Below are 1,153,433 nucleotides of genomic sequence, written 5' to 3' on the forward strand. Positions count from 1 at the left end.
AGGAATAAGATGCTGGAAAGTAGTGCTGTGGAAAGGGACCTGGGGGTCCTGGTCAACAGAAAGCTAAACATGGGTCAGCAGTGCCCTGGCAGCCAGGAGGGCCAGCCCTGTCCTTGGGGCATCAGGCACAGCATGGCCAGCCAGGCAAGGGAGGGGATTGTCCTGCTCTGCTCTGAGCTGGGGCAGCCTCACCTCGAGTGCTGGGGCAGGTTTGGGTGCCACAGTGTAAGAAAGACATTGAGCTGTTAGAGAGTGTCCAAAGGAGGGCAACAAAGATGGTGAAGAGTGTAGAAGGGAAGCAGTATGAGGCGCAGCTAAGGTCACCTGGTCTGTTCAGCCTGGAGAAGAGGAGACTAAGGGGGGATCTCACGGCAGTCAACAATTCTTCTGAGGGGAAGAGGAGGGGCAGACTCTGAACTCCTCTCTGTGTTGACCAGGACCTGAGGGAATGGCCTGAAGTTGTTTCAGGGAAAGTTTAGGTTGGATATTAGGAAGTTCTTCACCCCCAGGGGTGTTTGGGCACTGGAACAGGCTGCCCAGGGAAGTGGTCACAGCACCAAACCTGACAGAGCTCAAGGAGCATTTGGGCAATGCTCTCAGGCACATGATGATATATTTGGGTAGCCTTGTAAAGGTCCAGAAGTTGGACTCAATGATCCTTGCAAGTCTCTTGCTAGTCAGCATACTCTGTGATTCTGTAATAAAGATGCCTATCTCCCAAACAGGTAATTTCTTGTCATAGTAAGGCACATTATGTTTGACCTTATTGTCCTTGGCATTTCTTACAACATGGGTCCACCAACAAATTAAACTGTAACACAGTTTTTAGATATAATTAGTGACAGAATATTCAATTAATATCTAAGAGGACTTGAAATCAGCTAATAGCAGTAAGAGCATCTATGTGAAGGGTACTGAATAGAGCCTCTCCTTGACCTGAGATTTCAGTTCTATAAAACATTTTATAAAGACAGATACTCAGTATTGCACAAAGTCCCTCTAAAACAGATGAGGCTCAGCCCTCCAATCCATGCAGAGCTTGAGTCTTCTCCTTTTGCCAGAGGGAACAAAAGCAGACACACAAGACTGAGAAATTGCACACTGCTAGTGTGCAAAAGGTATCATTGCTTTTTATTTATAGATGTTAAACCTTTCATTTTCACATCTCTTTTTGATCAAACTTTTTTCTATTTTTTCCCTTTTTTCCTTTTTTTTGTTGACAAGATGTGGATGAAGAGGAAAATGTTTTCCTGTTAACAGCCAAAAGTCAAACTCAGCCTGAAAAACCATACCTGCTGCTCAACAAAAGAAAATAAATTTTCAGCTCACAGAGAACAAATATCAGCAGACAATATGACATCCTATTAGGGAGCAAGCAATACAAGACAAGATATGAAAGTAAAGCACACAGCACCTACAAAAGTTTAGGTTTAGTGATAAACTTAGAACAACTTGGACCTTCATAACTGAGCCAACCCACCAAAAAATCATGACAGAGCTTGTGGAACTAGGTTCATTACTTTTAGCTGAAATTATCATCACTTATAACTGAAAACTTTTTAAAATGTACATCTCCAGTTTTATCAGACAGAAAAAAATAATAGAATTGAAAATTACTCTGCTGTGACGTCATATGCTACATCCTACCTTTTATCCTCACTGACCACTGGATTTCCTGAATATTCTCCTTTCTTTTCAAAGCCTGACTATGCCAAGATCCTATTCTTCAGAGCAAACTCTCTCCCACAACGAGTTACATTGTGGGCTATTGATCAGATTTTCCAGCCATCTCTGCACAAAACATATGCACAATAAAAGCAGTCTGTCCTAACCCAACAACAGTGCATTCTTAGCTCATATCTGCAAGCAGAACTTAAATATTAGGCAATAACATTATGGAGAAGAAAAAGAGGGAGAAATCTCAGCCACAGACTTTTAGCAGAATATAATATTGTAAGCTATAAGGCATGTTGCTTCTGCTCTCTTAGCAACAGGTTAAAAGAAACATTTTTGTTGGCCTGTTTAGCTAAAAATAAATTTACAATTTGAAGCTACTTTTAATAGGAAATGCAGGCTAAGTCAACAGCTAATGAGTGTCTTTGCAGTTTTTCCTTCAAATAAGTAATTTTTAATGTTGGTTATATTATTCTGTATTATCTCTAAAGAAAAACATGAAACAATAGTGTCCCTAAGCATTAGGCAGTCTAAGCAGTCATGTTCATTCCTTTAACACATGTTTTATAGAAACTGAGTAAGCCTGTTTTACAGAAGTGAAAGTCATTTCTACTCAAAGTAGAACTTACTCTATCTAAGGAATTACTTTCATAGCCTATTTATAATAAGGATGATTAAAAAAATAGATTTTGTAGTTACAATAATTGAGCAGTAACAGTAGTAATTAACAAGTACGTGTGATAGTCAACCATCACAGAACAATGAGTGAATTAAACAAAAAAAATGCCAGGAAGAAGCTACTATCTCCTTGATGTATTTGACAGCCAGTTAAGATGCAGGTTCATATCAGGAAATTTTACATATTTTTATATCTATCCCTTTCCCTCACAAACTTCATAAATATATATCTCATCTCAGAACAGCTGTTGAATAACATTTTTTCAAAACAAATAAGCAATTCTATAGATTAATGGAATGCAGTAGAAGAAAAACCATGAAAATCTAAGCAGGAACATGGTGGGTTAGATGTTGGTTAATAGAACTGCTACCTTGGACTTCAAGAGGGCAAACTATTTAGGAGAAAATGCCCACTGAGAAGCATTCCTGAAGAGCAAAGGAGTCCAGAAAATCTGAATATACTTCATGGAGGAAATCTTACAGTCACAGGAGCAGGTATTCTCCCTGTGCTGAAAAACAAGCTGGCAGGGAAGAAAACCATCCTGAATCCACAAAGAGTTTTGGCTGGAATGCCGCAATAAAGGAAATAAAGGACAGTTTGCCACCTTTGGAAGAAGGGGTAAGCAAAGATTACAAGGACAGCAAGGATTTTATGAAATGGTCCTTCTGACTTGCCTTGCATAGTTCACTGTAGGGGATTATTTATACCTTTTCTTATTTTGTCCTGTGATTTCTGCTAACCACTTCTAAGATAGCCAGTCTTGGTAATCACCTATATTGTTGTTAATTTCTAATTTCTAAGAAAGATCATTCCATTCCTTTAATGAACTATAACATAATGAAGAACATTAAAAAGTACTAATTTAGAATATATGATACAATTTTAGCTGAAATTAATTTAGTGAGAATTTGTCTTATCACAAGCTGGCACCAGTATACACTACCACACACACACACACATACATAGACAAAGTTTTCAGGATATTATAAATATATAGATTGTGATACTAAGATTAACAGGGAACACAGAAAAGAAAAACTAAGTCCCAGTTAGATGCTATTGGACACAATCGCTTTCAAATCAGCTTTAAAATAAATTATTATTTCATTATTAGAATACATTTGAAACAAAACTTAAATTTTCACTCCCACATAACATGAATGGTATGTTTTACACAGAAATTGCAATATATCTCTTTTGCTTAATTTTGATTCAGACAAGAATGTGACATTTTCTCCCACCAATCATTGTAAGACATAGTGTCAGACTGCATAGAGGAAAGTAAAAAAAAAAAGTGGAAGACTGATGGTTTGCTAAATTTATCTGTATTTCACACTATCCTCCTGTATATTTGCTGCACAAGAACATGCTCAAGGACATGACCACTTAGAATCTCCTTTTAAGCACTGAAATGATACATTTTGTGAATAGTCTGAATACCTCAAAAAAGACTAAGAAGACTTTTCTCTCTCAGGACTAAGGAACATGCCAAAGAAGGTATCTGGAATAATTACTGTGAATAAAAAGAGGGCAAGGGTAAATTGATGAAAAGGTCTTAGGCTACCTCAGAGCACATCACTGGGAAAAATAATTTAGTGCTGGGAGCTGGATTGGACTGGCTGTACAAAGAACCTGGGTATTAAGACATGCAGAAAGCAAAAAAAAAAATTTGTTTGATGAGACCAGAATAAGGAGGATAGAAACTATATCAATGGACAATTACATGAGAAATTTAAAGAAAAGTTTGCATGGATTGGGGGAGAAGGAAAATATGTCAAATATGCTCAAATTAGCCTATGTGAGTAAAAAAACAGAAAAGATGTTGGAAGAAGCAAAATGAGATATCCAAAGTCTGCAAATTACTGAGGCAAGGAGTATGAGCCTGGGGTAAGAACTATAGCTGAAAAGAGACCAGATGGAAACCATTTGGAAAAAGAGCATACCAAGGTAACATAGGAGGAATCTTATATTCATCAGCACACATTTTCTTTCTCACACTTGAAGTAAAACAAACAAACAAACAAACAAACAAACAAAAAAAACACACAAAAAAACCCAAAAGCCAAAAACTCAACCAGCTAAAAGTCTCTGTGACTTCATGAACACAAATTGCAGCATTTTGCATAGTTAATCCCCTATTTCAGCAGTAGGATTTCACGTGATGAAGTTTTCAGGTAAGATAGAAGGACAGAAGGAAGGACATTAGGAGGAAGGGCAAACTGGAAACCAAATGCTTTTTAAAGACTTTATTATAAATGAAAAAATAGAATTCTAGCCTTATTTCATTACTTTTTAAATGCAATCTATATTTACAACCACAAATACAGACCCACGTGTCATGTTTTAAACCCAGCTAGCAATCAAGCACCACATAGCTGCTCACTCACTTCCACTCCACTGGCTCAATGTAAAAGGGAATTGGAGAAGGAAAAGTGGAAAAACTTATGGATTGAGATGAAGATAATTTAATAGGGGAAACAAAAGTCATTCACACAAGTAAATTAAAACAAGGGATTCATTCCCTACTTCCCACTGGTAGGCAGGTATTCAGCCATCTCCCAAGGACTCTGTCACAAGTAACAGTTACTTGAGAAGACAAATACCATCATGCCAAACAATTCCCTGTTGCTCTTTCTTCCCTCAGGCTTATCTACAGAGTGTGATTCCATATGGTAGGGAATATCCTTTTGATCCTTTGGAGTCAGCTGTCCCAGCTGTGTCCTCTCCCATCTTTCGGTGCACCACCGACCTCTGCACTGGGGGGGCAACACAAGAAGCAAAAGGCTGTGGCTCTATGTAAGCCATGCTCAGCAGTAACAAAAACATCTCTGTATTATACATGCTTTTTCCAGCACAACTTCACAACATATTCTAGTATTACTTTCCATGAAGAATATTAAGTCTATCCCAAAACTATCATCTTTTGTCTTGATTTACTGTGGAAGGCATACCAGAAAGTAAAATCATTCACCTTGGCTTTCAGGTCTCTAGACTAAAGCATTTAGTCTTATCATTTTTTTCATCTGTTTCTAGGTATACAGGCTAACCATTTTGCAACTTTCTTTCTGATTTACTGTCACAGTTGTTTTGGAGGCAAGTGGATGAGTTCATCTGTGCCATTTTCCCCTTCCAACTGCTCCTGATAGCTCTCAATGTTCTCATTAAACTTGATGCTTAGTCAGCTGCTCCCTATCTTCAGATGACTCTTCTTTGCATTCATTCTCTTCACCCAGCAAGGTGGCAAAACATGGCACAAGTACAGCTGATGTACAAACTGCTGATAGAGGCAGCTCCCTTCCTGAACATCCTAACTGTGAACATATGGTTCACAGTTTATGGTTTAACATTACTAGCTTGCTACCAAAGTGATTGGAGATAAAAATGATTACAGCTTAATTAGACTATATTTAAATTTTTGTCCTGGAGAATGAACAGAAGCTACATCTTGATTTCTCCTAGTAACAATAACAGAAGTTGCAGCTGCTTCTATTTTTACAGCCAAAGAAACTATCATGATAATTTAATAGGATATTCCACATAGAGAAAATGTTCAACTAGTAATAGTTAAACTATTGCAACTTCTAATTGAGTTAGGATATATTGTTTATAAAAAAAATAGTGACAGTTTAAAGATGTCAGCTTATTAATGTTTGTTCATGTTTTAATTAGCATCTATGGACGCCTGCTCTGTGTGAACTAGAAATTCGATCCATGCTGTAAAAAATAGTCCTCCTAACTGAGAAGTTGAATAGGACCATGCAGAGACTATCTGTATTAAAAAGATCTTTACAACTGGATCAGCGGGGCTTCTTTGCCTTTTATCAATGTTTAATCTCAGAAATCTATTAGGAGGCTAGCTGGGTAAAATATAATGCTTGTGATACACTATAAAAACAGGTTAATGATTTTTCTCAGCTTTAAAATTTGTTTCCTCAGACAACAATTCAGTGTTTCCTGAAGAGCACCCTATACTCTCCAGTTTAATTCTCACAGTCATTAGTGTACTGTGGATCAAGGGGATGATTCAAAAAGAAAAATGCCTCAAACACTCACAGGCACTCACCTGGGGAAAAGCCTTCCCTGAAGGGGAAGGATGATTTTGCAAGTTTCTTTGGAGAGATGATAGCATAGTAGGCATGCAGGATAGAGGTGGCAACCTCATACAGGCCTGAGCTGGTGCACTCAGAGAAGGTTAATGGTCTTGTTAGGATGCAGATTTCTTGGATGTATCTAATTCCATAGAGTTTTTTTTTAAGGTTTTATTCGGACCACTGTTAGCAATATCTTCAGAAAGCTATTTTTCCCCATTCTAATATAAATTTATAATTACTCTTCAGTGCTCAAAAACTTCATGTTTGTATTACAAAAAAAAGAAACATCAGAACAGTTTATGACTTTGTGACTGTGTGACTCCAACCTGCTTTTAAAAACCAAAAAAATAAAAACCATTAACAAAGCAAAACAAAGCAAAAAACAAACAAACCAACCAAACAAACAAAAGAAACCCACACCACTGAAAACCAAACGACCGAACATAATTTTTTGTTGAAAAACCCAACATTTTCATCCAAAATAGTCATATGGAATTAATATGGAAATAACTTCAAAACGACCCTATTTTTGTGGAGTCTTGAGAAATAGAATGCTGAAAAATTTGGGAAGGAAATCATCTTGTGCCATCAGTGGAGCATATGAAAAAAACACGTCATAAAACAAGAAAAGATCAAACCATATATGGCAAAGCCTTAGTCTTACCATTTAATGCACTGTATAAATTGACTCAAAGGTTATAGCAGTGAAAATGGGATAAGACTATGTCTGGATAAAAAGTAAGAATTAAAAATATATGCTTTTGTCTTGCTTGAAAGAATCAGATGATTGAAAAAATCAGCAGAGCTACTTTGGCTTCACAGTAGCTAACTTCAAAAGACACGGGTTTTTTTCTCCTGTGTAACTTTTGGGTTCACACGCATGGAAAATAAAGAAAGGATTTAGTTATAATTAGTTTCACTGAGTAATAAATATGGATTCTTGTGCCATTTTATGAGAGTTTGAGTCACCATTTTTTATCTCTTATGAGGAAAGAAAAAAATATATACTGCATTTTCATAGCTGGTGAATTGTTTTGCAGAAATATTTTTATTTCAATTACTGTATATTTATTTGAAAGGATCTTATTCTCAGAACTGACCATTATCTGTTCAGTTTGGTTTTGAGATTGGTTTGCATTCCTAGCTACACTGGGTTTTCCTCTGGATGCCATTTAGTATAAGCTCCCTCCAGTTCCAATTCAAGAGAAGATTTTAATACTGTCTCCTAGGACAGGCTTTGCATTCAACTTTTTTTAACAAGTTGCCTTAATGCAGAAAACAGTAGTAAGGTGCGAAGTAAATATTTATGACTGAAATTCTACAATTTTTTCTCCCCCCAAATTTTGAAAAAATTACATAAAAGCATACAAGTTAGAAGTAATACCTGTTTCCAGTCCTGTAGAAGAGAATAACATGGAGTGAGATGGAATGAAATGGAGTGGAATGGAATGGAATGAAATAGAATAGAATAGAATAGAATAGAATAGAATAGAATAGAATAGAATAGAATAGAATAGAATAGAATAGAATAGTTTCATTTGGAAGGGACCTAAAATGATCATTTAGTCCAATTGCCTGACCATTTTAGGGCTGACCAAAAGCTAGAGCATGTTATAAAGGGCCTTATCCAAATGCCAGTTCAACACTGACATGTCTGGGGCATTGATCACCTCTCCAGTGTTTGACCACTCTCTTAGTAAAAAAATGCTTTCTAAGGTTCAGTCAAAACCATGCCTGGTGCACCTTTGAACCATTTTCATTTCCACACATCCTGTCTCTGCATATGAGGGAGAAGAGATCAGAGCATCCATCTCCACACCCCATCCTCAGTAAGTTGTAGGGAGCAATAAGGTGATGCCTCAGCCTCCTTTTCTCTAAACTGAGTGAATCCAAAGTCCTCAGCTGCTTCCCACAGGACATTCCGTTCAGCCCTATCACCAGCTTTGCTGTCCTTTGTTCCAGACCTTTACATCTGCCTGAAATGCTGGAGCCCAGAGCTATATACAGTACTCTAGATGTCTCCTCCCACGTTTCCACACAAACCCAGCCTCCTCACCAGTGTGGCAGCATGGGAAAGAAAAAGGGACTTGCTATTGTGCAAGCCCTGTTAAGCAGTATCTTGAACATCCTTGAATTATCATGACTGTTCCCAGCAAAAATCCAAAGCATGGCCCCATTCCAGCCACTCCGAAGAAAATGAATTCTAGTGCAGTCAAAACCAGCACACAACTTCATGAATTACATCTGTGTTTTGGCTTTGCCCAACATGTTTTTTAAGAGTAATTTACCTCCTTTCCTTCAGTGTTTCAGAAAAACAAAATCAATGTAAGCAAAAGTAGAAAAAAAACCAAAAGAAACCCCCTGATGAATAGCATTTCTTTTCCCCAGTTTTCACCATGGCATTTAATTGCCTCCCCAACCTGCATTTCTTTTTTCATTTTAACCCCATCATAAAAATAAAATAAAGAAAAAAATCAGAAAGCATAAAACCCATAAACAAACAAAAACTGAGATTAAAAGATTCTATAAAGAAAGGAACTATCTGTTACACATGCACAGTTCACTCTGATCATTAGAACATGTCTTACCTCCCAAGACTTGAATGACCTTATCAAGCATTTACATCTTCCATGGAGCGATAAGAAAATAAGAATTCTATGCCTCAGAGAGCTCTTATAAAAAGCACAATTGCAGACTAAACAAATAAACAAGCAAAAAGGTTTTTTTCCCAATCTACTGCCCATTGGTAAAAGAGATTTTGATTTTGGCGTTGGTTTCTTTTTTTTATTCCTTTCAACTCATATATATATATATATATATATAACTGACATATAGATTCTGCTCCACTGAATGATATCCATATGAAAAGAGATATACAAGCAAATAAAATTATTTTACACATGGGGATGGACAAACTTCAAATGCATTGCCACTTTCAACAGAAGCAACACATTCTGTTGCTAAAAATATTTGGGGATGTTATTTTCTTTAAAAAATTATTACCTCTATTGTGACTACAATTCACTGCAAAATGCCTACAGCTACTGGGGAATATACTGTTATCTAAATGTTGCATTACAGTGAAGTTTCTTTCAAATTCTGGTGCTCTTGGGTTTCACACTAGCCAGAAGGCAATTTCAGTGCAGAGCAACAGATCACAAAATGTGATTCTACTTCTAGATCTTATATCACCTGGTAATAAAAGCCCACACCATACAGTTTCTTTACAAGATTCTTAACTGAAAGATACTAAACCTTCTCGTACAGCAAAATGATCCATGGAATGTAGTTTGTATGACTATTTGATCCAATGTCAAGCTAGTAAAATTGATAAAATTCTCTGTTATTTCCAAAGGCCAGTCTATTTCATGTAAATGTAGATGGTCTAGGTTTCCCTAATGGAAACTTTTATGTGAAAACGAACATTTTAAATACAACCCCTAAATTCTGAATTATGGGTACCAGCTTTGACAAAAACATCTCTCTGTGGCCTCAGCAGGCAATTATTACCACATTTAGTGGTAAAGTCCTTCTGAGGTTTAGTATCAGTGTCAAAAGTGGCAGTGTTAACCTTATAAGGAGACCACGTTGCTAAAATATAAGGTAGTCTGAGAACAGTAAAATAATTATAGCTCACTCTATAAGGGAATGTGACAAGTTTCATGCATCTGTTATTTCTCAAAGTGATAATGTGGAAGAGGACCTTGTTATATATGTTCTTTCTTCCAGGCCTCTCCTTATTTCACTCTCTGTGAACTGGCAAAGCAAATGATGAGGATAAACTTGCTCTGCATACTGGCACATAAAACCTCTGCCCCCTATCCTTTGCTCATGCCTACCCTATTCTTCATTCTTCAGCTATTGAATGGGCATTATTTTTCCATGTTTACTATCGCTTTCTGACAGATTCAAAGATATTGCTTTTACTACAACCAGGACAATTGCTTTATTAGAGAATGGTAATAACTTTTAAGAGCATTAAAATGACAGTGGTGTGTTATCCAGGAAAAACAATGCAGGCAGAGTGATTGGCCAAAACTAAAGACCTATTTCTTAGAGCAGTTATCAATAAGTAGTAAAACAAGGATCTTGTTGGAATATATGATATCTTCATGGATTATTCTAGGAAAAAAAAAAAAAAACTAACAATGTGAGTACAAAAGCACACTGAAGCTAGAGGGAAGTCATTAAAGAGTACCTAATTTTTTTAATTTTGAGCTTTGTGCTCAGAATTGGTATGGCTTTCTTAATACTCAACATATTTAAAGCTTTTATTATTTATTCATGCTATAGGATGATCCTTCGGAGTCTTCCTAGGATTCACAAAAGGCTGCTTGTTAAACAAGAAGCAAAACCTACTGATCTCTAAAGAGGGAGAGGATACACAGACTGTCACTAAACACATCAAAAAGAAATTAAATCCACAAGCTAATTAAATAAGAGTCTACAAATAAGCAGAGGCAGACTAAGCTAGGTTTCAAAAGAAAATCTCTGCGTAGTGCATTCATTCCTTCAACATATTTGTTACCTGAGTAAATATAGCATTCTTCAGACTCCATTCATCTTCTGTCTGACTAATGAAATTGCATGCAACAAACCGAGTTAATTACCCTTACTCCACAGTAACCCTGGGAATAGCCCCAGGAAAGTACCTGAGGTTTTTATTCAGCACGAGACGACCACAAAAAAGAGGGTTGGTAGAGTAGCTGTTTTTGGATTGCTGTCAGAAATACTTTGACAAATCAAAGCATTAATCCTGCTTATTGCTTTTCACTCTCAGGCAGCACATTTCACCTCTAGATGAAGATCCATAGGTTTTTAAAAATCCATTAATTCAATCTTATTTAATGTGCAGTCAAAGTTTTTCTGTCTGACCGTTTGTTCTTTTAGTAGAAACTTTTTCTATTAGAGAAAGTCTGGAACACAAGGTTGCCATTGCATCAAAGGCTTTGGGTCATGACTCTGTCTGCTAGCAAAAGAATATTTAGATTGTATTTTTCCTCAGAAAAGATAAAACTTACACATACTTAAAGGAGTCCAAAAGCTAAACCTTGAAAGAAAATATAGTGCATCTTTGGAGTGGTGGTAATGTTACAAAAATCTTCAGATTTAATATTAAAATACTTCAAGAAGAGTTACAGTGATTTACTTTCAGCCCACTTCCTAAATTTTTTCAGAGAAATGGACATTTCAAAAGAGAAGGAAAAATCCTATACATGCAGGTAGCTCTTTTTTGTTGGTGTTGGTATTTGTTTTTTGGTTTTTTGCTTGTTTGTTTGTTCTTCATCACTCATTGACCATTTCCTTAAGACCACTTATTCTCATTTGTGAAAACACAACAGCACCTTGGCCATTCAGAGATAAATTAAAAATTGTCAATTCTCCATTCCATGGCATAAATTCATAAACCTGATATTTATTAGGGATACAATTATTTTAATTTATACTGAATACAGCTTCAGAACATGGTATTGAATGTAAACAGAAGGCGTGGAATTACTAAAAATGTAGCCTGTATTCAGACATGAACAAGGCTGACAAAATATTTATAGATGCGAATAAGCTTAAGGAAAATGTAGCCTATATTGAGAGATGAGCAAGGCTAACAAAATATTTATCGATTCAAAGAAGCTTAAGGAAAAAAAGCTTTGAAATAAAAAGTAAAGAAGCACTCTTAAACAACTATATAAATTACACTGTATTTGACAAAAAATTGATCTTTAAATCAGAGAACAGTAGAATAGAAGAGTAACCCAGTAACAAATAGGGTATGAAAGCCAAAGCAGTGTTGCCAGGTTTGGAAATTACTGCAATTTAATGACATTCCAGAAGAACCTCAATAGATCTAGAGAAGCCTGGTCTGCTGATGTGTACCAGCAGAAGAAATAGAAACTCTACACATGTTTTGCAGCAGTTAGGCAATATCTTTATTCCCAAGAGGCTGCTCTGAATATTATTCTGACTGAAATGTAATTCTTCATCCCATATTGCTGTGGGTTTCATCCAGCTTCTTCTTAACTATTGATATATTGTTGGTTCCTTAGTGAGCATTTTGAAAGGTTGGTCAATGATTGCTTTGTACATATTACAGCAGAAAATGAAGGCTAGGTAGGACATATATTTTTATATCAACCTTCTATTTTTGTCCCTAATTATGTTAATATACTGATGTGTACTTTAGTGAATAAACTTTATCAATTACTAATACAGCATTTCATTGGTCACATATCCTACTGCTTTTCACTTACATTAATAGTGCTATCCAAAATTACTCCAGTTTACTGTTTTAAAACACCAACTGTACTATTTTCCCATTTGTCTCTACTTTATTGTGTTGAAATGCCTCTGTTGTCTTTCCAGGCTGATAATCATTCATACAGTTCTATTGAGAAAACAAGAGAGTCAACAGACATCCACACATCTATAATCATGATGTGCTGATGACACAGAGAAGCCATGCAATGAGAGTGACTCAGTTAATTCAGCATAGTAACTAATTTTAGTCAAGTAAATTAGGAAAGTACTCATAAAGTAAATGAAAATACCTGATATGGGAATAAAATTATGATTATTTCATCATTGGAAGAGCATGAAAAGTATCATCGTTTACACAGGAATGTTTTTCACCGAATCATACCATTACCTAATCAACACACAAGAAAGAAATAAGAGCTAAAATGTTTAGCATGTTGTATCAAAGCCTGGAAAGAGAAATTCTAATTCCTTTCCCCAGATGGTTAAAATAAATTGCCTTAAATAAAATTTTTTTGTATTGAAAAAATATGTCAAAATGGGATATCATAAATTTTATTGACTGCAAAATTGACACTTTCAGCCCATCATGACTTCTAAAAAACTCTCACTGTTGATATAGCTGGGATGAAATCTCTCCTACATAAAGCAGCACAGAAAGGACAGAAAAAGAACCCAAATGCAATTTTGTTGAAATATATGAGAAATCCTTCCTTATTCATTTTGATAAGACCATGATTAAGAACAACATTGTGTCAGACCCAAAGGGGAAAACATATCTGTAATACTGCTGTGATAAAGTATACTGCCACTGTTTCCCCATTAAATATGTTGCAAACATAACTCTTCCTCTGTGATATGAAGTTGAAAATTAGCTTTCATGTCAGTGCTACTAAATCAGAGTAGATTTGTAGCAAGCATAGAATGTCCAAAAGCTTAATTAGTTCACTCACTATTAATTGAAAATACCAAAGGAAATGGGTTTTCAGTGACAGAACTCTAAATTTCCAAAGTCTCTGCGGTTCTACTGTATCCACAAGTTCTGCCGAGTTCTGCAGTGGCCCCAGTTCAAAAAAATGTAAGACAGAGAATTTGTTAATGGGAATTTTGGAAGATTTGTTACTGCTTTTTATATATTACAACAGAAAATGAAGGCACATGGAAAATAAGGAAGTGACTGGGGACAGTCTATGTGGCTTCAGCAAGGAAAAGTCACTCCTGACAAATTTGGTGGCTTTCTACAATGGGACTGGAACATTGGTGAATGAGAAAAGGGAAATTGACCTAATTTATCTGGTCTCGTGCAAAACATTTGATGCTGTCCTGCTTGCTGTCTTTGTCCCTAAAGTGAAGACACATGGATTTGACAGATGGGACACACAGTAGATAAGAAATTGGCTGCATGGTCACCCTCAAAGATTTGCAGTCAATGGCTTGATATCCAAGTAGAGACCAACAGTAAGTGACATTCCTTGGGCATTGTTATTAGGATCAGCACCATTTAGCATCTTTGTCAGTGACATATACAGTGGGATCAAGTTCATTCTCAGTAAATTTGCCGATGACACCAAGCTGTGTGGTGCAGTCCACATGGTGGAATGAAGGGATGCAAAATCCAGAGGGACCTTGACAGGTTTGACAGGTGGGCCTGTGGAAACCTTACAAAATTCAACGAGGCCAAGTATAAGGCCAAGGTCCTAGGTCAGGACAACCCCAAGCACAAATACAGGCTGGGCAGAAAGTGGATGGGGAGCCCTGAGGAGAAGGACTTTGCAACATTCATGGATGAGAAGCTCAACATGACAGATCAATGTGCATCTGCAGCCCAGAGGGCCAACTACATCCTGGGCTGCACTGAAAGCAGTGTGACCAGCAGGGCAAGGGGGGGAATGACCCCTCTGCTCTGCAGTTGTGAGGCCCCACCAAGAGTGCTGCATCCAGCTCTGGGGTCCCCATCAGGGGAGGGATGTAGATGTTTTCGACTGAGTCCAGTAGAGGGTGACAAAGATGGCCAACAGACTGGACCACCTCTCCTTTGAAGACAAGAGGAGAGAATTGGAATTATTCAGCCTGGAGAAAAGAAGGTTCTGGGGAAACATCATATCACCTTCCAGTAACTGAAGACACATTACAAGACAAGATGGAAACTTTACAAAGATGTCCTATAGCCTTAAGACAAAGGGGAATGGCTTCAAACACACAGAGGGTAGATTCACATAAAATATCAGGTAGAAATTCTTCACTTGGATGGTGAAGCAGCACTAGCAGAAGTTGCCTAGACAAGCTGTGGATGCCCCATCCATGGAAGCATTAAAGGACAGGTTAGATGGAGCTTTGAGAAAACAGGTCTTACGGAAAGAGTGCCTGCCTATAGCAGGGGTGTTGAAACTACACAATCTTTATAGTCTCTTTCAACCCAAACCATTTATTGATTCTATGATAGAGGACTTTCTTCAGGAGGAAACTTAAAAATATGACAGCCATCGGCTGTTTAAGCATAGGAAGGTTACTGACATGTATGTGAGGTCCTTTAGCAAAAATGAATAACCTATCGAGAAAATGAAAAAGATTCAGAGAATGTTGAAAATATGTTTAAAAAAGGCAAATTGGGAAACTTCTTCACTTGTTTACAGCACAGAAATTCATTAGGAGAATGCTTATTTTTCTGAAGGAGCTAGCAGTTTGCTGGTAATGATTCCCAGGTGAGCAGGAAGCAGACTGATTTCTACATTAAGAGAAAGCAGTGATGCCATGGTGAAATGGTTTCTACACAAGAACAGTATTCACATGATATAATAAAGCACTGTGTGATCAAAATAGAGCTGAATGCATTTAAACCTGGTTGAGCCATAATTAGTGTGTATTAAGACAATTTGTATTCTTTTTGAATGTCAATCTTCCTGTATTATAAATTCGAACTGAATGGAAGCAATTAAACCAAGTTTTTTCAGATGATAGATATTAACACATAATTGAAAATTAAACAAGAAATTTTAATAGTGTTTCAGAAATATGCCCCTTCTCCATGCTGTACCCTCCTCAGCATGCTGTAATTTTAAATATTCTTATTTAAGTCTTTTAGTTCTTATATAAAAATCTGGAGTGGCCTTTAATATTTATCTGTGTTCTAACAGACTAAATGTGAACCTTAATTATAAATCATAGAATCATAGAATGTCCTGTGTTGGAAAGGACCAAGGCAGGACAAAAATCATCTAGCTCCAAAATCTACCAACCAAAAATCATCTAGTTCCAAATCCCCTGCCACAGACAGAAAGCCTTCCATTAGACCACATTACTGAGAGCCCCATCCAGCCTGGTCTTGAATGCCTCCAGGGATGAGGAGTCCACAACCTCCCTGGGGAATCTGTTTCAGTGCATCACCACCCTTACAGTAAAAAATGAATTCATAATATCTAACCTCAAACTATCTTCCTTCGTCTTAAAGTCATTGTCCCCTGTTCTATGACTACATGCCCTGGTGAAAAATTCCCTCAACACATTTCTTGTAGGCCCACTTCAGGTACAGGAGGGCTTTTGTAAAGTCACTCTGAAGCCTTTTCTTCTCTTTTCCTGAATAACATCAATGCTTTCAGCCTGTCTTTATAGGAGAGATGCTTGCAGCCCTAGGATCAACTTAGTGGCCCTCCTCTGGACTCATTCCAGTAGGTCCAAATCTTGTGTTGACCCTACTGGATAATTTAATTTAATCTCACACTTGTTATTAATCTTCCAGTTACTGCTTAAATCACTCTGAAGATCAAGGAGATGCAACAAGTCCTTTAAATAAACATAACTTAAGCAATACAGACTTAGGTGTCATATCAGACCTCTGAATTAGGTTCTGAGACAGGAAGAAAAGATGTCGTGTGATGCTCAAAATAACAAGGGCAGTTAAAAGGCCAAAATATGAATACAAGTGTGAGTGTTATTTTCAATTATCAATTCTTTATAGGGCATTTTTATTTACTCCTGTATTATACAATATATGGACCCAGATAAAAATATCACAATTATGTATCATTCACAGGTAGCTTATAAAAAGGCATTCATCTCAGCATATTCACTGACTAGTACTTGAGCACCACTTCCCATGTACACTATTCAAGTGCACTATTATGTGCTTGGTAGTATTTTCAGAGCATTGTTGCATTCCTTCCAAAGAGAAAGCTGTTTTGGAATTCCAACTATGCAGCACTATCATGTATTTAGCTGATTTTGAAAAAGCATAACCTCTAAAGAATGAAGCTATGCATCCTTATTCTTACAGTCTATTATGTTCCATCAGGTCATCACACAGGTATTTTATTTTTATGTCATGAATATGAACCAGGATTCATATTACACAGAAATGTTTTTAGCACCATATATTCTATTTTATCAATTTAACAATGATTACACTTTTGGAAATAAAGGGTATTGTTGCTTCACGTTAAAGCTTAACATCTCAAGTCAGCAATGCTGTAAGAGCTATGGCACCAATTCAATGGCAACAAATGAGAAACTCTCATTTGGGAATATGTAGGGATAAGCAAAGTCTAATTAAACTATAAAAGTGAGTAATCATATTTAAAATGAAAGTTTTGAAATAGAACAAAAGAAAAGATAACAATCCTTAATAACAAAATCAGATTATTATTATTTACATTTTTAGGCAAATATACATTTTGACTTACAGGGACTTTTAGCACAAGACAGTCAAAAAGAAGGCAATTATTTTTATGACGGTTTATTTCATAAAGTTGAACAGCACTTGGCTGTTATGTCTGAAGGACAATTTGGGCTACCTTGGATTATGTTATGATTCTGAATCTCTTATTTTGGTTTGCAATTCCTTCCCTTGCTGCAAGGCTGGGAAACTTACATACTAAAAAGATCTTCAGCTTGGTAGAAATTATGGAAGTACTTTTGCAAGTAACATAAGTTACTTGTGTTTTATGTGTTTCCATTGAACATAATACACAAAAGCGATCCACTTTCAATATTTTCAGTGCCTTAATTGAACTGAAGAATCTCCTAAAAATTTAAAATTCTACCAGCCATGTTATATATAGTGAAAGTAGTTTGCTTTCTTCCACTAATTCTACATGTTAATCTCATTTTCAGTACTGTTAATCTAATTAATTTTTAGTAGATGGTTTTGTAAGGCTAGCTGTTTTGAGGGGTTTCTCATATGGTTTATATTTAACAAGGAATCACACAGGTGTTCAGCTTCCACTTCATTTTACGGTATTATACAGCCTGAATGCAAACAGGAAAAGCACAGTTGGAGCCAGCAAGAGCAGCCAGGTAGTTCCAATTCACACAAATTACTCAAGATGAAACAGCCCTGAGGTGATGTTGCTTGAATTCTTTATGGGGCTCTCAAAAGTGACAGAAGCCTGCAGGCCAACAAATTAGAAAACCTGGATCTGCTTCTAGAAAAATCCCAATTGGTGCCTTCTTGTAGTCTAGTCTCAAGAAAAAAATAATGCATATTCAGCTACTCAGATGGAAAGTTGTAGGTCTTTGAAAGGACTAAATCACTGGCTGCAGTGACCACCACATTTCTTAAAGCTTCTCTGCTCTATAAAGACCTCTTAAGTTTGCTGTTCTCTTTTTATTCTGGTCTTTCTATGCATTGAATTAAGTGAAACAGGTAAAATTCCAAAACCACTTTCCTTGAATTTGAACTAGGCTTAAATATGACTGATGTGTACACCTGATGTATGCAAGGTTTTGCCGTATAGGAGATATGCATGGAAATATATTAAAGTGATTCTGCTTTAGTGTTTTTAAGACTGTATGACGCATAGTATCCCACTGCAATTTCTGAAAGTTTGCCTAGACCAAGTACAAGGAACTCTTATTCATCCTAGCTGTAAGACTAAATCACCAGATTTGTGTCTGTAAGACACAGAATAGCAATAGATGATACTTAAACTTTGTTTTTGAGTGCTGCTACAAAAAGTGGCTTTAGCCCTGCCCCAGACACGCAAGCCAAAATGTCTCCTACTGGCTCAAGTCAGCATCAACCTGCTTGAGGCCTCACCTGGACATACCTATCCCATAGGATTCTAACAGCTTTTAACTTCCATGCCCCCATGTTTGTTTTTTTTTTTTCCTGAGAAAAAGTACTTTAACACATCTTTCTTAACTTTATTTGTGTTTGATGGGTAAACCTAATGGGCAGCTCAGGAATAATAAAATTTTACCACCTGTTGCCACAGTTTAGCAATTCTAGATAGTTTCATATGAATGTAGATAAAAAGCCTCTCATAATAAAATATCATTAGAATTTTTCTACAGTAAGCCAAAAGTCTTAATGCATTTAGTAATGTTTTACACCCATTTTTTTTTGTTTGTGAGTAAATTGAAGCAAATGACTGTGCCTACCCTCGCTGAAAAGTTAACATCTTCAGAAAAAATTTTGTCTGAAAAATTAAGGAAAAGTGCTTTAACTATCTCATATAAGCTAATATTGATTGTTGCTCAATAAAAATATTTTTTTTAATGAAAGGGCTAGCCTATCCTTCTAAGCTAACATGTAAATAACATGGAAATAATTCTGTGCATAAATTTTCAAAACCTCTATGTGTATGGAAAGAATTTCCCAATTGTCATTTCAAAAGCTGAAATATCAGCATGAATTAAAATTCTAAAAGAAAGAAAGAAGAGGATCTATGGCATACACACTCTTTGGAACTAATTCAATAATTCTAAAGTAATTAGAATGTCTCCTCTATTGGAAAGCAAAGCATGGTACGCTACCTTGGCACTCTATTAGTGATGAGCATATAATCAGGTACAATAAAACTGAAAAAAAGCTTTATTAAGGATACCAAATATGAAATATTGAAATAGACTGGGGTGTCATTTGCAGGGATGAACCAAAGGACAGTCTGCTTCTTCTACTACAGACATTTTCATAATGATTAAATATTTCTTTTTTTAATTGAAAATTTCCAAGGAATCTTTCCAGTCTTTCTTCAATATGGTGGAAAATACCTCGTTTGATTTTTCTTAGTGTTTCAAAACACTTTAGTGGGACTTTTCTGTTCTGACCATATGGCAAAAGTATGAACATTTCTAAGCTCTTTTTACAACTGAATTCACAATAAGTTGAATAGATGGGTACAAGATTAGTTTGTTGGTTTCTTTGTGTGTTTTTCAAACTGAGGGCAATGCTAGACTTTTATTTGTCTTTCATTCCTTTCACATCTGTAAAATAGCTGTAGCTTCTCATAAAACATGTGTATTTGAGGAAGACTTTTCTGGCTTGACTTAATTCAGAAGCTGCTGCAACTATAAAAAGCAGTTACAAAAGTGCTGAACACAAAAGAGAGCATGAGGTGAAGACCATGGTGAGGAAGGTGGGCTGTCCCCTGCAGCCCATGGAGGTTAATAGTGGAGCAGGTATCCAGCTGCAGCTCCTGGAGGACCCCATGTTGGAGCAGGTGGATGAATGATGGAAGCCGTGGGACATCCGTGATGGAGCAGATTTCTGACAGGACCTGTGGCCTGATGGAGAGATAGGATCTAACACTGGAACAAGTTTGGTGTCAGAAGTTGTGACCCTGTGAGGAACCCACGCTGGATCAGTTTGTGAAGAACTGCAGCCAGTGGGAAGGATCCCCATTAGGGAAGCTCAGGTGGAAATGCCTCCCACAAGAGGGACCTCGTGCTGGAGCATGGGGAGAGTATGCAGAAGGGGGAGTGGATTAGAGAGCATGTATTGAACTGACCAAAACCTCAATTTCCCATGCATGTGTGCCACTTGGGGGATAATGGCAGAGAAGTCAGATGTGAAGCTGAGCCCAGGAAGAAAAGAAGGATATATTTGATTTTACTCCTTATTTTTCTGCTTTTATTTGCTTGATAATAAACTAAATTAATTTCCTTGAGTTTGTTTTGCCCATGATGGTAATTGCTGAGTGATCTCTCCTCATCCTTATCTCAACCACTGAGCTTTTCATTGTATTTTCTCTCCTCTGTGGAATTTATAAGGGGAGTGAGTAGCTTTGATGGGCACATGATGTCCAACCAGGGTTAAACCATGACACTCCTTAGAAGATTTCTTTAATTATATCCCATACAAATTGTGGTGGTTGAGTGATCTAAATTATTACTGTGGTTTGGTGAACAGTTAATCTTGTTTCTCCAGATGAAAAGTCTTTTAAAATAAATATTTTACCTGCAGAGGATTACATGCAACCATTCACGGTGTTCCTTAAAGTGTGTTTGTAAATTATTGATAAATATTTGTGTAACAGCCGGTTTCTATCTATATACACTTTGCATATAGAGAATATACCAATGTATGGATAAATAATCAGTATTGCAGTTTTTTTTCAGAGATCAGTGTAAAGAAGTGACACCAAGCAGGGAACAAGGATAAATTTTTATGGAAGCTGAGTACAAATCTTAATTTCTTGTCAAATATATTTATTTTTCCACTTTTTTTTTTGTTTGGTTTTCTTTTCTTGGTCTTTTTTTTTTTTTGTTTGTTTTTTTGTTTTTTTTTGTTTTTTAGGGTTTTTTTAAATTTTTTTTAAGAATGTAGAGACAGTTTATTATCTGGTATTTTCTTGTCATTGCTGTTTGTCTGTAGGCTTCAATTTAGCACTGCACCACTACTTAATATTAGCCCTCCAGCAGACCTAGCTGAACACAAATACCAATCTCAACAAATCTAGCTGAAACAGTAGAGAAAAAGAAGAGAGAAACTTTCAGACCAAAGTGATCCCATCTCCAAGACTGTAAACAACAAGCAAGCTCAACAAGCTAGCTTGAAGAGCCAAAGAAGGGTAACAAGAAGGAAATCAAAGGCAAAGGAGCACCAAAATACTATATTGCATCCACCATGGTTGCCCATGGACTATGGCAGATTAGGAAATACTGCTTATTCTACTGTGAGAAGTAGGGGACATAAAGCTTGTACAGTATCTTATTATTTCCCAGCTGCTATGATAGCTCACTAGGATCACAAGAAACTTGAAAGTTGTCATAATTTACATTTAAGGGAACAGCTTAGAGATAGTTTATTCAGCTTATTCATTCAGGTCCTTCCTAATACCCTGAAGCATATTACCTGCTAGTCCTCTGTAGCAAAGGTGAGAGCTTCTCTGTTATATCCTCCTTGATGCTGGAACTGAAATACATGGATAACAAGATGTCCAGTATTTTAGTGGTGACAAGCCTTGCTACCTTCCATTCAAAAGGTAGATGTTCTCTAAGAATATTTTACTTTTGAAACAGTTATTTTTTCATGTGCATATCAGTCAGCAAAAGCCATGGTATTGCTGCATTCAAACATATCCTCATGTTGAAGCTTTCAATTCACCTGAAGAAGTAGGCAACTGACACTAATATTCCATAACCATAAAGATTTTTAAGAATCTACAAGTCAGTGATGTGAATAAAACAACATTGTTTTCCCACACCTCTTTTCCCAGTACAAGATAATTTTTTTTTTATTTTAAAGCACTAAAATAGAAAGAAAAAAGAATTATCCTGTAATTGCAAGAATATTACTAGTTTAATTAGCAAGTTTCATTGTTTAAACTTTATTGTATTCCATTCTTACCCTCCCATAATTCATCTCAGAAAGGACAGAGACCCTGTTCAAGCTGCAGAAACACAGATATGAATTGTAATAATTCTTTGTATATTGATGATGCTCAGGTTTGTATTCCATTTGGGTTAGCCTGTCTGTCACTGTTTTTCTGATATTAATATCCAGTTAGCATTTCTTCTTGTATACTGCAACCATAAACTCTCTGACAGACAGAAATATGTGTAGTGGAATATTGGGGAAAAAAAAAAAAAGATAAAAAAAGCTCAACTGACACTGAGAAAACCTCTATGCATTGGTGCAGCTTTAATCACAAGAGATGACCTCTGGAAGCATTTTACAAACCCTTTAATTCTGTGAGCTATGATTTTATACTTCTGTTTTAGAATATTTCAAAATTGACTCAATTCTTTCAAAGATTTGATAACATTACTGGAAAAGGAAGGCAAATGGAAAAGGTAAAGATAATATTCAGGTTTGGTTATGGGCAAATGATATGAATTAGTCACAAGTGCATGTTTTAGTCCTTAGCATTAAATTTGTCACAATTTCTTTCACTGGAGTTCCTCGGATCTTATAGTGAGTGCATCACAGAAATATCAAACGTCCAAAAAAACCTGCAAAAATGTTTTTCTTTCTTCTACTCACTGAGTGAGCACTTGATGAGATGGAGACAAAAGGGCCAAATATAAATCTGTGATGATGGAAAGGATAAAAGTTCATTACGGACATAATGCCCTGAAATAAGGTTCCCAGTAATATTTCCACAGCAAGTGATATAACTTACACACATATAACAAAAGAAAATATTTTATCTTTAGTACTCTTTCCATTCCCTTTCTCCTTTGTCAGTATGTATGTCTTGCTTTTTGTCTGTTTGCTGCTGGGTTTTGACAGTGAATTAATCACCAGCGGTGATGCAGTCATCTGCAGTCTGTGGTGCAGACTCAGATGGCCTAATTTCCACCTGGGGATTTTTCCAGCAGTCTTCTACTGGTTTAGTGCTTCTGAAAGTCTGGAGCAAGTCAATAGAAGGACACTGCAGCTGGAGTGGAATCTGGACCTTGGTGCACTTCTGCTTGGAGATTTGATTTCTATTTGATTTCCTTCAAAGCTGTGTTAACATCATTGCACCCGCAGTTCCTATGAAGCAATTTCAATAAACCTGAGCCCATCTCAGAAGCATCTCCTAATCTAAAGGATGTTTTCAGAGGATATTTTCAAGGCCAAATTCCCTTCAATATGCAGCACAGTCTGTCTTCTACTTTTACTAGAGAATATTAAAGCAGACATAAAGATGCCTTTTTTTTCCCCATTTCATCCTATTCTCCTTTGTCTGTAATGAGACAGAAAGTATATTTAATCATATCTAAGAAGAAAGTTTGTCTTAGGTAAAAATTCCATTCTTTTCCAAAGCTTTCAGCATTTGATTTCCACTAGCTGAATGGGATCCTTTACATTCCTCTCAACTCCAGAGATTATTGAATTGGAACTTCTTTTTATGCAACATTTGTAAAGATGAAAAAAAAATGAAAAAAAGAAAGAAAAAAATAACAGCCAAACACCAGAAAACTACAAAACCCCACAAACCAACCCCAAATATATGCAGAACAGGATTATTGTACTGCATATATTTTACTGTTTGCAGAATTCCATAAATAATTCCAGTTTCTGAATTCCCAGGGTCTAAACACCAGAACAAGAAATACAGAGAGACATTTGATGAGGCTGCAACTCATATTCCTTCCTCAACTACTAGAGGATATATTTGAATTACCATACCCAGAAGTTTTCTGAGAGCCTTGGAATCCAGGTGCTTGGTCCCCTTTCTGTAACAGACACAACAGAGCTATTTTTTTTGCTTCAGGCTTAAAAAGGAAACCTGAATACACAAAACAAATGCAGCCTATTACATGCACTAATTTCATCTGGCTTCCAGTTATGATTTCCAAGAATTTACTGCAAATATGATTACAGGAAAACCATAACCTAATGCCTTGAGTGGCTTCTCTGCCACTTTTTTACATACGGAAGAAGATACGTTTTTCTCCTTGTTCTTTATCTGTCTTGCCTATGTGAACCCAAATTTTCTAAATGCAAATATGTCTGATTGCAATGACTACAAGTGCAAAATGGGAAGAACAATGGGACCACACAGACACTTGCAGCTATCTCCCACATAAGTGTTTCTGGGATGTAGGTCTTAGACTGTAAACAGTTCAAGGCAAGAATGCTCTCTTGATAAGGTGCACATTTGCCTAAGGTAGAGGATTTAATTCAGACTAAGCATCACTACTACCAGTCACTAGTAACAATGAATCTTATATTTATAATTACATGGAACTCAAAACTGTGCACCTGTGTTTGGACAAATCTAATTTATTTGATAATCATCTCTGTTGGTATTATTAAGAGTTCTTTGTAAAGGTCAGGCAGGACATAAACTCATTTAAAACCCCTGTTCACTTTAGTTTCTTTTATTTCCCCAGAGGCATGAATGAATTGCTCACAATTTTTAGCTTTTCAGTTTGCCTGAGTAATAGAGAGAACACATAACAGAATGTTTTATTGCTTTTAGACATGAGTCTAACATTCTTGCTAATTTTTTTAAAACGTATAAAGCTCTATTAAAGTAAAATGCATGTTTTCATTCTTTGATGTATGGACGGTATCAGCTAATTACTCCTTTGTAGTCAAAGTAAATTTTTAAGAATGTCATAGGTTATACTTCATTCATCTGTAACCTTGCAGCTTATTTTCTGCTGAAACAGAGAACAAGTGAGGCCTTTTTTCCATCACAGTCATTGTTCTGATGGTTAAATTGTGTGCATGGAGGAAAGTAATTGTTTCAAAATTCATGCGTAAGTCAGATTCTTAGTAGGTGTTCTATGTACCACATTGTTCCACATTTTAAGCTCTTTTTCTTTCTATACAGAAGACAATTACTTCTCTTTTTTGTCAAAACACATATTTTGGAAATTTCTTTAACTTTCACTTTTCTCTTTGACTAAATTACAATGATGTAATTATTTTTCATGTGTATTTAGAATTTTATCTGTTAAAATTAAATAAAGCTTCCCTAAAGATTATGAAAACCAACAGATTTACAGTGAATGTAAAGCAGTTGAATTTATGAGTTTGATCAATATTTTAAAGACAGGAATATATCTTCTCCCTCAGGCTACATCAACTCTGTACCCTTTGCATTTACTTTCTTTTACATACTATTATCAAAACAAAGTAGGGTTATCAGTGGTGAGAGAAATTACTCCTGTTGTTTTCTTAGTGTTCTGATTTCACATGTTTTAATCATTAATTGGTATAAACTATTTTGTTAATCTTCCAGCAGTCTTAGTAACTGGATCTTTTTTTCTATTTTCTGAGTCACTTTAATGCTTCTTTTCTGAGTTTCTATTTTCACACCTCTTCTGCCATTACCTTTTGTGTTTGCTTTTGTTCAAGCCCTGAGTTGTAACAGTTTGACAGACACTTTATCATTTTTGCCCATCTGTGATGAATGGAGCCCCGATAAACATATCAATTTATTGATATAGAACAATACAGGCTTTCATTTTAAACCAGTGGTGCATTTTATAGTTGACATGTACTCTCTGTGGAGGCACTACCCCATCAGTTGCCTTCAGTTTCCCTTTCTAGTGTAGATAAAACAGGTTTCAACATAAAGTGCTTTGAAAAGCAGTGGACTGCTGCTTTGACCTATGGATGCCCTGCAGTCCCTAGATACTGGAAAACACAAAGACCTACAAAAGATTTGTTTCAGTTTATAATGATAGCAGAGAGCACTCACTTCATTTAGGCTTGATAGTCCATCATCCCTGCTTATATTTTGTCATTTTTGTCAGTTTAGGTCTCCCAACTTCATACTCAACAGAGCTTAAGTAAAGCTCGAGGTTTAGAAGATGGCATGGTATGAGGAAGCATTTTCCCTGTGTAGGTTAATGTGCCCTTAAACCCTTCCATGAAGAGATTTGTATTTCTGCAGGAAAAGGAAAGGCAGAAAAATAGAGGTGCAGGTTTCCCTTTGGGCTTCAGCTATGTCCCCTGATTCAAAAAACAAAACCTGCATCTGCAGACCCTCCCCCAGTTCCAAGGGATGGTTCTTACTTTCTGGGTCCATTAGTCTTGGTTACATCTGTCCCTCTATGGCACCTCCACAGTTCAGCAACACTTTCCAAGTCAACCTGCAGTTTTCTCTGTTTCTCTACTGTTGGAAGGAAAAGGCTAAAACCAGAAAATTTCCAGGGAGGGAGGGGGGGAATACGTCTAGCTCAGAGTGACCTTGCAGCTGGCAATGCTAATAATATTGGTGTGGGAAAATCCTATTTATTACGCCCAATGTCGCTCATCCTCTGCCTGTTTTGAGAGGCAGAATTCTTCTGTAGAGACAAAACACTCTCTCAGACCTGTGTGAGCCTTCTGCTGGGAGAGAGGAATTGCAAAAGCACAGCCTTGAGTTTAGCTGCAGATGCCTTTTGTTATATCAGGACAGGCAGTGGATTTCCCTGCCCCAGCCTTTAGGATGAGCTAAACCTAATGGAGACCCCACGGGTCTCTGATGCCCAGTGTTGCTAGCAAGGTAATGAAATAATTCTGCTCTTTGCATTTCAGCTGTGGCTTGGTGATTGTCCTGGCTACCTGAATGCGTCAATTCACCACCTACTCATTATATCTAGGCTGTAGATGTTTCAGAACAGGTGTTTCCCCTTACAAAATGGGAACTACTCAGCTCCTTCATTGATATAATTGAAATCAACTTTGATCTGGTCATTTATTTTGTTTGGGTAACACTTATTTTCCCTGTATGTGTGTGTTCATCATACCCATTTGTTTTTGGTTTCTTTTTTTTTTTTTTTTTTTTTTTTTCCAAATAGAATAAAAAAGTTCCCAAAATACTGAGTAAAAAAAATCAGGAAATTACATATATATTACCTACATATTAAGGTATTTTAATATCTGTTTTGACCATTATGCAGATTGAAAGACAAATACTGTCATTTTATGCCAGGTAAAAGAAGTGAATTTACACATTTGTAAGGAAAAATTATGATATTAGCTATGTCAACAACTTGAAATTGGGATGTCCACTTTAACCTGATGCTTTCAGATGATATTTAAAGTTGTAAATTTGAAATCAAATATCTAGTTCAAACTAGAAACTTCTTAGAAGACCTGTGATCAACAGAAGCATAACCTCAGCATATCCCATAGAAAAGTGTAGTGTTTTAGTACAGAGGATGAAAAGAACTGGAATAAAATTGCAAAATTTGGGAAGAATAATATTTTGGTGCATTTTTCTGATGATCAAGACATTTCTTCAGCAATGTCATGACTTCTATATGAACAAAAATGGACTGTGTAAAGCATATTGTGTTTAATCTTGCATGAACACTGTTTAACCTGTGTATTAGTAGGGAATTCATAGGAATTCAAGGTACCCAACACAATTAGACCAGGATTTCATTATAATGAATAGGAAGAATTTACTTTACAAATGTAAAAATGGCACCAAAAACTCCAAAGAACTTTGCAAACCCCATATGACATGGCAATTTCTTTTTCTACAGACCTATTTAGGAAACTTATATATGTGATGATTATGTAATTAAAGAATGATAATGTAAAGAAATAATACTCAAATTTATGAAATGATGATTCTTTCAAAGAAAAAAGGCAGATTATTTATCAAACTAGAAATCTTACCAGATATAAGCTTCTAATTTTCAAGAATTTGGGACACTGCAAATGGAAACATTTTCATTAGCAGAAAGCATGGAAGGTAATTGGACATCATGTTTCAATTTAAGTGTTTTATGAAAATTCACAGCATTTACTGTTCTCAGGCCTGCCAAAGAATCAGGATTGAATCATACACCTATAAATCCAAGTATTAGCCTTGAAAATTTGAGGAATATCAACCATTCTAGTAACTAAGTAAACTGCTAAAAAAATTCTATTCAGTCCTAAATAAAACAAAAATCAGTTATCAACAACAGGATTACAGAAATATGCTCTGGCAAAGAGCTTACAGAATTCTCGTTCTACTTTGACTGATTCAACAAAAAACAAAACCAAATGAAAACAAAACAAAACAAAAAAGAAACACTGCAAAATATTAAAAAGCTATTGTATTACTTATACTGGTATATTTAGAAAAAATAAATTTAAATTCTAGTCAGAATGTTTTCTACATCAAGCCTGCAGCCAAATTCTACCTAAAATATTGTTATTACACACTGTACTTGCAGAATCTATATGATAACCCAAGCCTGCTAGCCAACAACCAAAAGTTGTTGAGGATCTCTGTATTTCTCAAAATTTGCTAGCAGTTGTATGATTATATAACGTGAGTCACTGGAAACACTTTGAGACCTGTATCTCAACAGGTATATGGAGACATACCTGATGACATTAGGAAATCCAAGCTGAAAGTGAAAATGAAAAAGAAAAAACCCCAAAAGGATAATCCACCTAGATTTCTGTATGTTACAGCAAACTTCATTATCAGATTGCCAGTAGAAGGGATCAAGGGTAAAATTTGATACTGTGGAAGACAGTCATAGAAGGGTCTGAATCCACCATTCTTCAGAAATGTGTCCCAGAGGTAATGAAGGTGAAGAAATGTGTCGTTTCAGTGTATCTAGTACTCAGATTGGTGATATAGCTGGTAGTAATATGGTATTTCAAACCCTCATGGAATAAGATGCAGTGATTAGAAAAAAAAGGAAATAAAATTTCTAAATGGTAAAACCAGGATCTTAGGTAAATAAACAGTTAGTTACTGATGAAGTGTATCAGCAAATAATAAATCACCAATCATTCACCAGATCAAATAATAAAATCTTAATTGAATCATAAATATAATATAAAATACTGATTTTCAGAAGAAAAAAAAACAAAAAAACAAGGTAATGTTTTTAAGTTATAATTGGGCCATGGATTTAAAAGGCAACCATAGTAAAACCATATGTAACCCTCAATAAGACTGAAAACAATGTAATTTTCTAAATCTCTATAAACTCAGATGAAAATATGGGAAGAAATACTTATAATAATAATAGGGCCAAATATTAAAGATGATTACCAACATTACTTTACCAGAAAATAAAATACAACAATTTGATGTTATTTTATTTATACTTATTTTGGTAAGCCATGAAGGTTCAAGAAATGAAGGCCATGGAATACAGGAGGCTTGATTAAACGGAGCTGATTTGGAGTGAACTAAAATTAATATTAATTGACTTATACATAAGGTGTTTATTAGTCTCATATCAAATGGAAGACTGTGAAACTAAGGTTAAACACATAGGCTCACCAGCTCTAGGACAAAATATCTCTCTGTCTCAAATAGGATAAGTTTCTGTACTGCTATCAGAGGGGAAGAAAATCCAGGGACAAGGCTCCCAATTAACTATAATCAGATTGCACAAATTTAGCAGGAAAAGCAGGAAAAACCTTTATTTAAAGGGTTTATCTACCATCACAACAGAGTAGTCTCATAATGAGTTAATGGCCACAGAGACAGGCAACCTTCCTCTCTTGTACTCTAAAAATGCCTTCTTTTGTTTCTTGAAAGAACAAGTTTATTTTAGGAACTGTTTTAGCTCTACTGGTTCTTACACCCAAATTAGTGTATTTAGAACTACATTGCACATCTTAGATGGTACTAGCCAGATATTCTTGACATTTCTGTCTCTACAGTACCACCAATATATTATTTTTTCCTGAAAAAATCCCACAGGAAATAGGTTTATAACCTCTGAAAATTGGACTTATCCTAAGATCTGCAGAGCTCTTTGGTAACCCATACTGGTCAGAAACTTTCTGGGGAATTCCAAGGGCCCACTCATCTTCCACAAGCAGTTAGGATCTCTCAAAAGTTGCATTACTATGAGATAACCCAGAGCACTGGAATGTCTTTGTTGGAATCATCCACACAAGTACAACCACAAAAGAACACTAAAACAAAAAAAAAACCACCAACCAAACAAAAAACCCACAACATTTTGATTCAACCAACAGCTTTTTGTAATGATACTAGAAATATCTTCACCAAAATAAAAAAGGAACAAACATGAAATTGATGCTGTCCATATTAACTCTACCATGTAGTTCATTCAAACCTCAGAACAGAAACTGAATTTCTTATCTGGAAGTAAAAGAAGCACCTGTAGTACTGCTTCACAGTCTGCCACCTTTTGTACTGTGCAGATTTCAATTTAACTTTGAAATGACAACACTTTACGCACTGTCTTTTAGAAGATAAATTAACCCAATTATTTCACTTCTAAATAAGAAATCATCCATTGAGTAAACAAAATATATTTAGGTATTGTTCCTAGGCTGTATATGCCATAAATGGTCATTCCTGTTAAGGAAATGCTGGGTTATGTGGTATCCCTGAAAGGAGAGGAAAATCATCATTCCCTGCTTTGAAATTCATCTATTTGAAGCAAAGAAATTTCTAGGAGTCCCAAGGTCTGGCAGTTAAAGGAAGGGAGTTGGATGTCTCAAGTTCAGTCAAATGCACTTGGCCAGATATCTGGTAAGAAGACGAAAGTCTCAGAAGATCTGAGAGCTTCCATACAAGCACAGTCTTCTGCAGGCACAGTCTGCCGAGGGCAGCAGATGGCCAGGCTTGGCTAACATTCCTCCTAGCCACCAGAGAAGCTTCTACAGGTTTAGATGGAATTTAGGAAGCTGTTGAGCTGACTGAAGAAAATCCTGGAAATAAAGGATCACCCCACAGAGAATCCTACATTAAATCCCTTAACTCCCCATAATCCATCAAGTTTTGATGAATCATTATATGAGAGGAGTAAGAATCAATCTTAGCAACAGTGAACATCTTCCTATACTACACAAGGAATCATTTCCAAAGGTTTAAAATAATACATTTAAAACATTCTTCTTAAAAGTTTTATATTTCATGGACATGAAACTTTGTCTGTAAGAGAGCAAGGCTTTCATTTATTTTTGTGTGGACACGGTCCAAGGCATTGCACGTATTTCTAAGATGTTGAAGGATAAAAAGAAAACAGTGTCTGTTTGATTTGCACCAAAAAGAAATTGATTTCAGAAGTTACATCAGCAATATAAAGTTAGACAAAAGCTACATATTTAGAAAAAAAATATTTAAATTATGAAATGTTCAGGAGTTCTATGCTCGTTCATTGGTTGGTTGCTCTGTGAACTTTGACAAATCATTTAAGCTATGTCTTCATCAATCCAAATATAGTGAAATGCTTCTGACCTCATATGTTTAACTGAATTCTTGTCTGCAGAATGCCTCTATACAGGGTTAGAAATGTATATAGTCACTCATGTAATTTGTCAGAATAAAATGTCTTTCTTCATTCTGAGAGCTATGAAAAACTCTCTCTTTCATATTTACAATGAAAATCTGTTTCTTGCCAGGGACTGTCTTTTGCCCCAGTTATATAAATCTGAAACAGGGAGAATTTAATTTTATTTGAGATATTTTATGCCACTACAAAAAATAATTAGCATTTCTTTTTCTCCTTATACGTATGTATGTTATGAAGGGGGGAAATTTTCCATTAATTCTTTATCCTTTAAAGTGTACTTTCTCATCATGCTACTTTTATAGCCAAATATTTACAGCAAAATAGATACAAAGTTAAATATATTTTTTCCTTTCCTAGCAAGACTTTCATTTACATAGATTCAGAAAAGGCACAATTGAACATCTGTAATTTTCCCTTAAGCTGGTTAAAGTAAATATTCTTTCTGAAAACAATTTGTTACAAATATCTTTGAAGTACTCAGCATTTGAGAAGATATTTGACTTGAAGTTTCTTCTACTGGGGGAAGCTCAGGGTCTTAGTAGTAAATTATTTGCCAGTTGAGAGGAAGCCAGATGTTCAGAAATATTCTCTTCTGCTGGAGTTTTTAAGAAATATTTTAGCTATGTACCAGAATTAGCAATTAGTATTCAGTAAGCTACTCTTCAAACACCAGTGGTATAAACCTATTTGCTTTAAAAATTATTCATATACGAGAGAGGTGGACAAAATCATAAAATCCCTAGTGTTATGGGAAAAAACATTAGTTAGACTTTAATTAGCGCTTAGCAGTCATTTAATGAATGCGTCCTCAAACCCTAATCCATCAAAGTGTAACTAGCATCATCACTGGTTTAAAAACTATGCATTAACAAAAAGTTTTACACAAATTGTACAGAAGAGCACCAGGGAACTGGGGCTCTATGAATTCTAAGTCTGTGAGCTACGTCTGATTCCCCTGGGGAACTGAATTCTGTGAATTTGGCTGGAGTCTGACTTATTGTAAGCAAGCTGGGGACTGGTCTAGTGCTTTTGATTCTTAGAAGTGTGAGATAATATCTTGGATTATCACAAATAGATTATGACAGTAAAATTACCTACCTGCTGAAGTTTATAGAATAATTATGAAAATTACTTGTTAATTTTTTAAAAATATTTCAATAATTGATAATTGGCACTCAGAGCCTTAGTAAAATCATAACAGTGAAATCCAAGTACTGGAGTCACTGCTACTTTTGAGAGTAACTGCAATTAAAGCTTAAAGCCATGAAATACACACATACATATATATATATATATATATATATATATATATATATATATATAAGCTGGATTTTTCAGGGGAAGAAAACATGCTTTTCTGAAATATTAGGATGATTAGAAAAGTCTTTAAAGAGAAGCATTACAGAAAAATCTATACTGATCAGAATTTTAGGAAAAGAATTAGTGTACTTGGAAGAGAGGACAGAGATAATGTGTGTAAATTGTAGACAATGCATAGATCTGTTGCACCCATGAACTAGAAACTTACTAAGCATAATGTAATTAGTATTACCTTGCCTTGGACATGAGCAATCAAAGTGTGGCTGTGTCTTAGAAGGCTAATTGAATCTTGAACTGCATCACACCAAGAAGTGTGACCAAAAGGTGAGGGAGGTGATTCTGCCCTTCTGCTCTAATGAGGCCCCAGGTGGAGTGCTGTATCCAGGACTGGAGCCTCAACATAGGTGCAGGAACTTGCTGAGGGAGTTCAGAGGAGGGACATGAAGATGATCAGAGTGCTGGAGCACCTTTTCTATGAGGAAAAGCTGAGAGAGTTGGGATGTTTTAACCTGGAGAAGAGAATGCTCTGGGGAGACATTATAGCAGCCTTTCAGCTCCTGAATGGGGCCTACAAGAAAGATAGAGAGGAACTATTTGAAAGGGCATGAAATTCTAGAACAAGTGGTAATGTCTCAAAACTGAAAGAGGTAGGGTTAGATTGGTTATTAAGAAGGAATTCTTTACTGTGAGGGTGGTGAGGCACAGGAACATGTCGTCCCAGAGAAGCTGTGCATGCCTGATCCCCAAGTGTTTGAGGCCAGACTGGATGGAGCTCTGAGCAACCTGGTCTAGTGAAAAGTATCCCTGTCCATGGCAAGGCAGTTGCTAATGGATGGCTTTAAGGTTGCTTCTAAACCAAACCATTGTATGATTCCTTGATTAAATAGTTAACTCCCAAAACAATAAACATAACCAAAACTGACGTAATTACCTGAAACATAGTAAAGATAACATAGGAAGAAATCTGTTGTCTCTTTTTTATTACTAAATTAGTAATAGTCTACAGAGATTATTAGGGTTTAGTGGAATTTTTTTTGTACATGATGCAGGCAAGGCCCTTGGAAAGATTCTGAAAGGCTAATACTAGAATCCTTCAAGGGCTGAGGAATGTGCTTGCCAGCTGGCATTAAGTCTTCCCTTCATACCTTTCTCCTGTGGTATTTTAACTTCACTGTACAGCCAAACATTATGACTTCAGAAGGATTTGTATTATTCTATGGGTTTAGCTGGTATGTTAGTGGCAATATGTGGCATGTTTATAACAAGATTTGAGGCCATGTAAGTAACTATTTTCAAGAAAGTGATTCATTGTACATCAAGTTCAAGAAATAAGCCTCCAGCCTAGATCATATTGATAAATGTTGATATAGTCCTTGCTCCTGATAGTTATCTTTTGTTTCTTTCCTCTGCCTATGAATGCAATGTCTTTTTTTTTCCTACACTTTTTCTTCTATTTCCTAATAAATCCAAAATATGAAAACAATAAAAATTCTCCACAAATGAGCACTATTTATGTTTGTTATGCTATTGGTGCATGCTGGTTAAGCTCCACTATGGCTAATAGAATACTTAGGTTCAAGACATTTAAATAATTAACTGTATCATTCTGTCCATACTTCTCTTTTTATATAATAATGGATTCTGTTTTGTCAAGACCTATGGCACACAAATCCATGAAGACCAACAGATAAGTGTGGTGTTTGAACTGGAAGTGCTGAGAGCTGACATGTGGAATAGTTGTAATGTAAAAGATTATATATACCTCATTGTGCATTAGTTGTTATGTCAATCATCCTCAAACAGAACCACAAGACCTAAAAACATAAAGCAAGAAAACAAAGGATGCTTGCACAGGTACTTGTCTCTGAGAAATCACTGGGAGTGTATATGTTTTTTAGACTTTTTATAAAAAAATAAGTGATAAATGTTTTCACAATCCCACATTGTGCTGAGATATACTTGAGATATACTATGTTACCTCTGAAAATTCATTGCCGCAAATATTTGTCCACATAGTTCAGCAAATTGAGAATCACTTTTCTGTCCATGGCAAAATCTCCAGGAAGTGTTGCATAACAGTGCTATATGAGGAATATAATAATTTGATTTTTTTTTTAAACAAGAAACTTCATAGGAGTAGTACTAGCTGTCCAGTAAAATCTACTACTCTGTTAATCATGCATACATGACTCCCCTATTTATTAACTAGAATTTAAGCATTTAACTAATCTATGAACCAGATTAGGCATAGTTTTAAAATATGGTATCTTTTTTATGCAGGCTGCTTATGTTCAGTCACAACAGACTGCATTTCAGATGTTAAGTATTGCACTTCTAACAACACCACTGCCACTTCAAGCTTCAAGGTTACAACCCTTATACATGATACCATAATTTTAGAATGGAATTAGGGATGAAGAAGGGGGGGAAACAAAACAAAACAAAAGAAGCCAAACACTTCAGATGTCAACTTAGATTTGAGTTGGCCGTAAAGAAGTAGCAAAACATTTCTTAGCAGACTGTTAAGGAAAATGTGATGAAACCAAAATATTATTCCTCTGGAAACTCTAACTTACAACTCTGCATTCAGGCACAGATTTCTGTAAAACTGAAAACAAACAAATTCTGATTGCAAGTCTGGTAGAATTAAAATGAATCTATTGTAGATTAAGTAACTGGGATGATGATGACAGACTTAATAAATAATGACTTCTCCTGTGCCTGTCATTTTCTCCAAATTCTTATTAAGCAGATGGAAACTATACTTGTGAACCAAGAAAAGTATATCTCAGAGTTTCTGATCAAAGCTAATTGAAAATGAAACTATTTGTTGCACATATGTGGCAGCTTTCTGCCTTTATAGCTGCTGACGCACAAGATTGCTATTTGAAAGAGCTTGCTTCTCTATGAATTACAAGCAGAAAAGCAATATTATCTAGGGCAGAAATTATGGTTGCAAAACCAGTTAAATTTGCTGCCAATTAATTCCTTCTTTGTGCCTAGGTCAAATCAAAACTTGATAGAATCACAGAATGGCATGAACTGGGAAGGACTTTAAAGATTATATACTTCCAGCACCTCTGCCATGGACAGGGACACCTTTCACGACACCAGGTTTTTCAGAGGCCATCCAACCTGGCCTTGAAAACTTCCATTGTAGGGCATCCACAGTTTCACTGGGCAACTCCTTCCAGTGCCTCATCACCCTCACAGTGAACAATTTCTTCCTAATACCTAATCTAAACTGACACTCTTTAAGTTTAAAGCCATTTCCCTTTGTCATAAGACCACATGCTTTTGTAAATAATCTGTCTCCAGCTTTCTTGTAGGTCCTCTTCAGGAAACTGAAAGCTGCCACAAGGTCTCCTTGAAGCCTTCTCTTCTCCAGGATGAAAAACCCCAACTCTTTCAGCCTGGCCTTATAAGAGAGGCACTTCAGCCTTTTGATCATCTTTGTGATCCCCCTCTGCATGCAATCCAAAAAGCCCACATCCTTCCTTTGTTGGGACCACCAGACTTCAATACCGTATTCCAGGTGGGATCTCATGAGAGCATATTAGAGGCGGAGAATCACCTTGCTCAACCTCCTGGTGACATTTCTTTTGACCAACCCAGGATACAGTTGTGTATTTTACATATGTCTGAGCATAATTTATGGGAGGATCTGCTGCATTGCCTTGCCAGGGAAAGAGATGAGACTACCAGGCCTGTAGTTCCATGGGTCTTTCTCCTTTCCCTTTTTAAAAACTGGGCTTATGTTTTCCTTTTCCACAAGATGGGAACTTCACTCAACTGCCACAGTTTCTCAAATATGATGAATAGTAGCTTAGCCAGTTTCTCCACTAGCTCCCTCAGGACCTGTGGGTACATCTCATGAGGTTCCATGGACTTGTGCACCTTCTGTTTCCTTAGAGGGTCCCAAAATTGATCTCCTACAGCAGGGGCTTCTTAATTTTCTCAGTCCCTGCCTTTGCCTTCTGAGGCTTGGGAGGTATGGCTGGAGCACTTGCAAGACAGAGACAAAAGAGTTCTTCATTACCTCAGACTTCTTCACATCTCAGGTAATCAAGTTTTCTACTTCCATGAGGAGAGGGATCACATTCTCTGGTCTTGTTATCACCAATATATCTATAGTCGTTTACCATGTTGTCCTTGACGTCCTTGACCAGATTTAATTCTAGCAGGGCTTCAGCTTTCCTAACAAGATCCTGGCTGTTCATATTCCTGCCAACCTACCTGTAGGCTTCCTTACTTCCATCCTTGTAGGCTTTCCTCTTGAGAGTTTGTCTAGGAGCTCCTTACATATCCATGCAGGCCTCCTGGTGGCTTTGTTTGACTTCTTCATCGTGAGCTTGGAGAAGGAGGTCCTTAATATTAAATGCCGTTATTGTGCGTTTCTTCCCTCCAGGGTTCTATCCCATGATACTCTAGCAAGCAGAGTCCTGAAGAGGCCACAGTCTATGCTCCCAAATCCAGCATAATGAGTTTACTGTGAACCCTCCTTGTTGCCCTAAGGATATTAGTGCCATTCCATGGTCGCTGCAGCCCTTGAGCTGTCCTTGAGCTTTGCATTATCCACCAGTCTCTCCTTGTGTTCCGGCACCTCTCCTCATTGGTTTCTTTATCATCTGGAGAAGGAATTTATCCTCAACACATACCAGGATCATCCTAGATTGCTTAAGCCCTGCAGTATTGCGCCTCCAACAGATAATTTGGGTAGTGCCAGTCCCCCATGTGGACTAGAAGGACCATGTGAAAACAAGGCTGCTCTTATCACTCGATAGAGGGCCCCATCCACTTAGCTATCCTGATAGGGAGCCTGTAGTGCTTCCCCACCATAATGTCGCCTGTCCCTGTTCCTGATTTAATACTGACCCATAAGATTTAGGCTGGCTCCTTATCCACATCCAAGCAAAGCTCCATGCATTCTGGCTGATCATTGATAGAGAGGGCAACACAACCTCCTCATCTTCTCTGCCTGTCCTTCCTGAAAAGCTGGTGTACTTCCATTCCAACATTCCAGCAACAGTTGCCACACAACCGTGTCTCTGTGATGCCAATAAGATTATAACCCTGTCTTTAGGTGTGTGTACATGTCTGGTTTTACTTGTACCTTATGCTGAATGCTTTTGCGTAGAGGCCTTGAGTTGTGGCCCCTGTGAAGTGACTTTGCTGGATGAAACAACAGGAATTCATTTGTGTTGCAGACAAACACTAAGTGTTGGCCACTTGCTGTGAGAAATCAATGGTTGCAGGTAAATTTAAGGAAAGGCTCCATATCAACCTTGACATGCTTGTGCTGTCTGTAGGCTTTAAATTCTGTGAACGGAGCTGGTCAGGACAGCTGACAAAAACGGAGCTGGTCAGGACAGCACAGTCATGAGAGAAACTTCACAATACACCATTACATACAGTAATGGTACCTAGAATATTACTAATTCAACTCATAAATCACAAAGACTGGTCTTTGCAGGCATGATTAAATCAGAACTTCAGAAGAAAAGAAAAAGATAAAAATGGAAATGTAGAGACCAGTATGTAATTACTCATTCAATAATGTACAACAGAAAAATGTACTTAGAATTGCTTAAAAAATATTTAAATACTTCTGCAGTCTGTCCAGGATCTTGCCCAGCGGCAAAATCTTGCCACGCCACAGGAATAACAGCCACTTCTGCTCCACTATCTGCTCTGCCTAATCACCACTAATCACTGGCTGCTACTTGTGGTTACTTTTGGGTTTTAGTAACAGTAAACAGAATAGAAAATGTTGCCCATCATGTTTTGGTTTTTTTTTTTAGTTGTCTTTTTTAATGACACATCTCCTCTGCCCTCAAAACCATAGAATCAATGGCTTTAGCCTTGTTTTTGTACTAATTCCTATGATTTGGGTGCCTTTCAGGTCAGGCATGCTTAGATATATTTTCCCCAGTTTTGTGTACTGTCTGAGCTAGATATTATTCTGTACTTTATGGCAGAACTACTTTTTAAATATAAATTTATGATGCCTAATTACAAATGTGCAGTGTTAATTGAGCAGGTTTAAGGTCTATACTTTTGCTCACTTCTTTATTTCTCAGCCAGGTTTGAAAAACATTCCTTCGTAGCAGTCAAGGGATTAATTTTTAAAGACTCCACTACCAGGCTTATTAATACCAAGCAAATATGCACTGTGAGTTTGCAGCGAACATTCAAGTCAATGGTGCTAATTGTCCTGTGGTTATGGAGAACATGAAGCTGCTAATCAGATCTGAAGTATATTTAGGTCCCTAGCCAGCTTTGATTCTTTGAAGGGAAAAAAAAAGAAAATGAAAAAAACAAAACCCACTGCCAAAGAAAACCCCAAACCAGACCAAAACAAAAAAAAGGCAAAAAAAATCCTACAAAAACCAACAAAAAACACCAAAAAACTCTAAGTAAAGATTTGGCTGTTTGTTGAGTTGAGAAAACTTTTGGAAGTCTTCATTTCTTTGCAACTTGTGTCTTCTTTTGCTCCATATCACTGTAACTTATTTCTTAACATTGTGCATATTATGAGAATTGTTTCATAAATGCTGCAAATAAATTGAATATATATGTATATATATATTACTCTCTTTAAAATTACTATGACTGATTTATTATTATTATATGCACACTGAGGAGGGAGACACAAAGGCCACAAGGAATCAAGGACATATTATGTTGCTACAAAAAAAACAAAGAAAACAAAGAATTTCTAATAAAAAAAAAAAAAAGACTGATTATATTTTTATCAGGAAACACAAGCAAAATCTATAAATATAAAGTCTTTTCAGCTATTCCAGTTAGCCTATATTTGCCTTGTGAAATAATGCAAGACGCTACAGGCAACAGCCACAATGTACAAAGTAAAAGCAAAGACTATGAGAAAGTAGCATTAAGAGATTTTGGAAATGACAGCTATCTGTCCTAAGAAGAACACAATGTGTGAATGTCCATTTATCATTTATAGAAACTGAAACACCTGAGAAATGAAATCCTACTTGAGATATGCACAAATAGTTGCAGGCACTAAAATTATTTCTCAAAGTAACACAGTACAATGATCATCTTAAAGACTACAAAATTAACAGTATGCCAAAAATGTTGAAGGTAAATTTGAGGAGCAATAGCTATTGGAAGCTGACAACAAATACAAGATTTATGTATAAGCAAACCTTATTTTGGAAGGTTATGTTATATGCCAGAATGTCAAAAATTACAAAGCACAGATCTGAATTTGCTGAGAGCCTCCCATTTAATTTTAGGGAGTAAGATGACGGGGTATTGTGTTTTAACACTAACACTGTGGATCTATAGGGATTAATCTTAAAATCTGGTTTTTCATGGTTTTCCTTCTATAATGCCATTATCAGAATGCTGGAAAAAAAAGCAGATTCATTTTTCTTTTTAGCAAAACATAAAGCTTTGAGGAAAAAACATTTCCTTTTGCAACTTCTCTGCCGTGTGATGAGCATTTTAAATAAGCACCAAAAAGCAAACAGGGAAAAACATCCAGACACATCTGAAATTAAGCCTTGCATGAGTCATTATTAACTGTGAGAAAAAGAAAAAGAGGAAAGCAGAATCAAGCCTAGAATATGAAGCATGCACCAGTTGTTATTTCTGTTTATCAAAATCCAAGCTTTCCATAAATATAATTTTCCAAACTTATACCATTAAGAAAGACATATTCATATGCTTTTAGGATCCTAATTTGAACTAAGAATATATTTTAGAAATTTAATGAAAAAAATTGTTGTACCAATAAAAGTTAATATAGGCATATTCCCTCTCTTCATTACAAAGGGAGTTTGAATTATGACTTTTGGCTTAGTCAAAAGAAATGAGTATTACCTTAGTAATCTTTTTATGAAGAAAAGAAGCACAAAATAATAATTAAAACATCATTCTAGTTTAGATTCTCTTGAAGAACTTTGAAAATCTAAAGGGAAAAATATGAGTCAGTAGTTACAGATAAAATTTTCTCTTGTTTTTGGATAGCAATGACCATGCTAATATATTGAAGCAAAAGCCTTCAGTGATTAGAAAATATATAGATAAAGAAATTCACTATCTTAACATTTCAGGAAAAATCAGAATTGATTGTAGAGGGAACACAATTGTTAAAAGACTTATATTTACTTATGAATGTGCTGACTTCAATGGAAGTTGATTTGAAACAGAAATTAACATTCTAAATACAAGGAAGATAAGCAGGAGGTAGATGAAAATGCAATAAATTATCCAAATCAGGAAATGAATTAGAAAATGAGACATTAATGATTTCCCATCTAGTAGATAATCAGTTGTTGCAGTGACACCTGCAAAAATAAAGTCTGATGGGAACTGGATCTAGCAAACATGTATTCCATATAGTCCTAATATTTCATGTTTGGTTTGAGAGACATGCTGATTATTTATTGCTCATATGCGTCTTCACTTAGTTCTACAGAAAATACATATTTTTACATCAGCAGCAGGGAGAACCTGTAATTAAACCTGTAATTAAAAATATTAAGTTTAACTATCAAAAGGTACAGAGCAGAAAAGTGATGTCAACTACTTTCAGTTTTTGTCCTTTGTTCCTGACTCCACTTAGAAGGCAAGTTAAAAAAAAATAGAGGACAAATCCCTCCTTGCACTGTACATACCCCTGAGAAAATTGATATCACTTGATATTATTTAGAATGCATTTCCCTTTTATTTTAAATTTTCTCAGTCTTTCTTTTGCTTTTAATTTTACTTTGGTATTTAAGTTTTCTGTGTTCATGGTGTTTCAACATATCATCACAGAATATAAAACAGTTGCCCCATAAAGCAAAGCTGAATGTAAACTTTTTATTTATTTATTTAGGCATTGTACCAAAGAAAAGCACGCAGCCTTTCATTTTAATAGTTGACATATAACATGTACTTTATCAGGCTGCAGTCGCTAGTGAGTACCCAAGAGTAACCGCAGAATCAATTTCTTTTGATTGTTTAAATTTTAAAAAATATTGTGCATAACACATCCATGCAAAGAAAGATAATTAAATTTCATAGATTTTGAGGCTGAATGCCCCTTCATTTAGTGACTTAAGGCCAGCTGTAGAGCCACTGTTCTTCCGGACTGCAAAGCTGAAGGTTCTCCCATATATCTTTACCTCAATAATATGTGGTGACATTTAAATTTTTCTGCTATATTTTCTTACTACTGGAAACATTGATATCAGCTGAATATTTTAGGATACAAATAATCTGATAAGTTTGAATAAAATGAGGAATATGTCTAAAGTGTTGTGTAAACCATTATTGTTTTGAATACTTTATTTTGATCTGAAATAAGGTTATTAAATTCCATAAACATGCATTTAAAATCCAATAGCACACTGTATCTCTACCGTAGGAATTTTACTTGGGAATAGAATTTAGAAGATTGCAGTACTCTTTGGAAACAGATGAAGTCATGAGTAATGCTCAGGACAACAAAGGATAATGCAGTGGCATTTCATAAGGCAGATACTTCTGCAAAACATTGGAGAAATCTTGCCATCTTTTAAATTGTAGAGGCATTTGACATCGTTTTTAATGCTGTTATGATTTCAGCTGATGCTCTTAAAACATGAAAAAAGACCATGTGTTCTTGAACTAAAAGTCAGTATAAAAGATAAAGAATCAGAGGGTATGAAAACAGTTTTTATCTTGCCAATATTCAGTGTAAGGTAATTGGCTTTCACCCATGAGAAACTAATGGTAGGTAGAGAGAAAGAGATCTGTGGAGAGAAGAAGGAAATAAATTTAATGAGGTGTGCGACTAAAGAGAAGGTATTTTAATCCACTAACAGAAGCATGACTTCCAAATAGCAGGCATAAAAAAGGAGCTGAAAACAAAGAACACTTGGACATACTTATCCTCCAAAACAAACCATGCAAAAGTGTGAGCATCATTTAATGGAACTTGTAAACATTTTGAGTCACTATTCTGCTGCATTAAGAATAGACTAGCTGCAGTTCAAGAGGAAGAGAAACTAAAAGAGAAAACATATATTTATATAATAAGTGATTATATTAAGTTTTATACTGAATTTGCTGATGATACTAAATTTCTAATAATTACCTTGAGGGTGAAGAGATTGTGCAGAGAGACCTGGACAGACTGGAGGGCTGAGCAATCATCAACTATAGGAAGTTTAATAAAAACAAGTGCTGGATTCTGAACCTGGGATGGTGCAACCCTGGATGTACAGACAGACTGGGGAATGTACAGAGAGGCTGGGGAAAGCAGAGCCATGGAAAGGGACCTGGGGGTCCTGGTTGATGGCAAGTTGGAAATGAGCCAGCAGTGCCCTGGCAGCCAGGAGGGCCAACCCTGATCCCGCACAGCATCACCAGCTGGGCAAGGGAGAGGATTGTCCTGCTCTACTCGAGTGCCATGGGCAGTTTTGGGTTGCACAATATAAAAATTACATTAAAGTACTGGAGAGTGTCCAAAGGAAGACAATGATAAAGGTGGGAGGTCTTGAGGGGAAGCTTTATGAGGGGCAACTGAGGTCACTTGGTCTGTGAGCCTGGTGAAAAGGAGACTGAAGGCAGACCTCATTGCAGTTACAATTTCCTTGTGAGGGGAAGAGGAAAGGCAGGTACAAATCTTTTCTCTGTGGTTACCAAGGGAAGAGCCTGAAGTTGTATCACGGGAGGTTTAGGGCAGATATCAGGAAAAGGTTTCTCACCCAGAGAGTGACAGGGAACTGGAACATGCTTCCCAGGGAAGTGGTTGCAGCACCAGCCTGGCAGATACTCCTCTAGAGGTTGCTCAGCACACTGCCGGCTACCTTCAACATGGGGACAAAAAATTCTTAGTTTGTCGGCAAGCAGAGAGCCTGAGTTTTGCAATAATCATGTGTTCAAGACTTTTTTCATCATGATGATTGATAACAACAACAAAAATTTCTAATTCATCTACAACGAGATAACTCTGTGAACTTGAACACAGAGCATGATGCTAAACTACATGACCAGAATTTTTAATCTGTTGTTGATGAAATTGATGTCTTATAAATGTTTTCCAAAAATAAGATGGCCTTGCCCATCTCTCTTTTTAAATTTAGACAGTAATTTAATCCATTTCAATTTTTTTAGAAAAGGCTATTGACCAAAACCCACAGCTTGAAATTTCAAAATATAGTCCTTAAATCTGAAAGCATATTTTTAACTTTTTAGGGTGTCTTCCTCTGTTGGTATATTTTTCTCTCAGTTGAAAAAATTACTCATTTCTAATCCTTTGATGCTCATCTTGTCTGGTAAAAAGTAAGTTAAAAAAAATGCTTTATTTTTGTTACTATTTTTTTTCCAGATAAAATCTCCTATATTTATAGCCATGCATTTGGAGGTACTCTTAATTTTGGTGATTTCTTTAAAATCTACTTGAAAGTTACTTTTATTAATCACTCTGGTTATTTTGTTGATATTCTGATGTTCATTAAAATTCACAAAATCTTCATTCAATTGCCAGAAATGGAGAAACACAAAGAGAAATTCACACTGAATTTATGCTATCATTCAAACAAATACCCACTGTTAATCAGAAAAAGTTTACATTGAGAAAGATATTAAGAGTATTGAAGGATTCTAGTCGGAACTGAAAGTCTAAGAAAAGTAAATAATATACTTAGATTTGCATCACTATAGATAAATACTAAACTCAGATTTTTCAGGTTGTAAGCTTAAAAGACCATTTGAATTTGACATATTCCTGCTTGGATCCACATTTTGTAACTGATCCCTCACAAGCTCCTTACAATAAATGTGACAATTTTTTTCGTCCCTTTTCCTCTTCAGGCCATGTCTTTTGCCATCATACTATATTGGGAAGCAGATTATCAATAATATTTAAACTCAGTTCTGTCAAGAAGATGGAAAGAATAATCAGGAGTCATATCCATGCAACTAAATAACTTTTCTATTATTCCTAAAAGTCTATAAGTTATCTGGATATATCTGGCATAGATATGCCAAATTGCTGCAACTTTTTCTGATTAAAATGAAGAATTATGATTAATTTTAAAATTTTTTCACAGTTCAATAAAACCCTCAAAAACAATTACATAAACTCCCCTTTAAAATCTATTGTTATGAGTAATTTAGTCCTTTAGAAGGCCTCCTGCTGTACAAATTAATTGCTGTTTCAAATATATTTTCTTTAAAGTGCATACTAGTCTGATTTGTGGGGTGTAGCAATTTGAAATCCAGAAAGCTAGAGAGGTATGTAGTAAAAAATTAAAGTACTATTAACATACAGAAATTTTAATTTTCTACTTTTCTATTCTGGTCTTGTAAAGAAAACTCTGATAAATCTGCACAATACTACAAGAAAACATAAAAAAGGAATTAATAATTATTTGAGAAAAAAAACCAAGTATGTATTTTTAATTGATGTCTTCTTGAAAGCATGTTTATTTCCACTGTTCTATCAGAAATTTTTGTCACACAACAGATGAAGAGACTACACACACTCACTCAGCAGATTTTTTTTTTTTTATCAGGAAAAAGGGATTCCAGGCCCATTCTTTCATTCCAGTGTTTGGGAATCCAGACAAAAGCAAATAGTCAAAAATGCTAAATAGTACTAATGACTTAGTATACAAATATGAAAATAACACTTGTAATCAAAGTCAATGTTTTTCATTTGACAGGAAAAGAGCTTTTAGTTGTCTCAATGGGTTCTGATCATATTTTGTCTCAGGAGGATGTACTAATTATGCATTTTACCACCATTCATTTGAGCTAGAAAATAATTTATCTAAATTGCTGTATTTCCATCTCTGGCCTTCCAAATAACATGCAAAGGCATGTGATGTTGCTAGACATTCCTCTTTTGAACAGCTTCAAGGCAAAGGTTATATCTGCCACATAAAATTTGCTGTCATCTTTAGAGCACTCATCAGTTCAGGCTTCACATGTGTTTGTTTTTCCAGGCTCTGCTGTTGCTGCACTCCTCTCTGCAGTGCAGCAGCTGTACCCTGGGGTTCAGCCAGCATGACGCTGCACAACCTCTGCCTGGCTCCTTTCAAGGACAAATATGTTATGAATACTAAAACTTGTATTGCCCCCATTTTCTACTTCATATACCTTTCCTGCAACACTTGAACAAAGAATGTGAGAAACTATTCCAGTGTCTGTTTATAAAAATAAGTTACTGCTTCTCTCTTTAGCCCCACTGTTCTATCAATCAACATAAAAATATTTCTCAATACACTCTTGTGTCAGTACTGTCCCATCAAAGAACTGTGAGAAGTCTAATTCAATTGAAATGAGCCAAGAAAAGGTTACACTGTATCTAGAAACAACGCAATATATTTAAAAAGCTTTGAAAATCTCTCTTTTTTTTGCCAGGCTCCTGCAGCAAGTTCTATGAGAGTATGAAGTGAACAATGTTTCCTGCGTTCAGGGTCACTAAAAGAATTAATTTAAAAGTAGAAAGGTTCAACCACAACTGTAATTCAGAGAGAGATGGTCACTTCCTGTCACATTAAAGCAATTTATACTGCATAGTTCACATAAGCCTACATTTAATATTGCCCTCAGAACAGGTTGCACAGTGTTAATCAAATTTGTAAGTCAGATTTTTATTGAACGAGCTTTGCTGCACAACCTGTAACAAACCCACTTCTATGACTGAGTTAGTTTTTGCTTACTGAAAAAACATGATGAAGTAATGACTCCTGAATTTGTGCAATCCACGATTTCCACAATTCCATTACTTGGAGTGGTACTATGTATGAGAGGGTGCCTAGGAGATCTATCATGAAAGTGTGTTTTGTTTCTAACAGTTAGTATTTAATCTGATGGTCAAGAAGAGCTGGACAATAAAAATTCATTCCAATGAAGACGTGATAGTTCAGGAAATGAAAGCCTAATATGCTCCAGAATAGATAAATTAAATAAACCCACCCTGTTAGGTGACTAAGAATTCATCTCACATTTTTCTGGGGAATTATGACATTTGATTTTTTTATATGTTTCTGTGGGAGAATTTGAATTTAGCATAGAATCCAGAATCACCAGAAGCACAGAGTGACCATATGGCAACAAAATAGTAAATGTGTTTATATGGTAGTTCTTGGAAGCATTCACTTTGAACTGAAAATTTGTACTTTTTTCCTTTATTCTTTTTTTCATTTTTTTTTCTCTTGGAAGAATGAAGGATGATTTCTCTATTCTCCTTGATACAGAAGAATGCTCTTTTTAAATATCAAGTGCCTCTTCCTTTTCAAACTGGAATACATCAGCATTGCTCTAGTGTTCATCATTCTCTCAGAGAAGCCATTAGGAAAACTTCAACATGCTGAAGTTTTTCTTAAACAACAACAACCACAACAAAAACCATTCACATTCTTTTCTTAAAAACCTGTGAACACTTCTAACTCTCCAGTTGTAGATCCTGATGGTACTGTTACCTTTGAGGATATGTACAATTTCTACACTGCCTGGTCCTTTGACAATTTACTCCAGTGAGGAAAGTCAGCAGCACTCTGCCTTCTATGTCTATTATTTTCAGAGCAAATTCTTGATATCCTCAAGGTCTTTTCATTATAGACTCTCTGCTGCTCCCTCTTCCTGCAGTAGATAGTGCAAAAAATTGCCTGATTAAAACATGTGAACTATGACCATCCAATAACTCCTCAAGAAACTTAAAAAAATCCTTAGAAATTCTCGCTATCCTAACCACAACTTAGGGAGATTCTGAAAAATTGTTTTCAATTCTCAGAGTATCTTTTACTGCTGTTCTTTTCCACCTTTCTTTCTCTCCTCACACCACTCATGTAGCCACATTTTTTCAAGAGTTCTTGTCAATATTTCCACGTCACATATTTTTCAGAAGAAAAAAAGGACAGATTCCAATCACTACTTTCGTGCCATTTACCAGAGAAGCACATTAAAATGCATCAACCATTTTTTCCATGATAATAGAATTCTGCAGTTGAGTTTGTACATTGCTACTGTCTCATCTCTGTCTCCTCTGAAAACTGGCACAATATTATTGCCTTATGTGTAAAGAACTTAGCAAACATTTAACAGGGCTCAAGTCTAAGGCTGCTATTCTGATCCAATTCTAAGATGAACTCTACGGATTACTTTTTTTTCCTGAGAATACAGGAAATATAAAGTAATTTCAAAAGTACACAGTCACAGAAATAGTTCAAATATCCTTACAAGTATGTTATTGTTTCTATCCTTCTCAACCTGAGCAACATGTAGTTCTTTCGCATGACACTAGAAGCACCATCTGCCTAACTATAATCAAATTATTGTAAACTATTATTAGTGCAATACTATACAAAATTCTCATAATCTCAATAGCAGAAACTTTTACTTTCTTTCTGATTATTTTTCCCATTCATTGTATAAAATGAAGACAGAGAATTCTTTTATTGTTCTTAAATTAACTGCTCTCTCCCTCCCTCTTCCTCACTTAGTCTCTTGTTCCAGTAAAGAACTGGTATCTTCCTATTGTGTGAAGGTTATTTTAGATTAAAAAAAAAAATCTAATCCTTATTTCCAACAGGTTTTGATATTTTCAATAAGCCTTGAAAGACAGTGTTCAAAGATAAAGTATTATTATTTTTCTAAGCAAAAATTAAATCAGTTTTTTCTCATCTCTTCCAATATATTTAGGCACTTTATACTTTTGCTGCTCTCTTTGATTTCAGAAATTGGATTTTTTTTAAACTGTTGACCGGAGAATATAAATTTTCTCATATGAAGTGTTTGCATATGATTGCAAAATACAGATGGCAGTGGCAATGCATGGAAAGATCCTGCAAAAAACCCTCCCGTTTATTGTTTAAAATACACTGTACAGTAATTAAAACACAGCGGTAGGGCAGAGTAATGTTCATGAATGCAATGTAAAAATTAAATAAATGAAGAAACAACACTTGGAATGTTGTTATATGCATGCTTTATGTTGTCAGCAATATGACATGACTAAAGTAAATGACCCAAAGGGGAAAGCAATTGTTGCAGTAAAGAACAATAAGGAAGACAAGTTTTCACTAGCCTAAACTGAGCAGAGAAAATGCTGATCTAATGACACAGGCATAAAAATAGTTGTATGAACACTGGAGCATGAAAGCCAGTGAAGAAGTTTAAACGGTGTTGTGCTGCTATTTTTGTCAAATGTTTAGAAAGATAGTACCATAATTTGTAAATATACGGTAAATACTCTTGTTTCCTCTTCATTTATGGTAAACAGCAGCAGAATCCTTTCCCTAAAAATCTTTTTCCAATACATTTAAATAGTGGAATTACTTTGAGAAATTGTCTTGAAAGATGCAGCTCTCTTTCAAGAGATACACTCAAGAGAAATATTAGTGTGGATTTTACAATAGTGAGGTCTTTGACCCTGGTCTTCACAGGTTCTCAAGTAAATAGGCATTTCCCTTAAAAGATGAAAATATTGCCATTTTTCCAATAATTCTCAGGATTCTGGAAGTAACTTTGAAAGTTAGAACACGTCCAGATTGAATCCAATACTTAGACAAGAAAAAGCTGCAGGTAGAATTTCTTTATCTAAAGTATATCTTATATTAAAAGTGTATAAGAAAAACCAAAAAACCAAAGAAAAAAAAATGCAAAAACAAAAAAAGCCAAAAACAAAAAGCCAGAATTACTTAAATACAAAAAAGTGAAATTCATACATCTTTCTCACTCAAACCCCAAGATGTAGCCTTGGTGGAAGATCATGTCAGGGAATATTTAGGCAAATTTGGCATACACAAGTCCATGTGCCCTGATGGGGTGCAGCTATGAGTGCTGAGAAAGCTGGCTGGTGACATTACAAGACCACTGTCACTCATCTGTGATGTCCACCAGCTTTCTCTGCAGTCATGTATGCATCCCCTCAAGGCCTATGAACTTGTGGATGTCAGCTTTATCTAGGTGTTTGTTTTGGGATGATTTATGATGTTTATTCTATTACCTGATCATCTGCTTTATGCCCAAAATTGCTTGCTGTATCTTTTAGGTGTGGCTGGGGGAAAGGAGAGATTTAAGCTCTTTGGCAGCTTTCCCAAAACCTCACTCTCCAGGCTTCAGGGATGTGGTGCGATCTGAATTTTCCTTGGTTTTGTTAACCTAGTCCAGGCAAGAATTTTTTTTCCTTTCCTGTTTTTTTTTTCTTTCCATCAGCAATTCTTCTGCAATTTTTTGAGGTGGCAGCTTGTTAGTCCAAGACCAGAGAAAACAGGACCTGCAGCAGAGGGGTCGGTCAGGATCAGCAGGAGAGAGACCACTCCGTTCCGCCCCCAAACCTCGAGAAAGCCAAACCATGGAGCAAAAGCACACCCAGAGGTTCTAGCCCAGCTGCTTCATCTTCTGTGGAGAGGAGGTTGATGCCAGAGACTTACCAGATTTTCATCTGTTGCCCGAAGTGCTGCATGAAACTCCTGTTTGGGTTGGTTTTTTTTTTTTCCCTGAGATAGACGCTGGTGTCATCTTCCAGCATATGGCATGAGCCAGTTTTTTTTTCCCTGGAATTCTGGGGTTTTGTTCTGGTGTGCGTGGGCATAAGGTTTAATATCTGACAGTTTAATATCTAGCATTTAATTACTTTTTTGCCCCTTGCCTTGTGGGTGTTCTGTTAATAAACTATGTTGGGATTTTTTTTCACTTTCACCATTAGTATTAACCTCCTATTGGTGGAAAGGGAGTGTTGGAACCCTTTTAGAGGAGACAACCCCTTCCAGAGTGTCTTCTCCTAAATTTGTTTCTAAACTGAGACAGTGTTCTCTAATGAGGTTCAGTATTATATGACCTGATACAACACAGGGAAACATTTGACAGAAATGGTCCAAGGAATAGCAGGATACAATTAGAGAACAATGCAGTGCAGCCATCAGGCATACTGTGACTTAGAATTCTTTCACAGAGCAGACCTTCTGCCAATTTTTGTATGTCACAACTGTATCTGCATTAAACCATACTAGTCACTGCAGAGTATCACCACTTTAGCTAAAAGAAGAAACAAGTTAGTTTTGAAGTGTCTTGCTTATTTTCTTTTGGCGATGCTTCATATGTTATTTAAATATTGTGAAGAAAGATGTCCTTTACAAAACAAAAATGTACTGTCGTGGACCACAAATAGGAGACATTTTGTGTATCATCTTGAAATCTAAATAGAGAGCTGGGAGAAGGGCAAGAAATGTGTTGTTTGTTTCCTACAGTAAGACAAGAAAAAGGGAAATCATTAAGTTGTCATTGGCAATAAAGAAAAGGGACTATTCTGTGAGACTGAGCATATATCAGATAAAGACGTGTCCTTTCCCTCCCTAACAGGCCAGGTTATCAGTCAGAGTGACTTAACAGCCCTTTTCTATGCAGTCCTGCAGAATGACAATTTAGAAAAGATGTTCTTGCAAGTGAACCTCAAGCACTCTTTCCTCCTTTCCCCTGAAGCTTACTAAGCCTTTTTTAATGTTAAGGCACTGACTTTTTATCTCCAAACTCCAGGCAAAGTACTAAATTCATGTTTTGCACTATATCCTTCTCAATGAATTCCAAATAACTACATTGCTTCTTGCCCAGGGATCGACTGCTTCATCCTAGGATAAAATGCATTTCAGCACTGTCAAATGCCCCTCTCCTTTAAGTACTATCTCCATCAGAAGAGACACGAAAAATAAAAACAAGACACAATTGGCTGGGCAAGATTTTACCTTCACAATCATATAAATTATATGCCTATATGTACAAACAAGAGGGTCTCAACAAAACACAAATGTAAAAATAGAGCATACAAGAGATGGATGCAGGGACATGAGTTAGGATAAAGATATTTTCAAAGCTTGCAGGGATTAGGTTAGAAGAGACAGTGTGACTCAGGGACTAATAAAGGGGACAATAGGTTAAAGATCTTTATTCATGACCTGGGTGATGATCAAGGCTGTGGATGATTCAAAACTTTAGGGAGCTGTTCATGCACCATGCTTGTGCTGCCATTCAGATGGGCAATTCAGACCCTGCAGCAGTATGTGCTGGAGGACAATAGGCTGGAATTCAGCCTTGAAGGAAATCAGGATCTGGGAAGACTACAAATTTAACATGTTCCAGTGATGTTTCCAGAAGCAAGAAGGTCAACAGCATTTGGAACTGCGCTACAAGAGTACTGTCAGCTAGTCAAGGGGAAGTGACTGTTCCAGTTTACTGATAAAGTCACACCTAGAGTTCTGGGTCCATTCCTGGACTTCACAGCATGAAAAAAAAACATGGACACACTGGAATGTGTCTGGTAAGGGACCATAAAAATTGTTAAAGCGCTGCATGAGAGGCTGAAAGGGATGGGACTGCTCTGTCTGCAGAGGATGAGCCTTGGAGAGCTAGAGAGGGAGAAGAAGGAAATAAAGAGATGATAAGGCATTACAGTAATTTTATTCCTTGCTTTTCTGCTTTTCTCATTTTGGGACTAAAATCTAAAACCCAAAGCAAACAAACCAAAGTAACAAACCAAAAAAAGCCTCACCAAGGATGGAACCCTATTACCTTTAAGGTGATCTTGACTAGGAGAACAGAAAAAACTTCTGCCAGTCTCCATGAAGAAAAAGAAATAAAAAATCAGACAGCAAACAACACGCCCTTTGTAAGTGTAAGGAAAGTAGAAAATAAAAAAAATAAAATTTGGGTGAAAAAAGAAACTTAAAAATAATCTTAAACAAAGCATTTGTTTGCTACTGTCTCCAGTGAAAAGATGAGGTAACATACTGCCAGGTCCAGAAGTGCACTTTCCCCTTCAACAAGATTATCTTGCTGGACTCAGGGTCAGCTTGATGATTAAAGTTGTTGCAAAAAACCAGAAAAAACCTCAGTGGGGGCTCAGGTCTGCTGCTTTTAAGCTGATGTCTTTGTTCCTGTCTCCCACATGAACTATCTGTTACAGAGAAATAAGAAGGGACTCATCTGCAAAGCAAAGGGAGACAGGCACACAAAACCCCCTCACAACCAGCAGGACAGTGACCAATATGGACACAGTCCACAGTGCCTGAGCAAGGAAAATGGTTCTGAGACAATATGCAGATATGCAGGATCAGCAATCACTTAGAAATATCAAAGTAAGAAGAAAAGATCAAAATTTAAAAGTAAATCAAGCCTTCAGAATAGGATCAAAGATGTATAAAAGCATTTGAAGTGCCAGAGCAGGCACAGTGGAGCTTACAGGAGATCTTGCAGCAGGTCCCAAGCAAAGGTGGTGGAAGGGAACATCTGCTGAGGCTTCTTCCAGTGCTCCGCAGCAGCTCTTTCTACATGCCAACCTGGCAGTCAGCTAAATTCCTAGAAGGAGGGAAGTGAACTCCAGATCCTGACACATAACATGGGAATTTGATTAAGGTAATGATTCTTCACTCAAGGAGAGAATTCTCCAAGAAAACATATTCTAACCCTCTGAGGGCAAAATGTAGACAGCTGAGCAGATTTTGATGAGACCAACTCAAAACCAAATTTAGTTTAGTTGTTTTCTTTGTCTCCAAGGAAGAAATAGAAGACGACATATTTTAGGCTGCTCTTCCATTTTTATTTATTCCTTTTTACTCATTTGGGGTTAATTGCTAGTCTGCCCTTCACTGCGCAAGAAGAAGCATTTGTATCTCTCTTTATATCAAAATCTAAATCCATCATAACTGAGTAGGGTTAAGATCCTGGAGAGACATCTAGGCAGCCATGAAACTCTACCAAACTTCAATCAATTTTCTTGATGGGCAGTTGTTAATCTTGTGCTGAATATTCCTGATTATGTAAAAATAGGTATTTTTGACCATAAAGATACATGATGACTAATTAGGATTGAAAATTATTCTGTTAATCAAAATCCTGTTAACCTTATTCTCACTATTCTTAATTGTATTTCAGGTTCAATGACAGCAGTCACTGGATGTGGTTTAGATGTATTTGCAACCTTACATTTGTAAGTTTCTCTGTAGTAAGTACATTAAAATACGTATTTACAAATATATTGAAATATATTACCATCTGACCTCTTTGTTAGGTAATTTCTGCTCTATTAGGCAGGCGATTCTATTTTAAAGATGACGGGCATGTTACATTTTTTTGGGGCTATTTTTCCTGTTGTTTGATTTGTTTTGGTTATGGCTTTTTTATTTGTTTTAGTTTTGGTGGTTTTTTTGCTAGTGAACTTCTGAGGAAAATTTAAACTGCCTTAAATCAGAAAAATTATGAATATAACTCCAAGAAGTAAAAAAATCAGTGAGTACTTGCAATGAAGCATGACAGAGGATAGGTTTCTCCTGTGTCATTTAGAGCCTTCTCTGCTAAACAGGACACATAATTTCCTGCATTAGGAAATACACTGAGACTCTGTGCACATTATCTTTTTGCTTCACTACTATTGTGGCATTCACATGTAAAACCCTGACTTCAACAGTAGGCAATTCAGGGTCATGTTTCCCTGGGCTTTCTCTGTGAAAGCTAGAGAAATAAACTCAAATTCTGTTTTAAAGAATTAAATTGGTTTATAGTTTCTATTTAGGTCCTCTAAATTTTATTTGACATACACTGGAAAAATAATATATCCTATTCAAATTGATGATATAATACAGAGCTCAGTTCTGAGTATTAGCTGTGTTTTGTCAGCTTCTCTTGCTCTTTGTGCCTGGAGCATTTTCTATTGTCTGCATTGTTCAATAGATAAATATTTGAATATTGAGAGTTTAAGTATTGGATGACAGGAATATCAGAGGCTAAAGTTAAATCTTTTTGATAGGCCTGTTTGCCAGAATTTGAAACCTCAACAAAAAAAATCTTTTAGGGTATCTGTTTTTTCCATGCACATAGGCAAAATTCTGTGGGCCTAATTCAATGACAAATTGCAATAAATACTTCACAGAAGCATAGGGAGAGATATTATTTGTGCTATAACACTAATTACATTTTGGTCCTCCTTGTGCAGTAAGTACATTTTCAACTTAAAATCATCATTTAGACTGTTCTATGTATGCATTGTACAGTGCATAGCATTTTGACTACCATTACTGCAGTGCCACTAATGATAATACAAGATAAGGAAATTTAAATAATTTTCCTCCACAGAAATTTTCTTCTGAAATTTAATGTTTATACATTACCAAGAAGAAACTATGATATACATTTTAGAAACAGAAAAAGTTGAACACTGACAGCTGCGCAGTCTATAAACACATTGCTTTTAAGAATTTGTTGTGAAAAGGTATGAAAATGTACATAATACACTACTCAAAACAAAATAATAGTTCTTATCAAGCTCCAAATAACAAGAATTTAATCAAAATACATAATTCTTTGACAACACAGCCCATAATAGGGGAGAATTAAGTGTGTGCAGGCAAATGTCATCAATGACTCAAGATGACATAGGACACAGTCTAAGAGTGTCTACTACTGCAGGAAAAGACACGTTCAAAATTCCTGGCAAACTCAACATTTGTACTATTGCATTTGTCCTTTCAAATTTTTCCCAGCTTGGTCCTTCTAAGACTTGCAGGACAATGTTACTTAGCAAAATGTTACTGAAAGACCCTCCATCTTTTGACCCTTAATGAAAATTAAGGATCAGAAGTTTACAATTTTCTGAGGTTGCTGCACAATGTTTTGTGTTAGACAAAGGTCTTTCAATGTGTGTCTCTAGCACTGGGGAGCTGGTCTTGTATATAATAACAGCACATTTAATTTGCTTATATTTTGCAAAACTTCAGTATCAAGAACAATAAAACTACAGAATACGTGTTGTGAGAAAAATTATGTAGTTGGCAGTCCCACCATAATCTGTGGCAATTGCTAGAGGCAGGTCTCAGATTTTATAACAACCTGTTGCTCCTCAGAACTTAGGTCTGTGTGACTTTGAACCTCAGCTTTCTTTTAATTAGGTTAACTACTGCAGAATTTTTTTCTTCCCCAGATAATTTCTTTGACTTACCTTTTTATAGGGCAAGCTTAGTTTTATAAGCATAGTAGCCTCCATAGTTATTTTGTTTAGACTTAGGTATTTTTGATCACGCCAGGATGATGCAAAATAGCTCAAGAGAGCCTAGAGAATTGGACACCTAGGAGGCTCCAAAATCTGGGCATGGGATACCAAGAGATGGGACAAAGACTGACACGAAGAGAGAGAATTTATTTCTTGCCCTTTAACAACATTCTGAACTTGAAAAAAAAAAAAAATAACAAACAAACAAAATTCAGTTGTCATGCTGGGAACTTCAGTCAGTAGCTGAAGGTCGTACTGGTAGATTAAATGTATCCTAGTAATGTATATAGGTTACTCTCTCTGTATGTAAGTCACTTTCAGACTTCACTATTATCAGTGTTTTACGGAAGAGAAGCTACTTCCAATGAGAATTAGGTCTCCATGCAAATATTTAATTTCTGAAGCTACAGGCCCTACAGCAACTGTAAATTTTCATGAAGATCCTTTTATTTTTAAATACAGTAATTATTTTTTCTGTGTTTTACTAAAAAGCTCAGAGAAATTTAATTGTATTGGTCTAGGACTCAGGAATTTTTACATAGGTGAATTCAACAATTGCCTGCATTTTTAATGTCTAAGAAAATCTTGACCTAGGCTAACTCTACCAAACAGTGTTTCTGCAACATTCAGAAATTATTACAAATATTCCAAGAAGTAGATTAGATGTGGATATGATGTTCAGAGGAAGAAAAAAATGTAGGTGTTTGCTGAGGAAGAAAAACCCCTAGGTGTTTGGTTATGAGCTTTTCCATTTCAGCAGGCTTTGAGAATAGCACAGCCTATTTCATTCACCAACATCAGTGAGGCCCTTTGAAGGTTCTGAATTCTGTGAAAAAGATCAATTTCTGTTGTATTAAATAGATCATATACTGATATCAATTTAAAGTAGGTGTGGTAGATTCCCAGAGAAGTGCTCAAAAATTTGGAGTGCATGACCTTTACAGAGAGAAGGCAAACATAGTCCTAGAAATGTTACATATTTGGTTTGCATCGTATTTTAGTGAATTATTTGTCTGACCAAGAAAACAATGATATTATAAATATTAACAGTGATGACAACAAAAAATTTCATTTAAATTGGTTTGCACTTTTATAACAATGATCACCCTGAAGTTCACTAAAGCATTCAGATAGAAAATAAGGTATATTGTGATTTATGGACATGCATTATATTATACCATGTTCATATGCATAACTTTCATGGCTGAAGTCAAAATCTTTAATAAATGGATATTTACCTTCTCTAATTCACCAGCACATTTACCAAAACTGAATTAAGTATCTCTAAAACTTAAATACTATCTTCTATATCTTAAAATAAAATTTAAAAAAAAGAGTCTAATTAAATTGTAACAGTTTCCTATTCAATGAAGAAAAAGACCACAGTGGGTCGTCTGGTCGGACCTCCCTGCTCAGGCAAGGTCATCCTAGAGCATGGGGCACAGGATTGTGTCCAGAGAGTTCTTGAATATCTCCACTTAGAAAGACTCTACAACCTCTCAGGGCAACCTCTTCCAGTGCTCTATCATCCTCACAATAAAGAAGTTTTTCTTCATGTTCAGGTGCAACTTCCTGTTCATTAGTTTCTGCCCATTGTCTCTTGTCCTATCGCTTAGCATCACTGAGGAATAATGACAAACGCTATATAGAACACAAAGAATTAAATATCATTATCTTACTTATCTCTCAGCACTTGTACCTTGGCTTCTTTCCTAAGCATGCACTTCCAGATCTGAAAGAGAATTTTTCTAAGGAAATATGAAATAAAATTGACACAATCTATCCTCAGTATTCTTGTATTTACATTTGAGAATTTGAAACAAGTTTTTTTTCCCCTCATCTGTCAAAAAAATTCTTTTCTTAAGCATCAGTAAAAATGAATAATACTTTAGGTTTCTACATTGCATATGCAGTGCCTAATTTCCAGTCTGTGAGCGGCCTGAGAACTTTAAGCATGTGTCAAAGCTTGGCAGAACTTGAAACCTGAAGGATGCACTCAGCAACAGTACAATCAATAGAATCTGTGTTTATGTGCAATGTAGAAAGCCCATTTAATTCTTTCCTGTGAAAGGTGTAAAATGTTGAATCCTGACTTTTTATTTTCTTTGAGGGAATTTATCAAAGGAATATCTATGAATAGGCAAATCTGCTACTTGTTATTAGATGTTCACAAGATGTAGTCTCATGAAGCTGCATATTCAATATTCTGACTTTCCTTTGATCATTGGATAGAGAAGAACTACCTTGATTATTTTTAGAATCATTCTGTAAGAACCACATATATTTCCTCTTGTTAGTTGAATCTGAAATAGTGAAAGAACAATTTCTCATACAGAATTACACTTGATAAGATGGTGATTACAAAAAAAAAGTGTTCTATGACATAATTGCCTCTTACTTTTCCCCAGAACAAGCAAAATAAAATGAAAACCAGATGGATGCCCAGAGCTTCTTAATAAAGTTTATAAAGTGTGCCTTTTTTTCTAGGCTACTTTGACATTGTTTAGCTCAATGTTTCACACTCATCTCAACATTAATCCCTTCAATATTAAACATATATTTAACTAGATAACAACCATTTTTTTATCTACTGAAAATATATAAGCACAGTTCTAAATCATCATGATGTGATATGTTGAATCAATACATTCTTGAAACAATTTATCATACTTCACAACACACATGAATGCTAAGGGGATATTTCCGCATACATTCAATACAAATGAAAGTTCCACAGAGCATATGTAGAATCTAAAGCCTGTGGACAACTCCGTGATGACATTTGTTTTCCTAAAATACAATAAATATTTCAGTAAATATTTTTAAATCATTAATTTAGTATTTATATAAAAGTCCAGTTTCTGAGATTCACAGTCATCTTCTAAAAATGTGATCCTGACAATCCTGCCTTTGCCTGAAAACAAAAACCAGACACTAAAATATCAAACTGCACAATGCACAATTTTGCAATAGTACCTAGCTCCTACATAATTGCTGTTTAGTTTGCATGCAGTAGATTTGATTAGCTGCAGGAAGCAGTCAGAAAGAAGAATATCAGAGAGGTACTTGAAAAGTGAGCTCCTACTCCAATACATGCGACAGTGCTCCTCCCATCTGTGTTGGGAGCCATGTGGATAACACTGCGTTCTACACAGTGGCTCTGGATAATCCATGCCTGCTCTGTAGGGCCCCAGGCTTAGGGCTTGAGCAGCCCTAATGCTAATGTGAGCAGCTGCTTTAAGGGAATGTCCCCTGTTGGCATGGCCCCCATCAGTTTGTGCTGTGCAGGTGGGGGTTAGGACAGACAGAGATATCATTACAAAATATCAGGAGATGGTATGTGACTCTCTTTATTATGCAAAATGAAGGGTTCACCAACATGGAAGGGAAAAAAGGACCTTTCCATGAATGGAATTGACACATGGTGCTGTCAGAAAGCCTGCCCTTAGTCTGTGCTGTGTGAAAGAAAGGTTGTCAGGAGACAAGGAATGCAAGGATTTATAGTCTTCTTTATAATCTCATATTTAAACAGCTATTTCACCATGTGTTATTGGGCCTTTTTCTCTGAGACCCACAAAAAACTTTGCAATGTCCTACACTTCCCTGCTTCCACCCTCTCTTCAAGGGCAGAACACTGTACTTGTCCGTTTTTCATCCTGCAGGACTCTCACACTTTCACCACCACATCTACATTCATAAAATTCTATTGATCTTCACTTTTATTTTCTCATGTCAATTTTTTTCTCTATCCATGAAAATCACTTAGCTGATCCAGAGCACTCAAAACACTTGAGACATCTCTTAAATGTGTTTTGTAGGCTGCAATTAATGAGGTATTCCATATGCATCTGGGAAATCAGAGATTGTTAGTTGATACTGTAATATTTCACATGAAGAATGGATGAGTTGAACTTGCTGTGAATAATACGAATTCATTGGTTGTTTCATTCTTTTTTTTGGTATGTGCATTGAAAGAGTTTCAAGTGCATAAATGTATTGTTATTTTCTGCCATCACATGACCTTACACACACTCTTGTGTAAACACTCAGAGTAAATGGATTTTTTTCCTGGTAGCTCTGTTTCTCTGAATGGGCTTAGAGATACCTCTTATCGTTTATGAGCACCATATATTTCCTTCTTGTATTGCAAACTCCAGTTTAATAGCTGTTCTCTTTCTTCTTGCTGTTTTTCCGCTTCAGTCTGACTAGAATTTTCAGGATAGTAATTCAAGACACTTACATAAAATTGATGACTTAGTAGCACCAGCTTTTGTTTATCAAAGAAGTCTGGATAGTCTGCTAGGTAGGTTATATAAGGCAGAAACTACATGATACGAGTTCAGTGGGAGATTTTTTGATAAAGGGACTGGAAAGGAGAAACCCTTTTTGACCAATCCTGAGAGATCGCACAAGAAATCCCATGAGTTAAGTGGAAATGCCTATCAATCAGGCTGTCACAAGAAAATTTTATTTAATTATGAGTACATTTACCTCCTTATGCTTATGCCAGATTCTGATGTTAGGCTACAGTGTTCATACTTGGGTAAAGGGTTTGACATATGCTATCTCTCTAAGGAGGCAATTTTAGCCATGGAATAAACACTTGGATTGCAAGTTTCTGTTCTCAGAACAAGACCTTAGTGACAAGGTCTTAATGCAATAAAACTATCGAGAGATCCTAAGACCGATGGAGAGTCCAAACACTGAAAGGTAGGAAATCAAAGCTGTCATTTTGTTACCATACTCAGATGAATTTCTGCAAGAATCATATATGAGGGAACCAGTAATGATGGGACAGTATGTTCTCTGGAAAATCACTGAATGCATTGAACTCATGATGGTTTTTTTGACACAATAATGTCAATGTCCTGACATGCAGAAACACCTGTGACTGATGCAACCTACCTTCTGGACTTCAGAGGATGGTTGGTACTCTCCCACAGTTTGCTTGAACTTGAGATTTGGTTCATAATTTTCACCTGCAACCAGAATGAGTGGGCCTTAAATCAATGTCCTTATGATTTAGTGTCCCTGAATTATGAAATAAAATTAAATTTTAAAAAATGGAAAAAGCATGCCAGTCTATTGCATAAAAGTACTTACTTTGCACAATATCCTTCCTGAAATTTTGTGATAGTCTATTTCTTGTGGGAAGTAAAGTGCAGAGTAAGATAAGGTGTGCTTGTAGCATACTGCAGATATTTAATGCTATCAGTTAATTCTGACCAATATTCTATCTGTTCCATGTGAATCTGCTGAATAGATACTGTATCTTCACCTCTTGTATCTGAATTTATGATGTTTCCATACAAATTCTTAAAAAAGAGACCCCAAAAAACCACAAACCTCCAAGCAAACAAAGAAATAAACAAAATCCCCGAACAAACAAAGAACAAAACCCACATAGTCTCCCACAAGGCACACAAGGTAAAACACAGATAGTGTAGGGACATAGTTCAAGCTGACAGGGGTTAGGAACACAGTCTGTGAAGCCAAATTCTCCTGATTCTTAGCTACGTTAAATTTCCTCAATTGCCATAAACAATTCCAGTTACTGAACACACTGCTTGATTTTTCAGAACACAAAGCCTGAGGCTTGGCATACAGGTTCATTTCTAGACTGGACCATGGGGGGACAGTGTGTGTATGTGTTTTATTTTCTTTCTTTTTAAATATGCATTCCAAAACATGTAAAATGGGTAAAAATTTTAAAGTGTTCAGAATGCTGCTGCAGTGCAATGTGCGTGTTTATATAACTATCACGAAAAACACTGAGAAAGATAGCTTTGAATCTGGGCTCTCCTAAACAATTTTTCTTTAACAGAGATAAAATAATGAAAAATACTTAGTTAAACTGCTGGCCAAACTCTTATTGTTTGTACTGCTCCTGGTAAAGACCCTGGGGAGCAGCAGCGGAATGTGTGCTATTGATTGGCTGGTTAAAGAGAGGCCTATTAGATTGAGACAGGCTGGATTGATTATACAGCAGCAGAAGGAGCTCAGATTCAGAGCTGAGTGAACGTCAGGGTGAGAGAGAGGGAGAGCAAGCGAGAGAAAGCGTGCAATAGAGGGAGACCGTACCCACTGTAGCATCAGTGTGTGACAGCTGGTGCCTGATAACACTGATATTGAGCTCCTTCAGTGGAGAACTTGCTGAGCTACCCTTTTTTCATTTGCAAGAGGATGCCAGCTCTAAGCCAGTGCAACTGATGACAGACTGGATCTTGGAATAGTTCGTTTCACTTACAATTACATCTCTCATGTTCGGCTTCTCTGAAGAAAGGCTTATTACGGAAGACAAAAATTCATTCTCTCCCCTTACCTCACATATTATTGATGATATACAGAGTTTGATCTTCCAGGTAAGGAAATTATCATTTGCTTTTCTGAGCAGATAAGAAAGGAATTTTTCTTTTTGTACCTTGCATGTTAAATACAAGCTTTGGCATTTATTCTCAGAATGCATTTTTGCGCTTGTATTTCTTTCACTCGCAGACCATATGTAACAATTGTTATGTACCCCTAAAGACAATTCACAGGACATGGTTTGTGCATTGCATTTGTCATGCTTAACCCTTAAGGTGAATGGAATGAAACAGAAAAGATAATTTCTAACTATTTGGAGGATGTTTTAATGTAACTTGTCCCATACATGCTAAACAGTCTGGAGTAATAATGGCACACAGGCTCTCCCATATTTTTGATCATTTAGTGTGCAAATTGTGATGCCAGGTAGAGAGAGTATTTACCTGAAGGATTTCTCAGTGCTTGTCAGCAGTTTGAAATACTATCTGTCTTTCCACTGCAAACATGTTACTGCTGAGCAAATATGGTCAGCCTTAAATAATTTATCATTAGACTGCCATTTTTTAGCTATGTTGTAGTTATTGCTAGCATTCTGCCTGCAAAGCAAAGATCAAGGCTTGTGACTTGAAATATGAAACCTAGGATGTTCTGTTACACTGTGCTGTATGTTTGAAGCAGCCATCCCATGGACTGATTGCCTGTTTTGCTATGACATTGACTCTAACTGCAGAGCTCCATATAAAGTTTCTATGTATTTCCTTCAGCTGTGTTTTAAGTGGTTTTGCTGTCATAGGTGATAGGTTCTGATAGATTGCTGTGATTTTGAAGGTGACAGACTATATCTGAAATAACCCAGCTTTTGGGTTTGAAGTATGTATGTCAGGAAGTTGATTGACTGGGTGTTTACGGGCCAGGGGAGCATAACACTAACACAGCTTCTTCATTAGCAGCACATTGCATCCAGCTGCGACAACGTGCACCACCTTCCTCATCAGTTTGTGCACTCTGCTCCTTGATCCATACTGCAGAGTTTCTCATATGCCACATATTGTAATTATTCCCTCTGAGTGAAGTAGAGGCATCAATCTATTAATGCAAGCATCTAGGTAAACTTTGACCCAGCCAAGTACAGTGTTCCAATGCTTTGGCCGGTTGGGAAACTGCCTATAGCAAGGTCTTGCTGCTAGGAGGTGGACCTACGTGTAATCCAATTTATCCAATGACTAAAGAATCACAACTACAGAAAAGCACTTTCTTCACTTCCTTTACCAAGAAATTTTTAATAAATTTCCATAAAACAGCGTACTCAAATAATTAAAGACTTCTCAAAAACCCAAATGAGAAGTGGAGTTGTCAAAATGATTATTTATAATTTTTAAAAGACATATAGGAATTAAGGACCTTGGGTATATAAAGATTTTTTTACAAACTAAAAATAATTTCAAGGGGGTATCTAAGTGACCACAAGGATAAAAATATGCAATGCTTAACAGAAAGTTTTGTCTGCTATAATGTATCATATGAATAAACATTGGCAAAACAAACTAAGCTGATGACCCCAAACTAAAATCTTACTTCAACTATAGCATCTGTGCTATTTTAATACCTTGTATCTTCTATATGAATAGGGTTTATGTTATTTCTTATATACATAAATGTCAGCAATTTTGATGTTTCCTTCTAAAACTCTTTCCAGGTAACCAGACCTTCTTCTGGGGGTACATTTTGCCACCATAACTTTATATTGTGGTATTTTACTCCATAAAATATTGCCAAAGATGAGCACTCCCCACACTGACTATGGAGTCAGAGTGCAGTATCTGACCACAAATAATGGAAGGAAACACTTTATATTTTAATTATCTGACTGAAAATTTTAACACTGAGGCAAAGACATGGGTATTGAAAGCTAGATTTATCAAGCACAGACAGTATTTTATAAAGAGCTAAGATAATTGAATGTCTCACTCAATTTGTATTCCTACAGAGCTTAAGGCCTGCCTCAGTATATTTCATGTGCAGTTTGACTAGCAAAAAAAGTCCTTTATGTATGCTCAAAAGCTTTCCTACAGCTCTTATAATATCTCTCTTTTCTCTCTGAAAAATCTTGTTCACTATACTGTGCTCTTTAAATGTACCTTATAATTTTCTGATTAGAAAAAAAAATCATGGTAATTCTGTGATTTCAAAGACAGCAATTTTTTTCCCTCGAGATTAATGTCTGTTACTAGTCAGGTTACATCTAAGCCATGAAACTCCAAATAACATTAAAAAGCAGGGGTTTTACAATGGTAATATTTCATTTGAGTCTTAAATTTATGTATCTAAAGCTTAAAAGAGAATCAGAAACCAAACAATTAGTTAAGCTGACATTCATGTTTTTCTACGCATAAGATATTAATTTTTTCCATTTTGTTATTCATTTCCACATTAAATATTTTAATCATTTTCTTTTGTCAGATCCAGAAAAAATACATGAGAAATACACAAATGAGAAAGAGTTAAGAGTTTGTATATTACAAACTGTGCATTTTCTTTCAGGTCTTTGATGTTGTTAATGTTAATCTGGACTTTTTGCAACGCTTTAAACTGATTCAGTTATGTCGCCTTTTTCTCAAAAGATTAGTTTGACCTTTTGAAAATTAATGCTGTATTCCTTTCCAGCTTGAAGTCACAGAAGGCAAAATTTGTTTTTATTTTCCTAGCTAACTTAAAGCCATTAGGGGGCTCTTTCCTCCTATGCTATCACACAGCAAGCTGCAACACAAAGATACAGCTAGCTCCTAGATTTTTTTACCAAAAGAAATTATTCTTGAATTACTTTATTTTGGATGTGGATTATTTTAATAATACAGAGCAGCTAAGAATCTCTCTATTTTTTTGTTCAGTTGTTGGAGAGGGTTCTGTTTCTTTTGGGTATTTTTATTGCACATAATTGAAAACTTTTACTGTCAATTAATGGTTATGTGTAGAAGCTACTTTATGTCCCATAAAGGAGAAGCAGGAAACACATTCAGCAAAAATTTTGAAGTAATCCCTAGGATTACTAATATGAATATGAAGCATCACTTATGTCCAAGAAGCTAAAGTCTATTTATCTGAATAACTGTGAATAATGGTGCAACTAGCTTTAAAAAAAACAATAAATTCCATTGCATACTGTTATATTGGACTGAAAAGAACCTAGAGTACCTAGAAGTGACATACTCTTCCCTTACACAGCTTGCTTTGTGATCAGGGTTTTTAGATCACTCTTTATTTTACAAAATGAGAAAGTTTCAATTCTGGAAACATTTACTCATATAAGCAGCTATACTGAGGTTACCGTGGGCCAAATTCAACACCTTTGTTCTGCCTATTACCCTTTAGTTTCTGTAAATTCATTGCACCTCTGGACCTGAAACCATTTGTGAAGTTTTTTACTATTTCTTGTGGGTTGTAAACTTTGTACAATTACTGTGATACTTGGGATTCTTCAGAAAGAACTCTAGAATAATCTACTGCAGGCTAAGGAAAAGAATTTAATTTGTTCTAAAGCACAGCAAGGTATTTGTAAACACTGTCATGTCATGCTGAAGTGAGGCCAGGAGAAACATGAATGTCAAAAGACAAGCAAAATAATTGTGCCCCTGTTCCAGTTTTGAAGAATTTTTTTTATTCCTGCCATCCTTGAATGAAAAAAAAATCCCACATTGGTAAATTATTTTACCCACACTAAACCAACTTACTACTTTAAATTGTATGGCTTGGGGAGATTCCAATACTACCAACTCCATTCAAGAAAAAAATAAAAGAAAATAAAAAGGACTGACACACTTTGTGATGTTTGACATTCACCATGAAGAAGTATAATCCAGTCAAGTTGAAATGAAAAAGAAAAGTTAAAAAAAATATGTTATTTCTGGGTTTTACTGCACATCTGAATAATCTCTCATTTTGCATCCTCTTATAGCAACTGTCTTGTGACGTATCAATAAAGAACTTTGTTCTACTAAACAGCATCTAGAAATTCCAACCAGAACCTCAAGATACTTTGTTTATTGCTGTACATAGACAGTTCATCCAATATAATGAAATTGCTAACAATATGGAATAAATCAAGTATTATTTCTTAGGTAGATAATTGATGCTTCAAACTCTAAGATGATCTCCAATAGATATATTATTAGCACATTGCAAATTCAGCATCATACAAATTATCTTTCTGTTTGTAGAAGAGGGCTTATTCATTACTAAAAGGTGGCTACAGTTAACTATGATTTGCTTGCATTTCAAGAAATTAATTATGTACACATGAACAGTCATCAAAGCTGAGATGGCATTATTATTAGTAGTAATTCCTCAGGCACAGCATTGCCAGTCAGTCAAAGGAGGTGATCGTTCCACTCTATTCATCACTGGGATGATCTTACCTGGAGCCTTGTGTGCATATTTGGGTACCATAATATAAAAAAGGTATAAAGCCATCAGGGAGCATCCAAAGGAGGTCCATAAAGATGGTGAAAGGTGGATGGGTGAGGAGGGCACACAAAGAGGGGCTGAGGTCACTTGGTCTGTTCAGCCCGGAGAGGAGGGGACTGAGGGGCGACCTCACTGCAGATACAACTTCCTTGTGAGGGGGAGAGGCAGACTCTGAACTCTTCTATGTGGTCACCAGTGACAGGACCTGAGGGAATGACATGAAGTCTTCTCAGGGGAGGTTTAGGTTGGATATTAGGAAAACTTTTTTGACCTAGAGGGTGGTTAGGGACCAGAACAGGCTCCCCAGGGAAGTGGTCACGGCACCAAGCCTTACAGAGATCAAGAAGCATTTGGGCAATGCTCTCAGACACATGGGGTGATCCTGAGGTTGTCTTGTGCAGAGCCAGGAGTTAACTTTGATGATTCTTTTGGTTCTCTTCCAACTCAAGATATTCTATGATCATGTGACTTTTTTTAAGGCTCAAATGAGACCAAACAAATTGCTGGAGGAATGACAGGAAGCATAGCAGAAGCAAGGAGCAGAGACCACTTCTTGGCTGGAGTCAAGCACCCTAGTAGCAAGACTCTTTTCTCCTCTATAAAACACAGTTTAATTTAATTATATGTTTTGCTTCCTTGAAATCAATGAAATTTTATGTAAAAGATAAAAAATTAAACCCATGTAAGTCTGGCACAAAGTTTCTGCAGAGCTTCACTCCAGAGGTAACTCCAATTTACTGGCTGGTTAATTTATCCCTTATATAAACACACTAAGCAAAGCACTTTGAAAGACTTTTGAATGAAAACTGTTATATAAATGTAAAGTATTACCATGGCAAACAGAAGTCACTCAAAGTTGACAGAAGTCACTTCAGCTAATGAAAACTGCAAGAGTCTGGTGTGCTTTATTAAGCATGAACAAATAATTAATCTCTGACGAATGTTTAAATACAGAAACAACAGTTCTTCAGACATGTAGTCAAATAAGAAATACTTAGGTGTTTTTCCTATTTTATGTTTTGTATAATATATGAAGGCAACAATTCAAATTACTAGATTTTAGAAGTAGAGAAGTTTGCAAAAACAATTATTACATGTACTGTCAAAATATTTTAAAGAGACGCAGTAACACTGTAATTTAAAATACACTTCATAATACAATGAAAAGCAGAATCTTTTGTTTGTTTTTAATTTTTTTTTACTGGAAAAAAAAATGACAAAGCAAATTAAATTGCACTGAAACAGCACCTGCACTTCCTCAAATTTATATACAATCCTATACACATATATTTATTTATATATAGATGATGGCATCCCTGCCCATGGCAGGGGTGCTGGAACTAGATGATCTTTAGGGTCACTTCCAACCTAAGCCATTCAGTTAAATGAGTCTATTTTATGTGTGCATACATGTGTGCATGTACCTGTATTTAATCTTATCTTTTACTGTCTGTATTCCACACAGAAGTATGTAGTTTATATAAGTATATACAGAAGTATTTGTTTTCCCTGTTGGAGAAAATTTGTAATTTTTAGGAATACAGACATGTAAAACCCAAACATATTCCTTTGGTACCATAAAAGAAAACAGTTTGTTGGTTGGGAAGTCACTTGAAGGCACAAGTTATAAGACAGGTGTCACCAAGAAATGCAGATCATCAGATACCAGGATCTTAAAAAAATACTATTTTCCCTGATATTGAAAACACTTTGTTCACATAATCTGCCTGAATGCTGTGATGTACTAACAGCTTTGAATGGCTTTGCTGAGCAGCATGCAACAAACTACCATTAAAACACGTTACAGTTTTGAGAAAAACTCTAAATTTTTTGGTTTGTTTGAATTTCAAAATATTTTGAAGTGAACAAAAAGTGTTGTTGCTTTGCAAAAAATGGATTACGTTTGGCTCTGGAAAAAGACATGGATAAATCCTGGTCTGATCAGTGACTGTTAACACTGGTCTGTGGAGTATCAAGTGAGTGAACAAAGTTCTGCAGAGCAGCTGATAGAGAGAAGTAATTCATTGTCCTCTGGTGGATCTGTAACACTGACAATTAATATGCTTACAGCACTTTACAACAGTGACAAACCTATGGTAACACCTTTAGTATTTATACACCTTTTTCACCCTCAGAACATTTTGTGACTGATTTAGGTATACAACTGAAAGTTTTGCCCCTTCCCTCCAATTATCAAATATTAAACATAAAAACAAACCAAACCAATCAACCAAACAAACTAAAGAACAAAAACAAAACAAAAAAAACCAAACACAAACAAACAAACAAACTAACTAAACAACAACAACAAAAAAGCACCAAAAAATATCTCACACCAAACCCCTGTGAAATTCACTTTTTGGCAAGCTGTTAAGGTAAACATAATAAACTGTCAAAAATTAGTAAATGATGGTAATTTTTTTTATTAAACATAGTGAAAAAATAGTTTTGTTCTTAATACTTTGTAATGATCAGAAGGTGTAATACTATGTAATGTTGTAATATTTGTTCTTAATACTATATAATGATCTTTGTGTCCCAGAATACTTAATGATAGTAAAAATATTTTGCAGCATATGGAAATTATGTATACCAGAAAGGAAAAATATATAATATTCTTTAAATTCCGTAAATTTCAGTTCTAGAAGTCTACTTCATAGGGGTACATGGACTTCACCAACTTCTAAAAACTTCTGAAAATAAATTGTAGTGTTTTGCTCTTCCCAGCTTCTTAAGATGCATTAATGATTCCTAATTCTATGCATCACAGCTGTACTGATGTGTAAGTGCAGTTCTGAAATTAATGTGCAAACAAGAACAAGCTCATCTGGAAAATCCTTCTGCTGGTGCATTTTATTGAACTCGATTAAATAATACAAACATATCAGGGCGTTTATAAATTAACTTATGACAGGCTATAACTTTTTAATACTGTGTGTGGAATCAAAATTTGAACTTATCTTCTTAAATGAAATAATGAGTAACTTCTGAAGGGAAAACATACTTTCAAGTTCCCTGCCTTATTTGGAGACACAGGAAATTTGAAGCAGATTCAGGTGAGCTTGGATGATATTCAAGGGACTCAGTCTTGGATGTTTGTCCATTAATCTAGGCACTGTCGTACATCTGTATATATGGACAGAATGTAACTAGCAAAATTACAACAATGTCATCAGTATCTGCTCTTTATTACCTTATGCCAATAAAACAAATATCAATGCCTAGGATTACAGCTATTATGAGGTGTTTTATCACCAGCAAAGCTGGAGCAAAGTACAAAAGCTCTACAGTGTCCATCAAAAATGGAAAATTGTCCCTGAATTGCATGATTAGGAGCATGATCAAGCAGATGTGTCAGACATCTGACATTATTCTGAAGATCAGGGAACACACTTTGGTAAAAGATGTTTCTTTTGCACTCTGTATCCATATCCTGTTTGGCTGCCACAACATCTCTAAGACCTTGGGAAAAAGCTTACAGCTCTTTGGGATGGATGGGATCAGGAAGACAACATTATTGAATTGATGCAGATATACAATTACACAATAGTTCCTGTCACAATATTTGTACTGTTTAAGAAATCACACACTTTACTGGGTTTCTTTCCAGGGGACCAACTAAGTAATTATACATCCCTGCCTCCAATGTGAGGTGCAGTCTCAACCTCACTCTAGCTCATCTTTTCAATGTCTTGCCCAAGTGCAGCAAATGCTGCATGCCTGGGACATATCAAACTTCTTATTAACTTCAAAGAATGAAATGAACTTATGATACACAGAGAGGAAAACATGCATAAAACCTGTCCAACAATATTACATATCAATCTAAACCAAAATCCTGTCTGATGATTCTACAATTCTCTTAGGCATCTAGATTTCTACTTTTTTTTGTTGTTGTCCATGTATATATATATATATAAATGTATCTGAAACTCATTAACTTCTTCACCTGTTTATATAACCAATTGTTCCTGCCTAAAAGTTTTGGAGAAGCCCTACTACAAGAACTGCTGTCACTTTGTGTGGTTGATCTACACTAGAGCGTTGGAGGAGTGAATGTCAAGATTTACAGGACGTCAAGATTAACTCATCCGCAAGCTTTTATCATGCAAAACAGTTCAAATTCTTTTCATCAAGGAGAGATATCTTTCAGTACTTTGTATAAATCTTGGCATAAGAGAATGCCAATAGATATTTACTAAGAAATAAACTATATACTGTGAATCTCCATTCTGGTTTACCATCATGCATTTTCTTTGATTCTGTCATAGATTAGCATTCTCAAGAGGAACCAAAATTACTTTAGCCATCAACATTTTTCAGACAGTGATTTGTGGATCAATCTTACTATCTATGCATATATCAGGAATATCAGTTTTTCCTACATCTATAAATATTCATCATCTTCACTTCCATAAGATAGCTGAAGATGTTTTAGATTTATGCTAAAATCCAGAGAGAAATTCTGTACAGTATGTGAAAGTATTCCATGTAGAAAATGTGTATGTATCTGAGAGTAAAAAAAAAACCCTACCTGACAGTGACAGCACCAACTCTTTCAGCCTGACCTCTTCCAACCCAGCTGTGGTGGGATGCGGTGCTGGGTCCATATAGGAGGGATGTGCCGGCGCTGCACCTTTGTATTTGGAGAGGTTATGATCCCTGATACTTTTGCCATTGATTTTACACAATTTTGCTAGTGAAGAACTTGTGCTAAAAAGAATTGGCATTTTCTTGGATGGCACAGTTTCAAATGTTCCGTGCCAAAGATGCCTATTGTAAAACTAAAACTTCTTTGCAAGTCTCCTGTATCCATGACTAGAAAGCTGTGTAACAGTCCTTCCCTTCCCTTCCCTTCCCTTCCCTTCCCTTCCCTTCCCTTCCCTTCCCTTCCCTTCCCTTCCCTTCCCTTCCCTTCCCTTCCCTTCCCTTCCCTTCCCTTCCCTTCCCTTCCCTTCCCTTCCCTTCCCTTCCCTTCCCTTCCCTTCCCTTCCCTTCCCTTCCCTTCCCTTCCCTTCCCTTCCCTTCCCTTGGCAGTTCATTTATCACAGTCTGCATCACTTTTCTCCAGTTTTCCCTTCTTTTGAGAAGATTTTTTTTTCTTTTTTTTTTTTTTCCTTTCTCTTTTTGAGGAGAAATGGTGGGCCAAAGTGGGCAGGGCAGGAAACAGTATCTTTTTTTAGGAAAAGTACATAAGGTCAGCCATTGCAGTCTGTAGCTATTTGGAATTTCTAATTTTGGGAGGATAAGAATGTTGAAAGAAAATAAGAGGTTTGGTTATATTTGTTTGTGGTTTTTTGCTGTTTTTTATTTAAATTGCTTTTTTAGCTGATGAGTCTCTAGTCACTAAAGTGATAGGTACTCTACACTTAGATAAATATTTCATGTGGGCAGAATATGCTGTTCTGCCTTTTGAAAAAGCTTTATTTTATTAATGAGTTTGTTTAATTTCCACACCCTTCAATAAATTATCAACTTGGGTATAAAATTAAATATAATTAGGTCACCCTGTAGCATGCTTTTTTTGTAGATGATGTGTGAACCTCTCTGGATTGAGCTGCACTTTTGTGCTTTCTCATTATGTGTCAGCTGTGAAAATTCAACATAACCAATGTGCTCTACTCTCAGTAATGATAGCATGTACTTGGAAATACAGTACATGAAGTCTTACAAACATTAAGGTATAATCTTTTGGGAATAAAAATCCACAACTATGTTCAAAACTATAGCTAGTGGATGAACTGGGACACTATAATGTCTACCTAAAAATTAAAATTAAGTTACCTTTTAATAAAGACAGTAGTAACCAAAATTGTAACACATTTCACAAATAATGTCTTGGTAGTATTATCTTGAACCTAAATAAGATATAGAGCTCTTTTATATGACATTTTTAAAATCTCTCTTTTCATTTTAGATGCATATGTTTGCACAACTGAGTCACTACTCAAAATTTCCTTTTGAGATGTCAAACAATCATTAGATCCACCACTCTTAGTTTTATTTCAGATAAAATATGGAGTACAGTGGAAATTTCATGCATATCCTCCAAAACTTAACATGAATAATCAAAGTCATTGATTAAATTACCTAAACAAGTCCCTAATTCTCACAGACAATCTACTTCTCTTGAAATCAGATCCTAAAAATCATTTGCTTTTAGTGTTCCAAGAATCAGAATGGTTGATTCCTCTGAGCTAGAAAAACATTGCTGGCATAAAGTGGCGTAGAAATTTTGGCTAATCTACTACATGTCAGATGATATTTTGTCATAATAATTTCCATGACTTTTAATTATTATTAGTTCATAATAGTTTAAAGTATTGAAGCCAGCAGTAATTTAATTTTGTGATCTTGTACCACACTGAGGTGTTTTGACTATCTTTTTATAATCATGAGCACAGGTGCTGTACCTTGTGCCTAATACTGTGCACTACTCACACTATTAGATACAAAAGTATATATATTCTTAACAATTTTGTACACAGTTTTAACAAATAATTTTAAAAAATATCTCTCTATAAAGCTCCTTGTTTAGGAAATGGAAAGGAAGATGTAAAGAAGGCCCTAGTTTTTATTGCTGTTTGAACTTACAATTCTTTTTCAAGCAATAAATCAGTTCTTTAATACAAACCATGCACATGGAATTGTTAATCTTGACAAGGACCACAGAAATATAATGCCACCATCCCTATTATATTTTCTTACAAGTCTGCATGCTATCCTTTTGTATTAATGGACATTTCTACTCTCTTTCTCCCATTCTTTTCTCTGGAAGAAAATAGTGCTAGAGATATTATGCCTGTAGAGAATAGATGTAAATATAATTCTTCTAGATATAACTCATAAAATTCAGAAAGCCTCTATTAAAAAAAAGTTCTGTTCTAAAAAAGCCCACTCTTTAAAATGCTCTACCACAGCATAAAACTTTCAGGATGTGAAATAATATTTAATGTCTCTATGTCATCAGAGATGCAAGATTTTTGCCATACTACAAAGTAAGGCCTAAATCAACCAACAAAACACTCAAGTTCTAAATTTGAACTTTGGATTTCTCTTTTTTTATCATGCAGCATTGGTTTCTCAACATAGTGGCATTCATTAAAAATTACTTCGAGCAAAACCTAAAGACTCATTTTAAATTTCCTTTGAATATTGGTAATTTTGCCAATTATAGAATGAATGATTTGAGGATAGTTTTAGAATTACCTAGATAATAGTGCCCTTAATGTATAGAGAGGATAAAATCTTAATAAAATTCAATTAAGTTTTTTAGATGCCTTAATTTAAACTTTGCCTATTTTCCTATGCATTATCTAGAGAATTGTATTTGACATGCAAAGATATAACTTCCATTGGAATTACAGCTACAATTTATTTACAAGTAATCACACAAGTGCATATAGATATCTACAGTTATAGATATCAGTGTCCCTATAACCATGTCTCAGAAGCTTCTGTTTGAAAATTGAAAAGTCCCAAGACTTTTATCCACCAAGAAAACTGAAATGGAAGCAAACTGCATTTGGATAAAAGAGTTTTCCTGTCCAGCAGTAACATTTTGCTGCAAATGACCTCCTTACCTGCATTTAGCATGTTGTTTACTCAGACCACTGAAGCACACAGGGTGCTGTGCAGAGCCACCAGTCAATAAGGTAATTTATAATGATGATCCTTCTGGGCAAACTAGGGGAGGAACTAGTCATTACTGATTTCTTCTAGCTGAGGAAATCTGCTCCCCTCTTGGTAAATATTCACCAAACAAAGACAAAATCCACCAGTCTCTCTAACATTTTCTATTTACAGAGAAGTGAGAGGCTGCAGTTGAAACTGATTGTGCCTGAATACAGCTTAATACCCAGAAGCATCTCTTTTTAACCTACAAGACTCCGATAGATGTGTTCATCAATAAGATAATTGGTGTAATGATACAAGAAGCTGCTGTTAGGATGACTTCAAGTTAGGGAAAACTACTTCCCTTAAATGTGTTGGAAGCAATGCACAAACTGATGGCCAGCATTCTACTGAAGCAGAGAGCAAAATACAGCTTTATCTCCCATGCTTCTTATCTCATCTCACTGACTGTAGCTGAATGTCCCTTGCAGGTGAGCAAAGGGTTGCTTTGTTTCAGCCTCCTCCCAGGGCTCTCTTTGTGGGGAGAGTAACACCCTGACACAGCTGAGGGACAGAAGTCGAGGCTGGGGCTGCCTATAAAACCTTCTGGAAAATTGCTGCTGGTGTGGGAAGGAGCTACTCATGCCATGCAGGAGACAGCTGGGCAGGGGCCAGGGTGATGGAGGGCAGTCTTGTGCCGCAGCGTGGCTGAGGGAGCAATGTCCTGTCCTGTGAGGGAAAGGAGTGGCAAGGAGGGGGCTGTGAGGAGGTGGGGAGAGCCCTGTGAGTCACCTGTTTTGTTTTCTACTCTTTTGTGGGGCCCTCCCTTGAGAGGACTGTGCTGTGGCCGTGTACCCTGCTGTTTGCATCCCCTACCCTGGTACCAGTGTGGGGGTCTCGGTTTGCTGCTGGGTTTGCTGTAGGTGGATTATTTTGGTGATCCTGGCTGCACTTGCTGAGGGGACAGCCAGCCTTGGAGGGGAAAAGAGTGAGGTTTTTGCTGAACCAGGGAGTTAAATCTCGGGGAAACTTGCCTGAGAAACTGCAACCAGGACCTGTTTATGGTGAATGAGATGCCAGTCACTAAAGTTAACTTATTTTAGATAAGAATTGATTTAGGAGAATAGGGTAAGAGGTAGAGGCAGACCCTGGAGGTGGTGAATGCAGGACTGCTAGACGACCAGGCTCATAGCATAAGAGTTGCAAGTGGCAATACTATTTGCTAAATAAGGCCATGCTATGGATCCTTGGCCTGAGGCCTGTGCTGTATCTTGGACATTTCTGGGTGATGATAAGGAAATAAAAAGTATCCAGGTCTGAAGGCTGGAGTTGTGGTGGTTGTGCTCCGTTTCCCTTTCCTCTTTTTACCAAAATACTAAATCACATTGAAGGGCACTCCTATGTTGCTGATAAACCTGTCCAATCTGAGTGTTTCAGGCTTGGAATGCTGTTTGTTCAGCAAATCCAAAGGAAACAACATCGAGAGAGCCTCAGAGAGATGTGCAGCTGATGCGTCTTTCACAGACTCGTGCTGAGTTAATTCAGCAAGGCCTCTGGCAGATGCAGGGAGTCCCTGGCCTTTGCCTCACTTAATCTTTCCATCCCATTGACAGTGGCCAGAGCAGCCCTTGGACAAGCTGTCATTCCTCATTGCTGCCAGACCTGGCGCCAGCAATTCCCATTGCACTTTGGTAACTATCCATGACCTCCTCGTTTCAGAAGTCTTTAGTTTTCCAAAATGGTTTTTATTTTTTTATTCAAGCTGTCAGTCTCTTACAAAAATGTAGAAAAATGATGGGCAGTTCATGAAATGACAATGACTTTATGGCATAGGCTCACATTCAGAGATTAGTTTTGCCCCATCTCTCAAGCACAATATGTCATATTGATTGAAAAAAAGGTTATCCTGTAATGGAGAAGGAGCTTTCCTGCAATTCCCAGGTTCAGGGGGAAGGATCCAAGAAGGCTGATAATGAATTAACAGACTCATAACTGATGCCACTTGAACTGTTTTGAAAATACTGTTTACAAAATTGTACAATGGGAGTGAAAACAGTATTCTTTATGTTCTCACCTCCTAAATCTAGTGCCTAAGTCTCACATTTAGGTGATTAATTAAATTCTGTGTTTTGTTCAAATGATTGTATAGTAGTACTGAGTGACATCAGCTAAACTGTGAAAACTGGGAAAAAAAAACCCCAAACCTATATTAGACATAAATTTTACACATAGTACAAACCTACCCTCTCCTTTATGAAATGTTAAACTGAAAAAAAAAATAGCCAGGACGAATTCTCAGTGGATTATTTAGGATTATTTGATTGGGAAAATACAGTTTTGTCATGTTTTCTTCTAACTGGAGATTTGTGGACTGGTGATGAAGCCACTTAAAAGGCACTGAAAATATACTCTGGTTCTCCTTGCTTTCTGTTTTTATTGAGTCACCTATAAATATATGTAAGACTTTAAATTTCTAAATATTTTGTCTGGATCACTAAGTTCTCAATTGTTTTTTAACAAAACCTTTTAGAGCAATCTGTTAAAAAAAAAGTATTTGTAGTGGGACAATGAAAGAAGATTGTAGGTGATTTCTAGAAAAATAAGCACAATCTCTTTGCTCTGCTGCCATTGAAATGTATGTTTTCTATGTTTCTTCAAGTATACATACAAATGGGTAACTTTCTATAATTCTTGTATTTCAGATGGACTCAAAATTAGTAGAAAGCCCCATGATTTAGGTAAATCAAAGAAGATAAATTCCTTTCTTTGTTCTAAAGACAAAAAATCAAAATCTAATCAAAGAAACAATACCCCAAACCAAAACCAAACTGAAATTTCAGACCTTGTGCCATCTCTTACCTTGGGCCAAATGAAAAGTCTGCTATCTGAAGATGAACTTTTTCAGTTTTTCATATTTCTTCAGTTCAATTTCATATAACAAAGGATCCATAACTTAAATATAAATTGTGACTCTTAGGTTTTTATTTAACAAGTAAGAGCAGAGCTTTTACTTCATTGTGGTGCTGTTTACAAGCTGTCAAATTATTTGCATGGATTTTTTTCAATAACAAGTGCTATTATGCAAAGCCATTCACTGAATTCAAAAAGCCAGCAGTCTAGGAAGTTTTTGTGAGCCAAATGATAAAAGACTTTATTATTAAGAGCATTTAATTTTCCTACTGGATTTTAATATAATAACCAAGCACTCAAATGATAATGTTTTAAATTACCTTGTGAAATATTTCCAAATGCTGGTGGAATACGTAGAGCTCTGCCATCAAAATGGCAAGTGGGCCATGGTCAGTGTAGGAGCTGTTACTTACCCACATTATGTCTTATTTTATACAGCTGCCTGTTGCTATAATTTTCTTTTGGACTGAAGTCTTGCCCATATATTTGTGTTGTTGTAGAATACTTACTTTTTTCTTTCCAGCTAAATCTCTGCATATTTTGGTAACAGTGCAACCCAGGTGTTGTTTTCCAGTCTGGGATACAGGTGCCAGCCTACAAGAGAGAATCCTGAATTGCATGCATAGAAAACTTTATGGAAGATGAACAAAGGATTTCTTTGCAAGTTAGTAGGACATATGAATGTGTATAAGGAAGAGCAGTTGTTATTTAGAAAAAATCCCTCAGTGAATCTGATTTTTTTTTTTACATGCTCTTAAAATTTTCTGTCTGTGCCTGTGGAATTTTCTGTTGTACATGCATAAGATAATAGCCTACAATTTCCTACAACTAGTGGAGTTATTCTGATATAGTACAAACTCCAAGATGGTGTAGACCTAGCATTTAAACTCTAATCTATATCAGAGTGTAATATAATTTATGAGTTATGCTACATGGCTGAGGGGATCTTGAGTAGATGCATTTTTTTAATTAATATTGATATGGTAAGCTTTTAACATTTGCCAGTTTCCACTTCCATATTTCGCTTTATCAGGAGGAATGAAAATTTGACAAAGTAACATTGATTCTGAGGCAAAACTGCACTATTATGTCACTGGTATCAGCCTTAGTGACATGTTCAGTCACATTAATCCTTAGACTCAAATCTTGTCTCAGTTATGTGTAGAATACAAATATGGAAGCATGTATTGATACTGAAATTATAACACTAATTACAATTAGTTAAAATTAAGCCACTTTTCTATGGCGAATTATTATTCATCACATGGCAATTTTATACAAAGACTGAGTACATTTCAAGTTTAATATTACAGTTTATATGAATATTGGGAGATGTGTGCAGAAATAATAGATTAAATTCTCTGATTTTTTTTGGTTGTTTGGTTGTTTTGGGGCTTTTGGTTCTATGCTATGCAAGAGGATCAGTCAAGTTAATCATGATGATCTTCTCTGTCTTACTCTTAACTCACTGATTTTTTTATTAAAAAATATCTACTCTCATGTCTTCATAGATCAGATCATGTGATTATTTTAATGCTTTTTTTATGCCATAGTGGCTTTATCTCAGCCCTGTGTCAATCAAGAATTTTTTAAAAGCATCATTGGATCAGATAAAAAATTTCACTGATATTTTAATACTGTTCAGCTGCTACTATCAGTGCTTCATGGTGAAACAAGATATATTATCAACAAATGAAGTGCACATTTCACAATCAGGAAGCTTGAGTGGGGACTCCGAAATGATAGGTAGCTCAGAGTCTCTGTCAAATGTTGATTTTTCTTTATCGTGTCTGTTTTTCTGCGCGAAGAAAATAAACATGAATCTCCACTGTGTGTTTAACACTCCAAAATGTTGGGATATGGGATATGAAGATAAATATTCTAGCTTAGTAAAGCTTTAAAATACTTTTCTAGAATATACAAGCCCATTAATACCTCTGTGGACAGTAAAAACACAACTGTTACTCAGCTTCCCATGAGTTCTGTTTTCATAGATGGTAGGTAATGTACTTGCAATATTATTATGTCATACCATTTTCTTGAAGGTGGAAGGCAATTGAATACATGTGCAAAGGTGCCTTTACAGAATCACAGAATATTCTGATTTGGAAGGGTCTCACAAGGAACATCAAGTCCTTTCTGAAGGCAGACTTCTTTGTGTTTTAAATGAATTATTTAATCTGGTTTGCGAAATTTTTGTTCAGATTTTCTTTAAACTAATAAGAATATTTGAGAAATAGTGTCTCCTGGTGTTTGAAGGACTTCTTGTGAAAATTATAATTTAAAAAGATACTTTTGTGGAGTTTAACATTGGCAGACATCAAGTATTTGACCAGAAAAAAATACATAATTTACCAGGGGAAAAAAAGTATTTTGCCCAGAAAAACTATATTGAGCTGCTTTGTCTTTCAGGAGTTTTTCAAATCTAGACAAGTTCTGAGAGTACACCACTAAAATAACTATTTTTTGTCTTTGTATGACATGTACCATTGAAGTATCTGGTTTATATACATTTTCAATAAGAAAATATGGAAGCTTTCTGCTATTAAGATAGACATGAATTTTAATAGTGGCAAATTTAAGGTGATTATTAAGAGGCAGGCAAAAAAATTATTATAATCATATAGAAGGAACACAGGATGATGTCCCATATTAATCTTTAGTGTGAAGAAGAACATCAGTTGTACCAGATGCCCTTGTTAAACTCAACAGGCTTTCTTTGAATACTTTTCATTCTCAGGTATGTTTATGCCATCAGAAATGACAACACATGAAAGAAAACTTGCAAGATGCATTCGAATGTAGCAGCCTAATCATAAATTTGATATTGTGCGTTTCATGCCTGATATTTTTTGTGGTTGTGAACACTTGCACCATCAGAAGTAATTAAAAGCAAACAAAAGAGCTGTGCACAAAGAAAAAAAAGCTTAAAATTATCTGTACAGCTTTGTGCTGTAACTACTGTAAGTGTATACCCAAGCATTTTTATATCTTAGGAATGTTAGCAGGCATGCTACAGCAACTGCTGCAAGGAAAAAGGTTTCTTTTCAGGCTATGTTGTCAGTTCTCAACAAAATGAATCACACACAGTGGGTGAGTAAAGCTGTCCCTGTGTTTATGATCCCTGACTCATTCCACAGGTTTTATTTGCTTCCATTTCAAAGACATTTTACTACTTTTGTACAGCAAATTGTGTCTACACCATAAACTAACAGTTGCAGCTTTTACAAGTCTGGGATTACATATTCTCTGGACAGTTTTCTTTTCATAGGGACAAATCTTGAGACATCAAAATTCTGGAAATGCACAAAATTGTTAGAGGAAAGCTGGCCCCCGTTAACAAAAGGAAATTGGAAGACAAAAAAAGAAATAAAAAATAGAGTCCTATTGCTGCAGAGGGCCAGCTGCAATAGTTGTTTCTCTACTCCCATGTGTTTGTGAATCTTGACCTCTCTTGTTAAAGGTGGAATTTTTACTAGGAAGAGCTTGATAAATGCTTCATGCACATGTACATGTATATAAAGGTGACTTATGGTGCCAGGGCAACAGTGTGGAAAGGGATTAGTGTGGCTAGGAGATAAGAATTAAAGGGAAGGGTATGAAAAGTGCTGTATACCTGTACCGTACAGCCTACTTTTTCAGCTTTCACTTGCAGACCCTATGCAGTTGCTTCCTCTCATTCTACATATTAAGGAAAGCAGAAGATGGACACTAAAATAAGAAATCTGATTTCCTGAAACTGAAAAAATTTCCTATTTGTGCCTAATTAAAACATTTGCTGAAACTAATTTCATTGTTGCAAAATCAGCATTGAGGTGCTGGGATTTCATTTTTCAGAGCAAGTCACTCTGAACCCCATGGATGGTGCCTGAAGGGTTGAAAGCGGCTAATGTCAATATCAACTAATTGTGTTCTAGTGACAAGGAGCTTTGCAATAATTTATTGTTTATACTTCTGCCTTAATAAGTAGATAAACATGAAAAACTACAAGACATTTTTTCAGTTTTTCTCAAAAAAATTATTGCTTAGAGCTTGACATAGATATAATATAGAAGGATAGAGAGGACCGAACACTGGGAGAACCTCAGATGGTTTGTTTCCCTGTTATGAACTAGTCCTCTGGAGCTTCTGATCACATCTTAGCTGTCATATGGACCTTGCTGTCTCACGAGCAAGAAGGCAAGATATGTTCGTTCAATCTAACAGAGTTTATGAACGATCACAGAATTCTTTGGAATGCTCTGCAGCAAATTAGAAGTCAAAATAAAGATACTGTAAAAGGCAACTGTTGTACTTTGCAGCAGAGTTCAAACATAGCATCTGCCTGTCTTGGATGAAAATCTTCAATAACTACAGGAAATTTGTGGTACAGGAGAAAACTAAAAACGTTTAAAACATGCTGTTAGAATTTGGGAGAGTATTTCTTCCTAATGACAAATCTGATGACAAATCTAATCATAAACATTTTTCTGTTTATATATAAACTTAGATAGCAATTTAATATTTCTTTGGCAAATGCATGCTCGTACATTGTCCTCATCTGGTCTCTAGTCACTGTAATCTGGAAAATGTTGGGAAATTATTTGGAAAAGCACTTAGTGCTCAAATTTTTGATGTGCTATGTATTGGACCCACATCTATGACCTACCTTTCCAAATGTCCAGCAGTACTGTGTATGTTTAAGATAATTTCAAAGAAACAGTAAGCCTAGTAAATTTTCAATCCTTTGAGAAAGAATATGATTAATAATCATGATATTTTAATATCTTCCACTTGAACTTGTCTTGCAAATCTAAACATTTGCTTTCTGTAATTGCTTTGCGACACATGCAGTTAATGAAAAGTCCTAAGAAACTCATTGCAGAATTCTTTATTTTCTTTTATTTACAGGTTCTGTGATGTCTTGATGTCACTTTTAAATTTGAAATAAAGTGCAAAACAATTCTTTTAAGCTCATGTTTACCTGTTGCTCCGTAGAATGTTCAACTGACAAATGTTTCCATGTGGAAAACTTAAATATGCATTTTTAAATAATATAAAATTTCCTATTTCTGTTAAAGTCTTTCACAATTGAAAACCGACATCATTGACATCTCAAACAGCCTGCATTTCATCTTTCTTTAATTATGTATGTCTTTTTTTATCCTCTGTATATGCTTTTTAATTAGTTAGACTAAGATTTCAGTGATGTGTCAAGAATTCTGAATTTTTTATTTGGTTTTCTTTCCCCCACATAGTTTCTTTTCTCCACCCCCTAGCTGAGACTGAAACAGTGTCAAAATGAAGCAGCATAACTCATCATTGAGAAAAAGATGTTAAATCTTTTTTAAAGGTTACAAAGGAAAAAAAATTAGGAATTGAAATAACCATTAAGAAACTGGAGGAAACAGTTAGAAATCATTTGATTTTTATCCTAAGTATTTAGTGAAAAATTAGCCACAGATGTAACATGTTTTCAAAATTGTAATCTCTCTTCAAACCTCATATAAACATTGCAAAAAGCTAAATATATTGAAGATGTCATAAATAATGCATGACTTTTGATACTAAGATGTATAAATCTTTATTGATTTATATGATGGCTCGCACTTCATAGAAACTATAGATCCAAGAAGTGTTTTGTCCTTCCTCTGTCTATAGTTGACATAAAAGAAAGGTCTAACGAAGAGAAGAGGTCTGCAGTCATCTTAGTCTTGCAGTGTCTTGAACCAATTCATGAATGACCACTGTGTACTGGGAGAAGAAATGTGCTGTCCAGCACTAAAAGGCTGCTAAACCACATTAAAGAAGTAGTGATGAATGCCTGCAGTTTACTTTCATAAAAGGCAAATTATTTAGGTCCACTTTTGAACATCTAAACAAAGGAGCTTTTACTCCCTAGCTAGTTGCCAACAGAAGAACCAATGCTTAAATTCACCCTGGAAAATTATTTTGAATCCTCCTTCAGCTATTGTTTTAAGGATGATGCTTAGTAAGAAAACAATAGTCAGACCAAGTTGATCTACTAAGAAAGTGTGCTGTAACTTTAGGCACATAGAGACAGAAGGCTTTATCAAGACAAGTGGAATTTGGGAATAAAATATTTGTGACATTTTGAGAGGAAGGAAAATGATCTAACTGGTACTGCACTATGCTCATTCTTCACTTAAAAAAACCAGTACTGCTGAATCCTAGGCTTGGCCTGAAATTCATTTATTTATCTGAAACACAAGAACACTGGTGGACTGAGGACAGGTTTCTTGGCAAAGCCATTACCCAAACATATTTTCTTAGCTTAATAAATGTATCTAGATATTTATTTGGTTATTTAGCTCTGTGCATTGTCTGGGAAAAGACCCCACAAATGCAACAATTAACACACTGCATAATTCCTGCGCACACACACCCACAGCCCTTTTCTGAAGGTGTTCACAGCACATCTGAAGATTGCAACTACCGTCATTCATGCAATGAAATTTACAATCTTTGTTATTCGTAAAAGGAAATAAATCTCCACTTCTCCTGTTGGATAGGTTCCACTGTGTTCTGCACAAAATAAAAACTTCTAAAGTTTAAATTAAAAGGGAACGTATTTTTAAAAATGCATGATCATTACAATATTGCGTTATCTTTTTTTAATTACTTATGCAAAGACAAATCTTCTTCCTACTTGGAATTATGAATATTTTTCTTTTGTCAAATAAATTTTTTGGTTTAAGAGGATATTGGCAGAGATGAGAAATTGCAAATTTGGGTTGCTTTTTTTTTGCCATGCAAAGATAGTATGCAGTTGATTCCTTTCGTTATTTGCAAAACAGAATAGCAAGATTAATGACAATTTAGTGTCTCTGTACAGTCAGTTCACCTCTGTCAAGGAGAATGTTGAGGCTTCCATTTTTATTCTTCCTTGTCCTCTGCTGCTGATTGTAAGAATACTAAGCAAGTTAAAGGATGTGTTTGTCAACTAGAACATCTTTCTGTTATGACCTGGTTATTCATCACCAGTCTTACTTTAGAAGTGTGGAATAATGATAAATTTGGGTGCTAGCTGGTCTAATCTGACTGTCAGCCAGCAACCTTGAGTTGAGATGCTCTTTTATCTTGTGAAACTGATTTGTGAGACATTCACTCTTTAAGTAAAATCAACTATTGAGCTTTTCTTCCCCCATCACCAACAAGGTGCGATGGTATTCTGAACTTAATTTATGCAGTAAACAAACAATGAAATCTGTTTCTGTCAGCACTTCCATCTTGGAAGACTGAAAACAAAAAAGAATGTGGTGTAGTGATTAATGATTGTGATTAACTGTCTAGAGGTTATGGCTTCATGCCCCAGTGATTCTTCTGTCATTACTCTGGATGAGATGCTACATTAAGCACATATGCCTCCATCCATATGGCTTGCTCAAAACCTAGAGGTTGACCTTTAGCTTTTTTTTTTTTTCCACAAATGCACTTTAAATGCCGAATGTGTAACTTGTGCATCCTGGGCTGAAGTAAGAGGAGTGCTGTCCCTGGGCTCAAGGTGATCTTTCCCCTCTACTCAGCTCTGGAGGTACTGCACCTGGAGTTCTTTGTTCACTTCAGTGCTCCCGAGAACAGCAAGGACACGAATTGGAAAGGGTCACAAGGTTGATGAAAGGACTGGAGCATCTTGCCTACAAAGAAAGGTTGAGAGCTCTGAGACTGTTGAGGATGAAGAAGAGAAAGCTCCATGAGACCTCATCAATGTGCATAAAACACCTGAAGCAAGGCTACAAAGGCAGCAGAGACCGATTTCCTCTCCAGCGCTGACCAGAGGAAATGTGCACAATATACAACACAGAAGGTTTCCTCTGAACATCAAGAAACAATTTTCCCTGTGAGGATGAGTGAGCACAGGTTTCCCAGGGCAGCTGTGTGGCATCGATCACTGGATATATCCAATGCTGCTTGGACATTATCCTGTGCAACCAGCAATGGATGTCCCTGTCTGAGCAGAGCAGGGCTGTACCAAATGATCTCAGGAGGTCCCTTCCAGCTTCAATCATCCAGGTTTTTCCCAATCCCTTTGTGCCACCTTGTTAGGAAGAATGAGAGAGGGAGGACAAAATGTGGTTTAGTTTTTGTTTTGTTTCTCAGCATTCTACTTTATTTTTAGTTGCTAGTAAATTAAATTATTTTTTCTCAAGTTTCCTTGATTTTGGGTGTTATGGTGATCTTCCTGTTTTTATTGTGAAGCACAAGATTTTTTTTGTTTTCTTTTTTCCCCTCCTCTGCTGAAGTGGAAGAATAAGAGAGTAGTTGGGTTGGGCCTGGTGGTGTGCCAAAGTCAATCCAACACAGACGTAAATAGAAATAAAACATTTTACCTTGATTATAGCCTATTATGTCTTTAATTTTTAAAAATCAATTAGAATGTATATTGACAGTAAAAACAGAGCTATGATTCACATACCAATTGCCACAGAATATGTCCGGAAAAATGATTATGACTTTTTTTAAATTAATCATGTTTTAGGACTAAAGAAGGAAAAAAGATCTTAAAAGTTATGAAGTCCTGTATGTAACCCTATATATGTTACAAATTTCCTTGATGCTTCCTTAATAGGGAACTCATTAAAAGACTATCTGTTTAAGTTACTCTGTTTAAGAAAGCTCATTTTTCATATTCTTTCAATCTTTAGCTGTGAAAATCAAATAAATCACTTCTTTACTACAATAAGTCTAATTTTTACTGAGAGTCCCTAGAAGATGATGACTTGTGCAATCAGACAGCTTCTTTAAACAATTAAAGAACTTGAATGTTAACTTTTGGAATGTCGCTTTGAAACACCCTCGTTTGCATGCAACATCATGTTGGGCCTACTCAAATTTGCAGGTCATCAGGTAATGAAAAGAATGGTTGCATGGTTGAATGATTTGAGTGAGAATGGACCTGTAAAGTTGCAAATCCCTGCCATGGGCAAGGACACCTTCTGCTAGACCAGCTTGCTCAAAGTCCCGTCCGCCCTGGTCTTGCACACATTTTCTCTGGGCAACCCACCCCAAGTTACCACCACCTTTATCTTAAAAGGTTTTCTTCCTCATGTTCAATATAAATGGATTAGAACTGTTGCCTTTAGTACTGTCACTACAGTCCTTGATAAAATGTGTCTGTGCCTTTATCATAAGCCAAACTTAGAGGTAGTGAAAGGTCACAATGAGGTTTCCCTGAGGCCTTTTCTTTTCTGAACTGATTTTTTCCACTTCTCTCAGCCTTTCTTCATAGGAAAGTTGCCCCAGCCAACAACCAAATACCTTGGTTTCTTTGGCAGAGCATTGTTCTGCCTGCAAGTACATTTTATATGCTAATTTAATTCACTTGCACAATCAAATTATGGGGAAAATTTATTCTTGCCCTTCTTTGCAATGTTATTACAATTATTACATTATTTTATTTTATTATTACACTGATTATTTTTGCAGCTTTTATTACAAAACAAAGTGTGCTTTTAATTATACAAATAATAACTATTTAAATACCTGGATAAATTTTTGGAAATAAGCAATTTGCAATTCCATTAAAAATTTATTGTCTATTACAGATACTACTTAACAAAATTTGAGTTTATGCTGAAATAGACTCTTTCTTTAAAAAGCAAACGTTGATTTCTGCACTTGAAAAAGATGATTTAATGTACTTTTAATCAGGTTCCAAGCTCTTCAAGGATACCTTGAACTATCCTTAATTTCAACATATTGCTGCCACAATTTTCAGGAGCAAATGGGGTTTAGGAGTGGTAATGTTTTGGTACAGCCTTGTCTCTGATCCTAAAGATGATACTTTTGAAATCATATTTCTCTTCATGTAGTATTGATGAAAACTTTTAATATTTAAATGAACTGCAGAAAGTTATTTTCCAACTATAGAATTATTATTATAATTCCTACTTTTTTAATACATGCATTTTTAGAAGACCTTTTGTAAAAATTATTACATCAGTGAATGCAGATTTAATTCTCCAGTAGAAATTTGTTTTTGAAATATGTCCTTAGAGTGTCAAAGCTTCCATTAATCAATATTATTGTATGTAGCATGCTTCAGAGAAACTTAAATTAATCTTTATAAAGAAAACTTTTTTTATTGTATTGACTTTTGTTATTGTTTCCTTTTTCTCTGTAGTATAAGGGAAATCTTTTTTTCTCCTACTACCTCCCCCAGCTATTTCATGTAAGTAAATTCTACCACATCTTGCTAACATTTTGAAAATATTTTTTGAGTTCTGAATCCCCTTTCATTCTTCTTGGAAATTAGGAATACCATTCAGTGTTCACAGAGCCTTAGGTGTCAGAAAATTATTCAGGCCTTGTTACCCAGAAGGAAAAATAGGTTGTTGCTAATGCTAGCAGTCTTAGAAAAATATCTGGGAGCACTAATAAACTTTTGAAAAGGTAAAGTCTATTTCTAAAATTCCATTTCTTTTCATTACCTGATGACCTGTAAATTTGAGTAGGCCCAACATGATGTTGCATGCAAACGAGGGTGTTTCAAAGCGACATTCCAAAAGTTAACATTCAAGTTCTTTAATTGTTTAAAGAAGCTGTCTGATTGCACAAGTCATCATCTTCTAGGGACTCTCAGTAAAAATTAGACCAAGTAGTCTCCTAATACACAAGCCTGTAGATATATATCCATCCAAGTGAATTTGGTTAAGTAGTGCCACTTACAGGGAAAGTCACCTAATTTGCTATACAAGATTGACCTTTTTGACAATAATTTGTTAACATGCATTTGGCACAGGTTTACCGTGTTAAGTGATTAGACAATCAATACAACTTGATGAGTGACATAAATTATGCATTGCTGTGATGATTAGGATCTAATCTGAACTCTGTTGAACCCTGCCTGGTTCTATTTAATGCACTTGGTGGGTCACAATATAACATGCAGTGCCCCTGGAGTTCATCTGGACTACCTGTGTCAATAAAGACCGGGACAATTTACAGTAAATGCTGTGGCTCTGGAAATACAAAAATCAAATTAATTGCTTTCTGAGGGAATATTCTAGATATATCACAATTTTTTCAATAGTTAATTTGGAGAAATTTTACTTGTCTGCAATATATATGCAAGTTGATAAAATGATAGGTGCTTTGCAAATGTTGCCATGTACCTTGCGACTGATTCTTAGGAAGGATGTATCAAGTGACAATAAATGAAAAAGTTAATGCACACAAACTATATATGAAGGTTTACATATGCAACATTCACTTGCAAGTTCAAAAAATTTTATCCATAGCTCAATAAATTAGGTTTTGAGAATATGGGGACATTATTTGTTATGCACTGTGGACAATTCCATGTGGATAAACTGGAAATAAGTTTATTCTAGTCACAGATACTTTTAAAAACTTGCAAGGATTACTTGCAGGGATTCTTTTAGCTTTTCAAAGAAAGTATGGTTAAATATATATATTTGATTGATATTATGCTGTGGAAAAATTGACATTGAAGGCTGAAAGTTTGTAGTTACAATTTAGATATTTTTCAGTCCATAGATGATGTGAGGAAGTTTGGACAAAATTGGATGAAAGTTGAAAGTGACTGTCCTAGATTTTCTTGCCCCTCTGGCTGAAGGTAGTTGAAGGAAGTAATATATTCTGGAAATGTGTTCTGGAAATTTCCAACATTCATCAATTTCAGTGTTTCTAGAAGTTGATAAGTTAATTATGATAATGACTTCATTTATGAAATCATCCTTTTGGTTGTTGGCTCTATTTTATAAGAACATTAAAAAGTCTGTACTATTTCTATTAGTATTGCAATCCATATCAAATATTTCTTTATGTCTCTCATATTTAAATGATATAATAATCTAGAAAGTGGATTGAAGGCAACATTATAATCCTGATATCTGAAATATGTGGCTTCAACAAAGTAATTTTAGTTCTAGCCAATTGTTGTGCTATCATTTAGTATATATTTTTGACTTGTGTGTAGAGTGCTATTTGTCCCATGCTTGAACCTTAGTTTGTTTTAGCAATTTGATGTTACTATTTTATTCAACTTTGATTTTAAAAAAAATTCAGTTGAATCAAGTCCTTATAGCTCACCAAAGAAACCTTCATCAAAGAAACTGTAGTTATAGGAATATTTAGAAAACAACTCTCTTGGTCTGTTTGTCTGTTTTAATTCCTGGGGTTTGGGTTTTTTGGGGTTTTTTTTCTTGTAGTCTTGCATTACTAAGCTTAAGTTAAATAGTTCTTTTACTCAATAGCACTTCTCATGTAATAATAACCTGGAGATGAGTTTAAAAAGGACTTGAGAAGGTCAAACAAGTCTGTTTTATTTAAGATGTATGTGCATTAGGCTTATGAGGAAAGAAGTCTCCAAGTGAGAGTTCTAATGTTTGCTTGCTCCTTGCAGCCAGGTACCCTGTGAATGGTCTTTAGCCATCCTGTAAAAGGGATGGTAACAGAAGCTCTTAACCTTGACAAAATGTGAGAAATGTCACTGGGAAGCTTATGTTTGATGCTAAATATATTGGAAGGAAAACCTTTTTCATCTCTGATTTAGTAAGATTCCTGTGGTGCAGTAGATATACTCTAGATTTTTAATGTTTTGGGGCTTAATTTTTATTTTATTTTCCTTGAAATGAAAGGTATATGCAGAATATTATTTGACAACTCAGTTCTAGCTAGCAGTGGTATCCTTGCAAGGCATCCTTCGGTGAACTCTTGGAATTTCTTAATGCCTCTTGAAATAAAAGGATGCTCTCTTTAAAGGAGCAGATTTTTGTCTGAAGTATCTTAATCAAAATGCTAGAAAGTAAGCATAGCCACCCAATCTTTCTCATCTTATTTTTATGGGCACTGGACAAAAACTGAGGAATGAGCTCTGCAGAAATCATGCAAAATATTGCCAAGCTGATCAAGATAGGTGTTAATAGAATTAATAAGTCATGGTGTTTAAGTTTGAATTGGTCTTACTTAACCTTTGCAACCCAGCCCATCTTGAGTCTTGAGAAAGGAGACCAAGTCCTCAAAATTATTGTAATGTGTTTCTTTGTTTAGTAATTGTAGAATTTTGAATTTCTTCCTGTGCCATTTAATTAGGACTTCAAACTTTTAATGAATGCCACTGTTTTGGCTTCTGCTGAGTAGTCTGGCACAGCACCAGCACTGCCTCTTCACCAGTCATCCAGATAGTGGACAAGATTTTGGGAAAGGACACAACCAAGTCAGCTGAACCAGTCAGACCAGAGAGGTTATTCCACGTCGCATGATGTCAGCTCAAATACAAAAGTTAAGAAAAAGGAGGTGGAACTGGGGAATTCAATTCTTACAATATTTTCCTTCCTGACCAACTGCTCCACATCCTGAAGCTTTGCTTCCCATCAAGTGAATGAGCATTCCTCGCTGGTGGGAAATAGAGATTTTTTTTTATTTTCTTGCATACATGTAACCATAGCTTTTGTTTAGTAAGCTGTCTTTATCTTGATCCACAAGCGGTTTTCTCAATTTCATTTTTTCCCACTTCCCACTGGCACTTGGTGTCCAGCCAAGGTCAACATTCCTCAGTCATTACTTCACCTACTTCTCCTCTTAAAAGAGGAAAAGCTGGGGAATTCTTCTAAAATTCTCAGAGGTTTCCTGCCCAAGATCTTTGGCGTTACCTTCATGAAGGCAAAAAATTAACTTGGAAGATTGGCTGCAGGAGTCTTACAGACAATAAGCATACACTAATAAGCGCATATAAAATTTTGAAATGCTTTGGAGAAAATTTTCTCTTTGTTTGGGGTTTCTAGTGTGAAACATGAATGTATCTACCATGTAAAGTGTGAATGTAGCATGTAAAAATTATTCTTAACAGTTTTCTAAGGGAGATTTTTGCATGGCGATGGAAGCTTATCTGTGCTAGAAAGGAAAATTTTCACTCTGCCAAAGGTAGTGATTTTTCCTCTGTATGAGATGCTTGCATTTAAAAAAGTTACTAAGTGACTGGGCACTACAGTGGGTGAATTTCAAGAATTTTTTCCTTTAACATTTAACAATTCCCAGAGCAGACAATTTGGTATGGATTTGTTTGTGGTTTGTTTTTTTTTTTTTTTTTTTTTCTTAATTGCTAAAAAGCCCCATTGAACTCTCAGAAGGTAGGGCCTATATTGAAACATACCTTGTGATAGTTTTTGGATTAAGAATAGAGATCGGAATTGAATATAGTTGATTCCAAAAACTGAATTTCTAAGACTAAGTAACTGTTGTTTTTTTTTTTTACCAAATCATTAAATAGCAGTTCTAAGCATAAGGAGGGAGGGAGTTATTTGTGTTTCTGAGTCAATGCTGAAACAGTAAGAGTACCTTTATGTTTAGAATTAACCACAGATTTGCAATTATTCACTGAACATGTGATTCTCTGTGGATTTTCACTAATAATTATTTCTAAAAAGCATAGGTACTTCAACTTTCTGAACCACCTGTCAGCTAGATTAATGGCATCTTGGCAGCTGATTACAACCACCGTTATGTAGGGGCTACCAGACGAGCATTAATTTAGTTTTACATTAAGCATGCAAAGCAAGTAGAGAAAATATAATCATTTATTATTGTAATAGTTCTAAGTTATAACCAGCTGCATGATTTATGCTTCAATTAAACTATGCAGCTTGTACAAAGTCTTCTTCCTGTATTAATCATGCAAACTGGCTCATTATTTATGACTAAAAAAAGCAGATGAGCCAGGGTTTTCAGTGATTATTGGGAAAGGTTTCATTTTTGCAACACCCCACATATTAAGCATGGCAGAAAAGATAAAGTATTTAATATGAAGAAAAAATTGGGTAGTGTAGAATTTTGCAGTTTTGAATTGTAATACTATCAATCTGCTGTTACTCTAGAAAATGAAGTTAAATGATACTATCATTTACACCCCTCAAAGCCAGTGGACTGCTCAAAGTCAATGTCTACCAGTGTAAGTAGTTTGATTTTTTTCTTTTTTTTCCCAAATTTGGTTGCATTTGATAAACTATTCACTAAGAAAAACGTAGTGAATGTCAGCAGACACGACAAAGCAAAGATAACTAGGGATAAAGATATGGCTTTGCTTTCCAAGTCCATTTGCATGTCTTGAGTTGGTTTTGAGGATAAAAACATTTCAAGACTGAAAATTTTTCTTCCACTTTACAGAAGTTCTGTGAATTTCCAGATGTTGTGTAAACTATTAGGACGATACAAGTTCTCATGTTTTTCAAGGAGGAAAGGTAAAGTGTTGGATTATTGGACTTTGTTAGCTCGAAATTATTAATTGGTGCCTGTCCTAATTTTGGCTTGAGACAACACCAGTTTCATCAACTGTGTCAATACCCTGGGTACTTGGTGAGTGGCTGTTTGCTGAAGTGTTTCTCCTGCTTTGTTCCTCTTGAATTTATGTTAACTATAGCAAAACTTTCCCTGAAACATTCATGTTGTGCCAAAAAAAAAAAAAAAAAACAAAAAAAACCCAAACCAAACAAAACAAAAAACAAACAAAACAAACAAACAAACAAACAAACCCCCCCAAAAACATAAATCAACCAAATTTGAGGTTCACACTGGGTTACTTTACATGTAATAGACAGAACAAATTGATCCAACCTATATATTTTATAAAATAAATAACTTAAAATTTGCAAGGTAAAGTATAAGAATGAAGATCAGAAATGAACATAGCCTTATTTCTTCATCCCCCCCACACTGTTTTTATTCCTTCCTCTTCCTGATCCTAATCTTTTTCTTCTTTGACCACCTTCAACCTTCGTTTTGTCCATCTCCCAGTCTTCTTTCTGTCTGGGCCATCTTAAGCCCAATCTATTGATTCCTATGATGGCAAGAAAAGGTTGTGAAATTGATTAAAAAGAACAAATTTCACATTACCAAGCTGTTGTAATTTATTATTAAAGAAATGTAACATGTGCTCATAGTTATGATGTCACAAAATGCCTAATTTAGAAGTCTAAATCTTTTTTAATGCATTGCACAAACTCCATAACTGAAAGTTCTGGAGCTTTTTTTTTCTTTAGTTAAAAAGAGATTTTTTCCTCTACTACAAGTAATTGAATAAATGTAATTAGGGATGCAAAACTTTTAGTAAAAGACAGTCATCTTTTCTTTTTTTTCCCAACATCTAGATATCAATAAGTACCAAATTTGGTGTCAAATGTTATAGGCACTGATATTAAAACTAAACTGAAGTTTAACTTGATTCTATTACAAAAGATCTTCCTAGGGGAGTTAAGAGGAGTACTGTGGAAACAGTGGATTACTTCTCCAGAACATTAAACAATTCAACAATTGCTCAGCAATTTACACGGTAGAATTTTACTGTAGGAGTCTGGGTTAATTTCTGTTTTATCCAACACCAAATTTACTTAGACAAGAAATACCAAAATTTTTAGGTCATCCACACTCCTGGCATAAGGCAAGGGCACGGGTTTTCCTATTGCTGAAAAGAGAAACACCAAACCCAGGAATTCAAACTGACACTTTATAAAGGTGTCTAGAAAGGAAATAAGGAATCAAAGGCTGTGGTGTTTGAACTTTTGGAGTGACACAGAGTAGAGGAAATACAATGCCCTGTACTGAGAAGAAAATGTGACTCCACCTAAGGTAATATATATATATATATATATGTGTGTGTGTGTGTGTGTGTGTGTGTGTGTGTGTGTGTATGATTGTTTCATTGACTTCCAAGCCTGTTGTGAGATGAAAGCATGAAAGTTATAAAGTCTAAGTAATTGTATATTAGTGTTGGTGAAAATCAGTTTCCTTTGTCAATATGAGTAGAACTGTGAAATAAAACTGTGAACTAAATTATTTTATTCACTTAGGTAGACTTCTATGTAAGAATATATTCTTATTTCATGTACAAATTAGGATTTTTCATGTTTCAGGTCTGTGAAATAAAAGGTGCAGTGTTTCAATAAAAGAGCTCCAATGAATCTCAAATAAATAGTTGAAATTCTTTAAGTATTAATTTGAATATGGGAAATATTAGAAAAGCTATTTTCTCCAGTAACATCTGAAATACAGCTGCTGTAACTGCTGTGCATTATGTCTCAGAAAGAAGTAGCCTAAAGTTTCCTTTAGGAAACAGTAAAAGATACTACACAAAAGAAAATACTGCCTTTCACAAGATTGCATGCATCTTGTAAACATTTGAACCATACCTGGACCTTATCTAGAGCATGAATAGCAATGTGTTTCTTTGAGCTCATCCATAATCAAGAAGCTGGGAAAGAAAAAGCTCAGAAGTCACTCAGGCGGGTAGAGGTAATAGCAAAAGAGTTTTTGATAAAATATTTAGGGAATTGTGTGAAGATGTTGACTGTGAACATACCTAAAAGTAAGCTGCTGTTTTAAAAAATGGCAGCAGTGCATATTTCTGGGTTAAAAGCATATAAATCCAGTGAGAGCTTTTTGATATTGTGTGTCTGCGTGTGTGCGTATCTGTGTCTCTGTGTGTGTGTATGCATACATAGGTGTATGTCTCTGATAAAATAATCTGTTGTCCCTAAGTATAAGTACAAATAAATTAAATAATTATTTGGATTAATTAATTGCAAGTTCCTCATATAAAACCTGATGCGTTTTAGGCTAGGGTATGTGAAAAATAGGATCCTTGCAATACTGGCATTGAAGAAAGTAACATACATGGTCTTGGTTTCTCTTTGTCCTTCCATTTCAAGTAGATTAAAGAAAACTTGTAAAGAAAACAATTTTTAAGAGAAATTCTTAAGGATTACTATTTTATAATGTAGTGTTAAATATTGTTTCGTCCTGTATAACAATATTTTTTATTCATTAAATTTAACCATGAACAGAAATAATTAATTGCAATACTCTCAGGTGATAAAGGTATTAAATCATAGTCCAAGTTAAAACAAGAAAAAAACATGACAAAACAAAGCCAAAAAGAAAAGACAGCACAAAATCCAGTCAAATAGGAATTTTCTTTTGTCTTTTCTAGGTTTCTTATAGCTTTTGGGTTTTTTTTAAATAGAATTTTGCTTTCTTGTTTGTTGCTGCTCATGTTTTTAATGCATTTTCTTAAATAGTCATTATTTGGCTAATGAAGTCAGTTAAATGTGTTTGGAGTTAGCAATGGGTTTTTCCAAAGGTCTTTTTTATAAAATTCTGAAATCTATCAAAATTATCAAAGAGCTGGAGGAAACAACACACTAGTTCTTTCTGATGCATTTTCTTAGCACAGTATGCAGTTTCTGTTATCCTGTGATCAAAGACCACATGCGAATGCCATAGTTATATGGCTACCTCTGAGGGGAAAAAATAAAGAAAAGAAAGCTCATAAATTCTGATTTTCATTGTAGCTTTGGATTACAGATTTTTTTTTTGGTATTAGAACAGAGTAAAATTTGCCTAAGTTTGTCCTGAATTGTGAAGGAATCTCTTAGGGACAGAATTCTTCCATGTTAGGAGCCTGTGACTTAGTTTAACAAGCAACTTCAGGGACATCATTGTATCTGTTAAGATCATGTCAAATTACTTACATAAGTTGCATACCATGATCAATTTCTTTTGTGTGTGTTTCAAATCTTAAAGGAAAAGGATGAATTGTGAAAACAATCAATCTCAACAACTGTCTATGAGGCACTAGGAGAGTATTCTTTCTGCTGCAGACATGGAAGCTCTTGGCTGGTCATAGATTGCAAAATGACAGCACCTTTCCTCAAGATTAAGGACTGTAATAAGAATGTATCCTCAAAATGTATCAACTCAGTCTTGCTGTCTGCATCTGGAATAACTGATGTGTTTTTAGACAAGACAAGTTATTTTGAGCAAAATAGCAAGTCACTTGTAGTTAGAAACAAGATCAATACCAGTGAGTTTTTTTTCCATTTTTGGCAGCTTATGCTACATTTGAAGATTATCTGGCATTTAATACAAGTTTTGTGTACATAACCAAGATGTAAATATCTGCAATTGCATGAAAATCTATTAAACATATTTATGATGTAGTTAATGCTTATTTTACTTCTAAACATTAAGATATTTATTATGCTTTTCTTTAATCATAAAGTTACCAGGCATAGTCGTTACATGTTGCTCAAACCCCTTCCAAATTTTTGAAGAGGATGTATGAGTGTGTGTAACTAATGAAGAAGCAAGACAACTAACATTTCTATTGAGCGAGGAGGCTATCCCATATAAATTGGGTAGAAGGCTGACTGGTCACTAAAAGATAAGGTGGTTGCAAAGTGGTCTCTGGCAAGTGTTTTGGTAATTTTGATGTCCCTGGAAAGTTTTAGTCTTGGCCTCTCCGAGCAGAAGTCCTCTGCTTCTTCCATGATGGTGATTCTGAATTTGAAAGTCCTGTAGAAAATATTTGCTGATTATTTTCAGTAACAGTTAACATTTCAGATTGAGACCTTGGGAAGTCCATTCAGCTTATCTTTGTGGTGAGATGTTCTAGTTCCTTTGTCATCTGTCAATCTTAATTTGATTCTTTCCAGTTTGTCCATGTCCTTGCTGCACTGGGAGACCCTGGAGGTCCCTTGTAACCCAGAACATTTTATGATTCTATGAAGTGGACAGAGTACTTCAAGTGCATCCTCACCAGTGCAGAGTAGAGGTGAAGCATCAACTTCCTCAACCTAGGAACAACATTCTTCCTGATGCAGCCCAGGATACCACTGGCCTGCTTTGCTAAAGGACATACTGTTAGAGCTTGTTAGTTTTGTATGTCTAAAAACATTTTCAGGTCTGTCCTTCCAAGCTACTTTCCAGTTAGATGTCCCTCAGCTTGTGCTGGTCTTCTCCAAATGAATGTCTTGCTGAACTTTCTTTTGTTGAACTTCATTTGGCTCCTGTCAGCCAAGTTCTCTCGCCTATTCAGGTCCCTTAGGATAGCAATACAACCTCTGGTCTGTCAGTCACACCTCTCTGTTTTGGCTGATTACCAGCCATCTGGAAATTCATGTGACTGTAGATCTTCATTTGTATGTTGGAAATGATGCTAAGAAAATTATAGACATTATTGTGAGTAGATTATAAAGATTGCTTAAATAAAATAAAAAAAGCCTGGTTGCAATTGAATTGACAGAATAGTTGTAATATGCCAGATTCAGGTCTCAAAATTTGTAATGCTTACTTTCTTAATCTATTTTCTGGTTGGTCAGCTTGAGCAGATTTTGATGTGTTAATTTTAAGAGCAGGGTTTGAAAATAACTTATAAAATGTCAGAATTTTAAACTCTGTGCTTACCAAATGGTTTTCTGTGCAGCTTCAGTTTATTATCTTTCCCAAGAATACCCATAATCTAATTCTGTATGTAAATGGTTAGTTACTAACTAACACTCTAAGTAGATGTATTAAGGCAGACAATGCCATCAGAGGAGTCAGCTATGTCTGCACCCCTTCTGTCTTCATTTTCTTATTTTCTTTCTAAACCCAATTATGCCATCCAGCTGAGATGCCACACTGAGATAATATGGCAGTGGGGTTAGAACATGACAATCTTTAAGATCCCTTCCAACCCAAGACTTTCTATGATACTACAATACTGTGAAATCTGCAAATGTATTAAGTAATGGTTAGTTCCTTTTGCTTTTGAATTTGTGTTGTGGAGATGGGACATGATGCTCCCAATATGTGTTCTCATAAGTATTACACCTTTTGTTTAAGCTGTATAACAGATAGATGTGTTAAAATTCACCAATATCTTCTAGTATACCCTCCATCTCCATGATTAAATCAGCAGCTAAAAGGGTGCTTATATCATTTTGGTTTTAACATACTTCGAATGGTGTAACTGATTCAAGAAGGGGGAGAAGAGTGCTTGCCCCTCCAGAACTACATGAAATAAGTTGTTCCTCATTATACTGTGTATTATCACCTTGCTCAGAACCACTTGGAAAGATGTCTTTTCATAGAAAATTGCAGATCAATTTTGCCAGTGTAGTGCAACATTTCTGTAAACTACCAAATAATGGTTACAAAATGAAGTTTCTCTTTCTTTTGCTTCCAATTATAAATCATTCAGGCAGAGAAAATATTATGCTTATTCTACTCTTTCATGTAATTGAATTGTTAGAGGACATGCTGTTTAATCATTAGCTTTCTTATGTTTACACAATATATTAGAGTGATGTGTGGTACTGCTTCCCTGGGCTTGATGCACTCAGGGATGCATGCTTCAGGGGAAAATGAGTGGTGAGAACATAAAGAAAGTCTGTAACTTCACTCTTTTTAGGGCTGGCTGTAACTGGTTGTTTCAGTCAAGAATCCTTTGTGGGAAAATATTTAGTCAAAAAAAAAGCATTTGAAAGCACAGTTTTGTGGAGATGTGTTTTCATGTCAACATTTTTGGGATGAAATTTATGATGAAAAAATGACTATATCAGCTATTATTTTAAGTGGTAATTCTGTTTCATTCGTACTCAGTTCTTCAGTCCTAGGTAGGACAAGTCACTCCAAGTGATATCTTCCTGAAAAAATCTTTTTCCTTTTGGAGCTTGCTTGATCTCAGTTTTCAAAGTGGTCTGATTTTTAGTGGGCTATGTTGTGTATACTCTGGATGTTCAAATAATTTACTGGGGAACTGAACAATAGTTTATGTTCCACTGGCCAAGGATTTTCACTCTGGGAGAGAAAAATATTAAATCAGGAATCATTTGGAGCTAACACCCTCATCCCGCTGTATTAAAGATGAAATTGTTGTATTTAATTAACGAAGTTACATTAATATAAAACATTTTAGAATTCCTTTTGCAGTTAGCTATAAATGTAAATTTTGCTAACATGAGGAGAATTTTTCCATATATTTTCTTTAGTTGGACTATCTTTGCTCAACCAGAAGGGTAAGAGGATAAAATTAAACTTCAGTGTTGTCATAAAACAGAATTCAACAATCTGGTTTATTTTTTAGTTGCTGTGATTGGACACCATATGATAGCATGTGGGAAGGGAAGTAAATATCCTTTGTTTGTTTCCATATACCTAATGGATATTTTTTAAAAAAATACCTTAATTAGCACATCCCTGACCTCAGACACCTTTTCTGTCATGTTGTTTTAACCGGATTCTACCACACTCCCTCATTTATCTTTTCCTTAGCACATAGATTCTTTCCTGAAAAATGCCAGAAAAATGGCCACTGCATATTCACTTTAATGTAGTTCTGCAAGCATGTTGTAAGCCCAAACTGCTGGGACCAAGAAAGGTTGCACATGCAGAAAATATATCATCCTCTATTTCATTTTTTGTGACAGTGTTGGGAAATCTCTGTATATTGCATTTATTTCATTTTGCAGGCTTCTCTCAAATGAACAAACAAAACCAAACAGAATGGACAGGTTGGAGGAAACACACAGAGATCCTATTCTGAAAGTTTTTTGCTTGTTTATTTATGTCTTTCCATTCCTTGGATATCGGCAGATGTATCAGGTCATGATTTCATTGCCATTTCCTCATCCGTATAAATGAATACATTGCAAGACCTAAGAGAAATTTCCAAACCAGTAAATTAGTTTTGAATCATAGATTCAAAACCATAGATTTGTTGAAGTGGAAAAGACCTCTATGATTATTAAGTCCAACCATTAGCCCAGAACAGTCTTGTTAACCAATAAACCATACCCCCAAGTGCCACGTGCACCCATTTTTTGAATGGTCTCATGGGTGTTGATTCCAGAACGGGGCATGTTTTTTCACTTTTTTGTCTGTTCATCAAAGATAAAGTTCATAGTGCCATGACCGTATATGCCAACATGTACATTTTGCCAATGCTCCCAAGAGAATTTTTATATTCTGCTGCTTCTGAATCATACAATCTTGTGGTGAAGTGAATCACAAGTAATCTATAAGAAAATTTATTTTTCTAAAGTAGGTTAATTATACTGAATACATGGAGTGAAATGTAAAGAGCCAATCTGAACAGAAAACATCAATGGTAACAATGGAAGGAGGTGAACACTGGGGAGTAGGAAAAAGAAAACAAAGATAGTGTATTATATATTTTTTTGTGTAAGTAGACATTATTTTACAGGCAGCTACAGTCCTTTATTTATTGAGAACAGCCTTCTCCTGGGGTAATTACTCTTCTAAGACAGAGGTTTGATTCTAGTATTAATTCTGTAAATAAGGTGAAATTGCTGTATGCAGGAGTGAATGTTCTCATTTAGTATTCCTTTAAAGACTAGCATTCTTTCATCAATGATTCAGTTTTACAAATCATTATTATGCTGTAAATTATTAAGTTGCATAAATTATTCTTTGTATGTAATGTGTAAGTTTGAAGACAAATAGAATTTTATACTTTTCTCTAGATGACAGAATCCGTTCTGCTCTTGTTATTCATTCATTTGGAAAGACTGCAGTTCTTATTTTTTTAATTTGCTTTACATAACTGAATTAAGCTTTGACCTAAGAGTTATTTCACCATGTGGAACTTACATCAATGAGTTGCAGAACTTCTCAAAGAAGCAATTTTCTGCATATTGGAGGGAAAAAGATATAGGTCATTAAATACGTATATGTCCTTAAATATACATGTAAATGCTAAAAAAACCTGTTGTGCTGGTAATGGTACTTGATAATCATCACCCCTAACATCCTCTCCCACCCTCCAACCAAAAACCCTTTATGCCCAACTGAAAACCCTTTAAAAACAAAACAAAACAGAACCCCACAACAAAGACAATTGAACCCTTGGGCGGAGTTTACCCCTATACAGAAAAATCGCAGGTGGTACTGTAAATTGGGTTGGAGGCGGGAAGCACACAAATACAGTTGACATTTTTACAAGAACCAAGGAGAGGTTTTGTCTGTTGAAGCTTGTCAGCAAATATCCTAAGGACAATTTGTCAATGTTAGAGTGTTTCTCACTGTTATCTCTACTTTCTTACAATGACAGCTAATTTAATGCTTAATTGTAAGACTGTCTTTGGTTTCTAATGTATCTGTGAGGTGTTTTCTGTGACTTAGCTGGCCAATGCCATCTTGGAGAGCAAAGCAATCAATCCATTTATTTGTTTCATTGTTATATTTTTAAGAGCATATTAATGCATATGCCACAATGGAAAAAATAATCTCCTGCCCAACCATTCTGCTCAAAGACGCTATTTTTGTCTTTACAACATTTTACATATAGTTACCTGCCTATTTTCAAAATGGTTGTGAAGTGTTTTCCAATTATATGAAACTAGCAACCTAGCACTCTTTCGAGGTAAAGCATGTCTGTCATCTTTGTAATTTATAAAAAACTAATTTCTCCATTTATTTAATCATATTTTTATACTTCTGCATGGTTGATTCCTCTGCATCTCATTTTGCATAGTAAGTTCATTAACATGAACAAAGGAAAGTTGTAAAAAAACTTGACTTGTAAAAGAGTGATTGCAGTTGTTTGTGCATCCTTAAGTTTCCAGGTGTTATATCATTGTAGTTATTTTCACTGTAAGCAGCAGCAATAGAGTGAAAGAAGAGATGAAAGAAATGTAGTCCATACCATGATGGAAAAATTCACTATTTTTTGTTATTATACCTAGGAAGAAATGCAAAAAAAAATATAATTCTATCAATTTTTCACATTTGAAATAAGACAAACTTATTTCCCCAGATTATTTTCCAGGTATGTTAATTTTTTAAGACCTCGCCTTACGTAAGTGCACACTGAGCAATTAGTTTACCACGTGAGGTGGGGCACAGCTCCAATTATAAGATACCATTACTGGGAGTTAGGTTTTAGTTTAAGTTTTGCTGGCAATAAGGCCAAAAAGCTGTAATAACAGTCCAGCACAAAGCTGATGTCCCTTTGCAAGGGGTTTAGTTCTAGAAAGAAAGAAAAGTCTTCAAAGATATTTTGTTCTAATTAGAGGCAGTCAAAAAACATGAAGTTCACCCCTGGTTTGTACTTGTTTGTCTCTGAGTGATTTGCCTTCTCCCAAACCTTTTTCCCATTGGCCACCTTCCTATCTCTTCACAGGAGGAAAATAGAAGACCCAGTATAAATTTATTTTGCCCATTAAAGACCAATTACTATTCCTGTATAGAACTGTTTTGGAAGCCCTAGCAATCTCCTGCTAGTGAATAATTACTTCTTCTTCATGTGTTGTTCTCTTTCGGAACTCCCCAGTAAATTGTGTACATCCTCTTAATACAGCTTATCAAACCAAATAAATGCTGATGTACTCGGTAGCCATTGTGGATAGGCTGTGTATTGCTTCCTTTATTTATTCTTGAAATTTTCTAGAGAAATTCTTCGTTGTTTTCATATGTGGTTTCATTATACCATATAAAATTGTAGAAACTTAATGAAAACAAATACACATTTCCTTGAAGACAATGGTGTTCTACATTGCAAGTACTGGAAGTATAATGCAGATACTGTTTTTGCAGCTCACTCAATATCCAGGAATCACCAGGAGATATGGGGTTTTTCTTTGTGTGCTTTTTGTGGATTTGGTTTTCTTTTACTGATCAGAAAACTTTTGCAACTTTTCAAATGGAATTACTCCCTATCCTTCTCCACAATCAAATGAGAACTCTACACTTTTAGCAGTACCTCAAATCCCACACCATCAGCTCTTCATTGGTCTGTCAGAATGGAAAAATGAATTTAGATGAGTTTATGCTATGATAAGCCATTTCATTATCTCTGTAGACTTTCAATTAGGCTGATTCTTAGTTTTTGAGGATAGTTTTATCAACTTGTTCATCAAGGGAAGTAACTAGAAAAGGAAGTTTGTAAAACAAAAGGATTGTAAAAAACCTGTTGTTGTCGGACATGTGTTAAACTCTGATCTAACACTGCTTAATTTTTGGTGCTTGGAGTCCCCCCAATATAAAAAAATATTTAATGTATTTTGCGTTTCAAGGCACTTCTTCTTGTCTTTACATAATTGGATAAATGCATAATTCTTTAAGTTTACAAAATAGTAAATCTTATATTTTGGGTATTTCTAGAATGCTACAACTTGTTCAATTTTGATACCAGATGTGTTATATTTAGATTGCAGCAGAAGCAGCCGCCATCTAACATGAAACCGAAAACGGCAGCTGGACACAAATTGATCTAATCCAACTGTAAAAGAGGTCACAGATCACTGTGCAAACCCTTTCTTCTTTGGCTTGATAAACCCAGGTATTACAGCTCACTGTACTCAGGTATTTATTTAGAGACACAGCAGTCTGTGTAGCCTAAGAGTAAAGTGTGAGAATGGAAAATGGTGTAGTAATTTGAATCTAATAAACTTCATATTAAGGAAAGAAAATAATTTCTGTCATGATTTCAAGGGGTAAATCGCTTGGTAAGAATGTACAACATCTTTTAGAGACATTGGACCGCTTGTAGTATAGTGCCTAAAAAAAATGTTAGTCTGAAGGAGTCTTGGGAGCTATTCTTCAATTCAAACTGTTTTATAATAAGGAGAACAATTTTCCCATTCCTTTCCATATCAGTCAAGGCACAAATATATATGTACAGATACATTGAAGGAGAAAAGGGTGAACATCTATACAGATACACGAAGCTCTGTGTGTGCGGGAAATCTGTTCCTTTTAAATATCACTGACAACCTTTTCTTCTTGTCATACTTCAATACTTTCTGTATCAAAACTTAAAATATGTTCAGAAGTGTTTGACTTGTGTGAGCTCAGTCATGTAAGTTCTATATTTCAGTAGTTGCTCTTTTCCTTCTTAAACAATTGTTTCAGATGATTATCACATTTTTGGAGCATAATATATTACAAAATGCTTTTAATCATGAAAATATCCATTATGCAAATATTAGGAAGTAGATTTTGTTAGTTGTTTGATATTGGATATATATTTGTTGACATTAACTGAATTTTGATGGCTTAGAGATTTAGACAAATGACAATAGATATCTTCTACATAGATCCAGCTGCTACATAACCTGTTACCAGTTCTTAATATTGTACACGACAGTAACCCATATGTCATGATCTCTCAGAATTCTGAGAGTGTTGTACAAAAAGCTGTTTCTTCCTGTTCACATGGAATTTAAACCCTTTTTTTCCCTAAACTTTCTTGCTTAATCAATAGATTGAGTAATCCAACAATGATGTTCAAGGTCCAACATTGAAACATCCATTTCAGTTATTTGAAATGATGATTTCAAATGTTTTTGGAACTCTTGAAAAATAAAGATTTCATAATGAAATGTCAATTCAAAAGAAATTACTTATACAATATGTATATTTATAAATATATATATTTACAATATATAAAAGGATATGCAGTGCAAGTTCCTGCATAATAAAAAACTATTCTCTACTTCTTGAGGTCACTTCCTAAATCATTACCCCAGAAGGCAGAAATATGACTCCTTGCATATGGAGATGTGTGCTTTAAGAATATCTGTATTTTTAGTGACCATAAAGGATAAGTTCTCAAGTTCACTATAAAAGGATTTTTGTAATGTTCTAATAATGTGAAAAAGAAAAAAATTCTGTAAAATTTGAAGAAGTACAAATAAAGGTTTTATGTAGTAGGACAGAAAAGGTCAAGTGCAGCATTATCCAGCGAAAACAGCTTAGGGAAGGCTTACTTCAACCCTTGCTGCAGTAAAATATCATCATGTCCTCTAATGTGTTTGGAAACCATTAACAGCCACCATTAATTCAGCCCAAGAATTGGGGTTTGCTTGTTTTTGTTGAGAGGTTTCACTAATGCTGTCAAGTATCAATTCTCTGAGTAGGGAAAAAGGTTTAGACATATCAAGTCATCATTGCATGACTTTTTTTTCCCTAAATGTTTTCAAGTGAAGTCTGCTTAAAAAGAAACAGATGAAGTATATATATCTATTCTAAGCCTGGAAGATTTAGCGGAAGGGTGGAAGTATTTACTTTAATTCTATCAATTCTAAAGGCATAATTGAATATTTGTGTTTACTGTTATGTGAGAACCACTGTGACTGTGTGTAAAGGTGAAGTTTTAAGAGCAAATAATATAGTCCAGAGTTCAAGGGAATAATCTTCAGTATAGACTGTAAAAAGGTGGTAGTATTTTAGATAGAATGGACAATTACAATACTATATTTATGAAATAAGGACATATAACTGTAATACTTGCCCACTACACTACACTATCACATTTTTTATAATAAATCTACTATCTCTAAAGTACACAGCCTAATTGTTCCAAATACAATTAGTAATTGTAACAGTAAGACAGCTTTTTAAGATGTTTTGCAGCTAGTGGTACCACCAGATAAAAGGTGCGTTCAACAAACTGAAAACCTGAAATTAATGAGGAAAATGAGATCCATCTAAAGTCAATAGCTTTCCAGTTTATGAAACTCCCCTCTCAGCTGAAAGATAAGTGGTTGTATCTAAGTTGCTCAAGAAATGCCTTGCTGTGGAAATTCTCTAGGTTTGCAGGTGATGTATGGCTTAATTGGGATGTCCTACATTAAAGTGTGTGAGAATGAGGTGGGCTATGCCAAGCAGCCCCCATCAAGGACACACACACATTTTTTCATGAAGTTGCATATTTTGACATGTTAGGGCTAACAGTGGTGATTTGAGGATGATTGCAGCAAGTTTTGGAAAAGACATTTCTTCAGACAGTTCTTAAAAAAAAAGGGTTTTGTTTTTTTTTTTTTTGGTCTTTAAATTGGGCCCTTTGGAATGTCTGAATAGGGAAGCCTGTTTTCTAAATAAAAATATGCGTTATGCTTTGCAGTCTAAAGCTGCAGGAGCCTTTTCTTCCTCCTATCCCTTACATTGTCTCTGAACAGAATTTTGCAACTTTGACAAAAAGCTTCAAGGAAGTGAGAAATAAGAAATCAGCTTAACTGTTTTAAATTATTGTAATTTAAATTGTAATATACTCTTGATCTTCTGCCACCACAGTGTGCCATTAGGCCTGTCAGGATAATATCACATCTTTGAGTAATTTAAACTAACAAGTTTTTGGGATTTTTTTTGTTTGTTATTTTTTTGTTTTGTTTTGTTTTGTTTTTTGTTTTCTTTAAACCAACAATAAAAGGTATATTTTTATATTTGAAGGGTTTTTTTTTTCTTTTGAATAGCTGTGGTATAATTAGATAGAAACTAGTTTTGCTTTTGTTTGAGAAAATAGTTGGAAAAAGACTTGAAATGTAAATTAATGGGTTAAACCCCAGAAATATAAACATTTCTTTTCCACTTCTATTTTCTTTATTTTCTAAATATTTATTCATTTTTGAAATGAAAATTTTTTTGTTACACGATGTATAAAAAATGTGAGCAACTATGTAAAGAATAACTGATTTTAGAGAAGAATGTCTTTGGATTAACTTCCACAACTGCTTGTCAGGGTTTCTGGATTCTCTCCCGTCACTCAGATGATCTTGGATTTTGAATGCATTAAGTGGATGGGAATAACTAAATTCTCTGTTTCACGTGGGCATCAGTGATGAGGGCCTTGGACGGAAGATGCTGTGTGGCTGTCACATGCTAACGTGATTGATTATCTCCAGAGGTGCTTGTTTCTGAACATGTTGGTGTTTTTGTAACTGAAAACACTTAAGAAAGATCTTTATTACAATAAAGATGAAGTAAATTAGGATATGTTCCATTATTATACTGCAGAAAGCCTTTCCTTTTTTGTATTCTACGTCTGTGGATAGTTTCCTAAAAGGACACAGTACTTTTCACCACTGTTATGATAAAGAATGATGCAGTTTATCATTATGTTGTTTTCTGTTAAAAGAGTCTGATTAATCCAAAAATTTGTACCTTTTTGTATCTAACAAAAAGAACAATATTTTTGTTCATTTGTTCTTTTGTTTTTGAGGTTTCTTTGGTTTTTTTTGTTTTGTTGGGGTTTTCTTTTAAGTTAGTTGAGGCTCCCCTGGGCAAGAAAAGGCCTATTTATGTGCAGAGCTACAAATGTACAAGAAAGGTTAGGTACAAAAGTGTGAGGTCATAGCTTATCAGATTCAATTGATTTAGATTTCCTATTCTCAAATTTTATATGTGTTAAATTTTACATGTGACTTTCAGGGGAAAAACAGCCCTGTTCAACTCAAGGTAAATATTGCACTGAGATCAGCTGGGACCTTTAATAAATAATGAGGCAATTGATCAGATATCATAGTTTAACCCCAGACAGCAACCAAGCACAACTCAGCTGCTTGCTTACTCCCCCATGAGCAGGATCAGGGAGAGAATCAGAACAGTAACTCAACCCACAGGTTTCTCCACTTCTAAAGCCAGTTTAACAAACAAGTGAAACACCATAGGCTGCCATTTCCATGGGCAGGCAGGTGTTCAGCCATTTCCAAGGAATCAGGGCCCCGTCACAGGTAGAAGCTACTTGGCAAGACAGACAGCATCATGCTAAATGTCCCCCTTCCTCCTTCTTTTCTCCAGCTTTACATACTCAGCAAGACACCAGTGTGGTCAGGAAAATCCCTTGCGCCATTTGGGGTCAGCTGTCCAGGCTGTGTCCCTCCCCCAAGTTCTTGTGCTCACCCAATGTCTCTGATGGTGGAATGGTGTGAGGGGCAGAAAAGGCTTTGGTTTTGTGTAAGCTCTGCTCAGAAATAACAAAAATACCTCTGTAATATCAACCCTGTGTTCAGTGCAATGGGTCCCCATGCAAGCTACTGTGAAGAAAATTAACCTCAGCAAAAACCAGCACATGAGGTGCTTTTCTAAGTTTGATTGCTTTTGTTTTTGTTTTTGTTTTTTATCTTTGCTTCTTTTATAAACTGCTGGGATTTTTTGTTTGATCAGGCTTTTTCAATATACAAATGACAGGTTTGTTTTCAGGAAGACTGAAATCTGATGTTGTAATACTGAAGCCCCTTTAGCAAGTGTGTTCACCTTCCAGCATGCTTGCTGCTGCCTCAAGCAGATAAAAACAGCCTCTCAATTTTGAACTTCCATATGCTTGTCAATCATTCAGTCATTCATTGATGATTTTAGAAGTCATATCTCTAATGACTTTTAAGTCACTTACGTAGAAGTAAAAAGGGCTTCTTAAGGACAATTTTACTTAAGATAAATTCCAAATAAGAACTACGATGCATAGAAATTTTTTGTATTCTTGAAGTATAATGTCTTGCATTATTTTTGCATTTATCACATATAAATAATTAAACAGGAAAATCTAAATTCTTGTTAAAATATTTCAGGCCTTTTAAAATAATGTAATAATTGAAGACTGTACAAGAGCTGTCAGTGGTGATACAGCAGGAGTAGGACACTCTAAATAGCTTGAAATAAGCCATGGGGGAAGAAAAGGATAAACATTGTAAAGAAGATGTGAGAGAAATGTATAAGATGAGACAACAGCAGGAGGGCAGAATAAATCATAACAAGAACAGAAGCACATTTTTTACCATCTTATAAAAAATTAATTACATCAGAATTCTCTAATATTTTTGCAAAACTGCTGGAACCTGGTGCTTTTTTTTAGCTCTGAAGTGTGCCATTTGTTTTGTTTCTTTCTTGAATACATAATATCAGCCATTGTAGTACATTTAAAATATGATTACATGCATAATCTCTAAGAATACATAATCTACAAGTCTCATTTGAAAATTTATTACTTACTTTTGTTCTATGGGATAAATTAAGCTAGTTCTTCATGTGGGAGGGGACTATGCAGTTGAGACCTTATGGAACTATTTGGCCTGTGTTGCTGGCTTTGAGGTCACCTACACAGCTGATTGAAGAAATCTTTTTTTTCTAGGAAACAGGAGATATGGAATGATTACTTCTTTATTTGTGAGAGGAAATATCTGTACAGCTCCTATAAAAGCATTTGATTTATAGAGACTTGTAAATTCTGTGCAGGATTCTACATAATAACACTTAACACTTTGCTGCAATTATCATCACAGTTCGCATCTAGATTTCCATCTCCATCTGTTTGTTCTGGGAATCACAGATCTTCCAGGAAGTGCTTTTTTCATATTTCCCCTCTTTCTGGACAGAAGAGATAGGATATTGTGGTTGAGGAGAGCAGATATGGTAACAAGGAGGTACAGTTAGCCCATATTACAGTGAGATGGAGAGTGTGCACGAATTTCAGAGGCAGAAGGGGTCTGTGAAGTGACCAGACCTAGGCCAATGTTATGGCCTATATTTTGGTAGCTCATGCAGGGTTTTGCTGAATTAAAATAAGGTGAATTAAAATTGAGAAGCTGAAGGTATTAAAGTTTACTTCAGATTAAGTCTCTGTCGGTGAGCATGCCTGTCGAGTCTGATACAGTTCTGAGGGCTGACAGTCAGGGTAAGTGAAAGCTGTCGTAGTCTGTTCTGCTTGAAATCTTCCACAGTGGCCCATAATCATAGCAGGATTTTCTGTGTATCTGGCACTTATAGACAAACACACTCTTCCTTTGGAGAAGAAGCTAAGGATAAATAAAAAAATTCATTTTGTCTGCTTCCTTCACACTGTCTTGCCGAAGAATATATGGAACAGTGATTTAAGGGAACGAAAGATATTTACTCTCTATTATGTGATAATGATGATGTTGTAGAAACTCTAGTGTGAGTATGAGCATTTTCGAAAGACAGGAATAAAACCTTCAAATTCTGGCCAATGCCTATTTTCTCATCCTCAAATACTAGATATATTTATTCTGACATTTCTAAACTTTGGAGTCATTGTACTGTTTCTCAAGTAGTTGGAAACACATGCAAAATTGTTCTTATTGATGTCTTGCTAGTGGGCAGGTATTTGCAGAGTCTCTGCAATTATGATGTGCTTTATATGTGGAAATTCTTGAAGGAATGTAAATTTAAAAGGTTGAAAAAGCGGATCTTTAAATTAAGATACCTTATGATAAACTGCTGCATTGGTGATTACCTAATTAGATAACTGGTTTCTAACTCTTGGAACCATATTTACATTGGAGGAGTAGTTCAGTAGGACACTTTCACTTGCACAGACATACATTTTGTTTTGGCCTTTGCAGCACTATTTAATTATTGAAGATAGAGGCCTTCCGAAGGCACTCTGAAATGCATTCAGTTTTCAATTTGTTTGAATTTTATCCATACAGACCAAAACATGTAGAAAAAGGAAATCTGCAGTTGGCCCGTAAGTGAATTATTTACAGTTGAAATCTCACAGTAAAAACAGTGATCAATTGGACCATAAACTGAGATGTTAGTTTTGTATTAGTGAATGTTTTACTTAAGATGTCAAAGGTAATTCCTAAAGTTTTGACTCAAAGTTTGAGATTAGCAGAGACACCTTCTTGTTTTAGTGAACAGCCAACACTGAATGCATAATAAGATTTGAGTGGGTTTTTTTCCCATTTAAACTGTGAACATCACATTCCTAGGCAGCATTTTAAAAATAATTAGGGCATACATAACCAAATGCATTTACAGTCATAAAAGAACATAATCTTTTACTAGTTCTTTTATAGAAATTATCCCATGAGCAGTGACTACAGAATCACTCTTACTGTTGTTCGCTTCAGAAAATAACAGGGAAAATACTGTATCTTGTATGTCAGAACACAACTATTGTGGGAACAACTTTTAAGGTTCTAGCATGTTTTTTATTAATAAAAAATGATGTAGTAGACTAAGGATATAATAATTCATAAAAAAAAAGAGAATTTTTTCAAGGACATTAGGAGGCTATTGTTCCATGCTTATTTAAGCTGCTTTTTATTACCCTTATTTTTTTAATATTCAGTATTTAGTCTCACAGTGATAAGAATGGACAATTTTGTAGCATAATTTTCAGTCTTCCACGCTGGAGAAACAAGTGAGGCTTTTCTTCTCTGAAACCAGCTTTTTCTTAACACTTACCTGACAAATGGCCAGAGTGCTTCGGTGTGAGGGAGTGTACTGGGAAGAGGATAGTGAGGATAATTGAGCCATTATCCTGGGAGACCTTTCTGTCCCCCTTGTACGTGTAAAAGGTGAATCTTTGGACTTAATCTTTTGCTGATTGCAGACGGGTTTTCAGAGCCTTGGCATCAGGTGAGTCATTCTCTGATGGGCGAGAAGTTTCAATGACATTTCAAACTGCATTTGATTGAGCTGGGGCAGTCCCTGTATATTGCAGGGATTAGCAACAAATCCAATATTTGAACTTGTGATAGAGTGTTCTGTCCTATCAGTCACCTCCACAGGAGACGGGAGATTTTATTTCTTTGCTTCAGCATTTATGCCCTTTTAGAAACTAGGACAGGTAAGACTCAACATTTTTAAAAATTTGCTTTGAATCCTTGGTTGTGTAAAGATGGTTGTCTCTGGATTATGCTTTAATTTTCAACTAATTTTGTGCAAATGAATACTAGCAATACTGTAAGACCTCTGTTTAGAAAGTACTACTCAAAAATTCTACCTCTGTCACATATAAATGAAGCAGGAGTAAAAAGAACTCTCACCATAGCAAATATCATGTTCCCTTAGATACGGGGGTAGAATATGTACTTGGTTAAAATCTTTTTGAAAAATGGATCTAAATCCAGAATTTTTACCATTTGATTAAGCATCTGAACCACTGTGTGACAGCTTCTGAATGAATTTTAAAATGTCTTTTTAGAATGGAGGATTTAAGTCTTTGTTTGGAGGCAACAAGATTCTGAAGATGAGAATTTTCACATCCGTTTTCTTCGTGCTTTACTAGTTATGTGAAAGTAACATTCCCCTTTTTTTGGTTGTTTGTTTTTTGGATTACTCTTCTGAGGAATTTAGTTATTTTCACACACCAAGAAGGTAATCAATCAAAGTTACCTATCTTCTTCTCATTTTTTTAAATTATGCTGCAATTTTGGTATAAATTATTTATATTAGATTTTTTCATTGAGGTGGCTCAAGCAGAGATTGTCTGGGGATTTTTTCCTATTCTCTGAGAAACATCATCAAAGAGTTATAATGTAAAGTGACTTGTAACATCAGACATCACATGAAGTTAAGAGAAGCAGCAAGCATCTAAGGTATCCTGGAAGTGCAGGGATGATAAAAAATGTCAAACTGGTAAACATTAGTAATGTTTGATGGTTTGAGCTCAATTATAATGTTTTGGGGAGTTAAAGTCCCACTAGGAGTGGAGGGATAGATTGGAAAAAGTAAATAAGCATTTTATGCATCTAATGTATATGTTGAAGTGTTGGAAAATAAAATTGTTAAGAAGGACTAAGAATAGCTGCAGTGCTTTTGTTATCCAAGTTTGTATTCATGTTACATATTGAAGTCTATTCATTCAAGTAATTTAAAGCCTTGATAAAACTATAATCATATCCTCACACATATTTATATTTTTGTCTGAAAGACCAGGGGAGATTTTTGCCCTCAGCAGCAGAAGTAGTTTTAGAATTATGTAAGAATAGAAATAGCAATGCATGAAACTTTAGAAATACTTCCAGACAAAGGCATAGGTTTTTTTCATGCACAATCATTATTGCAATTGGATGCGGCCTGAATTTGCTAAGAAAATCATATAAATTCTGAGATGTATGAATGAATGGTGTCCATTGTCAAGATTATGCACACAGGTGTGCACAAGAAGGTGTATGCTGACCAAAGATCTCTGTTTTGGCATGCTAAGATGATATTATGCTTGGGGCTCAAGCTTGCTGTTCAAGTAGTCACAGGCACAACAGTTCACAACCACAGAATATGTGACAAGCTGGCTAATTGCATATCTGGGTCTCATGGATCTCATAGAGTAAGATCTTTTTTTGCAATGCCCCTTTCAATAACTTTCTGCAAAGTATTTAGTAATATTCTGCAAAGAAAACCCAGAAAGATTGTTGGTTTTCTTCCAACTGTGCAAGAATGACACTGTACAGGGCAGTATAGAACATTTCAGTTCATAAAATCTTATGTATTAAACAACAGAAAATATCTTTTCTTTCCCCACAGAAAAGCAAAGAAGGAATGACACGTGAGGATTTTTACTTCAGAATGTTGGTGGCACATTTTCTATTCATAGTACTCTCTGTCTAGCATTGGTATCCGTGAGGCAGACACTTGAAAATTGAACAGAATTTTTGTGTGCTGTAAATTTCCTTATTTTTGTGACCTTGCAATATGATGATGTGGTAGCAGAATTCTTCGATAATAAACACGTGTCGTTGTGCAGTGGAAATGATGCCTCAGCACTGCAGCAGAATTTCAAATGGGAGCATCTTGTGGTTTCCATGGTGACCAGGGAGTGCCAGGCTGTTTGCACTGTGGAAGGCAGTGGGTAGCATGCACTTCAACACATGCCAGTATTTATTAAGACTGTTACGACTGCAATTTCTGCCTACTGCATTGCAATTTATGCCTAATTTAAAGTTTCAGTCTTTTGCAGTGTCAGCTGCTTTCAACTCCCATTCCCTCTAGTGGAAATGAAGATAATTGGCAATGGTTAACAATGTGTCCTAACACCAGCAACTCCGAGTGCATCCATTATTCTGAGAGGATGCATGATGCATACAGGGAAGGCTAAAAAGCTATCTGTTCTGCTGAGGCTACAGTGGCTTTCCTTTTTGTTTGTGTTTTGGCTTTCATTCTTTGTTTGCTTATTTGAGATTGTGTTTTCAATAGTTTGTTTTGTGTTTTGTTTTTTTTAGGTAATAAAATTGTTATGTAAGTAACTTTTGACACTTCAGAAAAAAACACAGTTAAAAACCTATGCAGTTTACCCAACATACCCGGAGGTTGTTCTCTGTAGGAATTCCAATTTAATGAGCTGCAGAAGACCTGCTCACATGATGAAAAGTTCAACAGATTTGTGTTTAGCTATTAGGAGATCATGAAGTTTCCTTCTGTGTAGGACAAGCTTGCCCTTGGAGATGAGGAATTTTCACATTATAATCAAATGAGTTTTCAAAATCCCAGTCTGCCACACACTTAGCAATAAAGAATTTGTACTGGCTTAGGAAAGGGATACATAATGAGATATCAGATACATCACAGTCTGTTCATATATACTTGCAATTTGAGCCCACTGCCTTAACAGAAGCAGCTATCATGTTTGCTTAGATTTATCTGATGTGAAAGATTACTGGAGCTATGCCATTGTGCTTGAAAGAGAAACTGTATTTTCTGTGTCTTGATGTCTCAGTAGTAGCTTTGTATACATGTTTTTTAGAGGAGAGTTGGCTGGTGTTCTTCCTGCTAGCTTGGAATGTGAGCAGAGAAAAATATACTTATCTTCCTAAGAGTCTGAGAAGACAGCTCTGAAGTCCTCCTGAAGGGTCTAAAAGAGATGTTGGTTTTTCTTTGTTGTTTTCTTACTCGGTGGTCATTCAGATTTCACTCACTAAACTGAGACAAATCTAGAGCTTCTTTGGCTATTTTAACCATTCCTCCATCTCTAGAAGATCATCTCTCAGCTGTTTATACAACTATTTTTAAAAATTTACATACATAAATATCTTAGCAAAGTGATTTTTTTCTGCTGTTTAATTATCTTTATCAAAATGTTTCACTTTAATTTTGCTAAGTGAATTGAAATCTTATATATTAAGTCAGATATTATGAGATATCTGTATTTTGAGGTTTAAAGTGATAATAAACAAGATTTAAAAGACTGATCTTTGCTTTGACATCAATGGGCTTTGAATCTGGCCCCTAGTGTCAGTTATTTTATATTGATTCTAGAGCAACCTTACTTTTTATTAAAGACTATACTATTTTCTTGAATGACTCTTAAAATATCTGCCCATCTTTTAGAATTCCTGAAATGTAAATAAAAATGTAAATTATGTTGTAGTGAAGTGCTGAGTGTGAAAAGTCAGCAAGTAAGTGAGATAGTGGCAGAAGTCCTAAGCTTGTTTTGAGAAGGTTGATTTATTCGTAGGAAATGTACTGAAAAAAAGTTGCACTTAGCATGAATTTCTTATGGGCCAAACAAGGATTTCCATAATAGTAATTTCTCTGTTTTCATGTGTTTTGAACCAGTCCTGCTTCTATGTGTGGATATTATTTTTTCCATATCTTCATTTTATTTCAGCATCTGTGTACAGCAAGCCATTAGGATCAATTCCTTGGTTATATATTTTGGTCACTGTTTTTCTGACCAAGTAGCCGGTATTTTTAGTGCTCATCTAATATCATGTATTAAATTAAAAGCATTTGTATTAATTGTTTTAGAGTAGGATGAAAAACTCCATAGGCTTAGATCAGATCAGTTTATTCCAAAGGTTTTGATTCTGCATGTACATAGTGATGTGAAAACTTTTTACTTCACTTGATTTTCCAAATTCCTAGAAACTGAATGTGCACATTTTTAAATATAGGTCAAATTTCTCCCCCAGCATATTATGTACGTATCTGTGCATCCTCCTTTTCAGTAATGCATTTAACTGTCAGTTCTTATGCGGAATTGTAAAAAGTATCAACATTTTATAAATCATTATAATAGTTTCACCTATTGTAATATTGATTTATTCTACTCTCTTTCTCTAGGGAAAAAAAATTTACATTCCATACATGTCCATCAAGTAAAAAATAACCTCTCTGTTATCTTAAGATACCCTCTAGGAAAAAAATAGCATCTTTATGATAAAATTCAGTATGAGATGCTCATTAGTTGTCATCTTAGCAGATATTTTCAGGCAAGAAAACAAGCATGAAATTAATATGGGAATTGGATTTCATTGCCTTGATTTTGCTGACTCTAAAGTTCAATATCAGAGTAGGAGAACTTTGGTCATATGGAGTTGATAAGATTATTTTATTTTCATTGACATTCTTATGCCAAGTAAGAAGCAGAAATTATCTGATGGAGTCAAAATGCAGAAGAATAATTTTGGCTTGTTCTTAGAAATGTAATGTGCAGGGTGATAGGGGTTTTTGTGATTCTTTTTTTTTTTTTGTTATTTTTGTTTACTTGCTTTTGTTTGGTTTTGCAGGTTTTGTTTGTTTGCTTCTGTTTTTGACTTGTTGAAGGCCATCAATGAAAAAAGAAGGTGGTGTTGGCTGTGACAAGCCATACCTGAATTCTATTAGGACTGTATGTCCTACAAAGCTGACAATAAACCCAAACCCTCTAGTTGTCAGAAAGGTGCTGACTATGGCTTCACTATTGCTTTATTGAAGTACTTGTTATATTTTGTACCAACTGTCTTCTTGGAAATAGCAGCGGCCACTGCTTTTCAGTTGGACAAACCAGAACATAATTTTCTGTCTACTTTTTTTTATTCCATGCAAGTTCATTTATACATGCCTGGTGTTTGTATAAATCCCAGTAATCATAATCAGCAGCTTTCCTTGAAAACTTTTGAGTGACAGTTTTAGTGGTTCACACAATTGTCAAAGGAAAGTACAGAAGAATCAAGAGTTGTGGTTTTATTATAAATTTTGTTGTATTTAAAAAACATTCCTTTTGTTTCTATTAAGAAATAACCCCAATGGAATTGAATAAAATTTTGTTCCAAAGTGGGTTTTAATTATATTTTTTTAAATATTTTTTCTTCTATTGGAATTTGCAGTCCTGACTCTATGTTTCATAATACAGGTTAAAATAGATCATTGTGAAATACATCTGGTTGCTGATTTCTCATGTCTCCTGTTATCTTCTTTTTCTTTTTGTAGTTAACTTCTCCCAAGGCGCATAAGATGTTACTGCTTGTGCATTTAGAAGAATCATTAAGAAAAACTGATATTTTTGAAACTATATAGAGTACTAACCTTCTGAATTCTATCATCATTTGCATTCAGCTTTTATAACACTAAAAAATCTTGCTTTATCTATATATATATTTAGTGGATGACCAGCTCATATACTGAGAATGTGAGCTTGCCATTCTTCTTTTCCTGCATTCTATTAGTGTGTGTCTAGTGTAATTAATATAACAATTTTAGAACTTCTTTTTGATATTATATTGGCTCTATTGACTCTATGATTTTTCTAGATACCAAGCTGTCATTTTGTGAATAAGCTATGATTTGATAAGAAGTAACTTAGTATGAATCCTGTCCCTGTGCATGTGGACAGCTGAGAGACCAATTAGCATTTTCCAGGGACGATATTGTGACTAGTAACATGGGTAGTGATTTTGGGTCTTGTTTTCTTATAAGATTCTTTACTTGGAGATACTTCAATTTACTTTCCTTTTTCTAAACAAATTGGAAAGAAGTCCAGGAACTCAAGCAGGATAAATGTAGGGAGCCTGTGTTGATCCATGTGTGCCTCTGCTCTGTGCATTCGGAGACTACTAACTTGTGGTAATCTCTCTAAAACAGTATTTAGTAGGGCATCTGGTTATAGAGGTGTTTTAGTTGAAAAATTAGCAGCTCTAGATGCTTGGAAGGTAATCTATTACAGCCAAGTATACCTTTTGGCAAGGGTAATAGGAAAATGAAGAAATGAAAATGTAATATGTTAATATGATGCTTATATGATATGGAATAATAACAAACTTTTATTTGTGTCAAAGCTAATTGAAATTTCCCCACATTCTGAATTTGGTAAATTAATCTTTTCAAACTTCTGCTTTCCAATAGAAAGATACTTTCAAGTGGAGTTTTATCATGGGTATCCACACTGTCAGTTGAATTTCAGTTTCTCTTGAATGAAGTAATACTGGCATTTTTAAAATCTGTGGTGGGAGAAGGAGAACAGAAATTACTAGCAACGTGATGGCAAATATAAGCAAAGGCTAAACTCAGCTTTTCTGTTTGTTTACTAGAAGCACCACAGATGTTCCTTTCTGGGAAGTGTTCGCTACAAAATCTGCTGATAGGAAGTTCACTTCAGAGCATTTGCACCACCAGATTTGAGACACTTCCTAGAAATGTTTGAATTTAGGGAGTGGCAAGTACTTACAAGATCCTTTGTGCTTGTTTGGCTGGTTTGTTGGTTGTGGTTTTTTTTTTGTTTTGGGGGAGAATGTTGTGGGGTTTTGGGTTTTTTAAGATCTAGAGGCATTAACATTTCTTTCTTAACAAAACTTTTAAGAAAATGTAAATGTGCTACTTCACTAGACAAAATTATATGTAATTTCGAGACTACTGATACACATTTTATATGGTATCAGGCTACCAGAATTTTCTCATTTTGACAGACTGCATATTCTTATTGATCCTGTGAAAAAGCAACTACAGGTGTTGAATAACAATGGGAATCATATAGTGAGTGGTGTAAAAGTCATAGAATAATATTTCAGTTTACTTTCCAGTAATTACCTGTAGACTTTCAAATTATCGCTTTGTTTTTAGATGTTCATTAGACACTGGAAGTGACAATGGCAAGGAAACCAATAGTGCATCATCTGGAACATTTTAAATGTTTATGGATTTCTTAGTATGGTTAGAAAATATAAGTGGTATTACTCTTTCAGATCAGTAAAGGCACATATTAATTACTACAATAATTGTCTTCTTGAGGACAATGATTTAACACTGTTGGAAATGATGCTGAGACTACTGATTTCTTATGACTCCATTAGTGTAAGAGGAAAACTGCAGGTTAAAAAGAATAAAAACCAAGTCTTTTATTAAGCTACTTTTGACACAGTTAATTGCAAATTTAATAGAGTTTTCGAATTATATTTCATAATGTTGCTTTGAGTTTTCAACTCTCCCTGAACTTCAGTTTTTGTCATGTCACTAGTAGTGAAAAATATCAAATAAGAGCAGTAGATAAAACATCTTTGATAGAAGTCTTTCGTCTCTAAAACTGAAATTTCATAAATAAATGTTGGTTCTCTCTGCCTGAGTAAACATACCATGTCCTTGCTTGACATATCAATCTGCAGAAATGCATTAAAATGCAGATTCATGTATTTCAGCCCTTGAACTGTTTCATTCCATCCCTAAAATAAATAATAATAATAATCATCATCATCAAATCTTAATAGTCTACCAGATATGAAAACTCTTACTCCATCATCTAAGAATAATCTGATTGATCTTGCTTGATTTTCAAGTTTAACAGTGCTTAAAATGTAATTTTTTAATGTATATTGAAGAGATTAAACCATGATTTTTTAAAGAAAATGTAATGGGAAAAATACTTTAATTGTGGGCTTAACTTCAATTTTTAATAGGACAGGTATTTAATCTTTTTTTTTAATTTCATCTTTTTGTGCATGCACTTTTAAAATACAAGTACACTACTGCAAATGTACTGACATAAAAATAGGGTGAGGCTGTTAGATGAGGATATACTGCTAGGATCTTTCTGTTTCATTTACCAAGGGTATTAAAAGTACAAGGCTATAGATAATGTAGGTTCCAGAAATGTCCATCAGAATAAAACAAATGACATTTGTGTTCTCACAAGCTTAATATTAGACATCCTTTCATGAGATTGCAAACAGAAAGAGAATAGGCTAAGGGGGAAAAAGTCATAACTTTCAAAATAGTACACTGATTTCACTAAGTTTGGAAAAGATTAAGGGAAAAGATGATCCAGGAAAGAGAACAAGCTGGTGGTGGTAGTTTATATGATTGACAGTAGTATGCAGTTTGCTCCAAAAAAAATAATTTCAGTTAATTATATTTATGTTTAAGTTGTTACTTAAATTTAATTGCAGTAATTCTGCAAAAGAGCTGTATGTCAAAGCAGACAGTTCATTAAAGGAGCAGACAAAAATACTGAAGACAACATTTTGGAAAACAGCTGTGGAAGTAAATGTCATGGAGCTGATGACAGGACTTCACCTTGAATATCATATTAATGTCAAAACCCATTTTGAGATATAAAATGAGTCCACTTTGTAACAGAGATAAGTTATAAGACATGAAAAAGATGATTATGTGAAAGAATAACAGGCACACAGGCACTCACTGCAATGTTTAGCTTGGAAAAGAAAGAAATAGACCAAAGTACATTTCCAGCTTGGCACAATTCTTCATGGAGTTCTGTGATATTGATATTGTTGAGCCAAAACTTCAGAAAAGGAGCAAGTGAAGACATTTCACACCTGCATGTGCACTATCTATATTTGCCACATTGGTTTGATTTCAACAGATCTTGGAAATTAAACAATTTTGGATCCGTCTAGCAGAGTACTGGGAGACCATCTGTAAATCCCAGGTAACTGACAAACAAGCCAAGTACCATAACGTGGGAGGGAATACCAAAAGCAAGGGAAGTAAAAGGCTCCATTGGGCTTTGTTGTCACTCCTGAGCTAAAGGAAAGGTAAGATGGAGTGTGCTGGTTCATATGGATAGAGAGTGTGCCCTGCCGTGGTACCCAGTACCACCGTGGTCCCCACCCAGGAGTGGGAACTTCCCATATGGTTACTCTTAGGAGCAATTGTGCTTCTCTGCAACCATCCAGCTTTACCAAGAAAGGAGAAGAAGCAGGTAAAAAAAGAAGGCATGCCAGTTCTGTTTTGTTTGAATTTTCCATGCATGTATGATTAATGATAAAGAATACTTGAACTTTTTTTATGGAGTTTCAATCTGTTAAAAAAAAAAAAAAAGCATGGAACACTGAGGGTTACCATTTTAGATCCTGTGTTGTGTATCTTTTAAATACAACTCCCAGAAGAACCCCGTGTTTTGTTATAGACTGTGGTTATGTAATAGAAAACTGAATCCAAAATAACATTTAAATTAATATAAACCATCAGAAAAAATTAATAATCAATAAGTATTTAGATGTGATTCACTCAGAAGGAAATCACACATCTCTTTTTTACTTGATCTGTTTATGTATTACAAATATAAACCATTGCAAGTGAAAGACCTGCATACTCCTAAAATAAGAGTTCCAATATCTGGACTAGTCTATTCCATGCCATCTCAGGTTATTCCTATTTCTTCTTAAAATAAAAACAATTTTTTTCTCTTAAGATAAAATTTCAGACAAAGTTTTATGTATTACCTCAAACTTTTAATTGGATTCCAAGTTTTATGACTAAACCTTCAAGTTGTATGAATATTCATTTCTTTTCAGTGGCCAGCATTAATGCTTTGAATATTCTTCACATGAGGATTTTGTTTCCACATAAGTCAGTATACCTGCTATGTTCTTGTAAAACATGACTGATTCTGCTAGAACAGATGTCACCTGCATTGTAAAATAACAGTGTTTTATGGGAAGCTTTTAAGCAAAACCACCGTAATTTAGTTTGCCTAATGTCAGACATGAGCCCACACTACAACAGAAGTGCTCTAAATGTCAAAACAAATCAATTTTGCAAATGTCAGACCGACATTAATGAAAGCTCAGCTCTTTCACTAAGGATACTCTTCTAATTCATAATAAATACTACAATTTATACCATGGTCATTTATAACAGAAGGTGTACATACAGTTACCACAACTCTTATGGATTTCCTTTCACTGTTCAGATGTATACTTTAAAGCCCTGTGTATTATAATGACAGAAATTTCTAATCACAGAATAATCTAGGTAGGAAGGAATCTCAAAAGGCTAGCTAGATTGCTCAACCATTTTTTTTTACAGTATACCAGAACTCAGTGTTCTGGTATAGTGTCCTGAGGGATGCAAGGAATATGTGGCTTTGAAAACTGGGCTAAAGAAAGCAGTGAGTACCTCAGCCTTTGCCATGTGGTTACCATCCTCCAGTAACAGGGTCACCTTTTTGGGATCTTCCTTCTTCTCATATCAGTATAATATATAAAAAAAATGCACATTTATATGTTTTATATTGCATCAAAAGCTGGATATTTAGCAGTTGACAACTTGACTACTTTAAGCAAATGAGTCTTGTCATTGAAGTGAAAGTGTCTTGATGAATTAGGAAAGAGAACCAGTACCATGTGATTCAGTAAACCAAATGCAGCCAAATACCACAGCTGCTGTTTTAAATAACTGTGGCTCATCGTTCAAAAAGATTGTATTTGAAGAACTTTGAGATAGTGAAGAAATTCCTGACCACCAACAAAAATTCTCCAACATAGATACTAAAAAATCATGCTTCTTTGCTGTTTAATCACTCATCTGCAATAAACTTTATGGAACAAATGCCTGTTATATGGTTAGACAAGGAGTAGCCATGCCACTTGTAAATGAAAGATGATTATACTCCTTGCAAGCAGAAATCACAATTGTGCTTAGGCACTGTCTATCGACATTCCCTGTTGGCCCATTGTCTGATACTGAATGAAAGATAAGTAGTTAGAGAATGTGTGCTCTGTATTTACATGATATTTATACAATTTGGAGACCTCAGCAAAATTATAAGGAGTATACTTGCTTCACCCAAGCCCTTAGTAAATTATTATCAACACAATAACAAAAAAATTCTAAAAGGTTAAGTATGATGTTTGGTGACTACACTTCTTTCCCATAAATATATAATGAATACCTCACTAACCTTACAGTTACCACATGAAAAATTACTTGTTTTTCAGATCAGTTTGTAGAAGAGGTCAACATGATGGTTTTCTAGAAGTCATTAGCAGCTTTCTGTGTTGCAGTCTCAGATTGTGTCTGTATCTGGACTCAGGCTGGGGAGTACACTCCAGTTGCTGAGTTTGACTTTGTTGCAGCATGTTGGGAAAAGAGCTGAAAAGTATTCACCTCCTGCCCCTGTTCCCAACCATATGTGTTTGGAAACATTTTGAGCATGAAAACTGGAGAGAATCATGGAAGGCAAGGCCTCACTGCAGAGTGTACAGGATACATGTGTTCTCAAGGGCATCTAAAGTAGCTTCTTTACTTGGTGTCTTCTCTGCTACATTTGCTTCATGCAGGTTGTCATCCATATTGAAGATCATATAATATAAAGGCTCAAGAAATGTAGCAAGATTTTTAGGGAATAATAATTCATCTTTCATGCTAGTTTGCAAATGAGAGACAACAGCCGGAAGTAGAGCTTCTGCAATTTTGACTAAAACTAGTTTGGCTGTAAGTCTGGATGAAAATGTTGTTCAATTTATGCTTAATTTAACGAAATTATTTCCAAGGAATGATGATGCATCATTCAGCAAAACTTAAAGGATAATGATTAGTGGAAACTTTTAGTTCTGACTGAGCAAGATGTTCTCTCAAGTGAAAAGTTTCAAAAGAACTATTTTGGACCAGGTGAGGACTATTCAGTGGGCTTCCTTAAAGGCAGTTCAAAGTCTAACAGGGATTTACCTCACTAATCTGTGCTTGTGCCCTCCACTCCACTTCTGACTTCTCCAGTTTTTAGTGAACACTTTTAAAAATATCTGTGAAACAGGAAAAGAGACATTTCACAATATTTTATATTTTAAGAAGTACTTAGCCTTGAGAGTTGGAGGACTCTTCCGAAAATTAGCAATCATTTCTGGAGGAGACTCATCTTTCATAATGTGTTTATCAGCATAAATAGCTGCCATATCTCAGTAATAGTAAGGGAAAAATCCTGCCTTGCAAAACAGAGGAATTTGCTCAAACATGATCCAACTGGTAAAAAATTCCATGACATTATGTTCTACCTTTATCTTGTTGATATATTTCAAAGTTATTACATCTTTAAAATTCAAAGGATGCAAATTATCAAAATGTTTAGTTCTGGAGCAACCTCAGCTCGCCACTAGAAGGCTTTAAATCATTGTTGGCATTACGGTTTCAACATCTCATGCACTCATGCTGCTGTAAGGACTTTAGAGTATTTTTAACTGAAATAATTTGTTCCTAACATTTTATTTTACCTCTGCCATCCAAAATCATATCCATAACCAAGAAGCATTGGAAATATATATATTCTTCCAAAATAATGCATTTATTTCCAAACTTTTAATATGCATTGTATTATTAAGTGGCAATATAAAATATCCCCCCATGACCTAGTGATAATGCTTTTGTTTCCTTATCATTCACAAGGATTGGGAAGGAGTTTAAAAATCTACTGAAATTATTTATAATGATTTCTTCCAAGCAGGAATTTCACCCAAAGTGAAGTCTGGCAGTAAAATTTTACAGCTCTGGGATTTACCTCTTGCAAGCTATTGCAAAAGACATATTTCATCCTACTGGGCACAAAACAAGGGTATCACTCACTTTTAGTGCGCTTATACTACTCCTAGTAAGGCGTGCATGTTGTAGGCAGCGTACTGCATGTTCTGCTCAGAATCGTTAGTATGCCTAGCAATGTTTGTCACATTTTTATGCCACTTATTTCACTGGTCCAAGAGTACAAAGAGGATTAATTTGGTCAGGAAACACCAGAACTTTAAAATGGATGTATTATTCCTACCTAATCAGTAGAATGCATGACAGTAATTTTAACATTATTATTGAATTGACTTCCCTTTCTTATTCAGTGACAGAGCCATATGTGGCCACATGGACAAAATAAATTTTGTACTGAATGCCAGAAGGTTTTCCTTTGTTATTCTAATCCATTTCTGGTTCCACACTGGTGGTATCTAGAGCATCAGGGCTCACTTGGTATTCAGTCCATGCAGTCTGTAAAAATCACACTGCTGTGGGGAACTAACATGATTACAGCAGAATGGTCTCTGCTCTCTCTTTGACATAATTGTCTCTGTGTAGCCAGAAAGGTATCCACACTTGAGACAGAATTGCTAGCTGAATTTTACTGGCTTTGAAATAAATGCTTTTATATTAAATAAAACACTGGGTTTTTTCAATTTTGATTAAATAATAGTACCCCCTTTGGGTTATTGCTGGGTTTTCTTGGTTTGTTTGTTTTTATGTGTGGAGGAATTGGGTTTTTTTCTAGAAATCTAAAGCAAAGTTTGTACCCTTACTGTTACACAAAAATCATGGAATATCCTTGAGCTTTTATTGGTGACTACTTAGAAAATTGAGTGTGACACCAAGGAGATAGCTTTTCCTGGGTTAAAAAGAAATTGTGACCTTAAAATGCTGGCTGTAGGATTTTTCCCTTACACTTTAGTAAGTGTTAGGGAAATTTTCTTGTCTGACCATCCAGGAGAACCTCTGGCAGATGCATTCACACCAGCTGAGTTGGGACTGAGGTCCCTACACAGCCCACACTCAGTCACACCAGGCCTCCTCACTGGCTCGGCCCCAGCTATCCAAGAGCAGTGTCTCAGACATCCGGATCCTTCAGATGGTTTAATCTTGGTCCAATAACTAAATACCAAAATACTAAAATAACAGCTTGATCTGGTGCCTCTGAGGAAGGACCCAGAACAAAGGATCCCCTGGGCTTTTCTACCCTCACAGTCCAAGGGTAGAAAATTCTTTGGGCCTTCAGCTGCTGACATGTCTCAGTGTCCAGTGCCCTGGCTGGGACAAGGGTCCCCAGGCCCAGGGTCAGCCCTTCTCAGCTTCTTGCCTGGGGCTCCCACCCAGAGCTCAGCTTGCTGCTCCCTCTGCAGCTGCACCCCAAGCTGTCTGCACTGAAGGTGCAGGAGGTCATGCAGGCTCCTCACAGAATTTTGTCTCTGTATAAAACACATATAGACTTCCTTTGACTGACTAATTTCTTGTGGTTTTGATAGCTGCACAGTGAGGTAAATTCAATGGGTTTTGCCAACTCACTGCAATATTTTCATATTTTTACGAGTGAGAAAATCTGTTTTGTTTTTTATTAAATTCATATTTAAAGGCAGTTTAAATATCTGAACTTTCAGATTTATAATGCATTTACCTTACATTATGAGTATATTTTTTTAAAATATACACTTGTACATAATATATATTATACATTATACATTATATATTATACATTATACATTATACATTATACATTATACATCATATATGATATATGATATATGATATATGATCTATTATATATTATATATTATATATAGATTATATTTCATACTATATATTATATATTATACACTTGTATATTATATATTATATATAATTACAGTGTATATTGTACACTGTAATTAATAACAGATAAATTTTTATCTTTTGTTTAATAGCTGATACAAAGAGGAATTAAGAGCAGAAACTACTTGAATGAATCCTGCAGATCTTTTATAGGACTTGAAAATGTATATGCCTGTGCCATTTTGGGTTTTGTTGCTTTTTTGTTTTACTTTGTTTTGGTTTTTTTTAAATTTTCCTTTGAATGTAGTGTATTTATCAGGTTGCTAAATACAGAAGTGCTGACAGATATGTTTAAAAAATTTTGTAGTGCTTTGAAAAACTGCATAGCTGGATATTTGAATTTTAAGTAGTATGGATATGAGTTATAGTACATATTATGCAAAAGAACTTCAAACCACTGGAGAAGATGTCTGTAAAACAGAGAGTGAAATATATTATAAAGAATGTAATTTACTTTCTGCAATAATAGTTAAAGATGGGGAGGGCCACAAAACATAGAACATTCAGTGAAGACATTGGCACCAGGAGTATAGCAGTATGTTTTAGATACAGCAGGCTCCCAATAGCAAGAGAATTTTAATCATAGGTGTTTATTTTCTAAATATTTAGGGTTTATTCCAAACTAGCCTAGATCTCCAAACACCATTCTGACCATTCTATTTGATCTGCTGGAACATTTCTATCTGCACATTTGCACATACAGTAATTCAATCTCATATATTTTAATCAACAAAATATCAAATTATTAGATAGAAGGAGTTATCTTTCTTAGTTTTAATAGGTGTTTGGAGAAAGAGAGACAAAATGAGAGAAAAATCTCCCTCTCTCCATATTTATCCTGTGTAAGGTATGTCATTTATATGCTTTTGTCAAAGTGTGTGGAACAGTAAGCTGTGTCTTGAAATTAAGGAAGGTTGTCTTACAAATGTGGTAGAAACATCAGAAATGAGTCTTCTTTACAGAGCATGGTCTGCTGCTTACTGTACTCGTTTGAGCATAACATACCACCACCGCTTGACAGAGTGCCTTGCTTGTGCTCTTCCGTGTGCCACTTATCTTTTCCTCCTTGCTGAGCTCAGCCGTGTGCTACTGTGTTGAAATTTCACCTTGACATTTGCCAAGATGCTCTGTTTCAGGTCACTATGCAGCTGTTCTCTTCCTCGTGCACAGACATCCTCCCTTGCTGCCTGCAGCACCCACATATGGCTGGGCCTGAGCTGCTAATCTCCCCTTGCTGCTACAATATGTCCTAGCTGTGTTTTTAAGGAGGCCTTCTCAGTCTGCTCTGGGGGTGGTGTGCCCAAGACATGGTGTTTGGGCTTGGAGTTGCTTTACAATTTTAGCTTCAGTTATGCTGCTTCTGTCCCTCTGTGTGAACTGTAATGGATTTCTTTGGTACTGCCAGGTAATTGTTTTGTTTTCTGTCTGCATCACAACATCCATCAAAATAACACAGTGCAACAGGCAGTCCTAAGCCTGCATACAGGTAACTGGCAAGATCAGTCCAACCTCATGTAAGTCTGTTTCACTTAAAAAAATACAGGAAATAGAAGATGACACTTTTTTTTTCTCCTGGGAAAGATGAAAAGCAGAACTAAGTTGCTGTACTACCCCACGAATTATTATAGTGGCAACAGGTCCTATTCTTTACTTGAATGTTCATTGACAACTTTTGGTTACAAAGAGGTTCCAAGGGACTGAGACTGGACAAAAAGCAATGTGCAAATGGAACTCCTTTGAAATTGAATGTCAATGAAGAATGTTTTCTTGCAAAATTTGGGACTTCCTCCAACTTATAAATATAGTGGCTTTAGGACATTATAATTTCTATTTATTTTGCTAATTAAATGTTAATATTTTCAGAACGTGGTCATTTGATATGATGAAAGGTATCATATGTGATAGCTGGCTGTGAGAAAATGATTTTTGCCTTCCATTCTGAGCTTTACTGTAACCTGCAGTTTTGACTGAAACTTTTCTATATTGCCTGATTAACTTTTCTCTTTAATGCTACAAATTGCTAAGCAACATTATTTTTTCTTCTATTGTGCACTTTCATTTCATTTTTCTGCCCATACAGCATCTGTGATTATTTACAGGATAGCATTATATGGGTAAGTTTGTGTCAATAAATAGAGCAGTTACCACTGGCTTGTGGTGTGTCCTGATGTGGCTGCTCCTTCAGGTGAATTGGCACTATAAGTAGTAAGTGCTTGTCTGGAAAAGGCCAGCTAGGGAGATATAATATGTAGGACATAATGTGGATTGTGTCTCAGGCCTCTTGAGAGAGAGTTTAACATAATGAGAGAAATGCCACAAAACTACAAATTGCATTGCTGTAATTGTGCGCTATAAATCCATGCAGAACAAAGTAACTCATGAGGTGATTTGGATTTCCTGCAGGTCTGTTAGACTCGGTGCCACAACAGCTAAAAACACTTAACATCTATCACCTAATAAATTTCAGCTGAATAATTCGCAGTTTCTTTTTATTTCCGTACTGAATTATATTTCAGTAGATGTGTACTTCATAAAACACAGCAAAATGCTTCAAAGTCTTATTCCCAAAATATAGAAGCCATACCAAAGAATTTTCACTTGCTAGAAGAGGATGCCTTATTAGGTACCTCAAGATATTGCAAAACATGATCATCAAAACCTCTTCAAACGCTGCTTAAATCAGCACTTTTTGAAACTGCAATTTGGTATAATACAGCTTCAGGACATGTAACTGCAGAACTGTAATAAATTGTACTATTTCAAATGTCTTTGTTTTCTTGAATAATTCTGTGTGGGGCCATATTTTACCCTAGAGAGTCTCAACTTCGTGTACTAGGAGAAAATACACTGATTTATTTCTTTACAACAAACTTTATTTTGTGCTTAAGCTTTCTACATTTCATTATAGATTGGCAGTTTAAACAAGAAAAAGAAATTTGCTCGAGATCTAGATCTCATTTCATCATTGTAACCAAAAGAGACAGGGCATGCACTCAAGCAAATATTACATATTCTAATCCTGATTTTCATGAATAAACCAAGTGCTGTACTGTGAAAGGTGTTGTTGGGTTTTTTAAAACCTAGATCATATCAGATAATGAATTTTATACTTCATGACAGCAAGTCCTATTTTCTTTTTCCAGGTGATAAAAGGAAAATTAAAGTTTGGGGAAAATTAAAGTTAATGTTTTTAGTGTTTAGACAATCCAGACAATGCATTTTTTATTGTGCCAGCTACATAAGTGAATTTTTTGTGTCACCTTGTTTATATCTCAGTACAAATACAGAGAAGAAACAACTGTATTTGTAATGGTGAGAAGTCATTTTATTTTTCCCTACCCTTTCTGTACCTCAAGGCAAAGAGGCATAATGCTACAACAGAAAAAGGCTTTTCTAGATGTACACAGATGGGTTACATCCTTGAATTGGTCTCAGAATGTTGGAGGCTGAGTAATAATGAAGTTGATGGAAATGGATCTTATGTTGTCTTTTATTAATTTGTGGTGGATAAGCTACTCAATAACTTACACTGAGTGATTTAACCACTTACAAACAAATTCCATCCTACCTCCCAAGCTAAAAGAAACAAACCCTCGAGATAAATGTGCAAAGGAAGAAGTATTTTGGGGGATGCGTATTTTTATTTTCCTTTGTGGGTTGGTTTGTTGAGGGTTTTTGGTTGGGATTTTTTTGTTGTTTTGTTTTTGTGCTGGTTTTTGTGGGTTTTGTGTTTTTTTCTTGTGTGGTTTTTTGTTGTTGCTGGTTTTTTGTTTGCTTTTTGTTTGGCCTTTTCTCAGTATGATTGTTAACTGGAAATGAATTCTGTGATCTCTTCTTCTGGTATAAATTGGCTTCCCTTCCTCTCTATCCTGGGCTGTATCAACTCCAAAATTGCCCATGTGTCTTTTGATATTCTCAGAGAGGAAAAGATACAAGCTGAGCCTTCCGGGGAGCTAAGCCAGGTATTTTATGACAGGCTGACTGTTAGCCACAGGTTAACTCAACAGCCAGATACTAAGAGTATTAAACAGTTGTGATTTTCCTACCTTTCCTCAGTAAGGACAGTGATTTGTATCTCTCTTCAATATGTATCTACTAAGCAGTTTTTCAAACAAATTCTGGGGTTCGAATTATCTACCCACCCTTAAAGTTGACTGATAATAACCTGAAGGATCAAAAACTATTGATTAACTTAAAAAATCTGTATATTTAATTTATTTGAGAAACTAGACTAAAAGCAAGATAATATTCTCTCTTCTCACACAGCTGCACAATAGAAATAACAGATTTTTTTTTCATCTTTCATTACACCTGTCCTGGCACTGACAATGATTTATCATATCAGTAAAGCAAGGTTTGACAAAGCAGTAGACTGCACCTTTCATTTGCATGTTTGGTGTAAAGCAGAAGTATTCTGTTATACTCTCATAAGTGAAACTTAATTGATTCCCACAGATTTGCACTATATTGATGTGTATTTCACTACCTTTTTATTTTTGTCAGAAAAACTTTATAATACATAATCTTGTAGTCATATTTATAATGCAAGTCTGACTACATGAAGATGTATAACTTAGTCTGTTGAAGATAACATAAGGATATGGGATTTACCAGTACATATTTGATGGCTCATCAGTATAAGAGGCAAAGACGAGAGACAGAATAAGTAATAAATAAGATACCCAGACAGGTAAGCCAAAAGGGTGAGGAGATAACAGAGAAAGTAAGAAAGATCATATCTCTGGTTACTGATCAAAGGAAAACTGAAGAAACCACTTGGGCCTTTGGAGAAGTTCAGTTGGAACTTTTTAGTTGAGAAGTAACTAGGGAAACAAGATAATTTTTATGCCTCCAGGGAAAGAGTTTTTATTGGAATTTTGTCGGTGTTTGTGGGTTTTTATGAAACTTCTACATATATTCTGAGGGCATTGTGTACATGTGGAGAACTATTACAGGATCTTTAGGAGAAGGTAAAGGGAAAAGGCAGGGAAAGGTAGGAACTGAGTAGGGTCAGAGAGGAGCAAGCAAAAAAGAGATGAGAGAAAAAGTTGCAGCTGCATATAAGCTGCTGATCAGTCTGCCTATGAGGCCAAGTCCTGTAGTCTGTCCTCCCTTCTCACTAATTTTTTTTCCTGTCTATTTTCTATGGGGCCTTGTTCTCCATTCTGTGTCTAGCAGAAATAGGACCTGCTAACAAATTTCAGCCAGGCTAGCTAGAGAGGAAGAGGGCATCTTCAAAGACCCAAGATCTGAGCTGGTGAATGGATAAGGCATGTAGGACCCTGACAGAAATATTTGATTAATTTAGACCATTCAGTGGTTCTGTGAATATCGGTGTGCTATTGAGGTGAAAACATATGTCCTGCTAAATAGGCTTTGGGGGAGATATTTACATTCATCTTGAATTTAAATATATTTGGAAGAATTAATTTTTGCTCAGGTATTTCAATTCTTGAATAAAAAGAATAATTTACTTATGGTTTTGTACTTGCAATTACCTTGTTTGCAAATGTTTTCTGTGTTTTGTAAAAGAGAAAACACATGTACATAGTTTTCCAAAACTGATTATAAAACTTTGTTGGCTTTATGAAATGCCAGAAAAAAAAAGACATTTATAATTTATAATATTTTTTAGTAATATAGTAGCTAATAAATCCCTTGGAACACTAATATTGAAAACACACATTGGAGTCTTGTTGATAACACTTTCTTAGCAGACATTCATGTTGGGTTTTGGGGTTGTTTTGCATTTTAATCCTAATTTTTCATTCAGTCTATGAACTGTAATATCTGAGATTTATGAATAACATTAAATCAGAGGTCATTGGTGTTAGTCACTAAAAATCAGTTCTGGACAGCCAGGTTACCTGGTGAAAGCCTGGGGGCAATGAGGTCAGCTCTCGGGGGCTGACTCTAACAGCCTTAGGTCACGCTACACAGCAGAGAAAGGAGCAGTGCTGATGCCAGCCTCTGGGAAAGCACTTGGATTAGGCCTTCTGTTGAAAAATGGTAATGAGAATACTGTGTTCATAGGAGGGAAGAGGGAGTTTGTGTGACACAAACAGCAACAGAAATTTTGCTGACAAATTAAATCTTATATTTCAGAGGCGGAGGTGTTTGTTGGTACATTATTCCCCCTGTTGCTGCTGTTATTAAAGAATCTGAAACTGCAGTCATATTTGTCTTCACTGTCCCATCCTTAGTGATCATTAATTTCATGGTAACATGTGATTTTTTCCTTTTTTTAAAGCCTCATTATACTGTTAGTATGAATGCATCTTTTATCATTCTGACTTCTCTCATGTGACTTTCTTTTTCCAGAGGCCTCCAAAAATAGAAACAACCTGGCCCATACATGAAGCTGTCATACTTAGAGTTTTCTTGTTCTAAATAAAGAGAAGGAATAAAAAGGACTGGTAGCCGTTCTTTTCCCCCCTTCTTACCATGTCTAGTACCATTAGCACACAGACATTTGATGTGATCTCCCTCTCTGGAGACATTTAAAACCCCCCTGGATGCTTCTCTCGATAACCTGCTGTTAGTGACCCTGCCTTGGCAAAGGGATTGAACTAGATAATCTCCAGAGATCATCCAAGTGAGAAAGGCATTCAGACTTTGTAAAGTATTGCTAAAATGCCATTTATGGGAGATAAAACTATAAAGACAGAATAGTATCAATAACATTACATCCCTTGTGATGCTGGTAACCCTAATTTGCGCTGCCTTGAAAGGGCTTCCCATCAGGAAATGGAATCACTGGTACTAACAGGGAGCTGTGAACAGGTTCCCCTGTAACCATCAAAGCTGAAGTTTATATTGAGCCCATGGGATATGACCTCAATGCCAGGCTGTGTTTGTGGCACAGCATGAGCCAGGGATAACTCAAATGGTACCTTGATCACGACTCCTTGGTGCACAATAATCTTCCAGCCATGGTCGCTGTGCTGCTCAAAAAGAAAGATGCTCAGGGTGACTGCAGCATTCCCACTTACCTGTTGTCCTGGGGGAGCATTTAGGCACTACAAATGTAATAAATAAGAAAATGAGCTTTCTTCTCCACAACCCTACCTAAATAAATATAATTAAAACAAATTAAATATAAGATACTCCTTTTAGAAGAGAACCCAGTAGTGGTTACTTGAGTGATAATCCAAATTATCTATTTTAAGCAGTTTTTAAAAATTAGGAGAAGAATCTAAATTAATAATGAAGTAGACTTGAGACAGTGGGTGCTGATTTCATACCAGAATTTCAAAAGATACTTATGCTTGTTGACAGATAAAAGTATTTGTTCTTACAGTTCACTGTTGCCATATAGTGGTGAACCAGCAAAAAATGATAACTCTCATTCTGACCTCACATTCCTGAGAATTGTGCTTGTTCAGAGGTTATCTGCTTTCTTTTTTTTTCCTCATTCCTTACCTTCTCTGGAGACCCAACTAAGTCTATGCTGAGAGCTGAGGGTCACAGCTTGTTAATTATTACAATTAACCAACTTCTGCTGACTCAGTTCAAGAAGTCTATTACAAAAGAGATGAATACAGCAGGATTCCAAAGTTAAACTTTCATTGTATTAACATTATACTGTCACTGTCCAGGTATCTTATAAGTGATACTGATTTGTGAGCAACATGCAATGGGGATTCTCAAAGTTACAAATATTTTTGAATGAAACAGAAAAGTCAAAATTTTTTAAATACTTATGCAAATATTTATGGTCATTCAGCACATATGACTTTTTTTTTAAATGGTAAAGACTGTGATAAAACTACTCTCTGCAAAATATCAATTATAAAATTAAACAGTTATCTTAAAAGAGATTTTTTTGCTTGTTTTGGGTTTTGATGGGTTTCTTTGAGTTTTTTTGTTTGTTTGTTTGTTTGGCTTTTTAGTTTTTTGCTTGTTGTAAGAAGTGGAAAATATAATAGAGGGCTTTTTTCCCCAAAAATCAAATTTTAAAGTCAGTAACATCTCTATATAGAAGAAACTCCATTTCTTATAATTCAAAGATAAGTCTGCAAAAGATAAAGTAGAAATAGTGGAGCTTCTATTTCTCAAAATTATTGGACATTTCATGTGAGTATTTAGGAAGAACAGAAAGGATGTTATGATATTTTACAGAGAGTTGAAATGCAGTCCATTTTTAATCTGTGCTCCTTTAAGCATCATTGATCCGTCAGGTTAGCAAATACTTTCTAAAAATGTTTCGCTAGTTACAAGGATGAAAATTACGAAAAGCAGCACATCCCTCCTCAATGTCACAAGACAAAACCATGTACAGTGTTATTGATACTGAACCTGGATGAAATGTTTGGCTTAAAAAAGGTAAGTCTACAAGATTTTCCATGATAACAGAAAAGAACCCTTCATAAGGAAAGAAATATGTAGCATACAGTGCTGTAGTAAATACCAGTTTGATATCATTACTGTGCAATGGAGAAGAATGCAAGGAATGGGCATTCATTCAATCTTCATTCTGATAGAACATTTAAAATCTAAGTCTAAGAGCACTTGCGAATTTGAGCAGAAATAAAGAAAATTTCTGTTGGAAATTCAAATTAGTTTATTCTCCCTCAGGTGATATTACAGAATAGTTTACTGGTCCAGTGTTATGGACAGGAGAGTAAAAAAAATTAAAACTAAAGACAAGGCATTATTCTTTTTGCTTTCTATTCAAGTGTATACCAGGTATGAATTTAGTACTTGATATAAAATCCAAGCAGAGCCTGAAAAGTGAATTGAATTTCTTCTGTCACAGTAGCAGACTGGTAGATGATTCTACCCTGAACTGCCTGAAGGAAGAAATCTCTTCTCCTCTATGTTCTTTTCTATCTGATTTCCTTTCACTATGAGAAAGTTAACATTGATTTTCTTGTTGAAGATAAATTGTGGCCATTCCCATCAAAAAGTAACTATCATACCCAGTGTTAATATTGAGATGGGCAAAAAATCCAAACTTCCAAAAAGTCTGGAAGCTGTAATATTGTTTTTGGGGCATTGTTTGTTCCTTGAGATAAAATGAGCAATTTTTTCTGTTGCGGGATAATTTAGTTTAGTTTTGATTTTTGTATTTTCTAAGTGAATAACCATAATGTACAGCTATATCCAGAATGCAAACTGCGTCAAAGTATTTTCCCATGTGTATGCAAAAACTCACATCTGGAAAAAGTTCTGATGAGACTGGGTAAGGTTGGAAGGGACCCCACTGGGTCATCTGATGCAACCTCCCAGTTCAAGCAGGTTCATCCTAGAGCACACGGCACAGGACTGTGTCTAGATGGCTCTTGAATATCTCAAGTGTGGGAGACTCCACAACTTCTCAGGCCAATCTGCTCCAGCACACAGGTACCTGCATAGTAACGAAGATCTTTTTCTCATTCCAGTGGAATCTCCTCCTCATCTGTTTCTGCCTGTTGATTCTCATGCTATTGCTTGTCTGCACCAAGAAGAGGCTGGCTTCATCCTCTTGACATCTCCTTCTGATTCTTATAGTAATTTTTAAGCTTGTCTCTCTGTTGTCTCTCCTCAGGGCTGAACAGGCCCAGCTCCCTCAGTCTTTCCTTGTATGAGAGATGTTACAAACTCTTAAACATCTTTGTCACCCTACACTGGACCTGTTACAGGAGCTCCACGTCTCGCTTGTATTGAGCTCATTGGGACACATCCTTCTTGAGTCTGGACGAAGTGATCCTTGAATATCAACAAACTTTCTTGGATCCCTCTTCCCTGCAGGGCCTGTTCCCATGGGATTCTTCCAAGGAAGAGCCTTGAAGGGCTTAAATTTAGCTCTGCTGAAACCCAGATCTGTTATGGGTGTACAAGATATTATATTGCTGCTCCTAAGAACCTCACAGATTTTTTTCCTCCACGGAAAAGTCTGCCTCATAAAATTAAGTAGTACTAGTAGCTGCAGTTAAGTGAATCTAGTATTTCTTCTAATAAGACAGAAATATGCCTATGAGAAATTTCTGTGCAGTATAAAATGAAGGCACAGTGAAATGCATTATAGTCTTTTTTATGCCTTCATATCTTCACCCTGAAAGACATCACACACTTTGAGGACAGATAAAATGCAACAAAAAATTATTGATTCAGAGTAGAATAAAGAGGAAAATGCATACAACAAGAATGAAAGGTCACATTAATCTAGAAAATCTCCTAAATTCTTAGACGGGTGTTAACCTCTGTCATTTTTTCCTATTTTCAGGAAAATGTTAGCAATGTATTGTCTCTTTCCACTCTTTCAAATTACAAGATAAACTGAGGAATAGGCTTGCATCTTTGAAACATGTAAGATGGTAATTTTTCGAAAAAACTATGATAGTTGCACTATTTTAAGAACTGCACAATTGTAGTTTCCTTGCCACAGATCTGACTCAAGAAATCCTTGCAAACCAACCGACACACCAACCAAAAAATCCCTAAAACATATCTAATGTAGCCAGAGTAGAAAGAATCATGTGTGATAAGAACACTAAATAGTTGTGTGCGTGGGATTCAAAAAGTAGAATATCTTGATTTGAAATTTACCTGTAAAATGTCAGTGTTAGATTTGAAATAAATAGAATGGAAGCCAGTCAAGGGATCAATTGAGAAGAGTGAAACATGAACACTTTTGCTCCCACTGTACTTTAATGAGGTAGCTGCTCATACACAATGTCAAAGTATCTTGACTTAAAACCAATCAGGGAGTCTTCAGGTGAAACAGGAAAAATATTTTAAAGGAATTACGTGATTATTTAGTTGATTTGAAAAAATATCTTCCTAGTATTATACTATATTTTACTTCACCACTTAATTTGCTTTGCAGTGTATCTTTGTACATGAATTGTTAGTCTGAAACTAAGAAATTACATGTTAAGTAGTTGTACTTTGTGGCTTTTTCTAAGCTGACAGTAAAAGTATTGATTATTTTCCGTGAATCAGGCTTTTTATGCGTTAACAGTGCAACCAAAATTGAGAAATTATCTTTCTATAAAAAGAGGAAAAATATACCACTTTTCACTAAGATTTATTTAGTTATTTATTTTAACCAAACAGGAGTGTATAGTTCAGAAATTAGAAAACTGCTGTGAATCCAAGCCAAAGGCTAGGAATCCACATGAGTATTTCTATTGACCTCAGCTGGATTTCACTGTAACTTTAATGGACTAATAGATATTTGGAAATTTAGTCTTCTTGCAAGAATATTCCTAACCTAGTGGTTTATTAAATATCTAATAAAAGTTGTAATTCAGTATTTTGTGAAATCTAGCTCTGGTCCTGTTTTTAAAGAACAAAGAGTGTTTGCCAATTCTGTCTCTCTCAATCCAAATAAAACCTTTATTTTAATTCCTACTATGTGATGCAGCTCCTTCTCAGAGACCCCAGAAAAGAAATACATCATTTCCATGCTCTTGTATGAGTTAAGACTGAGGATTATAAAGCAGAGACACTTAAGTAGGGTAACAGGGACCCTAAAAAACTTGAGAATGTTATTTAACATACTGAGAATTTGCAGTAGGATGATAGGGGCAAAATAGGTCTGTGGAAAATATCTCCCTAGCTTTTTCACTGTTTCCCAGTACCTGGAGAAGACTTCAAAGTAGGCATAGCTTCATTGCTCTTAAAAAAAAATTACAAGATGAATTTGTTAAATATTTGTTCAAAATTTTTGGCCAGTGTTGAAATTTACTGACATGCAACGATGACACACTATCTATCTTCTGAATAATGAAGCCAAGACTGATGTTTTAACAGTGATTCTCAAGTAATCTCTTGTATCCCAGGGTCCTACTGGAGGTGCCCCCAAGTAGAGTGAATTTGTATATTAGAATCTATCAGTTCATGATCAGAAAGCTTTATCATCTCTTTCTCAAAAGTGCTTGAAATGTTGCTTTCTTTTTGGCTCTGTTGGGCTTCTGATTTATGGGACTTGTTTTTGTACAGTACAAATAAATTGCTGCTGAAGACACTGTTTTTGATCTGGCTTTTCTTTCACTGAAGTCAAGAAGAAATTGTCACTGGCTTTAAACAATAAATGTGTATCTGTTCCATGATTGCCTTTCCTGTGTATATACTTCCTAGTTGAATGTAAGACTGCTTCATATCAAGTGTTTCTAGCTCTGTCTTTCTACCAGAGCCTCTGGATTATTTTAAATTTGCTTTCTTAAAGTCATGTTGAATTGCTGTCAAAAATAATTTTTCAGAATTATACCCTTGTCACTATTGGTAGTTCTAGTGAAAATACTTCTATATTAATTGAAGAGAGTGCAATTACCTGCAAGTCATTTTGCATAAAAGATAAATGGAAAGCATCTCTGACATGCTTGATGGAGGTTAGAAGCCCTTTCAGATCTAATGAAATGTTTTGGATATTTTCATTCTTGATGGAATGTTCTTTACTTCTAATTAGAAGGAAACAGATGTTTAAATGAAGGTAATACAATTAAATTGGCTGTGGGTGAAACACACATGCCATTGTTCCATGCTTGGAGGCTTGCTCTGTGTATGCTTGGTGGAAGTACAGAGATGTGTCTAACCTGTATGCCAGCTGGAATGAAAAGTCTCAAGATTTGGTGTTCTCAGGGGTCTGTGACTGTGTTAAGTCCTTTTCAAGTACATGAGAAGCATGGGATCAGATTGATAGTGACTACAGTTCATTGATACTTTAGACTAGCCTTTGCATGTTTATTCACTTAGAAGTGTGTCTCTAGCAATATACAGAGGATGGGCGACCTACTGATCAGCCTGGCATGTGGCATTTAGAGGTTAGCTCTCCTGTCTGCCTGCACAGAGTCTGTAGGAAATTGTATAAACCACAATTTTCAAATTGTGAAACACAGTTACTAGTACTACCACATTTATATCACTTTTGCACATGCTTATTCATTGCTAAGAGATGCTCAAATCCCAAAGAAGAACAGGTCATGTAAATAGCTAAAATACATAAAACCAGATAATCCTGATTAAAGGGCAGAAATAAACTTGACAACAGAGATTTGATCCCATTCAGTCTCTAGTTTATCCCTTACTACAGGGAATGAATATCTTCCTTTGGCTTATTTTTTGGAACATATTGCTCCTATTAATTTTATTTAGCCTGTGGCTAACTGGAAAATTTAGCAAAGCTACTAATTTTGTCTTCTCCCTGCTTCCCTTTTGCCCTGTCCTCCACCTCTCACTTTGTGCCATGAGTGAGACGATTCAACAAGGGAAAGCCAGTTCAATAAGGGATCCTGAATCCAGAATGAGGTAACCAATGGGACACATGTCTAGACTAGGGAATGAGAGGTTGGACAGCAGTACTGCTGAAAGGGACCTGGGGGTCCTGGTCTATCACAAGTTAAATAATTGTCAGAAGTGCCCTGGCAGCCAGGAGGGCCAACTCTGTCCTGGGGCTTATCAGGTACAGTGTCACCAGCTGGGCAAGGGAGAGGATTGTCCTGCTCTGCTCTGCACTCTCACCTCGAGTGCTGGCAGCAGTTTTGGGTGCCACAGTGTAAGAAAAACATTAAACTATTAGAGACTGTACCAAAGAAGACAATGAGGGTGGTGAGGGGCATTGAGGGGAGGTCATAAGGGGAGCGGCTGAGGTCACTTGGTCTGCTCAGCCTGGAGAAGAGGAGAACTAGGGGTGACCTCAATGCAGTCAACAATTTTCTTATGAGGGGAAGGGAATGGGCAAACATTGATCTCTTCTTTGTATTGGCTGGTGACAGGACCCAAGGGAGTGATCTGAAGTTGCATCACAGGAGCTTTAGGCTGTATATTAGGAGGGTGGTTGGGCACCAGAACAGGCTCCCCAGGGAAGCGGTCAGAGCACCAAGCCTGGCAGAGCTCAAGAAGCATTTGGACAATGCTCTCAGCACTCGAGGTGAGGCCACCCCAGCTCAGTGCAGAGCAGGACAATCCCCTCCCTTGCCTGGCTGGCCATGTGGTGCCTGATGCCCTCCAGGACACACTTGGCCCTCCTGGCTGCCAGGACACTGCTGGCTCATGTTCAGCTTGTGATTGACCAGGACCCTCAGCTCCCTTTCTGCAGCATTGCTCTCCAGCCACTACTCCACAGAATTTATCAGTCATTGGCTAACTACATTTTCAGAATATATTTCCAGAAAGGCTTTTCCATCCAAATATCTAGGAACCTATTCATAGGACATTCACACCAATGATGCCTTTCGGCATCACCACTGCTCATGCTTATCAAAGTTCATTTTACATTTTTTTCCCTTTACTTGACCACTGGCACTTGATTAGATCTGTAATTTTTACATTTACTCCTAAGTTTTTACACTATACAGTGACTATCATGAATGGTAAAGCACTACATACAAATGTAATTAAACAGAGTGAAAGGTACACTAAGAGGGATAAAATAAAATTGGGTTCCATTCCTTAAAGGCACAAACCTGATATCTCCCCATGAAATACTAATAATGGTAATATATTTTCAAGCCTTTATGCAAGTGTCATTTTATCCAGTATGTTCTCTTTTCTCTATTAATTTGCAGAATATTAATAGATGTACAATAGGTATCCAGTTCTTTTATACAAGTACGGATATTAAATAACATGGTATCATTGTCCTGTAACTTAGCTCAAGGAAATTACTGGCCATTACTGGCCATCATATCATACATATGATAATGTTTACCAAAGCATCCTTGTGCCAGTCTCATTTTTCAGTACTGATGACTTGATCTGACTGAAATGTCTCAGATAAAAAACCTTCTTTCAAAGTTTTATCTGCTTTAAATGCTTTAAATACCTTTCAGCAAACATTACCAGGTCATTTTGTACCAAGCTCCAGGAAACAATACATTTGCCAACAAAACAATAACATTTTTTTTTTTTTTAAAGCAACGCATTTTCAAATTAAACTGTATTTTACAAGAATTGCATACTTTAGTCAATTACTGTAGCTTTTTTGTATATTACACAATAACCTAAAACTAACATTTTCCTTCAGAGGAAAATCCTGTCCACTATGGAAACAGGTAACATCATACTCATCTCCTCTATCCTAAGGCTGGCAGTGGCTAAATCTTTCAGTCACTTTCAGTGTCAAAATTGCATAAGGAACACTGTAATTTCATGCTTTTTGTGTCAGTCTAAATCCATGTCAATGCCAAAGCTGGTTCTACTATGGAGCGATCACCATTGCTACTTCAGTCATTTATGAGGTGCTTGACTCAGAATTCTAATCACCCTGTATTCATACCGGTAATTTATTCCTTCCTGTGTTAATGGTTTTCAGGAGATTGCCTACCTTTGACTTATAAAGACTTCACTTTATTTAGTATGTAAGCCATTTTAAAAATATCATATGGAAACATCTCCAATTTGTTTACACATGTACTCTTAAAAATTGAAAATAAGATATTTTTTCCCTGTGATTGCATGATCAAACAACTTCTTGTTGAAAATATTCTATTGTATTACTTTACACAGCATAAGCCAATTTCAACTCTAATTATGAAGAACAGTTTAGCTGGTATTACCTCAAGCCAATGCTTTTAATTTTTCATGAGTATTGTCTTGAGGTAGAAAATTTATTTTATATGAGTTTGGTTAGTAGCTAATGAAGCTGAAAATTTAATGTGTAGGTAGCACTATCATGCAAACACCTGACAAAACAATTCTGAGAAAATTCAACAGTACAGGAAAAAACAAAAAGAATGTGTCTGTTCAGTTTTTTCTTTCCTGTCAAAGGAGAAGACAAGGATATCAACACTTAATTAATCAATCAATGAACAGTTCTAGCAAGGGGTCCCTCCCACAGGAGACAGTCCTCTATTTACTTCTCCAGCATGAGTCCTTCTCATGAGCTGCACTTTCTCCCAAACTGCTCCACCTTTGTCTCTGCCACAGGGTGCAGTCCTTCTGGAAGAGACTGCTTCTGCATGGGACCCCATGGAGAAGTCTTGCCAGCCAAGCTGCTTCAGTGTGGGCTCCTCTTCCCATTGGTCTGCAGCTCCTGCCAGGAGCCTGCTCTAACGCTGGCTGCTCACAGGGTCACAGCTGCCTTTGGGCACCCATCTTTGCCAGCGTGGGCTCCTCCAGGGTCTGTAGGTGGATCTCTGCTCCACTGTGGACCTCTGTGGGCTGCAGGAGTCCCACCAGAGTCTTCACCACAAGCTTCACAGGAATCTGCTCCAACACCTGGAGCACCTCCTCCCCCTCGTTCCCCACCGACCCTGGTGTCTGCAGAGATGCTTCTCCCAAATGTTCCCACTCCTCTCTTCTCTGGCTGCAACTGCTTCTGCCCAGTAACTTCCTTCCCTTTCTTAAATATGTTTTCCCAGTACCACTGTCACTGATAAACTCAGCCTTGGCCAATGGCAGGCCCATCTTGGAGCTGGCTGGCATTGGCCCTTCTGGAGATGGGAAAAGGTCCCACCTATCAGGTGTTGGCTGTGGGGCAGAGGTATGATCCCATTACAAAAGTACATTAATTCCTCCCTCATTCATGGATCCCATCTACTGGTATTCACCTGCTTTTTCCTTATTAGATTAATTCAATGTGGTTTCTAGCAAAGGATATTTTGTAGCATCATTTCAACTGTAGTTTTAATGGGCTATACAGATGTGGGTGATTCACAAAGTTCAGTGTGAACTTGAACTGTATTTTTAGAGCAACATGCAGTGCAGGGATCAAAAATATATGTTAAAAAAATATAGTCTCTGTGCAGACAGTTGATGGGCAGAAAAATAGTAATTTTTGCAAGAGTCTTGAGGTTGGTTTTTTTTTGCTTGTTTGTTTATTTTTCTTTGCAATGCTTTAGATTTGTAGCATTCACAGTATAGGGCTGAAGTGCCTTAATAAATTATTGACTGTTTGCATCCAACTGAATTTTTTCCCAAGGTATTCTGAAGCTGCAGACTTTAGGAAGTTTTTTTCTTTAGAAAAAGCTAAAGAAATAAAATAAGACACTGTGCATGTTCCAGACACGTGCTCTAAAATTAAAATGTGCTATGCACATTAACTTATTATGGGTTTCCTTTTTGTTTGTTTTGAATTTTTGGTTTTGTTTTATTTGGGTTGTTTCTAAACACAGTGAATATAGAAAAGTAATTCAATGTTTTCTCACAAATTATCTTCTCATTCTCAATTGAAGTAGTCAAGCTGGGATTGCAATTCTCAGAGCTACTGTTATTGAGTCAGAGAACAGACCTCCCACGTGGACTTCTATCCAGACAAAAACCCCTTGAATTACAAAGTCATTGTTCCAAATGAGTTTTAGTCAAAGAATTATTGCAGAGAGAAGTCACTAACAAAAGATATGGCTGTAGAAAAATTTTTAGCAGATAAAAAGAAAGATTTGTTCCATAACATATAATTAATAAATTTTAGCCTTCTGTATTAACATGAGCTCAATTTTACTTTGCTCAATATGAGTAATAATGAAGGTCTATTTAAAGAATCAAATAAGTTTCAACTCAGTGAAGGCCAGTTACTCTTGTTTATCATGTTTGTTGAATTGAAGCAAAAGTGAGCTGAACTAATTTTTGTCATTCCTAATTTAAGAGTTTTATTGAAAGGAAACAGGGTGAAGAGTTATCTTTGTATAATACCGGAGAGAATGGGAAAGAAGGAGTTTTGTTTTGTTGTTTGGGTTGGTTGGGGTTTTTTTTCCTTTTGTTGCTTTTTATTTAATTTTAAGATTTAGAATATAAGTAAGTGGTGAAAACTAGTTTATTTTTTCTTCCTAATGGACTTTAAATCCACACCCAACTCATCACTTCTAACTGAGATGCTATAACCATTTGTTCTGTCTTGGTCCCTTAGAAAGGACCAAGAAAATAGGTTGGACTCAGACCTGCACCTCACTGCCACTGACCTGTAGAATCTAATATTTGGTCATCTCTCTCTCTCTCTGTATCTGGCATTGCACACAATCTGAGCTACAAAATGGTAGAGTATTTCTTGTAGCCTGTATTTGTTCTTGCATCTGTAGACACATAAATACCTCTATACTCCTTCTTTATGGTATACGAAGATATAATGCTAAACAGGAAGAGCTTCCATGTGAAATCTTTTAATCTGATGACCCTGAAATGCTAGTCTGAGATGTAAATTTGGTTCTCTTTAAGGAAATAAGTAAGCCTATCTCACTTATTAGTATTTGTCACAACTCACTGGTAGAGGATGTGATGTTTGTTATGGATTCTTCTCGGGCTGAATAAAGACACCAGACATGTGTCAGTCTTTTAGTGTACAGTCTCCATAGCCCCATCAGCCAGCCCACTGCTTTAGACTCACAAGGTGTTGGCTTACAAGCCCTTAAATGTATACAGTACACTTCAATAAGTTCTTAACTCTCACAACACACAACCAAAGGCGCTCACAAGCCACAAACGCTTCAAAACAGCGTATGGAGTAGAATGTGGTATCTATTTATTTTTTGTTTTTCTTTTGTCCATTCATTTTTTAAAATTTTCTCTTAAACTAGCTTTTACCACAAAAGAAACCAAAGCCGACACCCCAAACCAATCTAAACCAAAACCCCCACAATATTAGGGTCTTCTGGAAAAGGTTTTGAAGCTAGAAAGCTGATATTCTCTGTCTTTACCAAATCTCTCAGAACCACCTCAAAATGAACTGTGTTTAAGCTAAACACACTAAAATTAGTAATTGAGCTTGAATACTTTCTATATTAAGAACCTGAATCTTTGCAGTTCTGTAGAAAGGCAAGTGCTGAAGTGCACAATGGCTCAATGTGGTTGGTAATGAAAATACAATGCACAGTCTCATAACTGTTACAGAGGTTGAATTCCTTCCAAGTCATTGAAGACCTGGGATGCTCTTGATTTGGAACTTCAAAAAGCAAGCTAAGTGTGCTAACTGGTCTTTTCCTGGGATGCCTGTAAGGCTGCCTGATATTAACCCCCACTTTCTTTGCTTCTATGGTACTGTGCACCCAGATATGTAAAAAGAGAATGGGCAGCAAATGTAGTTGTGAAACAACATTTGAGTGAACCAGAACAGGAATTTTGCAAAGTGCCTGGATGATGGATTCAGGCATTGTCTTGGTTTACCAGCATCTTCAGTGTCAAAAAAAGGGGTAGGAATTGCTGATACAAGGACAGAACTAGCGCCTGACTGCATTCACACTTGTCTGCTATCATTTATGATTTATTGAGACAGTGATTAGTACATTTACAACACACCCTCTGCATTTAGTATGCCCACAGTATGAGTGAATATGATGACATTCATATGAGACAGTTTGCTAGAGGTTGGAATGTATGACTGCTAAAATGGCAACGGGTGATATTTACGCAAAGGTATGGAATTTACTGTGACCTGTTTAAATTGTAATGGGTGAGAAATCATTATCTTGAAGTTATGTATGTTAAATAGTAAAATCTTATGCCATCTCATAAGAATTCCAAGTGTCTCACTCCTGTCTGAAGAGATACTGTATCTGTTCTACGGGGTTTGAGGAATAAAAGGGAAGACCAGAAAGTTGGGAAGATGGACAACAATTCTTTTCATATATAAATAGGTTGTAATTTATTTTTTTAATGTGCATAACGGGGTCTTTCCAGTGCCTTTTCAATATAGGATTTGAATTTCTTCAGCCCATCATTAACAAAGTTTTCTCCTTATTCTTGCTTATTGGAGTGGGTTTATGGTATGTACCTACTTTCTGGTATTTATAAAACTAAAATTATGTTGATTCTTATAGCTTCATATATGGGGGACAAAGCACAACTTCATGACATTTAAGATCATCCAGACTGGAAAAGGTATACATAAATGTCACCAATTATGTCTGGAGACAGGAAACAGATGCATACAAGCATTACTTTTCCACTTAATTCCCATCTTTATATTTTAAACTCAATGTGAATATAGAGGCTTTGCAATACACCATATGGGTCACATAAATTGAACAGTCCCCAGAGAACAAGGGAGTTTAAATAAGGATGCATATGAAGAGTAGTTTTATGCTGTGTTTTGCAGCTGAGGCTGAGTAAACAGCTATAAACTGAAATAGGGACTTTGATAGTTGTAGTTTGATAGTTCTGGTTCTTAATTTGAAAATAAAAAGTAGACCCTTTTGTGTTTGAATAATAGTACATTTCAGGAAAACTCACACAGTATCTACAAAGTAACTACAGTGAAAATCTATCCCTATATCCATTCAAGCACAATGATTTTTATTTTTGTGTATTTTTGTACATTTATCCTAAACTTTCTATTGCACTCAACTTCCTGTTTAAACCAGAAAAGACTTGCAATTACTTCAGAGGAGCTGGATCAGGACCACAGTTAATTACTAACAGCACTTGATATACTGTAATTTGACCTTAATGTATTAATATAGATATGCAGATATACATGTAAAGCCATTAGTGTTAGTTCTAGTTTAAATGGGCTGTGATACCTCAGGGGCAATGCACAAATTTGCTAAAGAATAAAGAATTATTTTATTCAGGAACTAAATCTTGAATTAATGTTTAATGAGAAATTTAACCTTGTTCTTCCCTGTTAAGGATCAGCTCTTAAGAGAACTTGTAATACAGCAGGAAACAAGGAAAAAAAATATATTTCTTATTCTTTGAAAAGGTAGAACTCAGTTCAGTACATGGATTACAGCTCTATGTCTGGTAATTGATATGTCCTCATTAAAAATAGAAACTTTAAAAAAATTTTTATGCATGAAGCATGAATGAAAATTCATTTTCTTTTTAAAATGGGAGACATGGTTGTATTTATGTGTAAGAAAAACCCAAATCCTGATAAACAAGCTCTGAAATTCACTGCTACCAGTAAAAGATACATTTCTTACATCCGCATAGACTAGAGGAACACTGGATTTAGATGACTAAATTTAAAAACTAGTTTGATACTGACTAACTTGAAAACTGCATTCTCCCTTGCATGTAAATGGTGTCCTCACTGTGGTGTTGCAATGAGTTCCCTTATCTCTGCAGCTATTTGACAGTCCTAAATATATGTACTCATTTGTACTGGTCGTATGGCAACATTTCCCTCTGCTCTGGAAAAGTAAATGTAAAAATGACATTTTGTTCTTATTATTATCAAAAACTAAATTAAGTATTTGTGCATTAGACATCAAAAAAAGTGAGGGGTTGAGAAGACAGCTGCAGTCAGTCTGTGGAGTATATTTCTGAACTAAATTAACATGCTGGTTTAAAGATTCTGGATCAGCTGTGTGGCAGTGCATTGCATACACAGCTTTCCGTGTGACACAGTGAAGGCAGAAAAGGAAATGCCAGCCTGAGGTTGTTACTAAATAACAAAGAATGTATGTCTGCATGTTCTGATTCCTGATGAAGACAATCTGAACACATGCTCACACTGTCTTGGATGTTAAAGATGGAAAGCTGAGAAAGAAATGCTTCGTGTATGACTTGATTAGAATTATTTCTATAAATTGGGACTCATACATCTGTAAGCAACCATTACTCATTTGCATTTAAAGTTTAAAGCCCACACTTGATTTTCAGGGTTTTTGGATGCTGAGGTAAAACTGATGAAGACTAATAACCTTTATTGAACAGTATTCTTTCCATGCATGGTGGTAGGATAATTTAGCAAAGTATGGGTAGGTTAATCTAGCCCTGGTGAAGTCCTCTGCATGAAATCCTAACTTTACTGAAGAGTTATTCGATTATGTCTGGTTTCTGCTTCACAGAACTGTGCATTTCTGGTTATTTCTGGAACCATGAGCTGAAATTCTCCACTTCTTCTATGTTACAGATTGGGCTGGAGATGAGACATTGGGCTCTTAGGTCTGTACAGCTACTCATGGCAAAAGCAATTTTGATGATTTCAGTACAAAATATCCAACCTAAACTTATTTCTTACTCAGCTCAGTAAGTTGTTTGCCATTCAGTAGAGACAAAAAGTTGAAGCTGTCCTTGTACACCAGCATGTCAGTGTTAATCTCTAATCTTTCTTCACCTATTAGTGTGCAACAACCATAAGACTTGGTAAGAAATTCTAAGAGAGATGTTGTTAGGGTTAGCAATGTTTTTAACTACTCTGGAAAGTTATACCAAAACATACCTGACTTTGCCATGAAGTCAACCCACCCCAAAATATAAATGTCTTACACACTTAGATTTATGTGGCAGTTGCATGTTTTCTTGTACTTTGGGGAAATATGAAACAATTTTTACACAAATATTTGAAAAGAAAATATTTTTTTCACTGTTAAAAGTGGTTTTAAGTCCTCAATCCAAAATGTGTATTTTCCTCCTCAGATACTCTGGAATGCCAAAATTGGAAAGCTGCCTAATTCTCAGTATTTTTAGTGAGATATATGAATTTTTTTCCTGTTTTCTATGTAGCTTCAATCTTATCACCAAAAATTATGCTCATTTTTAACTTTTATGTAGGAAAAACATATTCAGTCGTTTGTGTTGTATTGAGTACTAGTTCAAGGGACATTTTCTTGTTTTGCAAAATCTGATCTAAAAGTAATGCATTTTCTTTGTAACCACAGTAGGCTAACATTGGATGTATACCTCACTGGAAACTGGTCCTTTACTCATGTGTCGGTGTATCTTTTTATAGGCTTTGCCCTGCTTTTTGTTGGCAATCCAAGACAGGATTTCTGCCCAAGTATCTCAGCATGTATTTAAATGCCTTCATAAATGGCAGTGCAATGTGCTCTGTTTGCACAAGCACATTCTGTATAATGATTCACTCGATGTGAGTTTTGCTTCAATCATAAGAACCCTGTATTTTCTGTTTGCTTATACTGGATGTTTGTTGGAGGTTTAAGGTTTGAATGCATATCTAAATTTCAATTCAGTAAGTTCTTTTTGTCAGAACGATTTTTTAAAGATCTTGAAACTCAGGCTTTGCCTTAGCTTTGTGCTAATGTATTCAGAAAGACCATGAAAATGTGCAGCACTTCTGACATCTCCAAGTCTATTTTGCTTCTAGAAATCAAGTAGAAAAAATGTATTGCAGCCTTCCAGTTCTACCACTCTATATTAATAAGTGAAAACATTCAAAAAATTCAAAGCAACTTTCCATGAAGAAAAACACTCCTAAATTAATGTCATTACTGACTTGTCAGCTTGTTTTTCTGTAGGCATCAATCTTCAAGGTGTTTCAGAATGTCCCTGAGAAAGCGAGAACCAAATATGGTTTATTTGTTTTCACTGGTGTGTTATTCTAAATAGAGAAGGCAACATTTGCCTTCTCAGGATGGGTTCAAAGCAGCTAAAGAGCTGGGCTGAGACCTTAACTGTGGGCTAGGTATGATACACAGATATTGAAAATGTGGGGCTCAATTTCAATTTAAGAATGCATGAATCAAAACATGCCTCATGTTACAGCACAGCTCAGTAGCAGAGAGCCACACAACTAAAGTGATCAATAATGGCAATTAACAACAAGTGGTTTATGACAATTTGAAATGTTGCTTCACTTTGTGGAAATGAAATGAAATGAAATTGATCTTGCTCTGCCTTTTACTTCACCTTGCCTAGTTTTAACTTTCTTGTAAATGGTTCACAGCAAGAGAGAATTATCTCTAAGCTAGCTTGTCCTCTGAAAAAGTTTATTGTCTTATTTATTTTAGTGCTCCAACTGCTTTCATAAACTGTCTGTTATTTTCTACTCTATTTGGTGCCCCTTATTTATCCAGAGATTTACATAATACTTCTTTTTTTGTTCCCACATACAATCTGATGGTTCAATTTTTTGTGTTCACTATGCCTGCAATTAAATGTGCCTTTCTTGTACCTTATGTTTTATTTCAAATCTTTGCAAGAATTATTATGTCAGGTTTATCTACATGCTACAGAATAAAAGAAAATAAATTGGGAAAAAGATAGTGATTTAGACTAATTCATACCTCCAAGAAGAAACATAATTAAGGTCTTTGCAATGAAAATGGCCTGCAATATTTCAAACTTGACACTTCAGATTATGAACTCTTTAGCTCATCTCAATGCCAAGATCGGTAAAGGAAATAGTCCTTCAGGCAGGCACAAGGCTTTCCCAACAGCTCTCTTTGGCTCAAAGGCAGACCAGGACAGCAGGTTGAAGTAAAAAGAAAGAAGACTCTTCACACTCTCAATCCGTCACAGATTTTATTGTTTGTTGTGTTGCAAAACCAGGCATTTTTAGGTTTCTGCAGAAGGCTCTTATAGCATGCTTCTGGTAGTATACAGGTAAATGGGGAGATGGGTACAAGAAGTAAAACTGGTTTTCAGTTCAACTGTTAATAAATTTATCTGACTCAGTTGCTTTTTGGTTTTGCAAACTCAGTGAATTGGGTACATCTCTGAGATCTGATTCATTTGATATTGTCTTGAGAGAATATGTATCCTTTGGATATACCTCCAGTTTGTTCCCAAAATCATTTCTCATTATCTTTATTGTGGATTTCATGACAAATTAGTTGTAGCTGGCAAGTCACAGATTCAAAAGACGAATTGATTATATCCTGTGATATTTGGTTTTGTTGATAAGGAATTTATTCAGATTTGGGAGCACTAGGAATCACTGTGAAATTTAGTCTCTTTTCAGAGGTCTGTGTAACATACAATCTGTAATGGCAGAAGAATTTTTCATTCTCTTTCCTTCTGCATATGGAAGATGTCTCATTGTGTAAGACAATCCAGAATTAGCTGGGCTTTGTGTGTGTGTTTGTTCTTCACAAAGAAAGGGTGGCTGGGCATTGGAATGGGTTGCCTGGGGAGGTGGTGGAGTCGCTGTCCCTGGAGCAATTTAAGAAAAGATTTGATGCAGCTGGTGCCATGGTCTCTTTGACAAAGTGGTGTTAGTTCATGGGTGGAATTCAATTATCTCAAAGGTCTTTTCCAAACTATTCAGTTTTGTGATTCTGTGAAAGAATAGGCTCTTCACTTTGTCTGGTGTAACTAGAATCAGTCTTCTGTAACTATCAAGTTTAATAGGAAAGTAGATTTATTTGATTAGGGAAGTTGTGTTATGTTCTTTCCTGACATTTATGTGTTGCTTTTGTGTAGGTGTTTAGGTTTGGGTTGGGTTTTTTGTTAGGTTTGGTTTGGTTTATTTTAGTAATAACTCATCAACAGTCTGTCAGGTCAAAGAGATTGCACAGATTTGTTATGTTGGCAAAATTGGAAAAGTCTCCAGTAAGTGCTTGAAATATTTTACTTCATATTTGTTAGCTGCTGCTGCTCAACACTCTGGCTGTTAGAATATTATTATACTTCAATATCACTCAAGAAGATTTTTGTAACAATTAGGACTTCAGCACTCAAGTTTAAAGTTTTTAAATTTTTTTTGTGATGATTTAATTTCAATATAGTGCAGTCTTTAATGTACTTAGATTCAAAGTATGTTATCAACAGACTTCTACGGTTATTTTTACTCTACATGTATGATTTTATTTCATGAACTAAATGCAATCTTCATGTTTTCTTCTATACATGTTCAACTTATAATTAAAATTAGTTTTTATACCCACTAATTGTTTTTTTTTAATCTGTGCCAGAGCTTAGTATTCTCCTTTCTGTACTAATATTTTACCTTAACATTAAAAGTTTTGGAGGCTTGCAAATTTTTCCTTTTTTTAGTTTTAAATTAAGTCAGCTTTTATGGTATTAATTCAGGAAATTGACATGGCAATTCAACTCATTTTCCATTCTTGCATTTTCAGGGAAAAGTTGGGATAAACTTGTTCATTCAGAATCTTTGAAATTTTTCATTGTATATACAAGTCTAAATTGTTGTTGTGATAGCATTACTCCACTCTGCATTTAACCCAGTGATGATACCTTGTTGCAGTTGAGACAGACAAGACACCCTTCCTTCATGCAGCAGTAGCCCATCTTTCTTGTTCACAGCTCATATCTATATAATTTTCTAAAATTATCATGTTTAATTCTAACTGGTTAGTAACTTATTGCTACTGAGTTCATTGGGTAGTAGTTGCAAGAATACATGCTCACCAAAAACTTTTTTTCCCTAAAGATGTTTATATTATTTTTTCATGGGTAAAGAATGATTCCCACGGGTACAAATTCCTTTTCTCACAGGTACTTGTCAGGCCAGCCGTTAGGTGTTCTTAGCCAAAGTAGCAGGCCTGAGCCACGATTTTACAAGGGCTTTCTTTTGTAAGGTTTTACCTATTTGCAACAATACCTTGAGACGTTCCTATTCTTTAATCTCTTCTGATGATTTCTTCTTTTCTTCTTTTTTTTGGGAGCTGATCTACTCATTCATATTACTGCTCAATGAACTAAATTGGAATTAACTCGCAGGAGTTAAGATAAACCATTTTTTTCCCTTCACTTACTAGGGAGATTAGAGAAAACATTGCTATATCAATTTTAAAACAAATTTTGTCTAAAACCTGCCCAATCTGATTTATCATGTGTATTACACATGCTTCCATTACTTCAGCTTAAATGATAGAGCACCATAGGCAACACTCTAAAATCCAGATTGAGATAGGAAAATGAAAAGCAGTTACGTTGTCTGATCTAAGCATCAGTTTAAACTTATCAAATACTTGTGATAAATTACATTGCAATAAATTATTTTCCTGATACTGCAGCTCTGTAGGTACTACCTTTCATAACAATGGATCCCAAAACTGTTGCATAAAGGTGTTACTTTAAGTGCTCCCTGTAATACAATGCGCAAAAGCAGATGGAAAATAAAATTATGTAGTTTGTTCGAACACTAAGTAATGTATAATAATAAATAATAATTCAGAAGCTGATTATGATTTTCATGTCTAATTAAAAGATTTATCATTTTATTCCAAAGATATTTTGAGTCTAAACACTAATATTGGTATTGAGTATCTTACTGTAAGGTGGCATGATGGTTACATGAAAGAAAAGTGAACACGCAATGACTTCACACACCCATATATAATAACAGATTGCAGGGTTTGGGCATAGACCTTTTACTATCCAGTTTAAAAACAGGCACTTCATCTAGACTTAGACTTTGCTGTCACATTGGTATGACACTTGCAGAGACCACAGATGGTAAATGTATAGGTTACTCTCAGCAGAAGATTTCCAGTATGGATTTTCAACTGAGCTCTATGAAGAATCCCAAGCTAGAATGACAAGGTGGTTTTGAGGAGGAAGAGAAGTCTAAAGGGTGCTGGGTGGTGGATGAGAGTTTCACATATTGGAAAGAAATCAGTCTTCAAATACTACCTGCTGCAGCATTTCCTTTGTAAGGAATGAGAATTATTTTGCAAGTGGTTTCTTTATCTTTATTAATGGAAAAGAAAATTATTACATGTAGTATCCACTTTGTTTGTTTAACTGAATGAAAATGAAATGGGTAATACTGGGAAATGATGGCTTACAAGTGAGCATCCTGGAATTTGGGAAGGTTTCCAGTGGAGCTTAATTCACTTGGCTTCCTGTCCCAGACCTGAACCTCCCATTAGCACGGTTATAGGGAGTACCATATATAACATAAGGTCTCCTTGGGCAAATAAGACCCATACAGTGAAAAAACTGAGGATGCAGATGTGTTTCCTGGTGAAATATAATATGTAGGAAATGCAGCCAGCATGTACATTAAAACCTATTCCCTATATGTATGTGTGTCAATAAATTGCTTCTGTTTTCTTTTCCCTTTTTTGTTTTGGAACTAGGAACCTACTTAATACATTTGAAAAACTTGTTATTGAGGCATAGGCATTCAAGATACCCCATATTTTAAAGTTCATGTTGATGCAGGGAGGAGAACAAATGGTGCAATTTCAGGGGGATTGCTAGCAGGTTGCAAGCCTTGTTATCAGCAGATTATGGCCCCAGCAATCAAAAGGCTTCTTTACAGCTGTGGAGCAGAAAGGCCCAGGAGGTTTTCCATTCTGATCACCATAATGGAAAGAAGAAGGCAAGACAGTCTGAAAATGCTCTGTGGGTGACATAGAGTTTGGTGCCAACAGCATTCTCCCTAGGCTTTAAAATAAAACATGCCACACAGGTTAGACCAGGTGAAGACCTACGGGGACCTTGTGTGTGCTGAGGAAGCTGCTGCCTCAGCAGCTGTGAAGCAGCTGCAGCTCTATATAAGGAAAGTTCAGGCAGTAGATGTGCAGTAGATGTGCATGCTTACAGCACAAACACGATCTTCCAGATGGCTCTGCAGTTGTTGTAGAGATGTGCTAGCAATTTTCTGCGTGAAAGTGCAACACATATTTTCTGAATTATTTTAAAATATATAGTATTAAAATTGAGGCCACATTTAAATTTAATTTGTCTAATTGTATATGGAACTCAATGATGGTAGCTCCCACTGAAGTCAGCTTGAGTCACACCCTCCTTCTAACATGAGGAGAGTATCAGTACTGTGATACAATCTTCTTAATCAAATTTTCAAATAATTTTCATAGTTAAAGTTTAGTGGTTTAATTCTTTTGCTTATATACTCTATGCTGATAGATTTGACTGCTTGCTACATAACGGGACTGTTTTCTGTGTATGTAGCAGTGAACTGATCATTTGCAAAGTAAGATAATGAAACCTTACAAATTAGAGAAAGAAATACATAAATTACAAAGGATGTTATGGGTTGACATACACTTTTAACAAATCCAGTTAGAACCGTAACATTACCTGAAACTCCTTAAGATAATTGTCATAGCGAGCATGGTAACAAATGAGGAAGAGTAAGATCTTGCATTACTGTCAGGGCAGTTTAAATGAAATATTTTATTATTAAATGATATTTTGTAAAAATCTAGTTGACTACACAGTTTTGATTTTATATAAAGTGTTTCTCTTAAAAATGTGCATGCTTTTATCATATATTCTTATAAATTTAGCACAGGCTAACAAAAAATGTAATTGTTTTTGTTCCCTTCTAAACCTGAGTCTTCAAAAGCAGAGAAGATAGTCCGGGTATGATGTGCTTGCTTTTCTCCTTATCAACACCTTTCTTTTGTGCAATGAGACCCTTCTCCAGGGCACCAAGGAGGAGATAACTTGGAAAATAATGGTGGGGTACCTTCTCTTCGCATTTTATGTAAGTTCAGTGTAGAATTACTTAGATTGCTTTTTGCTCTGTGAGTTTTTAAACAATAAAATTTAATGTCATTTTATTTTACTGAGTCTTTATATCTAAACAATACTAGTTTTGATTTACCTAAACAGGTTTGTGTCATGTGACATAACAATTATATGCATTCTCATTTAAGAAGTGAACCCTTCTCCATTTTCTTTCAGGATCACACATGTATGCATGCTTCAGACAATAGGACTGTAATCTTTCAGATACATTTACTAAGTGTAATATAATAATACTAAGGCAGCATTGCAAATTTTGTCTGGGAAAGGTTATTTCACTAAGGGTTACAGGACTTTTTTTTTTCCAGATAATAATATTTTATGAAAGCTTAATAAATAATAAATTAATTTCCTCATTAAAAGCATTAGATAGTGCAATATCCAATAACAGTGTGGAAAACTACTGATTCGATTTGGTTTTTCATCTTCTGTGGTAAGGAAAAATATAATACATAGCAAACAATATGATTCCTGAATGTACAGCATTCTCTTTTGGCATGCTTGTAGTGCTGAAATCAGTGTTAAGAATCTTGTTAAACTGAAAGAAAGGAGACCTTATTGAAGAACTCAGTTTTCAACCCATACTGCCAAAATGAAGCTTTTTCATTTCTTCATTTGAGCCACTACACTGTAATAACACTTCTTCATGTTTTGGTTTCGCTGGGTTTTGTTCTGTATGCCATTCTAATGAGCCGTTCTATCTAGTGCTTTGATTAATCCATGACAATTCTTTTTGGTGTTACAGAGAATTTTTAAGAGCTATAAAGTAAATAGCTACACCTAGGGAACTGAAAATGAATCCATATTTTTATGGCCATGAAGACATTTTACAGTGCAAACTTGAAATTTCCTTGACACTGAGCAAGGATATATACTGGTAATTTCATTTCAAAGATATTTTTTTCTTTTTCTTTTGGAACAATTGGTAATTGTCTAGTCAGAAAACACTACTTGGTATGTTAAAATATGGAGGTCAGCCAGTTGCTGTTTTTCAATTCACAGGCACAAAACTATTTTCCTTGCACGGTAAATCAAAGGAAAGATCATACTCTTTTCAGTAGAAAGGACTCTCTAATCTTCCATAGTCTTCAGCAGTTTAGGTGACTTCAGCTTCACTATATTATTACATAAGTGAATTACATAAGTAATTTATTCACAAGGGACTCAAGCGTACTCATATTATTTGCCTGATTTCTTATAAGGCCTGCTGACATTACAATTAAAATGAGCATTGTCTGAACAAGGAGTCTCCACTCAGATTCTCATTACTACAATTTAGTCCTGGCAAAAAAGGATTATAGTTTATCCACCTGCCTATTGGAAACAGCTGCTGCTCCTGAGTACTTGTACAAAGCAGAATTTTCTGGTAACTGTATCAACTCAGTTTCCATTCTTTCTTGGTTTTGCATAGAAATATGCAGTGATCATAACACCAAAAAAGAAGGAGAAACAGAGATAGGGAGAAAGAAAAAACCAATCTCTTGGCACTCTTCTGTAAATAAGCTGGTGTTGCATGTAGGAATCAATATTAATGCTTTGTTTCTATAAAATAACAGCTTGGAAAGCACTTACTCTCTCATATGTTACTATATAGTCATTGCAGCAAACAACAATCTAGTTATACAATGAAAAATGTTCTTGGACAACAGTGCTTTTGTTTTTGAATAACACGAAGCCTCATCACATTTTTAACTATTCCTTCCCTTGTGTATGCAGTCCAAATAATGAGATTCTTGTCTTTTGCTCTTAAGAGCTTTTCATGGGGAAGACGTTAGGTTTCCTATTAAATGACCAAAGAAATAAAATACTATGTTGTTTAGATACTCTGGGCGGATGTTTGGTTTTTGTTTTGTTTTTTTTTTGTTGTTGTTGTTTGTTCAATAAGGAGGCTAAATCTATGATCGTTCAGGACACAATTATTCTTTGTACTTTTTAAAACCTAAATATTTCCATGTACACAGAAATACATAGATTCAGATGATGTAGGCCTACATAAATATATTTTTCATCTTAAATTATGACCTTTTGTTGACTATTGAAAGTCTTTATATAACAGTGTGAGCCATTATGACCAAAAACTGTAAAAACTCAAAATTGTATTAGATTTTTAAGAAGGCTCTACTGTACTTGTTCAGAGGTTGTGTTTGCTAGTAAGATATATTGATGCTGCTTTCTGATACAAATTGAGTCTGAATCACGTTAAAAGAAATAAGTTTGATTTGCCTCATTTGTCCTTGAGCAAGTGCTGCAGGTGTTTATTGCTGTTCCTTTCTAGTTGAGATGAATATTGATTTTAGATATAAAATTAGGTACAATTTTTTGCAGCATAGAGCTAAATAATATGGTAATGAAAATTAATCATAAACCAGCCTTGCCATTACTCACAACTAACAATTTTAGCAGGAACATTTCATTGCCATATTAAAATGAAAGCATCATGATTGACCAAGTGTTTGGTTTCCCCAAGTAATTTAATCCTGCAATTGATGCCATTCGTTTTTTGCCTTTTTTTCTTTTGTATGTTCTCTGTGTCCTTCACACATATATTTGTAGCTCTGTAGCCTTTTGTACAAGCACCTAGTTTTCCCAGTAATTCTCCATAGCCTTTCCCTAAGTAGATAGAGAAAAATTCAGGAGCTCCAAGCCCCAGGGTATACAAGGTCCCAGTGCTATCTTGGCTCTTCCTGGGAGCCAAGGCCAAGAACAACTCTTTTAGATAGACACATTTCATGGACAAAGTACAGCTGGTGCTGAGGGGGGGCTCCAGAGAAGGAGCTTGACCTGGGGGGGAATTGCATCGCTGCTTGTCCTCCTAATTAGTGCTTTTTATCAATTATACTAATTTATTAAAAACGTATAAAAATATACTCATCCTTGTAGGGGTGGGCTTTTGTGGACATCTTTCCATAACTGCCCCTGAAGGCCTTCAAATAAAGATCTGCTCTTGTATTATTACCTCTTTACTAAAATTGTCTCGAGTTTCATTTCCAGGCTGGCAAAAAGGCAACACAATGGCAGAAGATTTTGCATACAACAGTGATGTCATGTTTTTATACTATCCCTTTTGAAGAGTTTTGTTCAAGTTTGTTTGGTGTAGCAACAGCAGTGAAATGAAGAGAAAAATGCCATTGACAGGTCTCCCAAGAAAACATACCTGAAATGTCAACTATCTTGGTACCCCTGTAGTTTGTGTAGTTTTGTGGATGAAGTATCAGAACTCTCAAGTCATTTCATTGCTGGACAAAACTCAACACAGTTCTGGCATATAGATACTACAAAATGCAAATAACCTCTGGGGGATAGATGCCAGAAATGGAGATAGGATTTGTAGACACATTGTAAGGCACTTCTTCAGTTTTTTCCTCCATTCTGATGCAGGAATGTAAAACTGCATCAGAACAAATAAACACTGTAAATAAAATATGTGTAACTGTAAAAACAAATATAACTGTTGTAAAACAATAAAAGAAACTAGAAATTCCTTAGTAGAAAGAAGCTAAATGTCTTTTTCAGGATGAAAAATATCTTTTCCAATTGTATAATTCTCCAGTTATGATATTCCAGTCATCTGACAGTAAATCCTAAATATATTGCTTGCACTTTTCTTCAAACTGCATTTTATTCAAAAATACTGATTTTTAAGGCAAGGTTAATGGAAAATACAGGTCCCAATAGAAGTCCTTGAGGTAGCAGAGTAGGAACTTTTCTCTAACCTTAATTTTCACCACTAACCTAATATTCATCTTCTTAGTAATTTTAAAATTCTTTCACTGATACAGATATTCTTAGATTTAAGTAGCAACTCCTAAAAACATTTTATCACACTAATCATCAAAATCTATATGGGTGAGACCAATTGTATTTTTTCCAATTAAAAAATCAATTGCCTTATCAAAGAAAACTATTGAGATAAAATAATAGAGTCTAGTTTGGGTTTATTAGTATAGTATTTATTTCAGAATTCCGAAATGAGAAAAGGAGAACCTTGATAATTTTAGTACTCATTTAATCTTGTAAAGTTCCTGCTGCTTCCTGCTACTTATAGTAGTCTGCTTCATTAATTGCATTCAAATAGACCAGGTGCAATCTAGTTTCCAGAACACATAGATGGCTTTTAATTAGTACTCTACTGTCATTATTGATGAGGCTCAAGGTTTTGCTCTGAATCTTTTTGCCTTTATTTCAGCTGCAAAATTTATCACTGTTTTTGAAAGTCCTTACATTAGACCTATGGTTTCTGATGCCAGAGATGATTTTTATTTTCAATTTTGATATACAGTTAAGCTGTAGTTCATTCAGTCTCTCTGTTGCTTGAGATCACAAAATCACAGAATCATTAGTGTTGGAAGGTACCAAATGTTGGAAGTCATCTAGTCCAAACCATCTAGTCCAAACCATCTAGTCCAAAGCATCTGCCAAGGCACGTTCACTTTGAGCAGGTGACACAGATATTCCATTTGGAATATCTCAGTAGAGGAGGACTCTTCAGCCTCTCTGGGCTACCTGGCAGTACTTTGCCACCCCTCAGTGTAAAGTCCCTCCTTGTGTTTAGGGGGAACTATTTGTGGTTTAGTTTATGGTCATTACCTCCTTGTCCTGTCACTGGCCACCACTGAAAATGTCTGGAACTATCCTTCTGCCACACACTTTTGATGTATATTTTATATGCTGATGAGATGTGAGGATGTTTGACTTAGACAATGAGAATATGTCCTTGACAACATCCCTCGCAGTGCAAGTCCTTTCAAGCTTTCAAGGCAGCTGTGGAAGTATTTTCTATAATCAAGTCTTCCTTAATGTCCTTTTCAAAGCCATTTATGAAAAAATTTCCTACTGATTCAGTGATTTACAGGTAAATAAAACGTTAGGTGGTGTTTTCAGAGTTCAAGGAAACTTTGTGATGTATTTCAAGAAATTCCATTTCCTGGGAAAGTTTAGTGTCAACTTACTGGAAAAATTTCAATTGTGTTGATTTTCAGACTAACCATTTAAGCTGCAATAAAGTCTAAAGCCATCCTTGTGAGCTAACGAGTGCTGGGCCCAATGCTTGGGCCCTGCTTGCTTTGGCAAGATGACTTTGTGCAGTTGTCTCAGCCTCCAGGGTGTGTGGGGCTGCATCTGTGTGGAGCTACACTGCTTCCTCCACAATGCAGGAGGAAGGCATGGGGGGAACACTCAGTCATCCAAAGCAGAAGTGTGACAGGGAAGGTTTCAAGAATACAGCTGTCGGTAAAACCTCTTTTTTTCCTTCTGAAGTTACTTTGATTCACTTGATTCTTCTGTCCATATGAACTGTTCTGAATTTCATAATTGATATTTTGAATGATCTCTTCTTATTTTATAGTAAATATTTATATTTTTTTTAAATTTTTAAGGTTATTTATTATTCAATAACTATGCTGTAGTAACACTGCCATTGCACAATGGTTTTTTATATTCTTCCTTTTTTTCCTTCTTTTGTCCTTTTCTGCCACTGTGTGTGTTTGTTTTGCACTAATATTTAAAGCATTTACATTGTCTAAGTTTCTGGTATAAACAACTCTTGACATTATGTGTTGTTTTTCTTGACAATATCTTTTTTCTTAGAGAGATTCACTTAAATGCTTTCCCCAAGTGTACCAGTGGCCTAAATCCCTCTTTCTGTACTGCTAATTTGCTCTTCACCACTGGCAGTTAATCCAGTTCTAGATCCATTTATTTTCCCATTAAGCTTGCTAAACTCCCTTTCTCTTTGTAGTGATTAAAAGTTGATGTTCATGTAATTTCAGATTCCAGAAAAATTTTTATCTCTATTTGTTGATTTAATATTTTTACTACTCATACCTGTTTCAATCTTTGCTATAATCTGTATCTTGAAAAGTCCCCTTTTTGTGATTACTTTCTGTTGAATTTTAGATATTCTCCTATAGATGACATTTTTCTTCTTTATTATATAGTGTGTCTCATGTTTCTAGAAAGTACTAGAATGCCATCAAGGTTCACTTTTATTTCTTTAGCCCCTTCTTTAGGTATATAAAGTGATTTTTTATTTCAGTGCTGTACAGAATCACAGAATCATTAAGGCTGAAAAGGGATGCCAAGATCATCAAATCCAAACTTTGGCTGATCTGCAGTTTGTCAACTAGACCAAAGTACTGTGTGCTGTGTCCAGTCATTTCTTTAACACTCCCAGGGTGGTGACTCCACCACCTCCCCCCTGGGCAGTCCATTCCAATGCTTAACAACCCGTTCCATGAAGAAATTCCTTCTGATTCCTAAGCTGTACCTCCCCTCCCAGAGCAACCTGAGTCTATGCCTTCTTATCCTGTCATTAGTTCTGTGGGAGAAGAGGCCAATCCCCACCCTGCCAGACAGCAGCAGGGTCTCTTGTGAGCCTCCTTTTTTCCAGGATAAACAACCCCAGCTCCCTTTACCTCTCCTTCTAATTTGTGTAAGTAATTGTTAGTAAGTTACTCTCTACACAAATTAGTCACTTAAGCAAAATGCTTGCCTATTCTGTGGTTATGCTATCACAGTGTTGAAAAATATAAACACACTGTTGTGTTATTCAAATATGTCTATATTCCAGTTTACAGCACTTTTTTTTTTTTTTTGCTTGTTTAATACACTAACAATTTAAAGGACAATTTAAAGCTGCTAGATTTATTTTTTTCCCATACATTCCTAGTAGATCAAGTCCTCTTTTACTCTCTGGATTTATTCTGCAGATTGTCCAATTGCGACCTTTTAAACAGAACTTACTTTTTTTGAAAATGCTGGGGAATCTGTCAACATCACCTTTCTGCGTCTGTGTAAATGATGTTCTTTTACACTATTCTGGTCCTGTGTTGGAGCCATTTTTTCTGAGCCTCTTTTGAGATAATTTCTTCCTTTCCTCTCCTCAGTTCTCAGATCCCTATCTGAAATAACACTATGGAAAAGCTGTTGTAATCATATCCAGTATGTAAGCTAAGGTTTAATTCCATTCCTAAAAAATGTTCATCAGGTTTCTACTGAAGGAGAATGTATGTATTGTAGACATATAGAAAGCCTGTTCTAACTTTTGCCATTTCCTCCATTTTTAGGGCCATTTTTTTTGTCAGTCAGTCTTTTTTTCTGTTCTGATAAGACTTCTAGAACAATACTAAAACAAACAAAACAACAACAACACATTCAGATATTTCAGCAAGCTTTCTGAGCACTGCTGTTTTGACCTGTTCTGATTGTTGAGTTGTCAAATGCTCTCCACTGCACCATTTCTTCAATGTTTTAGACGTCAAGCAGAAAGTATTTCCCACACAAAAGAAGAGTAAAAAGGTAATGTGTGTAAAAATCCATTACGATTTTTACTTTAGAAAACCTTTAGCACTGAAGATTTGTAAGATGTAAGTAGATGCTTTGCAAGAAATGTTAATACTAAAGACATACTAAGAATTCCTTCTTATACCCTGCAGATAGAGCAGCTTATACTGGCCTGTTCAGCTTTCAAGTCCTAAAGAAAGACAGATACAAATGAGATCTGAGTTCTAATGTTGACTTAATAGATGACTCACTTTTGAGACAGTAGAAACAAAAGCCTTAGCAAAGAAATACTAGATACAGATGTCAATAACTTCTCTTTTTTTTGTCAGTACTGACTTTTTCATAGTTTCACATGAAAAATAATTGAAATCAGAAGCATTTGAAAACTTTTGTTGTATTAGTCAGAAGATGACATCTCTGGTTTCTATCAGATCTCCTAATATGAACTTTATTTAAACATAAAACTTCTTAATCATCTGCTGTTGAATCCAAGTTCATCCCAAAGCTAATGCTGAGCATGTTAGCACCCTCTCTTGTATTAGGCATCCACACAGAATCATAGAGTTATTAAGGTTGGATAATACCCTTAGGATCTGGCACTACTTTTTTCACCATTAAACCATCTCCCCAAATGCCTCATCCACACATCATTTGAACACTTCCTAGGATGGTGATTCTACATTCCTGGGCAGCCTACTCCTGCCAGGGCTTGTCCTGACCAATCTTTAAGAGAATAATTTTTTCCTTATATCTAATCTAAAGCTCCCCTGGTGCAACTTGAGGCCATTTTCTCCAGATCCATCTACAAAGCCGCCCTACCCTCAAGCAGATCAACACTCCTGCCCAGCTTTGTCACAGACATATTTTCATTAAAATCTTTTCGTTAGGATTTTTCCTGCTGAAACTGAAGTTTCAGCAACGAAGTGTAAGCAATGGTTATCTGCTGCTGTGGAATGCAACAGGTGGATCCGTGATTGGTCTCCTGTGGATGTTTGGATTTACTGACCACTCACGGCAGAGCTGGGTCCCACTCTCTGCCGAGTGACACATCTTTGTTATTCATTCTTTTCTATTCTTAGCTTAGCTAGCCTTCTGAGAACTTTTCCTTTCTATCCTTCTTAGTATAGCTATAATGTAGAATATACATATATATATTATAAAATAATAAATCAAGCCTTCTGAACATGGAATCAACATTCTCGTCTCTCTCTTCACCTGCAACCCTTGTGACCACTGTCACACAACTTGGTGTCATCTGCAAACTGAGAGTGCACTCAATCTCCTTGTTCAGATCATCAATAAAGGTATTAAACAGAACCGGTCTGAGTACAGAGCCCTTGTGATCAACCACCAGTTGGATGCAACTCCATTCACCACCTCTCTCTGCTCCCAGTCATTCAGTCAGCTTTTTACCCAGGGATGAGTGCCCCTGTTCGAGCCACAAGTATCCTGTTTCTCAGAAGCACAGAATGAGACAGGTTGGAAGAGATCACAGTGGGTCCTATGGGATACAACTGCCCTGCTCAAGCATTGTGATCCTAGAGCACATTGCACAAGGTTGCATCCAGACTGCTCTTGAGGATCTCCAGTGAGGGAGACTCCACCACCTCTCTGGGCTGTCTTCTCCTATGCACAGCTATCTGCACAATAAATAAGTTCTTCCTCTTATCCAGTGAAACTTCCTGTGCATCCATTTCTGCCTCTTGCCCTATTGCTTGGCCCCACCGAGCAGAGCCTGGCTCCATCCTCTTGGCATCCTCCCTTCAGATACTTATAGACGTGTACATGGACCCATCTGTTTCTTCTTCTAGAGGCTGAACAGGCCTGATACCCTCAGCCTTTCCTCATAACAGAGATGTTCCCATCTCTTAATCATCTTCACAGCCTTTTGCTGGACCTGTTCCAGGAGCCCCATGTCTCACTGGTACTGAGGAGCCCAGAATAGGGCACAACACTCCAGAAGTGGCTTCACCAGGGCTGAGCAGAGATTCAGGATCACCTCCCTTGACCCATAATGCTATTCCTAATGCACCCCAGGATACCATTGGCCTTCTTGGCCATAAAGACAAACTGCTGGCTCATGGACAGTTTGTTGTTTATCAGAACTCCCAAGTCCTTCTCCAGAGAGCAGCTTTGCAGCAGGTCAGGCCCCAGCCTGTCCTGGTCCATGTGTCCTCCAAGTGAGGGACCCTGCAATTGTTTTTGTTGAACTTCAAATAGTTCTTCTCATGTCTCCAACTTGCAAGGTACTTCTGAAAAGCTCCACAGGACCTGGGGTACTAGCTATTCCTCACAGATTTCAAGGGGAATGTTGTGGGAGATAATTTTAAAGGCCTTACTAAAGTTCAGGTGCGCAGAGTGCTTCAGTTTAGGCATGCCTGTACATGCCTTAGTGCATATGGAAAAATTTGCTTCAAAACACAGTGGCAATCACCTGAACTTACATGATCAAAACCTAAAAGTCCTGATTTCAACATGTGCTTTGTCTAATGTAAACAGAATAAAAGTTCTCCACATGAAATTCACTGGGAATTTGCCCATCCAGTTTCATGGAATTCAGAATTCAGCCAAAAAAATTCATAAAACAAGGAAAAGGAAAATATTTATCACTTCGTTATTATCATCCCTTACAAGGAAATACAGAGAGAGAATATATGGCCTGGTCTGTGTGTACATTTTATTTGTATTAATATCAATGAAATTTAGAGGTTTTGTGGACCAATGGGTTTCTCAAACCACTTGGTTGACAGCAGATGGCTGAGCCCCTCAAAAAAATGGGGTTTTGAAAAATTCTAGAGATGGAGACTGTACAGGCTCTGTGGAGAGTTAATGGCTTATTATTTACCTAATGACAATGACAGCACTGCATCACAGGGCCATGTGGTTAGACATGAAATTCATTTAGTGTAAATAAACTTTACAGACTGAAGTGTGCAACTGAAATTTGCTACATATTTTTTATTACCTTAGTTTATTAACAATTTTGAGCATATCATATGGTGTTGCTTGATGAGGAATTTTACAAAGGATTGCTTTGCTTGTGAGAGGTAAGAGTTGAGGTAATTTTTCTTTGAAAGTCTGGTAGGTGTTTTGCAGAACTAAAAAAAAAATCTATTGTGTGTTCTTAAGTATTAATCTCACTTACTTTGAGAATAATGTTAAATTATTTTGGAATATGAATTCTCTGTAATTAAGCTGTCTTCTCTAGATAAATACCCCCTTTAATGTTAAGAACTCTAGAAGAAAAAGTATCTTCAAATATATAGCACTTCAAAGCAAATGAGGAGGGAGGAGTTACAAAATCTGTGGTTGTATACATCCTCTCAGATCACCAGTCCTTTTGTGTATGCTACCCAACTCTGACATATCTAAGATTATCTTTTTGTATCCCATGCTCTAAAGGGCAAGAACATCTCACCCTGAATCTGGAGATTTGCATTCTTCACTAGCTTTGGAAGGCAGGGTGCAGAGCTAGCAGTAGGCTCAGCACATTATTCAGTTGAGTAATCAAGGGGAAATTAGTCTGGGAAAGCACGCTTGCTGTGTTAATAAAGTCCCTTAGGTTTTTTTTTTTTGTTTTTTTGGTTTTTTTTTTTTTGTTTTGTTTTGTTTTTTTTTGGTGGTGGTGGTTTGGTTTTGGGGTTTTTTGGGGTTTTGGGGTTATTTCTTCCTGTTTTTTCTTTTTTTTTTTTTTCTATTGTCTCAAAATCACCAGAATTTCACTGCCATTTTTTAATTTCCTCTTGAGAATCTGTGACACTCCACCTCGTGGAGTCATCCTCTAAAAGGGAAAGATATTTTGTCTAGTGATTTCATTCTACTGCTCTTGGCATACTCAGAACTCATCTCAAATCTGGTTTCAAAACATCACAGCATAGCTGAGTGGGATTTAGCTACCTTAATGTCATGTTGGATGTCTTGTGATATTTACTCATGGCCAGATGACCACCTCAAAAGGTCAACTAATAGAATCCACTTTTATATCTGACTGTCCCATTTGGATATCATTAGGCATCTATATGTAGCCAGTCTCACCTATAATGTGTTCTCACTCTGAATGGTGGTCTAAAAGAAGTTGGTAGGTGACCACTAACGTTCATTTCACCTTTGAACCAAAATTTTGTAATTTCCAGTATACCAAGAGCTTTTTTTTTTCCTATTATGATACTTTTTAGTATTTATAATGCATATTAGGCTTGTTTATTATGTCATTGAGCAGAACATTTGCAAACCCAGAAAAAGAAAAATGGACCCTTGCACATCATTACCAGTCTATACCAGGTAGTTAATTACACATCACATCAAAAGGAAAAAAATTGGTTGTGAATTCCCAGAAATAGTGTAGAGCAGGAAGAAAAACTCTTGGACAAAATTGGGATCTTAAGAAAGCACACTAATAAAAGTAAAAAATTAAAAACATCACAATGGCTTAATGTGTTGGGTTCTAGTCACTGTGAATACTGTAGCTTAGAGGAAAAAAGCTCTAAAACTAATTAATAACGACAACAGCAATTGATGATTAGTATTGACAATAAAATTAATGTTAATAATATTAATATTAATATTAATATTAATATTAATATTAATATTAATAATAACTACAATGTATTATTTGCTTGAAATCACAATGGCAATAGCATGAACTTAATATATTATTAGTAATGATATGATGAATTATACATATCTCACTGTTTCAACAGAACCTCAATAGTCGTAGGAAACACAGCAGGATCAAAGAACAACTCAGCAGTCATTCTTAATAGAATTATAATTCATAAAGATATCAATAACAGTTCCTGTAAGATTAACCCTAGCCAGAGATCAATTATCCCAGTGAAATATTGAAAGAAATGAAGGGAGAGATCAGAGGATGTAAGGCAGAAAACGATAGCAAATGTTAAAACAGAATTTAGCAATGAAGAAATTTACAAATTCTGAAGTGGAAAAAACCAGACCGGACTGCAAACTTATAATACTTTAAAAGGAAAAACTAATCCAAACTGATACATTTTCCATTGTATGAAGGAATTACAGGCCATCGTGCAATTAAGCCGTGTCACTGGCAACACATTTCAGTTATAACCAAGTATCAGCAGTCTTTTTCTGGGACAGTTGGCACTTTATCTATAAATGGTTTACGCTGTGCAATGCAGGTGCTGCTGGCTTTCTAGCTGTTACTATTTGTAGGTTCTCTGGGGTAACTAGAGATTTTTGATATCAGTTATATTACAAGGAGGCAAATGAGAGGCAGTAAAAGTGACATTATTGTGGAGCCATTTTTGCAATTTCTGATGATACCTTGACCCGAACATTTGTTCACAGACTTTAGCGTATATTTGAAAACTTGTTTGTCAGTAGCAATGTTTCTTGACTTGAAAAATGATATCTTGTTGGGGGGCAAAACAAAACACATACATATGAAACCAAGGGTTAGGCTTGCCTGTAGTTTTCCTATTTCTTATGAATGATTCATGAGTATTTTAAAGCAAACTCTGCATTTTAATAAAGCTAACAAAGCTTCCTGGTAAAGAAAGTTCACATATTTACTGGTTGAATTTACAGTACAGTGGGTAATTCTCTGTCTCACATGTTTTTTAAAACTGACTTGTCCTCCATATGAAGCAGATTGTTTCAGTGTCATAGATCCATAGACACTAAAGCTTATCAAGTGAAAAAAAAAAAAAAAATAAAAGGTAAGTTTATTTCAGTTCTTATATTGTATAACTAGATTCCAATTATGGATTCACACTAACTAGGAATGTACATACATGTCATTGGATATTCTGATAGGATCCGTACAAAAACAATGCCAAATAATTTCTTGGTGATTTAATACATCTTTATTTAACTTTTTCTTGGATGATGTATTCATTATTATTGGCATCATGTACTGGGAGATTAGTTAAGTGACTATAACTATGAAAATTGTTTAATGAGGTTACATTGATATAGGGCATATTCGAGGAGCCCTGGTAAGCAACATATATAAATGAAGAAAAAGAATGTCTATAACAGATTTAGTTCTAAATTTTTCCAAAATCAGGACTAGATTATTTTTATTGTTTGAGTACTTTTAGTGGTTTCTGAAGTTTCAGAAGCAATGCCTCTTTATTTCTCTAAGACAGTAATTAATTTGATTGTACTCAAAAGGTTTTCAAATTAACTCATTTTCTGGTATTTGGCATGAAATATGAATTTGTGTGTTATTTCCAAGCTACTTACAAACCTTGAAAATACCGTTGCTGTACATTTAATTATTTCAATTAGAGTTCCAGTTTTGAACACCTGCTTAAGAATAAAAATCCGTGCATTACCGTAATTCAGACTCTAGGGGTTTACCAGGATACACATCTTAACATCTCTATGTTCTTCTGCAAAGGAAATTCCAATGTCTATATTGTTTTCTTTTTGCTACAGTATCACGCCAAGAAAAACAATATTTTCTGACCATGTTTAAAACTTTGTTGTTTTATTTCAGTGAAAGCTACTGAATTATCAGGATTTTGGTGTCTTCAGTGGAGGCTTGCAAGACTGTTCAGTGGAAAACATATTTCTAAGGCCTTGGCTAGTCGTCAAGTAAGTATCTTGTGTTTTCGTGTATGTGTTTTGTTCATTCAGGTCCAATGAAGTGTTTGTGCTGTCTTGGGTAAATAACAAAAATTATTTCACCATAATTTTGACTTTCATTTCTATAAACATATTTTTCTCTAATGTCTGATGCTCCTTAGCAGTCTATAACCATTTAAGTCAGTGTTTATAAGTATTTTAGCAAAAAAAAACCAAAATCCAAAGCAACATTTTTTTGGTATTCTTTTCAGTATCTCTCAGAATGCTATTCAGTGATCTGTATTACTCCCAACTATGAAGCATAAGGAGAACTAAGAATTGGTTGGATCATCTAAATATGTTGTGCTATTAGCCTGGTAAAAGTGGTCAAGAATGGTGTCTGGCAATCAATTACTAAAGTAGATAAAGCCAGTTAAATGGTACTCAAACAGTCAGGTTCTATTATTATCATCCACCTGACTGACTTTTTGATTGTCTCGTTTTTCTCACTATATCACATACTTTGTTCTTCATATAGTCTTAAGTATTTTTAATTCAATTAGATGAAGAGTAAGAGACTCAGGTAAGGCAGATCCTCTAATATCTTCTTATTCCTGTTGTCTGGCATAGTGGTTTTTAATATCTATTCTTTCACTAAATTTCTAAACCTAAAGAAAAAAAAATGGGTTGGTGGGAAAGCATTTTAAATAGGAAAGCTATAATAAAAGCCACAAACTGTAAAAGTACAAAATAGGGGGAAGCTAGCTGTAACATTTAAATTATACTTGCATATTCTACTCAGATTACAGGACTTAACCTTTTAAAAATTATGCTGATAAAGATTAGACAATTAATGCACTCTTTATGTCACTTCTCACCATAATGTAGTGATTTTGATTTTGATTTTTCTCAAAGAATGCATGAATGTTATTTTAATTTTCAGTTAAAAATTGCTTCAGTCTGAGTGGCAATGCTTGAACTTGTCTCAAAATTATGCATTTGAATCCATTTACAAAATATTCTGTGTTTAAAAAATCATAGTCCATGAAAACCAGCAATGCTTATTTATTTATTTGCTCTTTGATGAAACAGAAAGTTAAATTTTTGTGATGGAAATAATTTCTAATTAGGCAGCTCAAAAACATAATCTTCTTTTACCACTTGGCTGTATCAAAAATAAAGAAGTATTCCTCTATAAGGAACAAGAACCAAGTTTTTTTATTTTTGGATTTGATAGCTCTGACTGACTGTGTCATTCATTGCTGCCTAACTTACAAAATACAAAAGTGAGAATTATGTCCTCATTTTGATGCTCTTTTATGAATTTAACCTAACAAAAATAGATGTTGATTGAACTGGTTGAATTATGAGGAAGGATGATGAGACTCAAATGTTTAATTCAGTTAGCACTCATTGAAGGCAGTATCTAACCTAAAGTTGGGAAGTAAATTTTACCTTAAACTCAATGAAAAAATAAAACAGGGTTCAAGTAATAGAAACAACAGAAATAAAACTGAAGTTTTTTAACCAGCTGACCTATCTAGAAAATTTTGCACAGCTAGTCTTGCCCTGGATTAATTTGGGATTCTTGGGATTTTTTTTGTCTCTAAGGCTTTAAATGCTGTCTGAATGTATAGATTTAAAAGTTACATATTTTTTCTTGCTTTGTAACAAGTTAATTCAATTTACAAGTTCAGAATTATTATATTAGAGTGCACATCTGTGTCATTCAAAAGGTTACACAAAATGCTTACATGTGCCCCATCTTCAAACGTACAAAAAGAAAGGGAGCACATTCAATCACGCGCCTGCTCATAGACTGAGAAATTTAATATAGATAATATTAATTTTTTCTTACTATATCCCATTATTTTGTTCGTACTGTGTCTAAATAGCAGAAGTGTTCATTGTATCAGTTATGTATGGCCAAATTAGAGAAGACTGTTTTAAGGATCTGAATGTTACAGGTGTCTTTTTCAATGTCATTGAAAGTCAAGAAGTTTTTTAATACTCTTTTAAATGTTGAATATTTTTGGTTTGCTTTTGTATTTTCTTTTATCACACTAACTTAAAAGTGAAAAATCTCTTATAGGGAACAAAGCCAGTTGGTTTTTTTTCTGGTATGCTAAAAAAGCAAGAGTGATTGATGTCAGTGACTCATGGTTAAAGATGCTGCTGCTTGAGTGCTGTGACACTGGCATGATCGCTTTGAGTAGGTTAAAGTGTAACACAGAGAGGTGGAATAAAGGCATTCAGATATGAGGTACTCATCAGATGACACATTCCCAAATTCACGATCTCTTTGACTACTATTACAATGCTGTACATCTTCAAAACCTTTGAAGAGCTTTAGCTGTGCAGTTCCCTTTCATGTCAGCAGGAGACAAGCTTTGCTGTAATAAGATTTAGCTGGCTTCCTTTCACATACTTTTTTTACTGAGCAAAACAGACCCTGATCACTTTTATTATGATGTGCTATGTATTCTGAAAGTAAGTTTAGGCAAGTAGTAGATTAATTAAGTAATGAAGCATGTAATAAGTAATCAGTATAAGCTTTCATATCGTCTTAGCAGTCGCATTTTCATCTATAAATTTCTTTCTCTATTTGAGTCCCTGAACACTTAATAAAAGTTTTCAATATATCTTTGGTACTATTTTGTTTGTGGTCCATATTTTCTGTTCCTTTTACTTAGATGAAAAAAAGAAAATTTGGATGTGTGACCTTGAATTACTAGTTGCAAAAGCAACAAAACAACTTCCATCTGAGTTAGTGCTAAAATTTCTATTAATATTATTAATTTTAGTACAGAGTTTTACATATATGATATTCAGTGAACCAAAAATAAGTTTTAAATGCTCAGTGAATACCTGTCATAGTGTTTTTAGGAAAGAAATAAACAATCCATCTCTCACAAATATTTGGTTTTTTTAGTAAAAACATTCTTACATTTAAATAAGAGATTATACTAAAATATGAGAAAATAAAGCATTAGCTGAACTACCGCAGTACTTGAAATTCCTGAACTTAAAGGAAAAGTAGTTGTTGGCTACCATTCACTCATTTTACTTTGAAGGCAAATGGGCCATGAGTGAAATGAAGACAACTTTTTATGGTGTAGGTTTCTTGTACCACCAGAAGAATTGTTATGGGAATAAGAAACGTTATATCACCTCTGTTTGAAGGACCTCCAGTGGCCAGGAAGGATGAGTTAGTCTGTGGACAGCTATCTTGGGTTTTTGGTATTGATTCAGATAATTTGAGATTCTTTAGGACAACTTGCCATGAACTGGTGCGTAGCTCAGCTGCTCTGATGCATCCTGAAGAAATGTGAATGGTCTAAAAAGCAAGATGCATTTAAAAAATTCAATGGGTGAATTGTGAATACATGGAAGCACTTTTAATATACGTTTTCAATTCAACTGAATTGTCACAGGAGTGTCATAGGATGCTACATTAGGAACTAGTACCTTGTTATATATGAAAACAAATGAGGCGAAGAATCTTATGTCTAGAAATAAATATGTGTCTTTAAAAACATAGAAGTTCTACAGAAACATAGTCAAAACTTAATTGAATGATATATGTAACAGAGACAGAAGACAATAATTCCTACCCAGACTGCATCACCAGTTTGCATTAAGGGAATGCAGGCAGAGATTTTCTTTCTGATGATGAACTGCAAGAGCCAGGCACAGTCCAAAACTCATCAGTTGACTTTACAAAGTATATTCAGCAAATAGCAAATGAACTTATGAAGAAAAGTAGTCAGTAGAAATGTATTTAAGCTTTGAAGAAATATACCCATTAACCTCTTTTTCAGTTGGTTAAAAAATAAGAAGACTTAACATAGTTTCTGATCAACATTTGGACCCTATGCTCTACTTTTTGGATTTAATCTCTTCCACAGAAAAAATGGATAGCAACTCTCATGCTTGGCATCCATGAAACTTTTCCGCTTTCTTAAGAGTCATAATGAGAAATAATGAGTACAATTTTGGATTTTGCCCATAAGCATTTATAAAGCAACTGACTAGGATGCTAAATATTATCATTCACAAACCTCTAGACATAAAAAAGGACAGAGTGAATTTTTCTTTTCACTAATTTTAAGATACAACAAGCAGAATATGCCTCTGTTCAAATTAAGGTGCAAATGAGACCATATGCCAAAGTCACCCATATGGAATTTTTTAACAATAAATGTGAGATAGAGAGTCAGAAAGAGCTAGAAAAGGGAGAGGGAGAGGCAGAAGACCTGGCAGGGTACGGAGGAGGGAGAGAGAGCAGAGGGAGAGCTGGAGATGAGGCACAGAAGTGAGGAAAAGAGGGATGGGGAGAGAGAGGTGTGTGGTGTTCTCCATCACTTTGGGGCTCTTGGTGGTGAGACTGGGGACTCAGCTCAGCCTTCTGCTGGTAGGTTCTATGTAGAAAGAGGTGCTGAGTCCACAGAATCCACCACTATCAAATCTTTTCACTATTAATAAATTTTAGCAAACAGGGAAAGTAATGCTTCTTGGCTACATGTTACACAGTTTCCTTAATAACTAGTATTCTATCTTCTGTTGGTTAAATTATTCCCTCATTCCTTATGTAATTAGTCTGCATTCTCAGTCGTTCTCTTCTTTTGAGTCAGTGGGTTTCTTGGGTCGGTGGTCCCTGACTCAGTGGTTGCAATCTCCTACTGCTGGAATTACCTTTTACCCAGCTGGAATTTATTTCAGGACAGTTGCTGAGATGGTTTTTGTAGTTTCTTTCTTATCTTGGGAGTTATGCCAAATATCCTTGTGGTCCCTCAATTTTGCATTCTCTGTACCCATTATCAATAACATATCCCTCTTTCCAAGCTTTGTTAACCTCCCCCTCGGTCTGACATCATTGAATTTATCTTCTGAGCCTTGTACCACCTTTATACAGCCCAAGTTCCATGTATCCACAGAGGCCAGTGTTGTGGTCATGGTGGTGACAGATTCCATCTCTCCCATAACTTGGGGGAACCTTTGTTTGAGCAATGACATGCATATGAGCAGTCGCTTCTTCTCACAGTCTGTCAATGGGGGAATTTTGTCTGATCTCCTTGAACAGGATGAGCTAGCCAGATCTCTGCCAAGCCTCTGCCAGGCCTGGAATTGGCACTTTCCTATCATAAATTCCTCCCTTCTGTGCCCTTAACAGCATTTGAGACAGGCAACTCTACCTTTTAGCTCCTAAGAACTATTGGTTAATAATTTTTTAAAAAGTAAATACCATTGCATTTCTCCACCATAAGGTGCACTCTTCAGATATTGCAATCTTTTTTGACCACTAAGGATGTGCTGCTTAGATTAGGGGTTGGCTTGTTCAGGGTTAGATTTTTGACTTAAACAGAAAAAAAATAAAAGTTTGTATTTAGGAAAATACTTTCATGCTTCGAGTTTACACATTCTGTAAAACTAATGTACAAGGACTGTTAGGATTGTAAATTGCAATACTATATACAGTAGTATTCTCTTTGACAGCATCATTCCCTCTTCCTTTAGAATGTATTGTGTTTAACCTTAAACTCCATCTGCACAGGGGCAGCATCACCTTGAATAATATGTGCAGTTTATATTGAACTATTAGAGAATGTCCGATGGAGGGCAACAAGGATGTTGGAAGGCCTTGAGGGGAAGCAATATGAGGGGTGGCTGAGGTCACTTGATCTGTTCAACCTGGAAAAGAGGAGACTGAGGGCGGACCTCGTTGCAGTCTGCAATTTTCTTTTGAGGGGAAGATGAAGAGAAGTCTTCACTCCAGTGACCAGTGATAGTACCTGAGGGAATGGCCTGAACTTGTGTCAGGGTAGGTTTAGGTTGGACATTGGAAGAATTTTCTTCACCCCAGAGGGTGTTTGGGCACTGGAACAGGCTGCCCAGGGAAGTAATCACAGCACCAGCCTGGCAGAGCTCAAGAAGCATTTGGACAATGTTCTTAGGCACATGGTGTCACGCTTGGGGCTGCTGCTGTGCAATGCCAGGAGTTGGACTCGAATGGGGGCTCCTTCCAACCCAGCTTACTCTGTCATTCTGTGATATATAGATTCTAAATATATGTAAAAGGAAAGGGATTTGAGGTACACATGTATAAGAACTAGAGAAGATTTTGGGTACAATATGAAGACAAACTGTGTGAGTGATTAATATTCAGTGAGGGCAATGAAAATTTAATTCAACTAATTTAGGTAACAGAGCATCTCATTTTCTTTTCCACTCTGAGAATAAATGCTATTTTCATCTATATGGTGGTTCATATAAGCTAATTCCTGCATAACTACAGTTGCTGACAGTGAGTAAAACATTGTCTTTGCTCTTACAAGAACTCTTTGAAGCCCGCAGAGCAACACTGGCACAGATTGTTAGTAATAATTGAAATTACTTTTCTGAAAATAACTTATCTCTTCCTAACACACCTTATATTTCTGTCTGCTGTAATTTTCAGTCGTGTGTCCCTTTCTGAATGTACAAAGAAAGCCATAGTGAATAAGTATAGAGTACAGGATTCATTAAAGATTGTTTGAACACTGTGCAGAGGATGTGCTGGGAAAAACACACAGAATGAATATTGATTTGCAATGAGTGTTGGGAATGGGAAAATAATGCATTTTAGAAGAAGCTTACTTTTGATTATTTAAAACATTCCCTCTGTCTTTACTGACAAAAAATCTGTTTGAGCTATGTATTCCTGCAGGAATAGGAAGAATACTCTATTTTTTTAAACAATTGTTAGAAATGGATTAGCGGGAATCTGTTTGCTTCTTAAAGCATGATAACTCTATTGGCTTTTCAGCTAGAGAAAGCAGATTTATAGGGTTTTGGGAGAGTTGTTTTGTTTGGTTTTTAAGTGAGGTTAAAAATGGAATGTTCTTGTTAGAATGCATAATCAAGAGAATAGGAATTACAGCAGTTAGAAAAAATAGGGGAGCAAAGTAAGAGAATAAGATACAAAGTCAGCTCCTGTAGTTTTTGTGTTTCTAAGGAATATCTGCCTCTTTTGATCTTACTTCGTCTAATGCCGTGAGAAACATTAAAAAAAAATCACAGAAGGATAAAATTCAATTTATTACCCCAAATTTAAGTCAGGATATTTTTCATGCCATCTTTGTTCTTTCACGTTTTTTCTGGCCTTGTGAGTCTTTGTGTTCCAGGCAGAGTTTAAGAGAATTTCAGGCAAAGAAGGGCCTCTGTTTTCTCTCCTACCACTGATCCTGGCTCGGTCTTTTGGACAATCAGGAAGAGTCCAATGAGAGGAATGGAAGCGTGCTAGGTTAGTCTACCTGCCTGCTATTGAAAGAGGGCTATTCATTTCCACCCTCTTATCATCATGGACTTTTTTTCAATGTTTATTCCTTCTGAAGGAGTACTTAGCACAAGACATCATTGTAAAATTTTGTTATTTCCTCAGGTTCTTCACACAATTTTTACATAACTAGATGATACAGATGATTGACACAGTGCTGATTAATGGGAGACTGCTGACTATTTGCTGATTTTGTTTGTTATTAATTACACACAGTCTTTATGATTAGATAATTATTTCAAATCAATTAAGTATCCCTTGATGGACTCCTGAGTTGTATCTAGTTATGATAATTGCTGAAAATATTCTTGTGAGATTGTTACAGCTCATTGTGATATGTGCTTAGCCTTGTCTAAACATTGTGACAAGAAAATAATTAATCCTTAGCAATATAAATATACATGAGTTCCAGTTTAGGACAAATTTGGGAGGAAACCTCCAAAGGTGTCCCTCTAGAAAGCAGATTTGAGTAGCCCATCCTCCAGCTTGTTCAGAAAAATTTTTCTTTGGAGAAAAAGTGGGGAAAACACTGTTTATTTAACAAGCAAAGTATTCACAAGAATAAAAAATGAATTGTATTAAACAAAATTTCTTGCTCTTCTGCAGAGATGGTACCCTCAGAAAGTCCTTGTAGTGGGGTGTAGCTCGGCTCACCCAATCTCTTATCAGTCCCTACTGCACTGGAAAATGCCATGTCCCAGGCCCCGGTGGGCCACAGCGGTGATCTCACTGTGATTTTTTGTGTTTTGGTGCAGAACAGGACTGATCAGTTCCAAGAAAAACAAAAGCCACAGTCCAGGGAATTTCTCTGCCTCATCTAGCTGAAAAAAATGACTAAAAGCAAAGGAGAGCTCTCTCCTGCTGTCCATGCTGCAGGCAACACAGACTGTGAGAAGGAAAGCTAAAGTTTTTATTTTTATGTTTTTGAATACAGCCGTCTCAGACAATCCACTGGTTCTCCTTCTCTCTCCCTTCACTCTCAGATCTAGTTTTAAAGATGCAAAACTTATTTCTGGGCTAAACAGATGAATGAGGATACAATTCAGCATCATAAAGTCACCTCAGGACAACATATTAAAGATATTATGCTTCCAAAAGGTAAATTGGTACCATCCAACATCTAGATACTGGATGAAGATTTGAAGAAATAATCTAACTTTTCTCTGTGGACAATAATTGCAACATATATCTGATGAAATCACTTTTCTGGTTTAGAATAAGAAACAATCTGGTTCTTGAAAAGTTATGGGACAGAGGAAAAATGGATAGAAGTTCCAGAATTATTTGATTATGTTTGTATGCTTTTATTTAGAGATGTGTACCTCATGCAAAATATTTTTTAAATGAGATAAGATTTACTGAGAGAGACTCACTCCAGGCTGCATGCACAAGCCTATGTGTATGAACAGTTCCTAAGCAGAGCCTTCTTGAAAAACTCATTGGATATATAGTTTTCTTTAGAGCCCTGTTTCTCTGCAGAGACTGCCTTTTGAACACAACATTAAGGCTGTGACCTAATTTCAAACATATTTTCATTAGACTTCTATATTTGGTTTCTCCCAAATGCATGCTAAAATGCTTTTTTTCTCTGTGATTTCTGTAGTATGCTTTAAGAGATGCTGTATGGTAATGAGCACTAGACAGTGGGGCATTCCAGCCTGAAGGGGAAGGGAGAACCCAAGGCTTGTAGATGTCCATAGCCAAAAAGCAATGGCAAAAGTCAGAGGGTCCACAAATACTTTGAAAGTTTTATTAATATATTATACACACAACATGGAAATTGGTATAAACCAGTCCCTTTTCTTATAGAATCAACCCAAAGAAGTGGAATCTCAAGAAGGGGTAGGGTGAAAGAAAGAGAGGAGGAAGGAAGGAAGGAAAGAAGGAAGGAAGGAAGGAAGGAAGGAAGGAAGGAAGGAAGGAAGGAAGGAAGGAAGGAAGGAAGGAAGGAAGGAAGGAAGGAAGGAAGGAAGGAAGGAAGGAAGGAAGGAAGGAAGGAAGGAAGGAAGGAAGGAAGGAAGGAAGGAAGGAAGGAAGGAAGGAAGGAAGGAAGGAAGGAAGGAAGGAAGGAAGGAAGGAAGGAAGGAAGGAAGGAAGGAAGGAAGGAAGGAAGGAAGGAAGGAAGGAAGGAAGGAAGGAAGGAAGGAAGGAAGGAAGGAAGGAAGGAAGGAAGGAAGGAAGGAAGGAAGGAAGGAAGGAAGGAAGGAAGGAAGGAAGGAAGGAAAATTATAGCATTTTGTTTTCCATTTGCATGGTTGTATTTCATTTTATAAAGTGCTGTGTGGGATAGTGTCATTTTGGAAATGTAGAGCTTCCCAAAACCTGCAAGCCCATTCTGAATCCCAGAAGCAGAAATTGATTTAAATAATCTGTCACAGTATTAACATTAGTAATGCTTTCTTCTTCAGTGCTCTGAGAATAAGTTGCTTGGTTTTTGAATATAAAATGCAATAAAGTAAGAACAGTTGAAGGCAGTATGTATTCTTAGGCAATGAAAATGTTGTGTCATCAAATCATGGTTGGAGAACCAATTCCCACAACACCATTTTAGTAGGTTTATTCATGTTTTTTTCCTAGCCATCACTGCTTTGCCTCAGTTGTGTATTCCTTCATTATCAAAAGGTAATTTAACTTCTTTTTTGTTCTTTACCAAAAGAGAAAATTCAGTTTTGCCCCCTTAAGTTAATCACAGTTACACTAATTCACTTCGTTCTCTGTTTTGCCTGGAAGATATCAAGACAAAAGCCATGGAAATAGTTTAGAAGATTTGTCATCATCACCCTCTTACAGAATCAAACAGTTCACAGCAAAGAAAAATAGCAATTTTGTATGTGAGGAAGAAAGGTACACGGCTCTCCCATAAGCTCCTTCTTTTACCACATACTCACTGAAACTTCAACTTTCCTCCTTGTAACTTCACTGGTGAATTCAGACCTACTGGTTTGTTAACACTGTAACCAAAATCTTCACAGGCAGATCCCCGCTCATTTTGTTTTCCATAGTTTTAGTTTACTCAGCTTAGTTTAAGACCCTGCATTCAAAGGTGTTTGGGAATCTATTTGCTGGTCTAATTACACAGTATCTAATTACACTGATGTCTAATTACACAGATATGAAGGAGTTCAGAATAGCAAATTCATTTATGGAAACACTGGTACTCATACAGTGTTTCCATAAATGAAGACTGTCCCTTATCTCTAGAAGAACATCCCTTATCTCTAGAATAAAGTTTATTCTCCAATGTTATTTCCTGCCATGGAATTTTATTTGTGAAGAATGTCCTATCATATTGATACTTTCTTATTTATATCTTTTCTCACCATAAGTAGTTATTGTTATTCTCTACAGTGCCATTGCAACAAGACCTTCTGGTAGCAGGACTTTTGGTTCTCATTGCATGTTTTTCTACTTTTCAGAAATTGTTTTCTGAGACATACTTTCTCAGTCTGCTGAGGCCTTCATGTCAATGGTTTATAAGCAGAAAAAAGAAAAGAGATTCTGGTAGAAGGGGAAAGCCTTGGCTTATTTTTCCTGTTTCTTGCCATGAATACTCTAAGGAAAATTTCCAATTCACTTGTGAATGGGAACAGTGCCCACCTAGCAGATGGCCATGAGTGAAAGCATAGAGAAGATCCTGACCACACATTAAATACATTTACTGAGGGCAGACATCCCAGGCTAAAATTTCATGTATATGCAACTCTTGTGCCAGGGATTGGGAGGATATGCTACTGTTTGTCATTTCCTAAAGAAGTCTAACTTGGATATATTACAACATTTTTCTGCATAAAGATCTGCATAAGAAGTCTTCCATGAAGACAAAGGAAACATTTTCTTTTTCATATGGGATTAACAACAGTTTTTAAATTTTCTTTGTAAAATTGTACGTGAAAATTTTAAATAAAATCAAAGAGAAGTAAATTTTTTTTTTGAACAGAAGATGAATTATTAAATAAAATTAACATAGCTGTTTATCCCCAAATTATCATAGCATTAATATTAATTAAAAGTGACATGTATTGATTCCCCTCATTTTTAAATTTTTTTCTGTTGAAAAACTATTTTATTATGAGATTCTACAAAGCTTATCTGTGTCATTATATTACTGTAGAGGAACTTGCTTACATAGATACAATTGCTGAATGTCACCACTGATTTTCTTCTTAAACTTTATTCATCTGTTGCTTCTTATGGGACACACTTATCATTGTCATTTATTTCATAATACTGCTTTGTCTATTGATAAAATCAACAAACAAGTCCAGGGAAATCTCTTCTTGATACTTGTCCTTGAATCACATTTTTTGTACCAGCTACACATGATTGTATGACTCAAAATAAATACAGATAATAAATCTACTTATGATCCTGGTCAAGTGAAATAATCAATAGGTAGTCTTAAACAACTTCAGTACAAGAAAAATGATGGAAAATGTCTATAATGTTTGAATGAGTACGGAATATTGCTTTTAGGGTTTGGGGCTTTTTATTTATTTTTTTTTTATGAGTAGACCCATTACACTTTAAACTACATGGTAAGTACAGCGAGGATAATTAACTGAAATTTAATATCAGGTTATTACTGCAGTCAAGGATACACGCCATTTGACTAGCTGCATTATTGAAAACAGTATTAAACATTTTTAGTATTAGCACACATATCATAGAAATAAATATTTCTCGACAATTTGATTTCTCTTAATCACCTGCTCTGTGTTTCAGAGCTTTTTCAACTTGGCTCATGACAATTTCTAAACATATACCGAAATATATTTAATATTGGTTTTCAAAAGATTAGATATTGAAGGCTGCAAGCCTCTGTTTGATAGGTTATTGTCTGAGGAAAAAATGAAAATATGATGCTCTTTTATTCCTTTGAGAAGAGGAGGCAGTGTCAGCTACTTTCTTATATACTATTATCCATCTTCCCTCTTCTTTATGCTGGTGTAAATTTAATCTTTTGGGGAAATGGGAGTTTCATTGCTTCTTTAAGTCTTATATTCTTGCAAAAGACTTGAGTAGTAATATGGACAGTCAAAAAAAGCTTGATACCTGCCTGGAGATTACTCTATTGAATAAATTATGGTAATCTGTGGGAGGCATTTTTTGAAAACCCCATTCAAATCACAGACTGGTTTTATTTTGAATTACAGAAAGATCAACAAATGTTAGATCAAGTAAAACATTTAATTAAAGCTGGTTTTGGGTCTGTTAAAACGACTCAGCAGAAATTGGTAGACTTCAGAAGCCAGGTATCTGGCATAAGGTACTACCATCTGAGTAAATATGGCAAATTCTAAAGCTTAGATAACTTAAGCTGCCTTAAGATAACTTAAGCTGCTTTAAGATAGGGTTTTCCATAACTTTAATTAAGCTTGGATAGTAAAAAATGTCCTTATTTTTTGAATTTTGCAGAAAAGTCCATGGCATCTTGAAGGGTAGGAGGGATATGACTTCAGATATGTAGAAATCCCATTTTAGGTAGATACAGAACCCCTGACTTAATTTTCAAATTTCTTTCCTTCTTCTGCTTGCAATAACTGGTTCCATCCTCCTCTCCACTACAGAAAATATTTGTTTTAAAAGAATTTTGCCAATTACTTTTTTTGTTGTTTTTAATCACTAGCATCTAATTGCATTATACAATGTGTCTGGACTACAAAAGAATTATTTCACTTCAAGTAGGACTTCAGCAGTTTAGCAAGCCATGTATATTATTTGTTCAATAAATTAGCTGTATCTTCTTGTTTACTTTATTATATTTACTCACAAATCTTTGTCTAGGCAGTGAATTATTGCTGTTTAGATGTTAACAGTGTTCAACATTAATAAAATGAACAATGCTTAGTACAACTAATGTAGCCTAAAGTAATTTGAATAATTGAATACCACTTTGTCTAGAGCAAACCCTTTGTAGCAGCACTTGTTTTTTCAAATGAAAGCAGAGTGAAAACTCCAAATGTTATGTTGATAAATGTTTTGTAAAACCTGCTGATCCCATTGCATATGTGTGGATAAGGCACCTCGACTCTGATATTCCCTTAGTATTATTTATAGCTGCAGCAAAAAGCAAATGGTAAGTGCACTCAAGTGCACAGAATGTTAAGTGTATAAGATGGCAGCTTAAAAAGAGATCTATGTACTCAGAGGAGAAATAGCCTTTAGGGTGTTCACAGCAGGAAGAACCTGAGAGAACAGATGAAAGCAGGTGTGGAAATGACAGAGCATTCCTTCTTTCCACTGAAGATGTTGAGAATTTAGCTCAAGGGATTGCAGTTTCAATCTACTCATTTTTCAGCTTTCTTTCTTTGACTTTTGCTGTGATTAGAAAAGATTATGATGAAATATTTAGTTTGAAGAAGATGCAGATTAGGTAACTTGCCATAGTGATCCTGAAGGTCTGATGAAAACTTCAGAAGAAAATACTCAACAGAGGGGGAAAAGAAAGTCAAATATAAACTGGGGGTAAGGGGAATTCAAACCAGACAGAAACCTAGAGTGTCTCTTAAAATAGCACACTTAAACTAGAACATGACACTTAGATGAAAGGTTAATAAAATATTAAAAATAGATGGATAAGCCCCCATTTGTATACCATGCTTACTGTTATATACAATGACAAGCAATAGCTATCACAATTATTTGCCAAGCTGGATGACCCCAACCCAAGTGGGGAATATTAGATGCCTGAAGAATGGGCTGCCATCCAGAGGGGACTGGACAAGCCTGAGAAGTGGGAAATCTCATAAGGTTCAAGAAGGGCAAGTACAAGGTGCTGCACCCAGGTTAGGGCAAACTGCACTGCTGATGCAGGCTGGGGATGAATGGATTGAGAGCAGCCCGGCAGACACAGGCTTGGAGTGGTTGGTGGGTGAGAAGCTGAACATGAGCTGGCCATGTGCACTCTCAGCCCAGAGAGCCAACAGCATCCTGGGCTGTAGAAAACAGAGTGTGACCAACAGGTCTAGGGAGGAGAGTGTTCCTGTCTACTTCGCCCTCATAAGATTCCACATGGACTACTGCATCCAGCTGTGGGGCCCCCAGCAAGAGGAAGATATGCACCTGTTGGAGGGGGGCCAGAGGAAGGCCCCAAAAATGATCACAGAGGATGAAGCACCTCTCCTGTGAGGATAGGCTGAGAGCTCTGGGTTTGTTCAGCCTTGAGAAAACTTCAGGCAGACTTTGTTGCAGCCCTTCTGTACCTAAAGGGATCTTATAAGGAAGACAGAGATGAACTTTTAAGCAGAGCTGGTTGTGAAAGAAAAAGAGTTAATTGTTTTAAATTAAACAATACTAGATCCAGACTAGATGTAAGGAAGACATTTTTTTATTATGAGGGTGGTGAAGGACGTGAACAGCGTCCAGAAACATGGTAGATGCTTCATCCAAGGAAACATTCAAGGTCAACTTCATCTTATTGCAGATGTCCCTAACCATGGCCTAGACAACATTTAAATCCCTCTTTCAGTCCAAACCATTTCATTATTTTATTCTCTGATAAAAGTAATCTCACATACTCAATCAGCTTCTTTAACCATCTCACTTTAATCATTATGTATCTTAGAAGTTGAACTTTATCTAATCTACCACTTCAGCTGCTTGGATGCGTTATGCTAGTTGCAGTAAATTTTAGCTACTGTCACAAGACTTGCATCAGAACTACTTTAGGGGAAAAAAGAGAAGAAAACTTCTCAGAATGGTTCCATTCTAAATGTTTAAATGTATTCAAAGTAAACGTAGACCATTTAAGTGAATTTTTCTAGGGGACATGTAAATTTTAGCATGATAATTGAAATGCCAGTATTTACAGTAGAGTACCAACAGAAATTCTCCTAGGCATTTTCAGAGATACTTAAACATCATCATATCCCTTGTCTCACCTTAGTCTTAATTTCAAAAAATATGTGTTTAGATAATATTATGCACATATTTTTTACTAATTTCACAACTAAATTGAAAAAACACATGCATAAGAGAGATGGTTTTCATGTGAGAGGAAAGATTGATGTTTCTAGTTATGAAAAGAACACTCAAATTATTTTAATTCTTTTCTTCTACTGACTAATGAAAAATTTGTGGGGAATTATCTGATCTTGCTGCTGCATTATCATTTCAGAGGTGCTAATGCAAGTGTGTAATACTGCTTTCTATCTGTTGTAAAGAAAGAGAAAAATTATTGTCCAGTGAATTCATTGTTCTTCCAATAGAGTGTAATAACCACATTATTTGAAGTGTCCCAGAGTCCCATTCGATCTTCTCATGTGTGTTTACTGTAAATTGGAAATTTTGTTATAGTTGGCATCTCAGATTTCCTATAGCAATCTGTTCAACAGTGGCTAAATCCCATTTCTGTCTGTTTTCAACCACAGTAACAAATTTAACAATAAACTCTATAGAAAAAGAGCTTACATTTCCTATGATTTCTCTCAATGTTTCTCTACATCGTACATTGTAATACCACACAGAGAGTAATCACCCACACTGCAGGGATCATGCAACTTATCAGCAGCTGGAGGAGGATATAATTTGCTGTAAGGCAAGGAACAAAATTACCTGAAAATTACTAAGGTTATATCTTTCAAGTACAACAAGAAGAAAGGACCATGGTTTGGTTTGGTTTTGTTTTGGTTTTTTTTAATATAATTTCATATAACGCAGAAGAGCAGGCTACTGTAAGACTAGGTTGGTAGTGTTAACAATTAGATTAAATCTTAAGGGTCTTTTTCAACATAAATGATTCTATATTTCTAATAGATTGCTAAAAATATAATTTTGTCCTAGAGCTTAATAAAAGAAGTAAAGCTCTAATGTTAAGCTTTGGATCTCTCTGCTTACAAAGGTGATCAGATCTTGGTGTTCTATTTAGTATGCACCCAGAGAAGAAGACTGATCAGTAAAAAAGTCCTCAGACAAGCTAGTGGAGGAAGTTGTCTCTATTTGCCATACGGTTGCTGCAAGGTCTTAAAAGGCAGCATGCATGCTGTAACAATTTCTTGGGTGCTTTATTTATTATTATTATCTTTACTATTATAATTATTTCAGTGTCAAAACCTTGGAGGTTATGCATATGAAGATTAGTCCAGTAATTTCTGAATTGCAGGCGTCAGACCTTTGCCCTTGAGGAAATAGCAGCAAGTTGTCTCCCTCCAGAAGTAATCCCTCCCTCTGATCATGCTCAGCTTGGTTATAGCTTAATGTTTAGGTGCTGTTTTACAGGGAATCTGTGTTATATATATACAGACAGAAGCATTATTGCTGAAGGCATGAGAAATAAGCACTGATCTTTTTTACCACTGCCAGTGAGAAATGTCAAGGCAAAAGCCTTAAAAATATAAGCAGTAACAGCTCTCAAATCCACGCAATAAAGGAGGGGATTTGCATTTTAGACTGCAAAAAAAGAAGGGCAAGAAGAAGAAAGAGAGGGAGACTACTTACTACTTTTAAAGACAGAATGTAGGGAAATATGTTAGCAGTTATTGACTGGAAACAATGAAGAATTAAATGTGAAAAGCTAAAAACTTTAGCTTTTCTAAAAACTTCATTGTTCCTTAAATTTGCTCAACAACCTACGTGGAAGAGCAGAATTTGGGAGGGAAGGAATAAAAATGGAAACAGAGCAACAAAAAGTATGTAGCAACAGAACAGACAGGTGAGCTTCTGGCAGATGACAGAAGCAGAGCACAGGATAATATAAAATATTCATACCTGAATAGGTAAAGGTAGGAAGTTATGTAAAAGAAGTTTTTTTTTTTTTTTTCTGAACATGAATGGTAGCAGAGCATAGTCAGAAAACTGCATGGGTTGCTTTTGAGAAAGAGGATATGGAACCAGGTTGTTTCCTGCAGTTCAGGTGTTTTGGATAATAGAAAAACACACCTCCACATTACCATGACATATATTTGTGTCTGTGTCTGTGTACATTTATGCATATGTACATACACACATATGCACATATTTGCATTCATATGAAGAGTTGGATATTGGTCCAACTCTGCTGTAAATTTTCATTCTTTAGATATATATTTTGGCACTTTTAAATTGAACACATTTATTAATTGGCCATGATTTTATTTCATTCATTTACTTCTCTACTCTATGTCCTTACTTTGATTAAGCTCTAAGAATAATGAGAGACACAAAACCTGGTTGTTTACAGTGAAGATTAAATCATTCTTTTGTGGAAATTATGTGATGTAATGCTGAAACAAATAGAAGTTCATCCTGGAAGAGCTCTTTTCAATCTCAGATGTTTCTTCAATTCCAAAATAAGACTCTACTGGTTCCTACAGCCTTGTTTCCAACATTAAACTGGTAGAAACTTAGGCAAATTTTTGCTCTGCTTTCTTTAAGAAAATAAACCAACATCTCTGGGAATACACGTGTAGTTTGTGTGAGTTAATAGCTCTGAGATTTATAAATTATTCTTGATTGTGAATCTTTTACAGATAGACAGTTTTACAAATCAATAATAAGTCTAATGTCAAAAACCATGCAGTAGCTGCACGGTAAAGGGCTTGATGGAGTTCTGCTGTGTGGAAGATATCTCCACTAATGTCTGTGGAACTCAAATAAAGATCTTGTGTACTTTCTCCATGTAGCAGTGATGACATTTCTAAACTGGTCAAATTTTGGCTCTTCAGACAAAAAGTTGTGTTGGGAGATTTTCTTTTGTTTTGTATCCTAAAGAGAATAATAAAGGGAGTACAATGATCTTCATTCATATTCATTAACAAATTATGTCAGAAAAGACGGATTTTTGGGACCAGTGTAAAAATTGTAATTTTTTTCTGCCTCTTGGCTCCTTATTGTAGGTTGCTGAGAAACAACAAATAACTCATATATGCAGATGTGTGTCATAACTTTCAACATTATTTGTTTTAGGTTACTTGTCTGTTAAATGTGCTGCCTTTTCAGAACTTCATACTATCTGCCCATTCTTTGTAAGGTCCTAGTCTTCTTCTGCCTCTGCTGTTGCCTTAACTGTCTTACCACTGCTATGCTTTGTTCTTGTCTTTCTTTTCCTGACTTGTTTTTTGCCTCTGTTTTTGAAGAATTCAGGGGGGACTGATAACATTTTAATACAAATTTAACAACAACCTTTACCACTATATTGTTAGAACATAATTCAGTGTTTTGTTTTTTCGTTGTTTTTTTTCCCTGCAGAATGACTTTCAAATCTTGGATATAAAACACTACTTTTTCTCAGTGAAAGAATTTATAGGGATTATATGGTCTGCATAAAACGCTGTTTTGTCCACAAGAAAATTACTTTTGTGTCCTGTAGAGCAGTCAGGATGATTTCTTGCAACTTTTTATTTCTCCTCTGTGACTTCTCACTGACTAGATGCAGTCCGCCATAAATGCATTCTCCTCAGAGTCTGTTTATGCATAGCAGTGTTGGAAGTAATAAGCACTTGGGTTTTCTAGCATATGAGTCAGTAAATACATAAACAGGTACAGATTTATGACTCTGCACTTCAGAGTATCACGGTGCTTGATGTATAGTGCAGTCAGCTTTATCTGAATGTCACAGAGGATAGTGAATAAATCTTTAATACCAAGGTCATTCTTGATGTAATTAATGAGTTGGGATTTCTTTTGTAACACAGTTTCAAATAACTTAATTTCTCCTAATCAGTGTTATTGGCTATGCAATGAGTGTCCTTGAAATATGTAAATTATCCTGTAAAATACAGGCATACAGATATTAAGTGTAGGCTAATGGCATTTTACCAGTGTGAATATTTTAGTGGATAGCAATTCTTTTGGAGATATATTCACTCTTTAACAGGTAACACCCATTTCAAAGTGTTTATTTGCATTACAAGCATTAGTGAAGCCTTCTTTTGTGCAGTTAATGGAGGAACTGTGCTCTTAGTGGATTAAATATTTCAGTCTGTAAAACTGCCAGCTCTCACTGTTCACAAGGTAACTATATTTTATCTCACCTTCACCACTCTTCATCTTACAGTTCTGCTGAGCATACATGAGGTACACATCATTATTTTGCAGTGCTTTGTTTTGTGCTGAAGAAATACACCATGACTGTAACAGCTACAGTAGTAGACCAACATATTTTTTTCCTTTGCAAATGGGAGTGATAAACTTAGATCATATTCCAAGAGCCTTATCTACATATCTACATTGTTTTAAATGTAAAAGAAATCTTCTCAGTTATGTCTTGCTTTTAGAACTAGAAAAAAAAAAAGTGACTTAATAGTGTTTCTGGTCAGTAAGCAAACATTTTTCTGTTGCATATGTCAAACTAAGACATTGGAAGAGAGGCCTTTAATAACCAAGAATTATTTTTAGCATTGAATTTCAGCTGGCAGGAAACCTAAATAGCAACTGTGGCTATATAACAAATGTGGAAGAGAAGGCAAGATCCATCATGGGACAGTGTGTTCTACATTCTGCATGATTCTATTAGACACATAGGAAAAGCCTGATAACAGCCCTTGCTCTCCAGAATTTCACTTTGTTCTACTCTTTGTGATAAGTCTTTAGCTGCTTATGCGTCAAATGAGTTCTTGCAAGTTATTTTAGTTATGAACTCTTACTGTTCAATGTCTGGATATGTTGTGGTTGTCTGAGCTTGATTTGGAAATTTCAACAGAAATAAATCTTACTCAAGAGAATATTGTCTCTTTTAAACCTTAAGTAAACCTTGGATTGTGTATAGTTAATTAGATTTCATTATTGTTGAATACATACAAGGGAAGCTTTAGTGAATAACATAAGCATGGATTATCATCTCCTCTGGCCATCATGCTTAGATCTCCTGGGGGAAATTCCTTAATGATATGTAATTTGCAAATTGTTTAACTTCCTGGGTATTTTTCTTCTTCCACTTTTTTAGCAAATAATTAAAATTAATCTATGAAAATATATTACCATATCATTATTTTTCTATTCCCTGGAGATTCTGTCTGAACAAAAGGAAAAGCTTATTTATTGTGAAGGTGACCAAGTACCGGCAAATGTTGACCAGAGACATTGTAGATTCTCCATCCTTGGAAAGAACCAAAAACTGACTGGACACAATGCTAAGCAATCTTCTCCAAGTGTGTCAAATTGAGTAAAGAGTTGGACCAGATGACCTCCAGAGGTTCCTTCCAACTTAAACCATTCTCTGATTCCATAACACTGGAACTGTATAAGAAAGGGAATTGATTGGAATGTTTGCATTACTTCAATTTCTCAGTGGAAAATGTTTATGTTTTCATCATCACTGCACAAGAAATTTCATGATTCAGCTTTTGAAGTTGCCAGTAGAACTGCTTTTCAAGAGCTTTGCATAACTTAGCTATATTAGCAAGTGATTTGGCTACAAATTAATAGAAGAAATTATGTATGGTGGCAGAGTTTGAACTGTCTAACAACAAAATCTTTTCTGAAAGAATTTTTTATTATATATTATTTTGTTTTCTACACTTAAATAGCAAACAGCTGTCTTAGCAGAGGCTGTCCTCTTCCAGCAGCCTGCTTGTTTGCAAACCACATGTATTTAGCAGCTTTGTTTTCATTCTCTCTCCCACTCTTAAGCTGTAATTCAGACTAGAATTTAGTAAGGGGATTTGCTCTCATTGTTATTCCCATTGGCACAGAAATAGTGTGAGTGAGACTGTAACTCCTGGTTAGGAGGATACAGAAGTGTACCAGAAACAACAAATCACAGAATCACAGAATCACAGAAATTCTAGCTTGGAAGAGACCTTTAAGATCATCAAGTCCAACCCATGTTCTAACACCTCAACTAGATCATGGCACCAAGTGCCACATCCAGTCTTTTTTTAAACTCTTCGAGGGATGGTGACTCCACCACCTCACTGGGTAGATGATTCCAGTATTTGACCACTCTTTCTGTAAAATACTTCCTCCTTAATTCTAGCCTGTATCTCCCTTGGCGCAGCTTGAGACTGCGTCCTCTTGTTCTGTCTGTTGTTGCCCGGAGAAAGAGACCGACCCCCAGCTCACCACAGCCACCCTTCAGGAAGTTGAAGAGAGTGATGAGGTCACCCCTGAGTCTCCTTTTCTCCAGGCTGAACACCCCCAGCTCCCTCAGTCGTTCTTCATATGGCTTGTGTTCCAAGCCCCTCACCAGCCTCGTTGCTCTCCTTTGGACACGCTCAAGCATCTCAACGTCCCTCCTAAAGTGAGGGGCCCAGAACTGGACCAATACTCCAAGTGAGGCCTCACCAGTGCCGAGTACAGGGGAAGAATGACCTCCCTGCTCCTGCTGGCCACACCGTTCCTGATACTGGCCAGGATGCCATTGGCCTTCTAGGCCACCTGGGCACACTGCTGGCTCATGTTCAGCCGACTGTCGACCAGCCCCCCCAGGTCCCTTTCCACCTGAGCACTGTCCAGCCACACCATCCCTAGCTTATATCGTTGCAGAGAGTTATTATGGCCAAAGTGGAGGACTCGGCACTTGGACTTATTGAACTTCATCCCATTAGATTCTGCCCGTCCATCCAACCATTCCAAGTCCCTCTGCAAAGCCCTCTGTCCCTCTAACAGATCAACACGCATTCCCAGCTTAGTGTCATCTGCAAATTTGCTAATAAAGGACTCTAAACCCTCATCCATGTCATCAATAAAAATATTAAACAGAACTGGCCCCAGCACAGACCCCTGAGGGACACCACTGATGACTGGTTGCCAGCTGGATGCAGCACCATTCACCATCACTCTCTGGGCCTGGCCATCCAGCCAGTTCTGAACCCAGCAAAGAGTGCTCCTGTCCAAGCCACGGGCTGCCAGTTTGTCTAGGAGTATGCTGTGGGAGACAATGTCAAAGGCCTTGCTGAAATCCAAGTAAAAAACATCTACAGCCTTCCCTGCATCCACTAGGTGGGTTACCTGGTCATAAAAGGTGACCAGGTTGGTCAAACATGACCTACCCCTCCTAAATCCATGTTGGCTGGGTCTGATACCCTGGCCATCTTGTAAATTTTGCGTGATGGAGCTTAATATAAACTGTTCCATTATTTTGCCAGGTACTGAGGTCATAATTACCAGGACTATAATTACCAGGATCTTCCTTTGCACCTTTTTTGTGAATGGGTATCACATTGGCCAGCTTCCAGTCATCCGGAACCTCACCAGTAAGCCATGACTGTTGGTAAATGATGGAGAGTGGCTTTGCAAGCTCATTTGCCAGCTCTCTCATTACCCTGGGGTGGATCCTGTCTGGTCCCATAGATTTATGAATATCCAAGCATTTCAGTAGTTCTATGACTGCCTCCTCTTGGATAATGGGGGGACCATTCTGCTCCCTGTCACCATCAACCAGCCCAGGCGGGCAAGTGTCTTGAGGGTAAGTCATCTTTCCAATAAAAACTGAGGCAAAATAGGCATTAAGCACTTCTGCCTTTTCCTCATCTTCAGATACTAAGTTCCCTACTTTGTCCAATAAAGAACAAAGGTTGGTCTTACCCTTCCTTCTACCATTAATGTATTTATAAAAACATTTTTTATTATCCTTTACAGAAGTTGCCATTCAAAGTTCAAACTGAGCTTTGGCCTCCCTAATTTTTTTTCTGCATGCTCTAGCAGCCTTCTTGAATACTTCCTTAGAGACCTGACCCTTCTTCCAATGCTGATACATCCTCTTTTTATTCTTAAGTTCCTCCAAAACCTCCTTGCCCAGCCAGGCTGGACGTTTACCCCATTGACTGATCTTTCGGCACACAGGGATGGTCTGTTCCTGTGCCCTCAAGATCTCTGTTTTGAGGTATGCCCACCCTTCCTGAACTCCTTTGTTTCTTAGGACTGCTTCCCAAGGGACACTCTGAATAAGTCTCCTAAACAGGCCAAAGTCTGCCCTCCGGAAGTCCAATGCAAGAGTTTTACTGGTGCTCTTCCTGACTTCACCAAATATTGAGAACTCTATTATTTCGTGATCACTCTGCCCCAAGCGACCTCCAGCCACCACATCTCCCAGCAGCCCATCTCTGTTTGCAAACAGCAGATCTAACATAGTCCCTCCCCTGGTGGGTTCACCCACCAGCTGCAACAAAAAGTTGTCCTCCATACATTCTAAGAACTTACTGGACTGCCTCTTTATTGCTGTATTAAGTTCCCAGCAGATGTCTGGTAGGTTGGAGTCACCCACAAGAACAAGGGCTGATGATCTTGAAACATTACCTAGCTGCTTATAGAATAAGTGATCTACCTCTTATTCCTGGTCGAGTGGACGATAACAGACTCCCAGTATGGTGTCAGCCTTGTTGGCCTTCCCCTTTATTCTTACCCACAGACATTCAACTCCATCTTCCTTAGTTTCAATTTCGATGACATCAAAATTTGCTTAATATAAAGGGCCACCCCTCCACCTCTTCTTCCTTTCCTGTCTCTCCTGAAGAGCTTGTATCCATCCAGTACAGTACTCCAGTTATGTGAGTCGTCCCACCATGTTTCCGTGATGGCAACTACATCATAGCTCTGCAGTTGCACCATGGCCTCCAGCTCTTCTTGTTTGTTGCCAAAGCTGCGTGCATTGGTATACATGCACCTCATCTGGGCTACTGACTTCACCCCTAACTCAGCCTTGCAATTCTTGGGCCTGTTTGCAGATAGCTCAGCTGGTTCCCCTTCCCGCTTCAAACCTAGTTTGACACCAACCCTTAAGCCACTTGTTGATGATGCGAATTCTTCTGTTTTTTTTCATCATTTTCCTCCGCCACCAAAGGGACTGAGCAGAACACTACCTGTGTTCCTGCCCCATCAACTACCTGACCCAGTACCCTAAAGTCCTTTCTAATTGCCTTGACACTCCTTTTCTCAATCTCATCACTGCCAGCCTGGAGTATCAGCAGTGGGTAATAATCAGAGGGCTGAATCAGCCCAGGAACTCTCTCAGTGATATTTTGTACCCAGGCCCCAGGGAGGCAACAGACTTCCCTGTGGGATGGGTCTGGTCGACATATGGGGCCCTCAGTTCCCTTCAGGAGGGAATCACCTACTACGATTACCCTTCTTTTCTTCTTGATGCTAGAGGTAGTGATCCGTCTTGCAGATGAATCATAATTGGGGGGTTCACTGGGCAGGCAATTCTCTCCTAAATCATCTAGTTGGTCTCTCTATCCAGGATCTCATACCTATTCTGAAGTGGTACTTGGCTGGATGATGATGGGGAGGGGGAGGACTTTTTGCTATTACCTCCCCGAATGGGGACCCGTTTCCACTCCTCTTCATCTACCAGGTGCCCTTCTGTTACCTGAGAGTGGGAGGCATATAAGTCCTCAGTCTCTTGGTCAGAAGCCTCCCTTAAAGATGGTAGGGCTGAACTCCACCAGTCTATTTCCCTTTCACTTTCCCTGATATCCTTAACCTTTCGACTTCCTCCCTAAGCTCAGCCACCAGTGAAAGGAGGTCATTCACTTGTTCACAGCGCAGGCAGGTCTCCTCCACAACACTTCCTGAAGCCACCGATAAGCTCAAACACTCTGGACACAGATGGGTCTGTACAGACACATCCTTTTTGGAGGGCCCGACTTGGTCACTTATACCAGCCACAGCTTTTGACCGTGTAGAAACCATTACTGACAAACACCTCAAAAATAACCAGGCAGCAGAAAGACCTCAAACAACACAGAGCACTCCTTACTAGCAAGAAAGCTGGCAACCCTGCCTGCTTGGCCTGCCTGCGCGAACTGCCGCGCAAACTGCCTTGTATACTCCCCAGAGACTCACCACACCCCTGTGTGTCCGCTCCGGGTCGCCGCGCTCCCCAGACACCTCTTACCATCAGCCACTCAGCAGCAACTGAGGAAGCTCCACCCTCTGCTCCTCTCTGACTCAAAATCCCTGTCTATAGCAGGCGGTTTGGGTTACAAGAAACTAAAGGAACTTCCATTCTTATACCTTGACTTCCCTCAGTTTATCTATGCATCACACCCAGCAACAGGGAATATCGTGGCTGCTGGTCAATCTTATCAGAGGAAGCACATAGAAGGAAGGATGCCACTGTGTAAATTTGTTAGCAACAAATGGGTGGCTCCAGGTGGGTGCTACAGCATCAGAATGAGCTGTCTTCTGTGGAAGCACAAAAGGCATTGAAGAACATGTAATATCTTGCCCCTTTGCCAGAGAGCCTGAGCACTGGTGCTGTATCTGAAATAATGAAATGCAGCAGAAATACTGTGAGGGCTTAGATAAGTTCCATTCCCCTTTTGATTGAAAAGATTTCTTGAATTTTGGACTTGGTGTTAAGAAGAGCTGGAAGATCAAATAATCCTTGATTAGATTGAAAGGCTCCACAGTCAATAGTTGCAATGTGTACCACAAATAATGATTTCACAGACAGATTTGTATTTAAATAAATTATAATGAATGAGGCACTTAACTTACATAAGGCTGTAAGTTCTCTGGCTGATTACAGCAGTTGTGTGTAGTTCTTGCTTCCTTGTTGGAGTATAGCCCAGCCAATCAACTGCTGTAAGAATGTATCACTAGAATTAAACTTACTTAGGGGCAGAAGAAATTTCAAGGTTGAATATTAGGATGTGTTGCCATTAGTTTGGACCACTAATGACTACATTGACAGTTCCTGAAAACAACTGTGACCGTGAAGTTGTAGATTAGAGAAGCCCCAAGACTGACACATGATAGATACTAGCATAATTTTTAACAGCAACCAAAGATTATGGCATGGATCAGATTAAGGGGAATTAAATGTTCTTAAAATCTTGTGCGGGAAAATCTCACTTGTGTCCCCTCTTTATCTTCTGCTACCTCCTTTGACTCTTTTTTCCTCGTGTAATGGCAGAAAATGAGGTTCTTTTTTTATTTGCAATGACATATATTTTCTCTCAGTTTTCTGACTTATTGTTTGCCATTAAGATTCTTCAAAGCTGTTTTCTTGGGTATGCTGGCATTATATTGTATGTGAATTGTTTTCATATTTTTATGATTTTGATTTATTTCTTTATTTTATTTATAATGAGTAACTAAAGTTAATACCTTCTGAAAGTGGGTGCAGATACAGAAAAGACCAAACTATCTAGTCAGACAAGATAGGTCTGACTAGTGACATAAAAACTAGGAAAAAACTAGTTGCGAATGTAAAGAAAAAATTAGGACAGTATACTACCGAACTTAAAATAAACAAAGTAAATTGAATTAAAATTACATAGATTAGTAACAGCATTAGACTGCAATTGAATAAATTCCAGTAGATCAGATAATCAAATTTTATGGGCTGAATTACAAATGGAGATTTTGCTAAATGATTTCATACATCAAGTTTTTTCTTCCCAAAAAAGGAACCTTCTTTTTTTCATTCTTGATGCCATTGGACATTCTACCTTTATGTCGTCTGTGTAAAGAATGATCCAGAGAGAGCTGAAAAACTAATGTAAAAAGAGAATTATTCAGGGAGCTTTCTGTTGATTGTAATCACAAAGTGGATCATCCAGGTAAATAAAAAATGTAAATTAGAACTGATGGAACGTATTAATGGTTTATCTGAGTGAATAATTCAACATTTGATGTCACTCACAACTTAATATAGAGCATATTTGGAATTTCAGTTATATAACAGAAATATTCAGAAAAATCTTGCCTAATCTTTTTGATTGTAGATTTTATTGAGGCTTTCTGGAAAGATTTTAGTATGTACATGACAATTACAGAAAAGATTGTTTCTTTTTAGGATGTGAAAATGCATAATACTCTTGTGTATGAACACTTTGTTATTGTAATTAAGGCAAAGAAAATATATGCATACACATGAAAAAGTGAAAAAATACAAGTTATCCAATAAGTAAATTTCTCATGAGTTGAACCTAAATGTCTTTTCCTTATTGAGTTAAGAGACCTTGAGAACAGAAGGTTCTTATCTTTCATCTATACACCAATTGCTACTTAATTGATCTCTTTCCGAAGGGGAAAAAAAAGAAGTGTGTCTTCATAGAAACATTTTAGATTTTGGTAGGGACACATTCCTGATTTTTTACATTAATTTCCATTTTCTATACATATTGGTTGCAGAACAAGCAAGGCATTAGGTAGTCACGCTCAGAATCACTGAAGTCAATAGAAGTCAATATTCTTGGACCACGTTTCAATGTTTTGTTTTAGTTATTCCAAAATACAAAGTATTCTTTTACTCCATACCTTTAATGGCTTTTGATTAAATGCAAGTAAGATTTAATGCACATATGTATGTTGCAAAGGAAGTAAATAAAATTCATTATCTGTCAATTCAATCTTATCTATAGAGCAATCATGCTAAAACTATTTAGTGAGAATGGTTTTTTGTGGCATAATGTTTACTAAATTTAAGTCAGTTATTTCTTTTTATAAATTTAGAAAACAATTTCAGGTAAAGGACAGCCACCTGGCATTTGTTGTAAATTTTTTTGTTTATTTTATTCTCCTAATATCTTTCTTCTTTCCTCAATGAAGGACCTGTTTGGTAGAGTTATTTCAGGATCTATAAGATTTCAGTGGAGTATATTTTTCTCCAAGAATACACACCAAGGATTTCTAGTAACCTTTGTCTCCTCACGTGACTTCCTGTGTTCAAGTAGTTGGGTCTGGTGATCCCATGTTTCAGTGCTGGGAACAGTCTAAAAAATAAACAAGTATGTAGAAGATTTTTTTTTTCATTAAGTAGAAGAGAATATTGAATTTTGCCTTGAAATTTTATTATTCTCATTTTGTAAATGGAAATTTTTCTTATTGTAAATGAAAAATAACAGGAAGGTCTTTTTCTTTTCTTCAGTTAATTCTCTCCACTTTGTTTTCTTGATAGCTGTGCTATTTCACTCTGACAGCAAAGTAGTACTCAATTAAGTCAAAAAATTCTAACCAAAGGCTTGGTTTAATTTAAATTTTTGGATTTCTAAGATTAATTACTCTTCATTCCTGCAAAAGAGCACCACATTCACTCAAAAGTTTCTGTTGGCATAGCTGCTTAATTTGTAAGCTGTGTGGATCATCTTTAGTATGATGCTGGTTGGATTACTGAGAATGGTGATTTTTCAGATAAAATGTCCAGAAGCATATTGCACAATTTGTGACTTTTAAATACTTTGACTAAAAAATTCCTGTAGCAATTGAATGACTCTTCAAATAGTAATAACAAATGAAAGCCTTAATTATTTTACCATTTTGACAAACAGTGCATGCAGTGCTATCTATAGTTTTAAAAGCCTCCTACTAGATTTTATTACTGGATGAGGAAGAAGGCATGATTCTTACAGTGTGATGAACCATTTGTTCATGTATTGTGAATAACTCAGATATAGAATTATTTTTTAGCAAATTTGACATCAGCTTGATACTCTGGTTCTCCATCATGACCCACAGCTAATGAAGAATTAACAGATATTATCTCTTTTTCTGTGCACTCAGGTTTGTTTTGTTTTTTGGACAGACCTAGTCCAAGTGTAGACCAGTAGAGAGAAGTGAGCATTACAAAAAGCAAACATGTGTCCTGTGCATGTTTATCCATAATTTACTCAATGATAATCTAAACTCTATATATATTTAGATATGTATTCTATGAGTGCGAGCAACTTTTTAATACTTTTTTTTTCCCCTGGAAATTAGAAACAGAGAATAGTGCTGTCTTTCCCTTGTAAAACTGTGCATTGTCGTTCTTTATTCTTCACAGAAAAAAAAAAAGGTGTCTCTTTCTAGGCTCAGTTACTTTCCAAAACTGGAAAGTAACTTTTACCTGTAGCTCCAACAGTATATAAAGTGCCAATGCCATAGAAAATTGTGAAGTACTTTATCAACGCTAGCACTGCAGCATTACCACTCTAGCTGATCTTGTACTTTTGTTGACCCAGAGCGTGACATGCTTCTCCCAGACAACCTTCAAAAAAATGCTTTACTTGGGATTTAGGGCTTTCAGATTTGAATTTTGAGATTGACTGGAAGCCTCAGAGTTCATGGAGAGGTTAAGATTCCTCACATTCCATCTTTTATAGTCTTTCAAGCATTTTCTGGTTTTATTCTGCCTCCATTGTGTCTTGCCTAGGTCCACTGATCAAGATCCAAAGAAAGAGACATCTTTGCTTTCTCCACTCTCATTTCAGAATATCAGTCTTTGCAACTGTACTCTCAAGTCTTGTCCTGTCACTACATGCCTGTGTTAGAAGTCCATTTCCAGCTTTTTTGTAGGCTCTCTTCATATACTGTAGGGCTGCAATTAGGTAACCCCAAAGTCTTTTCTTTTCCAGACAGAACAATCCCAGTTCTTTCAGCCTTTCATTGTAAGAGAGCTGCTTCATCCCTCTTATCATCTTGGTGTCCCTCTTCAGGACTTGCTCTGACAGGTTGATGCTATTCCTGCGCTGAGACTCCCAGAGCTGGATGCAGCACTGCAGGTGGGCTCTCACCAGAGCAGAACAGAGGGACAGAATCCCCTCCCTCACCCTGCTGCCCATGCTGCTTTGAATGCGGCACAGGACTTGTTTGGCTTTATGGGGTGGCAGTGCCCGTGGCTGGGTCATGTCCAGCCTCTCACCCACCAGCACCCCAAAGCCCTTCTCCGTAGGGCTGGTCTCCATCTGCTCATCTCCCAGTCTGGGTTGATACTGGGAGGTTGCCCCAAGCCAGGTTAAGCACCTCACAATTAGTCTTGCTAAACATGAGATTCCCATGTGTCGCAGACATTTCTCCACAGAAATCCTTTCTTTCGGATTTCTGCGTCTTCTGGAGGCCAGAGGCTTCAGAAGACAAGGTAAACAATTATTATCAGATGCTGTGGAATGCAACAGGGACACCTTGATTGGCTCATTTTCTATGTTTATAATCAAGGGCCAATCACCAGTGCAAGCTAGGGGGACTGAGTCCTTGAACACAACTTTGTTATAGATTCTTTCTATCTGTTCTTAGCCTAGCCTAGCTGCTCTGCAAACCTCTCTCCATATTCTTTTTAGTATAACTATAATGTATTATATCTTATATTAATAAATTCAGCCTTCTGATTCAAGAAACAAGATTCACCGTCTCTCTCTCACCAGCTGCGACACACTCAGGCGCAGTAATACCCATGTTCTCAGTTCTTGAGCTTGTCAGCTCCCTCTGGATGCCATCTTGTCGTTCAGGTGTGTCAACTGCACCGCTCAGCTTGGTGTCATCTGCAAATTGCTGACAGTGCACCTGATGCCCCTGGTTTGTGATTGATTAGGCTAATAAATAACACTGGTCCCAGTATGGGCCCCTGTGTTGTCACTGATGTCAGCTGGCACTCTGAGCCATTGACCACTACCCTCTGGATGTGATCGTCCTACAAATTCCTTATCCACTAAACAAACCTTATTCACCTGTCAAACCCATCTCTTGCCAATTTAGAGAGAAGGATATTATTGGCTTTACAGAAGTCAAGGTAAATGACATCTGTAAACCTTTCCTTGTCCACTGAGGTAGTCAGCTCCATCATAGATGGCCACTGGTCAGTCAAGACTTGCCCTGGATGAAGACATGCTGGCTGTCCTGAATCACCTCTCTGTTCTCCATGTGTCTTAGCAAAGCTTCTAGGAGGATCTGTTCCATGATCTTCCCAGGCACAGGGGTGATGCTGATGGGTTCCCAGGGTCCTCCTTTCTACCCTTTTTAAAGATGGATATAAATCTTCCCTTTTTCCAGTCTCCTGGGACTCCACCTGACTGCCATGATTTTTCAAATATCATGGAGAGTGGCTTGGCAGCTACACCAACCAATTTCATCAGGACATCTTGTTGGAATCCATAAAGTTAGAGGGTTTTTAGGAAATGGTTAAAAAAAAAAAGTATAGGCCTCAGACTGAAGTTTTTTTAGCATTGCAGATATAGCAGAAAAGTTTCCCAAGCAAGCAGAAAAGCTTCCCAAGCAGTAGAGCATACGTGACAAATAACAATAGGCCTCTGTAGAATTGGCTTTAGAATGGCAACAAGGTTATTTAATGTATATCTTTAGAAGGTTAGCATGAATAGAGCTCTGTTCTTTGTCTCTTATGAACAAGTCTTTAACTACCATTATGTGTGTTTTATAAGATTGGATAGAATGTTTGTCAATATGTGTTGTTCTATGTATGATTGGCTGAAATCTAGACTGAGATGGTTTTATGTCATTCTGTATCACCCCACTCTCTTGGGGCATTCTCTGTGGATCAGCGAGCTGTTAACATCATGTCTCCATTGTATGTCTTGAGACTGATGTGCTGGAAATAAAAGCAAAAAGCTCTTCACTGGTCTGGTTTGTCCAGTGTTGTCCATATTCAGACGTAACTGCCGCGGCAAGTGGGTTCCTTTTTTAAAACGTGGGTTCCTGACTCAATTGGACCTCTATCTACCCTTTGACCCCATACATCTCATCATAGACTTACATATGTTCAGGTTCCTCAGGTGGTCATGAACCTGATCTTTGCTTACAGTGGGATCACTTTCTCCTCTTTGGGACAAACAGAATCTTCCTTGAATGAGTCTACTTGTCCCCTTAATAGACAGGTCAATTAGTAAGATTTCTAATTAGAATTCTGGATGCAAATTTATTCTAACTTTAAATCTAATAGTAATATTTTAAGACTGTTTAAAAATTAAGGATGGGTGATTAAAATGTGGTACCTGCTTCTTCATCCTTACCATCTACTATAAAATCTGTCCCTAAAGAGCTGTCTGCAAGATTAGCTTTTGTTATTCTTAGTATGATACATACTTGCTTTTACCCCTCCTTTGACAGTGAAAGAATTAACAAGGTTAATGATGTTGACGTTTTAAGTATCATAATTAAAATCTGATTTAGTGTCCATTAACATGAATGAGTCCTATTACCTGAAGCTATTCAGTCATTTACTCTGCAAACCTAGATAAATTACTGTAGGTATAAACTAAGCATGTTTAGTTTTTTGTTATTTAAAATCCTAATTTATATAGATTATGTGAGAATCAGACACTAAAAATGATGTGTGAATATTTCAGATGCCCACATTATCTTCCCTCCCAATAAAGGTTTTTTTAACACATCTGCAATGATTCATACACTTAATGAAAATTACCGGTACAACACTTACCATTCTGCTTTTCTAAATATATTTTGTAATTTTGGGGGTTTTTGGTGTACTTGAGTCTCATTTTACCTCAATTTTCTAAAAATACTTACGAAATTGCAGCAATACTGATTTTCAGACTTTCCTCCCTGCTCTTGTACCTTCCAGAATGAGCTAAAAACCCCAGTATGACAGACGAATGTAATGAAGCCTGTGCCTGCAGTCAGGAATTCTTATGTAGATGAATGGCTAGTGGAGAAAGGACAGTCTGAAGAGAGCCAGAAAACCAGTTGATCTTGGAAACGTAAGGGGCTGTGGAGATGTAGTACACAAATTTATAGATAATTAAGCTTTATGAATTAATAAAATAACCTCTGTTTTCTTCTGAAGTACTTTGGTATCTAATGTTCTGAGTTAATTAAAACCTCAGGTGTCTGCTTTAGTTTGAAACAGTTATAAAGTGAGAGGTCTCATGTTGGAGAATTTTGCTCAGAAATGGCTTAAAAGGCAGCTGTGAGGAGTAAATTATCACAGCCTGTTTCTGTAAACAGCTAAGTTCTCAAGCCTGTCTTCAATAACATGGAGGCCTTAAGAACTTTCATAACAGGGTGAGAACACAAATCTTGGATTCAATAACAAACCACAGGTATTGAAAACAAAGGGAGGGGTTAGTGTTTGCTCTGTAACCTATCGTGAGCTCGAGTTTTGCAATATGTATGATCTTAATTAACACGGTTATAAAAACGTGCCTTTTGGATCAATAAATCTGGAGTTCGATGCTGATCAAAGGATGGATCGTCTCCCTTCGCTTTCAACAGTCTCATAAGAAGAAAAATATACATATCGAAATGGGTTTTCAACAGATTAAAATTCAGGTAAATTAGTTTTTGTTTGTGGCTCTTGCATGAACTACAGCTGCCAGGGATCCACATTTTCCTCTTGTTTAAAAACAAAGGCTGAGATACCTATTCAGATTTTAAGACTAAACATACTTATTTAGCAAAAATGTATTTGCCTATGAAAACCAGCAAAATGTTTCTCTATGGCAAGCAGAGTTTTGCATGTAAATGGCTGTTGGTTTCAAATGAAAATTTTTGCTTATCATACAAACCAGGAAATCAGTGTTGTTTTAAACAAATCTATATACTATATCTCTCATAACTTTCTCTGACTTCTATTTTATTAAAAACTCTGAATACTCATCCATTGTTAAATTTTAGACTTTCTTGGAAAGAAGCTTGCAAGAAAAAAAGAGGAGCAGCAATAAAATCCTTTCATCTAATACTATGCAATATTAGGAAATAAAAAGTAAAGACTGTTGCTTTGCACAGAATAGATTTGAATATTAAGAATGCAAAAATGTTTCTATATTTCATTTTATTTCATCTAACTGCCATATTGCATTCTAGTTTCTCTGTAAAATATGAAGTAATTATATTTCATGAGCACTTCAACTCTTAAGTGTAGGGATTTTTTTTGGAAAAAAAAAAAGAAAAAGGTATTATCCTAATCTTATTTATGAAAAAGATTTCAATGAATACGGTTCAGATCATGCCTCTTTGCAAAAAGATATAAAGAAAATCTTTAATGAAAATGACTTAACATATTCACTGAGACAGAGGAAGAGCCAGACCAATATTGTTCAATCATCATCTTCTGCTAATGGAAACCCAAATAGAGAAATTTTGTGCCAGTCAGATAATGGCTCATGTTATATAATGCATTAACACAGAGTGAAAAAAAAAAATAGGAATGCATAACAGGCTTCAGAAAGTTTTATTTTAATGATTCTGAACGGTGTGATTCAAACCTTTGATTTCCATTCTCCAGCTTCCAAGCACCGACTCAAGGGATAAATCGATGAAGATCAGGTAAAATGTTATCAGTGTTCCTAGAATCTCTCTTTCTGCTCTTCTGAGCCAGGTGGGGAGTGTGTGAGTGTGTACATGTATGCCACAGTGTGTGTGAGTGAGTACATGTATCCCAAATTGTGTACGTGTATCCCACAGTGTGAGTGAGTGAGTGCATGTGTCCCACAGCATGTGTGTGTGTGTACATATATCCCACAGAGTTTGTGTGAGTGTGTACATGTATTCCAGAGAAAAGTGAAGGAGTCCTGTTAAGTACAACCATCTCAGTCACAGCTTAATGCTGCATCCTTTTCCTGCCAGATAGGAGTGACTGGGGCAGGTGCATCAAATGGAAATACCAGACATGTCATGGTGAGAGTAATAGACTGTGACGGGAGCCATTATGCTGAAAATGTGGGAATGTTCATTCTGGGGAACACCTGTAAGTCTCTGCAAAAGAAAAAAAGTGGCTGTGATTTGCAAACAAGTATAAAGAAAATAATTTTCCCTGATTACACACAGTGGAACATTTCTAAAAATATCATCAGTTCTTGTGCCTCAGTAACACAGGTATTGTTCTAATTGCAATATTAATATTCTAATTATAGATTAATATTATCATATTTTTTTGTTTGTTTTACAGTCATCCTTAAAAGACTTCTACTCTATCTTATGCATAGATCCGAGCCTCAGTTTGTACCACAGCACTTGCTTTGCATGTAGTATTATTTCACAACCTAAGCTACAATATCTTTGATCTTTTATACTTTAAATTTCCTTGGAATTAGAGTCAATTTTCTTCCCTCATGTGTGCTATATATCACATACAAGACAATCTTTTAAAAAAAGGAGGTTTAGCTACAGTTTCCTAACCATCACTCATCAGCCATTCCTATGAAGAGAATTAGTCCTATTTGGTTTTCAGTTATGGGATGCATGGAAAAGTCTTGTTTGGGAAAACTTATGGGGAGAGAGTTTGTAGCTGATAGATTAGTTCATGAAGGTGTACACTTGAATTACATTGGGTAGATTCTAATCTATAATTAAAGATATTATAGAAATTAAAATTTCCTGTCTCAATATAGACACATGTAAAGTTAGCATGATTATTATAGGATGTGTGGTTTTGTCTAGCATCTTTTGGGCTTTTTTTTTTGTTTGTTTTGTTTTTTTTTTAAGGAAATAAAAAAAGATGCCTAATATGTTTTGTGTAAGGCCTGTTAGACTTTTAAATATTGTATTACTGTGACCTTGACAGTGTTAATAATTTTTCTAGTAAAGGCACCATATGATTTCAATGCCATTGTGAGATTTGTAGATTCACTAAAAGTGGCTGAATATTATCTCTTGAAAAATATAGTAAATGAATAGTGCTATGTGCTTAATGTTAACTTTTTCTCAAGTATTCTTTCTTCAGAAATTTTTCCTTGAACAGGTCAAATTGCTTCCATGTTATAGTGTGTATTACACAGTGTATATCATATAAAATTATGATTATGAAGTATTCAATGTAATGTAACTATGGCACCATGATGAAAGCGTGAACTGAGTTTTTAGGCTGGGTGTCATCTATTAAAAGATACATAATTCCAGTGGCAACCAACTTTTCATCTAATCCACTTTCTCCTGGAAACTACTGAGAAACTTTTGATTTTACTCTAGATTGGTTTGTTTTGGTTTTATTACATTTTATATATTATTGAATTTAAAACATCAAGCCTTATTTTTTTCAAAGGAACTAGATCCAGGTGTAAATTGTGGAAGTCTGTACTTTTACAAAAAAATGGCCTGGAAGAAGTTTCTACAGCAGAGAACCACAAAACTTCTTATCTTACTTAGCAAATATTAAGAAATGTTAGGTATGTCTATGAGTGTCTATTTTTAATAGCATAAAGGCTTTTCATATTCTGACTAAAGTACTGTACAAAAAGTTAAGAAAGAAATGAGACTGGGCAAATATTTATTTTATATTTGTTTTCAGTATTTACATGACTTTCAATTGATCATGTTAGTCTGTATTATATTACAATAATTTAATTATGTATTGTAGAAGTATTTATCCAACCACACCAGCTAATAGCTTGAGAAAGGTCAGGAGGAAAATTCCTGGCTATTTATAATGATGAATAACTGATTATACAAAGTTCAAATATTCAGTGGAAATATATTGATTGCATCAATGTATTTCTGCGGTATCTTGGCCTAAGACCAGAAAATCCAGGTACTTGATAACATAAAATAAAAACTAGGCTGAGAAATCAGTAATTTCTCACATGTAGTAAGTTAAGAGTCTGTAGAACATCATCATTCTTGATGTCTGAGAATTTTTGTAGAGCTAATGAATAAAAATGCTTTGATAGAGTGAAATTTAGCCTCAATTTATGGTTCTACAGCAGACACATTTTCCTGACATTTCTTATTAATACCTCATATTTTTTTCATCTGATTTCATTTTCTATTCAAATACTTTAAGGAAGTTATCACAATTACTGCAGAGAACACAATGATTACCAGCTTTTTCATATAACTTCAGAACTAAATGGACCCAAAGCAGAATATCTTTTTTCCAAAGCCTGGCCTTTGGCATATAGTCAAAAAAGGTAATAATTGAAAGTATGTTTAGAGTTCAGAAGATGCTACTTTTTAACATAAAAAAAAAAAAATTCATGTAGTTTTTACTTCTGACAACACCTCAAAGTTCCAAGAGCTCAATATTCTATGTCCAAAACTGCCTCTAAAAAAATGTGTAGGGAAGAAATACATAAATATGATTGGCCTATATGAAATTTTTCTAATATTATCTCAGCCTTAAGATGTTCTCAGTTACTAGACACGGTATCTAGGTACCTTGTTACTATCAGTGTAAGTCTCTTCTATTTCCTCTGTTGAATCCATGTAAATTTTATGTATCTATAGCATATTTTTAACTTTTTATTTTAAGCCAACTCCATGTAGCATCTACTTTTATATTTTTGGAGTATGATCCTTAAAAGCCTCATTTCATAAACCTTCATTCCTGAAAGACTGTGTAATCAGTCATTATCTATTCCCTAAAAGACATACATTTATTACATAGTATGACATATCTGTCTTAACTAATTCTTTCTGTGTAAAGTTTTGTATAATTTGATAATCTTTTTCATTTTTCTGTCTTCTCATACTACATTCTTTCTAAGATAGGAGACCACAACTGAACAGCATAGTTTTACAAAATCTACAATTCCCATGCATGAAGGAATCATATTATTCTTGTTTTTTTTTTTTTCTTTTTTCCCCTCTCCTAAAACATCCTTGTATTTCTTGATATTTGAGTAGAATTGTGAATTATTGTTAAAAAGAAAACTTTTTCCTGGAAAGTTTTCTATTAAAAACTCATGAACTTGGCCTTAAATTTTTAATGAGTAACTCAGACTACATTATTTTATTTGTGAAGTTAGGGTTGATTTTTTTTTTTTTAACTTACATTTTAAATTTATCCTCATTCACTTTTGGTTCTATGATAATCATGTGGATATGTACAGTCTTTCTGCTCTTCTCTGCAGTCAGTTTTGGTCCTAATTATGTGGGTAACAGTGTCAACAGCAGACTTTCACACTTTGCTGTGCATTTTCTTTTCTGTCTCATTTACCAATTCATGTAATTTAGTGATACAGTTGATATTTTCATTATCATAAAACAATACATTTTGGATTTTTTTCTTTAAACATGTATTGAAGAACAAGTGCTTAGTGTTCTTTTTAAGGTAAAATACATTCTGAACAGACCTTGTACTCTCAAATTCATTACTGAAATTACTGGCAATAACACATGACAAATTCTAAGTGAAAAGAGTACATCCTTCTGCAATGAAAAAGCCTTTTTTCCCCATGCTTTTCTCTATTAAATCTATACTAGCAGGATCTGAACACTGTAATATTGAATGCTTAAAAAAGTGTTGTTGAGAACAGATGTAAAGCAGTTAAGATATAAAAATGACTTTTATTATTGCAAATGGCTATTCCCTGTTCCAGCCAAGGAAGACTGGTGGAAGAGACTGTGATTCTGGTTATGCACCATGCAAGGTGTAATTACTTTTAAGTTATCCGTCACTGATTTTATAGCATGTGATAACATTTCTTTGTTGCATAATTTGTCTTCAATTGACACTTTTCCTTCACATTCCTGTTGCAATTGTTACACTGGGCAAAAAAATAAAATTCATTTTGAGAGAGTTCACCAGTCCTATGGGAAAATATTTGACTTTTACAAGCATGCAATATACAGCTTCATCAAACTTTGCTGCATTTAAAATTGAATGATAGCTTAATTAATCATGCATTAATATTTATTATTTAAAAGCATGACTTTAAGCCATGTAACTCTTAGAGATTTTCTTGATTTTTTCACATGCATGCAATTAATATGAAATGGTGGATAAGTCTTACTAGTTCTAGGTTTCCATGGGAAGGAAAATAATTTTTTTGCCCTCTTCTGTGTCATGTGTGCAATGTCAATGAACTTGGTAATGATTGCTACAGAGATACTCATATTTTTATGCAATTAATTTTAAAGCACTTTGATTCTTCAGAGTTACATATGCATGGATTTTTTTGTTTGTTTGTTTTTATCATCATAAGGTGTTACATAAAATTGTAAAACAGTTTTGGTTTGTTTGGGTATTTCTGTTCATTGCAAAATAAATACACATCTTAGCACTGCAGTTCTGATCTTTCATTCAACTTTCAAGAATAATCATGAGTCTCTCAACATGACATTTTTAAAATTTCAGGTCCTAGGCTCGTTTTACTTAAATATAAGATAAAAGGCCTTTGTTTCTGGCTGCCTGAAAATATGAACTAATACTAGTTAAGAAAAAACTCAGAGCAAGAGAAAGGAGGTGCCTTTGTCTAAAATCTCATATTTTAACTTAAAGCCGTCCTGTAATTTCTGAAACCTCACAGCTGTCAGTATTCAATACTGAATAAAATTATAACTGCAATTAAAAAAATAGCAAAAATAGTAGCAGGTTATTTGCAAGAAATACTTTCTTTTTGCTACAAAATAATACCATTTTTTTGAAATCAATGTATCTGCTGAGGAACTGCAAATAGATCATGTATACATCTTGTAAAGATAGCTTCTAAAATCACTTTGAATCTTTCCAAAATGTTTGTCATTAATCAACCAAAATCAATTAAGCATTTCAGTCTAAATTTTTTTCAATTATTTTTCCTGATAACTCTTTGAAAAACTTCTGCATCACTCCAAAGGTTTCCCGTCCCGAATTTACCAGACAATTGTTTAAATAATAGCAATGAACAATCAATAATGAGATCCTGGATACAGGAGAATTTGGACTACCTTTTAACTGCCTAAAAATAAATTATCTTCTGTAAGTTTCTATGGCTAGTTTATATTTTAATATAAACACAACCTGCTACTAAAGAGGGATATTCCCTGCTCTCAGCTGTTTTTCTGCCTCCTTCCTGACCAGCACTCCTGCCACTGTACAGCTGAATGAGAGGGGCTGCCATTCCCAAAATCTGATCCTTTATTTTGATAGTGGTTGAAGAAGGAGGTGGAGGAGAGACTGGCTGAACAACATCCTGAACTTAACTTAGCTCAGAGAAATGGTGGCCTTTCAAAAGTTGTTCTTTTCTAAAACATCAACATGAGAATAGCCAGCTGACAGTAAGTGCCCTAATTCTTGTTCCAGATGTCCAGGGACTTTGTTTCAGGACCTGATGTAATTGTTATGCTTCCTGAGGTTTCTGAGATTAAATTGATGAGTGCAAAATTGGCTTCTGTATATCAAATACATGAAAAGAAATGTGAATGGTGGAGTAACTGTGTGCTTGAGATTTTTATAACATTGTGCATGATGGTCTTCCCTAGCAAATAGATTTTTGCGGTGCAGTGGCAATTTTTAAGAATCCAAATTCTTTCAAGTAAATTTTCATTGTTGGTGTTTATTTGATTTGAACTTTTATATGTTTTGGTTTTTTTTAAATTCAGAAAAGTTTGGGTATTTTTGGTTCTGCTGCCACATTTTCAGTGTCCTCTGCATTAAGGACAGTCAAGAACTAGCAAAGTTGATATTTTGCTGGTTCAAAAGATGGAGGGGTCTCGCAACCAAGTGACAATTCTGAAAAACATTCATGCAGTTTTCTTAATGAATAGGGCAGCTCTCCTGATAAGCCTGAGGCACCCCTCTTTGACTTGAGAAGCATAGAGTTAAAATTTCCTGCTATTCCTAATAGGGCAGAACTCCTCATTCTTTTGTTTCCCAGAAAAATGTAAGACTGATTGTGAAACTGTGCATTCACGTCCCTGTGGTGTTCATTATACTGGAAACCAGGAACTACCAGCCTTCAGCAGCCATTTCAGTTTTCTTTTGTGTTTAAGGAAATATTCTTATTTTATTTTTTTTATGGCTAGTTTCTCAAAGCATCCTAGTTTTACAAGACTAATTACTGCAGGATTGCTACATATTTAGCTTCATGGACAATATTAGGCATTGTCCTTAGTCTGGGGAAATTATTAAACTGTTTAGTGGACCTTTTTTGCTTACACCTTCCTGAATACCCACACCACTAAGGGGTCACTTACAAAAGAAAAATTACATATTTTCTGAGTCAGTTATTGTTTTCTATATTGCAACATCCTTACTTAGCATAGAACCACCACTGTGTTGTAATAATGTTTCTGAAGTTGCAAATAGCTTGCTAAAGAAAAAAACCAACTTTATGCTCCTTAATTTATATTTTTAAATGCTTTTATGACCTTTTTCATCCAAGTAATGATTCCAGTCAGACAATAGATTATAGTAACTGCTGTTATGATCCCCGTTATTGTCTACAGTAGAAAATATAAAGTCTTCCTTTGGCCAGTCCAATTCCTTGTTTTAAATTGTTTTCCAATACACTGACAGCTGGATTGAAAGAACTATGACATATTATACTCTAAGGAGTAAAAGAGCTATGGTTAAGTGTGGGGGAATAGAATGTAAGAAAATGAAGATAGTGCAGAAGGCAGTCTCACCCCTGAGGAGTTGCAGCTGTACTCATCACCAAAGATTAGGAACAGGCCTGCCCTTAACAGGCCACAGCTGTGTCCAGTGAGGATGAGTGCTACAAAAGAGTGGGCTAGCTGGTTGCGGAGTGAGTTGGGGTTTGTTGGCTGTGTGAGGGAAATAAAAAATAAAATAAATAAATAAAGCTAGTGCTGCAAGGAGCTGACTATCAGAAATCATCAAGAAGGTATGGGAGCTTTGCAGCTTTACAGTATGGCAATAATTAAGGATCTGCGTAAGTATATTTTGAATTGGGATTTTTTTTTGTTTGGATTCTTTTAAGTTGAGAGGATTATGCATAATGATTCTAATAGTGTTTTGGAAAGTTCTCTCAGATGTTATTGTGAAAATATTAAAGAAAACTCTGTAAAAGTTATTTAAAGGAAGATGTGAAAGCGGAGATGAAGTATCAAATCCTTTTAGGTACAATTTTGTTAGTCTCAAGAAAGTTACCTGGGAATAATTCAGACATTTCTTTCTATACTGAAATAAGTCTGTTTAACCTCATAAGTGTCTTAATTTATTTGCTGCTTTAAATGCTGTGTTCTTCATATGCTTATTATCATTTTCAAGAAGTCCTATACTTTAAGAAAATGTCAAAATAAATGCTATTTTTGCTTTACTTACGCATTGTCAAAAGTCAAAACTCAGGGTCTGAAAAAGTACAAACTGCAAATGGAAACAGTTTAGAATTTTGTGTGACAAACCCACAGGGACACGTTGATCCACTGTGAAAACAGATGACAGCGTAGGCTTGTGAAGCGTGTATCTATGAGCTTGTGTGTGACGCTGTAGTGCATCCTCTCCTCGCTCAAGAGAGCTCACCTAACTTTGCATTGATGACACAAAGAGCACCCTCTTCCAAAGTCTCATGACAGAGTGAGGCAGGGTTTTAAGCAAGAGAGAAGCAGTCACCAGCTACAGTGGGCTGCCTACTCCTCCTTGGTAACTTCATGCCAGGCACAATTCCAGCAGAGTTGGTGGACAGCAACTGGGGCCATAAATGTGGTCAGGGGTCTGGAAGGATTGCACAGCGATGAGCTCACTACTCATGTGCTCATTTATGAGAATTCATTGGAGGGATCTTTGAATTATAATATAGTTTCATTATTGATTCTTGTTCAGTTAATACTGTTGGTTGTATGACACAAAGCTGCATACATATATATGCACAAACCCTTTCTTCATTTAAGCACCTAACACACTTTCTACAGTTGCAATGATGCTTAAAAAGGTTGTGGTTTCATTATTATTTTTCAAGTTTCTGTTGTAAAAATCTGAAAATAGCACAGAGAAATAATGTCCGAACTTTCACCTCAAGATTTGGATCTTTCTACACTGTCATATTTTAGTGCCTTGCATGGTGTAGTAACCTACATTGAAGATATTGGTACTGTTTTGAATCACCTTTGGAATTAGATGTGTGTAAATTGTCTTACAGAATAAAAGTATCAGCTTCTGTGGCCTTTTAAAAATTGGGCTTTGGTTCTTTGTGAAAAGAAACCTGCCCAGAATATTCAGGGTTTTTTTAATATTTTAGTTGTTTTTAAATTAATCATATCAATTTTTATTGTGCAGTTGAGTTTTGTGTTGACAATTTTTAACTTCTTTGTAGGAACTGCAGAGCAAGGGAAAATTAAAAGCTGGCTAATATAGACTTTTAGTATCCAGTGACATCTAAAGAATGAAAATTACATAAAAAGGGGTAAATGGGTATGCCTATGTTCAAAACAGTACCAATTAGTACATTAAAGAATTAATAAATAAAGACAAAACAAATATTAGGATACATAGAATAGAGCACTGATGGCATTGTTCTAGACCATCTGCAGAATGAAATAACCAGCTATCCAGGAATTCCGTCTATTTCTGAACATGGCTATTAAAATATGGCTGAAAAATAATATTCGAAGTTAAAGTTCAGTTTCTGGTGTCAAGGAGAAGTAGCTTTCTGCACAGAAGAATTGATGCTCCAGGAACTGAAGTGTTAGTGGTTGTTTTGTTCAGAATTTTTTGTTTGGTTCATTGATTGGTTTGTTTGGGTGTTTTTTTGGTTGGTTTTTTTCTTGTTGTTTTTGTTTGGTGTTTTTTTACATTTATTAGTTTTGTTTTGGCTGGGATTTTTTTTGTTGTTTTTAAGCATGATTTCAACCTTGTCTATATGAATCAAGGAGGAGTTAAATTTATCAAAGGCTTGGGGCTGCTGTAATGCTGAATATGCCCACAAATTTTATTGTGTTGAGCAGAAAGCAAGTTTCCTTTCTAAAATACGTGCACAGATGTGTGCATGCACCTCTTTCCCTCAACAAAAGAGATGGGAATCACAGAGATAAAAGTTCTTATTCTTTTATCTATAAGGCCTCTGGTTGTATTTAAAAATGAATTTTCCTTTAAACAAAATAAAGGTAAAACTCTTGGATATTGCAAGGTTAAATGTGAGGGAAAACAGTTCAGAGAATACTGACAGTAGCTTTAGAAATATTTGGGTTTAAAAAGAAAACACATTTAAAGCTACTGATGTCAGGAACATCTATGTTAATGCATCATACTGAGGTGAAAAAATACATGCACGCTTACAGAGTAATTAAATACATGGTTGTTTTTCTGGTTTGTGGTTTTTGGGGTTTTTCCCCCCTCTGGACAGAAGGAAAGGAATTAATGGGATCTCATCTTCTCTAAATTACTAAAGTCACCATGTTTTCTCCATATGGGAAATGAAAGATGAGCATTTACCAGAATTTTAAATGCTGTAATTTACCACCACAAAAATAAAGATAAAATACATGTAGGAGTAGTATATGGCATTGTCTTTTACTTAAATGATTTATTAGGGCTATTGTTATGTAGAAAATAATGCACTTTGGCCAAAACTGCTTTGTACTAGATTTTATGACTCCTTTGGATACTTAGTAGAGAGAAAATGCATCTAGAAGATTATCCTTAATCAAGTAGGAATGAAGGAAACAAAATCGGGGACATCATCAAGGAAGATAAAAGAAGCACGAGGCAGGAGCATGTCTGGGAGCAAGGCAAGACCATGTCACATCTATTTCAGATTTTGGCAGTCTAAAACTATCACTTTTGTGTGCTGTTCTGGTCTGTGTCTGAAAATCAAGTACTGGAGATAGAGCACTAAAATGTTACAGCAGAACCTGCACCAGAGCCGGGGTGGGGTGAGGAAAGAGAGAGGAGAATGGGTCTCTGATGCTCTTTGTCCTACCTGAAAGGAAGATGAACCTCTTTGACTTTCTGGAGATGAAGGAAAATGTGATGGGCAGAGGAGAGGAGGAGCAAAGGGGAAAAGTTCATATGCTTTACAAACTTGAAAAAAGAGAGAATAATCTCTTTGCTGGAATAGGAACTATCTCCTATGTGTGAAAGAGTAAGTTCATTACTGCTAAAACCTATAATATATTGCAAATGTTTCTTCTGCATATTGTGATACTAGAATAGTCATGGTGGGTAGGTTAATATGGGATTTGTTTTTGTGATTAATTCACACAACCATAGCTCTTCATGGCTAAATGGTATAATTCACTATTCATGATTTTATAGTGTGTATTCATAGTTACGCATTACAGCCTTTTGTGAGTATTCATAATCAGTTGGTTCCTAGCAGAGATATTTGGAATTAGTAATGCTTAATTCATATGAGAAATACAAAAACTATGAAGAAATTTTATATATTGGTAGTCCAGAATCTTACAGTCTTCTTCAGTTTGCCATTCAAATTAAAACATTTTTAATATATTTTGCACAGTATCAATAATTTATGACGTTTTGTAAAATTATGAAGCTTGAGCAGTTTTCTGTTGAGAAAACTGAGCAGCATGTTCTCAAATATAATCTCAGATATAAATGACAAAATACCTTCTCTATCCTTTTTCTTCTGCACCTAATATAAAGAACTGAGCATTTCTATCAGTTTTTATACCATTGTCTTATTTTGATACTCCATCATTAATACTTGAGGGAAGAAACACATTTGATCTACAAATATCCACAATCCAAATGGATTTGTATGGATACAAATATCCAATATCTAATAGTAAAGAATGAAACTAAGAGCTCTTTTCTTCCTGTGGCGCTTTTTTAATTATCTGGCCTGGGATTGTTTTTGGGAACTGTGAATGCAACACAATCAGAATATGGGTATGTTTAGCTGAGCATAACTAACATAAGATAATGTTGAACTCTATGGCCTCTGACAAGCATAATACGCTCAAGAGTCTTTATGTCTTTCTACTTTGTAGTTGGCCTTTAAGATTTATTACTGTGTGATATTTAAGTAGCAAACACTACTGAACATGCAGAATCAAACAGGAGTATTGAAGGAATTTAATAAAGTAAATAATTAACAAAATTAATGAAGTGCTTAGAGTAAAATATAACTTCATTTGGACATTTAATTCAGGAGAAAAAAGTAAATCTTCTAGTAATGTTTTGCTAAGTAATTACACTGTTGTATCACAAATGTATTACATTCATCATTTTGTTTTTCCTGAATGTTTTGTCCCTATTGAAAACAATTATTATTTCCAGTGAAACACATGCTACAATTCAGTTATTTTTCTGAGAAGGTTATGCTGTTGGTTCCATAACAGTAAACAATTTTAATTAACATGCTTAGTACTTAATTGATAATTAGAAGAATTAATAAAGAGGACAATAAATGACATTCAATGGTAGTCAGTTTACATACAAAATATCAGTCAAGTATTGTAGTAGAAAAATAATGAAAATCAGACAGCTCTAATAAAATAATTTATCTTCTCTACAGGTGAATGTTCATTGGAAATGTAATATGTTTTCTTTAAACCAGTTATTTTGTATTAATTGTCACATACAACACAGAAGTATAGCTCATATTAATGTTTCTCTGAGTATTTTCTTTATGACTGCCCATTTAGATGATGAATTGTGTGCATTGCTTTAGGACTTTTATTCCTTTAAAAAAACTCTTACTAGATAACCAAGAATTGTGAGGGGCCTATAAAGATGACAAGAAAATGCTACTCTCTGCCAGAGTTTTAACAGTTTGCTTTTAAATAAAGGATGTATAAATGCTAACTAAATTTGCTATTGATGTATGTGCTGTCTTCCAACACTTACTGATCATGGGAAAAAATTTTTACACACTCTGTGATTTCAATTTCATCAGTGTGATAACAGTTTACTGGTATCAAATGATGAACAGTCACACATAGCCCCATTCTTCCTAGTCCTGGTTTCTAAAAGCACTTCATCCCCCATGTGTCTGAACGCATTTGGCTCTGAGTAACACAATCTATAAAGTGTTTAAGGCCTTAGGACTTGCATCACCAGGATTTTTGTGAATCCCCAAAGTCTCTATTGCTTAGGGAAGGGTGACTCTTCTTCCTTTTAGTAATTAGTCAGTAGACTGGTTTTTTCCTGCTGTAGAAATTAGTCTGTGATTATTCATGAAATATCTTTTTATTCAAGGTGTTTTGTTTTGGTTTTATTTGGATAAAAATAACACTTTATCTATTACAGACTTTGCTTTAAATGAATAATTTCCTATTATCTTCTAAGCATCAAAGCAGCACTAGTTTTTGGAACTTATATTTCAGGTTATTACAGTCAGTTTATTATAGCTCAGTCTTGTGTGTTCTAACAGTAAAGAATCTATTATTTCCATATGGTTTATGAGGTGGATTTGACCCATAATGCTCCATTGTTTAAAAAACAATTAAAGGTTAAATTTATGTTTACTTAGTAATAATATAAGTAAAATGTACTTGATATCAAGCAATATGATTTTTAATATATGCAGTTACCTAGAGCTTCTGGCAAAAAGGGTCATAGAATTGTTGGAATGAACCCATCGGGACTGAGTCCAACTCCTGGTCCTACACAGAACATCCCCAATAGTCCTTTTTCCTCGTATCCAGCTTAAACCTCCCCTGACTCAGCCTCATGCCATGAAGAAGGAATAGCAGTTCTTGGGAAGATGCTAGGGAAAAAGTGAATTCCTGACTATGCAAAAAATGCAGCTGTAGAGAGGACAGAAGTTAGCCTGAGGATGCTGGTTATCCATCTGTTACCTAGCTCAGCTCTACTGGTTGATAATAATTCAATGCTTTTTTAACAGTTGGGCTTGATGGTTTTAGTGGTCTTTTCCAACCTTAATGATTTTCTGATTCTATAATTTGGCAGTATTGGGTAAAACCTATGGTAAACTCTAATAAAGGCATTGTAGATCTTTTGCCCTTTTTCTTGTACATAAAGGTAGCAAAGTCTCTTTATTAATGAAAATATTTACAAGTCCTTTTTATTTATTTGCTAAGTGTCCAAATTATTTTTACTCCATCTTTTGGTTGCTTTTTCTCCATATTGCCCTTTTAGTCTGGACTTTGTGCAGCATTTAATAGCTTCTTTAAAGCAATATGAATTTTAGTAGCATAAACAGACATAAATTTTAAAAGTGCACAGATAATCCTGAAATAATTCTTAATATTTTCAATAAAGTTAAAATCTGACACTAGATTTTCCTATGGTAGCTGGCTTCTATTTATATGTTTTATTTGTTTAATTTTTTTATTTCATTATGTACTTAAGGTTAGCATTTAAATAAACATAAATGATGTTTTTGTTAAGCCATTTGGGCTTAAAAAGTAAAATTCAGGCGAGAAGCATCTGCAAATAATATGAGAAACTTAACTTAATGTCATGGGTAACTGAATGTCATGGGTATCTTGTGGTGCAGAAAGAAAGCAGTGGGGGCTGAAGACGTCGTGGATGTACCTGAATGCACAAAGATCATGCACTGCTAGATTTTTTAAGTGTAAGAGAAAGTAAAAATCATCCACACACTTCTACAAATTGCCTCTGAAAGATAAATTCTTTTCTAACATCCAGTTGTCAAGTTGACGTTTAACTTTAGGAGGAAAGAAATGTGGGAACAAAACGCTATTTATTTGTTGTTAACAGTACCATTAGGAGCTAAATTGACTCATTAGAGAGTAAAATTCGTTCAAGATTAAAAGACAAAGTGATAGAAGCTTGGCATTTTTCTTTAATACAGGATATTTTTTACAACATTCAATTCAGCAATTGGACAATTTTTTCTCCCTTAAGTTTTTGGTCGGTGAATAATACAATTTGAACCTCATTAAGATACAGGGCTCATCTCTTTGTTTTCATTCTAATGATTAGATCCAATTTACCTAAAATTCACATCTACGTTTATTTAGGCATATCAGTGAAGATAAAAAAATAAGCAAACAAATTTCAGGTGGGGATTTTTATGCTTTTGGCAGGGGATGGCAACTGCTTATGACTTTTTTTTTTCCCACAATGGTGAGAATCCCTAGCTAAAAGATGTCTCAATGATAATCCTAAAAGTACTTGGTGAAAAATTCTATCTTTATTGAAAGCTATGCCAGCAATTTTGGCATATTTTTTGCATGAGATGATTGTTGTAGCCAGAGTGTGATGCAATTTTTTCTAGCATATGTATTACTTAAACCTAATGTCATTCCTTTCTAGAGGTGAGAGTTCTCCTTTATGAGTTATGCATTCTAGGGAGGAGTAATTTACATCATTATAGGTTAAAAACTCTCAGATTGACAGTGAGTGTAACTCACTGGTGATTTTCCTCTTTAATACAATGTGACAGTTACTTCATACACCTAAGTGATGATCATTGGACTTTTCTTATTTCTAATAATATTTAATGTGGAGTGTTATGAAGACAGCAAGGATTACTATTGCTGATAGTTGGATTGCAGCCTTTTATGTTCAGTGTGCAAGGTCTCCAGGCTAGGAATTGCAGGCTTGCTTTGCTTAGACTTGCTGTAGGCTTGCCTGAATATTGGTTTGCTGTGTTAGATATTGTCTAATAGTCAGGAAACTGTACCTAATTTTTTCACTTTTAACTTAGCCTTAAATGATCTTATGGTGTAAAATGTACTGCTAGTAATGTAGTATGTACTGTCAATAATGTAGTTAGATTTCTATGGTTGATAGGTAATAGTAACAAAAGTTACTTCATGAAGAATATTTTTTCTATTACCTGTGAATAAAAATTCAGAATAAAAGAATATAGATATGAAATTGAGTGTCCAAAGCTATAAAACACACCAGTGGGCCATTAAGGACCATTTAAGGAATGTAGCCTTGGAAAAAAACAGGTTTGGAAAACAGAAATGTAATGTAGGGAAGTAATGAGTGTATGTAAAATATGCTTTAAAGTGTGCATTTGGATGTCATGGAGATATGTGGATCAGTGAATAAATCAAGGTGTACAGAATGTTAGAAGTTATACAGAAATACTCCCTAGAGGGTCCTAGAGTGAGGAGGAAGAAGCCATTTTCATACCTTCAAAAGGGCCAGGGGAAGAATGATGTTAATGTCAAAGACTAAGGGATAGAATGCAAGGAAGTATCTGCATATGAGGTTTCACTGTGCCACGATTTCATTATTTAGATGTCTTTATATGTAACAGCAGTCTTTTCTGCATAATAATAATAAAATCAGTGGTAATCATATTTACTTGGTCAGAGTATTAAGGTATAAGTTCATACACTATTAAATTCTTGCCTTTACAGGAAGTGGGTTTCTTTGGCCCACGTACACTGCAAAAGTCAGAGTGCCACAAATCTGCAGAAAGCAGGGAAGTTAGGCCATAAAATTTATATGAAACAAAACATTGTGCTTTAAACAGCTGAAAGCAATTCAGACATCATACACCTGCACACAGTGAGAATGGTATTTAAATACCATCAGTTGCTAAGAAAAAGTTGGAGGACCTGCATTTGTTCAGTGTAAAGCAAAAAAGTCTTTAAAGCTGAACATAATAGGGACGTTTAGAAATGTAGGTATGAAATTAATATTTCCACTGTTGGTGTTTCTGGTAGTTACAGCATGTTGGTGCACAGCAATCTACTGAGAACTGCTGGTACAAAAAAATTAATTATCAGTAATCTACCTATTTACTGATAACAGGACAAGAGAAAATGAACTAAAATTTCAAGGGAAAAAATTATTCAGTGTGATAATAATGCACATTCACTCACATCATCTAGAAGCTGGCTAGAATCCTCTTTGCTGGAGATCAAAATCTACCAAGTAGGTCGTCTTGTCCTAAGTAACATGGCAGCTGCTTAAATTCACTTCTGATAATATGTTTTAAAGTTTAAAGGATGCATGTATTTTGTGTCAGTTTCAGTAAATTTTATAGTTGATTACAAGTAATGTTAGGGCTATAAGGGAACTTTGCTTTTAAAAAGTATTTTAAATATTAGACTTGTTTTTTGTTATTCAAGATGTCACTTTTACAGACAGTATCTAGGTCTTCTTGGGAAAGAAATTTAAAACTCAAATCAGATGAGCATTTGGGTAACCAGTAAAAATGTTTCTTTTTCTTTTTGTTATTTGATTATAGAGTTCTGGTGTGTACTACTTTGAAAGCAAACCAGTGGGAGATTTCAAATCAGAAATACAATTTAATAGGGAAATTAAAATAAATGGAATAATACAGAAACACTGACAGGGTCAGAATACACCCTGACACCGTGTTGATCAGGGTCAGTAGCAGTCTGGAGGCTGAAGCCCTCCTAGAGTAACAAATGTGGTTCTGTTAAAACAGTGATCCTGTAGAAAGTTTCGATCTTCCTCTGAAGATCCAGTGGTGGTTATAGAGCTCTTGTCCTCTGGGAATTCAGTGGATAAGGTTGTTTGTGGTGTTCTAAGTCTCAGATTATATCCAGGTAGGAAGGCTTGGTTCCTCTCCCGAGTAGCGCATCTCACAATGGGATGATGTAATTTTGGAGTCATGCAGTGAGGTTTCATTAAGAGCTCATTAACAGAAGATACTCTTTTGGAGGGAGTTATGAGTGATAGGTCATGGAAGAGACAAAGAACACAGCATCACCTGGTTTTAAGAGACAGTGGGATGTACTTTTGGTTGCATCGTACACTGTAACCCAAGACATGGTGGCAGATGTTCATATGCTTTAACTTACTTGTAATTTGCAGACCAGTAGAACCTCAAAAAATAAAATTTATCTTTCCCCTATAACCTTGTCTTTCAGTATGTCAACTTATAAACACAGATAATACTGCCTGAGTCAGTAATATTTTCAAAACAGTCCACTGTTGAACTCTACTTACCTGAGAAGAAAAAGAAAGGAAAACCATTGTTTTTTCTACAGTCTTCAATGTGAAGTCATGCCAGTCAATTTTGTTCATGAATTCAGAGCTTTCAGACTGTTCTGCAATCCACTCCTCAAGTCTGTTCAAGAATTTCCTGTTGATACATAAGTTTTCAAAACAGCTTGTTACACAACTACATAGAACATTATGTAATTCAACATCTATCAGGTGAAAAACTTCAGCATCATGTGAAATGCTGCCATATATATGCATGTTTGAGCATTTGGGCTTCACTTTCCCCACTAATATGCCTCCAAAGAACTTGTGTTGCCTTCTTAGTCAATTTTTTCCCTTTTCTATATTTGCCAGAATTATTTATTTCTGCTGACAAAAGTACAGCTGAACTTTTTTTAATGTAGATGATTTTGTTTAATTTCTATTGAAGCCAAAGGTACTAATGCAACATAAGTAGTCTGTTATGTTCTGATCTATTTAAATACAGTGGTTTTTAAAGTGTAAGCAAAAAGAACTACAGCATCTTACTATAACAAATTACTAGTGGCATCCAGTGGTCTCACTCAATGACACAATAAAATTACAGTGGCAAAATTCACATGGACAGAGTTGAGTTGTTCTGATGCTTTAAAAGGTTTTCTTATTTTGGGATTTTTTTGTCCATTTTTTTTTGTTTGTTTTGTTTTTATAAAAAGGGATAGTGACTCATCACAGTATTCATACTATCAGAGAGGTTTGTGCAGTTACGAGACAGACATTATAGAGAAATACACGTCCTAAGTAGAGTAGATTGGTTCAAGTGTGGGAGAATGAAGTGGTCACTGTCTAACTCTTTTATACATTTTGTGTGTCAGTAAATCTAGTTTATGCTTTGCTTCCTTTCTTGCTGTGTATGTGGTTTGAATAATTTATGCATATTGGAATAAAATTTTGAACTAAAAGTTATCACTCGTTCTTTTACAAAAAGTAAAAATATTTCTTTCACAGCTTTGGCTTCTCACATAGCTGTCTGTGTCAGACAGACTTACATAGAGTTTGCACCAGAGGCATGCATCAACTCCCACACAGTAGTTTTTTAGACTTGCTTGTATTGCTTTTTAAAAAAAAAATCTGCTACATAGAAATGTCAGAATTCATGTCACATTGAATTGTCACTGTTTTATTAAGATTGTGTTCTGAGACAGGGAGAAAACAGTGTGCAATATATATATATATAAATATTTCTCCTTTTAGTCCCTAAAAGTTCCCTCTTTTAATTATTTATCTGAACATTTGTTCCCCTTCATAAGTATTAATGTTGTTCCTGATAGTGCTACCTCTTGAGACATGCTGTGGTGCATCACGATTCTTTGATACTGTGAAATCTTCCGTGTGTATTTCTGAAATGGCTGAAAACCTTCCTGTGAGATGTGGGTGGGGGGAGACTTTATCCAAAATAAAAGCTGATTATTCCTAGCACTTAGGGTCCAACTGAGATCTATACCAAGGATCTACTTCTACAAATGAGAGCACCAAGTTTAAATAAAATTTGTTGGGTAAAAAATGAGAAATATATGCATAGGGATAAATATAGATAGAGGATATGAATGTTTAAATTATGTATTGTTTTTATGCTTGTTCTTGAACAAATTATAAAGAGAATATTTCTTCAGAAATTGAGAGATTCCAGTAAAAGTATTCTAGTAACCAATCATTGATTGATCTCTGATTGATACATATGGACAATGGATCTTGCCCAGAAAGTAATTCATTTTGTTGAAAACAAAATTAAACCCACATAAACTGACACTATCACCATCCTTGAAAATCAACCACACCATTAATTCAAAATTTTCTCATTTTGTTTAAATTAAAACTTTAATCTAAATTCATATTTTGTTGTGCATTTTTAGCCAAAAGTACCAATATGCTATGGGGAGATGGTAGATGAGAATCAGATCAACAGAATAGAAAAATTCCCCATTTACTAAATCTAGGAAAAGTATAAATTGGTGTGTATTATAGAATCACAGAGGAATTTAAGGATGGATGTTTTTTTTTAATATAAAGCAGTTATTTCTGTAAAAATTATTACAAGATAAATGAAGAATTAAAAAAAATATGCTTTTGGTACATCTCTGCTTTCAGGGATTCTTATCCCCTTTAGTTCTGTATTCTGTGGCAATAAAACATTGCCAGATATGGTTATTATTTATGTCAGAAGTGGTCTTTCAATCTGATTCTGAAATGTCAGGCAGATCCAAAAAAACCCCTAAGTGTTCATTGGGGTCCCCTTTTATATGCATGCATTCATTAATATTAAATTTGTAGTGGTTGCAGGTGTATAGCAAAAAAAAAAAAAGACTTTGTCTTTAAGAAAAAGATTAATGATACTCCTTTTTCATCTGTAAACACACACCCAACAATATCAATTGGCCTTTTGTGAGTATTGAGACTGGTATGTAATCATAAGAAAATAAGGGGTGAAAACGATGCTGTTCCCATAGTGAGTAGGATGGCAATATGACTGGAAAGTGTCAATTCCACACATTTCATTTCAATGTGTGATTGCAAACTACAGAAGAAAGCTGGTTGCAGTGGGTCAGTGACTGTATAAAAGCTGTAAAATTGTTAAAATTGTCTGGTCTTTAAAATCAAATGCAGACCCAACTTCACTTTTTTCAAATGGATAAGAATATCTGTGGTTATATAGACGCAGTAGTAGATCCTACAAATAGGAGAAAGTGATTGGGACCATTGATTTATTAAAAATACATTGGGAGTACTAAAGAAGGATTTTCATGACCACACAAACGAAATACTAATAAATACCAGAAGCAACAAGACCATTTTGCAATCACCACTGTCTTCTTGACTCCAGGCATTATTTGACAACAGACATTCAGATCCCACTTAGGGATAATTCAGATAATGTGTCTGATTTCTGGAATGCTGCCTTGATATACCAGGTCCATGATAGGGAAAAAATGTGTATTTACAGTCTCTCCTGTAGTTAAATCTCTCTGTCATGAAGATCATATTTTGCAAATAATACAGGAAGTTGGTAAAGGCAGATGAACTTTCTTGTGTTATTACAGTTTCCATTGCTTCAGACTGTGAAATTCCTGTGCACTGAAGTTTTTTTTCCCCCTTGTTTCATTTATATGGAAAAATTTGTAATTAATTGCTGGAAAGGTAATTTATTATCATAAAAGCATCAGTACATACTTTCAAGTTGTATTCACTCAATATTGATTAATATTATATTTTGTTTGAGTCAAGTGTTTATCTTCACTTATTCAAAATCCATGGGTTTAATGCAGTTTTACAGTGATTTGTAGCTCTAGATAGTGATAACATTTGCACTTGAATTCTATACATTGAATTTATTTTGTTCTAGCTTTTATACCATTTCACTGTTTGGGCTTTATCTTGGGAGACAAAGATTAGCTATACTCCTGTACTGTTGCTAGAAGTAATTGAATATTTTTTCAAGTCTTAGATGGAGTTTGCCTCGGCAAAATTGAGAGAAAATTACATCCTGTTCTGATTTTAAACACCTCCAACACTGTCAGGTGCTGAATGAATGAATGGTCATTACTTAGCAGGGGTTTGATTGTTAGTTTTAATGTTGAGTCTATTTTTCTTTTGAAATATTTATAATGCTGTTCCTAAATCTTGCGTATCAGTTCTGTTATTGCTACTATTGCTCCATTCTCTGAATGGCAATAGTTTGTCTCCTGGATCTGGTATTTTCTGATAATTTCTTAACTTTTTTGATTTTCAAGTGCTTCTGAGACAATGTGGTGAAATCAAGCAAAAATATCTCACTACATCAACTCATTGTATTTATTTCAGCATACATTGTCAAAGATATCAATTACAAAACTCAAAGTGCTCTTTCAAGCATTTTGCCAATTCTCTTTTGATTAGTTGATCATTTTAGACCTTTTTGCTCTGGACACTTTGTTATGCCATTTCACAACTTGTTGTAGAAATTTTGGCTACTTGTTTAAATGTTTTGACTTAAAAACAAATGGGTAAGCCACTCCTCTGCAAGGGAGTGAGATTTTGGTTTGTGTTTTGTTTTTTTCTGATTTATGGCAATATCATTATTTTGTGGGCTTCTCTGATGATGGTGGGATTAGTGTCAAGAAAGGTACCATCTACTTATCTGTTCTTAGTTTTGTTTCTTTGCTTGGATTTTTTAAATAAAGCAAGAACTTAATTAATATTAGACTCAGAATTATGCCAAAGCTTATTCAAACCTTTTCTCAGAATTGAGAAAAATTAGCCAAATTCATTCATAATTTAAAAGTAATTATTTTTGGATGCAAATTAGTTTTTGTTTTGAAATAAATATTTAGTTCTAATTCTAGTGCAAGATTATTTTAACGCTGTCTGTTCCAAAAATTCCCATCAAAACAAAACATATTTTTGCTGTTCAGTAATGTCTATAAAGCATAACAAGGCTGAAAAACAAAAGCAACTGAAGACAACACTTTGATCCATCAGCTTATATTTGCTGACTTTCATCTTCCAGTTTAAGTGATGTTGGTTTTGAACTCAATGGTTTTGCTATCGCCTGTGGAAATTCTAAGGGAAACCAAATGGATACGTATTCCTGCAAATTACCTATTACTTCTTCAGACTCTTTCTGAGCAACTTGTGTCTGTGCCAAGTTTTAATACAATTCCCAATTGATGTCTAATAATCACTGTTGGACAGTCCTTAGTCAAACCCAAATATGCTTTTATGTGACACAGACAAAGTTAACTTACGGATCTAAATTTATGCTCTTAAACATTTTACCTCAAAGCTGGACTTGAATTTGATACTTTCATTTGCAAAACAACCACGCTAATTAAGAGGAAAAAAAAAATTAAGGCCTTGTTTGACCAAATAATGAAAGAACTGAATGCAATTTTAGCTCTTGTCATGAAATGTATTACTATAAATGTCAGATTCTCAATATGGAAACTTTTTAATTCCTATTTATTAGTCCACTGTACTTCTGTGACAAAATTTAAAAGGTAATGGGAAGAAAACATTATTTTCAAACTGTTCACAAAGACGTGCTTCATAAATTTAAAAATTTTCACATTTCCCTAAGTATGAATATACTCTGAAACATCAGATATAACTGGGAGCAGTAAAATGAACTATTGGTCAGCAAGTTGGCATAAATCCTATTTCAGGTTAAATGCAGCAAGGATTTACCATGATGGTGACTTTTTTTCTGGTACCTAAAAGGAAATTCTAGCGATCTATGTCAGCAATGCACTTGATGCAATGTACCATGGGAAACAATTAGTAGGAAAAAAAAAATCATAATGTTATAAAATAGATAGAAGTGGATAAAAATGAGGCAAAATGCTTTAAGAATAACTATTCTGGAATGAAGTTAATAGTATTGTTCGTTTTTTAGGAGATCATTAATATTTTATATAATGACTGCCTCCAAAATGAGAAGTGTGAACAAATGTTTGTGAAGCATTTTCAGATATTTTGCCTAGAAGTGTGGCCTGGGACATAATTTGAGAAGTGATAGCCCAGACCTGGAGTCTGAAACAATTTCAGTGTAATGAATAGGAGAAAAAATAGTTCTGCTTTTTAAAATAACAATCACATTTTTAAAAAGTCAACCATATCAGCAGGAAAGGTAGAGAAAGACAATGCTTAGCTTCCTGTCAAAGTTAGGTGTTACTACCTCTATATTCCATTGTAAAATGATTATCAGATTAATTGAACTTCTTTCTTTCCATTTGAATCTTATATTATCCAGCCTAGAAAAATGATGGCAAAGGGTCAAAATACTTGTTCTCCTTTGATACCTTGAGTGTAACCAACTTTTTCTCATGCTTTTTTCTCCCCCTGTGCTGCTGAGCAGTGGGAGTGAGTGAGTGACTGGGTGAGTGTCTGGTAGCTAGCCAAGGTCAATCTATCAGTAATATATATTTTGCATAAATCTAAGTATTTAGGAGAAACTTAAATACTTGGCACTGTGATATCTTTAATGACCACCAAAGTTAGGATTTGGTCCTCTTTGTTAAATAATTGAAGGAAGCACAACAGTTGTTTTAGTTTCTTCCAGCTACCTTTTTCTCTGAAACTCAACCTCTTAAATCTTTATCGATACTAATGATGACAGAGTATGTTAAGTCTTCCAGCCTTTTACAACGTATTTGTCTGAGAATAGCACATAACTTCAGAAGTTGCTCTTTCTAAAGCAAGTAGAGTGAATAACTGATTGTGAACCCCTGGAAAGTCTGCTGAGTGAAGCAGTGCTGCACAGCTGTCCATATGACAACTGCCAGTTTGTAATCTCTGCTGGTTGATCTAATTTATCTGAATGGTCTATTGCAGCTTTGCAGCCAAGGAAAAAGGTATGTGGGAATCTACTATTAAAAATGGCATTTATACATAAATAACAAAAGATTGTTCACATAAGAAGGAACAAGCAACAGTTATGACGTCTGATATGTCCTAGGTAATTCTCTTTGAGTAGAAATGAATTCAGACTAAGTTTTACAGAGGACAGAAGCTAATCCTGAAGATGACAAGTTTATGAGCTGTGACAAACGAGAATAGAGATACTCTTCTTTGCTTTAAGTAAGCAGAAGCAATACAGCAGTACTCATGACTTGCTATGTGATTTTACTCCTCTTTTATGAAAATGCTTTAGTCAAAGGCTGAAAGAACTTTGCAAGCAATATGTCCACGTTGATTGAGATGTATCATAACCCACCATTACACAAGAAGGGCGTGGATCTATTGGAGTGAGTCCAGAGGGGGTCCATGAAGATAAGCAGGGGATGGAGCACCCTCCTATGAGGACAGGCTGAGAGAGCTGGGCTTGCACAGCCTGGAGAAGAGAAGGCTCCAAGGAAACCTTACTGCACCCTTCCAGTACTTATAGGAACTCTGCAGGAGAGCTGAGGAGGGACTTCTGACAATGGTGTATATTCTAGGACAAAGGACAAGGTCTTTAAACTGAAACAGGATAGATTTAATTTAAATGTCAGAAATAGATTCTTTAATGTGAAAGTGGTGAGGCACTGGAACAGGTTACACTGGAGAAGTTGTGGATTCCCCACGCCTGGAAGTGTTCAATGCCAGCTTGGATGTGGCTCTGAGTGACCTGGTCTAGTGGAAGGTGTCCCTGTCCATGGTAGGGCTGTTGGAACTAGATAATCTTTAAGGTTCCTTTCAATCCAAACCATTGCCTAATTCTATAATTTATTACTATTTAATGAATATTTTAACACATAAATTCCCTTTTTATTCAAAAATAGTTACTTTGCATGCCAAGCCCTATAGCAGACTTGCCCTGTAAACACCCAATGCAATACATCTGTACAAGCATATCCTTACAAGGGTAGTGTAACAAAACTGGTTTTGGGGCATTTTTCACTTTAAAATAATGTAAACACTTCTTTAAAAGTCCACATTTTCCTTTTGTATTCATATTTCTTCATATTGTAGCAAGCAGCAAAAAAAATCTCTTGCCATAATTTCAACTCTGAAAGAGTTACATTTTATTTAGTTGTCAGCTCTAATTGTTGAGGAGAAAGAATATTCTGAAAGAAGCAGGTCAAATCCCAATTCACACAAAAGAATACAAAATCAGTAAAAGAAAATATGGACATAAATGAGACATGGCATAGTGAGGTGAGAATATCTGGCCTGTTGGCCTTTGGAAAAGAAGAAATTATTTGTATTGGACAAGACTGACATCAGAAAAGGAGTTGCATCTGATGTATTTGGGAAATGATACAGAACTCTAAATGCCATCAATAAGTTGGCTGAACTGGGAAAAAGAAAAATTGAAAACTTATTAAGTATATTTTTTTAAATGAGAACATCAGTGTAAGGTTTTATACATGAGAAGACAGAAAAAATGAAGAGCTGAGTAATTTTTTTTTTTTGTTTTCTTCTATTAGTGAACTGAGGAACACCTTCTTATATTTTCTTTTCATCCCAGATCTAAGATCCTCTGAAAGAATACTTTTTTTTTATCTGGGATGGGTGCTAAATTCTTCAATTCTGTTAGGTGTCTTTCATTTTAGTAAACAAACTTACTTCATCCATTTTGAAAATAAGGGAAAGCTGTATTGATTATCAAATTTTTAAAGAGTGACAGTGAACACTGCAATTGTTGACTGAAAAAGGTTTTCTGTGGGTAATTATGTTGGAAGTAACTGCTTTTTAACAAAACATACAATTCACAAAATGCAAAGAGGGGGAAAAAAGGAGAGAATGTTCTCATTTAATATTCCCAAACCCAAACAATTTTTATATTGCAAATAAAATTGTAGCAGTGGCTTCATGTTTTATTCTTTGTCTCTTAATATGTATGTTTTCCTCTGAGTGCCTTATTTTGCTTGAGAAGCACACGGCATGCCAAAAAAATTCTTTTGCAAAATTAATTAATTTGAAATCAGTAAATGCTTGGCTTCATAAGGACACTAAGCTAAGTAAATAGAGTGCTCATGAGTGGAATTTTTAATGTGGGTAGCAACTCAACTTTTCATAGCAGACCCTGGAATTTTCCAGGTGACGGTCTGATCAGAGTTCTTTGTGAAATTTCTTTCAGGTTCAGCAGAATATCAATGCAGAAGGATGTTACCCTGTATCACTCTTACGTGATCTGAATGTTTTCTGGGTTCTTTACGTAGGAGGGGGTCAAAGCCATAGAGTAGAACTGGGAAAATAAGTCACCTTGCTTTCAGCTTAAGAATCGGTGAAAGCATGAAAGAATGAGTTGAAGGACGCTCTCAAAGACTGGTAGAGATTGATTCCTGCTCTAAATAGGACACATTGCTCGTAAATTGAAAAAAGCTATATTGTGATGTAAAGAAATAGGAATATTGAAGAAGAATGATGTAATTTTTTACCACTTCTGGAGACTTTTGAATAAATGAGTATGAGGCACTTTGCTCTTTTCCAAGAATTTCTTGCTGATGTTTAGATCACTTTCTGCCTTAGACCTCAAACAGTGATTACAAAGTAGTTTTAAAACCAAAAATTCCCTTGTATTATCAGAAACTTCAAAAGGGAGTTTTTTCAATCCTTAAATGAAATGAAAAATTAATTTGAAGTGAATTTTCCAGTAAATTTATTCCATCTAGAAGGATAGTAATTAGCATTGCTTTTTATGATCAGGCTTTTTATTTTATACTGCATGTTTTTCACAGATAAGTATTTGTGGGGTGGAATGCAAACAAACAAAATGCTTTGTATTATCCTACTACATGAAAGATGTTTAGTGCTGTGATCCTAAACTGAAGTTGAGACTAAAATTTATTCATTTTTAGTTGGTTAGGTTGCATTTCCATGTGAACCATTCCGCCCTCGTCTTCCTTTCCATCTGTTTTTCCACTCTTTCATCTATTTCTATCACCTAAAATGTAGCAATGGGAAACTTTCCTTTAAAGAAAGGAAAAAAAACCTCCCCAAACTGAACCATAAAAAAGTGGAAAAGTAGATCAGTTAAGAAAACAATAGCTTCTTTAAGGCTTTTATCTGTGCTTTGTCCAGAAGAAGTCAGCATTTTGGAATCTAAGATGGCATTAGGTTATAAAAATAATTCTGGTGTATCTTTAAAATTTAACAATGGTGAAAGCTACAGTTGTTTCTAAGAAATCTGAAAATCAAAAAAATGTGTCTTCTGCAGACACAATTAAGCCATACAACAGTGTGATCCATGGTCACAGATCCGCACAAGTTGTTTGATTAAGGTGGAAAGACAACTAGGTTTTTTTGCTGATATTTACCTATGAAAGGCACCTTTTGGCGGTGCTGGTTGTGAAAGAAATGGCTTTGTGTATTACCAACAGTCTCTTAGCATCTCTTTTAGTTACTATGGCAGATCTGACTGAAAAAGAGCATAATTTTGTTTCATGTCACTGATGTTTCCTAAAAACCTATCAAAATATTATAGACTATTTTATGTTGAAATATAGGTTAAAGATTTTAAGCCAGCAATGAAAACACAGAGAGAATATGAATTAGATTTGTGATCATAGCCTAAAACTGATATGTTTGACTTTGTGAGAAATTACTCCATATATAAATTACCAGAGAACTATAAGGAATATTTGCTTACAGTTAATTGCTCAATTTCTATAATACACAATAGAGGGAAGTGCAAAAGAGATTCATCATTTGATCTTGAAGGCTGTGTAATCAAAGTTTTCAATCATTTTTCCCCTTCTGCTTAAACAGTTACAAAGTTACAGGGGAGATTTCATTTTGAAAGCATTGAGTGCCATAAAATAATGAGACATGCCCCTTCATGATGGTTATGCGTTGGAGATGAAGATATCTTAAACTATAACTCATGTAATAGAAGTTGTACTCTTTCATGGAAAGATACTTGCCAAGAAACTCTTTTAGCAATGAAATAATTTTCTTCTTTTTATTTTCTTTTTTTTCCCAAACTTTTAAAATTAGGAAAATTTTACTTTTGCAGTTATTACTGAAATATTAAATACTCTGGGTTTTATACAGAGGTAATAGTCATGTTTCAAAAGGTCACTTGTTACCAATAAAACCCTCCACAAAGCAACCCCCTTTTTTATAATTTATTGGCAGGGTACTTTCCAAGAAATATATCATATTTCAAGTAAATGAAAATATTTAATTAGGTAGCATGTAAACTGGTCTGCATGGGTGGGTCACTGTCACAGGTGATAACACCTAGTAGATTTCTAAGTAGATGTGAGGAACTGTGTGAGTGAAAGAAAAAAAACCTCTACCAGTCTTTGTATGGAGAGTGATAAATTTGTGCATCACTGATATCTGGAAGAGATTACAGCTGTAGAACTGTGTGTGGCTGTTGAATGCATTATGGGCTCCTCCCTAGCATTACCTTCTGAAACTATTCTGTAGTATTAATTTTTTCCGTACTATTTGCATTATTGATCTTTCCCATACTGAACGTCTCACATCTCAGCCTTTATGGAAATTATGGAAATAAGTGTTAGAATTGGTGTTGCTACTGACTGAGCTAGACGATATCTTATATAAAACGAGTTGTTGCTCTGATGGTTTATTAATAGATTGATATTCTTGTAAATAGAATAAAAAATGCCTCCTAAACCAGACTACACATCTGATGGTGGTTTTTTCTTGCCCTAGTCTTCCGCAGATGGATAACATAATGATATTTTTGGGAGTATTAGCTAATTTTTGCTCTGTAAGTGAGAATTTGATGGTCACAACAGAAAATTTAAGAATGACAGTTCAACACAATATGATACAAAATATTGGGGTATATATATTTTGCATTTTAAGAATTCCACATAATATTATCATCTTTGTCCTTGTTTTGAAGTTTGTCAGATACTGAAACTCAAAAAGATCCAGAATGTACTTCATCCCATATGGTTGTAAATTACCTAAATGGATGACTTTTTGAATATCGTATTGCTATTTAGAGAATATCAGGTTTACACTTGATTAAAAGAGATATATTTACCAAATATGTCTCTGTAGTTAATTTGTTTTGGAAAGATTTGCTTCCTGCCCATTGTTAATTTATCTAACTGAAAGATGTATAAGACACCTGATTAGTTGATTTCATTTAATGGTTGAGGTTGCACTGGGGAGGGCATAAATAGTTTCTTAGATAAAATTTTGCAATCTCCAGATTTTGAGGCATCCCATTTGTTTTTGGTGAAATGTAGGGACTATCTGGCAGTACTGAGTACAAAAGGCTTGATTGCAGTTCTCCTTATAGCTGGAAATAGGGTTCTCAAATTTCCTCTGAATATTCATAGAATAGAGATTGTGAGAGATATTACCAGTTTATGGATAAAAATGTGGTCTGCTTCAATCCTATTACTATTTCAGTTGAAAATTTGTGAAAAGTCTTATTTCTCTAGATTCAACACTATGATGTATAGCTTGATTTTCATGCCTGTTGTCCTTCTCTTCATTCAGCAATAAGAGTGGTAGACAAATAAAAAAACACTTACAAAATAGAAGAAAGTTAATCTCTAGGTGTTTATCTTGGATGTCCAGTGTGTGCCTGGCTGTCTTCTGGTGAAACAGCTCTCCCAACAGTTCTGCTTTCACTGCTGTGGGATTTGTCTGCTCTTCCAGAGTGTTTTTTGTATGTTGGCCTTAGGGTGTCTATAGATGAACGTTTCCATTTGCTGTTGCTCTCATTCTCCAGCACTGCCTGCCCACCTGTCTGCTGCTGGAATTGGTTTTCCTCACTTCTACAGTCAGCTGCTCTCACTTTACAAGAGTTCTGTCTCTATGGACCATGACCTGCTTACACCATACATGTCATTTGGCCAAGGAAAATTTTTCACGTATATGAACATTTGGAAATATTATTGTTACTATTTTTTCAGAGATCTTTGAGAGTGTGCTGTGTTCTGAATTAATTTTTAAAATGTAAACTGAATAATGAATGTATTTCTCAATATCACAATGCAGTATTATTCAAACATATTCTTTTCATAACTGCATTTTATTAAATTTAACAAAAAAGTTAAATTTTCACTTCTTCTGCATAATAAAAGTAATACCAGAATAGTTTATTTTATTAGACTTCAAAGGATTTTACTCAGATCTTCAAATGCTCATAATTTAAAATATGAATGTAAGCCTTTAAAACAATTTTGTGATGTTAGTATTTAGATACAATTATGAAAACATTTTTTTGGCCATTATTATAGTATAGTAATAAAGAGAGCAGTATAGTCACAGTGAGCATGTCAAGCCTGAAAGTGATCATGAAGCTTTTGATAGACAGAAAAGCAATTTCTTTTTTTTATAATTAGAGGTTTGGTATTGGTGTCATAACTGTATATTGTTCTGTCTGATTATTAACATTTTTACTGTCTTGCTTAAAATGATAATAATAGTGTTAAAAGGAAAACCTCTCAAGTGACTGCAAGGAGAACCAGGAGAATGCCACCTTCAAATTAGAAATACTGAAACACAAGTTCAGTTGATTTACCCTTTGGCTAAAATAGGAAGGTAGCTCTAGATTTGATATTAAGTCCTGTGTAGAATACATGATAAAACTAGAGTCAGAATTCTAATTTACATAATCATTATCCTGGTTCCTTTTTCTTTCTTATATACCAATAGAAAGACAATGTATTATTGTCAAAATTTTTTTCTATATTACTATTTCTGCGTTATAAATATTACCTTTCAATTCAGTGTAATGTTTAAAGTCATTTGAAACTTGGTTGATTGGGTGGGATTTTAAAATTTTTCAGATGAACAATTGGACATTTAGAATTATAACTTGTATCTTATTGCAAGAATTCTTGCTTAAAATTTCTCTTTGAAAAAACATAAAATATTTTGTTTTGCATTATACCTAACATTGCGGGTTGGACCTGATTTTGTTTTTATTTTTTGGTTTTTTCTCCTTTTTCCTTTTCTTCAGAAGAAAAATTTGGGGGGAAAAGGCAGATAAAATAGACAAATAGATGGAAAATGTATTTAAAAGTATGGACGAGCAGTGAGATAAAAAAGGTTATGTCCAACAAAACCATTCAGGTTGTAGATTGAAGTCACACAGACACAAAACCAGTCAGTAATCAAGGCAGGAATCTCAGAGAGAGTTTCTAGTTCTGCACTGAGTCAGTGAGAATGAGAATCAGAACGTGAGTTTTTTTAACTTCTTATCAATTTTGGCTTTCATAGTCTTGTTTTCATATAAGACTATGTGTGCTCTTTCCATGAGAGCTGTTCTTGCTTCTGGCCTTTTCATTTTGTATAGCATTTTAATAATTATACTGAGCAATAATCAGGACCAAGACACAACTTTATGTTCCAGTGATTAAGAAATTCCCAAAGTAATCAAGATGCCTATTGAATTTTGCATACCAAAAGAGGCAGGCAACTGTTTGAAATCAGAGTCCTTTTCAGGACACTTTACTGCTTCAACCCCTGTCAGTTTCTGGAATTGCTTCACTTTTGTGCTTATTGCAAATATAAAGTTCAGAAGCTCTTTTTTGTTGTTGTTGTTTGGTTTTTTGTTTTTTTTTTTTTTTTTTTGGTGGGGGGGAGGGGGTCTTCGGTTTTTTGTTTGTTTTGTGTTTTATCTTCCCTTTTTGGAAAAAAAGGCTTGAATTTTAGAGTTACCTCAGGATATGGCCAACAACTGGATGTACTAGTTGCTTGCTGTGGTCATAAGCTTTATGTTACAGCATACTGTACTTTAAACAGAAAAAAACCACCAAACCCTGTATGCCTATTTTGAGTGGTCTTCCTCTTTAGCGAAAATTGCTCTTGCTACATGGAAGGTTTTCTGTTTTATAATGGAAATATGTCTAAAATGATAATCTGAGTCACTAGGAACCCTACCTTTTCAATACTTTTATCTTCTCATGCTTTTCATTAAAAGAAGTTCTGCTCTGACTTGCACAGTATACTTGACAAGACTGAGAAAACAAAACCAGTGTAGGAGCAATTGCAGCTTCCCTGTGATTCTGTTGTAACTAGTGTGCTACGCTTACCATCTATATGTTTCTAACTACTGAATTATTTTATTCATCCCTAAAGAGCAAAGAACAATAAATTAGCTACTTTACTAATCAATACTATGACCTGCAAATGAGGTCTCAGTGAAATAAGTCACTGCTAATAATCAGTGCATCTCAAGTTCTAAGACATTTCCTTTTTTTATTATTATTATGACACTTCAAAAATGAGAACAACAAATATTAGAATTTTTTTTTACCTTAATCCTCATTAAGTTACATCACTGTGCCTGCCCTCCAGTGAAGAAAGAAAACAAGCATATGAGGAGCATGAAAACCAGCTTCCAGCCCAACAGACAATGAAAAGAGAAGGGTTTACACTGCCAGAGGGAAGTGTTTGGATTGCTTGGTTCTTCACTGTGGAGAGCTGGGGATTTTTTGCTTGAGTTTTGTTTTGTTTTGCTTTTAAGGAAAGTATTTGTGCTTGAGAATGAACAAATTGTATGACTATAGAACCTGCTGGCAAGCTGACAATGGGTTACAGCTCCACAGGCAGAGCTCAGTTAAGTAGAAAAATATTCAATAAGGCTTTCTATTGAGATGTTTATGTTTGCTTGGAATTCTGTGCATGTCTGGTTTTGTTTCAGTTTCCAGGAGGCTTATTTTATGTAACAGAACTTCTGCCTGAGGATTCAAAGATCATAGAGTAATGAAACTTATAGATCATTTCTGATAGGAAGAAAAATCACTGAGTTCAGAGTCTCAAATTGCCTTGTTTTCCAAGCTGTGGGTGGAAAACAATAGACATTTCTACTATTTCTTTATCAGTAAACTGAAGAGATGAAAATCAGCTTCAGCCAACATTGGGGAAAGCCAATTTAGTGTTTCAGCTCTCCAGTTCCTGTGGAGTATTTAATTTTGCTGTAGCCCCAGTCTTTCTGGAAAATCATAAATGGCTTTGTAGTTGTTGATTTTAAGTTACTGAATTAATTATTTTTTTAAATTTTAACTTTCTGCAATGCTTGATCTGCTACTAAAACTAGTATAAAACCATTTTATGTCATTGTCTTGCATCCTGCTTCATCTGAACTGTTCCTTGCTTTTTTTTTTAATTCACGTGGCTCAAAGTAGCTTTTAAGCGCTCTTTTTGTACCTGTTCACTCAGACCAGCAAAACATTTAATCTCTAAATGGAATTTACTGTCAGAACAGAGATCAAAGATTGGGAGGGTTGAAATCTTCATCATCAATATGCAGAACTATCTGGGCACACTGAAGGGGCCTCTGCACTGAGTGGAACACGTCAGTAACATGGAGGGCTGTGATAGCAAATTACTCTCCAAGGAAATTGAGATGTTCCTGTGAGCTGCTCCAGTGCAGCCTCCTGAGGGTGAGTTCCTGCTGCATGAAATGAGGACAAATTTTACACAATTCCGGGGCTGAGTGATCAATCAAGGTCACCAGGGTACGTGTTGTAGAGCTGTAAGAAGATAGCTGCTTGTATAACTAATTTCAGCTTCCTGTTCATAGTAATGGAAATAAAAGCCAATGAAGGCCATTCAGGAGGCTGTTGCAGAGTGATGGTGTGTTGTAGCAGTATGCGGGATTACTTTTATAAAGGGAAGTATTGTGAAATTCAGGGCTTTATGAAAATAATCATGTTTAAACATATCAGTGTTCCCTTGAGTTAGTGTTGACATAGTTTGCTAGCTATTTAGGCACTCAAGCTACCATAAGTGGACTTTCAAAGCAACACAGATCCCTGAAATGCTGAAAGAATCCATATATAAACCAGGCAGAAGATACTCTTACTCTCTATAGTGCACTTGGATTTAGAATAAAAGCTTGTATATTCTCTGAAATTTAATGAAAAATACCTAGAGCATTCACTGTTCCTTGTCCAAAAAAAAAAAAAAAAAAAGAAAAAAGAAGGTATATATGTATTTAATGGATTTGTTTTGCTGGAATTTTGCTGTCATCTATGTTTTCTACACCAGCCAAGGTAACTAAAGAAAAAAAGTGGGGAGGGGAAAAAAAGGCAGTTTTTTTGAGATAAATGTTGTTTTTATCCATGTTTGCAAAAAGCACTTAAGCTTTATAGGAACCAGTGAAACAGTCATACCAGAGGTTGTTCCTTCAGAAGAAAACCTTTCCATTCAGTTTTGCAATCTCCTTTTCTTCTAGTAGACTGACAATGCTTTGCATGACCTTTGCTTAGAAAACAAAGCTGTTTTTTAGTCAGAACTAATTAATTTCATTTGATCATGTTGTCTCCTGGCCTTTTCTCACGATAAAATACTGGATCTTTACACACAACTTCTTTAGACTGAACTGTAGATGTTTAGTGTTTTGTGACAATGACTGACTTATTCCCAGTGATGATTTGTGGAGTAAGTAGTAGTAAGAAACAGACACAATATTCTGAAAGTTTGCCGAAGACCTTTGTAGAAGCAAATCTTACTCCTGTTCCTCATATGATTCAGCTTGCACTTTATGTTGTTTTCTTGAGGAAACAAAAAGAATGTGTTATGGAGATACAGATTTTTTTTTAGATATTGCATTAAATTTTTAAGTTAGCACACTTCTGGGAGTTTGTACTGACTAGCAATGAGGTAGCAACAACTTTTATTATGCCTTTCTAATCAATGTAATATGTATTTTTGTAATGTATACAACACATTGTTTCAGAGTTCTTGTTCCATTTTCCTGAATCATAATGTCTCTTAAAAGAACTTTTCTCTTAGAAAATGCTCTTTCTCCAACAGGGTGATTATCCTTGCCAATCTTTGAGGTTTTACTGTCTACAATAAGGATTGTTTGGCATAGAATCAAGCTTTGGTATTTCCATACTGCAATGAGACAATTTTAGAAGTAGATGCTCAACCTTTGTATGTAGCTCTTCACAATATTAAGCAGTGAACGTTTATAATTATTAATTATGTTTTCGTCCTTTAAAAAAAATTGACAGTAATGTAGACATTTTCCTCCCTCTGCTCTATCAGTAAGATGACACAGTTATTGTAGTGTATCTGAAACAAAAGCCACAGCATTGAAACAGCACAGTGAAAATGCTTCATCTGAGCAAACAATATGTTAATGATGCTAATACATTGTTTTCTGTGTTTCAGTCTGTTAATTACATTAATTACCCAAAATGAATTTGCAGTTGAAATCCTGATTGTCAAATCTAATTTGATTTTAATTGCTAACTGCTCTGACAGGATAGACCAGTAACTTCAAATAATATTGTTATTTTCTCTCGGTAATGGGAAGTTTTTGAAGCCTCTTTCGATATCTGCTTTAAAGTATATAGATTGAATATTTCAGAAGTAATATTGACTTCTCTGTTCTGCTGACAAAATCTGCAGCCTCATTCTGGAAACTTTAGTTACTTTAATAATGAGGACACCTACTGATCAAAAAATATCTAAGGCTGACAATTTTTATGGACTGATAATCCTATTTTATAGAGTTTGATTATGATTAACTTTTCAATATTGTTGATGAGCACTGAAGAGGCTTTATTCAGGGAAAAAACACATATTCCTTGATTGACTCATAGTCTGACTCCCTGTAAGTGTGTCTTTCTGCAAAGTTAAAATATGATTTTGGCATGTCTGTCTTGTGTGATGAGCTTCCTTTGGAGAACTCTGAAACTCTGGTGATACACAAACTTATTAACCTGGGGAGGAGCTAAACTGGTTTATATCAAAATGTGCCTGTGGTGGTCTCCCATTTGAAAAGTTAAGAGTCTGTGAGGCTGTGATTTTGCTGAATAACATTTGTGAGAAAGTGACACGACATGACATGATGTGACATGACATGAGCACAGCAGTAGAAATGCAGCTTAAGATTTGTCAGACACTGTCAAACTAATATTACATGTGGGCAACCATCATATCTCTGGCAGTGACAAGTTGCTGGTGATTATGGAAGAATATAAGAGAAGAACACGGACTAAGGGATCATATATTGTTTTCTACCAATCAGCTTTTACTAACTTCTGTAGTTCATACACTCTTAGGCTTAGGCTTCAGTGAAAAAGATCCATCTCATTAAGATAGTGTTGTCCTTATGAAGCTGCACACATCTGTGCTTTTGACCTCCTAAATGTCTTGTGGCAATGAGACCAATATTAGCAATCTCAGATTTATTCTGTTTATTCTGGAGCTGCTTTGTTGTTTCAGTGCCTTCTGTTGCAGCGTGATAACTAGAATAACCCCAGTATGAGATTCTCAAATATATTTTGTAAATTCCAGGATTTGATATATATGTTTTACAGTATGGGTTAAAAAATATCACAATAATTTGGGATGATTTCATACCTAACAAAACAGAGGCATAAAATAAATAAATATTCTGAAGCTGAAAAATCATTAAAACAAAAAGGAAATAGTTTTAAAACAGGTGTAGAACTTAGGATTTTAGATTCTCCTGAAGCGCTGCTTCTAGTTCTTGACATAAATGTGTGTTCTATGAACATCTTATAAAATTTGTATATACTTTATTTCACTTTTAGATAATTAGTTGTAAGGAATGAAGATTTAATGAGTACGAAAAAAAAGAGGAAAATTGGTAGAGTATTGCATAGCTTCCATGTTGTATGGCTGGAAAGGTGTTACTGAATGAAAACAAATCTGATGAAAAGAATGTCTTACATCTTAAAGTAAATATTGGTTAAAAGAGAGGCAAGAAATCTAGATGAAAGTGAATCCATCTATATTCTTTTGTTCAAGGATTCATACTGAAAAGAAAAAAAATTATTTTTCATTGTCTTTTAATGAAGAATTTGTAAAATTGCATCGCTTTTACCATACAGCAACTGTATGCTGTATATGTGCCCTTGCAGGGAGTAAATAAATCCAGAATATGTGGACACATCCTTAAGGGTCTGGTGCATGTATTTTAGGTTAAATTGACTCTTGATTATGTGGTTAGTTTTATTTCACAGTGAGTTTAATGGGGCAGCAGGGCACCTATCTCAATTCTTGAGTTATCTGCTTTCATTGTGAACAGAAGAAATGCAGTTCAGCTTATATTAGATGAATAAAAAAAGTGTTTAGAGAGCTTCTTACAGACTCTTACAATAAAAGCATAAAACGTCATCTAGTCAGTTCAGGGAGGGATTTATCAAAAAAGTGTTTAGGACGTCATGATCATGCCTATGTTCATTTACTCCTCCCTGAGTGTTTCACAGATCAGTGCTGTGTTTTGTGTTCCTGGAATGTATCATCATAGTTTTTATTACATTTAGATTGTGATTGTAGTTACAGATTGCAACAAGAGAAGAACTGGAACAATTCGTGATTTCATTGCTTTTAGGATAGATTATCAGATTTTTAAATGGAAAGCCATTTTAATGAGTGAGTGGTTCAGAGAGAGATAAAATATTAATTCCAACACAGAATGGGTGCTTTTTTGTTTTCCCATTAAATAAAAGATATTTTAAAATTAATTTTTAACTTTAAATCTCTTTCAAAATACAGGTAAAATATTCTGTCATATAAAGGACATGATTGCTGTCGTAGAAAAAATATTTTGTCCACCTCTCATCAGGCATCCTTTGGCATCCTATCAATTTAGACTGAAAACCATCTTGGCACAGGCTCAAAAGAATACTTAAGCTCAGTGAAATGTGAGTTTTGATTTCATGTCTTATGCACTGTCTTATTTCATGTCTTACTGTACTTATGTACTGGCACTGCATATTGGATTGGAATTCTTGTGGAACGTGAGTCAATGTGTAGGAAAACTAAATAAACACAGCAGAAGTGCAACTGAGCTGTGCTTCACTTTCCATTTTTTTAAACATCATATTAAGCCATTAAATGGCTGCAATGCCACTCTATGGATGATGTTTTCAACAATTAGGGAATTTTTTTTTGCATTTTATGTGTTCTTTATCTTTTACTTTTTACTCTTGCAGTTATATTTTTAACATGGAGAGTTGTTGATTGAATACTTTCCTAACAAAAAACCCAATAAAATTCTAATACTAAATTATCCTAAAATGAAACCACTATAAAGAAAAGAACTTTCATCTGAACTAACTCATATCACAGAATGGCTCTTCCCTGGAGCAGGGAAAATGTAATAAGCACTATTGTTTTCCAGTACAGAAAACAACCCAAAGATGACTATTTCAATGGAACCTTAAATGGAGAATAATGGGAATATCATTAGCCATAAAAGTACCTATTACTGATGACACTTCAGGCAGGATAGGCTATTTTAAAGATTAATTCCAAAACTGGGTGCATTCCTTTTTAACTAACTCTGTTAGGGCATTCAAACATATTCCTGAGGGTTTGGAACGAGGAGTAAAACTAAAACAGTTATGGCATGCTGCAGAAAAAAAAATATTGAAAAATTTTAAAAGGGATTTTACTGAATACAACCTTTCTAAATAAATAAGGTTTGCACTTATTTTCTAAAAGCTAAATTTAATTGTAAAAGTAATTGTTTTATACCAAACATATAGGTTTTAAAGTACTTATTTAAATGTAAGTACACATAATTTACTGGAATTTTTTAAATCATATTTTAATTGCTAAATTTATTTTTGATTTCTCCTATAAATTGTGAACTTCTGTGCCTAAAAATGATTTGTTCTCTTTGAAAGAGTTATGGAGCAAATCTGACTTTATAATTGTAATAAAAATATTAATACATTAAAAAGGCAAAATAAGCTGCCATCTGTTCTGATCAATAATGCAATCTCCCTTTATATCATATATACTTCAAAAGTAAAAAAAAAAAGAAACTTTGGACTTGAGCACACTCAAATTAGCTTTGTACATTTCACACACACAGTCAAGGAAGAGTCAAAATCTAAACTTTAGAACCCAACTTTTAAAATCTGTTAAAGGAATCTCTCAGGACAGAAGTGCATCCCTGAAGAAAAGAAATCATGCAACAGGTAAATGAGAAACATATTTCTATTGGGACAGGGGGAAAAATCAACATTGGAACCCAAACTGCTTTTAAATCTCATGCCTACACGTGCATATAATAAAATATTATTGCTTGTTCAACAGATGGGAAAAGGTCACAGTTCTTTAGAGGTGCTGATCATTTCTTTAGTTGCAGACTTACTGAAGTCTCTGATGAGAGGCCAATCTTAAATGGGAAAAGAAGCATTATGGTGTATCAGTTTTGAAGACGTGTAGATATATAGGGTGTCATTGAGTAGAATACGTAAGAAAAAATTAGTTGGTTTTCATTTTGGGTTGCTTTCAATCCCTAACAGGAAACCAGCAAATTTTATTCCACTATGAAGAAGTCTGATTTTCTGAGTTCACAGAAGCCAAACTCCTTATCATGTTACTATTTCAAGGGGCTGCAGCATTTGCTTCCAGAGAAGCAGGTTGCACAATCTTCATTGTGTCTCTGTTCATACAGAGTGCAACCATTACAAATTTTATTTGAAGATAACCTTTAATACTGCCTTGCAAACCTAAAACTCAGTGTTGCCTTGGTGTAATGGTTTCCTGTTGCTTAAATAGTTTTCCTCTTAAATTTTAAAAGTAGTTTTGGAGGACTTGAGATAAACACCTGGTTAACATCTGGGTTTCTCACCACAGAGATAGGAACTGAGGGTGGAAAACCTATATCCTCAGTGGGGTCTTTCAATAACTGCTGTTAGTGAAGGATTAACTACTGACATGACACATCCATTGGCTTCAACTGCCTTTGTTAGTGATCTCTGAGGGGTACCTTCCTGTAATTTGAACAGCCCAGTTCTCACATTAAAGTGCCTTACTTTGCAGCACTGAATTAATCTCTTGTGTTTTAGTAAAGAGGAGCTATTTCTAAAAGTTAATCATGTCTTCAGGCTGTGAAATTTTATGAACTTTTATCCCTTGACACTGAAATTTGCCTGAAATATTCATGAGCATTTCCATAATTTCATTTGAAACAATGTGTTTGGTGTTTTTGCTGTTAGATATTGCTGAGTTAGTTTGGGGTTTTTTAATTAGTATGAAGATACAGGAATCTCCCCCAGTGAAAAATTATGACATTTATTGAGAAAAAATTGTCTCTTTACAGTAGTCTTATTGTTTCTGAATGTAAAAAACAGAGAGAGTTATTTTTGCTTATATGGAGTTATGAGGTAAATGAAACAAGATATACCAGATGCCAGATAAAAAGTTCAGTCTCAGTGAACTCTGATTCTTGACTTTTTAAAATATAATAACAACAGATGAAATGAAAGCTGACTATATCTGTAGTATATATGTGTTCATCCTTACAGTATTTGAACTTTGGTCACATAATCCTTCTTCCTAAGTTTTTGGTTTGTTTTTTGTGTGTTTTCTGGTTTTGGGTTTCGGTTTGTTTGTTTTGGTGGTTTTTTTTTTTTTATTTTGTGGGGTTTTTTTTCATTGTGATAATGACTGAAAATTTGTCTGTGTGGGATTTTGTTCCTTTCCATGATGGAAAATTACTCACTCATTGTGACTATGAAAATTATGAAGTGTTGCTTCCACAAAGTTCCTGAAAGTGCAGTCACCTCTCTAAGAATTTATTGCATCTGTCAGGAAGTGGTCCTTGGCCGCACATTGCCCATATGATTTCTGAATACAGAAATGTTTGGATGCCTCTACCCCATTTTCAAGCTTTTGCTTCAGCTTCTATCATTCTGCTTATTAGTGGTATCCTTCCCCTATGAGAACAAGTTTTGAAATGGAACCCTGACTTTCTCCGCCTCCCAGTATAACCAGATATTTAGTTCCCTAAGCGATTGGAGCAGCATAGGAACAAATATTCAGGAGTGACTGTATGATAAGACAGTTAGTAATGATCAACCTTTTAGAAGTATTTAAATTAATTGCTTATTTCAAGCTATAACAAATCAACTATGTCCTTAGCTTATCAGTAGGAAAGGGTCCTCATTAGAATAGCATTGATATAGGAAAGTAATGTAAGACAAAAAGAGAAGCTATCAGATATAGATAAAGCATTTCAGTATCATCATTTTAATACTTAGTTTAATTATTTTTTTATCTCTGCAAGAAGACAATTGAGTGGGAAGTGAAGCAACAGCCAATCCAAGCTTCAATTTCCATCAATTGGAGACAGTATTGTTGAGTGCTATAATTTTTAATATAACATTATTATTATTATTATTATTATTATTATTATTATTATTATTATTATTATTATTATTATTATTATTATTATTATTATTATTATTATTATTATTATTATTATGAAAATGCTAAAACTTGTGGTTCAGTTCAATATATTCTGTTAAAATGAGATACACACAAAATTGGCAAGAACATATCTGTTTTTCTGATGCTCTCATTGTCCTTGCCCTGCCCTTTGGGGTCTCAAGGCTCACTCTGCAGGGCTGAAGAAGGACTGCAGACCAATAGGACACCCTTTGTGATTTCTCCCAGGCGTGAAATTGGGGTTCATGAGCCCATAGGTTTCAAGGATTGTTCTTTTTGGTGCCTTTTGAAGATGACTGCAAGACCTATCTCCCTTTTATCTTTTCTGCCAGTCTGTGTCCAGGGCCCTTGTGGGCAGCCTTGGAGAGGCTCAAGGCCTTGCCTTGAGCATGCTGGGTGGATTCCACAGTTATCCCAGAGCACTTCATGCCCGGCAAGGCAGGGCAGGTGTTTGACTGTGGAGCTGGAGGCCTCACACTGCAATCTTTGTATGCCAAGGCCAGCAGGAAAAGAGGGAAGAGAGAGCAGAAATGCCAAGGAAAAGTGTGTTTCATTATTGTGCAGGCATGGACAAGTTGCCAATGGGTGAGCAACACAGTGAGAACTGTGAAGTCAATACTCAAGTCTGAGCTAGATGTGGCTTCAGGTGGATATGGGAATATATCAGTTTAATCAAGAACGCTAATAAGTGGTTTGTAGGTGTCCAAGGAGTTTACCTAGCCAGTGGATTACTGGAAGTGCACTTTAATGGTGACATCCCTAGCATTATGGACTGTGGCTGCTGGCCGGAAATGGAAGATTCTGTTTGTGAGAGACTGGGAGTTTTAAAATCTATTTTTAAAGTTACCTTTAATTATCCTTAATTTCTTTTATTTTGAGTAATTTTCTGCTGTCCCAAATGTGTAACATTTAACAAATTTCTGGAGAGCAATAAGGCAATTCTGGAGAGCAGTCAAGGCCTCTTGGCCTTGATTATGTTAAGTTCTGTTAGTTCTCTTTTATGAAAAGTCTCTGCAATTCCATTCATATGTTACTAACTTTTCTAGGCTTTTCCTTGAGTTCAAATGCATTGGGCAGCTTGACCAACATTTTATAGGTCATTCTAGACAAAACACTGGTGAAAGATCAACAGTGTTTTGTATTGAGACAAAAGTAATTTTCACCCTTCTTACTTTTTGCTGGCTGGTATGCTTTGTTCTTTCTTTAAGGAAAAGTATCTTTGAATAAAATGAAGCAAATTTCTTCTACAAAAAGCTGCACATAAAATGAGAACTGTGGAATGATATTGCAAACTGACCAGTGAGAGTATTGTCAGGTTATGCTCAGGTAGAATAATATGTTATTCCTTTATACTCAGTAAAAATTACACATTTTTGCTTCTCTTCCAAATCATTACTAAAATATATCTTGAAATAATTCTAGATGTTCAGTGATGTTTTTTCATTTATACCAGTAAAGAATGACCTTCACTGGAGTAGCTGGTTTTGGCTTAATTTTCTGTTTCTCTGCTTTTGTGTATCCAGCTCATTTCTGCAGAACTTCAGCTTATCATCAGGGCAAGCAATGTGATTACTGATTTGATGCTCTGCTGATACATAGCCCTGTGTTGTCATTACAACAGCTTTGCATATGTGAATCTCAAAAGGCTAGATTTCACGAGACAGTTTGTTGTGAATCAAAATAATGTGTATCAGTTTGAGAGAAGATTAATCATTTCAGCAAAGGATTTGTTTTCTACAGTCAGACCACTAGGTTACTTTATACAAACACTTAAATATTCAGAAGTGCTTGAATAAATATGTCTGAAAGTCTTCATATAGGAGGAAGTGGAAAGCTTTAAGCTCTATTTTCATTATTTTTGCTTTTAGAAATTTCTAGACTACTTTTTCTAACTGTATATGAACTGCAAAAACCTCTGTATTTGGTTAAGGAGAGTCATGCAAGACAATATTTTTTTCTGTCTACATAACTGACCTATAAATATATTCAGTCTTGGTCCTGGCTCTGTTATGTAACTTTTTGTTTCAATTTTGCAGTTTTGTGGAGTTTTTGAACAAATTAGAGACCCTTCCTTCTCTTTCAATAGCGGCATTTCTTTAAATAAAAGGAATCAGGATCCTTTGAAATCCATGCCAATCTGTTCTATGAACCTTGTGAAGTTTAACTGCAGCTCCTCTCTTTCTGTTAATAGTTGGTTACTTCTTGTAATGTGACAGGCAAAAATGTAGGAGGAGGAATGCTTGTCCCACCAGAAATTTGTGTGGTACAACACTGTGGATTTAAAAGAACTTCAGTGTCACTGCCTTCAGAAAATGAAGCAGCTGCAAAAAGCAAACAGCTATTTGAAGAGAAATGGGAACTAATGAATTGAACAGATTGCTTAGGGCATCTTCAAAAAGTCTACAGGTGGTAAATTTAGAATTAAAGTGTGAACTAATATCTAAAGAAATTCTTTGGATTTTTTTCTAATCAAATGATAAATAATGTATTTTTTTTTAATGGTTCGCAAGTTACTTTTAACAGCTTTAAAAATTCAGTCCCTAAAATACTTAGAAAAAGACCTTTAGCTGTAATAAACTGTCAAGTCAGAGTCGCTTGAAGATTGGGAGGAGATGTCATGTTTATTTTGGCTACAGAAATAATTTTTTTTCATACTCTTATTGTCTTCAAATATCTATGAATGTGTAGAATGGCCATTTTACTAATTTACTTGGCAGGGAATTCATTTAGGTCCATAAAATGAGTTGTATTAGAGTTTTTTCCTTAGTTTTATCTTTTCTTTACATTTTAAAATTATTGTCTAGATTATTTCAAAGATTGTTTGCCAGCCATGTAAATTAACCTGCAATTTAAAATGCACTAGGTTTGGGGTTCAGAGAGTCACAAAACCTACAGGTTCAGGGACACTAGGACAAAAGCCTTACGCCCCAGAGTGCCTGGAACTGCAGAGTTTTTGGATCTCTTAACTGTAATGGCACCTTGGATGCAAGACTGAGGTGCACTTGAGGCCAAGTTCCTGTGGGTGGCCCAGATGGGAAAGGTTTGGAGAGAGCAGTGTTGGCACAGTGGCACGCTCCCCTTGGCCTGGCTTCCACAGCCACAGCGTCCTGTGATAGCAAAACAAGCTGCTACAACATCCCCTCCCTTTCATCCCACACAGAAAGCATCAAAAATGCAGTTCAGGGGTGTTTCTTGTTTTGGAGATGCCCTGGCTTCTGGGAGAACTCTGTGTTAGCTTTCTGCTTGCTGGATGGGGTTATGGATATTTATTAAAATAACTGTTGGTATCTATGACGAGCAGGAAAGAATATACTGGTCTTCAAATTACCCTGGAGATGTAGACTCCCAGTATCTTTGAATTTGTGTAAGAAATTTTGATATTAAACATAGGCTGTTCTATATTGCCAAGTTTGTGAGGTTATACAATTTTTACAACTAGAGAAAAAAATTCATGACAAAAAAGATATAAATTTGGAACCACATAAGTGTCAAGAACATGTTGTTTCTTCAAACCTTGAGATTTTAGCTGAGGAGCTTTAGAGTGACAATAATCAGCTGTGTGTACAAACTAGTTTGTTTAGTCAAGCAGCTAAAAACTGTCAGTGAAACCTGTTAATTGGAAGTGAAGAATAGAAATAATTACCAAAACTTGGCATTTGGAGTTTTCCCCCCTTGTCCCAAAATTTGGAATAAAATACAAGAATAAGAATAAATTACTAATTCTCAAAAAATATTCTTCAGTGATATGTTACTAAGTTTAAAAGTGATCAGAACTGAGTAGAGCAACAGTAAGAAATACAAAAGCAATTTTTGGCTGTTGTTGAGGAAAAAGGGAGTGTTTGATGCTATTCCATTTAATTTCTTAAGAAGTTTTTGGGTTTTCTTTGTGATATATATATATTTTAATTGTGTTTTCTAGTGAAAAACATGTTTTATAAAAAAGTATCTTGCCCAACACACTACCTTTTTACCAAGTAATGATCCAAGGAAAGTAATCTATTAGTACTGCTCTGAGTCAGCCTTACATTTATCAGATAAACCATAGGTATTGATGAGAATGTTTTGCTTGTCTTTTCCAAAGGCCATGATGTTATTTGAGTTCCAATCATTCACTAACTACAATCATTAATGTTTCCTTCATGAGACTACAGAATGTAGAATGCAAGCTATTGATGTTAATGCCCTGGCTTCATTCACTTAATTATTGTTGTATTTTATGCTGATAAATTTTAGCCAAGCATACAGGAACACATACTCTTTACTAAAAAATCTTTAGAAACTGAGATTTAGGTGGTGTGTAGTACAAAATAAAGAATCTAACTCTTGCAGCTGGTTAGACTATCAGTATGATTCATGTGAAAGATAAAATAAAATCATGGTCTGTACCAGTTTGGTTGCAGCTGTTACTAATCCTATTGCCAGCTGTGTATCGTTTGTAGCGTAATTGAGGGTGTGCTTTCCACACCTTGAATGAAGTTATTTACCTAAGCCATACATTTGAAGCTCATTCTAGACTTGAACTGACACGTGTATCACATCTTAGAAAAGGGAGTACTTGCCTGGGTAATGAAATGGTATAATTGCATTCATTATCCTATTCATAGTTTGTCTCTGGGGAAAGCACTACTCAGTTTTCTGGATTGGTTTCAAGATACAAGTGAGTTTTCTTTGTGGGTTTGTGTTTGGTGGGGTTTTTTTGATCTTCTCTCATTCTTAATAGCTGTGCTCCTTCTTTTACTTAATTTTCCCTTCACCACTGTGAATTGCTTATTTATTTTAGGTTGTGAGATAATAGTGTAAGTACTCCTCCCAACAGAAAAGGTAATTATCTTTGACCAAGAAGCATCCGAAGTTTGAAGGATGCTGCAGTAGTGATGTCTAACAAGTTGATATAAGTGAGTTTGGAACTGGAAGAGAAAATCTGCTTAGCTTATAAAGTCAAGAATATCAAGACTCTTTGGCAAACTGTATTTTTCTTCTTATAGCATCAGAGGGCTACCTAGGATGTGCTGTTTGTTTCAATGAATTGATTAATCAGTCTAGTAAGGTAAACAGCTATCTTTCAGAAGGGCTGTAAACTCAAAGGAGAAGAAAATAAGTCACTATTTCACCTTTGGTCTAATGACAAGAAGTTGGAGACAGTTTGGAGAAATTTCCTCTTACAAGAAGAGACCAAGAAGAAGCAAATGCAGAGCTGCCTTATTTTTCCAGAGTACGACTGCTGCCATCACACAGAAATGCAATCTATGTTCTTACTGTTTTCTGAAACAAGCTGATTACTTAGTGGTTTTGAAGAGTAATTTTCATTATCTGTTATAAATTTTTTATTTATATAAACTCTTTTAGGAAAGAAACCAGTACATTTTTAATTGTGTGTAGTTTTTAATATATTTTGCTAGGATGTTCCCACAGTCTGCAAATGATATTGACAATTAATTAGAATTTATTTGATTGCTATAAATTGATATATTTGATCTCAAAAGCAGTAATTTTTAATTCAGAAATTTAAAAAGCATGTTGTTTTAAAGTTTCTAGTATGTGTTAGAAATGTATTTTTGCATTTGTACATGTTATACTCTGGTATGCTGTTCAAGATATTTTTTCCTATATTTCTATTTTATTTCAGTCAGCCAACTCTTTAATTTCAGTTTTATTGTTGTAAGCTTGTGATGATAATTATCTTCTCTGAATAAATTAGCATATTATCAAATATTATTAGCATATTTTTGTTGATTAATTTTTAATTAAAAGCTCAACTTCCAACTCCATTATTTAGATTTTGCCCAGTTTTCTGCAAGGATGGGTCAAATATATAAAAAACTTTTATTGCTAGAAAAAAAAAGTGATATATATTAATTATTGAAGAATTCAGACCAGGTATACCTGCAGTCAGTTAAAAGTGTGCACTTCATATTGGCTTAAATAGGAAAATAATTTGTAAACTCTTCAAGTGAAAGAAAATCGTTTCAGTTACTAATTGATATATTTTTATGACCTTGCACACTGAATTATAAAATGAGAATGCTGATCCAATAAATTAATCTTAGATTATTTGAAATTACTTATTTTGCCTTAAATGTTTATGACAGAATAAAATTCAGCTACAGTTGGTGGTGGGGAAAAATTGCAATTCTTCATAAGTCATCTCTTTAAAATTTATGAGTTCTTAAGTAGAAAAGGGGAGGTTTTCTTCTTTTAAACTTTTGTGATTTATTAGATTTTCTTTGAGCAACGCTGAGATCTTTAGTTGTTTTTTTTAGGTTTTTTCTCTGTTAAAGACACACTGTATTGTTTTTTTTTTATGTTACTCATATGCCTTTTCATTAAAAAGATACTGAATGATTAAAATTCAAGTGAGAAATTATTAAGCTTATTTTTTTCTTAAATAATGTCAGAGTTCTGGGAAAAATTTTGGATTACCTATTGCATGCACCCCCCATAAATTCTACAGTTATGGCCATATGGTCATACGGATGCAATTGTAGGCTTTGAATTTTCATTCTGTTTTCAAGTGTGCTAAAATTGTACTGACACCTCATATAGCTTATTTAAGCAAAAGGCATGCCCATATGGCAAGCATAGTGTGAAGAACAATTTTGTAACTGTTTCCCAGGCACAGTGCTGTGCTGGGCTCAGTCAATCAACACCATCTCGGCAGAGTGGCAGAACAGGATCTGCATAGCGATTATACTCCATCAGTGTGCATTGTCCTACAGTTGGCGACGACTATTTTACAACTTCTGTAGAAAATGAATTCTTCATCCACACTTCCACTGCAAGCTTCGCTTGCTCCTGGCCTGTTTTCCTTCCCTAATGTGGCTTAGCAAGGCTGCCTGCTTCTGCTTGCCAGTCCCTGCTGAATTGATTTGCCAGTACGTAGTGAAGGTCAAAGTGAGGAAGTCTCGAGGGTCATTAGGTTTGTACATGGTTTGTGGGGAAACTCATTAATGGGTTGAATGTGGGAGTAGTTTTGCTGTTCCCTTGAGGGGAGGACAGACAGGACAGGACCTGAGCATCACACTTTGTGTTTGTAGCAGCTAATCAACCGGTCACTGTAGTTTGTCTAACTACCCTTTCAGTGCACAAATAGCCGCAGGCACAGCATATGCAATCTTTTGTTTAGGAGGGATGTAGTAGTGATGTTGGGGAGCTGATGGCATTGTCATAAAAATAAGAACAAATACAAATCTGAAGGAAGAATAACTTAGATGTTTTTCTCTGTGAAACAACTTGTTCATGCTGTGTTTTTAGTGATGACTGCTAATGTACAGGTATCAAAAAGCCTCCTCTCCTTTCACTGGATGCACCATGTAATTTTTAAAGAAAACAGACCTACAGAATTGGCATGCTATAGCAAATTTTTATTTTTATCTTAAATAATGGGCACGTCACCTAAATTTTCTTCTGCTAGATCTTTTAAGTATGCATGCAGAGTTTTAGAATAAGATGTGTTTTGTAAAAAACCTGAAAACGTACATAACACAATATAATTCTAGGGAGAGAAAAATTGAAGAAAGGGGAATCACTACCAAGTGAAAACCTCTATAAATATGTGTCATTCAGAGGCAGGGAGAGATATGTGATATTAGGGGAGGAATTTGTCTATGTATGGTTTGCCTTCCGAGACTGAATTCAGCTGCAGTAAAACATTTTTGAGAGAATGTGCCTCAGCTATTCAGTTCTGGAACCTTTCCACCTGTTGTGAGGCAATACAGAATATCAGAACTGTGGGGGTAACATTGTTCTGAAATTCCTTGGAGGCAGAGCTAGAACTCCAGCTTCACAAATTAAAAAAGTGCTCAGGGTCCAGTATGAGGATGTTTAGAATATTTATCTAAAAACCATTTTTGCTGGAGAGGCTGACTATAACCTTTATATTTGATAGAAAGATGTAAACAGTTTTTCTGACCTGTTAGAGATATCTGATCCTTCTGACCATAAAGGGGGGTCTAAATGACTAGCTGCTTAAGGCATTTTAAAGATCTAAAGTTTGTCAGATTAATCCATCTTCAATCTATTCAGCTACTTCAGGGAGACTGAAAGAGTGTGTGTAAACATAACCCTTATCAGATTCTATTTTCCAAACCCTTTGAATGTGCTAGTAATTATAAGATTGTTCTGAGTAAATGCAGGTACTTAGTAAGGTTATATTTAACAAGTGCCTTACCAAGATGAACACAGTACAAAATGTAGGAGCTATAATGGCAAGAAAATGAATCACTAGACAAATTCATTCTATTTTTTTTTGTTAAGATTTGTACAGATATTTTCTATTGTTTCAGTGCCAGTGAGAATTTTGAGACGTTGACTCTAATAAATCTTTATGGTGCTGAGTTACATGAACTCATAGGGGATACTGTAATGTAGCCTGGGAGTTCTACACCCTTAGTAAAACCAGAATGAATTTAGACTTGGATCTTGCTTTTTGTAACAGATACACAATATTTTTTGAGTTCTCATGTACTTTTTATTTACATTCTCCTTTGATAGTTCTTACGTTCTCTTTTGATAGTTTTCAGTGTCATGGGGTAAGAGAAGGACTTATGTTACTAGTTTTCATATGGTGTGCACTATCTTGACAGTCCTTAAGATGAAAAGCATCCCCTTTACCATGCAGATGAAAGTTATCCTGTATTGCTGTATTTTTCTCAATAAGTTCTTACTCCATTATAAAAAATAAAACAGCAAAACAGTAGCAAATTCTTGGCCTATAATTTTTGTATTCTTCCATAGAAAATTAAGAAGTTTTCAGGAAGAATATTGTGCTTAATAACAATCCTAACCTTTATTCCTACTTGCTAGTGTTATTCCAGAAGCACAAGAGTAGAAATATGAGAGATATCCTAAATAGCAGTTCTTACAATAATTCAGACTGCTAATTAAAAAAAAAAAAAAAAGTAACTAAATCTGTTCTCCCTCTACGGTCATCATACCTGCAGAATTATTTGGAATCATTTTGCTTGGAATTTGTAAGATCTTATTTCAGAGAAGATAAAACCAGCATCCAGAGTGCATAAGGATTTAAGGGAGATTTCACAAAAATGGCCTTTGGAATGTACAAATAGCAAATAAATTTGGAACTAGATAGAAAAGATGTAATATTCATTTAAATTTCTGTTTGAAGGCATCATTTTTTAAGTGGGAGAGTTCAATGCAGCAGGTGGTGGTGATGAATTTTTTTGCCATGCTTTTTCCCAAGCTTAAATTATTTTTATTTTACATTAGATTTTTAGAGAAAATGGAAGCCAGACCCATGCTACCTACAGAAATGAAAGGATGCTAAAAACACAACTGTTTCATTCAAAATTATCAGCATGCTATTTATGTAGTGTGGGAGTACATGCTTTAAAATGTGTGTGGATGCAAACAGAAAACAGTTTGTTTGGATTATTCATGTTTGTATTGTGATTTCAAGAGAGGAAATAGAAAAATGAGAAAAGTTTCCTCTGTCAGAAAACAGTCACTGGTGCTATTCTGTGCCTCTCTTGTACTCATATCTTCCACAAATCAGACTTAGTACCCTGGCTGAGGTAGTAATTGTTCTACTGCTATATTGAATATCCCTGACAAGGGGGTCAAAAACTCTGCTCACAACTGAATAATATAATGGGTAACTGCAGTTGTTGCAGAACTTAATACATAATCAAAAATACTACATGAGTACTGAAGGTTTGGTGGTTCATTTCTTCCTTACATTGCGCAGTTCTCACATTTTTGCAAAATATGAGTAAAATGTCATAGTAATTGAAAAGCATCAGTAGCTTGCTGGGTACAGAAAAAGTTCTTTATGCTTTGAAGTTCCCTGAGTGCTGGTGCAGCACTTTGAAAAATTCCTTAATGACTGAGTAGTAGTTCTTGAACTAGTGATTTGGGAGTCCCCTGCAAGCACACTAATGATTCAGACAGCAGCATTAAATCACTTGCTTTAGTTTAAGTACTTCTTGAATGTACATAAAGTCTCACTTTATTGGGAATTGAACTAACTACCTGCAGTCTGAAAAGCAATAAGTTGTGCACTTAAGCAAAGGTGAATTACTAATAAGAGAGTTTTTTCAGTATGTGTTTTTTGAAAGCTCTTAGCTGTTTGGGTAGAAGGATTGTACAGCAATTGTAGAAGCTTCGCATGTTGGACTCTACCAGTCCTTGGAGAGATCTTTTTAACAATTTTCAGGAAAAAAAGTGACAGAGAAATACCATGATAAAGGCTTTTGGAAGACACAAGAGGAAACTCTTCAATAGTATTTCACAGAATATTAAATTTCCCTAAACTCTTCAGGAGCTGCACTCCTTATTTAATTTTTTTTTTTTTTATTTTGTTTTTTTGCTCTGACAGTGACTTGAGAATAAAATTAAGATGGTGCTACTGGTAGAGTCTACCTTCTGCCTAGGTTGATTTCCTGCATTCCTGTTTTACTTAAATAATATTAAAAGGTGTCTGCATAGTTTTGTGAATTTATCACCCATGGGTTACGCTTCTGAGTAACAATTTGATAAATGTTTTATCTGTTTTAGATGTCATTGTTCTCAGTCCAGACCTAAATCAGAAGGTCAGCCAAAAATACCAGCAACAGTTCGTAAATGAGCTAGGATCTCCTGAGCAAACTCGAACACAAAAAGGAAGCATACAGAAGGTAGCAGCAGGGACAGATGATCTGGGAGGAGTATAGAGGCAACATTTGAGCAGAATTGCAGTTATGAGGGACAAAGCCCGGACTGAACAGAATCTTGTCAGGGATATCAAAAGACAATCAGAAGGATTGCAATGTGTACATAGGTGATGAAATGAAGAATAGGGAATATGTGGGCCTGCTGCTGAACGAACCTGCTGACGCAGGACATGGAAAAGGCTGAGGTTCTGAATTCCTCTTGGTTTTAACTGGCAAAATCATTCCTCAGAAATCTTAATTACTAAAATCAGGGAAAACCCTGGTGCAAGGAAAATGTACTCATGGAAGACGATCAGGTCAGGGAGCAATTAAGCAAATGGACATAAATCCATGGGCTGTGATGGGAGGTCATGTTTGACCAAACTGATAACCTTACATGAGAAAATGACAGTCTCAGCAGATGAGTGTAGAGCACTGGGCAGTCATTAAGGCTACCTAGGTGTCAACAAGGTTTTTTACACTCTTTCCTGTAAGATCCTCACAGAGAAGCTGACAAAGAATGGATTGGATGAACAGACATTGAGAGGGACTGTAAACTGGCTGAAGGCCCAGACTGTGGTGACCAGGGGTGGTAAGTCTAGCTGCGGGTCAGTAGCTGGCAGTGGACCCCAAAGGTCAACACTGGGTTCAGATGTTCTTACAATCCTCATTAAAGATCTGGATGATGGGGAAAAGTGTAACCTCAGCTGGTTTGTTGATGTCACAACACAGGGAGCAGTGGATGACCAGAGCCAGCGATGACTTCCAGAGGAACCTGGAGAAATGGCCTGACAGGATCCTCATTAAGTTCAACAAGGGAAAATGTGAGGTCATGCACAGGGGCAGGAATAAACCAAGGCAGTGTAGTGAGGAAGACTATGTGAGGGGGCTGATTAGCTGGAAAGCAGCTTGGAAGGAACTACAGGTAGTTCCTGAAGTGAAAAAGTGAAACACAAGTGAAACACAAAGGCTGAAGGTGCCCTGGGCTCCTTTAGGAGTGTTGTTACAGATAAATGGTGTAACCTGTACAGCAGAGTTGGGCAACCCAAATAAACAGATCAATAAAAAGAACTGTGTACAAATAGATATAAAGCAGTACAAAGCCAGCAGATGAAAGGATTCAAAGCTAACAGATAAAACCTATCTCGGAGAAAGGAACACACAGAAGATTCAACTGGTCACAGAAGCATAGAATAACGGAATGTTTCATTCGGAGTAAATACAAAACTGTCTTAAATATACAAATAAGAATTTTTTCTCTTAAAAATATTTAATTATGTTTGGGAGGTTTTTTTCTTTTTTCTTTTTTCTTTTTTCTTTTTTCTTTTTTCTTTTTATTTGCATTGATTTAAGTGTTTTTGTTTTAATAGTTTACTTGTTTAGACATACCTTTTTCTATTGGTATGAAACTAGTAGCCTCCTAAACATTAAATCTTTCTTCTTATATTTCTGGCTGTTCTAAAATGTCCATAGTGATATTGAGAGTGCTCTCTTGACAATCATTGTAATTTTTTTTTTGAGAAGAACTCAGGACAAAGTCTGATTTTGTGTGTGTGGATACTTATGTGTACTGTCTCAAATTAAAAACAGAAAAGATAGGCTAGAACATGCAGAGCCTTGGTATCTTCCATTTCCTTGGTCACCTGAAGAAATAACAATGTTCAATAATATTAGCAGAAAAAGGAGAAATCTTTCTTCTCAGGTGTGTTTTCTTCAATGAAAAAGTTCCATGTTTATTGAAGGATGCATTTGTAGACTTTAGAAATCAGAAACCATCCAAGACCATTCAGATTTTTCTGAATAGTGTATGTCTCATTTGCTGTAGAGGAGAGAAAATTCCAAGCAAAATAAGTGAAGCAAGTGAGTTTCTACTTTCTTAGGGGAAATTTTGTCTTTCACCTGACTTTTTTCTCAAATAGCACAAGAGCACTTCCCAATATAGGTGGGATTGTATGCTTATTATATGATACAAGAATCTCACTGCTTCAGGTTCTATTTCTCACATTTTTAGCATTATGTGTTGTCTCTAATGGAACTATGTCTTGCCTCAGGCTTGCAGTTCTTTTCTTCTTTGAATATGTCAGATTGAAGGAGAACATTACTTTTAATCAGTTTTCAGATTTGACTTAATAAACATTTAAGGCTTGAGTACAGTCTTTTTATCTGCCACAATAAGCAATCATCTTTTGTTTGTTACATTTCTGATTGTGGTATGCTGAAATCCCAAGGACAGTCTTTTAGTACCATCCTATGCAAACCCCAGCAAGAGTCTGAGCACCTCATGAGCCAAAAAAGGGAATACAAGACAAGGGGAAAAGAAATTGCTACTCACATTTGATAGGTTAGAAAAATGAAGCAAAATCTACCAAAACTACTCATGATCATACAGCAGTAAATTTTTAATCAGGTTACTCATTCTTGAGTTTTCTCACCTCAAAATTTTGTTTCAGCTGACAGAGAAGTCTAGATTTTTTTCTTTACAGTTTTAATTTTTGCTTTACTGTATTTTTGAAATTTAAAAAACCTGCCTGAGGAAAACAAAATATTTTTTAAAATATTTTCCTAGTATAAGGACTGCTGTATTTGAATCTTTTTGCTTTTGCTCCTAAGACAGGCACAGGCTGCTATGCTCTCCTGATATGCAGACAACTACAGTCAGCACCATACACTAAATAAAGTCTTCAGCTGTTTCAAGTTCAAAGTTCAAAGCTGTTTCCTTTCCTTCAAGTCACAGATTGTTTTCAGCCTAGAGTAATTTTGTGGGAAATCAAAAATTGTTTTTTAACCTCACTGAACAGACCAAGACCCAATTACTCTTTATGAAGATGAAATGTATGTCAGTGTGTAATTTAAAATATGCTGTGAGACCTCCTGTGAGCTCAGAAATTATCTTCTAAGTCATGGCTTAAAAAAAAGTGTTTGCTTCCTTTATCTTGGGATGTTTCTTTCTGTGCAATGAACACTATCAGACTTCAAGCAGTGTGAAGTAAAGAAAAGCTTTTGCCTCTATATATCCAAGGGAAATTATAGGCTATAACTCTTGATTTTTTGACAGGAATATAAGCCCATACCAGTTTTTGCTTTCATTACCATTATCTGAAGAAAATTTATGCTGCTGATATGGTGAACTTAGAGCTGTTCCTCTGCTTTCTATTTTGTTGCGTTTCTGCATAATACAATTATATTCCACTTTCTTGTGTGTTTGCATTTTAGTAAGTCTGGTTTTCTGTTCATGCTAGATATTTAGTTGTATCCTTTTGGTACTGTAAATTAAAATGTCACTGCAGACAGAAGTCTCAGACTGAACTGGGAGTAAGCAAATCTTGAATTTTAACAACAGAGTATATTTGTGCATTTGAGAAAATGTATGTAAGCTTCACTGAATTTGATCAAATTTTGTTTTGGGAAGCTGTTCAATGTTCTGATAATAGCAGTATTGAATGTTTTTACTTTGATCTGATTTTGTTATTAAGGCCTTAATGTATGTAAAAATGATGGTGGTTATCTGTAAATATGTGAGTGAAATTAGATTTAAAATAGTAAAATCTGTTTTCTTTTTTCTCTTTTCCATCTCATTAAGGGAAGAAATTTTTTTAAAAAATGAATTGAGATCACTAGTTGAGTTGTACTGAATGTTTGAAAACGCTTTCCATTTACAATGAGCTGGAAACAAAATTGCTCGAAATCACTTGGGGTTTTGTACATTGAAAGGTTAATTGGTAAGACACAGCTATGATCTATTTCAGCCAGAGATTTAGATAACTAATTTAGTATGGCTTCCTTGTAAATTAGATGTAAAGCTTTAGTAAGTGAAGGGTCACTTTTTCCAATGGAATTCTAATGTGATCTCAAAATGCTGTTTTTCAGTTTATATATATGAGTAAGTACTAGTGAAAATGGCCTCGTTCTAGTAAATTTTGTCATCATTACAGACACCTGAACCCTGGTGCCTATGCCCACATTATGCTTCTAGTTTTTTACTTCCAGGGCATGTTTGCACAGACCATGAGGAATTGTTTTTGATGGTATGGACTTCAATGGTTAATTGCTTTTCTAAGCAACGTGTTTAAGTGAAAATGGGATATTTCATTCAGGTCTTGAAATCATATCAAATGATATGAACAAAGCATAATACAGATGCATTTAAATATGTAGGTGGCATTTTACATTCAATGTTGAGAATTAATGTGTAAGCAGCAAAATGCTACTAAGCACTAAAAATTTAAGAAGATGTTTGCTTAGAAGGAAAAACATTACAACAGTCATGTTTAATTTCTATCTTCATAGAATAAAAGAATCATTAGGAGAATCAAATGCACCTCTGAGTATCCTATCTACATATCCCTGAGTATCATACCTACACATCTCTTAAATATCTCCAGGGACGGTGACTCAACAATTCATTTGCATTTGCTCCCTTCACCCTTCAATTCCTTTCTCCTTTGCACACTTCTGAATATAAATTTGAGCTTGTGCATGGGAACAAAATAGAAAAATCAATGCTGCTGTCCTCTTCACAGTGGTGGCAGAGGCAGAATTCCAGCTGGAATCTGTTCTCCTTTCACTTAATAACTGAATTCCTCTTTTGTCTAGGAAGATTTTCTGATGCTACACTGGTTCCAAATAATTGAGTTCATATATTAATATAATATGAAGAGAAGTAATTATATCAAAAATTGGAAAAAAACCAAGGCCATGTTCTTGACAAGAAAAGACCTGGGTTCTAAAAATTTAACTGAAAAGAACACCTTAGTATTGTAGCACTTCTCTAATTTCTGTGAATCAATATGTAAATAAGGCCGTAGAGCCTTAAAATAAATACATTAAAAATAATATTTTTATGGATGTCATTTCTACTCAAAATGCTTTTATTTTATTGGTCCACTTGACTTCCACACAGCTTTTCTCTTGAACTGCTCTATACACGATTTTCAAGAACCTCTTGTGCTCACATTTCCATTTTAGTGATACAACTGCATTTATATCCACCAACATTTTGTCCCTGATCTCATATAGTTAAATTTAATTGGTGTAGCAGTAGCGTTAATTTACATATTTTTTGAGTATTTCTATGGATCTTTAGAGAAGCAGACATATGAGAAAAAAATTTTAAGAATGCCTTTTCAGGAGTGAATACAAAGATTAGATATCGTAAAACAAGAGTACTCCTTTGCTTCATTTGTTTTCCTTAATGATGAAAAGTCTGCTAAATGTTCAATGATTCATTAGAAGTTCTGAGTAAAAATTCTGAATGCCTCATTCCTTTCCAGTAAAGAAATAAAATTAATGTCAGTATTCCATTGTAGAGGCTTCCATGCCCACACAGATGTTAATGACTTCTGCATATCACAGAATCACAGAATCACAGAATCACAGTATTTTCAAGACTGGAAGAGACCTATAAGATCATCTAGTCCAGCCGATGTTCTAACTGTTCAGCTAGATCATGGCAGCAAGTGCCACATCCAGTCTTTTTTTAAATTCTTCAAGGGATGATGCCTCCACCACCTCACTGGGTAAATGATTCCAGTTTCTGACCACTCTTTCTGTGAAGTATTTCCTTCTTACTTCTAACTTATATCTACCTTGACGCAACTTGAGACTGTGTCCTCTTGTTCTATCCGTTGTCGCCCGGAGAAAGAGGCCGACCCGCAGCTCACTACAGCCACCCTTCAGGAAGTTGTAGAGAGTGATGAGATATCACTCATATGAGATATCATATGATAGGTAGGATTTTCCCTATTAAATGCATGTCCCTAATTATAAAATCTAAATAACATGTTATTAATAGAAAGGAAGTTTATATTTGTAACATAAATACTATATTGTTAATTATATAATAGTTATAATATTTATAATTTCAATTTAATAAAATTTTCTAAAATAAGAGAGAAATTTAAAAAAATACATCATAGGTTATTTAACTTGCAGCAAGAGAGGAACTTTCATAGTTAGTAATGCTCTGTGGAACTAGCATTGTAAGAACTAATTGTAAATGTGTTCTTAGTTCTGTTTGTGGAGCATGTGAATATGTTGTTAGTTGAGATTCTTGGATCGTTGTTGGGAGGGGAAGGGACCATCAGTACTAGCTGTACACTGGGAATGTAGGTGGTTGGTAGTCAAAATCACTGGGGTTGATCTGAAAAATGTTACCTTGAAATTGAAGACAGGCAGCTGTCCTCTTTTAAAGTACAGTTGTCACTTAGCTTTGCAAGAGGTGATTAGTTCACTGTATTCAGCATTGATACAATTTCCCCTTGAGAAATGTGCGCAGTTCTGGGCCCCACAATTTAGGAAATTTTTGAAGGGCCTTGAATGTATTCAGAAGAATACAAAAAAGCTGGCGAAAGGGATGGAAGAAAGGAACTGCAGAGGACTTTGGACTTGTCCAAAAAAAGGCTGAGTGGCTCTTTCCAACTTCCTGAGGTGGGAAATAGAAGAGGGAAGTGCTGATCTCTTGGGAAGGTCAGGGTAGGTTTGCTCTGGACATTGGGAAACATTTCTTTACTTTGGTGGTGGTCAACCACAGGAACAGGCTTCCTAGAAAAGTGGTTGATAACCCAAGACTGTCAGTGTTGAAGAAATATTTGGGCGATGCCCTTGTTAATATGCTTTAACATTTGGCCAGCTATGAGGTGGTCAGGTAGTTGGACTTGATCATTGCTGGTCCCTTCCAACTGAAATACTCTACTGTGGTTTTTTGTGTTTTTTTCCTAAATCTGTGTTCATTAGTTCTTTTATTGTCAAGCAGATTAGTAAAATAAAGTCAAGCTTAAAATCTGGCAAGTTTTTATCTTAGTTATGTTTAGATGTTTCATTATAGTGGGAATTAAACTGAACATACCCACTGGAAAGTGGCAAGCAAAGTTCAGAACTCATTACTGTTCAGGATCTCAGGTATCTGCCACCTGATTGTGCATTTGAGTGTAAAAAAGTGTTCATTAGGTCGGCTGAAAATATGCATCTAGAGTGCAAATTTAAATATTCTTGAAGTCCTTCTAAGAGCATCAAATTACTCTTTGCTATAAGTGGAAACAAATGGAAAGAATCAGTTGCACCTCCCTGAACTTTGGAAAATGAAGGATTTTAAGTTGCTTCACACTCATTTTTGTCTAATTCAGCTCTGCATTTAGTGAAAAGCAAATTATAAGGGAAAATAAGAGAAGGAAAATTATGCTGATAGCAGTAAAAATATAGGTATGAGGAACCTTGATCCTCATTTTCACAGGGAGCATTTTCATACAAACTTTGCTCTCTCTGGCATTAATAAAAGAATTTAAGAGTTCAACTATAAATCTATCTATTTAACAAATGTAAAGGAAAAATAATGTCAGAAACTAAGAAAAACCCCGTATACATAGTCAACCATTGTATATTTCACATCACTTCAGCTTAAAATCCTTTACAGATCTGTGAGGGTACTGTTTTGAACATAGGCTATAGTTCAGAAGATTATCCTGTAAATGCATTTAGATTGATAAAGTATGCAAATTATCTCTACCTGTAATTGTCTTGGTTAGCACATGTTACTGATCAAGAGTTATTTGAAGGGATTTTCATTCATTTTTTTAAATTATTTTTCCTTTAATGACATCAAACTGTTTTGGTTTTAAGATATTTGCCCTTTTTTGGTTAGTTTAGTTTTGTTTTGTTATATAGACATCTAAGTGATGTCAATGCCACCATGTAATCATAGTTCTTCTATGCTGGTGATTAAGGTCTTCTTCTCTTTCCTTTGCCAGGTGATAATAAACCAAATATTTGGCAGCAAAATTATTTAGCTTCTTGCCTCGAGAAAGTGAATTTTATTGTGGTTTTAGTTGTACCTTGAATTGTTTGAGAAGAAGTAATTGATTATTGATTTTAGTTTATAGGTAAGAAATAGCTGAAGACTTTAGTTATTGTCTCTATTATTTCCAAGTTTGCTTTTTTCTGTAGGTAAAGATATGCCAAGATATTTATGACTTTTTATCTCTTTAGGAGCATCAAGAGAAAACTGTGACTTTAAAACTGTCTTTTCTAGTTTTTCTTAGCTTGGGCATATCCTTTTCATCTGTGTATTGCAATGCTACACATTCACAGTGGTTAAACAAACTGAGCTTTAATGAAAGGGTGGGTGAGACTACTAGCTAGTAAAATCTCACAATCTGGATAATAAAAAAAAATAGTAAATTTTACTCCCATAGTCTGATTAACATTGTTACCTTCTGGCTGTTTTGTTTGGTGTTTTTTTTTTGGTTTTTTTGCTTGGTAGACATAAATTCATTGTGAGTTTAATCAGTCTGTTTATACTCATAGTGTTTCTTCTAACTTAGAAGCCATAACTTGACATGTCACATGATTCAAGACATTGGAGAATTTGTAAAAGAAATTATTTCATTTTTTTTTTTTACTGAAACCAATAAATGATATTTTCCAAGGACATAGAACCACAATGATGCTTGAAATTATGTTTCTGTACTTCATAACACAACTGACCCAGTTCTGTATTTTTGTTGGTTTTTCCTTTTTTTTTTTTTTTTTTTTTTTTTTTTTTAATACTTTCAATTAGTATGGGTATTTGGCAGAAATTTCCCTTAGGGGAATTCCAGATGTCACTAAAATTCAAATTTTCTAAATGTTAGGTACAAATTGATCAGTATTTTAACCTTGCACCCAATTGTACACTACAGCAATAAAATGACTGGAGAAAGGAAACCAAAAGTTTTTCTAAGGGTAAAACCTTTCTGACACTAAATATGGATCTTCAAATGTCAAGAGGGACTAGATTAAATCTATGGGTTTCTTTCAATGTAATATCATTAGGAATAATTACTTTATATTTTTCTTTAAATGTTTGGCTAATGCAAATGCATGTAGTACTGAAGTTGTATCTCTCAAAGTGGGTAGAAAATGTCAGCTTTTAAAATTTTGACCAAATGTAGTGATTAGACACTGGCCAAATGCCAGGCACCCACGAAAGCCAGTCACTCACCCTCCCCTGCCACAGCTGGACAGAGGAGAAAAAAATTCACGAAGGGTTTGTGAGTTGAGATAAGGACTAGGAGCAAACACTTCAAGGGTAAAACAGTGTAATAGTTGCCTCCTCAAGCCAGGTCTCATGAGCTCTTGGAGGTCTATAACACACCCAAGATAGCTCAGCTACCCTTGGAGGCATAAAAATCAGCACGATGGCTTCTGTTGCAGTGTTGGAAACAAAAGGGTTTAATAAAAGGCAAAATAACAAACAGAGAAAAACTGAGCCAGGTGCAAGAGGTTCTTGCTCCTGGTAAAACACCTCATAAAAGCGATTAGTTTCTTTTTTCTCTTATTTTTCTAGTAAATTGCCCAGGTGAGACTTTTTGGCTCCTGTCCAATTAGCTATCCTTAAGTTTAAGGTGAAGTCCCCCAGGCCCTATGGGATGTCTTTTCACCTAATTGAGGAGGGAAACTTCTGGACTTCTTTCCTTTTTTGAGGTGACAAAGGAGAGTTTTGTCACTCCGTCAACAGAGGGAACATTTCCTATAAAACAGGTTTAACTTAAAAGTACAAAGTGAATTTATTACTAACAGAATCAGAGGACGATAATGAGAAGTAGAATAAGCCCTTAAAAGCCATGTTTTTTCCCCAAACCTTCCCTCCTTCCCACCAGGGCGACAGGACAGGGAGACAGGATGTGGGAGTTTTGATCAGTTCATCGCCTGAGTTTTTCTTTCACTGCCCAGGAAGAGGAGTCCGTCCCCTGTGAGATGGTGGTGTCCCTCCCATGAGAGGTAGCTCCTCTTCTCCCACAGGGTTCCAATCTCATGAGCAGCAGTCCTGCCAAAACTGTTGCAACGTGAGCCCCTCCCACAGGCACAGAGTCCTCCCAAAACTGCTGTGGTGTGTGTCACTCTTCCACAGGGTGCAGTCCTCCAAGGCCAGGCTGCTCCAGCCTGGAAGCAGGGCCCCTCTCTCCACTGGGTCTCCCATTGGATCACAGCCCCCTCCAGACATCCTCCCACTCTGTCATGGGCACCTCCCCCACGGGCTGTGGGTGGATCTCTGCATCCCCCGTGGATCCCCACGGGCTGTGGGTGGATCTCTGCATCCCCTATGGATCCCCACGGGCTGTGGGTGGATCTCTGCATTCCCCGTGGATCCCCACGGGCTGTGGGTGGATCTCTGCATTCCCCGTGGATCCCCACGGGCTGTGGGTGGATCTCTGCATCCCCCGTGGATCCCCACGGGCTGTGGGTGGATCTCTGCATCCCCTATGGATCCCCACGGGCTGTGGGTGGATCTCTGCATCCCCCGTGGATCCCCACGGGCTGTGGGTGGATCTCTGCATCCCCCATGGATCCCCACGGGCTGTGGGTGGATCTCTGCATCCCCCGTGGATCCCCACAGGCTGTGGGTGGATCTCTGCATCCCCCGTGGATCCCCACGGGCTGTGGGTGGATCTCTGCATCCCCCGTGGATCCCCACGGGCTGTGGATGGATCTCTGCATTCCCCGTGGATCCCCATGGGCTGCAGGGGCACAGCTGCTTCACCATGGTCTCACCACAGCCTGCAGAGGAACCTCAGATCTGGCACCTGGAGCACCTCCCTCCCCTCCTTCTCCACTGACCTTGGGTCTCCATGTGGTTTCCCTCACATGTTCTCACCTCCTCCTCCTCCTCTACTCTGTCTAGTAGAACAAAAACTGTGTGCACTTTGCTTTGATTTTCTTCTTAAATATGTAATCACAGAGACATTACCAACATCAAATCTTAGCAAACACCATAAAACGTACAAATCTGACGAAAATACTCCAACTACTGTAACAATACAAAGATAGAAGGATTTTTATGAGACTAGAAACTGCTTTTAAATATGTGCTCTTGTTCCATGAAACAACTCGTTTGAATCCTTTCAGTATTTAAAAAATAAAGATATAAGTATGAAGAGATCTGCTTTGTTGACGTTTTTCACCTAAATATTGGTTAAAAGCAATATTCAAGCAATATTCGTCCTTCAAGGAAGCGTTATTTTTCCCACTGTCCCTCCATTATCTTGTTTTCAATGTATCATGGAAACATTCTAGCACTCAGATGAAAGTAGCCTTTGACTGAAGAGACATCAGTTCATCTTGAAACTTGCAAGACTCAAAAATTGTTATCAAAGAAGGAATAAGAAAAAATGTATGAGACTCCACTATATTACCATTGAAAAAGTAATACAAAACCCTCAAGTCATGGCCACTATAAAAATAATTATAAATCAATATTTGCTTTAATGGTAGAAGTGTGATTATTTTAATTTTGCAAACTATAAGTACATGGTTCCTAGCTCTTAGAGAATCTTGAATTATAGCATAATATACACCATTTCTATTATTGTGAATGCTGGATGCCTTGTTTTACCTTCTGTATCATGCATTGGCTTTCATGTATTCAAATGAATGTGTGGCTATATATTTTGTTCTTGAGAAACACTGAAGTAAAAGACTTTGAAGCAGCTATTGACAGAAAATAGTTTCCTGACTTCTTTCTGCCTAACTACATTGCTGGCTTGTGGGTACAAATTAAAGCCTTATTAACCCTTTTCAGTTGTTTTTCATTTCTGTCTTGGCTTTTTTTTTTATCTATTATTACTTTCATTTAAATACTTTCTTCATTAGTTTCTTCCACATATACCACAATCAACCTCCAAAGCTGAGTTCACTTAGATTTGTTATATACACACTTAGATTTGTTATATACACATTCCCTTCAAGCAAGCTGTCTTCTGTGTTGTTTTTATTTAACATAACTTGTTTGTATTAGTACAGATAAATGAAATCATTTGAAGAAAGGAGTAACTCTCAGGATGATGAAGAGGAGTATTTTAAAGTGAAACTGAGAATTTCAATACAAATTAAGCTAAAAATGCAAATGGAAATTTTATTTTATTAATGTCTGTTGTTTCCTTTTAAGTTAGTAATAAAGCTATCACAGAATCATAGACTGGTTTCTTCTTAATGATACATTTATTTTGTAGTGGTATTGATGTTTCTCATGATAACCCATGATTTCTATTTCTAACTTGAATATATCAAAAAGACCTTAAAACTGGTAATTTTTTTCTCAGAATACTTAAAACATTCTAGCAATGATAATTACTTCAGTAGTTTGATTTATCCTGATAGTGTCTGCTTCTTCTTTGCTGCTTATATACTCTATGTGCAGTTCTAAAATTGTGTAATGAGTATTAAGATGCACCTAGTGGCTATGCTTCCTGAATTTTACATGGCTATTGAAATAAAGTAAAAGCACAACAACCCTGCTTGTTGAGTTTTTTATAATTCTCCTCAGTAAATCAAAAATGATAATGGTGTGCAGGAGTGGGAAGTGTGACAGTTAAATAGCTGCACTTGCTATGTTTTGCAGAGAATCATAGAATGTTAAAGGGTTGGGAGGCACCTTAAAGATCATCAAGTCCCAACAACTCCCAGCAACTACACCTGGCTGTTCCAGGCCTTGTCCAATTTGACTTTGAATGTTGCCAGTGTTGGGATATCCACAACCTCTCTGGGCAACATGTTCCTGTGTCTCACCGGCCTCACAGTAAAATATTTCTTCCTAATATCTAATCTAAATTTCACCTCTTTCAGTTTCTACCCATTACCCCTTATCCCATCAATATAGTTCCTGACGAAGAGTCCCTCTCCAGCTCCACTTTAAGGAAAGATATTGGAATGTTGCTGTGAGGTTTTCACATAATTTTCTGTTCTCCAGGCTGAACAGCCCCAGCTTTCTCATCCTAGCTCACAGAGGAGGTTCTCCAGTCCTCTTGGTGGCCCTCTAGACTGGATCCAACAGTTGCATGGCCTTCCTAATTTGGGAGCACCAGAACTGTACAGAGGGTGTCCCAAGAGGTGTCCCAAGAGCAGAGTAGTGTGTGAGAATCACCTGCTTCGGTCTACTGGCAACACTCCCTTGGATTTGTGGGCTGTAAGCGCAAATCTGACTGCCACTTTTTTTCAGAAATAATGGATAATGGCTTAGCAGCTTTGTCTGCCAGCTCCCTCAGGACCTGCAAATTAATCTCATTGGGTCCCATGGACTTGTGAACATTGAGGTTCCTTGGTCTTGAACCTGATCCTCTTCTACAGTGGGCTTGGTGTTTCCATTCTCCCAGTCAGTCCCTGCGTTTACCATTCTTGACATGGGTGGATTGGCAAGAGCACTTGCAGTTGAAGATACATAAAGAACGTATCTTTATGATATTGTTCTTTCTCTAGAATCTAAATGAGTATATTTTTTTTAGACACTTGAATGTTTGTGGTAAACGATGTCGACACATTTTATTTTAGGAATTTGTGAAATCATAGTTACATACACATCTGCTGAAAATCTGCTAAGGATTGCCTGATAGGAATATTTTTATATAGTGGCCTATTTATGAGCTTCCTTGCTGATTGCATTTTAAAAGAATGTCTCCCTGCACAGATGACATTCAGTTTTCTAATTTGCTTTTAAAAAGGTAATCCTTTTTAGAGATTTATTTGCTTAAGATAATTAGGTAGGATTACAGCAGAATTAACTGCAATGCTATTAAGTGTTGTTTGGTTTTTTTTTTTCTTTGGGTCTAGCCTTATGCTTTCAGTTTGAAAGTAAGCTGAGATTTTTTTTTCTAGGCTACAAAACAAATTCAAGACAAGAAGACAAAAAGGCAGCTGAAGTAGTAATTCTCCTGAAGAATTAAGACACCGGTGTCTTTGAGGTATGTTTGTTTAGGAAATGTTCTTAATTATTTATTAAGCTTGACGCTATGTATGAGAGTAATGGTGAATGCTTTTTAACATTAGTGACTATTTCACATCTTCCAATGCAATTCATTTGAAAGGGAACTCCAAAATAGATAAATATATAAATATATATATATACATAGGTGTTTTTCAATAAGTATGGGAAATTAGTTGTAAATGTGCTTCTGTTACATCTGACACTATCTTTCTGTCTAGAAAATTAGACATACCCACCTGCAAAGTTAAAAAATCTAGAAGCTTTCTATGTTCTTTCTGACTTAACAATTGCTGCTTTCTTTATGTGCCGTAGGTACTCAGAAAAATTTCCAAATAAGAATGCTCAGGAAAAAAGTGTCAAAAATTTTGTATGCAACACATATTACTATGATTTAAATAGCTACAATAAATGTTTCTATCAGTTAGATGTTAAAGAGAATGTATAGAAAGAAATTATGAATAACTCTATAAGGAAGACAATAGAAAGTCATCAGCAAGTAGACAGATTAATGGAAGATAAACCGAAGAAATTCATCACTGCCTTTTCACAAGTTTAAAAATTAGACTATTTAACACTGTTTTTCAGTTGCAAAATGTTTGAACTCAGTAAATTGGATTCCATTTTTGTAAATGTACCAGCAAAGCTTGCAGGGAACTAAGGAAATGGAGCTGATGCTAATTTCATTTTAGGTCTAGTATTCACTTAGCATGTTCAGGAGCTTAAAAAGAGAAAATTGAAATCTTCATACATTCAAAAAGCACTGGAAAGCATTATTTTTATTACATTTGGGTAATATTCTTTTGTAGTTTATTTTTCTTGGAATACCTTCCATCCCTAGTTTTCTCTTTCATTCAATACATTACATTTCAAAGATATTTTTTTTTGTTCTAGAGAGGTATTTGCTCATAACAATAAAACCACAATTCCTCTATCTTTTGTTACTTCAATCCTCACCTGAAGCTTCTTCTTTTTGAAGGAGATATATTTTGCCAGCATATACTCTTGTCTCTTCTACATTCCCACCAGATCTGTGTCATTTTGTTCATATTCAGCCTGTTAGAAGGAGCATGTAGAAGTTTGGCTAGTGAGACAAACATCTCATGGCTGTTAAGTTCTGCAAGCCTATAGTGTGATGTTCAGATTTTGTCCAAAAATAATTTTCTATTAAAGAAAACCCCAAAAAACTCCAAAAAATACAAACACAAACTCAATTTCCTCTTCCCTCAAAGAGAATATTTATTTCAGCTCCCTTTAAAAACACATACCTGCTCAAGACTGTTGACCTCCAGGATTATTTTCTTTTTCTTTGCTTTAGATGTTTGGATGTTCAATAACAGGTTTGAAGCCTTTGGAATTGAGAAGTTGAGTTCTGTACACTATCTTTGTGTAACATCATTCACAGTGAATAGATTCAGATTTTTTGCCTCCTAGCATTTGTAACCACAAGTACGTCTCTTTTATTGTCAGTTTTTTTTTTCCTGGAGAAACAATATTTGAAGTACAGTAATATACGGGAAAAATAGGTAAATCAGCAAATATTCATGTATTTTACCCTACTATTCTTTTATCTCTCAGCATACCTAAATTTTGTATTGGAGAAAGGAATTTAAAACTGTTGTTGAAAATTTGATGAGACTCTACACACCTGCCAGTGACGTCTGGGAAAAGTGTTTTTTATTAAATTAAAAATCTCCTTGGCCTTTTCTTGATTCCCATTGAGATACATACTTATTCCTCAGGGCACAATTTGTCTTGCAGATTGCATTTGATTTGTAGTCTAAGGATAGAAGTTCGTCATATCTGTGTTAAATACATGTAGCTTTCAGAAGCATGGTAAGGCAATATTTTTATATTAAGTCATGAGGAAAAATGTGTAAAAAAAGATAGATCTCACTTCACTAGATCTGTCCGAAGCAAGATACCAAGTAAAATATTTATCAATTTTTAATCAGTCTGTTTTAACTTCGGATCTATTTGTGATATTTATGTTTTTGTCTAGCCTGATCCCTGAGTGTTCCCCTGCATTAAGTGTTTGTTATTATATGTTTGTTAAGCTTTTATAAAATCTTCACTTTCTCTCAGTTATAGAGAAATAACTGTAAAACAGCAGACAAAAAATAGTACAGTATGAGGGAAAACAAAAGAAGTATATCATGCCTGCCCTTTCTCATTCCATCTGCCAGATTATTTAATCTTACTCCGTGTAATATTTCTGTCATTTTAGATATTATGTGATAGACAGGCTACCATTTGATTTCAAAAGGATTTTGAGTGAATTATTTAATCTGCAGTTCAACATTTCTGACTCTTTATAGAAGTATAAACATTGTCCATGGGGGCAGAGAACTCTCTGACTTTCCCATGTGAGAGTCTTTCTGGGTATAATATTCAGAATAAGGGAAAGGTAGTTTTAGTAGCAAACAATTTGTGTATATATGTGTGTGTGTATATATATATATATATATATGTAACCTTTCTCTGAGGCACCATCTTAGAGTTTAAAAAATGAGTTTATGGCTACCTGAAGATATACTTTCAAATTTTCTTCTGGTGATACAGGCCTTGAGCAAGCAGTGTAAGGAACTGCTTACGAAGTTCATACTGGAGCTTTTGAAATTACTGATTTAATAAACCTTAATGATCTGAGTAAATAGAAACTTACAAATGCCACAGAGGCTCTCTACCAGATGACTGATATTTCTGTTTGTAGCTTATACATTTCAATTATGTTGCTCCATGCCTAATGGTCCAACTTAGATTTGTCTTTTCCAAACCCAGATATCTAATTTTACTTCTCTGATTTAGAACAAAGTTACCTGATCTTCCCATTGCTCTTATGCATATTTTGCCTTTTTATATGGTTATAAACATATGTACAATTTTGCTAAAGTACTGAATGCCTACAATATTCTTTTGGTATATTTACCTTTCAAAATTACTGCATGAAAGTGGTTTATATGGAGCAGCCTATATTTTCATGTCTGTTTAAAAGCCTGACTTGATAAATGCAAATGAAAGTTTCAGAGCTACCTTGTGACAGATGTGTAATTATGATGGGGCTAAAGGAACTCAGCCTTCTTGCAGGTGTTGCTAGATGTTTGCCTTACTTTTCAAGATAGAAATGAAGAAATTAATTGCCTAGAGTAATGTACTTTGCATCAACCTTGGATTTTAGCCTTCTGCAAGACTGATTGGTATATTACTTCCCAGAAAATTCATACATATTGCAAAATGTCTTGAGTCTTTTGTGAAATGGAGTTGAAAAATATTTTAAATCAAGAAGTTTACTGAAGTGTACAAAAAACTGCCAACCCCAATTTTGACTATATGAGCTTTTCAAGGTTTTCCACTTTGAAAGTAATTTAAAAACTGAAATTATGTTGCAAAAAAATTTGTCTGTCTTCAAAATAATTTCTGACTTCAAAATCTGTATAAATTGATCCATATTATTCTCAGGTTTAAAAGGATTTGATTTCATTTGAGATAATAATGTAAAAGGCAGCGGAATTATTAAAAAAAATTTCACACTGTATGTCTTGAGAAAAGAAAATATTTTGAGACCATTTCATATTTCTTATGTGTGTCAGAACATATTATTAATTTGGTTGTGTAACAACCACAATATGCAAGTGTTCTTGAAAAAGTATTAAAATAGTAGATATTCAACCATCTCATCCAAATATGAGAGAAGGATTTCAAGGCAAATTTCTAAACACTAGATCACAACTTAGTGAAAAGTCAGTCATTACTATGTCTAGTCTGAACAAGAAGCTGGATTATTTGGAACCTGTCTGCAGTTTTCTTTTGTGAAACCGTTCTTGTTTAAAAGTAGAAAAGCTAAGTATTTTGCGAAACCAGTCACAGCTCAAAGTAGCCTGTGTGCTCCCTTTTGGAGTCATAAAGAAAATCATTATATACTCATCAGATAGCTTTCCTCTGTAAATGGAGTGGCAGGTGCTTCCACTCTAGCACTAAAGCAGCAGAAGCGCAGGTGAGGATTGCACATGAAATGCAGCAGCAGGAGGAATCAGGAAGAAGGGGAAGAATTAATTATACTGTTTTTTCAGCTGATGTAAGTAGCATATGATTCCAGCCTGCAATGGCCAGGATGCCAACCTGCCTGTGTGGAAGAGGTGCATCTTCAAGCAGAGGCAGAGGGGCGCAGCTCCACCACACTGAGGCTGCAGTAGCTGCCAGGGACAGCCAGTGGTGATCCAGGGTTTCGTCCTGCCCTTGGCAATGGGGCACTGCTTTGGCTGGGCTCTGCTGCAGAGAGAAAGCTGTACCCCTGGGAGCAGCTTGAGAGTGAAAGGCAGGCTTGTTCCTCACCTGCAAAGTGTGCACTGGGTGCGATCTGATCAGAGGGGTCAGTTTGTACACAGGAGTTTGATTCTAGTTGGCTACCGCTGGCACGTGCTGATCTGCTGTCTGTGCTTTCACAGTCTTTGGTTTAAAGAATTTATTTAAAATCTATTTCTAGTAATTTAATTTATTTAAAATTTATTTAAACAAATCCAAAAAGACACAGACATTTAGATTTCTATTACCAGCTTTTCCTTGACCTATATAATTCAAAGTGTTTATTGGTTTTTAGCTGCTCCAAGGAAATTGCAGGAAGCGAAAAAACTGCAGATATAGGTTTTTTTCTTTCAGAAAATATATGGGAGTTGCTTAGCAAATACGACTAACAGCACTTGAATTTTAGTATATACAAATCCACAAACATCCGTTTTTACCCAAAATTTTATTATTTCTATGTTCTAGTTTTATGGATTTGCTAGCAATATGATTTTTTTTTCCAACAAATAATTGCTTGTGGTTTTTGATGCTTGCTTCTTACAGTTAAGGTTGGGGTTTCTTACACTGCTTTCTTATGAAACAGCTAAATAGTGTGGTATAACTCTTTCAAAATATGAAATTATTTTTAAAAGAATGTCCCTTCTGATGGAAAGAATAGTTTGTCCTTCTCTTACTATGAAGTGAGTTTAATTCTAAAAGACATTCATGTTCAAACAAAACAGTGTTTAAATTAAGTTGTAAGGTTGTCTGAAAAGAAATATGGACTAGCTTTATTTTTTCCTAGTACTCTAAAATCACAAGCTTATGCTCTGGGGAATTTCTTCTATTTCTTTTTAATGGATCAGTTTTTGAATGCTGAAGCTGATCGGTCCCTGCTCTTGAGATAATATCCCAGCCATCTATAGATAGCACACAATTAACTTGAGGTAAAAGAGGGAAAACCAGAAAGGAAATATCCACTAGACACAGAGCATCTCTCTATGTTCTGTATTCTGTGTCAGTTTTAATGGGTCTGTAATTAGGTCACAGGACTGATTGATATCAGCCCTTAGCTTCCTAGGTGACATCACCCTCAGCTTCATTACTTAACAGAGATTAAGATATTGACACATAGAAAATTCTGCTTCCTGGACAGGGAAAAGTAACTAATTAAACAAGCTGTAGACTTGACACTGTCTGAATTATTTACCAATATACTCACATAAATATATCTCCAACTGGAGACTAATAGGAAGGAAGAACACGGAGCACATAAGGAAACAGACGTGCTTGCAGTCCATGTGTCTAATTTAAAGAAACTGTTTTAGAACTAGTCTGGAACAGGACCTGTTGTGAGTAAAATGATGTTGCATTTAAAATTTTTAGGCAGAAAAAGTAAATCTAAATACTGACAAGATACTTTGAGATTAAGCAAGAAAAGAGATGTTGTAATTAATGGTCAAATGGGCAGAGATCTTGGCATGATCCAAAGAGCATGTGATTCAAAGAGATCAACGGAAAGAAAGAATGAGATTAGTTCCTTATATATCTATATATAGAAACCTCATAAATCCAGCAAAGGACACAGCTTAGAATGGTCCTTTATTTTAAAAAAATTTGCCGTGATACAAAATACAAGGCTGCCTCTGTGAAACACTGCAAAACACAGCAAGAACCTTTCACTTGTCCCTATAAAATCTATTATGATTGAGGTACTGTATGTTGCATCTGAAAGAGATTGATGCAATCATTAGTGCTTTTTATTATTTTGTTGCTAGGGAGGCTCTTCCTTTTTTTTTTTTTTATTTCCTTTTAATTTTTGGAGACAGTATTTACTCAAAATTGATTTATAGGATGAATTTTTTAAAACATGACTATTGAGATTTTAGGAATTTTGTTGTTAAGAATGAAAAAACAGGGAAGTATATTTTTCTTAGCATTATGTCTTAAGATATATGTGTGCTTGAGAGAGACGGCTGAGTGATATAAGATTACCTTTATTCTTGAGAGGGCTACAAGGAGTAAGGTTGGACAAGTCTGTAAGAACTCAGACCTGATCGTAGGAGCAGGCTGCAGCATGAAAATAAATACCTGGGTGTGAGAATAGAATAAAGATTTGTACAATTTTTTGGTAAGTGATACCTATGAATGAGATTAATCTCAAGAGATTTCTATTACAATTGTGAGTAAGAACTTATTTCATGTGTGCCACATATAAAGATTTGCTTATCCTTTTGATATCCTGCAAGAGTCCTCAGACAGGCATATATCTGCAAGAAGTAAAAATTGACATATATATATATATATATATATATATATATATATATATTTGCTTTCAAATAAATGAGGAATCATTGTGTAAATAACATTTTGATGCTGTTCCATACATACAGGTTTTCATCTTCTATTTGCCATTTGTAAGTCCTGAGTATCATAAAATGCACTGACGAATTAATGCCTGTGTAAGTTTGGAAGTTGTTTCTGTTGAGAGGTCTTAGTGTCATGTTTGATGACGCATAGAAAATAGTAGGGATACCCTATGAAATTCTGCTACAGTATTGCTCCTGAGAAGAAGAAAATCAAATACACTGATTTAGAAGCACTAAGAATAGGCTTAATCCAAGTCTGAAAGCTCTAATCCAAAATTATACAGAAGCTGTAATGAACAAGATGAATGGCTTACTGGCGCCTGATCTGACAGGGGAAGAAGCAGAAATTAGATACAATGCATGTCTCAAAGTTTTGGGTTTTTTTTTTTTTAATATCTGCATCCATTTGTCCATTTGATTTTTAAGGCTAGAATCATTGGAAAATTTTTTTTCCAAAGTGCCTTCTTTTGTGCTCAACTCTAAGACTGAATTCTTTGTTACTTTGTGGCTCAGAAGTAAATCTGAATGCATCAAATCTCATGAGCTACCATTCATCAAGTAGAGGGAGAGAAAGCAGAAATTAATTTAGGTAAAGACCCATGCTTCAAAAAAGTCTCTTCTAAAATTACGTGTGCTTCTTTGCAACATATGTCTCCAGAAACGAGCTATAATTTAAAAAAGAAAAGTAGTGGATACTAACAACCCTTCACAGGTCATCTTAACAGTCATTAGCCAGGGGTTTTTATCTTATTTTCTTCCAGAGTTAAAATTGTGAGCAGAAATTGACCAGTGAGTGAAAACACAGCTGCTGTCCAAAATTTCCAGCCATACAGTAGTTTGAATGGATAAAAGAGAGATAAGCTTGATACTTCATGCAGTCTAATGAGATGAATATAAATATTTGGACATTTCTATTTTATGCTGTGAAGACATATTCCCATGAAGAGCTAGATACATCTATTTCACCATTAGTTCTGTTCCTGTGGCTCTCCGAAGTATGTAGGATCACCTTAACAAAAATAACAAAAAACCCCAACCAACTAACCGACCAAAAAAAAATCCAAAAAAGCCTAAGAACAAAACCACCTTATCACCTTCAAAAACAAAACAAAACAAATGAAAAAAAGAAATTTCCATATTTTTCCTCAGATTTTAAAACATGTGGATGGGAGATTTCTCACTCGCCTTTCTCACCTTCCTCCACTCCTGAAGCATGTGTCAGTTAGGAGAATAGTCATTGATCTTTGACAATTACCTGTAAATATCTGCTGGTCAGCTCCCAGAAGTTTTGCTTGTCTGTTTAAACCTTTTATTCAGAACAATTTGTACCAACATTTCAGAAATAAATTAAGCAGTCAGTTACTTTTAGTTTTGCTCTAGTCTCATGTAGGTGGGTCTTTGTATACGCTTGTTATTTTTTAACCCACTTTCTATAGCAGTGCCTAAAGTTTTCTTAAAGGGATCCCAATGTCTTTTCATCACTGACTTTGGCTGGTGTCAGTACAGCTCTGCAAAGAGCAAGTCCCAGGACAGAATTTTATTTTCTTAGAATCCTTAGTTTTTCTAGACTATCCTTTACTGGCAGACTGCTTTGCAATTGTTGTGACTATTTCTTCATGCTGATTTTGTTTTCTTTTTTTTTTTTTTTCCTTTTTTTATTTCTTAATCTTTTTTGTCTTGAGATGATTATGTGACTCCTCAGGACTTATTTCAATTAAACCTTCTGCTATAGGTTAATCCATTTCTCCTTGATGCAATGAAGAAGTTTAAGTTGAAAAAATTACATGCCAAACTTTTCACTGAATATTTTAGTAATTTTTCTAATTGAATTAAACCGGTGATCTATTTATGAACTGTTTGGTTTACATTTTGTGCACATAGTTGCAGTAAGGACCTTTTAATTTTCATTAGTATCAAACCTTTTCAGAATATATGGAAGATTTTAGTTCTTCATGATTTAGATCCCAAAATTCCTCAAGATGGCTGAATTAAAAGGCTTTGTGCATCCCTGCAATGTGCTATATTACACTAGTAAAATAATTATTGATACCTGGAAAAGAGAAGAGAACTGCATAGATTTTAGCCCCTCTTAGCTCCACTGAATTCAACTGGACCTTATGTTTCAATATACAGAAATAAGTGGATACATAAAAGTAACTTTTTCGAAAGCAGGCTTATACATCATCAAAATTTGAAAAAGAAATGTGTTTTTCATGAAGAGTTTAATAATTGATAGACATGAATAATCCCTATTAAAAAAATTTATACTGAACATTGGCAGTGGATATGATCCTTTAGTGTAAATCTAAATGGCTAAATTTCACAATACATAATTATTCTTAGGATCTTTCCTAATGTGATGCAATTTTTTTTTACATTGAATGTTTACAGTAAATTCAAAAAATAAAATTAATCCAATTTATCAGTGGGTAAAGCAGATGTGTTTTATTTATAGTCCAAGGTGATTTATATATCATCTTACAATTGTGACTGTTGTGGGTCAAAGGTTGAGTGACTATTTTTGGGGAGGCTGACTAATCTTAATTTTAAAAGGTAATAAATTCTAAAATAAAAAGCACAGATAATAACAACACAGTACTTGAGGTTTTAAAAATAGACATGTAGGAATTGAGAAACGGAAGGTCGCTGGTAAAGACAAGGGTAGAATAGAAACATTTTCAGGCAAGCACCCACTCAAGGCTCTATATGCACACGACTTTGCTGTTGAAATATACCTAAGCTCCTTCTGCAATCAAGCTAGATTATGTTTTTAATAATATATAATTGACAGAGGACTGAACATTGTAGCTAAAGCATGTGAAGGGGGAAAAACTCATCCATCCCAGAAATCTTTCACTAATATAATAATTCCTGTTTCCAAGTAACATTGAACTAACTCTTTTAAAGTGACAATATATTATAGGTAACTTTCCTTCCAGTGAGTGATGGTTGAGAATAGAGGGTCGTTTATATCTCCATTGGCTTTTATTGTTGTTTTTTTTCCTTTAGTTTGAAAACGTGTGGTTTGGTAATATTCCAGGCACGACACAAAGTCCTTCCTGGTCCCATTTCCTCAAAAATTGCAGAATGGTATTTCATTTAGAAGAGATCAGAATTTGAAGGAAACTTGTTGCCGTATGTTTTTCTATATTAAATTGGAAGTGTGTGGAATGTTATGTGTATAAATAGCTTCTACTTGAGAAATACAACAGATATATTGTACTTAAACCTTTTTGTTAGTGTTTGTGTATTTCAGGAAGTTTTTCTTTAAAAGGTCATTGGTTTCGAATTTGACAGTGAGTATGATGTTTCATTGAATGAGATTTGACTTTTTTTGTGTAACAAGCCAGGGGTGTCTGATCTGGTCTTTGCTGCTTTTTGGTTTGGGTTTTTTTTTTTTTTGTTTGAAGACTGGAATGTCTATAAATTGCAATCAGAATATGATACAGAGCTAAATAAATATCTTAAAGAAGATAAAGCAAATCAAATAATGAAAACACTGGTATTGAGCAGCATTGTTTCATTCTGCCTTTTCTGGGATACATTGAATTTCTTAAATTCTGTCTTATGTTATATTTACTGCAAAGGCAAGTGAAAGAGGAAATGCATGTGTACTAAGGACAGCCTCTGAAGGTTGAATCAACTTAGTGGAATCACTTCTTAAAAATTCTTTTTTATTCCCTTGACGGGGAGTTTTCTAATTAACATATAATGTCCAGGCTTCCATTTCATGGATCAAATTAAAATTATCCTTCCACAAGGTCTTCCTCAGGTGATCTGAAAATTCTCTGATGTGATACGTTGCAGTTGCCTATATAATTTAAACTTTGTTACATTACATGATCAATGATCTACGGAACAAGAAGTTACTTGGTCATAGTTGCATAGTCCGCCAAATCCTCACAATCTAATTGTGTTTCTTCTTGATAGAGTGACTCTAGCAGGTCCAGAGGAAGAAGGTTTAAGCTTTGAACACTTATTATTCATCTTTGACATCTACGGTTTTCAAGTGGTGTTAAGGTTAAATGAGAGTTCATTTATCCTCTATTTCAATTAGTAAGTGCTCTCATAATTAAATGCAGATCCATGTAATTTAGTGATAGAAAGAGGAATTCATTAAGGTTCCTGAGTAAGAAAAAGTGTTAACAGAACTGCAAAGGTTATAGAAATTTAGCCTCTGCTTAAGGTAAATTAAGCGCAAACCACATTCCTGTAACATGAATCAGATTGCATTAACTGTAACTGACAAGAAAATTTAAAATTCATTTTCATCATCTGTGGGCATCAATAGCAAAAGAAAGCATGTATTTAATATATCAATACAGTTTATATAGCTTTCATGCATTTTGTAATTTATTTTCTTTTATTTTCTATAACAGTTAATATTATTGCAAACGCTTATGAAACTGTCATGGACTTTGATTCAAATTTTATTTTTTGAAGGAAAATTCTAAAAGTGAACTAAGTTTAAAGATAATTGCTCAGTATCTCAGGAAAAACTGGTGGCCTTTTATTAATTCTAGTGCCAAGTTTTGTATTTCATCCAAACTGTAACTTTCAAAAAGTTTTAAAAATCAAAGGGCCAACAAGCTTTCCCCTCAATTTCAGTAGAGATGAAATTCAACAAAAATGTTAGAAATATTTGGGTCATATAATGATAATATAATAAGGAAACATGGAAGGTCTGTTTCCTATCATAAATCTAAAAATATTTTGAATTTGGTTCATATATTTACCTAGATACATCTGCATGAGAGAAACATTTCACCTAATTCTTGAAAGTATTTTCTTACTATTGCCATAGCATTTTTCTCATTATGGCATTCAAACATATCTTGATGAAGAATTAATTCCTAATTAATTCCTAATGTTTCTGTATCTGTAATAGAATGGCTCTTGGAGTGCTATAAACTTTCTTAGTTCAATAATGCCAGTTTAAATCTAGGATACTTTTTTTTATGCTCTTCATACATCTCAATTATCTATCCATTCAATTACTGGTTTTTCTTGGTCATTTTTACATTGGTTCGAAAAAAAACCAAAAAAAACCCCAAAAAACCCCATTGAGTTAAAATTTTATTTCTGCTCTTGATTTTTCAAATTTCTGCCAGAAAATGGAAAATATTCCAAATCAACAAGATATTTTCCTTTGCAGCATTCCACACTCTCCTGTGTTGCATCTGTTAATATCATTAGCATGGCCTTTATACTTTATTTTTTTCACATTGTTAATGAGGAACTTAATTAAAACATGACCTAGCACTCATCCCAGCAGCATTCAACAGACACATCCTTTTGACATGATACATGGCGATTTTCACAGATCCACATTTTAAATATTAGCCAGTTTTCAAAGCAGTGGTGAGCAGAGGTGGCATACCCTGATATTAGGGACAAGTTATTGAATCTTAAAAATAACGAAAGTTAAGATGGTCTTCAGGAAGAAAGTTCCACCTTTCTTTGAGCCATAGCCTTCTTAATAAACCTTAGTGACTCAGGTTCAAAACAATGACATTTGACTTTTTGTATTAAAGAGGAAAAGAAGAATAAAGACAATTATTAACTGACAAGCACTTTTCGTATTTTTCAAAGAATTTTGGCATCAGGCCTAAATTTAAAGCTCTTAATTATGTGGTAGCAGTGTTGGAAGATTTGTGCAGAAGTGCTAAAATATTTTTCCACTAGTTTGACCAGGTCCTTTGGTAATGTAACTACACTGGCTAATGTTAACCTGCTAATAACAACTGCTTCAGAAGTTGTTATTATGCCAGGAATTCGCTCCCTATAATTTTTTTATATTTGCTGGTGCCCAAATCTCTTGAGATATTTGTATTTCTATAAAGAATACAAAGGATAAGGAGGAGAAAAAAGTGCAGTAGAAAGTGTAGGGCTGGATTAACTAAGTCAGGTTTTTCTGGGGCTGTGTCTACTCAGGTCCTGAATATCTCCAAGGATATTAATATTTTCAGAATCTGTAACAGTTTAGTAACCTCCATAGTGAAAATTTTTGTTATTTCTTAGGTTTAAATATATTTTATTGCACTTTAATTTGTGCCCATTATCTGCTGGCCTGTCACTGGGCACCACAGCGATGAGCCAGGCTCTGTCTTCTTCACTGCCCTCTTCACCAGTATTTAAGTGCATTGACCCCTTGGGACTCCATTCAGCTACTGATGTGTGTCATTCAGGACACCCCTGATTGTCCACCTCCACAAAGGGGAGCAAGACACCAAGAATCCCAAAGTCTAGTGTGTGATTGTGCCCCTGTTGGAACAGTTGCTGTAGGACACACTGAATAGTTCAAATGGTGATAGTGCCTGTGTTTTCAAAATTTAACTAATCCTGAAATACTGGTATGAAAGATTCCATTCAATATTCATAAATTTATTGCATAAAATTGATCAGTGGGCTTATACTCTAATCATTACACATAAACATATATGTATAGTAAAGGATGAGTTACATCAGAACAGGTCCAAGAAGTTTATTTTTTAATCTCCTGGAGAAGCCATCTTCATCATATGTGGTGGATTTTGTATTTTGTTACATAGTGAGAGACTTCAGGGAATTTTAAAATTGACTTTCAGGGATCCTAATGAATGGGTGACCTGTTTTACCATGTCTCATTAAAGCTCTACCTACTATGTGTTTCCAGTGACAGCAGTCAATTGTCTTAAGCATGAATGATATAAATAGGGATGATTTTAGGCATGGATATTTGGATAACAGACTGTTAACAAACAATAATTTGAATAAAATATGTAACATTCAGGACTCCTGAAATGATAAATTGTCACTAACTACTGAGGCACACTGCAGTAATAGGAGATACAGAGCTAAACAGCAAGAAATTCTTCCCCAAAGCAGGGGTTGCTATAGTGTGTAAAATAATTGAAGCCCTTTTACTTGGGAAGTAGAACAATTGGACAGATAATTTGTTTTATGGCACATTTGAAGCTCTTCAATATGTTTTTAGAACTTGAATTTTATGGTATATTAAAAGCCTATATTATTAACAGTATCCACTAAAATACACACAAAAAAAATCCTATGTGAAGATGATATAGTGAGATGAGCAAGACATTGGAACCTTTACAAAAATGTGAATGATAACACTGCATGAATCCCACTGTAGAGGTGCACTTGAACATCAGCTAGAGCTCCAATTTGCTTTCCTTTAGTGAATAAAACTGTATAATAGGAGAGTAGTTTAAATACATCACTGTGAATAACATTTAGCTCTTGACATCTTTTGTTACAGCCTATACTTTGGAGCTTCCATACTCTTTAATTCTAATGTAAAAGTTGAATCACTTCCCCCCCTGCCCCTTAATACCTTGCTTAAGGTTTTGTGGTTCACATTTCTTTCTTTCCATTAAAAAAATACCTTTTGAGAAGATACTCCTCTGGTACTGTTCTTCAAGAAATGTGCTGTGATGAGTGATGAGGCTAGAATTAAGTTTGAATTCTCTGCTTGTAGAGAAACAAATTTCATGAGATTAGAGAAACTGGACCATTTTCATAATTGCACAAGATATAGATTAGGCAGTAAGAGTAGAAATTATTTGGATTTAGTTCAGTTATATTTATATGAGACAAAAAAAATTGTGTTCACAAATGTATTTAGAAATGTTATGGTTTCTCCCTCTTCGTCCTGTTTCTAAAATAAGTAGGTCATTATCTTAATTGTAAGATCTAAACAGCAATTTCCTTATGAAATACAAAGTTAATGATAGTAACTATGATATACTGTTTCTATATATATTCAGTGACATAACACACCAGTCTGGGTTGAAGATATTTCAAGTCAACAGTAATGCTGGTCTTAGTGTTTATGTTTTCTATTTCCTCTGCCACGAATATTTTAAATATTTAATTGCCTAGAGTTTTATTTCTTTTTTTTTTTTCCAGATGTTCGTCCAATAATCAGCATATTTGTCCTAATTGTATGTGTGTTTCTTATGAGAACTAATTTGATCTCAAGTATTTCACTTATGTGTGTAGTGCTGTGCAATCTTTGCACATGATATGTTGTGAATGGTAGATGAGGAGATTGGAAATACTGGCTCAGCTATGTTTATCATCTGCAGTGTCTAAGCTTTATTGCATCTCATTAGAATCTCCTTAAAATGCCAGATCAAACGCACCATAGCAATGGCTGATAATTGTGTTATCAAAACAGATAAAAAGAGAAAATTAGGTTGACATACATATTCTTCAGCATTTCGAAAGATATTTATGGGGAAAACTGGCTAATAGATATGAGAGGAGTTTGACATTATCATAAACCCAGTGTTGTCCTCTTCACCAAAATGTAGTGGACTACTTGAGGTGAGTGCTCTTTAGGAAGGCTGTGAAGGTCCAGTCGTGTCCCTGCACCAGCAAAAACGCACTGCAAGTGCTACCAGTCTTTCCCTCTTCCACTCTAGAAATCAATCTAGTGATTGATCATTCTTCAAATTTGGCTTCCCAGTATCCAGGTGTTGTGTTCACTTGGCTTTCACACACTTAGTCTTCATTGACGAGTAACATAGTGAGTACTGACAGTTTATTACATATTTTACTTTGATAAAAAATGTTTATACTTGTTGTGAAAACTGGAGTTGTTTATACTGGAGTTGTGAAAACAATTTGATCATTACTTCTGAGGGAAAATATTAAATGAAAGAGCACAAAGGGCTGAACTTTCATTCAAACCAGAATATCTGTTTAGTTTTTTAGAATTTTGTTTTCTTTGGAATGTTTGTTTGTTTGTTTGTTTTGGGTACTTCTATAGGTAAATTATTAATGTCTGTACAACTTTTCCCAACTCAAGCAGAGTTTTTAAGAACCATTTCTGAGAACAGAACTACCTAATACTGGTCCCTCTCTGCTCTGCTCTGCACTGGAGCAGCCTCACATTGAGTTCTGTGTGCAGTTTTGGGTGCCACAATACGAAATGACATTAAGCTGCTAAGGAGCTTCCAAAGGAGGGCAGTGAGGATGGTGAAGAGCTTGGAGGGGAAGATGTACAAGGAGTGGATGAGGACACTTGGTCTGTTCAGCCTGGAGAAGAGGAGACTGAGGGGAGACCTCACTGTGGTCTTCAAGGGGAAGCAGAGGGGCAGGTACTGATCTTTTCACTCTTGTGACCCATGACAGAACTTGAAGAAACACCACGAAACTGAGTTGAAGGAGGTTTAGGTTAGATGTCAGGGGAAAGTTTTTCACCTAGAGATGGCTGGGTACTGGAACAGGCTCCCCGGGGAAGTGGTCAAAGCACCAAGCCTGACAGAGTTCAAGCAGTATTTGCACAGTGCTCTCAGGTGTGATTTTTGGAATGTCCTATGCAGGGCCAGGGGTTGTACATGGTAATCCTTGTGGATCCCTTGCAACTCATCCGATTCTATTACTAATTAAAAAAAACCACAATGATTCTGAATGATGAGCTAGATTTAAAGGCATTATGGTCTGATTTAATGTGAGATGGTGACACATTTTAAGGATGGGCAACGAAAGAGGGCCAATTGATATAAGCTGGTCCACCAGCATCTTACTGAGTCAACAGTATTAGTTCACATAAGGTATTTATGCAAGATTTTAATTCTTTCTTGGTGCTTTATGATGCTTAAGAGGGGAAAAAAAGTAAATATTGAAGAAAAACATATGAGAAGCTAGATTCCAGTTCTATTGTACTATTGTAATTTTAGAAGTCCTCTCAATGGTTATTTTATCTGACAAAATATTGAAATAATAAATGAGCGTATTCGTTAGATGTACATTATTTATTACAAGTATGTGAGTTGCCCTCATTTTACAGGTTACAAAATAGTTTTAAGACATATTTTATGCACAATATTGGTAAATAATATAATTAGAAAAGTTATTAGTCAATAATTAACCAAACCTAAAAGTTAAAGCTGAAGCTTACTAATCAGTCACACTAGGATATGACCCACTTCTCTATCTAGTGGCAGGTGAGATTACAGGCAATATCTCTCTCCTCTAAATCTAGTGGGTTTCAATGTTATTATACCTTTTCCTCTGAAGTGTGTGGCTCATTGACAGCCTGCTCTGAAATCTGTTTTCACAATATCTGCAGTATTATTTTGTTAACCAAGATCTTACCTGCTGTGACTGAAAGACTACATTTCCATTACATGGAAAAATTATTTTACTGTTCCCTCTTAATAACCTCCTGCCCAAACCTGACTTTTAAAAAATTTGTTTTTACTGGAGATTAGACTTAGAAAATGTGTGAAAGAGCATCTGTCTGCCTTAGGCAATGAACACAGTGGATGTATGTAGGTAGTAAATTAGTTGGAAGTAAAGAATTTCTCCTGATAGTTCTCATACTTAAACTGTATTTTTCCAATAATTTACTACTCAAGTTAAGACAAAGGATATAATCTATTAGCTGGTGAAGCCTCATTTGCTTCTCTATTGCCACAATCTTACCTTAGTATCATAGAATAATGGAATTGTTTAGATTGGAAAAGACCTCTAAGATCAAGTCCAGCCATTAACCCAGCACTACCAAGTTCATCACTAAACCAGGTCCTGAGTGCCACATCTACACTCTTTTTAAATACCTTCAGGGACAGTGACTCTGCCACTTCCCCAGGCAGCCTGTTCCAGTGCTTGAAAATCCTTTTGGGAAGAATTTTTTCCTAAGGTCCAGTCTAAACCACCCTTGGTGCAATCTGAGACCATTTCCTCTTGTCTTAGCATTTTTTACTTTTGAAAAGAGACAGACATACTTGTTTTTACAAGTTATTTCCAATTTGCCTGAGTTTTCAGGCCATGGATGTAAAAATAAGTAAAATAAATCTAAAGAAAAGTAAAGAAATAATCAGCAGTGTTTTGAAAACTCTTTTAAAAAACTCTGACTTCTTAGACAAAATTGATTTTTTGTGACTAGTAGACAGATATGTGAATGATTTACCTAGGAATTTTTAATAAGACAGCCTTGGTAATGCAAGTATATACAAATTCCTCTAACTACAAAATTAATTTATATGGTCAGAAAACTTTACTACATGAGGCACAAACATAAAAAGAAAATAATGTAATTATAAGGGTAAAACCAGCTCTTGAGTTTCCTAATAGTCCTTTTAAAAATTTTACTTATTTTAAGAGGTTGCCTGTCACTAAAAATATCCCAGGTACACAAACACTAGGTTGAATATGATTTACGCAAATATTAGAATTTCATGTTTTGAGGTTGTAATAGCATTTCCATGCTTCTTAAAGCTTATAGTTTACTGCTTATTATTGTGATGGGTTCTTATTTGGTAGCTAATGCAGAAAATAATGTGTGTTATAATCATAACATGGAACTATCTTTCTTGTGAGCTTGATTGAAATCTGAATACTGAAGTCAGTATATGCTTATGGAGTAACACCTATTTTCTTTCTAGTGTATGCCTGTTGTGTGTTTTGTTAATCATCACAGATAATCAGATAATTGAATTACTCTTATTTCTGCAACTTTCAAACAGTAATATGCAAACTACACAAGCATATTTCAATAATGTATTTTAAATGCAATTTAATATTGAACTTATATACAAAAGCAAAATGGTATTTAATGTTGAGTGACTGTAAAGTTTAGGGGGTTGTTTGTTTTTTGTTTTTTTTTATTCAATGTAAAGAAGCTAGAGTATATTAGCATGTAGTGACCTCTAGTACATGCAGTACAGCTAGAAAAATCTGTATTGTTTACCTACATTATAGTTGGCTTTTGATCTTTAAATATCTATTTTTGCATTTCAATAACAAAATTCCTGTGTGGAAATTATTGGAATGTGATTGAAAAGCAAAATCAAACTTACCTTCATCAAAAGTATGCTTTGGCTTTTTTTTTAATGGATACTTTTTTTAGTGACCACTTTTTGATTTGTTCTAGTGATATGCTAAGTAACTTTTAAAACTTCATCTTTTTAAATAATAAACTTTATATGGACTTGTAAGCCTATTTCTACTCTTGAAAAATAGAGGCACAGGTAGGACAAGGGTGTGGTAAAGTACTGAACAAGTTGTTCAAAAGACTTTGTACCTTAAGATCTATGGCTCTCTGCCGAAATTTTTCAACCTCTGCTTGAAAAAAAAAAGTCTTTAAGTTGTAACATTTTTACATTTTGACCTAATATGCATACACAGGAGACACACATATATGCATATGAGTGTGTGTATGTGCATTTGCATATGCAGAAATATATGGTGGGTATGTCACTTGCAGTGATAAAAACTTAGCAAAACTGAGAACTAAGTCCATGGGTCTAAAGTTTTCACCTAGAGACACTTTCTTTCATCATCTCCTCCATGCAAAGCAATTTTATTTACCTACAGCAAGCACTCTCTCTGTTAACAGTAACTGCTGCGCATTTCAGTGTTACTCTACTTCAGTACCTTTTACCCCTTGTGTCAAGCTATGCCCAGAGAAGATTAAGTTAGTTGGTGTAATACTTGAAGTCTCATCTCTGTGTCAGTGCTCTTCTGCAGTGCTGGGGCTTGGAACTCCCATCACCAGGATTGCTTCTAGGAGCTGAGTGACATATTTAATATTTTGAAATGTGTTAATATCAGTTTGAACCTTTTGAGAGCTTACTTTCCTTAGTGAGATGCTAGATTTCTTGCCTGAAAATTTTAGAATATCTTAAGGGTTGTGATTTGCAAGTGAAGTGTGAATAGAAAATGAGTCTTGATTACCTTAGTTTCATTGGTTTGGAAATGTGTCTATTATGCAGTGTATGGGAAACAGAGAGAAGACATAAAGGTTTCTATTCTTTATTCCTTAATCTCAGTAAACTCCTTGATATGCAATGTGTCAAATTATATTTGGTCCTTGAATACAAATTTTTCTAGAGTTACATTTCTGGCAGTTTCAGCACAGCAAGTTAGAAGTGTGACATGGAGTACTCCTGAGATTACGCCTGTGATAGACAGTTTTTATTTCCAAATCTAAACATGATTCAGTTCATAATTACCTTTAGGGTGCATTTCAACTCATGACATTCAATCTTGCCATTTGCCTATTGTTTCATTCCTCAGAAATCTTCCTTTCAGACAATAATTGTTTTTATTTGAAGTATGGATGATGCAGTGTGTTTGTCTGTGATTACAAAACTGTTTCTGTTTTGAAAGTTTTCTAAATTTGTTCCAATTTACAAGATTTTTAAGAAATACTGAAATTTCAAAAAAGCATTGAATTGTCAACTGTTAAGACAACTACCCAATTTATAGACAGTACATGTCACCACAAAATTTAAAAATTATGAAAGCATTCATCAAGTGCTGCTCTAGAATTATTTAATATTCTGAATCTATATTAATATTTCTTAAACAGAGTTTTCTTAATGGGCTTTTTTGTGAGGTTCAGGTTTTCTTGACATTCAAAGGAATGCAAATGTGAACCATAATTAAAATTATTACTTGCTCATTTTTACATGATATATGAATGTTATACAATATAACAATAAGAGTTTATAATAGTACCTATAAACTGAAAATAAGATTTTTTTTTTGTCTACTTTTTCATTTAAATTATGGTCAGGAATACTTTCAAAATTATATGATAAGGACTTACATAGGTACTAAGGAACATCAAATAAATGGAGATACATCCCATATAAATTAAAGTTAAAAGTTGTTAATTAAAAGTGAATCTCAACCATGATGGAGGGAGACTGCAGTCTAAGAAATTGCATTATTAAAATAAGTTTGTGAAGAATTGAATCTAACTTCCATGTGGTGTTTCATTTGAAAACTGGTTTCATTTTACTTGCTTCAATGGAAGACATGATTTTAATATGGCTTGCTGAACAACTTGAGCTACTATTTTCACCAGTAAATTTCAAAATTTATCTATGGGGCTTGGTATCATTCTAAGGGGGAAATAAAAAAATATATGATTGTCCCTTGGGAAAATTATTTATTTGACAAGCAAAAAAATCCATAATACACAAGATGGCACTGTTTCACTTGTGAAAATGCCTATTTTTCACAAATAAATGTGAAAAACCTGATATAAGAGTGCAGTAGGTTTTATATTTTTGTATAAGTGCAGTGAAAACAAATTTGCATAGTTGGAGAGATTTGGGTTTTTTTAATTATTGACCAGCTAAGATATACAGATGCAAGACTGCATAATTGTGACAAGTGAAAATGCCTCTGAAATTACTATAGACAAAACTGAGTGATTCAGGAACTGGAAACCAGATATGATCTGAAATTTTCTGTGATTTACTCTTCTCTTTCTAAGAATCCTGGAGAATTTGGAATTTAGTTTTCAAATGGTTGTCTTCCCCTGGATCTTCTTTGAACTCCTCTGACATGCCTAATAAGCATATCATCTCAGTTTCTTCATTCTTCTTTTAAGGTTAAGTTATAAAGAGTAAAAGGTATGTGCTAAAGTAAATGAGAATTTCCTCTTGTGTAGGGGACTGAATTTTTTAATTGAGCATTGAATTCTAATGTAGTTTTAAACTTTTTATTGGAAAAAAAACCCCATAAAATTATATAGAATAGTTTCAGAAAATTTTTTCCTAATGAAAACATTTTTGATCTTAGGCCACATTCAATTTCTCAGTTTTTGTGAAAACCCAGATACATCTATTATTGTACCTAAGCACAATACAGGAAGGTAATTCTTAATATTTCATAATCTTTCTCTAGGATTTATTACATAAATTGACAGTGTTTACTTATTATATTAATATTCTCAGGACAGAGCAGAAAATCTGCAAACCTTCCATTAGGTTTGATGCAGTAGTTGAAATACCATTTCATCATTTCACTGTCAGATGTCTAAATTTAAGTACATAGATAGTGTTAGGTTGGTAATCCTTAGTGTGTTCTAGAGAGGAATTCTTTTGTTCTTAAGTAAATATCAGAAGTCAGTTGTCTAATTTTAGATAATTTTTTTCAATGTAGATATCTGTTTGCTTTTCAGAGATTTGAGCTCTACTCTAAGACATTCAGAGAATGTCAATAAAGGTGATATTCTTACCCACCTATAACTTTTTACAAGAGTTAAAGAAGTTCACTGTGAAATTTAAGAGGTTTACCTACATATATATTTACATTCAAATTCATCAATTTGAAATTTAACCTGTTGTTTATTTGCAAAATATCTGTGGGAGTATGTTTGAAGCAGGTCTGTCTTAAACAACTGTCACTTTTTTGTTCTGCATCACTGAGCACTCTCAACATTATTCCATTTTAGAGAAGAACAAACTGAGAGGTCTTCCCTGCAAGCACATGGCCCCATATTTTGTGGCTGCTATGTGGTGCTTCATCACAGGATGAAATTAGAAGTAGATGCCATGAAAAATGTACAGTGTGTTGTAGAGTCCACAACACTAATAGCTTCTCTTTGTAATCTGTCTCTAGGCCACTTCCTAACATAGCCAGTATCTGTAGGTCTTGCTAATGTACCATGCAAGCAGGAGGGCTTAGAACTTAAGAATGCAGCTTGCAGTCTGTAAATAAAGCTGCAAACTCTCAAAAGCTGACTATTTCCTTCTTATAACACTTGGGGATTTTCATTGGCCTGAACATTCACATTGTTTCCTTGCCATAGCCACCCTATCTCCAAATTGCTGTAGAAAACTATTCTGATTTATAGACCTCCAAGTGCTCTATAATCACAATGTATGTGCAATTTGAGATAGTTTTATTCCTGTTTCCTGGATACAGGAATTTGAGCATGATAAGACATTGTGCTTCGAGCAACAAGATAGTAATGTAGTTTTGTAAAAGGACCACTTGTGGTAACTACATTTTGTAGACCTTGACCATCTCCTAATGACAAGGGACATTGTGCATGTGCATCATAATAAGTCGGTCCAGACCAAATTTCTCTGGATTTGCTTATTTATTTAACCATTTCATACATAAATCTAAAGGGCTTGTGTACTTCTTCATGTAAATATCTTTGGAGTGATTAATTGTATTTTGATGCTTCTGCCCTGTCAAAAAAGTAGTTGTGATCCTCAGCTAGAGATGCATATGTCTGTGCTACGGTAAAAGTGACCCTCTGCTATGTAATTACTTGAGGAATATTTTAATCAAGAATATTTACAAGTAGTTCTGGATAGTCTTCTGCATTAAATAGCAAAAAGATCTTGAATCATTTTTATGTAGAAATATTGTCTAGAGACTAAGGTCAAACTAAAAGTGACATGTTCTATTAATTTTAATTTGCTTGCAAATATTGTTTGTATGTTGTTCTCTTCAAAGCATAATTTTTATATAAATTTGCAACTATGAAGTTTATACTGTAAGTGATAATTTTTCATTTGCTGGAGACTAATAATGTATTTTAAATTTTATATTTTGAATTTCTCCTGTTGCTAACAATTAAATTTTTAAAGTGCTCTTGGATGAGGCTTTTTTGTTGGTAGTGGTTGGGGATTTTACCTCTTATTTTCTGAAATACTGTTTGGGCCACCAGGAATGGTCAACATTCCAATTTTACTCTGATGTTGCATGCAGTTGGAATTGGACATATTTTCAAGAAAAAAATCTGTGGAAACAAATCTGTGTCCTGATTATACTGAGGAATGCAAATAGTGCTCTATGAAAGTTTGCAATCTTAAATATTTTTCTAAAAAACCTTACTTTTTTCCCCTGAACTTCTTCAAGATTTTGCATTAAAAAATGTAACTTTAATTTACTTTTGATACTTTTTTAAAGTGCATTATCAAGTAACAGAAGGCAATTCTTCAGTAAGCGAAATGACATTGGAGGAATACCAACAAGGGAACCAGTGTCTTACCCCTTGCCTTGTTTTAGAAATCTAATGAATGATAAAGAAATATGACCATAATGAAGAAACCGAAGCACTAGCTCCCTCAAAAACTCCAATTAAGAGTGGAGTGTCTTTTAAGTGTCCCCAGGTCCTTTTCCACTGGGCTGTTTTTCAGCTACGCTGCACCCAGCCTGCAGTGCTGCCTGGGGTTGTGCCCCAAGTGCAGGACCCAGCACTTGGCCTTGTTGAAGCCTCAGCCCATCAGTCCAGCCTGTGTAGAGCCTTCCTATTCTCCAACACATCAACACTCCAGCCCAGCTTGGTGTCATCTGCAAATTGACTTGGCATGAACTCAATTCCCTCATCCAGATCATTGGTAGAGATATTAAAACTGCCTATCCCCTTACCTGAACCCCGAGGAAAAATAATTTTGACCAGCTGCCAATTGGACCTAATTACAATCACCACCACACTTTAGGCCCAGCCATCCAGTTGTTTGCTGTTTTTTTTTTTTCTCAGAGAAGTGTATACCTATACATGAGAACCCAGTTTCTCCAGAACATTGCAGGAAAGAGTGTCAGAAATTTTGCTTAAATTCAGGTAAAGAACATCCACTAATGCAGCCACTTTGTCACAGAAAGAGAACAGGTTGGTCAAGCACGACCTGCTTTTCATAAATCCGCGCTGGCTAGGCCTTGTTCCCTGGTGTCCTGCACATGCTGTGCTGATGGCATTCTAGATGATGCTCGTAATCTTTCCTGGCACTGAGGTCAGGCTGAAAGGCCTGCAGCTCTCCAGATCCTGTTTCTGACCCTCCTTATGGATGGGCATCCCACTGGCAAGTCTCAAGTCCACTGGAACTTCCCCATTTAGACAAGAGTGAGGGTAAATTATTGCAAGTGTCCCCGTGAGCACTTCCACCAGCTTCCTGAGTACCTTTGGGTGAATTCCACCCAGCCCTTTAGACTTATTTGTGTCTGAGTGATGCTGCTGATCATTTCCCCTTGGATTATGGAGGCTTCATTTTGCTCTCTATTCCTGTCTTTCAGTTTAGGGGACTGGGTACTCCAAGAACAAGTATTTTATATTTAAAGACTGAGGGAAAGAAGGTGGCCTTTTCCTCATTCTTTGTCATTATGTTTTGCTCTGCATCCATTAAAGAAAGAAGATTGTCCATAACTCTCCTTTTTTTTGCTGATGTATTTACAGAATTTACAGACTTTTAAAAAAAATTTTATTTAGGACCTTTTGGTATTTATGTATTTAGTTTTTTCACTACATGTTTTGTCCCCTTTATGACATCCTTGTAGTTCTCATTTTCCTGCTCTTTCTTTCAAAGCTCAGCAACTCTTTTTTTTGACCTGAGTTCCAGTAAAAACTCTCTATTCAAAGGTTCAGTTACCTGTTGTGCCTTTATGCAGAATTATGGTTTGTTTTTTTTTAAACATGAAAATATGTCATCACCTGAGAAAGGATAATCTGTTTACTCAGGCACTTTTGACCATCTCAATTTCTCTCATTTTTAGTTGAGATTCCAAACAAATTGTTACTGAAATTCTGACTGAAGAGCAATAAAACTACTGGAATGTGATAGGATGGTAATAGATATCACTTAATTTGAATTTTTTAGCCTAGCACGGTGATGTTCTTTTTTTAGTTTCCTAGTATACTCCTCATATCTACAAGGGCAATAAATAGGAACTAGGTGCCTAGTTGCTGTCTATGCTTTCAGAGATGTTCCTTACCATTACTGCAAAATTTGGTTCCAATAACTCTCTGGATGTTTTTAAATGCTAATTAAATCATATCAGATTTTTACAACTCTGGGCATTTAAAGCAAGCATGTTTATAAAAAAAGCCTTAAGGTATTTAGAACATCTGTGAAAACATAAGTAGACCATAAACTATCATATTTTTCTAGAGTCTTAAATGTATTCCTTCATTAGTTGATAAAAACAGGGAATATGCTTCACTTCCATCCTCCCAAGAAATGTAAGCATCAAAGGGCATTCATGTTTTATATGATCTTTCTTTTGCCTACTTAGTCCATGCCCTTTTTTCTACAGATATGAAAACTTTACTACATGATGTTGTCTCTCTGTCCCTAATCACAGTGGGAAGTTTACTGTGATTCTGATTGCATTGAGAAACTTCCCTGTGAAGTTGAAGACAGCATCTTCTAAAGATTGTTCCCTGGTTTCTGCTTTCAACAAAAGTACCCAGACAACCATAGAGGGGTTTAAGGAGTATTTGTACAGAGTACAATGACATCAGTCTTCAGCAATTCTATCTATATTTTCCCTTCTCCTCCAGTTTCTGCTAAGCTGTATACAATTAGTGGGTTTTCTTAAGAGTTAAATTTGATTCATTCTGAATCTTTAGATGGACTGTATTGTTTTTCTAAGTTTTGGAAGGTAACATTAAATACTTGCAATAATGGAAGGTAGGACATGAACAGTTTTCAAGTCTAGTAAATAATAGCATTTTCTTTCTTTCACTAGAACTCTATTAATCAAAAGATTCATTTGAAAGGTAGAATATAGATGTTCTTAAGCTATCCATAAACATGCCCACATAAAAAAAAAAAGTTCTAAGATGATATAATTCTTTGTAATATCTATGCCAATTTCATGAAAATCTTTTAATGCACATTTGCACAAGGTCACTAATGACTTACAATACCTTTTCCTTTTGGATTTATGTAAAAGTAATTTAAAATATCTTTTGCAATTTCAAAGGACTTAAATATAATATTTTCCTGTCATATAATGTCATCAGTATTTTATATAAAGTGAGGATGAAAAGCATATTTTAACAAATTAAAGACTTTGAAAATTATATATATTTTCCTTTCTTTTCCTGAAAGATTTTTTTTTTACATGTAAAGGTGAATAAGGATCTGAAAATCAAAAAAGATCCCATTGACAATGAAATGGGTGATAAGACTGTATTTACTGGAGGAACAACCCTCTTCATGTTGCTTCAATAGGGGTTTTGAGACTGGTCCACAAGAATGGGGAATCTGGGAGTGAATCCCCTCTGGTGAACAGGCAAGACCATCCAGCAGTCAGCAATCCAAAAAAAGCTGAGTTAGCAAGTCAGGCCTGAAGCCAGCCTGGAAAATCCTAATGAGAGTGAAGGAACAAGCAGGAGCAGGACTGGGAAAAGTTGTACCTCTGAGAAATGCACCTGGCTCAGTTCTGGTCCAGATGCCCCAGATCCATGTGGATGGGGGCATTAATGAGGGCCCCTGCTGAAATGGGTCTGGGCAATAAGGGCCTGTGGGTGCCTGCAGGCATCTGCGCTGGTTGCAATGAAATATTTCAATCCTCTGATGGAGAATGTCACTCCACAGAGACCCCCCATGCCAAGAGGATGATGGGGAAATGTAAACCAATCAGACAGATCATTCAGCCCTAGATTTACAGGTGACATTTAATCACAGGATGTGAACCAACAGAGCATTGTGAATCGGAAGGTGGCAATGAAGGCACGGATTGCTCCTGGCATCAAACTGCTTTACATTCAAGCATGCAGGATACTGTTTTCTGGCATATTCATATAATTTCATGGGAGAAAGACTGTCATTGCAGCTGATTGTATTTTAGCAATCATCTCTTAGAAATCAGTTTTGTGATTTGGGCAGGAGAGGTGGAAGAAAATGGACAGTAATGGACACTTTAGTCCTTTCAGATAGTATTAGATTTATGCTTATTGCTTTGTGTAGGATATTTTTTTGTGAAAGACAGCTGGCGTGATCATATCCCCAAGGATATATTAATCCTGTTACATCAATACAAGTTTAAAGAAATGCCACTAACAGTAGTTTTTCTGATCTCTTTTAGCGTGGTTTAAATTTCTTTGATAGTCAGAATCACTGCATTGATGGAAATCAAATACTTGCCTTTAGAGCTCAGCAAAAACAGACTTTGGTTGGTACATCAGAAGTCAGTGCTCCTAGTTGTATTGAAAGATTTAAAAAACTGTTATAAAATTTTGAACACATTTATTTTTATGCCATTAACTGTGTCAGATTACTAGCATGCATCTTGTTAATTATTTAGAAGGAACCAAAAGTCTGCAGGGGTTTCAGGCAATTTTGTTGGTATTTTGTTGATAAAAAGCTCTTCTTTATTTTGATGTTAATATCTAAATCTTTTTGGACATCTTAAAGCAGAGTTATTAAAGAGTGAGAGTGGTGGTAATAAACCTGTTTTCTGTAATTTCTTTAAACATGTGGGATTATAATTGAGTATCTTTTGGCAATTTTATTTTTTAATTTTGTTTAAAACCAGTGCAGTCAAATCAGTGCATCTGCTGTATAGTCAGTCATGTTGCTGAGCTTGCTAGTAAATTTTTGTTTCATTTTTTTTTCTTTATATTGTTCTGTGTTTCCCTCCTTTCCCTCCCCATTTCCTCCTTTCCCTTCCCACCTTCCCTGTCTCCTGCAGACTAAGGAGGTACAAGACAGATATGAATGCCTCCAATTCTACTATGCAGCTATTGATGTTGTTGTCATGGGACATAGAGCAAGGGAACAGTTTTTTCTATATGGGATAACCTTATGTAGAAGAAATTAGTCTGCTTCAGTTATATTTTCTAAACCTTATCTTTGGGCTTCATGGTTTCCCAGCTAATCTTCTTGAATACTACAATTCAGTGCAGAATAAAGACGGGGGAAAAGAAAATATGTACAGAAAGCAAGTTCAAATGTTCAGCTATCATTTATGGTGATGACATCCATCTCATTTGTTCTATTTATGACACAGTTTGTCAGAGTTTCTATGGTTTCATAGAAATTTGCATGCTACAATTCATGCAAGTGTACTCTAATAAAACAGTGTCAAGAATTAGCTGCAGAAATAATTCTTAACCTATGGCAGAGTCCTTGAGTCATGCAGATTTGGAAATAGATAGTCCTTAGAAATACCACTGGGAAACAATGAAGAGGGAAAACACAGCTTTCACTGGTCATATTATATAGATACTTCAGAAAGCACAGAAAATATATTCTTGTAGTTCTTCCTCTTCTACTGGATTTCCTCCTCTTCTCCTGGTTAGTTTGTCTAGTCCATATTCCTACTGCTGAGCCAAATACTCCTTATGAAATTGCATACAGGATTTCAATTATTGTCAAAGGAGTCAATTGTGGCACAAAACTACAATCATTCTATTGTTGTGATTAATGTAAATCATATTTCAGAATTTTTACTTTTGTAATACATTATAAATTGAAAAGGATGAAGACAATCAACGTGCACTCCTTTTAAGAAACAAAAAATTAGCCGTGTTTTCCTTGGCCAGGTATTTTAGGCACTGTAGCTTAGAGGAAAAGCATGATTAAACAAACTCTTTCACCTTTCCTTGCCTTTTTTTTTGTCAGAATTAAACACATTTATTGGTGTGACTTCTGCAGAAGAGCACCCTGTTTCAATCACTATGGTCAGCTCCTGTAATTGCTAAGAATTTCATAGATAAACTAAGTGGAACAATTGTATTAGAATAATTCTAAGAAGATTTCCAAGTGCTTTTTTGTAACACTTTAAACTTTCCATATTCTGCTTACCTTTGACAAATACCCGGCTTTAAAAGAATAAAATCAATTATTCTAACTCAGAAAAATTATAAACATTCCTATAGAAATCAGTGTTCACTTTTTGAGTATTTGTAGAAGACCAAGAAAAGTATCCTATAGAAAGAAGATTTGACACTTCCATGTTTGTAGATGGAAGGAATTTGGAAGAATGTGTTTGGATCAGAATGGGATCTTACACATTATCTTTGTATGCTTATTGAATCTCTCCTAGCACAAAAATTAGAAGGAGAAAACACCTCCTTTTTAAAAACTAGAATCACCTACCAATTCATCTAGGAGTTTTATCAAACCAATTGCTTCAAAGGCAATTCAAATTTTAAATTTAGTAGTGAACAAGTATCTGTAATGTTAAAGTACCCCACTCTGGAACATAACAGCCTATGCTGTCCCACAAAACAAATGCAGCTAATTTTCCATTAAAAAGTGCCACATATATAAATAGGCAGATCAATCCTGTAAACATGGAAATATTTTCCATCTTATCATGGTCTAAGAGAAAACCACTAGTGAATGAATAGTACTGTACAAGAATATGTATCAACTTTGAAAAATAAGCAAATTATATCTGTCTGAAAACAGTAAAGGTATTCTAAGTTTGCATTTTAGAAGGAGCTATCTTAAAACAGTAGAAGAGAATATTGGTTTGGGGCATGACACTGCAGTGAAAAATGCAAAGGTCTAACAGTCCATAATTTATCAGTCTGTATGATTGTCTTACCAATGAATGAAAGTAGAAAATTATTTAAATTAATGAAAATAGGCAATATATCATGCAGATGTGCTCTTAATTTCACAATGAAAAGTTTAGATTTTCTCTTCGACTTTAGAATACTTGAAGTAATCTTTGCTTTTGCTCTGTCACATCTAAAAAATTCAAGCATTATGGAAAACTAACAATTAAAGAGTAATTCAGTGCTGTGGCAAGCACTGCAGGACAAGATGAGAAGGCAGGATTTCTGGGATTTGTCAGAGCAGTGCTCCCTTCATTCAGAGCTTTGTCTCCCAAGGATGGGACCATGACAAGTTGGAAGTGCCTAAATGTTCTCCTGCACCACTGCTCTCTTAGTGGTGGTCGGAGAAGATATTTGAAAGGGAAGAGGGAGAAGGCAGGTGACTTTGGCCATCTCCTGTGGACCAGTGTCCTCCCAGTGTTAACACTTTTGGACTTCATCTGCCAGTTTTGTCAGATCTGCTTTTGAGCATGGCAATACATCTTGCTCTCAGAGACTTCCACGGCTCCACATTTCAACCATTCTGTGTTTGCTGTGTAGAGTGCCACATTCTTCCCTTTCTTTAAGCAATCTCCAGTTTGTCAGGCACCATGTACATTGGTTTTGTCAGGATAGAATAAGTAAGAGCTGCATGTTCTTTGTACCACTGCAAGAGTTAATAAACCCTGGTTGTGCTCCTTTCAAGTCCCTGCAAGCTGGAGTCATAGCTTGTTAAGTCTTTTCTTACAAGGCAGTTGCTTAATCTTATTTACTATGAAATTTTTCTTCTTTGTATGTCATATCAATCAATTAGTAGGGAAAATGAAGTATTGACATATCTAGCTTCATATAAAGTGCTGTAACACAAGATCTTCAAGCCAGTTATACTTGTGTCTTGATACTCAGCATATTTAAAATTTACTTAGCATTAAGTAATTAAACAGTAATATAGATAATTTTATGGTTTTAATACTGTGATTATTTAAAATTAAATTACCAATGCAAAGATATGGCATTCTGGTGATTAAAAATTAAAGAAATATGCGACATAATATGGCAAAATGAAATACTGAGAGCATGGGAATTAAGATGAAAGTGTTCTTCACACTTACTCTTTATGTGCCTCTTGGTACTTGAACATTCTCTGGTGTACTTTTACAGTACAACTGAGAGCAAAATGTGGGATGTTGCTGAAAAAGAGTGGTTTATTGTTCTTCTTGTCTCACTCTTGTGTTGCTTTCCTCATTGCTGGCATTGGTATTCCTCTGGCACCACAATGGGATAAAAAGCTGAACAGAAAACAGATTAAAACCTATCACCTATCCCTCACCCTTCCCCACTCCCCGTTGCTCTTTTTTCCTTGATATTTTCTGTTAACTAGGTCAAAATGCTTCATGTAGTGTCTGTTGGGTGTTATACAAAAATAGAGAGATAACTGGATAGCAGGAACCGCCCAACAGCAGCAGAAACAGCCCAAAGATAAGAATTTCCTTGCCAGCAAAAAAACTTCCCATGTGTCATTATGGTCTACCAGGAAAGGGTTTACTAAATCTTGACCATTTATGTTAAGGTGCCAAATGACATCTTAGAGTAATAATCAGTATATTTTAGCTCAATTACAAAATTGTTGCTTTGAATTTATTTCAATATTTTCTTAGATTGGAGCAGGCATTTAGTTTTCTGAGTTGAAAATTGATAGACTGTGGTGCTGCTTTAGAGCTCTAAGCAATGAAATGGCTCAACTCCTATTTGAAGTTCAAATTTTGCTGGGCACAGCTTCATAGTGTGATATCTCTGAAGAACATTCCATAGGTTTAATATGTGGAAATTTAAAAGCATATTTCATATCTACTGCTTAATGTTTTTAGTTGTGGCGCTGCATCCAGAATCAGAATGCTGCTGTTTATTGAATAAGTGTCTATGAAAATGCATGCCTGTATCATTGCTTTATTTGATACTGGAAATTATTGCTGTATATTAAAGGGCACTCTTTTTTTAACATTTTTTATTATTATTCAGTTTTGACACATCAAAAATATTTTATTGGGTTAAATAAACACACAAGCAAGAAAAATGTAATGGAGAATTCATTAATTGATTGTTTAATATCTTCATTACCCACTATAGAATTCATATTACACAGAAGATAACCACTCCACACTCTAAAAATAGGTATTTTGCAAAATTGTGCTTTTGAAATACATAATTGCCTGGATTTGGTTGTTTCTTATTTCTTGTAATTCTTTCTGACTCTTTTTATAGAAACACTGACTTATGGTCAAAATCTCATTAATTTATTTAAATGTGATTAAAATAGCTAAACTGATCCCCTGGATGGAGATTCAGTAACACTTTAATTTTATCATGTAACATGCCAACTTTTTCATCTTCATTTAATATGATTTTTCAGGTTGTCAGTGTGCATCTAATGCTAATACCACAGAAGGTTCAGGGAATCATTTGTATTACATTAATTGTTTTTGTTAATAATTTCTTCATTTGCAATTGCTGATGGCTAATTTTCAGATTTTCTGCTATTTGAAAATTGAGTGGAATTAAACTTTTTAATCCATTGTACAAATTGTGTGGTAAAGCACTATTTCTTTTTTGGAGGGCTTCTTGAGCAGATTTCTTAGGATAATGCTTGGTATTACAAATTTCATTTTCTACAGATGTCTGACATGAGTAATACTAAATTTTGTTTTCTATGTTGTAGACACACCTTTCATAGGTAAAGAATTATAATTGCCACAGAAATGCAGTATAAATGGATGGCAAAAGTAGTCCTGCAGATGGGCAGGGAGTTAGCAATAATTAACTCTTTCTACTAAGCTTAAAATATTAAAAAATTTAAAAAGTCAAAGGCAACTACCATGGTGCTGTTTTTCTCTGGGGTTTCAGCAGCCCTGCACCGGGGGTTTGATTTAACAGGAGCAAGTGATTGGAATTAGCACTAGAGTTGGGCTTTTACAATGAGCAGTGCAGGGCTCTGTACCTAGAGTGTAAAGGGCAGGTGTGTGTCTGACGTGGCAATTGATAGACTGGTAGTATCTGCATTCATACCTCCACAATTGCTTAAAAATCAGTAAATGCAGTTGAATTATTTTGTACTGTATTGGGTTATATGATGGACCTGGTATCAGAGCATGGCGTGGTGTGCTGGAGACAATCCCGTTGAAGTAGTAGTATTCAGACTAAGTGAGGATAGCTGCTAGAAGTGAAATTAAGCAAGACAACCATGTTCTCCTCTGAAGTGGAGAAGAAAATCAGCAAGCATGATTTGCTTAATTAAACTGGTAGATAGGGTTCATTTTTAATTTGTTATTCCCATTAATCTTGGAAGTAGACTGCTGATATCTAAACCCTATTGTGAATCAGTATTCCTTTTTCAAACTGAAAACCACCTGTAAAGTCTCTCATGTTCAGCAAGACGCTCTTAAGAGCAATGAATAATAGCATTTGCATTTCTATAATGATATCAGAAGAGCATAATAGTAACGCTATTTGTGAAAAGATTGTTAACCTTGTCTGAAAAAAGAACCATTGTCTTAGTGTTTTAGCTACCTACAGGACTGCAGGGGGTAGAAGGAAGGAACTTTGGGATAGGATAAATGAGCAATAGAGACATGCAAAGATGTGATTCCGGCTGCAGTCAGCTTCTCACAAAAGAAAATGCAGAATATGGGTAATCAGACGCTTCATTAACAGCTACAGTGTCTGGATGCAAATTTCATGGACTAGTGTAGCCCCTAGCTCTAACAGTAATTGTACTTTTGGATACTCCATCACTTTACAGCTGTGGTTCTAATTAAGCACTGTGACACTGTTTGCCTGCATCTGGAGCACAAATGTGAAAATGTTGGTAGAGATGTGTGCCTAATGACATGAAAGTGCTCATAACAAAAAAATTTTAAAATGGAAGCAGCTTTTTCACTCTTATTGAGATAGGACTAGATCCTGTGTAAATGTTACATTTTCTGTGGCTATTTTTAGGAACTATTACATATTTTGTTGGTCAAGTGTTATTTAATTGTCTGTTGAAAATAAATTTCTTCAATTTGATCTACAGGATCAGAAAATATGATGCTGTGCTCTGTAGAGGAATTAAACAGGATTTAAATAGTTACAATTTGCCTAAATGAAAAATCCCTTCATATCAATATTTTTTTGTTTATTTACTATTTGCGCACACATACTACATGTTAGCCAATTAAATATAACCTCCTGATATTGTTTTACTCCTTCTATAAAATTGGCAAGCTGTCATAAAGCTGAGATGCTGTCATCTTCATGTGTGAAGGTTGTTGGGTTTTTCCAAAGCTCTATATATTTCTGGTTTTAATGACATGAAAAGAAATCCCACAATTCTGTTTTCCTCCTACCCTAAGAAGTAAGAAAAACTCCCTCCCAGCAAAATGCCAGATGATGTCTTGGTGTTTATAAGGGGGCAGAAGTGTGGGAGAAGACAGTTGCGTCTCTTTGTGGGAAAAAAAATTAAAAGAGGAAATTCTAATTCTTTTGCCACCTCTTAATCATAAGTTCTAGTAGAGATGTCTTTGATTCCGATAACAATATGCTAAGAAATTTCAAAATTTATTCTCTTCATATTAAGAGGAACAAACATTAAAGGTAGGGTTCTTGCAAAATATGAGGGAGCAAAATATGTGGCTTTTCTAAATGGCAAAGCAAGATAAGGTGGCTTCAGTCATAAAACTTCATGCCTTCAAGAAAAATTTCTTCATCTGTGAAGTTGGGGCTGAGGGGTTGGCCTTAGAGAGATTTTTAGAGCTTCTGAGGAGCAGGTAGACTTTACAAGGTACATTTTTTACCCATTCTGCACAGCTGGCTCTGTCTCGTTAACAAGGATGTTTAGAAGTGCTGCAGACGATGGAAGAAGGCCATGTAGAAGCCCAAAGAAAGAAAGAAAGACACAGCCTCTGAAGGCACATTCCTCAGCCCTTGGTCTTCCTTCCTCTGCTCTTTTTTCTTTCAGCCTTTAAGGTCTTTTCTTTAAAATGTGCTGAGGAAAACAGAGCTGTGTAATCTGTCAACTTTACACCGAATATTAAGTTCACATTTATGCTCTTCACATACATTTTTCATATATAGAATAATTTTATCTTGAAATTTGTATGGGAAGAATGTATGGGTGTATGCATACCCTTTAAAGCTAGAACTTGCTCTTAGGAATCTCAAAACTTAATTTCAAACTAGCTGCCTTTTTTCACCATCTGCATTAAACATCAGAAATCGATTTACTTCTTTAAGACACTAGAAAACAGGTGAATGATCTAAGGTCATAATTTTGCTTTCCAACAGATGAGGTGGCAAAAGACCAACAGGAGAAAAATAGATTTCAGCAAAGGAAGGCAGTGTCAGTCCTCCTGGGTGTCCCCACTAATTGAATTAGTGTGCTTCCCTTCTTTCTTTTTTTCTTCCCAGATGATCCCAGCATGTCAACTCTGCAGGGACAGAGAGTTCTCTCTGGAAAAACAAGTCTACCTACATGACAGCAAGACAAAAGTAATCTCAGAGAAGTTAAAACCAGCAATAAACATTTATGTTAATTTCCTTACTAACAGTAAGAAAAGTAGTTATCTCGTGGAGGGGTTGTTTACATCAAAACAATTAGTGGCTTAGTGCATTGTGCCAGCCTCACATTTTCTTGAATGTTATCATTGTCAGAGTCAATCGTCTTTAGTATGAAACCTATAGCCTTGCAAGAGTTGTTCCCCTGAAATTTCCTTTTTTTTCTTGGAGTAGGACTATAATTTGATTTTGAGAATTGGGTAGGATAAGGATTTGGGATAAATTCTGAACCTCATCCTTCAACATAACCATTTATCAATGAGACAATCAATACATGATGCCCAAAAAGTATTTGGGAGCTCTTTCCTCAAGTGTCTATGAGGTAAAACCTAGATCTTGTGGGAATAAACACACTGGTTTCCACTCATAAAAGAGCAGTTGAAGGATGTCTGTAAAAATTATCCTGTGGACAGCATTGAACAGAAAAAGGAAGAAAATAATTAAAATTATCCTCTCCTTATGATATAATGATGGCAAACTGAATCTATTTATATTCTGGCAGATTTCAGTGCTCAGAGAAACCATTTAATAAATTATGCATTTAATTCACTTAACACTGACAGTGACCCAGTCACAGAGGAAGAAAAAGATCATTGCTTCTGGTTTGATTCAGACAGTTTGCATCTTAAAATGTATTTGATCACCTTAAAAAAACTAAAGTAGTCCTCTCCAGTACTTGGCACATGTTAAATTTCAGCTGTCCCTAGAGATAGCAGGAACAGGCTTAGTCCAGTGAATAAGTTTCGGTGCAAGCAGAGACATCACATATTGCACATACCATTCTTTATCATTTGATACAAATCTTCTGGCAGTGGTAATTCTGAGTGTTAATTGTACCCAAGTGTACTGAGTGTGAACTTCACAATGAATATATCAAGTGGGTTGTTTCTACCAACTTCAGGACTACAGAAATAGCAAGAAAATAGCAAGAGGGAGGAAACACATTCTTGTAATTTTTCAGATTAAGATTCTTAGAAATTTCTATTACTTTTTTTTAACCCTTACAAAAATCACTTTAGTCAGGCATAGTTTATGGCTTTCATTCACTTTAAGAAAAAATTGTGGGAAAGAAACAGGGATTTAATTTGTATGTGATAAGTTTGCTGAAGTCTGCTACTCTTTTGGGAAAGGACATGGCAGTTGTCTGGTGTTGATCCCAGGAGTATTTAGGAGCAAACTTGGTAATATGATATTAATTTATTCTTCATTTTCTCATGCTTGATGTCTTGTATGCAGATGTACCTATACTGGACAAGGTAATTTAGGAAGCAGTTATAGGGATTTAGCTTCTCACTTCTACCTCTGAGCTATACATTATCAGCCCATTTATTCCCAACAGAGTTCAGCAGCCTTCCTTAAATTCCTCAATCCCAAATGTCATATGCAGCCTGTCTCCTCAGCTGCACCATAACTGTATCAAGGCATAGGGGTTGCATCCTCCTTATGTGAATGGGAGGATTTTGTGCTCAACATTTACATCACTGAGTGGCACAGATCAGCATCCACTGATATTTCATTTACTGAATGTATTGTACATATGGCAACTTGTCATCCTTGTATTTTAATACAATAAAACCATTAGGATTGAAAGGCACATCCTAACTTAGTGGTATGAAATAATCTACATAACTATCAATCACTCAATCACATTTGGTCTGGGTGTTTTTGGGGTTTTTTTTTTTGGTTCTTGTTTTTTTTTTTTTTTTTTTTTTTTAAATCAAAAGTTATCATTCAGACAGAGCAAGGGAGGCTTAAGGTTAAATCGATTCTGGATAGAAGCAGAGGAACACTAAAGCCCTGGCTTTTCTTCAGGAGGAGAAAAACATTTGCTTGCAGAATTCTGTTCTTTAACAGGAGCCTGGCTTTTTTGAAACATGGAGGACATTTACCAAACTGAACAGAAAGGTAGTGCTTGGGATGATTATACTGTGACGAAAACTTTAAGTCTAAGCTGACATTTCTGCAGCCATCTACCTTAGGAGGTGCCAAACAGTCTCTGCTCAGAACCGGACAGCTGGTGACTCGTGGGCTTGCTGGGGGATTGATAGAACAGGTTTCACTTTTGACCTTTGGGCTTTGCTTTCCTTTGGTCCTCTGCCATCTAGTTCCCTCCAAACCAAATTGAACAAGCAAAGCTTTGTAGGCTGAAGGACACTTGTACAAATGGAGTACATAGAGTACTCGAAGGATAGTAGATAGCACATAGAAATAGGGATCATGTGCAGGTCAGTGTGTTTGATGTGAGTGGGTACCTGACACATCTGGAAGTCTAATTGTAGTTAATCAGTTATGGTAGTAGTGATCGCCAGGAATGGAATTTCAGTTCCACTGCTTTTGCTGTGTCAGAAAAAGCATCAATTTAAATAACACTATAATTTTGGCTGTAATTTGTTGTCACTCTCTTGCTTTCCTAAACTCTCTCATTTCCTGACCTCTTCAAATTCTTAATCTCCCGGTTGTTAGGAATCTGTAGGAAGAAAATTGGGTTTTTATGTTTAGTTCAGAACACAAGACTGGACTAGTGAGACATGACCATAGAGGAGTTTATGAACTTGAGTCATTGCATCAGAATTTGATCCTCATTACAAGGCATGCATTCCAGAGTCAAATGCAACTTCCTCCACTGAGCCTTGGCAAAAAAGCAGGAGATGCTGTAAGCAAGTTTGGACTCTATGTTTAGGATCAGGAAATTTATAGGCCTTCCAGCAGATTTCTCTAATTATCTAAAGTTTTCTTGTTATGTCTTTCCAGATGTCTGGATAATTGGGGTTATACGCTGAATTGTTTTATTTAATTGTGAACTAGTGCTGTTTAGCTGAGCTTTAGTGCTTGGAAAGTCTTTGGTTTTAGTTTTTATTTTTTGACATCTCTACCAGTGCAGTGTCTCTTTAGCCAGAAGGTAGGGAAATCGTACAGTTGCTTGGCCTATAATTAGTACAAACATTGTTTTTTGATTAAATAAATGTCTAAAAGAATTTTCTGTTTGGATTTATTTCTAAATTCCTATTCACTTTGGATGTGCTTTGATTTTGACTGTTTCCAAGGGAGTATCTGCTGAGATTTTGGAAATTAGAAAAACCTTGCTTTTAATAAGAAAGTGGGAGTAAAAATTGTAATGTGCTATCAAAATCCTTTTCAAACAAAGCCCTTCCTTTGTCAATTTAATAATTAACTGATCAAAACCAAAGAATCTATGCTCCATTGTTCAGCAGTTTTTTGACATAGAGCAAAATCCAAAGCAATCCAGAGTAGTATAATCAAAAACAGCAGATGCCAGTCTTTTTCCAAATTACCATGTGTTTACTGCTGTTATATTAGCAGCAATTCTTGCTTTGAGATGACATATTGTACTCATTTCTGACTTCTTGTTACATTTTCAAGATAACAGAAGGAAGAACATCCAGGAATTTGCGAGAAAAAGAGAAGAAATAAGCTTACATTAAGAATGTTAGCAAGCCTTTTGCCTTTGTAGTATAGAGATTTACGTGTGAAATAAGATGGATGCTCATTGGTATTATGACAACTCTGCAATATGTGCAATATTTCACTGTTTGGATCCTTATCCTTTTACAATATATTTCTCTTTGGCAAGTCACAAAAAATGCAAAAGTGGTAACAGCCGTATTTTTAAATGGGAAGTGTAGAATTGGAAAGCCTGTGTTACGTTGGTAAGAACTTAACTTTTCCCTGTCTCTGTCTCTTTTTTATTTTTCTTTTTTTTCTGTTTTTTCTTTTTATTCTTAATCCTGATGTCATTATCCAGCAACATATCCCCATCTCTTTCTACTTGCGTCAGAACAGTTTAGTAAAAGTATTCTACAGATAGTATGGACATTTCATCATATCTTTTCCCTTTTCCACCTAAATGGGAAAGTTGGAATCCTAGTGTTATTTCTTGTCTGAAGGTAGACACTGCAGTGATAGACAGTCCTTGTGCTGCCTAGTGAACCAGTCCTGCTAATAACTTCTCACTTGGCTACAAACATAAATGTCATCGACCATCTGGTGCTTAACAATATATAACAACCACCCTTACCTGTGCTGAGCGGTAATTAGCCTGCCCTCTATTGCTTTCCCACATTAACAATAATAATAAACATTCAGACACTAGATTGGTACAATGAAAAAGTACAGGGTTTAAAGAGCTCTAAAAAGTCATCTAGTATAGCTGTGTTTTCTGTTCTTCAATAGAAATAAAAATGCTGGCACCCAAGAGGTATTAGAGGTAAAGACACTGCAGATCATAAAAATCAAAGCTGAATCTACCAAAAGAAATCTCACAAGTTACTGGGGAGTTAGAATTAGGAACTGACACCCTTCTTCCAGTTAATGGTATACCTTACCTAATGGAATAAAACAAATTAGCCTGAAAATACCTTTTCCTTACCACACAGAGAATATAAAAATTACTGTGAAGGTAAAATATAATATAAGATATTATCAAGAAAATAAATGATGGGAAGAGACTAATAGGTCTTAAGAATTGCTGTAATAAAATAGAACTGTAGCTAAAATCCAAGTTCATACTTTTTTTTTTATTAAGTCTAATTTTCTCTAAGAATTGAGTCTGTACTTAGGAATATGTAAGCCAGCATTCTTTTTGAGATCTCTGCTGTATGTCATTATTTGAATTTGGTTGCTTTATATTTTGCAGGCAGAAATTGGCCTAATGGGGTTTGAATAGGGAGAAGACCAACTCTGTGAGTTTGATCTGTTGCATTCAATTTTTGTAGTATTTCTGTAGCTATAGGATGAATATCAATACTTCATTTCTTTCAAAATTGGTGCATACAGTCTTTATTAGGTGGAACGTAATTATAATTTTTAAATTACTGCATATCCTGCCTTTAAACATAATTTGATTGACTGAAGACTGAATTGAATTCTCCTTCAAAAAAATGACCGAACTCTTCATATTAAAAATATTTTGTTTTCCATTATTGGCATGGGGGAAGACTTTTGACTTCAGTAAATTTTATTTCAGCTTCTTACATCTACTGCATTACTTCTGGCACCTATGAAAGAAACACTTCATACAGTGAATTCTGGATTGAAGTATACTTTTCCTAAATGTAGCTTTTTATACATATGGGTAATTCAATTTTGTAATTTGTATGTGCAAAGTGTCAACATATTTTGAAAACAAATGCAACATTCATAAAATTTATCCTAAATGTATATGCTAATTACATTATTTTCTTGCCTACCTAAATTTGTATAAAACTGTCTTCTTAATTTCATATGATGACTCTTCTTAAAATTTATGCCATATATTCTTGGAACAGAAATATATTTGATTAGGATATTTTTATAGCAGCCTTCTTCAAGTAGAAGAGGAACTGATTCCCACTTAGAAATGCTTATTCCATCTCTGTACTGACAGCTGGTCTTCTTCCCTGCCTTAAGGCCAGAATTAATTTTTGCTTTACTACTCTGGCACTGGACAGACCTAGGGAAACCCAGAGTCTGTTCTGGTTTTGCAATTCTTTTGTAGATTCTGTAGTCAGATGTAGACTACTCCCCAGATTAGACTACTTTTAGGCAGAAACCTCTGTAAACAGAAGAACAGATGCCCTCTTTCTCAAAAGACTGAAGAGTTTCATCTGTAGTAAAGGAGGACATAGCATCAGCTGAAATTAAAGGTATTCAAACAGGAATCCATGAGAAACTTGACATGACATCTTTCAAGAGTGTTTTGAATTATTTTAAACTGCTAGTATTATTTTCTTAAAGAAGTTTAATTCTTAGAAGAAGGGATATTACAGAAAAAGATAAAGCTTTGGGATCTGTATAGACTAGTTACTCTGATGCAGATCCCCAGAAATCATCGAAGTGTCCTAATAGAGTTTAGGAAATACTGCATGTCATCAAAGTGAACTCACCTTAGTTGCATAAATTATAAACAAGATATTCTGGTATCTGTGTCAAACGTCGAATTGATACATGTGTTTGAGTTCATACAACCTACTCAAATTCTCTAAATTATCTGCTTTATCAGCAGTACTTTGATTCAAGAAAACTTGTTTTATGTATCATCTCATATTAGGCCAATTCAAAAATGAAATTGTTAAATTGTTCATTAAACTTCAGAATTACCTGAGGGAAAAGAAAAATATCTACCTAGGAATCGAGGCAACTTTTTCATGTTGAAGTTTCATGTAGAAGTCTGAGTAATTAGGATTTGTCCATAATCTTGTATTGGTAAATTGCAGGTCAAATAAATACTGGGAGATCATGCAGGTGAAATATATATTGGTTATACAGTAAATTATGAGAAAGGCAAGACACAGCTAGTAGAATTATCCTCTAATCTATCTCCTAATGAAAGTAGAGCAATTCAACAGAAGGAAATTTAATACTCCAAAATTAAGTTCTTTCATGATCCAGTCTTCTCTTATGATGGCACACTCTTTTCTGAAAATTGCTCTCTCTGGAAACTGCTAATGAATCATCCCAGAAAATTGCCTCAAAAATAAGTATCAATACCCTAACATGACAAAGGAAAAAAAACTGAATTGGCCCTTGAATGTGAAGGAACGGGACCAAAAAGCAGAAATGAAAAAGTGATATTATTTCTGTGCATACATAGAGAGGCCACTATTAAAATATAATGTATATTTCAGGTCAATTTATTGCCAAAAACAATGTGAAGAGAGCTATGTAACACTTCTAAAAAGAAGGTAAAAGAATTATCCAAGATGAGAAAAATAAGTCCCCTGAAATGAGAGTTGAAGAGTTCAATTTAGTCCAGCATGATCTTTAGATATAGGAACAGTGTCAATAGACAAGATAGCTCAAAATTACAGATTTTACCAGCCTTAGTGACAAAGTGTGACAATGTGCATGATTGAAAGTTGTCCAAAATTACCATTTTACTTCTATACACATTCTAGCTGTCAGGATAATTAATAAAACTGAATTAATAAAGGCAAGGAAAATAGAAAGCATATCACTATTGTAAAGATTAAGTAGATTTCAAAAAGAGAATTTTTAATCCTTTTCTTGGTGTGTTTTTTAGTTTGGGGCATTGGGGGAGACTTCTGGGTGGTTTTTTTGTTTGTTTGTATCTTGTATTTTTCCTCTTTTTCCCTTAAAATACTTATCTCACTAGCTTTGTTCTACACTCACAGGCCTGTAGTTTACAGCAGAGAAGCAGATCTAATGATTCCTGCTGGACTGTGGTAATGCAAATCTACAGAGCAGCCACAGCATACTCAGCGTCTGCATATCTGTGTGCGCTTTCCTGTCTGCACCAGTCATTACTTGTTTATTTTTCTTCCCACTGCATTTATTTTTTCCTTTACTGCCTTGAGCACATGGGTTGCAGCTTTTGCACTTTATAGTCCCTACATCAGCATCGCTAAAATACAGAATACTGATGACTTCTGTAGTGATGAAAATACTGTGTTCTTTTAAATTTTCTATGCTTTCTCCACACTAAGGGCTTTTTGATTGGTAAAGAATTTTAACCATCTGCTAGAAGACAGGGTAGCTTTCCTAAAGAACCAGTGCTGTCTTTCAGGTTACCTTTCAGATTGTGTGAACTTCCACAACATGTGAATTGTTCAAGAACTGGATGAGAGGGAATGTTTGCAATTGAAAATTTGTTGAATAAACAATCCCTTTTAAATCTTCTGTCCTAAATCTTGTTTATTTTTGATATAGTATCTTTGTTCTATCATAGTGTAGAACATATAGAACTATATTTAAAATACCTGGAATTTCAAAAATTGGATGGATAAAGTATGAAAACATCATGGATTATATTTAAATATTTAAAGGTAATTGACAACTTCACTTGTCTGTAGCAATCCTGAGAGTCTGGGAAATGTCTGCACCTTGAAACAAATTTAAACTTTAAGAACACATCTCTTTCTCAGAAACTTTTACCAGAGTTTCTTAACATCAGGTCAGTAGGACAGAATATGGGGAAAAAGCTCACAGTTAGGGTTTCGCCTCTAACATTCAGGTTCACACTTTTGCTTGACTTACTCAGACTTAAAATGAAGAGCCTTGTTGTTTTGTGCCCTCCTTGCCCCGGTGCAGTAACTAGTGCACTGGTTGATAGATTCCCCCTGTAAAATAACTTCTGTATTGGCATTTCACTTACAGTAGGGGAACAGATACATGGAATTGATCAAATTTCTGGTTTTCCTCTTATTTTTAAATGACTCAAGAAGAGGCATTTTACAGGGAAACTGATGGGTAATTACTGATGGAAATGTAACAAGGAAAAAAAGGAAAATAATAAATACTGAAAAAAGAGCAGTGGTGTACAAACACAGTGAAAAACTCAGGACTTTAGGAATGACAGGAAGTAGTAGCAGTTACCAATTTCTAGTGGAATACTTCCTGAAGGTTTGCCTCACACTTTGGGGAGGGAGATAATATCAGAACAAGGAGGGGAATCAGGCACACACCACACACCACAGAGGCTGCAACTGTCCAAGATGAGGATAGCCTTTTATGTGCTAACGACTGAAATTCAATAAATTGATATAACATGAAAACTGCTTAGATTGGCCATGCTTTGCAACAAACAGAAACAACTTTAGATCAAAGCAACAGAATCCCAGAATCCTAGGAGAGCTCAAGCTTGCTGAGACCTCTGAAGGTCACCCAATCCAAAACCCATGTTCAAGCAGAACACCTAGACCCTGTTCTCCAAGACCATGTCCAGACAACTTTTGCGTATTCACAGGGATGGCTACTTCACATCTCTCTGGCAAACCTTTGCCACTGTTTGGTCATTCTCAAAGTGTGAGCTTGTCCTGGAGGGGATGGGTTGGAGACTGGCCACACAGCCACACCACAGCCGACCTACAACAAGCCTCAAGAAATAAGAAGCCCCAACTAATGACATCCAGGGAGTTTATAGTGAGGAGCAAAGGACTCTTTGACCAATTGGGAGGTAGTGGCCATGCAGATCAACAGCCCATGGTTGGCCAGAAGGTTTTTAGAACATTCTGTGAGAGACTGTGTGTATCTATATCTAATCTATCTATATCTCAATCTCAGTCTCAATCTCAATCTATATCTATCTATATCTATACCTATATCTATACCTATATCTATATCTATATCTATATCTATATCTATATCTATATCTATATCTATATCTATATCTATATCTATATCTATATCTATATCTATATCTATATCTATATCTATATCATCTATATCTATATCTATATCTATATCTATATCTATATCTATATCTATATATCAATATATCTATTTCTATTTCTATTTCTATATCTATATATATCATCTATATCTATATCTATATCTATCATCTATACCTATCTATATCTGTATATATATGTGTGTGTGTGTGTATGTGTGCATTGGCCCCACTTCAGGGTCTTCTGAAGCAGCCTCTTTATGTTTTCTTTTGCACCCACGTTTGTAGCCTTTTTATTTATTTAATAAATACCTTCAGTTTTGGCACTTCAGCTGTACCCGTCCCTTCCTTGTGGCTGTGCCACACAACCAGACCACCATTGTGTTCCCAAGACCAGAGGGTTTCCCTGTGTGCCCCACAGATCCCTTGGGGTGTTGTTGCCAGCCCACCTCTGGCCACTCTGCTGCTAGCTGGGTCAGAGAGATCACTGATGGTCGGACATGCACCACAACACTCACAGCTGACAAACTGTCTCCTGATGTTCAGAGGGAACCTCCTGCATTTCAGTGTGTGACCACTGCCTCTGGTCCTGCCACCAGGCACCACTGAGCTCCCTCCCGTTTGCACCCTCCCTTCAAGACTGTATACGTATGTATGCTAACTTGTGCTCCCATGCTTTGGAAGCATAGAAAATGGGATCTACTTACAAAAGTACAACTGTATCGTCTTAATGATCACTGTGTAATTTTGCTGTTTCATCAGCTTCTATTGTGTCTAACTAGCTGGGAATTAACACTCATTTTGATGAAGGAGCTTCTTGTAAATTACATTTCTTTGCCTGTTTTTTCCTCCTTTTATGTTTATTTTTTAAAAAGAAGTTATGTATTTTCATCAAAGAGTTTAAAGAAATATTTAAATCCCAATTTTTTCAAGGAATGAGCTTTAGTATATATACAGGGATAAGAGATAATAAATATCCCAAGCATCTGATTTGCATCATTTCATCTGAAAAAAAATTACATATATTATTATGTTATATTATATTATATTATATTATATTATATTATATTATATTATATTATATTATATTATATTATATTATATTATATTATATTATATTATATTATATTATATTATATTATATTATATTATATTATATTATATTATATTATATTATATTATATTATATTATATTATATTATATTATATTAATATATATAAATATATATACATATATATACATATATATACATATATATCATATATATATATATAATGTGGTATATCACAGTATCAAAAGTCAAATTTCTGTTATTCTATTTAAATTAGAATGGTTTAATGGTTTGTTATATTGTAAACTTTTCATCCTTCTTGTTGTATCTCTGCAAATTGGGCAGCAGATAGTCAAGTCTGAGGGGTCAGTCAGGCTCAGTAAAAATGGATGCAAAAAAGAATATTTGAGGAGGCTGGGATCTTTGTTTCCCTAGGTTATTTTAGAGAATGTTTCATGTGAGATGACTTCATCTGTTTCTGTCTCTTCAGATCATCCCAAACAAACTTTCTTTCCTTCTTGTGAAACAAAGAATTTCCATTCTTGCCCTATCAGTCAATCATTTCCCTTGAGAATTTTTACTTAATGTGTTTTGAATTCATGGAAATTTTTCTATGCCTTTCTGCTAGGTCATTTCCCAAAGACAAGTCACCCTAAGCCAATTTCAGAATCATTTATGTTGGTAGTAGCCTTCACTTATGCCAAAAAGAGCACTCATTCTTGCTGTTTTGTCACTCATTATCTTGCAAGCATTTGTGTGATGTACTACTTTGTGTAGAATTGCACAAGTAAATTTAGGTTTGTATTTATATCAGAGAAGATGCGGCTGAAGGTGCTTTCATTTGAAGCGCAATGTAATGAAAGCAGTAGCTCACTTTATGGTCCCCATCAATTCTCAAGAAAGCTCTGTAGAGACCACAAAGAACTTGCTGTACTTTGGCAATAGAATGGGCCATTGTGTTTGGGGATTAAAGTTGTCAATCACATTCTCCTCCTCTTCAGTACAGCCAACTTTAAAGAATCTTCGTATTCAGCAACAATTGTTTGAAGTGACAATTACAAAGAGGGAAAAAGGATAGAACTTTTTTCTTTTAACTTTTTAATCTACCCATTCCTTTGAAAACGAAGAGCATAAGTAAGGAGCCCAAAATATGAATTTTTTTCCAACACAGCTTTTATAGCTAAAAGAGGTCTTTTCTTGGTCTTCAAGGAATAACATAATACTGTAGCAACCTTACTCAGCCAAAAATCCCCAAAAAATAAGGTGCCAGTAGTACAAATGCATGTAAGAAGTTGTGTGAATTTCAAAATGTTAGAGCAAAGGAAAGAAATATCCACAGGAGAAAAACCCAACAAAACAACAAAAACCAGTAAATATTTTCAAGTTTGCATTTCCTATACTGAGAACAAAGGGAAAAAATGCAAAGAGAGAAAAATGAAAAACAGCAATTGGGAAGAATTTTTACATTGATACGAAAATAGGCAAAGAGGATATAGTATGAATAACAATAATATCTGAAAGTTCTGAACCTAACTTTATTTAACACTTATTTAAAATATCAATACTGAAAGATAAAGATGAAATTCTAATACTAAATGCACATGGAGTTCACTGAAATTGTGCAAGAGCTGGTGGCAGACAAAAAGGCTTAACAATAAAGTTTTACTATTTCTGTCAAAAAGTAGCCTGTACAGAATAGACTAGAGAATTAATGGGATAATTTTTCAAGGGAATAAAATAAAAATACATCTCTGTTTCACCCCTAGCAATAAGACAGAAATAATGAAATAAACCTTAAATACTTTTTATTGCGTAAGATCCTTTGGCAGATATAGAGAGAAGTTACCTTAAACCATTTCAGTGAGTCCCTTTTTTGAGTGCATCTCAGTATCTTCATTTTATCACTATGTGATCCCAAGTATTTTTTTCTGGATTTGGCCATCAGATGTATATTCATGTATCCTTGTATAGCTACATTGTCTGACAGTTGTTTGCTTCTAGAACACTGTAATACTTTTCACATACAGAAAATAAATCCCCACAGTATGACTATTTTATCTCTAATTTGTATGCTGAAGATATAAGTGTTATTTTGTCTGTCTTTAATCTGCTAACACATTTCCATCTTTCTATAGTCACCCAACTGCTAGATGGACACCAATGATAATGTAAATTTTTAAATGGCATGTGGAAACAAGAGTGAAATTTGTTAACAGTAGCAGAATTTAATTCCCAATTCCCATTCCGTTAATCTCTGTATTTTTAGGAGGTCCCACTAATGAGTTTTTTCTGTAATTAATCATGTTGACACAGTTCAAAGTAGATGATTTAAATCTTAGCTGAGAAGTAAAGAGTCGGCATACTCTTACTTATTGTAGATTCAGTGACGTTAATAGTGAATTGAATGTGCTATGGGATTTCTCAGTGTAATACCATACTAGACTCGATCTTGAATTTGTAAAATATTAAGCATAAATTATTTTAGTGTATCTCTACTGTTCAATACAAAATGATCTCCAGTTTGCTGCTGGGGATTTTTCTTTTAGCATTGCAGGAAATACACAGATTCCAACAAAAATGTTTTTTGTCACAAGTGATTCCTGCAAAATAAGAAAACATTATTTTATCTAATTAGGAAATAGCAGTATGTGTCTGAAAGTTGAAGTTTTTGATAACATTTGTAAAATATAAACTGTATAAATGTTCTAAAAGTGTACTATTGCAAGCAGATCAGCAGAAACCTTTTAGATGTCCGGCAAGCACATGGAAAGTCACTGCAGTCATAGAAGCTACTCACTCAAATAATTAGGTCATCTATATGAAAGTTTTTAGAATGCAGGGGCTAATCTGGTGTAATGATGACAAAAACTAAAACTGTATAAAGCACCAATGTCTCTTTTGTGACTTACGATAGCCCTGAAATCAGTGGAATTTAAATAAAAAAAAAATTTAAAATTTCACAAAGTGATAAAAATAATGACCACATGTTCAATTGAAAAAATGATATTGAAGCTCTCATTTTCTATTAGCAATGGAATACAGGAGATACCAAAGACACTCTGAAAAGGCATTTCCTCAAAACTTCTGTGTTGATAAAGACAGTCAGCACCCCAAGAAAGCCTAGATCCTGTGCCCAACCAGTCTGTCAGCATGCAGTTATGGGGACCCTTCACTGAACAGTCTTCTGGATCAGGGAGTGGTTGGACTGATTTGATCAGGCTCAAAAGCCAACAGAGAGACCCCCTCCTAGGTCTCCACATCTTTATTTGAGTATGTCACCTGCTGACAGCGACTGCCAGCACCCATGAAGCACCCACACCAACCAAGTTTACAGAACACTCTTTATTAATGAGATTGTGACAAGTTAAGGTTTGAGAGTGACCATTGATAGTGTCTGACTGAAAAATGTATTCAAAGCAATATACTGAGAATCCCTAACACAAGCTGGCTTGAGATAATTATTCAGCACACATAAGAGTACAGTTCTTACCTGATAGAAGGGGAAGAAAACAGGTTCAGCCCATCAACTGATTCCAAAAATGACAAAGGAGTCTTCCCTAATTTTGTCCCATTCTTAACTTACTTTTATACAAATTTTTTAAGTCTTTGTGGAGCTGGAGTAACTCCAGTAGTACATACGTTTGTCACTGATTAGTGTAAAATTCTAAGATGTAGTCAATAAAATATAGAATGCTTCTCTGTGAGGGGTGGTGGTAACCTTGGAGACAGGTAGCTTTGGCATAGAAGTGTGCATCAGTATGACATCTGTGATCTCACCATGGTTGCTGGTTCAACAGCAAGGCATCTTTTTTCTCCCTTGATTAACACCTCATACTGTTATTAAGAGTATCCTTGATTAACAAATCCTCATACGGGGATTATCAGCTACAAGGTGCTACCGAGATCCCTCCCTCGCAAGGATTTTAACAAAGCCTGGCTGCAGTGTATCCTCTCTACTCCACCATCCATTTCATTTCCCTTATCATGACTTGTGGGGGGAAATCAGGCTGCGTCCTATCCAGGAGTGCAACTGCATTTCACCTGGAAATTTCTACACTAACTCCTGTTAGAGTGTGAATATAACTTCTCAGTTTTCTCTGAACCTCCAAGCCATTTTCCTACGTTCTGATACACAGAATGGTGGGAATGGTGGGAAAAGGCAAAAGAAGGAGAGAGTCATAATGAAGCTAAAGATACCATAGAAATAAGAATTTCATAATTGGAGGCTTTACAGTCTGTTTTGACTGCTTCCTAAATCAGAGGAAAGAAATAAACTGATTTCAGAATTTGTCTGAAGACAATCTCAATAGGAAAAAGCAAAAGTGTATTGTTGATGATCATGCATCTTTCATCTGGCAGCTATGAAACGTGGAGGAGAGTGTCTAGAGAGCCTTCAATTTTCAGGATGTCATCATTGACACTGACTAAACTTTATTATACTGGCAGTAATATCCAACTTATCAGGCAAGCCAGGAGTGTAATCTCTGAAATCATCAACAAAATTTTGTTCTTTAAGAGATTGTGAATGAAGAGCATTTTGTTCATTTTTTCTCTAGAGCCTCGCACTCAAAACACCGGTTCAACATGCTAGTCTTCAAGAAAATGTGATAGCTGAAACGACAGACCAGTGCTTAAAGCATATTGATACCTTCCATGTTATAAATAAAGACACTTTATCTACTTTAAAGTACGACAGTAATGTCTTCAGGAAATGTTTTTGTTTTACCTGAGAACTGCATGGGAAGAAACTTCCATGTGCACAAAAATGGTGGTATCTCTGAGCCACTAATATAATTTGAATCTCTAAAAATAATCAGTCATGACTGGTTCTTGGTATTTCCTTGACATTATGAAATAGTATCTGTTTTACAAGTCAATTAACATTTTTTAGTCACAGTAGACTGACATGAGTCATCAATTTAACAGTCCTAAATTTTGGCATATTATGCATCAATAGACATCACTTCTTGCTCATTCTTTTCATAACTAGGTCTATTAGATTTTTTTTTTTTTGAAAACTCACAAGATCACATCAGAAATGAAGACATGGGATCCTATTTTGATAAACCCTGTAACAGAAGACATTCCAAACTAGAACCAATTTCAGCATACAGATGATTGACTTTCTTTCCATTGCAGAATACAACTAAGATTTTTCTTAGGTATAGCTAAGAAGAAAACCTGATTTTCAGGAATTACTGTGAATTTTTGCTGAAAAACAAATAATTTTTTAAAACTATTCAGTGATGGTTTTTGTTTGCACATTTTCCTGTCTGTGTGTGATTATTATAGTTATTACTTTGTTTCAGTTGCATTTGTTTAAAATGCTAAAATGATGGCAGCTTTATAAATAAAACAGTTCTCTTTCCTGTATCAGGCACTAGCGTTTGGTTTTATCTAAAAAGTTTTTGCATTATATATCATTGGTTTTGTTTGGGGGAAGAGTATAGTGAAAGAGACTTTTTTGAAAAAAAAAAATTTAAAAATCCCTTTTTCTAGCTCTTGTCAAAGTTCCACCAAGGCTTTTTAAGTTGACTGTACACTTTTTAAATTCATGCATTTATATGAATGCTTCTCCCTGCTATCAGCAGTTTGAAGCTATCATATCTATCAGTTGTGGAACTGGCTTTTGCTGGTCTGACAGCCAGATGGTTTTATCTCCTGATTTGTTCTCCCTTCCAGATCTTTCCCCAGTGCTTGCCCACCCTTTAAGGAAGCTAAGGCCAGCATGTTTCCCTGTTCAGTTGTACTGCTGAACTCACTGCTCAGCAGGAGGTTTTAAAAGCTATTTTCCATTGTAAAAAACAAGGAGCAAACCTTACTCATGGGAAGTAGAAGTGTGGCCAGGTTAAAAAAAAAAGAGAAAAAAAAGTAGAAGAAAATTTCTGTGTATCAATTATTGTCTTGCAAGTATAAGCCCTTGACCTGGGCCATAGGTATTCAAGCACCTTTCCCCTGTGTGCCTACACCTGGGTTGGCTCGTGGTGGTTGGAGCAATGCATGCAGTGCCAGCAGTTTTTGTGATTGCTGCATGCCTTGCTGCCCTCAGGTGTGCAGCTCCCCTCGGGATCACATCAGTGCAGATGGCTGATGCACTTTGTGCATCATCTGGCTTCCCCCTCTAGGCATGGGAAAGGTTTTGGACAACCTTGAAAGGCAGCTGCTCTCAAGGAGTGTTTCTGCTTCTGGATCTTTCTTCTGTCCCCTTAGTAATATGAGGACTTCAGAAAAGTTCAACACTTTCCAGGCAGAAAAGTCTGAGTTGTCCCCTGACTAGTTTTGAAAATGTATGTTCTGTAACAGGTTCTTTGAACTTAGGTTTCCATAAAATTAACAAAGGCACATTAATAACTAACATTAGATAAAGAGTGGTTTATCTTCCAACTTTGGTGATACTTGAGAATCTTTTTACAGTAGATGGGCTTAAAAAAAACTACAGCAGAAACAAAGAAATTAAAAAACACATTATTAATTAAAAGGCATATTAAAGGACTTAGGTCTTGAACATGGAAATAAAACTTTAAATTTAATAATGTCTGTGTTGGAATTTAATAATGTCTGCTTATTAATACTGATATTGCATTGGGACAAAAAAGAACAGTGCTGGAGATCGATTTTTCCTATTCATTTAGGTGCTTATGGTGATGTACTGATTCCATTAAATGCCACTGATAAAAATATTTTTAGATGTGGTACAACATCAAAAATATTTTGTGGTAAGGTCAAAATCAAATTAATATTAAATGAAATTAATATTACCTAGTATAAGCTTAAAATATCTGAACACACAATAGTCCACATACTGTAAGTGTTAAAACATAGGCAGTAAAATGTTATATGCATAAATTTATGCAGAGTGTACAACGAGTTTTCATTTACAGCAATAAAGCTCCACTTCTATTGAGTCATTCAGAAGAATTAGAAAGGATCAGTGATCTATAGCCCTGTATTATAAAGGACTAGAAAGAGAGAATAAATAAACTTTAGGCTTTGAAAAATGTGTTGAGTATTTTTATCTTAAAAAATCTTTAAGGAACAACTGGTTAACTCTTCCTTACCAATCAGGATTTTAAATAGTGTTATGGGTTTAGATCATGCTTTTCTGTTGCACTAAAAATGAATATTGTAAACCCACTAGTTTTCTTACTGCACAGTCTGTTTTTTGCATCCATACAGGTAAGTCTAGCCCTTTTAGTAATACATAAAAATTTCTGCTTTTTTTTTCTCATTGCAGATCCTATAAATATAAGAATTTGGCTTGATGGTCTTTAGCACAGCCAACTGAGACAATAATTTCTTACCACGTAAAGAAATAAGACTGGCTGGTTCATTGGGTGACTGGCATGCAAAGCTATTATAGGTGACTAATGTGCAAAATATTTTGCTATTGTCAATATAGGAAAGGAAAACGGAAGTACTGGCCTGTTTTATAATATCTAGCTTAGTTTTGCAGTTTCAAAGAATCTTCCAATACAGGTTCATCTGTCAACTTGCATACTATCCTATTGCTCATGTTGTTGACAAAGGTGCTAAATACTGTCTAGACCAATACTGACTCCTGATCCATGTGGTTCTCAGAGTCTTGCAGTCCAGCCAGACTTTCACTACCTTATGTTCTATGCAACCAATAAAGTCCTTAGAATGACTAATGAAGTCCTTAGAATGACTACGGGGATATTGGGAGAGAATGTGTCAAAAGCTTTACTCAGGTTGAAGGAAGGTATTTGTCCAGCTGTCTACATCCACTTGTTTCATCAGAGAGGACAAGTTCAACAGGCAAGATGTCCTCTTGGTAAATCCATACTTGCCAGTCCAAGTCAGGCTGTAGTCCTGAAAAGCTTTTGGGGGACTTGCTTTATGAATTACATAGGGATGCAAGTAAGGTTGACCAGCCTTGTGGTTCTGTGGATATTCCTTCTTAGTATTTTTGGAAATGAAGTTGATCAAGGGGCTGAAACACCTCCCCTGTGAAGATTGGCTGAGAGAGTTGTGCTTGTTCACCCAGGAAAGGAGTCTCTGGAAAGACTTTACTGCAATCTTTCAGTATGTAAAGATGCCTACAGATTATGGCAAGGGCATGTAGTACTAAGACAAGGGACAATGCCTTTAAGAGAAAAGGGGGTAGGTTTAGATCGGGTTTTTCTTCACTGGGAGGGTTGTGAGGCACTGGCATAAGTTCCTCAGAGAAGCTGAGGATGCTCACTTGTGGGGAGTGATCAAGTCTATCTTACATGGTGCTTTGAGGAGCATGATCTAGCAGAAAGTGAGCCTGCCCATGGCATGAGGGTTTAAACTAGATGACCTTTAAAGGTCTCTTCCAAACCAAACCTTTCAGTTATTCTGTAGCAGGGACTATCTTCCCCAATGACAAGAGTCATTCCATTCAGCACTGCTGGATGTATCCTGTCCCATTTTTCATTTCTCCTGTTTACCTCCACACCTCTAAAATGATTGAAAGAATGAGGCATTTTATCAGCAGATGGAACATATTTTCTTAAAACCTCCTGAAGCCAGTAAATTGAGTTACCAGATACAGGAGCTGTTACCCATTAGAATTATAAGGGAAATGGCTGATAATTCAGTTCTTCAGTTTCTTAAAGCAAAATTAGAACCTTCCTGGACTATATGCATCAATCAAACCTCAGTTGTTGGGCTTGCTACCAGAGAAAGTGAGTGGAGTCTTTTGTCTCGTCTTGCATGTGACTGCCACTTAATGGCTCCTTCTTGGCTAGAATCTATAGAATTGCCATTGCAATCATTTCCTCAAGAGGAGACACTCTCCAGGAGCTTTGATTTAATGGCAGAAAGAATCAGAAGAATAAAACAAATCAACAGCTTATCTAATGTTATCTCAAAACAGAATTGACGAATTCTACTTTTTAAAAAACTTTTTTTCATTTTGGAAGATACGGGATCAAAACCAAAGTATTTTAGTAAGCCTTTTTATGGGAATAACACTTTATATGATGTGCCTTTCCTACACCTTTAGTGAACAGATGGGTAGTAATCGGTTATGAGTGCAGTTGGAGCACTAAAGAAAATGTTGTCATTTTTTCTCCTGCTAGCCATTTATCTATTTAATTCCTTGACAGAACAGAGGAAATGTAACTAAATGTTCTGTTTTAATTAAAATGAAAGTAAATTTATTAGTCAGGGAAACTCTGTGTACTGTTTATGCTTGGGGAATAGAACAAACATATGTCTCTGCTTCATTGTTTGTCACCATCTAACACGAGGTTATTTCTTGTTGCTTATTTGGCCTATTAAACAGATCATACTAGTCATAAACTTGATTTTTCTTAATTCTAACTAATTACAGTGGGCACTAATAAGTAAATGGCAAAAGCAAAGCACATCTTGAGAAGCATTCCAGTAGATGGTGGTTCTATTAAATAAATGGCATCCATGACATTACCTACATGGAAGCATGCAGTAGGCTTGTGGAACTGCAGTATTTCTTAACATAAAAATAAAGAGAGTCAGAATCAAATTGCTTCTTGATGCTCATTTCCATTTCTTCAGTTGTCATATTGCCTGGCTAGGGGAATGAAACAGAGGGACAGCAGGGAGGGGCTTTTACTTTGGTGATACAAGAGACTTAACCCCACTGGAATTTTTAAACCTTCAAAATAATCTTATGATCTACTACTTGTGCCAAGCACACTGGAGAGGGATAGACACACAAGGCTAGGCACTGCAGAATAGGAAGGATGCTGTACCTACACATTAGTGTTTATGGGGAAGAATCCCCATCAGACACAGTGCTGAAGGGTGCTGATGTGGACGGCATTATATGGCTTTTATTCTTATTTTCTCATTTGACACTTCTAAATAAAAATGCTGTCAACCCAACAAGAGCTTTCAGAATTTGGAAGTGACCAAGAAGTTTATCCTTTGTTTCACTTCTGCTATTTCTTCCTCTTTCAGAAAAAGAGATGAATCCTTTTTCCTACTCTAATTGGAAATTAGTTTAATCCAGTTAAAAGAACCACTGGAATTAGACATTAACTGACTCTACAGCCCTGCACTAAACACTGTTATCCCACAAATTATAAGTGATTCAACGACTAGGAGCTCTACTACGAAGCTCAGCAGATTTCAAAATTCAACTTTGCCCTATGTTAGTGCTCAGTATAATTACAAAACATGGCTACTAAAATATAGTGCAAATTTCTCCCCTTGTGACAAACAAGGCCAACAGAATCCTGGGCTGCATTAGAAAAGCATTACCAGCAGCTTAAGGGGAGTTGTCCATTGCCCTGGTCGTGGTGAGACCATTTGGAGTGCTGAGTCCCATTCTTAACCCCTCAGTACCCAACTCATGAACAAGCATGTACTAAAGCAAGTGCAGCAAGCAGTCATGTACCTCATTCATGGATCAGAATATCCACCATATCAGGTGAAGCAGAGAGGCAGTGCTGTTTGGCCAGGAGACAAGAAGGCTCTGGGAAGGTATTACCAAAATGTAAAAAATACCTGATGAAGCAGGGGAGGTAAGGAAGAGGAAATCAGACTCCTCTCAGTGGGGCCCACTGACTGGGCGTGAAACTACTTACATATATTGCTATATTTAAGTTTGTTGTTGGTCATGCAGCTTTTTGGAAGGAGCAAAATGACATCTGTACACATCTTCATCCTGGAAGAAGTGCTAAAAAAGAATGACTGGAAAAACATACAGCTATAGTACAAGGAGAATAGGATAGAGTACAGAAGAACTGCTAAGTTTCAGTGAAGATTCTATATCAAAAATTACCCAATTTTTCTTTCACATATCTTCAGCATCATTCAGCATTATGGTTTCAATGGAAAGGATATTCCAACTTCAGCAGAAGTCTCATCATCATCTTGTAACATATTATATTTACCCTTTTTTGATCTACCCTTAGCATACTGTGGGCTGAGTCTAAGAGAAGCAATTTCATCTTATTAAAGATAAAAAATACATAATATGCCCCAGAAATAATGTCCTTTTGGATTATATTATGAAAACCTGTCTCTATATTGTCCCAGAAGCCTTTGCTTGTTAGTATTTCCCTACCACTAAGCAATACTTTATTAAAGCTATAGTTACAGTGGGAAAGAAGGTTGTATCTCACTGTAAAAGCCAAACTGTATCTCAGCTGTAAAAGCCAAACTCCACCAAATACAGTGTTCATAATTTGAAATAAGACATATTTGTATCTGATGTTTTATACAGAGTATCTGAATAACCATTCGCAACAATTCAGAGAATCTTGACTTGAGAGGATTTAATAACACTCTGTGTATGAAAAAGGTTTATTTTTGCCTACACTAATTTCAAAGCCACCAAGATAATTTCATTGACAGATTTAAACTTACAAAAATGTCACCCATTACACACGAACATAATACAATTACCAAGACGTATCCCATTTTACACTGGTCAGTGCATGATCCACAATTACACAACTGTATTAGTTTCCCAGGAAACACCCCAATTAAGCCAGTTTCTTGATTGAATAGTGTCCATTATAAACATTAGTGTGAAATTCCACAGGATGGGCAGAAAGGTCTACTAATGTCTAAGTTAATTACTGCACTGACTTCAGCTGAGCCTTATTTCTTGTCTGTTTCCATGCAGACACTGAGAGATTGACACGCATGCTCTTCTTTTGTGGCCCTTTATATTTTTTTCCATCTTTCCTGCATTCAGAAAGGGACTGATTAGCTCAGAGTTTTACAATAACAGGTAGCAAAATGCCAGGCATTATGTTGTTTTCTCCAAGTCCTGTCAGTATATTTTGCCTGCTGTTTCATGGAATACTAAAGGCAAGTGACTATATTATCGCAAGTTTTTGTGACTGGCAACTGTTACTGGCATCATATATCTAGGAACAGCTGTTGTTGTGTTATTAGAAAAGACTCCAGTGATGCTTAGTGTAGAAAGGAGCCAAGCCAGTATCAGCAGTATCATTCCCTCTGCAATTAGTATAGTGTAGAATTTGCTAACCTGTATTAAAATTTTCTTTTTTTAATCAACTATTTAGATTTTCTAGAGGAAATGCATGCCTTACAGAATATTCAGAGACCGTATGCAAAATAAATTGTCTTAATCCTATTTCCTCGGAATATTGTGCACATTACCAAATTAAAAATAAAATGGAGGCATGGTATGAGAAACCTCCAGAGAGTCTTCATTAGGAGCATGAAGATAGCTCAGTTGTATGTTCATTTACTAGACAAGTTAAAAATTTCTGTTCCACTGTTATGTATCAGAATATGAAAATTTTTACTGCCGTGATCTATTTTGGTATTATTTTCTGTTAGCTACCTAGAGATGAAAATGTAACAATATTGTAACAATGTAACAATTTGATGTCAAAATTATCTTTGCATTTTTATATTTTACTATATTTAAGTCCTCTTCAAAATTGAAAGAGCAGTAGTGTGGTGAGTCAATTATGTCTCATTGTGATTCATCATCAAACTATATACATTATTTTTATATTCAACTTGACATACTAATGCTTTTTAACTCGAGGCCCAATATTAATTCCACTTGGTGATATATTTTGGGATGACCATTTCTAAAGAATTGTCATTAGTAAACCACATACAAATTTTAAGAAAATTCATTTCTGTATAAATTAGTAGCTGTGAAAATATTTATTAATAAAAGCCAATTAAAATGTTCATCTACTAAGACAAGAAACAGATATTGGTGAAGAGTGTCAAATATGTTCTTAGACATATATTTGGGACCAGCTCTTATGTGCTGCAGCTGAGAAGAAAAACAATGATTAGTGAATGTGAAATTTGTGGCAGGAAATTGTAGAATCATTTGTTTTCACTCTTTAAAAACTAGGAAAAAGGGAAGGGGTTTGTAATTTTGTGCAGACTGAGAAGATGCTATTGGAAGTAAGGGTTACTATGTTATTCCCTGGTGCTTTTGAACAAGAATATGAAAATTCCCAGTGCAATTGCTCTTAGTGTGTGAGCAGAGGTATGTGGCAGCAACTGAGCAAATTTCCTTCAGCTGCAGCTATCAGAGTACACAAGTTTAAGATAGAGTTGGACTTAAACTTGGCAACATCATTATCCCAATGTGATCTTAGCCATTCCTCATCTATCTGTCTTGTGTACAGAAACTTTGTAATCTATAAATGAGCTGGAATTTTCATTACTTTTTGTATAAATGAACCACTTAGTGTTTTTCTAATTGGTTGACTGTTAGCTGGATGATTAGTTCTCTAGCAGTTACCTGCAAGACAATCAATTCATGTTTAGCATATTAAACACCCCCAAAGAGAGACTGATTTTACGAGCATATTCTATTACCTATTAACTGGAGCTGCAAAAGAATATTTTTTTTTAATCTGCAGAAGCTAGTTTTCTTTTGGTACAGCTGTATATTTCCTTCATAACTAGTCTATGTCCTTTTCAGTACTGCTTTTAAACATAGCAAGTCCCCAAGTCAGAAGGGACAAAAAGAGCCTCTTCTCTTCTACCCCTGCAATCACTGTCAGGAGCTCTCCAGTCTGGGAAGGGAACTTATTGAACGTGATTGATGAAGTTCTGTATTTTGATATATTGCTGGAGTTGTGTAAGTTTGCTGGATTCCTTAGGCAAGACCCATGCATACAATGACTTCAAGGGTTATATCCAAATTTCCCTGGAATCCCTTTGGGGATACTGCTGCAGTCCCAGACAGTAACTTCATTTTGAGGTTCTTTTCATCAGACTTTTTTTCCCCATGACAAATTCAAATTCTTTTAGCATTCAAACTGATGAAAGGATTGACCTAACATCAGTAACACCAAATCTCAGTATTTAGTCTTAAAATGTAGGCTTAAAAGAAATGTCAGAGTTCATTGAGGTTAGTTTTTTCAAACTGTCAGCTTTTTCCTTGAAATGGCATAATTTTGAATTCTTAAGAAAACTTTGATCATTGTATATCAAATTAGCCTGCAACAGTGCATATAATCTCTTTAAACAGATATTCTTTACTCTTGCTTCTGAGAAGTCTCTGAAATACGTCAATACAAGTGCATGTGTATGTATTTATTTTATATGTATATATGAAGAAAGAATTGCAGATTTTCACCTTCCAAATGCTTTTCAAAGCATCAAGACTTCCCTCTGCTTGTCAAAGATCTTATTGCAGAAACAAATGATTTGATGACACATGTTCTGAGTATCTGGTGAATATTCATAATTTTGTCTTATTCACTGGAAATTACTGAGAAAAGACCCTAAAATAAAATGTTGTGTTTCCAGCCATGTCCCTGGGTTGTTACACCTAAGCAGCATGTCATCCAAGGGTAGGTAGGCTGAAAGGTAACCCTGTATTTTATCCCTTTCAGTTTATGCACTGAGGTGGGAATCTTCGGAGGATGGTTTGACATGAATTCGTTTTCATGTTATATTGTCTGGAGTTTCAGAGAATGAAAGGAAACGTGTCTTTTCACTCCTTTTTTGACTTCTTTTTTCCCCCCCTGTTACTAACACAACTACTTCCCTGGCAAAGAGATTTAAAATTTGCTTCTGCCATAGTGCAGTAAAATAGTGAAAGCATCTGGGTAGAAGCAGCCCATCCCCCAGATCATGAGATCTGTCTGAATCTGGAGCTATGCACAACCTAACAGAAGTTGCATGAAAGAGAACACTCTGAAGACTGTGTATTAAAGCATTGATTCATATGTGCTGCAGCTGCAAGCCAGAGGACGTATAAATAGCAAATTGAAACAGCTTCCATTTCATTCCTTCCAAGAGCTTACATCCCCCAAATTCAAACAACTAGCTGCTTCTTGCCTTCAATTCCCTATCCTGCTAGCAAAATCATTTTTAATGTATGTCGCTGAGCAGCTCAGAGCGATTTTGTTTGAAAAGTTCTCAAAATCCAGCAGCCCAAGTGATCTCAGCGTGCAGTGTTGTTCTTTCCATCTAATCTGGCGTAACAGCTTTCCTTCCGGTTATGTTAAATTGTAGAATTACTCTTTTCAGCTCTGCTTTTCAAATCTAGATCATTTTTACATGGGGTACCTATCATTTATACTTCAGATGCTGCTTCTGACCGCAATACATTAAGGAAAAAAAAAAAAAAGGCAGTAGCTTTCTTTTCTTACATCCTGTCGTTTCCTGCTGGAGCTTTGGGACTCAGGCACACTCTGGTTTCATGGCTCACTCCAGGATACATGTCCTGCTGGCTGGAAGCAAAGCCCCTTTGCACCAGCAGGGAATGTGCCAGGGCTTTCACTCATATGTTAATTACATTTTTAATATGCTGCTTTAGCGGGTTGAGTAAGCAGAGTCTGACACGGCTGCCCCATTCCTGAAACCCTGAATCAGGAGAATGCCATTAATCTTAATTCCGAATAAGGTGTGTTCGGAGTAAAGATGTTATACAAGGTCCAGATTTTTGAATTACTTTTGCATCAACCAGCCTGCCTTGATCCAGACCAGCCTGAAAGGGCACACATTATCCACCAGCTTACAGTGACTGATGTAGTGATATGAATACAGGGATGTCAGAGGGCAGGAAATCTTTAAAGGAGTGGGACTGATCTGGTAGGGGACGGGTTGCTAACGTGACACCTCCTGTGCCCCACCAGGACTGGAAGGAGGAACTAAAGGGCATCATTCAGTCTGAATCTTACAGCCGGACTGTGTGGACGGCTGATGAACGAGCCAGCAGTGGAATGTTTAGCAGGCTGTGACGACTTTGCACAGAAATAGGAAAATTTATCGCCGGCTTGCCACAGCAGTACCGTACTGCCCGCTTTCGGCGGTGCGCCCCTTCTGAGCACTCCCGCCCCGCTCGGCAGCCCAGCCCTCCCGGCTCCCGGCCCCCCTTCCCGGCACCGAATTTAGGGGCTCGCTGTCACCAAGCTGGAGCCGTCCTTCTTCTGCACCTCAAGCACGAACAAGGGGGCTTCGCAGCCGCCGCGCAGTTACCGGACAAAGATATCCCTGTGCCCGAACCCAGCGGTTATATCGGTACGGGAGGACGGACGGACGGACGGATGGATGGATGTATGGATGCACGGATGGATGGATGGATGGATGGATCGGTATGTAGACGGCTGAATCGCGCATCTGCCCGAGAGCCGGGGCTAGCCCGGCTCTGCCATTGCGCGCAGGAGGCTGCCCGCATGCCCGAAGCGCTGGCAAGGGAGAAAACAAGGCGGGGAGGGGAGAAGCGCGGGGGCGGGCGGGGAGGGGAGGCGGGCGCGGAGCGGGGCGGGGGCGGCGGCGGCGCGGCCAATCGCCCGGGCTGCCGGCGCTGCAGGAGCGGCGGCGCGGCGCTCGGGGCTCCGAGGGATGCGGAGCCGGGCCCGGGTACCTCTCTGAGGACGGCGAGCGGCTGTGCCGCCAGCACTGCGAAAAGTCCCCATTTGCTTCTTATAAATTAAAGTGCCTTGTCACCAGTTAGGGCAAGTCAGCCAAGGTAAGGCTTAAATAAAATGACACTTTAATATGTGGCAACATGGATATTTCCGGACAGCGGTGCCGCTAACACAGCCTTCTAAGTAGCGCAAAATATTTTGTGCGATAATGCTGTCGTAGTGGGTGCACAACCTGTAATTTGTCTGTGTTAAAGTTGCCGCTGGTACGCAAGCCTTACCCTTGTGGTGCTGTAGGAACGTGTTTGCTTATCCGAGGCAGTTGCAAAGGGACCTGCAAAATACAGGCGTAGAAAGGTAGCGGCGCTCTGTGTATGTGTTTGTGTGTGACCGTGTTCGTAATACCTACAGTTCTGCTCCTTAACTTACGGGGATAATGTGCAGATGCATTTTAATGGTGGTGGCAGGCAGATTATTCTTTGGCTCAACTCACATGTGTGAGCCTTTTTATACAATAAAACCGCATGCCATGGTGAACTATATGTGGAGAACATTAAGCTTGGTATTTGAATAGCAATTTCAGGGGTTTGGGTCCCTCCCCCCCCCCCCCCATGTTTGTAACATTATATGTGATAACTGAGGATTGAAATTGCAGCAAAAGCAGACCTTCTGCAGATTTGCTTTTAGCTGCTTGTTAAAGCTTAAGCAGTCACCTAACTTAACTTTGTGTAAAGGACACTGTAAATAATGCACAGGCAGAAATAAATCCTCTCTTCATCTCCTCCTAGCTCACCCCAATAGTACCTCACCTAATGAACAAAAACTACCATGTACCTTTAGTTCACAGCACATTTTGACTGATGGAACTGTCAGTGGTCTGGAACTGAGTGTTTTGGCAAGCAAGGAGTTCCCTAGGATGACTTTGCTAATGTGTGTCTCTGAAAACAACATAGTCCTGAACCTGTGTGTGTGTGTATGCATCTGTGTGTGCCTGTGAGTCTGTTTTGTGTACAGGAGTGACAAGATACAAGGAGGACAGGGTACAGAAGCCAATGAAACATGGCAAACGTAGATGCCTGCATGTATTTCTCTGACTGGATCTCTGTAACAGTATGAGCATTTCTCATATTTCAGTGTAGTTTATCATTCAGATTAGGGGTTGGGATAAATTCAATTTCATGTGCATCAATGCCCCATTAGTTTTTCACAATCAAAGGAAATACAATGGAAAAGACAGGTAAAATTATGACTTCAGTTAGTACAGGTGATAAAATCACTTCCTATATTCAAGATACAGAATGTATTTTTCATTCCGAGACACTAGGCATAGCTCCTTCCTTTCCAAATCTTCTATGCTGCAGTCAGCCATACACAGTTGTGTGAAAACACTGAAGCCTCCTTCTGCATAAATTGTCCTTCTACTGAATAGTAGTAAATGTTTGTTTTCGGGGCAAATATAGAATGAATTTAAAAGTTTGCCATGTTTGGCATTTTGCCTAACTGTAAAGGTAACAAGATTTAGAGAAATAACCAAAAGGCTTCTTTAACCTAGTTCACTGCCTTTGACAGAATATTTCATTTTATTTCATTTCAGATTTTTCTGAAAAAGACATAGTACGGTATAGTTACCTAATGCAAATTAAGGTGTGACTCTATTTTTGTTATATATACCTATGAAAACTATGTAATATTTTACTTTTGTAGTTAAAGTTACTAATCATCCTACTTTTTCATTTCTGCTTAGAAAATGTCAATCAAACAGAAAGCAAACAATCCAACAAAAAACCTACAAAATGAATCAAGAAAACAACCAAACCAACACATTCACTTTTACCTGTTTTTTTTTTTTTAATTGACTAGAGAAATAGTATGTCAAACAGCACTTTCTTTTGAAAAGGAGCAAATTCAGTGCACAAGCACGTCTTAGGGGGCACTGTGCTGCTGACTGAACCATTTACAGATGAGATCCAAAACTAAATGCCTTCAACTTGCAGGTACTGAAGATCCTGAAAGACTTTCTAGGATAGCATTGTTGGTTCTACTATTAGGACAAAATGCCAGTCAAAATTTTTTATACTTTGTCTAGTTTAATTCCTCAAGTAGCTTAATTTGAGAGCATCGTTCTTAACTACCTACATTAAAAAGTGTTGTTTAGTGTTTTTGTCCTGCAATGCAGAGACTGTAACTCAGCCACTTTGTTGGTGCATGCTGTGCTAATTCATGGTAGTAGCTCTGGTGAACATATGCAAAGTTATAAAACAACTGGGGATAAATGTCTTCAACATCCAAAATTAGTGTATGAGGGTGCATGTGTGCACGCCAGAGAGGCACAGTTGCTACTGCACCAGAACTGACATTCCTGTGGTGCGTAAAATTTACATAATAGCCTTCAGGGAATAATCTGTACTTAAAAGTGACCTTTTTTTTTTTTTTTTTTTTTTAATAATTTTGTCTCTGAACTCTTAAACATTTAACATGTGAGCTCTAAACATTAAAAATATGAGCAATTGACTTCCTAGTTCTCAATATGGTCATATGGAAGACTTCAACCTTTATCTCTGGCTGATAAATGAAACTTGAAAGGTATGAAAAATTCTGTTAACTATAGCTCCTGCTCCTGGTTAAGAGCTGCATTTCTGTTAATACAATTAGTGCTAAAAATTATCAGTCTTATCAGATTGAATAAAACCAGCTAAATACCAGTGAGTCATCTCTTCCATGCAGATGAACATGAGCTCCTGTTTGGGCAGCTAACAGCTAGTTAGCCCTGGCAGACCTGTCCTGCAAAGGGGCCTAAATCTGCCATCATGACACCATGGGGCACAGTTTCATTGCTTATAGGCAATGCAAAATAAAGGTGGCAGCTGACAGGGCAGGAAGCACACAAAATACATAGCAAAACCCCCCCAACAACAGAAAGTGATTGCATTCCTAGAAGAGATTCTATGCATCTTTTCTGAGAAGAAGATGATACATATGCAAAGGTCATGAGAATAAACTCCATATGAAAACCCCAGCATAGCCTACACAGGTCTATGTAAGCCAACACATATATCTCACTAGCATAATTATGGTGGAAAACTTATTTTCCATTATCAGTAGAGCTGCAGTTTAAATAGTATGTGTATGATCTGGTGATAAATCAGGGCAAAGTGCTTAAACTTCATCATATACTTGATTGGTAGACTTGGACAAGTCTCTAAAGCACTCTGTAACTTCATGTATGACGTGAGCATTGCATAATAAGAGTAGAATGAACAATGAATATTATATGATGCTGTTTAAAAAAAATATTGCAGAACCTAATACTGAAGTGTATTATCTTCTTTACTCTATTCCTTCTGTTTTGAATTATACACAATTTTGCCATCCATTTCCAGCAAACGAAGCTACATGGAATTTGGAAACTCAAAGAATGGAAGTGGAATTTTGAAGAAGTTTCTGAATTGAGGGCTAAACAAATCATGTATCATATAAGGGACAACAAAGATTGGCATGATAAGATTTTTTTTCCTTCCAAAACCAGGTTTTATCCAGAAAACAGTTAATGCTGAAATGTTCTAAAATATGGTTTTAATAATGTACCATTACTTTTTTTTTTTTTGGACTGGTTTTAAGAATCAACAGAATTTAGAATAAAAAAGTTTGAGGTTGAAAGGAGTGAATAAGGCTGATCTCCTGTTTAGGGATTGTGCTTATGTGGAGGAAGTTGTTGTTTCAGGGGTTTCTTTTGGGGAATGGGGTTTTTTTTTAAGTAATGTCTTTGTGGACTGAACACAATCAGGATAACATAATCATGAAGCTTTATAAGTAATCGACAGGCAACTTGGTAGCATTTGCACATCTGCAGTCCTTATATAATGAAAATACATTCTGCAGTTTCTTGAGGTCTGTAAGAAATACAGTTTTGCTTGATGGCAATTGTCATTTATATTTTTATGGAATTTATTCAAAACTGAGTAGAGGTAAAGCTGGGTTTGTTATAGAAAAGACAAAGCCTTACTTTACTCCCTACTCCTTGTGAAATCGTTTGCTTCTTTTAAGCAGATCTTCTTGCAAAAGGGAGTATATTTAGGTCACAGACAAATTATTCCATTCTCACTTCACCTTACCTAGGTTTCAGTACAATTTATCCAGTGCTTACAAGGCCAGATTTTCAAGGCTGCTTGTGAAGTGTGGTGTAAAAATACACAAGCTAGCTGAGGCACTATCTGCATTTCTACGCTAGGACTGTAGTAAGGATCTGTGAGATATTTTGTTCTTTTCTCCTTGTACTGTAGTACTGCACAGTCTACTGTAATATTGAACCCTGAAAGTACTTTACAGGAGGGATCAGCAACATTGTCTTGACTTAGCAGATGGGATGAGTGATGTGGTAGGACCAGCAGTCTTTTCCTTATGAAATATCTTCAAGTTTTTAATGTACAACAACTGCTTTGAACCATTCTTTGGAGAAATCTGCCTCTCCCTGCTAGTGACATAGAAATACATGCTTCAGTATAGGTGGTCTAAATGCTTCCTAGCATATCTTCTCCCAGTATTCTGTTGAAAACTCTATTGATTGACTCCTCATTTTGGTATTTCCAGGTGTATCATAGAATCATGAAATGGTTTGGGTTGAAAGAGACCTTTGAAGAACATCTAATCCAACCTCCTCTGCCCTGCCATGGGTTTAGCCATCTTTCACTAGACCAGGTTACTCAAAGCCTTGAACACTGCAAGGGATGGGACATTGACACCTTCCTTGGGCAGCCTGTTCCAGTGTCTCCATCATGCACTGTGTTGTTTCATAATTGCCATTAAGCTCTTACAGCACAATTATGGGTGTATATATGGTAAGTTTACACACATATTCTTTGAGAAGGTACAAAGAAATTAATATCAACTTTTAAAAAGTACAATGTTTGATACTCTAAAGGCATGTAAAAATTATGGGTAACATTGTGTGGCACTAGACTGAGCAATTTTTTGGCACAAGATGTCTTATGGTCACAGATGGGAATGTACATTTTCATTATTATATGAAATGATTTATTTGAATTCTATGATTAGTCAACTTAACCAAATCAGTAATATATTGTCCTACAAAAGTCATACATTTGGATTTGAATTCTGTTTATTTTACATCTTGTTCTTGCTGCATGGTATGAAAGCTGTGAAAGAAAACCTTTTGGTTCAAGACACTATGTTTGCTTTCATTTCCAGTAATTATACTTTGCCCAGAGAAAAGAATCTTGTTTTGTCTTTGTCTTTGACTTGTAAACATTTGTGTATTGGGCAGCTCTTTGAAGGAGATTTAAGATGGTGCTTCATGTTGAGGTGAATTGAATACTAAAGCCCATATCTCAGGCTTCAGTATGCAAACCTCCAGTCCTGCTCTGCTGTTGTTTATATGACAAGTGATAGAACAAATAATTTTGAAAAATAGCAACATGAATACAATCTCTATTATTGCACGGCAAGTATTTGAGATACTCAGAGGCAAGTTTCAGACTGTCTCTGTAAGTCCTGTTCCACGTGTCAAATACATGTCCTCCTTCAGAAGAGAATCTTCCTATTATTAGTGAAAAATTTGGTAGGTTATCAATGATGTCAGGCCAATAATGCTGCTATTAATTTTTGGGGTGTTGGAATGCATATGCATGTGTTTGTGCATATTTGAAGAAAACAGTAGTTCCTGTAAAGGAGGAAGCTCCTTTAGCTCATTCAATGGTGAGAAAGACTTAATTTGACTGTAAAAAGGTATTTTTAACACTGATGTATTGTATTAGCACCTGGGAAGTGCTGACTGCTCTAAATGTAAAATCTTGGCTTTCAGGAGAGGTGAAATAAAACTAGGGCATATGAGCACTGTAGCATGTTAGCCATTAACTGCTCATGGCAACTGACGATATATAAAAATACTGGGAAAGTCATTGATGCCTGGACTACAGTCCTCAATCTCTATTTCTTGTATGCTTTACATTTGGTCTTTCAGTAAATAATAAGCTTTCTTACTGGAGTAATAAAATCAAGAAAAAAGCTACGCATCATTTATTACACGCAATTTCCACACACTTTGCTGATGAAGAAAATTTGTTATATATTTGCTGTTCATTAAAGCTTAAATTCTTGCATTCATGTTAGTGAATTTGAGCTCAGAGTTATTATCTTGACTATTCAGGCTAGAGAGATCTTAAATATTTTTCTATTTGCAAGAGGGAAGGTGTAAAATAATCAGTCCATTTATCATTGCATGTTTAGTTGGTTTTTTCTATTTTTTTTTAAGTTATGAATAATCTAAGAAGCTTCTTCTAGAAAACTTGTGGAAAAGTATAATGCTTGTTCTTATACTCATTCTTTTTCAATGAATGGGTACCTAACACTTTTAAGTCCTGTGTAGTTTTGTAGTAGAAACCCTTCTAAGTGATTTTGGAAAATGTCAGGACAACCAGCAAGCTAACACGTTTTCAAATGGAACTCAACATTTCTAGCTGGTTGGGCTTCTTTCAGTGTTACCTTGTGTACTCTCAGGACAGCTATCCAAGGCATCCAGTTCCCTGTGCACTAACAGAGTGGGTGTGCCAGAATTGTGCCAAGAGGCAGCAGAGTGGGAAGACAGCTGCTGATCCTGGCACAGATGATGTGACCTGCTGCCATAACTCCCTTCAAGCAGCAGGTACCTCTTCCCAGGTGTTTAGCAGGCCCATTATGGGCATGCAGCCTGTGCACAGCTTTTAGACAGGGAGTGGGTTCCATTGTGGCCAAGTGCTGTGGTTCACTCCCCAACTTTCTGCTGGGACTGCAGAAATGCATTGGCTTGACTGTGCATGCCTTTTGTGTGCTATAAATTGGACATTAGGTTTAGAAGACTTAGGGGGAGTGATCATGTTACATGAATATTTTCCTTGAGGAGGTTTTTGTATTTCTCAGATCCCACTCAATCCACTGCATCATTCTAATGCCAACCACGTTTTAAACTATTAGGGAAAAACATAATGTTGGATACCTCTTGGTCTATTAAGGAGGAGTTAGTAGATGGATATGTGTTACCAGAGACTTGATCCTCAGAGAGCATAAAGGAGCTTACAGAGAATGTATGCAAAAATATTCAGCCAACAAGTTGCTGCTTTTCCCTAGTAATTTTTTTTTCCCTTGGGTTAATTTTCTGCTGGATTAAAGAGCTATGTCATTTTATAGGAAGGTTTGTCATGTTCTGGATCTAAAGCAGAGAAAACTGGGGGGAACCACAGCCTGGATGCAGGGAAAGAAAAATAGGGCACCATTATTTTGATAATCTTTCTTTAGCCATGAGGCAGATGAATGGAAAAGATGACCAGAGGGATGTTCCTTTGTAAGAACCTTTGAAAAGTAGCCTCCTAGATGAAAACCTTTTCAGGAGGTTTATCAATACCTCACAAGGAAAGCCAGCAGGAAGACAACTGACTATGTAGCCTTGCATTGTGACTTGAAGGCTAATGAACTTGAGTTCTTTCAGACTGTATAGGTCAGGTGATGACTGATTTCCTAAAGCTATTAATACCTACTGTGCTACTGAAGCCAGTGGGATTATATTGTTACACTATTGTAGTGTGTTTGCTATGCTATGTCATGGCTATACCTGTAAGTTTTCTAGTTCTGAACTAAAACAGGAGATGTCCCCATTTGTGTTTGTTTGCTTGTTTGTTTTATTTTTGGTTTTTTTAAATTTTTTTTTAATTACAAAGAGGTATAACAGTCTTGAAATGCAGTGAGTTTCCTCCACAGAACCACTGTGTGATAATTTACTCCTTATATTATAATGAGCACTCTCTCTATTTATTGTGGAGCTTAATATGTTTTAATGGCTATTGTGACTCCCCCACAAAGCAAAACTCAAAGAGTGTCTCCATGCACATGATTCATTTAAGTGGATTTGTCAAAAGTTTTTGGACTTGTGAGCACATACTTTTTTGCAACATACAGCTATAATTTTGCTTTTAAAAGCAGAACATTACTTTCCTTAGCTTTGGAAAAATCCCAAAATATAGGTGCTTGTATATTTAGCATTCACATTTTATATTAGGTGAAAGATAAGTGGTTTAATTAAAAAATTTATATTAAATTGCAGCTTGTAAATTTGCTAATTCACCACATCCCCCCCCCCCTGCCGCCCCAAAAAAAAAAAATCTGCACTTTTTAGATTGAGGCTTATGTTTTTTAAAAAATATTAGTTAATATTTAAGTAGGTTTATGGGATCTGCAAACTAATTAGAGGCACATCAATGTAGAATTGTTTTTTGTGTTCAGAAGATTTTCAATATTCTGGCAATAACTGTGTTCAGGAAAATGAGAACTGGAAAAAGAATGTCATACAAATTGACTTGCAGACAAGGTCTTTAGCCTGTCAGTCTGTCTAGTCAATCTTTGGTGTCACAACAAGATCACCAGCAATCTGCAAAGCTTTTTATAATGACATTTCTGTAATATCTACATGCAGTGTTAGCCCTAAAGGAAACACTTTGCTCTTCTCTATGCTTTTGTGATGTTGCCACTAAAGACAGATTCAAACTGAGGCAGCTGTTTGAAAAATACTGTTTTATCAACATTGAGACTTAAAAATATCAACTGATTTTCTGAATTGACAAAGTTGTTTATCTTTTGCAAACCTGAAGGTCAGCTTCGTTTTCTTATTCTAAAAAGTGCAGTGTTAGTAAATTCAAACTGATAGATAAATCTTTAATCAAACCATTCTTTTCTTTTCTATACTCTTTCTCTACTGTGACACTTTTATTTGAACAACTCTTATCATCCCCAAAGACTTGCAAGCAGAAATTGACTGAATTTATGACTACACAGCAATTATTTATTTTCTGATAGAAACATTAGGTAGGTAAATTACTCACAGGCAGAATGTTATAATGCCTGATTACTTCAATGTGAGGTCCTGCTGAGTCCCTGAACACCAGACAGCTACCACTCAGGAAGGTCATGGTGAACCTCCATGGCATCTGAGGATGGGGCATTTGTTATTCCTGCTGAGTTCTTATGTTCCCATTTCCCCATTTTTTCCATTATGTCTTTACACTTTTTAATGACTTTTTCATTACTGCCCACTCTATGTTTTTACTTCTGTCTTTATTTTAGCTGTAGCTACATTAAAGGTCCAAGTTCTTTTGCTCCATTTTTGTAGAGTCTGGACATTAGAGAGCATTTTATTTGGAACAAAGATGGACTTTGAATAATTGCAGAAAAAAGGAACTTGAAATGGATAGTTTAAATCAAATTTGGCCTCATTCCTGCTATACTGTGAACATATATTGTCTGCAGGAAATGATAGCTTCTGGACTGCACGTAATGACTGGCCTTTTCAGCTCCTGTCTCCCATGTATCTCATGCCAATAAAAGGAAGTGTTGTGTATCTGATGTGCAATTCTGCTGACCAATTTTAGCAATTGATTAAAAAAGGGTAGAAAGTAAAGGATAAAAGAGATGAAATAAAGAATTCAATAAGGAAGTAAAAGTATGTCATTTAAGAAAGAGATTGAAGCCTTTTTTGGCATATGACACAAAAAAAGAAGGGCATGACTAAACCTGTTTTTTGCTCTTCTTGAAGTATTGTTCCAGATTATTGTAGGAAAGGTGTCAATTAGAGTCAGCTCTTTATGCCTTCTTATCTCTTTTTTTTCACAAGAAGATGTAGTTAGTTTTACAGTTTGCCACATAAAGGAGTTGATTTTTTTCCCCCTCAAGAAGGTATTTATGCAGTAGATATCTTACTCCTAAAGAGGATTACAGGCTTAGACCAAATAATCAGGGCTTGTAAATACTTTTTTATGATATTATAAGCAATATACTAGATATTGAAAATTATACCTATCTTCTGCCTAATTTTGGCTCACCCACCAGGGCAAAATATATTTGCATCCTGAGCTGAATCTTCACCTTGAGATATACTGAGATCCTCAGCCCTTAGCTTTTTATTGATACTTCTGCTTAACAGCACAGAAAGAAATTCTGCAATGGAGGTGGACTCTGTTGGAATTAACCCTCCCATCACAGAGACCAGAGGGCTTCTGCACAGCTGCCACCATTCTTGTAGCCTGAGTAAAGTGCACCAAAAATTTGTCTTCAGGAAGGAAGGTCTTTGCAACAAGGTCGACAGGAGGACTTATTCAAAAAGCCTTCTTCAGACATAAATATATATATATATATATATATATATATATCTACAGCTCTGCATCAGCTGTAACAGTAGTGCTGTGTAAAAATTTACAGATTTAGGAAACTGTCTACTTTATTTAGGATAAGGAAATTTTTTCTTGCTATAAGGACTAAATGAATTCTGCATCTTTACATAAACTGGGGAAAAGAGCCCTACTAACCACACCAACTTTTCAGCACTTGAAATAGATTAATGTTTTTCCACTTAGTATTTCTTATAGCATAGCCCAGTTGAAAGGTATCAGTTTGGTGTGGGGGTTTTTTGGGTGGTTTGTGGTTTTTTTCTTTGCTTGTTTGTTTTGCATTCTTTCTTTACAACTTACCTTAAAATGATGGGTCTTTTTATATGTGTTACATGTTCCCATGCAGATATTTCCTTTGTCTTTTACTCTATTCCTTGTTGCATACGCATCCTTTCATTTTTATTTGGTTACTCTGCAAGTTGTATATAAGTACAACAAATACACCATTCCTGTGTGTGACATCTCAAAAATATTGTTATTGCATAGATTCCCAAAGGTCCTGTGAGACTGGTATCTTAACATTTATTCAGTCTGATCCTCTACAGTTTGCACTATTTCAGCTCAAAAGACCACATAATTCTGTACTGCCTAAAGGCATGAGAGATTGGTTTTTCTCACAAGCAAAATGAATAGGTATTTTCAGCTCCCTCCATTTTGTTTAAAGTTAGTCTTTGAAAGCTTAGGATGATGAATTTGAGATTTCCTTTCAGGCACATGCTTACTTCTTTCCATCACTTATACTTTAAGGTCATACTTTTCACTCCTCATTGTTCAAGTGCAGTAGAGGCTTATTGAACTCTTCCTTGACAGATAGTACAGACACACTACAGTACTACTTTTCCTTTTGAAGACCTTTTTGTACCTCAAGTGCCTTGTGGTATCTTTGATGTTGCCTAATTGGAATCTCAGAAGTGAAAAAATAAATAGCTGAATGAAGATGTGAGTGGCAGGCCTAAGGTTGTACATAATCTTAATTTGCTTTCAATCTTTCTTTTATTCTTATGCCTTACAGTGAGGTAGCCCTCTAATATTATTGCTTTATTTATTTCTGTCACCCATTTCTGCATTTGAGTTTCTCAGTTATCTGTCTCCCACACTTTGAACAGAAGCTCCTGAATTTTCATTTGTCTTCATGGTCCCTCTGAATCCATCTCAGAACTTTTAACCGGCCTTCTTTTTAATAGTAGTCTTTCTTGAACAGGTAATTTTTATCCTTTCTCACCTACTTGTCTCGCCTAGTTTAGGCTTAAGTTTCTTAGGACAGGAGTATTGTCTTAAAACTCTGTATAAATATGCTTCACAAAGACAGCTCAGCAGAAGTTCTGCATCTAATTTGGGATTTCCCAGTGCAGTGATAGAGCTCAGCTGCCAATAGTTACATGGAAAGAGGCACGGGAATCTGGTGGGATATGGATTACAGGTGGAAATTGCCCTGACACCAAGGAAGGGGTAAAGTTGAGGCACAGAATTCTCCTCTTCTATTGCAGTGGAACAGCTGTGCCAAATGTGTAGGGCCCCAAAAGAAGAAGGAGGTCAAGAAAATATAGTGATGAGTGGGGGGGCCTTGAGTTTCTGGCAGTTGTATTGCCAGGAGACAAGAGAAAGGGCACTGCGGGGAGCTAGATTCAGCAGTGGAGGGCTCAGAGCCAGGCTCCCCTGGGAGGTGCACAGCAATAGGGCACAGGATGGTGGCCACAAGTGTCCATGAAGGAGATTCCTGTTGAATTTGAAGAGGAAGCTTTTCACAGGGAGCAAGGTTAAGCTCTGGGACAAGTTGCTCAGAGAGAGACCTTCAGACGTAGAGGTTTGTAAAATTCATCTGGACATGGCCCAAAAACAACCCAATAAAACTTAGAAGGTAGCCATGCCTTGGGGAGGAATCTGGCCTTTTTTGATCTCCAAAGTTCCTTTCTACCTACATTTTTACTCTTATTGCTCACTCTGCAGTCTTATTTGCAGTGAGTGTTGACTTTATCATTTGCTCTTTTTTAGAAATAGCAATCTGTAGAGGTCTGTAGAGCTATTGGTGATTTCACAGGGATAAATTCAGTTCTTAGTCTTCAGGACTATATTTGCCTGACTTGGAAATGTATTGAATCTATTAAATGCTCATTTCTAGTCACTTTGGATGCGAACATCCACTTCAAACTTCAGTAATTGGAGAAACCAGGTTAGAGAAATAGACCCATTTTTAAAGGATATTTTTTTATGTGCACTGATTATTAAATCAAGTGCCCTTCTTCCAAAAAAATATAGTTTTGAGAAAGGTAAGAGTATTTGTGGAGAGGCAAGAGCAAAAGTGAATGGAACAATTCAAAACTTGGAGCAAAAGAAGGGCAAGTATCTTGTTTGTCATAATGGCAAGAGTGGAATTGATTTATAGAGTTTTACATCATTTAGGCCGAAGGAAAAGGCGCACTTGTGAAGGTGAAACAAAATATTTATATAATTTTGGGGTAAGATGCAGAAAAAAAAAGTGATGACCAGGACAATCAAAGACTTGTTTGACACTGGAGTATTATCTGAAGGAATGGAATTTAAGCTCTTAAAACAAAATTGCTCAGATGGACACCAGATCATTCTAGAAAATAATGATGACGGGAACATTCTTTGTGTGCTTAAAATATTTCCTTATCTAAGAGAACCCTCTTGCTTAGTAGAGCAGAATTAAAGTCTTTCTTCTGATTTCTCTGAGTTTAGAATTAGTTTTTCCCCTCGAGCACCATGCCAGTACAATTAAGAGCGTTAATTTGCAGCATGGCCTGGCAGAAAACACTAATCTATAGTGCTTTTTTAAGTGGGCTGGGGCCTAGCTGGCATTAAGCAATAAGGAAGCATCAACTGCCCTAAAGGACCAACTCTAGTGCTCCATTTCTCTATACATTTAATAATTTCCTAATTTTCACTGTAGCTTTTGATAATCCTAAATAAATGTTACATGTGTACTGCATTGTGCAACCTTTGGAGAATCTCAAACAACCTTATTATTATCTCTTCCCTGCATATGCTAAATAGTGTAGAGAAAATAGGTCTCGCAGATGGACACAGAAAACAATGCAGAGATTATATTAATATAATCTTTTTAATTACTTGTGACCTTTTACAAAAATAATGATACTATGTTATATGTTTTTCTGCTTTAAGTTCTGCAGGAGCATGTTTTTGAAACAAAGGACTTTTAAATAATCCTGCTAAGTTGATTTTATCCTTTAGTTTTAATGCATTAGATTTTTTTTTATCTGGAATGTTTGACCTATTCATGGACAAGGTGCAGCTCAGCATCAGCTTCGTGAGAGATCTTTCCATTCTGATTTGCATGGACTACTATATTTCATCTTCTCTCAAATAATATTGAATGTATTAGCTGGCACCTGATAGAATCATAATTGAGTTCAACTGCTAGCTCTGGCCAGCTACTTCAAAATAATCAAATGTTTCTATTTTTTCGGAAGGAGCACATACCTTCAGGAGTATATCATTTTTGGTGTTGTAGTGCGTCTTAGAGAAACCTAACTCCTTTTCTACTTTTTGAGTGAGAATGGTAATTTAGAGTTTTGTTTTCTTCCCAGCATAAAAATCAGAGTGTATTCAATCCAGAAAGAAATTACAAAAGTAAAAGCTTCACTCTTGCCTTTTCTTTCTTTTTCATGGAAGAAGTGTGTTTTATTTTGCATGTATGACAGACTGCAGACCGTGGAGAAAGGAAACATAGTATTTCTCTGGTGTTAATTAATGACAGCCTGTCTTTTATCTAACTTGAAGGGTTAAAACTACTGAGTTAACATTTGCAAGTGCCTTTGATATTCCCATCTGAAATTTATGATCTCTTGTACAGAACTAGGACTACAAACAACTCGTAATCCAGTTTCTGGAAAGTGACTATGTTAAATGAATATTTCCAATGCTATCTCAGTAAGATCTTTTTTATTTTTAGTTGTTGTAAATTAGCAGAGAATAAATCTTATTTGAAGTAAGCAGAGAGGAAGCACATAGTTTTGGCTAAACCATGGGTGTGGAGCCCAAGAAGAAGGTGAATTTGCTGTTTCCTTACTTTCAAGAGAGAAATTTTTAGCTTGTGTTGTAGTCAACATTTGCTTGTGTTTAATGATTGGTCGTTGTTAGATAAATATCCAAAGGGGCTGAACCACTGCCTAACTTTTACCCAGGGTCTGGGGGACTTGGCAGCCCCTGGGTTCCCAGAGACAGGGTTTGCATGTACCCAGTACGTAAGCTCTGGAGCTGGCTTTTGTAACCATAAGATGACCAAGGGAAGGGAAGAATTGCAAAGTGAATTTTCTATGCTGTTGGGTACAGTCAATGCTTCACATCAGGTACTTCCTGTAGCATTGTATTAATGTAGCCAGTCCTGGAAAAAATCATATCTTGTAAGGATATAGGTTTTCCATGCTGCTACGTGCCTTGTGAGAATTCTCATGGTTCCCTATTTTTACTGGTTTTGATTATTCCAAAAATGCGAGCCCACATAGAAAACTAAGGAGTTCTGTTCTCATTTTCTAGTTTCATAAGACAGAGTTTTTTTTCTTCAGCCATAGCCAATCTCTAAAAGGGTTTAGGATTCTGTCTGTGATAATCTGCCACTCCTTCCTCTCATCTGTCTCCAGGACTTTGAGGCTGTGGTCTGAAATGCTGACTTGGTTGCTACTGAGCTTGGTGGAAAGATTACAGCTCTGAGCATACCTCGGCTGCTCTTCACTGCATCCTGCCAGAAATTATTATAGCCACCTGTCTGACAGTAGAATTGCATTTGTAGCCTCTCCTTACTGTGTTTCTGTCAAATATCTTGAACTGAAAAGCCAGGTTTAATTTGACACTAAACATTTTGATCAGTACCAGCTCTGACTGTGCATGAAGTTAAGCTATGAGACCTGAGGGTCCATGAGAAGAGAAATGCTAATGAGCGACTGGGGCATGTTGTGGATGGTAACTTTTTGCTTTTTGTCTTTGTCAGCCAAAAAGAAAGCTAGCAACAACTGTGTAGTTCTAGAAGTGTGAAAAGATGGGTGGAAAACTAGCAAAATATGTCATAGATTTGATGATCAAAATATTTCTTTCTAGATTTTCTTTTTTGCTTTTGTCTTGCTGTGATTGGATCCAAATGAAAGTTTTCTTCCTTGTAACATTGTATTTTTATCCCATGAACAAGTGGGCAGTGATGCCTCAATAGGAGATTAGTTTTTATTTTAAGTAAATTTAGAGAACTGAGGAAAGAACACTGCTTAATGAACAGGTCTCCCAAAAATTAACTCTGAAGATAATGACTCAGAAATTTTGCTTATTAATTCCTGATGCAACATCAGTGAGGTCCAAACAGCTGCATAGCATGCAACTTGGAAATAGCTTGAAAACATGGCCAGAAATCTCTCTTCAGATTTTTTTTTAATTACTTTTGGGTAGTTCCTGGTGTTACCTGAAATTCTACATCATTGTTTTCAAAAGTCATTGTTGTATCTGTAGGTCACAGGGCAGTTGAAATAATTTTGAGTCTAAAGATTTACTTTTTTTTCTCCTCAAAAATTGTCGAGTCAGATATTATCCTGGACATTACTGAGGCGTTGGTCATGGTTTGCTTCCAGTCATGTTGTGATGGCAATATGGTTAAAAGTTCTTTGGCGTGTCTTCCAGAAATGCATGCTTACTGTGGAAGATAAAAGAAGATACAAACCTTGGACATATGCTTGTATATGCTCATATGTAAGCTGACTTTCTGATAAACTCTCACAAAAATTATAGGGAAAGACACAGGTGCTGTGTGTCTTTATCTCACCATATGATTATTATTTTTAATAAATACAAGAATCATTTAAATTAAATTCACTAAATTTGTATGTATAGTTTCCATGTTCTAATGGGTCTAGAGCTGACCCATTAAATAATGAAAAAGTTTTTGTAGCTACATGTACCAGTCTAGTTATTAAAGGAAAGGAAAAAAAAGGTTATAGCTTAAAAAAGTACACTTTTGAGAGACTGTAACATTTTCATTTATTTTAGCAGTAGATGCAGGTAACTGGTTGAAGCTGATAAAATCATAGGAGGTTTCTTTCCTGGCTCAGATCTGTTTTATGACTTATTTAGATACAGCAATGTTTATGTTTGCACTCAGGTCACAGTTTTTCAGAACACAAATATTTGACAATCACTGTAATCACAGAAAGTTTACTCTGCAGATCAAGTTTAGTTTCATACCAGAGATCTGAGAGATTTCCTTTGTAAAAGTTATTACTGATCATACTGGATAAGTGTTACAGACTTACTGAAAATCATAGAGAAAGATCAAGGCACTGATCTCTACTTTCACGGATTCTTAACTTTATGTATTGTGTCCAGTTCTGTTCCAGTGGTGGAATAAGACAGTCTCTAATGCTGGACATCCAGATAAACCCGCAGAGAATCAGAACTGGGTAACCTACTGCCAAGTAGGTGACAAAGGCTAAAAGAGCGTCTAAGACTCAATGTTGTAGCTTCTTTCCTTATAATATATGTGACACAGCTGACATGAAATGGAAAGGTTCAGTTGTTAGATCTATAAAAATACCCACAAAGCATGACCAAGATAAAAGGCAGAGTGGAAGGTCATATTTTCTTCTCAAATGGATGGTTCCTTGACTATAGGTGGTTTAGCAACTAAAACTTGTGAAAGAAATATTTATTTTTTAAATCTTGCCCCTTTTTTCCTCCATGAAGATCTTTTTGTTGTTATATCTTTTAGAAGAAAGGCTTTTCTTTTTCCTTTTCTATTATCACAAATCCTAAAGTAGCTTGTTGTAGGACAACCTTGTCGAACAAAGTCACATCTGAAGAGGTGAAACAATGATAAAGGAATGCCAAAGAGTGAAAAATGTCAAGATGTCAAGTATGTGTTCTGGATAGGTTAGAAGCTATTTTCAGGAGTACATATTGAAAGGGAAAGAAATTAAGTTCTTTGGACCTAAGTCCAAAGTACAGTTTGGCTGTGAAACCTAGCAGTGCTTACACAGTGACAAGGTTTTGTCTGAAAAAATCAACCAGCAATGTAAGAAGAGCCTAAAGCAAATCAGCTGTAGTTAAGATTTAACATTGCCATAAAGAGGTTAAGCATTTTTTCTTTTACAAGTACAATTTTATAATTAGATTTATTATTACTGGTTTGTTGGTTTCGTTGTGTTTTAGTTTTATTTGAAAAAGTAAAACCAAAAAAGAAGAAACTGGATTTGTTGAGTGTGTTGTCCTGGCTCAGAATTGCAGATTGCCACAAGAAGGGATCTCTCTAGAGCTTTCAAAGGTAAAAACCTTCACGTAGACTGCTATCAGAACTTGTATGAAAACCTTACCAGGGGAAAAGAGTCTTGCAGTGATTGTTAAGAGTCTGCCTAAATATGCACAAAACATGCAACAACTTGTGTGAGTATTCAGGACATAGGAAAAGGTTTTTATATTTCTGTAGAATCTTTAAATGTTTAAGCAAGTATCCTATCCACTTCCATTGTGTTAATTTTTTGGCCAAAGTGGTCAAGAAAAAGGGATGTGACTCACTACATTAGGACATAGGTTGTGTCAGGGACACTTTACATGTTTTGTGATATAGGATGTTTTGAAGGAAAACAAATGTCTCGATTAAGGTTCACACTGAAGGAAATTCAAACTACACAAATTCCTGAAACTTAATGCTGTGTAAGGAGCAAAAAAAGAGAAGTATATATCAAAATCTGAAAGTAACTAATAATCTAGAAAATTTTTCTTGGTTAGGTCATTAATATAGGATGTATTGGACTGTGCCAGTAAGAGCAACAAAGTAATCAAAAAAGAGAAAAGGGATAAAAATGAACCTTGTTTTATTCTCTCACTGTTGCATTAAAGTAATTTGTTAATTTAATACATGGAACAATATTTTTCGTAGTATTTAAAATCAGTAATTATTTCAGGGTTTGGCTGCAGTATATTTCTGATTTATTTTTGTTTTATCATAAATACCCAATGTCAGAGAGATTAAAATTTTGATATGAAATTGTAGTATTTCAGTTACAGTCTTAGAGTAGGCCTTAGGACTTGCTGTGCAAGGCACATCCAGGGGAAATACCAATGAATGGTATGTTTTCTTGTAACTCTATGAAGGACTTCTTGTGTTTAACAAAAGTAAAACCACAAAAAAATCCCCCAAATAACTGAATGTTTTTTTTAAAAAAGTAATAAATATTTTTTATTAATGATAAATTATCTGATTGCACATTGGACTATTACAAGGATAATTTTTCATTTAAATATCTCTTCCTTTATTGTGCTGGTTAATCAGACCATTGCACTGTTCAAAATGTGTTAGAAAGAATCTAGAACTGGGAGATTTAGCCCAATCATTTGTTTATTTTTTCAAAAGTCTTCAAACTATATTTTTGAGTAACTAGCACCCACCACCATTAAAAAAAGTCGAACATTGCTCATTAGGATAATAAAGAAGGATAATTTAATACTAAATGCATTAGATAAATCTAAATAAGGGACTGCACCTTTTATGGTTGCAACATTTTGGTTTTCAAATCAGAGGTGCATTTTGTGTCACAGATATATTGTCAGCAGATCTTAAATTTTGGGTTAATAAAGACTGGTCATGAATTATGTTGGCTGTGGACATTCTTGCCGATTTTTAAATTTTGTATAAATTTTTTTCCATTGCATGAAAGGAATGGTAAAGCCGATGGAGATATGTATTTCAGATAAACCTGAGATACAGGAGGCAAGCTCCTAGCTTAGCACTCTCAGGTGTTGGTGTCATGCAGCTGTGATGCAATTCAATAGCATATGTCAATGCTTCTGTAATCTTGTGTGGTGTTTACTCATTGTATGGATTTACTCCGTCATGTAAGAGAACAGAATATTGAAAGAAAAGGCAGTCAGCATTTATGTAATGAAGTTAATCAGATGTTTGATACATACTACTGTGAATTGTGATGATTTATGATGTTTTTCACCTCTGTACTTGAATGTAGGTCATAAATACAGTTCTTTCGAATTACATGCTGTACAGCCAAAGACAGACATTTCAAAAGTGCACCCTGCTCTCATTTTCTGAGTGAAAAGCATATTATATCCTGACGTGATTTACTAGTTGAAATTTGGAATGAATATCTATCTAAATTCAATTTGTTGCCTTTTAACCAATTATGTGATTTGTTAATACATTCTTACCCAACTTGTAGAACACATTAACAGCTTCACAATTGACTGTGTCTTCTTAAAAGTGCAATGATGTGCTCATATATCAGAAACCTGCATTTTGTTTCTTTTTTTTAAGTTGAAAAAAGTATGTTTCTTGAGTTTAGATAAACATTAAGATTTAAATAAAGGGTTTATTTTAATGTACAAACTAAGATTACATTTGTACAAACTTTGCTTTAAGGCCAGTTTGTGCAAAATGATGCAGTCTATACCAAATGTTCAAAGTCATCTCTGTTAATCACTCTACCTTTGTTTAAATGTTTTGGCTTTTGAAGTACATTTTATTATGCCTTAAAACTTTAAATTTTTTTATACAACTTGCATTCTTCTCATTCCCCAATTATCTTATATGTTGTCAGCAAGGTCTTTTACTTACTACTGATTAGGATGGCATGCACATGTAAAGTGAATAGATTTTCTTAGCCCCATTGATTGCTGGTGCTGAAGAGCAATATAGTCTGTGTATATGTGATATATTTTCCATATATATATAAAAGCATATCTTTTTTGGTAAATACCATATGGAAAGGTGTCGACACTTCATGTCATCCTTTATCTGTTTTTGTCACAAAATGGTGTCTGAGATGTAGTGTTTGTGTACACATAAAAAGACAGAAAATAAGTACATAACTTGCACTACTCTGATAATTCAGCAAGTGGCCTTTTTGCAAGTGTGGGTAGAAGTGGTAACCTAAGTAAGTTGTCTGTTTTACTTAATTCTCTTTCCCCACTGAAGAGGAAAACCTGCTCATGTTTGAAGTGGCTTTATAATAAAACTGCATAAACATACAGCTTTAATTATAGATTCACATGATTGAAAGTGTAGTTATGGCAATTATGTGGATTTTTTTATCCCTCCTGTCTAGTAAAACTGTAATTGAAAAACAATGGGTATGTTCATGATCAGAAATGTCTGAGATTATTAGATTTATCCAGTTCAGGAGTAAAATATTTGCATAGGATCTTGAGTCAGCTTCTGAAGCTCTTGTCTTCTTTGTTTGGTATGACAAAAAGGGTGTTAAATTATGTCAATGACTGCATGGAATTTCATATATGGAAATGTCAATGTACATATATACAAATGAAATATATTTATGCTAAAAAAGTTTATTTAGTCACAAATGATCACAGACATATCTAGCCACAACTCTAAACATCTTCACTGTTCACCCACTTTATTTTAAATGTTGTTCTCTTTTGTTTTATCACTTACTGACAAAACTATAAGTCAGATTTTATAGTCACCTGATCAAAATGAAATCTAGGTCTTCCTCTAGAGATGTAGGAGTAGAGCTGCAAATGTCAGCCTGAAATCTAGGAGATTATACTGGGAGAATTTTACGTCAAACTCTCAAATGTAAAGATTCTTTGGGGCTGCAGGCTTTATTTTACCTCAGGAATGATTTATTTTACCTCAGGATGTCTAAAAAGTCAGGCTTATCAGAATGATTTTTCCTGTTCTGTTAGGCTGGGATAGTATACATTAGTTTTAGTGCAACTGCTCTGTAATGTCTATCAGCCTAATTATACCAAAGGCACAATCTAATGAATTGCCTGGAGTTCGCAGCAAGGAGCTGTTGTTGATGTTTTATCTGTGGTACAGTTAAGTATTGTGCAGAAATATACTTCTAAAATTTGTCTGCATGGCTTGAAAGACTTCTGACACGTGCCAACCAAGCTTAGAGAAATTTCACCTGGATTCTGATAATACTGAAGAAATTTTAAGACTTTTTTCTTTCACTGTACTGCATGCTCACAATCATTGGATCATTATTGCTTAGAGTTTTATAGAGATGTTCTTAAAAAATTAGAAAACTCAAACAACGTAAAAACTTATATTCGCACACTTTTGCCTCTATATGTGCACAGGCAGATGGTAAGCTGACCAAGATTTTTATTTTTTTTTAATATTTCACCTTCTGGCCATTAATATTTTTCTTTTATTCATTGGTTGCATTATGATACCACCTGCAGGCCCTTGTTAGTACAATACAAGGAGAGGGGTAATGTACTGATGAAATTAAAATGAAGAAGCCTTTGTTTGCTGCATCTCATAGTTCTTTAGAACATTTGTTATTTAAATATAATTCTTAGTGTGGTGCTGTGTGTATGGGTACCTGGAAATACCTTTGATAGAAGACCTTTTAAATTTAGGGAGTCAAAGAATCTTGTGGGTTGGAAAGGACCTCTTGAGGTCAGCTAGCCTGCTCCCTCAACTCAACCATGATCAGCTACAGCATCTTGCCTGGAACATGTCCAGTTGGATGGTGAATATTTCCACAGAAGAAGATTTTTGACCTTACTGAACAGCCTGCCTTACTGCAGTGAAGATGTGTTTTCTCATGTTCATTTGGAATTTCTTATTTTTCAGTTTGTGCCTGGTGCCTCTTGCCCTGTCGCCAGGCAGCACTCAGAATAGTGTTTCCCTCTTATTCATTCTTTTCCTTCAAATATTTATACTCCTTGTTAGGATCCAATCTGAGCATTTTCTTCTCTAGGCTGGCCTGTTCCAGTTCTCTCATCTTTTTCCTGTAGGAGAGATGCTCCAGTCCCATCACAATCTTCATGGTCATTTGTTGAACTCTCTCCGTGTCTCTCAATATGTTGAACTCTCTCCAATATGTCCATGTCTCTCTTGTACTGGGGAGCCCAGAATTGGATCCAGAAGTCCAGGTGTGGTCACCAGTGTTCTGTGGAGAGAAAGGATCACCTCGTTCAACATTACTGGCAACACAATGACATAGTTGTAATAGGGATGTGATGTTACAGGATTTTGTCTTTCCTTTTGCAGAGCCACTTTAAATATTACCAAGCTGGAAATGTCTGCCAACAGATGTCACCATGTTTTCAAAGCCAAGGGAAATCAATAGTTAGTAATTTTAACTCAATCAGTTAAATTTTTCATGCTGTGGAGTTCATAACTCAGTAAATATGTTTCAATGGAGTCAAGAAAGAAGATAATTTATTTTATAAAGCTGTGAAAGATACAACTTAGTATTAATTCATACAAAATTCTTAGCAAAATTTTGCAGTCTAAGTAAGTTTATAGGTAATATGATCTCACACCCTCCTAGTTCTGAGACTAATGAATGGCTTATAATGTCAATATTCATAAACAGCCACATTACTGCTAATAAGAACTCTGAAACTTTCCAACATATCCTTTGTTAAATGAGTAATGGAAAGCCATATAGTGGCTTCTTGATAATTTAATTTCTATGCGCCACATTGCATCATTTGCTAGTTTTCCTTTTGCTAGAAAGATAAAACACTATTGAAAACTTAAAATTCCATTCATTTCCTCTTGCTAGTGCTTTCATTTGGACTTGATATTATTGTCATAATTACAGCACAGTGTTAAAATGAATCAAAACTCTAATTTTTCTGAGTTTGAAAGAAAATTTATGAGTGAGACCAAATCACTGCATAGTTGGTGCGGAAAACAAATGTTTGTCAATGGAATCAGGAGTAACAGAAAATTGAATGTATTTGTCAGCATGATGCCTCAAGGTGCCACTCTTAGTAGCATGGCAGTAATATGAAAATTTCAGTGAAAGGAAAGGAACAGGCTATCTTTTACTGATCTAGGGATAGAAATGTCTCTGGAAGGGTTGGCCTTGGTCAGACAGATCTTACAGAATTTTGTAGTATGTAAATGGGAGAATTAGCTGAGAAGATTGTGGAAAATTGTTTTGGTTTTGTTTTTCTTTTTATTTAATAGAAAATGTATCTTCATTGTGTTGCCTTTGGTCACAGATGGTACATGTGTAACTTCTTAGTGAAAGGCTTGAAAGGTCAAAGTGTCATTTATGTTGGAACAGGCCTTCAAGATCACTGATTCAAAACATTACCCTGATGCTGCCAGGGATGATGACTCCACCACTTCCCTGGGCAGCCTGGTACAATGTCTGACCACCCTTTCAGTGAAAAACTTCTTCCCACTATCCAGTCCAAACCACCCCTGGTGCAACCTGAGCCCATTTCCTCTTGACCTATTGTTGGTTACCTTCAAAAAGAGACTGGTGAGTTATGAAAAAACACTGAGTGAATGATATGCAGAATCTATGCAACTATTTAGTACTGTGCTACTTCTGATAAGCAGATCTTAATGAAAACACTTAATTTGCACCTTTTCAAAGTTGTTATTCTCCATTTGCTGTGTCTCCTATGCTTGGGAAAAGGGTTTTGCATTGTGTCCTGTGAGTCATCAGATCAAGGAAGGAAGTAATTTGCAGATTTTTCCACAAGAAATATCCTGCTATTTGTCACACAGACTGGAGTTTGGTTTTTTGGGTTTTTTTGTTGTTTGGTTTTTTTTTTGTTTTTTTTTTTTGGTTGGGTTTTTTTTTGCCTGAAAAGCTTGTGATTGTGACAAATGCTGCTACATGAAAAGAGTTGCACAACAAGATCTCTGGCAGAAAAAGTTTGCAAATTATGTCAGTTTTCAGAGGTGGTAAGTGAAAGTGTAAACTTAAAAATCATTTATAGGAACATCCAATTTATTAACTTTGCTGTAGTTGCTATTTCTGCAAAATTCTTCTCTATGACCCTGTACAGTGTTTATTTCAAAGAATATTTTCTCACTGATAGTAGATAGAAAATATTGTTGAAATGGCATTTGAGAGGGAAGTTTAATGCATTTTCCAGACATTAGTTAAAGGCGCAGTGTTCCTGACCCCTACAGAATCTTGGGATTCCACAAATCTTTGTATGGAGAAATTTTGAAGGCTAGGCATATCCTGACACTTTTTAAAAACCTATTTTCTTTTATAACACTGCTTTTCCTTTTCCACAGTTCATAAAAAGTTTATTAGACTAAAGTTGTGCGTGCAAATCTGTACTGGGGTTATGCACCCGAGCTGTTGGACTAACCACACAGCATGGTTTGTCTCTCTTCCTTTTTCTTACTCTTTTTGGGCTAACTTCTGTTAGCATCTTCTTCAAGTCATTCAGTAGTACATCTTTATGCAGACTTGAATTATGAGGAACACCTTATGTACTTAACCCTACTTATTCTTTAATAACTTTTAAATTTTTTCATTTATACATTTTTGATTTCTTTGTTAGGAAAAAAAAAAAGAGGTACTGTCAGTAATATGGTGTCACATATATACAACATGTTTCTACAGCTTGCTCCCAAGAAACAGAAAAATAGTAATCCCCCTATACTTTGTTCTTACATTTTGTCCTGGACATTAAAGAATAACAGAGTTTTTCCAAATGTATTTTGATGAAATTTTGTGAATCCTCGCAATGAAAGAGAGCCAACATTATTCAACCAATTAAATTGCCTGGAACAGAGAAACTTCTAATATCTAGTGGGTAATTATAACTTGAGATAGTGTGCACTGATTGCTCAAATAACTGTATAAAATTTATGAGGTTTGTATTGGCTAATGAACAAAGTGAGACAGATAGTATTATAATTTGTTTGACTATTTTGCAGTATTGAAATACTATTTCAGATGATGTTTCTTGTACCAGCAGAACCTGTTTCTTGGCAAGGACCTGAATATACATTTCCTAGTTAATCCCACTTCCAAATGTCACTTACTAGAAGCAGCTTGTGCATAATAAAGATCATAATTAGGTCCTTTACTGGATAGGGAACAGACTGCTTTGGGTACCAGACATCCTTGGTGCTCATTGAGTATTGCAGTTCTTAGCAACTCTGATTATTTTGCAGTTGTAATGATCAGACAGTAGTTAGTTGCACACAGGAGGGTGTTTTATCAGTAAAGGGAATGCATCCAAAAGACCTAACCCTAATTTTGATTCAGCCAATGTGACTGCATGCTCCATATGTTTGGTTGATACATGAGTTGAGATAATTTAATACAATTCAGTTTCTTTTCTGGATTTTATTTTGAGCTTCTTCTATAAGGAGGGGAACCACACATACAATGACACTCAGATGCAAGAGTTGCAATCTGTATTTTAGTTAAAATTACATTTACTGGCATATGGAGATGATTTCTAACAGACATGGAAAATTCTCAAGTAATAAAACCATTGCTAACACCCATAGTCTAATTCAGGTATGGTCTAACACCTAATCTAATAATACATACTGTCTGTGTGTCTATCTGTTATCCTGCCCTCCTCCACTGCTAACAACTTTTTAAACCATTGGCCAGTTCTTGCCAAGTTTCACAGATGGCTAGAAGGCTCAAAGATGTAAAATATCCTATCAATTTTACAAAAATAAGTACTACTTCTAGGAGAAAAGATTGCTGTGTGATAACACCTTCTACTAAATATCTCACAATCGGGAAAAAACTTGAGTTATTTTGATTTAGCTATATATTATGATATAGCTATGTGGTTCTGATCTTTCCAGGGCTGCTGTGAAAAAAAGTGTTAATTGCATCACAAAGAGACGGTCTTCAGAGTTAAGATGGTTGGGAATTAAAAAGGACTTCAAATGATGCATTTTTGCGATTCCTCCTGTAAAAGTATGATTTTATAAATATCTTCTATAGCTGAGGTTGGTTTTTTTGTTTGTGTTTTGGGGGGTTTTAGTTTTTTGGTGGTTTTTTTGTCTTTTTTGTTGTTGTTGCTTTTAATTTGTCAGTGAAAAATTGTGAAAGGAATTTTCTTTCTTATTCATTCCTGGACTAGAAGCCATTCAATATTATACCAGAGTGCTTCCACAAAATGGTAAATTATTCCTCAGTTATGCTAGTACATATGGAAGGAGATTTTGTTATTTCCTTCACTGGACTTTGTTGAAACTTCTGGAGTATTATTGTGATTATTTTCTTCTTCTCTTACAGTATGTTTATACATTAGAATTAGCTGAAAAGCTATGTAGCAAATTTTAGAATTGTAATTTAAATGAATTAGAATTTATCATCCAGAAGCTGAACTAAAATATGATTCTGAATGGAATACTGATAACTGAAATCAAATTCTAGATATGGAAAGTGTTTAGAACCTTCTGATATGAGAACACAGTAAGAAAATGTTCTTTAAATACAGAAAACAAACCTCAAAATTGAGCAAAAGTAGAAATGCTTTATTCTTTGACACCAGCTGAAGGGAGTGAATGCCGACATAAGGGAAGGAATCTGCCAGAGGTATGAGAATTTATGGACTGTTAAAATAAGAATTTTAATATCTTATGGAAAATATTAGGGAAACATTATTCATATCATGTGAAACACAATTTTGCAGTCAAATACCTATTTAAACATACTATTTACAGTTACTGCTTTAAAATATTTTTGTTCTTGGATACAAACAAAAGGTTGTGTTCAAGACAATGAATTATAAATACTCTGTCTTAACATAGGCAAGAGTTACTTAACAGATAGCATGCATAACATAGCACTATCACCAAAACGTACTAATGGAAAACTTTATCTGACAGCATTATGGCTGTTAGGGATTATTGTGTGCGTGTGATTCCCCAGTCTTTCAGAATGATATCCAGCTAACATTGACCAAAATACACTTGCACTTGAATCTACTTACGAAATACTTTCTGGATCCTACAGTGTTGAGCTTAATGCCTCAAAATTTAAGCTCCTGTCATTGAGACTATTGACACGGGTACCCTGCAAATTTGCAATGGACTGCAAGGTGTTACAGGAAAGGAGTTTAAATCAAGTGTTTCCCTTGCTCAAAAAATTGTTTCTGTATCTGCAGCTACCATAGATCTTATGAGACTCTTTCTTGTTCTTCAGAAAGCATGGTAATTTTTGTAAATCTTGGGCTGTTTCTTTCTCCTTATGATTTGAAAGTATTATAAAGCCTTCAGTTTCCTCTCCTTGCCATTATTAAAGAACTTATAGTTCTACTTGACCAGACTGAGTAGTATCATTGACTCCTTTTCAGGAAGTGAGAAATGGATGTTGGATTTGTACTTGCACAGTTAAAGATGTGTTAAAGATAGATTGGTGAGAACTACTGTGAAGTCTTAATAGGTAAGTAAATGAGAATAAATAGAAACTTCGGATTTAGCAAGTGAGTATGATCAGAGGATATGTGTGAGTATAAGTCTTGTTGGATATCACTTTCTAGGACACAGCACTAATTATTATTCAGACAAATTAGTTTAAGAATAGTCCTGGATATGCTGGGTTTTTTGTCCAGCATAACTAAATGGACACATTGAAACAAGGAAATAGGCAAATTCTATGTCAGCCAGAAGTTGTCACCACACACACACAAAAAAAAATAGCTTGCAGAACGATTGTGATTTATGGCCAATTTTCTTATTAAGAAGAAAAAACAAAGAAGCAAACAATCAGAAAGGACTGTGTAATAAGCCTGCCACTTAATTTTCATAGCAGCCAATAAAAACAAGTGTTTACCTGCAGTATGTCTTAGGGAATTGCAACTCATGGGTTTAACTTGTAAGGTCAAATTCAATATTTTTCATTTAGTAAAAAAAAAGAAAGGTAAGAGAAATCCTCATATCCTAAATACTTATTATGAACATGGTTTTCTATAAAATGCACACATATAAAAAATGTATTTTTTTGTGGTTCAAAACAGATTCATTTCCTAAGTACTCTTTGCAATCCTATCAGAATTGTAGAAAGAGAAAATTATTCCTATTTCTATGAGTTATTGTCCTTGATACTGAAAGTGAGAGAAGAGAAGATTCTAGAGAGAGGTCATGGTGCTTGTCCTGTATTACATGAAGTGTAATAGAAACAAACATAGAAAAATGAGGAGAATTAAGTACAGGGAGTGTTTCAGCTACATTTTTGAGATCAACTACTCTACCTTTACTTGTAACACTTCAACCAAATTTTGAAAAGCCCCTGTCATCAATTTAGTGTTCTTCTCCTGAATGACAGGGTAGCCAAGCTAACACTAAGTCAAAAATGTAGTCTGCATGGTGTATCTTGTAGTGGCAATGGGAACTTTTAAGACAAAGATAGATATCAAAAAGGGGATATTCTTCCTTGTGGATTATTTTTAATGTTATATATCACATCTTTTCAGGAATTTGAGGGGCTAACTTGTAGTTATCACTTCTACAACATTCTCTCAGGCTTTTATAGAGACTTCTCACCCACAACATCTACAGAGAGTAGCCAACATATCATGTACTCCAAAATTTCCAGTGGTTTACTTGCCTAATTTCTTTTTTGTTTCGTTTGGTTTGGTTTGTTGTTATTTTGTTGTTTTTCTTTTGGTTCTATTGGTTTTTAAAGTACATACATATTTCTAAAGGCTTATGCAATCTCTGATTCTTTTCTCAAGTTTAAACAAAGTTATAGTTTGGGCTATGCATTTAGTACTGTAAGTGAACTCTTCATTGTGCAACTCAGTTTTATCTATAGCTGAGTTGATTATTTACGATGACTGTTGGTATATCATAGGAAGTGCATGGTTCTGTACAGGTACGTACAGAACCTTTCCTTCCAAAGCAAAATGGGGGAGCAGAAACAGGCATAATGCCTTTATAAAATAATTATTTGAGAAAATGTGAATTATATCACAGGAGTAAAAATTGATGTGCCTCCTCAATAAATATAGTAAATAATCTGTTCTGTTTTGGAGAGTGGAAATTTTTCTGCAATTAACTAAGTATCTTGTACAAATGTCTTGTTCTTTTCTGCATCCTATACATGAAATAACTCACAGTGACAATGACGCACTTTATCTTCAGTACCATTACAGAATATTGTAGTTCCATTGCTACAACATTGTGAAAGTTGATGCATTCATTTAAGCAAAGCTAAAGCCATACCTTCTGCCAGATCACACATTTCACAATGTCAGCCAAGAAGATAATTTAGTAGGATGATTTTTGCATACTAAGAATCAGTCTGAGAACATTTGCACTCCTTTAAGTATTCAATTTATGCCTTGTCACTAATGATGAAGATAGAAATCAGATACCTTAAGCTCTGGGCCCTTATCCAGCTGGGCCATTTGCTCTGGAGCATGGAGCACTCTGGGTTGTGGTAGGGTGCTCTGATCACCATCAAAATCCCAAGCTGTAGTAGAGGGGCCTGTCGTCAGTGGGGTCACTTATGGAAACAGCAGGTGTTTTCCTGTAGCCTGACAGAAAACTACGGCTGCATTATTTTCATATCGAAGCCGATTTTCTCTCTTATCAGAACATCAATATAATTAGAACATTTCTTATAATGTTACATCCTAGCTCTCAATAGGAAAAATATTTGAACATAATTTCTTTTTCTAAGTTTATATATGTCCATAAAATATTTGCTTCAAATACAAACACCAAAGGAAGTAGATAGTATTTTTTTCTTTGATTATTCATCTCCTATTAATAGAGTTTTGTTTTGCAGGATTAGCTATTTCTACAATGGAGCACATTTTCCCCACCTTTTATTATTATATTGCCTTTTCTCTGACTTCCAATGGTCTTATAGAATACAACTATTTATTTTGAAAATTATTACACTTTCTTGTGCATTACTGAATAAATAAATATAACCTTGCTGCTAGTCTGTGACAAAAGAACTACTTGGTAAAATAAGACTTCAATGAGGAAGGGCTTTCCGAGCACAAGAGATTTGAAATATTGTACAGAATTAGATTTTTTTTGTTGTTGTTATTTAAAGTTTCTGATTTTTCTTCTTATTATCAATTGTCAAATCTATACTCTGAGTTTCCATGTCTGGTACTAGAACTATTGGATTTATAAATTTTTTTTCTGGTTTTGGTGGTCAAAATGGGAAAATATTGTTTTAGAATGAAATGAAAACTGGAAAATGTAGCTTCTAGTAACTGAAATAATCAAATTATTGATTTTTGCTTAAAAATATATTTTCAAATATTTTGGGAAAAATTGAAAATAAGAAGGTAACATTCTAATGTAGTTGTATACAACAGCAATTTTCTACAGAATTCATGCTTTCTACAACAAAAATATTCTCACCAGATGCAGTTGATGGCTATGTGAGTGGAAAACAGAAAGACTTGGGACCTGGGACCCATTGCGACCAGGGACCCATTCTCTGTAGTAATTTTCTTGTGAAGATGGTGGATTTACTTTTACTCTTGGCCAAATACATAGTGTTCTGATCATGAATTTACTTTGGCTATGATCCTTCATGGTTATTTAAACTATTGCTCCTCAATACCCTAAATTTTAGAATGGAACAGCATTTGGAACAACATTTATTTAATTACTAGTAAAAAACCTAAAAATTGCACGCTTATTTAAAAACTATTAAGGTTGATGGTATTCCATGCAAATGCTTAGTAATTAAAAAAAAACCAAACCAAAGCAAAAAACATGAAGATTAAAAAATCAGGAATTCAGGCCAAATGAAGAGGAAACTAAAATCCCTTAATTTTACAGTTTCACAGGCATGGAAGCAAAATTTTTTTTCAGCCTCCACCTAATACAATTTTTTTTTAATATTAGAGAATATTACAGGGATCAGCATAGTGGAATGATAAAACTGCTACTGATGTAAACATGTGCATTCCTCATTTTGTTTTATTTTCACTCTTTCTTAAAGACTGTATTCTTTAATTTTAGGATAGTGTTATTGTGTTAGTGAGAAATAAGGTAATTGAAAGAATGAATAGAAGTTTAAAATAAAACAGCTTTTTGTCTTGGAAGGTAGGTACTTTTTGTTGTTTTATGTAGTAATGCTTTGAGCTTCTCGTCTGGATTTTGTGCCCTTATAATCCAGATTGAATCAGAAATATTTTGAGGCAGATAAAAGAGAATATACAATACAATTAAAAAGTAATGAATCATTGCTATATAATGTGTGTGTTAATGTGTGTGTGCAAAAATTGTATGCATGCTGCAGACTTATGTTTTAAGGTACCTTCTTTACTTTTTAAACCTTCTTTGCAATTCAAGGAACCTCAAGATTAAATATTATAGACTTACATTTGAATAACACAGGACCATTGAATTGAAATGTTGTTTTCAGCCAAGAGCTGAAATTCCATCTGCTCATCTCAGTTCTGTGCAAGTTCTCTGAGCTCATTAGAGGAGGCTTCATTGAACATTTCCTCTTTTATTTTAAATCACACATTTTGTGATAAAGCAGTTGCAGGACCTGTTACAGAAGAAAACATCTAGGCAGGTTGCCTTCTTAGTTAATATGAACAGAAATTTGGTCATAGTGAGGTTTGAGTTTTGCTCCTTTTTATCTGTCATCCAAGAGTAATTTCTAAAATTCCTGGGACCAGTGGACATTCAGCCATGATTCCTGGCATCAGAGGAGCAGTTTCTTTTAGCCTAGAACCCTGAAGAACCTTGTAATGCATGGGATTTTCTCAGAAAAGCTTCCTCCCATTCCTATCCCCTCCTCAGTCCACCTGGAAGTGTGGGCATGACTGAAAGGGAAAGTGGGTATTTTGCCTGTGCAAAATCTCAAAAATAATTCCTTTTATATTCATGAAATGTTTAGGACTTCTCTGGCTATTTGCGCTTATACTATATTTTCCTGAGTTTCACACAAAATTTGTTTCACAGTCACTAGCACAAAGTAAGGGGTTCTCCTCATCTGCATGGCTTTTTTTTTCTCCAAGGAATCAAGAATTTTATGAATCAAGTAACTTACTTTGCTCTGATGTGTCTTTTCTCCTCCATTTATTAAAAAGCTGTGAGCTATTTCTTCAGAATTTGTTTGAGGGAGGAAGAAAACAAAACCTGCAAGAAACAGGGATGTTAAGTTAATGTTACTGAAGTCAGTCATACCAATAAAACTGATTACAACGTGACAAGCATTTACTCCTGGTTTTCCGCACCAGCTCATAAAATTCAAATTAATCCATTTTTTCTCTTTTTACAACATGTTTATTATGATATTAATAGAAAAATTTCTCGAGTTCTTAGGAGTTACAGGCTATACAGAAAAAAGATGAAAGAAGATGCTTCCAAATCATACCAATCACAATGATTTGGCATACAAATACCCTGTAAACTAATTGGTCCAAAACCAACCTTCTTCCCCCTGTATTATAGGCGTCAAAACCACAGCTGTCACCTCAGACTGTCTGTGATTGCACTTCCCCTTCATTAAAGAAATGCTTGTCTTTTTGGGCAGCACCATCACTGGAATTCTATTTACCCTACATTGACTTAATTGATTGTCCAGAATTTGCAGTTCCACAACTCCATCCAAGAAATGGAAATTATGGAGATATTAAAGAACTGTCTGGACACAATCCTGTGCCATGTGCTCTAGGATGACCCTGCTTGAGCAGGGAGGTTGGACCAGATGGCCACTGTGGTACCTTCCAACCCAGCCCTCTCTGTGATTCTCGGATATTGAGGCATTAAGAGGCTTGTTGATGTTGTGTAGAAATGTGATTCTCACAGACCCATATTTCTTACCATTTTCCATTCTTCTCTCTGCTACTTTTTATATGTCTGTCTATAGACAAACTGCAATGCATAATTGTAAACAGGGAAAGCTGAAGGATTAGTTGCTGTCTATGTGATTATCTCATTGTATTTTAGATTTGATACTTAAAGAAGCAAAAATCAAAACACCCAAAACCTTCACCACACAAAATCATCAAAGATGTTTTTATAGAATGTGATTTATATTGATCCTTTTGTCATAAGGACAATGTCAGATACTTACTGATCCTATACTTGAATTTGATTCCATTTGCATTTCATACATGAAGAATTTGCTTCAATGGCCTGAGGAGAAGAAAGACCTTTTTCTACTGGACCTTGATATATACATATATAAAAGGGGTCCTAATTTTTTAATTCCCTTAAAATATTAAATCACAGGAGCAAAAAAAAAAACCAAAAAAGGTAAAGTTGCAGTAATATAAACTATTTCAAAGGCCATTCAGTTTTTAAACCAGTGTGAAAACAGCTGGCTCTGTTTTGTGTTAACAGAGAGAAAAGAAAATAGGAAAAGTCTTCTCTGCACTAAAGTAAGAGGTCTGTGCCTCAGTCTGCTCACACTGTGCTGCCTTTGTAGTAGTGACCCCCACACCCTCATAGAAAGGGTCACTGCTGAAGCAGGCTAAGGATCTGTGTTGCTCATTCAGCTTCCTGAAATGACTAACAATGGACAGGTTTTAAATGACCTGAGGTGGATCTCAGTGGAAGGAACCCCTTTTTATCCAGGGTTCTGATTTTAAGACCCAACCCCCTGAGGAAGGAGGATGAACCCTGTCCTGAACCTTCTGTTGCAGGGTTCGCTGTGGATGAAATGCACTGCTGCAGTCCCAGCTGAAACACTTTATCAGAATTAACTGGAAAAAGTGTATCTTTAATTCAATTACATATTCCTGTAAATGAGCCCTCCAATTCAAATGCAGAGTGCTCCTATATTTTCTGCTCTATTTGAATGGAAGAAATGGGAGAGGGACCACTGAGAATAGTAGTCTAAGGTACAGAAAAGCTATTTATATGCAGGAATACAAATACAGTGTGAAGGCAAAACCTGAATAAAATTGATGTAGAATATATAATGGATACACATAGATGGATAGAAACTTGTGCATGTCCAGATATAAATAAGTGGCTTATTAAAAATGTGTACTTTTTCCTTCTCTTGTGGCCTTTTCCCACTTCAATGTTTTCCACTATTATGTGTGTGGACAACAAGGAGACAGGTGCTGTTGTACATAGAGAGATTCCAATTTTAGTTTGATTCAGTATTCTCTGTTCTGTACAGCCAAATCTGAAGGACTCTTTCAGCCTATTGAAGTAATTGACATTAATCCAAACAAATAGTTATTTATATCTATGTTTTGTAACTTTGGTGAATTAATACTACACACACAAATACTTTGCTTTGTCCAAATAAGCAAAAATACCACGCTGTTTTCTCTCAGCAAGTAGCATCACTTCTGAGAATATTTCTCTAATAACCTCATTCCACAGCAGCTGTCACCCAAATTAAAGTCATATATGATGAATGCACATAAGAAAAGCTGCAGAGAGGGGATGGGTTCTCTGATGGAAGATATTTTTGTCTTGAACTCGTTTTGTGAGCTAGATTTAATACATGAACAGAATCTTGTGTGCTGTTGTATTTTCAGGTGTTGTCCTGCAACATGATTATTTACTTTGCTGTTATGCAGACTTAGATGTTAAAGAGATAATATGATGACAAAAGAAATATTTATTTCTGTTACAGGATAAAATCCAGGGAAAAGCTAAAGTTAAAGCAAAGAAAAATATTTTTCACCTCTTGAAGGAATTTTTTTGTTTTACATATACCTTGCTTCTGGAATTATGGCAGCAGCAGATTGTGAAATTTGTCCTTAAAGATGGACAAATGAACACTATTGTTTCTAAAATTTGCCTTAATGGTGAGCCTTAAGAACAAGAGAAAATTTTCGTACTCGTGTGGATGTGATTATGCCCTGTGAATCTTTTCTAAGTAGGGAAAACATGGCTAGCATTACCCTTTACTTATTGTGGAGTATTCAAGTGAGTATATCAAAGACCTAAAAATAACACTGCTTTTTTAAAAATTTTTCTTTTGATGCCTTTGTTAATATTTTATAAATGTTTTCAAAATAAAGCAAACCACAAGAAGTGTGTGCTAGCTTAGCTGAATGAGAACTTGTATTCCTGTATAGATACAATAAATTATTAATTTTTATTTCTCTAATTTCGAGTGAGTCCAAAGAAGCAAACACACAGAAGGCTAAGCCTACATAATTTGACCTCTTTGCATTGTTGCTATACTTTGCATCTCACATTTGATAAGCTTCCTTATTATTTGAAAAAGTCAATGTATTTTATCAAGTAATGTTTATGTGAGATAATTTTATTTTCCTCTGTGAGCTTATTATTGTGCACTGCTTTCTACTGAACATTTAAAGCCATGCAAGTTATGTTCATTATAAATAAGACTATCTGTGGACTCAAAAGTGACTGTGAGGTGATTTGCTTATGGCTATGTCTTTAGCAGATAGAGTAAAAAAGTGCACTGAAGAGCGTGCAAAATAATTTTTCATTCATTCTTGGATACAGTTCCAGCTTTATTTGAGCTAACTTGTAATAATCCTTCTCTCCTTAGTTAACATTTTTGAGCTAAATCAATCCAGCTTCCTCAAACGTGATCTTCATGCTTCTTATCCATGAACAATGCCTCTGAAGGTGCTGCAGAACCCCAGGGAAGATCTTAATGGGGTTCACCAATTCTGGATTTAGAGTTCAGAGTAGACTTGTCTGTTCTAAACATGTATTTTGGGTGCAGTTAAAACTGTGGCCATGGTCACTATCTCTTTGGACCAGCTCCAAAGTCCAGTCCACAGACCAAATATTTATATGGCAGCAAGCTGCAGATCCATATGCGGGGGGTGTTGGTCATCCAAGACAGAATGTAAGCAAACAGCAAAGACTGAGACTATGTGTTCCAGCCTGCACAGGTGAATGAACAGCAAATTAAATATGGGGCAACCCTGAAAATAAACGAGGAACTAATGTGTTTATACATTTTTCATAAATATTTTTGCACTTTTGTAGCCTTTTTCCATTCTTTCACTCTGTTCCTCTTATTTTTTATTTTAAAATAGGTTTTCTAGAAGAGTCAGTTGGCCTATAGGCTAGTCACCTCCTGAAAGTGTGAGAGAAAAGCATTCCGTCAATGCTTCCTTCCCCTGTTATGTGTGCTTTCTTAAGCTCCAGTTTCTGGCAACGAAAAATTTATTTTAGAATTCTAGCTTAAATTTAAAAATAACAGCAAGAGGATATTTCCTTTAGCATGCAAGAGGGATCTAAAACATTATTTGATTGTACTTTCCAGACTCAGAAACCAAATTAAAAGTAGCCATCTTTTTTTTTTTTTTCTCAAGAAGCTGACCTCCAATAATTTAGTGCTCTGGGTTAGCTTAGCTTCTGCAAGAGTTGCAAAAACTTTCAGGCATCAAAAGTCACCATCTTGATAATCCATATTTCTATTCAAAAGGCATCAGTATTTTTAAATTAGTGTGCAAAAGGGAATGAAAGAGAAGCTGGAAAAAAAAAATCTATGCGCGCTTCTCATGGGAGAATATCTGCACATGCAGTGTATAGTATAAAGATACAGTGGGGCATTTATTTATTGCCATTTACATTGCCTTTTATTTATTCCCCTGTGTTATACAAATGCAAATTCTTCATCCCAATTATATTTATACTGAAAAATATTTTATTTGTAGAAAAAAAGCGAACCACCAAAACTAAACCTCCATCATACTTTTTATTTCTCTAGCTGACCATCTGCCTGCCACTTGAGGGGGTTGAGTGAATAAAAGAAAATAAAAGGGTATAACAAATTTTAAAAATCCAGTTGGTTTAGGTAAGTGATGTACCTGGTAGGATTTAACAAACCAGTTTAGATTAAATGAATGGTTCTCTTTCTTTTAGTCATACATAGAAGCAGATACAAATGTCACTTGTGTATAACCATATGACACCTCTGAGTAAAATGTTACCTGTCATATTCTATGTGAAATAGGTTTGAAAGTTTTGATGTTTTTATCCACTGGGAGCCAAGAAAAAAATCTATGTGATTTCATGGTATTTAAGCAGTGGATCAAAAAGAAAGAAAAAACCCAGCACCTGAGGTTTCTATTCCCATAGAGTTGTAGGATTAAAATTAATTGTTTGAATTGCAAAAGTGTTTGGAAGCTAGAACAGTTTTTGAGGTTCAGGCAAGTTAATTAGTGCAGGAATAGTTCTTTTCATAACAAATGAGCACTGTGGCATTTTATGTTAGCAGTAGCTGTAATCATCTGTGCTAAGGAGTGGCTTGATTGCACAGAGCTTCATCTTGGTGCAGTCACAAGCCAGCAAAGAGCTGTTCCACGGCATCAGTAATGGTCATGGGACAGACCAGCCTTGGTTCCATAGTGAAAGGCATCTGCTTCAAACCACATGCCCAAAAGGAGAGAGTAGATAAATTCTCTGACCAGCTTAAGGAAGTGTTGTGACTAGGAAAATCATGGAAAATTTACCAAATTTGGTATCTGCTGGAAGGGCAACATAGCATGACAGAGTGCAAGCAATTTAAAGATAGGAAGGATCCTTAATTGCAGTGACCACAAGACTGCAAAGTTTAAAATTCTAAAAAAAACCAAAATTACCAAGGCAAATAGAATTGCATGGACTTGGGGAGAAACACCTTTGGCTTGTTCAGGAATCTTCTTGGCAGGATCCCATAAGAGTCTGAACTGGAGAACAGAACCACCATGGGGAGCTGATAGACCTTTTAAAGACAATATCACCAGTCTGAGTGGTCTATGCCAGTGTGCAGAAAGAAGCCACACAGGTATTGAAGAAGACCCATTGGGGTGAACAGCAGAATCTTGCCTGAAGATGAGCAAAACTAGAATGTACACAGAAGGTAGAATCTGGGATGGGCTTCCTGGTTATTTCCAACCGAGGCATTGCCCAAGCGTGTAGAGGTGATGTTAGGAAAGCAGTAGCTCAGTTGGATCAAGAGCTATGAAAGAAACAAGACTGACTTTTGTGACTACATTGGCAGCGAAAGGCAGCCTAAGAAAATTGGGCCCATTGCTCCAGTGCGGCAGAGGATTTCATGACAAAGGACATGAAAAAGGTCAAGCTGACAAAAAGTTCATGAATTTCAACAAAGGTGAATGCTGAGTCTTGGATCTGGGTTGGAATAATCTGCCATGCAGCAGTATGGGCTCTGTGCCAGCAGGGCAGAAAACATCTTTGCAGAGAAGTTCATGGGCAGGTCTTGGTAAAGAAAGCCAAGAAAAGAAAGACAATTGCATTCTGCAGAATAGTAGTAAGAAAGAAGCCAGTAGGCTGAGGGGGGTAAACCTCTAACTCTATTAAGCACTTGTGGGACTGATCTGGAGAATTGTGTGTGGTTTGAGCACCCTATTTACATAGAATACACTGATGTCTTGGAGCAAACTGAAGAAGCTACTGAGATGGTGGGGGTGATTGGAGTACAGAATGAATGAGAAGAGGTTAAGAGAGCTGGGTTTGTAGAGTCCTAAGAAGATAAGCTGCAGGGAGGGTCTTATTGCTCTCTTCAGATACTAAATGACAGAGAAGTGTACAAAGATGGAGATAGAATCTTAATGGTGCATGACAAAATAGCAAAATACAATAGGTACAGCTGGTGCATGAGAAATTTTGGTCAGAAAAACCATATATATAATGAGAACAGTCAAATAGTGGAACGGGATTCCCACTGTGGTGTGCAATCTCCACATTAAAGATGTGCTAAACTTGACTGGACAAGTACCTGAACAACCTGATCTCCTTGTCCTTACTTTGAAAAGAGGTCCCATGAGACTACATAACTCTACTGCTCTTTGGACACTGCTTAAAATAAGATTGACTGTCAAAAAAAAAAAACAAACCAAAAACAAAACAAAGTGTCATGAGTATAAAATAAATATTTAAAGTACCTAACTTTTAATCTTAAAGTTTGCCTTATTGTTTGAATGTGAAACTTTACTGTATTTTTTAAAAAACAGGTAGAAACTGAAATGCAGCACTGCCACTTTGTTTTTAGCGCAAATAACAGATGTGTGGAAAAGCTCTTGTTAGGAGCTCCTGAGTTCTACCCTCTGTTTTTCAGAAAAATGCTGTATGCAGAAATATTGAGATAAGCACTGAAGATGCTTCTGACTTTATCTGAATTGCACTCTACTGTCAAAAAAATTCAATATTTGCTAATTATTTATGATGGGTCCACAAATTAATGGAATGAAAACCAATCATACAGTGCTGGGGTTTTGACCATATTTTGATTTATCACAGTTGCTGAAAGATCAATACAGCATTTTGTATGACAAATTTTTGTTACGTCAGAACATCATTAAGTGAAAACCATTTTCCTCCATTCTTATTAAAAAAAAATATGACTTTATTGGAAGTAGACCCAGGATTTTAATATCACTTTGTCATTTCACTGCACAATTCAAACAGAAAGAAATAACGAAAATATTCCTAGTTAACTTCAAAATGAATTTCCAGTAAGCATTCTTAGTTACTAATTTTTCTAGCAGTATAAGTGTATTTTCTTTCTAGTAAAATATCTGAATATCTGAGAATATAAATAAATAAACTCCCAGTAGTAATTAAGGCTGACATGGATTTTAACAGAGGCATTGAGGGTTTTTTGTTGGTTTGGTTTGTTGTGATTTTTTTTTTAATCCAGTGAACTGAGTAATATACTCTTATCTGGACAAAATATTCCAATGCTGCTAATTTACTAGGAACTCTGGGCTCTAAGGAAATACATAAATAATAGCCAGAGGTTTATTTCTCTATTAAGAACAAAACAGGCCTGTTTCTCTTTAACTCTAATGATTGTACTGTACTTAGTGTCCAGCCTTTAACAATTTTGTAGATAAAACTTAATTTCTTTCGATGTGCCTGAAGTACATGTATGTATTTATATTATGTCAGTAAAGGAGTATAGGCATTATTTATGCCAATTAAAAGAAAGAAGTATTTATAGAAATTTGTTGATAATTGTTGATACTGAAGTAGAGGAGATATAAATTTTTATGTGTTGTTAACTGCAACTTCAACAGCATCTTGATAAACCTTAGAGGCTTGACTGTCAAAATTGTCAAAATTATAGCCAGGGATACATTAATGGCTGTGGTGTTGTTGTTTTCTACCTTGAGATGGACTGAGGGAGGTGACCTTACTGCGAGATTTATTGTAAGACTTTGTGCAGGACAGAGGATCAGACTGTAGCTATAATTTTACTTCCCATTAGCTGTCAGTTAAAAAATCTGCTGGGAAGATGTCCTATTTACAGATTTCTTTATAGTGCAGCCTAAAATTACATATTTGAGCATATTCAGCTGACAGTTACATGAAAGTAATGATACAGTTGAGAGGAAATAAATACTTTGAAGCCAATGAAACTTAGTTCCATAAGTGAATGGAAATTTTCTAAGAACATGCCCTCCATGGAATGAATATAATTTAAACACAGATGAAACAAGAAATAGTCTTATACATATTGAAGGGCTATTCTAACATCAAGCAGCATGTGATAATTATTTTTTACAGTTTTATTCTTGTGTATTCTGCAATTTTCAGTTTGCATTATTTTACTCAAAACATTGCAGACTAATGACTTTCAGACATGATAGTCAGGGTGTGGTGTACCTGAGAATCCTCTAATAACTTCTTACAAAATGATAAACTTGATTGATTGACTCAACTACTTTGCAGTAATCACTGAGGGTGGAGTGGAGAGGAGGAGTTAGTCGATGGTTGGGAAGATTTTGAAATTGGCAGACCATTTTCTCATTGAGCTCAAGTCAGCTTCATGCTGTGTGAACCAGCAGCCTCTCTGGCTTTTGCAAAAAGAATGTCAAATTCTTTTCCTGAACAATTTCAGTCACAGATGCAAAAACATGGCTGCACAATTCAAGGGCATTTATCTTTGAGTTATACTGAGAGATGGGAATGTCCAGCTCTAAAAGGCATGTAAGCTGTGGGCAAGGAATGGTTTTCTGGATCAGTGAGAATTACATGTTTGGTAGAAACAGTGAATGCCTTTAGAATCTGTCCTATGAGGGAAATTAGGATTGAAATTATTTTACTCTGTTGACCTATAAGGCTCTGGGAGCTGGCATTAGAATATGTAATGATTTTCAGTGATGGAGAATCACTTTATGGAGAGACCCACCCGGACAGCAAGAGAAGCTGGAGCAAGCTTTGTGTGTTTTATTTTTTTCAGGCTTGGGGGTAAATTGATGAAGCTAAAATACTCAAGAAAGGAATGGCAGTCCCTCCCTGTTAACTTAAAAATCAACTAAACAATTGTGAATTGGTACATAATACAGAGGTAAATGAATACATTTTGCAGGGTAGTGTTTTGTTGGGGTTTTTTGGTTTGTTTGTTTGGTTTTTTGTTTTTTGTTTTGTTCTGATTTTGGGGTTTTTTTGTAAATTTTTTGTTTTCTTTGTGTGTACTTTAATTATTTGAGGTACCTATGCAGATATCTCTCTTCTAAGCACCACAGAAGTTGTATTGAAAAAAAGAACTATTTTCTTTTTTTCTTTTTTTTCCCCAGCATATTTTGTTACTGGCTATTCAAGTCTTTGGTCAACATTTTGTCCCTTCTTTTTGATCATAAATTATGAACATAATGTCTAAAGATCCTTATTTGGGAAACTGTTTGAGCAAAAGCATTTGCTTTTTCTCAGGGCTATCTCTGTGTTAGAATATACACTAGGAGGGAGGATAGGTTAACTCCCAAGGTGAGCATTCAAACCAATATCTCGTTTGCATCCCAACTGCAACTCTGTGTTCAGCTAAAAGGAAAACTCATTACCAGGTTCCTCCATCTGACTTGCACACTGTTTAAATAGGAACAGGTTGTGTGATAGCTGTAGCAAAGAACAGGGAAGCAATACAGTGAATATACAAGGAAACTCATCTGTTGTTTGAAATGGCACTTTCCTAACACAAAAACAAGAGCTGTTTCCACATCCTTGAGATTAGAATGGTGACTGCCATCGAAGAGCACCATGTCAAGTCACTGAACTATCTTCCTTGCAGATCTCTATTTTTCATGTGATTTTAGGACTGCATGGAAAACACTGGGAAATTAACGAAGGTAACTGTTTAGTGGAAAAATGTGCAACAATATAAAATAATAAGGAAAAAATACGAAAGCAGGAACTAAGAGAACTTAACCTCTTTGATGACTAATTGTGCTTAGTTAACTATCCCAGTTAGCCACCCTTGTGAGTTAATTATCCTTGCAGATGGTCTTTTCTAGCAACAGGAAAGCATTTTTTAGCTCTACCTTATATAATGTTATTTAGTTATTATCTAAGTGATCTTTATTAAAATAATCTTGAATTATTTTAGAGCCTGTCCCCTAATTATTCAAGCCTGAATTTATATGAGTAGTCCTTTCTTTCTGCATTGCAGCACTTGTAAATGTAGCATGTAAGAACTTTGAGATTGTAAGTATATGGTTTGTGGATTTACACAAACATCTTTGAAAACTTTACACCACTGAAGAACATTTTTAAAAGATTTCTTCCTGCTATATACAAAAAATGATAATATTTAATTTTTGTGTATCTGATCGACATTTTTTGTAGAAATGCTTCAGTCAACAGACCAATTGTGCATTTGAGATTGAAATTATTTTAGAAAGCCAGCTTTGACTATGTCTATTAATAAGTTTTTGCTTACCTTTTTCTGAATTCCTTGAAGGAAATCCTGTTTTATGGAAAGTAGAGATTAGTGTGAAAGAATAATATTTGCAGCTGATTTAAACCTTTACTGCCATTTATGATTCCATTATTTGCTCTAAAACATCTAGATGTCAAACTTCAATGCAAAATCTATAACAGTTATATTTCTACAAAGGTAGAGGCTTAAGTGTTTACCAGAAAATCTTATTGTGTCCCAAAGATTCCTCAAGGTCAACAGCAGTCACTAGGAGATGCTTCTGTTTCCATTGGCCCTGTAGTATCAACTTTGTATATCCATCCTCACTGCAGCCTCAGAGAAGGAGGAAAAAAATCTATGTCTGGAGTTCTTGTTAGGCTGTTCCAGGACCCAGTTCATAGACTTTAAAATCATTAAAGATAGTTTGCTACCCAGTTGCCACTAATCAAACCCAACTAAAGCAAAGTTAAGGTTAAATTCAAGTGCTTGCATCTGTCTATAGCATTCAAAACAGTCTAGACCACATAGTTTATTAGGCTAAAGGGAGGGGCGTTGCAGTATCCTTGCTGCACAAGCCTTGCATCACATTGTTTGTTCCTCATTCCTTGAGCTGAATTATATATATGATGTCAAAATGGCAGGCAATCTTACACTATTTCTGCTTATATTAAACATCAAATTACACTTGCTCAAAAGGTTTGGTAAGGTAATTTATAACCACACTTGGTGGCCTCTTACATTTCTTTGCATGTAAGTTAACACAGTATAATCTGTACTTTAAAACTGTGTGTTGCAAAGATCTCTGTAGAATAACTGAATGATAATATTTCACTGGGACCAGATGTATTATATGCTGAGATCACCCCTATCTACATATAATGTGAAAGTAAACTAACAGGAGCACAAGAAATAGCAACAAGTGTTCATGATATATGAAAATGTGCAAAAACTTGATAAAGAAATTACCAGTTTGTGCTTATTTATTGGCATTACTGCTGAAAATGCCTGCCTGAACCGTGTTAGGTGTCTAATTCTGAAGAACTTACACAGATAAATTGAAGCATTTTGATTGAATTACTGTCTAACTGTACTCTTGATATCAGAACTGTTCACCAATCCCTTTCTCGGTACAATATTTTCTTGAAGATTTAAAATCTATGATACAGAGAAATCATTCAGTTCAGCCATATAGTCTATTTTTCACTAAGGGTTTGCATCATCAGAGCTATATAGAAGATTCTACCTGTGGATAAGTCCCTGGAATTCCCTGCAAGGCTGCACATTTAGTTTACAATTTCTGTATCAGGAGAATGCATATGTTTGCTCTGTAGACAGAGCAGCACTGGCTCTTGAAGGGTAAAGCTAAGTCATGTCATTACATGAATCATTATATTCATTAGCATTCATTGCCAGAGGGATTTTGGTCACTTGAAAACTTTCAATATGTGACAAAAAAAACCCTCACAGAACAGCAGAAACCAAGATCACTTTCCTGTGTTTGAATTCAAGCATAACAGTTCACAAGAGACCATCTAGCATACTTATAGCATATACCATACGTCTGTACACCAGCCTAAGGGAATTGGGCATTAAATATTTTTTTCTGTGAATGATCTGTCATTTGTGTGAACATATTCCTCCCCAGTTGCAGGACTTGGTGTTTTTTCTTGCTGTAATTCCTGGCATTGCTCTCTATCCATTTCCCCTGCCTGTTGACATCCTACTGAGTGGCAGTACAACCATCTGGTTCATCTCGGCTCCCCACACCCACCACTGGTTTTATATCATCTGCAATCTCCAGAAGAGTGGACTATGTCCCATTTTTCAGGTCATTTATGAAGATCTAAATAGTGTTGTGGCACCTGGGGTACAGCACTAGCTTCCAGCTGGACTTTGTGCTGCTCACCACAACCCTCTCTGCCTGGCCCATCAGCCAGTTTTCAGTCCACCTCAGTGCTCTTGCATAACCCATACTTCATCTGCTTGTCTGTGAAGATGTTACAGCAGTGTCAAAAGCCTCCCTGATGAGGATGAAGTAATCAACACCCACTGCTGCCCCCTCAGCCACTAAGCTGGTCTCCTCATTTATTGAAGGGAATCAGGATGGTTAACCACAATTTCCACTTCATAAATCCAGCTGACTGCTCCAGATAATTTGTCTTTCACGTTTCTGGAAAAATTTTCCAGTATTAGATGCTCCATCCCAGTGGTGGAAGTGAGGTTGATAAACCTATAAATTCCTGGATCTCTCCCCTTGTCCCTCTTGAATTTTGGAGTGATATTTGCTTTCTTTCAGTCTTCAAGAACCTCTTCTGGTTGCTACACAATAACCCACCATAGTTGTGGGTGCTTTCTATCAGACTTCATGGGCTTATGTGTGTTCAGAATATTTAAACTTTCCCTAATATGGTTCTTTTCCACCAATGTCTTCCTTACTCCAGACTATACCATTGGAAAAAGAGGCCTGTGATTCCTGAAGACTAGTTTTCCAAAAAAGACAGAGCTGCAGAAGTCATATTTGCCTCAAGGCAAAATACTTAATCAGAAATATGTTGGGCTTGAGTAATTTCATAGAAAGTTTTTGTAGACCATTGCCTGAATTTCTATTAGAGTGTTGTAAATCACAGGTTTTCCAGGCCATGTGGGTGTTATATCCATGGAGTTAGAAGTCTGCCTACACCATGTGTTCATGTCTCAGTGTCATAGCATAAGGCACCAAAGTGCCATTGGGTTTAAAGATTCCTGTGCAAGGAATGCAAAAACAGCCTGGAGGTTTCAGAGGTTACTTTACATCAATGTACTTTGGTTTTTTCCCTTGCTCTGAGAATTTAAAAATACTGATGTCAGATGGTAGCTAATTTTATTTGTTCTGTTCTCACAGTGACTAAACTACACTGAAAAGAGAGTTAAGTGACTTACTTAGCTTGTAAGTGACTTGCTTATTTCCTGTACTTGAAATTTAATGGTTTTATGTTGTGTAAGCATATAGTTAATGTTGATTATGTGTAACCCTTAGATAATGGCTTTCTAAAACCTGCTGCACATTTGCATGGCAAATATATTCCCTGAAATGATTTATAGTTATTCTTTTATACTTCAAATCTTTTTTCCTTTCTCCCAGCCAGTGGAGGGAGAAAAGCTGTCACACTAAAAGCCTGACTTTGTTCCGCACTTGCACATGCAATCCATTTGCTCAGTGGGATTCCAGCAAAGTATAGAAACAAGAGCATCACACCGGGGGATGTAAGCACCTAACAGAGACCTGAAAGCTTCCAACCTTAGGCTTTGCTAAAGGAAAATGATCTTAGTGATCTTACTCTGCTGTATCTCAGGAAATAATTAGAGAAAAATGAAAAACCTTGTCTTCCTCACTTCAAACTTACTTGATAATATATGTCATATTATTTTAAATTGTTATCTGTATCTTGTACTTTCTTCAAGACACAGAAGGCAGTGTTGAACTTTACTTCTTTTCTTAATCTGCCAGGAGCTTTTTTTGTTGGCACAATTGGAATATGAGTTAAATATAACTCCTTGCTCTGCTCAGGGGTGTGTAGCAGACCACAAAATTTAGTGCTATGTGTTCTGCTCTGTACAATGAGCTTTAGCCCGTTTCGCCAGTAAGCCCACTGCAATTACTGAAGCCACTCAAGGAATGAAGCCTCTCACATTTCAAGTCAAGGCTTTGATTGCACCCTATTTTATCTAGCACTTGGTCAAAAGATGTACTGAATTGTTTCAGACACTTGTTTTTTTCTTTAATCATAAGTGAAAGGAATAAGCACATACAGTGTTTGTTTCTCCCTAGTAATAATAACTTCTGTATAGTGGGAGACGTGACTTAAGAAATAATATAAATAACCTTTTCAGAAACAGCATTTCAGCAGTTTAATTTGGTTCCCAGAAGTTGTTTCCTAAAAGTTACCTCTGTCAGTCACTGGTAGGACTGATGAATATACAACCAATCTTTCCTCAGCAAGCACTGAAAATACATCTGTTAGCTAAACTGTTTTCCTTTCTCCTGTGCCCACATTTTATAAATGTTTTAGACTTCCAGAGGATCATTTTGGATCATTCTTTCAGCAGAGATTATAATTAGGGGTATTGTAACTGGATTTGTGATGCTACACTGTAATTTTCAACAGAACAATTGAGAAAATATTAATAATGATCCAAAGCAGATGGACAGTTCGTACTAACTATATTCTTCATTAAGAATTACACAAATTGCAAGGTTACGAAAGACAAGAGCATTCAGCATCTTTTAAGAGATACAACACATGAATATTTTCAAATAAAGTAATTGCTATCTGAAATAATTTAATAAGATTTTTATTTCTGCCCAGGAATAAAATATAAAGCTAAGCCATTTCTGGAAGGTAAGTGTCTAGTCTTGATTAGTAAATATATCACTAACATCAGTAAACTCTTACACAACAAAGAAAGGATGCAGGATGAGGAAGGCAAGCTGGAGACCAGAGAGAAATAAGCAAAGTTAGTGGATTGTTCTAAAAACTAGACAGATGATGCTTAATGCTGCAATAGGGTCTAGTAGAAATTGTGGAGCCATTCTCATTTTAGAACAAACAGATAAATCACTGACCTGAACCCAAAAAAACTGCAGGAGTTACCCTAATGCTTTTAAGCAAAGTTATAAACTCATATCTCTTGCTGTCACTGTGAGAAGGTGAATGTTTCTCTATTTGATTGAAATAAGCATAGTTACATTCACTGATGGATGAGGCATGCTTTTTTTACTAGTCCCATCCAACCTGACCTTGAATGTTTCCAGAGGTATGGTGTCCACAACCTCTCTGAAAAACCTGTTCCAGTGCTTCACCACATCATTGTAAAAAGCTTCTTCCTTGCATCCAGTCTAAATTTACCTTCTCTTAGTTTAAAATCACCATCCCTTCTTTGATATCAACAGGCCCTAGTAAAAGATTTGTCACCACCTTTCTTATAATCACTCAGTGTTATCTGCAGTAGAAGACAGGAGTCTTGCAGCATATCTCACTTGTGCTTTTCCCTGTGATCTAATGGCAAAACTGGTCCATAGCCCCATGGCCTTACTTTTCCTCTTTTGTTTTTCTGTTGGTGATTTGCAAATTCCTTCGCCTTTTTCTCTCTAGGAGTTCTGATAAAAAAGATACAAAAGTATTTCACCCTTTCTATTCCTTGACATTTTTCCCAGGTCTCTTCTGAAATATAGTAGCAATAATATTTTATTTTCCCTGGAATAGCCTTGGGGATCAGAGCACGGAACAACTCCAATAATGTCCTGGTTTGCGCCCCTCTGTTTTGTCCCGACTCCAACTCTGTTTTCATTTTGCAGGAGCACACACAGAAATGCCAAGTAAAACACCTGTACTGGCAGGTGTCATTCTGGAGATGAGAATAATGACATTAAATTGAAATAGGTGAGGAAGGCAAAATAATTAAGCACTTGATTAAGTACTCTATCTTCAGAAAAGAGGCTTTTTTTTTTTTTTTTTTACAGGATCTCTCATCTCTAAATTCAGGTTTCCTGCAGTGCCAGAATACAAATGTGAATAACAGAAAGTTGAAAAAAGTATTACTGCCAATGAAAAAGAAATTAAAAAATTACTTTCTTGATAAAAATTTAATTGTAGCTTGGCAAGGATATGACGTTGGTAGCAGCTCATCTGTGTTTCTGTCCCTTGCAAAGTTACTCAAGTAGAATGAGTAGAGGTTCAGATCTCATTTTATCTGACTGCTGCTTGCATGTAGATTTTACCCCATGAAATTGGGCATGCCTCATTTTTCTGCTTGTAATATGGAAATAATAGCTATTTTCATGCAGGGAAGGTTTCTCTTCAAAAATACATATTTTAATACATTTTTTATTACATTTCCACCTATGCAGTACAGAGGCTGTCTCTTTGCAGTGTGTAAGGAGTGATTCTGCATTGCAGCCCATGAAGGGGTCTTCATGTTGTCTGTCAGTATTGCCACCAGCTGCTGTGAATAGAAAAACATTTTGTAGCTGGTGTGGTCTTGACAAGACTGTGAGAATGATACTGACTTTTAGAAAGCAAACTGTTCCTATTTCATGTTTTAGTCATGATGCATTTTACATACCTTGTGAAACAGAATTGTGCTCAACACGGTGGCATGTCTAATATATATTATGTTTGAAATGACTCTTTAAACTGTAATTTTTTAAGATGCTATCTGGTGTTTTGTAAATGAGGCTTACTGTAAAGGAGGTCCTGCATCACACTAGTGTTATAGGAATAATGCCAGCACAATTTATTTGTGCTAGAATCACAACTATTAATAACTCTGTTGAGCAGCAAATGTTAGCACTGCATTGCTTACTCAAACCTCTGGGGAATGCTAAGCAATCAGCAGCTTTCAGGTACTTCAGAAAATGTGTTTCTTACAATTGCCTTTTTTTTTAATTGCATTTTCTCCAGGGGAAATTTTTAGGTTTTTTATAAAAAATAAATAAAGCAAAAGTGTTTTCAAAGAAGCTTTATTTTGTATCAGGTGTAAACATTTGCATTTGCATTTGCAAATAAAAAAAATGATACTGATATGGTTGATGGTTGTAGACAAACCTTTGCTAATTCTTTAATACAGTTGACCAGAGGAGAATGCATTAGAAAAATATAATTAATTGTTGAGTTATTGAGAGTTCGCAGTTTGATAAAAAGACAAACAATTAAGCTGGCTTTATGCTTCTTTTTTATATTTTTAATATAATTTTTTGGTATTTTTTTTGTTCTTGTTGCCTGAAGATGTTGACTGTGTCCCACCACAGCTCTCCTGAGAAGAGATCTTTTGTTCACATTCTTGTTAGCTGTTATGAGAAAAAGTTGGTGTTAATACCACTGTTACACTGCTCTTTCCTTTCCCTAAGAGATTTTTTCAGTAAAATACCCTCTCCCTCAGTTTCTTGAATTCTGACATGTGTGTGGGTTTTTTTGTTTTTGTTTCCCAGCAGCTAAGGAGGCAGTAGGTTTGATTTGGCAAACCACTTGGAAAAGGAGGAGTGGAGAAGTGCCCTGCAACCATTGAACAGTAAGTGCCAGTTTTACCTGCTATTTTAGCCACAGAAGTAAATAGGACATGCAGATGGATTGGCACGAAACTTTTATAATACTGAGAGGCATACAAAAATGTGCCCACCTAGAAGTATAACTACTGTGAAATACTTCAAAAAGAAGGCCAAGAGATCTGCTTGGATGTAATTATGGATCGGGTCATGAGCAGTGTTGAGGTATACAACGTAAATTATTGAAAGCCAAAACTGAAAAGTACCTTAAGTGGCATTCTGTTAAACTGATTTGGATACTAAGTAGTTTGAAATATTCAATATACAAAGCCTCTAAAATTAGAAAACGCAGTTTGGATGTGTGCACACTACTCTGCCCTTGGAAACTAGGAACTAATTGAATAAAGACATGCCTGTCAACAGTATTTGCATGCTATTAAAAACACTGCTCTGCTATATACTAAAAATGACTGTCAGCTTTGTTTTCAGCATGCTTGTCTGTTAATTTTAATGCTTTTTTGATTCATGTCAAATTAAAATTTCAATTTCAAAATGCAGGTGTTAACTGCTTTCAATTTCTCTACAGCAGAAACTCTCTCTGTAGCAAAAAGCACGATATAATAATGAATATTACAGGATAGATTTGGATGTGAGAAGCTGAGCTATACTAATGAACTCTAATCAGTGAAGCTCAGCCTTAGAAGCATTTAAATGTATTTGTGAGTGTATTATGGACTTAAACTGTTGTTTTAGGATAGTAATACAAGAAAAATATTTAAACCTTACACTTAGTGTATAATGCATTCAAAATTTGATTATTGAACAAATTAGTTTAAAATGAAATTTTTACTTTTCTTGCAATTCAAAATATTGCAGCAGCTGAGGCAGAAGTTCATAGCACTTGGTTGTACTTCTGTTACCTGAGGAAATATGAACATGGCTTTAATATAGTCTAGTGTATTTTTTTTATACACAAGTGCAGGGAAGGACAATGCCATAAGACCCCCCTGACAGTGGAACAAACTGCTCCTTGTATATTTTTGAATACACAGAATATTGATCCTTTTACAGCAGCAAACAGCATGTAGGAAATTAAAAGAACAGTGTCGTATTTTAGTGGAATAGGACTAGCTGGAAAGAGCGTAGAGTATTTTCGTTTTTTTAATGTGGATGTACCTAGGAAGCAGATTAGACCCACTCAAATCAATCTTCTTGTTCACTGTTAGTATATTTATGGCTGTCAGCTATGTTTCACTCTCATTTTTGTACCACGTCTGGCACTCATTTATTTCCTTGGGAAGTCATATGCAGCACAATAGCCAGAGAAATACTGATTCAGCTAAAAGAGATGAAGGGTTTTCTGTCCATTAAGTGAACTAGATTAAATTGAGATGGCAGGAAATGAGAGGAAAACCAGAGGAAGTAGACCACAAATTTGACCATTTCGGAGTGTTGAAGGAAATCCTCTGTCTTGTCTAGCTACAAATTTTTTCCATCCACAAAATTTAGTTTCAATACTTCTGCCTCTGAGGTATTGCACACCTTCCTCTGCTGTCTCCTTGGGTTTTGGATGGAAGCTAGCTTCATCTGCTGAGTGATGAATACTGGTTTGCTAGAGAGGAAGGGCGGAACTGAAAAAGTGAGAAAATTGATAAATTACACAAGCTACAAGGGTTGTGGGATTTTAATGGAACAATAAGTGGTGTGTTTTGCTTTTTTTTTTTTTTTTTTTAATAAACATTGCATATTTTAGGAATTACTGTGATATTATAGGACATCTCCTGTGGTTGGTAGAAATATGGCTTATAGAAATTATCTGAAAGCAAGTTGCCATGGGGAGTAGCTGCAATACTGTATTAGTAATCAAAGTCAAGGCTGTGTTGTACACAGCAGTCAGTCACTGAATTGCAAGTATCGTAGAATTGAAACCAAAAGATTTCAGTAAGATATTGGAGAGAATGATGACGATTGCAAGGCTTATAATCCCTTTACCAGAATTTTGTGAGCAGTACATAGCTGATGATCTTATTTTCGGAAACAAAATTCTGATCCTAGGTTACTTGTAAAAATCTTGCCCTGCCTAGCAGGATCAGAGGAGTTGCTATCTAAGGGTTTTCCTACGCACTTGGCACTAATTATACTCTTATTAAAGAATTTATTTGAAGAGATGCTACAAAGTACTTGTGTTGTGGGCATGTAGAATATTTTCTCCTGTATTTCCCTAAAGATTATTTTTCAGGACACAACACGTACGATGAGTTTGTGTCGGGGATAAAGACTGATTACTTTGACATTAGCTGTTTGAGGCCTTGCCTGTGCATATGAGAAGGTTCATGATTACTGAGAGTGTTCAGTCACTGATGAACAGTTGTTCTGATGGTCTGTAATTGTGCAGAGTGGGAGTATATTGACATCAGTAGTACATAGCTGTTACTGTGTTTATTTAAGAAATACTGATAAACTAAATTGAGCTGGATTTTTTTGCGTTGATGTTATTCTGGTGATTCATGGTATTTTGACATGTAAATTTTTGATGCATTGGATTTTATGGTTGAGTGTTGAAATAGATAGAAGTAGAGCTGTACCATAACTTGTTTGCTTTCAGTCAGTTATTTTTTCAGTTATTTTTTTACATATCAAACAATTCTCATCTTGTAGGTTGTGTCTTAGCACTAGAATGTGTAGTCAGCTTCCCTGGAGTCTCATTTTCTTTCTCCCTGGTGAAAATGCAGTAAAAAATGAATTAGAAAAAAGTGTGGTCTCTAGTACCTTACTTTCATAACACCATTGCTAAAGGCAGCTGTAGTAGATGAGATGGAACCCCTCCTGTCTACAACTTCTTTATTCTAAAATATTGCTTATGAAGAGGTGGTGTTGTTGTTTTGGTTTTTTTCTTTGCTATCAAGAGAAAATAGATGTGCATCAGAAAGTGAATTTTAGAAATGCAGAGAGATTTTTCTCTGTATTTAGAATGCCTGTGTTTAGAATAAGATCATGTATGTATATAACCAGATTGCATAAAAAACCATTTTGATTTATCAGTCCATATAATAAAAAAGTGAAGGGTTGAAGATGAAAGGGAGGAAAAAACCTCACTACAATCCACAAGATGTTTAGCTATATAATTAAGTTTTTGGTAAAATTTAGTTACTGACAGTAGAAAATTTGCTTTCTTTCATGTATAAATAAGGCAAAAGACCTGGAGGGTATGGTAAAAATTAATAGGATATTTACTAGAAGAAATTATGGCTAGGTAGTTTTCAGGACCAAATATTATTGTCATATATGCGTGCTTTGCATTTATTTTTATCTGTTAGCTAAAATAAGTTAATTTTTTCTTTCAGTAGTCTATGAACATGGTATATTTGAATGATTTTCTATCCAAGGTATGTTAAGGGCATCTTACAGTCTATATATAGGATATACTTATCCTTTAGTAATCTCTTTTAAATGGGAAAACTACATACCAAATGTCCTTGTTCATGCATTAAACTCCTGTTTCCTCATAGCAGGCTGTATTTCTTAGACATTTGTTTGAACACATGCTGAAATGAACAGGGTTGAACTCTGCCTCTTGATAATACATTGGTCTGTTCTTGACCTTTTTTTACAGCGGGAGATGTCCCTGATTGACAAAATCCCTGGTATAGTGCAAATACACTGGGATGAGATCTTCGAAAATTGGCTTACACATGTGTGAGTGTACATGTGGTGTCTGAGCACAGTACAGGCAGCACTGGCCTTTAACCCAAATGCCTGGTCATATTGTGGAGCTCAAGCTCTGTCCTTTGCTGTCAGAGCTGGAGAGATGCTGTTCACAAAAAGCATTGCTCTGATCCATGTTTCCTGTTTACAGACAGAATAACTGGAAACGTAAATGTCAAGAAGTTATGTTGGACATATTTTGAATCCTGATTACATTTTTCCTCTTTATTTTTTGTCCTTTTTCTTTTTAATTATATATACATTTTGTAATTGAACTGGGCTTTGTATGTTTCTAAAGAAAACATAAACTCAGATTTTGAAGTAGAAAATCTAAAAAAAACCCCGCACAACACACTTTTTATTAATTTAAAATTTAGAGTCCAAACTGATCAATACAATTGATTATGAAAACATTTGTAGAAGACAAGACTTAAGTTTAATGAATTTCAGTCCTTTCCCCAGTGTTTTCCAAGAGTAATGGTTGTAGTGCAGTATAACATTGAACTCCTTTTTACTATTTTCTCTCTATTTGTAAACTAACAGAAGTCAAGAATAACTGTTTTCATGAAATGTGGTGGAAAGTATTACGTAAATTGCTACAAAAGCTAATATAATCTAGAAAACATAGAACTCCCTATTTTATAAATTTCATACCTTATAGAAATAGGTTCTTTGGATTACAGAAACAGAATATTTAATTCTTTGGAATAGTAAAACAGATAACTGCCTTTTTTGCTTTCTGTTATTTAGGGGAAATACTACAAAATATTATTACTCTAATAATTAATCAGTGTCAATTCAGAATTGTTTTAGTTCTTCAGTATTATTTATTTTCATTACCTTTGGATTAAGCACTGAATATTCTTTACTGGAATATTCTTACTGGATATTTTGTTCAGTGTATGTATCTTTTCATGTGTCTCTTTTCCTTCTCATGTGCAAATCTGCATTATTGCAACAATCATGTAAGAGCTCTTCATTTTCGTGCAAGGGGCAGGAACAAGTGCTTAACACCTGTCAGTGTTGCTTAAATCTGACACAGGTATTCTTTTACAGACTGCTCAATATCAAGATGTGTACAAACCCAATAAAGTCAGCATCTCATAATTCAGAGTCTTAGAAAAAACACCCTTGTATTCAAGTTTTAAATTTACAGCAAGCTGCATGATGTTGCTGGTGATGATGGTGTGTAGGAGGTGATTTCATAACCATGAAAAGAAAATGAAGCTTTGTTCTGCTCCTTGAGAAGTGATCTTGCCTCAGAAAACAAACAAACAAAATATTTCATGGCTGTTTTTCCTGCATAGGATGGGTTTTAGAGTGAAAGATAGTTGCAATTCAAGCTCTTATTCCATCAGCCATCAGCTGGGGTTAGAGATCAGCTGGGGTTCAAGAGCAGCCCCTTAGTCTCCTAACTGCTAAGTTGCCTTAGCCTCCTTTGCAATTTCTCTATGAAGAAGAAAGAGGTTTAAAGCTTCTTTAATACTATTAAATCTGCATCAGATCAGGATTATGAACTTTTATTAGCTTTTTAAGCTTTTCTAATCACTGTGGGTAGTTTTTGGTTTGTTTGTTTTTGTTTTTGTTTTTGTTTTTGTTTTTGTTTTTTTAATAATGATCTGTCTATCTGAAGATTATTGCTTGTTGATAACTGAATCCTTTTTATTCCTAAAGGCTGATGAGGTTTTGCTAGTAGTCTCACAAATGGCCGAATCCATATCTAGTAATAGTAGCTCTATGTTAGAATATGAGGAAATTCATGTACTTTTGACAATGAAATATTTATTAACTTTAATCAAAAGTAGCAGGTTACAGATGAAATTATAGCTACACAATTTTAGTTATTATTTGTCTTGATTGTTTCCATTCTAAATATTCCAAGCCTCATTTGAAAACAAAAAAAAAAAAAACCACAAAAAATAAAAAAACAAACTGGGAAGCTGTTGCACATTAAAATTTCTTTTTCATTGTTCTATCTTTCTTTAAATTATTCTCTCTCTAGTAACTTTGCTGGATGACTGCTTTCATAAGTAGGATATAACTTATTAAAACTTGTTCAAGATAGTTTTCATGTTTATTTAGGTATCTTTGTCCACCATTTTCATGACTTGCTTGAATAGAGTTCTCTGAACACAGTGTAAGAACTGTTGAATAAGGCTCAAAATGGGAATGAGATACAAGCCCTTGCCCAGATACGGATTCTTGCTGTGAAATGCTTTCCATCTCCATTAAAGTGAGAGTGCAATTTTGCTAGTCCTTCAGTTCTTTTTCTGATGCTCATTTAGTGATGATCAACATCACTAAACCCTCATCCTGCTCACTTGCAGAAAAAAAGCTAACTCCAGAAAACATGCAAGTTACCGTTTGAGGCTCTCTCTGAATGCAGAGTCCAATTTTTTTTTCCTATTAAGCACACTGTGAATGATTTCTTGAAGGTCTCCAACTCACAGTAGAAAGTCTTGTATCATGCACCGTGCTTTTATGAAAAATACCATGCATTTATGGACAATATCAAAATGATCTTACAAGGTTTCATTTTAAGCTAAGTTTTAGTCAGACAAGCCAATTAATGTGAATGAGCTTTTCTTTAATAGGTCTAAAGTTAAGTAACTCTTTTTTTGTTTGCTCAATCAGAACCTAAGACATGATCCTACTGATTAACCTAGATTCTCCTTCCCCTTCTGTTTCTGAGGATTTGCTGGTGTTGTGTTTTGAACATTAAATCTCTGTTTATCTACCTGTTTGTACATTCCTGTGAAGTCGTCAAGACAAGAATGAAAGCTAAAATTTTCACAAGCATGAAATAAAGTTGCATATACAAAGTCTATGGCCATCAGTGGGATTAGTATATTTAACACAGTTTGCTATTTAAGTTTTAAACTAGTTTGTGAAAATTGTTCACTGTGTGAAACTCAAATGAATCTTAAGACCATTAGTAAAGTCTGAGTTTGTTTAAATTAAAAACAACTTTCCTAGAATAACATAGAACTTTTTAAGGAAGAACTGAGGTGACATATCTAGAAAAAAAAAAGTAGTAACACAAAAGTTATAAAAGCTGGAATGAAGAACTGTCTCTCTGCCTCAGAAAAGAAGCTTAGGAAAAACAGTAAAAAGCAATTGAAATAAAAATAAGTCTTTCTGCTCTCAAAAGATGAGTAGGAATGAACATGATTTTGTGTGTTTTAGTATTAGCACAAAACTAATTTCTTAAAGATTAATATAACAGCATTCATTAAATAATATAATGAAATAATATGTGTTCATAGACACTGTTACACAAATAAAAATTGAGAGTTGAATTTTTTGTTGTTGTTTTGGTGTCATCTTGTCTTCCTGAGAATAAAAGTTGTGAGGATATGCATAGATGTTAGAAAAAACAAGGTATCAAATAGTCAGACAAACAGAAGAAAATGTCACTGTCTTTCTTATGTCAATATTGACTTTCACTGATAACTGAACATTGTTATTTAACAAGTACACTGCCATTTTTATAGCTATTTTTACCTGTTTTACAAATACCATGTTGTCTAATGCACCGTTTCTTAAGACAGAGAAGGCATTCCATTCATCCTGCTTATGGATCCCCTCCACTTAAAGAAAGAAAAAAAAAAAAGCATATATGTATACAATACAAACCAGCATGCATACAAGAGAATTTTCACTTTCTGATAGAAAAAATGCAAGATTAAAGAACCAAAGACTGGGCCAGGTTGGAATGAAGCACAGTGGGTCATCTGGTCCAGCCTCTCAGCTCAAGCAAGGTCATCCTGGAGAACATTGCACAGGATTTTCTCCAGATGGTTCTTGAATATCTCCAGGGAGGGAGAGTACACAGACTCCTCAGCAATTCATTCCAGTGCTTGGTCACCCTCAAAAAAAGAAGTTCTTCTTGATAGTGCCTATAAACAGTTTTTATGATTGAGGTTTTTAGCTGTGGAGTTTTCTTTTTTCTTTTTTTTTCTTTTTTCTTTTTTTCCTGTCAATAGCTTTGAGTACTGGAAATGGAAAACTGGGCAAAAACTAATTAATTGGGGAAGATTTATTTCTAAAGTTAAACAGACCAGTGCAACTCCTGAAAGATGGGAGCTTGTAGGAATTTTGTTCACATTGGTACACACCTGTACAACATGCATATCTAGTGGAGACATCAGAATAGTGAAGTTGTTTGGTTAACAGATTCTAGTATGTTTGGCCGAAGAAATTTCACAGGAGCAATCACAGACTTAAGGACATCTGAGTTAAAGTGTTATGTGATAACCAGGGCCTATAATTACCTTTTCCTTATTTGCCTTAGTTTTTTTACAAGTACACTGAAGCTCAGTATCTCTGGTAGCATTACCTATAGGTAGTCTCAGCTTTAGAGAGTCGTACTCACATAGTCATCTGGGCAGTGTGGACTTTGCAAGACTTGACTGTCCAAAAGAGCCCCCATATGCCTCTGGGATGACCTGTGGAATTCATCTGCTTCTCTCACAAGTCTCTGTGAAATTGGGCCATTCCTCTTGGCTCTGTCTCTAACTTATCTGTTGCCCCTTGTTTTGCCATATTTGCTGTTTTCTGAACACTTATTCAGTTAGCCTGACCCAGACAACAAATTCCTCTGCAGTTAAACAGTTGTGTGCAGCCTAGAAACCCCCCAAAAATGCTGCACATTATGTATTATTAAGATTTCTGTAACAAGATTATTATTAATAGTGTACATGATTTTAAGAAGTTTAAAGTGCAGTGCTGAACTACTAGCAAAGAACAAGAGGTAAATGCCTTTAACTGCTTCTGAAGACTCAAATATCTGCATTAGATCTCTCTTCCATTTATTTTTTGCTAGTCAATGGGATGCTACCATAGTGCTCAGAGGAGCTCTTGCTATTCATTTTTGAGAAACAATTTGTTAAGACAAACAGTACATGTGGACTATACACAAGTGGGTTATTGCAAGTTCTTTCTATTTAAACTAAGTAATTGCTCATCAGTGTCTCATGTATTTGCTTTGTTCCCTGATTGGTGACCTGACCTTAATAAATGGGAGGAATGAGTCAAGAAATCAGTGAGATCTTTTTCTGCTAGCAAGTTCCTTGGGAAGAGAAACGGCACATAAGAAAAGCCTCTGCTGCTTTGGGAATAAAATGGGACCTTTGCACTGCCTCGCATGCCTGTATTACCCTTGACTAGCACATGGACCTCAGATATAAATGTAGATAGTTTCCTCTCTGGTTGAGGAGCAGAGAGAGACATGAGTCAGATTAATGAATCATCCCTCTGTGTTTCACAGTTGTTCCTTTCACAGCAGGTAATGGCTAGCATGACTGTGTGTGCAATTATATTTACAGAAACAGTGGCTGGATTTCATCTGACTAATTGTGTTGTTACTGTGTTGTGCTTCTGACAGTCACTCTCTGTGCAAATCATTTGGGTAGAGTTGCAAAAATATTTCTTCAGTCATTGGTTATGCCATTTCATTTCTTTCATCCTGTAGTTTCCATATCTCTGTTTATGATAAGCAAAATAATTTTTATGCCAACTGAGGATGGCACTGCATCCCTTAATCTTGTTTTAATATCATGTTTAGATTATCTGTTCATTATAGCCTGTGTACATGCAGTGCTCATTATCTGCCTGTGTACATGCAGTGCTGTTTGCAGATTAAGAACTTTTACAGTCTTGTTTGCAAACTTTTCAAATCTCTTTTTGTTCAAGAAAGATCTATTTCATAACTCATTTAACTCTCTTTCTTAAAATGTCTTTGGTCATCAGGGTATCAAATCCATTGATTTTTAGTAGTGTTTAATAATTTCCTGTACCTATTTATGAATATAAGAATGCTTTCTAATAGCCATCTTCAATAATTTTTTCAAAAATAAAGGAGTCTTAAATAATCTCTAGAGTTAACCACTCCCATTTAGTGTAAAAGACAGCATAGCAGAACACAGCTCATCTTGCACATCATCTAATCAAAGCATTGATTACATAACCTTTAAAAATCTTGCTATGGCAATACAACTTTGATTGCATAGTGTTTCTGATATATTTTCAGCAGGTAAGGATCTTATGTGGCCCATCTGTTTGGGTCTGGCAATGATAAACCTGCTTCTAATGAAAATTTCAAGGGCTGATAGTGTTTTGTTATGGAGCATTGATTGTTTGTATATAAAAATTTAACATTTTTGTATACAAAAAACACTAGAACCCCCCTCCTCCACAACTTTTTGAAAAATTTTATTACTGTTGTTGAATAAAACAAAACCATTTTTATTTGAATAACGTTTTTTGAAATATTTAGAGGATTTTGTAGTTTTTGTTTGTTGTTTTGTTTTGGTTTTTAATTTTTGTATTATATTGGGAGTCAGTGTGCTTAGAATCCTTTATTTGTACTATTTAGAATGAATCTCCTTGGCCATGTAAGGTGCTGCATTAGTCACCTAGTGTAATGTGGCTGGTTTTCATTTTTGTGAATGGTGCTTCAGGTAATGCTATCCATTAAGAAATCCATTAAAGCTTGTGTTTAGTGACAAGCTGTGCACAGTCCAGAAGAAAATACCCTGATCATGACTCCACATTTATTGTTACAAATTCGTTGAACTCCTATTAAATCTGCTATTTTAAGACACTGGTAAACAACAGTCTTGACTGTCTTATTTTTCAAAAAAGGAATGATAAATCAGATGTTAGCCCAGTAAATATTCAGAAGTTTTTTTCCCAACATAAAAACCTTCCGAATATGGGATTTTTTTTTTTTTTGGGTGACTATTTATTTTCTAAGCCTCTTTTGGCTTTTCACACTTCATTCATCTTCATGGTACAGCTAGGTAGGATTCCAGTGGGTTTTCTTTCCCAGTGAAGCCCAACTAGATAAAACACATGACTAATCTCCTTTAATCCAGGCGGGAAGGTGTTTGGCCAGAACTGCTTGCACTGGTTCAGCATTTCTGTGCTCTTTTAATTGCAGGTGCTGCTAGGCTTTCCTTAAAATTCTCTTCATAACAAAACTGGAACCACAGTTCATGCCTCCTTCTGTAAGGAATGTGATGCTTCTTCTACTAATAATTGTAGAATCACGGAGTATCTCGAGTTTGAAGGGACCAAAAAGGTCCATCAAACTCCAGTTCCTGGCACTGCTCAGGACATCCCCAGGTGTCACACCATGTGCCCGAGAGCATGGTCCAAGTATTTTTGGAACTCTGACAGGCTTGATGCTGTGACCATTTATTTATCTGGGGAGGCTGTTCCAGTGCCCAACCATCCCTCAGGTGGTTGTGACCTTCCTTGACACAAGTACACGTCATTTCCTCAGGTCACTGACCAGCAGAGAGAAGAGATCAGTGTCTGCCCCTCTGCTTCCCCTTGTGAGGAAGTTGTAGACAGTTATGAGGTTGCAAAAGCTCTTATTCATATGATGTCTGTTTTCTTTTGTGGCCCCAGCTTTAACTGATGCAACCTGTTCCAGCCAACCAGGTAAGTTTTTAATGCTTTGTAAATTAACAGGCCGTCTAGACTCTGAATAGTGTAATTATTTCTAATACTTGAGATAAAAATAAAAGAAAAAGAAAATTAACTTTTATCTAGGCCTTGAATCAAACCTATTGTGGTTGATTGCTAGGGCTGCAGCTAAGATTTTAAAGTAAAGTTTGATATTTTCTATTTCACCTTGACAAAGTATAACTTAAAAAAAAAAAATCCAACAACAAAAACACCCTAGAAAATTCAGGGTGTTAATGCTTGAATGGAAAGTCATCTCTGGTCTTATATTCTTTATTTTTCAATCTCAAGATATTATTAAAACAACATAATATTTTTACAAAGGAAAACATCTGACTAACGTTATGTGCTAGAAATAAAGAAGAATCCCTACTTATGCTGGGTTAAAGGTTTAGGTAAAAGCTGTCTAAAACCAAACATATAGCGCAAATATGAACAAATCCACTATCTTTCAATTAAACCTCTGAAAACTAGTGAAATAAGCTAATAATTATAATTATATAATGTAAAAGCTTATATAATATATAAGCTAATAATAATAATTATAAGCTAATTACTTATTCAGCAGTTGTTAATCCAAAAAGATGGCTAAGATTTATTTTCTGTGGTTTTTATGGAATAGTAATATATCAGTTTCTGTTACTTCAAAGCTACTGGAGCTGAGTACTAAACAAGAAATATTAATTAAGAAAAAATTAATTATCAATAAAACTTATGTAATACTTAACTGAAGGTAAAAAGAATATTTGAAAATCGTATATGCCTCAATTGGAAGAAAAATTGGAAAGAGAAAAAGAGAAAGGCTTTACACTTTAAAAAATAGCCTGGATTATGAACACTTTTGGAAGAAATCCTAGGTGCTACAACCTGTAGAATTTATGGAATCTTCTGACATTTTCTCCATGGAGCTCCAAAGCAGTAAGAGGAATGGAGTCTTATAAGTGTGGATTATGTGTGTCAGGATGGTGTTGAAAAATCCATCACACTTTGCTGTCTGAAATAATTTAAAACAACTTAATGATGACTCTGCAGCTAAATGCTACTTTTACCTTTAAAAAATCCCATGGGTAGAGAAACTTATTTTTACCTTTGCAGTGACTATTTTTTTGGTATCTAATTACAACATTAGGGCATGTAAAACCCATATCTGTAATGCCAGATTGTTTTTCTGTTATGTAAACTTCTTTTCAGAGGAACAGCTAGCTTGCCTACCCATGAGAAAGATTTCTCTGTTGTTTTGGTTTTGCTGCTTTAGAATGCCCAAAAATATGCGATTTCCCCTTAACAGTATTTCAGGATATGTCTGCTGGTTTTTGTTTCTTCCTGAGCTTTTGGTATAACTGTTTCTTTCCTTGTAGGTAGATAGGAGATAATGGGTAAGAAAAAATAAAAAGGAGGGCATTTCTTTTCCTCTTCTTGATTTTCATTTGGGCAATGTCAGCAAGAGTGATGTACTGATCTAAGTAATTAATTTTGTATAATGTGTTTCTCTGATTGTAAATTGAATGTAAGAATATCCCAGCTTTTTGCACATACTGCATAACAACTTGTAGTCATTAAGCCTCTACAGTTGTTCTTATACTGTTTTATTTCTTTATATGGTATATATTTTTTAATTTTTTGATATCAAATGTGTTAGCAGTTGCCTTGATCCGTGAATTATATGTGAAAATGTGAAAGTTATAAGAGCTTTTTGGGTATGCAATGTAAAAATGGTAGGGAAAAATATACTAGCTTTCTATTTCCCTTGCCATTTTCAGCATACCAATTCCCAGAAATCCATATTCCTTGTGGAATTTTGTTCCATAATTTTTGTTCCAAATTCATATTTCCTTTATTCAACTGTCTTTCTCTTGAACTTCATTAAATATGTTTCAAACATTTTGTAAACATTGTACTGTTGGATTTTTTACATCTTCTCTTACAGCTTCAACTGTTTCCACTTGAACTTTCCAATCTGCGTCTCTGTCTTGATTTGTTTTCCAGTGATTTCACAGAGTCTCTTTCATATATATTTTTGCTCATGCTATGTTTTTTTATAATGTTGTATTGTTTTGTTGTTTTTTTTTTTTTTATTCCCCTATCCACCCTTTTGTTCACACGAGAGAATTTCTGTTGCCATATATGAAAGAACAGTCTTTATTTTTCATGGAGGTGCTTCTATTTTTTTTTCAATTTTAGTTGTTGTTTCTGTTTATTCTGTACAGGGGAGTTTAGGTAGAATAATTTAAGAGGTAAACAATAGTTGGTATTAGATTACTACAGACACTTTTTGGGTTTTTACTAATAGATATGCTCTTTATCAAATGCTGTGTGTAGATGTGAAAGAGTGTTACAAGAAATAAGCCCCCTTGACACACTACAGACATCAGCTAGATTTGCTGGTTTAAAGAGATGAGGAGAGGGGCATTCAATGCTTTTTTCTGTATATTTCTTTAGGAAACTGATCAATTTCCAGAGTGATAAAGACTATGTTTCAGAATAGTAATATACCTACAAATAAATTTAGCAATAATTTAGGAGTTTGATATCTCATGAAATTATCTGACCAATTAATGGAAATTTCTTTATGCTATTGAAGTAAAAAAGGAGTCCAGTTTCCCATTTCTAGAAGGTCTGCCAATATAGAACTATAGTTAAAACATTTTTAGTTATTGGAATCGCTATTTAACTATTTCAAGAGCATTTTCTTAATTAGAGTTTTCTTAGCTTTCAGTCTCATACACATAGGTGCAACTAAAAAAACAAAAAGGCAAAATAGTCACGTGTAATACAGTTTTAAATGCATTCCAAAACAGTTTTGTCACTACTTCTGTCAGATTGACTAGCATGTGCAGAAGACAGACAATTATATATTGTCTCTCTGTTACCTAGGCTGAGAAGAACTTGGTGCTTCAGTTTATTGTGTAACTTCCCATAGCTCAGCTCTACCAGCCTTGGGAACAGAGAATGGAGATCAACTACAGATGAACAACTTTCCTTCATCTACCTAGAAATGTCACTGTTTTTTCTGCCACTTACCTGAGGTCTTCAGGAATACTGTATGTTCTCTTGGCAATCTATCAAACTCTTATTCAAAGGATGCAACAAAAAAATCACATTCAATTTTCCTTTCTGACCCTAGTGCATTATTCTGCCTTTGGTCTCCAGGTGAATACACCATTGTTTCTTCCATGCTGAAGGATAAAATATTGGCAATAAGCAATAAAAAAAAGGCAGTCCAGGATGTAAGATTTTTTGGGGGTGTTTAAATATAAATGATAGATATTTGAAACTGCTCAGATTTTGATAATCAATTTTTTTTTTCTGATAGGAGGAGATTTACAGGGCAGAGGGCATAAAGAGAAGTCAGAAAGCATATAAACAATTTTAATTATTACAAGCTCCATAGCTAATTGCCACTCTATCACCATGGAACTTAAAAGGGATATATAAAAAAATAAGTGGAATTGTGCTAAATGAGCATCTGCAAAACTTGATCATTCAGAGGAATTCAAATAAGATTCAATTTGATGGAAGACAGAAGACACTGAGATTCTGGGCAAGATCCATTACAAAAGATGCATCTCCTTGCGGTGGTGAAATATACACATTTTGCATCACTCTGCTCCTGTTAAGTTTCCTGGGAATTCATTATAGGGTCTTACACTAAGCAGTAACTACTGTGCTGTAATGATTTCCAGCAATGTTGGAGGAACTTTCCCATCTCACCTTATTTAATTATTTTCATTTTAACTCACTCTGACAGTCTCTCGAGCTACACAACTCATTTTCATGAGGGCTCCCAGGAGATGGCTATAACACAAGTCTACTCTGCAGATGCATGAATCTTTATAACAAAAGTCATAAATCAAGAAACTGACTCTGAAGCTGCAGACAAGAGCAATGAGCAGGCAGCATCTCAGTGTGTTAGCTTCAATTCAAAGGATTTCAGAAAGTTCATTTCTTTTTTTTTTCTCCTCTGTTTTTCTTCTGTTTCTTGCCAAGTCTTTGCTTTACTGTCTCCTCTGCGTTAACTGTGTGAGCTGTTTCCGTCTGAACTTTCCCCTGCAGACACACTCTGCTGTCTTCAAGGTAGATTTGAGGTTTCTTTTGGAGTGGGTGTCAGGTCTTTATTAAATGCTTATTCTAGACCTTTAGTAGGAGAGTGCTGAATAACGACCTTTGTACTGAATATTAATTAGGCTTTGGCTTCAAAGATGTTTTCCAGAGGTGCAACACTTCAAAGAATTGACACTTAAATCCCCTCCTCTTTTGATTGCTGAATTTTTCTTTTTGGAAATGATTCTTTAGGCTTCATGTACAATTCAGGAACTGGTGAAGGCATCAACTTCTAAGTATAACAGGAAGTAGATATTGCAATGTTTTTTCCTGCTACTGTTGTTATTATTGTTATTATTATTATTATGTATATTTGTTCAGAATAAACGATTTTAAAACTTTAATTTTGGGTTCAGGTGCTTAAAATTAAATCTCTTAATTGAATTTAATAAAATTATGGTTTTACTAAATAAAAATGTATTGCCTCCTTGTTAATGTTAATGCTAAGATGAACAGACCTTTTTTAGTCGAAAGACGAAAAAAGCCCTTCATATTTTGCTGTAGTATTTTATCTTTTTTTTCCAATGTATTTGAATAATATATTTAATATTATAACACATGTATATATATTATTTATAATATATATTATATGCATATACATATACACACATATATCTATATCTATATATCTATTAATGAATTATGTCCTTAATATTTGTTCTGGCTCATATGTGACTGTGGCATAACAGTTTGGAGGCTCCATCTTGATTGTTTTGGTTTGTTTGTTTGTTTTTTTTTCCTATGGATGACTTCTGAGAGGGAAGAGAAACAAGTTCTGTTTAGTAAATCCTGATTTGTTGGTAGCTTCTGTACTCATATACACAATTTATGAGGCCAGAATTTTCCATCTCAACTATTTCCACAGATTTTTGTAAAAGAAAGTTTAGTAGTAAATAATCTAAAATATATTTTAAATGTGCTATTTTGAGAAATCTCAATGCATTTACATACCAATTGTAAGTTATTACCTGCTGCTTCTGGTCTTATGAATGGCTCCCAGGCATTTCTCAGGATAGAAACAAAGGGAAGAAAAATAATACTTGAATGGATAAAGCTAAAGAGTTAATATTTTGTGAGACACTTCTAATTTTAATATACATCTTAAGTATAATGATGACTAATCTATTTAAATAGATCATCTGTATGCATAGAAATCTATACAAGGAAACTGCATGCCTCAAGGTAAAAAATTATTTTTAATATGAATCAGCAAAGAATGCAGAAAGGCAAGGAAACTAAGAAATATACCCAGAAACAAATATGAGACCCAGAAAGGCTGGATTTTATCCCTGATCTAATTTAGACATCATACAACATTTGACTGTAAACAAAATCCTATTAATTCACATTTGAATTTATGAGAGATAATAATTATTCATGTTATATAAACCTTTTCAGAGATGGAATGCCAGAATTTTAAGGGAATGGTGTCTTGGACTTCATTGGGATTGAGGGGAGACTAAAGTGCTTTGGAAACAAGTAGGGGAATGCTAGATGTCTAAAAACTTATTTCTTCAGTTGAAAATGATGTATAGAGTTTCATTTTGAGTTCCTGCACAACCACAAGAGACTGAAATTCTTTCTTCACTTCAGCAATACCCACTATCCTGAACTGAGTACTAGCAATGGAAAATAAAGTCTTTTCTGTCTATTTCTAATGTTCAGTGGTCTTGAAGTATTCTTCCATTGTTCTGATGAGGAATTGTTTTCAGCTAAGAGGTTTGGTTATGGACTTGAGAGAAACATAAGTTCAAACAAAATTGCAGCCAAAAGACACCTAATAAATTTTCTTCCACTGCAGTACTTTTTCTGTCTGATTTCTAAATTCTTTTTTTGGTTCCTCTTTAGGGATTTTGAATTTATTCTGTTGGGTTCCTATGAAATCTAGAAAGAAAATTAGTTTAATTTTGTTTCTGTTTACGTGGTTTATGTTTCTGTTTATGTAGCTTTATGATACTCAAAAAAGACCAATATAGGAAAAGTCCAATTTTTGTAGTTTCAATTGCATGTTTTCAGACTCCTGATGGACTGACTGATATGGAGATAATCTTTGACATCATCAGATAACTGAGCAAATGCTTATTTAATGTAACTGTTTCTCTAAGATTGAAGAAATATTTTACTTTCAAGGTACTTGGCTTTAAGCACTACATCACCTTCCACATATATTCACATTTTATTATTGTAATAAATTGTTACATTTTCCTTTTTGAGGCTGAGAAAATATTGCAAATATACTGAAAATAGTGATATCAAAACAACGTGAAATTCCTGTCAGTATGTTATAATTTTATGATGTCCTAGATGATATTGGTTTGAATTTATATAAATCACAAGGTGCGCTTTATATAAAATGTGTAAAAATACACATTTTGACTGAAGCTTCCTGTCAGTATGCTCTAGTATTGACTCAGAATTTTAGAAGCCCATTTTGGTGGCATTCTTTCAAAACCCATTATAGACTAGATATTTTTCATCAAGCTGGATATCTGTGTGGTGTATAGAACATCAAAAACTCATGTGAAATGATTCAGCGATCACTATTTAATGACACTGTAGCAGTGATTTTGTTCTACTGCCAGACCAGGTCAATGATTTGTAGGTAAAAGCCAAAGGAACTGTTCTGAATCATCCAGGTTTTAATTATGAGTGTTTTCACAGCTTGTGGGAGTCATGCTGTCTTACTGTATTTTAACATAAAAATCAGGAAATGCTTTTACAGGAAGCATTGAAATGAAATTTTAGTTCCAATGGTAGTCTTTGACTGAGTGCTTAGTACAACTTTGAGTATAATCTAAGGTCAGAAACTGAAAATTGCTGGTTTTAGTGATGAGTAAGTGTCTTTCTTTCCTTTTCATATTAGATAGAAAATGGTCGGCCGTGGAACTCTATTGTGAAGACCTCAGAAGAAATATCAATTTTTCCAGTCAGCTTTTCATAATGTAAATATAATTTGAGCTTTCCCAAATGGGCAGCTAAACCATGAACAAGCAGAAAAACCTAATTTGGACTGTATTTCTGAAGCAGACTTCACCTTCACTCTCGGGAACTTATTGAAGGATTACAGCTGAAAAGGACAAGAGAAAGAAAACCTTGAACAGGAATCTTATCCTACAATGAGAATTACAAGTACATCTTGTATCTGCCCAGTCCTAGTTTGTCTCTGTTTTGTACAAAGATGTTATGGAGCTGCTCACCATGGCTCCATCAAGGTGACCAGGAATCAAACCAAACACATAGAAGGCGAAACAGAAGTGCATCATCGTCCAAAGCGTGGATGGGTGTGGAATCAGTTCTTTGTTTTAGAAGAACACATGGGACCAGATCCTCAGTATGTAGGAAAGGTAAGGTGGTTCTTCTCCTTTGGCTTTGGTTTGTTTTTTTCCATTCCCAGAAATGTGGCACTGATAAGAGGCAGATCATTTATGTCCTTAGATGGCACCTCTTCTTTTAAGGGAAGACACCTCTTGGATTGCTACATAGATTTACAGTGAACTTGCCAGTTGCCTGTGAATACTTTGTTTATTATCAAAAGGATAAATAAAAGTATATAGGATGAAGATTCTAAAATATGATAAAATAGTTTTTATTCTGAGCTCAGCTAAACAGAGTGTGTGCAATTGATCCTGTTACATCAATTTCCAGAATCCTAAATGCATGAGGTCACTGCTAATGGCTTTTCCAGACTATTTCAGAATTATTTTCGGTTCTGCTTCAGGGAATATTACATATTCAGTCTAAGCTCCGTAGGGTATTCATTCCACTCTGAGTGCAAGGTGGAAAAGGTCTCCTCCAAAAGGAAATCCTCTGTGGTTTTTTTCATACTAGGAGATACAAGGTGTGTTACTTAGAGTTCCTCAAAAGTCTGTAAGAACAAGCTCTGCATTTATATTCTGATATATAGAGTGAGCTTCAGATATAATGTTCAGACTAATGTAATTGAACTGAAGCCTGGGCAGCTGAAGTCCGATCCATCAAATGTAATGTTGTCTGTAGAGCTTGGGTTTTAACTTGCATTAAATAACACACAATCCTCTATATAACTTTAACCCATGATATATGACAGAGGAAGTTTTCCTCTCCTTGAAGACTGTCTTGCTGCATTATGATAGAATTTTTTTATTAGATAATCTACAAGAGTCTTAATTTTCTTGATGAAATCAGAGAAAAACATAGAATATGAGGGGTAAAGTAAGATGGTTATTGGGGAAGAGGGCATGGAAAAAAAAAATTCATTTTAGTTTCCCTTGAAATTAGAATTCTGAAAATTATATTGTAGAAAGTGATGCAAGGGAACAAGTAGCCTCTGAAATCACACATGTCTGGTAGTGAGGGCTTCCAAATTTGAATAGTATCTTCTGAACTAAAAATAGGAAGTGGAACAACTTTATTTAAGAGTCTGTTAACTCAAAGGATAAAAAAAAATGTTCTGTTATACCAAACGTAGTAAAATATTAGGTATTTCAGAATGCCAAAAATTATTGAGCTATATAAGAAGAAAATGTAAACTGAGAAAGGACCTTTCTAAATGGAGGTAATGATTTGCATTGAAAGAGAAGCTTTTAAAAGGGGTAAGGGGATGAGGAGATATGCATTCAGGCAGCTTTACACTGATTAACATTTTCATAAATGATTTTGGAATAGAAAAAAATGTTGCAAAAATATTGTTGATACAAAGCTTTGCAGAAGAATGAAAACATTGTCTGGAAAGAGCTAGATATTATGAATATGGTTTGGATATAGAAATAAAGAGTAAACCTTGGGAATAGAAAACAATGTTATGAATTTCTGTTATACATAGTGATTTACTGTAATTGAGAGAGGAAGAGAAAGAACTGGTTACCAGATCTAGTGTCAAGTCTTAAAGAAGGAGAATGTAATACTAAGCTGCAAAAGCTGATATATAAAAAAAGGGATAAAGGGCACTGAAGACATTATGGAAAATAGTGTTGACCTATATGCTATTCTGATTACTTTCAGCTAAGAAGAATGATTTATATGTGAAGCTGTACAGAAAGAATTGAACATTATGGCTGGGATAGTAATGGAGAATAAAATATGTTTGTTTAATTATTTCCATAAATAATAGAAGTGGGCACATGATAGTCTATAAATACACCTCCAAATAAAGCACAATGAAAAATAAAAATTATTTAGGTTGATTACAGTTTTACTTGAAAAAATAAGGTTTTGGTGGCTGTGAGTTAATTTAGAATTCATGTTTAGTAAATTTAGAATGAAAACAAGAAAAAATCAGATTCTGAAAGAGGTTACTAACAGGAGAAGAAAAAAAAGCTGAAGGTGTTTCAAAGTACAGCATATTTGTCTTTATGAAAGCATTTATAGACATGATTGCATGCCAGAACAGAAGCCTGGATTCAGTGAGCTAAAGCATGGTCCCTTTCAATTTTATGTTCTTATGAAGCTATTATACAGTTCCTTTCATCCTCTGACCACTCTGTTAATGCCACATTTACGGAGATCAATGAATAGAATTTCTTTCAATCCTTTGTGGTCAAAATGTGACTGCATGCCTTGTTTGAGAACATTTCTCCCTCTATACTTACCAGTTTTTCTCCCATTTTCCTCAAATAATTCCCTCTGGTGCTCATAATTTTCTACTGTGAGTACTTCACAACATTAGTAAGCTTGTCTTTGCAAAAGCTTTGGGGAACTTGAAAGCAACTGTACTCTATTTTTCATTTGGTTTGATTATTCTGATGACCTGATTTGAAGAAAAGATCAATTATATTAGCTCAGGCATATACTTTCAATTAAAAAGGAAAAAAAAAAAAAGGCGGGGCAGGGGGAAAGCCTGAACTGAGACTGTCATAATATCAATAGTTACCAAAATTTCACTAGTGGTCATTTAACACAAAAACCCAGACATTTTAGAAAAAAAATTCTTTTTACTAATTTTGCATTAAATTGTACACACCTCATCAAGGTCTCATTTTACACGCCTTTAATTTGACAAGTAATTTTGACACAAAGCCCCTCAGTTATAAAGGAAGTCAGTGCCCTTCAATTTCAGATTTCTGTTGGGTGGTAGCATGCTGTCAATTCAGTCAATTATTAATTCTGTAGACTACTCTGCTTCATTGATGACAGTTCTTCCATTTCAGATCTGTCCTTTCACATATTTCACACCCAGTTTGGGAGTAACATCACAGAAAGCAGAGTCATGACGTACAGTGGTGTCATAATGCTCACAGGCATTGTCACGGAAATGCACAGTGAGGACAAGAATGGGGGAGGCCAGCAATGAAAATGGCAAGCTTTCTCATTCTTACTGTGAAATGATTGTCAAGAGGATGGATTAATTCACTGCCATCATCATAAAAACAGTGTTAGGACAACAAATTATTATAGTATTGTAATATAAAGCATCCCCCCATTTCTTACTCATTTTTTCTTTTCTCCAAGAAAATGTTATTTGGAGAATTCTGTATAGAATTAATCCCTATTAACCATACTCACAAGGTTTTTCTAGGAACCTGGTGAGACACAGGTCCTGGAAAGATTAGCTTATTGTAGAAATGGAAAATGATCCTTTTGTAGATATTGTCTGTGGTTCTGAGATTATTGAGGCTGATTCCCTGCTGTTGCACGTGGGGTAAGTCTTTAGTGTTTCAAAATATGTTTCACTGATGGAAGAACCCAAATAAATAGTTTTGTATTTAAAAAGGTATCTTTAAAGTGTTCGAAACCACAGTGACTTTTTTTACCAAAATTATTAATTATTTGTGGATGGTTTCTGGAAAACTTATGAATGATCAGTGGTATCTGGAAGTGTTAATTCAGAGAGACTATTCACCTGCAGGTGAAAGTATGTGTGTGTGTTTGTCTGTGTGGGTGTGTTTGCAGAATCTGTGGAAATTTGAGAAAGGAAGATAAAATATCATTGCCTCAGATAAGTAACTTACATGCATAGACTGAGCTTTCAGTTATATGAGACTTCTTATCTTTTGTGTGCCACTGATGTAAATTTCTAATGAAATTATAGCCATGAATACAGAAAGGGGCAAGGTTAGTGTATGCACTAGGGTCTGACGACGAGTCAGTTACCTACTGCACCAGAACAGAGGAATGAAGATTTTCCTGTAGAAATCTAGAAAAATTCAGGCTGCAGTACTGCAAGCTTTTGCATCTCTCAGTTGTCATAGCTGATACAGTTTACATTTCTCTTGCATTTTCTGCATGTTTCTAGGTTAGATAACTCATGTCTCTACATTTGGAAAAGATAGCAAATAAAGAATTTTAGGAAATGAATGAAGAAGACTATGTGTTTCCATCCATAACATTCTTCATTTTGAACCTTCACACCTCAGTCTCCAGAGGGCTGCTCCTTCTAAAAAGGATATTTCTAAAAATCAGTTGTACTGGAAGCAAGCCATAACTACACATTTGCTGTGCTTTTTCTTTGGAGAGGGAAGTAAATAAGCAGTGATAAAATGAAGGTCACTGTGGATTTGGGGCTGAGTGAGTCATGCTATTAAGACTGAATAGCAGAAGACTATGATGCACAAGACTGAAAATTTATCTGTGAACCCTTTGGATCTCTGAAATACCAAACCTATACCTCTTAATCCATTTCAGATGACTTCTGAACAGTAAATAAGAAAGACTGTTCAGGTATTCAGATCTGCATTGGTTTTTAAGTGTTTTTTTCTTCCCTAGTTTGGGGAATGGCACTTCACTTAGTTCTTACATGTTTACCTGTAGTGCAAAAACAATTTCAGATTAATATTGATAGAGATAAGGAAGTATGGAACAGTTGGAAATTAGTGTGTGAATATAGGAAAGGGGAGAAGAAAATAACAATTTTAATATATCTTGAAATGTTTCTACTGAAAGTTAAATTAGGAAAGGAATTCCAGATGTTATATTGGATTTACAAGATAGCAGTTCTTTTAATTCATCATTTTATTCTTGAAAACATAAACACAGCATAACAGACCTGACATTCAAAATTATTTTTTCAAAGTAATATGTGACATGTTATTGCAATAAGTTAGTTCTGATGCAAGACAGTGAATCTAATCTTCCCTGACTAGATCAAGAGAATTTCCCATCTCTGATTTAATGACAGTAAGCGGGCATCATGTATGTTTTAGAATAAGTGCCAAGGAAAAAACAAAATTGGTGTTTAACAACTAAAACATTTTTATTCCATTCTAGAGGTTTACATAAAAAAATATATCAGACGTTTCAGCATTTTTAGCACAAGCAAATAGTTCCAAAATTAATTGTGATAAAAAGGAGTTTTATTTCATAGTAGAGAAAATTGAAAGGAAATTCTGGATGACATAGTCTAAATATTTGCACATGATTTGTTAGCCATTTTCATGCCTCTGTAAGGTAGACAAGCGTCATCAGCAATGAAAACAACTTCTCAAATAACATGCATCTCACTTTCTACCTTTTGGGTTGCTAGCACAAATAATGTATTTATATAACATAATTTTCCTCTATACCTAGGGAAAATGTAGTAGCAAGAACAACATGAATAATAAACCTGATGTCAGTATAGCACAACATTATATGGCCCCATATCACATTAGCCATCTCCTTTTCTTTTGTAATTTTTACAAAAAAGCTAACTCAATATTCTTTCCAAACTCAAAGCTTTCCCAAATAAAAAGGCATGCATATGTACTTGTTTTGTCCTGCGTTCTGTTTGCACAGACAACTTTGCTGCCTCCTACCTTCATTTGAAAAATGTCATTTGGTTTCACATTTAAAAGTTGAAGGCATAGTACTTGAATTCTACAAGTCCACAAATGCTGTGGATCTTTTTTTTTGGGGGGTCAGGGTTTTTTTAAGTGGCATCTCTAAATATTTAAAGGTCATCTGGGGGAAAATCACATCCAAGAGAAGAGGGAGCTTTCATCAGCCAGATCAGTCTGACTTTCTTCCACTGTGCCCAGCTATATCTGAGGTTTCCTGAAGCATGGCACTGACAGGGGCATTTTGACTTGACAGACCAACCAAAGAAACAGAAAAGCATGAAAATATTGAAGTTCTGTCCTAGTACAAAGACATAGGATAAAGTGTTTAGCTTGTTTAACTTCATTTAAGTCAACATGAAATTGCACCAAAAAGAAACTGGCTCTTTTAAGTCAAAACAGCTACATTAAGTCTAATATGTCAAAGTAATAACTGTTTTTCTAAGGAAGCTTTATAGAGTCTGTCAGTTCTATATTGCAAAACATCAGCTCTCGATGTGAAGACTTATTTAAATTAACGGCTCAAAATAATTTTGTCAAGGTGATCTAATATTCCCTGAAGTAGTTATTATGGACTGAAGAACTGTTTTGCTTTTGGTTTTTTTTTTTTTTGGTTTTTTTTTTTTTTTTTTTGTTTTTTTTTTTACTTCTTATTCTTTCAGGAATTTGCCACACCAGCAGCCAGTCTTTATGCTGAACAATGGCGTTGATGAAACCAACATATTTTGTGTGAAACTGCCACTTCTCACTTAAATGGTTTAGCAGTAATTTTTTTGAGAGAAAATCCAGCCTTGTTCCCGCCTTTCTTTTTTTTTTTTTTCTTACTTTGGTCATGAATTGGTTTAACATTTCGAAGTGCTGGCGTGCCCCGGCGCTGCCCGGGCCGGCCCCAGGCGGCGCCAGCGGCTGCAGCGGCCCCAGCGCAGGGCACGGCTGAGCCCCTGAGCCCCGGGGAAAGCCTGGGCAAGGGAGGGCAAAACGCTGCCCGGCAGCCGGGGCTGAGCCAGGGGAAGCGAGCGAGAAACAGCCCTGCGAGCCCCGAGGGGACAGCGGGAGCAGGGCCGGGGGCAGGAGAGACCCGGCAGGGATGGCCCTGCGGCCTGCGAGAGAGCCCGGCCCGGCTGGGCCGGCCCTGCGGCCCCGGGAATGGACTCAACGTGGGAACAGGGATAATGTGAGGAGAGAGGATGCAGAGGGGAGCTGCCGTGGGCTGCCCGCTGACCCCCATTCCCCATGTGCCTGTGCCCCCAGGGGACAAGAGAGAGACCAGCCAGGACTGAAAGTGAACTTGAGAAAAAGTCGGGTGTGAGAGGAAGTTGTTTCTAATTTTTTTGCATTTTTTTTTCCCTCAACATGCAACTCTATTTTAATTGCCAGGAAATTTAAATCAATTTTCCCTAGTTAAACGTGTTATAGGTACTAGTCAGTGATCTTCCCGTTTTTCCCAGCCCATGATTTTTGCTACATCTCATTTTCTCCCCCTGTGATCTTAAGAAAGAAGCAGCTGGGTTGGTGATTAGGAGTCAGCCAAGACTGACTCACCATGAAGATGATGTGGTACAACATGCCTGCTCTGTAATTGCATCTTTAACTCATGCCATACTCTGAATGCATAACCTCTTAGCCTCTGACAGTCTTTATATGAAAACTATGTAAGGTGGCCATATAATTCGTGTCTGTTAAAAAAAACAAAAACAAAAAACAAAAACAACAAAAAAAAAAAAACCAAAAAAACCCCAAACCAGAAAAACAAACGAATAAACAAAAACATAAGAAAAGTGGTTTTGCACCAATTACATCCATCAGATGAAACAATGAGGAAAGATAATTCTGCATATTTTTATATTAATTATGATCTTAGTAACTTTGTTTTTAAAGGATATTTGCCATCTAATTGTAAATCAATAGATAATGAAGCTGAAAGTATGCTGATAAACTCCAGTGTTCATTAGCATGCCAGTTATTTCTCGAGTATCTTCTTGACCTTATTTTAAGACAAGTACTCATTCATGTTCATTGTCTGTGTAACTTTCAACACCTACATGCCTTGTTGTCTTTTAAAAAAAATTGCCACATCAATTTGCTATTCAATATAGTTTATCAACTCATTCAGGATATATTTGTAAAATTATATCTTATATTTTATATTATATATTATACATATTATCTTGACGTGGCTTGTTTAAGCACTGACAGGAACACTTCTGTTGAATGATTCAAACTGTAGTCTAAATAATTTCATTTACTGTATAACAAACTACAAAAGTTTAAAAAGGTGAAGTAAATTGAACATCAAAATTAGGTCTTTTTTCATCTAGACCTATATGACAAATGAAACCATGCAGAACATGCTTTTCTGGTCTGCTTTTCTAAGGTGAAGATGCTGTAACAGAATAGGAATTTCAGGTCTAGTAGTTTATTAATTACTCTCAAAATATCCAAGAAGCAGAAAATTATGAGACTGCAATATTCCTAGACTCAGCAGAGGTAGCCAAGGGTGATTTGTATACCATATTCTGTACAGCTGTAAAGATATTTACTCAGTTTTGTTGATTTTGAATGTGGTGCCTTCTCAGCAATTGCTTCTTTGCCTTAGAAGTTACACTGGCTAGATGTTATCCTTCAATTCTCATAGAAAATTAGTATCTAATGCCAAATTGTATTTTCTTTTGTTCTAGAACATGCACACTTTTTAATGGCAATAAAAATGTGTGAGACAATAACAAGTAAAGCAGGACAACTAAGGTTTAAATCTTAAAGTTCTCTGTCATTTCTAATCATATAACACACAGTCTTTGGAACTAAAATCATAGTGACGAATGTTGAGATCAAATGTTTTTGTAAATGTTTAATTTCTAAAATACTCTAGATTTTTATCCTTATTGTAGTAGAAAAAAATGCCTGTAAAAAAATGAAAGCACTATTTCAGAATGTTTTTTTAAAGTTTTTTTGCCTAGCTGGATTAGCTCTGGTTGGTCCTTGGAAAGCAGTTGGTTCTTGTTTAAATAGTTATTTCCTCAAGTTTATCCTATGCAATTTAAATATACTTTAAATAACAATAAGAAGAACTCCAGCCTCTTTGTTTGGAAAGAAAGTGCAGAGATGAGGTCTGCATTCAGATTATGCACAGTGGTTTACAGTTAAGAAACTGAGCAGTGATAAATCTTTACATCTGAGATTAGAGCAGAATAATTTTAAAGTCATCTTTGTATTCTTGTGATCTTGGGACCATTTGCTAAAAAGTCTGTTCTCTCCAGAATTTTGTTGAAGTTTTCTAAAAGATAGTTTGCCTGTATGGACCTATTCAAGACAGGATCTGTTACAGAAATATCTGTATGAAATAACTGTTACAGAAATATCTTTGTATCAGGTCTTCATTTTAGCTCTTCTAATATTTTTTAAATTTTTCATCAGATTACAAACAAAAAAAAAAATTCCAATCATCAGAGTTAATAGTTTGTAGTCGTAAACTTACACTTTGGATTTAAGTCAGGCTTAGTGAAAAATTAATTTGCATGGCATGAGATCATTGCATGTCCTTGTATGTTTTATTGTCAGATGTGTGTAACCTTAACTGTTGCCAAAGTGTGGGGTTTTTTATTGTCTTCCTGTGAATTTTAATAATGGGTACTTGAGCTATCAGTATAAAAAAGGAGAGCTTTTCAAGGTTTCATATGAAAGACATACTAATAACTACAGTTCTACTGAAGAGATCTTTTCATAATATTCAAAGGTCCCACTTGAGACATTCTTGTGATACTGATAAAAGAGGTGCTATCCAACAAACAAACACCCTCCTTTACATTAAGAAAGTCAGGAAAGGGTTTCTGTATATGGTTGCAAAGCAAATAGAAATGTTTATAACTAATATGGATTTCCATTGAATATAAATGCCCATAATAACAATCCATTTTGAAATATATGGTCGATTTTTACCTTTTATATATATATATATATATGTAATACTACTTAGTATTAACTATAAATCTTGATTGTAAAAGTCAATAGTGGCGTAAAGAAGTATAATTCTGAATTTGGAAATATTACAGAAGCAATGTTTGCACACTCTAGATATATGAATCTTTCTATCTGAATACCTTGGATGGAAATCATGGCAACATAACTTTCAACAAATTAAACAGCATCTGACATCTGTATGGATGTTTCAGATGTAGTATTAGAACTGTGAGAACATCATCATTATCCTACTGGCTGAAATAACAAAGTTGCTAATGATATGTTGAGTGTTCAGATAGATTCTAAGACAGGAAAATTGCAGCAATGATGGGAGACTTCACTTACTGCCTGGAACACAGGTTGAATTTTACATTGAGCTTGAACCTTAATATTGAAAGGCTGTAGTCATAAAGAATATCTGCCTCAGAAGTTATCTAGTCATCAATCTAAAAAAGAGGAACTAAATCAAAATTTAAGCAATGCATGAAGCTAATGCAAAATACCCAACACAAAGACATAAAGGGCTAAAGGAGGTTGGGATGACCAAATCATACAGTAATGAGGGCAAGTAAAGGTGTAGCCTTTAAAAAAAGTCTGTTTCCAGATGAGAGAAATAGAAAGGATTGAGAAATGTTACACGTTAATTGTGAAGCAAAAAAACGCTTTAAAGTGAGTTTGAGGAAAAACTGGCAATAAAAATTCTTCTTTAGAAATATGAGGATCTGGAACCCTACCAGAGGCTACTGTAACAGAAGACACTTCTGAAACATTAAAAATCTAAAGAAAACAAAACAAGACTGTTGCAGAAAAGCTAAAAGAATGCTTTTTAATCTCTTTAGGAGACCTTGAACAGTTATTTTATGAGGAATGTATCAAAGGTGAAGTCTCAAACTGAGGCATTGTGGGAGAGACTCTGGAGAAAATCAACAAATGAACAGTAATTATCACACATATCTGCTGCAGTAACCCAAGAAGAAATACCTAACCAAATAACTTTGGCATATAGATATATAAAACTACTTTGGTGCCTGAGGACCAAAGTGTGCAGTTATAGCAACACAGTAAACAAACAAAAAACAATCTCAAAGTAATCCCCAAAACTTTCATGTGAGGAAAAGCAATACCACTTAACATTTTAAACTATTTGTGGGAAGCAGGTAGGTGACAAATAGCTAGGTGACAAATTTTATTACTGAGAAGAAAAAGGGAAGGACCAACTATAATGAAGTCTAGCAGAAAGACTTTCCAAGAATGAATGAAATTCAGTACAGATAAAGATAGAATGAGGCAGATGAGCAGCAACTGAGTTGAGTAGTTTTAACTGCATTAACAGTTACAACTCATTGAAAGAACTGTGAGGTTCTATGATCTCTAAGATAAAACTCCATCAGCTAAATGCTTGGAAACAATCCAATGAACAAACTGAATATTAGAAATCATTGGGAAGGGAAAAATCCCCCACCAGTAACTCTTTAAAACCACAGTGCACTTGTACCTCAAATGCAAATCATGGTTTTCATATTCTTATCTATTTCCACAGCAAAAAAAATATTTCAGAGAAGATCTACCAGGCTGATGTAAAGTATAGAACAGTCTCTGTATGAGAAGAAACTAATTAGATTATTAGCCACATTATTTGATAAAATCCATATTTTCAATTAACAGCTTCATTTCTGGCATTTTTATATTCTTTTATAGCTGTTGTTTTTCTGGGTACAGGATTTTTTATGGGAAATTATGGCTTTGGAAGTAGTATAATAAACACCTGAACAGGGGAGGACTCTTCTGGCTGAAATAAGATGAAGAGGGTTGGGTAGTGACCTAGACAGTATTAAGTAATACAGTAGTATGAATCAGGAATGTTTTTTTACTTTCTTTCCCTTCTCTCCAACAAGCAATAAGAGTCATACTAAGCTGCCAAAAATCATAAAACGCAAAAGAAAAAAAAAAAAAGGAAGAAAAGACCAACTAAAAAAAAAGAAAGGTTGACAGCCTAAAAATAAAGGAAACAATGCAGTTGTTCGTGTATGTATGAAATTGGTGAAACTGCTTAGTATAGCATTATTTGATATTTAATGCCACTTCAGTGCTCCTAATTAGTCCCTCAATAATGAATTGAGGTAAGTCATCAGGTAAAAATTATGGCACATTGACACAAAGGCCATGCATTCAATAAATCATGCATTCAATAAATATGTCCTCAAATACAGATAGCTCAGATAAATGTTAACAAAAAGCACTTTTACCTGTCACACATCTGTATCACAAGGGTTTGTTGCGATACTAAATATTATTCCAAGCTTGACTGTGTCAGAGAATATCAGTGATGAATTCAGAATTTCCAGTCCATCCTCCTTTCTTAGAAAACCTTTTCTCTACATGTCTAAAAGACTACTAGCAAGTCTTGTTTTACATTTTACTTGGAAGAAATAGTTTCTTGATTTTCTATCTACATTGCATGAAAACATAGTGACATGATTCTTTCCAAGAACAAGGAATAGTTTTCATACTTAAAGAAAACTGACAATTTACTCATTCAAATTTTATTTAAATCATTAATCATAAAGATCATGTAAAATTTTAATATAGGTTACAGGTAAAAGCTGAAATACGTGCAGTATATGGTACTGTTTCTTTAAATAATGACAACAGTGTGTGGGGAAATAAAAAGTCCAACCCAAACCAAAAAACCTCTTCTGTCTCACAAGTGCTAGTGATACTCAGTAGCTCCAGTTTAGTGCATTGTTTAGGAATTAAATCATATTGTTATCTTGTTTGATTTGGTTCTTTCCAGTTTTGACTTTGGGGTATCGGTTAGAAAATCAGATGCCACTGAGAAGCCTCTGTGTATGAACCCTAAACCAGTGACACCCAGAGTCCACTTCCTTCTATGTATTTATTCAAAATAAAAACACTTCTAGGGGAAAAATCTGTAATTTGTTCTTAGCTTTGGCTACCTTCTTATTTACAGAGCTGTTAACTTCTACTTTAGACTACACTGTCTTTCATCTATTATGCATTACTTTTCTCTTGGTGAATCAACTGCAGAAAGTTTTTATTAAAGAGACACCTCTGCATCCCTCAAGTATACTTCTCTAACTTCAGTAGGGATATTGATAATTATTACAATGGTTAATAAAATCACAGAATCGCAGAATATGCTGAGTTGGAAGGGACCCACTACGATCATCCAAGTCCAACTCCTGGTCCTGCACAGGAGCATCCCAAGAGTCACACCATGTACCTGAGAGCATTGTCCAGACACTTCTTGAACTCTGTCAGGGTTGGTGCTGTGACCACTTCCCTGGGGAGCCTGTTCCAGTGCCCCAACATCCTCTGAGTGAAGAACCTTTTCCTAATATCCAGCCTACACCTCCCCTGACACAATTTCAGGCCATTCCCTCAGGTCCTGATACTGATCACCACAGAGAAGAGATCACTGTCGGTCCCTCCTCTTCGCCTCAAGGAAGTTGTAACTGCAAAGAGATCTCCCGTCAGTCTCCTGTTCTCCAGGCTGAACAGATCAGGTGATCTCAGCTGCTCCTCATACAGCTCCCCCTCAAGGCCCTTTACCATCTTCGTAAATTCCTTTGGACACTCTAACAGCTCAGTGTTTTTCTTACGTTGCAGCACCCAAACCTGCCCCCTGCACTTGAGATGAGGCCACCCCAGCTCAGAGCAGAGCAGGACAATCCCCTCACCCAGCTGGTGATGCTGTGCCTGATGCCCCCCAGGACACACTTGGCCCTCCTGGCTGCCAGGGCACTGCTGGCTCATGTCCGACTTGCCATCAACCAGGACCCCCAGGTCTCTCTCTGCAGCACTGATTTTCAGCATTTTATTCCCTAGTCTGTCTAAACATCCAGGGTTTCCCCATTCCAGGTGCAGAAGGTATGCATAAGACCTAATTAGGCAGCATATACAAGTGTACTTGAGTGAAAATCAGATGGTTAGCGTAATGTTTCTGATTCCTTCTCAAAATAAGTTATTAAGTAGAAATATTTTTCTCTGTCAACCCTTTGTAGCAAACTATGATTTAAAAAGCCCTAGGTAGAATTGTGACTAAAGTATCAAGCCACACAGGCAACCCAGAGGGAATGTAGAAGTTTCCCTTCTGGCCCAGTAGATAATAAATAAGTTAACTTCAAATTTCTTGAAAATTGCTAGACCCATTTCTGCTATCTATAATAAATGTCCTTCCCATCCTCCTCCCCTACTTCCCACCCCTGCAAAAAAAAAAAAAAAGAATCCACATCCAAAACCAACAAAACACACCAAAAAATAAAAAACCCAAACCAAACCAAACCGCACAAAACAAAACACAACCAACAACCTGAAAATTTACAACTGTAATAAGACAATACTCTTATTCCAAAAAAATTATCTGTAATGTTTCAGTTCTTGAATACCAAGTGCAGAAAAGGAATCTTCTCTGTGTGGGGGAGTGTTCCAGTTTGTCAGCCCTCCTGATTTACCTTGAATAAACTTCTTTTGAAATGTTTCTAATTTCTCTTGGTATTCCCCTCCGTTGAATTGTTGCCAGTTACTTTATTTTCTAACACCTGCATACCTCCCCCATTGTCAGTACTATCAAGGAAGTGGAGGCAAAATTAAAAGTCTGTTCATAATCTGCAGAAGTGCTTTGTCCTCAGCCTTCCTTATTCAGCTGGATTCCATTCACTTAAAATTTCTCACATTGCAGTTTCTACTTTCCAGTTTCCTTCTTCTTATCTTTGCCTTGTTTCATGTGTAACTCCAAAAGATCGCCTTGCTCTAACTTCTTGTGAGCCCTTTGGAGGCTAAGAGGATTCAATCTTCACATTAGTGCAGCTCCTCTGGCACTTTATGGAAGATTATATAAATATGTGAGCGTTATGTGTGTGGGCACCAGAAGCTGAAGGAAAGCTATTCAATGCACCTTTCTTCAAATCTTTTTCATTCTGAAAAGTACTAAATAGGAAGATAATGTATGTTTCAAGACTGTATGTTGCATTAATATAATAAAGCTACATGTACTGCTAAAGGGGAGCAGGAATGGCTAAAGGAATAGCTAAAGCAATGATTTTGGTTTGTATTGCCTACAGTCTTGCATCCAAAGATTCATGGGAGATATCAATTAATTCACCTTCACAGCATTTTTCTGAATCTGAATTTTAAGATTAGTTCTATATCAAGAAACTCCTTCTCCCCATTCCAGCATCTATTATATAAAAGGAAAAAAAATTAAAAAATGTGTACACATGGAGTGGCTTCATTTTTCCTGGATTTTGTCACCACAACAGACAAATGTATTTTACATCAGACAGATGCAGGCTTGCTACCTATGTCTGTTCTAATATGTCTGAAGGCATAAACCAATAACACAAAACAAGGGACTTTAACAAGCAGAGTTTTATCCTGAAATGTCCATCACTCCACTGAAGCCTATAATTAACAGGTAGTCATGCAGTATAAAAGGGAGCTCTGCACCTCCCATTTCCTTCTTTTCTTCTTCTTTGTGAAGATTCTGTGCAGAGAGAAAGATGTATCTCTATTGTCTTGTTAAGAGAACCTAAGCACTAAAGTGTTGGAGATCTGCAGCTTTCTAGAGAGTAGGTGTAGCATCTCCTATGATAATTAATAATATCTAATGTACCATTAACATATTATAGAATTTTATGCAGTTACACTGAGTTTCTGACAAAACTCTAGCAATCTACCCTAATGTGACAATAATCTGAATTTCACAGACTGGCTTCTCAGCTGATGTAAATAATTGGATTTTTTTTCATTAAATTGCATTGTGTGATTTTGACACATTTGTAGGGAATTGTATACAATGTAATTGTATGTTGAAATCCGTGTCCTAACTGGTGTTTGTTTCATGCACACTCTGAAGAATTTTTGACAGAAACCAGTTATTAATTAAGTTTGCAAAGCTCTCCCAGAGGTGAAAACATGACTTAGCTTTGTATAGTAAGATGTCTTATGGAAGCATATGTGTTTATAAGGTGACATGTAGAGTTTTCTCTTCTGCTAGCCATTGAATAATATCACATGTGGAGAAAAAGTGCATTGGAAATACAGAACAGAGCTTACAGGAGCAAGACAAAGTGCAAGTGTGGAAAGACCCAGGGGGTCACTATGTAGTGTTTGTAGAGTGTAATCTCAGATCAGACAGATTTCAGGCATGAAATGACAGTGAACTTGTTTGGTTAAGATATACCATCCCTTTTTTGAATGCCTTCTGCTTTGCATCAGTGCTTTAAGTCCTGTCCCTTTTGCCAGAAGATGTCTTTAGGCTTTGTATTAGTTACAGGAGATGTTTGAATTTTGAAACAGATTAAAATGTTTACCTATGAGTATAAAATGGATGGCTTGTATTTAACATCTATAGAGAACAATTTTTGTAATTCTTTTGAAGTTCCCATATGTGCAGATCACTAAGATTTATTTTTTTCCTTGTTCCTTTTCAAGTTAAAACAAAAGAAGTGTAAATCTGAGGTATCAGAGTTCTGAAAAAATAAAATTAAAATATTAAAGTTTTGGGCTTCATCATAATCAGTATTTCTGAGAATTTCACAGAACCCTGACTAACTTCAGAAAATTTCCTAAGCATCAAATCAGTGCTTTATGGTTTTGTTAACATTCAGCTGACAGTCCAAAGCTAAATTTGGAATTGACTTTTGTTTGATAGGTCTTTGTTATGTGTCAGTAGCAGGATATGGATGAGGTAATGGATAAAAGAATCTGTGTTATTCATACAGTTGGAATTTCAGAGTGTAAAGGAACAATTCTCACCCATTCTGCAGGGGTGGGACGCCCAGCAGAGGACACGCTGAGAAGCTGTGTGGCTGGATTAATTGCGCTTGTGATACATACAACAAATAGAACTTGATTAATTAATTAACTATCACGTGTGTTGATTAGGAGAGTTGCAAATGTCTTGATTTATGGCCTTTAATGGTGAATTTTGTTTCCTGACAAGGAGGTAAACTGAGAACCAAAGACATTTGTTCGTACATGTTTATGAATCTCTACATGAAGGAGGAGAAATAAGCCCCCATTCTACTCTGTATTTAACTATATGACTGCAAAATTAAATGCGTATTTTAGGAGGAGAGTTTTTCTTTTCTTGCTTAAACTAAACAAACATGTGTGACAAGAAGGCCAGTTTCACATTCTGCATAGGTTTCACTGTTCCTTTTTGTTTCTCATTCTGTCAGACGTGTCAAGAATATTTTTATGGGTCAGATTCTGACATGACATTTTTACATTGGATTATCTTCTGTAGAGCTAATTTATTTTGTTGATTGGTGTCTTTAAATTTTGGATGCTTACTTTTATTGTTTCCTCTTTTGTTTTCACAAATGCTCATAATGTTGAAATAAGTTAAACTGCCTGTTAATATTTTCCCTCTTCCTCTGTCTTGAGGATTTCTATGGTATTCTGAGTACAGGGTGGCAGTGGAGGGAGGCAGCATCTGGAGTCAGAAGGTGAAGCAGCAGAGAGCACTGCCAAAGGACACTGCTGAGTCCCTAAGCAGACTCTTAGGTCTCAGGCTGCCGTGAGGAGCAGTGCAGAAGTGCATTCTCTCATAGCTCAGGGCAGCCAGAACAACACCACAGTGATCAATAGCAAGCCATTGCACAAGACAGGTAGAGAGAACAAGGAACAATTATGTGCAAATTAACTTGGCAAGTTGGAAATAACAGCCAGAACTGGAACCATGAGGACTGTAAAAGGAGAGTTAAGACTACAACTGACTAGTTTTAGCTTCACCATTTATTTGCCATTAAGTTACCCACTGCAATTTTGAACCATAATTTAGCCATAATTGAACCATAATTTAAATTACACTGTAGGTCTCTGAAATCTTTGGATTTCCAGAACAATGGAAAGGATTATTAATTAAATAAATCTCGGTACTGTTATATCTTCAATTGGATCTATTAGTTGATCTAATAGATCCAATTGAAGATATAACAGTACCGAGATTTATTTACTGAGTGGCATTATTTTCACCGTTTTAATACTGCCTTTTTACAAAAAGTTAAAAAATATAAAATTCCAGGTTTAGGGTGTTAAGCAGTGTACAAATATCCAAGAGCTTTAGATTTTTTTCCTTTCTGTTCTGCTTTGTAGCTCCAAAGGGGAAAGAAGTTTTTGTTATGATTTGCTTAAAAATGAGAAAATATGAAACTCCTCGAAATGGGAGGATCCCAAATTATTTAGGAAAGTTTCCTCACTTTGTTGAAATGATGGGCAGGAGATAAAATTACACATATAGCAAGTATGTAACTCTATGAGTTCAAAATGTATTATTTTATTTAAAAGTTCCTCCATAGAGGTCACCTCAGTAAAAATTTCTTTTGTCTTTTCCACAAATGATGAATTTCTTCTGATTTCCTTGTATTGTGTGTTTGCAGAGTACAGCAGAATATTGCCTGTTATGTGTATATACAATATATATGATTCAGAAAGACAAATAATTAGCACATGATAAATTCTCTAACTGAGAAGTAACACATGACAGTTCTCTAACATGAGTGGTATGATCACACTTTTTTTTTTTTATTTAAGCCCTTCATTCATATGGGGCTAATCCTAAACATAAATAGCTATTTCAATAACTATAAGAAAATGAATAAATCTGTTATTTTTCAAGCCTTACACCTCTTTAGAAATTTGAAGTAGAAACTAGCTGCCTTGTTTCTATGCTTGTGGGTTTTTCTTGAAGATTTTGTTTGAATCACAAAAATATGTTGTGTTTCAGCACTCCTGTCTGCAAGATAAATTAAGTGTTGCTGATGTGTAATGAAATAATGATTCCCTGAAAAAAAATAGACCCCTTTTCTACCCTTTATAAATGCTACCTTTAAAAGTTAGAGTCTAATTTATTCATAGAATTACCTTTCCCTAATCAAGGAAGGATAACAGATTGAAACGAGATGATTTATACATGAAATAGCCAAAATGCTTTTTAAAAATTAGAAAGCAACAGAATTTTAGGCCAGGAAGAAACATCAAAAGACCATTCATTCCATAATGATAGCCTGTTATGGGACCAGCTAAGACCAAACCTTTTCTAACAGAGTTTTGTCTACCCTGTCTCATTTAATCAGTAATCTTTTCCATCATCTTGTTCGTTTCTTTATTCATTTTCTTTCATGTTTTCCTTTTTGTGTGTTTTTGGGGGGATTTTTTGGGGGGGTGTGGGGTTCTGCTGGGGTTATTCTGCTTTTTGCTCTATTTTGGGGTTACTTTTTGATGGCTTTTTGATTATTTTGGGTGGTTGTTTGGTGGGTTGTTTTGTGATTTTTTTTTTTAATTATGTCTAAGACAATTGTCCATAAGCCAGACTCACTTGTATATTAACTACTGAAACTATGTTATTGAGTTTGGGATCTATTAGGGGAATAAGTAGAATCTTTGCAAACTAAAATGAAATCATATTCATAACTAATGAGATTGAAACTTTTATCTATCTTAGCATGATTTTTAGGTGTATATTTATTATTAGGACATCAGAAAATGTCACAAGATTCCCTGGTGTGGTAACATTATTGCTGGACATTCCAGGACCCACTTGATATATTTTTCTGGAGCCCCTGAGCCAATGAGTCTTTTTGCACAGAGAGGTGCCTCTTCCATGCAGAGGCTTCTTGGAGAAGTCCTTTATAAGAGTGTCCAAAAATAGTTATTTTAAATACTTGGTTAGTAGGGAGTATTTCTGATGATCTAGCCTGGGTACCTCACCAGCCAAGATTTCGAAATATCACCTTTCTCCTCCTTTTGCTTGAGTCAGGGGAACAGAGCTGTGAAAAAAAAATGATTCCTCTATCATAAAGAATATTATTTTTATTGTTAATATTGTCATTATTATTGGAGAGATTGTCCAGAATTGGTATTTTTCATGATCAGACTAGTCTGGAAAAAATCTTTTATTGCTTATTAAATACGTACTGGAAATGACATTGAAGGCCAGCTGAAAAATCTTTTGTTAGCTGCATTCATATACAGTAAGCTGTGCTTGCAGTGTGTCAGGAGAAAGTGGGAAAAAATCATATTTATTAGAAATTTACTGATTTAATATTAGGTAGAAATTTGTTCCTATTTCACAGGCCTTCAATTTTCTCTGGAAAAAGTTTTGAGATGAAATGGAACATGAAAAATAATTATTTACATGAGAAGGAAAGAATTTAAAAACTCACAAAACAAAGCCCGAATTGCGTGTAGTGTAAGAGGTAAAGATACACAGACAGACGTAGAGCAACAGCATTACTGCTGTAAGATATAAATGGAATTAATCAGAAACTAGGTATACTAATCCCAACTGTGGGCTGTGAAACCACTTTCTGGATTGTTGTCATTAATTAAATTATGCTTTCACAAGACTTCACTTGTCCTTGAGCATTTTCAGAATTTTTCAAGCAACTATCCCCCTCACATGCTAATTTGAATAACAGCATGATACTGAAAGGACCACTTCCAGAGAGAAAATAAATGGCAGGCAAACTCATGCTCTACTGAATGTGTCCTTGGTGTTTTTCTGCAGAGCTGTTATCACAGCCATATCAAATGCTTTAAGATGACTGCTGGAAACTTTCTTCTTTCTATTAGAAATCTATGTAAAATTGTGGAAAATGTCTTAATTTCCCATTCAAAAAAAACCCAAAAAATGGGAGTGAATTATTCTAAAATTCTTGGATATCTAAGCTGTCTTTTTCAACTTCACAGAGATTGTACGTGTGCTGTATATATAAATATGTGTACACCTGTCTTCACAGATCTAAATGTGGATATTCTGGTGGGAAGGGGCAAGTTGTGTTTTTAAACTGAAAATGCATTTTTTGCCTGCCTGTGGAGCCTTTGGATTTGTTTAGGAAAGGCTGAAACACAGATGATCCTGAAACAGAGGTCTCCTTAACTTTGAATTACTTACTCTAATGAAAATTCCACATTGGCTGCCCTAATTCTTAAACAAACAGCTTTAGCTTTGGACTTTTTTCTATTTGAAAACATACATATGTTTTATAACTCTCTGTTCACTGCAGAGTTTTGCGCCCAATGATCCTTCCAAAATTCTCCATATCATTCAGCAAAAAATTTAACTGCCAAAATCTTATTTTAAAATTTTCATATGTCCTTGACATGGCAGTCTATCAGTGCATTTAGTGTAAATGCTGCAGGAAGTGGGATTGTAGGAACTGCAGTGCACATGGAGCATGTAAACAAGGGTGTTACAGGCTGGGATGCACAAAGGAACACAGTGTAAAAAGGGAAAGTGAAGAGGCATGATGGAACTTTTTAAAAAATAGAGGGGTGCAAGATAGCCCAAGGAAAAGAGCTTGATCAGATAAGGATGTGATATTCTGGGCTGGGGAGTGGGATTTCCCTCTTTGGAGTAAAGGTTCAATTAAAAAATCCACCTCCAGTATATAACATTTAAAAAAAAACCCAAAAGGTGAATCCGTTCTGAAAAATTGGAAGTCTTGAGAAAGCTTCTCCCTTTGATCTCCTGTACCTCTGAGCAGTCTGCGGCTTGCCTGAGTGCTCACTGCTCCTGCCCTGACCTTACACAGACAGCTGAGCCTGAGTAAGCAATTCATTTAATAATACCCATTTTGAAAACCATCTTACCCTGCCCTTCATGACTTGGTGTGAATTAAAACCTTGGAGGCTTGTACTAGGTATGGCCTAAGTAGTATTTTAACTATGTGATGTCTGCAGATGTTTTGGAAGCTGAAGGAGCATCACTGGTTGCCTCAATAGGCCTCATCTTCAGAATAGGATGTATTATCTCTTTTTGTTTATTTTCACACAATTTGAATCTAAACTTGGGTCTGAAGAGGAAACAACTCTTCTCCTGTATGTAAGCCAAAAGGACCTTTGTAATTCAGACTGCAGGATATTTGTATGAATAAGTTTTGAGTATGATTTTTTAAGTGCATCCATTTGATGATTTTATATATAAAAATATTTAAAATACATCAATTTTTTCTAATTTTATGTATTGTAAAAAAGTCAAGCATTAAGTAATGAAAAAAAATGTAGTTTTGAAGTCGATCTCCTACCCATTATGACAAGCCATAGAAGACATATGCAGTATTTTTAGTATAATTTCATTTGGAATTAGTTGTGAGCCAGACAGATGAAAAAGTTGCTCCCAAGTAAAACTACTGCAGTGCTAGTGTTACTAATCTCTAAGGGAAGTTATAAGTGTCTGTTCTTTAGAATGTAGATTTTTTTTTTTCTCTCTACAAGTTAGATCAAGTCAGAAATTTATCCTTCTTAGGACTAAGAAAGAAAAAATATACTTCATTGGCATTTACAGAGGAACTGTTTTGATGTAATCTTTCTTGTTTTACTCCTACTGTCAGTATTGTTGTGATGTTGAATACTTACTCTGTAGCTTGCTCCTCTCACGTATATGTGAAATTCTCCAAGATGTGAATTTACGTCTGAACAAAAATTTTGTATATATTAACAGAAGAGGTGGGAAGCAGGAGTCATTCCTGGTTTTACCCAGAGTTTTCTTGAGCATGCCTTCAGAGAAAGTGATATTTTCTATGTTTCCAACATTTGTCTGTTTTCTTTAGTTCTCTTTAGTTCTAAGAGCACAACATTGTTTGAGTCAGAAGGAACATATTTCCAGTTGATTATGTAATTTGAAAATTATATTTTGAGGGGGGAAAAAAAGTTGACCTCTTGTCAAAATCAGATTTTTATTTCTGCTGCCTAAATAGTAGTCATCTTTGTTGCCCTGAATTCTTATGCTAGGACTATATAGCACCACTGAACATAGCAACCTGCTAGATTATTCCTTACATGGAATGCATAGGATTTTGGCAACATGAGTAATATTTACTCACTTTAGGATGACTAAGTGAAAACTTGTATTCAGTGGGTGTTTGAAATATCAAGCAATATGTTTTTATTATTTTCATTTTTTCCTGAAAAGGAATAAATATTTTTGGACCTCACAGTATTAGGTTAGAAAAAAAAAACAAAACTGGAACATCAGAAACATAGCCCTGGATCTTGTGCTGCGACATATGTGCACTTCCTCCTGAGGCACTTAAATGTAAAGAAAACAGTCTCTTATGGAAAATGTGTTAGTGAATAAACTCTACATCCAAAGAAGACTCTATGTGCTCTGTATTGGCACTTTCTTGTACTGCTAGCAAGAATGTGTAGTATAATGAACATCTATAAATGTTCATTTTAATGGCCTCCCAGAATGAACTATTTTTATATTATTTTCCCTGTCATTTTACATATTTTTTAAAGAATAATTTGTACCTAAGCGTTTATTGGCAGCCAATAGTTTTAGGGATTGCAATCCTATTCTGCCTGAGCAGTTTTTCAGAAGGGAGAAGGTGTCAGAGCATCTCTGAAGAGAGAAATCATCAAAATGTTCATGATAAATTACATCTATATTGATGTACCAGCACACCCATAAGAAACAATAAGGAGAGGAATATATTGCCTTGAAGTGTGAATAGTATGGTTCTGGCTTTTAATATAGTTTGAATACTGGTCCTGGAGAAAGATCAAATTTTAACAGATGTCTTTTCATTCCTTACTTTAGTTAGTGATAGCAGTGAATGAAACATCATATCTGGGATTCTTTACATGTACAGAAAGAGAACATTGGTGCTACCTATTGGAATTAGATGATAGTGAACATAGTTTAGTTCTTTCTTAATCAGAAACATAGATTTTGTATTAAAAGTAATATGCAGATAGATTATATTACTGTTCATTTTAGTAAAACAATAAGACTTTGTTGAAATGCTTTCTGCTAAACACTGTCAAAGGGTAACTGGAAGAAAGTAGTTCTCAACTAGATTTTTCCTGTGTTAAATTCAAGACAATTCCATGGTCCAGATATATCTGTCCTACAGAAAAAGGAAAACAAGTTCAAGCATGAAACATATGTGACTTTACAATAGACAGCAAAGAACATAAGTATTTTTCAGTGAGAAAAGTAGAACTTTGAGGAGAAGATATTATTTAATTTTAAAATATCCATTTATCTAAAGCTATGTAAGATAAATTCTTCTGCACACTTTCCACTTTTTTAACATATGGGGCAATGTTCATGTAAATGCTATTTCTTTTACTAGAGCAATGCTAGAATACCAAATGTTTCACAATTTTACATCCTGATGTCATCTGCAGATACTTCTTGTACATCCCATTATAGAAAAATATTTTACAGCTGGTTTTAAAAACATATACTTCATGGATTAAACACAGGACAAATCAAGTATATTCCAAATTTAACTATGAATCTCTAGAAATTTGGATGGCTTGGTCTCTTTGGTTGCTATTTCAAAAGTCTAGCATATTTTCTTATTCCCATTGTTAAACTATGTGTTGTCAGTCACAATAAAGAATGGCTGCTGTCCATGAAAAGATGGAAATTTCCATACTGTGATGAAAAAATTTCATGCAGAACCTGCAAGTGTATTATCAGATGCAAAATGCAGCAAAACTTTACACATTACACCAGGCCTCTTCATGAGTGCTGTTTCAAAACACCAGTCAGTCAATAACTGTAATATAAAACTGTTTTAAAACATTTTCAGAACTTGTGTTTTACTAGTCTGGAAGTTGTACTGAAGTAAATGTGAAAATGAGGGGTTTGTTATGTCTTAAAATCAAAAACTTGCGTTAGCGGCAGTTCAAGTTTTTATGGACTGCAGTGGGTTATGGTAAATCTAGAAAGAGGAAAAAAAAGCAGCAACACTTTGAAAAAAATGTGCTAATAGTAAAAATTACCTGATTAAAAAACACACGAGCTCAGAAATTGCATTTATTCTTGGGAATGCCTGTGTGAAGTAGGGAAGTAGAAAAGATTCCTTAATTTCCCCAGTTTACACATATATGTGTGTATCCAAAAAGTTTTTGTAACAGTCCACAAAAAACATGGTAAAATTAAGGAAAGTTGTTTACCTTCCCATTCACTGACATTTATAAGTTTCAATTTTTTTATTCCTACTTGTGAAAGAATAGTCATCTTTGTAACAGTCAGGATCACTTTGTCACTTTGTTATTGCAGCCATTACAAGACGTATCTGTGGAGAGGGCTGGTGACAAGCTTCTGCTCTGATCATGAGCCCTCTGACTTACACAAAAAAGGTGTTCAAAGTAGCAGAGCTGGGATTTTTCGTTATGAATGGATTTTGAGGCACAGATGATCTTTCAAATTTATGGAAACATTCATTCATTCCCTCAACGTGATGTTGGGGATCTTTTTTTACTGCGTCATGTAGTACTTTTTGTTTCTAGCAAACAGGAAGAGTTCTACATTAGAGGAAGAAGGAAAGTGTCTGTACACAAAAAAAAAACCAAACCAAAAAAAAAAACCCAAAAAAACCCCCAAAAAACAAAAAAAACTTTTTTAAGAGAGTTGAAGAAGAAGAGTGATCATATGTGAGAGTTGTAATGGTAAATCTATGCAGAAGCAGTTTATTTACAAATATAAATTTCGCCCAACAAGAAGGAAAGCTGTAGACCACATGAAAGAGATGAAATAAAATTCCAGATGCAAAACCAGAACATGATTTTAAGGGTTTAATAGTGCATAAGCAGTGAATCAATACCCCAATATGTTAATATTCTGATATTCAATGTTATGATACTATTCCTAATATTTCAGCAGCATATAACAAAGAAGTCTTAACGAATAAAATGACCAAAAGAAAAAAAATAATCTCAATAATAAAAACATGTATATATTTTACCTGGAAAATGCATTATTATGCTTTGATAGGGAGTTCACAAAAATATGGAGATTAAATCCTTCTTAACAATGATATATGCAATCCTTGATGACACATGGTAGTGCATTCTTTTCAGTTTCCTCCTCAGAATGAAATAACTTTTTCACCTGAAATAGAAGTCTTTGGACAGTAGCTAACCTGTTTCCTTTGCACAATCTTAAAAATTTCTCAGCAAATTAGCTTCAAAGACATCAAACTCAAAAATGTGTGAACGTTTTGTGGAAGAATGGGATAAAAGGAAGCTGGTAAATTAATTATCTCTCCTTGATCTTTTCCACATAATATTTTTTTCCTAATCAAAACTCTGTAATTGAGCAAGTAATCAGGTCCATGGCAAAAAATTTTCTTCTAGCTGATTTTACATGGCTCACATCAGAAAATCACACATTTTTTTTTTCTCTTCTTATTAGTATTTCTTAGGAAGAGCAAAGTAAAAAGAAGTAATTTAGAATATCACATGAGTACACAGCAGAGTTGTTTTCCCAGAGCTTAAAAATTAATGTGCTGTCTTCAGATCTTTCATAGAGTAAACAGTATTAGCTGTAGCACTGTCAAAAAACAAGCAAGCAAATAAATGGTACTTTCAAAAAGAGTTTGAGTACTATTATACTTACACCTATGTGCTGCAGGGAGCTATTTCTGTCACTCTCAATATCAGGAGAAGCTCTATGCATAGAGATTACACATAGTACAAAATTCACGGATAAGGATTTTAGAGAACTAATAGTTTTTTCACAATCTAAATAATCCTTAGGTTAGCATTCCTGTTCAATAAAAGATAGACATCCTTTTTCTGTAGAAGACCCTATTACAAGGGATTTTTTTTCCCTTTTTGCCTTCTGTACTGGAAATAGAAAGAAAAAGAAGAGTTTGATTTTTCTCTTTGTCCACATGAAAAAAAAAAGTGCAATGAGAGTAACCAGAAATGAAAGTCAAAATCACCTGTAGAAAGTCTGCAGAAAGAGTGTGTGGAAGCACACTGCTTTTATACGTGCTTTTAGTCCATTGTTGTCACAAATGTACAATGTTTTTCAGTGAAGAATAGTTTTTCACTGAATCAGTGAAATTCCAAGCCCTGAACTCTTCTATCCCTTCGGGTTTTGCAGTTTGTTTTTTTGGGATTTTTTTAATGTATTTACTGTTTTTCTGACCTTGACCTCTTCAAGGTCTTAAGCAAACATCCTTTCATGTGAAAGCAGTTTGACTTGAGCAGGTAATGCAAGTTATGATATTGGTACCTAGGACTGCTTTTGGCATCTTTGAGGTTAAAGGCATCTGTGACTGTGTAGCTGAATGCTGAGGCATTTACAGACAAAGAGCTTCAGTGGTCTAAGTAAGTGAGAGGTTTGCAGACCTGTGCCCAAGAGTACTTCCGTGTACTGAAAAGCTTCTATTTCCCATTACTGCTTGTGCCCATCTGTAGGGATGGTGAGAATTTGAGAAGTGCTTTATGCTGTCATGTCATCACCTTATTATGATTTGGTAACACTAACAAAAACAAAACATTCTTCTTACAACGATGATGATGTGTGGTCAAGGCTTATTTGAGTAGCAATGTGTCATCAAGGCACTTGGACTCAAACTGTCAAATTTATGGTCCTCCTGAATGGCTCTAGGAATGTAAGTTATCACCATAGAATTCCATAGATTAAAGACTTATTGATTTTAAAGTAAGATTTATTGACAGTAATTGTTAAGGGGTACTGAAAACTGAAAACCAAATATGATTTTTTTTTCTTATTTTTAGTAATTTGCTTCTGTTCAAATCTTTGAAGCTCTTAAAAAACTCTAAAACCCATACACTATGTAAATCATAGTTCTTGGGGAAAAATAAATATATTCTATGCCCATCACAGCATTTGCCTAAGTGAAAGATGTCTGAAATGAAAGCTTACTGCTGTGAAGAGAGCTCAAATATAAACTTCACCAGAGTGTAATTATTTTTCTTCCATATGGAAGATGCACAGTATGGACACATAGTACACTAAAAGAACAATTTGGGATTCTATTTTTCTTAAAAATATGTAGTGTTCTTTGACAACAAAATGACAGGCTTTTTATACATAAAAATTTATTGTGTTGTTTTAGCATTACTTATCTTTTTTTTTCTTTTCCTTTTTCTTTTTCATTCCCTGGAGTTCTTTTGTTTAGAGAGAAAATAGAAGCTGGTGTTGACCACTTGTGGCTGCTTTAGTACGCCTGATGTTGTTTCAGATATGGTTGCTTATGCACCTGCATACTCCTGCCATTGCAGCCTCCCTAATGGCTGCAGCAAAGCAGCAGACTTCAGAGAAGCCGCTTGCAAACAGAAACATCTTGCAAGAACAGATGTTTGTGTGCTATAGTGTTATATTGTGAAGTTAATATTGTTTCAGTTGTGTTTTTCTTGGATGATTGCAATCCAATTATTTTTCTTCTATCTCAGAAAACTCATTCAGCAGATGGGGGAAATTGCGGTTTTCTATTTTCTTCCTCTGTTTGACAAGGGTTTGGAATAACTTTTTTGTCAATTTGTGGACACGGCTACAGATAGTACACTTATCTCCTTGGCTAATGATTCCCTCTGAAAATTCCATCAAAATGTGTGACATTGCCCAGAGCAGTGTCTTTCATTAAAATATATATTATAGCTGAGACCAAAGGAAGCAAGTCAGCAGCAAATCTGACAATGTTTTTACTGCATAGACACAATGAACATTTCAGTAGTATCAGCTAGACTGCTTTTGTAGTGTGTACCATTAAGAAAAATTTTAAATGCATTTTTTACTACTAATTATAACATTTCTTTTATATTAAATGTTTTCTCTATATAAATGTCAAAGGAGGTCAGTATGATTGTAGTTCTTATTAGAGGGAAGATTAAAATATTTTTACTCAGTGTGTTAGTGCTCTGCCATTAATTCTTTATATATCTCTCTACGTTTTGATAGTTTTAGTGAGGCAATAAACCATTCTGTGTAACAAAAGCAAAGTAACTTAATACAATCCTCTATGTTTTGGGCTAATTTTGTCATTCCTCTGGGCTGGGCACTCCTTGGTAGACACTACTGCAGAAGTGTTGTACTGGGTCCCTCTTGTCAATTTAAACTATTGACAGTGACAATAAAAATAAGAGGGGGAGATTCTCCTGCTTTCCTTGAAAAATTGTGGTGCTCTCAGAACTGAACACAATATTTATTCGGGACATAATGGTAGTTATGGGAGTTACTACCATAACTCAGGCTTTGCTTTTGGAATCCTGTACAAATTATTTTATTTTTTGCTATTTTGCAACAATAATTTTAATTATCGGCAGTTGTTTCAAAATACTTTAAGTGTTTATGTACATAACCACTTTTGCTCAGATCAAATTCATTAGAATAGTGCAAGTTCTTGATTTTTTCAAATCAGCCTTGGATTTTAATTTAGTTCATATAAGGAAATTCTTCATAATATTTTTGCTTCCAGAACAAGGTATATCCAGATCATATATAAAGAATTTATTGATAGTCCAATTAGAAATACTGTATAAGTCATAAGCAGTCCACTTAAAATGCCACCCACATTACCCTCCAATCATGCAGATTTTTCAACTAAAGCAAACAGGAGCAAGCAGTCATGCAGTTAAATCAGTAACAGATAACTTTTCTGCTTTACAAATTCCCCTCTTATCCAGGCTTTTTCTCTTCTGGTCATGCATGGTTTCCTGGGTGCAGCTTGTTTTCCTGAGGCAAGTGCAGGGGAGCATGGTGATCACTGCGAGTTATTAACATTCTGCATTCCCAGGAGAAGTAGGATGTTGGCTTTCTTCTCAATTTTTGGATTGAGTTCTGGTTTTGCAGTTCCTATTGATGTGTTTTATTCCCATTGGGCCTCTTTCCTATTGTCCAGTAGTTTCTGCCTATGTGTGGTCTGTTGCTTGACAAGTAGGTATGTTTAAATATTTGGATATATGATGTGGCTAAACATCAGGCAATACAATGCAGGTGTATGAAGTGGATTGGTAGTGAATGAGGCCAGTGACCAAGCAGCAGTCACCTGACCCCTGGGCTGTGATTAGGCTTTAGCCACTTGATCATTTTTCAGTTACAAACAGTACAACACTTTACTAGGTGGGTAATTAGCCCTCAATCTCTGAATTCATTTTACAGCAGTTAATATGCTAGTACATCAAAACCAGTATTTAAGGATTTATAGTGTCAAAATTAATAGAGGAATATAAAGAATTTACTTATTAACTGAAATATTTGCATCTATCTGCAAATCATGCATTTGATTAATGTAGCTCTTCTGCAGTTTCTGCAGGAATTCGAAAAGAAAATGAGCTTTTAAGTGGACTGATGGAAGAAAAATGTTGAAGTCTTAGCAAAACAGGGACACCTTGGTTACTGTTCTGCAAAGTCAGTCATACACTGCTGATATGGGAAAGTTAAAGACTGAGGAACCATCATAAATCTTCCTGGATGCAACTTGCTGCTAAATATGTAACGAAGCGTAGGCCTCCGGGTTGACAAAAGGGGATATTCCAGATATGTCCATTTGCTATCATTTTCAGCTTCTTCTTTCCCTAAAAAAAAATCAGAGAAATAGACAGGAATAATGACTGAAGGGGATGAAAGTTGAATACTTTCTGGCAGCTTCTGGTTGTGGACAGATTCAGAATATTAAACAGATATATTCTTGTTGGAAGCATAACCAAATCAGTGCTAGTGTTTGCAGAATGTTTTCAGCCCATCACTTAGACTAGAGTTCACATTTCCACAGGGAATTCAGAATTCTACACTGACTGCAGTTTGGAGAATTGGAGACATTGCTGTCAGAGATCAGCAGAGTCAGGAAGCGCCCTGGCACTGGGACACTGGAGACTCCCCCAGTGGCTTATGACTGGGCCATACCCTTTATAGGGATCTGGTTTGAGAAGAATTCCCCAGGTCACACCAGTTGGGTCTGAACAAAACATGGGTTGGCTTGCATTTGTACTGCTTAGTGACATTCTCCTCTGTGCCAAATTAATCTGAAAGAGAAATAGCTATAGCAGTTCCAAGCAGAGAGAAAGGCCACTATTGTTCAGCTGGATTTTGCCCCCTCAATGTCTTTTAGAAACTATTATGGGCAGCACTGCAGAAATATACTCTCCCAAACCATGTATTTGTAACCTAAGGGGTGAATAACATTTATTCTATTTGGAAATGTTTTTGTGGAGCAAACCTCTTGTTGTAGAGATGATTTCATAGTACATAGAGAAGAGAGAGAAGTGCACCATGCTCAGGGACATAAATCTCTAGTTAATCTAGTAAACATTGTCTGAAGTCGAGATTCCCAGGGGCTCTCTCAGCACAACACATATTGCAAATAAGCATTTGAGAGAAGTCTTGATATTTTTCCACTTGGACCAATTTGTACTAAGATGGAAGAATTAAAGAAGACAAACAGTTCTTTAATCTTTACTTTGCAGGAAAACTGAAATATAAACAACTGACAAAGAAAATACCATTTTGCTATGCAAAATCCTCCTTTGTGAGTTTAAAATTCAGCATTAAAAGTTAAAAGGCATAAATCAAAGTGTTATATTTCAAACAATATAAGACATATCTGGAAGTAAGGAAGCAGGAAATTCTTTTGGCTTTTACTTCTTTACAGTTGTTGCCTTACAACTGCAGTTTAAAATTCCTAGTTGTAAATGGAAGGCTTTCAGTGATTATTAATATGCAGATAGTTTATTCTCATGATACTCTTGCCTATATTTTTCAGTTGAAGTTTATTGAGTAACACAATGTTTAGTAGGCTTAGCAAATAATTTGTTGACCATGAAAGCAGCTGAGTATCTTTTGTGTTTCCTAACTTTTCTTTTAGATGCAAAAACCTTGACTCAAAATAAATCTGTATTTTCTTCACTGATGACAAGTAAAGAGTGATTTCTTTACAATAAAAAAATAGTCAATGTTATTAATTTTTGAAATGGTCCATGCATTTTGTGCCATCATAGCAAATTTTTGAATGTGCCTTTATGCAGTATGGGATTGGAATGGCATGCCTATGTTCATATTTGGTGTTTTGAAGAACCTTACTTTTTATATTCTACAGCAATTCCTTATTCTGTGTATTACTTACCAGGCAATTTTTTAATTGATTCATGTGTTCATAATTCCAGTTATAGATGCAGTGATTTTTTTCTGGGATCTCTATTTGATATACCTGAATATACTTTTACATATATCCCTGTAAAGGTAAAAGGAAAGAAGTATGATGGAAAATATTCAGATCTTTTTCAGTTTGGATTAGTTTTGAGCTCCTTATAAACTTTTCAAATTTGTCATTTTAGTGTTGGCATTTGCAATCCCGAGCATTGAGGGCTCATTTTATCCCAAAAGGATCCTACAATGCTAATTGTTTTTGAGAAATTAAAGTATCAGTAAAGCTATTCTAGAATACCAGAATACCCACTACTCTTGGTTTTAGAAATAAATCACTTCAAATAACATTTAGACTGTAAGAAGTTTGGATTCTTGGTATTTTATATAGAGTGAATTATTCCTTTGTTAATACAGTGTTATTCTGAGGCTAGGAAGCAATTAATTTTGCCAATTAAATGAACTGTAAATGAAATCTGTAAGACTGTTCTGCTGCCCTATAAAAACATGCCAAACAAATAGACCCTTTTGCTACTTCTTTCTTTTTTTGACTTAAGAAAAGAATAAAAAGGGTCCACAGTAGTGACCCAGTTTTGTGTTGGTTATTCAGTCAGATCTTCATGTGACTCAGCTAAGTATAAAGTGCATTGACTGAAGTTGTGCTGAAATTTTTATGAGTTGAAAACCTTCAATTTATAAATTTGCCTTTTCCAAGCCCCTCCCATAAAATATATAAATTATATGCAACACCATAATTTCATGAATTTATTAAAAAATATTAAAAATCTCATCAAGAACCATATGCTTACTGCTTTTACAAAAGACAATGCAGATAGTTTCAAAGGCAAGACAAAGACTCAGAAAAAAAGATACACCTTGTCTGTGAGAAAATACCATCAACTCTGTATCATGTGTTTTAAATTAAAAAAAAAAGATCTTTTCTACCACACAAATCTTATTTCCTTTCTATTCAACCCTCTATGGTTTTTGAACTGAGAATGAAAACAGGAAAGTAGCACCTTGCATCTTATGAATTAAAAATATCTGTTATTTTCTTTCTGCCTTGCTCAGGTTCTATATCAAAATTTTGTGATGACACACTGCAGATATTAAAAAATATTCAGGGCAGTAGGATAAGTATAAAAATGTCTTCTTAAAATAAGAAACTTTCCCTTCTGATTTCACATCACAGTATAACTGCACAATACCTGAGGCTGTTCATTTCTGCATTATCACTTTGTTCTTATTATGCTCCTCAATAAATACATTATGTTCTTAAAGTTGTTTCAAATGAAAATTAAACAAATTCGCAAAACTCAGTTTATAGAAAAATCATCCTTTCTTATCAAAGAACACATGTTCATGTGGTTGTAAACAGGCAATTCTTTAAAGTCAGGTTAGGAACAGTGAGGCAATGGGAAGCCATTTCACATTATCTTTTAACATACCAATCTACTTAACTGGGTTTTCTTTCCACGCACCCTTCACTTCCCCAACAAAATGACACTTTACTGTGCTAAAGGAAGAGCATAATATATTTAATTTATATTTAATAGCGTAAGGTGTTATGAACAATGAAAATGCTGAAAGTCCCTGTCAAACTTCATTATTTAACAATAAACAATTTAAATACAAGCAAGTTAGATAACTTTCTAGCTAAAAATTAACAAACATAATCTAAAGACAATGCCAATATTTTCTTGTGGAATAGAGTAATTCTGGACAGACATCTGCCACTGGCAGAATGTGCAGTTTCCTTTCACAGTAAATGATGTTGTCTTTTGGGTCACAGAGGAAAGTGTAGGTGGGACTGAATTACTGTCATTGCAGTAGACAATTCTCAGTGGGAATGCATCTGGTTTAGTGGTTAGGAGAGGATTTCAAGCAATGAATGCTGTAAAATAATCATGAGAAGAACTAAAATGAAAACCAAATAAAACTAAAACCATCACAGTTACTAGAATATTCTTGACTTCGGGAAGTTTTCTAGAATGGATGCATAACCCAAGAAATCCCAGTTTAAGAAATTAACTATGGGTGGAAAATTACCCTCGACAAAGTGACTTTGTTGCCAGAAAGATCATATGAGAATTTATGGCAAGAATTGGGAGAAGTCACAACAAAATAGGAGGGTGCTGACAGTAATACCTTAGTTTTTATACCTTATGAAATATTTAGTTAGTTTTATATATTTTTATGTGTTTTTATTTTCCAGCTGCACTCCAATTCCGACAAAGGTGATGGATCAGTCAAATACATTCTTACTGGAGAAGGGGCAGGGACTATATTTATTATTGATGACACAACTGGAGACATCCATTCAACCAAAAGCTTAGATCGAGAGCAGAAGACACACTACGTGCTTCATGCCCAAGCTATTGACAGACGGACAAACAAGCCACTCGAGCCCGAATCTGAGTTCATTATCAAAGTGCAGGATATCAACGACAATGCACCAAAATTTACAGATGGACCATACATTGTTACTGTGCCAGAGATGTCTGAAATGGGTAAGGAAAACAAAGTGTGCTATTCAACAGTCTTTTAACAAGTGCAAATGCCACATACTGTTTGCCAAAGTTATCATCACATCATTGAGTGCATGTTAAATATATTGGAGTTAAGAGATGAGAAGAAGAGATGATAAGAAGACGTGAAATACAGCCCATATGTTACTTGTGACATTCACAGTAAGGAAACAGTATGCACACACACATGCTGGTTGTAAGAGAAGAGTCACTATTAATCTTGAATGTTTCAACATGCTTGTTTTAATGTATGTTTTAACATACATTCTTTGGCAAATTGTAGTTTCCATTCTAGAAAAAAGGTGTATTCATATATCCTCATTCAACTGCAAACTTTAAGGCATTCTCTTAGGTTTACATAAGCAGCCTATGCAATTCACAGAATGAAACACAAAGGAACAGTAGTTCCCTAGATTTTTTTAGGCATATATTTACTTATCAAGTTTCTTATAAAGTGAACTGAAGTTCAAAAAGATACCAATCTTTGGTTTTCTCTGTTACATCCTTCAGATATTCTTATTCTATGAGGTGCTGCATCATGCAATCAGCTTTCTTTATTTAATACTTCTCTGCTGTTGGAGTTAGTTTATAACTTTCCTCTAATAGAAAATTGCCAGCAGAATTTTTTACAAGGACAAAAGTGCAGCATTTCTGTGAGTAATATCATAAATCCAGGACAATGCAAACAATACATGTTTGTGTGAATTACTACAGTGAATGCATAGAGCTTCCAGTAAGAATCTTCTGGCTCTGCACAAAACCACTTCAGCTGTCTTTGATAATTCACTGTGGCACAAAGCTTTACTGCTAGAATTGCAGTTCATTTCAGTATCATCTAAACTTTTATCTCAGTTATCTCCCATTACACCACAAGCTGTCTTAATGAGGAATTAATTTCCTTTACCAACTGTTTCCAAAAATGTGTAACTCTATATTTCTCTTTCTTTGGTTTTCTTTGTCTTTAATGGAAACCATTTTAATTGATTATTTCTTTCACCTTTAGAGGCATTTTATTTTCTGCATTGGAGGAAAGATAATGGAAGAGAGATCAATATTATCTTCAAAATCAAAGTAGCTGATGTAATAATTCTTTATTTGTATTATATTCATGAAGGTTTTATTTTTCTTTCATCTTCTCAATATTGAGCATTTTTCCATAAATGTAAGTCATATTTCTGCAGTAATCAGAATCTGGTATTACTATTCAGCTACATCATACATGGTACTGTTTTCCAAAGAATGATTTTAATAGTCTGGGATGGTATTTTGTGTTGTAAAACAGGGTGGATTATGGTAAACCAGTGAAGTTTTACTAGTAAAACAGAGAATTCATGCCTATGTTTTGCATAAGGCATTTTGATATTGATGCTGAAAACCACCACACTCACTAGTACATTAACCAGGAAACCTCAAAATTAATCAAATTTTAAATTAGCAAGCCAAAACAACAACAATATTTTATAAATAAAATACTTTACTGGTTGTACCTGAGGCAAATCATTAAAATATCTGTTTCACAAGGCTTTTGTGTTGTGTGAATAAACCTGAATTTTCATATCCTAGCATACAGGCATTCTGTTGTAGGTATACATTACATTTTCATTGCAGATTTATTATCTCTATTTTCTTTTTTCTCCTCTCTCTGAAAGCATTTTTGTTGTCTGCAATTTCAGGAAGACTAATTCTATTACTACCTCCACAGGATGCATTCTTTGTGTCAAATGATGCAGATACCTCTGTCACTTTTATTCATTCTATAATTAGCATAGTTTTTGACATTTAACTGTGGAGTCTATACATAACTGAAATTGTTGATGTTATTCTGTGAATTTCTAAGGAGCTCTCACTCTGAGTATATCTTCTCATTTTTATATTATCATTTAAAGATCTTTCTAAGGTACTGTCTCTCTGCAGCAGTTCTCATGCTAAGTGGCATTATTTTTGATCTCCATTATTTTGTATAGTTTCAGAAGCAGGTTCTTGTTTGTCTCCTCAAGATCCTAGCTGGTATTTTCCCCACAACTTGAACTGAATTTAGTTGAAAAAGCTCTAAGACCTTTATAGCTTTTCTTTTTCAAGTCACTGACAAGTGAGTAGAGAAAAGTTTTGTTAATTTGTTTTTGGCAATTATTAGACCACAGTTTTCACTGTGACACAAAATAAACATACTATTTATGGTTTATGTACTATTCTGGGAGAGATGAAAGAAAATGTCTATTTCTTGCTTTCAGTGATTTTTTTCCATTAAATTTGGCTCAAGAACCAAAATTTATATCTGAAATTGTTTGTTCTGTAGTGTGAAAAACTCAGTTACACTGAGATTTCTGTAGTCTGCTTTAAGGTTTATGAAATTCATCTTTATATAATTAAAGAAAATAAGAATATTTTTCAGTCAGTAAAATGCTTTCAGATGTGTTGTAAGCTGCAAAATGATTGAAAATCTCCATGGAAATGTTTAATGCAGAGATAGTTTGGGGGTGAGACTAAATGACTTCCTGATGATGCTTCCAACCCTAACAATTTTGTGATCCTCTGATAAGAAGGTATTCTCAATAAATTCTGCTCAAGAAATTAATAGGCAGAGTATATATTTCCAAACTTCTTTTGAGAGTATTCCAGTGTGAGGTAGTCATAATTTCAGATAATCTGGAAGACATAAATATGTTGTTGTTCATAAATATGATTTTTATTAGAAATGCCTATTTAACTTTCTTTAATGTGAAGTTAAATCACATTTTGTTGACTTGTTAGTGTTTTCAGACAGTACTAAAAATTCCTTTAGTTAGGCATACTATCCCTGCATTTATTAAATGTCACCTTTTTATAATTTCTTTTAATTTTTTGTTAAATATTGATCCATTTGAGATTCAATAGTATAGAAAACTATGAAAATTAATGCATAAGTATTTACATAAGTATTCTCAACAGACATATTTTATGGAACTGCCTCATTAAAAATCAAAAATTTGTCTTCAGAGAGACAAATTGCAGTATTCCCTTTCAGCTTTTCTTGAAAATACAACTTCATAAACTTTTTTCTTGCAAACTGTATATTTTAAAAAAAGAGAAAAACCAAATGGAGATATTTTGAAATAAAATACAATTTTGTTCCCCATTTGAATAATTTTATTATTTTTTAATACTAGGAAAAAATAAAAACATACAAAGTGGTATTCAGACCATACAGACATCTTTTACAACTCTTTATAAAGCATTAACTAAGAAAACAGAATGCCCAAAATGTAAGCTCTGAAATGTAGCTGGAGAGCATATGAAATGCTAGTTGTACTCTGAATAAGCAGAGACTCCAGTTGGGCGAAAAATGTCACTTTTATTTCCTAACTGGAGTGACAAACTTCTTTCATAGCAAAACTTTCTTGACAGGAATTTTCGCACTAAGTTGGTAAAGGAAGAATAGAAGGTAAGGGTCTGATGTTCATATCTCTCCTGTGGTGTCCAGAGAAATTGGATCCTTATCTTTTGTAGCTGATTACTTTTTTTGGGTTTTTTTTTTTGACTTTTTAACATTTAAAATAGCAAGAGAGCACTGCTGTGTAATTCTCTGTGTAAATCCTTAATGACACCTAGCTCAACAATGAAAAATTATGCTGCATCTAAATGATACAAATGTATCCACACTTGTGATTTACCTGTCGTGATGAGCCTGAATGAAACTAACTTTGAAAGGAGTCGTTGGAAGGTAAAAGTACCCTCTTTTCCTTTTTTTTTTTTTTTTTTAAAGGCATTCTAACCTGCAGCTTTCACAAACTGCCTTTCCTCGGTGCTCAGCAAATCACACAAGAATTGGGCAAAAGGCTGGTGTGGGGATATCTTATAAAATGCTGAGTGTGCTTGTGTGAGATAGTGAAGAAGTTAAGCTTCTCAAGTGCTTCATTCCACTGAATGAGATTTTGAGGTAGGGTGGGAGGTTGAGTTAAAATTGGAGATTCTAAGGGTTCTTTTAGGTAGAAAGAGAACACTTTGCCACTATTTGATGCTAAATTGCTATTATCAGGTGTCTCATGGGAGAGAAATAGAGTTGTATTAGAAAAATCACTGTGGCAAATTTTGGATACAATGGCATTCCATTCATGCTAAAAAGACCAGTCAGCTGCTTATGTCAGATGCTGCCTTTCACTCATTTTGTTTCTTTTCTCTCACATCAATGAGTTATACAAGTGCTAAGATTCTTTTAAAATTAGGAGAGAGAAGAAAGTCTTCACAGAAGGAGAGAATTATGAAAAAACAATATTTCTGAATTTTTATTTCTTCTGAAATAGCCGAAATACTTTTATCAAGTTCAAGATCTATCTTGATTTCCTAGAATTCTGGGGAAAAGTGCTAATGGAAACTCACACTGTTGGCAACCGTTTTCCTGGAAAAAGGAAAAAGTATAGACAAAAAGGTACAGAGGTTGCCCAGCATTCTGGATAGTAAACTCTGGTAGGTGACTGACTACACCAGTTGAATGGATATAGATATGCTTTTGCTTTAAATGACTACAAAATAAAATCATTCTGCATCCATAAACTATTAATCTTCAGTGATTCCACAAGATTGAACCATACAAGTTCCTCTCAAGCTAGAAATTATTTGCAAACTGGGCTGCAGAAATATATCATTACAGCATTCCAATGTCATGGACTAGCAGGAGGAAATGTCTGCTCCTGGATGTGACCTCTTTTTTTATGTTTAGATAGCAAATAAATAGGCCTGAACTGATTTCTGGAACATTTTAAGAAAAAAACCAAATACTTTCATTCATATTTGTTTACCTTTCCGCATGAACACAAACACAGTAGTTTAGTTACCTATACCATTAACATCTCAATAATTGTGAACATACAACTAGCTCCAGCTTGATTTTATTACAGTATTCCACTTCAAAATCATGCAAGGATCCCTATACTTGGTTTGTTAATACATTTTTTTGTGAGACTGAATACATTTGGGCTTTTCAGAGAGCAGGAGACACTGTATTTAAGTATGCAGAGCACTTACATACACTTTTACTAAGTCCCTAGTAGAGATACAAACAGCAGCTCTTGGTGCCCAAGTTACCATGGTAAAAGTGAAGGAAGAGTTTTCAAAGAGGGTAGAAACCAAATCTGTGGAGGTTTGTATGGTGAAGTGAGTCTCCATGACTTTGCATACTTCTAAGTCAAGTGCATACTGAGGATGTGCACATTAACAAATGTTTCTGTGCGTTTCTGTGCAATGGAAATTGATCTAAGAGGCTGAGCAACTGGAACGGGGAAACTGATGTCCGTGCCACATATATTTGTGAAATCTTGTTTTAGATTAGCTCTTGCCTGGTCTCTGAGATTATGTGCCTATTAGCAGTCAGAATAAATCAGATGTGCTGCTAAAGCACATCTCCTGGTTTAGTTGCATCTGAAAAAATCTAGGTAGCATGCTCTGAAACAGTTCCATAAGGAAAATCAAAGTGCAACAAATGAAGGAGATCAAGGGTTTCAATTCAGAAACACACTTCTCCTCTCCACTAAATGTGAAATTGAACACCTCAGAGTTGATGTGATACCTCAGGGATTAATTTAGATGAGAATCTGCTTTCAGATGCAGAGTTATGTGAGAGCAGCCTGTTCTGTTATTATCATGGTATTTTAATGCTGGACCAAGGAGGTGTATAAAGCTGTGTCTGCATAAAGATAAACAAATAGAATGATGTCTGAGCCTTTATTAACTCACAGTCTTACATGCACTGATTTCTTATGGGAAGTGTTTGGCAGTGATAGCAAAGATTCATCATTACATGCCTTGAAAAATACACTAAAATGAAAAAAAAATCACTTGTCTCCATTCCAGCTGTGCAGTACTTATGCATTTCATTTTCTCAAAAGGGTTACTCTTAACTTATCCCACCTAGCGATATGCTAGAAAATGTGATTTTATTCTTCTAGTGGTTTTTATTACTAGCATAAAAAATAATTGTCTTTTGAACTCATATTTCTAATTTGCATCCTCAAACAGGTTCTAGAAGTTATTTCATTTTCACATCTTTGATGCCTGCCAATAGCTGAATTTTTATATTAATTTAGCAACTTTTATTCATTTGGGAGCATTTTTACAAGTTACTTTTAATACTTCAACATTAATTTGTATTGCAGATAAAGATAATCCTGAAGTCCATAAATCTGTTATTTAGAAGTCAATATCCAAGTTTGTGATCTATGTATATAGAACATATGTAAATATGTGTAATATGTAGTTACTATTTATATTTACATCTCTGTAATTTCTGTTTAAGTTTGTATGTGTGTAATCAATTTACGCATACACATATAAAGACAATTTTTTTTCAAGTTGGTGTAATTATTTTTCCTTAAAAAATTATATAATGGTAGCATGATATTAACCTCTTATTTTTTAGAATGTGGGGATTTTGGAACTTTTTAAAATGTAATTGAAAATATTTGTTGGAAAATTTTATTTATTGCAAGTTAATGTTTATTTTCCTATGTATACAGGTACGTCTGTTCTACAGGTGACAGCCACAGATGCAGATGACCCCACATATGGAAACAGTGCCAGAGTAGTGTACAGTATTCTTCAGGGACAGCCATATTTCTCTGTTGACCCCAAAACAGGTTGGTTATTTTATATTTCTGTTAAAATGATTTAGCTATTATGTTGCAGTTAATTAAGTCTGGTAGGTGAAATGCAATGTACACAATGCAGATATGTGGACTTTTTTCTTAGTGTTTTCGGAGGCTGCTTCTTACTTTAGCACTATGAAATTTATAAGTTGCTATGTTTTGCTGAGCACTAAAATGAGCCTGCTGTGTACAGAATTAATTCTGCATCATGTCATCATGTGAAACATTCAGCCAAACTGCAATAGCACTCTTTCATCTTTTCAAGCCTCTGTTTAGGAAGTGACTCAAGTATGCCTAACACATGATTTTCAATGCTTTGTTTTGTCTGAAGGATAGGCTTGGGAGTGTTATTGGATGTATGCTTCAACACTTGCCAATATAAATTGTTATAATTTGTCGTTTTTATAAAACCTCAGGACTGCCATTTAACTGAAAATTCATTCTAGGTTTTGAGAAGTATAATGAACTTAAATATTTATGCTTAAACTCTATGCATCACCTTTTTTTTTTCCCACAAAGTGTAAGTCATGTATAATGTATCCAAACTGTTTTATTTAAAGAGAGGAAAAAATCTCTTTTGGGGATGGGAGTTATTATTAGTTTATGATTTTTTGAAGAGCATTATTATGATAACGATTTTAACATGATTATACATTTTAAGTGTGTATTTGAAGTCTTCAATAATTGGTAAATATAATTTAAGAGAGTATATTTTTATTTAAATTTTTGACTGTTTTTCCCTGTCTATATCAAAGCTTTAATACTGAGGGGGGAAAAAAGGCACACTGAACAGTGTAGTTTTCCCTAGTTAACTGTAGGGAATAATAATGACTTTTTAAATGTTCTGGAGTGAATTAACTGCAGTGTAAATGGTTTCCATTTTACTGTTTTTGCACTTATGTTGCTTGACTTGTGTGCACTGGTCTCTGTGGTACCTGGAGATGTACCCTGGTTTCACTACAAGAGAATTGTATCTGTGCCGTCTCAGAGAGCTTTGAGGTTAGTGCTGCTTTGATAAGGAGACCAAACTCCCTGATCCTCAGAGGACAGTCTGTCTCAAGCAAAAATTTTCTACAAATTTGGGGGGTCATGTAAGAAAGGCCTGGAATGGAAAATCTGTGGTACAGCCCTCACATTCTTCTTGCCCTTAGAAATATAACTAGTTCATATTTCTAAAACCGTTTAGGCACTCTGAAGCAATAACCTGCATTTTTTATTTTTGTAATGGTGTAGACCTTGTAGTCTGGAGCTGCTATTCAGTCAGTGAGGAATCATAATGGAAATTCTCTGTATCAAGTCTATATCACACAAAAAATAGCATTGTTGTATGTATAATGAAACAACAGATGGTAGTGTATTTTCACTCCTCAAGCCTTAGGCTTTTGACAGGGATTTAATAACACTTTATGAACTCAAACTCTTTTTGATATTTGTGTAGAATATGAAAATTATTCTGATACCATAGTCTATGAAAAAGTGAAAATGAGATAAATAGTGTGACAGTGAAAAAACAGGAGGAAGCTTTTTGCTTTTATATGTTGCCTTTTTATAATTGCAGAACAGCAGTTAATTTAATTTGCCATGATGAAATGGGAAGAAGAATATTGGGAAAGATGGGAACTTCTTGATGAATAGCATTTTTCACTGTAAAATTTCACTTTGAACTTGTGGGGTTTAAGACTCATGTTTAAAGCATCACTTTTCTGAATTTTCAAGCATTTCTTTGCCTTTCTTCCTAATGCCTGAATTGTTCAATTCCAGCTTAACTATACTTTATCTGGAAGTCTTCTGAATTTACACTTACATGCACAGGCTTCCTTTACAACAAAAGAGGTCCAAAAACGGCAAAGAGAAAAGTCCCAACATTCATGACTGAATGTTGTTTATGCAGCCTGGTGTCATGATCAGTAAAGTTTCTTGAAGCTATCAGAAATAGAGATCAAGCTCTAATGTGAATAATAATCTTAAAAAGTCTGCTACTTCTAGCTTAGTACTGCCTATACTTGGTTTTAAGCAACTTAATATCTGAAGACATAAAAGTTATGGATTTTTAGAAGTCTAGGTTAAAAAAGTTTAAATAAGATTATAGAATAAGGCTATAGAATTCATACACTTAAAGTATAATAAAGCAACAGCACAAAATTACAAACTCTGAAGCAGGAAAAGTGTTCTTGGCAGAAGAGCTTTGTCAGTTTACCTGATAAAAGGCTCTTCTCCACACAAAATGGGGCAGAGGAGCAGTTCAGAAAGAGTAAAACTCCTGCCCTAAATAGACTGGAGCCTGAGCTCCTCCTAGGGTTGACCCAGGACAACCTCAACCCTATGGACCAGTTCTGAAACACATCAGGAGGAACCAAAAAGAGACACTGCCCTGACCACCCTTCCTACTGAGAAAGTTCCTGCTTACAGGGCTCTGGGACACATTATGAGATGCAGATAATGGGAACGTACAGACTTACTCTTGGATATCTAGAGGAAGGACCATGGACAGGGAAAGGGATGACTGAGATGGACTGGGGAGAGAAAAGCAAGAGAGAATGGAGAGGTAAGAGGATACAAGGGGCCAGCCATATGCAAATAGGCTTTGCTCAGCACTGTTATCTGGCCATGCCCTGCCCTGGATCACCAGTCTGTTCTGGGTTTTATTATGCTCCATTTCCAACTCCATTTCCTGAGTAAAAGGTCTCTCTCTTGCATGCATGTGTGAGTGGAGATTTAAGTGCTAGCAGCTGGAGCAGGACAATGAGTTAAAGGGGTTTGGTGGGTGTCTGGTGTCAGCAAACTGGAAAGTGCAGACTGTAGGTGTATTACACAGGTGTCTGTGCCAGTATGGTATTACTACATGGTCAGCAGTCTGGATGAATCGTTTGGGTGATGATATCCATTTGGCCCAATGTCCAGACCAGAAAGCTCAGGAGTTAGCTGTTGGAGGAGCCATGACCAGTCTAGAGCAACTGTGTGGTGTGTGGTTTGATAGTCCTGTTTGTAGTTGTGTATCTCTGTGCTTGAGGCAAGGGGAGACCAGGGAGCCAGGAGCCAGCTGGATGGCATTGGGAACTGAGTGCCCAAGGGGCCCAGGTACTGCTACTGGATGTGCTCAGTGTGTAAGGCTGTGAGGGATCAATAAGTGTACTGGTATGAGTGGAGATGTGGGACGATGTGCAGGATAAAAAAGGGGTGTGTACCTGGAGCTGGAGGGCAGCTGAAGGCCCCAGAGCTGGATGTCCAGATGACGCCGAGTGCAAGGCTACTGGATAGACCAAATATAGCAAGTTACAGGAGCAATCCATGCTGGGTTGTGAGTATATTTCCAATAATCCTTCCTTCTGGTCAGCTGGAGAAGAATGAGGCTGTTTGTGCTGTTTGTGTTTGAGTGCTGAGCCATCCCATTTGCGTGTCACCCGCTGCGCATTGCATCTGTGAATGTGCCTTGTGGGAACAGTGCGTGACCTCACATTGCTTCTAAATCGTGGATTAAAAATAGGAAGGTGCAGCAACCTCATCTCCATCAGGCCACCAGCAATCTAGTTTATCAGTTGATTTGCTCTAAGACCTGTGTTTTGTTTTGTTTTCCTCTGGGGAAAAGTCATGAATTCTCTTCATAGAAATTTGCTGCAACTATGTAATTTTGGCTGTGAATGTCAAAACTACTTTCCATGCATAAACTAAAGTTTTAAGACTTTCAAAATCATTTTATGGCTTTCTATTAATTGCTCTCTATTTGTGTTTATTAATTACTTCTGGTAATTATCTGCGGAGTGTAATAGTAACTAGTTATGTAATTAAAAATTACCTGCAATAGCCTCTAGTGTTTACTATTTGTTTTCCTCCCCATCTGCAGCAAAGCTCTCAGCTGAAATTTTATAAACAAGAATGTTCTAATAACTATGGCAAAAGAGAGGGAAGGAGTAAATGTCTAGATCCTATGTATATTTGCAAAGATTATTCATATAAGATTGTATGTTTTCTTAAATCAAAATATTAAGGGAACCCTAGAAAAAATTAAATGCTTATACTTTTATAGTATCATTAACTTCTCTGTAAAGAGAAAATAAAAAGCTAAGTTTTTAGTTAACAGGGGAGCAAATAATTTATTCAGATACTTAGTGTTTTAATATGGTTCTCCCTTCTCCTACTCCCACCTTTTTTTTTACATATGCATCCCCTCCACTACCTGTCTTCAAATTTTGAGCATCTTTTGAAATGCCTAAATACACATGTAGTCTTTTCTGGAGAGTTTGAACTGCAAATTCAATATTCCACCTTTCCCAAATCATGAGGTCTTTCGATCCATAAACTTGATCTGGGATCGATCCTTGCTTGTTCTTTGCTCATGTCAAGTGTGGCTCATCAAACAGCAGCAGCCAACATTTGACTGGTAACCAAGCCCCAGGAGCTCTGTTTTCTGAGGAAACCTCAAGTTAGACTATGTGCTTTCAGTCACAGCTATAGCAGCACACTTTCTATTGCTACATGCTTTGGGAATGAAAGAGAAACCTGTAGTCCAATTTTACTGCTTACATGGTAAATGCTATTTGGAGTATGTTAGTTTCACATGGCTCTTTGTAGGTACATCCATCTTTCTGAACCACATATACAGAGCAAAGTAATGTGTAGGGCATGTCTTTTCAAATCAGCAGTTCTGCTGCAACTGTTGTAAAAAAAGGGATAAAAACTCCGTTTGTTGCAGTTTTGAATTTAAGTGTAGATATTGGCAAGACAGAAAACTCATTTGTCATTGAATTGAATATGGAAAAAACCTCAGATATTTGTATTTATGATGTTCTGCTGTTGCATCAACAATACTACAAAGATCTTAGTCATGTATTAGATTGTCTGTTTTTTTGTTTTACTTTAAGATGTTAAATAGTAAAGAAATATGTATTTCTATTTATCAAAGAATGTCACTGCAAATTAGTCTGGGGTAATCATGAAGTGTGAGATGAGTGTCAATCTCCTTCTGCTTTCTGTCTTCACAAGATATGAACAATAGCTTCAAGGATCCCTATGAGAAATTACCTACTCACTGATTATCTAGTTTGGTTGCTGACTGAGAGCACAATACAAATGCAAATAAACACAGTCCCTGGCTGAATAGATGCTTCCAAACATAGAGATGAGCCTCATAAACACCAATTACCCATCCTGGAAGTTCAAGCTTTTTGTCCACATCTGTAACTATTCTTATGCATTTTTTTTAAAGTTCTTGGGCATGGTTCATATGGGAATGGCAGGTTTTGTGGCATTAGAATAATTATTACTTAAAAATATAATTAATTAGTCTATTAAAATTCTTTTAGAGGTTAGATATCAATAATTATTTAATGAATTAAGGCCCACTGCATCTCCTTATAATTGACAAGACAATTTATATAAAGGCAAATTGAATAAACTTTCCAGTTCAAAAAAGAAGAGCACTCTTTTTATGCTTTAGTAGAACAGCCTGTCATGGTATTCCAGATAAGAATCTACTGTCCTAATTAAAATAATGATATTTCATAACCCTATGATATCACAAGAAAATACTATAAAAATCAATTTCTGCCACATTCTTGAACAAGCATCCCTATTTTTCTTATGAAGAATTCTTACTTTTTTTAGTTGAAATATCTTAGTGACATCTCTTTAATGAGCATGTTTACTGGGTTTAGTGATTCCCTGCTGAAATGCAGGTTAGTTCATATTGGACTGCTAAGTGAATGTGAAAATGAATTTTGTTTAGCAATATGATTGCTTTCTGCTCAGAGGCTCCAATAACTTTTAAATGACCTTACAGTGCCATAGCAGTATCTAACATAGGTTGAATGCTTCTGATCTGAAGGAATATCTTATGACAATGCCCAAAATCCATGACTAAGGGCACCACAGCCAGTTCCCAGGCTCCTGTAGACAACTTATAGGGTACTTTGCCTCATCTACCTACAGTTTTTGCAGGAGGGCTTTTAAACTGTAATTGGACACCATGTGTGTAAAGGACAGTGAAGCTGGTGAAGGGTCAGGGTCTGGAGCACAAGTGTTGTGAGGAGCAGCTGAGGGAAATTGTGTTGCTCTATCTGGAGAAAAGGAGGATCTGAGGAAATCTGATTGCTCTCTAAAACTGCCTGAAAGGAGGTAGAATGTACCATGGTGGAAGTCTGTCTCTCCTCACAAGTCATGGGACAATAAAAAAAGCCACAAAGTGGCCAGGCAAGGTTTAGGTTAGATATTAAGAAAAAAATCTTCACCAAAAGGGTTGTCAAGCATAAAATTTTGATAATGACACATTCTGCTTGAGCTAGATAAAGAAATGCCTGTGATGAAATTTCTGAATTTTAAATGTTCTTGCATTGCAGAACACTTATTTATTGCTATTGGAGATAACTCTATTATATGTTATTGGTTTCTACTCAGTATCAAGGGGAGGTCACAGTCAAGAATCAGTTTGAAAATTTAGTTATTGTAATGAGTGTTACATTTTTCTAAAAGTGTGCAGGATTAAAATAACATGATTTTGTGCATAGGTACTGAAATTTTATCTTGAAGTTCTAATAACTGTATTTCATATTCAGGTTTACATAGGTTTGATTTCCCTCAAGGAATTTCTGAAATGTTGTAACAGAAATTACATCTCTAGTGTAGACCTTTTCCAATGTCTGCACTTCACTGACAAGAGGATCACTAGGAATTCATACTCAAAATTTGAAAGAGTCTTACCTTGTTTTTCTAATTCCACCAGGTACTGTACAGTGCACTCCTCCATTCCTACAGGAACAGAAATGTGTGCATCATCTAAAAATATTGTCATGAACACTTGTTTGAGAGTGTCATCTGTCAGCTCTAAGCTAAGAGTAAATATTGTAATGTCTTTTGCTTTCAGTTTAAAGTAAATATTGAATTTTCTACACCTACAGTTTTGACACTTTAAAAAAAAAACTTCTCTGAACAATGGACTTAATTCTCACAGTTTTCTTTTGTGTTCAAAATATTGATATACTCTTACTGTTTTCCCAAGAGTCATTTGGAGAATAACTCAAGCCATGAGACAGCAGAACAATCTACTGCTTCTTTTAGGTTTCTGGGGACGACATTTTGGTACAGTTAGAGACTTTGTGAGGGCATTGGTTCAACTAAAAACCTTGTTGTTTAGACCTTGTTTTCTGTTATCATGGAAACAATGCAGAAAGTCCTTTTCTAATAAAAAGTGTACAAAGAGGAGGGGCAGAATATTCTGTTCAATCTAGCTCATTTACTCTTAGGATTACTGATATTTGGTGGTATATCATCCCTCTTATATATCCTTATGCAATTTTTGGCATCCACCTACAGGAAACTTTGTGCAGCAGGCTTTGCAGGGCACAGGATGGATTGGTCACTCATCAGAAACAGTGTTCTGGCACTGTATTTTCCTTTTTTGATATCTACCAATACTTTCTCTCCCAGCATTCATCATATAGTTAAAAATGACAAGCATAAGAGGCATCAAACTGGGAAAAAAGATTGCCTGATGTTCTAATCTTGTTTTACTTCTCCTGTGAGATGAACCCTGTGTTTTGGAGATTGAATTCGACTACTGTACTGTGTTCCTTTTGTTGGTAGACATGCTTTTATTTACGTGTGTATATATTTTTAATCTTTCATCTGTAAATACACAAACATGTTTTTCCACTTAAAACATGATATCTTCATCTGGGCTAAGCCTAGTAGACAGCTCAGCCACACACAACCTCTTACTCTCTCCCCACACAATGCAATGGGGGAGAGAAAAGAAGTGGTGCAACTGAGATGAAGACATTTTAATAGGGAAGGTAAAAGTAATGTACACAAGCAAAGGAAAGCAAGGAGTTGATTCATCACTTCCCATGGGCAGGCAGTAATTCAGCTCTCCCCAGGAAAGCAGAGCTCCACCACACATTACAGTGGGCTCCACCACACATTACAGTGGCCAGGGACAACAAATGCCACAATTCTGAGTGCCCTTTCTTTCTCCTTCTTCTCCCCACTTTTCCTGCTGATTGTGATTTCATGTGATATGGGATGGGATGTCCCTTGGGTCAGCTCTTCCAGCTGTGTTCCTTCTGAGCTCCTTGTGCACCCTGAGCCTTGTCAATGGTGGAGTGGTGTGAGAAGCAGAAAAGTCCATGTTGCTGTAAGCACTCCTTGACAAGGCTAAAACATCCCTGTGTCATCAGCACTGTTTGTGTCACAAATCCAAAGCAGGACCATATGACCTGCTATGGAGAAAATTATCCATCCCAATCAAGATCAGCACACAGGTGAAGCACTGTTTTTATTTGTGTTACCAGACTGAAAGTCCTGAACTGAAAGTAGTGAGACATCCATAATCATGTAGGATAGATTCTGTCACCACATCTTTTACAGTCTTTCTCTTAGATATAAAATTGCTCTTTGTTCACCATTTAAAGTCTTTGCTTTTACTTTCTCTTAGACATTGGAAAAGGTTCCTAATCTTAATATTTTTTAAGCTTGGCTTTTCATACTTCCTGGCATTCACATTTATATTTTCAGAGGCATTGAGGGCTGTAAGGAGTTTGCTCTATTTTATAGGTCTAAAATACCATCCTGTACCTATTAGAAAAAGTTAAAGATCTTCATATGAGGAAAACATTACATTGCAAGTGCCTGTAAAATGTCTGTTTTCCAGAGTAGAGCTGTTTTTATAAACATGTGTTTATCTCTGTGTCTTTGAACTTTACACAAGGGAGATATGAACCAATAATTTAAGTTCTTTGTTTTTAAACATAGAAATCTTATTCATCCAAACAAAGTTTGAAAATTACATGTGTGATAAAATGTGTTTAACTTTAGGGAAAGGGAATTAATAAAATTTCACCCTAAAGCAAATAATACATTACTGTAATTTTTAGCTCAACTGGGATGAGAATCAGGACACTGACTGAGAAAATTAATGCACTAGATTGTTAAAAGGCTCTGCCCCAGTCCACATGTTGACAATGCTTTAACAGATCAATCTTTATTGTTGGGGAAAAAAGGCGGTGACTTTAATTCAGGTAACAGAGGTCCTTTTTCTAGACAAGGGGTTATTATTTATGTATTTAGTTCTAGAAGAAAGAATCACCAAGGCATTGAAAAAAATTCTCCTCACACACACCCTTGAAATTTTGGCTAGGGAAATGAAATGAAGATATAGAACCGGGTATTAAGTTGAACTTCTCACAGGCGTCCTAATTCATACTTATGTCTCCTTCTTGATCCACATTTCCCTTTTCCAGCTTAATTTTCCCTTTTGTAAACTGTTATGGATATTGCTATAGTTGAGGATAATAATTTCCAAAATGCAGTTAAAGGTGACAATGGAACTTTGCAGTGGTAGTGAAAATAAGGCAAAGTGTCATTGAGGTTCTATTCCAGGTAATGTTAAAATGTCTGCTTATGGTTGGTGATACACTGGTTAAATATATTTTTAAAGGACCTAATTTCTTGAAGTTCTGATTTATGTTGTGTTAGTTTTTTGGCTTATTAGTTAAGGTTTTTTCCGATATATTGTGTTAATAATGTTACTGTTTTAATAATAAGCTTCATTGAGGTCACATTTTTGCCTTTCATATTTGATATTTTATATTAATTCACATTAGAATGGACAAGACCAGTGGTGGTAGACATGTGAAAAGGAAATTACAAATGTAGAAGTGACTGAGGATATTGTTTTCTTTTATATAATTTTTATTAATAAGTTTATTTTATTTTGTAATTCTTACAAATCCTGTGATTTAAAAACATAGTTACTCTCAGAATTCATGAATAATTTGCATTAGGTCAATAAATATGTATGCATCTGGTTTCCCATCCGTCTCATCTCTTAGAACAATGCATACATTTTCAGTGACAATTTGAATAAATGTGTCTGATAATACCTTGTCTTGTAATAAACTATAAAGAACAAAAAACTAATATGATGACAATGATTTGCCAAAGAATATGTATAAAGAAAATGCTCCTCAAGAAATCTTAACCAGAAAAAAATAATCCCTCTGAAGTTGAGATGCCTCTCAAGAAAAAGTGAACAAAAACTTTATCAAATTAACAAAACCTCCATATCTATTTGCCATATACATGAAGAAAGAAGTACAATATCTATATAAACCAATTTTACACCAGTTTTACAGTGATAACCACCAAGATGACATTTGGAGACCATGACAGTGTTCACAGGTGTTCTTGGATGAGGGAAGAGACAAGAATGTTGACTCCATGTTTCAGAAGGCTTGATTTATTATTTTATGATATATATTATATCAAAAATATTCTAAAAGAATAGAAGAAAAGGTTTAATCAGAAGGGTTGCTAAGCTAAGAATAGAATAGGAAAGAATGATAACAGAGGCAGATGCCTCAGACTCTCTGTCTGAGCTAGCTCTGCTGTGATTGGCCATTAATTACAAACATCCAAGATGGGCCAGTCACAGATGCACCTGTTGCATTCCACAGCAGCAGATAACCGTTGTTTCCATTTTGTTCCTGAGGCCTCTCAGCTTCTCAGGAGGAAAAATCCCAAGGAAAGGATTTTTCATGCAAAGATGTCTGCGACAGGAGACTCTTATAATTCAGTTCATATCTGACAAGAAAGGGAAAAAGAAATCACTTTCAGAAAACACCAAGAAACTTGTGATCTATCCTTAAAATTCAACATTTTCCAATTTTGTCTTCTCTGTTTGCATATTCTTCTTTTGAATATTCACCTTTGCCTTCCCACCATCAGTGCCTGTGCAAGTGGGGAACGTGAAGTCTTGCAATAAATTTAGTCCGTTTCCCTTGGTGGTGTACAACTTTTCTGAATGTGCTCTGGAGTGTGTTTTCATTCCCTTGCCAACTATGTCAAGCCCAGGAGCAGCAGCAGAATCAGTACAAATAGGCTTTCCCTGGTCTCTAAGACTGAAGATAGGCTCTGATCAAACTCAGTAACCAGCAAATTCACTCCTTTGTAACTGCCTTTATGAGTTGCTGTCATATTTCTAAAAGTAAAATTTAGGAGAGACTATAACCAGACTTCCTGTGACTCTGGGACTGTATTTCCAGTAGAGGATTCCGTTTATTTTTTTCTTTTTAAATTTTTTTTTAACTTATCTTTGCTTACACCTACATACTGTAACTTGATTTGTGAATGATGGTAAGAGTTAATTGTTTGGTTTGGTTTATTATAAGAATTAGATTGGTCATAATTTATCATCCTGGCTGAGGTGGTCCTGTGCCAGTCCCCAGGACCAAGGAGGTGCCAAGGCCTGGCACTGGGGCTGCTCCAGTGCCCCTGTTTGGGGGTGGAACAGGCTGTGGCTGCCATCACCATCCTAGGACCCTCCTGTCACCTGGCCCCTAGAAGCTGCCAGCCCCTCTGGTGCCCTGACAGTGCTGCAAGTGCTGCTTGTCAACAAACTTTTGTAAGGACAAAGTTTGGACAACATCTACTTTTCTAAGGTGGATGTTTTTCTTCACATTTTAAAAATAATTTTTTAAATCCATCCCTCAGTCAAAAAAGAAACCAAAAATAAAAACCCCAGAGCTTTTCAAATTTGCAGTCAGTACATTGCTTATGAAATATTTTAAGCATTAGGTAAAGCCCCTGAAAATTCTCATACTAGAAGAGGCAGAAGCAGATCTGTGTTCACTACCCATTGCAGGGGAGTAAAGCTCTGTCTGCAGTCTATAATTTAGGTCCCTGAGGATGTATTTTTTTTCTTTTCACATAGTTTTGTCTTGTTTTTCTCTTGGTACACTCTTCAGGATTAAAGCATGAAATTTTTTATTATATTTATGACCATGATTCAATTTTAAAGTATTCTTAAATTGCTGATCCTCTTTCTGCTTCCTTAGCAGGCCCTTATTTCCTTCCTATTTCCTTATCTAAGTCTCAGTATTTCTATTACATAGAATTTTCAAAACGTGCTTATGATGTTTTCAAGGAAAGGTTCAACTCTATCTGTAACACTAGGAAAGGCGCAAGAGAAGAAATCTGTCTGGAATTTGGGGAAGCACTTGCAGTCCCAGGAGCAGATATAGCTATCATGGGAGCAATCCTAAGGGAAGTGGATGGATTAAATGAGATTTTTTTCTCTCCCAAACTCTTCTTTCAAGAAATACATTTTAGATCAATAGATTGCATCTAAAAGTGTCCAAACAGAAAATGCAACAATTCCCTGTATATCTAACCACTATGTCAGTTAGACTTCACTTTACTTGAATGGAAGAGGAAAATACAGTGAGGGACTTCAGAAGCTTAGGCTGTTTCTGCCTCAGAAATCTCTCTTATGATGAGGTTTTCTTTTTCTCTATTTTCTTTGTCTTCAACTTGAAATGGCAACAGCAAGTATCACAGCGTAGAACCTTTCACTTCAATGGATGTCCCAAGTCTAGGCTTTAATCCAGTCAATATCAGTTCTGATTAAAAGTTACATTCATGGCAAAATGGATCTGTAAAAATCATCTATAAAAATAACTGCATCAGTGAAATACATATAAGTGTGTTTATTTGTGTAATCCTTCACATTTGCTAAAATATTCTTCTGTGCTTTAAAGAAGAACCCTTTATTTTCAAAGGGGACACTGTTATGGTAAATTTCTGGTTTACTTTGACCTTTTGAAGAGAATACAAAAAAGAATACTGGTTTAAATTAGACAAATTAAACAAAGTTTTCAGTTTTTCAACACAACTTTGCACTCCTATATAATCATGCTTCTGGATTTTTCCTTGTAATCCTCTGTTTTAGTAAGTAGATTAGATTTGTTTCAGGTTTGATACAGTCTCCAGGAGATTCTCAATAATCTCGATAATATATATTAACTATTGCATTTTTCTGATTCTGAAAAAAAAATTGATGCATTTAACATCAATTTTTTTTTTTAAAGTACTCAGTTTTTTTCTTCTAACCTCATATTTATGTAGTGCAGTACATTGTGCAAGAGTTTCAAAATGCTCTGGTAAACAGCAGTTGCAATGTATGCTGAGCTATTAGAAATAATACAATTAATTAAAAATGTAATAACACATATCACACCATCTTCTTGTTCAGCTAATATCCCATTAATTCAGGAAACTAAGAGTGAGTAAAATGTAATATGAAGCACTTGTAGTACAAATTAATTTGACTTGTGTAACGGTTTTTAAAATTCTTTTTCTTTACATAGGTTTTGGATAGTCATCATTCTTTTAAATTCTGTATTTCTGCTTTTCTTGAGGTAGAACCTTTTTTTTGCTGATAGTATTCCATAATAAAGATCTCACAAATTAATTTTTAATTTGGAGTGCTGAAAAAACATTAAGCAAATATACCTAAAATCAGCATCTGTTAATTTTAATAAATTTTGAAACATCCATTTCTGGTGTTGCTTCTTTTCAGAGAAGAGCAGATATAAAATAATTTATTTTAAGAAAATTAAAATTTAAATATAGTTGCTTAGTCTGTGACTTTTTGCTACAGGGTGAAAAGAGGGTGATACATATTTACCATGCATATGTTTTACTTAGGATGCATTGTTCTTTAAAGATATAAAGAGTTATAAATTCTGCTTTCTCATAGGAATGGCCTCCTGGTGTAGGAACTTGTTTGGGTTTATACATTCCCTTGTTTGGGAACTTTGTAGTGTTTATATATCAGATACACACGTTATCACCAAAACAAGCCCTGAGATACATGGAGCTGACCATTTTTCTTGATCAGCTAACCACACAAGAGGTGAAATGCCCACAAATATATTTCATTTGAAAGTGAATTATTCTGGCTTCACAGGAATTTTGTCCACCTAGCAAGACTTTAGGAACGCCCTAACCTCCACAAACAATTTTTGTAGGTGATCTACTGTATTCATCAAGTACTGCATTAAGTTGCCTGTAAAATCTAGTAAGAATTTTTTTTCTTCTTGATTCATTTTCAATTAATAATACAACTAACAGATGTTGCCAAATGACAGCCACAATGCTGTGGTATTTTAAATTTTTTCTTCTTTTCATTCTGAAGATCCTTTCTGATGGAAATCCTCAGGGTGAATTTCAAGGCCTTGAAATTAAAAATGATTCATGTAGCTGCTGACACATATTCCTAGGTAGAAGCAGAATAACAAATCAAAACAAAATGTCCTTTACATTTTCTCCTAAGTCAGCCATTTTACTTAAAAGATTCTAAATTATAACTAAAAATTTCATTTTTGATAGGGCTGTACTACATGGTAAGAACATAAAAATAGGTTAAAAAGTAGCAGTAGTTTTAAATTCATGTTAAGTTTAAGATTTTGTAATCTACTTTACGTTTTCTCTGCATTACTATCTCTCTTTTATCGATTGCTAGGAATCTTGTACCATTCATTTTATGACAAATACCGTCTCCTTGTAGAGCATGAGTTGAAATACTCATTGGTGCAAATATAGAGAGGAAAATACTTTTTTATTACAGGATGTAAGACTTGGAAGAATATCCAGACACATGCCTTTTGCAGTACTTGCAACTTTTGTGGTATTTTTGTTGGTACAATGATGTTGGCTGTGCTGCAAGGTGCCTGTGGCTCAAAAGAATATCAGAGTACCTGTCTCCAAGAGTGCCATAGTTATCTCAATTCACTTTGCATCTGGGACTTTCTTTAGGGATCACTTAATTTACATACGCATAAGGACAGTCCAGCGCATTCAAACCAGTCAGTGTCCCCGACCACATCTGTACTTCCTGTCCTCAGGAGCAAGCAGGATCTGGGGGCAGAGGCTTGTGAAAGGACCAACCAGCCTTTGAACCGGTGTTCCCTGCAGCTGTGGGCTTTTGTGGACATTCTCATTGCAGAACCCTGCCTGGTACAGTCAACAGAAGATCAGAAAAAGGCTTTGATGGCATTTTTCTTTTCGACCGGTCAAGGTGGAAAGAAGCAGGTCATGTTCAGACCACAGTCTTAAAGGTCTTAAGATCATTAATCTTAAAGGTCTCCCAACCTGCATGATTCTTGCACTCCATGTTAGCACTTGTTTGTGCTGGCCAGTTTCTTATAACATGGACACTGAGGCTTTCAGCATACATCTGCCTTTCAATATACATCAAATGGCAAGGGAGTCTGTCTGAGGATCAGTGGTCCTCATTTCCATGGTAAAAGGGTCTTCTCTCCTGTCATAATCATCACAGTGCCTGTGCAACACTGTAATGTCGTTGGGTTCCAGAGCAGGGTCTTCTGATTTCCAGTCCAAATCAGTTTCATATAGATTTAATTTCACAGCAATGGATGGATGGATGGATGGATGGATGGATGGATGGATGGATGGATGGATGGATGGATAGATAGATAGATAGATAGATAGATAGATAGATAGATAGATAGATAGATAGATAGATAGATAGATAATGATACTGTTCTGAGAGAATGACTTAGTAAACTGTGGTCTAATCCAAAATATAATATGATGACATTGCTCCTTTTTCATTGCCCATTGATGGCCTACTTCAATGACTTAGCTGTAACAGAAGCCAGTGGTAGAAAATCTGATTAAACTCTCTTCATTTCAAAGGGATTTTCTTTTGCTATTCAGTGAAATTTGCATTAAGCTCCTGAAATCAAACCTTTCAGTACTGAAGCAGAAATTTTTAAGACAAAAATGCAGGATCTAACTGTACTTTATTGTCTTTATGTGTGCTTTGGTTTGTTACAGTGTCTCCTTTCTGTCATTAGAAATACCAACAGAATGAAAAAAAGTCTATTTGAGGAAGAAATATTTTTAAAAACCTTCCTTTTTTTCAATCTCTTTATAAATATCAGATGGTAACATATTTTAAGAAATACTATGGAGTAGTTTTTTTTATCCTTTTAATTTTAGCTGAAGATAACTGTTTATTGCTGAGGATAATTTGAATAACTATCTTACAAGAAGTGGTAAAAAAAGATTATTTTCTGAATCAAAATGGAATTGTTAGTGGTATGCTTAGTAGGGATAAATTTTCACTTATGAAATAATTAAATAAAATTTGTCTGATCCAACATCAAAGCTCTGATTTGCATTCATTTCTGTTGAGATTGGCAGTCACTATATTTTAGATAGTTTAGTGTAAGATTTTAAGTGGAAGGGATTCCTGTCTAGCAGAAAAGTGAGAAGGAAGAAGTTTTCTGCTCAACCACCTGCTTTCCTGCCCAAGAAAAAACAGAAAAGCATCCTTGTGTATTAGAAGGTGGATTTATCTTTGAAAAATAACTTCTACAGAAAACCTTCAGATAAGCTCATAGTTTGTCTTTTGAATATATTTCTTATGTTACTGGCCATTCTTATATATATTTTTAGTTTATGTTCCATGATTCAGTAACTGTTGATGAAGCAATACGTAATGATCTAATTTTGCTCTTCTGCTTGTTGGAAATGTGGGTGTAATGCTGAGAGCATAACATAAGAAGTAAGATGTTTAAAGTTAGTGGCAGGTGGTAGGTTAGACTGCTGTTAACTCTGAATTAATTATGTAAGGTGCAAATTCTCCTAACTGGAAAAAAGGATCAGCTTTCAGATGTTTGGGGTTTTTGTACTGTGTTCAGAAAAGAGCTTATAACAATACCTATGATTGAGGTTAAGTAACAGTTCCACTATGAGACATATAGGCTTTGATACATTTTGCTATTCAAGCTGAAATGGTCTATTATATAGCTGTTATGTCTGGTGATTGTGTTATTTCAGCAAAAGCTCTATAGGCTTACTATTAACATCTATAAAAATCTATCCTTGAAGGTCTTTAATGGATACCATGACTCAGAAACTGCAGTAGGTCAGCTCTAGAAATCAGAGATGAATCTGAAAAATTGACAAAATCTACCCAGTACAAACTTGCTCAAGTTGTAGACTGCTCAAAATAACTCTTCTGTCACTGTTAAAGAAAAAAAAACCAAAAAAACAAAACAAAGCTAAAACCAAAATCCAAATGGGAAAGACACTAGTATATGATTATGTAATTATTTAGAATACCTTAGAATGCATTTCTATAAGTTGAAGAAGATCTATAAGAACATCTAGTCCAGCCATTAACATAACACTGCCAAATCCACCACTAAACCATGACCCTAAGTCACACACCTACACTTATTTTGGTGACTCAGACACTTTCTTTAGCAGCCTGTTCTCAAGACTGAAAACCCTTTCCACAGAGAAATTTCCTAATATCCAACTTAAACTCCCCATGATGCACAGGCCATTTTCTTGAGGCCTTTTATTCTTTTTTGTCACTGATTGCCCGGGAGAAGAGACCAAAACCTGCCTGGCTACAACCTCGTGTCAGGGAGCTGTAGAGGTTAATAAGGCTCCCCTCAGCCAACTTTTTTCAGGCTAAAGAACTCTTCCCCATATTACCTCCAGACTTTTGACCAACTTTATTGTCTTCTGGATACGCTCCAGAACCTCAGTGTCTTTCTTGTAGTGAGGGGGCCAGAACTGAACGCAAGATTCAAAGTGCCAAGTACAGAGAAAAATTGCTGCCCTGGTCCTGCTGGCCACACTATTGCTGACACAAGCCAGGATGCCATTGGCCTTCCTGGCCACCTGGGCACATGGTGGCTCATGTTCAGCTTGCTGGTCATTCTTGCAACCATGGTCATTCAGCTCAAGGCACAGAAATGCTCTTGGTTGTCTTGGATCTGTGTTGAAGACAGAGGCAAAGAATGCCTTAGACACCTCTGCCTTGTCTATGTCCCTATTTGTGAGATGCCCATCCTCATCCCGTAATGGGCAGATGTTACTTCTACACTGCCTTTCAGCATTAATATATATGAAAAATTCTTATTATTGTTCCTCAAAGTTGTGGCCAGCTTAGTTTCCTATTTGAGCTCTGGCTGCATAAATTTTCTCCCTACAGTGACAAGCAGTATCTCTGTATTCTTCCCACACTTGACCTGGTTTTCACTGGACATACATCTTCCTTTTCTATCTAAATTCCAAGAGAAGATTCCTGCTCAGCCAAGCCAGCCTTCTGCCTTGCCTGCTTGACTTCTGACATTTGGGAATAGCCTGTTCCTGTGTCCCTAGAAGGAGATGTTTAAAAAGTAACCACTGTTGATGAACCCTAGCAATTCCAAAAACATTTTCCCAGGGACTTTACTCACTAGTTCCCTGGTCAGCCTGAAGCTGGTTCTCCTCATGTCCAGAGCTGAACTTTTTCTGGCACTTTTCCTCCATTCACCAAGGATTTTAAACCCATTCACTTAATGGTCCTTGTGGCCAAGATGGCTGCTGACCACCATTTCACTCACAAGAGCCTCTCTGTTGACAAGCAGCAGGTTAAGAAGGGCATCTTTCCAAATTGGCTCCTTTGGGACCTGCTCCAAAAAAGCTGTAATCTAAGTTTTTTAAGCATCTTCTGACCTGGGTTGCACCAAACAGTGTGATGCTCCCAGCTGATGTCAAGTCCAACATAAGGACAAGGGTGGTTGACTGGGAAGTGTCCCTTAGTTCCTCAAAGGTTAATTTTTCAGTGTCATTGTTCTGGATAGGAATTCTGTAATAGACTCCCACAAAGCCATCCAAATTACTAGTTGTTTGTCCCTCGATTCTTACCTAGAGGATCTCAACTGCACCATTGCCAGCTGTGAGCTCCCTACACTCTAACCCTTCTATTACATACAATGCCACCCCTCCGCCTCTTCTGCTCTGTCTATCTCTCCTAAAGAGCCTGTAACCATCCAAGAGGGAAATCTAGTCACTGGAATCATCCCCACAAGTTTCACTTATATCAGTGATACCAAATCTCAGGGACTGGGCCAAAGCTCTGAACTCATCTTGTTCTTCATGCTGTGTGCAATAGTGTAGAAACATTTCAGGTGTGGTATGTTGTAGACAACACCTTGTGCAGCAGATTGAGATATCCTATTAGTTCTCATTTCCTCAGGATTTGGCACATCATCCTTTTGTTTACCACTAGCAAGCCTGGTATTTTCCCTTTCCCCCTTCCAAGCTCTGTCAATGAGCTCTGCTGCTCTTGTGCTAGAGCTCCTTTCCTCCTCTGAGAAAGCCACATGATGTCAGCGGGCCGGTATTGAATGAATCATCCCACAGTCAAAAAACCCCAAATTTTTCTGCCTACATCAGCCTCAGAGTCACACATTGACCTGATGGGTTTGCTTATTCCTATCAGTATTATTCCTTGTTAAAGGATATCTCTGTTCCTGTTTCTTCAACCAATCATCTCAGAGCCCTGAATTCTCTTTTGATTTCTCCTAGACTACTCTGTATTTTGATGCTGCTGGCTTGAATAGCCAAAAAATGGTAGCAATCAGAGAGCCTTACTAGAGACTGTGAAATACAATATAATGTGATTATAATACCTACTATGAAATCTCTACCTAGAACTACTCTCTCAAATGAGATTGTGTGTTTACATTTATACTCAGCATGATAGAATAAATCAACAAATATAATAAAAAATAGCTCTGATTATCAGTGGTAAACAATCATAGGTCATGACTTTCGTAATCCAGACCTATTTGAACTGGTAAATGTAGATTTTTTTTTTTGTACTGTTATTCCTTGTGTGTATTAATTTCTGCAACTCCAAGATAAAACTGATCTTGTAAACAGTTGTATGCGTGCTTAGCTTTAAGACTAACCTGTGTTTGCATTGGCTAATGCCCTAATGTATATGAAATGGATTAAGATAATGCAAGTGGATTTTTTAACTGTTTCAATCTGTGGTCTTACATGTGTGAACCCTTCTACTTCATGAAGTCTTGATATCCTTCAAGTGAAAGATGATTTTTTTTTTCATTTGACTTAGAAATTTCTTCCTTCTAAGCTATTAATAGGAGATAAAACACTATGCATGGGTTTTATAAAAAAAAGAAACCATGAGGTACAAAAGAATGCAAAAGCTCTTTCAAAAGGGTGGAATATCAGATATTGCCAGTAACAAGATGACTATATTTAAGAAAACAATGGTGTTTGGCAAATAGGAAAATAGGAAAAACATCTAATACTTTTTGAGAAAGTTAGAAATCTTTTATTTTCAGGATTGCAAGAGCTAAAACTATCTTTAATAAGATATTGAAGAAAAATAAGAATAATCTTAGGGGTAGATATGAACTGTGTGTCTTTTGAGAGTCTGCTTTATAAAAATGGGAATTTGCAGAAACCATTAGAGAAATTACTGTATTAGTCTAGGCAAGACAAAATTAAATAATGGGTGACAATCGTATCTGAAGTAGAATAGTAGTATTTCATTATAATGTCTATGACTTTTACTTCTGTAAAGACCTTAGGACTGTATTTATGTAAGCAATACCTTTCTTTGAAATTAATATTCACTGTTTTTGAAACCATGTGCCCTCACAAAATCTATTCTATCAGAACTGGTACAAAAGAAATATCTCACTGGCACCAAAAATGTTCTTGTTCTGCTTCTGGGTGTCCTTATAGGGACTTGAAGTGGATGATACTAAATATTCTGGTATCTTATTTCCTGACATATTCTCTGATGACAGGAAGTGTATTTAATAAATAGCAAAAATCCAGATACTCCATTTTGATTCTTACTGTGTGAGTGGACACTGTTCTGTTGGCTGTGTAACATGGGAAGTCCCATGTAAGCATCCATTATTTTATTGCAGACATTTACCTTATGTGTTGCTGTTGACAATCCCAGCACATTTTTTGTTAAACACGTTATAGAAATGTTCCCCTTTTCTGTTATTAATAATTCAAATGTCATTTCTTCAGAAATGGTCTTAATTGGACATGACATTCTTCTCTTTGGTAATGAGCAATTGCATACTCTTTTGCATCTTAGCAGGTCAGGAAAAGTTTCAGTATGATTGGAGCATACAGTAGATTATACCAATTATACCCAGGTAGTGATTTTGTCTGACATTTTAAGGAATCACTGATTGTTGATTTCTTGGAAAATGTGTTAGAACATCATCATTCTCAATCCCCACCTTATGTCGGTCTTTTTTGTGTCAAGTACAAAATAGTCTAATTATTTTTGCATTAAAAAGGGTTGACTTATTTTCACAAATGACAAATGAAAAAAAGCTCACAATACTAATAAAGCCAATAGAGTCATGCTAGTATATCCCAGGCATGATCTCACTACTCTGATTTCACAATATTTGCTCTTAATTATTCATAGTACATATGCTCCAGTAAAACCTCATAACAGCCATCATCTTTACCATTCATATTTTATGCTAATAGTAGGTGATTCCATCTTGTGACTCTTATTAACCAGACAGGTGAATGACTGGTAATTTTAATGAGACCATTGAAAAACAATAGCTTGGATTTCTTTGTCAGGAGCTGTAGTGATAGGACAAGTGGTAATGGGTACAAATTGAAAGAGGGAAAATTTAGCTTAGATATTAGGAAGGAAATTTATTACTGTAAGGGTGGTGAGGCGCTGGAACAGGCTGGCCAGGAAGGTTATGGCTGCCCCTTTCCTGGCAGTGTTAAAAGTCAGGTTGGATAAGGGCTTGAGCAACCTGGACTAGTGAGAGGTGTGTCTGCCCAGGGGGTTGGGACTGGATGATATTTAAAGCCCTTTCCAACACCTTAACATTCTATGATTCAGGGGATTTTGTAGCTCAATATGAAGATACATACACCTCTAGCTTGCCACTTTGTTGATTCTTATCTCACTGATATAAAGATAATAAATGTAGTGTTTGCACATTTGCTAAATTATCTAATAGAGAACAAATTTGGAATTGATACTACTAACATAATGAAAATCTTCTGCTCTGCTATGGAGCAGTGGTTTTGGCTGCTATCACTGTATGTTGATGAAGAAACCTCTTTATTTTGGGATGTGCATCCCAGGCAGTAGGAGTGGGATGTCATACTGACAAAACTCTAGCTTATGTGTTAAATGGTAAGTATTACAGCAGTGCGAGCTGGAGCTGAGTCAAGCCTTTTTTCTCAGCTATGAAGTCATGACTTCGTGCTGTTATAGTTATTGGCTTGATAGTTTTGTTAGTACCAATAATGTTTTATTTGTTCTTTCTTTCATTTAGCTACACTTTTGCTTAATTTTGAAAAAAATCCTGTGTAATTAATTCTAAAAGAACATATTGAGTACTTTTTACACTTGCATAGATCATGTGTCTCTGTTTAGCTTCTCCAAATTATATCAGCAGTGAGCGTAGCCACCACAGCAGGACATTGCAGTGAGCCTGATAAAAGATTGGTCCTTTCAATGTTGATAATTTAATGTTAAGGGAGTTATTTGTTTGTTTTGTTTGATTGCATAATTAGTTGGGGAAAGGATGGAAGAAATTAATGTAAAACTGATTTTTTTTCAACGCCATTCTTCAGTGGAAATAAACCATCAAATATTTTTGTTCAGTCATTGGTTCAGAGCCTGTGACACCAAATATACAATTACTTTTAGTTCATTCATAATAAAATTGAGAAATTTAGGAGTGGAATTACAACAGTGCCAATAGAAAGATGATTATTTCATTGTCCATTTTATCTAGTGGGAATTAGATAGGAGATGGAGTTTCATATTTTTCTTTGCTTAGGGTGTTTGAGCCTGTGCTTTGCATACAAAGAATATAATTTAAAAGGCCAGACTGTTATTGTTTAGCTGCACTTTCAGGTAAAAATATGGAAGTGGCAATGATTGTTTTTGCCCAAAATGAAGGAAAATATTCTACAGTGCAATTTTATTGTTTTGATACCTTTAGAAAGAAAATTTTTAACTCCATTTTGAAATTAGTTTATCTAAAGGTTTGTTTGCTAAAATATGCCCATGCAATGGAAGTCTCAACTCAGGTTCCCATTCCACTCTCTATTCATGAAATATTTTATATTGAAGGGCAAACATGGGGTTGTTTTGTCTTCTCTGAAAAGGACATTTGTGGCATTTATAAGAAACGGTCCTGATTCTAGAACCTTTTGTTATTATTACAGTATGTTTGTATCATATTTTCTATATTCAGAAAGAGTAGCCAAATATGTAATAGTAATTAAATTGATAATATTTACATTTAAAATTAACTGTTTAATGAAAAAGTTTTAAATTATTGAAACAGCACTGAAACGAGTGGTGAGTTATTAATGATTTATTGGACACAGCCATGATCAGACAGCAAATTGGAATTTTTTTTTTAAATGGAATTTAAAAAATATTTTATGATAAGGAAGTGCAATTTTTTAATCATTTTAAAGCCCTCCCTCAGAAAAAGATCTGGTCTTTATTTAGTAACTATCTTTGCTTTGTATCCTTAATGGAATTGTTTTCCAATGAGTAACATCTTTAACATTTCAACGTACAGTTCCTTGAAAATATATCTCCAAAGAAAACATTTCTTCTGAAAGGTAGTACTCCTCAGATATTTGTGGAAGTGTGGTCATGAAAGGAAAAGGAGAGGAAAAATAGACTGGGCAGTCAAAGGAAGAACAGAGGGGCACAAACAAGTGTGGGAACAGTGACTGTTCATTTGTGGATGCTGAAATTGTAAGGGATCAGCTGCATCAAATGAATGTTGACAAGCCCATGTGTCCATAGTAAGGCTTTTTATATTGTCCTTTGCAGCATCCTTCTGGAGAAGTTCCCCAGCTGTGGCATGAGCAAGTTCACAGTGTCTTGGGGGAAGAACTGGCTGAAGGGCCAGAGCTCAAAGGGTTGTGGTAAATGGGGTTACAGCTGGCTGATGATTCATTAATGGTCACCAGTGATGTTCCTCAGGTGCAATTCTAGGGCAAATCTTATTTGATCTTTTTATCAATCATCTCCAATGAATGCACCTTTAGCAAGTTTGCCGATGATGCCCAAGTGAGAGGTGCTGCTGACTCTCTTGAGGGACAGGAAGCTCTACAGTGTCATCTAGACAGATTGGTGCTTTTGGCAGTGGTTAATGGGATGAAATTTGACAAGTTTAAGTATCACATTCTGCATTTAGGATGGAGTAATGTTGGACACAGCTACAAACTGAGAGAACAGTCCTGTAGAAAGGGACCTGAGGGTGCTGGTCAGCAGCAGCTCAATATGAGTCATCAGTGTGTGCCCTGGCAGTCCAGAGGTGGCTCATCCTGCATCTTGGGGTGCATCAGAAAGGGCATCTCCAGCCAGTAAAAGCAGTGATTATCCCACCTTATTCAGGGTTGGTGTGACCTCACCTTGAGTACGGTGTGAACTTCTGGGCCCCACCATTTAAGAAGGACATGAAGGTCATTCAGGGTGCCCAGAGGCAGGAAACAAAGTTGGTGATAGAGCTGGAAGGGATGTCTTGTGAGGAGCAGCTGAGGAGTTTGATTCTGTCTAGTTTGCAGAGAAGGAGGGTGAGTAGTGACCCCATTGTTCTCTACAGCTTCCTGAGGAGTTGAAAGAGAGAGGTAGGTGCTGAGCTCTTCTCCTTGGAAATCAGTGACAGGATGTGTGGGAATGGTTCAAAACTGGCCAAGGAGAGCTTTAGACTGGGAGAGGTGGTCGATGCCCCAAGCTTCTCAGTATTGAAGACACATTTAGATGATGACCTTAATAACATGTTTCAACTTAGTTGACCCTGAGCTTGTCAGGCAGTTAGACTGGATGATCATTAGAAGTCCCTTCCAACTGAAATAGTCCATTCTATTCTCTTGTATCCTCTATTCCTTCTGAATTTGTGAAAATGTTAAACTCCCATGGCTATGTACATCTTACTGCTACAACTTTTGCTAAAATATGTGTCCCCACCCTTCTTGTAGGCCTCCTTCAAGAAAGGCCACAGTAAGGCTGAACAATCTCAACCCTCAAGCCTGCCCTCACTGGAGAGGTGCTTCAACCCTCTTGCAGTTTTTATGGTCTTCTTTTAGACCCACTCCAAAAGTTCCATGTCTTGTACTGAGATCTGGGTGCAGTACTCCATAAAAAAGTCATAATCATCATAATTTAGTAATTTACTGTAAAATAAATAATTATAAACTAATCTTTATTATTTATAATATATTAAAAAACTGATATATTAAATTTTCAGTATTTCTTAGCTTTTGTCATTAACTAATTTTCTGAACTGTAGAATACAAGAAATTCTAAGATTTTGCTTCATGATAGATGTGCTGCTTCAAGTTATGAATTCAGTGGTCCTTAGCATCAAAATATTTTTTAGAAAACAGGGTTTTGAAATTTCAGTTCCCAATATAAGGACTGTACTGCACTAAATAATGTAAATAGAAAATGTAGGTAGAAGGAGAGAGTACAATTTATTTCTATTTTGAATTCAATATCCTTTCACACACTGATTTTCACCTCCAGCCAAATTAATTTCTTTCTGATTAAACTGGTGTTGTCTTTTGCATTGATTATTGACAGAGTGAAGACTTAAATACATGTGAACTAAACAAGCAAATCCATTCAACAAAATTAATAACAGTTTTCTGTGTTTAAGTTCTCTGCCATGTTTACTGTAATATTTGTGCTGCATTTTTATTTTCAACTGCTTCTCTACCAGCTTCTGCTGCTTCTGGAAAACAAAGTTCCTGGTTTTTCATTTCACACATAGTAACTACCCAAGGGAAAGAGTTAGATAAAATCTTCTTTCAGATTGTCCTGTTTCTATTATTCTAGTGTTCTTTATTTGCCCACTCATGACATTTAAGCCTTCAGTTATTGTCTCTTTGTGTGTATGTGTGTATTCCTTTATCTTGAATGTTGTTAGTAGTTTTTACATTACTATAAAACATCACAGAGTTTTTGATTCCTGAGTGAGTGGAATTGAAAATTTATGTAAGTCTTGCCTTTGGCAAAAGTTGCCATAATCTCTTAGAACTGAACTTACCTCTCAGACCTAAGCCTGTACTTTATTAGATATATTTGATTATATTTTACCTGAACCATGAATGCATGAATAATTCAGTCTTGACTGAAAAGATGTAAAATCGAAAATCCTATTGAACAAAGCCATCTTAAATAATCAAGATATTATAAAGGCTTTCTGGGTTTGTGGTCCATCTAGCACAGTGTCCTGCCACTGACAGTAGGGATGACAGTGTCAGTAGGGTAACTTGGGCACCTTTTGCTCCTATAATACTTTCCCAGCATCCATAGCTGTTGCATTAGGGTTATAAGGGTTTGTCACATATTGCCCTAGTCTTTACAATATCTTTTTTATGAATCTGTTGTCTGCAACTTTAGCAATTTCTAAACTTGCTATTACTCTTCTGTGGTAGCAAGTTCCAAAAGTTCACTACCTGCATTTCAAAGTAATTTCTACCTATTTCAAACCAGCCTCTCTTAGGAGTTTCATTTACTGTTTTCAATTATAATGTTGTTGAATTTGCTGAACAACAGTTTAGTGTTTATTTTCTTATCTTTTATTACCCATCAGAACTTAGTGCTGTCTTCTGACTTTGAGATTTCACTCCTTTGTCTTTGATAGAAATACAGAATAATAGTACAGTAAAAAAAAGCAAACAAAATGATATAACAATCCTAGTTTTCTTGCAGCAAAATGCATTAGCTTTCCCATTCATAAACCTTGAGTGTATCTTCCTGCAATTCTCAGTCAATAGATCAAAGAAAAATAGCCTCTCTAGTTCCTCCTTGTAAAGTACTTACACTGAACAATCAATCTACTGCTTCATTTCTGTTCCTGACTTTCCTTGGACTGTAAGATGTGTGTGTTTGTACTTGAAGGCCAGAACTTCTTCAGTACTTAAAATATGGATACATTAAGATATAATGAGTGGCACAATGTCATCCTCTCTTCTATTCGTAATACATATCCAAACGTGTTGAAAATTTAATTCTATTTTGCAGCTCCTATTATTCCTGTGATCTAAACCCACCAACATTAACTAACACCTTTGCTTTTCTCGGTTTTAACCACAAGTATACATAGGCAAAGTTTAGGTAATTTTTTGTGGTTTATTACTGTACCTTTCCCTGCACTAAAGCTGATCTTTCACCTTTCTGCCCAGGTTTTTATAAGTTTATATAAAACTTCTTGCAGGAGTTGGTGTTCTGTGACCTTTTTAGTTTCCAGCACTAGCAGCTTGGCTCCATTACTATTAAAGTATAGACACTGATGGTTTTCTTTAGGTTTCTCTTGTCTCAAAAGGTTCCTGACTTCCAGTTTGAAAAATTCTTCCTATCTACACTACACTATCATCCACATAGAGAGATCATAAATCCTTACCTGCATCTCAGGTTTTGTATATCACCCTGGCAGTTTTCCATGGAGATCCTGGGCTTGAGTTTCCTTGCTGTGTAGCCATGAGCAATCCGCCAGAGCATCCATTTTGCATTTTTCTACATCCCTGATAACAACATAAATATGCCTACTGAGTCCTCCCTTTCATGTCCCAGCTTTCCTGACATATTAGCAGACCAGTGTAACATTTGCACCTAGCAGACTATTGCTGCTATAGAATACTCTTTCAAACCTCAGCTATGGACCTTTCAGATTTTCTTAGCTGTTTCTGGGAGGGACAATAGCAGTAGATGTTGTCGAGTAGGTTTGACAACATGGTGTTGGATCTTGTTCGGGTGCTAGATCTTTATATGATCCTTTTGCAGTAAATTAGCAAAAACTTACTAGTAGATTGAATAAATTGAATATTGCTTAATACTAACAGAGTGGGAAATGACACAGAGAATGGACCCAGAAAGAGTGATCTGGAACAGCTGAGAAATTGCTATATGCTAAAATACCACCGAATGTGAATACTGTTCAAGTTCACCTTTCTTTGTCTGAGCTAGTCAGTCTCAAATGATTTCATGTTTTGGGAAAATGAGAATTTCTGTGAGTTCTCATTTCATCAAAACATCTAAAAAATCCTAGATCTATCTAGTTCTTTTAGTTTGACAGAAAATCTAGACAAACCAGCTCAATCTTAACTATTGAAGGTATTTAAAGTAAAATCAGACGAGTACACAAATGCCCAATTAACATGGAGAGGAGAATTACATTAGGCTTTCGCATGTACTGGTCCAAACCTAGTTTGGGTGACAGGTGTATTTTCAAAATTTGCTGCAGAAATTCAAACCCTATTTATAAAAAATAGCTTGGAGATATCCAACAGCCCACAGTCTTTATCCTTTAACAGTCTTTAATGAGTTATTAAAAAAATTATTACTTCCTTATAGATTACATTTTACTGGAGCTCAAGGAATGAATGAGTAACAGTGATCTCCAGCCTGCTCTTTGTTAGGAAATCAAACTCATAGTTTCTCTTTTTCCATGGCTTTTCTAGAACTGTACAGCTTAGCTTTCTACACTTTAAGGAATTTTAATATGACCTAGATGACAAACAAATTGAATTATTTAATTGAATAATTTAACTAGGAGAACTGTTTGCCTTTTCCATATTTACTTGTTATACTAGAAGAATGTACTATTTTGAAAGGCTTTAGAAAATTCCCATTAGAGATGCCAAAGGAAAAAAGATATTTAAAAGCTTAAAATTTTTCTCTTTCATGCCCAAATTGATGAATCTGTGGAACATTAAAATCCTCAAAAACATAAGTCTTTCAGCGTAGTTTACATTTGTTACTCTGATTCCGATTTTCCTTCTCCTATAGAAAGTTTTTCTTCTGAAATTGTTGTTTGTGTATGTTCATCTAGTTAAACATGTCCTTCTGCATCTTTGTTACACAGTCTTGAGTTCTTTTATGGTTCTTTGAAGGAAATGGGTACTTCTGTCACTTTTTGTCCTATTGAAATGTCTACAGCATCCCAGAGGCAAGGTTTCACGTCATCAATTAAAAAGATATTTCATAGCATGATTGCATGTCTGAACAAAAGTGTAAGAGTAACCTCTGATCATACCTGTATAAATATCTTCCAAGATGCTATATTTTAGTTGAAATTTCCTGTTTGGAAAAAAAAAAAAAAAAAAAAAAGTAATCAGTACTGTGTATAATACAAAGGTTACAAAATACTAACTTAGTAGAAACTTAGAATATAATGTTGACTGAAAGATGTACAGGGCACTGTTGCAAGTGTTACATAGTAACACTCCCCCTTAACAAAAGCTTTCATTAAATGACTAGAAGACCCTTATAATAATCTTTTAACTTTGTTTGACCTTGGTGTATCCTCAGCTTGAATCTTGCACCAAGTTCTTGGTACTCAAAAAATGATGGAGGCTAAAAGCGTTCAGTAAAACTAACAAGCAGGATAAAGATTTCAGGGAACATTTCCTGAAAAGACAAATTGAGAGCCTTGTCCTTGTTTTCACAGAAGGAAGTGACTGGAAAAATAAATCTTATAAGAGTCCTCAAATATCCAAAAAAAGACTGTAGCTAAAGGAAAATTGCTTTCTGTGTCTGTTGCATATGGAAAAGTTAATTAATGTGGATTCCCAGATTCCATAAAATGTCATCTTTTGTTTAGATTGGATATAAGGAAGTCTTTTTATATTGTAGGGGTCTTTTTTGTTTTTTTTTTTGTTTTGGTTTGGTTTGGTTTGGTTTTTTTTATTGTTTTTTAGTTTTTGATTTTTTTATTGCAGTGAAGTTGGTAGAACACTAACACAGGTTGCACAGAGAGGTGCTGGATGTCTCATCCCTGGAAACATTCAAGGTCAGCTTGGACAGTGTCTGGATCAAGATGCCCCTGCTCATTGTATGGAGTTTGGACTAAATGACTTTTAAAAGGTCCCTTCCAACCCAAGCTGTTCTATGGCTTCATGAATTTAAAAGAAGCAAAACCCACAAATAAACAAAAAAAAAAAAAAAAAAAAAAAACACACATGCAAGAAAAACAAAACAAATATCAAATAAGGAAAAATCCAAAACCAACTGCTGCCACAACTTAGGTTTACAGGGAAGAGAAAATCCTCTCAGCCAAACAGTATCCAAGTTATCCATGTTATTCAAAAGGATTTGGAACCCAGATAAACCAGCACACAAGCTCAAAGTGATGCTAGTGGGGGAACTGCAGAGCAAGCTAGCTAGCTGGAGTTGTTTATCCTGAAGAAAAGGAAGCTGATGGGAGACCTTGTCACTCTCAACAACTACCTGAAAGAAGGTTGTAGAAGGTGTGAGTCAGTCTCTGACAAAAAATAGAACAAAAGGACATGGCCTCAAATTGCACAAGAGGAGGTTTAGATTGAACATTAGGAAAAATCTCCTCGCGAATAGAACACAAAGCAGTAACTCCTCATCTCTGGATGCATTTTAAAAACACATAGATATGGTACTTGGGAACATGGTTTATTGGTGGACATGGCAGTGCTGGCTTCATGGTTGAACATAATGTTCTTAGAGGTCTTCTCCAACCAAAATGATTCTATGACTTTAGGACTTGTAGAGTAAAGAAGTAACTAAGAGGCATTCTGCTACAAATGTTAAAAAGCCCCACACCCCACAGTTGCAATGGGGAAACTATGAAGAACTTTATATACATATATATATATATATATATATATATATATATATATATATATATATATATACATATATATATGCCTTGTGCTGAAAGTGGCATGCTCTTTACAGAAATATTTTCAGCTGACATTTAGATAAACTTTATAAAATTTATATTTAATATGACAATAATATCAGCATTGAGAGGAAAAGCAGACTAACAACAACATTTATGAACAAATTTGAGAATAAGATATTAAAATTCTAAAAACAGTTACAGAATATAGAATAGAAAGATTAGTAAATTAAATTAATTCAACAACTACATGATTTGTTGTATGCAGTTTACATAGCTTGTTAGTAGGGGTGCTTTTTTCAATGATCAGGCAACACATGAAATGGCAGCATGAGAAATGAGAAACAGGCTACTCACATGTAATGCCATAGTTTCTCCTGGTCTATCTGAGCTGTCATAAAGAATACAGGAAAAGTTTACTTGGAATAAGTATTTAAACTGCTCACAGTGTGAGTGATGTCTCTATACTGAGAGTTTTCTTGCAGAAGAGGAGTTCTGCTGCTGCACAGAAGCCCACCAGCCTACAGTGCTACACCTTGCCATATGCCAATAAGGGTATGTCAGGAAGGGAAATTAAAAATATTTTATGTCTCTATCAAGCATGTCTTTATTTCAGTTCTATGGTATGGCCACATAAATATTTGAATAGATAGCTTTAAAGAAAAAAAAATAGTATATTCTGTCAATAGGCATTTTAAAAATAGTTCATAAATCGATGTTTGTTTCTGTTTTCTCAGTGATGCTTTATGTTCACAGTAATAAGATAACTTTTTCATCAGCATGGTGGAAAAATGAAAGATCTATCAAGTAGATTTATACTATGAGATTGTCAATTTGTTGATTATTTACTAGAGACCAGACCTTCACTGGCAAAAAGAATAGGACCAGTAAGCTGCACTGTTCTCTTTAACTAATCTATCCAAGATGTATGCATTTACCAGTAATAAAAACACAAAAGTAAATACTTTACTTTTACTGTTTTAGTACTGAGTTTTTTTTCCTTTACATCAAGGGAGAGCATTTAGATTTATTGCCTGATTTTCCAGTGTACATCCCTGTGAGTAAAGAATTCATTCCTGGCTATGAATGTGTCAAGTAGCCAGTTCTCAAAAAGATGGAGCCTCATCTGACGAGGAAAAGTGTTTTCTTAAAATAAACATTCCTACTGCATCACTTCATATCTCATCACAGCTTAAAAAATTAAAGGAAAAGAAATAAACAAATGGAAAGAGTAACAACAAAAATCAAACAATGAACAACAAACAAATTTTGGGGCATTAGGTCTCGGTAAACAAGATCAATGCAGCGCAGTGTTTGTCTACACAGGAAACAGCCCAACATAAATGTGACTTGCCAGCTATTTGTACTAAGAATAAATTGCCAACTGTTGATGTGGGCGGCATCCACTTCACAGTTAAGCAATCAATCACATAGACTTTTCATATCCCTTGTTTTTGCATTCCTGCAGATGTTCACATAGAAAACACAAAGAGGTAAGGATTTTAATCCTAATATAGTTTTTCACAGTTACCATTTCACACTTCCATACTTATGTAAAGGTTTATAGACAGTACTTCTTAAAAGTATCAAAAGGAAGGAAAAGAAGTGTGTTGAGACTTGTTTCTAAATATGTATGTATGTATGTAAAGAATAGATACAATGGCTCGAAATAGGATGGAATGTAATTACAGGATTTTCATGCAGGAGTGATTCTAAAGTGAATGAACAGAGCTTGTGTATAAATTGAAATGCATTACTTGTTTTACTGATTCATTCAGATTAGTGAACATAATTTTTGATGAATATAAAAAATCTTCCAAAAGCAAAAAAAATACATAGTAGTATTTCCCTCCTTGTTCAACTGCAGCAAATCCCCTTTGAACATATAAATATTCACTACTGTGGAAAAATTGAATCTATCCTTGGGGCTTGGGAATACTCTTTTCTGGCAGACACCTGAAGTTGTGTCAAAGCTCTTTTATCTAGGATGGTGGTCACAGTAATATGGGGCCTCTGGGATAGAACAAAGGAGAATGAAGGAATTACAGAGCTCCATAAACCATTGCTTATTTTTGAAGTAAGCAAAAAATTGCACTTTTAAACTTCCTTTGGATACAGTCTTCTTTTTTTCTCCCCTGTGACATTTTTCAAGACTATCTAATCTGACTGTCTAAGTCAGAACTTTTAAGTTGTTTTGGCTCTGCTTATATTCCATTCCTGGGATAGTAATGTACTGTCTACACAAGGGCAAGCTACACCAAATGTACAAATAACATATTCAAAATTTTTATACAAAAGATTCTGAAATCTACTGTCTTTTTTGTCTTTTTCTATCTGCTAAATTTGTACTTATTTGGATGTATTTTTGATCTGTATCAGGATATTTAGCATATTTATTATATTAGAAATAATTTTACTGTTCTGAGTTTAGATAATCCAAGTGAGGTAGCTGTCCCTTTAAAACTAATCAAAGGTGGACTCATGAACTTCCTTATTTAGCAATGAATTTAGACGTATAGAGTGTTAGTGGATCATATATTTAAGCTATCCCCAAGTGTGGCACTTAAGGAGCCAGCAGAAGAAATGAATCCATATTCTGTTCCTTGCCCTGCCTACCAAGATAAGGTATGGAGCAGTGGTATTTTTTTTCTCTTTATTTAAGAGAGAGTGAAGACTGAAGAACATCATGAAACCTGTCAATGGCAATCTCATCAGTGCTATTATATAGAAGTTACTGCAAGAAAATGGATTCTGGCAAGAAGTAAAAGTGTAGGCCCTATTTAGAAGAAGGGAATGCAAAGAAATCTGTGCTCAAATATTTTCTCTTTTGTATAATAGAATATTAGTCTTCACAGTGTCAATTAGATATCATTGTCTTAGATAAGTTAACACCCAAGTAAAGTTTTTTTCAAGTGGCTTTGCAGCACTTTATATGCATCAGCAAAACCACATTTGGTTTGTGTAGCTTTCAGTCAAGATCATCTCCTGAAAATTACCAGTTTTTAACTCCTATGTTTATTCAAGTTAACAAATGTGATGTTAGATAATTCAGCAAACTAAAATGTTTATTAAAAGCAGGTATTCTTTAGATGGTCCGTACCTTTGCTGTGAGGAGTTACAGCTAAAAATTACCTGCTTGAGTTCCATTCAGAAACAAGTGAGAAACAAAAAGCCTTCCAACAATATTCAAAGTAAAATAGAAGTACAGTCATATTCAGAATTTGGAGCTAAGTATCTAGCACAAGGCCCACTGAGAATCCAGTAAAATTATTTTCCTGGCTTTTAGACCTTTTTGTTTTAAAGGACATAATACCAATCTGCTTCTGCTTACTCTAAAAATAACTATATTTACAAATCAATAGAGGAAAGGGACAAGGGATAATCCATACAATGTGGTTTGCACTGTGAAGCTTAGATAGACTTTCAGGTGAATTTTGGCAAAGTGGTGTGAAAAAACAATCAGACCAATTGATACCAATATAATTGCTCATATCTGCAAAGCCAAAGCAGAAATAAAACAGAGATACTGAATATGGTAATGAAATAACTGTGAAGATTTGTTTACTTGAAAAGACACCATGTGGGTTGACTTTTTCTTTAAATCTGTTTACTTGCGTGGTCAGTTTTACTGTTTCAATTATATGTATTTCAATTATATTTCCCTAATGCATCTAGGGAAAGTTACTTTACATAGAAATTACACCTCAGTTAAATATTCCTTTGTGTGTTCCAGAACCACAATTCCAATTATACTTTGGTTAGTGCTAGCATGCCATTTAAAACCTTTTTGAAAGGCTTGCAGAGGAAAACTGACCTGTTTCCTTATGCTGTGAACATTTAGAGAATGGGTCAATTTACTTACATTCTAATCCTAAATGGAAGAAATTACTTCCATTGAAATCTAGTATAATTTGTTGCAGGCTTTCTGTTAGATAGCACTTTCTGAAGATGATAGAATACATTAATTGATTTTGTAGTTCAGTGACACTAGGTTAAGTGATTTTCTCAATCGCACAGCTTGGCTTTGAGACTTGCTTTCGTTTTTCTTCTTCTTCATTTGAAAGGTTTTTGTCAAATATGTGGGAGGCACTTGATGGGAGAAACATAGCATGCAACACATAATTAGTATGATGAATGTATCTGCCAGTGCCTGCCTTTGGTTAACTTACTGGATTTTAGAGCAAAAGCATTAGTGGTTTAGGAGGAAAAGCAGAGAATAGATGAGAGACAATGAAAAGAGTAAATAAAAATGATCTTCAGTACTAAGGGTTAGTTGGAAACTATCGCTACAGTATTAGAAAATGAAAGCCATTTTTTTTAAGTAAAGTTACTGTCAGCATTGTTTAGCAACCAGTGGCTGATATTGCATTTTATCCAAATGATGCTTATGTAAGATTCAAGACCTGTTTAAGATTCTATGTATTCTGTAAACAAATACCAAATTTTTCTTGTTCAAAACCTCAGTTCCAGTACCTTGTTGTCTAGTGGAGAATGAGTAAATTCATCCATCCCTTGTCAATCCCTTTTCATTTCTCTTTTTCTCTGACAAACATAAAATAGCTACACTGTACAGAGCAGAGTTCTGTGAACTGATCATGCTGGTTTAAAAGATCATCTTCTCTTGCTGTGTTTGACAGTTATTCAATACCTATGGTTTCTTCATCCCTGCCTTATAATGGATGAAAAAGAAAACATATTCTGTAGATGCAGTTCTCATAGGTGGGGGTGGTGAGGGAGGGAAGAAGGGTGGGGTGGAGGGCAACACATTCATTTTCTTGTTAACGTACCTCCAGATTCTAATAAATAACATGGGAGCATTGCTAATAATGGAAAAAGACAAAAAAAAAATATTGATGGTTTTGACTAAGTACACATATATCACCAAGGAAAGTTTAAATGAAGCCAAATGTTGCTGAAATTAGACTTATATAATGGAATAAACAAGATAAAATGGCTTTGCAAGTCTGTTCCCTCCCACTTGAAACCTGTACATGGTTGACCAGAAAAGAGTCTTTTCTTTTGCATTTGTAAAGCACTTCATGTCCAGTTCTGCAGTAAGCAGTAAGCTTATGCAGACCTTGAATTTTCATTTGTTTCATTTTTTCCAGACTTATATAGGTGTACATCCGTGCACTTGTGCTGAATTTGTTCCTGATGGAATCACTTTGAAGGGTATTGCACCAGCTTAGTTTTAACTATGTCTTGGACCTCTGACTTTGAAGTGTATTTGTTATCAGAGACAGTAATAGGATCTAGCTGCAAAGCTAAGCTCTGGTTATAAATTTATATTTCTCCAATACTGCATGTTCCGGTGCAACTTCTATTATGTCTCACCTCTAGTAAGAAAAATATTTTGTACTGACAATGTATTCCTAACTGGGGATGCTGGTGGATGAATATCTGGGCATGAGCTGGCAGCATGCCCTTGCAGCCCAAAAAACCAACCATCCTTGTCCAGCAGGTGAAAGGAGGTGACAGTGCTCCTCTGCTCTCCTCTGGTGAGACTCCAGCTGCTGTATTGCATCCAGCTCTGGCATCCACAGCACAGGAAGGACGTGGGCATGTCAGGATGAGTCCAAAGGAGGACCATCAAGATGATCAGAGGGCTGGGGCAGCTCTCCTGTAAGGAAAGACTTAGATAGGGCTGTTTAGGCTGGAAAAGAGAAGACTCTAAGGCAACCTTACAGCAACCTTCCAGTACATAAACAAGGCTGATAGGAAAGAGTGAGAGAAACTTCTTAGCAGAAGCTCTTTCAATCCAATAAGTGGCAATGATTTTAAACTGAAAGAGAGTAGATATGGGCTGGATATAAGGAAAAATTTTATACAGCGAGAGTGGGGAAACACTGGAAAATGTTGCCCAGAGAGGTGGTGAATGTTCTACCTTTGGAAGCATTTATTGTCAGTTTGGGCAGGGCTCTGAACAGACTGATCTGTGTTAAAATCTCCTGCTCATTGCAGAGAGATTGGACTTCATGATTTTTAAATGCCGCTTCCAACACAAATGTGTCGATGATTCTACTGTTTTAACAAACCATTTAAAGATAAGCAAAACTCGCAGTCAGCACACTTCAGTGTCAGAGATGGCTTATTAAAAAATACTATGGTTGGTAACAAAAATTATTATAAGATGGGGAAGGGTGAGTGGAAGTGGAAGTAAAAGGAATGACAAATCTAAGCAAATGTGTCAGCACAGATAAAATCACCTGTTGTTATGCAGTAGGAGATTCAGCTGTGATCTGTAGAGAGCAAGTTTATATAAGCAGTTCCTTCTCAGGACACCACTCAAGAAGGAAGTATGACAGATTGCTAGGGGCTATGCTATCAAATGCTTTTAACAAAAAATAACTTGAACAATTTAGAGTTATTCTACCACATTCTTGCAGTCAGCCTGAAAGACAGGCATGATGATTGAACAGTTTTTCAAGGCTGCATGCTATATTCTGTACTAGATATAAAAAAAATTGTACAGCTTCCAACAGTCACCTCTGGCAGAATATTGCAATAGTCAAGCATTTTAGTTACGCACACACTTTTTTTTTTCCCCACAAAGTCATCAATATGTAAAAATAAGAATTTTGTGAAAGAAAAAAATCTTTTTCAAGCTTTTGAGTATATATTATTTTCCGTCACAGTTGACAATGGTTATATTAGAAGATATGTTTTGGTTTTTTTTAAATCTTGGATAACTGAAATCAAAACATTTCATACAGTCACAGAATCACAGAATCTCAGAATCACAGAATTAACTAGGTTTGAAAAAACCTTTGAGATGATTGAGTCCAGTTGATGACCTAACACTACCATATTATGAAAAAAGGGAGTAAAGACTACAGTCATTAAAAACCTTTTTTTCTTTCATTCTTTAACTTTTAACAAATTGCATTAGAAAGCATAAATTAAGGTTTCTGACTAAAATTTTCAGTGTTTCAACTGCTATGATATCCCTTGCAAAATAATAATTAGGATAGGATGCTTTGCACATGAATTATTGGGTCCTCAGAAATTTGGAGGAATCTGTAAATCCCCTAGTGTTAAAGCAGCTTTAGTAAGTGTTGTCTCTGGGAAAGCTTCAGAGGAATTATGCCTTTGGGGATTCTTACTACTTATCATTTTGGACACACACAAAGTTGAGTACTACTGCTTTGTTTCTTCATAAGTGTATATGTCAAGATATTTCACTTCCTTTTCATGTTTTAAAACACCGCAGAGATGAATAGAGATAATGGCACAAAGCCATATTTGTGCATGAAACAAATTATTTTCGTTTCTAGTTGACTTTCTTATTCATTTATTCACATAAAATAGCTATATGGTTTATGCATCTTGCATTAAGGCTATAGAAATGTAGCAGAAAATAAAAACTTTGCATTTCAGCTGGTTCTCAGGGATGAGAAGGGCTGTGAGAAGATGGGCTTAGTTTCTGATTACAGCCAATCTGGTACTGGAAGTCTCCTGGAGATCAGTCAGAGCTTTCACAACCACAGATTCACAAATACGACAGTTTTGTCACTATAGGTGTGGTTGTACACAATAGGAACTCGTGCAATCACAGATTCACAAATAGTGCAGTTTGCCAGTCTGATGCCAAAGGTCTGCCCAGGTTCAATGAGAACTGACAGAATCCAGGTTCAAAAATGCTGCAGTTTATTGAAGCAACAGAATGGCAGGTCGAGGATTGCTGGTGATGAATGCAGTAACTACAGAGTGCTATACATTTTGAGACAAAATATAGTAACAGATCTATTAGCACTATACATATATATATATATATGTCTCTAAAAACTATTCCTGTGTCTATTCCAATGCAGTTGGAGGGACAAAGCTCACCTAAAGTTGTCCCTTTAGAAGATGGGGAGAGATGGATTTCATCAATTCATACTGATCCACCAGAAATACCATTTTTCCCCTTCTCTGTCTTTTTACCCCAAATTCCTTCTTCCTCAGTGAGGCAGTGCTGTGCCTCACTGAGAGGCTTTTAGGCCTCTTCTTCACCCCAGATATCCTTCCAACGTTAGGCCTGGTCTGAGCCTAGTATGAGACCACCAAGGGGCCTAGCTCGTGTTTTTCCCACAAAGACTCATCAGTTCTTCACTAACTTAAAGCAATTCCATAGCAACTCTGGCAATTTTCCACGAAATCCGAGGAAACATATCATTTAGACTTGAAACATGTGATGACGCCTCCTTCAGTTCCCTTCAAAATTCCTTCTGAAGTCAGTTTATTTAACCAGAATTTGATTCTGTTCTTTAGGCTTTGCAAATACTCTGTTGTTGTCAAGCAATATTATGCCAGCTGGTCAGAAATACATATACTAAACACAAACACTACGTTCAAGTAGAGGATTGTAAGTGATGAAGGAAAACTCATTTTCCTTCCGGTGTTTTGCAATTTGACGGGTTTGCAGCTGTGTGTACTTGTTTGAATTATTTCTGCATTACTATAAGCATCTCAGTCTTTTAAGTGGGGAATGCACCTAATGGTCTGGAAAATTATTTCAATGTTGCTCAAAAGCTGTATGTGACACTGTAGTGTATGGTGCAGTAAATTCTTGGCAGTTAACACAACCATGAATGGGTTGAAATATAATTATAGATAGTACACTGTAAAAAAAACATAAAAAATTAGCTTTTCTTCTCATTAAATAACTTTTTAAAAAGGGGTTAATACTATCTAATGATAGTATGCTTATGTATAGATTTTTTTAGCAAGGTATTTGTCTGAAACTTAACTATCTTTCTGAATCTCTTTTCAATAAAATTGAAAATAAAAAAATAAAAAAACAACCCCACAAAATATATTTATAGTCAGTGATTTTAACCCACCTGTGTCTCTCTGAACTTCAGTTTCAAGGAAAATAGAACAAGAGACAATGAACTTGTAGTGTTACTTGTGCTAGACATGTTAAGACTAGTCATTAGGAAAAATTATAATGGGATTTTTAAAGCACTGGAAAACATTGCCTGTTAAGAAATGCCAATTTTCTTTAAAGATGTCTTTAAAACCTGTTAGATCAACATGTGCCAATAATAGTTCAAACACAGCTAATTCTTCCTTACGAGAGGAAGTTCTGTTTCTCTGTGATTGTTTTACTTTATACTTGGGCAGATACACTTACAGAAGTAAGATTTAATACTTTAAACTGGTATCCTTGTAGAATATATTGGAGAGGGAATGTTATAGACTATAATAATTTCATTGCTTCCAGAGTGATTTTCACAGTAAAATGATTATTTTTCATCTCAGAGGAAAAGTGAAACCTATTTTGTTTGGGGTTTCTTTTCTGGGAAAATGTAACTGTTTCATTAAAAATGCGAAATTCAAACTTTTTTTTTTTTAAGTCTATAACATATCAGAAGAAAATCAGCCAAGAACTATTGATGATGCAAGAATTAGCCTAGCCTGGAAAGAAGCTACTTGCTCCTGAGCCATTATTAATGAATGGGCTGAATGGATTTCTGGGAAAAGCAGTTAAAGAACAAAACACAGATATACTAGGAGGCAGAAACACAAATCTCACTCACTGGAGGGAGGAGTCTCCTGTTTCTATTTTGTACTTTCAGAAGTATATATTCATCTGTATTAGACACCTACGTGTATACAAACTGCAGTTGCTCTGTGCATTGTCAGTAAATTCTTTACTTTCAGGATGCACCAAACCATGGAGCATCTAAAGACTCAATTTACAGTGGAAGATGTTTTTACTCCCTGGGTGTATGACACTGGCTGTGTAGGTGCTTATTATCTATTTAGTACCTCAACAGTAAATCTAAACTTGAATATATTTTATTGGGACGATCAGCTAGTTAGGTTTTGCTGTGTATGGGAAAAATGCACGGAATTCTTAAAGCCTCTCAGGATAAAGTTTTGGACAGGTTATACAGAATGTACCTTGGAAAAAAAACCCAGCATGGATAGAAACATTAGTTAGAAATTGGCTTTTTTTTTTGTTTTTTTGGTCTATGTTTTTAGTATAGTTTTACAACATTGTTTACAGTGTAAGATTCTAATTTATGTAAATCTGAACATTAGAGGCTAGGTTGTCACATGATAAAAGTATTCTTTTCATAACCTTTGTTTCCCCAGTTCAAAAGGAGGGAGGAAAGGATTGAACACTACGCAGGTACACACACATGCATATACAGCATGAAAGGAGCATGAAATATCCTTCTTTTATTTTCTTTCTCTCTTCCTTTTTATTTGAGTCCATGTTGGATAAGTTGTTGGCAACTCTTGCATTTCTATCCTATAGCAAATATTCTCTTTGATCATAACAGCTTATTGTATTAAACTCATTTTATTGTCCATAAACAGAGAACTGGGAACATCACCACACTGCAAACTAAGGTAGCCACAGGAAAAAAAACAACAAACAAACAAACAAACAACCCAAAACAAAACAAAAAAAACCAAACAAAAAACACAACACAGGGAAAAAAAAAGTAAAACATGAAGAAAAAAGAGTCCTTTTAACAATACAGAAATATTCACAACTGATGGTGTAGTTCAGTGTTAAAACAACCTTTGATAATGGTTCTTATGTGAAAAAAATCTATACTAAAATGTTTAGAATATTTCAGGGGGTTTCTTGAAATGTGATGTGTTCCTAAACAAGCTCACTTCAATTGACACTCAAGAATTGTTCAGTGTAAAGCTGAAGGACACTGAAAGTTGGTGGAATTTCAAATGCATTTTCATAAGCACCTTTAGAACATTAGACATCATCATTTGATTTGTATTGCTCAGTAAAATATCTGTATAGTATATTGGTATATTTGTTTGTTATCCATTTTGCACCACTAAAAAGAGACCATATTTCCTCCAGAAAAAGTGTAGCCTTAATAATGAGGCACAAATACAAAAAAGCATTGTGTAGCTTTCAGACTTCCTAATTGCAGGGCTGGCATTTAAAAAAAAATTAAACATATTTTAAAGTATGAGAAAAGGTTAAGTTCTTCATATATTTTCTCACTGTTTGCTCAATATGTCCCTTTGAATATAGCGTTCACTAAATTCAGTAAACAGATATATAATTATCAAGATATCCTTTGTGCCATTATCAAGTATGAATTTAATGCGTACATCCCTGGTGTGACAAGTCAGTCTTTTCATATGCCTGTATAATAACAATAGTCTTAGAAAAGAAAAGAAAAAAATTCCATTTTGACAGATTCATGAGAATTTATAGTGTTTATGCAGGACTGTCATACACAGACATACCTTCAGTCCTTTGCTAGAAATAGCTTTCAAAAATGTATTTAAAAAAAACTATGTGGAACTGCAGTGACTTCAAAAAAGGTTTCCTATGTGCTGGATTTGTAAAACTCAAATAAATAGTGAAAACTTGTAAAAGGCACAGAGCTGCAACAATAGAGAGTGCAAGGGAAGATATTGTGTGCCTCTGGACATTCAAGTACAGCATTTTTCCTGAAATCAAAATGGAGTGGTCATCTGTGTTTGAATTATATACATACAATATGCAACAGTCATAGTCTGAGCAGCACCTTTCAAAAACTTGGAAATATAAAGGGAGTATTGCTACAGGTCAGAGGTGCTGCTCTGGAGCCAGCTGGCCTGGACTGCTTGCTGATCATCCCTAAATATTTGCTATGCATCATGATATGTATTGCACATAAAAATTGGAAGTGTGTGCCTCAGTAGTCAGTTCATTCACTGGTCTGTGAATCACTGGGTTTGTCGTGGACGTGCATTCATTTCCCTGGACATGGCAGGTCCTGGTTTCGATTGTCCCTTGTCACTGATAGGGAAGATGAACTGTCTGACAAACAATAGACCAACATTGGACTGCTGGAACTTTGGCCCTAAATGTTCTGCTATTTGGTCAATATCACTTAGGCAGTCATAAATTTTCAGTAGTTTACAAGCAGCAGTATTAGCCAGGACATAATAAATGATCAAACCTCTCTTTCTCCCTAGTGTAATTGCTGTCCTCTTCTTTACAGAAAGAATGAAGCTTTTTTATTCTTCTGCAAATCAGTTTTATAGATACAAGAATCTAAAGACGAAGAAATTTATTTGAAATTTCATTGTCCAGGGTTAGGGCTGATTTTGCAGAGACAAGTGAGCACACTTAATTGCAGGCCATGTTTTCAAATGACTACTTAAGGCATTTACAGTTGAAAATTGCACCTCTTATCTATATTATATTGCTATTATGTACAGAAAATTATCTTGCTAGGGCTTCAATTTTTTCAGAATTAGAACAAAAATAGTAGATGTAATGCTCTGAGAAAACTTTTAGAAACCTCAAATATCTTGTCCTGAAAAAAGGGAATTTGTTACAGGCAGAGAAATATAGTAATGTCTTTTCCAAACTATGTATATATAGGGCATTAAATTATTTTAAGATCCTGAGGATATGTTTATCATTTTCCTTTGACAAATGAAATCTTTAAAAAAGGGTACTAAAAGTCTGTTCTTCAATCTTTCTGTAAATGACTTCTGTAACACATTTCACAAAAAACCCTATGTGATATTGTATTACTGTTATGGATCACCCTGAGAAAGTTTTCTGCATGTCAAAATATAAGTTTAAGGTTTACTTTTTTGTCTCCTGAAAATCAGAATGCAGCTTTTTGTTGTCTTTGTAAATATTTAGAAGAATTTATTAGAATAGTATATCCTCTGACATCAAGCTGTAGATTTTCCCATACACAGGAGAATGTTTGAAAGTAAAAAAAAATTATAAGTGTAAGAGTTTCTAAACAAAATTAAATTATTATTATTATAACAAAATATTATATTATTATTAACAAAATTATTGTTGACACAAATGGGCAATGTCTACTCATGCTAAAACAGCTACTGTGCACCATTTTCACGTCATGGACAATTATATATTGGAAGTTTTCTTACAGAAATGGCAGAGCTACTTAAATGCAGAAGAAAAATATCTACAACAATTGTAAAAAATGTGAAATTCCTTAAAGTACTCATGCTCCATTTTAATTTTCAGTTTTCTGAGTTACCACAACTAATTTTTTGCAAATAACTGTCCTAGATTCAGGAAATACATGGTTCTCTCTAGTTGTCTCTTGACTTAGATTTATTTAATTTTCAATATTTGATTGAATTTAAAATAGCTGAGTTTTAGGAAATCAGAATTTTATTTCACACTCACAGTGTTTGTTTACTAAAATATTTTCTCAAAAGATGCAGTTCTAAATTTGTCCATTTGTCCAATTTCATTGGTAGAAGTACACAACTCACAAAGCTTCTTTCTGTAATTATTGCATGCTGTATATTGCAGCATCAATATACCAATAATGTGCTTCACTTGCATGCTGAACTTTCTCCAGTAAGACAAGATGGGAAAAGACTCTAGAGAGTCTAAAATGTATGATGGAAAGCAGAGGTAGAGAGATTTTAATTTCATTGCCTGCTCCTAAGAGGAAGCAAATAGCCCAAATATTGCTGTGTTTGTATCCTGTTCTTGATCTCAAAACATTGATTCAAATAGGTATTTTGTTCTTTGCCTGTGATTTTATTAACATTATGATATAAACAACACATAATTGTTATCCAGATTCTCCAGAACTGTAACAGCAGCCTTGCTCATAGAAGACACTCTTCCCTGATGTGAACTTCCATCACCAGTAACACCTGTAGAGCAAAAACTCATCAGCTAGATGACTGGATTTACAACTTAGTCCTAATCGTACTAAGAAGCTTTTTTTGCCTAAAAATAACAGATAAGATTCTTTACTGGTGTCAATCAGCACCACTTCATTACCTTGAAATGAAGTATCTGGATTTATCAAAATTGACAATATGAGATGCTGCTCACCCTCATTGGTTGTGTACTTTAAGAAGGTCTTAAGAAGGATGGACAGGAAAAGTATTTGGCAGTTCCAAACATTTGGCAGGTGATAACAGGTGCAATATCTGCAGTTGAAAACCTCCTGCCCACTCTGTTTGGGGCTCCCCATTCATCCTGGTACCCTGGATTTTTACTTTTTATTCTAATACATGAAATAAATTATTTTCAATTACATATCAGATATGTAGGTATCTTATTCTTATCTAGGTAGATTTCTTATGCTGTTTTATATTATTTCAGGTCATTCTAGGGATTTAGAAAATGGAGCAACGCCTTCAGAGAAATGCTTATTATAGTAGATTCAGTTTAGAGGATAGACTTATACAGACATATATAAAGAAAACGCTGGGTAAAAATGTCTCTGTGCTTCACTCATTTAAAGCAGAATGCTGGAAAGAATTCAGAATGGAGATTTGTATACTGCTCTGAATTGCTGTTTCATTTTGTCATAGAATTAGAAACAGGGTATTTTTATATATCCTGTGGAGTGGTGTTAAGAACAATTAGGCCAGGAATAATAATTTAGCTTGACAATAGGTAGTTAAAAACAGAGAGTGATTTGATATTAAATAAACAGCCTTCTTCTTCAAGAACTTTAAAAATTAGTCTTACTCCCCATAAATGTTAGTAGAGTAGGGAATCAGTTTTGGGGTTTTTTTTATTTTTCATTTATATTTAAAAACTGCAGTAATAGATTAATTTAGGGTCAGCCACGCCAAGGAATATAGCTTTGCTTTTTGTAATTGAAAGTTTATTTCTTAATGATTAGTTTACAAGTACATTTGAATAAGTTTCAATGAATCTTCATGGCATTATTTAGAACATGCACTTAGAGTAGTCACTGACCTTTTCTACCAAACTGTAAATCAAGGTAGGCTGATTATCTGTGTTGTCCTACTCTGAATTTTTTATATGAAATGGAGAAATTGAAAATCATTTAATAAAATTTTATTTGCTTTGGAAAGGACAGACTGAGGCTGTTGAGGTACACTTTTTAAAATTATTCCAGGTCCTCAGAAGGCAAGAAGTTTCTCAACATAGAACCCCAAAGGAGGAAGAAACCTCTCTGACACTGCTACTGGTCTATCTTGTTGCATTTTTTTTATTAAGCTTATTGATGACTGAGCAAGTAATTTGAATCTTAAGTTGGTAGGTTTTGTTCTTTTCTCATAGAGAAAATTAAACCTGAAGGTACAAAACAAAGACTGATGTATTTTTTAGAAAATTTAAATGAGAATGGTAAGTAGGAACAAGAAAAGCAAAGAAGATTTTTTTTTTCCTTGCCTATTTTTTACAGAACCCAGCCTGGAAGTTTGCAATATATGGTGCTTGAAATTATGGTACTTGTGATTGGATTCATGAGGTTGTATAACTTCTCTTTGTCTGGGTGACCAAGTCATGATTTTTCCAGGACAAATAACAAATTATATGCAGAGTTATTCCTAAGTAAGTCTTTCTCCAGTAAGAGTTTCTCAGACAGAGCTAGTATTTACAATTTTTTGATTTTTCTAAATTCAGATTAATTTCAAAGGCAGACAATGCTTATTTCAAGAGGTGTTCAATACTAATATGTACAGCAGAAGTTGAGCACTTTGTTGAATAATGAATTGACTCAAATTAGAAAGAGAAACAGCTGTAAAAAATTGATTTGTGACATATTTTATGTTCTGTGTGACCTTATTGTGAAATTTTTTAACTTATTGTGAGAGTAGTGTGACAGTACCTCTTTTGACGAGTTACCCCAGTAATTCAGTAATCCAGTAATCATTTTCTTGATAGCAGTGTACTGTAACAAATGAACAACAAAGACTGCTGTTTTCAGCCAATTGTAAGATTTATTGTACTTCCAGGTAGAGATTTATCTTTTCTCTGACTAGATCGATCTGACTTCAGGTCAATAATTCCTGATTGAATCTCTACAGAAGTCAATAGCCACCTATTATGTCACCTAATACACAAAGATTTTGTGGATGTCAGGTCTGTGGAAGAAAATAACATTTGTGAACATGTTTCACATCCTTTATTAGATTCCTTTAAATTTTATTTATATATCACAATTATTTTTGTGTCCATAAGAAAATTCTGAAAATTGTGGTTCACCTAAGGCTACCACAGACAAATTTTCAGCATTCAAAAATATCTATGTGTTATCTGCCATGGTTCCATGGTCAGCCTTCTGTTTATCCAGAGTACAGTCCTTAGATATTTTTTCTCTTATGCAGAGTTTGAACTAATATTTTTTATTGCGTGAATAGATAAGGATTTTTATACAAGTATGGAAGCTTCAAAGAATTTCTAAATTTTTTTGGTCATTAATTTTGCTTTTCAAGAGAACATTATGTTAATTTTTTTTCATAGATATAGAAAAAAATATTGAATTTTTCTTTCAAGGACCTCTAAGGAAACCAATTACTCGTATTTTAAGGCAGCTGTTGTATCATATATACATATTTACACTCTGATGCACTAAATCTAGCACTTCCCACAATTAAGAATTGTTTTTTTTATTAATGGGATTCTGCTGGCTATTGAATTTATTAAAGTTTTTCTTTGAAAAGTATTAGCTTGCATGGCCACTGTCATAGGACATTAGCTGCATGCTTTTCCTTGTAATCCAGGTACTTGGGATAGATGGAAAATGATTCACATTCGTGTATTGACACCAGTCTCAATTTAATTCACTCACACTCTGCAGAGAAGCATGCTGAAGTGCTCAGTAAGGCTGCTCCCTAAGTGACTTATAAAAATTATATGTTATGCCATACTGCTGTCCTTAACATATCATGCAAAGGCCAGTGAAGCACTGCAGCCCAGTAGAATGCTCCGTGGGTGTGTGAGGAGTGAGCATCACAGGAGAAAAGAACACAACCTATGTGTAAAGGCTTGGTGTGTTGGCTAAGCAGGTTTTCTTACTAATAGATAATCTGAATTGTATGTCTTGACCTTGTCCGTCAGTTGTAATCAAATTATTCAACAGAAAAAAGTCCAGTTGTGGAATCTTTTCAAGACTGTATGTTGAATTCAGTTTTGTTTTTTTTTTATTAGCTCGACACTATTTTGAACCTATTAGAAAGGGGAGATTTATGCTTATAGTTATTGTCTCTCTGCTTGACCACTTATCAAGGTGATCTACTTTGAAAAAAAGCCAAAATATAATTTGAAATCATGGGCAATTATGTTAATTATCTCCAATTATTTAGATATATTATTATATAGTTATTAAAGACAAAAAATTTAATTTGCATTAAAGCAAATTAATTTACTAATAGTAGATGGGAATTATGAAGTAAAGTCTGTGGCTTCATCTTTCTTTTGTTTCATTATGAAGAAAGTAATAAGGAGCTTTGGATTATTGCTGGAATATTAGCAGCTTTAATCTTCATCTGCATCTTCCTTTGTAATTTTCATTCAAGTTGCAGATTAAATATAGCTTTGTGTAAGCCAGAAGATGTGTAACATTACAAGAAGAAATGCTCAATATTAGGAGTCCAGCAGTCTGTTCTATTTTAAGAGAGCAGGATTTCCATGTTTGTGAATATAAGTAGTTAGTTTTTAGGTTGTTTTAAGCTCTTTCTTGTCAAATGTGATTTCCTTTGAGAAGACTCTTGTACTAATTCCAATCTGCTTGTTCAGGTGTTACAGAATGCATCCCCTTTTTACCTAATTGCTTTCTTTGTCACGTGCCATTAGGTTGTTCCTTCTCACAAAGGATTAAATACACCTATAAGAAGTTTATATCTGAAGAAATTGCACTGAATGAGTAATCTCTTCCAGCATTCTTTGCCCTTGCCTCCACAGTGATATCATTTGCTTGGTTCCTCTGCTTGCATATCTGAGAAGTAAACTGTTGTGGAGACTGCCTCAATATCTAAATGGCATTAAGATAAATGTTAATCATGTATATCTGTATCTAGGTGGGTTCCACAGCTATCTTGGCCTAACATTTCATTCTGTTATACAATCAGCCATCACTTGTTACCATCTTTCAGCAAACAATTGTTCTGTTCCCTGTCCCTTGAGGTTCAGGTTCTTCTTTGCTTTTTTAAGTGCGTTTTTAAATTAATTCTCAAAAAGACCTATTTTCAACAGAGAAGTAGCATCATACTTCTGCAGGCTTTATTTCAGACACATGCCTACTGCATCAGCAGGAACATATCAGAGTTTGAGCATCGTGTTGGTACAGGTGGAGGACCTGACCATTTATCCCTTTTGGCTCCCAGCCACGTTTCTTCAGAGCTATAGAAATGCCAATAATTTGGGTTCCAATTCTAAAGAACTCATGAGTCTTTGCAAAATCACTAAGATGTTTTCTATGAAAATATAATTATTAAATCTTGCACAATTATGCAGAGAATTAATATATAGTGTCAGGTTACCAAGATATATGAATGTTTTTATTCTAAGTCTGTCTTTAGGCTTTCTTCTGCTTCTCCATACCACATCTTCAGCAATTTTTTTGGAAAAAATGTCTGTTCAAAAATGGAAAAACAATTTTAAAAGAGGCCAAAACCACTCAGGTAGAAGATTTGCTTGAAAGAATGCTTAACTGTATTTCTATGTCTGAAAAATCATAGGAAGTTGTGTGCAATTTGTACTCCAAAAGAAACTACTTGCACATTTTCAGGACTTAGCATATTGATAAATAGTTTCTGAGGAATGAAACATTTTTTTTTTGCAGATTCTTTTGCAGAATCTGCACATGAAAAAAACATGTCAGAATTTCATTTTCTTGACTCTGAATTTTTTACTTTTTTAGGAACAGAATTAGATTAATGGGGGAATTATAATTTTTTCCAGCTCCAAATCCAGGAAGGGTAGTAGATTCTCCCAGAGTAAAGTAGATAAACAAGTTTGCAGAATTTAAATGTGTGTCAGTTTTCTGAAAGGCCAAGCAAAATCAATTTGCTATATGAGGCTGGCAAATTTAGGCAAAGAGAAAAGAAAGAAAAACAGAGAAATTAGAAAGGATTTAGCCAATGAAAAAGATTGGGATAATGATAATGTCTTTCCATGTGCTTTTCTGGAAAATAGGCCATGCTAAACAAACCTGATTTCTTTGTTTTGTGAAATGCCAGGTTATATTGAAAAGATAATTGACATGCTACACACAATTCTATTTAAAGAGATAGCAATTAGTAGTAGCAACAAGCCACATATTAAATGGCTATGAATTGGCTACCTGGGAGGTAGGAAAAAAGTTATCACCAAGACAGAATTGTCATGAAAAGAAGAGATTCCTCCAGGACTCCACAGGGATCAGTGTAAGACCAATTCTATTCAACTTCTTTCTGTGTGGATTAGAAGTAAACAAAAGACAACCATTGGCAAAAATTTTGGATTACTATATCTGTAATAGATATCCCTTTGATTACAGCACTTGCATATTGCACATTGGAATGTATTCTCTTCTTTTTGGAGGTGTTGTGGCAGCAAAATTTTAATTTAATTAGAGTGATTGTTCTAATACTAAAACTGAGAGGTGCTGTGATTACATTTGGTATCCATGCAATTGCCACATAAAATGGTGTATTTTCACTCAGTCAGAGAAAATTTCTTCAGATTCCTTAATTTAGGAGGCATCAACAAAATACTTTTTTTATTTTTTAATTTCTGTCTGTTATTCATAAAGATGTTAGAGAAGGTTATTTTTACTTACAGTTATTTAAAAAGATTTTTTTTCTTTTGGGGGTATTCACTGTAGTACAATCAGTCTGGTCAACCCATCCCTTATTTTAATACCAAATCAATGCTATTCTAGCCTATTTCTTTAAAATGTTTATTATTTTCCCTTTAAAGTACTCTTATTTTTCAGTACTTTTTTTTTTTTTTTTTTTTTTAGCAGTTGTCCTTAAATGTTGGATTCATGTATTTCATTTCAATGTTAATTTTCTTTAAGGAAGGATATGCTGTCTTTCAGTACTATAGTCATGACCAGAGAAGAAAATTGACCACTAATTGTCATTTCTATAGTGCTGTGACTTTGATCCATGAAGTGTGTAGGTATGTCTTTGTAAAGGAACAAAATGTTAGTTGTATAAAGCGGATCTGAGCCAAAGGGCTAGATTAAAAAGCATCTTTGTTATAGAAGAATTCAGAAAGTGGATTACGACCATAAGCTTTATATTGCAGATTTCTGTTTACTTTTATATTTTGAACTGAATCACAAATTCAAGTCAATGTCTATTGAGAGTTCTAAATTTTAATTTTATTTTGAAATTTTAAGAAAAAGAAGTATTTTTTGACTCTTTCAGTATCTGTCTTAAAATGGAAAAAATTGGTTTCTCTTTCAAGGTAGAATAATATTAGAATTTGAAATGTGTTTTAATACATACAAGATGTTCAGATTATTAAGTTACAATAAAATAGGCTAAATTCATACCCCAGAAAAAGCAGTGATAAAAATAGTGCTTTTATTCCAAAAGAAAGAATAATGTTAATAAAATTACCATCTACAATACTTCAAATCCCTCAGTAAATTGTAAACTCCCACATTTAGTTGGCTATTAAGTAGATGTTTAGAATTGCATTTGAATCATAATTGTCTATGACCATGGCAAGACAGATATATAAGAAACTAGAAAATGGGGAATCAAATGTGACTTACTGGCCCTTCATCAAATATCTACTGACCATGCTCATGTTTCAACAACAGAGTGAAAATTTTCCAACCAAAAAAATACTTCCCCATGACAAAACACAGTTTGCCATTGAAGTGGAGTTGTGTGACTGTTTTCTTTTTGTTTTCCCCACTAGATAGAAAACCTCTGAGCTCAAAATATTAAAATAGACCATATTTTATCTGGGGCAATTCAGACATCATGCAGAAGTAGGCTGTAAAATAAAGATGACTAAAATTCTGAGGTGGTTACTGAATGTAAATGAGTTCTTATTTTGTGTAAGTAATAAGATAAATTCTTTAAAGTGTACCAGACTAATGGGTAAGTACATATTAAAATACTTCAGTAAATGTGTAGCTATGCACCTGGCTGTGGCAGATATTTTCTTAGTATTTGTCTGCACTTAAATGAAAAAAGTCTTGATTTTTGCAGTCTCAGTTACAGTGGATCCTTCTGTTGTAGCTTTTCTTTTAAGTAAGTTAAATGGTTCTTCATAGAATGCTAAAAAAGACAACATAACACATTGTCAGATGCTGCAGAGCATATAAGTATCTTTAAGAAAATTTTGTATAAAAGAAAAGGTATTTACTACAATTCAGTAATAAGAATAAATTCAGAGAGCCTGAGATGGAAGTAAAACTTGCCAAAAAATGAAGTAATTTTCAGGGCTTTCTGAAATTCAGAGGTGTTGGGGAAAAGGAAAGAAAAGGAGCTATCCACAATAGTAGATATATCAATATTTCATCTCAGAGTTCTTTTTCTCAGTTTTATCTGATACTTTGAGGATAAATACAGGACCATCATGAAGAAATTTCTTAACTGCAATAGGTTGTGAAGAACTGTCAGTACTGAGAAGGAGGCTTATGTGGTTATGGGCAAGAGCAAGAAAAGCATAATCAAGTTTAACAGCATTAGACAGTCAAAGTGCTTACAAGATACATTGTTTCATTTTAGTTATTCCTGTGAGTAACAGGGGTTAGGATTTGATCCTTATTGGTCCTATTCACATTAAGAGATTCTATGGTTCTACAGAAATTCTGGTCTCAGTCGTTTGGAAATGTCACTGGGGAAAAATACCATGGGTTTATTAGTCAATTAAAGATCAATCATCGATGTAATGTATTCCATATAGAAAATAAAAATGTTGCAATTGAAAAAGATGGTATTAATATCTTAATTGGAAAGTAAGTAGGTTTCTCATCATACATGGTCAAGAAAGATAAATTCAAATTGGAAAAAGTGCTTTCCAAAATTATTGAAATTGTCACACACAAACAAAAAAAAATATTAAAATTTAAAAACCCTAGCAAAACTGGTGTGCTTTAGAGGTGAATAAACTTATAAAAGAAGTTAGAAGAAAATGTGTTTTTTTGGGAGAGCCTTTCATGTGGGAAAAAAAAAATCTCATAATTTTAAGATGGAAATAGGTATGAGTTTTTGTGAGGGCAGAAGTCCAAACCTGTGTGTTCTTCCCAGCTCCATTCCAATAGATTGACCCTCCCATATGTTGCATTTGATTTTTGACATAGCAGTCAAACTTCTGTAGAAATTCTTTACTTAATACCAGAAATAGTATGGGTTGTACCTGTAATGACGTCTACATCTTGGGTTTTTTAATTTTCTTCTTCTTTTCCTACCAAAGATGGATAAATACTGAAGGCATAGCTGAGAAGTACTTGGTTAACAGGGTCACAGTGCTGCCTAAAAAAATATGAGGCAAAATTAGGATTGTGTTTAAATTTAAAAAACCTGTGACAGCTTTCTTTTTCAGTTTTTTTTTTTTGGTAAATGTTTTAGTCAGGAAAATATCTTTCTTAAGATTAACTTCCTGTCTTCTTGTGGGATGTACACCAACCCTTGCCAAGGATACAGAAGATACTTAGGAGCAATTCCTGCTTTAAAAGAAACTGCTGGATCATTTAATTTTATCTTAGTGGAAAAGGCAACTAAGTTCTCCTCACACATTTTGGGATCAATAGTGAAACTTGAGATTATGCATGATTTTAGTGCTGCAGTGCCAGAAGTTGTTGGAGCTGCTAGTGACAAGGACGGAGCATTAGAGTCCTCACATTAGTTACATACCTCATACTGATGATACAATTTCAGGATGTATAAATGGATCTGAAACCCAGGAAAAAGAGGAAACTAAATCTTCTCTCACTCCCTGCCTGCAGCCCATCAAAACTTTAAAACTAGTTTTCTTACTCTAAACTTTGCATACAAGGTTTTGAAACTAAAAGCCGCCCCAATTTAATTTTCTCAGTTTTCAGAGAAGAGGAATCTTCTGCAAGTGAGAGAGATGAAATGATTAGTCACCCATAAATCCTAATTAACTATCTACAAGCCTTGATTAAGTTTCATACCCCTTGAAGCAAAGAAAAGTAACCATAAATCAGGGTAATTTTTATTTATTTAAATTAAGTGGCTAGTACTAGGGAGGATAGCGTAGAAGGCGTGTTTTACTATGTTACTTTTGGTCTGTTACAAGTTGAAATGGAAGGTTCTTTAAAAAGTTCCATATTTCTTACATGCATATCCATAGGCATGATACATTTGGTTTCAATGTAAAAAACCAAAACAATTCATTTGAAAAGTCAAAGCAGGACATTTTCAGTTCTAAGACATTCCCATATTCCTATTGATCAGTAAAATATATTTTCACAACAGTAGTACTAGATTTTGTAAACCATATTTATTTTTATGAAAATGCATATTTAAATTATAGCAGTTCCTTTTATCTAAGTGACTCTGTAAATTTTCTTTTCTAAATTTATAATGTGTATAAGTTGTGGTTATTTTCAATATATCATGTTGCAATTTCTGAAAAAATATCTGTTTCAAACAGTATCATTTTGAGGAAAAAAAACATTGATGAACTAAACCAGACTTGTATACTATTTTTAGCCAGCTTGTCCCAATCTACACTTCTGATGGAAAGTAACTTACAGTGCAAAACTGTGTTAAAATAATTCTAAAACTTCATGGATGCTTAAAAAAAAATTCTTTGTGCACAGATCTCCTTGTTTTTGTGCGATTTGCTTTCAGAAGTGAATGGACACAATGGTATAAGCTACATGAAATTTTCCATTTTGTATATAGTAATGTTTAAATGGTTTTATTGAAGAAATGCAAAGAATGTAATTTTAAAATACAAGGAAGATAATGCTCTGGAAAATACTTTTTTACATAATCTGAAACTGTGGGAGTCAAAAAAGTTTGAGAATTGTGCTGTACATAAAGTTCTCCTGAAGAGTAAGGCTCTACTTAAGATTCTTTGCATTAGTAATTATTATATGATTAAAATTTACCCAGAAGCAACATCTGATGGTGTTATGGTATATCCTTATTGCAAGCAAGAGTTCACTTTCAGAGTTCAATAGAAGTTATGCTAAAATTTTAGCTCTATTAAAATGTAATGTTAATAAATTGAGCATTTTACATATTTCTTTATTTATTTCTATAAAACTCACTCCAGTCTGTTACTATCTTTTATGCACTGGTGTGCTCAGAACTGCACCCAGCACTCCAGATTTGCTGAGCAGAGGGGAAGGATCCCCTCCTTTGACTGGCTGACAATGCATTTCAAGATGCTGGCCTTGTTTGCTGCAAGGACACATCACTGGCTCATTTTCAGCCTGAGACCCACACCAGATTCTTTTCTGAAAAGCTTCTTCCCAGCTGGTCTGCCCACAGAATGCAGTAGTTTCCTACCTTTGTCTTTACTTAATTCCATGACTTTTCTGTCAGTCTGTGATCAAAGAAATTAGCCGGGTTTAATTTACAGGTATCATCACAGGTGGAAAATGTCTCCTAATTGAAGCTGTGCCCATCAAGTTGTCTCTCCCTACTTTTATTTTAATCTTTGCTTCTACATGTATGGGTAACTAAATGTGAAAAGCAATTCTGATGATAATGGATAAAAAATAATGCAATTTTAGGATCATTCAATTTTGGTTTTCTCTCTCTAACATAGTAATAACAATAAAAATATTATCTTTTACTTTACAATTATTAATGAAGCCAAACATTAAAAAAATCTACATTATTGTCATGTACCAAAACCAAAAAATATTTTTTTTGAGATTTGTTAAATAGGAAAATCAAGCTTTTGGATAGTTTTAAGAGATACATGAGATACTAATTAAGAAATAACCTTTTGTTAGAAAACACCTTGTGTCTTATTCCTTGTGGTAAGAGTTTCAATTCATTGTTTTTCTATTAAGTAGGTATTTGAAGAGTTACATGAGAAAACACTGTTATTTTGGCAATGTAACTTTGGATCAGGAAAGTTATAAGTTATATTAATTATTTAATAATATAATAATTCATTCAGTAAATACTGTTTCAATTTTTTCATATTATGCAGCAGACATTGCCTAGAGGCATCTGGAGCTGTGTTTTATAAACGTATATATATGACACAAACAACTAACCATTTAGCTCCACCTTTCCTTTAAAGAAAAGTTATGCCCAGCCTTTGCTCCTGCTTGAACAAGCTAATTCTGATGTTTTGTTTGTTTGTTTGTTTTCTTTCCCTCACAGGAGTCATCAGGACTGCCTTGCACAATATGGACAGGGAAGCCAGAGAGCATTATTCCGTTGTCATTCAAGCCAAAGATATGGCTGGGCAGGTCGGAGGGCTGTCAGGGTCAACAACTGTAAATATCACACTCACAGATGTCAACGACAATCCACCCAGGTTTCCTCAGAGTATGTACAATTTCAACATATAACTGATTTGAAAATCATGTTGATTTTCAGTGAAGTAAGAAGCTATTAGTGAAATCCAGTTAGTAGTCAAATTCACGGCAAAAAGGCAGCTTGGAAAGCATTTGGAGTCACCAATATTTTTTAATTTTCCAGAATTTCTGGATAAAACACAGAGATGGCATAGCTAAAATACTGAAACTAGTAAAGATTTCTTTCAGGCTAACTGCTGAATAATATTGGGATGGGTTACAAAGGTATACTGTTCTCATATGTGAGTTATTCTCCAGCCCCTGTTAAATGCATATTTTGATAATTGTGTGATTTTGATCCCATGAGGTAATTAGGATGTTCCTATGGTAGATAACAGCAAAAGGCAATTCATTAAAATATTTAACATGCCTTTGGCTGCTTCCATATGTATCTATCAAAATTTTTTCTTCTGCTTTCTCTATACCAAACAAAATTTTTAAGGTCAATTATTACATTTCAAATGGTCAACATCTAAGATGTTTCTCATTATAGTTAAGCAATGGTGGAGCCTGACTTTATCATAGTTAAATGAGTTGCTGATATTGATTTCAAACAATATTATCACATGAATGTATAAAGAGTAAATACCAGAACAGAATATCCTAATGCAACCACTAATAGGAAGTTAATTTCTATTCGGCTCATTGGATGCACATTGATCTGACACTGTAGCTGGGATCTTGTAGTAATTCTGAATTTAGTCAACAATTTATGTAAAAATCTTCTGGAACATAAATGCATTTTCTCTGCATATTGGCTCAAGGCCAACGAGAATGTTGTAATCTGGTCTCAGATGTTGCATGAGCTGTTGTAGAACATAATGGGCTGGTAGGTCAAGGTACATCCACAAGGAAGTGCTTTAAGATGTTTGAATTAAAAGATTTATAAACAATAGTAGAGATCACAAGGCTCCAAGGAAAAACAAAGCTCCCTGGCAATACACATTGTATAAAATCTGGCTAAACAGCAAGTAGGCTTATTAGGAGTGTTGCAGAAATGAGCATCTTCTCTGTGCCTCACAAAGACTTGAAAACATAAAGCTTTTGAAATATACCCTTAAGTAAAATATTTTTGATATTATGTTCCACAAATTCTTCATTGCATTCATCATTAGATTTAATACTTCCTAATTATTTGAAAGGCAAAAGGAAAAGCTTATCTTTGAACAAGAGCTGAATTAAAAAGAAAGAATGTCTTAAGTTTTCTGCAAACTCAATGGATGCAGGAATGGGTCCCTATCTATTAGGTTTCAAGAACTGGCCTCTTTTATTTTGAATGGAAGGACTTAGATGGCAAATTGATTGGCAGGCAGAAATGTAAATTGCCATGTCTATTTATCTGTATTATTATATTTTCAGAAATCAAAGAAATACAAAATGTTCATGTAACAATTTATACATTCTGAAGGATTCTAATAGCATTGAAAATGACAAAACATTTCAGATTTAAAGAAAATTTATTCAGACAGAATTAAATTGTATTTTAATATTTATGCTTTTTAACATAAAATATTATTTCTAAAACAATTCTTGTAGAATACAAACATTTCTTTCTTTCCTTACAGAAGATTCCTATGCACAGTTATGAGTGACATTATTTGTTTACTTCCTTTCAAGACTACCCCTTGTAATGAGCAGTAGATACATGTTAATAATAAAGAATGAAAATCCAGTTGATCTTAAAAACGCCGTTTTACCATCATGAACTATATACATGAGTCTTACCCTAAAAGAAATAACTTCTTTGTTTATTTTTTCGTCTTTTTCCTTTGTGTGCCATGATTTTCAGTTAAATTTCTCTTCAATTTCCTTATTAGACGGAATGCTAAATGAGACTTACTGAGGCTTGTCACATTCAGAATTGAATTCCAGGGAAGTGCTAACCAAAACTGCCTAAATCGAGTGTATAACCCTTGGGACAGGCTGAGCCTCAGCTAAACCACAGACTTTCTTTTGGTTAGTTTCCTTTTCTCCGTTACCATACTTGTGAGTTTTGAATCTGATTCTAACTGTATGAGTACCTTACTTGAGAACGTGCTGGGAAGTACATCTGATTGATGCTGTTATTATTTGCTTTATTTACAAAAATACTTTGTTGTATATATTGAAAAGATATACTTTTCTGGCTTTAGTAGATCAGTGTTCATTGGACATGCAAAATGCAGTAAGATATGCAGGAATTTTCCCCTTAGAGAAACACTTAAAATCCCTACTTAAAACTTAGAAATAAAGGTTATAAATATATCTGCTTGAAAGGGTTTATTGTGTTTTTCTCTGCATTCATTCTGAAAGACCTGACTTTCTTTTAAAGAAAGTCCTAACAGAAGAGCAGTAGTTTTCCCATATATGAAAAAAATCTTGCAGGAATAATATGAAACGGGACTGGATAGTTTTATCAGTCTGATTTCTGGTACAGGAAACACACCTGAAAAATTCTGATTGCAAAACAGTAGTATGTCTCAAAAGTAGGAAGGGGAATGTGAATTCAGCAGGAGAATAGTCTGAAACCTCACATATTTTTTGCTTATCAATTACTTCCTGTGCCTCTTGTATAATACTGGTTTGTTTTTCTTACATCATAATAAATGTCCTTTCTTTTGGGAGTCAAATAATAAATGGATTACCTCTTCAATGTAAGCTGACAGACAGTGCTCTGCATAGGAAGATTTTTGCATCTCTCAGTTCTTGTTAATTTCATCACTGATGGATCTGTATGGTTGATGACTGAGGGCCCTAATTTCATAGTCATAAATTTATTTCATAATTTGGTAGAAGATATTCCATCTTCTAATAGCACTGTTATCAGCCTTGAGCTACATCAGAATGTTCTGTATATTTTCTTTCATTAATTCTCTCTGGTGTTGCTTAAGATGAATAAATTCTCTGTGTTTTGTTTAATATGAAGAGATTCTGATAGCATCAAGACCATCACACTAAGCAAAGGCTTCTATTGAAATGCTTTGTACATCAAGTGCTAATGATTATGTTCTGGCCAATGTGTAGAAGATCTAGAGTTGCCGTGTCTACACTCTAATTTGTAGATTTCGGTTTTTGATACAAATAGCTCAGTTCCTTAGGATAAAGCAGAATTTAAATGCAACTCATGGCTTAAAACAATTTTTATAAAGCTTGATTTTTGAAGCTTGATAGTTTCATGGCAATAGTAAACATAATGTGAAATTATGCATATGCATAATTAGTTAGTCCTCTCTTTTTACAATGCCATTGTATGAAAAGTGCACAGCCATGTTTAAATAGGAATGTGATATGAAGACGCTCCTGTTAGTTCTGAAAAAGTAAACTCACATCCTAGAAGGAGACATCAACTCTGTTCAGTGCTATTGAGGTATCCACTATCTGGCCTTGTTTATATAACTCATTAGTTAACTTAGTGTAAAAGTATCTTCTACTCATTTTCTTTTGAAAGTCATACTCCAGTGTGGTCCCAGTTCCATGTAATACATCTAGTCCTCATTATTTCCTGTCATGACAGCTGTCATGATTTCCTGTCATGAAAAGTCAGCATCCTCTCACTCTCCACTGCCATGTGCTGCAGCCTGTCCTGCCCTACCTGGTGACGAGTCCATGGCTATCTGCCTTCTCTTTTACAACTTGGCTCCTGCCCAATGTGTTGAGGAAAGCAAAATTTTCTCTGATTGTTTTTAGCAGGTTTTTCTCCTTTTTTCACCCAGTTGCTGATAAGAGGCTTATAGAATCATTATGAGTTTTAGGTCTCTGTCCTTCTGCTAGATTTGCCTGATACTGGACAAGGGTTAAAGATTGCTGAAGAGTACTGAGTTAAAAGGATTGCAAAAGTTTTGTGTCCCCAGTAACTCAGATATTAAATAAGGACACGATAACTGATTTCTCATAAGATGGCTGACAACTGATCAACTGTACCTCTTTAAATTATATTTTTTGCATAACCAGTACAATCAAGATCCTGTTCATTGTTCCATTTATACACTTGAGAAGTGGGGCCATATGAACCTAATGCAGCTCAAGAAGTCCAAGTGCAAGGTCTGCGCCTGGGTCAGGACAATCCCAGGCATGAAAACAGAGTAGAAAGACTGAGTGAGAGTAGCCCTGAGAGGAAGAACTTAGAGATTCTGGTGGGTGAAAGGTTGGACATGAACAGCCGATGGGCACTTGCAGCCCAGAAAGCCTGCTGCATCCTGGGCTCCATCGAAAGACTTGCACCCAGCAGATCAAGGGAGGTGATTGTCCCCTTGCACTCTGCTCTTGTGAAGCCCCACTTGAAGTGCTGTGTCCAGATCTGGAGTCCTCAGTACAAGAAGGATGTGGACCTGCTAGAGTGGTCCAGAGGAGGGCCATGAAGGTGAAGAGAGGTCTGGAACACCTCACTGGTGAAGGCAACCTGAAAGAGCTCAGGCTGTCAGCCTGGAAAAGAGAAGGCTCCAGAGAAACCTCACTGCAGCCTTCCAGTACATAGGAAGGACTTAGAAAAAAGATGGAGAGTAACTTTTTACGTAGTCAGGTAATGATATCAGAAGGGGGGAATTTTTGAAAGGGAAAGAGAGTAAGTTTAGACTAGATATCAGAAGGCACTGGACCAGGTTGCCCAGAAAAGCTTTGGATGTCCCATACCTGGAAGTGTTCAAGGCCAGGTTAGATGGGGCTCTGAGCACCCAGCTGTCCCTGTCCATTGTGGAGGAGTTAAAAACAGATTGTCTTTAAGCTGCCTTCCAACCAAAGCCATTCTGTGACTCTATGATTCTATATGTGGATGAGTCCAGCAATGATCCAGTATCCAGTGAGTATTAGGAAGAATTTCAGTCCAGAAATTATTCTGCTTTTAAATGTTGCTTATATATTAAGATTCTTTTCATTATAATTAGACTAATATCTTTTCCTTATTTGATGCTCATCACTTCTTGTTTGTGTGACTTACATTTTGTTGCACAACATAGTTGTGATGCTGAAAAGTATTTTTCTTCTCGCATCTTTTTAAAGGTAGATATATGTTGAATTGATTGAGGTTTCAAAGTCAGTGCTCAGGTTTCATAATGGATGCCTAGTAAGTTACATTTCCTTTGTGAGTACAGTTGGTAATCAGGAAAATACTGATTTTCTGACTTTACAGGGAATTATCCCAAGGCCCCTGAATTTTTTTTTTTTTTTAAGTGGCTAAAGTGTTACATTAGAAACGGAATGAGGGGCAGGTATCAGGTTTTTATTTTTGACAGTTTTCAGAAACTTCCTCCTGACTGTGACAGCCAGGAGCAAAAGTAACAGGGGAAAGCTGCCGTTGTGTGCCTATATTACCTGGTGAATGTGTTAATTTTAAACAGAGAAGTATATTTGGGCTTGATTTTCTAGAAGTACTTAAAATCACCTGCTTAGCAAGACTGCTACAAAATGACAACAAGTTGTTTTAGGGAGTGGTAAAATAGACAAGCCTTGCTAAGTGATTTTTTTAAATTTCTCTCTTTGTAAGAGATGCTGTATCTCTGTAATGCACTAGAATCAATCATTCATCTATGGGATGCCTTGGAAATATGAGAAATACATTACTTGAGATGTGTTCATTAAGTTCAAAAGGGAGTTAAGACGTATGAAATAAAAGTATATGCACACATATGAGTGTATGCTTCCATAGATTGGAAAATGTTATCTAAAGTGATTTGTTTAATTGTCTTTTTGCTTTTTTTTTTTTTTTTTTTTTTTTTTGGAGAAGAATGGTATGCTGTGATATTTGCATAATATTTGAAGTTAAAGCTCCCAAGTTATTTCATATGACACTGAAATCTGACATGAGTTATTCAATGGCATTTGATCACATAGGAAATCTCATGATGTTCTCTTTCTAGAGCAGAATAAGTGTGACTTCTGTAATCAGCTTTTACTATAAAATATAATTAACTAAATATGATGCTTTTCAAGAGTATTGAATATCTTATAGTAAAAGTCTCTTTTAATGAAAATTAATGACAATAAAATTTGGTGACAGAATTTTTTATGGAATTTAAAGATTCCAGGAAGTTTGATGGGGGGAAAATATATTTATGTAAAAGTCAGATTAAATATTAATCTGACTTTTAATTATTAATTAATAATGTAATAAATATGTGGTCTACATACTAAGTTTTAGCACCACCTAGGTGCATCAACTTTACTCATAACAGTACCATGGAGTGTTATTTCATTTTATTGAATATTGTTCGTAAGGATTTCTGTGTACCAGATCCATTATTAATTACATGTATCAACATATAAAAATAATTTCAAAACACTCTAGACAGTAAAAAAAATGTGCAGGTTTTATTGGCCTGTTTGTTTGTTTTTCTATGGGTTTTTGAATAAGACTGTAATGGATTTGGGAATGAGGGAATGTTGTTTGTTTTTCTCTCAGAGTAGAGAACTGGGAGCAGGACCACTCCATTTTGAGGAGTGTTCTTTGGAAAGCCTTAATTTTCATGTCCTTTGTGAAGTTAAACCCCAGTGTGATTACAATCCTAGCTGTGTTAGTGCCAGGGAAAAGCAAGCATGCAAACAACAAAATAAACACAGTCCAAATGGAGTTTATCCCTTATACAGGTATTGCTATTGCTCTCTGCTTTATCCAAGCTGCCTGATGCAGCCATGGTTCCCTTTTAAATAGCATAAAATATGCTGAACAGAGCACAAGCTCTAGAGACTGCTACAGATCACATCCAACAATTAAATTCCCCATTAGTGATTATTATGGAGTACATATGTTGCTTTTCCCACGTCATTTGCATAGAAAATATGTATTTGGGGATTCAATACCTAAAGGCAAGTAGTTAAATCTGAAAATCCTGGAGAAACTCAGTTTTCTTTATATTTCTGCTTTTAGCTATGAGCAGCATAAACATCACAATTTTTACAAGAATACAGAATATTTTTGTTCTCCAAGACTGAAAGTTCAGTATTCTGAAGTCAAAAGTTTTCAAGAACTTTCAGTTATTGTCTCTAAAGACAAAGTGTCATGGAACATAAACTCATCGCTGATTAAAATCTTAATCACAGTCTTAACTCCTGTTTTACACTGAGATGTAAGAAGCAGAGACGTTGAGATTTATAAGTCTTGTTTCAGCCAAAGAATTCTCTTGAATCAAAGAAGAACATTTGGGGTTTTTTTCCTAAACTGACCGAAGGTTTCCATGTTCTTCAGACTTTCAAGGCAAGCAAAAGTTTGAAGGGTTTGAGTTTTGAAGTTTTTGATTGTCTTATTTGCAAATAAGAAGTAACGTTACTTATAATTCAAATAGATTTAGAAAGTGCAATAGCATTGGGGGTTTTGGCAGGGAAGAAGAGTAAGCCGAACATACCTCTTGAAAATTTCTTAGTTTAGTTTCCTTAAAGAGAAGTTGTCACCAAAAAGAATATTCAGACCAAAATTAGTAGATATAAAATTGACTGAACTTCTGCAACCATAAAGGTTTCTATACTTATAATGATGATGGGTTAAAATTGGTTTTATTACATTAAAAATAAGCATAGTAAAGGATCATGTGACATATGTCCAAGACATACTGTGACAAATAGGCTGCTAAAAAGACTGCAGTTGCTAGAGAGAAATCCGGAATAGCCTATTACAGGTAATGAAAACAAGCAGCTTTGTGAATGAAGAATAGCTTTCTCAAAGATAGCTACCAAGGAAGATTGAGCACAGTCCACAGCTGAAGCTCTGCTTTAGTTTTTATCAAAGATGTCAGGCAGTGAAACATGAGACGGACCTTTGTAAACGACAGGATCATAGGTTCACGTGAGACTTGAAAAAGTACCCAAAGCCCAGCTTAAAGGAGGTTCAGTTAGATCAAGTCACTTACTTAGAGTCTTGTCTAGTAAAGCCTTGAAAGGTCCTTTGTAGGTCCCTTTCTGCAAAACTGCTTTACACCTGGCTGGCCCCAGCGCATACCGATGAATGGCATGATTCCTCCCCTGGTGCTGTTTCTGAATGTCATGAGGTTGTTTTAGGACATTTCTCCAGCATGTCCAGGTCCCTCTGAGAAGCAGCCCTGCCCTCCAGTGTGATTAACACTTATTTCCCAAGCTGGTGTTCCGTACTGTCTTTTCTCCCTCCCATGATTAAATATGGTAATGTCTACTGTTGAAGACATTGTAACCTATAAAAGTAAATCAAAATTATCAACAGAATAGAACAGATTAATAAATACAATAATTTCAATAGTATATTCATTGATTTTCATTAAATGCTGTTGCACTTCTTTTTTGAGAGGTTCAGACAGAGACAACACTCTTTTCTGAGAGTAAGATACAGCATTGGAGGTTGCCTGTAGGCTGAAATTAAAGTCTACTGTTCTAAAGATAAATAAATTATTTCTGTAGTATAATGACAGATAAGCCATTAAAGTTTATTGAAAGATTAAGATCATATACTTGAATTTGGAAAACATTTCTATTAGCATAGATTAAAGTCCTGAAAAGTGGTACCCTATACAGTGCATTACCTGGAAAAGAGTATTAAATTCCTCATATCATGAGCAAAGGGAAGGCATGTGAATGAATGTGATAAAAGCTAAGAACCGAATCAGCCAAGATTCTTGATCTGTAAGAAACAGGCCAGCTCCTCTAGAAAAAATTAGACCATCCCCAAAAGATTTCTGCTCCACAACAGCTCCTGGAAGTCTGCAATTCTGGAAGAATAAGAAAAATCTGTTCAACATGGTCAGATTTGGTGGAAAGGTTTTGCTATAAGCTGATCATACCCGATCCTCAGGGCTCCTATCTTCCCAATCAAATGTTTTAGAGGGTTGATACAGACTCATAGTTTGCAGTATAGAACTGTAAATTCACAGTATACACATCCCATATTTTACAGTGTCCTATCAAACTTTTTTTATCCAATGCCCAAGGAAACATTCATAGGATCAGAATCACAGGTTGTGCTGACTTTAAAAGAACACATGGGAGTCATTAGGTCCCAATGGAGAGCGCCCAAGGAGTTACAGCATGTGCCTGAGAGCATTGTCAAATCCATCTTGGACTCAAATCAGCTTGGCACTGTGACCTTTTCTCTGGGAAGTCTGTTCAGTGCTTGATTGAGCCTTTTGTCAGTTCCTCTTGCTAACAGTAAAGTTTATAACTATTTAGTATTTAGCATTTCCAATTTTACCACTAGCCTAAAAAAAGAGTATGTAATATAGTTTAACCTTCATGTTGCTTAATTTTATCTTCTTGCATGTTTGGTCTTTTTAGATAATATTTTTTTTTGTATTTATCTATTTGTCTCTATGAGATATTGTCAGCCTGTCTCTATGAAACAGTGGTTAAACACCTGTTGGGAGACATTTCTGACCTAAGAGGTTTTTTTCTTTTTTCAACAGCTTTCTTTTAATTCTGTTTACATTTTTCTTTAACATTTCTACAGTTCTACAAAAACTGACATAATTCATGAGTCATTTAGAATATTCATTTTGCTTGAAGTTTTAGTATTTCAGAAACTTTGAAGCAGGTATCAGTAAAACAAATTTCTGAAACAGATGGCTAACACTTGGAGTGTGATTATAAAGCAGAGCATAGTGTCATGCAGATAAATACATTTGAACAAGCTTAACTATTTGAAAGTCTCCAAGTAGTTCACCCTATCATATGAATTATAGCATGTCCAGTTCCTGATGTGACTTGATTTTGTAACATATTCTTAATATTCTTAATATTCTTATATTCTTAACCTCTTCCTTTTTGGAAGAGCAAAAATGTCAAAAAAACATATTTTGCATTTATTTTAACACTAAGTAAATTTTTTAATTAATCTCATCCCATTATTATAATTTTATGTATGAAATAAAGCAACCAGCAATACGAAAGTGTCAGTTGACATCATCTGTAAGCACTAAATTTTGCAGGGCATTTATTTGGAAATTTGTGTAGGTGGCTTTTACATGCATATCAAAGAATTGCATCAAAAGAATAACTATGAGTTTTTATTGAATTAAGTAATTGTCCTGTTACATCAGTGTTGATATTTTTATTTTTTACATGTTAAGTTCTAATTTTTCTCTTGTTCTGTTGGACATTTCTTATGTTTCTTTAGATTTCCAAATGAATAATGACTATTTTTTTTATTTTTCTATGGAATCTCCTTTCCTTTAGACTAATAAAGATCAGTGCACTTGTCACACGACTAGTTGTTTACTAGTCCTATGGACTAGTATGAAAAAATTAATTCAAAACAACAAATAGGTTTAGGAGCTGTTGTGCAAGAAATTATATAAATGTATAATTAATCTTCAGTTTTCTGGCAGATGATGATAAAGGCATTTATATTTTACTGATGATATCTATTCCTTTTCCAATTGCCACTTCTGTAGGTTGATAATTTCTTCAATCCACCCAACCAGTAGTGGGTTTCTGCCACACCTCAGGTTTAATCTCTGAATTCAATTTAAATTTTGCCTTTCTTTTTATACATGCTTAACAAGGGCACCTCTGCAGTCATGCTACCTGGCTTCAACCCAGTAAGCAGTTAACAATATGTTAACTTTTATATGTCCCCTTTCAAATCTGCTGATCCACTGTCCTGCCACTCAGCTTTGCACTATTGCACTGGCGGCCACAGAATGCCTTCAAAGAACATGAAGGGAACCCGGTAGAGTTTCAGAAGATCTGTAATGACAGAAGTTATTTTTCTTTTTTCCTGTGTTGGTGTTTGGGCTGTGATGTAAACTCTGCAGACTGTTAGGGAGGCATTTGGATTGGGTTATTTTAGATGGGAAATTAGTATGTTGCTGGTATGTGCACACCTTCTATTGAATGTGAATTATTCTTTTCAGGTCTGGTAGATTTCATCATCCCTACTGTACTATAAGAGTAGCATTATTGGAGAAATCTTCTTGAAGCTGTTTTTCTGGCCTAGTTGCAGATGGAGATTGAGGTTTACACAATGACATGTCTCTTTGCCACTTTTATTTCCATGTGGAAGCTTCTTGTCCAGCAGAAAACTTTGTACCTTTTAGAAAACTTCACACAAAAGCATAGAGACAGTTAAGAAAATTATCTTTCAAAAAATATTTCACTTGCTAATTATTAACCTAGCATGTTGCAAAAACACTGAAAGGAGCAAGAGTTGTAAAGAAAAATGTCTCTGGGCATAAATGTGTAGTACTTCTTTGTACCCATTGTGTTTATTTTAATTTATTGTGGATGACAGTGGACATTTTTGTGCAAATGCTAAAAAATTAAGATTTATTATATTTTTCTTTACTAAAAATCATGTGTTGAAAATTTTGATGCAATGTTGCAAAAATATTTGGATTTTGGGAAAAATGCAACATATTTTTCAATTCAAAATTACTCACTTGACCATGCATTTAATTATAAGTTGGTTAAATAAATATATTTTGATTATGCAGAATATAAACTTGTAAAAATACCATTATGAAGTGACTTCTGTATTATGCAATGTCCAGCAATAACTGTGAAAACTAAAATCCTACATTAGGTAATTTGAATCTTGAGTAGGGAATGAAGGCATCCCAAGTAAAATATAATTCACTTTTGAATTCCTGCAGGTTTCTAAATAAATTCATAGGTTTATTTGTCACTTTATGAAATACATAAATACTCATCCAGAGTCAGACATCTATCAAGTAGGCAATGGTTCTCTAATTTAGTTTGACTAGAAAATGTCCAAGCTATTATGTTGGTTTTTTTCCCCCCTCAGAACATTATCAACTGTATGTTCCTGAGTCGGCTCAAGTTGGATCGGCAGTTGGCAAAATCAAAGCAAATGATGCAGACACTGGTTCAAATGCAGACATGAAGTACACGATCATAAATGGTGATGGCGCTGGGGTATTCTCCATATCTACTGACAAAGAAACCAGGGAAGGAATTCTCTCTCTGAAGAAGGTAAGCCATAGAAGATGTAAAATCTGGGTGAAAATTCTACTTTTGTCCCCAGCCTGCTTAAATCCTGCCATAGAATTTTTTTTGGTGGCAATGAATGTGTAATTTAGTTTTCATAGACTGTTATTCTATGATTTACTTTCCAGTTGGTATCTAAATGATCCAGTATTGTGCTAAAGACTTAAAATGTTACTTGGCAAGCTATTGCAGGGTTATCATTTATATGTAGTTCCTATATTTGTCCCAGTCAGCTGAGAGTTCTTATGTGGGTTTGTTGTTATTGAGTCTTGTAGATATAAATTATATGTAACCATACACCCTAAAAATTAAAAGTGAGTATATGTTCAAAATTACTAATATGAATTCTGGTCTTGATTAATGGTTGGATAAATGAATTCCTGAGAAAATATGAAAGAAGAGAATAAATAAGAAACTATCTAAAGCATTATTTTAATTTTTTTGCTTCCGCATATATATATATATATATATATATATATATATATATATATATGTATTTAAGATATCAAAAATAGTTTCTAACTCAAGGAAATATTATTTTTATAATTCATAAATATTTAAAAGATCTGTTTCAGTATCTTAAAAACCTTTAACTCAGTGTCTTTTGTGAAGGTTATGTAATACCCACCTTTTACAACCACATATAAGTAAACTGTCATTTTTATACCGCTGAATTAATTTCATGATAGCCTTGTTATAGCTAAAAACATAATCTGGTATTTATTCTTTAAAATAAGCATTATACCCTTACCATGGGTGCTGTTCATTAACTACAACATTTACTAATATACAAAACATGAAGCAGAAAGGAAGAATTTCCAACAAAATAAAAGACATAGAAAACTTTGTTAAATCGCATTTCTTATTAGTTTTGGCAAAGTAGCTTCAAAAATTTTTTCACTAATATTTAGAATATGACAAAAGCATATGTTCTTTTACATACACATGACAATAATTTAGGTCATTTTTTACATCAAGAGGAGGTAAGTTTTGCTTATGAAATGCTATATTCCTGTTGAGCAGAACTTTGGAACTTTGGCACTTGAAAGATACATAAATTTGTGTATAATAGCTCTGTTATTTCCTTGGATCCCTTATCCCTTTGTACAGTATTAAAAATTGACCTTGTTTTTTTTTTTACTTTATTTTCTTTTTTTTTACTCAGATCTTGTATGCAGTTAAATAAGTATATTATATGCTGTGTGCTGTAATTGCTTTCAATTTAGATTGGGTTTCAAACTGAATTTTTTGAGACCCCACCATAAATAAATAATCTTAACTGAGGACAGAAGTGTTTTGGTTTTGCATATCAGATACCAGTGCCTTCTATAACAGTAAAATAGAATGACTTATCTTCTAGTACTTCTCCAGAAGAATTTACAGTAGGCACATCAGAAAAGCCAGAAGTAAATATATTATTGTGTCTAATGACATGAAATCGTCATCCAAATATTAAAGATTTCCTTATGTAAGATTCTGATGGATAAATAAAATTTTTCAGTGCCTCTACTTGTATGCAAGGGCTGGGAGTGTTAGAATCTTTTTTAGTCTCATTCTGGGCTGACCCAAAACATCCAGTACTTTCATTATCTTTCTTACTGACAAACCTGTGGAGCCATTCTTCAGTCTCAAAAATCCTCCCAGAAAGGGTTGATTACAAACTGTCATGAAGTATTTCCACTTTACCTCATGCATTTCCTCATTTGAGTAAGAAACTGGAGGAAACCCAAACAAAATAGCCCAGTAAAAGCTACTATTCTCTGTATCCTTCAAAAAAAGAATGGTCATCATGCCCCCCCCTTTGTCATGATTTTCAGAAACTTGTGTTAGAACTTTCCTGACCTCAAGTCAGCAAGTATCATTCAGGTTTCCCAGACAAAGTGTCTAACAGCCCATGCCTCTTCAATTTTGTGTAATGAAATTGGAAATGTTCAAGAAACAGTTATTTCCAATAAAATTCTGTAACTCTTTTTGGGAGTTGCAGTTACCCTAATATGAGATTTCTTTTGGGAGTCTCATATTAGAAACTCGAACTGCAGTATAGTGCAGGGCAGCATATTCCAGTTAGCCTTGTAAGTGGTCACTTGAGCTACATTTGGCATTTTCAGTTTGGCATAAAAATCATAATAGCCGATGGCTACCTACTGAAGTTATGTTGCTAATTGTAATGAAAGGATGTTATTAATTGGGCAAATAGAAAACATGTACAAAAATTATCTTTAATTAATCTAAAATATAAATGTTTTGCTTTCTCTCTGGGGAAGACAATGATCTTCAAGGATAATTTTAGGTAAATACAGAAATGTTTTGCATATTTAGAGACACAAGAAAAGTCTGTCTTTCATCTTATATCTACAGCTAATGATTGAGATGTTATAGGAAGAAAAAAAAGCAAATGAGAGCAAAAATCTAGTCTGACTATATTTAAAATGTCAGCTTTTTCTGATTATCTGAATAGATTTTTCCCTTTAAAAAATGTTATTGTTTGATCAAGGAACTAGATAAAATAAAGAGTTTGTGTTACTACAAGACTTTGTGTCTTTTAGTCTTCTCTCACGTGTTTTCTGAGATAAATGAATCTTCCTGTACAAGTTAATTCAGTTGTCAATATAAACTGAGTTTTCCAAAAAGACATCAAAGATAAATGTTGCAGTCCTTTTTAAACCTGTTTATTCTTAGAATATGCATGCTGCAGAGAAATGAAAATCACTAGTCAATATTTGGCTACTCATAACAAAACCACCATAAATTAATGGACATCAGAGTTAGAATTTATTAAACGTATATTTCTATATTAATTGACTAGAGAAGGATACTTAGCTGTTTTTTCTTGCGTAGTAATAGATTTACCAGGCTACGGTTAATTTCCATGCCTTTAGAACTTTTTATTTTTACATTCAGGAAAGGGAAACAGAGAATAAGAGGGTCACAAAAGCCTTATACTGATAGAGTTTAGAGAATGACTTAATTGTCCTTAACTATACAAAGGAGAAATCAAACAAATATATAAAGTGTATATAAATTCTGATAAATTTTTCTTGTACACCATCAGTCAAATTTATTGTAAATTTCATCTATAAAATTCACACTGACAGTGAAAAGCCAGAATGATACTGGTATCAGTGGAATTCTGCCATGCCATAGAGGAAATAAAAACTCTCGTCCTAAAAATAAATATGTGCATATGCAACTTCTTTAATGATATGACTGTGTTTGGAAACTGTTGGAAATAGTCTACATCTGCTCTCTTACATTGAGAAAGTGTTTTCCTGTAAGAAGTTGCTTTTATTCAGTTGAGAATAAAAGAGATGCCCAAAAGAATTTTAATGTCGTCCCTGTCACTGTCTATGACCATTTTTTATTTAAGACATGAAGTTATTTTAATTCAGGATACATCAGTCTCTACCTTTTTCAGGGCCTAGGATTTACTGATTAAAACCAAAAGGTGACAAAATTCAGACAGTACATTATCAGAAAAGTAGAATCTGAGACTCATCCTAAACCATGGGCTATTTCCAAAACTAGTATCTTTTTCAATATTCTGTTGCAGAGAAAAATTGAAACCATCCTGCTTCATTTATATCCTTCTATATACGAGGTATGACAGTGGCTGCCAGAGCATCCGAGAATATCATCCCTTTCCAGTGACACGAAGAAATGTTTAAGTTAAACAGAAAAGATGTTGTTAAGTTGCTAGCAGGCTAAACTGGAGAGCAGAACGTCTCTGAGAATTTATTTTTTCTTCCAACAGCCACTCAACTATGAAAAAAAGAAATCATATACACTTAATATAGAAGGAGCAAATACTCACCTGGATTTTCGCTTTTCGCACCTGGGACCATTCAAAGATGTAACAATGTTGAAGGTCATCGTTGGTGATGTGGATGAACCCCCTCTCTTCACCATGCCTTCCTATGTCATGGAAGTTTATGAAAATGCAAAGATTGGGACTCCTGTTGGCACAGTAACAGCACATGATCCTGATGCTGCAAACAGTTTAGTGAGGTATAGTAAATCCAAATTATAGGAATTAATTATTCAGTTGTGATATTGAATTTCAAAAGCTTAATGGTCAATGAGATCTGGAATGTAGGAAGATGGTTTATTTTAGTACATAATGGAAAACATAGGTTGGAACAGTATCATGATAAGTCTGTATAGATAAGATTTACTAACATAACCTTCAGCCTTTATTTCATTTGCACTATTATTCCCATCATTGGTCTGAGCAAAGGCCTGATTTTCCAGGGGTGTCCTACTGTAAATCTTTAGAATTTCATAGCACGGTTTTCCCCCTGCTGTCAAAATTGCACTGGCCCTCTGCGCACTTGCTGCACTCCAGTTGGCCCAGGTGCTTGTGCAAGACAGCAATAGGTTTAAATACATCTTCCTTTTAGAGACAAGTAGGATTGTTTTTGCAAAACGTTGGTTGAGGGTGAGCCCAATATTTTGTAACATGCTTCAGCTTCAGTAGAGCGTCAAAAGAATTAAATATGTGCAATAATGAATTTTGTGGAACAATATAAGAACTTTATGTGTCAAAGGTGGCAGTGGCTCTAAAAGGTCTCCAAAAAATATCTGCAAAAAGATTTTTGATGCTTTTCCTTTCCATGACATAATAATGAAGCCTTTGTAAAAATCATTTTATTATATCCTTGGAAAGCAGTTTTTCTTCAGCTAGTAAGGAAGATTTAGTCTCCTGACTGAGTTGAAATCTGCTGGGTATGTGTAATAGTCTTAGTAAGGTGAAACAATCTTTCCATAGCAATGAAGACATCCAATTTTTATGGTTCTTTTGTCATAATAGTCTAAAATTCAAAATGTTTTGTGTCAGAGAATCAATATATGCAATTTCTTAGTGGCAAGTTATTGCCTTTGAAAAATTTCCACTATGGTATTTGTGCCTAAATTGTAACATGCATAATTAAATTTTGCTAAAAATAGCTGCCAAATTCCTGTAGCTCTAATATTGTGATTCTGAAGCTATTAACACAGTCAGACCCATTATTGTCATGGAAATTTGGAGGAGGAAGGGCAAGTGCATATTTCACTAACTGGTCCATAATTCAGCTGTCTGTTGCCCATAACAATTTTGTCTAGAAAGAGATAAATCTGACAAAAGGGAAGCAGCAGCAGTGTGTACAAAGCCTGGGGAGGCCAGAAGTAGAATTTCTGGGTGAAACAGGCAGTTATCTGGAGGTAGAGGGATCAGAAGGAAAAATATTTTCAAATATTTAGCTTTTTGTATTTGCCTTTTTTTCCCCCAACTTGGATTTGTAACCAGTAATTGAGGACAGAATATTAAGTATCCATATTATTCATATAATTGAGGGGAAAAAAAATTGTTCTTACTTTTGTCAATCATGTTTTTACCTCAATTGACATATATTTTTGAGTTGTTTCTTCCATATCTTTATGTCTCAGTGGAGAAAAATATATAGTGCTAACATAGTATACCAAACCATGAAGATACGAAGGGAGCCAGTTCTCGCTCAGTCACATGTTGGTGGGGTTTGGCAAGGGCTTTTCGTAGAAAGCAGAGACCACTATCTCCAGGGAAGATAGACAGAGCTAGGACTTGACCTGCTGATCTCTGTGTAGCGGGGGAGTAACAGAACAGCACTTCTTATCCAAGTTGCTCGGATACATCTCCAAATACTGTGAGGCTACAGGGCAAGATACGGAGCGATTTGCTTATCAGTCTTTCCTAATCCGCTTGTGCATCCTTTCCACTTTATGAGGACACTCGCTGCCATGTTTGAGATTGATGAAGCATTTAGGCACACACAGTTGAAACCATCTCACTTTGCTCTTCAGCTGCTGAAGGAGATACAGTGCTCTGATTTGTTCACTGCCTAATTAAGTAACAGTTTAATTTGACGGCAGGAACAATTCTTGTATACAGAATAATGGTTGGAAGCGTGGTTAAGGTAATTAATAGTGCTGAAGTCTTTTTAGGTTATTTGAACTGAGAACAAAAATAAATAGCATCATCTACTGCTATCAGTAGAGGGAGACAAAGTGGGTTTTGTCCTTATTTCCTCACTGCGATTTCATCTCAGTGATTCCATCTTGTTCCTGAGCTGAGCAGTCTTCAGAAGGCACTGACTTTTTGCCCGTGCTTGTACTAGTGTTTCAGTCTATAAACCCCAGCAGAACTGTAATAACAAATGTAGCTAATAGCGATGGGGTCTTTTTATTCAATACCTGACTGGCCATTTGGACTGTTCAAAAGGATTTTTCTTTTCAAGCTGATTGATGGTGTTTTTCTTTAAAAATATAGAAATGTATTTTCAGGGAAACTTTTTAAAATGCTCTGTTTTAGAATAAGATTATTATTCTACTGAAATATGAAAAGCAAGATATAATAGAAAGCATAAGAAATAAATATAGTAAAACTTCATCATGTATTAATTTTAAATATAAAGGGGTTTTGAGTAGTTTGAAAATTACTTAAAAATTTACCTAAAAATTATTGTCTAAATCAACAGAAAATATCTTTATTTGTCGTGCATTCACAGGTATTACTGCCCTGCTGGAACATTTATGAAAAACTAATCCCCTTTCATTGCTTTGTGTCAAGTATTCTGCCTCCATACTCATATCTTTTGTTGCTTGAAAAGGTCAGCGTTAAGTCACGTCTTATAATAATATCTGATGTGCAAGTGGATCTTGAAAAGTATCTTCCCACACAATGCAGAAGAAAGCATGACTATTAGATGCTCTAATTACAATATTTTCTTAGTCCATTATTCATTTTAAATCCCTGTATATCTACTTAGAAATTATCTTTTTTTCTTTCTGTAATCACACACAGAAAACCTGTGTGGTGATTAGGAGTGCAAACAGCTTTTAATTGGCAAGGCACCTGGCTGTGAGTGCTGCCTCAGGGCAGGGCAGCGCCTCCTGACACCCTGACATCCTCCTGTAGGTGGTGATCCTTGGGTGGTGGGTCCGCCCAGGCACAGCTCATCCTCCACATGATCCTTGGAGCTTCCCAACTGCCCCTGGTCTGCTGCCAGTGGGATGTTTTTTGGGAACGTGATGCTGTAGCTGTTCCCCAAGCCACCTCCAAGGCAGTGATTCAGAAAAGAGCTCAGATGTACTTTTAAGACCATAACACTTTCTGCAACTCTGATGTAATAGGGAAAGTAGTTCCATGACATAGACCAGTTCCCCCAGAATAACTTCCTGGTTTGGTAATGTACTATGAAGAACTGAAAGCCTTTGCTTTTGCTAACCTTATACACTTAAGAGTAGTGTTTGAGAAGACATCCCATTACAGAAATACAGTAACATCAGATCACTCCTTTGAGTGCTCCTTTGTCATGTAGTGATACAGGGGATAAATAACTGTTTTGAGCATTAACGATAAGACCTCTGCACCCTCCAGTAATTATTTATGCCCACTTATTATGTTTAACTTAGGTTGTTTGCATTTCTGGGATGATTTTTTCTTTTCCTGATATCTAACAGAAAATTTCTGGTGAATGGGGTACAGGTCCTGATCAGGACTCTGCCTGTGACAGCAGCGTCAAAAAATAAGAAAGATAAGCATCTTCCCTTTTCAGAAGGTCTACAATTGCTTGGCTAAAAACAGCTTTATATTTTATTTTTTTTTCTGTTCTTGGAAGGCTGATTTATTATATTAATAATTTGGAATTCAAGTAAATTTTCTGCTGGACCTTAATCAGGTTGTAGTATGTCTTGCTATAATGTATTTTATTCACAAAGATTGATCAGCTATAGAAAACAGAAGTCAGAAAAAAAAACCAAACAAACTGTTGCTTTGGTTTTGGTTTTCTTTTTTTCCTTTTTAAAATTTTGTACTAAAAATTAATTTTAATATTTGCAATTTCTTTATCCTAAAAATTGACTTTTAATGTTGTGCTAGGTTGGTGAAGAATAAGAGTACAATCTCAGCTATGATCCTGCTTCCCACTTTTCTAACGGTCTTATGTTGTTGCCTTAAAATGGATGATATATCATAATGGCTATAATACATGTATATACTAATGAGTGCAAAAACTTTCCAACACCACACCTGGTATGTAGAGGCTCCAATAAGTTCCTAGTTCCCTTCTCCTACTTTGATTTAAATTGACAAACTTCTCTTTCCTTCTTTCAGGAAGAATACTAAAAAATGAATGAATTACAGGTGCATATGATTATAACAATTAATATGGTATAGGATTTTTGTCTACAATTCCGGTATTCGGTAGAGAAACTTATTTCAACTTTTGCTGTATTGATTGTAAAAGATAGTCATCTTTTAGATTCATCTGAAGGTGAATTTTTGTCATCAGCCTTTGGAAAGTAATCTTAATTTTCAGCAAACAGTATTTTAAGAGGCATGCTTATACGTAGATGAAAGAACATAACCAATAAGTTTTATGCTTTCCCATTATTATTTCTCAAAGTCTTAAAGATGTAAAATATTGGGAAAAAATCTTTTCTAATATAAAGTTTAAATTTGCTAGAGGTAGAATAAAACCTCAACTTGTGATTCAAATTGAAGGGATGTGCAAGACAACTTCATGAAAGGATCTAAGGGAGGGGCTGAAAATTAAATTATATTTTTAAGGTTCCCTCCCACCTCCCCTCTTCTCTGAGATCAATTCAGTCTCTATGCTCTCAACAGAGAGAAGGGATAAGGCTGCTCCCCTTCTGGAAAATACAGAAGTCCCTTCTCCTAGTTTTTTTAATTTGCCTTACTTGCTCTTTGAATGTCATATAAGAGGAATAAAATCAGTTTTTTTCCTGCTGTCCTTTGTACAGCCAGCATGGCTTCCCTAAGGACAAGTGGACAAGGGAAGGGTTACAGATGACATTTATTTGGACTTCTGTAAAGCCTTTAAAACAGTCCCCCACAACATAATTTTCTCTAAACTGTGATGAGATGGATGGAATGGGTGGACTGTTACACTGCTTGGGGTGACATAATTGCAGCTTCCCAGTACCTGAAGGGAGCCTACACGAAAGATAGGGAGGGACTATTTACAAAAGCATGCAGTGACAGGACAAGAGGCAATGGCTTCAAACTGAAAGAGCTTAGATATTAGCAAAAAACTCTCCACTGTCAGGGTAGTAAGACATTGAAAAAGGTTTACCAGAGAAGTTGTGGGTGCCACATACCTGGAATTGCAAAGGTCTGGTTGGATGAGGCTCTGAGCAATCTGGTCTGGGAGAAGGTCTCACTGCCCATGTCACAGAGGTCGGAACTGGACGACATCCAAGATCCCTTCCCACCCAGGCTATGATTAAATGAGTCCATGACTCTCTCTTGGCTGTACTTAGGGCAGCTCGCTGAGATCAGTGCCATCGTGTAGAGGGATAATCCCTCCTTCATATGCCTGGGGGAGAATATATGAGATTTTCCAGATCCTGTCAGGCCTGCACTGGTGAAGGCAAAGGCAGAAATCTGCCCTTCTCAAAGAAGACCTCAAAGCACAACAACTTCATAATCTTCCAGTGTTCTCTCTAAAACTGATGTTAAACTGAGACAGAAGAAGGGCACCCTATTTTGAATGGCTGGAGAGAGATGGGAATTTTTCTTCAATTTCTTCACTAATTCTTCACCTGATTTCAGAGTAAGAAAATATTATAAAACCTTTCTTTACAGTGTTGAGGTGAGAGGTCTCTTGCTATTTTGTCCCCTGAGGCCTCAAATTAGTTTTGATTCTTGTCAAATTATGTGTCCTAGGTCTCCCAGTAACAAGCATGTCCATGTCCTCAAGCAGGAACTGGTAAAATGTTCTGACAGCTCTTCTGACTAGAAAAATCCAGCTTAGGATAGTGGTCAGAATCCCACATGAACCAGAGCCACCTCCATCCCTCCCTGAGAGCTGAGAGAGGAAATGCCTCAGATCAACTTATTGACAATGAAAAACAGATTTTTTCATACCAGAACATCATCTTTACGTTTCTAGAATTTTTACTGACTTCAGAATGTCTCAAACATGTACAGTCTTTTATGGTTTTAGAGTCAGCCTTCATATTGGAACATTTCTAGAGTATAGTCTTTTTGATAGGGTCATGCAACTCCCTAAACAGGCATAAATTTATCAATCTTGGGTTTATTTGCTTTAGTGTATAATATGTAGGGGAAAATAAGATAGTATGTAAGTAGAATATCATTCTTTAGCTGGTAGGTAAAAAAGTAGGCATAGGTTTAGAGAAGTAGCTGTAGCTGTAGCTAGCTTGTCGGGGAAAATAGAAGTGTTTCTCATGTAACACTGACTGCCCTTTATTGCTTATCAGCATCTGAATTTTAATCCCTTTGAATAACAAGCAACTCAGATATAATAAAATATAGTTCTGCCATCAACACATCTACCTGAAATGATTTTGGACAGTCATAATCCTGTGAAGAAATTCATAAAGTCGTGAAAAGACAAATCTTTATTTTGCTTTGAATTCTGAATTATGCCTTGAAGGGTGTGGCCTGTTCTTAGCCTACACTGACTGGCAGAATTAGCTGGAAAACTGATCGCTGATTAACACATGCAGAGAGAAACTGCCAGCTAGAAATGATGAGTGTCTAGAAATAACAAGACATTTGTTTCATTCAAATGAAGAGTTTCAAATTTCCTGTGTTCAAGGTGAGCAGTGTGCTAAAAGATAGGAATATGAGCTGGAGCAGGAAGCTGACTTCTGCATGAAATTCAAACCATCAGTGGCTGTCTCTCAGAGACTTTCCTGAGAGACAGCGTTTCACTGCTGTGAATTCCCGTTTCCCCTGGGATCCTGCAACTCACGTCTCTAGGACCAGGACATGGAACACTGCCACTGTGGCTGAGCTTTCAGCATGAGAGGTGAGCCATGAGTCCTGCATGGAAACAACAAGGTACTGCTGATCAGCTGGTGGATGTCAGCTGGCAGGCAGCACCAGAGAGAACTCAGCAGGAACAGCACATTGAATCAGCTTCCTTTAAATGCTGTGAGAGGAACAGTGTCTTTCTCAAAGTTATGCTATGTCTGTTTGAAAAGAAAGCAAAGGAAGAGTAAACAGAGGGGATACCTTCTCCAAGCTATCTTCAAATGTATTCAATTTTCACACCTGGAAAGCACAGTTGAAGTCTGTAGCTCTCAGTAGCAGGCTTCTGCCAAGAAGCTCTGGAACATCGAATGTCTCCTTAATGTACCAGACATGCTGCAGGGAGAAAATTGGTTACCTGCTGATTGGCATGACTTCTGACTCATACTTCACAATTGCTTTTCTCTCCTGGCTGAATTTGTTTGAGCTATGGGGAAATAAATTGGCCCTGGAATGGATGTACCGTAGTGCAAGACAGCCATGGCAGCAGAATGTCTCCCCACCACCTCATTTGGCTTCAAGGCTTTGCTGCTGGTTCCCAGGCTCATGAGTGCTGCTGTCAGGAGGCACAGAGAAGATAAAAGGCACACACTCAAGTTATGTCCCAGCATGGGCCATTTCTTGTTGTTCACCAGCTGGTCAAACACAGAGAGTGTCATCTGGTTGGTTCTCTCAGTCTTTGTCATGGTATACCTCTTTTTCTCACTCTATGCAGTTGCTTACTCTTCCTTTTCTAAGATATTTTATAAAATGAAATAAAAATTTCTGTACTTTATCTCTTTTGGGTAAAGTTTCTTGCTTAAATCTTTAACTGAACAGGTTTCCTTACAATGGCATTTGACTTTTAACTGATAAGTCTTTAAAGATATAATTGGTTGGACAAGGTTCTGTTCCATTCCCATGGACTTTCTTTTAGTAATTCTTTGTAAGCACCTCCTCTTGTTATTTAAGAACTGGCTATTTGCTTATGTCTCAAAAGTCCAAGGAAGTACTGTGCTCCTTGAATTCACATCTGGCTGAAATTTGTCTTTGGAAGTTGATTATTAATATGAGATTCACAGCCAAGGTAGAAATATGTAACAGAGTTCATTCTTGCAGTTGAGAAATAGGGTAATAAGTGAAAAATAACATAATTAAAAGATAATTTAAAGATTTGATTAAAAAAAAGAAAGAAGCAACTTAAAATCTCAAAGCTATTTTAAAAGTTCAAACTCAAGGCTCATCCTTAAAACACGGTAACTAGAGAGAGCCATACCAGAACAGTAACAGCCTATGCCAGTTGTCTGTCCAGTGATAGACTGGTGTTAATACTAAGACAATCATTTATGTAGAGAGATTCTGAAAATGCTTATGCCTTTTAGCTTCAGAAGCCCTCCTAAATGGTTTGGAGATCATTAATATTTCTAAATTATTTTAGGACCCTTGAAATTCTTCTCCATTTTAAACAGTCTTTGCATTATTGGGGTCTGACAGGTTGAGTACTGAAAGCAGAATTGTATGTTCCATAGTGACCTTCTGCCAAAGGGTCATCATTCATATATATTTCTCTTTACACCCTAACTGACGCAAATGTTTTTAGTTTTCCGCAAAAAGGGGGGAATATCTGTCATCACTGACTCACTGCTTCACTAAAAGGCAGGAGGTGAGGAACGAAGCCAGAAGAGCCAGTGGCTTGCTTTGGTCAGAAGGATATGGATGGAGCTGGGAATGCTCTTCCATTCACTGAGATTGCCTAATAAAAACATGGCATATGTTGCATTTCCCAGTGTTAGCAGGATTCAGTTTTGGTATTTAATTTTTTTTCAGATTGTCTTCAGATAGCGTGACTGTATATAAAACTTTAAGTTTTATATATTCATGATTCTTTTTAATGAAGTTTATTTTAGATTGGTTTCTGTTGCTGGTTTGTATGTAAATAGTTTATGAAGAGCTGTTTATCTAGGCATGTCTTGTTATTGTCTCTTTATTAACATGTGCCATGCAGCTCTGATGTGCAGATCTAATGTGCAGTGGTTATAAGAATGCTATGATGTGGCATTGTCATGAGCAAATGTCTGTAAATAAATATCTAAAATTGATATTTTAAATTAATTTTTTGAATTAATGCATTCTAAGTGAGCAGAAGCCATCAACTGACTTAAGGTGAAAAATCTCTCTTGAAATCACTCCTTGAAATTCAAAACTTGCACTATATCTTTTTGGGTATAGAAAAAGCATCGAAAAGCAGATCAGTAGATGTGGAGGGAGGGGTAGGAGCGGAAGGGAATGACTGTCTGTTCCCACTATGATCCAGATGAAAATAATTTTTTAATCAGATGAAGTAAATTCAGAAGCTTAAGTAAAGAATCCTTGGCTCAAGGATGTGCTCTATTTATGGTTATATCTGGTCTTTATTCTCAACATGTAGATAAATGAGTGACTGATATTTATAAAGATCTAAATTGTTCATCACTTTGTAAAAGTATAAAGCATTGAAACTTGTTCTAAATGTCCTCTTACAGGACAAAAATTATTTGCTCTACCAAGGGAGTTCTTGTACAAAATATTTTTAAAGCAGCTGGAAGCAAAACTAGCATTCCTAGGTTTTCTACTATGTGTGGGAATATCTTCTGTATCTTGTTTTACTGACATGTTAATGAAAGTTGGGGAACAAAAGTGGAAAAAGCTACTATAGATGTGATGCACAAAACAGTTTTAAGGAAGAATCCGGAGTAGTGGAGAAGAGATGAATATTTTAATAATGGGAAAACCTAAGAAAGTACCATCTCCTTATTAATTGATGAAGAAAAGAATTGTTAATCTGTGAATATTTCAAACTGTATGTAAAAGTTAGAACATGAAAGGGAAGTGCTACTGTGGAAAATTTTGTAAAAAATTTCATTATTCTAGCAAAATTGGAAGTATGAGTGTTAGTACAATGAATTACTACAGGATTATTTTGTTCTCATTAATGACACAGAAAATACAATTGAAGTTATTAATTCAATCTTAAATTCTTTAAATGGAGATTTGAGTTTCTGTGGAACACACTTAAATAACTGATTTAGGAAAAAGATGTTCATATTAAAAAAAAAGAAAAAAAATACCATATTTTACAAAATGTCTATGAAAATGAATTGTTAGATGATCACAATTTATCAGAAAAATCAAGCATCAGCTTTTCTACACAAGCTTCATTTTTGGGACGGATATTTTTCTTTTATTTCTGTACTTTGCTCAGAGGAAGAGGTAACATTTTGTCATAAGTCTTATACACACAATAACAGCTGGACATTCATATAGATTTAGGTTTTTTTCTCATTGAAGCCCAATATGAAATTCTGTCTATTTTTGAGCTACAGTCTACAAAAAATACATAGCCTTATTTTTATGGCCCTGTGGGGTTAATGACAGTAATGACTAACAGAATAGTCACTGTAGTCACTGCCTGATGTTGATAATAAGCAAAATGTGTCCAGAGTAATTAATGTTTGCAGGACAAGACTCTTGCATTATAAGATTTTGATTTGCAGTACATATTGAATTTTCAGTACATATTCCATAAGAACAGGTCAGGAAAGAATATTTGATTTCTTTTTTTCAGCAAATAATTTGATCTTTTTTTTTCAGCAAATCCTTGTTGTTCTCAGGAGACTCCTAGAGTCAAGAAAAACAAAGCTATACTAGGAGATAAACAATTAAATTTTATATTTGCATAACTTGTAATCTCTACCAGTAAAAGGTCTCCAAGAAAACTGAAGGACAGTTATGGTTCCCACACTTTCTCTTTTAACCTTCTAGTTCATCATGTACAAGATGCTTGTGTATCTGTGTATATATATTGACCAACACAACCAAACATCCATTATTTCTGTGTTAAAAGTAGTATGACCAAAACATTCCAACTATTTTTCCTAGTCCAGTTTTCCTAGGCTTCCAAGCATAAGGTGTAAGGCATGGGGGCATTTCTCCACCTTAAACATGTATCTTCTTGACAAAGTTCAGATGTCTACATGATTCTGTAGCAAATATGGCAGCTTTGTGGATTTTTAGAGGTTGATACCACTCTGTCTCCAAGTTTTTTATAAATAGTTAAAGGCAGTGTTATCTGTGGACATGGGAGATACAACTTCTCCACTGAGACTGGCACAGTCTTAAAGAGGTGATTATAGCTTGTACAAATGGGGCCACATAAAATAATGCCAAGAGGATAATTGTGTGGTCCATTTCAGTTCTTTTTTGAGATGTATCCTCAGAGGATTCCAATATTCCTCAAAGCAAAATAAATTTCTTTGGATGTCTGCACCATCCAATATTTCATGATCAGTGACTGATGAAAGTTCATCAGGAGTTTTCTTTTAATTCCTCTCCTGAGTTTAGCAAGCATGGAGAACCATAGCAACTTTCAGAAGTGTGTCTGCAATGACGGCTGTGTGTAAATTCATTAACTTTTTTATCTTTTTCCGGCATCATCACTGTTTTGTTTTTTGGTTTTTTCCATTCAATTAGCGATACAGTGAATAATGTCCTTTGAAAAAATTTTCCTGACTTAAACTCTTGAAGATTGCTCCATCACCTACATAATCAAGATCTTCTTAGTCCACTTGCTCGAAGCAACTTGAGTTGCCATCTTGCACATCCAAAGTGTCATTATTGGGTACTTCTGGTATATTTTGGAATGAGTTATTCTCAAATGTTGGTAATAATGAACTGCAAAATAGTTTCTGACTTAGCTTATGGGAAACAGCAAGGACAATCCTGGCTCCAGAAAAATGTAAAATGGGTAGGAACTGAGGTCTCCTGTCTCTCCAACAATTCCAACAGTCATTCAGCAGGGCTTTCGCTCTTCATGATGTTGAAAGGAAAGATGGAGAACAGGTGAAAAGAAATATATTCTATCCTAGGTTTGTATGCTTTGATTTTCAGTGACTGAACTATGGTTCTTCAGCTGCTGAAAATACTTGAGGCATGGCAAGAAAATCTGGAGTTCCAAAAGGCAAGTTAGCATACTGTGAGGCAGATGTAAATACTTCTTGTAGGTAGGAGAGGTGGGTTTGGGTTCTTTCCAGTAAGGAAGATCTACCCTAAGTCACCAAATCCTATCTGGCTTTTCCACTGAGTCTCCAATCCTTTGACCAGTTAAGGTGACTCAGATTTCTGCTTTCCCTTCTAAGTTCTTTCTTTCTTTTATTTTTTCACATCACTTCCACCTTTAACATATCATTCAATTAAATACTTGTTTGTTTTCTTGCTTTTTGTTTACACTACTAGTATAAATAAGTACATTGTGAGAGAAATAAAACTTATTTTTAATTGTTTTATGCTTGGCAAATTTTATGTGTGCCACTCTTTTTATTAGCTAGGAATTACATTGTGGTAATGAAAAAATAAGAGCAATTGGATGGGACAAAGAAATCATTTTGACCTTTATATGCCTTCCATGAATTAGATATATATGGAATTTCACAAAATGAAAAGAGGAATGAAAAATTAGCAGAAAAAGTAGTTATGGTATATAAAATAATATTTTTCCTTTCCTAAATTATTTTTTCTGGACTTAGTCAAGAAGGCTTGGAAGAGTTGAGTAATTGCTTCATTTGTTAAAAGCCATTGTAAATAATTCCAGCTTTGAGAAAAGTCTTGTCAATCTTTTCTTTTGTGTTCTTTCCCTCTCCTTCCATTACCCACTTCAAGGCTTTTAGCTTCCTTGCTAGGCAAAGCGCCCCGAAGCCAAGGGAGCAAAGCAGGGAATTTTAGTTTTTCTTCTAGGGTAGTGTCAATGGCTGCTCTGGGAACCGGATGTTTCTGATTGTCTGTAATGGTGATGTTCCAAATGGCTTATGTGTCACCTTGTCATCGAGTTAATGTCAGAGAGGCATGCTTTGAAACAGGAACCAAGGCTGATGGCACTGCTTTGCAGTGACAGGCAAATAAGCCAAATAATAATGTCCTAGTTTCTGCTTTCTTTTCTGCTTTTCCATTTCACAATTTTTAGTCAAAATACATGTGTATTTTACCTTTGGAAGGATTGTATACTGCTGTGTAAAATACCACCTGTTAGCAATTTATATCTTAGTCACCCACGGTGGAAATATTGTTATATATCAAAAGAAATAAAAGATTAGGAAAGAACTTAAATACAGTATTACTTTGGGTTTCTCCAAACTATATTTTTTTCAGGTTATTTTTTAAATGTCTGTGATTTTAAAAGCTTGAAAGTAATATTCTTATATAGCTTTCTGTTACTTTGGATTATATATACTACAACGAATATATATTTATTGTTATATTTCTTCATAGATATTTCATTGATCATAACACAGAAGAAGATAGGTATTTCACCATTGATGCTAGTACTGGAACCATTAAGACTGCCAAGATCTTTGACAGAGAGGAGACACCTTGGTACAACATCACAGTGGCTGCTTCTGAGATAGGTAAATAATTTATTTGGCACATGGTATGAAAAATAAAAATTAGAAAGGAAAATAATCACTCTCATATTTTGAGAAAGACTACATTAATATGTTATGTTCTTTTGAACATCAGTGGGTTTTTAGCTAGTCCAGATAAAGAAGAGTTTTCTGTGTTTGTGAATACTCTAACTCCACAGAACAATTAAACAAAATCACATGCCTATGTGAGTCCACCTGTGTAAATTTGCCAGATTTCTCTGCATGGGACAGAAGGCTGCCAACTTACCCAGCAACATTTCTAAGCATTCAATCTCCTAAAATCAACAGCTTGTGCCATTTGTGTTTCACAATTTGTATGTCTTAGAAGTTAACACTATTTAGTACTGTCTGAGAATTTAACACACTTTAGTACTGTCTGAATTTAACACTATTTAGTACTGTCTTTCCTTCTTGTATCTACTATCGACTATTTTAGCGAATTGCATGCCAATTGTACGCCCATGTTAATTTATATTTCACAGATGCCTAGTAGTTTCTGATTATGTTTCTGGCATTTTAATGGGCAAATTACCAAGATATAATAAATACTTACCTGTGCATTTGAAAGTCTTCTAACTTTGGTGAATCTCCATTGCTTCAGATAAGCCCTGCAATGATCAAAACCCATTTGGCTGAGGAGTATGAGACAAATATTTCTTCTTGAGGCAAGGAGAGTGTAAAGAACTTTTCAGTTTAGCTTTTTTATTGCAGGGTCTTCATTTTTCCATGGTCAAAGTTTTAAATTTTAAAAACTCAACAGGCAAATGAAGAAAAAAAAAGTCCCATTCTGGATAGATAGATCAATCCTCCTAAGCACTGTTCATGATACCATCTTTCAGTGGCAGTGATTTTGATCAAAACTGTGAAATACTTTTATGTATATTCGTTTTCTTTTTTTTGTTTGTTTGGTTTTTTTTTTTTTTTTTGTTTTGTTTTATTAATGATAAAACACAGGTTTTACCTCTAATAGGTTCCACTGACATTATTTAGCCCGGTCTGCTTTCATCTGTTTCAACTCTTGGTTAAAATGTAATCTGTTCTGCCACTACAGCACTAGCACATGCTACAAAATAAACAGCATGAATTTATTGCATAAAGACAACGAATTGTTTCCTATTATTGTACCTACATTCACAAATAAATTGACATTTTGAGCTAAGTACTTCCCTACAGTAAGTAATAGGATCTAGAATTTTATGATTAGCTCCTTGAAAAAGCAAACACTAACACTCCTGTGTGCTTGACAGTCTTGACATATATAGAATGCCATTTCAGTTCAGCATAAAACTGAATTCAGCATGAAATAAAATATAATTAAAGCTTAATCATAACCAGGAGCATACTGTTAATTAAAAAAAAAAAAAAAAAAAAACAACCAAAATTTAAAAGCTACACAGGGATGCTGAAAAAAGAGTATTCATGAGTCCTTTTTTGGAAACCATTGAAATATAATTTTCCAGAAAAAAATCTCAATAGCATAAAACTTAAACATAGCTTTCTCCACATTATTTGTTTCACATAATCAAAAGAGTGCTGGTACATGTATCATGCTGAGAATAGTATGAAGAAGGAGGATTATGTTTAAAACTAAAACAGAATGGAATAAATTATAAGAATTATACTTTTTTTTCTTTTTCTTTGCCTTTTTTTTTGTTTTTTTAGGTGCTCTGCTTAGAAGTCTCTGTTTCAGGTGCAAATTTTTACAGGAAAACACAAATCTGATTTTTTGTCCCTTGCTCTGCCTTTGTTACAGTTAAAGTTGGGGTTGAAAAAATAAGTAAATCTATAGAGTCAGTTGGAAAAACAATTCATTTATGAAAAAAGGAAGATATAGTAGTGAGGAAGAGATGGATAACAGACAGACTGACAGGCAGCCTAAATGACAGACAGCCTTTCCTTGTGTCTGCTTCCTCAAACATTTTGTTTTTTGCCGTATTTGGAAATTACAACACTGTTCTCTTCCAATCCATTGTGAACTTAATAATCAATTTATGATGGAGCAAGGGGCATATGTTGTGTATGGCCAAAGCTCTTCCCTTAAGTGCTACCTATCCCATATCTGGTCTTATGGTTTTTGCTTTTAAGCTCAAGCACAAGGTATTGCAAAACTAAGACTAAAGCTGAAATATCAGTCTATAGCTATGACAAAAGTGTTATTTAACTGTGGGGCTGGTACTCCTCAAATTTATCTGACACAGCAGAAGGCATTTGCAGCTTCTGACATCATTTGCTTGGTCAAGAACACAGCAGAACCTCCAAGGCCCATAAAGATTGCATTCCTTCAAAAACAAGAGGTGCTCTGTGGGTATAAAGTGTTGATTGTAGTTAGTTTCTTGAAGTGTTTTCCTCTCTTCACTTTGTGCTACATATCACTGATAGAATTCAGTTTCCACCTATCATCCTTTTGGCCGCTATTTGTAACCGGGCTTATTTTACAAAAATGAAATTTAGAATCAAGATTATATTTCTACCCCCAATTCACAATTGTGTGATGTCTTCATGCTTCAACCTCATTCTTTCTCAACCTTTCATAAGATATTTACTTTCACTTTTCCTCTCTGTATGTGATACATACTGTCTGCATTGGTCAAGTGTCCTCTGAAATCTGAGGAAGTCCAACCACTTTGCTCTGCAGGAGTAATGCTGATGTAATAATCCACAGGCTTTTGTCTGTTTGTGCTCTTATTTCTTAAATCACATCATTATTATAAAAATGAATGGGCAATCCTTTTCTTTCTTTAACATGCATTGTTCTTAAACAGCAGCATTTTTTTGTGTCCAGAAGCATTTGCTTTGATTGTCTCAATAGGAGTGCTTCCTGAAATTTCTTTGTAGTATTAGGAAATAAGATGATAAAGTAGTACTATAGTTTATGTTGAAGGATCTAAAGTCTAAATCTAAGACAGGCAGAAGGAGAAGTCATACTAAGAGTAGTACTAATACTTTAAAATACAGATTCATATAGGGTGATTACCATTTAATTGACTTCTTAGAATTCTTTGAAAAAAATTAGAAAAGTCTATTTGAAAGAGGAAGAAGATATAATTTGATTGATTCTAGTAAAGAATTTTAAACAAGTCTTTGACAAGAGTAATGAGAATAGAAAAGTACAGAGCAAATGCACAATGTTTTATAACACAAGAAAGACTGATTTAGAGGAAAGAAATACAGTCATAGCATAGTAATACCAAGAATACAGTCTGTCCCTTGGAAGTAGAAAAACTTAAGGCTGAGCTATTTCAAGGACTAACAGAATCTGTCAATTAGAATTCATTATAATGATAGCACTCAATGATACAAAGTGATTCAAATTCCAAAATTACCTCCCTAGCTGGTAAGAATTAAGGAAGATTGAGAGAAATTCATGTAAGAACAAGACACATAGAAGAATGAGCTAGATAACTGAAGTGTGAAGTGGATGGAAAACTGTCTGAAATGGCAGGTTCAAAGGGCTTCAACCAGCAGCCCAGATAGCAGGTGGGGTCCAATCACCAAGAATTATTCCTGGTGGCTTATGCAGGATATAACAGCCTCTTCATTACTGATGTGATATGTGGAATAGAGTGCTTTTCCAACCACTCTCAGTCTTTGAAAATGACACGAAACTGGAATAAAGGCTTGTACATCAGACTGTTGTGTTGACAACCAGAAAGATCTCAATAGGCTAGAGAAATGGCTGAACAGGAAATGAAGAGAGATTGATGAGAGGGAAATTAAATCTTGAAGAGAGATTTAATAATAGGAAATGCAAAGTTGAGCACTTAGAGAGGAATAATCCTATGCACCAGTTCCCATGCACAGCCAAGTGGCAGATGAGCAGCTTTTGAAAGAAGGTTATGGTGGAGATCCTGGTGGATGAAAGCTGGGTGTGAGCCAGTGATGAGATCTTGTGGCAATGGAGGCCAATGCCATTCTGCACTGGGTGAGAAAACACTGGATGTCAGCAGGTTGAGAGGGGTGATCCTTCCCCTCCATACAGCCCTGGTGAGGCCACACGGGGAATCTCCCAGATCTGGGCTCCTCAATACCAAAAAGACTAAGTCCAGTGCAGAATCATGAAGGCTGGAATATCTGTCATATGAGGAGAGGCTGAAAAAGCTTGGATTGTTCAGCCTGGAGATGTGAAGGCTCAGAAGGAGCTTATCAATAAGCTTAAGTAACTGTTAGGGGGAGTCTTAGAGGTGACTAAAGATGATCAACATCAGGAAAGACTCATCTGAGTAGTATACAGTAAAATGACAGGAGGCAATTTGAATAAATTGAAGCACAGAAAATTCCATTTAAACCAAAGAAGAAAAATGGTTTTACTGTGAGATTGATTGAAAGTTGGAACAGGTCACATTGAGAGGTTGTGGATTCTCTGTCTTGGAGACACTCAGAACCCAACATGACATGGCCAGAGCAATGTACACTCTAGATCCAGCTTTGAGCAAAGGAGTTGGACTTGCAGATGTATGGAGGCACCTTCAAAATCAATGATTCTTTGATTTTTTGGTACTGGGAACTGTGTTTTAAATGTGGAGAAGAAAATAAAAGAAGAAAATGGAGAAAACCAGCTTCTTTTCAGGTGATGTTAACATCAAAAGGTTATCACAGTTCATAAAATACTGACATTTAGATGTATAATAACTGTGCTTCTAATTAGAAATGTGATTTTTTTAAAAAGCAAGATAAGTGCTTATATTTTAAATATTTTAAAGGTACCTTTTAACTAGGAAGTTGTCACATATTTCTCTTATGCAACTGGTTATTATATCAGTGTGTAGAATGGATTTCTGGATTTATTAGATAATTAGCAGTTTGGGGATCCAGTTGTGGTGCTCCTGATTGTCTCCAAAATCCTCTGCAGTGGCTGAAAATGGAAAATCAGACCATTTTCCACTATTTGCTTAAAGGACCAACTTGAATACAATGGGTGCAAAAACTTGTGATTGAAGGGACAATAAAGAATTCCTAATTTGTAAAGCTGTGGAGAGGTTGCATAGAAGAGAACTGAAATAATGGTGTTTCATGCCAGGTTTTGTCAGATCCCCAAACTTGATGAAATCCAATCAAGAGTCAGCAAAAAAATTGCCATGTTAAAGAAACCTGTATATACAGAGCTTTGACACTGTAATGGATTAGAAATCAAAATACTGAAGAGACATCATTATGCAATCAATTTTACAGAAAAAAAATCCCACAAATCTCCAAGGTGTTAAAAAAATCAGATATTGGAAAAAAAACCACCCCAACCAAACAAATATATTTGTCTTTGTATTTACTTTGCCATGGGTATTCACTATGAGCTTCACAGGAAGAAATGCCAGGGGGTTGAGTTAGGGCAGTATTTAATGGCAAACTATGCAATACCCTATGTGCTATGGAAGGGATATCAGGAAAAAGTAATTGCAAAAAACTACTCAAAGAAATAACTTTTAGACATATTTAAATAGAGTGCCAACAAACCCTTCTCAGAATTTAAATATGTGAAAAGTTAGGGTAACTCACCAGAATAAAAGTTTGGAACATTCATTTAAAAAGACCTAGAGTAAATAAGATTAAAGTGTCCTTTCTAATTGTAACATAAGTAGTTTTTTAATAAGTCTTGGTAAAAACAATTACAGAAACATACAATTACATAATTCAGAGGAAAAACGAATCCACAGAGACAACTAATAATATGCAGCAGTGAAATATAAGCCCCCTTAAGTTGCTGAATAATGGAATTCCTATAATTGCAACAAATAAACAGATAAAGTGTATCCTTATGGTGAGGTGTGGTTATATCTATTATTAGGAATCACAGGGATATTGCTACCCATATTATCATCATTAAACACAAGGTTATGGGAAGAATTTGACAGTTCTTTTTCACATTTTATATTTGCAGAAAAGAAATTACCAAGATTTGGGTAGGGTATTAAAATATATTACTCCTGATAGCACTGCATGAGGCTGTCATATGGAGAAGGATCACTGAAGCTGGAGGGGAGACATAAAGTATAAATAGTATTTCTGTTAATAGCATTATGAGGCAAGCTGATTTATTTTACAAAAAGTGAAATCAAAAGACAGAAATACACAATGATTTTGGTTTATTTCGAAACACATGAAAGAAACATATGCATTGCCTGAAGGAAATAAGTCTTTGGAGGAATACCTTCCTGGCACACACACTAAAAATAAGAGAACAAGAATTTATGTCAATTTATTTTCTCATTTTTAATTTTCCACATAACCAAGAATGACTCTAATAGCTTGTCTCAAATAAGAAGTTTTTAGAAAATGTTTTCTTTACAATATCTTCAAGAAATCATCTAAATCAGAACAAAATGCTGTGGCAGTTTTATAAACTCCTAGCCATTTGTATCTGATGGACAGCAGGATGATTTTTTTATACCAGTGAGTATGTTGCAAGATTCCTTCCTCAGTTTTTCTTTGAACTGAATTTTTTCTTACAATAAATATAAAACATCCTCATAGTGATTTTTATCTAGGTCTCAGTTATTTGGTGTTTTTTCAAAACTAGTAATTTTTTGTAGCAATAGAGAATGGACTTAAAGAATGAAATTCACTATTTTATTTTTTTTTTTAGTATCATTAGAGGGAAATACTGTGTTTTGCATTGGTTTTTTATATATATATGATTATCCCAATAGGTACAATACAGAAACAGAAATAAAATTGTTACCATAAACCCTGACTTCACCAAGGAAAAAAAATCACATTCATTCTTTATCTTTGACCTCACTTGCATTCTGCCATCTAGTTTAGGTTCAGAACGAGTTTTGATATTGGTAACATTTTTTTCCAGAAAATACAATCTGCCACAAAAGAATTTCCCTAAATCTAAAAGAGATTGAAGTAGATTTTAAAAACAAAACTGTGGGGTTTTGAGACTGTATTGGTCATGGTGTAGTGACAATGACCTGGATATCTGCTACATTTTTACTGATGAGAGCTGGACACAGCACTGGTACCCAGTCCAAACTTAGCAATGATGCACAGTTTACTTTCAGGCTTGGCAAGCTGCCTACTAATGCATCACAGCAATGTGAACTTACAGTATCATAAAACCATTAAGGGTGGAAAAGACTTCTAGGATCATTGAATCCAACCATTTAGCCAGGAGAAGAGGAGCCTTGGGGAAAATGCTATTGCTCCCTACCACTGCCTGAGAGGAGGTTCCAGCGAGGTGGGCCTTGGCTTCTTCTACCAAGTAACAAGTGAGAGGACAACCGGAAATGGTTTTAAGTTGTACCAGGGAAGATTCCATCTTGATACTAGGAAAAATTTCTTCATTGATAGACTGGCCAGGCACTGGAACAAGCTGACCAGAGAAGTGGTGGAATATCAATTTCTGGACGTTTTCAAAAATCATGTGGATTTAGCAGCCTCTGCTGTTTTTTTTTTTTTAATGTGCTTACCAATGCAATACAGAAAGCCCACCAAAAAGCTATTTTAAAATCTAACAGTTGTTGAAAGGCAGTTAGTTCTCTAGCCTGCTCAAGGAATTTTGCTTCTAATTCCAATTTCAATGCTTATTCCCTGTTTATATTGGCTTAGTCATTGGCTTCTAGGCATGCTAGAGTTTCTTCTCCTGTTTGTTTGGGAAAAGCAACAATGAAGATATTCCTACATTATCATCTGAAAGTGGGATAGGGCATGGCTCTTCTTAGCTACCAAGGTGAGGCTCTAGAGAAAGGATAGAGTTTGGAATCATATGGCATTTACTTCCCTTTGAAGCTTTGTGACAGAAATGTCAAAAGGGACATTTCTGGCCACAGTACCAGTATGTTTTGTGGTGCCCTGTTCTAATCAGGCAGTCAACACCAACATCGTCTGAGAATTTGTCTTGAATTACAGCAATAGAGGTTTTCCAGCTTGAAAAGTCTAAATGTTTTTGATCTACTGCAGTGCTATGATTATCACTATTGCTTCTGTAGTTGCTGCTGCTATCACTACTGCGGTGATAGAAGAGAAGTGAGCAGTGCCTTCAACTTTATATTTATTAGTAAAAAGTTAAATTTTGATACAAGAAAAAAATAAAAGCATTTGCTATCCATCTTCAGGTAACTATTTAGAAGTACCCACTTCCTTAAAATGAAGACTGGAACATTAAACTTATTCTTAGATTCTGCATAATTTTCTCCTTGCCAGAATATTTAATTTATCTCATATACATCATCCTGAATTAAACCCAGTATTTTATTGATATTGCCACTCCCACTTGCATGCTGGACATTCTTCCATCACTTAAGTTTTTTTTTTGGGTAGTATATTTTATCCTTCCTAGATCTATGTTTATTCTTCTAATGTGTTTAAACTAATCTTTATTAGAGGAATGTGATGAGTCTTTTGTACTTCTCTTTAAGAAGTAATGGTATAGAGAGCTAGCTGAATTTCCTAAGTATTGGTTTGCATTGTAATGTCTTAAAAAGATGTCAAATGGGCTTATATCAAAAAGCAAGTAACAAACAAATCAAAAGTTTGTTGATGTCAGGACTTACATTCTGAAAGTCATTCAGGTAAAATATTTTTTTATGAAGTCTATTGAAATTTTGTTAGTGTGAAAAGAAACTCTCAGTCATCAGTAACTATATTAAAAATCTTTCTTCCTAAATAGGGATTTAAAAGTTTGCCCACAGAAACTAATAGAAGAGAAGATTCAAGGCTTCACATTGACTCTCAGTTGGGTCTTCTGTATATTTAGAGTGGACTTGCCAATGGATGATCGGAATACGAGGATCTGGATAATGAAATTTATTTACTTTACAGATGTTTAGTATTCTGGAAGAAGAACTGTTTATTCTGGGAAAAGTCTCGAGCATAAGAAAATAAGTCCCTAGCATAGGTGAATCAGAGCAGTGTTTCTGCTTCAGTTGCCCCTTAAAACAGAGAGCATTCATTTCGAAAAATATATTCTTGAGGCAAATGCTAATAGGACACAGAATATTTTGTGATGCACAGGCCTGAAATGTATGTCAGCAATGATTATCTTAAAACTGGAAATCTGCCATGCTACTGCAAGAAATTTGTCTTATTAAGAAAAATGTACTATTAAAAGTGCCAGTTATTAGATTGGTTTGGAGATTGCAGGTGAATTGTATTCTTGAAAAAGACTGGAATATATTTTGATTCCCAAAATCAAAACTTAAAAAAAGAAAGAGAAAAAAAAAAAATTATTTCCTTCAATTCCTTCTCATTCTCTCCCCCTATTATAAATTGTTCTGTCACCTTGCATGCAAATTTAGGCATGCACACTGTTCAAGACTGTTTTGGTAAGTGGTGTTAATACTGTGCCATTAGCATTTTATAGTGAGTATCCTGTCAGTATGGAAATTTGCCTGCAAATGTCAGTGATTCCATGAGGTACTGGCTTCCAGGGAGTTACTAATATTACCTTGTGCGTAAAGAGCTCTTTTGAACTGATGAGGTATTTATAAATTCTTCGTACTGTAAAACAGCTGCAAAAGAAATAAAAGTAAACTTTCTGAATCTCCATAAAATATCTCTCCAAAACTACTGCAAATCTAACTGACTGAATAAGATTGCTCTGAGTAGTGGTGACAGGCATACGAGAGGACACATTCAAGGCAGGGCAAAGAGGTCTGCAGCACTGTACTGAAACAAAAGTATTTAACTCTTTTTGTCATGCACTGGACTAAAAAGTTTGATTTTTTTCTTCCCCGGTAACTATATGCCAGGCTTACAGAGCAGTCCTTTATCTATGGTACCCACTACTCTGTGCCCTCTCTGATTTTTTCTGCATCCTCTTGAATGTTTTTTGCCCCCTCATACCTTTGAAGATGGCCCTGCTTTGAGCTGGAAACTGGACCAGTGACTTCCAGAAATCCCTTTCAACTAAGATTTTTCAGTAATCCTACAATTATCTGATAATCACAACTTCTGTTGCCTTCTTGCTAAAACTCTTACAGATTTTCTGTAGTATTAAAATGTTCAAATTTTTCATTATAGTTTATGAATCTTGTCTCGTTGTGTGTATTGTGGTCTTCCTTCATGTATACCACTTTCTAGTTCATATACCTTACAAATTATGTTCAAGAACCTCCCCAACTAAGTCTCAAAACCAAAGTTTCTTTGGGCCATAGATATCATATTCTGTAATTGTAATTACAGGATTTTTTAATTTTCATTGTCTGATTACATTAACAGAGGGCACTGCCTAAATGAGTTGCAAGCTAAATTTAAGTGAGCAGTAAGTAATGTTAAATCTGTACTGCCTGTGCTGTTCTGCACAGTCTTTTGACCTACCTTCAAGAAAGGAACAAACATCTTTTTGTATAACTACTCATACTGTGAATGTTCTCCTGGAGAGAAGATTGCTTCCTTCAGAAAAAACAGCAAAGATAGATAAATATCCCCTTCTCCCAGATACTTAGTGGACAGCCAAGTGTAATTCTTCCCTCACTTATATATCCCCAGCATTTAAACTTTCCTCAAAGTTTTCTACTAAAGGTGTTTTTTATATGGCAATAGGGAGCCTCATTCTTGCATAAAAACAGTGGAGATAGTCCAGTTTGTCTCTTAGTTCACCTCTTACAAAGATAATTATAGATTCGGGGTAAAGCTGGAAAAAAGAGTAACGGAAAATTTCAGCAATATATTGGCATTTGCCAGCCTATACATGTCTTCTGAGCATATTCTTCTAACTTCTAATGCTAAGGGTAATTGGGAATAGCATTCCTCTGTTAGTAAAGTCTTCTGTTGACTTTTTTTATCTCCTTTCTATGAGGTTTCAAAAGTATTAACGTCATTGTGTGAATATGCACATATTAGTTAAAAAGAGAATATGAAAAATCTGAGGGAACTTCTAAGACCTAGTTCCTTGGCCTAGTATCCCATGTGACGAAAGAAAAAGAGAGATCTCTTCATTTTTCTAAAAACTTCAACATTCTCAAATATTTCTTCACTGGGAGCCTACATCACTGGTGGTTTTAAAGCCAAGTGTGTGTCAAGTCAATGCTTTCCAGAATTCTGAGCAGAGATCATTAAATGTGTGACAAATATAAGGCATTTTCTAAATGACCATTTTTAACAGAAACGTGGTAGGGATTAATTATGATCAAAATAACCATGGTGAATGAAGTTTCACCATGAATGAAGCTTTGACTACTAATTTTTCTCTCTCTTTTATTTTTCTTTTTTCTCCTCATGAGCACACACATGAACTTTTAAAATGTCAATCAAGAATACCTCATTCTTCCATTTTATTCCATTTGAAAGATTGACTTTACAGTTTTCTACTGATAATTTCATTTAGTTGGTGAATGCAAGATAAATTTTGTCATCTAATTGATTGATACTTGTACAGACTCCAGAAGGCATGTATTAGGTAATCATAAAAAGTTTAAATACATAATTCTTTCAACAAAATAAAATTACCTTAGTACTTGGAAGTAAGAACAAGGGTGTTATGGACTGAAAGAAATTATGGGGTTTTTCCATTTTCTCATGGAATGTGTATTCTTATTGAAAGGATTCTACTTATTGTGCTTTTTTGACGGTGTAATCTTTCTGAGGGAGAGCTGCCATTAAAGTACAGATCATAGCCTTGGGCATTGGTACTTACATATTGTTTTCTTTGTGCAAAAACCAGACTCACTTCTGCTGAACTTTCTTTTCTTCTGCTAAAGCCACACTTACTAACTACTGTGTGAAATGACATAGCAACTTGTGAGAAACCAGAACTCAATTTTAGGGAAAGTTTATATATGCCTATGTGTTTTTTTATTATATTTGCATTTTACTTTCTAAACCCTTTAAGGAACTGTGAAAAAGAAAAATGCTTTCATATTTTTTGCATTAGATTTAATTCAATACTATGAGGACAGTTTAACATTAATTACCAAGAAATTGATTATTTTTCACCATAAAGTGCAACAGTATAAGTCCAACAGCCTCCTCCCACTTCATTTCCAGAGTAGCTTGTATTTGATTTAAGTGACTTGACTCATGCCGTACTTCCCACTCATTTTAATTGCTATTTTTTCAAAACAGTTAATGAAGCGCAACAAACATGCTTTATTATGTTGTTACCTAAATTTCTGTAGATGCATCAAATTTTCATTTAGTTATTGTTTTAATAAACCACTTTCAAATTGAGGATTACATGCAATATTGAGTATTTTAAAAGACTTAATACCATCCTATGTGTTTTGCAGACAACCCTGAGCTAGTGAGCCACGTTCCAGTTGGTGTTAGAATCCTGGATGTCAATGACAATCCTCCCGAGCTTGCCAGAGATTATGATGTAGTCGTCTGTGAAAATTCAAAGCCTGGTCAGGTAACTCTCACAGCTATATTTCTTCCAGTGATAAAGAAGAATTGCTTTGTTAATGTCACATATGTCAGAAGTTTGGAAAATGTCATAACTCTTTCTGATTTTACTTTAACATTTTGTACTTGATTGAAATTTTAATTGTATGAGGCAAAAGGGAGAAAATTTTGGCATTTGTTCAATATCTCTTTCTTGTTGCTGCAAGAAAAATACTCAAGCTATCTTCTGTAAAGACAGGTAAAACTTTAATCCTGTCAGATAAGGGATAGAATTTGACAAGCCACTATCCTGAACAAAGTGAATAAAGCAGATTTAACATCTTTCATCCAAGTGCCACATAGTAGTAATGTTTCAAATGCAGCTCACTGAAGTGGCTGGTGAGCATGGCTCACATCCTCACTCTTTGCTTGTTGGTTGCCCTTGTCTATAAAGGGTTGTTACACAAAAGACCTTGAATGGGTTTTCATAACTGTGAGGATGGGGAGGGCCAGAACTGCCACTGAATAGCTGAATCGTATTCCAGCCACTGCTCCTCTGATTGATGCACGTCATTGCAGCCCAGGGTTTGACAGTTTTGCAAAGTGCTTTTCCTTTTCTGCATAGACTGAGTTTTACCCACAGCACTGAGCTTGTTTTGCATTATTGCGCAGGTTGTATGTTTCAATTATGAGCTGATATGTTTCCTGAGGAATGTATTACTAGTAATAACATTATTTTCATCAAATCCTTAAAAAGAGTGTACACAAATGCATAGTGACAGATTTCTGTTTTTAAAGCTGAGACTATAAAAATGCCATACATCATCTGACTGTAGCCTGATCAAAGTTATCTTCACTCCACCAGCAGCCAAAAACTGGCACCTAAAGCACAATATAAGAAACCACCAAGTGTGTTTGATGCTTACCACAAATTCTAACCATCTCATATGAACCTGTCAAACTTTTCCTACAAAAAACATAAATTTTTGGAATCTGTGCCTAGAAATATTGTAGTTTAATTGCGTGCTTCCATGAGACCTAACTTTTTTTTTTTTTAATCTTTCCATACTGTCTTCAATCAATATTTACCAGTTCTCTTGGGAGAGAAAGAGGGAGTGCAGTTGATCTCTATTTATTATCACTGTGACATGCATAAATCTCTAGCACATTGTCCCTTAGCTGTCTCTGTCCAGACTGAGTTAGTCCTGCTTAACTGGGGCAATCGGTGATAAAGCCCTCCCAGACTTTTGATCATTAATCTTTTCCTCCCCTAAAATTTCTCCAATTCTTCTCTATTCATCTTGAGATAGAATCAAGATTCAAGATGCAAGTATACCGTGGTTTAAAATTCTTATAATATTTCATGCTTCATAGTAGATGATAATCTTTGCTTTGATCTTTAGTATTTTCATAACGATTTCTAAGAATGACTTTGCTTTTTAACCGCTAGTAAGCATGGAATGCACAAAAGTATGCCTGCCCTAACACCAATATCATAAAAGGCAATAGTCAGATCAGAGATCACCATCATGTGTGTGAAGTTAAGACTTTATGTTATGTATAATGAATTTCCTCTGTCTTTGTATTGCCTGGCTACTGAGTGTTGCAAGGTCTTTAATGTCATCCCTTCCTCTTTTCATTTTTGAACAATTCAATATCATGAGTAGATTTGGTGGGCTGATAATCACACTCTTTATAAAAAGACATTGATCACTGATCAACAAGTGGCCCAGCATAAGCAGGAAGTCACTGTGGCTTTCTCTCCTTGTGTAATATGCAATTTACAGAAGAGATCCTATTTCCTGTCTTTAGAGCAATCATGTGTGCAAGAACCTTCCCTCTTATCTAATGATTGTATAGTGTTCTTCAGTGCTCTTATTGAGACACTGGAAAATCCAAGTAGGTCTGTCTGTCAACTGAATATCTCTTATTAAATGCTTATTAAATTAAAAATAATGTTCTGGAAACTTCAAATAAATGAAAATATAGAATAATTAGAACTTGCAAAGAACTAATGTAAGATAAAAATCTCTTTTAAGCATTAGTTGCAACTGATTCAACTTTTCCTGATATTTTAATACCTTATTAAACAATAAATATTAAATTCTTTTAATAAATAATAAGGTAAATTATGCAAATCTGAAGCTATCTCAGAAATGTTTTTTGCTGGGGCTGCTGGGGCTGTTGTTGCTGGTAGGTAGCTAATGTTTTGTAGCAAAATTTTAATTCTCCAGTAGTAGTTTTACAAATGATAATTTATGGGCAAGATTTTTAAGAGATAACATTTGCTTAACAATAACATTTGCTCACTGTTTGGGCCAGCCTTGTGCTTTTCCCTGAGCTACTGTTGCATGTCTGAATGACTCCTGACCTCAGCCACGCTGCAATTTAACACCTGAGATTAGTGCTGCCATGAGGGACTCTGCAAGCTGTAGCTTAATACCAAAGGCTGGACCAGCTTCATGTTGTATTCTTCAACTCACAGGGCTCCTTCACATGTTTGTAATGAAAGAATTTTTATTTGCATTTCACAACAAGGTTTCAGAAAAATTGTAACACTAAACAGAAGCCGAAACCAAGCACAAAAGTACGTGTCTTGCTCAGATGTTACAATCTAATCTCAGGAAAAAAAACCAAAAAAATAAAATGGTGTTCAAAAATATTAGGGAGGGGCAAATAAACTGATTGCAGAAGAAGACAAGTGTTCCATATGCTACAAAAGGTTCCCAGCTGGGTGGCTCTGAATCACTGTAAAGACAGTATAACTTTGAGTTATCCATCATCCTGTGAGAATGTCTCATAAGATTTATTCCTAAATAACAAATTCGGTACTTCTAGGGACATCTGCTTGACTTGGGCTTCCACGTTGCACTGTCCTGTAAGATCCACTATTTCTTTCCTCAGCACATCTATTTTGAAATTTTTATGTGTGAGATAAACTCAACTGTAAACAGTCATTGAAGGACTTTTTGGTTTTGCTTATTTATTATCAAAATACCTTTTTATGGAGTGAATTCACACTATCATCTAATCGCAGAGCCTGTCTCCTGCTTTTTCCACTCCACTGCTCTGTTATTTGGAAAAAAAAAAAAAATGCTTCAACTTTTTAATGCTTAAGCCTTAAATCTAAACGACCAAACCTAAGGCATGTCAAAAGGAAAATGCTTATGAGGAGATAATCATTTCCAGGCTGAGGTGACAGCTTTGGTCACTTTGTAATCATATAGTTGAGAAGAGAGACTAAGCATCTGCAACAGATTCCAAGTGAAGTTTAGTTGATATTATATATTAAAGTAGACAAAGTAGCTGTGACATTCAGGCTTGGAGAATACTGACTTCTCAACATATACTGATTTTGTGATTGACTGTGAAATTTAGTCAATGTAGGAAAATGACATTTTGCCATCTTCTAAAAAGGAAATCAATGTTAGTTGGCAAGGAATTCCTCTGCTATGTTTGTCATGTGTATATTTGCTTGTTTATTGATTCAATTTTAAAATGATTCTGAGTAGAATTTAACACCTGCTCTCTGTCTTCTTCAATTAGCTGTCCTCAGTTCTTGAAATTCTCTTTTCTCATCATGTCTTGCCTTTAAAAAAATATCATGACCCTTCAGTTTCATCCTATCAGTGTTGTCAGCTGGGCTTTACTGAAGCTGAGATTACGTCTTCTATTTTAATCAGGCTTGGCATGGTACATGTTAAGTTCTGCTAATAGGCTATTAGGTACTTGGCCAATTAATTAGAAAAGGGTTAATAGTACATTTGGGTGTCAAGATGACGTGTACTTTTGTTTCTCACTGGTGAATGAATGTCTTGGATATATTTCCTGAAAATGTGTGAAGTTCTTGTTTAAAAACAGGCCTCTAAAAGTGCTTTGACCTATCCTAGTAAACATAAAATATTTATTTTCTAGGTGAAAAAGCAAAACTTTTATACTATGTGGTGCTATACTTTTTACAAATATTCATGAATTCAGGGAATACTTGTATTTACATGCGTGAAATCAGGGAATATAGATGGTATATTTTGAGTTATAAAGTTTGTCTTGAAACCAAATAATTTTTACACAAGTCATGTGTCACTGACTCCTTGATCAAAGGTATTTTTGTTGCAGAATGGCATGCTCTTCAAGTAGCATTCTGTAAAATGTCACTGAATGTTTTATGTAGCATAGGGCAACAGGATGAAAATTTATCCACCGTGCTGTCAAATAAAAGCTGAAGCTGCATGGCAAATTGACTTATATTTCACGAGAAACAACACTGGGGGTTTACAAAAATATTTAACAAAATAATATTTTTTTTTCTCATGGTCTTACCTGAAGTTTTTACAGACGTGTATGGCATTTAATGACATGTTTAGTATTTGAATAATAACAGAAATCGATTATTTTGAACATAGTGTTCCATCACCCCTTTTTTTGCCTCGCTGTGCCAAATATAATTTCAACATTATGAACTAAATATGTATAGCTAAGAAAATCTTATCTTTCTGGTTTTACATGATAGTTTTACTAGCAGTTGTGCCACCTTTGCAAAATTCAGTAGTGGAAAATTAGCTTTTGCCAAAATTTTCAATCAGTATTGCCATGACTTAGGTAAAAGTCATATGCATGCTTATAGATATTTCAGATTATTTTCAGATTGATTTTACTTTGCTCCACTTCAACAAAAATATTATGACAAACCACTAAAATATTATTGGCAACCATCATAAGTAGTGTTAATTGGTCTCAGATGGGTATAGTCAATGCAATGTACTTTATTGTATATAGTAAATGGAACAGGTATTACACCCTATTGAGTTGTCATGGTTTAACCCCAGGTGAAAACTCGTCTCCACACAGCCACTCACTCACTCCCTCACCAGTGGGATTGGGAAGAGAATCAGGAAAGTAGAAGTGAGAGAGCTTGTGGGTTGATATAAAGCCAATGTAATGGCAATAGCCAAAGCTGCACATGCAACCAAAGCAAAGCAAGGAAATGACCACTTCCCATGGGCAGGCAGGTGTTCAGCCATCTCTGGAAGAGTAGAGCAACATCATGTGCAGCAACGCTGACTTTGGAAGGCAAATACCATCACTACAAATATCCCCTCCTTCCTTCTTATCCCCCAGCTTCATAAGTCAGCATGACATCATATGGAATGGAAAATCCATTTGTTCACTTGGGGTCAGCTGTCCTGGCTGTGCCCCCTCGCAACTTTTCCTGCACCCCCAGCCCCTGCTGGTGAGGCCCTACAAGAAACAGAAAAGACCTTGATGCTGTGCAAGCCGTGCTCAGCACTGACAGAAACATCTCTGTGTTATCAATGTGTTTTCCAGCAAAAATTAAAACCACAGCCTCATACCAGCTACTGTGAAGAAAATTGGCTCTACCCCAGCCCAAACCAGAACATGGTTTAAAAAAATAAATTTGTTTTGCTTCTCTTATGTGAATGGAGGTAGAGATTTCTGTGGTGTCTTTCAGTTTTAAAACAGACCAAGCCACTGGAGTCTGTGCTGGGTATGTTTCAGGTTCAGTCCAGACAGACTATAGCTGAACATTGAACAGAAAAATTCTTATGAAAAGAGCACTTTCCCTCCCCACTTTTATGTTTCCCTCAGGATATCTATCAGCTCCATGCAGCAGTCTGTGTGGGCTTCACTGCCTATATCACAGGAACAACTTTTATTGGATTCCACTTTAGCACTTGAGTTTCAAGACACAGCATGAAAATGAAAGCAGAGGTAGAAATACGGTTTGGTCCCACATTCCTAGAACTTAGATCAATTTTAGTTGAAAGTAAATTTAAAACACCACCAGGGCTTTCGAAGGCAAAGGTCCTACCTTTCAAAAATACCTCTCTCAGACATGGTTCTGGCTACATCCAGTTCTGTTGCTTTTGGGCAAACTAAACTAAAACCAGGAGTGGCTTCTGTTCTTCCTGTTCTGTTCTCTGACAATTTAAAACTGATTCTTAACAGGAAATTTTAAGCATAGATATGGTTAGCAGAAATATTTTAGTTGTTTTTCCTTACCAATATTGAAGTACATTCAATTATTAGGACAGCAGGGAGATGACTCTTCACATAGACCATCCCAGTTCAGCCTCTATTTTGGCTCCATAAAAACAGACATTTAGCTAAAACTGTATTTCAGGAAGTCAGCAGGACACAATGCAGATGGTGATAATCTCTACACCGGGTCCTGACTGTATCAAAAGATCAGAAAATATAGATCCTTTAGATGCTTTTACCTGGCTCTGAAGTGTGGTTTCTGAAATATTTCCTGATAGAGAAATCAAGTTAATGACCCAGTCACTTCATCCGTTGAATTCAGCAGCAGTCAAGTAGAAAATTAAAATAAGGTAAACTTCAGCATCCTGCTGAAGTCAGGCACTATGTGGGTCAAGTTCAAATTTCAACACATTCACTGCTAATTTTTATTTCAGGTAATTCAGACTATCGCTGCTACTGACAAAGATAACTCTGCAAATGGCGCAAGATTTCATTTTTCTCTTGATGAAGGGCTTTCTTTGAATCCCAACTTTACTCTAAGGAACAATGAAGGTAAATCAAATACATAAATCTCAAAGAAATGGGCTTCTGTTTTGTCTGGGCTGTCTGAATTGAACAGAACAATTTCCATGCATTTCCTTACAGAAACAGAAAACTGTAACATGTCATCACTGAGCTGTTGGATATCAAGGACACGTGTACACAATATTTTGCAAACTATGAATAATAATATATTGCATTTTGTATTTGTATTCTACTTTATTTTAGCATTTATACCTCATACTTTCTGGAATGCTTTTGAAAAGTAGATTAATGAAAAATATGTAAATTTGTTCTGCTTTTAGGTGAATAGCACCGATTGGGTACTGTCAAGGTTATTGCCAATTATTGCTTAAAGGAGAAAAAAAATTAATGGGCATAAAAATTGGAATTCATGCTTACTTTTACAGATATGACATCAAGAGCAGGTCTATCTGTGGTCCCTGGATGGTAGTCTATTTCTTCATGCCTTCCTAAGAAACTGTTCCTAAACATTGCAATCAGAAATTCATAGCAGGTAGTCCCAGATGGAAAACAGCCCTCAGAGTCTCCCAAACAAGTGTTTCTGAACATTTCTTGAGTGAAAAACTGTCTAACCTCCAAAACCCAAACCTAATTCAGCCTTGCTCTTAATCAAGGATTGCCTTGTGATCTCCACTTTGCAACCTGATGAAAATAAGAGTAAACTTTAAAAGTATGTCTGAATTTTCCTCCTGATATTTTGTCTATGTGTATCGTGGGGCTTTCTTTGTATGCCTATGTGGAATTGTATGGAATTTGCCTTGTTTTACAGTTATGTATTTGTAGTACTGCTGTGGAATACATTCTGAGATCTTACAGATCACAAGTCCTCTGTAATGCATTAGCGCCATCATTGTTATATTTAGTACATACAGTTATATTGAAACAACTCTTTACAGAATTTTTTATCTGTTTGTAAAACCAATCAGGGAAGGAGATTGAATCATCTTCCTAAAGAATTTGTTCCAATGTTTAACTATACTTACAGAAGAAAAAGAATAATGCTATTTATTTGGCATATAAAAATGGATTTCATATTCAAGTTCCAAAACAGATCAATAAATATATATCAATATTAATAATTGTAAATATTGAAGGGATAAATAATATATTAAAACTTCTCCCTAAGTGAGAGACCAGCACTTTCCCAGGTTAATATATCTGAGAATATAATATAATAATAATACATTGTGATGTGTGATGAAACATTATAGAAAAAGCCAGACTCTTGTTCCTCAAATGATGGAGGGGTACTAAAATATTTCTGTGTTTTAGTCTGTGTTTCCAATAAACTCCTTGAGTATTAGACTGCGTTCTCATGCGAAAGACCATATGCATGTTCATTTCAATACAAGATATTTATATGAAGAAGTTTTTTTGAATAGCTCTTCTAAAACTGTGGTTTGTGACAAAGTAGATGTTTTATAGTTTTGAACATATTTAAAGCTGGGTCTGTATTATGTCTGTTCATTGCTACATAAATTATTTAACTACACAGATTTATAAGAGAGCATGAACTTCTAACAAACATTTGATGCAGCAATGTCCTGTTTTGGATAGAAATATTCAACTTTGGATAAAAGCATTTGTTGCTTTTTTTTTTTTTTTTTAATTTACTTTCCCAAGATCAGCGAGAAATTACTTAGCAATCAACAGAAAGCTCTGTTTGGACTACCCAAAATTGGATTTTATGGGAATGGAGGGGTAGAGGAAGGAACTGAAAAAGATGTCTTTGAAGAAAAAAACCTGTTGTGCATTGTGTTTCTGTTTCACCTAAGGAAGTACAAAATTATGCATTTCCTATAGTATCTTGCATAAACATTCTTACACATACGGAAACTCCAAAATTACAACTTCCAAATTTGCCATATAATTAAAAAATGACTATTTAACTCAAAACATAACAAGAAATTTATCTTAAAAGTAAATACATAATTATGTTTTGCTTGGTACAAGGCAATTTGAATCTATTGTTTAAACACTGCCTTTTATGACACAATCTACACATAAAAAAGTAGTGAAATACCTATGAAGTACATGCAGCTGTCTAGCATTTACAGCTTCCATATTTCTCATCTACTTCTGTTCACAAACAGAATTTCTGTTGCTTTCTATTATAGGAAATAGCAGAAAGAAGGTGGACAGGAAAGGCATTTCTTATGTCTGTGACAAGTTTGCACTTTTGAAAACTCATGTTTTTGAGCATCAGGCATTAAAAATAATCAGAATACTCTGAACAGAAGACAGCTGCTCTGGATTTCCAAATTATATAAAGGCTGGTATTTTGGGAGGGTTTTATTTGTTTGTTTATTATGTTTTTTTAAAGAAAAAAAACTACAAAAATTGCCTTGAGAAAATTTTTGTTGATGTTTTGTAGAATGATAAAACCCAAATTCTTGTTTTCACATAGGAAATGGTAGTTAGTAGTAGCTGTATCTGTCTCTACAAAACTATATTTCTCTTGCAGTCACCTTCTAATTCAGTCATCCTCTTCTTCTATTTCTTCAGAAAAAGGGCTTAATTTCATAAAAATATAAATAGACATTTTTCCCCCTTTGTTTTCATAACTCAAAACAACAGTTTTGTTCTTGAACCCTAAAGAGACTTTTCATTAATTTATCCCTATTCATTTCTTATCAGTATACTCCACAGCAGTGCATTGGATCTTAAAATATTTATGCTTATATCTATGCACTTTGACTGAAATCTAGGGCTTGCACAAGCAGAAAATTCTCTAGTTTGTTCCTATCTACCTGTATAGACTGCAGCAATATCCAATCCCAGCATTTCTGTGATTCAGCTCAATAATCTTCTATGCCTTCAGCAAATTTAATAGGTATTAAAGCCTCAGTCCCTGTAATTGATCATTTGACCAGTTAAGCTTTTATCTCTTGGCCTGAACTTGTGCGTTTTCTAAATGAAAATCTCCACAATATGAAATCTCTGTTTGTGGAATATTCACCCTCATAATGCAGAGTTTAAAACCCTCAGGGAAATGTAGGTCAGGATAGAGTGACAGGGCTATACCAAATATAACATCCAGAAAAATTAAGAGTTCCTCAGATCCCCTTCTGTATTCTGCTTGTGCCACAATTTTCATTTGAAAGAAAAAAAAAAGGGGAAATACAGAATATGATAGTTTTTCTCTACTGTATTCTTCAGGTACAAGAGATTCTTTGTTGCTCTTTAGGTTTTATTCCATACTTGAAAAGTAGTGTTCAGAGAGAGTAAAGGCTTACAAGTATGAACATGAGGACAGACAACAAAATGATGCAGTATCTGTGCTCATGTAAACAAGGTGGAACAAGGGCTGGAATAGAATTTCTTTGTTATGCTAAGAAAATGCATTAAGTTGTAATAATTTTCTGCAGCTTTAGAGAGCAAACCCACAGAGGAAGCCTTTCTTTTTTGTTTGAGAATTGTACTTATTAAGTTCTTTTAATGAAAACAGGTTTCTTTGCAATTTATTTTGCCTACCAAATGGTTACAATTTCTATTTATTTTGCCTGCCAAATGGTTGCAATTTCTATTAAAACCTGAAAAGCCAAGTACTTTTCCTGCTGTGCTTTTATATTGTAAATCAGATTCTACATAACTTACTTAATTGTTGTCTGTGTTGTTCTCACTTTCTTTTTTAGGATATTGTCATTGATAATTTTATAATCCTTTTTCTAATATCATGAACTTATACTTTTTGCATAATCAGAAATATCTACTTTTGCATGTCCCATTAAAAACTTTCCATAACTATACAGGACTAAAACCATTTTCTATTTGGAAATCAGAATAAAGGCAACAGAAGTTCTTCCCAATAGATCCATTTCTATGAATTCTAGAATTGTACTTTTTTTTTCTTGTCCTAAAAATAATAATATTTTTCCAGATACCTAAGGAATTGTGGATATATTTGGTTTTTTTCTTTTTTGTTTGTCTGATGGAAAATGCATCTGGACATGTCATTGTTACCATATTTCCAAGCATGAATATGTAGAGTAACTTCTCTTTCAGAACTTACATAATATTTTTCAAGAGATGAAAAAAGATTGAACCCTCAGAGAACAGTTCACTTAGAATATTTAAGAAATTTCTGACTGTAAAGCACTGTGTTGCTGGTGCTAATTTTTTAATCACAAGATATACAATTTGCCATAGATGCTTAGTGGTACTGTAAATTTGCTAGACAAGAAGGGTTAATGCAGATAATGGACACATTCACCCAACACTGCCAGTGAGATCTGTGCATTCTCTTACTTCAATAAATTGAGGTTGCTGACTTCTGATAGCAGTCTAAGTTTAGCTTACTTTCAATGAAGAACACCTCCCTAGAGAATGCTTAGCATTTGTTTTCCTCTTCTTTTATTTCTTCAGGACAAAGGTTTCATATCACAAAAGCCTTTGCAATTTATTTTTCCCCTCTGCCCACTTATCTCAAAGATCTGGCCCTTTGATTATTGCCCAGTGATGGAGAATATTCTGGAATTGGAATAAAGGTATGCCATTTTTCTGATACTATAATTCTGGAGATTCAATTTTCTTAATTTTGTGTCAGAAGATCCATTAACACCCACAGAAGTGGAGATGTGTTTTTCTGTAAAATTTAGAGCATGATGAGTTCAATGGCATCTGTATAAAATGAAGTTTTTAATGTATTCATCCACCCATGCCTGTGATATATATTAACCTTTCTCCCTGTGTCACAGATCAAAAAATAGTAAAAAAAAAAAAAGATCAATTTTACTCATCATTGCTGTTATTTAGAAAGAGAACAGCCTCCAGAGAGTAATTGATTCCATCCCAGTGTGAATTTCTTACAGAATCTTCTCTTTATCACTCTGCCCTTCTTATTTCCTACCATATTGGACAAGGTGCCTGTGAATTAACTTCAGAGCTTTGCAAGTTGCAAATGAATATGCCAGATACCAGACCATGGCTTAGTTGTTCTAGAACACCTAAAGTGGCATTTAAAATGGTTGGATTGAAGCCCCCACTCTGCAACCCATGACAAGAGGAAAACGCCCGCATAGTTCCGGCTTTCATTTACATCACAGAGTCGTGCTTGTTCTGGCTATGTGATACTGTGAATTACTGCTGACCTTCTGTAAAATATCATCCTGCAGAGAGGACAAGTTGTAACTGGAGAGAAATGATATCTGAGAAAGTGCAAAGTTAACATCACACATGGTGACTGAAGTACAGTCCACAGAAGTACTGTTACTGTAAATGGATTAAGTGTCTGAGTAGGTATTATCACAGAATCAACATATGGAAGTTAAAAAGAAATTCAACCATGATTATAACAGAAAACCAGGAGCTGCTACTGTAGAGGGAAGACATTTTCCCTCTTCAGGCCTCTGAACATCTCTGAAATTTTTTTTATTTTAAAAAATTTAGCTCTAAGACTGATCATAAAGTTATTTTAGTGCATAGTGTAGAGGATCTGCATTTCTTTTCTGAACTGCAACTTGTTGGTGATTCAAAAACCAACTATAAGCAAATAACTATATTTCAGACCAAAAATGAGTTCTATGTTACTTTTCGTTTTTGCTACCCACTGAACTAGAAACTTACAGTAGCTTCGTGCCCATTGGCAATGGCTTTAAAGACAGCAAAAGAGAAAAAATATTTACAAGAGCTATCAATAAAGAAATGAAACAGAAATGCATATCATGAAGTTCACATAAACAAATTAACAACTCCAACTTTAGAAATGTAAGAAATGCAAATCATTTCAATATATCTTCTTTGGTTTTAATTAGTTTATGACTTCTCAGAAAATTTATAGTAGTTGAACTGCTGACACAAGCAGAACTGAAAATTGAAACATGCCTTAAGATATAAACAGGATTTTACTTTTTTTTTCTTTTACCTCCGTTTCTCTTGTGTCTGCATTTAATGTGTAATGTGTCAAAGGAATTCTCAAATTGTGAATAATAAATGAGCATCCTCCAGTGCACTCCAGCAGTCAGCTTCCATGGCCTTACCATTGTATCTCTGTTTCCTTGATTTTCCTATGCCCTCATTTCTTTATTTAGCTTAGAAGCTCAATGTAAAAAGGCAGAGATTATGGAAAAAAAGACTGTGGTAACAGCCTTGTATAGAGTGTACAGCCTGGATTAGTAAACTGTGACATCTTCAGAGTGTGAAGAGTTGCTGTGTTACAGCCCTGTAGCATTTCCCATGGGTAACCTCAAACTCACTTAAGATAAAGCTTAACTTCTAGTTGACATATTTGCAAAGAGCAGCCCAAACAGGAGTAAGTTTAGATCGTTAGAAAGTTTAGATCATTAAATGGAGCAATGTATAACACAGGGTATCAGATAAATACTTATTTCCCTATGTGGGAGTTAATTTTCCTTAGCAGTCAGTCCTGTAATCTCCAGTGAGTCCTTGTTCTTATCATACTCCTCAAGGGTGAAGTTCACCATTTAAATCTATTGAGATAAAAAAATCTTTCCTTCCAGGTCTAGAAGAATGAGATCTCTAGAGCTCCTCATCCTATTGCTATTGCTGCTGTTCTATATGCTTGCCTTCCCCAACTATTTGCTGTATCTTTTTTCAGATACCAAAGAAATTTCTCACTGCATAACCCCTTGGCTCCCTATCAAACTACTTCTGTTGATATAACTTTTTTCCCCTTCTCAATAAACTCTTTTCTAGGTCATCAGTGTCAGACTCTATACTTGGCTTCCTATAGCTTTTACAGATGGAGAGATTTTTTTGTTCTGTGCAAAGCTCTTAAAAGTTACTGTCTTTCTAGCTCTTCTCTCAACACGTTTCTATAATGGTTTTTGACAAGGAACAAAAGCAATTAAAATTTGAAAGCTCAGAACACCAGCATGTTGGCTGGTTTTCAGGATGCAGTCAATATTGCAGTTTGGCTGCAAGAAACTTTTTTTCTCTCCATTTATTATGTTAGTATACCTTTGCATATGATTATCCTCAAGAATGGAGTTCTGACTAGAGCATCAGAGATATAATCTCTGAGTTATGGCAATATGATTGGCTTTGATAATTATCTGCTATGCTTGATTCTCAGTGACCTTTGGAAAATCAGACACAGTTTCCTTTCTTGAAAAAATATTATATATCTCCTTTATAAAATGTTTTAAGAAATTTAATGAGACAAAAATAGTATGTGAGAGTTCAGATACCTTTCAGTATTTTACTTATATACTTTATTTGTGTTAAAATTTGTGAAATTTCATTGAAGGAAAAACTTTACACTGTTTCTTTGAAAATGTTTATCATGGGATATGTTATTACAGAAACTTCTGAGGATTTCATGCAACATCTGTTTCTACAGAAATCTACTTACTACCCAAGAGAATTTAAAAAACAAAACTTCACCATGTCAGTTCTTTTAAATTAAAAATTTTGTATTGGTTCCCTTTTTCCTTAATTGTGTCTTATACCAATATTTCATTGTATCTTATAGTTAGTTGTATAATGTTAAAAGTACAAGAAAAACAATTTAATATTGAATTAAATAAATCAATTCTGAAAGAGAAAAAAGTCCATTTTTTTAAAAATGTGTATTTATTCTTTACAGTATAAAAATATGAGTTCTTTTTTTGACAAGGCCTTCCTCCCAGAAAAGCAAGGTTTAATTATAGCTTTTTTCGCATTTTTTCACTGTAACATTGAATTGTATAATTTTCCCATTTCTTAATTTTTTTCCTCTTCTTTTCTTTTTTCTCTTAACTTTAATATTTTTTCCTCACAATTTTCCTCCCATCTGTCCACATTTACCGTTGTAGCATACATTCTCAAATCTCAATGTTCTTTCCTTCACATCTTTGCCAATAGTCTCTGTGCTAAAATTACTGCAAGATCCCTGATCAAGAGTCCTCAGTTTTTCTTCATTATGCTCAGTCTCTGATGCTTTTGTTGTCAGCAAGCATTTTCATCACTGCTGCTGGATCTGTGCACTGGATCATTCACTGTTTTTAAAATTTAATTCACAGGCGACAAGCACAGCGCTCGGCCATGCACCTCCTCTTGACTCTGTAGAACCCAATGACTTCATTTTCAATGGGTTTTTCTCTTCTGAATTTACAAAATAATGTGAAATTTGTATTGCAGCTCAGCAAAACACTGTTATCATATTGCAAAAGGAATTTACATGCCACAGTGTGTCATGGTGCCTGCATGAGGCTATTTAGGAGTGCTTAAGGATCTGCAGACTGTTGGAATAATGTTGAGGCAAGAAAAAAGCCTGGTGCACTCTTGTCCATACTGCCTGAGAAGGGTCGTTGGTGTATGTTAATAACAGTGACCGTGCTTGGGTGTCATGTGAGAGTTCTAGTTGGCCCAGAACAACAAAATGCAAAATATTTTGGGGGCAGGATGTATACCTAACAAGTAACTTTGCAATGTTACATCATGACATTTTATAGTCTTCCACAGTATTGTGGTCTTATGTTCTGTCAAAATTTTTCAGATTAAAGAATTATCACCTCATTCTTCTTGCAGTAAGGTTCTGTAACTTGAATGAATATTGCACCCACTCCAAGTGAAAAGAACAACACTTAATGAATTTATAACAAACTCACCATGCTGGATATTCAATATTTCAAAAATAGGGGGGAGTGTGGAGGTGTGTTGTGGGTGTTGCTTATGTACAGAAGTGGAGCTAAAGAACTTCAGTGCTGAGTTCTTGGTTTATCAGCAATTGTATCATTTCCCAGCTCATATATGTATTTCTTGTGTGAAACCTGTTACCAAATATATTGTGATATTATGCTGATGTGGGATGATATTGCCAGTTTTTCTAAATGTCACTGTCAAATGCCATGCAAAATAAAATGTTGGCAAAAGTGGGTTAAAATGAATGGTTTAAAATTTTGCACAGAGTTTGACAGAAAGTACAGCGTAAAGAGAACCTGAAACAGATCTTGTATCCAGTTTAAACAGAAACTCTTTCACTCAAATGTGTGTGCAGCAGTCTAATGGGCAAAGATATGACACACTGGCTATTTTGTTGCACTAGATGTTCACAGAGTTACAAGGATTTCATTTTCCATAGATTATGATAAAGCCATTTAATAGTGTAGCTACAGTGGTAAGGAAAAATAATAAATTTGCTTGCTTATTGGTTTGTAATAGGAAGATGAGCTTGGCGGATGTATTCAGTACTTATCATCCTTCTATATTTTGCTAAAATACTCCAATCTCATAACCCCACAATTCGGAACCCATGTGACAAGCAATACAAGAAGAAATCTCTTTTCTTCTAAAGTCTCTGTATCTATCAGGCTCCATCTCTCTCTCTCTTTCTCTATAATTGCTTGTGCTTCAAATTCTCAGTGTTTCCATTTTTTTTTTTTTTATATATCTTGGTCTTTTTTTCAGAGGCTAGTAATTAAATAGTGGTGACAACAAACTGAAAATAAATTTTACACATATGAATATTGGCTATAACTATTTATTGCTGCAACATTTCTTCCCCTGCATGCTCTTTATGCATCTTAATTTCTTGGACTTGAAGGGACATGTGTGGCTACTTCCTACTCTCCTTGGTGCCTACAAACGCTCTTGCAATATGTGTGTAATAAGCACGAGGTTTTCTTTGTCTATGCCAAATGGACCCATAGGTAACGGAAGGGTGAAAATGTCTTATGTCATGATCTCCCCCTTTCTTATTCATCTTTAAACTCTAATAGTTTAGAACATGTAATATCCTCTCTTTTTCTCTTCCTTTGCCTTCCCTCTTCCTCCAGACCTCTTCAAAGCACGTGTCTTTGGTCACTGTCCTTTCAGATGTTTTCTGAAAACTCACTAAAACTTTGAAACCTTTAATAAATACTAAAACATGAAAGTCTCATTTTAGTTTTTTACTAAATGAGTTTTAATATTCTACTGAGTGTCAAGAGGATTTTGGATTATGTGTTGTGCAAAAATTTTACGATAGTTATCCTCATAATTCCAGTTATCCTCAAATTCCAATTTGACAAGGGTTCATATGCTACCAACAGCATAGCATAGGATGAAAAGACTTGCAAATTGGGCCCAAAATATTTGTCAAAGTTCTCTTGATTCCAATAAAAATACAAGTTTTAAGTGCTCTTATTTATATAATGTTAGTTACTTTTCAACTCCTCTCCTTTTTCATCTATTGACCAGAAAGGCTTCCTGGCAAATTTTAATTCTAGATTGTGCATTTTCATAGATTAGGGCTTGCTAGTTTTAGGAAGCCCCATGCTTCCATTTGATGGGAAACAAACAGTAAATAATGTGTTGGTTTTTTTTTCATCGTCTACTTCACTGAAATGTTGTTCTTGTTTTGATATTGCAGATAATACGGCCAGTATTCTGACAAGGCGAAGGAGATACAGTCGAACCACCCAAGATACCTATTACCTCCCCGTTTTGATTTCTGATGGCGGCGTGCCCCCTCTCAGCAGCAGCAGCACCCTCACCATCCGGGTTTGTGCCTGTGAGAGGGACGGACGAGTGAGAACTTGCCATGCTGAAGCTTTCCTCTCCTCGGCTGGCTTGAGCACGGGAGCTCTGATTGCCATCCTGCTCTGCATTGTCATCCTTCTTGGTGAGCCATTTGCAGTTCTAAGCAGAGCTGTCCCTCCAATGCCTCTCGGAATCTGGCAGGGCACGAGGTTTCAGTATGGCATGCTTTTGGAACAGTGGTTGCCTGGTAGTAGGAGGCAATTAGAAACACAAAGCTGTGATTGGAGGGTAAAGGTTTAGCTAGAGTTCATAGGGGAAAAGTGCCTTTGAAGTACATTTTAGGATATCTGGAATCCAGCAGAAATTTTTTTCAGAGGCCATCAAGTAATTAGCACTGGAGATTTTTTTTTCCATAATTTGGAAAGATTTCAAAAAGAGAGGATTTTAGTATCATGTCTTGAACAGAGTGAGAAATCATAGAAAAGAGATGGGTAAAGCTTTTTGAAATGCATTATGCTGTAAGAAACATCATTAGCACTCTACAAAAGCCATTTCTTAATTACCTTTGTGGGATAAACTGTTAGCAATGCATAACATAATCCACAGGGACAAGAGACATAGGAGACTATAAGCAGACTCATAAGATTAATGCCATTACGAGTGCATTTCCTCTTGACTCTTTCTAGGTTTTTTATTTTTCCAGGTCAATTGCAATGTTACTCATTAGTTAATATTGTGATTGGTTTTGGTTTGTTTTTTTTTTTTTTCCTCTCAGAGACACAACTTGCTGGTGCATGACTCTGTGCTACTCATGTGATTTTCTGCACAGAGATGGCAAGAAATAATAGCAATTACAGTGTAACCGAGAAGATATTTTGAGGACTTTCTCCCCAAAGACTACATTTTCTAAGACCTACTTTCTTTACAGCTTGCTTCAGTATTTTCTTGTTAGAAGGCTATTTTAAAATGTACAGTTATACATTTATCTTGTAATTTTGTATTTTATTACACAAAATTGAATATTCATAAGAAAAAAAGAAATGTTTTCCATAATAATTCAATTTATATGCTAAACATTGGTTTTAATGAAGCGCTGAAAGCCCTGGATTATGCTTCTGAAAAATGCTAACTTTAGTTGCTCATTTTTCATTAACCTGAAAGAATGTTATCTCCATTTATCTCCTTTTTGAGATCCTTAATAAACTAAGTAGCAGATGATCCCTAATACCAGTACTGAAAATACCAGCCTGAAAATATTACACCTCTGTATTTTTGACTTAGTGTCTGCTATTTCTGTAACACACTCAGATGGAAACTTTAAACCTACTCTAATATCTGCAGTTTTCTCTTTAGCAATTGTGGTCCTTTTCATCACCCTAAGACGTAGCAAGAAGGAGCCTTTGATCATTTCAGAAGAAGATGTCCGGGAAAATGTTGTGACATACGATGATGAGGGAGGTGGAGAGGAAGACACGGAAGCATTTGACATCACAGCACTGCGGAATCCATCTGCTGCTGAAGAGCTGAAATACCGGAGGGATGTTCGGCCTGAAGTGAAGCCTCTGTCCAGGCATCATCCCTCCTCAAGCCTTGACAGTATAGACGTTCAGGAGTTCCTTAATCAAAGACTGGCAGAGGCTGATCTGGACCCCAGCGTGCCCCCATATGACTCCCTGCAGACATATGCCTATGAGGGTCATCGATCAGAAGCTGGGTCTATCAGCTCTCTGGATTCAGCAACGACACACTCTGACCAGGATTATAATTACCTTGGAGACTGGGGACCCGAGTTCAAGAAGCTAGCTGAACTCTATGGGGAAATAGAACCAGAAAGAACAACTTAGTTGTAATTCCCGGAACAGAGAAGTTCCTAAACCACTGGACAGATAATGACAACAATGGTAACAAAAAAAAAAAAGTGAATACAGTACTTGGAACTGAGTAAGTTGTATGCAGTTACTGTAGAACAAGTGCCCTTTTCATATTTGAAACTGGGTTCTCCAATTGAAAGAAAGTCAAATTTTGGAAAATACAGAAAAAAGAATCTATTGTCCCTTGTGTATTTTTTTTAATTGCTCATTAAAGTGTCTGGTACCTTATCTGCAACAATACCGAAAGTAAAGCCAAGAAATGACATTTTTATTGCAATATGCATAACAGCTCCAAGCTGCAGTAAGTTTATGGTCATGTCTGTTTGAGAAGAGAGCTAAAAAAGGATCAAATGTCTTGCAGGTGGTTGTAATGTTGCATTTCTAGCTGTGCTCTAGGCCTTGTGATCCCAACATGAGGTAGACAATGAGGTTTACTATCAGTGTGAGAAGTGATACCAGTCTGTTTCCTTTACAGAGGTGATAAGCCACACCTGTCCTCTTAAATAAATCGTCCTTTGATGATTTAATCTTATTGGCTTAGCAGGTTGCATTGAGAAGCTGTCATTTTGTAATGTCCTTCATAATCTTGTCATCCATAACCAGCTAACAGATGGAGGGCATCATTATCTGTATCTCAAACACAGCTCTAGCTCATAACCCCAGACCTGCTCTGTTACTGCGTGCTGGAGGAACTGTTGTTTCCAGTGTTGTGCTTTTTCTTTTTGTCTTTTCATGGAAACATCATCCATCTAAATGGAATAGGCCCAAAGTACTCTTTATGCAGCGAAGCAGATGAAGCATAGGCTTTTTCAATAAAAACAACAATGGCAGCACCATTAAACGACATGGCTTTTTGGTTCACTGTGCTTCACTTGTGTCAAGAGCGGAAGCTTTTTAAATCTTTTACTGGTCTGAGTCCAGAAGCTACAGCAGTCTGTTTAAAACCCAGAGTTCTTAATCACAATGTTTTTCTATTTCTGTGTGTGACTAAAAGCAAAATAGAGCTGCTGGTAAGACATTGGGATAGTGAAAATTGAAGCAAGGAGAATAAGATGATGATGCATTTTTCTTTTAAATTCAATTCTACTGATATTTATTTCTCTTAGAGCATTTGCCACCTCAGCAGAACAAGATGGTTTTTCCCTATTTCAAGCATCATGGAAACAAGAGCATTTCAAGTCAGTGAAAGAAATATACCATTACTGTGGTTCCTATGGATTAAGTAAATTGATTTCTTACATTAGTAACTTTAGAGCATTGCAGGAATGATAGTTCTCCTTAACATAGCAAGCTGCTTAACACCTAATCCAGCAATTATTTTCTTTTCTTTTTTTAGCATTGCAGCAGCAGAACTGCTAAACCGTTCTTTTTAACATAGCAGCCTGATTAGCACCTCATATAGCAGATTTGGATTTTTCTTTTTCTTTGTTTGGATTTTTAACCTTTTCTTTGTCTTTCTGGTGATAATACTGGGTGAGGACAAGGAACTCATAATATCTCATGAGAGATTATGACCTATAATACTCACGATCATTATCAACAGTCCTCTGCTCCTAATTCTAGCTCCACTTTAGGCAAATGGACTTCTTCCAGTATGCATTTGATTGAAAAACCATCCAGAGTAGAAGCTGTGCACTTTTTTTCTTACTCTGCAGTCTGGAGTGCAGAGTGATGCAGATTTGTATGCTGTACTAGATTCCTCCCTCTGAATTTTAGGTGCCACGTATATTCAGCTTAGTAAAGAAGAGTCTATATTTATTGCTGATCTACTGTGAGCCTCACAGGTGAACTAGATAATTAAGCCTTCTTTTCTTTACTCTATGGTTGGATAGGTCCTAGACATGACTGAAATTTCTGATCAGTTTACTTTGAAGAGATTTTTTTTTCTCCTGAGATGTAGTTGACTTCTTTTGGTTTAAGCAGCCTTCTGGGAAAAATAGCAAGTAGCTTTGTAAGCAACTTTTACACTCTGAACAAAGTATTAGTTGTACTGTGGTTCCAGAGTTGGTTTTTGTACGCTATTTTGTTTAAAATTTGTAATTACTCTTCTTTCTTTCAGAATCTGAACCCACATAAAAATTTAGTAGGGAAAAACACCTGAACCCTAAGATATTCTGCTGATGATTTGAAAGTAGTTTAATAATTTGTGTTAATTTTTTATATGCTTTTTATGAAATACAGAGTCTTTTAGAAAAGCATTTGAGGAGGCATTCTTACTGTAGAGTGAAGTTAGATGCAGTAAGAGTTACACACAAGCTGAGAATGGTTGTCTTTTATTGTCTTTTTTGGGGGTAGAACTAGGATATGTTTCAGTTTTGTCCCAAATAAAGCAACTAGTATTGTGTGATTTTTATTAGGAGCAATTTTCCTTTTATTTAAGTCACACTTGCTTTATGCCAACATCTAAATTTTTACACTATATGAGTAGCATGTTAAAAGCAAAATGTTTCAGCATTACTACTACCATAATACTTTGTATCACAGCTGCATGAAAATTGCATTCATTGTTGTATTATAGTTTTGAGAACTGGGTATTAGTTATCTTTATGTCTATTCCCTCTGGCCCTACACCAAAGCAGGGAAAATCAATTGTATTTTGTGTTTAAAGCAGTGTTTGTGCCATTGTTTTTTTTAATTTACATCACAGAACATTCAGACTTACAGGCAACAGAAGTGCAGTGACACAAGCAAATAGTCAGTCCTTATGCTAATGGTCAGTTTAAGTCAACAATAACTCAGAGAAATAATATTTCCCTTTTTGCCATTCCTGGTGCTGTCTTTGCTGCTATACAGCACATGCATCACACCCCAGGAAACCTGAATCCTTTGAAACTCTGCAGGGTTACTGAGACGCTGCTTCTGTGATGCTGCGGTGTGTCCTGTTTGGTGCGTCCCATCCACGGTGATCGCCAGATGTGCTTCTCTACCATGATGTGTCTGCATGCTTGCTATGCTTACTGTGTTGTATTCAAATTCACATCACAGTGTCGTGTTGTTTGCATGACAAGTAACAGAATGTTAAATCTTCAGGGCCACAGAAGAAGGCCTCACAGTGCAGAAATAACAAGTTTACAATTTTATTAACCCAATCTCTTTTTTTTTTTTTTTCCCCTTTGGTCATTTATATCCTAAAACCAAATTTAAACTATATTTGAGAAATTCGCTGTTGACCTAGATTCTATGTTGAAGTAAAAGAAAATTAACACTGGATGGCACAATCATTATTGTAGCATTGCTGATTTAAACACAGCACATATTCAGTGAAAGTATTGTGGGAAACTTTTTCTCAATTTATGGTTGTCTGATTATATTTACTATGCTTAAAGCTTTCATGGATCTTTTGTGTACTCATATTCTCAAATATTTTCCTATTAGCCTAAATAGTAATCCTGTTGCTGCTTAACAACTAAATGCTGAAAACTGCCAGTTTGACTTAAACTGAAAATACTGAGTAAAGTTAAATGGCACATGCAAAGTGATACTTAAGGGCTTTTCTATTTACAATTTGATTTCTACAACAACCATTCAACTAATAGCACATTTCCACCAAAATAATTAGCTGCATTTCTTCAAAAAAACCCTCTTTCTTGTAATGGTGAGGGCACTCGGTATGCTGTAATCTTGACAAGTCAAAATAATAAAAAAAATGGTCAGTATAAGAATTGAAAAATGTGAAACTTAATTGTCAAACTAAAACCTGTCAAAAATGTAGTTTAATGCACTTTAAAGACAAGAAAGAGCTTGAATTCAGCTGGCGTTAGATTAAGATTCATACATTGAAAACAAATTAATTCGTTTATCAGTGTTACCTTTTATTACATACACATAGAATACTGTAAAAGTTGAAAGTAACTTCACTCTGTTATGCACTTTATTTTTTTGCATTATTTTTAGAAAACTAAAATAACTGCAAACATTTTTGAGTTTTAATTCTAATTGATGCAATTGTTTAAATTGTGAATACTGAAAGAAAATGTCTATGGGAAAGTATTATTTATGGTATTTAAGAGGAATTACAAAATTTTTGTGGTCTAAAACTTTTTTAAATCATCCTTTAAAAAATATAAGTATTGGACCAGTCTGGAATTAACCAAACTCATAAACTCACACAAGGGTAACAAAGGGAATATTCTGAATGCAAAGAAGGATATGAAATTATGCTGCCTAGTGTTACTTTGTGGATTATAAAGTGCTAGGACCTTGTACTTGCAGTACGTATAAATGGCACAGTGCATTCTAAGGAACATTAGAAGTGTGTTACAAGTTTTGGGCCATTCTTATTTTTCCAAAGTCTCCAAAAATATATATATTTTTTTTAACAAAAGAGTAATGTAAAGTATACCTCCTTATGCAAGTGTTACTGATAGAAAATTGTTACATTTTCTTTTAATAAACAAAAGGGACAAAATCTTTTATTCGTATTTTTCAAATAAAATGTGCTCTTTGCTATGGTGATGGGTTATTGTATTCCTCATCACAACCAGAATGTGTTATTTTGCCTTCACTCTTGTATCCTACACTCACCAAGGAACCAGAACATCTGCAGACGCTCCATCTTTATGACCCGGGTGTGACACAGTTGTATTAATGAGGCCAATGCCAGAAACTATGTGGGAACTTGAGCTGGATCTGAAATGCCTGGTATTGTCCCTTGGTGGTGCCACTATTTCAAAGACTGCCTCACATGATTATTGCTACAGATGGATGGGGATGGAGAGAGACACCATAAGATAGTTTACAACAGACTGCAGTATAGCTGCTAAATGGTTCATTACTTTTACTTGTGGCAACTGTTCCTCTCCAACCATCACTGTCTGAAACTGAAATACAGTGTTGTAGGACGAATACATTAACCACATGAGCTAAAAAGTGGGGAATTGCACACCTATGAATCCAAATTGGTGGTAAAAGCCATGGTTGTTATCCCAAGGTGACACAGAAGACAAAAGTAGACAAGGACATTTACAATGCTCAAGCTCAGGCAACTGTAATGAAAGTGCAGAGGAGTCAATTGTTCTCTCTCAAAGGAATTAACAGGCTTTATCAACAAATCACATCTCCGAAAATAATGACACCATAGCTCACAACAAACTTGTTGCAAGCAAGGCTGTCTTTCCCAAACTGTCATAAAAGTCAAACATGAAGTGAGGGTGGACAGGAAACAAAAGTAGAATTTTCTTGTTGAACCCTATTACTCTACTGTCCATGAGTCAATTAAGATTGTGTACCACCACACTAAGCAATTTTCACAAGTGCCTCACCACAAACACAGAAAACAAAAAAAGAAAAATATGGTAAAATAGTATTTGCAAGATAAATATTGTCAGCCTGAATCTGAAAGCAAGTTCAGGGAAGTTTTGTGGTATTTGTTTTAGTCCTCAGTTGAAGAGTTAAAACTTTCAAAAACACTTTGAGAAATATTTTATACTCAAGACTGATTTTTTTTTTTTTGTCTTAACAATACTTTCTATCATCTTATATTATTCTGAAATTGATTTTTAGTTGATTGATTTAGATTTTAGTTTGGAGTCTATACTACTTCTATAAATGTGGCAAATGTATTGTTTATACTTAGGTGGAGAGAGACTTCAAAAACATTTGGCTTGTGAGTTTAGCAGACTTCTTCTGTGGGTTTCACGATTCCACGTGGCATTTTGTGTTCTTGCAACTCCTCACAAGTCCACCAAGGAAGTTCCAAAGATCCAACAGAATTTCCACGGTATCTGTCTCATAATCTGCTCTGTTCTGGAAGTACATGCAACAGAGCTGATAGGCAGTCAGTACCTGCAGAAATATACTCACGCAGCAGAGACACCCTCAAAGCAAAAATGGACATTGGGATTAGCACTCTTAGAGGATCATAGGGCACAAAGACCTTGGAAGGTGATCAATTCCGAGCCAAAGCTGAATAAAATCAGGGTCCACAGGAACTCCCACCACAGTGGACCTTGACATCATGCATGTTCAATGCGCTAATGCCTGGTGAGCTTAATGGAAAGCTCTGTATAGGTACATGTAAATTAGTGAACTGCTCAAATATCAGAACTGCTGCATCTTCTGCTAGAATTCTGGGCAGAAATGGGTCTTAATAAATACATTTGTTGGGTTAACAGTGTCAGCATAATTTTGAGATATTCTGCAGTTTTTACACACAACTTTACCTACCACATTATCTGTCTTGAAACAAATTGGATTGCTGTCTACCTTACTCTTAAGATTATACATTGTTTCTTTAAATCTGCATTATATCTTTGATTTAAAAGCAATTCTTCCCTTTATTTTCTGGAACTGATCTGGGTAAAAAGCACATACAAATAAAATTCAGCCCTGTTTTGAAGGCTCAAGCGCACACATCTAACAGTCAGCTTCATTATTGGATTTGAGCTGGGCAAAAATCAAACACTGCTTGTGTTTGAAAAGTAAAGCTCACTCTTATTAAAACTATTTTGTTTCTGCTAATCTAGGTCTATTGATCAAAAACTAGGCTTGAAGTGAAAAAGTGTATGATCCTGATTATGGCATATAAACCACATTTGGATTTCTCAAAAAGAAGTAAACATAGCTCATAATCTTTAGTGCTTGCAAATTATATTACCTTTTTTAAAAATCAAACTTGCATTGTTCTGCATTTTCCAGATAGTTTCAATGCTTTGTGCTGCATAAATTTTTATCTGAAAGTGGTAACAAGGAGAATAGTAATTGAGACATCAAAATCTTTTTAATCTCTAGCTGCTCCAACTATTTAGGAGAAGAAAACTTGAAAATATATTTCTTTATGATACAAATTGAATTATCAGCTCTGGAAAACAACTCTCTTGCATATGATATTGGTAATGTTACTGTTTCTTTCTGGTTTTTAGCAGGTTTTTTTAAAGCAGGATGCCAAAGTATACCTTAAGTTTTGGCTAAATGAGTTCTATAACTGCAAGTATAGCATGTGATTTTCTGAGATAAGGAAATTAAATATAAAGCAAAACTCTCAAATCTTGTATGTGAAACAGAAACTCAGGCTATATAAGTGTATCAGAGACCAACACCACATAAACATATTCAATCCCATTTACTGCTAAAAAAAAAAAGGCCTGTAATGCTCACATGATATTTTGTCCTTTAAAAATGTATATATTCATATGTACATTTCATATATATCTATCATATGTATTTCATATGTATTTCATCAATTTCATATGTATTTATCAATAGGGTTTTTATACTTTTTCTGTAAGATTCACTGCATTTTTTGACAAAATTTTTTTGTGATTTCCTCAGAATACTATGCAATCAATTCTGTTGAATTTGATGGAAACAGTATCAGAAGGACAGTTCTTTGATAGAACTTCTCACCAAAATCTGCAAGTGATTAATCAATAACTAACTGGTCAAAGCACTTTATTATGGATGAGCAAAATAGACTTCAGAGCAGGATGTTACATGGGGATCTCTCACTTCAGCTATTTCTTGATCATAATCCCACTAGAAATTCTAATCCCATTAGAAGTTTCAATGAATTTTTACTTATTGTTTAATGATTAATTTTTTAATAAAACAACATTACTATTTTCAGTCAAGATTTGTGGAGATGTGGGATCCTGATAACATGGCTTATACATTTTTTCACTTTGTATTCTGCTTTATTGTTCCTTTTTATTTTTTCCCCTACCCTCAAAGGCCCTCTTTTTGCACTGAGTGCTTGGAGCACTGCAATATAATAACTCAGGTTAAGAATATCCAGGGAATTTAGGAATTTATCTCTCTGAAAAAATGGAAATACTTTTCTATCTTATCTGATGCCAGATGTACTAATCTTCATTTTTGTTCCCTGGGGCAAACATTTAGATTGGACTTTATCACAGCTGAATTCCTTACCTTTTTTTCCCCTGCATGATATTCCAAAATTCAAATAACTTTTTATTATAACTTAAAATATCTTGCTGTTTTTTAGCATTTAAATTGTCCAAGACCCTAGTGTCTGAGGTCACAGAGAAAATATTATTTCCCTAAGTAATTGCTTCCTTTAAAAGCAAGATTTCTGATTTCAGTGTTACAAAGTAAAGACTTATAAAGGAGGAAAGAGAATTATAGGAAGCATGAAGAGCAATGGAAGAGTAGTAGAGTAGACAATAAATACCAAAGGACAGATGTGATTACACAGAAATTTTTAGAAATGCATCACAAAATGAAGTACATAGTGATACAGGTCAGATTATTCAGTGGTGTATTACAATCTTTATTGTAAATTTCATGAATGAAAATTGCAGTATTTTATGTCTAGTCCCCTTCAAGTTAATACTAACATAAGTTATATGTGATATAAAATTGGGATAGGTTAGGAAATACAGAAAAAAAATCCAGTGGAAAATGGACATAACTAAAAGTTATTTATATGTCTCTTATTGTGTTTCTTTATTCAAGTTATGCTGGGGTTTTTTTTCTGATATTTCAAATAACAATACTGGATCACGCATACACAAGCAGATTCCCAATGGTACGCCTAGGCTTTTGTCTTGTCAATTCGACATGAATTTTTTGAAAATATTTCATTTATTTTGCAGGAAGTTTTGGAATGTACATTTCTAATGAAAAGCGGCTACAACTTCCTCACTTCTGGAGCGGGATTTTAACTTTTCTGATAAAGATTATAGATTGCAGGAAGAGTGACAAAAGCTACCCAAACAGCTGCAGGTGAAAACAGTTATGTGCCTACTTACAGGAATTTATTGCTTTTTGCCTGATTTGTACCCACACAAAATATTGTCAGACCTCAGAAGGCATTGGAGAAAGCTGTGGTCATGATGTACATAAGAAAAACATTTGCTGACTATGTTCTATTTCTTTCAGATCTAACCAAATTTAAGGTTAGGTGAGTCCAGTATTACTTCGTTGCTCACACTTTATTTAGCTTGTGTGAAGAGGAAGTTCCAAAGATCCAGGTGTGAAAAAATAAACCCACAAAAAATATAGACATTACATGAAACACAGAACGTAAGTGCACCATACATGACCTTATGCTATATTTAGCTTTCTACCTAAGCTTTATCCCTAAAAGGAAAAGGGGCAAAATCTTGGCTATCTTGGATGTTCAACCTCCACACTGGATTCTCTACTGTCAGGTCAATGAAATAATAGTTTTAATGTGTACTGCAAAGATGCAGTGTGTCAATGGAAAGGTGAGTGACTTTGGACAGCACTTTACACTTGAACTCAAACTGTCTGTTCTCAAGTTATATTTTGGAAAGGAAGAACACCTTTTGATAAAATTGGTCAGATGACAGAAGCATCCTAATTTAAGTGAGTGGAAAGAGCACTTGGTGTCTGGTAGAGTTCTACATGGCTCTGACAGCCAGGAAGACCATGCTATGATGTGTTACTGTGGAAAAGAAAACTTTTGGCCTCTGAAAGTGAAAAGACGCTCCTTATTTTTGAGGCATTTTATGACAGACATTATCACTGCTTGAAAGGATTTATCCTGAATGTGAGAGGTTGTGATGGTCAATCTGCCTATTTGCACCTTGGGCAGTTCCTGTTCATGGTTTAGGCTGTATGATCCCTGGTGCTGATTGGAAGCATCCCATTCTTGACAGACCTTTTAATAGGAGTATGGTGGTAAATGTACTTGGTTCAAGAAATTAACATGAAACTCTGAGCATTTCATTTCAAGGTCACAAGTTCATATTTGACATGGAAATATCAAATATAAACATGGGTAGCAGTAAATGATTACTTCACAGGAAATTTGCTTCTAATCTCCCTTCAGTGTTGGTACAGAAAACCTCCACGATGGCAGTGCCAAAGAATTAGTAACTCAGTATGGTCACCACATGCCTGTCTGCTGCTCGTTATTTTGAATCTCTTGTTTGACTATGGGGATTTGACGACTAATCCTGTAACAGACATATCCAAATTTTAGGGAAAAGCATTATGTCTGTATTCAGCTCAACATTCCATTTCCAGCTTCCACCCTTGCTATATCACTGCTGTTGTTCCCAGATTGCAGTGGAAATAAAGAACTTATGAGTGATAAGGATCTGAACTTCTTGCTGCTGAGCAAACACCAGCTGAAATTTGCTGCGTCAGGAACCTTAACGTCGACAAGAGGTGGTAAACACTCTCATCCAAATGATGACAGAAGTAACATGAATAAAAATAAAATGGATGTTGTTTTGTAATTGAAGACCAAGAGACAGATGAACTAAAGAAAAGATAAGACTGAAACATTTTTGAGAGAAGTGGAATAAATAATTTGATGTTTCTGGCTGGCTTGATATATCTGGTGTTTCACAATGCAAAATTCATGGATGAGCAAAAGTCCTTCTTACACTTTTTTGAAATTGATAAAGGATAACTACACAATGCACACAGGAAAGAGGAATAGCCATATGGGATCCAGTAATAATGGACAGGAAACCGCAGTTCATTTATTGATAAGAAAGCTCTTTGTATATGCAATGATACAGAGTCAAAGCCAAATATTTTGTATATAAGAACAGTACAGTAGAAGAAAACTTGTTTCTTGAGCTTTGTATACTAAAAGCAAAATTCTGTTCCATGAAAAAGAAATGATGAGGCATCCATAAACAAATATACTTTCCTATTGATTCCCTATCTGCCCTTAAGAAAATACCTTAGTATTAGTAAAGCATTGATTTTTTTTTCCAGTCCAGATTTAGTTAGGCCTCATTGTTCATATATGCTTTGTTGAAACCAATCCTCTCCATATATAAATGTACTCTGAACAGAAGATGCTAAAACAAAAGCTGCAGGTGCTTCCAAGTCATAATTTCTCAATAACATGGAACCTTAAATCTAAGTGATTTAGAATCTCAACTTTAATATTCAGCTTTGAAAATCCTGTTTTGTTAAGTACTTTAAGAAGCTGAGGTACAAAACCTACACATTCTATTTTAAAAATATTCTTAGAAATCGTCTAGAAACTGCCACAAACAGCAAAATCTTGTGGGCATTGCAATTCCTAGGCATACAAGTTAAGAGTACACCTAGTTTATACAGAAGGTTAATCTTCTAGGTTTTCTTGAAGGATTCAGTAAGCCTTTGAATAAAGGTAATATGATTTTGTCATTTGGATTTCCAATAAGATTTTGATAAAAATCAAAAATATTTCATCAAACTTATAACTACATGATCTGAAAGACAGATTTGAGAACAGGAAAAAAAGTACATGGCTACTTTATAAGGTTTCTCAGTGTAAAGAATACTGCTAGGCATTTTTTTCAGGGGGGAAATTGTCTGATATAGCCAAAGATAATGTAGAAAACCCAATTGTGACTACTTGAAAAGCAATCAGTGGATCATCACTGCATGAATTGAAGCTGTGGTTGAAATGGAAAAAATACAAGGTAATGGCCAAAAAGCAAAACCTACCCAAAAAGCACCTGCTCCTTGAACTCAGAACAAACTCATTCCTCATGGAGAATATTTTGAGTTGCTATTTCTAACTAAATATCTGCAAACCCAATATAAACAAATTTGGCATTAAAATGTATTAGGTAATAAGAGAAAAAAACAATTAGAAGTGTCAATATGCTATTGCAAAAATTCAGAGTGATTCCATATTTCAACTTCTCAGTAAAACAAGATAGTGCCATTCAAAAAACAGCAGAAACCACACAGAAATCAAGAAAATCGTTAATAGTTGCAAAACAGCATGCATATCAGGAGTTTCTAAAAGTTAGGGCTCTTCAATTTTGAAAATAAATGAGCAACGGGAATAATATCTAACAAGTTAAAAATTTCAAAATTACAACTGACGTGGGAAATAAATAAAAAACTACTATTATTATTTTTCACAATAGAAAAGTGAAAATTAAAAACTAGGACCTATAAAGTAAGCTTTTAGTTAACAGATTTGAAATAAACAAAATGAGATAGATTTTCACAAGGCATACAGCCAAGTGGTAAAAGTCAAGAGTTGATGCAGACATTTTTCCATCACAGATGTGGCTTTGGAAGTCACACAGCTGCATTTTTTTCTTTAGCTACGGTGTTGTTGACCCGAACTATTGTCCTGCCTAGCAGTTTGGAATACAAAGAAGCCATCACTTAATTTACAGCCCTGTAATACTTACCTGCATCCTCTTCTGCATCTTTTGAATCTACCAGTCACCCAGTGACAGAAGTAGTTCATGAACCTTCTTCAGCTGACTTGGCTCACCTGTAGATAATACCAGTCAGGAAAATGAACCCACAAGTTCATTTAAAGTCCAACTAGTTATGAAATGGAAGTGAATGAACTGCTGGCCTCCACTCACCCTGTACAGTCCAACGGCTTCTATTATCCCATTCAAAATGCTCTGAAGTGAGTCATTGCTTAATTAAATTACTGAGAGCTGAGATTACAGACAAACCACATAAAATATTCAGAGAATAATTTTTAAAGAGGAGCAGAAATGTGAACCACTCTCTTCCTCAACTATTAATCAGATCACCTGTGACGCTCAGGGGGTTTTTCCCTTTTATGCATGAGACTGTAGCTGACAAAATACCTGTTGAGAAAATAACTCAGCTATGTGTTTTTTGGTATTAGGATACCTCAAAGCCAACTTTGAAATTAATTATTCCAATTATATATGCTAAAATTTGAGAAATTCAGAGTAAACCAAACTAACCATTGAAATCCATCCATTGTTGAAAGTGGTAATTTAGAAGAAAACTTTGAACTATCACATCTTTTTCTTCAAATATGAAAAATTGATAGAAAGGAAAATAATATTTGAAGCATATGAACTTATAAATTTTACACTGTCTATGTAATAAGCAAATAAATTATTCATATTATGCAGAACGACAAGACACGTGTGGCCAAAGCACATTTACTTACCTGCAAATTAGTGAGTGATTTTATTATAATTACTTATCTTTTTTCCAGGGCCTAAACTTTTTTAAAAATCACTCTTAGTTAAATTCACTGATAAAATTTTATGGGGCTTATGTAAAAAATAGACTGTTTTGTAGACAAAGAAACCCTGTTGCTTACTGGGAAAAAAAAGGCATGCATTTCATTTAACAAAAGACAGTATAATCATATTGATTGTGGTAAAAGAGATGTATGGGACTGGGACTATAAATGGCTCTATGGAGGCCTTTCTGTGTGTAAACATATCAAGTAAATACATTAAAACTTATAATTCTGACTGCCTCTTACAGAATGAAGATTGTACTCTTTGCTTACGATGCGTTTACTGCTAATACACAAAAATTCTTTGGGGTATTGATTGTTTTGCAGTGATCTATTTCTTCTTTCCTTCTTGATCAGTAAAACATTTATTTGTTTCTTGTCTTTAAAGTTCATCGTTCTACCCAGGCTTGTATCTAGCTTACAGCATTTTATTACCTCTGTCAATGTCATTTGTAAATGTGACAGCTATCACCCATGGTTAACAGCCTATTTATTTATACAGAACTCACACCAATATCCTGGCCAAAACAGTCATAAAACCCAGTTAGGCATAAGGTATGTAATGTGCTTCACACAAAATGGAAACGAAAATATTGATCATATAAATAAATAACTCTGTCATTTCATTTAGAATAGCTTGAGTATTCTAAGGTAAGAGCCTTATATTGCAAAGTTCTGTTTACAGATCCAGTTTTACTCAGTAAATCAAATCTCCCCTCCCACAGAGTCACACCACACATACTTTTCCCTGATATATTGTTTAATTTTAAACATATTAAATATATGGCAAAATTACAAATTTGTTTTGAATAAATAGTAAGAAACAGTCGCCTGAAGAGAGAAGCAGAGTGATAGCAGAGCAACAAATTTCATGCACTCGTGTCAAACTAGACAGGTTTTATTCTTGTACTAAAAAGTTTCAATACATCATCTTTACTATTCTTTTTATTTGATAGAAGCAAGGTTGTTTTTTTTTTTTCCATCAGATGGAAAAAAAGTATTTCTGATTGGTGATATATATTAACTGACTGGGATATTCTTTCTTATCCATTTGGGATGATATTGGAGTTTGATTATTTCTGTATGATGCATTTATATTTATGTTTCTGGTTTTTAGGATGAATCACAAGACTGAAGGGAGTATTTTGTTCTGGAATGGCTCCCTTGCTCTACTGTTTCCATTTGAAATAGACTCAATTTTTTTTTTTATATTTTTGTTCAAAGGTGCTACCCTGATAGCCTTCCTGGAGAAAAATTGTTTTGCATTAAAAGATGTTGGGGGCATATTAGGGTAGAAATTGCAGTGGGTGGTGGATGTTCAGAGGTAGTTAATTTTCTGTCTCAAAATAACTGAGGTGGCCACAGTTCTGATCTATGTTTTTGTCATGACTGATGCCTCTACATTACCTAAGAGCCTTATAGAGCATACAGAATATTATATATGTGAAAAATATGACTGATGCGTGAGATTTCAACATTTTTATTCAAAAACTTTTTATTTTAACATATGAGACAAAATGTAGATAACTGCCTGTAAATCATTATGTGTTTTCTCTTTCAGTCCTGCAGAAGCACAGTGATAGCCTGACCTACATCAGAATAGTTCTTCTTTTAAATTCTAAAGTTTGTGCAGCTCGGCATGATGAGCTACCTTTTGTATATTGTTGGATGGAGTGAAACTGCTTCCCAGCAGGGCAGGCTTTCTAAATGAATTTTTGCTGTAAGTCACACATCCAACTGCAGTGTATTCACACTGCTGTTAGAGAGACAGCACTAAGAAAAAGCTTTCTGTATGAAGAAGTCACACAGTTCAGCACTTGGGAGTCATGGCTGTTGATGTCTTATCGTGGAATATAAGCATGAGGGAATAAGAAGGTCTGCTTTCCCGTGCTCCTGGAGCTGAAGTATTTGTTTATGTTGCTTGCCACTTAGACCTCTGCCTAATAGAAGGCTTGATTTCATTTGCTAGCTTCAAGACTGGGTGGACAAGGTCCAGACTCCACTAATACAATTCCAGTGTTTTTTATTTGTAAGCAAACTTCATTTTAACTTGCTGTATGCTTTGACTCTCAGGCATGGCAGAAATATGAGCAAATAGGAAATCTAGAGCAGAAAAACACTTCCTGAAATTTTCTGTTTGTCTTCTATTCTTCAGTTTGTGGAAAATAAACCATTAGCAACTCACAGGCTTTCAAAAATTTAATGATTAACTTTTGCTATCATGTTTGGGCAGACAATTGCATAATGATTTATGTTAATGTGTTCTTGTGCATTTAACTTGACAACCATGCGCTGGGGTCGGCCCTGTCCCAGCAATGCTGCATCAGGGGTGGTCTCCATCTCCCCACAGCCCCACACTTCCTGGCTACAGGCACTGCTAAGCAGCCACTCTCAGGCCCAAATCCTGGCCACTTCACCCAGGGATCGACCCTGTAGCCCACCCTTGCTGTCAAAGTCTGGACATCTGGGCCAGAGTCATCACAGCCATGATTCATCCATGATTTTAATATGCCTTGCATTCGTTTTGCAGAGACTTCTGTGTGATTTCCAAAAGGCTGTCTCATCTCATATTGTCCAGGCTAACTTCTATAAAAGCCAACAAGAATGTTGCTTGCTGCTTTTTGGACTGCCCTTTGAATTACCTGTGCCTACAATTTGCATTCTGTAAACTTATGAGTACCTCCTGTTTACTGATCAGACAAGAAATGGCTTAAGATGATGCAACATTTGCCCAGCATACTGGGTTTGTGTGGGCAGGTTTTGGTTGCAGGGAGGCTACAGTGGTGGCTTCTGTGAGAAGCTTCTAGAAGTTTCCTCCATGTCCAACAGCGCCAATGCCAGACAGTCCCAGAACAGAGCCACTGCCAGCCAAGGTTGGGCTAATTAGAAATGATGGTAAGCCCTCTGTGGTAACATACTTAAGAAGAAGAAAAAGAAAATATTGTGCAGTTGTAATTGCAGCTGGAGCAGAGCAGGGTGAGAATGTGTAAGGTGAATATCTCTGCAGACACCGAGGTCAGTGGAGAAGGAGAAAGAGCAAGTGCTGCAGGCATCAGAGCTGAGATTCCCCTGTGGTCTGCAGTACAGACCATGGTAAAGAAGCTGTCTCCCTGCAGCCCATGGAGGAGCACACAGATGCAGAAATACACCTGCAGTTCATGGAGAAAACCCAGGCCAGAGCAGCAGAATGCCTGAGAGGAGTCTATGAACATGTGCAACACTTGTGCTGGAGCAGGATCCTGGCAGGGACCTGTGGAGAGTGGAGGCCATGCTGGAGGAGGTTTCCAGCTAGAACTTATGACCTAATGGTCCTGATGGACCTGAAGAACTGTGCCTTAAGGACTGCATTCCATGGAAGTGTGACCCATATTGCAGCAGTTTGTGGAGAACTGTTGCCTGTGGTATGGACTCATTGGAAAAGTTTGTGAAGAACTACCAGAACAGGGGAAGGACTCCCCTCCATCAGCAGTAGAAAGAAACAACGTGTAATGAACTGTCTGTAACCACTACCCCACTACTATTCTGTCACTGAGAAAGGGATGGAGGGGAGGGTGGGAGGGGAAAAGTTTTTAAGGTCTTATTTTGCTTTTCATTATCCTGATCGTTGCTAGTAATAAATTCAATTAATATCTGTAATTCAAGTCTGTTGTTTTCTGTGACAGTATATGATGAGTGATCTTTCTCTGTCCTTACTTCACCTTATGAATCCTTCCTTGTATTTTCTCTCCCCTGTCAAGATGCAGAGGGGAGTGATAGAGATGTTTTGGTTGGTGTCTGGCATCCAACACCTAGCTATTCTTACTTTGTTGCTTTTCATAGCTGGAGGGCAGCAGATGTGATTTAATACATCCAGTTCAGATAATATATTCAATGGTTTTCTGCTTGTCAGGAAAGCCAAAGAGAACTGCAGAGAGGAAAAGTCATTCTCTCCTTGCCATTAGATTTTGCCACTCCTATAAACTTTAAACTGAATCTGAAGTAGCACAAACAGAAGTGTGATCAATTTCTCAGTGTGAATGAAGATAGAGGAACCTCTAAGCATAACATGATAAAAATTATGACCCACAAGAAAAAACCTTCTGTATTGAATAATTTCTTCTTTGTAGTCTTCCACAGCATGTGCAGGACAAAATCATGAATATTGCATAATATGTATTTGGATCATAATACATGGTGTAATTCCTGAGAAAGTTGTTACTGTACGTCACCATTTGTAGTGGTGTTTGCCATAAGACAATATAAATTTTATTTCAGGCAGAGAAAGAGATACTATTTTCTTGTGCCTTTAAATCTAATTGCTTAGAATATTGTATAAAATCACATGTAGTTTTGCGCAGAGAACAAGACATCAAAAATTTCTTTCTTTGGTCTATTTTAAACATTGCCTCCTTTACCTCATATTTTCCACAGAAGTGATCAAGGCTCAAAGAAGCTCTTGCAACACTTTTCAGATAGTTTCAGTCATTTTTGCTTCGCTTGATGGATATTACTATTCCCATGTGTTGTGTTAGCAAAGTAGTCATGCAACACATTTGAAGCTTGAATTAAAAGTCCATGTTTTCCCCCTGAACAAGATTCATAAATAAAAAATATCTTCTCTGAATAGAATTCAGGTATTGCACTGAAGGGAAAAGGCTTTATATGTTAACACTGTCAAGAGTCAACGATGCATAGTAAAGTGGCTCCACGAGTGATGAAATTCAGATTTCAAGTTAATTCTCTAACTTTCATTTCAAAAAACTGCTCCAGTTCACTCAAATTTGTTAGCATTTCTGTCAGGATCAGTTCAATTCCATTATGCAAGTGTGCTAAATAAAAGCCTCGGATATATAGGCTGTACCTTAAATCATCATTAATAGGGTTGACCCACTGCCATAGAGGAAATGACTTTCAGAACATTATATCTGAGATACACTTTTAGGTGACATCCACATGCATCCATTTATCACTCACGTTCTTTTCCTTCCCCTAACTCTAAAGTTCATTTAGCAGGTTGTATCCTACTTCATCCTAGTACCCTTAGCTGACTGTGATAATGTGAAGACTGTTACCCGTCTTTGGGTTCTCATTAATGCTGAAACCCCCATTGGGTTCTCATTTGAATGCTGCCAAATCACATTTATTCCTGCAGCTGACAAAGGAATGCAGTTGTTCAGATTATGATCTTTCCAAGGACTGGTAGTTCTGTTAGTTCCCATGAAAGAACACTGACAATTGTACACATTCAGCTCACATCAGTTAGGCATTTTAAGGAAGGTGTCCACACTCAGTGCTCATTCTTTGTACATGAACAGTGTCTCTGGGTAGCAGGTATCTGTCATGGTTTGACACTGGCACAATACCAGTATCCCCATGAGAATACCCTCTCCCTGGTGTCTTCTGTGAGATGCGACCAGGAATAAGCAAAGCAGGCTCCTACTTAGAAATAAAGAAAACTTTATTAACTAAACTACAAGAAAATGACTAAACTACAAGGAAAGAGGAAAAAAAAACACACAAGGAAAAATGAAAACCCTACAAAAGCATTTTCCTCCTCCCTCCCACCAAATTTCCTGATACAATACATTCCCCCAAATCATCAACTCTCAGTCCGGTACCACCCTTTAGAATACTCAGTCTTGAGTTCATCAAGAGTGAGGAGTCCTTCTTGTGCCATAGGCTTCCCCCGGAAACACCACTGAGACCTGTTGTGTTTCCTGTCACAGGTGGCACCGCCTGGAAAATCCTTTGCTATCGTGACATCTTCCTTTCATGCTCAGTGCTCTCACCACTGTGCATGGACCAGAGCTGCTTCTAGGGTTCCCCTTTTAAGGATGATTTGTCCAGTTCCAACAAAAAGCACAGTCTCTCACTTTCCCCCCCAGATTTCACCCCCTGGGGCTGAGGGGTCTCAAAAACAGAGATCTTCTCTTCCACTGAAGAGCGAGGGCACCAACCACCCTCCTTACCTGTTGTTTCTGTTCATGCACTCTTACACATAACATCACTGCACTCCCTTGGCTCCGAGCCATTGCCTCCCCCTAAATTCAGTCTCTGTGTCACAGGGAAAAAAAAATGGTTCCATCTATGGCCACACAAGATAAGTCCAGCCAAAAGGCCACTCCATCATCTCTCCCCCCACTCAAGAGTCTTCTCCACTTCCCTCGTGGCCCATCCCCTCTTATCTCACTCTTATCTCTCTTCTCATTCAGCTCCGGGAGGATCAGCATTTGCAAGGTTTCAATCATGCAAGAAAAGGGTTTAAATTTCAGTCTCTGCCTGTCCCAGAGCTCCGGAGCTCCCAGCTGCCCTGCGGGGCACCTTCTCACTGCACTCCCCTCTTCGCCTCCTGGGCCGGCCGCTATCAAATTCAGACGCCGCTCTCCCTCTCTCTCTCCCCTGGGGGAGAGGGGGGAATGGCTGCCCGATGGCTGTCTCTTGGTGCTCTCCCACCCTTCCATCCTCAAGGGCCTCCTCACTCCCCATCTCTGTCCAGGCCCAGGCCTACCGCATGGCTGCCCCTCCCCTGCCCAACAGCAGCAGCTGAACGGGGGAGGGAGATCCGACCTCCTTGCCTCGAAGTCCCAAGAGGGCTTCCCAGGGGAGTAGCTCTCTTTTTTAACCCCTGTGTTCTCAGAGGCATGTCCAAATGTCCCAATGGCCACACCAGGTGCCAATATTAAAATCTGAACACCTACTGGTGACCACGGAATATCCCAGAAAACCCACTTCCTGTCAATGTCAAACCACGACAGTATCTAAGGCTGTTTATAGACATTATTAGGATAAGTATGTGGGACACTCAGCTGGGACAACTGAAATTCTTTACCAGTCAACTGTTCAAGTTCCATACCGATGTATGGAACTGATGTAATACTGAGCATTCCATACTGATGTAATACTGAGTATTTAAAAGTGCTAAATATTCACCTACAGTTTGAATGGGAGTAAGTTCATTTTTAAGTGGTGCTTTTAGAATGTAATTAGTTTTGTGTTAATTTAACTGGGATTTTTTACTTCACTGTTGAAAAGACCACTAATAAAACTAAACTTGAAGACAAAAGTAGGTTAGACTTGAAGGGAAAAGTAGGTTAGAAAGAATTGTCTTGGTTATATGTACAGACCTATTAAAAATTTTAGAAATGACCTGCTATAAAAGTTCAAAACTTGCTTTATGTTTCTTAGACAATTTTCCTAAGAAAATTCATACCTCATTTTCTGGAAAATATAGCCACTTTCTGAAATTAACTGACCTAAAGAGTACAAATATGTCAAATGTATCTTTTGAAATAATTAATTGTACAGATTTGCACAGAATATATCCTGCTATATTCTTCTTTGGCATTGTGAATTGATTACATTTCAGATAGACACACAGAACAGTCATGAAAAGTTACAGCTCCTTTAAATATTTTTTCTGTGCTGAAGCATCAGTTGATTTCCTTGCTGTTTTACTAATGTGTTCACCAAAGGGAGACACAGTGTTTTTGCTCATTATGTCAATAGAGTTGAAACTCTCTTTCTGTTTAGTTGGTGGCCTCTCATGTTTTTGAAAGTAGCTGAAAGCTATAAAATCCTTTAGTTGGCTTGATCAGACAGTGACCCTTTGCCTGCCATTGATTTCAGGATCTAGAGTTTATTAGCAGGTCATCAGGGTACTTTTTTCCCCTCTGTTTTCTTGGCCATTACCCAATTTGAGCAACTAAATACTAAACTAAATCAGAACCAATGTTGTTCTCTTTAAAAGGTTTCATTTTTTTTCCCTTTGTATAGTTACAGAATTTTCATGTATATACTAGTACTTTAATATATTTGACATGCTTATGTGCTAATTCTAGAATTTGTATTGATTTTTTAAATATAGAAATGCAAGTGAAAAATAAATGGTGACTCAGTATGAATTTCAGTTAAAGGTTAATCCATATAAAGGCTTTTAATGAAAAAAAAACCTGAACCCCAAAACAAACTAAAAACAAACCAGATGGAAAATGCCCAACAAGATACTACTAAAGTAAAAGCTCATTAAGTGATTCGCATCATACCTTATCCCTCCTTTCTGGAAACAGAAGCAGAATTATAGGTTTTCTGTATAGTACTTACATGGAAAGAGCATTCAGTGACTAAAGTGCAGAGTAAAAAGAAGGGTTACAGTCTGCAGATCAGTGGCTGTGGCATGGCTGTGCATAAAGCATCGATGGTAGGCATTGGAAGCAGAGCATCTAACAACTGTGTAAACAACAGAACAAAATGGATACTTGTCCAACACAGCTTTCATTACCTCCTGTTTTGGTGCAGTTTGCTTACTTGCTAAGTGTACCTGCTATTCCATCATTATGGAGCTTGCAAATAGTGAATAATAAAGGATTATGGTCCAATTTCTGTATAAAAGCACTCAACCCATTATTTGTACTTTTGACTGTGATGTTCAGCTTGCTATTCTCTGAACAGTTTCCTGATAAGTTCTGCATTCATTTGGTTGAGACTGCAGTCAGGTTATGTTCCCCTAACCTGCCCACGAATATCACATGAAGGAGCATCCCAGTCTTTACTTATTCATAAAACCCAATGCATTATAGAAGATGTAATATTGGATAGACAGAGAAATATCTTCATCAGCTGAGTTGTGGCTGATATAAGTAAGTTGTAGGACTACGTTCTTTAAAATTCTGCTATGAATTGGACCTCAACTGATTGATACATAGTATTTTGAGTGTTTTTGTTTGATTGTTTCAGACAGGCAGAATCATAAAATCATAGAATGGTTTGGGTTGCATGGGACCTTTAAAAGTCATCTAGTTCCAGTGCTCTTCCAATGGGCAGGGACATCCTCCACTAGATCAGGTTGCTTACAGCCCAGTCCACTCTGCCTATGAACATTTCCAGGGATAAGGCATCTACCACATATGGACATGGAGGTTTCACCACCCTCAATATCTAATTCAAATTGATCCTATTTCAGTTTAAAACCACTACATCTTATCCTATCACAACAAGCCCTGCTAAAATTTTGTCTCTTTGTTTCTTTAAAGCCCACTCCCACATCTGAAAGGCCACAAAAATGTTTCCAATGTGCCTTCCCTTCTCCAACTGTCCCAGCCTGTTCTCATAGGAAGTTTTCCATTCCCTAATCATTTTTTTCACTCTTCTGTAGACCTGCTCCATCATCTTCCCTTGCTCAGAGGACCCCAGAGCTGGATGCAGTGTTCGAGGTGAGGTCATATGAGATGGAGCAAAGGGGCAGAATCCCCTCCCCTCGCCCTGAGGGCCATGCTGCTTCGGATTCAGCCCAGGACACCAGTGGCTTTCTGGGCTGCAAAAAGATGTGATTGACTCATGTCCATCCTTTCACCCACTAGCACCCTCAAATCCCTCTCTACAGGACTGCTGTGAATTTGTTCATCGCCCAGTTGAACTATTTCTAGTTTTCTGAGATAATACTTATCTTCCATTCATTTCAAAATAAAAATTAATGTTTAGAACTATTAGCTGTGGAAGAGCTTTATCTCATAAAAAGCATTCAATGAATTCCTAATAAATATTCTGACAAATGAAGGGAACAAAGAGGTTACCTTGATTTTTGGTCCTGATGTGCATGCTATTCTGCAGATCTTTTCCTTAGTTGATGTGATTATCCACTTTGTAAGTTGTTTATAGTCATCTGCAGTTCATGAAAAAAGCATTTTATCTCTCATTAGGGCTCCCATATTTCTTTAAAAAGGGTAGTTTGAAGCTGTGTTTTTAATATAGTTTCTTTATAGCAATTCTTGATTGTTTCTAATAATTTTTCATTCTAGAATAGTTTTATTTATTCTGAGGAACTTTTAAAAAATCTCATTTCTTTATTCTGCACTTTTCTGCAAAATGATGTATAGCTGAGCAACTCTGACCACCACCCCTGTATCTTGAACTACAAAAATCTACAACATTTATCTGCAAAAGGATAAATACACTGATTCTTGTCTGCTGCTTTTGATGAATAAGCTGTCAACACTGTTCTCTGTGATTTTTTTACTTCTGGTTTAAAGTTTCCATGTCTAAATGGGAAAAAACAATAATCTAATTTGATTTTTACAACAATTTATGTAATATTTGCATTATGTTATGAATATAGTTTTAATTTGGCATCAATAGTGAAAAAAAGGTTTTAACAGTTACAGTTTTTCTTAGTTTTTCTATATCGTTATTGTTTTTCTTTCCTGTCCTAGAGAAATATAGATTGTATTTTCCTCCACTTATTTCTCCAACTCATTTCAAAGCATACATTCATTTTCATATATTGAGGGAAATGTAAAAACTCAGTAATTGTTTTGACACATGCCTTAAATTACAAGGTAAGAAGTGTAATTTTGAAATATACTTTTTTTTTTCCATTTGTTAAATGACCTGGGACAAAAAGGAAAATTAATTACTTTATTAAAAATAACTACATTTTTTTTGTAATTCCTCTGGTAAAAAAGCATTCATCATACCTCCCTCTTCTCCCCATCTTTTCATCCTGAGCTATAATCCACTCATTTGCTTGACTGACTTTCTTGAACTTTGGCCTTTGTTTTAGTCAAGCAGTGTGAAAAGTATTAATCTGGCACATGCACTCAGGTGTGATCTGCTTGACTACGCAGTCATAGCTCCTCTGCCTCTCATTTGTCTTAATAATACAGCCAGAAGCATGAAGAAGCCCAGTCAGGTCGTGTCAGCTAATGGACTGTTCTTGTCACAGACCAAATTTTCTTATTAGAGGGAGTTATTTCAATGTTAGATCTCTTCTGGACATTATCTATCTGTATACTTTCCCCCTCCCTGGTGGCTCTCCTGTCTAAACCATCACTGGTTTTAATTAGCATCACCTCTTTCTTTCTTTGAGTCAGTGAGCCAACAATAACCATGATGTGTCATTTCCTGTTATGTTATACTATTTGTATGCTAGTATTTGAGCATGGCATGAGATCTCATTCTGCAGTTGAAGACCTATTGTTCAATATTATAGATCATTGAAAAGAAAGTCAGACTATTACCTTTTAATTTTTTTCTTAAATGTGGCATATTTTTTGAAGAAAACACAAAGTCAATTACTTAGGAAATTATTATTCATATTAGAACTGAATTCACAATATAAAATGATAATACATATAAATCCCACTAGCAACAGGACACAGTCCCTAATTTCACTACAAAAAGCTGAATTTCAGCTGAATTTTTTTCATTAACTTAGTAGAATGGGGATACATTCTTTAATTTTATTAAGATTCAGATTAATACATAAGGTGTATTGGAAAGAAACATGATAACATGATTGGAAGTAGATAAGACATCTGTTCCAGCACTGGTCACTCTTTTTATAATTTAAATGGTGTATTATTTTTCCCTGCATTTTTCAAAGCTCATAGCCTGCTGCCAACCTTGCTTTCAGAAGACAAAACCCTGTATCTTGTCCTGATTTCGGCCCAGATCAGCAGGAGGGGGCTGGCCAAGACTGTGATGTTATTCAGTAGAGAGGGTGTTCAGAATGATGTCGAGTCCTTACTTCATCAGATACTTATGATAGGACACTAAATCTAAAAATTCAGTACTGAAAACCTGAACCATGGTTGATTTCAAGACAACTTATAAAACTTCTTTATAATTGATTAAAATTAAAAACTGATATTTACTTGACAAACTCAAGAGAGTTAACAAATTAGTTTTATTATAAGTCAAATGTTTAAATTTTGAATTATTCATTCTGTAACTCTCTGAATCATAAAGTCAATAATTATTTTTAAAGCCTTTGCTGGTTGCCAGATATATCTCTGGCACAGGACTGGTTTTCTTTAGCTATTTCTATCATTTGCTGTTTAAAATAACATGAATGTGAATGTGTCTATTCTACTAAAGGGCGCCTTCCCATAGCAGATTAAGCATCTGTGTAAAAGTATTACACAGTCATAAATCTATCCAAAATATTAGTGCTAATTTATTTCCTAGGATGAAGAAAGTAGTGTAAGTTCAGAAAACAATGAACTTCACTGAACACAAGCAAACCTCTGATTGATCCAGTCTCACCATTACTGCATTGCTTGCATCCAAAAGAACAATATGCAATTGTGTGGCAACAGAGTACCAAATTCTGTCTAAACGATCACTTTAAAAGATCACCACTTCCAAAAGCAGTCAGACTTCTGCAGATTAGATTATTATCTGAAGACAAAACTTTTCATGCAAGTAGGCAGAGAATTCTCGTTTCATCTTTAATGCTGAAAAAGTAATAGATCATAGTTTTTTGAAAATGCAAAAATTTTGGGCTTGTGCAGTTAAGCATGGATGAATAAATAATAAAATTTTAAAAACTGATTTATATGTTTTACAGGAATTTAGGTCTTACATTTACTAAGCTATAATGCATGGCTAATCAAACTACTTGTAGGACTGGACTATTATGGTTTGAGTACACTTCTGGAAATACTTTATGTTGCACAGCCTGAATAATTTAAAACTTACATAAATGTAGTGCAACCAAAAATGCTTGTGATTGACAGCATTATAAAAACTCATTAATTCTAGCATCTTTTTTTTGTTTGTTTTCTGAAATTAATTGCCAAAGTATTTTTTATCTCTTTTTTATTCTGCTGGTAATGATAGTCATCTGTTCGTTTTATGTTACAAAAAAAATCAAAATTCATGGGGTTCTTCTTTTCATGTATCTTCATATTCAGAATTCATATTAAAGCAAACCCTGCTAAAACAGCAGGACTCGATATTAGTGTTGTATAAATCCTATTTATGATACTAATTTCTATTTTAACATCAACTAAGGAGAAACAAAATGATATGCAAGTGATATTTTGCACAATTTTATGCAAAACAGTCAGAAACACATCAGACAGAAGCCTCAGTGGATGAGCAAACACCCAACCAAACCCCTAGTTTGTTAGTTGTTATTTAAAGCAGATCCTTCAGTGGAGTGGGAGGTTGTGGGGGACCTGACATAGATAACTCTCATTTCCCTCACAGCTAGACAATTAATTCACTTAACCTCCTGAGTGGCCAGCTGATCTTGAAAGGTTTGTTGCATAAAGAAAATTGATTTGATTTGTAGAAAATAACTACAGCCTTTATGTATTTTCCATCAATATCTTGCAGTATCTGTAGTCCCCCACCACTCCCCTCAGATCTGTGATAAGAAACTAGAGCTCCAGGTCACAAGAAAGAAACTGCCCACATTACTCCTTCCAGAGTAATTTAAGAATATTATTTAAAACAAGCTTTTTATTAGATTGGTTGAAGCATTTGATATCTACATGATGTAAATTCATCTTCGGTGGGTGAGAGCCAGAATAACAAATACAATGATATTTAAAGAACACTAAATATCCTTGAACATGGAGGTGCAAAAAATTGTTTATAATCTTAATGGGAAACACGATTTCAGCAAAAGGAAGAAGAATACCTAATATATAGAATTTTCTATAGCGATCAGTTTGACTGTTGCACAATAATTAGAAACATTTGCTGCTCTGTTGCTTCAATAAACTGCACTATTAATGAATCTGGATTGTGTAAGCTCTCATGGAACTTGGCCAGACCTTATGTATTGGATTTGTAAACTGCATGATTAATGAATCAGTGATAGTGAAACTTTTATTAAACTCAACCAGACTGGTAGTAATGAATTGGTTATAATCAGATATTAGGCCCAGCCACACCCTGGCTGATCTGATCCCTGAGAACCATCTGTAAGGCAAAAGGATACAGTTTCTGCCAAACCTCTATACCCTTTTTGCAAGATAAGGTAAAGCAAAATGGAGCAGAAGTGTTTCCTGTAAAATAATTTGAATATAAAGGATATAAGTTTGACATTGGGTTAAGTTTAAGTCTGTAGAAATATTGATGACAACTCTTTTCTGAAGATCTTTATAACTAATTCACAAAAACAAAATTCATAAAACCAAAAAACTCTCCATCTAGGAGTGTTATATATCACTATATCCCACTCCTATATCCCACTTTGCTGTCCCCTCAGAAACAAACATGCATGGAATTTTTTGCTTGGGTTCAGAGGTTACCTGAAACCAAGTAGTAGAGAGACTCAGTAGAGGATGATCATTAGCCTTTAACTTCTTAGTACAGTGAAATCAGTAGCATAATCCTTTAAAGAATCTCCCTATGTTTTATACCTAATCAAATTACAAAGAGCTCAATAAAATATGTGGATAAAACAGATATATGTCCTTCTGACATACCCATATTTTGGTAAACTTCAGTTTGTAAGCTGTCACTGAATTTTGACTGAGTTATTCAAAGTACTTGCTTTAGGACTATCATTACTCTATGTACTATTTCTGCTACAGTGATTCGCCACTGTAAACCAAGCGACAAGATAGTTTTAAAAAATTGATCAATTGAACATTTTTTTGTTCAGCTTCCAGCACAGCTAGTTGAACAAAAAGAAGTAAAAATAAAATTTTAAAAGCATCTTTTGTAATGTGAACAGTTATTAAATCTCTGACACAGCCAATACAGACAACAATTTAATTTAAATGGAAAGTGGGTGGTAACGATGGAGAGGATAAAACAATGTGAAGAGATAAAATCTGCAACCATACCTCTGTCACACAAAGACGATGAAGACTCCTCCACCAGGAAGAAAGGGGAGCTGATGAGCTGAACAGGAAAGATAAAGCAAGACTCGTCTCCCTCAGACAAAACATTCACCCCTCTTGTTTCTCACTCTACATTGGGGTCTACCAGCAAGCTTCCCTCTTTCCTTTTTGGACTACCACAAACAGTTTTACATATCTTTTGGGCACATCTGTTGTTTCGGTTGTCACTGGCCATGGATTGGTCTCCTGTCATCTATTTCCTCAAAATTAATGTTAAATAGTAAGCATGGTTCTATAGTAAGACCAACTGTACCTGCCAAAGCTGCCACATTTTCTGTTTCTTATTTAACATAGCATCCTTTGCCTAAGGAGCCAGATAGGAGCACTGGCTTCCCTCTGCAGGATATGCATCTGATCTAACCTAGTGTCTGTACCAGGGATGAGAACTGAGCAGTTTTACTCAGATAAAATTTAGTATTATACTTGCCTTTTTTTCCTGAACTCCAGAAGTTTGCACTAATAATAATAATTTCTAATGAATAAGTTATTCTGCAGCAGGAACACTATGTCATGCTTTCTATACTATGCTAAGTGCATTTATTTAAATGTCATCAGCTCAAGTGAAACTGGATGTGTGACAGATACACTGCATTGATGATCAGAGATGCTTTCCTGGAATAAGGTCAAATTAATGATGCAACTGTAAAAAATGCCTCATAAGGCTGGTTTACAGATGATGTAGACACCACATCTATGCTATAAATTATGCAAAGAATTATCAGAAAATAAATACATGGTACTTACAAAAGTTTCTGAAGCACTATAGAAAGTAGTGTTTTCCTAAAAATTCATAAAGTGTTCACTTGGCTATCCAAATCAAGTCTAAAATTGGTTGCTTTTTTTCAAAAGTAAGGAACAAATAAGCCAGCTGAATAGATGGATATTTCAATGCAAATATGTAACCCCAGAAGCTCTTTTTAAAGTTGATATTTGTGAATGTTTTGCTGTTTGTTCTTCTTCATTATAGTGAAGCGCTTTTCATACTGTTTTCTAAAGCCGCAAATATCACATGTGAAATACAGGCATGTATATGTGCATACAGGTTATACTGGCAGGTCATTCTTTTCACTTAAAGACCTGAAAGTGAATAAAAATGTTATTTTATTTTATACACTTATAATTTCATACACAGAAGCATACTTCTGAAGGGTTACAGTTTTTAATTTGCCAGTCATCTATTCTTCTCTAGGAATACACTTCTGGGGGAAATATATTCACTCAAATACTTTGCCATAGCCCAGAAATCATAATAAAAAATAAATAATTCCAGCAATTTACACACATTCACTAGAGATTAGTGTTCTAATCTATGAGACCATGCCATTTTTTGTATTATTGACTGGAGTAATGACATAAATCTGTGGGCAAAGAGAATTTAGATACAGAGTTGCAGACATTGCTGGCACCATTTCTTCCTTAATAACTCATTTCAATGCAAAAATACGTGAAAAGGGTCTGGTGGTAGAAAAAGGATTTTACCCTTCTATAGTTCTCACTCTCACTACTGATTCTTCATACTTCACTCCTTTACAAATTCTCTGCCTCCAGTGCAGTTGCTCACTGATCTGTCTTGGATTCCTGGTGCTTTGTGTCTGATTAGTTTTCTGTCATCTTATATTTCACAAAACCATTTTCCAAAAACCCAGGTAGATTTTGTCACGTGAACTGTTTTTACCAAACTGGTTTGGGTTAAGACCTCCATTAAAACCACAAAGCAGTTAAACAGCCTCTAAAGATTTTTAGAAATGTTTCCTGTTCCTATTTTGTCCTCCATCTTTTAATCGCTCTTTGAACTAAAGATACAACCATCAATATTTCAAAACAAACAAAAAAAAAATCCCAAAACAATACAGACAAACATATTAGAAAAAAAAAAAAACAACAAACCAAACCCTAAAAAACATGTGGAAATTCCGTGTATTTTCAGATTTAAGAAATTTAACAAATTAAGAAATGCATATCTCAACAATGGCTTCTTTCTAGGAGCCAGAAAATCAGAGAAAGAACCTATTTAGAGTTGATATTGAAATTATTCCCGAGCTGTAATACGTACAGATAAACCCAAAGCACAGACAAACTTTCCATTTCGTCCTTCCAATCTTTTCTTCTCTTGGAGACAGATCTGTTTTTATGAGATTCTAGGATACCATGCTATGTCTACATTAGTCTCTAAGAAAGATTTCTGGATGTGTACAGGCAAAAGAGATGAGCAAATGGTCTTGGCGCTTTGGTTGTCACTATTAATTTTCCTGAACTTGTTTGCTTACTATTAATTATGCATGCACTAGCAAGGATGTTAGGAATGTCAGACCGGCTTTGCTAAAATGGTAAGTAAAGTTGCAACAAACTCAATGGAATGAAAACACTGAATAAGTAAAAGGTGGTTATTTATAATAGATGGGCTTCCTTAAGTGTTATTGATTTAGAAAAGGCTCACTTGACAAGAAATATCACTGTGCTTTTAACAGGCATTAATCACCAGATGGCAGTGGCCTTTTAGAAAATAATGTTTATTTGATTATGTTATTACTAAAGTCCAGATGATGATACACTATACCACACTCAAACAAAATATTTGCAGAAACTTTCCATAACATTAATGCTTCCCGAATAATGGTAATTCCCACCAAAGACTATGGGTAAATCTTGATTTCTTTGGACAGTTTCATCCACTTGTTTTTAATTTTTAGGACAGAATATCGCGTATTACTAGCAGAACACAAGTCTGAGTGAATTCAAATGAAATCTCTTCCCTGAAACTCTGTACTCTCATGGGAAGGTGCCAAACATATTAAAGTAAAATTGAAGTCTGGAATTGTCTTGATTTGTTTTAATATTTTATTGCACTAGCTATGAAACACTTGTGTGGCTAAAGTCGACTCGAAAAACAAAATGGTGATTGTTGTTAAACTACAGACCTTGTTCACTATTATTAATCTCTGCATTATTCAAACTTGTTTTATGAAATGGCTTTATCCAATGCTTAATTTTTTGAGCTAATGCTTACCAAGAGCATATATGACAGTACTTTCCTGTACCATTTCTTACAAAGGTCCAGCAAGCAATGATAAGAAAAGCATTTTTATCCTGCAGAATTCCAGACCAAATGGAAAAGATGCATATTGACAAACACCAACATAAAAAAGAAGAAAAAAAATCAAAATTTTTGAAGATGACCAGAAGAAGTTTCCACAGTAAGCATGTAGTTGACAGACAATTATGGATTCCATTCACCTGCACTTGCCTGAGGGTTCACAAAACCATTTGCCACCAAACAGTGAGAAAGAAGTTCAGGTAATAGTGACTTCTGTAAAGTACACTACTAATCATTTAACTGTGTGATTAATTTCCTCTCTTATTTTGGTTGAGTGATTTTGCTTACTGGTGTGTTGTGTAGGTATAACTTTGCCTCAGAAAGTAATGGCTTCTGCCATATGGCAATATGAGCCATAATAATGCCACCAGTATCACTGGTAAATCCATGGTTCTGTATATGAGATATGCTCTGGTTTTGCTCATAACACACTTTTGAACATAAATCCAGGGAGCATGGAGGAAGCACCTGGCATTTTGAAGTTCTGGAATACCTCAGACGACTAGGAGGAGGAAGAGGTGGTAAGATGTTTCCTCTAAGCTACCTTGCAGAATTGACCTTAACCCCCTTGAGTGTCTGAACCTTCAGAAATCAGACATGAATATGTCATTACATATTTTTATCTAGGTATGCTAATGTGCAACAATCTCATTCTGATCTTACTGTTCTTATCCTGCTGAGGGAAAGATCTAAAATATGGCACTCCCCAAAACCCAATAAATTTGCAAAAGTGATTTTTTTCCACATGAAGAAACATACAATATCTGTGAATGTTCTCCTCTTTAAGATTTTTAATAACAAAAATGTTTTAGGATTATAACCTCCTTGAGGTTGAGGTTTCTTTGTTTAGCTTTTGTCCTAAAAATCGTCTGATCCAAGGTTTATGCACTGATTCTAAGTCTATGTAAATAGAGCTGGAGGATGATTGTTCATTCTCTTCTTTGTCCTTTCTCTATTTTATTTTTCATTCTCTTTTATCAATTCTTTACTGCACTAAGACTCATCTTAACAAGTCCCAGTCTCCCCTGCTTTCTCTAATTATTAAAAATTCTTTCATGTGTTGCTTCTTACATTATTCTCCACAGCTTTTACAAACAGACTTTTCCTTTTCCAGATTATTCTAATGCACACTTGCACACACAAAAGATATATACAATATACATGCATACACACACACAGACACACAGATATCTAGATGTCTAGATGTATAGATATATAGATATATAGATATATAGATATATAGATATATAGATATATAGATATATAGATATATAGATATAGATATATATAAATATATGTATGCAGAAAATCATAAATGCTTCTAGACAAAGGTGACTCATAATTATACGTAGTCATAAACTGTTTCTGGCAATGAAAAAACAAATGGGCCGGTTTCCTAGTGATGAACACTAATGCAGCTCAGAATTTAGTTTCACTCAGTTGTCACTGCTTTTTCATACTTGAGCAGAAGAACTTCAGCTGAGATGGCTGTGTCATCCCAGAGAGTAACGTTGTTCTAGGATAATGTTTCTGCACTCTAAGTTAATAGGTTTGACTCACCTTTTTTTGCTGGCTGGCAGGGGGAGTTTTATCTTGCCTTTCCTTCTGGACTGGCTTTCTGCTAGACCACAGCCTTTGGCTTGTGGGCATATTGGAAGTGAAAGCAGTGAAATTCCCATCAATATCCATGTGCACCTACTGTGTACTTCTAATAGACTCTTGATCCCTAAGCTTTAAGTAAGACAGAAGGATTAAAGAAAACTCCTTCTCTTGATTTCAGTCATATGTTCACTGGTTGAAAGATAGAAACCAACACAAAATTCTTTTCAGCTAAATCTGCATCTGTGTCATGTAGCCACCTGCAAGTTAATGCTCTAATGGAACAGATCAAACAGGATAAAAGAAAAAAATATGCTTATGGGATTGTCTGACCCTAAAATACTTCTGTGTTTCAATTTTTTCATGATTACCAAGAACAAAAATTGAATATTTCTTTCCTTTTCAAAGACAGATGGCTTCTTAAGAAAGTACTAGGTTTGGGAAACTAAATATTTATGGTGTCATACTACATCTAAATTCATACAGAGTGTTGTTTTCCAATACTCTGATGTGGTAAGAAGCTGCTGAAAGGCAAACTACTACATAAACCTTCCAAAAATCTCTCTAGAGTTGTAGCTGCAAGCACTTGTTTTTCTGTGTCCCAGAATTCAGTTGTGCCTTTTATTATGCAACTCAGTTTCATCTCAGATATTGGATGCATTATATAGACTTTTTGAGAATATTTACAAATAGAAAAAACCCTACTACAATTTACTTACTTTCTTTCTGGCAGTTAAATTTGTTGTTTTCATCTGGTTTTTGTTCGCATGTTTCATAATAATGTTTTAGGATCCTGTATTAAATATAAAAAACTCTGTGACATACCTGTGTATCCCATTGCTTTTCCCAACAAAGGAAAATTTGATATTTTGAACAGAAAAAAAAACCCCAGTGAGTCATTTATAACACCATAAAAACTCTTTCATTTAGGAGAGTCCCTAAAAGCTCAGTGTGAAGATTGAAATAAAGATAGAGGATGATACACTACTGTATTATTTTTTCTTAATTTTAATGAGTAAATGACATTCATACTTGTCAGGATGTAGTCAGCAGGTATAACAAAAAGTAATGATATAGGAACTATTCTAGCACAGTGACAGATATGAAATACAGAAAATATCAGCAATTACTGATTAAACTAGATATTCCTCCTATGTAAATCAATGAATACATAGAATTCTAATAAACTATTTGTATTTTGAAGAAGTTTAGTATTCTTTCAACATGTCTGTATAAATATATTGAAATACTAATGAGGAAGGTAAAAAAATATACTTTATAAAAGCTGCACACTGTTTCTGGGCAAAATATTTTAAAAAAATTAGGACAAATTAAACAGCAACATGTAATTGACACAGGAGTCCAAATCTCATTTTCAAATGCCTAAGTAGCTGAGAGCACCTAAATATTCAGATTTGACTTATCTGGAATTGCAAATCTTGGCCTGTGACATGTTTACTAATTAATCACTTGGACTACTCACCATTAACTATGCAGAGTATAAGGGATTCAATTGAGCTGCATGTCATGTTCCTGGAGAGATACCATCCCACTTAAGAAAAATAGGAGGGCTAAATGTATTGTACATTTTCTAAGAGCTTTCTGCTTTAGAGCAGCATGAGCTAAGCCATGAACTATTACGGTCAAAACAGGGATGTACACGTGACAATGTATTTTGCAGAAGTCAGTGAAAAGACACAAAATGTTTAATTTCCTTTCTTAAGAGATTAACAATACAATATTAACGATCTCAGAATGCATTTCTTGAAAACTACTTTTACATGCAAGTTATATCTACATTTTTTAGCCTGACCTGATGTAATCTAGAAAAACTAAATGAGACATAGGCCCAACATTTTTCCTTGACTAAATGCATGAAAGAGAAAGACAACATATAGTAAATGAAACTTAGGCTGACAGATCTAGTCAGTCTAAAATATTTTAAATCCTAAATTTTAAGATCTTTGAATTTTTCTTAAAAATGAAAATTAAAAAACAAACAAATCCCCAATATCTATCACTCACATAAAAAATTCAAATCTATTCTTTTCCCCATTCTGCAACATTTCTGTGAAGAGACTCTTGAAGCTGAGAGGGTAAATATGACAAACATTTATGTATGGCTTATGCACTACTGGAGGCACTCAGGCATTAAAATGATTTTCATGTGATAGCACTACATGTATAAACAATTGATCTGACCCAAAATTACACTGCACTATCTTGGTTTTCTTTACCCAGTCTTGATAATAACAAAACACTTGCATCTGAAATAAGCCACATCCACAATCAGTGGCAGAGATGGAATAATACTTTCTTACAGTCAAACAAAGCATATTCTAGAAATAAGTAGGCTGAAAAGGACCTTAATTTTTGAAAGTGCCCTTTACATATTGGTTTGGAAGGCCAGACACTTGGAATAATTGACAGAAACCTCTCTGTGGGTAGAGACACTTGTAGAGATTCTGGGAATAAAACACATTTGCCTGTGGAGCTTTAATGTGAGCAGAGGTGAAAGTTTACAGGACCAAAAAAATTAAAATGCATTTATCTCCTTTCTTCCAAGATTTCTTTTCCTCTTCTTACTGTTGGTCCAAGCATCCCTGAGCAGTACTTGTTGGTACTATTTGGCTAGTACTAAAGGCTGTAGGAAAAGAAAAAAAAAAAAAGCAAGACTTTTTAGTATTTTGAAAGAAAATAATAAAAATAAGAGAGCTTCTAAATGGAAAGGCAGGAAATGAGGATACATTGGAATTATGTGATACCATAAAATCAATTATTCGGAAGAAACAAGAGACTGAGTCAAAAATGTAGATAGAAAACAATGACAGCAACAGCAAGAAAAAGGAATAAAAGATCAGTACTGTGCCTGCATAATGATTTTTTCATGGCTTATGTAAAAACTTCTATGCACCTTCTCATTTTCTGTATGAGGTCTCAGTGTGACTGAAGTTTATCAAGGGAAAAGGCAGCATTTCTCTGTCAATGAACAAAACAGTTCCTCAATAATTAAATATACATGATCTGAAGCTCACCAGGCATTTAGAGTCTTAGAAGTAACTACAGGAATGATAGGTTAGATGCTTGTGCATGAGTGAGGACCTCACAAAACCAGGTTAAAGTGCAATTCTCCTTTGAATTTGTTTCTTTAGACAGTGACAGGAGAAAAGAAGGGTTTGCTTCTAGGGTTTTTTTGCAACATATCAAGTGGAGGTAATATACTGATACTATTTGGTTACTCTTGGCCTAGCAGCATTAGGCAACCACCAAGTCTTACTTCAGCATTTGTGGGATAAAATTCACCAAAATAACTCCCCTGCCCCATATTTAAACCTAGGTAGCTACTAATCAAAATCAGAAAACATAGCTTTGAAACTGAAATGCAGAGTTAAGATTGCAGATTTTTGCTTCATGCATTGCCTTAAAACGTATGGGAGTTTCATACCAGCTCACTTTAATCACTGTGAGATTGGAGCCTGGCATGCACAGATAGTGCTGAAAGGCAGAGAGGCTCCCCTATGGAGTAATTTTAGATAGGAGCTGAAGTTATGTGTCCCAAATCATTCACTAGATGATGCTCTTTCTCTTATTTATACATAGGTCCTAGACAGGCTAGCCACTAGGCATATTAATTGGTTGGGTTGTTATGCTTCCCTGATGCCTTTATTTATGAGGTAGGACGAGCTACTGTTACAAAGAAAGCAGAAAATATATTAACACAAAGAAAAAGGGAGCATGTCCACTGCAATGGTGAATGAACAGAGAAAAGACTCTAACAAAACCCCAGCAGATATTCTTAATATTTCTAGTTGTTTTTAATCCATTTAAAAATGAATTTTTATGGTGTTGTTAATTTTCTTTTTTTTTTTTAATCAATTGATATTAGTGAGTTATAGACAAGGGAGTTCAAGTATTTTTAGACAAGATATCTTGAAGATAGCTGGCCCTAAAGCCAACCGTCATGACCCAGGGCATACACAACTTTTGATTCAAGAACTTGACCCTTTTTATATTAGATTCCACATACTGAACCCTTCTCTGCTCAAAGACAACTGCACTCTGTGCTGCATACTAGTATAGTTTCTTTTTTTCTCCACCTCCATGCCTACAGGTGGATGAGTAATTGCTATTCAGTTTCTGGCCGCCACAGTGCAGGAATCATGATCAGACATAAGGAACGGGACAAGTCTGGGCACAGCAGCCAAATAGAACTGAAGACTCTAGATTTTTAGGACTGTATATATGACTGCCTTGGGATATACAATATCTCAAACAATAAAGCAGCAAATAACTTACTTTTTAATACAACTGGATGAAGAGAAAGATTCAGGGCTCTGCTACTGCAAGGGCATAAGGGGGAAGCAAGGTTTTTTGAAACAGTCAAACAAAATATCAGCTTGATGAAACTTTATCATTTGTGTGTATGTGGGAAATATTATTTACATTTTTTTCATCATGATATATTATTTTATTCAGTCCCTAGATCCTGAAACTCTACCCTTCATGCAGAAAATTTCTTAATCTTAGAAAATGTTAACAGTTCTGTTTGCAAAAGGAGCTTTCTTTCTCCAAGAAAGAAAATATTTAGAAGATATTTAAATATAGCAAAAGTTTAGGTTGCAAAGGAAAATCTTCAGTTTAATACGAATTTAGCTCTTCACTCGGCTTGTATTTGACTTTATTGATCTTTTAGAATATTCCAGTCAAATGGCATTTTGCAGAGTTCATAGGGAGCTGAGGTAGCCTATCAGCAGATGTATTGTCCTTCCTGAGTGGCTCACAGAGGATTCCATTTGGTGACAAAGACTCCAAATTGAAGTCTCTGAAGTGACTAGGGGTCTTACCTGGGACTGTAGAATAGAAAACGATGCATGAGTTAGTTAATGGAAAGTAAAATTATTGAGAAGCTATTTTTTGTGTATTATTTTTGTAGCTGATGAAATATACAGCATGTTTTGTTGGGTGATTGCATCTCATTCTTGTCAGCTGCAGCAAATACTGTCTACCAGAAGAAAAAATAGAATTTGTATAATCAATGACTATATAGATTGGGAATTCAGATTTCTCTGGTGAGTCTAAATCTAAATTTTCCAACTTGTCTAGCTCACTATTTTGCAGCTTACTATTTTGCAATTCCCACTGGAATTTGGAAGCCAATGGCTCTATTGTAAAAATGTAGCTATTAGTAGGTAATGCATTTTGTATCTGCCATATCTCATTAGATAAATAAGGGCATAGTTCAGGGAATTAAAAATATTTTTTTAAAAGACTTCATGAAATTAAAGTACTTTTTTATGCTAGTTTCTTGTTCTTATACAGAACTAAATTAACCTCTTGGGACCATGACAAATCTATTCTTCATCTGCAATTCCTGTTTTAACTTTTTTGTGCTACATGATCTTGCTTGTAAAACATTTCCTCAAAAAAGTCACTAGGGGAAATCAACTAGTCAGACAGCTCAATTCATCTTTTAAAATGAAACTATACAATCAAGAACTGCTGCATTTCTGCTGACAAGCAATTAGTCAGAACTCCCAATTTTGTGTCTCTCTTTTATCTCAGCATCAGTCTTCTGAGCTCAAGAGAGATAGACTAATGGCAAAATTTTTAAATATGGTGCAATAAGGCAAAAATTAATTTGCAATACTTTTGTAAGTTTTGAAAAGACATGTCTTCTCTAAATACATGTGTCATGAAGTCTTGGCAGCTGATTTTGAGTTAGAAGAAAAAGACTAAGAATGTCTGCTTTAACTGAGGTGGATCACAGAGTATTCAGAACTAGATGCTCTAGTGGGAGCACATTAAAGCTGCTTTCTGTCTCAACTAGTCATTGCTTAAGAGATAATTGTTGAGACCTGAAAACAACCACCAAAAATAATAATTGTCCTCTTCTATTTATTGTCTTCAAAAGTGAACTTGGTAGTTGAGGATGACATGTCTGGAGCTGGAAGAAATAATGTATTTATATAAAATCTGTTGCTGTCTTAAAGTGCAATCCAAAATTACAAGCAGAAATTCTGTGCATATTTTTTTTAAACCAACTGTGCAGAATTTCTGGTTGTTCTTTGATATTGTTATACTAGTAAAAAAGGCACCTTTTATTAATGCATATGTTTATGCTTCATGTACTGTATATATAAAATGGTGTTATTCTCTTGGATTTTGGGTGGTTTATTTTGGTTTTGGTTATTTACTTATTTTTTGAAATTATGTAAATCATGTGATCATTGCAAGATCAAAAGAAGATGTAGTTCTGTCAAAAAAATAGGTTATTTGTATACTTCCACCTCTAGGAGGGTCGGTAGTTAATCTGATGTACAATGATATTAGCACAGAAAACAAAAATACTGTCATGCATCACTCAAATCCTCAAAAACTGCAGAAAATCTTACTGTTGTATCTTATGAATGAAAAATATTTTGGTGCATAGGATAAATGTGGGTTTGGATAATTTTTTTTTGGAAGACGTTAAGCAGTATATGAAACATAGTAACAAAAAAAGTAGGGTTTCATTATATAGATAAATATATACAAGCCAATATTTTGCAAAACTTAAAAATCGCATACTCATTCATTTATTCTTCAAATTAATCTGGAACAAGCAGTCAGTAGCTGAAAGAAAGCCTTCTCTGAAAGATAAGATGCTTTTTTCCTTTCAACACTGGTTTTTTTACTCCTAGGATTTTAAAGAGAGGTGCTCTGAGACGTACTTAATGAAAGCAGAAAGGATGCTTCTCTCCTGTGATGATTATGCTTTGTAAGGGTGAATATCAGTGAAGAAAAAGTCATCAGCTAGAAATAGACAAGTTTGGAATATTTGGTCATAATGTTAAGATTGGAGGAAAATAAGAAGCAACATACTATCATTAAGTAATTATTATTATTAATTTCCTTGTCTTGCAGTGCTTAGAGGCACAGGGATAACACTAGTAGAAGCAGAAAAGATAGATGCATAAAAGACAGAAAAATTTTGCTCCAAGCAGTTCAAACTAAGTAGTTAAACTACAAAGTCCTGTTGAAACATCGTTTTTTAAAGGGTTTGGCAAATTTTTATGGTACACTAAAATCTATACAATATATGAAACAGTAGGTGGAGGCTCATTTTTGTGATGTAATTTAAACTGGAAGAAAAAGGAAGTCTCATTCAAAGCCCTAGTTTTGTTCAAAAGATTTGAACAACAGAGTAAATACAGGTTTACTAATCCTGTCTATTTATCGGGTAGAGAGTAAAATCTCTAAAGCATGGATTAGCTATTTTTAAATTAACCCGTGGCAGGCAACATAATATTGACACTACAAATGTAAGCTTGCCTGTTCTTTGGTCAGTAGCTCTTAGTTCCTTTGTCTGAAGGCAATGTCTCCCAAACACCCCTGTGCTGCCTCATAAGCTGTGAACTTGAACTAATTTTCTTCACTCCATCTGGGGAACCAAGTGTTCTGAGTGATCTTCTTGCTCTTTCTCTCCTGTTTTATCAATATTCTTCCTCATAATATTGATAAAACTCCGTGTAGATCAATTTCCAATTGCATGGTATCTTATTTTCGCTGTTGTAATGAAGCTATTTCTAACTCTGTAAGATCTATGATGCAATTAGGCTCCTTCTGTGTAATTTTCCTGCATAAATTTGTAAATTTTCTTATAATCTGAATTTTTAAAGGGGATCTAGATGCAGTGACATAATAAAAATAATAATATAGAATAGGAGAATGACTTCATGGTATGTATTGCACAGCATTGAATAAGTAAGAAGGCAGGAGTGAGAAAACACTCTCAAATTTATTAAACTGAGAAATGCAGGGAAAATTTAAAAATTTCCTATTTACTTTATTATTATTGGGGTTTTTTTTTTAATTATCTAAAAAAAAAGATAAGCTTGGCATGTCTGCTAAATCTTAGAGCCTTTACATTGCAGTATAGTAGCAAATCACCAATTTCAGATTAAGTTCCACTCATCACATTGCATCCTGAAGGACTAGTTGAGTTTTAATAAAAAACTCCTAAAAGTCTCTGCTTTGGTGTTCTCTGGCAGATAGGGCCTTTGAACGATTTCCAAAAGCAAGCAAACTGTTGTGTTCTGATGTGCTTTCGGTACCCATTAACAGCAAACAGGACAAGTAGATTTTAATGGCTTTTCCTACTATAACTTACATTTATCCGTATTTCAAATATATCACATTCCCCAAATTTTTTGCCAATCTTTCTAGGTATATTTTTTTACACCTGGCTGCAGCACTCATTCCTTCACCTCAAGAAACATGGTGTCCCAAAGTACCACTGTTCCCAGATCATGTCTGGCCTTCTGCGTGCACAACAGAAACACTGTACTACTGACATATTAAGGGGAAAAGGAAAAAGCTTATGCAGGAGCAAGATGTGTACACATACACGATGTGTACTGCTCATCTCTTGACACTGGCTCTGCCAGGACCCAGGGATAAGAGCAAAGCTTTCTCTCTGTTTATCCCTGCATGAAAGGAATTCCTTTAAGGTATGTCTGATTTCACCATATGTAATATTATTTTTTAGGAAATTTCAAAATGTTAATGAAAAGATCCACACAGACCTTGACACTGTACCATCAGCAAATGGGGAAAAGTATTCCTCCTCTGGCCTTGATGCCTTGAGAGGCTACCTATAACAGAGATAGACAGAGTTAAAGAACAAAGCAGGCATTTATTAAAAGGCCTTCAAAGGACACCTTGGGCAGCACAAGAGTCCAGTCGAGGCTACACCCAATATGGATGACAGGTCACATGTTTTCACACTTTAATAAGTTTTGGTCCGTTTACATATTGGGGTTAAATGCTTGATTACAGCTTTAGGTTATGAAGTCTCATCCTCCCTGTTTGCTCTCCTCAATTTGCCACTGTTTATACATTTTGGGCTTGAAGCTGCAGCGATGTCTTTGGTTGTCAGGCTGGAAAAGGATTGTTTTGTCTAACAAAACTGTGAAGAAAACTTGCTAACACTTTATATGGAGTTCAGAGTTATATAATAATGCAGTACAGAATTTGGAAAATATGAAAGCTAAAACTTAAGGCATAAGCCTACCTATAGTGTCTACCTCTGTACTTTCCTCTGTACCATTGTTTCTCTCCCCTAATGGAAACTCAATTTCCATTCCAACATTCTAATAAAATTACACAATTTCAGTGTAATTTTATTAGAATTTTCTCTGTGTTATGTCTGGTATTTTGTTGCTGTCTTACCAAGAATGTTACCTTCCTTATTTCTTCCCTTTGATTGTTTTGCCATAGCCATCTCCTTGTTTGGACTGCTCTTATGTCTTGGAGGACTACCCATGAGAAAGGCATTAAGCATATGTCCAAATGTTGTAGTACAAAAATACCTGAACAAACCCTGTGTGAGTTTCAAAAGCCAGATAGAGTGGCATTAAATCTAAGGCAATCTTGCTGAAAGGCAAGGTATGTTAGCATGAGTGTCTTATCATATTCAGAAACTGAATGTTTTGTGTCCCATCATTTTCCAACATGAGCATAAAGAGTTCAAGTTGCCTGTAGTATATTGAACTGATATATTTTTACTGTAGCCTCTGAAAGATGTAATCATTGTTGATAACATTACATTTATCAACACTTCCATTCTCAATCTGCACTGGCAGTTTTTCTTGATTTTTGAAATATTTTTCTTTTTTCTTTTTTTTTGGTCTAATCAAAAGCCTCTAGGAACTTTTGTCCTGAGATAGTTACTATTCTCACTATGCTATGCTATCTGTCTGTATACAGTATTTGACAGTCTCAGTTTTTTGTGGTTTTTACACATAATGTAGGTCTGATGAAATTCTGTATGCCCCTCAAAGGTTTTGTCACAGGTTGAAGCAGCAGCTATAATGTGCTGAACAACTTCAAGGGTGTCTGGCATTTTAGCCTTTATTTGACAGCTGTGTATAAATGTTATACTCCAAAAACACAGTTGGAAACTGAAATGAAAGAAAATCTTTCTTTAAACTCTTTATACCGAGACTAGATCTGAAAGATCTTTCCCAAATGTTTTTGATTTGTGTAGATTGATTTGTTTCCCAATCCACTGGTGCAGGGACTCTGTACCCTATATCTTCTGTGTTATTTCTCCATGTAAACAACCTAGTTTTAGGAGAAAACTTTCAGTGGACAGAGAATATATGATACTGCTCTCTATCTCACATACAGATATGCAGATGCAGTTTCCTATATGTAGGCACTCTAACTCAGTTGATGAACTGTGGGAAGCATTTAACTAAACTAACAGCGTCCTGTCTTCTTTGGGAGTTGCTAGAAAACCAATTTTGTAAAGGGAGGTTTGACAGAACAATTGTCCTCTCCTACAGTGTCACAAAACTATTTACTGTGATCTCTGTTCCAAATCCCACGCAAAGCAAGGTCAACCTTAAAGTTGAGCAACCATTTTACAGCTCCTGAGAAACTTCCTAGTGAGAAAATGAGACATCCTTTAATGCACAGTCTTATGAAGTATTTCTATTTAGTGAATCAATATCATAGGCTATTTTTCAATAAGGTCACAAATAGATGTTATAAAAAGGCCTAAACTTGGTAAGTCTGTAGGTGATTCTGACCCTAGAGAACACACAAGAATCATAAGCTACTTCAGGTTGACAGCCTCTTTAAGACAATTCATGATCTCTTTCTGTATTTTTTTCTATAAGCACGATTGAACCTTCCTTCACATCATCCACTACACAGGAAGAAACCCAGACTGTGAGATACAAGTGTCTATGCTTTTTGCATTCACCCACTGGCTCACTGGTATACCTTTCCATTGACATGATGCTCACAGAACAGAAAAAGATTTTAAGGAGCATTTGACTTTTACCATTTTTTTATGATGAGCACAACTGACTTCAGAGTGAATTCAGCTCTGATAGTCAACTCTGGCATCAGGCTGTTAGCTTTGGGTTAGTTGTTTCAGCCTCTGTTTGTTTTGGGTCCAGGTCATGGACAGCTCCAGTTTGTGGACGGTTCCAGCTCATTTCAGCTTTTGATTTTGCCTCCAACTCATTCAGAGCTCCCATGTTTCTGCTCTGTTTTGTTTCAGGTCTAACACTTAGATGGCTCCAGCCATTATGTCTCAGTTTGTCCACAAGTCCTCTTCAGTTCTGGTTAATTTCAGCACCCATTTAAATTAGTTTCTCATTGTTCAAACAACCACGGGTTTTGACAAGGTTTTAAGTAACTGGGCCCTGCCAGGGGAGCCAGGTCCAGCCTGCTGGGCTGGCTGTCATGGCAGAATAGGTCAATGAGAGGAGAACAGTGGATGTTGTCTACTTTAACTTCAGCAAGGCTTTTGACACTTACTCCCATAACATCCTCATAGGCAAGGCCACGAAATGTGGGTTACATGAATGAACAGTGTTGTGGATCAAGAACTAACGCAATACAGAGCTCAGAGGGTCATGATCAGAGGAGTAAAATCCAGTTTGAGGTCTTTGTGGCCAGGAGGCCACATCTGGAGTGCTGTGTCCAGTTCTGAGCTCCTCAGTATTAGAAAGGCAAGGAGCAACTGGAGAGGGTCAAGTGAAAGACCCCCTCGAGTATGAGAGTGCTGAAACATTCTTCTGATGAGGAGAGACCGAGGGAGGTGGGCCTATTTCATCTGGAGAAGATACGACTGAGAGCATATAAATATCTCAAAGGCAGGTGCCAAGAGAATGGTGCCAGATCCTTTTCTGTGGTGCCCAGTGACAAGACAAGAAGCAATGGCCATAAAACAAAACACAAGCTGCACCTCAACATGAGGAAGAACTTCTTTACTCGAAGGGTGGCAGAGCACTGGAACAGGCTGCCCAGGGAGATTGTGGAGTGTCCCTCTTTACAGACATGCAAAACCAACCTGAGCCCATTATGTTGTAGCCTGCCCTAAGTGATTTAGCCTTGGCAGAGGCATTGGATTAGATGATCTCCAGAGGTCCCTACCAACCCTAATGATTCTGTGATTCTACCTTACTGATGATGTGCATGACATTTCCCTACTCATATGTATTGATTGCAATTATGCATGGAAAAAGGCAGTCACGACAAAATTAATAAATTTTTAATGAACATTTCTTGAGGAAAGTCTGCACTGGCGAAGTGTCTTCAGCATGGAAGGTGGATGTGGAATATATTGTTAGATATAAAAATTGGCAACATCATAGAGAAGATCAGTAAGGAATAACTTAGGAACATATTTAAAAAATCTGTAAGGTTTGTTTCCCCACTTTCAGTTTAGTCTAGACTGATTTGAAAAAGTACTAAACACATACATGGAGGAGAGACCAAACAGTGACTTTTGCAAATAAAACTCTAGGTGAAATTCAAAGCTCTAGGAGACTCCAAACTACAAGTTAGAAAGAGAAAGGAGGAGAAGGGTCTTTCCTTAATTAACTGTAGTTGTTCACTCTCACATGTATGAAACTGGGTAAAATAAAACTTTTAGTCTTATCATTCAGACTTTTCATCTGTCACATACGGTGTATTACGGTGAGACCAAATAATTTGTCTTCTATAATACATACTCAGAAAGTATAAAGTTTAAAAAAAACCCTGGGGAATCATACTTGTTTTCTTCTTTTATATTTTAGCACCTTCATTCTACATTTACAGTGTCACTGACCGAAAAAATTGCAGTTAAACAAGCAGTGAAGTTATCTCAGATACAGCTAACAAACCATTTCCACTAATAAGAAACTTTTGATAAAATAATCCCTAATTTTATGTTGGAATGAAACTGGAGTATTTTAGTATTTTTAAGACTACGTTCTGTTAGTTGAGTGACTGTATAACAGAGAGTAATACTTACTCAAAAGTTTGTAATTATAAGTTGAAATAAAATATCAAGGACTTGCTGAATTTGACTTTCTAAGCCCTCCTGAGAAAATACAGATTAGAACAGACATAATATATAAAAACTGAAATAATTCTTAAGCTTTATGTCAGACATTTTTGGGAAATGACTTGCAACTTTCATAATACTTTTCTAAGCAAATTATCTTTAAAATTTCTAAAAAAAAATTCTAGCATTCTAAAAAAATTCTGCATTCATATTTGTAGTAATAATAATGTTTCCACCCAGAAGAATAAGTCTGATACACTTAGCCCACTTCATCAGGGCATCATGTGGAAGAGAAAATAAAAGTTGTAGGAAAATCCACCCAACCACTGTTTATCCCCTCACTCATTTTTCCTGTGTAACCTTCTTCTCACATAAAAAATTGACACCCTCCATCTTAAAGACATGGTAATTTACTGATTTTTCCTCATGAGTGTGGTTAATCCATTTCAGGATACATTTATATTCCTGAACTTAACAGCCTTTGTTAGGAGGCAAAAGTGGTTAAGGGACATGGAGATATAGTGACTGCATTTTAAATTTAAATGAGCTATATATTCCTGCTCTTGACTATTTAATGGATGGAATGGGAAGCAGAACTTTTATGCACATACAAAAGAGTTTTGCCAAAAATATTAGTTGGCCAAATAGCTTAGCATTTCAAAAATCAGGTTTTTCAAACTGTGTCTGTAGAACAGATAGGGTGGTGTGAACCTCTTATTCCCCAATCTAATGTTTTCATTATGATTTGTCACAATAAAACTTAAAATTGTGTTTTGCAACATTTCCTGTGGGCTGTAGTATTTTTTATAAAATGTTAAGTTCAGTTGCTTCAAAAAATCTGTCTGCACACTCCCCTGTAATGAAAGCCTGAGAAGCTTTTGAAAAAAAAAGTAAGCTGAGGATGTGAAATTGTGTCTACTATTGTAAAATGTATTATTTAAAGAAATAAGGGTAATTGCTGACATTCATGCAGACAACTGCTTATAAGGAAAGAGAAATTCAGAACCTAAGAACAGCATATAAAGAAAAAAAAATTAAAGAAATAAGGATTTAAATGGATTGCTCCTTCTATAGACTACTTTTGAATAATAACAACATTCCAAAGGAACGTTGGAAATACTCCTGTTTTGGAATTTCAATTTCTAGTTCTAAGTTTATATCTTTTGTTTCAAAATCAGTTGAGATTGGGGTACTTTTTTGTTTGTTTTGGTTTGGTTTGTTTGTAATTTTCGGACAGAAATTTCCAGAGCATTTCATGCTGTCTACTCAGACATATGTTTCTTAAAATGCTTGATGCAACATTTTTTTTTTACTTGCAATTTTTATTTCCTAGACAAGATGAGAAGCTGGGGATAAAGGACTGAAGTTGATACATTTAATCAAATAGTAGCTGGATTATGAAGATCTACGGTGAAACAAATGGTAATTATGGGATAAAGCAATATTCTCCATAACAATACTTTGTTTTGCATAGTAAGATGGCTTGGACAGAAACTGATTGCTGAGATCTGGCAAACTGGAAATGAAGAACAGCCTAAACAACTAACAACAGCTAGCTCTAAACATTCGGTTAAAAAATTGGCATTTCCTTATTTCTTCTGTCTCTGAGGGTGTCTTGCAGAGGAAATCTTAAGGATGTATGCACTGCAAAATTTCTAGTTAAATTTGTAATTAAGTTAGCGAAACCAGACAGCATTTTCTATGTGATCCATACTTTTATAGAACTTAAAATTAGTATTTTGCAACATAATGGAAATGAGGTACAGAAGACTCAATATATTTGCTTTTTTCTCTGAATGCCACGATAAGGAAATTAGATATTAGATTGTAAGATATGATATTTAGCATTAATTTTAGCTTAATGAGTTACTTCCTTGATCCATTTAACAGTGACAAAAATTTGACTCAGGGATTTGGAGGATTTTTTATTCCTTTGTTCAGCTCCAGGAAAGCTTTGAAGAAGAAGTCAAAAGAAAATTAAATAAATGAAGCATTATATATTTTTAAAAATTCAATTTAATGGTAAGGAAATGTTTGAAGATTGTTTTATAAAGTTAATTTTTCTTCATCCCATTAGATGCTTTGTCATTGCTAGGTGGTTGAAGCTGGAGTCTCTAAGAAAGAGAGAAAGCCAGTCTCTAGCGAGACTATATCCCTTGCTGAGATAAATGTTTATGCATATTTCCCTGCCTACAACCACTTACATGCCAGGTATCAGAGATATGACATGAAGATTTTTCCCCAAATTTGACAAGTGAACAAGTGAAGTTAAAAATTCCTTTATCAAACTATATGCCTGGATACAAAAAGGTATCCTAAATAGAGCTAATCTTTCCCTGTTCAGGAAATAATCCACCCCAACTCACCAAAGAGTAGCACTGGTGCATAAGGACATTTTGTAACACACAATAGAGACTCTTCTTGTGAGTGTAAGGAAATCCTTTGAACCATAAATTTAAATCAAGTCAGGCTTCATTATTCCTGCTGTTCATAGAAATGCTTCTTTATATAACCATTTTCTTGTGTCAGCAAAAACATTCCAACACACTGACCAAGGGATCCTTATCAATCAAGCTGATAAGAGCCTAGCATATATCATTTCTTCCCAGGAGAAAAATTAAAAAGTCAGGAAGTTGAACTCTGACATGACACTTTCTTCAAATTTAGCAACTCTGTCTGAAGCAAATATATTAATGATGAGGAGACGGTTAATAGAGTCTATCTCATTAACAGACATCAAGCACTGAACTCTGAAGGAATTTCTAAGCCTAATTAAAAAAATGAAAGGATAGAGGTACTATGGGGTTATTTCTTTGTCCACATAATTGTGGTTTATAAGGTTCCTTAACACTTTCTCTTCCAATAACTGCCCATGGACATTAGTCAAGATCCCATTTAAGAGTAATTTGGCCAATTATTATCAATTATTATCATTATCACCAAACCACTCGTTATGTATGCTTGCAGAACAGAATCCAAGCCCCAATAAAGATGTAACCCTTTCCGTTAAAACATCATATCTGCATTTTTTAGTACCTATTTTATGTTAATAAAAGCAAATGTTCTGATTTACACTGAAGAAATACACTGTGCAAGAGAAGGCAATAGTCTCTAGTCAGGCATCCACACTATGATGCTTGATGTCTTTTTCGGCACAAAATATTTTAATTGATTGTATCTTGAACTGTTGAAACAAGTCTGTCTCTCTTGGACTTTTGACTGAAAAAAAAAGTTTGTTTTATGCTCCAGGTAGTGCTAGTTGTATATAGCACTGCTGGAGTTTCCTGAAGAAATTTGAAAGGAAATCTGTAGGGTGGAGGCTTTTCTTACTGTTGATCTTGTATATGTGGACAAGCAGGAGGTCTTACTTTTAAACGCCTATCTTTATGTTTTCATTTTTTTCACGCATTTTGGAAATCAGGAACTCCCAGTGTTACTTACTAGGCTTCAAACATGTATCTAGAATGAATGTAAATTATGTAAAACTAGATCTGATGAGAAGCAACCAGTACCAGGGTGAATTCAGATTCGATAGTTTCAAGACTGAAAAACCTGTGGTTCTTGTTAAGATTGCCAAATATGACTCAGACCACCAGGAATTACTTTCAATTTCCAATATTGTAGGGATGGGAACATAAGAGTAAATGCTTATCTTCAAGAGAAGCAAGGTGTCAGAAACATCACCAGTGTTTTAACTGAAAGTTAACTTGATAAATTTTTTACACGCATAGGGAAATTAGGTTTTTTTTTTAATTTTGGTTTCTTTTGTAATCCAAAATAATAAACCACCAAGAGCTCTTCTAATTGCGGATCTGATTATAAAAATGAAAATTATATCAGCTTGGGTCCCAGAAGGATTCACAGGCTGGCCTTTTGGTCAATGCCATTTTAAGAGCTTTGTTTAAGCTCTGGGAGTCTGCAGTGGTTGAATTTTTCTGATTTTTCTAACATTTTGAAGTCTATTCATTACTTCACTGAAGAGAGTAAAGTAAAACTATTTGTGCAGAGGAGCAGTGAGACATGGGGATTATGTTTCTGATTTTAGGTATTTAACTTGTGTGTCTAAAGTAAAACTTTTTTGCTGTAAACTCTTAAAATAAGTAATGAAGTTAAACAGAAATGTACTCCTGCCTTTTTTCTGAGGCAGTCTGCAGTGTTTAACAACTCAATTGAAGTATCTGGTTAACATGCAACGAAGCAGTTAAATCTTGGGTTTGTTACTGTTATCTTCCAACTCTTACTGTCACCTCCTATGGCCAGGCATAATGAAAATTCACCCTGTTGCTGGTGGCTGACCTTCTGAGTTACCTGCACTGAAGAACACAGTAGGGTTTTGAACATGAGGTGAAGTGCATCTTACTGTGAAAAGCTGTCAGAGACCTCTGTAGTACAGGAATCCAGACAGATCTGATCTGAGGCTCCCAGCAGTAACTGTCTGTATGCTTGATGATGAAAAGGCTTCTGACTTGTATCCCTCTGGAAAAGGCTTGGATGGAAAAAGTCAAGAATTCTGTAACAAAAAAAAAAAAAAACCAAAAACAACAAAAAACCCAACAACCCCCACCCCAAAGCAAAAAACCACAACCAAAATCAAATAAATAAATAAAATTCCAAACTATATAAAAATACATTTATTCAAATGCACCAAATTATTTGATTAGATGAGTGAGAGAGAGAGAGACTCTTTTTAAGGCATATAGATCTGTTAGTCATTGTGGTTATTGAAGACCTAAGTTCTGCTCAGATCTTCTCAGATGACAGAGGTTACTTTCATTATTTTGGTGGGGTTTTATTTTTACTTTTATTTCCTAGCATGAGAGATTGAGAATGACCTAATTCTGACTGATCAATAGATAAAAGAAAAAATGTGAGCAAACTTCAAAATACGATCTTCCCTCAGGGTCTTCCACACTGCCAACTAGGACTCCTTGTTGTACAGATATTGTCTTTCTACTTCTAGGAGAAAAAAAGGGAAAAGGAACAGCTTAGTGTTGCCTATCAATTTTTTTATCAGGTCAGGGGAAAAAGCTTCTTAGAGCACAAGAGGATGATCCACAGTTAAAAACCTGGCCAGTGTTGCTGCAAACTGAGCAGACATCTGATATGTCTTAGGCTGCAGAGGAGATACTTTGAGGGTGTTGTGAGAGCCCAGTGTCCAGTCTGGGATGTGCTGCCGCTGTCACTGTGCTAATGCTGCTGTCACTGACCTCATGACTGCAGCTTTGCTAGCGCTGGGTTTTACTCTAGAAAAGGCACAGGAAAGGCTAATCCATCAGCTGCTCTCTGAAGTGAAATAAGTGAGAAGACTGCAGCATAAACTAAAAGTTAACTGCCTAATGTCAGAAGAAATCCAGTCTCCTGGCATGAGCTGAATGTTCCTTGAAGTGTCTATTAAAATAATTTTGTATTATAAGGAGTCTTTACCACTAAGTAAAATATTCTTGCAAATAAAAATGTTCTCACACAGGTCTTGAAAAAACAGCTTTGGAAATGCATACACCACAATACCTTAGTGTTTAATTCTTTAGGTACAGCAAGAAGTAAATTCTCACAGTATACCTTCTTCCTGATCTGTGTACTGCCACTTCAAGAGTCTGAGCCATGGGAAATTTTTATTGGAGAGCCTATTGTCTTTACCGGTGTTCAGAGTGAAAAGAACAAAGCCAAGGATGGAGGTAGTTTGCATTCTGCATTTAAACAACAGCTGATTAGGTGATAACAGCATTAATTACTCATTGGCAGACAAACGGCCTAGGTAATCAAAATTGTATTTTCTGCAGCGAGATTTGTATTGTCATGAGAAAATAGATGCCAGACACAGCATTTTGGAGAAGGAACCTGGACAAACTGGGGCTCCTCTCTAAGTGTAGTAGCAGTACTGCCAGCTGGTACATTGATTGTTGCACAACATCACTGAGCATTGGGGTAAGGCTGCACCCTCCTACTAGAGGAAAAGGCATTATTGTATAAGTACTAATAAAACATTTGCACAGAAAAATGATATAATAATAGATACTACTTCCTAAAAATTAGGAAAAAAGTATTATATTAAAGCTGCTATTAAATGATAATACCTAGATTTTATTTTTTGGGGCAATAATATGGTTTCCTGTTTTCTTTTAAATACGTAAGATGAAGCTTCTGGCATTGATACAGTTTGAAAATGAAGTAAAGTTTTACAATGAAGCAAAGTCAAGCACCAAAGTAAAATTATAGTTGAATATTGCAAATATTTACTAGGAAATCCATGACCAACAATAATTCATATTATGAATTAAGTACATCCTAGAGGTTATCTTTGGAGGGACACTCCAGCTCATTCATTTTCACTGATACATTTTTGTTGGTATTTCACTGAATCCTTATTTACATTTTATCAACGTCTTCTTTTCTTTTACATTAAAAAAATGCAGTTCCAATTATGATCAAGTAAAAAAATGTGTTCATTTAGAAACAAAATCTGAAAATCAGACAATATGCCGCTATCAACAGTATGTTTAGTTAATTTTTCTTATATTTCAGTTGCCACTTTCAGAACTTTTGTTCAAAATAAACCTAAACTGTCATTATATCAAAGCTGTCAAGAAAATTGATAAAGAAGAGCATTCTGAAAGTTATCTACAATGGACATTTTTTGCAAGGAGCTATTGATTATTTCTCTATTAAGATGGGTGAGGTTAGGTGAACCTACATAACTACGACTTGACTTGTCCTCTTCTGAAAACAGTTCCAGAACACAGAGTTCCACTTATGATTTTCAGAAATTTGAAGAACACCCATTCAAAAAGATGGGATGGTACACTAAATCTCAGGAGACTTAATAAAATTCCAATCTTTTGTGACGCTGCTAGCACAAGCTTGTTTTTGTCTTTGGTTATTTTTTTTTTTTTTTTTTTTAACAATGTCGTGCGTTTGGTATTTCTCTTTTGTTTGGTGTGTTATTTAATTTCAGTTTTTGTTTCAGTTTGTCCTGCCAATGGGAACTCCTCATTTAGGTTTCATTGGTGAGTCCAGTTAGTAGAATCATTGCATTAATGCCAGGGTCTTGTCACAAATTCAATTACAACAGCTGTTGCATACAAGCAATTAGACATCTGCGCAGCCGCTCCCTCCTTGCCGCTGCCTTTTATCATTCTGTTGCTGCAACCAGACTCATAATTTATATCTCTACTGTGCCTTCCGTGCATGGGATCTTGAACAATTAACTTCTCACAACCTCTTCCAAGGCAGGTAAAATGCCAATATTTTCACCTTCCCTTGGGGAGCAGCTGGCAGAACACTTGATGCCTGATTTGCCTCTAGAAGGACAAGGGACAGAAGGCAAATAGCCAAGACCAGTAGCACCAAACCTTGTTTTAAATTGAAAATAACAGAGGGTCAAAAATTGACACTCTGAAGCACATCCTTGCTAACCAAGGGGGCATCAAAATTAGCTGAGAGAAAGATGAAAGGACTGTTAGATTTGTTGTTGGAAAGCTGAACAGAATTGTATTACAAGTGATATATTCTTTCCCTGCAGAAATATGATTTAAAAAAAACCCTTTGTACTGGTATTTTTATTCTGAACCAAAAAAAAAAAAAAAAAGAAAAAAGAAATTCACTGTTCATCATGGTTTCACAGCCTTGCTGTACACATATGGGGGTTTATTAGTGCAGATGTTTGTCTGAAAAGAAATCACAGATCAGATTGAAGTAGCTCTTAAAACTATTCAGCTATTTAGTTGAGGGTTATTTAAGATGGAATAAGGAAATTAAGCATTCTTTTTTCTCATAAAATTCTAATTTGTCTAAATAGTGTATAATCCCCCCTCCATCTCCTATTTGTGCCATCAGTCACTTCAGGATGGGCTGAATGGGTGTTGCACACAGCCATACTGTGAATGATACTGAATTCCAGCAGTGTTGCCCTGGATCAAGACTTCCCAAGGCACAAAGTGAGTGTCCCACGACTCTCACCTCCAGGCGCAGTTCCATGGGCCAAGGGACTCAACAGCAGCACCAAATAAAGAAATTCTTACCACTTCTCAGTGCTGATTCTGCACTGCCAGAGGCCAAATGGATACCTAGGGAATGTGAATATTTTAGTGAGAATGCCACAATAACACTATCCCTCCTCAAACCTTGGTCCTTCAGAGTTTTTTTTTTAACCAAGATCAATTCAGGTGTCTGGATTATAGCTATTTTAACAAAGTGAGGGGAACTGTAAAGATAAGCAGAAGAAGGAAGTGAAACTCTTAAGGTGAATGTACTGCCAAATTGCAGTACTACAGTCACGTGTTATAAATTACTGTCAGCCACTCTGTTTGTTTTGATAACGAATTTTGAGAAATGACTTGGATATTTGTCTTGTCTGACAGAGAGGGAGACTACTGCAGCATGACATAATCAATTATTCCTGGTGCCTTTATGGGAGAGAAACAAGATTAGCATTTACACTAACTCTTTCCTTTGAAGGGGAAGTGATTTTTATATTCCTGTCACTTAATCTTCTAAACATATCAGGGATAGGTCCCTATTGAAGCTCATGGTTTTAGAACTATGCCAGAATTCTGCAGAGAATTTTCATACACATTTCCATAAATTGAATGTACTACAGCTCTGCATCTCTGGAGATAAAGATTTACCGCAACAAAGGATTTCACTTTTCTGAACACAGACAATTAGACAAATTAGTGGGAAGGTAAACAGTAAAATGGCTTGAGAATAACCATCCCGTCTCCTCACTTCATTCTTTATATTTTAACTAGTCCTATATTCAGTTAACCAATTTTTCTAAGTTTCAGCAAAAATCACACCCTTTGTCTAGTTCTCTAAGTTTTTCCATCCTGTCACTTCTGATGTTTGCATATTTATTTGTCCCATTGTTCTTTAGGTGTTTCAGTTTCTTCTGCTCATTTTCTGTTGCTTCCTGTCCCCAGTGTGTATAGGAGAGTCACCCATTTGAGCAGTGTGAGGCATGCTCTGCAGAGGCATTAGTCACCCTTGCTCTCTAGAGGGTTTTGCTGGATGCAGAGGTTAGCAGGCAGAGCAAGGAAAACAGGAGTTCTCCTGCCCAGCCATGCTCTTTATTAGAAAAGATTAACTGTGAGCAGATCAGATACCACCCATCACAGACAGCAACATTTCCAGCTGGTTTTTGAAGGGAAATTAAGTTTGTTGTATCCAAAACCCTACTTGTTCTTTGCACTTAGAATTGTGTCCATTCACTGAGATAGCTCTTTCTGCGGTGAATTCTGTTTTTCAGGAGTAGGAGAAAAATGCATCTATCTTCTGTTGGATTTAAAACTTCAGTACAGTCTGATTGCAGCAATTTCAAATCTAAAGATATGATTTCTATTGCAGCCGTCTGTGAAACGTTCATTTTATGAATAGTGTAATCATGTTTAACATAGGAGATGTTTGTGCTGCTTAGTAGGCAATGTTTCAAAGTAAAGAAAGTTTAGACAAGAGGAAAAAGCATTGGGAAACAAGACCTGTTATAGAGCTTCTTCAATTTGTGTAGAGTTGATGGGAAGAAGGAGCTTCATCACATCATATGATGGTTCATTACTTGATAAATGAGCCATAAATGTGCTCACTTGTACATCCAGCTCACACTGCTCTCAAAATCACAGCAAGATTTTCTCTTGATGAGCCTTATGGGCAGTTATTTCATCTTCCTTGCCCTAACTCTAATTTCATGCATTGTAGGATTTTTCTTGCCACATATTTTGTGATAAAAATGAGAGCCAGCTGGAAGCAATAGCAATTTTGGCACCAGAGGTCAAGCACCAAGGTTCTCTTCAAATATCCTGTGTTTTCTCTTGTTTTTCCAGAGTTGCTCCATTTATAATAGGAAAATGGACAAAACATTGCTCTTTGCTACGGAGTAGGTAACTTCAAATATGCAGTGCTTTACACAGGAACACAAAACAAATGGCCTCAGTGTCAGGCTTGCTATCCTTTGCCTGCTGGATCTCCACACTTCTAAGCACCATTTGCAGCAGGTTTTTTATCCATATTGGCAGATGCCAATAGTTGCCAGTAGTTGTCATGACAGGACAATGCCTACCAGCTGCTTTGGAAAGAACTCTTTCGATATGGAGCAACTTGTCTACGTATGCTGGTATCTATACAGTAATATCTGGGGGTGGTTTTTGCTTTTCTTTTGTTTTCTCTGTTAGGTTTTTTTTGTTGTTGTTGTTGTTTGGGGTTTTTTTACAGTAACTGCTGATAAGCAAAGTAACTAATCAGTGCTGATGGGACAATCTTTCATATGTTTTCAGAATGTTATGAGCAGGACAAAGACATTCTCTTTAAAATGACAATGTCCGTAGTAATGAACACTGAATGCCATGTGTTTCTGCAGCAAAAATAACAGCTCTTGCAAATTTCCTAACTCGTGTGATGTGGAATGTCTGTAGTCATATTTCACGTTGTTTTGTCAGAACTTCAAGGAATACATCAGAATTATTTATGTAAAAATTGAAAATAGGTAAGTTAAGTATGTCCTAGATTCCTTCTGTTGGTATGTTTAAATATATGCAATTTAATTCCAAGTTTACCTACTTTAAAAGGTCTACAATTAATTTTATTTGTATTTCTTTTTGAAATTTTAAAAATATATTTGATTTTATATTTTATACATTCTTTGCTATTGCTGAAAAAGCCTATTGCTTATCTTCCCCCTCAAATCCAAGTGAAAGTGGATATAAATATTGTTATGGAAAATGTCTAAATATTTAACTAAATTCAGAACTAGAGTAAACAAATATTAAACAACTGAAACATACAATTTCAGATCATATTCTGTTGGAAGCCTGTACTTTGCGAGTGCCACTCACAAAGCAGAAAGCAAAAATAGACTCAAACTGCACTATTTATGAAGGATGGCATAATTTCTTAGAAACAAAAGTAGAATTGTCTGATGTGGAATGACCTGCAGGACAATTTTCTGCCTGTAACTTTAAAAAAAGGATGATCACATTAACTACCTAATACTTTTATACTTTTTTCAATGTACCTATCAAAATTAAACTCGTAGATTTTTTTCAACTATTTACAACTACTGGGCATTAATCGAGCCCTTATTATAGTTCATACCAGTGACTTTTAATGTCTCAAATTTTCATATTTTGCTCCCTTTTTCAAATGCTTCAAACATCTGTGTTGTAAAAAAGTGAGATTTTTCTGTTTGTTTATTTGTCCTTTTTTTCTTTTCTCACAGTGACCTCCTAGGCTGACAAGGACATTGACAATCCTTCAGTGGCTTCAACAGGACATATTTGGTCTGGAATTGCATCACAGTGTCAAACAGATATGGACTTTAGATGAGTAAAATAATCTGCCAACCAAATCTGAGGGAGAACAGATGAAGTGAACATGATTTCATACGCTGAATGAACACTTAAACAAAAGTTCTGATAAAATGCTTCTCTAAATCTGTGTTACATGCAAAGGAGCATAAGATTGCAAGAGGGCAGCGGTTCAAGAAGCATTCTTCCATCTGTTGCCAAAGATACACTAGGTTAGCACTCACTGAAGAGGGAGTCCAGAATCTGCCCTGCCTTGTCAGGGACTATTAGTGCAAGTCATTTCTGTGTGTAGAAACTAGGATTTGGGTAAACTGACTCCTGCAACTCAAGCACAAGACCACCCAGAGCAAAGGAATGAAGCAGACGAAAATTAAAAGAGGCTTTTTAAATTGGCCTAAGAAACACTACTCTTTCTTGAGTAGGAAAAGCCAGTCTAACAGTAACAGCTCTGCTTCCAAATTTTCAACCTGCAGCAGGATTTCCTGGGAAATAATTGCTTACTACTAAATTAAAAAAAAAAAAAAAAAACACCAAACTGCTATTTGGTAGAGGACTGTTTCCTTAGGCCTTGCTCTAGGTCTTTGAAAGCCCCGTGATGCCTTCAGTGCTGATTGCACTTTCCTTCCATTTCTGTCACTGCAAGACTGAACAGAGGAAATATTGTTCAATACTGTACCTTGGGACTCAGTCTCTCATACTCTACTTAGAAACCTTGAAAAATCATACAAACATGTTAATGCATCATAATGTATTTTACACAATTATAATTTGCAACTTAATGAAGGGGCAGAAAGGCACATCATTTAGAAGCATTTATTTCTCATTTGTAAGTATTGCTGTAGATAATAATTAACCTTTTTATCATTCACTCTTGGAATACAGGGTGAAGATGTTACCGTTTTGTTATACTAATTCAGTTATCTTTACAACAAATTTGGAAGTTAATATTTAGAACTCAAGATTGACTCTGAAATTGCCTGAAGGTCAAATATCTCTGGGTGAGGTCTTACTTGTCTGACACTCCCTAATGGGCATCATCCATAAGATTTCAAGCAAGTATTGGATTGTACTGCTTCAGCACAACTTCTCTTTTTGTCTAGGGAGTTTCTTCTTTATTATTTTGTCCTTCAGAATTGCAACTTTAATAAAAACCCCCAGTATGTGATATCAATTGGGAAAATGATTGATTAATTTGTGTCACAATAAATACCTTGATGTGCAATATTATTAGAAACATATCTGACTTTATCTTCCTAAAGTCAGTGTCTTCAATGTTTTCATGTCATCTGATATTCTCTTTATCTGGACAAATCCAGGAAAAATTCACTGTTACCTGTCTTCAAGAATATTTAATGAAAAACAATTTTGAGTAGGCTATCTCATCTCCAAAAGACATCTAAAAACGCATGAAATAAATAAATTATGTCTGTATTAAGAACGACACTCATCTGAGTCCTCGAGCAGCCCACAAAAAGAATGATTTGTAGAAGTTTGTGTCCAGGCAGTTCGTTCTTCTCCCTCTTGTAGAGTTGTGTTCCCAGCACCTCATGTAGTACCTGCCTCATGTCCATGACTAGAATGCCTGCAGAACAGACCATGGGAACTGTCCACATTCGTCCTTGAGTGTTTTTTGGTTCATGACTTTATGCACTCTGCAAAGAGAGCACTGAGGATATCTAAATTAGAGCTTTTGCTGTACAGTGACAACACATCCCTCTACAGGAGACTGAGGTTGCCATGGTGTGTTGGAAACAAAGACAGAATTATGAGCATGCTTTACTATCTCATTCAGTGAACATCTGGTTTAGTTTGGGGTTTTGTCAAGGGTTATTTTTTTTCCTAGCTGTTATTTTATTCTGCTTAGTCTGGCAGAATACTAATTGTTACTATCTTTAAAGAAATCTGCTCTTATACTGTTCTGAGGGAGTTAAACAAGACTGAAAGACTTAGATAAGCATACTTAAAATATATCAGTGTAAGTTCACTGTGGAACAACAGCAAGTAAATTCCACCAGTGTGAACTTACTAATGCAGATGATGTTTGAATTCAGCACAGAAATATTCCTGATAGGCTTGTAAGGAATGTTTGAGAATGTGGCAAGTATGTGTCTAAGGTTGATTCTCATTAGGAAAACTCCCCTGAAATTTTGCACATTGATAATCCAAAGCAGTCCAGTGAATAGGGGCTTTAAATTAAATCCTGTGGTCCATTCCGTCATCTGAATATATCTCCTACCCTTTCATATAGACTGCCTCAAACGTTAGTTTTGAGTTCTAATTCAAACCAGTAAAAGTTAAATTTTTAGATTGGAGAAAGCAGAAAATGTTTTAATGAGAGACAATCAAGCATTCTGTTAGGTCCAATCATATACTCATCTGTTACTTCACTAAACATTTTCTTATCACAATCTGTGGTGACCTCATCAGCCAAGATGGTAATAAATACCTTGGGAGAAGGGTAGTGGCTCAAACCCTCTAGCACTAAATTAAGAAAAGGTCTTGATATTTATTTTTTTGAAACAAAGCCTTAAGGAATTGAAGATCTTCATTCTGGGTTCCTCCTTCAAAGACTCTAATTCCATCTTGCTCATTTTACATGTCCCCAGACCTTTCTGAGAACATCTGCTTCTCCCATCTTGCGAGCTGCAGTGTTTCTAACATGGAATAATAAGCATGCTTCATTACGGGTGCACAAAATGGATAGACATTTTCCAGAATGAAGATGCAGATGCAGCTTTAACCCTGCAATTGCCCACTGAACCAAGAATGCCATTTAAAAAAAAACCCAGATGAATCTCCTCATGAGCAATAATTAAATTACCAGAGAGGAAGGACAAGAACTGGCAGAGCTAAAAAACTTCAGTGATTTTCTTGAATCAAGCTGTACTTTCATTTCATCAGAAAAGGTGTCTGATACTTGCAGTACATTTTCATAGCTGCTGTGTCATTTCTGGTAGAGCACAAAGAGGAAAGTTTGCTCTCATCAGACTAAAGAACTGAAACATGCAAAGGAAAATGATGTGTGTAAAGGATTAAAAGTCTATGCTGATGTGTGCTGGAAAGATAACAAGGGATTTCAAATTTCAGAATTCTGAACACTTTTTTATTCTTTAACTTTTATAAAATTTATTTTTATGGGTAGCATCTTGGAAAAGTAGAATCCAATGTATCAGGTATACATTCTACTCCTTTCACAGATTATATTTTCACTCTTTAAGAGGAGAAATACCATATTTAAATTAAAAGCTCTTCAGTTCTGAATATTTCCATTATAAGAGGTTGGCAGAGGTGATATTGGCTGATTCAAAGGTCAGTAATAACTTCTCAAAGCTACTGACATTTTAATTGTATAAGTGTTGCCACTTTCATTTCACACAATTTTATCATACTGAGCCCCTGTAGTAACATCAATTATTTATTCTTCCAATAAATTTTCCAGGATTGGGATTCTTCAGTCATCACACATTACAAGTTTGCCCAGAGGGTGGTTGGGCACTGGAACAGGCTCCCCAGGGAAGTGGTCACAGCACCCACCTTGACAGAGGTCAAGAAGTGTCTGGACAACACTCTCAGGCACATGGTGTGACTCTTGGGGTGTTCTGTGCAGGGTCAGGAGCTGGACTGATGATCCTTGAGGGTCCTTCCCAACTCCCCATATTCTGTGATTCTGTGAAATATCACGATTCATACCCAATTTATGACAGCAGCTTTGTACATTTTTTTTTTTTTGTGGATGGGGAGAATACTTTGTTTCTTCTTTGTCATTTATTTACATTTTCTGTAAGCTTAGTCTGTGTCCGTTCTTTTCCTCACCTTGTGCTACATGTTTTCAAACTTCCAACTCCAAGATATTTCAGGAGGAGCAGAACTGACTAAATGCAATTTCATGTGAATGTATTACACAGGCGTTTTAGCTGTTTCTCTAACTGTTACTACTCTGTCTCCAATCTTGTCTTCTAGCACCTTAGCTTTTGTCCTCAACTCTTTTTCTCCTCCATGAAAGCTTTTATGTTCTGTGTGCCTGGCAGCCCTGCTGAGCTGAAACAGAACTTTTTTCTTGTAGTAGGGGCAATATTCTTTATATTCCTCTGCCTGTTTTCATGAGACTTATTGGAACTTAATAGTTGTGAGCTTTCTACTTCTGTGCTAAATGTGGTAGAGATTGGACAAATGCTTCACAATTATTGGGAAAAGTATTAGCAGATCACATAATCTATATCTCACAGAAATAAAATTGGTTTCTTTATGAGGATAATTATGGTTAGGACACAAAGAATAATAGTTTTCAGAATTTTATTATGCTAAAGAAAAATCAAATTGCTAATGATAAAACTAAAAATATCTTTGGTTTGTTTGATTGTGTGATGTACATTCAACCCTCAGCTTCTAAGAGCTTTCTGTACAACAGCTCTATTTTTCAGCATATCATTCACTACCCTCAGCTTGGGTTTACCTTTGTATTTCCTGAGATTGTTTTCTTCTCCATCAGACTATTAATTCAGAGGGTGAACAGTAACAGTCCCAGTATCAGCACCAGATGAATATCAGTCATAATGATCTTAAAACATTTTGAGATCACTAGTTGAGGCAATTTTCCTATAGCTCTGATATCCATTTAGTATTTTACAAATCTAGACATGATGATTGACATACAGTTCTGGTAACTAAGTTTATTTAGCCTGGATACAAGTATTTATACGGAAATCTATGATTTTTCTGACCTGTGAGGCAAAGCTGCTGCTGTAATGTGTGACTATATCCCAGAGTACTTTTCCCTGTACTGAGCTGAGGCACTTTATATGGTATCTTTTCCAGTCCAAGTGTGAGAATTTCCTTTTAGGTTCATGGATCATGGTGATGAGTTATTGGAGGTCTACAAGACCCGTGGTGACTGGCTTGTGTTCCCATTGCAAAAATAGCAGGCAATGAGCATAAATGAGTTTTTTCTTGCTTGGAAAGACCACATGGGATTCATCAGACCCTTTAGAGGAATCTGGCTCTCCCTGAGGGTAAGAAGCAATAAGTGATTCTCTGTGATGAAGCTGGCAGAATCTTTTTTTGTAGCAGAATGATTTCCACTGTGCTTTTTGTGACTAGAGTTGGAATAATGATATGACACTGCTAGTGAGGAACTACAGAATATAAGTAAATACCTCATCTTTCATGAATTATAGGCGTTACTCTTTACCTTGAACACTGCCAAAATGTTTTTCTGGAAAGATGGACAAATCTATTTTTTTTTAAGTATCTTATCTCTCAACAAATATAAGTAAGACCTAACAGTTCCAACTGAAATACCTGTTTATAGTGATAAAACAAGTTCTGCAAAAATTACTTTTGTTAAAATGAAAGTATAGAAATTGAAGCAATATTTCTATTTTTTTCTATACAATGTCTTTGCTACCTAACTGCAGCTGCATTGCAACTGATGCATTTTCCTAGATCCAACACCTGCAGGAGAGTATTGAGCTTTTGGAAGCTCATTTAATGTAAATAGGATAATTATTACATTTTTTCTGGTATTCTTAGTTGAGAAAGTACACAATAATTTAGAAAAAAAAAAGGTGAAAATGTAGGAAGAGTGGTGGATGTTCAGCAAGGGAAACTCACCTTATAACTTCAAAAATTAACTTCAATAAGTGCCAGAAGTGTGTACAAATATATCTTTGTAAATGGGGAAGAAATTAAATTTTCTTTGGGTGTGAATAGTTTGGCCTCCTCTTACAAAATTAGCTTATTAGCTCTAGGGGTGATTATAAGACAGACAAAAAAATAAGACTGATATTCTGAATTGAAAAAAAAATTCTAATTAATAATTTTTTTAAAAATCCATACTTTATTCAAAGAATAAAGTTACTACTGGATAAGAGAAGCTCTTTTGTCGTATATACATGGAAAACAGACAGCAAACCAAAACCAGCTGATTAAAAACATTTTGGGGAAAATGAAAACCTTTAAGTGTTTTCTCATTTTTTCTCCATGGAAATAAATAATCTGCATGTTATGTTGCAAAATTTCTTCCTACAGAATGAATAAATATATCAGAAAAAATATTAGTTTCTATTGGACTGCCTAGGATTTTGAAATACAGAAGCCCTGTGTAAGACCTGCATTTGCAGATGACATAGATGAACACTGATATCAGCCCATATTCATTATTTTGATTGAGATGCCGAGCATGATGCAATTATTTTTTTTATAATCTTTCAGAATCTGTTGACATTTAAGGTTTTATTGGTACTCAGCAAACATCTGTTGATAGAATTGCTACTCACAACCCTGCATACATCATGCCTGATCACAGAAACTTCATCAAGACTATGGCTCAGTTTTCAGGGCACATCAGCTAGTGTCCACAAAACCTCTCATTTATCCTCGTCCCCAAGGAGGTCTCAGGACATGAACCTGTACCTGATGTCTTTGATACCTTTCTTCATGCTTCTTTAAAGATGCTACAGTGGTGTTTAACATATAGGGATTCTGACAGCATGACCTCATATATAGCTACTTTTCAGCTAATTGCTTTCTTTATTTATACCCTCAAAAAAAAATATTTCCAAGAGAAAACAGGGTAGGTTTTGTTCTCAATGCTTTAGTATTCTTTGTATCCATTTTCCAAAATTTTGGGACTTCACCAGTACCGTGATTCTGCCTTCTTCAGTGCCCTGCCTCTACCTCTAGATTCCCATCTGATACTTCAAGAGAAGTTGAAAAGCCACTCTCTCTTTACCTTCCCAGTTAAGGTTCTGTGGATGAAGCACTTTTTTTTCAATCTTTTCAGAAAAGTGCCTGGACCTTTAAAGTGTGAGATTTTATTCTTTATCCTTGAAGTCAGGACCTCAGGAACCACTTCAGTCTTTACTTTTCTGTAAGGGAGGAATACAAAGATATTGCTTATTCTTTCTCCCTTAGTCTGTATTTCTAGGTGCTGGTGCTTTTCATTTTTTACAGACACTGACCGCAAATAGTTTTAGATTGCAAGGACCTATGGAAACCTGCTATGAGCTTTAAGACAAAGGGATAGAGGAGAAGAGTAGGAAAATATCATCTCCACTGTCAGTTCCATTGATTCCATCTGAACTACATCTGAATGATAGAACAAATGCTATAGGAAGTTCCTTAGAGTCATCCTCCTTTAATTCCACATTTCAGGTCTATTTGTAAATTCAAGAGACCAAACACATTGTATTTCAATTCTAACCAAAATACAACCTTTTCTGGATGACCCGAATAACATACTGAACCCTTAATGTCCTATGGAAACACAGGCAATTTTGCCTGCATTTAGGAAATGATTGGGAAATATCTTCCACTCCTTTCTGACCACCTTTAGAAAAGTAACTTGATTTGCTACTCATTACCTCAATGAAGGACCCCTGGTTTATGATACCATACAGTTTTCATGGGTACTTACCAAACAAATTAATGATCTTGTAGTAAAGAAGGAAACACCCAGCCAAACTCAAAATCTTTATCTCACATCCAGTTAAGATGATCACTGGAAACCACTCAAGCAACTGTCAGAGCTGAGATAGCATCTGCTTCTCCTTCTTCTTCTGATAGCTTTGGATGCTGAAAGACTGAGACACACCCTGACAGAACAAAGTGTGTAGAATAGGAGATAAAACTGCCATACAACCATTCAAGTCCAGCATTACTATGAACCAAAGCCTCCCTTCCTACCAGGATAAAGATCATGCTGCTTTTTCAAACAATTTTTAAATTATGTCCTTAGGTAATGAGGTGCTTTATCTAGATTTACAGCTTTTACTATTCACTCTGATGCTTCTCTTCCTTGAGAATCAAGTTGCATCTCACTGTCTGGTTCAGTATTCAAAAATATATCAAGAAAAGCCAGAAGTAAAGCATGTCTGAAAAGTGTTGGATGTGGTTTTCCTGTAAAACTGAGTGTCACTTCCTCAGAAAGCACTGTCCTATGCTTCTGTTAGTAAGGATTTATATTGTAGATTCAGCTTCTCTCTTCCTTTCTATGCTAAGCACTAATCAAACTAATTTATCTATTGAGTGGATATTTTAAGCACAAGTAATTTCTCATTTACTTTAACCAATCAACATTGGAAAAAAAATTCATAGAATCATAAAATCATAAAATATTTTGAAATGGAAGGGACCCATCACGATCACTGAATCCAACTCCTGACCTTGTGCAGGATACCCCAAAAATCACACCATGTGCGTAAAAGCGTTGTCCAAACACCTCCTGAAGCCAGGCTTAGTGTTTTGGCCACTTCCCTGGGGAGCCTCTTCCCTTCTATAGAGCATTATGTTATCAATATGGAATCCTCATTATCCCATTCTGAAAATAGTTTTAAACATTCAAACTGATGATATTAAGCTGAGAATCCTGGAGTCTGAATCAACCCAAGGTTTCCTAAGGCAGTTTTAGGAGTTCAACGCATGAAAAAGAATTGCAGCGTACAGTATAATCTGCTCAGTTTTTACATAATGGTAAGAAATCAAGGAACTGCTTGACACAGATGTAGATTTTTTAGTATGGAAAGGCATGCTTATAATGCAATCACTATGTCATCCATTCTTTTCTGTGTCCTCCATTATTTGCTATGTCCTCCATACCTAAAAAGTGATGCCTTGTTTACAGTCCTCCAGGAATGAAGAATCCAAAAGAAAACACAGGTTTGTCTGACAATTTAAGTCATCAGAACACCTTAAAACAAAATACTCTCAGTGATCGAGGACATAATATTTACTTAAAGAAAAGTTTGCTTTAAGTCCTTTACTGGTTGTTTTACTTTTGTCTTCTTATAGTTTTTTAATGTACTCATACTAATTTAGTAAGAGGTTGCTAAGATCTAAAATTTAAGGGGGAAATTTCAGCTTCAGTAGGAGTAAGGGTATGTTTTCTAAAGTAGCTACCTTTGGAATTTTGGTATTTTTTCCCCTCAAAAATAATTTCTTGTTTGTATACATAAAATAAAATAAGAAATATTCTTAGTAGTATTTTTGGTAATGTATACCACATAGAATTTACTGTACGAATGTTTATATTGTAAGCTATTCTCTATACTGAATTGAAAATATTATTAAGGATTATATATATTTTGAGTGTGTAACTTCCCCAGATTAAGTTGGGCAGAAAAAATAAAACACAATTTCATGTATATTTTTCATATTGGAAAAATCTTATTGATCTCTACAAGTACCTGAAATAAGATTGTAGTGAGGTGAGTATTGATTTCTTCTAAAACACAAGCAATAGGACAAGAGGAAACAGACTCTAATTCTGCCAGTGGATATTTAGTTTGGATACTAGGGGAAAATAAACCAAAAAGCTTAATCTTCAGAATGGACTGTCCAGGTTGAGTCACTAACTATGAAGGTATTTAAAAATTAAGATTGTAGATGTAATGGTTGGGGATATGGCCTAGTGGTAGACTTGGCAGTGTTTGGTTAACATCAGACTTGGTGCTTGTAGAACTCTTTACCAACCTGAATGATTCTATGAGGCTGTGATTGAAAGATTTGACACACGAAAGATTCCTTTGACATTAAAACATACCACCTCATTAAAAAAGAAAAATTGTCATGCAGGTAATCCTCATACCAATCTTTAGAGAGATCACCTTTCTAAAAAGTCTGTTTTTTCCTGTCAATTTTTGTTTTTAGACAATTTCCTTTTTTTGTATGTCGGACAGAAACTTGATAAGTGGCCTTGAGATGACAAAACTACACATATGTTATGAATTGGAAGAAAAAAGTTCTTTTTATTTTTAACTCTTTAGTGACATTCATTAGTGTAAGCAGCTTTTTTTTGTCCTTTGTAAAGTTAATGGATTGCTGCAAAGGAAATCCTTTACTTTGTTAAAATCCACTTCTCAGCACTATTTGTGAGGGAAAGACTAAACACAGTACAGACTTTAAATGAAGGTCACCATTAGATGTCAGATATAAAGCATAGAACAAAAAGATGAAGAAGAAAAGATAAACTGTACAAAAGGGTAAGATTTGTTAGGAAGTTAAGCCACTGAAGGGAAGGAAAAAATAAGCAGGTTTTCTAACTTTTAAGAAAAGAAAATGAAGAATGTTCTCAGTGAGTTCTAAGGCAAGTGATTATTTTATTATTGCATAAATAATTATATGCTCTTCCTCTATTCCTTATAAACCAAGCTATTATGAGATATTTGCTGAAATAAGAAAAGTACTGGAAACAAATAGAATAGTGTTACGGATTTCTACACCCGTATCAAGGACATACTTGAGAGATACAAGGAATTTTTTGCCTCTTGTAGAGATACAGGGAATTATTTACCTCCTCTGCCCAAAATCAGTGTAAAAGAGTTATCTGAAATAAGAATATAAGAATCGTATATCTCATGTTCATCCATACTTCTAATTTCACTGGATAGAAACCTCTTATAATGGGGCCTCTTACTGCTGTTGTTGTTCCTGATCTGTTGTAGCTGACCAAGATTTTCTTGATGTTCTTTATTCACCTCAACAATTTCTTCCTTCGTTTTGAAGCTACCAGATCTGAAAGACACCTGTATCCATACTGGAGGTATGTGCATGGAGGAGAACATCTGCTTCTTAAAAGGAGCCTCATGTGTGATTTATTCAATGTCAAAAATTGTACAGAAGGAGCAAAGGCAACCACAGGTTACTTACAGGTGTATGTATTTTTAAAAAGCTTTTATAATTTGGTTTTATTCAATATATAATATTCAATGTATAATAAAAACATGGGATGATGCAGTGGCTGTTAATAAATGAAAAAGGGAAACAGAAGAAAAGGCTACAGTGAGAAACAAAGTCATAGCAACATAATGTAGATGGAGATGCCTACATAATTACAAGGATTTCAAAATTAACATTATCCAAACCAATAGTCAGCCAGACACACCAAGAGATTTGTGGCTAATACTCTGTTATCTAGTATTTGCACATTTTTAGATGAAAATGAGAAAATACAGACTCTGTCACTAGTATTAGTCTGACAGAATATAAAATATCAAAACTGGAGGCTTGATAGAAAGTTTCAAGAAAGAACAATGGGCTGTACAATGTACTGGTTAAAAATCAGAATGAACAACCTGGCTAAAATTGAAAAAGATTAAGCTATTCCTATTTTCTAGCAAAGATAATGGATTTTCTTGTTTCCCTTCGGAATAAGAAGTCAATTTTTCCTTTTGCAGATTGAAATGCAAACCCTAGGGACCCCTAGAACTTAAAGGGAAAAGTCATTTTCTTTCTTTTTATTCCTTTTTTCCCCACCTCTTTTGTACAGCTCTCATTATTTAAATAAACCATATAGAGAAGATAAAATAGTAGCTATGTTTTATTAAAAAAATAAATCATGACAGAAAAGTACTGGTCACAGGGAAAAGTCAGCTGATTTTCTGGAAGTTTTATATAGTTAACTTGCAGAAATGAAGGCAGATTTGTTGAAGTTTGTCTCTATTTTCACCTCTTTGGCACACAAACCACGCTGTATGCTAATATTTAAGAAACTGTAGGCTAACACTGCAGGGTCCAAAATAAAGGTCATTTATCCATTCGGGTTTTCTGCCACCACTTGGACTTTCACTTAATTAAGTTTTAGAAAACTCTGCATGATTTCAGTCTCAAGGTACGTTTATCTTATAATCATGCACCTTTGGGAAAATGCTTTCATTTGCTCTGCTTTTTGTACTGTTAGATTTTAAATTACAGTTTTTCCTTCTCAGCAGCAGTAATGAATCTTGTATACTAATCACAGCCTATAAATTAATGAGTCCTAGTTCCTCTTAAATAGACTGCAATAATATTCTCTGATTCCATGTAATGAGAGAATTGTTGAGATTGAAAAGGATGCCTGGATGTCATCTAGTGTAAAGTCCCTGATAAAGGAGGTTCACCCAGAACAAGTTACACAGGATCACATCCTGGCAGGTTTTGAGTATCTCCAGAGAAGCCTCCAAGACTCCACAACCTCTTTGAGAAGCCTGTTCCAATGCTCTGTAACCTCACAATAAAGAAGTTTTTCATCACATTGAGTTGGAATTTCCTGTGTTTTACCTTGCGCGCATTATCCCTTGTCCTTTCACTGGCACCATAGAAATGAGTCATGCCCAATCCTTTTGACATATGCCTTAAGATCTGTTGTTAAAAGTTTCTCTCATTCTTCTCTTTTTAAGGCTAGAATGTATTTGTAATCAAGGATTAAATCATGCATCAGACCTCTGTGAACTTTTAAGTGTTTGGTATTCCACAGATAAACAGCTACTGTATTTCACTATTCCAAACTCAGAAGTCTGAAAACTAGACTGAGCAGTTCACAATGAGTTGCTAAAGGTGCAACATCCAAGAGCAGTGCATGTTTTATCCAATTACTCTTAGAATACATTTCTTTCAGATTGCAAATTTGTGTATCTGGTAACAGAATCTGCACGTAATGAAGTGGCTCTGGCCTGAAGAAAGTACTTTAAAAGTAAAATCTGAGCTTAGCCTTTCCACTGAATGCTTTTAAGTCTCTGGCATCCTACAGAGTATTTTGAGCTGAGGTGCTATGGAAGATCGCAGCACCTTTTCCAAAATAGGCCTTTACCATGTTTTCCTGCTTGCCATAACACCTGCCTGTCACTGAGCCCAGCCCTGTTGATCCCACACGCAGTACTGTATACAGGACACTGTGTGACTCACGCTGTTATCTCCCAGAACGCTACAGAAAAAGGCAAGCAAAAAAAGGCAATTTCAACTGAAATGCAACCTTTAAAAATGCCTTCAATACTGAGCTGTGAGATCTCTGCTTGAGGGATTATCAGTCCCCATATGTTGGAGCTTGTTTCACTGAGATACTAAGACTTGACCCAAATAAATAGAAAGCAGAACAGGCTACCTCTCCCTTACACTCTAAAAGTTCAAGTATACACGTCATCCTGACCCTGACTTGCCAACTCAGATTCCTGGCTTGACTCAAAGCTGTCCCATTGGGATGGATGTGCCTGGTGATGCAGACTCCTGCAAACTCCTGACTACTATGAGCAGACTGGATCTGCTCACCCTGCTCATGTACTATGAGACTGCTGCAGATCACTCTGTGAGGAATGGGTCCTATACCAACTCTATTCCTATACAAATTGTGTTTCTGCTCCCTGCAGTAATGGAAGAACACAGTGGACAGTCCGTGTGTGAGGTGTGACATTTGTCCAGATTCACACTAATGCAATATCTATGCAATATTTCAGCCAGTAGACCACATAGGCAGAGAAAAAAACCAGTCAGAAGAGTAATGATTGAAATGTGAGCAGAAATGAAGACCTTTATGTCAGACAAACATTACTGCAAGAATATTCATTGTCTTGAGACGTCAGGAAATCTCTGCATACTGTTGTAAATACTTTCTCCTTCAATTCACTTCACTATGCTTGGATCAATACTACTCCCTGAGGACAACGTAGTGAATTAACTAACTTTGCTAATGTCAGTCTTACTTTGTCAGCAGATTTCTCATTGTCTCAGAGAATGCATGGAGCATGAATCCATGTGTGTGCTATTTCAATTATGTTGAATTATTTTGGATACACTCTGATGTCATTTCCAAAATAAAAGCCTTAAGAAAAGCTATTTTATCAAAAATGTCATGGAAAGTAGACCCAAGCTGTCAAGCAAATGTCATGCAGGTTTTTTCATAAACATCAATATAGCATTCACACACTGGAAACATCAGGAGTGCTGATACTGTTAAACTATGCCATATATCTCTAAGACGTGTGAACAAATAGTCGTCTACGGAATGGGGAAATCATAGAAACTATGATTTTTCTCTCCAAAATAAATTTTAACAAAAACAAAAGAGAACTTCAAACAACATCAAAATCATATCCCCTTCATGTGAATAATAACCAATAATATTGTTATTGTTATTAATTGAATCCAAAGTGTCTGTGTGAATTAATAGTTGATAACAAAGTACATTGACTAAGAAATGAAACACTCAGAGTCCATTTAAACAGAATACCAACTTAGTTTATTCACCAGTAATGTCATGGATTGACTATAACTCTAGAAAATAAAAAAACGTTTATGTCTAGTTGAAGGTTTAGCATTTTTCATTTTCTTTAATTTACAAGTTAATTGGGCAAATAGATTGAGAAGGAATGTTTTTCTGCATAAAATGGCACATCCTAATGGCTCATCGGTTCAGCAGTAGGAATTGTTTTTTACTAAAGAGTTGTCTATATACAAATCTTCCTAACTTTTGGCAATTATATAATTTCTAAAAGTTTATAATACTTTTCTTTTTAGAGGTAGGCCAGAAAACTTGCTCAATGCAATCCAGGAAGCATGCAGAAAAGTCTTGCCAAGTGTCATGTTTTAATCACTACGTAGTTTCTTTTTAATGGTATTAATTTATTTTATTTAATATATCAGTGCAGACCCACTTAAGTCAGTAAGATCATGTGTTGCATCTGATTTAGGGGCTCCTAATCTCTCTAGCCATTGTGAAGTCTAAATGATAATAGTTCCTTTTAAGTAATGCAGAATTAAATTTTTTAAGGATTCTTCTTCCTACTGTTCCATGTGCTCCACTGCAGTGTTATGGTAGCAACAAAATAAATAGAAACATTATGGAACGTTATGCCAGGTTCTTTTTTTTCTTTTTGCCTCTCTGGTACAGTTACTTTTTTTTTTTTTTTTTTAATGGATAAACAATATCAAGCATTTTATTAAAAATATTTGGGTATAATATATAGAAGATATGAACACATAAATTGGAGAGTCGGCAGTGTTTTCCTGCGATCTATCTACAATTGCTTTAAATTTTAATTCAAGTTTTCTGGGAAGCACCAAATTATGCACACAAACAAATGAATAAAAATAGTTAAACCTTTGGGTGAAACCAGTCAGTATTTCTCTCTCCCAACAGAGAGAGAAATAACAGAGTGCAAGATGTGATGTCCTACCTTAATCCTGAGCTGCAGGATCAAGACTGTTACACGGATAGGATCATAAAAAGACAGAAATTCAGACTCTGTCTCTGGAGGGAGAGACTCCGCTTAATCAGGATGCATATTAGTATGAAAGACATTTAACTGAGACATCTTTCAGATTTAAACCTAATAATACTGACAGCAATGGTGATTTAATGTCAGACATGTTACTCCTTGGTAGGTTGTCTAGGGGTATGATAGTGAACATTACACCTTTTGGCAGTCTCATATTTGCTCTCACCTTCTTGCAAACTTATTAGCTCTGAAGCCTTCCTTTGAAAGCACACACTATGGGTAGGGTTTATATTCCAGCTGCTGAGCTTGCAACCAGAAAACCAGCTGTTATCTGTATGTCTAGTCAGCTGTATGAAAGTGTTAAAAAAGACAAATCAAACAATACATTAGAGGAACATTTACTTGGTATTTCCTACACATGATTAATAAGAAAACTTTAAATATCTTAATTTTTTTTTCCATTAGTCAATACTGGTAGTAGAATTGGTCAGGGTATTGGTGAGTGCACACATCGCTGACATGCATTATTAATAACAGATGCATTCTTGGCACTGAGCAGGCTTTAGCTCCATGCCAGCTGCTGAACGTGTTTCATCACACTTTCATTTCACAGCTGCCTTCCTTACTCTCCAGAGGCAAAGAACAAGCTATGCCTCTGTTCAAGTGCATACCCTTGCCTATTCTGCTAGAATGTTTATGCCCTGAGACTGTCCAGATGATCAGTTTTCCAAGCCTTGAGACTGAGCACAGCTCCAGGTACAGCCTCTATGTACCTCCCAGGTCATGCAGGGCGCTGTGTGCACAAACACATCCGATGGGTTTGCTAAGTCAAAAAAATGCTCTCTTGCACTGTGACCACCAATCAACACACTGTTCAGGTGCAGCTCTGCAGATGGATCACAGTCATCAGGCAGCAGACTCCAGAACCCATTTTATCAATATATATAAACTCCTGACCATTGGAGTCTCCCTAGCTTCTTGTCAAGTCATAGAGAAACTTTCTTACTACTGGTAAAAGGGAATTGGAGTTGAGGAGTGTAAAAGGGGTTTACAGACCTCTCCAATTCAGAAGGTTCTAGAGGATGAAAATGTTTCAAAATGGATGCAATAATTAACATAAATGTGGAATGATTCTAAGGTATTCATTAAATTGGCTAATTTTGATTCCCTTTCAACTTGCTCACAAGAACAGGCCATGAAAAAGGCATGAATGATGTTTAGTTGTATAGCTTTGTTGGTTGACTGAATTCTCAGGTGTTAGATTATTTAAATCTGATATAAATATATTTCAAAGTATTATTATTTTTCTTTGATGAACGCTATATGCTTATTTAATATTTTATTGTTATAATCTCTGCATTTTATCAATAGAGAAGTATCAAGTCACAGTAGTGTCTGCCATTCCCAACAGGCTACAGGTGGCTGCAAAAAAGCAAAAATAATTGAATGGCTGAACTATGAATATATGAATGCAATATAAAATAATCCATTCCATTTCCAGAAATGCTGCTCTTTAAGCCTTTGTTGGGCTGATTTTTTTTTTTGATTCTGCTATATTTATTTTCTTAATAAAAAGATTATATAATAGGAAGATGAGGTAAGAAAAATTAAAGAACTTAAAAAGTGCCAGAAACTAAAAGATAAACCATTTTTCATTGAAATAGGTAATTAACATGTCAACTACAATATTTTTGATGTGAAATCCAAAGCATTCTTTAAATGTTGCAAGTATATATTTGTCTTTAGTACTTCCTATAATGATTATTTGATGCTGCCATTAATATAGGTGCTCTTACAACAATATACACTGGAGGCCAGATATCTGCTTTTCAGGCAATTTGCATATGGAATATGTTTTATACAAATATTGCTAGTTGAACAATTTCTTTCATAAGCATATTTAAAGTCTGGGATATGGGTCTTAAACAAAGAAGGGAAATTATTGTATCCCAGTATTAATCTGTAATCTGTGGATGAAGATGTTTATCTCTTTAGTAATATGTGTACAGATCTACTAAAAAGGTCACTATATATCTGAGTACAAGTAGTTTTCATAAAGGAATGCAACACAGTTATTTTTTGAGGTGTCAGATAACTGTTCTCACAGGGAATTTCAAGAATGTAGAATAAAATGACGGCTTCTGATTTTATTATTTTTATTTCATTTTTAAACCAGTGTATTTCCATATTAGAGGGGCATTTTATGTTCTCCCAATTGCACACATTATTGTGTTCTCTGAAATTTTTCACATCTTTAAGGTGACTTGGTTCAAAGCAATTATCCTGATGTCAATTAGGGCTAGTAAAATAATCACAAAATGCTGAGCAATTTTTGAAAGTTAATATATTTTCCAAAATTTGATTATGAATATTGTCTGAAAGTGCCTGCCGTGAATCAAGTGTTGTTATGCTTCTTTAATTTGCCAGTGTCAGGACTGTGCTGAGATTCCTGTGTTGCCATGTGTATTTGGTATGCACTCAGTTCCACTGAAGTGTCTGCTGGTGATACGAGGGAAAAACAGAGCTCTGTAACTGCAGGGCATACTGAGAGAAAGGATATGGGATCACACTGTCACATCAAACACACCAGGACTGTTTCATCATGGCATACACATTCTGTAGGCAAGTACACTCGTGAAAAGGGTGACGATAACTCCATCATTGTCTTTTGACAGCTTTTTGCAATGAGCGCATGAGAATGTGTCACACACAGTAGTAAACCTGTGGAGACTAGAACACCAAGATTTAAAACTTTTTCTGGTCTGTAAAGAGCTAGTAGAAAAAGCCCTGCTTGAAATGCAACAGAACCAGTTTTATACATCCTATAAGCCCTGTGAAACATTCTGGCATCTTACACTGTATCTAAAAATTCATCTTGCAAAATATCTATGACAGGAGAAGTTGTTTGGATTTTGACTTAGACAGCAGACTTATTTAAGACAACAATTCTAAAAAAAAATTGACCAGATCTAAATGCACTTTTTCACATGTTCAACTTGAATTTCCAGTTATATTCTACTATTATCATTATCACAATTAGAATGTTAGTCTAACATTCAGTGACTTTAAGGGTTTAACTCAGGTGCTGGCCATATTGTCAGCATTTAAAAACAGTAAATATCTAGCTATAAATGTTTATCCATATAAAGTTTGCCAAATCTTGTGTAGCAAAGTAAAATACATGATTTTTAAAAGTTTGAATAAACTCAAAATCCTGTTACTTATGGGTTTTTTCACACAAATGACAAATGTATATGCAATTTTGTGAATTGTTTAGGGCTGTTCGTCTTAATCAATCAATTAAATATTTTTGCAGTAAGATTAAAAGGGCAATGAATATACAACACAGTGCAACAGACATCATTCAGTTTACATTGTATTTTGGTGGATAGGGAAATAAGTAGTATAAAGAGAAATAGAGAAAGAAGTGATCTAGAAAACTTCAGCAGAAAAAAACCCAAACAAACAAAAACAAACAAACAAACAAAAAAAAAGTAGATATATATTTACTCTGTTGATTCATTTGCTAGAGAAACAAAACCATCTAATATAGAAAATGAAGGGTTTTAATGGATGAAATTATTTGCACTTCCTCATAGATGTAAGCATGAAAAATATCAGATCATTTTAGAGTTCTCTAACTCAAGAATTCAAATACAGAAATTAAGGAGAAGGGCAACAAAAAATGACACAAAGGTGAGAGGGAAAGATATAGGACTACATGAGATTTTTATATATTAATAAAATAAAATAATAAAAAAAACCCCATAACCAAGAAAAGCCTGGGAGTTAAGAATAGCAAGCGACTAGGGGTATAGTTCCTGTAGAAGTCATCTACTGATGGGATCAGCAGGGTGTTTGACATATGGCCAGGTCAGTGGGGTTATGCTTTGAATGTGTAAAGTGCAGTGAAAAGGAAGAGTACTTTGAAAGGCCATGTGCAAAGTGTCTCAGACAGGTCTCCAGGAAAAAGCAGACTTTTTTTATTTTAAATTGTCTGTCCCCATCTGTAACAATGGCATTATACATACCAACCCTTCATCTCACAGGGATATTGTGAAAATGTTTCATACCTGTGAAACACTTCAATATAGTGTAATGATTAGTTTTATGCATAACCCCAGAGGTAAATAAATATTTCTGAGTTTATAAAGAGATTGAAAACTGTGCAATAAATACAGTATAGATCAACAAAATGCACAAGACCAAAACAAAATATTGAACAGCTGTTTGCTAACTAACCATTATCCTGCCAGTGCACAGAACTAAACACAGGGGAAAAGACCATTGCTACCATATAATTAAGACTGAATCAAGATGCAAATCTAATAAGCCTCTGAATTAAGAATATATAGGATCCTAAATCTTGCATTTCTTTTCCCCTGGGTAGTGAATGCTCCAGCACAAAGAATTTGTGTGCCATTTCCTAAGCTTTTTTCTAAAAACTTCACTGAGACAACAGTTTTCTTAGTTTTCTTCTCGTAACATTACATTTATACTTAACAGGATACCAGCAATGCTATAGTCTTTGGCTCCATGCAGAATGTTGCTACTTGGTCTAATAAGGAACCTGATAACAAGCATTTATGGAGATCAGAACAAGAGCTTCATGAAAAGCAACGCTTTTCTGGCAGGTTTCACAGAATTTGATCAGGAGAAGATCAGCGTTTGGAGCAGAGTATTTTCTGAACAGAGCTGTACTCTGCTAGACACAAATGCTTCTTCCCTATATCTTCAAGTATGATCCCATTTTGTCCTAGGGTCTGGGAAAGGCTGCTAGAAACCCATTTGTCCTTTTCCTTGGCTTCTCCAACCAGCCCAGGAGAGCTGAGGCCAAACCCAGGGCCCAGTGTCTGAGCCGCAGGGACAGCCACTGGCCAGATCAGTAAGACCCTGATGAGGCCCAACAAATCCTTGACTCGCTCCTGTAGTTGCTGAAGAGTAACCAGTGTTGGATATCTAGAAAAGTACATCCAATGGGGTTTTTTTTAAGGTGATCTTTCTTATTATCTGTGTTCCTGTCAGTCCCAGCTTCTCAGGAATTTCCTGAGCTAGAGAAAGCATGTTTTACAGAGACATAATGTACCCATGAAACAATCTTGTCCTTCTTTGCCCTTCAAACCCATACTCATATCCAAACCTAATTTGTATTTCTCTGCTTCTTTCCTTTCTAATACTGCATTTGTTCTGCTTTATCCTCGAAAGCTATCCTCACCCACACAGGACAGATGGATGCCTGCTCTCAGATCAGCATCCTGGAACTACCATAAACTGTAGCATCAGCTCAAAATGATATTAAATATAAATAAATCGAGTTGTTGAGTTTAAGTAGACCCAAGACTGAGAAGAAAATTTAAGTTTATCATTTCAGAAGTCCTTTTTTATGTTTACTGAGGGTATGATTTTTAACGCAGATGTCAATAGAGTTTTCTCCTTCAAAAAAATTCAAAAAACTTATTTATTAAAACAAAAAATCTTCTGATTTCCTTTAGCATTGTTCTCTGAAATCAATCCACACTAATATTAAATTAAAAAAAAGAAAGTCAGCCTGTCAGATGTACTCCCAAACAATCAAGGTTTGCTAGGCTTTTAACAAAATGTCTTTCAGCCATTCTGACATGGTGATGAGGAGCAACAAATCTTGAGGTGGAAGATGCACTCTGAGGAAGAAGACTCCTTGGCTGAAGTCCCTGATGAAGGTAGCAGGATGCTTTGGAAATTTTTATCATGTGAACCCTAGTGTTTATGCATATTTTTTGTATGGCAAATCCTGCTTAAATGGCCTAGAGTGTGAGTTCAATTAATTGTTTTTCTAAATTTCCAAGTCTATTTACAATATAAGGTAAATTAAATGTAAGATGGGCTATTTTGGGATGATCACTAAAACTTTAAAAATAAAAACGTCTTTCAGGTTGAATTAAAAGAATAAACCTTTAATTAATGATAGACAACTGATGAGGATTTATCCTGTATTATAATGAATGCATATTTTTCTATGGAAGATACTTGAATTTCTAAGAAAGCAACAAGAAGACAGTGCTCATGCAACATTTACTTCTATTCACTACCTGACACAAATCAGATGTCACCTTTTTGCCTCTTAGGAATGCCACAATTAGCAGACGTATGAACAATCAGTGAAAGGCCATCCTACAAAGGTGAAAGAAAAAAATTAACTTGCATAATGTCTTCTCTGGAGACTTTGTAGCTATTTGGTAGCCTAAACAATCAAGAGTGATATAGAGCAGAAATTACTAAATCAAAGTTCTCCTGACTTTGAAAAGAATTTATAGTTTAGAGTTTGAATTGTATAATTGGGTATTGTTGGAACCTTACAAGTAAAGTTTTTATCTTCTTATTGAAAACTCTAGGGAAAATGCATTATTGAAAGAAACCAATGATTTCTATGACCTAATTAAAAATATAAATATTAAAGAAATGGAACTGACAAGGTTTTTTTATAAAAGAACTAACAAAATAGCAAAAATAATGTTACAGTACAAAGAATTGCTGTTGAGTTAATCTCACATTAAAAACCTGTCAGGAACATGATAACTGGCCCAGATTTGCATAAACTACTTTAACATGCAAATGCATTGTGCATATGTTATATTAAATAGAAGTCTCAACATTTTTCTGGATTTTTAAAACTTCTTTTTTTTTTACAGAAAGCACTTTAGTTCTGTAATGTTTACTTTAGTTCTTCTATAATGCTATGCTTTATCTGATTTCCCAGGAATCTTCTTTGGTGTTTTACTCTAAATTAAAAGAAAACCAAACAACCAAAAGTGTTATTTTCATGTTCCCCGCTGCTTAAATAAGTATTTGCATGGTACAATGTTTTAGGTTACATAAGAGCTCACCTGTGTGTGTGTGAGAGCACCTGTGCGTCTCTAAGGCTGAGAGCAGAGGGGCTCAGGTGTGGTACCAGGGAGTTCCTGGCAGGTCTAGGGGAGTGTTTATGTGTGCCTGTGTGTGCACAAGAATCCATACCAGCGACAGAGTGGGACTTTTTATGCCCAGGGCCAGCACAGCTTGGGAGACTGGGGTGCAGGACACAGGAACTGCACAGACTCAGCCCAGCTGCTGGAGAGATCCTCAATGTGCATCAATAGATTTTCACCAGTGAACTTTTTTCATGTTTGCACACAGATGAGAGCAGAATGAAACCATTGTTTATATCCACATTCATGTAAGCTGTGCTAATAGTTGAACCTGTGGATATGGAATGGCATCAGCCTCGCTTCTCTCATGCCTTGGAATGAGACTTGATTTATCTTCCTTGAAGATGATGATTCTTCTCTCTCCCTCTTTGGTGAAATATAGTTTAAAAGCAAACCACTTGTGATGATGTGTGATATTCACATTAGCAGATACCTCCCATTTTTCATTCTATACCCACAGTCATATTGTATCAAAAATACTAAGAAAATATAGGAACTAGATGTTAAAAATGCACAGCAGTTTTTTCTTTCTTTATATAATTCTCTTTTGTGTAAATGCATTTTTTCTAGATTCCCAGTTGAGGCAGTAGTCTCATGTGTGTTTTTTAAGTAAAGTGTGTTTTGCTGTGTTTTAATTTACATGTTTGCTCCAATGGGTCACCACAGAAAAAGTGATGAAAACATTTGCTCTCTTATCTGCCCAAGGTATGGTAAGCTCTTTTTCTCAAATGAAATTATGACCCTTCTTCTGGTACAATGTTCTTCACAGAAACAGTGATGACTTTTTTACAAGAGTGCTGACTAGAGACTGCTTATCTACTCCTCTACAACTTGCACGATGCCTCATCAGTAACAATATTTCTGCCACTCCTCATTTTGAAGTTAAAAAGCTCCATTCATTAAAATAATGTCATTTCCCATTTGAAAAGTAAATGCTTCAGAACAGATGCTATTGTTAATCACTTCATTATCTACAGCTTCCATATGAGGATGACACACTTCTGTATTCAGATTTTCAAATCATGTGTGTACTAAAAGGTAAGAAGCCTTTGTGATAATTCTAGTTCTCGTATTGACCCACCTGAGGATGTGACTTGTGCAGTGGCCCTTGTCAGTAGGGCTCTGCTGCTGCTGTTCTTGGTGCTTCTCACATTACTAAGAGAAAGAGGACAATAAATATTAATTAAAATGTAGCATTCAGTGAGTTAAATTCCATATTTTTGATTGGGCTAAGTTGTGATCACAAAATCACAGAATTAACTAGGTTGAAAACGTCTTTGAGATCCTAAACCTAACACCACATTATCAACTAAACCATGGCACTGAATGCCACATCCAGTCATTTTTTAAACACTTCCATGGGCAGGGACTCCATCACCTCCCTGGGCAGCCCATTCCAGTGTCCAATTACTCTTACTGTGAAGGAATTTTCTCCTAATCTCCAGCCTAAACCTCCCCTGGTGCAGCTTAAGTCTGTGATCTCTTGTTCTGTCTCTGGTTACCTGTGAGAAGATACCAACCACAACCCGGGCTAAAACCTCCTTTTATGTAGTTTTAAGGGCTATAAGTTCTCCCTGAGCCTCTTTTCTCTAGGGTAAACAACCCCAGCTCCCTCAGCTGTTTTTCACAGTGCTTGTGTTCCAGGCTCTCCACCACCCCTGCTGCCCTTCTCTGGATATGTTCAAGCATCTCAACATCTTTCCCAAACTGGGAAGCCCAGACCTGGGCACCAAGTGATATTGATCTACTTGGTGTTTGTTTAATCTGCCTGTGAATAAAGAACTATAGTATTGCAATATTTGTGCAAGTAAACCACCAGTTTGGTTGTGCTAACATCTTTACAGATCTTTCCAATCCTTTCTAAATCCCACTAGCTAGTGCTGAACAATAAGCAACAGTGTTCCACATGCCCCAAAGTGATATGATTAGGACTGAAAATCCAGGAGCAGTTTTGTTTCTTTTGGGACAATAAAAATTTTGAAATAGCTGTCATGGAAAGAGGAAAATATACATTCTGAAAAGATTTCCAACATCTGATCTTTCAAAATAAATTAGAGGATGATTATGTGTATTCTTAATGGTTTATAAGAGCTATGGAGTTTCAGAAAATTTGAATCTTCCACAAATGGATGGGGTACAAGAGAGTTCATTGGTCTCTCAAATTAAGCATACATGTTGCCTAAGAAAAAAAATTCCCTTGCCTTTGATAATTAGAAAGATTTATAAATAATGCATATCATTATTTCCAGTACAATGTCAGAAAATATGAAACAAATAATCTTGGTACAACTATCCTAAATACCCCAAAACTGTAAGCTTTTCTGTGTTATCATTTCAATAATCTATAATTAGGAGTTTGGTGAACTACTCAGCTACAAATTATTAAGGTGTACTTTATTTAATATTAAAGACATGGCATCCCAGCTGAAAAATTGCATCAATGCACAGTATAATGTTGTTGCATGTCAATGTTGGGGTCTGCGAGGATAATGATGAATGATTGGGAACAAAATTAAGCCAAATCAGGGAAAAATAGTATCTGAGAACCAATTATTTGTAACAAAAGGACAAAATAAAAGGAGTTACTTTACTAAAGAGGGCTAGGGAAGACCGAGCAAGAGAAATAAAAATGTAAGGGAGAGAGGGAGAGGGGAGACAGAGCATTACCCCCGGAGGTCAGTGAGTGCCGTCGATGTCCCGAGGCTGTGCGCGGCGCCTGCCTGGGCACTGCTTCTGCAGCAGCTGGACACGAGGTGAGGGGGGATCAGGCAGAAGGGCCAGGAGCCTGGAGCATGGGCTGTGGTCAGGCTCAGAGGAGGGCAGGGTTGGATTCAGGGACAGGGATACTGGGATGAAGGAGGTAGGGCACTGATCAGGGATGCAAGGGCAAGCAGGAGAGCCAAAAGGCAGGACTCCAAAAGCAAGTTTGAAAAGCCCCACAAAAAGTCACAAGGCAAAGGACAGACCAGCCCCTGGATCTTGGGGTGCAGTTACTTTTTATGCCCCTGGCTCCTCCCAGTGTGCCTGCTGGCAGGAGATGTCCCATCACAGTCCCTGGGCAGAGACCTTCTGCCATCTGACTGGAGACTGTCTCTGGGGTACAGTGCCTTCAGCGTTCCCCTGCTGACTGACTGTCCCAAGTGAGACATGAACTGCTGGCCAGGCAAAGTCCCCCAGAGATAAGGCTTTCCTCCACCTTCTCCTGGCTGCCTCCCAGACATGGCACATGTGCAACCCTCCCTGATGTGCCTCTGACAACCATTGTTGAGGATAACAAAACTGAATTGGCTCCTCACAAGTGTCCCTTAGAGTTGTCATATTTGTAGTCATGCGACTTTCTTTAATTTGCAAGAAGGTGTCTGAGAAATAAACTTTCGCAACTACTTCTCTTCTAATAAATAAATACATTCTAAACTATTTTTGAAAAGACCTCTGGTAATCCCTTGCAATAATTTATATTCTTAAAGCACTAGAAGCTCTAAATCTTTTTCCAAATATTCTCAGACCTGTTCTGACCCCAGCAGAGTTGGTTCAGTGTTCAGGGGTAGTGTTTGATATATATTGTCTGAACTGAGAGATCCATCAAGCCTCTTATAATGAAAAAATTTAACCTTTCCAGAGGCTCAGTCATTAATGTCGAGACAGATTTTGGGTGGTTTGTATTACTGGTTGGCAAACTTTTGATATTACAGGGAGAAAAGTAAGCAGAGAAATTTAGAAATATTATGTCATTTAGAAATGTCATTTAGAAATATTTCACCTGTTAGTGCCGATACTTTATAATTAATGCTGGATCAATTTCCAGGAGCCCAGTAAGCAACATGAAAATCTAATATACTAGTATATGAATACCAAAGTAAGTGCAATTGCAGAAATCAATATATTATGTGCTTCTATGATTCTTCATACATGTTTATGAATAAGGAGATGAGATAAAAATGCTCGCCAAATATTGAAAAATCTTGCTCTGGAGAAGATCAGATAAACCATCTAATTTTGATTTCTCAGGTAAGCTTTTTTTTCTTAGTGTATTATTAATCATAATCTTAAATCCTGCTATTCCATATCATAATAAATGAAATCTCAGTTGTATTAGTAATAAAAGAGGATAGTTACACTGTAGCCATTGGATTGTTCAAACTGCTCAATGTCTAGAATACAGAAGATGAGGCAATAATTTTTCAATAGCAGTGATTAGCCATCAAAGGTGTTTAACCAGCAAAATATTTTGAAAAGTGTCTTTTCATGAAATCAAGAAAAACTTAGAATAGAAGGAAACATATTACATGAAAAAAATTTATCCATCATGCTGAGAACACCTATGAAGCCATGTTAAATTGAAGATATTTAATTATGGACTAGATCTGGTGACTCTGTCATTGGGTTAAATATAACTTAAAATCCACTGCATCTTGTGAACTGAGAACTTCTGCACAGTAAGTATTGTCTTATTTTACTCTTTTAGAAACAAGAGGAAACCAGACAGATCACCCCTCTACTGCTTTCAAGGGCAAACAGCCATGTTCTCTTCCTTGCTGAGTATAATTTGGGATTTACAAAATGTAAAGGCTGCTGCACTAAACCAGATCATCTTCCCATTATTCTACTCCCTGCAGAGGATATTAGGGAGAGAAGCACCAGCCTTACTCATCCCCAGAAGCTCTCAGAACAAAGTGTGCTGAACAAAGTGCTGCACTGAAAGAGGTAGTGAAGAATAATCACAGATCCATACACCAGCTGGATATTGTCTATGTAAAATGAATTGTGGGATACAGTATTTGTATTTGTATTTAAACAGTATCAGTGTTTATACAATGATGGCATTACCTTGAACAGTAATACTTAAACTGTGTTAAAAGCTTACTAACAATTAGAAAGATACATTTGTATATTGCTAGGTTCAACCATTTCAGAAGAAAGGATTTTTATTTTTCAGAAAAAAAATCAAATTACTTTTCTTTGCAAGATGAAGTTGATTTACACTTGAACTCTATTCTAAGGCATTTCAGGCAGAATATTTGGATAGCAACTACCAGTGGATGGTATTCAAAATTGTCAACATCCATTTTCAGGGTTCTGCATTGGGCAATTCAGGAAGAATTATATAAAGACAGAATCACATTCTCAGGAAATAATATACTTTCAGGCAAATTACAAGCAAGCCCCTTGACAGGTTCATTATAAGCCTTTTTGTACCTTAGATTTATTAAAGTCTTTTAACTCATACTGTGAAAATTATATGAGAAAAAGGAAGGAAAAAAATGAGTCTCCAAGAATTCTATTACTGATCTGACAAACAAGTGACTCGGTTTTTAGAAATAGATCTTGATCTGGGTGTCTTGGCCTCCAGTGAAGGAGCTTCCATCTATTTCTTCACAGGAGTTAGAGCTGATTTTTTTTCTTCTTCTAAAGAGATAAAAGACAAAAAGTGTCATGATTTCTGTGTAATGAAAAGTGTTTTTTTAAAAAAAAATGGAATTGAAGTAACAGGGGCATTGAGAATTCTGGACCTGTTACATGTCAGATCTTCAACATTGCAAAGACTTATGAAAAGTGGTGGTTTTTTATTTTTCTTTTATCTGTTACTTCTGGGTGGCCTATGGCATTTTTATGGTATTCTAGGATTCTTTTGTAAAAGTCCTGGTTCATTATTCTGAGCAGTCCAAGTTTAACCCAGGGAAACACAAGGCAGTATCTCCTGCTAAGACCAAGTTGAATTCAGAATCTGTTTAAAACAGATCATCTGGACTATCGTATATGGAGCTATTGATACTGTGTTGGAATTTATAAGGGAGGATGTCTATAGTTCTAAAATCTCTTTTCTTCTCCTTCCTTGTCCAACAGATCACCAGTGATTATGAATGAGGTTGTAGAAACTACCCTTGCTTCCCTCTGCCACAGGCAACATTTATTTCATAAAGTCCATTTTCATCTAAAACCCCAAATAACAGCTACTGTTAGCTAACTGAAGAAAAGAGCAAAGCATATTTGTAAATTCCTCATGTAACATGGTGGTATCTTTATTTTTAGTAAGACTGCATTATTTTATCAGATGTCTAAATGTTCAAAAATGTTGTGACCTAATTGAGGAAAATAATATCCCTGGTTTTTTAATTGCTTTCTAATATTTATTATATATTGGGTTATTTGGGGTGGGGGTTGCATGCACAAACACATGCATATGTATACACACACACACACACACACACACATATATATATATATATATGTTTATGAATTGAGCAGCAGAGGTTTCTTACTGGCGCTCCATAATTTTTGCAGGCAGATATTATATGCTTAAGCCAAACTATTGGAAGTATATGCATGTAAATACTATGCATTTATAGTATAGCTGAAGGAAGGATTTACAATGACATCTTCATAAATGAATCTTACAGGAAAAAAATATGATTACAAATGTACAGATTGGTATCTGGGGTGATATTTATTTGTACACAGAATTTTTGATATTGATTAAGAGGATAAAAACATAAATCTGCTAATAAAAATTATTAATGACAAAGATTCGGATCGAAGATATGTGAACTGTAATGGAACTTAAAGCATAGAGAAGAAATTAAAATCCTGGACTTCTTAAGAAAATAAAAAGGAATATATTAACTATTTTCTATATGATTGGCACAGAGCACGTATATATTTGGGTTTTTTCTCCCTTTTTTTCTACAAGTAGGTACCAAGTCCTTTTGTAGATGAGGGTAATATTTTAAATTTAAACTCTGGAGAATGCAATAACTGTATACCACTATATCCCCTATTTAAATAATTAATTTTAATAAATTGATTTCTGATGATTATTTGATTTGTAGCAATCCTAAAATATACTTTCCAGGACTTTAGAAATGAGATTTCCAGTGTGCTAGGAAATGTGTGTAGAAAAATTCCTAAGATGGATAACAAAATACTTAAGAGCAGTACTGATTGTTAAATGAATACCAGAGAATAACATAGAGAGTTTAATGCAGTAAATACACAAGTTAAGTGGGTGGGTTATTGGAAAAATGCTTTTTAAATGAATGGAACATTTCATACCATATTTTTAAGGTGGGTCATGAGATTAATTTTAAGGCGGAACTGAAAGAAGACAATGTTATTGCTTTTAATGCTTATTTTACTCATGAAGGTCAGTAGTAAAAGTGAGAAACATGTAAAGGTACTTGATGCATTAGTAGCAAGGGCAACAGCAATTTCACAGATCCTTTTTTTTACAAAAAAATAATCTGCATATGCATTTCAAGAAAATGCCACAGAAAGTTTTTATGTAAATACAAGATTGCAATAATTGAAGATTTTAGATTTTCAGCCAGGCATAAGTCCAAAAAGAGACAATAATATGTGTTTCCAGTCACATGTGAATTAAGTGCTACCTAAGTCTGCATAATCATAGTAATAAATGATTAATTTTAGTCTTTTTGCTCTTATTCAAAATCTGGTATATTCATCTAGCATTCTTCAAATTAAATAGTCTATTTTTCATTACCAAAAAGATGCACATGTACTGGCTTAACAAATTATTGCTTGTTGATAAGGTGCTTGATTTTGTGAAGTTTGCTAGGGCTTTTGTGAACTTTTGACTCTGCTGACATGATCCAGAAAGACCAAGACAATTCTGCACGTTGCATCCTCTCTTGCTGATCATAAAGGACATAAAATGTGGTAAATTGCTGTGGCAGTACTTTATCATGAGACTGAAAAGTTACCACCGTCAGAAAGAAGTATGGATAGAAAGAAAATAATGGCACACCTTTTTTTTTAAGCTTTAGCTCACATAAAAATATCTCCAAAAACAAATATGGCAAGACTTCCAAGAACATAAATATGTGGTGCAGCCTAATGTGTGTCATCTCTTTACAGTGAAGGACAGGAATTAAAGAGAGGAGAAATCACATGCATGATTCTTAATGGTTTTGTTGGTAAGCCTTAGTTCCTCTGAATATTCTCAGCTTTTCCATAGGATAGATAAAGATTGAAGAAACAATCAGGTAGAGAAAGTTTTGTTTCCTCCTACACAATTTCTGTATTTTTATCAGATATCAGAGTATTTATATTATTCATGGGTTTGAGTTGTTGTCAGGATATCTTAAATTTACTATTTGAATAGTACAAAAAGGAATTTATAAGTAATGTATTTCTAGTTCCTTCAGGAAAAATTTCCAAAAAAATCTGATAAATTATTAGCTGAACTATACCTACTAAAATTCTTACTAGGTGATTTATATTTAAAAATAAAATCCATGCTATCTGGTATATATCTTATTTCTGACAGTGTTCTCTTTTCTTTCTAAAGCAATGATAATCAAATTTTATTAGCTATATTTGTAACAAAGCTCTAAATCTAATTTTGCTTATGTGCTAGATTTCTACATATGACTGTATTAATTTAACTTCAAACAGTTTTATATTATTTATTCAGTATATAAAAGCTTTCAAAAAATAAAGATAAATTATACTCTTTAGTGCCTTATAAACGCAGCACCCAGATCAATGTCTGTGCCAGGAATACTGTGAGAAAAAGAGAAGAAAGACTATAGTTAAATCAAATAAATTTATCTTGGCACAACACTGTGCAAGTTCATAAACCTAGGTGACTATGATCTGTAAGCAGTCAATTTCCCTTGACATTGAGAAGAACCACAAGAAGAAAAGTGCAAATAAACACACACACAAAAAAGCCAACATAACTATAGCATTGACTGTCTTATTTTCAGGGTTATAGGAAGATCAAGATTTAAATCCCTGCTGTGAACCTCTGGGTCACAAATCATAAGGGAAGGCTCACAGTTGGAGCCTGGGGCTCTCCTTGTCCCTATAGCTGCCTGCAGAAGAAAATATAGAATTGCTGCTTTGTTTGCACACCTCACAGAGGAAAGGGAAAAGCATGCAAGAGTGGAAAGAAGCTGTGCTGACAAAGTAATGAGAAGAAACTCAAGACTCCAGAAAGAAGTCTTTTATTAGTGATCATATTTAAACATAAATGCTGGCACATTTCACAAGCAGTAGAGGGGAAGGTGGGTCAGCCAGATGAAATTGTAATTGCTGTCCCTGAGAGGGCTCTGAAGTACTTGTGCTGCCCAGGGATACTCCCTTGTCCTGGCATCATCTCAGAACAGCTTCACAGCTGCCCTTCAGCCACATTTTGGTCGCTCTCTTGAAGTAATGCTGTCTGCACAGGCCAGTGCTCCCCCTGCCACAGCCATACTGGGGTATGACAAGGAGTTAAAGCAGTGTGGGGCTCTACACAGGTTTGGTTCATGTACACAGCATATGTTCTCATGCATTAATTGTTTCTTTAACACACCAACTCCTTCAGTCATTTTCAGTCGACAGGAAAGGAAAGCAACTAAGAGAGCAAGAGAAGCATAAAATCTGAACGAGGCCCCAGGAAAGCAAAGCAATCCACAGCTGTAATTGTCAGCTGTTCTCTCATTCTGGAAGGGATCTTACTGTTTTCTTAACCCAATTTGAAAGATCAGGCTTTGCAACTCTAGAAACAGGAGAATTGCTATCACAGAACACTATATTGAATTGACTGTCCTCCATTAACTACCTACTTTTAAGTGATTTATTGTAGATAAAATTAGTAACTATACACCTAAATCTGGAGAATTTTCATGTGTAAAGCTTTATAAATGGCTTATCCCATTGTCTATGGTTTTATTTGCTTTTATACTGCTTTTATTAAAAGAAAATGCTGTGAGAGCACAGCTAATGTAAATTTTCCAAGTCAGACACCACAGTATAATTAATTCCTTTCCCAGTCATGCCTCCTTAGTGATGAGGTAGAAAGCTCAGAATCATTATTAAATAGGAGCATATATATAAAAATAAATTAATGCATCATAAACAGTAAACAAGTATATAACATAGAAAGATGATGTTTAAACTTTAGACTTAAATTTATGTAAACATATTTGGACTTGCCCACGGGCAAGATTTTCATGTTACGACTTGAAAAAAGAATTAGGATCTAAGTACTGCATAGAAGCACTGTCTCCTAAAAACCCATTTATTGCAGAAACAGGATGTTCCTCAGAACAGTCAGGCTGCTTGCTTCCTATTAAATATACATCTGAAGAAAAACATTTTAGTACTGTTATCTGTGAGCTTCAGAAAGTTGTTCTGAGTTAACTGGCGATATTCTCCACTTTTAAGTTCCGTGAAGAACAAGGTTTGACATAAAACACCATGCAGCATGTGTTGTCAAACTGAGCTTTCTCGGGCAATTATTTTCTGAAACCAACAGATTGGATGTCGAGGATTGTTCTAATGATGCTCACTGCTGTCAAGAGGTACAATAATAAATTTCCAATTTTAGCATTTCAATTAGAAGTTACCACCAAAAATCCCCATGATCTAGTCAAACATGCCTTTCTACATGATTTTGCTTCATTCTTTTTTTGTGGTTTCTCCAATGAGGACTTCTGCCATTTAAAACCAGTTAGAAGTAATAGGTGTAATTCAAAACTCACTTTCAAATTCATAAAATATTGTTGTACCTTAGTATCACAAAAAATTGACATAAACAGAACTGGAAAATGGTGTAACATCTGATAGTCAAAATTTGTCCAAATATTTCCAGGTTTGTTTCCCCATTCAGGGTACCTCTGCTACCTCCCAGATACATTATGGTCTTAAGTTTCTCAAATTTTATCTAAGAACATTTTAGAATGAAGGTCATTCTATTGCTCAAAATGCTTTGCAAATAAGCTATTTCTGGTTTTAGCCATTTCAGGGAATAGAATCGATTTTTAGACAAATCTTTCCTTTGAAAAAGGGTAATAACCTCACATATTTCATGGTGTGCTCTAACAAGGGCTAATATTTAGATAAAAGAGACACTTTGCCTGCTCCTTGTTTTCATCTGCTTTTAAAAGTTCTGGTATGATAATAATTATGATTAACAATAATAATTTGTTATTTTTTTATATCAGGAATCTCTTTTTTTCCTCTTGTGCATTAGCTTAAAAGTTCCACTTTCATGTTCTGTCCAGTTTCCATAAGAAAATTATGAAACCTTTAGTTAGTACTGAATCAGTGTTAATACCACTGATTTGAATCCCAAATATAGCCTACTGGGTCCTTAGAAGGGAGGTAGAGTTGCTATTCTTACTATGAAACTAGGAAGGTAAACAGAAAATGCCTGCATCTTTTGCCAAGGTTTTAAAACAAAAACCTTTAATAATATAGATATACCTGCATTTTAAAAACAGAATAGACAAACAGATAAAGAGTTCATGTGTAATTTATCTGCAGATTTTTTTATAACTTTAATATTTTTATCTATGTTAAAGATGTTTGAGGTAGAAAACCTAGAAGTAAGCATATTATGAAAGCTGTCTGGAAGCATTGCTCAGAGAATAATGGTCTAAAACATGTTGCATTATTTCTTTTTCATTCTTTCATGACTTAGGTTTTGTTATTTTCACAGTAACCAATGCATTAACAACAAATACAGGAAGATCATTAGTTTTACATACTTACAAAGATGCTGGTTTTATATGATAATGCGTCTGATTAAAAAACAGATTTCCAAAATTCATAGGGAGCTGACACAAGACTGAAAGCTACAGTTACTTAGAGAAGAGAGATATTCCTTCACTTTCAAATTATTCACCCAAATATAAGCTTTCATTTCATATGTAAGACACTAGTGTGTTTCCTTAAGGAAGGGGGAAAAATAATGGAGAACACACCAAGAAATGTGTGAAATAAGTTGTCAGAACATTGCTTTGATATAAGAGAAATTGAAAAGTCCTTCTAATTTTCACTCAACACAGGTGAAAAAATAAAGAAAACAATAAGGTACCTTTTGTATAGTTCTTAACTTTCAATGGTTGCTTTGATAAATTTTCTTCATATATATTCAGGATTTTTTAATGAAAAATTGTGTCTGACAAGTTTATGGTGGAAATAACTACTGTTGACTGTATATATATGGTGCAATGCTGCAATAATATAACCTTTTAGAGAATACAATAACTCCCCTAATGTGTAATGACCTTGATGCCTCTTTACCATGAGGAGCCATAGCTAGATAAGAAAGGCCATTAATTTTAAACAGTGGTAACAGATATATTTGCCCTATTAAAAAATATCTTCAGCATTGTTATGAAGTTATATCTACAATGAGAGCTGCTGTATAATTTTAGAGAAGATACTAGATAAAAATAGAGATTATACTTTTAAGATAAGAATCTTTTATTAATGAAACATATTTTTGATGTAACAGAGTACATTCCCTTCAGATTTTTTTTAAGATAAAAATAATCATATACAGAGATAGCTCTTGTAATTATAGAATTTGATGCCCAGAGGTATAAAGTGCTGATTTTGTATTTCTTTTGTAACTCAGATTACTGATATTATCAGGAATAGGTGTTGTAGATTTAGGAGAGTAAATACTGATTTAAGAGTTACAGGAAATATCTTGAAATGGATCAGAGTATAGAAAAATGAAGTTCTGCTTAAAGCATTAATTTCCTTCAAATACATTTCTTCTCAGTAGAAAAGTAAATGATGATATTAAAAATGCAAGCCTGTTAACATCCTTTTTTTACAAAGCAGACATTAATGAATATATTTGATGGTGTACTTGAGGTCTATTAAAAATATGCAAATTCTTTAAGACATTTTGTGATTGCTGTGTACTCTTTATACACAGATAATGTATAAATGAGCAAAAAAAATTCTTTTCTGTAGGGTGTACTCTCAGGAAAATAAATTTTAAGTCTTTAGCAAATTTATATTATATTTAAGTAAAATATAATATAAATTATATTTATATTTTCATAATATAAATTATGAAAATTGCCTTAAAATTTGGAAAAATAATTTTTGCTGATCAATTGCCTGTACCACTATCATGTCATATTGATTTTGGGGTGTCAAAATTTAACTAACAAGGAGTAAGAAATCCAAGTTACTCAAGTGAGTATATTTGAATTCTATAATCTTTATTCACTCTCTTTAGCTGTTGAATATTATAGGCAAAGAAAGGATGCAGCAAAACCAGATAAAATCCTATTAAAATGCAAATGACATGAACTTCTAGATAATGAAGTATGCATTAAGCTTGGAACACTAATGATGATAATAGTAAAAAGTATTTGGAATATTTTATGTACCTCTATTTTGTGTTCTACTTAGATGACTGTATGGACATAATTATAGAGATTCTATATTCTCTTCGCCATGAAACTAATTGAGAGTTTTAGACTCTCATTTTCTTATCTGCATATTTGTTTTATTTTTCTGCTTATACAAACAAAATATTTCTGACAAACATAAAGATTCTCAGATATCAGCAGTCACTTTTGGGGACTTTGGGGAATCCTGAAAAAAGATTATTTCTTTACAGAATCAAATGCAAATAACTCCATTTGCACTAGATACATAGTCTGACTCTGTATTTGACTCACGTTTCAAGTGATGACTGCTGTTACTTTTTTTTTTCAAAAAAAAAGGAGGTAACCATTAAGACACTACAGAAACATCATTTCCTCTCTGTCAGCTTTTCTGAATTTGGTTTTTATCCTTAGTTAATCTGAACTATCCTACCTCCAACCACTTCCTCAATAATGAGCTTGTTCTTTACTAAAGAGATTTCTCCTTTCATTTCAGTCCATTAGTAAAGTGCCAGCCAAGGCAAAATTTCTCTTTGTTAAGCTGGCAAATTTTTTTTAAAATGGAAATATATAGCTACTCTCAGGAATATGTATCTAGAAACCTGCAAAATTCTCTTCATAGAGCATTTATGATGAATGTCACATGAATCCCACCAAAAGTGAATCAAATCATCATAAATTAATTAGATTTAACTGTAAAGTATTTACTGATAACAAATTTGAAACCTTGCATAGCCATCGCCTGTAAGGGCACCTTGTGAAATGCAAACTGAAGAGCCAGTCATAGGGGTCTGGCATGGGTATGGGAGAGCAAGATGAAGGAAAACACATTCTGACCATACCTGTTGTGGGATTATCTTGAGGCTGAGGAAGATCTGTCAAGAAGAACAAAGGCAGGAGAGCAGCATGAGAATTAAGTTTAACGAATGCCTTTCTTAGCAAGCAGCTTGGGAGCTAACCTTTGAGCTGCCAATTCTTTTAAATTTTGTTGAGTTACTGTTGGCAAAGTCCTATATATCTCTAAGTAGTAATATTAAAAAAAGCCCCAGAACTTTGAAGCTTTTATATTGGCTATGTCACACTGATTTTCATAAGTCACTAAAACTACTTTGAAATATTCCGTAACTACTTTCTTCTTTTATTGAGCATAATTTATTATTATAACAATTAGAGGAATAAAAAGATATTTAACTACACCCTGCTTGGGGTGATTCAGAGACAAAAGATGGCTACCATCAATACCACAAAGAATCAAAGAATGGTTGGTGTTAGAAGGGACCTCAAAGATCACCTATTCCCCACTTGCCTGTTATTGATGCCTTGTGAAGGCTGACCTAGAACAGAGGCTAGATAGAGTTAAAGAACAAAATAGATATTTATTAAAAGGCATCAATGGTTACACCTTGAGCAGCACGAGAGCCCAATCAGGGCTACACCCAAGATGAAACCAAAATGGTCACAAAATGGTCACAGGGTCTCACAATTTTATAGGTTCTAGTCCATTTGAATATTGGAGTTAATTGTCTAATTATAGCTTTAGGTTATGAAGTCCCATCCTTCTTGTTTTCTCTCTTCATTCTGCCATTGTTTATGCTCTTGGCCCTGAGATTTGGACCATTTGTCCTTGGTCCCCAGCTAGAGAAGGAATTGTTTTGTCTACCTTTCTGTGCAGAGAGCCTACTGTCCCCTAATATGAAGGTCAGAATTGCACACTAAAGCATCACAGAGTCTGAAAATGTAAAAGCTAAAACATGAGGCATCACTATGGGTAGGGGACACCTTCTACCAGGCCAAGCAGTTCAAAGACATATCCAGCTTCCAGGGACAGGGTATGTGCAGTATCTCTGGGTAAACTGTTCCAGGGCCTCAGCACCCTCTCAGTAAAGAATTTCATTTCTTCCTAATATCTAATCTAAATAAAAACCTGGAACAGGGGACACTAACTTGCTTAGCAGGTAGGAATGGTAACTTCTTAATAAATGGGAGAAGTACTTGGCCAAAACTGCTCTTTGAAAATAGTATCATGTCATTTAGTTAACTTGATGCTCAGAACACTAAGAGAGTAATTGTGAGGTAAAAATTCCAAATAATTAAAGAATTTTGGATATATTTCTTGTGGCCAGTAAGCTCAATTTTAAAAATAATATTAAGACAACAAATGTGGGTGTAAACACTTACTAGCCAGTGATCTCTTTGCAGACAACTGAATCCATATATAAAACAGCCTTAATATTTCCAGTAACCTGCTTCCTTATCTAAGTTATCCTTTGCTGTAACTTAGAGCACCGTGATGCAGAATTGGTCTCCTATATCTAGTAAGTTGATCTTTTTTAAACTAAATTAGTGGGGTTTTTCTGTCAAATACTCTATCTCTTGTTAACTAAAATTATTTTTCCTGTCTTATAATGAAATGCTTGACCTATTCAGGTTTTAAGTTTACAAGTTCTATATGAAAGATATTAAGACTAAACAGCAAAACAAAATGATTGTGTTTAAAATTATATTGTTTTATGTAAAAGATCATGAAAGAGTAATAATTAAATAATTATTGACAAGTAGCAACTAACTATTTTAAATGATTTATTCCATTTTGTATCAAATATACAAAAAGAAAGTCAAATCAATGAATCAAGCTTATTATGCAATGTGAGGCAGCAACATTTGATTACATCTCCTTTGTTTCCGTATACATTTCAGCACAGTTGTTTAACAAAAAACAGAAATCCAAACATAAAACTTTAAAAAGGTTCAGGTTGTTTTGTGTGTTTTTCCAGCATCCTCCCTAAAAGGACAGCCATTGAGGCAGCTATATATTTGTGACTTTACATTTTAAAAATAAGATTCTCCAGATGAAATATGGATATGACAAGGAACGAAAAACATGTAAGAAAACTTGTTAATGGCTGTGCAAACAGAAAGTAAACTTGAGTATTACTGTGTTCTATTGCAAAAGTCCAGGGAAGTCTGTGTAGAGGTTAAGTCTTTGAAACAAGATAATCATCCAGCACCCACTGTGAGCATCTGGCCTTTTCTAGATAGGGGGCATGACTGGAGTTGCTCAGAAATTTGTCTCAGCTACTTATAAATAGAAAAAGTTTCCATCCCGTAATTGGCTACATTATTATCTGTTGTGAGTATGTTCTGAGCTACTGGGGAGACTGAAGGAGATTTGGAAGTTATTTGGTAGAAACCTGAAAGATAAATTGGATTTAGGACAAAAATAGGGTTGAGAAATTCAGAGAAAAACTCAAAACTTTGTGTTACTGAGAAAACTGGGGCAGGGACTTTCAGTGAGTCACTTGCTCCATCTGTCAGATTGCTCCTATCTTCAACTAACATATCTAATTAGATAGCAACCTTTCATACTTAATTGTGTTAATTTGTTTCTGGAAACAGGAGAATCAGAAACCATTTAGCCAAGGAGTGGAGAGGGCAGATGTTTATGATGTCAACAAGGATAGCAAAATATTAATTAGAAAATACTGATTAAGACTAAATCCAGTAAGAGGTATTTAATCCTCTGACTACTGTTTTCACAGCTTTCCCTATTTATCTTTACACCAGATGTACTAAAAGCTTAAATGTGAAAGGGGAAATACAGAACTGCAAGGAGAACTATGTAAAAAAGACAAGCATTCATTTCACAACCTTTCAGGTCAGAAGTCCCCTGAACCCTGAACCTCATAGCACAAAGGTAAACTGTTTGAATGTCTTCAAAATATTTTTTTGCTACTTTTTTAAAATGGATTTCTGTTATTTTTTATTTACAGAGCTCATGAACTAATTAAGTAGTTTGTGAATCTTTTAATTAAACATTCCCTTGTGTTGCAAAATTCATACACAGCTTTCAAATGTATTTTTTGTTCTTTATTATTAATTTAATTTTCAGAGACCCATTTTAATTGTATGATCATTTATATAATTTCCACAGTAGCCAGGAAAATATGAAATATTTCTCTGAATCTTAAACATCACTGTCCTGTTATTCTCACTATCACATTCAGATTTTGAAAATATAAAGGGGAACAGAAGGCAGTTAGAGGCTTCTTCAGAAGAAGAGTAGGTTGACAATTTCTGGTGGTAGCAAGCCAAGATGTTGTCACTAGAGTCTGTCTGGAATGATCAGAGAGCAGTGGTTGAGCTTGTGGAAGCTAATGATTTTTTTGCTTGAGTTTCATCTTTTCCTCTGAACTTTTCTCACAGGTTTAAAACATTTCCTCCTTGTGTTCAATAGAAAAAAATTCTATTCCAGGACAGATACTATAAAGGAACAGGGGTCTACTGGGGAAGGTGAAATAGATTTCCTTCAACAGTAGAAAGCAAATGTGGTTTTCATTTTTGAATTCATGTAGATATGTATGAATGCCATACACAGACACACACACACACACACACACATACACATGTATATGGATGCCTCCAAAATCATTGTGTCCTAATGTGGACTTGTAATCCTGTCTACTTTCACTTTTATCCTCTCAGAGTCACTGAAACCACACAATGTCCTTCTTAACCAATGGAGTTATAAAATATTAAACAATTCTATCCTTTCAATTATTTTTACAGCGTTATGGCTATGTTTGGGTTCAAAGGCTTCAGACTCTTTGATTTGTAGACTAGTTGTAGGTCCATAATTGGAACCTTGCAGAAATTACACAGTTAATATGAGCTTCATCCTCTCAATGATCTGGTTTTCTTATGTGCATACAATTGATACATAAATAAATTACATTGTCTGTGCATAAATATAAAGAAATATAGTGTCTACTCCAAGATAATTTTTACTTTCACTGCTTTCGATGCATTTTTGTCTTTTAGAAGTCCAAATGTATTAAATCGCTTCAGTTTTATGTGATATAACATTAATATTGTTTGAATTTTTAAGATTCGTAACAGGGAGAATGTTCACAGATGTTTGTCGCTCAGAAGAAGTATAAAGAAATGCAAAAGCTCCTGTCTAACCCAATGATCAACATTGTGCTTACTGCAAGAGATTCATGATATTTTTTCATGATATTAAGACCTTGTTAAACCCAAACTTGTACATGAACAGTCAGGACTAGAAAATAATTTTGTCCTAAATTTCTTCCTGATCACTTAAATAAGTTAAAGAAAAAGGCTTTTTTGAAATATCTGTGGAGCCGTGATCAAATTATTTTGTTGAGATGAGTGAGTCAAAGCAAAAATTGAGATGGCTGGTAAAATTCTCAACTGATGATCTCCATTGTCATTGAGATGGTTTTTGTTGTTTTTTTTTTTCTTTCTGTTCTGTGAATTCCCAGTATTTCCACTGATTTGTAAACAAGAGTGAAAAATACACTTTGAAGGAAAGGTGAGGAGTGCATATGAATGTGAAATATATTTAGAACATCTCATATCTTTTAATATCAAATTCATTTATTCTGTTGTAAGTAGAGATGAACTGAAGCATTGACATTTCAATCTGTGTGATGTTTGGACTTCTGATTTTAGCTGTGACACATGGCTGAGACCACAAAAGGATTTACATTGAGAAATTTTAATTTAACCTCCACTTGAAGTTCTGAGTCTCTAGATTATTGCCATAGATTTGTGTTTTTTTTAGTTCTGACTGAGATAATATATTGATAACTATCATGTCAGTTAATCTGACAAGCAGATTTCATCACATTTTAGTTACTCTGTAATGAAAAAGTTTAAAAAATATACACTTAAAATCTTAATCTAATTGCACTTTGTGTAACTTACCTGGATTCAGCTCTTGTCAGTTCTCTTTCTTGTACATAACAGTTTTATTTCTGTAGACAAATATTATAGTAAATTGTTCCAGCAATGAAACAAAGCTGTAGCTTTTATTGGATGGACATTCATGGTACTAGAACAAGATTTTCTACTTGAAAATAGAAAATAATGGTAATGTTCTGTCTAATTTACAACCATATCTATTCCACAGATATATAAGAATTTCTGCCAAACAGTAATCTCTTTCTTTCGATTTGAAAGCACAAAGGACAACGAAACTAGAAGCCATCAAAAAGGTCTTCTTGCATGTTTTAGGGTTTTAAACCAGAACTGAAGCTAGAATGTGAAGAGTTTTACATCAAAGAGAAAGCATTATTTCATCAGAGCATAGTAAAACCATACACTTTTTAATGCATGAAACTCTTAGACTGGGAAGTGGGGCCGCATTTCTCTTCACAGAGAAAGGCAAGGCGCAACTTCCCAAGGATATTTCTGGGAATCTCAGTGAGGAACCTCAGAGAAAGAAAAAACAATTCTTATCTCAATTGCTGCTCCTCTTGTTGTTCACAAGTGGAATGCATTGCAGAAGGCTGTTTACCTGAAGGGAATTGGTAATTAGATTCTGGTGTGAGTGTTTTGATTCATTAACCAATTGAATCCATGAGCGTGTCTGTCTGTGTATGTGTGTCGGGACTGTCAGCTGACAGTCACGAGATTCTGTTCAATGGAGTTCAGTGCTTGTGCAGATTCAGTTTAGGTGTAGTGTAAGAGTATAGAATAACAAAATATAGTAATTAATTAGCCTTCTGATAATATAGAGTCCTCCTCATAATTTTTTCCTTGCCAAGGGGGTCGCCTTGTTTACTATAGGGAAGTTCATACTGTGGGCAATGCAGTTCAGCATCATGTGCCTCAGAAAATATTTGTAAAGATGGGCTGAAATCACACCACATGCTTTGAGAGAGCTGTGAGTTCAAACTTATACATAAAGTGACTGGAGTGCTTCTGCTAATGTTGAAAGGACCTGAATGTGTCCAAACTTTGTTTTGTGCCTATGTGACCATGAATGAAAATATAAATTGGAGACCTGATTTGGTTTCAAATGGTGCTTTTTTTCCCTGACTGTGAGATCTTTGATATTTGTCCTGGCTTCTGTTCATTCCAAACCAAAGAAGTTTTTAATGTAAGATAGTGCTTGAACGGTTCAATTTGCTGGTTTACTTGTTTTTAGGGATAGTGCAGTAAATATTGGTTTGTTATTTTTGTGGTGTTTATTGTTTTTCTTTCCACTGTGGAACAAGTATCCCCTATAATTACTATATTTTAGATGATTAAAAAGGAAGACTGTAGTCAATAGGTTATAGCATTCTCTTTTTATCTAATAGCATTTTACTCCAAAAAAAGTTTCTGTTAGCAAGTAGCTTGCTTGATATCCCTGCTGTCTTTCTCCTTGTTTACCACCATTTCCATTGCACATGATGTAGCTGATCCATTATGAACGTGCTGTCTACCACCTCACTCATTACTGCACTCCCACTGAGCTATTCAGACAATCATTGGTGTACATTAATGCAGGGGGTTTTTTAGAAAAAATAAACAATTAGGGGGTGCTAGCTTACATGCACTCAGTTTTCAAGTATGCAGCCATTGCTGTATCAGGTCCTGCTGCTGCAATGGAAGTCTCTGTTGGAAATAGCAGCTGTATTTTTCCTCCATAGTGTTTAACTCCATAGGTATAGGTACCTTGGACTTGACACCTAGCAAGAGAATGAGAATATTCACACCGAACATTCACACTGAACAATGTGAACACCATCGATTAACTGATCCATCTCCAGCAGATGAGAAGCTGGATTTGTGGTAAACTTTTCCAATGCTGATCAATTTCACAAGGAAGAAACAAATCATTCCACCTTGCAAAGCTATTCAAACACTCATTCTTCCAATAACAAGTCTGACAGTGAAGTTGGTACCCATGAAGGCTTGCAGTTATTTATTTTCTCAAGGCTAGAACAGAATATCAGACTTCTCATTTAAAGTGTTTTTTAGAGAAAAAAGTCTGTACAATGGGTTTTATGTTATGACTACCATAGCTGTCTCTAAAGACATAGAAGAAAAAAGAATTTTTTTTCAGAATTCAAAGCTATTTCACTTGTTCACGTGTCACTTATGTACTTGTACAAGGAAAATAAATAATGAGTTTAATGTCAATCAGTTAAGAAAGAAATAGTCAGTTCCATGGATTTTAATTCATGTGTGGAAGTAGACAGGGATGAGAAGAGGTGGTCTTTTTAAGGAAGATGCTATGATATCAGATCTGTTCTGCTTTTGCCATAAGTGTTCTACATTATATCTGAGGTATGGCTTTCAAAGCATTGTCTACCTGTCTCTGGGGCTTTGTGAGGATAAATGCATTGGTGTCTGAGTCATCGAGACGCTCTGATGGTAAGACACAAAATAACTGTGAAGATAAAATTAATGGCTTTTTCTTCATTCTTGAACACAAAGCTTGTCTTTGTTTCCTACCGAATCAATCTGGTATTAATCAGTCTTATCTTTGCTTCTGTACACTGATCTGTGGCTTTTCTTTTCCTCTCCACAATCTCCTTGTAGGACTCCACAATATCAGCATGTCAGGTAAAATATTCCTGCCTGTATTGCTGAATAATTTATACAATGTTGGTAATTCTAATGTTCTGTCAGACTCTCCATCATGTAAATAATTACATATGCACAGTGTGCCTGCAACCAGCCCAAAGAAGAAGAGAGATTTTTAGTGAGATATAGGTGCATTATGAGAGAAAATTACTTTGAGAGTCAGCGCTTAAGTATTTTAGGCTTTCTTCAATGATAATACTTCTCAAAAATTAGGTCTGAGAAAATATCACCAACACCATTATCTTCTCCTTATTGCAAGTTTTTCTTCTTAATAACATGTGAAAATGCTCTTGAATTAAGGCTACTTCTTACAGATAAGTAGGATTACTCTTCCTTATTTATCACAGCTGTAACAAGCTAACAGTGCCTGATGAGCCTGTTCCAAAGAGAAGTGATCATCACCTAAGAGAAAAATTCCAAAAGAAAGAAAAAAACCTGACAACAACACTTTTGTTGACCCATGTTTTTGTAACTATTCCATGAAATTGAAAGACAAACACCTTGGAATATATCAGGGGAAATTTCTGAATTGCCAACAACATTGACTGAGAAAGGAAAAATGGTAGACATGAACAACTATAAAGTGTAAAGGACCTTTGATTTGGTAGCAACAATATATTTTCCTCTTTCTAGGTTCTAGGATTTTATATACTCTATTTATTAAAAGGAGATTTATATAAGTTACACCACATCCTTTTATTTTCTCTGTAGAAAAACAACATGTAGGGCTCTTAATTTTGGGTAACTGCTTGCTTTAGAAGACAAGTGATAATTAACTCTGAAGCACAGATTTACTATGTCAACTTCAAATATTTGTTTTAACTTTTATCATGCTGCCCCTGTATGCTTTTCTTGGGTGATAAATGGTGTTAATTGCTTCAAAAAAGGTTCAAAATAATTCAATTTCTACTGATAGTACAACATAATGCCCACTTAAGTGCTTTCCTCTGGCAGCTCTACACTCTGCAACACAGCAAGTTCTGTGGGTTTAAACATATTCTTCTAACCCCAGCACTGTGGTACATGAGGGTTTTAAAAGGTCATGTGTTTTAGAAAAATCAGAATGAATTATTAAGTAGTTAATTCCTATACAGACAAGTGTTGAGGAATGCGTTTAGCCCAGGTAGCTCGGGGTGCAGCTGCAGGGGAGCTGCAGGTTGAGCTCTGGGTGGGACCCCCAAGCAAGGGGCCATGAACTGCCATGCCAGGGACCTGTGGCCTGGCCAAGTGACTGGATAGTCAAAGGAAGGCAGGAGCCAACAACCCCCAGCATTTCCCCAGCTTAGACTGTAAGAGAATAAACTCCCAGGAGTTCCTTTGTTCGGGTTCCGTCCTTGGAGTCATTCAGTTTGAGCTGTTATTTTGTTATTTGGCCAAGATTAAATCTTCTGAAGGGTCTGGATGTCTGAGACTCTGCTCTTGGCCTTCCGGGGTCTAGCCATTAAGGAGACCTGGTGTGACTCTGAGTGTGGGCTGTGTAGCTGTGAAGGTACCTCAGTCCCAGCTGAACTGGTGTCTGTCTGCCTGAGGGGCTCCTGGATGGTCAGACAGGGAAGCTTCCCGAACACTAGAATTGAGAGAAACATGGCTGTTTTCCTTAGCCAGGAAAATTCTACCTGCCTTGTTGGTAGTAGTTCAATTCCTCCAGAGTACACATAAACTTCTGTGGATTGACCTTATACGTACTTGAGGTTTTGAAAACCAGATCAGAAAAATAAGGTAATATTCTCAGAAATTTGAAGATACACTCCTTCATGAAAATATTACAAAAAGTCTATGTCAATGTTGATATCACCCTTACACATTCTTCTAATTCTATTGCAAATTTACAAAGCATATCCACTTTCCAAATATGCACACTACATATCCAGTTATGTCTGATGAAATAAATGGAGTATGGCCTTTTATGTAAGCAGTTACCCTGGGAGCTCTTAGTGTAAAACATAACCTAAATATTAATAAGGACAAGTATTCAGAGCTCAGAACAGGTGTTAATGCATGCACCTTGCAGATAAAGCCAGTAGTAGCTGTTAAGTTAAATTCTCTTAAACATCTCTGAAATGTTGCCTCTTAGCTGGTATTTTTGCCTGCTCAAGAAGATGCCAAGAATTTAGCGCCAAGTTTCTCTGACCACTGTTGACTTTCCTTGAAAAGAGCAAGAAAATTGTATTGGAAAACTGTGACAAATTTTATAGCATTGATAGTAGAGGAAAAAAATAAAACAACTCGAAGTTTATATTAATAGCAATTAATATTTTAGTGTCAGAATGATGCAGGGGCTGGGTGTTCCTTTTAGGCTGCTTGCCACAAAGCAATCCTGGGCTGGCACTGCAGGGGCCTTATCAGACAGGGTCTATACCATTGCTCCTAGTGAGGTCATTCATTCAGCTATAGAACTGATGGTATGAAACTGCTAAATCTGCATAATTTTGAGATGCTATTGTGCTAAACTTTGAACTAAAGATCAATCTCTTTGAAGGTTTTTATTATATTTACAATCTGAACCTAAGAACTCTGAGGAGGATTTGCTAGTCACATAAGCAATTATATTCTTTGGGGTTGAAATAAAAGCACTGAGTGTATAGTCAAATTATGTTAATTACTAGTAAAAACCTCTGTCTTTCTTTTTCCCTTGCATGCTTCCAGGATAATAGAAAAATCTTTCCTTATTGTCAGATGTAGTTTCTCATAAACTGGTTTTCAATAGCTGGTTCTCCCACTTGTAATAATCTTATGATGCATTTATGAGATTATTACAAGTGGGAGAACCAGTTATTGACCAATCCTGTCTATGTCAACAGGAGGAATTTCCACAACTAATTCTCACTTTTAGGGTCTTTATAATCTGGGAAAGTATAGTGCAGAAGGAGTGAAGCAGAGAAAGAAGAAGGGAAGAAAGGAAAGGGAAGTTAAACTCTGTTAGTTAACTTTTTTCCAAATTGGTATCCAGTGGGGCTTGATGCTATTACATCATATTTTAATTTCAATCAAGTCTTAATTTTTATAAATTTAGTAGCTGTAGAAAACCAAATAGAGTGCTGACAAGGCAATATGATGTTAAACTTGAATGCATTCTATAAATAATATTCGACTATATTAAATATTAATTGTACATTTTCCTGGAGCTGTTAGCAATACAAGAACTTTTAAACTTGACTTTCTTGTAATAGAAGCAGACAGAAAAATCTTGCCCTGATATCCCTAATTCAGCCTGAGTTCTCTACTTTCTATGTAATTTCATTTCTTTTCATATACTCCTTTTCTGTTCTGTATCCTGTATGCCACTTGAAACCATGCACAAAAACATGGTAATATTATACACTGGAGGAAAAGGATTTTTTGGTATTCTTGACAAACTCAGAAATATCCACAGTGTAGATAGCATTCATTTATAAAAACACACAAAGTATTTGAGTCAACAAATCATCTGGAAGGTACAAATAAAATTGCCAGTCAGTTTACTGGTGGCTGAGTGGGCTGACATGACAGCAAGGAACAAAACATTGTGTCTTACTGGACTATGAAGTCACTGAGAATCCTTATTGAAGCAGCTTTTTTGAAAGGTCTCCTACAGATGCAAAGGAGGATAAAAATCCTCCTCTTTAAATAGCTACTCTTCATATAAGCTTTCTTCTCTACTTTCAGGCATTGACCAAGGGAAATTTTTACAGTTCCTGAATGAGCACAGTTTTTATCTCAGTGCAAAATCTTTATTTAAACTTCATAATCTGGAAGAAAACTGCCATGACTCAGGAGCTGCTTCATGATCTATTCAGACTTCCTTTTATGAACAGCCATAAGAGGTGAGAGGCAGTAGTCTGGGTGAGGCCAGGAAATGCAGTTTTCTGATATAACTGTAAGTGAAGCAGAACTTGCTGTTGTAGATTTAGTGCTCAGTCAGTCAGGCATTCCTTCACACACGGGCGAATGCTGCAGTCTGGAGAGTTAAGACTTTCAGAACATCTCTGTGACAGCAAGATAGAAGAAAGTGATGGAGGTCCTTTGTAACCAATAACTTTCCACACATTACAAAAGGAGTGGAAATTAATGCATTGTCTTCTCATCTTCACTGTGGAAACTCTCTCTTTACAGTCAGAATACTCAGAAGCTGTAGCCAGGTTATGTGCTCTCTTTTTTTGCAGAGAAGAAGAGAAGTGAAAAGAACTTCTGTTGGTGAAAAGAACAATTTTATGAAAGAATTGTTGAAGTTTAGCATGAAATTCAAATTATAAATCCAAGTGTTTTTCCACCAACATTTGAAGAGGTATTCATTTTGCTTTTCAAGGTTTCACCTTGAAAATGTTTCTAGATGCTTCTAACTGACTAGAATTTCAGTTGCTATAACAATGCTATCAAGATTGTATAAATCTTTCAACAAAAATATAAGAAGTCCTAGATGATGTTTCATGTTGCAAGGTCCTGAAATTTCTTTCATTGAAATAAGTCCAATATTGTTCTGATGAACAATAATAGATCTTTATCTTAAAATTCATCCAGATTTGACCTTCAAAGTATGTTCTCTTTCTTATTCTCTGCTTACCATCTTTTACAGAAACTTCTTCCTTTCTCTGCTTAAGGTCTTTAGTAAAATCACCAGTAAGGATACAACATTCTGCCTTTAGAACAGTTTCTTTGTAGTTGTGATAGTAGCGAATTGTGTAAAACTATATAATAGTTTTGGTGATGGTGAATATGGTGAAAGCTTTGAGGAGTGTAGTTTTACTTACAGTGTTTCCTACTTTGTGTATCCTGTCTTCATAATCTCACTTTCTCTGAAGCAAATAGTCTTATTCAGCAAAACTTTCTTTTCTCAAAGCCAAGTTCTTTTCATTAAAAACTCAATAGGAAAATTGAATGTTATTATTTGGAAGTCCTGCCTTGATTTGTTGAAGGAATTTTCAAGCAGATACGCTCCCATTTCCCTTCTATGGGAGAAGGTTTTGTTGAAATCAGACCAAAGCAGCATCATCTCTTTCCTTGATAGAAGAGTTTATTATGGCAGTCATGACATACAGGGATTTGTTCTCTCTGAGAGTAAAAATTGCAATAATAAGGTATCTAAGAAATATTTTCAATTGAAAAGTCTTGACCTTGCATTGGAAAAGCTAAGCTTTTATCAGAAAGTAGATTTTTTGGGAAAATCTTGTTCAGTTGAAAACTCAAGTTGTCACTAAAAATAAGCCTGCCATTAAAAATAAGCCTGCCATGCTTTTCCAATCTGTTTTATTCTCCATTGCTCTTCACTTTATTACTCCTCTTCTAAAATATATTCCTTCTCATTAAGTTGCACTCTTTGATGTCTGTCTGATAGCATCCTGTCTTTATCTCTCTTTTCCTGTTTTGATTTTATTTTTGGTTTTTGGTTTTTGTTATTTTGTTTTTGTTTTTTATTTTTTGTTTTTTGGTTTGGGGTTTTGTTTTTGGGAGGGGGTTTCTTTATGTCTTTTCTGGCTTCTAACAGCAAGTTCTGTATTTAATAGGCATGATGGAGGGGATGAAACATTTAGAAAACTTATTCCCTTTTCCTTTAAAATAGTCTTGAAATATCCACGTAATTGATCAAATGACTAGTTAGGGTATCTGATGGTATAATCTTTTTGCAAGTGCTCTCAGTTCAGTCTGCTGAACTTTCACAAAGACTCTGCAAGACCTCTACTGAAATCCTTTCATTAACCAGAGGCATAATATGTGCAGCGCTTCTTTCTTCCTGTCATCATTTACTTAACAAGTAGCAATTAAGTATATTCTTCTCAGTTCCCTTAAGAATATAACAACCTATGAGATATCTGTTGCATTCTGTGCCTTTTAAAGCAGTAAAATGTTCGTAACTAGCATTTCTATTGCTAAGAATATAAATAATGACAGATTGTCTCTTTCTCCGTTTTCATCCCTGGAATTCAACATTTTTCTATGTGCCCCAGCTACTGTGTTCCTTTTTGGCTTGAAATGTTCATTTTTATAGATACCATGTATCATTACTATAAGTTAAAATAACTGAAGTAGTGTCTTGGTGAACCTGTGTGTTATTATGCATGCAGAACATATAAAGGACCAATGCTTTGAACTTTTAGTATTTAATGTGTTGCCGTGGATGTTTTGAAATGTGGAGGTAATTTATTACAGATAATGTAAATATCAAAGCAACTCTGATTACTTTATTTTCACGCTTGCTTGTCTTTAAGGTCAAGCAGCAAAAGTATGCTTTCAAAAGAGACTTCCATGACCACAAAAGGAGTGAGAGAAAGAAAAGATTGTTGATTCACATACATATTTTCAGCCAAGAGAGATCCTGAGACGCTCTTACTTCATTTGTTTATGTGACAAGAAAGCAAACAAAAATTGAGGGTAATTTTTAACTATTGTGCATGATGGGACACCCTGCTCTCCTGGAGATGGCTGAACACTGGCCTGCCCATGGGAAGGGGTGACTTAACTCCCTGTTTGGCTTTGCTTGCTGGCATGGTTTTTGATTTCCCTAGGAAACTGTTTTTGTATCAATCCATGGATTTTCTACCTTTTATCCTTTCAATCCTCTCCCAGTCATGGGGGAGTGAGCAAGTGACTGTGTGGTGCTTGGCAGCTGGCTGGGATTAAACCACGACACCAAATAAGACTCCTGGTTAGGTTAAACATGCCAGAAATCCAGCTGGGCTGTTGCAAAACCTGTTGGAACCTACTGATCAAATCCTGGGACTGTGCAAAGCGCAGAAGATGTCTCTGCTAGACTTCTCATGTGGCTTTACTGGGTAGGAATACACTCACCATAGGATTATATTGCAGGAAGGAAATGGAAAGTAATAAAAGACAGATCCTAGCGTTTCAACAGCATTTTAACATTCATCATACTACTAACAGACACTGTTAGTAACACTGGAGATCAGTGGAGCTTCTTTATGCCATAGCTTCAAGCTAAATAAAATCTGTACCAAAAGTATGCTAACAGTTAAAGAGAGCAAGTGTGGGCCTGGGTGGGAGGAAGGAAAGAAAAGGAAAACCTCTATCTTCACACTGAAGCAATCCTATTCAGCAGAACAATCACAGTGCAGCTGCCCAAGCTGCTACTGTAAGCACTATATTTTGCCAAAAGAGCCTCAGCAAATAAGTTTTAACTATTGTATAAGACACCTAAATCTGCGTGTATACATATAACCATATAAAAGTGTCACCATTAGGTCAGACATGACATAGACACATGTGATCGGGGTCCAAGAAGAAGCAGTTTTTATTCTGCATCTTCTCCAGCTTATATACTCTTAACAAAGTGTGATCTTCAGTCATTAATGACATCAAATACCTTATTATATTCATTGGTGCAAAGCAATTAGCATCAATAAAATTGGCTAAAGTTTTGCAGAAATTTAATAAGATACGTATGCACATCTATTTATGCACGTATTCTAGCTCACAAAAATTTTCATGTATCTTTTCTGATCTGTTCCCATGCTGATGGCCTCGTCTTCTTCCTTTCTATGGATACACTCAAAAATCATCAATTTTTATTTATTCTATTAACTCAGCTTTGCTTGCAGGCCAGCTGTCAAGCCCGTCTATGTAAAAGTAAATTCAACAGAGGTTTAAATGGATCCATTTAATTCTACGATGATTGAAGAATATCACAAAAAGGCTGACAAAACTTTATTTAACAAAGAGTGTGCTTACTGCAAAGAGAGGAATATGAATGTAACACAGTTCTGTGTGTTTTTTTATAACTAAGACACAGAATATTCTTTAGTTATAGTCTCACTGTTTTCTGTCAAGGGTTTCAATTATTGAATTCACGTGGAGATAGACATATAGATACACACTGAAGTAGTGTATGAAGGCACAAAGTTTCTTACTTCAAATGACAGGACTAGTGGAAGCATGTTGAACTTTGGTGGTAGCTGGAGACAAATATCAATAATATATTCAAAAATACTTGATCTATTTAGATATTCAGCCTATGGATACTGGTCTTTAATATATTACATATAGTGCCAAACTTCAGATTCTGTACTTTACACTACATCTCCTGTACACTGTCTCAAAACCCAGACCATTATTTCCTCACCAAATAATTTCAACGGAACACATTGCTTGTAACTGCAAGAGATAGGCTAAAGGAGCTCAATCTGCCAAATGTATTTCAGTTTTCTTCCCTCTCTAATATACTTCTGCGTGTATGCTGAGTCAAGGGCACAATTTTTGAGCTCTTATCTCAGTGAAGGTAAGCCATACATCAGTTAAGGAAGAAAAAAAATAAACCTTGCTGAAGTGCTGAACTTGCTTTTACTTTAAGTAGAGCTACTTGCCTGGTTGCCACAAACATAGAAAAGGTTTCTAAACAAGGGCAGGTTTTGTAATGAAGGCACTAGCTTTTCCTTCTTGCAGGTTTTCATCATCTCTGGCACTGTGATTTCTTGGTCATAAATGTGTCTTGCTAACCAAAATGCTGCAGGAAACTGTGGAAGATTGAAGATATAGTTGGTTGCAACATGTAAATTTATATGTTGAGCAATAATTCATTACAGGAAAGTAATGTTAAGAACAGAGAAAAACTTAAGTTTTTTTAATTATGTGATTTTCTTCTTAGCAGAAAAAAATAAAAAACAAAAGCCAACCAGGTTTCCTACTCTAAGAACATTTGAGCAACTTAAAACTAGTTTTTCTAGGAAATTATAATAAATAATCATATAAATATAATCTATCTAATATAAAATTTTCCAATTTCTATAATTTTGTAAGGTTTTTACCATATCTAGCATTGGACAGGCATAAGAACAGAATCAAGAAGTTTCCAATTGGAAGACACGTCATTTAAAGTACCTGTATAGGACCACTGAATCAAAATTCCTGATAAATCAGAATAGTCACAAGGGATGGTTATGTTTACTGTGGTTTTTTACCAAAATTATTTTAAAGATGTTAAGTAGGCATCAGCAAATAGATTAATAAATGCCAGTTGGCATTGCTGCTCTGGGATGTGATTTGCCTAGCTGTAGGCTATTTGTTGAGTATTAATTAAATTAAGTAAAAACTTGCTGAAAGTTTAAGGCCCTAATAGAAACTGAATTAGTTTATTAACTGCCTGCAGGCAGACAATTATTTCCATGTCATCACCATTTATTTTGTCCTGTTCTTTTGTGCATTAAAGAACACTCTGCTGAATATTAAATATGTGATGATATTCCCATCTAAATCATGTAGGAAATTGTTTCACTCAGCTCCGTGGCTGTCAATACATGCCAACATGTCCGAGAAAGAATTCAAATTTGAATATTTTTCTTTTTTTTTTGCCATATTCACATCAGTATGTGAATTATGATTTATACCAGAAACTCATGTTAAGAAAGGGAAAGGTCCATCTGCATGGAGTGGCAGCTACAAGGAGAGTGTAGCCTTGTTCCCCACTTTACTTGTCTCTGCCTCACCATTTCCACTTCTCTTCACCTCTCCAAGTCCTGTGACACAAAGGAGCTAAAATGCTTTGAGGCAGAAAGGGGGAAATTTCAGTGAAAAGAGAGGTTACACTAAAACTCATCAGCCAAGTTTTATGCATGTGAAAGAAGAAACAAAAATGCATACACAGATATTTATTTACAGCACAGTCTACCACTGGGCAGAAATAATTTTGAAACCATTTGAAACTCTAATGGTTTCAAAAGTGACTTTCAAGACCCAGCTGCGAGCAGCAAGGCCAGGTTTTGAACAAAAACCTGAATTAAAGATGTAGCTGCTATCACTTTCATATTTTCCATTTTTAGAAGAAGCTTAATTCATGTTTATTTTAGGTAAGTACAATTTTCCCTTACTGAACATTTATATCCCATTTGAGGTCTGTGATGTTTTCCGATTTACAAGTGAGTATTCATGGGAGTGGTGTGGAAATGCTAGTGGATTATGTGAAAAAGAAAATGGAGAGAATACCTGAAACACTGAGTCACTTTAGTAAGTAATGGCTGTTCCTACAGCTAGGACTGGGAGAAATCAATATTCTAGGTACCCCTGTGAACCATCCTTTGGACACAATAATGAAATCGACTTCAAGAACATGGATTTATTTCCCATCTGGAAAAAATAAACTGGCAGATGAATCACAGGAATGCACTGGTTTTGTCCCCTGGGCGTTTTTTCCGGACGGCATTTTATCCCCAGATCTAGCCTGATCTGAGTTAGGTTTAAATCATTTAAAGCATGGGAAATGTCAAGTTCTGAGTGCCAGTTTCTCAGGTCACAGATGTACACATATTCCTCCATATTACTTCATAACCTAGACATAGTAAGAGTCACTTCATGGATATGGTCCCTTCTAGGAGTGTAAGATGTCTTTTCCATATAATTACAATGGCTTTCTGACTATGATGAATTCTTTTTAAGTCACATCTGGTTAAATTACAAAATGCCTCAAATTAATAGCTTGCTTAGCTCTGTTTTAAAGAAAGAGAAAGTGTTTCTCAGATTGTTTAGAAGTTCAGATTAAGTTCCTCTAATCTGTCAAGTTTTTGCAAATAAAATGCCTCATCCAATTTAGCCAGTGCTACACTATAGAAAATTATTAATTTTGTTCAAAGTAAATTATTCTTATCTTCAGACAGGTATTTTTCTTCATGTGGAAAGTACTACGTGATTAGATGATTTAAGTTCAAAGTAACATTTTAGATTCAGCTATTAATCTAAATAGAAAGGCTCAAAATGGGTTTTTGTTTCAGTTCCAGATGACTTCTTGGTTTGATGAAGGGTCTCTTCTGTTAAAAGCCCCAAAGAAAGTAAAACATTAGAGTATCTTTGTCTCATGTAAGGAGGCAGTGCTCTCCACAAAAGCATGACAAAAACACCCAAACAACTCACCCTGTCTGTTACTACCAAGCAGGCTGTGGTTTCAGTAGCTTCTGTGACTCAGTCAGGCTGTCGCTGCTAAAGAGCGGCTGCCGCAGATGAGGAGCCTGTTGTCTTCACATAATCCTGATGAGTCACACTGTGACACCCTGTGAACCTGATATGCAAAATCCTGCAGTCCTGCATGGTAAGAGTCCATGCAAATCCTTTGTCACATTTTATCTATATGAATTTGTAGACTGAGAGTTCTGCTTTGATTGGAATATAATCATAGGCTTACAGGCAAAACAATCCCCTTAACAACAATATTCTTTTTGTCCCATATTTAAGCCTTGCAAAGTTGAAATTTGCCAGTGTTTTGATGATAATATATAAATAGGATTGCATTTGATTCTGGGTTATTTTAAAAGGTCACTGAGTCATGAACTATTTTACATTGAACAGAAGACATAACCGAGATTTTCAACAATCTATTGGAGCCCTAGTAAAAGGGAATGAGGTTTCGTACTGATGTGTTGTCAGAACTGGTTTGAAGCTCAGAGAACAAGCTTCTTGATTTTTACTGCTTTTTACACAGATGTTGAAAACAATGTAGCTTTAATCTGAGAGGGGATTGTGAATCAAGTCAAGGCATTTGTTTATTGTCTCTGTTTTGAATCCAAAACCTGAATCTAATGATATTGCTAGACCCATTAATGAGAACTGGTGGGAAGCAGTGAGAATATGTTTAACATTGTAAAGGGAGGAAAAATCTGTAAAAGAAGTTTCTTGTGGTAACTTCTAACCTAGTTTCTAGAAAGAAAACCTTTTTATTTCTAAGCATGTATAAAAATGGCGCTATGAAACAGGAGGGAGTTTGTTGGCCTTCTATAATGTATTCAGCAATACAGAAGTCTCAGAAGTTGAGCTATAGCATACATCAGCAATGAAATATCTGGCATGAAACAATTATGTATATTAAACAACATCTGATGGGCCTGTATTTCCAGGCATGCTCTTGCACAAAGTAGAATCTGAGGTCAGATTTGTTGTTTATTCACAAATTAAACCCTGACTTCCACTCTAGCACTCCCAAAAGTGTCTGAAGTTCTTGCAGGACAAGGTGTGAGATGACTCAGGCTGGAAGGCAGAGAAAGGATGTGGGTAACTGCAACTTTTGAAGGGGATGGTATTGACTTTGGGAATACATGTGTTTCAGAGCTTAGTCAAGCAGATGATCTTCAACAACTCGAGGGCTCTGCAGTGGGGCAACCTACTGGATAAGAGCTTGTGCTATTTTCATTTGGGAGGTGGCAACAAGGATCACTGTTTATGACTGAGTCTGGAGCGTGCCACCCCAAGGGGAGGAACATGCCAAACTGGAACTTGTTTTTTCAGGTAAATAGTAGCCCACAAGGTTATTAGGAAAAGGCAAATTATTAGCCTGAGAAAAGACATGTGATTAAACCATATATAGCTGCAATCAGATGGGTTTATGAAACTTCTTTTGGGAAATACTAGAAATGTCTGAAATAATCCTACTTTAGACATTAATACAATGAAATATGAAGGCATAGCTGAAGGTTGTATAGGTATGTGGGATTTAATGTTAAGCTAACTGAATGAAGGAATTTTAAAAATAGTTTTAGGGGATTCCAAGTAATATGTAAAATCTGTCCAATGTCCTGCATAAACCCTCAGGAAGCTATGCTGTATTCTAATATTCCTTTGTCTGACTTGTTAGGAAGACCCAAGATTGCTTTATTAAATTTAGCTGAGACAAATCTTTCTTTCTTTAAGCTGGAATAACCAGAATGTGCTTTATATGTTCTAGTATTATATTCAATTTGCTATAATTTACATGTTATAAATGATGAGAATTTGGGTTATCTAAATTTCCTTATCTTATTGCAAATAATTTAGTAATAGGGCAAAGGCTTCCCTTTTCTTTCTTTTACAAGGTACATATCCAATTGCATTTCTTCATTTGAATAAAAAAATAATAATAATGAATAATATCATTGCCTCAACTATAGTGAAAAATGCAATTATTCAGATCCTGGTTCATGTCTGAATAGACAAAATAGATGAGCAATTTAAAAAACAGGGAGCAGAGTAATATAGGTGACATAACACGTCATGCTCAGGACAGGATTAATTTCCACCATGATATTGAAGTTGAATATTTTCTCTTTATCACAGAATTATTGCACTTAAATATATAGTGTTAATCAAATTAAGTATCATGTAAGGTCAGGGACTATTTAATCTGTGTAAATTATAAAGAAAATTATTATAGTCTGTATTTCCATTGTCTTTTACAGGCTAGTGATATTTGCCTTTTTTTGGCATGTAAATGAGCATGTTTTAACTCCAGAATTTTAGAAATTCTACAGTTGTATATTTTTCTCATTTAGATTTTGTAAGAATTGCCAGGATTGTTTGGGGATTTTGGTGACCAAATGCACTGATTCCTGGAACTGACAATGCTCTCAGTCTAGAGTAATGGTGCCTGCTTTGCCTGTCATCATTCCTTCTCCTTTTCCTCACTTCACCTCAGAACAAAAATAGATAAGCAAAGTATAACCATGATTTGTGTTTAGGCCCCCTTTCTTTCTTTGTCTTCTCCTTTGTGTTGTGAAAGCACGCAAAAAATGGAGCTATAACAAAAACAGGCTAATGATGTCTGATTTGCCATTCTTTTTTTTTTTTTTTTTTTTTTTTTATATAGGCTATAAGTTACTTCTTTGACATATCAGCATAGAATTATTAAGGATGTAAAAGACTTCCAAGATCAAGTCCAGCCTTTGAGTGAACACCATCACCAACTAAATCATGGTACTAAGTGCCAAGTCCAGTTGTGTCTTGAACACTCCAAGGGATGGTGACTCCATCATCTCCCTAGGCAGCTCATTCCAACCTTTTCCATAAAAATAATTCTTCCTGATCTCCAACCTGAGACTCCCCTGATGTAGCCTGAGGATATATACTTCTGTCCTGTTACTAATTGCCTGGGAGGTTGACTCTCACCCTGCCAACCCCTCCTTTCAGGTAGTTGTAGAGAGCGATAAGGTCACCCTTGAGCCTCCTTTATCCAGCCTCAACAACCCCAGCTCCCTCAGCTGTCCCTCATATAATTCATTCTCCAGATCCTTCACCAGCTTTGTTGCCCCTCTCTGTGCATGCTGCAGCACTGTATCTTCCCTGAACTAAGGGTCCCAAAACTTAACACGGGATTTGAGATGAGGCCTCGCCAGTTCCAAATACAGGTGAAAATCACTTTCCTGGTCCAGCTGGCCACACTATTCCTGATATGGGCCAGGACGCCATTGGCCTTCTTGGCCATCTGGGTATAGCTTTTTCAAGTACTCCCAGGTCCTTTTCCACTTGGCTGCTTCCCAGCCACTGTCCCCAGCATGTGGCTCTGCATGGGTTGCTGCAACACAAGGGCCGGACCTGGAATCTCACTTTATTGAACAGCACACTGCCTCAGACCATTGATCCAGTCTGTCCCAATCCTTCAGCAGAACCTTTGTGCCCCTCAGCAGATCAACCCTCCTGCCCAGCTTAGTGTCATCTGTGGACTTACTAAGGGTACACTTGATCCTCTCACCCAGATCATCCGTAAGTATATTGAGCAGCACTGGGTGGAATTTAGAGTCTTGGGGAATAGTACCAGTGACTGCATGCCAGCTGGGTGGAATTCCTTTCATGACCACTGAGCTTGGCCATACAGCCAATTTTTATCCCAGTGAACAGTACACCTGTTCAAGCCATGGGCTGACAGCTTTTCCTGTGAGAAACAATGTCAAGGGCTTTGCTGAAGTCCAGGCAGGCAACATTTCTCATTCCTCAGGCAGGTTATCGGGTCATGAAAGGAGATCAGACTCGTCAAGCAGGACCTGACTTTCTTAAACCCATGCTGGCCGGGTCTGATCCCTTGGTTGTCCTGTATGTGCCATGTGACTGCACTCAAGATGATCTGTTCTGTAACCTTCCCTGGCACCAAGGTCAATCCTGCAGATCTGTAGTTCCCCAGATCCTTCTTCTGGCCCTTATTGTAGATGGACATCACAGTGACCAATGATCTGGGACCTCCAGTCATCTGGGACCTCCCTGCTTAACCAGGACTATTATAAATGGTGGAGAATGGCTTGATGAGCTCTTCTGACAGCTCCCTAAGTATTCCATCCAGTCCCATAGATTTGTAAGTACCTAAATGGCACAGCAGGTCACTCACAACTTCCTCCTGCATTGGTGCAGATGCACTTTGGGTGGGCTATTAATTTCACCACCAAAATGTTTGGATGAACTTCCAGGAAAATTGTAATGAGTGTACATTGTTTTCCAAATTGGTGGAAATCCAACATCATTGCACTGTTGGCATAGTAGATGCGGTATAAAAGCTAAACAATTATCTTATTTAGTGGCAGGCAGTAAGTAAAATGATTTCTGCAAAAATTCTTGGGATAATAAACCCTCACCCCAGCACTGGAAGAGCTCAGATCTGATGATTGTCAAGGCACGGTTCTGAGCACAACTGTTTGACTACTGAGGGTACTGTAAAGAATGATTATGAATTAGAAAACTGTACATGGAACTTACAGAGCTGGTGAATATTTGTTTTCATTTCTCTTGTAATAGAAGTTATGTGTCTTTTTAAAACTTGCTTATTAAAAAACCATTTTAATATATTGCTGAAAAGCAACAGTTCTGTTTCTTGTCATGATTTTTCAAATAACTCTCAGCATTTTATGAAATACATTATGGTGCTCTATATTGGTGTTGACCTTACTGCTTGTAATTTTCTATATTTGCAAATGTGTTGAAATCAAAATAATTTTTACTAATTCTTTTTAGTGTACTGAATAAATAGCGACATAGTGTTTGATTTTTTTCAAGTGGTGTTTTGAGTTGGTTTTATTGCTGATCCAGTTTGACTTCTTTAGACTTTTATTAGAAAATGGTTTTGGTACACTTTGCTACCATTTATTCATTAAATGCAATTTAAATATGAATCTTAATAATTTAGTAGACAGGTTACATTAGTTATTAATTTCCTTTAACTCTTTTAATTCATGTTTTCTTAGCAAATCAACAGCTGTGTTACGAGGGTTACTGTGCAATTGCAGGACAGAAAATTGCATCCCACTCTACTGGAAAAGCAAGTACATTCTCATACTGGCAGAAATTTTCAGCAGCCCCAAATCTTTCCCTCTCTCTCCAAAAAAACACTGAACATGAAGAATTTTATTTACTTATTTGGTGCCATGGTTTAAGAATGGTGTTCCCCAAGTGAGTGATCCCACTGCAACGTTCCAAACCATGATCTGCTCGCTCACTCTTCTTTTCTCCTCCTCCCTGTGGACCCTGTGGACGAATGGAGAAGAGAACTGGAGGCACAAAAGGAAAAGGTCTTATCTCAGATTGAGATAAGAACAATTTACATTTACAATTTACAAGTATTACAATTTAAGTGTAATACTTAAGAGTTAAGAGATAAGAAAAGGAACATTAACAGCAGCAATATGAATGACAGAGGGTACAAGAAAGAGGCAAATGATTGACACAGAAACACCCAGCTGTCCCCAGCTGCTCCCTCTACAACTCTGCATGACTCAGAAGGGACCCCTTGCCCCCATCACCATCATATGAGGTAAGGAAGTATAGAATAACTTCAGGATCCTGGCCATGCAAAAATTAACTCTGTCCTGCCTAGAACCTGGACAATGGTCCTATATTTACTTACCACAGATAAGGTAAGGAAGTAAAAATAAAAATCAGTATATACCTTTGTTTTCAATTCTATGAAATACTTCAGTGTGCTACGGACAGCTGAAATGCTATTTAAGTATTTATTCCAGCAATGTAAGTTATATTGGTCAGATGTGATTGACCTACTGAAATCACCACCAGTTCGTACACCATATGGAAAGATGTATTAGATTTTTTCAACATGTTTGAAATTGTACGTTTACTAAAATTTTTAAGTTAATCTTTCACAAACATTCCAGATATTTTGAACTCAAAACTTGACCAAACAAGGACAAAATTAAATCATCAAAAGAATACTTGTAAAATCTTATAATTAGAAAATATTTATTTAAGCATTTATCAATCTCAAGCTGAAATTAAAAAGCCATACTAGTGTTTTAGATTTTTTGGAACTTAACTTATGCTTATAGAGGCCAAGACAAATAGGCAAAATATTTTTAATGTCATTATTTTTCAGTTTGAAGGAAAAACCTGAGCATCCTCCTTATCCTGCTGAGAGATGTTTAGTGGGTTTGAGAGCCATTCTTAAAGACAGCAGTAACTTCTGCAGCTTAAATGTTTTCAGCCACCTTTAATGTTCAATGGATTGTGTTAGGTGGCCTCTAATAAAAGTGATCTGCAGAATACTGTAATCAGTGGCATATCAAGACTCCATCCAAAGGGTTCCTCTAGTGTTACACTTTTACAAAAAACAAAGCACAAAGGTACTGCATTTGAAACCATGAATGCTGTTTGAATAATAGCACTATCACTAATTTGTTTAAATCTAAAAAGAAAAATTCATACCATAGATATCAGTATGAAAGCATGCTCAGACTGGTACATTGTAGTCATTTACTGAGTACAAAACTATGTTAATAATTCTCATTCTCCCCATTTAGTTAGAATATATGGGAGATGCTTTAGTAGAAAATACTTTCATACTTATGAGACAAGGCCAGAATATGGTTTCTTTGTTTAAAATGATAGCATTTATAATTCCAAACTACTGAAGAAAGGTAGCTTTCTTATGTATATTCAGCCATTTACTGCTGGTTTACAATAAACCAACAAACAAATCCTTGAACAAGGGCTTGCTATGACAAAGTCTTAACTAAAAGAAATTAGAAATTTCCTCAAATTAGACTGTTTTCTAATGAAATGCTATATTCCTTTACAAAATGTCTAAAAGCCTTCTTTAAATGTTCAGTATGCAAAGTTTGAGCTTAGAACTTATGCTAATGTTTGAACCTGCTGAAAATAACTGTTCAGACATGCAGGTTGTAGGAGACTGAGCAGGACCAACTCTCCCAGCCTGTCCTCACAAAAGAGAGGAGCTCTTCCTAATGCACCCCAGGATACTTTTGGGCTTCTTGGCCACACTTCTGGCTCTTGGCACCCAGGTCCTTCTCCACAGAGCTGTTTTCCAGCAACTCAGCCCCAGCCAGTCCTGGTGCATGGGGATATCCTTCACTAGGTGCAGGACCCTGCATTTTCATTTGTTGGATTCCAGATAATTCTTCTCTGCCCACCTCTCTAGCCTGTCAAAGTCCTTCTGAAGTTATGCAATTGTTTTCCACTCTACTTAAGTATGTTATCCCTGAGGCACTATTATTGAAGTGAAGGGAGACGACCATCCGATTGATGCATCGAACTCCAATTTATTGATCGATCAGCCACTTTATATAACAGTGTTAATTAACTTCATGCATATTGCAAAATCCAAGCTCACGATAGGTTAACAGAGAAAACTCTAACCACTCCTTTTGTTTTACAATACCTATGATTGTTTATTAATAACAGAACTAGCGTTCCCACTGTGATATGAAAGGTTCCCAAAACTTCCATATCTGTTCCCAGGGAGCTATCTTTTCCCAGAGAACCCAGGGACAGAGTGTTTTGCCTGTTATGGGAAGACTGTCTGAGAACCTTATTTTTTATAAAGTGATGATTGAGAGAGCCTAATTGTTTATAGAATCAAGCTTGGGAACTGCTTTACAACTACCTTTTTACTTTTCTCTCAACTGTATGCCTTCATGGCCTTTTTCTTTAAGCCATGCTTGAACCAAACTCTCCACACACTATCATTGTGACTGAAGGGCTTAGTCTTGAGCAGCAGTGGGTCCACCTTAGAGACGGCTGGCATTGGCTCTGTGGGACATAGTGAAAGCTTCTATCATCTTCTTGCAGAAGTCACTCCCATTGCCCCTTCCCTGGATATCAAAACCTTAACAGACAAATCCAATTACGAAAATATGTGGAAAGAAAATATTACTTTAATTATTGCTTGAGTGCTGAAAATGAGGATCAGGTTCAGAAACTAGAGTATTTTTTTGCTTAAGTTGTAATTACTCTTTTTTTCAAAGGTAAAATCAATACTATTCGAGACTGAGATACAATATTGGCTATTACAACTTGATTGAGTTTTGGAATTTCAAGGGACTGAACAATTTCTCTTGATTTCTGAGGCCTGGGTAGTTGCTGAAATAGTAGCTAAGTGTATGAGTGACTGGGGCAGATATTTTGTGAATCTTTTAGGGCAATATGTCCAGTTTTAAATGACAATTAAGGTATAGAAACATTGTTGTGTGACTAGGCTATGGGAATCCTAGACTGGGATTGTTCTGTAGCTTAGCTGAAAACTTTTAAGCTTTTTGGTTCAGAATGTGGCTGAATTATCTGAAATAACTCCATAAACAGATGAAGACAGAGTTCTTTTTTCTTAGCATTACAAAGAATTTCTCTTTGATTGGTTCTGCATAGCACAGCCATTTTTTCACTGCATGACAGTGTCACAACTTTTAAAGACACTTCCCAACAATTGTATAGGTATCTCAGGAGTCTTTTTGATGGGTGTTCCTGATATTTTAGGACATATTTGGAAGAATAGTATGAATTATACAGCAACAGGAAAAGATTACTGAAATGCTCCTATCCCAGATATGTGTTTTAGTTTTTTATTTGCTTCTTTCTTGGTTGAGGTTGAAGAGTGTTGGGGGAAGTGAACATGTATTCATAAAGTCAACTTCAGGCTTCTAACATGTTTGTTCCTTATCTTTCCTGAGAGCATGTGTTTCTGCTGAGAACTTAAAATCATAGCCTTTATACCCTGAATGATATTTTAACATGACTTCATAATTAATATCTCCTCTCCACTGAAAATAGATCAGTCACCGTAGTTTTTTGCCTTCTCTCTAAAATAAAAATATTAGTAATTTTCCTCCTCTCATGCTGCTCTATGACTGGGGTATTTAAAGGAGGACTGTCAATTCTGAATGCAAACCTCCCTAATAACAGAGTTTTTAACACATGTTACTATTCTTGTACAGTGAAAACTAAGTGAATTTGTTATGGGTTTTTACAGAATATTGACACTCTAATTTTTTGCTTTAAGGAATATTGATTTCTACTTAATTCATTGCTATATATTTGATTTGCAATAACTCAGAAGTGGGCACATTGTTTCTCTTTTTAAGGTTAAAAAACAGATGGATTTTTAGAGGTGCTGCAGGATTGCAGCTCCTACTGAAACTGAAAACAATTTTCATAATATCATGCTGGCACAGAAGCATGTGTTATTAAGATCACAGAATGGATGTTTTTGTTCAGAAATAGCTTCTGTTTCCAAATAGGGAAGAATTTGGAAGAGGAATTAAACTGTTATTTCTTGGTGGATTATTGTGTGGTGTCTCTTCCTAGCACAATGTCAGTTTATAAAGAAGTGAAAAATTGCAGAGAGATAGTTTGCTTTTCTAGCTTTCCTGAGCTTTATAGTTGATGCAATTATGTTTTTCTTTTCTAGGGTAAATCATAAAAATTAAGTGAAATGTACTTCATAGAATTATTATTTTCCCATTCTGCCCCCAACAGGAGGGACCCTACCTCACTCCCAAAAGCTCCCAGTTCGAATTACCCTCAGGAACTTTGATCATTAGAAATTTAGATATCTTGTGTGATTATTGTTTCAAAAGAACTAATTACTTTGCACAGATTTCTCTCTGTCTTGAAAACAAGGATGTGCCCTTCATCTATTTTTACTACCAATGCCAAAATCCAGGAATCTTCAATCCAGCATAAGATACCCTTGTGGGCAGTGGGAGCTAATAGAAAGAGTGGGCCATTACTGTATAACCTGCTGCCAACATCTTGTCTGTGCCCACCCTTCCTTCATCCACCTCACTCTCTTTGCTTTGTGTAGACAATAACTGAGTAGCCCTCTGAAAATATATTTCCCTCCCTAAATGATCAGAACAACCACTCTCAATAGTAAAATTCCTTCAAATTTTTGATTTTATCACCAGCTGCTTTTTTGGAACGTTTGTAAGTTGGTGAGAAAGCCTTGTGAAAAGTATGTGTAATGCTGCAAAGCACCCAGGTGCTTTGGGAGATGAAACTTGTCCAGTGATGTTGAATGAAACACCAACAAGGTGAAGCCTCAGAGCAGCACTTACTAGGAGCAGAAGCTACAAAAAGGACACTGCTTCTGTGGTAGTTCTCTAGCCTCCCCTCCTATTTTGATAGACAAGGAGATGTGTCTAATCTTTGGTCATTAGAGACAGTACCATAATTATTCTTTACATAGAGATTGTGTCTTTCTTTTACACTTTTATTTTTTCTCTACTACATAACTTGCTAACTTTCAAATTTTTTTTTTTTTTTTTTTTTTTTTTTGGTATTCATGTTTCCTTTTCTTTCTTCTATTATCCCAGCTTCTATTTTTTTCAATCAATTTTGTTTTAGCTTCAGTGGAAATAAACACAGTAGGAAGCAAATTCTCTGAGACAATCACTATCCTTTCTACTTGTGTAAAAAGCCTAGCACTTATTGTGTGTTATGTAACTTAGCAAGACTGATTTTCTGGAAGTACAAGTGAAAGGTAGGGTGAATTATATTAAGGAAGCAATGGCAATCTTACTTCATGCACCATTACTGCCTTGCGTGACAAAAGTAAAAAATATGCTGCTACAAAGCTCTTTTTTCTCCTTTCCCACTAGTTCCCTCACCACTGAAAATGGAACTGACATTGCAAATAGTATTTTGAATTATTATTATACCTATTTTCACCACTAGGACTACCTTCAGATATTAAATATTAATGTCTACTTAAAAATACAAGAAATCCTCAATGTTTTTGTAAACATGAATCCGTCCTCTGTTCCAAATACATTAATGGAATATTAAAAATATATCATATTTAGACAATGCTATTTAGCTAAGAATTTGAATGAACATCAAAAAGAGTCCTTAATCTATTCGCTTGGTAATCAATAATCAAGCTTACATCAAAAGAGCAAAACAGAATCTGACACTTGAAAATGTTAATTCTGAATGTAATTAACAACACCGAGGTATGTTCAGCTGTCATAGATAATAAAGATTGCTGTTTTTCAAGGCTATTCCAAAAATAGCCCCGTCCTCTGATATCAAATATATTAATCCTAATGTTATTGTCATTCAAAAAATTTAATATCTGGAGCTTCAAATAAGTATTTTGAAATATTCATACCAATGCTCTCAAAGTCAATACACATTTTTCTATTTGCTTCAATCATGTGAAACCTGGGCCTTAATTTTCTTATTAAACATTTTTAGGTGATAGAAAAAAGCCTGAGATTGTCATGGGCTTGTAACTAACTTTATGGGACTAATACAATACAATGAACAGATGTTTTAGTATGGTAGATTCTGTGCTAACATAATCTGTATTGCTTTCCTAATACTGAATATAATGTACATCTATATTTACACATGCTAAATAGCATCGTACAGTTTTAAGAATAACTTGAAAGTGTGTACTGTTGCTGGATACAAGCCATCTCAGCAACAGCACCCTGTTGTTTTACTCTCACACATTGTTCTATTTTTGAATTTTTTCATAATCATCCTTCACATATGTAAAAATAGATGTGAATGATATCTTTCTGAGGGCTGCTGTTACATTTGGGTGCAATTAAATCTGTATAAGCAGTCTACTGTATTACTGCCCTAACAGCAATCAAAGTCTAACTTTTATATAGAGTTCAGCTATATGAATCACACTTCATTATTTGGCCCTCCACTGTAATAAACCAAAAAGCATAGTCTCTTTTATAGTTTCTCATTCACATTGTCTCATCTTCCAGACAATATAATTTAAGCAGTTATCAGGAAACCTTAGCGAAAAGAGCTGATGCATATATTGTCCCCTGAGTTTTGAAACAGCAAATAAAGAAAGTTGTTTGTGTGTAACCTACAGAGTTGTCCACATCTTCAGGAAACTTGCTACAGACATGCAGAGGGAAGAACATTTATCCACATTGGCTCCCAAGAAGGCAGGAAGAACTACCAGGCTGAGTAAATACTTCTCTTTACTGCTGTTCTTTGATTTATTCTCTCTTGAGGACTTTGCAGATGCAATACAACAGTTGTCTCTTCCTCTATGTAGGTTGCTTGTGAGAACATGAAGTTATGTTTCTGTTTACAGGAACATGGTTTTAATAAGAAGTTATTTCAAACTTGAGTTATAGATATTTTTTACTGGGTTTATACAGAAAGCTTTTATGAGCAAGAGACTGTAGAGGCGGATGTTGTGGAAAGAGACAGCTGCCCCTGTGTTGTACAGAGCCAATTCCATTCGGCTCCAAAACAGACCTGCTGGTAGCCAAAGCTGAGGCCATCAGCAAGGCTGGTGACACCTTGGTCATAAAATATATAAGAAAGGGTGAAAAACTTTGAAACAGTACCTAAACTTCTATCTCACACAATTGCTGCACAGAGTCCATAATTTACTCTTGCTCCAGGATGTGTGCAAATCCCTATATCATTTATTTGCCTAAGAAAATACCTTTCTGATGTTGAAATATTTTGTAAAATTTTTAGCTTTCTTCAAATCAGATTTTACTTACAGGAATTGTGTCTTTTGGTACCTATGCAGTTATTTCCAAGTGCATTCTAATTGCCTTACTGTTTCTCCTGAGAATACCTTGAATTTCACTCATTTAACTCAAGTATTAAAAAGAAAATAGTAGCTTGGGATACAGACTGAAGTTTTTGTTTAATCTTCTTGGAAGAGCAATGTTAAATTAATTTTATTGTTGTATAGACTGCACTTTACAAATTAAGACTATGATGTTTGCACATGACTTTCTTTCCTCCCTCTGGCATGCTTGCTTTCTGGAATATTTTCAGAAAATGCTGAGATTTCAAGATAAAATTATAATTACCATGAACTTTTCTATCAACATGAAAATTATCCCTGCATAGCACGTATGTAATGAACTATTATCATAACAGTCTAACCTGGCCCATGAAAATCAAATTCCTTGAGTTTGTGTTTTTTTATGATACCTTGAAATGTCTCTGTCTGAAAGTTTGCTCTTCCTAGCTGGGAGGATCCTGGAACTCTATTTCCCTTGACTGGTGGTTCCACAAAGATTCTACATTGTTATAATTTTCCTTGTACTGCATCAATTAACTTCACTAGGAGGAGATCTGTGTACCAAGAAGCTGCGGGAAAAATTTTCCACTTCCTTCCTTCCTTCCTTCCTTCCTTCCTTCCTTCCTTCCTTCCTTCCTTCCTTCCTTCCTTCCTTCCTTCCTTCCTTCCTTCCTTCCTTCCTTCCTTCCTTCCTTCCTTCCTTCCTTCCTTCCTTCCTTCCTTCCTTCCTTCCTTCCTTCCTTCCTTCCTTCCTTCCTTCCTTCCTTCCTTCCGCCACTTCCGCCACTTCCGCCACTTCCGCCACTTCCGCTCTTTTCTTTCATTATAAAACCTTGTTTTTTATATGTAATGAAATTATTTTCCGCAATATCTAGCATTTAGCATGAATAGCAAAGTTAAATACAAACCTAAGGAAACTCTGCTATAATGTTAAATAACTAACATCAAAAAGTAAAATAGGATTAGATTATTGTTGTGTTTTAGTGAGCATTTCAGCCTGAAGCCAGAAATCACTCCTTTTGTCAGCACATACTGCAAAGACAAGTGTGTGTATCTTTATTTAGAATGGCCAACTATTCTCAAACAGCAACATGAATTTGAAAGCAGAAATGGAACAGAAGATAAATATAAACAGAGAATCCCAAATTGAGCAATGCTTTTGAAAGTCATGGAAGTGATTTTAAAATCAATTTGTTATTTGATCAAATTCCACTTTAGGTTTTAGAAGATGGAATCTAAATGCTGAGACCACTTGGTGAGATAAAGTCCCTGTAACAAAAGCTATGCAATTTGAAGCTACATTACTTTTTTCTTCAGAACATAAAAAAATAAGTCATATGTCTTTGACATGCAGGCTGTGCACCACAGTGCTTTGGCTGAACCTGCTAAATAATTTGTGATGACTACTTTTTTAAATTTCTCTGGTGGATTTGTTTTTGTTTGATTTGTTTTGTATTTCATATTTGAAGTGCTTTATTGTAGCTTTTTTTTTTTAGTTATTTAAATATGGGTAGTTTTTTTTAGCTATTTAAATATGGGTAGTTTATTTCAGTTATTTAAATATGGGTTTCGGCCTGCTATGACAAATGGGTGAACACAGATCATTATTGCCATAGGAGCTTCCCTGGTAACAGAAGTGTGACTGTGAATCCTATATGTGAGAGCTGGTCCTGCTTTTGGCGGCTGAGAATTCTCACATCTTATACTTGCTTAAGTGGCACAGTTAATGAAATGCATAAAAAAAGTCATTCTCCATCTTTTACACAGGAGAAGGAGTCATGGTTGGTTAGTAATGTTTGTCCTGTTAGTATTGATTGGAGGTGTAACTTCTCCAGGGCATTAAAGTCTTACTGTATGTTCCCTGTCCAGTTTCCAAAGACCACCCTGGTCCCAGATATTATTTAGCACTGTGCAGTTCTATTTAGGAGTAAAATCACAGTGAAGATAGTGAGAAAAATGTGGACAGAGCCACAGCAGAGCCGAATGTAACTTGCTCAGTCAAGAGGTAGGAAGAAATATAGGGCCTGTTGAACCCAATTTCCTTCTCACTGCTGAACCCATAGAAGATTAATGTGAGGTATGTACATTGTAGGGTGCATTAATTCCATTCCTTTCTCTCTAGCAGAAGAGTCAAACAATGACTTCATCTGTCCCTGCAGTAACTGCAGCTCTACTCTCTGACTAATGTTTATGAGCTCAGAATTCTATTTATGTTAGAAATGGCTTTTCCAGTTGCCAAGGGTGGTTGAACTCTGATCAATAAATTAAGCAAAGAGTAGGCATCAGGGATAGGGAGATAGATGGACAGATGAATAAACTATGCAAATGTATAAGTTTAATTTCCTCAGAAAACAAAAGTTCAAGAATGTCTACAAATTTTTAAGGAGCATACTGACCAAGAGTTTTAGTAGCAGCATGAGCATTTGTTCATGTTAAGAGAGTATGTGTGTCTGTGGAACAACCAACTTGACAAGGGCCATTAAATTTCTATGAAATGTCCTTCTGAGCTAGTATTACCCAGAGAACACAGAAAACATATGCAAAAGAGAAGAAAAGGAAAAAGCCCAGTGATTGGGAAAATGGCAAGACATGTGGGCAAGCCTTGCCTTAAGGCTCTCACCTGAACATAGACTAATTTACTACTGACTGTTTTGGAGCAGTACAACAGCAGAATTAAATATTCAAAGCTTGAATTTTCAGAGAGAGAAATCACTAACTTAATATAAAGTTGTTGTGTATTGGGGAAATCAGACTCTATAAATGTCCTTTACTTTTTTGACACATTCTCCTGTACAAAATAAATTACAGGCAAATAGATCCCCAGATCTCTTCCATGTTTTAACAGCTTTTCTACATATGCAGCATATATAATAATTGTTACAATCTGACATCTTTAAAGATGTGCATGGATGTTAAATCAAAATGTTCATTGGAAATTGGAAATTAATTTTATATCATCTTTATAGGCTTTATAGAAGGATATAAGGCAGGTTGACTGAAGCTCAGCCACACCATTTACCTACTAGTACGTAAATGTGATTCCCCACTGGACAATCAAGTTGTTAAAGGAAGCAGACCTGCCTTTCTGTTTCAGGCAAAGAGGTCATATAATTAGAATGAGGTGTCCTGTTTAAAACCCTAACTTCATACCTACCAGACTAAAAACTTCATTTGATATCTCTTGTCTAGGGACAAAGAAAAGGGCTGAGAAGTGCCTTCTGTAGTTAGCAGTCTCCTGCTGCCTGGTTGCAAAACGAGAGTGAAGACCACTGAATGTCTGTTCACTGATGGCTAAACCTTGACTCATCCAGAGCAAGAAACATAACCAAATGAGGTTGAGGCATGATAGAAACTATGGAAGTTGGCCTCAGTCCAGGACACTAGGTTTCACATCTGTACAGTCAGAGTAACTACGTCACTAGAGAGATAAGACAATAATTCTATGTCTTGTCTTGGATAGGGTTAAACACCTGTCACGGGTACTTCACGAGCAGCCCAGTGGGAATGCTGCTGTCTGCTGAATTTCTGCTTGGGTGTTTCCTAAATGGCTCTCATCTGAGCACTGAGTCAGCCTGTTGTCACATATTTTTTGAGATGTGCACTCACAGCTTGAGGTGACAGAGGTACAAGTTTAGCAGTTTGTGGTTAAGATGTAATTTCCATTTTAAGTGCTTAATTTCTGCTGCTTATATCTTTCCAAGTCATTTACTCTTAGAAGGAAATTTCTCACACTGGTGTCCAATACAGAGGTGAAGTGCCTCAAAAGTTTGATAAAAAAATCTGTTTGGTTGTTACTGAGGTATCAGAATGTAGTAAGGCTAGAGGGAAGTGAGGAAGCACTTCTCTATATCATATACTTGCTTTCTTTCTGGAAATTATCAGTGTAATTAATTTCCATGCTGACACATTTCAAGCTGTCACAAAGCTGTTACTTCTCTATCCGATAATATTCACCCCATACACATTTTGACTTACCATTAGGCAAATGTTTTGTGGTCTCATATTCCCCTTGTCTGTTTTTATAGGGCTCCTTTGTAAAGAACAGAGAATATCTACTTTGGTACAGTAGATGAAAATAAGTTTAGAACCTACAAAAGTACTCTGGAATAAAAAAAAAACTAGGAAGATATTTTAGTCCATCCCTTAGAGAAATAGTAAAATCTATTTTGCACTAAGCTTTGGCATTTTCTGGCATTTTGCCAGGTGAACATGAACCCAACACATCCTGGGGTCTCAAACCAAATTTCAAAAAGCCTCCAGGATTTTCCTTAAACTGTTCTGAGATAAAAATGAATGTGCAAAATCTTATTTTTACTTCCAAATTTCTGAAAACAAGTTATTTACCCAAAATTAGATGCAGCAGACCAAATCCAAGTTTGAAAAAGTTAATCATTTCCCAGGTTTGAAGAGATGACTCATTTTTATGCACTAATTCTCCATCTATAGAGAAGCTCCCATATAATTCATTGTATATTCTGCACTCCATCCTGCCACTGTTTTTCTATACCTGCTTGTTCTGTATAAGTCTCTCATACTCCTTTCATGTTTTTTCTCTCTCTTATTGCACTGTAAACTGGCAAGTTTTTACTTGCCAGCATGGTGGTGGTACCTTCAAAACTTCCAGAATACGTTTCTCAACCCTGAAAAAATGTATATAGAGGAGTCACAGCTTCCTACTTCTTAGGAAGGTACTTTCAAAGGTACAGGTTGCATTTTAAATTTTTCTGGGGAGAGAAGCTCAGAATTTTATCACAGAGGAAAACAATGGAGAAGTTCTTTTCTGGGCTACACTGCTCCAGATTAGCTGGCAGAAGGGAAAAAAAGGTGAGGCAAGTCAAAGACATAATTTCTGCTAACATCTGGACAGTAGAAGAGTACAGAAGCAAATTGGAGACTCAGAGGAATATCAATTTCCTTCCTGGATCTTGTCTGTACACCCCTTTACTTCATTATGACTAGACTTATTAATATGCAATGCCGAAGGAAAACAAGTCATAAAGGATGATAAAAAATTGATGTAGAGGGAGTTTCCAGGAGATCCCAAGAGAAAACAGAGTGGGAGGCTAAAGCTAATGAAAAGAAATAATCTGTTAAAAGTCCTGGGTTTAGTGGTTTTCTTGGTTTAGGAGTCACCCTAGGACATTGATTTTGTAGTAGTGTGGATTGGAAGATGTTTTCATGCTGTGTGATATCAAAACTACTTGTATAGGAATATAATTACTTAGTTTCTCATCCTGCTAAATGGAGAAATGGAAAAATTATACTTGACTGTGCTTGGATTTTTAATCCTTCTGTAGACTAAATGGCCGACCGAATGCAAATGTCAAGAAATTTTTTTTCTTGACTGCAGAATTCTTTTACCATTCTAATGATAGAATCAGTCTTGAGATGAAACTTATCTCACTGGTATACAGATTGAGAAATATTGATTCACACTTTCTATGTTATTAATTTTATTTTTTTTGTGTACATTTGTGTTGCTAGGTGAAAGAGTGAAAGATCTGTCCTTCCCATACTCACATGAATGGTAAGACCTTCTTTAGCATGGTTATACCTTCTTGGCTTTTTGTACTATTTGTCTTTTTCTACTGTAGCTGCCATATGCACAAGAATACATTTGCCATCTCTTAACAGGCAACAGATTTCATATTTTGACAATAAGGCTGGCCCATAGCTGTTGCTTAGTTAGACTTTAGGGATCTAAATGCAAACAGATTTATTCCCCTGTGACTTGATTTTGTTCTTCCATTGCCGCTCTCCGCCTCACCAATAAACCAAGATAAGAAACTGTTAGCTTACTAGTTTGGTTTAGGTTTTGTTTTTTTTGGTTGGTTTTTTTTTTGTTTTTTTTTTTTTTTTGTTTGTTTTTTTTTTTTTTTTTAATTGTTCTTTTTGTTTTGTTTTTGTTTTTTGTTTTTTGTTTTTGTTTTTGTTTTTTTGTTTTTTTTTCTCAGCAAGCATATTGCCCTTGATCATTCTTATCATTATGAATAGGTCCTGCTTTCCTTTTTCTCAATTGTCCTCCCTGCAATGTCTAGGATAAAAAATATATTCTAAAATTTTTTGCTGGAAATTGTTCTTTCTTATTGTTAAACTCTCATTTATGACTTCTATTCTTATTCCTTGACAACCTACTTATATCATTAAATGAAAAGAAACAAAGTATACAGTTTTTCAATGGTTTTGAAAAACTGAAGTTTACATACAAGGCATTCTGAAGTTGTGATTTAATCAACAAGTAAAACAAAAAAAAAACCCACTTTGCTGTGCTTTCAAAAGTCTTTAATTTGCATCCATAAAAGGATGATTGAATATTTTCCTATTACTACTGATGCACCTGATTTATCCCCATGTGTATTTAAAACATCATGGAAAAATCAGACTTACTAATTTATTGCTTTGTTAAATCCTTCATTGTGTTAATTGGAATTACTCCTATTAAAAAAAAGAGACCAAAACCCAAACAAATAGATGGTGAATACACTAGCCACTGTGTAATTTTCTGTTCCTGTTATTAGAAGTGAAAAAAGAACACATATGTTGTCAGTAAAATGTTACAATGTATTTTAGTCTACTTATTTTTATGAAGGGCTAAAAAGTTCTTTATAAACAAGGAAGAATAAAAATGTTCAGAACACATGATGATTGAAAAAACTACAGACTTTCCCTTTTTACATAAAATACCCTAAATTTAACAATAAAATACACTAAATCCAACAATATTATATTCAGAATAAACATGCTGTGAAATATGGGTACAGTCCTTTTCTGCTTAAGGGAGGATATTAACATAAATATCATTACAGGGTAATATATACATCAGTTTTAGAATATGAATGCAAGATCCATAGCAATTTGAATGGGAGACTCTATTACAAGCTCTTTTTCAAATTTGCATTCTCCTTTTTTATAATAAATCTTTGGAGTATATGATAGGATGGGCTAAGTATGGCTCTAGGTACAGCCTTCTGAAGGAATATAATTAGATTTTGGTTACTCCTTAATGCCTCATGATCCTCCAGATGGGTTTGCAAGCTGAATAAGCTATTTTGATAGATAACAATCCCTGACCTCCTCCTCTCTTCTTGAAGTCTTGTGATTTCAACTCAGCCTGTGACAGAAAATAGTAGTTTTTGAATGAGTGAGTCCTGCTACCATACTATGCAGCAGCTCCACATATGTCATTTTTGTCCCTTGCCTTGCCTGGTCTTTCTCTGTCACTTATGTTTGTTTCCCTTCTTTTCCTTCCTAATTTAACCTCCCTAAACATGCATAAAGGGTCACTCATTTTTAATAGACAGTGAAGTCAAGAGGGATATAGTTACAGTGGTGCATAGCAGGGAGTAGGTAGAGCAGCCCTGTGTTTTTGAAGATAACTATGATGGCCTATGCCCGTAGGATCTCCATGAACTAAAATATATTGTACTTATATAGCTGACTCATAGAGAGTGACTATGGTGGTGTAAGAACTGAGCACAAAAATAATTTTGCTTATATTTCATATTCTTACATCAATTGCTATTTCCACATGTAGGTAGCACTGTTTGTTGGAGAAAGAGTTGAGGAGATAAACCCAGAATGAACATTTTAGAATCTGGAAGCCTTTCATGGTGAATAGCCATAATGAGAAAGTTCTCTGAGCTAACCACTCAATTCTGAAATGTTCTTGACTGTTAAGCACCCTGTTCCTGAAATATAGGGAGACAAACTGAAGCTTTTTTGGCTCTAGGTAACATTCAAGAATGAGTTTCCTCCTTGGGATACATTTCTGGTGTTCAGAAAATTCCACAACTAATTTTTTCCTGATGGAAATATGTTTATGTTTGAGTTGTGGTACTTAACACATAACAGATTTATTTAGTTATTTGAACGCGATAGGACACAGTTGCACACCAAAAAGGTGTTAAAATATAACAGTATTGAAAATGGGAAAAGAGAAAGGTTATTTCAATAGTGTCAAACCTGTTTAAAAACTGTTTGCACTTTTATCAAAGTCTCTGTTTCCCTTGACACTTTTTAAGGTATTATTTCTTGCTGTTAATTGCCAGAGAAAAGCATGCTGGCAGTGTGAAGCTGTGGAAATTGTGGAACATCTCTTTCTGCACTAATTGCTGCTTCAGATACATATACCACACATACTGTAACAGAGCTTTTTCTCTGTATGCCACAGGGAAACTTCAACATGACATTAAAAATTGGCTTGCTTTTCTGTTTGTATTTTTGATCAAAACTGCAAAGTTGTCTCTTGCTTTGCTTACAAAGATGCTTAGAAGGGATCCCTGGTGTGTAGTCTGTGTCATACCAAAACTCTTTCAAACTCATGCTCTTGGGCTCTGTAGTAACAATAATAGACATTAAAGTCTATATTTATGTCTGAAGGGTATTTATATTCACTGCATGAAGTAGTTAACTAAATCTCTGTACAATTTGTTTTGCTTTGTACAAAAGTGTTTTTTGGAAGATAACTACCCCAAGGTTACTTAGAAATTACTCTTACATGAGAGAATTTTATTTTCTTCCTTGGTCTTTCTATGCTGTTAATAAACAGTAGCACAAATGAAGTTAAAACTCTAATGGAAAGCTTAAGAAATTACTGTGATAACAGGCTAATATTAATTAAAAGTAAAATGGTCCTCAGCTTCTAGGCCTACTCTAAATATTATCTCCTGTTTTAAGGCCAGATTCCAATACAGTTTTCAAGTTCATTGCTTTTCCAACTATTATCTTAAGGAAATAAATTGTTTCATCTTCCATAGGTTTTCTGGACCATTGGTATATGCATTATCACTTACTGAACTTGCTGTTAAGAATTTTGTATTGTTAGGAGAATGTCCAGGACCCATGATGCAAAATTGTCTGGGAAGTTTTTGTTAGTTATTTGGTGGCTTACATACATTCCTGGCCACTTTCCTAGATTCCAGTTTCCTGAATGATAGTTATTTTTTTCATCCACTTGGAAACAACTCTTTCTTGGAAATGCTATGCCAATTAGGTTTCACTTAATTAAAATTAATTTTGGAATGGAGATAACTACTTCGAACATTGAGTAAGTTCTAAAAAAGTTCTTAAATGACAGGGTTTATGTTGTATACTGGTACCAATTAACTGCATTAACTGATAACTGAATTCCAAAAAGTGGCAAAATATATAGAGCATCCATCTAGCATTTATCTAAATTATCATATTTTCTAAAGAACTTGATTAGCCTGAATGGCTGAGTGAGCTTAAATTATATTATTTGTAGCACACTGCAAAACTGTATGTTCAAATGTACTTTTTGGATTTAAGAAAAAAATTCAGGAGTCAAATTTTAGCAAACTCTTTGCTACACTGAACCATATGTTTTGACAAGAAGCTGAACATTGATTTTTCTATATTTTCCTGCTGCAGGATACCATTTGTATCAGTCACAGCACCAGTTTTCAGGAGACGGACTTATGGCAAACTGGTTTATGACACGTCCCTTCCACTTATTCTTTTTCTCTTACATCCTACTCACATTCTAGTCCTGCGTTGGAAAATCAGTCTATTCTATTCCAATGGATTAAAATCTTCCCCATGTACTAAATGCATCCTCAGTAGGAAAAACAAGTTCTCAAATTGAACGTGAGGTTCCCATTTGCCACATTAATAGATGCCTTTCTAAAGTAATTAAATAAACAAATACAAATAAGTACTATACATGAATAATTAATAAGCAAAATGTAATGTTTCATTTCAACTTAAAGCTAATTAAATGTCTTGCAGTCAGTGTTCTTAGAATGGCTTAACACTGGAGGAAAAATTATATTAATCATTCAGCAGTTACTTCTGTTATAAAGTAATTAATTTGTTTTCTGTCTTTGTGCAATTGGTAAAAGCATCTAGAAACTACAGTCTAACTAAAAACATTCAGAGTTTAAAGCTTGTAAGACAGTTCACAGAAAAGGTATTTTTGTACTCTTTTTGATTAAAAAACCCCTTTTATCTAGACAAAGGTAAACAATTTCTTCACCCAATATAAAAGAACAATTAAAACCTTGTGATACCAGCTGAAAAATAAATCTGTGTAAGCTTGTACGGCTGTGTGGAGCTATCCATAATGAATTTACATGTGGGTGGAACATGACTGATCAGTTTCTGGGATTTCAGTTCTGGTTTAGGATTTAATTTGATTTTAGGATTTCAATCAGTACAGTGTCTAGGCAAGATCATGGGACTTGCACCCAGGCCAATTGTTCCATGGAAAATCTTTCATTTACTTCACCAGTATATGCCTGTATCCATTAATATTTCTTATATATCATAGGAAGAATAGTTGGTTACACTGGCAGACAAATACTGGGCTCTGATTGTGACTGATCTTACATGGTATTGGTTCCTGATGCCTGAACAGAGTCCATTAATCAAATGAGTGGTAGAAAAGATGATTATTGATATGAAATTGACAGAGACCTTATATACAGAGCCAATAAACAGAGTCGCCATGCTTTCAACAAGGTGAGTTGAGTTTATATGGAAAAACTAAATAGTAGATAAAAATCTCTTGCTTAAAAATTCATATTCAATTTTATTCAATTTATATTATTGTGATAAACACAGAATCATTTAAGAAGCAACTTGGAAACTTGCTTATTATGTATATGCTATGTTTAAAAACAAATACCAACCATTTTGTGAGAAATCATTAAAGTGCCATTGTTAACATGGTGTACTCTCAATGAAAGGCATGAAAGTTGACTTTTAGCAGTTTATAGTGGAAATACTATCTTAGAAGCATAAACCAGTTTGGGTTGAAAGGGACCTCAAAGATAATCTCATTTCAATCCCTCCACGATGGACAGGGACACCTTCCGCTGGACCAGGTTGTTCAAACACCCATCAAACCAGCCTTGAACACTTCCAAGCGGGGCTTTCTCTGGGCAACTTCTTCCAGTGTCTCACAGTAAAAAATTAGCTACCATCCTCACAGTAAAAAATTTCTTCCTTATATTAAATTTAAGCATGCCTTCTTTAAGTTTAAAACTACTGCCCCTTCTCCTACCACTACACACCCTTATAAAAGTCCCTCTCTAGCTGTCTAGTAAGGTCCCCCTTAGGTACTGGAAAGTTGCTATAATGTTCTTCAAGAAACTCTTTTATTATCTGCAGGCTGGACAGCCCCAACTCACTCAACCTGTCTTCAAAAGAAGAAGCGCTCCAGCTGTCTCATCAGCTTGGTGGTTCTGCTTTGGATCTGCTTCAAAAGGTCCATGTTCTTCCTGCGCTTGGCACTCCAGAGCTGCATGCAGCACTCCAGGTGGGGCCTCCTGAGAGTAGGGTGGAGTAGCGTAGAGCAGGAGAATCACCTCCTTAGACCTGCTGGCCACTCCTCTTTTGGTGCAGCCCAGGATGTGGTTGGCTTTCTGGGCTGCAAATATGCACTGCCAGATCATGTCAAGCTTCTCATTGACCAACACACCCCAGCCCTTCTTCTCATAACCCTTCTCCTTTGTTCTCTTCCCAACCTGTATTTGTACTTGGGATTGCCCATACGCATGTGCAGGACCCTACACTTGAATTTCTTGAGGTTCATGAGGGTTGCACAGGCCCACCTCTCAAGCCTGTCAAGGTCCCTCTGGATGGCATCCCTTCCTTCCAGTACATCGACCGTACTACTCAGCTTGATGATATTTGAAAATTTGCAGAGAGTGCACTTGACACCACTGCCCATGTCACTTACAAAGATCTTAAAAAGTGGGAGTCCCAATAATGACCCCTGAGGAATTCCTTTTGTCCCGGCCTTCCACTTTGACCACAATTCTTTGAGTGTGACCATCCAGACAACTCCTTAACCCACTGAATTGCCCATTTATCAAATTCATATCTCTTCAATTTAGAGATAAGGACGTTGTGTGCAACAATATCCACTCCTTTGCACAAGTCCAGGTAGATGACGTCAGTCACTCTTCCCTCGTCCAACATTGCTGTTACTCCATCATAGAAGGCCAGTAAGTTTTTCAGATAAAATTTCCCTTTAGTGAAATCATTCTGGGTATGATCAACCACCACCTTGTTTTCCATGTGCCTCACCACAGTTTTCAGAAGGATCTGCTCCATGATCATGGCACGCACAGAGACTAGACTCACTAGCTTATAGTTCCCCACATCTTCCTTTTCTCCCTTTTTAAAAAATGAAGGTTATGTTTCTTTTTTTTCCAGTCAGTGGGAGTTTCACCAGAATGCCAAATGTCTTAAATATGATTGACAGTGGTTCATCCACCTCTTTCAACAATTCCGTCAAGTTCTGTGGGTGTATATGACCAGGACCCATGGAATTGTGGACCTTTGGGTTCCATAAATGGTCTCAAACATGATTTTCTCCTACAATGTGCAGTTTTTCATTATCCCAGCACCTGTCTTTCTGAAATTTGAGAGTAGTGTGGTTGGAGCAATTGATAGTGAAGATTGAGGAGAAAAAAGCCATTGAGTACCTCAACCTTCTCCATGTTGTCAGTAAAGAGATCTCATATTTCTTTCTAAAGTGATCCCACTTTTTCCGTAATCCTCCTTTTATCACCAAGTTACCGATTGAAATCCTTTTTGTTGACCATAATATCCCTGGCCAAGTTTGATTCTTTCAGGGCTTACTAGATCTCTGTCTGTTCAGACAATCTCTCTCCATTCCTCCCCCGTGTAAAGACTTAAAAGATCACAATTTTCTGTCTCAAATTACAGTTGCCTGTCTCAAACACTGTTTCCACCAAAGAACTCCCACTGTGGAAAACTGTGTAAAGAAGCAACTGCTCATCTGTGACCAGTGAAGCCCTCACTTCCTGCCAAGTTTTTCTCTAAGGATACTTGAAATTTGTAAATGAAGCCACTGTGATGAATAAAGGTGGTACTATTGTCCAAGTGTTATCTCAAGCCTCTGGGGAGGTTAAACAAAGCTGGGAGAGAAGAATATATCACTGATCATGGACACAAAGAATTCACAAGGAAAACCAACTCAATAACTGTGCTGAAATAATTTTAGGTAAAAAGTGATTATGTCAGGGGGACATTGAGGCCTACTAACTCAAGAAAACCCCTTGACTCAAAAGGACTAATTAGCATTAGAAGCAACAGAATCATTTAACAAATAGAATAAGAGAAGTGTGTAGCCAACAAACATTAATTCCTTTCTGCGCAAAAATATATAAATAGTGAAAAGTATTGAATGACCTTGGGACTCACAGCACCAAGAAACCCAGGGTGAAAAAAGACCAACAAGATGCCACTTGATCCATGGGTGGAGGCTATCTGTGGTGTTTGTGAGGCCCCCAGGGTGAAGTGAGAGATGAGAATTTGACTCCATATTCTCAGAAGGCTGATTTATTATTTTATTATATGGATTATATTATTATATTATATTATATTATATTATATTATATTATATTATATTATATTATATTATATTATGCTATACTAAAACTTTTCTGAGGAAGAGAAAGAATACATCAGAAAGCTTGACAAGAATGAATAATTAAAACTCGTGACTCCTCAGAGCCTCGACACAGCTGGACTGTGATTGGTCATGAAATTAAAACAATTCACATGGAACAAATGAAACATTCACCTGCTGGTAAACAATGTCCAAGCCACTTTCCAAAGCAGCAAACACTGGAGCAGCAATCAGATAATTATTGTTTTCTTTCCTCTCTGAGGCTTCTCAGCTTCCCAGGAGAGAATCCTGGGCAAAGAGGATTTTTCAGAAAATATCATGGTGACAGCTAACTTCTGCTTAATCTGTCTCTCCACCTCCCTCTTTTTTGTTTCTTTCTATCTCTCTACCTGATATTTTCCTGTTAATTAAAATCTATACTACTGACTTTGGCATATGGTCTCATTTGCAACTTAATTTGGGTAAAATCATCTCTCAGTAGTCAGATTTTAACACCAGGCTACCTCTCTCTGCTTCCACTCTATAGGCTTCCTCTTTGCTTGGGTTTTTCCAGGATTTCCTGGTTCATATATGCAGTCCTCCTGGTGTTTTTGCCTGACTGCCTCTTTGCCAGGTGAGGTTGGAGGGGATGACTCTTGAATATCAACTGGCTTTCTCGAGCTTCTCTTCCTTCCAGGGCTTTATTTCATGGTACTCTACCAGGGAGACTCCTGAAGAGACAAAGTCTATTTTTCTGAAGTCCAGGACGGTGAGTTTACTATGACACCCTCTTTCTCCTTAAGAAACATGGACACCACCATTTCGTTGTCACTTCAGCGGAGGCTGCCCTTAAGCTTCACATTACCCATACATCCCTCCTCATTGCTGAGGGCGAGCTCCAGCATAGCATCTGTCCTCATGGGATTCTCTATCACTTGAAAGAATTTGTCATCCATGCATTCCAGAAATGAGTTGCATCACTAGTGTCCTGATGTATTCTTCCTTCAGCAGATATTGGTGTGGTTGAAATTCCACATGAAGCCAGGGCCTATGAACATGAGGCTGCTCTTATCTCTTTATAGAGGGCTGCACATACTCAGTGTTCCTGACTGGGCAGCCTATAGGAAACCCCCACTACAATGTCCCTGTCCTCCCTTTAATGCTGACCCATTAGCTCTGGCTCATCTCCTCATCCATCCTCAGGCAGAGCTCTATGAACACTCTAGTCATTGACATAGAGAGTGACAATTCCTCCTCATCTTCCCTGCCTGACCTTCCTAGGGTCTATATCCTTCTGTTTCAATACTCCACCCATAGGAGGTATCCCACTGTGTCTCAGTGATGACAGTAAGATTGTTGCCCTGCAGATGTGCTCACGTCTCTACTTGCTTAATTCCAGCCAGTAAATTTTGTTGGGTTTTTTGGGTTTTATATATTTTCTATAAATTCCTTTCATCGGATAAAGCAATTGCAATGTACTTTTCAACAGTATTTTTTAACTTACAAGCACCCAGCATTAAGAGTGGGAGTAGTAACTCATCCAAATCCCTAGGAAGCAGTTATGGTACTCACAGTCTGGATTTTTGTGGCCAGATGGCCATAAAACTAACTGATTTTGAACACCTGTATTTCAGTTTATTAACTGAGCCCTGTTCATAACAATATCTAACCCCAAATGCTCCCCAAACAGCAAAACTGATGAAGCTTTGTTTTCTACAGATGTTCTTAAGTACCAAAGACACTGTGCAATGTCATTGATATTGGACCAGTCTTGCCACCCTTTGTGGAAAGCATCCCTTCTTGTGGTCCCTAAACAGGACCGAGTAACCACTAGTCACTTCCACAAGTCCAGAAATCTTGGTGCCACTCCCCAGCTGTTTTCCTACTCTATGTCTTTCTTTGCATGTCAAGTAAATGCCATATCCTTGATGTAAACCTACTTTACAATTACCTGGCCTGGTAAATATATCCTGGCTGCCTATGTACTAGCACTCAAATGAATGAGGATTACAAATGACCTCACAATTCAGCAGTTCTCACATGGAAGCATTACAGTGATGTCTCTTTTTGGCACCAGTTTTTATTCAGCTTGTAGAGAGGGATAATATTTTGTAGGCTTTTACCCCTTTCTTGATTCTACTGTGATTAGGTACTGGGCTCAAACATACTACAATAAATTTAGTAGACAAATACATATTTTTTATGAATTTGGAAGTTACTTTTCCTTAACAACATGGATGGCAAATGCTAATGGTTAATGTTTTAAAATTTCTTGAACTTTATATCCTCCACTTCAAATTTGTTATGCTGATCTGTCACTGGAAAACAGTGACATCGTTTTTGTAACATTTTTTATTTCTTTGACTCACAGTTAGAAACTGTAGCATATTCAATTCCAAGGCCAAAGCAACTTCATTTTACTTTTAAATAAAGACTAAGAGTTATTGACTCAAAGCCCTTCATTCTGTTAGGTATTTTTAGTTTTGATTTTGTTACTTTGGGTTTTTTTTAAATTCATTAACACTTTACTGATTTCCTTTAGCATTTCATACATAAAATCTGTTCTGTTATGGAGGGCCAGTATATCATTTATATTCTAAGTATGATATCTAGGTTCTATGTAACTTTCTGTACTAGGAAGGTAATTTTTAATTTATTCAAGAGAACTGCCGTAGCAAAATCTATCAAAATCTAGAAAAAAAAAAACCCCAGTATATATAACTTGTGAACCATTGGTGCATATGAATATTGTTGTTATACTAAAAACTTGTTTCTGAAATAGGCATCAAATCAACTCTAAATCTTTAAAAACATTACAAATATACATCCTCACCCCCCCTCATTTTTAATTCTTATATGTAGCAGATTTACAGTATCACTCAAAGTAGTCAGCTAAAAATTTTAGCTATTTTGAATGAAAAGAGACACATGATTAATCAAGAAAGCATAATGGCTGCTTATTACTGTTTATTCAGAGTAATTTTTTTCTGCCATTCTGAATGGGGAAAAATGATGGTGCGTAAAAGGCTGCTCCTCACACGATTATCTCATGAGCCCATAGAGTCACAGAGGTCAAACCAGTGTCCTGATCCATACATAGATAGCTACATAACAAAATGATCCATGTCTATACTATTAAAAAAACAGAGTGGCTGGAAACATCTTCTTTTTAAGCTTTTATTTCTAAGAGTTACACCTCTGAGAAGGTGTAATACTGGGCATCATCTTTATATTGCGCCCCCCCTTCTTTCTTAAATCATTATTCCACTCTCTTAAGAAGATAAAAAGTACGGTTAAAGCAAACATCCTTCACTCCAAAGATATCCACTAGAAGAGATTGGCAGAGGTAATATTGGCTCATCCAAAGGTCAGTAATAATTTCCCAAAGCTACTGCCATTTCAATTTCATAAGTATTGCCACTTTCATTTTACACAATTCTGTCAAACAGGCAACCCATAGTGATTTCTTCTTCCAACAAGTTTTCCAGTGTTGGGATCCTTCAGTCATCATATACTTCAAGACTATTCAATTTTAATCCACCGGGAAAGTGTTGTAATGGATATCCAGACATATAATGGATATGTAACGCATATCCAGAAACAATCATATCACTGGAGTTTGCATTTTTTGATTTCTTTGAAAGAATACTTCATTTCTATTTTGACAGTTACTTTTTAAGAGACATAAACTCAGAATATTTTGGATAGGACGTGACCTTGAAAAGTCATCTAGTCCAACCCCCCTGCACTGAGCAGGGACATCTTCAACCAGCTGAGGTTGTTGAGAGTCCCGTCCAACCTGACCTTGAGTGTTTCCATAGATGGAGCATCTTTGGGTCTGGGACACCCATTCCAGTGTTTCATTACCCTCATCGCACAAAAATTTTCTTGCTTATACCTGATCTAAATCTGCCCTTTTCTTGTTCAAAACCAAACCCCATTGTTCCACTGCAGGAGGCTCTACTAAAAAAGCCTGTCCTCACCTACTTATACCTTATGTCCTCACCTTGCTGACTCCCCAAAAACAATCAGGAACTTTTTGCAAGGATGCAAATCACAATCAGCCAAAGTAATGCCATGGACAATTTTGATGACTTCAAAACAAAGAAACAACAGATTTTCTTTACTTGGGAACAGTGTCTGGTATTAGTTAATTTACTGGAATAGATACACCAGTATCCAATCAGAATTTTCAGCTACCGATCTCCCCAATCAATTGTACATAAGTTTTCAAAAGAACGTATTTTCCACCATGTGCTCTGCTTCCCTTCATACAGTTTAATATTTTCTTTAATCTGAAGAAAGCTTTGGTCAATTACCCTTCATTAATAACTCAGTATAAATTAACATAAGTAGAAGAGTATAAACAAATATTTCAAAAAGCATGCAGAAGATATTTTTGATCCTTTTATCCCTTTCTGAAGAGTTTTAGTGCTCTCAGAAATAAGTCACCTAGGCACATTTCTAAATTGGGGGTAGAAATTCATAGATCTGTATGGGTATATGAATTTTACATTTCATTGTTGCTCTGATCTACTATTTTCAGTAAGGTTTTTACCAGAGAACCCCATGAATAGGATTTGGAGAAAAGGCTTGTAAACCATCTGCAGTATCAAACTGTTTTAACACAGCATTTTCATCCTAGTTTCTTGAAGAAATCAGATGCATGCAGCCAATTTGTCTCTCCATATGTATATTTGTAAATATCTCCTTAGCATCTGTTGGTCATTTCAGTTAAATCTTCCTGAGAGCAGAGTTGTCAAAGATATTCTATTACTATTAATCTAGTAAAAATCGAGTGAGTAGACACACATTAGTAAAGAAAAAGTAAATGTAAATCTTGCCTGTATTCCCTCGAGAATGTAATAAATAGCTACCTAATCAATAAACTTGGAACTTTGAACCCAGCATTTTTTCTGTTCAATGAGAAATGGAAGTGAATCTTGTGCAAGGGAGAAACAAAAGGGTTTTAAGGACATGACAGGAAATAAGAGAAAAGAAGAAATTATTAGAAAATGCAGAACACAATCAAATATTTTAATCTAATTATCTCTGCTTTTCTTGCAACAACTTCCTTTACTTAGCCATGTCATTATAATAGCACCAGTGGCTCTGAAAGGGGTAACAATAAGAGAAAGGTGCTAATACAAAGTTCATTGTTTAAGTGCCTTTAAATATAAGGGTGAGAAAGTTTTCAAGCAGCTGACATAGCAGGGGCTGCGAACAGGAAGTCTAGGTGCCAAAGACAGAACAGAGGGATTTGTCTGAGGCAGATTTTTAAATGAAAACAAGAGGTAAAACACTGAAGCATAGTATCTGGAGAGTGGCATCTATGAGAAATAGTTGGTTTTTTTCTGATTTCCAGGAAGTCCAAACTCAGCAAAAAACTCTGGGATCTGCTGCCTCACCCAGAGAGAAAATACAGAAATTAAGATGCTTCAACTCCTTTTTCTCTGAGAGGAGGAATCCTCAGGATGCCGCTGCATTCAATCTCCAATTTGAGGATGAAAAAATCCAGCCTGATACAGCAACCTTGAAAGATTATTGATTCTCTGTTGTAGCTTTTACATTGGATGCAATCTAAATTAAAAACTGCTTTTGCTCTTTTCTGAGTGGTTCTAACTTTTCAGAAAGAAACATGCATTTCTTAATTTTCTGTAAGAGAATAGAAAATCTGGAGGGAAAAAGATAAGCTTATGAAATGGGCTTTTTTTTCTTGTTGGGTTTCACTTTGGTGTTTTGGGGGATGTGTTTCAGGTCACCGTTGTAATGAATAATTCCACTGAAATGGAATCTAAACCATTGAAATGGAATCTAGACTTTGATTCTGAAACCTAATCTACTATTTGATGCCATTAATTTTGCATAGCTATACTCAAGAAGCTTAAATAACTGCCTGGCACCTTAGCATTGAAACCTTGTGTAAAGTCAAGGGAATAATAATTGTAAGTACCCTTGAATATATGAGAGCTGCAGCAGATAGTTAAATGGATAGATAGACAGAGAGAGGGAGCATTAGCTATCACCAAAATAGTTGGTGAAGAAGGGAAGCTGTGAAAGACTATGCCTCTCTTCAACAAATAAGTTTTATAGAGGAATATGTGTTTCTGCCTTTAATGCCTAAGAATAGAAACTATTAGCAGAGATTATAGCAGCGGACATGTGCCAAAGTAATCACACTTTTTATTTTTAGAGGTGTAGATGAAATAAAAAATACTCTATTTTTGTGAAAGATGCTCTCTTTGCAAGGAGGCATGTAAGTAATGCATAAACATGCATCAACATATATATATATATGTGTATATATATATATATGTGTATATATATATATATATATATATAGTAATCGTAGGCAGAATTTCCTTCCTCTGATCTGCATTGCAGATATCCTATCTACATCGGGAAATTGTGCTGCATATTCTGTAGTCATTTTGCATACAGAGTAGCCTGAAAAAAATTGCATTTGAGTTCCACAATTTATATGATGAGAGTATTTTTTTTTCTAGATATCTAGAGTGGCAGCTTTTTGCTTGTATAGGAACACTGGGATTTTTATGCAGATTACTTATTAATGCATTTATTCTTTCATTTCTTAATTGTAGCATTTTTAAGATATGGGGTCTCATTAGTTAAAACTCTCAGGATTTGATCATCCAAACAAACCTATTCATTCTGATTCATTAAAAATGAAAAAAAAAAGTAATTTTTTGCCATGTATGACAATGGTGATTTACTCTATATCTGAAAGAGTTTGCAGAATCATGACCTTATATTCTAATGCATCTTTTACCCCATTACCACTTTTTGAAGCTAAAAGAAAAAATACAGAAGTGAGATCTTTGTCTCCTTGTGTTGTTGTTAATAGGGCATTATATTTTCATACAGAATTTAATTACATTACTGAGGATTAATAATCTTTATCTACACAGCAACACTTTAAATATCTAAATTAATAGTTACACATTAGCATTTTCATTAACAAAGATATATTAATGTCAATTGATTTCAGAGAAAGGCTATTGATTATTTAAACACAAAGTGTTTCAGTGAAATATTGGTGGAACCCTCCTGTACAGAAAAAAACTAATGATGTCTTTGACTTTGCACCAATTATGAAAAATCTCAGTGCAGGCAGTAGATTTGACACTTTTAATATTTTGACATCTTCCAGAATCACCTTGCAAATAATCCTTTTTCCTTCAAGGCAAATTGCAACACAATCCAGTGCAATAAGAAATGAAGGTCTCAATTTTAAGAGACCTTTAAAATATTGTTTTGAATCCTTATTGTCTTAGAGTCACATCGAAAAATCTAGAAAGCCACAATTTAGAATGAATGCAGAAGTCTGTATTCCACCTCTCATAAGAAATTACTTTTTAATTTTGTTGTTTTAGTTATTAAAAGAAAAAATATTATGTAAATCTATTATAAGAACTATTCTTCTGACTGGATATCAGTAATTTACATGTGCATAAATAAACATATTGCAATAGCATCAACTATTGCCTGCCTGAGAACTGAAAAGAGATTTTTCACTCTGATGAAATATTTTTTGTTATGTTGTTGTTTGGTTTCGTGTTGGTTTTTTCTTCAATAAAAATTTCTTAAATGTGTACTGTGCCATTTCCCTGTATTTTGATTTAGCATTACAACATGAATCTGTCAACTTCTGATACCCATACTTTGTAGGTTGTTTGCTACAAGAAGCTGCTCAACATAAAGTTATTGTAGAAATTAGCACTGAAGATTGACATAGCTCTCATTCACATGATGTTGTAAAAAAAAAATGCTGCCTTTAATATACAGTATCACAAGCACTTTTTTAAGAAGAAAGAGACAAGAGGGAATATATTGAAGATAAAATATTTTTCTCCATAACAACAAAATATTGTTCCAAAGTGGTAAAATATTTCTTGCATAAATTGCTGCCTAAATGACACACCTAAAGGAGTCTATATATATATATTTCAAAAAACAGTAATGAAATTAAAAATTCATAGTCCTTCACTTGATTTATGCTGTTAAATGGAGTTTTCTTGATGAACTTTTTACAAAGTTTCTCTGCCTTTAATGAATTTTTCATTTCTCAGATTAAGCTACAAAGGCAGAAAACATTAGAAGTCAGTATCAGAATATTATAAATAATAATATAATGACAAAAATTACTTTCAAGATAGAATATCAGAAAACATGAGAAGTTTGAATTCTTAATTTTTTGGAGATGATGAAGGTCATGAAGCATGGCCTTCATTTCCCTCTCTACTGTATTCCCCTGAAACACTGCTTGGGACAGCTGCACCCAGCCATGGGGACTTCAGCATAAAAAGGACATGGATCTGCTTGAGTGGGACCAGAGAAGGGCTGTGAACATGAGTGAAGGCTGGAGTATTTCTCCTTTGAAGAAAGGCTAAGTGTTCGGGTAGCTCAGCCTGGCAAAGAGGAGGTTATGCAGGGCCCTTATTGCATCTTTTCAGTACTTAAAAGGGTTTTTACAAAAAAGTCTTGCACTCCTTTTATCAGGGAGTGTAGTGAAAGGACGAAGGGCAATATTTTTCAACTGATAGATTTAGTTTAAACATAACCCTTCTCTGTGAGGCTATAGAGACACTGGAACAGGTTGTTGGGAGAAGTTATGTATATCCCATTCCTGAAAAAGTTCAAGACCAGGTCAGATGGGACTTCAAGTAACCTGATCTAGTTGAATGCATCCTATGACACAAGGATTGGAAGAAAATTATATTTAAAGTCCCTTCCAACCCAAGTCACCCTATGATTGTGTACATTATTGTTGGTAAATCTGTTACCAAAGAAATATTAGTAAACATAGTTTAATCCCTTTTCCTATTGCCCTTAACCCTTCCATGGTTGTTCAAAGAAGAAACCATCTTGCCCATCGCCACAAGTCAACATCCAGCGCTTCCTTCCCAACATCAAAGATGTACATCCACTTTTTTGAGTTATTATTCAAACTCCAGGTTTGACTTGTGACTTTTTCAGGCAGAAAATCTCTGGGACCATTTGTAATTGACCTGGCCTGGCCTGCAGCAAATTTAAACTAAGTGCAGGGTTTTCTCCAATAAGGTGAATGTCAATCAAATCTAACTAGGTTAAATATAAGGCAGAGCACAAATGGAGCACAGCTGAGAAAAATATACTATGCCTTCAGGTCAGGAGTGGAAGACAGCTGATACCACATTGTAATATAAGGTCATATGACTTCTGAAGGAATGGGAACTGCTGCCTTTTGTACCTGTTCTTCCTAAATGTTGAAAATGTCATAACTTACATTGTCTCCTGAATGGTGTTGCTTTTGTCAGATGAATTCTGACACTTCAGGTGGAGGTTTTAGGGAACACTCCTAACTAGCAAAGGACAATAATCTTACATTTGGCAAAAGTACATTTCAATACAAATGTATCTTGAAGTGGAAAATAAAAAACAACAGCAGTGACTAATAGCAGAGTGTAGTGGGCTTGGTAGTCTCATGGTGTTATCTCTGATACAAGCCCCTGGCAAGCAGGACACCTCTCCAAAAATTGCATCAGGTCAGCAAATAGGTGCCTCTGTACCTCTCAGAAGAGTTGCCTGCTACTATTAACTGTCACCTTTCCTTAGTTGCATTGGCTGTTACGTGGGGGAGAAAATTGAGCTGCCTTATTCAGCTCCAGTGGCTCTCCTGATGTGACAGGTCTTTAATTTTCCGTCTGCGGAGTGGTGAAGAGGTTCTTCCCTCCTGCAGCTCCTTGCCATTATAAGCTACAATTCTTCTATGTTATTAGCTTCCTCCTGTCTGTGTGTTTTGATGGAAGAGGTTTTGGCTGTTTTTCCATGGGCTGTGGGTCCGTGTGCAGTCCAGTAGACTGCTCTTGGAACCAGCTATCCAACTCCTTCTCAGCCTCCCTGGTACTGCACAGTCTTCTCACTGCCTCCTGATGCTCAGCCACTTTTGAGATAAGGTACCTCACTTGGGCACGCCTTTTGGAGGCAGATCTGGTCTGCATTGCAGACTCTCCCTTCACCATCTCCCTCTGGCTGGAGACTTCCCCCTCCAGGGTAGATGGTACAGATCCCCTCAGAGGAGCTGGAGAGCCTTGGCTCTCAGACAAGTGTGAAATTCTGAGTGAAAATTCACCATTGCTGATAGACAGCCTCCCAGCTAGGACTGAGACTATTCAATCCCTACCAAATAAGTTAGCATGATTTACTCTCTCTTTGATCAGGCTCTAGATTTCAAATCCTATACACAATACCTATAAACATCTCAACCAAATTGATTTAGTGTTGAAGGCATAATTCAAATTTTAGAAAACCCAAAAATATTTCCAAAGCAACTTGGTCCATGAACACTGAAATAAACAGAACTTGGTTTTCTCTTGACTCAGAAACTTACAGAAACTTTCCAAGGAATTTTTTGAAATCTGGCAATCTTTGAGAGCTGTATGTCTAACAAATACAGTGGAAACTGATTGACTAGAAGCTTAACAGTGGCAGCAGGGGTGATGCCATTTTGATTTTTGTCTTTTTTTCTTTTATGTATTCTCTATATTCTTTAGACATGTATTTGGAGCCCTGTAGCCTATTATTGTATTATTGTATTCCAGCTAGTTTTCCCAGCACTTTTCCATGTCCCTTCCCACGGCAGAAAAACAAGACATATTCCAAGGATCCCTATTCTATCTTGGATATCTTTCCCTGCCTACCAAGTTGCAAAACAGCTCTTCAGACACATTTTCATCAACAAAGTACTGTCCCATCCAAGAGGGGGAAGATTTAGAAGGTTCTTGACCTGGGGAGGTGGGAATTGCATCACCATTTGTGCTCATAAATGGTGTTTTGTTGTCATTTATGCTAATTTACCAAGCTTATACAACTGTATACACTCCTATGATGGATGGGCTTTTGTGGACATCTTTCCATAACTGTCTCTGGAGGCCTTAAAAAAATCCACTTTTATATTACCTCCTACATTAATATTAATATTAATATTTTGTTAAAAGTGTGTGCTGTTTCATTTCTAAGTTGAAAAAGGAATCAGGAAATAATCCATGCACACAAACATGCACATATATGCTAGGGGAGCTCTTTTCTCCTCATGAATTCAGTTTGACAATCTTTGATTTCATTGTTAAAATAATGAAAACTCTTATATTCCTGACTACCTAATCAGTAGCTTATATACAGAGAACACATAGATTCTAAGACATCAGCTTTTCCTTCATCAGTATTTTTTCCTTGTCAGAACTTGACTGTTCTTATCTTTCACTGCTATATCAAATAATTTAGAAAATGTCACTTTTCTTTTCCTCATAATCCCAGTTTTGACAGAGCAAATTTTCTTATCATGCTGAAGACAAGCACATTAAATTGACTTTGCAGTAATACCTTTGCATCTTTTAAATTAAATGCCACTGTTATTTTTATTCATTTATCCTTTCAAATTTGATTATGAAAATTCAAATATTATGAACTTGGTTGCACAGGAAAATCTTCCAAAGTACCTCAGGTTCTCCTAAGAAAACCTGGGTGACTAGAGACTTTAAATCATTGCATATCATAATTCATTATCTTATTGTTTTTCCTTCACTTGGCTGTGGCAGTTTCCCTAACTATTCTGACACCGGCCTTGCCTTTCATATTATTTACTATTGGCAACTCAAGCTGCCATAGGGTGCAAGGAATGGTGATGCCCATATAAAGTTTTAGTAAATTCGACATTACAAGTGCATTTAAGATGCAATCATTCAGGCCCTGCAACAAACATCTAAGCATAGTGTATTAAAGAGCAACATGCAAGGCATTAGCTAGCTACCATCAATATGTAAAGACTGCAATCTATAAAGTCTTTCACATATATAACATTGCACAGCTGTGAATATAATTCCTGTTTGTGTGACTGGAGTATTTTTGATTTGAAGATTGCAAATAATGATTTGAAAAGAGGTACCATGGAGAGCTTTGTGAATTTCCCACTTTACATTCACTATGCAGACCTAATGACATTAGCATAGTTTGTCATTTAGCTCAGTACAAGATTTATGCTTGTTTTTATTGTACAAGCTTACAGTCATGTAGATCTAAATGGTTGCACTGCAGGTTTTCTTCTTCCCTTTGGTTTATTACTGTTTGTGCACATGAAAGAATTCTTACAAAAGCCTGTACGGTTTTGTATTTTTTAAATTTCTTCCTCACAGACTCTGAAAGTGTTCCAAGGAGACTACATTGCTAGCAAAATCTATAAAACCTACTTGATAATGGGGCAAGTGTAAAAATCCTGGTAAGTGGATGATATATGTTTTACTTTGACAAAATAACTTCTCAATTTGATGAAAGCAAGACTGCACTTCCAATTCATTTATGGGTCATGAATAACCAAATAAACAAGAAATGTCACCTTTATTCTTAGTTTCATTTTTATTTAAATAGTAATTTTGCTTTATTAAAAATAAGAGTATCTACAGATACACAAAGCAGTATTTCAAAACCTATTTATTTTATGAATACCTTTGTGTTGTGTAAAGCTTCCCACGCTGTAGGACAATTGGTGAGTGCAATAAAATGTTCTCTATCGATCTGTGTCATAGCCCACTGCTTGTTGCCTTGAGTATAGTGTATAAGCCGGCCAGAACACAATATTTTTTCCCTGAGAAAGACAACAGCAGTGATCCAGACTTTCTATTGCGGCTGTCAAGTTCAAGTAAAATATGGATAGAAGATGTCACCCACAATGCTTTGGGAGAAGGTAGAAAGTGCTTTTTAGACTTTGGACTTTCCGTTTTGATTTTCAAGATTTTGAAACTATCTAAGGACAAATGTATGAGTCAATTTTTCTTTTCATTCCACATTGTACATGCATATTCCTTTTGTCATATCTCTATGACCCATTTGCATAATTTTAGGACAATATATTTAGATCTGTAGTCATGATATCCTATTTGTAATTTGTAATCTTTTTTTTCTCCCATATATATTATTTTGTCTACTGTTATATGCTTTTTTCCTCTCATACTTCAAGCTTGATAAGGCAAGCCAATAATGCACTGGGTATTAAAAATTTTATGAGCAAAATAAATACTTTTGTTAATAACAATAAAGGAAATGGTTGAATTATTTGCATTTATGCCTCTTGTTAAAAAATGTGTTGAACAGTGGAAACACTGCTTTCAAGAAGACCATTTCATTTGTCAGTTTATAGAATTTGATTTAGTGGACTAAGACACACAAGTAGAACTTTACTGAGGTAAACTTTCTGGGTCTCCATAAAAATCGTAATTCCTGCTTGTAAAAGAGAGACACGGGAATTAGAAATAAATGCATATACAGCTAAAGCAGTAGTTTTGATTACCGTTCAGAGAAATAAGTTATATTCTAGTAAAATTAAGGTGTTCAGAGCATGCTTTAGTGGAAGAAAAAAAGAATAACCTTAAAATTTAAAGGCTGTAAATAAAAATTTCAAATTGCAATATTTAGTATGACTCTCATTACTTGGATTATATAAGATAGGAGACAAAAAAGATAAAAAGAGAACAGAGGCTTTGCTATCTGGTAAAATTTACCAAGGTATTCTTTGTTATCTAGCTGCAGTATGCAACCTTCAAAGAGACCTGAAAGGATATTTATTCATATGACAATTTTAGACAGAGGTACATTGTACCTCAACAATTACACAGATCAGATGATTTGCTCGTTGTTGTTTAAAATATCTGCATGTGAAAAGTAGCTCAGCAACCATATATTAGCAGTCCCAAGTTACCCTAAAATGGTAAATATAGATGAGTTTTCCAGACTGGTGAGATCAATAAGATCTTTTAACACTGTGAGTGACTTGATTGGAGTTTGTTTAGCTAGCAGCCCAGAAAAGTGTCTGAGGATGACAACAATTTCATCAAGGTCAACTGAACACTCCTGAATTTCCTAACTGGAGCCCTAAAAGGCTTCATCCCGGCACTGCGTTGTCAGGGTTCTGCAGGCAATGCTTTTAATCAGAGTGTTTTTGAACTCTTTCTAAGGAATTCCTTTTCATTTACCTTTCTGTTTACTTTTCATCTAGGGCTTGACATGACACTTAGAACACACCATGCATAAACGCTACAGAGGCTTGGTTAAATGCAATTCTACCTTTTGCTCTGTGACAGAAATACCAAGCAGACTGACTATACTTTTCTATTAACTTGAAAGCCATTCTGTTGACACCACTCTGAGAGGCTTCTGTACTCCTCAGGCAAGAAAGTATAAGCAAAGCATAACAACATTTTTCCCAGTAGCTGCTGTTGAAATGCACATCTGGATTTTCCACAGACAGAGAAAAACCTTTTGCAAAGGCCAAAGCCTATTCTTCATTTGCAGACTGTACTGACACTACTCAGAATGAGAAATAAATCTAAGAATGCAGTTATATTAAGTCTATACTTACCATCTGCCAAGAGGCCAACTATGTTTTATATACAATGTATATAGAAATATATATATATATATATATGCATATTTATACACATGTACTTTGGAAAGCTGCATTCAATTGAAGAACGAATATACATGATTTTTTTAAATAAAAATTTTAATGCATTGTTTCCAGTTATGAACCTTTGAAACATGATAATTTTTACAGAATCAAAGCATGAGAGATGTATGAATTCATATTAGAAGATGTGTTTCCAGAAATGTGTAATTGTGGCGTTTGTTACATATTTAACATGTTTAGCAAACAGCATAGGACTTGCGTGTTGTCACTCTTTACTGGTTAGTAATTGCTCTGATGGACTTCTCAAGGATGAATTAAGTTAAAGGATCATGGCTAATGGAGATAGGTTTGCATTCTTGTTTATTAGGAATTATATTCTTATCACATAAGAATTATGTTCCCATCAAAATTCAAGCATGCCAGGAAGACAGCAAACATTTCCTGGCAGTTCCTGCCCATTACATGGTCATTCACACCACCATTTCAAAAGAATTCAATAGACGCAACATGCTATAACACCACTGGCCCAAAGCCAGAAAAATCATGGCAGAAGGTGTGTGACATTGACTCTGGATTCTTTCCACCAAAAATGGGGAATTTGTGAATGCATGAGGCTACAGACCTCTCCTCTTACTAGCAGCTCTACATACTGAATATGAGCTATTTTCAATTAATTTTTAATTGAATTTTGCATCAGCATAATTTTATCTCCCAAACATCTTTTTAAAGTTAATATTTTCTGCCTTTACACTACAGATATTTTCTATGCTATTTTCTGACAAACTGTAAGTATTTCTCTTGTTACACTCTTCAAAGTGTCAGATTGAAATGGAATAAATACTATTAAAACAGTTAAAGTCATTAGTTACATAGGCTTCATTATTTTCATACTGTATGTCTTATAGGGACAGAAGTAAGAAAGAGGTATGGATCTATGAAATACATTTAAGTTTTGACACTTAGTTTACTTTAAACTTACTTAATAACCAAAATAATTATCTTTAAATATGTATTTATATAATAAAATATTTATTGATTACTTCTAATTTTGGTCAATGGGATTACAATATATTTTATGATTAAAGAAGTGTCTCAGTTACATTAAGTTCAAATTTCTGCTCTGAATGGAGAGGGAGGTACATACAGAGACCTGCTGCTTGCTCAGCAAAGGTATCACCAGTATCCTGGGCTGTTTCCTCCCTAGATAAACAGGCTGCTTTTAGGATGATAAAGCTTTCTTGGGTGCACTTGTAATGTGATAATGCAAATGTCAACCTGTTCTTGCATGAAAGGCTTTCAGTTGCAACCTCAGTCAATCTCTGCAAGGGCTTTATAAGCAGTACATTTCCCTACCTGCCCACCCTCTACAACAGACCCTGTAAGCCAAAGAGTTAAAACATCCATCTGCAGCAGACACAAATGACAATCCAGAAGAGAATATCAGCTTGCCCTGGCATTCAGTCCATATTGCCTTCAGATGTGTGACTGTGAGCTGTGGCAGCTGAGGAAACAGCCATGCCACCCATCCTGCAGCTTGTGGCGCAATTGGGTCGGTGAGAGCTGGGATTACCCAGCATGTGGCATGAATATTGCAGGAGTGTAAATCAGAACACTTACATTAATGATATCTATGTTTTGTTCAGCTGAATTAATTGTGGCTTATTAAAATCATCCCATATTTTTCTGAAACAGTCCATTCAGCTCTAATTTTCTACTTTCAACCTCTGTCCTAAAATTACATCTTTGGATCATTAAAGCCCAAGAAGCTCAAAAAGCACTCAAAATAATTGAACAAGATGAAATTCCCTTTGTGAAATTGAGAACTACCATTTTCACTAATTAATTTGTTGCAGTACTAACAACAATTACAGCACAAACAAAATAGTCAAGAAAATGGTTTTGTGAAAGCAAACCTCCATGGTCACCAGCTACCATTTTTTCTTTATCTTTTTCAAAGTAGCTTGAATTTTGCTAAAATTAGAGAAGCACAGAGAAGCATGACTTCAGTTTTCACTAAAAATAATATAGCCTTCAGAGCCCTGGACAGCTTCCTTCCTTTAATACATCTCCTTACTTATTGCAAAGTTTCTAATCCTACTATTTGAGGATAAAATCAGGCCCTGAAAGGACAGAAGCATATAACTTCTAAGTGGAACTCTTCACTATGTACTGTCAAACTTCAAATTTCTTCCTAAGGAATACAAAGTAAATTAAGTTTTATTAAGAATTTTAAGCCAAGGTCTTCTGGTGTATAACACAGATATTTATAGAATTTGAAGAAATTTCTGATTTTGATTAACAAGAGCATCCTAACCATTTTAGAAGAAGTGACAAGTCCCTGTCATTATTCAGAATTTGAATATCTTACAACAAATGGGGAAATAAAATAGCAGATTCACTAGGAGAAAATGAAAAACACTTGTCAATATATGACACAATACAGAATGCATTAAGAACTTGCTACTGCTAGCTTATGGTTTGAGAAGATACCATAATAACTTGATATTCAGGTGCATAACTGGGAAAGCTGCGGACAAAATATGTGTTTTGGTTTTTTTTTTTTTCCCAAACAAACAGAACTTTTTATTCTCCAGAAACCTTACAGAAGAAAACAATATTGTATCCCTATGAGTATTACACAGACATAGCTCCTTGTTTACCTGTTTAAGTAGAAAACTTTCCTAAAATTCCCAAGTGCCACAAAAAAACAAACCAAAAAAAACCACTCAAGAAAGTTCCTTACTACCATCTTGAGAACAGATCATGAATATAGAAATAAGTTAGAGAGGTATAAAAATAATATATAATTCTTGAATTATTAGGCAAGATATAGCTGTGGTGGATATGTTTGTGAGAAGCTAATTGGCAAAGTGGAGTTCTCTCAGTTTGTTCTGTTTTTCTGTAAGATAAATAGTTAAAGTATCAAGGTTGTATATACAGAGATTTTTTTCATTTATTCCTTATAGACAGCAATGTGCTAAATACAAAATTTATTGAGCATAGCTTGCAAAGGTGCATGTGAGAGATGTGGAAAGAATATTTTTATTTATTTTTACATCAAAAGGTGTTATAGAAACTGATAATAGATTTTCAACTAGAAGTGACAAGTTTGTTTCAGATGATGCATTTTATTATCTTTTTCAGATACTCCAGGGAGCTAGGAAAAGATGTTTTTAGTAAAAAATGTATATGAACAAAAAGAACAATATTTCAATAAAAGAACAGAATTAAAAAAAAATACAACAAACCATGGGCTGCTCTATAAAATTATTGGTTTTGTGTATATTTTAGTGTCATGTCTATTTTGTTCCCAGGTATTACCAGAAATTATTCTTACCTTTAAAAGTTATATCAATAATAATCTGTAAACAATAGAGATAATTTGCAATTACATTTTGCATTTCAATTTTTCTTTCTAATGTCACCGTTTTTTTTTCCCCCTCCTTTTAATCCCATAGGAATTAAAAACAGAAATAGATAGGCTACACATTTGAAGCATCTAGAATGCAGGTCTTCAAGAAGAATCTGGATTTAAAATGTTCAGGACAACATCTTGTTGTCAGACAGGACAAGGTGAATATTTGAAGCAGCCAGAAGAATCTATCCTATACAATCTTATATCACTGGTGAGGGAAGAGGAAAGGGTCTCTTTGGTCATGAAGAGCTGCAGCAGTTTGCGCATTATCCTTTTGCGCATTCCCCGTTTCCGTGTGGGGAGCCTTTCTGGTAAACACTTTTATCAACATTTTTGCCATTACCCTCAGTGTCTTATCTCATTGCTGTTCCCAGTAAATTGCTCTCATCTCAAACTGTGATCTCCACCTTTTGTGCCTCCAGTTCTCCTTTCCATCCCACCACAGGGGAAGAGAAGGGGTAGGGTGAGTGAGTGAATAGAGCATGGTTTGAAGTGTTTCAATCAGAACACCAAATTGGGGAACACCATTCCACAGACCTGGTAGAAACCACAATGAATTATTGACACACTGATTTTGGTACACAAAATAAAAACTGTGAAAACTCATTATTTCTTTTATAAATACATTATGGGGTTTTTTTAAACCTTTGTTTCTATGCTGCAGGAAAAAACATGGCTTTTTAACTATACATCCTGAATAGCTTCAGCATCTTTTTAAAAACCACAAAAATGGTTACACTGCGCCTACATGCATCTACATGGAATACTGCTCTAGCACTCAAAATCAATTTTCCAAAAGCCAATAGACAAAAATGGTATTCAAGATTCAACTCTTGAAATAAAATACACAGTGTTCATTTTTTTTCACTTTTTACAGTTCAATATTCAAATGATGAGCAAGAGAAGAAATATCCTCTGGTGACAATTTCTGGATATTTGAGTCAGTTCAGGACATAGCAGTTACTATGCTGATTTTCACTTGCACTAAGTTAAAATAGGGACAGAAAACACCTCCACTGCAGTAGTCTTTCCTCCCTCCTGAGCACAGGGTGTAGGCAGCAAAGGAAGATGCTTTTCTTGCCAGTTTCACTCCTGTTTGAAGAGACTGTACTGACTCTAAGTCTTATTTTCTTAAGCTTTTTATTTAGCAACAATCTGTTTTTCTGCTCCTTCTTCTTCTTTAAAGGGACTGCTCAGTCCCTTTAATTTTATTGATTTATGAGCAATTTATTATGTATACAGAAGAGAAAGAAGTACACATTATGTAACTCCTGTGTAGTTCTCCCTGGGCTGCAGTCCAGACAGTAATAGGAAAGGTTTGGAAGCGCTCTGAGGTACTGGATCTCAGATCTAGAACACCGTATCCTTGCACCTACATTTATGCAGACAGCCTACCCAGGGTGTTTGAATTTCTCAGCCTTTGAGATCCTTCCAGAACTTTATTAATTGATTAAATTTTTTTAGAAAACCAGCATATCAAACAAAGTTATGGAGTTTAGATTTTTTCTGAAAATAAGAATTAGGCAGAGTAGAAAGACTTCATGTGCCTAGGTGATCACGGAGCTGCTGCATCATTGTTAGCCACAGAGACTCCTACAGAAAGCATGGATGTGTACTGCAATGCAGAGGAACATTTTATATAAAGAATACTTCAATTTCTGATTAGTTTTGCTTATAATGTTGCATTGCTTTAGAGGAAAAAATTTCCTTCAGTTTTGGGAATAGGAAATTATATTGTGTATTACCATAGATGAAGATTTTAACTGTTCTTTATGGAGAACACCAGTAAGATACAAGCAAAGATGGAGGTTATATGTAACTCATGATAAGAAAGGCATATCTCCTTTATGCATAGATCTTTAAAATAGAAAGATTTAGTCATGCTTAAGTACCAGAAACAGTCCAGTTGTAGTAGCATAGAACTTGATGAAGACCTTCACTTTTATTCTAGTAGCCTCATGCTGCATCACCCCAGATAACTTCTGATTCCATTTAGTCATGATGCGATGGAAAGTAAAAGCATTTTGCTGTATCTCCTTGCACATTTTTTCTCTGGGAAACTATGAGAACATCCAGGGATGGCTTTGTTTTGCTTAATATTCTTCAAAGGTTGAAAGTTGGTGTGAGTCATCTGCACAGCTGCATGAAATTGATTCAGAAAATGCACAGAAATAACATAGAAGGTGGCAAGTCGGAAAAGGCAATGAGCTGCACAGCTCTCTTTTCTTTTTTTTAAGTTTACTTTTACTTCCACAACAAAGCTTGAAATTTAATTGTGGGGCGGTACAAACTGAAAAAGCAATAGGTCTGAAATATTTTGTCATAAAAAATAATCACTGACTTAGTTAAGATAAATTATTTGGTTCATAGTCATTGAAAGCATAAGCTCATTGCCATTCAGATAGAGATAATTTTAGACAGAAAATGTAGGCTGTAATACAGATCTACTGGCCTTACAAAATATTTTTCTCCAAATTGTGTTGTAATTACAGTTTAAGGATGGTAACAATGATTTAGATTTCATTATAAAAAATAGCTGTAGATTTTTTGCTTATGAATAACCCAGGAATCAATCTTGATAATTTTGTTCAAATTTATTATCTTTGTTTATTTCCTTATTAATTCCTTGAAATAGATAACTACTAATTTGTAAATATTTTTTTACTGTTTGCAATCTTTGTGGATTTTGGTTGAGATTTTGGGGCAGACACATATATAACACAAATTTTTCTACTGCTTAACAAAATGGTAACAATAGTTTAATGAAGAATTATTATTAAATATTATCCTAACATGGAGTAGGCTGGGGGTGCAGAAGAGTTTAGGAAAGGACACAGCTAAGACAGGTGACCACAATTGACCAAAAGTTAATTTCATACTCAGTGTTCAACAATACAAAGATGGGAAAATAAGAACAGAGAAACATTAGTAACTAGAGATGAAAATTGCCTTCCCTAGTAACTGTAATGTGCCCTTGTTTCCTGGGGATGGCTGAACACTTGTCTATCCATGAGAAGTAGTGAACAAATTCCGTATTTTGATTTGTTTGTGTGCATGCTTAAGGTTTTTTTCTCCATAAACTGTCTTTTCTCAACTTATGGGGTTTTCTTACTTTTATACTTTGAATTCTCTCCCCTGTCTTAAAATGGTAAGAGTGAGACTGGACACCATTAGACTGCAACAAATTACTTGAACTATTTCAAGAATATCTATTCGTTTGTTAAATGAGATTGATTCTCAGTTTTTGCTGCACCGTCCAGCATCTAAACTTAGAGGAGGATGAGTAAAATTAAGTACCTTTTCACAGACAAACCAAAATAGCAGGAAAAATTAGGGATGTCTGTTGCAATAAGGTAGAAAAATTCTAATGAAAGGTCTTATAAAATCAGGCCTGCTCTGTCATATCAGTGGGTAGCCGTGTCAAGGTAACACTGCAAGTTCCCATGCAAAAGCAATCCTGATGTGAACAGTTCGTTCACATAACAAACTATTTCTGGATGAAAAACAACTCACACCTGCATAAACATTACATCTATCCCATGAGAAGCAGTGAAGAAAATATGCAAACAATTCAAGAGTACAGAGATTTAATAGACAAGTAAAATACCATTTACTTACCAATAAAGTAATTGTCAAGAAAACTACTAACCAAATGGAGTCACGTGCAAGGTCTCTAAAACTGTACAAAAACAAGCTATGTAAATAAAGAATGAGCTTTTTCCACCATGAAGAAAATGGAGTCTCATGTGATTTATTCCGATAAATGTCAACTGGCCTAGTGACTTCATAGTGTCCATGTTTAGATTTTGTTTTGGATGGAAGAGGCCATACAATACCCACAAGTATTCTTTAAAAGTGTCTTTTTTAGAAGCTTCTGAGCAGAACACATTTCTCCACAAAAAACATGTAATCAAAAAAACCACATAGATGTTATCAGACATGAAACCACTATGATAAGTCACAAAAAAGAAGAGGTGACAATTCTGAAATACAAAGCAGACCTACATGATATATATAAATAAATTTAAAAAAATACACATCTTTTTAAAACCTGAAAAGTAAACGAGTACTTTGTGCTCCATTGAGCACATGTCAAGTTGTGCATTGACAGAGAAGAATAACTGGGAAAATATTGATGCAATCTCCTGTATATGACAGGTCAGTAAGCTATCTTGTCTCTTCTCCTACCACAATGCAAGTCTTTTGAGATTTGTACTGAAATGTAGTTTGTGAAGAAAATTCTGAGTGTTTAGGGCAACTTGGCAACTTGGCATTTAAATAGGAGCCTTCTTTGTTCTTTTTTTTTTGTTTAATTTAATAATCATTGATTGCATCTACTTATGTGGAAAGAAAAGTCCTTACTTACATCATGATCTAATTTTAACTTGAAAAGCTAAGAGTTAACAAGTCTCCTCTCAGTAAAATTTTATAATGCTATTTCAGTGTATCATCAAGTATGTCTTTTGAAATTGATGTAAAAAGGAAATTTTATCTTTATATATATTTTGATTTTAGCATTTATCCAAAGCAAATGAGCTGTTTACATTAAAACTTACTACTGATGTGATATTAAACAGAAACATATGAAACAAAATAATGTGAGACTCAAAAATTCTTCCATCTGTAGAAAAATCAGCCTTTGGAAGAGCTCTTTATTTGGACCAGTAAGTTTAAATCATCTGACTAAGTTAGAAGTGGAGGCAACAAAGTTAGTGAACAAAAGTACATTAAATAAACTAGGAAGGCATCGGTGTCTGGGGTTGTCCCCCTTTCATCCTATCACATTCAATAATACAACATAGGATAGAGACATTAAATATTTCAAGTTCACACAATTGTCATCAAATCTAAACTATTTTCAGTATGATTCTACCTGGAGTACTCATGTTTCTGCTGTAAAGTACAACAGCTGTAAAGTACTGAGCACAGATTGCTCAGTACTGCTGTAAAGTACAAAGCACAGATTGCTTCAGAAATAATACTTTTTATCAGAAAAAGATTGAAACCCAAAGAAATGGCCCCAAGTTTTCAAGAGAGTAACCTGTCACTGAGTAAATGGATCTGTGATGAATTTCAGACTTCCCTGACTGATGAGGTAAGAGCTGTATGAATCACCCTTGTTGCCTGAGCACCAGTGTCCATCATCTGAGAATAATTTTAGTCTGTTCTTGGACCTCTCTTAGTGTTGTATGTGGACTACCTTTCTTAAAAGGTGGGAACGGCTATCCCGACACTGAAGACTGACACTTTAAAGCAAAATCACACACACATTATCGGCCAGTTTATTAATGTATCATTTCATAATCAACAAACAGAATTTCCATTAAAATTATCCCACCATCAACTAAAAATAAGGCAGCACTTAAAGCAAGTGGTTTGTTTAAGGGCAGGTTCTTGCCATTCTTTGTTGCTACATCAAGACTTTCTCAATTTTGCTTACCGCAATGCTCTCCTGCCCTCACCAGTCACTTCCTGATTCCCAGATGAGATCTAGGAATAATCTCTTCCAGCCGAACAGAAGAATTATCTTGTCTGCCATGGGCAGCCAAGTTTGTCTTTCACAATTTTACCCTCTTGGTGCAGTTTTTAGTGGGTTTGTTCTGGTTTATGATATTACCGGCTTAGATGAAATTCAAATACTGCATCCTCATTTACAAAGTTGCCATCTTTCTCGTGACAAGTTTTCCAAAGCCTAGAACCCAAACTGAAAAACAATGCTACCTGCTGGCTCTGCAAAATATGTTTCAATTCAGAGTGCACTGAAAAACCCCACCAAATCTGTTTCTCAGACAGCAATCAGAAGCTGGAAACATCTTACAAGGCTGGATCTTCTGATAAATACTGACAAACAGTCATTGCAGGAATAATTGCAGCAAAACATAAATCATTACGTTTGCATAAATCCTACAGATTATCCAGTCTTAAAAAACATTAAACAGTATGATACTTGTATTTTCAGATGGGAACCAGGCCAAGCATTTAATTTTAAAATTTTTTTCTAATTTTATATTCTATTTTTGTAAGCCTTCAGTTTCTATTAACCTTGTTTCTGCTTGTGTCATCACATTGAGAACAAGTCTTGATTTCATTTTTATTTAGTAGCCTTGATGGACCCAAGCTGGACCCAAGACTGCTGCACAGTAAGAAGCTGTAAAATGCTGGTTTAAATGCGACATTTCAAATAATGATGCAAGAAAAAAGTTGTTGAAATGTCTCCGTATTATACAAAGCTTTGTCAAATTAAAGAGTTAAGATTAGTTAAAGAAATATGAAGCAGACAAAGAGTTTGATGCCTTAAGACAAGATAAATCCAACCATCTTTGAACTGCAGAACATCACAGCAAGATTCAAGCCCTATAATGATGCCAGGGATTCAACTCAGAAGCTTAGAATTCTGTGTTTCATTTCTGATACTTCCATCTGGTTTTTATATTACTTTTGGTAATTTAAATGATTTTGCATAATTTCAGTTATTGTGAAACAGGCTAATGCTGTGATTTGATAAAGTGTAGTGAAGTCGGATTAATGATATATTAGAAAAGTCACATTTAGTATATTTTTCAAAGGCTGGATACATCTCAGTATTTCTCAGTGTCTTTGCTCTCTGTTTTGGAGAATCAAATCAGGCTTTTTATATAGCAATCAGATCTCTAGAGAACCAAGTCTTTTAGATGTTTTCAGCAAATTGAAAAAACTCTACTTCACATAAAATAAAAAGTAGATTCAATTTCACTTTTCATGTGATTGATACTAGCATAAATAGAAAATAATTAATTTAATTATTGATTTAAATACCTGGCAAAACTAGATAAGGTTAATCATCTGGTTTAGCCTCATATTTAATGTGCCTACTGAGACTACTTTTCACAGAAATTTGTTGTGTGTTTCCTGTGTATAGAGTAAAACATAAAACAAATTTAGTAATAACATATAAGAAAAACAAGTTTTCTTTTGAGCTTTAAATATATATCTACATGTAGACACAACAACTGCAAAGAGATTTTGAATGAAAGTGAGATCTCAAGTTTGTTTAAATAATACATTATTACTTATTTTCATAGATCATACTTATGGGTTCCTGCTTGCATTTTAACAAATGTGGTCACCAATAGAGCAATAAATACTGACAATTTTATTCACAAAGTGCAGCTAAATTATGCTTATTATGGATTTTTTAATTTCTACTTGGAAATATGGTTTATAAAATCGAAATATATATTTTCAACAGGCAGCCTCCTTTTATTGCTGCTTATATCACACAGTACATCTTTATATATTTTAATGGATTTCATAAATATTTTATAGATTATTTTTTGAAGTAAATGTACTAGAATAATGCACAGCAGTAAACATAATTCACACTAAGTTTTACAGACTTTCCTTTTCTTAGTTGTTACTGATGACATATTTATACTGTGATCATTTAACTATAATTAAAATAGCTTAAATAAATTGTATAGTCCAATAAAAAGATGCATTTACCAATAAAAAGATACAGTTACCAATGACTTTTCCTTACCTCACTGCTAACAAGAATCTAGGGTTTTAAAGAGTTTTCATCTACTTGAAAGTTTTTCACCTGACTCTAATACTATCAAATATTTTTAAACTGACTTGTCACCCTTAGAAATGAATTGTCATAAAATCTGTGTGGGTATCCAGGAATTTATATAAAAACTTTCTCCTTCAAAATTTAATACCAGTATCTCAGTTCACACCTTTGCTTTAGTCTCACACTGCTGTGGACATTTTGGGTCATGTATAAATTTGTATATATGTGATGTATGCATGTATCCTATATATACACTAATATATATATATATGCATGCACACGTACACATATAGGTGCAATATTACATACACATATATACTGATATTTGTGTGTGTGTGTATATATGTGTGTCTGTGTGTTATATATGTTGATCAAAGACAGCTGAGGAAAATTGCATTATAAAGGGGGGCAAATTCCTGAGTATTTTGAGTGGTACTTCTCCAGGCAAATTTGTGACTGGGACTTTTAAGTATTACAAACTGAATCATGGGGGACTCTGCTGAACCACAGGGAACACTTTTGGTACTGTGCGGGTGACTGAGCACTGACACTGGTTTCCTGAAGAGGTTTTGGAGGCACCATCCTTGTATGTATTAAAAAAACCCATCTGGATGTGGTTGTGAGCAAATGCCTCTAGCTGTAAGGGGGGGTTAGATCAGATTAATTCCAGAGTTCCCTTCTAATCTCAACCATTCAGTGTTTATGTGATAAAATTCTATTTGATGTCCAGTCTTAAAACTGTGTCTTCCCAACCTCTTGATTTCACAGTTCTCTAACTTTATGAGTTGTGGTGGTGTAATGTCATCATTCACAGATCTTCAGATCAAAGGAACAGTGGAGACTTACTAGTGCCAGTCTTCTCCCATGGTTCTTCCACCAGAAAGGCCAATGGTTTGATTAGGAATCAGTACTTCAAAAAAAAAAAAAAAAAAAAGAATTCCAGCTGGGCTGGTTAAAAGCATTAACAGTTTGGAAACTATTCAGAAATCCTTTCTGTCCTTTGGCTAGTTTTCTTCTACCTCACTTTCACTGTACTAATCCAGTTTACAAAAATAGAGTTCATTTAAGGAATTATTTAAGAGCATGCATTTACTGTACCTTATATCTGGAACAAAACACAGCCCGAAAAATACCTCCTCTTACATAGAAAGAGAAAAATATTGCAAACAAACACCTATTAACTCTGCAAAAATACGTGCCAAGCAGTTCAGCAAGATGAAGAAGGTTGCAATTCCAGGAAACTTCAATTTATTGCCAAAGTAAGACGAGAAGTATAAATGATCAAATTATGCACTCTGCAGTGTTTCAGTTGCCTAGAAATCATGCTTATTTCCTCGTCTTTTTAACTTAATTTGTTTTATGATGATGCTTATGAATGACAAAACAAGTTTAAGAAAACGGCCATAGAAGAACTAATGTTTGAAACTTTGTTATTCTTCTCAGGCAGGTTACTTTTATATCAATTTATATTTTTTGCACTGCTCAGATATTGTAAGCTCCATGTCACAAGAGCGTTTAAATAAACATGACCCAAATAGAAAATGTTTGGGTTTTCTTAAATTAAAATATGCATCAACTCAATACGTATCAACAAATGAAACATAAGAGATCTCTACCTCTCCACAGAATTCTCTGTACAATTCTCTCAGCAAGTATTGATCACTTTTAAATACTTCACCACACATAGCCTGTTTTCTTACTACTAATTTTCCTAATATACCCATGAAACATTATTCTTAAGCATTAGTTCTTCTGAAGAGTGTATTCACAGACATGCAGTATATTATCTGATGCTTATATACCTGAGGTTTTTAATAGCACAGTATTTCTTTGTGTTTATAGACAACATCTAGCTTTGACTTGTGAATTTTGCAGCATTTGAACCAAGCTTTTGTCTCAGTTGTAGGATGTTGTGTACACTTTACATAAGCTAAAAGCAAAATGGCTTTAAACTTCTTGGAATGTAATCCTTCCCCCCAGCTTCGTACCGATTACCAGTTTTGTTTCATTTTTCCATGAAATGATACATTAAATTAGCATTTCAACTTTTCAACATAAATACAGCCTGTCAATTTGAAGGGAACACTACGCACCTATAAAGAATGCTCATTTTGGAGGCTTCTAAAGATAACCAAGTACCACTTCAATCACCGAGAATTTTTCTCTATTGTCCTTGATTCCAAGGGAGTGCACATGTGAGCTTTAGGAGCTTTTCTGAATGCTGATGTCAGGTTGCCTGGAATATATCGTGTTATCTTACTGCACAGAACAAATTTAATGGAACCTATTTATAGCTGTTGAGGCATGTCATACCTTTTACTGTAAACAAATAGGATAAATCACACAAAAGTCATGAAGAAAAGTGGAAACAAATTCCTTTGTTAGGAACTACAAAATAATCTGCACCAAATTCAGGATCACAACTGCAGATTTAGAGTAATGCATATCACAGTATACTGCAGCCAGCAGTATCTGACACTTCATGATCATTGCTTTATGAGCAACCCAGTTAGGCAGACTTGTCATACGAAACACAAAAGAAATTGTCGAGGATTTTAAAAACCTCATAACTTGCTGTAAGATAACTATTGTATTGTGTTAGTTCTATTACAGAATTCCAAGGACATAATAAAAATTAAACTAAATTTTCCAAATATTTTTCATAGACATTATTCAATACATACATGTTATCACAGTATACCATGCAAAATGGAAACCATTTACCATCCCTCTTTACATCTTCGTGATTCAACAGTAACAGTGGAAATAAATGAAAGAACAACCTTTGGAAATCTTCCCCTGAAAATAAAAAGGTTTAAATATTCACAAAGGAAACCTTGAGGAGTGCTAACTGGAGGTCATCATGTCATATTTAGACTTGTTCCAACATAGGACTAATTTCTAAATCCAGCTCAAATTAATTTCTTAAATTTATTTTTAAAATATCCTTGATATTTTTTATTTGTCTTTCATTCTTTTTCCTAATTTTTTCATCAAAATTGTTTGCAAAGGAATGCAAAACTATAGGTTTTTTTTTTTTTTTTTTTTTTTAAGTATAGAACACTAACATAGAAATGTGAAAATAAATGCGAAAATAAATATTTTATGTGAATTTTTTCTCAGGGGAAATAAAGTGTATTTCATAATGCCAGAGTAGTCCCTACCAAAGCAAACATAAAAGTCAACATTAACTGAATCAATTGGTGATCAAATATTGCAGGATTGGGGCAGAGCTCTCCTCTTCAGTAAATATTTGCAAACATATAGTCTGACTATGCTGATTCCATGTGCTAAGTACATATTACACACGCTCTGTGATACATTTTATGATGTCTGCTTTTTTTCAAATGCCTTATCTTGTAAATTGTACAAGGTAATAAATGCTTTGTTATGGCAAAGTACAAAATAAACAGAGACTGGTTCTAAAGAGACTGTATTAGTTGGAATCTTCTAACTGAACACAATAATGGCTTATAAAAGTGGAACAGTATGATGAAGAATTCCCATAAAGGGTCGCAGGCATTCAGTCTCTGTTACAAGTGACAAATCTAAGTTATTTGGAAAAGGAAGCTTCTTTCACATTTTTTGTTTGGTGAGATAATCTTTAGAAAGAAAAGTTCTATGAAAAAGTGAATGGCTGTTCCAATAGAGTCCTGACAGATTTCAGTCCTGATATTTTTTCTTCCAGTTTTTAAATGACTTGTCAGTTCCTGACTTTTGGCAGGTGGGTGCTCATACACTCATCAGCTAGCCTGTGTCATCCCAGTCCTCCCTGCTCCTGTCAATAATCACTCCCAAACTTGGCAGATACTGCTGATTTCTCCTTTACTCCTTTATTGGTAATTTTCTTGCTTTAAAATAGCTGTTGCCATCTCTGTGTCACCAAATTTTCTTCAGTGATGGTGTAGCACAGGAATCCTCTCCACTCATATCATTCACTGCTAATGTCCCTCCTCTACTGTCCTTCTCTAATGAGCTGTTTGAATTCCTGAGGTGTGAAGACTGTTGCTATCATGTTTTCAGTGCTTATTAGTTTGTCACTTCCAAAGATTCATGTGAACATTAGAACTCACTTTGAAACATCTATGTTTGGCTAATTGCAGATGTGGATATTTACTGTCTGCTTAAATGGATTGTTGTTTGCTGTAAAAAATTAGTATTAGACACTTTATTCTATAAGCTAAAGGTAGTAATGATCCTTGAAACAGAGATTTACGAATTTCAGAATGGTTTGTACCTCTCAAGACACATAAACAAAAAAGATTTTTTTAGAGATCCCTGTAATTTAATAGCTTTTAAATTATTGTTTGCAGGCTGTTCCAATGTTGGATTTCTAATGCATCAAATGCTATATTTAATAATTGAATTGGGGATTGATGTGATGCTTGCAAAAACAGATTGGGGAATCAAAACTCAGTATGCAAAGAGAATTTTTTTCACACTGGACATGAGTCTGCAGTCACAGTGATTGTCCTGGGCCTTCTTATTAGGTTTTCTTTTACAGATCATTTAGAAATATACATTTTCCATAAGGCATAATTACTAACAAGAAGCAATGTTTCCTTGTCATCAAGTCAGAGAGCTATTTTCTAAATTATCGTTCAACTTCAGCAAGGCACAGTAGGTCAGAGTTCTCCACATGCAAGCTGTTACTAGAAATCAGAAGCATGTAGCTGGTGCAGCCCTTGTTTCACTAAAAAACAGTCATGTAAGAGGGCCGTAAATAGTGAAATATCAAGAAAATAACTCAGTAGTTATTTTCATTGAGTGTTGCCCAGTTAACCTGCATTACTGAATTTCTCTCTGTAACTTGAAATGAAATCATTTGTATTTTAAGAGAGGAAAATTAAGTAACTCTCTGCCCAAAGGTTTAGAACCAATTTCTCATTTTTTTTCTGTGGTATATGAGGCCAGTGTATTATTGTGGTTCCAGTAAAATGAAAATTGTCCTACCTATCACCAGGTAAATAACTTGCGTAGTAAATTATCTTACTGTGACTCAACCACTTCCCTGGGCAACTTGTTTCAACGTCTGACCACTATTTCAGTGAAGAAATTTTTCCTAATATCAAAGCCAAATCTGCCCTGGTGCAACTTGAAGGATGCTTCCTCTTGGTATTTTGCTTGACACTTGGAAAAAGAGACTGACCCCCTACTTCACTACATCCTCCTTTCCAGGCAGATTTAGAGAGCTGTAAGATCTCCCCTGAGCCTTCTTTTCTCCAGGCCAAACACCCCCAGCTCCCTCAGCTGCTCCTCCTCAGACTTGTACTTCAGACCTTTCCCCAGCTCTATTGCCCTTTCCTGGACTGGTTCTAGTCCCTCTTTCTCGTAGTGAGTGCGCGGGGGCGTATTTGGCCCTGATGTCCGGCTAGCTGAAGCGGGAAGGAGGTGGCCGACACCCCCGGCACATACACTGCCAGCCCCCCTTGGCGTCGTGGCCTCGGGCTGGGCTGGATGCGCGGTAGGACGAAAGAAGAGGTGTCCAAATGCCGGGGGCGAACTCCACTTTATTGAAGGTTCGGTGACGAGAACAGGAAGGGAGAGTGCCAACCAACAAATGGCCAGGATTGAGGGGGGGGAGGCAAAGTTTTAAAAGGGAGGGGTGGAGAGAGGAGGGAAGCCCAACTAGCCAATCAGGGAGGGGTGCAAACATAACTGACATAAGGGACTAACCAATAGATACAACATAAAGGAGGGGCCCCGGGACCACAGCCAACCACAGCCCCCAGAGAGGAGAAGATTCTGGAAACCTGGGAGGAGTGGGGGGGTGATTGACTGGGCCCAGGGAGGAGGAAAAACTTACAAATAAGGAGAATAAGGGCGGGGTAATTACATAACAGGGGGAGATTGGCAGCTGAGGGGGAAGGGGGTAACCAAGGAGACCAACTGCCAGGAGAGGCAGTGGCGGGAAAATCAGGGAGGGGAGGAACCATTGTACAATAACAGGGGGGAGAATACATAAAATGGGGGGAATAACCGGGGAAATTGAACAACACAACACAACAAGTGAGGAACCCAAAACTGAACGCAGGATTTGAGATGTAGCTTCACCAGTGCTGATTACAGGGGACAATCACACCCCGGTCCTGCTGGCCACACCATTGCTGGTACAGGTCAGGGGGCCATTGGCCTTCTTGGCCATCTAGCCATATGCTGTTCAGCCACTGTCAACCAACATCTCCAGGTCCTTTTCTGTCTCAACCCACTGATCCAGTCTGTCTAGATCCCTCTGTGAAGCCTTCCTACCCTCAAGCACATCAGTTCTCCCAAACAACATGATCGCACCTGCAAACTTAAAAAGGGACCACTCAGTCCCCTCATCCAGATCATTAATTATGACTACATTCAGCAAAAGATGTAATTAAATAGTTCAGTTCAACCAACAAATATGTTATTTTGAATTAAACAAAAAAAGCCAAAAAAACCCCAAAAAACCCCCCATGCAAACAAACAAAAAAACAAAGAACCCCCCCCCCCCAAGCATAAATACAATCTGAGCATAAGGATGGCCTTATGCTCAGATTGTATTTAGAAGACCTGTTAAAGACCGTATTTAAGTTTGCAGGATTATATTTATCATCAGTGTAAATCTGTACCCTTTTTAATTTTCATCCAAGATAAAAAATAGTGAGCTCTTAAGGCATGCCAGACCAGTGCCACTATTGAAGTGTTGGAAACCATGATAACAGAAAAAATAACACTTCAAGGTGAAAGGAAAACTGATTTGCCCTCACTATTCTGTAAAATACCAGAGTATTTTCACCACTGAGTCTGTATTCTGCAAGGAATCACATATTTCAGTCATTAAAAAAGACCTAATAAGGGCAACCTGCTATAGAAAATGTAATTTTCAGGGTTTTGGTCATGTCCCAGTGAGCAAATGCAGAGAGACCTATTTATTAACTGGGGGAAAATATTTCTGGACTAGTTTGACCTGTGGGTTATCTGAATGTCTCTTTTTATAAATTGCCAGAGAAGAACACTGGTAAGTTGACAACTTAAAAAAATATTTAAGAACTTACTGTACCAGCTCATAGCTACTTAATGCAATAAGAACAATTTTGAGAATAAAAGATACAATAATATTTTACTTTGGGAATCAGAAGACAGAAAAGGTGATAAATGTAAAAAATTTATTTTTAAAAAGCTATATCTCTGGGCTCATAAAAACAATGAAACCAATTTTAGGTTAAATTGCTCTTAATTGTTTAATAATATCTTCAAGACATCTTGATACATTGTTTATGCATTTTTAATACATCTTTAACTTTCAGATCCCTTTTAATTTCAAGTATATTTTATTAAAAATATTTTGCTGTGTGTTTCTTGGTATTGCTATTTCTGTAGGAAAAGTAGCATGAGTGGTAACAAAGACCTGTGTACTCTACTATGGCTGTCTCCATGAGGGCTGCAAGCCAGACTTCATAATTAATAAAAAAGATGTCATACATAGAGCATAGTTCTGGGAAGTATTGACATATCTATGCAGACCAGTTAGGGGAAGGTGTGAGCTTCTGCTTGCTTGAATGTGAATCAGAAAAGAAAAGAAAAACATATAAATAAATCATGTAGCCAAAAGCTGACTCCAATTTTAACTGAAAATACTAGTTCAGAAAAAAATATATGCATAATTTCCTAAATTGGTTCAAAAACAATCAGTATTTTGATTCATGCAGAGTCAATATATTTTAAAATATTACTTTAATAGAACTTTTCAAGTTTCACACAAAACAGCTTAAGCTATCTCTATATTCTTTCATTAGAATCTAACAAAATGAATGCTGCTCACAGGAATCATTCTCTAAAATTCATTATCTTCTCTGCATTATTTCCACAGCCCAGAGTTTTTATCATGTGTTGAATGTCTGCTGGCATTTAATACTCATTATCTGAAAGCAAATATCCTGAAGGATTTCAGGAGTTATCCTAATGATGTCCTTAGACTTTAATGGAAGACAATGAATGAATGTTCTAGCAACTTTATTGTGAAGGGCAATTATATGAGAAATATGTAGAATTTCTAAAATGCATTGACAGATTGATTGATGAGATATGGTGAAATTGCTCAGGAGAACTGCAGAGAGTACAGTGCCATTTCCTGCTAATAAATCGACTGGAAATACCAAAGGAGCTGCAAGCCAAGCCTGCAATATTAGTCTAGTCAATGCCCAGATTTCTACTTTTATTGATTTTTAGAAATGATCATCTGTTCCAGCTTGGGCACGACTGTCAGCATAGGACTGAAACTCTTATCTGTGATAACCTTTTGCTGAAGAAAACAATGAACTGAAAAATGTCTCAGTCATCTTTAATCACCATTTACTCTTCAGCTCTTACACAGGAATGCATTAAGCCACAACAAGAAGTAGTTCAAGAACAGCTTTGGCCATCAAAACAGCCTGCTTTTGAAATTGAATTGCAAAATATTTTATTTCTCAGCCTTTAATGAGCTGCCATGTTTACCTTTTTTCTGTTTTTTCTTTTTATGAACGATTTAATTAATCTAAACTTTAATCAGTGTAATAGAAAACAGTTCTGTATATTTTCTTTAGGTAGTCAGTCAAACAAATTCACCACCTCAAATTTGCATGCTGCAATATTTTAACCTGTACAGAATTTACAAAATGTCATACAAGTTTTGATTCTGCAATTCTGCATTAAAATGAGAGTGTTTTCAAAACAAGATCTCTGTGTCTTTCTTGATATTTGTTATTATTTTTATGACTTATTATTGTCATGGTTTCATCCCAGCCAGCAGCCAAGCACTACATCATCACTCACACACTTTCCCCACCAGTAGGATCAGGGACAGAATTGGAAAGGTGAAAGTTAGAAAAGTTATGGTTTGAGACAAAGTCAGTTTAATAGGGAAAGCAAATGCCAAACAGGCAGTTAATTCACCTTTTCCCTGGGTGGGCAGGTGTTCAGCCATCTCTGGGAAAGCAGGACTCCATCATGTGTAACAGTTATTTGGGCAGACAAGCACCATTACTCCAAACATTCCCCCTTCCTCCTTCCCCCATTTTATATACTGAATATGGCCTGAAATATCCCTTTGGTCGGTTTGGGTCACCTGTCCTGGCTGTGTCTCCTCCCAACCTCCCAAGCACCCCCAACATCCTTGAAATGTATGTCTGTGGCATGTACGGGAGGCAGAAAAGGCCTTGGCTCTGTGTAAGCCCTGCTCAGCAACAACACAAAAATCTCTGTGTTATTACCCCTGTGTTCATCACAAATCCAAGACTCAGACCCAGAGCAGCCACTGTGAAGAAAATTAACTCTACCCCAGCCCAAACCAGCACGTTTGTTTATATTTTTCCTACTGATTCTGCTGAGATAAACTGACTTCCTTCACTGTAATCAGCTGTAAGAATCTTTGTAAAGGTTCAGGAGGCAGGAGATCCATTCTGAAAACAACATCTTAACAGCCTCTTGACAATATTCTTTCCTCTGCACTTTGCTGTTTTATCAGAAGTTCACTGAAGCGGAGTCTGACCTGATATCTGCAAACAAAAGATTGGGTTTAGATCAGTTACAGTCAAGCAACAATTGCATGTCACTCTGTGTAGATTTTTCACTTTGTTTTTTGAGATTGTTCTGAGTCCCACCTGAATACCTTTCACGTCCTGAAAAGGTCCTTTCTAAATATTTTCTTTTGTTCTAGAGCATGACAGGCTCACATACCAAAACCTTACTTAGTAACTTTCTACAAGCAAATAGAACATATGTTTGGAGAAAAACCTAACCTATATCCTAGAAAAGAAGACGGAAAAATATCTCTCTGGGAAATGTTTAGGGCCCAGGAATAGAACCCAAGAGCTAAAGCAATTGCTGTGGAGCAGGTCTGATTACAAAAAGCAGCCTGATTACAAAACTTCTCTATAATATTAATTTCCCATTTTCATCTTACTGAGTATTTGGATACAAAAGCATTTCCAACACATCCACACTTGATTTTCAATGCACGCCATAACCCACATAAAGTAGCCCCTCTTAGAGCTCACAAGATGCAAGTAAAGACTGAATAAGCTGTCTTCCCCAGTCTATCCTGCTCATCTACCCAAGAAGGACACTGATTTTCAAATGTAACAGCATGAGCTAGAATTTTGTCACATTTATGAGCAATAAATAATTTTTATTTAATTTGTAAATTAATTATGGCTTTAAATATTGACTCTCTTACTGCAGCACAGAGTAGAATTGTTTATGTATTCCCATAATAAGACTTTGTTTTAAGGTTTTTTTATCTCAGGCATTGAAATGCAATTTAGATGCAACCTGACATATGTGAATTTCATTTTGGGCAAAATGCTTTACATTTGTTGTGACTGGTACAATTTTTATGTTTTTCTAATTATTTATAGGTTTTATGGGTTGATTAAATGTTTCTTCCTCATTTGCACAACAGACATGCACAAGAAATTGTAACATGCTGTTTCATTAGAAATACAACCTTTTCAGTACAGAATCCTACTTTGTGTTCTTTACAGAAAGGAATTAACTCCCCAATTTAATATATATTTTAATTAGTTTTCCTTAGAATAAGAACTATTTTTTTTATCAGACATTATCAGATATGGTTGGCATATTTATTTTAAAACCAAAACCTAATCAATTTATGTGTCCTTTTTACAGATGGAAATGCTGTCAAGATAGTCTTTTCCATACAGTTATGGTAGTTTGACTTGACTGGACACCAGGTGCTCACCAAGCTGCTCTATCACTTACCTTCCCAGCTAGGCAGGGGAGAGATGGAAAATGACTCATTGGTTAGGATGAAGCAGTTTATAAAAGAGAAAACAAAATTTGCATTAGCACAAACAAGAGAAAAAATGGTTTATTGTGGTTTATGCTCTACCCAACATACAGATTTATACATTGTCATTAACTACTTCCCTCCATCCTTATACAAGTAGATACTCTTTTCCCATTTCATGGGCTTCCTCCACATCACCAGATATTCAGAAACAGGTAATGACTTTCATTACATCAGGATGGGTGGTCAGGGCAGGAAAAGGGCACATTTGAGCCTTGGACACAGACACTGGCCCAGCTGGGGTCATCATCATGTTCTCTTTGCTCCTCAAAAAATTCATTCTTTGTTGGGTTCATGTCATTCCTGCTACTTTACTTTGTGCCATGTGGAGATGGGCTTGTGGTAAAGAGATGGGCCTGACCATGGAGGCCATCACACAGATTATCCATGGAAGAGAAACATGCTGCAATCAAGAGAGCCATGAAAGTGAAATCTCCTTGAAATCAACAGTGGTGGATGGGTTAGATAGAGCTTGGATAGAGCAGTTTGGTGGGCAACTGGAATCCATCTAAAGTCCAAACACCACAATGAAGTCCCCTTTTTCCATTTTGAAATGGACAAGAGACACTGCCATGCACTGCAGTGTTTGCTTGAATGAGTGAACAACAAATTACAATTAATAAATGTTATACTATAATTCCTCACATGGATCATCATTAAATTCACAAGTTGTGAAACCAACCAGTCCTCAATCACAGTGTGAGTACTTTTGACCCCAACTTAAAAAGGAAGACTTACTGAAAAAAGAAAAAAAAATGATCTTGGAAGGCAAAAGGACACATACATACACATACATTTATTTTTTTTCAATCTTCCTTCCTATTTATTTTTCCCACTGGAAAATTTGAGAGGTAGATTTTGTTGCAGAAAATAAAAACCAGAAGCACAAAACCATCCCAAATAAAATGAAACCAAACTTACCAAAACGCAGCACTCACATCTTGTTTTTATTTTTGATAATTGCAGTTGGGCTTCTTTTTGGTCAGCATTTTCATGACCCAGCTTGCAAAATGATTGCCACTGAGGGTAGATGGTGTTTATTTATGAAAACTAAGCACACTGTAGAGTCCATGATTTTTCCTTGTAAAGTGGAATATGCTGACAGAAAAAAGAATCCTCAAAGTTAGACACCTAGAAATTAAATTTTAGAATTCTTAAAATGCAAAAATATGTCCTGTCTGTTAAACATAATCAAATTTTGCATTTTCTTTTAAAGCAAAAAACATCTCCCACATGCCCGAATGTGGTACTCTCAGGTAAGAATTTTGTGGCTGTATAGAGAATTTTGTGGCTGTAGTATCTCAGCTGAGATAGTTTATTTTTTCCACAGTGGCTTGTGTGGGGCTGTGTTTCAGATTGATTCTGAAAACAGGGATGATAACACAAAGGTGTTTCAGGTATTGCTGAGCAGGGCTTACACAGAGTCAAGGCCCTTTCTGCTCCTCACACCACCCATCATTGAGGGAGCCGGGAATGCAGAAGATGGTGGGAAGGGACACTGCCAGAGCAGCTGACCCCAGATGCCCCAAGAGATATTCACAGAGCCACAGAATCCAAGAGGGTGGAAAAGACCTCTGAGTCCAACCTGTGACCTAACACTGCCTTCTCAGCCAGACCATAGCACATTCCAGACTACAGGGCATCATGCTCAGCATATAAAGCTGGTGGAAGAAGGAGTGTGGGGGTGGGATGTTCAAAGTCATGACATTTGTCTTCCTAAGTCATCATGAGTGATTAGGTCCTGCTTTCCTGGGTATGGCTGAGTACTTGCCTGCCCATGAGAAGTGATGAACGAATTCCTTAGTTTGCTTTGTCTGCATGTGAAGCTTTTGCTTTCCCTATTAAACTGCTTTTTTAGAGAGTTTTCTCTATTTTACCTTGTCTTTCTGTCCCCCATCCCACTCTGGGGAGAGTGAACAAAGAGATTGTGGGACTGAGCTGTCAGTCAGAGTTCAAATATGAGAGTTGTATGCTGCCATTTCCATAGCTTTAAAAGGATTTTCAATATAAACATTTTCTCTGGAAAATTTTAGTGCTGCCCATGATTTTCTAAGGAGTGAAGGGGTTACCAAAATAAATTTTTGTACGTGCTCAGATAAATTAAACATGATAAACATAAACATGACTAATTAAATGGTCTTTTGTTCACTTATATATCTATTTTTACACTCAGCCTTTGAAATACAATTCTGAGAGTAAACATCTAGAAAGAACAAAATGGCAAAGTGGGTGTAGACATTGTTGATATACTCATATGGTTTTGGAAATAGCCAACATTACATTGAGATAGATAGATAGATAGATAGATAGATAGATAGATAGATAGATAGATAGATAGATAGATAGATAGATAGATATGCAGAGAATTGCAAAGTACAAGTGCAAATATTTATACATTCTTGAACACAGATGGGGATAGGATATGAATAACTGTACTATGTATGAAATGTTTCATATGTCTATCACATATAATTTTAGACTTAATAGTGAAAGTTACTTTAGCAGACTACAACTGACAAATGTTTATCCTTCCTTTATGCTTTGCATTTCTTCTATCAAAGAACTCCTCTTTCTAGCAGGCAGGATATATTACTTGCATACACAAAACCCATCAAAATAGTAAAATGAGAATTTGGCTGTCAAAATAAAGAACTGTTCTGGAACAGAAGCAGGGTTCAGAAACAGTCAGTGTTTGTGTACCAGCTTGTGCTTCACAAGCACTCTTGCAATTCTCATTTTACAGCTCTTCAGGAAAAAAATAAACAAACAAAACTTACAGCATCATAAACAGTTATAGTTACAAAGCAAGCACTCAAAAAGAGTGTAGAGATACAGCAATCTACAATTCACCTGAACAGCAGTAGAAAAGTTTGCTTCAGAAAAGCAATAGGTTAATTCATCTATTCAATAGTGGTAGTTTGAATGCTTGTAAAAGCAATTAAAAGTGAGAACTGACACTTATCACTGCAGCATTGTTTTGGTGCTCTAAGTGAACCAGGGCAATGCTCATTGTAAAAGAAGCCCTGTGGTCTCACTCAGACTCTACAGTCACCTACCAGCAGTAAACCCTGAAGGGCTCTGTGAGGCTGTGCCCTGGACACCATGGCTTTGCATAATCTACAGCGGGCAGCTCCTGATTCTGCCTGTCATGCCACGGACTACTTTCGTTTTGGTCAAAATTGAATGAACTTATCATTCTATGATCTTAAATTTCAGGATTGAAAGAGATTTTAAGCTCTTTCCTAGTTATTTTTAAATGTTTTATTCATTAATAAATAACATAATGTCAAAGAAAACATTTAAGTTCAATCTGCTAATTGTTGCTCACCTGTTGTGATAAATAAAAGAGGCTCCCACTTACCTTATTACCAGCATGCAGACATTTCTGCCATTAAGTGACCTTCTTTGATCTACTTAAGCAGCAACCTTTGCATAAAAATTTAATAAATCCTAAAAGATTAGAAAAAAGTGCACCACCCAGTGGCTAGACCAATTTGATAGGAACTCCTGTAAAAATTGTATGGTAAAAGTTTATAATGTGCTTCCAGAGGCAATCAAATTACATACTAACCACAGAAAAAGTTATCTTTCCCATGAATATCTGTACTTGTTGAGTATGTTATTTTTAAATATGATGATTAAGTTTCTGCAAGTATTTTTGGGGGGACACTGGAATCAACTCTGTAAGGCATGGGGCAGCTCCACACAGGGACTGACCCTGCACCCCTCAGCGCTGTTGCTGCCTTGGATACCTGAAAGTGGTATAGTACTGTTTTCCCAAATTTGGTGATTTGTCAATATTTGAGATGCTGGAATTCATGCACTGCCAGAACTCCTGCAACAGATTTTTTTTTGACTGAAACGTGAGAGCACAAGGAGAAAGTTGAACCCACAACACTGACTGGTACTCAGTTTTTCATTCAGCTGTATCTCTTTCTAACCATGAGAGAAAGTGGAGGTACTGAAATGTGAGAAAAATTTCCTTTACTGTTGCTCTTGACCCATAGAGGAAGGTTGTATATCATTTTTTCTCTTTCTCCCACTCCTCTCTTATCCTTGTCTGAAGACAAATCTGAATTTGGGGAGATTTCTAAACCAAATTAATGAGCTCAAGTGTCTAGTGAGGAGGATTAATATCTGAAGATGAATGTGACAATCCAGCCGTTATTTAATTAATTCATGACTGTTTAATTGTCACAACTAGTTCATATTTCTACTTACTTTTTAAATTATTGTCTGTAAATCATAGCTCAACATATTTTGGTCTTGTGTAATTTATCATACTCTGTATTTTTACTGAAGTGGAAAGATACTTGCTCAACAGATGAACTGGCTATGCCTTTACTGATAATGACAGTTGCAGAAGAAAATATTACTAATGAACATAGAACAGGGAGGCTAATTAACCTAATATTCATTATAATTATCACATTTCAATGTAGTTTTAAAAAACATGCAGATTTATGTTACAGCAAGATTTCTTATGTTACTGTTCATTGTCTTTTGATGGGCTATAAATCAGTTAGAACAGGTTGCTAAACCTGCCCCAAGAAAAACAAAGAAATAAAAATGCAAAAGAATTCCCCAAAACACAAGTACCACAAGTTCATATTCACCATTTTATACACATTGCGAACTTCAAACATGAAAATTTTTTGCAAATATTAGAAAAATAATTTAGAAATAAATCAAATCAGTCTGGTAATAAAAATGTTTATTGAACCTTGTTGTAGACAATCGTTATTTTTTCCGCACAAACAGCATGTGGCTTATTGCATTTTATATGAGCTGAAATCCAATGGACAATAGTATTTACTAAAAGTAACTCTGAGTTACTACCTGAATGAAAAACAAGTTAAATTACAGTACCATCACTGACTTCTTGTTACTCACAAGGGTGCCCAAGCAATCTGATGCATGAAGATGATAATAATGCAATAGGACAACCTGAAATGTGATGCCCTGTGGTTATCTTGTGATCAGACATGAAAAACGGAGGTTAATTTTCTTTCTCTTTTTGACAATTTCCTTGATTAAAATGACTGGAATTTTCTCTCCTGATCACTTTCAAGATGAACAGCTTTTCCTAACTGAAATTATCAATGATCATAAATTACATAAGAGGAAATTGCTGTGAAGTTCAGCCTCTGGAATTGTATCTGTGTAATTATCAAGCCAGCAACTAATGCCAATAAAAGCTTTATTACAAAAAAGCACAATCACAGTGGATAACATGTACTAAATGCTTAAAAAAGAATTCTCAGGATGTCTTTGATTATTCTTTCTAAGGAAGATTAAACTTCACATACAACTACCAGTACTTTTATTTTTTTATGGAAAGGCTGGAGCAAAGGACAATCTGGAAAGTGGAGTTGAACAGTTGTTGCACATAATGAGACTTTCAAATACTAGCTCTAGGAGGATGGATAGAAAAACCTGTGCTTGTGCTGAAATATAACATCAGCTCCAGATTTAGTGGTCAGTTGCTTCATCTACTGTTGAGGAAGTAGAGAGGCAAGGAACTTCACAACTCTTATTTAAACTGCAGCTATGGGGTAAATCTTCAGTCCTCTGCTAGATTATGCAAATAATGTCAGAAATAAATCTTTTAAGTATTGGAGATGGGAGGATTTTAATCACTAACCCCTTCACTACTACTATTTCAGTGTTAAAAAAAAAAATTAAAATTAGATGCTGTCCATACACCTACTTAGCAAAACCCAACATAATCTAGAATGGTTACCAAAATTACTTGTGATGCTTCTCTCAGCATAGAATAGCATTCCTTCTATGTCCACATATCATAACCCATATCTCTACACTCACCTTTCTGCTCCAGCTCTCAGGTTTGGAAAGCTGTTGTCAGAGCCATTCACTCATTCATTCACAGAGCTAGATCCTGTCCAGTAGCAAGGATTTGACTTGTATACAGAAAATAATTCAGGAGCCACATAGCAGTCTTGCAGGAAGGCCTCTTCAGCACAGATTGTCCTTGACACCATATAACAGAGACAGCCCAACACCCAGAGTTTTTCTTTAAAATATTCAGCTATTTGTGGTTGGAATACAGGCCAGTTTTGAGAGCCAGATGGTCACAGATATCATGGTGATGACACTATAGCTTTCTTTCTGTGAAAAGTTTGTTTCAGATTTTTAGATTACAACATTACAAAGTATTTGATGAGTTTCCCCAGATATTTTCTTGTTCTCCTTTTCCTATTTGAAGCATTAGCTTGCCATGTTTCCATGAGATCCAGCAGCAGTGGGCTAACAAACATTTCTGACTTAGAAACGCCTCAGCATACTGATAGCTGATTCTGTGCCACTGCAGCATCTTCGTTTTCTTTTAAGGAGTCTTCTTACGCTATGAGGAATGTTATGAAGTGGATGGAAGTCTGCTCAGGAGGACAGGGAAAGCACATCTGACTGAGGAAGGTTCCCACAAGCAGAGGGATCCTGCACATACCACAGTGTTGTCTGCTATGGAACTGAATCACCTAGATGGGTTGTGAGATTCAGACATGCAGGGCACCAAAGGCTGCACCCTAAAATGACATTTAACATTCCCATACTTTTGCTATGGCCAACAAGAGTATGTTCGTCTGTGTTTCAGAATGTTACACTCAGAAGAAATGGAAACTGGATGGAGATTTTAAAATTTATTTTACCTACTAACTGTGATGCTTGTCTATTTTATTGTTCTGTTATGATTACAAGACAGTAGAAGCAAATGAACACAAGAAAAATAAACTCTTCTTATGCACAAATACTTTGCAATGACCAGAAACAATGGAAACACTGAAACATGCAGAAAATGTCATATTGAATGAACACTCATTTCAAAATATAATGATCTCCAAAGAAAAAATATTAATGAGATGCCAGCATTCTTTATGGAAGCTGATATTCATTTTTGATGCTGTTAGGTCTTATCCATCCCTTGATATAAATAGCTTAATGATGCAGAGAAGTTTACACAAGTCTTTTGCAATAGGCTGTATTGGATCGATAGCATAAATGTTGATGCATATATGGAAACATGTGTGCGGAAACTAATTACCTCAGGTTAGAGTTACCACAACGTCTTCCAATTTTTCTCCTTAGATACTTTCTGATACTTTCCCTATTCCACATTTGACACTTTCTGTTCCCACTAGTTAAGAATTATTTCCTTAAATCTTTTGTTGACAAGTGGGACAGATTTCTGAGGGCAAGAAGGGAGGATACAGACAGAAGAGAAACTGGTGGTTTTGTAAGAAACCCTCTGGTAATACCCCATTCTTGACTATTTCTTCTGTACCTGGGATTGTAGAGCTTTCTAAGAAGACCTTAGTCAGGCTCTGGAACATAATCCCTGAGCTAAAACATGGGAGATTTCCGAGAATATATAGCTTAGCTAAGGTTGTGTGATGAAGGCTGCACTTGCTATAAACACAGATGCTGTTTACATTGCTTCTTCTTAGAATGCAAATCCAGGCAATGTGATTAGATGTTATCATCTGTCGTAAAAGCATATCTGTGATATGCTTCATGACAGAGGGCAGCAAATCTCTTGCCAAAACACAGATATCCAGTGCCACTTACGGTGCTCTAGGTTGTCTGAAAAATCCTCACAGGGCTATGAGGCACAGCCAAGAGAATACCTTGTGGAGAACCAGCTGGTTGTACACTAAGGGGGCAGAGAGTAGCAGTGGCATTATGTTTAGGCACTTGAGCTAGCTAAATTCCTCCTAATGATCCCTGATCTGTGGGCTATTGTTTGCACTGTAGAGAAGGGTCTGATGTAATCATTCAGGAATAAATTGTATTTTGTGTATTTTTGCTTTCATTACATCTGTTATCTGTTTAGTTGTTTGCCTCTTGCAATAAATGTTATCCAAAATCCTTGTGTTCTGTAGTGATTCAGGCTTTTCTATGCAATTTAAGTTTCCAAGTGTTTTTTTTTTCTATATTGATAAAATCTTTAAATAAATAAAAATATCTGTTCATTTCTTTGCAAATCCTAGACAGGATTTTGTTTTCTTTTAAAGAGACAGGTATCTCTAGAGATTAAACAGAGAACTTTTGGCAAACAGACCAGTTACAATACAAAGTGAATATGTTAAAGTGTAGTGCAATGAAATGTGACAGGAATAAGAATAAGGAAAATGCAGTATGCAAAAGGAATAAAATAACCCAACAAGAGTTAAGATAATCTTGTATGCATCTTCACGAATTTCATAAATTTTCTGTAGGGACTCTATTATTGATTGTACATGTATAGGTGTGTTGGCAACTTAAAATCATGCTAGAGTTACAAATAGGAAGGAATTAGAAACTGTCTTTCCATGTAAGTTTTTTGAAACTCTCTTTCCATGTAAGTTTCTGCTTTAGTGTTAACTTAAACAACCACTGTCCTTGTCAAGTACTCGTTAACTGCTGTCAACACAAGTACTGGTATGATGAAACAGTCTGGGGATTTCACACAGAATCACAAGGCTGGAAGAGACCTACAAGATCATTGAGTCTAACCCACCCCTAACACCTCAACTAAACCGTGGCACTGAGTGCCACATCCAGTCTTTTTTAAACACATCCAGGATGGTGGCTGCACCACGTCCAAGGCAGACCATTCCAGAACTTTATTACTCTTTCTGTAAAAAACTTCTTCCTGATATCCAACATATATTTCTCCTGACACAGCTTATGACTCTGTCCTCTGGTTCTGTCAGTTGCTGCCTGGCAAAAGAAACCAACTCCAATCTGACTACAACCACCTTTCAGGGAGTTGTAGAGAGTAATAAGGTCACCCCTGAGTCTCCTTTTCTCCAGGCTGAACAACCCCAGCTCCCTCAGTCATTCCTCACAGGGCTTGTGTTCCAAGCCCCTCACCAGCCTTGCTGCCCTCTGGATTCATCCAGCATCTCAATGTCCTTCCTAAACCGAGGAGCCCAGAACTGGACGCAGCATTCAAGGTGAGGTCTTACCTCATACAGGTGCAAATAGAGGTGTTATTTTCCAGCTGGACTAGTTACCTTGTCCAGTAGCACTCAGAACATCACTGCATAAACAAATGTTCCTACATTTTTTTTCTTTTCTTAAAGAAACCCACAAACAAGCAAACATAACGACACAAAGACTAAACAGAAAAAAAAACCAAACCAACAGAAACTAACTCCATACCAGCAACCACAAAAAAAGTGCCTTTTGATGATTGCCCTGATTTCCTTTTAATGTACTGGAGGTTATAATAAGTCTGGTTTTGTAAAAATTTGTAAATTTTAATACCAATTCCTTAGGTGTTTCATACTTTTGACCCATACTATTGAATATAGGAATACAAAGTTATTCACATTGATGATTCATCAATTATATAATCCAGTCCAATATTGTGAGATACAAATAAATAAGTGAGCACATCAGGAAGATCTGGTCCCAAAAACACATATTTGAAGAGGGGTTGGTACACTTTTCCTTTTTTTCCCATTTGATTATATATTTGCCTTTCTTTTTGCTGTATATCTTTTATGTTTGCTGTATTTTTTGTATCCCTCCTCTGCTATTGTATCTCTGCCACTCAGCCATCTGCATCTCTCTTTCATTCCACTCACTGCTATCTTTCCACATGCTAAGTCTTTAGTGCACAACTTAGTTTTTCTAATATAAAAAATTCCAGTCAAGATTATGAAAAAAAGAAATCTGGTTTTAAGGAAAAAGACAAGCAATATACCTCAGTTTAGGGCAAAGATTTCATTTGTCATCATCTTTATATGACTATCTTTTATATGTGACATCTGATAAGCAGAAGATGGAGCGGAAAAAGTAGGCAGAGGAAAGATACTCTGTGTGATAACTTTCCTTTTTTAAACATCACCTTTTTTAAAACAGCTCTTTAAGCTATTAAGAAGCTGCAAAGTGAAGTTCTGGCCCTGTGAAATCTCCTGTTAACCTTTCCCTATTTAGGGCAAATACAGGATATATTGCTGGATCTTTACCTAGTACTCTGGCCTCATGAATGAGTTTCTTAAGAGAATTTGATTTGCTCTCGCCATTGGAAACCTTTTGATCCAACTAACGAGCAGCTTTAGGGAGCCATGGTAATGACATAAACCATTGGAACTATTTTTAAATAGTGCACCTGGGATCACTCTTCCTAGGGAAAAATTCTGTGCAGTTAGCAGTCCTACCGAATTGCAGGGACAGTCTAAACTCTTAGCACATTTTCAGATGCCTGTTCCATCCTGCAGGACTAAGGAAACTATTAATTCTATTGCACTGCAAGAATGGAATATGCAGGTAGAACAGGGCAATACTGTAGAGGAGATTACTGCTCTCACACCTGATAAGAATAGAATCCTCTTGATTCCTGTGAGCATTACTGTGCAGTTTAAGTAGCTAGGTGGTTAATTAAGGTTTTTGAAAGTTCAAAATATATATTTTTGCTTCTAGTAAGTTGCTTCAATTATAAAACTGTATTTTAAAGAGGAAAATATATTTGGCAGTGTGCTAGTTTGATAGCAAACCAGCAAAAGACTTCAAGTCAGAACTACAGTTTAATAGGAAAATTAAAATAAATGCAATAGTATAAAAAACAGGGTCAGAAAACAACATGACACCCTGTTGGTCAGGGTTGGTGGCAGTCCAATTAAATGGTGGCTGCAGTCCTCCTCGAGTGATGGCTGTGGCTCTGTTGAAGCAATGGTTGTGTAGAAGGGTCTGGTCTTCCTCTGGGAATCCAGAAGAAAAGGCTGCCTGTGGTGTTCCAGCTCTCAGATTATATCCAGGTAGGGATGCTCTTTCCTCCCCATGGGCAGAGCATCTCACAAAGGGATGATGTAATTTCGAGTCATCCAGGGAGACTCAATGGCACATTAACAGTAGATATCTCTCTGGAGTTATCAAAGATAATTCACGAAGGAGATGAGGAACACTGCCCTACCTGGTTTAAACAGTTTATGAAGATGGTGATAGAATACATGCTTTTGGGTACATCTTACATTGTAACCTAAGACGGGTAATGTCTTTAAGAGCAGGCAACACTCTGGGGAAAATGCTATACTCTCTCTGGGTTATCTTTCCAAATTCTGTCTTATTTCATTAATCTGATTCTAAGAATTTTATAGATAACAGATGCAAAAATGTCCATGAATACTGATTTCAGTTTGGAAAATAAAATTAGAATATATTCTGGATTGGTTTTGAAAATAATCTGATATATTTGTTGCCAAATATTTCTACCTTCAAATAAAATTGTGTTTTCATTTTCCTCTATTATGGTATGCAAGATACTTTAAAGCATTTTTCCTCTTTGAAGTTGTAAGGGGAAGAAAAAAGTCTTTAGTATAAATTGTGGCTTCAAAGCTAAATGGCAGTCCTTAGACCAAAGCTCCACCTGAAAACCAGGAATCCACCTTAAAATAGATGAGGTTAAGACTTGCAGCACACACCAGTGAGAGCAAGTGTGACTACACACCCACATACCATTCATTATCATTTATCACTGATTTCATTCATGAAACAATAATCTCAGTTTGCTGTGGGAATCCACAAAATCAGAGGGTTTTGGGAAAGCTGCAAAAGGAAGGCCCCCAAGACAGTAGAACCGTGATTAGAGCTAAGCAGCAGCCATGAGATAGGTCAGGAGAAAAATTATTTAAAAAGTAGAAAAGCAAGGACGAATAGAACAACGGTCGGTGTATTACACTTGTCTAGAATAACTCCATAAGCTACAGAAAAGTTTATCTAGCAAGATATTAGGAAGTTTGAAGCTTAATAATGGAGCTCTGTGCACTGTGTTTTAAGGCTTACAAGGAGATATTATATTAGAAATAAGCAAGCATTGTTTTAACCAAAGGTACGTGTGCTTATAGTGGTTGGATAGAGCTACTGTCAATATGCTTTTGCTTTGTGTGACTGGTCAAAAAACTTATAAAGTGAGTTGTAACATTAAGTTCTTTGTCTGCTGCCTGAGATGTGAGCTGGTGGCACTTCCCATTGTCATAACCATGTAATGAGAGTGATGCTGAAAAATAAAACAGCTCAAGGCACGTTCCTCAGCAGTCCTGTCCCGTTTGTGATTTGTACATAGACCCCGGCCGGTGACATTTGCAATCCAAACTTCCATTTGTGACCTGCATATCTCTTTTCTTAGTTCTCTCATGCTGTAGTATGTTGGAGAAGAGGTCTAGCCTGTTATTCTATTTATGGCACAAAGAATGAGCACCTTTTGGAAGAAAAAGGAAACTGAGAAACATTGCTGACAATTCTCCAGTATACTTTGCTGGTCTCTAGTGATTTATAGCTGAGACTACCTGAATCCTATCCACATTTTAGTGATCTAATAATTCTTTCTCCCCACACTCCCTGTTGTATATTTTGTTGTTGGTGGTGGTTGTTTGTGTTATGTGTGTATATGATTTGGTTTAATTTAATTTGTTTCTTTTTGTTGACTTGTTTTTTTGGGTTTGGTTCACCTTTTGAACCTTCATGCAATTTTAGCACTTTAAACATCTTTTTGCCTGACTGTGGCTACTTATTAGGTGAAAGGTACCTTGTTTTTTAGAAGCCTTGCCTCCCACACATCTTTGTTGTATCAGTCGATGGCAAAGATAGTGAACACATGCCTGAAAAAAAACATTACATTTTTCAGGACTCAGCATGACAAATACTGTGAAAAGATCTGTGTGCTGTGTGAGTGGATAACTGAATGACTGCTCAGGTTCAGGTTGGTTTTCTGATTTTTCTTTATCTAATTCCACACAATTGCCATAGGCTTGGGCATGAGACATCATGTTGTGAGTTTGTGCACTACCTGTCTGGGACACAGGGGATTGTAGGCAGCTTGGCATGCACTGGATTTTCAACCTATATTAAAGCATTTTACCTGCTCTGGGGACCAACACAATACAAGAAGAATAGGAGCAGCCTTTGGGCAAAATAAAGGGCTATTTTAACTTTTATTAGTAGCTTGTATTTCCATTTCCTCCAAAAAGAAAACCTTTTTCTCCAGGAGTTATTTTGTCTTTTCCTTTCTCCACCAATGTGCCAGCTAAGATGAAATGCATTAATGTCTGTGGAGTATTATTTTATAAGTATCAAATGAAGCATGTTTTTTTATCAGATTGTATATATGGTTATAAGTTCACAGGTAGCTCTCTTTTAGTTTGGCTTTTTTAGTGTTTTTTTTTTTTAATAATTTTTTGCCTTTAATGTTCTATTCTAGAAAACTTATAAAAACCTGAGATTTCAAAGGAGTCTGACTTATGTTTCCAGCATGTGTTTAGAGATATAAATGTGGTTTAAGTCCTTTGGGATTCCATGGAGAGACGGAAGATGATTTTCCCAGACGCATTCAAAGGGATCATAAATGACAGGTTAATTTGCAGAACATCTGATTTAGAAATTCAAAGGCACTATTTATCCCCAGATCGAACTTCAAAAGGAGGTAATATGGTATAGGGAAAAATTCAAGGGTGTATAGAAAAGTTGTTTTTCTATTTATCTATTAAAAATGCTTAAGGTGAGATCTCTAGTGAAAAGTGTATTCATGAAATTATATTAAAGATTTTTTTTAAGTACAGAATTCCCAGGGGATAAATGCTAGGAGTATGTGAGGACAGAAAGTCCTAGAAATAGGTTGGCTCATCCAAACAAATCATGAATGGATTATTACCAACAAGCTAAAAGTATCACAGCTTGTGTTTACTGCAAATGCATCTAGTGGGGGAAAAAAAAGAAACAAAAAAGAAAAAATAAAAAAAAATAAAGAAAAAAGCAAAATCGGCATTTTTAACCTCACTGCTTTATTTACCTTCTTCATTTTTGGTGGTGTTGATGAAAATAAAAATTTTAAGGAAAAAATTCACCACCATTATTAAAGAAATAATAAATTTGCTGCAGTCAGGGAAGGGGGGGAAAGAGCTGCTTTTATTTTGAAGGGTTTTACTCCTGCCTGTCAAAGAAATATCAAAATGGGTTGAATGTGTCTGCTGGCATGTCAGTGACAGTGAAGTGATAGTACAGACACCTGCAGCTTTTCTGTATGAGCAAGAAAAGGCTACTGCAACAAAGTCTTCTGAGGAATTTCCGAAAGCAAGCTCTGTTCCAGACAGACCCAGAAACAAATCCAGATTAAAGAAACACAGAACAACAAGAAAAGGATTCCTTGGCATACTACAGTAGATAATAATCCTGCCATAGTACAGCAAACTTGGGAAAAAAAAAAGCAAAATACAAACATCCACATTTTAGATTTCTAAATAATGTCATAAACAACGAGCACAGAAAGAGGACAAGAATACATCTTTTTGCCAGTTGGTGTATTTTTAGGTATGCTAACGGTGTGCTGCAGAGGCTGCCCAAGTGCATTGCGCCCTGAGCAATGCACATTATGCAACTAAGAGAAGAGTTGAATGTGACTCCTCACATTGTTAGCAGTCAGCAGCCCTAAATACAGGCCAAAAATACATTAAATAGCATATACTCTCTGCAAATGTAAAAAACAATAAATATGAAACAGTGCAGTGTGTCGACTGGAATGTTTTCTGGCCCAAGTGCCAGCATTTTTAGGGCATATGTGGGATTAAGGTTTTTTTTTTTTTTTGAGTATTGTCAAAATTTAATCTGTGAAAATGCTATGCCCATTGTGAACCATTTGGACTTAATTATGGATTTTTGTTGGTCCTGTGGCATGTTATTTTTTTTTAATAGCAAGAATTGGAGTTAAGAAATAAACCTTTAAACAAAGGCCATATATGCTGGAGTAAGTTCTATTTTGCTACCTTTCCCACCTTCTAAGATGGGCCATCAAAAAATCTCAAAACAGAGCGTTTCATGCAACAGCTGCTAAGAGGACATTTTCTCTGTCTAAATAACCTTGGGGTTTCAGTTGGGGAATTTAAAGTGCTTGTCCTTTTAGAGTAATAAAGGGTGTGTATGTAGTCTGTTTAGATCAGCAAACACTAACTGTGTCCTTAATCACCTAATGCAAGCAGTAGACTACAGGCAATGGGTAGGAAGACACACCCTTATCACGGGTAAGATGTCAGTCTGGGTGCTCACTGACGTGTACAGAGAGAGCTGCCTGTGCTTGTACAGGGGAGTTATCACACCTGCCTTCTGCCTTGTGTGCATCTCACCTGTCCACAGGGAAGGCACCCCACGCTGCAACCTGAAAATTCAAAGCAGGATTGATGATTTCATTGTAGTTCAAGTGGGGAAATAAAAGTAGTCTTGGATCGGTTTGTTTTAGTTTTGCTGGGTGTTGCTTCTGTTGGGGGATTGAAGCAAACTACAGGTGAGCTGCCAGGTGTGGCTGTGCAAAGCATTCCTGTGGTTGTGATTTTCTCTGCCTTGGCAGAGAAATGAAGGACAGACACAAGAGCTGATGAAGTGTCTGTGAGACCAGACTAGGAAAGTAGGAATTGCACTGGTAATCAAATCCAACATTGAAAATCTTATTTAAAAATTATTTTTTATGTGAAAATAATTCCTGTGCTCACAAACAACACTGTGGAAGAGCAGAGAGAGCAATTTTCAGGGAAATTGACCAAGTAGATCGTTTATTGTAGTTGAGTGGATTTCAAAATAATTATACAAAAATAGATTGAGCTGAATTGAAACAGATTGAAAACTGATTGAAATGGTAATAATTTTTGGTTTGCTTGTCTCCTCATAGTTATGCATGCAAGACTGTTCATGAGCAGTAGTTTACAGTAAATGTTTCAGAAGTCACAATTCTGTAAGATTTTTATTTGTTTGTACGCCTCACCCTTTTCTTTTCACCTACACTATAAATCATCATTCTGACCACAATACTGACAAGCTGGAATTAAAATTTTTTCTAATATCAGTAGCCATTTTCTTCTTATGCGTTCATAATTTTGTAGGCTATTATTTAATTTTTGTTCACACAATCCATTATAATAAAGGAAGACAGGGAGGAATGGCAGTCTTTCTTAACTTCTGAGAAATCCAGAATATTTTTCTGAGCATTAGGGGCTGGTATTTTTCAGTGACACCCATCAGGTGACTTGACGGCTGTAGCCCATCTACAAGGTATAAGCGTCCACCTGGCTGCTGGTTTTCTGGGAAAAAAAAATTGGAGCAGGTGTTTGGAATGCAGATTTCACACTAAAAGCCAAATCTCTTTCCTTGTGAATGGCTTGGCAATGAGCAAGTTGCAGATGTAACAGGAGTGGGCATCACAGATCTGCAGACAAAACTCCTCCTGAGCCTGCACAGCCCAGCACAGATCCAAGTACTGCCTCTCCTCTCAGGCAGGGGAGGGGAGTCCAAAATTGAGATTCATCTCTCCCTGCTGTTGAGGTTGGACCAGTTTGCAAAAACAATGGTGAGGTGCTTCACTGCAGTTAGCCAGGCTTATCGTGCTGAACAAAACCACATCTCCTGATAATACTACAGCTCAGATGACTCAGAGACACTGTGAATGCCGAAAATGTGGGACCATAATACAGCAAATAATTCTGGCAACATACAGCACATTGTATTCCAATAAATGCTACCTAGTACACAGTATCTCCACCCATATATATATGGAGAAAGACAGCTCAGGAAGCACAAGTTTTTTTGCTGCAAACATGAAATCATTGAATAATCACCTCTTCCAGATAAGCCCCGACACATTAAGAAGTAATGAGCTGGTGTAGGATGCCCATCCACTAAATGTACAAGGCAAATAGTTCATACCCTCATATTTGCAGAAAGAATTATGTACGTGTATATATATACATATGTATACATACATATATATGTGTGTGTCCACAGACATTTGGAAAAAGGATTTTGAAACTAAAGATGTCAATGTTTTCCTTAAAAATAAATATTTTTGTCACATGAAATAGGATGAGGCTGTATTTGACTGAAATTAAGGTTGGACCTAACAGAGGGGGTTTCTGAGACCTCAGGAAGACACTTCAGGGGTAGATCTCAAATGCTTATTTCTCAAACATGTTAGTCATTGAAAAGTAGGTAAGATGTGAAATGCAAGTAAGCAGGTAAGTTTACAACAGCTTGTCATGTCTAAAGAGGAAGGAGACCTTTCTGATTTTGACCTAGAAAAAAAATTAACATTTCTTAAATGGCCTTCTCCTTTGCAGTTAATAATTTCAAGCTCTCCAGAGACCCTCTGACTTCCTCCTAGATCTTCATGTTGCTTCCAGTCAAGGAATAAAAGCTACACATGAATGAGCAGACATCATTAGCCAACACTGTTCCCATATTATCTTCAGAAATATTTTAAATGCTAAATGCTCTCACTGTTTATAATCAAGGTACATGTTAACAACTCCACAAATATGCCCATATCAAATAAGTCAAATAAAAGGAGATCCATTTGCAAAAAGAAGAGTACATTCATATATTGGTGGAACAATTACTTGATTATGCAAACTGCCTTCATCACTTTTGTTAAATGAGTTATCTTTTTATGTAGATCTGAGTAATCTGGGTTTATTTAGTTTGTTTGGGTTTTTGCTTATGTAGAAGCAAAATATATTACAGTTTGCTTTCAAGACAAGCTGAACCTTGCAGACTTAAGTCAAAACCATGGATCCTGTTGGTTTTGTAATGTAATTGTAATATCTTGTGGGAAACTTGAGAATTGGATCCTAGTATAGATATAAACTAAAACCGACTCACTATAACCCAATTGAAACAAGCCTGCTACACTTTTCCCAAATGTTGCTCTAAGTAATTTTTTTAACGCAGCAAACCTTGTACTGGCATGATTGCTGTATTTCTGCTATCCAGCCTTGCAAGCATCTCATTTGGAAGGGCAATATAAGTATTTGTTTTCCTCTTTTCTTAGAGATACAAACATAATTCTTTCCTTTTTCTTGCCAGATTAGGAAAATAATCAGAACTCTTTCTAGCTAGGAGTGATAAGATAAGAAGAAAAAAAGAGAGTTGTTGCTTGGGTTTTTTTAAACTGCAATTATTAATCTTGGACTGATAGTGTGCTTTTTGACATTTCCCACACTATAATTATCTTTCCCTCCTACATTTTCCCCTTGCCTTTCTCCTTCCATCCCCATCTCCACTCCCATAATACAGAAAATACCTTCTACACTTAGCTTTTCAGGTTTTCATTTGTCATTTTGTATAATAAGATTGGATTTCATAGTCTACACAGGGTAAGCCTACAGGTACATACTGATAAAGAATAGTTCAACTAGGGAGTGTGTATTTGTTCTCCTCTTTCCTCTCTGATTGCAACAAGCAAGCTAAGCATACAATTTAGTCCTATAATAAAAATAAAGTTTCCTTATTTTGGGAAACATGAATGTACTGTAATATGCATATATGTATTTGGAACATATATATATATATATATATATATATATATATATATTCTAAATTATAAATAAATATTTAATTTAGGGAATTCTTAAATATTTAAGCTGTTTTAAAATATCCCTAATAATTAAAAAAAAAAAAAAGTATTCTACAGTTCTTTAAGGTTTTTATACATGTCTCCTGGCCAGAGGTCCTAAGAAATAAATAATAGAGTTAATTCAAATCCTTAATGGTCATACAGTCCTGGTGAAGGAAACAGAGCTGTAATAGCTAAAGAGAAATAGAACTTTTCAAAATAGACTATGGCTGAAATTTTTCAGTATGCTGGCAAATGGACATTAAGAAGGGCTAAGAAAATTCCTGTTTTGTCTGTCAGAGTAGATTTTTTGTAAGTTATGCTTCCCACTACAGTCATCAAGACATCACTGTTTCATTTTACATGCCCTCAGCCTGCAGTATATCACCTTATATGGGTTAATTTTTCAGCTTACATATAATAAAACAAATTTACTTCTTTCTTTTCTATAAATTAAAAGGTTGATAACTGTTTTGTGTGTCTCTCTGATTGTCTATCTCCCTCAAATAATTTTAAAGTGTTTTACATAAATGAACATATACGAAGGAACATTGGCTCAAGCGTGATGATTTAATTTAATTTAATTTAATTTAATTTAATTTAATTTAATTTAATTTAATTCAATTTAATTTAATACAAAAAATCCTGAACAGTCTTTCACTGAAAAGCCTGAACCAGTATCCTCATGAAAATAGGAACATGTAACTCACTCACTTCAGAACACTGATATCCCATTTCTTTCTAATTATGCAACACATCCTTCAATCTGTGTTTTCTTTTCTGTAACAAATGAGTCTTTCATGCTGTCTTCTATGTACAGTAAAATTTTTTCAGCTCCTTGAAACACCAGATGCTGAAAGCATTTCAAAGCATGAAACTTTGATAGTGTATAAAGACTTACAATCCTATATTACCTTAATAAATTAATTTTTAATATTATAAATCTACTGAAAATTTCAGATTATGTGTCCTTGCGGTGGAAATTTAACGTCGGTCTACATAAGTACTAACTATAACCTTGCATGACTTTTACATATACACAATGCAATTTAAAGCAAATGAGTTGATATAGAAAAATACCCTTATCAAAGATACCAGAACATAAGTGACTAAGGACAACTTAATCATATTCCTTAGTATCATTTAGAATATAATAAAATATTTCAGTTGAAATGGAACAATGATCATGCAATCCAACTGTCTTAGCACTTCATGATTATCCAAAAGAGCAAGCATGTAATTTAATCATTATCCAAATGCTTTTTCAACACTGGCAAACTTGGGGTATTCACCACCTCTCTAACAAACCTGCTACACAATTTGACCACCCTCTTAGTAAAGAAATGCTTCCTCGTGTCCAGTCTAACCTCCACTGGCACACTTTGAACCATATCCACACATCCTGTCACTGGATACAAGGGAGAAGAGCTCAGCACCTCCCTCTCGCCTCTACCTCCTCAAGAAGCTGCAGAGAGCAACGAAGTCATCCCTTAGCTCCTTTCTTCCAAACTAGACAAGCCCAGACAAGCCCAGAGTCCTTATCTGCTCCTCATAGGGCATTATTTTCAACTTTTTTACCGGCCTTGTTGCTTTCCTCCAGACAAATTCAAGAACTTCCACATCTTTCTTAAACTGTGGGGCCTGGACTTGCATATATAACTCAAGATGAGGATGCACCACTGCTGAATAGAAAGGAATAATCAACTTTGTTGACCAGCTGGTTACACTGAATATGTTGCACCCTAGGATTTGGTTTTCTATCTCTTTCAGAACCACTGGCTGGTATCTTTCAACTGAGAAATAGTTTGTGTACTCTAGAAAGAGATGTTTATAGAGGTTTAAGGGTTTGTGTTGTTGCTGTTATAATCAGTACATTTGAATTTCTTACGAGTTACATGTCAGCATTGAAAAGAGTCTGGGCAGAGTTGAGCCTTGTGGAGTTATAAATCACAACTGGGATCTTGTCTTAAAAGAGCAATAGAATCCACTCCTTAGTCCAAAAATGTAAATTTTATTTCACAAGTGCAAACAAATCACAGAGCACTCCCATTGGCATTCAGTGACAATAAGCATGCTTTAGCCACTGAAGGCTCTGTTGCTGGTTCAAGGAGATAGGAAATATTTTACATCATTTGCATTTTTCTCAATTTTTCACTTCACCAGCATTCAGCAATGTTCTCATGAAAGAGGTTGAGATCAGTCAGTTTGCATGTCTTTTGCCCACATAGCTCCCAGACATAACTTTGTTTACAAATATTTTCATAAGTGCTAAAAATAAGACACATTTATCACTTTGTGGTACCTAACACCTAGAGCAAGGATATGATTTTAACAGTGTTCTTAAAGGGGCTAGCTGGTGTTCAATTTTGGTATACACTGAAAATTTTAATGCATGGCCAGAAACAATGCAAAATCTATGGATCCATAGAAACTATTAAATTGGCACTAACAAAAGAAAAAATTATTTATGTTCTGCTGCCTGTGCCATTGAAATATGCTTGTTAATTATTGGTAATATCCTTTGTGCTCCACTTCTTCCCCTTCTTTCCTGATTGATGTACAGGCTTTTTAATCTGGCTTTTTTTTCCACAACACATCACTTGAATATCTCATTTCCAGATTACTTGTTTGTCTTCCAGTGCTGTGCTATGCCTCTTGAAGCACATCTTTCCCTTTTATATGTGTGAAAGCTGATGCTTTGGTGAAGAGAGCTTGTGAGTTTGGCTATGCTGTCCTGTGTCCTGAGAGTGGGTTTAAGAGCAGAGCAGTGTATTTGCCCTTCATGTGCTCCACACAGCACATGGGGAAGGGCAATCCAAGTGCTGCTGAGCTACCCTCTGCTCCCAGGGGAACACCAGCTCTCTGAGCACACCCACCAACCCAGCCGCTGCCAGGCACTTGGGATGCTGCCACACACCTTGAGACAGACTGCTTATAAGCATCCTGGAAGATTTTTGGAAGATGTAACTGTAGACCTTTTAGCAATTCCTAGGATTTCTAGTCTTGCATTGAGACTCCATTGTGCTAAGAACTAGTGCGGATAGAAAATAAAGGGGTCTGTCCTGAGGTTAGCTCCTCCAATAATAAGTTTAAGTTATTTTAAAATTTTCACTGGGACATATGAGAAAGTTTTCATGTCATCACAACCCAACATTTAAAACTTGAATGAGATTCATCTCTTCCAGGCTGGCCATGTCAAAGTTTAAAATTCATTAAGAATTAATTGTTGCTACTTTTACACCTAAGTCAATACAAGAAAAAAAATTAAAACCAGACACTCTGTTTTTATTTCTTTCTCTTTTATTTATTTCTCTTTTATTAAATATGCTGTCTATCTATATATTATTTTATTTGTTATCTCCTGTTACAGTAAGATAATATTTTTGAATGAAATAATTTGCATTTCTGCATTTTTTGTTTTTCTCACTTCATTCCCATCTCATTCCTGTGATCCAGATTGTTCAGTATATCATGGGATTCCACAGTGCAGATTAAGCACTAGAATACACCATACTATTAGCCACTGACAATGTTCCAACAGTGCCTACAGACTTCTAGAACAAACTCCCTGGAAGATAAAAGTTTTTACTTGGGTGTAGAGGAGTCTAACACTGTACACAGGCCCCTCTTCCTGAACTGTTGCCTGTCATGCTGGCAAGAATCACAGAGTTTTCAATACCAGAAACACTTTTCACTTTAACAAAAAGACATTTCTAGCCTTCATGGTTATAGGAAAAGCTTGAAACTATGGATTCAAAAAGAATGAACTTTTGAGAGCACATGATAAAGGAGCTCACAATTATTTTGAAAAGATTCTTGTATAATTTGATGTGGTCATGACTCTTTTTTAACTAATGAAAACATGCAATTAATTCATTTAATCAGAGAATATCTCATTGGAACAGAGCCATAGAAGATCAAATTCTATCAGTTTCAAGACCAAAGATTGAAGTCTTGTCTTGCTCTAGACCAACCAAAAAGCCCACTGTGTTTAATGTGGTGTTTTCCTGGGAATGAAGGAACATTGCATATACTTCAGCATATATTATATTGTGTTTGGCTACAGGCTTCTTTCATGTTCAGCTTCCTACAAATTCACAAGTCACTCACAAATTACATATGTTTAATGTTTATTTAAAATTTCAATTAATTCACTCAATAACAATGAACACTGTCTATAAGAGATCTTATGTTTTAACAATAATACTCATGCTGTTACAAAAATATAAAATTACAAGAAATAATTATTAAAATGAAAATATGAGAGCAGAATAGTAGCAAATGTACAAGTATGATGCTCGAATGCCTCAGGATTTTTTTTATTCTCTTTATATTTTATTCTTTCTTCTTTCCCTTTTGATGAATGGAAAGAAATCTCAACTGTATATGTTTTTCCTTCTTTTAGTTTCTCGGGTTATTTGTCTGCTTTTGTGATTTGCTTGAGTTTCAGGGTTTTTCGCATTACTGAGAAAAGATTTTGGGGAAGATAATATGTCCTGCTCTTCTATGTATTCCCAACATATGGGCTAATTGTGGTGGCTGCAAGCATATTCATCTGAAAGATCACAGTTAACAGAGGAAAAAAGTTGTTAAAGTATGTCTCATCTGACTGATTTTAGACATCTTTCGTGTGAGATGAACTCGCCTTATAAATGTCTGTCTCTTTATACTAGCAATAGCAAAACTTGAGATCATGAGCATGAATAAAAACCTTTAAATGAGAAAATAGTCATGTTTAAATAAGGAGATATTTCATCCCGTTGTAGGAATCTATTTTTGAGATTCTTGGCCTTTCTGCCTGTGGAGCACAATATTGATATTAGTGTCAGTGCTATTAAAAAACATGGGAGTGTTCTTTAAAAGGGATATATATATATATAAATTGAATTCAAATTATACTGACTTTAAAACATTTTTTTCAACAATATGCTATTTTAAAATTGTCTATATATCCCTTTAAGATTTTTAAATATGAACTATGTTTAACTATATTTTTGAATGTATGCTAAATCTATATAAACTTATAGTTGATAAATTATTAGCTATACAGTTTTAGTTTAATAACAGAAATCACTTAAGTGCTTTGTCTTCTTGAAGACAGTGGGAGATATTTCAATCTTTTCCTATGCTTGTCAGTTGACAAGATTTCTTTTGTTATGATAATTGGATTGATGCCTAATTGTGATATGTATAATTTATTTTACTTTAATTTTACTAATCGGTTTCTAATCTTTTTTCTTTCTTTTTTTTTTTTTTTAATTTAAATAGCTATTGAGTTATGTAAAGGTTACCTAAATCAATGTTTGCAAATTACTCTGGCAACTGGTCTCAATGTTTGACAATTGAATAAATGCTTATATCATGTTCTATATCTCAGCCTCTCCTTTTTTCTAGCTATGGCTTTCTATTCCTTCTTCCATATGTTCTCCTCAGGGGATGATTTTATTTATAATATTTATTAATTTTTTGCTTAGTTATAAATATTCAACACCCACAAACCACAATCAGCAGTTTCTCTCACTTTTTTCTCATTTGCATCTTCATATAGATTTAGTTAATGAATTTCTGCTTTTTGTCCCCTCACACTGAGAGGTAAAAACATTTCAAGGTTGAAAGTACTTGTGAAAACGCAAAGGTATATTCATATCAGAGTAATAACATCTGCTTATCTCCTTTTTATGTTGCTGAATATCAGTGGAATTTATACTGCTAATTCTGCAGCATAAAGAAATTCACCCTTCATTTTTGACCATATCAGATGTCATTAACTAAAGATCTTACAGAAATGTTGCTTGTTTCTTAGCCCAGCATTCTGTTTTCCCAGGAGACTACAGCAGGTATTTCCAAATGTAAGGCACTGGCTAGCTGAGGATGACTGGCCTGATGCCATTCCACCATGTTACTCCCTGAATTTAGTGTATTAAAGTTGTTGGAAATATATCTTTGGGTGCAGCAGTTATATAGAACATTTCTGGAAACAGAGGTTGTTAGATTCCCAGAATATTTTCCTACCAAGTGTTTGCATTGAAATCAAGAAATAAATCAGGAATCAGGTCAGTAAATTTAATAAGGGATATCTGCAGGGAAATAAAAAACTGGTTACCTGTGTTGATATGGACTACACCTAAACTCAGGAGTATTTTCTATGATTATGGAGCTAAAGTAACTATGGAGTTACAATTTCTTTAAAAAAAATGAACAAATTTCTGCTATTGCAACTGTATGTGAAACTCTGGTGTTTAGATAAAAAACTGACATCTTTGAACCTGAAAAAATAAACTGGTACATTATTGACCCAGCCATGCTTGCAGAAGGGACAAGAGATCCAGGTGGCCAAAACCCCAGGGCACTGTTGGGATTGCATTGAGTTTTCATTCTACTAAGTGTGGAATGCACTTCATAAATCTTCTTGAGCTTCATGTCAGCAGGCGTGTACAACACTGCACATTTATTTGTAGGATCAGAAATCTGGATCCTAGTATTCCATAAATGTAACCACACAGCAAGTCTTTATTTAGAATCTAATAATCTCAGAAATAGGAACATGAGCATAGACAAGCAACAAAAATAAACCTTCTATACGAGTTACTAATAACAAATAACAGACCTCTGAAAACCTAGGAATACAATAATTTTCAGATTTCTTATTTTTATTATGGATAGCATCCCATGGGTTTCATAGCTTGGCTGAAAGGTTCTTATAAAGTTTGGGCAATCTAGGAATATCTGTAGGATACAAAATATACATTCCACAGATCTTTGCTTAGTTTCTTCTTTATTCTGTTTTGTTTTTACATGGTGTAATAATGCCTTCTTGGGCATCTGATAGAATTGTTAATGTGAGGCAATATTTCAATTAACCGACACATTAAGCTCTCTAAACCAATTAAGATATTTCATGAAAAAGCAAATAATTGGGTTGAAATCACACACAGTTGATTTTTGAAATTAAAACCAGACAAATGAGCAAATGTTATTAAAACTTTCAGCTGCGTGCTTATCAGTGTTTAACTGCCTGTAGAGCAGCAGCGCAATCTACACTGCAATCTGTTACTGAACACGGTGCTATTAAAAAAAAATACATGCAATGTTACAGAGAACTGCAATTATGAAAGTTAAATCAGAATGATGTTATTCTAAAGAGTAATCTTTTAAATGGATATAATTTTAAGGGATTATGTATTATACAACAAACATCTGCAGAAGGCTTCAATGTAAACATTTAAATACATTTTCAAGTCAAAAATGCACCCATGTGAACATATTTTCCCTCTGTTTTTGTTTCAAGGATGAACTCTGTGTACTGCTTGACATATAATAAGAAGAAATTCCTGAAACAAACTTTTCTGCAACATGTGACTTTCCATTTCCCCTTGCCTGTTCACACAAACTTAATAGAAAATAAATGCCTTTCCTCCTCTGTCTGGGGTTTGTTTGCAACTTGGCAGCATACCTAAAAATGTAGTTGAAAGCTAGCACATAGTAAAATGGACAGCATAAATGAAAATAACATACAAACCCTTAAACTTTATTCTCATTTTGTCTTTGAATCTAAATACATATAAAACATGGGTTATTTTCATTTGGAATATATTGAATAAAAAATTTTTTGAAGAAAACCCAGTAAACTCAATCCATCAGATTTCGCTTTATTCTCCAACTTAGGGGAGATATTTTGTCAAATCATTCCTTAATTTTATACTTCAGCAGACTGAGAGAGCACAATGATTTGAAATATTTTCTTCAGAGGGAACATATAAATGGCATATTGACAACATATTATTTTTGCTTTTTAATGGTGCTAGTTATTTATTTGGGTTAAAAGAACAGAGACATGGAAAAAAGTAAATTTTATCTTCCTAGAAACGATAATGCATATTTATTTTCTTCTGAATGAGCAGACTGAGAATTTCAATATGGAATGGAAATGCACTTAAGTTAATTAGCCACTCACTGGCCCAATAACCCAGAACAGTATGGACATGACAGCACACAACTTGATGGGGACAAGATACATCCTAAGGATGTTTTTTCATCTCATGTTGAGTTTTCTGGTCTTTCAACTACTTTGCTATTTTTGCCCATACTAGACTAATGAAAGGCAATCTGCAATTTGACAACAAAAGTTAAGATCATGCTCTGACAAGGAGATAGATTTACCCTCCACCATGCCGTCCATTGGGTATAGCTGCAATCACCAAGCTGCACACAAACAGTATACAATATTTGGACCTTCATGAAATAAAGTGGATTGTTTCTACAGCTTAGACTTCCTCTCTTCTTTTTTTCTTTTTTTTTTTTCTCATTTAAATAGACTATCATCACACAATGGGAACTTCTGCTGTTTGGTTACAGGGTAGACCTCCAGTGAAATTACCTCAGGAGAGAGGTACTGTAGTCCAAGAAAGTCCAGCTCACCTTCTGATGAAAAATGTCACAGTGCTTATTCATGGCATAACATCAGCATGTTCTCTGCTAAGGTTGACCACAAATTCTGTTCATGTCCTGGGTTACCATAATAAAATAATAGATAAGAAAGTTTGAAACGCAGTTGGACCCTCTTTGTGCTACAAAGTCTCTCTTCTCATAACTGTCTTTCTTTCTGGGTTGTTTTACTGTAAGTAACAGAAAGGCTTGGCTTTTTTCTAAAATAATTTTTATGCTCACAATTTTGTTTTCTCTCCTCACACTGGATTCCCTCAATCACTTCCCTTAATACTATTGCCAGATGAAGAAAGGTGGAAGAAGGTAAGGTTTATGAGGGAAGTCTGCATCCTTTCTTATTGCATTAACATTTTCTGCAGGAAATCATCAGATTCTTCTGAAATATTCGGCGGGCTTCCTATCTGATGCTGAATTATTCTCACAATATAATGGCTCCATTCTTTGAGACACTTAAATATGAAAGGATTGGAGTGTAACATCCAGATGATTATTTTAATCTCCTGGGTCACAGGAAGACCAACTGCCTTGCTTCAGATATTAACAGGATCAAGGAAGAAACTGAAAGCTCAATTCCCAAACCCCAGACTAATCCCCCAAACACTGAACTGTTCCATCTTCATGTGTAAGAGCCTAGCATAAGTAGATTGCATCAATGGACAAAAAAGGACTGAAATACTCTTTGAGGATTTTGTACGGGAAAACCTGTGAGTGGATTGACATGTAGGCTCCTAGGTGCCCAGGAGCCTTCTCATGGGTATCTAGCTCATGAACTCAGCTGGAATTAGGTGCAATATAAAAGCAGTAAAAGAGTAAATAAAAATTAAACAAACTTAAAAACAAATAAAATAAAATGCAATTTGAAAGCTTGAGACAAGGGGATACAAGCCAAAATGGAGCTTTGTACAGAATTAGAAACTGTTTCTCTGCTGTCTGCACATGGAAACTAGAAATTTTTGCTATTCATATCACTGATTTCCAAGTTAGTTTTGCAGGTATATTGTTATGGGAACCTAAATTCATCAGATCTTATCTGCTATACAAATAAAAGGCAATGATTCTATATTTTTAGGTTTTTAGTAATTTTAAAATTACCTCAGAAAAATAATTTAATTCTCTGGGTTATATCACCTTTGAAATGCACAAACCATTCTGAATCCTTAAACTGTACTCATCTCTGTCAGTCTTTAGATAAAGTTCTTAACTTACTGCTTTCTAATAGCTGTATTTTTTATAAATATTTCTTACTCTATTCTTTTTAATTTTCAACGACTGACTTTGCAAGCAATTCCTACATCATTCTTGTTGTTCTATTCCTTGTATTCTCAATAACCCTCAGATGTATACAGATTGGCATTTGGATTCACACGGTGGCTGAATTTGCTTGTTGATTAAATTTCAGCTGCTCCCTCACTCAGAATTACTTTCAGTTGTTCAGTCAAGTTTGGAGCCAAACCATTGTGTTTGTTTATTATACCATTCCAGACTAGCAGAAGACTTTTATTGTTTTGGAAACTCACTTAAAACAATAAAAGCACAATCTGGACATCATTCTGTTTTTTTCTTCTTGAGAATACCTGTTGCTTCAATAAAAATAGTGAGTGAAATACAGGCATATCACTTAAGCTGCCTTCTCCGAATATTTATTCAATATTGGCTTGCTGTTATGGCATTGAATAAGTGAACATTCTTGGAAACTGTTGTTACTTGAGGCAGATGGTAGTAGTATCAAAGCCCAGAAGACTTCCAACTGCTGTCATGACTATAATCACCTCTCAGCCAAACAAATATTTAGGAAGAGTTTGAAAGATGTGCATATTTAGTACAGTGAGAGGGAGAGAGTGAGAAAGCAGGTTATAGGAAACTCAAACTCACTGAATCCCTGGGCAGTAGGTTAAGAGAGCTTTGACTCAAAGTGTTAACTGTTTCCAATGAGGTATGCAGGGCACTAATCCAAAGAGATAAAATAGAGGAGCAAATTGTTATTCCCTTCCAGATGGGAAAAGACCAAACGTTGGTTTTGTTACTCTGTAAATGGCTTTGCAGCAGATGAACATTTCAAATTCTAAAGTGTCAAAGATGTTACTGAGTGAAATGTTGCTATTCATAGCAAGAATTTAGTTTTGCTTGCTACCATGTTTACATAAATTTACATCATGTTGTTCTCAGTTTTGCTCTGCACTTAATGAACTGGGGAGGTGGTAGGACAGTGGTGGTATTAAAATGCCTAACACTAGAATGCTTAAAATTTTATACTCTCATATTCAGTGAAATAAACCTCTCTAGGGAAAGATTCACAGCACCTGATTTACATAGCAGTTGTGATATACAAAAGAATCCCAGATTCAACTCTGTGTATTATTGTAATCTTCTAAAGAAATATGTTTTATTGTCATTAAAGGAAAAAGTTGGAAGTATGCAGAAAACCCTCAGCTTGACCCTTTCCACATGACGCTTTCCATGTTTGGATTCTATGGGGATAATAATTCTTTGTCCTTTCCCAGGACAGCAGTTGAGTATCAGTTTTTCAGATAACAGAAAAAATGTTTGAGCAGAATTAAGTAAAAGATTGGTGTTAGAAATTTACAACTGTGATAGGCCAGAAGATGCATGGAGGATTCTAATGGAGAAGTTGAAATTAAAACTTATATATTGCTTTCAGGCATAGACCTGAACAAATTCAGATACACTTTAAAAAAATGTTATTAATAATAATCCTCTAGAAGGTTAGACATTAGACAGACAGAAAAGCAACTTGCTTTTTGCTAAGACTAGCTGAGTGAAGTAATCAGTTTGCAAATCTCTGTGCAAAAGGCCTCATAAGACTTTTTTTTTTTTTTCTTGTGACATTTATCTGTGAGTAATTGTGCAGCTAAGCTTAAACCAGAATGGCTTACTTGCATTTTGGATTTCTTATTCCTGCTTCATGGCAGCTGATCTGAATAGTCCTTCCATAAGCTAATTTTCCAGACCCTTATTCCCTATTTTATTATTTTAATCTTTAGTACTCCAAATATCACACCGCTGGATATCTTTGATAAACAAATTTATGTCCAGATTCCTTCATACTCCTCTGCTTCATAAATCATAGCAATTGATAACAATGAAAATGATAAAATGGAAAACTGACAACTTCTGCACATTCTGTGACCATCTGTTTCCCATTTTTTCTTCCTCCCCATTAGATATATTCTGCCATGACCACTCCAACGTCTTTTTTAGTGTAATTGGGAAAAGAAGAGTTCACCTCAATATTCCCAGAGAACAAGGACTTTTGGAGAGAGGAACAAATTTGTACTCAAATACTTGACAAAGGATTTTATATCAAAACTTTCAGAGGCAATAGGAAGGAGTGGACTGTCACACTTCTAGGACTGAATCTCATGACACATTCTCATTTCCCTCTACTTAAAAGGGCATTTCACTTAAATTCCTTGGGAGAGCACAATAGGCAAAATTCTGGTGCTTCCCTGGTGCTGATACAATAATTCTCCTCATTTCCCAAGGAATAAGCCTTGCATCACAAATCCTTATCGCAGGAAATGTCGCAAGCTGTTTTAAAACCAAAGTCATCATGCACAACCCAAATGCCACAGATTTGATAGCACTGGATTGCCCATTATAAGCCATGGCTGAAATGAGTTCTCTCGCTGTTGCTGTTTTACACAAAGTATGAGTCCATTCCCTTTAGGAATTATTCTCTCCACTCATCCAGATCATATTCTACATCTTCCATTCATCCATCATCAGCTAAAAATTCAGAGGTTTTACCAGTCACTAACCCTATCTCAAGTCTTCTTAGGATATCTTCTTTTTTGCAGGCCTCAAGGGTATGAAACTGCTTTTCATAGAGTGTGAGGAAATTTCAGAAGTTGCATTACCATGGTCTTTTGGGACATAACAATGCCAACAGTTTGTGGCCTGGCTTGAATCCATGTGCACATGGAACTTTACTTCTTGTAGTAGTGTGGTATTAGAGTGCAGGGGAATGAACTGGTGAAGTCTCTTTGCAGAGAAGGTTTACCCTCAGAAGAGAAAGTGCTCCTCGGGGACATCTCACAGTCCAGTAGGACTGGCTTTCTACAAAGCAATGGGAAAGGACCAGTAAAGAACCGGAAGAAATGAGACCTAGACTCCATGCTTGGCCACTCAATCAGTTCCTCAGGTTCAACAAATTTTGTGTAAATATATTTACATATCATTGATTGATTCAGATGTCTCCTCTTTGGTTATGCACCAATGCATAGGGAATGCAGGAAAAGGAGCAAAAAAGTCCACTTTCTTCTCCTTTCCCTTTTAAAGTGCTTTCAAGAGCACTTTATATTTTATAACCTTTCTGTGGTCAAGGCTAGGCAAATACTCCTAGCTTTCTGAGCTTTCTGCAAAAGTAGATTTAGAAAACTTGCAGAGTGCTCATATGTTCTTTTGATTTTTAAAAAGCATTGAGATTTCCTACGAAGTTTTTGGTAAATAGAAAACATGATTGTATACCACATAGATGAATATTTTTCTGCTATATAAAATTCATATTTCATGCACGGAACACAGGGACTATAAATTCATAATGATTACTTGTACTTCTGAACACTGCTGTGGTTGCAGAAAGCATTTTATTATCAACTTTTACTTTAATGTTTGGAGACCTTCACCATTCTAGTAAAGTAAAACTAAAGTAATACAAACCCTTCCTTTTAAACTAAAGTGTTGATAAGTGTTGAAATGTTTGTAAATAGTAGAACTAAAAAAAAAAAATCACTATCAGCAAACGTCATTTATTAAAGCCTTAATATTTCCTGATTCTTGCGGTTGAAACATTTTTATTTTAAAAAAATATTTCACTAGGAGTTTTTCACTGGATTCAAAGTGCTTAATTATTAAATTTTCTCTGATTCTTCAAAAACATCTTCAATAATAGTTACATTAATTTGAGACACTGAGCATGGATGAATTAGTATTTTTGTTTAATAATTGTTTTATTTAATAATTATGTTGCTTTTTCTTTAAATAACAGTAGATTCTTTAATAGAGAATCTTTTGCTTAATTAATTACCCTTGCTTTTTCTTTTCACTAATGCAATTTGTAAAGATTGGACTGAATTTTCTATAAAAGTTTCCATGCTTTCTCTTTTTGATCAAAGAAGATCAAATGACCAAATATGTCAATGTTCAATAATAGTATGGAGATGGTATATTTGGTTATGTTATCTGTTGCTAACTTGGTGAGAGTTTGGAATTGCATAAAAACAGTTATGCTGCAAGGATACCTGCAAGCAGTCTTATTTCTCTCATCTTCATTTCACTTTCCTAATCCTCCCACATTCCTGAAGTTCTTCAAATTGAGTGAAAATGTAATATTCTTACTTATGCACTTAGAGGTTATTATTCTGAGGCTATATCCCATATTTTTTTCTTGGATAGGAAACTATTTCCTGATGGCACAGCCTCCTTCCTTTCCTTCCATCCCCTTGCTGACCCACGTGTCTTCTAGCATTGCCTCTGCTATACTGATGCAATCATTCTTTTTCTCTCTTAAACAGAAGAGAGAAATGCGCAGATGACACAAAGTGACAATTGGAACGTTAATCCTGGATTAATTTAGTATTATGCCTTCTGTATTGAAGTGTGAGTTAGATATATGTACAGCTCCATCTCCCCCTCACATATTTAAATAATTAAATCACACCTACAAAACTAGCAAAGGAACCTCTCATTTAGTTTCATCTGCAAGCAAGTTGACAGCTTACCCTTATATGTCTTCATGTTCCCAAGTTAGTAAGTAAAATATAGAATCCTACATGAAAATAATATTTAATATTTATTTTTACATGATGGTATCTGGCAGAAATATTGATTTTTCAACAGGAGAGAAAGGGCACATAAGAAATCAAAATGAGGACCATTACTTCTAATTCAGTTGACATAGGCAAAGGAGTATTTCTACAACAGTTGAACTCTAGAGTTTTAATTTTCCTAACAATCTTAACTTCAATTTCCAGTGTGTAATCAACAGAGTTCAAGTGAGTGGCAAACACCCAGGACCTCTCTTAAATAAGCCAGTATTGATTTTCTATGAGATTAAAGAAAATTCAGATTTAAAATACAAGGCAAAGCAAACAAAGACAAAGCCTATATGTTCAGGTGGTCTCAAATTGTCTCATAACCTTAGAAAGGTTTGATTTGACTTTTTGTTGTTGGTTTTCTTGGAGAGGCTGTTTTTTTCCTTTTTGCAAACAGGATAAAAAGGCTTTAGCCCTCAAAAGTTTAGCACTCAGCCCTCAGTCAAAATAAAAATCACGATTTTTGCCTAAACATATTGTTTCACTGTAGGCTGAAAATATCAGAAGATCGGTTCTTAACTGGGATTTATAACATCTCTACTATCTTCAGGGACTCTTGGTGAAGTCAACCTGAATTAAATTGGAGGGTGAATTTAAAATTCATTGGTTAACTGCACTAAACTTTTGTATGGACGGAGATTTTATTTATCTTTATTAACTCCCTAAATTTGAAATAAGGGATTAGAACTGTTAAACTAATCAGATGTGCCATTCTGATTGACTTTCCTAAGTGTTCAGGAAAGGGAAGTGCTGACTTAGAGAGGAGGACAGGTTCCTTTACAGTTTTTAAATTCTGCTGTGTCTGGAAAGCAAGGGATTTTAAACATATGCAAGCATTTGTTTCCTTTAAATTACTTAGTTCAATTAAGAATGGCCACAGACTGGGGGGATCTTGTTCTGTCCACAGCAATTTACCCATTATTCTTGTCTATCTCTTAATAAGTGCATACCCCTCCCTATGGGCTCTGTCAGTCATGACTTGAATTCTATTGACTCAGGAAGACCAACAGGAGCAGAATAATTCTCACTTTTCAGGTAGAGAGATTTAAGAATGAATTATTCAGTCAACAATACCTGAGAAGTGAAAATCATGTCCTGGCCTTACTCTCAACAAATCCTGACTGAGAAGTGTTAATGTCACTCTGCATCTTGGACCTCGTTGGCAGCTATACTTTGCTCTTTTTTTGCAGAATAATGAACATGTAATACTACAAAACCTTTTACCTCTGATTCTAAATGGAGAAAGCCATCAAACTGTGCTTTTAATACAGTTTACATACAAAACCTGTGGGGTTTTTGTGTATTTACTTCCAGCACACAAACAAAATCTAAATCTTATTGGGTTTTAAAAGATAAAAATTTGGGAAAATTCCAAACTTTAGCTGAAGTATATTTTTTGCATGCCTTTGTAAATCAAATAACTTATTTTGCCTGCTATGTTTTCAGCTACTAAGTTGCTAAGCTGCCACCTGAAATATTCTGTGACACACAGTGAAATTTATTTTAATTTTTTTTAACTATGTTACTATGTTTCTGTTCCTTTTTTTTTTTTTATATATACCATGCCCAGGCAAAGATAAGGTTCTGCTGTTTTGGTTTAGCAAATCTATTGGGTGTTATCTCCTTGGTAACATGATATTTTGTACCACAGAATTATAGAGAACTGCTATGCAGATGAAAATATTTCGGGGCATCAAAAATCCCTTAAAGTTGACTGCTCTTTGATCAGGCCTAAATTTTAAATGTATTTCACTTGCAGAGGGAAATAACATGTTACGTTGTATTAAGAGACTCAAATCAAACTCTGTGAAAATGATTCATTCTTGCCAGGCACTATCGACAGTCAGCTAGACAGTTAGCCTAAGCAAATAAGACAGGTACTTCCAAACTGGCACATGATTGCTACAAACTGACAAAATTACCAAAAGAAAATAAAATCTAGTCTAGATATACTATTAGGTTAAACTTTTGATTTTTTTTTCTTTTGTAACTTTTTACAGTTTGTGATTTTTACCAAACGCTAACATTCTCCTACCCGTTGCATATATACTGTAAAGTTCATGTTTTTTATTAAAAAACTTTTTTTTTCATAAATTCTCTGAAAAACAAGGTTTATTTCAGAGTATTCATTTTCCTTCTAGTGCATGAGGTCTAAAGGATTTTGTAGATAATTTCTGTCATCATTAGACTTCCCACAGAAATAATCACCAGTTATCAGAATTACTGGAGAGACAGGGAGGAAGGGAACAAGAAGGCGTAGAATTATTAATAATTTGACAAAGCAAGTCCAACACACATCTAAGAAATTTTTATCTTTACTGGTTTCTTTGTCCCTTTTTTTTCCTTCTTCTTACCTTAGTTTTATGAAACTGAAGACAAATGATAATGAGCTTATAATTGGCCTAAACTCCAGAAAATTACTCTGGGGAATTTGTATTTCAAACACATGAGTTTTATTTTTTTTTTGCAGATAATTAGCAGATCAGTTAAAGTAAATAATTTCCTGCTTCTGCTAGGCATATGCAGTCAAATGTAAATGTGTTTTACTCCTACGTACACCTACTTCAAAATTATTTGTAAAAAGGTTAAGACTTAAAAGGATGGTGTACATGGAGGAGGAAGTTTACTTATGCTCAGTAATGTTTTTTTAAAACTAATTAGTTTTATAAAATTTTGGGGGTTTTGCTTTGTTATATGTGCATATATTTTTCTTCAGGAAAATTTTTGCCTATCTCAAGTCTTTCATTCCTCCAACTCATGCTGGCAATGCAAAAAGGATAGTAGAATACCTAGTTGTTATAACACAAAAATAAATTTTTGCATGCTTTTCGTGAAGTTGATGTTACATAATACTGCCTGTCCTCCAGATTAAATTTAGAATGCTTTAGAAAGAAAAGATACTTTCACAAAATTCTCTCCAGGATTCAGTCTCTTTAAGGATATAAAAAGTGAGGGAAGGGACAGAAATTAATAAATCTTTCTTCAAACAACTCTGCTTCAATCGCAGCTCATTACAAAATGAGGATTAAAAGCTTTCGTAAAAAAAGAGAAAAAAGAAGCTTGTCTATCATAATGATTTAGTATGGACACAAATTCACTTGAAACAATTCCAAACTCAGACATTTCTCTTTCCCTCTTCCTAGACCATGATGTAGCCCATGTCAAATGTGTCCAGGTTGAAGTCCTGTTTCCCCAGTGTGGCTATGCACATTATGAAAATGAAAGGTTCCTATGAGTGAATTTGCACTCCACACTTCTCTGTCATCTGAAATTCCAGTCACAAGCCATGAGTACTTTCAAAGCTGTGGAATGTTCTTGGCATCATGAAGGAACTGGGAATACAGAAGGAGAGGTTTTGGTACCTTCAGGGCTTCTGGGATGGAGGTCAAAGGAAAGTTAATACATCCAGCACTGTCACAGACACGACTGTCAGGCTTCCTGCTGTGGAAGCAAAACCATGTATAGGAAGTTTCCAGTGTTTTGGATTCCTATAGCTCTCCTTTTCTAGCATCTGCTGTAAAGTGACGTTTCTCAGCTAGAAGACCTGGCATAAGATAGTAGGATATGCTATTTCAGCAAGCACATGATGATCACACAGAATTTCTGTGTAAAGAAACAGATCCATCTAACCAAAAGGCTTGCACAGAGCTTCCAATCTTTCCCAGTGTTAGGGAGATCAGCAATAAAGGAATGATGGCAGAGTGAAAATCCCAGGCTTCTACTAGGCTATATCTAATCAATTCACTAGAAGACAAGGCTTGGGATGATACTGTTGGAGAATTAAGCAGCCACACTGGCTGAAACATGTCTGCTGAGATTTGAGCATGCGAAATTTAATATAAGTCTGAAGGAGAAGGTGATTCCTGGTTTTGATCTCAGTTTTAGAACCTCAGATGGTGTACATGAAGTTTGAACTCCTAAGCAAAGAGGAAACATGCTACTCTCCAGCCACAGCATTCTCTGCTTCAGCAGGACCTGGCCAACTACAAGAGAAGGTTCACAGCAATCAGGGAAAAAAGGATAAAAGTCTCCAACTGTGTATCTCTGAATGCCTTTGAGTTGTTTCAAATTTTTTAGTATTGAATGGACTTTTGTAATAGTTTGTCCTAATGTATCATTAATGCACAGACTGTGTGTCTGTATTTCTTATTTCATCTTTGTATTCCTTTAGTAGGACCTATAGTTTACCAGGCCAGAGTTTCTTGTCAGAATTGGACAGTACACATATACTTCTAACAGCTCGATTATTAAGTTGGATACATTTATAAAACAAGCATGGATAGCAAAGAGAAAAATTGCTAACAAATTAAAAGAACTTATGGAACAAATAAAACTGGAAAATAAGAAAGGTCCCACTTAAAAAAATTTTTATAGGTGTGTTCCTCAAAAGCCAGAAAAAAATTAGGACATCTGTTAAACAATTAATTATGTGTAAGGGAATCAAAATAAAGCAGCTTTGTGGAAGAAGCAATATTCCCAGTTTCTACTGCTTCCAAAATGAATTAAATGTGACTACCTGGGAATAGAATTGTGATATATTGTAAACTGCATTTTAAAGGCATCTCTTAAGACTTAGGGCAGTAATGCCTTCTGAGTTATTTCCCGTTCCTTTCCTTCCTTTTATATCTCCTTTCTGTGGGTATTTGTGCTGTGACATAAGGTCAAGATGGGAAACTATTCCTCATTCATTTGAGTAAACAAGCAGTAAGATAATAGTGTAGGGAATCCCCCTATTTTTAACTCTACCATTCCTCATATTTATTCTGCTGCTGATGTGCTTTTGTAAATTTCTTCATCTGTCAGACAGCAAAAATACCTGATGCTGAAAATATTGATGGCATCCTGCTGGTTCCAGAAGCTGACATGCTTTAGCCATGTGAATCTGATGAGCGGCCCAATCAAAGGGATGTTTGAGGGTTCTGAGCACATCGCTAAGCTGGAGCCTGAGACTGCAGATGAAAACACAGTGTATTTAACTGGAAAAGAGTTTGCATGTGATTTTATTTTCCCATGATTTGGCACTTAACAAAGCTTCAATCTGAACCTGAATTTCTGCCATGTCCACAACATTTTTATCTGTTATCTTAAAATACTGAACTGCTAAGTCTTCTTCTGCAGCTCTGCAGTCCTACAGAAGCCCTTTCTATGGCCACGCCTGCTGACAAAGGGTGACAGATCAAATCTTTTTGTACATCAAACACAGAAGAGAGGATGCTGTGGGACAGGGCATTATTCTTACCCTTCTCCTCCCTATTTGAAGGCAGAAAACACACTATAGCATCTCTCCAACTTTTCACACACTTGCTTTTTAAGAATATTAGAAACCAGGGATGGATTCTAAATTACTTTTCCCCCCTTCTGGTTAAAATATGTGTATTTTAAAAAGCCATAGATAAGTATGTCAGCTTTGGAGAACTGAAGCAAAGGCTGCAGGCATGGGAAGCAGTTGAGCAAAGACAAGTCAGGCACAAATAAATAACGAAACCTCACAGTTAACTTGATGCGCAAGCTCATCTCTAGAGTATGCCCAATTTACTCAGATATTTCCAAGCCTGGGGCATATGCACACTGGCAACCTTGCAGCTGTAATTTGAAGTGATCTAGCACCTGAAAATTATGTGGTGTCAGGAGAGAAATCATGTTGAATGTCTTTCCTGCCTCAATGAATTCTATAAATTAAAAATGTGCGCCTTGGGCTTACTCTTTTCAGAGTATAAAATAAACTTTCCAAGTTTGTTAATTTCAAGTTATTCTTTTACATTCCTTTGGATGTATGTCTTCATTCTGTCTCCTTTATTTAATCAAAAATACTTGGTATAGCTATATTTTATCTAGTGATTATAAACATGACAGATTGCCAGTTGTGCTCAAGGTGCAATAATTGCAACACAAAAATAAAAGACATGGAAAGTGGAATCACTTTAAGGAATGTCGGTCTTTCTGGTATGCAAATGAACATCACAAACAATTGCCTGTTGCAAAATGTATGAATTACTAACAGAAAAACACTGCTGAATTTGATCCCCAATGGTAGGATCTTTTTTAAAATAGTTTTGGTTATACTATGCAGTTCTGTTACGTACTTTAAAATAATACAAGACAAATGTGGTAGTTTTAAAGGAGGCAAGAGGAAAGGAAGGTTTTGCTCTTGGGACTTCCACTGAGCAAACTGTTATAAAAAAAATCTTAAAAGTTAATGCTAAGATAAAAAACTTCCAACATCAATACACTATAAAGCATATGCATCATTATACATCAATACATTCTACCTTGATTCAGCACTTTTATATTCTTCCCCATGCACAAGATATCCACAAACCCTTGCAATTCCTAGCATTCCCTCTGCAGTAAGGGATCTCTACTCTTTTTGCTCCTCTTTGACACAGAAAAAAGAGTTTTCACTCTTGCTAGCTATAATAGTGGGGTGAAGGAGGGGAGTTTGAGGATTGGGTGGGTTGGTTGGTTGGTTGGTTGGTTAGTTGGTTGGTTGGTTGGTGGGTTGGTTGGTGCTGCTTTTCTCTTGTGACATTCAAATATTTGTTCTTTCATTCCTGTGACATATGTAGGAACAAGAGACCAAGTGCATTACAAACATTGTGCAAATCATTTTATTGAAAAAATAGATGCCACAGAGATAAAGCTTATACCACATTTTGTTATGCAGCACTTAAATTATAAATTAAGTATGAACTATATAACTGCACTGATGTGACTGATTCTGTTTGAGCATGACAGCCTTATAGCTTGGGAAGAAAAGAACTAAGCAGCTTACAGAAAAGTTGATTTTCCACAAGAAAGACAATAAGCAATTGATGGCTGGTTATCTGGTAACTGTCATAGGCTACTGGAGATCAGCAGAGCTCTGATGACAATAACTGCTGGACCACAGCATCCCTTTATTCACAAATAAGATGTAAACAAAACTTAAAAGCTCTGACTTCTCTTCACTAAACCTGATTTGGAAGCAAACAGAAATTTGAAGAGAAATCTTCTGTGTTTTTTACTCTAATGCTAATCTTTAAAGAAATTTTTCAAATTAATGGGAAATAAAGAAGTGCTCCATAATCAGTTTCAAGGTTTATTTTTCAGGTTGCCTGATTTAGATTGGACATGTGTTTGTTCAAGTTGTGATAGTTCTAACATATAGATGCTTAATTTTATTCATTAAAATTATATATGATGGCTCAATATTCTGTTTAGTGGTTGTACCAAATCTTAAATGAGGTAATATTGTTTTAATATCTGATAAGCAATTAAGGAAAATAAGTAAAATATTTATTAATATAGCATGCCTTGTAAATTTGACACCACCAAGAGAACTGCTAGCGCTGCAATTCAATAAAAAACAGGCCGCAGAATAAAAGTGGGAAAATATAGGATCTTCATCTGAAATACTCAATAATTCATTCAAACAACTCATTTTCCTCTAAGATTGGATAAATAAATTAAAAAAAAACATTGTCTGAATGCAACAGCAATCCATTTGTATTTATTTTCTCCTGAAAGAATTCAGTAGGATTTCCCAATTCATAAAGCTGAATTTGTATGATCATTAAATATATTAAAAAGAGAACACAAGAATCAAGAAAAAATAGAGAAGAAAAGTCATGTATGCAAAATTCATATTCATTCTACCTGTTTATATGGTGCAAAGCAGGCAGTAATTTCCAATTTTGGAAAATTAATCTACTATTTAATGTTGCAGTTTACATAATCATGCAAAAACTTAGAAAGAGGTCATGTGATTAACATCATGAGTTAAATCCAATGGTCTGTCATGACGGAAAGAGCCAAGAGAGACTGCATTGACAGCTAGCTCATAAAGGTGATGGTAAAGGGGGGAGACCAACTGGGCACCTGAAAGTGTGATTCATTAGAAATGAGTTGAGTTGCAATGAAGTCTACCAAATAGTATTTATGTTCAAAAAACTTCGCTTGAAAAGTCTTGTTGAGAAGTTTGATATTTTTTCTATATTATATATATAGTCCATAATTACACACTATATCTAAGCGCTTCATCCAGCCAGTATTTCAAGTTTGAATTGGTTAAGATGGTATTTTTGCTTATGCTCTACAATATAATGTATGTTAAATTTTGAGTGTTTTATTATTCTGTCTGTACTTCTATTATAATTTGATAATGCTACAGTTGATCTTGAAAAAGTCAATAACCTGAAAACTGGCATTGAAAATGAGAGAATTTTACTATTATTTGAAAGCCACACAAATCTAATTATTTTTACCATATGAAGATCTTTCAACGGCACTATCATCACATTGAGCTTAAATCTTTCTGCAACTATTGGAGTGAAAACAAATTTCTCAGTAGTAAGTTTCCCTCAATAAAAAATGCTTATCCTATGTCTACATTATTAAACTGACCCACTTCTCTCCACTGTGCAGTAGAAGTGCTTTTTTTAAAATTTAAGTAATTATATTACTGTTTGGCAGACAAATATTTCTCCAAAGATTTTTTTAAATTTATCCAATTTCTCTATGTTTTATGAATCAAACACTAAATTATTTCTTGAAAGCAGCCAAAACTGCCTGTAATGACTATGAAAATAAAGAAAAAATGCATAATTCAAATCACTAGCACTTGCTCTTTTCTGTAAATTCAGAAATGTCACCTATTTCACAGACTTAGCTCTTGCATATGTACACATTCATTTGTTTTCATCAAATGCTGATGTCAAACATATCAGGAAATGCTCATACTTTTTTGAACAGATCAGAAATTTTATATAATCCTAGGGGTTCTTACTCATTATTTTTAAATATTGATAAAGTTATTTTAGCTATTCTAGTTATTTTATTTAAAAAAATTACAAAGTTGCAATCCTTTTGCTTACTCATACTTCAGGTTTGAGATGAAAAGCAAAAAGTCATCGCTTTATTCATTAACATAAATGAGAGAAAATGTAGTCTGAAGGTATTTGTTAAGCATGGATTGGTTCTTTTATCGATTATTTTACTAAATAAAATTTACACAACTTCACACATTTAATAAACCTGAATCAAAAGGTACTTATATTATAAGAATCTCTTCTCAATATCACGTTATAGAGAGATCAGAAATCCTCTGACTCTATCAGATCAATTGAGAAAATCCAGACTACGGTTCTTCCAGGGTAGAACCAAGGTATCTGTGTACTGTAGAATTATTATCTCATTATCTGTAGAATAATGAGAGTACTACCTTGGTACTCTCATTATTCTCTCTACATATGACAGTTACCTACAGACCTATTTTTTCATAGAATTTTACTGGGCATGCAAATTTCATCTAAATATACTGTAAAATGGATTATTGCATGTACCATACGTAAATCCTCAAATACTGAAACTACCTCCAAGTATATTGTACAGGTGTATTGTTTCTGACTGGCACAGAGTTAATTTTTTTCACAGAGACTGGTATGGGGCTGTGCTCTTGATTTGAACAGAGTAATCAGAACAGAGATAGATTTGTTTTTGTTATTGCTGAGCAGGGCTTACACGGAGCCTAGGCCTTTTTTGCTTTTCATACTGCCACATTGGCAAGGAAGTTGTGGGTGCTTGGGAGGAGAGACAGCAGGCACAGGTGACTCAAACTGACCAAAGATATATTCCAGACCATGTGAGATCATGCTCTATATATAAATTGGAGGGAAGGAGGAAGGGGGCAGCATTAAGACTGCTGGCATTTGTTTTCCCAAGTCACTGTTACCCCTGATGGAGCCCTGCTCTACTGGAGATGGTTGAACACCTGGCAGACCATGGGAAGCAGTGAATTAATCCCTTGTTTTACTTTGCTTTTGTGCATAATTTCTTTTCCCTATTAAACTGCTTTTTATCACAATCCACAAATTTTCTACCTTTTACCCTTCCAGTTCTCTCCCTGATCCCCCTGGTGGGAGAGTGAGCGAGCGACTGTGTGGGGCTTGGCAGCTGGCTGGGGTTAAACCACAACAAGGGGTCAGACTCCTGGTCATACTGAGCGTGAAGTAAGTCCAACTGAGCTGTTCCTGGTTCAGATGGCCAGAAAAAAAAAATCAAGAAAAGCATAAAAAGTATGTAGGTTTTGTGTTACTGACGTTTCTGGAAAGGAAAAATAGGAAAAGTCCATACAAACTTTGACCTGCCATATATCTGATGCTTGGTCTATTTTGTCTGCTTCTCTTGGTGTGCCCAAAAAAACAGTGCTTCCATATAAAAAAGGAAGGAAAGGAAGGGAAGGGAAGGGAAGGAAGGAAGGAAGGAAGGAAGGAAGGAAGGAAGGAAGGAAGGAAGGAAGGAAGGAAGGAAGGAAGGAAGGAAGGAAGGAAGGAAGGAAGGAAGGAAGGAAGGAAGGAAGGAAGGAAGGAAGGAAGGAAGGAAGGAAGGAAGGAAGGAAGGAAGGAAGGAAGGAAGGAAGAGTTAGAAGCCACAGAATATTTTTCTGAGGGAAAATTAAAACATACCTACTCACTTGTGCATTGTGAAAAAATAGTACTCGTTTAGTAGCTATTGAAATCTCAAAGTCCAATATTTTGTTGCAATGGAAAACAAAATTATACATTTAACATGACACAAGAGTTAAGTGGAAAAACCCCTTGGAAATTCTGCTAATTCCTTCTATTTCAGATCATTTTATATCAAGGACTCATGATTTCTTTCCAGTTTAATAAGGATTACTTTTATATTAATTCAGGCCATTATGACTGGCACTATTTCTAAGAGGCTTACATTAAATCTATTTACAACTACATATTACATGTTTCAAAAGGTAATGTTACAAAGATTATAAAGAGAAAATGAAAAAAAAATTTCTGTTCTAACCTCTAAATCCAGTAAAAAGTCAACCAACTAAACAAGAAAAAAGCTAGTTAAAAAAAAAAGCTGCAATATGTTCAGTTGTTCTGAGTACTGTGAGTTTATTTCACTAGTACTTTAAGATTCACCTTAATTCAAAGAATCAGCGGGAACAGCTCAAGTTAGGACTCTTCAATGAAAGCAAATAGTAAAGTTTTCTGTATTTATTACCTGCCAAAATCTAGTCTAAATCAATCTTAAGTGAAGATTATTTGATAAATCATTTTGTGTCTACAGGCAAAATTATTCCAACTATCAAAATTTTAGATATTTGCAAGATCTTTTGGGTGTGCATTTCATAAAATCATAGAATCATTAAAGCTGGAAAAGACCCCTGGGGTTTTTGAGTCCAACCATTAGCTGCCATATTCACGACTAAACCACATCCCTGAGTGCCACATCCACAAGTTTTTTGAACACTTTCAAGGATAGTGATTCTACCACTTCCCAGGGAAGCTTGTTCCAATGCTTAACCACCTTTTCTGTGAAGATTTGTCTCCTAATATTTTTTTTCTATTGTTGTAGAATCATTCTATGCACCCCCAACTGGATTTCTCATTTATTTCAATTTTATCATAATTTATTGAAGAAAAAAAAATCCTGCAAAATAAAGCTAAAAAAAATTATGATTTTGTCATCCAGTCTTTATTTGTGTGGTGAAAAGTTTCTGTTGAAACAAGTCTGATGTAACTGCATGCATTAGTATTTTTCTCAAGTCTTATAAATGCAGAGTATAATTAGAATGCAATTTATGGTTGTTACTAGCAGATGCAAATATTTACTTAGTTCACTATTACTATTGGATCTGAAATCAAAAGTGGCAATGGCGCATAACATAATCAGAAAAGAAAAACATGTCATTAATAGGACTCGACTCAAATAAATAATTTGGGTTTTCCTCTTGGTATCTACCAAGTAGTAGATATCAAATGCTTAATAAAACTAGTTATTTCCTTAGTACAGAAAGATCCTTAGGGAAACATGAAGAATAAATATTTAGTTAAAATCTAAGCTGCAACATGATACAGATGCCAATATTGATCTTATGCAACCAGTTTAAAAATTCTATGAGAAAATAATGTACAAAACATGCCTAAGTTATTTTTACAAATAAATGGTGACACTCAGATTGGAAAAATGTTACTGACATACATAATAGATGCTAGATAAAAATTTAAAATAACTTGCAAAAGGGCACTGCTTCTTTAGTAGCCTTTCTTGCAATGAAGAAGCTTAGTGAGATATATTTCAATTTAATTTACCATGGCATGAAACAGAATAAATCTACTGGAAATCAGCATGGAATACCACTGTAAAACAACATCAAGTCAAGTGAGGACACTAAAACTAATGCTGTGGAAGAAAAGCACTCAACAAAGAGATTAAATAGAACTCATCCTTAAATTTTTTAAATACATAATACATTTTTGTAATCATTTACATAAATCCTGAAACCATTTTGAGCTCCTTTCATGTGTTTAGAGTATTCTTTTTTTAAACTTTGGTCTTCTTAATTTCATGCTATCATAGCTTTGCCTATAATTTTCTTGAAAACAAATAAGATTTTCAGTTCCTTTAGTGTTCTAGTTTTTAACTATTTTATTAAATTTAATTAATATTAAATTAAATTAAAGTTCTAACATCTTTTTTCTCTTTTACAGATGCAGATATTGCTCTGTCTTTCACTGTTTTGATATACAACTTTGGGTCATACTGTAAGCCCTATGACTTAATCTGACAGCCTCCATACATTTAAAATCTCTTCACTATTTTGATGTACTTACCAAGACAACATGGGGAAAATCAAAGAACTGCTTAAAATGGAACTGTTAAGCATTTGTAATATGAAAAGTAAAAGTTTAAAAGATACTTTAATATAGTTCATCTAGTAGCTGATTTGAATAATAATTTATACTGTCAAAATTAAACAACTGTACTTCTTTAAAGTTTATTTTTCATGTAGACATCTACATGTGCTTCAATGAAAACTCTTCATCTTTAAAGGCTGAGTCATATTGATGCTGATAAATTTCTGAAATTACAGTTTATTTTCATATTCTGAGCAAATTTTGATATGCTTATAGAAAAAAAAAGTAATACAAGTTAGAGTAAATAAATAAATAAATCTCATAAGTCAGACACATCTCAGATAAATTTCATAAATTCAACAAATACCATTAATATCTCCATTGGAAAGCTGTGGAATTCGGTGCAGTTCTTCTAGGCATGAAATTTTTTCTTCTGTGGCATATGACTTTAATTACATAATGAAATTTGAAAAATCAATAAAAATCAAATGGACAAATTATGCAAAAGGGAAAATATGTCAAAAATAGACATTTTGATGTATTCCTTTTCACCTATTACAGTGGAATTTCCTTGTGGATACATATGCTGAGACACTGTATCATTGTTCAACAATCTTTAGTCACTTACTAAAAAGCAGGACAACATATTGTAAGATAAAAGCAAATTTTATTTAATTTGGTTGAATTCGGCTCCTTGGAAACAACAGTGTGAGCCATTAAATGAACTAATTAAGAGATAGTTTCCCTTTGTTATGTAACATAGTTTTTAGTACTGGCAGAAATCAAGTTATGTGTTTCATTAAGAATAAAATGGAGCTAAGAACTTAGCATTCAGAACGGCTGCAGCAACTGGGAAAGGCCATGACATTCAGAGGCAGTTGTCTTGCACTTACTTGTAGCTGTTTCCTGTGAAGTTGGTTGATTTTAAATATCAATGGTAAAATTGTTACACACAATTAATTTTGCTTCACATGAAGGATACTATCTATGCCCTAGGAAAACACACAAGTTAATTTATAATCTCATAAAATAATTTAAAAATCAAATCATTTTGTAGATCTTTCAAACACTTCAATAGATCTGTTTGCATGGAGGACATTTAGTAAAAATTATGATTTCTGTGAGCAGAAAGTTATAACCTATCAAAATTTACATTTGATTTATTTCTTTAGAACCTCGGTTCCACAAATATAAAATTGTTTCAGCTGCCTGAATTTTTCTTATTCATTTATTTTATTAGTGTCAACAAAATATCTCAGTTTCATTGGAGCAGTTTGCAGTATTAACAGTAAAAAAAAAATCTATCAGGAGATATTCAAGCATCTCCACATGTGAACTAACAATCATAAAGAGGGGATATAATATGAAGTTTCAAGGCTCAGTGGAATGAGAGTTTCAAAAAATATGCTTCTGCAGGTCAAGGGCAGGAGGACCAACTTTTTATTCTGTGAAAATAGAATTTGTCTTGAAGCTGTTGAACTTTCCTGAGCAAAACAAAAAATACTATATTGTCTAAGGTTTGTATAAGTATAGGAGCTCTTCACCCACTGAATTGGTGTTGAGCATTACTCACATGAAAAACAGGTCAACAGATCAAGAAATCTTAGAACTTAAGGTGTTCTTAAGTTCCAGTTAGGAAAGGTCAAAAAAGTAGTCACATGGAGTGTCAGACATCAGCAGCCAGTGCCATGACCTTCTGGCAGTTTTTTTATGTTGACCTGCTTGGATGTTTTCTCAAAGAAATTGCTAATCTCTGTGGAGTATAGATGCATCTGTGTCGCAGACTACATTTGCTGCTGCTATGCTCTGCTCTGTTAATATTTGTCAGTTACCAGGTATTCATGGATACATGAAAATAAATCATACTAAAATCCCAGTTTGTTTTCTTTTTTTTAAGTACTACAGTCATAATGAGATGTTTCGTACTAAAGTATATATGAAAATCTTCTTACTGGGAAAAGCTTCCACTGCTCAATGACAATTAACTAGTTAGTATTAACAGAAGGCTTTTAGTTGCTTCCTCCTTGGAAGCACTAGGCAGAGAAGCTCTTAGTAGACACAGAAGTTGTGCAAGTTTCAATGAATTAAATGAGAAATGAGGCAAAATTCATCTGTTTTTTTTTCAGTTCCTTTTTAGGGGAGGAACTTCTCTTCATTACTTCACATAGTAAGGGGCAGAGTTTTCATTTCTCTACAGCAAGGCCTTTGAAATAAAGGTAGGTATGTTCAAGCAGTACTGGGCTATTCTCCAGCAGCTGCAGGTAATGGCACCATGGAACGCATACCATAGGTAAATCCCAGTAACATATTTTGTCATTTCCTCATGATAGCAAGATGAAAAAGTCCTTATTCTTGATATCCTTCCATATCCATATGGGAACTGTAGATGATGTGACTCTTAGAAAAAGTAAGGAAGCTATTAACAGCCTCACAAGAATATATAGTATTCATTATTAAAGCCTGATTATCATGTCTTAACACTCCTAGAATATGCCTTGGAAGAAAAGACAACAAAAGGTATTTTTTTCCTGATATGGAAAACATATCAGCAAGCGGTGGTGCAGTATAATAGATCTAGGACAATGAAGAATTTGGAGAGAGATAGGCAAAAAAGAATACCTTAAATACCTCAAAGTAGAAGCATTTTGTCAGTGGAAGTGACCTGAAGAAGGAGCATGTTTACAAGTGTAGTACCAAAAGAATATTAAAGATAGTATCTGTTCAGCTTTGATCTCATGACTTGATAAAAGAACTCTCAGGAGTAGTGAGAAAATCTTCCAATGATGGATAATGGATGATATCATATAGGAGATAATAGTAGAACTCAACTTTGAAAGAACAAGAACTAAGCATGGAAAAGAACATGCTTATGTTTTTGGAGAAGAACATATTATTTTGGTGGAAATAATATAACATGCTTCTTATAGTCATTGAATATGTACAACAGAGATTTAGAAATAGATTAGTGAATTTCTGTCTATACCTTCCATCTTCTTTAAACTCATGGGGTCTTTGAATTAAAACATTCTTAAAAGCCTTTCTGTTTGTTGGTTTGTTTTTTTGGTTTTTTTTTGTTTTGTTTTGTTTTTTTTTTTTTTCTGTAAAATTCATGAAGAAAAACCCCAAAATAACTAAAGGCAAAATGTGTGATCTCTGTACTTGTAGCTAAGCACTGTACAAAGTTAATGAGTCATGAGTTTTCATGCAGAGTTAGAAAAATAGCCTAAATCATTCCTCTACAAAAAACAAATATTTCATTTCAAATTTCTTTTTTGCATGGATAGGTCTCTTGATTATTTACCTGTGAACATAAGACATGAAAAAGAAATACCTTAAATTTATCCAAATCTGTTTGGACTCTCTCCTATAGTTCTGCCTTAGAACATCAGAAAAGAAAGAAAACCTTCGGGTTGTTAACTAATTTATCTTTTTGGTTTCAGTAGTGTCTAGTGTTGGCTGCAGCAGCTTCTTTTTCATCACACTGCATTGACAGACTGTACCTGAAAAGTAATTTATCTTCAAATTAATCAATAGGAAAGAAAGAAAGAAGTGAAGAAAAATATATTCCCATTAAAAAAAAATCTTTAGGATGCAGGTCTGGGCACATTACACAGCTGGACATCTCAGACACTGACACCAATTTATTCTTGCTGAGAACTTTGCAACTTTATTTTCAGTTAACAAATAAACACGAGCAAAAGAGGCACACTTAAACCCTTTGAAATGTCCTATATGACAACACTAACTTCACTGAAACCAACTAATGATTTAGTTGGATGCAACAACGACACTTCAAAAAAGATACTGGGCAAACAAAAGAAAACAGCTGGATTTCCTGACTCTCATCTATTTGTTATGAGTTGTGAGACACCTCCCATTAGTCTGATACCATAAATTAATAGTCTGCAGTAAAACCAGTTTCTGAAATCACTTGTCACACTTACCAGAGATGACACTGGTCCTTGATAATGTGAATGTTCTCTGACCCATAAAGTTAACTTTATTAATAAAACCACTTTTGGTTCAGTGAATCTGTGCTGAAAAAATAGAAGCTGTTGACAATGACACTGAACAAAAAAGATTCCAGCATAGACCACCATAGTATTCCATTTGCCCAAGGTGTTGAGTATGACCCTTTAAGCAGTACTCCTGGGGCCCAAACATTCACCCAGATTTTACTCGCCCAATTGTCTAGTTCTCCAGACTGCAACAGCTCTGCTAAAGACAATATAAATCTCAGAATGCAATAAATCTCATATGATTAACCCTTAGTAAATCCATGCTGACTCTTCCCAGTCACTTTTCCCTTCTGCATGTGCCCTGAAATGACCTCCAAGAGGGCTTCCTCCAAGATGTTTCCAAGAGCTGAAGTGTGACTGGTGGCCTAAACATCCTCAGATCACCCTTTTGGTTGCAGGCAACATTATCCTTCCTCCACACATTGAGAAGTCCCTGGATCTCCACAATCTGTCAAAGATTGTAGAAAACAATCTTGCCAGCACACTAGTTAGTTCTCTCCACAGCCGTAGATGCAGTTTCACCCACCTGAGTTTCCTGTGGAAGCTAAACATGTACTAGAAATAAAACAGAAGTTTAACAGCAGTAGATTGAATAGATAGAAGTGCAACAGAACCTTAGTACTACACAGGATTATATTATCAAACCCATTAGACTTGCATGTCATATAACTGGTTCATTTTCATAGTTGTCATAAGAATCCAAGAAAAACCTCAACTGGAAAATGATAGCAATGTGAGTCACAATTCTCTCTCATGATAACAAATCAGGCAAGTAGGTATGTTTGACATTTGCTGCCTTCTAATTTCAGAACAAGCTGCCAGAGGCAAAAAATATATTAAACTAAAAATTAAACTTTCCTTCAGTCACCAAGGTATTAAATAACTCACTGGCACAGAAATCCTATGTTCTTGAAAAAATAAATTTTGTTAGAGAGTAGTAACATACAGCTTGTCTAAATACTATCAATAGGTATGAAAGAGACCACAGAATGGCTTTGGTTGATACTGGGGATTACCCCAATCCAAGTCCTCCATCCTACCCTTTATTAGAATGGGTACAAAACTTCCCTTTTCCCAGTCACCTGGGACTTAACCTGATAACTGGGACTTTTCAAATATTACGGAAGTAGCTTGGCAACTAAACCAACCAATTCCCTCAAGACTCTGGGTCCCAAAATTTGTGTACCTTCAGGATCTTCAAGTGGTCATGAGCTTGATCTTTACTTTCAGTGTGAAGCACCTTGCTTCCCCAACACCCAGCCTGCTCTCCATGCACAGGGACGGAGAGTGTGGGGAGAGAGGTTGCCATTGAATACTGAGGCAAAAAATTGTTGAGTGCCTCAGCCATGTGGTATTCAGATATTATTCCAATATATGTAACATTAACTGTTTGGGGCTTTTCTTCTCTGTTTCTTTTTTTTTTTTTTTTTTTTTTTTCATTTTTCCTTTTCTTTAACTTTGGAAAGAAACAAATGGGACAAATAAGGATCATGCTGAATAATCATCATGGGTTGATTGACTGCTGAATGATTTATCTTTTAAAGAAACAAGATAAAAAGTGCACACTACTAAAGTAGTTTACTTTCTTTGGAACCATATGATTGTATTTCCTTTCTTTCTAAGTCCAAGCTGCAGAAAACTATCAGGATACAATCAAAGTTTCAGTCCTGACATGATAATGTTATCATGTTCTGCTATGTCTTGTAAATACAGAGTAGCAGCAGTGCTTCAGCAAATTTACACTGGAGTTGCATTGAGTCAACTTAGAATTTGACTCAGATCTCATTGGATCAATGAAACAATAAGATGGCCAGCTTTTCTGACTTAAAATCTTGTCTAGTTGGGAGGCAGAAAATGAATGCTCCCTACCTCAGAGGGAGAAATGAAGGAGACTCTCCAAGACACAGCTTGGCGATAAGATGCTTAGCTGGATAGGGAACTAGATTATAGAGTGACACCATCATGTAAGTCTTACCAGCCATGTGGCCACATCTCATTTCTTTACAGAGGCAAGGATTTATCAGCAGATTATCTTTTTGTGTAGCCTTACTATCAATCATGATTTAACAGCACTTACATCTGACCTACTTTTTCATCATCACACAAACCACTGTGATCACTACATGTAAATAGTGGCTTAAAGCATGTGTTCATAGTGACATAAAGTATATATTCAGCCTGTTGACATTTCTTCTGTTTGCTGGGCTAAGCAGAGTTGTTGCAAAGATTTAAGACTCTACTCACCTTCCCTCATCTTAACAAAGAAACAAAAAAAAAACAAAAATAGCAAAAAAACCCCAATGAACTTGGAATGGATTTTTCAGAGGAAACATCGCACTCCTTGTCATGAGCATAAAAGAATTTTTAAGCATTCTAAAAAGTTATGCACCACAGCCATTCCTTGAGTGCTAATTCTAGAAGTTCTCCTGTGGCTTTCTGGTCCTCTGCCAAACATTCTTTCATTTCAGGGATGCCTCACAGAGTGCAACAGACAATGTTCTAAGCTTTGGGACTATGGAGTATATGCCAGATACACCATAATACCCCAGGAGGAATTAATTCAATTTGCCTTCATTTGATTCTAATCACACATTCATCTGTTAGTTGTGGCATTGAGTACCTGCAGCTTACATTTTTTAATTAACAACACTGTTATAGCTGCAACTAGGGGAATATCAAAAGTGCATTCACAATTCAGTTGAACTTTATACCCTTTTTTAATTTTACAGAACACACTGTGCCACTCAATTTTTATAGTACATGAATCGTATTCTCTACATTTGCATCTTCACCTAGATATAAACCACACACTAATATAAAACTTAAATACTACATAATAGTAGGAATATATTATATAAAGTTTAATAAGGGCAATTTCTGGATTCTGCACCTGGAATTGGGCAACCCTGGTTGTGTGTATAGCCTAGAGAATGAGAGGCTGGAAAGCAGCACCATGGGAAGGAAGCTCAGGATCCTGGTCTGAGGCAAGTTGAATCTGAGTCAGCAGTGTCCTGGCAGCCCGGGGGGCCAATCCTGTCCTGGGGGGCATCAGGCCCAGCATCACTAGCCAGGCAAGGGAGGGGATTATCCTGCCCTTCTCTGAGGCCTTATCTGGGGGCAGTTGTCATAAATAAAAATGATTGTAATGGATCTACTGTTACACAATAATTTTGTATATATTGCTAATAGATATTTCTTTTAGCTGTTAAGTAGATAATCAACAAGTCTGAAATTCTCTGGGATTCTATTCACTTACTTCCTACTATCATAATTAAAATTAAAATGAATGCTGCATGCAGGTGTTATACAATTTGACAAGTTGTGCCACAATATAAAAAAGATAAAAAACCATTAGAGAGAGCAACAAAGATGGTGAAAGGTGCGGAGGGAGCTGTATAAGGAGTTGCTCAGGTCACTTGATCTGTTCAGGCTGGAGAAGAGGAAACTGAGTGGAGACCTCATCAAGCCTACAACTTCCTCACAAGGGGAAAAAGAGAGGCAGACACTGATCTCTTTTGTGGTGACCGTGACAGAACCCAGGGGAATGGCCTGAAGTAGTGTCAGGGAACATTTAGGCTGGATATTAGAAAAATGTTTTTCCCCCAGAGGATGGCTGAGCAGTGGAACAGGTTCTCCAGAGTAAAGGTCACAGCACCAAGCTGGACGGAGTTCAGGAAGCATTTTAACAATGCTCTCAGGGGCACATGGTGTGATTCTTGGGGTGTCCTGCAGAGAGCCAGGAACTGGCCTTGATCCTGATGGGTCCCTTCCAACTCAGCATATTCTATGAACTTTACCAAAATAAGATATACAAAATAAACCTAAAGTTTTACATATACCACAATATAGACTTAGTCGCATCTCTATTCTGAAAAAAGCAGAATCGTAAAATTAATTTGAATATGCAAAACTTCTGTGTTTCCTCAGAAGACAATGCCTTCTGAAGTAATCATTCTTCCTCCTTCTAAGTCTGTTCTTTAGTTACTCACCTCAAATTCTGCAGCATAAAATATCTTTGGGCAAATTCAGAGCAAAGCAGGAGGAGAGTAGAAAACTCCCTTATAGAAGAAGCAAATAAAATGTTGTTCTGTTTCTATTCAACCCATAAAATTAATTTTCCTTTGTTATGTAACTGAAATAAGGGTCTCACTGATAAAATTTAATGTGTATTCATAATAAAAAACTTCTTGTTATTGAAAATAGTGAGTTTTTACTTATAATGTAATCAACTATGAGTGATTATGTCTCAGGAGCAGATATTACTGCTTGCATATTTTATGTATAAATATCTGTTACCATGGATCCTGAATAATGTTTCAGAATTACTTCTTTTTATTGATAAAGAACAAAGTTCAAAAAGCTCTTGCTTTAAAATGAATGATGCAATACAACTGCAGGCAATACATTCCATTGTAATACTCCAAAAAACCAGTAAGAGTTCATTTCTGACCCAGAACAACAAAGAAACAATAATGTTTGCTAAGACAAGAAGGTAAGAAAAATTACCAAGCAGTCTGGGAATTAAACTAGTGGAAAAAAAATGAGTAATTGAGGTCAGGAAGTCACCTTTGTGGTATCATAAACATGCACTGTCTGTCTTTCAACTGCTCTGACTAATTCAACTACTTCCATGGAAATGCTATGTGGACTATTCGTCAAATACATCACTGCCAGAAAATTAATGTTTCTGTCTCTGCAGCTGCGGAGCAGTCACATTTGCTGGGGCTTCAGGTTGGTTAGCCTAAGATGGAGGAGCCTGCCTGTAGCTGGGATTAGTGCAGAGAACTGCACGGCAGCTGGGCTCGGGAACCTTTAGCAATCCCATCTGAAGTCACAGTTCCCTTGAGTCATTGAGACTTCGTGGAGAACAACTGGAGTTTGGAGCTCAGAAGTCCCAAGGAAGTGATTCTGATGCCCGATCCCAGAGGTCCTTAACAACATTGCATTGAGACATGACCCTTCTAACACAACTGCTGATATTTAAGTTTCTACACCTTAAGGGACAAACAAAATTACTTAATGGTTAACTGAAGTGGTGACCCCCTTTAAAAAATGACTTTCGTAATTTTGTATTGGATGTGAAGGCAGTCTAGTTCCACCAGAGGGGCTACTGATTGAAGAACTTTTGATCTATCTTTATATGGCATATCCAAAATTTCACAGAAAACTTGTAGCAGAGAAAGAAATTGAGACAAAAATACTGAAATAGGTGCTTAACACCAACAAAATTTTCCTCTCTAAAAGAATATGGTACTTTTCTGGGAAGGAAAAAACATTATTTTGCACCTTTCCCACATATATTTCTTCAAAGGCATTTAGAAAGTGAATGAACATGAAAATGTGTGCTTCTTATTACAACTTCATCAACTTAACAGATCAAAATTGCCTAATTTGTGTCTACTGTGTAAACACTGAAGTGTTTAAATATTGAAAAACCATACCTTGGGAAGGTAATTTAAATTCTATGGTACTCAAAATTAAAATGCCATTTCAGATTTTCCATGTTTTGAAAAAAATTGTTGTGAAAAAAAATCATTACAGAACATATGGTAAATACATCCTAGATATAGTCCTTCATGTTGTTTCATTAGAAAATATTAATGTTCTTTGCTCTCTGCAGGTATGCTGTCTTTCTCCTTATCAATGAACCTAAGACAAATGCAAGCATTAATGGGGCAATTTTAAGAATTCAAGGGACACTAGGAAAGGAACAGATTCGTGCAATGATATTTCTCTGCCATAAATGCATAATTAAGGAAATATTAGTGTTTCTGCTGCAGTTTGCAATCTATGAAAAGGGAAAACTAGCTGCCTCTTCTGGTCAACAGTACCCAACAAAGTCTGAGTCAGCATTTGTACTTGTCATGCTCATTTATAGTCTAATGCTACTTCACATGAACCCCCCCAAAAAACTACAATTTTCTCCTGGCTTCTTTATCCCAATCTCTTTTATGCAGAAAGAAATACAGTAACAGTCAAATCATACATGTTTGAAATAGCATCAGAGATTCACAAAAATAAAAGAATATGCTGTGTCAGAATGGACTGATCAGGATCATCAGGTCCAACTCCTAATCTTATGCAGGACACCACAATAATCCCATCATGTTCCTGAGAGCATTGTCCAAACACTTCTTGAACTCTGTCAGACTTGGTGCTGTGACCACTTCCCTGGAGACCCTGTTCCAGTGCACAAAAACCCCAGAGGGATGAAGAACTTTTTTCTGATAGCCAACCTAAATGTCCCCTGAATCAGCATCATGCTGTTTTGTCAAGTCCTATCATGGGTCACGAGGGTGAAGAGATCAGTGTCTTCCTCTCTGATTCCTTTTGTGAGGATGTCAAAGACCACAATGAGATCTCCTCTCAGTGTCCTCTTCTCCAGGCTGAACCTCAACTGACCTCAGCCATTCTCCATAGTTTCCACTCTAGACCCTTCATCATTCTTTTTTCCCTCCCTTTGACAGCCTCTAATAGTTTAATGTCTTTCTTATATTGTGGCACCCAAACCTGCCTCAGACTTATGGAGAGGCCGCCCCAGTGCAGAGCAGAGAGGGCCACTCCCCTCCCTTGCCCAGCTGGTGATGCTGTGCCTGATGCCCCCCAGGACAGGGTTGGCCATCCTTGCTGCTATTATATATAATATAATTGATAATTACATTTGAAGTAATTTTCAAATGAGGTGGAATGGAGTCTAAAAATCTGAGTACTACATGGGAAAGGAACTTCTTTGGTTTATATTAAACATATGTCTAGGGGACAGTCATGCTTTTAAAAGTGATACATTTCTACTTCTGATAATTTTGGGTTGATTTAGTTTTTTACAGTTTTACTGTAGATTAGATATTTTCAGAAAAGTATAAGTCAGAAGGTAAACTAGGTTACCATTGTTATATACTCAAGGTTCTGCAAAATTCATGGTTGTGTGTTCTATTGATTTAAAGTTTCATGTGTTAAAAGAAAAAAAAATCAATTCACAAAAGACAGTCCCATGGACAGAAAAGGAACTATCGTAAGCCCTTCTTTATCTTCTGACTTAGATTTCAACTAAATAATTCTAAATCCTCTGTATTTGAGGTTAACTTCAAGAGGGATTCTTTTTTATAATGTTGTAATTTGCCTAATCTATACCTTTAAATATGATCTTGGTTTCTATTGTCCTTGGTTTCTCTGCTATGAGTCAGAAAGATCATATTTTTCCCAAAGGTAGTGTGTGATGGTGTTCACAGGGGTTTTCAGGTGAGGGAAGAGACAAGAATGTTGACTCCATGTTCAGAAGGCTTGATTTATTATTTTATTATATATATTACATCAAAACTATACTAAAAAGAATAGAAGAAAAGTTTCATCTTGAAAGGCTAGCTAAGCTAAGAATAGAAAGGAATGAATAATAAAGGTTTGTGTCTCAGACAGAGACCAAGGTAACTGGGCTGTGATTGGCCATTAATTATATACATCTAAGATGGGCCAATCACAGGTGCACCTGTTGCATTCCACAGCAGCAGATAACCATTGTTTACATTTTGTTCCTGAGGCCTCTCAGCTTCTCAGGAAGAAAAATTCTAAGAGAGGGTTTTTAATGAAAAGATGTCTGCGACAGTAGTGTCAGTCAAGAACAGCTTTAACCCATCCCTGACTGTATTGAAGAGATCCCACTCATGAGTCTGTGAGCTGAAATAAAAAAGGCAAGCTCATGGGAAAAGCTGCTTGCTATATGCAAAAATTATATGGCTGCTGTTGAGTATCAGTCTTCTAACAACGTGTGAGTCCAAAAAGTATGTTAAAAAGATCTGTGAGTGCTTCTGTCAACCTGTGATTGCTACCACGGTTCCTAGTACCCATTTGCTGAGGCAGCTATTCATGGTTTTGGCATACATCTCTTCATCTGAAGCCTTCTGGCATCTCTGTTTCTCATCCTCATGCTCAGAGAGGTGGGAGAAATGGTTTATAATAGGAAGGATTCATCTATAAGGGAAGGTATTTTAGAAATTCAGCTGGGTAGCACAGAATTCATGAGAAGCTGCAGGCATTAAAAACTGGCAAGCAGAACAAAAAGAAAGCAGTACTGTTGGCGAAAGACTAGGAGATGACATTGATCTTGAGATGACCTCAAGAGCTTGCCAGATTCCCAGGTCCATTAGAACTGCAGTAGCTCTATATGGTGCAGAGTGTAGCAGCCAACATAGGTGCTGTGGAGAGGGAATGCACTGCCAGTATACCTGCAGTGAGAGCTAAAGCCCTGACATCCTCATATTGCTGCTTCCTGTGCCTGATGTGAGCTCACGGCCTTTGTGCTGAAGAAACTGTGACTGTTGTTGATTTGATTTTAAACATCTAAACCCAATATTTTCTGTGGCAGGGTAGATCAATTATTCAAAAGAAGTGACTGTTGCTGCTTGAGGAAAAGATTGCAGCTGGCTTACAGGCCAGTTGGAAGGACACACTGATGGAGGCATGAAGCAGCAATGTAATCCTGCCTTTTCTTCTAATCCCTAGTATATTATGTAGCATAATAAATATGTTTAAAAACAGATCAAGAGATCACAAACCAATAATATAGCAAGCTCTATAACACCTGCATGTAGCATACATTCATTTTAATATTAATTATGATGGTAGGAAGTAAGTGAATAGAATCCCAGAGAATTTCAGACTGGTTGATTATCTATTTAATAGCTAAGAGAAATATCTATTAGCAATATATACATAATTATTGTGTAACAGTAGATCCATCACAATAGTTTTTTATTTATGACAACTGCCCCCAGCACTGAAGATGAAGGCATCTCAGCTCAGAGCAGAGCAGGACAATCCCCTCCCTTGCCTGGCTGGTGATGCTGTGCCTGATGCACCCCAGGACACAGCTGGACCTCCTGGCTGCCAGGGCACTGCTGACTCATGTTCAACTTGCCACTGACCAGGACACCCAGGGCCCCTTCTGCAGCACTCATCATCCTCTGCCTTCCCAATCAGTCCGTACATTCATGGTTCCCTGTTCCATCTGTGGAATCTGGCACTTACCCTTGTTAAACTTCATGTGGTTGGTGGTTGCTGAGCCCTCTAATTTGTCGAGGTTTCTGAAGGAACTCTGTGACTTTAAGGGAATCAACAGCTCCTCCGAACTAATTATTTTCAGCAAATTTTCTTGGTATTCCTTTGAGTTTTACATCCAAATCATTTATGAAGGTGTTAAAGAGCAAAGGGCCTAAAATGGAGCCCTGAGGAACCCCGCTGATGACTGCCTGCCGGACCCAATAGAGCCCTATTCAGTATAACTTTTTGTGTTTCACCCATGAGCCAGTTGCACATCCTCTGTATGATGTGTTTCTACAGCTGTTTGCTGGACATTTCTCGAGAAGGATCCTGTGAGAGAAAATATCAAAAGCTTTGGTGAAATCTAAAAAGATTACATCTTTCTTCTTTCTGTCTATCTACAGAGGTAGCAATCATCCAGTTATGGGCTTTGAGAGAACTCAGTACAATTGGCAATTTTCCAATTAGGCAACTCGTTTTAGACATCAGATTTCTTTTGAAAGAGATAGGAGCTATTATCTTTTTAGAAAGTATACTTAATGATCATTTAACAAGACAATAACCAGAAAGTGAAATTAATTAGTCAATATAAGTTGCAAGTTAGCATATCTGTAGAAGATTTTTGACAGAATTTCCATCCCTAGAAGTGATGAAGGTGACAATTTTCATATCTTATCTAATTAGGGTTGATCTCTATGGGGTTTTCTGCTGTTTCATGAAGTGCACTCAACACTACCACATGCTCCTTGCACAATGTGCAGCTCGACACTGCCAGCACCCTGAAGATTAGAGCCATACTTTAAAAAATAATAATGAAAAGTATTAAGGTTAATGTATATGTTACTATATATATTTATAGTTTTTATTTTCATCCTCTACATGATAATCCTTAAAAGGATCATGCAGAAATTGCGAGTTCTAGGATACTGTAATGAAAGCTCAGATAATGGGAGAATTTAACTGACTCGAAATCATTGTTCCTCCACTTTTCTTTTGGATGACAGCGTCCTCTATGACACACCATAAACTATGAAGTAACATCAATTTCTTCTGTCTTTCTTTGAATTAAAATGAAAACAGAGTAATGTTATATTTTGTGTCTGAACTACACTGGGAAAGGAAGAGATGAATAGTTATCCTTATCTTAAATGAGGAAAAAACTCCAAGAAGCAACAGACAGTTTTGGCAGTTTTGTGTTTTCAAAGCAGTCACAGTAACATGGGCAGATGCTTTTCTGAGCTTTCCTACAAGAGCAACAGAGGTAGCAGGATTTCACTGTCTGTGGATTTCTTTTTCTCTATAAGTTTGGAATTGATGTTGTCTTTAAAACAAAATCAGTTCTCTTTATCAGACTTGATGATATTATGACAAACATCTAATAAAATACTGGGAACATTTATGCACATTGAAATAAAGGCTGTGATTTTTCAAGGAATTCTCCAGAGACAGATTTCAAGGAAACCGTAGGAAACTCACCATCTGAGTGTTTGGCAAATTCTGCTGATCTTCATGTTAGCTGTAGAACTAGTTAGGTCCTCTAGAACAAAAAAGGAATTTTAAATTTTATTAGCAGAACTGGCAGCTTTCACTCCCAGCTGGAAAGTACTTTACAGTACAGACGAAAGCATAATATTAAAGACAATTCTTAGACATTTCATTTTCTTAAAACTTCAATAGAGGACTGAAAAAAAAATAGCGTTTTAGCTCACTGAAAAATATTTATTTTGCTCATCAAGGACATTTGTCCTGGGTAACCCAAAAAAATATGTATGGCATTCTATATGTTTCCTATGCTGACCTGCCCCAGATCATCACTGTCTCTTTCAGACCTGGTGCTGGAAGCAAAACCGGGGCGTGTTACCCCAGGTTCATGGAGGTGGTTGGCCCAGGATGTCTTTATAAGACAGGCAAGGGACACCCAGAGAGATCAGGGAGACACTCAGAGCTCTCCCCAGGGCTTCAGAGTCGAGGTTGCATTACATGCATGAGTGCTGCATTAAAATAATGTCAAAAGACCCCACCTTTCCACTTAGAATCCTTGTGAAAAGCATCAGTTTCTGGATATATGGCTAATCTTTATCTTAGGATGTGCTTTCTAAACACAATGGGAGTTCACATTACTTCAGAACAACCAACAGTTGCTCAGTTCAGTTCTACGCTACAACGTCAGTTTACCTCTACTCAATCATTGCTTTTTAGAAAATTAAATCAGTGCAACAGCCTTAGGAGGACAAATTATAAACAAGGGTTGATTTGTAATTAATTGGCTTTTGTTAATCATAATATAATTAACCATAAAATGATTCAATGAAGATCAAAGATAAAAATAGTAATAATTAGAAGTTCTTCTAGTACTGACAGGAGAACTGAAATTTAATTATTTTATTTTCATTAGCAGTATCTGCCTTCTTTTGCTTATAACTTATATGAGATATCAGCTTGAAAGAACTATGTAAAGCCTCACTCTGTAGAGTGAGCTTTCCTTAGTTTGTTTTAAATTTCCAAAGATTTTGAAAAAAAAACCAAAACAGGTTTCCCAAAAGTAATCTAGAACTCTTTGTAGTAATACAAAATTAGAACTTCAAATCCCTTCAACAATATTGTGTCAGCATGGGTTTTCACGTCACATTTTTGCTGTACTTTGATTTGTTCAGCACAGAGACAGCTTAATATCCTTTAATATTTTTCCTACTGCACCTTGACATTGCTATTAACTTCTCTATTTGTCTGTTCTATTTATAATCGGGAAGGTAGAGCAACTCAAATGAACTCTTCTTGTCTTTAATTTATATTGTTCAAATATTAATCACTTGGTAAGAAAACCACATTTACTTGTGTTTGGATGATAAAGTTTTCCTCCTTGAAGCTCCATTATTCCCATACATATTAATAGCACTTCTGGTTTTACTCCTTTTTATCATGCAGAAGAAATAAAAAGGGGAAGTAGTTCAGCCCACATTACATTTGGATATCACCTTTGTTTCATACAAAAATATTTCAGGTGGATCCAGTCACACTAGCTAGCTCATTACTCTTGAAATAGTCTAAAATAAAAGCTAAAGAACGTGAAAATTAGGCACCCCGTGGAGTGTTAGTAATTCCCATGGTCTTATAAATATTGATAATTACAAAACTGTTCAGTAAATGCATCTCTTGTGCAAAAAATACCATGGGGAGCACTGAAGGAGATTTTCCCCATTAAAAAAAAAAAAAAAAAAAAGAAAAAAAAAAAAAGAATTCTACAGAGATTATGCTACTTTGCTGTGAAATCAAGAAATTTCACTGAATAGCTCATTGCTTCCTTCAGGGGAAAAAATATTGTAGAAATGTGTCAGGCACAGCTGGGTATTGGATGATAAAGAAAATTTAAAGACTGAAATTATAGCTATATCTGTCTTTCAAAGTGAAAATGAAAACACAGATTTTCAGGAAGAAATCTGGCTGTTCTATGATTGGGTATCAATGACAGGAGTTATAGCAGGCAATAGCTTGATCGTCTGAAGCCCCATTTCCAGCTTTGATGATGTACCCATGGAAACTTTTGAACTTGTATGGTAAAACTAGACCTAGGAGCCCCAAGAAGGGACAGTCTGGGCTGGGGTTGTTTTTGCTGCCATGATAGAAGGCGTCCGAACAAGTTTATTTGGATTTTCAAAGCAAGTGACATTCAGCCATTCAGCATTTGATTCTGTACCAAATGCCAACGCTCAGGTGCTGTGCCGGGGCTGTGCCCAGGTGGTGCCCAGGCGGTGCCAGCGGCTGCAGCGGCCCCAGCGCAGGGCACGGCTGAGCCCCTGAGCCCCGGGGAAAGCCTGGGCAAGGGAGGGCAAAACGCTGCCCGGCAGCCGGGGCCGAGCCAGGGGAAGCGAGCGAGAAACAGCCCTGCGAGCCCCGAGGGGACAGCGGGAGCAGGGCAGGAGGTGTCCCTGCAGATGTGTTTGTGGGAGAGAAAGTGCTGCTTTTGGAAAGATATTAATCTTCTAATGGTCTGTAATAATCCAATCTAGTCTCTGAATATGAATAATAAGGAAGTTCTAGGCCTGAACAAGATTTATGCAATTTATGCAATATTTTCAAGATACCATCAAACTACTGAAGCAGAGTTTTTAAAAGGTGCTGATACTCACAGCAAATATAACCCTTGGGGAAGATCTACAAGTTCATCTACACTTAAAACAAAAATACAATCAGGGGTTGCTACTTCTTGTGACAATTAAATGCATTGCTGTACTAGAAGACAATGGTAAATTGATGTAGGGTAACTTTTATTTCATTCTCATGAAATATAGAATTTGCAAAATGGTACCTTAAATTGCATATGTGATCCAATTTAAGCAATTTAAAAATACCTAAAGATCCTTTTACTACTAACACATCTAAATTGTTCTAAAGCATAGAATTCTGTTTTTTGCTTTAAGTATAGCCTAATTCAATATCCTTTGCTATGAAAAATCATTTGTACAAAAAATTAAAATGGGTATTCAAAGCCCTTGAAGCATAGCAGCCTAACCCATATTAAAGCCAGTGATATTCTTTCCTTGGAGAACTGTACTTTCATTTCATGCATTTCTAAATGAAACACAGCTCCACACTAGCTATTAGTTGAAATGTAGATTAATGAGATTTATAAAACATTACTTCACTAAATAGGTTTATTGCAACACAAGTTGCATTTTTCTAGACGAAAAATTATCTCAGTATCAACAAGAAAAAGAAATGCAGGATTAAAACTGTTGTAGTATTAGAATCCCTGTAACACTCAGGAATTCTTTACATTTCACTATGAAAATCTTCCACGAGTCTCTAAACAAAGACATTGCATAACTGCTTCTAAAAATAATAAACCCCCAAGGTTTCTCAGGTTCTTCTTGATTTTGGATTCCCTCCACAGCCGCTCCCCTTTTAGTGTCCTCTTTAGTTTTCGAAGTTATGGGGTTGAGTTGAGAATATTTTGGTTGATTGAACCATTGAACACTGGTGGTCCAGTCTCTCACACAACCAGTGTTTTCAGCTTGTGCTGTTGTGTCCTCATGTGCTGCTTCCATTGCCAGTACCATCATCAAGATGATCAGGACACTTCTGGTCATGTTTAGACTTGAGGATCAGCAGGTTGTTTGTATAGCTCAGCTTTCTATTTCACTGAATACACAAAATCTATTCAAGGCTCATTCTGATGTTCGGGAAAAGGTGTTGGCCACATTTTGTATTTTCTGCTTAAGAAAGTGTTGGTTAGAGCTCCGGGGTTTGTGCTAACAGCTGTGCTGACTTGGCTCGTGCAAAGGGCTGCGCAGATGCCCGCCTCACCCTCCTCTGCCCAGCTGGGTGTAGTCTCACCCTGTCCCAACAAGGCCTCCTCAGCTAGAGTGGCCCTGGCCAGGAGAAGCAAAGTGAATGAGGCAAGTCTCATTGCAGGTGATCAGGGCACTAAGTGGAAAAGTGAGGCTCACGATCGCAGCCCAGCTCAGTTCAAGGAAAAGATCGGAGCCCTTGATCGTACACAGATCCCATGAGATGGGGACAAGTATTTTACTCTCAGAGCTCCCTCACAGAAGTCAGAGTCCAATAGCTGCTCCGAGTCAGAGCTAGCCTAGAGCACAGGTGGCTAAATTCACAGTAGAGAACATCTGCAGAGCCTGTTGGCACTCTCGGGGCCCTGCCACTAACTTATCTGGGGAGATAAAGGAAATTTCATTCATAAGAGCAAGTTTTACAAATCTCACGCAGAAGAACAGAAACAGACATATATATCCTGTATCACATACTGCCTAAAGTACTGTGATCTGTGGTGAATCTGGTTTATGCTTCAATATATGAGACCAAAAAATTTTAGATATGAAGGAAACCATATTTGGGAATGTAGTTAATATATAAAAATGATAACTCACTTAAGGAAACTTCATATATAAAAGCAAAATAATTCAACATATATAGGATATATATATACATATATATATATATGCAGGAAATACAGTTTTCCAGACTTAGTGGTGAAGGAATTCCTATGGTGGCTCTTTTAAAAGTTCGCTAATGTTATACAAATATTTGTAGCACCTGTGGAAATGCTATTTTCTGAGAATGAAGTTGCATCTGAAGAATTCTAGCTGATAATATATTTTTAAAAAGAAAATGGCTTTGTTGTTGATGAGTGTAAAGATGGAAGACATTTCCCATGTGGGATCAGCACTGAGAAGCATTCAGCTCCCAGATGGAATCAAAACAGCAATATAAGCCTTAAACAAAAATATTTTATTTTACATTTTCAGTTACCACTGGGACAAATCTTTTCTTGTATTCTCAATTAACCTTCTCTTCTATTCTCTATATGCATAAAGTTATATAAAGAAATGGTAAGGATTCACTAGAACAATGCAGTATTTTTACCTGTAGAGAAGTAATTTACTGTGATGATGTTGTCTGGGTCCTTCCCTCACCTACACCACCACGGCTGAGAAATGAATCACTATAAAGCTCAACATACTACCCAGTAATTCCGAGTTAATGTGTTGAGTGTAAGGCTGAAGGTCAACAGCTATGACAGTATATTGGCATAAATTATTACTCCATAAATTCACATCTCAGAGAATCTTATTGTATGGCATAAGGCTGGAACATGGAAATAAAAAGACCTTTATTGGCACGAATTAGAATGACCACATTTCTTATAAATTAATGGAGAATTCTGACCTTTTAAAACATCTGTGAGAGCATAGTGCAGTATTTTTTTGCTCTAAATTATGATGGCATGACTCTGGATTAACTTCAGAGATATCCTGATGGAGTAGCACAGTGCTCAGTATAAATTCTACATGCTGAGAAGATCTGAAGAAATATAAAGACCAGAAAACAGGATAAAATATTCAGATCTGAAAATACTGCTGCCTACATAGCAATTGACATGTTTGGCCTTTCTCTGGAATACTCCTACAAAAATGAAAAGAAAAATGACATTTTATATTGCTATACAAATAGGATGATTAAAACCTCTTGACTTGTGTAAAGAGATTCAATTCAGTAGTTTCAATTCATTTTAATATTTCCTGTGTTCATATTGATAATATATATTATAGAATAATCTGTTGAATTTTTATATCTATTTAAGGTTCTAGTGAGTGTTGTGGCATCTTCTTTTTCTATTCCACCCCTCAGTATTAATATATCAATGGGACTTGATTATATTCACTTTCATGTTTTCAACTGTATTGCACTGAAAGCTGTTAGATAATAAAAAAACTTATGTACCAACTAGGTTTTGACAAGTTAGACTTATACTCCCTTTCTTTGAAGAAGGAACAGAATATTTGTAACAAAATGCTGGTCTTTGGCAACAGATGATGCTTCAGTATTGACAGCATCTGGGCTAAAAATGGCTGAAAAGTGCAGATGCCTGCTATCTTGGTCTCCTAGGAAAGGAAGAAACACTATGTGTGAGAAGGGACACAGGTATATTCAGCATTCATCTTTCCTTGGACTTCTGAAGACAATCTATAATATTCAAATCCGGCCACTGTCTTAAAAAGAAGTCACCCAAAGCCTGAGTCCTGAGAGATCGATGAACTTCTGCTATCAAACAATGTGTTGTCCTTAGGCCTGGACTTATCAGAGCCTTGTTTTACTTTTCTAATGCCACAACAGTAACATTACATGTAAACCTTCCAAAAGTGATTAACATCTGGAATTTTGCTTCCTCTGTCACTGAATCATGTGGCCAATGGGCTAAGATGGCTACAAATGAACAATAGACTGAAGCGTGCACCACTAGAAGAATCTTTGCTCCCTGGTAACTGTGATCTCCTAGAGCAGTATTCAGCTCTCTATCCAGACACACACAAGTTTAGGTACATACAATATAATTTTTAGCAGGCTAGCTGCTTGTTACTGATGCAGATCTTGTCAGCTGTGGACAATGGGGAACTGCTTATCTCACCCTAACTTTGATGTCACTGTTTGAATAGCTCTCTTTGCTTCATTGACTGTGTTAACTCTCTGTTGCTGTTGGACTGCAGCAGGAGCTTAGACACAATTAACTAGCCTGCACTGCAGACATAAACAGGGTGATGGAATCTCGATCACAGCCTCCTTGTTTCAGTCAATATTGGCCACAGAAAAAAGGGCAGAATTAATTGAATTATCTCCCAGGCAGGATAGACTAGGGAGCAGAGCAAATATTGAACTACTCTCTGCATAAAATATGACAAGCTTTTTCTCTTTTGTGTGAACCAAATTTGTTTCCTGAACACTAAGATTGTATCATTTTAATGACATCAGGAAGAGATTATCATACACAAGAAGAACTGATAATATATTTTCTATTCTGTAGCAACGTTTAAACTACGAATTGTTCTGTTGTAATTTCTTCTTTCTAAGATGCTTAAGTTGTTCCCTAAACATGCCATATTGCCCCCCAAAAAACTTGTATCAATGAAACTGAGGATATCCTTTAAATACGAGAAACACAAATTTATAGTTTAACTTGGTAATATTTACTGCAAATTTGCAATTCAGAAAGTGATCTTAGTTGTTCCCTTTGAGACAATGAAGGATCTAAGTAGCTGCCTGACACATTTCTCGTGGGATAAATTTTCACTTGATTGTCTTAATAGATTAAAATGTCTCAGCATTCATGTATAAGTTTGCAACAGGAGACTTTCGGTTAAATCGTGCCTTAGTTTAAGAAGCATAGGTTTCAAAAGTGGAACAGTAGGACAAGAGATTAGGTTCCTCTGTATTAAATAAGGAGCATGGAATATCTCTGTTACACTTAACTTTTGACTTTTTGAATTTTTGCTTAACAATATTAAACAGCACATAAATCCTTCCAGAGGTCCTGTCTGTATGTGCATAAGGATTTGTGTGTAAACGTCTGAACCTATCCCAATATTATATTGTACAATGTTAACAGAAGAATATTCATCTTCCCAGTAGTGGTATTGGGACATTTCATTATCTCCTGTAGCACAGATTTCCTCTGCAGCTTTGGGCAAGACACTTATCTCTGTACTTTTATGTGCTACCTGTAAAATGGAAATAATATTTCTTTCCTGCAGCATAATTATGAAGCATCAAAACTGCGAGACTTTCACACTGAAGGTATTTTATTTATGTCTGTTCTATAGCTACCTGAAACTTCTCAGTGTAGAATACACTTTACAAGGAAGAAAAAGCAAAAGTTATAACACAGGTAGCTTTATATCTCATCTTTAGAGTGCTTAAGTTCATCCTCTCAAAATTCATTTATGACAGATTTGTAATGTGATTTCTTGTGTTCAATAACGCGTTTCAAAAAAAAAAAAAAAAAAAACAACAAAAACACCAAAAACCGCAGACTTTTGTCTGTTTTTTTCTTTTTTTTTGGTTGACATTAGGCTTAAAATTTAAGTGCAACAATGAAGACTTTTATGATGAAAAACCTTAATACCTCCAGACATTGAAAGACTCTCTAAGCAAATGGACCTCTAAAGGGTGTGCAAGTAGAATGCTTTTAGAAAAGGATTTCACAGCTATTTCCTCAATACAAGCAAAATAACATGAAAATGTATTCCAGGTACTGGAATAGCTTACAAGGATAGATTCAAATCTGCAAACATATTTCACATTCAGGGCTGCAAACAGACATACTGCAGCAATCTGTACAAATAGCCACTTAGGAATGAGGATAGAAAGACACACTGTAAGAAAATTAATTCCTGGTGAATATTCCTAAGCTGTTTCTTGTTGTCATACCAACACACAGAGCTATCTTTTTAGCTTCTGTACATCAAGACCGCACAACTATTTTTTCCATTCACATCAACTGAAGTTCCCTCTTCTTGCTCCTGTCTCTGCCAGTGGCATCCCACAGTTTTTCTATAGTTCTGCCTTCCTTCTCTTTACTTCTAGCTCTTGCATTTATTATTTTATTCTCATCCCACCCCACATTTGAGATGAGTTTATTTTTTGGTGCTTCTCTAGCACATTCCATTGGCACAATCAAAAACAAGAATGAACTTAAGCAGAGTTCAGCAGGGAATCATCCGTGTCAATAGAGGAGAAGTTTTGCTCAATTCTTGCATCCCTGAAATGTTCCATTTCTCTATAAATCTGGAGCTCCTGTTTAGGAAGACATTGCTTTTGTGAGTCAATTTACCAAGTTCTTAGAAATGTGATTATCCATGCACTCACATGATCCTTAATTTATCTAAGCAATTGAAAATGATATTTTACAATGAAAAATGTCAAACAGACTTTAAAAAGAGATATTATTTGCTACACTTTCTTCTAAGATAAAGCAGTATGCAATATGCACTTCACACCTTTTAGGAAATTATGCCCTATTTGGCAAATGGAGGTAGGAGTGTCAGCTCACTGAGTGCTAAGGCTGTAAGCATGTGCTGTTGAATGGATCACCACGACTGCATATAGGCACAAAGCAGCCTGAAAACTGCTTCTGTTTTGAAAGAGAGAGAAGCAAAACCCACCAGGAGATGCTACTGACAATAAAGATTAAAAAAAAATAGAGTGTATGCATTTGTTTTTTTACAGTTTCTTTAAATTTCTATGCATATTAACTCAATTTAGTTTTTAATTGTTGATCAAAAAGCGAGAATTTGAAATCTTTGTGTGGAGAAATATTATCAAGCTTGTGATACTTCACCAAGGAAAAGTAATTCCAGATTCCAATATTACATTTTATAGTACATTTATATTGCCAAAAGACAGCTATACAGTTGCTCAAAATTTATGAAAATCTGTTGAGTAAAAACCTGTATGCGACTTCTTGAAAATACTTGTGGGAAATCTACCAGAAAGTCATTCTTTGTCTGGAAGATCGTATTTAATAGATTTTTTTCAGTTCCTCAGGAGTAATGAACCTTTTTTTCTGTTTGACATAGTGTTGTCATCACTCAGATTCTAATAAAAAAATATTTTCAAGGTGCTTCATTCAATCAAGACAAACTATTCTTGCCAGGCTTTCATCGCAAGCAATTGATTTCTCTTTATTCCGAGTTTCCTTCTAATGACTGTCATTATATAAGGTCCAGCATTCATGCATCAGGCAGTCTGCTTGTCAAGATGTTTTTTCCTCTTCTTTTTCACTGCCAAACTGTCAATCCATTAGTTTTCAGGTTTGAAACTTTGCTTACTGAGGTTAATGCATCCCCTTGGTCATCAGATTTACTTCTCACTCGCACATTGTCTCAGTCTCAGTTTTATGTTCCCTCTCTGTTCTTTCCTCCAGGTTCTTTTCTTCTGAGTCTAACCAGAGATTTCTGCTACCCGAAATTTTGGAAATTTCCCTTTCCTGTAATATTGTGTGAAGTCACTTGATTGAGTAAAATCTCCTCAGAGGCAAGTAGATGACCCACAAAGTGGTAATGAAACAATATCACGTATATCAGACGGCAGAATCTATCTCCCAATTTTGACCTCAGCTTTACTTAATGCATAGTTCTGAGGCAAGTATACAGTATAGGCAAGAATATACAGAATATTTATTCTATACAGGACTATATAGAATAAATCGTTCTTAATATAAGTTCCAAGACAAGTGTTAAGGGAGATAGTGCTAAGAACAGCTTTTGCACAGGATTCAGGAAATGTACTTTCAGGATGTCCATCTTTCATGACCCGAGGCTGCACATGCAGACAAATTTATAACAGAAATTCAATTTCCTTCCAATGTTTTAACTTCAATTGCAAAATCCAAATTACTGTACTAATTTTTTCCCCAGAACAAAACAATAATACCATATGTGTTTAAGTAAATCATTTTTCTATAGAGGAGTCACTTATTTAAACATTTGCCAACATATTAATGAACTCCCTAAATTTCAATAAGTTGCAAACTCTGGTAAAAATATCTTTCACAGAAATAATGTCTCTAGTGCTTAAGGAATTTTATTGGTATAGGGAAGGAATCTGACACTCAAAGGAATCTGGCATTCTTTTTTCACTTACAGAGAAGGACTTGCACATATGGAAAATATGTAATTTAAAGGGCTATATATATGACACAAGCTGGTCTGCAACAAATAGTGTGTCTGAAATTGTTAGTGGCCTTGTATAGGAGGGTGAAATTGAAGAGCAGCTTATAGTATCTACTTGCACTAGTGCATAGCATTTGACACGGTCCTGCATGACATCCTTGTCTGTAAACTGGTGAGACATGGGTAGTCCACTTGGTGGATATCAAATTGGCTGTATTGTCACATTTAAAGAATTGCAGTCAAATCTCAGGGTCCAGGTGGAGAGTAGTGATGAGTGGTGTTCCTCAGAGACCCATTCTGGGATCAGTGCTGTTTAATATGCTGTTGACATGGACAGCGAAATTGAGTGCACCCTCAGCAGATTTATTGACAGTCCCAAAATCTCTTCACTGACAGGCTGGAAGGAAGGGACACTGTCCACAGGGGCTTTGACAGGCTTCAGAGACAAGCCTGTGTGAACTTCATAAAGCTCAACAAGGCAAGTGCAATAGCCTGCATGTGGGTCAGGGCAATCCCCATCACAAGTCCCAAACTGGGCAGAAAATTGATTGAGAGCAGTTCTGCAGAAAAAGACTTGGATGTGTGATTTGGAAAGAAACTCAACATGACCAGGTAATGTAGGATTTCAGACCAGAAAGCTAAACATATCTTGGGGTGCATCAAAAGAAACCTGATGAGCAGGTCAAGGGAGGTGATTCTCCTTCTCTACTCTGGAGTACTGTGTTCAGCTCTGGGACTACCAGCATGAGAAGGACATGGATACCTTGGAATGAGTCCAGAGGAAGGTCATAAAGATGATCAGAGAGCTATGAAGACAGATTGAGAGAGCTGGGGAAGTTCAGCTTGGAAAAGACATGGCTCTAGGAAGATCTTAAAGCAGCTTTCCAGTACCTGAAAATGGCCCAAAAGAAAGTTGCAGAGTTTTGACAAGGGCATGTAGTGACAGAAAAAAGGGGAACGGCTTCAAACTGAAAGAGAATAGGCTTACAATAGATAGAGTCAAGAAATTTTTACTGTAAGGATGGTGAAATACTGGACTAGGTTTCCTAGAGAAGCTATGGATGTCCCATCCTTGGAAGTGTTTAGGGTCAGTTTGGATGGGTCACTGAGCAACCTGCTGCAGTTGAAGGTGTCCCTGCCCAGAGCAGTGGGGTTGGAACTATATGGCCTTTAAGGTCCCTTCCTACACAAACTATTCTATGATTCCATGTTTCTATAATACTGAGACCTGACATCAGACTAGGAAATTCTGCTCAGTTTTGTTTTATGTCTGTAAACATATGTGTTCTTTCTATGGTTTTAATCAGAGCCAAAGTCTATCTTTTCTTGCCATACCATAAAAAGGACATTTAATGTTAATCTTTATGAGACCACAGTATTGAATTCATTTCAGGACATTCTCTCATAAGATTGAATAAATTTTTACAACTTTAAAAACTGATTCTCTTTGTAAGAAGGGTAAGAATTTATAGTACAGCTGCAATACTGTGCCAGGAAAAGCGAGTTCAATTCTAATTTGGAACAATAACAATGTCAAAATGATTATCAGGGGACCATTATTCTTCTACTTTTTCTGCCCATTGCAGTCAGAGGTTACATTTTATTTGCTGCTCAGTAACTTCTTCAATCATTATTAGAAAAGATGATGTTATAAACTATTAATTTTGACCAGCTGAAAGAGTTTCTTTTTAACAACTTCCAATTACTCTTTATTCCACTCTCTACTTGTAGAAGTTAATGTATTAATTTCATTTTATCCCCAGTGATAACAAGACTGTTTTACAGTACTTAGCAGTTAGATTAAATAATAGTAAAAATGGTGGAGATTAATTCAATTCCTCAATTTATTTCAACACAAAAATATAATTTTTAGGAATAGTATAAAATGACAGAATTATTTGAGTTGAGAACAGCCTTTAAAGATCATCTAGTTCAACCATTTGCTATGGCCAGGAACATCACTCTCTAGATCAAGTTGCTTCAAAGCCCCATCCATCCTGACTTTGAACTCTTTTGGTGACCTGGAAATCATGGCTTTTCTACTGTCTCACCATCTGCACTGTAAAAAATTTGTCTTTATGTGAAATCTAAACCTACTCTTAGTTTGAAGCTCGTCTCTAATCAACTCTCTATCTTCCATATATTTCAATATATCTTCCAGGCAGATATATTCCATTATGTTTTTGGGCATGGAGGTGAGGGTGATTGGTCAATACTTCCTAGAGTTGTCCTCCTTTTTTACCCTTTTTGTCCTTTTTAACGCTTTTTAGAAACAGGTGTAAAGATATATATTTTCAAAATGTCTGAACAAAACCTGTTCATAATACACTCATCATCAACCTTGAATTATTCTCTGGTACTCAATTTCAAAATCCATTTTTGGATGTCTAATTAGGGTAATACATTTAGAAAGCAAAACCAAAAAAATCAAATTAGGCATCTGGCTACAGAAAACCTTCAATGATCAATGTCTTCATTATGTCAATTTAACTTAGTTATGTTTTGCATGCCTCTTCACTGTCATGTAAGAAAGATGTAAATTATTAGACATGCTCTTTATCTCTCTGAGATTTCTTTAAATAGTAATCATATTTCTAAATGTAGTTATGCTGCTTACTGTTAAAGGTCCCATCAACAGAATAGATTTTGCACCACAGGTGACATGCTCTGCTTGAACTTTACATGTAGAGTAGTTAGCATACTTGAAAATTATTTTAAATGCAAATGCTCATCATAAAACGTAATGCAATGTGTCCAGTGAAACACAAAAAACCCTTCCACTCTGCCCATATTTATTATATATATGGAAGTCAAAATCAGGAGAAAGCTGATCTTAGCAAATAAATTGACTGATATCCAAATATTTTAACACAATCTGTTTAAATAAAATAACTGTTCTTCATATTAACCAAAGCCAGTCAGTTATGCTTCAAAACACTGGGACATTCATTGTTTCCAATCATTATCCATATTCTACTTTTTCAGCCAAAAGTCTCATCACTTTAAAAAGTATGTCTCAGCATTTTAACAGTCTTGTTACTCATGATTTTGGCTAACCTGTACTACATTTTTGACCTGCTTTGGAGAACATTCCCTGTTCTTCCAACCAGTTAGCTTATTTTCATCATCCTCATGGCCAGCTGTCTCTAATGCCCACTGCTTGTGCCCTCAAACAGTAGACAGAGCAATGGTTGGGTCAGAATCCATTTTGCAGGACTCTGTGTCTATTCACACATGTATTAGGCTTTCAGTCATGCAAAAAAAATCTAGATATGGCTCTTGTATTCTTCTCATACAAACGTTACATGACTATATTTCTTAAGAATGTCTGTGATGTCACAAATCCCACATGACACTTTTTTTAGACAAACTTGAAGACCCATCAATTTCAGAAGAGTTCAGATTCAAGTTATCATCTTATCTGGAAAATGGATTTAAGAGGACAAACATTTGAAAATGTAAAGTCTACCTGCTAAGCATATACCTGCTAAGTTATATCCTGAATAATGGTTGTCAAGATGATACCTGTGTCTCTGGAATATAAATATATATGATAAAAAATGACTAAAATTCTGAAAAGCACAGTTGGCAAAACATGGGGTAAAACATACTACTTATCATCATAGTGTATTAGTCAAAAAGAAAGGAAACATTGACAGGTGAGTAAAAGGCATACTACAACTAATTAACAGTTATTTAAAATGCTTTTTAAATTAATCACACTCAATTCAGCTCTTTTACTGACAGTAAAGAACCTGGAAATGAAGACTAGCAAGTCATCTACGGAGTTGTCTGCTAGGTATTTGATTTTTTTAGAAACTAATGACCTTTTGACTGTTTCTATAGTTTAGTAAGTGGTAGTGAAGCACTGTCATGCATGGGTATTATGCAGTCATGTCATGTTTTCTCTGTCTGCTGAGCTTTTTTCCTTTCTTGAACTCTTTCCTTTATAAACAAGCCCATATAATGTTACAATTTTCAAGTCAAGCAATCGTAGTGATGACTGCATGAAAAAGAACTGCATTTATAGTATATAATTTAAGACTTCTTATTTTAAGAATTTTATTTCAGCACAACTGGGGAAACGGAAAAGAAATCCCATGATTTTTAGAGTTTTTGATGAATTACCATGCAAGTTCATGAAAGTCAACTGCTTTGCACAATCCACACCAGTCTTTTTGTCAGCTGAGGTCTTAATATTTCTACTTCCATTCAAGTGATGAGAAGCAAACACTCATTGTAGAACTCAATGATAAACTACATTGTCACATTAATTACATTATTGCAATTGAATAGACATTCACAAATCATGCTATGGTGAACAGGTATGAAATCCATACATTTCTTCTTTTGTTACAATATCACAAATGGGACCACCAAAGTTAATTTGTAGCCAAATAATGAGCTATAAGAAAATGGGTGCTTAAAAACATGACTGTGGCATAAGAATATAATCAGGAATTATTAAACAGATTTGATTTGCCCTTATTCTGAGACCTTTATGCAGATAAGTAAAATTAATACAAAACAGGAACAGTGATCATAAAAGATGCTGAGTTGGAAGGGATCACTCGGAATCATCATTTGAGAGAGGCCTTGCAACAGCATCAGCTATGTCTTTCTTGGATGAATCCTACCCGGGCCCATAGATTTGTAGGAATCCATCTGGCACAGCAGATCCCCTGCAAATTCAGGAATTACAGGGAATTCATCATTCTCATAGCCACAGATCATCCAGCTGAGGGTACTGTGACACCCTTGGTCTGTCGTCTGTGCTGAAGACAGAGGCAAAGAAAGCATTACATAGCTCTGCCTTGCCTATGTCCCTTTTTGTGAGGTACCAATACTCCTCCTGCAATGGGCAGATGTTATTTCTACACAGCCTTTTGTAGTTAATATATTTGAAAAAAAAACCTTTCTATTGACCCCACTTTTCTGACCAGCTTTATCTCCAACCGAGCTTTGGTTGCACAAATTTTCTCCCTATGCTTTACCTCATACCCTGTGCAGAACCCTGTGGGGTTGTTTTTTTCCCCTGATAACCATTACAGCTGTGCATTGTTCTGCTCAGAAATACAAGATCAGCATAAGTACAGATAAGCCATTTTCAAAACTAAATGAAGATAACTCATTTTTTGAAAATAAAATGCAAACTTAATAGTACTGGAAACCAATAGCAACATGGGCAAAATACTCAATATGTTCCTGAAATTCTGTTTCAGCAATTACCTTATCTCAAGAGGGACCATACCTTTTTGTGAAAAAGTATTAATAGAAACATTATATAAGGAAGAAGAGAAAGTCTACATTTAATTCAAGTAATTCTTCATCTAATCCAGTGAAGATTAAAGTCTCCTTGGCTTTTGGGCCAAACAGCATCAAAAGCTAAGTATTTCATAACCTAACAAAGAATTTTGGAGCCATCCAGTCATATAGATATGTTAATTATTATAACATAAATAAAAGTTGTAATTTCTGAGAATTAGAAAGATATTCTGTAGATAATCTTTACAGATACTATGTATGATGATATTCAGATGGTTTACAGGGTCTGTTTTAGATCCCACAAACCTTTGACGTTTTGCCAGTACAGCAATATATTTTTGCCAGGATTTGAAATCAGTCCCTGAGTAGCACAACTCACTGTGTGAAAGTCATTATTTTTAATGAGTTTATGCATTTTACATTGTGCTAGCTATTCTTTGTCATGCTATTGGATTATTAATGCAATAGGAAAGAGGCTATTAATCTTGGTAATAAAATGTTTGAATACAGAATGAACAAACTTATGTGCAGCAGAAACCATGCAGAAGTTAATGGGCCAAATTTAGCATTGGCTAAATTCCACTCAAATCGCTGGAAATAAGCCAGGTCTCAGTGTGAGTTAATGACTTTTGTATTATGTTAGTGAATTTCTGTCATACCTCTGACTTGGTATAATTTATTGTCTTTTAAACAACAAATGGCATTCCCTGCTGAGTGCACTACTGGTTGTACACTCAGCTATTCATGTAAAAGTCATTGAGATGATACTGAAGTGCTTTTCATCTGCATACACAGTGACAAAGCAAATATCTAGTGAGATAGGAAAGTGTTTTTATTGAAGTATCTATTATGATGAATAGGAACAAACATGAACCAATAGTAACCACAGATTTATGTGAAAAACTAATTTGTTAATGGAGTTTAAAAACCCACACACAACTAAACCCCAGAGAAATGGAACACAACTTTTAACCACTTTATAAGGAATTAGACCACTTTATCACATGCTCAACTTTACCTATGGGAAATAGTAACACATTATGGGAGCAATTTGAATTAAATTAACAGTTAATAAATGGCTAAGAAGTAAAACTTCTGCTTAATTACTTAATAAACAGTCATGAAAACATTTTAAGTGGACTAAACTCTTAGTGAACCATCACCTTTTGTGACAAGCGCTGTCTAGATTCTATGGAGGGTAAAAGAAATTCTCTGTCTATTCTGCTAGAGGAAAAAACAATTATATCTTTTTTCCCAAATAACTTTTTAATTTCTTCTCCGAACAATCTATTCCAGTGGCTCATCACTCTCATAATAAAAAATTTCTTCCTTATATTTAATATAAATTTACTCTCTTTCCATTTAAAAACATTGCCCCTTGTCTTGTCATTAGATGTCCTAGCAAAAAGTCTATCTGTATTTCTTGTAATCCCCCTGTAAGTATTCAAAGACCACAATCAGGTCTTCCTGGAGTCTTCTCTTCTCCAGGCTGAACAACTCTAATTCTCCCAGCCTCTCTTCACAGGAGTTTCTCCAGCTCCCTGATAATTTTTGTCTCCTTCCTTTGGAACTACTCCAACAGGTCTATGTCTGTTCTGTATTGAGGATCCCAGAGCTGGATTTGTTACTTCAGGTGACATTTCATGAGGTGTAGAAAAGAGGGAGAATTGTGCTTCATGACTTGCTGGCTACATTTCTTCTCAGCAACCCAGGATATGATGGCTTTCTGAGCTTCAAGGGCACTTTGATGATTCATACATAATTTTTCATCTCTCAATATCTCCAAGTCCTTTGCCGCAGGGCTGCTCTCAATCAGTTATTCACCCAGTGTGTATAAATACTTGGGATTGCCTGACCCAGGGTCAGGACCTTGAAATTTGCCTGGCTGATTTTCATGAGGTTTACATCAGCCCACTCCTCAAAGTGGTCAAGATTCTTCTGGACATTATCCTTTCACTCAAGTGAATCAATTGCGCCATTCAACTTGTGTCACCTGCAAAATTGCAGAGGGTGCACTCCATTTCACTGTCCATGTCGCTGATGAAAATATTTAATAGTGTTGGTCCCTGTATAAACTCCTGAGGGACAGCATTCACTACTGGTTTGCAGCTGGACATTGAGGCATTGACTATAATACTTTGAGGGGGACCATCCAGCCAATTTCTTATCTAACCGTTCTTCAGAGCCAATTTAGGGGCAAGTATTTTTTGTGGGACTGTATGAGTGGCCTTACAGAAGTCCAAGGAAATGATGTTACTAGTTCTTCCTTTGTCCAGGGATGTAGTCACTCCATTGCTGAAGACCATGACTACTCAGGCATGATTTGCCCTTGATGAAACAATCTTGGCTCTCTCTAATCACCTCCCTGTTTTCCATATGCTCCAGCATGTCTTCCAGGATGACATGTTTCATGGCTCCAAAGATGAGCCTTTCTGATCAGTAGTTCCCAGAGTTCTCCTTATCATCCTGTTTGAAAATGTGTGCAGCATTCCATTTTCTTCAGTCATTGGGGCTACCACCTGAATGCCGTGACTTTTTAAAAGCCATTCAGCATGCTTTTATGCATCCTGGAGTTTTGCAAACACATATATTCAAAGGATGCTCATGGAATTTGAAGCTGAAAATGTGGGAACCATTGTTCTTTTACATTGTCTGGCAAATTTTATCTCCAGTTATTAGTATTATTTTCATTATTTTATAGATAAAGAAACTTGTGAAAAAAGTTTTACATATGAAAGGAATTCATGTGTTGTATGCTTTTTATTGTCATGCTCATAGACAATACTGCCAAATATGCACTCATAAACAAAGCTATTTCTTTGCTTCATAGAACTAAACAATTATGTTTGCAATAAATACAGCCAATGACCCTTTACATTGTGAACAGGCAGCTGTGTTTTTTTCAAGGCTGTCAATCTAAATCTTCTTATTAATCTTGCTTTTGTATATTCAATTACTAACTCAGCTTCACATCATTTCACCTGCTCTTAAATTCAATATAATGGAATTTTTATGAATATATTTCTTGTGTTTTGAAAAATAAATGTTATTTTCTCTTTATCTATTCAAAAAGAAATTACATGTAAGTTGAAAATGCATTTCAGGGAAGATGCAGCTTCCATCAGGCATCAGATAAGGCAATGTTAAACTGCAGATAAAATTACAACACAGAGTTGCAGGTTAGCAATCCACTACTATCTTTAATGCCATTTATTAGGACATTATCAAATACATTAGGTTAGTCAGTCTCTAATAAGGCCTACTGCTCACTCCTTCTGCTTTATTTCAGGCAACTGGTAAGCTATCAATTTTTTTTTTTTAATATATAACCGGCTTCATTACTCAAGGGAACATCCTCCTGTGGCACTCTGAGTTTTCTTTGAACTGCAATATGCTATACAGCCATCTGCTTTTGCAGGAAAAGTGTGAGAGTTAATGCATTTTTTAAATAGAATTCTTGCCCAATGCATATACTTGTCTATACCATCTCTCTCCCATCCATCAGTGACTCTCTGAAGTGTGGCACAAATCATTTCCCAGCTTCTGCCTATGTTTAACATATTAGCAGATATAGTTCTCTTGGGAGATCCCTTTCATGGTATTTCATCTGTGTTCTTTGGTTTCCTTAAGTAAACAGATCAGGCTGTTTTTATGGCATCCATACAGCATCATGCCATACATCACTGTGTCTTCAGCATCACACATCTTGGTACAACAAGCAGAGAATTTATTCCAGAAGACTTAATATCACCTACAAGACTAGACCTGAAGGCTTATATATATAGATTAAGTAGTGCAATTACATTTTTAAAAATAGTTATTGAAGCAGTCACCTTTTTTTGCTGGTGAGAAATTCAAAGATGTAATTCAGTAAGGGTTCATGGTGGGATATAAAACCTTCCTTTGCTTATGAACTAAGATAACAAGTTTGTTTCTCTCCACACTGGGCAGTCCTACTCCTAAAACTATTCACACTTCTATTCAGATTGTCTCTCTAGAAAATTCTTCATGCTACTCTTTAATCCAGTTTTGTTGCCACAATATAAAAATGACATCCCACTAGACAAGGTTGCTCCAGGATTTATCCAACTTGGCTTTTAATACTACCAGTGTTGAGGCTTCAAAAATTTAGTTCAAGATTAACAGTTTCACATGCAACCATCCTCCACATTGAACTACCACTACTGCATTTATAATGGATATTCCATAAGCTAACGTTATACAAATATTATCTGCTTTCTTTGAACTATCAAAAATTTTACACAGAAAACACACATTTTTGATCAGTTTCAAAACCAGTTATGAATGGCTGTTTTTTTTCTATTATTTCCATGTTACATTGCCTTTCTTGAAAAGATAGAAAAGCACAATTAAAAGATATTTGATGTTAAAATCCTTCATTTACTTCTGCATGTGCACTGAACTTCCATGGTTCTGTATTTCAGCTGAATCCAGTGGCCCTGACAAATTGTCTCATAGGCAAGAAATTATACATCTGTTCACAAAAGAGATAAAAGGAATGGTAGAACATTGTAAGTCTTGCCAATTCATCTGAGGTATTAGTGGAATCATCTTTAAAGAGCAAGTGATCATACTAGCTTAGCATAATTTAATCCCTGGAAAAGTCAGGATTTGGAAATACTCACATTCAAGTCCTTTGACTAAAGTCTGATCACAGACAGCAGATATTTTTAGTCATTAATGACCTGGCTTGGTTTTAAAACAAATTCTAGATAACACAATCACTTCAAAGCTACATGGTAAAAGTATGTATCCCAATACAAAAATGAAGGCTATATTTAGATATCTTTGTATTTCTTAAAGCTCCTATTAATTATTCAGAAATTAAACAGAAATTCCCGTAAATGTCAAAATAATTCTTTCATTTATCAGTGTCTACAGCTCTTTGATAATATTTATCTATTTAAATAGATAAATGCTGATGCCATTTGAAGAAACAGGCTCATTGATGCAACTGCAGTAAATAAGAAGTGTTTTACAAGGATTTTAGTTAATCTACATTGCTACAGGTATTTACATTAAAAATAGAATTCAGGATTACAAGTTTCAAAACCTGAATTTTTCTAACTAAAAAATGAACCATTTTTAAACACATCTATTTGTAATCCGTGTCTCTTATTTTGGTTTTTTTGTTTGTTTGTTTGTTTGTTGTTGTATACAGTGAATATTTTAAAATTATCTGCAGGCTTCCTTCATTGGATATGATTTTTTAAGTTAGATACTGTTAGCACTATCCAGTCTTGCTTGCTTACAAAACTATGATAAGCATATTAAAACAAAAACATAAAAATGGCTTATCTAAAAGTTAATGACAAAGTAGTTTTCTTTTTAGTGCTAATGTCCTCACATACAGGTAAATGGAAGACAGAGCTCTCCCAGAAGGCTGTGAACTCACTGAACTTCTCGGTAATGCAATACACACACATACAAGGCACAGATAGCTGTCAAATTACGTGAATTAATTTAAAAGATGTTGGCTTCCAGTCATTAATTTAAAAATTATGCCAATTATTTTCTCTAAAGTACTGCATCCAGCATTTCCTAGTCAATTGAAAGGGCAGCAAAGGCTTAATTTCCTAACTATTGTGGCTGTTAACTAAGTGAGCAAATTTTAACATCTTACAATACAGTCTTTTGTTGCAGTGAGACACTTATTTTTTCTGCTATAAGCATAACAGTTTCATCTTATTTTTTTCCTTACTTTTATCTTTTTACCTTTTCTTCCTTACTTTTATTTTTGCTTGTGTTTCATACTTCTACCAGCAAGAAAACCATCCTATATAGACTTTACTCAACTCTTGTCAAAATCAGTGAAAAGTCTGTCCTTGATCTGAGAAGATTGACTCACCAGGTTGAGTTGGATATTTCTTCTAAGAAAATCATAAATTATCTAGTTTCTAGTAGTTTTACATTATTTTGAATTATTGTTATTTTTTATGGTTTTGTTGCATCCTCCTTGGTGCTGTAGAAGATAAGCCAGGGCCCCACAGAATTCAGCTACCTGATGTTTATGTCTTATATTGGATAGCTTTTGCCTGTACAATTACCATCAGAATGGGTATATCATTTCAGGCACAAGCAGGAATGAAATTGATGTTCTGTTATTTTTGATCATAATTACACGTGAAGACCTATGTGGAGAACAATGTCACAGAAAAATAATGATCCTCATCTTTGGCCTTGCCTCTTTCCTACAAACTTCTCATTAACACCAATGTATTACTTGACAATTCTCACATTATAGACCATAGGCTTGCCTTTTTCTGAAGAGGCACCACAGAAAGATGTCAGTATGTTCTCTGAAATTATTGCAGTTAATTAGTTGGATATTGTTATGTATTACTTCATTGAAAAAGAAAGAATTTGATAAGTTTCTGTCCTGGTTTGGGACAAATCTGGGAGGCAACCTCCAAAGGGGTCCTTCTAGAAAGGAAATTCAAGAAGCCATCTCTTCCCACCAGTTTGAGTGACATAAATCTCCTGTGAGAAAAGTGGAAAAAGCTGTTTATTTAACAAAAAAAAATGCACAAACATAAAAAAAATATCATATTAAACAATGAAACCTCTCACTCTTCGGAAGAGGTGGAAAATTCAGAAAGTCCTGTAGTTCAGAGAGAATCCTCTCTGGGTGTTTCTCAGCTCACTGAGCATCTCTCAGTCCCACCAGTGCTGGAATGCAGTGTCCTGGGCCCCAGTGGGCCACAGGCGTGAGCTCCCAGGGTTTTGTCTGGGTTTTTGGTCCAGAGCAGGTTTGAGTAGTTCCAGGAAAAGAAGAAGCTACAGTCTGGGGAACTTCTCTGCCCTGGCTAGCTAAAAGTCTAACTTAGAGCAAAGGAGAGCTCTCTCCCATGCCCTGTCCTTGCTGAGACAACACACACTGAGGGAGAGAGTGCTGAAGCTCTTATCTTATCTCTGTTTTTTAATACAGCCGTGAATACATTCCACTGCTTTTCCTTCTCCCCCTCCACTTCACTCTCAGATCTAGTCTTAAAAGCACAGAACTCAATATCCATCATAAACAGAATGGATGACTGGGGATACAAGCTTCATAAAATCTCCCTGGGACGGTTTCCTGACTAAAATTCACAGAGAAGAAAACTTTTTATTAGAAACACTTGTGAAAAGTATAAACAGACATTTCTCTTTTCCCTGTGGATACCAACAATACTTTCACAATCAGAAAGCTGTATACTTCGTGGAGTTAAAAAAAAAAAACTGTCAAAATAAAAAATTTAAAAATGTGAAACTTTTCAAGTGCTTCTATCAATTATCAAGCTTGCAATATATGAAATTTTAAAGTCTACCATAATGCTTGTAAAGTTTTACTGTATAGTAAATATATTTGTATTCTAAATGGTTCATCCTCTATCTGAAATAAGAATTAAACCTCTTCTGTGTTGGCAGATACCAGTGGTCTCCCTCTGACTTACGAAATATACTTGAATCCGAGATATAGGAAAAGTTAATGGGAAATCACTGTTTTTTCCCAAGGAAATTCAGGACTGGTGCAAAGGTGATGTGATTGAAACTTTCCAGGAAAAAAATTTGTTATTTGTATTTTAGGCGGAAAGAAGTCTCATTCTCTATAAAGTCTTCTACAATGGCAATTTGAACTCTTATTTCTCCCAAGGTGTTTTCTTTCTAACACTTGAAAACTGGAAATGGACATTAGGTAAAAATGAAAGTAAAAAATCTTTCCACACAAGCTCATATTAATGACAGTAGCATTCTGACACAGATATAAATTATATTTAAGATGTTATAATTAATATTCAGGAACAACTTCAGAAACTATCAAAGAAAATGGTAAATTTTAAATGACAAATGAAAGTGTAGATTCATTTATGTGCATCATAGTTTAAAGAATGTCAATGAAGGTTGCTGTTCATTTAATTCGTGTATTTCTTACTGATGAGCTATAAAGACAAGCTACTAAGTGAATTCTTGTCTTCTTTTAATACATGCATAAAGAAATATTTGAAATAAATATAGCAGGAAGGCACATGACTTTAGATACCTATAGTAAATACACGATCAACAAAGTCTTAGGTTTTTGGTTGAGAATTAACATTAGTTCCCACATTATACAACCATATATCCCAATCATAATTTTCCCCAAATGATGGTCACTCTTCATGCCTGAATCACTTCCATCCAACTGGACAAACCACTACATGACACAGAACTTCTCTGATTGTCACCTGGAGATACAAATCATTATCAGAAATCATGTACCTTGCAGATTATGTATGGCATGACCTACAGGGGGAAAAAAATCTTTTTCATTTTAGACCAAAAAGAAGAAGAAACCCTTAAAAGGGGATGTCAGTTACATGGCCCAAATAGATTCTTACTATGGGTTACTACTGAATTAATTCAGTGTTCATACGTAGCTTTTATGTTCATTGTTTGGTTTTGTTATGCTCACTATTTGGGTTTAGTCTAGTATTATTATAATAAATTTACTGTATGTTTTCAAAATATAGAAAATTGTTAGCTGGTTAGAGACAAGTCTACAGAGTTCTGTAAAATGCCAGAAGTTGTACTTTTTTCAATATTGTATGTGTTAATCTATAGTAGATATTCAGTCATATTCAGTACTGCTGCAGAAAAATGTGTTAGAATGTTAACAAAGAAATAAATTTAATTAACTATTATCAAAGGAAACATATATATTTTAGTGGATTTTGATGTTCTTTATTTCTTTCAAATAAATTATTATTTCCTGGTGGTTTTGAGGGTTTGTTTTTGCTTTTTGTACTGTTTTTTGGTAGTTCGTACTGGTTTTTCTTGGTGGTGGTAGGGTTTTTTGGTTTTGTTTTTTTGGTTTTTTGTGACAGTTTTAATGGAATAGCTCAACTCTCTGTGGGATTTTTTTTAGTAGAGAATATCTGTTGAAGAGAACTTTTCATTCCCCCATTGGTGGGACTCTGAAGGTTTAGTTTGTCAGTTAAATTTGATAACACTAGAAGACACTATAACTTGAAGTAAAAATGTCTTTAAAATTCTGATTGCTTTTCAAGTTTCAAAATATTTAGAAATAAACAGGAGAGAATAAATAAAATACATATTTTCCACATCCAGGCAAATAAAGCCTTGAGCAACCTGGTCCAAGTTCACCAGCTTTTAGCAGCAGTTTGGACTCTCTGTCTTCAAGTTCCCTTTTGGTGCTTCCTCTTCAAGGACTGTGTTCCAAATGTTCAAAAATTCATCCTTTACCAACCTTGAAGATTGTAAACTTTTCCCAGTAAATTATGTTTTCTGGTAAATCCAAAATTGTAACTAAATGTTCTGAAGTTCTGATTACTTAGTATAAAGAAAATAGTTTTAAAAAGAAGAAAAGAAAAGGTAAATTTGAGTCCCATTTTACTTTGACAGCATAATTTGATCTAATTTAGTTCCATTTAGAACAACAGTGTGGACATTCTTACATTATGCCATGACTGTGGAATGCCTTTAGCTTCCTCTCAAGGCACTTTTTCTCACTCTCCTGCACAGCCTAATGAATAAGTTAAACACATGAACTGCTCTGGGTGCTCACACTGCAAAAGCTTTTCATTGAATAAAAAGCTCTTGAAGTGCTACTTTTAATGGTTTGAGAGAAACTGCAAAAGATTTATTGCTCTTTTACCCCTTTAGGCAGTAAAAATTTTGTGGTCATCACATTTGCATAAAGTTTGCTGCTTTTTTTTCTGTCTATTTTTGCTTCAAAAAGACAGGACATTTTAAAGTATTTATGTTTGTGGAGAAATGCATTCTGAGTTTAAATAGTGTAGCATGTCTCACTGGAGCGCAGAATAAGAGGGAAAAAAATCTATGATGACCTTATGCATAGGAGGAAGCCACAAACCTGTTAGGATTCCTTATGAGATGGCATGATCCAGAATGCAGATTATTTCTTGATTCATGGTCCTGGTTCCAAATGGAGTGCTCTCAGTAACTCAGCAGGTGCCTGTTTCTGAGTCCTGGGAAAGGTTAGAGAGCAAAGTCATTGTTAGAGTTACAGCAGCAGGGCCTTGAGGTGCCACCAATACGTTCAAAGCTGTTTTCATCTGGTAAATAGGTGAGAGTGGCATGACCTACAGACCATAAGATCACGGAACATTTCATGATTTCTGCACTCCCTAAATTCTGCTGTTTTGCAACAGCTACTGTTCTTGAGGGCGAGGTAAGTTTGTTTCTCTGAATGACACATCCATCCTGTTGAGCTCAGATTTCAGTGTTGTGGTGATCTGTGACCCTTCACAGCTTGTGTCCACGACTGGCAGAGGCTCTCAAGTAAGATCTTCTTTTATGGAACAATGAAAAATAGTGTTTTCTTATTATTACATTTCATAGCAGATCATACCCTTTTTCTACTAAAAGAAAAGAGTAGTCACACAATGAAATTTTAGGTGTCTTCTTCATCAATTTACTTGTCTACTAGTTTGATTTCTGTATGTAATGAGCATACCTCATCAACTGAGCTTATTTTTTAACTGTCTCTATTGTATAAGACCCAGAAGCAATACAATTAGTCTTTACTTACTGCAGTAAGTGGTGACTTCTGGAGAGAGTCTCTAGGTGATGTTCAGGTGCACAAAACCTGTGGAATGGATCTAACTTTTACCTTATATTTCTGAATCATTTTACTGAAATATGTTGTTCTGCAGTACAGTCCCGTTATAGAAGTTTAAGGGGGAAGTGTTATAAAAACTAAATCACAGAATCAGACATTAGCACTTTTCTCTGTTGTCCTGGGTAGAGAGGAAAAAGGTTTTGGAGTTTCCTAGCACTGTTTAATTCCATACCACTCACATCATGGCAGAGGGCATGGTTTCAGGAGAAAATGCCAATTCCTCAGAAGCCAGAAGTGGAGCCAGTCTTACCTCCATTATGGGAAAAAAAGAGAGTGTTCCTTTAGACATGAATCAAGCTGCAATTGCTGCCACTCTTGCTGAAGTCAAGGAAGAAAGGGCAGCTGCTACAGCTGCTGCCACTGCTGCTGCTGCTATTACTGTTGAAAGCCACAGTGCCTGCAGCGACCACTGCCACACTAGGGGGAAAGGATCCTTCTACCATTGGCCATTTCTTTGCTCATTGAGAACATACAACAAAATCTAACAAGGTTCTAACATTTCATTTGGGACTTAAGATGTCTACAAATCTAAGCTTCTCAGAGCACCTGAAACTAACTTGTCTTGCTGGAGATACCTATGACAACTAATTCTGTTGACATGAAATTCTGCAAAAAGGATTAAACTGCCTGTGAACATAGAAACCCTGCATCGCCCTAGAACGAAACAGTGCTATTCAATGTGAAAACTCTTTGTCTGACAGGAGACATAGAAAATTTTCTTTAGAGGTATAACTGAAATGACACTTGGAGTATATTCCTTTCAACAACTGATATATTTTTCAGCACCATAAGGAGAACCTTGTCAATGTAAAAGATATATACTTATTCCATTCTTTGAAGCCTACATATTTTTCCTGACATAGCAGTTCTTGCACCAAACTAAGCAAGTTACCCCAGTACAAAACCTTGGCTAATACAAGGCAAACTAAAGATATACTATTGTGGCTTTTATCACTATATGTAAAGATATTGTGTATATTCAGGTCTGAAGAAGATGTCTTAGTGATACAGCCAGCCATCCAGTATGACAATTTTAAAGAAAACTTGAACAAGACTTCAAAACAATGATCATAGTAGGAGATGAGCTCTTCAGGCACTGTTTGTGATTGGCTCCATCTCAAATTCTGGAAGCTGCCATGGACTTGCTGAACAAGTGTTTTCCTGCTCTGCTTTGTTTTCAGTGTAATGAAAGCAAAACTAGCCTGGGGCACTAGGACCAAAATCTTGCCAATTATGATTTCTCCTTATACAGAAGTTTAATACATTTATACGTCAGTTAAATCTATGCTCGTTGACTCAGCTGATCTCTACGACTCATATGTTTTTAGATAGCCCCATATTTTGTCCCCTGTCATGCTAAGGGCATTTTTCCTGCTGTTGACAGGTGGGTTTTTTTAATGCGTGTGTTTTGACACTTATTAACTTTTCAGCTTGGTGATTGTCTGTAAAATCAAATGTCACAGCACGGACTTTATATTTTACCATTACTAGATCTCTTTACTTCCATTTCTTAAGAAGTTCTGATACTACTTAAATCATTCAAAACCCATTAGAATTTTTTTGGCAATTCAGAAATTTTTCAATTCCTAAGCAACAAGTGTTCTCCTTCTAAAGATTTTCATCACTGTTCAAATCACTTCTAACAGTTCTTTTACAATGATGTTCTAGCTCCCCTTTATATTTTCTTTTGTATATTTTGGTTCATTTTTTCTCATTTTTTTCATTACTAACTAAACTTATAATAAATTCCTTGACTATAGTCAAATCATCATTTTTGCTTTTAATTAATTTATTGTCAGGTCAGACAGGCATTGTTTTCTGCACCATCACAAGAGTTCAATATCCTCTCCTATGTTTATAATACTGTTGCCTCAAATCATGACCAGTTTAAATTGTAAAAGATTCTTGATGAAATTTGATATTTCAAACACTGTCCTGTAATTATTTTTAATTTTTTTTTTTTATGGGCAGTTTTTTCTTTAGTTTTGTATGCTAACTTTACTTTTTCCATTTTTTGTATCAACATCATCGCTGCTACCTGAAATTGCTGGACATAATCCCACTTTTCTCAGATGCTCTGATTCCTCTGACAGTCAGCGCCAACTGTGGCAAGTCTCTCTTTTTTACTGAGTACTGTCCTTAATCCACTCATCCAAGATGCAAAAAATTATCCATTATTTTTTGCAGATCTTGAGCACTGCAAGAATCAATGCATATATGATCAGTCTGGTTAACAGCAAGGGAAGTACAAAGCAATATTCTGAGAATATTGCTATGTGGAAGAATGGTGATATAGCACAGTAACATTCAGCTATTCATTGTGTTATGAATATACAATCTTTTTTTGTTCAATAGTGCAGTCTCCAAGGGTATCTGCAATCATGATGGAGAAACTGCTTAAAGCATCTGAATTTTATATCTATAAATGTCATGCATAAAAGAAGGTTCATCAACTCACCCTTTATCATTCTTTCAGATACAAAGTTTAAACAGCAGTTCTCTGCTTTGTTTATGAAACAGTAAATGTACACTCCCTATGACACACTAAAATAAGACAGGGTTGTACCTCTGAGTCACTGAATTTCACAGCACATTTTATTTCCATGTGTGGGTTTGTGATAGAACAGACTAAGAAAAACCCCGAACATTTGGAACTCCTAATCAAAATAAAATAGCCCTTCATTTAAACTCTGGCCTGTAATGTTTTCATCTTCTACAAAGCAGGTGACACTCTACTTCTAGTATTAAATACATAATTTCCAACAAAAGTTGCACAAAAATCAATCAGAACTACTGATTCATCCACCAATCTACCATCTGATTCTCCTGGACACCTCTTCTGTTTACAAATTTATATAATGAAATGATGCAAAGAGGCCTAAACCTACTTCTAAAAAAGCTTAAGGCTGTGATCTTGCTTTTGTTACCTTCGTTTTCCACTCCCATCTTGCCACCCTATCCCAGAATTTTGAACTTCACCATCTCCTAAAGAATTTTGAACTTCATCATCTCCAGCCAAGGCTGACCCAACCTTCTGATTTCCCAGAAATGCGTTTTTCTTTAGTATCAAGTTCAGAAGAGTGTCTTTTACCATCTGATCCTAAATAATCTCTGCCAGATGTTGTCATTGGTGTACCCACTGCAAGACTACCTGTTATGGCCTGCCCACTAATCCTGATCTCTGAAATGGCTCATCGTCTAATCCAAGGTCCTGTTGGTCTTTTCCAAAAGGGTGACTGACTGTCCATTCTCACTTCTTCATCGTGTGCTTTCTAAAAAATCTTATATTCACTCAGGGTAGCATTCCAGTTGTGTGACCTATCCCACCACATCTCTTTCACCGCAAAGCAAGTATAACATGCAGATCTCAAATTTCTCTCATTTGTCCCCCATGCTGCATACTTTACTGTGTGGTACTTCAGAGATAAAGTCAATTGTGTGCCCATCTCCAACAGATTTCAACTCCTCCTCCAGACCAAAGACTTCTTAGAAAAACTACTGCAGTGCTACCTGAATTGAAATTATTTTGTAGATGTAACAATAACATCGGTGACAGAGAAGCACCCGCAGGAAATCATATTCAACCTTTTGAAGCAAGCCATTTATACCTAAACACTATTGTAAACAAGTTTGTTGTTGTTTTTAACTTGGTTTGGTTTTGGATTTTTGGGTTTTTTTTCCTAGAATAGGGCAGGATATCATGCCTGTGGATACGTGAATGACCATTTGTGAGAAGGCTGACCATATGGGCAGAAGTGCTTATATTGAGCACTGTGTGAAAAAAAGACTCTTTTTACCTCTTAACCCTCCATAAGAAAAAGGAAGTAGGTTCATCAGAGGAATGATTAGATTCATGTTCTCAGAGGAAAGAGATCAATTTTAGCAAAAGTGATGGCAAAGAGGGAATATTTTTTTCATAAAGTTCTGAAACGTGTTTTAACCTCCATAATTTTTCAGTGTGCAAGAATTTACCCAGTACAGTTGGAAATTTCTCAATATCTGACTTACTGAAGGAAAAAAAGGGAAACAATTTAAAAAATATATCAAAGACAAATGAGATGTGAAATTCTAAAAAATCCAAATAAGCTTTACTTCCTTAATGTTTTTATTCAAGACTTCATATTTATGTATGTTTTGATTAGACTAGTTTCGGTCAGTCATTTGCTCAGAACATTTCTTCTTTTCTGACTTAATTTCATCTCCTTTTTTTTCCTTTTCATTGCTATTCTTCTTTGCACTGAATTTCCACATCAAAGGTCTAAAGTACCTGCATTTATAGAATTATTTATTAATTATTAGAAATAATTATTTTAAGGAATATTTTGTATGTTTCCTATCACTTATTATGTTTTTTCTTGTTGTCATATTCCAGTAATTTATATATCATATGCAACTGTCTGTCAAAAAATTTTGGTTTTTTGTTGGTTAAAATTATGCAGATTTAAACCAGAAGTTTAATATGCATCAACAAGAGAAATAACAGACATTGTAGGTTTTTTTCCTATCCAAACATAATTGGAATGCCTTACTGCTATGCTGAAGAAATTCAATATAAAGTACCACAGTTAAATCTTGTTTATTTGGCAAAACATCCCACATCTGAGACCTTCTCTTAAAATCCATATATTTTGAGTGTGACAAAAAAGTTTTGACAAATTATTCTACCATTTATTCTATGACTTATCCGCCACCTTCTAGACCTTGCTTCATCTCTTTGTAGAGTTTGATGTTCTCTGGCATGCCTAGCATAAATTTCTAGTCATTAGGGGCAAAAGCTGATTATTTATGCTTACCTGCAAAGTATCCTATCAACCTGAATACTGAGAAAGGATATAATTTGGAAACTTTATTTGGACTAAAAAAGTTTTACTCTGTACATATATTTAGAGCTGACAGAGCTGTTCAAATGTACAGTTCAATACAACCAAATTTGGGGAGAAAGAAAACGTAAAATAAAACTTTAATTTCTCAAAGTGGGGCATATTTTGTATAGATATATTTCTATGTACTCCTATCCAGATTTAAAAACCCCAACATATTAAGTATGTAAAACTATGGATTTAAGATTCTTCCTTCTCCTTCAGAAAACCAGCAAGCTGAGTACTAGAAATACTCTTCTTTTCTATCCACAAACGTGTGAAGGCTTATGACTCATCATTATTGCCAGTATGATAATGCTGTAAAAACAATATTGCATTCAATAACAAACCACACTCCACCTCTCAAATATCCACATATTCCTATCAACATCTATGTCCTTATACAGCTACAACAAGCTTATGAATCTCCCAAATTAACATTCCAGACATCGACTATTCAATTACAGCCATAATCAAAAATATATTTTTAACTTTCCTAAAATACAACGCATGAGTTTAGATTAACCATCATTTCTTTATTGCATTACCACTTCAATTCTCAGTATTAATCCTGCCAGAATGTTATCTTAAAGAAACACTACAGAGAAAGGAAATAGCAAGCTCTTCATGATTTCAAATCTGAACTTTTGTTCATTGAACAACTATCTAATTAATCTTGACTGGGGCAACACGCTGCTAATGACAACTTTATTTACATTTCCTTGAATTTAGAAAGTTTCTGATTTAAATAAAGGCAATTTGGCTGATGCTGTAAAATGTAATTCTGTTCATCATTTACTGTTTACAGTACTGTTCTGTGGGTTATTTCTGTTCACAGAAGCACAACTTATGAATGTATATTAAGCTTCAGTTTCTTCATTAACTTCTCATTACTTTTTGCTCCCAGTTCCCAACTTTGTTATTCCATATGTCAATGTTACAATGTAGTATTTACCCTCAATTTTTCTAACAGCATGCTTCCAATAATGAAGGTGGAATTTACCTAAATATTCAAGAAATTCTATTTTAGCTGTGGAACTCTGCTGAGATTATTGCTCTGGTAATAATTCTAGTATTGTCTCTGGTGATATTATCAACCATTGAGTTATAGGTGCCCTACTAGCATCAGTTTTGTTTTCTCTAGACAACTAGTAACAATCTAGTAGATTGCAATATTTCCCAGATTTTGCCATTATTTTTTAATAAATAACTCTAAGGTGGCTTTAAAAAACTCAGGCTACTAGAATAGGTGCATTTTCTTTCTTCAGCTGCAGAAGCAGTATTAGATATTAGTTTGAATTCTATCCTTAGTACAATGATGAATTTACTCTTTTGGGAAATCGTATTGGATATTTTCATCAAACTTAGAGAATAGTTAGAATTACAGAACACATTGTTCTAACTTGGCAGAAAACAAATGGTCTCCAGATAATTTTCATTAATGAAAAGTCCTTATTTTCCTTGATTCTTTACTTCTCTTGCAGGCAATACCACTGAAAAATTTGAAAAATCTTGTATAAAAGAATGAAGTATGGATTTGCTTTACTATTTTCACTTCAGAGATCAGATTTTATGAAATTCCTTCTCCTCTCCAAGAAGGAAGAAGGGGGATGGAAAAATGTGCAGTCAAAACACATGTAAACAAATGTTTGCTAAGTCTATGGTATTTACAATAAACTGAATAACAAAAGATGACTGGCTGGAAGTAATGTCATCTTGTTTTATCCCTTCTTTGTTTCTGTCCTTATAGATTTTGGCAGCTTGTATTATTAAGAGTGCATTTTCTCTTAATTTAATTGAAGTAATTTAAATATAATATATACACACAATCCCTCCTCCCAAAATGCATAATCAGGATAATGCTAGCATTGCTATCCAGAATAATTAAAGATCAAGTTGGCTTGGCAATAGTTCAAACATATCAACTCAGTGAGAGAGAAAATCAGATTCCATGAGGCTGGCCAGGGTGAGATAAGGTCCTTAGTGCTGAGCTTGGTGCAAAAACCCCACAAACAAATAAGAAAAACATATCAGGGATAAATAAATAACCCCCCAAAAATTATGTGACCACAAATGAAAAAAATGCCAGTCCCTAGAGATTCTGATAATTATTAAAAGATAAATAAAATTACTGTAATAGGATTAAAAATCTGATAAAACTTTACCATTTGTTCTTTTTAGAGACTTCCCATTGATTTATTGAATACCCTTGCCACCCAAAAAGTATTTAGCACATAGAAGTTTTAGCTTTCTCACTGCACTCAAGAAAAAAAAATAGCGTAGGCTATAGTCTGGCAGTTTCCATGGAATATATTTGCTATCACATACATAAAGAATATTTATTTATTTATTTAATTTCTTTCTTACCTGCTATGCAAATAGAAAAATTTCTATTCAGCAAGACCCTGAAAGAAACATTTAATCTGAATACTTGAAAAAATGTTAGATGAATCCAGGATGATGTTTTTTGGCCCTGATGTTTTATCACGTGATAATGAAATTGCTTTATGTTTTGCAGTGGTAGAACGTATCCTAAGAGACATTGCAAATAGCATTTTTTGACCCTACAATATTCAAAGAAAGGAAATTATATTCTCCTTTATATTGATCTGCTCTTTTCAGAGAAAATTAAAATCCATGCATTGGGGAGACAAAAGACAAAAATAGGTTCATTGTTTTGCTTTTTTTAAGAAGGTAAAGCATTATTATATCTTTGTCTGTTTGTACTTAACACATTTACTTTTCTTCTAGAAGCTTTAAATCATTGTCTGAAGTACTTAATATTCCACTACACATCAGATTACTATATACATTTTCTTGTTTTTGAAAATCAGAATGGTTTAGGTTGGGAGGACTTGTGAAGATCCCCTATTCTCAACTTTCCTGACAGAAGCAGGGACACCTTCCACTAGGCCAGGTTGCTCAGAGCTCCATTCAGCCTGGTCTTAAACATTGACAGCAATAGGGCAACTGCAGCTTCTCTGGGCAACGTTTTTCTGTGCCTCACCACCTTCACGTAATTACTTTATTCTTAATATCCAATCTAAACCCTCTTTCAGTCTGAAGCCATTTCCCCTTGTCCTGTAACTGCATGCCCTTCCTGTATGTCCCTTTTTGGTACTGGAAGTCTGCAATAAGGTCTCCAAATGCACAGAATGAATTATCAAGAAAGCCCCAACATTCTAACACCACCTTTTGGTATCTTCTGCAGCTTATGGTGCATTGGCATGTTACTGGAATCCCAAAGAAAAGACTTAACACTTTTCTATGTCTAGGCCTATCAGATAATAGGTTGCATAATATGGAACAACCTGGATCCTGATCAAATTGTCTGTCCTCCAATGCATTATCTTTTTTTTTCTCTAAAAGGGTATACAGCTTAGGACATGCAAAGCAGACACCCAAGGGGCCATCATTTCAACTCTCCTAACAGGAAAAATATAGCATTGCTAGTTTTTGATTGGAAAATGAATAAGATGTTATGTGTAACAATATAATTCCAACAGATTATTCCTGGCTAATTCTCCCTGAAATGCTATAGTTATATTTCTGCTATGAGAGGCATTTGTGGAAAAGGGTGGTGAAAAAGAGAGCAGTTAACTTTTAACATGTGAAGCTTATGTGCAACAGGGAAATCCTCAAATGACCTGTAAAACCATCACCATTGAACTACCTAATCCTCTTTTAAAGTCAAGGACTTTACCGATAAACTGCAAGAAATTTAACAAATTATTCCTGTCTTCTAAAACAACTAGTGCTTTTTAAAAATATGAGTAAGGTTAGGTCTCACCTGATAGTCTTGTCTGCCTGGTTTTACTTCTTCAGTTGAGATTCTTGGAAACTGAAAAATCATCTCTAGAGGTAAAAAATGACATAATCTACACAAAGAACCTTCTTCCTGATTACACCAGTTAATGAATGCCTTGTATTCTGCAGCCTGTTTATATCTTTATAGTAATTATTTAACTTTTCTGCCCTATCTATGGTTGGTTTACTGCTATACTACTGCTATACCCCTTTACCCTTTCAGTGTAAACTGCACTACACATGCAATATTTGAATATGGCATTTCGCCTATTTCCCTTCTGTATTTTTGTTTATAATGAGTTACTACAAGCACAACTACCACATTCCATGTTGCTTAAAGGTAAAGAAGTAGTCTTATATTACAGCTTATAAAGAGGAAAACATTCTTGTTTTCTGTTCAATTTTATTTTTGAGAGGGACAGATTTTTGGAAGACAATTGATATAATGTTTCTGGCTCCAAATATTTGCTGAAATTTGAATATTTTGTTTCAATCTAATCTCACTATAAATTAATTTCCTTCTTTTGCACAACTAGTTATCCTAGGAGACCTGTCCTCAGCAGTTGAGGCTGGTCACACCCTTATGGAGATGTGATGTGAGGTTGGAGACACATTGTCCATTAGCACCTTGCAGAAGTGCATTTAGTATAACCATAGGGGGAAGAGAAATGACAAATTTTGAGATCTTGTTTGTTCCTACTCTTAAAAGCATTTCCAAAGGGAATGTAAAAGTCAGCGCATATGGCACAAATGTAATTCTGGACAGAGATTGCATATGAATTACAGCTCAGACACCACATCACCATCTGTCCAAAAAGTCTTTTCTGATCTCCTTGCTCGAAATGCAAGAGAATGAGAGAAAGCATGTGACACTATGAGAGAACCAGAGCAAAACAGCAGGGTCTCCATTGTAATAAAAAATGAAGTTAAAAAAGGTGCTTGATAAGCCCTCTAATCTAATGTTATTACTCCTTGATGGTCTATCACTTAGTCATTGACTGAATTTCTTAACACTCTATAATGACTACTAAAGCTTTTTTAATGGTGAGAAATTTTGGCTCAGCCTGAAGCTTTGTATTAGAACGTCTTATTCCACAAAAAATGACAATGCAGCCAATGAGCTGCTGGTGCATTAAGGCATCACTATTTATAAAAAAGCCAATTGCAATTTCTTGAACTAAGCAGTGTTTTGATAAACATTATTTCAGTCTAGTAGTGAACTAATTGGTACTTGAATATACTTTGTATAAAATATTGTTCAAATTATTCAGAAATTTAGCAATATAACTAGAAGAAAAAATATCTGGGTCCTATTCCTTCCTTAAAAAGACTCTTTCTATGCTTGTATTAGTATTTGCTTGGCCTAAACCTGTATATGTGTTTAGAGTAAAAATACCATTTTTATTGGCACATTTTGGTTGACAACAAATATGGACAAGAGTTTAAGTAGCTTTTAGACTATTTTCTTAGCAAATTATGAAAAATGTCTTTTGTATTTCCAAACTGAAATTTCAAGTAGAAAAAAAATTCATATAACTTCATATTTCTTATAATTTTTAATCAGTTTGCCAATGCAGTGAAACTCCAAATCATAGCAAGACCACTACAAAACAAATAAAACTGCAATTATAAATTATATGTAGCCAGTGCAGCTGCATTACATTTAATGGAATGAGGAACAGAAGTAGATGGAAAAACAAAATAAACAGTCACTTAACCTGAAATTTACAGTTCAGTATCAATCCTCTATATAAACACCCCTTTCAAATGAAATTGCCCATTCAGGAAGCAAGGGAGGATACTTGGTCTTTTTTGTGTGTTTACATTCAAGAGCTTAAAGGATCAGCTATTTATTGGGAAAAGATCACCTTAAGACCTTAAATTGGGAGTAGGAACATAGTGAATAAGGGAAAAAAATTAAATCTAAATATTAAAAAACACCGGAAAAGTGTGTGGATTTAACAGTTATAGACAGCCATTTCACCATATGTGAGGTTTTGTATTGATTGGGCTTCTGAACCTTATGCTAGCCAAGGAAAGTTAAAAACACCCTTACAGAGAAAACCATCTTCTTACGTAAAAATCAAATACTTGGAGACTACCCTGCCTTCCCTACAAACCTTCTGGAGTTGATACTATTCTGAATTCAGAAGTATTAAAGGATTTGGAAAAACTGATAAGTTTCTGTTGGTATAAAGAACTCATTAAACTATGAAGATTTGTGGCCTGACTTGACAGTGCAAGGAGCAGACCTAGAGCTGTAGGACAGTAGATGTGCTGGTTCAGTGCTTGTTAGTGAAGCAATGCCCTAGCAAAAAGGCACTGGAAAATGTGACTGAATATTGCATCTCCTTGAAAATATCACTGAAAGAAGATATGCATGCTGGAAAGACAAAAAGTTCAAATGCTGCAAAATATGAAGAAAGTTTCAATTCTAAATATCCATATTTCATTTAATTGTAAAGTTATCAGCTAACGGCACACATACCTATTTTCAGAAGTATTACTGAAGGATGCACAATAAAAGTCTTGACATACTCTGAGAAGGTTCTATATCTAGGAGAAAGACAGTGTGTTTTATTGTAAATTAATCCAGGAGCAAGGTAAAATTGTCTCTCTTCTGCCAGTGAGCAAGTGTGTGAGTATGGACTCAGTGCATTCATCCCTACATTATATGCATTCCACTCTTTCTTACTGCCTTACGAACAAAGAATGGCAACTGTCATTATAAGTCTTGGAAAATGTTTTTATTCATAGTGTGCTTTATAATAGGAGGTGAAATTCAGTAATTTTGATACAAGATGAAATGGATCCAGAAAAAGTTGCACTTAACAGTAAACAATTCTGATTTCAATTCAAATGTGTTACCCACCAAGTATGCAATATATCTGAACACTGGATAGCACACAGGATTTTTATTCTTGATGAGAGTTCTGCAGGGAAATGAATATAATAAATAACAGAAAACCAAAACATATAAATTAAACAGTTAAAAACTCAAATTGGCAGCAGCTTCTCGCCATATGCTGTGCTCAAAACTTGATGGTTAAACATGCAAAGACATCAGGGCATTGCCTGAAAATAAGAACCTGGGCCTCGGTTAGTTGACCAACTGTGTTGCCAGCTCATATAAATGATTTATACTGCTGGAAATGCAGAGGGCTCTGCTGAGCAACAGCATGTGACATTCTATTACAAAGCTAATGTTGAATTAGCTGCCTGGAACTTGACTGATGAGTGAAATATGCCTATACATTTAGCATTAAACCAATATAAAAATCCTGCAGAATTTTAGTCAAGAAGGTGGTATTGTTATTACAAAACCATTTTGCTTTATAACCAATTGAGGCCATGGAAGATAACGTTAATGTCAAGCATTTTTACAAGACTTGATAAACATTAAGCTAGTCTTGACTGTACATAGCATACATACACTAGAAATGCATTTTTAAAATAATTTTAAAATTTTATTTCATTTAATTCCTCTGTGAGGAATTTGAATGGATTACAGATGTGATACAAAACTGTAGAATTAATTTTTCAGTATTCTAAAATAAAAATTGTTTTTCTAAATTGCAAAATAAATCTTAAAATACAGAATCTCAAATCTTGTTATTACTTGCCTTTAGTTACTTCTTAACTTCTCCTACTTGGTGTTTATCTTTTTTTTGACGGGGGAAGGAGATTATTTCCCACCAAGCAGGTCACCTTGAGCATTCCCTTAGTTGCAAAGATATACCTACCCATACATACATTTTTCAGTCCCATGAGATATGCAATTAACCTGTCCTACAAGACTTGTACATTGAACTCAATTAAAAAGTAAGTTAGGGATACTTTAAATTTTAAACTTCATACATAGCTATATATCTTCACTGAACTTAAAACATCCAAAGCAAACAAGCACCAAAAAAAACAAACCACCAGAAAGATCAAAATTAAAAAATACTCTCAAGAATTTTACTATTTTTTTTGCAGAGACAGCTAATTTAAATTGTTTAATTAAATAAGAATAGATTTACAGCATAACCAATCTGAAATATTTGGGGTTTAGCCGCAACTAAAATGTGACCCTCTTGGAAAAATTCCATAGGATATCAAATCTTAAAATATATCTCTACACTTTGAAAGGATTTCAAATCCTCAGGTATGATCCTGGCTGGAGGATTAAAATTTAATCAGGATGATGGCTGTCATGAGACACACTGTGTACCTGGTTCAGAGCCACAGAAGAAACCTTGCATTGCAGAATCAGACCTTGCTCCTCATGTTGGACTGCAGCTCCTGTTACTGCAAAATTGGAGGAAAAAAGTGAATTACAGAATAAGTAAAGCAACAGAAATTCAGCCCATATGAAATGCTTAATTAGGAACAGCTGGCATTTTTATCGTCCTTTCCATCCTGTTGCCAGTTATTTATGAAATATAATGATGAATTGTTATTATTCTCACAATATTTTCATACATGAATCTGTTGTGAGCTGTCTTCTAAAATAAGCACACGTCCCACAAAAGCCAAGAAACCGACATTATATATCTTTTTTTTTAATTCCATCAATAATAGTGATGTCAAAGATGTCTCATAGGAAAATAAATACCAAAATTAAAACTGAATTGTCAATTTATGACATAGTAATATTTTCTCCATAATTTAGGAAAAATAATTGCAATTAAATTAGTTAATTCTCTTATCCAACATCACTTACTCAACGTGTTGATTAGAACTCTTGAAAACTACCAAAGGAAGGAAGAAAAGAAGTAAATAGTTGCATACATTCTCAGAGCTTTTGAAGTGACCATCAAGGAACTTAAATCTTGAGATATTAGGAGCAGTTAGATAGATATTAGCAGAGATAGATAGCAGCTAAATAGCAGTCAGCAGAGATATTAAGAGCATAGATGAATCCTAGGGATTTTTTTTTCCTATAGAAGTGAAGCATTTACTATTTAAGAACAAAAGTACTATTCTGTCAAATTTTGGCAGAAAATTATCTTCCTGCCTGGAAGGTGGGCAAAGGAAACGTCAGAAGTGGTATCATCCCTACAAACAATTTGGTCTCCCATCCCAACTGCATGTTTCAAAGGCTGAGAGGATCATCTTTGTGCAGGCATGCCCATATCTGAGAGGTGCCAGGAACAAAGTCTCAAGGAAAGGGCTGAACTTAAGGAAGACAAACAACCTGAGAGGTGATGAATCAGTGGGAAAACAAAGAAAATGGAAAGCAAAACTTCATAGCTCTGCTCTCCACAGCAGAACTAAATGAACACATAACCTCATGGCCCAGTAACTCTGCTGTTACTTGCAACAGACAATGTTTTATGAGATATTTCCAGTGACATCTGGGCTGGGCTGGGTCTGCCAGAAGGGTTCCTATAGCCCATAACTTGTCTAATAATGAGTTATCCTATATTTATCTGAGTAAATAAAGGCAGTGCACCCTTGCTTTGGCACTTCAAAATTATATTTTTCAAAAGCAGATGTAAACCCCACAGCAGTACCCCACCACTAAAATACTAATATCTCATATTTTGTGTGCCTTTCCTCTCACTCCTGCCCTCTCTTCCAGAAGGCATGCCCTGGCTTTGCTGGAGGCACAATCTTGTCAAGACACTAGAAGGCACCAAACCAAGAACTGCATAAATTCTTCAAGCATCTTCAGCAGCACATCTCCTTGGGCCTTTTGTGCAAAGGAAAGAATATTTTGGTTTTGTCCATAAAAAAGTAGAATAATCTACATATGAATTCTGACTGCTTTTTCGTATATATGTTGAAATAAAATATGATAAATGGTATTTACATTAAAGTCAACATATTCAATGATCATATAAATAAATTAAGAATATTCTCAGCATCAAGTGATGTAAGCTAGAAAAGCCAACATCAAGTGTTAGTGGCTTAGTAGTTAAATGTCTTTCTCAAGATCATCACAACCAGTGCCAAACTTGAAGCAATAATCTTCTGGATCACTGAGACCATGACTTTTCTCAATTACCTCTATCTATATTGGGAAGAATTCTGATGCAGTTTTCTTAATGACTTCCCATTTCCACTGTATTATTGAAGAAATCAAGAGTTCTGAGCTCAGATTTATTGAGATCTAAAGCACTGCAATTGTTGATCAAAGGTAATTGCATTCCTTTTTTTTTTCTTTCCTTTTTTATTTTCAAACTCATTTGACAACAGAAAATATTAGGTTGCTATGCAACCTTAAAAACCTGCTTTATACACAATAATGAAATGAAATTTATTGAACTCTGTAATGGAAATGATGAAAAAATCCATACTCAGTCATCGCTGTCACTATTTGAATTAATTAGTACCATTACCACAATTTTGGTCTAATTTACCTTATGGCATTGTAAGTCCTAGGAAAATTTATCTTCTGATGAACTTCTTACATATAAATCCCTTAGAAGTAATTTTGTATTTATTATAATCAGCAATTAAATCAGATGCAATAAGCAACAAGCAGAAGTTTCTATTGTACTCTGTGAGGTGCTTTGGTTTGTTTTTTCCTAATGTGGTCCGCATCTATTCAGAACCTTTTTATTGATTCTTACATCATTATTCTGAGTTCATAAACAGCAGTTGATCTAACATAATGATTGTGTCAGAATATCTTATTGCAGCTACAATGAAGTATTAATTCATATGACATTATTTTCCCCTGGTTTCCAATAAAATTTTTAATTTAATTTATTTTTAATTTATGTCTAGTACAGGTGAGTATAGTAGAGAAATAATTAGCAGTGTTCTATGTTGGATTGTTCACTTAAGACAAAAATAATTTTATGAGCTGAAACATCTATCACTTTTTGGTGCAAACACTCACTAAAATATTTCAGCTACTTCAGCTGTGGACAGTTCAGCTGTAGGTATAAAAATGGATATTTTTTCTCTGCCTCTGGGCTCTGTGAAACCTTTTCTTCCAGACCATACTTCAGTTCACATCTCTTTCCAGGCAAATATGGAAATTTCTATTAGTGTGAGTGTGATCTCCCTTTATTATTTTCATAGAATGCATTTTTTGCTCAGAATTTTCTGAAGTTTGGAATTTCTGGTTTCGTCTAAGAACAGGTATTCTGTGGAAAAAAAATTCTGCAACTACCTAAATTGCTTTTTTATTGCTATGGATTCTCTTATTCCCATTCTCATACTTACCAAGAATTACATCTATTCTAACTAATGAACGCCATCTTTATGCGAGATGCTCTAGGAAAAAAAAAGAAGTTCTGAGAATTTCTATTTACTTTGCTGTACCCTGGTCACAAGATATTTTTGCTTTCCTTTGAGAAAACTTAGCAAACTAAGTTTTTTCATACTTATTCATATTTCTATTCATTTTTCTGATATTTCTATAACATTTCTGTAAATATTGATGTTTATTCATTGAACTAAATCATTGCAGTGCCCTAGTTACAGCCTCTAACTTTTTTGCTAATCATAATAAGAGAACTAAAATTTTCCTATTTTTGGGGGTTTTTTGGTAAATATTGGTAAATATTTTTGGTAAATATGTTAAATAGACTTTTTAGGTCCACAGGCGAAAAGATCTATTTATAGAACGCTGCACAATGAAATTGCATAAATTAAAAATTATTTCTATAATGTCTTAAGATATTTTGGAAATGTAGAAATCCTATAGACATGTGAAGAAGATGGATTAATGCAAAAAAAACCCCAAAAACAAATGGAAGCCAGAGATGGTTGAATCTTCCAAGATTTTAATCAACTAATGTTGAAATATTTGGTATAATTTTGTAGAACAAGTGAAAAGAAGCTATTCCAAAACAGAGACTGCTCAGCCAAGGTAATTATTAATTAAAATTATCTATTGAAAATAGAAATTTTTATAATATTTTTGTGATACAAAAATTTCTTTAAAATACAGAATTATAGCGGAGACTTAGTTGGGTCCCAATGTCTCTCAGTCCAAAATATCTTTTATAAAATATTGATTCATTCATAATTTAATGTTGTCCTTAGAAAAATTGCTTTTTTATTTGGTGCCCATCAGAAAAGGACTGAATAAAGATAATGATGGTGATAATGATAATAATAAGCTGATCCTTACAATCTGTGTAGAAGAAAAAAAATCTAAATTATACAAATTATAACCATAAAATGAGAATTATTTATTCACTTGTGGTTTAAGATATTATCAAAGTTTGATATTTAGGTTGTGCTATTCATGTATGTTTTCTAATTCAACACTGTATTTCCTTGAATTTTCGTCTTTGAAATTCAGGTGCACTTGCATGGGGGGATTTTTTTGTGACAAAGCAGTTTGAGGGAGAGATCTGTGATCTCTTCTGCCTCATCAAACCTGCCCTTCTTCTTGTATGTTTTGAGTTTTGCCTGGAGCACACAGTTCATCTTCCACAGTAGCACGAAAGGGTTTTTATATTTGATTCTGTCATCACCCACTCAACTTCACAGACAAATAAGCTGGTTATATTTTTTGTCTTTTAGGAGCAGAAAGTACTCTCTAGGTTTCTCTGGACACTTTGCGTTGTCTCTACAGAATTCATCTTGCCTTCTTCATTTCTTTTATTCCTATTAATTAGATGCCCAGTAATATGCAAATTCATGCAATTTCAGCATTATGCCACCATCACACTTTTACTCCCACATTTACTTTCTTTATTAAAACCACAAGTAAACAAGCAAACAAAAACTATCAATGTATGTTGCAAGCAAATAGAAATAAGATTTTTTTCTGCAGTCACAAAACCTTCTATGCTATTGGTGATGTCATATACATATATACTCCTTAATGCCTACAGTATTAGTTTCACCGTCTATTAAAAACTTGTTCTATATATCACGGGTAGAGCTGGGTTGTCATTTCCTACTTCTTATATATCCATATTTTTCTATTTCTACCCCAAGATGGAAAGGAAAGAAAATATCATTTTTCTAATTGATCCTAAACATGGCAGTGTGCTCTTCTTCACAATTTGCATAGGAAGCTCTTAAATGAATTCAGCTGTTGTCAATGATATTCCTAAATGGTTCTCCAAATTTACAGCATGAAAAATAAGGAACATGAAGACCCAGTACAGAAATAAATAATCATGACTTCATTAATAATTATTTTAAAAAAAGATTAAAATAAAATAAAATAAAATAAAATAAAATAAAATAAAATAAAATAAAATAAAATAAAATAAAATAAAATAAAATAAAATAAAATAAAATAAATACAATAAAATAAATTGTGGCAGTACCAGTGGTCGGTTTCCCTGGGTCTGGATTAAGGCACTTGAGATGGTAGTTCATGTTCAGACTCAAGTGTTTACTATTTCTTAACAGCAAAACAGTCTCACTACTGTGAGTTTGGCAGCATTTCATTAGAAGGCACAAAATGGCTAACAATCTCTTGTTACAAGGTCTTTTAAGACTAATCTATCCAATTAAGAACTGACACCTAGATTATTTTTCCTTTTAACCCAATAACTGATCCCACAGAGCCTGCAGTGCAGACTTTTCTGCCCAATTACAAAATGCCACCCAAACCCATGAAGAAGAAGGAAGAAGAAACCCAGGACGACACCCTGTGTCCTCCATCTTGTTTCCATCCAAAACACACTAAAAATACCAAAACCTTAATTTCTCACCAAGGATACACCTACACTACTCTCTATAATCTATTTCATACTTTTGCGGATTCTAGTCTATCTTGAAGTCTAGGAAACTTTCTCCATGAATGAGGGTCAAAGTCAGGGCTTCCCTGGGGGTCAGGGTACTTCAGAGCAGACAAAGAAATATTCCCTGTTCTCTGGGTTTCCACAAACAAAATAAAATAAAATAAAATAAAATAAAATAAAATAAAATAAAATAAAATAAAATAAAATAAAATAAAATAAAATAAAATAAAATAAAATAAAATAAAATAAAATAAAATAAAATAACTGCACAAGTCCCTGCTAAAAGCTTGCGGTGGTTTAACTTCAGTAAGTAACTAAACTCCATGCCAGTGTTCATTCTTACTATCCCCTTCAGTAAGATGGGGGAGAGAATCAGAAGAGTAAAAGTGGGCAAATTAATGGGTTGAGGTAAAGACAGTATAATAGGGAAAGTAAAAGCCATGCACAAGTAAAGTGAAACAAGGAATCCATTCACCAATTCCCATAGGCAGGCAGGTGTTCCGCCATTCCTGGCAGAGCAGGGCTCCATCACACAAAATGGTGATTTGGGAAGGCAAACATCATCACTCCAAATTTCCTTCCTTCCTCTTTTCCCCCCTGCCTTTGTATGCTGTATTCCTGTGGTCCGGAATATGCCTTTGCTCAGCTGGGGTCAGCTGTCCTGGCTGTCCCAGCTCCTCTGCACGCCCACCCTCCTGGCTGATGGGGTTCTGTGAGGAGCCAAAAGGGCCTTGGCACTGTGCAAAAACCGCCCAGCGGGAAATGTAACATCCCTGTTATCAACGCTGCTCTCAGCACAAACACGGAACATGGCCCCATAACAACTGCTGCAAAGGAAATTAACTCCACCAAAACCAGTACAACAAAAATATATTGTTAAACGTAAGCCACTTAGAATCAGAAGACGAGCTGTAAGGCTTCTGCAACCTTTTTTCTAGTAAATTTAGATACAAAGGGGAAAAAGTTAATAAGCAACTTGGGAGCAGATACAGAGTTCATTTTTAATTTTTGAGGAAAAAAAAAAAAAAAAAACAAACCCAAAAATCTGAAGTAAATTTCTCTCTAGCAAACAACTTTTATTGTTAAATTTTCTGGATATATAACATGGCAACCAACATTTTTTTAATGGAGGTCCTAGCAAAAATACAATATTTTAATAAAAAGGAAAAATATGTTTTAAATATTGTAAAATGAATAGATGGTCACCTAAAGAGAAGGACTAACTGATTGACTAACACATATTACTATAAATTAAAAATCTCACATGCAAGTTATATGATGGATTCTGTCATATAGAACACCTGACTTTTATTTTGATTTTACTACTAGATTACTAGGATCTGAAAGGGAGACTTTAGTTTTCTATCTCTACTCAATATCACCACATAACCTTGTACATCTTAACATGGATGTTTTTACTCTCAGTTTTTTCTTTTCAAAGGGTGATAATTTCTACATATTACTGCATGATATGATGAGCTGCTTGTACTGGTAAACTGTATTATTACTTATATCTCAATGGTTTTTGGAAAAACATGTTAGTAGGGCCTTAGGAGTCTTTAGGTAATGACAGTCCGCTATATTTTTTATTACTTATTATTTTTAATTATTATTGCTTTTCTTCTTATGTAAATATTTTATCAAATATTTTTTTCTGTGCATAATTCATCCTGTTCAAAAACAATTCCTTTTTAGCAATCTCCTTTTTTATTGGTCAAAATTCATGGAGTAATCATCTAGATAACAGAGAATTCTCCATGGTTGGATGGTTGACTTTTCCAAAATGGTGACAAATATTAATGTGATTTCAGGCAATTGGGAGATATCCCTTTGTGCCAAATTGTTTTACAAACAAACAAACTAATTTACTAACCAAACCCCATAATCCTAAAATTCTAAGCATTATTGTGTAGTGTACTGAAAATTATGAGTATTTTTTTTTCATAAAAACATATATTTTATTCAAACAGTTGGGTTTTGGTTTTTTTTTTTTAATCTTTCCAGTCCTTACTGGAATAAAGGGAATGACAAATTGAAATGCATACAGTTTATGATGGAAATTATTATCTTTCTTCAGTTTGCTTTTGAGGTATTTATCTCAGCAAAAAGTATCAGTAATTGCTTCATATGAGATATACACAGAGTGAAACTTAATTAGTAATTTAAATTTAAAATTTAAATGTACACCAAATAGGAACATTTTGAATCCCAATTAAAATTAATGGCTACAATTAATTCAGGATTATTAGTCACCATCTTGTTCCCTGTTCCAGCTGCTGACATATTCAAGTAAATGAGACAGTGTTTGGCAAATCTATGTCACACAAAACACCATCAGGGAACGCTGTCAGCTGTTTGCTTGTCAGAAGGATGTTAAAACCTTTCTATCTGCCTTACAGTTGCCTTTGTGAGCGATCTATCAGTCACAAAAGCTGCCAGATCACCAACTGCATGATGTGAAAAAGCTTCCATGAGTCCTGAGATAAACACAGAGCTGCTCAACTCCTCATGTGTATTAATCTTTCTCATTAACATGTAAGGAAGGAGAAATTCAGATTTTTTTGTAAATATTTGTCAAGAGTATTAATATTTCCTTTCTATATAAGTCACAACCATATTCTTGAGAGTACAGGATTTTACAATAAGCAATTTTGAGGTCATCTTTATTTTCTCCTTATGTCAAGAAGCAATTTGTTCAGAACTTTTGCACATATTTGTTAAGCTATGCATTCTAACCCAAAACTAATTCAAATCCAGACAAATGTGAAATTCTTATTTGTCTGGGGAAACATTTCATTAAATATTCATTAAGTCTCACCCTTAATTTTACATGTGATTATTACACTACATTCATTTTGAAACTCATGAAATCCAAATCACAGACAAAATTTCACTTGAAGTCAATGGGGAAGTCTTACACTGGACCCTTAGTACTCACTCCTCACACCCAGTGTTCCAGTGAATAAATTACATCTTCTTTCTAAATTGAACAAAAGTCAATGTTTAATTTCTCATGTTTTCTTGGTATTAAGATGTCTTTGGATTGTGCTATGCAACATGATAAAACCTTGTAAACGTTGCAAAATAAAGCTGTATTTTGTCACCTTAGGCTATTACTTCACACAAGCTAAAATCTAACAAAAACTTTACATGTCAAAAATAGCTCTTTTATTGAGGCCACTTGCACACCCATCTGTCTTTAATTTCCAAAATGATCTAGGTAAATAAAATTTCTCCATGTGAAAAAGACAGAGTGAAATATTAGTTTGGAAAACTTCAGTAAACATCATGTAACAAATACATTTAGGGTGCACAAGGTCAGGTGCTACTAGTTTCTTAAGCATGTGAGTAGAAAATAACACTAAACAATAAATTGGTTTTTGATGTTTTCAGACAGGCCTGAAACTGTGCTTGGCATTTCTTTTCAATTGGCAACACTACAGACAGCAAAGTCTGCAAAATCTCTGGTATTTAGGATAATTTTATCTGTATTGCCCACAACTGTCAATAGATAAAAAGTATCTTTTTGCACAGAAGATATCTAGGTTCAGACATTTTATTTATTAAATTCAGTTTCCCCTGAAAATCACCACTTTTCTATCTTAATTTCATTCTGTGTCACAACTACAGCTACAAATTACTTCTCTGGGTTTTGGCTGTGCTCTGTAATCAGCGCAGTTAAATCATACATCACAAGAAATTGAACCAAGGCAGGCCCTTTTTTAGTCCTGCCATCTATTAAAACTTCTGGTTTCTGTCAAAGGCTCCTTAATGCTTTGTGGGTGCCTGCTGTTAAGTTTATGTTTCTATTGCTTTACAGAGACTCAGACCTGCAAAACACCTGTAAATCCCTTAACAAATGTGCAATCCTGCTCCCACCACTGCTTTCTGCCTGCATGCTTTTGAAAGTTATGGACCCTTTCTAACTTGTAATAAGTCCAGTAGTTGATAAGATAAAAGATGTTATCTTTACTTATACACTTTAGCTTGCCAAAAATCTGTGTGAGAGAAATGCTTGGTGTAGAGCATGTTATGTTTCTGTAATGGATGTGTTTTCTCTGTTCCACAGTCTGAAAAATCAGAAAGCAATTTTACGTATCTTGTAGATTAGCAAGAGAAATTTCCAGGTTTAGTGAGCCAGCTCAATGGGGCTCAATATCTCCTCCTTTGGCCTGTAGGTCAGAGTTTTTCCCAAGACATATTTTTTTTCAAGTCTATTACATGTACTATGTGAATGAGTACATGCGGTGGCTACAGTACGGCAATATATGATGCAGAGAATTGTGATTTCTGGCAATTGCTATTTCTTGTTTTACTTTATGTTTGAAATTTTGAGATGCAACCTTGGAAACAGAGAGCTGAAAGGGTAAGAAGAGGCAACCATATGAAGAACAAATTATCAGTGTGACAGGGAGACCTCCCTGATGGACAGCCACAGAAAAAGAAAGAATTTGTGATAATGAACAGTAAGTTTTCAATGTGAGATGATGGAAAAGGAAAGCCAATTCTTTCCAATTTAGGGCTGAATATGCAAAGGTTTCTTGAGAGAAAGAAAACAGGTGGCACTTTTCTCTGGGCATTTCTAGTGGACTAATACTTGGAATATGGGATTCAGTTCAAGAAACTATCTTCCAGATAAACATTTGTAAACTGTGGGGATTTCAGAAACAACCATGACAATTCTAGAAAATTACACATCTCTGGCTTGTCTAATGCCTGGAGTGAAACAAGAAATCAATAAGCATTTGAAGGATGAAAGCCCAAAAGACAAAATTGTTATTTCAAAGAATGCAAGAGAGTGTAACAAGAAATAGTGTCGTTATGATGTTGAATAACAATCAAGAGAGTTGAACTGGCTATTTCAAACACATCCCAAGTTCTATTTAAGCAGTAATACAACTTTTCTGAGGGAAATGACAAGAATCGCTTGCTAAATAAAAAAAAAAATAAAAATTTGAAGCTACTTTTTTTTATACCTTACCTAGTAAAATAAAGAAATACAGCTCCTGGAGATCTGAGCTGACAGATCTGTTTGTGCTTTCTGTTTTATAGAGGAAAACTGTTTTCCTCTGTATTACACCATCTATCCTTGTACTGGAATACATTTTATATTCCAGTATTTGCATGTATTCTAATTTTAAAGTAATTTAAAAAATATTTTAGTTATATTTCCTTAATACATGTGTTTCCATGACCAAGAAAATGAAATCATTCAGTTCTGAAAATTTAGGGAAAAATCCTATTTCAACACTTTTAGAATAAAATTTGGGATTTGTTGGATACATTTCACTCTTCAGAAATGGCTTCCCTAGAACTGATTTGCTGATTTCATTTTACATCAGAGATCATGTCTTATTAGTGATTACATCCTCATGAATGCTTGAAAATGCTTGAAAAATTATTGTGTTAACATGTCCTTTGTTAAACAGAGAGATCAACCTCCCTGCAACCCAGAACAGTCACTGTATACGTGTCTGAGTCTGAATACACAAACTTCATTTTACAGTTAGACACTTTGAATCACTTTAATAACTGTCTTCCAAGAATGAATGAAAATAAAAGAAACCAGTACTAAAATTTACTAAATTTAATTGTAATTACTTACAACTTAATAATTTTTCTTTCAACTTTATTATTTATATAGTTTTCTATCTTCTATTATATGAGCAGAATAATTGGAAATTTTATGAATTTTTCAATTATTCTGTATTGGTTTAAATTTCTGATACACTAAAATCATTCCAAGATACAGTGCTCAAATGTTGCAAAAAACACCCCAAACTCAATTAAAATATTTGAGCTCATCAAACTACTGAAAAAAAGTATTTTTTCCTTCTCAGTGATGATTGAGATCAACTTCCCAGTGTTAGTCTTTTCTAGGAGAATTCCACTGTTTGACCAATTCTAGAAACAGCAAAAATATCACCACTGTTTAATTGGTCTGAAGTTCAATGATAAAATATGCAGCAATTGGGCGGAGGTTCGAGTATTAGAAAACCTTTACTGGCACCAGCTGAAGGTTTATTTCAATGGCTTTATCAAAATAAAAGAAAGAAAGTTTCTGTACAGGTATCTGTTCCCACGTAGGAATGTTTTAAAGCATACAGCAGATGACCATAAAGTGAAATCTTTGCCTGGTAAATATCAGAAAAAGAAAACATTATTTCTATCAAAAAAAAAAAGTGGTTTTCCCTTTCATATTGAGTTCTCATTACAAGATGAAAGATTTCTTTCTCAAAAAAAAAACCACAACTCTATTTTGTATAGTTCCAACGCTCATGAAAATACTACTGATGTGATGTGGTATAAATTACATCTCAAAAAGACAACAGCAATATACCCAGAAGCAATAAAAACCAAATATGAGCAGTGCAGAATTCTCTAAACTAGTTACTATAAAGTAATTCCAAATTATAAAATTATCAGACTAGTAACTGGGTGCCTGTGCTTGTAGATATTAAGACAGACTAAAAATCTTCCTATTGAAAAAACAAGATGCTTTTTTTCCCCCAAAATCAGAAAAGGCTCAGGTTGCTACTCCTGTAGGGCATTTTACTCTTGCAATCCAGAACACAAATTTCTTAAGAGAAATACCTAGTAAGAAGTTAATCTGTAAATTGTAATAATATTTAAGAGAAGGGCTATTCCTAATTGTGTGTCCAATGTACAGGAAACTCAAGTGCTACCATGTCTGTCTTGACCCAGAATTCATACTGAACTGGGTAAAACCTGCTTTTCTAGGTAAAACACATTTCCCACATTTAATTTCAGGGTTTATTAAGGTAGAGTCCTTTGTGCAAATCAGCAGCTGCACACCCAGTTAACAATATAGACATATATTACTGCACAAGCATTATAATTTCTGAAATCATTGTGATAGTAAGCAGAAATGCATAACTTTCCTAAATTTCTTAATAGGCTAATTGGAAACCCTTCACAAAACTATTATAAAATATTTCTAGCCAATGGTTATATTGCTCTGGAAGACTGTAATTATTCAGATGGATCTGGGGAATAGTTCTTAGGCAAGTTGGTTTTAGTTTGTTACCCTGCTCCTGTACTTGATTAATTTGTTCTCCTAAATCCTGTGTTGCTCAAAACATTCATTGTTGAGTGGCAGTGCTGTCTCATGAGCAGCAAATTAACATTGAGAGTGACCACAAAGAGATGTATTTTGTACAACGACTGCAAAAACCTCTTTGCTTGCAACATCACAGAAAAAGAAAATGATCATAACTGGTCAGGTCAGGGAAATGGAAGAGTTTGAAAGAGAAATTCAGAGAGGAAAACCGGAAATAAAAATAGAACTAGTATAATTGTTTGTCATGCCATTATTTTCTTGCAAAACCACGAAATACATTTGTCATACATAGCACGTGAAATAAATGTACAAAGACCAACGCAATTTTTCACTTGCTTCTTCTTCTTCTTTCTATCCTTATACAATATTTCAAATAATTTAAGAGTAACTAAGATATGTAAAATTAAAAACTTCTGCTGTTGGATGCAGCTATCTTAATGAACTATGTAAATTTATATGTTGAAGTGTTATGCCTTTGGACTGTAACAAGGACACTCAATACTAAAACCACTAAGATAGTCTGGCAGAATTGTCTTGATTGGTAAATCTGCACTTATTTTAATAAAGAAACACTAAAATTGAAGGAAGCTAAGACAGTATTTATATATTTAATCATATTTGCTAAAAATTACAGGAAACAATTAAAATTGTCTAAGGAAGCAATTAGAAAAATGTTATTATTTTGTGATAATTAAGATTTTTCTAGTTTAAAATAGCATGAGAGCTCTTCTTAATTTTGATTGCTTATTATTTGCTTCAAGATTCAGTTGGGACAAGGAGGTTGTGATTTGCCCAATGTTAGTAAGCATAAAACACTGATGTAATTTGATGAATTGTAGTAGAAGAAGAATTTAAGAATGACCAGAAATTACAAATCATATTTCTCTAATTTCCCATTGAAAAATTGCTTTAAGTTTAGAATAGTAGGTTTGATTAGAATCATTCTGCAAATTCACAGTGAAATTACCAGCAACAACACACATGGTGCTCATAGGAATATCTGCCCTCTAAATAATGTTCTTCATTAGCTGAAAGTAAAGTACCATGCATGGGATTTTTTAATGAGTATACACCTGCAGCTTTGCATATGAAATGACAAAGATTCACTCTGTAGATTACAAAGATTCACTTTATCACTACGTAGATAAAGGCATGCTCTGGACCATCCCTGCTCTTGGAATTTAAACTGGATGATATTCTGGAGAATCATCTGGTAGAATAGGTCAACCAAGTACAAAGGCTGTGTAACAAACTTGGGGGATAAACTGCACAGGTTAGGACCATTCTCCAGAGCCATCTAAATGACAACGATTTTCTGTAGTAATAAAAAATTATATAATTTCATAACATAATTTTGATAACAATTATGTGAGGAAGTGCCTCTAAAAGTACCAGGAAAGTTAGAAAAACTGTGTATTCTCAGAAGCTGCAATCACACGCACAAAAACACAGCTAAAAATTTGTTCATTTTATTGCAAAGGACTGCACTCATGTAACAGATCACTCTCCATTCCCATGCCCTTTCTAAAGGCCTATATTCCTTTGAACTCCACAAAATCTTACAAAAGGATATTGCAGTAAATAACAGTAATTCAGAGTCAGAGTGATCATTCATGCTGTAAAGTCATTTCATAATTTATGTGATCTCAGATAAATAACATCCATGCACATATCTCAACCATCCTCATATCACATCATAATTTTGCATCAGACTGTCCTGCTTCTAAGCAGCAGTTCTGGAGCTGATTTTATTTTTTTTTCTTGTGACTACAAAGCATATGATAGCAAATGTTTACAGTAAAAAGTTTTTTTATTGCTAGATTAATTAACATTAGCCAGAGTTCAATTTTGTTGTAAGCCACTTGAGGGTCAATTTAGGAATAAAAAGAAATTTTTTGAAAATGTCCAAACAACAGTAGACAAGAACTGATTCTGATTTTAAATGCTCATTACTATATTTTGTATGGGTAGAAGCAGATATCCTGGAGGGGAAAGCAGCACCACTTGCTTTTTTTAGTAAAAGGAGGTATGCACATTGCTTCTCTCACTCTGGACACACTTTCTGGATTGGTCTGTGTGAAATGCCTTTGCAGATGTTTCCAGCTGAAGGCAAATATTCAGGATGCATTAAGCCCCTCAGTGCTACCAAGTAGGGAAAGATTTGGAAGCAAATTGTCTGGACACTAACTCACTGACAAAATTTCAAGTGCCTACAGGTAGGTATTAGATGCGTAAAGATTTTCATTGTGGTTTTGAGGGCTATGTGTGATATTTAAACCTTAAGAACTTTCTTAATTGTGCATTTTGCAACTAAATATTTAAGAAGCAGTTTTATCTTTTTTCCAACTTTGGTTAAATGACCTATAACAGCCAAAGGGCAGAATTTCCTCCTTACTTCCTCCTTTCCCTTTGTTTTTTCAGAGCAATCAAATTTCATTCCCCTCGACACTCTTTCCTACCACAACTTTCCTACACAGTTTAAAATCGGGTCTGTGTATTACAACTATTGTTATCCGTCCCATTTCCCAAAAATCACTAACTAAAATCTGAAGATAGTTTAGCTTCAGATAAGAAGGACATAAAAAAATAAATCCAAGAAAAGAAAGTGCCTTGCATGGGAAAACCAGCAGGCCCTGCTTCGAGGAGTTATTAAAATGGAGATCGTGTTATTTACTTCTGTCATAATCCCCCATAGCCTCCACAGATATCACTTTTTTGCACTGGGAGGTGAAAGAGCAAGGCAGAAAAAAGGTCTTATCTCTCTGTAGAGTGCTCTTTTATTGAGAGAAAGCTGTTGTCAGTTAAAATAGGCAGAAATACTGCATTTCTTCAGGTGCAAGTCAGAGCTTGGATTTGGTCCAGTCAATACCTCAGCACTAAATATTTAAATACTCAAATATAATCACAGAATAAAAGAGCAAGCATTCTTCTGTGATGACAAACTCAGGAAATTCTGCACAAATGTATAAAACCATTGACTTAGTTTATCATGTTTTGGTTTTGGAGAACACACAGGAAGCATTTTTGGACTCCTTAAATACAAAATATAAGGGTATTAATACCAGATAACATTTTTATTAGGGGAGAAATCAGTTATGAATAAATTCCTCTCATGTATAAGGAACTTCAGTGCACCTTTACTGCTGTGATAAATATTAAATTGGAGCCATCAGAACCTGATATAATCCCCTGAAATTCAGAAAATTAACTGATAATGAAGAGAAAAAAAAAAAATTACACAGTACTGTATGCCATGATCTTTCCTTAATATGGCAGACTGCACTTTATGGCCAGAAAAATGTCTCCAAAATTTAAAATGTGACCTTCCAAGAACACAGGTTTGTGTCAAAAAAATTAATAGTAATAAGATGCTGCAGTGAAAGAAGCTTTAAAATCAGATAAAGGAAAGAGAAAGAAAGAAAGAAAATAAAAAGGAAACACAAAATGAGGTACCAGCATACAATTGCAATTGTCTACTTATGATTTTTATATAGAAGTGGCTAAAAATAATGAAATCTTAGGATAATTACTACCTGCAATGCAATACAGATGTTTTCATAGTCAGCATCATAACTCAAGAAAATAGTTATGATAGTTCTTAGGGAGAAAATACACAGAAATTAATGACTTTATCACTTATCCAGGCATCCAGAGTGATAATAATTTTCTAAATACTTTTGGATTTTAAATGTAGGGAAAAATTTTTGGGAAAAAAAGCAGGTACACCATACCTTTAAATTTCTTTGATCAAAAAAATTGTGTATAAACCAAAAAAAAAAATTTCATAATTTTGTACACCACAAGATATATCAGTGCTTCATACCTGCAATTAACCAGTCTGTGCCTTTAGTGCCTACACATTGGATTTCAGCACAGAGCTGTTACAAAGTCAATGGTAACTTTGTGCATCTTTTTCACTAGAGACTCTTGGATCAAAAGTGAGAACAAATTGTGATTTTCAAACTTTAAAAGTTCTCACATTTTCCATGTCCATTGTGAGTTCATTTCAAACTGGTAAATATTATTTCCAAAATGTGTTGTGCTATCTGCAGAAACAAATTCAGTGGGAGAGAATAGATGCGGTGGACTTGAAGAAATCACTGAAAATAAGAAAAAGATTTACAGCTGAATATGAGAAAAGAAAAAAGACCTTAATGTAGGGTTATGAGGAAGCTGTCATACTAATTTCACCTGTGCTCTGAGCCAGTGGGGCACAAACCATTTCTGATCTGAACATGCAGCTCCATTTGTAAATGCAGATCCAATGCTAGTAAGTCCACCTGAAAAATACTCTTTTAATCATGGCCATTCCTACATTTTTCTATGTTCCTATCACTTTGAAACTTGGAAATGGAACTGCTTGAAAATCAAAGGGGTGATTTTCAAGCTATGGGAAGAGAAATGACTCTCAGCAGAGCAGAGCAATCTGACCAGCAGTTACAGCCTAAAAGAAAAAGGTATCATTATATATATATATAAAGCTGGTGACTATCTGGCTTCTATCTCTCTTGGCTAATGCAGTTCAGCTCTGGAGTCAGGAAAACAGGTATTTGGAGATGAGAAAAAACTGCTTCAATTGCAAAGAAATCTTAATGATTTGCAAGATGTCGCCGGGATTCTGTCATTCCCTGTATAGATATACACTGTTTTTTTATTAACTAGAAGCTAAAAAAATGTAAAGACACATTTAAGATACAGTTACTATAAGTGTTGCATTTCCAAATGCTCATTTATATGTGCATGTGACTACTGAATGCACAGAATATTGAAATAGTTCTAAGTAGAAATTGAATATCTAACTAAAGGTCAGTGACCAACACATTACCTACTTAATTTTATTTCAGAAGAAATGCAACTTAAAAACACTAAGTAAGCTTTGTTTACTTATCATGGACCTTTCCAGAAGGCTGAGCAACATTTACTTTTTATGCACATTGCAATTTTAAATGTTTTACATTTGACACAATTACACAAAGATCACAGTTAAATAATAAATAGATTTATTAATTCTAATTATTTTTCTATGTATCTGCATAATTATCATCATATATAAACAATATAGATCAATATTTTTCCAAAACATATAATCCCATTTATTTAATTACAACAAAATTATTTCTGACTTCAAGGAAGGAGAAAATACTAGTGATATCACACAGCACACACAAACATTTAAAAATCTCTGATGTTTTAATAAGATTCGTGAGCAAGATAATTCTGAAAATACAATACTACACTTAAGAGTTCAGATTTTGACCTGACTTAAAATGTACTTACCCAAAAACTTCAAACTGCAACTATGACAACTGGAATTAGGTTCAACTTGCTTTATTAAAAAAAAAAAAAGAAAAGAAAAGAAAAAACAAAAAGCAAACACCAAAACGCCTCAGACAAACAAACACAAATTTAAAAAGATTAAAAAAAAAAAAAACCACAAAACAAAACAAAACAAAAATATAAATCCAAAGTAGATTATCTGAGACTTTTAACAAATTTTTCAGGAAAGTTTTGAAACAGGCTCTAAGTAATTGAATAAGCTAATGTTATTTAGCATTTGAACACTGATATGCTTTCTTTGACACTACTGTTAAACAACAATTCTTAATTTGAGTGATTTCAAATAATTATTTTAGCATAAAATAGATGCAACATCAATCTTGTAGTGAAATTATTTCTAAAACCTTAATTCTAATTATGGGTGCTTTTAGTTTGGCGATATTTACTAGTTATAAATAGGCAAAATAGCCAGATATACATGGAGGGGATACATGTGTGTGTACATTTTTCATTGTGCCAGACAATGAGAAAAAAATAAAATCAGTTTTAGGAGAAACATAATTGATTTACAGAAAATAGTGCACACAGTTTGAATGGCAATATGTAACTAGGATGAGTCTTTTAGATGTGGTATAATATTAAATATAGTGTACCAATAGAGGTTCAAGTTTGAATTGCTTTAAACACAAATTTCTATCCCACATCAGTAATCATCACTGGACTTGCACACTGGAGATCATATTTCATGTCTTTATATATTTTGGTAGAAATTCTTTACTCAGAGGATGGTGAAACACCAGAACTGTTTGTCCAGAGAAGTTGTGGATGCCCCATCCTTGGAAGTATCCAGGGCAGGGTTGGATGGAGTCCTTAGCAGCCTGATCTAATGAGTGGCATCCCTGCCCATGGGGAGATGGAGGGTTGGAATGAAATGATCTTTAATGACCCTTCAAACCCTAACAATTCTACCATTCTATGAAATTAAATTTATTTTCTAATTATATTTGAAAATTTTATCGTAATTATCTTGCTGATTCCTTGTTCTAGATTCGTGTGACATTTTTTACAACAAAGAAAAAAAATTTACCACTAAAACGTCACTTTATAAATTAGCTTACATGGCTAAAATATACTCTGAATTCAAAATATACTGACTTCATGTGCTGCCTAATTTAACAGCAAAGACAGCAGAGCCTGAGTATTGAGTCACTAACTGAGCTCTAACTGCCAGGTCTTCAAAAAAGTAAAGGGGGTGTTAGGATTACAGTTCCCAATAGGAGGTAATGGAATAGATTACCAAACTCCTCTTTAATCAACATCTCTCTATTTTGAATATTTATGAGTATTTTCCATGTTTGAAAATCAGCTCTACCTCATTAACCAAAAGGTGGTTTAGATTGTGGCAATCTGCCACAAAGTAGAAAACTGAACAGGAAAATTAACAGGATACAAATTTCTTGGCAATTGTAAATAACATTTGGAGATTCTTTTTGAAGATGAATCCTTCAGTAACCCAGTAGGCAGATGTGTTGCTTTTTGAAGGTTTTTCTTCTTAGATGCAGTTGCACAAAGCAGATTGATGGATCAGAACTAGGCCACATAGCAGTTTCTTTTAAAGAAGGGGAGAATGTACACATGTGCTTATGCAAGACAGAAATTTTCTGAGAACAGTTAAATACTAATCTAGAATAATGAGAAAAAATACTGAGTGTTATTAGCTCGTTATGATACAGTAATATCTCCTTTCATTCTCTGGAATTGGTTCCTCTGATAAAAACCCAAACAAACAAACAAAAAAAAAAACCACTAGGCAATGCTTCATCTAGTCACCAGAGAAAATTTTACTCTCCTTTTAGCAGTACTCAGAATTCACCCTTCTCTGTAATTTTCTTGGGGTAATTTTTACATATGCTTTTATTTCCTTATGCTGAGAACATGGAGAAACTGCTTTAATATCAAGAAGTTGCTAATTAAAACATCTATTTATTGAAGTTGGCAAATTTTGCGTTCAGACCTAAAGCCTATGGCACCAATTTTTGAACACCTTTCTCACTGGTCTATATGAACCAAATGCCTAACAGCAACAGCCATTAGAATGCAAAAAATAGATTAATATTTGAAAAAGTATCATGTAGATGAGGTGTTCACTATTTTCTAGTACTTTGCCTATGCTAGCTCACTTTGAATGTCTGTCTTTGGACACATGGATAAATAAATTTTGCTTCATATTGCTGTACTAATGACAAGTTATCACCACCACCACAAAACAAGGTTGTGTCACCTTCCATACATCAATAAAACAACTATGTAGCTCTACATAAAGAACAAGATTAAACAGTTTATAGATATGTAACACACTATATGGTCATAATTTTTTAATATGAGCCATCAACAACATTAGGCAGAAAAAATAGCTTCCTAACATTTGGCATTCTTCCACTGCTATTAAACTAAAATACTTTACTATGAAAACCAAAGAAAACTAAGTTTCTGTGGTGTTTACATCAAATAAATTAAAACTTTCATTTAACTATTGCTGAAAATACAGTTCTGTGTAATCTGTGACTTTATAATGTAGCAAACTTATCCTGCTAGCAGAAAACCTTAATTAGAGCTGAACAAAAAAATCACAATGAATTGTTTACTCAAAGACCATCTTTAGCCTGAAGTGTGTCTGTGGAAAGATAATGATTTCTTTTGTTGCATTTTGGTTTTCCAAACATCTGACCTATTAAAATTATCTCTTATAAGGTAACTGGTAAAGACTAATGGTCACTGAAATAAATTTTTATTCTTATGAAAAATATGGTTCCTTGCATGGCTGAACCACATAGTATGGTAGGTCTTACCAACAGATTCATTGAACAGAGATAAGAATTCTGGAAAATTTTTTATAAGTTTATGGGGTCATTGAGTCTACATGTAACAGTACCGCTTGAAAGTCGATGAACTCTAAAAGTGATTGGATAGGGACAAAAGTAACAAGAAAACTTCAGACACTTCAAAGTAAAAGTGTAAATATAAGGCAAAGTAACATTCTTTCGTCCTTTTGAAGATTATGAAGAAAAATAATTTTGTTATACAAGACCTGACCTGGGTCACTTACAAGAGAGTACACAGTTTGGCACATGATTATCCAGTTGCTGAAGAATTCTCAGTCAGTTTTCTTAATTTTAATTTCCCAGGTACTTTTAATAAAGTGGCCTTTAATGTACTAAGACATTTTGGATACTACTGCTACCAAAGACTAGGGAGCCTGTATATTATGCTCCAACAGCTATTTTAAGAATGTTGTTCAGAAATGTTCTAACATTTCCAGGAGTCTGTGTTTGGGAGCTTGCCCCTAGCTGGCTTTTACTTTTATTTTTCTAAATCATAGAGAAAAATATGTATCTTCAGATTTCATTCTCACAAAAGTCAGTATGTAGTGTGCACCTAGGTCTTGGATGTGCTTGTGGTTTATGCAGCTAAATACATCCTAACAGTACCACCTCACCACAGTCAGACATTTTAAATCTTGTACTTTACCGTGTTCTTCATGACTACTGTTCAGGAGAGAAATATTAGATGTATGAAAGCAATTTTTCTAATACAAATAATTCTTGAAAATATTAATCACTAAATACTGTTGCCAGTTGATTTCCAGTGGAAGTCAAGGCAGTATATTTTAAATCTCAGCATAATTATAAATTTAAATTTAAATTTAAGTTATATTAAAATCTATTGATATTTAAACTGATGGCCTTTGGTACGAGTCAATTTGCTAATATGCAAGTGTATAAATGTAGTTTAGTGGCTGGCTTTTTCATTCACACCTACTACTGAACTAAAGAACTATTTTCTTCATTTCAGAAATGCTGGCATCCATTCCCAATTGATGTGGTTAGACACTACAACCAAGTTAAGGGCTCTGTTTCACTTCTTGAAGTTGTTTTTAGTCTTGCTTCTTTCAATGACACATTTTATTTTTGCTATTGTTTTCCTCTCAGATTTCAGTTGTTCATCCAAGTGGACCAATTAATTTCAAGAACTTTCCTGCTCAAATTTACTTTACATGCTATGGCTTCTATTGCCCAGAAATTGTTCTATTTATTTCTAAAAGCTGTTTTTTATCCTGACTTCTCTCAAGCCTATATATTCTTGAGGCACCATATAATCAGATTTCTCTAATTTGCCTCTTTCTGTGCTAATTTGCTTCTTCTCTCTGAAGTTTTATCTCATAATATGCATTCATCAATTCCTTAGTTGCTGCTGTCCAATAAATATCAGCATGTGACTACTTTTTCCTCAAGGCTCTCTCCCCATGAGTTTTCTGGTATGTTTTATTCCTTGAGCAATGAGACTACTAATAACCCATGTGAATCAGTTAAAACAATTTAAAAATTTCTTTTTACCTAAGAACATTTCCTTTGATCAAATATCTAAGCATAGGAGGTTTACATTTGTGCATCCATGGCAAGAACACTCATCAAACAATCCGTATCAAACTTTGTAAAGAAAGATTTTAACTTTAACAGGTTATAGACACTTGTTTCTTTAATACCAGAGTAAATGAGTATTGAATTTGCAGGCAACCTAGATGAAGGGAGAGAAATGCATCTGTCTCCATCTTATCAGAAGGCTAATTAATTACTTTATCATACTACATTTTTCTATTCTATATTACACTATATTACATTACATCTAAACTGAACATGCCAAGCACTCAACTCTGCACACAACTGCACAGAATCTCATGACTGTCAGCTGACAGTCCCGACACATACACACACAGTCTTGGCCCCCATAGGCCAAGAAGACAAAACACCATCGCCTTGTGTAAACAATCTCCATATTGCATTCTACTTTGGCACAAGCACAGGCACAGCAAATGATAAGAATTGTTTTTCCTTTCTCTGATGTTCAGAGAATGTGAAACCCAGAAATATTCTTGGGAAGAATTGTGCATTACTTTTCTCTGTGAAGAGAAATGTGGCAGCAAGTGAGCATTTCAAAAGTTCTACAACACAAAGTCTTAGTAAAGTGGAGGTTTCCAAGTAGTAAGTCTTTCAAAGAGCTTCCAACATGTCCATGCTTTCTTTACCTCAACTGCCAAGTCTTAAGGTGGCTGTTCACACTGGAAGTAGGCTTTGCCATCTTCACATACAGCCTAGGTCTATCTGTCAGGGTAGAAGAGGGAAGAAGAGAAGCCTCTGGGGTGGACTTATTGTGTCTTTTCAATGTTTAGAGGAGCCCTGTAAGAAGGATTAAGTCTATTAGCAGGACCTGTTGTGACTGGACAAAGGATAACAGCTTTAAACTAGAAGAGGGTAGATTAGATACAAGCAAGATATTTTTATGATAGGGATGGTGAATTATTGCAACAGGTAGCCCAGAGAGGTGATGGATGTGCCACCCTTGAAAACAATAAGAGAGAAGCAAGGAAACCATCTTCTGTAAATGTTGGAATTCTTTTTTAACATGAGGAAGAAGGAAAACACAGGGCACAGGGATTATCTTTTCAGATTAAAATCTGTTGTGGGACAAAGGAGATAAACTCTAAAATGTATTGCTCAAAGGAATTTATCAATGTTTCCAAAAAAGCTGAAAATCATGGTACTGAGTACAACAGGTCAGCAACTGTTCTCTGCCTGTAAAGCCAAATAGTGAAATTGAGCTTGTCTTCATATAGCCACATACCTTTGTGTCCTACAACAGACAGACAGAAGTAATCCATGTTACAAGCTGGGGATTGCCCCTGTCCTGTGCTGGTCACTGAAATCATGCCTGGCACCATTTCAGAGTGCACCAACTTGACAGAGACTAAAACCACCGCAGGGTGAGTGCAAGCAGAGCAGCCATGGAGGGGCATGCAAAGTAGTGCCCCCAGAGTGTTAGCCCGGTTTCCTTGGTTTAGCCATAGCTGAAATATCTGAATCTGGGGTCATTAGTCTGGAAAGGAATGAGGTACTGAAAAAATGTAATAACCTGATGCAAGTAGCTCATGATGGATTCTTAAAGCTCTGTTTTCCAGAATGTCTATTATAGGGTTGTATCTCAAAGTAATGGAGCAGGAGGAATGAGATAGTAAATATAAGCACCAGAAAGTATTCATGGTTATAAGTTTCTCTGAAATATTTAAGAGTCTGTTAGATTTCAGCTTAACATATGTTCTTATGTTTTATATTGTGATTCATCTATAATCTGAGCATTCTTGAGTCAAACATGATGAATCTTCAAATTTGAAACCAATGCCTTTTTTTTGCTCAGGACAGAATGATTGTGATCTACACTATAGAGGTGCTAGCTCATTTTTCAAAATGTTAGATATGGTTCCAGTGACATATTCACTCCAAATTGTATTATTTTCTAACATTAGTCCACATGTTAAACAGACAAAACAACCACAAAGAGCTGTCACTGTATTGTCTACCATCTTCCAAATGAATTGCTTTTATATATTTATTATCTTCTCTCCAATTTGCTTTTTGTTGTTGTTGTTGTTTATGAGATTTAAATTAATTGAAACCTGAGGCTTACCTTCATTTTTCTTGTAGCTGTGGAATCCACAGCACTCTGTGAGCTGATGGAATAGCACTTTAAAGAGCATAGATAGCTTTAGAAAAGATAGACACTAAACCCATGGACATGAATGGGATGTCAGTGAGATACCAGCTTTGAAGTATGGGTATAAAATGTTCACTAGAACTCATATTGCTAATTAACCTGAGTCCTAAAATAAGTATGAAAATATATGATCAGCCATTTCATAATTCACTGAAGTGGAGTGAACTCATTCTGTGAATAAACAGACCTGAAATTATACTGATTATATTCACTTGAAATTATACTTATTATACACCTATAAGAGCACTACATGTAGAACAGTGAGCACTACATTTAGAACACTGGTACAACTGGAGTCTATTTTCTGGGAATAAGCAATAATAACTGAAAAGTGAGCAACAGGTACATCACGTAAAGTTAAGATTACAATTATGGATATTCTTATGAGTTGCTAAATGTTGATTCTTTCATTTTTGTTCACTGTAAGAGAAAATGAATTTAGAATTGCCACACTGAAGAAATAAGTTATTTTATTAACTGCTGCTCCATAGGCTCACTGCCAAACTACAAGTGAAGCTTAATAATGACAATGGAAAATGCTGCATGCATAAAGATAAATGTTCTCCAGTCAGTGCACAGTTTATTCAGAAGACTGAAAGCCATGGGATGGTGCATGAAAATGAACATTCATATTTTACTCAACAAAAATATTCTAATTTTTGGTGAAGTGTCACATTCAACAACATGACAGAACATACTCAAATGGGGGAATAAAAGTGCTAATTAAAACTTCTCTTCCTTCAGTCTCACTGTTATTTCATTAGTTTCCCCTCAATCCCTTAAAACATCAAATGCCTTTTAACACACCTGAACAATTAAAACATTCACAATAGGAACTTCTGAACAAAATATGTTTCAACTTACAGTACCACACTAAATTAATAGCTGAGAGAGCTTTTTCTCACAAAGCACTTTGTAGGTTGTCTCCAGGTTATAATTTGGGGCACTAAAACAGGGAAACGTGGCAATTTGTAACAAAACTAAAAATTGCAATTCATAGGTTTCTGGAGATCTGTAACCATGAATATTATCAGTTTTATGCAACTCAATTCCAGAGAGTGAGAGAATCTCATGGGTCTTTTTGGATGTGAAAAAATACTCATCTGCAGACTAGGAAACTCATCCCATCTTCACCTTGATTTCAGAGTGATCTAAATGCTCTTTAAAATGCAAGAAGGTGAAAACTTAAAAATCTGTTTAATTGGAAAAATGACTTGTCCTTGTAATCACCTGTAGAGCTTTATAAATAATTAATAGAATCAAAATATTTTGGCTAATGTAGCCCAGTTCTCTCACAACAGACAAGTACTGATCATTAATAATGGAAGAAAAAATACTTCATTAGATAAGTATTTGGTTTCGTTTGGTATGGATTTTACCACATTTAAGTGATTTTTCAATAATACTAAAATCAATGTACAACGGCTCCTTGCAAAGAATTTACCTCATCTTTCCAGCTGGTATAACTGACATACAAAATACACGTATTGTAAATACTTCGTTGCTTATCAGTCTTTTTAATTTATGTTTCCTTTTGTGTCATTGGCTTCACTGCTTTTAGTATTTCTCATGGTAGCATAGGCCACTTAGAACAAAGAGCAGGAGGAATGAGGGAAACTAACTCTTGATCACTTTTGACTCTCAAAAGGGAGCATTTGTTTTCATACTATTGAAAGAGATTTTACTCATGGTTAAGTAATATCAGTGCTGTAGGCATAATTCACTTTTTTCTGCACAAACAGGATTAACAGCATATATAGAAAGAAGAAACCTCCAGGAAGATTCTGTAAGGAGTTCAATCTTGCACAGTTGGATTAATAATGATTTCTTTATTTAAAAAATATTGTGGAAGAAAAGTGCTTGCAACAGAAATTGCATGTTAGATATTTGTTCACTGCCTCCAAATTTGTTCAACCAGCAGAAGTAAAGTAGGTAGTAATTCACTTTATAAAATACATGAACATTTTCAGAAATGAAGCCATCAATAACTGACAAGATCCAGAGGAAAAAAAAAATAGTTACAGCTGTAGGAGGAGAATTTTTTTTATAATAAAGCTTTCATTTTGCATCTAAAGTCTGGGACAAAGAACACGAGAGAGATGCAGTTCTACCTCACACATCTATCAATTTTAAAATCTAAAAAGGTGGATATTCTACTCTAACCCAAAGTGGGGTTTATTATATAACATATAAAAAAACCCTTGAAAAAGTGGATTTTTAGTATCAACAAAGTAATTGATAAGGAGAAAGACAGGGAAAACTTGAAATTATTTCAAATTCAAAAGAGTTTGAAGATGGAGTAAAATGGTAAATTTTTGAAATTCTAGCCATTGTTGCAAAATTCTAATTGAATACTTTGTGACATATCTTTTTTTACTATGTGACATATCTTTTTTACAAACTATCTTCTTGGACATTTCTTAATGCTGCAAACGCTTTTTAAAGAATTTTCCATTGAAATGCTTTACAGTCTCAACACCAAAAATCAAAGAATGAAAGATGTGCTACAAGAAACAGGTTCTGCTCAAAGTCTGAAAGAATGTAAAACATTACCTATTTCACTTTGTCCCCAGAAAAGTCTACACAGAACTCCTAAAAAAAAATGTAAAAAGAGCTAAAAAACCCAGAAAAAACAAAAAAGACCAAAACAAAAAAATCCCCTGAAACCAACAAAAAACAAACAAAACAAACCCCCCCCCCCCCAAAAAAAAACAACAAAGAAAAAACCCCCAAAAAACAATTAACCAACCCAACTATTTAAACAATAACTTTGTCTCAACTTTCAGGAATATAATTTTAAAGCAGTACCACTGCTCTTTTATAGGAAAACACTAAATTTTACAGAACTTATTGATTCCTGCACTAGGAAACAAATGACAAGTCTTAAATACAAAGAGAAATTTATTCTTCAGCACAGGAAAAAAATCCTGTGATGTTATATAGCTTTTTAAATTGTATATTTTGGATATACCTATATGACTTTCCCTATAATAAGAGAGTAAGAAGAGATGAAGTCCTTTGATACTTGTTATCTGTCAATTAATTAAATATTTGCTTTCAATGAACTTTAATATTACTTCTCTTGTTGACACTGCATTATTTTATATTCATTATTTTTCACTACCAAATATATTAAATAAGAAAAAAAGATTTTCTTATGAAAAAAAGTAATTCTTCCAGAAAATTTTGGTACGCTCTTTGGCATTTTGGTTAGAAACAGAGCTGTCCTTTGAAAGCTACAGCATTAGAAATAAGAAGTTTCTCTAAACTACTGCAACTTTGTTCTTCCTCATGACCATTAACTTAAAAATTTCTTCCTAACTTTTTTGCATGGACCCACAAATGTCACCTGAATATCTAAAACCACAGTATTCCTTTCATTTCCCTCTTCTTACCAGTTAAAATGATCATGTGGCCCTCCCCAAAGCTGTGTGTTGAGTTTCTTGAGGGCCTATCACTTAGTAACTGGAGCCTTTATTATCTAACCGTGGATCCTCTGTCCCTGATTTACTAAGCTTATGTCTCCGTTGATTTTGGTTATCATCTCCCTCTTTACTTGTTGCCTTTGGCACTGCAAAAGGTCCTTGATTGGATGGACTTAATGAAGAAGCAGCTTATCCCCACATCAAGTTCTTCACACTATTAATAAAATACTAACAGATGTATAGATTGAATTTTTATTTCATTTCTTTTTCCAGAACTTTGCTTCGCATTCTGTTCATATATCATTGGGAACCCTGCAGTTAAAACAAAAAGGTCGCTTGATGAATGACCCTTACATATTATGTTTATTCAATATTCACGCTAGAGTATCGATTGGAGAAGCCTTTGGATTCCATTCTCAAGTGGTTTCCCAGTTCTTAACTTTGTGCAGGTTAAGTAAATTCCATCATATGCTTTTAAATACATGCATACACAGCTGTGTAAACATTTTCACAAAAGCATTTTGAGTCTGTTCTGTAGTAGAGGTGATGCCAACTACAGAGGTGTGCCATTGGCACCAATTGTCAACGCGTCAATACATGACAACAAAAGGTGGAGAGTTGTTTGAGAGAGGTTACCTGCCCTTCAGGAAGAATGGATGTCTAAACCTTCTTATTCTGACAGGAACTTTTTTCATTTTTCGTTTTTCTTCTTTGCCTTTTCTTTCTTGAAATAAACTAAAAGTAAAAAATAAATAAACAAGAATGAGTCCCAAAGATGGCCATCTGAACACCTAAAATTCTGAGAACTTGAAATAATTCAAACCAAATACATGAGTAGACAGATCTAGGTAAATTTCTAGTATGTGAAAATGTAAATGCTATGGAATTCTGAGGGTTTGTCTTAACAAACCTAACTATTAAAAACATTCAGATTATTATCTTAAATATTTAAAATGCTATACAGAATTAATGACAACATAACTCCTTTAGAAATGTTTTGGAAATTACCTTAAAAACAAAAGACATAAATTCTGTTGTCTTTGGTATCTTTGTAAATGTAAGAAGTGTACAAAAATGTGAGTCTCTGTCGAAAAGTCTGCATGACTCAGAATGAGGTTTTGGTGTAGAAATGCCAGTGAGTATTGTCATTAAATTTCCCAATAGACCTCACTATTGACATGCAATATATGCTTTTGCTTCAAGAAAGAAAACATACCTTTCCATTTTTCAATAGATACTTTTATAAGTTCAAGATATTGCTGTATATCAAAAAGAACCTCATCAACAGTCTGAATTATTTGATCTCTTAGACCATCACAACTTAGGATCAACCTCATTTGGCACATATTTATGTAAGTTTCTTTTAAAAATTTAAAGAAATAATACACTAGAGAAATTCACTGCTTATTCACTAGGTTGCAGTTTGATAGCCAGATATTCCATTTTCTCTGAAGTTATGAACTTCTCTTTTAAGTAGGATGGAAAAGCCCTCACAGGGAGCCTTCCAAGGGACATCTCATACCTGATCCAGGAATCAAGCTGGTAAATAAATGGACAAGAGAAAGAAGAGAAAATGAAGAACTTTTCTTCAATTATAGATTGTGACATAAATGGCCCAGAGAAAGACAGATTACATATAAAATGTATATAGAAACTTCTAAGATTAGAATAGGAATTGGAAGGGATTACAATTTCATGACTTTAAGTAAGTTTACAAAAAGAAGTAGCTAGCATCAAAGGAACTAGGCATTCGCTTTCTTTTTTTTCCTATTGCACTGAAGAAATACTATTAGATTTCAGGTTCACAGACCAGGTTTGAAATCACCAATTTTTTCTTTTCCACTGACTGTAGCAAAATTGCCTCCAGAGCTCTGTAATGTTAGGTGTTAATTATGCGCTGCAATGCCGTACATACTCTGAAAAGCAATATTGCCTTTGTCATCTGTGACTGATTACCCAATTCTGCCTGTGTTTGAAAGAAGTTATTTCCTGAAATTTGCTTTGTAATTCAGTTCGTGTGTCTGCTCATTAGTTTCTTTCAAGCTGCATCATTTTGCATACTTTATCACACAGACACCAGAAATGTAATGCTAGGAAATGTATTCACTGAAATACACTTGGTCGGCCCTGCTTTTGGTCAACAAGCTTTTCCTTGGCAACAGCAGATGTGAAGCAGTGAGCACTGTATCACAAGTCCTGCTCAGTGAGCAAAGCATACCTTGATTTAGCCTCAGAATTAATAATTTTTTGTCACTTCTTCAAGAGACATTACCCCACTAGCCCTGCACCCCAGTGTAGGTGTCTGCCTTGAGTACCTGCAGTGAGTTTGGTGTGGTGATTTTTCAAGCACAGCTGTCAAAACTAACTGATACTCTGTCTGTAAGTAAATGTGTGTATGTTTTACCTCTGCACTGAGTCTTCAGCTCTTGTTCATGAATCACTTCAAGTTTAGTGATTGTTTTGTACGTGTTTACTCTTTCAGCCTTATCTTGGGAAGAAAACCCTAGAGGCATTGTTTGATCTTAAAGGTTACATTTCCCACCATGAAACCCAAAGATGAGCTCTTTCAGATTACATTACTACTCCTGTTTGTAGTCCTTTAGTATAGCAAGCTGGGGCTAAACAGCAAATAGGCAGCAACAAACAATTAATTTAGGGAATCAGTTTGGGAATACTTGTACTACTGGTTATGCTAAAAAAATTAGTTCAGGATTTTTGCAAAGAAAATAGCAGGGACTTGAAATTTAATTCAGGGAAATAAGTGCATCTTGCCACAGAGGCCTCAGTACAAGCCAGGATGAATTACGTTCTCGTGGAATATCATTTTCATCCATTACAGGAGAGCCAAAGGTGGTATCTATGTGTAGGCTGCAGACACTTAATTTTGGGAAAATTAACCTACTTATGAAATCAAGAGGTAAAGCTAGTTTCCTAACTGAAGTTTTTCCCTTCAGGACTGGACAATAAACTTCTTGAGTAATGATCAAAATCTTCAGTTACCTCTAGTTTGAAGTTTAGATTTAATAAACAATCAGTGTAGCACAGATTTTTATTTTTTTTCCTATCTACTCCTCTTTGAATAACTAATATGTTTAAACCAAAGGTGTGACTTCTTATACCAAACCAAATGTACCCTTAGCAACTAAAGCCAGGAATTTAGCAATGTCTCACAGTACCTATATACTCAGTAATACACTCTAACACAATGGCTTCTAGACTGTTTGGTATTGCGAGTTATTTTTTTGTTTATTCTGAGGTCTAACTGTAAATGTCACCCCTAATGGTAAAGACTGATATTGTGTCTATCTCTAGCATAATTTTCCATTTAACAATGCTACCAAACCCAACTAATATAATGATGTATTCCATAGCTCCTGGGAGGGAAACACGTACAAATGTTCTATGCAAATGAGTTATGAACTCAAAGATAAAGGAACTTTAACATGAGGGTGGTTAGTGTCAATTGTTAGAGCACAGGCTACTCAACAGCAGGATTTCTGCAAAATTTGACGTAACACCCAGTAGCTGTGATCAAATCTTGGCACTGAACAAGAAGCTCAGGGTGCTTACTTGCTCTGTTTCCACTGACAGGTTTACAGTGTGGTCCACAACCGCAAACAGACAAAATAAAATTTCACAGTTATTATGATCAGACATATTCCTAATTAAGTCTGGGGACCTATGAACTTAACACTGCCCTGCAGCACATAATTGTGAAAGGAAGGACTACCTGCCTGCATTTGCAATAGACTAAATATAGGCTGAATAAGAATTCTGCATACATATATAAAGGACATTATAATAAGAATATTTCATACAGACTTTACAACACTGATTTGTCCATAAACACAAGCAAAGTATTTCAAGAGTTCCACCTCAGCTTAATGTACTAACCTTTCATATCTGCCAGAAATGAACTATTAAACACAATCATTAACTTTCAACTCAATATATCATGAATATCATCACTTACTGAGGGTTACCGAAGGCTGAGAACTTCAAAATGTCTTTTTTCAATACTGCAGATTATTCAAATGCATTTGTGAAGCTATAGTCAACATACATATATTTAATAATTTAGGTAGGCTCCTATGTGAGTGTCTAATACCAGGTCCTTTCTCCCATACAGGTGATTGTTTGATTATTGTGTGAATCCAAACATGCAGGTAACCAGGGTGACCACCAAGCCCCAAGTGAAAAGCAGAGAGCAGATTTGTTTCATTACCTCGCTAACAGTGCTGGACGGCAGAGACACTTGGGGACACAGGCTCCCTTAGGCTCATTTCATCCTAGCCCTGAGCAGAGGCTGGCAGGGGACGGGACTCCCTGCTTGCCCCATTGTATCAAAAAGCTTCTGTGCTTTTTACAAGCTCTGGGCTTTTGAGCTTTCTCTCCCAGCAGGAGGCTCAAGCCTGTCTGTGAAAATGCCTCTCAAGTATCTGATAACATTTATGTTATCTCTGCAGAAATTCTACTTCTCAAAACAGACAGAGGATAATCAGCAGTAGGCACAATACATGTTTTCTCACACTGATATTCTTAGCCCTCCCAGCTGCAAGGCCCCTTTGAATGAAGCTATTACCTCCTCACCAAATCTTTCAGTTTTAACCCTTTCCTCCCAACAGCTGTATCAGCAGTAATCTGATCATTATTGCACAGCTGATTCCACTACAATGGCACACAGGCAAATGAATACCTAGCCTTTAATAGCTCTCCAGATACAGATCTTAATAGCAGTTGTGTATGTTTAATTCTAGTTCTGTAAATCCAGCAAACTGTGAAAAGCTGAAATCTTCACATAAAAATCATCTTTTTTGCTTCTGAACAGTCCATGAAGGAAGAATGTTTTTACTTACAACAGCACCCAAAAATAGTGCAAAAGCTCAAATATATGCAGAGAAATAGGATAAAATTCCAGTTTATCAAAAACTACATAATGCTACAATGTGCAAAACTCTTTTGAGAACTAGTAGATATAATGACTTTATTATCAAGCTATGAATATTCATTGAACTTTACCCTCAGGTATTTTACATGGATTTTAATTGCTTCATTCTATAGTGACTGAAGGGAATATGAAAGACTTATTCACGTCTTAAACCACATATTTTCCCGACCATTGCTAGAATTACATGGAACTAATACATTTATGCCAACAGATATTGTTCTATATGCAAATTTTAAGGATATAACTTTGATTTTGGCTAAAAATACAAGGTTTAATAACAATATTTTCTGTAAATACTGTTCTAGTTCTGTTCTTTAAGACAGTAGATACAGAAGTCACAGGAAAGTTCAGGTTGGAAATTACTTCAGGAGGTGTCTTGTCCAACCTCCTTCTCATAGCATTGTCAGATCTGAGGTCAGATTGCTCAGCACTTATCCAGCTTCATATTGACATCGCAAATACAAAATCTCTGGAATATTTGTTTTCCTGATTGATATCCTTGAGAAGAAAAGGTTTTTTCTTCCACCCAGTCTAAGATTTACCTGTTTCTTCTAGTGCCTACTGCTTATCATTCTCCCATCATGTACCACAGTAAAGAGCCTGAATTTGTCTCTGATGAGCTCTTTACAACTGCTGAGAAGCTGCTGTTGGGTTCATCTTGGTGTAACCTCTTCTTCAGAATGAGCAAGTCCCAGTGCCTCAGCCTCTTCTCCCAGGGAAACTTCTCCATCCCTGACCAGTTTAAGGTCTCTCTGCCAAGCCTGTTTCAGTTTGTCGGTGGCTTTCCTGGGAGGGACGGGGATGGGGGCATCAAGACTGGATGAAGTACCTAGATGGTATCTCACAGATGCCAAGTAGAGCAAAAAAGTTCTCGGTGTCCTGGCTGTACCACTGTGAATACTGTCCAGAATGCAGTTTGTTGTCCATTTCTGCAGCCAGGGCACACTGCTGGCTCATATTCACTTTCTGTCGGTCAAGGCCTCCAGGTCCCTTCCAGCAGAGCAGCTCCCAGACAGGTAGGCATGAGCCTGTGCTGTTGCACTGGTGCTCCACAGGGGCAGAACTTTTCATTTTTCACCTGCTTCGTAACTGTGCTATCCGTAACCTCCTCCAAGTCCCTGATAAGACTGTCAAATTGGATATGTATTTTTGTACTCTATGTGTTACCAGCATCATCTATTTATCACTGCCCTCTGAGGCCAATAATCTATAACATCTTTTAGCCCTCTTACTGTCTAGCAATCCAGACCCTACAATGGAAACTTAGATTAAAACTATAATTGTGGGAGATGGTGTTGAAAGCCCAGCTAAAGCAAAGGAAAATTGTACCTCACGCTCCCCCCTCACCCATATAGGAGCTTATGCTGACACTGAGGTCAGGTACACATCACGGCTTCTTCAAAGCGATGAAACACTCATCCAGTCATCACCCAGGAGACAAATATGATCAATTTGATGTTTAGACAGTACTTGCAAAATTTGGAGAAGAGAAGAAGCAAATTTACAGCTCACTATGCCCTGAAGTAGACAATGAATTAAAAAATAGCCCAAGTCTGTGGGGGTTTTGTTAGGTAGTTTGTTTATTGTTCTGTTTTGATGGTGTTTTTTGACATTGCATGTAACAGGACACAGGCAACAGGCAATGTGATAGGCTAACAGAAAGGACTTGGGACTCGTCAAGTTTTGCCCAGACTTTTCTGTGTATGTCAGAAGATTTATTTTAGGCTGCACTAGCAGTTATCTAATGACCAGCTCACTTGTTATTTTTCTTTAGCTTTTGTTCAGATTTGTACAATTGTGTAATGTTGGGCCGATTTGTTGTCAGCAGCTATTCTGAGAACAGATATCTATGATGCTGATAAAATAGAATATGGAAGAAAACCAGCATGAGATTACAGCAGGGGATCTGAATTTACAGGCACACAGTGTCTACAGGGTTTTAAACAATTCACCAGGAGCTAATCAATGGTAAAAGGAAGGCACCCTTGGGAGACTTGCAGCACCAGTCTCCATAAAAAAAAAAAAACCAAACACATTACAGATGGTATATTTTTATATAATGTGGACTTACACACCAATAAAGAAAGACCAAGACATCTTGTGCTAGCAAAAATAAAGTGCCCTCCAATATGTCCTGCAGTGAGGAGAAACCACTAACAGCATCATCATACTCTGCTTATGAAGAATGTAGGAGGATGAGAAAACTCTCCCAAATTGATGGTTCACACCTAAGTGAAATGAGGTTGAGAAGAGAGAAAGAAAAATTCACTAGAAACTTAATGTACATCTGTTTTTAACTTTACATAATTTGACCATGAAATGTTGTTAGCACTGTTACCAAACTATTAATAATTCTTTTTTATACAGATAAGATTTTAATTCTAATGATATATTCTTGTGTTTGCATTGGTGCAAACAGTGTTTTTTAAAAAACATTTTGAATATAAAAAATTATGAGAATTCCAGCAACCTACTCTACAAATTGAATGGACTGAATTGACAACACTTATTTTTGTTATTATTTTCCCCCCAACAAGGATCTTTTACAGCATGACGTTCTTCTTTTTAACTGAAAAGACTAAGTACACATCTGTGTCTGTAATTGCAGTGATTTTGCATTCAAATGCAAAACAAAAGGGGGCAAACAAATCTTCTGTTTTTCCCAATGACTGGGATACAGAATGCTACGGTTGTATACAATTGTAGGATCAATGTAGAATGTTGACTAGTTGGAGAAAAAAAAAAACAAAAAAGAAACATATTCACTGTTTAGTCCTTTAGATGGCTATAATTTTCTGCTTTTCTCCTCATTTTAATCTAGAGTATATCTGCAGCATAAGAATTAAATTCAAAATAAATTTTCAGCATGTGCAAAATCCAAGCAGAAATGATAAACCAAATTATCCAAAGCTTTATGGAAGATAAACCCAGCTTCGAGAAAGAGGACTGTTGACTTCTTTGTGCAATTTATCAAATAATACAACCCATTCCAATTTAGAGTCAGTAGGCAGGATGATAAGAAGCAGTAGCTCTTGTAGTTTTCTTTTATGCTAGATATCAGAAGAATGTGCTGGCTAATGTTAATGGAGGATAACTGTCCTGCACAACCAATTAGAGCTACAGATTCTAATCACCAAACAAAGTAGCTGGATGTGAAGCTATCTGTATTAATGCTGAAGTGTCTTTCATTAGACAGGCACAACCTCATTAAGCAAAATATTTTTTCTTGTGTTCCAATGTTTTCTGTAGCACTGGCTACAGTTTCACCAGTCAAAAGAGAATATTTACTGAGCTGTTACCAAATTCATAGTCAAGTAATACCGAAAAATATATATCTATAGTCTATGTATCAGATGCGTAACTACATAATTTGTTTTTAATTGGTTTAGAAGTATGATTACGATTATACTTCTTGAAGAATACTTACAGAGATATTTCAAAATATGCCTGCTCTTCTTATGTTTTAATTTGTTATACATGTCCTTGTCAAAAATAAATTTATTTTCTCCAGCGTGTCTGCATATGCCCACTTCAGTTAGTAGTAAATCAAAGTGTTATCTTTAAGAACACATAAAAGTTACCCAGATACCAACCATTCATCAGAACAACTTGACACAGCTTAAGAAAGTTATTCCCTATACTAAGTCATATATATTGATAACAGGACATAAATAGGTATTAAATCCAGCATCCTAGGTTGAAAACCCTTTTAATGACAAAAAGCACAGCAATTCCTTTAAATACAAGTACTATAAATGATTGTAGCTGTGTTTCTCCATTGTAAGTTAGACACATGAACTGTATAGAATTATTTGTGCTTGACTTTTTCATTTTGTGAATCCAGTCACACAGAGCTATTCTGTAAATTTTAGTGCCCATGTTCTCTTTCATTTAGATTTTTATACTGCCCTGTAAAGACACTTTTATTTGAAAGCTTCTTCTAGTCTCTTCCTTTTTATTCAGTGTTTACCTTGGCTAGGTTAAAAACTTGCTGGACTGCTTGGACAGAGAGTGGTGGTGAATGTATTTCCATACAGTTGGGGCCGGGCATTAGTTGTGCTCCCCAGAGCTCAGCATTTAGGGGAGTCCTGTTAAGTACTTTTATCAATGATCTGGATGAGGAGATTGAGTGCACCCTCAGTAAGTTCACAGATGACATAAGCTGGGCACAAGTGTTGATCTGGTAGAGGGTAGGAAGGCTTTGCAGAGGGATCTGGACAGTTTGGATCAATTGGCCAAGCCCAGTACAACTTCACCAGTACACTTCACCAGTACAACAAGGTGAAGGTCTGGGTCCTGGATTTGGGTCACAACAATTCTTTCAGTACCACAGGGAAAGACTGACTGAAAAGTAGCCCAGTAGAAAAGGACCTGGGGGTGCTGGTTGACAGCCAGCTGAACATGATTCAGCATGAGCCCAAGTGGCCAAGAAGGCCAAAGGCATCCCGGCCTGTATCAGCAATGATGCGGCCTGCAGGACCCGGGCAGTGATTGTCCCGCTCTGCTGAGGGGGCCACACCTCAAATCCTGTGGGGCCACACCTCAAATCCTGTGTCCAGTTCTGGGCCCCTCACAGCAAGACAGACCTTGAGGTGCTGGAGCCTGTCCAGAGAAGGGCAACAGAGCTGGCAAAGAGTCTAGTGAATAAGTTTCAGAGACTGGAAAATGTGATCTGCTTCAATACATCTTGGGGTCTTGGAATGTGTAGTAGAGGGTGAGTCAGATCTTGCTCTGGTGAAGTGGAACCCTGTCCCTGATACCCCCAGCCCCACAGCATCTGTCATGGCACAGTGGAGGCAGCCCCAGATTTGCACAACCCAGTGCCTGAGTGGACAAGAGACTGGAAGTCTCTCCTGGGAGGAAGGCACAGGATGGGCCAGAAAGGTTTAAGAACGGTCACCATAAGGTGAGCATGTTGTCCTTTAACCCTACATTCATCTTGGAGTTTTACAATGCTCCTAAACCAGAAGTTGGTAGCTATGTGTCTGTTTTTCTAAAGCCTTCCTGTCTTTCTGTTTTTATCCCTTTCTTTTTCTTCTCTCTTCTCACAGAACATTACCATCCACTAGGTTGTAAGATTTTCTATGTTCAATGGGCTCAGTCTATGCTGTAATAAGTGATGTTATGTAGTATTTATTCTTTTGCCAAAGTTCCTTAATTTTCTATAATTTGCCAGTAAACTTTCGTGCATTTTTACTTTTTGAGAATATTTGGTTGGACTTTTCTCCTTTACACTTATCCAGAGCAAAAGAACCTTGGTTTAGCCCTAGATTTGAGTGATGGGGTAGTAAAAGTAAGTCCTACGAAAAGCAGCTGAGAGAGCTGCGTTTATTTAATTTGGAGAAAACCCAAGGCTCAGGGGTTCTTTATCTCTCTCTACAACTACCTGAAAGGAGGTTTGTAGACAGCTGAGTTTCGGCATCTTCTCCCAGACAGAGAGAACACAAGAGACAACAAGAGACAAGAGAACACAACCTCAAGTGGCACCAAGGGAGGTTCAGGCTGGACATCAACTTCATTGAAAGGGGTTGTTCAGCATTGGAATGGACTGCCCAGGGAGGTGGTGGAGTCATCATCCCTGGAGGTGTTCAATAAATGGCTGTACATGGCACTGAGTGTATCATCTAAGCCTAATGATTCTACAATTCTATTATTCTACCCTTTCATGAAATTGGTGATGTGGGCTTGGCAGGACATACACAGACAACACATAAACATACAAGCCATGCATCAGTCCCCCTTAGGAAATTTGCCATTGGCTGCAAATTAAAATGAACAGTGGAGAGAGAGAGAAATCTTACAACATTCTCAAAAAGATTTCTTAGTCTGTTGAAACTTTACACACAGATTACTGAATGCATAATATCTATCAAGACTACGATTGAAATTTAGGACAGTATCTAAGAAAAATAATAAAGCAAAACTACAAAATTAAGGCAGTGGGAAGGGTGAAAGGGTAGATGAGAAAGAATTTGAAAGGAGCACTAACAAGAGAGAATATGAGGTTAGAAGAAGTTGTGAAAACACATGAGCAAAACAGAAAGCAGAGCGCAGGACCAAAAGTACAAAGGGGCAGCTGAAGATTAAATAAACCACAGAAATGTGACATCAATAAGATTCTGTAATTCAAGACCATGTCATGAAAGTGTCTGAAGATAACATATTAAGGAATAATAAGCAAATAAGGATTTGCATTGAGAAGGAGTTGAGAAAAGATGAGGAGACTCAAATTCTATCTTTATTTAAGTGAAATAAATAAATAAACGGTAGAAATGGTCAGTATGAGAAGAGTACAGCGACAAAAATGCTTATTTAAGAAAAAGAGTGGAAAATCAAAAGAAATAGCAAATTAAATTGTATCCTCTCAAAGGTCCTTGATTTTCATTTTTCCCACAACCTAATAACATGGTTAGTTGTGGTAGGAATTTGCGTTAGAAAACCTCCTTGTTTTTGTTGAATATGTACTTATAAAAGTCATCCATCAACGTAAGTACCATTCTATTTCAATTATTTATTTACCATATGGATTTCTTTCATTAATATTAAAAACAAACAAACCCAACCAACCAATCAAACCCTAAGAACCTTGATATGTCAGTTTTCTTGGCAGACTAGGTCACATTGCAGAATTGCAAATTATATTGATTTAGTGCTACAGTCCATTATTTAGATTGCTAGGCTGCTATGAAGATCATAAAGTGATCATTGAGTCATTCGGTCAGTATATCCCTCCCTAGCACAAATGCTAATCTGAAAGACTATCAGCTGACTTCTGTCCCTGTTTTCCTTTTTGTGCCGTGCCTTTCCTCAGTTACTCATGCTAATTGCCAAATTTAATAGAGTCTACTTTGTTCATAGTAATTTCCTCAGGTGTAATGGTTTTTAAGCAGAGCTACCTGAGCAAGCTGTAAAAGAAAAGGATTCCTAGTCACACCTGCTGCTTAGGAAGTGATAACAATAACCATAAGTTCTAGGAAACTTATACACCTAAGGAAAGTCATACTTACTCCATACCTGAAATCTTCTTCCCAAGAACAGGTCAGTGAGATGATATTGATGATATGTCCATGGAAGAGAAATTAATCATAGATACTGAATTCCCAGACTGTATCACTAAAAGGGAAAATGTGCTCAGACACAGTCGCAGAATCAGAGACATCCACTTTCCACCTTCTCTGGGAGAGAAAGGATAAAAAAGAAATCAGTTCCAAAAAAAAAAAAATTAGATCTGCAAGATCATTTTTTATCTGGCCCATCTAAAAGCTACTCCAAAATAAAGGATCAAAAATGCACATATTAGAATGAGGGTCTAAGATACACTGTTTCTCTCCATACTATCAGCTATGCTATCACACATGCACTATGTTATTTCCAGCTTCCTTGCAGTTCCTTTCTTGTTTGTTCCATCTCGAGTTAAGGCTCTACCCCTTTTCCCTTCCCCTATTAGGAATCTCTGTTTATCTCTACCCACAAGTCACCTCTACTATCATCATTCTAATGCTTACTATTAAAATCATACCTATAGTGTGAGTTCATTTTTTTCTACATATTTTTGCCTTTTTTTTTTTTTGCAAGCAACAGTAGCAAATTCTCAATGTGCTAATTGTGCAGAAACTAAAACTGTCTATGATACTTTATTCCTGCTAGAATGTACATGAATGCTGTGAGAAATGAAGATATTTGAAAAAAAGTTAATTGCCACTTAAGCGATCTTGCATCATCTATATGCATTTCTATTAACAGAAATCTTGTGATCTTTATAAAGTATATTTTTAACATATAAAATTCTTGACCAATGCACCAGTAGTAATTGGCCTAACACAGAACTGATTCGAAGGAGGAATAGAAAATAATCTCAGCGATGCATGATATTTTTTAGCAAGCCATTTAATTAAAGCTTTGAGCTGCACAGAGTATGAAATCTGTAGTTAAGGCTGATTAGTCTTCAGATTATAAGACCCTCTTATAATGTCAGAAAATAAGAAACAAATTTCACACCAGAGAGTGACTAACAGCCTTCTGCTGTCAAATGGAAATGCAAAGATGTCTGAAAGCATAGCCGCAAGGCTGAGATGCTAGTTAGTTATGAGGAGGGCAAAATTATTGTAAATCATGTATGCCCTTTCAAGCTTAATAATTAAAATTGGCAATGGTGTTAGTATTCTGATTAAATTTCGAATCAACAAAAATCATCTAAACTCCTGTAGAACCCTAATTAAAAAAAAAAAAAAATCAGAGATAACAATGCCACTAATGAAAACAGGATTCCAAGGAAAATTTTTCAAAATGGGAGTTTTTTTGAAGATGATCTTGAGGAATTAAAAAATGAACTGAGAAAGAACTATAGTAGATAAATTTTTCTCATATTATAGACATTCATAAATATGACTAAACCCTCGACAAAATCTAAAAAATAAATTTTCATTATTAAATTTCTTGTCCTGTAAATACCCCTTTTCTGTAACCTGTATACTCCTGTACCTTTAACATAATGCCTTATGCAACAAAGATAACACTGATCTATTGCTAGGCTAAATTTTTACTCAAAACCAAAAAAAATCTACCTTGAAAAATTTAAAACTGATGTGGAAAATTAATGTCATGCCATCAGAGCATACATTAAATGAAGGTATTACACCTACATTAATATGCCCAGTATGTTGAAAAGTGACAACTGTTTCAGTGACAGAGGAATGTTAATTTATTTATGCAAATTTCAGGCCAGATCTGTCCTGGGATGCATTATTTGAATGTGTATGTGGAAGCACAGATTTGCTTACCTGCTTTTATATTCACACGCTGGAAAATCTCCTAAATTGTTCAGTGTTTAATTTTTGTTATGTTTTTATGGAGGTTTAAGTCTGTGTGATAAAATATGACCAGGCTAGCAATCTACATATGAATGGATTAAACATTTAAATGGATAAATATGGTGGAAGGCTGCTCAGAAACCCTGTCTTTGCACTGGCACATCACCTAGCGTTGAGACATGCTTAGAACTTGAGTAATTTTGAGCAGTTCAGTTGACAGCAAATCAACTACCAGATCAGGTTAAATCAAAAAAAGCATTTATTATCTTTCTTTGTGCATTTAAAACCCAATCAACCAACCAAACAACCACCCAAGCAGAAAAAATAGAGTGTTCCTAAGACACCAAAGTTTCTGTTCTGAGCCAGAGATGTATTATCTCTTTGCTTGGTACAGTATAGCTTTCCTACAGAAAAAGGAGAGGCAATTCATTTTTTGAATAATTCATAAAAGGATTTCCTTCCAGACCTCCAAATATTTCACCTACACACATCAAACAACAGCACTTATACAAAAATAGCTATTTTAAGCTCTCCAAAGCCTCCTGTGGTCATTGCACAGAGGTTCATTGAAGGCATAGAATAAAGTGAGATGAAATATTCCCTCCAAAACTGAAAAAGTAAAGCATTAATAAGAATTTCTGTGTTATAGCATGATAAGTCTTCATTACAATTCTCTTGGAATGGCCTATATTATTCACAAGTAAAACATACTGATTTGTATGACTTCTGCAGACTAAGACAGAAATCATAGTGATATTCTTTACTGCAGCAATGCATGCATTTTGTGGTATGCTGTAATATATTTCATGCTGCCTTAAAATTCTGATGCACTTATTAATTTAATCCACTTTGCTTTAAGTGATATTTCCTGTCTGTAAAGGGGTTGGAGGTTAAGCTTGTGTTTCTCTGTATGCGCTGTTTATCAAACCATGTCTGCCTGTCCATCCACTTCCCACAGTATTCATGTCTGCTGACTGTAATAACACTGGAAAAACACATAGGAAACAAAAATAGCATCTCACATATTTTAGTGAAAATAAACTACTGGACAGAAAAGTGTCCATTATGGCATTCTGTGGTGTGGAATATCCCTTTTGGTAACTTTGGGTCCCCTGTGCCCAATCAGCTATGGTGCCTTACAGTTTCTTTTGTGTACCTCTTCAATGGCAGAGCACAAGACAAGGGGGGAAAATAGTCCTTCACTGTGGACTACTTTTCAAATATCAAGGTGACTGGTTCAATCACCTTGCTCAGCGTGTTCCCTCAGGACCATGAGGTACATCTCATTGCACCTATGGGTGCATCTCAGCAGGTGCAATGGGCTTGTGCAGCTTTAGTTCCTTAGATAGTCAAGAACATGATCTTATGCAACATGTGGTTTTTCATTCTTCCAATCCCTGCCTTTGCTTTCTGTGATCTGGGTAGTGTGGCTAGAGAACTTACTGGTGAAGATTGAGGCAAAAAATCATGGAGTACCTCAGCCTTGCCTATGTCCCAGGTCACAAGATCTTAGGTTTTCTTTCAAAAAGGGCCTATATTTTCCACAGTTTTGCTTTTATCACCAGCTCAACTACAGAAGTTTGTGCTTTTTTCCTTGATCTGAATGGCCAGGTTAAGTGCTATAGGATTTTTGCTTTCCTAACCTGATACTTGATGGCTCACACTACCTCTCTGTATTCCTCCCAGACTACTTGTCCTTCCTTCCACTGTAGACTTGTTTTAGTGTTTATATTTGTCCAGGAGCTCCTTGTTAATCCATGCAAGCTTCCCAGTCGTTTTTCCTTTCTTCCTCTTTGCTGGAATTCATCATTCCTGAGCTTGGAGAAGGTGATTCTAGAATAGTAACCAGATTCCTTGGACCCCTCGTCCTTGCAGGGCTTTAGTCCATTGTACTCTATCAAACAGACCCCAATGAGGCAAAGACCTTCTCTTCTGAAGTCCAGGGAATGAGCTTGCTGTGCATTTCCTCCCAGTCCTATGAATCTTGAATGTCACCATTCCGTGGTGAGCTGCCCTTGAGCTCCACATTCCTCATCATCATGTCCATGGATGAGAACAAGGTCCAGCATAGCACCTCTCGCTGTTGGCTCCTCTGTCACTTGGAGAAGGAATTTATCTTCAGTGCATTTCAAGAAACCCCTGGATTTCTTATGCCCTGCTGTGTTGTCCTTCCAATGGATATTTTAGTGTTTGGAGTCCCTATGAGGATCAGGGCTTGTGAATGTGAAGTTGATTCTATCTCTCTATATCCACTTAATATACCTGGTCATGTGGCCCCTTGCAGATCTCCACCATAATGTCACCTGTCCATGTCCTCCACTTAATCCTGACTCACAAACTCTTGGTCAGCTCCTCATCTATACTCAGGCAGCACTCCATGCACTCCAGCTGGTCATGGACAGAGATGTCAACACTGCCTCCTCATCTCCTTGCCTATTCTTCATAAAGAGCCTCTATCCTTCCAATCCAACCCTCCAGTCACAAGAACCATTCCACAATGTCTCTATGATGCCAGTAAGATCACAGCCCTATACACATCTCTAACTTTTCTTGTTTTGTTTCGGTTTGTTTTTTTTTTTTTTTTCCCATGATACAAGTTTGCATAGAGGACTTTAAGTTGAGCTCCCAGTGAAATGACTTATTGGATGGGGTGGTGTCACAGACATCTTTTGTGAATAATCTTTTTCTTGGGATTTTTCTCCCTTCTGAGAAGCTGCAGTTTCAGAAACAGAATGTAAACAATTAATATCTGCTGCTGTGGAATGCAACAGGTCCACCTGTGATTGGCCCATCTTGTATGTTTCCAATTAATGGCCTATCGAGGACAGTGCTATCTCGGACAGAGTCAGAGACAGCTGCCTTTGTTATCATTCTTTTCTATTCTATTCTTAGCTAGCCTTCTGAGGAACCTTCTGCTTTCTTTTTCTTTTTAGTATAGTTATAATGTAATATATATATATATATATAATAAAATAATAAATCAAGCCTTCTGATCATGGAGTCAACATTCTCATCTCTCCCTTCACCTGAAAACCCCTGTGACCACCGCCACAGGGTGGCTGGAATTTTTTTGCTACTGCCCTTCAGGTGTTGTCCTCCTGACCTGTGATCCCTTTCCAGGCTCAGGGTATCACTTTCTGGCAGTAACATCAAACTGGTAGGAGTGGGATGGATAGAGCCCACTTCACCAACTTGGCCAGCCCATGGCTGAAGATGCTCTTCTTCTTTGGCAGATGAAACCTGACCAGCCTGCTGTACACCAGTTCTCTCAAAGCAAGTCCTGGTTAATTAGTCAAACTCCTGGCTGTGGCTTTTTTAGCCATTTGTTAATGGTTAACAAACAAAAGGTTAGTGCTTAATTTGGCTGGCCTTTTCAAACCCTTTCTCTCCGACCAGGATGATAGATGCAGACATTCAGCTTATATACAACACTAAAAAAGTTGAACACAAAAGTGTTTCAGAGGAAGAGAGACGTAAAGCAAGCACTCAAAATAAATGCCATTTAGGAGGTGACAGAGTTATGGCTCCACTGCAACTGCATTGCAGCTACAGTTTAAAAGGGCGTGTGCCATTTTCCCCCACAAGTGAATGATTGTTCAAAATTCCTATTCAAAGTCAATTAATACACAACTTAAGAGTGTTGTTGCTGTACAAAGCATGAATTGACAGCAACATCTCAATTTCATGGGCTGGGAATGGATTCATGAACATTGTGACTAAAACTGCCTATTAATATATGGATTGCTAAATAAAAGTACCAAGGAAAATAATTCTTCAGTTGCTTTGTGTGGTACAATGCATTTCTGTGAAGGATATTTACTTTATATTTATAGACCTGTGTTTGGCATTTGGGTTTGCACTTTTCTGGAAAACTAACATGAAAAGGGAGGCATATAATCACATCTGTAGTTTCTGTTGGAGAGTCAGTGTCTTTTTCATGGACAGATAGCATTGTGCGTTAGATGAAAACAAAGGACATAGACAATATTAGAGATTCTGACTCAGCCTGGTATTCAAACTTATCTGCATTATCACTAAACTGAAATTATAAGTACTCTGTGTGTATAAGTATTCTGCAAGAAGGAGTGCCTTATAACTGTCTGTTTCTAACCTTCTGATCCAATACACCTTTTCAATAGACAACAATGTAATCTCAAATTAAAGTAAAATTTCAAAAGAAATAGTGCTCCATCACGTCATTAGAGGTTCCTATGTAATAAGTACCTTGTGTGTTACATCCGAGGAAATAGAAGTTAATCTCTTTAGAGCTACCGGACATAACTTCAGTGCTTTATACCTTTCAGGAAACCATACTCATTTCAGGTGATCTGTAGCTGCATGTTAATTTTCTACATGTTTTTTTTTTTCCCCTCTATAATAATATTTTTAATAAAAGTAAATGATCTTTCAAATTAAAACTTATAAAATGCAAAAAAGTTATTTCAGGCAAAAGTATTTAAAATAATTTATCTGTCTATGCATAAAAGCAATTTCTCAAGAAAATATAATCCTAATGTACAAGCATTTAAATTATTTGAACAAAATGGACATTTGTATAAAAGAGGTTTCTGTTACTTTTATAAATTAATTTAAACCAAGACAGAGTCAAAGAAGGCAATCCAAACACAAGAAAATACCAGTAATATATTTTAAAATACTTCATCCATTGCTAAATCATTCCAAACACTGATACTTTGCAAATGAAAAATTGTTTCAGTGGCTGCAGGATTTTGTAAATAAAGCTGACAATGTGTCATCTAAATGATCTAAATGAAGATGGAAGAAAGAGTAAGAAAAATGCAGAACATCCTTACTCCTGAAATAGGTCTCCTAATGTTTTGTTTTAATCATAATAATAATGTGTCTTTCTGTTCAACTCATCTAAAAATTTCAAAAAAGACCCAAGAAAAAACCTCATCTTTATAATGCGAAGCTCTGTTGAAAAAAACCCCTTTTATGTTACCTCAATATTTTCACTGGATTTAAAATGAATAAACAGGGAGAATATGTCCCAAGTATCTAAAATGTACAAAAAAGAAAAAAAAGAGTAAAAGAATTTAGGAAAATGCTGAATACCACTCCTGAATGAAACAAAAATTCTTTTAAAAATCTTAATAACATAAACATTTTTCTGTATGCTTCAAAGCAAGTGTCAGCAAGTTCCAGTAAATTACATGAAAAATTGCAAGTGGGCTGCATTACTCTTTCCTCCCATTCCAATGAGACAGCATTACTCCCTCCCCCATACCAGCTAAGGCATCATCAGTACTCATAGACCCTTTCCCATCTTTTTCTTAGGATGACTAGTGATGGAGATGTGACTGCCTCTTCACCAGGCACTTTCAGTGTTTCATTAATAGTTTTTTTTCTAATATTTTACTTGACTTAGTTTTGTTGCAACAGAAGTCCAGAAGTCCATTTCATGTTTCTAGGTATGGCAGATGGGGAAGATGGACCTTTCCCTTCCATTTTGCATCAACTTCTAACATGCTTGGAGAGTGCTTCATCCCTTCTGTAATCCCTTTTTTCTTGTAACAAATTTAATTTTTTGATATGTTCTCAAGCCCTGATACTTTTTAGTGAAATCATTGGACATTTTCCAAGGAATGTTCAAATCTCTTTCCCAATGGACAGTCCCCAGTATTTTCAGTAGTGTTTTCAGGAAAGCATTACCAATCCAGAGCAGGCCAAAGAGAGTGTACTCAAGAGTAAATGTTGCTGTGATATGTATGGCCCTCATGCACAGTCAGGTCAGGAGGAAACATCTGCAAAGAGAGACTTTCTAGGCTTTTCTGAAGCTACACAGTGTCGGTGGAAGGGCTCTACATACATTTTTTTCCATAGGAGCTTTATTTCAAATGTGTTGTTGCATATCTTTTTATTTACTTTTTTCATAATAAAATCTTTGTGCCTCTTTCAATATAGCTGTCATTTATTCACCTCCTTATGACATCCTAATTTTCTGGTTTTTTCTCAAATAACAGTTGTTCAAGCTTTTTCTCCTGTTTCTGTATATGTGCTATTAATTATCCCTGTGCAAAGTACTTTGTACATTCTTCCAGTTTTTCAGGCCATTTCCCAAACTATCCAGATGGTTTTGAATTCTAATCTTCTTATCCTCCACACCTGCAGCTTTCTCCGGGTTTGTTTTGACTTCAAATTTAGTAAGCATATTTTATATTTCATTTATATTTCAACCTGGCCAACAAATACCAATGAAGCAAATTCCTGCTCTGAACTACATGTGCAGAGCATGAATTTGACATAGCCTTATCTTTTAACAGTGACACCTATTATCTCTCTGGAAATGACATTTTCCAACAAGTTCTGCCTCCGTGCTATAAAGCCAACAAATAGAAAATGTCCTTTCTTTAAGAACATCCTCTGAGACACTCAGGAGCTCTATTTAAGGTCAAGATTTGATAGATTTATGATGGTGTAAACAAGAGAAAAGGACATCCTACAAGAAAAACTGATGAACACCCATCTGAATTCCATTAAACCATTCCTTTGGAGACTTACCTTGGCATAAGGGAAACAGATGCTAACAATTTTGATTTTACATATAATTTGACACAAGGTTCATCTCTGTCACCTAACTAAATTATAAGGCCTTTCAAATAAATTCAAATAAGGGGAAAATATGTTTCCTTGAAATCATGGTTAAACAAAAGCCTGAAAAGAGGTATGATCCTGGATTCTTCTGCTGCTCATGTGACACTACTTCAGTAACACAAATTTTATTCCAGTTTAGTCATGTGAAATGTTACAATAACTCCTTGTGTACTTAAAAAAATAATATAAAAGACACTTTTATGCCTCAGGTCTAAATATTGTCACTACATTTAATTATTCAAATATTCATTGTCACCCTAAACTAAGAAACAACCTAATCTGCTGAGAGAAAATCATTATAAAAAATATCATATATTGCCTTTTATTTATGTGAAACACAGCCCATCTTAAATGATGATAAACAATTTGAATGATTTGCAACATTCTAACTACTAATAGATTATTTTTTTATTGTCAAATAAATTTACTGTTTACTTTTCAATGATCGGAAAATCTTCAGAGAAAAAAGAAGTGCCAGGGTATAAAAAATTCTGTGGTTTTATTCTCTATGTTTTGTGTTGGTTTCAGAACAGTTACATCATGTGCATAAGCTCTTTAGATTGCAAAGGAAGGAACAGATAATTTCATAATTAATGATAAAGTCACATCTAAAGACTCAAGACCTATTGAATTTGTCAATGCAGAAACACTTAAGAAAGTTAATCTGAAGTAACTTTTAAAGTGGAGTAATTAAATGAATTAAAGCCACATATTGATCCTTTTATTCAGATTTTCAATGCCTTTAAATCCATGTAGTCTACTTCAGATTTCAAAGTGAATTAATCTTAATTAAATTAGGGACATTTTAATTCTGAATATGTGTCTACACTGGGGCTAATGCATTTTAGCACATTTAGCATTTAACATGCATGGGACTGCAGAAACTGTAAAAAACCCTACAGTGAATTACTTATTTAAAAGCAGCTACTTGTGCTGCCATACGTTCTCCAGAGATTGTTCAATGTAAGATATTGTCTTGCAATGAGATGGGACATGTTGGTCATTTATTGATATGTTACTTTGACATATTGGGTAAATCCCTTTTATTTCCACACTCAGTTGATTTGGATAAGCTTTCTCAAGCATGCAAGGCAAATACTTTTTTGATGCAATTAAGTCTGAAAGAGTTCAATGAGAAATTAACGTCCAAACACAAAAAAATGTTATTTTGGATTTTTTTTCCTTTATGTGTGTATATGAGCTATTATTCTGTCTCACACAAGCAGTTCAATTTTTTAAAGACCTTAGAAAGACAGATTTGATGGAAAATTGTTCACCACCCCTGACCATGGTAATGACAATGCTTGTTCTCTTTTGTGAGAATGAAAAGCATCTCAGAAATGCATTACTGAACTGACCTTATTGGACTTGTTTTGGGGAGAAATTGCTCTGTTAGGCAAGAAAGATGAAATCTGAGTGTTCTTAAGCGTTTCCACTTATGTTGTGATTTAGGAATGCTAGTCCCCAATTTAGCATTCGCTCTGAAACACTCAAAACCAGGCACCATTTGCTCATCCTCCATTCTCCCATCCACCTTCCCCAGTGGTGGGCTGGAAGGGAGGATGGGACTCAGAAAAGGGAAATATCATGGGTTGAGATAACAACGCTTTACTAGAAACAGCAATGAGTTCAGAAAATTAACAGTAACAGCAATGACACTAATGATAGTGTACAAGAAAAGAGGTGAATGATTCACATGTGATGGCTCCCCTCCCCTGAAATTCCCTGATTGTTTCCTCCTCCATGGAAATTCCTTGACTGTTCCCTCTTCCACGGTACTTGACTCAGAAGGAAAGGAATTCAGCATTTCCCTGTCCCCTGAAAATTATGCAAGGTGGCATAAAATAGCCTCTGGTTCCTGGTCATTCCCCTTACTGGATACTGCAAAAATTAAATCTGTTGCGGCTTGAGCCAGGATGACTCTTTAGAGAAAACAACAAACTTTGAGTTGCTAATATTTTTGTACATAATTTAGGAGGGGATTCAGCAAATGATGTAAGAAAATTTAGGAAGAAGAACAAGAAAGAAGGAGAAGGAGAAGGAGAAGGAGAAGGGGAAGGGGAAGGGGAAGGAGAAGGAGAAGGAGAAGGAGAAGGAGAAGGAGAAGGAGAAGAATATACTTTTTTTTTATCATGTTTCCACTCTGTACCTTAAATATTGCTTCCTACATCTGATATTTAAAAAGGTAATTTCCAAACTTGATAAAATAAGTTACTCTGCAGTTGAGGTACAACATTACTTTCACTAAAATGGAAGACAAATATGTCAGATTTTGATTTGCATACAAAGCATTAATTAGTATAATCAGTTCAGAAATATAAACATAGCCTCAGAAGCAGGCAAGAGAAATTGGGGAGGGAAAAATGTCAAGAACTGTTATAAACAAGTATCTGTTGTCATTCAAGTTTTCTTATATTCATATATAATTTTCATTAGCAATTGTCTTCAGCAAGTACTTTATGAAATTTACAAAGCAGAAATTGTTTAATTGCCAGTGCTATTGAACAAAAACTGACAGGAGAGGTATCCTATTATAATATGTACATTCTCTCAGCTACAAGATGTCTTTTATATATCTATTTATTAGATGCACATGACTAAGAGTCGTCTTAAAGCATATATCTATTTGTGACCTTAATCCACTGGTTAATGCAGCTTCTCTACTGCTTGTTCCTTTTGTGCAAGTCCCTCAAGAATGTAGGAAAACTTTTTTCAAACAACATGTTCAACTAAAAATTGTCCTTTTATTTCAAAAGCCATTATTATATTTTCATTTCATCCATATAATTATGCTTTTCTGATGTCCATCACCTCCACCTATGGATTGTTTGGCCTCATAGTGACTGATTATTTGAAGAGTTGCCATGTGCAGTAATGGAATGTTTTTCCCTGTGAATAGAATTGTTCAGACAGCTGATTTGGTCAGTCAGCTTTAGATCTCTGAATAGAAGCTGTCATTTTCTGTGTCAGGATGATAGTCATAAAATGTCTTTTAATGTGACAAAAGCAGATTTTGCATTTCAGACAAAATTTTTTGTAGGGGCAAGAAGCTTATTACTGTAAATATTTTCTCTGTGCAGTTATTTGATTTTCAAAAAACTAAGGATATAATTTGTGATTTTTAATTAAAAAACTGTTATCATGTAAACTAAGAATAAAAATAGGACAGGAGTAATATTTTTCCTTTCATCCTTTGAAGGCATAAAAAATTAGTGAAATATAATGTTCAAAATGCAAGTGAGTTTGTGTTTTAATAGCTTTTCTTTCCTTGGTATTGCAGGAAATTTTTTGGAAACCAAAAGTAATACTTCATATAAAGGAGATAATACAACAGGTGACATAGTACATGAAGAATTTCTGGAATTCCAAGCAAGAGTAGATGTATCTCAGATTTAAACCCCAATAGTTCCTTATAATGATAGTTTTTGACTGAGGCTTCAAGCAAGTACAGGCATGATGGATCCCAGAACACAAAGCAGCAGGGGGCTGGTATGGTTTTGTCCAAATTTTTGTGCTGCTGAGGGTCAAGGTCACGTCTGAATGTATTCTTAGCCAAAAGGATTAGAAAATTACATGTATAGCTAGTTTGTATTGCTCTTTTAACCTAGAGATCATTGCCACTTCTTTTTTTGTTGGTTATTTTTTGGCCCTACATAGAAGATGGTGTTTGCAGTTACATGAAAGAAAACAAAAACGCACAGAATCATAGAAAAGTGCAGGAATTTTTTTCATTCATAAAAATTCAACGCTGAAAGGCAATAGAGAGACGTAGTCCAAAGGAAGAGAAAAATCTATAAGGTGAATTTTCATGTTACACTGGCTATTCAATGGGCAAAACAAGAAAGACAGTTCAGTGTTCTTCTATTGCAATTCTATTACAGACAGAGGAGGAAAACAAAGTTTTCTCAAAGTGAACAAAAGACTACTCAAGACGAGAAACAACCATGGAATTGTTTTCCTCTGGATATAATATTGAAACCTTTACTAATAAAATAAAAATATTGACACACAAAAGCTGTAAATGCTCTAAAGTTTCAAGAGAGAAAGTGGATTTCTAAATGTGATCTCAGGGAAGAAAAGAACTCTTTAATATTGGCATTTCGTTTGGATAGGAGTAGTAAAATTAGAGCAAATCAACAGCTCAGCCAGACCCAATGCACTGATGTATTCTACATCTAAGAGCAGCAGGAGTTCCCCCCTTTCCAGCTGTGGTGCTAAAATTATTGGTGTCTGTCCTGAATCACCAGAGGGCACCAATGAAAACAACTACATGAGAACAGGTCGAAAATAATGTCTAGCACCCAATATCTGCTCTACTGTCTGCTGTCACTGTCATTCATGTCAGTGACATTATTAATATTCTTACTAATGGAAACACTATATTTATGACAAAGCAAATAATTCTGCTACATAAAGCACATTAATACATTTTTGCTTTCTCAAAACTGGAATAATCTTGCTTAAGTACCTCATATGTAATTCCACTTTATCCTGTTTCTGTGAAAAAATCTTTAAGTGAAAGTAGAAAAAGAAAACAAAGACTATCTCACCTAGTAAAAAAAAGTGTAATCAAAAAATTGTGGGGACATTAATCTTCAATTATTTAATATTGTATTTACCTTAACAAGTACTGTGGACAACTTCAAGTTTGTACTCTATATTTATTTTGAAAACCACTTGAGACATAATCAAAATTTTAGCTGGTTTTTTATTACTAACCTACTTTGGTAAATGCTTCCAGAAAACAAAATAAATGCAAATTACATATCCCACTGCACCACATTCTCTTCTTATTTCTTAATAATTTTATTTTCTAAACAAAGCCAATATAAAAACTCTTGGATGCTATTATTTCCTCTGAAACTGCTCAAAATTACTTTGAATGAGTCTTACAAAGTCTCCAGATGTATTCTGTGTGTACTAAACATTAATTCAAAGATTCATTCCATTACTTTAAAATCTACAAACCTGAATAAATGAAAAGCCTACCATTTTCATTTGCACTTGCAAACACAAGTGAACACAGGAAATGACCTAATGTTAATATATAGTAAAGTCTGTTAATCATTGTCAGTTTTCCCTTATATTTTTCCTTATCCTGCAAATTTTTCCCTTGGTAATTTCCCTCTTTTTTGAAAGATTTTTGAAAAGCAGACCATCTAATCTGTTCTGAATGCCAGATGTAAGAATGACAATGCTTTCCATGGTGAGGGATTAAACTTGAAAACACTCCCTCAGCAACTACATGCCACCTCATGGGAATACAGGTTTAAAAAATAACACCTTTGAACAGAATTGTTATAGCACCTGGGGAGAGGCCATGACCACAAAGAATTTAGAAAGGTATTTTCACTAACTCCCATCAGTTGCCCAGTAGTGCTGACTTTTAAATTCATGGTCCAGTTCACAGACTCTAATAGAAACATCCAAGACAAGGAACTGCTGGATATCTGATATAGAAGGACTTATTCAAACACCAACATCTTCAGATATCTAGATAATTATTGAATAGGTAGCACACAACTTGCAGGATAGCTTTACTATTTTATCTATGGAAAATGGAATGCAGAGGAAGAGTCTTCTTCCACTGTTAAAAATCAACATATGCATCACAGAGTTTAAACTACAGTTGCACAATGTTGCAAGAGAGAATTTAATTGTGAAATATGCCAGGGATCAGAAAAGAGGGTATAGCATCTTAGCAAAGTGCAAGTGGCCATACATACTTGTTTATTTGAAACTGAGTTAAACAATTGCATTCATATTTTTTCCAAATGTGAAAGTGTCATAAACTGTACACAGTTCTCATCTATGGGAATAAGTGGATTAGCTTTGGCTCTATCTTCCAATCACCTTCTCAGTCTAAAATCAATATATTGCCTTTATTTATTTAAGACAAGCTTAAGGAGCTCCAGTTCCTTATTAAAAAAAAATAAAATAAAAAAGATGCTTCTTTTCAATGCATGATCCACTGCAGTTCTGACAGGATTACAAATCTCCATCCCGTGCCCTGTTGTCAGACTACCACAGTCCATATACCATTAATTCACATGAGGTAATCAAGAGTTTTTCCAAAGATTTCCATGAATAGCAGATAAAGGTGAAAATATTAATAATTCTGGTCCAGGGAATCCTGCATGACTGCTCCTGATCAAGAGGTCTCGTGGGAGAAACAAGTGCCTCTCCCAGAAGAGAGACACAATGCTTAGGCAGAGATCCCACTGCACCAGAGGAGTATACAGGGGCTGCTGAGAGAACTGGAAGAGTTTTTAGACCTGGGAACAAACAGAGTATAAGAATCATAGCTGAAATTTTGCACAGCAAGGAAGCTGCTATATCTCTCTTATTTTAAACTATCTTTCTGAAATTGAGCAATGAATATCTTTGATGCTTTGTTAGAATCTGGTGTTAATGTTGCATGCTAGGATAGAGCACCTTAAAATTATGTCTTGGGTAGTGTGAATACACCAGAAGAAGAATTGCTACTATTTTTCAAATTAAATCTAATATTATTACCTTCATTTTTTGTGCTTTCAAAAACATTCATTGGCAGATACATGTGACTGATTCTGCAACCCAGTCTATATCACCCTGATGTGCTCAGCATGGCATTGAGACTGTCATTTTCCGCTTTGGTTTGGCAGCAAACCAAATTATCTCCTTGAAAAGAACCACACAGCAAGGCTTCTTTATCCCAGGTTTTCTCTCAAAAGCAACAACAATAAACTCCACAGAGCTACCAGGAGCTGCACTGGTTCCAGAGAAATTAAAGCAAAGATAGAGAAATTGCAGAGTTATTAATAATAAACACACACACACCCCTCCCAAATTTCAGTTAGGAAGGGTTTTGTTAAGTGCTGTTTAAGCTTTCTCACAGAATAACCTTAATGTCTCTGATTTACCATCACATTCCAGGCATTACAGGACAGGTAAGGGTCTTGTCCTTATCAAGTGCATCAAAACATACAGGAGGAAATTATAATGAATTATCACTGGCAACAGCTAAAGAATATAATTTTCTTCTATCAAAAATTTTTCATTTAATAATTTTTTGGGTTTATTAGAGGTTTTTCAATACTTTTCCACAGATCTCAAAATGTTAGTAACCTCTAGCCTCTAGCCCAACCTGCCTTGACAAAAGACATACTCCAGGACATTTCACAGCGCCATCACATACTCAATATGAGAACGCCAAGTCTCAAATATTTAGATATCCAAGTCTGAATATTTGAGATTTATAAAGAAATAATAAATAATAAGAAATGAAAATAATAATAAATAATGAATAATCAAGAAAAAGTAAATATTAAATGGCTCAATATGACAAGAAAAAGTAAATATTAAATCAGTCTCGGATGATAACTGAAAGCTTTTTGTACAAACTCTAATGGAAGTAAAAAAGCTTTTGCCTCCAAATCTGAAGAAAGAAAATCATAGGAAGTTTAATGGTGCAAGATTTATTTAAATTCAGGAAAGTAAAAAGATTTCAATTAGTTGTTGAAAAGGAGAAACTTACTATTTTGTTTTTATATTTTATTCAGTAATTTTCCAGTTTGAGATGTGTTGCTTCTACACAAATATATTGTTACTAAATAACTTCAGAATTATATATCTAAATATTAAATCACAAAATGAGGAATATAAGGAAAGATTACCATATATATGCATAATGCATTGCAAAATAAATAATAATCACACTGACATAGTTGTAATTTCAAAAGATCCTAATCTGCCAATCTTTCATATGCTAGTCATGTCTCTCTGCATTATCTAAAAGGAGTATTAGAAACCTGTAGCCAATTTTTGCTAAAACTATGCTATTTTAAATAGAAAAGTTAAGTCTTAATTAAAAACTTCAGCTTATTTTACATGAGCTCAGTTCAATTTTTTTCTCCATTTTAAGTTCCAAAACATCATTTAACCCCCAATCCCTAAGGCAAAAATTAAATTGGTCAGCTTGAGAAATTGTTTAAATATTTAATTCAAATTTAAATGATGAGATGATCCCAATACTAGTGACAGTTTAAATTAAAAGAAATATATAAGTTCTGTTCAATAAAAAGTTAGATAAACGAAGATATGCTTTCATAGCCTGTGAGTCCCTGTGGTCTAAAAACTGACTAAAGCACAATTTCCCAAATTTAATAAAATGTGAATATACTGATATAAAAAATGTTGAAAAAAGGTAAGTTGTACTAAAGCATGATGGATTGCAAACTAAAACAGGAGGTATGCATTGGGGTAAAGATCTCCTATATCACTGAGTGCCAGTGCCCTTTGATGTTATTGCTGTGCACTCCAGCCCTGCCTGAGCCACCCCAGTAACCAGAAAGGAAGGTGCTGGGAGTCCATACACCCCGTTTGTTCAGTGTTCCTTACTTACCACACTATCTTCCTAAAGGCTGTCAAGGTGATCGATGTTTGGGAGAACAGAGAGGCTGCAACAAGGTCTCATAATCAGCAAACTGTTTATGTGGACTTTGATTAATAGAAATTGGTTTACAAAATGGAAAAAGAAAAAAAAGCTCTGGGGAGTGCAGAATCTAACTGTAATTTAACACTTATTTCCACATATCAGATTTCGTTATCTCTTTTCCCTTTTCCAGACATATGTACAACTACAGTTGCCTTCAGTCAGGTTAAGTTTGCCTTGGGACAGCATAACTGATTATTTAGCTAAGGATAGATGCTATAACATATATTTTATCTGATTTGAGCTTTATGCAGTTTATCCATTTCTCAATGCCCTGACATTAAAAATGGGAGAGTTTACATGTATTTTGCACTCATGTTAGGATGTAAGCTTTGACTGAAATACTACAACTTTTGTATCAGTGTCTCAGGAGTGGAACCAAATGCAGGTCTTGTCTTCTATTTTCCTCCAGAAACAAGTACTGAGAGATACTACACCCCAAGTTCTGACTAAATCAATCAGCAGACCAGAGTCTTAAAATGTTTAAACTACTGTAATCACTATTTGTCAAAGTCTTTATGCACTTGCTGCTGGACACTAAACTGTAAAATCAATTTAGATTTCATAGCATGATTTTGATTGTATCCATATTTTGTGGGGTTTTTTTCAGTGGCCAGACATACTCCAGAGGAATTTGTTCTGCAATTTAACATATCTCAGGATAAAACTGATCAAGTTAGAAATTCTCTGAAGAGGAAGAACAAAAAATCAGTCCTCATTAAAGTGTCCATAAAGACGGTTTTAGAATTTAACAGTAGTTGAAGCTATTCAACTGAATAAACATATATTATATGGGGGTGAGCTGAAAAAATATATATTGTATGGGGGTGTCTAGAAAGCAGATCCACGCCTGCAGTCTGTACTGCCCAATATCAATTAATGCAAGACAAGCTTTTTCATGTCAGAGGACAGTATCACTCCCATAGCCATCTGGACTACATCCCCAGGTAAATTTCAGGCAGCTACATCCTCTATGGGTGTGATTTTTTTCTATGTTTCTTTTTGTTCCAAGATTTTATCTGTGCTATGGTGCATAAATAACACATCTTTCCAACATACACTGCCAAATATCAAGGTTGAATACAACTTTAAAAGTCTCCAAGTGTCGAAGGGTTTTCCTTAGTCACAGCTATCCATATGCATGAGAAGGCATTAGTTGTTTTTCTTTCCAAAGCACATTACTACATCTTACATGGGTGTTTCTGTAATTTCTGCCTGCATCAGAATGCAATAAAGCCTCTGAATTTCTTGTAGGCAGTAATTCAAAGCCAGAACAAAAGTTCTGTAAGAAATAACATCATATTTTTTGTAGCTTTTAAAAATATCTATGCAGCATTAGCATGCCTGTATGGTTGTAGTCCTCAAAGTCAGTTTAAGAAAAGTCGGTGGTGCCCAATCAAGGGTTATTTTCCTGTGGGGAAGATAGTACTTGTTCTGATTTGAGTTTTCATTAAATGTATTTATTGAAATAACTTTCTCATGAGCAGAAAAAAATTTTTCTCAGAAGTATTTCCTGCAACCAGTATTTTGTGAGTTGGCTGTATCAACTCTGTGAGAAAGAAAACAGATTTTTTTATGGGAAAAGAAGACAAGTATTAAGGAGCTATTCATACAGCTAACTTTGTTTTTCTTAACAAAATGGCAGGACTGGGGATCATATTAGTGAGTAGCAAGTCAGTACAGGTAGACTTTTACTCCAGCACTGTCCAGCCTGGCTCTAGAGCCTGACTACCTCAGAATACTAACATCAAGAAATATAGACAGCTCTTAAGTCACAGACATCACAGTCAATATAGATGGGTGGAAAGGGGAAAGTGGATGTACACATTAGGCTGAATACCATGGCTATAAATTATTGTTAACAGACACAAAGTCTTCAGAAGAGAGGTACTTCAGTGGCACTTAATCCACTACCACAATATTACACATAGACCTTTTTGGTGACAGCTCCTGCTTAGCAACAACCCTTCTATCTCCCCTGCTCCCAAAAGAAGAGTAGAGGTATGCTAGGAATGCAACCCAGAAAGCAATACTCCTTGTCTTGCTTAGAATGAGTACATTTCCAAAAGACCAGACAAAGTTCACTTTACTTGAGTTTGTGTTTGAGCAGAACAGAATGCATGCATGTTAACTCTCACACACATACCCAGCATTAGGTAGCCAGAGTACTGTCATTTGGAAACATATTTAGTTCTGCCTAAGATAATATATAAATTGAAAAGAAACAAGTGTAAAAATTTCCTGTCTTGTAGTCTCTTTGCCCATCCTCTTGGCCTGTCTTGAAGAGGGTGAGATGTTTGCTTTTGGCCTGCCATCACAAACTTCGCTTCACTTCATGTAACCTTTTAAGTGTCAGGGGCCTCACATCAATTGGTGAGCTCTGCCATTGCCACGTTTGCTCCCATAGGTGTATGTTCAACTTGCTTGGGTACTCTATCCCTTTCTCCTGCTGCTCTGGGGAGTGTTTCATTCCCACAGCTTCTGTCAAAAGGTTCTGACCAGCCAGCCTGAGAGTACAATTTTCCTGTGAAAATGAAGGCAAAGAAGTCAAACGACATCTAAGCCCTTTCCATTTCCCTTGTCCCAGGGTCCGTGCCCTCATGAGCAGAGGGTACAAATTTTAGCTATATTTTGCTAAATGCACTGGGTAATATAATACCTAAGGTATTCAAGTCTGGCACTGAGTTAGGAGTCTTATTAGCTCTTACTTTGGCTGTTAAGCATCAAATGGTCCACGATAACCCATTAACTTCTTAACAAAATAAAGTACACTCTTTGATAGTGTGATAGTTTAATTTTTTTTACCAAAGTAAAGTAATGACAAAGACAGAACTGTGCTATTTATTTTGTTCACCCATCCATTCCAGCTCAGGAAAAGAAAACTGAACATCTTGGTATATAAAAAGAAATGGTATTTTCATCTCACACTTTAAGATTTCAGCTGCTTCTACAAAGATAAGGAAGGGTATTATCCTTGCCATCTTCTACATTTGAAGCTGTCATGTCAACTTATTCAAATGAGTAGGGGAAGATTAGAGAAATCAGTTCTCATCTTCTTGTGAAGGAAAGGGTGTTCAACACAGCTGGATAAAGGACCAGGAAATGACATGCAGGTGCTCTGATACATGAACACGTCTGAGACATGGGACTTGTAGTAATATCTCTCACAGTGTCCTCTCAATGAGAGCCTGATCAATAGCTTTGGGGACAGGGAAGAATTTTTCTCCAGCTTAAACATAAGTCAGTCAGAACCATGAAGACTTTTCAGCTTCCACAGAATATGATGGTCTGAATTTGAGTAGACTTCGAAGATCATTTAATTCCAGCCCCCTCTGCTGTGGGCAGGGACACCACACTCAGTTCCTCAGAGCCCCATCTAAACTGACCTTGAACACTTCCAGAGATGGGGATTCCACAACCTCTCTCAAAAACCTGTTCCAGTGCCTCATGACCCTCACAGAAAAAAAAAAAAACCTTCTTCCTAATACCTAATGTCAATCAGCCCTCCTTCAGCTAAAGGCCATTTCCTCTTGTCCTATCACTACATGCCCTTGTGGAAAATCCCTATTCAGTCAATTATAAGCCTGTTTCACTGCAAGATCATGCTGGAGCTGCTCAGTATTTCTTCTTGGGTCTGTCTCATTTAACATATTTGTTACTCTTGCTGATATTGGCAATGTCTGTTTGTCCTCTGCTTTATCTATCATCACGAGCATAAGGCTTCTGAACTGCTCTGGAACATGGAGTTTCATGCTAGACTAGACACAAGCATTGCTTAGGTCAATGAAACATATCCCTAATTGGGTGAACTGTGATTTTCTGTCATCAGCAGGGAGGCACATTCACAGCTGTCAAATACCTTTGAACTCTCCCTGGGTATGAAAGTTTCTGCACAAGAGAGAATAAACAGAAAACTGTAAAAAAGTAATTGGAAGACATGCTGAGCAAGTGGAAAATGGAAGATAGAAGGATGGGTACATGTCATTGAGACCACTATCATTTTGAAGTAGTAGCAGAGAAACATGAAATTTGGCTTATGACTCAGACACGTGTATCCAAAAACACAACATAGACCAGCAGGAAATAAATATTACTTTATTTTGCCAGCAGGAAAGCAAAATTTGGAAAGTACTCAGTTCTTTGTCAAAGATCAACTCAACACACAGTTCAAGAGAGCTGCTTCTTACTAAAAAATATCAAAATAATATAGCCCTTAAAAGGAGTTCAGCAGGAAAGAGACACTTTTTCAAAGCAATGTTTAGTTCTGAATATTTTGTAAACCAAACATGGGCCACCACTTCAATCTGAATAGTGCCTATTCACTCTCTACATTTTACTGCTGTCTCTCACCCTCCCTCAGAGCTGGTATAGTTAGCTTTGGCTGAGATCTTCACAGAGTGCAGATAAGGTTCCAAAGTAAGTTCATATTGAGGTGTCTCTGGTGTCTCATTGGGTAACCAAATGGAAAACCAGCATAAATTAAAAAAAAAAAAAAGAAAAAAAAGAAAAAAAAAAAGAAAATAGTTGTTAACTTGAGCCTGAAATAAAACCTAAAATGAGTCTGAAATAAAATCTAAAATGAAACCCACGATGTCTTAATTCAGATCCCAACCGGTAAGAAAATGTCAATTTCTCTCCCTTCTACTGCAGTGAAATAAAATTACACAATGACATCCACTAAGGTGCATATTATATACATACCTCATAAAATGCACCCTGCCTTATTACTTCTTATGAAGTGCCCATTTACTATGAAAGACATCACAGGGAAGAAAAACTCAAGATTTGAAATATGAATTTGATATTCTAGTGAGGGAAATGTTCCTTTTGGCTTCTAAGTTATTATCTACAGAAGAGTAGAAAAAACTATTAATATGGATGGTTCCTTTCAAACAGTTTTGTACCCTAAAATACTTATTCTTGAAGAAGACTTTAGTAAAGTCTGGGTAAATGACATCCACAGCCTTTCTCTCATCCACTGTGCGGGAGATGTAGGTCATCCAAGGGTGACTGTGGTAGTGCCAGGTTGATGGTCAGATTAGATGATCTTGAAGGTCTCTTCCAATCTTTATGATTCTGTGATTCTGTGATTGAAAAAGGTCAGGATAGTCAAGCAGCAGCTGCTGCTCATAAACCCATGCCGAGTGTACTTGATCACCTGGCTATCCTGTATGCCATGCCCTGTGATGCCACGGAAGATCATCTGCCACATGGCCCTCTCCAACACAAAGGTCGCTCTGGCAAACCTTGGCTTTTGTTCCAAGTCCCCTGCCATGGCCAGGGATATCTTTCACTACATCAGATTGCTTCCAGCTCCATCCAGCCTGACCCAGAAAACCTCCAAAGTAAGAAATTCCCCACTATATCTGGACAATCTCTTCCAGTGTCTCTTCCCTCTCATAGCAAAAAACATTCTTCATTATATTCAATTTAAATCTACCTTCTTTCAGTTTAAAACAGTTGTGCCTCATGCTATTACTATAAAAGTCCCCTGGTAAAAAGTCCCTCTTCGTTCCCTCTTCATCTTTTTTATAAAGCTCTTTCAAGTTTTGCAAAAAGGTCTCCTTGGAGCCTTCACTTCTTCAGACTGAACGATGGCAGCTCTCTCAGCTTTTCTTTATAAGGTGTTCCATCCTTCTGACTATTTTTGTGGCCTTCCTCTGGATCCATTCCATCAGGCCGGTGTCTTTCCTGTTCTGCAGAACTAGATGTAGCAATCCACGTGGGGTCTTACATGAGAACAAAGGGGGAAAATCACCTCCCTTGACCTGCTGTCCAGCCCAGGATACTTTTGGCTTTGTGGGCTGCAAGTCAACACCACGAGCTGATGTCTAATTTTTCATCTACAAATATCCTCAAGTCCTTTCTTCTGCTCTCATCTTTCCTGCTGAATCTCAATATAAGGTAAATTTTTATAGCTAGCAGAAAAATAAGCTACATGAAACATAATACTTTCTAGTCCTTCATTACTTGACAATTCAAAATCACTTAAACTAATTGTCTGTGCATCCTGGAGGAAGGCTTATAAGAAAGGATTACTTTTGAGGCAAAGCTGAATAACATATGCCTGCAAGCCAGGATAACTGACATTTTCTTTAATGTATAACCTTTTGAGAAGAAAGAAAAGAAAAATTCATGCACCAGCTTTATTGGAATTAAAAAAGATGAATAAATCAGTTTCTTGTTTATACATCACCTATCATTGAGAAAGATGACACAAAGTACATAGATTTGGTTACATAATAAGATTATTATGTGAATCAGAATAAATACTATTCTGTCTTTCATTCTATATGTAAAACAGTCAGTGATAAAATTACTCTTTCCTTTCTTCTTCAAGTAACATGGCTGTCATACAACATCTGGATCTGGAGAAGCTTCTTTTGAGTCACAAGACTCAACAAAAGGTCATAAGACACTCAAATACCATGATATGATCCACAAACAAAAAAAATGCAGTACTGATATTTATTTATTTATTTATTTTTACACTGTCAAATTAAATAAAATTACCAGTATATCTGGAATGAGACAAACAAAAGACAATGACTTCTAGTTATATAGAGAATAGCTATATTAAAAAAAATATATAGGCTTTGTTTTTACCTTTCCTAATTTGTTTTATCTCTCTTGTTTATATCATAACTTAAAAACATCAATAATTAATATAAATTCTTATATTTATTCACATGTATTATACATGTATTCACATGACAAAGAATTTTTTTTGCTCCATGAGATGGTATTCATAAAAAAAACCTTCTGCTTCCTTGCTGTTTGAATTGCTTTATTATCTAACCAAAGACACAGCAAATTAATGAAAATAATTTTCTTAAGCCCTCGTTGCTTTATTTTTCTCTTTGCTTTTACAAAAGATGAGATGAAATATCAATTAATAAATCAGAGACTAGCAAAATAAGATTTTACTATTAATTTTTGAATGGCATCATGCATATTTTAGCACGTTTTACATTTCATGATCAATCTTTATTGTTGAAGAAGTTCTATTAAAAATGCCTACAGATGGCTGCAGCTTTAGCATCAAAACATGCCTAATTTAGAACAAATTTGTATCGAATACTTGAACTTACAGAAAAATATTTGAATGGTGAAACCTTTTATAGGCTCTTTTGGTGAGAATTCGTAATAAATTCAAATAGAGAAATAAAATATTTTGCACTGACAGATGAGACAACACAAGAAGAAAAAGCAATTTAAGCCCCTTAACAGTGATAAAACACAGTGATAGTGACAATGTTCCAATGTGAGGAACAAACTAGATATGAGGTACTATATTAATAATCCTGGGTGTCAACAAGTACCTAAAGTTATGAGATGAGAATAAGTTTGTGATTGCATTTTTTTAATATAATGAAACATAAGCACTCATGTCAATAAGATTTCTTTGTATTGGTTTGTTCACATAGTGTGTAGTAGCAAATAAATATGAGCATCTTAAATACCATATTTTTAGAGTACTAAATTACATAATGTTTTCCATTTGATATGAAATAGCAATGGAACAATGAAACAGAAGTATGTATTTTTCTAGAGAAAAAACCCTGAAAAAATATAAACCTGAATAACTCAAATTGAGAAGAGTTACATGGATAGGTTGGATGAAAAAAAGGCATAATCAGTCATATTTTTGAAAAGGTAAAAATATCCCCATCTTTTTACCCCCATTGCAAGCCAATTTCCTGTCTTTTTCTGCCTGGCTAGTTAGAAGAAACTGTTAGTATTGCTAGTCTTGGAAGAATTTAGTCAATATTTGACACCTTCCTGGAATAGTTTATAAAATAAGTGAGAAGGTACTAATAGGTGGGAATAACCTCTTTGCAAGTGGCAGTTTTCGGTATTAAGGGGGAGTGAAGTAAAGGCAGCACAGAGAAATGATTCCCTGAGTACTCACAAACACTAAACAGAACCAGCTTTCCTACTCAGAAATCCCCAGGTTTCATGCTGCATAATCCTCCAAACTCATAAAACGTTCTCATGGTGATGCCTAGAGGTGCATATCCTGGCTTTCTGGTGGATTTTATTGCTGCTAACATTAACTCTTAGGCTTTAAGTTAAAATTAACTAGGATCTATTTTACCTTTTAACGTCTTAGTGTGAAGTCTGCAAATTTCCGTTAGAGAAAGGAAAGGATTTGTGACAACTCAAAGTAACTTCCAGGTTATGGAATGACATGCATGAGAAAAATCCCACTGCCTTTTCACTCTCCACCTACCAGGAAGAGGGCTGTGCAAGCAGCTAGAAACTGATAATATAATAAGCCTGCAAAGTATTTATGTGATCATGCCTGTAAACTACCAGAGATAAAGCTTTTATTGATGCTGAACTTTGCAGTGACAGAAAAATGTCTAATTGCTCTTCTTCCTTATAGCCTGGAAATATGTGCCTGGCAATATTTCCTGTCTTTAACAAGGTACAAACGTACTTTCACATCCAAGACAGGATTTTCAATATAAGCACTAAAGCGAGCAAACAGTAAGAATTCATTCTGAGGCAATTAGCCATGATTTGCCGTAATACTCAGGGCACTTGCTGAAGGAAGGTTGGCAGCAGAGGTTCCAGTGAAGCAAGGTGTTACACTCAGGGACTCTGAAGAAATTTGCAGAGGAAAATATTGGCTGTACTTTAAAGATCACAAATGCCCAGAGCTGCTCTGCACCCTTGCAGTTAAGAGCCTTCCCTGTCCATCTGCCACTTCACCTACTCTTTTGATTGCAGAAGGCAGATTAATATGTGGATAAAGTAAATAAACCATTATTACAAGACAATTTTACCTTTTCTCAGCTGGCAGATGATATGGAAAACAGTCACGTAAGGATGTTGCTGTTGTAAGCAGGCATATTAAAACTCAGGATGTGCTGCACTCTCCAGATTTATGGTCCAGAGAGTGTTTACAGCTGCACTCAGTGCTTCAGCTGCACACAAAGCAAAACGAATTAGATGGAGCTGTGAGAGACTCAGCTGTACTTGAGCAAGGCATGCCTCATTCCAGTGTAGGTCAGTTCACCAGAGATATGTTGTGCGTGTGCTAGAGGGACTGCCAGGAACCTAATGAGTACCATGACAGTAATGTTTCAGGGAAAGTCAAAGACTGTACATCACAAAGAGTTCCCCATTTGAGAACAGAGCTTCAGCTCTGCAAATAAGTGGTGAGAAATAGGGGCACACAAGGAGTGTAGGACAGGTACACTTGGACATATTCTATGGTAGCTGGTTGTCTATGGAGCTCCTGAAATGAGCAAGAGGTAGGTGGTGAAGCCAAGATACTGTTACCGATAAGCTAGGGAATCATTTAATGTGTAACCAAAGCAAGTTCACCAAAGAAAAATGCATTTAGGACTAAAAATATTGCAAGTACATTTTCCACATCTATCTGAGTTGCAAATATCAGCCAGGGCTGAAAGAAATAAATGAAGTCTTAAGAGACTCCTAAAGCAACGTCTTAGAGCTATTTGGAACAAGAAAGAGCTAGTTCATATTACGTCAGAGATTATCTCTTCTTGCAGAATGTCTAAAATAACATACAGAAACCAGTCCTAAATAAAATCAAAACAATGTTAAATTCTTAACCAATTAAATGGAGGATTAAGGTTAGTTTAGCTGTTGAGCTTTTGTACTTCTAAGGAATGTCCAAATGCCTGCTCCCATTTTCTGTAGGTAAAACAACACAGATGAATAGGAACTGTAATAATTTCAAATATACATAGGCTCTTAAAACATAATGCATTAATCTTACACCTTGCTTCATGATATCCCATATTAATATATTTCTGTAGTTTATCTATTCAGGCTATCAAATATCAAATTTAAACAGTCTGTGTGTGGCACACTCAAAACCAAATGTGTGAGGAAGAAGCAAAGATGGCTTGCTGCAGTCTATTCTGAAAAGAAATTCAGAATTCAGATTTCCAGTTTCTTGCTGTGAAAGTGATGGAAAACATAGCCATATACTTCTGTAATGTTTCTTCCATCAATCTATCACAACCACAAATCTGTTATAAAAACCAAGGAGAAATTCACAGTTTACGGGCAGCTTCCTCTGCCAGTGAAAGGAACTAATTCCACTAGTGAAGGCTTAAGCCATTTGCTCAGGAAGCATACTGGGTTTAATGTTGTTATTCTGATGCCTTACAGTCCATTAAGGCATGAATGATACAGCTTTTTATAGTTCTTGTGTGGTTTGTCAGGGCAGAGGTTCTGTATACTGGAAGAGTGGCCACTACATAGATAATGTGAGCTCAGATTTTTAAACTCATTGCTGTTCTCACCAACTCTAAATATCTGGCATGCAACCTAAAGTTATGAATCACAGTTGAGAAGGCTGAAGCATTAAGGAAGGACAATAAAATAATAGGTACCACAGCTTTTTCAGAACAGTGAACACAATAGATCATTAGAGTATGATTTTAAGTATCACCTTGAAGAACACTTTGTTTGTTCACATCCTATAACAACACCTTTCAGCTGCTATGCCACCTGTCCAGCTAACTGCTTTCAAAGCTGTATTTATAGAGCATTAAATATATACAAGGCTTTATTATCACAATAGTTTGAAAACACATGAGCAGACAGCAGGCACACAAGAATGTGTCTGGAATACTCTCACACATGCTGTATTTATACACACACAGGTGACAAACAAAAACACACAGAGGCATGCATTTTATTTCTAGAAATATTTTTTCAAACCCATGCAAAAAAAAAGTTCTTATTATTTTGTACATCTGGCATATGGATTGTCCCTCATGAATAAATATGCAATTATAGAAAAATCCAAGTCTCACATCATATGTTATTAAGTCTTTTTTTTTATTTTAATGAGCAAAAATGAATAGCTATTGTTGTTGAAATGGATTTATAATTGAAATACTGTCTGCTCATCTGCATACCAGTAAAGATGACAATGCAAACAAACAATGTAGACATTCTTTCATTTATTTCTTTTAAATGCAGGAATTGTACAATACTTTCCACTAGATTTCAGATTTGACAGCTGCATGGCTGAAGAGCTTCAGATATTTTATCCTCTTTTCTAATCAATTTTAATTTTCAGCACAACTACTTGGCATTCAACCAATGAAAAATGTTAATTCTATAAAAGAGAAAGAGTGAAAGTAATTAATTATGGACAGTGAAAGTTATATGTGCTATGTCCCTGAAAGGAATTTTTAAGAAATTTTTAAGTCAAGTTTGCCACTGTGAGAAGTGCACAATGTGAAGAGTTCACTTTTTGTATTTTTATGTACATTAACTCAGTGACAACTAATGAAAAAAAATAGTGCACTACTCTTAAAATAAATTGTAAATACAAAACAATAAAAAACCCCATAACAGTAACTCAGAAAATTAACAAGGAATTTCAAAAGTTTGTTAACTAATGGGATCTCATTGATGATCTTTCTCACATGATTTAATTCTTTTCTCACAATTTTTATGTCATTTATCATTGAAAAGAATAACTGAGACATTTTATTTTACCCTAAAACATGATGTCAGACTTCTGCAAAAGTTATACAGAAAAACATTTTCAAAGCATAGGCTCACTACTTGTACACACAATACTTTCTAGTATCTTGTTCTCACTCCTAATAAAGCATAAGCCTTAACCTTCTCCTTGACAGATTTTAAATTTAAAACCTCCTGCTTCACATCAAGGCTATCAGTCAGCCTTAAAATTCTACTGCTCATCATAAACCATACGAATAGCTGTGTTCTCATTTCTTATGTCAACAGAAACCTTCCCTTGAATCTCAAGCCTTGAACCAAATCTGAGAACAACATTTATTTTGCTTCTTATGCCCACTCTCAGAATCATTTCTCTAGTCGATAGGCTTCTGAGCAGTGTTTTGGCAGTAATATCTCTAACAGACCAGCCAGAAGTGTCCCTTCTAAAAATGCCTCCTGATCTGATCACCTGTATTAATCAAGATTACTCGCAATAAATCCTGCTATGCACATTAAAATCAAGAATTGCATAGCCTTATATTCCTAAGAAAGTTTAACAGTATTTAAAATGTGCAAGTAGAAATGCACATTTGACATACAAGAACTGATTCCAGCCCTACCTGAAGTGTGATCCTGATTTTCTTCTTTACTTAATTGCATAAGCTATTCCTGGGAAGATTCCTGTACCCTTGAAAACCTTTCTTCTGGATAATGAATTCCAAGATCAGTGAATTCTTTCTTCCAGTATTCTAATGCATTAACAAAATTTCCCCTAGTACTTCACGTATGTAAAATTCCAAGGAGGTCTCTATTAAATGTAGTCATTTGCCAATAATTTAAGAGGACTGACCTATCTTAAATAATAAAAAATAACATAAGTTCAATGGGAACAGATAACAAGGAAGGTGCCCATTCCCACTTGTTTCACCATGTCAAATTCTATTCTAAATAAAATAACCAAAAATTTATACGGAAATAGAAGACAGGTGAGAAAAGACCACACTTTCAACTAATCCTTCTAGTTGCATAGTTTGATCAGCAACTTTGCTCAGCAGAAGGAGGGGAGGTAAGATGAGATGAGCAAATGAATTGCTTTTCACTTTCTTTAGTCACCCTTATTTGATGCTGCTTGCAACATGGCAGATGGTGCTGCCACTTCCTCTCTCCATTTTCTGTCTGATGATTTGCACAGAGAATAGCACATTCCAGAAAGCTTTGATTTTATTAATCACAGTGGAAGCAGCTCTTAAACTTCCTGTGATATATCCATGTTGACTCAAGAATTTCAAAACAGAAATTCAGCTTTTCAATGGTGGAGTCAGACAATGCACCCTTTGAAAGAGATTCAGCTTTATTTAGAAGAAGGGAAATTTATTGTTAAGGGGATAGGAATATCAATTAGGAAAAAAAAAGAAAGGCAAGGCAACATGTATCCATACCTTTATGTGTATCCAATCTAGAGTATCCTCATTCTATTAGTTCAGCTGTGCAAGCAACCTGAAAGAAGAGCAGACTTAAAAAAACTGAAGCAAACTTTAATTCAAAATATATCATTTTACAAAGTCCTTCTGATGCAGCTTAAATGCAGCTTCCAACAAAATCATCACAGAAATTTTGTCTTTACTTTCTTTTTTAACTCCACTTTAAAATGCCAAATTAAATATATCTGCTTGCTGATTTGCCAGAGGAATCACACTTGCTGTCTATTTTTTTTCATTTCCTTCTATGTAAAATGAAAAAAGAAATAATAAAAGGGAAAGAAACATTACATATATAAAAAGACAATGTGCTTCACAGAGGAAATATATTATTGTTCACTTTGTTATGTTCCAAAACCAAGTTTTATTCTTGCTATATCTAATCTGAGCTTTGGTTTAGTGAATGACTTTTCTATTTTGTGCCCCTGACTCTCCCTTGTAGGAATAGGAATTCTTACTACAGCCAACCAACTTTCATGACAAGAAAAAAAAAATCCAGTGAAGTAATACAGAGTTATAACTCACAAACTGAGTCAACCAAATTAGGTTTTTGCACTACATACAGAGATAAATGCACTGGTACTATATTTGGAATATAAAATAAAAAAAAATATATAGCAAAAGTAAGATACAGAAACTTTTCATTATCATCTACCTGAAAGAACTATATTGCATGCCAAGATCAACAAGTAGAATTATCATGTTGAATAAAACAAGAAGATTGTTAACTATTAAAGAGGTCAATAAATCTGCAATCCTGCAACATGAGGAAACAATTATTTTTGTGTTCAATTTATTAGGTCTTCAGGGATATGAATCTGATTTATTGCTGTATGTACTTTTGTAGGGCAAGAAAACTACATTTTCAGTCTAGTGTGATACCTCCTAGGTATTTTTCCCAGGAACGAAAGCCAGTGTTTTTTAGATTTTCTTATCCTGTGCATCCGAAAAGAAACACTAAAGTCTAATCACTTTAACATTTTGGAAAGATAGCATTTGATATAAAACTACACACCTAAATCAATCTTTATCACTTCTTATAGGAAAGGCAGACTGTCATGTCTTGATGATGAATTCCATATTTAATTAAAACTATGAATGTTGCAAAAATCTAAACCACAAGCTACAAATTCCAGATGTATGCTGTTGAAAAAAAAATATAAGCTGAAAAAGAAAAGTATGCTACTCATAGAAAAAGATGGGGTTTTACAGCATTCTAAAATTTAGAATGCATTTAATTGAGGAAAAAAAAAAAAAAAAAGTCTTCCTTTTCATCCCATTTGCAGTAACTCCTAACAGGCTATTTTTTTCCTCAGAATTGAAAATGGTGATAGTTATTTTAAACTATATCAGAACTCAGCACAAAATTTAGGAAGCAGACACCCAGTAGCTATGTCTAACTAACATTAGAGACAAGGACACTTTTTTAATTTTTTATTTGCTTAAGAGTTAAGATTTTATGGAGAAATCTTCATGCCATTGATTCCAATCTCTCTTTTTTAATGTAATCATTTTATGGTTTTTCTTTTTCCCATGGTAATGATTTAATGTACATAATGAAATAGCCAGCTGAAAAGAAAATTTGATGTCTGCTTAAACATCTTAAAAGAGGTGGAGTGGATCACACCACAGTTCACTTAAACATCTAAAAGTTAGACTAAGACAGATTATCCCAGTGCTTTCTTTAACGACACCTGGGAGGAAAGATTCCTTCACTGTATTTCTTCTTATATATCTTAGATGTTAAAATAAGACAAGCCAGGATTAAGAGCAGCTCAATTTCACACTACTGAAAACATAGAGAGGCAAAAGCAACTTACTGAGACTCAGCACAACTTACTTTAGAGACCTAAATATAGTGACCAATGCCTCATTTCTTCATTATATCAATTTTTCTAAGTATAGAAATTAAGTTGGTAACAATTTCTGTCTTGTTTCAAGGCTGTGTTCCTATTCACTGCATTTTTTTTCATTAAAAATGGAAATCTATAAGGCTAATTAGAGAAAAGTTATTCTGTTCTTATCTTTAAAGAAAATAGCATGTTATGTGTGCCACAATCACCACAGTTTTAAAAGTGTGTTTGCTCTACCCCAGACAATTCAACCTTCATCTATCAAATATACTCCACACCTTTGCTTTCCTATCTAATTCTTTGCTTCTGTGTCTTTATTCATTTATCCTCCTTCTCCCCAAACCTGCAGTTTGACACAGGCAGCACTGTGGTTCCTCATCTCTGTTTTTGAGATACTTGTGGTGAAAAAGAAAGTAAGGAACTGAGAAACTGACTCTTCAATTTAAAATAAGCCAACTTGCTTAAAAAGAAAAAACCCAAGACAAAGAGGGCTGATGATGAGAGGTCTCTTTCTTCTTTCTTTCTGTTCTGTGCAAGATCCTCCTGAGAATAAGAAAAGAGACATTCTCCTTCTTCTTCCAGTAGTCTTGACTGATTGATTCCCCATTTGCAGGTTGCCCTAGGGAGGTCATTGTTCATAAATGCTTTCTCCTCTAGTAATATAAATCAGCAACCTCATTACACTTGTTGAAAATTTAGGTTTCAAATGTAGAAACTGTGGTAACTTAACACAGTGTACTTACTCCATTCCAGAGGAATGTTTTGCATTTTAATTGTATGACACCCACAGCAAAAAGGGAAAAAGAGTTTTCCTTCGAGAATAAAACCCAGAAAGTTACTGGACAGTGACAAAGGTGAGTGAAACCTGAGATTAGAGAGAAAATTAATTTAAACTGTCTATTCCCTTCTCCCAAGTTTTGATTTAGGAGTTAAGTGGAGGTTGTGACAGAGAAATTATAGCTACTTGTAAAATCTATAATGAATGAAACTCCAGACATATCTTTGACACTATCATACATGGGAATATATTCAGACGTTGTATCTTTTTATGCTTTTTGGGAGAAGTGCTGCAAATAATGGTGAGCCATGCTTTCTATTGCATACAGGAGGAATATTACAATTATGCATAAAGTGCAACTCTTAAGCAACTAGTAGTGAGAAATGTTCATTGACAATTTCAGCAACTTTGTCACAAACAATTATTCAAGGAAATTTCCCCCACACTTGATAACCTCTAAAATGAATGACTTAAATATAACTAATCTGTGCTCATTCACCTGGATGAACATTATGCAGGAGAATTATTGCATCCAAGACTTGGAAAATTCAGCTATAATTGAGAAGTCCTTGAAAACACTTGAGATTATAAAAAAGATTCAGCTTATATATATAGTTTATATATAGTTAGCATAGTCAAAAATCATTATATAATTATTTGGAAACATGCCAAAAAAAAGAGAAAAAAAAAAAAAAAGTTATACATTCAATGCCAAGAAAAAAATCTACAAACACTTAGCATTAAACCAATATTGATAAAGGATTAGGTTTCTTGAGGAGATAACAACATGAATGATATGTCACTGCAGTGGATGTGTAAAGAATGGATAGGTAAAATATATTGTTAACAAGGAATGATGAAACTATGTGTAGTGGAACCATCCAAACTGGATTTGTTGGTGAAAAAATAATTGCTGTTACTAAAACATGACAACATTGAATTGCGTTCCTTTCTCATTTCATGTATTCTATTGGCCCCAGTTACAGACATATTCATTATATCAGATGAGGGAAAGTGTAACAGATATCTCCTTGCTTTGTCACTTCACAGTACTCGTGTTTTTATGGTGAAAGGGATTGCATGGGGAAGACTTGTTGTATCATAGTGCACAGAAAATGGTATGAAATCCTTTTTTCCAACCATTGACAACTGACTACCAGCATGGCTTGAGATTGGAGTGTCAGCAGTGTGCCAGGTTTATCCGTGAGAACCAGAGGGCTTGAGATCAACTTCATCCTGAACATCAGGATGATGTTGTCCCAGAAATGTTTCATTATGAAAACCATGAGCTCTTTACTGCCCAGTTCTGCTTTTCTCCAATATATCTGCAAAACATGACTATTCAGATTTGCTACTTGTCATTCCGTTACACGCTATTTCACTGTCTCTCCACCTTTCTGCTCTCAGTTTCTCCTTTTTTCATACTGCACTAATGGCTAAGCCTCTAATAATTCACCTTGGAAGACAATCTCTTGGGTGGATACCGTAAAAAATCAGTGTCTTAATCCCGATGGCCCCATACAGAGCAAAGCAGATCTCCAGCAAGAACTGTAAGCACTGTTTGGTTGCTGAAGTCAGCATGGTGCTAGGACAATACAAGCAGAGAAAAAAAAAAAAAAAGGGCAAAAAGAAGAACGGAGCTGTTAATATTTTCAGAATACCACTCCTCCCTGTCAACCATCCCCCCAAACCCATCCCACAAATACAACCCCACTCCCAAAACACCCCCAACCAAGCAAGAATAGCTCACACCCTCCCCACAGTTGTTTATGTTCTGTTTTGGTCTCTTTTTATAACCCACAAGCACCAAATAATGATTCAATAATTCGTTGCCTTTTTCCATTTTTTGTGGTATATTTAGTTAAAGGATCTCCAGAGGTTCCTTCCAGCCTCAGTCATCCCTCTGTGTTGTTTTGGGAGAAAAAAGGTAGAGGAATTGGGATTGAAGAAACGAAACTCAGCACGGGAAAAAATGGAGGTTGGGGTGAAAAGGTGTTTTGCACCATCTGACTCTATTTCAGTTGTCAATAAATTAAATCAATTTTGTTTGAGTAAATCAAATTTTAGCAAGTTGACCCTGTTTTCCCCATGACACTTGCTAAATGATCTTCCTGTGTTCATCCTGTTCCCTGCATGTGCTCCTGTGAAGAAGTGACTGGGTGGGCATTTGGCTGCTAGCCAGGACGGAACCACCACTCCAGAAGGACCCATGCCCACTCTCAGCACACAGGGAGAGGCAAAAGATGCTGAGTTCCATCAACCTGAAAGACTTCAAAGGAAACAGCAATGTTTGCAGCCCTAATAAAGACATCAATAAGAGCTTTGGCAACTCAGATGAATCTCCTGGAAATGCAATGCACAACACTGAAATAAAAAATATTTTTTTTCTCATTCCATAACACAAACTGGGTTAATAATTAAATTGAAAAATAGACCTGAATTAATCATTTTCAATACAATCAACAAGAGCCACAACCAGTTATTTTCTTATATAGATTAGCACTCTTTCCTTGGACCTCTTTGCTTCTCCTCCTGGTGAAACTGTTCTGTGTGAGTCTTGCTTCCTGCACCTATGAAGTTATAACTTCTATTTTTGGAATGTGTAATCCCATATTTGAAACATTTCCAAACAAAATACTTCAGATACTTTTTTTCCTTTTGTTACTTCTCTACAAGTTATGAGTTGACTGAATCTAGCCATTTGGGCAACATTTGTGAAAAAATTATTTACTTAAAAAGAAATAATATGTATTATCATTTATTTAAAAATGCACATTAAATCCAAATACAACACTTATTTTTTTATAAGAGGAATTTCAAGCCTCTGGTTTCTTTGGAACAGACCAATACAAATGAAAAAGTTGCTGAGAATATCTGCTGAAAACATACGTCTCACTGTGAAAGATAAAAAAGCTTAGAAAAAGGCCACCCAGGAAAGGGTTTAAATGGCTGATTCCTTGTCCTTAAGAAACAGATGAATGAAAACAGGAGAACCACATTTCCCTGGAAACAGAAGCTTGTTTGTTTCTCTCTTAGAAGAAGAACATTAGAAACATACATGAGTCACAGATATGAAAAAATGGATGAAAAAAATGTATGAAAGTGCCTAGGACACATCACTATCTAGCAGCTGAACACTGAAATCACAGGATACTGTTTCTCATATAAATCATGTGTAACAGAGGACTATAAAAGTATAATAAATTGGAGAAAGAGGAAGAAATATGGAAAAATATATCTAGAGAAAACATAGCTGCCTCATTTAAGTTCTGAATAATTAATTATCTTTTGGCTAAAGCTCACATTTTCTCTATTCCTCTGAAACACTGAGAGGGTTTTTTAACAGTCCAGTATATTACATTTTGAACTAAATTATTATTCAAATATTTAATATCATAATCAGAGAGCATTATTTATACATTTTTTGTGTGTGTTCTACAATATTAAGTATCTTACAGAAGTTGATATGCTTGTGTGAATCTCTTATGAATAGCGTATTGGGAATTTAGGGTTGATAATTTATTATTAAATGATATATAAAAGCATATATAATAACATATATAATAATGTATCTAATATTAATTTATAACTACTGTATTATTTTTACTAAACATGATAAATATTACAATATCTTTTCTATAATTATTCATATTATTCTAGTTTACATATTATGTAATAATTATATTAAATATATATGTTATATATATCAGTGTATGCATTAAAAATATATTTATCTTAACTTTGATCTGAAAATGAATCATGCTTCTCTCTAAAGTCTTGAAGTATTTTGACTACTTTTCAGATAATGAACTCAGAGCAATAAAAACTATTTATAAACATGACAGGGTAGTACTGTACAGGGTAGTAGATTCCCTCAAATGAACACCATAATAGTGATTTCTATAAGGGATAAAATCTTTGTGTTAGAGAAAAACACTAGAAAACATGAAGAAACAGTTGTAAACAAGAAGAGAGGCAGCAGACAGAGATGGCATTATTAACAATTGATCAAAGTCAGTAACTGCCTAGTGGCTTCTCGTTCTTCTGGCATTCCTGGAAATTAAAAGCATTTTTACTTCTCATACATAAGCAGGATCACACAACAGAGTATGACAACTGTTTCTCACCCCCATAAAAGAACTGTTCAAACTGCTGGGCAAACAATGTTAACAGTGGAGCTCTGCTACTATACTTGTATTTTTATGTAAACTACCGAAAAAAATCAGAGATGGGAATAATCTGCTTGTAACTGGCAAATTCAATTACATTTTTTACTGAGTTTGTGTTTACTTTAATTGACAGCATACTAGACTGCAACATTTTGTTCAGTGAACATTTGTATAAACTAGAAGATTACTTTAGAACTGGTAATGGAATTTTAACTACAGGAATATAAAAGAGCTACAAGGGTGCATCTGTAGAATTGCAATACATTAAACATCCATTGTTTTATTTCATAAGCAGGAACACAAACACTAAAATGCAAATATGGTCATGAAAAAGAGTTTAATTAAGACACACTTCTTTAATATGTGTTAAGGATATACTGCAAGTCAATGATTATGCACATGCTTGCAAAATGCCTTGTTAAAACAACTTGCCTCCTTGAGATCTAGTTTTATGAAGTGCCCTCTATGGATACATATACTATAAAGGTACATTTTTCCACACATAATCTTTCAGGTTGTTGAAGTTTGCTTATTACAGTGAGCTGTTAGTTGTGTATTTACTGTTAATATACTGCTAGAAACTGACTAGCTGCATGCAGGAAATCATAGCAAAAATGCATGGAAGTAATGATTTTACATGGTCAAACCTACAGAATAAAGGAAAGATGCACCCACTGAGTAGCACTCAATCACTCTAGAACCCCATTTATGTCACCAGCTTGTCTTTCAGGGTCCTTGTCTGCCCTTACAACCAGTTCTGCTGCCTTTCCATAAGCCACTGCACAGCCAAGAGAAACTCCCATTTTGGATACATCCAGAGTGTTTGAGCATAAGATGAGTATGCTGGCAATTTTGCTTTTGCCACATTTGTAGGAACAGGCTATCTAAAACCTTCAGTACAGGAGTATTGTATTATTGCACATGAGAATTATGACTTCTGAATCTGAAGATTTTATTTTTCCTCAAAATTTTCTCCCAAGTGACTGCTATTTTGCAGATTTGCCTACACAGCTCAAAGAAAAAGTTAATATTATGGAAAATTTGGATTTTATAGGGGATACATGTTTATACTTAACCTGTATGCACTGAACTTCAAACAAATATGATATTAAATGACATAAATCTTAAAAGAAGATTTGGCATTTCCTGTTGTTGAGCATATCAGGACAGGAAGAGAAACAACAGAAGTATTGAGGAAATAATGCACATTTCCATAACAACCTAGTATACATTACAGTCACAGAGACTGGGAAAATAAATGGGTTTATATTTAAAAGATTTATTTCGGTGACTAGAATTTTATGGATATTTCTAATTAATTGCTTAACCACAAGAAACAGTAAAGTAAGATTAATTTTCTTTTGTCTGTTTTTATAAGGAAACATGGAAAGAAATTTAACTAGAATAGGCCATAAAAGGAATCATGTTTTGATTCTGTTGGCATTTGCAATCCCTGTTGCATTTACAATATTTCTGTGATCTTTTTGTTAATGTGATAAAAGATAATGTCATAACAGGAAACAGTTTGACCTGTAAGAATGATATTTAAATAGGTTAGATTAATTCTATTTACACCTGGCATCCCTAGGACTTTTATAAGAAAAATAAAATTTTAGATTTAAAAAAATTATCATTTAAAAAATATAATATCTGTAAAATTCCATTCATCCTTTTTAATTGCAGCTGGGAAATTTTTTCACCCATATGGAACTATTTTGACAAAAACTCATTTTTGGAGATCTTTGCAAAAATCAATGGTGCAACATATCGCATTGTCAATATTAATTAAGGAACAAAAACCCCTACTTTCCTAACAAAATTATTGGTGTTATAATCTCACAACTGAATGTTTTTTAAACAAAAAAAAAAAAAAAAACAAAAACAGACAGTAACATATCCCATCTTAGCTTATCAGCTACAGAAGTGCTGGATCAGATTCACTGAAGCAAATACCTGTGACCATAAACTCTGTCTGGTCCTTCCAGGAGCTCAGAAGTGGCAACATTGGATTTCCTGCCTCAGTCCATCAGATAGAATGAGTCTTAGTTTCTCAAAGACTATTTGAGCAATGTGCTCTCTGCAGTATGAAATTTTGATGATGTGAAACTCAGCTACTGAAGATGTGAGAAGTTCATGCATGGTAATTCTGGAAAACATACTTATGTGTAAAGAGATAAGCTTACAAGTGAGGCAGATTGTTTGTTTGATGTATATCACTATGAAAGGTGGTATAAACCACATTGACAGAGTGACATTGATTGGTGTATTCCACGTATGTCTAAAGGGATTTACCAACACAGCAGGGATGGCACAGCCATGGCAAAAGCAGCACTAATCACAGATTCAGTGTAGGAGTAAAGCGTGGCCAATTTCAAAATATCCATCACATTATGGTAACTTGCAGATCATTTGCAAATCTTCTTTCTGAAAATCAGTAAGGCAATGCCTTATTACCAATTTGTAAGAGTGGAGAAAAACATTGCGGTCTTGGGAAGAAATGTTACCACCATCCAAAAAATAGAAGACGGTAAATAAATCAATTTGCTTGAAATTGATTTCCTGCCCCCACTTTCCCCCAAAGAAGGCAATCAGTTTGAGTCTGAAAAGAACACTTGATTTACAGCAATAGAGATGACTGGTCATTAAGTTACAATATATATCTATGTACAGCCAATGTATATCAGGCTGTCTCCAGCAAAAAACCTGAATGCTCTATACATTTTTTTACTCTAAAACATCATTCAATGCATAATCGTTCTTTTCTTTAGAGTTCATACCCTTTTCAGAGGCTCCACAGAAACAAACCACCAGCAAGTGTATGAGATTTTACTGTGATCAACAAATCTTCTCTCCCTTGCATATGTTTTTTACTCCCTTTTGTTATGCTCTTCCTCATAACTCATGATTTGCACTGTTTGACACACTGAGTGTTAGTACTGCTGAAGAATAACCTGCCTTTCAGATTCCATCTGATTTAATACCACCCTTCTGAGCGGAGAGAGAACATCAGTAACAGGGAGAGATAGTTTATCACATCTCAGATCATGCACAAAATTATTTTGGAGGTTGCCTAACAGTCAGTGAGATGTGCTGTCAAGGAGAAAGGCTAATAAAAGCTGTGACAACCCAGTTTGTTCTTGTCAGTTTGTAGTGTGCAGAGTATTGCTTTACTTCAAAGACACTGCTACAAACTTTAAAAATTGTTATTCGATTTTCTACAAAAATGTACAAGTCCCAGAAATCTATAACAAGCTTCTGGAAACCTACCAGCATATTTGGGAAAGGAAGAACCTTCAGCATATTTCAGTTTTCTAGGTATTACTGCAGGAATACAAGATTATGTGTCATAGGTGCCAAATTCTTATTCTTTATTTTAAAAGAGTGTTGCATTTTTCATGAGCCACCATTTTTAAGGACAGAAGTAAAGGAACTTAATCTTCAAAAGGACCAGTACAGTATATCATTTTGATAAGGTAGAGAAGTGCAAATTTTGACCAGAGTTTACTATGCGCCTTTTACCTTACAAATTCTCACTGAATTTCCAATTGAAGTTTCTGTTCATCATTGATTTGCAACTTCATAGTGAAAATACTTGTAAAGTAATACCATAGACCTGGACATCTCCTTGTGAAGCACAATGCAGAAGACAAGGATTAAGTAGACAAGCTTAATTCAGTTTTCTCCTCCTCTGATGATACCTAAATTCTGACAATACGTGTTCAACTCAGGACTAGTGGTCACATACTCCTCATTCACTCCTCATTCCCTAATTTGTTTCTTGTACAGCAGAGCTGCCACCTCATTCAACTCAGATTAAATCATTATCCAATGCAAAAAAAGAGATAGGCTAGCCAGCTCCCACTTAGATTCTCTTACAACTGATACTGTCTTGATAGGCAAAGCAGAGAGAAAATGAATGGTAGGAGTGTGGGGTAGTGCTGTATCTGACTCTGACTCTGTCATGCCCTTTGCAATCAGCATATCCTGGAGGCTTTGGCTCCACATATCCAGGCTGTGGTCCTGACCAGAATAAGTACAGCTCTTTTAAAACTTCTGAAACTCTGGTTCAAATTGCATAATTGCATGTGTGTTTGTGTGTGGACAAGGGCAGACTGCTGAAAAGTCCAGTACCGTTTCAATAAAGACTCAGGGTAAAATTCATAATTAAAAGGAGCACGGGTAAAACTTTATGAAAATCTTTTCCTAGTGAAGAAGGACTGGAACTGGCTAACCTTTCAAAGTTGTTTTTGATTATTTCGTCTGGGGCTCCATAATAGTTAGATTTTTGTTTTCACCAATAATTATTATAATGAAAAACACACACTATTTGGAAATGGCAACTGTATTGCTCTAACAGACAAGGAAGAGTCTGCAATGACAAAGCATAGGAAAAGTACTCTGTTTTCAAGAAATGTCATAAATTAAAATGCAGGCTAGGTTATGGAGAAGCATAAAGATCTCTGATGTCTGAAATTCAGAAAGCAGATATATCTGAACACTTTTAAATAGAACATTGTTCCTTTGGCATAATAGGAAACTGACTGATATGCTATTTATTTATTGATGAAGCCCATTCTAATGGGTTTCAAAATGACTGCTGTTAGATAAAATTTCAGAGGAGTGAATTATTTAATGTTCCTAAATGGCACACTTGACTGCCTGCCACATTTTTGCAGTAAAACATCCAAAGACAAATATACTACTTAATTATACCAAAATCAGCAGATGAGAAAGAATTTCTCATTTCCCTTATTTGATTAAAAAACATTAACTCCATGATGACAGAAACTGTATATTGAGCAGCAGTATAATGAAAAAAATCATTACCTGAGCATTAAAATAATGAAGTCATAATATCAATAATGATAACAATAGAAGTATGAGTTATGGGAAGACTTCTCTTGTTGCTCAGATGGTGAGCACAGCAGGAGCTGAATGCTTCTTAGATATTATGCAGCTCAGCTACAAGATATATCAAGGTTGAGATTCATACCCATAGAGTTAAGATTAGATCCCATAATCCTCACTATTATGAGGGGACGTGAATGATATTACACAGGAGGATTTAAGCAATAAAGACTTTTAACAGCTCTGATTCCCTTTCCAAGCACAAGTACATAAACAGCTTGGTTACTACAGCCACTTCTTAGCAACAGGAATCAAAGAGAATAATGGCTCACAGAGACAAAGCAGTAAGCTCAGCAGTAACAGATACAGCACAAATAGGTTGTCAGCAGGGCAGATGAGATTTTTAACATGTGAGCACCTCCTGTTCACACATGGGGAGCTGGCATGTAGACATGCAGGGAAAATGTCATAGTGTCCACAGAAATTAGTCAATATTGACTCAAAAACCAGAAAGTTTACTTTGTTCTATGTCATCAAAGATGACCAGGTTCAAGAATAGTCAGGAAACATTGGAAAAGGTGAAAAATATTTAAATGCCCTCTCAAGAAATGAAGACAATAAAGGGAAATTGAGAAGGCAAGGGAGGGGCAAGGGAAGGCAAGGGAGGGGAGAGGAGGGTAGGGGGATGGCCAGAACTGAGAATATTTGAGAACAGAATGGATGAAGGAAGCAGTGCCCAGGTCCTACCTAGTGTTGCTGTCCACGGCTCATGGAGACATTCAGTTTCCATGGAATTCTTAACATCATTTCCTGTATTTGTTCCTTAAGGGCTACCTTCCCCTCCTTCACCAACTCACAGATTTTCAGTAGGTGATTTAGAGATACATTTAAAGGAAATGTTTATGAGTGAACATGAGCTACAATTGTACAGGTGAAATTATCATTTCCTCCATTATGCCAATGTGTCACTACTCCTATGCTGAAGTTTAAATGGAGTGAACGGTGCCCTACTTCTTAGGAGAGGCAATTTGTGTGGTGTTGCTTATGCATTAAAATACTCTTGCACATTAATAACTATGGCACATAGTAGCACTGAATGATTTTATCCACTGCCACTGGACTATTATGCATCCTGCAGTTTCATCAGAAAGTAGCATATACATAAAAATGACTCACAGAAAGGTAATAGCAGACAAGATGAATCTGTGTCCTTTTTAATACTGCACTTGTAGTACTTTGTGATGGAAGGAGAAAGGATTTGTCAACAGGTGAGATAAAAATAAACCCAGTCAGATACTACATATTTTAGATGTAGCCAGGCCCTACCTTAGATCAGTAAGGACATTTCTCTCTGCAATTCAATATGGATTCACAAATTCTGTCTCGTTCTTCTCTTGTCTGGCTTTAAACAGGGGATTCTGGTCACAGCTACAACAGGATACTGGAAGAGGTGAAGCCAGTAAGCTGACACCAAATTCCTGTGATTATTAGTGTTTACCTTGAGGATAGTTGAGAATACTTGCTCTGATTTTCTATTGAAAATTGGCTTCCAGGTCACACAGGTAAATTCACTGCAGCTGCTTGCCTCCCGCAGTTCTCTCAGTGCTAAGAATAGAAGTGGTTTACTAGGATTTGTTGGGGCAACACCAGTCAACCAATTTCATTCCATTCCAGAAGCCTCAGAGATCAGTGCAAAATTTTTTCTCCTAGTTTTCTAATTGCAGCTGCAACCAGTCACCTCAAACTTCTTAGGCTTTTAAGAGATGTGCATCCATACCCCTTCTTAACCAGTCCTAGGTCAATAAAATTAAAATGGAGAAAGAATGAATTTAGATGTGATTTTTAAGTCTGATCTCATTCTGTCTACTATAAACATTTCAGGAATAAAACACATATGTGTTAAAGACAGAAATGAATTGGAATTGATTATTTTAATTGCTTTTTCAAAATATGTTTGGTGAAACTGTTCTCCTCAAGCAGGTAAATGTACAATGAACAGTTTCAATACATTTGCATGGAGTAAGTTTGTGCTGAGGACACTGTAAATTGAGTAAAGCATGCAGTGATGGCTCAGGGGTGCTTCACAAAATGCATGAAAGTAGATTGTAAAGGTTGTGGGAGAGGAATGTGTTGCTCAGATCCGCAAGAGCTAGAAGGTGGCAACTGGGGGAATCATAGGGCAGGACTGGGTGGATAAATAATATCAAAGGTCACTGCTTGGTCTCTAATAATTAAAAAGAGATATTTACTTGTTTGTATGTGTAAAAATTCTGCCAGGATGTACATGCAGGATAGACCAGGAAGATACAGGAGGATTTTAGGAGTCTCTTATCAATTCTAGCTGCAATTATCATGAAAAGGTTACTTTTTGGCAGGATATTCTTGTTCTGCAGTATTTAACTTGTTCTGTCTACATTACCAAGATGGTAAATGAAAGCAAAGGGTTTATATTTTTTCCTATACATACTAGAAACCTTTAGTACTAATGAGGTTTGCCAAATTGAAAGCTTGGAAGAATAATTTCTGCACTAGTAAATCCAGAGAATGAGTATTAGATTAGAAACAATAATGCTGATGCTCTTAGACTAACCTATTCTTGTGTCAAAGTCCTGACCTGAAGAGGAATACCTCCAGAGATGGAAAAAGTTCAGTCTCATTAGGCATGCATCTCTCAGCTTTTTTGTTAGAACTGCCAATCTTAGTTATCAAAGTAACAGTGATGACATTCAGGATCACTGAGAACGGCATTATTAACAGAATTTAGATAAAGTAAGCTCCACAACTGAGATTAAAAACTAACTTTGTTGCATCATCTAATTTTCTGTCTCCCAATTGTTTAAATAGTATTTGCGGGATATATTTATATCTATGAAATAGGTATGCAGGACAATTTCTGTGGTGTTGTTCACTTCCCATATTACTGCAATAATAAAAAAAATCTCTGCTAAAAAGAGAGTAATTAGCTAAATAGGGAAAATGAAGTTTTAGTATTCTAGAACACCTGAGTCTTTGAAATCTGCTCCAGCAAGACTGATTTATAAAATCACTTTGGGGAATTAGTTGACCTCAAGCTCAAATTTTAAGGCTATCCAGGCTTCCCAGTACTACTTTTCCTACTGGAAATGTCTACCCCAGACTGTCATTGCTCTTATAGCAAGGGAAAAGCAAACATTTGGGCAAAACCATTCCCAGTTTCCTCCTGCATTTTTCTTTTCACATCACCATTCTTCAGGTTCATGAACAGTAGCCCTCAATTTCCCTAATGTATTTATAATTAGGTTTGTATGGCAGTATAGATAAGACCTGTTATCACAGCTTTTGTCACAAGATATTCTATTACTCAGAAATTATACAGAAAGAACTGATTTTTTTTTTTTCTAATCTAAACCAAAGAAGCAAAAGTAGTTTTTTTTAAGAAATAGCCAAGGTAATGTAATGTCACTCTGAACAGAGAACCCAATCACTCAGTCACTTAGATGCAAAATGTGATATACAGGACAATTAAAGTAATAACAAAAAATACTTGATTTATCTCAAAAACTACAGCAAAAAGAAAATAATTCTGTGCACTCCTAATAGGAATCAACCTACATTGCTCAGAAGGATTTTTTATATCAATGTACCCCTCTACTTCTAGAATTTAGTTATCAATATAGTGTTCTCATGACTATCACCAGTCTGACTTAGAATACAGAAAACCTGTCATATCTTTTTTGAAAAACAATCTGTTTTATTGTGGGGTTTTTGTTCATATTCACTACAATTTCATAAAATCATTCTCAAGACCCATGGTTCACTTTCTCCCAAGTTAATGAGTTCAAGAAAAAAGGTTCTGAACTAGAAATCAATTCTTACACAGTTTAAAATGATTTTTGAAATCTCAGGAAAATTTTCCACTATTCTTTTTTGTCATCATTTCTTCCCTGATTTTATTTAGCTTCAGTGTATTCATGATTCATTTTTCTCCTGCACATCAGCCTTTAGGACAAAATTTTTCTTAGAGACGTGAAAATTGACTGTAAAAAGCATTAGAGAAAGTCAAAGTGTCACAGTAGTTATTCTTTCCTCAGCTTTCCCAGTGTTCCTAAATTAGTGGAGTAACTCCCAAATTTGCGAATGTGTATCAAATTTAGAATTAAACTTCAGTTTTAATCTATTTCTCTAAACTATCTAGACCAAACTAAAGAAGTCTGCATTACGTTCAGTAGCTTTTGTTAATAGGGTTAGGCCACATCTTGAATCCTGTGCTCATTTTGGGTCTCTCACTGAAAGAAAGGTGTTGATGTGCTGGAGCTGAGCTGGTGAAGGATCAGGAGTACAAGTCTTATGGGGAGCAGCTGAAGGAGCTGCGGTTGTTTAGCCTAGAGGAAAAAAGGTTGTTGTTGTTGTTATTACTATTATTACTATTATTACTATTTTTATTATTATTATTGTTACTCTTTACAACTACCTGAAAGAAGGCTTTCAAAAGGTGGTTTTTGGTCTCTTCTCTCAGATAGCAAGCTAGAGGACAAAAGGAAATGGTGTATAGTTGCTCAAGGGAAGGTTTAGATTGAGTAGGAGGAAAAAATTCCACACAGAAATTATTGCTGAGCATTGGAACAGGATGCCCAGGGATGTGGTGGAGTCACCATTCCTGAATGTATTAAGAAGACAGGCAGATGTGGCTATTGAGATGCAGTTTAGTGGTGGACTTGGCAGTGCTGGATTAATGATTAGACCTGATAATCACAAACTTCTTTTTCTACCCAAATGACTCTACAATCATTGGTTATTTGTGGAGATCAAACCAGGGAAAATAAAATTAAAGAGACTGGACTTCAATATGTACATGTTTTCTAAATGGGAGAATTGATTAAGTCCTCTGATAGCTAAATAAAATATGAACATGGCTGGTGATGATGTAATGAAAGAATTACTGTTGCTATTATATATTCATCAATTTTTTGACTTTTTGAAAATGTCACCTGCTTGATTTTTCCAATACATTCAGAGTGCAAATAAGGAAGCAAAGAAGAGCATGAATAAATGGACAGATGGAAGAAAATCCTCATGTGTCATTCACCTTCCAGTGAAATGGGAGGAGCTACATTACTTTATATGTACTACAAAAATGGGTCCAGGTTGTTGCACAGAGCAGTCATAAGAACAAAGTGAGAATTGACACCAATGTACAAACAAAGATATAATATCATGGCATAGGTTGAAAAAAAAATAGAGACCAGGGACTGAGCTCTGATAATTCAGAAAAACTCCCATAGGTGGCTTCCTATAATACACTTCATTTCTCCAAGTGTGTAAACTGAGCTTTTCATTTCAAACTGACTATTCATCTTGGCAGATATGGGTAAACCATCTACAAAAAAAAATGTTTTCAAGACGTATTTCAAATTGGTTTGATTAGCAAAGACATATTTTCAAAGAAAAAAAAATTGAAAGTGTTGTGGAAAATAAGACTTTCGTGTCTCAGAAGTAATTTTATATTTTTAAATGCAAATATTTCCATTCTGAATTCTCAAGGAATCAGGAAAATGAAATAAAATGCCAAAAATTCCACAGACTTTGAACTTTACTTCTTTAACTCTTAAAAATTTATAGATGTTTTTGATAATGTGTTAATGATACAGTGTATCCACTGTCAAAAAATTGCCATGTTAATAATATGCTTTGTACCTTCACCCAAGAGCAGTTTTCAGAAGAAGCAAAAGATGATGAAAAGGGAAAAAAAATAATCCTAGTTTTTAAAATATTTTTGAAGTTTGAAGAAAAAAAGATATAGAAATGCCTTATGTAAAATTATTTTAAACACTTTTTGAAATCCAATTTGTTGTTAAGATTTGACAAGAACAAAATTAGTTATACAATAAGGTCTACAGTATTGCAGAATAATGAATTATATGGAAAAAGACAGAAACGTCTTAATTTTTTTTTTGGGATATGATTTTAGATCTTAATCTACAATACCGGTGGGTTTTTTTGTTATGATCTATGACGTAAGAAAAGTAGAACTAGCTGATAAAAAGATATTTAAAAAATAATCAAAGCTAATGCAGGCTGGGTGTTTTTTTTTTTTTTTTGTCCTACAGTTAATCTACAAGCTAAGAAACCCAATCCAAGCTGAAAATAAATCGTGGGGATTCAATGGAAAAACAAATCACCTCTTTAGGCTGCCATGAACAGTTCTAGGGAAGACCAAAAGATGAATAAAGTACAAACCCCAAAATGTTGGGATTTTCCTCCCATTAGAAGAGGTCACAGAAATTTGATTAAAAGTCTTCATGAGGACAAGGCAATTAAATTAAATATCTATACCTTAAAAAAGCTAACATGAGTTTATCTATTGCCTTTAGTTAGTCTTCTTCTCCACAGTGTTTCACAACAAATGGTGCTCTTGGCACAGTTTTTTTATTGTGTGTCTTAAATTATTCTAGCAGGCAGTTAACTAGCAAAAATGTAAGAGTTATCTATGCTCCCTTTACCTGGAAACTATGACCAGCAACTCCTAACAGGCTATTTTAATTTTTCAGTAGCGTCTTAGCAATTTTTACTGAATAAAGCCTATGTTTTGTTAGAAAAAGCCTGCTGAATGATACAGGGAAAATGCAGAGATAAATATTTCAGCACTATTGTCTGAGAATTCAGTGAAAGTTTCAAGAGTTTTTCTTCATTTTCTTTTTAAAGGATGTTTGTAAAACCATGATTTTCAATATTGCTGTGATTCAAAATAGGAGAAATATCGCCCTTCTAGGATATTTGAGAAAGTTAAGGTACTAAATCTAAGCAAAGTAAACAGGTGGAGCTGAATAAATTAAAATAGACTAAGATGCTGAATTAAGACCAGACACTGTAAACTTATCCTTTTTAATTTTTGAACTTCCTCTGAAGTAGATTGTCACTCCTGGTTCTGTTTGAGACATGAAAGTTATAAAGACACAGGTGATTGAGACTTCTGCATAGCAGGATCTTGTATTGCTTCTGCAGAATAAAAACAGAGGAGAAGAAGAAATTGGAAGGTTGGCATAAGAAGAAAAAGTAGATCAGGGTAGAAAACAACAACAACAAAAAATAATGATTCTCTCATGCCTTTGGGCAAAAGAAATCTTCATGGAAACTGAAGCACATCGGCAAGGTGCTAGAGACAGCTGTCACTCTTACACTTAAAGAATGCAATGAATTGTCTCAAATACTGACAAAGAAGGAAGTTCCCACAAGAAAAGCTACTCTAACAGTCTCAGATGGCAAACAGGAAAGTGCTAATTTCAGGCCTATATGGAGGTGAAATGTTTGGAATTAGAACACTGGACAAGATTCCACTGTGCATACTATGGGAAAAGCTCAGACACAGGAAGAGGAAGATGCCAGGCCTGACGAAGCAGATCTGGCAGATATATTCATACAAAAATTCCCACCACGGCAAACTGTAGGAAAGGAAGCAACTGCTTACACACATGCCACACCAAGTTGTGAGAACTTCATGTGGGGCTCTGGAAACCTGGGATGTGAAACTCACATGCTGGTGACTATAATTTCTTTCTTTCTCTATCTCCCTCTCTCTCTCACATACTGGTAAATAAAATCCATACTATTGACTTTGGCATAAGGACTTGTTTGCACCTTCATTCAAAAAAAAGCATCCCTTAATAATCAGACTCTAATACTGCTTCAGGAGTGGGATCCTAACATTATTCCAGTAGATAATAAAAACTGCAAACACACTAAATATTATTCAGTTGTGACAAATATTATATTGCTTCAGAGTTGAAAAGGTGAAAATTATTTCTATCACTCAATGTCCCGCAAGTGATACTTTTGTATCCTAGGAAAAGAGAAGCTATCTCCTAGCATATTCAGCCTACCTTCCAAACTTATCTCTTCAGCACTAAACACAAGGCAAATGAGTTTTAATTGTCTGAGAGTATTGAACTTATTGATCTATTCACTGGATTGAATATTTTCCCTTATTTCAGATCTCCTTGTGCCTTTCCTATCTGAACATCAGAAGAGGACTTCATGGTTTGACATCCACCAGGAATACAGATATTATTTCTTACTCATTGTTTCTAAAGTTCTTAAAAATAAGGTTTAATTGATAGCAAATCTTTTTAAAATCATAAAGATTTTTAAATAACTTTAGATAGAAATCCTCTTTGTGTCCTGATTTTTTCTATGTTGATATATAGCCACTGCTGTTGAACATTCTGAAACATTGTTGAAATAGAAAACATTGAATGACGTTTCGTTATGACAAAATATTTCATTTTTTTGATTGTATTGTTCAATTCAGTCAAGAAATTAATCAACAGCAGTATTAGGATTCTTTCAGACATTATTATCAACTTGATAAAAAGATAACAGGGTTAACAAATACCTAACAGAAAATTTAAAAACAATAGATAATCTTGTAATTTGTCCTTCTTTATTGTTCTGATCCTTTTATAACTGTTCCTCGCTCTTCTCAATCATGCTGGTAATTTTTAATTTCTGTTTTTCTTTCGCCTTCATATTTTTCAGATTTTTTGGGGTTGAATGCACAAGAGAGTGTTTAACCACTCTTATTTTCATATCTCAGAATGCAGATTTTTGACATTTACTAGGAAAATATTCTTTTAAAAGGTATCATTATTCCAGACAGCTTCAGATTCTAGATGGTTACACATAATTATTTTCAGTTCTGCAAAATTGAAACTTTAAAAAATCCAGCCTGTGTAGCATTAATTTGCTTGTATTTGTTTCTCTATTCCTATTTAGACTTACGATCAGAAATTAAAGAGACAGCTTTAAAAAAAATCCTGAACTATAAGCATTTCTCTTACTAACATGAAAAAGAAGCAATAGAACAGAGTATGCAAAAATTTAAGAACAGTGCGGATCCATCTTTAACTTACAAGGAACAAGGATGGAGGGAAAAATATTTCTATCAAGTCAGACTCATAAAGGACAAATGGAAAAAGAAGCATAGACAATTATTAGTACTGAAAATTGAAAACAAACAGAAATCTAAATGCATACAGTTTTGTTTAATTTTTGTCTCCTCAGGGCAAAAGGCAGTGGATTGCACATACGACAGTCTCTGATTTTGATACAGATTTAGAAAAGCATTAAAGCATAGAATTGCCAATTTTCTATGTTGTTCCTAAACGTACAGAGAGGAAATTCTTGGAAAAGACTGTATAGTCTTACCATCTTCTTATCAAATACAAACAGAAAATCCTTTGGAAAAAAAACTAGCAAGAAGGATTTCCTTCAGGGCAAGCATATTGAATATTTTCCTCTTCATTTTTATTCTTAATATGGCTGTACTCAGACTCAGTCATACATATTTTTTTGAGAATGCATTCCTCTTTTTTCTGTTTTATTATAGTGTGTCAAAAGTGTTCTTCTTTACTTAGAATTATATGAGTCATGCAGAAATGATGTCTTAATCTCTGAGACCTTGAGAATTTAAATGGAACACTGTAGTTCATTGAAGGCTGAAATGTACCTTTCATTTTGAACAATTTGAGAAAAATTTGGGACAATGAAGGTGACAATTCATTATGGAAACCCTAGAAGATGACACAAAATAAAACAAATTCTATTCTATCTTGATGCAGCTATGAGCTGCCCTTTATGTTTAGATTTGATGTACTCTGGGAATTTGGTTGGTCTGTGATTACTCTGGAAAGCACAAGAACATATGTATGCATCTATGTGTCTATGCATCTTTAAATGTTTGGAAAAACTTTGTCCTTAGGAGGTCACAGTTGGTGACTTCCCATTCAGATGAGAAAATTCAAGTTTTAAAGGCAATCAATCAGTTGAGGAGGATTCCATTAAATGCAGGACAGAGGTGAGCCAAAGACTAGGCACAAATGCCAGCAAATCCTCACTTTGGAAGTGTAAAAGCAATATCTTCCTGGGGTTCACTGCTTCTTGTCATCTCTTTCAGGTGCAGAGGCTGATGGCAGCCTTCATCACTAGAGTGAGGACAAAGTGCAGGAAGTCAAAAGGAGGGTGAGAGATTAAACAGAATAGATTGTGATCTGTAATAAGGCAGAGAAATGCCAGGAAGGCCATAAGTCGTATTTCTACCGCAATGAAAAATTATGCCCAAGGACACACTCAGCAATGCATTATCACAAAGACTTTCCCCAGCAGTGGTTGTGAGTATGTAGGTAATGGAAGCAAGATGACCATGACCATGCCTTCCTGCCCCTAGGGTTAGAAGTAGAAACTCATTCAAAATGAGGCAGTGTAATTTTCATGCAGCACTACATAGCCCAGCATTAATATGTGCCAGGTGAACATTTGAAAACAGATCAGCTCACACAGAGCTGTCTTAAGTATAATTTTGTTCTTCCTATTACTATTGCCCACAATTTTTGATGTGCAGAAATATTTAACTTAACTCAGTATCTAAAGACTAATCCAGCAACTTTAACATGGAAAAAAGCTTTAAAGTCCCTCCCTTTAGCTTTCCTCTCACTTCAAGGATAGTTACTTTGTAAGAACACATGATTCATATCTAATGCATGTTTTTATTCTTACTCTCTTCCTGAGGTTTTTAAAAATAGTTTGGGTTTTTCCATTCACACTGTGATGAAGAAAAAATAATGTTAAAGCAGTGCTGTAGTATCACAGTGGTTGTACACACAGCAGAACACCAAATTAATTCACAGCATCTGTAATGTTTGATCACCCAAGGGGAGAGATACACAAAGAAAATCAGTACCATCTAAAAGCAATTTCTGAAGCAATTTCTTCTGCAGAGATTGTCATGTAAGAGACAATGAATTTGATAAACATCAACACATTATCATCGGACCATTCAGAGTATGAGTGTGAATAAAGTTTTAAATTAGAGGAGGACAAGAAGAGAACACTAGAAATGCGTGTACAGAAGAATATGAGAGATGTCTGGCACAGATACTGGACAGATACAAGTGTTCTATGTTCTGCAACATCAGCTATTTCTATGAAATTGTTGGTGCAAGACATTGAAAAGTCCACCTCAAGATCATGTCATGACACTTTTGTCCCTCTATGAAAAAACTAATAGAATGGCACTTTTCTTTTAGCATAAATTTTGTTTTCCAAACAGCAAAAAACAATGCATTAAAATTCAGAACCATCGAATTTATTATATTGTGTAAAACAAAAAATGTCATCATTACTATTTGCATTATGTTCTAGTAATAAACAAATGCATGCAGAGAATCTGGGCATTTGTATGGTGCATTCATTTGCTAAATGAGCAAGCAAAGCACAATAAGTTAGGTTTTCACAAATACAACAGGAAATTGGAGGCTAAACTTGAATTTAATTGATGATGATAGGAAAAATTTTCAACAGGTATTAATAGGGAGTTTAGACAAACTCTAAAGGGAAAACAAACAAACAAGCAAACACAGAATCCCCTCTTGGAAACTTAGGTGCTTTAGAAACCATTGCTGCCTCTATTTGTGTCAATTATGTAAGCTAGTAAAGCTTCGCTACTGGATATATTGAAACCAATGTTACTTTGGCTGTTCTGAGCATATTAGGCATAAGTAAAATCATTCAAAATGCACAAAACAAGCCTCCACTTAGATAAGTCTCCCATAGGGCCCTATTTAGAAAATGTATTCAGAGCAAAATTCGTGTATAAAGACAACACAGATTATGGTATCATGCATAAGAAAAGCGGCCCCAGTCATTTCCAAGCACAGCAAGGAAAGAGAAGCAAAAAGCAGAGAACCTGACTCTGTGGCACACTGATGACAGGATCTCTGCTGTAAATAGAAAAATTTGTTTGCTTCAGGGAGTGCTTATGCATCTTGTTCTTATCAGCCATGGGGTAAAGTGCAATATATGTAAGCAAGCACTGGAACCGAATGCTGTAATCTAGGGCTTTTGCTGACTAAATGCTCTGAAAAAACATCACTCAATCACAAATTTTATTTTGGGTCCATCAGTCTGATAGTCTTAATAGCACAGCTTTATCAACAAAATAAGCCTACTTTCACCAAAAAAGTAAATTCACCTTTGCTTCTCCTTGGTCTTAGGTGATAGGTGCTACTGGAGAACAAGGTGAGGGTTTTCTATGACAAGGAATGCTTGTTTTCCAATTCTCCACAATAAGTGTGATAACTGAATTGATATATCGTAAAGACAGAAGAAGCAATAATCATCACAAAACCTTTTTTTTCGTCTTTACTAAGCCCACAGACTGTTGATCTGAACAATGTCCTGCTTAAAGACGTAAGGGCTCGTGTGTTAAACTATATGTCTAAACAGAGTCTAGAAATACATTAAGTATTTGATTGTTGCATTTTAAAACAGAGATTAAAATTAAGTTCGTTGAGCAGACTAACAACTCAACAAGCAAGTTAGAATCCACATGAATGAAAATTCTGTGCCTAAATGGGAAAGGTGCAATACTGACTCTACTGCCCAAGTGAAAAGGGCAACAGTTTCTACTGTAGGCAGATCAAAGACACTTCAATTATAAAGAATAAACCTTAACTGTATAAAAGAACCTTAATCATCCTATTTGAATGAGTGTAATAAACATAGTGAGAAGATCAGAGTATTAGAAATCAGCAATGACTTTTTTGGAAATATTTAGGTTAAAGAGAAGAAATGGAGCCCTAGATTCAGGCATGAGAGACATGTAACAACTGGCTTGACATCTTTTAGAGGTGCTATGAAAATGGCCATAAAGGAAACATCGTGACTTTCAGACCTACTAGAATTCTCTCAGGGGGTCCAACAGATACAGGAGCAGAGATCATCCATCTCATGCAATCTACCTGTTTTTTCTAAAATGCCTTTACAAATGGTTTTGAAAGGAATGAAGCAGACCTCTCATAAAAGCAATGTCACTGCACTGATAAATAATTGATTAGGAGGTAGGGAAGTAAAGTGCAGGAGTGGAGAAGGGCCACTGGGCAATTTTCACTTTGGTTTGTTGTGCTTAACATTTGGAAAAACAGGGTGAGGAACAGAAGAATTGTTCTACTAATTTTTTTTTTTTTTTTCAGAACAGGATAGACAAGAACAAATGAGAACAACTTAAGGTGAGAAACTTATGAAGTCAATGATTACACAATAAAACTTCAAGTAAAAGTCATCATATATGAAGAAATTCCATCTGGGGAAAAAAAAGTATTTACTTCATGAAGAAAAAGCCAGCTCTGAGACCACCTTGGAAATGTGATTATAAAATCGAGCTCTATGAGAAATGTCAATTTACTGTTTAACATCAATCAAAATACCCAAATCAAATCCTATGAAGTATTTCAAAAGACAGAGGGAAAAAAAGAATGTAATTATGCTTTATAATAAAGCCCTCGTTTACCTGCCTCCTTAAAACTTTGTGTAGCTTGGTTCCATCTGAAAACTTGTGCAAAAGATCAGAGAGGTAAATTCAGGGCAAGAAGAACAAAGTTACGGAATATTTTCTCACTGGGGATGGCAAAGTGGACTGTACTTTTCTACCTGTAAAAGAGCTGAATCCTAAATAAACAATAGATTGAAGAGAATTGGTCTTCTGTCTCTCATCTAATAGTAGAATTTATTGTATTAAGCTAGTAAGATCCAAATTGAAGGAAAATAAAAGGAAATTATTCTGCAGGCAACATGTGGATGAAGCAGAATTCCCCAGCACAGACTTTTTGAGTGTCATCTGTTTGGGTTTACAAACAATCTGGATCTGTTTCTGCATGCAGTGAGAGTTACTTCATTTATACCTAACTCAGAAATGCAGGTGTGGGTTTAACACATGTGAGTGCATTTGCATATATAGTATATATATGTCAGGGAAAGGGTTGAGAGGAAGCAAGTGGAAGAGGGAAGCTTTTAGATATGTTTTGGAATGAGCTACAATTCTTTGCAAAAAGCGCACATACATAGAAGCAACAAGATGCAGATAGCTCCTAAAAGAATCTGCCTCATTCATCCCATGTTAATATCTCTGAAGGAATGCATTTCCATTCTTCCTTTAACTTTATCAATTTTGAAAGTTGCAAATTCACCAAATGAAACAAAAATCCTGTCAATCACTGTCAGCCCACATACTATTCTAAATTTTCAACAAGCAGCAGAACTTTATATCTCCAAATTCCACCTTCTTTAAAATTCTTACTCTTTTCATTTTCTCAAATCAGAAGATGAAATAATTTCCTTTCTGAGGAAGTCAGCTGTTTTTCTCCTCAAAAAAAAAAGGCTGGGCACAAGGGAATGGACAATACCCCTTTCTAAAAAATCAGTGGTGAGGCAGGAAGGTTATAATTTTGGCTTTCCCTTAATCTAGACTGATTGATTATTATTTTATATTGATCTCTGTATAAAATATTTACATATTTTGAATGTGTGAGGAGTCTTCTCCTGTTTTTTTATCTGACAGGTAAAACCTGTTTGGTGTAGGGAAGAAGACAGATATTTAGCAATCAAGGGTGAGGCAGACAATAAGGGTTTACTGAAATGAACATTTAAACAAAAATTAAAAGTGCCAAATAGAACAAAGCTTAATTCCCTATTGAGGAGCTAGTTTTTATAAGCTTATCAAGCACACCCTCTATGTTTAGGTTCTTTCATTTGTCCAGTGACTTTTTGTGGTGCTGCACAGCACTCAGACCTCTCTAAATGCGGGGCCTTAAGGGCAAGTTAGGCAACCTCACGAACAGGGGTTGTTTGCTTCTGCTCCACAGAAAAATGTAGTCTCTTCCCTAGGTATGGTGTTTTCATCTTATAACTTCTGTTCACATAGAAATTTTGGTGTGCAGTAGCTATGGAGAGTTAACCAACTCCATCCCAGATTATTTTGTGATTCAAAGGAAAAATGAAGTAAAATACTGAGCTTCCATTAACTGAAAACAGATTATTAATTTATTGCAAGTCCTGCCAGACTGCATGGAGAAATGGCAGAAAACAAATAGAAACAAGTGAACTAAAAGGTTCACCTTTTAATAGAACACTTTTTTTTTTAAATGTGTGCTTTAAAGTACCTAGAATGGTCCTATTTTACATCAGATTTCCATAATAATTAAACTTAAATATTACAGAAAAACATCCTGGTCAACTTTTATTATAGTAAAGCCAGAGAGTTAAGTTAAGGTCAAAATTAAAACTGCTATAAAGATATGAAGAAAACTGTCTTTTGATCAATTTTTCCATTATAGTTTTGAGTTATTCAAGTTGCATAATAAAGGCCAAATACCAAAGCATCCCAATTAACACTGTAACATTTTTCTTCTTGCAATTAGGCATTCTAGTTCTGAAATAAAAGGTGCGTATGTCTTTCATTTTTCATTTTCTTCCAACATGATCAGTCTGAGGCTATGGCAGCAAACCTATTATAAATTGTCTGCAAGTAGGAGTGCTGCCCTGAAAAGAGAGTAGGAAAATAATTGTCTCTGAAATTTATTTCTCTGATTTCCTTTTGCTCTGGGCAGGTAGTATGTTTGCTGTGACCTCTAGTAGCACAAATTATGATGTTAGTTTAGCTGGGCTTGTTTTGTGATTTGGGTCAGAGGGGCATTGTGTCTCAACTCCATTTTCTCTGCCTCTCCTGTTGACTGCAGTGCGTGGATAGCAGCCACTCTTTTATGCACCCTGTTCACAAGCTGTAAAGAATTCAGCCTCTACCCAGGTTACTTTAAGGGCATGTAAAATAAATGACAGAAGACATGCTAAGAATTGTGTTGCAGCTAACGAGACAGTGTGCATATTCACAACACTGACACACCAATGTCTGTTTTTACTGTCACTGTCAGAGCAATGCACTTTTCAGTAGGGGTGAAGACAAAAAGTATTAGCTACAATGAAGACATGAAAGCAATAAAAGTGCAGTAGGACTCTTCAGTATTGCCTGAAAGATTATAAAACATTTCTTCAAGGACTAAGTCCAAATATATCATAATTCTGACAGGGTTAGCTATGACAAGTCATCAGAACACGTGAGAAAAATTGGAACACTCTTTCCTAACATATAAATAAAAAGCGTTCCTGCAGGAGTACCTTCTGAACCACTACTGCAAAGTAATACCAATTTTTTACTAATGAAAAATGTACTTATTTAAATATAATTTGCAAGATATGAACAACATTTTAAGAGACAATTATTTTGTTCAGGGAAGAAAGCTTAAAAATATCAATTCACTGCATGACTGAAGAATCAGAAGTTATTGTTGAATATTGACTACTTGTGGGATGAAGAATTGCTTGGATGGTCTCATCCAGGGCATAGTGGTCAATGTCCCAGTGTGACAAGTAGTGTCTGTACTGGGACAGGAACAGATGATGCCTTCATCAGTGGCATTGGCAGTGGGATAGAGCACAGCCTCAATATGTTTGCAGATGATGACACCAAGCTGAGTGCTGCAGGTAACAAGCCTGAAGGATGGAGCGCCATCCAGAAGGATCTGGACAAGCTTGAGAAGTGGGCGCATGGGAACTTCTTGAGGTTTATCAAGGCGCTGCTCCTGGGCTGGGGTAATCCCTGGTATCAATAGGGGCAGGGGAATGAAGAGATGAAGAGCAGCCCTGCCAAGATGAACTTGAGGATGAAAGTGGAGGAGAGACTGGACATGACTTGGCAATGCACATTCACAGCCCAGAAAGACAAAAGTGTCCTGGGCTGCAGCCAAAGCAGGGTGGGCAGCAGGGTTCAGGAGAGGATTCTGCCCCTCTGCTCTGCTCTGGTGAGACCCCACCTGCAGTGCTGCATCAGCTCTGGGTCTTTGAGGTGGAAGGACACAGATCTGTAGGAGCAAGTCCAGAGGAGGGCTCTAAAACAATCAGGAGGCTGCAGCACCTCTCCAACAAGGAAATGTAAAGGGAACAGGGATTGTTCAGCCTTGAGAAGGCTTCAGTGTAACCGAATGTCATCCTTTCAGTACTTAAAGGGGCCTACAAGAAAGATGGGCACAGACATTTTAGAAGGCCCTGTTGTGACAGCACTAGAGGTAATGGTTTTGAACTAGAAGATAGTTAGATATAAGGATTTTTGTTTTATGGAGAGGGTGTTAAAACACTGGAACACTTTGCACAGAGAAATAATGGATGCCCTGTCCCTTCTCATTGCAGGGCAGTTGGACTAGATGAGTTTTAAGGTTCTCTTTCTGCCCAGACTATTCTGAGATTCTAGGATTTTTAGAACCATTCATGAATATAACTCAGATTTTTAAAAGACCATTCAAATTTACTGATTTATATTAGTGACCTTTCCTTTTTTGCTTGCTATATCAAACACTTTGAAGTGTCTGTGACATCCATAATGCCATTGTTTATTGCATTTTTACCTGTTCCTTTTAATCAAGAGTTTCATGTTACTCAATTTTATGCACCTTATGAACTACCCAGACTTTGCAGGCTCCCCACACAGACAGTAAAAAAAGATTAGTCTTACCTATAAAATTATATGGAGCAAAACTCTGGGACTGCTCTTCTGAGTAACTTCTCTTAGCTGTCTGCTGTGGTAAATATTTCAGATAGAGGTTTTTCTAGCATGTATTTATTCTTCTGGCAAGTATTTACAATCAAGCAGATTTTGAAGGAAAAAATACTATGGTAACAATTATTACCTTTTTTGGTAGGAGAAAGGTCCAATTTTTATCAACTTCAGAAGCTCAATTTAACAAGGATTGACAGCTTTTAAAATCTCTTGTGATGCCATCATTCCAGGAAATTTTTTTGTTTACAATTTGAGTTTAAGAAAGTTTTATCTGAGAATACGGCATTCTTCTGAAGAAATTTTTTTCACATCCATTATCAGAATTAGTTCCAGAGGAGACAAGGATTTTTTTACTATATCTGAAAAAATAGAACATCATGTTTTTAAAAAGATGTACAACTAAAATACTTGGATGAACTTTAATATCATTTTAGGTATTTTATAATATAAAGCAATAGATGAATCTTATGCAAAAACACTATTGCTTACAGTTAGCTATACTTTAAAAATGAATGAAATTAATAAACCCATTTACACTGTTGACAGCTACAGAAAACCAGTGTATCCCAATAGCACTTAATATACAATTATCAAGAAACTGAGTATCTTTGGATTTTTAAACTGGAAAAGCAGGTGCAATTATTAATAGTAAGTTCAGCTGAATCAGATGAAGGTCTTGAGACACAGACAGACTTTTCAAAATGTCCCTTCCTGGTACCTGTGATAACTGCCATCTCTCTTCCAACAAATTCTTCCTGGAGTAGTTTGTTTGTTGTTGTTGTATTTTTAATAAATGGTCACTGAATTTTGGAGCAAAGCTGATAGGTATCAGCTCTGTGAAGTGTGTATTGTGAGTCAGGTGGCTGTCACTGCTGAGACTGGAAAAGCTGTGTGCAGCTGAGGAGCAAACCTCCCGAGCAGCCGCCAGTGGCGTGGCCAGGCTGCCTGACGCGCTGTTCAGAGCCTGCCCGCAAAACAAGTGCTCACCCCCACCCCTTTCCCTCAGCACTCGCGTTCTGTGACAGTGACAGATGCAGTGGCTTCTCACACGTTTACTGGAGGATCTATGTATCCTGTTAACACTTCCTCTGGGTCACCAAAGCAGTGAGGATGCTAAGATGAAGGTCCAGCAACATAACAAACACATTTTTCTTACTGCTACATCATGTTGTAGACTGTCAGTTGTAGAAGTGTTTGAACTTTTCCAGTACTCTGCTTTTCTCAACAACTTCCTTTAACTCTTAGCAGCAATCAAAAACTGTTCAGCTCTAGGCTGAACAGAAATATTAACACATTGCTGCATTTTTTCCATCTCTATATGATTTTATAGGCTAATAATTGCTTTGTTTCTCATGTCATTTGCTTGAGTCCAATATAATCTGAGAGTAACGGAAAAATGTGCACATTTCTTCCACTTTTATAGGTACTGATAGCTCAATTTTATTGGTTTCCACATTACTGCCAACATATTTCGTTTTTTTCCTGTTCAGTCTCTTTATTCCAAACTTCATTTATGGTGAAACAAAAAAATACATCGCTAACTACAGAACACAGATAAAAAAAGCCTACACAGTTCCTAGCCTAAGAAAATCATAAGGAAGGAAGCTTAGAAAACCTAAAGAAGATCAAGAAACTTCTCTGATTTCACTGACATTTGTAACAGATGCCCATCAGCATAATAGAAAAGTCTGAAAATTCCTTCTCCGTGACTTCTTTTGTGTAAGAAGTCTAATATTTTCTTGTCTACTAGTAAAAGTGGAAATAAAAATAATTTCCCTAGTAACAACTTTTAATGTCCATAATCATATCACCAGCTGACTTTTACTACTTGTTTGCAGCTCCTTAAACTCTATGTAACTTTGTAACCTATGCAAAAATTTGACCAAAGAATTTGTTTGGAGTCTGCCCTTTGAGTAACTCAATGAGTATTAATAAATAATAGGGGAAAATTTTCAAAAGGCAGCACAATACATTAAATGCATCACCCTCTTTAAATGTCTGTAGAAGCATTACTAAAATATTCCAAGTAATTCTAGATTCAGTAATATAGTAAAACTCAGAAAATCTCATGACATGATCAGAAAAAATCAGAACATTTCATGCTGAGTAATGCAGATGTAAAGTAATTCATCCTAATAGTAAGGACATTAGTAACTATCAAAGATTACTAACCTAAAACATATCCAGTTGTGTTAGTATAATGTCTTCTAGACCAAAAAGAAAACAAGCTTTAATACATTGCAAATATAATCAGCATTTAATGTGCTGTAGCAATTCTGAGTCCTCATGAAAATTTTTAAGTCTGAGAAGGTGATAATTTGAAGACATTCCCCAAAGCAATTATAAAACATTTGCCTAAACTATTCCCTCAGTACTTTTTTCCTCTGCTTTCTCCATGTCATTTCTAAAAGGAAGGACAGAAGAGTCAGGTTGCCATTTGAACACTGATCAATATAGTCCATTGTAAAAAAAAGTAGGTAACCAAAATTTCAAATTTAAAAACGGTCAAAGTCTTGTAACCTGGGGAAAAATTATGCAAGAAGAAAACAAAAACTAAAAACCTCATAATATTTTGTATCAACCTAAAGGCAGTTTTTAAATTCTAAGCAAAAAAAAAAAAAAAAGTATAATTCAAAGTGCCTGAGATGTCCTGGCTTTCTCCTTTGGTCTTGGCTAGACTGTCTCACCATTTTATGCCTCTCTGGATCAGCATGAGTTGAATCTTTCTGGTTTTCCCTCATATCTTTCTCTCCACCCCAGCTGAAAATACTCAGCTAATGAATGGGAAATTACTTTAAGAATTAAATAAAAAGCATGAGGAAGGTAAAAGATGGAAGTAAGAATGAAAGCAATAATTACAAGTTGATTTTACGCAAACCAGAATCAGACACTGTAGTTTTAAAGTGCAGGCTTAGATGCTCACAGTTACCATTTCAGGAAGGAGGTGCAGAACCAGAACCAAAGCTCTTGGAAGAGGAATAATTGTTCACTTGCTCAAGGAGGTGAACCAACTTACCTTTTAGAATTAACTTTTAGGAGCTTACATCTACAGTAAATAAGCATGACAGCTGCCACTGGCAATCGGTTAAGAGGGAGAATTACTAAATAGTTTCCAGTGGCAAAATGCCAAGGGAAAGTCATTACAGGCAATTCTGTGTGAATGCTGCTAATGCACACAAGACAACTTTAAATAGACAACAGTTTACAAGGGGGTTGATAATTTAAAACAAGTATGCTTCTTCATGCCGAAGCTGAGCAGTTGCTTATCTTATAGTAGATGATATGCAATATTACCACTCTGTACTACAAATCAGAAGTTTGAGAATTCCTGTGAAAAATGGAAATATTTTCTGTGCTCAGAGAGCTTCTCATTTATATGAAAAATAACCTATCTGTGTCAGCTTGCATGAATGGACTGCCAAAATGAAACTCGGTGTTTCCTGAGTATTTCATCTAGATACCTTCAGCTGACATTACACAGACAGCTATGTTCAAATTACATTTTTCAACAAGGAAAGAAATAAAAAGGGACTTTAAACAACACACTTTTTTCTTCCTTTCCCCTGAGTTAAGTTGTGCATTGGATTGATGCTTCTCATGATATTCACTAATAAAAAAGCTACACCCAAAAGAAGCACCAAAGTTGCTACCTTAACCTACGTGTCAAGAAGAAGAGCCAATACATTTTGTTTTCATATAAATGCAGTCTACATCACAATAGGTAATAATAATGTTTAATACTAAATGCCCAGGTTCAATATGACTGGCTGATTACCTATTTAGTATATGAGCTTCCTAAAAACTTTTTTTCCTCTTCAAAATATTCTGAAAGGTCTCTTGCCTAGGTCAAGATTATAAAGCTGCAAAGGTAAATACAATGAAAGAAAGTGTGTCCAAATACATTTATATATGCATCAGTAAGTATTTGTGAAAAAGAGAGTGATACAGATTCAACAGCAGCAGAGAATATATGGATACAGCTAAGAATGAGGGTTTGATTTTTAACAATCTTTTGCTTATATGAAAGAGTGCTATTTTCTCCTTTTAGATTTTACGTTTATGCTATAGTCTCATTGATTATTTTAACTGGGAGGCAAAAAAAAAAAACCTGCAATGAAAATTTCAGACTTCCTTTCCTTGAATTCCTTCCATAAGGTCCCAGAAAATTCAAGTTCCCTGTACTTACTGTGAAGCTTTATGAGTGCATATGGAGCAAACAATTGAGAATTGTCAGTTCCTGACTGCAGTACAAGGAAAAAGTAATAGAACAACTAATTAGAATAGTATTGCTTCACTACAATTTTCCTCTTGGGAAAACAGCTACTGCAGAAGGGCAGTGGAGTCACAGACCACACATCACCTTGTTTAAATTATTTTTTTTAGAAGCACTGCAAGTACTGTGGATTCAGCTTGCTACTACATCTTTAGTAGTACAATCTTTGCTTCCCAATTTTTTAGATATTAAAGTGCCTAAATAAAAAGGACACAGAATCTCTAAATCTCAGCAAAAAAAAAAAAAAAAAAAAAAACAAAACTCCACAGACCCATAAATCTATTCCCTTGATTCAAGGATATGTTGTCACTTTTTTTTTTTTTTAGGATTTGACTGTTTAAGGTTTTTGCCCACTACCACTATTTTCTGGTAAACAAACCATATAATCAAAACATTCAAATTTTGAAGTACTAATAGGATATTGGTAATTTATTCAGAATTGTGCCATGAATATTCAAATCTGGAGGGGAAAGCACTCCTAGGAGACATTTGCTTTTTCTCTAAAATTCATAAATTTTAATTTTCCTTGAAGTCCTTATTATAAATCAAATCAAATTATTCTGAGAATCAGGCACTATGTAGGAAAAAAAAATAGCAAAATCAGGCTTCCATTACATGGTTACTTCTATCCCAAAATACCTATTACACCTCTAAGGAGAAAATGCAAAACCAATAAAAAACCACTTATATGGAGAGAACAAAAGTGTGGATATGAATAGAAAGTTTAAATTCAGAAGTTTAAAAACTTTCTCAGAGGAATAGGATGACATCTTTACAGAAGAAAGATATTGCAGGCTGTGATGATACAAAATACACCTTGCATGTGGAACAAATCCTATTTTTGTCAGACATCACCTGGATCAAATTGAGATTAAGGATGACACATCGAGTCATGCAATATTTCTTTTTTCAGGGGAAGACTGTCAGATTAAAACTCTGTGTTGTTAAGTAGATGATAAGGTTCCTGCCTGTAAACTCCAGTTCACACATTTTAATTTTTTCACAGATACTTTGATTAACAAATATAAGCAGCACGGTCTTGTGTGAAATTTCAAGAGTACTTTGTCTTTTGAAAGAATCAAATATTTAGGTATTTTATGAATCCTCAATATAGGTGTTATCTGTGAGTTTCCAAACCATGTCTATGAGTCTTACTATAATTTCAGGGATTCATAGTTTTCTTCCAAATTGCAAAGACATTAGGATTCTCTGGAGTTCTCTAAATCCAAAAGAATTATGAAGAGTCATATCAGGCAGTAAAAGGTGGAAAGGCCACAAGCAATAATGCCTAAGTATTAAGGCTGGAATAGTTAATAGTATGATATTGGGAACCATTTCCAAGCAAAAGTTTCTGACTAGGTGCAAAATATTCTTTGAAGTATTTAAGAGCAAGCTGGTCAATGTGTAATTTATTTCTATTACCTTTTCAATAGATTGGACTTTCTCTCTCGATTTTCAGTCACAAAGTATAAAACATTCTGAGAACAAACAGGCACAAATAAACCAAACAGCCCTGTGAAGCTTTCCCAAAACCCACTGAAAATGTAACAATAATAAACTGTACAGGATGACTGAAAGAGGATAAAGTAAATACTAAACTGAAAGAGGATGAATTTAGGTTGAATATTAGAAAGAAATTCTTTGCTGTGAGGGATTTGAGGCACTGGAACAGGTTTCTCAAATGAACTGTGGAAGTCCTGTCCGCAGAAGGGTTCAAAATCAGGTTGGATGGGAGTTTGAGCAACCTGGTCTAGCGGAAATGCCCCTTCATGTGGCAGAAAATTTGGAACTAAATCATCTTTAATGCTCTTTCCAACCCAAAGCCCTCTATGATTCTATGCTCCTCAAGATGAACAAAATTAAAATGATGTGTCAGTGACAGTTTCCATTAAAAGGCATTTATTCAACATTCTTTTATGAACAGTTGCAATATTTTTCTGTTAATTTGAATATTACATCCAACAACATACAATACCTTTACAATTGCATTTTGCCTGCTGATGAAAACCATCACATTTTTTAAAATTACGAGTTTTCCACTGAGTGTCTGATGGTTCAGAAAGACTGTTTGATGCTTGTAGCATGCATATTACAAGCATTTTCCTCAATATTGAGATAATGGTAATGGAGTAAGAACACCAAGAAGATAACACAATCCAATCTGTAGATAGCAAGGGCGGTATACTGGGACCCTATTTGAAATTGAGCCTTGCATGTCCACTAAACTTTCACCAATCCTCTGATGATGCATGCAATTTACACCAGCTTTCTGATATCATTTCAGAAATATACATTCATGTAATACATGCCTAAACATACTGAGTCAGAAATCTCCATTAAGAAACATATATTATTAAGAATATCTATTTCTTCTGTGCAAATATAAATTATTGATTCTGAGGAAAATAGAGTAAGTCTTGAATCATTTGTTGTCTGATACATCCAATATATTGAATAAATTTCAAACTGTGATGATCTCCAAATCAGACAACAGCTGACAGATGCAGTTTTTGTAAAAGAGATACCTTTTAAAAATTTTTCTTATTATGATACTTTTAAATTGTTATAAACAGTACTGAAACTGTAGTATAAATGTAGTATAACTTTAATATAACTGTAATATAATTTTTAAAGGAAACAAATTAATATAGTACCCTTATGGACAGATTAAGATTGAAGTTTATATCCAATGATTTTCTTTACCTTAAAGGCATTACCTTATAAAGAAACTGAAATAAATTCAACTGAGTGAGACTGAAAATGTTACTGAAATATACCTAAGTAATTGCATATAGAATTCCACAGGGAAACTATTTTAGGGGGGGGAAGCATTACTTTTGGCAGTAGTTAAGAAACAAAACCTAACAGATTTGGGCTTTGCACAGAGGTTTCTGCTACACAGAAAAATAGAATTTAGAAACAGTCAGAATTCAAATGAACCAAGCAAGTATAAGATTGTATTAACGGTTCTAGTATTATATTTGTTAATGTCATTTTCAGCAGTAAACTGTATTAAATAAAAGAGAACCAAATATGCAAAGAAAATTCCTTGAAAAAATAACATTTTTCTAACTATATAGGTATGTTTCTGAAAAACTCACCTCCCTGACTTAAATGACGTTAAACTGTGGTAGCTGTTATGCGTTACAGTGCATGCTTTTTGATGTTTATTCATTAAAAGAGAGGGAAAAGCACTACAGACAGACTATTATACAAAGCCTCACATTTTAATAAAAACAGTATTATACATAATTAAATAAAAATATGCTTATCTGCTATATATCCTAGGATGTTTTCCTGACTTGACATCAATGGCATCCATTTCTTCCACTATTATATCTCATTCATAATACAAATTTCAATGCTTGTTTGTTTGTTTGCTTTTCCTGATTTAAAATCTTACCAAATACACCAAATGTTATCCTTACTCCTTGGGCTAATACATAATGCAAGTATGTGTTGTATGGAATTGTATTTGAGAAAAAAAGTATACCTGAAATTACAGTTAACAGTTAATAATTTTAGGGTTCTCAGTATACTCTATTTGTTTCCTTTTGAAGATGGAGTATGAAAGACCATTTAAGATCTCACTTTAAGATCTAGGAAGCCTAGAATTTTGCATTAATTCAGAATATATAGACTTTTTAAAAGATTAGTTACTTTTTACAGGTTCATTAGTTTACATGTACTTAGTTACTTTTTACATGTTCATGTCATAAAAAATGAAGCATTAAGCATACGGTGCCCATTTTCTAAACTCTGTTATATCATTTTGCATTTTCTATTTAGTAATAGCAGGAGAAAACAAATATGAGCAATGAGCTATCAGGAGAAACATGTGACAAATCTGATGGTTAACTCTATCCTGTGTCACCACTGAATAACACATCCCACTGCAAAACCAGTGAAATGCTGGGTGAACATTTGGAAAAACAACAGTAGAAAGTGCATACTTTGAGATTAAAATAATCCAGACAGAACATGTCTCCGTCATTATTTAGGGTATTTCTGTAGATATTCTAGATGAGAATACTTCTGAACAGAGAGATGAGGAAAAGAAGCCATACTTTTCTGCATTAGTCTTGTAGATAGTTATGGACATAAATGTTTTTTAATTATATACATTGTGACATAATCTTTAGAAATACACGGGCACTGCCTCTTCAACAAGGATAGTTCCAATTCTGTTTCTTTAAGAGAAGAATAATAGACTATGATAACATATAATAATTATGATTACTATTTCATCTAAAAAGCCTGTTTCTGTGGGAAAGAGATAATAAGTACACAGGTTAAAAAGAAACAGTAGATAAAGGTAGGAATAAAACCAGCAAAAAGGTGGGGATGTCATTAAAGTACACAATCAGTTACAATGCAGCTAAAGGACTGAATGATCAATCTTTACAAATCAGTTTGAAAAGGAATTTCTCCATACAATCCTTTACAGTTCTAGGTAATGGGAAATAAAGCCCTCTTGGATTTTATCCTTAGTCTTACTATTTTAACCAGCTAGATTTTCATTTATTAAACCTATCTATTTTTTAGCTAATTAATTAAATTAATTAAATTAGCTAATTAATTAAACTAAAGCTAATTTTAATTTTTAGCTTTATCAAACCCTATTGGTCATCTCTGAAATTTGTACATTTTCATAGGAGAATGGAAAAAATTCCAGGCTGCGTGGAAAACTTCAGTATACTTAAATTTTAATTAATTCATACTCCCAAGTGTCAGTTTTAAAAGTGAACTACTTACAGCGTCTTGGAATTTAAAGCTAGAAACCACTTTAATGATGCTTTGAAACATTCAGATAACATTCTGACACATTAATTTCACTGTCTGCCAAAACCAGTCATGAACAGTTTCCAAATGACAACACAGGCAAAGTTGTTTTTTTCTTTTTTTTTTTCCTTTCCTTATTTAAATTTCATCCAGATGATTGGACAACATTATGCATGATGTAAAATTGTTACTAGAAACAGAAGAAAAACAGAATGCCCTAAGCGCCGAAGCATTGATGGGTTAAACCCATCCTTTCCCAGCTTGGGATAGACCAAAATATGTCACTGTGAGCTAACCTGATTATAATAGTATGATTCCTCACAAAATCTTCCACAGAGTTTAATATTGCTGACTTCTTATTCTCCAGGCTTTTTACTTAGCATTTACTGTGTATAACACACCTGAAAAAGCCTTGAAAGCTGGCTGAGTATATTTTGAAAAAGGCAGTTTCACTTTCTGTTTATCTAGAGCACTTTAAGTCCTGGCATTCCTTCCCATTAGCCAATCTATTATATCTATCCATGTGCCTTTCTGTGGAATGTTGGTGTAACCTTAAATGAACATCACCACAATATGCACACCAACTGGATTCCAAAGGCTGAATCACCTAAAACATCTTCTCTATGGTTCACTCATAAAATAATAATCAGCTACTAGAAACACAAGTGACACTGACGGTCTTTAAAATCCACAGCAAAATTCTGGCAGTGAGTAGCACCATAGCAAGTTAAAAAAATAGAAAAGTAAAGTTCTGGAAACATGTGGTACTAGAGAAGCAGCACTCCTATTTTACAGAGGAGATGGAATCATGGAAGCAAAAATTATCCAACACACATTTCTCTTTGTAGGAATTGGACAGTTCCAAAGGACCCTATTAGACTGGAAGAAATTCAAGCAGACTTTCAAAAAGTTTGCCTTATATAAAAAGCTTTTTATACTTTCTTGAGTGAAGAAAACTACATCAGTATTTAATCAGTCTAATATTCTTTAAATCAAGATAATTATTTCATGTATATTACTGTCTCTACTATAAAAGTTTCTTTATTGTAGTGTATTCATTCCTAAATTCTTCTATAATCTCTCTTAGACACTAACAACAGATACTGCTCCTTAGGAGTACGACAAGAGAAAAGGACAAAAAGAAAAATAAAGAGGAAACACAGCTACCATTAATACCAGTAGTAGTAGACTACTTAAATAGGACATGTATTTTGAGGGAGGAATATCTTATATATCTATGTTGGATCTATTTGCAACTTTCTTCAAATGCCACATAAGACATTAAAATACCGGGGGATATAGAAGTACAAAAATTGCGAAGAAAAAGCATGGAAGCAGATATGTGTGTGAAGGCAAAAAAAATCTTTCTTTCTACTGAAATTATGTAGGTGGAATTCTTGTCCTGTTTCTAAATCTGTGGATGATTTTGAGCATATTCATTTCACTACTGAGTGAAAGTTTCCTCTGTTTCAACATTCAGAGTAGCCATGACCCGGGAGAGATGGGACAAGGTCAGCACAGCATACTGGGCACATCAGTAGTCCCTGGTTGTCCTTGGCACAGAGAATGAGCTCCAGGAGCTCCTAAAGCAAATGCAGACAAATCAGGGTGTTGGTGCCCCTCTAAGCAGATGTTGATTAGGCAAGTTCATAGTAACTTGTATTAAAAATCAGTACAGCTGCACAAGCAGAGCACAGAAAAATGTATATGCTGCAAAATGTGCAATTCAAGAACTGAAAAGTTGGAAGAAGCAAGAAAGACATCTGGCAATAGGAAAAAAAAGGCCTGGAACAGGTGGATCTTCCTCTATTCTTTTGAGGATGCAAGAAGTACAAAAAATTCAACCAACCAAAAAAACCAACAAAAAAACCAAAATGAAAGCAAACAAAAATACACCCCCAAAAAATCAACCAAAAAAGAAAAAACCCAACCAAATAAGAACCTTACACTGGCTGAGGGAAGGAAATGAAGGAAAATTATATGCATTTTGTTTCCAGCTCTCAGGCCTGATGACCTCAACTTTCATGGCTAAGACCAATGAGAACCAAAGACAACAGTCAGCATTGAGAGCCAGCATCAATCCTGGTGATCTTTACTTAGTACTGATCAAAACAAGATAGTTAAGGACTGGTTCTCTGAGAATCTAATGACTGATGGTCATTAAAAACAAACCACTGCTCATGTGTACCCTTAATGAATGTCAATCCAGTTTTAACTTTTTTAACTGGTTTGATGTGCCAGTCTTGCAGGCACCCCACCAAGGCAATCCCACAATCTCTGATGTATACATACACACACACACACAAATATATATATACACACACATATATATAAATACATACGCACACACATTCAGTTATAGTGCACACCACATTTTTAAGTGCTGAAAACATTCAACATTTCTGTCACAGTGTTGTTATTTATTAAAAAACCTTCCAAGCATACAGTTACAGATATATTCACGCTTGTTTTGTTTCCTGCTGAGATGCTGGTTTATGATGTGCAGATGACCATTTATTCAGAATGAGCCGAAATAGGACTATCTTCTAGTTGTCAATTGTGCAGTTGTTAAATATGGTTGGCCATGACTTGACATTTAGGCGTTTTATATTGACATTAAATTTTAAATCAGATGAAATAAAGATGTTATAAGTTGTTACAGAAGATTTAAAGAGAATCTTATCTCAAAGGAAAAACTTATGGACATACTCATGATTTCTTTTTTCTCCTCCACTCACTTCTAAATAGTCAAGGGATAAGACATTTTACCCTGTCTTTGATAAGCCTTATTTCTAAATTAACTCATTTAATATATCTAGTGATGATAAACATGAGTACTTTAATAGGATGTGGAATTGAGTTTTAGAATGTCATAATTCAGGAATGTCAGGAGGAGACCACTGATGCTGGTTACTGAAGAATGTTTCGATTAAAAATTAAGAAAACATCAATTAACCAAGTTTTCACTTTGTATCCTTTGCATAGAATAAATGCTTCAGGAAAAAACATTGACAAAATAATCTGGAAAGAATACAACTTGTCACCAAACAATTTTTTTTGGAGAAGAAATATTAAGGGCAGTAGGAGAAAACTGAAGATAATAAATATTCTGAAAACAATAACATACAAATATTTAGAAAACAACATAATTTGTGAAGGCTTTACATATACCATGCTAAATTAATCTGTTAGAGCTCTTGAATTTTACATTGGCTGAAAAAAACCCCAAATCTTTATCAGCAAACCATGGTAGGTCTAGAGCATAAAACTGTCAGTGGTCAAAGCTGCCCAGCAGCCTGAGCTTGGAAAATTAAGATACAGGATATTGTAAGAGCATTTTTCAGTTTGTACATCTTCATCTCTAATCAGATATAGTTATTTTGTTAATTGGTCTATCACAACAGCATTAATGTAAAACTCCTTATTACTTCACTAGTAACAATTAAATGTATTTAGACTTTGTGTTGAACATTCCTTCCTTTGCTTGGGGAAAATGTCAAGCCACAAAATTTCTGTCGAGGTCTGTAATAATAATAAAGAAAAATCTACTACAATACATTTAAACTCACTTTTCTGGTTAACACAAAACCCTTCAGTTATGAAGCTCTAGAGTTGAAAATTACAGAAAAGCACTGAACATGGTACATGGCATAGGATGACTGTAAATTAGCGTTCTGGTGCAGTTACAAAGATAAATATAATCCTAATGTTAGGAGAAATATTTTCATCAGAGAGCAAGAATTACTAAGTGCAGGAGGTCTTAGAGAGTTTTATTTGGAATATCAGGTCCAGCTGTGGGCATGCATGTTGATCAAAGAGAAATATGGAAAATGGAAATCTTATCCTGTAAGTGAAGACCAGAAGAACAGGACTGTTTTCACCTGGAGACACAAAAGGTGACAGGAAAGGATTACTACAGAAATATGGCAGAAACAGGTCTAAGCACAGAAGGAATATACGCAACTTCTAACCTAGAAAGGGCAGGAGTAAATGGCATGCAGAATGCTGACTGCTCCTTGGAATTCGCTAAGTTTAAGAAGTGAGCTAAATGAAACATTGCTGGAAAACTAGAATCAAAAGATCACTTCCACTTCATATGCACTAATAATCCCTATTCTGAACTGCCAGAGAGATAGAGTAGAATAATAATTTTAAAAGAAATAAAAATCATAAGCTGTCTTCTGTAAGTGGCATGCAAAGGCTTAGAAAGACTAACTTAGGATTATAGAGAAATTAAATCTATTTTGATCACAATAGACTACATATTAAATATTTATTTAATATACAATGACTGAGAACTTTCCTGACCTTTACATCAAAATGTCTGCTAAGCAGTCCCAGTGGTACCCAAAAAATACGGAATTCTGCAGAACAGCTTCTCAGCCATTTCTTGCAGGTCAGGGGTAAGAAAATTTAGTATATTTCTTTCACTTAGTATAACAATACCTATGTGTTGATTTCAGATATACATACTTAAAAGAAAGAAAAAAGAGAAATCAGGACCTGAATAACCTCAAATATTTTTCTGTGTCTTTTTTTTCACATGCAGTGATGTCAAAGCACAATAAATTAGCATAGATCTATATGTGGCTTCATAAGAAAAATCTAAGAAAGTCTAAAATATTCCAATTCTTTACAATTCTTTTAAATATTTTCTCTAATCTTCATCTGAATACATACTCTGAATTAATTATGCCTTGAATTCAGACACCAAACTACTTATAAAATATATTTTTGCAATAGCATCAAAGAACTTAGTTTTTTCTCATCTGTTTTTATTCTTTCTATTGCAAGAGTGTTATTTTTTCTGTACTAATTTCTTACAATTTAAATGTATATGATTAAAATGTATACTTCTCCACCACTTTTCCTACTGTGCCCCTCTAACTCTTAAAGGTTTAATTTTAGCCATAAATGCTTCTCCAGATATGAGAAGTAGATTTATACCCTAAGGATTTATTATTTGTCAGAAAATGACACATCTTGTCTAAGTGAACCTTAAGATTTCTAATATTCATATTAATAAATTAAAAGTGTGCTAAATCACTGTCATTTTTTTAAAAATATACATTTTTTTTTTTCTTCTGGTATTTCTGTCAGAAATGTATGCACTTCTCTGCTGATGCTGTATTTGAAAGAATTAATTAAAGACAAGTATGTTTACAATATTTTGATACTCATCGCACTCTACAGTAAAAATCTAAAGTCTTCTGATTAAAATCTACTAAAAATGTCTAAATCTAATGGCTAAATCTACTTTAAATGTCTAAAATCTAGTGATTATACTTAAAACTAAAAATATTTTCAAGCAACTCTGGGTGTAATGCTTTTTAATTCCATGTAAAAAAAACTTCATGTAAGTTTTTTGGTAGCATTTGTCTAGAAATTTTAATTAAGAAAGAGCAAATGGTTCATTTGATGTTCAAACCTGATTTCCAGCATTAATGGATAGATGAATAACTATTCATGCATTATCAAAGAATATAAAAATTGTATGAGATATTAACTAAAAATAATGTTTTATTTTGATTATTTCTTTTGCAATTAGAGGTAGAGATCAAAATAGCCTGCTTTTAATCGGAAGTCAAATAGAAAAAGAAAAGGAAAAACAAACTGTTTTCCAAGACACAGAGTCAGTAAGGAGCTTCAGGTGCAAACTCAAGTGAAGGGAGAGACATGTTTCCAACAAAAGGATCTAACAAATGAATCAGGAGATAGCAAAGGCAGATTTAAATAGTTATGTTAACCTCTTCTCATAAAATCCTGAATCTGGCAGTGACTGTTACAAATTTTTCTACTGCTGCAGACTCTTGAAATAAGTCTAGAAATTTAAACTTTTCAAATATGTTAATCTTCAAACAGGAATTAATATTTCATATTTTATATCATGCATTATGGGGGAGGTAAATCCAGATCACTGATATTGCTCTTTCTGACTTCATAAGCTCCAAATTCCTTGCCTGGGCACAGAAAGCATCCTGGGCAAGAGAACATTCTTCATTTTGCAGAGATATTCTGTCATCTCTCTGATTGATTCTCAATCCATGGCAGCTCTCCATTTGTATTTAAGGCACTTTCACTGTCAAGATTTTGATTTTTCCTAATTAGTCTTGTGATTAGGAGACCACAATTCAATACTACCATCAAAGAGTATTTTCAGTTTATGGGTTTTTTTTCATTTTTCTCAGTGGTCTTCATTGTCCTCTTCACACATCCTGACAAGCAGCAAGTATCACACTGTAATGGCCCTGCAGAGCCCACTTTTAAGAGCAATAGGGAATTTTCAGCACATTTTGCAAGATTGCTGTTTACTGAATAGCTCAAACGTTACACTTTGTCAGCACATCACATATCTGGGGGTGTATCGTGACTATAAATCCTGAAGAAAAATTTTGTTGCTGAGGACACCACCATGTACCAGGGAATGTAGATTTCAGGTGGCAGCTGAGAAAGGCCACATTACATTTCACTGCTTGAAGTCCAAGTTTTCCTGGTGAAGAATTGGTATTAAGCAAGACCAAATATCTTTGGCACGGCTACCTTCCACGCCCACATTTGCTTATGTAAAATCATTAGACTCTAACTAGTTGCGTGACTTATTAAAAGATTGCAGACAAATATACTTCACAGAATGTCTGCTTTGGGGAAATGTATGTATTGAATTATTTTAAAGAATATTGTATTGTATTAGCAACTCTGTCGGAGAGCATTATCTGCTACAATAGTCACAGTCATTGTTCATAAATTCTTGATCCAGTTTTAAAGTAAAATCCATGCTGAACGCTCAGTTTTAATAGATTTTTACTAAATTAGTAATGCAAAATAAAATTTTAACTTGAGAAATATTATCTTTGCAAAAAACCTAAGATCCCTCAGTGACTAATCTATTTTTGCTATGTTGCTGTAATTATAATAAAATTTTAAAAATTCCTCTGGCACAAATATCTGAAAAGCATTTTTCTTCCAAACTAATTTCTACTTGACGAATTGGAATCTGTTTCTGCTTTACCAGACACCAATGTCACAGTGCAACTGTCTCAATGAAGTATTTTCCCTCAAGTCAGCTGTTAGTCAAAAGGATATTTAACTGAATAAACATTGCTCTCTTTATTCCTCTCATCTTTAAATTTTTGTATTCTATATTGATGTGAAATTAACTTCATTATTGGCTCTTTTATGTTTTTTCCTGGTAGAATGGAAAGCTCTTAAATGATATTTTTCCTCCATGGAAGTACTGACTACCATCAAATAACCCACTAATCATAGTAAACATATCCGCTTTATTTTTAAGGACTGAATTATAAGAGAAATTTTCTAAATCTTTAGAAATTTTCTAAATCTTTAGATTCATGTTTTCATGAACTTTCCATACCAAACTTATTTTTCAGCCATCCTTCCAAGACAGAAAAATTAAATGAATTCCAAATGCAAGAAGTTGTTATTCCCTCCATTTCATGCATTGAATAAGCTAGGACTGTTTTTTGTTTAAAAGTACATATTTTACAACAGATGACTTTCCACCAAAAATGCTGCCTATACTCAATGATAGAAGTCCTACTTTTCAGGACTAGAAAGGCAAGTACTCTCTTCATAAAGCTACAAGAACTATACAAGAGAAAGCTTAAACAGTAATTTTCCCAGCAGTATCTTAAAAACTTGATTCTTGTTTTGGTTTTTACTTATTATCTGGCCTTGGTTTGGTATTTGGTGGTTTTCAGGTTTTTTTGGTTTTGGGGTATTTTTCTCCATAAAATTTCATATATGACAACCTCTTCCCCTGGGATTCCAGCCTCACTGAAGCTAATGTAATTTCCTTGATGTATTTGTATTAAGAGAAAGCCACCTCTGAAAGTATTGAGTACTCTTTCCTCAGTACAGAAATGTTCTGCTTTCTTCCCAGGTGAAGGTTACCATTTGATTGTTTCTTAAAAAGCTGCTTAATTTGAAAAGAATCCATTAAGTCATCACTAGTCATAATCATCCCACAAGAGAGACAGTAAGGCAAATTATTCAATTGACATAATAAGCAAGAAATGTGTTATCTTTAACTTTTACCCGTGCAACAGAAAAGCATTACAGAATGGAATATTGACACTGGGAGCATGTTGCCTTGAAACAGCGACTCGAATACAGCTGCTGCTAAAATGGTCATCAAACACCCCAAGATGTTATTCTGACATTTCATTTCTTGTTTTTTCTGCCCTTCATGTGTCCTTATTCTCCCTTCCTCAGAAAACGCGTATTTCTGAAGAACGGTCTTTGCTTTACTTTTGTGTCACTTTAACTTTTAGGTTACTTTGCTGTTCCCTGAGTTAGGTCAACAGAGCTCTGTGCACAAAGCTTCCAAACGGCCAGACGCACGCCATGAACACCGCGGTATGTCCAGAATTCCCCCAACAAGGCCGCCAGCCGCAGCTTTACCGGGGCACGCTCGGTCCCGGGGCCGCAGGGCGGGCCCAGCCGGGCCGGGCTCTCTCGCAGGCCGCAGGGCCATCCCTGCCGGGTCTCTCCTGCCCCCGGCCCTGCTCCCGCTGTCCCCTCGGGGCTCGCAGGGCTGTTTCTCGCTCGCTTCCCCTGGCTCAGCCCCGGCTGCCGGGCAGCGTTTTGCCCTCCCTTGCCCAGGCTTTCCCCGGGGCTCAGGGGCTCAGCCGTGCCCTGCGCTGGGGCCGCTGCAGCCGCTGGCACCGCCTGGGGCCGGCCCGGGCAGCGCCGGCAGAACCCAACCTGCTGCCAAAACTTGCGCCTATATACGGGAAAATGCCGACTTCCAAAGATTTTATTACTACTTAAGTAAACTGCTACTCTGCCTGCAACTTACAAGAAATATCAAAGTGCCTGTGATTTCGACTGTGCTTGCTCTTTGCTTTACTTCATCTCAAACAAATGTACATTGTTCTAAAGTGATGTTTGAACTTTTCCAAGATATGTCGAGATAAATTCAAGAATTAGGTGAAATTCAGTTAAGGATTGAGACTGTAAAGAAATACCCTTAAATAAAAATCTATTACTTATGTGACAGTATATATCTTCTAAGGCTCTTTTAAAAGTAAATAAAGTTCTGTTGGTCCTGAACTAACAGCCAAGCCAACATCCTGTCCATCTTAATAAATTAACAGCCTGCCATAAAGAAATGAAATCAGTTCTAGAAACATATAGATTTGTGGGTTTGTGCCTTTATCAAAATTTCTTGTAGCAAGTGAGTTCGCTTTACCAACAGGATACTCAAGGGAAGCACTCAGGAAGCATACAGGAAATATTTCCTTGGGTACCAGATGCACTCTCACCTGCTTCTTAGCCCAGTAGAGGATCACTGATGTGTTGTCTTCTTTCATTTCATGTCTTTTCTACTACCTTGCAGCAAACAAGAGCTTGCCCACAAGAGTTTGTCTAAAGAACAGAAATGGCAAATGGAGAGAATGTTAGAACTTCAAACATTTTAGTTTAATACTTCCTGGTCTTTATTTTTAAACAAATCACCATCAGCTGAGTTCTGCTGTTATTATAATGAGAATACAGATGAATAAGATATTTTTCCACATCAAAGAATTCCAAATTTCGTATTTTAATCTACTTCACTCCTACACATTAATTGTCATACATTTAATATACACTTAACACCTACCATTTTATCATTATAGACACCTACTCAGCTAATCAAGGAGTTCAAAAATTTCCCATTGCTTGGGGGAAAAATGAAGCATATCATCATTATCTAAAGCAAAACTATAGAAACCACTCAAATATGCTCTGCTTACTATGGTAAAAAATCAAACTCCATGGTTCAATTGAATTTAAATTATTTAAGTTTAGAGCCCTTGCCTAATATTTATGACCAAAGTAGTTTAAATTATAAATTACAAGATTACAAATTTTTATTCTTCTGATTTGAATTTTGAGCATCTCTCAGGAGAAGCATTCGTCATCCCTGTAACAAAAGTATCATGATTGCAAAAGAAGAAAATGTTTCCTGCCATGACATTAGAACTTGACAGTACTCAAAGCTTTTAATTCAATACTTCAGTTTGTGTAAGGGCAGATGGCACACATAAAGCATCAATTGCATAGCAAAGTGCATTTCAGACACTACAACAGAAGAAAAAAAAAAAATCCAGCGTCAGTTATGACCAAGGTTGGTAAAAAAAAAATTGTCTGTAAATCTAAAAACATTAAAATCACAAATTTTCTACTGTTTTCATTATAAACTTTTATTTTATTTCAATTTCATGGTAGTTCCTTTGCCTTGTTCCTTTTACTTTTAAAATAGCACAACATTAAAGAAAAACTACCATTCATCATTACTAATTCACTTCACCTTCCTTCTCAGAGGCACTTTTCTCCCTTCCTCCTCTTAAAAACCCTGCAAATCCAGATTTGGTAGAAAGGCACATTAAAATACAAACTGTCCATGATGATTTATTTAGGTGAAAAAAGAGAAGGGAAAAATAATTTTAAAGCCTCAGTTGATTAAATAAATATTTGAACGTAACTTTCAGGTTTTTCAAAGGCAGAAAATAGCACCAGGATCTGTATTTCCATACCAAAATAAACTACATGCATAACAATGCTAGACTGAAAGCTTTTGCCCAAAACTATAGTATTATTTACAGTATTTGAAATAAAATATCAAACACAAATTCTTGATGATTTAGGTAAAAATCATATTATATTTTAGATTTCAAATTAAAACATAGATTCAAAATATGTTTAATAATAGATTTGCCGTAAGCTCTCTCAGATTTCTCATTTTCAGAAAATATATTATCTTGATAAGACATTTAATTGTATTTCCTCTTCTTCATTAATTCTGAAACTGAGTCCCTATAACAGGAATCAGACAAACAACACAATATGCCTACTGTAGTAAGAAATTTAATCTCACTTTCTGCTACAGAAACACACAATGGTTGAGATTGGAAGGGACCTCTGGAGATTATCCAGTCCAATCCTGTTAGCGAGAAGTTGATCATCTGGAGCAGGTTGATCAGCACCATGTCCATTCAGGCTATGAATATATCCAAGAATGGAGATCTCAAAACCTTACTGAGAAAGCCTTGCCAGTATTTGACCAGGGTTGTTTGGGGTTTTTTTTCTTCTTATGTTTTAACAGGATTTCCTGCAAGATGAAAAAGCTTCTGTTAGTTAATCCTGTCGCTTCTGTTAGCTTCCTGTTTTTTTTTTTAACTTAAAATATTTTTCCCAAGAATTCCTTATGCAGACATACTCCAAGTCATGCACACAAAGAATAATTTATTTACATTGTTAAACACATACACAATATTAACCAAAGTGCTTCAATAAAAACACTATTTAAAACTCTTACTTTGTCTTGTCATTATTATTGCTGCTCCTGCTTTTGATATTTTTATTGATAAACTGTTCTTATGCCAACCTATGTGTTTTACCTTTTTCTGAGTCTCTTCCCCATCCCAGCATGGGTGAGGGTGGGGGAAGTGAACAAGCAGCTGAGGGGTACTTACCTTCCAGCTAGAGTTCAACCACAACACACGCAAAATAAACTTCTCAGACCTCTATATAGAATCTTTTTTTTGTACCTTAAATCAGTAAGACTAAAGTAACTCTGGAGAGTGGAGAGATGAGAGTTGTGTATTGGTCATGGTTCTTACACCTTCCTGGAATAAAATGTCAGAGGCTGTTTAAAGTTTCTTTTATTTCTGGGTAAGTTTACACATTTTCCAGTTGCCACATGAGACAAAAGATGAGTAATTACTAGGGAAGCATACCAAATAACCTGGAAGAGTAGTAAAAAATCCCAATATAAAAGCTGCTGTGTAAGAAGAAAATACAGACCAGAAATGGACTTTTCTGTATTTGTTCTTGCTGAGCTTTTCCTTATGTGCAGGGGCAGAATAGAAGATGAAGTGGTGGCAAGAGAGGTTGTGGAAGAAATCAATAAAAGGAAACAAACTGCCAAGGCCAGGTGGTTATCACCTAGGGATCTTAAAAATGAATTAGCTTAACACCTAACCTCTTCCCTTTCAGAGCACAGAACTGTAAAATAGTCAAAGAGACTCAAGAAACTCTACGTATCTAAGCCTGGCAAGCTCAGTGGGAAAATCATAATAGAAGGTATAAATGAAAAGACCAGAAGTCTGGTCACCTGACTAAAAATTTTATTTTGGTACAAGATCATGAGTTTTTGTATAAAAGGATAATAATAATTTGTCACAGAATCACTGGATTCCTCTGCAAATTTCAGCAAGTCTAGGAATAATGAAGATCAATACTATGAGAGGCAGACTGAATTTATGAGGCTTTACTTGAAAGCTTTCATTGAGTGTTTTTTAGGAAGTAAAGGGCCTCTGGCCTGTGAAGAAAGGAACCTGCATGGATAAGTAATTGATTAAAAAATTGGATAAAAATGGACAAAAAAACCCCAGAGAGAGTGAGAGTAAACTGTTTGTTTCACCATAGAGAGGGTCACCAGTACAGTAACAAAATTATGCTAGGATCAGTGCTGTTGTATAGACTGTAAAGAAACTGAGAAAGGGGAAGAGTAAGATTATGACTGATGATAAAGTAGTTCAAAAGAGGGACAATACAAGTCATCCCTGAAGAACTGAAAAGAACTTCTGTAGGATTCAGTAGAACATTAAATACCTAAATGTGAAAGAAACATTCACATCCCAAAACAAGTCATGTTACCCTGAAATAAGATTATGATCTCTTAGATAGCCCTTGATATTCATAGAAATAACAACTCAGGATCCAGCAGTGGTCTAAGAAGCAATTCAGGTTTTAGGGACAATTAGGAAGGAACTTTGTAACAGATAGAATATCATTATGGGCTTGCTTAAGTTTCCAGTGGCTGCAAACTGTAAACTGTGAATATTCTCTTCCCACCTTTCAAAAGGATGCAGCAGAGGGGATAAAGCTTAGAGAATAGTGGAAAAAGATAGCTAAAGTTGGAAGAGATTCTGTTGATCCCTAAAGATTTCAGCTTTTACATATTTTTTCATATATTTGTAGCTCTGTAGATTATTAATATGGAGTTATATAGCTGCTGGTATTTTTCCTATCCTTTCTCTTAGAGTAATAAGCTAACCTAACATGTTCCTGAAATAGTGTTTAGGCTTATTTTCAAGAAGAGAACCTACAAGAAGAACATGTTGTTTCCTAGCCAGAGTCTGAGAAGACACAAGAAATGAGGCAAAGAAGCCCTGGGCCAACTCCAGTGGGGCAGTACCCAAGGGAAAATTATGTAACCAAGTGCTGTTCTAACTGGACAATGTTTGGTAAATATGCTAATTTGTTAACTTTATAAAGACAGTAGTAATCCAGTGTCATGTGTGCCCACAGATCATAACTAGGGAGGCACCTGGGAACTTCCAATAAATAACTGCTTTCTAATCTTACCATTTTAATACTGTTGCTAGAGTTTTTGTCTTTTGATATCAGGAGACACTGTACATTCAAAAATAAAATCATAGAAGCTTCTTCAGCCTAGAAAAAGACAGCTGACTGAGGAGATAGGACAGATATTCACATTCAGGCACCATAATTGAATTGCTTCATACATTGTTTATTCAACAGTATCCTAATGTCACAGTCAAATATTTAAATGAGACTCTTGCTAGAAGATGAGTGGAAGAAGCATTTCCAAATAATAATTGTGTGGAAAACCATTCCCTTGTTACCTGTCGTGACAACCAAGTATAAAAGGTTTGTTTTTGAAGATGCAATTGTCAAACACATAAATGAACATCTCAAAATAGACTTCTGCCTTAAAACCAGGTTGGTTGGCTGGTCAGTTACTAGCCTAAATTGTGTATTGCAGATGTCCAAATTCAGTGATTCTCAGTTTAATTTAAAATAAAAATTAAAAAACAAAATTGAAAACCCTCAGAATTATGTGGAGCCATCAAAAAATCCTGTTATATTCCATTCAACATAATAATAAAATAAATAAATAATAAGTGAATTAATAAATAAATAAAAAGAACTTTGCAGCAATGTTCATTCCAATAATAACTACCACAAAATTCACTCTTCCCCTCAGTTCCCTCAGTTTATAAAACCTCACTTAGGAGCAGGTGTTTGCAGTTTAAGAGGAAAGACTGGAATCTTGGGGAAAATAAAAGCTGTTCCTCACTTCATGTACACTAAACAGGAATCAACAGCAGAGATGCAGCAATTGAAACTGGAAGAAAAGTATCTTAGATCTATCTGAAGTCTTTAATGTTTCTAAATACAACAGACATCGGTACAACAAAAAACCTAATGGCCACTGTGGTTCTCACAAATGGAATCAGCCTGGTAATTGTACACATCAAGCAGACAAGTGGTTAATTCGATTTATAAAGATAGTATACTAAGTTGATTCCACCCCCAGATAATAGAAAACCATCTCCTAAATAAGCATAACAAAAAATAAGGAGACTCCCCTACAACATGAAAATCTTTAAGTGCACAGGACTCAAATGCAATAAAATGAAAAAGTTCCCAAAATAAATATAAAGAAAACATTACTAACATCAGAAACACCAGTTCCAATACTGAAAAGTGACATACAGCATCAGGGCTATAATAAGTAGAATTACTTCTGATCAGTTTAAAAATTAGAGTCTCTATCTTCAATCTTCTTTATTTTTCTGAGACAAACATAATTTAAGAGCAGTCAGTCAACTCCAGAAAGTATGGTAAAGGAATTAAAAGACACATCCAGATAATAAACAAAATGATTCAGAACAAAACTCCTTGCAGTAAAAAAACCACGATACATTAAACAGTCTGTGCACTCAGTGTCATAAGCAATACATCTTCCTTTGTCTGCAACTTACCTTTAAAAATCCAGCACCCATCCCAGCTTTCTGAGCATCTGCAGACTGGCCTTTACACACCTTGAAATAGAAGCAGTTTCCCACCAGTATGGCTATGGAATATTCAGAAGAAATATCTTCTACAGCAAAAGAGAAGCTGCCAAGTGGTAGAAATCAGAAATGACTTAATAAAATGCCACTGATATATGTAATTAAATGTGAAGGCATGTGAATGCAAAGCCTCTCAGAAGAACAACAAAAAATGGGATGATTAACAAATAGCATTTTATAGAGAGATTTGAGTAAAATGTAATATTGGTTTTGGTTTATTTTTTTTACTTTTTTGGGGGGAGGGGGGGTTCACTTTTTCTTCGTTATTATTTCACATAGCCTGGGCTTTATTTTCAGTTTGTTCCAAGTAGTATTATGCAAAATCAAGGTCATGACAGTTCTTCAGTCTTTGAGGCAAATTATTGCCTTAATGCTCAGCTTGTCATCTCTTAATGGCCTCACACAGTAATTTTAACTGCAGCACAGAAATACCAGTGTTTGCTGTAAACCAGATGGCTTGAAAGGGAGAAATAGTTTATCCATGGCTGTCTGAACACACTTCCTGGCCAATTTAACCACAGACTTTATGCACAGAATGCAGCTTCTCATTCTTGAGCTGGCTCCTTAAAAATTAAGGGAGGTACCCCCAACACTGCACTGCCAGCAGTTGCATGGAGAATTTCATAATGACAGAAAGGGCCTGGCACACATTGGTTCCGTGTAGGTTCAGATTGGCATAAATTATTTAACACTGGCAGGTGCACTCCCAGAGTTCCCTGCAGTGTTCAGAGACCAAAGCATGGATGGCACTTTGCACTGGAAAATTTCATCTGCCTTCATTTAGACTGCACAAGTAATCTACAGTCTTAGTAACCTGGTCATTTATTATTACTGTGTTGAAGGCCAATATTGAAGTGGTTTGATTAGAGTGCTGTTCTAGTTTTAATTTATTCTGTGACCTAACAATGTGACCTCTGTTGGGACATTCAAAATATGTACTGCCAAAAAATTAATTACTACAGACTATTTAGTATATAATTTCATTATACTAAAAAAGATTTTGCCATTAAGTAGTGTGGCTAAAACATAGAATAAGATAAAAAAGATAGGTTTATTTCCTAGTAGATATGTTTCCTGTTAGCCAATAGCAAATTATATTCAGTTAGGGAACAAAATAACATTTTTTTTCCTACATGAAACTCAGTACTTTTAGGTGGAAAAATAAAGCATCAGTTTTTAAGTGATTTTTCATCTCTTGCGGTGAAAAAAAATTCACCTGCTGCTCAGTGTCCAGTGATTCATCCTGTATATTGATAACGCTACAATTTTTGAGCACCCCTGAAATAACCAAGTGCATGAGTGGGTAGAGAGGACTGTGGGAAGCTAAGGGAAATAACTAGCCAAAAAGACAATTCAGGTCCAAAAACATACCAGCAATAGGAATTAAATGGACTTCACCATCTTTCTTACAAATACTAGACTAGATACCTGTCTTATTTGTCCTAGCATGACAAATTAACACTTTGGGACAACTACCATGAAATGAAAACTCGATGCTGTAGAGTATCTAGCCCTTTCACTTTAACAACCTAGGAAAAAAATATTTATAATACTCTCCCACATGGCACTTTTTCCTTGAAAACTGACATATATCAGAGACATCCTGAAAAATAATACAATTCTTACTGGGTTTGCTACAAAGGTGAGCACTTATTCTCCTGTTAGTGTAACATTACAATTCTTACTGGGTTTGCTACAAAGGTGAGCACTTATTCTCCTGTTAGTGTAACATTAGCAATTTATAACTTGCAATTCTGATGGAACTTTTGTCTTTATTGTTCTCATTAAATTCTTACTTTTGCATTTGTGCCATTTTTGGCCATTTAAAATCTTAAGCAGTTATTCCTCTAGAACAATAATTTTACTTTTAGTAATATTTGCAAACAGCCATTCCCACTTAGAAAAGGAAGAACCTTTAAAATAATTTTAAAACATTTATTGAAAGAGAGAGGCAGGAAACAAGACTCAGTTATGAAATTATCACTTTTGGGCTCAATGTAGTAGTCCTTAACACATTTTCAACGCCACAAAAAAAGGTGTGTAGGGAAGAAAGATTTTATTTTTTTTCCAGGAAAAAAATGACAGTTTATAAGGATGAGTAAGTTGATGAGGAAGTTCAACAATCACTCCATTAAGCCCATAACCCCTGCCATGAAGTATCAGATTTTCTAAATCTATCTTAATGAAGTATAATGTTCCAGGTATCTTAATGAGTTTTTACTAGTCAGCTGAACTTCAATGCTTAAAATAAACATGTTTTATTTTGTGTTGGTGAAGACCATATAAAACAGCTCAACTATTGTGTGTAAACCAAAGCAAATAAATGGTGTCAGGTAAATATCACTTCATATTTGAAAGACTTATGAAATACTTTTGGATTACTGTGACTATTTTTCTCATTTCTAATACACATATATGTATGCAATACATAGATAAGATTATACTTCAAGCCTCCCACTTGAGTAGGAAAAACGTCAGGCATGACCCTAGTTCATTTATCTTCCAGAGTTTATACTAGGAAATAGCAGACAAATTGCTGTAGAGACCACTCAAGTAAAAGGAATTTCAAATTTCTATTCCACAAGGCAGAGTAAAAAGACAGATAAATAAAACCACTACCTATCTATGGAATTTGTATGCAAAATTAAACATTTTTTCTTATTGTTCTTTCTGACCTAGACCCACCAGCTGCCACAGCATCCTTACTCTAAACAGTGCAAGTGACTGAAAATTTCAGTCAAGCCACACATTTCCATTTCATTCTTCCATTCACTGCAAGTCTGAGAACATTGACAGCTATACCTTTAAGGACTATAAACATCCTTATAAAAGTTAGGAAAAAGAGAATTAGATTGAATGATATCTGAAACTTAATGTGCTGAGAATATAAGACACTTCATCATGTACAGGTTAATACTGGGAACAGAGCTTCTGGATGAGAGTCAACTTTCTTCAGTGACACAGGCAGTCCTTAATAAATTAACTGCTCAATGTACATTCTAAACTAATTCATCTGTTCTGGCAGGTAAGATATGACTCCTTAAATGTCACTTTGCTTAAAATATTATAGCAAAAGATGAATAAGACAAAGTGAATTTATGACATCGTTTAGCATAAAGCATGTCTTTTTTATAAGAACAAAAAAACCCCAAAAAACTTACTTACATCTCAAAATAGATAAAGTACTCTCTTTGTCATTTTGATGTCAGTTTTGTCAATTGAACTTGAAAGACCTGCAGTTAAATGCAATGAAGGCTACAACCATCACTCTGAAGCAGGTAACAGAAAGTTTGTTTCCTTGAAGTAAACTTTAATGATAGCTGCTTTGAGGACAAGTCTCAGTTTTTTTCTTGTGATAATATATTCTACTCAAACAAGGAAAGACAGCTCATAATTGCTACTTGCAACTCAATAAGGGCATATTCATTCCTTAGCCTCTTCAGATAATATTTCAACTTCAGTCACAGCCAGGAGGATCAATATGACAGATTTTTCTTAGCCAGTAGTATAAGATAACTGTCTGTGACCAGAAAAGTGCTTACATTCTGAGGCAAGAGGCTTGGTGCTTTGAAATACATAACTTGTTGACATAAATTGTTTTTAAAGTAATGAACTGACAGAACTGGACACAGAATTATACACTTTTACTCCTGTGGGAAAAAAAAAAGATAAAAATAAGTCATAACAGAATGGCAAAGAATGTTATGTGGCTATAAGACAGCAGTCCAAATATAGATTTTCAAGTAGATTTCCAAAAGCAGGGGGGAAAAAAAAAAGCTAGACCATGTTTTAATGTTGTCTAATGTTTTTCATTACAGGATTTTATTTGTGTTTCATGATGACTTTGACATGTTTTGGCCCTTCTGTTTATATTGACTAAGCTAAATTGGGGCAGCCAGAGGAAGGGGGGCCAGGTGTAGGTCTGTGAAGGAAAGAGGGGCACTCATCTTTATTAATTTGTTAGATTTCAGGTTTTTAAGAACAAGATTGTGAGGGAACAAGAAGGGAAGATTGCTAAATACTTGAAGATCTCCATTAGAATAAATCTGGCTTTGGTATAGGGAGTGCAGTTTAGCCTTTGAACTTGAGTTCATGTCATCTGTAATCCCCATGTTCATTATAAATGCATACATTTGGAAACCATTAAGACATGCTTAATTTGAGAAACAAAGAATTGCTGAAAACTTTCTCTTCCTGAGCCTGTCCTGCTTTATCAGGTGGTAGCACAGACCAGTGGTTTATGGACTGACCATGTAACTCCATACACTCCAGCCCTAGAGAGCAGGAAGAAGTGAGTGTTGCAGACCTGTAGAGTTGAAACTGAGACCCAAGATGCAGACTCGTCTTTGCCTTAATGTCCATTAATTATAACTCAGGCTGATTTAGAGGGAACTGTTTTAGAATATAAGTGCTGTGAGCATTCTGATAATGTAGACAGATAATAATAAAACATTGTATGAGCAACTAAATGGTGACATTCGCAAGCATAGAACTCACAGAACAGAACTTAATAATTCCAGAGAAGACCTATAGATATCAAATACTCCAACTGCCTGACACTTCAGGGCTGACCAGCATACATTACTTAGGGGTGCCTCTTCAACAAGTGCCTCTTCAACACTGACAGTCTTGGGGTATCAGTCACCTCTCCAGGAAGCCTGTTCCAGTGGTTGACCACTCCCTAGGTAAAGAAATGTTTCCTGCACTCTAATCTGAACCTCTGATCTCAACCTCCCCTTTCTGAGCCATTGCCATGTGTCCTGCCACTGGATACCAAGGAGGAGAGCCAGGCACTTCTGCTTCCCCTTCCCCTCGTCTGGAAGCTGCAGAGAGCAAAGTGCTCCCCTCAGCCTCCTTCTCCTCACAGTATACAAGCTCAGAGTCATCAGCTGCTCCTCACAGGACATTTTTTTCAGCCCTTTCACCAGCTTTGTTGCCCTCCTCTGAATGCAATTTTTCAGGCATAATTGGTAGAAATTTTGGGAATGTTATGCTGGGTTAAGCAAGCACTTGCAAGACATTAAATATAATATTATAGGCAGGACTGTACTGGTTTTGGATGGGATAAAGTTAGTTTGCTTTATATATTTGTTATAGTAGTGACTTGGCTTTGTTAGTGATTTTGTTGCCACATTGATATTTTAGCTGTAACTGAACCGTGTTTACAGACCATCAACTTCTTTTTTAGTTTTTCATGTTGCCCCATCAGAGTGGGCTGGGGGTGTGCAAGAAGTTAGAAGAGTACACAGCTGGGACAGGTGGTCCTTTGTTCCATCTGCCTGTGCAGCTGGGCACACATTGCAGCTTAGCTGGTACAGGGAAGCCCAGCAGGGACCTGGGCCAGACTCTGGCTGCACCTGTGGGGCAGTGCTGGGGGTTAAGGAGTTCATCTCCATGGAGCCTTTGTGCTGGTCCTGAGCCCTTCATCCTCCCTGAGGCTCAATACCTACTCCTGCAGCCCCATGCCCCGGTGAGCCAGTCCATACCTCCTGCAAGCAAGAATCCTGTCAAACTCTGTCCCCACCCCGGGGACATGCCAACACTCAGTAGCCACTTTGTACCTCAGATGCCCACCTGGCTCCACCTGGTGTGCTGAAGAGGCTAAAAATGTGACCTTTCTTTCCCTCAGGAGAATTGCATTGTTTTAGGATCATGCTTCAGTACTTCCATTTATGCAGACAGGCTTTATTCCAGGGATATCACACACCAAACTGCATCATGCTCAGCAATAAAAGCTGGAAAAAGAAGAAAGGGGGATATATTAAGAGTTACAGTGTATGCCTCCTTAATTAATTGTTATGGATGATAAAGCCCTGCTATTTTGGGGTTATATGATGATGTGAAGTAGTGAATAAATTCCTTATTTGGTTTTGATGCACACACAGCTTTTGCTTTCCTTATTAAACGCTATCTTTACCTTAACCTGCGGCGAGGCGTACGTGGCCCAAAGGGTCAGTGTCCGGCTAGCTATGGGCAGGGGCCGACGCCCAGCTGCAAATCCCTGCCAGCACCTCTCAGTGTCGGATGGCCTTGGGCGGTGCTGGCTGCGGACAGGCTCTCGCTGATAAAATAGACGAGGCAGGAGCTGGACACTTCACCGGGGGTTAATGTCGGTTTATTGATGTTCCAGATGAACCGACAGGCGAGCAACCAACTGGGGAGTGGCCAGGAATGGGGGGGGTGGGGGGGGAGGGGTGAAACAAGATTATAAAGGGGGTGGGTGTACAAAGGAGGGGTTTCCACTGAACCAATAAGGAAGGGTGGAGGGATGAACTTAACATAACTGACATAATGGGGAAACCAATAAATACAAGTAAAGGAGGGGCCCTGGGACCACAGCCAACCCCCAGAGCGAAGAAGATTCTCGAAAGCTAGGAGGAGTGGGCCCCGGGAGGAGAGAAAGTCTACATATAAGGGAAGGAGAGGGAGGAAAAATTATATAACCGAAAAAAACTGACAACTCCAATGGCGGGAGTTGCCATGGGGACAACATAATTGGCAGGGCTAAACTGGGGGAGGGCAGAACCATTTACATTAAACAGGGGGGAAAACAATACATAAAATAGGGGAGTAATACAATAAACTTAACAACACACTACAACATTAACCCAAAAGTTTTCCCATTTATCCTTCCCATTCTCTCCCACATCCTACAGCAGGAGGAGTAAGGAAGCAGCTGTGTGGGTTTTAACTGCCAGAGGGATTAACCCACAACACATATTAACATTTCAAAAATGCTATTGCTACTTTTTCTAGTCCAGTCCCCTTTTTGGTTTCATTAGAATACCAGATAAATTCCCATACATTCTACACTTACATAAAATCAATAATGAAAAGCAAGCTGGAAAGCTTTAAATTTATAGATCAAATCTAAGTATTTCAAAATGCTAGCTCTTACCTTAATAAATATGTATTGCACATGTAACATTCAAACTCAACTCTACATTGCAAAAAAAAATATAAAAGAATGGTAGTAATTATTATGCATGGAAATCAGTATCAAATCTAAGGATTTTTGCAGTGCTAGAGACAAATTTGGAATATAGCTCTTCCCTCATTTTCCTTAAGTGATTTTAAAACCAAAACAAAAGCAATCAAGTTCTGGAGGATTTAAAGTAAATATTCTATTTGATGGATTATCCTCCATTGGATTATTTTATTTTAAGGAACATTTGAGTCACACAGCTTGCATTTTGTCAATCAGAGAGCCTCACTGCAAGTCAATAAAAACAATGTTCGATGGTGACTCAGGCAATATAAGTAGTTTCTGGCCCACTGGCATACTCCATTGCCAGTACATCACTCACTCTTATGTGAATTCACAGAAAGAAGAAGCACATTACATGAACACACAGAGAGGAGATATATGAAGAAGGATGATTTAGAGTGCCTCTTCATTATGGAAAGTCACCTAGATTTAGAAAGGTAAAGAGTATGGAGTGCTGCCTAAATTTCATGCAACAGACAATTCAATATAATGTCTTTCAAATCCTATCAATAAAAAGAAAAAATTGTCTGGGAGTAAAATCTCAAAGAAGAGGAAATTAAATAGAATTTAACTTTGTTTATAAGTTATACACTCACAATGGTCATGTGAATATCTAAGAATAAAAATATCTGCTTTAAAGCTTTACTCAGGAAAGTTATCAGTTATAGGGTTTTACCTTGGAGAAACCTACTTCTTTTTCCCTTTTGGGAAAAGAAAGATCAGGAGAAGGAGATGATCTTTTAATGATGTAATCACAAGAATAACTGAAAGTGCAAGCATTTAAAAAGCCATCATAATCAATAAGAATTCCTCATTTGTCTCCAGAAAGTTTTAGAACACGCATCACTGTTGACACAAAATTATGAAATGGTGGCAAATGTGCAATTCTGAGAATGCCATGGATGCTGTGAAAGCAAAATATGCATGCACTGTTTTTTCTTCATTGCCTTTGGCCAAGCTTAAATAAAAGATCTTTATTTATCTTTTGCCTCACCTTTACTCCCTGCTGTCTAGAAAGCAGTTTAGGGATCAGACTGCTTTACTCTTTTATTGGGATATTCCTAAAGCAAAATCTAGATACTTCAAAGAAGGAAAGTTCTCATAAATGTGTCACAGAATGAACTACCTGAATAAAGAGGAAAATGAAGAGAGAGACAATAGATACATTTTGCTGTGCTGGAAACTAAAGCAGTTTAGACAACATCACAATGGCATTGTCTGCAATCAATGTGCGGAAAACCCTTTTTGACATCATGCAGTCACTTAATGCCATAAAACCAAAAACCTCTAGCATGCCATTTATAGATCCAGCTTGAATACATTCTAGCTATGGCTAGATTGATATGACTTCTGGAACTACACAGTTTTGCCAGTTTGCTGATTGCAGTGAATGCTCAGTCTGTACCCTTTCCTAAAGTTTAAGCTTCAGGGCACAGGATTTCCCCATGGACTGGCTGAGCAGTAAGGAAAAATAAAGAATTCACACCTTAAACTTTGCAACCAAAGAGTTACTTTGTACCCTCCTTCAGATATACTGGAGGACATTAGTAATTTCAGCACTGCTAACTAAGCAACAAATTGATAAAAGGTTAGCCCCAACTGGTTTTGATATTCCGGGAGACAATTCAACTTTCAAACTAAGAAGGATGGTGGGAAATAGTTTTCAAAGTCTATTTTCTGGCCAAGTATGAGACTGGTCATAAACTGTCACTTAAAATGTTGGAGGTTTGTTGCAAGTTTGGCATTTCTCTTCTTTCCCAGCATTCTTGACTAATTCAACATTGCAATAACAAACAGCAGGGACTGCCAAAAGCTGAACTCAGTGTATAAAAACTTAGCAAATAAAAAAACCTTAAAGCCTTTTGGCTATGACTGTGTAACAATAAGGATGAAGCAGATTTTAAAGGTTTCATGTGCAGCCATAGAATAAATATTTTTTTCACAAGTGCGCTGCTGGATCATTTCTATTAAATGTTTATGGACTAGAAAGTTTCGATCTAGCAGATTGACTCCAGCATTCTGTTCATCTTTTGAGGGGGTAGAGCTCCTGCTTCGTGTCCCTTCACTGGACCTGCTTCAACAGGTCCGTGTCTTTCCTGTACTGATGACCTCAGAGCTGATGCTGCACTGGTGGGAGTCACCAGAGTGGCTAAGAGGGGCAGAACCCTCTCCCTCACCCTGCTGGTCATGCCCAGGGCAATCCTGGGCTAAATATATTTGCCCTCTGTGAAGAAATATGCTTAATAAAGGGAAAAGAACAACATTTTTCAACTTTAATGAAAATATTTATGGACTTCTTTGATCATTAAAGTTGTTTAGAAATGTTTTAAATGCCTTCATGACATCTGTTTTTCACAAACGGGAAAAATTATGGCTATTTATTAAAAACTGTAACACATTTTAAATGCTGCTTATGCCTTTTTATTCAATTCTAAGACAACCTAATTGATTCTTTGGCTTATTTTCTTATACATTCTCTTCAAAGGCCTGTATTTCTATTAAGGAAAGAAATCTATCCATGATAATTGAACTTGCTGCATACTAAACAATTTTATCTCTGCCTTAATACAGTTTTTCCTTCCTAAAAGCTGTAAGAGATAAGCACCTCTGAAGTTCATGTGTAGTTCAAGTAAAATATAAGGTAGATAAATGAAATGAGCTGAATAAATGGAAAGAAATCTACTATGAAATTAAGATATAAATTGTAACTATGGAAACAGCCTTTGTAATTAAGAATGATTCAGAGAGGCATAGAAGATGTTTAATCAGTAGGTAAATTAACTGATGATTTTTTTTAGAAAGGTAATAGAAGTTAATCCAATAAAATCCTTTAAAACTTTCTTAGTGGCCTACAATAAAACAAACAAACAAACAAACAAATAACCCCCAGAACTATTTGCAATTTTTCACCAGTACAGGGTTAAAAAACCGGCCTTATTTTTACAATATTTTTAACATGTGTCCTAAACCCATATTACAAATTGAACCACAATTCTCTTTTGATATTTATGTCAGCATTAATACATGGATCCTCACACACTTTTCAGTGATTCTAGTAAATTTCACTGAGGTGTGGTAATCATTTTATAAAGGAAAACAGTAATACAGGAAAGTAATATTGCTTTCCAAAAATGAGATGAGAGGGAAAACATAAAATATTTCAGCTCAACCAGCATGTGAGAGGCACAGTTGAGAAAGGTATTTTGTTTCTAGAGTAGTCATAGGGTCTAGGTCATGAACTGAGATGCAAAATGATATGAAACGACACTTAATCCAGAGTGTCTATTTGAATTTATTCTGAAAGAAGCAGCAGAATTCTAAAGTGAAGCACAGGCAAGAGTTGGAGCTGGACTGGGCTTTACACCACAGTAATGGTAAAACAGTGACTTCTCAATAAATTTGTTTTAACTACTTGTTTTTAACACACTTTCTTGTACTCTGTGTGTGTTCTTCTGGTTTTTTAATAATTCTTCAGCACACTCCAACCAACAATGCATCCTTGTAACTAAAAGTAAGCTGCCTGAGGTGCCAGAGCCAGTGTAGCCTTATAACCTTTAAGACCAAGTTACTAAATCTTTACTCAGTACAAGAGACCCTCTCTTCTTTGCATGTGTTTTGTTATGTATAGGCTTGTAAATTACAGAGTAAGTTTTTAGCTCATCCTTTAAGGCTTTATTTCAGATTTGTTTTAATGACATATTGGAAAAACAGCAGATTTCTGTGGCACTACAAAGTTGTGCGAGGAAAACCAAAATGAAAAACTTATGTTTTGCTAATACATATTAATTATCTGTTGTGTGTAAAGCAATTGACCTCTGCCTGATTTTCATAAATATATTAGATGTAGTCAAAGAAGTACAGACCTCCTATGCACATCTGTATATCTCTGTACTAGTACTTCATGCATCTATCAAAAAATGTCATTATCAGTAAAACTGCAGCCATCCTAAAGAGTTTAAGTTCATACTGTAGTGTTGCAGCATTTCCAAAACTTTATGTTGACAAGATCTGATATAAACCTTACAAATACATAGGGGTAAGTTACACATAGAAAGCATATCTTAATAAAATCAGAGTTAAAATGAGAGAACAGGTACCTTGAAACATGAAGTGCATTCTACCTATTTTCTTCATCATATTATGAGTTGCTTTAAAATGCCAATATTAACTGATTCTGTGGCAGAGAAAAAAACTCACCTTTGTAGTTTGGCTTTTATTCTTTCTCTCAAGGTTGAACTTCAGCTGTCGCTATCATAAACAAATCTCCAAAACAAACAGATAATGCTTAACTAAGCCTCAAAGATCTTTATTCTGTTGTATTTTAATACTGCTGTATGTTACATTGTATTTCATTTCCTCTTCTACTGAACTTAGAAAAAAAGAAAAAACTTAGTGAAGTTCAAAGTTTGATTGACTTAACAAAGGTTTAAGTTATTTGTGCAGCTTTTGTGGGTTCTTTGTTATTTTTTTCTTTAAGACGGGCATCTCCCAGGAGCTACTTATAGAGTAATTATGCGACGCAGGGTGGCAAAGTACCTGTCCTGTGTATTCACAGGTCAGTTTTATCTATTATTCAGCTGCTGCAATTGCAGAAATTAGCAGAGGCACTAAAACATCTGAGGATTAAAAGTCTATGTTTAAGCCTTAAAAGCCCATAAGCAAAATACTTACGTTGGGTAAATAGTAGCACTTTTTGGCTCAGCCATCACTCAAGAGCACTGGTAGAATGCAATGACCACTGTCACAGACAGAAGAGGGAAAGGCTGCCCAAAAAATGTCCTTAGCTCTTTATCTAGACTGCCAGTATAGGGAAGATAACAATGTTGAAGTACATGTTGGTTTCCTACCCAAAATCACCTGGAAATTTTTAGAAGGGACCACATGGGAAATCAAGGTAAATATGATGTTAAAAAAACTGCTGCTATTCCAGATAAAGGCACCCTGACTGCTGGAAATTAGGGTTAGTCCAAGTGAATGAAAAGCATGTGAGGGACACTGTTGATGTTTTTCCCAAACTGAGTTTGGGAAAGTGGAAATCTAGTTTTATCAAATCCAGTTTACCATCAGCCAAGGTGGTAAAAACATCCACACTGGTTTCAAAGCAAACACTGTGGAGTTCAATATCTTATTTGCTTAGCTACTTCTTCATTGTTTTCAACAACTGGACAGATACTATAACAACTTTTTAAACTATAACAGCTTTTTAAACTAAGTGGCAGACAATATTTTTCAACATTATTGAAGACAGCTTAGCTATTATGGTCTCACTTCTTGTAAATTTAAGACCTAGCCACAAAGAGTAGCAAGGTCAAGAACTCTACAACATGAAAACAGAAATAAGACAAATTATTATTAAAAAAAATTATTAGAAGTCTGATGAAACAATAAGTCAGTTAACAAAATCCCACAAGCACTATGTGTTTGGAAAGACTGATTAGAAAAGAAAAAGTAGAGTTGTGAAATTCTGTTTCTTTTATGAAGAGTCAAAGAAGGATTTTCTCCACTTCTCCCTGAAGCTTTTCCCCAAGCTAAAGATGATGCTACCCTTTCTTCTACTCTTCTAAAGTGCATACTGTTGTCTGTGACAGACACTGAACAATTCTTTAATATGTTTGCAAAGAGCAACATAAATAAAAATATTCCTCTGTTGTTTTTGAAATATTTATTAACTTGCTCCAAGCCATTCTGGATGATTTGACTAACAGACCTAGCAATACAGACTCACAGCTTCAGGGCCTGAGCAGCAATTGTCTGAGCCTTTCTTTTAAAACTTCCAGGACATTCCACAAGAAGTGGGGTTTAGAGGGTGAGATAATTTTCAAAGATAATGGATTTTCAGCGCAAGTAATTAAACAGCTAAGACTGAGACTGCCAAAACCTAATGAGAGTGAAAAGAATAGAAAACGTGAAAATCAAGTCTACCCTTTGATGACTGTGTAGAAAAACAGTGGTTTTTTTACCCAGTCCCCTCTGCTTGCAGCACACTCCCTCTGGTTACCATAGATAATGTGTTACTTACTACGAAACCATTTCCTTCACTCCTTCTGCAGGCTCCAAATTAGTCTGTCCATCTGAGATGAGCTTGCTCAGTTACTCTCAGGGAAAGGCACAAACACCTTTTCCAAAAGTTTTTTCTATGATGAAACATGTCTGACACTGACTTTTTTTTTGCCTTTTCCACCACTTTGCATAATTTAAGAGGAATGACACTTCAAACAGTCAACCACAGCTAAATGATGTTTTTCATACACTCCATCCTCATTTCTTTTCAACATAAATAGATCTAAACATCAATAAGATTTGTGTAGTCTTCAAGGAAATGTTTGTGTTCAGTTCCAGATTTAAAATCTGTTACTCAGAGCTTCAGAAATGTGTGCTTTACTGCATAAAATTTTTGATGCAGTAAAATGCACTGTCAATTTAGGTTGTACTTTGCTAGGTACCATTAATTTTGTGATATTTCTTATGCCATTCTGCAACTGAGAGGTTGACTAGTCTAAAACTTCCACATAAACACATAAATGTTCATAAAGATTTCCACAAAGAGATGTACTCCTACTCACTTTAATTGTCTATTCTATAGGCTTGCATGAATAGGATTTAATTCCTACAGACACTTTGAGTATCCACATTGAAATCTGAAACCCATCTAGACTATACTTTTACATTATTTTTCATTTACTCTCTTAAAGTATTTCCTTCAGCCATTTACTTAAAAAATAAAAAAATGCTAGCTCAAAATAAATTTTTTTATAGTGATGGCTTCCAATTTGGCAGCAACCTACACATCGAGAAGTAATATTTCTGCATTATCCATAAAACCTTTTGCATAAAACCTGGTAATATATTCATAACAGATGTAAAATCATGTTTTTCTCTTTTATCCACACCAATTCCTTTTTCTCTCTACTTATTACACAGTTTTGGTTTTTTCCCAACCTAAAGCCTCAAAAAACAACAGTATCTTCCACAAATATTTATTTTCTGTGCAAAATTTGTATAATCAAATTTTTCTCTATTAAGTAAACTAGCACTGCCAGAAGTGTTTTTGTTGAACTTCTTTTGTCAACGATCATAAGCAGGAGGAAAAGCTAGCCACCATCCACCTCCCTCTTTACACAGCTTTCATGAAGACTGGGGAGTAAAACAGGTAGCACAAATATGACACATCTGTCTGGAGACCACTTTAGACTGAATATAGTGACGTGTGCTTTATTCCCATTTTATCTCTTATACAACAACATATAGTAACAACATGCCAGATGGTTTGACACCTGTTCTGTCTTCTGGGAGCGTGTGAGATCCTAGATGTTCCCTTCTCCAGAAGGACCATGACAGGCTTGGGAGGTAGACCCATGTGAACCTCATGAAGTTCAGCCAGACCAAGTGTGAGGTGCTGCACCTGGATCAGGGCAACCCCAAGCATAAATACAGGCTGGGCATGACCAGCAGGCTGAGGAGCTGATTTTCTCAGCTCTACTCCTATCTCATGAGACCCCACCTGGAGTAATGTGTCCAGCTCTGGGAACCACAACATAGGTATGATGTGGGCTGGTTGGAGTGAGTCCAGAGGAGGGTGACAAAGATTATCTAACTGTTGGAGCACTTCTCCTATGAATACAGGCTTTCAGAGCTGGGGTTATTCAGCTTATTATATGGAGAAGAGAAGGCTCTGGGGAGACTTTATTGTGGTGTTAAGGTTTGACACTGGCACAAGGCCAAATGCCCCCATGAAAATACACCTTCTCTGGTGTCTGCTGTGAGATTTTGACCAGGAATAAACAAAGCAGGCTCTCACTTGAAAAAAAAAAGGTTTATTAACTAAACTACAAAAACAATTACTAAACTACACACAAAAGAAAAAAAAACACAAGGAAAATGAAAACCTTACAAAAACACTCTCCTCCTCCTCCCCCCTAAATTCCCAATACAATACATTCTCCAAAATCACCAGTTCTGGGTCCAGCACCACCCTTTAGAATGCTCAAACTTTCAGTTCCTCAAGAGGAGAGGGAGTCCTTCCGTGTGTCGTGGTGGCCTTTTCCATCCTTGTTCCGGTGCTCTCACCACCGAACAGGGATCAGGACTGCTTCCAGGGTTGTCTTTTTAAGGATGCTTTGTCCAATTCCAGAAAAGCACAGTATCTCACCTTCTGACCTTTGGGACATCTGTCCCCCCCATATTTTATATACCCCCTGGGGCCGAGGGGTACCCACACTGAATCTTCTTTGGCTCTGGGACATTTCTCCCCCTGGACTCAGTCTCTGTATCACACGGAAACATGGCTCTGTCCATGGCTACACAAAAGAGTCCAGCATAAAATGCCACTCCATCTTCTCCATCTTTCCAACATCTCTCACTCTCTCTCTGGTCCAGGCCTTCATCACTCACTCATTTCCTTTGTCCTCCTCCACTCTTATCCCTCGTCTAGGAAGGGTTAATGTTCTGTAAGGTTTTCATTGTCCAAAAAGGGTTAAAAACTCCTCCGAGTGGCTGGACTCCTGGCTGCACCCCCCCCATCTCCTCAGCCGGGCTGCCTGCTGCCAGCACATGTTTACTAAATTTCCAGATAACAACCCCAAACACAGGCTGCACTCTCTCTCTGTCTGTCTCCAAGGGGGGGGAACAGGCTGCCCATTGCTTCCCGGCATTTCTTTACTTCTTCCTTCCACCCTTGGGGGGGGCCAGGCCTACCTCTCCCGGGCCGGGCCGCATGGCTTTTCCCCTCCCCCCGCCCAGCCAGCAACTGGGCCGGGGGAGAGACCCAACTCCTTCCCGCCGGAAATTCAAAGAGGAACTGCCAGGGGGAGAGCCCTGCTTTTACCCTGTGTGCTCAGAGGTGGATCCAATGCCCAGTGGTTGGGCCAGATGGCAATATTCAAATCTGAGCACTCATCCACAGCATCCCAGAAATCCTGTTTCCGGGTCAAACCATGACATGTGGTCTCCCAGTACCTAAAGGGGGCCTGCAGGAAGGCTGGAGAGAGATAGAATTTTCACAAGGGTATGTAGTAATAAGGCACGGGTAGTGGCTTAAAATTGAATGAGGGCAGGTTTAGATTGGGTATTGGGAAGAAATTCTTCACTGTAAGGATGGTCAGGCAGTGGAACAGGTTGCTTAGAGAGGCTGTAAATGCCCCATCACTGTAAATGTTCCAGGTCAGGTTAAAAGTTTTGAGTGAACTCATCTAGTGAATGCTGTTCCTGCCCAAGGTAGGGGTTTGGAACTAGAGGTCCTTATGGTCTTTAAGGTCTCTTTCAACTCAAGTAATTTTAAAATTCTATGATCAATTTGGTTTAATTTTCTTGAAAACTTCATTGCAAGTATGCATATAATCAGTGAAAACCTCAATAGCTCTTCATATTTTCTTCCAAGAGCATGCATACTTTCAGATAATTAAATTTACTATTTTTGTAAATTCAATTTTAACTCTCCAATGATTTTTTTCATTAATTTTTAATCTTTGAAAGCAGTGTAAAGAAGTTATTTGAGAGTAAAAAATAGTTTCATGTCTGGTAGAATAAAACATTGTCTTTAGCAAATAATCAGGCATCTAAACATTATGTTCCACACATTTTAATATTATGATGAGGAGGAATACCTCAGCTTCTGCATTCTTTTTCACCATAACTATAGGGTTTATGACAATATCTACAAATCTAGAAGCACACTTTTTTTTTCCTTGAATGCATGTAAAGAAAGTATGGCCACAGAGGGATTTTTCATCACTATTTTTAGTTATATCTCTGAATTAGAATTCATTCATGCATAGCACTCTCAGAAGAAGACTGGGTTTTTTCATCAGAACCAGGGAAATGGAGAGGTGGGGTACTAGTCATCACTTATAACTAGGGTATAGACCTTATTGTTCACAAATACTGCATACTAACTCTAAAGCAACCAAAAAACCTCTTTTTTCTCTAATATGCAAACAGCTTTGTTCTCGAGTAGAGCTTGTTAAAAATTAGTAAGAGTCATTCCTGAGCCTTATGCCCACTAATCAATAAACTTTCAGTCTTCTCAGCTAAATTAATATTTTACAAAGTTCCTACAGTGAAGTCCATTAGCTTAGGACACATAGTTTGTCTAAGAGTTGAATGTATGTGTAAGTCAGTATTTCTGGAGGTGTTCAGAAAGGATTATATTCCCAAAAGCACAATACGGGAGTCTGTCTGAGCATTTTCATATGCTATTCTAAACTGAAAGAAGGAATGTCCATGTTAGTCTACTACCTCTCTCACTCTAAAACTTCATTAAAACATAAAAAGGAGATTAGATTAGCATAGTCAGTATTTTGTCAATCACAAAATAGGAAAATATTTCAAAGGTAGTAGTCTTTCAATATGCTAATCAAAGAGGATAGGAGTAGAATAATATTCAAAATTATTTCTAAATATATTTAATGTAGTCCTTTTATCTACGGAAGAGAACTTCTGGCTGCTTCTATAAAAGGATTGCATACATGTTCAAAAAAAGAAAACTTACAAATGTTTACTGTGTTCCTTGACATTTTAAATCAAATGTGCAGCAACCGAATGCTTATGAGATGCAATTAATCAGCAGTGAATGTTCTCACATTTATGGATGGATTAAGCACAGTAAGATCTAATTAGCTTATGCTTAAACAACATGAAATTATAAATAGTTGTCACGTTTCTTAATTTACCTCTCCTACCATTTTCATTCTACTTTCAGAAAAAAAAAATAACATTATTACATGTTAGTTAGGATAAACACAACAGAATGTTACATAGGGAATGAAATTTGAATTCATTTACCAAATGTACCATGCAAACTTATTTCAGCAAAAACAGTGGTATGTCTCCAGCTTTTAAATAGCTTTTCCTCTGTGTAGAAAGCAAATTAAATGGGAGAGAAAAAGGATGTAGTCCTTCGTGTTGAAGACAACAGAAACACAAAGCAGCTTTCTATTTCTTTTCTCTGTTTTCATATTTAAAGAAAAGCTCAGAAACAAATATCTTTCAGGATTCCATCTCTCCAGATGTATCATTTCACTATCAGCTAAAGAGGCTGAAAGGACAATAATGTGACAGATTCCCTAAATCCATGAGAAAGTATTTGATGAAGTGCAATTTCTTCCCCTGACAGGGATAACTATACTATAATCACTGAGACATTTTCCCTTGCTTAAAACTCTTTAACAGTATATTTAAAAAAAACCAACATATATAACAATAAGATCTAAAGAGAAAACACTGTTCACTTCCTGTGCTTTGCTTGCTCACTTCTAATAACACCAATATTCACAAGACAAGAGAAAATACTCTGCTTTGCAAATAATTGTGAAAGATAAGTATTTTTTCAGTGCCTTAATCTTAAGTGAAAAGGGTTAAGGGATGTTGACTAGTTTGTCCAGTAACAGTTTAATTCAATTTTTAGTTTCCTTTAAAGAAAAATTCTATTAACACCTTTTCTGCCTCATCTTGACATTTCTGTTGTTTGTGGAGGCAATTACCAATTGCAAAGCAGCCACCCAATGAGATAATATTCACTGATACAAGCTTTGGGAACCTTCAAATGGGAAGTGATGTTTGATTTCAAAAATATGCAGCTGGTCTCTGAGATTATTTTGGTAGATACTGCGCTCCTCTGAAAGATGGGTAAACCACTTAACAGTTGATTTTCAAAAGTTCTGACACATGCACTTCTCATGGACTTCAAACAGGAACAGTAGTTGAACAAAACACAGCAGAGGAGGCAGGGGAAATAGTCTTGTGAATGAAATAGTAAATGAGCTGGAGATGTAATAGAAGAAGGATCTATGTCCTTATTTTCTCTCTGGTATAGCTAGTTTTCACAGCTATATTAGATGGAGGACCCAGCTGAAATTTGGAAAGCTCCATTGGAAACTGATTAGATCTCAGGAAGCAGTTTGCTTAAACTCTTTTACTCCTTAAAGTTCACAGATAAGACAGCCAGCTTCTACAGATAACAAATGTTGAATCCAGTGATGGATGATTCCAATTTGCATTCAGATAATTCTAAACTCACTGCTATGAAATATTTACAAAATCACTGATATTCTAAGCTGAAGACAAAATAATTTAGTATAGCTACAGATAACAGAGAGTATACAGATAGCATTAGAGGGATATTTTCATGTTCGAATGTTATAAAGCATTACACTTTATGGAAAAGTGATAAGAAACGCCTCACAATTGAGGCTCAGCAACTACAACAAAATGTTTTCATTAACCCATGGGAGCAAGACACATGTGAGACACTAGAAGCAAAGTAAGAGACTTCTGACATAGCAGAGGTTGTCTTTATAATGTATTCATTAGCAGTGACCCTCCCACAGCTTTTTTCCGACTTCACTTCCCATCTTCCAGAAAGTTAAGACTGAAAATAGAGAATGTATAACAAGGCAATATGGCAAACTCTGCCAACATATAGACTGTCAAAGAAAAGATATTCCCAGGGCACTTTACAGAGGGTGCAAAGCCAACAGAAGCACAATCAACATTCCTACACATTGAAAAGCAATTATCTTCATACACCGAACAAGCTGTGTAACTAAATAAGCTATGACTGCCCACTGCCACTACCTAGGTAAAGGAACAAAGTGAAATAATATAATTACTCCTTGTCATCTAAAAAAAAAAAAATGGTCTGCTATTTTTTATGCAATTTGATATCTATTTGATTTTGCTTAAAATCACTAAATAGCCTAAAATTCAAATATTACATTATTAAGTATCTGATATTTCCCTCTGTGTTATTTCATTCTTTTAATGATGTTTAGTGAGCTTAAGTCCCCCTGATTTTTCCCTTCCCAGCTGGAAGATTAAACTTTCCTAACTTAGAGGAAAACTGCAAAACACCAGTCCACCACAGCCATTTGCCTTCTTGAAGAGTATTTAATTGGGTGATGGAAATGGAAAATGGAACTCAGGAACTTTGAAAACTCAGAAAATTCAGCCTCTAAGTATTAGAATGAAAACACATAGATCTTCATCAATGAAAGTATATTTGTATTCCAGCCTCACAGTTAGCACATGATCCATAGCTGGCAGTCCTGCTGTTCCCTGAGAACCATTCTTTCACTCTCCACTCCTGAAAATTTTTGAAAACAAGACTAAAACAACACTGTCACTGGTAATGATGACCTTCTGACACCACAGTTTAGTTTTCACAAACCTCATTCCTACACATGCTTTCACATTCTCTTTGGCAGTGGCAAACAGCATATAGAAATTGGGAACTTCTATTATACACTAGTTGCTTATTCTAGTCCCCTTGCCTCCACAATGTGAAAACAATTTAAAATTAACTCATTTATTACCTTTGGCCATACCAAGGCAAAACACAGCCGCCAGTACATTAAGGGATTTCTTCACATTCAGTTCCATGACTACTCTCCTAAACATCAAGTTGACTTATTCTGGATCATGTGTGGCAACTTTAAGGAGGAACATAGATACAAAAGTGATCCTAAAGGATATCCTGGTTGTAGTGGAGGAAAGAGTTAGGGGTCTGCCTACCCTGCCTATCTACCCTCTGGATACAAGGAAAGCAGGTGGCATTATCCTGGCAAATATGCATAAATCATCAGGAAATACCTTGGAGGGAAAAGTGCTGCCCACGGATGAATAACTTAGCATCTGTTCACAAAGGATTCACCACAGAGTAGGGCAATTTGCACAGAATATTTTCACATAGGCTATTCTCAGAGAAGGATTTAGTTATGTTGGTCCAGAAAGGCAGAAGTGCAAGCTGAGCAAGCTGAGAGAGATGTGCAAGAGTTTTTTGCCATGAAAGAAATATTTTTTTGCTCCAGGAGTTGTTTGTGGGGGACATTAAGACTAAAACCAGTGCAATTCATTTACACTAGATAAATGCACTCCTATAATAGGCAAAAATTTAGTTGAACCACTAGATAGGAGTGTACAGTAGCAGAATGGGGCACTGACCACTTTTAGCAGAATGCAGAAAATATAGGCCAATATACCTACAAAATTACTGCAGCATGACATCTTATATTGCTAAGGACTCTTTCATGGTTCAAAGATCTGTTCTTTTTCTCTGTTGAGTGCTGGAATTCCTTAGAAAACTTGGCTTAGCTGGCTGTTCATCCGTGGCCTATTAATATAAAATGTGGTAAGTCCCTTTACTTCTCTGTCAGTCAGAACCTCCCTTGTAAAATGAGAATAGTTTTGATTTATTTCAGAGTTTTAAAGGAGTAACGCTTATCAGGAATGCTCAGATGTTTTTCAGGAATGCTCAGATGTTTTGGTACCATAAAAGAACCTATATCAGCTGGGCATTTCATATGAATTTGTAATAAATTCTGCAATTAAATAGCAAAAGTTGTCTAAGTACATTTTTGTAGGAAATCAATGATATACAAATTCTTTAACCACAACAGTAATCCCCAATATATAACAGAGAATCTGTTACAGCTTACTATAAGCTAACACTGCAGAAAGAAACTTAACTCTGCCCTCAATTTTTCTACATTGCTGGGAGGTGTTGAATTGATTCAAGTGGCCATGAAGCTGGTTTAGTTACATACTATTCTCTGATCCCATTATATTCATTATAATGAATAAATTCCCAAACCTTTCTGTTCTGATAATTTTATGGTTTTAATTTTGTATAACAGGAAAGCAAATGACCCATAATGAACATCTCATCCCTTGCAGGGGGGTGGGAACCAGGTGGTCTTCAAGTCCATTCCAAGCTTTTAGCATTCTATGATCTGTGACTCACAGTTTTATGTAGGAGATTGTTTCCTGCTTTGACACATTAATAAAATTGGAGTGAGGGATGAACCAGACCCATTTATGAGTCTATTTAACAGTGCTTATCTTTTCTAATGGCCTCCCCATGTATCATTAACAATGTCAAGCATGCTTTACCTGCCACACAAAGCAATTTATTTGAGAGCCAGGTCACACAATCTCAAGGAGACATGATTTAAGGATGATACAGGACTGCAGAATCCAGAGACCCCCTGCATTGTAACAGCACATGCATACAGTTGTGAGCCTTACTACTTCATTGCTTCAAAAGCTGGAGAAAGATGAGGAAATTTACATCAGCTACAAGAAATATTCATCTAGCATCCTCCATCAATTAAAAAAACCCTAACAAAAACCCCAACAAAAAAACAATAAAAACCCATCACAAACCAAATAAAAATAATAAACCCACAAGTGTACATCTAATTTCCAGTCACCTTCTTACTTTTTTCTATTTTCTACAAATGAATAAACAATCCCCAAAAATAAGTTAATATTAAGCTGTGCTGAAGACACTCTTCAGAGTATTCCTTCTGTTATGAGTACAAATTTTAAAAGCACAAAGGTCATTAACTATGATGAGCTCCAGTTTAAAGTTGAATAACGATACCATGAGGATGCAGCAATCTGTGGCAGCCTTGGCCATAGTGAGCATGAAGAATTGATATGAAGATCCCAAGGGCAAAGAAGAAATAAAACAGCAGGCCAGACCTCAGGCATCAAGGAAACAGCCTGAGGCTTGTTCAGGGAGCAGGCAGGTGGAATCAAACAGGAGCAGCTCTGAAGAGCAAAGAAGACAAGGGAACATGGAAGGTCTTAAGTGCATCATTCCCCAAAAGTTCCAAAATAGCCAGTCAAGTCTCAGGGAAATATATCCAATCTGTTTTTCTGCCCAGTCTGAACCTACCACTTTAAATTTACTAATGTAAATCTCACATTTTTGGCTGAAAATGCACCATAGTAGAAAGCTTAGATTGTTTCTTTCAATATGTGCCTCTGTAGCCATCTCTTCTTGAAGTTGAACAGTGCTTTTGTGCCCCACTAAACTTCAAGTTACTCCAATTTATTAACATATTTCTTCTTTTGGGGTGCCTCAAACCAGATACAATATTCCAGAAACACTCAAAAAAGTGCTAAAAAGGTGCATTAAAACTTCCTCCAACATACTATCTGTGTTACTGTCAATACAGCTCAGATGTTAAGGTATTGTGTTTTAGGGGGTTTGTTTGTGTTACAAGTGAATTATTGCCTCACACAGTATCCATGAAATAATGCATTCCATCTTTCAGGGTGTGTTTATTATGATTGCTAGAAATAGCAGCACCAGAGGACTGTAATAATATCAAAGGACTGTTAGAATTCAAAATTATCCGAAGCTTGAAATAGAGTATGCAAAATTAAATGGAATTGATTTTTGGGGGAACGAAAATGAGATTTCTGTCACATTCTAGAAGTAATATCAATCACAGGAACAAAAACACAGGTCTTGCAGGGATGCTGAAGCCTATGAATCAGCAGGGCATAGTGCCTCCTGATTAAAATTAGCTCATATATTAAGTCATAAACAGGAGGCTCCTACACCCTCCTGAGTTAAAGAAAAAAGCCACTTTCAGCACTGAACAAACAACATTAGGATAACAAGGTCGGAGTATTGCAAATGAAACTGAGAAAAGTTAATAACACTTAGAAGAACAATCAAGTTTGCTTATATAGAGCATGGAAAAGAAAAAGAATGCAGGTATTCCAGGGGGTCACCAACTTCAGCTAACACTAAAAAAAAAAAAAAAAAAGCAAATATCATATGGGATATATAACAGGAATATGGATGCAAGATGTTGAACATTCCAGTGTTCTCACTGCGACTAGAACAGTGCAGAATAATTAGCTGCACATATTCTGAAACTTCTGCTGTTGGTGAGATGGCCCAACAAACATCTGTTAGAACAAGGACTAATGAAGTGATAAAAAGAAAAAAACCCCTGAAATGTGAAAAAAAAAACGTAAAACCAAAACAACCAGATGAGCTTTTGAACCCAAAAACTCCTTTTATTCCTTTCTATCCTATGAAAGGAATAAAAGATATAGTAGTCAATTTCTTGAACAAGGAAAAGCTGCATTGCCACTCTATCTTCATCCCTATCTAATGTCACCTTGATGTAGGATTGATTTTCTGGTTTGATTTTTGGCCTACCTCATTGGTATGGACTTGTTGGGTGCTTGCTTGTAACAGATTCAATATGCTTCCGCCTATTCTCCATAAAACTTCCGCCATATCTTCCTTCCACATACTACTTTGTTAAGTCTCTAAAGACCTCTATCACCACATCTCTCACAAAATAACAATGGAAAAGCAAAGGCAATTTGGAGATAAATTTCTTTTTTTTTTTTTCTGAGAATTTAGAAAATGTTAAGAACCTTGGACTTAACCCTTTTAACAGCAGACCTGTACCTACCCAGGAATTTTAGGATTTACCCACACAGAAATTTAGGAACAGGTGAATAGAGTGTAAATTAGTTTCCCGCTGCTCCTAAGAACCCACAGCACATACTTGTGGTGTGCAAAGATCATGCCTGCCTCATGCCTATAACAATACACCTCCCAGCAGGGCGTTCACAGATCACTGTCTTCCCCTGCCCATGAAACAGCGCAACCTGCTTTTATTATTCAGGCTCCAATGTTTCCTGTAATTAAGCCAGCTCATTCCAAGCTAGATTGAGTATCCCTGCATTACATTGCAGCCTGAGTTGTAAATATGGTCCTAGTGAGTTCAGTTATCTATGAAAAGTTTGTGTACATTTTTTGCCAGTAATAAATAGTTAAGAGTACACAGGGCACGTGGTAGCCAGTGTATCAGTACACAGTACATTTGCGCCACCCATGTAGGGTCCCAAGTGTACCCTGACTTCATACTATGGATGAGTCCTTCATAAGGATAATAGCATTGACCTTGGGGTTTCTGCTGGTCATTGTGCATGTTTACATCCTCCCTGCCGTGTTATTGCCTAAAGCAATTTCATTAGCCTCAGAATAAAACTAAATGTACTGCATTTTACCCCATCCATTCAATGGATTTTTTTTTTCTCCTAACATGACCTATAATATTGGACCAAGCTTTTGGAGCCTATCCTTTGAATTTTCTTTAGAAGTCTTACTGTATAAGGGGAGAATATTACCATTCAGCCCATTAAAAAATGCTACTTGAGGGCCCAAGTCTTTTGGTAACATATTTAACAGAAATGTGATTTTTTATGTGATTGTGTTTGTGCTACTCAAATAGTTCTGAAGATTGTTTATTTGGGCTCATTACCAAAGATTAAACAAAACAACTGTTATATTGGACTGAAAGTAATTTATTAATAAAAGATCAATTGCACCAGCTTGTGCAATAGAACAGTTCTTATCTCACTGATGTTAACATTAAATGGAAAAGTTGTCCAGCATATGCAAACTCCATCCCTCATTACCCAAAAAAATTTCAGAGCCTTTTGACTTAGAAATGTGCTAACTAAATGAATTAATATATTACGACTAAGCAAATACATTTTTGCACTTGTAAGAGCTAAAGTTGTAAGACGCAAAAAGATATCTTCCTTTGTCAAACATTATGCATTAAATAAATTATATTAAATGTTCCCAGAATCAAAATTATTTATATTGCATTAAGAAACAATTTTCCATAATCATGAGTTATTGAATTCAATATTGTTCTCCAATTTATATAACAAAGAATTGTCTTCCTTGTATAAGTGAGGAATTGTCATTCTTTAGCTACAGAAGATCAAACACAATGAAAATAACTTTATCCTTTTGGTGTCTACTTCTATAAATCTATGAATAAATTTTCAAGCTAATCTAATGTTGAAAGCGAAGGGAGCCAACCCACCTTGTCGTTGATCAGCATCGACTCCGATTTATTGATTAAATCAGCCACTTTATATAACAGTGTTAATTAACTTCATGCATATTGCAAAATTCGAGCTCACAATAGGTTACAGAGAAAACTCTAACCCCTTCTTTTGTTTTACAATACCTGTGGTTTGTTTATTGAAAACAGGACCAGCATTCTCACTGTGATATGAAAAGTTCTCAAAACCTTCATATCTGTTCCCAGAGCAGCCAAGGACTGTTATGAGAAGACTGTCTGAGAATCCTGCTTTTTATAGAAAAGGTGTCTGAGAACCTAGTTATTTGCAAAATCAAGCCTGGGAACTGCTGCTTTACAGCTGCCCTTTACTTTCCCATCAGCTGTACACCTTTGTGGCCTATTTCTTTAAGCCATGCTTGAACCAGGCTCTCCACAATCTAAGTGTCCGATTTTTAAATGTTTGTTTTCAGTTTAGCCACAGTGCATATTATTTTAGAAATAATCCATCTGCTGTTTGACTTTTTATCAGATCACAGAATGGTCTAAAGGGACACACAGGGATCATCAAGTCCAACTCTTCAGTGAATGGCCCATACAGGATTGAACCCACAGACTTGGCGTCATAAGCACCATGCTCTGACCAAATGAGCTGATCTCAGGGTCTGATATTAGCTTCCAGACCTTTATATTCTGCTCTGAATTTGTAGGAGTTTTAAATTTATAGTTCTTTTTTTTTTTTTTGGGGGGGGGGGCGGGTTGAGGTGAGTTGTTGTTGTTGTTGTTGTTGTTGTTGTTGGGATTTTTTGGTTGGTTGTTGATTTTTTTTAAGAGTTCTAAATTAAAATTTCTGAGAATAGTGCTTCATATTTTGTCACTGAATTCCAAGACAGTCAGAAATTTAAGCACTGTCTTCAAGCATGCAAAGTATATTTTCAAAGTGTTTTCTAAGAATGAACCTAAACACCTTGTAAGAGCTGCTGCGCTGTTCTATATGAGTCCACCTTGGCTGGATGCCAGGTGTCCACTTATCCCCTCTATCACTCCCCTTCTGAGGAAGACAGGAGGCAGAAACAAAGATGAAAAGCCTTGATTGTTTAGACTCAAGAAGTGAAGCAAATAAAGGTAAGAAAAAGGTCTAAAGAGATTTCCTCTAGACAAACAGACTACACTGAAGAACTGCTAATTCTTTGTCTTTATCAGCTAATTAATCTAACAGTTGATGTATAATACTGTAGTAGCTCTGAAGTGTGGAAGGTGATTATTATTTTACTACAGATTTTCAGTAACCTGCACCATTATACAGTGATTGTGTAGCCTACTTGTTCACTCTGTCTCTAACAACTGATTCTTTAATTCTACTGGGGTCACAATTGTAATACTAAGGACAAACCAGGAAAGGATGAGGAAAATGCATTTCACAGTTGTCATAGGCTCACATTCCTTTCTGGAGGCCTGAGTAGGCTATCCTGGGTTTATTCAGATATTTTGTTGTCTTGCTTTCTAAAATAAAGGTCTTGGCTGGATATTTAATATAACAATAATTCTGATTTAATATATCACTCCATTGTGGTTAGTCCCTAGCATGGTATGATAAAAGCAAAAAATATGTCTTAATTGATAGTGCTTTAATTTTTGGCCAAATAAGGGTTTTGACCATCTTGTGTGAGAAACACAACAGGAGCTGCACTGTAAGAGTCATCTGTCCCTTCCCTTAGGGAGGAAGAGGTCTCAGGCAAGAGATATTCTGGGTAGGAAGACTAAACTTGAATGAGGAATAGCTCATTTGATTTCCAGAGTAGAAGAGTCGATAGAAATTTAACAGTAGTTGACATAATGACATCCCACACTAAATATCAATTGTATTCATTAACAGGGCATGAACATTTGTAAGCAATGTAACTTTATTGCAGTTACAGTAGATCATCCTGTATTTGTCTGTGTTGTGAAAGTAAGATTTATTATCTTCTGCTAAGCAAGGATATTTTGAAAATCTATGTATTCCTTCCATAAGTTTAAAATTTTACATAGCTTAAAATTTTCCGTTCCTATACCTTTTAGTTATTTATATATATATACATATATATAATCAACATGTCAGACCTCCCTCTTTTCTGTATGTGAATATCTTAATCATGAGGGATTTCTCTTTCCACTCAGTTAACTTTGGATTACTCTCTGCAGAATTTGGTCAAGAATTTTTGCCCATGCATTTCTGTTCTAGAACCAAGTATGTACTCTGCTTAATTAAAAGACAGGCTGTTTTTTTTAATCTGCTTTAGATTTGGATGAAATTGCTAGTGTAAAATTTTGCTGTATTATGAAACAGGAGATACAGAGGTTTAAGAGCAGCTCATTTTCATTCTTGCTGCTTCCATGGTTTATAAGTGGGAAGAAGGGGCTGTCTTTGAAAGATAAAGATGATGTCTAATTCTAGGAGGAAGCAATGTGGAAGAGACCCACAGCAGTGAATGAGCATATTTTCTGTCCTCAGGGCTGGATGCTCCTCTCTTCCGCATTTCATTTTTCAATGCAGTGAGTTTCCTTAGATACTTGATACCTCTGCCTTATTGACAAAGATCTTTGAGGAAAACTCTTGGCTGCAAGGTTCAGTTTGGGATCAAGTGGCAGTAAAATTCAGTGCCATAGGCATCAACTCTATTTTACCATGTCCATATTAATAAATTAAATTCTGTCAGAATAGGCACAATTTTTTTTTCGTTACTTTTATGTGCATGTGTATGTTCAGAGTGTTTCAAGAGTCCCTGTCATGATTTCATCCTAAACAAGCTAGCATTCTCTCAAACCATTTCAGGACAGCTCTTGTGCCTCAAGAGCTGTCACAGATAAGGACCATTCCCAACAGAGAGCTTGGGAGCATGGCTGACAGCCATTCCACACCAGATGACAGCAGCACTGGATAACAATCCTGAGAATGGTCAGTTTAGCATTATAGACCTCTAGGTCTATAATGTGATTTGATCCCTGGCCAATTAAACAGTTTAATGCAAATGGGAAAAGAAGGAGAGCAATGTTATGGGAATGGCTGAACTCAAAATAACAGCTGGTGTGGATGAAACTGACTAGAGATGCTTTTGTCTTGTGTGAAAGGAATCAAGACTTTTCAAATAACACACCTCTTTTTTCTTTCAAAAATAAATAGCTTTCTCCTGATGTTTTCCAACTTAATCAATCAGTCTGTTAATACAAATGACTTGTTGAAGCAAGTCCTGTTCAACATTATAACATGTAAAATATCCACCAATGCAGATAGAATAAAACACTGCCAGTCACCTGAACTTTGCAGGAAAGGTGCATGGAAACAATATATATACATATATATACATATATATATATATATATATATATATATATTCACCAATGACTATTAGGATGACCCATTTCACTCATACACTGGGCAATTTAAAGAATTTTTGAACTTTTCTGGATTTACTGTCTAGAGAAGTAAAAGGAATTTTAAAAATAATCAATTTTGTAATATTTTACTGGGCACCTTAAAATGTGAAATACTAGGGCAGTGTAAGGCTCTTTACTATATCGCATTTTCATCGAGTCTAACAGTATTCTGATTGCTACAGGAAAACAATGTCATGAAAATGTGAACTGCTTAACCCACCTCCTATGAATTTTAATGATAATGGAGGTAGTCATCTCTGTACTTTTACATTCACAGCTGTTGGTATCATAACTGGAATCAGTCCTCCTTCAAATTAAATTAGTAATATGCAGTTTGTAATGAATGCAACACGTAGCAGGTACACTTGAGTTCTAAAGAATATTGTAAGTCAGATCTCAATAGCATCTGTGATAATAAGGATGTAGTATGGATGAATTTCATCTTTTATTATAATCAAACTCTTTCAGTTACTGCTTCATTATCATGCAAAACCTTTCCAGGTGATATGTTCCAGGTCTGATCTCAGTCCAAAAACATTTAAAAGGGCAATCAAAATCAGTGCAAATGTTGCTGAGAGTTTTGAGTGCATGGAAGAAATGGATGGTGTTTTTCAACAGATATTTTGACAAATACTATCACATTGTCACCCCTTCTCATAAGCTTCCTGAAGAACAGTTAGATATATAGATATGTTTTTAATCCCACACATTCCCAGGGAAACAAACTGACATAACCTGAAATGGAGTGATAATTTTAACCATATTTTGATTTTATACAACATTATAGACTAAAGGCTTTTCAGAAAATAGTTAAAGTCCCTAAAATAAATACTCCCTTCTTTGTAATAAAACTAAATACATTCAGCAGTGATTTGATTTTTACATATTTTACTACAATACTTATGCTACTAACAACAAGCTCAGAAAACTAGGAAATTAAGATGAAAAGTAAAAAAAAATGTGAAAAATATCAGCATAAAATTTTATGCCAAATTTGAAAAATAGGATCACAAATTGCTTTCTAAAAATAAATTAATAGCTATACAAAACTGGCCTCTTCTTATGATCAAAGATCTCATAACCATGGCTTCAAACAATTACAGACTTCAGGAAATAATTTGATAAGAAGATGCTAGCCCTTCACACACTACTGACAATATGGCCACAAAAATTCTACAGAGCAAATGTCATCATGAAGGCTTCTTAACAATTAATAGTAAGATGCCCTGTTTTGGAAGCATTCTTAATTTGCAGCTATACTTAAATTAAACATTCTTGTATATTTCTCAAAAATTTGCCTTTCTCTAGTTGCTTTTAGGCAAGATGCATTAAAAGCCTTGTAAAATGTGTGGAAAACGGGCTTCTGTACTTTTACAAAATTTCAGACATTATTGATGGGATGAACTGTAGAGGCATCATAAATTACATATTTCTTATCCTTCTGGCTAGCTAAAAAATTTCCTTATATCTGTAGCATGTCAAAACGCTGACTTGTTTCAGTATTAAATCTCTCAAAATTTTTAAATTTCCATGAGAAAACCTCTACCTGAGAAAAATTTTACTAATAAACATAAAACTAATTTTTCTCTTAAAAAAAATTTCTGAATCCTAAGCAGGGACAGGATTCTCTACAGAGCCATGTGATCACATAGTATTCCAAGAAAATAGATACAAACACATCATTCTATAGTCCCACTGTATAAAATGCATTTGTACTTGAATATTAAAAATATATTCTGTTTAATACATCTTTTCCCAATACAGCTATGTAAAATCCTATTCATTAAAATGGCCAGGTGTTTTAATTTTCAAACGTTTCTACTGTATACACTAATTTCCACTTTGCTACATTTTCTCATACATAATGTATTAAACTGCTTCTTTTTGAGGGCAGGTTCTTTCACATGCAGTGCAGAACAGGAGAGAAGCAGAATCCCATGCCTGTCTGCTTGAATTTTAAGTACCTTTGAAGCAATTACAAGAACAAAATGCTTCAGAAAGGAAAAAGTGTTTTGGAAGACAGTCACATCTACTGAAACTTTTTCTGAATGACCATGACGGTTCTTGGAAAGGTCAGCCTTTCTGGAAATTGTGCTTTCATCATAATTTCTCATTTATTTAATGTCTCATCTTTTGGACATGTTCAAGATGGATGGAAGTAAGAATCAGAATGCTGCTGAAGAACATGGAAAGAAATTAAGCATTACTGAGAACAGACACAGGAAGCCAGGACAGGGATGCAGTATAAAGAAAAATTGCAACAGGAATGCTGATGAATAAAACCAACTTCACTCTGACTCTGTCTCAGGCCAGTAGCACAGCCCAGCAGCTGGTATGAGGTGCCATGGCATCCTTTCTAGTAGTCTGATCATTCTAGCATCAGAATCATTCCTGCTGAGCTCTCACTAAGTGCTGTAAAGCTACCCAAGTAAATTGTATAATGATTCAATAAACACAATAACAAGTGCTGAAATACTGTGTCAGGAAAGATGCTAGAAAATGTCATGCATTGAGTAAAATTAAATTTTCACCTGTAAGGAAATTCCTCATAATGTTGCATTGTGCATAATCTGTGAAAATTAAAACGAGCTACTTGCCAGTATTTTAAATTTTAGTTCAGATTTCATGATAGTTTTCATGCTGCAAGACATTATGTTTTCTTTGAAAATAATATATTGAAAGTAGTTTGCCTTGGGCAGATTGTGCATGCAACACAATATTATCATCAGATAACAAAGAAATTACACTTTTCACTTTATTTCTTGCTTTCTCTTCCAAATATTTATGGTTTGCTTCTGCATTAAAAAACTGAAGTAACACCCAATATTAAAGCCCTGACATCATTATGATACTGAGTTTGATATGAAAGAAAATATAAACAGGAAGACAGTGATTGGTGAGATTCTATAGAGAAATCTCCCAGTTCCGCCTCAACCCAAAATTTCAGGCAAATTTCAGGTAAAATTTTTTGGTGCCTCTTTTTTTTTAAGTAACAATGCATACAAGAATTTATCCCTGTATTTAGTCCTTTAGGTCACGGCATAGTATTTTACATAACGTGCCCTCAACCATGACTTTTGGGTATAAAGGATATAAAAGTTAAAAATGTAAACTTAGCAGTAACTGTTTTGGAAGGGATAGCAATAATCAGCATGAGGAAGAAAAATAATGATTAAGGGAGCCTTTACCTTTCCCATTTTTTCTCCCTAGAAAAAAAATAAAAGAAAAATATAAAAAAAAAAAAAGAGGAAACCATCCTAAAACCTGCAGGAAAATAATGTATGCTTTATTTTCTTGTCATGTGTTACTATTTACTTGCTAATAACATATGAATTAGTTTTAAGTTAAACTTTAGTTATAAAGGTTATCATGTGGTTCATTTTTGAAATCTCAACTTATTAAATAATCTTGAAGGAATCAAGTATGCATAAACCTCTTGCAAAATAGGAAATCATGTCAAAATAGCAAAAGTGTTCAATTGGGAGAAATAATTTGCAAAAAGAAAGGAAATAGTCTTAGGAATAAGTAGCCTTTTCTTTCAGTGGATGAAGTCACTATTGGCCTTCCCAGAGACATGTGGTGGATCATATCAAATAAGTTTTAGATAACCTGAAAAAAATGAGTCACTAGCAATGTCAAAAAAAGCATTGATGAATGAATCATGCAGAGTATGAAGAATGAAAACCAGGCATGAAAAATTGCAGGAAGAGCCTAAAGATGTATTATTCCAAAGCAAAGAGGCAGATGAAATTCAAAAGATTACACACTGATGCACATAATTAAAAAAAATTAAATCTCAATTTCAAAGAATCATAGAATGGCTTAGGTTGGAAGGCACCTTAAATAACATCAGGCTCCATGGGCAGGGACACCTTCACTAGACCAGCTTGTTGAAAGCCTCATCCAACATGACCATAAACACTTCCAGGGATCGGACATCCACTACTTCTCCAGACAACCTGTTCCACTCTCACCACTCTTGCAGTAAAGAATTTCTTTCATATATCTAATTTAAACCCACCCTCTCTCAAGTTTGAATATTCTCCCTAGTTGTGTCACGGAATCACAGAAATTCTAGGTTGGAAGAGACCTTTAAGATCATTGAGTCCAACCCATGTTCTAACACCTCAACTAGATCATGGCACCAAGTGCCACATCCAGTCTTTTTTTAAACTCTTTGAGGGATGGTGACTCCACCACCTCCCTGGGTAGATGATTCCAGTATTTGACCACTCCTTCTGTAAAATACTTCCTCCTTAATTCTAGCCTGTATCTCCCTTGGCGCAGCTTGAGACTGTGTCCTCTTGTTCTGTCTGTTGTTGCCCGGAGAAAGAGACCGACCCCCAGCTCACCACAGCCACCCTTCAGGAAGTTGAAGAGAGTGATGAGGTCACCCCTGAGTCTCCTTTTCTCCAGGCTGAACAACCCCAGCTCCCTCAGTCATTCTTCATTACATGTCCTTCTAAAAGGTCCCTTTCCAGCTTCCTTGTAGGCCCTTTTAGGTACTGGAAGGCTGAAAAGAGGCCTCCCCAGGGCCTTGTCTTCTGCAAGCTGAACAACATCAGTTTTTCAGGCTGTCCTTATAGAAGCAGGGCTCCAACCTCTGATCATCTTTATGGCCCCCCACTGCACTCATTCCATCAGGTCCAAGTCCTTACATTGGAGTCCTAGAGCTGAACACAGACTCCATATGGGTTATCCTGAGAATGGAGCAGAAGGATAGAATCACTTCCCTGACATTTGCTCATGGTTCTTCTGATGCATCTCAGAATGCATTTGGCTTTCTGGGCTGCAAGTGCTCATTGCTGGATCTCATCAATCTTCTCCTCAGGCCTGCTCTCAGTCCATTCCCTGCACAGCCTGTATTTGTGCTTGGGACTGTCCCAGACCAGCTGCAGCATCTCACACTTCATGAAGTTCCCATGGAACCACCTCTCAAGCTTGTGAAGATCCACATATAATGTACTAGTAGCAAGCCACTACCAGTTAGGATACTTAGGGAGTTTAACAGCTTAGGTTCAATGAAAACACCGGTTTCATATTCCATAGCTATTAAAAAACAAATTAGATATCAAGCTTTCGCAGTGAATTGACCTTGACTGGCTGCTAGATGCCCACCCAGCCACTCTCTCACTCCCTCTCCTTTACAGGATGAGAGAAATCCACTGGAAAAGTTTGTGGATTTAAATAAACAGAGGGAGATCTCTTATTAATTATTGTCATGAGCAAAATAGACTAGAAAACTTTTCAGGGAAAAAGGTGAGGATATGTTATTTTCTGTTTTCCTCCATTTATTGTTTTCATCTCAGTACCAGGGAAGAAATGGGAGTAAAGTTGCTTCCCTTGGGTAGTGCAGAAGTGCTGAAAATTTGCTGCTCCTGTAATTCCTCTGAGAAGATTAATTTAGAACTAATCAGTAATTAAATAATAAGTATGGTTGCAAACACTGTAAACAATCATATGTGCAGTCAAATTTCATCTTTGGAGGTCAAAACATCAAGAACTACACTCTACTGAAACAAAGACCTCAGCTTAAAATAGGCTATTTAATGAGTAATTTCTGGTTGTGCAACTGTGACTATAATGCATAAAAGAGAATGCACACCCAGCAACAAGTCCTGTGGGAGAAAATAATATCTGTTCACATTAATATATATACTTCATGCTGTTCTTCTGCTGAGCTTTGATTTACTCTAGATGATAAATCAGCAGCAGTCTGACCTTCTTCCTGAGCACAGCCTCATTCTAATTCCATAACTTTTATTTTCATTTAGTATCATAAGGTACATGGTAATTATCAGGTTTTTTTTGATGACCCAGCCACTTGTTTTTTGTGATAGACATCGTACTATTTAAACCTACTAGCTTCTGCTTTTTTTCTTAATGTGAGTGTACACCAGTATCTTACATCATGTCAATCAAGCTTGGCTTACTACTTGTATTTTTTGCTGGAAAAATTATTCCAAACATTATTTACATTCCTCTTTTTACCTATACACATCAGTGAACTCTGCAGTCCAGTGTCTGATACTCAGCTAATAAAGATTAATGGATTCATTTGCCACATTGTTAGAATGTTATTAAAATGCAAATGGTTGGTTTCTGTTAATTGTTCAATATCACATACAATTAATATGGGGACTTGTACACTTTCTTGTGATTTTGGTACAGTTCATCTGAAAAGCTTGAGGAACAAAAGAAAAATCTGGGATTTTTATCTCAAATAGATTAATAATAGCATTTAAAAGGTAGCAATTGTGAGCTGGAAATGAATTGGAGAATTGCGATGTTTAGACCCACTAGAAGCATGAATATATACAAGATGAACAGAATAATTATTAGATAGAATTGTTAAGAGAAGGATATTTCTGTAAATGGAAGAGAAAAAGAAATTAACAACTTCTAATTAATAACAGCTGGTTATCAAAATGTTTTTTTTTGAATTTGTGAAACTCAACGTGAACACGTTAATCTTTTGCCTCAACCTTTTGCAGAGTCTGGCAAAGACTTTGGAAGACTAAGTCCCAGATAAGTCAGCTAAGTAGTTGCAGCTGTGAACTCTGGAGCCAAAGGCCAGAGGATTTATTGTATCTAGCAGCTATTGAGCTGTACTCTGAATGTATCTTATTTCCCTTCCACACCTCTGTTTTTATACCTGAAGCACTTCAGACTCCTCTCTTCTCCCCTCCTGAAGGAACAAGGAGAGCCCTTCCACTAAAACTCTGATGGCAAAATACATGGGAGTTTGTAAATTTGCTGAATACGATGTATAATATTACCGTCATATGTAACCTTGCTAACAGAGAATGAAGTAGGAATATTTGTCCTTTTCTATGAATATGTTCTCACTCTATGTAAAAGGGATCTACGGTGTACTAGTTCTGTTTCTTGTAAGACTGCAGTTGATAAGGAGTTATGATGCTTTTTAATTTGAAATGCCTTTGAATCAAATTCCAAATCTACATGTTGTAATTTATCTAAAGACAACAACATTTCAAACATCATCATCTCCACTGAAAAATAATAATTTATGCTTTGTAACTCTCATTTTTAAAACCTATATTTAGCAATACCTTTAAAAGACACTATATTTTTTTACATGGTTAGATGTTTGTTAAGTATACTCTTCTAAATATGATGATGTAAATTCACAATATATTTACAGTCTTATAAAATAGAATTTTTTTTAGAAATCCCATTTTATTTTTCAGGTACTTTGTACAGACTAAAATCCCTCTATCTAGGCTTTTAGTGGTTAGGTTTTCTTTACTATTATTACCATGGTTTATTTCAGAGAGGAGTATGTGGATTAAAAATCTTTTTCTCTTTTGTGCGCCTTTCACTTCTTGAAACTGCAGGCAACTGAATAAAGTTTCTTTCACCTGTTTAATTACCCATGTCTTCTTCTTCTCTACATAGCAGTCTTATCAACAAAAGCCAATTATGAAACCCAAGTTTGACTGTCAGGTGAATATTAGGAATTATGAAACAGTGTTGCTGGATGACTGTTTTATTGTGATTCCCTGATTTTTTTTTTCTAGTGGTTTAAGTACGCTTCCCCCACTTCACATGGTGATATTTGTAAAGGTTAAATTCCCATGGGAATCTGAACACAGTGGAAGAGAGGTTCAAAAATGATTCTACTGTTTCAACTGAAGCAATTTCAACATTAAAATGACTCAGATTTAAAATAAAAATGTATTTAGTATAATCTGTGGATTAATTCAAACAGAAAGTGACAGTTTCATTACAGCCTCCACTAAGAATTTGTCTGAGAATTTTTGAAAGCAAAGCTGTGTAAACCCAGATTTAAGAAACCTGCATCCCAAAACATAACGACAGCAAAGATTACATTGACAGTGAGTTCCTTGCTGCTTTATAGCTGTTAAACTAATGGTGTGAAATGGAAATATACCAACACAATATACCACTTTTGTTGAATTACTCCTAAGTGATGCCTACATCTCCTATATCTCCTACACACTTCTATTTCTTAATGAATAGATCCTATCTACTAATTTTAGGTAGGTTTAATATTTAATGGCTTTTTGCTTCTCTTACTTACAAAAATTACTTAAATACCTTATAACACAGTTCAAAATTATCCTTAAACTTTATCCATCCACTGCACAAGAAGGTACATACTCTAAGATGGCTGATACTACCAGCAAATCTATCTGGATGGTTTTAAAGAGCTCTGATTACCAACTAGATCACTCCTACTTAGCCACAAGCCCAGTCCTTCATGTCCCCTCCATTAAAATCATTATATCAGCATCGGAACGAGTCTGGTATATACTATTATTGATTAAATCTAATATTATTTTCTGTCACAGTACATCCACTTCTTTGTCAATTTTCCAATACTTTTTTTGACATTTCTTTGATCTGCCTCCTCCTTCACATGACATCAAAAAGAAAGAGAGACAAAGCGTCTCAAAGATCAAAGAAGTAGGTAAACAGAACACTGGAAAGGAAGAAGAATATTTTCTCCCAAGACCTCACCATTAAGCTTTGTCAACAGAGTATGCATGACACAGCAAGGTCACTAAATCAGAGGATTGCCTTAGAAATAAAAGCTAAGGAGCTTATGTAATCAAGGTTCATAATTTCTTATACCGATCTGAGCCACTGGAAGAAATAACCAAACACATGCAGAATGAACTTCTAAGTAATTAATTTTATCTGTCCTACCTTCATCTTTCCCCTTAATAAGACAAAATGCTTTACTGAACCCAATGTAGAATACTAAATATCTCCAGAACACAAGCTGCAAAAATAGTTCAGGTAATGGCAATGCCATCAAACACATCCTTCACATCCTAAGCCTGGCACTGCAGCACTGTGATGGTTGTCATGGCTCGGGTCTGGCTGGCAGTGTGGTAGGATATCAAGCATATCATCTCTTGCTAGCCCTATAGCCCAGGGAAGGCAATTGGGTACAAGAGAGGAGCTCCTGCAGCATGCATACACCACTTTCTGGGGTAGTTGCACAGCTGTGGAGAGTCTTGGAGCAGCTACAGCCCGGTTGGTGTCCAGTGCCTTGAGAACATGTAACCCAGTTGGGAGCTGGGTATTCCCTATCCAATCCCATAGCCAACTTCATCAGTCAGCAGAGGGAGGCTCCAGGGTATCAAAGACGGAAACATTCAGGACAGAACATGGGGAGAGGGCCAGAGAATTCTTCACATACCCAGCATCCAGGTCCCAGCTGCATACTGCCTCTGGGCAGACCTACCTTGCTGTTCTCTTTCTGTCTCATGCCACCTTCCTTAAAGAACATGGAAGTTATTGACTCCCAAAACTACTTATATAACACTCATTGAACTGTTTTGGTGTCTGAGTCCATTCAGTCTACTCACTGCTCATAAATAGTGACAAACATTTTATCACTAAGGGCATAATCCAGCCAAATCAGGTTTCTTCCCTGATGGATTATCCACCAACAATATTACAAACTAGTCTTTAATATGTAGTAAAGAACAGAGGGAAATATTTTGTCTTAGAAAAGTGGGAAGAAGGAAGAAAGCAAGCAAGCAAGCAAGCTGATTTACCTTTAATCTTGCATCCATTAATGAATATCAGTAGGACACAAAACTCTATTTTTAATGTGGCCCCATACAAATTCTTTTTTATTATAAAAAAAAAGGGTTGATTATTATTTTAGCTGTCAGCTACATGTTAAATAACTGATCATCTGGAAGCAGAAGAGCTGGATTCATATTTTTAAAAGTGCTAACACAGGAAGATAAATTAGAAGGAATATTGAATTACACAAAAAGAAAATATTACTCTTAATAATTCTGTCATCCTAATTTAATAATTTATTACCAAGCACAGAAAAGAAAAAAATATACAGGAATTTTCATCAGAGATGAAGATTCTAGTGAAAGGAATCTTTATTATACATATATCATTAAAATGAAACTCAATAGAGCTGCAGAATTGAATTAAAACTTGAATTAAATAAACTTGCTGCAGTAGTCAGAGAGGTGTCAGCTAGAACTACTTTTGCAATTTTGCTTCAGCCCTGTATACTTCAAATATGCTTGGAAAAGATAGTTTTATTCTCAAAGTTATTTAGAGTTGTGCTCTTGGAGTATAAGTCACCATTAAAATAATGGATCATGCCTTACCCTGGACAAGGAGAATTCTTACTGATGTCATATTTTTGGCACTCTGTGTAAACTTAGCAAATGAGATAGCTAAAACACATATAAGATATATTGTCATCTTATCGTCTATGTCTTTCAGAAAATATAGCAATTTAAATGGAAGTAATAATATTTTGGTCAAACTCATTTTCCTCATTTTTATTTTCTCTTCGGCTTCTTTCTCTACATGACTTAGTTGATTGCTACTGCTTTTTTCTTTCTTTCCAAGGAGCATCACATTCACAGAAATGTAGGTATCAATTATCTTGCATCTTTTCTTATTGCACTATAAATATCTAATAAAGACAAAATAAAATTGTGACAGATACCAAAATTAAAAAGGGAAAAGAGGTTTAGAACAACATACTGACAGATTAAGGAAAGAGTGAAACTTAGGCAAAAAAAGAGACTTTTAGGATATAGAATGGTTTAGTTAAATTATGGGTTTATTCTAAAAAAGAAGTACTTCAAAGTTCAGATTTTATTTAAATGTGCTTGGTTTTTTTTTTCCTTTTTTATTATTTCTTCTGACTGATTTTAAATTAATTTTCTCTGTGTTATCCTGTGGTGAGAATGATAGGAAAAAGACAATTTTACAGCGCAGACTTTCTTAATCCCTTCTTCACAATGCTACAGCAGTCACATTTTAAAAGTTTTTACAGCAAAGGCCCCTAGGGATGGATTTTATTCAGATAGTTTCATTTCTCATCTCTTTTCTCCATGACTGAGGGCCACAGGATATACTATGGAAGTACCAATACAAAATAGATGACCAGGTGTGAGTAGAAAAAAGGATGCACACAATAAAATATCTGTGTGAATTCTTAAATTTTAGATCTCTTTCTGTCTGTATGAGGTGAACACCTACTGCTTGACATAAACCTATTTCTGGATTTTGATCAAGTATCAATACTGCGCATCAGTTAATGTGAAGTAAGATTTCCCAAGAGGCAAGAAGATGGAATAGTCCCTATAAGCAGATTTACTTGTGGTTGCATACTCTATGATCTGCATTTACAAATTCCAGCATGCAACATAAAACAATTTAAGAAAACTTGTTTATGTCTCTTTTTGTCCAGATTGGAACTTGTGGCCATTTCTGCCCGAGTCCAACAACAATTCCTCTCTTTGGCTAAGGCCTGTATCTTGTTTATTCCAATGTCTGAGTCATATGTCGGAAATAGAGCAACACATCTTGAGTTTTTACCAATGGCCAATAAAAACTAAACAGAAAAAAAAAAAAAGAAAAAAAACCCAGAAAAATTAGCTATGTATATAGCTTCTGTTCACTGGAGTTTCTCTTTATTTTCTCCCAAATATATAACTAACTCTAGTATTTTGCTGGGCAAAGCCACCATATTCAGTGAATAAAAAAACCCAAACTTTGAAATAGGCATTAAAAATGTTGGCAGGGAAAATTAAAGATGGGACTGACAAATTAGGAATAACAGTAAATGTGGAGTTAAACCTTCACCTGTGTTTTGTGGCAAGCTGTGCTTTTGAAAGAAATGACACATATGTACACAGAAGGGCACTTAATATCAGTGATCATAATGGTGTTTCAGAATTGGTTTTATCTTTTTTTTCTGCCAATGTTCACCATCATGCTGGGACATTACATGGAACAGCCATATGGAGGTAAAAAAGTTTATTTGAAAAATATATATTAGAATCTACTAATATAGGACTGAACAAAATCAAGTTTACTTACAAAGCTGTATTTGCCTTGCTTTTTGTTTCAAATACAAATCCTACTTCTACCAGAAATTGAATCTTAAGAATTTTTCACATGAACGATTAAGGAAAAATACATTTGTGATTAGTTTCTCCTAATGCATTTAAATTACAGACTCATTTTGTCTAAAAACTCACCAGTTCTATTAATTTTACAATTGTTTAAAAATGTTTTCAATTTTGCTGAAAATATGATTTGCCTACTTTATGCCTTCATATCTGAAGACTGCATCAGATATGATAGAAGTTAGCATATCTTCTTTTTGAATCCCATATTATAATGGAAAAAATAGACTTTTTTCTTTGTTCACACTGATCAGAGATATTCAAATTGCATATTACCTAACCACCTAATAAAATTGATGTTCTTTCCCATTTTACACCCAGAGTATTTCCCACTTACAATATTAACTCCTCTTGTTTCTTTCTATGAACAAAGCAGCCAAATTTGTATCTGCAGGACAATTCCTCATCACTCACCAATTCTATGGTACACAACACACAAAGTTGATGATTATGACTTAATTGAATTTTAGCTTTGTGTTTTGACAACCCAACATCACTTCCTCAGTTTACATCCTGTGGAAGAATCTTTCAGTAAAAATTTTCAAGAACACTTTCTTGATAAATTACTGCATCTTCAGTAGCAAAAATGAAGTGACAAACACTTCAATCTGGCTTGAATGGAAGCTTGATAGCCTTTTTAATGTGGAGCTGCCCTTTTTTAATGTTTTTCAGGTGTCTTTTAATCCCTGTTTGACTGGCTGCAGATCAAAAACTGTAGGTTTGATTATGTGGACATATAATTAGATTTTTACTTCCTTATTAAAGTTGTGTTTTCATGCTGTTGTATTACTATTCAACAGCCTACATTCCCAGCCTATATTATAGACAAAGTAGTCAGTGTACCATAGTGAATAACAATAAATATATTTGTAATTATGCAGGTACTTCATGAAGCCAGCAGCCTGATTTTCAACTTGAAATTAAATCAGCTTAAGGGTAATGGGTTACCTTTGAATTAATTCATTTAATACTTTCCCAGCCCACAAGCACATTCTGAAAAAAATTATTAACAAGTAAGAAGAAACACCTTTATCACATAAGACTTCTCATTCTCTAGCCTAAGAATTCCTTAAAATCACTCAGTCTATTAAAAAGACATCCCAACATAAAAAGACCAAATAAAGCCTTCTTGTAGGGAAAAAAAAAAAATCACACACTTATTTTAGCCATTCAGTCTTCCATACAGCAACTAACTAAAACAAGATCTTGAGGCTATCATAAAGAACTTTGTCTGCTAAATTTAACCTGTTACTTATTTATGAAAAATTATTCCATAATATCTTTATAAATCCATGGTGACAGATCTCCCTAACAGACTTTGAGGAAGACAAGTAGCCTATTAATGAAACTCAGTCCTTGGTGTCTTAATTCATTAGGAGAAAAATTGATTCACAGTAGGTCCTGTCAAACATTACTAGAATTTAACCTGGCTCAATATTTACTTCTGTGTAATTCAGGATAACATTCTAACTCGAAATCTAACTATTTAATGAGAATCTACTGAATTTATGATCTCCCACACTATCTGAAGTCCTTCTAGCTTTAGCACCAGCTGGGAATTTCCTCCAAGCATAAATGGATGTAATTCCCAGCTGCTGGTAGTGCTAGATATAAATCATTCAAAGTTTATGTTGATAAAAGTGGCCAAGTTATATACAATGCACAGCTTCATGCCCTAATTATCATACAGCGCCAATTACCAGAGCCAGTGTTTCAAATATCTCTGAGATCAGGAATGACTAGGTGATTTTCATATAATTTATGCAAAAGTCACTTTTCAAATTATCACAAGATAGAAAGGACTTCAGAGGATAATTTTTAGAAGAAGAAATATGGATAATTTATCTTTTTTGAATACATCAGAAACTCAGTAGTAAATAGATTTAAAGGGAAGCACATGCAGATCAAAATTAACTCATTTGAAGGCAGAAAAGAAATATGAACACTTTTAGGAGCAAATGGTATTAGAAGCCTGTTATTCAAATTAAATAGGAGGCTGAAAAAATCCAGAGGAATGCTAAGAAAAGTTTCTTCTTACTCTGTTCTTCTTACAATGTTTATGGCTTGCCAAGAATAGAACAAGAATTCTAATATGCTTATATATCATCAAGTAAAATTTTCTCACTAAAGAGATATTGAAGCTTCTTTGTAATATGAACAAATTTTGGGTTGGTTATTTTCTTCAAACAAAATATTCTTTTTTTCTTGTCCTTGGAAGGATTTTTCCTATGTGCTGTTAATCTGAAAATGTATTTAATTCAAAGAAGATTATGCAACCAGGTAGAGCATTAAGCTATCAATTTGCCAATCTTCTATCCTTTCATACCTTTCAAGCTTTCCTTTTTTATTAATAATCATTACAGCTGAAAGTACACAGATCTCTGATTCTGTAATACAGACATGATATATTAATTTTTGTTTATATTAATTTTTGTTTTGTGTCCACTACAACAAAATGTACACAATTTTTATATATATAGGTAACCCTTCATCTGAATGTTTGCTTCTTAGCTAGTGAAATGCTTGCAAAACTGTCTTCAAGGAGCTGTGCATCCCAGCTTCATTTCATCTTCTGAAATGAGAAAGGTAAAGTTTAGTTAAAAAAAAAAAAAAAGGAAAAATGAAAAAAGTGTTTCTCTTGTCAGTTGTTGGCCTACTTCCTTCGAAGGGGTTTTACGTGCCCAGGTGTTGCTGCCAGGGCAGTGCCGGGGCCGTGCCGGGGCTGTGCCGGCGCTGCCCGGGCCGGCCCCAGGCGGTGCCAGCGGCTGCAGCGGCCCCAGCGCAGGGCACGGCTGAGCCCCTGAGCCCCGGGGAAAGCCTGGGCAAGGGAGGGCAAAACGCTGCCCGGCAGCCGGGGCCGAGCCAGGGGAAGCGAGCGAGAAACAGCCCTGCGAGCCCCGAGGGGACAGCGGGAGCAGGGCCGGGGGCAGGAGAGACCCGGCAGGGATGGCCCTGCGGCCTGCGAGAGAGCCCGGCCCGGCTGGGCCCGCCCTGCGGCCCCAGCAGGGAGCTCATTGCGGCCGGGCTTTCGCTGCAGCCCCTGGAATGGCTCACGCTGGAGGAAAAAGCGTCAGGAGGAAGGATCGGGGGAGACGAGCTGTTACAGAGTGAACACAACCCCTCGTTCTCTGTCCCTTATGCCCTTCATGGGAGAGAAGGTCGAGGAGTCAGGACTGAAGGGTGAAGCTGAGCCTGGGAATGGGATGAAGAAATATGGTTTTATATGTCAGATGTTTAATATCTGTCTTTTGTTTACCACTACATGTACATATTTATTTTAATTGGTAATAAATTAATTTTCCTCAAATTGAGTCCATTAATTGCAGTAATGAATCCTGTCTTTATCTTGACCCAGGAGCTTTCTTGATCCACTTCAAAGTATTTCATCCCCTCTTCCTGCTGAGGGCAGAGAAGGGAGTGAGCAACCAGGTAGGAGCTCAGCTTTTAGCCAAGCTTAACCCACCATACCTTCCTTCTTTGAATTAGCTGTACTTCCTTTCAGATACCACAGATTTGCCATTAATACTACTACTAAAAATGATTTATACTGTAATAATTAAGCTGGTGCAATATGAATTCTGTTAGAAATGTGAGTCAACTACCAACATAAAATGAAAGATGAGGGTCATAAATAGTTAATTATTTTTTAGCTTTGCAGATCACATAGCTTTCTTTTCCACTTATGACTTATTAACAGTTGTCCAGGTAAAATGCAAGGTGATTTGTACACTGGAGTATAAAATCTCCATTATGAGCTTTGATTTAGTTAGGACTGAGAGCACTCAAGTTTAAAATAGGTGTTTTGCAATGCTTTACAGTAATATATTTTATTGTCTACTATGGGAACAGAAAGGTGTTTAAAGTCATAGTGAATCATGTCCAAAACAACTAAGAGAATAGTTTTTGCGTGATTACAGCTTTTGAAGCAAAAGGTTCAAATGTCAGAAGAAATTAAAGATTACATTTGAAGAAAGACGAGGAGAGGAGCTGGAGCTAAAAATTTCTGCAAGGTCGAGGAAAGTGGAATCTGACATCTGAATAGAAAAAAAAAAATATTCCAAATGGATGCACTGCTATCCTCAAAGTACTGAAAAACTGCTATCTGAGAATGGACAAGTCTTTCTGGAGTGATCAAGAGACTAAAGCAGTTTCTATGATTTCTGTAATCCCAGACCTTTACTGTTTGAAAAATAGAACAAGTTGAGCATGCATGAGAAAGGAAAAAAAGTGGTTAATTTGATTAATTCAATTTGCCTCTGTATATGAAACCATATTGTAGCTCAACATTATTTAAATAAATGGAACAGCATTTGGTACTGTGGAAATGCAATTCAATCTTATTGGAACTAACACTGACAACAGACAAGTACAATGTACTATCAATCTTATTTTCTCCTTTGTCTCATTATATTATAACTGGCAAAAAAAGTTATGAGTTCACACAATACAAAAGAATGTGATATTCTATCAATTGGTATCACAAAACTATCCTTTTCTTAAATAGGGAGAGAGTAAATAAAGAATAGCAGCCAGAAGCAATTATGTAAAACTCTGAGCAGTATTCTCTAGAGAGAAAGATATGTACATTTTCCTGTCTAGTTCCATTACGTGCATTCATTTCAAAACTAGACACTTCCCAGTACAAACAGAGCAAATTCAATTTTGCTCAAACAACATTCCCTTCTAACACTTCATGTGCCAAGTGAGAAACACAATACAACACTTGAACAAATTAAACATCTCTTTTAAGAACAATGTAAATGTTACTAATTTACTTTCAGTAATGGGAGTTTTTCTCATTTGTTGCACGACTGCATTTGGGTGTTGCAAAGAATAAGCTGTTTGCTTCAACCTTAAATCTTGTTTGTGTACAAAAAGATTTTGTCAAACTCATGAATGTCAAACAATACATTGTAAATACAGCCTTTGTTACGTGTTTTCACAAAGATTTATGCAGGCTTCAATAAAAAGGGAAAAGATAGGACTAGGTGAATCCATCATATGTGCCTTTGGAGCAATATGGCAAATTTATTCATCTTATGGAATCAACTGGACAAATGCACTCAACAAAAATCTGCAAGATACACAAATACAAATACACATACACTTTTCACCTGACTGTTACACATCAGTGGTGGTTGCATCCCTGCTTGATTGAAAATAAGCTACATGATGTAATTACTGACCACTGTAAAGAGGGCATTGAATGAAGGAAGGAAAACTTAAATAAATCGTAAGAATTTTTATATTCATATATTTGGAAGTTTATGATTTGATAAAGAGAAAAAACCTTGGAGGAATTATCAATGAGAAGGTGAACTTGAAGGGAACAGGGGAGAAAGATAGCATGACAAGATGACAGTAGAGACAAAGGTGTCAGAGCTTGATATCGAGCTTGTCTTTTATAAATTAGGATTTTCCACTGCAATCCAAGGAAGGGAAAAACCAGGAGTGTTAAGTAACCGAAATGGGTGAATACGAGTCATGGGTACAATATGGAACTGAAAATTTTTATTGATCCTGAAGTATGTCAAGTATACAGACATCTACAGGGCTATTAATGTGAAAGAAACACAAGATGTTGCTATGACGTAAAATGGACACCAAACAATTTTCATAAACTGGGTTCAAGAAGATGAAATTAAATGGGGGGGGGGGGTAAGAGAAAATAGCTCTCAGCATGATGAGAATAGAGGATTTTGTCCATGGGATGAAATGAAGAAAATTCAATTTATTCATCTTGGCACAATAAAATGAAGAAGAAATACACCTCTGCCTAAAACCATGAGAATATAGCTACTGGAAAGGACAGCAAATATTCAAATCCAAGAACCTACTGTCATGGAAAGAACAGTCATAGAGCAGTCTGCCTGTATGAGTGTCAAAGGTAGCAGAGCAGTCTAGCTCAAACATGGATATGGTTTTCTTTAAAACAAAAGAAAGGACAAAACCCTGTGATCTGATTCTAGTTTCAAATGCTTCCAAAATTCCTATAATTCATGCTAAGAATAAACTAATTAGTATTGTGCCAAAGTGTGTATCAATTAAAAATATGTAAAGAAACTGACAGGTATTTAACCTGATGGTTTGCAAAGAAAGGGGGAATATTTCTTTTGTTATCTCTGTCCTCTAATAGGCAAGAGAATAAACAGAGACACCCTGTGAAAGTAAGATATTAATCCTAGAGGCAATAAGGCTGCAGGGACAAATCAGTCAAAGGAACAAAAGAACCTAACAGCATCTGCAGAGAGTCAGCCCAAGACTGCAATTAACAGCCTAAGTCTGTGGAGTGTAAGAATACTCGCATGAGAATAAGGATACTCTACATGTTTATATTGCATTGATACATACACTGTTATAACCTTCAGGCATTTGTTCCCCAGATTGTTTCTATGCACTGAGTAACTTTGTATAGATTTTTTTTTTTTGTTCATAAATTTATTCAGGATCCTCCTTTTAAACTCCATGAAGGTTACCAATATTGATAGCATCCTATGGCTATTATTTTCCCGACAGACTTAAAATTTTTGGTAAAGACTACTTCTTTTCCCTTTTCCCGACTTTGCTACTTTATAAATTCCTTAAATTCTCCCTAATTCTTCTATTAAAGAGGGAAAAAGCAATTAAATCCTGTACACTTTTGTCCCTTTTCTCAATATGTACATAGATGCTTTCAATATTCCTTCCACTATTCCTTATTTCTTTTCCAGGCTGAAGTGTTTTTTCCTTAATTCTCTCTTGCATAGAAGTCTCTTGCCCTGATCATTAATCAATGTGCTTCCTCTGATTCTAGGGAAACTGTGTCACACATAGATCCTACACTGGAGTTCAGAGATGCAGTCCATAAGATATTTTGAACATGACTCTAAAGCAAAATAGAAGAATAATATTTTGAAAAGCTCGATGACAATGCAAATTTTTGAAGAGTTTGTAATTTGCAGACTACAATAAAATCTCTCAAGTACAGAGCAAAGATTTAGGGACATAATGCAGAATCAACATTTCAGAAAATAATCAGTACTTTGTTAGGACCTTTCTCTTCCATGCTGTTTCTCTTCCTTACTGGAAAGGAAGGATACTCAGACCATTAACATAAAGACAGAAGCATTCTTTTCTGACTCTAAATATTTGGCCCTATTAAGTGCCAATGCATCATAATGACACACCTAGAACACACCTCTACCAATATTTTGTTGCATCAAGACCATCACTTCTTAACCGTAATAGCACCTGTTGCACTAAATTAAACATCAGGGGAAGCCCTGGGCACCATCAAAACCAGAAGTGAAATGCAATGTGACACTAATAACCACAAACACATAATCCATTAAATTATCCCATGATCCTTCTTTCAACAAATGCCAGAATAGTAAGAAAATGCAGTACTTTAACAACTAGCCCAAAGAATATCTACAAGAGCCAAAATATTTAATAGATGGCTTTAGCTTTGTTCAGTTTGTAATAGTATTTGGCAAGTATAAGCAATAAAACAATGAATTAGATCCCTGTCTTTACTATTCATCTGCTGCTGGTTAAGCAGGAAATTCATAAATATTTCTGGTGTAGTTGCATCAAATCCCTATCTGAGATAGTGTGCTATTTTAGCAGATCTTTTAGACAAATAGACCCTGAATAAGTGTTAATCTCCAGCAAAAACAGCGGATCTGAGTGACTGAAAGCTAGAAGTGAAGTGTTGTGTGATACAGTAGAGTGAGGAGCTTAGTGGGATTTGAAACACCTCAGTATTTCAGCTGTTGGTTATGAACATGCATTATTATTTCAGCAAAGAATAAGCTGCATCCCATGAAAAAATATCAAAAAAAGCCTCAATGATGTAAGTAGAGGAAAGCTCGCTCTATTGATATACATAAATTTCGGCAATTTTTTGGCACGTCTCAAGAGCACCGTTAAAGCTACAGGCTTGAATTTCTCCATCTCAACAGACATCTGTCTGAACTGAAGTAATTTGTTCACCAACAGTATTGATATTCTGGGGTTTTTTTACAATAAAGATCTGCCCTCCAGACTCAAGCAAAAGCAGTTGATTTAAACGCCTCTCTATGAGCATGACAAGAGACACAGGCAGAGAGAGACTACAGCATATTCCCATGTGTCAGATAAGTTTTATTCCAGTCAGTTTGTGTCTGGATTAGAAGGGTATCTTCTTAGAACAGCACATCTCTTTGGTCACAGCATGACACAAATATGTTTCTGAGCTTCTAAAATAAAGTGATTTAAATAGCAAGTTAGCAGAAGGGACTTCAGCAAGGCAGCACCCACCTCCTTCCCTGAGTACTTTGATGAAAGGTATTTATTTTTTAAAGATAAAATTAAAAGGGATTTTATATCTGTTAAAATGTGCTAAATGCAGTAGCCCAATAGGTGGGAGGCTGCCAATTCCCTGTTCCCAGGTCCTTACAAACATGCATTCCCAGACACATGCTCACAGCCACAACCAGACATGTCACATGTACATATACATATACATATACATATACATATACATATACATATACATATACATATACATGCATGGAGATCATCACTGACACAAAACATAGCATTCACCCAACCACAAATAGCACAAATGACCTCATCCTGCTCTGCTCTCAGGCTGGTCAAAATGAAGCCTCTTAGTGGAAACTATACACATGTATAGGGTATAGGTCCCTCCAGTAGCTGGTCTTTCAAATAACTGAATCCTCTGATGGCATTTGGGTATGCAAACTCTAGAACCCACACCCCAGTCCAGCTCCTGGTACTCAGACCTCCTCTCTGACAAGGTTATTAGAACATGAAACTTCCTTTGCGGATGTGTAGATGGACCTTTTATAACAACCCAACAATACTTTGTTCTTGGCTTTTTTTTTTCCTGTCTGTCCTGGGCATCCTGCTACTTCATCAGCCCTGCTACTGGCCCTGGGCTGATAAAGCATCAGACATTGCAGAGATGTGTGGTTGCCTCTTAACTAAATAAATTGATGATGAGTGTCTTCCCAGCTATAGGATCTTCATGAGTTTAGACTGATCCCAGGGTCAGTCCTGTAATGAATAAATCTAGACAGTCTAGCTGAAGGCAAAAAGTAAATTCACCAGCTATTAGTTGTTTACACTGCCTCTGTAAGGCTTAATAACCCTCTCATTATTTCCTTTTTTAGCTTTTCTTGAACAAACTCCTTTGATTTAATACTAATCAGCCAAGTAGTACAATATTGACACAGTTTAAAGCAAGGTATCTAAAGCATCTCCAAGCTCATTATTGCCCTCTTTCTCCAATAAACCTTGCCTTCTTGAAGTCAGATTGTGAAAGAATAAAAGAGCATTCTGGTTTCTAAATACAGAATATCTTGGTTTTTGGGTTGTTTTTGTTTTTTGTTGGTTTTTTTTAGTGTGTTGTTGTTGTTGTTGTTGTTGGTTTTGGGTGGGGTTTTCTTGTGGGTTTTGGTTTTTGTTATTGTTTGTTTTGTTTTGGGGTTTTTTTTATTATTGTCTTATTTTTGAGAAACTAGGAAATTCAAGAAGAACTGCACTTTATTCATATCTGAGCCAAGTGAGTTGTCCCTTTGCCAATTATGGGGTTTTAATCATCTTATTAGGCCAACTTTCCTGTGAGGAATAATCTTTATACCTGCTGTAAGGATAACCAGAGTTCATATAAAATTTATAAGAAAGGTATTGTTCCACGTCTCTCTCCTTTACATTTTTTAAGAGGCATTAGCCACTGAAGTTTATTTATCTTTTTCTTCTTCAGCTCTTGTTTCTTGAATAGTTCCTCAGAGAAAATCTGCCAATGGAGGACTAAACACTTATTTGGAAAATAGCAACAGGATAGAATTTCAGTCTCCACAACAAGTCCTAAAGTTCCAGCCCAAGACTGACCTGATGTATATGAAAGAAGACATGCCTTGAGGGAAGGAGTAGCAGCAACACCCCAGGACTTCTCCTCCGTTGCTGGGATTCATAAAATTAAGGGTTTTGAGAAAGAGGTTAAAAAGGCAGGCCTCTGACAGCAGAATTGTGAACATTGCTAATACAGCGAAAAGTTTTCTAAGCAGTAGAGCAGATGTGAGAAATACCACAATAGACTTTTGTAATGTGTCTTCATAGATCGCAACAGGGTTATTTAGTGTATATCTTTAGAAGGTTAGTGTGAATGAGTCTCTGTGCTTTGTCTCTCATGAACGAGCCATTGTGTTAACTACCATTATGTGTGTTTCATATGATTGGATAGAATTTTTGTCAATATGTCTTGCTCTATGTGTGATTGGCTGAAACCTAGGCTGAGACAGCTTTTTGCTATGCTGTAATGTTACACCCCTTTAGCATTTCCTTTAGATCAGAGAGCTGTTAACATCCTGTCTCCGTTGTCCTAACAATGTACTGAGACTGATGTGCTGAATAAATAGCTCACGACATGGGTTCAGAGTGCCCCGTCTCGTTCATGAATGTATATAGTTGCCAGCGGCACTCCTTATGTTAAGCTAGTCCACAAGGTAACAGTAGTCATATACTCCAAATATCAGATGCAGTCTCACAGTACCCTCACTCTGACCTGCAGACAGTACCATGTTTACAGAATTGACACCAATGTTTTTTGCCATTATTTAAGGCACAAGCATGAAGATGACCAAATCAGCTTTGTGAAAATCTTTGGGGAAAAGATAATAAATTATTCCTTACTTGAAACTTTATGTGCCTGATTCTGGAATCATAGGAGGATTTGGATTGGAGGGGACTGATAGGGTTCATCTGATTCAAACCTTTGGTCAAATCAGGGCCAAGTTTTAATTTACTAAGTTTGAAAACATATAATTTTCCTTCTGAAGGGATAATTTGATTTCCTACCTTATTACTTACATAATGCCATTTATGACTAGCAATGAAATCTATGTTTTGCTATTAAATACTTTAATGAGGAATACTATATAATCTCTCAATATAAGAAGGGAATTGTGTTCAGCACGTGAAGAGGAATTTTATTCCATGGTAAGAATCTGGACTTTTGGAAAGCAAACTTTCAGATCTTTAAAGAGTTACTCAGAGGACTCTCTGGGAAACTATTCTTAGGGACAAGGGAGCAGAAGAGAGCTGGCAGATCTTTAAGGACTCTTTCCATGGAATATAACAGCTAGGGATGCCCAGGCACAAGAAACAGGGCAAAGAAGACAAGACACTGGCATGGGTGGATGAGGCCTGCTGGTCAAACTAAGGGGCAAGAAATAAAAGCATGGGCAGTGCAAGCAAGAATAGGTATTTGGGGATGAGTGTAAGGGTGCAGTCTGTTTGTGTGGGGATGAAGCGAGGAAGGCCAAGGCCCAACTGGAGCTGAATTTGGCAAAGGTAAGGAAACAAAACAAGAAGGGCTTCTAAAGTAATGTTGGCCATAAAAGGAAGGTCAAAGGCATATTCCCTATGATAAAGAAAGCTGAAAAGTTGGTAGCTACAGATAAGAAGGTTCAAAGACTTCTGAGTTGAGTACTCAAGTTTTTTGCCTCATTCTTTAAGAGCAGCCTCTCTTCCCACACCTCTTGAGTGAGTGGACTGCAAGATGACAATTGGGAGAGCAAAGTGCTTAACTGCTGTAGCAGTAAAGCAGACAGGACTCAGTTTCTTCATGCAGGAAAGCCAATTGTTTATTCACAAAGCTCATATTTATAGGAAAAATCAGAAGGCACTGTGTTAGACCTAATTGGCTAACAATACACTGACATTCAGTTTATTGGCTGGTGAATGACCAAGGTGCACATCTGTCAAAGTTTCTTAAACACTTCCATTGTTCCACTCCACCAATCTGGGCAGTTCATTCCAGTGTTTAACAACCTTTTCCGTGAAGAAATTCCTCCTGTTTTCCAGCCTGAATGTCCTGTAATGCAGCTTGAAGCTGTGTCCTCTTCTTCTGTCACTAATTGACCGACTCCCACCTTGCTACAACCTTCTGTCAAGTAGTTGTAGAGATTACCCCTGAACCTGTTTTTTGAGGGAGCAACCCCAGCTCCCTCACACATTCCTCATAGGACTTACCTTTTAGACCCTTCCCCAGCTTTGGTGCCCTTCTCTGGATTCTCTAGCACTTCAATGTCTTTCTTGTAGTGAGGGGTCCAGAAACAGATGTTGGATTTGAGGTGTGACCTCACCAGTGCCAAGTGCAGGGGGCAAATCACTGCCCTGATCCTGTGGCCTGATGCTGGCCACGCTATTTCTGATACAGGCCAGGATGCCCTTGGCCTTCTTGGCTACCTGGGCACACACTGGCTCATGTTCAACTGGCTGTTGACCAATACCCCCAGGTCCTTTTTAACTGGCTGCCTTTCCAGCCACTCTGCCCCCAGTTTATAGCAGCTGGATTCAAATCCATTCACCACCCCTGTCTGTCTGGCCACCCAGCCAGTATTTACCCCAGTGAACAACAGTGCATCTGTCCAAGCTGTGGGCTGACAGCTTTTCCAGAGAATCCTGTGAGAGAAAATGTCAGGGACTTTGCTGAAGTACAGGTAGGCAACATCCCCAGCCTTTCTCCTATCCACTAGCTGGGTCACCTGGTCACAAACAGAGATGGAGTTGGTCAAACAGGACCTGACTTTTATGAACCCATACTGGCTGGGTCTGATCCCTTGGTTCAGACCTGCATGTGCTGTGTGACATCACTCAGGAGGATCTGTTACACAATTTTGCCAGTCACCAAGGTCAAGCTGACAGGCTGGCAGGCTCCTCAGACCCTCATCCCAGCTTGTCTTGTGGGTGGGTGTTACCTTAGCCAACCTCTGGTCATCTGGGACCTCCCTCTTCAGCCAGGACCAACAATAAATTGCAACAAAACTAATATGTAAAGTAAACTAAAGACAAGCCTTTCTTAGTTCACAAAACCTCAATTTCTAAAAAAAATTCTGTTCAGGGGGACTTGTTGATCAGAAATTACAATCCAGAATATTAATCCATCAGAAATATTTAAATTTTTAAATTTAACCCTTGAAATAGAATTATATGAATTAAGTTTTGTACTTACATGAAGTTAATTATTTAAATAATAAGCATACAATGGTGCTGCAGTGACATCTTGACAAAAATATCCCTGAGCAAGTTCTAAGTCATATTGATATACTCCTCTGTGAACAGACAGATCTGTCCACAGGCTGTCTGAGTTGGCTACTTAAAAGCCAGCTCCAAACACTAAATCAATAAAGGGTTATAAACTGAAGCCCACCTCTTGTGCCTGTTACAGCCACAGTGACAGAGTGTCCTGTCTGAAAAGTTAAATGACTGTGAGACACACATAGAGGTGTTGTACAGATGTTGCATATTTTTCTGAAGATTCATACATGATCTGAGAAATTGTCCCAAAGGCTAAGAGTGAGAAGAGTTAATATAAATTATCTCATCACCACCCAGGAATATCTGTTTCTGCTGAAACCTTCTTAAAATTAAAAATTTTTTTTAATTATTGAAAAGAACATATTTGCAAGTGATTTCAGGTTGCAAACAAAACTCTATAGATATATGAAAGTACTATCAATTTCATATCAATTTCATAGTTCAGTATGAAATATGTCTTCCTGAGGTCTTAATAAGATTAAATTAGGATACTTGATTAAAGATGCCTAAGTTTCTGCGAATAACTAAAATTATTTATTTGAACTCCACATATTCTGGAATAAGCAGAATAATTTTATAAAAATCTTAATCACTTTTTCAATGTTATGGAAATATCAAAATCTTCAAGTAGCACTGATTATTTAGTGCTACTAAATTATTTAGTGCTACTAAATTATTATTTATCCATCATCCCAAAGATATTGAACAAGAATAAATCCTGTATTGAGTCCTGTGGTATACTGCTATTTCTTGGCCTTCAACTAGACTTTGTACACTGATCACCACTTTGTGAACCCAGGTTAAACAGTTTACAATCCACCTCATTCTTTGTCTGCTCATGCTCCCCATACTTCATCATTCTTCTTTATTAAGGTCTTATGGGAGACAGTGTCCAAAGTCTTACTTAAGTCCAGGTTAAGTCCAGGTAAAAAATACTCACTTCTCTCCCATTATCTACCAATCCAGTGTTTTCATCCTAGAAATCTACCAATTTGATTGAGAACGGCTTCTCCTTGATGAATCTATGCTGCCTACTCCCTGTAAATTTATTGTCCTTCATATGCCCAGAAATGTTTTTTAAGATTAGCTTCTTCATCATATCCTCAGGAATTAAGGTTATTTTATCCACTTAGTTAATTTAGGTTTTTCTAAAGGTATGTTTATTTTATGTAGAAATGGTGTGTGTGTAATTTTTTTAATAGTTTGTTCTTATTTAAATATCATTATCATATATTTTCTTCACAAATAGCCATATAATTAATAAAAACATGTATCATTTTTATACATTATATATGTGAATGGAACCCCACTCCTCTCACAGAGTTTTCTTTATGTACAACTGCTGAAAAAAACCCCAATCGTTGGAGAATCATTTATGGTACAAAGTAAAAAAAACAAGTGGCTGCATATCAGACTTGGCTAAAACAGAATGCATGTGAAAGTGAATATAAATAAGATCCTTATCTTTCTTGATGTATCTTGGAGGGAGAATGTGAAATGTCTGAAATTGCAGGGATTTGTCTGACAGAGTTTATTATCTGCACCTCTAATGTGCCAGACAGAAAATGCGTACAGGAAGCCCTTCACTGTCCAGCCAGTCCCTAAGACACTGTTCACAGCATCCATCACGTCCTTTGCTGGCAACTTGAATTAATCTTATCTGCCGCTTCCTCACACCTCTGCTATGGCCAGTGTCAAAAACAGCACCTGCAGGAAGTGTCTGCAGTTGTCATCTCTACACAAAATCATCATGGCAAGGGCAGAGGGGAAAGCTGCAGGCCGCATGAATTTTTCAGTCCCTCTAAAACACTTAAACACTTGCAGTTGAGTCAGTTCATGAATAGGTCATACCTGTGTGTCCCTGAACTGTTGCCACAGGCACTGCTGCAAGTAACACTATGACAGGTGGATAATCAGACCTTGAACCTTGACCACGGGCTCACGCTAGATGGAGTGTAGAGGTAGTCCTTGTTCTGTCTTTGGCCTGGCCCTCGGGAAATAGTGACTCAAAGGAATCTGTTTTAAGAACTGCAGCTCATGAGGGTGGAAAGTCATCCCAGGTTTACATTTTTATAAAGTTACCTTTGTAACTTAACTCTTTGAAAGAGTGTGAAAGTCTGGGCTAAATACAGTTGGAGACCAGTCCTTAAGGCTAGAAAAGGAAAAAAAAAAATCAGTAAACCAGTCATAAATCATTCTGTACTGTAAAGCTTGTTTTGAAAAAGGCTTTGACCAGGAAACATGAGAAGATGAGAAAGAACTGCATGGTATTAATATGCTATGTCTCAGGATATAGCAGTAATCAGTTACAAATCAATTCCTTAGAAAAAACATAATTCACTATCAACTCAAGCTAATAAAGTAGGAAGGCTGTCACTATACCTTTAAGGAATATTAAATATAGTTTTCAGGAGATTTTCCAGTACTGAATCTCAACATATGCATAAGGACTTTCACCCACAGAGATTAAAAAAAAAACCAAGATTACTTAATTATATTGTGTAGTAAAAATGAGTGAAGTCTTTTATTTATTCTAACCTCAGACAGAGTAGTTTGGCATAAAGGTTTCTGGCTCCAACATAGGAAAGTTCTTACCCCCTGTAAGAGAAATTGGGCGAGAAATCATGTTTCAAATTCACTGATGCAAGGACAGGTTCAGATAAAACTTAGCACCCATAATAGCAACCAGGACAAAGACTAAACATGATCTTTTAAATCTATGTTCATGCAGACATGGTAAATGTTTCTTATGAAACAGATCCTTTCCTAAACACAACAAACTTTCTTTGAACATGTAAATTGTATTGATGTTTCATCTGGTCTAGTCATAACTCTGTGCTATTACTGCACTGTTTCTTTAAAAAAAAATAAATGTGTGGCCTCGCATCTGGTAAATAAAGCAGAAATTAATGGAATATAAATTTTTGGATGTCTTTGAGCCCATTAGAAGCCCAGCAGTTGCCATAGTCCTGCTTTGCTACTAGAATCTGTGTCATTCTCTACTTGAATCAAATACTCTGTGAAATCTGTACTTTCATAACTCTTAAAAACTATTGTATTCAAAGTATCTCCATCTCCTTTTTTTATATTTTTGACTCATGAACATAGGATCATAGAACAGAATTAAAGAATCTCACTATGGATAAAATCTTGCTTGGGTTGCAAGAGAATCGTTACCAAAGTGCCCTTCTTCAAGACAATAAAAATTTCTTACCACAAAGCATGCAAACCCACTTAGTAGTGGTTAGGTTGACAATACAATATATTTGCTTTTTATCAGGCAGACTAATGTTGTCTCTTTGGACTTATGTGTCAATGTTTATTCAGGGTTCATCCATTTTCCCCTACAAAGTAAGAGAAGTGTAGTCTCACTGGCCTTTGAAACAATGATTTTCTGATTCATAAGAATAAAACCTGATAAATTGTCTTTAATATCCACCTGCCTGTGAGTTGCTAGTTACACTTTTCAGCAAAAGGAAAAGAAAGCAGATGCAAAGCAAGTTCGTTGTTCTGGAGAAATCAACCAATATTTTGGTAGTTTAGTGACTGGCATATGCAAACCTTTCTGTATTTGTACTATAACTTGCTAATCTGTTGCTGGCAGTCTGTTTGAAACAGACAAATTCATCACTAAAATTACCTGTGGATTTCCAGCTCTTGAGTAATTTTTAAAGTCCATGCTAACATGCTAATATGCAGGAAAATAAGATGTTATAGAGGAAGCTGGTCTGTGTATTTTGCCTTTGTGACAGTTTCCTGTCAATTTTTCTGAATGAAAACCAGAATAGTGTATCAATTCATAAGCACATAGAAACAGAGTTTCTGAAATTAAAAATTCTACCCATTTCTCTCTTTTCTTACGTGTCTTTAGCATTTTGTGAGAGAAACATATAAACATGGCATATAACCTGATATTTATCCCATGTAAACAAAAGGTTTCTAAAATTTGCAGTGACAGGGTAAATCCCTTCAAAATATAAGTTTTCATACAACTTCATGCTGGTGACAAGCATTCTTAAAACAGTCATGCAATTACTGTTTTCTTCATGCTGGTGTCAAACATTCTCAAAACAGTCATGCAATTACTGTTCTCTGTCATATAGTGGCAAAAACCCCAAATCTTTTTACATCAATCTAGTGGGATTTATCTTTGCTTTGAAATAATTGTAAGGCAATATAAGTTAAGTTTTTATTTCACTTCTGAGTAAAGTATATAGGAAATATTTTAGATTTATTTCATTATATCAGGAAGGAGTAAGTACATACTTTACTAACTCCATCAGTAATTCATTTATTTACGTCTGTCTAATTACTAAGAATATTTGGACATCATTACTCTCTCACTGATCCCTTTGAGCTGTACATTATAATAAAGTTGCTAATATCTAATCTGCTGAGTGCACACAAGTAGCTACAATCAGATGAACTCTGATAGTGCACTGCCATCCATTGTCCAGTGAAACATTTTAGACTAAAACCACACAAAACTCCTGAGAATTATTATCAAGCCACAACTCAATATCTGTTATGGTGGTCCCAAATCCCTTGATTCGAGTATAAATGGTGTGACTACTTTAAAACTCACAGAAAGGAGGATTCAGTGGGAAAAAAAAGACTAGATTGAAAATAGTGAGGCATGAACTCTTAACTCCTTTTGCTGACCTCTTCTTTAAATCTGACAAGTCACTTGATAGATTTAACATCCCTTTGTGAAGCAGTGAAAAGATCCTTTCTTTTGAAGGCTTATGGTAACCTTCCATAAATAAACTGAGGTGCTTGCATAATCAGATGGTTTAAACTGTGTGATTCTGGAGAATAATAGGACAACAGTTTTAGGGGGGGAAAAAAAGGTCAGTGTAGTAGTTATTTGTAGCACACAAAAGTACCTGTTAAAGTCACTGATGACAACGCAGGTCAGAGTGATTAAACAAAATAAGATTTGCAACCTGACTGGCATTCAGCTGTCTTTCCTTGCCTAATTTCTCTTTTTCTCTCTGGGCATACTGCATGCATTTCTTCTTCCAGGAGATCAATGCAAGCTCACGCAGATCATTAGCCCAGATGAAAAATAGTTTGACAAGCAATGAAATACTTCCAGTGATATGACAATGGCCTATTTGTGCGTGCTGAGCCTGAAAATATACAGGCAGGACAGAAGTGGGAAGGAAAATGATTCAGCCGGTGATGCTCACAGCTTGCAGAAAGTTGTCAACTTAATCCATATAGCATGTCTGAGCTCTGTGAGTAAGCATCATGCAAGCAATGATAATCCTTCACTTAACAGTTGGATGACTCACAGAGGAAAATTTTTCAATAGATTCTTCTCTGACAGTTACTAATTTGCTTGCTGCACTTCTCTGGCACAAAGGTTTTAAGTCAACTCTGCAGCACTTAAGGGGCACATTAAATGAACAAGAGCAGACAACTCTGCATCTATTGGCAGTGCCAGTATCACAGTATGGAATGAGTAGTTTTTGTAGCATAGCTTTGAGACCAACATATTTCCAAACTGCAGTGTGTATGGAGGACATATATAATGGTAGACATTGACTTTCAGGAGCAGATCCCAAACGACTGAAAAACACAGTTGGAGAATATGGTTAGACATGCCTACAGAAAACAGAATACTTCTGTTCTCTTTTGGACTTGTGATTTCAGAAGAAAAGTCTTATTTTTTTTCAGCAAAGAAAGTTGATTCTGTTACTGAAAGATTGAAAGGAACTCAGTTCTGGGTTGTTTTATAGAAATATTCTACTCTAATTAAAGAGAGTGTGCTTCTATCATCCCTGATTAACTTTTGAAATTTTCATTTTTTTTTTCTCACTGAGCATTCAGAAAATAAACAGTAAAAGTTAAAAAACAAGCAATGGCCATTTCAGGAACTCATGATGTTTTTCATTCTGCTTTTACTGCCTATAGTTAGAAGGACTGTCCCTAGTCATTAAAGAATGCACGAGTTCAGTTTCAAGATAAAATGTTGAGAAACTCTACTAGTAATTCCTTTCTTTTCAACAATTTTTCCTTTTCATGTACATACTTTTTTCAGTCCATGTGATAACTGTGGGATCTCAGCACCTCAGGACTGAGGTACAGAGAGACCGAGACCACTATTGGGGGGCTCGGGAGTCCTGGAATGTTGCCAGAAGTGTCTGGTGGCAGGACTTTGATCCTACACAGGAGATGACACCTGTATGAGGACTGGGAGGATTTCACTGGGTGAATGGTGAAGGGATAAGTTAATTAAGGTGTAGAACTCAGGGTTTAGGATTTCTGTACAGGGGGGTCTAAAGAAGTAAGATGGAGGAATTGGGGTGTGTCCTGTCCTTCTTCTTCTTCTTCTTGGCCTCCATCTTCTGTGGTGATGGTGGCACTTTGGGATTGGTTATTACTAAAAGTGCACCGGTTAATAAGAGTAGAAGGTATTGGAGAAAAATCATAAATATTGTACACGTAACTTTAGGTATAAAGATAGGTGACCAAACCGGGGGCTGCGGGAGTGTGCCCATGGCTGACTTGCTGTGCAGACCTCTGTCGGGCTGAAAGAAAATCTTTTAGATAAACAATTAATAAACACTGAGACCGAGAAAAGATCAGAAGTCTCTCCTCGTCCTTTGAAGCGCTGGGCTGTCCAAGGCCACTCTGGGCCTTTCCAAGTCTTTGAAACAGCCGAGAAACCGAGCAAGTGGCATCCCTGAGCTATCTCCGGACATAAATCAGCCGGGAAGAGAAACCAACAACCAGCAAACATAAATCAACCATAAAACAGAAGAGAAAGAGAAAAATGGGATCCGACAGATAACTTTTACAGTTCTTGTTCTATTTTCCACCTTTTAATTTTTCGATTTATTATTTAATATGTAGTTCCAAATCAAATGTTTTACTCAGTCCCTTACACTGTCCTGTAGCATGTCTGTGAGGGATGTCCTCTTCTGGGGGATGGCACCTGAGGAGAGATGAAGTTCCCTCACCTGGGATGAAGTTCCCTCACCCCACCCCTCCAATTCTCTGGGTATTTTACTGCTGGACATCCATTGACTCTGAGGGTGAACCCATCTCCTGGGTACCCATGGGTGAGAATCTCGCGTATTTGTGCAGTCTGTCGTCATTCTGGTCCATGCAGTAACAACATTCCCCCAGTGAGTACTCCAAACTCATCACCTGTCAGAAGTCTCTGGCATGTTATCATCACCCTTGTGGTTGGTTAGTTTTGGTCTTGTTTGCAAATTGAAGCTTGTCTGATGTTTTGGTCTGGTTCCATGCACTTCACTCCCAGCTTACCATGGGATCACAGCCTCCCTCAGGCACATCCATTTGCTTTGGGTTGAAGTCCCTCCTGGGCTGCAGGTGAATCACTGTTCCCCCATGGTCCTTCACAGATACAAGGGGCCCAGCTGTCTCACCTCAGTCTGCTCCATGGGCTGCAGAGGAACCTCTGCTCTGGCACCGGGAGCACCTTCTCCCCTCCTTCCTCACTGATCTGGATGTGTGTAGGGCTGTTTCTTTCACATATTTACATTCCTCTCTCCAGAAGCAGCTGTGCAGTTTGGGTGGGGTTTATTTCCACTTCTTAAATTCATTATCCCAGAGGTGCTATCACTGTTGCTGGGCTTGGCCTCTGCCAGCGGTGGGTCCAGCTTGGAGCAAGCTGGCATTAGCTCTGTGGGACATGGGGAAGCTTCCGGCAGCTTCTCACAGAAGCCAACCCTGTATCTCCCCAATTACCATGAGGAAATTTTCATGTCAGGCCAGTACAAACTGAAATTTATTATTTAGAGGGCACAGAAGTTTACTTTTCCTTTTGCTTAATGTGGTTGTTCTTTTAAAATTGAGCACTGATTACTACTTTCAGTTTCTTAAGCTTTATTTAATCCTTCTTAATCATTTTGCTAACTATAGAATGATAAAGTCATTCAGTATAGGAAAAGAAACAAATACTGAGGCTCATTATGGGAATAATATCTTTTATCATCCAAATGACAGCAAGAGCTATATTTTTTCTCTCTTGTATTATTCAGCCTGGCTCATTGCTACTTCATGTGAAAATGTATTGCAGATAATACTACAGCATACAATCAGATACAAGGCTCCAGACAGCTATATCTGCTTAGAAATTAACTCAGATTAATGTGGCGATAATTGTAGGAGCTCAGTTACATGGTTTTGCTAATTAAGGATTGAGGGAAATGCTATAGAAGAGACAGTACATTTGTTAACAAGAATACACTAGTGATTTGGCTGTTCCCATTGACTTCTGAAAATGTTAAAATACTAGAGCTTTTGGTGGTAAATATGTCAAAAGGGTTATTCTTTATCTTGTCTAAAAGAAAGAAGCTATATTTCATCTCACTTAAAATATGAGGAAAAAAAGTAATTGATTATTCCATATATTTCCTAAAATTAATCATAATTTTTATGCATGGTAATCCTTGTTCTTACATTTTGTTATCTAGTTTAAGAAACTAAAAAACATAAACTCATTTTCCTGTGTGATTCCACCTTATGGGTCTCTTCATAATTTTTGAGCCCTCCTGAAACATTATAGATAAATTTAACAAAGGAGCAGTCTTGAGCCTACATTCAATATTGTGTTAGGTATATAATTTGCATTTATCAATTACAACTGCTGCACATCATGAGTTGGTGATCTCTATCAAAGATAAATGCAAATGTAATATAAATATAAAATACATAATAAAGTAAAATTTAGTCTTTTAAAATTTGAATTAAGGTCATAATTTGCCTACAATTCATTTAAGTAGCATATCCTTGAACTCCCTGTCTTATCTTATCCACATGATCAAGTTACCATCTTTCCTTCTTAAAGCTCAATTAAATTTCATTGGATTTAGCTAACACAAGACTCCAAGTCACTAATGATTCTGAACACTGTCTTATAAACAGAGTAAGCTTTAAAGTAATGATTATTTAACTCTGAAAGTAGCTCAGTGGTTTAGAGCATGGTACTAATAATATCAAGGTGGCTGGTTAAATCCCAGTACAGGACAATCACTTAGCAGTTGGGCTTGATGATGCTTGTGGGTCCCTTGTAACTCAGAATATTCTGTGATTCTGACTAGCATGACCTTGATCTGGCTACTATGACTATTTCATCTGGCCAGTCTTTAGAATGGATATTTTGGGGAAATTTCTAGAACCATGTTCTGGCTGTGTAATGTCCCTACTGGTCTTGTGATCAAACATTATCTTTTACTGAAGAGTTTTGCAGGTTTTTTTGGTCTATTAAAATCAATGGATTTGGTTCCACATCATGATTTTAATAAATAATTATGAAACAATCATCAAGTCTGTGAGCCATTCTGTCTATCAAATAAATTTGTTCATATTTGCAGACCTCTTTAATAATGACCATGACCTTTCAGAAGCAATATACTGGAAAAAAGGAAACACTATCCATATGACTTCCTAAGTACTGATCCTCCTATAAAAATGTTGGAAATTTGACTTTGAAGAATTTGAAACATGAATGAATGTCATATTTGTATAGTTATTCTGAAGTGGAAGGATGGTAAAATTAGGATAGTAAAGGGAATCAGAAGATGCCATTTTTTTGCACAGATTGCCAGCCATACAAGTAATGGGACCATTTGGACCTACTTTTCCAGTATATAAAATAGGGATTTCCGTTTAGTTCAAAAAGTTATTTAAAATATCAACTCTCTGGGAACGTTAAAGCATTTTCTTGATGAATGTTACATAAGTTTACAGAAGACATTATCTAAAAATTAAGATAGTTCAGACATCTGACATTTCAGAATGTGTTTTTGCATTCAGAAGCAAATGTTAGGTTATGTCTGAAGAAAAGAAACATTTATAGCAAAAGGAAAAATAAGCCGGTGTGGGCAAAAGAAGACCTAATTTTCCAAGGTAAAAACCACAGCAAGATAGCAGAAAAAGTAAATTCTGCAAGAAAAAAGGAACTACACATTTTATTATGAAGATGATTCCACTGCTAGTACAGAAAATTTCAGTCACTCTACTGAAATGAGTCTCATTTTACTTCAGAGTTTTGATTTGTTTTAAAGTAGAACACTCCACACTTTGGTAAAAAAATACCAGTTAAAATACATCTTCTTGCCATGACTGTCTACAGTGTATGCTATCCATTTGTCAAAGCCAGCAGAAAAACTGTATCCTTATCCTGTATAATAGAAAACAATTTTTAAAAGAGCACTGAACTTTCTTGTTATATTTGACTTGCTCCTAGCAAACCACCAATTCAGTCCTAGGCTCCACAGAACTCTAATCTCATGTTCTGGCCTCTATCTTATATTGTAATTCCTCTTAGACACATTGAGAAAACTTCTACAGTACACATGTAACTAAATGGGTTTACAATTGAAGTTCATCTTCAATGAATTTTTCATAGTGCCATAATGTTACTGCCACTTAAATATGGTGAAAGTTATATATTTACCAAATATAAATTTCTGTCTATATTCTCAACACTTCAAAAGTTTTCCAGTAGTAATCTTCTTAACCTCCTTTCATCAGAAAGACATCACCAGTGCAGATGAAAAGACCACATACTGTTTAGAGAAGAGATGACACAACCTTTCTGCTGCCTGCAAAAAAGGCCCAAGCAGCTATCTCTGGCTTGTAAATAATAGAGGTAATGAAAAAGGCTGGATATATTTACCTTAAACTAAAATTTTATTTCTAATGAATGCCCTTTATCTAAATTTCAGGCATACAAAGACTGAAAATAAGCTGTTTGGAATATTCCCCTTTATGGATCTGTTTCTAGAGATCCTTTTCTAGGTATTAAAATCCTCCCTTTGAGTAAACTCTAAAAATATACTGCAACAGCAAACCACAGATAAATTTAAAACATTCTTCATAGTCCTTAGCTGTGAATTCCATAACATAGAGAAGAAAGAGCCCATAGTTCTTGCTGCTCAAAATAATTTCTTTGTATTCAGAGTATACAGTTCAGCTTGTCATTATATCCTTAACTTCTAGAAGAAAACACAGACAAGGGAAAGGTCATTCATTAACACAGTATTATCTCATCTGATTCTGTTCAAGTATTGAGCACATCAATGGCAAACAAGTTAAACTCACAGCCATTGGTCCTCCAGGCATATTAGCAGTGTACTTACATATACTTGGCATTTTACAAAAGGAAATATTTGTATTCCTAATCAATCTCAGGAATACAGTATTTCAGTCATGAAGTTATAATTTCTTGTTTATGCATGCTAATTATGTAAATATTATGTAATCTGATGTATAACTGCAAATTAAATAATTGCTTCAGAACTGGTTGCCACAATAGATGCACTGAAGCAAAGATCTTGAAATTATAAATTAAATTATTAGATATCTGTGAAGTAGCTTTAAAAACCTTATTTGTTTATGGAAATTGATAAGAAATTATGCTCAAGCAGCAGGACAGAAAATGAAACAAAATGAAAGGAAGGCAAGAACACCAAGCAGCAATAGAGTTTCTTTTACTATCAGGCTTATATTTTGTATTCTGCAGCTACTAAACAACTACCATGCTCTAGTGAAATCCAATTAAAATTTAATAACTGGAAATATGTTCAATTACTTATATTTACTTTTGCCTGGGTCTACATGATATTTGGGAGCAAAACCTAGAAGGTAATATTGCACAGGTTAAAAACACTGCACTGTGTGATAACTTGCCTCTTTAAATTCTGAGTTTGGTAAGGGACTTTTTAAAAAAGCTCAGAATTTCTCAGAATGTGTCATGATGTTTAATAGCTTATTTTCTTATTTTTGCTAATATTTTGATCTCTTGCTTACATCAGGATCTTGGCTAATATCAGGATCTGCTTGGAAAAAGTCAATCCAAGGAAAATGTCAGGGAAAAACTATTCAGGATAATTCTTTTCTTATCAGATAACTTACTAAGCACAATACCAGAACATATGCTGTACATAATTTTTACTTTTCATTAAATAGGAATGCTCGAATACGTGGACCACCAAGGGGCCAATTACTAGCTAAAATCATATGTCTTCCACTATAACTTTAGTCTAATCCTCATGTATTTTTTCAGTCTGTCACTAGATTGCCACATATTCTTCAGTATATGTGATAAACCTCAAAAAGGAAACAAATTTACAGGCTGAGGTATCCATAGAGACATATTTTAAAAAAATTGTCCATTTTGATTGAGGTATAGAGATTGCTTATTTCTACAGAATTATTTTCATTATGTAGCTCAAGCTGCTATTTTCCCAGCTTTTGTATATTCTAAACAAAATTTTTCCTCACAGCATTTAGTTTTCTTGATACAATCTGAAGGGAAGTAATTTGTCCAATTCTACTTTTCTTGACTAAGCAGCACTACCTATTTTTACTGATGTATAACAGAATAGTTCACAAGCTGAAAGTCTCATCTGTTCAAGAGAACAGAAAATAAGTTTTTCACTGCCCATTTTTCTACAGTTGTCATTTGTATTTAATTTTCTTCTGTCCTCTGTAAATTTGTTCCTTTGGTCAATTTTTCATCCTACTTTTCCTTTCAGCTTTTGTTATGTTCCTTCCCTTTGTAAATTCCTACTGATGTTTTTCTTTTGCTATGGTATTATTTAACTTGACATAATAGTATGATCATGTGGATTTGGTGCTTCCAGTCCTTCAAATCTTTAGCTGTTGTCCTGAATCTTTTGTTATATAAGTGAAACGTGGTTTAGGGCTTTTTTTTCAACTCAGCAAGATTTTGGTTCCTCTGTGTTTCACTCTGTAAGAAAAAGAGCATCTGTATGAACTAAAATTTTCATCCTGCGATGTGTGATGAGTATGTCCCTGTTTGCTTCCCTGTATCTTTTTAAGATAAAACTTAGCAATCATTGACAGTAGTTTTCTAGCTGTCTGAGCACTTTTTATTATTGTCCTAATTATTTTGTCCACCAGAGAATGATACCTTGAGGAAACTGATCAAGAATTTGACTGGGATTCAATTGAAGAATTCCTTGAGTAATATTTCCTCAGCATCTCCTCTGCTGACTCTTTGGTATTTGCCCCTTTGGCCTGAGCAGAGCTTATTATCATCTCTGAAATTCATCTAGTGTGCACCCACCTCAGAACATCACAGTCTAGTCTCACCAGGATCTTGAATTCAGGAGTACCTGCTCCTCTCGTTATCTGACAGGACTTTGTTCAAAATGTTAACTTCATATCAGAAAGTGTACTTAGGAGATTCAAATATTCAGCTTCACTTATTTATTCTTAACATTACTTTGAGTGGAAAGGAGGCATAATCACTCACTTAGAAATGACAATGTCAGTTACATAAAAATTTGAAAGAAGCAGGTAGTAGCTGATCATATATTTAATATCCTTATTCACACTTATCTGTTCAATTTAATTGTGATATAAAAAAGAAAAGGTTCAAGCACTTTAAGATGTAAATATATACTACATTAAGAGAAATTTGGACAGAGTACTATCAATAATTATGCTTACATTTTCCTTCAACACATATCTTACATTGCAATAATGATTTTGTGCTAAATTCTTACATTTTCTTTTTAAGAATTGTCCATTCAAAGTTGCATATATCCCCAGTTATATTTAATCCCTGTTCTTGGAGATTAAGTAACCTTTTTTTCCTAAAAAAACTATATCATCCTGATGATAACAGTTCTTTGATGTTAAAGTGGTTTGGTTCCTTCTTTGTTCTGAACATTAAGTTATTAAATATAATTCTGTGAATGAAATTTTGTCTGTTACTGCTCATAAAAAATAAGTGCTAAAGTTTGCAAATATTCACAAAGAGTTCTGTAGCATGCCTAATGATCTAAGTAAGGTCACTTTAGGTAAATTTTAATTACTATATTTTTTGGAAATGTCAAAATGAGATCATAATCAATTTTTTAATTAATTCATACTTTTAATATATGTAAGATTCTTATCAAAATTTTATCAAGCAATTAGATTTGGTATGTGTTTTAGAAAATTTGTCTGAAGAAAGATTCAGAAGAAAAAGAAAGACAAGAAAATTTAATTCTACTCACTCCCTTTTCCCCAGCTGATGGTAGGGATTTGAAACCAATGCTTCAATAAAAAGCATCTCCAGCCTGGAGATCAATATAAAAACTTCTGTCTTGTATTAATCAAGCTAGTTAAAATTTATGCTGTTTATAGCCTTTGTTTATGCATTTTTATAGCCTTTCTGTTCAAATTTATTAGGTACTACAGACAAAAACCCAAACCTCTCTTGAGAAATTGTGACAGCAAATATACATTTCTGTCATATCACTCTTTTAGCAACTAATTTTCTTTAAAGAAATATTCCTAAAGGGCATAGAACTCTCAGGAAAAAGTATACTCTCTAGCCCCAGATGAAACTGAGTCTCAATAAATATAATTTAACATCACAGACAACCTAATGCTTGCTAATTGTTGTAGAACTGCCAGCCTGAGAATGAGTGCCTGCTGCAGTATGTGCTGCACTGACACTCTGAAGAATTGTTCAATGAGATGGTAGGAAACACTTCAGATACAGTTTGTTTGCATCTGTCAGATTCACATTATTGAAATTAATGAATTTCCTAGTTCAACAGACCTTTCTGTTATTTCCCAGGGACAGGTTTTAGCAGTCATGTAGAAATTCTACCTGTTATCAGTGCTTTCTGTAAATTCTTTATTAGTAATTGACATATTAAGCCATCTTTTATTTCTTCAGTATATGAATATAAATGTTCCTCTCATCATAATAAATAATTCAAGCTGAACAGCACTTACAATTTATGCACATTTAAAATAAAATTTATCAAGCACTACTGAAGAGTTTAATCTAGGAATCTCATGTGTTTTACAAGGTCCACAACCACAATCCACACAGGATTACAGTTATTTTAAAAAATATTTGAAATTGCACTGGCAGTTTCAGAAGAAATTTTGCAGGCAGGAGAAGCTCAGAAGACTTTTTTTATTCTAAGAGGAAGTTTTTTAAAAATTAGTTGTCTGTGTAAAGTATTCACACAGTACATAATATTATAAATGAAGCAGTTTGAAAACAGAAAAACCCAAGGATGAGTTATGTTTTTATCCTGAAATTACAAGCTCTGTGCCTGGATTAGTTGCAGTACATGTAACCTACAGATAGAGTAACTCAGAGCTTATTAGTGCTAATATTCATTTGCCTTCTAATTCCTGTCACAGCATCTTAACAGGATAATTATGTTCTTCTTCACTCGTTCCTCAAAGCTGAATAATATCTTTAAGGAAAAGAAATTGTGGTTTTCATTCCACCCGAGAAAGCACTATACTGTCACAATATTGGAATAAAATATATGTGTTGTCTGATTAAGAAACAATTAATTTGGTGCCATGGAGCAGCACAATTCAAAGAACAGAGAACTACAGCATTTCCTTCCCCTTCCTCCTCCCCTACAAGCAATTAAAAGACTGAAAAAGAAGGTATAATGTAGAAATCATAATGGGTGTATTTGCTATGATTTTGAAGTGAGGGCAGATCATGTTCTTTCAGAGGAATGCAATGGCCAGGAAAATATAAGATTCCTCCCTATTCATCAGTGACTTCATTAGCATCTGTAGGACATAGGAGCTGCAATTTCCAGTACTGGTACTACACAGCCAAGTCCTAAACTGAGCTGAGTCATAGTCTCGGTTCAAATGTAACATAGTCACCTGAGAGGTGCCTAAAGGAAGGTAACTGATTGTTCTGTATCCAGGTTTCATCTTTTGTGTATCATTGCACTGCTCTTGCCCGAGTTTTACACTGCTCACCATGAACAACCAGAGAATTTGAGCCTCCCACCCACTCCTCTATCTACTTCACTTTAACTGCATGTGAGTATAAGGAAAGAAAGGGAGTAGCTCTCCACAGTAGCAAATTTACGAAGGCTCTGTACTCTACTTGCAAGGTCATGAGAGATTAATAATTTTTTGAGCATAACTCTGTGGTAAAACAGAAAAGTAGTCTAGAATTTTTTTTTGTTCTTCACATGTATCACTTCTTGGTTTATATGCCTCGACACTCAATTCCTCCTTTACTTCCCCCCTACTCTGTCCCCATCCATTTTACTTTACATTACTTCAAAATTTTATTTTTTTGCACAACAGAGTGCAACTTGAACTTGCTATTTGTTCTTGGTGCACATTTGACTTGATGCTAAATCTTAGCTGCGCAGCTGACTAAACTGTATGCTTTTGCAATCAATGCAAAGCTGCATGACAGATTACAGTCCTAAACTGAATAATGCCTATAATTATTTTTATTAGGAGTCTACTAAATAAAATGGACTAGAGAAAGAACACAGCAAACAACACCAAAGTGCAATAAATCTCAAATTAATTTTTTTAATTTAAAGAAAACAGCTGAAACAGTTGCCGCTCCTAATAACTGCAGTGTACCTGTGGCGCTGCTTAGGCATAGACTGCATTAGAAGCCACTTCTCCTAAACAGCCTGAATTTGAAAAGTTTTAGGAGCAATAGGAAGCCTTTGAGAAGGCAGGAGAAACCTTCCCCTGAGGGAGAGTAGGTAGCAGAATGGATCAGGGAAGCACAAAACAAGTTTCATACCTAGGACTGGATTTGAAAGCCTTCAGCTCTATTAAAGTGCAGCAAGGTGCATCAGCCTTGTGAAGTCTTTGTAGTGAAATGGAAAGGATTCTGCCATTGTGGAACCCATCAACCTCTGCTTCGTTACCCATATGGTACTCCTTTTTGTATCAGGCTTTATAATCAAGTGTCATGGTTTGACACTGGCAAAACACCAGGTACCCACAAAAGCTGCTCGCTCACCCTCCTCTGCCACAGCTGGGCAGAGGGGGGAAAAATTTAATGAAGGGTTCATGAGCTGAGATAATGAGCAGGAGAAAACACTTCAAGGGCAAAACAGGTTCAGCTTGGAAATGCTTAACACTTAAAGTGAATTTATTACTAACAAAATCAGAGCAGAATAATGAGAAGTAAAATACGCTGTTAAAAACACCTTTTTACTCCCAAACTCCCCACCGACAGCACAGGGAGACAGCGCGTGGGGATTTTGGTCAGTTCATCACCCAAGGTTTTCTTTCACTGCCCAGGGAGGGGAGTCCTTTGCCTGCTGCACCATGGGTTCTCTCCCATGGGAGACAGCTCTCTGTCAGCTTCTCCGATGTGGTTCCAATCTCACAAGCAGCAGTCCTGCCAAAACTGCTGCAACGTGAGTCCCTCCCACAGGCACAGAGTCCTCCCAAAACTGCTGTGGTGTGTGTCACTCTTCCACAGGGTGCAGTCCTCCAAGGCCAGGCTGCTCCAGCCTGGAAGCAGGGCCCCCTCTCTCCACGGGGTGTCCCACTGATCACAGCCTCTTCCAGGCATCCACCGCTCTTTGACTGACCTTGGTTTCTCCATGGGGTTCCCCTCACATGTTCTCACCTCCTTCTCTTCCCTGGATAGGGACATATTTTTTATAAGTACCTCTTGTTATCACAGAGGTGTTACCATCATCTCTAACTGGCCCAGCCTTGGCCAGCAGCATGTCCATCTTCAGAGCCATCAGGGATTAGGTCTGCCAGACATGCTGGAAACTTCCAGCAGCTTCTCACAGAAGTCACCTCCTTGTCCCCCTGCTATGAATACCAGGCTGTGCAAAACCAACATACCAAGTCTGATTAATTAGTAGATGTGCCGTGCAGCTCATGAGCAACTGTTTTTGTTTATCTACAAAACATACTTTATCTACAAATGTTTATCTACAAAACATATTAGCTACATCTCAATTGCAACAGAAAAGTGCCACTGAACTTTTACAAGATGACATGTTGACACACCTTATTGCAACAGAAACAAAATATTTTTGAATCACTGAAATGTCTCCCTTTCCATCCCTGAACTCAGCCTAGATCCAACCAGGCCAGAGTAAAACATAAAGTAGGCAACCAAGTATTTCTCACACACAAAAATGAAGCAAAGCTACCAGTGGCAATAATCCAACACAGGATCAAAATCATCGCGTAAAAATAACTCCACTCAAAATCAGGTGAGGAATAGTGGCATCTCTTTTGAGACTTGCCATTCTTGTGCAGAATTTGGGAACTGTCTACCCTTGGGTCCTAATGAGATATTACACGCTGGCAGCATTTCCGCATCCTTCCCTCAATTTCATTCATCTCTTAACACATCATTCTTACTTTTTATCTGTTAATACGACTGCAGTCCCTTAATATAATAGTGGGTAGCATACATGATTACCTTAAGAAATGTTAATTTGTTGAGTTTTAGAACTTTTATGGAAATTAAATTTAACTAACTACTGAAAATGGAAGCGAAAAAGAAGAATTGCACAAAGACAAAAAAAAAAAAGAAAAACAAATTGAAACAGAGGAACATTTTATTTTATTTTCATATAAAAACACTTACTAAGCCATGATTTGCTAAGATAATTTATGGCTTGCTGATCTATTATATGCAGACTGCCACAACTTAAATCTATGGTGAAAGTAATGCTTTTATTGGCAAATAGGTGTACTATTGGACAGTTCTACAAAGAATGAGGTAAGAAAGATATTTACATTTTTTTGTAGTCCCTTTTTCCTAAAACTTGAAATTTTGCTTGGTTGGTTGGTTGGTTGGTCAGTTTTGTTTGGTGGGTTTTTTTTGGTTTATTTTACAAAATCTGTTCTGGCAGAAGTCAAACGTAACGTGGAGTGTACAACAATGAAAATTCAGGAGGCAACCATGAGTTTACTTAAATATTGATGCAAGGCGACCCCCAGCCAGGGAATATCAGGCAATGACTCCATGATTCAGAATGCTGCACAAATGCCTTATCACCAGTGTCCAATTAACAAATCACTCTTCAGTAAACAATCTCCATAACACATTCCACATGTGCCAAACAACAGGAGCAGCAAATATGGATAAGAACTGTTTTCTCTTCTCTCTCTGAGCTTTCTCACTGCTTTTGCCATGAAAAATCCTGGGAGAGAGAATTATCTCTCTCTCTGTTCAAAGAGAATGTGAATACCACACTTAAATATCTTTTCAATGTCTCAAATATGAAAATGACCATCTTAAAAAAGGGAAAATGTCTGCAGAATGAGCAGTTTTGCCTTCCTCTGAATTTTTAAAATTACATGCCAAAACCAATAAATGAACCAATAACCTACAGCTTAGATAAACAAAAAATAATCCTTTATTTGCAATAGTCATTTTCTATCTGCCTATAAAAAAAGACTATTCATGTTCACTGGCACTTAATTACAGCTTATCTGACTACATGAACTGATATTTATGACATACAGAATGGAAATTATTTTAGTACAGTTATGCTATTTGCATTGTTGACAAAATTTCATGCCCGTTACAAGTTTCTCTCAAGTCATATAAATATTTTGGCAACACAATGAATTTTCTAGGGTCTAGTAAAGCAATTAGTTTATGAACATTCCTAAATTATCAAACAACAGTAATTTATTATTAATAGAAAACAAACCCCAAACTATTCCTTAATTTTTAATAGAACAGAAAATCTATTTACACACTACAATTGCTCTGCTGATTGAAAAGCAATAAATTGAAAGTCTGTGTAAATGTCTTCTTTCTCAGTTAGTCAACAGAAAATATTCTCTTTTCCCACAAGAGTGGATGCATTTCTTTTAGATAATGCAGCTTGAAAATATGCAGGTTTTGTTTGTAAGTTTTTCTTACAATAATAAACAGCATTTGAGTTTTAGATATTCTTACTTTTTTATAGTATTTTTGGTAGATGTCTAAATTTACTGTTACAGAAAATTATCACAGGCATTTAAATTATTAACTAGTTCAGTATCAGTAATTTTTCTCATAAAGAAGCATGAATAGAAGTTACTTACCAAAGGCCTTCTTCCTGAGATATTTCAAAGAAAGAAGTGACACACAGAAACAGATTTGTGAAGTTGGGAATTTCAGTTTACCATCATCTTCTATTCCTATTTTCCCAAGGCACTTTTTCTTTAGAAACACAAACTTGGGGTTTTATTCATAGGAAGGACTCAATCATTATTAATTTTTGATTGGTTTTTTGTAGTCTTAACCACAGTTTTTAATGCATTTTTCAGGATAATGAAGTTTGTTGTGAATCACTAGACACAAAATTAATGCCTGAAAACAGATTAAATTTATTCAATATTTGTTACAGATAAGAGAGAAAACAATAATTGAAAGTCTTTTCTCTTAATCCATTTTAAAAAGGGAAAGGTGATCTATGCCAGAACACCACCTAACCATGAATATTATTGTTTTTCACTAATTTAGGCAAACATACATGTTATTTTAGAGATAATCAGTAATTTCCTGGTGTTTCAGAAATATCCTTACAAATTCATTAAGACAAGAGTTATCACTCCAAAATATCGAGCAAAAAGAACCTAGTTAAATTATTTACTTTTCAGCTTTGAGATCTGTGAAAAATTTAGGTTTTAAGAGCTTTCATTTTGGTAGGTACCAAGGCTTTTTTACATATTTCCTTATAGAACAATTGTTTGATAAAAATTAAGCTTCATAAAATTAATTACGTTTAAGCATGAATCATTAATTGGCCCAATAATAAGAAACTTCATGCAGTCAAACACAGAGACATTCTCATATAACTTTATTCAATGTAATACTCAAGGAAGGTATTCCTACGTGCTTTAATACAACCTTAGGAAAAACTGCAGTAAAATGGCCTTGATGGTAACAATGGTAACTTCCAAAATAGCACTAACATTGGTAACAAAGCTGCCCAAAGAGCAGATGTACATGAAGAATAGTCTAGTATCAGAGGTACTGTGAAACAAAATGAGGAAAAATAAAACAGTAGATTATCTCACATCTGTCAGTCCTAGGGTAGCTTTTTGCTTGAAACAATGGTTACCAGTCACTCCAGAACCTTACAGACAGGCATAAAATTGGACCTAAGATTTGTATGGTAATTTTTTTAAGCATTTAATTTCTTTTACCTTTTCCCCAGCACAAGACAGGAATTTAACTGGAAATGCAAAAAGAAGAAAACACCTTGGGTTTTTATACAGTTGAGGCAATGTCCTGGTTTGGGACAAATTTGGGAGGAAACTTATGAAGTGGTCTCCTCTAGAAAGCAAATTCAAGTGGCCCCTCCCCCCATTGGTTCGGGAAAGATTTCCTTGGAGAAAAGCAGAAAAAATGTTTATTTAACAAGCAAAGTACCCACAAACATGAGAAAAAAATGAATAATATTAAACAACAAAACCTCTTGCTGTTCTGAAGAGACGGCAAATTCAGAAAGTCCTTCTGTGGGTGTGGCTCAGTCTCTCACACTCTCTGGGGCTCGGGCACAGCGTGCCAGGCCCAGAGTGCGGCTTGGGGGTCCCCAGGAGGTTCTCCTGAAGTCCTGGCCCAGAAAAAGAAGGCACAAAACCCTTTCTTGCCATAGCTAATGAGGAAAACCAGTGAAAAAAGCAAAAAAAAAGTGAAAAGTTCCCTCTCTCTCTCTGCAAAAAGCTAAGAATTCCGAGAGAGCAGTGAGAGCCTTGTCTCTGTCCCACTGTCCGAGCGGGCAGCACAAGCCATGAGAAGGAATATGGGGCAGCAAGTGCAGGTTCTACAGACAAACTGCGCGCTTCCTCTCTTCCCCTTGGCTCTTGGAACCAGGCTTCAAAGCACAGAACTCAATATCCTACATAAGCAGAACAGATGACTGGGGGTACAAGCATCATAAAGTCACCCTAGGACAGAAGATGGTTTTCTGAGTGAACTGTCTTCTTATGGTTTCCTGAGTTTCCTCAGTTTTCAGTATTAATATTTAATCAGTGAGAAAAACACTTCTGCTCTCATTATACCTTTGAAATATGTGGTGGGATATAAATCTGGCATATTTGCTTTAAATGACATAAGCAATATTTTATAATAGCTAGTATTGGTTCCTGAGAGTTACAAGCATGGGTTCTGGTGCTGGATTTCCCATAGATTGCCCCACTGATGTTGGAGAGAGCAATCATGGTGCATAAGTTTTCTTGTCTTTAAGATATGAAGTATAATATCCTCCATTCCTCATTTTTACTAATCTTTACTAAACAGATGGAAATATGATATAGGATTCAACATGTTTGAAGTACATTTGAGATTATAAACTATTTCAGATACAGGTAAATGGAAGAAATTTAAAACCAGGCAAACAGAATTCATCTGTGACTGCCTTGTAGTCCTTTTTTGCAGGCAATATCTGCAGTAAATTATTGGATTACATTAGGTAGGATGCGCCTCAATAGTGAAAGACCATTAATGTATCATCAACTGTAAATTGTGATTAAACAATTTTCTAGTGCTGACAACACACAAAGTACTTGGACACATGCAGTCATTCTTACTACTGAATTATAGTTTGACTTTGACATTAGAAATCTTACTTGCTTAGCCATAAAAATCTGAGTTCTATCACAACAATCAATTTTATAGCCTGAAAATTTATCAGGAATTTAAGATACAAACTACCAGTAGAAAATACAAAAAACCCACCAATGACAAATTATTTCAATTGTTTTATCACAGAAGATGCAGTTAGTGGTGGAGCAAAGAAACGTGATGTAATAATTTTATAACATATTTAGAGGAAAATAAGCCGACATCATGGAAGAAAATTGTTTTGAGAGAAGACTTCACAGATACAAAATAGGAGGAATAAAGTGGTTGGGTTTTTCAGCAGAACATAATCAATATTGATATCACTTAAATGTCAACACCAATGCTGTTCTACATAGAAGTGATTTGGATATTAAGAGAGAACTGAAAAATAACAAAATTTGCTGATATTACAAAGATTACTTGACATCCAAAGAGAAAACAATTGTGAAGAATTAGTGGTTTCTATAAGCACCATTCAGGTATTAAATACATCGATGGCAAAAAAAAAAAGTAAAATAGAGAAGAGAAAAAAATTAATCTCCTTCTCCTTGAAGAACATTGTGAAGTATAGCTCTCTAAACTGAAAAAATACCAGATTTCTTCTGAGGCGTTTTGAAATTGGCCTATTCAAACCTGGTTTTAGAATCTTTAGAAAACATTGTTAAGGAGCACAGTAATTTTTTGAGACAATTTCCATTGATCTATAAATTAGAAAGCCTTTGCAAACCTTCCAGAATTTTGGTGTTAACTGTGAAATAAGTGGATTAGCCCTAATGAGGACAGGTGGAAGGATCTGGTAAGACAGTGAAAGCAATCACAGGACTACAAAGGGTACAATGGAAGCCACTTGGCAATAAAACTGACAGTGAAATTTAGTGCCAAGAAGTACAGTCATTTAGCTGACTGCAGAGAGTTATATAGCAAAAACTGAAAGCCTGGAGAATACCTCAGGTCCAATCAGCTGTAAATTTTGTGATTTGAACTCTACTCTCATCTTCAATCCATGTATCTTTCCTTTTTACCTGATAAGCAGAATGAAACATCAGACATTCTGGCATGCTACAAATCAATTTCTATTACTCCATTGATCAAGATAATTTATCTTTGTCATACTTCAAACCATTCAATCTCAGTGACATAGTTTAGTTCTAATTTTTAGTTTTCTCTAGAGCAAGTGGTTTTGTTTTGAAATTATGTCCAAAATTCCCATGTCTAATCAAATATACATTACAATTCTAACAATTAGAAAAGAATAGTATGACTCACTACCAATAAAATAGTCATTCCCCTACATTCCCTCTATTGTTTACCATGGGATTGATATTTGCATTGTATAAATGGTTTCTGCAATATTGACTCAATTTATGTCAATCTACATTATTTCACATCCTTGAACAGCTTGCTTTTTTTTTTCCTGAACTCTAGAAGTGCTGTCACTCTTATTTACTTTCCATTGAAAGCATCATCTTGCTATAATAAAATTCAAAAAGGATAAAACAAAAGCTTATTTTAAATGCTTCCATGAACATAACCAAATAATACATACTTGAAATTTTAAACATCTCTCATTTCAAATATATCACTATTTCTTTTGTAGGCAACCGAAACTGAGGACTTGCTTCTAAGGGTACAGGTACACACAGCCTGTTGAAAGCAATATTGACCTGTTAATTGATATTTTTTATTGTAAGAAAATGAAGAGTTAAACATTTAGTCCTTCCATTTAAAAATCCCACTGTCTACAGCTTAGTGGAAAAGAGCAAAAACCTTTTAGATGTCTCTAGCCATCCCTCAAAGGATATTCAACAGCAAAGAGCAGTGGTAGTTCTGAAGACTGGTGGTAACTTTATCTTGATAAGAGATCAAGGAGGGATGAAAATCCTGCCCTTTACTCAAGAGCAGCATTACTTCTGATGTTTTGGCACATTCCCCAAATTAATATATTCATGCTGGGAACTGCAGATGCTTCCTTTAGCAGAAAAATCAGAACAGGAGAAGTACTGAAAACAGAAAAATATTCCTGCCTACACACAGTTCGGGGCAAGTGTTCTTTCATTTCTGAGACAGGAAAATCTGAAATTGAACACTATTAAGTTGCCTTCCAAATTTGAGCATTCCCAAAGATTCTTTTCTTCAGTCTATCTTCACTACAAACAGAGCAGCATCCAACAAAGCACAAGTAAAGGCTACCTATTCATGAGTTTTATTTATTAAGTAAAAATTACCCCAAATGTAGACATGTGTGCTCTGATTTACAGAATCAGAGAATGGACATCTAATAGAGGAAGTTATTATTAAAAATTTTAGTGCAAATCTTTTTGAATACAGAACAGAGATAGAGGATTCTAAATGAGTCCAGAAAACCATCTAGTCATACTGAATAATTAAAACTGATATTCGTATAATTTTAAATTACTGTTTTTATCTTTCAAAATGCCTTTCTTGTCTATTCTAGGTAGGTTCTATAGATTGCACCTCTTTATCTGTAAAACATTTTTAAGAAGAATATATTTTCAGTGCGTCTATTACAGAAAACTTTATTCTGTCTGTATGTAGTTGATACCCACGCTTAGCAATAATAAATCAAAAATCAAAAATGTTTTTCTAAATTATCAGATACATTGATTTGTACAATCATATATTTATAAGAGACTTCAAGCACACCTTTAGCATCAAAATAAATTGCCTTAGAGCAATTTCAGGGGAAAAACAGGTTTGGCAGGGAGTAATACTAATTATTTTAAGAAAAACCTGCCTTTCATGTTTCTCAGATTACTCCAATCAATGTCCTCAGGCCCCTTTTCAACAAAGGAGCTACATGAGACATGCCAAGGATGGAGGCAACCTGCCAAGCCTGAGGCAGCTCCTTCCCTACCCTAGGCTCTCAATCTGCACACATTCATTCAAAAGGCTGAAGGAGAAACAGGAAACTTCACCCTTTTTTTCTCATAAATGCATAAACCACTACCCACTAAAAATTTATGATCTGTTAAATAACTGGCAGCAATAATTGAAACCAAAATATAACAAACTATTATCACAAATTAAATTCAGAAACAGTTTACATGTTAGATATTGGTGTTTTTTCTTATGTTCTACAGGTTTTCATCCATAGTACAAGATACGACTTGAGATATGCCTTTCAGTGGAAGAATAGGAGGGCATGGACTACCTTTTCAGGTAAGACGAAAGTGTCTCTTCTATTTTTGTTCGCTCAATAAATACTGAGCAGGATCTATAGCCAGGGTATTAAAATCTCCAGCTGAATGCTCCCCTCTGACAAAGTTTGAAGTCACAGTGCTGACTCCCAGAAAAATGCACTACCTGCCACGGTATCATTAAACCTTCATAGTGATATATTCAATCAGGAAATATTACTTGGAACAAGATCTGGAACTTGGGCATATCATGTACCTGCTGAGAGTGTTAACTATCCAGAAAACAGATTTTAGGAGATTAAAATGTCGTCCTAAAACAACCTGTTTCTAGAGAAAGGTTTGACGTGACACACTCATTCAATCTGACTTAATTCACCCGTGGTTCTGACGTAGGGATTTTCCTCCAAACCCTTCGCCACCATTTTGATGGATTTATTTTGGTTTACGTGAAACTGGTTTTCCTTCCTCTGTTCCACATTTTCATTGCAGAATTCACTTGGAGCAAGATTCTTATCAGCTTTTGGTTTCATCATGAATTGATCCCAAAACATGATGATATTTTTTTAAATTTTTTTCAGAGTGAGAACAATCACTCAGTGGAGCAACCTCTCCAGGAACTTGATAGAGTCCCTGTCACTGAAAATTTTCAGAGTTGAATTGCTGGATAATCTCATCCAGGCTGTCATTCTCATCAAAGTTAGGACTGGATGATCTATAGGCTTACATTCCAGCCTGGATTGTTGCATGCATGTGTTTGTATGATTGCAAGTTCAGAAGTGCTGTTCCTGGATAGGAGGATGGGATCTGACTCAGGCTCTACCAGATTTTATATGACTGCTGTGTTAGGCCTAAAACCATGCTTCTCTATAGTTAGTAATTCCAAGTCAGCTCTTAACAGAGCTCCCATTCCCAGAATATTTTACATCATGGTAGCCATTATACTGAGTATGTGCATTAGGTAGATTAGAAACATGCAAATGTCTTCATATTCTGGATTCTTGCCTTAAACATTAATTAATATAAGGATAATGGTATTTCTTTAATAATATTGTAAGTATTTTCTTTAAAAAGTGAAATAAATTTGAGTTGCACTGAAAAAGATGAATACGTAGTCCTAATGATTAGCCACACAAGTATTTTTTAATACACTGCAGTATATAAATTATGGTGTAATTTATTTACTTCTGGTTTTGCAACCTGACCCTGAAGGACATTTTTTTTCCCCAGTAGACATTCTATTATACAGGAACAGTAGTATACAATTTCTTTATTCATGTATTTTTCAAGCACTCATATGAAGCATAAGTACTCACCAGTTTATCACATTCATGTGCATTTATTTAAAAAAAAAATAGAAGATACAGATGTCAATGCAAATCCTGATGCATGGACTTCTACTGTAATAAATCTATCCAGACAAAATACTGAAATAACACATGGTCCAAGAAAATCACTAAAAAATAGATCTGACTTGTAAAACTTTGGAATTATTTTACCTGAGGTTGTACATTATAAGCCATTTTATATTTAAAAGACTGCAAAGAAAAAAAAAAGAAATTAAAAAACCCCCAGAATATTTCATTACAGTTCGGCTGCTTGTCTTAATTTTAAAAAAAACAGCCAAGGCCTGTTCATTGTGTCCAGAGTCAGTTAATAAAAAATTATTGGAATTATTCTGGACTTGCATACCTGTAAGATAAATAAAATTCACACCAAAATGACTAATTATTGCAAACTGTAGCAAACTGTCAAAAAATAAATCTGCAGAAATAATTTACCAATCCCTTGTATATAAAAAATCATCTAGTTTCATTAAATACTTCACCAAGAAGACAATGTGAATTTTCAAACTAATTTAAGTTTTCAAAATTATTTTTCAGTTTTTAAAAGAATTCTAAGACTGCTTTTTCTGAGTAAGATGCTTTTTCTGTACTAATGATCTGTAATACATGTAATACATGTTAGTCTCAGACTTCTGAGACCAGCAAATAGTTCAAATAATGTTACATTCACCTCATGAGGATAATCTTGGCAAATGAGGCAAGGCATTCTTCAATGCCACACAGGGTAGTTCTAAAACTGTCTTTGTGGCAAGAGTAATTTTCCCGTTTTTCTTCAGCCGACTCATATCAAGAAGTGTAGGCTGTTTGGAGGAGCCAGTGACAGAAGTATTCTCCACATCCATTCCGTCTTTCTCAAGCCTTGTTTGATCATTATTCTCAGCCACATCTGATATGTGAAACCATTCCACCACCATTTTATCTGCTCATCTCCTGATTGCTTTCCTGACACTTCACCCTCCAGTAACACTAGCTTTGATTGTTATCCAATCTTTTGCTAAAATAGAAAAAGAGTTTCAGTATTGTATCTCAGATGTGTATATTGAATGTCAATTACACATCAACTGTTCAAGTATCTACCCACTAGCAGCTCCAAACATTGGCTATTACAGATGAACAGGTATGAAAAGGAAAATATATAAAGATGATTATTTGAGCAGTCTGTTTATCAAGCCTGAGAACTGTATATGAAATAAATCTACACTTTTGATAGAGTTTTTTAATATGGATTCCCTATCAAGGGGTTTTAAAAGCAAGATGAAGACAAAGAAAGAAATCTGAAGGTTTCATATATTCTAAGTGAGAAAAAAAAATTTCTCTTAATAACAATGGTGTTCTAGTGATGATTTAAATCAGTTATCTGCCTAGCCTACTGAGAATGAAAACACTCAGAAACTCACAGAGATGAGGGATTGCTCTAAAAGTGTGAATAAGTTTGAATAAACCAGAAGTTCCTCAATGTGGAACAGATTCAACTCACTGCCTGTGGCAGGGTAGATATGAGCATTGTGCAGACAGTGCTGGCTACAATTTTGACACTGTTTACCACACAGGAACTGTGTGTTGCTGGGCTGAAATCACTGTCAGAATGTGCAGCTGGATGAATTTCCCTTATCTATTGACACATATGGAGCTGTACTGTCTCTTGGGTTGGATTTCTTGTTGAAATGCTCAATAAGTACTTAAAAACAAAGATCCATGTTACCTGTCCAACACTTCTTAACCCTGTTATGAAAATAAACAGAATGCTCAAAACATGGATTTTAATTTCAAAGAAAAAAAGCCAAAACCAGAACCAAAACAACAAATTACCTTTCTCCCTCACAAATGTGAAATGCTGACATCAGCTCTGAAAAGCTGCCCATAGATTTATTTTTTCTTTTAAGTTTCAGACAGAAATTGAAATTTTAGTGCAATGTCATGAAGACAGGGAAAAGTTTACTGAGAGCAGCTTTCTGAAATAATAAGGTCAAAAATGACAGATGGAGCTCAATAAATCATTGTATTTCAGGAAAATGCAAATTATAAATGCTATCAAGACAATTAAGGCCTTGCAGAAATTAATGCAACAATTAATTTTTTCCAGAATGTTTGATCTTTCTTGTGAAAATCTACTACCTGTGCAAATATGAAACTCTAATATTTTTTTCATTCTGTCCTTCTTAGAACAACAGATTGACAGAATGCTTGTTCCCAAACTGAAAACCAAATCACTTGCCTTTATGTTAAAAATCTCTATATTAATAAATTAAACACTATCCAAAGCACTGCCTTTGATGCAGCTTGTAATTAGACGCCTTTTATGTTTATTATTTCAAAATATGTTGTTTCAGAACAATGTCTGAGTAAGGCAATCTGTGATAATTAGAGCAAGTTAACAGCTTTCCCACAAGATTTGTATGTAAAATACTGCTTCTACTAAGCCTGTTTCTACTGAGAAAATATTTAGTAAGATTTCTGTATTTTAACTTCCCCAAAATTAACATTTTATTTCAGGTCATAATGTTCATTAAGAACACTAATTAATACTTATTTCCTTTTGCAGTTCAGTTCAGGTCCTGATGACTCACTTTCCCCAGAGGTATTCCTATGATGTGCCTCAGAAATTTTGTTAAAACAGGGATTTCTAGCAGATGAAGAGAACAGGGATATATGACACCTTGAATAGGATTTCTTAAAGCAAACAAGAAGTACAAGAGAGATAAAGTTAACCCGAGCACATTATTGTCTTCATAACTCCCTCTTCCCCTCTATAGTGGGGAAAGAATTAGGAATAAAAAGCAAATAAAATATTTTAGCAGTCTAAAATTAGATTTTAATGCAATCTATTTTATAAACAGTTATTTTTTCCTTAGAGCTAATACAGAAAAAAATAATTACTTATCTACTGCTGGTTCTAATTTTGTATGAAAATTTACTTTTAGAAACAGAAATATGAGGGACTATTATAAATGAAGGTAAAATTCAAAATTTTTATTCCACTCAGGGGTAGAAAACTGAAATATAAGACTACTCTGTAAAGACTACTGGAAAGATGACTCCAAATAAGAGATCAAACCTTTTCCATCAAGGCCAAAGAAATACCATTTTATCCTTTATTAAATTTATTTTACATAATCCATGGAAAGATTATATATTGGGTTTGCATGGCCAGGTTTTGATGGCAGGCTGTCCCCCTGCAGCTCAGCAATGACCGTGGGGATGCAGAGATCCACTGCAGCCCATGGAGGAAGCCCACGCTGGAGCAGGTGGATGCCTGAGAGGAGACTGTGACCCTGTGGGAGGCCCAGGTTGGAGGAGGCTCCTGGCAGGACCTGCAGACGCAGGGATGGAGGAGCCCAGGCTGGATCAGGTTTCCTGGTAGGACTTGGGACCCTCTGGGGCACTCATGGTGTAAGCAGGTTGTCCTTGAAGGACTGTACGCTATGGAAGAGTGAACCACATTGCAGCAGTTCATGGACAACTGTTGCCCATGGGATGGACTCACACTGCGGAAGTTCATGGAGAACCATCTCCTGTGGGAGAGATCCCATACTGAAGAAGAAGGAAGACCCTTCTCCCTGAGCAGCAGCAGGAACTATTACCATAACCCCCATTTATTCCCTGTCTCCCTGGGCCACTGCAGGGGAGGAGGTAGTATTGGGAAGGAGGTGGGGGGAGGAGGAAGTTTTGAATATTTATTTCACTTTTGGTTATTCTGCTCTGCTTTTGACATAAAATTAATTTCTTCAACCTAATTTTAAAGTATTCCTGTGGAACAATGTATCTTCTCTGACCATTCATTAAATTATCTGTAGTCTTTTAAAATAATGGAGATGAAACAGGTCTCAGTCTAATACATGGTTTTAAAGTATCTTCATGAATATCCAATATAATTTCTTCTATCTGACAATTTCAAAGTTTATTATAACAAGAGGAGAACATTACCAGTATCGCAATTTAACCCCAGGTGGAAGCTAAGCACCACACAGCCAATCACTCACCTTTCCCCGATGGGGTGTGAGAGAAGAACAGAAAACTGATGGCTTGAGATACAGATCATTTAATAGGCAAAGCAAAAGCCATGTACACAAGTAAAGCAAAAGAAAGAATTAATTCACTACTTCCAGTCATCCCCAGGAATGCAGGGCTCCATCAGGCATAACAGCAACTTGGGAAGACAAATACCATCACTCAAAACGTCCCTCTCTTTCTTCCTGCCTCACAGATTTTTGTGCTGAGCATGACATCACACGGTATTGAATGTCCCTTTGGTCAGCTGGGGTCAGCTGTCCCAGCTGTGTGCCCTCAGCCTTCTCCCTGTCAGGGCAGTAGGAGGAGTAGAAAAGCCTTGACTCCGTAAGCCCTGCTCAACAATTATGTGTTATCAGCACTGTTACCAGCACAAATGCAAAACATGGCCCCATACTACCTACTGTGAAGGAAATTACTACAGCCAAATACAGCACAACCAGAAACACAGATATCAGCAAAAAAGGATTGTTCCATCTTGGGTCTGTACCGAGTGTAAAGTCATGAAGCAAGCTCATGCTGAGGATACTAGAGATTTACTAGTCATCAACTACTTGTAGTGGAAATACCTCCTTCATCTTTTATAATTGGCTGTCATTTCAGTTGTTTAATTCAACCATGTCTTGAATTTGACTTTCACAAATGTAGCAGAATTAAACATTTAAAAGCTTCATAAACAGAGTTTTTGTTAAACTGAGAAACAGATGGAAGCCAGCAAGCAGTAAGTGTCAATACATCAACAAATTATAGGCTGTCTCTTGAGACAATCCCACTGGGCTCAAATTCGTTACCTTTACTTAAACTGAATAATTATACAGATTTAATTTCACCAAAGGCTACATACAAAGTAGGATATTAAATGCCACTAATGAATGTAGAATCAGGCCCACTTACAGAAATAGGAGTGCAATCACTGCTCTATGTTAGATTTGCTGAAACAAGCCAAATACTACTCTTTTAAACATGGAGTCTCAGATCATACATTTGAACCTTACTTGCAGCCATTTTCTAAATCTTACTTGCATCCTGACTATTCAGCTCATTTACTTTGTGAATTATGCATGTTGCTTAAATCCACTTAAAACTGTGAAATCTTTGTGACATGATGAAGTAAAGGGGAACATATGTGAGCATAATGTTTATAATAGATTTTCCACATCTGTCTTTTATTAACAAAGCACAAATATCATTATATGTGCAAAGTCTACATGATTAGATGACTAATTTAAGAGATCCTTGGCTTTGATTCATCAACAACAATCAACAATAATATCATCAGTTTGCAACATTTTGTAATAGTTTTCTTGAGGAAAGTATAAGATATATTTGAGTTTTTTACAAATGATAGATTCTTGAGATAGAAAACTAACATGTTTGTAATGATCCAGGCTCTACCAAGTATACAGAAACATCACCCAGACTTGAAGAGAAGGAATAACAAATGGCAAAGCTTAACTGCAGTTGAATTTGGCAGTGGAAGGGGAGGACGGGGAGGGCCTTTACTTTCGTTTTGTCAGTCACAGGCAGACTGAAGTAGTAAGTTCCTATACTTAGAGAACTTTATTTGACAACAGACACGGAAATGGAAAAGGTTCTTGCTAGCTTCTTTGTCCCTGTCTGGTGATAAATCTGCCCTCAAGCCTTCCAGATCTCGGCCTCAAGGCAGTGTGGCATAGGGGAAACAACCCACATCAGAAAAACTAAATAAGGGCCGCTTAAGCAAACTGGAGTTCTACAAGCCCATGAAATCAGCTCAATGGTGAGCAGGCACCCAGGATGGTTAGAAATGCTGGATGATATCATTGTGAGGTCTTGGTTAATAGCAGAGTTCCCTTAGGTCTGGGAAATATGAATTATGTCTAAATTCAAGAAAATCAAGAAGGAAGAAGGATCTGAGCAACTATTGGTGGTTGTCCTGACCTTATTACTAGAGAAAAAAAAGCATCAACTTTTCTTGGAAACAATGCACAAGGATAACAAGGACAAGAAGGTGGTAGAAAACAGTCAGTGTGGATCCTTATCCAAAAGAGAAGTCCCAAATGCAACACTCACAATCCTAACTCAAACCCCACATTTTTTTCCCTCTGGTTATGAGTCTTGTTTTCTTTTAATAAATATCCTTTTTTTCTTTCCTCTAAAAGCTAGGATATGCTAAATTTATAAGCTGATGCTGCTATGACTAAAGTCTATCTCCAAAATCTACCATTGTAACTTGGGGTTTTTATGGTGATAGATCTTTGTTTACAGTTCAAAAGGGAAAATATAGTTTGATTTTCAGGGCCTGGAATGATTCATGCAGCATTTTCTGGCTGCTGTAATCAAAATTGAAGAACTTATATTGTACTCTATGCGCAGTGATCTAAGATTCCATTTATAAGCCCAATATAACATATAATAAAATATTGAACTATCAATCAAGAAATTGAGACACTGATGACTAAATTATACAAAATGTGAAAGATTCATGACTCAACTGCTGAGGTTGAAATTTCAGGGTACTGTAAATACCAGAGAATTCAGCCTGCATTGATGCAAGTTCATAAATTCAGTTTACAAACATGGAGTCATGCAGAAAGGAGAAATATAAATACCAATAGTAAAACATTTCTCCCCTCAGAAACATGATTTTCCTATCCCATATTTTAACCAACAATGCATTCCAAGAAAGAAATGCTGAAATAGACAGCACACAACTAAAAAATATATTTGAATAGAAGATACTATCTATTTGCACTAATAAATTAAAAAATACCCATAAAGTTACACACTCTGAACATCAGCTTTGCCTTCTGGTACATTATGGACAAATCAGAAGCCAAATCATACCTGACACCCATTTCTTAAAAACTGTACTGCAAAGAAATTCTGACTGGTAGACCTAACTTGTCTTTAATTAATTTATAAGCATTGCTAACAGCTATTGCTTTCCATGGACTGAAATATTTAAAATAGCTCTTTATGGAGCAGAATAATGAAGAATACTGCACTATTTCAGGGCATAATAATATGACTTCATGGTCACTTATTCTTCGTTTTTTATACCTTTCCTCTGAAAATTGATCTATAGGGAAAGTGCTGTTTCTTCCTATGTTTTGGCACAGAGAAGCTTGGCATTGAAGCAGAACTTCTGTGTGTTTCTGTAGGACAGAGAATGATTAAGGGTTACTGAACCTAAGAGAAAATATAACTGAACCATAAAAGACTTGTATAAAATCTTTACTGGAAGTTCTGTTATGGGGCTGAGTGAGATTTAGGGGTTGGCATTGACATTCAGTGTGGTCATCATATTAACTTGTCTACAAATTTAGCTTGAATTCTGCCATGCAGAAAACTATGAGAATGGATATCACCCTTCTCCTATGCCCATCTGATCATGGGCAATCCCTTTGTAATGGAAAAATATAAATTAGGTAAGCCTCAGACTCTTTTGTTTAATTTTTTCTTTAGTGTGTCAACCACAAATTCTCAAATTGCAAAACATCAGAAAAATGTTAAATAAGCATAAGAGAATTGTCCCTTTAAATGATAGATTGCCTTCTATGTTAGATCTGCCTTAAGGTAATTTGCTTCAGTGACATTGTGCTTGATCTGTTTTGACATTAACAACTTTCAGCAGTGGAAGTGGAGGCTGAGGCTTTGAGCTGCAGAGAGCCATATGGTACCATCATTTTTTTTAAGCAGAACTCTGCACTGAGCTACATAAGCTGCTCTGTGTAAAACGCTGACACACTTTGTATACAGCATGAGCTGAATATATTTTCCAGCATGTTATCAATGGTTCTCAGCACAAATCAATAAAGACATGTTGAAAACAGTTTATGAAATAATTTTGATTACCATATTTTGCATCAGTGTTATGCTTTATGGTATTTGGCCCTTTATTACCTCATTTTTTCTGAGAAAATTAACATTAGGAATCTATCAGGGTTTAAGTTTGTTTTCTCTGAATTAAGAATATATTAACAGGTATATTCTTAAGTGAAAAGGAAATTTTATGCTCCTGTAAAGTAATGCAGAATCAGAATAAAGGAATAAATCCTTATTATTTTACTGCAGATTTTTATTTGACAGTTCTCCAATAAGAAAGAGTTCCTACCTGACCTGTTATACCATGCACTCCTATTATAAAAGGCAAATAAGGAACTGCAACCCTGAGGTTAAAGGAAAGCAATTTCTAATACAATATCATATTTATTTGATTTCTTTTATAAAGTGATGGTTATAACCCTAACCCAAATAATATTAATATTTTATGATGTCTAATAGAACATGAAAAGTTCTGCAGTATACATTTAATGTATAAAAATGTTCTTTAATTTGAATTACTCATGTACAATGCTTGAGTAAACTCAGTTGTGTCACCACTAATAAATGTGCAACATGATTTTAATGACAAAATTTTAATATTGTTACAAAAATTAATTGGATTATGCAACTTGACAGTCACTGCTGGCAAATGTCTACTTGTTCAGAAACCACACAAATATAATACTAATATAATTAGTATTATATTAATAATATAATACTAATTTATTACTTTTGATTATTTATTTGGAAAATATTTAGTCATTTCTGATGGCATTACTCTGAAAGTAAAAGACCCTGCAGATGTTCCCTCTTAAGCTAAATAATAAATATTTACATTCCTTGATACTCTGAAACCTTTATTTTCAGACACTAACAAAATAAATTAGTTTCAAGACATAGAAAGAATGAAAAATATGAAACTTGTTGAATCAGTAATACCTGACAGCTTCTCATAGGGGAATCCAGGTGCTCTTGTGATAACAAAGCAAGATTTAGGATATATTTCAGATTGGCTGCTCTTCCAGAGCTATCACACAGAATCACAGAATCACAGAATTTCTAGGTTGGAAGAGACCTTTAAGATCATTGAGTCCAACCCATGTTCTAACACCTCAACTAGATCATGGCACCAAGTGCCACATCCAGTCTTTTTTTAAACTCTTTGAGGGATGGTGACTCCACCACCTCCCTGGGTAGATGATTCCAGTATCTGACCACTCTTTCTGTAAAATACTTCCTCCTTAATTCTAGCCTGTATCTCCCTTGGCGCAGCTTGAGACTGTGTCCTCTTGTTCTGTCTGTTGTTGCCTGGAGAAAGAGGCCGACCCCCAGCTCACCACAGCCACCCTTCAGGAAGTTGTAGAGAGTGATAAGGTCACCCCTGAGTCTCCTTTTCTCCAGCCTGAACAACCCCAGCTCCCTCAGTCGTTCTTCATATGGCTTGTGCTCCAAGCCCCTCACCAGCCTCGTTGCTCTCCTTTGGACACGCTCAAGCGTCTATCATACATTGTGATATTACATTTCTAAAAAATTGCCGTGCCTACATTTATGACAAAACGTGATACTGAATGACATATAAAAATATGTTTTCTGTAGTATATTTGGCACACATGAAAACATAATGCAAAGCCATGCTACAATTTCAACTCCATTCTGTGAAAAGAAATAAAACCCAAGCCAATTCATTATTTTACCAGGATGTCCAATCATGATGGAAAATTTCCTGGTTACTAATTAGTGGAAAAGAATTTTTCCCTTGGAGCTTCTTGATGCAATACATTGTATTGGTTTCTCAATATAATTCTTACACATGCAAAGTTGTGTAGTACAGGGGCATTTCTCACTAACATATACAGTGAGACAGTCATATTCATCAGGTATGGTATGTAACAAGCTTTTTTCCTTCCTCGTTCAGCTTGATAGGAACAACATTATAATCAGCTACATAAACATATAGTTATGTTCTATTATCTGCAATTTTGTTGTAGGAACCTTCTTACATCTCTTTGTTAACATGATAAAATACCTGTGTTAAACCACAGCTAGAGAGAAAAAAATAGCACTTTAACTATAACCTGAGTTTTGCTTTAAACATGCTCTTTTTTTCTTACCAGGAAAGACAATCAAATGTTTTTAGAGGTGCTTTTATTTTAGGTTTTAACTTGATCAAATACTTGGGTTAAATAAAATAAGCATATGCATATGTCTTCTTCAATAGATGCTGAGGAATTCTAAAGGTCTTTCACTGACTACAGGTCAAACATAGTGATGACATTCCTGAGATATAAAACCAGAACTGCAAGACACAGGAAAAAGTAGGGGAAACTAATAATCAATGTTTTCAGAAATCCTACGACTTAAAAACTCCCTAGTTGAATTAACTTTTAAGACATGTCAAATATTCACCTCTGGAAGGAAAATAGAGAATTGAAGATGTAGCATACTGCAAAAAATATATGCAAAATATGAAAGGCAACAGCACCAACCTTTAATATAATGTCTGTTTTAAGATTTAGCAACCTGACTCAAAAGCAGTGAATAACTGTGAGATTTATACTTTTCAAATTATTAACTGTTTAAATACAAACACTGGTATTTCATTTTTTTATAGAATCCCTAAGAATAATTGAGAACACAAAAGTTGTTGTACAAAAATGCCATGTCATTTCCTTAAAGAAAGGAATGCCTTAATATCAAAATCTTTCTGAATAAACAAGAAGTCCCTATATAGAAGATGGTGAAGGTCCTTGAGGGGAAGCTTTATGAAGTCACTTGGTCTGTTCAGCCTGGAGAAGAGAAGGCTGAGGGGAGCCCTCATTGCAGTTACAACTTCCTCAAGGGGGGAAGAGGAGAGACAGACACCGATGTCTTCCCTGTGGTCACCAGTGACAGGAGCCAAGAGAATGGCCTGAAGTTGTGCCAGGGAGGTTTAGGTTAGGTATTGGGAAAAGGTTCTTCACCCAGGTGGTGGTTAGGAACTGGAACGGGTTCCCCAGGGACATGGTTACACCACCAGCTGGTCAGAGTTCAAGAAGTGTTTGGGCAATGCTCTTGGGCACATGGTGTGGCTTTTGGGGATGATCCTGTGAAGGGCCAGGGGATGGATCTGATGATCCTTGTGAGTTTCTGCCAACTCAGCATATTCTATGAGTCTGTGATATTTGAAGGATGCACTGTGAAGTTAATTTTGTTAAACCTTGGTGAGGCTCGCTTATTTATTTATCTAAACTGTGGAAGAAAAATCCTAGATATGCCATTCCAGCAAAAAAGACTGGTTACCAGGGGTCCAAAGAAACACATTTTTTTCCAGTCATATTAAACTCCATGTCTGAAAAACATTTAAGAGCACGTACATACCTCCCTACCAATACATGGGTCTACTGAACGAGCAAGTAGTGAAGCACACAAAACAAAAGGTTCAAATAAACCTCATAGAAAGAATCGCGAGTAAAAAAAAAAAAAAAAGTGCCTTAGGATAAATGTCTTTTAACCATAGCCAGACCCTAAGGAAATATGTTTTAGATTATGCACATTCACATCCTCATATTTCCGTGTACTTTTTTCCAAAGAGCACTCTGCTGCAAGATAAGGAATTCTCAAAGTGAGATTCATCTTCTGTTCCCTCAACATGTGAACTGTACTTTTATTTATCTCTCTTCAAACATAATTTTGAACTATCCCACAGGGTTTCTAATACATCTCTACATAAACAATGGTTAGAGCTGTGAAAATAGCAAAGCTCAAAATAGATTTTACGTTTTCCAGCTATCTGAATTTTCATTATCCATTTAAAACTAGCTTCATAAATCCCTTTTACAGCTGAGAAAACGACATCATTTCTCAAAGACATTTGATGTCCAGGATAAGTAGAAAAATTCTCTGCCTGAAGTTGACATTTCTTCTCACCTAAGTAAGGACTTAGACATTTCAATAACTAGTGACTAAATTTTAGAATTTCTAACAAAATTTTAGGTGAGATGAATGGTAGGCTTCGAAGGCAATGCCAGAGGCTTGATTTTTGTTTAATAACTAGAAAGAAATGGATCCTGAATTCCTCTTCCCTCTGCTTCATAACAGAGTCTATCTGTGGAATAATCATAATTCACACATTAATTTTTAAAATACATTATGTTTATACCTAATGCTCTGCATGTGACTCTTAAACTGGCAAAAGAAACTCATTTTCCACACTTTTGCATTGCAGAATAGTGTCTGTTAAGGTGTTAACTCACTTGAAGAGAGTGATCCTGGTAAAACTTTGTGGACCTAAAATTAGAAAATTACATTCTAGCATAATATATTCAAACTAAAAGTCATATTTTAAATATCTTCACTTGTTTGGTTCCCAAACAATGGAGTTCAGATTGAAATACAACACTAGAAGAAAGTGCTATAACATATGACAACTGCTGGCAGTGGTATGGTATTACATAATTTTATAAAATTTTGTAGTTTGTAAATTTATTTCTGCATGAACACAAGGCATTAATCAACCGTGTTTGAGTCACTAATTTCATATTCTTAGAGATCCATAGCAAATTTCAACACATATCTCATAGCATCAAATTGCACCAATATTGCAGTTTGCATTCTGAACAAGTTTAGATTTTTCTTGCCTTTCTGTTTCTTGAACTGGATAACATATTTAGGTAACACATAGTGAAACAAACTGAAATGTGTGTTATGTTTTGTTTAACATTTTAACTTAAATACAAGTCTCACAAAAAGGCCACGGTAATTATTTACATCTTCATTAGTAATGACATACATTCAAACATTTCTGTCATGAGGCATGTTTTTCATTAACTATATTTTTTGCATAAGAAGACTAACATCTGTTCTTTTCTCCTGCAATTTTCATAGTTGCATGGCAACTGAGACATGACTGTCCCTCAGTGACTATGCTTTGTAAACTATTCAAAAATTATCTCATGCCAAAAATTGACTGAAACATTAGCCTTCTGTCACATACAACTGCTATGAAACTACACACAGAGTTACAACACCTAACAGTGACCTATGGAAAATTCTTCCTTTTAAGACATCCCTTCTTCTAGGAGCGGCCAGACCTGTAGTCTAAATCTTTGACTAACAAAAAAGTGTTAATTCTGTCTCTTTTTTATTTTTTCAGAAATAATGCATTAAGAGGTCCTTACTTTTTTTGCCATAGAAAATATTTTCCTATATAGCTGAAAACACAGACCCCTGCAACTAGTTACTTGATGATGATCAGTGCATCAGCTGAATGGCATGTAGTCAAAACAGATTTCTGTTCTGATCCCTTTGTTCTGTAAGGTTTTGGAGCCCAGCCGAGTCAGGAGTTGTGATATGGCTTACTCCATTCTGCAGAGTGTGAATATTTACTTGCTCACAGTACATTTATGTCATAAAGACCTATGTAGGCAGTTTCAGGGTGAAGAATGGATGAATAATTAATCAAAACATTGGAAAAATGGGACAGGAGGGTTTTTTTTTCAGTAAAGGGATTTAACAGTAGCATCTCAAATCACCAAGGGAATCTGCGCAATTCAACATAATTTCAAAAGGAGTGAATCATATGACAAATTTTTTTATTGATGCTAAGCTACTAAAGGTAAATCAGGATCAAGGGAAGAATTTCAATTTTTTTTCTAATAATTACAGATTAAATTAATTTTAGATAAATGTCAGATACTGTCCATTGGATATGTTACATATAAAATTGTGGTCATTTGACTGACAGCTTTGATGAAAACTTAGAACTATAGTAGATAGATATAAAATATTGGCTCACTGTTCAGAAGCTATCAAAAATAATCATTTCAAAGCCAGAAGCTGTTGAGAAAGAAGAAGGAAACAAGGGGATTTATGACACACTATGAATCCATGGTTCAGTAGCATTCTGATTACAGTGCTGTTATGGGTACTGATCCCCTACCTCTGAAAAAGGATTCAAAGGAATTTTTGAAGATGTACAGGGAAGGGATTACAAGAGTGACTTGAAATGGCTTCTGTGCACTGAACAGTGGAAATGGAAGAACAGATGACTAAAGGAGATATGAAAGAGGTCTTCATGGTTGTGAGGGGCAGTGAAAAAGTAGAAATACATTTTTCACTGTCAGTTCCAAAAAAAGAATTAGGTGATATCAGATGAAACTAATGGATGGCAGTTACAAACAAAAGTCTTCACATGATGGATAAGTATTCTGGAAAACAGCCAAAGGGGACTGAAGGCAATAAATTCTTGTAAGGGTTGCAAAAGCAATTTGATTTTTTTTCTTTTTTTTCAAGGATTTTTTCACTGAGGGCTACTGAGTACAAGGATACACACTCTGGTGTGTTTGGAACACTTATTGTGGTGAGCAAAACAGAATCAACTTGGGGAAAACTATTTTAATTGATCACCAATTAGAAATTGAGTTGAGTGGTCAGAAGCAAAGACAAAGCTCTCCCCTTCTTCCTAGGCTTGACTTTATCCCTTTACTCCTGACTCCTCTACCTCCTTTCCCAGAAGCAAAGCAGGGTGAGCAGGAGTGTGGGCTGTGGTCTCTCTGTAAGAGCTCCTCTCTGACATTCCTTCCTCCTCACAGTTTTCTCTGCTCCAGCATGGGACCTTTGCACAGGCTACAATTCTTCCTGAACCTCTGCAGCCTGAGCTACAGTCGTTCAGCAAAAGACTGGTCCAGCTGAGTCCCAATGGGCTGCAGTTCCTTCAATTTTCAAAATATTTCAAGCATATCTTCCAAGTGTTAAGCTGGAAAGGACAATGCTCTCTTCTCCAACAGCTGATATTCTCTGTTTTGTGAGGCCAGCTGCTTAGTCAGCCAACCGAGATAGTAAGGCTATTCGTAATTGTTCATAAAGTACTTCAACCAGGATCTAGAACACAAGTGAGAAAAACTCTGCAAGTTTTTCTTACAAAACCAGAAACCATGAGGGGTTTTTTCTACCCCTCGATTTTGGTTCCTGTATGGTTACAGTTTTTACTTTCTTCCATTTTAATGAAAACGTGTGTCTTGTTTCTCTACATAGAAATGTCTGTAAACTCAATTAAAAAAACCTGAAAATTATATGAGACTCAATGATAATATTGAAATAACATTAGTACATATTTTTCAGTTTGAGGATGGAGAGCCTTAAATATCTTCTTTTACATTGTGGCTTTTGCAGAACCGCAGGGATAAAAAACAGAAATATTTTCTAATCTTTGGTAAGATTAGGAGAAATAAAGAAATGCCTGTATGAACACACAACACACCAATATAAATTATGAAGCATTTTTTAAAAGTTTGACCTAATTCCCAGTACAAATGCAAAGTTGAAAGGCCCATAGAGATTTTGAGTTGCTTTCAGTAGCCTTCCCGAGTTACATTTTCACTAATAGTACAGAAATAGAAGGGAGGGGTAGGAAACAAAAATGTGCTTACTGAAAAGTGCGTCTTGCCATTGACATGATGGTTTCAACAGGCTGGCAGGGCAACTGTAGTCCCAAGCACTACAGAATTCCATTTCAAAGCTTTTAAGTGAGTTATCTTTTCTTCTCTATTGATCTTTGCATCTGCACACAATGATGTTCACAAACAGTGCCCTGGGCTTCCTCTTCACTTTCTCAGTTCCTATCTACCACACAAAAAATATTTGGAGAAGAAGGAAGGGAGAAACACAGCTGACACAGTATAATGTTTCCTCCTTTGTAACCCCACCATAGCTATGAACCATACCAGTGTTGAGCACAACATCCATAACTGATCCTGTGTTTTTAGTAAGATAAGCTTAGATATGAGGTGCATGTTCCGATGCTAAAAACTCTACCATCTTTTAAGTACAAGAGAATTAATCTCATCAGTTGCTCATTCAGGATTTGATTGAACAGCCACATACTTTTCCATCAGCTGGAGGAAGAACCCTTTGACTGGGTTTTGACCTGAAATCTGAGGCAAATCTCTTTGTTCACTTATCTGAAGTTGATTAATTTCATTATTGATTGCTGCAGTTTGTTTACCACAGCTACAATGTCATAGGTTAATTCTACTTGCTGTAGTCTTGATGCCGTATCTCCTAAATTATTGACTTTTGTGCATGCTACTCTTTCATATAGTTTATTTACAGTAATAAATCTTCAACTTGGTTTAAAAATAAACAACAAAGCACTGCTTAAGTGATATTAATGTCACTCCAAGGGAAAACACTTACAAACTGCAACAAACCTTTCCCCCAAAATAATGTTACTCTCTAGTATGCTTAGCACCCCATTTGCTTCAGAGGTTATAGTCTGCTTTATGAAAAAAAATTTCTTTATATTTAGATGACTTGTAATAGGAAAGACTAGTTAAGTTCTCCAAAGTTCTCCCAAAGACCTCCAACTTGATCATACTCTGCTTTGTCTGAGTATCTCTTGAAATTCATGAGGATCCTATGGCTGGAATCTTTCTGCTTTCTATGTGTCCTGTCATAAAGCTTGCTCTACTCAAGACCGCTGTTGTAGGGGGGAAATATTCCACTTGGAGCTGATGTCACCGAGCTGAGACAATCCTGCACATCCAATGTTGGATTCTGAACTTCTGTAATTTACTATTTTTATTTTTATTAAAATGGCAATGAGTGAGTATTTAGTGGCCCAGTGCTGGATGTAATGATTATGGATCTTTGTTAGGCCACAAAACTAACTATTTCTTATTTTTAAATTTTTCTTGGAGCAAAAAATGTTGGCAGCAAAGGGAAGCTAAGCTGCTTATTGTGTTTGTAGATAATAGAATGATGCATATATGTCCTATATCATTGCTTTTAAATGCCATTCTGATTTCTTTACATTCAGAAAAGTCACATCTCTACACATAGCTTAGGAGGAAAATTATGTAAAGATTACCCAGGATTTAAATTGTCATATCAGTTAAAAAGTCGCCAGAAAGAGCAGCTAAATATCATCTTTGACAAGTCTACAATGTATATGTACAAATGCCTACTTTCAGGAAGAATCATCCTAATGTAGAATTATCATTACACACAGTAACAGGCTGCAAAGTTGCAAAAATTTATATATAGATACTTTACCTAACACAGTGATTTCACAAACTGTCTGTAAAGGTCTCTGCTGGAGGTATATTTAAAGTCACATTGTAAAACAATTTAACACAGACTGTCACTTTTAAAAGTTTAAGAAATTACATAGGGCACTTTTCTTTCATGAAATGTCAACATATTAGTAAACTATTTCACATGCAATTGAATCAAAAACATAGATTTCATCTTCAGATTTGTCTACTTGGCCTAAAAGGGTCAAGGATCAGACAAAATAAAAGACACAATATAAAAATTTAAGAATAATTAACCAGACATGTGCTTTTCATGGCAGCAAGCTTCTCCAGCAGCAGACCCAAGGGCCCAGAGCTGGGCTGGATCACAGATGGTCTGGAGCACAGGCAGTCAAACCAAGGATCCTCAGCAATGTCTTTGGAGTCCTGGCCAAGGAGGAGCAAATATGTTTTCAGTAAAGAGTTTCTAGCACAGCCTCTTCATGCTGAGACCAAGAGTTTTCTGTTCAGCAACAGCTTTTCCCCCAGAGTTCCCACTGGAAAATCTGGACATGAAAGCAATTATTTTTCAAAAAGCATGGAATTTTTGAAGATGTATTGGAAAAAATAAGGGCTGTGATTCATCCAATGGAATTGGATGAATTTTTTAAGGATTTGTATAATTGTTAAAAAATCTGATCACACTTAGAAAGGGACTGAGAAGAAATGAGTTTATGCTGACTGTAAAGAGAATGACCACTATAGAAGGAAAAAAAGAAAACCTATAAATAATTAAAGACACTGATTTTCTTTGAGAAGTATTGTGAAAGAAGTTAAGTCATATTTATCATGTGTTCTGACTTAGAGCAGAAAGTTGTTGAAATCATATAGCAATTGGATTGACACTATTCATGGCACTGGCAGACCAGATAAAGTAGGATGAATGTTCTCTTCAAGCTGCTATTTTACCTGCCCCATTAAAAATTAATACAGATTCCCTCAGGTTAATAATCCTCATAAATGTTTACTGTATTTGTGTACTCAAGTGGGAGAGTACCTTCACTCATTTTCTAAGCATATCTATTTTGTACTTTCCAAAGGCCTATTTTTTCTCTAGAAAAGTCATCCCTTTGGCTACACCAAAGCTATAAACTTAAATTCTACTATGTTAATCCAAAACTAGGGTGACTTTTTCAGATATATCAACATGTAAATGCACAGTAGTAAAAAAATGCTGTTCTAATATTTAGCATACTTTTATGGGTCTGTTTGTCAAACAATTTTAGTTAAGAAAATATAATGTCACTTGCCTTCCCGACCTCTCATTTCCTTCAGTTTAAGTAGAGGCTTCAAATTTTTTTTTTTTTTTTTGTGTTTTTTTTAGACCTCTAAACTTGCTATGAACTCTTATCTTCTCAAATGCCTTGAAATCCATTTAACAGCAGATTTGAACCTCTTGGCAGATTTCAGAAAGAAATTTTAGGTGTTGGAATGAGAAAATGTGGATTGGGGGCACTGCACCCATAACACCCGAGGTCTTCTGCAGGGATAAAAATCTCTGAATATTATTCTTTCCTATACAGAGTTTTAGAGGAACAGAATAAAAGCAAATGCATCCTAAAGTTAATTGATGCCTTTTTTAATAAATAACACATGGCAGGGTAGCATCTGAAAGAAGCAGGTCTAGTATCCACAATGCCCTGTTTTAACATCTCATTTAAACAGCTGGTGTTTCCAGGGTGGCTTTTCCAGGCTCTCGAGGGCACTGCTTTCTGGCCCTGTCTCTCCTGGGCCCAGGGCCTCACTCCACCCCATTCATGATCCAGACCCCATGTCATCTCAGCCCTTGGAATGCAGGCACTGTCTGTGACACCGCTCAGGGCGCTGAGGTGGTTCCCTGGGGCTCCCCTGCGTGGGTGACAGCAGGGCCTGGCAGCCAGGACCTGTCCCACACCCAGCCAGGAGCGGTCCCAGCCCTGGCAGAACAGAACAAAAGCCTGGTACTGCCCTGATGACTCAGGGATCAGGACCTGCCTGTCTTTAATATTTTGGCATGTGTTAGTGTTATTTTAACTAGACTAATGGAAATCCTATCTTTTTTTTTAAATAGACTGTTAATATGCTAATTTGCTCACTATAAATTGCTTGCTCCCCATACCAGCAGGGTTCCAGTTTTGTCCTCAACAGGGTTCTCAATTTATCAAATGCAATTGATTTTCTTTGGTGCTCTAATTTTGAATTTAATGTAAATACGGGTATCATAACATAAGTGAATGCAAAGGCTGATAGCCAGCCAGCCTAACATTACCTAAATGGCATTCAACTTCAGACACCTCACATGGGAGTCATCTTAAATGCATCTGTCTAAATGCACACATAGTTTAAAAATTCTGGATTTGTTAGGGATTAAAACAAAATAAAATTTTTAAACATCTATCTGGCTTTTAGAAGACTTCTGAATGCAATAAAATTAGTATTCACCAGAACTGTATCTCCTGAAAAATACTTGAGATATCAGCCAGGTAAGGTACTGCAAAACTGTTGTTTATTCCACTATCCATGATTCATAATTCAGTGCAAGAATTTTGCTGCAATTCCTGTCTATTCAAGCTAACATATAAGAACATAAATTTTTCAAGAGTAAACAATTAAAATTTTCAGCACCTTCCTCATCCACTTGACAAATTATTTTGGTAATGGAGAAGGCTGCAAAATTTGGTCAGCCCTAGAGTGACATCTACAGGTCAGAAATATGTGCAAGAGAAACAAAATATACATCCACTGATCCAGCTTTAACTAGGAAACAGGCGTGTACTAATGATGACTGATCTGTGAATTTAAGATATGAAAAAGGAATACATTTTACCACAAAGTATCCTGATGGCCAGGCATCCACAGAAATACCTCAGACCACCTGTCAATTCAACTCTTTTACCTATAGTAGCTTTCCAACTCTTCCATTTCCTAACAAGTCTAGGAAGTTTTAATCTTGGAATAGAATATCGATTAAGGGTAGCTGTGAAATTATCAGATCTGGACAATAGAGTCATCTAATGAGTAATCTTTTTGACAGCAAAAATAATAGAAAGGAGAGCCTGAGCAGGAATGCAAAAGATTCATTGCAATTATTGTAAGACAAAAAATCTTAACATCATCCTTGTAGATAAAACTCCATCACATGATGCTTGTACAGTAATACTTGCTTCAATTATAATTAGCAGAATAAAGAATTTTAGGCCAGAGAACAATTTTTTTTTTCTGCATATATTATGCTATTTAAAAGCTATTTTATGGGATAAATGTGTTTTCAACTCATCAAAATGAGCAAACACTAAGAAATTAGGAAAAAGGTTAGCAGGCATTTCTGAAAGAGGAAAGCATTTAATATTGGCTCTAATACAGAGAGTAAACAAAATAATTCCACCCTGTTGATCAGGTCAATATTATCATTGACTAATTTGATCTGATGATGTTTCTGTATATATGACATTTTAACCCTGAAGATTTCATCAATGGAATAAAATTTAGTCATATGAAATGGATTAGTATGCTGAAAGTAAGAAGAGCTGTAAAGTTCATTAGAAGATAAGAGGTGCCGGTTTGTAAGACAATTAATTATCTCTTTAGGCACAATAATCAATGATAATTAATTTGGAAATCTGAATCTGTTGTAGGTCAACTAGCTTTGAAATATGATTCTCAAATTATACTTTTTGCTAATATCAGGTTGGGAACAGTCAGAGCAGTAATTTACTTACAGAAGATTGGTAATTCCTTTGCATGTTGTTAAAACAGCTGTAGAAAAAATTACCATGGCCTATTAAAACATTTCTGTAAGAAAAAAAAATACATAACTTTTGCTTTGGAAGTTCCTTTGACTTGTTTTTTATGCTTTCAATTTTGTTAGTCTTTCAGTATCTAGAAAAGTAAAATTCTGACTTTTGTTTGCCAATGATATTGTCCACATGTGAGGATCTGACAAAGGATATTGGTAGGAAGAATTAGTTTTAAAGGTGACAGAAAAGACAGGAGGAAGAACAAGGAAAGTGCCACAATAGATAAAACATTTGCAATAGACTTATTCTCCTTGTCAGAGAAGAGCAGATGGTTTTAAAAGATTTAAATATTGTGGACATGACAATCCTGTTCTTACAGAACATAAGCCAGAGACAAGCCAGTGTGAGTGAAGGTGAGATGAAAACACTAATTCATGATGACTACTTTGTGTCACTTTAACAACTTAGCCTTAAATGTGTATGCATCTCTTATAATTCAGAATAGATATAGAGCTCACTCATTTAGATGCACTCTAGTTCAAATCAAGTCGGCTGCTGCATCTATCATCTTTAAAATCAACCAAAAAATCTGAATGGAAGACAATATTTCTATTTTTTTTTCAATGCTGATGCAGGCAATGGGTGCAAATTGAAATGCAGAAAATGCTATTTAAACATCAGAAAAATAATTTTAATTGTGAGGGTGATGAAACAAGAGCCCAGTGAGGCTGTGGAGTCCCTGCCCTTGGAGATACACAGAACCCAACCAGACACAGTCCTGCACAACTTGCTCTAGCTGATCCCGTTTTCAGCAGAGGTCCCTTCCAACATGACTCTATGACTCTGTGATATAAAGCACTTTTATTGGATAGCGTAACATTTTGGTCAGATTAACATTTCCAGAAATTGTTATCTATATTTATTTAGTATTCAGGTTTAGGAAGGTTACATTAAAAATAGTCCTTCCAATAACCAAGCCAACTCTACATGTCTTCCAGCAACTGCATTTTTTAAAGGATGTTAATTTAGATGTTTTTCTGGATACATAGATGTCTGAAATTACTTTTCAAACTATTATTTTTAATCCAATTGGTGTTCATGCTCCCAGCAGAGTGGTGTGAACATGTACCTGATTTATTTTAATAGGATCTGTTTAGCACAGATGAAAAAAGATATTTTTGATGTATTGCTCAGTACTATTCCTGCAAGACACAGTCTCTGGGGTAAATGAGAGATACTCCAGAGAAGCTGAAATCCACTTTACATAGCTAAATGTTTGGAAATTGTATCTTCCTATAAAAAGCGCACACAGTCATGCATTTCTGATAACCCAAGATGTTTCCTATGTCTCTGAAGAGGAAACTGAATTAAATAGCTACTACTGAATTTAACATGAAATCATATGGGACTAGGGCAGCACTACATTTCAGTGGAGAAAATTAGCTACTTTAAAAAAGCTACAGAGAAAATACACAGGAAAGCCTGTAATGAAAGTTGTGCAGAGAAAATGCTTTTATTTTCTTTGGATTATCCTAGTTGGTTTTGTTGTGGGTTTTTTGATTTATTTTTAGCTTAACTTTTTTTTAAAAAAAAGATTGCAATCATGATTTGTCTTGAAATCTATGAAAATAAAAACTCATGACAAACAAGAATATCCTTCAGATAGAATGAAGCTACAAAACCATGTAGTTAACAATTTATTTGATTTATAGACAACATATTTTACTTAGAGAATTTTTTTTTATAGTTGTCATGAGGTAACCATACAAAATCTCAGATTATGCTGTGTTACGAACAAGTAATGTCAGTTTTGCAGCAATTATAATTGATCTGTTAATTTTTCATGTGACAATTCATTCCCACAAATATCACTTGCCTTGGAGAACTAATGTTGATTAAAACTGGAATTATATATTTCATTAAAAATAATAACTTATATTTCAGTGACACTGATAAGCATCTATTGTCTTCCCTTGTATTATATATAAAGTACTTTTCAAGCATTAAAAAAAAAGGTTTATTGTTTGTTTGTTTCTGGTAATATATGTTTCCTTACTCTTTTTAGGTCATAGTGAAAAAATGAAACATATAGTAAGCATAGATACTTTTTGAATCAGTCCTATCAAAGACTAAGTAGCAATAAGGTCTTTGGGCAAAAAAGATACAAACTCACACTCAAGACTGCAGTTCTCTTCATAAATAAGACAGACAGCAAACTGGGGTTAAAACTTTTTAGGACATTCTCCCACATCACTTTGGCTCAGTGCAAGGAAAACAAGAAGAAAAGGGTGAACAGCAACCAAAAGTTGAATAGTTCATGTTCCTACAAGAATCTGGATCAAGTATAAGAGCTTTACACCACGTTTGATTGTCTTGTGTACTATAAAGCGAGAGTTAAAAAACTGTTACTATACCTTGTCTGGTCAGCTTGATAACTTTCTACTGTGAAATGAATCATTCAATGGGATGAAAGCAGTAGAAATAAGTTTTATGGATTTTAATAAAAATTTTGACAGCATCTCCAGTAGCTATTGGAAGATCCTTATAGTCTGTGGCAACTATTTTAAGGCACCTTGACTTCAGGTAGGAGTCCCACTCTGGTTCCATTACTCACCACTCTCACCATACTGCTCATCAGACTCGAGCCATCAGTATGGGCAAAGACGTGCCAGACCATGGCAGGGGGATTGAGCCCAGTTTAGCACTCGCCACACAACCAAGGATATTAGCAAGCTGCAGCAAATGCCCAAGAGGCCCTGGTGAGCAGGCAGACGGAACAAGGATTTCGTGAGGAAATGTTGCACAAGTTACTTTAGTCACTCTGGAGAAGAAAGGCCAATCACTGCATCCTGCTCTGTTCAGCTGTCCTTCAACATCCTCCAGAGGACAGAGCCAGGCTCTTCTCACAGCTTCACACTAAAGACACAAGAAGCCAGAAAAGATTCTCAGGTGACATCTGCAACCAGTGGAACACAAAGGAACAGCTGGGGCTCCTGGTGACCTCATGACAAAAGACAGGGAAAAGCCCAAGGGCCGCAAAGGTTTCTTTCTCCTCTGTTGCTGGAAAGGTTTCTTTCTCCAGCTGTTGCTGGAAAGACCTGCTCTTGGAAAGCCCAGGTGCATGCATCTGTTAGCAGAGTGCGAGTGAGCAAAGAACCCTGAAATCTTTCCTCTCTCGAGAGGAGATTCAACTCAAAGATTAATAGATGCTGTTATAGTAGGGCAATACCCATGTTGGTAAGATTAAAAATTTTGCATCTCTTCAGAGCTATTAACTAGCTAGCCCTGCTAGTGTAAATTTGCAAAGACAATACATAGTAAAGCGTGACAATTGTAAACATATAATTTGTAAGATTGTAGTGAATGTCATCTACTAAAGCAGCAGCTTTTTCTGCTGCCCTGAAAAGGGTAAATCTAAGCATTTTATGGGTATGATCAAGACAGTTTGCCCCATTTTTCATAAATCACATGAGATTATGATCTCATTTGTACCAAGGCAGATCTCTCAAACACAGTACAGATGAAATGCTGTAGACAGAAGTTTCACTTTAAATGAAAGTGACATTCCAATACCACATTAAATGCCCCTAAATCCAGTCCCACAAAGTAGTAAACAATTTAAGTCAGACACCTTCAATAGCCATAGCAGTCCATTCCAAACAAATTTCAGCATTTATGAGGACAATCAGCTGAGTATTTGCCCTGTTTCTTGTTTGCATCAAACAGTATTGTTGCCAGAAAAAGAAGAAGCAGTGTCCTGTTATCCCATGTGTGTCAAACAGAGAGACTAGCACTGTTGTCTTGATGTGTTAGTCTCTTTTACCACAATACATCTTCAGCAGCACCGATTTATACAAAGCATTTGTGTTGTGCTTTTGAATATTATTCTGCATCTGTTATGGCAGCCATACAAAAAGTCAAATAAGTCTTTGTTTGATTCAAAGCAATTTCTGTTGAAAGATATATAAGCTTTGTCTGTACAAAGACTTACACTGTTAGAAACAAACAGGAGCACAAGAGAATGCTATTTCTATTTTTATGCAAAATCTGTGCCTTCAGCCAGTCATTGTACACAAAGGCCACAAGATGGTAGTCTTGTCTTGAAATATTATGTGCTGATTCGTTTTCTACACAAGGTTGTCCCCTTTGTGGCATCAGAGATTTTGAGTTCCTTTCCTATTTTTGAAATAACTTGTTATGTACAAGCAAAATTAAAGCAAACAGGGTCTAAATCTTGGCTCAGTTTTCAGCATGAAAGCACAATATATTTTTAGGAAAATTAAGAAAGTTCCTATATGAGTAGTAATTTTGGGAAATTCAGAAAATTAGTGCAGCTAAGAAATAACAGTTGTATTTTAGTGGAGTAATGCTCTTTACTTATAGGAAATTAATTATTGTAATTTTGGCCTAGGACTGATTGTTTCTTGTGGTAAAAATAACTATTATGGTTTATCTGTAATAATAAACTACTTCAGCTTCCATTATACTAAAAATATAATAAGCATCAGCAATTTTAAAAAACTGGGAGATATTTACAATGGCTTGATAGAATCAAGCGTTTAATTAGAGGATTCTAATACCAGTTTTCAAGATCCATGACTAATTCTAGCAGTTACTAGTTCTAACTAGATAAAGCAGCTAATTTCTTTTTCACATGCTTGACCACTAGGTGATACAGTTTTATATAAGGAAAGGTGGAATTTAAAATACATTGTTTAAAACAAGTATACAAAGTCAATTCTTAAATCTGTATTCTAAACTAGCCCCCTAAAGGTGCATGTTCTTTGACGGGGGAAACAGACAAGTAAACATTAACGAGAGCTCGATTTCTGTTCTGGCTCCTAATGCCGCAAAGCTGATGTAGCTTTTTGAGCTGGAAGAAAAGTTTAGTTTCTTTGCCAAAAGTGGTAGTACACTCCATGGTGAACAGTGATTTCAAGTATATGGAGAAAGAATAAATGGAGTTTTCTCCCAGAAATCCTGTGACACAGTAATTCATTGTGATGCAGACAGATGAACCATCCAGTGCACAGCTTTTATTGACAAACTTGCTTTGCAACTAATGAGGACTTCAGCAATCATTCTGTACATACTTTGCCCTCATCTCCTTATATCATATTCTACTTTTGGTCTTACCATTGATTGTCTTTTTTCAAAAAGAACTTTTTTCAATTTCCATAAGTCAAAATTTTTCATGTCTTCATGTTTTGATAATAATCATCACGATGACTATTGGATGACGACCGACAGATATTTTTTTTTTTAAACAGCGCACTTCAGGCACTTATAAAAGTTTTTAAATGCTTTCAATTAATGCTGAAAAATGCATGGTTTAGGATTCAGATGAAAACAAGAGATCTGCTGGTGGTCTACAACTAATCTATGACATCAGAAATGTTAGCTATGTCACAATGAGATGATATGGCTTGAAAGGATTTACAAATCTGTCGTGTCCAAGAGTTAGCACTCTACCACTTCTTTTCTCAGTTCTTCTAGCTGGGAATGACTCAAAGGCTCAGAAAGCTAGCACATCTTTGGGGAATTAGAAGATTTAAGTAGCTAGCTAGGTGATACAGCAATGGAAGTTATTCTCATATCAGTTTGGTAAATTTCAAACACATCTTTTGGGTTTCCCGGTAAGTTTGTGGTTTGGTTCCCCACCCACCCATCCCAGTAGTTTTTCAGAAAAAGCCTTTTTCAGCAAATAACATATTTCAGAAGCATATTACAAGGAATTCACTCGGCAACCCTCCAGAATTAAGTTGCTGTGAATATTTTGGAATCTGTAAACAAAAGATAGCAATTATGGAATAACTTTGCACAAAAATAAGGCTATGAATAATTCCTTCAGGAAAAGATATTTGATATGTGAATAATTATATTCTACCTGAGAAGTTAGACTTCACATGTCTTTTAAAAGAAAAAAAAGCAAATGTCCTAACTAGCAGAAGTAGTCGGCAGAACAATAAGCAAAATTGTTCAACACTGTCTGCAGGACCAACTTTTGGGCTGGATACTTACATTTCCACCAGAATCTGAAAAGCATTTGAAGCCCACCTGCTTTCTGTAGTTTAGTTTCCTTGGAAACGAATCAAATTTATTTATACACCCCAAGGTTGCACATATTCATAGGCATCTCCACTAAGAGAAATATTTTAAAGTTTTTGTGAAAAGGTTCAAAAACAGCAAATTAAACCTGTGGAGTAATTATATCTTTTTTAAAATAAAAAAAATATTATGAAGAGGATTTTTAGTACGTTACTTCATCAAGGCTTTCTTGTTTTACACCACAGCATAAATATGATGTACAGATGATTTCACGCACATACACACAAATACTCTCTAAATTTATTTGGATTAGAAATCCCCTAGTTACTCACAAATGACCAGTTTAATTAAGAAAAAATAGATTTAAGATTATAGTGATGAGATGTATAGTTTTATGATTATAATAATTAATGATGTGCATTGCAGATTTAGGAAAAAAAGCAAAATAACTACCCTATTTGAATGACTTTTTTTTTGCATCTTGTTGTCCCTTTAAGCTACTGATCATTGGCAGAAAAAAATTTTGGGGAGAAGAATTTTTTCTTTCCTTTTAAGCTTCTGTTTAAACAAAGTTTTCTTTAAAAACTTTTATACTTTGCTAAAAAAAAGCTAAAAATCATTCTAGAATTCTGTCATATGCACCTTCAATCAGTTCAACATTGATTTCTCAGAACAAATGTGAAGCTAATGGTTGTAACTCATTGATTCAAAATGTGAAGCTGACCCTGTAGTTCTGTTCCTTAAAATAGCCATGTTCTTGCTGCTGACTAGTTCATCCTTCCCTCCTCTGCTGCTCTGTCTTTCCTTTTACAATATTAGATGACTTTTGACTTAATGGACAGACTTCTCAGAGTGCTGTCTGGTTATATCTGACTGACAGAAAAGTGGTCCTAATCTTTCTCCCAGAATAGCTGTACAAATATGAGAAAGCAGAAGAGGGGCATCAATACATTACAAACTGGAGTTGTTTTGTCTGTTTCATAGGTTTGTGAGAAGACAGCTGAACAAGCCCACTTTCTGTTAGGGGTCCAAATATTTTGATATACTAAAGCTATTCAATTATTTATGAAAGCAAAATTAAAAATATATATTCCAAAGCCTGTTCTCCCTTAGCTTCAAGTAGAACAGAGTGACCACCTCTGTTATTGCCAGCTCAGAAAGCTGAGAGTTTGGTTTTACCTGAGATTCCCACTCTTCAAGTATGTTTTGTCAGAACCAGGAAAATCTTTCCTATTAGAACAATCCTCTTCTTCATTAATCTCTTGGCCCTTGCATTTATTCACATAGCCACTGGATGACACTGCTAACAATGACTAATTTTTAATATGTAAACATTTCAATGCTTTCCGTTTGCTGACCAGCTTTTCACTTTTTCATCAACGATCACAAAATGACATTTTTAGATTCTCTGACAAATAAGGTGTAAGGTCACCTTAGACATTTACCATGGACATCAGGTAAAGACTTCAATGCACTTTCCCACAAAATTCTGCGCTGCTTACTGTTGGCTGGGTAAAAAATCTGCCCAGATGATGGAGCCCAGAGAGCAGAGTGGCATCCAGTTGGTGGTCAGTCACAAGTGCTGTTCCTCAGGGCTCAGAGCTGGGGCCAGGCCTGTTGAGTATCTTTGTTAGTGATTTTGACAAGTGGATAAACTGCACCTTCAGTCATTTTGCAGATGATACCAAGCAGGGCAGGAGTGTTGATCTGCTGGAGCGCAGGAAGCCTCTGGATAGGTTGGATTGATGGGCCAAGGCCATTTGTATGAGGTTCAACAAGGCACAGTGCTGGGTCCTGCACTTGGGTCACAACACTCCAGGTAGCGCTTGCACACTTGGGAAACAGTGTCTGGAAAGTGGCCCAGTGGAAAAGGACCTAGAGTTTGAAGCATAAGTCTTAGGAGGAGTGTATGAGGGAGTTGGGGTTGTTTATCCTGAAGAAAAGAAGGCTGAGTGGAGACATTATTGCTGTGTACAACCACCTGTACCCAGCTGGGTATTGTTCCTTCCTTCCAGATGTTCAACAATCAGATAGAGGAAACAGGCTCAAGTTGCATCAGGGGAAGTTTATATTTGACATTAGGAAAAAAAATTTCACTGGAAGGGTTGTCAAGCACTGGAAAAGGCTGCTCAGGGAAGTGGTGGAGTCACCATCACATATTTAAAAGTTGTGTAGATGTGGCACTTACAGACATTGTTCCGTGGTAGTCTTGGCAGTGCTGGATTAATGGCTGGATTCTTAAAGTTCTTTTCAATGTAAGTGTTTGTGTGAATGTATGATTTTATTCTAATTTTCTTTCATCTTTTCCAAACCCAATGGTTTGCCATCTTTGTCTTCTAGACTCCTGATTATGCATTTGGTTCTGTTTAGCAAAAAAATGTCAGTTGTATGTCCATTATCTCTGAATACAAGTCTACAGTCTCAGAATTGTCATGATTAGGGACCATGGCTCATGTATGAAGAAATACAAAAAATAGTCTTCACAGGTACATGCACCTTTTGCTTTACTAAATTTTTAAATCACACTATAGGATCTCCTTTTTTTTACTGAGATTCTTCAGAAATTCAGTGGATTTTGGCAATTAAATATGTCTCAGTCATCAAGATATTTCCCTATATGGAATTGAATAAGGTTCAGCCATATTTTCATATCACAATAGATTGATTTTCAGAATTCCACTGTTTTATAATAGCATAAATGTCTTCTCTAGTGCAAGACTGAATACTGAATAGATATTGCTAGTTAACTTCTGATCAAATGATCAACATTTGACTAACAAAACTACTCACAATTGCCTGTGAAATGACCAACATGTAGAAATTTCCTCAAAATTACAGTGCCAATCATGTGAAGTTGCAGCCTTGTTAGCAAAGACTGCTGTGATTTGGTCTCTTCTGGAGAGCAGTCTTCAACTGTGGCATCACTTACATCACATTGAATTCTGAAAAAATCAGGGAAAAACTCTCATTATCTCAGATGTACAAGTATGTCAACATAGCCCACAAAATAAAATTTCCACTTACATTCACCACGGAAGAATTTCTTCAGAACATAAAAGCTTCTAAAATTAATGTCTAAGATCTAATTGCTCTTAACCTAAAGATTTAATGGTGAATATAGATAAAAGTCTCAAATACTCTCTCTAACAAGGTCTCTTAGTTTCATCAGAGAAAAAAAACCTTATTTGCTAAGTAAATTTCAAGAGGAAATTATCATAGGAAAGAAAAACCAGTGGGTTTGAGTAGTACTGGTTAGGCAGGTTATGTTACTATTTTGTCTAGTTGTGAACTGCAGTACTGTAGCAACTAAAGAAAAACAGCAAAAGTATTTCTTACACTCTAGTCCACCTTAGATTTTTAACCATGTCCCTTTTACAAGTTTTCTATTTAGTATTACTTTTACTGTTAAAAAATACAGAATTTTACTGTTTAAAATTTCAGAAGAAAATATTTGCTATTGATTTATGTATTTTGCATGCCTTTGAAAGTCTAGTACAAATTTATGTAGTTCTTTTTTACAGCTTGAAATCTAATGCTAAGAAATAATAAAAATATTTACTCAGCTTTACAGAGGTATAATCAATAAACCCATAATCCAAACATGATTTCTTTCTCTATCCAACATCTTTGGGAAATTCAAGGAAAACATCAAACTTTCTTTTTTTTTTTTTAATTTTTTTTTTCCCGAGAAAAGAAAACCCTTTTTTGTTTTCATTTTTTTTAATCTGTAAAACAGATGTGGATACTCAATTACTCTTTGCCCATACAAACCAAGTTCACCACAAGAGACTAGTAGGTAGCACCTAGAGTCTGTGCATTTGGGGTTTAAATCAGAACAGATGGGCAGGAAATAAGAGCTGTTAATAAAAAACATAGTTATTCAAGCTTTTATTCATGTTTAACACTTTAAAAATTTTCTTTCCTTATATTATCCTCAGTTAATGCTTTAGTAAAGAGCTTTTTTGTAAAGAGGGAATACATTTTTTTACAATGCAGAACTTACCTGGAAACAGATCACAGGGCAAACCAAACCTTATTCTGCAAGAAGTCTCACCATGGCATTCTTGAGTCTCTAATTACCATTCTTATAGCAAGAGGCAGTACTGTGTCCCTTCAAAACCATGTTCAGATAATTGAATTTTTTCATTGGAGCCTTTAACTGATGAACTCATAAAACATTTGCTGACTGAAGTCTTTCATGGTTTGGAGTTTTTCTCTTCACACATGGTAGAGCAGCTAATTCACACATTTGGCTGTGTTTGTCTCTCTCCTATATATGAGAACAAACTCTCAAAATGCAGCCACAACATTTAAGAAATCAACAAAAAGTTTTATAGAAGTAAGCTTGAATTTTTTTGCATTGGATTTATTTGATATTACAGTCTGTTGCATAGACTTTTAGTGATGATGCCACTGTTTTTTCTTAGCTATTTGTATTGTAAGCCACAGCATTTCCTGGCTGTGTGACTAAACCTTAGATAGAATAGTTCTACTCTTACTAACTTTAATGACTTTATAGAATATTGTGTCTTTTAAATTTAGTCACTTTCTTCCTACTAATTTAAATCACCTTTCCTAACCTTCATTTCTTGTCTTGACAGATTTTGTTTAATTTCTGTAAAATAGGAATGCATGCTCAGAAGAGGACAAATGCACATCACCATTTTTTGTCATCCTTTGGTTGCAATTTTCTAGGAGGATTTCTTTAGGGCCTCACAACAGGAGTGTTTTCTGCAAGAGAAAAAATTTTCCAGAATTGTGACAAGCTCAACACAGCAAAGGGAATGTTTCTGTTGGGCTTCATAAGTTCTTTCCTTAGCATTTTCTGATCTTCTTATGGTTGAATAGCTCATATTTTGAATATATGATCTCATATTACTCCCTGGTGAGAAAATGCCATACTCTGGCAATTTCAAAGAATGATTATACAACTGCAAGGCCTCTACACAGAGATATATCTCAGCAAGTTTGCTTTAGTTGCATGTCCTAAGTAGGGATGGACTAATCTAATGTTAAATCTGTCCTAATTTATCTTTATAACTGGGAGATGGCTCAGATTACTTCCAGGCCTTCAGATCTTATTTGGAGGCAGAACTTCCTGTAAATGTGATTTTGAATAGCTGGGTAGTCCCTTGACATGTGAAGATCAACAGGAGATTTTACTCATCCAATTCATAAGGACTTTTGGCTAGAATCAATACCTACTTTACTCGTTTAGCTGTTAAATGCAGTAATAATTGAAATATAAGCACATCAATACCTCTCTTTCCTACAATCCTGGACATTGCTCAGGTATTCTGAGACCTATTATAAACACTGCTAGGTTGAATTTCTTGACTTTTATGGTTCTTGAGTTTAATACCTTGCCAAAATTGAATGGTTTTAAAACTGACCTCCTCCATATTTTGAATAAAAAATATCCCAGTATGATAATTGTAAGTATTACCTATGTTCTTCCTTTAAATGCACAGTAATAGTATTTACTGCTTATCAAACATAATTTCCTTTTGTGACAGGGTAACCTACCCTGCTATAAAGGTCATCAATCAATGGCAATAAGTATCTCAAAAATTTTGTTCAGATTATGAGCCAGAATGGAATGAATGCCCCCATGGAACCCTCTTGCGTGGAGTATGGTATAGTATAACACACTATGTTAAAAAAAAAAACAAAAACAAAAACAAAAACAAAAACAAAAAAACAAACAAACAAAAAAAAACAAAAAAAAATAAATAAACCAAAGCAACCAAACCACAAGTGAATTTGGTCTTGTTAGGTAAGGCCAAGCACCCCATCAAAGTGACTTGACCAGAAATAAAGCAAACATTTCTGAAGAAAGATTTTTTAGTTTCTCCAGATTTTCCATTGCTTCTGGAGAAGCAATGTGGGGTTTTCAGCTCACATTTCCTGTGTACCAATAGGCAACTCAGGAATTTCAACATATAATGCTTTGAATATTTGGTTGAAATGGCTATATGTAATTCAGCTGTGTGAAAAAGAGAGTGCATATTTTGTCTCCAGCTCTTTTGCTCAAAACAGGTGGAAACCTTTTTTAAAAGATGTCTATTTGGGAGGATATTTTATTTAATGAAAGACAAAGGTTTAGTTAAAGAATGTGAAAAATTGCATTTGAGGTTTGGTCTTTGTATTGAAACAAAAGTAACAAAACCATGAACAGTTATAGACATAAATATAAAGAAATGGGTAGATAGATAGATGATAGATAGATGATAGATAGATAGATAGATAGATAGATAGATAGATAGATAGATAGATAGATAGATAGATAGATAGATGGATGAATTTCTCTTAATTCCTAAGAAATAATAATTCAACAAAAACACAACAGATATCATAAGCAATACTTTAAAAAACTGAGTAGGGAATCCATGAACAAAATCAGGTACCATGTCCTGAAAAGAAGAGAGATGTACATACTGTCAAATGGGAGAAGGGAGAATTTGTACACACCTCCTTTCAAACGCTAAACTGTCTTTTGTGTGAAAGAGTGTTCATATTTATATTTCTTTTTGCCAGAAAGAAAGGCCTGGATGTCAACAATGGGGACTGTTTTTAATATTTTAGAACAAGTGATGCCAATAAGACAATTATATAAAATGTTAATAGGCATGCAAGGGAAAAAAATTATGGAGACGAACTAAATTCAAAAAACATGGTATGGATTCACATGAAAAAAAATGATGCAAATGTGTCTCTCAAAGTGTATAAGCCAGCTAAAAAAGTATTGTTTTAAATTTAAAACAGTTATGGTGCTGTTCTTACACATAGTTTACATATTTCTTCATTAAATTGTAACAGTATCCCTGCAAGAAGCATAATTAAACATCCTGCTTTTGTTTTGGTTTGTTTTTTTTCCAATAATCCAGTAAAATTCTAAAGCTTGCAGAACTTAATAGCATGAAATATGCATCACATGGGAAGCTCACAGACTGTTTCCTATGTACATTCCATTTGAGTTTCAAGAGTAAAGACATGTATCTCAGAGGTATATCTTTACATGAGCTTATCTCATTCAAAATTTGAAGCTTGTCTAATTTGTCTCAGATGTCTCACTTTCCTTTAAATGTCTCACAGGACAAGATTATGCAACATCATATTCCTATTTCAAAATATTTAAAATTAGACCTGTTGCTTGCATGCGTAGCTTTCACTTTCCCTGTTAATCTTTCTTTATCTCCAACCATGAATTTTCTCACTTCTCCAGTTCTCTCCTCCATCCCACCCAGAAGAGTGAGCAAGCAGCTCCATGGGGCTTAGTTGCCAGCTGGTGATAACCAAGTCAGTCTTAAAAATTACCTGTATAATTCTGTTTTCATCACTTCATTAATATTATTTAACCCTTTAACACACTTATTAAGACCATCTGTATCAAAAAGAGGACTTTTGAGGGTAGAAAATTTAACTGATTTTTTTACCAAAGCTCACTGGCTCAGATTTTTTTTGTAATTACAGTTTTTCCAAAGCTGTCATTCCATGAGTATAGTGTCATCACATCTCGTTTCCTGGAATTTTTCTTTATTTATTTTCTTATTTCACTGGCTGAAGTCAGTTATCTCTGTTACTAACATGAGGCAAATGTGAAATTATTGAATCTTGAGATATCTGTGAATTAGAACAAGTTGTTTGTCTCAACTCATTATGTAAACACTGCAAATGAAAGTTTTAGGGCACAGGTTTATTTAAGGCAGAATATGAATTCTGTATGAAAGCATCTCATCAACTTTTCTGAGATACAGAAAAAATACAGAACTTTCTGCACAAGACAATCAAAAAATATATTCTTGTAAGGAGAAATGTTATACTATAAGAGTTGTCATTTCTACTGTGGGAAAAGGGAGTGATTGATTAATAATTTATTATATGGCCAACCAGAGTTTAAAATTTGTTTACATATTCATCCTCTGGGGTCTTAAAACTACATATTTACATGTATCTGTTTACTTCTTTTTTCAGTGACACATTTTGGGAACCAGTGAAGCAGTCCCTTTCTCAAACCCTTTCTCTGGTTTGCTGTCTGCCAACACCTCATGCTCTCAACTGTGTTAGGCTCTTGTGACCCTCCTCAAGAAACCTTTGCAAGCAAACAAATTACAGGGAGCTCTGTACTTTCATCAGGTATGCAATGTGACAGTTTGATGATAAAGTCCCAAAAGGGAAAACGGCCTGCAGGTCATTATGCTATTGTAAAATGACAGAAACAACATAATTAGGTTAAAGAATCTAAAACATTACCCACAGCATTGTGTAGGAAAACTTCACAAGCCTTAGTAGTGTACTATTTGATGACAGTTCTATTAGAGGATTTATAACAGATACACTTTCACATTTGAGGATTGAAAAAATAATTTAAGAACTCAAATATAATAAATATCAACTTGATTAAAAGACTTTTTAGAGATGTAACTTACATGTTTGAACATATAGGCCTCTCTCTATATATCTTTTCCCCATGTAGAAAAAACAATAAAAATTATTTATGTCTATTATGTCTATAAGTTATTTATGTCTGTTTTATGAGCAATAGATTATCAAGAATAATATAGCACAACAACGAACAGTTCAAATAAAGTGAATAATTCAAGAATGCTTTAACTACTATCTATTTTATATAGTATACTGCATATTCAATATATGAATATATAGTCACAGTATTTTTTCAGAGTCACAACACAAATAGTAAATAGATCTGAGGAATTCAATCTCAGCTTTAACAGAAAACATGCAATTCCAAATCAATTTTCCCAGGCCATTGTAATTCCCTAAATATTCAGGCTCACAAATTTTTTTTGTCGTTGTTTGAAGGAAGACATGACCTTTTACATCAAACAAAAGATTAAAACGCGAAGCCTTCAGATCTCAGGATTAGCCGTCAGTGCAATGTGAGTGGGAACACTGTGGCTGGAGGAAGGATCGATCATCACCCCTGTGGGAGGAGGCTCCTTCCAGCTGGGGCTGCCATTAGCTCCGGTAGCAGCAGCGAACACACAACTGCCGCAGCAGCCAAGTGCCGTGGCCAACAAACAACACGTCACTGCTGCAAAATATGTCCAGTGCTCAGTGCGCGGGACCACTAAGGCTGCACATGAGCAAAAGCACTTAGATGAGCAAAAGCACTTACATACCACTGCTTAAACTAGATGTGCCCTCTGCAGAGTAAACCTGAGTCAGCTCGGACCTCTGCTTTAGCCATCTTTCAGAAATGGTGACTGCATAAGGCTACTGAAAAAGGCAGTACTTTAAAAAATAAGGAGTTTCTTTCCAGATAAAAGAAATTTCAGGGCAATGAATGTGAAAATATTGAATATATCATTTGCAATCTGATCTTTTACACTTAGTCCAGCCAAACAGGAGATAAGATGTGGCTGGATTCACTCCCTTTTCTTCATCCTAGGAAATGGGTAGTCTCAGATATTGTGTATCTTCAGAGGTGTTATGTGACCCAAGTGGATTTATGGAAAGAGCTCCTGAAGAATGTTGAATTTCAAAAATTACTAAACTTCATTGCTGTAGAAATTTAGACTATACATGGACTCAAGGATCCACAGAAATCACATCGTTATTAATATACACATCAAATTCAGACATAGGAAACTGTGTATCAAATAGTAATTCACTTTTAGCAAGATGGGCCATGCGGACTATGCTCTATTTAGGAGCCTGAGTTCATTCTCCTGAGGCCAGCTGCCACTGAACAGCCCAGATACCTAATATTAAACTTACTTATCCTTTGAAACAGGTTCTCATACTAACTTCCAGCTGGCAATGATTCCTGGAAATGATCACTCTAGCTTGTAGACTGCACCCACAAAGGGCCTGAGGCACACAAGCTGTTGTTTTAACAGTTTGGTGATACAGGATGCTCCTGGTCACTATTTAAATTAGAGCTATAGATGCAGCCTACCAATCCTCTATTTTCAGCAATTAAAGTATAAATATCATTCAAAAGTATGATAATACAAGACTAATTCAAATAAAAACTTTGCAAATTAGGTGAGGTACTTTTGGTTATTTTGCATAAGTATGTATAAAGCTTGCTATAAACCATAGGTTGAACGAAAAGTGCAACATCAGCTCATCAATAAATCCCACCACACTGGACTTTTAAGAGTACTGTTTCAAAGTGAAAACAATTGGGTATCTAGTTTCTATAGTAACGTTTTAAAGTTCTGGTAAAGGTATCAATTATTGCTATTTTACCTCAATTAATGCTATTTTACCTAGATTGTCTGTATATGAACTTTTGCTTGAATTTCCAGATCACAGTCACCACACTATTAAGTCAAATATCCTATCTTAAACAGAGACTATTCTCAAACTTTCAGACTATAAAATAATACAAAAACAATTGCTGACAGATGCAACACAACCCTCTTAGATGAGTCTTATGATTGGCATTTAGCCAGACATGTTAAATACAACTGTGCAAATAATTTATTGGCACCATCAGGCAAAAAAATCCAAAAAGCCCAACAAAAACCAATCAAACAAAACAGAGAAACAACCAGAAAAAACTCAACTAACTAAACTTCCATGGGAAATGGAATTTAAAAATATCCTCTGCTTAATTTTGACATAAAAACTTCGAAAGGAGGTGCTGTTTCAAAGGCAAAAACAAAACTAAAGAAAATCCAAATGTTACAGGTATCTGTACTTGTATACTTTGCTAACATTATTTAGTACTGCTATTCTTAGACTCTATCACATTGCTTTCATTTTCTTAAACTTACAGTTCCCTAGCTGTTTAATCTAAGACAAAAGTTCTTCCTCCCATCTTCCTTATGCCAGTACTAGGACCCATGCATCCAGATGATTCAAAATGAGTCAATTTGTCCTAATTCTCCTTTGGGGTGAGATCCTGGATCTACTTTATTGTGTTTCCACATATCCATTACAGCTAACACAAGTGGGCTGGAGCACCTGGCCACAAACAAGGAGAGAGAAGGAATATAAGACCAAAGTGGAAATAGGGGTAACCCTTTTGTGGCAGTATCTTATTCAGTTGCTTCATGGCACTTGCCTTAGTTTAAGTAAATTTCAAGTTTATCATCACGTGTTCTGTGCTATTAAATCCTTCATCAGAGAAAACTGTTCAGCTTCTCATCAAAAATTTTCTCCCTAAGAAGGAGTAACTATAAAATCATAGCATCATCTGTTGCTTTACCCTTAAGAATAGCCTGATGTAAAATGTAATTTGAACTTATTTAAATCAATGCAATATCTTATTTGCCAAGAAATAGTAGTTATATGAGAACCTTCAGTAGCAAATATTTATGATGAAACTGAGAATTTTCCTTATGCCCAGATCTTAAATTAATATTCATTAAAGACTTCTCAGAGGTGTTTTCTCTGGGCTGAAAATGTTCTGGAAACAAGAGTTATACAAAACTTATGGGGAGACAATGTCAAGTGAAGTTCAGGCAGACAATGTTCCCTGCTTTTCTCTTGTCTACCAAGCCAGTCTTTTCATCATAGAAATTGATCAGGAAATTCAATATTACAGTGCAACTAGAACTTCAGAGAGACTCTTGAGCTTTTCCACAAGGAATAAAAATATTCATATACATATCAGGGTTCCTCAGCATAATGAGAAATATAGGGGAAAGAAAGTATATTGAAATCCTTCTTTTCTATCACACCTTGGTTTACTGTAATATTTAATTTCATTGGTTACCATACTTGCAAATATGCACTCCAAGTTTGCTTTTTAAATACAAGTGAAATATTTGAGACCTGTGGGAATGCACACAAGAGAGAATGCCTTTATTTTCTGCTCTGTTAAAACACCAGTAAGGCCCCATTAAAACCTTGGTGTCTCCCTGGAAAGCTCAGATGTTCCCACACTGTTAAGCAGGGATTGAAAGCTGTATCTGAAAGACAGATATATAACATGTAGAGTCTTGTGATGAACAAAAAAACTGGCCAAAGAATAATAAAATCAGAATATTTTGAAAAATTAACTCATATGAGCTCTCTCTCCCCCAGCCTTATTTAAAGGAATATGCTTACTGGTAAGTTTCAGACTTATGCTTGTAGATTTTTTTCCAGTGCTTGCAGGTCTTTAGATGGCCCAGATCTTGGCTCTGAAGAGACATCTTGGTTCTTTGCAGGGTGGATGAAGAGATTACCCAGATCCCAGGCTAGCAGGCATTGGATAGTAGAGGTAATGGATATGTTGAGGAAAATCGGGAAGGTAACAGAACTCAGTTTCTTTTTTGGAAAATAATTAGATACTTGAACAATAGTGGGAAATTATTAAAGAGACTTGGGAGATTTATTAGAATAACAATGCAGAAAGAAAAAGATGGAGGGGAAGAAGACCTCAAGAACTGGTAGGGGAAGTTTGGCCTATTGGGTGTTAAGCATTGAGCAAGAGCAAGTAAATACAACATAGTCAGACTAGGGGAGAGCTGAACACTGAGGGAAAGGCTGACAGAGAAAAAGGGGCATCATTAAGTGGAAACAGGATTTGCTGCATAAGGGACTAAAACAGCAGCCTAAGAGGAAAATGGTCTTTGCAAAATGAGAGCAATGAAGTGGTGATGAAGAAAGTAACATGGAAAGAAGATAGGCAGGCAGAAAGCCCCAACTATATAAAAATTGAGGGTTCAGCAAGTTTTATAACATCTGGCAAAACACATAACATCCATTCATGAATGCTATTTTCTTCCATACAAGGTGCTGTTAACTAGAACTGGCAGTCACCTCATGATTCAGCCTGCTTGCCTCAAAATGCTTTGTTGACATATACAATACTCTATTAAAAACATTGGTGATTTCATTTTTTGTGCACAACTCACTCTAATGATACACATATGCCACTGAACTACCACTTCCTCTTGTTCCCAAGAGGGACACTTCTCATTAAATGGGCAGCTTTTATATAGTTTATTCTCTTTTTTAATGTCATTCCTAGGTCTTATTTATCATGCACTGTTTGATTCCACTTTGAAGAAAGACTTGCTGAATTGTTGATTTCCCTGGGGCTTTTCACTGCCCCATCATTATAGCATTTGAAGACTTTGCCAGATGATGTATATCTTTACAACACCGTCTAAGTGAGGAAGCACTCTAATCTGAGTTTGAAGATAGAATCCTAAGAGTTTCCAATAATTCTGTGTATCCATTTTGAAAAAGATTGCTGTTTACATACATTCCAGTCCCAGTTTGAATAGATTCTTATACTGAAACTCTGAGCATTCAGCTATTGGCAATTAAGTCTATAGAATCTCAAACGGATCACCCTAAAATGAAGGACACCATCCAAAATGTTTAGGCAAGTTTCCTAGCATTGCATATACTGATGGAGACAATGGAGGGATGTAAGTTTCTTCATTTTTGTGACTTTCTGTTTTGTGAGCTATGAAATTATCTTTTGCCTTCATAAATACTCCCTCAGCTGCACTAGGAACACACAGGCTGAAACCCAGAAAGTGATTGGCTAATAGCTTTCACTACGGATTTTTGTTCATAAATCTATTCAATTCATTATTTCTACCTCCTGAGTTTTTTCAAAGGAAATCAAGGCAGTACAGTATGGCCATTTATTAAATTTTAGAATGAGATTCATATTGGGAATTCCATACAGATATTTCAAAACCTAGATAGATAACCACACAAAACAAAAGCATATATTCCAGTCTAGTCTGGGAATCTGTGATTCTGTTCCATACGAAGTCAGTCAGCATTTAACCTTTGTCTTCTATGAGACAAAAGGAAGAAATGAACGAATAAAAGAAGAGGGGAAAAGTATTGTTAGATAAAGACATAATTTCTCTCCTCACAACAGTAATTACATAACAGTAAGAAGATGAAGCTCAATACAAACATACATCTTCCCTTCATGACTGGACAGATCTTTAAGGCATATTTATTCAATGCAAGTATGGATATAGATATATAACTACACAAAACTATCATGCTAAAAAAAATTCTATACAAAGCAACTGTAGCTCCAATTGTTGCTTCTAGGGGTATTTTCTACTTATGTGTTTTTCCTTTGCATCTGAATTATTCATGTTTTCTATATTTAATTTGTCCACTTAGCAAAGAAAATGCTGATGTTAAGATCTTTTTGAAAATATATGCTGGAGTATCCCTAGGAAAATGCACTGCTTCAATTAAAATCTGATACTCCCATCTTCAAAAAATCAGAATTTTCATAACAGCAGAATTTAAACCCTTTTTTATCATAAAACAGATTACAGGAATTTTGGATTTTCTCATTTGAACTGCTCATGACAACAAGCAAATACATGCAGCCTACAGACTAATCATATAATATAAGCCTGCAGTGAGTCTTCCTCGCCTGCTTTAACCTGATCTAGATGACATTGACAACCTGGACCTAAAAGGGTCAATATTTTCATCTCTAGGTTAAGTATTAAAGCATCTTCTAAATCTGATAGTACAGGAAAAGGCTAGACTTTTAACAGATTCTGCCAGTTTCTCTGAATCCTGCCAAAATTTTCTACCTCACTTTTTGGCAAATCTTATTTCTATATCCCTGCACTTGATTGTTCAAACTCATGATCTCAGCAGATCATGGAATCATTAAGAAACATACATTTAATACTCCATTTTTATGTGTGAATATGTAAATCTGATTTCAGAATCAGATTCCTCTTATTCCATCTCTAGTTATCAGGTGTCTGCAATTTTATGTTGAAGAAAAATAACTCTTTACTGCCTCTTTTTGCAATCGGATAAATTAAAATAATAAGTCTGTCCATTACAGAAAGAATGGTTTCATCTTTCTTTATAGACAGTATCAAAGTATCAAAACTACTATTTTTATTTTATCAAGTATGTCCCAAAGTATTTGAACACACAGATTTTTTTGTTGTTGTTTTGTTCAGCAGAATAGCTTTATTGCCTTTAAGAATTTCTTTCCGAGTTCCTGAGTTGCAAGCTGCCTCTATGTGATTATCCTATGAAGAACACAGTTCTGGGACTTAATTCCAATTATTTAACTTATCAGCAGTGAATTCTACTTAGTTTAAAATTTTTATTTCAGATGACTGAGTTGAAGGAACTCTTTGGGGTTTTTTTCAATATGTCAAACACACCTAGTTTTCATTCTGTCCTCTGATTAAAATTAATGAGATATATTTTTATATCAAAATAACAATAAACTAATATTCACTCTTTTTTAATAAATATTTTCAAATTATCTCTTCCATCAAGATCTTGGTTTACAATTAGCATGTTTAAATTCAAAGGGCTCCAAATCAAAGTGTAAATGGATAATAAAAAATCAGTATATTTTTTTATAAATCTTTCTACCAAGAATTCTTTTAAAAAATGTACTTCAGCTACTCTTCTGATTATACAAAATTTTGTTGGATGAATACTGATTTTGTAGCTTACTGTAAAATGGGGTCTGTCATATTGTCTAACCCAAACCAAGATTCAAATTAAACTTTTTTTTTCAAACTTTCTTCCAAAGCCAGACATATAAAGGTCTAAGTAAAGACAAAATTTTGGAAATGATTGTGCATAACTTCGTATGTCTTCTCTGTAAGGCCACACATTAGTTATCTTCCTGTAATTAAATCCTAAAACTACAGCAGTCATAAAAAGCTTGTGAACTGGATTTTAGCCCTATATAGCTGGTTATATTGGTCACATTGCCTGCAGTGTTATTATTACAGACAAAAATTAAATCAATAATAGGATCCAAAACAGCAAAATAGGTCTTAGCACCGATTTTTTGACACTTCTTAGAAGAAATGTAGCATTGACTATAGTAACATCTTGTAAAAAACATACAGCTTTATATTTCTTGATTTTTTGTGTGGTTTTGAGGCTTTGGTATTTTGGGTTTATTTGGTTTGGTTTGGTTTGGTTTGGTTTGGTTTGGTTTGGTTTGGTTTGGTTTGGTTTATTTGTTGGTTGGTTGTTTTGTTTGTTGGGTTTTTTTTATCCCTTCCAGAAAAGTAAGCTTTCCTCAAAATCCAAGAGAGAATGACTACATAGTGACTTATGGAAAACAGCTTTCCAGCAACGTCTAATCTCTAGGTAGGTTGAGCAGGTTTTAGGCTATGGTTTAACTTGTACAGCTCAGTGCTTGCCTTTCTGAATAAGGAGAACAGATTGAAACCTGGAAATATCTCAGGTGAGAAACACCCAAAAAAAGGGTCTCCAAGTCTGTGGTACTCACACAAAACCTTTTACTCACCGCATTAAAACCATTAAAAACTTTCCAGGCTTTAGATTGATGTAGGCAGTTTATGTTATATCCTCCAGTCCTCTTCTCACCAGTCCTGCAAAATGAGAAGTATTCTCACCATCTTTTCTTTGCTATTCAAAGATGTTCACCAAAATAATTATGCAACAGATGGAGTTACATTGTTCTTCAAGTAAAAGGAAAAGGCACTCGGTTCAGCACTAGAAGAGGTGTTAGAGGACACCAAGAATTGAGAAAGAAGAATTTATTTCAAAGAGCTGCAATTGCTCATGAGTTTTGTGGGGTTTTTTTTGAAATATTGTAAATAAAATCCCATGTTCATTTTTTAAATTCTTAAAAATCCATTAAATGAGTAAGAAATTATGTGGACTAGTAACTGAAAATATTCTATGAGATATGTAGATTTAAAAATGGAAGAAAGCTGTACTGCAAGGATGGATTTTTAAAACTCCAAAATATTTTCAAGACCAGTAAATTAATAAAACACCAAACCCCAAAAAATTGATTTTGCTGCAGAAAGGATTTACTACAGAATTTTATTCATATTTTAGTTTTCCAATGTCAAAAATATGTCATGACCCCACTGGGGAGCAGGGGAAGAGTGTGACAAGTCCTCTCCCTGACGAGAAGGAAGCAGCACAGACAGCGTGTGATGAACTGGCCACAGCCCCGATTCCACGTCCTCTGACCTCTGATGAAAGGAGATAAAGAACTCAATCCCTGTGAAGGAGGGAGCAGTGGGGGAAAGGTGTTTGAAGATTTATTTATTGTTTCTCATTATCCTACTCTGATTTGACTGATAATAAATTAAACTAATTTCCCTGAGTCAACTCTGATTCACCCATGCCAGTAATTGGGGAGTGATCCCTACCTGCCCTTATCTTGCCCCATGGACATTTTGTTTTCCTTTCTTTCCCCTGCCCAGCAGCTTTGACAGGCACCTGATATCCAGCCAGGATCCATTCAACGCCACTTCTTTTCCTTCTAGGCCTTTATTCACACCCCCTGACCGCCACCCCCTAATTTATCCCATCTACAAAAGGTTACATGAACATATTTTTGTGAAGATAGTCTTGTTTATGAATGAACATTGTCTTTGAATTTCTACCGTACATCTAGAGAAACTGCAGATATACTGACCAAGGCAGAGATACAGATAAGGAGAGGAAATCCAGTCCTGTTAAATCAACACCATTTTTTTGGAGAATGAAAAAAGTAATTTGGAAGCAGCAAAGTCTGGCCCAGACAGATAAATCAGAAAAAAATCTCTTTTTTTTTCAGATTTGAAGCTACAAAACATCTGTTTTGAAGTGAGCATGGATATCTGCTGTATGCTGGAGCTATCACCACAGGAACAGGTATCATTGTCGCTATCTGACACTCAGAAAGAGGTAAGACACTGCTTTAGTGGGCTTGTTGGCATCTTCACATGCACTTAAGAAGGCTATGAGCAGATGTGCTTTAGGACAACCAGAAGCTTCCACTTGCACAAAAATAGATTAATTGGTTTAGAGAAAATGTAGGAGAGGGTAAACTAATATCCTAAAGAAACAGATATATAAAGAGAGAGATTTTAATGAGCAAGTAAAAATAGGAAACCTAAGCTAAGAAAAAAAGGTGCTTGCAAGACTTTGCCATTTATCTTTCTATTAACATACAATGTGTTCTGTTATGAAACAGTCTTTACTCGGAGCACTATCCCTTTGCTAGGTGCTGGGAAATGTGTACCCTTCAGCATATGGTTGCTTCCCAAAAGTCTTTGCTAAAGGAAAAGAAAATTCTTTCTGTCTTTCCAGATGAGTTTGATAGTAACTTAATGATTTTAATTGACCTCTGGTGTTTCTTTTCATGTGCCAGCACTGCACCTCATTTGACCTCAGGCTTGCAGAAATTAATTAAATATGAGCACAGAGACAACTTAAAAATTCCAGAACCAATACAGATAACAAAAGAAGACTTCCTCTACTTTTTTTTCTCCTATTTTTTGAAGAAAGGAGTTCTATGTTCTGAGCAAAAACCACACACTGTCCTAGTTAATAAGATCATCTGGGATCAATTACTGCTAAGCATAATGATTCTTTATTCCAGATGTGAGAATGAGATAGCTGCCTATCTCTGTAGAAAATGAACACTGCCATTCACCTGAAAGATTTATGCTTGCATCACTTGCATACAAACATATTTGGAAGGGCTACTGTCCACTATGTTTCTCCTGAAGGGAACAATCAATGAGGCAAATGAGCTTGGATAAAGAGTAGCACCCTCTTAAAAAAAGCTTTTTAAATTTTTTTTTTCTCTATGTAATAGACAACTGATTTCAAAGAATTATGCCTGCATGTACATGTTCTCTATTAAATACAAATTTCTGCCCAAAGAAGAATGCATTTTCAAAAGCCAGTCTAAACCTGAGTTGCTGGAGGGAACAGTTCTATACTCTTCCCTGAGCACTCTGTGTTTTCCATCCTCCTCCAGCTCTTCCACTCCTGCATCTATGCAGCCATCCAGACCAAAGATATTATGCTGGAAACAAACAAACATGTCCAAAAATAGATGGGCATGGACAAATCACCAATTAACAGTGAAGTTAAGCACTATATCAAACACAGCAAACCAATCAGGTTTAGCTCAAGTAGGATTTTGGCTGTCACACAAGCGTCAGTCCACAATATGCAGGTAAGTTAAGGTAAGTTAAGATTTTCAATAGCAGGAGGCTTAAAGTCATTTAAGTCAATCAAGAAATTAAGTACTAAGAGGAAAATGAGGTGATTTTCATCACCTGTAAGTGCAGGGTTTACAGACAGGCATTCTGTAGTTTTATCCTGGTGCACCGTGTACGGCAGTTTTTCAGGATATTGGACTTTCATGGAAGTACCTTTTTCACATGTTGCAAACTGGTCATCAGCAAAAGGACGGGCTGAAGAAGCCACAAGGTTACAGATGTGTTACAAAACAACATGTACACAGCTCCGTCAGCTTCCATAGGAAGTCTCATCTACTGAGGTATTTCTTGCATTTTTCTATGCAATATTATTTCTGAACCAAATAAGCTCATCCCAACCTACTGCATCATAAAAGACTTCCTGGTATGATGTGAAGAGCATCAACTACTGTAGTTAATGCATACCAATGCCTTCAGGACAATGTGTGTTCAATCTCAAAATATTGAGCCAGAAAATAAAAAAATACTGCAACAGAGAATTCCCCTAGAAAACATAAAAAAACCCCAAAAACAAATCCCAACCAACCGGCAACAACAAAAAAAAGCTTCACAGAGACACAGAAAGTCTATATAACAGCCACTTTCACTGTCTCATCTTCTACTTGTGGCTTCTAGATGCACAAATAATTTTCATGTCTCTGGTCTAGTGTTGTAGGCTTTGCACTTTTCAGAACATACTTGAAAGCATCACTTGCTGTAATCCTCCCTACCAGATAATGGATATTGCCTTGCTAGCTGTAAATATTTCTGCATGTTTGCAGTTGAGTGTCCATGCATGATGTCTACACGTAGAAATCTAAGGCACTGGAAAGGCCTCAGAGTTGGTCCTGAATAATATGTTTGAGACTGAACAGCACAGGCGCCTTCACAGAATTGTCTCATTTCTAATAGAGGTATGTGGGGCAATGTTATCTTTTGGATTGCATCCAGTTCCCTTGAGTGAATGAGCTAAAAATAGGCTAACCTACTCCAAAACTACTTACTAGAAATGCAGCAGTTTCAGAGTATCAGCATAAAAATGTTGCTGATCCCAAACAGACTTTTATTATGCAGGTATTCCACTGCCTGTATGTAGTTCTCTGCTTGGAAGGCTGCAATATCTTCCTTGGAGCCAGCAGGTGGAGAAATACTTCCATTTAAAAAATATCTGTGGAGTAAGGCAAATTCAGCAGCTATGGAGGGAAACGGCTGTACTTTCCAAACCTATTCCTTCCTGATCATGAAATCTATCCCTGTCAGTTTCCTAGGTAACCCTATGAAACTGAGAATGCTAGTAGAGACTGGAGGAAGTAAAAAACCAAATAGAATTTTAAGTTAGTCTTCCATAAAATAAGTTAAGAAATGTCAGCTTTGATTGGATTCAGAAATTTAGTTTGATATTATTTCCCCATGCGCACAATGGGTTGTAGATGACACTGCCATTTTCACACAATGGCTTGGAATGATTTTATAAGATACTAGAGTATTTCACCTATTTTTTTTTTTTTTTTAAGATTCATACACTGGCCTCTTCTGGTTTTTATAGTTGAAACACAGTATTTTTATTGGTCAGTTATCCTGGATATAAGCATGAACACTCACACAAACAAATATGAACATTATACTGTCACTTTCATGCACTTTAATGTGGAATTCTTCTCAGATAACAGTCAGCAGATGATACATCTTAATGCAGGAACAGAACAATAGATAAATAGATAATAGAATATTCTTCTTATCTGTTCTTCTAGGAAAAAAAAACAGACTAGATTGTGTTTGAATAAAACTGCATTTAAAATGTACACAGAATTCATGTAAAGCAAAATCAGTCACCTTCCCCTTGCTCAAAATCAAATTTCTTGCCCTCTATTTTCACATCATCCACTCAGTATCTGTCTGTATTTAAAGCAGGGACACACCTGTAAAATGCTCTGGATGAAGAGAGACTATAAGTCAAGAATAAAACCAAAGAGCATGCTATGATTATTTTCAAATTCATATGCATCCACTCTACCTTTTTGTCTTATAAAAAGCATGCATGGGTCTGAAATGTGGAAAAGAACAAAAAGATAGAGATCTGTGTATTTTAGCACAGCACTGCTCACAAAACTCAATTGGGTCAACACAGTGGACCAACACGCTGATAAATTTGGTCATTATAATTTAGATGTCAACTTTCCAGAGAATTTTAAGGGTACCAGCATTAACTATAATAATAATTAAAGCAGTCACTTTGCTTATTTTCTATTGCTTCTTTTCAGCCTCAACCCATCTGTTTTTCAAAACTCCTTGGTGATAGCCACAAGTACCAATAAGCAGCTATAGCTGCATCTTCTACTATGCAGGCTTTCAGCTGGAGACCTACAGTAAAATTTAAAGGAGAAACCTGATTTTACTTAGCTTGGTCTTTATGTACTGATAAGTTTAACTGAATTCACAAAGTAAGCATCTAATGTAACTTCTCAGTGATATAATTTTTAAAGGCAGCTCATACAAGATGTTTAGGAGTGTTTATTCACATCTAAGAGATGTTGCATGATCAGTGCTCAGCCAAGGTATGTCTTTCAGTACACTAGTACCCAAAATACTTAACAAACATTTTCAATGAAGTAGCCTTTGAAAAAGTAGGCAACCAGATTTCTAGAGAGTACAGGAGAACTTTTCAACTGGTGCTGCCTTTCAGTCTCACACAAACTGATTTCCACTTCACACCTGATTTAAAATCAGAATTCTCATTAATATGAGTGTTTTCTGCATTTTAGTTGTGAGGAGTAAAATGCTCCTAACATGCAGCCTTTCCCTGCCTAGCTCCAGACCAACTAGCATTAATCAGAGGTTAAACTGTCTGTCCATGATTTTTCACCATTTTTAGGGGTTTCTGTCATTCCCACAGCTTCACAGACCTGTAACCTCTCCCGTGGGCTCTGTCTCACTGTCTGCAGCAGATGAGTTCTGAATGAAGGCTGCATTTTGGACATCTGCAATCCTCAACAACATAGGGGACCAACAATTTTACAATTTAGAGCCCAGCTGAAACTGAAGCATTTTGTCTGGGCAGGTGAAGTCACAAATAAACATACTTAGCCTGTGCCCTGGACAGACTTGCCAAGCTGACTGTAATCTAGAAACCCAAGCTAGTCGGAAACTACAACAAAATACATGGGCCCTCTCATGGGCTACACAGCTTACACTTGCTGTCTGTCAGGTCAGGAGGTTTACTCAGATGTGACCCCATATAGACATGCCTCAGAAGGATCAATTAAAGGCATTTATTGCATAATTGACAGGTCCTTTCTAGGTACAATTTTCTTAGCAATATTAGATTTTAGTTGGTTGAGACATTTTAGATATTTTTTCTAAATATAGAAAAAGCGAACCTCAGCTGCTCTCTAGTTACCATAGCAACTGTAAGGTATTATGGCACTTATCTGAGTGCATATATATATATATATATATATATATATATATATATATATAGCATTTTACATGTATAAAATTAATATTTGAGTCAACTTTTATATATGCTGAGATTTTTTTTTTTCCATTCTGCCTGTTTTACAGGTGACCCCTAAGTGGAGATACAGGAGTAGAAACCTGTTAGAATGCTATTATAATAATAGAATCATTTAGGCTGGAAAAGACCTTTAAGATTGAATCCAGCCATTAAACCAGCACTACCAAGCTCACTACTAAACCATGTCCCCAGGTGCCACATCTATACATCTCTTAAGTATCTCTAGGGAGGGTGATACAACCACTTCCCTGACCTGCATGTTCCAATGCTTTTTATGAATAAATCTTTCCCAATATCCGGCCTAAGCTTCCTCTGGTGCAACTTGGGAACCGTTTCCTCCTCTTCTGTCACTTGCTACCTGGGAGAAGACATCACCCCCCACATGGCTAGGTAGATGTAGAGAGCAATAAATTAATTTATTAATTAATTGAGCCTCCTTTTCTCCAGGCTAAACAGCCCCAGCTCCCTCAGCTGGGTCTCATAAGCCTTGTGCTCCAAACTCTTCCCCTAAACCCTTCTCTGGACACACTCCAGCTCCTCATTCTTTATGGTGGAGAGGAGCCCAGAACTGAACGCAGGGTTGAAAGCACGGCCTCACCAGTGCTGAGTACAAGAGGACAATCCCTCCCCTAATCTTAGGGTGGTGAGTGTAGCTGTAGCAATTTGGGATTCATGACCAGTTGGTATAATACAGGTAAAATATATAGCTGCTGAGCTGTTGAATTAGAACTGGAAAGGAATAAGTTGCATATAGAGTACAAAAATAGATGGACATGGACAAACCACAAATTATAGTTAAGCACTATATCAAGCCACACAAAAGACACTTGTTCTGTAAGCCCAATTTGCAGTAACCTTTTTTTTTCAGACTCAACTTACCTATGCATTTTTGCCCTGCATTAAGTTTTTAGTGACATCTCACTTGAACTGCAATGATAGTGTAAGAAAGAGAGCAGAAGCATGTTTAATTCATATGAAAGCAACCTCAAGTTACGTTTAACCCAAACTACAAAATTAATTATTGAGACTATTTTTGAGAGTCATAATGCACCATGATATGCAAGGTAGTGTAATTTTAATTTATCATAGTATCACAGAATGATTTGGGTTAGAAAGGACCTTAAAATACATCTAGTTCCAAACGACCTGCCATAGGCACAGATGCCTTCCATTAGACCATGTGGTTCAGAACTCCATCCAACCTGGCCTTGAACACTTCCATGATTGGATAGCCACAACTGCTGCAGGCAACCTCTTCTGGTGCTTCAAATCATAATAGTGAAGAATTTCTTCCTTATAGACAATCTTAATCTACTCTCTTTTGTGTTTGAAACCATTACCTCTTGTCCTATCACTAAGTATTCTGCTTTTCTTGATTTTAAAGTTACTAAAATATTTGTTAGGAGAATAAAGAAAAAAAAATGGGGAGGGTCTTATGAACTGTTTTCTCAATTTTCTTTAAAGAAACTTCTACTGTGATTAATCCAGTTATATGTAAAATCAAGCATTTATCAACTCTGAATTTCAATAATGCAACTTAAGAAAATTTAGCATAGAATTATATATCAGTTTTTTATCATCATATTTGTCCTCTTCTGGGCATCCACTTCAAAAGAAAAACAAATCACAAAATTTCTCACTGACTGAACTAACATAAAGGCTTAGATGTTTATTTCAACACCTTAAGCTACAATAAGGAACATCACTGTGCTTGAACACATGGTGTGTATTCAGAAGAAAGGTGTCACATGCGGCTCAAAATGACTGCTGAGAAGACTCCCACACTCTGGGGTAAGGATTCCCGTACCAGCAGCAACAGGAGCAATTCCAGCTAGCTCTGTGCTGGGCACTCTAGCAGGAGGGTTTCTATTGCTCATAAAATATGCACTGACTGCTTTGAAGTAACCTTGGTGCTAATGGTTCACACGCTGTAATTTTAGAAGCCACTTCTTAGAGGTTGTTAAGTGCTTGCTACAGGACACATCAGCATTATGTTGGAGAAAGGTGCAGGCTCCCTTTGCCCATACTCAACTAAATGTGAATCAGCTCTGAACTGAACCAGAAGCTGAACAGGCAGAATTATTGACTTGAGCTCTCTGCTTTGCTAACACAGTCACTCTACAATGAGCTCATGGTACGGGCAGAGTGACCACACATCTGCCTGCACCAGATACCCTCATTGAAGGAGGGAATAAGCACCTCAGGGGGCCAAGTACCCTTTAGGAATTTGAGCTTTAACCTCTAAGGCTCCTAAAAGGCTATAATTAGGACAAGCAAATGTGTCATGGGTTTACATTCAAAGTTTACGTGTAAAACTAGAGCTATACTCAATTACTCTTATCCCCTTAAAAAACCAGCTTCACTTTACTTCCAGCACTGGAACAGGCTCCCCAGGGAAGTGGTCGCAGCGCTAGCCTGAAAGAGTTCCAAAAGTATTTGGACAACACTCTCAGGCACCTTGGGTGCCCTGTGCAGGGCCAGAGTTGATCTTGATGATCCTGATGTGATCCTTCTAACTCAGCAATTTCTGTGATTTTGTGATATTTTCTATTTCCATGACAATTTAATTGCCAATTAAGAGAAAGACAATGTGCTGAATGCAGTGTTGGAGGCAAACCTACATATTATCAATAATGTAATATTATCTTACTGTCAACACAACATTATTTTTATTAGTCAACATTTGCATTCTTCCAGGAAAGTCTATTCACCTATACACTATCATAGAGAAAGTCCTGACATAAAATAGCCATTTTTAAATGTATGAAATACAGAATACTCAACACTAATCTTAGATAGTTAAATATAAGCAATGCAATAATGAAAATATCTGGTGGTATGTAGAAATTTCATAATATAGGTTACTCTACTTATATTATTTAGAAGTTTCAAATGTAATTTTAAAATCAGAATCAGAAATAAAACTGCCAAAACTGAAGCCAAGTTTGCAGGTACCAGTACTGATGCATTAATTAATTATTTTAATCTTAATTATATCAATTTTATATTAATTTTATTAATTTATTAATTATATTAATTAATTTTATTAATTAATTAATTATATTAATTTTATCTTAATTATAACAAAAACAAATTTAAAATTTTAGGGTTCATCATAGAAATGCATTTTTTTTCCTTAAGTATCCATGCTATGTCCCTCATATCTTCCCCTCCAAGTTGTGTCTTCATCCTCGATTTTTTCCCCTATTTGTGCAGCATCTGTGAGGTTAGTTTTGGCCGGTTCTGGTCCTTTGCACTGCACCTGATTTTATTCCAAACCATTTTCTTGTAGTCACTAAATCTCACAATTTTCTGGGTTTTTTGGGGTTTTTTCTGTTGCATTTTATTTGATCATATCTCCTTTCCAGAGTATTTGCAAGACTTTCTTTCCTGTTTTGTAAGATTTCAATGGGGATCAATTTTGGCGAGCTTTGGTGCATGCCCCTGCGCTTGATGACTATGCCAGGCCTTTTGATGGTTTTCACTTTGGCACTGTGGGGAACATTTTTCTTTTTTTTTTTTTTTTTTTTTTAAAGTATCCATATCATGTGCCTCATATCTTCCCCTCCAAGCTGTGTCTTTGTCCTTGAATTTTTTTTTATTTTTTCTCCTGCTTTTGCAACATCTGTGAGGTTTGGCCTGTTTTGGTCCTTTGTACTGCGCCTGATTTCTTCCTAGACCAATTTCTGGTCGTCATTAATCTCCCCGTTTTCTGTTTTTTTTGGGTTTTTTTCAGTTGCATTTCATTTGATCATATCTAATTTCCAGAGTGTTTGCAAGACTTTCTTTTCTGTTTCACAATATTTCGTTTCCCTTCCCAAAAGGAAATTTCATTCTTCATCAAAGATTTCTGTCTTTGTGATTTAAAATATGATTTCTTATTAGTTAGTTCCTGAAGGTCACTAGGCAGCTTTTGAAAGCTAATGAGTCTCAAACAGTTCCTTCCTTAGGATATCTTTGTATCAAATATAGCATTCAGCCCTGCAATAGAGGTGTTTTCTGACCAAAACTGTGTTGTTTGCAGGAAAATGACTGAGCCAAGGGAGTTCTCTATTGGATTCAGGGTAAAACCTCTCCTTTGCAGCCTTAGATAGAAATGCATCTCTCCACTGGTTTCTGTATTTTGTCCCAAAATCCTCCAATTTCAGTGGGCATGATGAAAGATGTTTTCTGTGCACCTTGTCTCACGGGATAGATTTTTTTTTTAAAAAGAAGTAAACATAATATTGAAGAGCCAGGCTGAAATAGAAAGTACATTCTCATTTTTGAGCTGTTTGCCAAAGCAGTTATGCAAATACTTAATGGTAAGATTGAATTATTAAAGTACATCAGTCATACAATATGTGTTTTTCACTATATCTTTGTGTAGGTTTTGTTTAAGAATATAGGCGAATTCAGTATCAACCCTAAGAAATCCTTTCATCTTAACAGTGTTTTTTTGTGCTGACCAGACACTCAAACTGGTGACACAAATATTTTATATTCATATATTTTATGTTTATCATCTAATATAAAAATACATAATATTTTCTATCATGTTTAATTATGGTACAAAAAGTATTTTAAAAGTCAGCTGTTTAATGCAGTCCTTCTGTCTTCCAGATTTTATGGAAACTTGGGCATCGATTACTGCATTGTTGGGCTCTAGCTGTGATGATCCACATTAATAATACACATGCATGTATGCATATAATTGTATAAAATGAGAAGGTCCATGAGGAGATGCAGTTTCTGTTAGATAGTCTTAATGTCCACTAAAAACAGCCAGAAATGCATTAGCACAGATAAAATATGCCAATAGAAGTAGACATAGTTAACTCTGATATTAAAAGAAATCAAGTAAATTGCTCAGAGGACTGAAGTTAGCGGGTACATTTCACAATGGAAAAAAAATCCTTGAGGACTTTCAAAACAACGAAATGATATTTAAAAGATGGTGAAATGCCAAAAAATTTATCATCTTTCTTGACAAGATATGCATACATGTCTCAAAGAACAGAACTACTGCTGTGACTAATTTCACTCTTTGTTGGAAAGCAAGCACAACTTTGCATTACAGTTTCCAAGTGAAATTTTGAATATCAGCTGAGCTGAGCTTGACTAAATTAGTGCCTGTGTTGAAACAGCATCGTCTTACCTACTGCGTTAAAATGTTGGTTTTGGTGCAGAACAAGAAGCTGCCAAATTATTTAGAGCACAAAATTGGAAGTTTGTTGAAATATGGAACAAGATAGGTACCCAGCACCATAGCCATCACAATTTCAGGAATATTATTAAACTTAACTAAACTCTGTCATGATCATCCACCTCTCTGTTGAAAGAGTAACATCAAGCAAAACTAATAAAATCAAAAAAGAACAAACATTTATTTTGGTTTGAACTAAATGGCTCAGAAGTCAATCACTTTTTAATGAGGGAGAAAAGGACAGGCAGAAAAAGAGTGCTGAATTTCAATTAACCTGTTCTAATTCTGTCAAAGTAACTGAGATCTGTAATGATAATCAATTTATCTTCAAGTGTATCTGTGTTCATAAGCTGCATCTGTGTTTTTTCTACAATTGCACATGATCTTGTTTATGTATTTTTTAAATTATTAATTTTTTGGGGTCTGGTTTTTAAACTAAGTGAGTTAAATTCAGCTATACATTGAATGACAGACTTTAATCTTATTATGTTAGGTTTAAAACCATGAAAGTGATAAAGCAATCTTTCTTGTATTCCAATTTTTCTTAAATCAGAAGAGTTATTAATCAGCTGTGACAGCTTCCATAATTTCAGGATGACATCTCAAAAGGATGCGATCACACAAACAAAAAACAAACTAGAGTTTTGTAAGCCTATACATTTTTAGAGAAATTACTAATAGAGAGGAATGAGAAATATTGCTTAAAAAGCTAAGAGCCTTTTCAGGAGAAATGACTGAAGACTAGCTTCTCCCTCTGAAAAATACATGAAAGATCATTTCTGTTCAGCAAATAGGCTGTGGTATGCCATGAGGCCTGAACTCAGAAGTGGCTTTTAGAATTTTTTTAAAAGCCAGGGTGCTCATTAATCTGGAAATAAACTTGCTCAACAATTTTTGAAGATGGCCAGACATTTCTTCTGCAGGTGTCTGTACAATGTAACTAACATTACACTGAGAAATCTGATGAGTGTAAACTAAAGACATGACCTGACAACCTCAGGAAAGAGTCTTTTAGTGGTGAGCAAAATTTATGTCCTTCTGGTTTGGATCAAGTTCAAATTCAGGTCTCGTGTTGAGCCTAAAACAGAAAAATTGCTAAATACATTTAACTTTTACAATGTTCATTCCCTGCCCTTTGCAAGTGAGTTAAATATTGAGTGAGTCTCTGAAATGGATAAGATTTTTATACCAGGTAAAGTACTTGAGATTCTTTCATATTTTGAGAGCTAGCTCTCCTCAGATGTGGTGCAAAGTCAGAGCCCTACCAGTAAGCTGCCTTCAGAGCTAGGGATGCTCAGAGACTGAGGTGCACTGGGGCCATACTGAGAGGAGGAACTGTGTCATCAGGGTCTTCCACAATATAAAAAAAGTGAGGGTTCAACACACAGATCCAGCAGAGAAGAATGTGCAGGAAAGGGTTTTATTTATTCTTCTAGAGCTGCAAAAGAGTCACTGAAGTGCTGAAGAGCCAACGGAGTGCACTGGCTGTTTTTTCTAAGAAATAATTCAGATTAAAAAATTGTTTCTTCAGCAGAACTAGACCCTCTAAATGAAAATTTAATCTAGCAAGAAAGAATAAACAGCTTATGCTCTTCGATGTTAAGTAAATTCTTTGAAGAGGAGAAATATTTTAAAATTTAAGAAGAAACTGGCACTCTATCAGAGACACTTTAGGAAGATGCAATATACTAATGATCTCAAACTCCAAAATCCATCAAGTTTGAAAAACTGCTTCAAAGTATATCAAAAAGGTGAAAAGCATCTTGAAGAAATTGTATTTCCTGCTAATAAGGATATATTGATTGCTTTTCAAGCTAACCTCCTGAATTCATTGTTTCATGCACATCATATATTTTCTAGAGATGTAAATTGGGGCATAAATTCATTATTATGCTCTATAGAGCAGATGTTCTTTTCAGGATCTCCATCACAAACATTTCCAGGCCTCTCCAGGGAAATGGGCAGTGTCAGGACCTGTATCTCTGTAGCTGCCTTTGACGTGACACTGAGGGAAAATCTTTGGCATTTTCCCACAGGAGCCCTGAATGATATAGAAGAACAAAGCCATGCTTTCTGAAATGAAAAAATGCCAACAATTCACCCTCAGAGAAAAAATTCAGCCTGATCTCAAGTCACTCTAAAGTACCATGATGAAATATACTCTTGACTGTAGCTGGATGTTACTATGAGGACAGCTGTGACACAGCCTAAAAGTAAAGTAGTCTCTCAAAGATATTTTCTGAAATTCTTGTTACAATATTTCAAAAGTACAACTTCATACAGAGCGGCAAACATCCTCCAAAACCTGCTGGCATGTAGCTGTGCACTGGTCATGCAGAGAACTGCCACTGCCTATGCCAGTTCTAACTGGCAGGGAATTTTCACCCCACGGCAATCCACAAGTTCGTGCACAACCTGCTCTGACACCTCTCCAGAACAGCAGGGTCTGACCCTCTGGGCTACAGACGGTCTGTGGTACAAACATGCAGCATCAACAGCTAAAGCCACACAGGTGGCCAAGTGTGAAGGAATGTTTTGTACAACTGTGTCTAAGATAAGGAAGACTTTCAATCAGTCTTATATTCCCCCACTTAAAGTTCCTGGAGTGAACAACAACAATTGCATAGCTTAACAGGTGGGAAAACCAATTAAAATATGGAAAGACCTAGTGCAACCCATGCTTAGAAACATATTATTTTCCATTCTCTTCTGCTGTATTTCACTTGATGTAATAGATAATAATGATATTTATCACTACAATTATAAGTTTTAACACAGCTTTGCTGTTGTGCCTTCTTGTCTTCTTGTTTTAATTTTATCCACTAACAAGCCTTAGTCTACCATTCTAAAACAAGGTAAAAACTGTGACAAAAAGTGCTAATGACACTGTGACTACAATGAAGAGGAATGATAGCTACTCCCTTCAAGGGGCTGCTTAATCCTGAGACTACAGTCCTCTGAACCTCCTGTTCAGATAGTGCCCATACTTAATTTGGCAGAAGCTTTATAGCTTTTAAACTGCTTAGCAATTTGCAATACTTCTGCATCAGAAGATCTAGATGGGAAAAGGAATACGACTTTTTTCTTCCTTGAAGAGAGAGAATGAGTCTTCAAGAAATTCCTTCTTGCTGTATATTAGAAAAGTTGCAAAAACTAAAACATAGGTCTCGCATTTAACCATTTTGCCTTCCTTTACCTTTCCCCAGCATCTTGGCCCCTAGTAAAACTGAGTATTTCTTAAAAACTCTAAACTTCCTCAGCATGACTTTTAGTTTGTGAGAATGTTTGTCTTGGAATGGAAATCAAGTAAAATGTTTAAGTAACATAAATAATAATTATTAGAAAAGTTACTACTATAGGCAAAGTAAAGCCTTTTAAAATATTTCAAAATATCAAGCCCAGAGACTAAGAAAAAATCTAAATGAAATCAATAATAAAGAATAAAATTCTAGACAAAAATCAGAGTTCAACTCAAACTGCACATGTAAACATTGCCACTGACATTGACTAAAACTGCGAACTTATATTGTCTGTATTGTCTGATTGCTTTTTTTTTTTTTTTTTTTTGTAATCTCCTGTATATCTTTTGAAATCCACTAAATAAATATTCGTGAGTTACCAAAAAAAAAAAAAAGCACGCTCATCATCTTCATATATTTCTGCTCGGTTTTGCCTGATGAGTTCTCTGACATCTTGCTGTTTGTCACCATAGAAAGCCCAAAGCCTCTATGACAGCCTGGCTTTCAATTTTCCACTTTTCATATCTTAGCCTTCATATGTATGGATACCTAGCAGTTTTAAGAAATGAGTTCCACAGTAAACTAAAAATCCTTTTAAAATGTGTTGCTTAGCACACGGTTTTTGAAAGGAATACATATGATTACAGATTTTTGAAAACTGAATCTGCATCTCCAGTATACATATGCCCTCTCTTTCATTCTAGAGATAACTATCACAAGTGAACCCCAGAGTACATATGTGATTAAAAAAAAAAAAAGAATATATTGTTAAATTTAGCCTTCAGTAGAGTTTTTTACACAAAACAGATATCTCAGGATCTATATTTAAGTTAGATAGAGTAACTGGTGGGCATTCCAGCAGCTTACAAAAATGGACTCAAGATCTCAACTAAGCATATTTAATATTCAGGATAAAGATTGGATTGGTAGCCCTAGGAAAAATTACTTTTTTTGGCACTGACTGGGATAATGGAAAAAGCTGCATGCAGTACTCACGTGGGCATGAGAGGGATATGTGTCAAACTGAAATCATACTTTCATTTTACCTCTCATCCAGACCTCACCATAATGTTAAGCCCACGGCAGAAAGTCTGGCTGCTGTGATGTGGACAGGATAGGGAGGCATAAATTCCAGAAGGAAAATCTATTTGATGAGATTAAAAATTGAGGATTTAATCTGAGCTTTAGCCCTGAAGTCAGAGGGAGTCCATAGAGAGCCTTGTGCAAGATATAATCTTTCCTTAGAATATAGGAATGTTTTCACTGAAGAAAAATAAGGAAAACTTCTAGGACTTAGAATCAAAACATTAAGTTTGAAGTTTAAAGAAAGTGATTATCAAATGTTCTTAGAGATTAGAGAGAAGAGACTAGGGAAGCTTCTAACTTTATGCTTAGAAATTATGAAATCCCTTCTATGAAACAATTAATTTTAATTAGCATAGTTTGAGTCAAGTATTGATTCAATAATCTCACAACCACTGCATAATTGCCATAAATCCTGGAGATTTATGCTTTAAAGGTGTGTCCCTTCTGCCTCATTAAAATTGTTTTAGTTTATTTTGTGTTCAATACAGAGAGCTGAAAAGGCAAATGATTACTACTTAAAAAATCCTCATTGTGTTTCATTTTAAGTTACCTTTTAAAATTGTTTACTTGAATGAAAATAAATTATATAGGTCATAACTTGTGAAAGTTATGAGGAAGGAAAAAGTTTTGAAGGAAAATTGGAGGAGTGTTGAATTCATGTTTGATCTGGCATATAGCCTTCTAAGGTTTAAGTAAGCTGTAATAAAAATTATTTCAGCACATCTTGGGATAATTTTAAAATTGGCATAAATCAAAGAGTCTCATATCAGAGCACTAAATTTTACTACTAAGAAACGAAAGCTTAAATCCTTTCAAGGCTGTGGCATCTACTGCACAAACAAAAAGCTGACTGATTTGTAGAATCAGTCGACGATTTACAAAAACTTTGAAATTTTATTTAGTTAATTATCCTGGTACTGTTTTAAACATCATAGTTAAAAATAGCATCTGGGCTTCTGTAATGGAAGAATTCTGTTTCATCTATGAATTCTTGAGTTCTTGTTAATTGCCAAATTTCTACCAAATTCAGCTCAGACTGAAAGGTAATTATTGTCATTAAAACATGCCACTTATTTTTCTCTATGTAATAAGTACATCAAAAGGATCAAGAATGTATCCTTTAAAAAAATGGATTTTTTCCTGATATTTCCCTCAATCTGTTTTGCATTAGGACTAAATATATAAACATATTAAATAGTCTTATGTACTTGGAAATAATGTGGAAAAATATCCAGAGTGCATCACACGCTAGATATTCAGGTTCAGAGGGAAATGAAGTTTAAATATGAAGCAGTGCTGGAGATGAGGTTTTTTTGTCATGTCTGCTAAATGTCAGCAGAAAACAACGAGGATCTGCTCCTAAAATCCCTTAGTGACACATAGAAGTCCTTACACTGATCTTAGTGGGTGGAAGCCCGCTGAAGCTGGGTTCAAACTTTTTCACAAAAGATGGCAAACTATTATAAAAAGCTAATCCTTACACTTTGTGATGGATGTTAGACAGCCAACACAGAATTAAAAATCCAATATTGCAGGTTCTTTATGTGGGAATATGGACTCTTTTTTATTGCTACATCTTGAATTGAAATTATAAAAACTTGAATCAAATAGAAAATAAAGGCTAGAATATCAAATGCAAAGGGTTGTTGATGCCCTTTCTTCCAAGAGTGATATATTTACTTGAAGCTGGAAAAAATACAATTCTATTGCATAGCATTTTATTTCAGCAAAACTTTTAAAAAAACAGTCAAACTTGATTCCCAAAATTCTTGCAATATACTCAGAAAGTGATGATGAGAGCTCTGTTTTCTAATTCAATATTTATATAGAAATAACTACATTATTTTACTTCTGTATCAGAATGAAACATCATTGGTATAAAATACTCTGTAAATAGCTACTGTGGAATATTCCTTTGATAAGGAGAAACCCAGATCCTGAAAGAATAATGTTAAAAAAGCTGTACTTAGAAAGCATCTGCATATTGAATGTCACAGAAACAATGATAGGAACTCTAAGTCAGACAAATTTCTATCAATATTTCATTAGGCAATGCTGGCAAGGGATTAAGACTAAAATCTTCAAATGTGTGTAGGAGAATTAGATGCTCATATTCTGGTATAATCAGCTGTACATTAAACTCGTAATTCTCCTGCTGTTCTTCACATGGATGATCTGCAGCTTCATTGTAGGAACAGGAATTGACTCATCTCACAGATCTCACTCCATGATCCATATTTGTTCTCCATAACAAAATATTAATTGAAGTCCCTATTTAAACAGGATGTGAGCCAAAATATGATAAAATTAACATGAATATAGAAAAGAATATATTTTCTGCTTCACCTCCTACTGGGGTGTCAATTCAAAAATCAAACTCTACATATTTTTATTCCAGTTTCCAGAAAATGTTAGCTTAGTTTAATGTTTGTGAATATTAATTGACCCTAACATAACAAACAAAAACCAAACAACTAACCAAATAAAAACCAAGCAAAAATGCCCTCAACCAAACTAAAACACCAAGAACACTCTTAGTAGTGCAGTAATTAAATTTCTGTGAATTATCCTGGAAGATAAAATTAAATTAAAAATAAATGGGAACCAAACATAATTAAGTACAATGCAAGCAAATTATGAAGTTATCAACTTGATAACTGGTTTCCTAATGTCCAGTAGAGCATGACATTGTTAATGAGGGTTTCTGTCTCAGGTGCTTGTACACAAGGACAGGCCTTCTTTCACAAATACTCGTTCTTCCTTTGGGCTTTTGAGAGCATCTCTGAATACTTCCTGCCAAAGCATTTTTTGATGTTGGAAAGGTGCAAGGGAGAATGTTGGAAGTGGCGAGGGGAAGAAGGGAGAGGGGTGTTTGTTCAGAGTAGAAATAAAGAAGGGAGAGGGGTGTTTGTTCAGAGTAAATTTCAGAATAATAAAACTCCAAGATTTGTCAGGAGATATGCCAGAGAGGCACCAAGCAGCTTTGCTTCATGGCCCCAGCCAAGTGAAACAGTGTTTGGCTTTAAGCATTCAACACAGATCTGGACTGTGTACGGCCATGCTACTGCCCCAGACCCCGTTATGTCTCAGAAGTACTGTTTTCATCAGAAAAAAAGTTATCTATGTACACCCACTCAAGTAAAAATACCTGTGTACAGGTACAGTTGTATACACCTCTTACCCAAAATGTGCATTCAAACAAGCCATCTGCTGACTGTGAGGTGAGCAGTCTGGATATGAAAGAGATGAAGTTTCCTGAAGCTTTTCTCAGTAATGTGACAAAGAGGACGATAACGATGATTGCATGGAGCTGACCTGTGTTGGATGCAGGGCTGATTTGGCCTAAGTGGCCAGGTGTTAGCAGCAGGGGCTGCAGGGCTGAGCCCTGAGGTGAGAGAATGGACACAGGCAGTTCCAGCTGCCCTACTGCAGGGAGATACATTAACTAAAGGATTTATTCTAAAGGAATTCAAGACAGTTGTCGGTCTTTAGGACACCAATCTCCATACATCTCCCTTGCAGCTCTGCAGCATGATAAACATTTGCAATTGTGAAACAAGGTGCAGGTACTGTGTTCCGTACCATTCAGTCTTGCTGTGGGAGGTTCTGAGTCTCAATGAGGCTAGTTGTCATGTTAAACACATTACTTTTGGTTAACCCTGGCTGATTCCACAACAGCCTGCTTTTGGCGCTCCAAATGCAAGTGCACGTAGACAGATAACCAATAAAAATGTTTCCAAACACAATGTAGAACTCAAGAGCTGTGCTTATCCCCGCTCCTATCATTACTGCTTAGCAGCCAGGAGGCCTAGTAATAGATTTTTAAAAGAGAAGATGCCAAAAAAAAATTAAAATCAAAAAGGATAATACAACTGTAGATGGACAGTGTTCTTTTTAATGAATTAAGCTTATTTTCTTCTGATTCAAATTTAATTTAAATAAACAAAAGTCTTATGTTTGAGGAGTGAAAATCAAAATGTTTTGAAGGCAAAGCAAAATAAAACTTTCCAAGAGAAAGGAAAACAAATATTAAAGCTTCTCATAGTGTTCATTTAGAAGAAGTTCATACGATCTTTAAAATACATACATATTTTTTTCAAAAAAATTAGTGTTTGTGAATTTACACCTATCAAATTACATAGTCCCTATGCAGTATAAACTGTCAATATCTCAATGAAAAATTCATAAGTAAAATAATTTTCCTAGAACTTGTCTTGCAAAATGAATTTGCTTCAAGAAGGAAGACCTTACACGTTTTTCTTCACCATCCTAATAGACACCTTCTATTGAAATCCAAGATCAAAACAAATAAAGATTCAGAAAATGCAAAGAACTCAAGTTATAAATGTATTTTATTAAATGTACTAATAAGAGTAGTTGCATTGAACTTTACTGAATGGCAAAGAAAGAAAGAAATTCTACTTTCAGCTAAGTGTATGTAAACTGAATAAAAGAGTATGGAGGAAAGAATCTTGTGTATTTATTTCCACCTGTAACCTGAAAAAATTATACTTGCTCTGCTCTTCCATTTTCCAATGTTCTCTTACACACAAGAGATTAAGATAAAACACAACAGGTCAGTATAACTGATCTATAAATAAGATGTTTGATACTAGTTTAATTTCTTAGAGGCACAACATAGAACAAATACCTATATGTCTTAGCACATTTTAACAAAAAATCTACTCTAAAAAAGAAATAGAAAGATTTAAAATTAATTGCCTTATGTTGCAGAAGCATGAAATCTGAATGAATAAAAAGTTTTTGTAGTGGATCTGTCTACACCTTTACATAACTAGTCCTCTCTAAAGGCATAAAGAAGAAAAGGTTTTCAATTCTAAAAGTCAAGTTTTACTGGAACATAAATTAGGATAGTTACTTTCATATGTGGAAAACTTATTAAATAAGAAAGGTAAAAGACAAATGGAAAATGATCATTGACTCACAACCAACCAGCTTGTCTACCTAATCTCTGTTTTCTCTTTATTTTGCTGTATTGTAAAATAGTGATTGTGAATCAAAATAATGTTATCTGCTGCTTCACTTGAGTTCATGTAAGTTACAGGTTTGAACAGAGTGCTGTTGATATTCAGGCTAGGGTAGGATGAAAATTGCATTCTGTCACATTCAAAATTTTTAATTATACTTACTTAAGCAAAGTTAGACACAAAACCCCAAAAGCTACTAAACTTGACAAATCATTACTAAAATTGAATGAGGGCTGGCGTTACATGACAAACGAATCTCAGAAATAAAAAAGGAGCATGCAGCTCTGGGCAAAATAGTCAGACAGCTGATGTCCATTGAACCTTCAGCATGACTGTCTGGTTTCAATGTCAACACAAATTTCTTTCTAGAGTATTTCATCCGACACTCCAAAATTATTTGAAGCAGGCATGGAATGTGGGACGGCTTACCCACTTGATGGTGACTAATGGGTAATATGGGGAAAAAGCCCCCTCTTCTCATTTGGATGACTTATGATGGATGTTTGGGGTTAGATTTCATTATCCTGCTGAGAGCTATGCATGCAATACTTCACTATTAAAAACAAAGTTTATGCGATTGAGCTCTGTATTTAACAAAATATCTTTCAGTTTCCCATTACAGAGACTGCATGACATATTAAGCTAATTTCAGCTTTATCTGATTCCTTCAGGTTTTCATAACTAACTAATACTCTCTGTCATTCCCTACTTTTATAATGCCATCAAATCAGATAAGATCATATGGAAGAATGTAGAAGACTATGTATATTTTGCTTGCATTTATTTTCCAAGATTGAGTGCAGGAGTAGCTGTTCTTATGAATTTTATATTTTTTCTTGGTATCAAGTTATTCATTGCTAATGTAGAAATTCAGTCTTCATAGAATTTGTATTAAGTTGGATGAATGCAGTCTATTAATTCAACAATTTGTGATTCTGGAAGTGTTCTCCTTCAAGTCAGGCCAAGTACCATAAAAGAGTTTTCACTAAAATTAATAGTGCATTCAATTAGTTATAAGCAACAGTTATGCAATAAATAATTGAAGCATAATGACCCTTCTGGCCTACAGTACCAGCAGCATGAAATGAAATTCTGGTCAACAGATACTTGCCTGAACTTCTTTTTGCAATTCCTATCACAGTAAAAATAATACTGATGTTCAGCCTAGACTGTCCAGTCAATATCTGGGTGACAGATTTTTTCAAGCAAGACTTTCTGATTAGGTACTTTTTTCAAGCAAGTTCTTTGCAAAAATGTTTATTCTCACAGTTATTTATTTTCACTTTTACTGATTCCCAAACATTTCACGACTAAATAAATACATTGATTGAATAATTTTTGTAGAGGACTGTTTTATCAATCTGTGTAATTCTTGAACAAATAACAATCAATATAAACAATCAAAATTCCTTGCACTCCTGTATTACTATGGTAATGAACTGCAGATTCTGTAACTTGTGTCACAGAGCCACACCTGTAGGGCATCAGTTGAACTTGATGCTTTCACCACTGCCACATCTTTACATGTACCCCAGGCACAGTCCTCAAATTATTTCCTTCTGGCATATACATGACTTCTCTTAAACCTTTACTAGAAGGATTCAATTCTATTAAACCTGTAAGGGCAGGGCTAGTTTGCCCTGGCCTTACAGCTGAGCATTTCCATGGCTTTCCTGCAATTACAGTTTCACATAAATTTATTTTGCTTTGAGTATTTCTACAGTGTTTTACTGTTACCAACCTTTCACTGTGAGGGGGGGGTGGTTTTGTTTTGTTTTAGTTTGGCTTTTATCTCTGCATTAAGTTCTCAGAATTCTTGGTATTAGAAATTAAACATCAAGGCTGGAACACACATGGCCTCTTTATGCTTGGTAAACAAAACTCCTGTGGAAACACAAGAAATATAAGATATTGTTTACCAGGAATGGCCTTCTGTAAAACCAAGTTGGTGGAAGAAAGGGTCTAGGTGTAAGTTGGCATAGGTATCATTTGGTCTAAAAAAGACTTGTAAGAAGGAATTCAAATCATCAATCTAAAGCCTGATATTTTAAGCATATCCCAAATGTGCCACTATTAGGTAGTCAATATAACAAGCTCTCATTCTTGGTTTTCCTATTCTTCTTTAATATTAAAGCAAATAAATCCAGGGAGACTGACTTCACATCTTAATGTTTATTCTAACTCACAGCACACTTACCTGGCAACTAAAATTCTGTGTTTCACATTCTTGTTCCAAATGATTTCTTTAATGAAATACAACAGTGTCATCAGGTGTGAGCAAAAACACAAGAGCCCAGAGTATTATATAGCATGCACTTAATGAGTTTTTTTCACCTGCACTGACCACTCATATTTCAGTGGGAAGGACTGATGTTCTTCCCAACCTTCCAGCTTTCCACTTCGTCAGCTATAAGACTAGGTTGCTAAACACCTTAGTCAGTCGGACCTTGAAAACCTACAAGTATGAAGGGTACACAGTCTGCCTGGGCACCCTTTTCCACTGTGTGACTGTTCTCACAGTGAGAATGCCATATATCCAGCCCAAACTTCCTTCACCAATGTTTCCTGTAAATCTGTCCATCACTCCACTTGTCAACCTAGGAGCATACAGAGACAAACCATTTTCTTTCAGACTGAATGTAATCTGTCTGCCATCAATCTGAAGTCAGTCTTCTCTACAGGAGGGCTTCTCTTGGATTTTCATTTCAGCACACAAGACTACTTTAATTACTAGAAATCTGAATTTTCTGTTTGAGAAGTAACTCTGTAATTGCCAGCCGATCACACAACCTTGATGAAAAGGAGAATAAGAGGATGGTACAAGATGCTGGCTGTCTTTGGCTTCATCTAAATGGCATGACTCTATGTCTGAATGCCTAGGTCAGCAAAATTATACTGTAGTAGTTTTTAATGAGTTGTACATTTGTGCAGCTCTTCAGCCCTGTTAGTAAGTCTACTGCAAAACTAAACCCCATATGAAGAAAAATATCAGAAATCATACTAAACTTTCATATTTCTTTAAAAAGAAAATCAATTCTTTTTTAATGAGGCAAGGCTAAAGATAGAATAAATAATGAATTGCAGAGTCATTCAGGCTGGAGAAGCCTCAGGAGTTCTCTAATCCAACTAAAGCTCTGAGGTCAGACCAGGTTGCTCAGGGCTTTATAGTCTGGTCTTAAAAACCTCCAGTACAGACATTCTGCATCATCTCTGAGAAGCCTATTCCAACACTTGTCTGTCTTCTTGTCATGCCCACTCCTCCCAGCCCTTAAACTGGATCTTCTGTCTCTTTCAATTTATGTCTATTATCCAGTGTGGTCCTGTCACACACACATCTAAAGAGCCTGACTGCATCTTCTCAGAACCCTCCATAAGGACTGGAAGGCTTCTAGTACATTGCCTTTGCAGCCCACCTCCCCTTTTACTCTCTAGGCTAAGTAATCTCAGCTCCCTGAGCCTTTTCTGGTGGGTCATGTGTTCCAAAGAGTAAGTCACAATTAATTTCGGCAGTAGGACATAGATCTGAACAAGAAATATGCAAAAATTCAGGTCCTCTTGTTCTAGTCTATTTTAAGTTTAGTGTCTTTTTTTCACAGTACTCAGTTTTTTTTTCCACAGTTTTTTTCTGTAGCTCTCTAAATGTTCCTGCAGGCCACCACTAATTATCCACTTCCCTTGAATAGTGATGGATAAATTTTCAGAGAATTTCCTAACTTGATATAAGCTTCCAATTCAATAATCACCTTGCTCATTGAAAGAATTGCAAATACATTTTACATATCTTCCAGCTTTAGTACTGGCTATCATGAACTTCAGTTTTCAGACGTTTACCGTGAAAACACAGAGGTGTAGTTCCAAGATGGAGTTCTCATAATTTATGTTTACCTGTTCTTGTAAGTAAAGGTTTTCAAAATAGTTTTCCAATAAGTCTAAAAAGATATTGGGCCAGCCTCTGCTGCATTTGGAGATGGAATTGCTGGGTGAGGAACAGAAGGAAGAGACAGGGAACCCAGAGTCTTAAAATATGGAATGTTTCATTTTGCTTGGAGTGGAAAACCAGTTTAAGAACAAATTTCCATCCAAAGATAACATTCTCTGAAAAAGTGGAAAATTGAGATTTTAAAACACAGTTGTATAGACAGCACAAAGCATCTAGTTTGTTATATGTAATCTAAATAAATTATTGACAGATTCACTGCATAACTGCCTTTAAAAATAAGAATGCTATGTTGGAATCCAGACTGTCTCTTCAAATGATAATGTTGTAGTAAGTGACTGAAAATTGAAATGTGCTGAAAGTTATTCTTTGCAAAGAGAGGAGTTAAATATTAAAAGAGGTTCCCAGAGAGGCTAAGGCATCTTGATCCATGAGGATTTCAAAAAAAGAAAATAAAAACTAACTAGACAAGGCTAGGAGCAACCTACTGTGACTTTGAAATTAGTCTTGTTTGTAGTATGATGGTGAGTTGATCTTGGCTGGCTACCAGTCCTTCACTCTCTCTTTTTCACCCCCTCTCCTCAGCAGGACAGGGTAGAAAATAAGAAAAAGTTTATTGAGGTCAAGGTAAAGGCAGGGGAATCAGTCATCAATTCTCATCACAGGCAAACCAGACTTGACCTAAAGAAAATTATTTTGATTAGTTACCAATTAAAGTAGGGTAGGTTGGTGAACAAAGACAAAAGACTCTAAAACACCTTCCTCCACCCCAGCCTTCTTCCCAGGCACGGCTTCCCTCCATCTCTAACTCCCGACCACCCCAAACCCCACCCTAAGCTGCACAGGGGATGGGGAATGAGTGACTGCAGTCAGTCCAGAGCAGCTCCCCTCTGCCTCTCCTTGCTCCTCACATCTTTCCCTGCTCCAGGCTGGGGCCTTCCCCGGGGCTGGAAAGAGCCACCTGACCCAGCATCTCCGCCCCTTTCCTCACCACCTCAAGAGAGATGAGCAGGACCTGATGGCACCCAGAGGTGCCTTCCAATCTGATGCATTCTGCATCTGATTAATCTGTTCTGTGATTAATCACACTGTTTAAAGCAGCTGCTAAAATATATGAGAGCAGACATATCTAATTATTAAAAGCTCATTTAGTTTGATTTTCTGAAAAATTTAATGTGGGTACAGTCAGTTTTGCTTTTTATCAGCTTGTGAAACTGCACATCTATTTGAAATACTTGTTTTCTCAGAGGGATTGCTACTTTAAATTGGAACTTAGTTAAAGATAAATAATACCAGTCTCTTATGCTTTGAAAACAAATAAATCTTACAAAGTAAAAATATTTGTGTTTTATTTCTGACTAGGAATCCTCATGGAAGATAAACTGGAAGGCTTAAAGTAGGTGGACTAAAGGTCCCCAAAGCATTTTAGGAACTCTTATTTGCATGATCCAGCTAGCTATTAACATTACTGACATTCACTGTCTGAAACATGAAACTCATTATGAGTACACTGTAGCTGCTCCAGACATCATAGCAGGTAAAAAAGGGAAATATTTCTCAATTTAAAAATAAAGAATAATATAGACACAGCCTTGCAATAATGATTCTTTGCATTGAACAGAAAGAAGGCTAGTTGAGCTGCTTTGTGTTGGCTGTTGTCAGATCAAATAATCTCTAAAATCCAACTCTAAAATTCTTTTATTTTTTAAAATTAAATCTTAATTGCAAAACAAACATAGATAGAAAATACAGCAACAAATTTCCAGAAACAAACTCTACATTAAAATTTTCATATGGCTAGGAGTTTCTTTGATCCTATCATAATCTTAGCCCTATATGTCTGATTCTGAACTTCACTCTATAAATACATGTATTTCTTCATGCTTCTTCAAACACTGACACTAGAATTCAGCCCTAATAGGTCCTTCACAAGCAACTGTGACTTCTGAAATGGTTGTAGGAGCTAAAGGCTGCAATATAGCATAGAGAAGATGTTGTCATGAGAACATGACAGAGAAATCAGAGAAATATGCTATCTTCTTATTGTACGAGTGTCACCGACATCCTTTCATAAAAATCCTTTCTTCGGGATTTTTCCTCTTCTGTGAAGCTGAGGCCCCAGAAGAAGAATGTAAACAATTGTTATCTGCTGCTGTGAAATGTAACAGGTGCACCTGTGATTGGCCCATGTTCCATGTTTACAATTAAGGGCCAATCAGGACCAAGCTCTCTGGGACAGATTCACAGAGACCTCCCTTGTTTTTGGATTCCTATTCGATTCTTAGCTTAGCTAAGAACTTTTCTCTCTATTCCTATTAGTATAGTCATAATGTATTATATATCATAAATTAATAAATCCAGCCTTCCGATCATGAAGCCAAGATTCTCATCTATCTCTCTCACCCTGAAGACCCTTGCTTGCGAAGCCATGTAACATATGAGTTTGTTTCTTTATTCCAGAGAGAAGGACTAGCATAATGAGTTTTTGCCCACATCACTGGGTGAGTCCAGCTTTACCTGCTTACAAGCCACAGGTCAAACTTTTCTGAAATGAAAAAATACCTAGAAACTCAATACTAGCATTTTTTAAAATTAAATAGTGGTATATGTACAGCAACTTTGAAAAAATGAGCCTTCATTAGAAGATCTAGAAGAATTGTGGTATAACAGCTCTTGAAGTGGTGTTTCAGTTTATTCCCACAAGCAGTTTGAGTCTGGGAGGCAAAATAACAGGTTCCACAGGCTCAGACTCACTGCCACCTATTACCATGATAGAAACACAGACCACAGAAGCCCTGCAACCCTTGTTATCGGGTGCTGCAGGTGCCCCAGCTAGGAAACGTTCCTTATTTGCACTGGTTGGTAAAAGAATTTTTATTGTTCCAGAGTTCTGTTTTCTAAATGAAAAGAAGTGGAAGAGAGACACCTGTGGCAGATGCAATATCAGTTAAAAGCATTATATTAATGCAATGTTCCTTAACTCACAGCTTGATGCAAAGAGCATCTTGCATCTTTGGGACAGCTTGCACTGCTCCTTTCTCAAGGATGTAGGGAACCACTCTGAAGCTCAGGCAAGCAGCAAGTTCTGCTGCAAGTGTGTGCTCAACAATTAACAGAATTGGGCTGCTGCAATACAGTTCTCTGAAGCTGATATTTGAAAATGTTAATTCTCCAGCATTTCCCTCTTCCTTCTCTATTTAAGACTAAATTTCCAAAAAGCCACTAAACTGACATGCCATGAGTGTACAAAATGCACTTATACACTGGAAGATGCAAACAAGATCTTCCAAAATAATCTTTTTTCTCACCAAGATTCTCAGTCTTTGCTTTTCCTCCACAAACACTGTGTGCTTTGAATGTGCTCAGCTATTGCAAGCCAACTCACCATTTCTACCAAGATGTTAAACAATATTGACTATCTACAATTTCTGAAAAAATGTTCCCCAATCCATTGCCATTTTAATTTGTAATACCATGCAATTAATTTTTCAGTTGACTAAAAGTTCTGAAGAATATTTATTCTCTTCACACAAAATGTCCATTTTTAATTTACTTATCAAACCCATAGATTCTCCACTGAGTTAGTTTGTGCAATGTAGTTGCTAGGCAACCAAAGTAATTTTTCCTATCTTAGTTCAGCAAAGGAAGATATAGGTTTACCAGCCTGAACCTTGCTGAAGCTTTTCTGGTTTAATTAAGTCTCTAACGTTTATAATCCCTTGCCACTCATATCTCTCCACACTCCTTTTTTCATTGGAGTTTCATGGAGAGGGGAACAGATGTAGCACTTCGCAGAGTGTGTGGTTTAAGCACAAGACAGTAACAAATTACCTGGATCCATAACTTAGAAGGGAACAGTGTAAACATATAGAACTCTTTAATAGTTTTCTATTTGATGAAACAACACATCTTAAGTCCATAAAGTCAGCTTCAAAAGCCAAACTTGGAATAGTTATCAGTTCTAGTGTTCTCAGTGTTCAAGTTCTTCTAGATTGATGGAATGCTAGAAAAACATATAATGATTAATAGTTGCTGTGAATACTATTTTGCCACAGCCCCCCCTGCCCCCAGCTTATTATTTCATATTAAAATTTGACGCATTCCATATTTATAAGTTTCTAATTGAGTGATCTCAAACAATTTTTTTCATGAGATGGTGTTGTTCCTATCAGAAATGAAATGTTTTTATCCAGACATGTGCCCAATGCAGTAATCATGAATATAGTTTTACAAACACAAGATTTAACATATTCAGTGAGTCATAAATTATATATAACTTTTTCAAACTGCAAGAGGAAGATGGGTCGGACAAGCATATGACTACATTCCATTTAAGATTAGGGCAGTTAAGAAGCAAGATGAGAACTGGCAAATAATGATGGTTTTTCCCAAAATGATAAGAAACCATTATAGGAAAGGTAAGACAGTGTAGTCACAAAGAAATCTTGATTGGGTGAATAATAACACTGTTTCAAAGGATTTTTCAGTTCCTTTATTATTTTTTCAGCAGAATTATAGATTTGCATGCTGATTCAGTGTTTTCTAGACACCCAAGAACACTAGACATTGAGCTGGCTGTTTTCCATAGCAAATATATGAGCATTGCTTTGATACTAAGATAGATGATTTTAGTAACTTCAGGACACTCATCATCATGAAAAGCATCTTAAATGTTAGTATTTTTTTTTTTTTCTGACCCACATATAGTATGGCAAACTGCAAGTAACTATAGCAACGCTGCAGCCACAGAAGCCACCTTGGATTTTTCATTTTCATTGCACAGCCTTGCACAGCATTGGTGTGTTGGTGTAGGATGTGTTCCCCATTTCTGCTCATTCGGTTGAGTCCACCTTTTCCAAACACTGAGATGCATCTTCCTTCTTTTAGCCAGCACAAATACAGTGAAAGCTAAAGCATGATGCAAAGAGAAGAAAAGGGAGGGTTTTGAGGTCACATTCAGGCTTCATGTTTATTCAGCCAATTGCCCTGATTTCCAGCTATGCATAAGCACGTCTTTGTTTTAGTATGTCAGACTCATGGCATAAATAAATAATCAGACACAGTATTTGTACATCTGAAAATTTCAATATTTATTCAGTGGGTCAGATCTTACTCTAAATGACTGAAAACTGAAAGTCTGAACTACAAAAGGGAAGGAAAACTAAACTTGCATTTAGGTTTGCTTCAAATGCCCAGGAACTATTATATGATGCCAGGTGAAAAACAGGCAGAATTTCCAAATAGCCAGGTGCTGCTGTGAAGCCTTCAGATAAGATTGTCCCTGCAGCTTCTAAGCTAAAAATGGTGAAGGAGGGATTCTCACAGTGCTGGCAGAGGTACTTAGTGAGAAAAGAAGGGGGCAGCAGAAGCAGAAACCTTTTCAGAGCAGTAGCAGCCCAGCAGAGTCCTTGATCAGAAGGGCAAAGCCAGGAGAGATGTGCCCAGCTGCAGCCAGCTGCCTGCTAAAGCCATCAGTGTCACTCCTTGCTCCTTTGATGTCTGCGGGCAATCAAAATGCCACATGTAGTTTGGCAAAAGGAGAGCTTCTCCGTCTCCGTTCCCACTCAGTTCCCCGTGCTAGAATGGCCGTAATATGGCAACAAACACTGAAAACACAAGACTTAGTAAAAGCAGAAGTTTAAAAAAATTGTAGCAGGAAAAAGGTGGCCAGGACATTACAAAGATTTCTTAATACAGACATATAGAAAAACTATATGTCTTTATTTTTTTTTTCTTGGACACATTTCTCTCCCACAGTCATGTTAGATATTTTACAGTAATATCTCACATAGAAAAATAACAAAAAAATTTTGCATTTAAGACAACTGAAAGTATACAGTTACTTATCTGCCATTTTTTGGAAAGACAGTGATCTGAAACACCTTCTTTTTTTCCCTACTATTTGTAGCAAGAAGATAAAACAAATGTGAACAAGGAACTTACCTTACAATGTACTATATAAAAATAAAAAAGAGGCTTTGGAAGTTGTTGGAAGACATTGAGCCATTTACAACTGTAGGAAAATGTTAAAAAATAAAGGGAAAGGACAAAACTCAAGAGGCACATAATTGCCTATTTTGAGGTAGAGTATAACAAATTATTAAAAAGTATCATTAAAATGATGCGGGTGAATTATTTGCCATAAATAATATCACCAACAAATTAACTTTTATCTCTTCATAGGTTGGCCTACCAAATTAGTCACATTTTTTAATGAAATCATCTGCAGCAACCACAACAGTGACTTTAGTTCATAATTTTTTTTTTTTGTAAGCAGAAATTTCCATTAATTCAGTCTCTTGGGTATCTGGGGAAAAAACCACAACAACCCAACACTATCAAAAAACAATCACACCAACAAAACTGATGCCTTAAATTTTAGCTTTTATATTTTCCAGATCCAGTACTGGAGCAGTGTATGAGTCTGAACATCATATAGAGTTAGTTAGATAGTAAGCTCTCTTCACAGTTTGGCCAGAAAAAACAATCCTTCCCAGCCTGAGAACCAAGGTGACCATCACAGCCTCAGGCACCAAAAAGTATAAACAGATGTGAACTGGGGAGGCATAAACTGTGTGACTTCATTATTTGGAGCTATAATTGGACAATTAACTCCTGATATGCAAATAGAGCAAACTCAAATCTGTCTGAAAACTTGTGACTTTCGTCCATCTTGGGTGTAGCCTCTGCAAGGCTCCTGCATTGCCCAAGGTGTATCTGTTAAAGGCCTTTAATAAATACCCACTTTAATCCCTAACTCTGTCTAGTCTCTGTTTTAGGTAGCCATTCCAAGGCATCAAAACCACCAAACACACACAGATCCAAAAAAATATATATAAAAATAAGTGTACAATCAGCCATATAGAAATCTCAGTCTGTAAATTTGAACCTTGACAAAAATGACATAAGTCTAGATTACCCCTTGAAGATACTGACTCAAGTGGAGTCAGAAATATACCAAGCTGAGTTTTATTAAACAAAATGGAAAATTTAAGAATACAATGTTTGATAAAGAAAAGAAACCAGACAACTTGTATTCCTGAAATAACTAACACAGGACAGATTTTGGCAGCAAGGGCATCACTTGTATTTTTAAAATTTATCTGAAGTTGTTTTAAAAATAACTGGTCTGTCAACTTGAGTCAGTCATTTTATTTTTAAATCCTCTAATACTCTCTAGCATTTCTCTCCAAGGAATGTTTCCGGTGTGCTGTCATGTCATATTAGGGAGTTGATATAGAGATTTTATATATTGGTGAAATCATTAAATTCAATCTTTATCCTAAGAGAGAGTGCAGCAAATATGAAGTTGGACTCAAACTCTTATGTAAATTTTAAAATACTGTCAAAAATTTTTGTATGATATTTTGTTGGTTTTAACACAAAATCTTGGTGACGACGGCTTTCAGAGAGTAAAATTACCTTTTTTGCGTCAATGCGAAAATTATCACTGTTATAACATACTTAAATGAGACACCTTATTGACATCTCTGAACATTACCTGAATATTTGTAGTATTCATTTTAACTCTTTTTTAAAGCCATACTTGAAGTATGGCTTTCTCAGAGGGTCCCATCCCATATCTACTCCTTTGCTTGCATAGCATAAACTGAACAGAGATTTTGACTAAATCATGAGGTATCTACTTTTATTTCTTTGTATCATCTTATATTCCTCTGGGATTTGGGAGTCCAAGATTATTTCCTGTTCACACTTTCTTCTCTCATCTTCCACAATATTTTGGAAAGAAGAAATATGACCTTTTCTAGGTCATACACCTAGTTATCTCCTTTTTACTAGTTCAGATCTAGGTTTGGATTCTCTCCTGAAGAAAAGCACCTTTCTATTTGTTTCCACTACCCAATCTCCTAATTTTGTGATATTTATTTTTCCAAGTAGCCAGTTATAGCAAGAGCCAGAACTCTGCTTTTAAATGAGATTCCAGAATTTCTGGAACAGTACTATCATTCTTACAATCAACAACAGTGCACAGTATAAAAGCTGAAGGAGATTCTTCCAGCTTTTTCACTCTTTTTAAATATCTTAGGTCTGAAGGAACAATTTTGTTTTCTGCTGAGAGGCACTAACTATGCTTTACACCTATTGACACATCATTCTCACTCAGGGAGGAGGGAATGTGGTGTCCTTTGTCTTTAGCCTTCACTGCAACCAGTTTGTGTGTAGAAAAGAAGGAGTGTGAAAAGAAATGTTGAAGGTAGGGCAGGAGATGTATACAGACTGCAAAGATATCTCCAATATTTTCCACTGTGACTGAATCAAGGCTAGGAATTCAGGATGTAGAAAGGCATGCTCTATCTTCTGAAACAATGATTATGCAAACAAATTCTCAGTATTAGTTAATCAATACTTCATCTAAACAGCTTGGCACATACACACAGAGAGGACCTAAAAACGTGTATAGATTTATAAAGAGTAGGGAACATTGGTCTTTTTAAAAAAATTATTGAGGATCAACGTGTAGTTGTTCTTTATTTCTGTTAGTAACAGTTCACAGCAAATACTGTGAAGTATAACCCTTCCTGCTAGTACAGCAATTTCATATGTAAAACGTTTATCAGGAACACATGCCTGACAGCTAGTAGCAATAGACTGGACTGTGAATTATATAAGCATTCTCTAATAAGCTAAGTGATCCCAAATTAAACAATTCAGCTTGTTACCACTCTCAGTTTGAATGCCCTATTTGAAATCTTCACAATTTAATCATTCATTAAAAGGAAGAAATTAAGCCCTGCTAGGTTCAAGAAATAGAACATTCAGGTGTGAAATTTAAAGTAATAGGAAAGATCGATTGGCTTGCTTAGACTAAGCTACACTTGGTGTCAAATTTTTCAATTTTAAAAAATTATTTTCAAATAAGAACACAGTTGTGTTCAGAATTACTCTGCTTGCTTTATATATACATATACTGAGCAGAGTAATTCTCATATAACTGCATCTGAAATGTTAATGTGTGTATTTCTACATATGCTTGCCTTTATTTTCATCTCTTAGCAAGCAAAATGAGGAATAAGTCACCAATTCTTCACAGACATTGAAACTTATGTACATTGTATTCTGACTATGAAAAAAAATCCATGAGTTATAACAATGATATTTATTGACCAACTCCTTTCCTGCTAACTTATTATACAGTATTAACAAAGTCATATAGGTAGACAAAACAAAGCAGAGTAAGCCTGCCCTTACAGCAGAACAGTGCTGCTGCTATCTACAATTTCATACTTCAGGATTTATTACGTCAGCTGAGCCACCAGAGCAAAGCAGGGGTGGCCAAGAAAAGCTTTGCTTGAAGTTGATAATAGTGAGATATCAGATGACAACTCTGTTCTATTACCTGCCATCCAGCAATTCAAACTAATTTCTGTTCCACTTTGCATTCTGCCCTCTGAATCTTCAGCTCTTTTGCAAGACAAAACATCTCTGTCAATGCCCACACTAACCCCACCAGTAAATAGGTGTTCTACCTTGTCTTCTGTCATCAGTTATTTAAAAATATGACTAGTTTAAAACTATCCTGTTTCAGCTGTGTCTGCTTCAACAAACCATTATTTCACATTTCTTTTTCAAAATGTTTTGCTTCCTATTAAGCATCAGGACCATAGTTGCTTTATGCCCTTTCTAACAGGTCAGAGCTACCTTTGACTTTTCACTGAAAGGTTATCATGCTGAATAAGGCAAGAAAGTTCAATTACACAGGCAAAATAAAACCTTTTATGTTGCAGTATTTACATAACTACATAAAAATCTACATAACAATTTTTGCACTTATAATTGATTTATATAACTGTATATTTCAACAAAGATAGAAATCCCATATTCATATTCAAAGTGTTTCCTGTACATATGGAAAGTCTCTCTGGCACATTAGCAGCTAGCAAAGGACTAAGTGCACAAAAACTTATAAAGCAAAAAACCCTTGGATAGCTAGTGGTAGAGCCTCAAAAGGAGATTTCCTCTATTTTAAGGAGATAACTAAGAAAAGGACATACTTTAAAAACCTATAATTCTCATCTGACTCAGTAATTGAAATTGGATTTGATTTTCCTTAAAAATAATTGTTATACAAAGATGTTCTTACTGCTGTAGTTAACATGAAATAAATACTTTAGGAAAATGGTTAACAGATCTTATTCTACAATCCTCAGTTCTTTACTGATATGTCTAAACTTTTTAACTGAGTTGCCAGGTCATTTCATAAGATCTACAAAATTAAAAACCCAGACTGAGGAACAAACAAAACTGCTAATTCTTCTAGGCTCTCCAGTTGGTCTGAGCAAGAATTTTAATTTTGAAATGTAAACAAACTCCACCTCACAGCAAGGTTTCATAAACAGAAAGAACAAGGATTTTATTATATTAGACTCTAGATCTGAGCAGCTCTTATTTTCAAAGCTAGGTAAGTTTTCAAAACTATGTCATCAGACAGAAAGGTGTTGAAAAAATATGGCTTTGATAAAAATAACATTTCATAGATGAAATTTCAAATACTGAAATTAATTTCTTGGTTTCGACTGAAAGAATTCCTTAACTTTTGGCAAACTATTATTGAACATTTAAGATTTAAAAAGCACTTTTTCCTTTCAAAGTCATCTTGGCAATTTGAATTACCTAAAAACATTAGAAGAGGTGTTATTGGCTTCCAAACCTAAATGCAAACCACATAAAAGTAACAGATGTTCTTGATTAAAAATAAACCACACCAAAACAAACAACTCAGTTTATTTGCTACTCCTGTCAGACACCTTTGTACTGCCTACAGTCCCAGCTATCTACTAGTAATATCTACATATAGCCTGAGGAATGACCCTGGAAAGCAGCACCATGGAAAGGGACCTGGGGGTCCTGGTTAATACAAGTTGAACATGAGCCAGCAGTGCCCTGGCAGCCAGCAGGGCCAACCCTGTCCTGGGGAGGAGCAGGCACAGCTGGGCAAAAGAGGGGATTGTCCTGCTCTGCTATGCACTGGGCAGCCTGTCTTTGAGTGGCTGGGGCAGTTTTGAGTGCCACAGTGTAAAAAAGATTTAAAATTATAAAAAAATTATAAAGTTATTAGAGGGCATCCAAAGCAGAGCTAAAAAGATGATGAAGGGTCTAGAGGGGAAGCTGTAGGAGGAGCAGCTGAGATAATTTGGTTTGTTCAGCCTACAAAAGAGAAGATTGAGGGGGCACCTCATTGGGGAAGAGGAGACACACCAATCTCTTCTCTGTGGTGAGAGGTGACAGGATCCAACGGAGTGGCCTGATGTTTTGTCAGGGGAGATTTAGGAAAAGATTCTTCACCCAGAGGGTGGTTGGGCACTGGAACAGGCTCCCCAGGTTGTAACAGTCTCCCGCAGCACCAGGTCCCACTGAGCTCAAGAAGCATTTGGGCAATGCTCTCAAGCACATGCTGGGATATCTGGGGCTGTGCTGTGCAGGGCCAGCAGCTGGACTGTGGGTCCAACCCATCTTTGTGGGTCCCTTCCAAATCAGAATACCCCATGATTCTATTACTTTTTCAACCCTCAAATACATCAAAAAGAAGGAGTAAAGTGGTACACACAATTTGGGAGGAGGAAAGGGAGGCAAAGTAGATACTGACAGTTCATATTCTAAATGATCTTGAAGGCAAGCTTCAAAATACAGAGCATTGTAGATGCTCACATTGAAATACAGCAAGAGTTTTAATCAGTGCTTGAACCACATAACTTTATGTGATAATACATGTTGTTTGTAGTGATAACAAAAGGCTGCCTCTCTCTCTCTTTTCTGTCTCCATGCTTCGTGTCAGGACTGCAGAAGTACTATTTTATGCACTGTATTTAAATAATGGAAACTATATTTTGAATAATGAAAAAAACATGAGACACCTGGACTATTTTGAAATAGTCCTAAAGAAGGTGATCTAAGCAAATGGATCTGCAATTTCCAACCAAAGTAGGCCTTCTGGGCTTGGCAGGCTTCTGCCTCTTTACCCTTTCCATGTTTTGAGTGATACATTGGTTTTGCTGAAGAACTCAACACTGATCCTTCCTTTTGATCAATTGTTGAGAGCTTATTGACCCTTAAAATGAAATAGTAGCAAAGACTTGTCTAGTACAGCCTTCACCAAGAAACAATTATATCCTGAAATCATTCCAAGAAACAGTATTAAATATGCAAATGAAATGAAAGACTGTAATAGCTTTGAAAATATTTACAGAAAAGTATTTCATGTAGTTTCTATTGATGATAGATAACCAAAATTCTTTTATCACAAGATTTTAGAAACTATAACAGGAATGCGTGGATGGAATTCCTTTCCCAAATAATACAGTAACATCACTCTGAGAGGTAAAAAATGACCAGAGTCTTGAAGATTTGGAACACATTCGATGAAAATAGGGTAAACAAACTGTTATGCTGCTTTTAAATGTTTTTTTTTTTTTCTTTTCTTTTGCTACCTTGCACCTCCAGCTGCTGTACATTCAGATGTAGGCAGGAATCATTGAGTCAAGATCAGATTCCAATGCACTTTCAAATATCTCACTGGAATACACTACTCTGTCCTGCTGTTTGAAGTGACTTCATGTTAACCCTTGTGTGACTCAACAAGAGTTTTTGTGTTGCAAATTACAAACTTTTCTCACAGGTTTCCTCTCAGTGAAGCATGTCAAAGTTAGTTTCATTGATTTAGAAAAGATTTGATCCTCTTTGGCTACAAATAGAAGTAGTATTGCATATTTTGGTCTTATGAGTGTTACAAAACACTGAAGTGTAGCCAATTACCTTACTTCTATGACCTGAATGACTGCCTGGAAAACTGGTGTAAAACTTCATGCAAACATCAAGACTGAATTTCTTTAAAACATTTTTTTTTACACTTTCCTCATGATGGCAATAGATAGTACAGACATAAAGGGGAGAATAGAGTACAGATAAGACCAATGGGAGACAAATTTTCCCCACATACATTCCAAAAGAAATCCAATTCCAGGAGGAACAATTAACAGAAAGAAAGACAGGTAAACTGAAATGTGAGTAGTACATACAGTTGACTTCATTAACAAACAGAAAATTAAATAAAAAAGTCTGAAGGACGATGTTTTATAAAGAATTTTCTGAAGCCCTCCCTATGAAGAAGAGATGTGCAACCAAGGAAAAAAGTTTGGAGGCTTGGGAGGTGTGTCACTGTGAGCACTGCAGCCACAGCACTGTGTGACAGTGCCACAGCCAGTGTGACCCACTGTAGATTTTTAAAAGACACAAGGGAAAATAGGAGGGAAATTAACTATAGGTTTGTCTTATCAATAACATTCCTCAAGGTTTGACGGAGTGCAGGTAGTTTGTTTTTTCATCACTTGGCATTAATAATGAGTAGACATTCACCTATTTTTTTCCAGAAGTGTATTACATCTGGGATTACTTCTCCAATGACTTCATTTTTCAGGTTGAGTTAGATGAAGGAGCCTCTCTTTTTGCTTATTTTCCCCTCTTGTGGGAACTGAGACTGCCAAATATAAACTAGTAAAAAATTCAAATAACGACCAGAGCAGGTCATTTGAAAAAATATTAAATCTGAAACATATCCCAAAAGAAAACTTATTTTGCTTTCCAAAATGACAGTATTCTTCTGAAATTCTGTTTCATTTGCCGTGACATTTTTAAAGTCAGAACCTTTGACAGTTTTTGAAAAATATTTCAAGCAGTTGTGATTTTTGTTCCAATTTAGTATAAAAAGATTCAGTTTGATGCTTAAAATATTCAGTGAATGGTTCAGCATGCAATGATTTAGCTCTGTAGTAAGTCACTGATTATCTAGGAATGAAAATACTATCCGATGCAGAACACACAAAGAAAACTGCATAATTTTGCTCTTAAAAAGTGGCTTATAAACCTCAAGTTGAACTAAAACTGGTCAAAGATATTAAGGAAAATAGGAGCAGTAAGCAGAAACACAGGGAAAATATGGACCAGTTGCTAAACAAGGCAGAGAACCTAGTTATTAATAAGGTGACAATGCAGAGGTTTCTGGTATTTCCTTTTTTGCTGTCTTTAGTGGCAAAATGGAGTCTACAAGATCAAGTAGGTGATACAGCACATGTCAACCCACCAGTAGTGGAAGAAGGGGTGGTCTTCAGCTTCTTGCAAGGTTTTAGCCCGCATAAATCTGTGGGTCCAGAGGGAACGCACCCCAGTGAGTTAGGAGAAGTGGCTGACACTGTTACAGACCCACTGACTGTAATATTTGAACAGTGTTGAAGTCCAGGGAATGTCCATGATGACTGGAAAAAGGTGACTGTGAACTTCTGCAGCTGGGTCAGAGCAGAAGAATAGAAGAGGCCAGTGCAGGCAGGGGTCTGTGTGGCTGGGGAGAAGCCTTGATGAAAGGCACCTGGGGGTCTTGGTAGACAAAAAATAGCTCACAAATCAGCGCAGTTCTGCTGCAGCAACAAAGGCGAATTGGATCCTGGGCTGCATTCTCAGAGGTAGATTGCTAGCACTGGTAGACATGAAGTCATTTCCATCTACTCAGTGCTTTTCAGGCTGCATCTGGAGTATTATGTCCAGTTCCATTTTAAAGAGTGATGTGGACAGACTAGAGACAGTCCAAAGGAGGGCCACTAAGATGAGCAATGGGCTAGAGAACACCTTTGTGAGGAAAGGGTGAAGAAGTTTGGTCTTATCTCCTTGAAGAAGTAAAGGCTTGGGGTGTTTTCCATGGTGTTCAGGTATTTAAAGGGCAGCTTCAAAGAGGATAGAGACCCTCTCTTTACAGTGAGCCACATGAAAAAGAGAAGGGATTACAGGTACAAACCAGAAAAAGTTTCATATCAACATAAGAAAAAAATTTACAGAAAAAATAATCATCTACAGAAACAACCTCCTCAGAAGTATGGTAGAGCCCCCATGGCTGAAGGTTTTCTAGATACAATTAGTGCGATAGATAATCTCATCTTCTATGAAACCTGGAATTATTTTCAATAAGAAAATTACAAGATCCTGCTGTATTTGCATGCTTCTTGCATTAAGAAGTGCCTGAATTACTGCAGGTCATTAAGAGGATTTACAAGATTTGCCTTACTAAAAGGTGAATGTGCAGGAGTTTTTCCACATTTTCTCAGATATTTTGTAATTTACTTTGATGTTATGCTTTCTATAAATATTTAGAGGACTAGTAGAACAATAGAAGCCTGAAAGCAAAACTGCAGATTTTATGTTCATCTATTTCTATAGTAAAATACATATAGCACTCTACAGTCCACTGACTTTTATAAGTAAATACTAATTCTTGCACATTTAGGCAATATTAACTCCAGCTTATTCTGTTACCTCATCATCACAATAGGACTCAAAAATTGTACCTGTGACCCATAATGTTTCAACTGATAAAAAGAAGTTAATCACACAAAGTACTGTGCAGTGGAGTCATTAGAGAGGGGTCCTTTGCAAAAGTCCTTCACATTTCAAGTAGTTTTTGCTATTAGTTTTTGTTCCCATTTGCCACACTGGTGAGGCTGTCATCAGCTTCTGCCACATCATCCATACATGAATAGACATGAGTAGTTGTGATTCCACCCTTGAGTGCACATTTTATTCCTATACTGAACACAGTGTACTCCAATTGTTTTGGTACTGGTACAGTAATGGACCTCACCATGTCATGCCAGATGGTTTAATCCTGTACCAGACACTGGTAGACATTTGTTGCCTTTCAAAGTCTCTCTCCAGTTGAAAATCAGAGCAATTCTGTGCCCCTATCATGCACCATCTCTTTCCCTTTCTGTAAAATTTTAGACCTGCAAATGTTTTAGGGCTATTTCAAGCCAACCCCAGTCCTAAAGTGAGACTGGCTTCCCAGCCAATCTGACACTATGAAACCTTCAGGGCATATCTCTTTCTATCTTTCCAATCAGATCAGGAGATCAGACAGTATACAATATATATTTTCAAAGACTGTTTATTCACCACTGGAAAAAGAAGGCTCAGAATGTTGCCTACAGTTAGGCTTTTTGTAGTAGAAGAATTAGCAAAGAAGACACTGTGATTATAAATTCTATATTGGCAAAAAATAAGCTGACATTTACACTATACAGCTTCTAAGCAAAGAATTTTTTGAAACATCTGGACAGTAAAAAACATGATCATACCTGTAGTTACTAAGAAAGGAGAAGGGAGAAATGGACTTATAAAGTGAACAATTTCTCACAAGTATGTATTTTTGTATTCTATGCTTGCCAAAACAGGTTCCTGCCTCAAATTTTAACAGACTTGAGTTAATCCCTCACTTTTTAAAATTTAATACTGAGAGATAGTAAGCTTGGTATTTCCACATTTCATTTTAAAATGAGATCCAAACACCAGTCACAACCTAAACTCAAATAACAAACACTGTAAGAGCAGGTGCTAGGGTAGAATAAACAGCAGGTGGCCATGGAGTAGGCAATTCCTCATTTGTATATAAAATGTGAAAGATGTATAAAAGTAAACATAAATTTAAATTATTTATCCTGACCACTTTTAGAAAGAGCAAATTACTTCAGAAAAATATATTGAGAATGGCAAGAAAAATATGTTATTTTATTCTCAACAGAAAAATTTCTGGTTTTCAAAGGACAGAACACTGAAAGAAATTCTTTGAGAAAGAAGTGAGGTAGAGGCTTATGCAGGAAGAAACAAGTCACCAGAGATAAGAGGTACTGTTTCTGACAGGGTTGCCTACCAAGTGGGTGTGGGAGAAAGGAAAAGAAATACATAAAGCTTTCAAGAGAGCCTGGCTTTGCTCATATTCATATAATACAAAAAGCTGTATTCCAAGTCTTTTTGTATATTTTAACTCTTGGCATGGCAGACATACCTTATCTACTGTGTACTTCTGTTCCCAGCCAATCCCACTCTGAAATCCCAAAGACAACAGCAAAACACCTTCCAGGAATATACTTCCTATCCAGATAAGAGAATGAACAATTTTTTATGAAGGTTTTGAAGAAACAGCATAGACCAGATGATTCGATGCAAGTACTAATGTCTGGTACCAGGCACGAGTACTTCAGTCCTTGTGCATATTCAGTTTTTTGTCCTGCTATGGGCCTCCACTCTCAGTGGTCAGTGATAGACTGCTACTGGGCCCCATAATGAAATAAAACTCTTCCCAAAGAGATAAAGAAAGAATCTACCATTGAAGACTGTTGGCATGAAGTACCATCTCTGGAGTCAAGATTTTAGTTGTTTTGGCTCAGGTTTGTGAGTTTGGGTTTTTTGTTTCATCGAGGTGTTTTGGTTTATTTGTTACTGGAGGGTTTGGCACTTTGGTAATTTGTTTGGGTTTTTTTATTGTTTGGTTGGTTCATTGATTGGTTCAGGTTTTTGTTGGTTTGCTTTCTTTGGTTTTTTTTGGTTTTTTTTTGTTTTTTTTTTTTTTTTTAACAACTAGCATAAACATTCCATTTCAACAACACAAGGATTTCACAGTCACCAATACTGTGAAAAGAAATCTTTTTTTCATCCTGATGTGAGCCTACACTTTTCCTAACGAGATTATATACCAACTAATGTTGATGTGGGTTTTCTTACATTAGGACTAGGTTTACTCCAGTGAAATTTGGCAGCTTTTTAATTGATTTGATTGATCTTAAAATCCTTTCAAATTCAATGCTAGAGTAGTATGTCATTATTATTACATTGAACTAGTTTTGTGAAATCCAGAGGGACCTTGACAAACTTAGCAGGTGAGCCAGTGCAAACCTCATGAAGTTCAGCCAAGTGCAAGGCTGGGTGGGGAATAGATTAAGACCAGCTCTAGGAAGAATGATGTGAAGGTGTTCATGGGTGAGGAGCTCATCATGGCTTGGCTGTGCCCTCACAGCCCAGAAAGCCAGCCATGCCCTGGGCTGCATCAGCAGGTTCAGAGAAGTGATTCTCTCTACTCAGCTTTCATCAGCCCCCACCTGGACTGCTGCATCCAGCTCTGGGATATCCAACACAAGAAAGACAAGATTTAGAGCAAGTCCTGAAGTGGGACATTGAGCTGATCAGAGGGCTGGAGCCCTTCTCCTGTGAAGACAGGATGAGAGAGGCTGTTCAGCCTGGAGAAGAGAAGGCTCCAGAAAGACCTTAGAATGCCTTCCAGAACCTAAAGGGGGACCTACATGAAAGAAAGAGGGGGACTTTAAAGAGGATGTGTCATGATAGGACAAGAAGTCTTAAGCTGAAGAAGGGTGGGTTTAGATTTGACATTATGAAAAATAATTTTTATTGTGAGGGTGATGAGGCACTGAAACAGGTTGCCCAGAGAATCTGTGGGCTCCCCATGTCTTGGGGTGCTCTAAACCAGCAGGTGCCATGCTGCTGGCCATGGCTGGATGGGGCTCTCAGTAAACCGGTCTAATAAAGGTGTCCCTGCCCATGGTAGGGGTCAGAACTAGATGATCTTTGAGGTCATCTCCAACCCAAACCCTTCTATAACTCTATGAAAATTAAAGTTAGAGGATTGTAGAGAAAGCTGATTTAGACATTGAACCACACTAACACACTTGTCACTGCTTCCTTCTCTACTGTATTACCTGGGAGACCTTACTCCTTCTTGTAAGGTAAAATGGACAATTCTTAGATGGTAATTTACTTTGAACATGCTCAGTACTATGGAAAAGATCACAGCAGGAATTTCTGAGAACCACTAGACTAGAAAGCATGCTTTCCCCCCAGTCTTCTGTGCCTAATTTGTTTCAAGCTCACTGCTTTTTGTTTAGATAGTAGCCTGAGGACTCGTCTGTCTCCTGAGAGCTGCAGTAATAGAGATTTAGAAAAAAAGATCCTGATTACACACCAAAGACTGAATGGTGTGTTTTGATTACATAAAAATTGAGTAGCACTAACAGTCCACCTGTTTTTCTTCAAAGTTTAGTTCATTCCAAGTCAAATAATTTCATTCTGAATTGCAAAATGAAATTCTTGCACATAGTTTGTATTTTCATATCAGCATTTCCTCGCAAAATAGGTCAAGGAGATTGTCTTAGGATTACACTTGATCCTTGATTTAGGTTGGAAGAAAAATCATAATACATCAGAAAGAGAGAAATAAAGAAAAACCCAGAAAGTTCTCCTTTTCCATGGCCTCATCTTCAAAACGTGAGAAGTCCATTTCAAATTTGTTCAGAGTTTTAAGTGCTCAGACCAGTAACATTTGTAATTATTCAACAGTCAATAATTCTTTGAAACCATAGTGATAGTGGCTGAAGTCAATTTAAGTGCACTGAACAGCTACATGAATAAAAAATTATTCAAGTGACAACCACAGGTTTCATATACTGGTCACTGCTTACTATTTTGAAAACTATGTGGCTTACACTATGCAGTATTTTGAACTCATAAGGGAAATACTGGAAACAGCAGTACATTGAGTGCCGCTGGAGAGTCTGACTAATGCTAGAAAAACTTTTATTTAGAAAATTAATCTGTATTTCCTAGCTGATAAGCAGGTTCTATCTCTGGGCTTCTTCTTTCCAAAGCTGCTTCCAAAGTGGAGGACAACTGATGTGCTACATTTGTATTTTTCTGAAGAGACTGATTTCAGCAATATGCAAGAAACCCCCACAGCAACGTTCTGGGGTTAGGGTGGGGATGGAAGACTAGGAAGCAACTTCACCATTCAGCAAAGTGATCCAAGGAATATCTGCCACACCTTAAACCCACTCCCAAAGGCAAATCCATGCAGGATGCCTAGAGTTTTTGGTGCATCAGTATAAGAAGGACATCAAACAATTAGAGTGTGTCCAGGGGAAGACTGATAAGGTGGAGAAAGGACTCAAGGGCACGACTTATGAGAAGTGTCTTCTGTTTTAGAAAATTCATTAATTTCTTATTCTATCATTGTTTTCCTAGTAAGTAAGCTTCCTATATCTTTAGTTTTCAAATGCAATTTCTCTTTTACTCCAAGAGGCAACTGCCTACAATGAAATTTTAATCAGCATGAAGCACACCTATAGGAAAACTTGAAGGAAAAATGAAGGCAAAGAGCAGAAATGTGTCAACATTTATGCAGACATTTATGTTAATCATCTGCTAGTACAGTCAAGATATTTAGAGTAGGATTCTTGTCATATAATTTCCAGATTATTTGAAGAAAGATTAAATTATTAGCTATAAAGCCAAAATGTACACTTCTGGCATTCAGATATATATTCACACCTCCTTTACCAGAGATACTGAATATAAGTAAGGAAGATAAGGAAAATTAAAATTATAATAGATGAAGTGATATTCCAAATGGGACAAAATTTTGTGCATTCAACCCTTCAGATCTTAAAAGCCAAACTCAGCTTATATGTAGATTTGGAATAATTTCTCATGTTTAACTATTGTACCATTGCATTCGCATGAAGAACTTGCTAATTTTTCTAATGGTATCAATTGTCATCATGCAACATGTGCCACATCCTGAGACCATAACAATTAAGTAATTATGTAATTATGCAATATCTTACTGGAATTTTTCACTTAACTCTTACTTTGCATTAATGATTTCATTATTAATTGTCAGCATTTTTAATTCCCCATAATTATTTATTACATAATTGGTTTATGAGCTTAACTGGTTCACCTAATTAATAATCTTCTGCTTTAAAATCTCTATACAGTGCTTCTGTGCATCACTGTTCTATGAACCAATTTCAAATATTATTGATTAATTATAATATTTTTCTGGCAGACTTGATTACTGCAATGCTGTCAGCTACAAATATCTTTCCTCCCAGTCATTAACTTCATTTATTTTTATTCTTACCCTTGAAACACCTTTTCTGTCCCAAATTTAGACCTTTCAAATCCTTGCATTATTCATTAACACTAGTGTTCCTATTGAAACAAGCATATCACATCCATAAGATGTGCTTCCACCAATCTCACTTGTGTACTCCTCCACAAGTAGTCCTCAGCCGTCCCCAGCTAACAAAGATTTTTTTCTCTACTATATTTCTGAACAAACATCTTTTTTCCCTCCTGAATGACCTGTTTCTGAGACATGCACTGATGGTTTCTCAGTCTATTAGAAAGTCTTCAACAACCAGATCAGGAACAACTAGGCATTTTAAGGTAAAGGCACTGTATTTTCAGCCTGAAAATCTTTGCAATATGTTTCTGTCTTTGACTTTTAAAGTGATAAAAATATAAAAACAATTACTTGGCTTTGGACTGAGTTTCAGTGTTTGTTTTTGGGTTTTTTTTTGTTTGTTTTTTAAAATGCTGAACAGATTCTTGTTTATCCTTTTCTTTAGCCAATAAAAATTCATATTTTTACAATGGTTTATGAATCAACTTACTGATTACTTTAAAAATTATTAGTAGAAAAAGTATAATGTCATTTATAATAAATTATGCCTTTGTTGTCCACATGACTCTTTCTCAAAACATTGGAAGGTTTCCCATGAAATATCCTGCACTTAACATTAATTTCATCACATTTGAGTAGCAACACCACTCCCCTCTCTAATCTTAAAATCAGAAAGCAGAAACATCTAAGAGGTGCAATTGAATACACTGTGAATTCACAACTGATTCCTGTGAAACGGGAAATAAATGTGCTACTCCAATAGCCTCAAACATTTGTTTGAGGCACTGCATTGAGCTCAGCTTTTCTATTAATGGCAAAATTGAAACTGAGATAATTTGTCTTTATATAAATTTTCTAGTCAGAACAGATATCTTTGGTGGTATCCATAACCAATAATAAAAATGTTGCTCAAAAGTCTCAGGCTCCCATTGTAAAATATATGGCTTTAAATCATAGCCAGTCTGTCACATTTGACTAAATGAATCATACTATGGAAAAGAGAAAAAGGAAAAGAGTACCCAAGAAGGACTTAGTCTCAATATATGAGCAGAAGATACTTTCACTAACAGAGCAACAAAAGCAAGAAGGGATGCAAAAATTAGTTTCCAAACATAGCACTGGAAAATTCATCACAACTAAAGCCCTCAATCTTGTTTTAAAATATTCTGTCCTTCCCCTCTCCAACAACTGCTGGCCTCATAAAATTTTAAAATACTTGCCAAAACACTGGAGGGGATTGCGGGAGTTTTGTTTGTTTTTAATACCCCTATTGTGTAAACCTTTGTTGGAAGTCTTGCTAACAAAGCCATTTAAAGAGAATTATGCCTCTTCTTTTAAAAAGCTATTATGGTATGAAGGTTGTATATAGCACAGATATTTTGTCTCACTGAATGCCTATCTGAGCAGGCATCAACACTGTCTCCTTTCATCAGAACCACTGTAAAAACCAACTCTGTAACACAACGGTTTGTATCTAGAGCAGGAAGAGATTGTGCAAACTTTTCCACCTTTTCAAAAAATCACTTCCTATCCTCATCCACAAGTTAACAGAAAATTCATTATACAGGCTTCGAAGAAATAAAGCAGTCCTCCATTAATTCCCTGTCAATTGAATTACCTAACATTTATCTTGTCATTGCTGTACTGACAACACAAGAGAACAAGATACTTATACAACACTAATACATATTCCCAATTAATCTGGAAAACAAAAGCACATCAAAGACCTGTTTGACACTTACAAGTATTTGTCAAGACCACCAAAGCCATTTTGAGACTCCTCTTTTTCACACAGATTTTACGACTCCTAAATTCCAATCTGAGAAGTTAGGTTTCAAAGGAGGACTTCAGTGGATTCCTAAAAATAGTATAAAGACCATGAAATTGAAACTTGGACCACCCACCCTTAATTTATCATTACTGGTACCAAAATACTTTTTCTTTCAGGGAAAAAAGTAGTTATTTTTAGTCAAGAAATACTGAATGTCTTAGAGAAAACCTACACATTGTAAATGTTGCACTGGGATGTCCTTAGAGGTACTAGAATTTTGGGACATTATTTAAGCTTTTGTCTTTTGATACAATAGTGCAGCATTCAACAAACATTTCTATTATTCCAGTATTGTCTACTCAATATTGTTTTCTTCAGAAACCTGTCTCCACAAGAGATTTATCTAAATCATGATTCTCTTGACATTTAGGGGGAAAAAAAACTTCTTTGCTATACTTTTTAGTTGCTCCTGAAATTTTTGAAAAAAAAAAATAATACTCTGTCTCTACTTGATATTATGGCATGCAAGACAATGTACAAAATAGTGGAGTAATTTCAAACACATACAGTTGACCTCATCATTCTGCTATTAGGGATACTTTTGGAGGTTACAGTTATTTTTGTATTTTTAGTTATGTTATATAGATGACAAATATATTATTGGAAGTAGGTGGCACTAGAGACAAAAGTGCCAAATAAATATTTCAAATTCTATAAAATTGTTGACTCAGGAATGCTATAATCATTAAATGATTCACCACTGTCTGAAGAAGCAATGAAAATATGACGGAAAATACTTTCTTGAAAGAGACACACATGAAAATAACTTAGCATACCTGGTGAATCTCTACTCACTTTAATGCAGTTGTACAGTGAGTTATTGGGAATAAATACATTGTAAACCCTTCTCTGTGTTCAGTCTCTACACATGGAAATGAAATCACAGCAGGAATTTTGACTTTAGTGTTGTACTGGCTTGCCATGACACAGCTACACGTATCTCTGCTGCAGAGAGCCAGCAGATGCTGCAGAAAAAACCTCCCTAGTCAAATAATATGACCTAAACTATTGACTTGAATGAAACTTTTGGTGTAAACATTACCAAGGACTATCAAAGCCATGATTACTTTTGATTTAAACAGCTGCATATTCTCATTCTGACAACACTGAAGGTTAAACAACAAGCAAAATATGTCCCAAACCTTGCAACAAAAGATTGATTGTTCCAAAAATCTATCACATTATTCTTTGCAGGATAGAGTTCTTCTCTGCCTATATTTTATAGAACATAAATGGTTTTATCCATCAGTTTCCCTTCCCTCAATTTCCAATGGAGAAATGTAAATGAATTAAATAAAAGTTCTGTTTAAGTACAAAGTGAAGGTGAAAAGGCAGGTCGGATACCTTGAAGTACAACAGAATAGTTATAGCAATCAATAGTCTATATATATATCAAGCGGTGAAAACAATACTCTTGATAAATGATAGTCAAATCTTTCCCCTGGATGATGAGGAAGAGTAGCTTAGAATTTTTATGTTCATAATGTTCAGTAGAGAACTTGTATTCCACATAAATCTAGAATTCAATGCAGCTGGTAATCTGTCTTCAGTTTTGTGGTTTCCTTTGAAACCCGTATAGCAAGTTCTGAGCAGCAGCAGTGTGCTACAGATCATGGAAAGGAAAACCACTTATCCAGACTGATGCCTCCCAGACCACTGAATTTCTTGGTCCCATTGTACAACTTACATTAAAAACCCAGTAGATTTTTCTTTTGAAGAAAAGATTGCAGTTTAAGCAATTCTTAGTTAAGTTCACAAGAGCAACTGCCTGATAGCCACAAATCTCTCTGCTGATTAGCAAAAGTGGGGGGGGGGGGGTCGAGGGGAGAATATTTTAGGATTCTTTTGCAAAAAAATACTGATAACACAGAAATTGTGGACAGTACCATTTCTGAAGAGAAAAGTGATAGGTCTGTCTTTTTACCACATTCTGAATTTCATTGAATGAGCTAAAAGGCTGGGTTCAGTGATCTCAGGGGTCTTTTCCAACTCTAATTTATTTTCTGTGATTCTGTAAAACATCATTGTCCAAAATTTAATGTCAGTGTAAGCTGAGATTTCTGGATCTTAAAGACATTTCTTCTTCCAAGAAGGTTTCAGAAGTTGGGATTCTTTTAATGTCTAAATGGCAGGCCTTTCTACAGGAATAAAGAAACCTTGCCATTCTCTTTGACCATTCCCTTAATTTGGCAATCACTAGAATTCAGGCTGGAAATTCTATAGGGAATCAGTCCATGTCCTTTGCTGAGGTTTGTTATAGCACAGCTAAAAAAGGCTAGATCTAGGTCAAAGCTTTGATAAGTTATCTGAAACTAACTTAAATGTCCTAGGAATATACCATGGATGGAAAATTTCATTGAAATCAAGTTATGTCATCCTTTCTTCTAGCTAAAAACACACAAAAAAATCTCTACAAATCCTCCCAAGACAAAAAATAAACAGGCAAAACCCAAAACCAAGCAAAAAAACCCAAAACCCACACAAGTAAAAACTAAAACCAATCAACCAACCAACCAAAAATGAAAAAAGCCTCAAACAAACATTTGGAAACCAACAAAAAGAACCTCACTCAAAGCAGTACCCAAACCATGTATATGCAACTTGATGCTGTGGTTTAGGAATGGTATTTCCCAATTTAGTGTTTCCACTGAAACCCTCCAAACCATGCACTGCTCACACATTCACTTCTCCCTCCCCATTCCATTTTCTCTGTGGAGGGCTGGAGAGGAGAATTAGAGGTACAAAAACAAAGATCAGAGGTTGAGATGAGAACAATCTACTGAAAGCAGCGATGAGACAGGAAAACAAACTGTAGCAGCCACGGTATTAATACCAAAGTGTTCAAGAGGTGAATGACTCACTCAATGGAGTCACCACAGAGAAACCTCTGATCATTCTCGAGTGTGCTGCCATCTCTGTGACCAGGAAGAGAGTCCTTTCCCCATCCCTGAAAAATGACAATGGTACAGAATAATTGCTGGGTCCTGGTCATGCCCCCTCTGGCTAATGCAAAACTTAACCCCATACTGTCCATAACCAGGACACTTGTATTGTACTTCTTAGTCCTCTATGGACAAAAACAATTTGTGATGTGTTATTATTTTAATATTAATAGATATTTAGATTTGTTGTTGTTGTTTGAAGTAAATTGTTTCAAAGTTTCTCAAAGCATGACAGGCACTGAAAAAAATGCTACCATCTTATTTTCTGCTGTGCTAGCATAGCCATGAGAAGTACTGTTAATATAGAAAGCCTTCAGTAGATATATTAGTTTAGACAGTCTCCAACACAGAATTTTTATTTCAAGAACAAATGACCCAGCAAGTTCATCACTGCATGAACTTGGAACACTTTTCAGAGAAATGAGTACATTACATTGTTCTTGTTGTCCTATTTTAAAACAACAGTGGTTACAAGACACATCAATCTTGCTGAGTCATAAAAATCTGTATTTTTTTAATTACTACAATTTGTTTTTTAATAGACACAAATGCTTATTCTCCTCAATACGGAGATGCACCAAGTAATATGCTAGTTTATGTTTTATTTTCAGTGCAGAGGTACTTAGAAACCTTGCTAAAAGTTGCTTTTCATATTAAAATTTATTCTGACCCTTCTAAGCAGTCTTTAGAGATTGGAGCTGAAAGACCAAAAACAGACAGAGTTTAGTGTAATTTTCCAGCATTTCAAGAATGGAACAATAATTCCAGATTAAACAGCTAAGTTTTTTAGTAGTCAAATGAGATTAGAATAAAAAAAACCCCATTATATTGAAATTGTTAGTCTTGAAGTAATATAGCTTTCTAAGAGAGTATTAAGTCAGTTGAGCAGATTCAAAGTCTCCTTCAACTTTGTTAGTGTGCTGGCAAGTAATGAGCTCTTTATATTTGGTATCACTATGAATCCACTTAACAAAGCTTTAAAGGAATCCTGCTTTAGAGTTAACATTTGCTTTCTGAAATGGAAATTATCTTCTATGACAATTACTTATTATTATCTGAGGCTCTGTTTCTCATATTAAGGCAGATTTCCAAAACAAACATGTTTTTTTAGCCAAAACTAAGAAAAGAGTATAATATTATATCAATTCATAAATAGTCTTCTAGCTGGATGCTACTGCTAAAATAGCTCCTTTTTTCATTTCAAGTTTATACCTCAGAGTATAGTAGCACAACCACTCATAACCATTTTCTGTTTAGCTGGAGGGAGTAGATTTTTTCTTAAATTATTATTTTTTTGAGAGTGGAAACTGTTCTGAGAAGAAGCTCTTCGAAAAACCTTCAGTTAAACTCATGTTTATAATCAAAACTGTTTTTTATTTTTGGGGGGGTTTTTATTTTTGAGGGGGTGCTAGATTGTTGTTTAGTGTTATTTTTAGGAGCATTACAAAAAAGAAAAATGCACCTTGATCATCTTTACTAACTGTATTGCATCTTTCTCATTCTTTCCTGCCTTCCTTTCCCAAAATCAGGAAAGCCCATTCTTCCAAAATATGTTTTTTCTCATTGTTTCTCTCACATAACAAGATAAAGCATACTCCAGGAACAGTTGCAGTATGGACAATTCATATTGTATGCAGTCAGAACTCAGATGTTGCTCCCCTGAATGGCTCTGAGACCCTGCCCATATAAACTTGACCATGAACTTTGGAAATGACAGGATTAAAAGTCATCTTTCTCAGACAGCTTACCAGTATGCAGTTGCTGCAAATGTCAGAAAATACCACAGTTTATATAAACAGTAAAAAAGCCCCTCTCCCACCCAGCACACAAAGCCTTCATTAATATTAGAATTAATAGGAGGGAAAAAAACCCAAACAAATATCCCACAACACATAGAGATTAGTTATTTCCTAATACCTAGATAAATTGCAAATTGACAATTTTAGCCCAAGAATAAGATTCTAAGCTACATTTTTTGCCAATTAATTTATTAAGTGTTCTGCAGTATTTATCTGGGAAATTAGTAAGATTTTCAGCTGTAGCTATGTTTTAAAAGACCAAAGAAGTAATTCATTGTTCCAGTGCCACAATTTTCCATTTCACACTAAGCAGTGTTTAAAGCATCCTTGATTACTTCTCAAAGATTACTAGAAGCTAACTTGTGGCTGGACTTGCTGTGGGATGCATCAACATCTTTCTTTCCTCATTTCATTTCATGGCTTGATGAAGTAAATAAAATAATTATTTTAAAAAGAAAAACATTTTAGAGATCAGTTTGTTTACTTTTCTGTATAATTCATGAGTCTAGGTGTTCTTTTACCTAAATTACTAAAATTTTTTGCTACATACCTATCTTGATAGATAAGGGGGAAAAGTATAAACATTTTCCTTTCTAACGTCAAATGGTTTAGGTATTTCTAACATTAATCACAGAATCACAGAAATTCTAGGTTGGAAGAGACCTTTAAGATCATCAAGTCCAACCCATGTTCTAACACCTCAACTAGATCATGGCACCAAGTGCCACATCCAGTCTTTTTTTAAACTCTTCGAGGGATGGTGACTCCACCACCTCCCTGGGTAGATGATTCCAGTATTTGACCACTCTTTCTGTAAAATACTTCCTCCTTAATTCTAGCCTGTATCTCCCTTGGCGCAGCTTGAGACTGTGTCCTCTTGTTCTGTCTGTTGTTGCCCGGAGAAAGAGACCGACCCCCAGTCAAACAATGGATTACTGAACTATCAAGGTCAGTACTGTCTCTTTCCACTAGGTTCCTTAAATTCTCCAAGCGTATGTGACACATTGTAAATTGCTTTTTAAATTCCTGGCACTATACAAAAGTTCCACATATATTCAGAAATTATAATATGCTATTTTCACAAAGTATTGCATTGATCACTAATAACTCTTCCTGCCTCTCCCTGCTCCCCTCCCATTTATTCCAATTTTCCAGGGATTGCTTTTCTACAGAAGACTTTTTGTCCCACAAAGACAATAAAGCACTGGCTTGATCTGACCATGCCACACCGTTTTTGGTATGAGATGAGCTCCTTCAATCTCCCAATTTCTACCCACCACCATCACTGCTCTTATTAGAGCTCAGATGGCCACTCCCCAGACAAGAAGGTATCACGAGTGATGGAATATTGGCAGCAGCAGCTCTACCCTCTCTGATACTTTAATTTCTTTAGTGGCTAAATCACATTTTTATTTTAGGTTAATGTATCGCACTTGGGTCGGTCTTCTTTAACTTCAGAGTGTAAATTCCAGACAGCAGAAATTTCAGAATTAGATTTTGCATTCATGTCAGTGTCTTTTGTTCCACTAAGCACCACTGAACTTCTGTTACAGTCCTCTAGTTCACCTGAGACACATTATACACTAACAAATTTCATAACAGGCAAAGTAAATTACAAAGTGAATATGAGGAAGGAACATTTAAAATCTGCTAGCAATTCGCACCGATGAACTTCTTCCTTCAAAAAAAAGTGTTGGTGACCTTTTCTATTATTTCTTTTGCATTTTTATGACATCTAATGAAGTGTTGCTCTCATTAGTTGATTAAGAGTATTTACTTTATTTCGTAGGCCCCCTACCACTTATGTTGGCATGACCTGCATTCAATAAACCTGTACTAAAGTGGATCTTATTTTCCCTTAACCTTCAAAATCTTCCTAAACTTAAGATCATTGCATCCTCTGTAACAATAATAGCATCCCAATATTACAACATATCAGTGTTAAGTTTCATTGCAAAGCTAGAATTAAATAAATCACCAGATTGATCTAGACATTCTGGAAAACCACAATGTGGATCCTATTTCTAAAGCTTTAGAAAAGTATCTGGCATTTCACAAAATAAAATATTCTGAGTTTATTTAACCTGGAAATGCTGCTGTTTCAGGCTCATAAATAGACTCTTGAGATCTCCTCCACTGCTCTTTTGAAAACATTCTGAATTCCAGCGTTACTTTCTCAAAATTTAATAAGCAAAAAACTCTCTTAGTGCTATAGCGTATTAAGAAAAAACTGTCATATGCGAAATGTATCACTTATTTATTATTGACAACCGAATTGAACAAAAATTACTTCTGAAGAAAATTATTATTTTTGCAGCTAAATAGGATTGCAGAGTTAGTTACTGCTTACTTGGAAAGAGTTCTGGTTTTTCTTTTCTTTTCTTTTTTTTTTTTTTTTTTTTTTTTTTTTTTTTGCTTTATAACAACCATTTTCTTGCTGTTTCTTTCCATATAGACCTCAAGTATCACCATGAGATCTGACTTCCTGCAGTGCTTATGAGTTAAGGAAACTAAAAACTGGTATGGTCTGGTTTTGTTCCCTGCTGACAACCAAGTCCTGCGCTTCTGAATGAAATGGATACAGCTGAAGAAGCTATTTCTAAACCACTCTTTTCCACAAAGATTAAAAAAATATTCCCCACTATTCAAATGTGGGATTTCTGAGAGTTTGGAAAGGTTGAACAATTTCTCTATTGCACGTACCATATTTTAGCAAAACAAATAAGTAATGAAAATACAAAAGAAAGTTAAGAGCATGTGGGTTATTAAATTATTCTGCACATGCAAAAAAAAAAAAAAAAAAAAAAAAAGAAATGAGGTGAGAGAACCGAAGATTTAAGGCTTTACTGCTTTATTTGAAAAAGTTAGAAAGCATGCGTCATCCAGAAAGAAATCTTCACTTTTAGTTAAGATAGTGATGTAATTCTGAAAACTTTTATCAGGTACATTCTTTTTACAGTCACTTCTTTTTGATTGTTGCTCAGTCCAGAAATGAAAGTGCCAGGCAAGGCAGAGAGGTAGTACTTCTATGGTATCATCTGCTGCTCACAAGTTGTTTAGTGGCAGGTATTTCTTTAATGTTTCTTCTTCACAATATTTCTAATTCCTGTTAATGAGCTCCAGATGTCTCTCTACAAGTATCATTGAGGTACCATGACAGTGCATGCTGCCTCAGTAGGAAGTTAAGCTTCAATTAATTATGTTAATGTTAGAGGATTTTCATTTTTGAAGTTGCAATGTCTCTTTAATTCAAAATATTCTCCTAAAGCATTCTGGGACAGCTTCTTCATGTTTAAGACAGGCTTGAGAAAGACTATTAGCATTCCAAATTCATCAACCTTGGCAAAAAGAGAGTTAGACCCTTTAACAGTCTGTTAATCCTGCAATTTTCAGACCACTCATAGACCTATGTTGTCTTAAAGCTTTGCAAACTCTACTGACGAATCTACTTTATATCTGTTTAATTTTGAAAAACCAAGAGTTAAAGATCTATTGTATTTAAAAAAAACATGGAGGCAGAAGTTACCCTTTTGGACCTTAGAAGATCTCTGCAGTTTTGTGAGTCCTGTTAAGTACTATCTGTTAGAAAATGTTTTGCTGGTCAAAATTCACACACTCTGAAATTCAAGTATTTTGTTCCTCTCCATTCATGTAGCTATGGTAATTAAAGCATGACTAAAGAAGAGGAGAGTCATTTACCTCATCCCTTACCCCTCACCTCAAGTACTGAAGGCAAAGTCAAGGACTAGTTGTTATTGAAAACATGCTGGGCTAATTATGTTCTACTTTTCCACTGACTTTACCAAAATTTGTTTTCCAGAGGATGTTTTTTTTAAAAAAGTCAGTATTTGTTCACTTGTTTGTAGGAGTCCATTCATAATGGCTACTCTAGACCTGAGGGAGCATCTGTTGTTAAGTTTCCATAAGATCTAAATGCAGCATAAAAAGATGTAAGTGATGTTTCCTGACACACCAATATATGTTGTCTTTTCAATTACATGCAGCCTGAGAGCCTTGCAGCTCAGCCATCAGGCACCCAGAAAACCATAGTTCACATAAAGTTCATGCTTTGTAACTCCTCGAAAGCCTCAAACTACCAAAGTAAAGCAAAACCAACTCAGATATAGCCATAGTTTACTAAATAACCACATGGTACTGTCAACATGCTCCTGTGTCTATTTATGTTCCCTTGTTTGTCCTGGCTTGTTGCATTTTGAAATGCAAATTCTTTAGCGGAGAAAAAAAAACGTTCTTTAACTTGCCAGCTCCTGTGCCCAGCTTCCCTGGTAAGCATCCAAAGAGAATTAAAAGTAAAATAAAAAACAATTAAAACCACTATTTGTATGGTCTGCAGTTATGCTTCTATGATTTCTTCAAATTAGACATGGAAGACTTTCAATGTTTCTTACAAAAGGAAAAGAAGTTAGTTTACAAATGTTACTTAGTGAAGGACAATACTCCAGCAAAAGCAGATAGTCTACAGCCTTCTCTCTAGGTCAAGAAAGCATTTTTGTCCTTTGTAACAATCTTCATGTGTAAAATATCATGTCACCCTTCTATCCCAAGAATTTTACCTCCTGCAGCACACTAGCTGAAATAGATACATATTTGTTTCTTGGAAATAATATTAATTTACTTAAGCAATCTAATTCATATTAGAAGTGAGTCATACATCCTTAGCACTATTTACTTAAGAATTTTAATATTTAAAAAGCAACTGTAATTAGAACAGGACAAACAGCAAAAGAGGATTTTCATATTTCAAAATATTTAATTACAAATGAACCTAAATTTCTACCATGTGGCATATCCTGGTTGTCAGAAAAAATTACTCAGGAAAGGCTCTAGAAGCCAAAAGCAGGTAGACTGTTTGAAAAGAAGAAAGGTGGTCAAGCTGTCAGGAAACCTTCCTGCGCTGTGGCTTCTGGGACTTTCTGGGTCAGCTGTGCCACACACTGAAAAGGAAGTTTGTCAGTTTGTTCCCCTTCTTCAGTCCCCTTAAATAATATCAACCTCAGCAAAGGATAGACAATTCCCATGAAGGATCACAGAGCAATAACATTTCTTTTTGAAGGCTGGGCTAAGGAAAAAAAAGTGATTAATAGAAATCAATTGTTAATTTCTATCAGACTTCACATGCTCACCAAGAACAAACCATGAAACATATCAGCAGGACTGTATTTATCTCACTAAATATACTTAATCAACCATGATGTCTCAGTGATCTCCCTCTATGAAATTGTTCATTTACCAATAATTCCAGACTTTATTTTATACTCCTGATAGCATTGAGTCATGTCATTACAATATACCCTTCTAAATCAATCATTTATTGAGTTTAAGAAAGGTATAGATATTTTGAAGTGAGTAATGTTCCTCTGCTCAAAAGAGTAATTATAAATCCAGACAATAAACTGATTTGCCTCATCTTCATGTACTGTATTTCTCATCTCTGGTGTCAATATTTGTCACATTTCTAGACAGACAAAATCATTGTTCTACACAATATAGACTTTTAAAGTCAGTAACTACTTCACAGCAAATCTTTGTTCCAAAACTCAGGCAAGAGGTACACAAAATTGTTCATGTTTTTTGCTAACAAAAATTCTTGCAGCTAGCACAAAATATATCTGCCAGGGAAAGGGATTTTACAAGTGGTGACCCACATCACAAGCCTATGTGTTCAGTATTCCATCTTTCAACAGGCTTGGAACAGAATTACATATAAATCAGATGTCCTGTGAAACTTCAATTAGTGTAGTCAAAATATCAATCACAGACAGTTTCTGTCTCAAAAGCAAATTTTCCCAAATCATATCTTTCAGGAGGAGTTTACATTTCTAATAATTCATGTGTGTGGTAGGTGTATGTAATAGACTGCTTGATTAAACACAGTGCACGCTTTTTTTTGTCTAGTCAGGTTTGGAGAGTTAAGGGGTAGCTGTCTGGGCTTCTCAGATATGTCACATCTCACTGTCTGATTTCTACTGACCTAACTCTTTTAAAATTGAAAGTAAGTATTTATTACTAATTTTTTTTACTTTTTTAAACAGTGTGAGCATTCTAATTTCATATGACTGTGTAGCTTATTTCCAGAGATTAATTGAATCATAAATATAATCAGTTTTATTTAGGTTTTATTTTCGAAAAAACAGATGGATACATCTCAACTGGTATTTCACAGACTGCCAAGGTGCGTGTTGGGGGAGAACACATGTTAAAACCAAAGAAGAATCTTTGCTGGAAAAATGTTTACAATTTCCTTCTTAACAGCACCAGCACCTACAACTAGGAGGTTGCAGTCATCAACACATAACTTCAACTCTATGTATCACCACTGCTATAACACACTCCACTTATGCTGCTTAAAGGTTGGAATGAAAACAAACAAACAAACTGGTTCCATCCAGCTCTTACAAGCTTTTGCCATCATATGTCTTTTTATGCCATAAAAAATATCCTTTTTTTGGTTGCTACCAACAAATAACCTTCTGTGCAAATGAAGAATTGGAAGCATATTAATGTCAGAGACTGAAAGAAATGAAACAGATATTGCAGGAAGAAACAGTGTTCAAGCATAATACAATAATTGATTATTTGCATGAAGATTAATGAAAAATAATGTATTTCATAGACAGAGCATACACAGAGTAAAGAAAATTCATTTCTAGATTATGAAAAAAAAGTGCATAATTTTCCCAAAAGTTGATGCAGTTAGTTAATAATTGCCTGGATAGCCAATCTCATGCTATAATTACCTCTAACTAAATTCTTTCCTACGTAATTACTTTGACAGTCAGTTTCATAATTTCTTATTTCAAAATCGAAATGGAACATACTTGACTGACCAAGTCATTATCAAAAATTATGCCATTGTTCAAAATGTTGAGTGAACCAGAAGCTATGAATTAGCAAAAGGCTTTTAATCACCTAAATATAAATTTCAGTACTAACCAAGTACCAAATTCATCATGTGAGAAACAATGCTTAAAAAGGTGATTTATATTGTTTCTAGTGTACTAAGAAAAGCTCCTAAATTAGATGTATCAAGAGGACCAATCGAAACTCTGAAATTTCAACATTCATCTTTAATATACTTATCTGAATAAAAAAATTCAGAAAGACTGAAGAAAAAACATCTTCTGTCAAAAATTAGAGACATAAAAGTGCTTATTGAGGGTTTTTTTTTTTTTACCAGCTTATGAAACTGAGCATGATAGGAAGTGTTTAAGTCATCACATTTGTGGACAGGATCTTAGACATTTGAACTGTCAGTTGTCTAGGGCACCATTAAATTCTCCACAGTCAGAACATCTGCTCCCTGACCTACTTCTGCTATTGCAACTGCAAAATGCAAAAAGGTCCTCCAATACACAAAACAGAAATTCAGGCATTTTTAACCGGCAAGAGAAATGTCCAAAGGCTAAAATGTGGCAAAATGACCGGGCTTTTCAGGAAAAAAATTGTATTGATCTTTTTGGTTGGGTTTGTTGTTGCTGTTTGGGGTTTGGGGTTTTTTTTTTTGTTGTTGTTTTTTTCTAAGAATTCTCCAGAAAAACAAGAAGTCTATACCAGTTGTCCTCTTCTGTATTATACCTTGTGGAAGATTGTGAAGTGCTAATATCTCACAAGACAGCATGCATAGTGATCTCTTTTTGGCAGCGGGAAAAGATCAGCATTTACTGTTCTATTTTCGAATGAAGAAGTTTTTCTCTCTTTCATTAGGAACATGCCTGTACTCAGGCTAATAGTGTCAGGAATGCTACTGGCAGAAGGTTGTTCCAGTTGAGCATCATAGTCATCCCACTTCAGAATACTCAAATTGCAGCTTGAAACCGCTGCTCACCTCTTCCACAGAGGTGGAAGTGACTCTTCTGCTGGCACTGTGGCTAATAGACACTCACAGGACTGATCTGAAGAAACATGTAATAAATCAGGAGTCCATGAACCTAAAAAAGGACTAGCACCTCTCCAGTGAACAAAAGTTTTGATTCAGGGCTTCAAACAATGTTCTGTCTTACAACAGGTTCAATGTTGACCAGTACAATTCAGTAGCAAAAGGAAACAAGGAAGAAATGCATTCAGTCAGCTTTTTGACTGATAGGAAATAGTAACTTAGGTATTAGAAATATAGTCCAGACATGGATAGTCACTGGGTTTATTTCTCTAAACCTATAAAGGTTTGTTGTGGCACAGAAAAGGAGGGATAAACTTGTGCTCAGATTTAGTGACCTTAAATGTTATAGCATCTTGGTACATGAAATGAAACTGCAAAATAAAACTGATCTAACCTAAGTATTTATTCAAGAAAAATTCATTTTTTTCCTAGGAATATTAAATATATTGCATATCACAACATCCAATTTGAATTTTTAATCTTTATTTGATAATTCAGTTGCTTTTTTTCATCACTTACATGCAACTCACACATGCATTTACAATTGGGGCATATATTCTGTCAAGTTTCTCATTTTATAATGGATTAGTGTGCCAAGAAACTTGGAGTACAGATGTTCATTTACTTCTTTGGACAACAAAAGATATAGTGCTATAAATCAGTAATATTGGATATATTCTATATCCTGACCTACTGAAAATGAGAAGCAGATAGGAAATTGTTTTTATTTATATGTTTACTTCCACCTCTGCACAGTCATTGTAACCTACCAGAATGAGGTCAGAATTTGAACTTGCTGTGCTCTTTGTCATTTAGTTTATATATGTGATTTGAATTCCAGATACTTCAATAAGAACAAACCAGCAGGTCAAGACTTGTCTTATTTTATAAGATAAACACTGTTGAAATGAGAATTTACCAATTACTGCAGAAAGGAGCAATAAATATTGTTTGGATTAGGAATAGCATCTAAATCATCTGCTGAATTACAACTGAGTCAAGGTGAGAAAAAGTCTTACAAAAAAATTCATTTCCTTCAGGCTGATTGTTCAGTATAAAACCACCCATGTACAATTGCAGGTTTTTTCTAAACAACCCAAGCATCAATATATAACACAGACAGGTAAAGAAAATATAAAATTGCATAAAGATTTGTTTAAAAAAACTAAGCTGCACCTACTAGCCCAGTTCTCTTTATAATCGCTGGAGATGCAAGAGCACACATCTAAACTCACCATTGCACTGCCTGCCTTTCCATCAGTATATAAAATTACTGAAGAAAGAAGCATATAATGGCTTGGACTGGAAGGGACTTTAAAGATCACCTATTCCCAATCCCCTTGCCATGGACAAGGACACCTTTCTTGTGTCCTTCCCAGGTTACTGTCCTTGTTTCCATTGTCTATACATTTGTTTTTTCCGTTTAGTTTGATCAGCAGTTTCCTACGCAACCATACCAGTTCTTTCCTTCCTTGCCCAATTTCTTATTCCTGGGGATTGATAGGTCTTGTACTATATGGAAGACTTCCTTAAAAATCTGCTGCCTCTCTTCTGCTCTCTTGCCCCTGGGGGCCGTCTCCCAGGGGATCCTACTGACTCTCTCCTTGAGGAGCTGGAAGTTTGCATTCCTAAAGTTCAGGGACCTAACGTTACTCCATATGTGATCCATATCCTTTAGGACTGCAAACTCCACCAATCCATAATCATTGCCACTGAGGATGCCCCCAGTCTTGAAGTCTCTTATTAGCTTAGGAAATATTTCCTTAAAGTTAAACAAGTGCAGGTAATGAAAGTTGCTGTGATGGAACAAGTACTAAATCCAAATTTTAGATATAGCACAGGTAGTCTAAAATCCATGTCATTGTCAAATGTACTTCCTCCCCAGCCTCTCATAATGATTTGTTGAAATAAGTTATACAGACAACTTGTTTGCAGCTCTCACCTCTATAAAATATTCAGCTGATATACTAAACAATTAGTGTTGAACCTCTTTATTATAAGGTGGATACATTTTTTTCTTCTTGTAATCAACTCTGGAAGCAGATAATGAGGTGAACTATGTGGCCCATGTTATTATTGCCAAGCTATTTAAGTTCCAGACAAGGTACTTGGCATTTCTCAAAACCCTGCAGAAATGCTCTGCAGCCCATACAATAGTGAAACAAATTAACTTGTTTTTCAAGGATGATTTCGTTCAGAATATTTCTAGAGCATCAAACATCAAGTTAGACCTTTTAAACTGGTCTTCCTCCCATTTGTGAAATCAGACCACTCTTTGGTTGGGGGTTTTATGGTGGGAATGAAGAAGTGCCACTTGCAGAAGTGTCATTGCAGAAGGGCCATTAGTGCTGCATAAATGGCAAGAAGCAGTTGAGACTTTGATTTTTCTGCCCTACACTGTACCCAATACCAAGTTCAGAGACATTCTTCTTATGGGGCACCACAGCTCCATGCTGCCCTTTTAGCAAGGGGTTTTTAAAATGAGGCAGTCTCAGAGACTGAGATATTTCTCTTGAGAAACTTCATTTGATGGAATGGGTGCAGAAGAACCCACTGGGGTGGAAGATCATCAGTCTGGTTGCATGGTCTCATGCCCATCTCACAAATGTAAGAGTTTCTTCCCTAGCTCACCTTTATTGGAGTGAGCTACAGCATGCACTGACCTCAAGCGCAGAGATAACTCCTCCAAAATAGCTATGATAAAAGGTCATCCTTAAACTTATTCTAACTTATGCTGGCACTAACAATCCATGTCTCATTAGTGTCAGGCAGATTTAGTCAGATATGTCAAACTGTCAAAAGTATTCCTTAGAAAACCCTTACTGCCCCTGCTAAGTAGTTGTAAATTCAGGCTCATATAGCAGCAATAACTACTGTGTAAGTATTTCTATTAGAGAAAATACTGCATTCAACTCAGTGGAAATTATTATTGCAGAAGGTCTTGCTACGGATAATTTTTTTGTCCCCTAGCAGAGCTGCCAATGGTGATGCATTGCCTTTTCTTTTCTTCTTATTGGATATAATTTTAAAGCAAACAAAACTGCAGATGACCTAACAGAAGCTGTTATGTTTACCTGCAGAAACTGCTTCACTTTGGAAGCAAACCTACTGAAGAACTATAGAGGGCCAAGTCCCTGTGGAACATCTGTTCTTTTTTGAGCCAAACCTGGGTTGAATTACATCAGAAATTAATAAATATGCATTGCATAATACAAATCTTCCTAGAAAAGCCTTGGCTTCTTTGTTACAAGTGTTGGAAACATGAATAAGACAAAGGAAAAAGACAACACTGCAAAAGAGCTCATGGGCAAATTACTTTTAGCTCTGCCTCAGAGGTCTGGGGACAGGGTTTTGGTTATCAGTACAAATAAAACTTTTCACAAGTGGCCAGTAAAGGCCTTACTTGGAATTCCGTGCCACTGAGACTCTGATTTTCAGTTTGCTGAAACTATGAATACTGACCCCTACAAATGAGGTTAGTGGGAGATGGATTTTAAAGGCAATGAGTGGGATAAAAAGCCAAGTGCTTAAGAAGCTGATACATTCATGGTATGGAAGCACCATGAAGGCATATACAAAGAGGCAAGCCAACATCTTACAGCATGTCAATGCATACCTAACATGTCCATGAACCTGACTTTTTCTGTGCAGTAGGCATAAGCAGCTTATTTTCCACTAAAAGAAAAATAAATTTGCTTAATCTCTGCCAAATAAGTGCATTTGGACAGCTACTATTCAAGAAAAAAAGTTAGTAAAATAATCACATTCAGGCTAAAGCTAGTATAATTATTTCAGTGCCTGCGCAGTATAACAGTGATTAGCACAGAAAAATATGTGCAAAATTGTCTCACATATCTCTGTGTTCAAATAATGTGACTGAAATAAGGTCTGAGCAATACAGCAAACAACAAGAAAATGTGCCTGCTGATTTGCTGAATACGCATTACAGCGCCCTGAGCAAAATATAGTAATTATAGCAACAGACACAGACAGAAATCTTACAAGAGTTTGGCAAATGAAGACTTCATAAACAACTAAATTCTACTATTCCTTTATGCTTAACTTTTTTTCAAAGTCATTTTATGTCAGGAGATTTCTAGCCTTAGTGGTAAGCGAACTAAAGGAGGAAAGCTTCACCACATTTTCATACCAGTGACTAATAAAGACAAGATCATTGGAAGGGACAGGGTGACCCGGGAGCCAAGGGAAACACTCGCAGATAGGGATCTCTCCAATAGGACACAATCCCACACCAGGTCACAGTAACAAGCTGTATCTGCACCCCTAGACATTACAAAGAAACACTCCAGCCAGTCCCAGGGGCTGTGCAGCAGAGTCCAGAGAGGAATAGCAGTAGACGTGTACAAAGACAGGGCTGGAGAAAAGACACCTACCCTGAACATCCAAGGTTCACTGAAGAGTCACAGCTGTCAGGACACAAAGCTGTAGCACAGATCCAAGTGCATTCAACAGACAAGGCTGCCCTCCAAACAGGTTCAAGGCCCAGAGAGGAGACAAAACTGTTACACTCTATAGATTTGAAGTGTGTCCAGGAAACCCAGTGAGTGAGGGAGGCCTAAGTCCAAAGAAAGCTCGTATAAGGCCCAGATATCCTGGTCTGAATCCCAAGGATCCATCCATGGACAGGGCAGAAGACACATAAGGCCTTTATTTAGGGCAATAAAAGTATCACATCTGACAGGGATTATGAGCAGAGTCAGAAGCTTCAAAACCAGCTCCTTTCTTGCCAACAAAGAATTAATGGATTAATGAATGGGTAAGGCTTTCATCCTGGTTAAATGTGCAGCTCTAGTTATGGTCAGAGCAGCTTTTATATGCACATATGAAAACTGCACTAGTATGAGAATAATATGGCACAATTGGGGTAGATTTTTATCAAAGTGCCAAGAGGCACATCCTTTATCCCAGGCACCTGCTGGGTCCTTTGCCTGCCTTTTTAGCGTGCTGACTGCTGAAAGCACAGCAAGTACTGTGGCTGCTCTATAGCTTGTGCAAGCTGGCTGGCAGCTAACAGAGTTAAAAGTCTGCTCAGTTCCTCTGCTACCCCTTAGCTGAGACAGCAGAATAATTTTTCTCCCTTATATAGCTGATGGTTTTTACAAAGGCTGTGATAATTTGATGTCTTTGAAACCTTTAAAACTGGCACTTGGAGGCAAAACAAGTGGGGACTAACACGACAGCATGATTGAACAGGTCCTGTTTCCTTATATAACCAAGTGAAAACACATTAGCCATGAAGCCGGCAGTGAAGATAAAAAAATTCAGCTTAAAAACTTCAGCCTGCCAATGCCCCAAAGAATTACAATTTACACTACTTAGGATGAAATCTCTTCTCTCCTATCTTATCAACTCCAGTATTTTCCTGAAGTCATTGAAATGAAAAAAATAAATAAGTATGGATAAAGCATTAGCTCCATAGATTGTATTTAGATTAATATAATATAATTTGATTCATTTCACTATATCCTCCATCCAAGGAATTCTTTATCAACCACTCTTAATATAGAAGTGTGCTATGTTAGGCAGCTTTTACATTCTGTTTTACATTGAGTGTGTGAGAGATGCAGTACTAAATAAAGCTATGAAAGTAAGTTATGTAGTGACTAAGAAAAGTATTAGTGATTCCAAATGAAGAAGTATAAGACAGAAAATATTAGTGTTTTGTGTCCTAGATTATGCTTCCATTTTGAAGTGGATTCTCCTTGATCTTTAATGACAGCTGTACATTTTAAATTTTTTCCAATTTTCATTTACATTCACTTGCCTTATCCATCTACAGGAAAGAACTTATGGGAAGACTTGTTTAACTTAGGCTAATGAGGAAGTAAATGCACAATTTTCACATAGTATTAAAATATTATTACGTAATTGTGGTCAAAATTTACATCTGTAATGACCTTGCAATATTTTCTATATGTTGATTATCGTTTGTTTACACAAAAGTTATACTGTATTACATATGAAAAATAGCAAACCTTGCTAAAGTAGTGTAGGAAATGTGATTTACACTGCAATAAAGTGTAGAAATATATATCTTGTTTCTCTGCATTCTCACAATTCAAATCATTTCAATCTATTAATTATTTTATATATACTACTCTTACTATTTTAATATATAGAAAAACCTCAAGGGAATTTATTGTGAAAGATCATTTTATCAGAAACATCAGTGGAGAATTCTCACAGAATCCCCTAAAATACACTGAAATAGTCTCACAAAATAACTACCAAAAGAGCATGCCTTTCCAAATGGCTGATGACATAATTCATCAATCCAAAGAAAAATGTGGGTTATTTAGTGAGTGCCAGTAGAACCAGTCAGTTAAGGGCATTTTTATGTAATAAATGGAATGGTCAATGTATCCCACACAAGATGCTGTGGGAGCAACCATTGCACACCTTTTTTACCCAAAGGGCCCTCTGAAGCTGTCTGCAGTCATTGATAGGAATAAGGTATCTACCTTGCCTCAAAAAGGTGCAGTGAGTACAGACTGATGTTGCACAGCACTGCGCTCTTGCACACAAGCATGCACGTGAACACAGAACTACTCTGTCTTTTAATGGGAGTATCAAACAATTAAAATATTTCTGTATCATAGCATGGAAGTTATTTTGGAGAGGCAATTCTGCTTTTTTCACAGAGAACAAAATTTTAATTGGTTTGCAAAACTATGCTGACCACGATTTCAGTATCTAATCTCTGTATAAGAGAGGCAAACATTACTGACATTTATTTTTGCACTTACAATATCTAGCTGAACAAGACTTTATTCTCCTGGGGATCTGAGAACCAGATTTCTCTTCACTGCTGTTATTTTAAGAAAGCCTAATGTTAGACTTGAGGTTTCATTAGGTATTCCTTTGTATTATGTTGTTAAAATTTTCCTATTCTAAAAATAGTTTCGGCCGTTTAGTAGAACACATTATAATTTTTACCTCTGCTTCATCTCTATTTCCTTGATAACTAAATTCACACTTCAGCTGTAACTTATGCAAAGGCTTGGATGATTTAGGTGGTTTACCTTTCAAGGCCTCTTGGTGTAAATTTTCTCAACTGTGCCTTCTGATGTGATCAGGTGAGCTACAAAAAGACATATTCACCTCCTGGATTATATTAACATAATCTCGAGCTTTTGAAAACTCTAACCCTATGTAGCCACACAAGCATTTCACATATTCAGACAGAGATTTTCTGCTTAAAACTGATTTACGCTGAGCCATTGAGAGATAAACATACAGAGCATTACCTGAACCCCTCCAGGCTGCAACAGGGAGGAATCATAAGGGACTGTTTGTCTCAGATGACATTTAATTATAATGAGCAGAATCTAGGTTATTAGCAGAATACATCTGCATGTGTGGTTTTGAATGAAGTCTATTAAGAGGAAAAAAAAGATAAAGTGAACATTCAGAATTTTGTATAACGTCACAGAAATAAAAATCTTGAATTTATGCTTTAATTTCTCTCTGAAAATTAGTTATTCATGTAAAATATTGAGACAGCAAATTAGCATATGATTCATAAAACCAGTTTCTTTTCTCTCACTGTTACAATTTTTAAGGAATTGAACTTGATTGGTAACAACAGAGTCAGAAATTCTGGAACGAAGCACAGGCTCCAAAGCGTTTATATCTTGTGCTTCTCTCCATGTTCATCCACTATGTAAAATATGAAGTGACACAGTGAGGCAGAAAAAAACTACTTTCACCTTCTGCCCCACCATGATTACATCCCCAGGAGCCCTGCTGAGTCACTGTGCTTCCAAATCTACATAGGCAGAGCCTCAGACAGTGCCCCAGGGTAGGCAGCATCCTCTCCTTTGATTCCAGCCTTCTTTTCTTCCCTCTCTTTGCATTTGCATACTTTCTATATTCCCTTCTTACACAGCTCAAGCCTAATACATTGATATAATAGCCTGTAAAACTTTGGAAAGCCTTTCCTCAATCCTTATCAGAAATATATTAGATGGCTTACACCTGCCAAGTGCCAGCCAAAATAATTCTTTCTGTTTCAACAATAGCCATAAAACTAAAAAAAGGTACATTCTTACAGTCTCACAACAACATGTATCATGACAGTCAATGGCTCTAGAAGTAAAAATGCAAAAAAGTGATTATGTTCCTGTGTTCAAATAGGAAATAAGAAATTTTCATAGTATGACAAATATAAGCTGATCCTTCGAGGGGCCCACCAATTCTGAAGTAAATGCAGACTGTATAATATGAATTTCACCTAAGAATTGTCAAAGATTAGTAGCAATAATGAAAGGTAAATGTACTAAATTATATTACCAAATACAGTTGTTGATTTCTTTTTAATAATTATGTCTGAAAACACACTTGCAGTTTAGAGCTATGAATTTCTCACATTGCCTAGCAACCTGTGCAAATATAGAACTGCAGATGCAAAACTACTGACCTTTCTTTCATGCCTGCTTTCCAGTGCTTATTTTTTTCTACCTTACACAGCAAAAGAGTAAAATCAGAAAAACTATTTCAAACACTGAACTCTTCAGTATATACTAAATATTTCAGATAACGAAAGCATGAAAACACCTTTGCTTAACAGAAGATCAAACTATTTTATTTAAATAAGCCTAACATATTACATCCTGGATAGAGTCTCACCGATCTTTCAGTGCAGAGAGAATGGTTACTCACCCTACAATATTCGCCGCTCTTAGGAAGAGTCATCCGTGCAGATTTCTTTCCTAATGCACATGTACAGCGTTGGGGGGATTTCTTTTCTTTTTTTAATTTTAGACCAACACTATTCACTGAATGTGTTCCTGCATTTAAATATACCTGCATTCAGCCTAAAGGGAGGCTTGAGCTACTCGTTTCTTTTCTTAGTATCAACAAAGTTGGGTTCTTCAGCAAATAGAAAAAAGAGCACGTTCAAAACATGAGAGCATGTTGAAGAAAACCAGGGTAATAGAGTACACACCTTCTTGCCATAGTGCCAAAATGCAACTTCCTTGGTTACTTGAGAGTATGTAATGGGGAAGCATGTACAGAGATGGAGATAGAGAGAGCCTATTACTTCTCTAGCTGGGATTGGAATGTTGAACAATACCATCCATCATAAAAGAGTAAATGAGCAACAACATACATGCAGAAAGAGCTAGGCTGCAATCAGTCCAGAAGATGGAAATATCGCCTTAAAAGATAGGAGATGGAAATATCTCCTTAAAATAAATTGCAAGAACTTGGATGCTTCCCTTCTTAAAAGGAAGTAGATTGCAAGAAAAAATTGATCTCAAAATATTTAAAAAAAGGAAAATCAGTGCATTTGTAAATAACACAAAGCATATGTCAACATATTTTCTCTGAAATTGTTCCACTATACTTTGCTTAGGATGTGCCCCCAAAAAGCCAACTGCAGAGCAATCTCACTCCATATTAAAACTACCTGGTGGTTTCAGTAGGAGCAAATAGTATTCACTTTTTCAGAAACCTTACAACAATTTGTTTCAAGTATTAGACAATCTTTTAACCTCAAAACAGATTTAACAATCCATAGCAGGGGATAACACGTGAAAAGTATTTGGTGCAAACTTAGACTCATGTTTCTCATGACTCCTTTAGCTGTGCTTGGCAGTGATCCCTATATTTGTGATATTGGTAACATGCCAATTTTCAGTTTGTAGAGTTTTAGAAGCAGAGGTTTTTCAGAAGCCCATGGAGGTTAAAATCCATCATTCCACTAACCTACTGAACAGGTAAACTGTTTCTTCTGTTTTATTTTTCTTTTGGAAGACTTCAGCATATACTGCTCATTTCAGTGCAAATTAAGTCGAAGCTAAGAAAATGTTACATACTTATAATTTCCTCGCAAAGAACACAATTAACTTCAGAAATATCAAAGGTCATTATAGGTTTCTGCTGTTGTTGCTGTCATAAGCTAGGAAAGCTATTCAAAGAGACTTGAGAGAAAAACTGAAAATTTTTGCATGTTTTACACTATTTGTCTGAAAATGTCTTGGAAGTACTAAATTGCTGGATCCTCCTTTTTTTAGCCCTTGATAAGATGGCAAGTATTTCCAAGCCACACCTTTTTATAAAGGACAGTAAAAAAGGTAAACTGCCTGAAGGATAGTCAGAATTTAGGTAAACAGAGTGTAATAGTTTTCCTCTATGAAGTACTGCTCTTCTGTTTTCCTACCCAGTTCTTTTTGTTATTGAAAGTTTTAGTCATGCAAAAATTAGGCTTCAGCATTATCCAGAGTGAAATAATGAAATACCTAGATTGTGTATTCATGCAATCTGAATAGGGTAAAAAACAAGAAAAAAAATTTAATTATTTATTTTATTATTTTATGCTTGTAAAATCATAAAATTCCAGCCTATAAAACACAAAATGGATTTCTTACAAAAAAAAAAATTATAATTTTAATTAATAGTTGCACTATCTAGAAAAGCATAAGATTTTCTTCAGGTAGCATGAAAACAGAAAGCTCAGGAAAAAAACAGAATTTATTGTATTATAAAAATACAATTCATCAAGACACAGAAATAAAAAATTATTTTGCTCTCTATTTTGCTAAATTTAAAGATCCATCATTAAAGTTCCATGTTATGAAGTTTTTTGGTTGTTTTCTTACACAATGCATTACTTAAATCAAGTAGGGGTATTTAGATAATTTGATCATTTCTGATGAATGAATCAATGATTCCTTAAGACAAATTGTGACCCTATCTGTGAAATATTACCTATCTCAGGTCATTGCCTCCTCTTACTTTCATATCTTAGATGTCATTTCACGCCACACTAAACACTGTCATCGTCACTACAATATGAAATAGCAGAGTTCAGTCTTCTCCATTTGTTTTCTTTTTAGTTAACTGGGGATTTTCAACACCTCAGAAAGTCAAGGCATTTGTATCTAAAGACATTGCTAAAAGAAATAATAAAGAATGAAAATGAGTAGGAGGAGAGAGAAAAAGAATTCAAATTTTGCTGATGCTTCTCTCTTTTAAATTAATCACTGTAAAACATTTTGACAACCATGTATGTGTAGTTCTATTCTTCTGTAGAGCTAATTTTATTAAAATTCTTAATTTTTCTTTTGTGCATATAATTCCAAGCTTGCTAGCTACGTACAGTAAATGATAATTAACTAAATGCTGTTAATAATTGAGTTCTTAAAGGCGTTTGAGTTTCTGAAGATTGGATCTTGGTTTTGATAATAACTTTTTTGAAGCACAAATACATCCAGTCTATTTGAGCAAGTTAGCTTCAGCCTTCACATTCTCATTCACACATAAAGAGTACAATATAGTGGCATATGACACAAAAATTACTATGCAATTTTAAAACAAGTTTGTATTTTGCAGAGAAATACAATTACCACACCATTTTGTGAAAAACATCAGTTTCCTGCTGTTTGAATGACTCTAAAATTTCTAAAATCTGGTACAAGAACTTGTTACATAGAAAGTAAAGCAAAGCTGTCTGTAAAGCAAAGATCAACAACAATCTCATCATATTTTTAAAATGCATTTTTCCTATGCTACTTCATAAATAAATTTTTAAGCCATACTGGATGATTTTCACAATGTTTATTGAAAATATGCAATTGAAGATTGCACAAGGCTTTATATACAATCAATGCAGCCATCACAATTTGCATGTCATTATGTGATTTTTCTGAAGAGAGTCGCCAGTTTAGAAAATTTCCTATTTCTGGACTATGTGTTGGCTTTTTTTCCCAACATGAACTCCTCAGAAATTTCTCCTTAAAGAATACTTATATAGGTAAACATCTTTGTTTATATCTATTAAAATAGAAATGATACAGAGGATGACAAATTCGCTTGGCTGAAATTTAAAGAGCAAGGTGTACAGTCTAATTCTGCACAGCAAGAAAAAAAAGATAGGTACTGAGTGGTAACCAAATCATGCTTTATGGGTCTTCCAAAAACCAGAATACCCAACATTGATCCACCACAATGTGCTAATGAGCAAATGACTGATATTATTTTCTAGGGAAGCAAACAATTCCCTTGTAATCTCTGCATAGCTGATGAAAGCCTGACAGTCTCAACAGGCCGGCAAAGAGGTGACATTGTGGGTAATGGCAGCATGTCTTTTAAACGTTGTTTCTTCCTTACCTCTGCTGACATTATGGGATTTCAAAACAGTGGAGAAAGTGAATATTAATTAACATTAAGAAATTTTCATAGATCTCCCTTTTGTTGTTAACATTTCATGAAAGCTGCCAGCATGATTAAAAAAACCCACAAGTTGTCACATTTAAGAAAAACCCTTTATTAACAGAAGATGTTCATCGACTGGCCACAAAATACTCTGAGATTAAAGTTCTAATGTTCTGTTGTTATTATTACGTATATCACAGAGTTGTCTTGTCAATTACATATTGTCTTGTCACTACAATGTACTAAAAACATATTTGTAGGTCTTGGAACATTTTAAGGTGAGAAAAGGTCCAACTATGAAGCAAAAAAGACCCCAACTATTATAAATATCTCACAGTTCCTTTTGTGACAACGTGCCAGAGATTGATAATGCAAAGAATTTGACCTAAAAATAAAAGCAACTTCAGTGCATTTTATGTATTTTGGATTTTCCATGTTTACATATTTCAGTCTCAAGGAAGACAATAATGATCTAACGGCACTATCAGGTTTCACATAGCAAGCAATCCCCTTTTAGATAATTAGCTTTCAAGGATTCATCTTAAGGTTTCACTCCAGATACCTCACAGGTCAGAATACGTACATCCCAATAACCTGTAAACTACCTAAAGACATGAAAAGGAAGTCAAAAGCTTTCAAGAACAAAGGGGAAATGTGGAAATATAAGAGCAGGGAAATAAACAATAATATCAATAAACAGGAACTTAGAACATTTGGGAAATTATATAGAAAAAATTTTGAAGAAAAATAAGAATTCAAACAGACAGAAAACATTTAACACCAACAGAAACTCTTCCCTCAAGTAATGCAAAAAAAAAAAAAAAAGCTCTTCAAACTGCAGAGGATACAAATTCAGTATAGCTGTATTAGCATAGCATGAAAAGAAACAGCTAGGAGCTATCTCATGTAAATTCCTGCCACCTGATTTTGGCTTATTCTACCTAAGAAGCCTATTTCTGTCAAATACATAAATATATCTTTTAGAACAAGGAAAGTGGTAGGGGGGGAAAAAATGCTTTTTTGCATAATATGCCATGGCTCTTTGCCTTTTTTCCCCTCCTTTTTGAGTAACTGGTCTCTTCAAGAGAAGTTTAGATTTGTTTTTGATGGATGTATCTTTCCATAATCATCCTAGATCTCATTAAAGTCTAAGTAATGAGATAATTGAGAGTATTGAGATAAAAATTAGAATAAACAATGTTTTTAAAAAGTTATATAGCACTAGTTTTCAATCAGCTCTGCACAAATTCTTAATTTACTTGCTGTTTATCCTCAGCTCTTGTCAATCACAAAAACAGTTTCTGATATTGTATTTTATATTCTTATACTGATTTTTATGATCTTTTTATCATCCCATCCTCACTTCTTAAAGTGCAAAAGCTGTAAAAGGGAAAAATCAAAAATTAACAGATAGTCCAGTGTTCTTTATTTGTCACACTAAAAAAGTCAAAACGGGAACAGCAGTATAAAATTCTTCTTATTTCATAACAATTTGAAGTTAGTAATAATTGTAATTTGTAAGTTTAAACCAACTCAATCCTGACAGATTGAGAACAATCAGAAGAAAACTGATCTATGTTTTCTTTAAGTGACTCTAATTTAATTTCTGTTATTATGCTACCATTAAGCAATGTATTTTTTGAACATAATTTATGTGGTTTTGAGATCATAGTAATTAAATTTATTTTCCATTTCTTTGTGAGTTATCATATTGCAGTTTATACTTTCTATCCAGTTGCTGTACATGTATTGTCACAAATACTAAACCCAATATTTTTCCAAAAGTAAACTCAGCTGTGACAATTGTTTCCAACATACTCATTGGAAATGTTCAATCTACAGATCTTGAAGGATATTTCATATGTTCACCTTCAGGATGAAAGCTTAGGGGTTTTTTGGGGTGGAGATGGGTGGGATTAGAAGGAGGCTTGTGGTTTATATTTTTTTCTAACTCTATGACTTCCATTTACAAGTCTCAAGCCATCGAATCTTTTATAACTATGATGTTTTATTTCAAATCTCACCAGATGTGGTACAAAGCCAAAGCACACACAAAACTAGCAGCACAATGATGACTGCACATCAAAATCAGAAGAAATACCTCCCATCCCATGCTAATATTAATGCTAATATCTTAATTTAACATTATATTACTTATAAAACTATGTGAATTTCATTTTTCATGTTTCAAATTTTAGTCTCCTTTCTAAAATAAAATCCAAGTTTTCTTTTTTTTGCCTTGAAAATGCCTAAGACAGATTTGTAATAATTCCTTTCAGCTAAAAATACCATTTAACTTGCTCTTATGTAATTTCTGCCCTTAGCTCAAAAGTTGATGTGAATTACAAACCATCTCCATTATGTTTATTCTCTTGAAACACATACATAAATATGCTTTTGCTTTCTGCACACAAACTTTCTGTGGGCTTTAATGACAAATATCTCAGACACAGCTTTCTTTTCAGAATTCAACCCAAACCTTCAAGACCCTTCAATAAAGAGTTTATGGCCAATAACAAATGTCATGTAAAGCCAGATGTCTGTGTTTGTTACAAATAAGCACTAACTAAGTACATTAAAAATCCTTAATAAACAAAAATGCAGTTTAATAAACAAAAATGCTGTTAGAATATTTAGAGACTGGATAATACATGTTTGTTCATCTTTCCCTTCCACTATGCATTTGCTTTTCATAATTTCTCTATGCATTATATGGCATAGATGTGACTTTCTGATATAAAATTATGGCTTTTACAGCAATGTAATCAGAAATCCAAATTATGAAATGTGAAAGCTAGTTTCTTAATCAAGCTCCATAAATCCTGCTAAGTTATTTCAATCCCACTTTACCTGGTTTGTTACTTTTCTTCTTGGAGAACCTCCAAAGAACAGGAACTGAGTTATAACAGCTCCCATTACAATGGAGACCTTTGATTTCTCCTGAATTCTCAAGGTACCACTGAACATTTCAGAAAATAATCAAATGTGGAACAGTAGATTGATTGGCAGAATTTCCACCGACATGAATTTGGACTTGAAAAAATTCAACTGTCCATGTAGGTCCCTTTGAAACCTCACCTAGTCATGACAAAGCTCAGTATTCTACAAACCATGATTCTTCTTCCCTCTATATGCACATTCCATCAGCACACAAAATTCTTCCATACCCTGACACCACCATATCTGTTCTCCCATGATGATGTATAAGGAGGACAAAGAAATAAAGGCCAAATTTCTCTCTATATATGAACTTTCATAAAAGCAGATGACCTGAAAGGCCATCTTCGCTTATATACCATGAAGATTGTGGAAAATGAACAGAAAAGGAGAGAGTCAAAAAGAGAACTGGAATCCTCTGTTGATTTCTACAGATTAAATTCTCATCAATTAATTTTTATAGATTCCCTTGTGATTACAATCAGTGCAAACACTTTCTAAAATGCAGGAAGGATTCCACTAGTTTCATTCTTGTTCCCGCACCTCTTTTAGTTTGTCAAGAGCTATCAGAAATCCCAGAATCAATAAAAAATACTTGTTCTGGAATTAGAAATTTAGGTCCCTTTCTTATACTTCTTACAGTGAAACAAATCAAACCATGGCAAGAGATGTAGTTTTGCAGGAGTTTTGGCAGGCTATTTTAGCTCCCTAAAGCTGAAAACAGTAAGCTCCTTGAGAGAGGGCAACTTGAAGGACAGTAAGCCAGTTACAGCAGGAAAAATATGCATTCAAAGGACCTGGGGCACAAGCATTCTGGAGTGGGGTTACAACCTTCACACCAAGCCACACTCTGAATTACTTTGCTAGCAGTTTAACTGGATGCAACTCTGTTAGTAGCACATCGATGACAAAATGACTCAGCTGAAGGAGGGGTTGGAATTTAACACCTTTCTCCACCTTTGAAGGATTATATAATGAGTACCTAGGGGGCTAATATCTTCTTTCTGACTCAGAAAAGAAAAAGTCTTTTGTTGTCTTTATCATCCACTACCTGTAAATATTAAAGGCAAAGCTGACACATAGTCATAACTAAGTCAAACTTCAGAGTGCACAGTCCTTCAATAAATGTGTAAAGAACCTCACTATTTCACAGTACTTTATTTAAGCTATTATCTTACACTAGATTTTAAAAGTGAAGTTCAGGAAATAACATACAGACTTAAAATACAATGCCAGTAAGTTAAAAGAATCATTTAGGACCTTTAAACTTTTGAACTCTACAATGGAAATTTATCTGGGAATACAGAGGTCTTTTTGCTTTGAGCTACTTTGGACCTAATGTTCACAGAACAGAAAGAATATTAGAAGAAATGAGACGAAGCTGTATTCTCTATTATATTGTCACTACACAAGCTAAAAAGACTAAGCAGAATAATATTAATAACAAAGAAAAGAAATCTCATTCAAGATTTTTTTTTACATTAGAATCATAGTTACAGCTTTGTGTGAAACACAGACATGAAGGTTTCATGAAAGCTAAAAAGGGGATTGATTGCAGCCTACGTATTTTGTTTTAACACAGTAAGATTGTTGTTAGCATTTGCCAGTTATAATACACTGCGACTTGTATTACATAATAGCATATTCTGCTTTGTTCCAATTGTTAAAACAGAATGAAATTACTAAGTCGATATTATTTCACATTCAGCAGTATTTTAGAATGGAATTAATAACCTTATATTCTAATTCATCAAAAACGGGAAATGGAGGGAGAGAAGAGGAAGGGAGCAGAGACAAGGAAAACAAAACAGTTCTGTGGTTTGAGCCTGAAGGCTTACATGCCTCATCACTCAAGGGCGTTATCTTGAGTGAGCAGCCAAAAAATTGCTTCCCTCTACATTATGCAGTTCTGACGCAGGGATCTGAAGACACCATGCCTGAGTAGCACAGATATCAGCCTTTTCTGCCATCTGCCCCACAGTGGGAATACCAGATGAAATCAGACCAGTTTGCTAAGTGAGCATAGTGAAAGGCAGCTCCCTACAGCTGATTAGCTGTGGAAAGATCTTTGAAGTTGTGTATTAGCCATTAAGCAGAAAGGCAAATACATGGCACTTCTAAAGCCAGAAAAATTAAGAAATACAGTGAAAGTAGTTCCACAAAGAAGTGAGCTTCTTCCCTTTCATAATTTGATGAAAATTAATTAATAATAAGAGTGATTACAGGAGACTTAGTAATAATCTTGGGAGTCAGTTGTTAATGACAAATTATACACAATTCACGATGACAGTACTTTTCTTTGATGGAAAATAACTGATCCCTACCAAATCTAGAGACTCGAGTGCTCCTGTGCCTCAGGCCATATGTTGATTCAAGCTTTAGCTTGATGAAAATCTGTAGAGTTAATCTAGTTTTAATCCTTAGAATAGCAGAGTAAACCTTTTTAAGCAGAGGTGAGGCAGCTAGAAGATTAAAATTACACATAATTTTGGAGATTCTTCCAAACCAGATTGGTTGGCATCAACCAGTATTGTCTGAGACCAATTTCTACCATATACGAAAACAGTCAGCATATACAGTTTAGTAGTTGAGAGCCTTGTGTCTCTGGCCTCTAGCACATTATGCAAGACCAATATGGAGAGTGAATGCCTCAAAAGTCGTGGAGTAATAGATTTATGAGATGTAATCAGGAATGCCTTTAATGGGACATTAAGGAGTGCAGTTAAGATTTTCAATTTCTAATATGAAACATCTGAGTTCCAATCTAAAGTTGAAAGCCTGAACACTAAAAATTACATTTCCAGCACAATTTTTGAGAGAGTGAGAAAAGGTGAGATGAACCCTTCATAGCAGTTGGAAACTGACATTTTTAGCTAATAAACTCCTGAAGCAAGACTTTGTCAGGACTAGAAAAAGACTCAAAATCTGCAGCTTGCCACTTGAAAGCTGCAAGTTTTATGCACGGAAATTAATGTGACTGAATGTTGTTCTAAACTTCTTTTTTATATGATCATATTTCTTACAGAAGTTACTTGCAATTCATATTAGCTTTCCAGAAAATGTTGGAAATTTCTTAACTATGAGAGAGCACAAGTAGAGACAAACCCCTTTTGTTTCTTGAAAAATGGATAAAATTTCATTATGAGACTCAAGTGATTCAGCACAAAGGCAATTTCTGCTTCATGTTTAAAACTACCCACAGAAATTTTCATTGAAGATCAATATTTTTTATTTAATAATCCCAAGATTCAGTAATAGCCTAAAAAACAAAAAAAATATCTGCTGTTTTCACAAAGGTCATATCAAGTTTTTCTAAAGTTTTAAACAATAAAGCTTTTAGGCAGCCCTAAGGTTGATTTGAACTACGGGAAAGCAAATGACAGAAACTTCCCAGAAAGGAAAATTATCCCCATGAATTCTAAACTTGACTTTGAGAAAAAACTCTGATTAACTGGAAACTAAAATAAAATCTTCATTCTTCCTCCCAGGGGATATACTTGTCCCCAATGTAGATGGGACAGTTTGAGTAACTCCATAATTTCCATTGACCTTTATGGTAGACTCTTGGAATCACTGGTCATTTAGTCTACCTCCCCCAGCCATGGGTGAGTAGATCAGGTTCCACTGGATCAGGTTGCTCAAAGCCTCATCCATTCTGGCCTTGAACAATTCCAGGGAAGGGGCATCCAAATGTCTCTGGGCAGCCTGGTACAGTGTCTCACCACTTTCATAATAAAAAATCCTTACCTACATCTAATCCAAATCTATACTCTGTCAGTGTAAAAGGGTTGGTCCATGTCCCAGCATTACTAGTCCTAGTGAAAATCCTTTCCATATTTTTACAAGCCCATTATAAATACTGAGAGGTCATCTAAGAAGGTCTTCCCAGAGCCTACTTTTCTCCAGATTGAATAATCACAACTCGCAAATTTTCCTCATATGGAAGGTGTTCTAGCCCTCAAAATATTTTTGTGGCCCACCTCTTGACCCAATTCAATGGGTCCTTATCTTTCCTGTGCTGGAGGCCCCATAAGTGGACTTAGTACTCCAGATGAGGGCTCACAATGGTAGAGGGGCAGAATCACCTCCCTTGACCTGCTGGTGACTCCACCTTTCATGTAGCACAGGATATGGTTGGCTGTGAGCCCACACTGATGGGTCATATTTGGGGTTTCATCCACCAGTACGCCTGAATCCTTTGCAAAGCTGCTCTAAATCTGTAATGGCACTGGCAGTACAGGTGATTGCCTCAAAACTTCATGAGGTTCACATGGGGTCTGTCAAGGGATAGCATCCCATCCCTCAGATATATCAACTGTACCACTCAGCCATTTGCAAACCTGGGGAAGGTGCACTCGGTCCCACTATGTCACTAATAAAGACATCAATGAGTAACAGCAGAGACATCTGAGGGACACCACTTGTTACTGCATATGGGAATTAAGGGGAATATACTGAATTTGTTACTTTTTCCTGAAATAGGAGTCTGTGCTTCTCCTGACAGTGCTTATATACCCAGGCACACATTTCCTGTCTCTCTACAATTCTGCACTTACCTAGTTTCAAGTATAACCCAGATATTTCAGCTCAGAAAAACAGAATGGGTTAAAGTTTTACTTATGCTGTAAATGCTTGTAGTCATAACATTGCTTTTTATTATTTTTCTCAGACAGGAAAAATCCACAGACATACTTGCCTTCCTTGTAACTTCTGCAAGACTTCAAATGGAGCTTGTAATATTCACTGAGACATTCCAAGAGCTCTCTGAAGTTCAAGCTTTCACATCTAATAACTCCAAAAGTTATAAAATCATTTGTAGTAAAGTTGGCTTGTTCTCCCGCTTTAATCAATTAACATCTCTTCTGTCATATGCTTTTATGAGGAGAATCATGGGGACCTGGTCAGTTTCTACTTTGACCAGCTCACTTCCTACACAAAAGAATGTCAGGGACCACTGCTAAAGTGGTTCACAAATTACATCTGGGACACATTAATCCTGGAAAGCAAATGCACTATCTCCACAAGTTATTCCCTCTGATATATTTTAATACCTAGCCTAAACAATTAACCAAGAGCAAAGCAAAATCTATCCTCCTCCCAAGTACACAAAAATGTAAATAATGTTAATCTATTTTCTCTGCAACTGGCTTCCATCTAAAACCAAATTTACTTCAAAACCTGAAACAGACCTTTTCTCCTTTCTATGAGAAGACAGCTCATCCAGTGATTCTAATTACACCTACAAATACTTTTATCTGGACAATGTGATGCTGCTTTTGACTTAAGGGCAAAAAATGCTGACACAAAAGCATCTTTTTTTCCCAGTAAAGGCTGGGGTGGGGAACAAAAATTAGATCTTTAACACAGGATTTCTATCAGCTTTATGGCTTCATTAATATATAGAAAATATAAAATAGTGGTCCTTTTGGTTCTGAATTTTAAAGTCAACACTTTTGTTGGTTCATAGTAAGCTACTTGCTTGTAGATTTTGAAAAATAGATGTCAGAGTATCCAGGCTTTCTGCAGCTCTAATAGGAAACCGGGAGGATGATGATAGGAAATTCTTCTTTGGCAGACAAGGTAATGAGATTTACAGAGAAAATAGCTGTTGCAGAAAAATAACAAAGAGAAAAAAATGACAGAGCAGACAGAAAATGAGATATTCTCTATAAGGCACAGGCTACAAACTATGACCTAGAACTCTCAGAAATCTGTATCTGGATCAGAATAAGGTATCAGACTTCTAAAATCAGAACCTCACAATATTTCATTTGGGTATCATTCATCTAAAGAACTTCCAGTTTACCTTTCTTACATCACAAAGGACAAAAATTATAGGTAATTAGCAGAGATACACAAGTTGTAACATCAAAAAGCTGTGTATTGCAGTGGCAGATCAGAGGATGTGCCTCTGTCTTCAAATGCTGTCTGGTTCTTCTTTCCAAATCAATTCATTTAACAAATATATTTTCCCTTTCATTACAGACCTTGCCAAGCTATTTTGAGGCATTTAATACACTTTGTGATAGAGGCCTATTTCCACCATCCAGATAAGCTGGTAATTTTAGGTGTAACGATCTCTAAAGTTTGGACTGGAACAGTTGCTATTTTACAGACTGTTGCTTTTGTCATCTTAGGATTTGGCTTCTCTCTTGTTTTTGCTTTCCCTTT

At 35.6% G+C, this 1,153,433-nt stretch overlaps 1 protein-coding gene across 7 annotated transcripts; it reads left to right on the forward strand.

Annotated features, from left to right (window-relative positions):
- The first annotated feature begins 61,920 nt into the window (after positions 1-61,920).
- On the forward strand, positions 61,921-557,554 carry CDH18 (cadherin 18). 7 transcript variants are annotated; one of them, XM_063162451.1, is made up of 15 exons: positions 61,921-62,253; positions 168,534-168,631; positions 267,813-267,898; positions 379,124-379,203; positions 397,320-397,800; positions 431,241-431,535; positions 438,042-438,161; positions 493,475-493,642; positions 505,343-505,530; positions 509,297-509,550; positions 522,641-522,777; positions 534,963-535,084; positions 541,491-541,608; positions 551,912-552,163; positions 553,363-557,554. In XM_063162451.1, the coding sequence occupies exons 5-15, from the start codon at positions 397,573-397,575 to the stop codon at positions 553,863-553,865; spliced, it is 2,385 nt and encodes a 794-aa protein (XP_063018521.1). In that variant the 5' UTR covers positions 61,921-62,253; positions 168,534-168,631; positions 267,813-267,898; positions 379,124-379,203; positions 397,320-397,572; the 3' UTR covers positions 553,866-557,554. The 7 variants fall into 7 exon arrangements, with proteins under 7 accessions (XP_063018521.1, XP_063018578.1, XP_063018531.1 ...); XM_063162508.1 differs by having other exon boundaries at positions 553,375-557,554; XM_063162461.1 differs by having other exon boundaries at positions 379,127-379,203.
- Positions 557,555-1,153,433: the final 595,879 nt, after the last annotated feature.

The sequence above is a fragment of the Melospiza melodia genome, chromosome 1 (genome assembly GCF_035770615.1).
Source record: "Melospiza melodia melodia isolate bMelMel2 chromosome 1, bMelMel2.pri, whole genome shotgun sequence".
Lineage (NCBI taxonomy): Eukaryota > Metazoa > Chordata > Aves > Passeriformes > Passerellidae > Melospiza > Melospiza melodia.

Bases quoted from the DNA above. Each gene is read 5' to 3' on its own strand.
- CDH18 (XM_063162451.1), top strand. From the start codon at position 397,573: ATGAGAATTACAAGTACATCTTGTATCTGCCCAGTCCTAGTTTGTCTC. The intron at 509,551-522,640 runs GTATAGTAAATC...ATTTCTTCATAG, and splicing joins GCTGCAAACAGTTTAGTGAG to ATATTTCATTGATCATAACA. The intron at 522,778-534,962 runs GTAAATAATTTA...TGTGTTTTGCAG, and splicing joins AGTGGCTGCTTCTGAGATAG to ACAACCCTGAGCTAGTGAGC.